General features: G+C 42.8%; 9 protein-coding genes and 1 pseudogene across 10 annotated transcripts; 7 read left to right on the plus strand and 3 right to left on the minus strand.

The window, feature by feature from the left end:
- Nucleotides 1-14,345: 14,345 nt before the first annotated feature.
- UNC5B (unc-5 netrin receptor B) lies at nucleotides 14,346-213,905 on the plus strand. Its single transcript, XM_063133010.1, has 17 exons — nucleotides 14,346-14,454; nucleotides 157,175-157,396; nucleotides 171,865-172,008; nucleotides 178,661-178,764; nucleotides 183,754-183,934; nucleotides 184,566-184,733; nucleotides 186,784-186,948; nucleotides 191,510-191,542; nucleotides 196,025-196,219; nucleotides 196,375-196,764; nucleotides 198,092-198,179; nucleotides 200,519-200,687; nucleotides 202,136-202,369; nucleotides 206,924-207,073; nucleotides 207,928-208,092; nucleotides 211,295-211,473; nucleotides 213,679-213,905. The coding sequence occupies exons 1-17, from the start codon at nucleotides 14,364-14,366 to the stop codon at nucleotides 213,842-213,844; spliced, it is 2,844 nt and encodes a 947-aa protein (XP_062989080.1). The 5' UTR covers nucleotides 14,346-14,363; the 3' UTR covers nucleotides 213,845-213,905.
- A 21,267-nt stretch (nucleotides 213,906-235,172) lies between these two features.
- SLC29A3 (solute carrier family 29 member 3) lies at nucleotides 235,173-270,379 on the plus strand. The gene is made up of 6 exons (XM_063133011.1): nucleotides 235,173-235,228; nucleotides 237,852-238,153; nucleotides 257,417-257,499; nucleotides 261,058-261,284; nucleotides 263,662-263,824; nucleotides 267,966-270,379. Coding segments are annotated over exons 1-6 (1,437 nt in total). The 5' UTR covers nucleotides 235,173-235,227; the 3' UTR covers nucleotides 268,627-270,379.
- Nucleotides 270,380-342,473: 72,094 nt separating this feature from the next.
- Nucleotides 342,474-723,082, plus strand: LOC134403180 (cadherin-23-like; the record flags this gene model as incomplete). The annotated part of the gene is made up of 30 exons (XM_063133286.1): nucleotides 342,474-342,501; nucleotides 342,875-342,946; nucleotides 362,541-362,618; nucleotides 426,147-426,289; nucleotides 429,924-429,971; nucleotides 431,568-431,660; nucleotides 511,180-511,374; nucleotides 512,828-512,956; nucleotides 530,712-530,790; nucleotides 553,302-553,414; nucleotides 558,002-558,190; nucleotides 564,919-564,924; nucleotides 589,175-589,324; nucleotides 594,653-594,811; nucleotides 644,782-644,846; nucleotides 646,353-646,590; nucleotides 653,250-653,355; nucleotides 653,450-653,577; nucleotides 665,157-665,229; nucleotides 668,568-668,684; nucleotides 671,018-671,130; nucleotides 680,560-680,667; nucleotides 689,185-689,374; nucleotides 689,848-689,993; nucleotides 691,418-691,637; nucleotides 693,099-693,251; nucleotides 697,800-697,913; nucleotides 699,964-700,112; nucleotides 721,430-721,490; nucleotides 723,000-723,082. Coding segments are annotated over exons 1-30 (3,546 nt in total), but the record flags the coding sequence as incomplete, so codon positions are not given.
- LOC134402318 (glycoprotein integral membrane protein 1-like) lies at nucleotides 541,526-542,702 on the plus strand (annotated as a pseudogene).
- On the minus strand, nucleotides 583,049-881,767 carry LOC134403006 (prosaposin-like). The gene is made up of 16 exons (XM_063133016.1): nucleotides 881,632-881,767; nucleotides 853,884-854,017; nucleotides 851,391-851,465; nucleotides 850,703-850,828; nucleotides 850,352-850,537; nucleotides 848,048-848,191; nucleotides 846,624-846,683; nucleotides 845,611-845,616; nucleotides 845,177-845,296; nucleotides 843,319-843,414; nucleotides 841,777-841,960; nucleotides 841,043-841,215; nucleotides 839,954-840,034; nucleotides 837,894-837,995; nucleotides 835,566-836,642; nucleotides 583,049-583,063 (listed from the first exon to the last, which is right to left on the minus strand). Exons 1-15 carry the CDS (start codon nucleotides 881,690-881,692, stop codon nucleotides 836,607-836,609), a joined length of 1,584 nt encoding a protein of 527 aa, XP_062989086.1. The 5' UTR covers nucleotides 881,693-881,767; the 3' UTR covers nucleotides 583,049-583,063; nucleotides 835,566-836,606.
- LOC134403181 (cadherin-23-like) lies at nucleotides 723,104-791,862 on the plus strand. The gene is made up of 12 exons (XM_063133288.1): nucleotides 723,104-723,148; nucleotides 724,621-724,756; nucleotides 725,588-725,976; nucleotides 726,056-726,157; nucleotides 731,409-731,558; nucleotides 734,999-735,127; nucleotides 737,132-737,260; nucleotides 738,392-738,619; nucleotides 783,420-783,641; nucleotides 783,767-783,886; nucleotides 787,531-787,711; nucleotides 791,690-791,862. Exons 1-12 carry the CDS (start codon nucleotides 723,131-723,133, stop codon nucleotides 791,860-791,862), a joined length of 1,977 nt encoding a protein of 658 aa, XP_062989358.1. The 5' UTR covers nucleotides 723,104-723,130.
- Nucleotides 749,378-776,562, minus strand: VSIR (V-set immunoregulatory receptor). Its single transcript, XM_063133012.1, has 7 exons — nucleotides 776,449-776,562; nucleotides 763,519-763,977; nucleotides 761,279-761,335; nucleotides 756,964-757,071; nucleotides 753,853-753,880; nucleotides 752,092-752,279; nucleotides 749,378-750,535 (listed from the first exon to the last, which is right to left on the minus strand). The coding sequence occupies exons 1-7, from the start codon at nucleotides 776,537-776,539 to the stop codon at nucleotides 750,498-750,500; spliced, it is 969 nt and encodes a 322-aa protein (XP_062989082.1). The 5' UTR covers nucleotides 776,540-776,562; the 3' UTR covers nucleotides 749,378-750,497.
- LOC134403005 (cadherin-23-like) lies at nucleotides 791,774-833,955 on the plus strand. Its single transcript, XM_063133015.1, has 25 exons — nucleotides 791,774-791,823; nucleotides 792,086-792,295; nucleotides 793,732-793,839; nucleotides 795,677-795,779; nucleotides 806,615-806,731; nucleotides 806,885-807,109; nucleotides 807,479-807,648; nucleotides 809,399-809,536; nucleotides 811,016-811,135; nucleotides 812,389-812,566; nucleotides 812,899-813,110; nucleotides 815,461-815,655; nucleotides 817,267-817,377; nucleotides 818,779-818,908; nucleotides 820,872-821,135; nucleotides 822,220-822,381; nucleotides 823,687-823,943; nucleotides 824,169-824,266; nucleotides 824,640-824,760; nucleotides 825,508-825,587; nucleotides 827,057-827,097; nucleotides 828,084-828,144; nucleotides 829,357-829,486; nucleotides 830,114-830,236; nucleotides 832,633-833,955. The coding sequence occupies exons 2-25, from the start codon at nucleotides 792,089-792,091 to the stop codon at nucleotides 832,957-832,959; spliced, it is 3,678 nt and encodes a 1,225-aa protein (XP_062989085.1). The 5' UTR covers nucleotides 791,774-791,823; nucleotides 792,086-792,088; the 3' UTR covers nucleotides 832,960-833,955.
- A 4,182-nt stretch (nucleotides 881,768-885,949) lies between the features above and the next one.
- LOC134403004 (prosaposin-like) lies at nucleotides 885,950-915,678 on the minus strand. Of its 2 annotated transcripts, XM_063133013.1 has the most exons (14): nucleotides 915,550-915,676; nucleotides 903,004-903,140; nucleotides 902,537-902,611; nucleotides 901,269-901,394; nucleotides 900,715-900,909; nucleotides 899,681-899,824; nucleotides 899,029-899,085; nucleotides 895,495-895,608; nucleotides 893,673-893,768; nucleotides 892,712-892,892; nucleotides 892,393-892,556; nucleotides 889,347-889,427; nucleotides 888,289-888,396; nucleotides 885,950-888,113 (listed from the first exon to the last, which is right to left on the minus strand). In XM_063133013.1, exons 1-14 carry the CDS (start codon nucleotides 915,593-915,595, stop codon nucleotides 888,078-888,080), a joined length of 1,560 nt encoding a protein of 519 aa, XP_062989083.1. In that variant the 5' UTR covers nucleotides 915,596-915,676; the 3' UTR covers nucleotides 885,950-888,077. The 2 variants fall into 2 exon arrangements, with proteins under 2 accessions (XP_062989083.1, XP_062989084.1); XM_063133014.1 differs by lacking the exon at nucleotides 893,673-893,768 and having other exon boundaries at nucleotides 915,550-915,678.
- Nucleotides 915,679-1,012,006: 96,328 nt separating this feature from the next.
- On the plus strand, nucleotides 1,012,007-1,015,814 carry CHST3 (carbohydrate sulfotransferase 3). Its single transcript, XM_063131631.1, has 2 exons — nucleotides 1,012,007-1,012,143; nucleotides 1,014,477-1,015,814. The coding sequence occupies exons 1-2, from the start codon at nucleotides 1,012,007-1,012,009 to the stop codon at nucleotides 1,015,723-1,015,725; spliced, it is 1,386 nt and encodes a 461-aa protein (XP_062987701.1). The 3' UTR covers nucleotides 1,015,726-1,015,814.
- Nucleotides 1,015,815-1,050,442: the final 34,628 nt, after the last annotated feature.

A 1,050,442-nucleotide genomic window follows, 5' to 3' on the forward strand; every position in this document is an offset into this window, starting at 1 on the left:
TAAGTAGATTACTTCTCATAGTTTACTCTCCTTTTAATATAGTACTATTTTTCCCCCATTCCTCCTTTCATGGTGGCTAAAGAGCAATTAAAGAATTGACTTCTTTTCCCCAGTCTTCTGAAGAGCCATTAAAAAGATGGAGGGTGGCAATTCTAATTCTCAGTTGGGAGTTTATGAATGCTAACAATTAATAAATGGCACAGACAGCAGAACTGGATTGTGAAGCCGTTCCGGTCTATATTCATTAGGAGAGTGCAAAGCTGCCTTCCAACATGTATGGCATAATGATTGTCTGAACAGGGGTGTGATTCAAATGTGTTGAGGGTTACTAACTTTTGGTGCACAACCTTGGAAATAGGCCACAGGTCACCAGTGGTTGTGAGAACAACAGAGGCGTTTACTCGAGACAAACTCAACTGAAACATTACAAGAAATATTCTTGGTATATTTCATTGTAAAATGAACAGGCCAGGCTAGGCAGCAAGTTGGGACACTGACCTGTGGTCTGTACTACTCAGGGAGCTTCCAGATGCGGCTTTTATGGTGCCTTCACCCTGCTGCATTCATGGGATTTTATGGGGAGTCCAGACAATCACCTCTTCCACTTGTAAATCTTCTGTTGTTTTCCCACTGTTCGTTCCATCTTTTTTCTCACCATTAAAAAACCCCACTAAGGAAGGAAAGGTGGAATAGTTGCACAATGCCTTTTATTGACAGCAATAGGAGCCCTCTACCTGGAAGCACTCTCAGTCTCTTGCCTTGGGGGAGAAGCCTGAAAGAGCTGTCATCCGGTGGAGGCTGGTGAATCCGCTCCGGGTTTCAGTCAGAACCAGTCAAAACTCTAAAGGAGCTATTCAAGGTATTAGAGTTCTGACTAAAATTTGGAGTGGGTTTATCGCTCCACTGACACTGCTGTGATTAGGTCTGGGTCAATGGGCTCCCCATAACCATGAAGCAGCTCAAATCACTGTTTTACTACAAGTGGCAACGGTGAAGCAGTGACCTCAAAACTGTGTGCTGGCTGTGTGTGAAAATGTGTGTGTGTGTGTGTGTGAACACATACGTGCACACACATGTGCAGCCACTGCCCCATGCAACGGCGCCCCTCTCCCCTGCTCAGCTGACACCCAATGCAACTGTTAGGGCCAAAAAAGTTGTGCTCCCCTGTCTTCGGTGATAATAGAAAAGTTGCAGGTAAATGTTGTACTGCTTAGGTTGACCATATGAAAAGGAGGACAGGGCTCCTGTATCTTTAACAGTTGCATAGAAAAGGGAATTTCAGCAGGTGTCAATTGTGTATATGGAGAACCTGGTGAAATTTCCTCTTCATCACACCAGTTAAAGCTGCAGGTGCCCTGCCCTCTTTTAAATCTGGTCACTCTAGTATAGCTCCTGTACCTTTAACTGTTGCGATGAAGAGGGAATTTCACCAGGTTCTCCATATATACAAATGACACCTGCTGAAATTCCCTTTTCTATGCAACTGTTAAAGATACAGAAGCCCTGTCCTCCTTTTCATATGGTCACCCTAGTACTGCTCCTATCATTTCTCTGTCTAAACATATAAGCTGCGTCTACCATGCCACTATAAGGGCTTTTTTGCAGTGTTCCCTTGGGGCTGTGGTTTAAGGCTGCAGTCCTATGAACACATCCTTGGAAGTAACTCCAAAGTGGCGCTAAATCTGAGTAAGCAAGCGTAGGATCATACTGCATGTGTTCTGGGGAAGGGTTTCATACGTTGTGATGTATAAAATATTTAGGGGCTGTTCTTAACGGGTGCAGATTTTGTCTGTGTGTTTCTCTGCATTTTTGTGATTCCTCCCCCTCCCCACATGCACAAAATCCAATTTTTCAGTGGGCTGTGTTTTAGCTTGCCTTATCCTGTACTTGTTTTGTCCATGACTGTGCATTGTTAACATACAAAACACCCTTCTTCTTCTTCTTTTTTACAGAGAGTTAATTTGCAGCAGAGAGTGGTGTGTAATGTTACTCATAACACTTTATTTCCCCCCCCCCAAAAAAATGGGAATGCACATGTTGCATCTTATATTACTTTCAGAACTTTATTTGTATATACTCAAAGCCCTTCACAGCCAAGCATGAAAAAAATAACAAAACAAAAATATAAATTTATAAATTTATGGAATAATACACACTAGGACTGCATAATAATAATAATAATAATAATAATAATAATAATAATAATAATAATTTCTTCCCTGCCTCCCACCTCTGGATCCAGACAGAGAACAACATTAAATACAAAAATACTATAAAATACAGTAAAATACATAAAAGTGATTAAAAACAAATAAAAACTAATGCATTATTAAAATAACAGCCAGGCTGTAATGTTACAGGGTAGGCCTGCCGGAAAACATCAGTCTTTATAGCTTTTTTAAATTCAGAAAGACTGTTAAGTTGACAATAACTCCCAGAGGGCGATACCTCTGCGTAAACATGCATAGGATTCAGCATGTCATGTGTTTCTGTCATCTATGTGTAGTTAAGAACATAAGAAGAGCCATGCTGGATGAGACCAAGGGTCTCTCTAGTCCAGCACTCTGTTCACACAGGGGCCAACCAGCTGTTGACCAGGGACTCACAAGTAGGACATGGTGCAACAGCCATCCTCCCACCCATGTTCCCCAGCAACTGGTGTATATGCAGTTTGAATGTCTGATTTTGCTTATCTGTTTACTTTACTGCCATCGTGTTCAAACTCAGATTCTGGAGAGAGAATTAATGGTCCATTAACTAATCCGCTAGCACTGACACTAATGACAGAAGAAGAAAGAAAAGAAAAGAAAAACACACATGGCCTAATGTATTAAAATAAATCTCCAAGCCTTTCCTTCCCCTGATAACCACTTTGTAAGGCACACGTGAGAACATAACAATAAATTAATGTTCTGCATGGGGGGTGGGGGCGAACCTTGTCACCTTCCCGGGGGGGGGGGATCCCCTGGGAAAATTGAAGCTATTAAAAGCAGAACTTGAACGGCGTTAGGGAGTGCTTTTCCATGTTTCCTGCTGATGGGCACAATTTTCTGTTGTTAAAGCCCAGGACTTGCCTTCACACCATTTGTATTTGGGTGCTGGTGTTCTTCATATGTCCTAGGAACTCGGCTGTACAAGTTTAGATACAGCTGCTTGGCTGCAACCTCGTCATCCCAAGAAGCCTGGCTTTGCTGATTAAGCTTTTGTTGTTTTTGTTGCTGCTGGGCATCTGAGGGTTACAGCAGCCACAGTACCTACTGACTTTTCTCCCAGACTTTCAGAAAGCAGTATGCATTTGTAACAATAGGTCTTAATTGAGCACTATTACTACTCAATTGTAGTGAGTACTGCTGTCGCTCTGTTCTGACGGAGGTTAAAGTTGCATAGCGCCCCCTTGTGTTAATTCGTTTTACTACTGCAGGACAGTTTGAGTGAATGAGAGCTCTCACAAGCCGCATTTATTTCTGCCTGTATTGAATTTCCCCTCATCCTTTTTATTTTTAGCGGAGCAGTATAAACACTGTTGTTCTTGTAGCTGAGACCAACTCATACTGAAGTGGCACAGTATAGAAAGCAGGGAGGGGGGGAACCTACTGGCATTACACGCGCCATTGATCATTCAGGTCCATCATTGTTTTCTGCGTTTCATTAATAACTGTGTCAAGAAAGAAACCCAGAGGAAAGCAGGAAGCTTAAAAGTGGCTGGAGCTGCCTGCTCCTCCTTCTTGCAACTCAGCGATGTATTAAAGTAGCAAGGCAAAACTAGTCCTCAACAGCAGGAGATCCTAGACAGTTTAGGATGCAGTGCTAGGCATGTTTAGACAACTCCCAGCTGAAAATTGTAGGACTTCGTTCTGTCTAAACTTGCATAGGGCTGCTGCATTCTGAATCATCTATCCACTTTCATTCCATATGTCACTGAAAAGGGAAAAGAAGTACAATGTTATGAAACTGGAATTTGGCAGCGGGGAGGCTGCTTATTTTTAAAGCACTGAAAAGTCTGCTGATTAGATAATATTGCAAAGGTACGAAATGTCAAACAGAGTGTATAAAGGGTTTGTTAAGAATGTGAAAAAGAAAAGAAGTTAACAATGAAGAACTGGTGGGATCCTCGTGGAGGATAAGGTTATCCATGGCTGCTAGTCATGTTGGCTCTGTATTATCTCCAGTATGGAAGGCAGTATGTATGCCAGTTGCTGGGATACACGATCTTGAGGGTGCATTTGCATTCATATCCTGCTTGAGGACTTGCCATTGGGACCTCTGTGGGGAAAGAATACTGGACTAGATAGGCCTTTGGTCTGATCCACACAGCTCTTCTGATGTTCCTATGGCCTGGAACAACAGGTTGTTGTTTGGAGTTCAGGGGGGTAGCCAGGATACTCAGAATACTCCATTCCGTTCACTATTACATTCCCAGTTTTCTGTTCCCTAGTCAGCGTTCCATGAGCATGCTAAGTTCCTTGGACTGTTTGGGGTTGTTCCACCCTCCAGCCACAGGGATTTTTCCCCTAAAGTCCTATTTTGGACTTATTGTGGCTGCTGCCTTGTTAGTGGTGGTCCCTAAGCATTGGAATCAGTTTCTTAAGATGCTTTCAGACAAGGCTTTTATTGCACCGTTGCTCTGCCTCATTCACAAAAGGTGTATGTTCAGATGATGCTGTCTTCCTCTCATAAGCCTCCTGTGTTTTCCCATCATCTTCCGCCTGTTTATTCTTAGTGTGGAAAATCCATTATGCAGAAAAAGACGGAAAAGCTGCACAATGTCCTTTGATTGACACTGCTAGGAGCCCTCCATCTGGAAGCTCCCTTAGACTTGTGTGGCAGATCCAGAATCTTTGCCCCCTTTAAGCAGGCTGCTTAACATGCGGCTGTTCCGAATTGAGGGCCCATCTCAGTTTCCTGCCAAGAACCTCTGCTGTGCTCTTTGCAATAAACAGACAAAAAGAAGCCGGGGGGGGGGGGTGTTCAAAAACAAACTTGTGCATAATCCCAATCTGTACCAGGAACACCTTCTGGATCATGGGGCATACGGTTGCTTTTTCTTCAGACACAGACACACACCACTTACGGATGTCTTTCTGTTATAATATTAAGCAGTAAAGAAGTATATATACTTAACCGGGGTCTAATCTACACCAGGCAAGATATTCCACTATGAAAGCAGTATATAAGAGGCAAGAGCCACACTACTGCTTTACAGCGGTATTGAAGTGCACTGACAACTGTTGGGGCCCATTGACACATACTTCATACCGCTTTCATAGTGCTATATAATGCTTGGTGTGGCTCCTGCCTTTTATATTCTGCTTTCATACCACTTTCATAGTGCAATATCCTGCTTGGTGTAGATTAGGCCCAGGTTAAGTAAGTGAGCAACATAAGGCACCCTTCCCCACTTTGGACTGCAGCTCCCATGATTCTGCTGGATAGACATGCACACACCAGTGACATGTGCGCACACAGCTCTATTTGGTGATAAGAGATTTCCCCTACCCAAGGAAAGGGGAGGAGCCTGTCAAAGACGCTAGTGAGCCACATGGGGAGCCCCTGTGGGCTGCATCTGGCCCATGGGCCAGAGGTTCCCTATGCCTGGAGTAGGCAATGTTGGGCTTGTCTAGCCTCCCCTATCTTGGTGCCTCCAGACATATTGGGTGACAACTTCTTTCAGCCCCAGGAAGCATGAAGGATGGTCATGCTAGCAGAGGATAATGGGAATTGTGGTCCAACACATCTGGAGGGCGCCAGGTTGAAGAAAGCTGGACCATGTGGACCAAGGGTTTGACTCAATATTCGGCAGTGTGCCATGATGGCTACTAGGTGTTCTAAGGCAAGCCACTCCCTCTGAGCCCCCACCCCCATATGGGGGGATAATAATACTGACCTACCTTATGGTGTTGTTGTAAGGATTGTAACTAGATACATTTTTATTAGACTGTAAGCCTATGTGGCAGGGTGTTGCTGTTTTATTCTTTTACTATGTACAGCACCATGTACATTGATGGTGCTATATAAATAATAACAATAATAATAATAATAGACGTCAACCACTTTGAATACTTGAATGCATACCAGCCTTCCCCAATGTGGTGCCCTCCAGATATGTTGGACTGCAACTCCCATTATCCCCAACTAACATGGCCATTGCCCATGCTAGCTGGGGATGATGTGTGCTCCTGTCCAACACATCTGGACAGCACCAGGTTGGGGAAGCCTGTGCTATACAGATGTTCAAGAAGTTGATGTTGACAAGGCAGCTTCTAAAGTTCTGTGCTGGACGTTACTTGCATGAGGAACATGCAAGAGATTTGTCCCAGTTTATGACAATGAGGACTGTGTGGAGGACTAGGCAGTGGAAGGCCGGTATGAATGGGCGCATCCAGAAACATCACAAGAGCCTGTCTGCCACCTTCACTCCCAGGCTGCCCCATTGGCGCCGGCTCAGTAGCAGCTATAGTCAAGCCTGAAGCAATAGATGCAGGAAAGGCATCTGATTACAGATCACGAAAGTGCCAGCCTGTTGTGATCCCCTTGCCAGACACTTAAGTCATATGCATCTCCACCCAGGAAAAAAGTGCCTCTGCCTAATCTCTGGTGCCTGGAGGAGGTATAGGTGGTGATCAGTTAACTTTCATGCTGTATGGCTGTTAAAGGAGAGACGTCTGGCAGGTGCAATGTCTCCAGCAGTACCTGCTGTATAAATTATTATTCCTTCATCATAGTAATTTCTATGGCGATATGGACTTCGCAATGCTGCCAATAGCCTTTTTTTTTTTTTGTCATCAGAGAACAACCCTATGAAATGGATCTTCTTTTTTAGTGAAGGAGACCTGAAGTTAGACAGAGCTCTAGCCTAGGGATGGGGCATGTATGACCCCGCAGGTGCTGTTGAACTCCTATAATCTCTGACCATCAGCTGCATGGAGCTGTGGCAAAGAGCCATGGCAGGAAAAAGAAACGATGTACCGGCTGAAATTAGCAATAGGCAAAATTAAAATATTGAATTTTTATAAAAATGGGCATGATTTTGTTGTAGATACAAATCAGGGACACACACAGCAATATTTATCAAAGTATTTCCCCTGGTGATGAAAAAGAGATTACAGATAATTTGTCGTAATGAGGAACCATAAAGAAAACCTCCAAGCAGCCAATGGATTCCACCTCTATTTTTGTCTGTAAATGTGTGTGTTGGGGAAGACATTAAATGTACTACCTCCAACTGCTTTGACTACTGTACTTGTTTGTCTTTGTATTTGGAAAACCGGCTGGGGCTGATGGGAGTTGGAGTCCAACATCTGCAGGGCCACATCTTCCTCCTCGCTGCTCTAGCTCCTCTTTATGGCTGAATAGGTCTACATTCAATATTATAGCAACTCATTGGACCTCAAGTGCTCAGCCACGGAACCTTTTTTCTTGTTGAGTGCCTGAGAACCAATGTGGTGCTGCTGGTGGTCATGGCAAGATCTAAGGCACCTAACAAGCCGTGGGGCTTGAGCCTAAAGACCTCTGGCCTCCCAACAAGGTCCAAGTCTGCGATTGCAGCCTTTCCCAACCTGTTTTCCTCCCAGACATTGGGACTACAACTCCAATCATCCTCAGCCAACTCTAGCAGCTGGTCCATGCCAGTTCTCAGGACAGGAAAATAAAGGGGAAGTGGTGGTCCTGTGGTTGGGGACCCCAAGCAAGGCACTGGCTGGAGGGGCGCTCCTCCAATGGGCATCTCGGGCAGGGGGGCTTCACTGCCCCCAAACCTTTCCCATTCGGGAAGACAGAGGGTGTGCTAAAAGGAACCCCACAGCAGGGATTCCTCTCCCCTCTAACCTCCAGGGCTCAGGGGTGGGGTGGGGGCTAATGAGGGAACCTCCGCAGGCCAGTTGGAGAACCCTGGTTCCTCATCCCTGATATAAGGGAAAGCTGCCTTTACGAAATCAGAAAAATAAACAAAACCCATTTTACACTGTACTGTGTGTGTGTGTTTTCAAAAGGAAGCTACAAGGTTGGTGAATACCCAGTAGCTTGTAAACCTGTCGAAACAGACATGTGCATTTTATCACACCTTGGGAGGAACATTCTTTGCACGCACAGCTTTTCCGGCTAGGAGGTGAAATCTACGTAGGAAAACTTGGAGTGGAGCTGAAGTGGCCCTGAGTCGTGAGCTCCTGAAGAAGGCTTCCGATAGTGGCAGAGGCAGCATCTTCCATCTAATCCGTTCCACGGTGCCTTTTCCATTTCCCAAATCCCTTTGCAAAAGACAGCAATTCCTCTTTATAGTCAGGTGGAAAGAAGCATTAAAAGTGATCAGCAGAATGCAAAGGGTTTATCTTTCTCTTATCACTTTCAGAATACCATGTGTGTGCATGTGTTTAATAGTGGTCTGGGGAAGAAAAGGGCTTCTTTCTTCTTTCGTGGTTCCCCCCTCCCCATAATGCTAACTTTGCCTACTTTCCTCTGTCAGAGACAAAACAAAAACCAGAAAGGCTAGAATACTTCTTGGTGCTTTGAGAGCCCTGTGATCTCTATTTCCCCACTAACAAGCACATTTGCTTGTAGAGGAGAGAAGGGCCTAGCAGCCAGAAAAGCAAGGCAAAGTTTCCCAAAATGAAAACTTTCTCAAGATTTCATCCCCATTCATATTTAAGAAAGGAAGAATCATTATTTAGGGATATTGAACATTAGTAGGTTGAGCTATTTCTCTTCTCATCTTTCCCCTGTATGACAAGACTGCATTTCTATTTCAAGGTTGGAAACTTGTCCTGGATGAAGCCAATTGGCATTCTCTCGGAGGCAAAGAATTTATTGAGGGTCTGCCATCACACACACACACATACACACACACACCCCTTGGCCATCTATAACAATAACAAATCCCTCCACACACAATGAGTGATATAGCTCAGCTTCCATTGCTAGGGAAGTGTTAAGATGCCCTCAGGAATTTTCCCAACAGGTGATTCTGCTGGTCCACAGGTAAACGCAGACAGTCACAGGATCTTTTATTGAGGGGCAGAAACTCAAGACAAATAGGTTGTGATGCAGTGAATCAGCTTTGTAATTGGCTGGGGTTCATGGGAGTTGTTGTCCAACACATCTGGAGGATGCTGATTTGGGGAAGGCTGCAGCAAATCATTCTTTATCAAACCAATTGGGTTTGACCGTTGTTACGTTCAGCATAGAAGAGACATCGCTTCAAGCCACATGTTCAGAAAAAGAAGTTCAGAACAGCCCAAATGCTGGGAGTTGTAGGCCTTTTGTCTGTCTAAACATGCATAGGATTGCACCCTCAGTGTTTGCATAACCTAGTGTTTCTGTTTTATAATAGCTGCTTTGATGTTTTACTTATCTTCCCCACACATTAATAACATAATGTGTTATTACATTACACATTCCTCACATAATATACAAATATCATTTTTTTCCATTAGTTTTCCTCCAGGGCCTAATCAGGCTATACTTTTGCTCCCAAATTTCCACCGGTATAAACCAGTTTCACAGCAATGGGCAGTTTACAGCAAAACACACAAACCAGGCCAGGGAGCCCTTAGGTCCTCTTGTGGTTCCCAGGAATAATTCCTCTCTTTTTTCTAAACGCTACAGAAAGTATGCAGACTTCCCTGTTACACAGAGTCCTGTTCTGAGAAAAGTTATACTGTTGGTTTACAGCAGCAAGAAGACAAAAAGCTGCCATTCTAAATTAAGCATGTGTACTAGAGAGTAATCCATTTAACTCAGTGGAACTTCCTTCCAAGTAAATCTATTTACAAGGCAATCCTATACATGTCTACTCAGAAGTAAGTCCCATTGAATTCAAAGAGACTTACTCCCCGGTAACTGTGCATTGCATTGCAAGCCTTTGTGTGCTTACAATGAAAACCTGAAAAGAAATCCCATTGATTTTAGGATTGATCTATATAACACCCAATCTGTATAGCAGCTGCTTCCCTGTAGTGATTCCCCAATCCTCTGCTGTAATGGGTAATAAGCCTTCTGCGCATGGCAACTCCCAATGACACAGAGAGTTTCCACACTGCGGACAATCCTCTAGGAACACCCAGCAATGACTTGAAACTCTCCATGTCATTCTGAGTTTCTGCATGTGAAGCCGTCGCATGGTCGAAAGTTGCTATGCAGAGAAGCAGCTCCCCATAAGGCTCAGGTATAATGTACAGAGCAGCTCACGGGGAGCAGAACAACGACAATGGGATTGCGCCTCATTAAATATAAACCTGATTTTTCATTGATTCAAATGTAGGTAAAGAGCGTCACACTGCAGCAGCAACAGCAATTTATGTCTTGAATTTTTTTGTTATAAATGCGCACATGCGCATATACGCACACTTGCACATATGAAGCTATGGAGGCGAGAGGAACGAACCTATAAATTTTATATGCAGAGCTCCACAGATTCATATATAGACGGGGCAGACAAACCGGGAGGGGGGGAGGAACGAGGCAGCAGAGGGAAAGGAACGAGGCAGCAGAACACGCCTCCTTCATCTGGCTGCCCATTTTCCCCTCTTTGTTTTTGTGAACCACCCAGAGAGCTTCGGATATTGGACGGTACAGAAATGCAATAAATATATAAATACATAAATAAATATGTTTCAGGAAGCTTTTTCTGCGGAGCTCCGCAGAGAGACTTCAAACTAAAAACGGCGCAAAGGAACGAGGCAGCCAATCGGTGCAAAATCAGGAAATTGGCCGATCATGTTGTCCTACCCTCAAAGCTCCGCCCACATGTCAAAATGCGATTTAATTTCCCCAACCACAGATAGCTTTGATGCGGCGCAAAACCGAAGCATGATTCAAAAGCCGTGGTAAATCGCGAATGCGAAGATGCATATTATCGGGTTAAAAACCCAGCACTAAGGCAAACGGGCAGCTGCATCATGTAAGCTAAAACACAAATATGCACATTTAGGTCAGGGTAAACGTGTTTTATGCGTGTTTTAGCACCAGCTAGATGCTAGATGCTGTACAGCACACAGATGTGACAGCTATTTGTCCAGCAGTAGTGCAAGAAATGTTACCAGCACCCACCTGCAATGAAATCCAAACTCAGAAGTAAGAATTGCTGAGTTCAGTGGGACTTTTTCTTTAATAACAGTACCCTCCTATACATTTCTACTCAGAAACAAGTCCCACTGAGTTCAATGAGGTTTATTCAGGTAAGTGGATATAGGAATGCAATCCTATACATACAGAACTGGAAATAATTCTCTTTTAAACTTGACAGGGCATATTTCTGAGTGGACACATAGAGGATTGTGCTGCAAATGTTTTTTAAAATTGCAGGCTTTAGTTGGATGAATCATGTTTAAGGCTGAAACCCGACGCTCGCATACCAGGGAGTAAGTCTAATGAAGCTGGGTGGCGCTTACTTTTTAATATAATGCTTAGGACCAGACTGTACTGTATATTCAAACATGTCTACTGAAATGCCAGTCTGTCTGATGAGAGCAGAGGGACAGAAGAAGAAAAGCTCAAACCAATCCAAGACCGAAACCAAGAGAGGCTTTGAAAATGATGACAAGGAGAAGCAACAACCCTACAAGAGTGTTTAATCCTTGAAGAATGCTACAGGGTTGTCATTGTTGTTTTTAACACACATTATTTAAAGATGCTAAATCAAAATTCCAAAAATGAAGGGTATGATGGCATCCAGCGGTTATTAAACTCAAGTACTTAAGAAGCACTATTCCAGTTTGCTTATTCTTTGTGGATCACACCATGCCTGGGGTTTTGTTTGCTTATTTGTTTTTAACCTTGAAGAACTGGAACCCCCTTTCTTACCACATGGGAATGCACTTCAAAGGCTTTCAAATTAAAACTCCACTGCTACATTTGTCCTCTGCGTCCACCACCCTGCTAAGCAAAATGCATACATAGGAGAAACACCACCAGGTAGTGGTGTAACTTGTGTGTGTTTTTTTAAAAAAATGTACTGCAGTCACTCACAGTGTTGAAAAGGCAAGCTGATTTTCAGTATACATTTTTTAACTGGAAAATGAGTTGCCTCTTCAGCATGTGGCAGAAACTTCAAAGAATCTCCAACATTTTCCTGTAATGTTCATCATAGTCTCAAGGCCTATCTGAAAGTGCACCAGCGACTTGATCCAGGTAGGATGGTACCTGCAATTGAAGAATCACTGTCTAATATTAGACATGGCTAGCATAGCTCTGGATTAAGTTGCACTGCTCCCTTAAAAATGATTGCAATATTTCAGTACATTGGGACTAGTGTGAGAAGGTAAATCCATACTTTCCATGCCCCATTTTGTCCTGCCCTCTTTACCCCATATGTTAACAGCGAGATCCTATGCGCATGTGTGTATAACTTGCCATGTTTTAGCACGGCACAATCTTTAATCCGAATCTTTAATCTGTACTTGGAACGGCACTGGCAATGAAGAATTGACATTATTTTTCAATAGAACCTAACTTTCTAGCAATGGTGCCATCTTCTGCACACTTGTGGAGCTCAGGCCTGTCGCAAGAATTTATTTATTTATTTACATTTATATACCGCCCCACAGCCGAAGCCCTCTGGGCGGTTCACAAAATCTAAAACCAGTAAACATTAAAAATATACAAAATTTAAAAAACATCAGAGACATAAAAACAACAGCATCCATTTAAAACAACAATTCTGGGGTTCATTAAAAAACAAACTTAGCGTTCAATGCCTTTAAATGCCTGGGAGAAGATGAAAGTCTTGACCTGGAGCCTGAAAGATAACAATGTTGGCAGCAGGTGAGCCTCATCGGGGAGTTCATTCCACAGTCAGGGGGCCACCACCGAAAAGGCCCTCTCCCTTGTTGCCATCCTCCGAGCACTCCGTGCCACCGAGAAGTGGGTTAGTGGGGGCCTGCTCCCCCCATTTCCTCTGCCTCCCTTTATTTATTTATTTATTTTTACAAATAAATGCTTTTTTAAAAGTTTACAATTTTGTCTTTAAAAGGCCTGAAAACCATATGAACTGCCCACCGTGTTTTGGCGTCCCACCCTTCGAACTTTTCGGCTGGCTACGGTCCTGGTGGGGCTTGCTTCCGAGTAAACAAGCATAGGATCGGGGCCCACGTGGGTGTGTGTTTTAGAACCTTAGGCTAAAATGGAATAGATGATGCGAAGCGATGGCACACGGAGCCGTTCCTCGAGAACGGGAAGAATCGCAAGGCACGGAACTTCGTGCCAAAGCTGTGCGCGGAATAGCTCTCCAGCCGCTCAGAGAATTTCCCTCACAACACCCCCCAAATAATAATCCTAAACATGTCCGCAAACCTGCACGTATGTAAACAGGTCTCGTGCCCCCAGCGACGATGCGTTGGTGCTAAGAGAAAGTATTGATGATTCCGAAGGCCAGGGAAGTGTCGCCAAACCAGCTCCAAACTGGGAACCATTATTTTAGGAGAAAACAAAATAAAACACGAGGGGGGAGTTTAAGGATTTCGTGCGCACTTCAAAACAAAACACGAAACAAAAACTTTTGGACTGCAACCTATCCTACTGCGAAGGAAGCCACGTCGAAGCCGTGAGGGGCTTACTTCTGAGAACGCAGCACGCATTAGATCGTGCGAGCAGCACGTCTGACCGCCTCCCAGCCGTCGCCTGGAGAGGCTCCAGCTCCGAGATTCGGGAGCCACGTTTTCCGCCCAGCCTAGCTTCGCCGTTTGGGTGCGTGTGTGTGCGCGCGCGCGTGTGTGCCCATGCCTGAGATGGGTTGGCCGTCGCTAGCTCCCTGCCGGCCCCCTTCGCTGAGCTGATTCAGGCGCTCCGCTTGTCGCCCGCCCCCTCTGGCGGGGCCCCGCTCCAGTCCCCTTAGCTCCTGGGCTCGCTCTTCTGCGTGCGGGACACCTTGGCATTGTAGAAGGAGGCTGGGCAGGGGTAGGATGCAAGTCGCTCGCTAGCAAAGCCGCCGCCGCCGCCTCCCCAGCCAAGAGAGCGACGCGCAATCTGCAGGCATGAGAGCCCAGCAGCGGCGACGGAGACAGCAGCAGCAGCAGCAAGCGCGGCTGCCGCTTTGACCCGCCGGAGAGCTCTGTGTTGGTCCCAAGTTGGGCGAACGAGGAGCGGCGCAGCAGCCTGGCACTGGGCGAGGGGTCGGGCGGCAGAGGCGACCCGCTTCCTCCGGCTCTCCGGCTCTCTTGGCCTCTGTGGCTCCAGAGTCGCCGCGACCCGCGTCCCCAAAGCGTGGCTGCGAGCGAAGTCTTGGGGCTCCTTCGGGTGGGGAGGCTGCTGCTTTGGAAGGGTTGCAGAAGGAAGAAGAGGACGCCTCTGGAGAGGAGGACGAGAAAGCGGCGGCGCAGGAGGAGGAGGAGGAGGAGAAGGCGAGAGGGAGACGCCGCAGCCTTCGCCGGGGAGCAATGCCTTCTGCCTGGAGCCGGGGAGTTTCTGGCCCCGGCGTGGTCGTCCTGCTCCTGCTGGCTGTTTGCAAGCCCAGGCTTTGCCACGCAGGTGAGCGCAGCCGCGGAGTCGGCTCGTGAGAACGCGAAGGGAGACCCGTGTGTGTGTGTGCGGCGGCGGGGGTGTTTTGCACGTCTGTTGCTCACGCGGCGGCTTCTGTCGGTGTGTTTGCGCCTCCGGACGTGGCTTTCGGGCTCCAAAGGTGGAGATGAGCGAGACCCCCCTCCTTTCCCACACCGTGCCCCAAACCAGTAAAGTTTCCCCCGGGCTCCCCGATCTCCCCCCCCCTTCCCTCCTCTTTCCACCCCACTCCCCCTTTCCCCTCGGTTCTCTTCTGCTGCCTCGTCTGGATTCTCCTACCCGGGATTCTTTCGGAATGCGAGCTGGACTTTAATAACAGGCTCGCAGGCAGGAAAAGAGGAAAGAAAGCAAAAAAGACCAAACAGAAGTCCAGAAAAGCCAAACGGCCGCTGCGCTCTCTCCCTCTGGCGGCGCTCCCCTCCCATTGCCGAGCAGCAGCACCCCCCCTTCCCCCTTCCCCCTTTCGGTAATTGAAAACCCCAAACAAGGTTGTTATTAAGCTGGGTTGGGGAGAGAGGAGGGCGGCGGCGGCGGCGGCTTGGCTCGAAAGATCCCGCTGATGCGACGGGATAGTTTCCTGCCGTTCTTGAACCTAGTCATTTAGGGGACGGGAGGAAAGGAAAGGAAGGTGGGCGATGGTTTCGGTCGGTTTCAAGGGCGAGGGACCGGGGAAGAAGTCGCGGTGGCGAGGCGGCCGGGGGGTGGGGGGAGAGGACGAAGTCTGGGAGGAGGCAGTGAAGGTTTTCGATTGCAGAAAATGTAAAGCGCCCGGAGATGTTCGGGGATGCATTTTAAGCTTCATCACACCGGGGTGCGTGGGGGGGGGGACACACGCTCCCTACCGTCGCTTCTCCGCCCGTGCTTTCGTTCCTCAGTTACTTCCTCTTAGCCAGGTTTACTCAGGAGTAGTGTCACAGTGTTCAGTGGCGTTTGCTCACAAGTAAGCGTGCCTAGGATTTCGGCCTGAGCGTAGCTTGAAAGCGTCAAGAGGGTGCGTGGTTTTAGCTTTTGATTCTTCCTTGGAAAAAGTTTGTGTGTGTCTTCCGGAAAGATGGAGGCACGCATCTTGGTGCATCTGGATTAGGTTTGGGATGTCGCCTTAAATCACTCTGTGTGTGTGTGTGTGTGTGTGTGTGTGTGTGTGTCTTTTCTAGGGGTGGGGGTCGAAGTGTGTCTTACAGTGACACAGCCCGATCCTATGCACGTTTACTCGGAAGGCAAGCCCCTTCCTTTCCCTTCTTCCACCTTTGGCTGCGACCCTACACATGCTTACTTGGGAATAAGTTCCATAACATTGTGCTGCAGCTGTACATAGGTTTGTGGCATTAGGCTGTCATCTGATGCATGGTTTCCACAGAGTCCGCCCCACTCGGTTCTGGATGAATGTGTATACATAGGATCATCAAGCTGTTAAATTAGTCTTTTTAAAAAGGGGATACAACTCCCTTGATTTCCAGGTTCCTGCTTAATCTAGTGGAGTGAGAACTGATTTGTTTGCTTTTATACTTTTTATAAAGTATAAAGAGTTGGGCAGGGGGCTCACTCCAGTATTAATTCAGTTTGTGTTGTTCTGAATCATCATCATGAATGCCCATTGTGGAAACCTGAACCTTTTAAAAAAGTATATTTTCAAAGCCCTGGAATGACAGGCCTGACTCTTTTTTCAGGGCCACGGTGGGTGAAATGTGAGTAAAAAAGTAATCTGGCTTCCTCCTCCTCCATTCCACCCCCAGAAATGGACTAGGATGCCCCTTACTGAGCAGCATGTTACTCTGGCCCCATTCAGAAGACACCTTAAACCATGGCTTTAACCACAGTGAATAAAGCAAAAAGCCTTATTAACCATGGTTAATACCATGGTTTACGGTGTCTTCTGAACTTGGCCTGGCTTTATGGCTTAATCACTGTGGTTAAAGCCATGGTTTAAGGTATCTTCTGAATAGGCCCTCTGAGTAGTTGTTGATCCGAGACTGCTATTCAAAGTAAATAACCTACGTCAAACCAGGCTGCTAATTTGAGGAGACTCTTTCATGAACTCTCCACCGCGTCCCTGTTTCAGGCTGCAGGCCTAATGCTCCCCTTTTCTTGAGAGGAAGACCTTTTGCTCCCAATCCAGCTTGTCTAGTATTCGACTGTTAAACTGTGATCCAGGGGACTGCAACCCTATACTCACCTCTTGAAGTCTGCAGGACTTACTTCTGAGTAGATGTGCATAGGGTGTCTTATTTGGAAGGAAGACTCACAGATTCCATTATAATCTATTACCCCATAATAGCTTTGGGATGGGGATGATGTTGTAGGCCATTCCAGCAAAGAGGCGGATGGAGGCTTCCTTCCCAAGCAACGTATTTGGGGAAGAAGTTCCACTGAGTTCATTAGGACATCCTTTATGTAATGTGTTACAGAATTAAAGGATCGGGTGTGCCGTATTTGGGCAGTTTTTTTTACTCTTTAGACTAGAACTTAAGAGCTGAAGAAGAATCTTTATAACTTTCAGAATAGTCTCTTAAGGGGACTTCTGGAATTTTAGGATATATGGCCTGCTTTCTTTTCTTTCTTTTTTTAAGTGGACTGTTGGGTCTTTCAGGTTGATTAAGTAGTGTGTGTCTCTGGACTGTGCAACTAGAACTAGAAGTGTACTTATTGGAAAGATTTCTTGGTGGGAAAATATGTTCACAACTACCCTACAAGGGAGTTGCTTGTTCAGTTGAATTGGTATAAGTGTGGCAAGCTAAATATATTGTATGAAACTGATATCTATGTTTATGTGTCCCATCCCTTTTTTAAAATATCCTCTTGCTTTAGGGGAAAGCATAGCAGACTTCAGCCCAAAGGAAAGGCTTCAAGTTCTTTGCTTCCCAGCCTCTCCTTCCATTTAATCTCCAGTGTGAACTGACTTGTACACCTTTATATTTTGCTGTTTATTTCTGGCTCTCTTGACAGTGCTTTAATAACAGGGTTTTTTTTCCCTTTTGGGTGGCCCTTTGAAGGACAAGGCAAGCCCTTTATAACAAGGTACCTAATGATGATTTGGGCGAACGCTGATGATGGATCAGAATGTTCCTAATTGCTGATAGTAGCTGTGTATGTTGAGCAGCTACTAATAAGTACACTGGGTGCATTGTGTTGTTTTTTTTAGGGTGCTGTTTGCTCTGGTTTCCAAAGAGCTCACTTGTAATTAACTAGAATCAAATTATAATTTGCTCAGAGTCTGGGACTTTAAAGATGTATTTTGAAGTTGCAGTTAATGATAGGGGAGAGAGGGCCTGAGTGAACAGAGGACATTGTTTAAAGGGATTCTGGAATGTGAAATAGGAGTCACTGCTTGAAGGACTTCTCCGAGTACATTTATAGATATGCTTTGCTATAAAATTAAAGAGGACTGAGCCCACGGAGTGGAGTTCTGCTAAGCAGGGGCCCTCTGTTGCATTCCTTTAGCATTCTGAACATCTGCTGGAATAAAGGAAGGTTTGAGAGTGAGATGAAAATAAGCTAAGACCCCAACTTGAAGTAGGAGCCAGCCTCTTAAAAAATAATATGATGGTTTAGGGATAGGTGATGAACAGGATGGAGGGGGGGGGGGGAGGAAGAAGGGACTGGAGGTTAGGCTGGTGAGGGCCATGAGTCGGTTCTTAGCTGCCCCTGCTGTTATCTCCAGCTTTGAATCTCATTGATGTTCTCTTTTTGCTGGCTGAGCAAATGATAAGCCTGTTGAGGATTCCATGCTTTTATTTAATAAGTACCGCTTGAAATTCAGGCTCAGGGCTCCATAATGTGGGGATATGATGGCTTGAGTGAAGGAAATAATCACTTCAACTCTTAAGAATTACTTTTTAATTCCAGACCTTTGGTTCCTCGCTATTGCGTCAAACATTGACTTGAATTATGTGCACCTTGCCCATGCTGCTGTATCCAGTTTTGTGAGTGTGGCTAATGTTGGGACAGGCTTTTAAATTTTCTTAGCCTTTTCCACCACTTAACAAAAGCCTTGCTTGTGCAACCAAGAGAAATTGTAGTGATGTGGAAGCTGAAACACTTTCAGGGCAGAATCCTACGCAGGTTTAGACAGGAAAAAGTCCTGCAGCTCCCAGCATTCCCCAGCTGAGAGCTGTAGCACTTTTTTTAGGGCCTGTTCAGAAGACACCTTAAACCCTGCTGGTTAAGGCTTTTGGATAAGCAGCAGGATTTAAGGTGTCTAGTGCAATGCGTTTTGCTAAACCCGGCTCCCTCACTAACCACAGCCGGACCGTCTGCAGCAGGGGTAGTGGCTCTAACCATGGCTTAAAGTGTTGTGTGCAACAGCATGGCTTGTGGTTAGTGCTAACTCCAGAGAACCCTAGAGCCCAAAGTGTCATCTGAACAGGCCCATGCTGTTGGGATTCTACCTCCTCCTTGCTCTCTGCCAACCTTCCTCGATCTGGTGGTCTCCAAATTTATTATTATCATCATCATCATCATCATCATCTATATCTCACCTTTTTTCCTCCAATGAACCCAAGGCTGCGTATATAATTCTCCTCTCCATTTTATCCTCACAACAACAACCCTGTGAGGTAGGTTGGGCTGAGAGTCTGTGACTGGTCCAAAGTCACCCAGTGAGCTTCCATGGCTGAGTAGAGACTAGAGCCACGATCTGCTGACTTTCAGTCCAACACTCTTAGCCACTACACCACACTGGCTGTGTTGTTTGGGGACGATGGAGGTTGTAGGCCAACACATCTAGAGAGTACTAGGTTGTGGAAGGCTGCTTTATAGTATAGAGTACACCCACCCACGTACTCTTGTCCAGCTTCACCAACTTTCTCGTTGCTGTGAAGGCTTCATTTGAGACAGGACTTGACTCCTGAACCTTGTGTCATTACCAGAGTGGAGACCCGCAACTGTCGCAACAGTGCCACTAAGCATATGCAGAGTGCATTTCCTTCGCCGCTGAGTAAGCACAGGCCCCCAGAGCATGCCTAGGATGAATAGGCAGCGCAGTGCCTATTTGCTGCATCACACTGTTTCCCTTTTGACCGTTTGCCACTGACTCGGGCTACTGTCCCATATATCCATTGTAACCCTCCAGCAAGGGAGACATGAAGATGCCGGCGTAATGTTTTCCTTTTAAGTGCAGATATAAAAAGCTGTCTTCAGCTGCACATCACAGAAGTCAGGAAACCATAAAGTTTGATGGCTGCAGAGTTTGGGAAAGATCATCGCTATAAACGTTAGGGGCTTGGAGTGCCCTGGCAGGCAGCGACAGGCAAGAGAGCTTGTAAGCTTTCCTTTCAAAAGACTTTGAAGCCTCTTTAACTTAACTGGTCATTTTCCTCCCACCTTGTAAAGCAGGAGGGGGCCTGCCTAATGCAGTAGGTGCGGGGATGTGTCACCAGGCTGGTCTGTGGCATTTGTTTGATGGTTATCAGAAGCATCTTGTAGCAAGCATGTCTTGGGGAGAATATGGAAGGGGAAAACACTTGTTTTTACACTGTAATTAAAGTTCAGGACGGCTCTGCCAAACCTATCCATTCTTCCCCCAACCCACCAGCCCCAAATCACCAGCAGGTATTATTCCAGCTTTTGGTGTACTTACAGTGTATATCTTTATTGCAGGACATGACTAACTAGTGCTGAATCTTCTCTTCCTGTGTTAACTTTCACACTAATCAGTTCACTTCTCTGCAGTCTGTATTTTGCAGTTCCTTGTGTTGAAAAGATTCGCTCTGAAATTCCACCCCCCACCATCTGCATTGAGTATTCGGAGTCTATGCCATACCCTGTAGGAGACAATGTTGTAGCTGTTAGTGATTTTCCTGGCTGGTTGATCTAACAGATCCATAGTGCTGGATAGTTTACACTGTTATTTATGCCTTTAGCACTTGGTAGGGAGGATTATTCTGCTGGTTCTATGATTTTAACATGTATTTGGATCCATTTTGTGCTAGGTGCTGTACAGAGCACAGATGGTTGTAGATTTCTGGCTGGAGGTATTGAGGCTGATTTATACTTGCAGGAGAACTGTGTGCTATAGCCCTACTGGGACTGTACCACTTCTGTATGCAAGTGGAAGATTATATGATTGGATATAATCTATGTCCAATGCACTTTGCAACTGAAATGTTCGCACATAAGGGGGGAAGGGTTCTAGTTTGTCCTTCTCAGATGCTAACTTCTGCATATGAGGAGTTTATTCCTTTCTGTGGGGAAGCGTTCAGTCCTGTAAACCTCACAACACTTGCATTTTGAATTGCTGGCCCTGGGATGCCTGTGCCACATAATAGGTTGGATCCTAAACTTTCTTTAGAATGTGTCTCTCAGCTCATACTTCACAGTTGATGGAGGTGAAGGTAGGTCAAGGATTGAGCCGTTCTTTTCCAGTACAGCTTTCCAACACTCATCTTCTCTTTGTGTGAATTCTCTAAACACAGCCCAAAAAGGAAAGTGACTCATACTAGATTCAGGCAACCATTTTTAACCCTGGGGCAAGACCAAGTGGAAAGGAAGATTTTCTTTCACGTTGGGCTCCAATACAGGACATTTTTCCGAATGTAGATTAAATTAAACCCTGTGTAGATATTTTGGCCTAGTGAGCTTTGTATGCTACAGGAATATATCACTGTGTGTGTTGGCATAATGTTCTATGTGTGTGTGCGAGTGGAAGTGCAGTTATCTTGGGGAAGGGGATGGAGTTGGGCATGGCGAAATAGATTAGCTGCAGGTCCCAAATGAGAAGCAAAGATGGGTTGAACTCAGGATGTGGCTTAGAAAGGGAAACCACATGGCAGGATTGGCAGAGTCCAAGATAAATAACAAAAAGGGTGCGCAACATTTGGTGGAGGGCGGCTTCTGAACCTCTGTACAGCAACACAACCATTTTTTGACACTTTTGGGTATATATTAGAATAATCTTTCAAGTTATTCAGAGTCTGTTGGACCGTGTGTTAGGACTCGCATTGGAAAGGTTACTCCGTTGCCCCATGAAGGCAAAAGGTGGAGCCATAGCTCAATAGTGGAGAACCTGCTTGGCATGCAGAAAGCCTCGGGTTCAATCCCCAGTATCTCCAGGTAGGGCTGGTAAATCTCCTGCCTGAAACCCTGGAGAGCCACTGCCAGTCAGTGTTGACAATACTGGGCTAGATGGACCAGGGGTCTGACTGAGTACAAAGCAGCTTCCTCTGTAGGGGGCCTGAGGTTATTTTAAGCCTGGTCCTTGGAGCAAGTAGCCACAGCCTACAGAGCCTTTAGAGATGGCCCTCTCTTCTTCTCCTCGGCCAGCTGGCCAGCTCTATAGTGCTCTCTCTCGCTCTCAGATATGTATATTTATATAGTTTGTGTGTATGGTAAAATCCAACTAAGTCTTATGTAAATGAGTGGGACTTAAGTATTCATTTCAGTGGGTCTACTCTCAAGACTAAAGTTGGATTTTACCATAGGATCCCAGTGTGTGGTGTTACTTGGATCCTAAATGGGGGGAAAGTCTCTATCAATACTAGAGATCCTAGGGTGGCCTTTTACAGAGGACAGTCCTCTATTTGAAGGATGATCCAGTTCAAGCTTGGTTTAAAGGTAAAGAACCATCTGCAGGGAGAGCTGCAGGGGCCTTGAAGTTGCCAGTCTTCAGGCAGCACCTGGACAGCAGGTTGAGCAGCAATCACCTGGTCACAAAGGGCTCTGTCCTTTTTCTGTGTATATAGCAGAGCGGCCTTTCCCAACCTGTTTCTCTTCAGATGCATTGGACTGCAACCCATAGTGGCTGGGAATGATGAGAGTTGCAGTTCAACACATCTGCAGGGTACCAGGTTGGTGAAAAGCTGAGAGAGAGAGATTTGAGAAATTCTCTCTCGCTTCCCCCCCCACCCACCCCCAATTGAAAAGCTGGAAAGACCATGGTCTTGAAAGGCAGCCAAGACATATAAGAAATAAATGAAAGACTTCTCCAAACTCTTGTCTGTTTCCTTCCCTTCCCCCTCAGTTTTCTGATCGTACCTCTCTTGTCTGGGTTGGTGAAGTTCTCCTGAAGAACTACCCCAACTGCTCTCTTGCAGACATCTCTAGAGAACATCCTTATAGAGATGCCGTAGTCCTGTTCACCCCTCCAAGGAGAGGTTGAATATGGCTCTCATCCAGTTGCTGTCCACACTGAATGTATATATGGCAAGTGCTTCAAACCGTAGATGGACTTCAGCCCTATTTATTTAATGAGGATTTAAGTGTCTAACTCCATTTCTCTGGATTAAAGCCTTGATTGTGTTTCATCCTCCCAGCGATGTTGTGAGGTGGGCCGTTTGGGCCTCCCAAATTCAACTGCAGACACTTCTCCTTTATACTGTCCCAATTCCCTCCCCCCCTTTTTTAAAAATAAAAACCAAATTCCTAAATTATGTTCTGAATGTAAAACATTACTCATGGCATTTCTATGTTGCTTGTAATGAAAGTTCTTTAGCAAAGCTAAAGGAAGCTGAAAGCATTCGAAGGCTGGGAAAAGGGACTCAGCTCTCCTTTTTACATAGAGAATATTTTCATTATTCTATATGGCATGGTACAAAGAGCAGCTGTTAATGTTTTTTTACCTTGCAACATTTTTAGTAGAAAGGTTGTAGAATAACGCATGTATCTTTTTTATTATTATTATTCTTTGTTCCCTGTTGCTTTAAGTTTGCAAAAGTCCCCTCAAAGTCACTATGGAGTAGATCTGGTTGACAGAAAGTAAGGTAAAGCAACATTAAACATGATACCAGAAAATAGTATGTCCATGTAAGAAGTGTTTTATTGAAGGTTTGGGGTCTTCCTCTGTGCATAAGAGGCTGTGAAAGAGTGGAATACTATTTGTGGACAATTCTAAAAAGGAATGACTTTGGAAGTTCATAAACTTGCAAAAAATCAGTAAAACTTTCAAAGAGAAAAAAAGAGAAAGTTAATACCAGGGGAGGCAGGTGGCTCCAGTTTCAGTGGAGTGGAGGTTCCATTCTAGGATTTAGTTACAACCAGCCAGAAATCTAAAGGGGCTACTCAAGGTGCTGGACCCATTTGTGGATAGGGTTTAGCACCTTGGATAGCTCCTTTAGATTTCTGGTTGGTTGTAACTAAAACCTGGAATGGAATCTTTGCCCCACCAAAACTGGAGCAAGTAGCCTCCCCTGGTTAATACTATGATTTCCTTCGTCCGCACAGGGTTTTCTCATGTAAAAGGCTGTCACCTTTTCCCTACCACAGGTCCTATGCATTTAGCAGTTGTTAGACAAGCAAAAAATGCAACAGGTGTGTTTCCTGTACTATAGAGACATAGTGATGGAGTAAGCTGCACCTCTTGGATTTTGGGCATGTCATACAGCTATTGCAGATGGAGGATCTGTGTCAATGGTGGAACCTTCTGTTGGTTTCAAATATGCCCTTTGAAAGGTATAAGGGACAGCCAGGAGCAAGAACATCAGGAAGGGCAAGAAAGGAAAACTCATCTAGGCTGCTGTTCAAAGAACTGAAACGCTTTAACTCTGTACCATATGTAGGTTCTTTATTAATACTTTGAAAACGAACTGTGGATATTCTTCATCTCTCTGTGTATAGTTAAGAGCTTGTCTTTCCCGAGGGGTGATGTTGCAATATGCACCCTTTTTTTCCCCTTCCTTCCTTCCTTCCTTCCTTCCTTCCTTCCTTTCTTTTGCAGTTACAGGACATTTTAGGGCTGGATTTGGGGACAGCAAGATCGAAAGCATTTAAAAGAGTATGGAGGGATAAGTCATTGCAGTGAGTTCAGCAGCAAATATTGTTAAGGGCCCTAATTGTTAAGGGCCCTAATTGTTAAGGGCTCTATTGTTAAGAGCTCTATGTTTCTGCCAGTTTGGCATGGCCAGTAGTAAGAAGGGCTGAAGAGGTGACGAATTGCCCATGCTGGCTGGGGAATGCTGGGAGTTGTAGGACTTTTTTCCATCTAAAGATGCATAGGATTGCACCCCTTAATCTATCCACAACTGTATTGCTTTCTTTTACCCACCTAGTGCTGGCCCACAGTCCAACAATATGAGCGTTCGGATAACCAATGGGTTCAAAGGAGAGTGCTGATTTTTAAAGGCCCACCTTCCAACTAAGTGGGCAGAATTGTAGGGAAGGAGCTATAGCTCTGTAGTAACGCGTATGCTTTGCATGCAGAAGGTCCCGGGTTTGATACTCGGCAAGTCTAGTTAGAAGGATCAGGTCACAGGTGATGAGAAAAACTTCTCTTTGACTGAGACGCTGGAGAGACTCTAACAATGAGAGTAGACGATATTGGGCTACATCAGCCTTCTCCACCCCAGTTCACTCCAGTTTTTTTGGGTTACAATTCCCAGCATTCCTGACTTTTGGGCATGCTGGCTGGAGGATGCTGGGAGCTGTAGTCCAAGACATCCGTAGGGCGCCAGGTTGAGGCTAGTTGCTTTAAAGGAGCATGCAGGACTCGGAGTTATGATCTGGGAACCTGTGTTTTATTTTTATTTGGCTGGGGAAGGAAGGGCGCTTTTCTCTCTTAAAACTTCTCAAAGCAACATAAAAATTCATAAACTAATAAAGCATCAAACAAATTGTAAAGGCAAACCAGACCGCATAAGAAAGTTTGGACATCATCGTCAAAGGTCTCCACACAGTCGGCCACAACCTTATGAGCAAACAGCTGGCATCCTGTGCGGTGTGAGCTTCCCTACCCCCTGCACCAAGATTCAAACTTGCAAACTCCGAGGATGGAGTCAAGTAGTTTAATCCCTGGGCTACTTTTGCTCACTTTAATAGTAGACTTTATATTATTGACTACACACCGTGCTTTAACTTTTGGACATCTCAGCTTGGAGGATCCTAGGTTTTGCCTTGCTGATATTGTGGCAGGATGTTGTTTGGAGTATTTCCAGTTCCCCCCCCCTCCAAATTTCTTTCCCCAAGCCTTCTCATCTCTACTCCTGCCTGAGTTGAGCCCCTTGCCATCCTGCTTATTTGATTCCATGTTTAGTTTCATGGCATGTTTTGTTTCGAATGAGGAGTGGCACATGAAGCTCCGTACAAGGATCGCAACCTCCCTTGGGTATCTTTGCCTTCTCTTGTTCTCCCCTCCCCGCCCTGGCAACGCCATGTGGTCTGCCTCGGCAGCTGTGAAAATCTGGGATGGGATGCTATGAACGTGACTCTCACCCTCTCGCCAGCAGGCATGGGGACCTGTGATTGCTGATTGCGAGGGAGTCTGCTTGTTTGTATTCGGTGAACATATGGGCTTGCGCAATGTGTTTAAAAATAAAAATATGGGGGGGGGGAGAAGGCATGCCTGTGTTTATCCTGCTTGAAAGAGGAGGAATCTCAGGGGGGCCTTGGGTTGAAATAGCAGCAACAGTGGTTTGTATGTGTGACTTCAGCGCTGTGTGAAAATACAATGCTCTGCTTTCTTTCTCTTCAGTGACACATGATGTTCAAACCTACAATTCCATCTTGCAAGGCAGGGCAAGGAGCAGCCTCTGGGCAAGAAGCTGGGAAAAGACCCTGCCATATGTCTATTAAATGAGCTCTTACCAGCTTTGTTAACAACGAGTTTGCAATGGGAACTCCTTGTTGCATTCTAGATTCATTTCGGGTGAATCCTAGAGACGGATGCCTCTCCCATCCGTGCTGCTCTCCTTTTACTGTACTGTAAGGCAAAGGAAACCAGAATGACCTGTTCTTCAGTTTGGTCAGAAACTGCCCAAGCATTAAAAAAAAAAAAGTGCTTCTTGTGCACTGGTATTTCTTGCTTCAGGGAATGTGCTCTCTTTCTGGAAATCATCATCATAAAGGAGAACAGGTTCTGCTTGTCTTCGTACACCACCAGCTGTAGATATTTTGGAGGCAGTGCCAGCTTGACTGCACACATACCTCAACTGATTTGGGGAACGGGATACAGTATTTGGGATGCTAATGGAACAGCATGGGATTAAACATGTGTGGCCCAGGATGTTTTGCTGGCATTGCAAGGAGAGTGGTGCAAAAATCTCTGCACATTCCTATTTTGGAAGGTTCTGTATCTGAGATGCCCACACCTCTTTTACCAACCTCAAGACTGCTATTTTCGTGATCTGCTAGTACTTATAATTCATATAGGATTTCTAATTTGTTGAACAATTTACAAAACTTTTAGTGTGTCCCCCTCTGCGCAAACCTGGGAGGTAAATCGCTTCTGCTCCTATATTACGAGCTGAGAACCAAGGATGTTGGTTGGTGACTTGCAACCATATGATGAACAAATGGCTGAGGTTTCACTTGAATAGATTTTGCTGTCTTTTTATGGGCTGTAATGAAGTTTCTCATTCTTTGTTGATATGCATTGGAAGGGTGGGAAAATCCACCTTTAATCAGCCTTTTGAGAGCCTTGATGCACAAATACTAAAAAGCTACTTGTCCATATTAAACACTGGTTTAGATGTTGTATTCACCATGAAAATTGGCATCTCTTGGTTGTAGTTCAGGATTCTCCAACCTGGATTCCTCTGGATGTTTTGGACTACAGCATTCTTTACTGACCTACTCCTGAAAAAGCAGCCAGAGGCTTAATAGGAATAATTAAATATTAGCCCATGAGAAGTCTGGGATGCTAATGGATGCTTCCCTGATCTTTGAGCTGGGAAGTCCCAGCTGGCTTACCTTTTGTGTTGGGACAATACTTTATGAAGCCACTAGCTTAACAGTGGTTTGTGGTAGGAGTTTAAAATTTATTTATGCACATATTTGTAGGCTGCCTTTTAGGATGTAGCCCTCAAAAGATGCCTTACAGAGTAGTGATGGCAATGATAATAATACATAAATGTTCAGAATAGATTTTTGGGATTGGATTACTTATAGGCACGGTAGTTCGTACTGAACATCAAAGTCCAGATCAGCTTTCTCGAACCTGGCATCCTCCAGATGTGGTAGATTAATTCCCATCACTCCTCCCGCCAGCCACTGGCCATGCTGGATACTGAGTACTATTGCCCAACACATCTGGAGGATCCCAGGTCCAGGAAGGCTGCCCCAGATGATGATTTTACATTCAGTTATATAAATCTGCAGGTTTTGTTCTGAACCTGATACGTGAGTTATTGCTGAATCTTTTTTAGGATGTGTGTGTGTGGGGGTAAAAAACGGTGGCAGAAGAACAGATGGGGTAAGTGATGGATTTTATAAGTTGCATTGGTAGAAGATAATTACTAGATTTGGTGAACACTTCAAGGGCACAGTCTCTCTTCTCCCTAGCCTTGCAGATTTGATTCACCGGACGGCTGCTAGAAGGACTAGAAACATGGTTTAAAGTGGGGAGGGGAACTGAGATTGATTGATTTTTTGAAAAATAAGTAGCCCTGCTCATAGGCAAGAGAGAAGGTCCACTCTGCTAATGTTTGGGTTCCACAACTTGCTGGAAGTCTGTCTGGGGAGCTGGCAGGAAGCCGCGAGTGCCGCTGCGCTGATGGAGAGGGCTGTACGCAAGTCTGCGAGGAGTTCATTACAGCAGATGTTAGTGCCATAAAGCCACAGGTTCCTGCTGCTTCTTATTCACTTATATCCTTTAGGCTTTAGCAATGCTAATGTTAGTGAAAACATTTGCTGAAGTGGAGACATAAATCACAGCCCTCTTTCCCTCTCTGACTTCCCCCACATGCCTGGTCTGTCTTCTCTTATCTTTCACTTTTGTTTGCCTGTTTTCTTCACTCCTACAAAACAGCATTTGGGAGTCACTGACAACTCAGCGCATCTCTCTCTCTCTCTCTTCTCCTCCTTGTAACAAAAAGGCCTTATTAGCATTTCTTTAGCAATGTGGATTTAATTCAGTGATGATGAGCACACAGCTAGTTTGTTATAGTCCTCAGTGCTTTTCTGCCTCTTGACACTTACTGACCTGTCTTCCCAAGCAGACTCTCTGGGTCACCCCACACGTAATCATACCCTTGTTTGCTTCCCCCTACCCCCTTTCTTCAATCCAGTGATGCAATCTGCATGCTATGGAGTGGTGGGGAATGGAAACGGTTGCCATCCATGCTGCTGGTTGCTCCAGTTCCTTTCAGTTGCGCTCCCACTGGAAACCACATAGATCCCCTTGAAATTGCAGGAGGGCGCAAAGCAGGAATTGCCCATCAAGCAGGGCAGTTGTCCAAGGGACTGTGTCTATGGTTACATTTTCTAGTATAGATCAGAATCCCCGTTTTCACCTACTGGTAGGGAGCTGTGACTTTTGGGAGGCCTAATAAAGGTATTTATACTAATTTTGGTTATGGCCGACACAGCTACGTTTGCTTTTTGTCCATCTCTTTACCAACTCCGTGGTGGTTACAGCAGTAGGGGGTTAAAGGGTGGGTGTTACAGAACAATCAGGCTGCATCAGTTGATCCTTAGAATGAATCCTTAGGACACAAACAAAAAGTAAAAGCTAATGCATCCTCAATGCTGTTTTAATATTAAAATCTACAAAATTGTATAAATATCAAACACAAGTGTATAAATATCAAACACCCTTAAACAAGGAAAAAACATTTTCCTTGTTTAAGGGTGGGTATTAATTCTTACGGAGGAAAGAATGTGACTGTATAGACCAGGAGTAGGCAGAAAGTAGCTCTCCATATGTTTTGGACTTCAACTCCTAGCATCCTGGACCATCGGCCAAGCTGGCAGTTGAAGTCGAAAACATATGGAGATTTACCTTCTGCCTTGGTACAGACAATCCACTGGACAGCAACTGCTGCTTGTCCTTCCTATTAGGGTCCAAAAGGTCTTGAGCAAATTTTATACCTATCCTGTTCCTCTCCATGAAATGTTTCCACATTTTCACCTGCAAGCGCCTTATTCCCATTCACAGATGGGGAAGGGATTTCTCTCTCACTCCCAGGAAAAGATGGCATACTAGACGGCCATTCCCAGCTGTGAAAAAGAGGTGCAATTACAATTAGAGTAACCACAGCATGCTGAGAAAATCAGAGGCCAAGCAATTCCATGGAAGCAGAAGCAGAGACGACGACGCTTGCCACACACACGCAACACCACTCCCTTGTAACCCTTGTTCATGATCCCTGCTAGAAGAAGCAGGATATTATTTTCTCCCCCAGGCAAATATTTCATCCCCTCACTAGGCGTCCAAGCAGCAGCCCCTTGTGTTTATTAAAAACTTGCTTTTCATAATGAGTCACCTATTGAGTTGAATAGAAGTATTCTGGTTTTCCTGCTCTGCAAAGAACTACCGTTGTGGGGCTGCCTTGACAGAGCCGGTTGGCCCCCGTTTTAGAAAACAAATGTCACTTTGGTGCTGCGGGGTGGCATCAGGCCCTCCCTCAGCTTCTGACGACCAATGGGAGGTCGCCTTTCACCCGGGGATGCCCCTGGCGCCGCGCCGGAGCAAGGACAGCTGTCGGAAGAACCATGCTGACCTCGCTCCGACAGGAAAAGTCGGGGCAAGTCCCCTACTTCTCCAATGTGCAATTTTGTCTCTTTGTCCCGCAGTGGCGGTAAATCGACAGCTGTGTCATATAAATGACGCAACACCAATTCACAGCCACCATGGGGCAAAGATGCCAAGATCTCCAGTATCTTTTATCTGTAACTAAATTAGATTTAGTTCCGACCTTCTTTAGAGAGGTGTGACCCCAACAGTGGTAGGACATTTAAAAACAGGTTGTAAAAAGTGGCCTTGAAAACACCTTCCCCATATAACTATACCTCTTTGAACTATACTATTACTGACTATTTTATTTACTGTCCACAGTATGTTACGTTCTGATCTTTAATTATAAGTTTGCCTATTATCAGACTTTACTGCATAATCTTAAATCAGACTTGCCCAGCCTGGTGCCCTCCAGAACCGCAGTTGCTCATACTCATTTAGGATGATGGGAGTTGTAGTTCAACGTATCTGGAAAGCCTCAGGCTGGCCTAAGATTTGTAATATGCAGAACAGAACAGGCAACTCATAATCTGTTAAAGCAACATCTTTCACTGGGCTAATTTTTCTTTGGTGTAGGAGAACGCAAGCTTTCTAGTTAAATAGAAGAATCTCTTTATTAAGCAGAGGACTTCTGAGTTACTGCTTGCTCCAACGGAAGTTGGTCCCTTAAAATATTCTGACATCTATTCTATACATCATGGGAGTGACTGCTCTCTCTCTCTCTCTCTCTCTCTCTCTCTCTCTCACACACACACACACACACACACACACACACCACAAACACAATTTAATTAACTCTTGTCTCTGCTGGGGTTGGTGAGTTCTTTTTAGGTTGGTTCATGCTCTGAAGCCAATGTTTTTCAGCAAATGAGGTATTGATATTGAGGGAGCTTGAGAATGAATGTTCCCTTGGCCTCGTTACTTGACCTTGATTTCAGTTCATTTTGCCACTTTTAGGCCAAGCTATTGCATTGATTTGATTGTTAATGAAAACCTGTATTTTGTGTCCCCAAAAAAGGTTGTTTTACCCTAAAGGCTTTTCTAGGTTCCATCATGATTAAACTGACTCCCCTCTGCTGGCTGCCTAGGGATGGAGGAAACACACACACACACAGTCTCACACGCATACACTCACAGCAGTTTTGGCTAAAAGAGGAGAAAATGCTGAAGTAAGTGTAGGTAGATGGAATGGGGGAAAAGATCCCATTTGCTAGGGTGTCCATATGAAAAGGAGGACAGGGTTCCTATCTTTAACAGTTGCATAGAAAAGGGAATTTCAGCAGGTGTCATTTGTATATATGGAGAACCTGGTGAAATTTCCTCTTCATCACACCAGTTAAAGCTGCAGGTGCCCTGCCCTCTTTTAAATCTGGTCTCTAGTATAGCTCCTGCACCTTTAACTGTTGTGAGGAAGAGGGAATTTCACCAGGTTCTCCATATATAGAAATGACACCTGCTGAAATTCCCTTTTCTATGCAACTGTTAAAGATACAGGAGCCCTGTCCTCCTTTCCATATGGTCACCCTACCATTTGCAGTATTTGTCTTTCAAGATTCAACACCACTGTCTAAGCAGCTGATCCCTTGTGGTTGTTACTGAGTTTTGTGAATGATCATACCTGCAATGAATTTGATGAGGTCCTGTTTTTCCATTGGCTGTGGATAATTTAGCATTTCAATTAAGAGGGGAGCTGCAGTTCTTAATATGCAAGAGACACTTTTCAGGCATGGACATCCATGCTTGGAGTGCTGACTTGGCTTTTATTTATTTATTTATTTTCTTATTGGATCTCCTGTGCTTTGCCACAGCTGTTTTGAGTGGCAGAAATTCAGCAGGTGCAACTTTTCCTGGCGTAGAGACGCAGATATGGAGAACGTGTCACCTGTTGAACACCTGCCTAGTCCAACTAGCAATCTGCTTAGTTATTTACATATGTCCAATATTGCAAGCTTGAATATGGTGGGGTCCGAAGCTGGCTAATAATGCCATTGTTTAATCTGTGAAAAGGTTGAGTCAGCCTTCTCTAATCGCCAAAAAATCACCCCAAAGAGTTTTCCAGTGCAATGCTATGCATGTCTTCCCAAATATAAATCCTATTGAGTTCAATGGGATTTATTTGCAGGTAGATGTGGATAGGATTGTAGTCTTAGATATGAAAAAGATATAGGACAAAAGAATTCATTTGGATATTTATTTATTACTTTCTTTCTTCTCTTTCATGCCTTAGGGATAAAAGATGATATCCACAACTACATGTATTAGAAATTTGGAGGGGTGGCTTATACCCGAATTGAGATCCTCTGAATGACTTGTTGGGCAGGAGGTGATGGGGATGGAAAAAAAAGTTTTTTAAAACTACATGTTAGTAGAGGGAAATAGTTTGTCATACATTTGTCATAAGTACAATTTCTCTACAGCAGGAGTCCCCAAACTTTTGGAACTCGTGGTCAGATGTAGGAATTTAAGAAACGACTGTGGGCACCATCACAAAATGGTCCCAACTGAGGATGTGGTTAGTCACATAATGGCTGATGTGGGGGCCTGGCTAATGAGTGGAGTGGGGAGAGAAAGAGCAAGACTCCAAGGGGGAAGTATAAGCTGAAGAGGTGGGGGAAATAGCGAGGCTAGAGGTTGGGAGGGGACAAAACAGTGAGGTAAAGAGGTGAGAAGAGAAATAGCAAAGCTAGAGGCTGGGATGGAGGCGGAAACAGGAAGACCAAGGGGTAGAAAGAGAACAATAATAAACAGTGAGCAAAAGAGGTGCAGAGGGATAGAAATTGCAAAGCTACAAAGGGAGAGAAAGAAGACTGCCGAAACAATTTCTAAGGCTTTTTTTTTTAATTAAACCCATTTTTTTTTAGGGGACAGGAAGTGGAGAGAGCTTCCTGGGCACCCTTGGAGGTCCTCACAGGTGCCACATCGGGGACCCCTGCTCTGCAGGGCATGCGTTGTTTCCCGCATGTTCTGCATTGTCTTGCCGAGAGATTTTTGCAGGGGGAGAGAGATGATGCATCCACGTCTTTCTGTTTTCATTTCGGGTGTCCCTTTCCTATTGTTTATATGGCAGGGCTGGGCACCTTTGCTCCTAAGGCACTGTGTTTTTGACCCAGAGATGTCTGCCAGGGAGGCCACTGGCCCTGCCTCTGGCTCTTGGCTCGCCCAGTCCCAGGAGAAGCCTCTGTGGCCAGGGCTGCAGCGTAAATCCACGTCGGCATCACCTCCCCCCCAGGCCATCTGCCGTCCACCTTCGCTCCTCTCGGGAGACTTGGCCTATGCGTGGGCACAAACCTGCAGCTGAAGAGGACTAACGCGGGAGCTCTTAATGTGGTGGCCGGAAGTTCCAGTGTGAAGCTGAAAGATTAAAATGGGGGGGGGGGGGAGAGGATAAATGGGATGGAGGAAGAGTGCGGGGGCAGAGGAGGCTTAGCCTTTAATTCTGGGTTTCTTGCAGTCTGGCTCGCATCACCCCCATTTTACTGGGCTACTTTAATCTTCTGTGCTTTTCTCCCCACACCGGCCTTTCACTGTCGGATAGAGCAAGTCCTTTAGGGCGCAATCATACGCATGTTTAGAGAGAGAAAAGGCCTCCGACTCCCAGCCTCCGGAGCCCACACTTCTCGTGAGCTCCCGGTGTGACAGGTTGGCTTCGTGCCCCAACAGCTGCTTCAGGAGGACGCTCAGCTCCTCAGCACTTCAGCTCCCTGTTATTAGCAGCGTTCATTACAAACGTGTCTATAGGCACTTTTAATTACACATTATTACATGAATGTTGTAAAGATAGTATAGACAAGCCTTTTCCCCCAGCCTGGCGTCCTCCAGATGTGTGGGCTCTGACTCCCATCAGTCGCACGCCGGCTAGAGTAGCTCTCTACAGGAGCAAGTTGGGGGACGTGTTATCCAGCTGTACCGGGTGACTAGATGGTTTGAAAGTTTTGATCGTGCCAAAGTTATGATTTGATATCTTCTGAGTGCAGAACCTTTACATAAAAAGAATCCCATAAAACTTGTGGGATTTTTCATTGAACAAAGAAACACTCTATTATCTAGGCCAGAGAGGAGTTTGGGCAAATCATATAAGAGAGTGAAATATGAAAAATGGCAAGTCTTATATGTGGGTTTTCCCGGCCTTTCCCACATGATCTCCACCTTGTCCTATTAATGCTTCCTGTACCCATTTTTTTTTCTGGCCCTCTGAAATCCACACACCCTGTCATTAAGTGTGACAAATGTCCGCTGGGTTTGATGTCATAGTCTCGGAACCTGCACCCTTCTGCTGGGTCTCTCTGCTTCCTGGGTGTTCTGCCTTTGGGAATATCTGCCTTCTTTATCACTGCCAGGCTTAAAAAGAACCTTGCTGATCCTTTTCTAAATTGAGGCCAATCTTCTTTTGCCAAATTATGTCCTGATAGGCCTGCAGTGACCTACTTAAGTCAAGGAAAATATTAAAAATAAACTGCTTTCTTTGTTTGCCCCCTTGTCAATATTGCTGGAGTATTACAGTGAATTATGGACAACAGGAAGACAACAGAGAAGCATTATTAATTTGTAAAGGGCACAAATGCAAAACAACTCTGAGAATCGCATAAGCTTATGACAGTGCTTCCTATAGATCAAGGGTAGCAATTTGTGTTCTTCCAGATGTTGTTGGACTACAACTCCCTAGCTAGCATAGCCAGTAGTGAGGGATGATGGGAATTTCTGTCCGACATCATCTAGAGGGCCGCAAGTCCCCCCCACTCTATGGTGCAGAAGAAGCTATGCACACTTGAAGGCTTGTACAATAAGACTTCACTTCTGTAGGATTATCTTGCTCCTCAAAACCTCAAGGGCACTCCAGAGAGGACATTTCAATGGAAGCTGTAGTTATGGACAGTTCAGCCATTCACCAAGTCAGTGAGACTAAAGGGGTAAGAAGGATTCATTGCAGCCACAGCCTTTAAGCGTGATTATCTAGTTGCCTTGTTTTGATTACTTTAATGATTAAATACAGCAAGAACCTTCCCTTGCTGGCATATTGTAATGATAATTGCAAGTGGTTGATGCTGATGTTTGGTGCTATTTTTACAAAAGCCATCCATTGGATCTTGGTTTCTTTTGAGAAAAAACCCCATAACCAGTTTCCTACTTATTAAGGGCACATGCTTCTAGAAATGAACAATTCATAAATCTTCTGAATGGGTGGCAAGCATCAAAACAGGATGCAGGAGAGGATGCATATTGATTCCTTCACATATAGTGGCTGCTTCCCAATGGCTTAGTCCCATAAGACTCTGCTATATGTGTGAATGCTCCCGATTGTGTGGGTTTTCCCACCCACTCAACACCCCGCCAGAAAGAAGAGCCATGATGGGGTGGGAAACATCCGTATAAGTGCCCTTGGCCGTGTGCTGGTAATATTCACATGCATACTGTTGACCAATGGATAGGGTTGTAAAAACAGTTCTGTGTGGTTGAATATGTGTTTGGAGGAGGCCGAAGTGCATTTTTTGGATCAGAATTCTGCTTGGGTTTTATATGAGGAGGAGCTGAATTTCATTTTTTCATAGATGGCATAATCCCCATGACTCACTTGGGCAAGATGCTGTCAGCGGACCTTCTTCCTCATTTCTGTCTCTTTTGCCGATTCACTCATCCATTCCCTCTGGGTTCGGTCTGCACCAAGGTACAGAGGGAGAGTGTACGTGATGGATGAGCAAGTGAAGGAAGTTACTCTATTTCCTTGTCACTGCTTCAGTGCCATCACTACTGTTAGGCAGGGTGAGGTAGTCATCTGAGGTGGCAGTTGCTGGCAGCAGCAAGGTGTTCATGGAGAGAAGTATGCACCTTGCAGCCTACTCTGCACCCTATGTTAGCCTGCTGCCTTCGAGTTCAGTGGAGAACGTTGTCCCATCGTTAGTGTGGAAGACAGGTTCAACTGCCAGTCCAGTCAGCTTTTGTACATGAAATGGAATGGGGCGCCATCTTGTCCTTTGCGTCAGGCAGTAAAATGTCTTGGGCCAGCTCTGTACTGTTTCAATGCTCAGGGAGGGCAGGTAGAATAGGCTGTAACAGCAAGGAGGAGGAGGATCTGGGCCAGGAGGCTCCAGAGGTTAATGGTGTGTGGGCCTCCGCAGTTCCCCACTTTGCCTACATCCGATGCACTGCCCTGACTGGCCAACTCTTCCATGACACCACAGCAGTTAAGCCAGTGAAAACCAGATGAATTGTAATGTGCCCGCCTCCGTCAAATAAATTAGCCAAATATTCAGTGAAAGGTCAATACAGTGAACTTGGAGGGCCAGGAAATTTCAAGGCTGAAAACAACTTTGTTGTATGGGGAATTGATATGTAACTGGTGGTACTTCATAATTAGCTAGTATCATGAGGAGCAGCTGGGAAGGCTGGTTAAAATGCAGCGAGCTCAGTTGGGACAATAAACACGACTTCTGTCAATGATAGGGAGACAAAAATTCTGAACTCATTCCTTTGCCCCCATCTGCCGGCAGCTGAATTTATTCCACCCACTGAAATGGAATCAAAAAATCATTTTTGAGGTGGGGAGGTAGAACTTTGGATGGCAGTCGGATTTGGGAGCTGGAAGCACAATTTAGAAGTAGCATACCAAGTTACACATTAGCTCTAAAACGCCTCTGGCAGGTTTGATTCCGTAAGCTGTGAAATAAGTTTGACAGCGCGCCTGTGCTGTCCATGTCTTTTCAGACGAGATCGACTTCTTTTGTCAGCAAATAACAAAACCACAGCGATGTAAAGGGAAGCTTTCTCTCCCAACTCGGCTGCTCAGAGCCTGATCTGATGCAGACCAAACGAAAGAAGAACTCTATAATTGATGAACCCTAGCCACCAGGAAAAGTTCCGTTCCTTTTCCAAAGGTGTGGAGTAAGGCACAAAGTAACTTTGGTGGACCTGTTGGCTTGAAGCAGTGGTGTGGAACCTCAGGACCAGGGGCCAAATCCAGCCTTCCTGGGGTCTCAGTCTGGCCCTCTGTGGTTCCCCAAATGAGCACAACCGTTCCCCCTGGTTTCACCCCCTTTCCCCCAACTACTGGCGCACTTCCCCCCCCCCCCATTCTAAAAGGTTGAAATGCCTCTCCTAAGGCTTAGGTACTGGCAGGAAGAGCTTGAAGCTAAAATTGTGGCCCCTCCCCCTTTTGCCTTTGGTCTCAACCCTTTTATCTTTGGCTCCGCCCACCACTAGAATGCCCCTCCCCCAAGCATCTCCAAAATGGAATCCAATATTCGGGTGGAAAGAAGGTCTGTCCCCCTAGTTTAAAGGTAGGCGGCCTGCCAATTGCGTAGCAAGCATTTTTAATTGTATTTTTTATAATACAATAACTGGGTAGGGGGCAGTTACTTGCTAAAGAGCAAAAAGGGTATGCTGGCAAGAGGAGCTCTACAGGGTCCATGACTAGGTTGCCATTTCTCTCCTAGCCAGGCTGTAGCACAGAAAGCAAGCCTGGCCGAGAGAAAAGTGCCTGAGGCGACAGACAGTAGAGAGGCAAACTCTGAAAAGTGTGTGGGGGGAGTTCACACAACACACAAACACACACACACAACTCCTCCTCCTCCTCCTCGGCTAGACTTTCTTGTTGCTTTTGAAACTGGGCCGTCCATCCTCCTTCCTAAGTTTTACATGACTATACGTGACTGGGGTAGAATTGGGCTTAAACAAAGAGGGCTGCGGCTGTCGTGCACCCTTGGGGTGGGGGAATGGATTGTCCTGGAATGAGTGGCAGCTTTTCCCTCTAAAAACCTGTCGGGAAGCAATTGCTGCTTGTCTTCTGCAGATGGTACCACCCCACCCCGTCCCCCGGAGTCTTCAGTAGGGGAACACACAGAGAGCTTCATCTGCTGGCATTTGTGCTACTTGTTTGAGTCTTAAAGCAGATAGAGGAGCGTGTCTCCATGCCCCCAGAAGGGACAGAATGCCCATAATCGTTACAAACTCACCATCAATCCAAGAACAAAAAGGCAGATTTCTAGTGCAGGGCGTGCTCGGGGTTTGTGTGTGTGTGTGTGCGCGTGCGTGTGTGTGTGTGTGTTGCTTCCCCCCCACACACACACACACAAGGGTCCTTTTCTTTCCTTCTTCCTCTTCTCGCATTCATACAACGAATACCGAAGCTGAAGGGATTGTTTCCTTGTGAAAGAGCGTAAAAATCTCATTTGGAGAAGTTTAATGCTTATTAGCCCCATCTGCCTCCAGGGCGACTGCCCGGTTTTCATTGGCGCAGAGGCCACCAAATGAGAAGAAGTCTAGACCTCCAAAGCCAGCACAGTCAGCAGACAGAAGCAACGGGCTGTGGCAGAGCGTTGGTTCGCACATAACAAGAAACCACCATGGGTGAATTTCCCTTTGGGGCTTCTTGCTGTGGTGCTTGCCACCATTTTGAAACTTCAGGCCAGAGTGGGGGAGCGCACTATGGCTTGTTATACATGAACCCAGCAAGGGTGAGTTACTAAAACAGGCTACAGGTTCTGAAATTCACCCACAGTGGCTTGCCATTACGTGTGAATCGAGTCAGAGACAGAGGATGTGTTTGGTGTGTGTTTTCTCCCTCTTGAGAGAGAAGAATTTGGGCATGTCTAGATGGGGCGATATCCCGGGCATCGCCCCTGTGCGTCCACACGACGCACAGGGCATCCTGGGAGCAGGGAGGGAGGATCCCTCCCTTTCCCCAGGATATCGCCCTACCTTTTAATCCCAACTTTTCCCGCAGTCTTGGGATGATCCTGAGACTGCGGGACGTGTGGCCAGCTGTCCCGGTTTCGTCCCGGCTCCTTGTGAGTAACCGCGAGGAGCCTGGAACCAAGCACAGGGTGTGGAGCTCCTTAGGAGCTCCGTGCCCATCGGGGGTGGGGGGAGTGGGAGGTTTTTTGTTTTTGTTTTTTTTAAAAAACACTCCGTTTTCACTGGAGTGCTCTTGTGCTCTTTTTCAATTAAAAACAAAAAACAAAATGGCGGGCACAACGTCCTCTTCCTCCCGGGATGTTGGGCACCGCATGTAGACTGAGGGGGAGGATCTCACGATCATCATATCGCGAGATCATCCCCTCCACCCCCCTCGTCTAGCCATGCCTGAAGTTGTGGGCAGAAGATCTTGTAACTGTAGATAATAGGACATAATTATATAGATATTTGGATGTTAAGAGGCAGCTACTGGAAGGCAGGCCTTCTTGTTCGCCCAGGTATCTTTTTAGACGTTCACGAATGACCATACTGAAGATATTTCTACATAGATGGACATCATTTATGGCATCCTTGCTTGACCTGGGGCCCTCCAGATGTGTTGGACTACAACTCCCACTATCCCTACCACCACCACTTGATTGTGACCATGGAACACTTGATCATGTTGGCTGGGAGGATGGTGAGGGTTGTAGTCCAAGACACCTGGAGGGCACCTGGTTAGGAAGGCAGGTTAATGGATAGAAAACATATTTTATTTATTATTTAATAGTATTGGTATCCTGCCTTTCTGAGACCAACCAAGGTGCTTTACGAGAGATAAATTGCACTATAAATGACCACTGCCAGACATTACCTGTACCGTCCTAGATGTACCTGGGAGTAAGCCCTGTTGATCTTGGAGTTTACCTTTGGGGAAACATGTATAGTAGGATCACACAATTTCTCAGTCTTACTTATGGCGAAATCCTATGCCTGTTTAGTCAGAAAAAATAATCCTAAAACTTTCAGCATCCCTTTAGCCAGCCATGCTGGGAATTGTAGGACTTTTTTCTTGTCTAAGCATGCATAGGATTGCACACTTAATGTACTTAATATATTTAAGCCTACTAAACAACTGTGAGAAGATCTTGGAAATGAGTTTTGAAGTCTAAAATGCAATTTGCTTTGCTTTTCTGATAACTGAAGAAATGGCTTGAGTCCCTCAACATTAAAAACAAAACACCCTATCAAGAAACAAATCAAAAGAACTTGTTGGTGGTATATGTGTTTTTAATTGATTTATGTAAGATTTCATTAACTAAATCTCTGTTTAATGAATTGATATGTGTTGGGACTAATTTATTTATATTGTAATAGATGAATAAGTTTCCTCTTGATGAGTTTGTTTGTAAGGTTGATAACTTTCTTATGAGAGAGACATTGATTTATGAACTTTCTAGTATTTAATAGTGATAATGGTAATAATCTATTATAGTAAGTTGACTTTTTAATTAAGTTGGTTAATCATTAGATATTTTATAAAACTATTTAAGGCTGATATTGCTTTAATATTGATTTTTAATAGCAAGAGGTTACTATGTTCTGGGAATATTCCCTATTCAAGTTAATTTATTATAGCAGGCTTTTTGTTTATTTTTGGCAGGTAGTTCTAAATGTTAAGCATAGCAATTTGTAAAGAAGGTGATTTTATATAATTATCAATTAACTGAAGCCTTCGAGTTTATTATGCACGAGAGGAGGATTATATCTCACCTATATGTAGGTCTTGGTCTTACTCAAAAATTGACATATTTTATTACACCATCATTTAATTACAGGTATGGTGAAATGTGAGATCAAAGCGCACACATTTTCTGATCCTTCCCCATTAACATATGAGCTAGGATGAAACTCCCTACGTAAGAATAGGTTTGACAAATAGAATACTCTGCCCTTAATAGATTAGGAGGTGGTTATCAGCAAGGCATTTGTGAGGCGTATATTTTTATTTTGGTCTTGGCTTAAAGAAATAAGAGAGAAAATATAAGTGCATTAAGTTTAAGTTTTAAAAACTAGTAATTAAAGATAGACATCCCACTCCTATGCATGTTTACTCAGAAGTATAAAAAGTCCCACCGTGTTCAATGGGGATTACTCTGTAGTGAGTGGACAAAGGACTGCAACTTTGGACTATCAATATCCAGTGACAGGAGCCTAAGACATTTACAGAGAATTTATTTATTTATTTGTTAAGTTTTCCCAAGGAACTCAAGGCAGTTCCTCTTCTCCAATTTTATCCTCACGTCACTGAGGTAGTTTAGGCTGAGGGTGAGTGATTGGCCCAAAACCACTTAGTGAGCTTCATGGCTGAGTGGGAACTAGAACCTGGGTCTCTGCAGTCCCAGACCAACACTCTAACCACAACACCATACACCATGATGTCTTTGGAGTAAAACAAAATAGGATATGGGCGCACCATAGGCTGAAATACTTGGAGGGCCATAAAATACCCGTCCCTGCCCTAGAGCGATCCAATTTAGCATGTTGTGTTATATTTAGTAAACAGCAAACCTACAAAAGGTACCCCATGTTAATTTTTTGTCACAAGACACAAGTATTTGACCTGAAATATTTGACGGGGGTGGATTAAAGCATTTATAATGCAATTTGAATGTTATATTATGTAGGAAATTGTATTGGAATACTTGTAAAACAAAGAAACAAAGGTGCTGAAAACTGTTGAAACAAGAATTAATTTTAGAAATGTACATGATATGCTGGCAATCACTCATCTGTTTCAACAGAACCCAACTCTTTTCCACGAAGGTTGTTGGGGCACCTTCAGTTTTGTTGTCACTATTTATTAGTTCCATTTCACCCTGAGTCATATATATATTTCAGTGACATATATGTAGGCTAGGTATAATCACCTAAAAACATTAATTACAACTTTGAAACCACTATGCTTTCCTCATATTGTATTTACAATTGGCATACATTCATTTTTTGCTAACGAACGTATGAAATGGAAAAATTTCGATGGGAAAATAACGTACTGGAATAAATTGCAGTCCACATCACTGGACGCCAGCAGTGTGCTCTCTCCTCACCCCCCCCCCCCCGGCCTATTCTACACCAAGCAGGATATTCCGCTATGGAAGCAGTATGAAAGCGGTACATAAAAGGCAGGAGCTATACTACTGCTTTATAGCGGTATTGAAGTGCACTGACAACTGTTGGGGCCCATTGACACATACTGTGTACTGCTTTCATACCACTACATCCTGCTTGGTGTGGCTCCTGCCTTTTATATACAGCTTTCATACTGCTTTTAGTGTGTGATATTCTGCTTGATTAGCCCCCCCCCCTCTTACACACACACACACACACACACTTATGCCAGGCCCCATGAGCTACTGAGCTCCAAAATGATTATTTACCTTTTCTGTGTCTCTCCCATTACCTTTCTCTTTGCTTTGGCCCCATTAGACACTTCTTGGAACCACATAAGGTGCGGGTGAGAAAGAACCAGGGAGAGAGCTCTTAGGCTTTCACTCTTCCTGGTGAATAACCAAACCTTCTCATGATAAGTGATTTGTTGTGTTTTTTTTAATTTTTATCATCTCTAAGCCATACAGAAAACAAAAGTCTTAGTTGTCATAAAATAACGCCTGCATCTCCCCCACCCCACCCTACCTCCCATAGATCACTTCAATGGAGTATTGTGTTAAAGTTCAAGGTGCAGGTAATGGGAGGGTGGGGGGATAAACACGGAGCTGAGCCAAGAATTTTTGCTTTATTATTAAAGCAGGAGACAGAAATCCTGGGACTTTGTTCTCTAGCAGGACTTTCATTCCATTGTATCTAGTGGCTGCTGGAGGCATCAACATCTGCTCTTAAAGATGAATGGAAGCACTGCAACTGAGATGGAGCAGCATTGTGGAAGGCAGCGGTGAGGCCAAGAGGAGGCATTATTGGACCCCCACTGTTCATCTTTGGAGCCTCCTGGTCCTGCTGCTGTTCTTCCTCCTCTTTGCTGCCATTGCTTGTTCATCAGCCTTCCCTAGTCATGCAAGCAATGACAAGAGCGAGGGGATGGAACAGCATCCTCTACTTCCCTTGAGCTCTCTGTCTGGGCAATTGAATATACAGGAGCAAGGGGGAGTAGACGTGTGAATGAGCTATGGACTCAGAGGTGTGGAGGAGGTAGGCCTGCTCAGGAAGGGGAGGGCACTGAAAGTATCTTGCCGAAGGGTCCACCTAAAAACCTAGAGCTGAAACTGAGGGAAGGTCTGGAACAAGGAAGATGTCTGTTAATGGAATTCGTTGCCACTTTAAGCAAACTGATGGGTACTTGTATTTTCACCTGACCAGGCTTGGTGGTCTCTCCCATTGAGGAGTGGTTTAATCCATCGATGTGTATATGTTAACAGATCTATGGATATGATGTTAAATTCAATTACATGCGTGGGAATTTGGAGCGACACAATAGCTAGCCTTGGAGCTGAGTTCCATTATAGTGATTAGGCCGCTTTCCACAAACTAGTGCTCTCCAGGTCTGTTGGACTACAGTGCTCATTATCCCCATGATGGGAGTTGTCCAGCACACCCAGAGAGAACCAGGTTGGGTAAGGTTGGCTTAGAGTGTTGGGTTTGGATGTGGGAAACTTTGGTTCTATTCCCTGCTCTGCTATGAAACTCAATAGGTGGCTCTGGGCAAGACACAGTCACTCAGCAGAGCAAATCTATGTCATGAGTAAGTTTGTTAGGCTGCAGCTGTGTGAACCTCCTCCCACTCACCATCCTACCTGCTCTAGGGCAGTTTGAATGGTTTACATTCTCAGCAGGCAAGGGAGGAGGATTGGCGGGGGGTGGGGGAGAACCAGGGAAGCACCAGGCAAGAGGCACTCTGGGGGCACCATCTTCCACTGCAGTTGTTCACATAAGAAGGCAATGTCTGGTTTTCCCAGGCGCAACCTGGCAGCACAATTTACATGCTTGTTGTGCACATAAAATGGGATAATTCCATATATCTCACTCTGAACTCTTGAGGAAATAGGGTACATATGTAATAATTTAAACAAAAATAAAATTTAGGCTTAGCTAGGTTAAAACCAGCACTTACCCCAACTAATAAGACAAAAGAGAGAGAGAAAGAGGGAGGGAGGGGGGAAATGTTGGCATAGTCGGGAGTGTGATGCTTTGTCTTTGTAGAAATTAGGCATGAAGAGGTGTATAACCCTGTGTACTTCCAACCCGTAATCTGTGACGTAAGATGGTTTAAGTGATGGCTATGGACAGCTGCTCATTGGGAGGGATTGGTTACTTGGTCAGGCTAACACCAACAACAAACCAGGATGTGTGCTTCAGATAAGGAACTACCAGAGGGTGTATGTTTCTCTTGTGAAAGGTGGAGATTGCGTTTCTCCTGTGAATAATTTGAGGGATGCAACACAAGCAAGCATTTGTGCAAACTTTCTAAGGAGAGGCAACCTGTAGGGTTAGAGGTGGACCACCCTTTGCTAAAGCTGCCAATTAGCTTACTAATTAACTCCCACTAGGATGGTGAGTTCAGTAATGTGGGCAAATGATCTACTGGGAGCTGGCCTAGGGGTAGCTGCTGATTTCACCCTGTTCACCACTCTGCTACCCAGAATAAACATTTTTGAGTTATTCTTCTCGCTCCGTTTGAATATATCACTAAATGTGCACTTATTCCATTTTGTCCTCCCAGTAATCCTGTGACTTGCTCAGGGCTACTTCTTAGCTAAGAAAACACTTAACTTGATTCTCCCTGTGCAAATACAAGGCTCTGCTATAATATACACACACACATGAAAATGGAACTTTTCCTAGATGACGAGTTTAAATGCTGTGCCATGAGCTTTACAGAAGTTTTAAAATGAGAATTTAGATGGTCACATGAAATTCTGAAGTGACTTAAAAATAACCTGTAATTGTGGCTATATTAATAATGCGGTATTATATTTGTGGTTTTTCACCTAGTAGCTTTGAGTTTCTGGGTCCTCTTCTGAGTTGGCCTTGCATGGGCTTCCACTCCTTTTTGATACTTAGAAACTGCCTTGTTCTAAGTGATAAAAGATAAAAGATCGAAGCCTTGTCACGGAAAAGTGGCCTTGATGTTGTCATGGAGGTCTAACTACTGCAGTGTCTGCTTGTGATGTCTTATCAAGGGACCTACATTTTAGCTTGTCACAGGGGGCCCTCTTGGGAAAGGATCATGTTGCTGCAAAGTAAATAGAAACTCTGTTCTATGCCCACTGTGGGATGACTAGCCTGAAAGACTGAAATTTGTCTTTAAGCCCTTCAGAGTGCTGCTTGCTTAACATCGTGTGTGTAATTTAAGTCACTTGTCTGCAAGAACATGAGAGAAATGTTGGCTTCATATACGTTGTGTACTGCTGAATTCCCCCAGGGTGAGTCTAACGAATGGGTAGTGTGTGCACAAATGCTCTAAAGAATCTCCTCTAAGACGGCAAAGGATAGCACAAAGATACCCAAAAATGGGTATACCCAAAAGTGCCCCAAAATGAGGAAATGCCACATACTTTTTCCTTCTTAGAATCATAGAATAGCAGAGTTGGAGGGGACCTATAAGGCCATCGAGTCCAACCCCCTGCTCAATGCAGGAATCCACCCTAAAGCATACCTGACAGATGTTTGATAGCCACAAACATTGTCTTAATTTGGTGCTGCGACATGTGTACCACGACTAAAGAGCACTTTTTCGCCATTCAAACTCATAAGCCATTAATCAATTGGCCAATCCATTTAAGGTTTAAAAATGATTTTAGAAGTCATTGTCAGCAATAGCATCCATAAAAAATAATCCTGGCCTAAAATAAATTCGACAACAGCAACAAAATGTTTAGATCATACTTGCATGCAGTGAAATTGTTCACATGTAGAATTTTGGACAGCCGTCAGTACTGGAGATGTAAATGCACCACAAGGCAACAAGGTATATCTGCTTTGGCTTTGCCCTTGAATTACAACCTTGTGGCATAATAATTCATTCTTCATTTAGCCTGGTTCTGTAAACCTGTATCATGAGTTTCTCTTTCAGTGCACTTATTTCGGGCTATGTTCCCACAATCTAGGGCCTCCGAAACTATGATGAAGAGCAATCCTACTGGTTTGGGCAGAGAGATCTGAAGGCAAAGGAACCACCTTTTCTTTTTGGGCGCGTACCAGCAGGGCCAAAAGGAGAGAAGAATGATGTTTTCACCTTTGCCAGTTTATTTATGTACTAGACAGATTTTGCCTATTTTTGCTTTGTTCTCGCCTTTGAAAAACCAATTCATGCTGGTTTTGTGTGAGACCAATTAAGCTATTTTTTGTTTTGTTTCTCCCATTGCTCCACCCAGTTCATTTGCATACCAGATCGATTTTAGGTCATTTGGGGTGGGTTCGGTTTTGTGTACCATACCAATTTATGCTAGTGTTCATTTACCCGTAACGTTGTCTTCTGAAAAGTATTACATTATATTTATTTATTTTTAAAATATTTTAAGTTTCATAAGTATTAAAAAAAAATCACATCAATGGATCCCATGTAAAGTTGTTCAAGTCGTAAGGGAAATGGCCAAATGTATTTTCGTTCAATCATTCTCAGACTACTAGCACCTGTGGTGACATGGGTTTACACTAGCATTGGCAGATAACACCGTTTAACCTCAAATGTTGCTATATAACTTTTCTACAGGTCATTGCTTAGGTGATGGGTACTGGAGAGAGATCTGTGTTCTACTTTGGTATTGGTCAGAGCCACGACTCTTCCAACAGCTGTGAAAGTATCTCTCTGTATAGATCTGTGCAAAAACAAAACAAAAAATGTAAAAACAATAACGTTATTTCCAGTAATTTTGTAAATAAGAGGGTTTAGGGTCTGGATTTCAACATTCAGGGCAACTTTTGGTCTGGCAGGTATCCCCTTAGTCTTTTTTCTCTATATATACACAAATGACATATTGGATCCGTTTTCATTAGTATTTATGTACTAGCTGTAACGGAATGCAGCACTCCTCGCCTGACTGTTAATGACCCCCTCAATGCAATAGCCAAGACCACTTAGGAGTCGCAGCTGAAGGGTTTTACTGCCAGCCTCTCTATCTAATTCTGCCTTAGTCTGTCTTGGGCCTTTAGAGAGCGATATAAGAGATGAGTATATTATGATTTCCACCCTGAAGAAATATACAAGCCCGTTCGTAGGCTCAAAGATGGGGATGGAAGGCTCTGCTTGCACAGTTAAATACAAACAGAGGGAGAGAGACAAAATCATGGGGGAGAAACTTCTAGTTCTTTCGTTAGACCTGTATGCCCCATCTCTCCAGCGGCATGATACATTTGGCATTATATATAGATTTCATATCCAACTGGGTGTAGTTAGGTACGTGTCTCTTGTGGAAATGTGGATATTTGGGGAGCAGTTTGGCCCTTCGAGTAAACTGGGATGGCTTGTTAGGCATTGTGAAGAGAAATGTTGGCTCCTGATATGGCAGCTGGTTGGGATGGGGGTGGGGTGGGGGGCAGAGAAGAACAGACCTTCAAGCCTTCTGAAGAACAAAAATCTTTGGCCAGAACCTTTGCAGGCAGGGAGTTGCGCACATAGGAGGGGGAAACCAACCACCTCCCATTCTGCCTATTTAAACCCCAGGGCCTCCTACCGCTTCATTCTGAGCAATGGGTTATGGAAGAAAGCCACTTGGCTGTTCCTCAGTGCTCGTCTGCCTCTCTTTCACTCCCCTGTGTAACTATTCATGTCATTACTCTCCATTTGCCCTGCTTTGCAGGAGCCCACAAAAACTACAGTACTGTGTGCCTGGCAGAACTTTTAAATGGAGAAAGATGTTAGAACTGGGCTTTTAGTCAAAAGCCCTCTCTCTGGTTCGTCTTTCCTCTCCCCAGCCCAAAGGAACAGGAAAATAGAAATCTGCTCTAGTTCAGAAGAGGCTAGCCTTGCTCACTTGGACACGGACCCTTTCTTTCTTTCTCTCTGTTGTCTCTGAAACCACTCCAGGCAACCAACACTCAACGTTCTCATCCTGGCAAGATCCAAGCTGCCATTTGAGAACCATTGTACCAAGGAACACGCTGCTCCATTCCAGAAAACTCTTCCTGTAAGTGGCATGAAAGGGGCAAAGGGGCATCATGATCTAGAGAGGTAAATATGGCCAGTGCCGGGGGGGGGGGGATTTCAATCAAGTTCACATTTTGATACTGACTTACCAAATTCTCCCTTCATGAATCAATATGAATATAATTATCCCTCATGGTTTATTAAGCCAGAATGTTTGCCGTAAGGTCTCACATGAGTATTTTATTTTTATTAATATGTTACATTTGTATTTTGCTTTTTTCCCTCTTGGAAGGAATTCAAGGTAGCTTACGTGATCCTCCTCCTCTCCATTTTATTTTTACAACAACCCCCTGAGGTAGGTTAGGCTGAGTGTCAGTGATGAGCCCAAAGTCACCCACTGAGCTTTATGGCAAAGTGGGGACTAGAACCCAGATCTCCTGAGTCCCAGTCCAACACTCTAACCACTACACCACACTGGCACCATATGACCAGAATTGTTTTAAAATGCACCAAGACTATATCTTTAAGCACTCTTACTAGGAGCTTCCTTCTAAATAAACCCGCTGAGGATTGTGCCATTGGTTTGTGCCATTAACTTCTTTGTAATGTGTAAAGTATTTGGAGATGCCTTGAAGCCACATATTTTGATGTTTGTTCTCTACCTGTAGAAAGGTAACAGTGTGCAGTCATGACTCAAGCTGAGGGGAAGGCATTCTGCTCAAAACTGGAGCTGAAGGCATTCAAATAATGTAGTGGAAGTAATATTGTAGGAAAGAAATTGCTCAACTAATGGGAACATATTTTACTACTAAATATTGCCATTTGCATCATGTGAGTGAGGTGGAAAGAATCATCCATACTTGGAAACTTTGCAACATGCATTTCTTAGACCCATTTATAGGTAAAAGATCAATGGTACGTTATTGCTTTATGTTGGGTTATTGTAAAAGTAAGCATAAATATCGATGGATGTGCTGCGGGCCCTGCCATTTCTGAAGAAATGTGCAATCAAAATATTGCCAATACTAAGTACAGTTTTCTTTGTCAATATTAACTGAAGGGAAACTCGAAAAATATGCTGAGAAAGTTATTAGGTTGCTTATAATTTACTATAGTAAATAACCACACTGTTGCTTATGTAGTTCCAGCCACTAGGATGAATTAGACTGAAAGCTGCACATCATACCTTGAAAACAAACGGAAGAAAAACCTCCATTCCCACAGTGGAGGCTGGTGGCTCTGATGTCCTTGGGGCAGTGAATCTGCTCCTGGTTTCAATCATAATCAATGTCTTCAGTTCTGACTGATTCTAAAGAACTCACACCTTGAATAGCTCCTTTAGAGTTCTGACTGGTTCTGACAGAAACCTGGAGCATATTCACTGCCACCTTGGCATTGGAGCCACCAGCGTCCACTGCATTCACAAACGCACTGTGACTAGGGGCATGTCTACACCATGCTTTATCCCGGGGATTGCCCCGGAAACATCCCTGTACGTCCACATGATGCACAGAGGATCCCGGGGGCGGGGAAGGAAGATCCCTCCATTTCCCTGGGATTACCAGGACAGTTTTTAGCCTGACTTTTCCCGCGGTCTCGGGATCGTCCAGAGACCGCGGGAGGTGTGGGCAGCTGTCCCAGTTTCATCCCGGCTCCTCACGAGTAAACGCAGAGAATGGAGCTCTTCAGGTGCTCCATGCCCATTGGAGATGGGGGAGGAGTGGGATAATTTTTTAAAAAAACTAACCTTTTTGTTGGTGTGCTTTTTTAAAAAAGTTTTTTTAATTGTTATTTCCAAACATAAAAAACAGACAAGTAAACAAACATCACAAAAAGAACACATATACATTTAAAATGGGCTTCTGGTTTTCTCCACAGCAAAAATAAGTAACAATAAGTTCTTTTACTCCTTAATCACAAAAGAAACAAAAAAAAGAGAAATTCCCCTTTTTTTCCAATTAATACTTTTATTTATTTTCCACAAAAAACAGACACATAAGGAAGGTACAAAAAACAAAAAAGAAACACTACAAACTATACAAACTACTACACCACACATTCATCTAGTAATAAACACAATACATAAGGCTATATTTCATTTAAAGCGATCTTCATGTCAGACGGCAAACATCCGTTGTTTCTATATTACCAGGTACGAATTTCATAACAACAAGCTAATGTATATATATATCAAAGGCAAAGGTACAGATTATATATAAAACCCACAAACAAATAAATCATCCTTTTCCTTTTTGATGTCTTAAAATGTTCTTCTTATTCATTGAATCCACAGACAAACAAGTCATTTTTTTCTAGATCCTGCAAAAAGTCTATAAGAGGCTCATCTTCAATTAAAAAACAAAACAAAATGTCGGGCGCAAGGTCCTCCTTTCCCCCAGGATGCCACACGCTGCATGTGGACTGAGGGAGAGGATCTCACGATCAGCATATCGCGGAGGTGTAGACATGCCCTAGGTTTTGCACTTGCAAAGGGCATACACATTGGATTTCAAGTCTCCCAAAGCCTTGGCCAGCGCAGGTTTGCATTGGACAGTGCTGGGGACACGTGGGCAGTCAGGGGCCCTGGATCTTGGAGGGAAATGCACTGGCCTAGGCAGGACTGGGGATCATGGGAGTTGTAGTCCAGCACATCTGGATAGCACCAGGTTGGGGAAGGCTGATCTGAGGAACTATATGGGCAAGGCTGGAATCTGCTGATTGGGCAACCCTTCTCACTGCAGTCCATCCTTGTCACAGTGGGCAGAGAAACCAATTGCTGACAATTGCTGACAATTTCTTCGGGAACATCTGATAGCAGGTAACGTTCCACTGTTGTAAAAAGTACATCACCTGCTTGTTTGGTGACTCTCTTTCTCTTTCTCTCTCTTGTTCTCGCCTTTGCTAATCTCTGCCTGAAACTTCGTAAACTGTACGGAGATTTGTTTTTGTTCAAGTACGTTGTGGTCATCCGCAGTATATGGTGATAGGGTGCAGTAAGTGAGTGGATGCCCCTGGCTAGGTCCTCAGCAGCCATGTTAGGGCATCTTTAACGTTTTGTTACTCTAAGGCTCTGTTTCCTACGAAGCTTTGCAAACAGGCTGGGGATTGAAATAATTGTTCCTTTCTGTTGTCTCACTGAAGTAGAATTATTTATGCTTCCCTATGGAACACTTGCACAGAAGCGTTCAATCAGAAATATTCTTTACTCAAATCAAGTTAGTGTTTTGAATATAAAAGGAACACACAATATCTGGGCTAGAACATAATTCAAAAGGAGGCAAATTCAAATTCTCCAGCAGGAGGAAAAATATATTAAGTCAAGTGTCAGCATAAGAGACAGAATTCATACATCCCTTTATTTATTTATTTATTTATTTGAAAAAGCAAGTCTCAAAAAGACCCCCAAATCTTAACAAAACCCAGAATTCAGAAAGAATCTCAGCAGCCTGATCTTTATCTGCCTTCTCAAAGTTAGTCTACAAACAGCTGTCTTTCCTCCAGGGATCCTTATATACAAAATAATCTTTTTAAAAATGAAGTCTAGCAGGGATTCTAACACACACATGTAATGCCTGTGTTTTAGAGGAGAGTGGGGGGGGCATTGGAGTGGAGGGAGGAGAGAGCAAAAGGTCGATTGAGGAGAGGATTTGAGCAGGAAGAGGAAGCTGGAAGGAGAGGAGGCAGAAGGAGTGTGTTGAAGGGGAAAAGGGAAGAAAGGAAAGAGGAATCAGCAGCAGCGTCATGAGAAGGAGACAGTCTGCAGTTTAATGAAGAGTGCACTTCCATACAGAGAGACAGGCAACCCATGGCTAAAGAGGACCAGTAAACCTAATACTGCTCTTTAACCCTTAACTGAGGGTTAAAAAGGGAGTTGAATATAGTTGATTCATAGTTATGTTAACTGTTCCCCCCCCCCCCCATTTTATTAATCTTTAAACTTTCTTAAGCAAAGTAAATTCTGTTAAATATTTATTTGGTTTTGTCTCTGGAGTGATTGTAATCTGCTCCTCCTTATCCTGGTCATAGCAACCCAAAACATTACACACACACACACACACACACACACACACACACACACACACACACACATCCAGTAGATTATTGCTGAAGGAAAGAAGTAACACTTTGCAACAATCCAACACATCTGAAGTCTAGTCCTACACATCTGAAGGGCACCTCATTGGAGACAGCTGTTTTGGTGCATCTGGGGAAATATGTAAGCTTAAGTGGCCAATTGGCATAAAATGATGATCAGAAAGTCTCTTGTACATATGTCATACAACTTTAATTGAAAGAACTCGGGCCATTAACCTGATTCAGCTTAACAAGGTGTGCGATAAAAATTTACCTCTGTATCCTATTCCTCATATAGTTCAAACAAGGATGCAATCTATGTTTCAATACAAGAGATTAGAAATTTCCCCTCCACTCCTTCACGCGCTCGTCATAAAATCCAAACATTTCCCCTAGATTTATTGATTTATCCTTTATTCTGTTCCAATAATTTGAGCAAATCATTATTCTTTCCCAGTTTCTTTATCTAATTCATCCTATCTACTCACAAGTGCTCTCTGCGTTTTAATCACAACTATGGCACTTAACCTCTATAGAATTGAATATGCTTTCAACTGTTATCATCGTCGTCTTCCTTAGCTTGCTTGAATTTCAACTTTTTAATCAGGTTAGTGGTTCTGGTCTTCCAGGTTCAAACACAAAGGGCTGAAACCAGGATTTGCCTTCTCTACTTGGAAGGTGCCTTTCTCTGATTTTTGAGGGCACCCTCCCTCTGGATCACAGCTCCCCCCATTCATTAAGGCCACCTGACCCTCTGTGTAAAATTTTCAGGGAGAAAGTGAAGTTGTCATGGGAAGGAGTGGGTGGGGAAAGTGGATTCAGCTGAAAATGCCTTTTTAATTCCACTAAAGATAGCAAACATGATTGGAGAGGTCATACTCAGCCCCCCCTTTTAATTATAAGAATGATTTAGAATGTTCATGGTATGTGTGCCAAGATAGGAATTTCTTTCTCATGCAGTGTACTTGATGTCCTTGCCATCATATAAAATGGAGCATATCAGATTCTTTTAAATTGCAACCTTATCATCTGGTTCAGATGACATGTTAATAGCTGTACGCTACAACTCTTGAGAAACTTTGAAGAATTTCTTTAAAAGGCGTTTCAAGATGTGAGTTCTAAAAGAAAGAATGCTAAAATTTTAGCATGTGGCATATAGCCATGGGTTTGCTGGATGGGCGGAGTAAGGAGCCGGTAAATCTTGAGAGTGTATATCTGCACCTCAAGTCGGTGTTCTAAAACTGAGATTTTTGGCTACGTTAAAAATTTATGCTAAGATTTTGTTCTAGTTTTCCCCTCCTTAGTCAGGGGGGAAATCAAAATGAATTTGGGCCAAAATTTGCAGTGGGAAGGGAAGCTTTTAAGAAAATAGAACAGAATAATTCCAAGAGTTCTGTGGTGTATTTTGCAGTGGGGCAGTTTGAACGTTCACTACCAGTGATGCAGTTAGTAGTTTTACGTGGTTTCAGGTCCCCTCCACTTTAGATGATAACCATGGAGGGATGGTGAATCCTCTCCGGATTTCTGTCAGAACTCTAAAGGAATCAGTCAGGACTTTAGAATCAGTCAGGACTTTAGAGTTCTGGCTGAAATCCGGAGCGGATTCACCACCCCACTGACATCAGAGCCACCAACCTCCCCCAAATTATAACTTGTATTACTTCACTCACTGCAAAATGTGGTAAGCCAACCCTACTGTTTTTCAGGGCCCTTGTGCTCATTATGTTAAGTTCTGCCCCCTAAGTCCTGCCCTTATGGCACTACTGTTCACCTCTGGCAGTGCCTCTGGAATAGGAGCAGAAATTGTAGTTACACACACACACACACACACACACACACACACACACGGAAGAAAATAGGCATAAGAAACTCCCAAGCTGCAAAACATTAGGTAAGTTTGGAAAGAATTATGCTCCTGTTGCACTTGATGTCATTTTGGGTGTGTGTGTGTGCGCGCTGGGGAGTTACATTTCATAGAGACCTATTTAGTAAGAAACAGTTTGTCCACATCAACCACTGGATAAGAAATGTATTCTTTTCCCTTTTGTCAGAAATATGTTTTCTTTGCATTTTAATCATCATACTCATTTATACTGTTTGTTTTTTTAAAAAAATGCTTGTTACTTAATCCAAGCCTTCAGGATGGGGCAAGCTAAAAATATAAAATACAGAAAAGGCTTATTGCTGTGCTACTGCTGAGAACGGAAACATAACAAGAAGCAGAATCTTGTTCGTCTGTGACTTCTTCCTTAGAGGATCTTCCTATTGCTGTTGCAAAGTAAACAATGGTTCTTAAGAGAGATCTGATCCAGTTAATCATGCGCTGTTAAATATTATACTAAACATAGCCCTTGGGCCACACAAGAGCTGGATTAAAACATTGTGAGGGGTGTTGGGGGGGGGGCGGGCAAATACCCCTCCTCCACTTGTGATTTTCTGCACTCCTCTCTTATGCCAGGAGTGTGTAATATCATAAGAGAGTGGTGTAGAAACTCACAAGTATCTGAGGCATTAAGTCTGTGTGCACCAGTTGCTGGGGAACATGGGTGGGAGAGTGGTGTTGCACCATGTCCTGCTTGTGGGTTCCTGGTTGACAGCTAGTTGGCCAGTGTGTGAACAGAGTGCTGGACAAAATGGACCCTTGGTGTGATCCAGCATGGCTCTTCTTATGTTCTTAAAATAAATATGCATTCCTGTGGATTTTTCCCCCCAAGAAAAATTCACAGTCTGGTGTTGAAATAGAACAGAGTGGACTTCTGACTACCAGTCATGGTACATGCTGTTGGATAGACAGCATGTGGTCCTTAAATTTGCACCTGTGTCCTGCTTGTGGGTTCGTGGTTGACAGCTGGCTGGCCATTGTGTGAACAGAGTGCTGGACTAGATGGGACTTTGGTCTGGTAGTTGCTTACAGGCTCTTCTTATGTTCTTACATATTTACTACAACATATTAAACAGAGGCAAACAAGATTAGAATAGCAAGAACAATTTATTTACCTTTAGGTGTCCCAGAGTGCTCTGTTCCTTGCAAGTGAGCAGCTGCAGCAATTCAGGTGGTAGTTAAGCAGCCTGGGTGCTCTTATCCTCTGAGTCAGTTTTCCCCAATTAGGCACCCTCCAAATATGTTGGACTACACTTTCCATCACTCCCATCTAGCACATTGCTGGCTGGGGATGATGGGAACTGTAGTCTAACACATCTGGTGGGTGCCAGTTGGGAATGTGTTTGAGAATGCAACCCAGAATCACGATCTGGAGCTTTTAAAAATCACTGCTGGGTCTGGATTTCAGCTTTCTTTTCATCGTTTTAGCAAAGAGACTGTTCCACTTGACTTTTCCTGTCCCTGTTGTCTTATCTTTGGAGATATTTTGCCCAGCTTCTACTGTTGGCTGTTATCAAAGGGGTTGTCAGATCCCCGAGTCTTCCCTCAAGAGTGAGAATTCCCTCAGCCTAGTGAGAATTTCAGCCTTTTTTCATTAATGGCTTGCGACTTCAGCCAGCAAGCAGAAAGAAGCCCCCGTTGTTCTCTAAAGTTTCCAACAACACTCCCCATTTCTCTTCAGTGTGTGTGTGTGTGTGTGTGTGTGTGCATGTGTATTAGTTAATCAGGAGGTAATTTAGGTTTTGTTTCTGCAGACCCCTTTCTAGGAAGTTAAAACAAACACATCTGCAGTGTGCCATGTTCTGGAGCAATGCTTAAATGCATGCACGTAAATGTGAAGAGGTTGGTTTTCGTTTTGGTTAATGATATTCGGTATATGCAATTCTTGCCCGTGCTCCAGTGGGACCCAGCACTAGAAAAGTGGGAAGCTAGTACTTCCTAAAGCAACTGGAAGCGAGCCAAAACGCTCATTTCTGAAATGGAACAGGTTGGTGGGGCTGTTCCAGAAGGGGGCTCCGCTGACCTGGCCTGTTCTGGAAATGAGCGTGTCGACTCATTTTTGGGGTTGCCCTAGGAAGGACTAGCTTCCTGTTACATTGGCGATGGGTGCGGCTGGTGCAACACAAATGGCAGAAGTGCAGCAGCAGCATTGGGTACTGCCCATTCTATGGAAACAATCATTATATAGTACCAATGATCCAAAATGGCCCCCACTTGCTGCAGCATATGAAATGGCAGGGTGTGCTCTATATGTTTCCTTGCTGTGCAATCCTTTTCACTCAGAAATAAGTCCAATGGGACTTATATTTGAGTAGTTTCTTACAAGTTCTTCATGTTGTACTGGCTTGTTGTAAACAGCTTTTTGCCTGGTTCTTTGTAGCCATCAGGCAGGCAGGGATGCAAAATTGTTTTTTCCTTCACCCATATTTGGACTACATATGACCATCACAGGTATGTGCGAACTGCAAAACAATGCTTGTGGGCTTGTATTTATTTATTTATTTATTATTACATTTATATACCACCCCATAGCCGAAGCTCTCTTCTGCTTTTGATTTCAGAAATTTTGCATGTGTGATCTCATCAAACATTAGCCTCTCCATTTCACATGGGTTTAACAGAATGCAGTGTACAGGCACTAACTCAAGAGGAGCTCAAAGAAAAAGTTAATCCATCCAACTTCAAACTTCCTTCAACTTTTGGTATAATAGTACAGATCAAGGCTGGCCCAAGTCCTTTTGTTGCCTGACGTGAAGGACAAGATGGCGCCCCTGTCTTCAATATTGATGATGGGACAGCATCCACCTTTGCACCTGGAAGCAGCAGGCTAACATAGGAGGTGCAGAATAGGCTGCATTGCACACAGTCTTTCTTCTAATATCTTGTTGCCACTTCCCAGCATCTGGAGCTTGAGGCAGCTGCTCCACTCTGCCTAATGATCGGGCCAGCCCTGGTACAGATCAACAGCCCCCGCACTGCTATTTCTTAAAACATCAGCTAAGAATCCAATTTGATTTGAGACCAGAAATAACTGCAGATACTAGTCAGTGCAAGTAAAACACTACATAAACCTCTCAGGGTTTTTTGTTTTTTTTCATGTTTCAGAAGAATAACCATTTGCTGAAATTGCAAGGAGAAAAAGGGAGGCAGACACAAGAATTTTTGAGACCCAGTGTTTCTTCTCGTTACGGTAAATGTAGAAGTAATGACAAAACCAAATTGTTACTTGAGGTCCAGGAAATGTGGGGTGGGTGGGTTTTTATTGTGGAAACACTGAGGAAATTGATCTGCCCTTTTCACTGGCCTGATTATAGCAACACCAATGATAATATAGAATTGCAATCTGAAATTGTTAATGGGAAACGAGTACAGTAAATGAATGACAAATGCTCTCCCAATTCCAATTCCAATTCTGAGCTGAAATGAAATTGTCGAGCTCCCCAAAGTCTGAAGGTATGATTTAAAGTTTAGGAGACATGTGGTCAACCAAGTTCAGCATTGTGTATCACTTTCCTTCCTTTTAATTCTTTAAGTGACAAACTTTGCGGTCGTGAATTCAGAGAGAAATCACTCCCACTTGCATGGGGGATGTATGTTGTGTGTGTGTGTTTCCCATTGTTGAGTTCCCCGTGCTTCCAAATGCAGATTGAAAAACTCTTCCTCTCTAGAATAGATCCAGCAGTAGTAGATTTAGTTGAGTGTGTGAAAACATGAGTGAAAATAGATATCTCTTGGAAACCGTTCTGAGAGGTAGTTAGAAATTTTCCTATGCAGGCTAATAGGGATGTCCAGATTTTGTGAAATCCATCCCATGTGTGTTTCGTGGATCGTACAGTGTCATTTGTTCTGTCATCCATTCACAGAAGGATTCGATTGTTTTTATGCAGAAAAAAATGCAAATAAGTCCATAAGGAAGTTCACAACAATTTACATAATTTATGCTACTACATAACATTAAGCATCTTGTCCCACATTCTATTTGACTTTTCACCATGTATATTTTCCCACTTGGCATATGTCTCAGCAGAAACGTGCATATTTTCCTATGGATGAATTTGTGCAAATTTTGGGAAAGTTTTTTAAAAAAAAGATAAGAAAAAGGAAATATGTTTTGAAATAATGGTCCAAGAAGACAAGGCAGAAAAATTAAGAATCTTTTTTCAAGAAAAAGACAGTCCAAGGAAGAATATCTGTCTGTGATCTTTAGTAGTAATAATGTGTGAAGGCTGAAATGGTGTGTCAGAGAGACTTGGCACATGCAAACACACACACCTGACACTATCGGTGTACTGGTGCTCCATCACCATGGGAGGCCAGATGGATAGCCGTTGGGATTTGCGAGGCATTGGTACAAAATGATGTTTCTGCAGAAACAAAGCAGACTTTGATTTCATTAATCGAAGTGCCTGCAGCTCCCATTTTCAAGGCTGGTGGAATGATAATAAATGCCAAGCAAAGAAAGTTAATCTGTAAATAGCATTTCAATAAATATGTCAAGAGACAAAATCACTGCAGGCCCGTTGTCTCCTGCTGGCTTGTTTCTCTGTTTGCTTGGTTTCCTCCCACTCCAGTTACTTTAGATCCACTTTAGTGCGAAGAATTGGTATAAATGGCAATTATCACAAACCTGTTTTAATTCTGGATGTTAGATGTTCCCAGAGATAGCAAAAAGCTGCAGGGGCGTCTGGTGAAAAGCTAGATCAGTGTTTCCCAAACACATGCTACCTGGAGCACAGTGTTTTTCCTAGATTAAAACAGGAGCCACACTTTGTTCCTGCATTCAAAGAGAGAGAGAGAGAGAGAGAGAGAGAGAGAGAGAGAGAGAGAGAGATAGATAGATAGATAGATATTTCTTGATCATCTCCCAGAACAGTGGGCAGGTATTCTCTTAGCACTTGCAGGAGAGCCTAGTTCACACTTCCTCGCCATGGTGCCCTCCAGATGTTTTGGATTTCAACTTCCACCAGCCCCACAGAGGCAGTGGTCAGGAATACTGGGAATTGTAGTCCAAAACATTTGTAGGGCATCAGGTTGAGGAATGCTGCCTTAATTAATATTGCCTCCCAACATTTAGCTTTGGGCTGAAGAATGGGGTGGCATCTTCTGTGCTCTTCCTTCATACATGTCCACTACATCAGCAGATGTGTCAACAAGTCTCCATACATCCTTCTTCAACTAGGATTATGTCATTGCCAAACTCATCAGGATGGAATCACTTCTGCATGGGGCTTCCCTACCCCAGTGGACTTAGACTTCAACATGGGAGGTATACCTTTTTTAAGGTACGTGCCAGCCCCTCTGATTATGGTACGCTGCTATCCTCTAGCCCACAATTTGGAAAGCTGTGGGGTAGATGTTCCTTGAGAGATTGGTTTGCTACAATTTGCTGGGGCAGCACCATCTAGGCCTATAATAAGAACCTGTCCTTGATGGAGGATGGTTGGATGTGTAAAGGGCTTATGGAATTTTAACTTCCCTTTCCAGAGTTCAGTTTAAAAATGGAAGCACTAATGAAGCACTAATGAAGCACTAAGATAGGAAGCACTAATGAAGAAAGCATATGCCAAGGTACAACCACGCCCCCACTGTATCTTTATACGGACCTGCATACTTCCTTCATTGAAATAGAAGCAGGCTTTAGGGCTGCACGCTTCAAAGCTGGCACCAAACAGTTTGAGAAACTGTTCTTCCTAATTATGGGGATGAGAAAGAAGTTATGTTTGGGAAGTGGTTCAGAAAACGAACGGGGTAGAAAAGTATTGGTCTGGTAAGCCTTCTACTGCTCAGGATGGAGTCACCCACAAGTAGGATGGCCACTTAGGAATCCCCCCAAAAGAGGAAATGCATAATCAAAAATGAAAGTTCACACTGATTTGCATAATATTTGCATATGTTATGCAAATTTAGGAATTATTATTGTTGTTCTTTAAATAGAAATACAGTTCATCTCACCATAAGGTTGTATTAGTCCTACTTAAAGTAGACCCATTGAATGTTAATGACTAACTTGGGTTCCATTTATTTTAGTGGGTCTACTCTAAGTAGGAATAACATGGGATACAACCCATGTACCTTGCTCAGTCTGCTGTCCTGGTGCTGTTGATGGGCAACTTCAAATCTCAGCTCTTCGTTTTGATGGTTCTTTGTCTATAAATTGGACTTGGACTGGACAGCCCTTTAAATATGGGACACTTTCAAAATAGGACAGTCCTCTAGACAGCCTTTCAAATAAAACACTGTAAAAGAAGACACATGGCCACCCTACCCACAAGTTAGAGAAAAGACATGGAGTGCTTGTTATCTGATAAGGGGTAATGCCACCAGAGTAGAGTCAAAGAGGAGTGATCTGAAAGATTCATGCAAATAGGTAAAAGATAATTGCTTGCTAAGGTCTGTCCCTCTAGGCTCCACTGTTCAACAGTGCCCTTTCATAAAAAAAAGAGTCTAGGGAGGCAGCAATTTTAGTTGTTCCAGCATTTCAGCAAAAGCCTGTTTTGTTAGACTGCATTCAAAAGTTTTAATGTGAGGTTCCACACAGTGGCAAACCTTTATCTGGTCTAGAGAAGGGGAAAGATGGTTAATGAGGTAGGTTTTAGAAGAGCTGGAAAGAGTGGTGTCCTTTAATCAGTTCCCTTAAATGACAGGAGAGGTGATATCTATATTTTCCAGAAATGAAAGGCATTTTCCATCATCACTAGTCTGAGGGCTACATGTCGTTGGAATATGAGACACTAAAGGGTGTTTTTTATAAAAAATAAAAAAGCTAGATATATTTTATCTTCATACCTGAGAGCTGATTACTGCGTCATTCCACTAATGCAAATGATGTTACACTAATAGAAACTAGGTTCCGAATTATGCGCCAGAGGAGAATCTAACTAAAGTTACATTCACACAACTTGTTGTGCAACCAGTTGCACAAGCATAATGTGGAACTGTTTGTGCAATGGAAAGATTTGGTGGAGCTCCATTACCACCATTCGAGTTTGCGGAATGATTCCATTGGATTCTGCCATTAGCCATACTTCGAATAGATCCACTGAAATCCTCAGGACTTAAATTAGTAATTACGAACATAAGTCCTATTGGTTTCAGTGGGTCTACTCCATAAGTATGACCAAGCCTAGATCCAACCCACTAGGTTTAGTATTAGGAAGGAACAGGTCAGGCCAGTTAATCTTGTTTGAGTGTGCGCAGCGTGGCTCACTTCCTTAAGCCTTTTACAGTGCATCCTAGAAGTGTTTACTCAGAAGGAAGTCCTATTGCCTTCAATGGGGATTACTCTCAGGTAACTGGGTGTAGGATTGCAGCCTTCATTTGTTTTAATTTGAAACTCTTCCTTACTTGCTGGTACTTTTGGTCATAACTCTATATATTTCTTCTGGGTCTCTCCAATGGGCAGTGATATGAAAGCATTAACATGGTTCGTGATTGCAGGGGACAGGAAAGGAACGGTATGTAAGGAGAGTTTCTCTTGATCCTTTCCTTTAGCTTCTCTAACATCATAAATAGTTGAAAGTAGGTTTGCCTGAATTAGGAAAGGAGACAAGTTTTCTCAATCCGTTGCCAATCGGTGTGAGAACTGTAGCAAAGGTCTGTTAAATTCCTGATGTTTTATTTCAGAGTAATGTTGCATCTTCATTTTGTTTATTTGGTACAGTTCTTCGAGTTTGGTTATAAAAATGGCTGACTAGAAATATATTGCTGTTCTCAGTTTTATTTATTGACCTACACTTTATGTTGACTTTGCTTCCCCATTGCCCAATGTTTGAACTTGCTAGATGCCTAAAGCAGTACTGAAGCACTTGATATACATTTGCAAAATATCAATTATTTTAGTAAATTTCCCTTTAATTAATGCAAAACCCTTTCAAGTCCAAATTAAAAAAAAATAAGAGTGGTTTGCATTAAATCCACTGACTTTTCTGTTTGAGTTGGCATTTTTATAATAATAACAACAACAACAACAACAACAACAACAAGAAGAAGCAGTCATTTGTTAGCACAGTTTGGGACCGGGTTATGGGTACGGCTAATGGAAGCACTGCAGTATTATCTAAATGGCTACACACCAAATGAATTAATCGCCTATGTGAGTGTCCCCTGTGTATGCTAGAGTGATAGGTTCCTGTGATGCTGGTTAAATGTCTAGATTTCTAATTAAAAGAGATCATCATAGCATATTTTCTAGTTTGCTAACAATGCCTCTCTGACTCCTCTTGCTACTTATGTGAAGGGAGCATGAATTGGGGTTGCAAAATGGTTTAGAACTTCACACTCTCAGCAGAGTGCTGGCAGTTAACCTTGTGGTGAGATTTTGTGGTTCCTTCCTCTTGTTTCAGGTTACTTTGCCTTCATCCAAAATGCTCAGTTTCCAAAGTCACACCCAATGGGCATGTGCTGGCATGGGAACCTCTGAACCAGCCCATGAGGTTTTCTACCTCTGAACTCTTAGTCACGTACTCCTCTGCTAGAACTCTCTGGCTCTTCATTTCTGGCTCTGCCATCTCTGCACTGAACATGCCAAACTGGAGATTTAAAAGTCATGTAGGAAACTGCCTTATACAGAGTCAGACCAGTCTAGGGCCAAACTAGGTGTGCTGTCATGTAGCTTGCCAGCTCCAGATTTTGGAGGGCCCTTGGTCAAGACACCCGTACTGGATCCCCTCCCTCAGTGAGTCGACCTTCTCAAGGTCATTGTCACCACCTGCTGTTGCTTCTCATCCTCTTTCTCCACATTGCCACCACTTGCTTGCTTGATAGGCAAAGAACCAAGGGGCAAGTGGGCTGTGACACTGACTTCTTCTCCTTCGTACCACCTCTGTTGTCTGACCCAGAGCAAGAAACAGCTGAAGAATGAGGTTGCAAGGGTGAAGAGGAGGAGGAGGAGGAGCAACTCCAGGGGGCTCTTGCCAGGGGGCCCTTGGCATGCCTACCCTTGATGCTGACCTAGAGATTGTCCTTCTGTAGTTAGTCTTTAACAGATGGCACAGGGAGGGAACCAAATGGGGCCTGTAGTGTGGGGGAGGAGTGCTTTAACCCTTTGCCCCTAATGAGGTCCAGATTTGAATTGTCCCTCTAGAACAGCGGTAGGCAACCTTTTTCAAGTTGTGGGCATGTTTGGTAATTTAAGGAACTGCCATGGGTGCCATCACAAAACAGCTGCCATGGAAGGCGTGACTAGCCACTAAAGATGACTAACTTGCCCAGAAGGTTGAGTACGAAGCTGAAGTGGGGGGCGGGTGTCTCTGAGCCCCAACACACAAAACAGCTTCCTTTGAACCCACATTTTCAGCACTGATATAATCAATTTAATTTGTTAATTTTTAAGAAGTGGGAGGTGTAGGACACCATGGTGGCTGCCTACCCCTGGCCTAGAACCTGTTGTCCAAGGGCACATGGATGCCCGTGGGCACCACATTGCTTACCCCTGCCCCACAACCTGTTGTTTGCAATGGTGCCAATAAGAGCTCTCCCACCGTTGTGAAAAGTAGGCATGAATTAGGGGTTTCCAAGGTAGAACATAGAGAGGGGAAACATGAAACCCTTTTCCTCCCATGCCATGGTCCCAAACCAGCTCCTTCCACCATTGGCTATTTTGTTAAAGAACAGTCAACAGTCCAAGACATTGGGTTCTCTCCCCACCCCCACCACAGTTTCTTTAAAGCTATTGTACGTATCATATGTTCCCTCTCTTAACATTGCATGTTTTACTCAGTAGTAAGGCTCACTGTTCAGAGGGGCTTACTCCCTAATAACTGTGTTTAGGATTGCAGCCTTCACCTGTAATTCTGTACGCATTTACTTGGAAGCAAGTTACACTGCATTGAATTCAGATCTATTCCCAGTTAAAAATGCATAGGATTGAACTGTGAGTAAGGTGGTTTTCACAGTGAAATTCACATATGCTGCTTAAATTGCTTTCAAGCTGTTCCCACCCCCTATATAACTAATGATGATGATGATGATAATAATAATAATAATAATAATAATAATTTGTTCATAATTTTCACGGCTGTGGGCCCTCCATGTGTGGAAAGCAAAGCTCCCCACCGCCATCCTATCATTCATGGTAGTATTTGTGACTTGGGATCTCTATACATTCACTATATGAAAAATCTGAATTATTTGCATTGACTAAAGTATGGAAATTAATAAATGCACAAGGAAAACACACATGCACAAATGCAGTGTTAGATGACTTACAGGTCTGGACCATACTCATAGTCCTTGGTCATGACCTGAGGGAATATGATGCAGACACCTTACTGACTCTAAGCAGGTCAGGATAAGAACATCAGAAGAGCCCTGGTGGATCAGACCAAGGGCTTGTCTAGTCCAGCATCCTGTTCCTCACAGTGCCCAGGATCTGGTCAGGGCCTTCTTTGGAGGCTGTCTGGAAGCTCCATCATCAACTTGAAGAAAGATGGGATATACATGTAGGCATCAGACCGTGCAGAATTTCCCGCCCAAAAGACACTATCTAAAACAACTGCAGAACTACATGTGGGTATACAGTGTTGCTTCATTTAAATTGCCACGAGGAGCAATCAACCACAGGCCCGGTCCTGCCATGCAACAGAGTGAAGTGACCCACTTCAGGCAGTACTGTGCAGGGGGTGGGGAGCTGAAGGCAGAAATGGATGTCTTAATGATGTTGCATGCTTTTTTAAAGTGCTAGTCCTAGCTCTCTCTCTCTCTCTGTGTGTGTGTGTGTGTGTGTGTGTGTGTGTGTGTGTGTCATTTGAACTCCCTGCAGGCAGCAAAATAGCTGGTCAAAGAGTCCAGGGAGTCATTCATTCTGACCAGTCATTCTACTTGGATTCATGATGTTTCCAGTGTAACCTCGGATGCTTGAGCATCATAACTCGATACAACTTAAGTTTATGCAAGCATTCTACTGCAAAGCCGATAAAGGCTATGAAATATAAGGTAATAAAAAGGAGAAACACAGAGCTAAGCCAGAGGGCGCAGGAAGTTGCTTGCCAGACCATAGGGGTAAATGAAATTATATATGTGCCATATGTCTTGCCAACAAATTATTGTTCTCTTCAATCAAATGGATATCGCAAGCCAGTTGCATTGGCATATGTCTAAATAGGAAGCTGGATCCATTTGATTTGGTAGAGTCTAGGCAAAATGTCAAGCAGAGAAACTTCTTTGACATAATATGCTTACTACCGCACAACTCTGCTGCACAGTTAAATTTGTAGAAAGAGTCATTTTTATACATCATTTTTATTACTTATTATTTATTATTACATTTATATCCCACCTTTTTTCCTTTCTCAAGAAACCCAAGGCGTGGCCCTCCTCCTCTCCATTTTCCCCTCACAACAGCCCTGTGAGGTAGGTTAGGCTGAGAGTCAGTGACTAGGCCAAAGTCACCCAGTGAGCTTCCTAGAACCTGGATCTCCCCAATCCTAATACAGCACTCTAACCATTACGCCACACTGGCTCTCCTTGCTTTCCAAAAGCGACTGGGGTCTCCATTGTTTTCCCTGGTGTCCCATCCAGTCGCCCATAGTTTGCCTGTTCTCTCCCTTTAAGGAAACCGCTTCCCTCCTCCTGTTTTTCTGTTTATTTGGCGGGTGTGTTTCTCTCTCTGGAAAGGTTGTACTTGTTGCCTTGATCCACATTCCTCTTTACATAGAGATAAAGATCCTGTCTGGCGCCTGGGTTTCAAATCTGCTCCTTGATTATCTGCAGACGCCCTGGTAGTAGAGCCCGAGGCAACAGATAAAGAGAGAAGGAAGGCATTCTTCAGCCCACAGCCACAGCCAGAGTCTCATTCCCCCCACCGCCATGGCCTGTCTGCTCTGCTCACTTGGGCAAGACAAAACCCTACTGGGATACATTAATGCCGCCACCATGCCGAGGGGTGGGGAGTTCACCTCAGTTAAGAGGACTGCTGTCGGCTGGCTCCACTGCGGGTGGCGAGGGGAGGAATGATGATGATGATTATTATTAATAATAATAATAATAATAATAATGAGAAAGGGTGGAAGGGTAGGCATTGGCTAGTGACAGGGCAGAAGCCCTGGGATGGATGCATTTAATAGGTGCACAAATTCTGAAAGTATTCTCCACTGTGTTGAATAAAGGGCGGGGGGAATGAAGGCAAAGGGGAAAGTGGTAATACTGTCCAGTTTTCCCCTGCTGAGCAGTTCCTTCCATGATGGAACTGAGGTGCTAATGAGAGACAGCTGCTGGACTCTTTGCCATGGGCACAGCTATGTCAGCCCTGTCAGGCTGAGGGTAGCCTTTTGGTATGTGACCCCCCCCCCCCACACCCTTTGGAGTATACCTCAGAAAGGAAAGCTGGCAAGTAAATTCCAAGAACTGTATTGGGAAAGCAGAAGAGAACAATTTTCAGGCAGCTGTTGCTCATTGCTCACACATGGCTTCGAATAGTGAATATGAATGGTCTGGTGGAACCTACTCCATTCATGGGCAGTTTGATTTCCCTGCTCCTTTTGAACTCAAAACAAAGTAAATAAAGCCGGAGATGGAATACCGTACTTCTTCGATTGAAAGACGCCATTGATTGTAAGACGCACACTAATTTCAGTACCACCAACAGAAAAAAAAACCCTAAGACACACCCGCGATTCTAAGACGCACCCCATTTTTAGAGATATTTATATGAGGAAAAAAGTGTGTCTTAGAATCGAAGAAATAGGTATACAAATGCTAATAATAATAATAATAATAATAATAATAATAATAATAATAAATTACTATCTGCAATCCTTTTTATCTGGAGATGCCAGAGAGGAGTGCTAAATCCGCCTGCACGCAAAGGACGTGCTTAACCACTCTACCAGCCTTCCCCAACCTGCTGCCCTCCAGATGTGTTAGGAATGCAAATTCTGTCAAATTCTGCAAATTCCCCATGCAGGTGCACATCTGGAGGGCACTAGGTTGGGGAAAGCTGTACTACACATACATAATGCAATTTATATGTAATACTTGAAACCACCCTTCTCCCCCCCCCCCCGCCACACACACACATGTTACTTCAACATGTGAGGGGCTTGCAAGCCGTGCTGGATGGCCTCCCCTCCTGCCCCTGAGATGCCCGCCAGTCACAGCTCCTGTTGGCTGCTTATTCAACAGCTGTGTGAAGGGACCTGCACACGTTTAGCCCAGGATTCTCCCAGGCATAGAGGAACCTGAAGCATGCGTATCTATTCATGCACATGCCCCCTTCACACAACCACCAGAAACGCAGCTACATGGGGGAGGGCTAGCTGGCCAACCCCATACAATCCCTTTGCACATTGAAAGTATGTGTGATGGGGTGCTTTTGTTTTGTTTTTGGAGGAACTTCTCTTTATTGTCACTTGGCATTATGAAATCACTGTGTGATGTTTTACCAAAACATTGCATGCCCCAGTCCCTAAATAGACCTCTTACTTTCAAACAAAGGAGCTCAATAGGATTTCAGTGTTTTTAATTCAAGCAATCTCATCTGCTTAAAAGACATACACACATATATTGTCTTGAGATGTTTGAGTCTGAGCAAATACTATTCTTGAAAGTTGGTTACATATCGCTTCTATTAATAACAAGAGGCCCATCGGTTCTCCCCAGCTGCAGTTGTGATAAACGGGCTTTCTTATTATGATAAAACATGTAACTGCTCTAGTAGTGTGTTAAGATTTATTACAAACCAGGCTTTGTCAAGATCCCAGAAGTCTTACCGTTTGTGCTCGGAAGACTTGCGATTAAAGGAAGATTGACAAGAAAAGAGGTGAAAGAGGACAAAAGAATGGCCAGGGTGGAGTTGGGAATGAGGCCCTTACTGAGCTACTGAGGGGTGTCAGGCAGTGCAGAGAGGGAGAGCCATTTTAGGCCCATTAGGAGCTTTGCAGAAAGGGGAGAGAGAGGGGAGGGAGAAGGAAAGAAGGGCAAAAGTACATGGCTGCAACGGCTTCTTTTGGCCACACCCATTTTTGTTTTGGCCATGCCCACTTCTGGAGGGTTATGCAGAAGCAAATGCGGTCTTGAAAATGTTCTCCCCAGCCCGATTTGAGCAAAGGAAGTGGAGTTTACGTGAATAATAGGAAGGTTTTCCAACAGAATGCAGTATGGCGGAATTTGCTACATTTATATTCTACCTTTCTTCCAAAGAGCTCAAAGCAGCATACATGGTTCATTCCCTCCCCACATCATCCTCACAACAACCCTGTGAGGTACGTTAGGCTGAGAGAGAGAGAGACTGGTGCGGGGTCACTCTACGTTTTGTGGCGGAGAACGGATTTGAACCTGCGTCTCCAGCAGGTTCGAGCCTCAGCATTTCTGTGTGTAGAGATAAAAGGCTGGGCAGGGAGTTGCTTTCAGTATAACAGCTAAGAACTTGGAAGTTTAATGTGGGAATCAACCAGGAGCCACAGCAGAGGAGGAAGAGAACGCCGTCGTGATCAAAGTGACGGTGGTGTTGATTTCAGTCGGTTGCATTTCAGTTTCCAGGAGCTGTAAAGTAAAATTGCGTGTTCATGCTGGGTAAATAAATGCGAGGCACAGACTGCAAGTCTAGGCCCGCCTATATTATTCCCACTGCATCATCCACTTGCAGGGCAATCTGCTGAGCCAGGCTGCCAAACCCTTTCTTGGCCTTGCCCCGGCTGCGCTCAGAGTCCTGACCCATTAACTGCGCTGCTCTATTTAAAGCCCACGCGGTTCTGTCCCTGAAGCAAAGGGAGACGTCTCCCCACATATTAATAATAAAAAAAATGCTTTCCTAGCTTTGTTGCAATGGAGAATATTGCAACTTGCAGATATAATCTGAGCAGGTGTTATCACTGCTCCATCCATCCACCCATCCCATGCCATAGCCATATCTAAGAAAAAGTGTCAAATTATTTGTTGTTAAATCTCTCTCCCTCCCTCCGAATGGAAATCTCTTGATAAAAGGTGGGAATAGGTGCATTAATTAGCACTGAAAGCTATACTGAATGTATTTTCTGTTGCTTATTTAAATTTAACAGTGCAGAAATTAGAAACTTGCTTTTTAAAAGCTGCCAACCACCCCAGAGTCATGGCCTCCAAGCTGCCGGCCATGCTCTAAACTGCACATGGTTTCCCCTTCACTGTAACATTCTAGTCCAACCTGGGGTACTTCTGGATGAGGATTTAATCATACCATTGCCCTGCCTGATTCACGGGATTTCACCGGTGGTTTAGACGACTACGCCTTCTTCCGCCTTTTTCTGCACCACAGTAAATCTGTTAAGGAGAAAAAGACATCTGCTGTACAATGCTTTCTAATAATTAGTTCTAGGACCATCTGGAAGTACTCTGGGTGTCCTCCAGATGGGTTGACTCTGCAGCTCTTATGAACCCCAGCCAAGATGGCCAATGGCTGTGCTGTCTGAGGATGATGGGAGTTTTAGTCTAACACATCTGCAGAAAGCACCAAGTTTGGAAAGGCTACACTCATATAGATATCCCCGTCTTACAGTGATGGCTAGGTGCTGTATTAAAATGTCTTCCCTATCAGAGCATAGGAGGTGGGGAGTGGTGGGGAAGAGCAATCATTTTTCAGCCTTGTCTTTTCCTGATGTGGCAGATGGACAAAATCCAGCTCAGATTTCCAAATCCGTGTGGGTGTGTGCAGATAAGAGGGGCACGTTAGATCATATGGGGTGTGGGTGTGTGCATGCAGACCATCTGTCTTCATCTCCTGCGTCCTGACTACCTTCTGCACAAACTAAAGGGGGATATTTTCTCCCACCCCCCTCCCGGTTTTATAACAGTTACGGTTACTTTACAGGGTTTAGAAAGGATAGCAGATATTAAGGATCTCAGTTGTTAACCTTCCCCTCTCTTTTCGCTCATTCCACGTGGTAACGCAGCTTCCCAAAGCTGTATACGGGCTTCCCCATCTTCACCCACAGCCAATAGAAACTTAACTTCTTTGCCCTTTAAAGCCTTTAATATCCTATCTCTGCCCATGATCTTTGCTCTTCTAACTTTACCATCCTCAGCCACAAGTCGCCTGTGCTCTGAAATTGAAAACACCTATTTTCCGTTATGGTCCCTTACACCTAGACCCGCCCCCCATCCCGCCAGAACAGCTGTGCGGTGCCACATAAAAAATATAAGAGCCATGCTTGATCAGACCAACAGACCTACCTAGTTCAGCATTCTGTCACCCGTGGGAAGCTCACACATTTATTTATTTAAGGATTTTTATGCCGCCCTTCAGCCAAAAAAGGCTCTCATGGCGGCTTACAAAAGTATTTCTTGACAGTCCCTGCCCACAGGCTTACAATCTAAAAGACATGACACAAAAGGAAAGGGGATTGGGAGGGAGGAGGAGGAGGGGGGAAAGGAAAGCAAATTCAGGCACTACAATCTTAGTTGGAAAGTTCAGCAGTTACAGTTGGTAGCAGGAGGGAGGGGGCTCTCAGCTGGAGCTGGACCCAGGCACGGTGGAGAGGTGCCTGGCTGCTGCTTCCTCCCTCACTGGTGGCCTCTCCAGAGACAGTGAGAGAGACACATGAGACATGAGCGCAATATTTATTTATTTATTGCATTTATATCCCACCGTTTTTCCTCCAAGGAACCCAAGGCGGCATACATAATCCTCCTCCTCCTCCCCATTTTATCCTCACAACAACAATCCTGTGAGGTAGGTTGGGCTGAGAGTCTGTGGCTGGCCCAAAGTCACCCAGTGGGTTTCCATGGCCAAGCGGGGACTAGAACCCAGATCTCTTGACTCTCAGTCCAACACTTTAGCCACTACACCACACTGGCACCTTCTCCAGCAACTGATATTTGGAGGCAGGCTACCTCTCATCCTGGAAGGAATATACGGCTATGACTAGTGGCCATTGATAGCCCTATCCTCCATGAATTTGTCTAATCCCCCTTGGTCTTCAAACTCCTTCAGCAAAGCCCTTGGCTTCATGCCTTTAATCCTCATTCCCAAGCAGAAATCAAGCCTACGCCGGTTTGCTCTTTTCACCCCTTGTCATCCTTGTCTCCACCTTTCTTTCTTTCTCTTTGTTGTTACTCCACAGTCTAACTTCAGGTTGTAAGCTTTTATATTGTATTTGTGTGTGTGTGTGTGTGTGTGTGTGTGTGTGTGTGTGTGTGTGTGTGTGTGTTTTTGAGCTTTTATATTGCGTTTGTGCTTTTATATTGTTATATTGGATCCAGAACTGTCACTTGAGGCACAGGTGAACTCAGTGGCAAAGCTTAGGTTGATATACCAACTACGCCCTTACCGGGACAGAGATAGCCTAACTACAGTTATCCATGCTCTGATAACCTCTCGTTTGGATTACTGCAATGCGTTATACGTGGGGCTGCCTTTGAAAACGGTCCGGAAGCTTCAGCTGGTACAAAATAGGGCAGCCCGTTTACTAACAGGGACTAGCTGGCGAGATCACATTACGCCAGTCCTTTTACAACTTCATTGGCTGCCAGTCCAGGTCCGGGCCCGATTCAAAGTGCTGGTATTGACATTTAAAGCCCTAAATGGTTTGGGGCCAGTTTATTTGAAGGAACGCCTCCTCCCATATGTACCTGCCCAGACCTTAAGATCATCTATAGGGGCCCTGCCAAAGGAAGTGAGGCAGGTGGCTACTAGGAGTAGGGCTTTGTCTGGTGTGGCACCCCGGTTGTGGAATGAGCTCCCCAGAGAGGTCCACCTGGCGCCTACATTGTACTCCTTTCGTCGCCAGCTGAAGACCTTTTTATTCTCTCAGTATTTTAACACTTAATTTTAACTTAAATTTAAATTTTACTGTTCTAACTCTGTATTTTAATCTTATATCAATTTTGCTGCGTGGTTTTATCCTGGTTGTGCTTTTTATACTGTATTTTGTATTTGTGCTTTTAACCTGTTGGTTGTTTTATTTTGTTTTTAATTTTTGTGAACCGCCCAGAGAGCTTCAGCTATTGGGCGGTATAAAAATGTAATAAAATAAATAAATAAATATTGTATTTTATATCATGTTTTTATACTGTTTGTTTTATACTTTGAATGGTTTTAATTTTTTGTGAATCACCCAGAGAGCTTCGGCTACTGGGCTGTATAAAAATGAAATAAATAAATAGAAAGCTTCTCAGGGCAGGAATACTTTTTACTTATGTTACTCTGTAAACTACATCATGTCCTTTGTTGGTGCTGTATAAATCGATGATGTGAAATTACCCTTTTATTAAAACTGGATATTACATTTATAGAATGCAAGTCTTTAGATTTGTAATGCATGGCACCAATTTCATTCAGATGTTGCTTAGTATCCACAACTGAGAATTAGATTTTTCTCCCCAACCCTCCAAAATACGAAATTGTTAAGGGCTCCCATGGACCATATAGGCCGAGGTCTCTGATTTTGGGGGCAGGGTTTCTAGAAAAGCAGTTGAGATCAAATTTATTGTTTCCTGAAACCCATATTTGGCACTATAAAGAAAAGAGCAGCTATTGAGAGATCTGCCCTTATGGTTTTCACTGTGTGTGCAGGCCAAATGCACTGGAGACCAAAAATAGTTTAAATTATATTGATTTCCCTCCCACCTCCCCTGTTGTTCCTTGTGGCTCAAAAAGAAGCTGCAACACCAAAGGCAGCAATGAGGCCTTCAGGTGAACTCTCCACTCCCGAACGTCGCCTGGAGCCCATCTTGTATCCCTTGTCAAGGACCTTTCCTTTGATCCCTTTTGAAAATAACGTCTGATATCCAAATAGAAGAAAGGGTGGGGGGGGAGAGATCTCTTCCTTCTTTGAGGCAGACTGCAAACACACTTGGCCTTCTGGTTTCCGGTGTGCTTTTTGTGATGCTTCCTGGCATTAATATTTGATTCTGTTCCTTGGGGTGAATATCAGAGATATACGACCCCTCCATTCTCCCCACCTCCCCAAAAAGTTTAGAAAAAAAATTGGAAATGAGATCGTTTTTTATGGCTTCCTGGAGCTGATGTTGGATGCAGTTGGACAGCAGTAGGTCAGGAGCAGAAGGGGCTGATTGTTCTCTGATTGTCTGCCTCCATGTCTTTCCCCTTTTAGGTCGTAAATATAAAACCACCACTTGAAAAACAAAAAGGTCATTAAGCTGTCAGCAGGCTCCCACGCTTAGAAGATCGTAAACGTTTCTCCTTAGCAGCAGTTCCGCGTTGGCCCCTGGTCTTAGGTACCTCTGTGTCCATAGCATCATTCTTTGAGATTTAGTGCATAGAGAGTGGAACTTGGACCTAGAAGGTCCTGGGTTTAAGCTCTATCATTACCAACTTGCACAAAACCACCCCCTTCTCTCTCTCTCTCTCTCCCCCTCTCCCTGTCCTCCTTCATCTCTCCATCTGTAAAATGGGAGACAGCATGGACCAAGATATTAACTGGCTTTGCACAATTGGAGACTGGCAACATGGCTTAAATAAACCGTGTTAACTTGTGTTGCGTGCCAGTCACCATTGTAAATATTTACATTGCAGAGGGTGGTCGCCACAGTTTATCATGTCATGCAAATTTGGGCAGGGTGGCTTGTTACCCACCCACCCACTGATCATTTGGTGGTTTCCTAGCTTTTGCACAGGTTTTCCCTATTCTAAAAGGCTGAAGTGCCTCTCCTAAGGCTTAGTTATTGGTAGTAAGAGCTTTAAGCTACAATGTGCTGGTAATTCTGGTATGTTTGGCCACACCCCTTTTGTCTTGGCCCTACCCACCAAGCCCAACACCCCCATATTTATTTATTTATTGCATTTATATACCAACCCATAGCCGAAGCTCTCTGGGCGGTTCACAAATGTTAAAAACAGTAAGCATTAAAAACAAATATACAAAATTTTAAAACATAAAAAGCATAAAAACAACAGTATCTTTGTAAAAACAGATATTCTGGGGTCAGTTAGTTAGAAACAAACTCATGTAAAATATAAAGAATCCTTTAGACTGTTTCATGGAATCCCTGCCCCCATACTTAAATGTGGGAGAGGGTAGACACCTAACTGGGGGTGGGGTGCAGATTCCATGGAACAGTCTAAAGCAGCGGTCCCCAGCCTTTTTGGCACCAGGGACCGGTTTCATGGAAGGCAGTTTTTCCACAGACTGGGGTGTGGGGTGTGGGGATGGTTTTGGGAGGTCCCCCCACGCACACACACTCCAGCATCCTGCATCCTCGCTTCGCTTCAGCTGGTTGGGCCCAACCTAAGCGAAACCAGGACGCTGGGGCGGGCGGCTTCGGAACGGCGTGCTCGGAAGTCGCTCTCCCAGAGAGGCTTCCGGCTGGGCGCGCTGTTCCGAAGCTACCCCACCCCAGCGTCCTGGCTTCGCTTCGGCTGGGCAGGCGAGATGGCACCCCGCGCCCAAGTACGCTGGGGTGGGGGTGGGGTGAAAGCAGCTCATCTGCACAGCCCGGTGGCCCGGTCCGTGGCCCGGGGGTTGGGGACGCCTGGTCTAAAGGATTCTTTATATGGGGGGTGTTGGGCTTGGAGGGCATAGATCCTCCCCATCCATATTCATCCCCTCCCTTAGATCCAGGGAGAAGGAGTTGTGTTTAATCAAGATTTTCTGCAGGTCTTGGGGTTCTACCTTATGCCATGAGGAAGGAAAGCCCTCCTAGTCTGTTCTTTCCCCCTGTTTTTCTGCATTCAGAACATCCTATTTGACCTCTCCTGATGACTCCCCTTATTTTCAGCTATTCACTCTCTCTTTCTCTCTCTCTTAAGCAAAGCAAATTGCTGTGACATCACTGCAGCAACCCATTTTAGATTGGGTTGCAGCCCTGTCCTGGGTCATTGATTTGAACAGTTGAAATCAAATGGATTATGTAGTCAACCATACAGCTCAGTGCTATGCATAGCTCCTTAGAAGTCAGTCCAGCCGAGATCTGTATGGCTTTGCTCACAAGTGCTTAATTGTGCATAGGAGTGCAGCCACAGTGAATGGCTGCTTACATGATAAATTGAAAGAGGGTGCATTGACTCAAGCATCCTCGGCCCATGGCTGCTTTTTCTCAGGAACGGTTCAGAAATTTCTGTGGCTGCTGTTGCCTCCCTTCCCTATGTAATGATGGCTTTCTTAATAAAGTTTTTAATGCCTGCTTTAGAGTGCTAAAGGATACTAAAATCTGAAATTAGATTAGTTCTTCCTAATTATAGCGAGTTCGGAGCTCTGGGTTATATGCATGCAAGCAGGGGGAGGAGAGGCTGAGAAGATAGAACATTTAATGGGAACCTGATTTCTGAATCTGTTTGGGGGTTTTACGGTCTTGCAGGTAATTACAATGGGCAGCCTTCATTTACTTCTTCTGCACAAGGAGAGGAGAGAACTGAAAGCAAGGGCACAGAATCTGAACACCCTGTCACTTCATTAAGTTTATGACTAATAACTTGACTTTGCTGCTCATAACCTCCTGACATGAGGAAATGAGGGGACCATCCAAATAAGAATAAATGCATAAAGTGTTTGTGTCGTGGGAGAAGTTCCCATGGGGCTCTGTCTTGTTGTCACTATCTGTACTGAGTGGGGGGGAAAGCCAAGGGCGAGGGGTGGAAACGGTATATGTCTTTAGAAAATATTCATTTGTATTTGCCAATGCGTTTCAGACTTATGAAGACCTTCTTCAGGGCAATCTAAAAGATATATATATATATATATATATATATATATATATATATATATTATTTACAAGAGTAAGGAATTGTGAAATCGTATATACTCATACAATATACTTCAGAAACATTAGAATACATTGCAACAAGACAACAAGATATAGAACAATTCATATAAAAATAATTAAAGCATAATAAAACAAAAAAGGTGTATTTTATATTATAAAAGTAATATACTTAGGTAGTTACTTATTATATACTTGACATTCTTCTGCGACTCACCACACATAGGAGATCATTTGAAATTATACTCTTACTTGAGTAAGTACATCTACCTTTATAATATAAAATACACCTTTTGGTTTCCCCCCCCCCCTTGCCCTTGGCTTTTTTTTTACTTGCTATTTGGGGTTTCCTTTTGTTTTTTGGCTACTATCTGTACTGAGCAGGGCAGGAGTCAAGTTTAGGCATGGTTGGGCACATGCTGAGGGCCCACATCCCAGCAGGGCCCCACTGGCAAGAGCTCCTTGGACTTGCTGCTCCCCTTCACCATTCCAACCTGCTTGTTCACCTGCCTTTTGCTGTGGCCCAGGCAACGGTGGCAGCAAGGAGGAGCCATCCTCTACTTGGTGACCTCAGATGCGTTGGACTAGAAAGCCCACCATGTAGTCCAGTGCATATGGAGGGCTTTTTGGGGTTTCAGGCAGGAGTTTTTCCTGGAGATGCCAGGGATCAAACCTGGGACCTTCTGTATTCGAAGCAGGTGCATAACTACTGAGCTGTGGCCCCTCCCATGGCAGATGGGCAAGCAGTAGTATAGGGGAGCAGGAAGACAGGGGAGCACAGGTATGGGACTATTTTCACATCAGGAGCAATTGTGACATCTGCCATAGCCATATTTGTCAGTGTGCTAAGGTTGGGGGTTGGAGGACTGGTCTTGCTTGGCACATGGACCCCTTTGTTAGTTTGGCTAGATTCAGACGATGCGATGACTGGCCCAGATCACCCAGTGAACCTCATGGCTGATCAGGGGTGGGGGGTGGATATGTGTGTGTAACTGTGCGTACTTACTCACATACTCCCCATCTATGTATCAACACAACTGCCTGAACTTTGGGGCTCTCCTTAGGAGTGTGCCTATGGGCATATTTTTGAGGTATGGCTATCATGATGAGCTCCTGCACTTCAAAATTTACCATTATGAAACTGAATGGCCTTATAGGCCCCTTCCAACTCTACTATGATTCTATGATTCTGTGAATGCAGCGAATGGGGACTCCCCAGTTCTCGTCCAATGTTCTAATCATTACACTACACTGGCTCCTTGACAGCCTAGCCCATGTGAAGAGGAAAACCACTAGCCTACTACTAATTGGCATTGGAACTGTGTGTTCCATGGGCCAGAGGAGGCTCAATGGGCCATTAACAGGCACACCGTAGGCCAATTTGGGTTTAGGGAACTGTCAAAAGAATGATGTGAAGGAAGCCAGAGTGACTCCTTCCATGGAATGCAACCTGAGGTGACAAGACAGAAGTGCTGCACCAGGAAGCTCAGGTACCCACAATTAACTCCTCAGCAGCACTTAAGCAAATAATGGCCATCATGCGCATCACATTAAAATAACTAACTAAAGAAATTGAAGCTTCTCTTGTTTTATGGACCTGAAGGAGTGGCGGGGTAGGTGGGGGAGTGGGGAGGCAGATTTTATGCACAGCAATGAAAAGGTAAAATGACTTAATTAAGGAAGATGTGCTTTGAGGTGGCGTTTCTGCAGTGTGGTCCCCCCCCCCATGCACACTTTCCCCCAGGAAGGTCAGCAATTATTGTCTTGCACAGCTGTTCTGTAGCTTCCCTTCTCTGCTGTTACCTGCAAAAAGGAGCAGCTGAAAAAAAGGAGCTGTTGAGTGGCCCACAGGAGGGAGATTGGGATAGAAGCGGAAGGCAGCTGTTGAGTTAGGATGCTGTAATTGGCAAAGGACTGTAAAGAGAGGTTAATTCCTAACTGCACCGAGCAGAAGATGCTGCTGGTTCTCTTTACGCAATGGCAAGATGGACTTGTAGGGGAGTTTTAGCTTTAGCGGGTTTAATATTGCTAGGCCTGTGCAAAAATTAGAGGTTGAAAGCCTGACGACGATATGCATGTATCAAATTGTGATCACAAGCTCTGCATTTTGCATGTCGCTGGTGAGACTGGCTCCCTTGCTGTCACACAGTTTAAAAGCTTGCGCCGTTGTTCTGTCCCATTCTTGCAAAACAAAGCTTTCTTTTTCAGGAAAGATATGTAACAGCAGCCATTGGGCATACTTCTCTCTACACCTGCTTCCCCAAGAGCCTCCCATCTTCTCTGTACTCTCCATTTGCATTTTGCTCTTGAGTCTTTGGTCCCTGCCCTCCTGGTTGCTTTGCCTCCTCCGCCTCCTGCAGCATCAGTCGCTCCTTTCTCCAGGTCCTTTTGGGGGTTTTCCTCCCATGGCCAACTCCACCTTTCATTTATCCCCTCCCCTCCCCAATATACACATATGGCAGCTGCACTGTGATATGATTCACTCTACAAGCCGCCCCGCCCCCTGGCAGCTATCAGCTCAGCCAGTACACGGGAAAAGGTGGAATTTTCAAAAGCAGAACTGACAAGTAGAAACTTCAGATCTTTTCAAAAAGGAGCCTGAAGTTTCATTGTTAGATGGTGAGGTAACTTCCCCCTGATATGTCAATGCATATGTCAGACTCGTGGATGGTAAAAGACCAGCAAGAAGCATATGGAAGGGAAGAGATGCTACATGTTATAGTCCAGCTTGTACAGGGCTTCTATTTCTTTTAAGAGCTCTGCGCTGGGGCAGGGCAAGGAAACTATACCTATCAGAATTCTCTTTGTTGCAGGGCTTTAAAGGTGTACAAGCTGAGCCTTCGCCTACGCCAGCCTTGCCCAGGGTGGAATTGAGTACCTATAGGACAGCTTTCCCCCACTTCCTGTCCTCCAGATGTGTTAGATCACAATGGCGAGGAGAGGCAGGCCAACACAGCTGCGGGGGCAACGGGTCGGGGGGGGGCTGCTCCTCTTCCTTGTTCTTGCTACCACCTGGTTGCTGGTTTCGCAGACAGAGAGGCAATGAGTAAGCAGGTGGTGGCAGTGTTGTCTGGGCCAGAGCAAGAGGCAGGTAGACAAGCAGGCTGCAGAGGGTCTTGTCAGTGGGCCCCTACTGGGCGTGGACCCTTGGCAGATGCCCAGCTATGCCAAACCTTAATGCCAGCCCAGGATTTCTGGGCTGCCTTGAAAAGGCCCTTCTACAGATAATGCATTGCAGTAGTCCAATTGGGAGGTTACCAGATTGCGGGGTTTGTCAGGAAGGATCCCATAAGCGAGCACTGGAAAACATAGTATCCCACTTACAGGTTATTCTCATGATCCCCAAGTCCATGTGAATTTTCAGTTGCAATGAGATTTTTGTAGGTACCCTTCTACAAGAATCAACCCTGAACCATCAAGAGGCTGATGGTTATTTATTTATTTTTTGCCAAAGGCAGCCTCTAAATCAGCCTTCCCCAACTTAGTGCCTTCTTGATGCATCAGACTACAACTCCCAGCATGCTGGCTGAGGATGATGGGAACTGGAGTCTGACTCATCTAGAGGGTGCCGGGTTGGGCAAGGCTGCTCTAACAAATAGCTCCCGTCAATCTAATACAACTTCCCCTCAGTGACTTTGTAAAGGGGTCGCTGCCTATGCGTCTGTACTTGCCTAAGGGTACAAATGGGTCAGAAAAGACCTGCTTAGAGTCTCCATTACCTCTGGTGGGATTATACATTTGTTCTAGTGCTTTGTGTCCCAGCTAGCTTTATATGTCCAAGGAGCTTGCGCCACTTCCTGTGGAGACAGTTTCATTGTGTATTGACAGACATGTGTGACCTAATAAATTGAAAGGTTTTCTACAATGGAGCGAAAAAGAAACAGCCTCTGTCTCCTGGCTTGCATTGTTCTTTATAATCAGCTTGGCATTTCATTTTTTTTATGCATATATTTAGGCAGGGATTTGCAAAGTGCCTGCAGACTTTAGACAGTGAAATCCCATTTCAATTGTGTCCTGCCCCCTTTGGTTTCTCCTGAAAAATTCTGATCTTTAAATCTTTAAAAGCAACATCAGTAATCCAGCTGCTCTTTGGCTAACCTGTTAGTGGTCACTGTTTCAGTGTGCTCTGTTTTGCCAAATCTCCTCCTCCTCCTTCGGTTTGTACCCTGGTGCGTCTTTCTCTCCCCCCCTCTCCCTTCCCATTTTTTTATATAAAAACAAAATACTTTTTCTTTGTGTCCTAATCAGTCCTTCCATTAATACTTTGCCCTCCACGCTCACAGTGACCATTTCTGCAACCAACACATTTGCACATCCGCCTGTGTTTCCCACAGCAAGCACATGAAATATTCTAACAAGACGCACTTCTATGGGAAAGGTAGAACACCTGCTTCGCAAACAGAAGGTGCCAGCAGGGCTGGCCCGAGCCATTTTGCTTCTCTGAGGCGAAAGATAAGATGGTGCCCGTTCCCATTCCATGTACATAAGCTGACTGGACTGGAAGATGATCTGTATTCAACACTAATGATGGCATAACGTTCTCCACCGAAGTTGAAGGCAGCAGGCTAATTCAGAAGGTGCCTAGTAGGCTTCAAAGCACACTCCTTGGACACCTTCCTTCTGCCTCCCAGCATCTGCTGTCTGAGGCGACTGCCTCACCCTGCCTAATGGTAGGGCCGGTCCTGGGTCCCAGGTTCAATCTCTGGCATTTCCAGATAGGGCTGGGAAAGTCTGAAACCCTGGAGAGCTACTGCCAAGGGGTTGCTTCCAAGGGGTTATATCCAATGTTAGTCTAATGTAAGTCCCAGTCATTTCAGTGGGTCTACTCTAAGTAGGACTAACGTCGGATACAGCTTGTACCGTGTAGCAAACAATTCTGAGCTAGATGCACTAGTGGTCTGACCTGGTTCAAGGCCCTCAGTTCCTATTCATGTACGTCAGATGCCCTCCAGATGTTTTGGGCTGCAGTTCACAGAGTTCTGGGCCATTGGCCATGCTGGCTGGGGTGATGGGAGTTATAGTCAAAAACATCTGAAGAGCACCATGTTGGGAAAGCTGATGTATGTCCTAAAAAGATCTGCATACAACTCCTGTTACATGTGTGTTGGTGGGAACACCAGTGTAACACTGGCATAGGTACATGTGGCAAGCATGATTGCTGCATAAAATGTAGTGCTGTTCTTATTGGGGTCTTAGATTTCGGATGTGGCTGAATGCTGATTCAAGCATGCAAGTTTGGAAGAGTTGTTTTGTGTGGGAGCGGGGGTTGTGTGTGTGATATCTCCAAGAGGGTTTAATGGGAAGAGTCATTGCTTAAAAGTGTCCCATGTTATTGCTTTAAAGTGTCCCATGTGAAAATTCTATTACATCAGATAGAAGATCAAGCTAGAGCAAATACAGTTCCTTTGCTAGATTCACCATTTCCATGGATGTAGCCAGGTGATGGATTCAGGTTCCCGGTTTGAGCTTGGTATGGCCTGATACTCTAAGGGGCATGGGATTTGTGGTGTATCCTTAAAATGATGTGAGACATTCAGCTAGAGACAGAGAATAGTTTCTTCAGAGAGTTGGAAAGGACTTGAAAGGTATATTGCTGCCCCTACTGTACACACTCTTCTGACTTCCAAATCTGGTAAGCAGATACTCTTTGTATTGTTTTAAAATTCTGCAAAACTCTGACCAGAGATGACAGTGGGACAAAACAAACAAACAAATGTATCCCAAAGGAAGTGGTGCCCCTTGAAATCAAACTCTTCTGTCCTGGAACTTGCAAGCTAGCCTGCAGTAGTAATACTCTAAGTAGTGTAAACAGAAGCCTAAAGTAGCCATTGCCCTCACACATATGTGAGGCATTAGCAAATGAACAGCAGGACGCCAGATGTTCTGCTGTCTGGGAGAGCTTCTATCAGTTTGACACCTGTTTTGATCCAGCAGAGCATTGGCTGAAGAATCAGGAGGTGGCCTGTTCTTTCCTTTAAAAATAAAATAATCCTCACTGTTAGAGAACGCAGAGCACTAATCCCAAGATTTTCAGAGTGGGTGGAAACCTTCTCTCCCTTCTGCAAAGTGGAGCTGAAAATGGGAGGGGGGGGAGCTGGATCATTTTTTAAAAAGTGCCTTTAGGGATTTTGTCCAACGAGGCTGATTTTGAAATAATCTCATCCTGGTTTGATTTGCTGAGATGTTTTGTAATTTAATCTCCCAATCTAAATGAAGCACTGTTAATTAAAAGTTTTTTTCTTTCCTGCTGCTATGCTACAGATTATATAATTGGAATGTATTTATAAAGCATACATGTTAAGAAACCACATATAATGGTTATATTATTAGAGCTGAATGACAACTACTTCCCTTGTTCCACGTTCATTTCTGCTGCCTCCTCTTTCCAATTGTTTTCTGCCATTATTTCAACATACTTGTGGTGTTTTAGTTATCTACTTCTCTGGATCACATTCTTTCTTCCTGACTGCCCATACGGTCCTGGACCTCCCTTGCCCCACATGCTCTTCACATAGCAACCTGCCTTACACCAGACAAGTCTGCATGTCCATTTAGCTCAGTAGAATGTAAGCCTATGCGGCAGGGTCTTGCTATTTACTGTTTTACTCTGTACAGCACCATGTACATTGATGGTGCTATGTAAATTAATAATAATAATAATAATAATAATAATAATAATAATAATAATATCTACAGTAACTCAGTGGTGGGCAGAAGGTAGATTTCTAGATGTTTGGGACTTCAACTCCCAAAAGCCTCTGCCAACATGGTCAGGAATACTAGAAGTTGGAAGTCCAAAACATCTGGAGTTCTACTCTCTGCCCACCCCTGTTCAAACTGGTATCAACTCTACTCAACCTCAGGTAGAGAATCTTTCCCATCACCTTTTACATTATTACTATTAGTATTAGTATTATGACTGGAGATGCCTAGGTTTAACCCTGAGAGCTTTTCTATGCAAGGCATGTGCTCTGTGATTTTGCTGTATGGTCCCTCTCTTTAATTCTGCTGGCTGTAGTGACCAATGTGATAGGGACACTTGTAAACAAAATTATGTGGGTTTCTCCAGCCAACAGGATTTAATGGCACTATGGGTGAAACTGCGGAAGGATCATGAGGGCAGAAGAAAAGGAAAATGGTGCTGAGAAGAAGTAGCCATAGTAAGGGAGGCAGTGGTGGTGAAAATATGAACAAAAGGACCCCAAAAGGCAACCACCGTAGAAACAAAATAAACCGAATGAATTAAATTGTCATTCCAAAAATTATACACACTTGTTTTTACTAAAATAATCAGCTGAGAAATAGAAAACAATGTGACGAAGCGAAATACGGTTTACTGATTTTGATATAATTCCGGAAGATGGTCTCACCTTGAAAAACTTAATAAAGAGAGATTGCACTGCCTGTTGGCGAGTACAAAGACCAACGTTTTTGAAGAAGATACTTCGAAACAAGGAATAACATGACCCTTGTTGATTAAATTTGGTCTTAATATACTGTTGATGTGATTAGATTAAAGTGTTTGATGTCTATGGGTCGGATTTTCTGCAATGATTGTTTAAAATTTGTTTTGTTAAGTACAATTGATTGTTAAGTACAATTGAATGCTATTGATATGTAATGAAATGCTACACTGATGTGGTAGTTAATTGTTGTAGACTTGCATTGGATTGTAAATAGTTATTTTAATAAAAAACAAGTGTGTATAATTTTTTGAATGACAATTTAATTCATTGGGTTTATTTTGTTTCTACGGTGGTCGCCTTTTGAGAAGAAGTAGCCACCAGAGGAATAAAAAGGCAGCATACATTGAAATAAGGGGGGGGGGGAATAAAAAAATAAAAATCAGCAAGTTGAGTGTAAATTGCAGTTTTCTCTCTGGCTTCAGCAGTTTGTTCAGCTATTCAAATGAGTTACTTTTGAAGTGAACTAGAGAATATTTAGTTCAGCCTTAATTATTATTTTCCTCATTGGACCAACTAAAATAAAGTGTTGGGTATTCATCAGGCTTTATGTGGGTTGACTTGCACTTCCACCCCCATGGTTTAAGCCTTAATTTATATGTGGAACAGGTTAGACCTCATCTCTAGCAAAAGACATTTCAACGTAGAGGAGAAAATGGCTGAAGTTGCAGTTACTCGTGAAATCAGAAGCCAAGATCCTAATTTCAAAACTGCTTTAATTCCTTGGCTTACTCTCTCTCTCTCCTTTTCCTTTAGCAGCAACACAGGATAAAGAAACACCTTTTTCCTCATAATTGCTATAAAACCTATGACTGAATAATTAGATGAGTCAGACCTTCGCATAGGAAATAAAGTGTACATAGGAATGTTCACACGAGGCAAGCCTGGTTTCATACTTTTGAGTGAATGTTTAGATGACTGGTTGAATTTGTCTCAGGACCTGAAACTTGAGGAAATTTTACTTCGGCCTTAGTTGTATGAAGGTTTGTCCGTGTGTGTGTGTGTGTGTGTGTGTGTGTGCGCGTGCTGTGTGTAGGCTGACAGTGAGCTGGCTCTCTGCCACCAGGGGATTCCCCACTGAAAGGGAATCCTCCACAAGCCGGATAAACCAGCTTTCTGCATGCTTGGCTTACTGGGAACAGCCCCAAGAATCAGGCCCATAATCTCTACAGCAGCCAGAGATTTCTGATTGTGTTTCTAAATGTTACAAGCTAATGGGGATTAACAAAGCAAGCAAACAAAACCCTAAACCTCTGCCCCCAAACCTTCTGGCCAGGATCTTCTATGAATCCTTCAGAGAAGGAAGTTGGGGGCAACCCAAGTAGCGTGAGCATCAAGCAAGCACGTGCTTTCCCCCTCCCTGGCTGTTCTGATAGTTTGGGAGAGTGCTGTCTATTTTGGGAGAGGAGCTCCACACATGATGGTAGAGTGGCCTTGTTCCCTGCTTCACAGAGGACAGTCCTCTGTTTGAGGACATCCATGATTTGAAGGCTGTTCACTCAAAATTCAGGTTAAAGATAAAGGACCATAAAGACAGAGCAGTTGCCCAGCTGGACACAGGTCACCATCTTCCCCATTGTGGTGAGATGCATTTGTACTTCTGTTTAAATTACAGTCATTCTAAATTTGCATATATGCATATAAATGACCATATGCACATTATATGGAAATCTACACTGTATTTTGTCCTCTCTTTTGGCCATGTGTAAGTGGCTACCTTTGTATGGTTGATTTTTTTATTATTGTTTATTTATTTATTACATTTTTATACTGCCCAATAGCTGAAGCTCTCTGGGTGGTTCACAAAAATCAAAACCATAATAAAACAACAGGTTAAAAGCACAAATACAAAATACAGTATAAAAAGCACAACCAGGATAAAAACCACGCAGCAAAATTGATATAAGATTAAAATACAGAGTTAGAACAGTAAAATTTAAATTTAAGTTAAAATTAAGTGTTAAAATACTGAGAGAATAAAAAGGTCTTCAGCTGGCAACGAAAGGAGTACAGTGTAGGCGCCAGGCGGACCTCTCTGGGGAGCTCATTCCACAACCGGGGTGCCACAGCGGAGAAATCCCTCCTCCTAGTAGCCACCTGCCTCACTTCCTTTGGCAGGGGCTCACGGAGAAGGGCCCCTGTAGATGATCTTAAGGTCCGGGCAGGTACATATGGGAGGAGGCGTTCCTTCAAATTTTGTTCCTGTTCTCTCAGACTTGGAATTGGTTAATATGTTATGGCACATGGAGCCTGGGAGAGGACAGGAGATGCAGGGAACATTCCAGAGGACTTTCCTCTCCCACAAAGTGACGTCAAATACGAAGTGGTCTTTCTCTCCTTTCCCATGCAGAGAAGTTTGGAATGGCAGGCAGCAAAGAGGAGGGATTCATTTCTTATAGGGTTGCCAGACAAAGTCCTACATGGCAGCCTGAAACCAAGGCTAGGAAATTCATAGGGAGCCACCAGCGGACATTCAAAAATCTGAATAAATACTTCAGATTCTTTTGTATCATAATAAAACATTTCCGGCTTTAGGGACTCTTGTGTACTTTCTATACTTTCCCCCCAATAAGTGGAAAGCCTGGTGGTGGCTATAACCTTCCCAGAGATAAGAACTCCATGTGAGGGATCCAGTGGTATTGAACGTGATGTGGAATGATTTTGATAACAACAGAGAAGCCATGGGATATTCATTAATTTATGGGATATTCTTTAATTTATTTCTGACTTTTCTATGCCACCCACCAATAAAAAGTGATCACAAATTAAAAGTATAAAAATGTAAACATGCATAGGATTGAGATTTAGGCAGAGACAGGAGTACGAAACACATCCTGCTCACTGAACTTCAGAAGTTATTGCCTCTTTGTACCATAATCAGTGAACAAATTCTTTCTTTTGCCTTCTCTTGATCTCTGTTTCTCTCCACGGAACCTTGTGCGCCTAACCTCAGGAAATCTGGAAATGCAGAATATCTCGGTGTTCCACATAGTTTTATCAAAGTCTACATGCGTGCCTGAATGATGCTAATATCAAGGCAGTGTGTGAACCTTACATTCCCCAGAAGCCATAGCAGAGCTCGCTTGGTTTATCACTGAGGCCACATGTTTTTCGCTTCCCATTACTGAAACCTTTGCAAGGATTTTAAGGCTGCTTGTCAAGGCAGGACATACCCATATGCCTCTCTCATCTGGGCCATAGCGGAGTTGTTGCAATTGCCTGAAATGTCCTGTGGGGTCCCTCTGGTTGCCACAGATATACCCTGAGCTTTTCATTTCCATCTCCTGTGGGCCGTAGCCGGGATGAGTTATTTTAGATATAGATGTATATTGGATCCCATTGTTGCTGGCTCCCTAGACAGCGCTGATGCTACTAAAAAGCGGGAATAATGTTTCCAATCATCTCTCCTCCTATTTTGTGACTGTAAACGTTCCTGCAGGTGTGAGCAAGTGTGCGCGTGTGTTTATAGCACAGAAAGCTTTCCAATTTAACACAGCGGACGGGTTTAAGAGAGGAGTGGGAAGGGAAGGGGAATTTTGCACAATCCCAGAGCTCTCTTGGAAATTGCTGGGATCCAGAGCTGGTAATAGGACAATGTGGACTGAAGGCGTAGTCTCTGCAGGAGAAGAAGAAAAAATAGCCGAGAGCCCCACGTAAGCAGCATTTTCCAGAGTCCATCAAGTAAAAAAAGAAAAGAAATTAAGGGGGGGGGGGAATTGAAGTAAACGAGGAGGAGCGCCACAAACATTTGACTATGCTATTTTTCCCACTAATTTGTAGAGACAGCAGCAGGTACCTGGAGAACTCATGCTCTTGTATGGCTCGCAGCAAAGCTGTGCCAGATGTTTCCCAGATGGTTTTCACTTCCTGTCTGGCTCCTCCATATTCAGTCTTTTTATATATGTAAAAAAACGAACATGTTTGCTTTGGACGACAAACAAATTAAAAACAAAACACACACACAAAAAACAGGGTGTCTTTCTAAGCTTCTCCACCCCCACCCCCCCACGAGAAGGTAGTTCAGGATGTAATCTGAATTCTATTCATTATTGTATCCTATATTGAGAAACTATTGTTTCTCCTCCCGCCCCCTTTTTTTGTTTCATGTTTCTGTTCTCTTCTCCTCCCCCTTGACGTGTTTTCTTATTGTGTCACCAGACGTTTGCTGTGATTTCTTTCAGCCACCAGGGAAAATGCTGGGAATGGCTTCACGCTGCGTTTCTCAAATGCAGCCCCACAGCGGGGCTGGCAGTGGCTTCGGTGGCATTGCCCCACACCACTGCCCCCAAGAGGTGCATGTCGGTGCATTCTTATTAGTAAGCGTAAATTGGTTGTTCCGTCAACAGGAATTGCTGTTGAGGCAAGGTCTGTGTATAGCAAAGGCTGGCATAATGCAGGAATCCCATGTGTGTTTGTGCCTGTTTGCATATAACATCACAGAATCATAGAAGAGTAGAGTTGGAAGGTGCCTATAAGGCCATCAAGTCCAACCCCCTGCTCATTGCAGGAATCCACCTTAAAGCATCCCTGACAGATGGTTGTCCAGTTGCTTCTTGAATGACTCTAGTGTGGGAGAGCCCACAACCTCCCAAGGTAATTGGTTCCATTGGCATACTGCTCTAACAGTCAGGAAGTTTTCCTTGATGACCTGACAGAATCGGGCTTCCTGTAACTTGAGCCCATTATTCCGTGTCCTGCACTTTGGGATGACCGAGAAGCGATCCTGGTCCTCCTCTGTGTGACAACCTTTCAAGTATTTAAAGAGTGCTATCATGTCTCCCCTCAATCTTCTCTTCTCCAGGCTAAACATGCCCAGTTCTTTCAGTGCACATACAGGCCCATGGCACCCCCCCATGGAGTCCTTGTTGGGAGATGCTGGGCCTCCCAGTCTTAGGGTAATGGACAGGTTTTGATCTTGCTCCAACATCAAGTGTGGCACTGCATTCCCCATCCCCACAGGAATGAATGACTGCTATTGGCTTAGATTAGAAAAGTCAAAAGAGCAATTTGAATTGGGGCTTAACCTGTCCCTTGCTCCTAGGGGGGCCAAATATTATGAATCAGGCCTGCTTGCATCGGTATAAACCCAGTTCTAAGTTCTGTTTCTTGGTCATGCTAAAGCAGAGGTGTTGAAGCTCTCGGGGGCTGCATTCCAGTGGTGGGAGGGGCCAAAGGGGGCTGGGCTGAAATACCAGCATATTTCAGTTTCATGCTTTTACTGCCAGTTACTAAGCCTTAGGAGAGGCAGTAAAACCTTTTAGAATAGATAAAAGACTGCACAAAATCTGGGAAACCACCAAAATGATAGGTGGTTGGGGGAAAGGAGGTGGTGTGGGGGAAAGAGGGCAGGGCCATCTGGGGCATCCCAGAGGGCCAAATTTGACCACTACTCCGGGCCTGAGGTTCTGTACTCCTATGGCAAAGTGTTATAGAATATTGGAGGAATGAATGGAATGATTGAACTGCCTTATTTATTCAGATAGCACCAGCCATTTAAGAACTTCTACAGAATGCCATTGGGGAAAAAGAGGTCCCTGCCCCAAGATGCTTACAGTTCAGTGTTCAAAAGAGAGGGAGGCAATGGAAGTGGGGGGAAGGAAGGAAAAGTAAACGCCCAGGTCACAAGAGCTAAATGGGAGCATGTACAGTTATGAGTACCTCCCTGTCATTTTGATTGCATATTGCAAATTGATTAATTGTGGGGACATTTTTAATTTGATTAGCTGAGAGCAGCTATGGTTTTGTAGTAAGAAATGAAAAAGAAATGATGAAACATGGCATTTTACACATTATTATTATTATTATTGTTTGTTTTACCGATTTATATCCTGCCTTTAAATCAAATGGCCTCCAAGGCAGCATACAAAATAGGATTCAAAACTTTCCCCCCGAGGGGGGTGGGGGGGCTTGTTTCTTGGGCTGGTGAGAGACACCCATGTGCTCTTCCCTTTTTGCAGTCTCAGGGTACCTGATGGCAAGAACAGAATGTTCCTTCTGGCTGAGAGGGAGGGTTGTCACTCGGAGTGAGTGCTTGCTTTTGCTTATCTCAAAAAGACACATGTACTGAAGCTTTACTAATATGCAGTTTTATTTTTAATGCAATAATGCCCTGAATTGTTTAAAAGGCAAGTGGTAGTCAAACCTAAATGCTAAATTATATGGATTGTGCTCGATTCCTATCTTTTGAGATGCACTTAGTGACGATATTGATAACTTACGGGAAAGCAAACCAGTTTGTTTTGCTAAAGAGTGGAGTATGTCAGAGTTTTGGGGCTTCAAACTATGAGATGACTAAAGAAATTTCTTTAGGAATCTCCACCGTACTGCTTTTGAAAAGCATTGACTACACCAAGCTTCCCTAATTTGGCATCCTCCAGAAATGTTGTGCTATGACCTCCATCATCTCCAGGCAAAATCCTGGCTGAGGATGATGGGCATTGTAGTCAATAATAATAATAATAATAATAATAAATTATTTCTTACCCACCTCTCCATTCTGATCGAGGCGGGGAACAACAGTAAATATAAAATACATTAAACAGAATTTAAACATAATATACATTGTAAAAACATCCTAAAATCATTTTAAAAACATCCTAAAATTACACTGGATAGGCCTGCCAGAAGAGATCAGTCTTAATAGCTTTCTTAAATGCTGATAGACTGTTAAGTTAATGAGTCTCCTCCGGCAGGCCATTCCACAGTCTGAGAGCAGCAGAAGAGAAGGTCCTCTGGGTAATGGTTGTCAGCCTTGTTTTTGTTGGCTGGAGTAGGTTCTTCCCAGAGGACCTGAGTGTACAGGGCGGATTGTACGGGAGAAGGCGATCCCGCAAGTAGCCTGGAACCAAACCATGTGGGGCTTCAAAGGTGATAACCAACACTTTATACTTCGCTCAGAAACTAATGGGCAGCAATGAAGAGATTTTAAAACTGGTGTAATGTGGTCACCTCTAGGTGTACCGGTGACCAGCCTGGCTGCCATATTTTGCAGTAGTTAAAGTTTCCGGACTAGGCACAAAGGTAGCCCTATGTAGAACGCATTGCAGAAATCGAGCCTTGAAGTTACCAGTGCGTGCACTACCGTCTTTAGATTTTCTAACTTTAGGAAGGGGTGCAGCTAAAGCTGATAGTAGGCACTCCTGGCCGTCGCATCTATCTGGACTGTCATTTGGAAGGCTGGTCTTGGATGCTTGAGCAGAACATAATGAAATATTACAAATTCTGATGATAATAGTGTGGTGGAGACAGTTCTGTAGTATTTCAGTGAGATGCTAATATTTCAGCTCTAACGTTTAGTTTTGGAGCCAGATGTACATGCACATATGTGTGCAAAGTGCACACACACACACACACACACACACAGAAGTCTATCGATCGATGGAAAACACTGTGTTACAAGTTTGTATTCACCATGATTTATTATTACATGCCTATGCAATTATGAGCACATACAATATTTAGCACAGCCCTACATGTCCCAAAATGTTCCCAGAACATCAAAACATTTTGAGAAATGGCTCGGTTAATGGTGCGCAAAACAGGCTCCAGTATTGCTGTCTGCATGGCAGTGAAGGAGTGTGTGTGTGTTTGCGTGCGTGTTGTTGTTTTTGTGAATAGAGAAGGAAAAATAATACCAAAAATGAATGTTGAGTCACGGTAGCTCTTTGAATATGATCTACAGCCTCTTTGTTTTGATTTAGATGCAGTTACAGGAAGGAGGGGAAAGCATTAGGCAATAAAAAGGTGCAAATAACATGAGAAATGTATTCTGGGTTGGGGAGACAGAACCCTCTGCTATATTAAGTGTATGGTTAGAACGACAAGGCTTAGCAGATCCATCCTGGATACTACTTCCACTTCTTTAAGAGTTCTCAGGGTCGGAGGGTGGGGATGCCCTGTGTGCAGCTTTTTGCAGCACACAGCTGCTGTTGGGAGAAAAGCTCTATTGACCACATCTACATCTGCTGCCCAACTGTTATAGGTGCAGAAGCCCCATGCAGAATGGAAACTTGCAATCTCAGCTAAAACTTGGAGGGAAAATGAAAGTAATTGCAATGGTTGAGTTTGTTATGGCGTTTCCCCCTTGACTGCTACATATTATACCCTGCCATAGGGAAGCCGTTGTGTCCTGCAACAGGGTCAAGATGCACTGGCATATGGGTAAGACTGTGGCCTTAGCTAGACCTAAGGTTTATCCCAGGATTGTCCCGGGGTCATCCTTGTTCATGTAAATGACACACAGGATATCCCGGGAGCAGGCAGGGACGACCCCGGGATAAACCTTGGGTCTAGCTAAGGCCTGTGTCAAGGATGTGCAGCCCCACCCTTGTTGGCCAGGTTTGGGTGATCTTTCCGGCTTCATAAATCATGGTTTATGAAGCCAGAAGTTTCCACAGGGGCTCCTCACACTTCCGCACACACCCTTGCACATCAGCTTTGGAATTCTGCTTTGCATCCAAGCAAGCAAATCTAGTTTAATTCTGGGTAACTAACCAGGATTATAAACCAGGATAAATTATGGTTTATGCTGCCCGGAAAGATTGTCCAAACCTGGCCATTGTGCATGGGGAGGACTGGTAAAAAAAATCTCTCTATTTCACCTTCCTCCTGAATCTTACAAGGAAAGAGAGGCAGGAGAGAGGTGGTTAGGGAACACGTTTTCCTTATTACACTGAACGGTGTTTGTAAAATTATATATCTTCTTAGATAAGGCCGTTTCACTCACATCGTCTATATTGCTTAATATCTCATTGGTTCATGTTTTACCAGAATGGCCCATTTGAACAACTTGCGTATTTTCTGAGTTGAGGCTGAATTGCCTCAATTCACAATATCGTCCTTGAACAAGTGGCTCGGATGACCCATTCTGCTGGCATGCCTTCCTCCAGCGACAGGGATTGTGCTTTTGAGGTGATACAAAAGCTCTCATGCATGATCTGAGAAAGCTGCTTCACACGTGCAAGCCATTGCTTGAGGTGGCAGTCGTGAATGTGGCAGTTCACTCTGCATGTAAATCAGTGTGAAGGACTAACTGAGTATTTGAAAGAGCCTGGGACTCACTTCCGTCCTCTCCACTCTGGGGCAACCCTGTCTTCCTTCTAGATAACCATTAGGGGTGTGCATGGACCCCCCGCTCTGTCCCGCGGGCCGATCCGAAAATTCCGGATCGGCCCGCTCTGTGTCGCGCCGCTCCGCCCATACTCCACTCCTCTTCGCCGCGGAGCTCCAGCTCCGAATCGGAGCGCCGCAGTGGAGGGGAGTGGCGCCAGGTAAGGCCGGGAGAGGAGGGCGGGGGGGGGGGTTACCGGGCTCTGCCACCATCGCCGCCCGTGCGGTGACGGCGGCAGAGCCCGGTAAGGGACCAAGGGGGAGGGGGGCCTTACCTGCCTCCGTCCGCGGTCCGTCGGCTTCTTCAATTGAGCCCGCGGTTCAACCAGGAAGTCTGGGCCGCAAGTGCGGCCTAGACTTCCTGGTTGAACCGCGGGCTCAATTGAAGAAGCCAGCGGACCGCGGATGGACGCAGGTAAGGGAGAGGAGGGGGGGTTACCGGGCCCTGCCGCTGTCGCAGGGCCCGGTAAACCCCACTTACCTTTCCGGCGGCGCTCCGGATCGAGGCGAAGGATCCGCCTTCACCTCGATCCTCTTCGCCACGCTCTGCCGGCCCCCCAATCCTCTTCGCCTCCGCCTTAAGGGTAGGCGTAGCCCCCCGCTCCGCTTCTAATTCGCTGGTCCGATTAGAAGCGGAGCACATCCCTAATAGCCATGCATAACTGTGAATCATACACTGGTTCAGCTGACACTCTTCCCTCCCCTGCTTCAGGTAGGCTAGTGGCCCTTTAAATCTTTTTAGAAGTACTTTGTGGGTTTGTTCATATACACAAAACACAGGCAGGTTGAAAACACTTGCAAAACTGCTTCTGGGAGGCAAGGTGGTGGCTTTGTCATGTCATAGGGACCCTCTGTTCAGCATCGTGCATAGCAAGCTTGTGCTGCACACCTACAGTGCTGGTATTTTCAGCATTTCCCCTAGAGAGGAAAGTTATGTTTGGATTAAATGCAGTGAAGATGCATCTAAATTGGCCCTGCTGCTGTGCAAATGTTACTTCTGTTCTTACCCTAAGGCAGGGATGGGGAACATCTGCCTGTCCAGTTGTTGTGGGACTGCAGCTCCCATTATCCCTCGCCACTGGTAAAGCTAGCTAGGGCTGATGGGACTTGAAGTCCAAGAGCACCTGGAAGTCCACATGTTCCCCACCTCTGCTCACAGATATCACTAGAAAAATCCCAGCTGCCTGGTTGCAAAAGATCCTACATTTCTGCTGTTGGTGCCAAGAATACTGTGCTATTTTAGTTTCAGTTCTGTTCCAGGATAATTCCTAGGTGGTAAAAATAAATAAAAAATCAAGCCTGCTGCAAGATGTTCTGTCCGAAACTGGCAATAGGCGTGCCAAACTGACAGGATCAGTTTAAGAAACGTGTCAGCTGTTTTCCTTTCCCCCAGGACAACCTCTCCTACTCATGGAGTTAAAGATTCTCTTTCTCCCTTGTTCCTGCCTCCCCTCTCTTAATTGCCCATTAAATTATTTAAATATTTAGGACTAAAGGGCTTCAATTATCCATTAATTTACATTAGTAATTTATATATCAGACTGAATGGACACGCTGTTAGTATAATGGGCCCCAATGGACTGGCAGAAGCCACACTGCAGTGCATTTTACTGGAATATGATCCATTTCTTTACACCTACATAGGTTTTCCAAAACACACACACAGACAGGCACTCAGCTGTGCACACATGTACATCAACATGTGCATGGAAGAGCACACACAATGCTGTCTGGGCTCTGTGTGTCACACACGTACACAGTTGCATTTTATATTACTACCATGAATGCACAGAGAGTAACTTACGAATGCCTACACAGACCAATCAAGTTTATGTCTACATGTATTCTCAAGTTTTGTGGTGTGCCGTTTTGAGGTATGCTCTCAGCTGGGCTGCATGGAAAATCCCCTTCTTAGTATGTCCTTTGGGCCACCGCAGACCAGTTCTTTCTCTTCGCCGAGTCCTTCCTTGCTCTGCATAGTGGTTTGTGCAAATTTTGTCTCTGCGTCCAGTTAATCAGCACTCTGCAGGCCTTGAGATCATTCTCTTGGCAGTGGGAGCAGCAAAGAGGGAGAATATTTATTGCCTCTTCAATATTAAAAAAGGAATTTAAATCACGGCGAGGGTGGAGGCTTCAAGGGAAGGTTTTCATTACCCCTTCAAGTAGGCCTGTGCTAAGCCTATGCAATCTTGCTCTGTGCGACCTGCAAGGTTTCTCCTTCTCTGGAAAATAGGGGGGGGGGGCACTTACGAATCTCCAAAAAAGAGAACAAAAGATGGTGCCAATTTGCTTAACATTTGCAAATTTGACATTGTCATAACTTTTGAAATAAATGGGTCCCCGCCTTTAATAATAAAAATATGTATATCAAAGAAGGGAACTAAGGAAGGACACATGAAAACCCTATGAAGTTCGTTTCCCTTCTGCAGAACCCTCCAGCTACTAAGTGCAGAGTCAAGCAGCTGCTTATTTCAGACTGAATGGGTGGCGAAAGGCTGTGGACAGGCTCATACTCCATCCGTGAGTGGAGTGACTTGAATCTTGGGAGAAAAAATTAAGGAGGTTCTGCCTCTCTCCACCCCTGCTCCCCATTGTCCAGCCAACTATATAGATATGCTTCTGGCCATGCATGTCTCTCTGTTTGAGAGCCCTGATTTAAAACTACTAATTTAAGACCCACCCTCCAGATACTGGTTTAGCTAATGCCTTCCCAGGCTCGCCTGTACATTTTTGTGCGTTGTTGATGGGCAGTTTTGTCCTGGGCGGCATCCTTGTTTGCCATCATGTTAGCCAGGTTGACAACTGCTGTCCCTGCCACAGTGACGGTACAGCTGTAATTTAGTGGCAGCCTGCCTGCTTTTGACACTACCTTTCTTGAAATGCTTCTAATTGCCTGTTGCAGAGAAAGCTGCTCAGTCACTGACAGTCCAGCTCTTTCCAGTGGGATTGCACACAGTGGTGGAAGAGGGAGGGGAGAGAAAGGCGAAACAAAGCTAGTCAATCTTGACGTGGAAAGATGCCATTTACTTTTCCAAGGTAATTCTTAGTGTTACTACTGAATTGAAAGACAACCACGTTTCCAATCTACTTGGTAAGACTGGGTGTGTTTCTTGTATACCGTGTCCAAAAGGCTCCTGATGTAAAAGTTTGGCTTAGCAGTAGGAGCGAAGAAATACCTGTATTGTTTTGCTCCTCTAAGCTCAGAGAAATTACATTCTGTCCTGTTACCGCTGCTCAGTTCTAATACAGTCCTGCAATAGGGCTGGCTCATATATCCATGTATATCCATTTGATTTCTCATGACAAGTACATTTTGATGGCTCACAACTGAATGTGTGAATCGATCCCATTGTAAAGTGTTTCATTCGAGGTGACAAACATTGTTCTGCCTGTGGAGTTTTGAGCTATGAGGATCCATCCACACATACAAGTTCAGTGAGAAAACATACAGGAACCCTGGCTTATTGACCCAGTTCACACAATCAAAACGAGCCACCACGGCTTATTTAAGCCACAGTGGTTTGTTTAAATTGGTGGTGCATGCTGGGCATTATTAGCTTAATTAGCCATTTGGGTTCAGATTCTTGTGTCATCTAAACCTGGACAGCATGCTTGTTTGAGGGGAAACAACCCTCAAATAACCCATGGCCTGTTGTTGATGAAACTCCCTTTGTGTAGTAGAAGTGCCAAAACATCTTATCAAAGAAACTTCTACACAAATTTGTCTTTTTATTTGGGATTCATCTCTGGACCTTATATTCTGGTGTAAAAAAGACGTGTGTAACTCAATTTGGCCCTGGTGCTATTTTGTTTTGATTGATTGATTGATTGATTCCCTGCCTTTCCACCAAGGAAATAGCACTCAGGGTGGCTAACAATAATAAGAATCAAAATTTAAAATAAATGTCAGTCCCAACAAACTTCGGAACTGCTTTGTGGACCCTCTCCGCCATTTTGGAATTGGATGTAAGAGCCTTAGCTAGAGTGGGTGAAAGCAGAGACAGACAGTATTTCATCAAGACCCTGAGGGCTACACAGGAGTCTTCCAAGTCCATTTTTTTCTCTTTATCCCCAATCTCAGCCCATCCCCATCCTTGCTTTACAACTATGAGTGCTTGCGCTGCAGTGAGCTTTACAGAAAACAATGAGTCAAATAGAAGCCCTATTATTTGTTTAATCTTGGCAGAGAGCTGGTCTCTGTGTCTGCTTTTTAGCCCTGAAACAGTGGTACCCATTCAGTGTTGGGAAGAATGCCTGCACAGGCCTCATGCAAACGCAAACTCAGAACTGTAGTGTCTTCATTGGGCATCTGACACCCTTGGCTGTTCCAATTCATGTTTCTATGTTGCCAATTCATATGTAAGTCAGTTTGAGAGCTTATTTAGCTGAAAAAGTGACTAAAGGCACAATCTTATCTATCATGCCCTTACTGCTCAGAAGCCCCCAAACTTGTCTACCCATCCGCCATCTTTCCTGATTTTTTCTAGGCAGGCTTTTTCAGACCATCTAGCAAGGGAGCCTTGGAGTGGGAGGGAAGGAGGCTGGGGGAAGCTCAGGATACCTCAAATCCTGGCCTTTCCTTTCTCCTCCCTCCCTCTCTGCCCACCAGACCACCTCATTTCCTCCTCCTTTGAGGTCATTTCCCAACCTCGGAAAGAGAGCCAGTCCAGTTCTCTCCATGCTGGCTGTGAGGGGGAGGGGTCTGGGGACAATTCTCCAACTCCACCTTCCAAGGTTAGAGCGCTGTCTCCAAGCTGGGGAATGCTGGAAGTTGTATGAGCTTTTTCTGCCTAAACGTGTGTAGATTGCATCCTAATAAACTTTAAACCAAACAAGTGGTATCTCCACCACTCTCATTCTGAAGTGGTACAATCCATTTGACCGTCTCATTCCCAGTTCTTACTGCTGTATGGGTAGAGTTGGCCTTTTTATAGGCCATTACGTGCCAGGAACATTGCAGCCATTTTATAACAAGGGGCATAAAGAATGCTCTGTGTGTGTATGTGTGTGTTGTGAATATATTTTTCCTGCTGCAGACCGTTTTAGATGATGCAGACAGAACTGGCACTGAGTGCCCTTTGATAGAAGCTTTGTTTGCCTGTAATATATATGTGTAACCCGCGGCTTGGACCATTTTGTCATGCTGCTGGCCCTGTTTTCAGGCTCTGCGGTAATAGTCCCCTCTGCTATAAACCTCAGCTCCAGCCAATCAGCATTTATGCTCCCAATAAAACCCAGCATTCTGGATCAGGAGCCATCAATACGATGTCATACAGTCACAGCCAGATTATAGCATTAGCGGAGGAAATGGAGCCTTCTGTATTCCTTGAGAGGCTGCTAAAATAGGATGAGGTTTCTGCGGTGCCATTTGCGTTCAGTCTCAAAAGGGATTGGCAGTGTTATAGGGCTTTAAAGGGTGCAAGTGATGAGTGAGGCAAAACTCAGCCATTGTGGATTTAGCAGGAGCAGACCATAAATGTTAAATGGGCGCTTTTGAGAGAGGGTATCCTGCCTCAGGTAAGAGCTGGACAGGATGGCTCATGGGCCTGGCTCAGGTGCTATGAAATACTCCATTCTGAGCATCCTAAAGGCCTGCCAGTGGTCATTTTGAGTCAGACATTATTTCCTCCACGTAACCACATCCACTGGAATGCTCAGTGAGGATAACTTTACAACATCTGGATTGGGCCACAGGCATCTGTTTTATATATTTGTCACAGAGTTGGGCATCTGTAAAAAATGTCTGCTTTTAGTTTTATTTTTTAAAAAAGGTTTTCAGTCCTTATAGCAAAGTAAACTGTAAACACACACACACACACACATATACCAGATAGTGGTCTATTGGGGAGGGTGTGGTGATTTAGTACTTTTCACATCTCCCTATCCTTCCTTGTTCACTCTTCCCCACCCATCTCCTCCCTCTTCAAGTGCCCCAAATTTGAAAAAGTCATTTGTACTAAGGTTTGGCACAGGAGCAGAAAAACAGGAAACTGCCTCTGTCCCACTGTCCTGTGGCCTTGGATGGAGATGGTATTTTGCTGGGGATTGCAGCAGCCAGTGTGAACCAAACCAAACCTGAATTTGGGGTTTCCGGAACCCCACAGCACCAGGGGCAATGTTTCTGCTCTTGAGGAGCTGTGAATGACTTGGGTGATCTTTTTATGTTGAGTTCAGTTATGTTCTCCAGTCTCCCTCCTGACTCGTCCGCAGCATGAACAATTGTAAGTTGGAAGTTCTAGGTTGACAGGCTTCTCGCTGTCACGGACTATCACCCAATTTCATGACCTGCCAGTCACCCATTATTTCCCTGCTTACAGAGACTCCTGTCTCTACGGAGGCAGATATAGCTTGGCAAATCACCTTTTATTAGATTGTAATGGCTAATGTCCACTGTAAAATGACAACCATTGCTGGCTTTTCATTATTGTCGTGCTTACAGGCACAGGCTGTAATCTGAGTAGGCAGACTGGTCCAAATTAGGTTTCCCGTTAGAGAGAAGGGGGCCTGCAGACTTGAATACACATGGGAGCAGATATTTAATCCATGGACCCAAAGCTGAGAAAGATACATCAGTCTAAGGACTGCTTCACACATGATGCATTTTAGGAATACATGCATATTGGGGAGGGGCAGGTGGTATTTACATCTAAAAAAGTGTAAGTGTGGATGCAATTAAGACAAACGTTTGCAGATGTGCTTTGTAGAGGTACACTGATCAGAGAGCTAGTTTAATAGCAGCTCCCTGTTTATGCTTGATGGCAAACTTGGTTTGCTGTCTTGAATTGTGTGAAATTGCTCTTAGTTCCATTGAAATCCATCAGACTAGAACACATGAGACTTTGTTTCAGGGACTGCAGCACATTTAACTTCCTTTGGATTGTGCCCCAGGTATTTTTACTCAGTACCCCCGTTTCTGCTCTTCCTGATATTTACCTACAGATCAGTACAGACACATCAAATCATTGTGCAGAGTTTTTGCTACTTCTGGACTTGGGGAAACCTCTGAACAATTTCCTTGATCAAATTGTGAAAATCACTTGGATTCAGAGGAGGTGAAACGAAAAATCAGGGATCTGCTTCCCCCCCCACACACACACACACATTGTAGAGATCAGTATTGAATGAGAAATTCTTGAATGGCTACAAAAATCCTGCAAAAAAATTGTTGCTCCTTGTTCCTCCAAATCATCATCATCATCATTCACAGAAAACTAGCATCTCAGGGAGAAGGCTGAGCTAAAACCATGATTTCTGACACATAGAAAGTTTTCAATGTGAACACACTTCTTTTGCATAGCAAAACATTCATTCACAGGAGCTCCCACCTGGTGGCCTGAAATGGTTCAGGATTACCTCCTCATCTGCCTATTTTAGGACTAGGATGCTAACTTTGGGCATTTCCTCTCAAAGTGTGATTCATAATACTTGTATTTATTTTACCCTTTGAGATTTCTCTAATAAATTGCCCTAAGCAAATGTTGGTACCTATAATGCAATACCACTTGCTTTCTCTATTGAAATCCCACCTGAACGTCGTACCTCCTGATAATAGGTGGGAAAGTACGTCTTGTTGTCCGTCCTCAGTCAGCTTCCTTGAGAGATCCTGAGTTCTAGTGTCAGGAAAGTCTAAGACAAAGGTCTTATCTACAATCTCTGTAGCATTCTTCATTTTATTCAACTCAGTCGTGTCTCCTACCCCACTGCCATCTTTTTCCTACATGAAAGCAGTCCACAGATGGTAATCATTTGCCACAAGTGGGAATAACTAAGACACTTCTAAAACAAGAGGTCCCAGAGCTCTCTCCTTTCCGGAATTCACATCCCATTGACATGGGCCTTGTTATCTAGTGTGTGGGGATAGCTTTCAATTATTTGGTCAGTGACGGGCACTCTACACATGCTCAGAAATAACTCCAGCAATGCTTCTTGTCAGAGCAATCAGTTGAACAAATTGCCAAGTAATGCAGGAAGGATGCCAGAGGCAGTAAAGGATGCTATTTAGTCTTGGGCAAAGACCTTTCAGGCTGGGTTCACACTAACCCACCCAGTGCATGTTGTTGTTGAAGCAGGGGTTACTGTGTTGTCTGAATGCAGTGCTTTTTCCTCAGGGTGGGTTATTGTAATGTCTGAACACAGCACATTTTCCATAGGATTGCTCATTAGCCGTGCAGTGTGGCTTGTTAATCACCCTGAACTACCCAACAAGCCATGAGTTCTCAAGGTGGCTTATTTTTTTTTTCTTTTTTTTTATTTTTTTTTAATAATTTTTATTCATTTTCAACACTATATAAACATAAATGAACATTTCCAAAATATATTTGAAACAACACAATAAGAAAAAAAAAATACATCAAATATCTGCTTCATACATATTGAATAATTGTTGAGTACAAATATCAAAAACTATTACATATGCCTTATCACACTACAACATTTCCATTCTTAACATAAAAGTGCACCCCCCACCTCGGGATCATTCTTGAGTCCAAAATCTAATCATTTCTTCTGATGGTGGTTTCCCACTTCCCTTAGTAAACACGAACACTAGGAACTGTTTCCAAATTCCTTCGAACTCATTTATTTTAGTTACGCCTTTTCTCCACTTAATATTGCATGTCAGTTTATCATTAATGGCTATGTCCCATACTACTTTATACCATTCCTCAATAGAATATTCCCCTTGGATCTTCCAGTTCCTAGCTATCAACAATCGTGCTGCAACCAACAAACTCGATATCAGCTCTATAGTTCCTTTTCCACACTTTATATCTTCAAATAGTGACAGCAATGCTATTTTTGGTGTTTGTTCTATTTTCATTCCCACTATTTCTTCAATTTCTGAAAACACCATCTTCCATAATCTTTGTACATATTTGCATTGCCACCACATATGTAAATACGTTCCTATTTCCCCACATCCTCTCCAACAATTTGCTGAATGTTGATCACTTATCTTGTTCAATCTAACCGGGGTTAGGTACCACCTCCATAAAATTTTAAAATAATTCTCCTTTATTCTTACTGATAAACTTCTCAACACTCTTTGTTTCCATAGTCCCTCCCAGCTCTGTCGCCCTATTTGTATCTTCAAATCTGATTCCCAAATCATTTTCTCTGTATTCTCTCTAAACTCCTTCTCTAACAATATTTTATATATTTCACTCATTAATCCTTTTGAAACTATACTACCTCCTTTTCCTTTCTCCTTACTTACTACTAATTCTTCAAACCTCGTCATCTTTCTGCACATTCTATTATCTTTAATCCACTTTTTATTCCATTGTTCTAATTGACCATATTCTAGCCAAGATAGCTTCTTCTCCTTTAACAAATTTTCCATATCTTCTCTTGTTTTAATATCTCTTACCCAATCCTTTAATTTTATTTTATTTTTCTCTTTTAGTATTTTACATAATCTACCCTTTAGATCCTCTGGGAAATTCTTTAACATTATTATCGGTGCTAAGGGAGAGTTGCTCGGAAGCAGCTTCCCTTTAAATTTGCTCCAAATTTCCCATTGAGTCCTCAGGAGTGGATTATCTATACTTCCAACCCATTTTCTTCCTCCATCTTTAAAAAAAACATTCTCCAGATTCATCTCTACCTTACTTATGTTTTTTTCTTCCATCCAATATAAATCTCCTACTCCCATAATTGCTTCTACAACATGTCTTAATCTATTTGCTACGTAGTATAATTTTATGTTTGGGAGACCCATTCCCCCCTTTTTTTGGCTTAGGTACCAATTATTTTTATTCACTCTTGCTCTCTTTTCTCCATTACAATATTTATTAATAATATTTTGCCAACTTTTTATCTCGGTTTCTGATATTTTTATAGGTAGCATCCTAAATACAAAATTAATTTTAGCTAATATCTTCATTTTTATCAAAGCTATTCTCCCAAACCAAGATAAATTTAATCTTTTATATTTCTCCAATTTCTCTAGTACCTCCTTCTTTAACCTCGTTAAATTTTCCCTTTCTAAATTCTCTAGATTTTTTGTAATTTTAATTCCCAAGTATTTAATCTCATTCTTAACTTTCAATTCCATTCCCTTAAATTCCCAATCCTTTTCTTCCTTCTTAGTATAGTTAAACAACATCATCTCTGATTTAGACCAATTTATTTTTAACCCTGTAATTTCCTCAAACTCCCTCAACTGATATTTAATTCTTTCTAATTTTCTTAATGGATTCTTAATGGTCAATAAAGTATCATCCGCAAACATGTTTAGCTTTATCTCCCTTACCTCTCCAATTCCTTCTAATTCTTTATCCTCCCTTAGTGCCTTCGCCAAAACTTCCATAACCATTACAAAAAGGACCGGCGAGAGCGGACATCCTTGTCTTGTTCCTCTGGCTAGTCGTATCTTTTCAGTAAGTCCGTCATTTACCACCACTACCGCCGTATTTTGGGAATATAGCTGTTCTATTACATTTTTAAATTTATTTCCAAATCCCAATTTATCTATAGTACTCTTTAGTGCCTGCCAGCTCACACAATCAAAAGCTTTAAAAATATCTAATGCCATAATACCTGCCTTAATATTTGCTTTTTTTATTACATTTATTACATTTAAAACTCTACCCACTAAATTATGCATATGTCTTCCTACCACAAACCCACATTGATCTGCCCCTATATATTCTGCCAAAAATTTATTTAATCGTTTGGCCATAATAGATGTAAAAATTTTAGCATCCTGATTTATTAAAGAAATAGGTCTATAAGAATCAGGATTAGTCAAATCTTTATCTGGTTTTGGGATCAGAATTATCACTGAATGTTCCCATGATTCAGGTATCTTCTCTCCTGATAATATCCTATTATAAAGTTCCATTAATTTTGGAACTAAACAATCTTTGAAGACCTTATAATATTCTGGACCCAAACCATCTGCTCCTGGTGATTTACCCACTTTTAACTTATCAATAACTTCTTCAACTTCTCTTTGAGTTATTACTGACTCCATTAACTCCTTATATTCTGATTTTATTTCCTTCTTTATAAACCTTCCAATATACTCCTCCACCTTTTCTTGTTGAATTTCTTTACCCTTGTACAATTCCTGATAAAATTCCTGAAAATTTTTTATTTTAGCTTTCATTGCATGACAATAATTCCCTCGGCTATCTTTCAACGTTTCTATCCCATTCCTCCCTTTTTCTTTTTGTGTGAGCTTGGCAAGCAACCTCGAGTTCTTATCACTGTTTTCAAAATATTCCCTTTTCATATACATTAAATTCTTTTGAATCTCTTCTATATTTAAGTTTTCTAATTGTTTCTTCTTAGCTTGTATTTCCACTAATTTATATTTATCTTTACTTCGCCAATATCTTTCCTCCAAGTTTTTAATTTCTATCTCTAACTTTTCCTGTTCTGCACGTTGTTGTCTTTTTAAACTACATGTTTCTCTAATACAGATTCCTCTTGCTACAGCCTTCATGGTGTCCCAAATGACTGACCCAGCTGTTCCTCCTTTTTCATTAATTTCCCATGACTCCGACAGTTCCTTCCGAATTTTATCTACTATTTTATTGTATTTCAATATCTTTGTGTTCAACTTCCATCTATATGCCTCTTTATAATCTTTCTTAACTGTAAATTCTAAACTTAACAAGGCATGATCGGTTACTTTTATTACCCCCATTTCCATTTTACAAATCCTCGTTGCAAAGTCTTTTGAAACAAATATATAATCTATCCTGGAGTATGTATGATGAACTGGGGAAAAGTATGAAAATCCAGGCCTATTCCCGTTAAGTAAGCGCCACGAATCTAAATAATCATTTTCTTTTACTAATTTATTCAATATAGTCATATTGTTCCTCTTTTCAGCATTAGTGGGATTTGACCTGTCCCTTTTATTATCCATAACCATATTAAAATCCCCAGCTAATATAGCATACCCCTCCTTAAATTCTTCTATTTCTTTAAACAACTTTATAAAAAACTCTCTATGCCTCTCATTTGGGGCATAAACATTAATCAAAGTATAAACCTTTCCCTCAATTTTACCTTTTAACATAAGATATCTACCCTTATCATCCTTTTTTACTTCTTCTAATATAAACCCACTTTTTTTTGAAATCAAAGTGGCCACTCCATTTTTTTTTGATGTCCCTAATGATTTTTCATAATAGGCTAACCACTTTAATTTTATCATATTCGAATTCTCGGAGCCTTGGTGTGTCTCTTGGATCATTATAATATCTGATCCCTCTTTATTTAGCATTTGTTCTATTCTCTTCCTTTTCACGACTGCCCCTAAACCTTTAACATTGAGTGTTGATACCTTTATCTTTTTATCCATAATCACCCTTTTGAAATCTCTTCCGATCCCTTGTGCTCAGCAATTCAAACTTGCTTACATAAAAACACAAACTCCGTACATAAAGCCCCCACCCTCCTACCCCGATCCCTCCTCCCCTACTTTCCCCCCCTCCCCACCCCCCCACTCTAATCCCCCCCCCATATCCCCGTGAGTCTAGTACTCCAGCCATCTACTTTAAAGGGGGAGGGGGGAGGCAGTGCTGTGCCTGGCCGGCAGGTTTCTATATTAGCATTTTTATTTGCAATTATCTCCAAACATAATTAACAATTCTCTTACTCTCCAGATGTCCCAGCCTCATTCCCTCCCCCACCCACTCCAGCCCCATCTGCTTCCCCATCCAGACCCAGCCTCTTCAGCAAATCTTTACCTTGATCCAATGAGGTTACTCTGTGTTCCCTCCTCCCATATGTAAATCTTAAAAAAACCGGGTAACCCCATGCATAAGGAATTTTATTCTTCATTAATGTTACCGTTATTGGTTTAAGACTACGTCTCCAATTTAATGTGCGTTGAGAAAGATCATTGTAAATTTGCACTGGTTTGCCTTTACACTGTATCTGAACCTTAGATCTCAATTCTTTCATAATTTGCTCTTTTTTGTAATAGTTGCCAAATTTCACCAGTATGTCTCTAGTCCCTTTGTAGTTTTGCCCCCCCACACGGTGGACTCGGTCCAGATCCGATCCATCTATTGGTATGTCAGGTATCAGCTCCTTGAACCAGTTCACGATAATTTCTCTAAGATCTTCTCCTTGCATCTCCTTCAGCTGCTTTATTCGAAGCGAAGATCTACGAGATTGATCTTCCACGGCAATCAAACGCAATTCCCATTCTTTAAATTGTATATTAATTGATTTTTCGAAAGCCTCTTGTTTCTTCTGGTCCAGATCCGCTTTAGCCTCTATCTTTTTGATCTTATCGGACAAGGTGGCTTATTTGAGAAAAATAAAACACACTGTATGGTTAACAAGCCACCCTGTGGAAAACTCACTGCGTTCAGACAACACGTTAACCCACCCTGCGGAAAATGTGCTGTGTTCAAACAACACAATAACCCATGGTGGGTTAGCGTGTTGTCTGAACCCTCCCTCAGCCATCTATTCCCCACTTTGTTTTTGCTATTTCCTTACTGGTTTTGGATGCACATTTTCATAAAACCTTTTGCCAGATCTCTGTCCTAATGCATTATGGGACAGCTGGCACCTCTAGGTTTTGTTCCCTCCATTTTCCATTCTTTCTTCTCCCTCCTTGCTTTTTGAATTAAGTGCTGATGGGAAGGACACAGAATGTACTGTAGGGATGAGAGCATCAAACCAGGCTTGTCTGTCAAGATGTGTCTGTCATCAGACTTTTCTTCCCTCCTCCTCATTCTGGGACACTTATCAGTTTTAATTTTGACTCATGTAAGCAAGCTGAATAGACAGACAGATAACGTAAAGCATTGGAGAGGTGGGCATGGAGTCAGTCCCATGGAAAGACGCAAGCAGATGGCTTAGCAGTGCTCTGCGATCCAAATGGGAAGCTTAACAAATAATGGCAAAGCATTTTTTGTTGTTGTTCCTGTAACTTATGGTGCGTTCTCTAATTGGTTCATACCTGCTTTCCCATTATCTGTGACTCAGATGAGAAATAGCTAGCCTTGTTTTTCTGCTTTACTAATGTCACAATGTAGATGCTTCCAGGCCCAATTCAAGACCCTATAAAGCCATTCATTGGTTTGGGGCCACAGTATCTAAAGGACCGCCTCTTCCAGTATGTCCCTGCCCATGCTCTAAGATCATCATCTGAGGCCCTGCTCCAAATGGGGTTCGGTGGGTGGCTACTCGTGAGTGGGCCCTTTCTGTGTTGCCCCCCAAATTGTGGAATGCCATCCCAAGAGAGGTCTGCCTAGTGCCTGCTTTGTTTATGGTGATAGCAGGTACATACCAGTATATTATATGTATCTGTAGTGTCCCCTATAACATGTGAGAGCCTCACTTGTCCTTTTCTGACTGCATGTACACACCAAGGGGAACCATAGTTGGCTCAGGGCACCTATTGTATACTCTAATAAAAATAGAGAGGAAAATGGCTTTCAGCTATTGCAATTATTTAAATTCTCTGCTAGAATTTATTTGATGGCTTAGCAAATTCAGGGCGGCCAGTAACTCAAGGTAGCTGATGCAATCTAGAAAAAAAATTATGTCGAACACAATTAAAACTTCATGGGTGCAGCGGATATAGCATGGGCACAGGTGGTATCTAATATTGCATTTAATTCCTGTAGGCCAGGGATGGGCAGAAAGTAGATCTCCAGAAGTTTTGACTCCAATTCCCAGCATTCCTGACCATTGGCCATGCTGACAGGGGCTTCTGGGAGTTGAAGTCCAAACACCAGGAGTTTTAACTCCTGCCCACCCCTGCTGTGGACTGTGAAGAAGCCCTTGGTATGGGCCTTCAATAAAAGGTTCGGCTGCTACTGGATCAATATACCCCAACATCTCCGACAGGTCTGCCACGGTCAGTATCCTCTTTCCATCCCCAGCCACTCTGTGCACAGTTGTGATCCTTGAAATGAGAAACTGCGCCTTTTAGAAAATCCCCTGGAGCAGCCTTGTGTGGTTTTGGTAGCGTAGAACAGTCCCTTCTGGGAAATGTAGCTACTGATGCAACGTGGAGTAACGATGGGCAAAATCCGTCTGGCAGCCTTATTCCTTCCCTTTGTGCAAGGAATATCTGCAACGGTGATGTAGAGTTTCCAAATGCAGGTGCCAGCTGATGGAACCGGTTGCAACAGGCAGCTTTGCTTTATTTAGTGTTTATTTATTTTTTTATTGTCTGCTGATGGTAGGATACATATACGTTTCAACATTGCCTCCTGAACTGAAATGCTGGCTTTATGACCGTGGGCTGGAATGCCTGCTAATGTTCAGACTGCTGGTGCGGGGGAAGGGGGGAGTTGATAATGATGCTCAGGCTGTCCAGAAGTCTGTTGGCTTATCAGTCCCCGGCCTTGCAGAGTTTTACTCTGCTCTGCCTGAAACATTTTGCAAAGCTGGCTCCAGGATTGCGGCACCCTGCATATAAGATCCATCAGTGGGGTCCCTTATCCAGTGAAGGATGAAGCTGGTCAGAATGTTTAAGCATCCCTTCCCGGTTCCCCTTTTATCTCCTCCATACCGCATTCCCACATTCTTCTGGTCCCAGTTATCCAGTGGGATGGGAGAAATCCCAACCCAACTCTCTGTTTTCCGTGTCTTTGCATTGCTCTGGGATCCTGGGAAGGTTGGCGTTGCATGAGTGTCCTGCTGCTTCTAATCTTCCTGGGACCCCTTTGCAGGCTGCAAACGGCAAATTAGCTTGCTTGGAGGGTCCTTCACAGGCCACTTAACTCATATTGCCTACGCAATACTTGCGGCCTTAATCTTACGCTGTAGAAGCTGCACCAACTCTGTGTTTTATAACCTTCGGTGCATTTAAGCATTGGAAAGAGTATGATCCTTATCAGCGATGAGGGGCAGGCAGGCTGATGAATTCTTGAGCACAGATGCCATATGGTCCTGCTGTCGTGTTTACTCCTTGTAACGACGTGGGCAAGAGCCAACGCCTGCATTTCCTGTCCTGAATAGTTCTCAGGAGTGTCATTCCAGATAGCTGGCATAGCCTGCAAAGTGGTTTCAGCCCAGCAGGCATGGTGTTCCAAAAGCTTCATTACCTACAGTGCACCTCTAGGAAGCGAAAATGGCTCCTGCCATTTTATGTACAGAGTGCGCTATAAAAGTGCATTATTGCGGCCTCTGACTGCAGGTGGTGCATGTTGCATGGCGGATACCAGCTTGAACTTGCTTTGATGCACATGGCACAGGCAGCTCGGTGTTGTGGTTCAAAGGCTGGTGTGTTTAATTCCACAATAAGGTAATTCCTATCCAGTGGAATTTTAGGATGCTTTTAGGATTTTTTTTAGGATGTTTTAACAATGTATACTATGTTTTTAATCAGTATTTTATATATTGTATACTTACTGTTGTTCCCCGCCTCGATTAAAATGGAGAAGCGGATAAAAAATTAATTTATTACTATTATTATTATTATTATTATTATTATTATTATTATTACAAGAGTCAGTGACAGTGGTGTCACAGGTCTGTGGCGCATAGTTAATAAGAACTCTGGCGCATTGCGGGGATGACTTGATTTATTTTTTTCCCTTTCGAGGCAAAACTTGAGTTCGTTGTACAATGCAGTGAACTTCGTATGAAATGCACACAAACCTAGACAAGTGGATACCATTCCATATCAACTTAAGGGTGTTAATTTAGATCATCCTTTGCCAAGATGCTGGCTGGTGGATGCTGGGAGTTCTAGTCTAACACATCTGGAAGGCACCAGGCTGGGTAAGGCTGGTTTAGATGCTTGTAATCCAGTGCCCTCCAGATGTTTTGACTTGAACTCCCATCAGCCTCAACCAGCATGGCTAGTGGCCAAGAATTCTGGTAATTGTAGTCTAAAACATCTAGAAGGCATCAAGTTGGGGAAGGCTGTTTTAGGAAGAAAACTACATGGAATTCCATTGTTTATATTCCTGGGAATCTAAGGGTCAAACTACATATGCAGGAGATCTGTGATTGGATATCCCACTATTCTTTCTTCTTCACATTAATGCAGCTTACAAGGGCTCCAAATTTGATCACAGCAGTGGAGCTGATGGAAGGGTGTTTAACCTTACTCTGCCTGTGTGATTTTCTTTATCTCCCTCTACCCAAGCTGTTGTTAAATCCATGGAAGAAAAAGTACAGGGCCCTGTATTTTCCATTTCAAACCATGAAGGTAGTATCTATGAAAGGCGCTAGTCTTCAAGGATGGAACTTCTGTGTTCTAAATAACTACATTGTGGTTTCCAGACATGGTCCCCTATTGATTTTCCCTTTCCCTTAAGGTTCTTTACATGTTATTTTCCAACGTACAAAGCTCGTCTATGTAGGAAACCTCATGCATCAGTCATGTAGATCGCCACTGGTCTCCATCCTATGTGTTTATGTTTTATTGCACATAAGCTCCAGTCCAAAGAAGTACACAGAGAGAGGGGGGGAGAGAGAGAGAGAGAGAGAGAGAGAGACACTCTGCTAATCTTTAGGCATAGAAATGCACAGGATCAGGTGTTATTCATACTAGGGCCTCTACTACAGAGTGGTTAGCTGGGAATGGAGCACAAGCCCACTTTGTTTCTGGCACTAGTGTGTGTGTTGTTGTTTTAAGATTCCCTGCAATTCTCAAAACACAGTGGCTGCTTCCTCATCACAAGACAGGGAAACAGAGAGCATATTCCCAAGTGTGGAGTAAGATGTAAAAGATGGATGGATGACCCAGTGTGAGTGACAGAGCATTGTCTGTATCGCAGAAAATTTAAGGGATAGAACAGGATTGGGAATTAGTGGTTTTTTGTGTGTTTTTTAATATATGTATTTTTCCATCATGGGATGTGAATGCCAGCAAATGGGTCAGTTGTGAATGCTGTTTGAATATAATTCAGCAGAAAAGCCCTTGTGCTTTAATCCAGATCTGCTTTTCTAAACAATATTGTAGTATTGGTTTAATCTTTTCTCCCCATTTTCTTTTAAGGATTTTAATTTGGCATGTAGTAGGGGATGGGCTGTTAGTTCCTCTTAGAGAGGAATACTGGTTAAACCTCAAGTACCCAGCTGCATCCAAGTACCACTTCCCTGTTATTAAAAAGAAAATAAGCAACAACCTAAAAAGCAAATCTCACCAAAGTTAAGCACTTTTAAAAGTCCCATTGGTTTCAGTGGAAATCAGCATGTATTTCTCATTCCCCCACTGAATTCCGTGAGACTGAAAAGATATTTAATTTTGGCTGCATTCGGCCCTCAGCTTCCATGGGATGTTAATTCGTTGCTGAATCACACATGCATGTTCATCACTGTAATATTGTGGTGCCTTGCAAGTAGAAATGAGTAATTTCAGCATTTAACAGCATATGCTGAGTGTTTTTAACTGACTCCAGAATAGTTGTTTTTAAATGGATATTGTCTGTTTTTGTTTTTATTTTATACTCTTTATGGTTTTAAATTTTGTGTATTTCTTTTTAATGTCCACTGTTTTTAACTTTTGTAAACCGCCCAGAGAGCTTCAGCTATGGGGCGGTATATAAATGTAAATAATAATAATAATAATAATAATAATAATAATAATAATAATAATAATAGCCTTCTTATGCACCCTGAAAAGGGGCTTGAGCTTTTTCTAATCAAACATTCAAAAAGTTCAAGCAGGGGTCCACTGAAAATTTTTGCAAATTGCTGGACCTGTGTTTGATTTGTGCAGATTCCCTGTAGAGTGAATCAGCCCCGCTTTAGTCTATGGAGGAAAGTTACACAAATTTGGGGAACTCTGCTCAAATTTCACATTCGATCATTGCTTGATTTGTGCAATTTTCCCATTTGCGCAGAGCAAGCAGCGATTGCAAATGTGAACAGGATTCAGGCACGAAGTGGCAAGATGATGTTCAGAGAATCCTAGCAATCTTGAACATTGTTCGCTCGCCCATCCCTAACCAGATGCCTTTGAGAAGCCTCCAAGTAGACACGAGGACAGTAGCACCCTCCTGCTCATAGTCCGCAGCAACTGGTACTCAGAGGTATACTTCTGCCTCTGATCCTAGGGGGAATGAAGCCATCATGACAAGTAACCATTGATAGATTTAGCCTCCATGAACACAAATGAGATGCGTGAATGAACTAGAGCAGGGGCGGGCAACTTGGGGCCCTCCAGGTGGTTTTGCCTACAACTCCCATGATCCCTCACTATTGGCTTTGCTGGCTAGGGCTGATCGGAGTTGTAGGTCAAACATCTGGAGGGCCACGTGCTGTAGCCCGGCCCTGAACTAGAGTAGCCATAGTTTCACATGAAAACTATACAATAATTTCTAGTGCTTCACCATGTCCTGTAAATAAATAGCTTTTTAAGCCATCTGGTTCTGGTGCTGCCCCATATTGAATGACATCTGTTTTCCCCACTTACAGCCAACCATTGCCGTAATGTCCAAATGGGGATGCTGTTTCCATGGTGTCAAGCGCTGACAAGAGCATGTTCCCACCCTCTCTCCCTTTCTCTCTCACGCACGCACGCACACGCACACACAAACACACGCACACACCTACCTCTTGTTGCTGTGTACTTCCCCTTTGCAGCTGAGGATGCTGCATGCATCCTCAGTTCTCATTGCTTTTAATTTCTCCCAGGAATATTGACTCCCCTCCCCTTCCCATCCACAGTGGAGAATTATTATTATTATTATTATTATTATTATTATTATTATTATTTGATCATTTCATGTTGTGGCAATGTCTGCTGCAGCTCTTTAGAAGAGTCAGTTTGAAAATGTGGTAGAGAAGCGCTCGGGAAAGCTACTTTAGGAGCACAAAGAGTTTCATGACAACCAGCAGTAGTTAGGGGAATACTGAAAAGGAAACAGTAGAAGAAAAACTTTGAAAGAAACACTCCCCCGGTTATTTTATATCTATAGCTATATATCTAGATTGATATATACTTTTTTCCTGCCTTCCCTCAAACAAATTCTTTAAAATTCACAAGTAAGAGATGCCCTGAAGGAAAATCTGAGAGTGCAAGGAAATAACCCAGGGTTGGGTGCCGTACCGTTGTTAATATTGGTTAAAGAGCCATGTTTCTTTTGCAGGCTGGGAACAGAGGTAATCATTTGGAAAATCACCAATTAAAACTCGCCAGCTTTCTCTGTCCAAAATAATAAAAGGGCCAAGTAGGCAGGGTTTCTCTTTACGGCTTGGATTAGGAAGTAATCCAGTTGCAGAAGTACTGCCTGGAGTCAGATCCTGTTTGTGAGTGTTAATAATACATCGTGAAAGCACAGGCGCCACATATCGCCCAGCTGCTCCCAGTGAGGCTGAGGAGGAGGGAAGGAACAGCCACTAACTGTGAGCGCAACCTAAACAATTTGAGGAAACTCCCAGAGGAAACTTAGCAGGCTCCAAGCAAAAAGGGGGCATCTGTAAAAAGGGAAGTTTTCCCACCAAATACGGAGAATCGGAGGATGTGACTGGCTTCCAATGAATGGGCACGGACGTGCAGGCTAAGAGTTTGGTTTTCAATGTGTATTTCCTTTCTTTTGAAACTTTTGGCTTTTCTCATCCGCTTCCTCCTCCTTCCAGCGTCTCGCAAACAAACAAAAACATCAATAACAGCAAGGCATGAGATTTTCAGCAGCAGGTGCAATTGGTGGGGCTCCTGACGGAGATGAATTCGCTCCGCTTTTATGTGGTTGTGAGGATGCAGTTGGCCCATGCAGTTAGCCCATGTGTCATGCTGTGGGCGGGTCAGGGAGGGTTTAAAAAGTAGGATAAAGATTCTTCTGCTTATAATATGCAGCAGTTCATATGGCGTAGTATATAATGTGCGGTCAAGGATTTATCAAAAGAAGAGTCCTGCCCATATTATATGTTATAATATAGGGTGACCATATCTTTAACAATTGTATTGAAAAGGGAATTTCAGCAGGTGTCATTTGTATATATGAGGAACTTGGTGAAAATTCCTCTTCATCACAACAGTTCAAGCTGCAGGAGCCCTGCCCTCCTTTAAATCTAGTCACTCTAGTATAGCACCTGCACCTTTAACTGTTGTGATGAAGAGGGAATTTCACCAGGTTCTCCATATATACAAATGACACCTGCTGAAATTCCCTTTTCTGTGCAACTGTTAAAGATACAGGAGCCCTGTCCTCCTTTCCATAGGGTCACCCTATATAATATGACATACATATTAAATACTCCAGCATGATTTCATCAATGTATATCTAGAGTGACTATATGGAAAGGAGGACAGGGCTCCTGAATCTTTAACAGTTGTATAGAAAAGGGAATTTCAGCAGGTGTTATTTGTATGCAAGCAGCACCTGGTGAAAGTATAGCTAGAGTGACCAGATACAAAAGAGGGCAGGGCTCCTGCAGCTTTCACTGTTGTCATGAAGAGGGAATTTCACCAGGTGCTACACGCATACAAGTGAAACCTGCTGAAATTTTCTTTTCTATACAACTGTTGAAAGACACAGGAGCCCTGTTCTCCTTTTCATATGGTCACCCTATTAACTCAGAGGGAGGACCAGTTTAGACCATGTTGAATAGGTGGAGAGTAGGCCTTAGGTTCATCCAGGCCCTCCTCTCTTGCATATGAATCTATTCCCAGCCTTCTCCACATAGGCTTAATTTCATCTGCACCTACCTTGGACATGGTTTACGTGCTATGGATCTCAGGGCCTGTGAGATTGATGTGGCCTGTTCCTAATTTCTGAACCATAATGTGGTAGTGTTGGGCCTACTTCAGAAAAGAGAGAGGCCACCTTCACATTGTAGATATTTTAAATGCTTGATTACCCAAAGCCCCTGTCTTTCCCCATTCTCACCCTGAACTTGTAGGGCAGCAGTACTGATTTTCTACCCAGCTTTTTTGTCTTTAATATTTGAATTCCATGGTTCACCCCTGAATTTTGACCCTCAGGTGAGCCATTTCATTTCCCAACTCAGTGTTCCCCTTTACATGCTCACTTGTACGGAATACCAGCTAAGCCCTTTAGCATCCAAAGCATCCTCAAAGATCTGTTCCTGAATCTTTACAGGTAGTCCCAGCCTGCAAAAATGTCCTGCATGAAAAGCATCTCAGGAGATTCCAGTCTGTTCCCAAGCCCAATTCAAAATGCTGGTGTTGACTTTTACAGCCCTAAATGGCTTGGGGCCAGAATATATAAAGAAAAGTCTCCTCCCGTATGTATCTGCCTAGGCCCTTAGCAGTTACTCCAGGTACCTCCAGTGAATGAAGTTAGGTGGATGGCTACAATGTGGTGTGGTGGCTAAGGTGTCGGACTGGGAGTCAGGAGATCCGGGTTCTAATCCCCACTCTGCCATGGAAAACCACTGGGTGACTTTGGGCCAGTCACAGCCTCTCAGCCCAACCTTCCTCACAGGGTTGTTGTTGTGAGGATAACATGGAGAGGAGGAGGATTATGTACGCCGCCTTGGGTTCCTTGGAGGAAAAAAGGCGGGATATAAATGGAATAAATAAATGAAATAAATAAAGTATGCAGGCCTTCTCAGTTGTGGCTGGTGTACATGTTGCTCTCTTTGGTTCCAGGCAAAGACATTCCTCTTCTCCCAGCCATTTTAGACATTTAAATTTTTATTATATCACTGATTTTAACCAGAGAACCTTCCTTTATAGGGCAGCTTCTTGGTGCTTTTTTGGGGTATGAGAACCCTCCAGAATTAATTGATCCCATGAACCGGATATGAGGGGCTAGAAGCAAAAGAGGGCTTTCATTGAAAGGTGCAGTGTGAATCCTTGCAGAGACATTTGCTGTTTGCTGAACAAGCTTCCCCGTTCAATAATATGCAGGAGGAATGCTGCAGCTCCACAGTCACTTTTATGACTCTCTCAGGGCCTATTCACACAACCATTAGGCACATGGTAGCCACAGGATAAGTGCTGGAAAAGCCTGTGCAACTTGGCTTTCAGCCCATGGTGTGCTGATCATGTACATCTTCTGCTACGTGAAGGATTCAGTCTTCTGGCCCGGCAGGCCTTTCAAGCCCTGGGCAAAATGTGAGGTAAGTCAAATTCTGTGCGTGGAAGCTTGTCCTGGCTCACCACAGGGTGGGGTCTGGCACATGCAGGCATTTCTAATGGCTATCTCAGGCCTGAGCAGGCAAACAGCTGGTCCTCGGTGATTGCAGATCAGGGCAGGATCTACACTACTGCTTTAAAGTGCTTTATAACAGTTTTGACAACTGTTGGGGCCCAAGACACACTCCATGTAATGTTTTGAAAACTGTTATAAAGCACTTTAAAGTAGGGATGTGCTCCGCTTCTAATCGGACCGGCGAATTAGAAGCGTAGCGGGGTGCTTCACCTCCCCTTAAGGCGGAGACAAAGAGGATTGGGGGGCCGGCGGAGCGTGGCGAAGAGGATCGAGGTGAAGGCGGATCCTTCGCCTCGATCCGGAGCTCCGCCGGAAAGGTAAGTGGGGTTTACCGGGCCCTGCCGCTGTCGCCCATGCGGCGACAGCGGCAGGGCCCGGTAAATCCCCCCTCCTCTCCCTTACCTGCCTCCGTCCGCGGTCCCTCGGCTTCTTCAATTGAGCCTGCGGTTCAACCAGGAAGTTGCACTTGCGGCCCAGACTTCCTGGTTGAACCGCGGGCTCAATTGAAGAAGCCGACGGACCGTGGACGGAGGCAGGTAAGGCCCCCCTCCCCCTTGGTCCCTTACCGGGCTCTGCCGCCATCGCCGCACGGGCGGCGACGGCGGCAGGGCCTGGTAAACCCCCCCGCCCTCCTCTCCCGGCCTTACCTGGCACCACTCCCCTCCACTGTGGAGCTCCGATTCGGAGCCGGAGCTCCGCGGCGAAGAGGAGCGGAGTATGGGTGGAGCGGCCCGATCCGAAATTTTTGGATCGGCCCGCGGGGCGGAGCGTGGGGTCTGTGCACACCCCTACTTTAAAGCAGTTGTGTACATCAGGTTATCAGTCACCTACATTTGTTAGCAGCAAGGATAGTGTGTACTTTAAAGAGGAGTTCTGGGGCATGCTAGTGTGCCTTGAGAACTGCCTGCGTGCCAGAGCAATAAATTAAATAATCAAAAGCTTCTGCGATTCCAAACTTCAGAGGAGACAAACACATTGGTTTTCTGCGTGATACACCACCCCGCCCTTGCCTCACTCCAGTCAACTTCTGCTGGGAATGAGCAATTGTGCTGCATTTCTGGATCAGATGTGATTGAATTGCTTCTCATGAGCAGTCTCACCTGTCCTCACAGGGAGCTGCCCCTTGCAACTCTGAATGAATTGCTGTTCTGGACTGGCTTTTTTCTGGTTGCTATTAAAATCAGCAGTTGCTATTAGAATCAGCAGTGCTGGCAGACGATCATGCTGCCTGTTATCACATGTTCTATTTATACCACGCCTGAGAGTCAGGCTGCACAAGAGCACCTGCAGGGATAAACCTTCTCTGCAATCAGTGTGGTTGCTCATGTTATCAATAGTGGTCGTAGTGGAAATGTACAATTGCTGTGATTTATTGATGGCTTTTATTCCCTGCTGGTGCTGTCCAGATGTATATTTATGTTATAATGGACATAAATATATTTTGTACTGAGCTACGAAGAGAAAATTCCCATCAAGGCATCTTAGATGACAGCAGACAGCATCAGGAGTAGAAAGTGAGGAGGATGAAAAGAGATTATGGCCATAGCTAGATGGGGCGTTATCCCGGGATAATCTGATAATATCACCTGTTGTGCGCTAGCTTCAGTGCTGGGATCCTGGTCTCTTTTGTATGTATGTATGATTACATTTATATCCCACCATTTTTCCTCCAAGGAACCCAAGGCAGTGTACATAATCCTCCTCCTCTCCATTTTATCCTTACAACAACCCTGTGAGGTGGGTTGGGCTGAGAGTCTGTGACTGGCCCAAAGTCACCCAGTGGGTTTCCATGGCTGAGTGGGGCCTAGAACCTGGATCTCCTGACTCCCAGTCTGACACTTTAGCCACTACACCACACTAGCTCTTTTAAACTACAGTTCCCTGTTATGCCTGAAATGGGGGACTGTGGTTTAATGTCAGTTTACTAACCAGGATCTTAAACCATTGTTTGATCCTGGTTAATAAACCAACATGAAACCACATTTCCCTGTTCAGTTATGACAGTTATAGTGCTAAAGCCAGAAAGTGATGGAAGGAAGAACCTGCTGGTCCCAACACTTATTCATGATCAAACTGGGAACATTATGTCTTCTCAAGAATATTAAAGGTGCAATGCTATGCTTGTTTAGACAGAAAACAGTCCTACAACTCCTAGCATTCCCCAGGCAGCTATGCATACTCTAAATTAATTTCCTTGTTTATATAGTTGCATGCTATATAAACAGAAAAGTCTCTGGAGCAGGAGTTCGGAGCAGGAGGCAGGATCTACATCAACACCTTAGGAGCACTTCTGATACCTTAGGAGCATGACCGTTGAATGTTGGGGGCCAGTGTGTGAAGGGTAGCTGTTCAAGCCAGAAGTGTTGCTTCCTTACTTGGCAAGGTTTAAAGAATGCTAATCCAGCTTAAGACCATCCTAACACTTTTCTCCCTTGTTGTGCCCACAGTTCACATAGCTGAAGAGTGATTTCTCATCATCATTGCCTTTCCAGTGTAGGTTTGCACTCTTAAAATGGTGTCGATGATTGTGAAATATTCACAATGCTGAATTTAACAAGGTTTTAACAATGCTGGAGCTACATGTTAAGGCATGGCACACTAATCCTAAAACCTGTGGCTCTTCCATTTAGTTGATGGGAGTATTGATAAGCATGTTTGAATAGGTGTAAAACAGTATATAAATCTTATAAATAAATAACAAAATATATACGTGTGCAATGAGAATTGGACCACAAAATGCAAGATAGTAAACATGTACAGATAGCTGAGCCAGCAAGTTGGGATCAGTCATGGAGGGGGGTGGTATATTTTGTGTGTAGAATAGATGTATCTTGTTTACTCATAATGGAGCATCTCACTATTAAAAACCACATAGTTGGGATTCACCCACCAAATATAATACTATCGATAATGCATTTTCATGTTTGGGAGGACATATGCTCGAGTGCCTTAGTTTATTGCATTGGTAGTGTCCTTCAGTGTAGTTTGGAAGCCCTGGACACAATGAAGGTTAAAGCTGCAGAAAGAGGTGTATGTGGGGTGGGTTCCCCCCCCCCCCCATTGGATAATAATTTGACTCGGCACATAAAGGCCTAGAAGGACAAAGTTGCAAGGAGAAGTCAGTTCCAGTCTGAAGAAGGGGTATGTTTTAAGGTAGCAGAAAGGGCATTGTATGGCCTCTGAGCTGTGCAGTCATCTTTAGACTCCTGCCAAGATTCCTCTCACGGGTCTTGCTAAGGATGCTGTCTGCCAACTCGTGTGCCTCTTAGATCCTAGTATGTCACTTTAGGATGCTACGGGGTGGGCACTAGGGATATGCTTGGAGGCACTTCAATGCCAGTGGATGGAAGGAGGGCAGAGGAGTTTCTAGGACAATCTCATTAGCAAGTCCCACAGCTGTTGTAACTTGGAGTAGCTGTAACGTGCGCACTGGCTGCAGAGCGTTCTGCAACAGCTGAACATATCATGTAAGTCTTTGCTGTGCTAAATCTCACGAGAGAGCAAGAGAAGCTGAGCAGTAGGAATACCAAGATGACTTCAATGGAAGAGCTCAGAAGACTTCAGCATTCAATGCAGGTTTTGCCTTTGTCCTCCTAAGCCCATCCCTAATCACAAAAGTCATTCCAGCACTGAACTGGAGCATTTATGCACAGTGATGTCATGTGCCTATAAATGAGCATCTATTCTCGATTGGTGGAGACCGCCAACAGTGCTGTAGGAAATGAGCTCAACTACACACAGTACAATCACAACATGCCCTTTTGGACTTGGAAGGCTGGGTGGGTAGGAGGAAGAATAAGGCCATCTGGACTTTTCCCCGCTGCTATTCCAGTGTGATAAGAATGTGAGCTGGTGTGGATATTGCCCTTCAGAAAGCAGGCATATCATGTGGCACGGAGGGGAGCCCATTCCCACGGGGGCAGGTCACAGTTCTGCAAGATCTCATACGAGGTGTGGGATGTGGGATCTTGTCATGCCCATGCTGGAAGACTTCTCGGAGGAGGAAGAGCTGGACGATCAGGAACCACCTGCCACCAGCAGTGCCCAGGATCTGCCAGCCTGGGCCCTTGGCAGTGATTGCTATGAGGGCATCACCTGAGGAGGACATCAGAGATGGAAGCAGGGGGGGGACCAGCCCTCTGGAGAGAGACCACTCAGGAACTCAGAAGGAATGCTAGACTGACCCAGAGGCCTCCTTGTGAGAACAGGTCTATTTGTGTGTAGGATTCTTGCTCACAAGAAGGATCTTTTCAGCTGCAGTCACTAACAGCTCATAGGTGAGGCTTGGGTGGAGCTTTAACAGCCTCTGCATAAAAACAGTAGTGTATGGCTGAGAGAGATGCTGGAAACAGTGTTGATCAGATATTCATGAGTTGAGCCTCCCTTGGGGCCTTATTACCTGTGACCTGGAGTGTTGAGTCTCCCAGCAGTTGCCTTTGTTGTCCATAAGCTGCAATTTGTGCAAATTTGCAGCTGGGAATTTTTATGGAAATTGAGATACGCACAAAACCACGATCGTAAACAGTGCAATTTCTGTAAAAAGGACAATTTATGCCTGCAATTTTGTGCAAAATGCACCATTTGCAGCTGTGATTTTGTGCAAATCATTATTTCTGTCAAAGTTCCCAGCTGCAAATTTGTGCAAATCTGCATTTGCCTGAATCGTGATTTGCATGCATGCACACGCAAAAAGTGGGAAGCTGCGAACTTGCCCAATTCTGTGTGCCGACTTGAGCCAGCTCAGGGATTCTCAAGCTGGTATCCAAAGAGCTGAGCTGGCAAAAACATGCCAAGCAACATTCCTTCGACACCCCTATCTGGGAGTAAGTTCCATTGCACTCAATGGGACTTACTTCTGAGTAGAAATGTGTAGGATTGCTCTGTTATTCTCCCTTGATAGGAAAGGATGCATATGCTGCCATGATTTTTATTTACTTGTAAAAAGAAAGGTGAATGTACACCCATGTCCTCTTTGTCCATTCATGAGTACATGTGCTCCTGATTTAACGGTGAGGTACTTCTGCAAGCAAAAACCTTGCAGGCATCTTTAAAGCCATGTTGCAGCCTTCCCCATCCTGGTGACCTTAAAGGAACATAGGAAGCTGCCTTATACTCGAGTCACCCCAGGGGTCCATCTAGCTTAGTATTGTTGACACTGACTGGCAGCAGCTCTCCAGGGATTCAGGCAGGAGTATCTCCAGCCCTACTTAGAGATAGCAGGAATTGAACCCGGGACCTTCTGCATGCAAAGCATGTGCTCTACCACTGAGCCATGGCCTCTTCTATGCTGGCTGGGAGACGATAGGAGTTGCATTTCAGCACATCTGGAGGGCGCCCAGTTGGGGAAGGCTGCCCTAGACTTTGGGCATGTCTACACTGGGGAGAGAAGGGGGGAGGATCTCGCGATATGCTGATCACAAGATCCTCTCCTTTGTCCACACGTGGCGTGCGACGTTCAGGGAGGAAGGAGGATGTCGCCCAGCCATTTTTTAAATTGAAGATGAGCGCACGAGCGCTCCAACGCTAAAGTCCAGTTTTGGGTTTTTTTTAAAAAAAGATCCTGCTCACCCCACCCCACCCCCAATGGGCACGGAGCACCTGAAGTGCTCGGTGCCCGGTTCCTCGTGTTTACTTGCAAGGAGTCGGGACAAAACCGGGACGGCCGCCCACACCTCCCGCGGTCTCAGTACTATCCCGAGACTGTGGGGAAAATTGGGCTAAAAGCCATCCCGGTTATCCCGGGGAAAGGGAGGGATCATCCCTCCCTGCCCCCAGGATCTCCTGTGCATCAAGTGGATGCACAGGGGTGATCCCCGGCATGGTCTACACATGCCCTTTGAGTTGATCTTTGCAAAAGAGCATCCTGCGGACACTGGCTAGAACCACAGCGGCTGAGGTGTGGAAGGCCTCCCATCATGCCAAGATAAATTGCTGAATTTCTTTGCTGCTTGGGAGGTTAATAGCTAATGGCTTGAGGTGGGGAGCGGGGAGGTGAGATAAAAGGGCACAGTGGATGATACATAATCAATATACCCCTTTCATTAACACCGAGGCTCTCAGACATCTAGTGCTCATTCTTCCTGCCTATAAGAGGAAAGCAAAACAAGGTCAGTTTCATTAGGTATAGATTTGCCACACATCGGACAAAAACGTCCAGAATTTGAGTTGAACGTTGCAGCACCTTCACATTTGAATCCTGATCCAGCTGTTCCTACATCTGTCAGTTTTCTGACGAGTCTGTTTATGTTACTTGCATGAACAGGAATTACTTATCTTCATATTTAACTATTTTGTCTCAATCTGCAAACGTATAATATCTTAAACTTTCTATGTCAAGTAACTTTGTGAGCAAACCCTGTACGTATGAGGATCTAAACGCAATATAAAAGTTTATTTTTGTATTTGCCGACAGCCATAATAACCTAACAAGAAAAAGCAGTTTGACAAGCGTAAGGCAAAATACTTTAGAGTATAGACAAGCATAAAGCTGAATTCCTATATACACACACTCATATAACAGTGAATCACTGCAGTAAAATAGTATTTGCTTCCATAAAAGCTATTCTGATTTTTGAAGCCTGGTCAGCAAATGGAACTAGAATATAGAGCCAAACCATTTACAGTCTCACAGTATTCTCTTGCCTGGACTACTCAGAGTGGAGCAGATTTTAAGTCCCTTATGTGATGTACATGATGGGTCCAAGGTTGCCAGATCAAAATACATAAGAGTTTATATTAAGGTACCAGAGCTGTAGAATTTCAAAAAGAAGACATTGCAGCTCCGTAATGACTCCATTCAAACAACACACCAAACCACAGTGGCTAAACATTTTGAGGTAAACATTAAGGCTTAGCATGTCGTGTGAACCATGACTTAGTGTGTCATGTGAAAACAATTCCTAACCATGGAGGGTACATAACCATGGTTCAAACACGCTCACTAACCATTTGCTGCAAAGGGGTTAGTGGCCTAACCATGGCTTAGCATATTTTCTGAATAGGCCCAATGTCTCTAACTTCGATATATTTTGTCCTGTCATCCTTGGTGCTAACTTACCCCAGTGTCAGCAATTATTCTAGGCCTGTGCTGATAAAGATCTCATAGCTAGCCCTCAGCCATCTTGAATATCCCAGTTCATTATTTAGACAACTGACTTCTGCAAGACTTCACTTCCTACTTTTGCTCATTTCCCTTTATGGGATGCTGAAAGCTGTGGTCTTTTACCTCAACGAATCAGGCCTCGGCTTTCTAGGAAAACTTCCTTAGAAAACTGAGGCCTCAAAAGGAAATGGGGATCAGAGGGGACAGACTTGGATTGGTGTTCATATCCAGATCTAACAGCTTTTCTTTGTTGTGTGGTGACCAAGGGGCTTGTTTTGTCACTGAAGGAAAATGGGCCCCGTGGAGAGTCTGATGGGCCAGGTGGGAAGTCCTGCGGGTTGTATCCAGCCTGTGAGCTGGAGGTTTCCCATACCTGATCTACACCAAGACCACCACGATAAAATATTTATTTCTATCATGCTTATTACACTTGTCCATGCATAGACATTCAAAGCAGCTTGGAGAGATTTCTAGCATGCTCGGACACCAATCTACTATCGTACTTTGGTACTATAACTCAGAGTCTGTTTAGATGCAGCCCTCAAGCTGCTTGTTGTGAACTAGTCCAAGTAACTTCAGTGGGACAACTCTGCAGTTAATAGAATTCAGCCATAGTATTTCATTTTGCTTTGGTGTTGCTGTTCATGGGAGGAGCTGTTCATATTAGCTGCTTAGGAAAGTTCTGTGTATATTAATCGTAGGTGTGTAAATATGAATACTGTCTCCTTTTGTAAGCCACGGTTTCCTATCTGGTATCAGTTGCCTGTAATTATTGTTCTCTCTCGGTTCCAGAAGAGTAACATCATGGGAAAAGGCTCAGCAGGAAGCAAAATTCCCTCCCCTGTGCATTGTGTTTGACTTACATTGTACCTGAAGGCACACAAGAGAAATTCAGAAAGCAGCGCAAAGGCAGTCCTCAGGAGGAGGACGGGAGGCAAGTGTCGAGTACAGGGACGGGAGGGGAAGCAAGTGTAAAGGAGGAAGGCGGTGGAAACGGATGATACATGATGTGTGAGGCTCAGGATTGTATTGCCAATTACTTTTTACTTCGGTGGTACACCAACTATGAAAGGAGAATGGATGAGGAAATGGAGTAATTTCTGGCAGCCAGGCCGTGTTGGAAATGGCATAGAAGATTGGAGCCGTTGGCCATGAGAAGGTGTGGTCTGAATGGCTAGAGGAGCTGTTTTTACGAAATCGCGGTGGGAACGTGACCCAAAGATATGAATTAATACAGGGATATGAACTGAGTAGGCATCAGGACTGCAAACACCCCCCATTCAAGGCCTGCTTCTGCCTTTCCGCGTTCTGTATTTTTAGCGAATGTGGTTATGGGCCTCCCGTGTTCCCCTCTCTTCCAGGAGATCTTTGCCCTGCATTCCTTTAGGAAACTCTGTGTGGTCAGGACAGTTTTTTACACTCACAAAAGCCTGTTGCAAGAGAGGAGAGGATAAGACAAGCCCCCCGAGGTCTGCTGCAATTTTTATTACCCATCTAGACGTTGCTTAGCTCAGCATTAAACTCTCGAAGTGAGTGAGTTCGGGGGGAGGAGGGAGCGGGAGAGAAGCTCTCGAACCAATAAAATAACACAGGGCCACCGCACAAGCAGGCATTGCTAAGTCCAAGATCCCATCCCGCTTGGCTGACAAAGTTTCCTTCCCTCCCTTTCTCTCCCCCCCCACCCCCGGCTCTCTCTTTGTGTAAACTTCCCTTTTCTTTTTTCTCTGCGTCTCAGTCCCTGTTTAATAAAGGTGCACAGCAAGGGAGTCTGTCTGCAGACTTTTAATTTTGCTTGGAGAAGAATCTGCTTATTTTAAAACTGTATAATTACTGCTGGCTCAAAGCACCCTCTCATTACCGGAGCCTGGAAGGAATGCTGTGTAATTACAGCATTTGTCTGCTGTGGGAGACAGGGGGAGGAGGAGAGGCCGAAGGGAAGGAACCTACTAGTACTAGGTCTCAAAAGCCAGAACCCTGCCACCATGTGTTAAATTGAAGTGAGTTTTCCCTTGATTCTCAGCCAACTGGAGCCCATCGTCACAAAGCAAGCCTTAAATCCCGAGTACACCTAATACTGGGAAAGTGTCTACATACCTTACTTTTGTGCTGGGCCCATATTACACTAGGGAACCTGCAATATAGCAAGTCTGGGACAGTCCAATGTTGATGATAAATCCTTTACCGTGTAGAACACTTTCAACATGACCTTGGAGTACCTTACCAACATTTCTTACTCCAGAGTCTTCAGTAAGTTAACAGGAGGTATATATATTTATCAGATCGTGAAGGCCACAGATAATCACTTTCGCAAAGCATGGGTGAAAGGAAAGAGAAATGATGTTGCCTTTGGGACATTATTGGGAACAGACACTTTCCAACATGAAGATGGCTTTCTGCATTGGAGAAAGCAATGTGGGCAGTGGGGTGTTTTTAATCAGTGTCAGTGTTAGAAATAGGATCAGGACTGTTTTATAGTCCAGCAGGAGCTGGAGGGGACAATAGCAGGACAGGTCAGGTCTCCTCAGCCTTACAGGGATGACAAATTAGCATTGTTTCATCATCAAGGTACCATAATGTAATGAACTGGTGTGACAGGCATCTTCTATTAGTGAGAAACCAAAGGCACCCAAGTGCAAGTGGGACAATGCATGAAATGGAAGTGCCGGTGCTTTTCAGTGGATCCTGTGTTGGCCGTGACCTGCGGTCATAACTGGGTGTCTTTGGGCATTACAACTGTTATCAGCTCCAAAGAAATTGCCAAGAAAATCTGAGTGGAATGTAGGTTCACATCACCCCAACCCCACATCACTTCTGTGACTGTGGCAGTCCCTGATGGCCCAGATTATTATTATTATTATTATTATTATTATTATTATTATTATTATTATTATTATTATTATTATTACATTATTTGGCAGTGTTGTCAAAATATAAGGGAAGAATGAAGTGGTTTTTTGAAGTATTTCAGGAAAGCTGTTCAAGAGAAGACACATAGTGAGAAAACAATGTCTACTAGTCCAATAAGATGTTGGAATTCAGTAAACTGCCTTATACCAAGTCAAAACATTGGCCTATCTAATGCAGTGTTGTTTATACTGACTGGTTCTCCAGAGTTTCAGGTGGGGGTCTTTCCCAGCCCTACTTGGAGATTTTGGGGATCGAACTTGAGACCTTTTGCATGCAAAGCAATTGCTGATGTCCTGCTGCTGATCTTTTAAGCTATGTTTAAGAGACTGAGACAAGGATTCATGCTTGAGCAGTCCTTCACCTCCCACCCATCCCTCTCTGGCACAAATGTTCAATCCCAGATGAAGATGTGGAACCTTGTCAGCATTGGTGCAGATGTAATGTGAAACCATAGATAAAACTGACAAGGGAAAGAATGTAGGAATTTGCACCAGAACGAGGTGGAGGCAGGAGAAAGGGATTCATGAGCCCTTGGTCTCTTACCTATCTCCACTTGTCCCCTATTAAGAGGTTAAAGAAAATGGAAGCATGAAACTTTATATACCTCTGAGCTTGTCAGGTAACAGGAAGAATTATCCACTCTTTGTTTGACAAGAAAAGAAAAGCAACACCTAGGAACTTCGGGGAAAGTGCAACTGATGGACTCACTCTGGTCAATTCCTTGGGGAAAGATCTACTGTGGAGGGGCTCTGGGTTTCATCCTTAAATCAAATAATGGTGTTTCCCCCTCCCTCGCCTCTCTCTCACACACCATTCTTCGGTGTATTGAATGAGTTCGCCTTGAAGATAAGGAAATGCAATATTCATACAGAGTGTGTAATAATATCTGAGGCTTAGAATATCATATATTTATTTATACATCCACATTTATGAACAAAGCCCCTTTGTGTTGCTCTAGCTGGTTTTTACTGAAAGTGAAATACCTGCACTCAAAGAGGGTGAAATTTCAGAATATTTTATCTTTGTGAATTCGAAACATCTTACTGAAGTGGCTGTTACTTGTGCCAGACCCTACCTGCCCCCTTCAGCAGCCTGGCCTGGCAGTCATCTCCTCATTTGCTACCCGTCTTCCTGGGTAGCTTCAGGGCTTACTAGAAAGCTGCGCCTGCGGAAAAAGGCAGAACAAAGAATAGCCACGATTGTTGTGCAGCCATGTAGCACCTTTTATCTCAGGCCCTTGAGGTGCTCTGCAAACTCTAGTGAATCCTTCCAGAAATGCATCATGTTGCATGGGTCTGTAGCTGGCAGCTTAGAAGCTGCTGTAGATTGGGCTTATGATAAATTGGAAGAATGGAGCAGGTGATGTCTTTGCACTGTACCAAGCTAGTCTCAACTGCTGGCGTTCCAGATTGTTGTTTTTTAACTAACAATATATAGTATTTTCAGGATTTGGAACTGCAACAAGCTCACCAGGAGAGCATGTTCATTGGTTGATGGCCTATTCCAGATGTATTCTTTGGAAATCATTTCAGAGCCTGTTCCTCCCAAGGATTTCAGACAATGCATCTGTTTGTGCTTCCCAAGAACTTTTAAAGCAACCCCCCCCCCCCCCCCGGAAGCCTGAAATTGGAATAAGCAAGCCACAAGATGTATTTGAGGAAGGGCCATTGCCCAGAACACACGCTTTGCCTGCAGGAAATTCAGTCCCTTTTCTTTTCCAGGTAGGGCTAGAAAAGAAAAGGGACTAATGTTCTAATGAGTTCTACTAGAATGTGATTGACAGGCCTACTGGCAGATGGGCACAGAACTAGTGCAGAGGTCCAGAGCATGAGAGCACTGGAGACTTGTGATACTGAGCTGGACCCCATAGTGTGACTTGATATGAGGCTGCTTCCTACTTTGCAAGCCATTCTGGAAAACCAAGATCAGAAAATTCTAAAGGTTGGTAATGAGCAAGGTTGATATCCTATCCTGCTGCTCTAGTGCCACGTTAGCTATCTGTGTAAAATCCCTTCGTCCCTCCCAATGTAGAAATTTAAATCGTAGGTTTCTCAGGGCAGGAGCTTACTCTGCTCTGTAGCGCAAAGATGTCATGTCCTGTACATTGATGAGACTGTAGAAACTGTAATAAATGAAGTGGATTAGAAATAGCTATCTGAGGTTTCCCCTATCCCCATCTGCTGGGATTGCCATTCTTCCCTGAGACATGGAAAACTTTCAATTATGTTCTCTCAAGCTTTGGAAAGTCTTGAAAGAAAAGTCATTGTAACTCCACAAAAAGCTTAGAGATGACCTGAAAACCAAAAAAAAAAAAGGACACATATAGGAAGTGGAATGAAGGCCAGGCTACAAAAGAAGAGTACAGGCAGGTAGCACAAAAGTGCAGGAATGACATCAGGATGGCTAAAAGTGAGAATGAGCTGAGGCTAGCGAGGGTTGCCAAATGCAACCAAAAAAAGCTTTCTTCAGGTACGTACATAGCAAAAGACAAAGGAAAGAAATGGTGGTTCAACTACTCAATGAGTATGGCAAATTGATAACAGATGACAAAGAAAAGACCAACGTGCTCAATTCCTACTTTGGCTCAGTCTTCTCCCAAAAGCAGGTCTGTGCCCCTCTCCCCCTGGCTGAAGGGGCAGGATTGAAGCTTAAGATTGATAAACAAATGGTCAAGAAACACCTAATTTCTTTGAATGAGTTCAAATCTCCAGGGCCAGATGAAGTGCATCCTAGAGTAGCGAAGGAGCTGGCAGAAGAACTCTCAGAACCACTGTCCATTATCTTTGTGAAATCATGGAAGACAGGTGAGGTGCCAGACGGCTGGAGGAGGGCTAATGGTGTCCCTATCTTCAAAAAGGAGGAACCTGGGAACTACAGACCAGTTAGTCTGGCATCAATCCCTGGGAACATTTTGGAGCAGTTTATAAAGAAGTCAATCTGTAAGCACCTTGAAAACAATGCAGTGATTACTAGAAGCTAGCATGGATTTGTCAGGAACAAATCTTACCAGACTAATTTTATCTTATTTTTTGATCGGGTAACCTCCCTTGTGGACTGTGGGAATATTGTGGAAATAATACATCTTGACTTCAGCAAAGCTTTTGACAAAGTAGCCCATGACATTCTGATTAGCAAACTAGCTAAAAGTGGGCTAGATGGAACAACTATTAGGTGGATCCACAGTTGGCTACAGAATCAGACTCAAAGAGTGCTTATCAATGGTACCTTCTCAAACTGGGGGGAGATAACAAGTAGGGCACCTCAGGGCTCTTCAACATTTTTATTAATTATTTGGATGAGGAGGTGCAGGGCACGCCTATCAGATTTGCAGATGACACCAAATTGGGTGGAAGACAGAAACAAACTTTAAAGTGATCTTCATAGGCTGGAGCACTGGGCTGAAAACAACAGAATGAAATTCAACAGAGAATTTCTTTTTCCTAGGTTCTACACCTAGGAAAAAGAAACCAAATGGACAGTTACAAGATGAGGGATACTTGGCTCAGCAATACTACAAGCGAGAAGGATCCTGGAATTTTTGTAGATCATGACAGTGTGATATGGCTGCAAAAAAAGCAAATGCTATTTTGGGCTGCATTAATAGAAGTATAGCTTCCAAATTGCACGAGGTACTGGTTCCCTTCTGTTCAGCACTAGTTAAGCCTCATCTTGAGTATTGTGTCCAGTTCTGGGCACTACACTTCAAGAAGGATGCAGACAAGCTGGAGCCTGTTCAGAGGAGGGCAATGAGAATGATCAGGGGTCTGGAAACAAAGCCCTATGAGGAGAGATTGAAAGAACTGTGCATGTTTACCCTGGAGAAGAGAAGACTTAGGGGAGACATGGTAGCACTCTTCAAATACTTGAAAGGTTGTCACACAGAGGAGGGCCGGGATCTCTTCTTGGTCATCCCAGAGTTCAGGACACGAAATAATGGGCTCAAGTTACAGGAAGCCAAATTCCGGCTAGACATCAGGAAAAACTTCCTGACTGATAGAGCAGTATGACAATGGAACCAATTACCTAGGGAGGTTGTGGCCTCTCCCACACTAGAGGCCTTCAAGAGGCAGCTGGACAGCCATCTGGCAGGTATGCTTTAAGGTGGATTCCTGCATTGAGCAGGGGGTTGGACTCGACGGCCTTATAGGTCCCTTCGAATTCTACTATTCTATGATTCTTTGATAATTGATATAGGAAGGTCCTTTTTAATTCTTGGGACAGAAGGGAAAAAAGCCCAGTAAAAGTTCTTCCCTCTGCTGAATGGCTAGTTAACAAAAATTTGATCACAGTAGCAATTCTTAAGCCAAAGCTGCCTGATAAAATTGAAATTGCTCTCCCTGCAGTGGATTCACATGACATCCCACTCCTCTTGCTGAGATTTTATGAGATATGTGGCTAATACAGGCCAACATGTCTGGATTTAATATGGTGTCCTGCTACCTGTGTGAATATGTTTTACCTGTGAATAAAAAGTTAGTTGCACTCTTTGCACATCCGATTTCTAAGTACATTTCAGCACAGGGTTACCAACCAGAAGTCGTTCATGAGAATTCACCTTCAGGGCTGAGAGGAGCATTAAGAGAACATAATGGGAGAAACGAGGCTGTGTCTCAGACTTTGTAGCTCTTTGCTTCAGAATGTGCTTAAATACTAGGCCTGCTGGACATCTGTAGATCCATCTCATGGCACCAAACTTTGGCCACAGACTTTAAAGCAAGGGCCAGCAACTTATGGCATACAACTCCCAGTAGCCCTTGCCAACATATAGGCAATGGTGAGGGATGATAGCAGTTGTAGGCCCAAACACCAGGAGGGCCACAAGTTTCCCTCTCTTGCTTTAAAGCACAGTTTTAAATGCATGCAGTTCAATTTTGATTCATCCCAACCTACCTGAATTTGTTCATGCTGTAGAAAATAACCAAGCCTTACATGGCCCGGGACTGCAATACCTGAAGGAACACCTCTCCTGACTTGAACATATACAGACACTATGGTCAGAATCTGGGGAGCGGGCCCTGAGGGTCACTTTGAAGCTCGGAAGGTGGCAATAGGGCAAGGGCCCTCTCAGTGGTGGCCCCCTGACTGAGCTCCCCATTGAGGCCTGCCTGGCACCGACACCGTCGTCTTTTCAGTGCCAAGTAAGGACCATGCTCTACTCCCAGGCATTTAATGGTATATGATGAGGCATCTATGTCTACTGTTTTAGAACAGGTCAATTAGGGGAAACATTGTTTTTAGCTGTTTAGATTGTTTTAATTTTTCTGTTAAAACTATTTTTTAGTATGTTGTAATTTGTAATTGTTTGTTTTGTTGTAAACCGTCCAGGGACCTTCAGCTAAGGGTGGTATAGAAATAAAAATAATAAGGAGGAGGAGGAGGAGAATTCAGTAATTTCATGGAAAGATCTAGGAGAGTCTCATTGCTACCATACATTTTAACCTTCCTTTTAAGACGCATGGAAGGGGTGTGGGTTGGAAAGCCAAGGACTGCCCTTGGAAATTTACTCAACTCAGTTTCCTGTAGTCGTAACTGCTAAATATGGTGACCACGTAAACACCATGTGAATTGATGTGAGGCGGGGTGTGTGCGCGCGTTTGTTCACACCAAGGTATTTCAGGTGCTATGGTGACGAGTGTCTGTAGGTGGACAGATCTAAGCACTTCCTTTCTCATGCGTTATCCACCGTGGCCTTGAACGAAAGCAGCCGTGCTATAATGACTCCCCCGTTCCTGCGCACCCCTCCCTCCTGTTAATTCTCACCCAGTGGGAGCTTAACAGTTGGCTGTACACATCCAGCTCTGTCTAGCTAACAAGACGTCCACCTCCCCTCTCACTTCCCTGTCATGCAGGCTTCTGTGTTTACCCTGGTAGACATTGTTGTCCCATCGTCCGTCCGCACCCTGCCCTCCCACTCCTCACTTTAGAAAAAGAGGTTAATGTACTCCCGCACTGAGTTAATGAGGACCAGGGATTACATCAGCAAACTGCAAACAGCAGCCAGAAAGTAACAGCAGCCGTCCCAGGAGGCCGTTGGCAGGGCCCCATTATATCCTCTGCGTCTCTGTTTCATCGACTGTTTCCAACTTGCATCAGCCTTTTGCAGCTCCTTGTCGTCAATGAACAGGGTCAAGTGGCTCGCACACAAACAGCCACGTCCTGGCTCTTTTGGCCATGCAGAGATCGCTGCTATCTTTGGCAGAGCTGGGTCCTGGTCAGGAGGAGGAGCAAGAAGAAAGGTTGGGCACACCAGCGAACCAGACGGTTGCTGCTTTCTTTTTTTTTCTTTTAAAGTGTCCCGCTCCTCCACCCCACTCCACCCCAGGGTGGCTTCCCAAATGGAAGACTGTCTGGCAGAAAAGCACATTTGCCACATCTCTTCCTCCCCTTGCTTCTTGCAGTGCTAGAACCATAGGTTGGAGAAAGGAATTGGCTTGTTTGTTTCTCTGAAACTCTGAGATCCACTTTTATAAGGTGGCTTTATCAGCACTCAAGCCACCGATAAAGGAAACTTCATGTTTTTCACTTAAGAGAGAATACAATTGTGTGCATTTTGCCTCAGTGGTTGTTATTTTTTCTTCTTTATTGAAAAAAACAAGTCCTACCCAGATGTAAAAGAAGGGGGAAATAAAGTCACATGAACTTTGTTCAGGGGTTGTTCCATTCTGCCTCTTTTCTAGTAGACTGATCAGTCCATGCCAAATTGCAGCTAGCTATTTGCCTCTGTCATCTGAGTCAAAATGGTGGTTAAGCATTTTGAGCTAAACATTATGGCTTAGCGTGCCATGTAAACCATGACTTAGTGTGTCATGTGAACCATTCCTAACCATAGTCGCTGCAGAACCACAGTTTAAACATGCTCATTAACCATTTGCTGCAGAAGAGTTAGTGGCCTAACCATGGCTTAGCGTGTCGTCTGAACAGGATCTATGAATGCTGAAGGGGCATAAAAGGAGCTTTGCCTGGGGTGGGGGAATTGTGGCCTCCCAGATGTTGGACTGCATCTCCCATCGTCCTTCAACATCTGGAGGGCCACCGTTTCCCCATCTGGGGCCTAGGGCTAGGTTGGTAACTTTTCCTAGGTCAGCAGAAAACTGTACAGTGTGGTTCAGCAGTTTTATATTCCTCACCTGCCAAAGAACAACAACATGCTTTGTGGTTTATGTCTGGCAGTTCCTGAGTGTCTAGTTTTTGTTTGGATACAAACAATGTATAGGAGATGTCACCATTCACACATGATGGGTGCATGCATTCTCCCCGATAGGAATATTAATGCGAGCTGGGAGAAAGTAACTTGCTCTCTCTAGCTCTTTACAAAACTCCTTTAAAAAAATAATTGCTGTGGACATACGCTCAAAGTACTTGTGTGTCTGCTTTTTATTTCTAGTGTACTTTTGAAAAAAGAAAATTTATAGCATTAAAATATACATGGTATATCTCTCTTATATTAAAAAATGTTTCTGAAACTAGAGTTTCACCAGTAAATGCCAGTTTCATCAGCTTACGAACAGAAACACACCGGGGGGAAAGTTATAGAAAAATTGTTGAAATGTATGACAGCCAAAGTAAATAATCCTCTGAAGAACATGTTATTGCTTTGTATAAAACCAAATGAATAGGAAATGTGAGTGGGATTCATAGGTTTGAGAACGGTTGTTTTGTATAGTTTCACAAGCAACTCTGACAATCCAAATTTTAAAAACTAACTTTCTAACTTCTGGTAACTAGTGTCATTTGTTTCACTCCACAGTTGCCCAAATTAAATCAATTAAAAGTGGCAACTGGATATGCCATCATATTCTTTTCTTGGCTTGCAAAAACTGAAGAGACAGAATCAAGAATAGCCTAAACAGGCTATTTCAAGAAGTGGCTTCAATGTTCAGCAGCAGCTTGTATGCAGCATTTTTCATCTGAGTTCGGATGGTACAATAACCCATGATGGGTTAAATAAACCACCCCACCCCCACCATCCCACTCAAGCTGTGCTGCACTGCTCACCAGTCCCCAGCCGCATTTCCATGCTTTCCCCTTCTGTCCCGCCTGCCTGCAGCCCCACCTCTCCTGCGGTGGTCTGCAGAGTGGCCATCCGTAGAACTATAATTTCCTCTCCGCATCCAGCAACTGTGATTAGGGAGTTCATGCCGTGCTGCCTTTTGGTGCTTAAGAGAAGGTCAGGCTGTTTTTCTTTCAAGCACTTGGTGATCCGCGCTTTCCCCTTGCCCACACGCACCAAAAAGGGTGGTGGTGGTTTTAAACCCTTGCAAGTTTGCAGGTTCGGGATGAAACTTCATTCACAGCTTCCCAGAGTTGGGAGGCGTCACCAAAAACCCTTTCTGGTTACAAAGATGTCAGAGGGAAAACAACTTTGTGCCAAAAAGGGAGTGGCAGCTCTGAAGTGTAAATAAACCTCACTGCAGACCATGGCTTATGATTGTGGCTTATTTTAGATAAATAAGCCATCGTGGTTGAGGGAAACCACTTGCAGATGGCACACTAAAACATCCTGACTTGTTAACCACCCTGAACAACCCAACAACTAGCCATGGGTACTCTGGGTGACTTGTTCGAAAGAGAAAAAGGCACACTGCGTGGTTAATAAGCCACCCTGCAGAAAATACACTGCATTCAGACAACACACTTACCCATGGTTCAACAACAACCCAGGGTTAGCATGTTGGGTGAACCCAGTCACTGTCTCAGTAAGCCTCACAATAGCTTTGCATTGGAGATTAGTATTACTATCCCCATATTGAAGGTGGAGGGCAGGAGCTGAGAGAGATTCACTTGCTGGTTGGCTTGCAGCTGAGGTGAAAATTAAACTAGGGACTTGCCAACTCACACTCTGAGATATTACAGTCTACCTGATCTATTAATACCACACATATTATACTTTGCAAATCGAACCCAAAAAAAACACCCAAATGAAACCTTTCTAAGCTGAGTTACAAAATACAACTGTTTGGTGTCAAATTTCCTCTGATGCTTGTGTTATATTTCCACGAGAGGAGAAAAAGCTTTAAAACTACCCCAAAAGTAAATTGATATTCAACACTAAGGTTGGTAGCAGATTCTATTTTGTGCCACTGACAACTTTAAAGAAATAATGATTTTATGCCTTTAAGGCCGCAGTCCTATACCCACCTACCTTATTGACCTCAATGTGGCTTACTTCTGAGTAGACATGTACCAGTAATGTTTTAAGCTTTGCTTCTATTAGAACTCTACTTTCCATGTATTGGAAGTTGTTTGACTCTACAGTGCATGAAGAGATTTGAGTCTTAAGACTGCAGGGGCAGAGATGTGGGATGGAGGAAGACATGTGGGTTCTGCAAACCTGCATCCCTTCCTGGGTCTCCCTGGAAATGTGTAATTGAAAAATATTTTGTGTTATGTGATGTTACTGTGTTAGCATTTACCAGCCACCTGCTACTGTGGCAACCAGTGAAGCAGAGCTCCTGTAACCTGTCATTTGGGCCTCGCTCACTCCCACTCCTTCACAACTACCCAGGGTTTTAAAAAAAAAAACCTGGGTAGGTGTGATGTCCAAACTGGGCCTCGGTCTGAAGCAAAGCAACTATAATTTGCATGTAAAGTAGGAACTTTGCTACTAAGCCTTTTTCTCACAAGCTGCATGGAGCCTCAATTTGCTTGGACTGTATCTGGCCTTAATGCTCGCCACTCCCATTCCGACTTCCGGCCTACTCTCTTTCCAATCAGAGATTGAAACCCTGGTTACACTTCAAGTTCCTCTTGACACTCAAAGCTCTTCTGAAGATCAATAAACCTTCCCCCATTATTTATACTCCCTGGATGTGAGAACTAAGAATAGTTCCATGAGCTTTGCTACTAGCAATACTCCAGCGGCACCAGGCCATGTAGTGAAAGGATCCCTGCCAATCCACACCCTAACTCTGACAGAACCCAGAAGGCTGTAAAGAGCACGGTTCAAATCCTAGCCAAGTTTACTTTGCAGGAAACAAAATCCTATGGGTGTCCTACCCATGAAGCAAAAACGGAGATGCATGGAATAGTAGAGCAATAATCATATGTTGTAGCACTTGGCAAAAATGTTTCTTCCTGCCCATTTAAGGTATATGTTTTAATACTAATAATACTAATCTCCAATGCAAACCACAAGGGATTAAGATTTTTTTAAAAAATGAAAAAACATTATCATGGATGCACAGTATGAAATGTAATGAGGTACAGGAGAGTTGTAAATGCAATAAACTTTCATAACATTTCCTTTATTCTGCCAGGTCCAGGTTATAGAAGCTAATGTTCACACATACTCAGAGACAAGTTTACATGCACATAAACACACACAATTATGCTACCAATAATTACAAACCTTCCCTTGCTAACAACGTTTCTTGCCGGTATTCGTAGTAGCAGTAAAAGATCTTGTTCTACTTGCAACTCCCAAATTTGATCAATTCTCTTCTTTAGAGAACAGCATCAATAATATAAGCCTCCTGGCAAGCCAGTATCCAGAAGGACATCAATCTTTGTCCATATTGTCTATGTCTGATTTGTAGTGATACAGTTCATACTCATGCTTAAAGCAACAGCTGAAAAAGGCAGAAGGTGAAAAGAAACCATACAACAATTAAAACTTGACAGGGAATGCCCACCCAAAAGCTGAAAAAGAGAATTATGCCTCCTTTTAATTTCCAAAACTTTAGCTGTTTGGATTTTTTAAATTAACTTTCACCTTTAACCTTGAAACTAGGGCCTGCAACTCCACCAGCAACATAGCAAAGTTAAAAACAAACAGATTCCATCTAAATAAAGACCCTTACGCCTCCCCCTGCCAGCATGAGCAACTCCAGAGTGCTCCCTCCTCGCTTCTCAGTTTCTTAAAGGGCCCTGCACCAAGGATGTTGTTATTATTATTATTGTTGTTTATTACATTTATATACCACCCCAAAGCTGAAGTTATGCACTTTAAACCAGGCGTGGGGAATGCATGGCTTTCTGGATGTTGTTCGACTGTAGCTCCCATAATCTCTGGCCATTGGCTGTGCTGGCTAGGGCTGATGGAAGTTGTAGTCCAACAACTTTTGGAGGGCCACGTCCCTGCTCTAAACCATGTTTGGGAGGCTCCTTTGTGGGGGTCTGCTTTATTATTTATGTAACATGAGTGGCATCAATCCGTTTTATCCTCATAACAAGCCTGCAGTGTAGGTTAGGCTGAGAGTGAGTGATGGACAAACTGACTGACTTGAAGTTATCTAGTGAGTATCACTGCTGAGAGAGTGTCACTGGCTTTCTGTCTCGTGATGCAATGCCACATCTTCCAAGTGTCTCTAATTTGTGGAAATGAGCAATTGCAAAGAGAGTGTCAGGCCTGAGCCAAGAGCAGCTGACTGAGCAGGGCTGTGGTAGGAAATCAGAGCATCTTGCTCAGGTAAGGCTCTAGCCTACCTGCCCCATTTTTTAATTGACCTTCCTGTCCAGGACAGCCCAATGGCCGGCGGGGGTGGACGGGGCCAGTCCACAGCCTGAGAATATGTCACTGCTTGGAACATACTCCAAACTACGGTTCTGGTAGCCCACCACATAGGATAGCTGCATAGAGAGCAAAAGGTTCATGGTTCTAGCCCCAGTGGTTCCTAATAGGGAGAAATTCCTCTATTGTAGGTGATCTCCTAGAACACCCGCCCACAATGCCTGATTCCTTCAGGACTCTCTCAGAGGTAGGCATTTCTGTCAGACTGACTCTCTGAAGAGCTATGCCTGCTGCTTTCTCTAGCCCACCTGCCCTTTGACTATCTGAGATTCTCACTCTGAGATTCCAGAGGGTGGGCGATTACTCCGGAGAGCCCTACTGGCTGCTCTATCACTGTGGCATTTGCCACAGTGGCAGCGTGGCCAGCAAGGCTCTCCATAGCCCTCACTGTAGTGCCGCCTCACTGGAGTGAGGCAGCAACCCCTCGCACATGGGGAGAGTGTGCAATTTACCACTCCTCCCATGCCACCACCTGAGCTGAGGTATTCACCCCACCTTATGAGAGGGCTGACCCTGTATGGACAGCAGGGGGATCTCCACATTGGTTCCTTTTATATGCCATCTGCTCTCCTGCTACAAAAAAAGGGTCTTTTATTCCCTCATCTCCTGCTACAAAAACGGCCTCTTCCCACATACATCTCCAGAAACTCCTTTCTTGGGGTTCCCCATTCAGTAGGAAAATGTGTCTTAATTACACAACCTTCTTATGTTACCCCTATCTCTCCAAATGAGGGTGCCACAAGAATGTTGTGCAATTCCCATTTCTCTCAGAACAACCTTCATCTTCTGAAAACCACACAAAATACTTCCTCATGTGTGCTCACATTCTCTCCCTCTTTCTCTTCTAAACTATGGATATTTTTTTAGAAAACAAAACAAAAACCTGATAACTAAGGAAAGTTGCATAAACATTCAATAGATGCTATTTATATGCACCTATGTGCATACTCCCTCTGTTTGAAAAATGAGATCTCCCGGTAGCTCTGGACTCAGCTTCTGAAAATTTCCCAGGAGCCATTTCACGCTGCTATGTCTCAGCAGGATGGCATCATAATAGGTGTTGCCTACGGGGCAGGGAACATTCTGGGTTAGCAAAGTCTAACAGCACCACTTTGCAATTCTATAAGGCCTTTCATCTGAGGATTTCAAAGCTCTGAACAAACATTAATTAAGCCTCAAAACACCCCTGTGAGGAAGGTGAGGGATGAGTGGGGAAGCCTGCATTAATTAGGCACTGTTTCTAACACAATCTAAAGATAATGTGAGGCAAGAGTGCTTTAATACGGAGGGTCCTAAAATCAGAACTTGAGGCGCAGTGACTGCAGCCTTACTCCACATGGAGGCTGAGAGCTGAAGTTTGGGATCACAGATTCTGTAGTGGAATGGGTTGCGCCAAAAGCCCATGGGTTATAACTTCAGTTAGGGACTTTCCAAATGCCCTTTGAAGTTGGCCCTTTAGCAGCTGAAATGATTAGAATGTGATGCTGTTTACCTCTATGCCTGTTTCTGTAGTGATTCCTGCATTTCAAGCTTCTCAGCCCTCCACATTGCTCTGCTAGCCAGGGCTGATGGGAGTTGTAGGCCAAAACATCTGGAGGACCACAAGTTGCCCACATCTCCTTTAAAGTCATGACGTCAGGCCCAACTGTTTTCTCTTCCAGGGTCCAAAATCTATGCACGGAAGATCGGTCTTTCTTTCTTTCTTTCTTTCTTTCTTTCTTTGTCTTTCTGCCTTTGCTTTATAGAGCCAATGTTGCTGATTTGGACCTGTAACCCAAATGCCATTGAATAAACACTATCTACATTCTGTCCCTCTTTGGGTGTCTCTTTGGTTGTGGGTATGGTGGCAGTAGCAGGTGATGTCTTTGCTCTGAGGACTTTGCTCTCAGTCCCTCCCTCCTTCCCTTGGTGACAGTGGCTTAGCTCAGAGAAGGCAGGAGGACGGTTGGTGCCTTGTTTCTCCCCTGTAATTTGCTTGAGCTGAAATGGCAGCAAGCACTAATCCCTAAATGAGTCTGTTTATATGTCGTCATCCCCAAGAGGCAACTGGAGGGCAGAGGAACAGAACCTAGAAACAGAAAGTGAGTGAGAGTCATGCGCTTTGGTGGGAAAAAGCCTTCTGAGATAATACCAACCACTGGAGAGCCTTTTCAAGACATTATGCAGCAACAAAGCTGGGTTTCCCACAAAGTGTGTCCTTGACATGAAGCTGCAGCCAACCTTGGAATGTACCTGGGTCGTACAGGTTATCAAACATTGTTTTTTCAGGTGTACACTCAAGTTAGTTTTGCACCTAGAAGCGTATTGGAAGTGGCTCAATGAAAGCGCTATTTGGAAGCAATAGGTGCCCTGTTTCTCCCACTATATTCCATCCATATAATGTTTTGCCATTTTTCTGAACCACCCAGAGAGCTTTAACTATTGGTGGTATAGAAATGAAATGAAATGAATGTAGGACTCCTAATAATAGTTCTTGGCTGGTCTATGGCACTTTGTACTTGGTAGTTTCAAAATGTTTTGACATTCCAGTTGGAATGAGTGCCTTGCTTCTACTTCCTCCATTTCTCTTGTAATGTTAACGTGGTGAGATCCATGACACACACACACACACACACACACACACACTGATTTATTTGAGGAGTTCATGAATCTTGATACAAGTACTCTACAAGTGGGAAAGAAGCTGCACCAAGACAATTGTGCTTCCCTTTTTCCTGCTTCTTGGAAATGTTTTGAACAGGGTTCTGCGTTGCTGACTACACCAAGAAGTATGCCTTCCCCTCCAACAGTGCGCATATACAAACTGGGTTATGAGGTTTGCACATTTAAGGTCAGGCAGGAAATCTTTGGGGCAGAACAAATGATCTGTTATCAAGAATAAAGAGCTACTAGTGCTGCCACCCTTCCCCTCTATAACGGACATCGTTACAATGTATGTGTTTCCTCTCCACATCATTGACTGCCACTGATGGGAGCAGCGAAAGTCATATTGTAATAACATCTGGATGTGGGGTAAGTTGATATTATGGAGGGAAGGAGGGAGATTGAAAGTGGCAGTTGCGACATCACAGACTTTTACGCTAGGCCCGTCGCATAAACCTTTCTCAGGCCAAGCGCCACCACTTGAAAACCTGAGGCAGGGTTAAATAAAACCTTTCCCCTAGCTATGAGGGAAACCGGTTTAATATAGGATCTCTCAAAATATACCATGGGAATACTCCGGTGTGGGTATTTAATAACTATAAGGCAGGTAAATAATGCCAGGCTGACACGTGGTATTTGATAGCTAACAAAATAAAACTAAGTTTATTGTTATTTAAAAGCTTTAAATAAAAATATAATACTTTCAATCCTGCCTGATCTAAACTCTCCACACACCAACCCCCCTCACTTTCTTCACACCAATCCTAAGTCCCTAGAATCCAGACTCTTCTTACTCTACAACTAAGCAACTCTCCTCACACGCACTCAAACTGACCTATGTCACAAACTCCCAATACTCTCCTTCCCCCACCTATTACATCATAAACCACACCCACTCAGTCCTAAAATTCCATACTTACCAGACATACTAATCTAGACATATACAATATACTCAATTGTGGGGTAACGCCACAGCAGTCTTGTGCTTTTCTGGAATGTGCAGTTCCATTGCGGCTTTAGCCATTAGGTGTGTTCTCTGAGCCTAAAGTGTATGTGTGCGTATCTGTTCTATAGCCCACCATGTACCTTTCTCCCTATAGATGTCTGAAAGTATGTGCAAGCTGCAGATGGGGGGAAGGGAAGAGCAAGCATTTTGGTGCTGGTAGGTCTCATGGTCACTAATGCTCACATATGCTCCTCTGACATTCTGATGGATAACAATTGCAGGAGAGGAGATTTTAATACTTCTTTGCAGATGTTTGACCAGTGGCTAGGTGACAGTTGCTATAAAATATAAGACCCGAGACAGGTGGGGGATTTGAGTGAGGGGGGAATGCTATATCTCTTTGCCAAGGATTATGCTGGCATCTTTATTTTTAAACAGTGTTTTTTGTTTTTGTTTAATATTCCACTTGTTGCAGTTCGTCGATGTCTTCCATCTTTTTGCAAGTTGAGAGATTCAGACATGTGCAAATAAGTCAGTGGGAAACAGATGTTGTGTGTAATCCGGATCGAGAACAGCAGATTAAAATGTGTAGCATGCATCCCATCAAATATGCTGTGCGCTAACCACTTTTCTGCTTCAAGTCCAAGAAAAAGAGATTCTGTGGAAGAAGAGGGTCTGTTTTCTTCCTTCTTTTCATTCCCTTTCAGTTCTATCTATTCTGCTGATTTTCTGACCTTGTAGCATTATATTCTGGAGTTATCCTTTGTTATATAGACTCTCTTTAAAAAAAAAAAAAAAGCTGACAAAAAGAAAAACGTTTGCAAGAATTGAAGTCTCCCATTTCGGGTTATATTTGTGTTTGATCAGTAATTATGTGGCGTTTGAAAGTCTGAGACATTATTGAAAGAGATCTGTTGGAGAAATACTGGCAAATCGTTTAGATCAACTTTCCCCAACCTGGAGCCCTCCAGATGTGTCGGACTGTAGCTCCCATCATCCACAGGCCAGACTGGCTAGGAGTGATGGGAGTTGTAGTCCAGCACATTGGCAGGCACCAGACTGCCACAGAGAGTAATGGCAAGAGAGTGGCTGATTCTTAAATATGCTAGTTAGAATACCATGTGATCAGGTTAGGGATGTTCACATGTTCAAGGCTTTCATTCAGTACACATTTTAAAGTGAGATCTGCATGTCCCAGACTAATTTGCGGATTGGAACCCAGTTATCTTTTTGGATTTCACCCAACTTTTTATTTTGTGATGCAGTTCCTAGCTCAAATGCATAGCAAAATACCCATAATATGTGCATGTTTACAAGTGAGCACTTTGAGAGAAATTATTTTTATGAATACATATTTTGGGAGAAAATGCATTTAGAAATGTGTACTTAAATACATTTGTTTTGGATGGAAGAAGGAACATGTGGCTCCTGTCCACTCACAAGTATGGTACATTCCTAGATTTCTCTTACTGTTTTCTAGGGGCAGTTGTAATTTCCACGACCTACTCTAAAAGACTAAAAACAGTATCCAACGTGAATCCAGAACCTGGGCCATGACTGTAAGTCTAGACCTGCCTTGCCCAGCCTGATGCTCTCCAGATCTTTTAGAACTATCACTCCCAGGATTCCTGATCCTTGGGCCTTAGCTAGACCTAAGGTTTATCCTGGGATCATCCCTACCTACTCCCAGGATATCCTGTGTGTCATTTACATGAACAGGGATGACCCTGGGACGATCCCAGGATAAACCTTAGGTCTAGCTAAGGCCTTGGTCTCACACACATGCCCATAGGGCGGGAAAGTGCTGTTGCACTCATGTCCTGCTTGTGGGTCTCTGTTCGACAGCTGGTCGGCCACTGTTCGAACAGAATGCTGGACTAGATGGACCTTTGGTCTGATCTAGCATGGCTCCTCTTATGTTCTTATGTTCACATTGAGTAGAGGCAGAGCCATATGCTGCTGCCAGAGCAACAGATCTGGGGATGGTAGGATACTGTAGCTCACTCCACCTCTCCCCAGCAAGTTTTGCTGTTGTCTCAGAAGAAACTATAAGCAAATCCTGGTATGAGGTAAAAAGATACTGCCTCTGGTCCTTCCTCTGGTCCTTCCAAGAGCAGACACACAAGAAACTGGTAACAGACAGTTCAACAATGAATGTACCTCATTTGTATAATTAGCAGGTAATTTGCCTAATATGCCAATTGCGCTGCCAGTACTGGAATATGGCAACCCTATGTATGTCTTGCCAATAGCTAAAACAGTTTCTCCCTTTCACAATGTCCAATGTAAGAAAGTGACTCTATGAAGACTGGAGACAGAAATATTTCTCAAGCCTTTCTTGCTCCATTTCAGTCTAGTATTGGTTTTGCAGTGCATTGTGCCACACACTCGTTTCTTCATCCCATCCTATAAAGATTGTGGCATCATGGTGACGCTGAAGTCAACACAACCTTCTGACCATTTGTAAAGAGGAAAACGCCTGAGTGTGCAAATGGCTGGAGAGAGGAGAGAATGGGAGGTTTGCACCTTCACGTTTGCTGAATCCTTCATGTAAATCAGAATTCTTCAGAGCGGTTCATTGTAACAAGTTGGTGAAGCAAGAAGAGGCTTGTTTACAGAGGCCTTTTGTCACTGCAGAGAAAGCTACCAAATTGCCAAATGTTGCAGAAAGCTCTGAGCATTCCCTATTGATATGTGTCATGTATTGAGCTATTTTCTTCTCGCCTCGCTCCCTGCTCCTCATCTGTTCTTATTTTCTTTCCCTTTCTCCACCCCTCTCCTCAGAACAGGCCTGAAGGAGATCCCGCCACCCCACCCCCACCCCCCACATAACACTTTCGGTCTCCCTTCCATAATACCCCTTGCTGAGGGAATTGTCCTGTGTGCTGAATAGGACCACGGGCAGGCAAAGGGGGACAGAGGCCCTGACCCGCTGGTACTAGCAAAGCGAAAACACCATGTAGGGCAAAACAATCAAAACTTCACAACTACAGAGGACCGTTGTAATCTTTTAGTCCTTGCTCAATAGCTGCTGTGTGTGTATGTGTTTGTGTGAAAGAGAGAGAGAGAGAGAGAAGTCTTTGATAAGTGGGACAGAATAAATTCCTGTTCTTTTATTTCATTTTATAATCTCTCCCGCAAATAAATAATGCCAAAACCAAACAGAGGTTAAATTATTTTACTGCTTTGCAAAGTTGGGGATAGGAAGCCACATGGATCCAGTTTCTGGTGACGCCTGTGATTGAACTCAATAGCGCGGTCGCAGGGTGTCTGCCGAGTGGTGCATTATTAAGTCCCATGCATTATTGAGCCCTAGTCATGTTAGACAGTCATTGTTCTAGTATTGAAGGAAGACAAGAAGAGGGAACAATTTCTTTTGACTTGGCGGAACGGTTTATTATCTTGGAAGCTCAAGTTATTAACCCTAGCACATGGCGTCGCCTTATTTCGGCACAATGCAAGAAGGGCCCTTTTTTTCTGTGGAGGAGGGCCCCTTTTTCACAGTTGCTGAGAAATAGATCTGTTGCATTTTGCATTCAGGATTTAGTAGGAAATCCCAGCTCAAATAAGGAGAGAATCTGGTGCCACTTTTCACTCTGTCTAAACTTGGCATTCGCTTCAAGCATTTTGATTTAGTTTCTGGTTCAAACATACTTGGCATGTCACATGTACTTGCTAACCCTTTAACTTGGGCCATAGCTAGACCTAAGGTTTATCCCAGGATTGTCCTGGGGTCAAACCTGTTCATCTAAGTGCCACACAGAGCATCCAGCGCTCAGGCAGGGATGAACCCGGGATGATCCTGGGATAAACCTTAGGTCTAGCTACGGCCTTGTTCTTTTGTTAGGGAAGTCCATTTTATCTCTCCAATAAATCCATAGAATCACAAAAGGAGGCGTGGAGGGTGGCAACAAGGGAGAGGGCCTTCTCTGTGGTAGCCCCTCGATTGTGGAATGATCTCCTCACTGAGGTCCACTTGGGATCAACATTGCCATCTTTTTGACACCATGTTAAGACTGTCCTCTACTCCAAGACTCTTGATGGCATATTATGGGACTTCAATGTCAGTTGTTTTATCTGATTCTGATATCTCATTGTTGTTGTTGTTATTATTATTTATTTATTTATTTATTTATTTACATAGCACCATCAATGTACATGGTGCTGTACAGAGTAAAACAGTAAATAGCAAGACCCTGCCGCATGGGCTTACATTCTAATAAAATCATAATAAAACAATAAGGAGGGGAAGACAATGCACCAAACAGGCACAGGGTAGGGTAAAACTAGCAGTATAAAGTCAGAACAAAATCAAGTTTTAAAAGCTTTAGGAAAAAGAAAAGTTTTTAGCTGAGCTTTAAAAGCTGCGATTGAACTTGTAGTTCTCAAATGTTCTGGAAGAGCGTTCCAGGCGTAAGGGGCAGCAGACGAAAATGGACGAAGCCGAGCAAGGGAAGTAGAGACCCTTGGGCAGGTGAGAAACATGGCATCAGAGGAGCGAAGAGCACGAGCGGGGCAATAGTGTGAGATGAGAGAGGAATTGTAATTATCTTTAGTTGTTACAAATTGTTTTTAAATTTCATATGTTAACATTTTTTATATTATGTTTTGTTTTTGTGAACTGCTCAGAGAACTTTGGCTATTGGGGAATATCTTATATAGGAATATGATAGTGCAGGGCTTATTAATCAGGATCTACCAGACCAATTTTGTTCATTTTTTTAAAACAGACACTTGAGTAGTGTAGCATCCAGATAATTTTGTAAAAGTTCAAAGCTTGAGCTTTAATAGCAGTTAATTTCTTCTGTGTCAAATATGCAGGGCAGGCTCTCCGCCAGTGGGAGAGTAGTTAGAGTGTTGGACTGAGACTCGGGCGATCCGTGTCCTAGACCCAACTCTGCCATAACACTCACTGGGTGACTTTGGGCCAGTTGCAGACTCTCCGCCTAACTTGCCTCATAGGGTTGCTGTGAGGCTAAAATGGAGAGAAGAAGGCTCATGTATGCTGCCTAGGCCTCCTCGGAGGAAAGGCGGGATATAAATGTAACATATACATAAATTTACCACCCAGAGTTAATAAGGAAAGGTTAGAGATATTTCTTTGATAAACTGCCTTGATGATTTATTTGCTGTTTAAAGCCTCGTGCAACACTGTGGAAAGCAACAGTTTGAAGTTGGAAAAATCCATGGGTCAGTTCTGCATTTGGGCATTCTCTCACACCATGTTCAGCTGTGCCTTGTGGGCCCTCCAAACAAACCTAGACCACCCTACTATACTCTTGCAATCAAGAGGGGGGCACAGTCCCTTGGATCTCAGTCCACGTAATGGGGGAGTGGGTCTCTGACGTCACAAGGGCATCTGTGCATTAATCCTACATTGACTATGAATTTGTGTTGTTGTTGTTTTATTATGATTTTATTAGAATGTAAGCCTATGCGGCAGGGTTTTGCTTTTTATTGTTTTACTCTGTACAGCACCATGTACATTGATGGTGCTATACAAATAAATAAATTAATAATAATAATAATAATAATAATAATAATAATAATAATAATAATAAACCAACTCAGCTTAATATATGTATAATGTTTATTTATATTGGCTCACGTTTACATAATAGCACCCTTTTATCCCTCCCCCCCCCCCCCGCCGCCAAAAACAAATGAACACCTCAGAGTACTTTTACAGACTTGGGCATTGTTTCATCAGCAACCAAAATGTAGCCCTCCTCTGGGACAGAATGTGAAAGCCAATTAATACTGCAAAATGAGAGCACATAGCAGGCTCAAGCTGGGAATAAATCACTTAAAAATATCCCGTCTATTGGGTTACGTTTAGAGGTGGAAAGGCTTTTTTGGGGGGGAGGGGGGGAATAAGGAAAAAACCTGTCAAAAACAGGGAACATTCAGAAAACCACATTTTTCCCCAATGGCCATGCTGGTTGGGGACGATGGAAGTTGAAATCCAATGTACTTTCTGCCCTCCCCTGCCCTAGAAGACGCAAAAGGCTCTTGTCCTAGAAGATGCAAAACATCTTGCTACCCAAGGGCTAAGAACAGGATCCAACCTTCCATTTTAGAGAAGCTGGGCTGGGCTGGGCTGGGAACTGCATCTTCCTTTGGCCCTGGGGAGGCCACAGCGTCTTCCACCACACCCAAGGACAGCAAGCTAGCTTAACAGTTGCAGTGCAGGCTGCATGGCACACCCACCGCTCTAACCCCTCAGCGCTGCTCCCTGCCCCATCCGTCACTGAATATCTGCCACCTGAGCAGCCGAGAGCACTCAGTCTAGCTGGAACTGGGAAGTTTCAAATGGAAAGATTGAACAATCTGGCCTTGAACATATTCACATTAAAATGACAACTTATTTCAGTACAGAACACTTTTCCCACTGCAGTATCTCTTCTTGCTGTTATTATTGATTTATTATTATTTATTCCATTTATATCCCCCCCCTTTTTTTCCTCCAAGGAACCCAAGGCAACACACAATCCTCCTCTCCATTTTATCCTCACAACAACCCTGTGAGGTAGGCTGGGTTGAGAGGCGTTGACTGGCCCAAAATCACCCAGTGAGCTTCCATGGTTGAGTGGAGACTAGAACCCGGATCTCCCAACTCCCAGTCCAACACTCTAGCCACTACACTACACTGGCTCTCTTCTTCAGAACCTTTACCCAGGAGAAATCCCACTGCTTCCCCCAATCACAGACTACAGATCCCATTCTGTGTGGCTTCTTCTCCCTGGCGAAGGCCTTTTAGACCAGGACTACACAACATATGAACCACCATCCCTGACCCTCGCAAGACCAGGCAGGGGCTTGACACATATCCCTGCTTTTGTAGTGCCAGGGAGGCAAGAAATCAGCTCAACTTGGGTGATAGACTTGACTTGCTGGGTCCCAGCAAACCATGCAGCTGTGGTCTGGATGTTCTGTGCCTCCTCCTATTTTGCTCTTTCACTGTCCTCTCATCCACTGCTTGCTCTTCCACTCCCTTTGCTATTTCCAGCACAGTTTGAAAGGCTGGGATAATGCCTGCTTTCTTCAGAACCAGTTGGAAAGACTGGGCAGTGAATGAGAACCAGGGCTGGTGTCCAGGGTAGGCATGGTTGGGCACATCTGAGGGCCCACACGCTCAGTGAAGGCCCACTGCCAAGAGCCCCCGGAGTTGTTCCCCTCTTCACCATTGCAGATTGCATGTTTAACTGCCTCTTGCTCTGGCCCAGACAGCAGTGGTTATGAGAAGGAGGAGGTGTGGGTGCTACTGCCTGCTTGCTCCCTGTCTCTCTGCCTGGCAGGCAAGCAAGTAGTAGTCACTTTAAGGTTAATGCATTCCCTTAACCATTTTGTGGTTAAGCAGCATGGTTTAGCGTGGTGTCTGAACCAGGCCAATGAGGGCCTAGAGCAACTGGTCACAATGGTGAGAAGGCAGACTCACTGAGGGAGGGCGCCCACTGAAGGTGTCTTGCCAAAGGTCCTCAAAAACCTGGAGCCATCACTGATGGGAACCATAAGCTACTAGGTACAGGCATGAGATGTATCTGGGGAGCAGGATAGGAGATTCCACTCGTACATAAGTGTAGTTCACGGGGACAAATGCTTTTCCCAAACCCATCAGCTTTTGTTTGACAGTGATGGCGTGTTTTTTTTTTTAATGCAAGTCTCTTTACAGAGTTTGCTTCTTGCTTTCTTTTCCTTGATTTTTTTTTTTGGGGGGGGGGGGGATGAACAGAAGCCAAGATCATCAATCCATTTTGCGCACAATGCAACTTGTGTGAAAGAGAAAGAGGTTGTTTTGTGTGCATTTTGCCCCCACCCTCCAAAATAATAAATGGGTTTTCCCCCCACTGAGAGCATCAGCTGAGTGGAGAGAATACGAGAGGTTTCCCATGCGGTGGGTGGCCGGGCTGGCTGGAATGAGCAAGGGTTGGGAACGAGGGGTCTGAAAGGCTATTTTGATTACTTATGATAAATGGGCTCTGCATGCTACTTTCCCCCTCCCCTTCCCCCGGCATCCTTCCCTCTCCATCCCAACGCCTTTTTGTCCCCCTCTCTGTAACTCATTTGAACACCAACTTACGTAACCTGCCTGGCTGCAGGCATTTTCTCCTGCCCCCATTGTCAACTGTATTATCCATCCGGCACTTCATCTGTTTTATATGGCATTATTGGGCCAGGCACATAATAGCGTATTAGCAGATTTTTTTAAAAAAAATAAAAATAAAGCAGAAGCAACTATTGCTGCTTCTGCAATAGCATTTGGTCAGCTTAGGATCTTGTACAACAGCTTTTAAATAAACAATCGGGAGGCAAATTTCAAACCAGCCATATAAAGTCCACAAATATTAATAGCCGTCAAAAAGAAATGTCTAGCCTGCTAAGAGGCCTAGTAGCTGGTATGTCCGTGCTGGCCATGGAGGAAGGGGTTTCATGCTCTGATTACATCCAGGCTGAACTACTGTCACTCGATGTGTGTTGGGCTGCCTTTGGAGATGGTTTGGAAACTTCAGCTCCTGCAGAACGTAGCTGTCTGGATATTGGTGGGTGCCAGGCAGTCTGCTCATGTAACACAATACTGTGTCAGCTCCACTGGTTGTCAGTGCACTTGCAGGCCCAATTTAACGTGCTGGTTTTAACCTTTAAAGCCTTCAGTGGTTTTGTCCTAAGTTACTTGAAGGACTGCCTTCTCCGATATGAGCCTGTCCACACTCTGAAAGGAGAGTCCCTTCTCACCTGCCTGCTGCCAAGAATGGTTAGGCTGCTGAATACTGGTGAGAGGGCCTGCTCAGTTGTGGCCCCACACCTCTGGACTCAACTTCAACAAGGGGTTCTTCAGGCCTCTCCTTTGTAGGTCATCAGGAAGCCTGACTTTTCCATAGTTTGTGGGCTGCAGGTTTTATTGGTGATACCTGTTTTGATAGATTTTATTGAATATTTATTGAACTTTATTGTTTTTATCTTGTACATGTTGCCTACCCCTGGTCCAGATGGACTCATTATAAGACCATTTCCTGTGTTCACCTGAGAGCTCTGACAGGAGCTCTACTCAGGTGTTTGGTGAATGCATGCAGGCGTAAAGTGGGAAAGGGCAGGCATTCAAACCCCCTACTCTGCTTGCCCCCTCGCACATGTGGCTGAATGTGCTTAAACAGGATTAGTCTCTGTTGCTCTTCACAGGGCGGGGTGGGTAAAATGTCCTTTGCTTGTGCAAGAGAAAAGGGCTAAGGATGCAATCCTGTGCATGTCTAGACAGCATAGCTGGCTGGAGGAGGCTGGGAGTTGTTGGTCTTATGCATAAACATAGGATTGCACCCTAAAATAAATAGTAGGGTTGCTTGGAATTGGAGATTATATAGACAAAATGAAAAATCCTGCCCAGGTCTAGGGTTGACAATTGGCCAGGGAAAAAGTGACTTGGCTAGTTCTTTCGCTTTCAGGTTTGTTGCCAAAAAAGCAAAGGGCAAGTCTCTTTTATCTCTCCCCCCCCACACACACACACCACATAAGGTGGATGTTGCTGTTTTTAAGCTGCATGCCACAGAAGTAGGCAACCTTTTTTTCCATGGGGGGGGCACATTCCTTCTGAGATAATCCCTTGGGAGCCATTTGCCAGCAGAGGTTGGAGCCAGAGCCATCGTGGGTGGGGCCTAAGCCATCCCACACATCTGCACTTGCACTGTTGTGCACCGCCATTCCTACATACATATTCGGCTAGCCTGCTGGTCTCTCTCTCTCTCTGTCTGTCTGTCTCTCTTTCTCTCTGTCTCTTTCTCTCTAGTTTTCCTTATGGCAGCAGCAAATGATACAGAAAGAAAGTTGAGACTCCAAGGTCTCCATCAAATAAGGCTAAGGACTGTAGATTGCCTATCTCTTCCATAGATAAATAGACAGCTCTTCCACAGGGCTACATCCCTGGAAATGTAATAAAGATTGGGTAGGTGGGTGGGTGTTTGGTGTGCCAAAACCATCTGGGTCCTGCCCTTGGACCCCCAAAATAACATGGCCTCTGCCTCTGGCCTTCATCACTGGACCTGCTCTGGGCATAGCCCCATGGCTTTCCCCAAGTACCAGAACTTTTAAGTGTTGGGAACCAAGCTCACCTCTAGCATGTGGATGGATGAGCGGCTGCTGTTAGAGCTAAGTGTGCACTAGATGTCTATGACCTTAGAAGATCGATGGTGTGTGTTCTAGAGCATAAATAAGGATAGGGTCTTATCTTAAGAGACTATCTCTGGGGGACAATTATAGATGCCATCAGGCTCTGTATACAAGCCCATTCTCCTTTCCTGCAGTCACTAAAAGGGGTTTTTGGTCAGGCAGAAATGCTGGAGATGGATTCAAATCATTGAAAGGAGGGGAAAAAAATTAGGATAAATCCACAAGCCTGCAATTTTCTCTAAATTAGCCCTGATTCATTTGTGATTTTCCCTCTTCCCAAAAAACCTACACAACCCGAATATCTGATGACCAGATCGCCTCAATTATAATCAGCAAAGAAGCAATAAGTGTCTACTTGGCTAAAGAAAATGGCTTGATTTTCTTTCAATTAGTAATGAGCTTTTGACATATCCTCAGGAGGATTATTGCCTTGTACAAAACTGGAGCATTTTGTCACCTACTTTTTTATTTTATATTTCCAGCAAGGCCAAATATGCGAACAAGCTATTTCACATGACTTCTTGCAATCGTGTTGTGTGGCAGCATGTGCTAGACTGGTCCTCCTGCGATGCAGAATCAACATGCTTTATGTTTCGAAGACAAGTTGGGATTTGGGGACAGAAAGGTTTGAGGAAACATCACATTTTTTTCCTGATGGCTGTACAAGTGAAGTTTATTTATTTATTGCATTTATATACCGCCCCATAGCGGAAGCTCTCTGGGCAGTTTACAAAAAAAAAATGGTCTCATGCTTGCAAACTGGGATCCTCTCTGAATTCCACAGCTCTCTGGACAGGATTGTCAGAGCAAGTTTCAAAAATACAGGGGCACTATGAAGCTGCAAGAAACACAGAGCACGTAAGACCCTCAAAAGCTTGCTCTTTGCACTGTAAGGATTAGATGGTACAAAATGAGACATGTGACTTCCACTTGCTCTATGTTTCTTTCAGTTTTGTGTCATCCCCTATTTCAGCCTTCCCACAATCTGTTAAGCTACAGATGTTTTAGACTACAACTCCCATCAGCCTCAGCTAGCATGACCAAGGGTCAGGGATGATGGGGAGTTACAGTCCAACACATCTGGACGTCACTAGGCTTTGAAGGTTGCCCAATTTTATTTTATAAAGTGCAACATTAGGTACTTTGTAAATAATAGTTTTTCTTTGAAGCTTCGTAAGTCTAGCAATGCAACAACTATTTTCTTCCTCCCTAAGAGCCTTTGAAAGAATTCTGTGTGACTCAAGTTTGCTTTCAGAATTTGGAACACTGCAAATCAAAGTTCCAGCTCCTCAGGCTGGAACTAGAAGTTACAGAAGATTTGGGCCCAAACCGGTAGCCCTGTGATTCCTTCTCTCCTGCCGCCCGGTAACATCTAGGGCCAACTTCCCCAAACTGGCACCCTCCAGGTGTGTTAGTCTATCACTCCCATCATCTCCAACCAGCATGACCCTGTGCTGGATGGGGAGGATGGGGATTGTAGTCTGGAGGGCTCCAGGTTTGGGGAGGCTGATCTTGTGTCATGGCGTCATCATGTGGCAAGTTTTCCCTACTCCGTTTCATGGGCTGTCAGAGATTCAGTGAAATTCACTGTACAATGATGTCCCGACATGCACTGATGTTAATATGGGAGGGGAGTGCTGAAGTGAAATAGCCCCCTCCCCCAATCTTCATGACATCTAGCTCCAAGCTCACGTTCTTTGTTTCTTCTTCTCTGGGACCAATACAGCTGCTAAGACAGGGAAGCAACAGAGTCTCTTCTGTGGAGCGCCGTGTACTGAGCGCGGCTATTCTGAAATGTGGAGCATCCATTATGTCCCATGGAGCTGTCATGTTCAGGCATAAGGGACATCCCTTTAGCTGAGAGATACCTTTCAGCACCAGCTCAGGTGCCCCGAGTTAACAGCTCACGATGAAAGAATGTCATGAGCTGGAAGATGAATGGCACACTCCTTCCAGAAGTGCCCTACAATGGCAGAGGTGCAGGCATGTTCACTTTGCAGGGTGGGGGGAGAGAAGAAAAAAAGCCCTGTGTTCTGGGTTTTTAAATCGGATCTTTTGTGTACACGCACGTGCACCAGCAATATATATTATAAAATAACTCACAGCATCACAAGCAAACAGCAACTGGGAACTGAATTCGTAGCTTCAGGCCTCCATTACAACCCTGGCCAAGGATAATATATCTTTAAGTACTTGTAATCTTTTGAAATTCCCCTCAGCCATGCCTGGGAGAGGATGTGGAGATTACCAAAGGGGAGGGAGGGAGCGAAGTGACTTGGGGGAGAACTTTGCCAGACGCACTTTAAAGGACTAATGGATTTCTAATGTTTACATTCTTTCTATACAAACCCTGCTTTATAAATGATCCTGGCATTATAGCTGTAAAACAAAGTCATAAAAACAGCCTGCAGTTCGGGCATGGAGCATAAATGCCTTTTTCCTCAGGCAGATGAAGGGAGATGCAGAGCGGAGCGCAATCAATATTTATGTGCCTTATCTGTGTTTCTACGTTGCAGTCAGGGAGATGGTACATAGGCCTAGGTATGTTACCAGCCTCTGGGGTTGGGCTGACACCCTCCCTTCTCCCTCCCCCCCACCCCAAAAGGTGCCTGTTGCGTGTCTAGAAGTGTATCAGCCAACTTTTGGAGCTTCATGCTTTGATGTCCAGCCTTCTCCCACCCACCCCCTGCTTTGGGCCAGAGGGCATTTCCCCTACCATCTCATTCCATTTTATGTTACAAGGAATCTGTAGTGGGACAGATCATTCCAGATAGGGACCTGAAGGTTTGGATCAGCTATTTATTTATACAGTATTTATACACTGCTCCCCATTCAAAATTTCAGAGCAGTGTACAAGATAAAATAAAATAAAAACAGAATAAAACACCTTAAAATAGATTTTAAAAGAAGCAAAATAGACAACTCTACTTGTCTAAATGTGGTGTGTGTGTGTATTTGTGCGTGTGCGCATGTGTGTATATTATGGGATGGGGGAGAGAATGATGAGAATAGTTCAGAGGACCCCAGAGGAAGATGTCATAAAGGCCAACCAGAGACCAAGACGTTTGTCTTCAGGCTTGAATTTCCCAACATCATGATCATTCTGAGAGGTGTTCTTGGAGCTGTTCCAGTGCTGAAATGATCACTGCTGTGTTCACTTGTATTTGAATTTTTGGTCCTCCTCATACATTGTTACTTTGCTGCTTCCTCCTCCTCCTCCAAAATATTGTTGCTGCTTCCTCCTCCTCCTCCTCCATCATTTTCTTTTTCTGTTTTCAGCACCATGCTTAGTTTTAGTCGTGGCTAATGATATCCTGGAAAATGTTTGTTGTTGTTTCTTCGTTCAGTCGCTTCCGACTCTTCGTGACTTCATGGACCAGCCCACGCCAGAGCTTTCTGTCGGCCGGAAAGCTTTGGCGTGGGCTGGTCCATGAAGTCACGACGAGTCGGAAGCGACTGAACGAAGAAACAACAAACATTTTCCAGGATATCATTAGCCACGACTAAAACTAAGCATGGTGCTGAAAACAGAAAAAGAAAATGATGTGGCAAAGTGGGGTGCTTTGAGCTGTAACCCCCACTCTTGCCTCAATATTCATATATATCCTCAGCAACTTGTGTCTTACCCATTTCCAAATGTTTGTGTGTATTGGACTGGAGAATTCTGATAATCTTGGCATTTGTGAGACATGAATGCTAGTTCCCCTCTCTGTTCAGAACTTCTTTCTTTCTTTTTATTTCAGTATGAGCAACTTTCATTCAAAGCCTAAACAACAAGTCATCAAAGATAACCATTTGCAATCATCACACCATTTTGTGGAGCTATGGGACCAACCCTAAGCAGTATTTTATTCTTAATCACCATTTTGGGCTTGAGCATTTTCAATCCTAGCTCCAGAAAAGTCCATTCATCACAAAAGCATCATCATCTTGCCTGCACCCCAAGCGCCTGGCTCCTCGGTTCCACTCTGGGCTGCTCCTTGGGTAGCCGGCTACGGCCTTTGGGCTGCAGCTGTGCAGCGACTCACAAGGGCTCGCCAGGAACGCATTGTGCGCCCCAATTACTCTGCCTCCCTGCGCAATTGGTCGGGTGCTGAGAAAATTACAGACCTGCAAATGAAATTAGGGAGGGGAGGCCTGGCAGCAGCAAAGAGGAGGCCAGGGAGCACGAGAGAAACAGAGACGGTAGCTGAGAGAGCGAAATTAGCCTGGAGTTTAATTCGGTGCTTCCAAAAGAGCAGTTAATGGATTATGACAAATGTCCTACTGCTTTCCCTAGTGCTGGGTTGAAATGGAAATGGAAAGTCAATTTTCCTAAATGGATTTTAAATAGCTGATCTTGTGCGAGTGTGTGTGTGTGTGTGTGTGTGTGTTTTCACAGAGCGATTTTTGGTCAGGAGGCATCTTGGGCATCTAGCTGCCTTGGGCCTGCTTTGGGGTTTATTTCCCAAAGGATTGGTTGTTTCTGGCCAGTTCTGGCAACTGGAGGCTTTGCTGGTGTTTTCTTTGGATTGTACCAATGCGTTCCTCAAGCCTGAGATGCTGAGCAGCACTGCCAAGTCCTCTGTTGCTGCTCCTGCACAAGAGCTGCCATTGAACAGCAGAGTGAGAGGCAGACATTGCTGATACACAGCCTATTCCACCCCACCCCACCCATGTGGCATTTGTTTAATTCCTTTGGTTCCCTCCAACATCACATTCAAGACCAATGCTTAACTTCAGGCAGTTACATGGGACTCACTTTTAAGTTGTTACAATAGCCTTGCCCCACTTGGTGCCCTCTAGATGTGTTGGACTGCAACTCCCATAATTCCAAGCCAGCATGGCCAATGAGTTGCATTATAGTATATGTCCGTCCGTCCCTCTCCCTCTCTCTCTCTCTCTCTGCATGGAAATATTTATTATATGGTTCTCCTGTACTCTTACTTTCTCCTGTTCTTACCTTCTATCTCTGTCTTCTCCCTTCACTTAAAAAAGAAAGAAAGCACCCTTCCCACATGATCCTTCATGACCAAGCAGTTGAAGACCGTATATCACCCAAGACCCCATTTCTTAGTGCTCCATGGTTCTTGGAAATTCATTCCAATGATATCCAAGATGGTTTGTTATCCCTGGACCGGGTAATCACTCCTGGAGTTTAGATTCATGCCCCACATTTTGTGTGGTTGGGGGGGAGATGTTTGTCCTGCAGTGTTCAGGCAGATGCTTAGGAATGCCAAGAAGATTGGGCGCAAAAGATGATTGAATGATTGAAATGCCACAGAAATCCTGCAGTTGCCTTAGCCCTGCCAATGCTCCGAGGTCTAGAACAGCTTTCCCTGACCTGCATTCTCTGGATGTGTTGGACTACAGTACCCATTATCCCCCAGTTGGTATTGTGGTCCAACACATCTATTACGTTCCTTCCCACACAGATGCAACACATCTATTACGTTCCTTCCCACACAGATGCCCTTCTGTGTATAACAGAGTGCCGACATTTCTTCAGTGTACGAGCTGCCTTTCCCAAGAGCCTGAGTGCAATTTCTCTTCAGGGCTTGAAGCCAGGAATAAGGCACCCAGCCTGGGATATCCTGTGACTCCTAGGGCCTGCCAGTCTGGCTCCAGTTTTATCATGCCAGTATCGCTCTGTTGCTAAGCTGCTTGACTATAATCAAGATCCCTGCCCATGTGTCTGTAACACATGAAGGCTTGGGAGTAGTGATGATATGTATTGTTTTTTTAGTCCAGCCTTTTCCAACCTGGCGCCCTCCAGAATTACAATTTTGTTTTGAACTACAATTCCTATCAGTCCCAGGCAGCATCTCCAGTGTTCAGTGCTGATGGAAGTTGTAGTCCAAAACACCTGCAAGGCACCAGGTTGAAGAAGGCTGATGCAGTGCTTTAGAACACTGAAAGTGCTTTATAGATCAGGGTTCTTCTAAACAAGTGATTTAGAGCACGCCCATGATTGGCTACTCACAAAAGTTTTCGGGTCGATTTCATGACGTTGTTAACAACCAGGATATATCCTGTGGAATCCTCTGGAAATCCCGGGGGAAAGAAAAACCACTTTTTAAGGTGGTTATAGCCAGGAAACAGCAGGAACTTCCATCACTAGATGGTGCTGTCTCAATAGAACTCAATGGAGGCAAAGTATTCAATTCAAACCCCTTGTCGCCCCTCTCCTCCTGTGTAATGCAGCTCATAACAATCGTGCCAAAGAACCAGGAAGCAAAAAAGCCCCAGGTAAACAATGTGATTTCCCTTAATGTAGAGATGCTCTCAGTCATCATTACAACTGTACTGTGGTTTCCCAAGGCTGTTGATGGCATGGAGGGAGGGGATGGCTGAGCAGTAGTGGCTTACCTGAGGCCATTCTATGGGGTTTGTGACCGAACCAGGATTCAGTCTCTTAGCCACTATGCTACAGTCGCTTTCATCACTCGATCATGAGTAAACCCCATTGAAATCAGTGGAATTTACCTCTGAGTAAACATGTGTAAAATTGGGCTTCAAGATGTACATTTCCATCTGCTGCTTCTGTAGGAATAGCCCCATTGAGAAGAGCATTTCCTTGCTTGCATCTCTGTTAAGGATTGGACTCCTTAAAATGAAAGTGACGATGACCTGGTTCCCATGCAATGCTCTTGCTCCAATGAACCATGGCTTACCAGACTGAAAATGAGCATTGTGCCCACTCTGCTGTTCTCCTTTTCTCCTCTCTTGTGTGCCTTAATGCAGTACTTCCATGGTTTGTTAAACTGGTTTCCTGTTACAGTAGTTTAAGGCCTGACTACAGTCTTTGCGTACAAGCCATGGTTTATTGGACTGAGATTGTTGGAATGACTGAAAATGCATTGCGTAGCAATGAGGGGTGGTGGTAGGGAGAATAAGGAAGATCGTTTCTTTTTTCAGGCTATGCAAAGGCAGTTGCAACTTACCAGAAGTCGAAATTCACGAGAGAAACGTCAGTAGTCTGATGTTCCTTTAAAGCCATGAACTGATGTTGGGTTATGCCGTGTGCAATTATTGCTTGAAGTGTGCAGAACTGTTTCTCTCTTCACACGTCTCTTCCTTTCCTTGTAGGGATTGAGTATGGGGAAGTGCTTCCAGATTCCTTCCCATCAGCCCCTGCGGAGTCCCTTCCCCACTTCCTCCTGGAGCCGCAAGATGCCTACATCGTGAAGAACAAGCCCGTGGAGCTGATCTGCAGAGCCAACCCGGCCACCCAGATCTACTTCAAGTGCAACGGCGAGTGGGTGAATCAGAATGATCATCTCACAAAGGAGAGCTTGGATGAAGTCACAGGTGAGAGGCCTAGGAGGATTAGACCCTATCTCTTGTCCTCCTCCAGCCTTCCTCTCTTTAAGCCAGCTCCAGACTTGTTCCCATTGAGGCATATGCTACAGAGCAAGGGTGCAGAACCTCAGGCCCAGGGGCCAAATCCAGCCCTTGCAGGTGAAATCTGGCCCTTCTCCTGGCCCTACCCTTTTCCCGCACCTACTGATCATTTAGGTGCTTTTGTGCAGATTTCCCCCCATACTACAAGGTTGAAATCCCTCTCTTAAGGCTTGGTGGCTGGAAGGTAAGAGCTTTAAGCTAAACTAGGCTAGTATTTTGGCCCACCCACTACTGGAATGCACCCCTACAAGTCCTTCAGCTGAGAGAGATTCTGCATGTCTGTGTTAAATTATATGTTACACACACACACACAGCGCCATTGACTTCCTTGTTTTTGATAGTAGAGAATTAAAACTGACAAATGTTCCGAGACAAAATTTCTCCCTCTCTGTCTCTTATCCAGTGTGATTGTGGGAAGATTGCTCACACGGGGAACGCTGCAATAAAGCAGTGATATTTTTCAGGGTGCCTTCCTCTGGAACATTATCAGAGGTTCTTCAATGAGAAGACCAGTAATGGTGGACAAACTTCTCTGCCAGGTGGCTTCTCCACCAGTGTTGCCTCCTGCAAAGTGCAGCCACAAGGGAATTGGGTGTGTTGTAGGAGACACACTCAGCTCATTGTTTGGCCTGGTCAGTGTTCTCTCTAAACAGGGTGTACATCCTTGAACATTCCCCAGACTCCTCTGCAATTCCCAAAGCTCCTTTGGCAGGTAGATGGATGTGGAAAGAACACATTGGTTCAGTAGAGATACCCGATCTACTGATGGATGGAGAAATCTTATTTTTAATCCGTGTCATTTTTTGCATGTATTCATTCATAAATTTGCTATTTAAAAAAAAAAAGAATTTTAACATATAATTATAATTATTACAGTAACATAAACACAACAAAAGATCATAACATGTCCACTGCACATTGGTTGCTTCCTGTTATTATACATTTGTGTAATTTCCAGGATCACAATACAGTATGAATTGCCCTATATCATATTTCCCTAACCTGGTACCCTCCAAATGTGTTGAAACACAAAAATTGGAGTGGTTCAAAATCCTAAGGATTAATCTGCAGATTATTCCAGGCGGTGTGGATCAAGGCAGTTGGTATTAGCATTCACAAAGAATAAATTCCTCAGACTTCCCCCACTATACACAATTGTCTGGATATATCTTTGGCTTTTATTTATTACATTTGTATACCGCCCAATAGCTGAAGCTCTCTGGGAGGGTCACAAAAATTAAAACCATGAAGAGAATAAAAAACAAACAACAATCTAAAAACACAAATACAAAATACAATATAAAAATCTTTGTAACCAACAGATCCTAAAATTACTCATCAGAATTCAAATTGAGTTCAAATGAATTAATTCCTCCCATGATCAGTGCCTTTAGAAATGGCACCTTAGTCTTGTTTAACCCTGCTGAAACCGGGCGGCTTAAAGGGCTACTCCAAATGCACGTTTCATTGCAGAACTTACACAGAAGTAGACCTAAAACATAGTTTTCCTGTGACATTGTTGATTTCTGTGGCCTGCACAATCTGCTCAAATTTCAGCCTCTTACTACTTACTGTTTTCTTTCTGGAAAACTCCAAAACCCAGGCAATGTACCTGAGGTATAAAAATGCCCCATAGATTTTCCAAAGAAAACTGGTCTAGGGAAGCAGGCTTAAATGTCAGTAGGTTAGCACAAACCATAGGATTTCATTTGGGAACATTTGCCTCACCAGAGACAGAAATACAAAATGTTGTGAGGTAGAGAAATATCCCACAACACCAAGAAACATTAGTTTTTAGTCATAATAAAGTTTTACCTGACGTTTTACCTTGACAGTTTATGATACTCCTCTAATATTTTGAGTTTATAACGTATTTCTTCTGACACTACAGACACATTTCTGGTTGTAGGGCATTTTACTACTCCAGGATACATTGGAAAATGGTTTGGGGTAATAAAAAAAATGGCAAACACATTTGTGTATATTTTTATGACTGTCAAAGACCATAGTAAATGCTATGTCCCTAGCTCAAATACCAAGGGTCTGGCTATATCCTTATTTTATTTATTTTTATTTATTTCATTTTTATACCAACCAAAAGCTGAAGCTCTCTGGGTGGTTCACAAAAATTAAAACCACAAGGTACAGCATAAAATATAAATATGGATGCTTAAAACCACAATATAAAAGTAGAACCAGAATAAAACCTAGCAGCAATACAGAGATTTAAAATACAGATTAAAAGCAGTTGAGCTGGAAGGAGTACCGAAAGTACAGTACAGCCTGGTGAACCTCAGTAGGGAGTTCATTCCACAGCCAGAGTGCCACAGCAGAGAAGGCCCTCCTCCTGGTAGCCACCTGCCTCACTTCCTTTGGCAGGGACTCCTGGAGAAAGACCCCGGAAGACGATCTTAGGGTCTGGGCAGATACATATAGGAAGAGGCAATCCATCAGATAGCCAGGCTGCAAGCCTTTGAATGCTAATATCAGCGCTTTGAATTGGGCCTAGACATGGACTGAATCAGATCCAGATATATCCTTGATCATGGTATGCTTGATTTCAACATCTTTTTAGGACAAATTGCATCAACAGGGCCGTTGTGAAAGAAACAAGAGTTCCACCCTAACCTGCAGAATCATGGCGCCATAGAAAATAACTGATTAGTTATGTTCTAGTTAGACTTGCCAGTCACAAGAGGCTGTTAAGGAAAACAGAGCAAGGGAGGTAAAATTCTGTCATGGAACAGAAACTTGCTAAGAACAAGAAAACAAACAGCAGGGCAGGGGATGCACAGTCATTTTTTTCCCATGACAAGAGTTTAGCAGTAGGGAGACCTCAGTAATCGTGTCTGAAAGTTCCGTTTCCTGTCGAGGATGCGGTTGAGGCTTTTCAAGGATTTTAAGGCTATCCTCAAGCAACCTTCTACTGCGGACTTCAATGGGGCAATCCCACCAAAGTAAATTATAGATTGTAGCCAAAGGAAATTAGAAGTCTCGTTGCTGTTGAACTTCATTTTAAAAAAAAGTCTCCTTTGCTTTAGAATAGACACATCTGAAATAACTCATGCTTGCTTGAACTCAATTTGAGTGTGTAACACCCACACTTGATTGGTGCCTTGAGAAACAGCATCCTTAAGACCAAACTACACATTATGTTAGTCACGTCGCGTGTATCTGAGCCTGATACTTTTATTTACTCTTGTCTAAGTGTGTGTTGCCCCAGTTTGGACTTCTTTTTCTTTTTTAACACCCCCATGTTGTGTGTGTGTGTGTGTTTGGGGGGAATATTGAGGAAAAAATGGGTGGGAAGGAAGGTTTAATCCTCCCCTTCCAGAGTACGGTGATCCAAAACCAAATCAGGGCCATGTGTGCTTATATGAGAGTAAAAAGAGAGAGAGAGAGAAGCTATATGCTACACAATTAGTGTTACATGCTGTTTGGCTCTCAGCCTTGTTTAAAACACACACTCAGGTCAAAGACCACAGTAGCTCACCAGGATATGTTCCAGCTTCAGATTCTGAGGGTTTTTATTCCAGCCCCAGACTTACTGGTACAGTCTTGGAAAGGGAATGCATCTCTACAGGACGACTGAGTCCAAAACCAGGGCTGGTTTCTTACTACCCTGCCTGGATTGTGGCCTTCCAAGAGGCAACTGATTTTCCACTTTTGGAAACTGGGAGAGATGATCTTACAGTCTTATACTTTTTTAAATGCCATAATGTATGCTGTGACATTCAGAGATTCAGTCCATGTTTTCCTAGCAGTTCTAGTGTACTAGAATCTGGAGCACTTCTGACCCAGTTTTTATTTAAAACTTAAGCTCTTTCTCTACACAAGCTAGACCTGGTCAGGTAACAAATGAAAGATTCTGGTAGGTCTCAGTTTAAACACTTCTTTGATATTAATGATGTTGCAATAAAATGACCCTGGGCCAGAGTTTTCTCCACTTTATTGTGGGGTGAGGTGAAACCTCCACTGAAGATTGGATTAATCTGTAAATTGCCTTGAGGGCCCTATATATGGGCCAAAAGACAATTCAAAAATAAAATAAAAGCTTCAGGAAGCAGGCCAATTTTAAGAACTTTTCAATCTCACCTTCAAATATGAAGTGACCAAGGGGTTCTCTCTCTCTCTCTCTCTCTCTCCCTTCCTTCCTTCCTTCCTTCCTTCCTTTTAACAAATAAAAGCACTTTGCAACCACTCCAAGTGATGGCTTCCCAGCTCTTAGAAATTAATCCACAATCTTGGGACAGAATGCCCCTTGAAATCACATTAAGTAGCTATTCACACAACACACTATCCCTCACTCAGTGGGTTTCTTTGAACTGTGGATTGTTTGTCAAACCATGGCTTAGCATGTTGTCTGAATGCAGCCAAGGTGGCTTATTAACCATGCAATGTGGCTTGTTATCCACACTGAACAACCCAAGAACAAGCCATGGGTTCTCAAGGTGGCTTGTTTGAGAAAATAACCCACACTGTATAGTTAACAAACCACCCTGGCTGTGTTCAGAGAACACAATAACTCATGGTTCAACAAACAACCCATGGTTCAAACAACCCACAGTCACCCATTGAGTGTGAGTTAGCGTGTTATGTGAACAGCCCCTAACTTATCATGTTGGATCATTCCTAGGGGTGTTGTTGGGGGAAAGAATGGCTATCTCCATTTGTTTAAATAAAGAAAAAAGAGGAGAACCCACAGCTACTTTGTATTTAAAGGTAAGACTGAAAAATTCTTAAATTCCCACCCCCTTCACCAAATACCCCCCCCTTTCATGGGTGTCAAATGGCCCCACAAGGGGTGGAGAGGTATGGGGCCCAGCTTGTTAATAAAACCATACTCTGCTTTAAACCACTACTCTGGATTTTCCTGAGTCTCTGAAGAATCTTTCAGATCCCTTTTGGTAAAGGAGTCAAGAGAGGAGAAATTTGAAAACAAATTGGTCCAGATTAGGTTTTTTTATTATTCTTAAAGCAAGGACATCTTGCAAACAGCAACGAGCAGCGTAATCTCGGATGAAATTTAGTGTGATGCAAGTTACTTATAACTGACATTAAAACTTCTGCCCATTAAAACTACTCCTGTCGGTTTCAGTCTTAAGAACTCATTACAAGGTCACTCATTGTATGGTCTCCACCTGAGGGCATTTGCTGCTTCTTTAGAATGTAAGAAAAGCTCCTTAGTATGCTAATTGCTTTAGTAATGTAATAGCACATGGTAAATCTTCCCAGGTGGTTAGTGTGGCTACTTGATGACACATTGACAACCAAGGCCTGATCAGTTCATTATGGATAAATAGTGAATTTCCACATGCTGAAATCAGAAAAGAGGAAACATATGACTGTTTAAAGCAGCAGCAACAACAACATGATCATTGCCTTCAACATATGACCAGTCAGACCTCATAAAATTATCTTTGATTTCACAAACTACTTTTTCCTAGCCACAGTGAGTAATCACACACCCTCGGGTATCAAACAAATACCTCCACCCAAAGATGCAATCACATCCAGTTGGTTTTAATATCTGCAAAGGAACCTGTGTACCACAGCTAAAGATGCAAATATAGGTTTGTATCCAATGCTAGTCCTACTTAAAATAGACCCATTGGAAATTAATGGGACATACTTTAGTCATGACTAATGTAAGCCCCATTTATTTTAATGGATCTACTTTAAGTAGAACTAACCTTGGATACAACCCATTGTCTTCCAGTTTCCCTAGATGTATGATCCCTTTTCAACATTACGAGTAAGGACCAACAACTGACTTGCAGAAGAGATGGCTGGTGGCATTTATTGGCAATGTCTGACACTACCTGGTCTGTAAACATCTTGCACAAGATGATTGCATCCTTACCAAGAATATAGATGGGGACAGGTTTGATTCAATAGGTGTGGCAATGTTTTGGATGAACGTTGCATATTTAATTACTTGCTTCCTTCACCCGTGTTCCTTGTTGTGTCTCTCTGCAGCTCCCCAGCCCTCTGTTTGGAAGGGGCTATAGGTCAGTGATAGATCACCTACATTGCACACAGAAGGTCCCAGGTTCAATTCCTGACATCTCCAGATAGGGTTAGGAAAGACTCCAGTCTAAAATCCTGAAAGGCACAGCCAGAGAGTGGCCACATTGACACATTATGAGAAACAGAATTCTAAGGAATGCTCACTTACTGTGAATGAGCCATTCCGCAGTCATTCCCACATGGTTCCTCCTGCAACCAGGGCCCTTTCTACACCTAAGGGCCTTCGGGGAGGGAGGGGGCATGATCCTGGACTTACCTGCTTCCAGGATCGCCCCTGGGCATTTAAACGGAAGCACGACATCCTGGAAGGGAAGAGGAACGTTGTCATGCCCGCCATTTAAAAAATAAATAACAGGAGCCGGAGTGCACTTGCACTCCAGCGGGAAAGTAAGTAAAAAAGCCCCGACCCCGCTCCGACCCCCGATGTTCCTGAACTTCCCCCAGCCCGACTCCTTCCCTCTGCTGAACCCCACTACTCATGGGGAGGAGGGAAGAAACCGGGACGGGCGCCCGTACTGCCTGTGGTCCTCGGGATCGTCCCTGCCTGCTCCCAGGATCCCCTGTGCGTCATTTGGATGCACAGGGATGATCCAGGGGGGAAAGACAAGTGTAGAAAGGGCCCAGGAGTGGCTTAACAGGCCACACACCTTCCATCCACATGTGACATGTGAAACAGGGAATCTGCCTTGTCTCTCCCCAGACAAGCCAGAGTTCGTTCTTGGCTCATGACTCTGCCTTGTCTGGGGATGGACTTGTTTCATGTTATAATAAACACACTGTAGATGGAAGAGTTGCAGTTTCTTTAGCCACTTGCAGCAGGAGTAATTGGGCAATATGCGCCAGCACTCTGGGTTGTTCGCAATGAGCCAGAATTGTTCAGCATTCTGGCTTATTGTAACATGGGGACATGGCCAGTGTGTAGACCACACCTAGCTAGATGGCGTATGACAGCCTCCTTTTTTCAGATGTTTGCTGTCACCGCTTTTATTTTTACGTTCATGCAAATACACATGCATCCAGTACCAGTGTCTGCCATGCATACTATAGCATGATTGTGAGAGTTCTGCCCTGTTTGTGTATTGAAGTGGCCATTTGTAAGTGCAAGTCCACATGTGCGCCCCGAAATTAAAACTGAGTGGTGATAGCCACTAGAGCAACAGCAGTGGGGTAGCAAGAGGAAAGTAGGTGTGGGGAGAGCTTTGCCTAGTGGAGCCAATGGGTAGCTCTGAATCTCCTTTATGAACAGGTTTATACCATTTGGTTCTGAAGCTATAAGTCAGGGGTGCAGAACATCTTTCAGCCCAGGGGATTAATTCCGTTTAGGAGAAGGTTTGGGGAGCCACATTCCAGTGGCGGGGCAAAAGAGGGGCAGGGCCAAAAACAATCAAACAATACCAGCCTATTTTAGCTGAAAGCTCTTACTGCCAGTAGCTAGGCCTTAGGGGAGGCATTTCAGCCTTTTAGAATAGGGGGGAATGCATAAACCTGGGAAGCTACCAAATGGTCATTGCTTGGAGGAAAGAGGATGGGGCCAAGGGAAGGGACATGGCTAGGGTGACCATCTGGAAAGGAGGACAGGGCTCCTGTATCTTTAACAGTTGTACAGAAAAGGGAATTTCAGCAGGTGTCATTGGTATGCATGCAGCACAGGGTGAAATTTCCTCCTCATCACAACAGTTAAAGCAGTAGGAGCCCTGCCCTCCTGACCAGGTACAAAAGAGGGCAGGGCTCTTGCAGCTTTAACTGTTGCAACGAAGGGGGAATTTCACCAGGTGCTGCGTGCATACAAATGACACCTGTTGAAGTTCCCTTTTCTATACAACGGCTAAAGATACAGGAGCCCTGTCCTCTTTTCCAGATAGTCACCCTAGACATGGCCACCTGGGGAATGCCAGATGGCTGGACGTGGCCCCCGAGCCTGAGATTCTGCATCCCGACTGTAAGCAGAGACACGTTCTCTACCCACCCGTGAATCATAGAACCTGCCCCGGAGACCTGCAATGCAAAAGTTGATTGGGGCAAAATGTACATGTATACTACGTTTGTATTATACTCACATGTGGAGTGCTGTTAGGAGAATCTCCACAACTGAAAAGAATGTAGTGCATGACTTGGCCCTTAAATACACTGTTGGGAGTGAGGCCGAGAGGGGTGTGTGCGTAATATTTGATAAATTCCCCCCTTCCCACTTTCTAGTCCCACTCATTTTAATAGTCAATTTGAGCGCAGACCATATTCACAGGATTTCCCGAAGAATCCATGCAGAACTTTCAAGCTGATCTTGAAGAGGAGGGCTGAGATGCCTGAGCTGGTTCAGGGATTGGAATCTATCTAAAAGCAAATAGATTACAAATCAGCACTCTTGCCTTGCCTTGTTAAGCACATTGTTAGGGATTTTTTTAGGGGAGAAGATATCTATCTTGAGAGGAGATTGTTGAAGAATGAGCCATGGTATGAATTGGCACCTATCATACTGTATATATATTTTCATTATTGGGAATATGTAAGATATGTAACTGTTACCAATAGGCAGTCGAGATTCTTTCTCTCTCTCTCTCTCTCTCTCTCTCTCTCTCTCTCTCTCTCTCTCTCTCTCTCTCATTTTTTTAGTTTTCTTTCTCTTTGTCTAAAAAAAAATTAAAATTAAATACAGTATGACTATATAACTATAATTAAAGCTTCCATTAAAGAGGTCCGTGCTGCACTGTTGAACTCGTGCGAAAGTCCATATTAAATGGCTTTGAGGACTAAATTATTTAATTAAGATGGAAGTTGCCAGCGTGAATAGCAAATGGATTTGCAACAGGCAGGCGGCTTTAATGTCCCAGGAGACCACTTGCCACACATTCCTGCAGTCCCGACTGTGTTACTGTCACACCAGCAGAAGGAGCCAGACATGTTATGATGTGACTCCGACAACCAGTACACTGGGGGAGTGTAATGTCTATAGCTGGGGGGAGTATTCCCCCCCCCGGCTATGCCAGATATAGCGTAATTGCAGCTAGTTTTCAGATCAGTGCTTAATTTTTATTTATTCATTTATTCTTGCAAGGAACATGATCCTCCTCCTCTCCATTTTATTCTCACAACAACCCTGTGAGGTAGGCTGGGCCCAAAGTCACCCAGTGAGCTTCATGCCTGAGTGGAGACTAGAACCCAGTTCTTCTGAGTCCCAGCCCAACACCCTAACTGCTACACCACTCTTGTCTTTCACTGGCTGGCATGGCATCCTTATCAAAGGACTCAGAGTAGACCGCTTAACGCAAATTTTAGTGTCATTTCTGATTTAAATCCAGAGTTCAAGAAGTGCTTTGTTGTCTTTTGCCTTCAGTCTGCAAGGCTGGTGATGGGTGGCCTAGATCGGGGAGCCGAGGCAGCCTTCAGGCTTGCGGGGTCTACTTTGGGGTTTTTTGTTCTTTACTAGAACCCCAACGTCCAGTAACCAGAGCCTGGAGCAAAAGACATGCACTTAGAATTAAAGAATTCTGAGCCCTGGGATTTGTTTTGAGTATCAGAACTAAATGTCATTCACAGTCCTTCCAGACAAAAATCCACTCATGGTTACCTTCATGTTTCTTCTTTCTTGCTTTAGCAGCATAAATGAGGGAGTCATTTTCTTATTGCTATTGTTAAACATTTGAGAATCAGAATCCATGACAATTTAATGCAAATCACCCAGAGATCTATCGGAAGATCCACATTTACCTTCTCCCCACCCGGACCTAGAGGAATAATTGTCTACACCTCTGCCATTCTTGACTTGCCCAGCCATTATTTCCTTCCCGTGAGGATCTCCTTTATACAACATACCTGTCTGCCTGCTTGCCTGTCTCTCTCTCTGCCCACCTGTCTCTCTCCCGGCCCACCTGTCTCTCTCCCTGCCCACCTGTCTCTCTCTCTCCGCATTGCAATCTGTTTCCCCTTTATTATTTGTTATTCATTTGTTACATTTATATACTGCCTTTCCTCCAAAGAGCTCAAGGGAATGTACATACTTCTCCTTCTCCCATTTACCTTCGCAACACCCCTATAAGTATTTTAAGCTGAGAGGTTGTGACTGGCCCAAGGTCACCTAGTCAGCTGTGTAGCCGAGTGGGGGGTTGAACCCAGGCCTCCTAAGCCCTACTCCTTGTGTCCTCCTGCCTGTCACTTGAGTCTTGGACTGGCTGCTTGGTCCTAGAAGAAAATAAGATCACACTTGCGGACTCAGTGACTAATTGGGCTCAGGCGTGAAAAAAAGCAGTGATTTGGAGGGCATAAAACAAATGTACCATTAGCCCACAGAATGGGCCAGTCCTGATAGTTGAGAATTTGACCAGATGTCTCGGAGTACAAAGAAAGAGACTTCTGAGGCCTATTCATATTAATAAGATGGCAGCTTCCCAAGCCCCATGGAAAGGAACAGGAAATGGCAGCCATTACTGAAGTCAAAGTCCTTATTCTGCCCTACCTACCATGTTCAATAAAGCGGCATCCATCTTTATGGAGTACATAACCCTTTTCAGTCCTAATGCGTATCTTTAGTGCCATCATTAGTTACTGGGTTTTGTGCGTTGCGGTGTGGGTGGGTGTCTTCCCCCCTTTCTTTTGTGGGGAGGGGGAAATGAAATACAATTGACATAATGGGAAAGGAAGGAGAAACAGTTGCTTTTACTGCGGCTGAATCCACTCCGCTCTTCATTTGTAGACAATTGGCAGTGAGGTTTTACAATATTAAGGCAGTAAGATGGAAGTGCATTGCCTATGTGCCTCGCTGAACTGAGGCTGTGATTCTTAATGTGACGGTAAAGCGATTAAGGTTGCACTAAAACAGAAGGAGTAATGGGGTAAAGCTTAGCCCATAGTAATACAGCTTTTGTAAAACAGCTGAACGTTGATAATGGCCCTATCAGAGTTATCACCCTTGGGTGGCTCTAGCGTTCCGCCAGCAATGGAAAGCTCATTTGATCAAAACAGCCTCTCTTACCACTTGACGACTTTCCTTTTTAATGTTTTTAATTATTTTTCTTCAGTTCTTAGTGGCCTAAAAATTTTGCCTCCTCAATTTGTGGCTTTTTTCTTCAGCATCCTCCTTTCACTCTTACTTTTTTAAAAAAATGGGGGGGCGGGGAGTAAGGGCTGGGATCACCCTACTTTACTGCCAGAGTTCTGCCAGAAGATAATCTTTTCCCACACCATAAAAAGCCAGTGTGGTGTAGTGGTTACAGTGTTGGGCTAGGACTGGGGAGACTAGTCCCCACTTGGCCATGGGTGAGTTTGGGCCAGTCACTGACTCTCAGCCTAATCTACCTCACAGGGTTGTTGTGAGGATAAAATGCCGCTTTTGAATTACCTTTTCGGGCTCCGAAGGTGGAATTTAATATAACACGTAACTAAATAAATAGATATAAAAGACCCTTCAAGACTAGGTTGGATTTTGTTTACACAGAAAATGCCATCTGGCCTGGCACGGCTTTAATATGTGGAACAAGAACTCCTCCAGGAGAAAAGTAGAAACTTTAAAAGGGCCATATCCTTCAAGACGTTTGGCTCTCTTCCTGGATTGCATGTGCCTCCTGGCCATTTCGAGAGAGCTAGGCAGGGGGCATAGCTCGGTGGCCGAGCACCTGTTTTGCACGAGGAAGGTTCCAGGTGGAATCCTGGACATCTCCAGGCAGGCTCGGAAGGAATCCTGGAGAGCCAGCACTGGTAGCATTGTGGCAGTACTGGGCCAGATGGCTTCCTATGTGCCTATGTAGTAGAAATAGAATTCCCCCTTGTGTGGGAGGGGGAGAGGTGGAAGCCCATGCTGGCTGGGGATGATGGGAGTTGTATTTCTTGTTTATTTATTAAGAATCTCCCCCTTCATCTTATTTATTTATTTATTGCATTTCTGTATCGCCCAATAGCTGAAGCTCTCTGGGCGGTTTACAAATTTAAGACAATTCAAAACAAAACAATAGTATAAAACCATAATATAAAATACAATATAAAAGCACAACCAAGATAAAAACAGCAGCAATGCAAAAATACAAATTTAAAATACAAATTTAAAACAGCAAAGTTAAAATTAATTTATAGACTGTTAAAATGCTGGGAGAATAAAAAGGTCTTCACCTGGCGTCTAAAAGCATATAATGTAGGTGCCAAGCGAACCTCCTTAGGGAGCTCATTCCACAGCCGGGGTGCCACAGCAGAAAAGGCCCTCCTCCTGGTAGCCACCTGCCTTACTTCCTTTGGCAGGAAGTATGACACCAGGGTGGTATACAAAATATAATAAAAAGCCATCCATTATAGCACGCAGTAAAAACAAAACATCAACTAAAGCACAAAAAATGGGCAGGACTATATAAAATGGACAGCTCACTTCACCAACTTGATAAACCAGTTTAAGATGCCTGGGCACAAAGAATATAACACTGATGCCAGTTGCACCTCCAAGGGGAGGGTGTTACGCAATTGGGGTGCCACAACAGCAAAGCCACTCTTCTTTGTTGTCACATATCAATGGTGCTGGAGGAGACACACACACACATACACACACACGTACGCCCTGATTTTAAAACACAGGCAGAATGGTATAGGAGGAGAATTCTTTCATGTATTTAAGGCTTTAGCACCTCACTTTGGGATCAGAAGTGAATATGCAGACAGTGCAGCTCTTTTAGAATTGGTGTAGAAGAAGTCCACTTGACTGTACTGTTACAATCCTGTCCACTGCATTGTCATAGAATCATAGAATAGTAGAGTTGGGAGGGGCCTATAAGGCCATCGAGTCCAACCCCCTGCTCATTGCAGGAATCCACCTTAAAGCATCCCTGACGGATGGTGGTCCAGCTGCCTCTTGAAGGCCTCTAACGGAAGTTTCTGAGTCATCTTCAAGGGCAGCCACAAATTCATCATATTACAGTAATCCGATCAGAAGGTTACCAGAGCATGGACCTCTGTGGCCAGCCCAGCCCCATCCAGGAACAGTCATAGCTAGCAAGCCAGACAGAGCTCGTAAAAGGCACTCCTAGCCATCGAGACCACTTGGGCCTCAGTGACAAAACTGGATCATGAGTAACCCCAAGTGACACCCCTCTCTTTCCCACCAAGAACAGGTTGTACACCCAATTCTCAGACATGAGAACCACCTACCTCGTAGGGATTCAACCTCAGTTTATTGAACCTCATCCAGCCCATTACCAGATCCAGAGACTGGCTGAGCACCGCCACGGCCTCACCTGACTCAGGCGGTGAGGAGAAGTAGAGCTGAAGGTCCTCAGCATACTGCTGCCACATCACTCCAATTCCCCTGATTACCTTCCTCAGCATACATGAGGGCTAAGGTGGAGCCTTGCGGGATCCCACAGCACAGTTGCCATAGAGCCAAGTAGAAATTCCCCTATGTCATTTCTTGAAACTCTATAGCTGGAAGCGGAACCACAATATTGCCATGCACCCAACCTGTGGAGCCAGTCACACAAGTTACCATGGATGATGGTATCAGAAGCTGCTGAGAGTCCAAGGAGGATCAGCAGCATTGCGCTTCACCTGTCTTTGTACTGACAAGAGGTCATCCATCAAGGTCACCAAGGCTATTTCCATTCCCCACATGTATTTGGGGAAATATCTTCCAAAAACAACCATGGGGAGTTGTTTTGCCAGCAATTCATGGAACGCTTTCCCACCCGGCATTGAATGTTTCTGCTCTGAAACATTCTGCTTCTGCCCCATTGCAGTACCGTGGAGAGCCTGGTTTGAAGCAAGAGCCGTGGGGGATGGCTAGAACTCAGCTTGGCTGAGATCAACCTTGGGTTAAATGAAGTTCAATTAACAGAAACTAACTAAAGCTCTTTCCATAAATAGTGATAGAACCTGCATAAGAAAGCCATAGGCTGTTTCTACACCTGCCTTTTTTCCAGGGATCGTCCCAGGACCATCCCTGTGCATGCAGATGACACACAGGGGATCCCGGGAGCAGGCAGCGACGATCCCGCCCATTTTCCTGGGATAATCCTTGGGTGTAGAAAGGGCCATAGACTCGCCTTCCCCAATCTGGCAACCTCTAGATGTGTTGGATTACAGCCTCCATCATCCCCAGCCAACAGACCCAATTGGCTGTGCTGAATGGGGATGATGAGAGTTGTATTCAAACACATCTGGAGGACGCCAGATCAGGAATAGCTGCCATAGATATTTTACTCTACTATGCCTCATTTCTAGTGTGCTCAGGCACGGTTTTTCCTTCTCTCCCACGTATGCCATGCGCACACAGTTCGTACTTCTTTAAAGGCTTTGTTTCGTAGATGCACAACTCTGCCAGCTTCTCATCTCACTGGTTCCCATAATGAATCCCTCCTTCTGTTTTTCTCTGGTTCCAGGGCTCCTTGTAAGAGAAGTCCAGATCGAAGTGTCACGACAGCAAGTGGAGGAACTCTTTGGCTTAGAAGACTACTGGTGTCAGTGTGTGGCCTGGAGTTCGGCTGGAACCACCAAAAGTCGACGGGCTTATGTCCGGATAGCCTGTAAGTCCTGAAAGCATTTACCCTCCTTTGAGTAGACCCTTTTCACCTCATGCATTCATCCCCTGGTGCTTACTGCATCCTATGTACGTAGCTGGGAGGTGGAGATGGAGGAATATGCTGAGAGCTGTTCATGTTTGATCAAATGTGTACCATTATGCAGTCTGTTAGCCCATCTCTGTGTGAGAGAAAGTGAGAGAGATGGGATGGCCCTGAGGGGAAGAAAGAATTTGAAGTTAATTTTCCCTTGGTGCGTTTTATTGAAAATGAACAAGCAAGTTAAAAGGGAATTTTAATCTAATTATCATTGATCAACCCTGGTTTATTAAGGATTTAAACGGGCTGTTCTCACACATACTTATATTTTTATGCCATTCCCGTGGTGGAAAAAGAGATTTGCTGAGTGCAGGTTCAGGAGTACTTCAAAAAATTAGGCCTTACAGGGGATGTTTAATAATAGAGGGTGGAGGGAAGAGAATTTCAGGGAGGGTTCTGTTAATTTTCTAAAGACCTCTAGACTGGGAGGGATTAGGAAAGAGGTGGGAACTTTTTTTCTGTTGTGGGCAACATTCCCTTGGGAGTAATCTGTCAGGGGCTGCAAGTTAACAGTGGGTGGAGCCAGAGCCAAAAGTGGGTGGGGCCACCTCCTTTTCCCTGTTTCTCTCTCTCTTTCTAGCACCACCTTTCTCTCCCTCCCTCTATCTCTCTTTCTGCCACCCCTTCTCTCTCTCTTCCTCCCTGCCCAGCAAGCTAAAAGGATGGGTAGATTGCTTTTGCTAAAAATCTGAACTGATCATGCAGAGGGCATTTGAAATAAGGCTGAGAATCCCAGGTTGTCCACCTGTGGTTCAGGATCTCTGTCAGATGATGCTGTAGGAAATGCTATTTCCAGTATTCGAGGCAGAAGCCTGTGTGCACCAGTTGCTGGGGAACATGGGTGGGAGGGTGCTGTTGCACCACGTCCTGCTTTGTTGGTTCCTGCCCAATGGCTGTTTGGTCACTGTGTGAACAGAGTGCTGGACTAGATGGACCCTTGGTCTGATCCAGCAAGGCTCTTCTTATGTTCTTATGGTATGTAAGTATCAGAATCCATCTAGTCCAGGGATGGGCAGACTTCAGAGTTCCAGGATCAACTTCGTTTTTTTTACTAGAATCTCAGAGTCCACCAACTAGAGTTAGGTGCAAAATCGGAGCAGACATACACCTAGTAGAATTAAGGAACAGGTTGCCCCTGAGCACATGGCTAAGACCAAGAATCTGTTTTCCGTAAACTTGCAACGCTTTCACACAAACTAAACTCCTGTCCCACTCCTGCTAATTGCAGCAGCCTAATTTAGTGGGGAGAAGCTTTTGTTGATGCTGTTATTTAACACGATGGAGTCAGAAACCCTTGCAGGCCTACTGCAAACCTCTGAAAGATCTACCAATAGATCCTGATCGACCTTCCGCCCATCCCTGATCTAGTCCAATGTTTGGTTTGGTTTCCAATAGTGACCAAGCCAGATGCTTCTAGGAAGCACTGAGCCGGCAGCGCCGACCCCGGAGGCTTGTCTCCAGCAAATGATACCTAGAGGCATATTCCCTCTAAGTGGACTTGGATGGTCTATTGAAATAGTCCAAGCGGACCTGGACGGTCCACTTAACTAGGATCACTAATACCCACTGATGGGCCTGTCCTGCCTGTATTTGCCTACCAGTGCAATCCTACTCATAAAGGAATCCCATTGTATTAAATGAGTCTTACTCCCAGGTACATTTGTATAGGATTGCAGCCAAATACTTAATTATTATTGTAATCTTTTTTAAAAAAGCCATCTAAGGCAGCAGCCCTTGTCACACCTTGTGGCAGTAAATTCAATCAGAAGTACATGCTGCATGCTCTTTGTTTGATTAGTCCTGAACCTACTGCCAGTTGGCTGTGCTGGGTAATATCCTGACTTCCCAGCACAGGGGTTTTCAGACTCTCTCTGCCTTCAGGTTCTACTGGTGGATCTCTCGGGGCCTCAGGAGCCCAAGACATGTTCTAGAATGTCCACTTCCTAGATGAACACTTGGTCCACTGGCCTGGCCAGTGGGTCTTGTTGTCACCTGTGAATTGAAAGTGAAGACTAGGACACACCCAGCCTGCTGCTGCAGTAACCCATTGCAGGGGAAGATTGATGAGTGCATTCCCTCCATGGCCCCATTCCCTCCATGGCCCCATTCCCTCCATGGCCCCATTTCCTCCATGGCCCCATTTCCTCCATGCCCTCCATGGCCCCATTCCATCCATGGCCCCATTTCCTCCATGGCCCCATGCCCTCCATGGCCCCATTTCCTCCATGCCCTCCATGGCCCCATTTCCTCCATGGCCCCATGCCCTCCATGGCCCCATTTCCTCCATGCCCTCCATGGCCCCATGCCCTCCATGGCCCCATGCCCTCCATGGCCCCATTTCCTCCATGCCCTCCATGGCTCCATGCCCTCCATGGACCCATGCCCTCCATGGACCCATGCCCTCCATGGACCCATGCCCTCCATGGCCCCATTTCCTCCATGGCCCCATTCCCTCCATGGCCCCATTCCCTCCATGGCCCTATGCCCTCCATGCCCTCCATGGCTCCATGCCCTCCATGGACCCATGTCCTCCATGGACCCATGTCCTCCATGGACCCATGCCCTCCATGGCCCCATACCCTCCATGGCCCCATGCCCTCCATGGCTCCATGCCCTCCATGGACGATCTTCTCAGTAAAAATCCCAGATAAGCTTTTAAGGAAACTGTAGGTTCCCCAGAGGACAGACTGTAAGAGAGGGGGAGAGAATATTTCCCTTTCTTGGCTCTTCTAACTCCTCCCAGGCAGCATGGCCTTCTCTAACCTTGTGCCCCAGATGTTTTGGACTTCATGTCCCATCAGCTCTAGTCAGCCTGGCCAATAGTCAGGAATGCTGGGAGATATAGTCCCAAAACATCCAGAAGGCCCCTGATCAAGGCAAGTAGTAGATGCTTGTTCCAATTCATTTCTTCTGTAATTGGGGGGTGGGGTGGGAGTGGGGATAGTATCTGAATTTGCCAGCCAGAAATGGCGCTGAGTTGTACTGCCTGCTTGTCAGGGCAGACAGACAGGCACACACACACAGAGTCTCCTGCTTCCAGTGGCGTCTGCACGTGCAGAAGCGTGGAATCTGGCCCCTTGTCGTTTTGCTTTCTGCAATGGCTCTGGAGGCCCGCTTCTCACCACTGTGCTTCACAGCACATCCCCGTATTCAGCACTCGTTAGCAGCACAGGGGCTGCCGGCACCATTTTACATTTCGAGGGTGGATGGGAGATATTTCAGTGGGGCGCCTGCTCTGAAGTTCATGACAGTTAAATTGGGGGGGGGGGAGAGAAATCCGTGTGAGAGGGTGTTAAAGCATATTTATTGTGACTTGCTTCCCTTTAACAAATGCTGGTCATTCGGTTTGTAGAATCCCTAAGCTGCCTAGAGATACATAATCACATGTGCGGTTTGCAATAAAAGGAAGGCGCCTTAAGCTGCACCTCTGGTTGTGCGTAGCTTTCAACTTGCATTCAAGTTTCCCCTGGTTAATTAATGTTCTGTTAATTAAATAGATTACTAGGGCACTTGAATGAAAAGACATTATCCCAGAATGAAATAGCCGAACATCCGTCTGTCATTTCAGTGTGGTTGGTCACACAGTTCCAAGAATAGACCATTGCAGGTGATTTTTCTGTAATATTTTGTGGATGTGCCAATCTTGTTCCTGCATTTCAAAATGTGTGTGTGTGTGTGTGTGTGTGTGTGTGAGAGAGAGAGAGAGAGAGAGAGAGAGAGAGAGAGAGAGAGAGAGAGAGAGAACTTATTTCTGCATTTATTTTATTTATTACGTTTATATCCCACATATTTCCTCCTTAAGGAACCCAAGGCAGCATACATAATCCTCATCCTCTCCTTTTTATCTTCACAACAACAACCTTGTGAGGTTGGTTGGGCTGAGAGTCTATGACTGGCCCAAGGTCACCCAGTGAACTTCCAGGGCCGAGTAGGGACTAGAACCCTGATCTCCTGACTCCCAGTCTGACACTCTAACCACTATACCACACTGGCTCTCTTCCCCTGGTCCCCTCCCCCCCCCCCACAAATAATCAGTGCATTCTTAAGGAATAGAAGCACAACTAAATATTTGTGGGAAAGATTGATGGCACTTTATAAATAAATATTAATAATTGCACTTGCAATTCTAGAAGCAGTGGGTGACTGCTATTATCGAGTGAACCCTCAGTAGATTATGGTGTGATAGACTTGATCCTGGTAGATCCCATCATATAAAACAAGATAGCAACTTATCATCATGTTCATCATCTTCATCGCAATCATTGTCAAAAATAATTACTTTGGACGACGTTTATTTTTATTTGGAACACTTTGTCCAACTTGTTTTGAGAGCAGTTGGGTGGATTATGGTGCCACCTACTGGTGAATTGTTTACTCCAGTGACTTATTTTGCAAGCACAGAAGTCCTTTTTTATTATATTGATGCAGTATTCAAGTTTTGATAATAGGCACTTAATACTGCAAACGTTTCCCTGCCTTGTGTGACCGCAGGTGATGAAATACATATGTAATGTTATGCATAGAACTCTGAGTGGATTGGGAAAGATACTGATATAGAAGGAGGAGCAAGTAGGAAACAGAGGGCCCAGGTAACAGAGGCAAGAAAATTGGACCCTACAAGCCTTGCAGAGGAATTATACAGGGCTCCAAGGCCCAAACCTTTCTCAAACAGTGGAGGCTGGTGGCTCTGGTGGCAGAGGGGCAGTGAATCCACTCCAGGTTTCAGTCAGAACCAGTCAGGACTCTAAAGGAGCTATCCACACACCTTGGTTCTGACGGAAACCCGGAGTGGATTCACTGCCCCTCTGCCATCGGAACCACCAGCCTCCACTGATCTCAGCTGTCACCCTTTTGGCTTCTGGATGCTCAGCAGGTTCAGCCTGTACATCCTCATGGCCTAGAGACTTTCTTTAAGCTGCAAGCCTACACAGCCTTGAAAGTCAGACCCACTGAAGTGGAAGGGGTTTACTCCCAAGCTGAGGTGTTCTTCAGAATGAAATACGACATCTGCCAAGGTCTCTCGTTTGCTCCTTTAGCAACCTGAGTACTTTCGAAACCCCTTATTGATGGTCCACCTGAACCAGGCACTGTGGAATTACAAGCATTCTTTCTTTAATCAGGCCCTTTTCCCATAGATCCTTGCCTTGTCATTGCAATGAGAAATGGAAGCATGGTGACGTAGCAGCCGGGTGTAGGTCACTTAGCTACAGTGCTTCACTTCACAGTGAAGTGGTCCCTTCAGAAACGTTTCAGCAATGCTGAGGCTGATAAAAGCCTTTTCTGGGCCGTCCATGGTAGGGAGAGGTGAAATGCCATTCAGCTACCTGGACATGTTTAAGGGCGTACTTTATCCCCAAAGAAGTCAATGGGACATTTTTCAGGTTTTTTTTTTTTAGTGTTTTTGTTATTGAAATTTGTTTTCCTTCCTGTTGCTAGAATATTATTCCAACCAGATCCAAATGTGATAATTATAGCGAAAAGTGAACCATCTACATTACCAAGAGAATTTTGCGACCAGGGCTCTGTATGCGCAAAAGATAAAAGAGAAGAAAAGCCTGATTAGAATTCCGCAACCCTAAAATTGAATTCTGTAACCAGTATAAATTAAACCAATTGTTTTGTAATTATTTTTGCTTTGTCTTGTTTTTACTCTTTTGCATTCTTCATTCCAGTTTTACTCAACGTGGGGGAGGATGAGGATCTGTGCACTGGAAATGTTATTCTCCCACTGCTGAGGCTGTTGAAATCCAATCAGGTGTTGGTCGCACACTTCTAAGCATACCTTTGCAATAAGGACTAGTAACTTGCTCTGTTTTAAAAAGAAAAAAAATCAAATCAAAAGAGATATTTCCAGAAAGTTGAATTCTGCATCAGATGCCACCACATTCTGAGCTTTGCAGTCCCAGAGAATTGTAGCATACACACAACGCTGATTAGAGAATAGGGAGCACTGATTTAAACATGACATGACCATAAATAACAGAGACGTTGTGTGAATGAGAAGTCTATAACTACCCACAGAGCTTTGGCTGTTGAGTGGTTTAGAAATGTAATCCATATATATATATACATACATAAATTGGGAGCAAATGACATGGGATCATTCCTGAATTTCCCTGTGGCTTCTGATGGGGATTTATCCTAGGCAGGTTAATGTGCTAAGGATATTGATAGTCTAACCCAGTGGTGAGCAACCTGGCGCCCTCCAGATGTCTTGTACTACAACATCCATACGTCCCAACCAGCATGGCCAATGATCAGGGATTCTGAGAATTGTAGTCCAACACATCTGAGGGCACCAGGTTGCCTCCCCCTGGTCTAACCCACTGCGGCCAGCGCTCTCCGAATGTGTGAGACTACAACTCCCATCGTCCCCAGCCAGCACAGACAATGGATTGTGAGAAACTTACCTGGTCCTCCTGGGCAGGTCGCTCATTGCTCCTTAAGTTACACCGAACTCTTAACATGCGACTCTCCCTGTGCTGGTGAGTTGAAACAACAGGGCGTTGCAGGTGTCTCCATGGCTCACGCTTGCGGTTCCTTTGCTTCCCTTTCTTAGACCTGAGGAAGAACTTTGACCAGGAGCCCCTTGGGAAAGAGGTGCCGCTGGATCACGAAGTCCTTCTGCAGTGCCGCCCGCCTGAGGGAGTGCCAACCGCTGAGGTAAGCAAGGCAGGCCGCAGGGCCCACCTGTGGTAGCCAGTTGGGAGGGGCCGTGGAGCTGAAATTGTGACCCCCGCAAGGTATCATTAGGATAATACTCATTAAAGCACATATTCAGCACCGTTCTATGTGCCAAGTGATGTGCAAGCCTTATTGTGTGGGAGAGAGAAACCGATATACTCGTTTTATCCTTCCCTGCGTCCACATGTTTGAACTGTTCTCCTTCAGTGTAGCACAGCCTTCCCCAGCCTCCAGATGTCCCGGACTCCAACTCCCAGCCTCCCCCAGCCTTAATAGAGAGTAGGCAAGCAGTACAACCCTAAGGCTGTTTATTCCTAAGCTTACTCCCGAGTAAACATGCGTAGGGCTGCACTCTCTGCAATTTGCATCCAGTTTATTTCTTAAACCTGTCAGCCGTCCTGGCTGCAGACTGGGATCTTACCCCTCCCGAGAGCTCCTGCCTTCCAGCTAGGATCTCGCCCTGCCCGTTGCCTCGCCGTGCCTCCGTCGGCCCTGTTTCTCCAAGCCCTGCTCTTTCCGACACTTTGATTGTGCCACGCAAAGGCCAGGCAGCTGCCGTCCTCTTCCGATTTGTCCTCCCATTTTCAAGCCACCCACAAGCTTTAATGGAAGACCTTCCCTTCCTATGGGTAAGGAGGTTTGCCCCGCTTTGTGAAAAACCTGGTCTGCCTCTTGCTGCTTTTCGCCAGTGCTTCGGAAGAGGAATTGCAGCAGCAGTAAGCTCTGCTCTTCAGCACCGATTGAGTTGGGCAGTCAGCTGAAGCTTGTTTTTGAAGAGGTTGCTTCAGACTGGTGCCGTCTCCCCTTAAAATGGGTGGTGCCGACCATGGCTAAAGTGCGTAGCTGGAACTGCCAGGACATGTATGGATGCGTGCATCTTCCTGGACAGCATGCGATGCCTCTAGGACCCATTAAGAGAAAAGGCTGCCCATGCAAAAAGCCACTGGGCACTCTTCTTGGCCTCCTAGGGCCCTGGAGTATTTTATTTATTTTTGTTTACAATATTTGTATACCGCTCCACATCCGAAGATTTCAGAGCGGTGAACAGCAGAATAAAAACACCACGTTAAAACAATTATATTTTAAAAAGACAATATAGTGGCTGCTTTCCAAGTAGTGTTGGAGCCAAAGTTCATCTTGCTCTGCACCTCCTACTGCAAGGTGGAACCATAAATCCATCCTGCCCTCAGCACCCCTTCCATGTGACCAGCATAAGGAACCAGATCTGAAACTTCTACCAGCACAGGCCCTGCTAAACTCTGCACAGGGCCAAAAGTAGGTGGGCACAGCCATTACATTTCTGGGGCCCAGCAGAAGTGTAAGTCTGTGTACAAAGTGTCAGACTAGGACTGGAGAATCATGTGTTTGAATCCCTAAGCCATGAATCTCACAGCATGACCTTGAGCCAGTGTCTCTCTCTGTGTGTGTCTCTTTCCTACCTCACAGGGTTGTTGTGAGGATACAATGGCCCCATTCAGAAGACACCTTAAACCATGGCTTTAACCATGGTGGCTAAGCCAGGAAGCCAGGCTGTGTTCAGAAGACACCTTAAACCGTGGCTTTAACCATGGTGGCTAAGCCAGGAAGCCAGGTTGTGTTCAGAAGACACCTTAAACCATGGCTTTAACCATGGTGAATAAAGCAAAAAGCCTTATTCACTGTGGTTAAAGTTATGGTTTAAGGTGTCTTCTGAATGGGCCCAGTATGGGAGAGGACTTGGAAGAAGGGCAGAATAAAAATGCAATACATTTAAAAATACAGGCCCAAGCCCAATGTAAGCGCGCAAACAAATGGTTCCATAGAGAGACAAAAAGGTAACGTCCGAAGGGTCATTTCAAAGGATCAAGGTGGAGGTTGGGAGCAGGAGAGGTGGTGAACAGAGGTAGAGGCTTGAGGCAAACAAAGAGAGGAGTCACTGGTGAGGAGGACACAAAATTGGGTCGAGCAGGATCACACCCCAGAAGTGTTCTGTGTTGCTGTGATTAAGGGCCCCTTTGCGCGTGCCCTTCTCAGCAGTCCAACACATCTGGAGGGCACTGGGTTGGGGAACGATGGGTTAGGCTGTTGCTTTTCCTTCAGCAGTGGCTTTTGCCCTCTTATTTTCTTCTTCCCCAAGGCAGATGCTAGAATAAGTGCTTAAAAACCTCCCGAAATATCTTGTCTCCTGCCTTTTCTTTCTTTTTTAATCAGCCGTGCAGATTTGTTTTATGGATTTTACTTGCTGAGATATCTATTTCCCTCCCCAAAATTTGCTGGCAGTTGGTAACCAGAAACTTCCTGCCTTCCTCCCACAGCTGGACACATCTGTGCCTTCCCCGAAGGCACATCATGAAGGTGAATAATTGTAGGCAAGGATGCAATTTTTCCCATTGCGGCCCATTAATAAATCACGGGGCACTACTGCCTCTCCTAAAATATCTGCCCGGCCGCCCACTCCCCGTTCCGCACGCCTCCCAGCCACACGCTCATCTGCCCCATTGTTCCAGGCAAGTGCTGTAAAAGTTCCAGCTGCGAGCTTTGGCACTTCAGCAGACGGCCGGTTTATAGCCAGAAAACGAGCGCAGCGAGGTAAATGAGTCGCCTCTTGAAGATGGATTGGGGCCGTGATGGATTGCCCCACGCTGAGGCCGTCTGCTTTCATTATTCAGCAGAAGTGTTTATTTTAGGCAGCGGATCTGTTATTCTGACACCTAATAACGTACTTAACCTCAACACCTGTTCAACCCAGCCTTCCCTCCCTCCCACATGGGCTGATCAGCCATTAGCCCCTGGCAGAATGTAGCTAAAGCAAGCAGAGAATGAATGATTTTCTAGGGAGGGGGGTGGAGAGCTGCTAGAACCAGGAGATGCCAACATCCGTAGACTTTTCCTGACGTGATGGGCTCAAGCCCTTTGACACCTTAGAACTTCGGCTACTGGGTGGTATAGAAATGCAATAAATAAATAAATAAAACCCAGTGATCTCTGTGAAAACAGCCAACAGGCTTTAATGGCTGGACGTTGGCTTAGATTTGGAAAACCCCTGGCCCTCACAACCCCGCTAGGTGCCTGTGACATGTGACAGCATCATTGGTGTGAAGGCTCCTGCGCGATCAATCTATGATGCATGTGGGCAATGTGAGTTTGTTAATGAGCAGAAATATGGACTTCACAGAGTTCCAAAATGTTGGTAAGAGACCTGTGTAGCCCAACACAGTGAGTAGATTTTAGCAGGCTTTAGATGACAAGAGCAGGCCTCATTCCCTGGGATGGGCCTTTCACAGTTATGTCACCCTTTTCTCATAGAGTCTGATCTCAAGATGAGCTGGGAGGTTTTCACTCCTAACCAGGCACTAGAAAGGCAATTATTTTCCCAAGCTGAGGTGCTTTGGGAACCTGTGAGAGGGATCCCCCCACCCGTTCCTTCTGAGAGTGGGGAGGGATGTAGCCTGTCCACTTCTGAGAGAGAGAGAGAGAGAGAGAGAGGTATCTAGCAGAGGAGCCTATAAAATCCAACACACAGACTTCATGCTTTGGTCTTGCTTCAGGGGGCAAGTTCAGCCTGGAGAACTTCTGTGGCTCACAGGCACAGCTTCTGTCTATCAGCCAGCTATGAGTACTTGATTAGCTGGAAGGAGATCTGAACTTTCTTTGCATGCATATATTCTGCATCCATTTTCTATCCATAAATTGTCTCTTTTTGCACACGTGGCTTGTTTCATCTTGGTAACCAAAAGAATCTGATTGATGACTTGGACCTGGCAGAACCCGAACCCAGATCTAACACACAGTGCCACTACTATGAGGCAGTACCAATGGAGAAGCAGGCATATGCTTTTCAGGGCTTCTCCAGTTGCACTATCTGTCACTGGCAGATGGAAACCTGGTCTACACATGCCATAGAATGAGGAGGTAGGATGGATTTTACCTCTTCAAGGTACAGATGGGGAATGATATTTTTGAATGCTCTCCCATTTTAGGGGGGGGGAGAAACAACCTACCCACCCTCCACCCCGCTTACTGGCCATTTAAAAATTGAAATCACAAATGCACCAGGGAGAAAAGGTCTAGCCCAGCCCACTTCTTGCTGAGCTAGTTTTCTACTTGCAGTGTGTGTGTTTTTCAGTAAAGAAGCATTTAAAAATTGCAAGCGCCACCCACAGCCTGAAGTGCTATAATCCATTCCACCACCTCAGAACTTCACCGCCTTATTGTGCTGCAAGTATAGAGCAGGCCGAAAGTTGGCCATTGGGCATCTCGGCTTAGCTTACTTCACAGGGGTGTTATCTGGTTGAAACTGTTGGTCTCAGCAACTTTGAAGAAGCCAGGGCAGGATATAAACATAACAAATAAATTAATTCTGTTCCGTTCCCGGCCTTCTTACTTTGCTAACAAACAGTGAGGTGGGTGAACTGGGCCATTCCAGATCCAGCTGGAATGGCAGATGGGAACAGAATTAAAAATAGAATGGTTATGTGTAAGGAAGTCTGTCGTTTCACGAACAATGAGCAAAACCCAGGTGCATTATGGCATGAGGGCACATCCCGCGGTGGCAATCGGTCAGCTTTTTTAATGACAAAATGTGTTGAATGTTACAAGTTTTAGGCTACTTCATAAATAAGGCTGGTTCATACCTACTGAACGATTACCTCCATGTAGTATATTGTGTGCAGCAGCATGAAACGAGTGATTACGTGCCTACTGCACCATATATATATATATATATATATATATATATATGCCAAAGGAACACCCCACCACGTACTCGTTCCGTGCAACACAGCTGTCTAACAGACGTCTCAGATCCAGGTGGCAAATGGTTTCCTGGGGGGGGGGGGGGGAGTCTGTTAACTGTTCAAAAAACGAATTGACAGTTGTAGTTCTAGACCTGCCTCCTCCTCATCGCTTTGTTTTCTCCCTGTCCCAACACTTCTACCAAACCTTCCCTCACCCATACCTTTTCTTTTCCCCATATATTTCTCCCTCCAGGTGGAGTGGCTAAGGAATGAGGATGTCATTGACTCAACCCGGGACACCAACTTCCTGATCACCATTGACCACAACCTCATCATCAAGCAGGCTAGACTCTCCGACACGGCCAACTACACCTGTGTGGCCAAGAACATTGTTGCCAGACGGCGGAGCACCACAGCCACGGTCATTGTCTATGGTACGGACATTTTGTCGGCGAGAACTCCGGGGCTTATCCAAACATTGCATTCACGTGAGAAGATGATGTTTGCTGCAACATGCTGTTAAAAAAAAAACCTTAAAAATTTTGTCGCTGCTATGCGTATAATGAAAACAGCCATTTTAAATGCAAATAACCTGATCCTAACCATGTTTATCCAGAAGGAAACCCCACCGTTTAATGGGACTTGCACACAAGTGTAAGTGTGCACACAACTGCAACTTCAGAGTCCTTACAACGTAGTCCTCCTGTTTGATAATCCAGTGGATTTATTTTTGTTTGTTTCTTAATTTCATTTATTACATTTCTGCACCGCCCAATTGCCAAAGCTCTCTGGGCAGTTCATAAAAATGGATACACGTTTTTTTTCCTGTTTGCCTAAATTGTGTTCTAATAGAGACACATTCACAATTCTGGATTGGTAATGGGAAACGTGCAGCATTGAGGTTCTTCTACTGAGAAGGAGGAGGAGGAGGGTTATAAAGCAGTAGTGTAGATCTAGCCCCTGTTGGTAGTGAGATGCTAGCACAACCCTCTCAGCTGCCTTTCCTAGGCTTTTAAACTCCTTTAATTTCAAAATATTTGTTTCCATCTCCTTCCCGGCTCATAGTGAACGGTGGTTGGTCTACCTGGTCGGAATGGTCCCCATGCAGCAACCGCTGCGGTCGTGGATGGCAGAAGCGCACCCGGTCCTGCACCAATCCGGCGCCTCTCAACGGTGGCTCCGTTTGTGATGGGCAGTCTTTCCAGAAGCTTGCCTGTACTACGATGTGCCCAGGTAAGCGCGCCTCAGACAGACGCTCCTTATCACACCCCTTACCTGAATGCTGTACTTGCTTCTCTCACACTGGGTAGTTTCCACTTGAGTGGGAATTACGTTTCCCCAATGGAATTACGAATGAGAACTCTGAGAGACGAGTGGGACTCCAAAGGGGACAGGCTGAGGTGCTCTGGTTCAGTTTTCAAGCAGCCTTTTCGTCAGGATACTTCATTCCACTCCAACCCTCCCCCGTCACCCACCAGTTTTCTTTCTTTTCTCCCGATGAGTCAGACAGACAGCATCTCATGCCCTTTGAGCATTTTTGGTCTTCATTGGCCTGGTGTTCTGGTTTTTTTGTCTTTTGGAGGGAGGGTTCCCCTTTAGGGTGTTTTTCTCCCTAAAAGGTTGTTTGTTTGTTTGTTTTTGTATGTCTGCAAACTTTGGGTTTCCCCCAAACCTGCTGATATTTCCCTCTTTATTTTTTATTTATTTTTTTATTACGTTTATATCCTGCCTTTTTTCCTCCAAGGAACCCAAGGCGGCGTACATAATCCTCCTCCTCTCCATGTATCCTCACAACAAGCCTGTGCAGTAGGTTGGGCTGAGAGTCTGACTGGCTCAAAGTCACCCAGTGAGCTTCGATGCCCGAGTGGGGACTAGAACCTGGATCTCCCCACTTCCAGTCCAACACTCTAGCCTCTACACCACACTGGCTTGTGTGTGGGTGGTGCCATTTTGGCTACATAAGCATCGGCACTCACACCTGAACATCAGAAATAAAGGGAATAATAGTAGATATACCTTCCTGAAAAAGCCTTCTTCCTAATTGGAGGAAGTAAGAATAACTCTGATACAAATTTAGAATTTGAACTCTGAGTATTAATATGGAAAGGTTTCTATTTTCATGCCCTGAACTTGGGCAGGGAAGTTGGTTTGCTATCAAGAGATTTCAGTCTCAATGCGTGGTACAGGGAGGAGAGGTTCACATTTGTTAGGCCCTGGGAAACGTTTTGGGACAAGCTGGGCCTGCACAAGAGGGTTGGGCTACACTTAAACCAAAATGGAACCAGGCTGCTGGCACTAGACATAAAAATGGGGACAGAGCAGCTTTTAAACTCAACCCTGGGGGAAAGCTGACAGGAGCTGGGAAGTATCCGGTTCAGATTAAATCATCTGAAGGAGACGAATATGAAAATGTTTTTAATTGCCCAATACTGACTGGAGCTAATGGGAGCTGCAGTCCAATAACATCTGGAAGATCAGACATTCCCCACCACTGTTATGCACGATGATGAAAATGAATTCAATCCTGTTTTTATATGTACACGTATATTCAAAGCAGCCGACAACAAAAATACAGTAAAACAATATTAACAATAACCAATTAAAACAATTTATAATACAAAAAAGCATGCATGACCAGTCCTTAAACAGCAGATTCCTAGATGTAAAAAGCCATTTTGAACAGATAAATGTTCAAAAACTGCCTGAACTCAAGAAAATAAGGAAGACATTCCAAAGTTTTGGGCCCGCTAGCAAAAATGCCCTGTCTCTTACAGCTGTTTCCTGTACATCTAGTGATGATGGGACAAATAGCAGGTCTTTGAGGACTTGGGCAGATTCCCAAGGGAAAAGGCAGTTCACACAGATGGAACACAAGCTTTTTTGTTGCTCCTTGTGGTCTTAGGGAAAGTCATTCCGCCTCTTTGCCCTCAGAGCAAACTGGCTGTATGCCCCCTCCTATTTTACTGCTTGACCAATGGGATCGCTGTCTGTTTTGGCGGAGAGTTTCCTTCCTAGGCATATATTTGGGAGACCTTGAAATTTGTCATGATTGAGTTTGGCTGTCCAATAGAAACGTTCTATTTTTTTATTTGGTTAGGCTCAGCGGTGCTAATAGTTTATTTAGCGGAGGCAACCCAACTCTCTGCTCATTTCAGTAGTTAGTAAGTCAGTTCAACCACAAATTGCTTTCCTCTCCTTCTGCCCCCCCCCCCCCCACTTGTGCCTCTGGGTCCCTGATTGGCTTCCTCTCTTTGTGCTTGATTGTCTTCTTTGCGGAATGCAGTAGACGGAGCCTGGACCGAGTGGAGCAAGTGGTCAGCCTGTAGCACGGAGTGCACGCACTGGAGGAGCAGAGAATGCACGGCCCCTTCTCCCAAAAATGGAGGCAAAGACTGCAGCGGAGTGCTGCTCGACTCCAAAAACTGCACCGACGGGCTCTGTATGCAAAGTGAGTCAACTTGCTGTGACGGATATGGGGGAGAGGGGAAGGGAAGGCGCGTCAAAACCCAACACCTAGCTAGGCTGCGCCGTATGACTTAGGGTCCCCCTCCCCCTACTATTATTTGTGAGACATCATGCAGACACTGGTGAAGAATGATCCCAGTGCTGGCTTATCTATGGTAGAGGGGAAACGCCCAACTGTGCCCCTTTGGTTCCTTATCCAAATCTAATATTGGACGAGATACATTCTTTGTCCACTACAACACATTTTTAAAAATGTGTAGCCCTAAGATGGTTAAGCAAGCTTGCAGATAGGCATCATATTGGGTCACAGAGCAGTGATTGGCTGCAGCTCCCTCTTGAGCAGGCGTGGGGAACCTCAGGCCCGTGGGCCAAAGCTGGCCCTCCTACAGCCATAATATGGCCTTCTGGGATTCCCTCCCCCCCGCCCAAATTGCTGATTGTCCACCAATTGCTTGGTGGTTTCCAATTGCTTTTGTGTATTCTCCCTCCCCCCCCCCCCACCCCCATTCTGAAAGGTTGAACTGCCTTCCCTAAGGCTTACAAGAGCTTGAAACGAAAATAGGCTAGTATTGTTTGATTTTTTTGGCCCTGCCCCTTTTGCCTTTAGCCCCGCCCACACTGGAATGTGGCCCCTGAAAGCTTCTCCAAAGTGGAATTCAGCCCCCGGGTTGATAGGAATCCTCCCACTTGCTCTCGGATGTACACTCAGCAGGAAACCTGTAATGTGTAAAACAGCCCGTTCCATCTGACTTTGATTGGCACCAGCCTTTTCCAGGTCTGGCAGATGCATGGGGATTCCAGACTGCAGCTGAAATCTTATGTACACATACTTGTGAGTGACTCCCACTGAATTCAAGTGGTAACTAGCTACTTCTGGATTGGGCTGTGAATGCTTACAGTATAGCCCAGGCTTCCCCAACCTGGTGTCCTCTAGACATTTTGGATGACATCTCCTGGGATTCCTGACCATTCGCCATGCAGGCTAGGACTGATGGGAGCTGAAATCCACAACATCTGGAAGGCACCAGGTTGGGGAAGGCTGTTTTAGCCAGTCTCAATGGGTTCCAATTGTACCACTGTCTAAGCTGACTTGAAAGACTGCTGACGACTGATGTAGAAGTCTGCGATACTCGAAAAATAGGTAGGTTGTTCGGTAGGCTGGAAGCTTTCATTTAGAGGGATGTTCTGTATGATCTCCTGGAGACCTTCCCTCTTTGTGATACCAGCAAAAAAGAAAAAGACTAAGAAGGAGAAAAAACATCAAGAGAACTATTTTCAGAAGTGTATGGTGAAGGTTAGTTTTCACTGGCCTTCCTTTGCTGAGGTTTGATTCCTAGTCTTGAATGTGAATGTTCTGAAAGTAAATGGGAGAACGGTCCTTGAAGCGTTAACATGCTGTCATTCAGAAACCATGAAGGCAGGGTACCTTCTCTTTTCTCGAGATCAAAGAGTGTAACTATGGAAAGGCGAGCCCTTTTCATATGAGAGAGGGAGGGACCCTGGCGTTGCAGTACCAGGGCTCAGCCTTGGACCCCATGAAGCGTCTTTAAACATGTGCAGAGTGCACTTGCCTCAGTCCTGCATGACCACCACCAGCCTTTGCCTCCTTCGCCATCACTACCCTGTGTGTGCAACATCATCTGAGTCTAGGAAAACTGGGCTTTTACATCAGAAGGTGTGTCCAATGGGCAGGCTTAAACCCCTGGCATGTCGCAAGTTTAGGAATCGAGCACTGCATGAACCCTTTAAAGGCGCAGGTCTCCCTCAGCACTCTCATAGTGGGTTGGAAGTGGTTAGATCTGCAGCCGGACTTTCCCATATGAGACAGTCTTACATTAGAACTGCAAATAGAACCAAAGGGCCATTGCAGCCGTAACAAGAAGTTTCACCCTTCTGCTGTTTTATGTCCAATGCACAACAGCCCTCCTGGGTAATTTCATCCTGAGCCTGCCTCCAGCCCAAACTTCACCCTGCACCTCTTGGGTTCGGAGGACCTGCCCCTTTCCCCTGATACTGACGAGGGTTGAAGGGCTGTGCTTCTAGATTTAAGCACTACCGATGTGTCATTGCACTTATGACTATTTAAATCTTCATCCCCGGATTCCCCACCTCTGCCCCTGCTTAGCGTATGAAGTTATCTGTGCTTCAGCTCCCAGGTTAAAGGCTCAAGAATAAACCTCTACACACCAGCAGCCAAATATTTGGCTGGGTGGTTCAGATCAAGACACGCTTTTCATTGGCATTGCTGCTCCCCTAGCTCACACCCTGCAGCCTGCAAAGACCCTTTGCCTGACTCTTCTTGCCAGCAGATACAGCTCCTTCTGCCCTTTGGTCCTGTAGGACCTTTGACTTAGCTCAGAGAAGGATGCTGTTCGTCAGTATTCTGTTGCTGACATCTTCCATCTAATCGGTTTGTTCCTTTATGAACATTCTGTGACATCACAGTAACTCAGCCAATTGGTGAAGTGGTAGTAGGGCGGTTGTCACAGGAAGGCAACAGGCAAGTGACGGTTAACGTTTAGCCTATTTGTATAAACGGCAAAAGGTATTCGGTCTTAACCCTTCAGCCCTTAAGATTTAGGTAAGGTTGGGAAAGCAAGAGAACTGGTATGTTTACTGCTCCCTTTGCAGGATCCGAACAAATGACCTGAATAAGCAGAAAATCAAATCTTGCTACAATAATACCCATTTTTATGAGGGAACGTTTCAAGTCTCTTATTCCATTTTTTCATCATTGTGTCTGTGCTGCCACCTGCTGTTGACATTTTGGTTTCTAAGGTGCTACTTGACTGGCTGTTTGTTTTGCCTGACTTTATTTAGCTGCCTGAATTCTGCCCTTCCCGTACACACACACCCCGCCAATGCACTGTTGTCCTTCCTCATGCCCCTGCTGTACGACTGCTCCAGTGTCATCTCAAATTAAATCTCTGGATTGATCCATGCTGGCATTCAGCAGAGCAGGAGGAAGAGGAGGAGGGAGTCATATACTGATATACAGAGATGTGATTTCTGATATACAAAGATGTGATTTCCCCCCCCCCCCAAAAAAAAAAAAACGTGGGGGAAGCATCCCGCCCCTCAGTAGCTCCTGGCTCTGGAGAAGCTTATCGCTGGAGAAAATTAAGGCCTTGTGACAGCTGAGGTTGTGTGCAGTTTGCAGGCAAATCCAAGCTGCACACCAGGCCAGACGGCTGCGGATGGTTAACGCTTAGCAGGCAAAAGGCGCCGAGGAGAAAGCCAAATAGCAGCCCTTGGACTGGCCACGGCCTCTAAGCTGGATCCATATTACCACCCCCAGATTATGACTTCACCCACTGGTGTTGGGGTGCCGGTGGACTTCCAGAGTCTTTCCCAGCAACCTTCCCCAACCTGGCACCCTCCAGATATGGGGGGCTGGGGATGCTAGGATTTGCATTCCAACACATTTGGAGGGTGCCAGGTTGGAGAAGGGTGCCTTATAAAGTTTTTAATATGTATTGGTGCAGGAGGTTAAAAAAATATGAACATGACTTCTTTCAGCACTGAGTTCATCTTTTAATGTGTTTAAACCTATCCCCCTACCAGCTGTTTGCTTCCCAAAATTCACACACACACACACACACACACACACACACACACACACACACACACACACACACACCCTCCCCTGTACAGGGGTTAGGAAAAGAAAAAATAATCTCCATTGGCTTCATTGTCAACAGCAGAAAGCACAACCAACGTTCTGAGGTCACCATTAAAAGTCATGCCAGGTTGAAAACAGTGTTAAAAAGAATCATAATGAGAGAGAAAAAAGTGCGAGGAAATCAGAGGCAGCATTGAAACAGTCAGGCAATGGGGAGGTTGGGGCATTCTTTCCCCCCCCCCCCCCCGAGAGCTTAATTCTTACATTTCAGCTCTGGTTTTGTTTTCTTTTGTTTTTTGTTATTGTTCACACATTTCTCATTCATACATGCTTCCTCCTCCCAGAATTGCAGGTTTGGATTTTGGATTTTGTTTCCTTAAAATAACAACCCAATTTGCATAACTGCGCCTAGGTAGCCTTGGAACAGGTACAGCAATATAGACCTTGGACTGGACAGTCCTTCAAATAGAGGACTGCCCTCTGTAAAGTAGGTCACATGGCCACCTGAATTCCTATTGGGCTGCTCTTGTGTCCTTGCATCCAATAGCTCAGCATCCCAGGCCAGGTTTAAGGTTGCATCCATGACATTTCACAGACATCCTGGTGGTGTTGTGGGCAGACACCTCAAGGCAGGTGCCGATTGTGTGAGCCATTGCATGAGCCTTTTACTCACCCCTCAAGTTCAGTTTATAAAGGCTTCATCCTGCATGCAGCTTCTGTATGAATTGTGCCATCACGCGTACATTTTCAACCATACCCTTTCCCCTTGGTTTTCCAGGGCTGCCAATCTGGCCTTTGTTTTCTTTTATTATTTATTTATTTATTTATTTATTTATTTATTGCATTTTTATTACCATCTTCATTGTCAACATCCTCATTTTTTCACCATTGTTTTTTTTTTTAACTTTGTTTTCCCTCACAGATAAAAGATTTGTAAACGAACCCAAAAGTCACCGTAAGTCTCCATTTCATGGCCTTCGAGGGTTGGGTTGAGTTGGGTTGAGTTTAGTCTGTTGTGAGCTTTTGTTCCTCCTTGGGATCAAGAAAGCCCTGACGAAACTATTCTCCGGAGGATCATCTTCCTGCAGCTCTGAGGCCTACAGGGAGGGGAGTGCAGCTGAAACAAACCTTGAAGACTGAGCTGGGGATAAACCAATGTGCACACCGCCAGGCCTGATGGGCCTTGCAAAGCAAATTGTTTTAAAAAGGATAAAGACAAAACTGTTCTATTTCATATTCAGTAGTTACAACACATCAATGGTTTTCAGTTCTGTTCTGGTTCAAATAATTTATTTATTTATTTATTTATTACATTTATATACCTCCCCATAGCCGAAGACTTGTAGCCACCAGAAGAAAGAGGGGGGCATGAGTCTGCCCTGCTCAGTGATATAGCAGAATCTTTCCCTGAATGCCCAGCTTTCATTTAAAAAATAAATGAAAAGAGGTTTCAGTGGGAATTTTTTTAAAATAGAGTTTCTCCATTCCTATATTAGAGAGAGACAGAAATGTTTTGTTTTTGTTTCCCCCCCCCCCCCAGAATAAGCATTGGCCGAGTACTTTCCCATTTCCTTACTGTTACTAGTAATTGTTTATTATTTCTAACCCATTGGCCTGTAATACATGCACAGCATTAACACTGTGGAGGGTGTGTTGTTGTTTTGCCAGAGCAAAGGGTCTTCCTATCACACCCCTGTTCTTGTTTTGCCATCAGTGGCTGCACTGGGTGACAATCAATGCAAATGAGCACTCGTTATGGGCATAATAGGCATACTTCAGCCTTTCCCAACCTGTTGGCCTTCAGCTGTTTTGGACTACAGATCCCAGGATTCTTCACCATTGGTTATGTTGGCTAGCGCTGAAGGGAGCTAAAGTCCAAAACATCTGAAGGGCACCAGGTTAGGAAAGCCTGGTGTACTTTGCTCTGCATGACAAGTATCCAGTGCAGAATATTTAAAACATTTTGTCTGTATTAGTTTAAGTGGTGATAGTTTTGTTTCTTCTGTAACACAGCTTGAAAATCAAATAAAGGGGTGATAAAGATGGTTGAGTAAATACCACTCTTCCATTTCTGCCATTCTCAGACACCCCAATTCCTCTTGTTCGTTTAAGTGTCTTTGCCTATTCTCTCTTATGGCTGAGACCTCCAATGCTTATGTTGGGGGTGGCCAGATGTTTTTGACTACAACTCCCATCATCCCTCACAATTGGTTATGCTAACCAGGGTGGATGGGGATCATAGGCCAGAAATCTGGAAGGCCACATGTCTCCCACCCCTGCCTTACATGGCGCTACCTCTGCCTCTCCCTCCAAGTCCCACTTCAAAGCCCTCTCTCTCCTTGTGAAGCTTGGGGCTCAGCCGCTGAGTCACATAACTCCCTTCTGATGCTTTCCTCTCCTTTCCCATTGTTTTCCCCCCAACCATCTGGCTTGAGATTAGAAGCACGTAGAGCAAAGACCTGGAAGGGCTACGTATAAGTGAAGAATATTGACACGGGAGTAAATGTTATAGACACACAGGAGGGGGGGGGGCTGTGAGGTAGTTTCCCTTATGGTGCAATCCTAAGCATGTTTAGACAGAAAAAAAACACCCTACAATTACCAGCATGCCCCAGCCAGGATCCACCCTTACTGGCTGTAAATCATAAATATTCACTCTAAGCCCAAAACGGCTTAGTAGTGGTCCTTGCACCTTGGAATCAGATGTAGGGGAAATTACTTCAGTAGTAACTAGTGATGGAAGCCAGACATGGGTGTTCCCTGATGTATGTTGGCAATCGTTTACAAATCCTCTCTATAAAAAGGGTGTACTTTAGTCTCTGTAAATTCCCAGTTACTACTCCTTCATTTTACTATGGCCCTTTCTACACCCAGGGAAATGGAGGGATCATCCTTGCCTGCTCCCGGGATCCCCTGTGTGGCATTTGGATGCACAGTAACAATCCCGGGACGATCCCAGGATATAGGACTGCACACAATGTTAAATGTAATGCAGATATGATTGCACTATAAAAATCCTCTTAGTTCCCCTCCAGATATACCCCTTCAGAAAGAAGGAACCTGTTACTGTGGTGTACAGTGGTGCAGGAAATCTAGAAAATCAGGAAAGAGTGGAAGAGAGAGAAAGGAAAGGAGAAGAACCCAGGGTTAGCAATGCAAACAACAGCCTGTTGCTGTGTCTGGAATAAATCTCCTGGAAGAAGTGATGGGACCAGACCTCCCTGTAACTTCTTGAAGATGGCAAAAAATCTGCTTACACTCAGACCTACACGCTCTCACCGAGTACAAATCTTGGTCACAATCCAGGAAAAAATTAAGCACCTATATGTACTATGGATTTCGTTGGGATTGTGATGTTTTCTCTAGATTGCTGCCAAGTTCTGCCCCAGACGTTGCGGGGTCCTGCTTGGGCAGATTTATCTGCAGAACTTTGGAGAGGTTGAATCCAAGGCCAAAAGTTTTTGACATAAATAAACTTTATGGAGCAAGGCGATTTTAAAGATGAGAGCCAGCATAGTCGGGAGAAGGAGAGAGAGAAATATGACTTGGCCTGACAGGCAGCAAGCATAATTGCTTGGGTGGCCGCTCAGCAGTTGATAGTGCTTTGTTCCCTAATCAGCAAAAGCTATGAGCTGTTTGCTGCCAAAATGAACCTATAGAAGAGAGTGTCTCAGTTCAGGGACCAGGGGCCATCTCCGCACATTCAGTCTCTTAGAACACCAAGGCACCAAAGTCTGCCCTCCTTTTTTTAAGTTCAAGATGGATGGCTTTTATTCTGCGTCCTCTTCCTGCTCAACAAAGAGTCATAGAGCGCGTATGTATAAATAGATAGTTCCAGAGGCGATGTTAATTAGACTTTGGCGACTATTCTGGTGCGTGCCTGTCCAAACTTATCTGTCTTGTCATATAAAAGCATGGGCAACTGGAGATTAAGAATACTGTGCTAGAATTTGCTGATATTGAACCAGCAAATTGGGTGGTCATTTCTTTTGCCTCTGAGCCACAGTGCAGCAGAACTCTTGCTGAATGCCCTGAACGCCTTCAACAGCTCCTGGCTTTGGCTACTACGCATTTCATAGAATCATGGAATTGTGGAGTGGCAAGGGACCACAAGGATCATCTAGTCCAACCCTGTGCAATGTGCAAGAAAACCAATTAAACCATCTATGAGAGGTGGCTGTCCAGCCTCATCTTAAAAACCTCCAGAGATGGAGAACCCATTTTCTGTGTAGGTAGAATGTTCCATTGTTGTACAGATCTTATTGTCAGGAAGTTGAACAACTGGTTATAACTAGGGATGTGCTCCGCTTCTAATCGGACCGGCGAATTAGAAGCGGAGCGGGGGGCGGCAGTGCCCGGTAAACCCCCCCCCCCCGCCCTCCTCTCCCGGCCTTACCTGGTGCCACTCCCCTCCACTGCGGAGCTCCGATTCGGAGCCGGAGCTCCGCAGCGAAGAGGAGCGGAGTATGGGCGGAGCGGAGCGGGCCGATCCGAAATTTTCGGATCAGCCCGCGGGGCGGAGCGGGGAGTCCGTGCACACCCCTAGTTATAACTTCGTAGACGTGGTTCTGACATCCCTTCTTTGCTGTTACCTTCCATCCTGCTTTCTTTCTTGCTCCTGCCCGGTTTCTTTCTTCCCTCCAGCTCTACTCAGACTCCAGGCCACTGAGAGCATTGCTTCCGGGGAGAGAGCCCGATTCTGAAACCACTTCTTGTCCTCTCTCTTGGGGATTACAACCCGCAGCAGAACAGTGTGAAAATAGAGCTGCAACTGTTTCCATTGGCTGATCATGCAATCTTAACATTTCCCTCAGTGTTGTATTCTGTTTACAAATTAGTCCAAATCCCAAAAGAGACAGGCATTTGATATTTTTTTTTCAACACAGCTGTGCACCTCGCTGTATAGTATGACGATAGGAAACACACTACTAAGAATGATAGTCCTGAGCGGGAAGTGAATAGGATTGACTGTGTGGAAGCTGCCTGGTCAAGTTTGAGGGACTTGTCTGAGGAAATGCTTTGTAACCAGCATTGTCAAAGGAGGCCAGTGAGCTCAAGGGATTAAGCAGACCTTAGCGTTTTAATGTTCTGTTTAGCTATCCTTTCTATTGTTCTCCCAGGGCATATCCAAAAATGAGAATGAATGGTAGTTGACCACACAGTTCTTTGGTTTGAAATTCTGACTTGAGGAATCATAGGTTTGTATTGAAGAGTAGTTTTACTACTCTTCAATAGACAGGGCAGTCTACTAATCTTGTAAATCAAGGATAGGGGAACGTATGACCTTTTCATCATCCCCCACCATTTTCTGTACTGTCTAGGGTTGATGGAACTTGAAGTCCATCATTTGGAGGGCCACACACTCACCACATGTTTTAAATAAATAAGCAAGAAAGCAGGAAGTGATGACTCCCTTTTAATCTATCTTCCCCCCCAGTACTTGAGGCTACTGGCGATGTGGCCATGTATGCGGGCCTAGTGGTTGCCATCTTTGTCTTCATCGTTATCCTGATGGCTGTCGGGGTGGTTGTGTATAGGCGCAGCTGCCGGGACTTTGACACTGACATAACAGACTCTTCAGCTGCTCTGACAGGAGGTTTCCACCCAGTCAATTTCAAGACCTCCAGACATGGTAAGACCCTATTATTATCATGATTTCCTTTCAAATTGTTATAACATAAAGATGATGGCAGTGGAACTAGGATGTACTCTTATTTTTAGGCCACAATTCTTATTGGGGAGATACTTCTACCTACAACTCAGCATTTCTCACTCTCTCTTTTGCAGACACCCCCCAGTTGCTGCACCCTTCAATGCAACCCGATCTAACGGCCAACGCAGGTGTCTACCGTGGTCCCATGTATGCCTTGCAAGATTCCTCTGACAAGATCCCAATGACCAACTCTCCATTGCTTGACCCGCTCCCTAATCTCAAGATCAAAGTGTATAATTCCTCCACAGCATCATCCTCTCCCGGGATGCACGAGGGGGCAGACCTGTTAGGAGCTGTGCTCCCAGGCACCTTCCCAGGGGAGAACCTCAGGGACAACCATTTCATGAACCTAAGGAACAAGACCATGGGCTCTCAGCAGCTCCTGACCCTGCCTCGGGAGCCTGGGAATAGTGCCACCGGGACATTCGGCTGTCTGGGAGGAAGGCTCACCATCCCTGGCACAGGTAAACGCCAGCATGAAGGGAACACTGTTGTGGCCTGACTATAAGCAGAAACCCATGGAGTACAAGGGAGGTTGACCCAGCCATAGTCAGAGTAGTGAGTCAATAGGGAGCTGCAGAACCTTGGACAGCTCTGAGCAGGCACCTTTCTCTGTGGAGGTCTTGGAACACAACTGAGCTCTTATATATTCCCTAGGCTTGATTATCGCTCCCAGGCTCTGCCCTCTTTCTGGGGAGTGGAGAGCCTTAAAGGGGCAGTCCTCTATCTGAAACCTAGCACTCTGTAACCGCTTTGCTTGTTCTTGCTGGACTCATCCAGAAAAGGGTGCAGCTGACATCGCAGCTAAAGCTGATATAAGACAAACTCACCACCTGAAAATCTAATTTCAGGTCCAGCAGTAGTCCCAAACAGCTAACCTGCTTTAGGAAGAGTGTGATTCTATCTGGAGCAGGCATACCGATTGTCTCCCTCATCAGGGGTCCACATGCCATGAGTCCCTCTATTTTGTCTGGATTGAATTTCAGTTTATTCGCCCTCATCCAGCCCATTGTGGACCTAAGGCAATCATTCAAGGATGGTGCTTCCTGTTCACTTGGACATTCACCAGGTTGCAATTATTCCAAGGATTCAGGGGAAGATCTGTGACCGCTAGAGTCATCTGCTGTGCAGTGATAAAGCTCTCTGTACTTGCAGGAGTGAATAATGAAAACATAATGCACAGTGCTGGAATCAGCTTTTGGGTTTACTTCTAGGTTAAATAGAACCAGAGTGGGTAATAGGGGCACCTTCCCCAGGCATAATTGGGCTAGAAACATGCAGTGGGCCTCCAAGGTCATGTAATGTATATTGACAGTTACAAAAACAACATTCAGAGATATCATGTTTTCTTCTCTTAACGTTCAACTTGGTTTTCATGGCTTTTATAGTGTTTTATCGTATTTCATTGTATATTTATTTATTTTCAGTTCATTTAAATGTTGTATTCTATCCTTAACGGCAGCTTAAAAATAAATAAACTTTAATGAATATGCCAATGAAATGGATGAAAAGTGAGATTATGAGCTTGCTGGGAGGCACTTAGGTGAGGGCAGCTGACCATGCAGAGTAGGTCCATTGCAGCTTTTCATTGGCTCTGTGCCAGCAGCCTAATGCAGTACAGCACATGCAACCACTGGATATCCGTTGTAGAGGAGGGGAGAATCGGAAACACTGGAAGGCATATTACTCTGTAGAGCCGAGGGCTGTATTTTTTGAAATATTACAGTAACAGTGTTCTAGGAAGCCCTTTTCTCATTCTTCTCTCCCCTACCCCATCCCTTTTCTTCTTAGGGGTGAGTCTCTTGGTGCCACATGGAGCAATTCCTCAAGGGAAATTCTATGAAATGTACCTGATGATCAACAAAGCAGAAAATACTCTGTAAGTAAAACAAAGAATGTACTGCATTTTTCATTCTTGCCCTGCCTTAGGGATCCCATTCCCAGCAGAGAATTTTGATTAATTTACTTTTTAACTGCAGCCTGCCTTCCCCACTCCCATGCAAGCCATGTCACAAACCGCTTTAGAAAAGCCCTGCTTTGTTCAACACCAGCATAAGTCCACAGGATTGGATCAAGACTTAGGTTAGTTGCTCTTAGGTCCCATTGAAATCCATATGAAGAGTTAGTTGGACTTAATATCGGCCCCATTGATTTCAGTGGGAACTAAGTGCCGCTAACTTAGCATGGTTTGAACCCAAAGCCAACATAGGCAAATTGAACTAGTTGCACAGTTCTTTGGATCTCAGCCAGCCTGTTTAACTCTTTTTAAATCTCTCTGCCACTGCCTGCGTTCATCTCATTACTACTTCCTCTTTACTCCGTTCAAGGGCACCAATACGGATGTATGAGAATTTTTGTTTCTGTTTGCATATAAGGCAATTCACAGCCTCAAATACAAATGTAAGCAGGAGCCTGGTTTTTGAGGCGCATTCGCAATTTCCCGAATTTCCTATCATGTTTGGAAAATGTGCCTTTTTTAAAAAAGAAAAAAAAAAGAAAAAACCCTCACTTCAAAATGTGCATTTTTAAAAAGATGTGCATGTTCACATTTTAGTCAATGGGTGTGTGTGTGTGTGTGTGCTCACTTTTGAAAAACACGGAAATGCCCAGTTTTCCCATTCGAACAAACTGAGAAACAGGTTGAAAACGAAATAGGTGTTGCCGAAACAAGCTTCAAAGTGATTTTCAGAGAACTTTGTTGAGCTTGAAAATTGTTGGTTCTCCCATCCCCAGGCACAAATCCTGGACACAGATTGCTTAATATCCTATTGAAGTCAAAGGTCGGGAGTGATTGTGGCAGCTCTATCATTTGATTGATTGACTGACTGACAGATTGATTGGGCCTTTATTTAGACTCTAGTTGTGTGTGTGCAGTTAGCTTGCTTAAATCCCTTTGGGTTCAGTGGATGTAAGTAACCTAACTGTATATAGGATTGTGAGTACATAATATTGCAGCTTTGGTGCATTAAGTCTATCACCGCCGCCTGCTTGAACGTCATACTAAAACAAAAACATAAAACAAACGCCGTACATAGTCATCAGTAGTAGTGTACAACGCCACAACACAGAGACATAAATTCATACAAGTGCATTCTACAAAAAGAATGTGGCTGTAATATTCCCCTGACTCAAGTAATCGGGCCAAGCTCCATGTTGCATGCATGATAAGATAAGAGGTCTTAATGATGAATCATATTATAGAATTGTAGAACGCAACAGATTAGACAATTGAGTCTAGGCGAACAGGAAAACACAAGAAGGCAAAATAAAGCAAGCTGTTCCCATTTTTGGAACGGAGCGAGCCCTGTCATGCCGCAACTTGCTTCAATCAGCTGCCGCTGTGGGAGGGAAAGTGGTGTCTGAATGATGTGGCACATTTTTTAAAAAAAGCACTCTCCTTACCAGAGGAGGGGAACCTTCAGGGCTTTGCTTTAGATTGCAAACTACCTCGGTCCACCACTGTTTGGGAAGCGAAGGGTTGAGTACAGATTGCATCAGATAAGGAAAGAGTAGATGAAGGATGGGTGTGTGTGTGTGTGTGTGTGCGCGCGTTTTTATTAGGCAACCTGTGTAGGTTTTAGCCACAGTAATAGAACATGCGGGCCTGTCTGATGAGTGTAAATTCCTAGATTTCCTTAACAAAGGTCAAACAGAGGTGGAAGGATCTGAAGTTGTGTTGACTTAACCTTTACTGTTTTAGCAGTTTCTCTTCCAAAATATAGCAGATTTGGATCATTTACACTTATTCAGGGCTTTATTTGGCAAAGCTGGCTCTTGTCAGGTTAGCATCAAAACATGGTATCGTTTCGCTCAAGCCCACCTACCGACTTTAGCTAACACTTATCAAAGTACAGGCCTAGGGGACAGTCCAGGCCTCTAAGATATGATGCCTGCCCCCACTCCAAACCAGTTGTCAACCTGGAGGCACGGAGAGAAATGTATTTCTGGCAACTGAACTTGCTAGCAAGCGCTTTAAGGGGGGATTTAGGGAGGCACTAACCGACCTCCTACCCCCACTCCTCTTCCAACATCCTCTCCCATCTTGGAGTATGGCCCTCCAGGACAGGTAGTTTCTGACCCAGGGCTATAGAGAGAGCTATTTCTCAAAGGGACAAGAAAACAGATACCATACTCCATTTTTATTTTTATTTTGCCTTTGTCAAGTTTATATCTGAATGTCAACACAACTTAGATCTCTCTTGTACTTGCACCCTCTAGCTTACCCTCAGAAGGCACTCAAACAGTGCTGAGCCCCATGGTGACCTGCGGGCCCACTGGGCTGCTCTTATGCCGCCCCGTGATCCTGACTGTCCCACACTGTGCAGACGTCAGTTCTCCGGACTGGATGTTGCAGCTGAAAACGCATTCCCACCAAGGAAACTGGGAGGTAAGCTGAATTAAATGGAGAAGCAGATGGTTATGAAATATCAGCAAGGAATGAAATATCAGCAAGGAGGTTGCAGTCTTGTTTGTAGAGACCTTATGTATGTTGTTCTGCAATCTGTGGAGCAGGTGAGGGTATATGGTTATTTATCCAAAATGAAGTATTATAAAGCATAGAATCATAGAATAGTAGAGTTGGAAGGGTCCTACAAGGCCATCAAGTCCAACCCCCTGCTCAATGCAGGAATCTACCTTAAAGCAGGTGGTTGTCCAGCTGCATCTTGAATGCCTTCAATGTGGGAGAGCCCACGACCTCCCTAGGTAATTGGTTCCATTGTCATACTGCTCTAACAGTCAGGAAATTTTTCCTGATGTCCAATTGGAATCTGGCTTCCTGTAACTTTTGAGCCCATTATTCTGTGTCCTGCACTCTGGGAGGATCGAGAAGAGATCCTCCCAAAGATGGCTCTTTTCTATGCCTATGTAGTTCATCACTCACAAAGGAATGATCTGTCCATTTCTGACATTGCTGAATCCTATTATTCAAAATCATGAACTCTCCCTTCAAAATTGTAGGAATTGTTTTCTTTTACTATCTTTTTTAAACTGCCCCATGGCAGTTTCGTATCATTTGTAAGGCATGTTACTACAATCGTGAGCCTAGAAAGTAAGTGTGTGTGTGTGTGTTTTTAATATATAACATTGAAATAAAAACTAGGAATGGCAGGATTATAGCTAGAGCTCCTAATGCAGTAATATTAGTATTTTCCAGCAGGGGTCACTGCTGGGCCAAATGTATGCAAAAGATATGGAACCTGGCAGGTATTGTGTTCCGGCCATCTTGTTAATCAGGGGAGTGTGTAGGCGACGGTTCTGGGGAGCTGCAGAAAAGCTGTAATCTAGAATGTGATGTTGTCCAGAATTGAACTGCATAGAATCTCCGCTTTCCCAATTAAAAAACAATAATGCTTTAGCCTTTACAGTTGTAAAGATGCGCTTGAAAATATAGGAAAGGGGGGGAATGTCTGATGAAATCACGGAGACCATAGAATTGTTGGACCTATTTCCAATGGTCAGGGAGTGCCCTGTATAACTCTTTGCCGCTCTCCGTGAGTAACAGAAGTAGAATAGATTGTGCAATTAACAGTTTAGAAATTGCAGCAGACATTATGCAAATTTCCCTTTAAAACGGAAGAATGAATTATGTAAAGTAAGAGAAATCATAAACTGGCATAACTTTAGCAAGTCACAAAATCCTTCTTTGCTATGGAATTTTGGTTCACTTTGTGCAGTAGTTCTTTCTTTAAAAAAAAACACCAATTGTGTGCTCAGCCCTGATACTAATAGAGAGAGAGGCTAGGCTTTTAAATAGTGACTCCAGCGTGGAATTAGGCACCAGGAAGCAGCAAACATTAATGTCTTTGCTCTCCCCACCCTCGTCTCCTCCTGCAGGAAGTTGTAACTCTGGATGAAGAGACTTTAAACACTCCCTGTTACTGCCAGTTGGAAGCCAAGTGCTGCCATGTCCTGCTAGACCAGCTTGGAACGTACGTCCTTGTGGGAGAGTCCTACTCTAGGTCAGCCATCAAGAGACTCCAGCTAGCCATCTTCGCTCCCACCCTCTGTACCTCTCTGGAATACAGTCTCAAAGTATATTGCCTGGAGGACACGCCAGATGCCCTGAAGGTAACATTGATCTCTTAGACCCTGCGGTGCCTCTTTGCTCTCCTCTTCCCTGCTCCCCTCCCTCCTTTCTATCCACTTGGTAAAACCATTGATTAGATAGCTACGCATTTCTGATGGGGAAACATTCTATTCTGAACAGTCCCCTTGGTCCCAGTAGTGATTTGAAGGGTAACTTAGGCTTCAGTGTGACTCTTTAGAACACGGGTCCCCAATCCTTTTGGCACATTTGGGAACTTGAGAAACTCCCCCGCAAAATGGCTTCCATGGAGGATGTGGCTAATCACATAATGGCTGCCATACAGGCCTGGCTAGTCAAAAGACAGGATGTAGGGGGAGAGGAAGGCACAGAGAGAGAGAGAGAGAGAGAGAGCACGGCAAAGGAGTAGAGGAGAGAGAAGAACATTAATCACGTTTTTTATTTTAAAAAAAAGTTTTTGAAGGGGGCAGGGAGTGGATAGCTTCACGGGCGCCGTGCTGGGAACCCCTGTTTTAGAATATGCTTTGTGGTGCTGAGAAGAAATATCCCCCAATCATATTGGGCATTTCCATTCATGTTGACTCACTTATCCTAAAACTGCATGGAAAACTGATGAGCTGCTCCACTGGTCATCAGCTGAATTTTTTTAGCATATACTTAGCTAGTATGTTCAGCTAGTAAAAATGCCTGCCCCCTCTCCATTTTCTCCCCGAGGACTGTCTAGTGTCCACACCACAGGAAGCCAGTAAAAATGCCTGTGCATGGAAGCTGTCCAACTGCTCCATTCACTATAACACCCTTCCCCAGCATGGTGGCTCTGGACTACAAGTCCCATCAGCCCCAACCAGCACGGCCAATGTTCCAAAACATTGAGAGGGCACCAGATATGAGGAAGCTGTGCCTTTATTTCACAGTCCAAAGAGGTCATGCTGTTGATCAAAGGAGGATGCGATGTGACTTGGTGAAGGAGTTACTCCAGGGAGTCAAACAGCCTGATGTAACTCCTTGAAAAGTGACTTCCTTTAACCCGTTCCTCAGAGACCAGCCCTGTCATTTTCCATGGAGCTCCCAGGGGGGAGAAAGGAAGCATGTTGCAAGTACTCAGTTCTGTGCCCTGTTGCAAAGTTATAACACAATGGTGCTTCCCCCCCCCCCCATTGTTGCTGCCTTGGCAAACACTTTCGCTCTTTTCTCTGTTAATTACCGCTAGCGTAGACCACATACTAACATGATTCGCCTATTGCACTGCATATACTGTATTTTCTGACCTTATGTGGAAGTGGAAACTGTAAAGTGTTTAATATGTAAGACGCAGAACTTAACGCATGTCAGTGACCTGAAAGGATGGTTGGGAGATTTATTATGATACGCCTTGTACCATCAACATCATTGGGAGGGAAGGAAGGAAGGGGGTTTCTTTTATTGTTAAAAAAAAAATCTCAAAAAATGCCTTCCAATAAACAACAGACACATTAAAAAGGGTGGGGAGGGCAAAGGAATGACAGCACACCAGCTTTGGCAATGGGAAAATGGTCTCAAGGATAGACTTGTCCTCTCAAAGTTCTCCCATTATCCTTCACTTGGGGGGGGGTACAGCAAAGGGGGGGCACATCTGGGGCTCCTCCATAAGCAGTCACCAAGCCCCCCCCAAAAAAAGCTGGTACTTGTGGTGGTTCCTCCACTTCAAACTAATATTTTGAGTCTGCTCAACAAAGACATTGTGGTCTATAAGACTGCTGAAGGTCAGACATTCCAACACTTTTGTTATAAAGCAAGGATATTTCCTTTGTAATCCCCCTCCCCCTCCCCTTCCATACATAGGGCCTGTTCAGACAATACGCTAAGCCATGGTTAGGCCGCTAACCCTTTTGCAGCAAATGGTTAATGAGCGTGTTGAAACCGTGGTTATGTAGCCACCATGGTTAGGAATGGCTCACAAGTCACGCTAAGTCATAAGTCACACAACACACTAAGCCAAAATGTTTAGCTCAAAATGTTTAACCACTGTGGCTTAGTGTGTCGTCTGAACAGGGTCACAGTTACAGAAGCTCATCTACATCACCTGATGAAAGTGCCTAAGAAACGGGTAATACAGTGACTGTTGACAAGTAACAATGCAGCCACTTTCCTCATGCTGACTTGGGGATTCTGGGGTTATAGAACACACAGATTGGGATAGCCTGGCCCTGGCTGCGGGCCACCGTACATGTGCCGGCCTGATGGAGGCTTCCCCATTATGTTTCACTAGTGAGCGGACCCAGCTTTGCATGGGTTGGAATAGCCCTTAGTTTGATCCAACAAAGCCTTCAAGCAAAGTTAGACAGCGAACAGAGTTCGACACATTGCACCTGTCCCATCTGAGTGAAACCATACCCTCTGGCACCCCTAGGCATGGTCCCTGCCAGGTGCACCCTGTAGCCCCTTAAGGAAGGGGTCTTTCCACTCCATTCTCCTGAAGTGGGCTGTTATTAACTGTATCCCTCAGCCTATCAATCTCCTCTGGTTTAAAGCTGTATTGACTGCAAAGCTGTGAACTGGTTAGGAAAGATTGCCCCTAATGGCTGAAGATGTTAGTGCAGGCTTCAACCACATGGACACATTTAAATTAATTAAAAGTAATTAATGTGTTTTTTAAACAAAATAATCCCAAAGTGCACACCCCTAAGGTCTTCTTAGTAGGCATGCCAAGTTTTGGGTGACTAGGTTTCATGGTCTCAGCACTGAGGTGCTGATGGACAGACAGACAGACAGACAGACAGACACACTCTTTTATTATTATAGGTATGCCAGTTTGTCTTGAAATCAAAGTTAAAAGATCAGTGGTTAGAGATCCACTAGAAACTGCCAAAGTTGCTCTTGACCTGAAAAGATGTATTGTCAAGTTATTTCCAAAACCTATCAATATAGCACCAGTTTGCATGACTAATGAAAGTGACCCATCATTCTTAATGAAGTATAAATCTCCATCTGCCCTCATCCTACAAGAGCGATTAGTTCCAGCAATCACCACCGAGCTCGTGTTTTGGATGTTTCTGCACTGTGTGTCTTAACCTTGGTGTCGCAAATCGCACCCAACTTCTTTTTGTAAGCTGAAACAGAAGAGGACTCCTTCAGAAATTGATTTGGGATATGACATGTGACATATCAGGAAGGAAGCTTTGCTGCTTCTTACATTGTAATAATTATCGACAGGGTGGTGGTGGTGGAAAAAGGATTTGTTTTCCAAGATGCCATTGTGGCTACTTTAAAAAAAGCAATGCGTCGTGGGGGGAAAGTCACAAATTTGCATGGAATGTGCATATGCTCATTCGTAGGAAGAAAGCCAAATGTAGAAACAATGCAGACAATTTCAATAGACATGTAACGCATGTTACCTGTGTGGGGAAGACAGTGACCAAGTGAATTATGTGCCTGCTCCGTCTGTTGTCCAGGTGGCAATTGTGATGGGTCACTGCCGGACACGGTTGCTCTCCTTTCCAGTGGTTCTTTATCTTTAAACTGGAGTTGGGTTGTGCAGTCCTAAAAAGAGAGGACTGCCCTCTGTAAAGTAGGACATATGGCCACGCTATCATTGCGACGGCTTCAAGGATTGCTGAAAGACTGCATTGCTTCTGAAAACTATAAAAGGATTTTGGCTATTTATTTATTCACATGCTGTCATTTCAAACTAGAGTTAGAAGAAACGCCCGCACTGTGAAGAAGGATATATAACTGAGATGGGCAGAATGAAATGCAGTGAGATTCTTGGTCTTTCTATCTCCTTGGTTGACTTGAATTATGTCATCAACCATTCACAACTTGTGATGGCATGCAAGTCACGAGAACAGTTGCACTGGAATGAACTCGTGGTCCATCTCCGTCTGCATCTTGCCTACCAACAGCGTCCAGAAAGAGGTGTCAGAGAAGTTCACAAGCTGAGTATGAGGTGCTGCCAGGCATCCAGGCCCAGAGGTTGGCAACATCCCACTCTCCTGGAGATAGAGAGATGCCTGCTAGGATACCACAAATGGCTGGTGGGCTGCATTGGATGCAACATACACCACCATGGCATCCGAGGCTTGAACCACAAGTGGATGGTCTAGATCAGTGGTTCTCAACCTGGGGCACTCCAGATGTGTTGGACTGCATCTCCCAGAATGCCCCAGCCAGGAGAGCTGGCTGGGGCATTCTGGGAGTTGTAGTCCAACACATCTGGAGCGCCCCAGGTTGAGAAAGGCTGGTCTAGATGGTCACCTGTGCTTGGCCAACCGCAGGTGACCATCTAGAAACACAGAGGGATAGCCTAGTGCAGCCTTCCCCCAACCTGGTGTCCTCTGGATATGTTGGATACAATTCCCATCATCCCCAGCCAGCAGAGCCAATTGTCCCAACACATCTGGAGGGCAACGGGTTAGGGAAGTCAGTATAATTTGCAGAATCCTTTGAGTTTTCCTGTGAGCCTTTGAGGCAGCATGCAGCAATACGGCTGCTTTAACCTGTCCCCTCCCCAGCGTGTTTTTCAACTGAATTGCCAGCATTTGTCCTTGGTCTCACCCAGTTGTCCTTTCTTTTCTTCCCCCCCCCCCTTTGTTCCACAGGAAGTGCTTGAATTAGAAAGGACCCTTGGTGGCTATCTGCTGGAAGAGCCCAAGCCCCTCCTGTTTAAGGACAGCTACCACAACTTGCGCCTCTCCGTCCACGATATCCCTCATGCGCTTTGGAGGAGCAAACTCCTGGCCAAATACCAGGTGAGTGGACGGGTGGTCAGGACGTCAGCGACTGAGGAGTGCCCCGTAGGAGCAGTGGCAAAATTATGACCCAGCACGAGGGCAATAACTTTTGAATCCACCAGCCACGAGCGGTGGCTCCCGGGAGCTCCGTAACGCTATGTTTTTCCCTCCCCGCCTGGGACTACAAAAACCATGGTGGGTTGTTGAGCACCTGCCAGGCCACAATAGATGGCTGATGGGCTAAGTCCAACATGGAGGTTCAGAAGTTGCGCAGGCCTGTTCTATCTATCTATCTATCTATCTATCTATCTATCTATCTATCTATCTATCCCTTTATTCCATTTATATACCGCCCCACAGCCAAAGCTCTCTGGGCGGTTTACAAAAGTTAAAAACAGTGAACATTAAAAAGTATACAAAATTTAAAACCATCAAAAAATATAAAAACAACAGTATAAAACAACATTGCCACATGTTGTTGTTGTTGCATTTTTATACTGCCCAACAGCCAAGGCTCTCTGGACAGTTTACAATTAAAATGATAATATACAGAAAGACAAGTTTTAAAGCTTCAACCATGTAGAAATATCATATAAAACCAGGATAAGTTATAGTCCAGGGGAAGCTTGTCTAGAAAGATATGTTTTCAGGAGGTGTTTGAAAGATGTTACATTTTCCACCGCCCGAGGGAGGGAAGGTTTTCCAGAGGGTGGGTGCCACTACAGAGAAGGCCCACCATCGAGGTTCTTTGTGATGACAGTCTGTTCATCTTGGGCATGTTAAAAGTGAGCCACCCCCCCCCATACATTTCCAATTGGATGACATCCCACTGTGCTGACTCCTCCTCCACCTGCGTCTTCTCTTTGCTGCAGGAGATCCCTTTCTATCACATCTGGAGTGGCAGTCAGCGGGCGCTGCACTGCACCTTCACGCTTGAGAGATACAGCCCAGCATCCACGGAGCTGACCTGCAAGATCTGCGTTCGGCAAGTGGAAGGGGAAGGGCAGATATTTCAGCTACACGTCACGCTTGGAGAGGTGAGCAAAGGGAACCCGGGCCGTAGCAGACGCTGTGCTTGGCCAACCGAAGGCAAATGGCGCAGGCTATTTAGCAATGGCCCTGGTGCCCCCTTCTGAGACTGACTGGGCAGAATGGACTGGCAACATCTTTGCTGACATACGTGGGGGTGGGGTGCAACTCCCGGGCTTAGTTTGAGCCACGACTTGCCCCCGCACACTCAGGTCCTCTGGGGAGGGTTTACTCCAGTCAGCCACAACTAGGCTGGCAACTGTTACCCAGAGGACCTTTTCTTCTGCCGCCCTCAGACTGTGGAACGGCCTGCCGGAGGAGATCCATCGCCTTAATGCTCTCTCTGAGTTTATGACAGCTGTAAAGACTAGTCTCTTCCGGCAGGCCGACCCAGATGAATTTTAAACCTAAGAATTTTAAGATGTTGCGATTGTTACTTTAATATTGTATTGGTTTTATATGCTCTTTTAACTAATTTTATGTATTCTATTTTGTTTGGTGTTGTTCCCTGCCTCGATCCAGAGGGAGAGGCGGGTAATAAAAAATATATATTATTATTATTGGAGAGAGATGGTCATTTTCAGTGTTATCAGCTGCTAAAGAGATCACAGGACTCATTGCTAGCACCGTTTTCCTGACACTTCCACGACAGGGATATGTACAGTAGGAGCCATTATATCAAACAGCTGAAGGTAAACCTTCCTTCCACCCACCCATCCACTAGGTACGTGGCTGAATTACAAATGCAGTTGGACATTTTAGATAGATAGATAGATAGATAGAGAGATAGATAGAGAGATAGATAGAGATAGGGCCCTATTTTAATTTTAGACAGGCAAATGTCTGCTGCTGTTTGACCTCAGAATCTATTTCAGGAGTTGAAGTGCGACCCTGTAACCTGAACCCACATTTTAATCACTTAGAACTACCTGTATGATTTACTGCTATTATTGGTTGTCTCTGCCCTTGCAGACTAGCTGAAGAAGAGAGTGCCTCTGAGTGTTTGCAGAGTGCCTGCCTCTATCTGAGGCCCCAAAGTCAGCCCCATCAGCACCCAACCTGGTGCCCTCCAGATGTGTTGGACTGCAGCGCCCATCATTCCCACCCAGCATGGCCATTCCCAGTCAGCATCTGTCCAACACATCTGGAGGGTACTAGGTTGGAGAAGGTTGCTCTTGCATCTGCGATAAACATCACCTGTTTTAGCCCAAATCGGTATTATGCTTTCCACCAAATGTTCTGCCTCTGGCATGCTAAACAATTGTACTGCTTAGGTTCGCGGCAGGGGGTGGGGGGAAAGGCAGGGCCAAGAAATCATGTGAAGCCCCATTCATATGTGAAGAGGAGTAGTGTTCGCTCCCTTATGCCTGGCAGCCCATATCTGTGGCCTTCTCCCATCTCTCTGTGGCTGCTAGATTATTACAAATTCTGCAAAACACCAAACTATTTCATTAGAGGAAGGCCTGGGAAGGAAGCCACTTTAGATACGTTTGCATATATTTCATAAATTATTCTGAATATAGAATCTGAGTTTCCTGAAAGGCAAAATTCCTTGCTGTAACATTTGAAATAATAATTAATAAACATCCTGGATACCTGTTCTGACTCTCCAAGACCCTGCTCAGCCATGCATGGTGATATTTGAAGGCTGTTTCTCTCCGGATTCACTGAAGCAAGAGCATCTGATGTCACTGTGAAAGTCACTGTTTATTTTTAAGGCATGATATTTAGCCTTTGCTTTGCTGTTGTTTCTTTTTTCAATCATCCATGCGTACTGGGTGGCCTAATGCATTTTAGCGAGTGCTATCATATTCCATCTCTTTCTCAGAGTGCCTCTGTCGGCTGGTTTTTGCTGATTGTTTTGCAAAAGAATCCAGAAGTCCCATCCATGTTCTGGTACAGAAATGAGCAGATACTGAACTGTGACAAAGGGGATAATAAAGCTAGAAAAGTGAGAGGACATTTTCACATGCGAAGCTCAAATTGCCTCTAAACCTCTCTCTGTTTTCCTCTGTGGTAGTCATCCATTGTTCCAGGGGAACATAAGATCATAGAATCATAGAAGAGTAGAGTTGAAAGGGGCCTATAAGGCCATCGAGTCCAACCCCCCCGCTCAATGCAGGAATCCACCTTAAAGCATACTTGACAGATGGCTGTCCAGCTGCATCTTGAAGGCCTCTAGTGTGGGAGAGCCCACAACCTCCCTAAGTAATTGGTTCCATTGTCAAACTGCTCTAACAGTCAGGAAGTTTTTCCTGATGTCCAGCCGGAATCTGGCTTCCTGTAACTTGAGCCCATTATTCCATGTCCTGCACTCTGGGACGATCGAGAAGCGATCGTGGCCCTCCTCTGTGTGACAACCTTTCAAGAGTGCTATCATGTCTCCCTTCAATCTTTTCTTCTTCTGGCTAAACATGCCCAGTTTTTTCAGTCTCTCCTCATAGGGCTTTGTTTCCAGACCCCTGATCATCCTGGTTGCCCTCCTCTGAACACGCTCCAGCTTGTTTGCATCCTTCTTGAATTGTGGAGCCCAGAACTGGATGCAATACTCAAGATGAGGCCTAACCAGTGCCGAACAGAGGGGAACCAGTACCTCGTGCGATCTGGAAGCCATACTTCTATTAATGCATCCCCAAATAGCATTTGCTTTTTTTGCAGCCACATCACACTGTTGGCTCATACTCAGCTTGTGATCTACAGCAATTCCAAGAGCCTTCTCACTTGTAGCATTGCTGAGCCAAGTATCCCCCATCTTGTGCTTTTGGTTTCTTTTTGCTAGGTGTCGAACTTGGCAGTTATCCCTATCAAATTTCATTCACGAAAGAAAGGCATTTGTCATGCCACTGAGCATTCCTCCAATGTAAGCTGTATATCTGCATTGGAAGCAGAACTAAACTGAGAGCCTTTTTAAGCTTCGTGTGTGAAAAATGCCTAAAAACAAATTCCAAGGGAAGGCAAGATTTTCACTAGAAGGCACTTTTGAGTTTCTGTGGGCTGCATGATCAACCAATTTATCATGCAGTGGCTGCATCTACTGTGAGAGCTTGGGCAAGGTAAACCACTCTCCATAGATCAGGTGTCGGATGGAGTTTTATCCCATGAATGCAAAAGATTGCCAGGCTTATCACCCAACGCTGCCGCTTAACCCAATTGTGTCTGATGAGCCTGCAGCCCCCTTTTCTTTCTTTCTTTCTTTCTTTCATTTTCCAGAACTCCAGTTCCTTTGATGCCTTGTGTTCCTACCCTGGCAGCGCCCTGACGACTCAGCTGGGGCCGTATGCCTTCAAGATCCCTCTGTCCATACGGCAGAAAATCTGCAACAGCCTTGATGCCCCCAACTCCAGAGGGAACGACTGGCGGCTCCTGGCTCAGAAGCTCTCCATGGACAGGTGGGTTTTTGTTTCAGCACTTTGCTCACAACCAGGATCTGCGGGAAATAGATCAGCCAAGGTTGCTTGCATTTGTTTTTATCTTATTTTTATTTATTTATTTATTACATTTATAGCCCTCCTTTTTTCAATGGCTACTAGTCCTGATGGCTAAGGGCAACCTCCAGTATCAGAGGCAGTAAGCCTATATGCACCAGTTGCTGGGGAACATGGGCGGGAGGGCGCTGTTGCACCCATGTCCTGCTTGTTCATCCCTGGCCAACGGCTGGTTGGCCACTGTGCGAACAGAGTGCTGGACTAGGTGGATCCTTGGCCTGGTCCTGCGTGGCTCTTCTCATGTTCTTGCATTCTCTTGCAAGGAACCCAGGCGGCTTACATAGCCCTCCTCCTCTTTATTTTACCCTCACAACAGCCCTGTGAGGTAGGTTAGGCAAAGAGTCAGTGACTGGCCCAAAGTCGCCAAGTGAGGTCTAGGAGTAGGATCCAATTAAAGTCCTACTTAGAGTAGCCCCATTGAAAAGAATAGGACTTAAATTAATCATGACTAACTTGTCCTATTCATTTCAATGGATGTAGGACTTTAACTGGATTCTACCCTAGAACCCGGATCTCCCAATTCCCAGTCCAACACTAACCACTACATCATACTGATTTTGATATCTATAGACTGCTGTACCATTTTGGGCTGGCCTCGCGGGCCATGCCAAAATTGGCAGCAGCCAGCCCCATCTCACACACACCCCGCCCACAACCACCACCTACAGCCAGGTGGGGGCAAAAGTGTGCACCTCAATGCTCCCACCCCTGCCCAGTCTTTCCCAACATAAAGGATGGATGGTATAAGGGAGCTTGTCCCCCACCTGCCTTTCTGGCTCCAAAGCATGAAACAGCCAGAGGGGCAGGGGTGTGGGGTGCCAAACTCTCCCCAGCCTTCCCTCCAAGTTTATTGCTAGAGGGGACAGGGATTGCCACAGAGCTGCCTTGCTGAACCCTGCCCACCTCTCCAACTTCAGCCTGGTTAGGAAGGCTGGGCCATTTGTCACACTCGCCCCTGGCACAACACCACACTCGCCATGGTGAGTGGGTTTACTGCAGCCTGAGAACGCCTTTTTGATCGAAACCCTCAAAAGCAGTTAACCCCTAGGTTAGATTTTTCTAAAAACAAAAACCACACACACATAAAGAATAATCAGCGAAACACACTACAGCGAAAACAAGCCATCAGGCAGGAAACATAAGCGACATTAAATGTGATCCATCAGCTTAACACTCCCTGTATCAAATGCCTAGTGGAAAAGGAACATTTTTACTGCCCTACTAAAACTATTGAAGGGGGCTTCCAGCAGGACTCTCCAAGGGAAGTGCTTTGCTGTGGCACCCATGTTGATTCATGTTCAGGCAAAGGTGCTCAGAGCAGAAATAAAATAAAGTAGAGTTGGTTTTACGCCTAAGTAGTTGGCAGCCTTGTCAGTTCCTGAAAAATTGGCATCTGCCAATGGTGCTTCAGGGGAGCATTTAGCAGAAAACACCCGGAGGAGGCAGAATCATAGAACCATAGAATCATAGAATAGCAGAGTTGGAAGGGGCCTAGAAGGCCATCTAGTCCAACCCCCTGCTCAATGCAGGAATCCACCCTAAAGCATCCCTGACAGATGGTTGTCCAGCTGCCTCTTGAACTTACTGAGCTATTGTTAGGGGCCCTCGGGGTGGATTTCACCCAAACAGTGAAAAGAAGTCCCAGAGAGGGGTCACCCAAGGATAAGGATGGGATGCAAGCAGTGGAGGCTGGTGGCTCCGATGTTGATGGGTTGGTGAAGCATTTTTTTGTATTTTTAGCCCCACCCAACATGACCCCTGAGAACGTCTCCGAAATTGAATTCAGCCCTCAAATTAGGCAATGCAGACTAAGGGCCAGTGCCCCTTCCAGATGTTTTTGGATTACAGCTCCTAACATTCCTGTCCATTGGTCATGCTGGCTGGGGCTGACAGGAGGTGAAATCCAAAACATCTGGAGGGCATCAGGTTGAAGAAAGCCTCTTTAGGTTATAATGAGGTACCGCTTTCTACTTTCATATGGGCGGGAATTTAATCAGGTTGTTTTATCATGGCTCCCATTCCATCTAATGGGAGAAATTTCCATAGGGGAGCTGCAGATTTTGCCATCAACAAGCGCTCTTTCTCTCTCTCATTTTCTTTCCTGCACAGGTATCTGAATTTCTTTGCCACCAAAGCCAGCCCAACAGGGGTGATTCTGGACTTGTGGGAAGCCCAGCACCAAGACGATGGGGATCTTAATACTCTGGCCAGTGCCTTGGAAGAGATGGGCAAGAGTGAGATGCTGGTTGTCATGGCAACGGAAGGGGACTGCTGATGCAGCTCTTCAAGAAGACTTCCGGCAACGGCCGAGTGGAGGAGGGAGTGAGAAAAAGGAGGGGAAAAGGAGCCCTCCTTGAACTGACAGGGGGGAGCCGGTTGTGAAGAAGAAACAGAACCGTAGCTTGACTCGGAAGGCATCGTCTTGGGTTTTTTCTCCTTCTCACACTCCTCCCTCCTCAAATCACAGTCAGCCTTAGAGATCCACGTTGCGCCGTTTACAAGCAATCCAAGTGTTAAAAGATTCCTTCCTCCTTCTCCTCACCGCCTTTGGATTAAGGCACAAAAGCAATGTATCATTGCTAGCCGTGACCTCAGCCCTCAAAAGCAGAGGCCTGCTCAGCTTCTGCTGCCTCTCGTGTGGCTTACGAGGGCTCATGGAATCTGGGTTGGGGTTTATTTTTTGGTTTTGCCTTTGTTTTCATTCTTTTCCTGCCTTTCTGTCTCTTCCCATTCCCTACCTCGTTTTCTCTTATTTCTTCTTTACTGCCATTTATGCTTTGAAGAGTCGAGTACAATCTAGAAAAGACGGCTTAGTCCTGTCAAGAGCTTCAAACAGCTTAAGACACACACACAAAAGGAAAAGGAAAATAAAAAAAGGAAAACAGTTTCTTAGGAAACGCGAGTAATTTATTATCCAGATCTTTGGATGCATCCTTTTTTAAAAAAAAGATATAAGAAACTTTCATGTATGTGAGAGCAAGAGTATCATGGCACAAGAGAGAGAGAGAGAGAGAGAGGTCTGATTTCCATGTTGTGGTGGCAGCCGCCATTTTGTATATTCAGGGCATAGTGGTGCGCACTGTAGCTTCTCGTTACATGCTAACCTGGCGAGGATGGGTTGTTGGGGTGGTTAACAAGCCACCCAGAACCATTGGTTGTTTTAGTTTTGCAGGGGGCTTGTCAGCCACCTCAATACTCTGCCCTCACTGAGTTTACACATAACGACAAGCTATGGGGCACTCCTGCTGCACCCTAAATATTCAAAATGGTAGCCGCCATAACAAGAAGGGCCTGCAAGGAAATTCACCCATGGTGGCTTCTCATTACATATGAACCAGGTCAAAGACACACACAGAGAGAGAGAGAGAGAGAGAGAGAGAGAGAGAGAGAGAGAGAGCGTGTTTTAGGGGAAATTAAAGATCAGCTGATGTGGTCCCCTGTGGAGCTTGTTGAGATAGGCTTGGTGGTATGACCAGAGCCTCACGAGAATCTTAAAGGGCAATCTCTGTCCTCTCATTAACATTTTGTTCTGAATTTTCTTCTGACTGTGGCAGAATGATTGCCAGAATGTGGGGATAAGGCTACAACATGCATTCACAGCAGAACAAACTTGTTTCTGGAAAAGTGGCTATGGCTCCAGTCTCACACCTGGCAGTAAGCGCTGTTGAGCTCAGTGGGACTTAACTTCTAGGACATGTATATGATTGTATTGTAAGGGGAATTGCTTTGCGTTGTCTTGAAGGAGCAATACACTCTGCACTTTTTCCACTCTCCCTCTACAGTAGTTAGTGCAGTCCCCAGATATGCCTGACCAAATGTCCATCCATATCGTCTCCTGGTTTCAGCTCTGTTGTGTTTGGGTCATTGTATAGCTTGCTTGTCTTAGTGCAGGGGTTCGGACTCTGAAGTACTCGAGAGAGAGTTGTTGGACTCCAACTCCCATCAGTCCCAGCCAGCATGCCAGGTAGCCAGGGATGGTGGGAGCTGTAGAGCCACAGATTCCCCACTTCATCTTAGTGTGCTCCAGTGCCATCATTTCATTTCAGATTCTGCCTCTCAGGCCAGAATCAAAATAGCTCTGCTTAGGAAGGTCCAAAAGGGTTGCATATACCCAAAAGGGCTTTTGATGGGATGAGAGGAACAACATCCACCCAATACTATGCAGTGGACCATGAAGATGCAGCTGAAAAGTCCTCACTGAAATGTGGGGCAAAGTGGGGTGGAAACTCAGCATTAGGCACAGGGTTCTCTGAGTTGTGCTCTTGAGGTCTTTTAGGTGCAACTCTTATCAGAAACCAGATCCTGCAACAGCCTTAAAATGTTAGATGTTTCTGCAGTCCTGCATCTGTCATTTTAGGGCACTATTTAAAGAGGCCTTTTCTATCCCACTCCGCTATAATGCCATGCCTGTGTGAGAATATGCGCCCTAAGAAAAGCACTGCTGATGCAATTGTCAAGGACTTCCTATTAGACCAACTGATTTATTATCATTATTATTATTGATCATATTTATATACCGCCCCATAGCCGAAGCTCTCTGGGCGGTTTACAAAAGTTAAAAATAGTGAACATTAAAAACAAATATACAAAATTTAAAACCATAAAAAGCATAAAATGCAAACAAAAACACACACAATATCCGTTTAAAACAACTATTCTGGGGTCAGTTTAAAAAACTCAGCATTTGCTGTTAAATGCCTGGGAGAAGAGAAAAGTCTTGACCTGGCGCTGAAAAGGTAACAATGTTGGCGCCAGGCAAGCCTCATCGGGGAGATCATTCCATAATTGAGGGGCCACCACTGAAAAGGCCCTTGTTGATTTGGTTGCATGGTGTGTGAAAGCAAGAAAGTAAAAGTTATTGGGAGAAGTAGTCATCAAAGGGGAAACATTTAGAATCCATAGGACAATCTCTAGCATATTTTTACAGTATATTTTGGATATTTAAGGCAAATTCTAGAAACCAGAGAATTTAGCAATCTGTACTATATGTCAGAGGTGTGTTTGCCATGTACTCCCGCGATGAACGTTGTCAGAAAGAGGCCTCTCTTCTTCAAATGTTACAGTGTTCACTAAGAGAACACATGGTGGACCTACCATAAACAAATATTTTGTATACCGTGGGAAGCTAAATTTAGGATTGTTTGATATGTTTCTTTACCCTACCCAGTGATTAGGCATGAAGAGATGGTATTGGTGTATTTTGTTGTTGTTGCAGATAGACTGGGTATCAAATATTCCCCTGGTAGCTAAAATTAACATATAAACTGTCCTTTAATATTAGAATAACTGCCCTTTAAGCACTGGACATAACAAGAGCCTGCTGGATCAAAGCAAAAGCTTATGTAGTCCAGCACTCTGTTCATACAGTGGCCATCCAGTTGCCTCTTGGGAGCCCACAAGCAGGACACGAGTGCAGGACATGACTGCTCGTTCCCCAGAAAGTGGCGTTCAGAGGCCTGCTGCAGCCGCCACTGATCCTACAGGGAGCATAATAGCCATCATGACTTCTTGCCACTGGTATATGTATGTCTCGATAGACTGAAATCAATAACACGTGATTCTACCCATATATAGCAGTATGTCTTTCTAGGCAGTGCAAGATTGTGAAGTGTGGGACTTTGGAATTTAGTTCCTCAATCTCTCTAATTTTAACTACACATGGTGGGAGCTGCATCGAATAAATGAGAGGGTAGTGCGGAAATGGATTATACATGGCCTGTACTTCATGTGGCACCTTTGCATGTTATTTTTGCATTTACTTAGGGGATATGTGATCCACCTTTTCCCCTCATTATATCTCGCATAACATGCCACAAGCAGCTAGTGCAGTTGACACCTCTTCCTGAGACCCGTCCCTAATGTGCACTTTATTTCTAGGTTTCTTTGCAGGGAAGCTAGCATTGCTTTAAAGAGTTACTAACTTTCCTGTAATGTCTGGATTGCAAGGAATATTCTCCCCTTTTTGTCAAGCGGCCCCTGTATCACTCCTACGGACAAGTAGGCAAAATGATCAAGCATGCCATTTCAAGTGCTGTGCTGCCGCTTCCGTCATGGCTAAATCTACATACAAGTGGCTAAATTGCTGTATCATTTCAAGCCACACACTGCTGCATGTGTGGCTTGAAATGATACACCAAATTTTCATGTGTAAATTTTATGAGCAGGCATTGCAGCATCCTTATTTTGGGCCTGAATACATACAACAAATGTGATTATTAACTCCACCAGTGCAGACATGCACCCTAGCCTGGTGCCCTCGAAATGTGTCAGACTGCAGATCCCATCAGCAGGGGAGCCATGCTGTCTGGGAATGATGGGAGTTGTAGTCCAGCACATCTGGAGGGCACAAGGCTGGAGAAGGATAAAAATAAGGCTAGTCTTCACAGCTTATTAAGAATATTATACTATAATTTAATATTAAAATATATATGCAACTTATTATTCGTTCCTTAAAAAGCTATGGATATACTTAGGCATCGTCTCACCATTTGGAACTTAAGATGTATGCTTCACTTTTTGTGTATATAAACCAGAGGACCACATGGCTAATTTCATGTGTAAAAATAATTGGTTAGGGACGAAAAATGAAAAGCCCTACAGGTACATGTGCAAGCCCACCCTTTGAGCTCCTAGAAGCGCACGCTGGATCATGGCCTATGGCAGTTCCATGCACCTAAATTATACAAACTAGCTGCAGCAGTACAGCTAGTTTATAATATATTTGCAGTTTGGTGCTCACTGGTGTCGCCTCTTATTGTCTCAACGCTATTGTGTTTGTCTTAATCCTGGAGACTGAAATGCAAGTTCTTCGCAAATGAGCAAGTTAAGACTCCAGACTTTTTTCTCTTGCTCATAGTATCTTTTCAAAACGAAGCTCTGAAAAATGTTCTGATCAAAGCAAATGCAGTCACCCTTTCTAGATTTTTTTTTTACAGTTCCAGTGTTACATGAACAGCCTCCCGCATCCGGAAGGGGGTGTGGGTGTGGGTGGGTGGGTGTGCGCGCACGCTCCTGCAGATCTGCTTTCTCTATGGAAATGCCTAGGGAAAGAACTTCATGTGCATCAGAGTACATGTAGGGCCCTAGATCAACTTGAATGTCTGTGACATGGATATGGGGGTGGGGGGGATCTTCAGGACTTAGCTGCTTCCCTGTTCCTTCTGAGTTTTCCCTTACAGTAGCTGAGGGGAAAATGGATTTTTCCTGCAACAAGCTATTATTGTGAGCTATCCCTATTGTAATGCAAAGTATTTGCCCTCTCCCCCTGCTCTTGAATGGGCAGTTAAGACCCACAAGCTTGACAAAATACCTACTCCTGGGGCAGATGAAAACTGCTAGAATTGGTTTCTTGATATGGATCAACACAGCTGCCTGTATTTTTGGACTCTTCTTAGAGGTGTGGCTATGGGGGGGGGGATGTCATGATGAGCACCTGCACTTCAAAATCGGCCCCTACACTACTGTCATTGCAATCCATGGGGTACAAGAACGTAATTGTATTTCAATGGGATCTGTATGCTAAACTTTCCCTGAAATGACTCCCTGACTTTCATTTGAAGCTTAAGTGATTCTAAAGCCCTCTTTAACATACTCAGCTACACTCAGCTGTTATTTCAATATTTTGAGGAGGTTGAGGGGACATACGAGATAAATGTTTCAAGAATTATTGGATCATTAACAGCAATAGATAAATAAGGTTATTTAGCATAGAACCACAGGGTTCCTGGTTAGATGCATTTTTTATTTAACACCTTGAGTCACAATTTGCAATTGGAAAGCAAATAAAAATCACAGGTGATGCTAAATGGGAAGATTTTGCAAATTCCACTGTAGAAGGAAGAATGATGCGGTGTGAACGGTTGAGATAGTAAACCATTGAATTATTCCAGTTATTTTTTAAAAGCACGCACAAGTCCTGCTGCTTTCAAGTGATGGGACTTGAACGCGTCTTTCAAGGCTCCGGGTTTGCACAACAAATATCCCTAACATGAATTCCTTTGGGAGAAATAAATGCTAATTCTGAAACTGCAAACCAAAGGAGCGGCGGGTATCCACCAGTGTTGGTTCTGAGCTTTATTTGAAATGGCATCCCAAAAAGGCTTGGGGGAGGGGGGGAATGTGTTGGCCGCACTGGAATATAACAAAACTGTCCTGAAGCTCTTCTCCATTGACCCGCATGACTGAAAAGAGGGTTATGGAGACGTTTGCTAAAGTTCAAAATTCACCATGTAATACTGTCATGCTGGAACCATATGTGGGTGAATCACAACCGTAATACATCTGTATTAATTTGGGTGTATTTGCTTGCTATAGCCAACTGTCATTGCAAACAGTTTTGCTACAGATTTCAACCGGGACTGAGGGCTGGCATCAAGAGTAGGCATGGCAGGGCACTTGCTGAGGGCTCAGGTCCCAAAGGGGCCCACTGACAGGAGCCGCCGGGAGTTTTTTCTCCTCCTCTTCAACATAACAACCTGCTTATTCACCTGCCTCTTGCTCTGGCACAGACAGTAATGGTGGTGTTGGTGGTGAGAAGGAGGAGAAATAGATGCCCCGGGCTAGTTGCCCACTGGCTCTCTGCCTGTCAAGCAAGCAAGTGGTGGCAATGATGAGAAAGAGGAGGAGAGGCAACAGCAGCCGGTGGCACTAGCAGTGAAGAGGTAGAGTCACTGGGGCCGTGGAGGGTTTGTTGCCTAAGAGACCTCAAAAACCTGGAACTGGCACTGCCAGGATCCAAAGCTAATAATGGCTGCTGTCACGGTACTTTTTGTGTCTGTCTAATGCTTTGCAGTGCCTTATTTTTATTCTTATTATTTTCTATACTGCAGATGTTCTATTAGCAGAGGAGTAAATTACATAGCAAATAATTTAAAATGAGTACCCATGAACAATACAAGAAACTCTTTTGTATGTGGTAGTTTATCGAATAGGTGAAAGGATATTGTTGGAGGCGCCCCAGATTGAAAAAACTGTTTTAAGAAACTCAGTCATCAAACGTGGTGAGTAAATACCTTATGAAATGTATGCCAACAGACATGCAACAGATGGTATTTTTTCTCTTGGGAGACTCCACACCACAGTCACTTTAAGATTTGCAGACACAGCACATGCAGTGGTGGTTCTTTACACCTTTCTTTCCTTCAAGTTTCTAGACCTCATGATCACAAAGGGAAAAAAAGTTTGCAATGTTCACTACAAGGTTAGAAACCACGGTTTACTTTGACATCAATTCTGGTGATTAAGGAGCAAATCTTTGAGCAGGACAGGGAGTGGGAAATGTAGCTCTATGTTTAAGAATATATGTGTTGTGCCACTGTTTGCTGTTGCTACCTATTGTATTTGCTAGATCTTCCCATTATAACAAAATTTGATTTAGCACAGAACCACGACTGAGAAATACCTTATAGTAGGTATATAGGACGTATAGTAGTTCTACCTTAGAGTACAAAGGATAGTTCCAGCCATAAAATTCTAATGCAAATACACCCGTATTGCCATTTTTAATAATTATTTTTTTTAAATCTATTTGCATTACCCTTCAGTTATCCGTTACCCTCCAGGTTGTTGTAAGTACTGTGTAGCTGCAGGGTATTTTCTTCTCATCGCTACCTCCTAAAAGAGTGTCCTCTTCCGTAAGCATAGTATGGCATGAAGAGCAAGGCTGCCTCATAATGCTGATACTATTTCGTTCTTAACTCTTCTCGCTTTTCACAAGCACTTGTTTGTAGGCAATAACTTTAAACACATAGTGTGATGTAGCAAGCCTTGCATCAGAAGAGGAGTCACCATTACCTCATTCTCCTAATCCAGGGGTGAAGAACCTGTGGTCCTCCAGATGTTGTTCGAATCTAACTCCCATCAGCCCCAGTAGTCAGGAATTATGGGAGTTACCATCCAGTAACACCTGGAGGCCTGCAGCTTTCCCTGCTCCTGTCTACAGCATGCTCTTTGGGAAACAGGGACACAACTTCTCAGGGAGCTGAAATATGACAAGACATTCTGTCTCTATGTGATAGTTTGTTAACCAATAGCTTCACAGGATGTAACATTTATTTACTTGACCTTTGCTCCAGGAAATGATGCTATAACAGCAGCAACCATGACAGACAGCAACCTTCTGCAACCTGGTGCCTTGATATGTTGAACTTCAACTCCCATAAATTTTATGTATGTATGTAGCAAAACCCCAGGATAGAGAGCAGTTTGTAGGCAATGCTACTTAACTACAGATATTGGGAATATAGATGTCCATTGTTCAGAGGTCACTTAACAGCCTTGAATCTGTAATCTCAATTCCAAAATCCATTTTTGTACCTAAGAGCCTAAATGCCTCCATGGAAAGGATAAAAGCAAATCAATGTAGGTGTCTGGGTGGGGGGGGGGGTTGATTTAAATGCTGCAAACGCTGGGCCTCTTCAGGGTGCAAACTTTCAGGCAAAAAGTAACTTCAGCCAGGTTTTCAACGCTGTTGCTCTCTATAGCCTTTTGGGGTACATGGTGTATTTGTGTCATTTGCTAAGTTCAGAAACACCAAAACTCACAGAGCTCGTGTTGCAGCTCACGGCTCTTAAAAAGGATGGAGAAATATATAACGATAGAACAAGTCAGTATTTGGGGATTTCTGTGGCATTTCTCCATGTGACGGTGGATTCAAAGACCTTGGGTTTCTGAATATGTACCCTAACATATGGTTAAAGGACGTAGGGACTGTATCTCTCTCTAGAGTCTTATTCTGTATACCCATTCTTAGGTCACACTCTCTTCTTTTTCATATGTGCAGATGTCAGGGATCTTTATATGCAATATACAGATCTGGAGCAATATCCAGATTTTTGGAACCAAACGATGAACTTTCTTGAAAATTTTAACTTGGTTTTTAGAGTGAAGTTATTAGAGTGTTTGTTTCCTGAGTGGCAGTAAAACATATCCATGCTCTTTCAAAGATTAAAAACTACAGTCGTTTGACCACAAGGTATTTGGGAAGGATTGCAGGCATTTCCTTCCTCCAATGTAGCATCAGTGATGAACACGATAGTGCATTTGTTCGTTGGGCTTTTTGTAGCATTCCCAGCTAGCTGGAAAATGCAAATGGACTAGTCCCATTCTCAATTAAGCAAATAGAAGATATTCCACTTCCCAGTAATTCAAACTTTATTTCTTCATTTTGAATTGCTTTTCTACGATTTCTGCTTACAGATTGAACAAAGGTGGAGCAAGTAAGGAGCATGGAATTCGGAGTTGACATAGAATTAAAAGAAGACTCTGGTCTTTAACCTGATCTCTTCGTGCAGTCGTTATTTATTCTGGGTTTGCACTTAGCAAATTAGGTTAAGGCATCAGGCTAGAAACAAAAGTAGATACTTAGGATTTTTTTATGTTTGGCTATGTAAATGTATGATACCACCTTCTGTAGAAATATAATGGTGTCCCCAGTATTAGTTTTAAATTACCCACACCTGGGGTAGGCAAGTTGTGGGAATCCAGATGTTTGGGCCTACTATTCCCGTCATGGCTATACTGGCTACGGCTGGTGGGGAGTTGCAGGCCAAAATATATGAAGGCTACAAGTAGCCCACTTACCTAAGCTCAGATTCCAGGAGCAGAGTGTCTCAAAAGTGTGTGTATATCTCTCTCCCTCTCTCTCATCCAAGGTTTGTTTCTCATGTTCTGTTGTGCGAGGGTTTTTTAGTCATGGCCACACGGATCTGTGAATGTCTGAATGGGCCTCCACACTTTCAGTGTGTTTCTGTGCCCCTTTGCAGTAATCCAGACACAAGTTCATGCAAGCAAGACTGCGTCATTGATCTCTCTCAGGCCTTTCAAGGGCTGGTGGGCATGTGTAGGCCCTACTTATTGTGACCCAATGCGGATAAGCAACTGTGGGGTGGGGAAAGAGTCGAGATATGAATGAAGGAGGGACAGAACTCAGTTCCGTGCAAATGTAAACTCATACAGTTCGCCTTGGCCTGCTATCTAAATCCAGGGAGCGCAACAAAAGGTGAGAAGCGACCCTAGAGTGCCCTGTTAGAGGGCTGTTGGGTATCTGCCTCAGACTTTACTCACTGTGCATGTGATACTGGAGGTGCAAACGTGTACATTCATGTGTGCGTGCATGTGTCAGATTTCAGAATTAGCTCATCGGTGTGTGTGTGTGAGAGAGAGTTCAGTATAACAGATTTAGGTGTGCATGGTGTAGTAGGGAGAGGGCAAAGCTAATTGCTACTCTGACCAGGGCATGTGTGGAGTGTACCCTCTTTTTCTTTGCTTCTTGTTCAGAAGAGTGTATGTTGACAAAGCAAGGAGTCCCATCGCTTTGAAAGCACCCCTCAGTTCACCTGAGGGAGGCACATCCCTGTCATTCTCCACTGCTACCCTCTGCCCCTTTAGGGGTCCTCTACGATCACACACAGGCGGGGGTGTTCCATCACTTTTGCTGAGAGCAAACCGTGCTTCTTCCACCTGTCAAGAGTGCCCCTCGTTCTCTTGCTCTCCATTCTATTTCCATATTTATACGTCCAGAGAATCTTTTTGTGGGTGCGGGGGGGTGGGGATGTCCTGGAATCATCCTCTAAACATACGTCTGTTTATTCTGTAAACTAAGAACTGTAAATAAAGGTTTAGCATTCCTATTGTAACAAATTAATTTTTATGCAATAAATTATATTTCCTAGTCTAATAAAAAGTTTAAAATGAAAAACCCAAAATGTGAGTGATTTATTCTCTTGGCTCTGGGGAAGCAGAAAACTCTCTGCCACAAAGAAAGGTCTCTCACACACACACACCCAAGGCCTTGGGCAACCGTTCTGGTGGTGATGGGTTGGTTTATGGATTCAAGGCAGGATTCAAGGATGTCGGGAGCCATGTGTTTTGGTAGGGGATCATATTAGCACCTAGGCAACCTCACTGTTCATCCATCATATTGTTGGTGCTGAATAATTATCCTGAAGCTAAAGCTCTTATGGGTAGTTTCAAAGAAAGTGGCCTCTTGGATTGCAGTGATGCTTCCTCAAACTTGATAGTAAAGCAAGGACCACTGATTGTGGCCTGCTTCCACTGGCTGCCAGGGCATTTCTGAGCCCAGTTCAAGGTGCTAGTTTTAACCTGTAAAGCTTTACACAGATCGGGACAACAATACCTGATGGAGCACCTCTTGTGGTATGAACTTCCCCATAAACTAATATCAACTTCTGAGACTCTCCACTAAGTGTCTCTACTGAATGAGGTTCGGAGGATGGCAACAACAGAAAAGGCCTTTTCAGTGGTGGCCCCCTGATTGTGGAATGCTCTCCCCAGTGAGGTCTGCCTGGTGCCAACATTGTCATGTTTTCAGCACAAAATTAAAGCGTTACTCCCAGGCATTTAACAGCATATGATGGGCTTCTTAACTTCATTGTTTTATTGGGTTGTATTTTATTATTAATTATTTTTAGTGGTTTTTACTTGCTTTAAATTGTTGTATGTTTTAATTTTGTTGAGTCTTTTCTGAGAAAGCAATCTTAAAAATTAATAAATAATATAAAGGGAAAATCTTTCAGAGCAAACGTGCAATTTTCTCCACAGTATTGTTACAACTCTGCTGAATATTTTTCAAGGTTTGGTATTAAGGAAGAATGGTGTTTTGTTTTGGTGAAGTAGAAGGCTTTTTCCTGATTTTCTTTCTGGTTGCTGCTTCTGCCTCCTCTATAAATCACATGGGTGATTCTAATTAATCAGAGATCACAAATAACAAGAATAAAGTCATAATCCTAATCAGATTTGGTTGCATAACAACTTCAGTGATGGCAATGTCAGTATTTTTAAAAATTATTTTACATACTGTCCTAGAACAAGGGGGTCTTGCACAATAAAACAGGTTAAAAACAAATACAATTTTAAAAAATCTAAAATGCCTGGTAGAAGAGAAATGCTTTTGCCTGGCATTGAAAAGATGTGGGAACCAGGTGAGCCCACTTAGGGAGGACGTTCCATAAATGGGGTGCCACAGCTGAGAAGGCCCTCTTCTCTTATAGCCATCACCTTAACTGAATTCAGTGGGAACTCCTTGAAAGGCCTTCAAAGATATCCTGAGGGTCCTATACATATAGGAGGAGACATTCCTTTAGATACTCTGAATATATTCACAAGGAGTGTTGAAAAATCACTCAGACAGGGAGATATTTTACAGCACTAGTGAAAATGTTTGCTAAAATATACGAGTAATTTTAGCTTTGTCCTAAATAAATAAGATCGGCTCCTTTTGAAATCCCGCTTAGCTGTCCTTCTTTTCTCTCATTTGTAGTCTTTTACACAAGAAGTCTTTCATCAATTCAATTATAAAAATATAAATCCTATTCTGCTTTCTCACCAGTATTGCTGGAGCGAATAGTAGATAATCAACTCATATTGTGTTCTCCTTATAATATTAATAATGGATATTCATAGGAAGAATTTAGGTATCCACTTTGTCATTACAAGAGGATTCCATAAGGTGGCAGCCTTGCTCTTCCACCAAAACATGATATTCGATGTGCCAAGTTTATTACGGTCGGATAGAGTGGCTAATTCCATTGCTCATGTTTGATCAAAAGTCACCAAGATCCATTGATTAAACATTCATTATATTGCACAGCTGTCTTATACTTCGATTAACAATAGTTGTAGTCTGACATAGCAATATTAGTCTACAGAGGCCAAGAAGTAGTCCCCTCACTACTTCTTAACAATTATGTTTGCTTCCCTAATGCACCAAAGTTGGCCACAGCTAGAGAGATGCTATTAAGTGCAATGAACTTATATTAAAAAGCTATCACAGCTTTCTGTTGGAGAGGTCTTAAATTTGCTCCAGTCTCCAGAGATATTCTCTCTTTGGGTTCGGTGGCAAGCTCGCCAGCAAGGGTAATCCACATTTGTTCTACAAAACACTGGGCACATTCTGCAGCCCTCTTTTGCAGCTGCACTGGGCTAGGCTGCACCTTTACTGGACAGGGTCTCTTAGCTGATGACCTTTGTGGTCCTCTATTGGAGCATCAATCTGCTAACTGATGACCTCTATGCTGCATGTATCTTTAAGTAAGGTACTGCTTGACCCTTCAGTCTTAGCACTAAGGGCAGAGTCTTAGGTAAGAGCTGTACTGCTATATCCACACCACCAACCAACTGTGGGACAATTGCTGGTGGAGGATGATGGCTATTAAATCAGCAGGAGGTCTTGACATAGAAAAAGTTGTGGGCCATCCAGGAGTTGACTCACAGGGCCCTGGCTCTGAATCTATTTCCGGGGGGGGTAGGGGGCTGGGGCTGGATCTATTCCACAGAGTCCTGAGTGTCCGTTGGTGCCAATAGAAGGGTGGGTTTTTTCATTACTATGAAGGACACAATTTTCAAAGGAGATTGCAATAAGGAGGGAAGAGTTAGCTCTTCCCTTCCCACATGCAGCAACACCCCTTCGCCTCAAAAGAAAATCAACAAAAAACACCTTCCCCTGCATGGTAATTATGCTCACGGGGGGGGGGGGGGATTTTCCATTGGTTTGGGGTGATATGAGTCATGGTGCAAATTACTTGAAAATTTTATTTTATTTGAAATGATTTAGATGAGAAATTAATTGGCTACCTTTGCCTCCTGTGAAACTGAAATGAATCCTAGTAATTATTTCTAAATTTGCATATATAGATCTACATTAGCGGATGCAGATGTTATGCAGATTTGTGTCATACGGGCCTGGGCCCCAAATCTTTTAAGTGCCTAGCAATGCCCCTAGAGCCAAGAGTGGCAGTGGCAGAACATTAGGGGGGATTATTTGGATGACACGGTGAAATGCCCCCACAATAGGAGGCTAACCTTGGAGGGGGCAGTATTGATGGAAGAGAGATTCAGGCTAAGGGAGATCACCTTGACAAACATTGGTGTAGGAGCCCATCATCCACTACAGGGCAGTCCAGGCCCATGCAATCAAGCAGTCTTGAGTTGGACACGCAGGAGTGTAGCTACAAACCTTGGGGTCAAGGTCCAAAGCCCCCAAATCCATAGGGGGGGCTCCAAATGACCTCCAAGAGAGCGGCAGGACATGAGGGCTTTAGAGCAGTGGAAGCAAATTCCATTTTATTCCTATAGTCATGATGGTGTGATTATTTTAGTGCATTTATTTTTTTAAATCAGAGTTGGCAAATAGTTCGTTGGCGGTTTGAGCTAACATATCTGAAATGTAGAAGCAGTTGCAAAGCATGGAATTGTAATGGGGGGGTGGAGAAAAGAAAAGTGAGTTGTGTGCTGCACAACCAAAGTTATACCCATAGCGACCAAAAGCCTATGATTTGTATACACCTTGGGGACAGTCCAAAACAATCTAATGAAGAAGTGTAGATCTTGCTGCCATAATTTCCACTCCCCACCACGCATATACAGTGTAGGCACTGGTGTCAGCAGAAAAGGGCTTTCGCGGCAGGCAGATGTGTGGACTGACACCACTGAAACACAGGAGGCAAGACAAATGTTTTGTCATTTTTTTTTATTTTTGATGGGTTGCTCAAGCCAGCAGGTGTGTGTGTGAACCAGGGCCCTACAACTCCCACCCACAGCTTTCCCCCAATTTGATGCCCTCCAGATGTGTTGGATTCCCATCAGCCCAGCCAGCGTGGGGAAAGGCAGCACGACAGACACCAATTTTATTGAACTTAAAGTTCTCGGATTAATTGCCCAGGTTGGTTTGCTGACTTGCTCTTGAATTAAGTAACATTATTCCAGATATTCAAATGAAAAGTGCACGCCCTTACTTTGTCAGCTCGCACACACCAGACAGATTGTGGAAGAGCCATTTTTGGAAGGATACACAATGCTATGGCACGTCAGCTGGGTAGGAAATCCTGAAATGCTTCACTTCAAGGGGTGGTGGTGGGGAGTGACAACTGTTACAACCAGGGCAACGTTTCTTTTCTCTCAACCTCACTTCCTTTTTTTGCTTCTTCTTTCTTTGGCTTCAAATATATCCCCCCAAAAGCAGGCTAAGCAAAAGCAATCTCTCATTCAGATAGAACATGACTACAGTGTAACGGTGTCCATTAACAGGAGGAAGTGAGTGAGAAGAGCCAAGCCCTTTCCACATTCCAGAGGCTAGGTATCGGTCCAATTGCGTGATTGACTAGTGTTACAGGAGATTGGCTGTGGCAGGCACAAGAGTGCCATCTATAAAGGGTGGGTCAAGTTGCAAAGGGAAGGGCCTCTCTTACAAAGACAGCACCCACTCTCTTGTTCTTAAATATCTCATGAACTTCATCTCTCTTTCCCTCTATACCAGGGGTGGGCTAGTTGTGGCTCTCCAGAGGTTTTGGTCTACAACTCCCATCAGCTCTAGCCAGCATAACAAATGGTGGGGCATGATGGGAGTTGTAAGCCAAAACAACTGGAGGGCCACAACTGGCCCACCCATGCCCTATGCCATAGAGTCTAGGGATTCTGTGGCATCTAGGACACAGTTTCAAATGCAGCTGGACAGTGAAGTGGGGAGTGAGGTTGTCTCATTTGATGAATGGTGCCTAACAAATTAAGTTCAATTGATTTATTAGACCAAATAGCTAAATTTCATTTGCATAATAGGCAATATTTGCATATCTTGTTCTTCTCACGGGGGATTGGGTATTGAATTGTGGATTTTGACTTGGCAATAAACTAAAGTCCTTGGGCAGAGGGAAGGAAACAGTCTCTGATGATGCATGAAAGGTTCAAGCTGTTCAAAACTTTTTAGGTCAAAACCAAGACCTTGAATTGCATCTGGAGGTTATAGCAAGCCCATGTAGATACTGTTATGATGTTTTCTCAGTCAGCGGTGGCCTTCCTTTATGAGGAGACTGTCTGTAATATATACTGCACCCAGTGAAGCCTGTGAGTAGTCTTCAACGGTAGAGCATAGAAGACCCACTCTGGCCTGCTTGCATTGGCTGCCTGTATGTTTCCGAGCCCAATTTAAGGTGCTGGTTTTAACCTATAAAGCCTAACATGGCTTGGGACCACAAAACCTGATGGAACGCCTTCCCTGACATGAACCTACCTGAACACTACGTTCAACATCTAAGGTCCTTCTATGGGTGCCTACTTCAAGGGAAGCTTGGGGGGTGGCAACAAGAGAGAGGGCCTTCTCTGTAGTGGCACCAACTGTGGAACAATCTTCCTGACAAGGCCCGCCTGGCGCCAACATTGTCATATTTTCGGCGCCAGGTCAAAACTTTTCTCTTCTCCCAGACATTTAGCAATATGTAATGAGCCTGGGTCTGGGTTTTTTTTTGTTAGTTTTTTTGGGCTCATCGTTTCTAAAGTTGTTACAGTGGTTTTAAATGTATGCACATTTTGAATGTTTTTGTGGTTTTAAATTTTTGTATATCGTTTTTAAATGTTTTATCTTAGAGCTTCAGCTATGGGGCAGTACACAAATGCAATAAATAAATAAATAAATAAATTAAAAATATAGATAGCACTGGAGTATGCTTTGTAGTGCTATTTTAGATTCTAGTGAAGGGGTTCAAAGCGTTACTCTTCAAGAACGACAATGACATGCATTTTCAGAGCATTAGTTGTGCCTTAGATTTTGTACCTCACAGCGACCATAGCAAAGTCATCCACGTACAACAGACTTTCGTTTTTCAAAAGTCAACATTTGGCATGCATACCTAGGGTTGTATCCAATGTCAGTCCTACATAGAATAATCCCGTTGAAATGAATGGGATTTAACTTAGACTAATATTGGATTCAACCCCTGATATGACCACACCCATTTACTAGTTTCAATAATCATTGATTCGTTTAAAATAATCATTGCTTACTCAGCGTGTAGAACCAGTGAGCTGGTTACAGATATAGGTGTTCCTAATGAATAATCACATGGGGTCAACAACCCCCGCTGCCACCCCTCCCCCCTGTGCCTCTGAGTGTACTCGCAGCCTTATACTGCCTATGACCTCTGGGGACGACGACAGGAAGTGTCTTTTCAGACACGGTCCAAAATGAATTTAAATCAGCGAAAAGACTTTACGAGACTCCAATGGGTTTTGAATAGTGGCCATAGCTAGCTGAGGAAAAGAGCACAGGGAAAACTAGAGCAAATACAGTATCAGTGGGAAAATTCATATTATAAGTGTATGAAAGCCTGCAAAAGCTGTTATGGGCCACCACACAAATCTGTATAACTGATTGAATACATCCAGCTTTTGGCTTTCTAAGCAGTTTTTAATGGGTAATATTTACTTGATGGACCAGAACGGCTTCAGCTAAATGCAGGCTTTTCCTGTTACCAACCCTAATTGTATTGTTTACCCTGGCAGGCTGTCACAGTCTCTTGTGCTAATCTGATCTGAGGCACTTTTTCAACAGTGGCTTTTCTGACATGATCGACCACAGCAGCTCAGAAATATCAAGCATGCCCTTCTGAGCCGACGGCTTACCATCCGGGACAGGATGAGCCATCTCCTCCTCGGGTGCTTTCACAGTCCAGGTTGGTCATGTGGTTGTAAACCACTGTGCTCTTATGGATTCTTCCCGTTTTAGACACTTCTCCACTTTGGTGACCTGCTTTGGGGACATCCAGAGGTTTCTCTTTTGTCTGTCTGATAAAAAACAACACATTTCACAGTGCACTGGATTATTATTATTATTATTATTATTATTATTATTATTATTATTATGTGGCTTTTTTATTAGAACTGAAGGATGCCCGTTCTGGTATCTCCTAAAAGAGATGCATTTCTTCTAAGGTCAAGTTAGGGAGTGAAGTTCAGGTTCCTGGAAGTGAGTACCATGGAATCCAGACAGACTTACTTCCAAGTAAACATGCCTAGGACTGGTCTACAAGTGTAGGAAACACAATGTATTTGGTGTCTAGCAAAATCAACAAAAAACTTGTTGGTACCACTCAGTAGTGGGCACCCCTACAAAGCCACAAAGCCATAATTGGACAACCCAACAAATGTTCATTTCTCTAGACAGAGCGGATGCAGATCGTTTGACTAGCAGGGCAAAAGAGGGAGGGAAACAGCTCTTCTTCTTTTTTAGAAGTGTAGACAGAAGCCTAGTTCTAGCTGAGATAGCAAACCTGTCTGGGATCACATCACAAGGCGGCCACTTATGCATCACCAAAACAGAGGACACACGTTTTCATATGCTAATTTATATGTACAGATGCAAATTTGAAAAGAATTACTATGGTTCAAATAGAAATACAAGACATTTCATCATAGCGGGGAAAACTGGAACAAAGTAACCTGTGTGCCTCCTGCTTGGCCTGCTGTCCAAATGCCACCTGTTGATGGGCAACTTCAAGGCCCTTGCTGCTCTCCATTCCAACAGTTCCTTATATTTAAACCAGACTTGCACAGCCTTCAAACAGAGAACAGTCCTCTCACAGCCCTGCTAACTATCCTCTAAATTAGAACACATGGCCACCCTATTGCTACATTAGTTTGTTCACTTGATTGAATATTCTTCCATACAAAACAACAACAAAACCCTTTCCTTTCGCTTTATTGATTTGAAGCATTTTTACCACATTCTTCAGCAGAAAAAGGCTCCCAGAGTGGCTTTCGAAGATCACAAGTTCTCAGACTTGTAATCAAAAAGATACAGCACAAAAGGAAAAGGGAATGGCAGGGTGGAGGGGGAAAAGCAACTCTGATAGAAGACCTGGGCAAGACATTCTCCTGCCTGAGGTAGAACAGCAATGGCACCTCCTCCATCCACCAAGTCAAGGAGCACAGTGCTCAAGCCCAGCCAAGATATTTTGACACCTGAGGAAGAAAATCCCACAAGCATCTCTTCCCCCCCTGCCTGGAAGTAAAAATACAGTAAGAATAAATTCAACAAGGAGCAATTTGCTGCCCTTTCATAATACCCCAAATCTTCTACCTAAGGGTAGGACCAGTCCTGCTCTGGCAATAGTTCTTATTTATAATGTTCTAATACTAACTTGCTGGAATAGAAGTCATTTAAAGTGAGGAGAAAAGGAGCCAAAACTTGCTGGTCTTTGAGCAAAGCTGATGGAATGGCCGTACTTCCCTGCTTTCCCTAACTCAGTCTGACAAAAACTTAGATGTCTGGAAACTAGCGTTTCTCCCTGAAATGCTAGTTTTCCATATGCAGGGATTTTTTTTTCATATGGTGTGGATGAGCATTCAACCCTTCAGATTGAAGTAGTGTAAATGGGCACAAGTGCAGTACCTCCAGGAGAACAAGGCTGGAGAGATGGGATAATGAAAAAAGCAATCCTTTTTTATTTTCTTCCTTTGACAATCTCACGTTGCCTTAAAGGTGACTGGTTTAAATTTAAACGCTAAGGCAAATCAGTAACTTGCAAATGAAATTCAGCTATGTGATGCCTCCAAGGAAGTGAAGTGAAGAATGAAAATGAATTAATTTGAAGTGGGCACTCGCCCCTCCCCACATAACTGATTACTTCAACATGGTAAAGGTACTAAGAAGAGTGATAGGCCTTATTCCAAACAGGAACATCTGCTTTCTGATGAAGAGGTTGCGAGCCATGGCAAGGGTTTGTGCCCTGGGCAGTTGACGGGAAAACCTACCATAGGTGGTGGGAGAAGTGTGCGTTTTATTTATTTTTATTTACAGCATTTTCACCCCACTCTTCAGCCAAAAAAAGCTCCCACAGTGGCTTGAAAGGATTAATAATGAGACACACCCTGCCAGGTTTATCTAAAAGGGCTTTTCCACATTCAACAAAAAATCCCACATCCTTACCAGGGATTTGTCTTCTGGAGATTTCCCCCACATGTTTCAATTCTGCCACCAATGGTGGTGTTTTACAGAGCGTTTTCCATGTATTCGCATTTTCAGGGTTTTATAAAATGATGGATTCCCACTTGAAAAGAGTGGGAGAGGCATTGGAGATTGATGACGTCATGAAAAGGATATCGTGAGTGAGCAATCACGAGCATGCAATAAATTGCTAGTATGGAGAAGCTCAAAGACATGACACAAAAGGAAAAAGGATTGGGAGGAAGGAGAAAAAAAAGGACAACTCAGGCACCAGTTCTTCGTTTCAAAGTTCTTATAGGTGTTCTTTTTGGCAGGGAAGGGTAAGACAAGTTCCTTCTCTGGCCAACGTCTGGGGCAGGTTGGGCTCCACTTTGCAGAGATGTTTATCCTGAGAGGCAAGGGGTGCAGCCTCCACAAGGCCCTTGCTTCTCTGGCCCATCAATGAGTCTTCTGCATATCTTTCCCCACCCCAACTGGTTGTGATACCTATGACTTTTCTACCAGAGCAACAGAACCCACTATCCACAGAATTCCACACAGTTTGTGCCTGTGGAATTCTGTGCAGAAACCTCCATCTGGGGCACAATCTGGCTAATACACAATATCCATAACAGCAAAAAGGGTTATTCCATTATAACAGGTGGTTCTAACCTCTAAGAAACGCAGCAATCTCTTCCCCAATTTCCCAGGGGGGGAATTCTAAAGCCCCAAGCCTGCTTTAGCTTTTAAGCAGGAAGCATTCCAGCCTTACCGTATGAGCTACCTACATAACAAGTTACATCTACCAATGATTAACATCTTCCCCACATTAAAGAGCAAGGAGTTCAGGAAGTCAGGATGTAAATTACCCACAATGGAAGATTGGGAGATTGTTATGAAGGGGCATAGGAATAGTACTGTGATATCCAGAAGGGCCCTTCCAACGGTTCTCTCCTTTCGCCCACTCCACAATGTGTGGAGGCGGGTGAAGTGACACAGCTGCTCTCACAGCACACCAACCTCGTGTTTAGCAAAATGTCGGAAAGGGGAGCCCAAACTTGTTCTGTTATAATGGACCATCTACAGGTTAAGAACTCTGCATTAGCCTCCAGCTTTGAGTAAAGTAGCCAAAGGATAGATGCGTCAAATATATAAGAGACATCTAAGGTCCTCCTCCGAGGGAAGTTCGGAGGGTGGCTAGGAGAGGGCCTTCTCTGTGGTGCCCCCCAAACTGTGGAACAACCTCCCTGACAAGGTCTGCCTGGCACTGACATTTGTCATACTTTATGCACCAGGTCAAGACTTTTCTCTTCTCCCAGGCATTTAGCAGTATGTAATGAGCCTGGGTCTGTTTTTTGTCTCATTGTTTGTAAAGTTGTTATAGTGGTTTTAAAAGTATGTGCATTTTGCAAGTTTTTGTGGTTTTTAATATTTGTACATTGTTTTTAAGTGTTTTTATCTGTGAACCGCCCAGAGAGCTTTGGCTATGGGGCGGTATACAAGTGCAATAAATAAATTAAAAAAGAGAGACGTTTGGCAATCCAGAGGAAAGGAGCAGATGTGATATTATTAGTGATAAGAGTGCTTCCTGACTGTCCTCCATTATGTGCTGCTGAGGCAATATTAAATAATACTAGCGATCTGAGGCTTTTCTGGAATACCCCAAATAGGGCTGACAGCCTCCAAGGGCGAGGTTCACGGAGGGTGTTTAAAATCGAGGCAAATCAAGAATCCGAAACCCTGCTTTAATCCCGAGGCGCACAAAGCCACCCGCCAGGCCGCGGAGGACGGCCTCTTTCCTTCCACGGCCACGCCTGGCACCGGGGTTTGGCTATGTGGCCGAGGCGGCGCTGGGAGGGGCTTCGCCGAGGGCTGGCGGAGCTTGGCCGAGGCCTGACTGGGAGCCGGGGCTCTCAGTGGATGGGGAGGCGAGTAGGGCCGGCGACAGTAAGTGGCTTCTTCCGCGGGGCTCTCTCCCCCTTCGCTTCGCGCCTTCCGGCTGGTCTCTTTTGTTTGACTCTCTACCCCTTTCGCTTCTTTCCCCGCTTGCTGCTCCTTCCTCCCCCACTTTCCCCATTACTCCCGGCTGCAGCTTTGTCTCACGAAACCCGGTCTGAAAAGCTAAGGAAAAGCCTTGGCATCTTTTGAGGGAGCTGAGGAAGCTCTGAGCATCTGCAGAGGGCGTTTTTAGCCCACTGCCACCTTCCTCTCCCCACACACGTATACGCCTAAAATTAAGGACCAGGGGCCTCCGGTTCATAGGCTGTATCTTTCAGGCCAGTCTCAACCCCGTTGCCTGTCTTTTACGTACTGCCCCTGTTTCACCCCTGACAGGGAAAAAAATGCCCATTTCCTCTGATAAGCCGAGAAGCTTCACCTAGAAATTTTCGGTTTCTTCCTTTCCTGTTGTTGCTCCTTAGAGACTGTTCTTCTGGTTATATTCTCTGTGTGTGTGTGTGTCAGCAACATATCTTTGGTAGACCCCCCCCCCCCCATTTTCTTTGTCCCCTCAACCAACTAGGATTTAAACCTCCCTGGCACAGCTGAAATCCTGAGAAGCTTCAGAATTCAACTTTTGGAACGTGAAAATTTGGGTCTGTCTTTGATTCCTCACTCCTACTGAAAGGAAACTTGGGACTGGATCCCAGGGTTTGCTGTGGCCTGAGAAAAGAACCCCAGCTCAGCATCCATTTAGACTCACTTCTTACTTTTTTTAAAAAAATAAATGGAGTAAGAAAAGGCATTGACTTCCTTTTTTGTGTGCTATCAAGTTTCGCCTTGTCAGAACAGGCTTTTTATATATTTAAAAGGCTTGAACATCTTTCTGAGATGTGTTTTATTCAGACAAGTGTTTTATTGCACACTCGTTACTACCTACTTACAGATGTTCGCAGGTCCTTTTGACGATGCCATCCGCCTCCCGTGCATCTCCTGCTTCTTCTGGCCTTTGCGTCACAAAATAGAGCCTGTTAAATCCAATTTTTTAAAAGCAAAATGTGCCACCATTTTCTGCTGTGTGCAGAAAAAGTGGCATAATAAAAAAAAAAAACTGAATGGGCCATGTGGTCATTATTTACTTCCTCTTTCTTCCCCTGTGTGAAAAAAGAGGAAGTATTGTGGGACAGAAGCAGGGGAGGAAGCAATCCCCCCCATTTGAAGATGTGCAATCCCCCCCACCCATTTGATGATGCTCTGAGTGCCTGTTTGGTCCAATGAAAGATGTTATCTTGCTCATTCATGTCTCTGCTGTAGATTGTCACTGAAATGCCCGCCTGACCTCAGGAACAGCGTGCCTATACCTCTGCTTTGGCTACACAGATGGGGAAGGGTTTTCTGTTCTCCGTCCCCTTCCCCATTAACTCTTGATTACTGTACTGGATATTAGGGCTTAGGACAGTCTTCACCAACCTGGCGCCCTCCAGATGTTTTGGACATTAACTCCTATCAACCCCAGCTGGCATGGCCAATCGTCAGGAATGCTGGCAGTTATAGTACAAAACATCTGCGGAAACACTAGGTTGAAACAGCCTGCTTAGAAGAAGAGAGATAACATGTAGATGGCTTAGAAAACAAAACTATATGCATACTTTGGTTTCTACAGCTTAGAGTAATTCCATCTGATTTTTTTACTTCTGAAGGAACTATTTGCTTTGGTTTGGTCCTTATGGTGTTATTCTTCCACTGTACCTGCAGAGAATAGCTATCCCATATGCCAGGGGCAAGGAACCTGTGGCCGGCCAGTTGTTGTTGGACTACAACTTCTACCAGCCTCAGACAGCATGGGCAATGGTCAGGGATAATGGGAGTTGTAATCCAACTATATCTGGAGGGCAGCAGTTTCCACACTCCTGCTATGTGCTTTTGCAAACTTTAATTTTATAGCATACTAGTGTATCCTGCCTTCTCTAAAGACTCCAGATAGTTTATCTGTTTCATATGAATAGCAAATACAGTGATTACTGTAACAGTCTTCCAATAAAGCCATATTACAAAATATATTTAAAAATCTCTGTTTAAATAAGAACATGTTGCAGCAAGCCCTTCTAAAGACCTGTTTGGGCTTTAGTGGGCCTCAGTAGGCAATGTTCCATTATGTGTAAGGACACTTTAGCTAAATACTTATGTTAAAGAAGTTACTTTGAATACAGGAAGTCTCAGCCTTTTTAAGACTAGTTTCTTTGGGATGCTTGGAACTATTGCTGCAACTTTTTGATAAACATTTATATCAGGTGTTCAGAGTGCAAAAAAACCCATCATTAAACATACACTGTCAGTAATTTGTACAAAATCCCTATAAGATACGCCAGTATTGCAGCTTATCAGGGCAGGTCTGAGAGAACAGCAGCTTGCTTCAAGTCTTGTGAGTTTGTGGCTGAAGTGAAATTTGAACTCAAGCCTTCTGGCTCTTAGGTGTTACATGATAACAGCATAAGAATACCAAGCCTTACAGTGGGTCTAATAATGGGGGTTTCCACTGCTAGTTCCAACAGTCGTTAAGGGCCCAAAGGGTTAGGGATAATACTGTGCTATGGATCATAATTTCCCCTTGTATATTTAATTTATCTTAAAGTGACTGAAGACTTGGATGACAAAGATGGCTACTACTATCCCAGTGCAAATTCCTTGTACAAGCCAGTGAATGCCTCTAGCCAAGAAGAGAGGGCACTCTTTGAAGAGCCAGTGGGAGATAGATACGATTTTCACAAGCCTGAAGATCACTGGAATGGCACCTATATTATTTTCTTCTTTCTGGGCACCAGCTCCCTTTTGCCTTTAAGCTTCATAATGACTGCAAAGCATTACTGGATGTACAAACTTCAGAACTGCTCAGAACAAATCTCGCCAGCAGAGCAGGGGATCTCAGATGTCCGCGTAAGTGTGGCAAGTTCGCATTTTAACTTTGCAGTGTTAAAAGTTTCTTTTTCTGTGAATTTAATGCATGGATCTGATGTCTTTTCCTAGCAGTGGACACAAGTGAAGCTTAAGATGCAGTGTTGATCGCAATGTGTGAGTTGTCCAAACAGCGTCTGTCAAAATAGCAGTAGTAATGCCAGTGTTTACGGATGAAATTGCTATGATCCCATTTTTCTCCTCACACCATTTTTCTGATATGGTTGTGTTTCGCTTGCTTTTCCCCCCTGCCCTTTATTTCCACTTTATGGACTGGAGCGTGCATTATTCTTGCCACTGAAACCACCGACCTGTGGTGACCATTCCCCCCCTCCCCATAAAATTTACCACATGGCTTGCAGCCATTTTATTGTGAATCTCCACACAGGACAGTATTTATTTACTGTTTAAAAGAACTCTGATTTTGTTTTGCAAGCACATTGCATATATGTGACTTTTGTCATCAAATGTTTGAGGCTTTTTAGTTTAGGGTGACATGATATCTGTTTATAGAAATTATGCATAGTGTGGAGAAAGTGGATACAGACAAGTTTTTCTCCCACTCTCATAATTCCTGTCCTACTTGCGGGCTTTCTGGAGGGATCTGGTTGGCTGCTATAGGAAACAGGATACTGGACAAAATAGTCCTTTGATCCAGTTGATGGAGTCGATAGGCAGGAGATTCAGGACAGCTAAAGCGAGCACTTTATTACACAATGCTGTTCCTGCAAAGCTTTCTCTCTTTTTCACAAAGGGTAAACTGAGGCAGGGCGACTAGACTGCACATTTGTATTACAGTATTATAAGGAGCAGGTCCTGGTTGAGCATATCAACAGTGTCTTTCTTAGGGTCCAGAATGTATCTGTTCAGCCTTGTAAATGAGCTCACAAAAGTTTGCTAGCCTGCAAAACGTTTTACTAGCCTGCTGGGGGCTGGCAGAGAAGGGGTGGAGAGTTGCATTTTTATGCTGGGTGTGGAGGGACGGGCTTCCTTCCTCTAGCAGACCGCTTGGTTTTTATGCTGGGAGCAGAGGAGAGAAAGGCTTCATTCGGACAACACAATAGTCAATGATGGGTTAATAATCAACTCCAGGATTGGTTATAGAGAGGGTACTCCCCACACAATGGCAGAGTTCGGACGACACACTAATCAACGGTTGTTTCCCTTTCTGTTCCTATTACCACCCACCCACCCACCCAGTTGATTAGCGTGTCGTCCGAACTCAGCCAACATGTTCCTACACAACTGTAGAGTGGTTGGGGCTGGTGTTGAGTGGACTAATAGTGAACCGGGCATTTGACTGACACAGCCCTTGCCCCTCTCCCCACCCTCCTGCCTCCCTCAGTCCTCCTGGTGCTATCCCAGCAGCCTCTACAAGTTGTGCAGGCTGTAGCAGAGCAGCTGGCACAGTTTTGGCCACTCTTGTCCAGGAACTCTGTAGCCAGCCAAGATAGTCAACTCAACCCTGCAAAATAGTCCACTGAGCCCGACAGCCAACATGCTAACCATGTTGTGCAGTTAGTCAACTCTGCAGGGCATTGGTTATCTCTGTTGGTTATTTTGAGGAAATAGTCAACTGTGGGGTGGTTTTTGCCTGACAGACAATACAATAACCAACTGTTGACTATTTAACCAGTGGTTGACTACTTAAACCACCATTGGTTATCATGTTGTCTGAACTGAGCCATAGAATGCTCCATCCCTTGTCCACCAGCCTGTTCACTTGTCTGCATGGGATTCCTGGTCAACTGTGGCTACCTAGCTAGTCCTTAAATGCAAAGCTGCTACAAAGTTTGGCTGCATGTGTGAGCTGTATGCAATGGTGAAAACAGGTTAGAATACCTGTGTATCTGCTTGCCCAGGTTCCTAAAAGGTAATGCTGGCAGGAATTTGGCATATATATTTCTTCAGCTTGGTTTAGTGCTGAGACTTTATCTATATTTTATATAGTTACCTAAAAATTTGAAATACACTTCCATCCTCGCGTAGGAATCCTAATTTATATAGGTGTAAAGGAATAGAAGACACATATAAGAAATAAGGAAGGGTCTGGATTGAAGAGCTCTAGATAGATAAGAAGCTTTGCTCTCAGTGATAACACAAAGTATATAGCTTTTGAAATTGCACTCTGGCTACATCTAATGTTATTAAATCTCACCGACGTATGGGAACTTTTGTTGCAAGGCATGTAGCATGTCTACTGTCCAGCTGCATGGTTGTAACTGTTATTTAAATCAATAGCAGGGTCAAATGGAAGAGCCAGATAGATTGTTGTTGTTGTTGTTGTTGTTGTTGTTGTTATTATTATTATTTGGATTCCTAACATTTATGAAAAGATATGGACAAAATGATTGATATCTATCTTGGGAGAGCAGCCCAATACCTACTAGAGAAAATGGCAACACACCAGGCTTATGCCATGTTCTTCAAACCCTACCTTGGATACGGCAGGTTTGAAGAATGAGTTACATCAGGGGTGGAGAACCTCTTTCAGCCCAAGGGGCTGCAGACCAGTGGTGGGTGGGACCAAAGAAAAGGAATGGGGCCCCAAATAAAATAATAATAAAAAAATACCAGCACATTATAGCCTAAGGTTCTTAACTGCCAGTAACTAAGCCTTAGGAGAGGCATTTTAGAATGAGAAAAAAATTGCACAAAAGCCAGGAAACCACCAACCAATCAGTGGTTGGGAGACTGTAGGTGGAGCCAGGAGAAGGGGGCAAGGCTATCAGGGAAACTCCGGGGGGCCAGATTGGGACCCCAGACCTGAGGTTCCCCACCCCTGAGTTGAACCAATCTGGCACAAAAGGCCTGGGCTCAGTATTTTATTTGTCCTGTTGCCAGGAGAAGTAGCAGAACCAAGTAGCTGATGTGCCATGTGAGGGAGGGTGGGATGGAGTTTGCACTGTTTTGTGAGAGGAGGGGGTGGAGCAGCATCACCTTTGCAAAAACAGAGGTAGCTTTAACAGTGTTGTGAGATGATCTGCTTGGCTGCGTAAGCTCAAGCCAAACCACTTAAGGTGGTGCGTCTGTAATCAGATCTCCCAATGTTGGTTGCTTGGTTGACTTTCAAGGAGCTGCTGGGAGCTTCAGTTTTGATCAGAGCAGAAACGCTGTGGGAGGGGTGTTCCGAAGTAAATATTCCCCCCATCCCTCCAGGAGCAGCGATGAGATCCTCAACAAAATAAATAAAGGCACAACACAGGTACTTGTTTTGTTTTTCCACCTGCAAGGCTCATAGCAGTTTCAAGGAAAGGAGATCTTGGTCCAAAAAACAACATAGTGGGGTGGACTAAACACCCCATGGCAGTAACCCATTCAACATTTGTGCTAATATAAATTACATTGCATTGGCATAAGCTATCTCTTGTGCAGTGGCAATTGTGTTTATTGGTGCGATAGCTTTTCTGGGGAAACTCATTGCACCTGCAAAATCTATTGGTGGCTTAAACTAGTACTAGTGTGTTACGTGATGTGCTCTCATTAGACCCGTGTGCAAACTTGCACACGTTCTAATGAGACTTACACCCGCTTATAAGGAATCTTTTGACATTGGCAATAGAGCGTCTGTGGCTAAGTAAGGCGATTCTTACTTAAGAAACTTACAGCATTGAAGGGGATAACGCCACAATGGCACATTTATTGAGGTTGAAACAAATATAAAGTTTGGGGGAAATTAGCTGAGCAAGTAGAGGCTTAGAAGCAGTTTCAAGACTGAAAAATAGACCTTTTGAGACTTAAGAGCATACACACACACACACACACAGACAACAGGGGAAAGAGTAGAGGGAATCTTTAAAGGCAGTATACCTTTCCTTGGGCTGCAGCCCTTTCTTGTAGAGCAGAACTAGGGAGTGTTGCAGCTCTTGGTCTTAGGTGAAAAAGAAAAGAATACAGCCAGGCAAAGCACTCACCCATGGCAGCTTGCACTTGCAAGCTGGAAAGTGTAGTATGTTCTGTGTTTCTGGTTTGAGAGAGAGAGCTAGCCGCCCTTTTCCCCCTTAACTTGAGGGGTTTTTTGTGTGTGATCTTATCTAAAGATCTACTTGCTATGGGAACAAAAGAGGGTGATTTGGGATGATGGCTGTACTTGATGCAGCCTGGAGTTCAGCAACAGGGCTACATTAGCATGTGTATGACCAGGTAAAACTCTTGCCATCTAGCATTCATATTCTGCTTAGTTTTACCCCTACCTTTGTCTCTGGGGAATGCATTTGAAGAAGTCTATCAGGAAATGATTACTTGACCTAGGCCTTCTGTGAATGCTCTCAGTCTGTAGGTGGGGTTTTGGGTCGCTTCAAAATGGAGTCAGTACTGCTCACCGAAGCTACCTTGTAACAACTGTCTACACGGTTCCTGTTCTCAGCACTGTTGCTCCAATTAAAATTGGAGGCCTAAAACCAGAAGCTGCTTGAAAGTTGTTTTTAAAGTTGTGAGATCCTGTGATGATCTCCCAGCCATGTCTAGTTTGGCTCTGAAAGCCCTCTGGATCTTGTATTTCCTCCTGTTCCTTTCTGCTCACCGCTCAGTGTGTTTGGCATACTGTGATCTCCTCCTACCCTAATTCAGAGAATGTCACCTTTCTGCCTCCTGCCCCTAGACCAGGGGTCCCCAATGTTTGGTTGGTAGGCACATTTGAAATTTTGAAAATGTGTCATGGGTGCTCTCACAAAATGGCTGCCATGGGGTGAAGCTTGCCCATTCATAAAATGGCTGCCATAGCGTGCATGGCCGATCACAAAATATGCATAGCCTAGAAGGCAAGCTGGTGAGACTAAAAGAAGAATAACTTGCCCAAGAACCTAAGTACAAGGCAGAGGGGATGAGTTCTGAGCTCCAAAAGACAAACTCACAGTTGTGAACCCAAATAAAAATGGTGCTAGAGGGCAACAAATCACTTTGTCAGCATGCCAACCTTCCAGTTAAATTTTTTAAAGAAATTACATAGACAGCAACAGAGGCAGGGGGTGATGTATTCTGGTACCCCTGAGCATCACATTGGAGACCCTAGTCCTAGACTGACATGCCAGTCCGTCAGAAACCTAGTGGGGTCCCAATTTCTGAAGCTACCAGCTAAGACTTTGGGGCACTTTGGTGGGATGATGCAATTTCTCTCTAGGGCAGAGTGAACTATGCCTGTGATGCTTCCTGCAATCATCTATGATAAAGGGCCATTCTCATGTTATTTTTTTATACATGCAACAATCCAGGCAGGGAAATCTGGTGAGATGCCGACATTAACGTTAGAACTGCTTTGGCAGGCTTGTGCTTTAGTGGCGTCCCACCCGTTTCCAAGCTCATGTCTTCCCCACCTAGATCTCGTTTCTGACTTTAGAATAAGTAACTAGGAAGGCACTCTGGCATAACCACAGGTAGGGGTTTCTTTTGGGCTGTTTGCAGCCTAACCTTCAAAGCTGACAAAATGCAGTTTCCAGCGTTTGCTCTTGACTGGCCACTGCAGAATGGTTTGCTACAGCTGCCTAGGAAAACCAATTTTCGCAAGTGCTATCAAACTCTTAACAGAGGCTTACCAGGCTATATGTATCAGATTGCAAGGGACTATAGGGTGGATTAAAACAAAGTTCAGACAGGGTAGGCTGAGTGATGAAGGCTTGCTGTTGAAACAGCACATTGAGAAAAGTGTAAAAAATTTTTTTTAAAAAATCTTGTTCTTGAGAAGGGGACCCCAGAGGACACGGAGTAAACTTCGGGCCTTAAATTGTAAAAGTAGGAAGGTCTGCTCTGTCTGCTCTCTGATTGAAATGTCACTTGAAAATATTAGCTCTTTATTGTGCAGGTGTTTCTGCACTAGAGATCAATGAGTGAGAGGAGAACGAAAGTCCATTGATATGCCATCCCAGGCATATATACAGCATACAATGAGCTGCAACCACAATGCATACAGTTCAGTGCAAGAGGCTTTTGCAACCTAATGTGATGAGAATTGGTTCTAAGTCTTTGTCAGTTTTACCTTTTTTGGTTCTAAATGGCTTGAAAACAACCTATTTCAACCAGCCGATTGTGTGACAGTTGCGATAACCTTGTGGGCAGCATGGTGACCTGCGTGAACCATATAAATGTTAGAAACTGGCTGATTTTTTTTGTTTTGTTTTGATCTCCAGGCAGACACAGATAGGTGAGCTTTACCACTTTCCCAACACCTGGTCATGATCGGCTCACTCCATATGTTGGAGAAGGTCAGAAGCAGCCGTAACAAACCCTCTTGTTGCTCCTTGCCTTCACCGACACCTGGCATGTTGAGAGGAACCACCCTGCTCATCCCCATTGCCTCTGCCATGCTAGGGAACTCAGGGGTGTGGGTCTTGCCTCGCTTCACCCTGAACTTTGTAGCGTCATCACATGGGGGGAAATCGTGTTTCCTTACCGTCGCTTCTCCACCCCCTGCAGTTGTCCCTCATTACTTTTTCTTCTGAGGAAGAGAGGAAAGAGGAAGTAAACAAAGACCACGTGGCTCATTCAGGGGCCGTTTTAATTGCACCGTTTTTCATGCACACAGCAGGAGATTTTTGGCACATTCCCTTTTTTTAAAAAAAAAGTTGGATTAAAAGGGGTCTATTTTGCAATGGAAAAACAAGTGGAAGGAGCGGGAAGTGCACGGAAGGTGGATGGCATCGTCTAAAGGACGCGCACACATCTGTAAGTGGGCAGGAGCGAGCGTGCAATAAAACACTAGTCTGATGAACCTATTGGAGGAGGCAGAAACTGTGTGAATCGCTTCTCCGAAGCCAAGCACAAAGTGAAAGACAAAGGGTGCAGTCCTATGCATGTTTAGACAGAAAAAACTGCTCTAACTCCCAGGGGAATACTGGGAGTAGTAGGGTTTTTTTTCTGTCTAAACATGCATAGGATTGTGCTCTAAGGTTTTCCAACCTGATGCACTCCAGTTGTTTTGGACCCCAGTTCCCATCATCCCCAGAGGACATGGCCTATGGTCAGGAATGCTGGGAGTTGTAGTATAGCCCATTTGCAGAGGACCAGGTTGGGAAAGCTAGGCTAAGATGTCACAAGATCATTATAGATTGCTGTTGTATGCTGGAGGGCTCAGAAGTGAGGAGGGCCTTGTGGCGACCAAAAGTAATTACTGGCTAGTAAGGCAGCATTAGCCGACCTCCAGTGTGGGCTTGCCTGGAGATTCCATTCTGCCCCTGCACCCTGTGATGAGGCAGGTGTATAAAAAGCAAAGAGGCAGATGTGGCTTTAGAACTCTTACCGATGCCAATTATGGTCCAGCATTTCAGAAGTGAAACCCTCTTAGCACCTGTTTGGAATTCTGCAAGCTGCCTGCAGTACTTTATGACTTTTTCCAAAGCTCTGGCAGGTGTGAACAGGCTGCCTACTGCAGCAGTGAGCCTCTGGTCCTGGCAGGCAAGATTAGAAAGTTGTCGCTTCTCGATTCATGGGCTAGGCGTTCTGATGCAAGCATGCCAGTGGAGAAAGCCTGTTTTGGCATCTCTGTGCCATTATTCTTCTTAATTTTATTTTTGTTTCTTCTCTCGGATTCTTAATTTCTCAGTAAGAGAGTTGATCACTTCTCTGGGTGAGCAGTAGTAAATTTTACTGGGTTATGTTTCTTCTTTTCCAGTTTTGAATATAGGGTTGGATGCAAATTCTGTTTTGACAAATTGGTTTCTGAAACTCTTGCCTGAGTAAAATTCACATACTTGACCTGCAGCTCCACTGGAAAATCCTTAATTTCTAGACAACCAAATGCTTTGTTAGCTCTTGCAGCCAATTTTGTACATTCCAACAGGAAGTGAGTTGCAGAAAAATAATTCACTCCAGTTTCTGATAATAATGTGTGAAGCCGTGACCAGAGGAACTCTGCTTACGTGAGAACTGGAGCTAGTAGATCTTGCTTTGGGACTGAACCAGTGACACTCCAGTAATGCTCTCTATTTGTACCAGTCACACACATCAGTGAGACAACAAAATGCTAAAAACCAGCAGCAATGAAATCGCCATTAAAAACGCAAGGATAAACCCATAGTAATAAGTGCTATAGAAAAATTAAGTACTCAAAGCAGTTCACATGTATTGTTAAGTAATCCTTGCAACAACCCTCTAAGACCAATATTACACTCCCCATTTTATAAATTGGGAGCTGAGGCTGAGAGATTATGGCTTGCCTGAGGCCATCCAGCCACTTCACGGGTGAGCTGAGATTGGAGCTGTTGTGTTTTTCTTGCTGCTGAGATGCACTGAGATTTGGAATTTTCTGGCACTGGAAAATATACATCTGAATGATTAGAACAGAATATTCACACAAACAAAGCGACCGTTTCCAGTGGTTATTTACTCCTGTAAGTGCAACTGCAGACATTCCTACTAGCAAAATCAGGAAATAATTGCTGTTCATCGTTTCAGAACTACTACCTGTCATGTTTCATTAGTGTTCATGCAGTAGAGTTGTTTACATAAGGCGTAAGAACAGAAGAGGTATACTCTAAAGGCTGGCTTAATTATTACGTTAGAGTACATGAGTGAGAAATGGTGCTTTTTTGCAGTGGTGTTTGTTCAGGATTGAACCCCAGCCCACGGTGAACTAAAACCACAATTGTAAATGCCTCCCAGTAGGAATGACCAGGGACTGATTGGGAAAAGCTTTAGTGTGGAGAGGAAAAACAACACTGGTGACTAGGGTGACCATATGAAAAGGAGGACAGGGCTCCTGTATCTTTAAGAGTAGCATTGAAAAGGGAAGTTCAGCAGGTGTCATTTGTATATATGGAGAACCTGGTGAAATTTCCTCTTCATCACACCAGTTAAAGCTGCGGGTGCCCTGCCCTCCTTTAAATCTGGTCATGCTAAAATAGCTTCTGTAGCTTTACTGTTGTGATGAAGAAGGAATTTCACCAGGTTTTCCATATATACAAATAGAATAGAAAAGGAGGACAGGGCTCCTGTATCTTTAACAGTTGTATTGAAAAGAGAATTCCAGCAGGTGTCATTTGTATATATGGAGAACCTGGTGAAATTCCCTCTTCATCACAACTGTTAAAGGTGCAGGAGCTATACTAGAGTGACCAGATTTAAAAGAGGGCAGGGCACCTGCAGCTTTAACTGTTGTGATGAAGAGGAGATTTCACCAGGTTCCCCTTTTCTATGCAACTGTTAAAGATACAGGAGCCCTGTCCTCCTTTTCATATGGTCACCCTAAGCTAGAAGCCCATGGCTGCCATGCTAGCTGCAGAAGATGGCTCCTAGCCTTGTAGAAGGCTAGTAAAACAAATGCAGGCTGGTAACTGCTATTGGCTTATATACAAGGCTGGTGCACCGTCAGCTCATTCAACCAAGGAACACCCCCGTTTACCTTCTCTACTCACTCCATCAATCTCCGTGTGACATAATAACAGCAGCTTGGGCAGATTTGTTTTTCGTCTTGATGGGTCAGCAAGTGCCATACAGATTTAACAAGCTGATGTGGAAGTATATGCAGGGATTAATGTACTGAGCCATCCAATATAGCAACTCCTGTGATACCATGCTAAGTTGCTAACATTATAGGTGAGAAGTGTTTGAACTGTAGCAGGCTGTCTCCCGATGCCTTCCAGGAAAGATCTGACACTGGAGGGTTTTGGCTTGGTTCACTTTCCTGAACCTGTCTCTCTTGACTTCAATGAACTCTTAAGGCCAGAAATACATTTTCTGCCACCATTATTATTATTATTATTATTATTATTATTATTATTATTATTATTATTATTTATTTATATAGCACCATCAATGTACATGGTGCTGTACAGAGTAAAACAGTAAATAGCAAGACCCTGCCGCATAGGCTTACAAACTAATAAAATCATAGTAAAACAATAAGGAGGGGAAGAGAATGCAAACAGGTACAGGGTAGGGTAAGCAGGCACAGGGTAGGGAAAAACTAACAGTAGAAAGTAACAGTAGAAGTCTGCACAACATCAAGTTTTAAAAGCTTTAGGAAAAAGAAAAGTTTTTAGTTGAGCTTTAAAAGCTGTGGTTGAACTTGTAGTTCTCAAATGTTCTGGAAGAGCGTTCCAGGCGTAAGGGGCAGCAGACGAAAATGGACGAAGCCGAGCAAGGGAAGTAGAGGCCCTTGGGCAGGCGAGAAACATGGCATCAGAGGAGCGAAGAGCACGAGCGGGGCAATGGTGTGAGATGAGAGAGGAGAGATAGGAAGGAGCTAGACCGTGAAAAGCTTTGAAGGTTAACAGGAGAAGTTTATATTGGATTCTGAAGTGAATTGGAAGCCAATGAAGAGATTTCAGAAGCGGAGTAACATGGTCGGAGCGGCGAGCGAAGAAGATGATCTTTGCGGCAGAGTGGTGAACAGAAACCAACGGACTGATGTGAGAAGAAGGAAGGCCAGAGAGAAGAAGGTTGCAGTAGTCCAACCGTGAAATAACCAGTGCATGAACAAGCGTCTTGGCAGAAGAGACAGACAAAAATGATCGAATCCTGGCAATATTATACAGGAAAAATCGAAAAGATTTAGCTACTGCCTCAATATGAGGAATAAAGGAGAGCGAGGAGTCGAAGATAAAGCCAAGGCTACGAGCTTCCTTGACCGGAGTAAGCGTAACATCATTGACAGTAAGAGAGAATGAGAGATGAGGAGAAGGTTTAGGAGGAAAAACAAGCAATTCAGTCTTTGCCATGTTAAGCTTCAAGCGACGATGAAGCAGCCAAGCTGAGATATCTGAAAGACATGCCGAGATACGATCGTGAACATCAGGAGAAAGTTCCGGAGATGACAGATATAGTTGTGTATCATCGGCGTACAGATGATATTGGAGGCCATGAGATTGAATAAGCTTGCCCAAGGGCAACATGTATAAGGAAAACAACAACGGGCCAAGCACCGAGCCTTGCGGAACCCCTACTGAAAGGGGAAAGGAGGAAGACGAGCTGCCATTAGTCAACACGCTGAAAGAGCGACCCGCTAGATAGGAGGCAAACCAGTTATAGACAGAGCCACAAATCTGTCTATATCTTGCATATTAAAACTCTGGCCGCTGCTCCTGTGCTGCAGATCGCTCCCCTCCCCTCCTGATGCTGTTTTGCAAAAGAGAAGCAGGGGGGGGGGCAGGGTTCTGAACTCTCCCCTCCTCCTCTGCTTCTTTCCCCTTGCGTCTCCCCACTCCCACCTGCCTGACCGCCGATGGTTCCAGGCCCGTGTTTGGAAAAGTAACTTACAGCTTTCTTCCCGCAGTATCTGCTAGAGTGCAACATGTCTGCGGTGTTTGGAAAGTGTCATGTGAGGTGCAGTTTCTAGTAAATGCAACCTCTTTTTAATGATAAAATAGTCTAGTGACTTTGAGTTGGGTACTGCTGCAATCTGGTACCTTGAGCTCTCTTTTCCCTCTTCTGCCCCTTGTTTTTCTTGTGGGGAGATAGCTTTTATATTTTGAAAAGGAGCAAAGCCCTTTTCTTATGGAGGTTTCTTAACTGGAAAGGTGAAAAGAGCATCTTGGGAAGAAGAGGGGCACTATATATGGCTTTAGTTTTGCAAATAAATCTGCCGAAATTACTTGTGCATATTTAAATAATGCATCGTATTTATTGATTTATTTATTATTGATTTATTGCATTTTTATACCCCGCAATAGCCGAAGCTCTCTGGGCGGTTCTCAAAAATTAAAAACATTCAAAGCATAAAACAAACAGTATAAAAACATGATATAAAATACAATATAAAAGCTCAGCCAGGAACATCGTATGCCCTCAAACCATGCTCTGGAACAGGGGTAGGCAACCTAGTGCCTTCTATAAGTTTTAGACTACAATCCCATAATTCTTGACCATTGGTCATGCTGACTGCAGCTTATAGCAGCTGTAATCCTCAACATCTGGAGAGACTGCTGCTTCCCTACCGCTTGCCTACTCCTGCTCTGGCACATGTTCTCGTTTTCCTTAGAAAAAACATGCTGATGGTGCTGGGTTCATCCCTCCTTGATAATGAAGCAAATATCTGACTAGATCATCTGATCCTGGTTGCACTGATTAACTACTTTGCAATAGCTCTAAGGGACATTATGTGTTTGTGAATCTCATTAAATTGATGTCACCAGAGATAGTTACATTCTTCCCCCTGCCATGTGGTTGAGATGATGGTCATATGAAACTGAATTTGGGGTTTATTCCAGATACTGCCTGGCCATAGAACTTAGCCTTCCTCTATGAGAATAGTGGGGGGCGGGGGAGAAAGAGTTAGGATGGAGACAGTGCGTCTTTGTTCCTCACCCAGCGCATGGACTCGATGGCCTTATAGGCCCCTTCCAACTCTACAATTCTATGATTCTATGATATGGGGATGTTGTATGTGTGTGCGAAATGTTAACATTTACTTTTGGGTTGGGGGGAAACAATTCTCCTTGAAATAAAGTGCATCTTGTTAATGTGTCTAGCAGTATTTTAAGGCATGAGAAACACATTATGAACTTGGGAACTCCTTATTTTGAAATAAAATTCTAGCAACCAACCTACTGGGTATGCTAGTAGAACTGCCGCCAGAAATGAAATTAGATTTTGTCAGGTTGCACAGAAGATCTCCTGCAAATGGCCCATCAAAATAAGTCAGAGTTATTGACCTGGAGAAGTTCATTTATGTTAGAAAGCCATGTATCTGAATCCCCCCCCCTTAAATGATGATCTCCAAGACAAAAGGTTCCGAATTCATTCTAATCCACATTGGTGGACCTGTCACTTTGGTTTCACTATTTCTGTTTTGAGTTCTCCAGAACGCTTTTATCAGGCTGGTGAAGTTTTACTAAAGCTGCTTCTTCCTTTCTCTCTCTTTTTCCTTTTAGGCTACAAGTAACTAATATAAATAGTTATTTATATTAGGGATGTGCTCCGCTTCTAATCGGACCGGCGAATTAGAAGCAGAGCGGGGTGCTTCGCCTCCCCTTAAGGCGGAGGCGAAGAGGATTGGGGGGCCGGCGGAGCGTGGCAAAGAGGATCGAGGTGAAGGCGGATCCTTCGCCTCGATCCGGAGCTCCGCCGGAAAGGTAAGTGGGGTTTACCGGGCCCTGCCGCTGTCGCTGTCGCCCATGCGGCGACAGCGGCAGGGCCCAGTAAACCCCCCCCTCCTCTCCCTTACCTGCCTCCGTCCGTGGTCCATCAGCTTCTTCAATTGAGCCTGCGGTTCAACCAGGAAGTCTGGGCCGCACTTGCGGCCCAGACTTCCTGGTTGAACCGCGGGCTCAATTGAAGAACCTGACGGACCGCGGACGGAGGCAGGTAAGGCCCCCCTCCCCCTTGGTCCCTTACCGGGCTCTGCCGCCGTCGCTGCACGGGCAGCGATGGCGGCAGGGCCAGGTAAAAAACCCCGCCCTCCTCTCCCGGCCTTACCTGGCACCACTCCCCACCACTGCGGAGCTCTGATTCGGAGCCGGAGCTCCGCGGCGAAGAGGAGCGGAGTATGGGCGGAGCGGTGCGGAGCGGAGCGGGCTGATCCGTGCACACCCCTAATTTATATTTGCAAATAACTGTGTGGGTGCGTGAGCTAGAAACAATTGTATGTGGATTAGGAATTTCTGTAAACTTATTTGCTCCGTGAAGTAAGTCCCCCTTCCCTCCTAATACTCAGGACTTCTTAGATAGAACAACGTGGGGGGAAAGCAGCTAAAGTGACACACGCTTAGTTGGCTGCTTGTTTTTAATGTCCCAACTGACTTATTTCTCTGTGTGGGACGTTTTATGGCTGTCAGTGCAAAGAGACAGAAGCAGGGTCATGTTGCTGTAGTGTTGTTGCTGAAAGTTACATATGGGAGACGTCCTCTACCCCCTCCTCAGGTTTATGTAATTCAGCCAGGCTGTAATATGGCCTAATTTAAACAAGGACATTGAGGGGGCCAGGCGGGGGGTGGGGGTAGTATGAGCTAAAGAAGTCACTAAGTGAGTTTTATTGCTTATGGGAAGTGCTGGCTTGCTAACCCTGAAAAATGAAATGCTTTATCCACAGAACATAGACAGCAAAGTCAGCAACCACATAGCCCCTTCCTCTCCTGTCATGTCCTCTGACCTAGAGGGAAGAGGGTTAGCTGAGAGGAGAGGAAGAGTCATTTCATAGGAACCCCGTCCACTCATTCCTCCTCACCTAGGGGAGAAAAGAGCAGGTATGTGCTTGCTGGCTCCACCAACTAAACACATTCCTGGCAGCCCTTCCCTGTAGTCCCTCCACATGGTGGGACTTCTTGGACGTATCACATTCAGACTGAACTGGTGTGTCCCTAGCGTATGTTTCGTTGTTCCATGCAAGGGCTGAGAGAGTGCAGAAAGTGGTAGTAGCCCTGGGTGCAGAGTTCAGCTTCCCCTAAATCTCTGCAGTGTAGCAAACCAGATCCTATAGTTGTAAAGATAAGCTTGAAGTGTATGGGGAATGTCTACTAAAATCTCAGAAGGCAAAGGAATGCCCTAATAAGATTTCTGATGGACACGGGATGAGGGCTTTAGGACCATCCCTATGTAATTGCTTGGTGTCTAGGAAAGACCAAAATAAATGACACAAAATGAGCCAAAATAGCATTATTTATTTATTTATTGCAATAATATCCCACCCTTCCCCCACAAGGAACTTAAGGTAGCTTACATAATCCTCCTCCTCTCCATTTCATCCTCACAGCAACAACCCTGTGAGGTAGGTTGGGCTGAGAGTCTGTGACTGGCCCAAAGTCACTCAGCTTCTATGGCCAAGTGGGGGGACTAGAGCCTAAGTCTCCCAACTCCCAGTCCAGCACTCTGTCCACTACACCACAATAATTGTACAATTTGTGTAAAACTTAGAACTTGGCTTTTCTTCATGTCAAACATGGTTATCCTATGAACTTCTGTCTTGTACTCGGGATGGGTTCCTTTCTCAGTTGTGTGCGATTTCAGCCTAACGCTTACTAGGTGGGCATACTAAAATCGATTAGTTTCATAATCTGGAAGCCTGCTTTTTTGTTAACACCCTGCACCAGAGCGCTGGGCTCCATTCTGTGCTCAGCCCTGCCTGAGTTGCCATGAAATGGATGCATGTTCAAACCAATGTACTCTGCTCTTCCTGAAGAGCAATGGAAACTGGGGCTTTAAATATTTCTCCGCTCTTAACGTTTTGAAGAGTACTGCCATTCTATTGCCATTGTGCAGGGATCTTACCAATGCCAACATTATTACCAGATATGCTCAAGCGAAATGAAGGGCCAGCAAAAGTGGCCTTACTGTGCGTATATGTCCAGCATACCAAGTTGATTGCACAGCAAGGAGCCTGGCTGCCTGCTGAAGAGGCCTGATCTAGTATTTGAAGGAGCACTGACTTGCACTAATGGTCCAGTGAAAGCATAGAAGCTTTTATTTTTGAACGTATTTGCGTAACTAATGGCCTGGATCTGATGACATCAGTCAGCCATTCCCACAAGTTGAAGGCTAGAACCAAGTCTTTAACTTGTGCCAGGGCCCACCAGGGTTTAGCCACACAACATATGGAATCATAAGAGTTGGAAGGGGTCTTGCAGGCCATTGAATCCAACCCCTTGCTCAATGCAGGAAATACAAAGCTATGGCATCCCCAAAAGATGTCTCCCCCGCCTCCGTTTGAAAAGCTCCATCTAAGGAGAACCCATCCAACCCCAGGTCATTGGTACTATTGTCAAACTGCTCTTAACATCAAGACGTGTTTCTCCATTTCTGTTATTTCCACCCATCCAGATCGGAGGGTGGTGATATTTCTGGACAGACTTGGGCCCTGGTATCTCCCCTTTTTCTAGAAATTAAGCACTGTTTGGAACCAGGCCCCGTAAAAGCAGAGCAATCTCCTGCTGTGAATTGTTTAATTATAGTTCCGTCCATCTGGTGGCTTCTCAGAGTGCAGCATAGTCAGGCATTTCTCCTGATAATAAATAGCCAGAGGGAACTAGTGTGAATGCTGAGGTTCTGCAAAGAGGGAAGACGCTGAGAGACAGAGTGGTTAAAGGGTTGATCTGTAAATAAGATGGGGCTTCCAACTAGAGATGTAAAATCCCCAGAAATTTTGAAGCCATGGGAGAAAAATGGGATTTTTTTTCTGTGTTTTTTTCAGGAAAAAACAGATTTTTTAAAAAAAATTTAAAAAAATGCAATATTAGCACTTTTTACAAATTGAAAGCCACTTTGTTACTTTAGGAACATAAAATGTAATTATGTACAGGGTTGGTTTTGGCATAAAATTATCACATTTGGTATATTAAAAGTACAGTGTATTCAAACAATTATTACAAATTGAATTTACTTTTTTAAATTTTTACTTTTTTTCTTGTAACAAATGGAGCTACAAGCTTCAGAGCTGTAAGGAACACCTGAACTGTAAGGAACCTCTTTGGTTTTGCCAGTTTATGAGGAGCAGGCAAAAAGCAATTTTAAAGAATCAGAAGAAGCCATCAACGTTAGTAACAAAGAAAATTACTCAAGTCTTAAACATTTTATTCATCATACTAAAATAAAACATTCCATAACTCACTTGTTTCTCAGTCACTATTAACAATCTGAGAAAGACATTCTGTTGATAAAAAGACTTTTGCAGCCATCTTCCTACAACCCCCTGAAAAAGGCCTTGAAAAGATACAGGCCGAAACGCATCAGACTCTTCAACCTACAAATAAAAAGTCCAGCATCCTGAGAATTTGCTTCTCCCTTTTTTTCACCTGAGTTGGGTGCTTTTCTCCCCCTGTTTCTGATCCTGGAAACAAACTGGCAGCCAGTGAAGATCTTTCAGTGCTGGCGAGCTGTGATCCGTCATCACACCCAGATCCTGCTTAATAATCTCTGTATTCTGAACCAGTTGAGATTTCTAAATGGTTCTCATAGCAAGCTAGTATAGTATAGTGATTTGGCATAATCTAACCAATTACAATTCTAACCTGTTCTCTTCTTTTAGCACGTATTGCCCTGCTTACTGGGACCATAATCCTCTCCTTGAAAGCACTAAAATAAATGAAAAAATTGGGATGTTGAATTCCAAATCTGGCCAAGATAACTGAGTTTGGGCAGCTGATAGGAGGGTGGCACCTTCACTGCGGTTGCAATTTCCATCTTGCGCCTGGATTCGGCTGCTGCCGGGGTCTTTGGTGCTGGGGGAGCAAGAGCTGAGCAGCGGAGAGGGAAAAGAGTTCACTGGCCCCGCACAGACTCGATAGAAGCCGTCCTCGGCTGCCTGAAGATGAGCTCGGCACTGCAAGCTATTCTTGGCTCCAGCCTGCTTGCTGCTGCTAATTTCATGCCCTGTGATCCAGGTAACGCTCTAGTGCCTTGCTCTGTCACCCAGGGCTTGAACTGCTTTTTTAGCCCAGCAGGAGCCCAGCTGCTTCTGCTGCCGAGTTGAAGCTGAATAAAAAGCTACTTTGCAAAAGCATCTTGGCAGCACAGGGCAGATGTTTTGCTGAAGCCAGTGGGGTTTTTTCCCCCTTTTCCTTTTCTTTTTGGCATTTGGAGAAGACAAATACATGTATATTTAAGCATCCAGCATCGTCACCTGGATTCAGAGATCATTGCATTGTGCTTGGGAAGCTGGAGCTAGCAGCATGGGAACCTGCCTTACACTGAATCAGACCAGCAGCTCTCCAGGCACGAGATGTTCCAGCCCTACCTGGAGATGCCACAGATTGAACCTGGAGCCTTCTGTATGGAAAACATGCAGTATTAGTGATCGTAAGCCAGCTTGAGTGCCATTTTTGGGTAGAAAGGTGGGGTACAAATCAAATAAATAAATACAACATGCACTCTACCCCTGAGTCACAGCTTTCCATCACTGTCTCCTTATAAACCTCACTTTTCATTGATTTGGAATGCTGGTCATTGACTGCTTATTGGACTGAGGCTGGAGGAAATGGCTTTTTTTGTGGGGGCGGGGATGTGATTGAGATCAATATGCCCAGCTTCCTTGGAATTTTCCAGAGCAATTTTTGTACCCAGAAACTCGCATCTGGATGATGAGTTCATATCAGGCTTCTGTGTTTTTATATGTGAAATGAGGGAAGCTGGAGAGAATTAAGCACAGAAAATGGGCTTGATTTGCTGCGCTGCTGACTCACTTCCTGTAAATAAGTCTACACAAGTTACTAGCCCATAAAAGTGTTTACTGGCCTGCCTGCACCCACACGTGCCTAAGTTAGTAATTTCCGAGACACCACAGGTCTGAAAAAGGGAAGAGGTGACTCCACAACGCCACTCCCAGCCCATGAAAGCTCTCTTGCCTAGCCAAGCAAGGAACCTTTTGGAAACAGGCCTTCAGTGTGCTACAAGTTGCTGTCGAGGGACACTTGGGTCCAGGAAGGCTTGTTTTTAAAGGATATCAGTTCAGTGTGTTGCATGTAGCAGTGTCTCTTGTTTTTCTTACCTTAATTACAGCTGCACACTCCCCCCCCCATTTTTCATTGGAATCTCCCCTCCCCAGTCACGATGACCTTTCCCCAAATAGTTTAGCTTTTGCCACGCAGAGGGGTTATTGGGGGGCAGGGTAATCATAGCTGGGGAGAGAAGGAATAAACCCCCCTCTCTGTGTGTTGCAATGCCAGTGATAATCCTCCCTTCCTCTGCAGCTGTAATTAACTTAAGAAAAGACACAGCTACATGCTACTCCTTAAGCGGAACATGCAATTTGGCCCCGAAATTCTCAGAAGGCTGAATTTTGTACACAATTCGATATATTCCATGGCTTGATTTTTGTTCTCTTGCAGAGTTATGGCCATAAAATGCCCTTTCTGCGCTCCCCTGGAGCAATTGTTGCTCCTTGCAGGTGAATGGCTTAACTACCAATTATAAACCTCCTCTAGATCCTGGCGGAGATTTTTGTCCCATCTGTTGATTGACATTGTAGTCGACAGATTCTAGAGCTCACCTTGGGTAACTGGACTGCTGAAGGAGTTCATGAAGGATAATGGGGAGGGAAAAGCTTTGCTCCTTTTCTTCCTTCCTGTTTTTACCTTGATTTGTCAGGACTGAGAAAAGGTCACTGTGGGATGCACATGCTGGCGGGGGTCTGGTAACACAGAAAGGTTGTCTTGAGGATGATAATCGGTGACCTCCTCAGCTAAACAAACGGAGTGCTGCAGTTTTAATCACTTTGCAGAGTCGGCAGTCCTGTGAGCTTTGGAATACCGTGCAGCCATGTCCTTGGGACGCTGTGTCTTGGTGTCTGTGATTTGTGACCGGGAGACTTGGGGACAGGCCATGTCATGCCCTTGTTCATTCTTCAGCTTTTCAAAAACTCCTTTTTGACGCTTGTTATTTTTTTCCTAGGACTTCTTTGAAAGCTACATTTCCGTGGCTTCCACCGTGCCTTCTGTGCTGTGCTTGATTGGGAACTTCCTGCTAGTTAACAAGTAAGTGCGACTGCATTAGTCACCGCCACTTCCCCCAGCCCTGCAGCCCTGGCCACGCCACTTCTCGTCCCAGCGTTAGCACAGCAGTGGGGCTGATGTCAAGCTAAAAACTCTTGATGGGCAAATGAGTTGAGCCAGAATATCCCTCTCAGCAAAACTTCTCCAGGTGGACATGTCTTTTCTCTCTAGCTTTTAGTTCTAAACTAAGAGAACCGGTATCCAAAATGGTTCAAGTATGATACCTTTTTACTGGGCCAACTGCATAGTCAGGGGAGTCACAGACTCTCAAGTCTGCAACTTCATGCAGGCAGTTAGGCAGGAATAGATGTGCCCATAGAAGACAATAGGAGGAGGTGCACCCAGCGTTACCTGATTGGCTGAATCTCTGTCCAGTAGCAGCTAAGTGGTAGCCAAAAAGGACTTGATTACTATTGGCATTGAATCAAGTACTTGAACATAATGCAGTTGCTTACTCTCTGGTTTGTATCTCTGATATGCAAAGTAGAGGTGGGAGGAGCCATTTGCAAGGGACAATAGGGGGAGAGGTTGCGTAACACTTGCCCATTGTCCCTTTTCCCTGTGACCTCTTTCCCTGATAAGTAGGGGGGAAAGCTGCCTAATCAGAAGGGGGGGGGGTTGTTTCAGAGAAAAAGGCCAGCATTTGGCAGGGCACCAAGGGACATTCCTCTTTTTATATCCATCACCCCCTGCCAAGAGAGCTGGAAAAACAAGGCAGTATTGCTCCTTGCCTCCTGGGTGGAAATCTTTGCTGGAGAACTCTAGCAATGCAACTCCTTGACTCCCTGCTGGGCAGGAACTGTAGCTTCTGAATTTCTGTGCTTGTGATGTTCCAGGGGATCCTGATGCTTTTCATCTTCTTTATTCTTCTCGTACTTTAGCAAGTGAAACTGTGGAAATCCACCTGACAATCCCAAGATGGGCACCATGTAGCTGCTGTGGTTTTCAGGCTTGATCTTGAGAATGCTCCTCATTTGTTTAAATGGAGCTCTCTGCATATAAATGCTCCAATGTTCCCCATTAGTGCTACTGCCTTTATTTGTAGAATTCCTAAAATAGAAAATGGGTTCTTCCTCCTTGCCACCCCGAATTATGCAATGAAAATGGGGAGAGGAGCAGAAGGCAAAGGGAGGAGACCCAGAGATAGCAACGCCTGCCCTTCTTATATATTCTCCAGGTTGGAAATCCATTTCGCAAAACCCATTATGTGCTTAATGCATTACATTTTAAATGTAGCATTCATTTATCTTTGGCATATTGTTGATTCTGCTGAGTGGCACATCCATAATCAATAAGTGTTTTATTATGCTAAGTTTTCCGCATCATAAATACACATGAGGCAGGCTTGCATTTATGGAAACTCCCGAGCAAATCGGTTCCCTGCAGTTCAGTTGCCTCCAGAGGGTAACTTATGACTACCCTGGGCCGCCACCCTTGTTAAGGGCATCTATGGCAGCTAAAATACGGTGATACTTCTGAAATGGATTTTCATGCCTGCGTGGGTGAAGGTGACATTTTGCGGGGAGGGAATGAGGAAGGAAGAGAGCAGCACCGGGGTGTTGAAGGGTGCACGAAATGAAACCCTTACTGGTGCTGCTGTTTGCCCAGGAGTGATTCGTTTTGTTTGCTTATTGTGTCTCTGTGAAAGTATTCTGTGCAAACAGGTTGCATTTGTCAGGAGTCCCTGGGTCAGGCAGGCAACATTTCTACCTTGCGTAGTTACGTGGCATGAAGTATACCTCATCTCGAGTCCCTTAGAAGAGGACGTATATCACAAAGGGATGTTTAAGCCAGGGACTTATCCCTGAAGGAGGACCTGAATATCCTCTCATTCTTAGATCCTGGTCATTTTCGTTCTCTTTCTCCTTTCCTGCCCTCTGCGCTGAAGGGGAGCGGATCAAGTCTTCAGTGTCTATAATAAGTAACTTTCCTTTTCAGGCAGCTAATTATCTTGTGGTGTGATAAGCATGCAGTTGCTTTTCCCTAGCCTGCCGTATTCCCCAAACAGACTCCATTCCTGTTGTTGCTGCCTGTTGCCGTTGCGATTTCTTTTAGAAATGGGCATTTCCAGCTTGGCTGGGTTTAAAGAGAGAGATTGGATCTGTAAAGGCTGATGGGGAAAGTAGAATCTGTACACTTGATATCTAATACAAAGTGTTTGGAGAAGAATCAACAACAACCCAAACACTTTTGTTTCCTGTTCTTTGTGAATGGTTCTCCCCTCCCTAAAGCACTGGCTCTGCGCATCACAGATGCTGGTTCCATCTCCCTAGCTACTCAGCTTCCTGTATGTTCTTGGAGAACTCCCCCAGGGCTGCCCCCTTCTGCATCTTTTCGTAAGAAGCACAGGCATATGTAGGCTGCTCATGGCAATGCCGTAGCAAGGCCTTGTCGGGACCTTAGGAAAAATGCCAGATTCCTCCCCCACCCCTTGTTTCCCACCCAATTCAATAAGACTAAGGCGAAGGTCAGACTTGGAGTACGCCAGAGTTAGGAACAGGCAACTTTTGTTCAACTTGGTGAAGCGGCCTGGAAGTAAGGAAGTGATAATTTGTTAGAAAGAGCTTTTAATTTTCTGTACACAGACTGTGTACAAGTGCTGTAATAGTTAGGTGTTTCATAAAAGTCCATGTTTGCTTGCAGTTAGTCTGAGCTACTGAGTTCTTGTGCTGTGGTCCTGTTCAAGAAGCTTTGCCGGTCCCGTACAAGACATTAGGTTTTGTGGCTGCTTGTGGGTCTTCCCATTGTAGAGTTAGCTCAATAGAGTCTTAAACTGGAGTGCATGAGGGGGTGGGGTGGGGTGGGGGGAGATGAGGGAGGGATAAAGGTGTTTTGTCCAGGAACTGGAATATAGCACTTCCTGGTGACTCTGTGTCATTTCACACACTAATTTTTTAATAGTCAATCTGTAGTATACGCTTAAAAAGATGAAGTGTGAAAGTAAAGTAAACGTGTTAATCATATCGGTATGCTCATCATTGGCTAGAGTTCCCTTATGGGTGTACGTCTAGTGTAGATAGGTTGGAGGGACCAACCCAGATTTGTGTGATATCTGAAATGGGCAATGGGCAATAAAGCAATGGGCCCCTGGCTAAGGTGTAAAAATGGTAAACTGAGGAACCTTCTGCTGAAAGAGACCACTAAGGTTTAGTGTTAAACGCAAGCCCACTTGCTATGGTAGGCAGAGCAGGGATGGGTGACATAGATTAGCACTCAAGTTCAGGTGTACACTTAGCTTAAAATGTCATGTTTGCTACACATTCTGTCACCGTCTGTCTCTTCACAGTGAAAGGTGTCTGATGAGAGTCGGGGCTTCGGGGGGAAGCAGTAGGACTCTGAGAGGGAGGGGCCTGCCCCAATCCCTGATGTCATCCAGCCTCCAGGGCAAGAACGGTTCTCCACCCCTGGTCTGTGCCCTTTTGTGTAGGGCCACTCTGCAACATAGTGACACCCAATCACAGTCAAGTTACAAGGACTCAAGAAAACAACAAGGGACTCTTGTTCACAAACCACATGCCAACCGCTGTGTTTCTTCTCCAGGGTCTCTGTCAATGTGCGCATTCTCTCCTCCTTGGCCATCATGTTGGCTGTCCTCACGGTGATCACAGTGCTGGTGAAAGTGGACACCTCTGCTTGGACTCCCTGGTTTTTTATCATCACCATAAGTTGTGTGGCTGTCATCAGCGGTGCCGCCACAATCTTCAGCAGCAGCGTTTTTGGACTGTCCGGATGTTTCCCCATGCGAAATTCCCAGGCGTTGATTTCAGGTTAAGTCTCCTTCTGGTACTTACACTGGTGATTGTAGCAAGAAGAAAATGGGGCTTTTCCAATGGCTGATTCCTTTTAATTTTGTTCGTGGGCAGGATGCCCATCCTGTCTTTGGACTTGAGGTTTTGGTTGCACAGAATCACGTGACAATGAATTCACTCTCAATTAAGTTAACGCAAGCCAACTTTTAAAATAAAGAATCATAAAGTGCTCTGAAGAGGAAGATCAAAAGGAAACTCAGCAGATTAAGTGAGCTGACTTTCCAGTTTTGGTATATTCCCCCTTTTGTTGGTACTTATTTCTCTTTTAGAAGTCTCATGTTGTGGCATCTCTGTTGAAGAACCATATATATATATATATATATATATATATATATATATATATATAAATAATCTGCATTCAGCTCCATGTTTGTTTATATCTCAGAAAAAATATGAAACTTTGCATTGTCTCATTTTATATTCAGCATTAACATTCATTTCCATAACTGATGAGTTCCAAGTTTCGCAGCTATGAATGATGAGGCCCCTCGAGGTTTAGGAGGCGTTGATAACACTGGAAACATTCTTTGAGATAGAAGGAAGGCAGGTTGGGGAGAGAGATATGAAAACCAATACAGAGATTTCAGCCTTTCATTTCTGGGCCATGATAAAGAATGTTGTTGGGGTTGACCCATTGTAAAGAGTTTCACCACAGTCCCTCTTAGAAGCCTCCCAGGTTTCGCAGAATATGGAACCATAAATTTATTTTACTCTGTCAAAAGAGAAAGCCATACGATATGTGCATAAACCCTTTCACCATGTGCGTAAAGGAACTCTCTCCTAATAGGGTTGGGAGAGTAGAAGCAGAACAGTCAGACAGTGATCTGGTTCACATTGGGAGTTATTTAACCTTTGATGAGTCACAGTGTGTGTGGCCACTATTACAAATAGGCAACTCCAGATGGAGTTGCAGTGTTTCATCTGAACCTGGCTATCAGGAGTCATTTCAGGGTTAAACAACTCTTGCATAACTCTGTTTGCTGTAAGGTTATACAAGAGTTTAATCACCAAATAACCCCTGAAGGCTGGGTTCAGATGACATGCATTTGCTGGCATGTGCTGGTCTCATCATGGGTTAAATAACGCATGGTAAGCCTGGGGGATCATGAAAACTGGCTCTTTTGAACCAGCTTCCTGGTGGGCTCTCGGTCATTGGAGTTAATCAAACAAAGTCTGGACAGTCATCTGTTATGGATGCTTTAAACCGGATGCCTGCACTGAGCAGGGGGTTGGACTCTGGCATAAATGGCCCCTTCCAAGCCTATGGTTTTCTAAAGGTTTTGCCCACATGGCCACTGTTTTCCAGAATTGGTGCAAAAATTTCTCCCTAAATATTTTGGTTCGACTCTCAGCCATAGTGCTAGAGTTTAAAACTCCTGCAATGTGAGCTATTCTTTAGGCATGGTAAATGAGAGTCTCTGGGTAGCATTTCCCTGGTTGTTGTTTTAGATAGATCACGTGAAGCCATCCACAAATGGTTGGGATTCTTGAGAGTTCAATGAGAGTCTGAAGGCTGCGTAAAACCCCTCCAGAGACCTAAGTGTGGCCAGTGAGACGAATGGGGGCCTTCATTCTGAAGAACGGCTTCCCCCAAGCTGCCGCAAAAGCTACTTTTGAAATCCCCACAACTTCCAAAAGTAACTTTCTGTGTGGCAGAGCACACCTTCCTTCCTTCCTTCCTTCCTTCCTTCCTTCCTTTTGATTCACTTATCCCCCCCCCCCACAGCAATCATCCTCAACCTGGTACCATCCAGATGTTTTGGGCCACAACTCTCAGCATTCCTGACCATTGGCCATGTTGGCTGAGGCTGATGGGAGTTGAAATCCAAAACACCTGGAGGGCACCCAGTTAGGGGAGGCTGACTTTCAGACACTCCTTGTTAATCTCATATTCAAAAATAATGTTGTGATTATTGCTCAAATGCAGAAATTCTGCAACTCGTCCATTCTGGTGTGCCTGTGGTTTGGCCAATAGCCAAAAGCCAACCCTGCCCAAACCCACCCTGTGTACGCAGCAAGACCTCACATGTGCAGACACAGGGTGGGGATGGGATAAACAGTCGGACACAAGATAACAGGAGCAGGGAAGGAGCAAATGAGAAAAGGCAAAGAGACTGTGTGCAGAACAAACCAAAGCCCAAGGACATCTAGCAAAGCAATGCAGCCGTAGAAATGTGGCTGGAACACCAGCCTCTCATCCCTGCTTTAGTCCCTTATTCCTTATCCAGTGTTTCTGGCTTTGCCTGATCCAGCATCGGCTGGGGCGATTTCACTGTTCACTGACTTTTGTTCTCCTTCCTCCTCTCCCCCTGCCCCCCTTTTCCTTGTCATGTAGGTCAGGCCATGGGAGGAACAGTGAGTGCCGTGGCATCGGTGGTGGATCTGGCGGCGGCATCTGAAGTTACAGACAGTGCTCTGGCCTACTTCCTGATGGCAGACGTCTTCATTATTCTGTGCATTGGGATGTACTTGATCCTCCCCAAGCTGGCGTATGCCAGGTAAATCCTGCTGGACCATCAGGTCAACACTCAGCATGTGGTTGAGTTCCAAAATATCTCACTCAGGATGCTGCGAGCCTGCCTTTTCATGGAGGTCCCCTCCTGTTATACTTGGGGAAAATGTTACGCACTGCAGCTTTGCTCAGAGCTCTGCGGTTTCTGTTTCTCTATTTGCTCTCTCCAGGATGAGCGTCTTGATTTGATTAAAATGGTGTGATTCACTCCAACGTGTGTTGATCCCCTCCCCCAACCCCCGAGAAGCTCTCTTGGGGTGGTGTCAAGAGTCACTGAGGTTGGACTGGTAACTGCAGCTTCTAACCCCAAAACACTGAGGCCAGCAGTCTATCTGAACCATGTGTCAATGTTTGCTCTGGATCTAGTATTCACATCATTGGTGGCTCATAGTTCTTTCGCAAGTGACCCAGGCCTGTCCCAGTGCGTTTTCCTGCTCTGGGTCATTTGGAAAATAAAGAACTTGTGACCCATCAGCCAAGAATTTCCTGATAACAGTTGCCTTGGAAAGAGTCTCCTACACCACAAGTCGTTTAGCAAGGAGCGGCCTGTGTAATAGACCCTTATCTGGCCTTAACAAAACTGCTTTTGACTGTTTCACCTCCGTTCCTCAGCTAATCGATGAGACACCGTGCTGGGCTGCCTTAAAAGAGACTATGAGCGAGTAGCGTAGTGGCTAAGAAGTTGAGCTGGAAAGTCCCCAGTTCCAGTCTTGCCTCTGAGCATAGAAGCAAAACTTTAGCTTGTTGAAGTTCTCCAAATTCCATTTCAAAGCTTGTTGCGCTTTGCGTCCCTATCAGATTCCAATCTTTTTTTGTACATTGTTTCTTGTGTATTTTCCCAAAGGAGCGCATCCGTTGTGCGCGTCATTGAAATGTATGCATTCTTTTCCCATTGATTCAAGAGTGTTTGTGCACATTTTTCAAAAGTGGGCATTTTTGCAAATGTACACATGCTGCCAAACACATCTTTTTTTGGGGGGGGGGGCTCTGAAATGTAGGAGGCCTCCATGCAGATTGCATTCGTGTTCAGTCTGGAAAGTGCGAACTGGGTAAAACCTGATCAAAAACAAAAGATTTCCCATACATCCCCACCTCCCAGCTGTGAGCTTACTAGGAAGCCCTGACAAGCTACCAGCTCTCATCCCTCCCCTAAACCTACAGCATAGGAGCAATAAGACTGACGTATCTTTAAAGTATTATTATAGGGGGGTTCTGTATTTATTTATTTATTTATTTATTTATTACATTTATATTCCACCTTTTTCCATCCAAGGAACCCAAGGTGGCATACATAATCCTCCTCCTCTCCATGTTATCCTCACAACAACAACAACCCTGTGAGGTAGTTTGGGCTTGCAGTCTGTGACTGGCCCAAAGTTACCCAGTGGGTTTCCATGGCCGAGTGGGGACTAGAACCTGGATCTCCCGACTCCCAGTCCAACACCTTAGCCACTACACCATACATGTGGGGAGTGCTTTGAACATTCAAAGGCACTCTGTAAACACTAAGGGTTAAATGCTTTCACACGGCATTAGCTTTCATAGGGAACCTCTATCTGGTGCACCTGTCAAGAAGACTTGTGCATGAAAGCTGAGGTCCCATTGATCAAAGTGCCTTGGCTATGCTTGGTTTGCTTTCTTGGCTGTTTGCAAACAAAATAGGGAAACTTTTTTTTCTCTTTCCTTGTGCAGCAAGAAAATGTGGGGGTGAGGCAGGCAAAGACAACTGTCCTGTGGGATGATTCCTGATGACTTATGCTTTTATATTTTTATTGTGATTTTTATTAATGTATTTCATTGATGTTCCTTGTAAGCTGTCTAGAATAATTTGTCTCCTGAAAGGTAGGAGATAAACAATTGTAATAATAATAATAATAATAATAATAATAATAATAATAATAATAATAATAAAAAAATGTGTTAGGGCAGTAATCCTCTTATTCTGATGTAACAATGAATCAGGCTAGTGACAAAGTACTACTACTTCAAATATATATTGCCACCATTTCCAAAGAGTAGTTGTTGAAACAAATAATAGTATTGGTAAAAAGCATTTAGGCCTTAAAAACTCTGCTTTACGTGCAGAGTCCTCGGGGAATTGAGCACTTCATACCTCTCTCAGTGAAATCATTTGGGTTTAAAACATATTGAACTCTTCCACTGAAATCAATAAAACATAACCGTGTTTAACTTTGGCTAGATGGTGCTCTGTTTTAAAAAGGTGTATTAAATATGGGTTTACATGACAGGTTATTGCTTTTTCATAGAGAATTAGTGTAGGGGAAATTGTACTTGCAAAGCATCCTTAAGAGGCATCCATGAAATGGAATAGATCAAATAAGCAATCTGAAGAGCTGTTTAGGATGCAATCCTAGGCATGCTTAAACCGAAATAGGTCCTACAACTCTCAGCATTCCCTAACCAGCATGGCTGGGAATTGTAGGTCTTACTTCTTTCTAAAGATGCATAGCATTGTGTTCTTAGTCTTTTTTATTAAGATAAACTTTAAAAAAAACTTTTGTGTGTGAGTGTAACCATTGTGTTATACTAAGTATTTTGTTACACAATATGAAGCTCAGTTAAAAGTGACTGATTATTTAAATAGTTACCCCATAGATAGTGTCCTAAAATCCGAGTTTTGTACACAGAATTTTGGTGTACAAAGCATTTAATTCCACTTTTAAAGCAACGCATAGGATTATGATTTTGGTCTCTTTGTTTTTGGTCCTGGCATATTGTATCAGGTTATTCATTTGTACAACTATGGATGTGGAGCATGGAGGGCTGCCTGTGTTTCATTGATACCAGCATTTAAAAGTAATAAGCAAGCTTCAATTTTTAAGACATCAGAAGAATTTCACTAAACCCGTAGAGCAGACATGGGTGAGGGTCCGGTTCAGGCAATTACTGATTTGTTGCTCTAGCTCTCATAGGAGAGGAGGGAGGCAGGCAGGCACTCTTTCCCTAATGTGTGCTGTGCTATGCACTTAAGGGCACCATGCGCCATGGCCTGGTTTGTGACATTTTTCTCTTTCCAGAATCAGTGCATTGGCCGGGGGGGAGGGGGAGTGAGAAGGACTTACCATGGGCATAGAGCATCCATGAGGAGCATTTCTTTAGGTTTGTGGTGAGAACAGATGGAGACGTGCAGACTCTCCCATGACGTGAATGGCCCTGCCAACATAGTAAGTGTCTATCTGAGACAGGTCTTGGAGACCAGTTCCTTGTTCTCTAAAACAGGTGATAAAACTGTTTTTACTCCAGCAGAGCACACAGTCTTTCAGTTATGACCAGCTCTTGCAGCTGCAATCCATATCCACAGCCAAAAGAATGATTGTGATTCATTTCAATTTATATCCCTTTTATTACATCACAAGTTTTTCCACTTCTATACAACTGTGTTTTGAATTTGGCTTTACGATACTGCATTCTTTCAGTCACTTTTAATCTCTTCTGGATTCCCCAGGAATGCTCTGTTACAGGTCCCCCAAAGTATGGAGGCCCTTTTCCTAATTTGACGTTAATCTAAAAGCCTTTGAACCCTTTCTCACAAAACCCGCATTCTCAGCATAGGACAGGTTGTCTTCCCATTGTCTTAATCTTTAGACGCGAACCGATCTACGCACTAGGGCATGCTGGAAAGGGATTCACGTTTGGCAATGGCCAATTGCTCCAACATGTGTTGATCTGTTTTTCCTCCTGGAGATGGCATTTTGTGTTGGCATGTGTTGGATGCTGAATGGGCTGTTTGCACTTTTCCATGGTACATTTCTGGAACACAGCAACACACAAAGAGGCAATGCTTATATATGGCCATTGGGCTGATCTGCTTCGTATTCTTTGACTGGGAGTGGCACTCCAGAAACCCCAGACAGTAGTTTGCTGTACTACCTGGGGTCTTTCAGCTGGTGCTGAGTATCGAATCTGGAGCCATATGTAGGCAAAGCTAGTGTTCTACCCCTGAGCTGTGGGCCCTGGCCCTTTTGCTAACTTCATTGGCTTCTGATGAGATATCCTTGTGGTGCCACTTGATGATGACCTCCTTACAATGTCATTCCTTGCTTTTCCAACTTGGTTTTTGCTTGTTTGGATTCATGGTGCCTTTTTTCTGCCCACTCTTCTTTCAGGTACTACATTAGAAGGCAAAAGTGCATCACAGTGCCAGCAGGTACCTCAGCTAGCGATGGCTCAGAGGAAGAGGATATGGCAACCGGCATTACCAGCCAATCTCCACCAAACAGAATCCCTCCCGTAGGGTCCATCCTGAAGAAGACCAGTATGTTAGGCTTCTGTGTCTTCTACGTCTACTTCATCTCTATCATCATTTTCCCAGCAGTCTCTTCCAGCATAGAGTCCGTCAACAAGATTTCAGGGAGCGTGTGGACAGAGAAGTACTTTACGCCCCTCACTAGTTTCCTCCTGTACAATTTTGCTGACTGGTGTGGACGGCAAATCACCGTCTGGATCCAGGTCCCTGGACCAAAGAGCAAGTTGCTGCCTGCTATGGTGGCTCTGAGGACTTTTTTCATACCAGTCTTCATGCTTTGCAACTATCAGCCTCGAACACACATCACAAGGGTAGTCTTTGCCCAGGATATCTACCCAGTGGTCTTCACAGTATTCCTGGGATTCAGCAATGGCTACCTGAGTACACTATCAATTATATATGGCCCCAAAGTCACACCTAAAGAACTGTCAGAGGCAGCAGGGGTATTGATGATGATGTTCATGCAGGTGGGGTTGGCTTTGGGATCGGCCTTCTCAGTTCTTGTCGTCCATCTCATATAGAAGAAAGAGATGGGAGTATTCCAGTCCATTCCCTGAACTTCATTGACACCAGGAAATTTTCAAAATGGCAGGGCAAAAATGTGCTAAAAGCCAAAATATAGAGGCCAAATTCACAAACTTGTGATGCATTATTTGAGACCAGTGGGTTTCCATATTTGGTAATGTATCCAGTGGTAATGTGGTGCTACATGCAGATATCTTCCCTCACAGGGTTTAGGGTAAAGGGGAAAATGTATGTTTTCATAGGACACTAAAAATCCTGGATTCTAATGTTTTATTACAATTATTCTTTCCATTGTTAAAAATAATAGCAATTGTTTGAGAACAGAGGTAGGTAATATGGTCCCCGCAGGTGCTAGTGAACTCACCAGATGCTGCCATCTTCATTTCTCATGAGTGCCTCTGGGCCACATGTGGGTCTCAGAACATTCTTTGGAAATGAAGATGGCGGGTAGCTGCAGGCCAGTGCTTGCCTGTGTGGTGCCCCACCGGCCAGGAAGAAAAGGAAGGGGAGAAACCAAAAGGGACTCCTATTTTGGAGGGATCCTGAAAAAGTGTGAGCCTGGGTTTTCATGTGCTTGCAGCGAGGAGAAGGGAAAGGTGTGTGTGCACGTGTGCATGCATGATTGATACGCGGTGTGCATTGTGTGTGTGTGTGTGCTGACAGGGAATGTGGGGAGAAAGAGTTTGCCTTCTGTGAAATAGGTTTCTGTTGGCGATTAAAACTGGACCCAAAGGAGTCGTTTAGCGTGTTGAGGTTCAGACCCCACATCTGCATTCAACTTAGTCAATTGGTCCATCGGTTACTTGTCCATTGTGACTAGCCATGCATGCCATGTTCTGTTTGTGCATAGGACGGCTTCTTAAATTGCCCTTTGTGCCCACAATTCCAAAAAAGGTTGCCTACTCCTATTTTAGAAGAACTCTCCGAAGGTACAGTTAACTTACTGTGTATTTCTTGATCAGCATTTTATGTAACCCCTGATTAAAATGTGTAACACAAATACATATCAATAGGGAAGAATTCTCAGCAGCTATTTTTAAAAAGCGGGATCATGAAACAAGGCTGGGTAAAAAGAGTGTATTTCAATGTGTATTTCTAGCAAGTGCCCATGGTGAAATACAAGGCCGTGTGCCAAGGAAAATGCAAGGACAATTTTCCTCCTGGTATCAGAGCTTTAAGAAGCACAGGGAGAACAGAAGGAATATGTCATGTCTGACTGTATTTGTACAGGTATTTGTGGCCCTGGTTAGTCATTCCCTGGTGCCCTAAAGCCATTTTGCACTGACCCACAACACCAGCTTTTCACAGTGCAATCAAAACAACCAGGAACAAATTCAAATCACTACTTAAAGAAAGAGAAGCCACCGTTTTTATGAAGCAAAATCAAGATCTGGCCAAACAAAAAACAAAAAAACTTCACGGTACATATAGAGGGAATTAATTCAGATTTAATGCCATTGTTGGTTAAGTTTGGGAGGGGTTGATATTATATCCTGGGGGGGCGCAAAGTGAGAACAGCATTAAAGATGGAATATTTCCTTTGAAAAGTCAACGCACAGGCAGGGAATTTGCAGGGGAGAACTGGCAGGCAGAAAACTATGACATGCATGGGTTCGCATGTGCTCAGGTGGTTAATAAGCCATGGTGGGTTATTAACCACCCCGTATGTGCTGCCTGATTTCTCTAATTACCCTAGCTGGGCGTGGCTTGGTGTGACATCTAAACCTGGCAAAGGTAGGCTAGGGTGGTTAACAAATCACATAGAACCCACATTATGTTAACTATCCAACCACCCAGCCACTCACCCTTGCTGAATTTGGAAATCACAACATACCATGCCCAGCAAAGGTAATTAGGGAAATTGGGAGTCACAAAGTGATGGGGAAGTTTTAATCACATCACTACCACCACCTTGACAGTCTTTAAACTGCAGCTGGGTTCTGGATTGATACTCTAGCATATAAGCCTTCAGTTTAGGCCTGCTATCTGCTGGAACAAAACTTTACCTCAGCTCTTAGTATTTTGAAACCTTGTCCCCTTTGACCCTGTTGTTCCTTGGACTGATATCTTATGCTGTTGACTCTTCAACCCCTGTAAGTAACCTTGGACTGTCTTTGACCACTTTTATTGTGAAATCTTTGTTGTATGCTGTCCTTTGTGTACTTGCTGGTGTTGACCTTGGACAGGCTTAACTTTGCTAATTGCCTGTTCCTTGACTGAACTGGACTTTGGGGGTTTCAGCTTTGGACCCTTGCTCCTTATTTAAGCTCAAGCCCCTGTGAAAAAGGACACTGCCTGTGAAATGTGGGTACACAGCAGGTGGGGATATGTGTGGACTAATCTGATGTGGTGATGTATGTGGACATTTTTAAACTTTACAACAATGGTTGTAAAGTCAGTCTAGGTTCATTAAAATAAGTCCTTTCCAGCCTCTTTCTGGTCAGTATGTAGAGTTAGAACACTGAATTCTATCCACTGAGATCTTCTCCTGTTCCACAGAAATGCATCAAAAACAATCAAGCAACACACTGTCATTCATGCAGGAACAATACACATTGGAACATAGCTTAAGGTCAAGCTACACATGGCTTGTAGGTTTAGTTCTCCTCCCTGGGTGTGGTGGTCCCTATCTGAATTGAGGCCATGCACATTTACTCTAGAGTAAAAAATATAGATAAGGCTCAGATAAGCATTACATAATTAACTGGGTCAGGTGGTCCAATTTTGTAGAATTTTCCTATGTTGCTGAGCTAGTATGTGCAGAGCACTCCTGTCTTGTGGCTAAATTAGGAAATGACAATATCCAAACCTCTGTGCCTCATTATTTAAGACTTGACAGAATGCTAACTGGAAAATAATCTGATTCCATTGCCAGAGGTAGCAGATCATATGTGGGAACTTTGGTTTTGTTGTCATCTACTGTCAACTGAAGGATCTTCTGAAGTCCAGATCTAGAAGCTGTGAATGTGTTGCTTCCTGCTGGCTTTTATTACTGGATCTAAGGAAGAGAATAGAGCCAGTAGATAGTAAACTGACATGATTGACAGCAACCAAGAATGGAGGTACCCCAAGTCTGCATTTGCTGTTTAGCTTAGGATCACTAGTAATGGACAGAGAGTATAACTTTATAGGTAACTTAGAAATAAATATGAAACCCAGACAGGAGTAGAAAATTGACTGGGCATGTGATGGAAGGGAAGCAGCTTTATGACTTGTGGTATACCATTGTGTAAGCTCTGGAAATCGTAAGTGAATACTTATTCCGTTAGGAAAGCCTTCGGTCTTTGCTGCATGGATTTATGACTTTGGCTGACTGGCTTTGATTAGTCTCTCACTTCCTATTTGCTTTTCCATTTGGAAAGCATCAAAAGTTTGGAAGCGCCCTATCTTCATCGGTGTTGGAATAAGGCATGTATGCAGATATATAAACAAGACCAAAGCATATTTTGGGCTATGTTTTTCCCATTTCTGGTGGGGCTGCATCTCTGTTCTTTTGGGGAAAACAGAGCTTGGGGGTGGGTGGGGGTAGTTGTTATTCTAAACTGCCCCATAGCTGAAAGTTCTCTGAGTGGTTTACAAAAGATTAAAAAATAAGTTACTCGCAAGGAGCTGAGATGAAACTGGGACAGGTGCCCACAAGTCCTGCAGTCTCAGCATCAAAAGTGGTGCCCGTTATCCCAGGGCAAGAGAGGGATCATCCCTCTCTACCCCTGGGATCCCCGGTGAATCATGTGGATTCACAGGGATGATCCCAGGGTGATCCCTGGGATTAACAGTCATCTAGCCATGCCCACAGTGACAGATTTGCATAGCTATTCATATTGTGCTAAACCAGTGGACAAGCAGCACTTCTTTCTGTTGCTTTTCCTGTCTTGGAGCACCCCAATTCTGAGGTCGTTTTCTTAATCACTGTTTACTTGTAAATCATCTCAGTTGTTTTTGTTCCCAGACTGACTCTTTGTGAATTATCCTCTACTTAAAACAGGGCCTTTCGGTAGTAGCACCTGCATTGTGGAAATAACTCCTGAAGAGGGGACCAGGCCCATTCTATCAAGAGGTTAAGGGCATTTCTACACAAGGCTTTTATTCCGCACCATTACCGAGACTTCTGCTTCTGGATTATTTGTGGGATTGAGATCAGCTCCTTTACACATGCTTATTTTTCAGGGGTGGGTGGGTGATTTTTTCTGCCTTTCTATATATTTCATTTTACAACCACAAGATTGTATAATTAAATAGATCTTTGGCTATCGGGCTATTACACAAGACTCTCATTCTGCCATTTCACCCTGGCAGCAAATAGCCAGCAAACTACCGTGAGCAAGCAATCACGCGTGCACAATAAAAGCTGCATGTAGAATGGCTCTTGGGCTATCAGTTGTGACATACCTCTTTTGCCAGACTTTCTATGAGCACAGCTCATTGAGTTCATCCTGCTTAGCTGCTATATGGCATGCGGTATGTTTTCTAAAGTGTGATTGAGTAATCAGTTTATTTTATTATGATTGATGATATGTGTAACTAATTGCTAGTAATTTCCTGAGAGGTAGTTGTGTTAAGTCTATTGTAGAAAAATAGAGCGTATTGCACAAAGTACCTGATCAGTTTGCTGCGCTTTCAGCAGTATTCTGTCATACATTTGAGTACTTTCCTCTGCATGGATATGGTTTGGATTTAATATAATTCCTCACCTTTCCTACCGTGAGTTTAGGTCTCAGAGCAGCACAAGAAGTTAAAAGTGATAAATAAGGTTTTTTTTAGACTGGACAGTGATATTTTTACATTTACAAAATATTATGAATCGGTCTCCATCTTGAAACAGGGCTTGCTGCTCCCACAGAACATTCCAAGCAGATCTCCTGCACCCAAGGATTATCATGGGGGTTATAGTTTCATCCACATTGTGTTACTGTGGCAGAACTGATGACTCAAAGCAGAAGGGAAACTATAAAACATAAAGCAAGGCATTGGGTGCTGTGCACAATTGGGAAAATCTGGATATGTCTTTACACTGCTGTTGCAAAAAGCAATTGCTCAGTATTTATATATGTATAAATCAGCTAAAATGGGTAGGAACTGTAAAAAAAAAAGAAGGCCCTGTGTGCAGGCTTGCAGACTAATGTTGAAGGCAAGACACATTATGGAGGAAATGAATTTAAAAGGGTCAGAGGATCAGCCAGGAAATGCCAGGGTGAATAGATGTGGCTTAGGGATGCACTTAAAATGTAATAACGGGAAGAACTGAATGTCAGGTGAAAGAGTGTAGGAAACAAGCTGAACAGGGGATGCCAGATAGGAACAATATTCTTGGGTTTAAGTAAGAAATTCGGACCTTGCTAATTCTCAAAAATAAAACCCAAGGCTGAGCTGGGGACAGAAATGTATAGCAGCAAGTACTAGGTTCCACTACTCAGAAGAGTAAGGAATTTTTTCTGACCTGATGCTCCCATTCCAGATGTCTGCCTTTAGGGAAAACATTGGTATAAAAGCAGGCTTGTAGCCTGTGCCAAAAAACAAAAACACTAATTCTGTACCCAAAAAAAAGCTGAACAATGCAACCTATGCATGTTTGCATCCAGAATAGAATATTTCTGCATTTCCCTTACCAACAACTTTCCATTTCTAATGAACTGATGATGATGATGATGATAAGAAGAGGTTATGCCAGCTTCCCCCACAATTTGCAGCTTTTCAGATGTGTTGGCCTACAACTCCCATTTTCCCCCCTCCCCCAACCAGCATAGGATGGGGACGAATAGCTTATAGAGATCCTAACGCCTGGAAATGCTCCTCCAGCCTGGCCTCTCCACCAGCTCCTGAGATTTTGCTAGGTGTCCCTGAATGCTGCTACAAAACAAAATGAGAGCGTCTCAGAATACTGGAATCTGCCCAAAACTCACGATGACGGAGTGTGGCTGGCTACAGAATGCACAGTTTTGTCACATGCAGGAATTCAGCTGATGAAGTGTTTCCTGACATGTAGGTGTAGAGGTGGTGGTGGTGAAACCTGGTCAGGGCTGTGCCTGAAAAAGGTGGAGCGAGAGGAATCTGTAAAGTGCACTCAAGTTTTTCCTGTTCTCAGAAATTTGTACAAAGCATGACGGCATAACGCTAGGCAGGATATTAATCAGGCATCACAAAGCTTGCACTAAAACACATGCAGCCTCATGGTGATGCTGCCACGGAGCCAGGTGTTTGTATGTGCTTTATATTTCCTATAACACCAGGAAGGGAATTATTCCCATTACCTGACAGTGAACTGTTGGTCCAAGCTTGACACTGTGCAGGAATAAGAGAAACTGGAGGAAACTCTACAGTTGTAGGTTACTTGGAGTTGCAGAAAGGCGGTGTTTTAAGCCCGGTGATGCGATCCCTTCTCAGACTCTACTCTGCACCGATGGCTGCATATTCCAGGCTACCCTTGATAGTGGGCTAATAATCCTTTTAGGGGGAAAATACTTTCATAAAATGGAGAGGTCAGCTTTCAATATTCAGTGGCCAATTCTTACTGCCTGTTTTATGTGTGCCTGCATATCGTGTTTGTAGCAGTTTATCAGAAAGGGAAAGTTTCTCATAGGGAACCATTCTGGACTCAAAATACAAGCAGCAAATAACAGAAAAGGAAATCTGAAGCATCAAGCTGCAAAGGGGCTCCCGGACCTTTTTCTGCAGGTGGGCTTTCTCTGTTTGTGGGATACCCTTCCCTAGGAGGCCCGACTGGTGCCAGCACTGGCTTCATTTCAGCACCAAGTTAAAACGTGGTTTTTTAAATCAATGGCTTATACGTTAAATTCTCCATGGTTACACATAGTTTTAATTGTTTTTATTGCTTTTAAAATATTTCTACCGGTTTTAATTTTTTAAGGATTTAATACATTTTTAGCAAAGTAAATTATTTATGTTAAAATGGTTCTGATTTTACCTGCATGTCGCCCTGAGATCCCAGTGATAATAGGGTGGGATGCAAATGTTAATAAATAAAATAAAATGTCATTAGGTGCAGCTATGCTCTTCTCTGCAGGACAAAGCAGCAGTTGGCAAACTTCTTTCTTCTGCCTACCCACTGAAGATAACAGAGCCCTCTCATCTTTTTCCCCCAGCTGCTCATCCTAGATCAGTCTTCCCCCAACCTGGTGCCCTCCAGATGTTTTGGACTACTGGCTGGGAATGATCAGAGTTGCAGTTGAAAACATCTGGAGGGCATCAGGTTGGGGAAGGCTGCTCTCATGAAAGTGTAGCGTAAGAGTGAAAAGGTCTTAAGAATAAACTTCTCAAGGGGTGGGGTGGAGAAGGGAAGGTTAACTATTGACTCCCAGCCTCCAAAGACTATTAGAAGAAAAAGAATTACTGTGTGAAAGTCACCACAGACATTTGATTTGTTTGAAATATGTACATATTTTCCAAGCTTCAAAATAGCAAGGTAAAGAGTTCAAGATGGTTTCAAAACCACTAACCCTTTTTAAAGCATCCATATTTCATCCCTCCTGCACTGAGATGAGAAAGAAAATTAAATATTCTCCTTCATTGTTACCTTAGCATCAGTCTTTCAGACAGCATACATGATGCAAGAATCCAGAAACAGGAGTATTCATTTCCTGTCTCTCCACCACAGTTTTGCGCCTTTGCATGTTGCTAATAGGAATAGTTATTTTAAAGCAAATTTTACTTTTTTTCTGTATAACGAACAAGTAGCAACGGTAAGAACAGACCACGGAACAACGGACTGGTTTAAGATTGGGAAAGGAGTACGGCAGGGTTGTATACTCTCACCTTATCTATTTAACTTGTATGCAGAACACATCATGTGACGTGCTGGGCTTGACGAATCCAAGGCTGGAGTTAAAATTGCAGGAAGAAACATTAACAACCTCAGATATGCAGATGACACCACTTTGATGGCTGAAAGCGAGGAGGAGCTGAGGAGCCTTATGACAAAGGTGAAAGAAGAAAGTGCAAAAGCCGGGTTGCAGTTAAACCTTAAAAAAACAAAGATTATGGCAACCAGCTTGATTGATAACTGGCAAATAGAGGGAGAAAACGTGGAGGCAGTGATAGACTTTGTATTTCTGGACTGCAGCCAGGAAATCAGAAGACGTTTACTTCTTGGGAGGAGAGCAATGACAAATCTTGATAAAATAGTTAAGAGCAGAGACACCACACTGACAACAAAGGTCTGCATAGTTAAAGCAATGGTATTCCCCATAGTAACCTATGGCTGCGAGAGCTGGACCATAAGGGAAAGCTGAGCAAAGGAAGATAGATGCTTTTGAACTGTGGTGCTGGAGGAAAATTCTGAGAGTGCCTTGGACTGCAAGAAGATCAAACCAGTCCATACTCCAGGAAATAAAGCCAGACTGCTCACTTGAGGGAATGGTATTAAAGGCAGAACTGAAGTACTTTGGCCACATAATGAGAAGACAGGATACCCTGGAGAAGAGGCTGATGCTAGGGAAAGTGGAAGGCAAAAGGAAGAGGGGCCGACCAAGGGCAAGATGGATGGATGATATTCTGGAGGTGACAGACTTGACCTTGGAGGAGCTAGGGATGGCGACAGCCGACAGAAAGGTCTGGCGTGGGCTGGTCCATGAAGTCACGAAGAGTCGGAAGCGACTGAACGAATAAACAACAAAAACAAGCTGATATTTGTAGACCTGCAGGGGTGGGCAATGTGTGACCCTCCAGATGTTTTAGCTGGCAATGCCCATCACCCCGAGCCAGAGGTGAGGACTGATGGGAGTTGTAGGCCAAAATATCTGTAAGGCCACTTCCCCCCCCCCCCCCACTAACTTATCAGGAATGTAGAAGCAGTTACAGTATAAAGTGTGGAATGGCAGTGGGGGCAAGAGAAATACTTGCTGAGGTTCACAACTTAATATAGCATGGCCATTTAAACGAGGCCTGCATAAAATACTAGTCCGGGTAGTGCCTGTTCCGGGTTTCTGAGGGCTCTAATTTAACCCAGGGGCAAAAGGATTGGTGGCTCCAATAGTAAACAAACTAACTAACTAAAAACCAGGAAGGCTGCTAAAGCAAACAGCATTAGCTCCAGCTAAGGTGCTGATACAAGGCCTGTCATTGCTGCCCCCATCAACTGCTGCTTTTGTCTGGGTGGGGATTCCCTCACCCTGGGGCTGCTGCACCTTGGACTTTGGCCCCAAAGTCCAGGCGGTCTGTCACCTTCAGATAGATTTTTCATTGCAGTAACCAGGCCTTTCACATCTCATTTGCTTAACCATGTTCTTGTATGGAGTACTTATAATGCGGTTAGTAGTGGATAGTGATAAATACTTCAGTTGAAAATGTTTACAAGCTAGCTGTCCCAACAGTTACTTGTAGAAGATTTAGGGCATAATCCTATGTATGTTTGGACAGAAGAAAGTCCTACATAGCTGGCTGGGGAATGCTGGGAGTTGTAGGACTTTTGTCTGTCTAAATAGGCAGAGGATTGTGCCCTTAATGAACATCATTCTTGAAAGAGCATTTCTGTGGCCAAACATGCTCACACATTAACTAGAATGGGAATAACACTGCGTATCGGTGCTACAGTGTGCACATCTCATCACCCAGCAGTCCTGTATTGTGGGCTGACAGGTGAGTGACAGTTTCCCATGTTTTACCAATCCTAGGCAGCCAAGGAAAACTGGACATTTTGAGCCATTGATGGGCCACCATCCATTATCCATTCAGCTTAGTGCTGAACTTTGCTTAATGATCATCAACAAGCCTTAGTTACCATAGTAGTTCTTAACTCTTGTAACTCTGGGGCAGCTTATTTATTCCCACCTGTGGCAGTAGAAAAGAAACACCCCTACCAATGCTTATATTTTACACCAGTTTTAAAATCTCTTCACTGGCTGCCAATTAGTTTCTGGGAGAAGTATAAAGTGTTGGTTATCACCTTTAAAGCCCTACATGGTTTGGGTCCAGGCTACCTGCGGGATCGCCTTCTCCTGTACAATCCACCCCGCACACTCAGGTCCTCTGGGAAGAATCTACTTAGCCTGCCAAAATTAGGCTGACAAGTATTACCCAGAGGACCTTCTCCTCTGCTGCTCCCAGACTGTGGAATGGCCTGCTGGAGGAGACTTGTCAACTTAACAGTCTTTTAGCATTTAAGAAAGCTATAAAGACTGGTCTATTCCAGCAGGTCTATCTAGTGGGATTTTAGGATGTTTTAATAATGTATACTATGTTTTAAATTCAGTTTTATGTATTTTATACCTATTGTTGTTCCCCGCCTCGATCCAAATGGAGAGGCAGGTAAGAAATAAATGTTGTTGTTGTTGATTTAGCATGAAGGGGCAGGGAGAGTGCTACAGCATCAGCCACTCCATATTTTGCCCATCACCATGGGATATGGGAGGTATCAGGATAGTAGGCTTTGAAAAGCAACTTGCCCAGCTGCAGATTCACCTTCCATTTTTGTGGTTCTGATTCCTTTTTTGTCTCCTTCGTGGAATGATTTGGACAATGTTCACATGACGCTGAGGAACAGTTCTGAAAAGCAAACCGGAGAAAATGGAGTCAAATGGATCGTTTCAAGGCAGCCCTGTTTACCATTCCGAAAAAGATTAGAATGGGAGGGGGGATAGGAAATCTCCATCCAGGGGACATTCTGCTAGTCAGAGTTGGGTACTTTCCCCTTGATTTGTGTCTGTGACGTGAGGAGAAGGAGCCGCAGATGCATGCCGAATTCTGCAGGGAACATATGCATGCGTTTAAATCATTTACGGCTTTTTACGGTCGCAATTGTAAAGCATGTTTCTTTTTTGCATTCGTAATTAGGTTCCAAACAGATGGTGAAGGAGTGTAGCTCCCGATTAGGCAAGCTTTTGCTCTGCTGGACTACATTGGAAAAACGAACCAAGCTTTTGAAAGTTGCCTAATTTATCACACCGTTATGGAAAAGAGAATATAACTCTGTTTAGCAAGAGCTGGCCAAGCCAGCATCCCAGGGTGTGAAACTAATCGGCACACAACTGAAGCAACCTGCGTACGGACATCAACATCTCCCCATTCACTTTGTTAAGTCTGGATGCCATTGTTATAAATGGTGATCTTTTATTTATTTATTGTATATATTTGTCCAAAGCAATATACAATAAAAACACAAACACACACAGGTGTTTAAAACATTTGCACCTTTCTAGCAGTTGCCATCCCTGTTTGTCACAAGCTCATTGATGGCTTAAGAATATGCTCTCTTCATCCAGGGCCAACCCAAGACATTTTTGCTGCCTGAGGCAAGACAGCAAATGGTGCCCACTGCAACTCAAGTGCATAGTATGCAAGACTGCCACTGTACTTCTGCTAATTCTGTTGCACAAGCAGGACTCACCCCTAGCACAGTAGGGAGTTAGCACTGCTAAAGCAAACCTGGAAATGAGCAGAAGTGTTGATTTCCAGATTGGGACAAGTCAGTGAAGCTTTCTTATTCAAAGTGAGCTGAACTGCCCCATTCCGGAAACAAGCATTTCCACTTGTTTTTGATTGCTTTAAGACGTGCTAGTTCCCCATTGCACTAACGATGGGTCTCCATATCAATACAAATGCAGCTAAGCATTTGCTGCCCTTTCATGGTGCCCAAAATCAGCTGCCTGAAGTGACTGCCTCACCCTGCCTTATGGTAGGGCCGGCCGTGATCAAGTTAGCAGGCAGGTTCTTTAGTCTTTTCCTCTTAGGCCAAGAACCCCTGTGGTACCACCTCACTTTGAACTTCTGGGAGTTGAATAGTAAACAGCTCTGCCCAGACATTTCCCCCCCTTTGCAACCCTCCTCTCAGGGTAAGACAGTTCTTTAATGCGCTGTGGCAATTATTGTGGTAGGGAGGAACCACCTAAGCTAGAACCACTGGATGGCATCTTTTACCAGGCTGTTCTATTGTTTCTTCACTCTCTTCAGGGCAAGATGATTTTTCATTCGTCATGAGGGGACGCATCAGCTGACGCCTCGGAGTTAGATGGTGGGTGGCTTGCATAAAAAACACAAAGCCCTATTAAGCTAAGACAATGTTAAGACATGTTTGTACTTTGTAGGATTATTCTGTGTGTCTTTTATATTCCCCTTGTTTCAAGAGGCCCATACTGAATGAACCCAAAAAAGTTTTATCATAAGTTCCCTTTTGGTGTCAGGTTAACACCACAGGAGACATTTTTCTGTGGATTCATCCCATGTCATTAACCCAGAATGCTTTCAGACAGAGGGCTCATAGTGCTAGCAATCATGGACCAGTTGCTCCATCTTTTTCACCTTAATGAATTTTCTGCTTTAAAGAAAAAGATGGAAGAAGTGGCAAGAAAAAATGGGAGGGCTACAAGCAGATGTCAGAATCTGGACCCCCCATAACATCATCATAACAGCCTGGTCTGGAAACACTCTTGTTTAGAGTGGGTGGGTACAGCCAATGGTTTGAGCCCTGATCATGGAATTGGTCCTATTTTTCCTTAATAAATTACAGAGGAGTGAAGTGGGGCTTCAGCAAAACCATCCATATGCATGGTTGCTACAGAGTTGGAGGACAGGGACATTTTCTTTCTTTAACTTTCTATGCTGCCCAATAGCTGAAGTGCTTTCTGTCTCAAATGAGAGCTAAAGAACTGGCAGAGATAAAGAGACATTATCACCCTTAGTGCGAGAGGAGTACAGGATTGAAGTGTAGGACTGATTGAAAGGAGAGACAATTATGTGGAGAGAGAGTTTCTGCAGAGAATTTTTGACTCTCTCTCTCTCGTAAAAAAATGTTAAGAATTGAAAACATTGTGGGGGTTGTTTGTTTTTCCTCTTGGGACTCTGTTTTCATGTTGAAAGGTATCCTGAACCTTTCAGATAGTGTGGGATAAAAATCTTAGCTAATTAGATAACTAAAGAGAAAACATATAATACATTCCCCCTGGGGCCTGAACCACTTCAGTATGCAAGTGGGCATGCATATGTGCGAATATGCCAAGGAGCAGGGCAAATTCTTTATTTCTTAATAAATCCTTTGGGTTTGTACCAAAACTTAGTACAAACTAATATTCCAACCTTTTGGATATACTAATATCCAACTAAATACTAATATCCAACCTTTTGAGTAAGAGCAGGGGTGGGCAATTTGCAGCCCTAGAGTCACGTGCAGCCCTCAGCCTAATTTCGTGAGGTCTTCAGCCTAATTTCAAAAATCCTTTGCAGACAGTTAGTCCAGATCTGCAGAATGAATGATCCATCCCTTCCCTGGAAACCTGTTGGGTGGGAAGGGGGAGGGGGAGAAAAGGCAAAAGTCACTTTTGGCTTTGGCCCACCCCACCACTGGTATGCTGCCCTCCACAGATTACTCAGGAAGGAATACAGCCCTCTCCTGAGTGATAGGGTGGCTCTGCAAAGTGGCTAACAGTCAAGCCATATGCATCGTATCATTATACCATCAATCCATAAATGTACAATTAAATTCAGAAGCAGTAAGTTAAAAAGGGGGGAGGGGAGGGGAGTCAGTGGAGCAGTCGAGGAAAAATCCCATTAAAAACTGAGAGAGCCTTAAAAGCTCTCTGAAAAAAGATATCAAAACATCCCTGGAGAACCAGGAGTAGGGCGGTGTCATGACTCCCCTGGGGGATTCCTCACCAGAGGAAGAGCTTGAACCTTTGGAGCAGATGTCCCCAGGAAACAGGTCACTTCAGAGGACCCCAGGACTGCCCATGGTGATGCTGGGCCCTCAGGGGTGGTGCCTTCAGATCTGCCTCCTCAGCTTCTAAAGCAGAAAGGGGGGATGAGCTACCAATTAGCTCCCAAGAAAGCTGATGCTTTAAGATTCAGGCGAGGATGGTGGCTAGGTGAAGGAGTGCCTACTTGTTGAAAAGGTATCCTCAAGTAAAGGCACATGAGTAGACTTCTGACAAAATGCCTCGGATGTGCTGCAGCTGAGTCCTTGGGTGGGGCTTTGGAAGCTCCAGCTTATAAACTCGAGTTGAAAGGTGTTGCTAGTTGGAACAGCATCTTGGCATGATCTACATTACTTCTTTAAAACGTTTTATAACAGTAGTGACAACTGTTGGGGCCCAGGACACATTACATATACAGTTTTCAACCCATTTCCAAAGTGTCATATCTTCCTTGGTGTAGATCTGGCCCTTATTTCAGCTCCGAGGACCTTGAAAGCTGTTTCCTTGACCTTGCTTCTCCATGGAGTGATCTCTCATGCTGCTGACTTCTAGATTCATGATGAGAACTTGCTTTTATGCTGTTATTTTTTTCTGGACTGGTAATACTGTACTTTTTTGAGCTTTGGCTTAGCTACTGACTTTGTTAAATGGATTTATGCCTAGTTTTTTGGACCACAACTCCCAGCTTTCCTGACCATTTGCCATGCTGAAGCTCAAAACATCTGGGGAGAGCCAGGATGGGGAAGACAGGTTTACTCACACTGGCAGTGGTTCTCCAACAGAGGTTTATCATTTCATCCACTACCTTTTGGGGAGGGGGGATTCTGAGCATTATCCCAGAGATCTTCTGTATACAAGGCTGCACTCTATCACTGAGCTGTGACCCTTCCCCTACAGCCCAGAGGATTTTCATTTGAGCAATGAGGACAAACATCAACCTTTCCGTCTTTTTTGCTGTCTTCCGTCTGATCATACTGTGGGAATTTAACTTTCATTCTTTATGAAGGCCACACTTCTCATCTGCTCAAGCAAAACAAAAGTGTCACAACATATTGGCTTCATTTGTAGATCAAAAGGAACCAAAGGAGAAATCTCAGAACTGACCAAAAAGGAGTGTATCTCTTCAGGGAGATACACACACACACACACACACACACACACACACACACACGAATTTGCTATTTAGATTAACATTGAAGTCCCTTTACTCACAACTGGAAAACTTGCGTTTTGTATTCTAAATTCCCTCTTTATGTTTATTTCACATACACAAGCGACAAGGAATGGGGAAAGGTAAATATGCAAAATTCATAAACGGGTGCTTTAGTCACTAACAGCTGTGGGTAAGTGGGTGGTTGTGCATGCGGTCGCACATACATTCATACACCTCAGGCAACCATTTTGCTGCTACTTTGCAGAACACCTGCCTATGTTTAAAATGCAATCACAGTCAAGGTGCATATAAGCAGGTGTTTTATGAAGTCCTAGTGTTCTATATAGTTAAGTGCAAATTTTGCAAAGGGAATTTCATGTGTGAGTTTTATAGCATTCTATTTCACCTGTGGTCAACAATGTGTTTCAAAGTTTGCTTTTCAGCACGTAAAACAAAGCAATCTTCTTTGCTTCTCTGCCTGCCCTCATTGTTGCACCATCAAATGACAGTTTTGTCAGAGCGGCTGCCTCTGTTCCACAAGCTTTCACTTGTTACCCGGATAACCTTAATAACCAGTGCAGCTACTTTACCCATGTGCCCGCTGCCCCTAAAGCCTGCTATGTGTAAGAGATAGTTAAATTGTGCTAAATCCCTGATTGAAAAACACCCATTTGAGCTTAGTCATCTGACACCAGGGAGATCTTGCAGCGCCTCTATTTCTAAAGCTCTAGGGATAAGTGGAACCACCTATTACAGCCAGATATGCTTTCTGTGGTGTAGACTGTAGCTCGCAAATAACTGCTTAGATACCAGTACTGGCTTCAAACACCGCATGACGATTTTGTTGAACATCCTGCTTTATAATCCTCTTGCAAATCTCTGTTCTTCTAGGTGTATTCAAATGAATGACCCACACCTGGTGATGGGCGAGTAAGGATGCAATTCATCCTCTGCCAGCTGAGGGTTTGCTGTGCATGAGAAGGGTCCCCAAAGTGTACTGATATATGCACATAGCAATATATGCACATACTATAAAGCTCCTCCCTTCATGGCTGGCAGATGCAAGTCAGCAGGAGGGCAGGACTGACATGCGTTCCAGACATGCCCTCCACACAGTGGTAAAGTACATGTTTGGGAAAGAGAAGGTCCCAGGACTGGAAAAACTCCTGCCTGGAACCCAGCAGAACGTCTGCCTGAAACCAAGCATGGACAATGCTGGGCTAGATGGACCAAGAGTTTGACTCTGCTGGAACATGGGGGGGGGGGAACAGGTTCATCTGAACCCCACTGCATTTTTCTAGTTCTCCTATGAGTTTCCTTCTCCTAAGATGTCAGGCATGCTTTAAAAGCATACCTCTACAGCTCTTTCACACGTTTGTTGTGAGTACAAGGAATGTGTGAGAGGGAGGAGGCATTGACTTTCATGTGCCCTTTGTAAGATCTGAAAAGACATTGACACATGTGGATTTATTTATTTATTTACATTTATATACCGCCCCACAGCCAAAGCTCTCTGGGCGGTTTAAAACAATTAAAAATGGTAAACATTAAAAGTATATAAAATGTTAAAACCATCAAAAACATAAAAAAACAGTTTAAGCCTTGAGGGCTTTTCTCCTTATATTAAGAAAACATTTTCCGCAGTTGTATGTGTGGAGGTGTTTTCAGACTTCATAATGAACACAGCCAAGGTTGGGGTAGGCCCTGGTGCCATGATGCTACGCTTCCTCCACATGTGTTCATTGAACGCAGCTTATGGGTTGTATCCAATGTTAGTCCTACTTAGAGTTAGACTCATTGGAATAAATGGGACCTAAGTTAGACCACATTGGATACAACCCTAAATATATGACGCTAGCGAGTGAAAACTGTTGTGGTGTAGAGCCAGAAATAAGGTAGGACCATTCACCTAAATCTGTATCGGAAATGTTTATTGAAAGATTTCAATAAACACATTGTGTTTATTGTGTACAAAGCCCTAAACAACTTGGGACCAGTTGATTACCAGGTGGAGGGGGTAATCCAAAAGGCCTATTATTTATTTATTTTATTTATTTAGAATATTTATATACCGCTCCTCATTGAAAAAATTTCGGAGCGGTGTACAATGTAAAATGAAAATAAAAACAGAATAAAACAGTTAAAAACAAAATTTAAAAACAAGCAAAAAACAACAACAACACAGAAATCCAAGGCTGCATGTTAAAGAAAGGCTTCTTGGAATAAAGATGTTTTCAGGAGGCGCCGAAAAGAGTATAAGGTTGGAGCCTGTCTGACCTCCAGAGGCAGGGAATTCCACAGGAGGGGCGCCACCACGCTGAAGGCTCTTCCCCTGATGGATTCCAATCGGAGGATGGATCTAGGTGGAACCACCAGGAGCAGGCCCTCGGATGACCTCAGTGACCGGGCAGGTTGGTAAGGGAGAAGGCGCTCTCTCAGGTATCCTGGTCCCAAGTTGTTTAGGGCTTTGTACACAAGTACAAGAACCTTAAACCTGGCCCGGTAGCGAATAGGCAGCCAGTGCAGTTCCCTCAGCAGAGGAGTTACTTGCTGGAAAGGGGCAGCTACTGACAGCAGCCGAGCTGCAGCATTCTGCACTAGCTCCAGCTTCCGGAGCAGCTTCAAGGGCAGCCCCACATAGAGCGCATTGCAGTAATCCAATCTTGAGGCTACCAATGCCTGTACCACGGTGGTCAAGCTATCCCTGTCCAGGAGAGGCCGTAGTTGGCGAACCAACCGAAGATGGTAAAAGGCACTCTGAGCCGTGGCGACTACTTGAGTCTCCAATGACAGAAATGGGTCTAAGAGTACCCCCAAACTACGAACCTGTTCTTTCAGAGGCAGAGCAACCCCATCCAGAACAGGCAATGAGCCTGTCTCCCGGACTCGGGAACCACTCACCCACAGGGCTTCCGTCTTGCCAGGATTCAGTCTCAGTTTATTGGCCCTCATCCAGCCCATTACTGAGTCTAGGCACTGGTCCAGGACTTGCACAGCCTCACCTGATTCAGTTGTCACAGGGAGATAGAGCTGTGTGTCATCAGCATATTGATGGCATTTAGCTCCAAATCTCCTAATGACCGCTCCCAAAGGCTTCATATAGATGTTAAATAACATTGGGGACAAGACTATTAAGCAAAAGTAGTTTTTTAATCCAGCAATAGTAGTTCTTTATAAGATCATCTCCCTCCATAAAAATTCTTTTGTGAAAACAAATATCTATCTAAAACTGCTTAGTGACCCACTCTAATTTTTGTTGCACTATTTATGTGTGTTAGATTTTGCTTTGTCACTTCTGTGCCTATGTGACTCATCAGAGCAGCAAGGAAAACAGTGGACGCTGGTGACTGGTTTTAGTGGGCTTGTGAATCCATTCTGGGTTTCAGTGAGAACCAGCCAGAACTCTAAAGGAACTATCCAAGGTGCTGAACCCTAGCTCCAAAATACTTTCAGCACCTCAGATTGCTCCTTTAGCGTTCTGGCTGGTTCTGACTGAAACCCAGAATGGACTCACAGCTTCACTGAAATTGGAGCCAACAGCTTCCACTGGAATAAAATCAAATTGTGCTGCTTTTGAGAAGCTTAGAAAACTAAGCAGTCTGTGGTTGAAAAAGCAACAACGTGTCTTAAGTTTAAAGACTTAACAACAACAACAAATATTATGGCACTAGCTTTTGGGGACCAGACTCCACTTCCTACTATGTGCTGGTTGAAGTCAGCCTCAAGATGGCGCCTTTTACTGAGTCTATTTTGCCTTTTCTCCGTCTTGTTCTTGCAGTGTTGCTGAAAGGGATGGAAAATATTTGTATTATGGAGAGCTAACAGCTCAGGCCATGAGGACATTCACATTGGACATTGTATTTGCTATATTTAGACTATTGGATGGATGCACATTTCCTAAGGCTGAATTAAGATATACCACAAGTTAATTTTCCACCACGCTTTAAAAATGCTCCCACTCTGGGAAACTGGTGAAGACAGTTTTAGATTAGGTCCACAATAATCCAGCAGAGAGTTTAGTGCTTTTAAGAATATTGACATTACTTAGCTTGAGGGTGCCTCACCTCTGTGGTGGTTGTGTGACCTTTGAGTTCAATACATGAAGGCAGTGCAAACCTATGCTCAATTGCTAGTGGGAGTAAGTCTGCTGAATACAATGGGAATTATGTCTTACTTTAATAAAAGAAAAATGTCATGTATAGGATTGCACTGTGAGTATCTCTTTATATTTTTAACAGTCATGATTTGGGTTTCAAAGGACGATGAATTGTATGGCCATGTTCCTGCTTGCGTGAGATGCTCTTTGGAGTCTAGGGGTTCATTGCACCCCCATGCAATGACCCCCCTGCCACGCTTGGTGAGGAGGAGAGTCAGGCATGATGCAGCTACTGAAAGGAGGGAAACTTTTCAGTAATTGCTTGTCTTGATGCTAGCCTTCCCAAGTCACACAAAATGTGCATCCATCCAGGGGCTACAAGACATTACACAACAATTAATAAGGACAGCAGTGGTTTTCACAATTGCACAGTGGTTTGAAAGCTGTGTGTGTGTCTCCGACCCAGTAAGCCTGTCATGGAAAAGTCTGAGGATTGTGCTGAGGGTTTTTGTAAACCGCCCAGAGAGCTTCGGCTATTGGGCGGTATAGAAATGCAATAAATAAATAATAAATACCTTTAGATAAGCATGCTGTTACATTGTTCTAAAAATAAACAACCCCTTATTTATTTATTTATTTATTTATTACATTTCTATACCGCCCAATAGCTGGAGCTCTCTGGGCGGTTCACAAAAATACAAGATAAACCCCGTGGCAAATGCCTTCTCAAAGTCTGAGATGCAAAAGAGTACAGATCCAGTGTCCTTGATCTATTCTCAATATTCGAAAGGCTTCTGAATTGCTAGATGACATCATGGTCAAAGATCTTCTTACCGCAGGAGTGGGACAAGAAGAAGCCACACATGGACTTGGACTCCAGGATCTCCCTATTGCATCCCATTTGGAACACTACACGTCAGTCGGAAAGAAATGCCATCCAGTTCCAGTGCCAGACTTTGACATTTTCAATCATACCTGCAGCAAAAGGTCAAAACTATACAGGTACCCCAGAACCTGAGAACAGGAGAGAGGGGAGGGGCTGAGACCCTATCTTCACGACCAGGCAGCCCCTCCTACTGTTGTAAGCTAGGGTTATTGATGAAGGAGAGGGAGTGTTTTAGATATAGGAGCCAGCAACTGACTGTAATGTGTTGCCTGCGGTGCCTAGAGAACAGAATTTAGCTCTGGAGGGAGGAACTGAGCTGTGTGAAGGGAGCCAGACAGACAAATAAAATTGAGATTGAGAGTAAAGAGACTGCCCCTTAGCATCAAGTTCTTCTACTGTGCAATAACATTCCAGAATTCTGTCTTTCAGTATAGCTGGGGCTGTTCTGAATTAATTTGTAAGCTTATATTGGAACTCCTTGAGCGCCCTCCCCCTCCAAAAGACTCACACCTCTTCAAAACACTCCTGGGGTCCTTGACAGAAGGAGGCTGGACAATGGTGGTCTTTTTTTTTTTTAACAAAAACAATGTTGCCAAAAGCATTTACATCACCTTGGTATATAATTTTTTTGCAAACTACCCAGAGAGCTTCAGCTATTGGGTGGTATAGAAATGTAATGAATAAAATAAAGTAATAACTATTGTAAGGTTGGTCCAGTCCAGATCTTCACATTTGAATCGCTGAATGAATATATTGAAAGAGAAGCATCCTCACTGACCCTGTCCAGATGACACGCTAAGCCATCATGGTGGTTAAGCATTTTGAGCTAAACATTATGGCTTAGCATGTCATGTAAACTATTACTAACCATGGTGAATACATAATCACAGTTTCAACATGCTTACTAACCATTTACTGCAGCCTTCCTCAACCTGGGGCACTCCAGATGTGTTGGACTGCATCTCCCAGAATGCCCCAGCCAGCAGAGCTGGCTGGGGCATTCTGGGAGTTGTAGTCCAACACATCTGGAGTGCCCCAGGTTGAGGAAGGCTGATTTACTGCAAAAGGGTTGCCAGCCTAGCCATGGCTTGGTGTGTTGTCTTAACAGGCCCTCTGAGTAAAATCACCGCCGGTGCCCATCGTTCCGTGGTAGACCACCTGCTTTGCCATCTCCAGTTCAAAGGATCAGCTAACAGGAGGACTGCTGTCAGTCAGTGTCAGTCAGGCTTCCCCAACCTGTTGCGCTCTGAATGTGTTGGACTGCAACTCTCTTCATTCCCAACCGGTATGGCCGTTGCTGGCACCACTTTGGGGGAAGCTAGCATAGAGAATACTGGGTTAGATGGAGAAATAGCTTGTCCTGGAATAGTGCAGCGTCCTATTTAGGGAAGAGCATCCAAACAGCTTTCCACCCTAGCACCTTTTAAAAATTAGTCACTGCAGATGCAGAGAAGCCTAGATGTGTAAGCCTCTCTTACAGAAGTGAAACAATCGAAGCAGACGTAGCACTGCATAACAGATGTACTTGAGAACTGGCCAAAATACCAAGTGACTGGATTAATGAGAAGTACAAAATAGCAAATGCACATTGACCTTCTGTATTCCATAGCTTAAATAATCCCAAGCACAGACGTAGAGATGAGTTCTTCCTGTTACCATTTCATAATATTTGATTGAAAGTTAACACTTTTAACCAATTTTGCTAGCTCTAGCAAAATAAACACCATGGGTGGGATCCAGCCAGGAAAGAACCTTTTGAGGTGGAGGACTCTGTTCACAGAAGGTTCTGCCTCCCAATTTTGGGGGGGTCCAAACCCTTAGCTCACCCCATTCATTAGGGTCTCCTGACTCTCTCTCTAGTCTTTTCAGGGAGCTGGAAGGGCTACTGTAGGAAGGAGGGGGCAGTTGACTGAGGGTAAATCTGAATCAAACCCATTGTTTTCCATCCGTAGAAGATAGGCATGAAGTATACAGATACAGGCTCCTTCATGACTAAAGTGGAATGCCTCAATCATGCACAAGCTTCTTATTTAGTCGTTTCTAATTTCCCATATAGAGAGCACAATCCCAGTATTGGTCTTGAAATGTTGCGTGTAATAGACCTAGAAATTAATTTTACATTGGGCAAAAGGATCACTGTCAACCATAACATTCAGATATTTTAGCATGCATGAGCCAATAAAACCAGTCCAATGCTAATTAATTTCTTGAATTGGGCTCAGTGATAGCAAAAGGGTACTATTGTCCCTGGTGTGAGAAGCAGGAATTGGGGCAGGAGAAGGATACTCATGGTTGAATATCTGACATTCCCTCTGGAGTAGTATTGCATGAAGAATGACGTTAGCTATGGCAATCACTTGAATTCTAATACTGTTAAAAGGTTCAGAGTAAGAACAAGGACCTACTGTACTAGATGCACAGAAATAGCCGGCTCTCTCCTCAGGTTTTATGCCACCAAAAGTGAGTATACGTAAAACAATGCATCTTTACTCTGGATTAATGTATAAGCAATACCTACCAGTCATGCTATGCCTCAAATCTTAAAATCAATACCATAGTTGAGTATGTCACATTGTATGCTTTTTGTGTTTACTCTCCAGACTTGGTAATAGGGTAGAATCCAAGTTAAGCACTACAATCAGGGCTGGCCATATCATTAGACAAAGTGAAGCAAGCGTCTTAGGCATCAGATATAAAGAGGCAGAAGAGGTAGTCCTCCAGCTGTTCTACCCTCTTAGGAGGACAAAGCTGTTTGTGCCTTGCAGCCTGGCCTACATTACCTGAACCAGCCTGCTTCCCTCAATTGTGATGCATCACTTTATCCTTTTGCCAGTATTGAACTAACTTTCAGGTGCCAGACCAGTCCATTGCCTCAGGCAGCAAATGTCTTGGGCCAGTCCTGACTATAAAGCTTGCCATTGCTGTCTGTGGGAGAGTTATTTATGCATGCGCTTAAGCCTCCCAGTGAAAACAGTGAGAGAGGCTCAATCAAATGTGTGCCTCTATCTATCTATCTATCTATCTATCTATCTATCTATCTATCTACTATCCCACTCTTCTGCCTGACAACAGGCCTCCAGGACCTACTGGCACTAAGTGAAAATTAATATGTAATAAGTGTATTATTTGTTAAAGGCAGTGGTGACTTATGAAGGCTCTGACAGATGCCCAACTCCCAGGCTTTTGATTTTGCTGCTGTGGTGGCTGTTTCAACTGCTCCTCTTTGAAGGCTCCATGGGGACCATGGGGGTGGAGGGAGGTTCCACCCCTGATGAGTGCTCCTAGCAACCAGGGACAGGTAACACCAAATATTTTGGTCAGGGGGAGAGCCTTTCCAATTACTTTGGAAGAAGCCCCACTTGGCACAAATGGTACTAAGTTTTGAGTAAATATGCACAGGATTGAGCTGAAAAGTGCAGGACCATGCCGTTTGTAGTAGCTAACAGATATGTTCTATATTTTAAATTTAATAAAAAGGGAGATAACTCAAAGCAGTGGAATCTCCCTGTCAGACATGGCTATGCTGGCTGGGGATGGTGGGAGTTGCATTCCAACACATCTGGAGGGCACCAAGTTGGGGAAGGGCTGCCTTAAATATTCCATGGCCCCCCTATCCCATCACCCCAATATGTATCTTACAACAGTGATGCAGACACCAAGCGACAGTTGTGATTCGTGTTCTTGCTGGAAGGGAAAGTGGCAGGGCTGGATCAAAACATTTTGCTGTCTCAGGCAAAGAACAAGATGGTGTCCTCCCCCATTCCACTTACAGAAGCCAACTGGACTGGCAGTTGAATCTTATTTCAGCACTGGTGATGGGACAGCGTCCATCACTGCACAGAGAGTGACAGGGTAGGCCTTCCTACACTTTGCTGCTGTTCTGCAGTATCTGCTGCCTTAGGTGACCTCACCTTGCCCAATGGTAGGGCCATCTCTGGAAAGAGGGGTGAGCTGCAATGTACCAGGAGCTCTCAGTTCTCTGGCTATTACCTGAGGCCTGGTTAGCATTCCTCCCATTTCAGTGGCAGTTGCTATAAAACTGACAGTTCTGCGTCAAAACTTTCCCCAGGGAGGGAAGATAAAGAAACACCCAGTCACCTAGATAATGGCTGGGAGCAGGTTGGTATTTCTCTTGCTAGTGGTGTTCTTACTGAGAGTGAGGGCAACCTCTGGGGCCTTCCCCCGCCCCTGCTGGTGCTGAGGTCAAGTTGTTCCTCCCCTCATTTCTGTATCCACGGGGCAACGGACAATTAAGGACAGTTTGACCCAATCTAGTTTGTGTGCATTTCATGCACTGAAAAGCTTGGAGGACATGATAACATTCCATAAACTTCAACGCTGTTTTTAAATGGATATTGTCTTTGCATATTGTCTGGTTTTATGGTTTTGAATTTTGTATATCGATTTTTAGAAGTTTAATGTTTTAATCTTTTATAAACTGCCAGGAGAGCTTCGGCTATGGGGTGGTATAGAAATGTTAATAATAATAATAATAAGAAGAAGAAGAAGAAGAAGAGGAAGAGGAAGAGGAAGAGGAAGAGGAAGAGGAAGAGGAAGAGGAAACAAATTTTGGAGTAACATTGCAGCCTGTTATTGACATTTGGTGTTTGTCTCTGAACTTTGAAGGAATTTGAGGATGAAACTGAAGAAATTTGTTGTGCCAAAAATTGCCATTGTGTTAAGGGGCTGTTTCTATGTTGGTTTCCCACTCCTGTTTTATCTGCTTTAAAGGGATGACTGTTAAAACACACATCCAAGATAGATTCATAGGAGTTCATGTGTAGGGAAAAAGTCAGGAGTGGGGGCTGGGTTGAAAGAGCCAGACAGTAATTTCAACCCTTATCATTCTTTCTCTTGTGTGTAATGAAGAGCTCTCTTGTTGCAGACAGCTGCTCTTGAGGGAATGTTTTATAGCATCACTTCCATAATTCAAGGTCTAATAAGCCTTGTAACAGAGAAGCTAGGCAGACTTCTAGGGAGGGTGACTAGAATTAGCTCTAAACCACCAAACAAAACAGGGGACATGGCAACTAGAGAAGGCCAAAATTCTGCCACGTGCATAAATTTCCTTCATTTTCATTCTTTGAAGCAAACCATGATGTTTATTAAAATACTAGGTGTCTTGGGTTGGTTTTCTCCTGCAGAATTTGGTAGCCTCAGCACAAGCTCTCATGCACTGCCACATTTCCCCCTCAGAGCTAGGCCTGGCTGTCTGACTTCTGGCCAATGCTGCTCTCCAGAGAACCTGCCCACCCACCCTCCATCTGGCTCATGTTCTGGCCAAGAACAGCTGCCTGTAGAGAGGGGAGCTGCCCTGAAGAGACCCACTGACTGCTTCCTGTCTGCAGTATTTGCCACAGTGAGACAGTGGGACCAGCATGGCTTTCCAGAGCACCCATTGGTGTTGCCAATTGCCCCAGAGAGCCCTGCCAGCCCTGCTCTCCTGCTGCAGCAAAAGCCACACCAGGAGAGCTCCTGGCAGAGCTCTCCAAAGCACCCACTGGAAGAGTGGTTGTACCTCCTGGCTGGGGCAGCAGATAGCTGCTCTTTCCCCTCTGCGACCTGAAGGAGGGCCAGCCCTGGAATTTAGGATAAGGACTGAGGAATGAAGGCTTTGGAATAATAAAACACATACTGCTGTAGCCTAAGCCTGTCTCCTAAGCCAGACTTTTTTCAATGGAGTTTCCCCCAAGGAAGTGTGCATAGGAACAAGGAGGACACAGACGGTGGGGAAGGACTACCCAGAAGGTCATTGTCCCTCCACTACCCAATTTGATGTCTAAACCTATAGTGGACGCTGTCTATGAATGTTCGTATTTTTGTTTGCTACTGCGAGGATTAAAGACATGTAAGCTAGAGAAAGGTTTAACAAGTTGAAGGCGGTGTGATAAAGGCATTGTTGCCTGTGGCATGTATGTTCATCCCAAGATTGCCTCTCTTCACAGGTTTCCAGGTGTGTGTTTTTTGTACTGCTTCAAAAATATGCCAAACATGTTTGACTAGAAATGACAGCAGGACTCAATAAAAGATGTGCACAACACAGGTAATGCTGCCTCTGTCACAAACATTTTCAATTCTTTTTAAAACTAATGGCTGGAGTCTTGCGTTTGTTTCTGCTGGCAGGAAGGTGCCCTGAGCAGAGTTCTGCTCACAGGATGCTTCCGCTGTGTCTCCTGAGCAGAGCTCTGGTCACAAGATGGTCCTGCCGGTAGGGATGGGTGAATTGTCATTTTTCCAAACTTAAGTTTAGTTCATCTCAAACTTTGAGAATTTCTCCCGTCATAAGTTTGGTTGATTCTGAACTTTGTGCATACATTTTTGTGTGTATTTTGTCTAATAATATACATATTTTTGCAAGCAGTCTTTCAAATATAATGCATATTTCATGCTATTTCTCCTAACGTACACATTTTTGTATGCATGTTTTGGGTGGAAAACTCTATTGCAAAATTTAGGGAAAGTGAGTTTTGATTCATGTGTTAGTTTGAAAGTTCAAAATTGGGCAAGTTTAGATTAAAATGCAAGCTGAACAAATTTCTTAACCCATCTCTACCTGCCAGTTGAATGGGAGGAGGCGAATTTCTGTTGTTTACTCCTGCAGCAACCCAAAAATACTGCTTTGGATTCCAGTTTGGATTCCAGTCTGGAACAATAGGAAGCAGGGCCTCAGGGTGAGGGAGAATCAGCAGAAGTTTTCTCCCCACCTTCCGCCACTGGGATCTTCCACTGGATCTTGGTCCTGTCTCTCAATGCAAAGAACACTCTTCCATTTGCAGAAGCCCTGCTTCTCTAGCACAATCGTAATGGGGCTGCATTACACAGCCGGAGATGGGTGACCATGTGGTCCGTAATGGAAAACTTCCCCTCCTCTCGCTGCTCATAGCCCTGAATGGGACAGAGCCCTCTAGTGGGTGATTTGTAGCACAACTTCTCCTGTAGATGGTAAGAAATCCCAAGATATTTCAGCAGAATTGTGATATCACTGGGTTTGTTTTTAAAATGGAATTTCCGAGGGGAGGCACAGGAGACGTGCAGGAAGTTTCCGACATTGTCAAAAGGACCCGCAAGCTTTCGTGAGTGGCCAGTCATGAGCATGGCTTATTTTGCTCGTGTGGAGAAGCCCTCAGATGTGGCCAAGGTACTGAACAAGATTATCTGTAATTATTAAAGGAAGCACCTTTTGAAGCAGTAAATCACAGCTCTGGCCCTTCACTTTAGAGGTCGGTTTCATCCCAGGCTGACCTCGGAATGAGCCACAGCAAATATTTGGCTAGTGAAAATCAATAGGCATCTCTCATCTTGATAATATAGTTGCCATTGACAGATGCTGTTTATGACAAACTTTCTATAATTAGTCAGTAGCTCCAGACCTCTCATTTCAATAAACAATGCAGAGGCAAGACACAGTTTTCCATTTAAAGGGGGAAGGAAAGTAAATGGTTTTCAAAAACCCTCCAGGAGGAATTCCAAAGCAATCTAAAAAATAAATAGACCTACATTTTCTAAAGTGTGTTTTTTGTTTAAAAGAAAAATTGTAGGACTATCAATTGATAGAGGCTATAATCCTACTAAGTGTACATATTTGGAAGTCAGTTCCACTGAAATCAATTTACTTCCAAGCAAACATGGTTAGGGTGAGATTTGTAAAAGTGCTAAACCTAACCTGACACATTTGTACTGAAATATTAGCCTGCACATTAATGTTATGCTGGCACTGAAGCTCCTTATGAGATCTAATGCTGTGCTGCATCATCCGAAGCTGTTAAGATGCATTTATTTATTTGTTATGAAAAAGAAATTATCCCACCTTTCTGTATTACAATAAAGCCATGATAAAAATCACAGGTCTTTGATTACAGAAAAAGCACATAAAAAGCATCACTCAGCTTAAATTTATAATAAATCAATGGAGCAGGGCAAAGAAAGGCCAAAAGCCTGCATGAACCTGGAGGCCAATCTGCTGGGGGTTTGAATAAGCAGAGTAATCTGACATCTTACACCTGAACTGTTTCCTCTTCTGGATATTCTTTCATCTGAAATGTTCCTGGTGGTCCTACAGCTTGCTGTCTGGTTTCTGGTACTGGACAACTCTGGACACCTCACTGGAGGTGACCAGAGCCCTGTCTAATCATTTTTTGTTGAATGTATTTCAGTTACTGGAACAGTGAAGGAGTCTTGCCAAACTCTTCCATACCTGACTTTTCCCCATCATGGCCTATTAAATCTGGCTAGTGTGAATTGGCAGGGCTTCAGAAGTGGTGGACAATCCGCCATTTTGTTCCCAGCCCACCACCACCCACTTAGGGTTGCTCTCTAAGGGCACAATCCTATGCATATGTGGACAGGAACCTGGCTGGAGGGATGCTGGGAATTGTAGGACTTTTTCTGTCTAAACAGGCATAGGATTGAGCTCTAATTAACCTAACTTATCTTAAAGAGGAATCTGAAACTACTTGTAAGGAGCAAGTATCGCCCATGATGATCAGTATGTGACAATTGTTTATAGAGAATAATGGCCATTTTCAACCCTGTGGAATCAGGGAAGAAGGCTGATGGGGAAGGAGCATCCTCCAGTCAGGTAAATGTGAGCTTTGGCTCACTTCTAGCAGCAGAGTTTTGACACTTGGGGCATGTCACATCCAACAATACATAGCAAAAGATGAGGCACTGACCTCTTTCAGGAAGATGGAAGTAAGGGGTGAGACCTGGGAGAGATTTCCAAGCAATATTCTTCCCCTCCACCACACCTGAGGCTGCTCAGGCTTCCTCGGGGCTGTTATTTACAGAACAAAAATCCACCTGTGCACATTAACTGCATCCACACAACTAACTAAATGACTAGTTTGGCGCTACGAAATTCTAAGCTGAGCGTAAACATTTCAATCTCTTCAAATCTGTCAAGTGTGTTTCAAAACAATGTTTACATATTGAACTGTGGGTTAACAATGAATTTGTGAAACTGCTCAATTCATGAAAACACTGCTTGATTCAAGAAATTGACAGGACCACGGCCTAAGTAGTGAATTGAGCACATTTCCTGCCCAGTTCACAAGATCAGCAGTGCAACTGATTTATCCAATTGGCAATATCTTTTCTTCATTCAGTAAGTGGTGTGGTTGTATCTGGGGGTATGGCTAAATGGGGCGATACCCCAGGGATCATCCTGGGATCATCCCTGTGCATTCACATGAAGCACAGGGGATCCCGGGAGCAAGGAAGGATGATCCCTCCCTTGGCCCGGGATATCGCCCTACCCTTTTAGCCCGCTTTTTCCACCATCTCGGGATGTTCCCGAGACTGCACACCATGTGGCCAGGCATGTTGTCCTGGATCCTCACGAGTAATCACGAGGAGCCAGGAACCAGGCTCTGTGCCCATCGGGGGTGAGGTGGGGAGCGGGGAATTTTAAAAAACCCTACTTTTTGCGATTGAGCACTCATGCGCTCCTTCTCCTTTAAGAAAAAAAACAAACAAAATGGCAGGCACGATGTCCTCTTCCTCCTGGGACATCGCATGGCATGTGTAGACAGAGGGGGAGATCTCGCGATAACCATATCGTGACATCTTCCCCCTCCGTCGGGCTAGCCATTCCCAGGGAGTCTGTCTCTGTTACAAAACCAGTAAATGAGGATCTGAATCTTGTTGTAAGAACACAAAAAACTGCTAAACCATTTGGTCCATCTAGCTTAGTATTTCCTGTCTATTCTACACTGACTGGCAGTGGCTTTCCTAGGGTTTGGAGAGGAGCCTTTTCCAGCCTGATCTGGAGATGCTGGAGACGGAACCTGGGATCCTTTGCATGAAAAGCGTGTGCTCATTATTCCACCCTGCTCCGACACAACACAGCTGTGAAAGGAAAATGGTCATGTGCTGTTCAGAGGCCAAGGGACTGCAGTCAGAGGCAAAGCATGTGCTCTTCTTTACTTTAGTATAGTGGACATTGTAATGGCAAGAGGGACAGAGTTTTCCTTTCTCAGGCACAGAGATGGTGTTTTAGCTGTTGTCACATGAGCACCTGATAATCTCGCCATAGTAGCTAAGGGCTTTTCTACATGAGGCATTTATTGTGCACTCGTCATTCCTTACTCAGAGTCATTTACGGGTTCTTTAGATGACACCGTGTCCCTCCAGTTTCGCTTCTGTGACTAACCAGCACTTTTGGCAAGTTTCTTTAGAAGAGGTTATATGCTGTTTAATTGTGAAAGAAAGCACAATTTCCCCTTGTGTATTTGTACTATTCTGCTATACCACACTACCACCCAGAGGCAGAAAAGCAGGAAAGGAAACACTCCTCGTGTAATGCTCGGATCTCAGTTCTATGACAAAAATGAAAGTAGATGCTTTGAATTAACAGCCAATAAACAGCCTTGTGTAGTAAAGCTCTAAAGCTGTCCAGCGATCATAAAACAGGCAGACCTTTCTTAAAGGGTTTGTCAAGGCAGTGACAACAAGCCTTCCCCAGGGATGAATTAGTGATGCATTGTTATACTGGTAGAAGCTAAACATTATGGTTTAGCATGTCATATTATTATTATTATTATTATTATTATTATTATTATTATTATTATTATTTGTATCCCGCCACATAGATGGAGGGCCAGACTGGAATAAAAAAGTTTTAGCCTGCTTTCGAAAGCCCATCATGGAGGGAGCCAGCCTAGCTTCCCCAGGAAGAGAGTTCCAGAGCACCGGAGCAGCCACCGAGAAGGCCCTCTCCCATGTGCCTGTGACGAAGGTGGGACTGAAAGAAGGGCCTCTCCAGAAGATCTCAAAGCACGGGCAGGCTCATAAGGGAGAATACGTTCTTTCATATGAACCATGGCTTACCATGTTGTGTGAACCATTCCTAACCATGATGGCTACATAACCATGGTTTAAACACGATTGCTAACCATTTGCTGCAAAAGGGTTAGTGGCTTAGCATGTTGTCTGAACAGGCCCAATATCTGCATTTGAGTTACTACAGATCACGGATTTTAATGCAAAACTCTATAAAACTGGCCAGCAAAGTTGCACAAAGACCTAGTCAAAGGCAGCCAATTAATATTCAAATTTAACAGGAGAGGAACAATCATCTAAAGCAATTAACACAAAGCCAAGCATTGCAGAGGGTGGAAATCATTTGTGATTTTATTTGCTGATCTATTGCAAATCATTTGGAGATCTATCAGTAGATCCCAATCTAACTTCTGTCCACACTTGATGCTCATCACCCTGACCTCCTTGGAAGAAGGTTGGTATAAAAATGCCGTAAATAAATCATTGTGCAGTGTGAATGTAAAAGCTACTCTAGTGAGAATGCACATTTACAAATAGACCTAGAACGTTGCTTTACACCAGCCAACTGGTTTATCTGGCCCAATGCAGCTATGTAGCATGAGCACTGTGTGCAGGGATATTTCCCATCGCTGTGGCTGCTACCCTTTTGACTGGGATGCCAGGGATTGAACCTTGGACCTTTGCATACAAAGCACGTGCTCTACCATTGAACTATATCCCCCTCCTGCATTCTGTTTTGCATTAACAATCACATGTTCACATAAATAGTGCAAGAGAGGCTCAGAGGCAATTTAAGCCATACATGAGAAAATGCCCAGAATTATGGAAAGGGACGTGTCTCTTAAATAGGAGGGCTATAGCGGATTAGTATGGAAGTACGTTGCTAGGACCACACCAGGGAACTTGGCCACTTCCTCCTCTCATTATATTTGCCTTAGGCTGGGAAATTAGTCTCTCATTGCATAAATATTGAAATTCGCTCAAGTTTAATGTGTGGGAATTGAGGATCTGTCAGCCAGCAGTGCCTGTTTTAAATATAAATGTGTAGAAGTAACTAGCAACTTTATCATGGGAGAGAAATGAGCCCACCGCAGCATTAATTGCACCAGTGATGAGGTTCTTCCGTTTGGGAAGGAAGGTGGATCTTGCGCCTCTGCTAAACCCTGATCATGCTTGTGAGATGTCAAAACAGCCTTTATCTTATCATCTTGGGGCATTTCTGCAACAAGGAGCATTGAAATACTTACATTATCCCTAATGGTGCTTTTCTTAACATGCTTAATTATGCAGGACTACGTATATTGCATTGCACTTTTGATAATGGGCAAAAGGCCTTTATTAATTATTATTAATGGCTGGTAGCTACTTGAGATCACAGGGATCAACCCCCACTTATTACTGTGTGATATGGGGGGGGGATAACTTTTCTTCTCTCCCTCCCCCCCCCCAATTTAATGTGGAGGTGATAGAAAACCAGTTTGAATTTGGAGCTAGATTAAAAGATTGCTAAGATTTTTGAAGAAGCAGACTCCTGGGTCTCCAAAAGTGAATTGAATGCTGCAGGTCACCATGGCAGGGGTGAGGGTATATGCCTCTCTATGACTTATTAATTATATATTTACATTTTAAAAAAATCCACACAGTAACAAAATATCTCTGGGTACACATAAATGTACCCATGTGTGTCTTGATAGGAATAAGAGGTGAAAAGTTGTTAATCAACTTCCTTGTCGCTCCCTCTCACTGCATGCCTTATTCTTGTACTTATTTCTCCACCTCTCCTGACTTTCAGTGTTTTTGATCTCTGGAGTCCACAACTGTTAAATGCTTCAGCAAAGGCCGATTCCTTTGTGGTCTGTGTGTCTGTGTCAAGACTCATTATTTTCACTGTCCACCAAAAGGAACATCCACATCTTCATGCAATGGAAGAGGTTGGGATAGCCTTGTCCGCAGGGAACAGCTAGGAATAACTGGTTTGGTGTGTTTTTTCTAAGTAGCAGGAGGTGAGCACTCTAGCACTAGAGATTGTGGCATACAAATTCTGGTAAGAAGAAGAGGAAACAAGAGAAGTCTGGTAAAAGTGGCATGACTATGTATGGGGGGGAAATCTTACGATGCACCTGGCAGAGTCATTGCATGGCCCTATTCAATAAGAGCCTATCAGGACTGGCTCCAGATTTGAGGTGCTCCATGCAAGTTGCCCTGGCATCACTAAACACCCTCACACACCAGTGCTCTCCTCCAAAGCACTCCCTGCAAGCTGCAGCAGCAGGTGCAGCATTTCAACAATGTCTCTGGGCCCTGATGTAGCATTGCTACATTGGGGGCAGGGCCCAGAGGCATTGGGGGAAACAATTGCAGTGACTGCAGCTGCTCAGTTTGACACGTCTTCTTCCAGCACCATGCTGTAGAAAAATGTTATGCGCAGAGGCTGATATAAGGGATGGTGGCATCAGCCCTGGTGGGTCCTGCCGAGATACGTGGGCCCAGGCATTTGGCCTCCCCAAATTGGGTGATGACATGGCATGGTGACGTTAGTGTAGCCACCATCCCCACACACAGACACTGTAGGGAATAACTGCACTCAATGGGGCAGAAATGGTTTCCCCCCACCCCTGCAACTGCATTTAGCAGTCTGGGTGTTGGGAAACCATGGCTTGATGAGGACAGCAGCCCTTGCTTGGATGATATCATCTTGGAGGGGTATGTGTGTGGGGGCGGGTCCTCAAAAGTTGCCAGTGGCAACCACAAATCTCTTTTGAGCAGTCACCTGCCCAACATAAAATGAGAGACTTGGCCCACTCCATGAATTCCCCATGCTTGGCAGAAAACGCAGAGCTGACAGGCTCCACCCTTTGGCTCACAGAGAGAACTTGGGGAAAGGGAGGAGGGGCTTCAGAATGTACCAAAACAAGTATAAAGTTAAGAGACTGACCCCCTCCCCATTCCTCTGCATGTGTCAGAAGACTTGAAGAGGGGGTGCTGGTGTTCAGCAGCAACCACAAATAATAGCTGTCTTCCAGATTAGTAAAAACTTGTGGACCGCTGTGAATGAAAGAGGGATTAGTGTTTGGAGAGGCCCATTGATATGCAACTAGCACGCAAACCTATCTGAAGACTTAGGTCCTAAGATGTACATCAATAAAATGAAATGACAGAAGTCTATAAACCCTTGTTTTAGAGGATGCCATTCGGAATTGGTGCACGTTGCAACTGGTCATTAAAAGAGAAGGAAGAAAACCTGGATCTCTGTATTAGGCAAAGTGATTATTTCATGCCCCTTAAAGGAAATAACTTTTACTGTGTGGCATTCATGGCGCAAAACAGGTGCAGATACCATTTAATAGTTGTCTTCCTTAGTGGAAGCCAGGTGCCAAGTTCTTAACAGCTAGCAATAAGCTAGATAAAATAAAAGCCTGTTCTGGAGGAGGGCGTGGATCATTGTCCATGGAAACTGTGCATTAGGTACCAGAATGGGAGCAAGGAAGAAGCGAATAGCACCCTTGCCTCATCCTGCCTCTCTAAGAGCATAGCATGGTGGGCCAACTTCTGCCCATCTGGGCTAGTTGCAGCTATTCCACATTCATGTAAGATTCATGTAGTCCACATTGCTCAGCCAACATTTTCATTTGTTTTTAATATCATAGTGGTTCTATAAAAAGACGATGCTATAAAAACCAAAAGGAACTTTATGTCCAGGCACAATTGGTAGTTTAGTATTGTGGGGGTAATTCTCTCGTAACAGGCAATTGTTTTCCACAGCGGCTGATGTTGCTGCCAAAATAAGAAAATTTGTTTCTTTTCTAAAGGCTTTTATGTGTGGAACTATCAGCCAAAGACCGAACAGCCCTGATTAGTTTTAAAAGAATATTTTGGATGCCAGGTTCCACAAGAGAGAAACCCAGCTTTTAAACATACATGCTAATTTTATGGCGACAGACACAACCAGGAGAGAGGGAGCCAGTGAAATAGGAGACGGCTCTTGAAGATACTTTGACATGTAAATTACTCTATTTTTAAAAGAAAAATCAAAATAAAAGGGCTATAATGTGTGTGTTTCAGCGAAAGGAACCACTAAGCCATACTAAGAACATTTAACTGTCAACAGAAGTATTCTACTGAAACTTGTATACACAATAAATATAAAATATTTATAACTGTCAAATAAAGATCTCTGGCAGAAACATCTGAAGGGTATGTCCGAATTGCACACAGATTTTTGATAGTGGCCACATGAATCTTCAAATGTCTATGTTGGCCATGCAGAATCTATAGTCTTGTATAGACTATCAGAACATGATCTTAAAATGTTCAAGTAATTTTTTATTTATTTATTTATTTATTTATTTATTTCACTTCTATACCGCCCAATAGCCGAAGCTCTCTGGGCGGTTCACAAAAATTAAAATCATAGCAAGACAATCAACAGGTTAAAAGCACAAATACACAATACAATATAAAAAGCACAACCAGAATAAAAACCACGCAGCAAAATTGATATAAAATTAAAATACAGAGTTAAAACAGTAAAATTTAAATTTAAGTTAAAATTAAGTGTTAAAATACTGGGAGAATAAACAGGTCTTCAGCTGGCGACGAAAGGAGTACAGTGTAGGCACCAGGCGGACCTCTCTAGGAAGCTCATTCCACAACCGGGGTGCCACAACAGAGAAAGCCCGCGTGGAGTTTATGACCGGGTGAATGAGCAGGAAATGGATCTTGGGTTTGCTCAGTGAAAACATCAACCCCATGTAAGGCTGCTGTAAAAAAAGAAAATTCCATGTTAGGGATCATTAGGAAAGGAACTGAAAATAAATCTGCCAGTATCATAATGCCTTTATACAAATCTATGATGTGTGCAACCCTAGCTGGAATACTGTGCACAGTTCTGGTCACCACAACTCAAAGGGGATATGGTAAAGCTGGGAAAGTGTAGAACAGTGCAGAACAACATGATCAAGGAGCTGGAGCAACACCCCTGTGAAGGAAGGTTGAAATGTTTGGAGGTTTTTAGATTAAAAGTTTGAATAAGGGAGGACACAATAAGAGATGAATAGAATTATATGTAGTGGGGAGAAACTGGAATCTTTCTCCCTCTCTCTATATAAAAACCTGGGCTTATCCAATGAAGATGAATGGTGGGAGATTCAGGACAGACAAAAGTAAGAGCTACTTAACACAGCACATAGTCAAACTATTGAATTTGCTATTAAAGTTGTTGTGATGAACAACAGCTTGGATGGCATTAAAAGGGGATTTTACAATTCAAGGAAGAAAAGGTTGTCAGTGACTACTACTCTTGATGGATATATTTTGTTCAGTATCAGAGGTGGTATGCCTCTGCATAACAGTTGCTTCGGGATGTGAACAGAAAGTTGCAATTGCATTCATGTCCTGCTTGTGGGGTTCCCAGACTGGGGCACGTGGTAAACAGAATGCTGGCCTAGACAGGCCCTTGGTCTGATCCAGCAGGGCTGCTCTTATGTTCTTATCAAATTACCTTGAAACACATAATCTGAGGATAGCCTTAGTCAATTTCTTCCTGAACACAGATGTTTATTCACCTCCACAAGGCTACAAAATTTAAGGCAATTGAGGGAGGGGGAGAGAATGCTGTGGAGTTGAGGAAGCCAAGAACATTGATGATGTCTCATGGGCCTTACCTAGCATAAGACACGCACCTTTAAAAATACCTTCTCAAGATGACTACTTCGACTTTCAACACTTTCTTTGCCCACATATTGCCTGAATGAAAGATAAAAGTGGCAAGTCCAATTATATTGATTATTGTGAAGACAGTTGATGGATTTGATTTATTACATTACATTTATATACAGCCCCATAGCCAAAGCTCTCTGGGTGGTTTACAAAAGTTTAAAACATTGAACGTTAAAAAGTATACAAAATTTAAAACCATCAAAAACATAGACAGTATAAAAACAACGGTATCCATTTAAAAAACAACAGTTCTGGGGTCCGTTAAAAAACAAACTTAGCATTGTTAAATGCTGTTAAATGCCTGGGAAAAGAAAAAAGTCTTCATCTGGCGCCTGAAAGATAACAATGTTGGCGCCAGGCGAGCCTCATCGGGGAGATCATTCCATAATTGGGGGGCCACCACTGAAAAGGCCCTCTCCCTTGTTGCCATCCTCTGAGCACTCAGAGGAGGACCTTAGATGTTGAGCGCAGTGTACGGGTAGGTTCATGTCGGGAGAGGCGTTACATCAGGTATTGTGGTCCCAAGCCATGTAGGGCTTTATAGGCAGACGGATGTGATTATGTTTAAACATAAAATATGTTCATTCGTGTGTGTGTGTACGCACACATACACACATTCAGACACACACTGCGGTCCATGAAAGCTTATGCTATAATAAATGTGTTCATCTGCATTTCTACACAGTGCAGTCTAAAAGCTCCATCCGATGAGCGTTTTATTGCACACTTGTTACCGGGCACTCATGGAGTTTGCTCAGGTCCCTCACAAGATGTTGTCTGCCTCCTGCGTGCCTTCCACCCCTTCTGGCTTTCCTTGTGCCTCAAAAAATCCCCTCATTAAGTCCAATGTTTTCTTAAACTCGATCTATAACATGATGTACAGATGGTATATGTCACCTGTAAAACTAGCAAAAATGTTTAAAGGGGCCTCAAGTAAATGTTGGAAATGTAAAAAAGAAGAAGGAACTTTTTATCATCTTTGGTGGACTTGTAAAAAAGCCAAGGCCTTTTGGATTCAGATACATTCGTTAATCCAAAAAAATATTGAAGACAAATATAGAAATGAAACCAGAAGCATTCTTACTTGGATTAATGGATAAACAAATTCAAGAGAAGGGGGGAACTTTGTTTTTGTATATGGTGACGGCAGCAAGACTACTTTTTGCACAGAACTGGAAAGACCCAGTAATACCGACAACAGAGGAGTGGATGCTGAAGATGTTAGAACTGGCAGAAATGGTAAAACTTACAGCGATAATGAAAGAAAGGTAAACAGCCACGTTTCTGTTGGAATGGAAACTACTGATAGATTATTTGAAAGAGACAGAGAAAAACGATTTATTTGTTTGTGGTTTTTAGGTTAAGAGGGGGGAAGGGAAAACAAATCCTGTGAATTCAAGGTTGTAATTTAGGTGGAAGGGTAATTAAGAATATAAGGGGTATTTCAGGCATGGAGAGGACAGAAGAAATATATATCCTAACCTCACCCTTAAATGTTTTTAGTAACTGTAGTTTTGTGGGTATGTACAATGTCTGTGTATGTATTATGTGTGATGCTTGTTTAGATGTTGCTGTTGAAAAAATAAAATAAAATAATAATAAACTCGGAGTTGCTGCTCTCTCCTACTGTGTGCAGGAGAAGCAGCACCATTAGAACAGCGGACTCCATGGGCCTTGTGCTCATTCCGTACTTCCTCTTTTGAAAGAGGAAGTAACTTGAGGAAGGAAAACACGAGCGGAGAAGTGAGGTAGGGAGCATGTTAACCCCCGGTGTGATGGAGCTTTAACTCTTCATCATTTTAATGTATTTGAATGACTTACAAAATTGTTGTTGGTGACTGGTTTATGTTAAATCTTTACCTTTTGTAAGTCCCCTTGAGGGTTATATGGCAAGCTAAAAATGGAAATGAATAACTTTTCTTAGCATCCCAAGGGGAAAGAACTGTTTTAAGTGACAGCTGCTGCATTCGGATGACATATTAGTCAATGGAGGGGGGAATAGCCCACTCACCGTGCATTGTTTGGCTGGTATTACACACACAACATGTTGCCCCTCCCTGCGTTGCACAGCTGAAAGTCCCAGCGTCCTTCTGGGTGTCTGGTGCTCCTCCCTCAGTCCTCCCGGCCCTATCACATCAGCTTATCCAACTGATTATTGGATAAGCAATGGAGCAGCCCATTGTTTTTCCACGTTAATTCAAGAAAATAACATACTGTGCATTGTGTGTCTGTTGTGTGTCCCCCCACGATACAATAATCGACACAATGGATGGTTGGCTCCTCGCCCCCATTGATTATCATGCTGTCTGAAGCAGGCTAGTGTTGGAAAGTTCCACGGTTCTGAGCAATGGTGGTTGTCCTCCCAAATGTCAAATAACTAAGCACAGCCTCCTTTTCAAATAGAAATTCAAATGGAGAGTAGAGGAGATAACACGAGAATTTTTTTTATTTTTTTTGCAGGCAAAGAGGGACAAATATGTTTTCTTTAAAAAAAAATAATCAATTGAACCTTACATTGGGATTCTATAGAAATCGAATAGTCAATGTAGTCATTATCACAGAAAAAGAATCAAACACTGTTTAATTTCTAAAATATGATGGACAAATTGGCTTGGAAGCCCTGTCCCCTAGGCCCAGATGTGTGTACATGGGATGTGGTCACTCAGTGGTGAGGGATTCTGCACATGATCAGAGATCCTAGCTCTTTTACCTCATATATTCCAGGCCTGAGCCCAGGGCCTTAAAAATAAGTGTGGTGCCATCCTTTACTTGACAGAGACTCTGTCTAATAGAGCCCATTGGAGTCTAATGAGTTCGAGCTATGCAGAAATTCAACAGGTGCTGTTTTCTTGGCATAGAGATGTAGCAACAGAGAAAGCTGGTTAATTTCTGCCTGGCTCACATTATGCATTGGCCTTGTTCCTGTGCCTTTAACATAGACGTGCAGACATTTAGTGGGTAAAGTTTCTCCCCATCGCTCATTTTCAAGCCAGAGAAACCTCTTCAAGTGGTTAATTTCTACATGTCAGGCTGCTGGTGAAGGCACAGCAGCAGTGCCAGTTTTTTTTAAAAAAAGGTAAAGGAGGGGAAGTGGCAACTCGAACATAGGTGAGCGACATACTTTTTAAGGACCTGGTTTTAGTGAAAGATAAAGTAGCAATCCTTCACTTTTAGCTGCCACAAGGTGTGAACTCACCACCACACACACATTGGCCCTTTCTACACCTAAGGGTTATCCCAGGAAAATGGAGGGATCGTCCCTGCCTGCTCCCGGGATCCCCTGTGTCATTTGCATACACAGGGATGATCCCGGGACGATCCCTGGAAAAAAGGCAGGTGTAGAAACAGCCATAGATGGGTTTGTTTTCTAGGTTCCCAGAGCAGGAAGGGGGCGCTTAAAGCCCGCGGAAGGAACGTGTCCCTGATACAAAGAAACTCGCGCTATAATATAACGTGTGTGTATATATTCGTGTGTCTTCCCATTTCCTCGTCCTTTTAGAAGGTAAAACAACAGCTACCCAAACACCTAAAGGCAGCAGCAGCAGCAGCGCGTGAGAGGAAAGAGAGGGCGGCTGGGACGGCGTTCAGCGACGTCTCGATGCCACAGAGGCGCGCGCGGTTGGCCTCCTGCACTCCGGCGTTTCTCTTCGGGGGATTGCTGGAGTCGCCAAAGCAGCCAGTCCCGTGACATCAGTCGAGGGGACTGTTTAGCTCGCGCTGAAATATTCATTACTTGGCAATGAGGCGGCCGCCGCCGCCGCCGCCTCCTGCGCGCGCCAAGTGATCAGCCTCGGCAGCTGCGCTGCTGCCTCGCCGTCGACTCCTCGCTTGCCCAGGCGACGGAGCGCGCGCGCTTTCGGTCCCTGCCTCCCCCGCCCCCAGCCTGAGGGAGCCGCCGCCGCCGCCGCCGCCGCCGCGCCCCCTTCCCCCCTCACGCGCATCCCCACAGGAGGGGAGGCGCCCAAAGTTGCTCGGCTTCTCGGGCGAGGAGGAGACGGGAGTCGCTCCCCGCGCGCCCAGCCGGACTCCCCTTCCCGGGCGCGGGAGGGTGGGAAGGCAAAGCAAGGCGGCGCTCTGCGGCAGACTCCTCAGGCGCAGAAGAGGCACCGGGGAAGGCGGCTTGGATTATTGCCCGCGGCGGGCCATGGCAGAGCCAGCGCCGGGATGCGAGGGGCGGCGAACAAGGGACGGCAGGAGGTGAAGAAACTCCGCGCGGGTTTCCTGGGACTTCGACTCGCGCTTCCTCTCGGCGCCTTTGCCGGCCAAGGGATTGCTTCCCAGCAGGTTCATCCTTTGCCAAGCCACGAGCCTCCCTCGCCCGCCTTGGCAAGGGCGCAGCTCCGCTCGCCCGCCCGCCCGTAGCCAGGTAAGGCGAAGTTCCGAGCGCCTCTCTTCTGTCTCCTTCCCGCTCCGCCTCGCCTCAACTTTGAGCAGGTCTCTCTTTCCTGGAGGTCTTTCTGGGCGCCCTCCGCGTCTTAAATAGAAACGAAGTCTTCTCCGGCAAAGTACTTCGACATCCCGGCCGCTGTCCTCTCAACAGCACTTTGCCGTCACAGCCCCAGTTAAAGCAACGTGGGGATGTTGAACTCGAATCCGCTTATATGTGCGGCAGCGGAGCCGACAAGCGTTTTTAGGGAGTTAGTCCCGTTGGGTAGGATCCAATGTTAGTCCTACTTAAGAGTCGACTGAATGAGAAAGGGAAGAGAGTAAATGCATGATAATTAACTTAGTCATCACAAAGTACCATTCATTTCAATGGAACTATTCTAAATTAGGACTAAGACTGGATACTACCCATTGAATTCAGTGAGGCTTACTTCTGAGTAGACATGCATAGGATCGCACTATTTATTCCCGTGTATAACCTGCCTTTGTCCAGAGGTTTAGGGCGGGTAACAATAGACCAATAGCAATAAATAACTTACACCAATAGAGAATCGTTACAATTTTAAGCAGATTTATTTTAGAAGTAACTTCTATCCCAATCAGTTGAATAAAAATGTTTAGGATCGGACTGCAAGACGGTTAACCTGATCCCATTGATATTTTACTCGGGAGTAAATCGCATTGTTAAGTGATGCTTACCCATAGGTAAGCCTGTATAGAACTACAGCTTTGTGCTTCAGCCCCATCGTACTCATTGGGAATTACTTCCGAGTAAACATACACTTGAGTGGATTTGCTGCTTCTCAAACACTTTTATCCACCTGGGGACGGGTAGAAAATGAAAGTTAAGGAGGAAAAAGTAGCACCCCATTATACATCCTCAGATTGTAATTTTAAATACACACTAAGGAGGGAGTTTCCTTTAACGCAGTGGGACTTACTTCACAGTAACAGTGTCATCTGGATTCTTTAATGCTGATAGTTATGAGTCGTCTCCATGCCCCTCAAGGCAGCAGAGGCACAAAAATAAAACCATATATGCACAGAATCTTAATAAAAATAAGTAGAAAATCGGAGCAGCAGCCCAAATATACCATAAAATAGTGTTAAACCAGCAACTAATACTCAGGCTAAAGTTGTGGTGTTTGGTTTTTAAAACAGAAGGCAGCCTCTAATAGTGTAGAATCTGTAAAAATGGGGACAAAAAGTAGCCAGAAAATCATAAAAGTAAAATAATGACAATCTGAGCAGCAAAAAATAAAAATAAAATCCAAATATCAAATGCTTGCTTTTAACCTTTTGTTTGTTTACGTTTTATGATTAAAACTGCTGCCTTACAGGACAGGATAATCTTGTTCGTTTCTCTCCTCCTAATACTAAGGCTGTAATCCTCTGCATACTTGAGCTCATTTTGACTTACTTCTGAGTAAAAATGGGTAGGATCTGATTGCAGGGATGCGGTGGCTTTCCATCCAAACCTTGACCACCTGTTCTGAAGCAGCTTTTGTAACAAAGGGAAGTGAGTTGCAATGAGGTTTGAAATTTGGATGGAAAGGAATATGGAATCTGAAGATCAATTAGACTGCATGTATCTTCAGAGTGCATAAGATGGTTTGGTAGGGTGACCATATGAAAAGGAGGACAGGGCTCCTGTATCTTTAACAGTTGCATTGAAAAGGAAATTTCAGCAGGTGTCATCTGTATATATGGGGAACCTGGTGAAATTCCCTCTTCATCACAACAATTAAAGCTGCAGGTGCCCTGCCCTCTTTTAAATCTGGTCACTCTAGTATAGCTCTTGAAGCTTTAACTGCTGTGATGAAGAGGGGATTTCACCAGGTTCCCCATATATACAAATGACACCTGCTGAAATTTCCTTTTCGATACAACTGTTAAAGATACAGGAGCCCTGTCCTCCTTTTCATATGGTCAACCTACTGTTTGGTCCCTTCTACAACTCCCCCTTTTCAGGTGGAGTTCTTGTGCTCTTCTTGAATACCATGTTTAAGACAAATAAACATGCTTCTTTAACCTAAATAAACTTAACTTTTCCTATCTGTGCAGATTCACACTAGGAAAAGTTCCACTTGTTAGAGGCACAGGAGCCCTGCAAAGACGAGAAGCAAAAGCTAGCAACCCTAAGGGCTTTCTTAGCAAAGAAATAGAAATCTGCAGCTAGGGTGGCTGTATGCAGAAGAGAATAAGGTTCTTGTACCTTGAACAGTTGTGTGGTTTTCATCACAAGCTATCCTTGCTGAAAACCCCTCTTCTGCACAACTTTAAAGGTACAGGACTCAGAAGCCTGGTCCTTTTTTCTTTTTCTGCATATGTCCGCCCTAGTGGCAGCTAGCCCTGAAATACAAAGCTTGAATGTTGGGCAGCTTTCATTCAGCTACCCACCCATACAGATATTCAGAACCAGAGAAACTTCCTTGGTCCTTCGGCATCGAGGGGGAGAAGATACACATGCATACTGACAGACAGCCCTGACTTTTCTTTGGATCCATTTGTCAAAGTGTTTTCTTGTGGAGGCGGCATCAGTGAATGAAAGAGCAATTCCACTTACTGGATTAGTTTTGCAAGGCAATCCCTATTAGGTGTTACTAAGGGACATCCTAGCCAGCCGTTATTCCGACTGAGTTCAATGGGATTTATTCCCTAGTGGCTGTGCTCAGGTCACTTGTCTGTACGGGTTTGCTTTGTTTCTTTGCTTTCTTTTGCCGGTGTTTCAAAGCACATTTATTTCAAGTTAAGTTTCATTAATTTCAACAGTGTTTACTTATGTGTAAACTGGCGTAGAATACGAAGATAGTGTTGGTCTTGGCTTTACAGAGTGCCACTGCACACATGGTTTAGAAGCAAGGAGTCAGGCTGGGGACCACAATTGTCTTGGGAGTAACTTGAATATTGGTTGCTCGGTTTCTTGACATACCGCAAGCCAAAATGACTCTGCTAGGGTTTCCATGCCTTACCCCCTCCCCGTCCCTGGCTAGACAAAAAGTCCTAGAAAGCAGCACTCCCCAGTTCAAGTGCCTTGTTCCAGACTGTAATGAGCTAACTGGACAGCTGCACTTCTCTGTCTTTGTTGCATCCCAAGAAGAAGCTAAATGTTCACCTTCTTCCAACAATGCCTCGTGTGTCTAGCTATCCCTGAACTCTGTTACAAAAGTGCCCCCCTGCCATTCAGAGTTATCCCGTGCAGGTATGTTTAGGGTCACTTTCACCAGCAGGGTCACTATTTGGAACAGCAGGCATTTAAAGCACAAGTTACCTCCTAAAATGACGAAGCAAGGTTCAGGAAGTCACTGCAATGCTGGGCAGCTGATTGACCAAGTTGTCCTTTGTAGTGGGATTGGGGAACTGGTCCAATCCATCAGCAAGTGTCTTCTGGTTTCACTGATGGAAGCAAGCTTTTTAGACCCATTGTTTTATTGGCTCCTCTCCAGATTCCTACTGTGAAGTAATTTCGCCTGACAGACAGTGGTGGCACCATTAGGGGTGTGGGGAGAGAAGGGACAAAGTGTGTTTCTGGCGTCAAGGAGCAACAGGTTGTGTTTGACACTTTAGAGGAAATAGCATGAAAGAGAAATAATGATATATTTCATATGACTGATCCCATCCTAAATATATTTTCTCAAGTCCTATTGATTTTTTTTAATGGAATTTAACTTTTGAGTAAGGACGCTTAGGATTTCAGCCTTGTTTCAACTGACAGTTTGATTCAATTATAACCTGTATGTGTAACCATAGAAGTCCAGCAATGGGGGTGGGGAGGCAAATGGGGCAGGGTGAGTTACCTATGTGCCTAGCTACCTGTAAATGTGGCTTTGCTTTGCTTCCCTCATGCGTTGTTTTTGCTGTGGTGGGGTGGGGGCTTCCTCCTGATCCCCTCCATATTCCAATGAGGCCTTTAAAAATAGCACAAAACTTTGGTCTTGTGTTTTGGCATAATATATGCTGCTGCAAATGTTCACGCGATCTTGACTCCTTCTTGTTTCTCTTTCCATGCTGCAGGAAGTGATTTTTTTTTTAAATGTAACCTCTCCCTTTCTCCCTCTTTAACTGTATACTAATCAGGAAATTTCTAAGTTTTGTTGCTTCTCTTAGTCCCTTTCATGCTCTGTGTGTGTGTGTGTGTGTGTGTGTGAGAGAGAGAGAGAGAGAGAGAGATGTGGCTGATCAAGGAAAGTTCAAAGCAGGAACAGTATTGGGATCTTGAGGCAATGGCTCAATTTGCATGGCACACCAAGCTCACCATGGATTACTTAACCCATGATGAGCCACAGTGCATGCTGGGTGCCATTCTGAATATGCAACCCCCAATGGGGTTATGGCATGTCATCTGAACCCAGCCATAGAGGGTTATGTGAAGGTTAACAAACCCCTCATAACCCTCCAGCAAACCAATAGTTTGTTTATCCCTCACAACCCCTGATGGCTGGGTTTGGATGACATTCTGCAACCCCATTAGGGGTTCCATGTTCAAAATGGTGCCCGACAAGCATTACAACTCATCATGGGTTAAATAACCCACAATGAGCCCAGCATGTAATGTGAACCAGGCCACTCTGTGTTATTTTTAACTAGCTATCTGTTGGCATCCTGGCCTAGTGAGAGGTGGGAGGAAAAGTAAGAAACTGTAAGTATGCAATTAATGTTCACAATGTGATGGGTAAAAGTGTAACAGTGTAAGATGTGTCCAACATGGCAGTGCCTATTTTGCTCCAGAATAATATCTCTTAACAGAAGTTCAGTTTTGCCAACCTTCAGGAGCAGCTTAATGATTAATGTTGTATTTCTTTCCCCAGCCATAACTATAAACGTAGTATTTGTTCATGTAAACCAGGATCAGATCTGCACCTAATGACATACTGATATGATCCCATCATGATAACTCTTGCACATTTATACCTCGTAGTACACACAATATCTGCTCTGGTATTTGGATAATATGGAATAAAAAGTAGGAAATAACACTACAAAAGCAATATAGGGAGTGTGCACTTCAGTACTGGTAAAAAAGCACCAGTGTAGATCCAGCCCAGGGATGGATGACCTGCAACCTTCAGCCTAATTTCATGCAGCCCTCAACTTAATTTCAAAAGCGTTCAGTTTGGACTTCTGGGAAGAGGGATTTGACCAACAGCCCTCAGTGTGAGGAGGAAGAAAGAGGAGGGAGGCAGCACCAGAAGAGGGAGAAAAGGGGTGACATTGGCCACCACCAGCATGTGGCCCTCAATAGATTAACTCTGAGGGAATGTGGTCCTTGACAGAAAAAAGGTTCCCCACCTCTGATGTAAGCTGTAGTTCAGAACCTGTTTAAAGGTATCTACTTTCACAGAATCTGATTTCAGTGGCAATAGATTAGGTGAGAGCAGGTGTGCTTCTCTCTGGATTGTAGCCTGTGCTTTCAGTGGTGTCCAAGGACAGGCATTATTTAAGGGGTGTGGAATTTAAAAATAAAGTTAGGGGCATGGAGGAGGAAAAAGAAAAGCCTCTGGCAGGTGTCTCCATCTGTCATGGCAGGATCACATTCAATTTACATTGAGGGAGAAGGGGTGGTGACAAGGGCTCAGAACTGATTTATGTTAAAGACGCCATAGCATATTTCTAGATTTAAAGCCATTGTATTACTGACTATAAATGGCTTTACACAGTCAATGCCAAGAACAAAGCAAGCAGCATCCTCTTGCCACTTTGCACTACCCCATCATCCTCTTCTTGAAGCCTAAGTAATTGGGCCAGACCAAGATCAGGGCAAAGGGGGACATATATCAAGGAAGTGTGGGTGTGGGTAACTTCTTGCCCTGTGTGACAGTAGTAGCAAGGTCTTGTGGGAGAAGGAGTAGATGCGTGTGCATTTAGTTTCTCCAGCTGGTGGAGAAAGAGAGCTATGCCCATTCCAGTCTGCAGTTGCTTCTAGGTCCCCCTTTGATTCACAGTGACATATATAACCTAAAAGAGCAGTTGGGATTTAAATAGTTTTACACCCCCAAAACAAGCTCTGGACCACTTCAAAACATATGTCCACCAGTAACTTGTCTTCCTGCACAAGTTTTGGTATGTTGGTGCCCTGTTCCAAAATCTGCTGGTATGTTAAATGCTCTCCAGTAGGAGGCTCAATCCCCCAAACTGAAAACAAGATCCCAATGAGGATGGTGTGATAGATTTTGTATTTTATTTATTTATGTAGATATTTCTCTATTGCCTATTGGCCTTAACAACAGCCCTCCAGGTAATATAATAATGATTGTTGCAGACATGGCCTTTTACCAAGTCTAGATGAATGGCTAGTCAAAAGTTCTGTTTGTGAGCAACACATTCTGAATGGTATTGCTGGAATTCATGTGTTTGCTATGTTTCCTGCAAGCTACTTTGATATACATCAAGGAAAGAAGAGGAACTCCTACCCACCCTCAGAATCAAAGGCTCACCCTTTGCCAGGGGTCCGTGAGTTCTGAGACATCAATGCGATGGTGGTGTAGTGGCTAAAGTGTTGGACTGGGAGTTGGGAGATCCGGGTTCTAGTCCCCACTCAGCCATGGAAACCCACTGGGTGACTTTGGGCCAGTCACACACTCTCAGCCCAATCCACCACACAGGGTTGTTGTTGTGATGATAAAATGGAGAGGAGGAAGAGAATTATGTACGCCGCCTTGGGTTCCTTGGAGGAAAAAAGGTGGTATATAAATGCAATAATAAATAAATAAATATAAATGTGATGGTTGCAAAGTTGGGCAGAGCAGCAGGTTTAAATGGCTTTCAGGGCTGCTGCTGGTATTCCATTGTACAGGATGGGGATGAGGATGCTGGTACCTTTTCTCCTAAAAATCTCCTATGCCCCCCGGGAGGAAAAATAATTCAGAAGTACCAGCCTTGACTTCCTGGGTCTTTACTAGCGTTCAGCTGTGCATGATTGGCAAACGGATAGATGCCAGAACTGGCCCATGTAGGAGGCCATGCCATGATCAGCTGATGCTCTCTGCTCCCCAAAGTACTTCCTCCAATATCCTTTGTGAGTAAGAAAACATTGGGGATATGAAAGGGATGGAGAATGTGGCATTCAGATCTGAAGTACTTATTCAATCTGCATCTGCACCTTTGAATCAAATAGGGACCCGTGAGTTGCAGATAAACGACTGGGAATCAGCTTCACTCTGGGAGAGAAAGAGAGCTTGTTTATTGAACATGCTCTATTGCAACAGCTACCAGGCCTCTTCCCGCACACCTGTTCACTTTAAAACTGTAATAGAAGGGTTGAAGGAAAGGAAGGATTTGGGTTACTAGCATGTGAACTGCATCCATCTCCCTCAAGGCTAAATTTTCAGCTTAAACTTGTATGGCTCATAAGTGGCCTCACTTTGCATGGTGGAACAGATACCACTAATGACAGGCAAACTGGTGACTTTAGAACTGGAAGTGAATTGGGCAACTGGTGAAAATGAACTAACTTTTAAAAAGTGGGGTGTGTTGTTTTTTTTGCATAGCTCAAGCAAAACAAACAAACAAACAAAAAACCTGGCTTGTGGGGTCATAGAAAGGGAATAGAGTTAGAAAGGTGGCCCAAAGTGTTGCATAGCAAAAATGTTTGGTATCCTTTTGCTATCTGGGACCACTCAAGATTCTGTACCAATGCTTGCCCCTCTTGTCTGATAACACACTGTACAAGATAACACACTGTATATACACAAGGAGTTTGAGGAAACATTTCTACCTCCCCTGGGCTTTGGAGCAGGTGGGGAAAGAAATGAATGTCTGCATTTACTGCTCTTAGACCCAAATTACTTTAGCTTAGAACCTAAGCCTTAGAGTGGCCTTCCTCAACCTGGTCCACTCCACAAGTGTTGGAATACAACTCCCAGCATGCCCCAGCCATCATGGCTATCTGGGGCATGCTGGGACTTGTAGCTCAATACATACGGAGGACATCAGTTTGGAGAAAGTGCCTTAAAGACTCTCTTCCACTGTGTTTGTTAACTGCCATTAATGTTGAACATCAGCATCCTCTTAACAAAGCCACTTTTGTGACAAGTTCACAAAGCAAAAATGCACAAAAAGGTATTCTTTTACATTAGGTGCAAACAACTTCACTAAAATGTGTGAATTTTTCAGAAGTGTTGCCTGTTATAGACTTTTGGCTTGACTTTTAAAAAAGTATTCTGGATTCCTTGAACCTGTAATTTCTTTTTCTGTTTGACTGATGCTTATGCTCTTCATATTGGTTACCCATCTTGAAACCTAGAGATGTGATGGCACTACATTCAAATAACCTTTTTTTAGCCAATAAGAAAAAAAAAATAGAAGAGTTAGTCATTAGGAAAAAAGAAAAAGAATAGTGCAATCCTATACTTGTCTACTCAGAAATCAACCTAAGTATGCAATCTTATACACACTTACTTATTGAATACAATGGGACTTATTTCTGAGTAGGTATGTATAAGGTTGCACTGCAATTTTTATTTGATTTCTCTACAAACTTAGTTGGATTGCTGATGGGGAACAAAGATCTATTCTCTGGGGAAATTATGGACCTACCTACTTGCTGTTCTGTTTGAAGCTTCTGCATTTGTGAACTTGATATGGAGACAGATGGGATGTGGTTCTACCCTGACAAAAGATGCTGCTAATGGTTTCCTTGCTTGTCGGCCTATTTGCTTTCATCTCTCCACTCTTGCAGTCATCACTTAAATAATATAATTGCTTTCTTGAAGAGTTGTTTTCCTAATCATACTCACCAAGAAGAAAGTCAAATTAAACTTTTGGACTTCTAAGTAAGCAGGTTTAGGATGAGGCTGTTAATGTGTGAAGCTGTTAAAGAGGCACAGGACCCCCACTGGTTTAGATTACATCTTTTGCTGCACTGTATTGGTAGAATAGAAAACTGCCAGGTTATCATACCTAAAATCTTACCATATCTAAAAAAAAACAACTAATCTGTTCACAAAACAAATACTAAAATACATCATAATACAAAAATATTTACATGAAAACATTAAAACCAAATACTCAAAACACCATAATTAACAAATATAGGTTACAACAGGTGTGCCACCTAAACGATGCATGGAAGCATTTTTCATTGACAGGTTCACTTTGATTAGCAGAGAGCTTATTCCTGCTGGGTGGTACACACTGATCCGCCACAGTACAAACTATTATATGGAACTGGAATTTCATCTGGATTTGCATTTCTTTAAAATTTATCTGAGTTTTTTACTATGTTCTGTATTTGATATTGGGTTATATGCATGTCTCATCCTCTTCAAGGTACTTGATGCATAAATGCTCCCAAGAAAACAGTCATCCTCCATAATCTTGGTTCTGAAAATCATTGCATACCTGAGCTGCTTTTTATGTTGGGTCATATGGAGAGGCATGGTAATATAGGAGAGGGTTTCTCACCTACATAACCTTCCTATTTTATGTTGTTTGCCATGGAGGACACCTGCAGGAGCAGTTCAATGGATTAAGATCACCAAAGTAAGAAAGAGGTCCTAAATTATCTAAATGAAGCTCGTCCATGTGTAAACATGACCACTTTGGTAGTACCAGAATGCAGCCTTGAAAATGAGCACCTACAATGGTATTGTGTTGCTATGCATTGTACTGTTCTGTTTTATGTTTTAAAGTTTTTTTAAGGGTTTTAAAAATTGGTTTCAAATTGTATTTTAATTTTTACACTGCTTTGATAGTTTTTGAACCGAAAGGCAGTATAGGAATATTTTAACAAATTGCCAATAGACAGGCTTTAATCAGAGTGGGAAGACAGATTGAATGATCACCCTAATTTCAAATCCTTCATCCTGAAGTCGATTGCTGGTTCTTTATTTGCAGCTCCTAAGTCAGTTTAGATGGAATATGAATAAGCAACTGGGACTGAATATCTCTGTTCCCCAACATGAGTATTTAGGTTACTCCTGACCATTTGTTCACACCATCAGGAGGCAACAACTAGTCATATTTATTTATTTATTTATTACATTTTTATATCGCCCAATAGCTGAAGCTCTCTGGGCGGTTCACAAAAATTAAAACCATAATAAAACAACCAACAGTTTAAAAACACAAATACAAAATACAGTATAAAAAGCACAACCTGGATAAAACCACACAGCAAAAATTGATATAAGATTAAAATACAGAGTTAGAACAGTAAAATTTAAATTTAAGTTAAAATTAAGTGTTAAAATACTGAAAGAATAAAAAGGTCTTCAGCTGGCGACGAAAGGAGTACAGTGTAGGCGCCAGGTGGACTTCTCTGGGGAGCTCATTCCACAGCCGGGGTGCCACAGCGGAGAAATCCCTCCTCCTAGTATATAAGACTATATACTACTTCCAGGATTAGAGGCAGCATGTCTCAGAATACCAGTTGCTGGGGAACAATAGTGGGAGGTGGCTGTTGCATTCATGTCCTGCTTGAGGGCTTCCCAAGGACATCTGGTTGGTCACTGTGGGAAAGAGTATGCTGGACTAGATAGGCCCTTGGTCTGATCCAGCAGGACTGCTCTGATGTTCTAATGAGGTGGTCCTCTGTTGGCTGATATATGCAGATGGCCAGATGTTCAATTCCCATTTCTTTGTTCAAGCTGCATATGCACTTCTGAACTGAGTAAGGGACTAAAACCACCTTGTGGCTCTGAAGTATGTTATCAAAACTCAGAGAACATCCCGTCCTTGAGGCACCAAGTCCCCCTGCTTTCCTTCTAACACATTGCCTTGTCCAGTAAATGTGCATGTTAGTTTATCAGTATTGACACTGATATGGTATTGCCAAATAAGGCTGCACTAACCTGGGAGTAAGGCCCACTGAACTTCTGAGTAGATATGTAGGATTGTGCTGTGACTTACTTCTAGGTGGGCACCAGCTGTGCACACTGAAATGCCCTGTCTGCTTCATTATTATTATTATTATTATTATTATTATTATTATTATTTATTTATTTATTTATTTATTTATTTATATAGCACCATTAATGTACATGGTGCTGTACAGATTACACAGTAAATAGCAAGACCCTGCCGCATAGGCTTACAATCTAATGAAGTTGTAGTAAACAAAACAATAAGGAGGGAAAGAGAATGCAAACAGGCACAGGGAAGTGTAAACAGGCACCGGGTAGGGTGAAGCTAACAGTATAGTTAACATGCTTCAGTCTATGCTGGTCTACATGGCTGATGGGATAAATATGAACTGTGAAGCTTGCTGGATTTCCCAAGTGAACATAATAGTGTTCTTGGGAAAGGTGGGGAGATCTGGTCACCTTTGCATTTGGTTGCCTATGATGAGCCAGAATCTTCTCTAGGCAGACAGGCAAAGATGCTTTTATACAAACAGAAGAATTAAGAACATAAGAAGTGCCCTGCTGGATCAGACCAAGGGTCCATCTAGTCCAGCACTCCGTTCACACACTGGACAACCAGCCATCAGGCAGGAACCAACAAAGCAGGATGTGGTGCAACAGCACCCTCCCACCCATGTTCCCCAGCAACTTGTGCACACAGGCTTACTGCCTCTAAGATTCCTCACTCCCTCACTAAAAAATTCCTGGAATGTAGACTCAGTGAAACTACATAAAGGCTTTGCTATATCTAATGTCCTCCCTGACTTAGGATCTCTAGTTGAGTGTCAGAGGTACATTCCATGAGATCTTTCTGGAGAGGAAACATGAAAAAAAGATTAGCTCAAGGAGGTGATTAGGCAGTGATCTTATCATTTCCCCTTCATATGCAAGTTGTTTTGTAAAAGCACTCCAGCATAACAGCCACATTGAGATTTTGCAACATAATGTACTTGCTTCACATAGGTTTATGATTTGGGGCAGTGATATTAGGAAGCAGTGTAGAATAGCTGTAGTGTACCCTGCAATGTGCACAGGCAATGAGCACAGTTCTTGGAATATGACACATTTAAATCCAATTACACACAAACTGGGGATAGCAAAGAGGGCTCCGTCTCTTGGTTGCATTTCACTCAAAATCTGGTTTATTTTGCTACTTAATCCCCACAGGTTCAAGTGTGATAAGTCCCTTGTTAAGTCATCCCTTCAAGCAAAGATCAAGGGCACACACCTGCATGTAAAATGGGAAGCTATTTATTGGACCTTTCTGCTATTACAAGAGAAGAGCCAAATGCTCCAAAATGCCTATATGCCAGTTGGCCAAATTGCCTATAACCACATAGCCCTGCTAAGCAGCATGCAGGCTGGCCTAGATAACTAGCATCCAAGCTTAGCAGAGACGGATGGGCAGGGAATTTGTAACGTAGTCCAGATGCTTGGACTTGCAACAAGACTCTTAGATGCTCCTGCAACAAGAGGCATAACTTGCAGTCCTGCAAAGCACAGGGCAGTTAGCAAACTTTTTTTTTATAAGTGTAGTTGTGAATCAATCCCCCAAAGCTCCCCAAATGTAAAGCTATCAGTAGAACAATTTAAATTTCAAAGGCCAAAGATGGAGTCTTAAGCAGGATGTACCATTTCAGATTTTTTGTGGGAAAGTTGTAGTAAGGATATATTCAAGATGTTATTGCAAAAGAGCAAGGTATACTAAGAACACTTGTTTTCTCTTTCATATCTCATAAACACTACACCAATATTAACATATGAGAAACATACATTTTTTAAAAAAATGATGTATAAATCTGCATTAGGAAGTGTGAATAGAGTTCACTCTATGTACCAAGAAATAAAACAAAATTTAAAACAAGTTTTTTTCCTTTTTCATCATAGATGTAAACTTTTTTTTCTTTTTCTTAAAGGCATTCCTCTGGTAATTCTGGCCAGTTCTTATTTTGTGGGAGCACCCAAACTATCCCAGCCAGTTCACAAATGTCTTCTGATTCAAACCTACAACTCTATATGTCTTATTGACAGGGGAGGGAATTCTTTATATCTAGGGTGACCATATGGAAAGGAGGACAGGGCTCCTGTATCTTTAACAGTTGTATTGAAAAGGGAATTTCAGCAGGTGTCATTTGTATATATGGGGAACATGGGGAAATTTCCTTGTAATCACAACAGTTAAAACTGCAGGTGCCCTGCCCTCTTTTAAATCTGATCACTCTAGTATAGCTCCTGCAGCTTTAACATTTGTGTTGAAGAGGGAATTTCACCAGGTTCTCCATATATACAAATGACACCTGCTGAAATTCCCTTTTCTATGCAACTGTTAAAGATAAAGGAGCCCTGTCCTCCTTTTCATATGGTCACCCTATTATATCCCAAGTGGCTGGCCAGTCAAAACACTTGGAGGAATGCTTCCATAGTGCAATGGACACTTTTATCCAGGGAAGGGCTTACTGATTATACGGTTTGTCTCATTTTTACTGTGATGTCTGACCTGAAACTTGGGCCAGATCTACACCTTGTGTCAAATCATTATAATTATAAACCCATCATGGTAATCCTCCTGTGCGTTTATTCCTTGTAGGACACACAATGACATTTGCTGTGGTATTTTGGATGTGGAATAAAAAGCAGGATATAACACAATGAAAGTGGTATATGGAATGTGGATGGTGCCCCAATAGTTATCAGTGCACTTCAGAAGCCATGTTAAGCCATGTTAAGCTTCAGAAGCAGCAAAACATACACCAAAAGCAACTAGCTCTTTATATCTGACCAGGTGCAGAGCAGAGGTCCAAGCTGGCGATGTCATTAGAGATTGGAACTGTGTCTAATGCCCCTGATTGCAGCTGCCTTAATCTCCCCTGTGGTCATTGGCTCATCCAAGTGATCACAATGGCTGTGAGCTTGTCACAGATCCACAGGGTCATCACTTGCAGTCTCTAATGAGCCCAGTGATACAAAGTATTGTTGAACCTATCCTACATTACCAAGTGGGTTGTAGTGTACTGAAGGCTGTTTATGCAGGGTATGCTCAGATCCAGGGAGTGTAACTTTTGCTTTATGCACTTAGCTACATCAGGTTAGGGTGGCCAGATGCTGCACCTTTAATAGTCAGCATTAGAAACTGCACTTCTCTCTTCTTCATACCTATTAAAGGGGCAGGTGCCCTGTCCACTTTTGCATCTGCCTACCCTATGATTAGGTAGAGTTAGATCTTATCATATATATATTTCCCAAGGCAAGAAGTAAGAAAGAGTTACTCTTTAAAAAAAAAGCGTTTGTTGTCAGTGGAATGAAGATGTGATTTAGACCTTGGCTGCTCTGGCTTCTATTCATGGTAGAAAACTTGATTTTAGCTAAAGAGAGTGACAGGTTAAAAATAAGAGAGAGCAGCCTAGCTGAGGTGGTGTGGCTTACTAGAATAAAAAGATTAAGAGTAACAGAGTGATTTACTGCCTATATTAGATTAACTGCTATGCTACTGGAAGAAAAAGACCTGCTTAAAGTTTCCTGAACACTCAAGGAGAGAACAAGAACAGAATAAAAACAACTCTGCAGATTTGGATAGAGCTCAGAGTGGAACTATTAACCTTCCTCATCCTTGTGCCCTCTAGATGTTTTGAACTGTAATTCCCATAATTCTTGATCATTAACAGTGCTGACTGGGGGTGATGGGAGTGTGGTCCAGTCCCATGCTGGCTGGGGCTGATAGGAGTTGTGGTTGGGAAGGCTGTATTAGCAATATTCAACCAGGATGTATTTGCAAGACCTGTGGAGAAGAATGGTTCAAGCTTGTACTGTCACTAAGTGCCACTGTTGTGCATGCCACTTCAGCAAAATAAAATAAGAGGGCTCTAAAGCTTACATTAAAGCCTACATTGGAGTCCCCCTAAAGGAATGGGTTTGCAGATTGGGGATGCTCTTTGATCCATCTTTGTCACCGGGAACTAAGATCTAGGAAAAATACACCATTCAATATGTGAGCACAAAAGGATGAGTAAAGTATTTTGAAGATAGCTAATATGAGCAATATTCCATATGTACTCTAACCTTCCACAAGAGGAGAAGTGAAGCGAGAGTCTATGGGCTCATCTACACCAAGCAGGATATTCCACTACGAAAGCGGTATATAAAAGGCAGGAGCCACACTACAGTTTTACAGCAGTATTGAAGTGCCCTGCAGGATCTACACTACTGCTGCTTTATAGTGGTACTGAAGTGCACTAACAACTGTTGGGAACCCATGACATGTCTACACGAAGCAGGATATAAGATTATGAATGTGGTATATGGTATGTGTAAGGGGCTCCAGCAGTTGTCAGTGCACTTCAGTACCACTATAAAGCAGTAGTGTGGATCCTGCCTTTTATATACCACTTTCATAGTGGAATATCCTGCTTGGTGTAGATGAGTCGAAAGATAAGTGACACAATAGCAGTTGGATGCAGTGAAATGTATGCTATATTTTCAAGGGAGGGGAATAAAGTTCCAGGAAAAACAGTCATGCGCTATTTTAAATAATGTACATGGAATGATCTAATCATGAAGGGAAAGGCATTTAGCATATGCTCAATGGTGCTCTTTTGCAGGGCTGAGCCCAAGCCCTGGACTTGCTGTAAAAGTGAGAGAGCAACAGAAGTGTGACAAGAGTGGTACACCACACAGGCTCAAAGCATAAGTGGAGTGAAGAGAGAAGGGGTTGTTCAGGAATTGCAGTGCCATGCTGTTAGGGACAGCTTTGTGCCTTCCCCAGCCTGGTGCCTTCTAAATGTTTTAGACCAACTCCCATCAGCCTCAGCCAGCATGGCCAATGGTCAGGAATCCTGGCAGTTTGTGGTCAAAGCATCTGGAGGGTACCAGGTTGGGTAAGGATGTGCTGGTCTTTTTTCCACTTTTCACCCTACTTCTTAAACAATTCGTTGTTGCTGCCTTCTCTAGTGGCCATACAATTGCAGTCCATTCTGTTAGGGTGTTTTGATGATGGGGAGGAGCAGATCATTATTTAAATATTATAAGTAGATTTATGTCACCTTTCAATTATATTCCATTGGGCATGCTGGCTAGGAGTTATGGGAGTTGCAGTCTAACACATCTGGAGGATGCCAGGCTGGGGAAGGGTGGTATAGCACATTATACTAGTCTTAACACTAGGTTAGACTAGTGAGGCCAGGCTACCTGTGTCCAAGCAGGGATGCTGCTGGCTGTTAAAAGGCACTCAGTGCTACAGAAGAGACTTATACTTTCAGTGAGAGATCAAAGAACACACACACACACACACACACACACACACACACACACACACGTTCCTTCAGGGGGAGTGCAACCATGTCTAATGCAGCCTTAATATTAGTCATCTGAGCATATGAATCATCTACCTTCAGTATCTCTTCCTTGTCTGGAACTTCAGTTTATTGCCCTCATCCAGTCCATTAGCCTTGCTAGATGCTGATTTAGAACTTCCATCACTTCACCTGAAGTTGAGGAAATGGAGGAATTGGGTGTCATCTGCATAATAATGGCGCCTCAACCCAAACCTTTGGATGGCCTCATCAAGCCATTTCGTGGAGATAACATGGGAGTCAAGGAGTAGTCCCCTTGAAACACCTTCTGAAATCAAAGATAGGAATGGAACCACTGCAAGACAGTGCCTCCAATTCCCACCTTGGCCAGCTTATTTAGAAGGATATAGTGGTTAAATTGAATTGAAAGCTGCAGAGGGTCTGAGGGGTATAGGAGAATCAACATTCTGTAACCACTCACCATATTTATATCTTCCAGCGAGCTTCACTAACAGCTGTTGTGCTATAAGCAAAGGCAGCAGTATCGGAATTAACCATTTTGATGCTCAACGTCCTCTTCAGATACAGCACAGTCTGAACTGTCTAGTTGGAGGGCTGCCCCTGAGCACACCAGAATTATATTTGGACTAGTACCTGGGCACTAATTGTGGCCATCAATATAATTATCAATGATAGGAGATTAGGATTACCACATTTCTGAAATCGTGATCTTCACGTTTTTAATGCTTATGGAGCAATTCGCTTGTCATGTGGATTACAAAAGAAAAGCTAAGAAAAATGTGATTAAACCCAAAGAGAAAAGAATAAAAAGAGGGAAAACATCTTCTACTGCTTGTTCCTCCTCTCTTCTCTCCCTCTGTGAAAATGTAAGTGTTTCCATTTGAGTTTATATCCTGTCCTTTTTGCAAGGCGTCTAGGGTAGCATGGATGGAGTCATCCTGTTTTAGCTTCACAACAACCTAATAAGATTAGGTTGAGAGGGAGGGAGAAAGTTGCTAGCCCATGGTCACCCAGTGGGCTCCATGGCTGAATAGGCATTTGAACCCAGGTCTTTCCATTCATGGTCCAACAGTCTGCGTAATGTGTCTTTAAGAACATAAGAAGACTCCTGCTAGATTAGACCACAGGCCAATCTAGTCTGGCATCCTGTTCCTACAGTGGCCAACCAGCTGCCCCGAGGAAACCCACAAGCAGGACCACTTGTGTTCCCAGCAATGGGCATTCAGAGGCATACTGACTCTGGTATTGTAATTCCTATATAGCCATCGTAACTAGTAGCCACAGCCTTATCCTCCATGACTCCATTTGAAAAGCTGTCCAAGGTGGTGGTTCTCACTATATCATGTAGTAGCAAATGTACTGTGTAAAGACGTACTTCCTTTTGTCTGTCCTGAATCTCCCACCACTCAGCATCATGGGATTATGAGAGAGGGAGAAAAATGTCTCCCCCTGCACTTTCTCTGTGCCATTCATAATTCAATACCTGAGAGAGTGCCTTCTCCCTTACCAACCTGCCCGGTCACTGAGGTCATCCGAGGGCCTGCTCCTGGTGGTTCCACATAGATCCATCCTCCGATTGGAATCCACCAGGGGAAGAGCTTTCAGTGTGGTGGCACCCCTCCTGTGGAATTCCCTGCCTCTGGAGGTCAGGCAGGCGCCAACCTTGTACTCATTTCGGCGCCTCCTGAAAACATCTTTATTCCAAGAAGCCTTTCCTTAATATGCAGCCTTGGATCTCTGTTTTTGCTTCTTTTAAATTTTGTTTCAACTGTTTTATTCTGTTTTTATTTTCATTTTATCTTGTACACCGCTCTGAAATTTTTCAATGGGGAGCGGTATATAAATATTCTAAATAAATAAATCTTGTGTCTCCCTTTCTCATCATTTTACTAACGTTTCTTAATAGGGGAGTTGCTCCACCCCCTGGATCATTTTAGTTGTCAGTTTCTGCACCTCTTCCAGTTCTACAATATCCTTTCTGAGGTACAGCAACCAGAACTATACACAGTGTGGTTATACCATAGATCTGTATAACAGCAGTATGATATTGGCAGTTTTGTTTTCTATTCCTTTTCTAATTATTCCCAATATTTCTACTTACTTCCTTTATTCATAGAACTTAAATTCTATACATCAGGAGACTGGATAAGGAAGTGTTACCACTATGACAATAGAAGTATTTAGCTGATTTGGTCAGAAGTAGCTATCAAAGGATCTCCTTCCTTGAGAAAAGGGGTTCATATTTTTCCCCTCTATGGTATCTGAATGTCTTCAAATTATAATTTTGGACTAAATGTTAACAGGAACCCAAGAGCAAATGAATTAAAAAAATAAGGGAGGTAACTTTTCAGAGTTTGAGTCCTTTGTTTTCAAACTGCTTTTAAAAGTGCATTAAATATTTGGATGTTACAGTCTGCTTTCAAATGAATGAGTTCCCATCTTTATTTTATAAACTGGAAATTTCACTATTGCTGTTATCTTAAATGTTTAATGCTGCTGTTTCAGCTGATTGTATTTTATGTTTCATTGTTTTAAATTTTGTCTTCTAAGCTGCCTTGAAGAGACTTTTCTTGGAAAGGCAGTATCACATTTTTATACTGCCCAATAGCTGAGGCTCTCTGGACAGTTTACAATTAAAACCATAAAATACATGCCCAAATTTAAAACTTAAAACATTGAAAAAATATATAAAACCAAATGAAATATGTCTGAACATTGCAGAGAAGCATAAGCAATATCTTTAGTTTAGCTGAAGTTTTGGGTATTGAAATTCTGTTTTCAAAAATAGTGAAAATGAGCCACTTCAAAAAGGGCTGCATTTCCATAAGGTTGACCAAAGCTGAATAATTTCATAAAAAAATTGTGGGCTGAAAGAGAAAATGGGGTTCAAGGAAAAATGTCTGAAGAATGCAGTGTATCAGCAACTGGGCATACTTAGATGACCTCTTGTGAAGTGATACTTCATAGTGGTGTATAGTAGACCGTCTTAATAAGACAGTGCTTAGTAAAGTTGTTTAGTCATGTGTGAAGGTTTTGCACTTGTTACTGGACTGCAAGCCTGCAAATGTTAAATAGTGAAATTTGCTAATTTCAGGTTTCAAAAGTTGTCTTCAACTGGAGCTATCCCCTTTGGAAGTGCTGAATTCATTAATGCTAGCCATACAATTATTTTGAGACCAAAGAGCAGCTTTAATGCGATTTTACATGTCTCTGTGGGCTGTTTTTGGCATCAAAGTATGACTTGCCTTTAAATGGATGGTAATTACTAGGTACTAATCAATTAATTGGATATAAACAAGATGGTTAATTGACTGAGAAGATTGTAGTTAGGCAATGGAGTGTAGAATCTGGACAATAAAAGCATAATCAAAAGTTGTCACATTCTCTGGTGTAAGTTAGGCCATGCAAAATTTGAAACTTGTTTGGTTATATTTAATTATGCAATATAATAAGTCAGTGAATTGTTTTCCTTTATGTCTTAAAATATGGTTATATCTTTCTGTCGTGTGTGTGTGTGTGTGTGTGTGTGTGTGTTTCTATGTGAATTCTCCTACTTTCACATTTTTCTTATTTTGGCTTTCCCTGCCCTTTTATTTTGCCCTGTGTAAATCTTCTGATTCCACCCCCTTTCTAGTCTTTACACTTTCCCCTAGAATACTTTCCCACTTCAGTTCTTCTTCTTCTCTCTCTCTCCCTCATCCCTCAGACATACACTTCTTTTTCTCTGGTCGACAAGGTTAAAAGAATAACATCTCCATTTTCCTCCTAGCACTGTTGCTTTTTGATGGCCATAGTACAGTCTGAGCTTTAGCTTCCCTTCTAGGCTGCCACTCCTTTTACTTTACAGCAACCTTTTGGTACATGCTCTGTTCTTAGGGTCTCCTATGTGGTACCTCTTGAATATCTGTACTCCAGACTACTCCTAGATCTTTTCTCTGCCTCCACCAGCCTCAAACCTTTAGCAGCTCTGTCCCCAAAATATTCTTTGTGAGTGTCCCAACACTTCCCAATTCAGGGGAAGGAGGAGTACCCATTCCCAAATTCTACTACCTCTGTCCAAATACTGGTATTGTATGTAAATTTGCCTGATTGCAATGGCAGAATCTACATATTCTATTTGCGATTTTGACTATGGTACTTTGAGGTTTGGTTGCCTTTTTTCCTAATCCCCAATTTCCTTTTCACTCCGAATGATTAGATGTGGCATGCCCATGGTGTTGCTGTATGAGATAGACCATCACCCTCATTAGCCTTGAAAAGCCTCTAGCAGCAAAGAACCTCCCCTTAAAAGTTAAGCAAGCTTTGTGCAAAAGCAGCAAGGACTCTCTTTTGATTTTGGATGAAATTTCATAGAGAGTGTTTGTAGCTCAGGCTATGCCGAATGAGCTGTAATGCATACCCACTCTTTTTTTAAAGCCAAGATGTATTATTTCATTCTATCCATTGCTGAGGCTGCTGTAAAAATAGTTAGGAATATAGGAAGCTTCCTTGTACTAAGTCCATTGGTCCATCTAGCCCAGTATTGTCAACACTGACTGGCAGCAGCTTCTCAAGGTTTCAGACAGGAATCTTTCCCAGGGCTACCTGGAGATGCCCAGGATCAAATCTGGGACTTTTTGCATGCTCTACCACTGAGCCATAGCCCCTCTCCTGAGCCACATCACTTCCTTTTCAAAAGGTATGCAAATGTCAGCAGAACTGCTAAAACGCTAATCTTTCCTGGGTATGCAGCCAATATTTGGTATTGGTTTAGGTGGGCAACTTGTGGCTCTCCAGATGTTTTGGCCTATAACTCTCATCAGCCCTAGCCTGCATAACCAATGCTGAGGGATGATGGGAGTTGTAGGCCAAAACATTTGGAGAGACGCAAGTTGCTCTCCCCTGGCATAGGTCATGACATTGAATCCAGACTTGAATATTCAGAATGGCAGCTGTCACTACAATGAGAAGCCCCACAAGGAAAATCACCCACAGTGGCTTCTCATTATGTGCAAACCAGGCCTTTGTGTGATGTTGACAAGTTCAAAAGAAGGAAAATGTCTTTATATTCCTAATAGTATATTCATACATTCATTAAAAAAACCCTCTTATCTATTGATCTCAATTAACTGAGTATGTATACTCCATTGGAAAAAAAAATATCTTGAGGAGTTAGTGTTGCCCTTTGAAAATCTGTGAGGTGAATAAAGAAATAAAATGTCTTGTGGCAGCAAACTCCCCACCCCACCCCTATAGCTGGAATCAAACTCTTAAGACTTTCAGAGCTAAATATGATTTTTCCCAACCTTGCTCTCGAAAGCTGGGCTCCCATTGAGGCTTTAAAAAAATCTGTTTTCATAAGCTCAGCACAAAGGCTGTTGAAGCTTCTTGCAGTGCCTGAAAGCCTATATAGACCTGGGGGAATTTGTGACCAGGAATCTCTCAAGTCTATTGTGGCAGGGAAAACTTTATCCTTTGAACGCAATAGGAGCCTTATCATTGACTTCAAGGCAATAAGGATTTTCATGAATAGGGTTACTAAGAGAGCACATTCGGAACATGTTGTTGCACTTGTAAGGTGGCATGAAGCGTTGTTCTGGCATTCTTTTCAGTGTTGCCCAAGAATTTATTTTATTTAAATATTTCCTTATAAAATGGATAGTCTGTAAATGGTATTAACCCGAAAATGGTATTAACATTAACACTGACATACACACTCTCTTTGTGCATTAGAGAGCTGACTTGTCGCATTATAGACAATTAGACAGTTGCACAAATGAATGAAACCAGTGTGTCAATGTATGCATTCCACATGGTGATGCATGGAAGTAACTACAATGTGGGGTTTTTTCATGCTCCATAACTAAATTATACCACCAGTAGAATTGCAGCACCGTTCCACTGAACATATCAAGTTGCCTGAAACTGAGTCCACCTGGCCCATTGTTTCATCAGGCTCAGTACTACTGACTACATCAGTTAGCAACAAATCTCCAAGATCTGGTGCAGCTCTGATATCTTTTCTATAGTGAAGATGTCAAGGGTCTTCTGCATGCAAAATATATACTCCTAAGGCTGACTAATGGCCCCTACCCAAGTATGTGGGTCATACAGACAATACTTTTAAAGATTTTGAATGACTGTTCCAAGTCTGTAATAGCTTTTGGCATCGTGACCATAGAATAATAGTCATATTCTGTAATATCATATTTATCCTCTATATGAAGTGTCAATGAACTATATTTATTAAGGGACCATTTTTAATCACTATGGGTGGTGGGAGTAGGAGGTGAGATCCTTCACTGGGAACAAATCTCATTTTCAAGAGTCCTTACAAAATGAGCCATAAAATTACAATATTTCAAGGCACTTTGTAATTCCAGTGCAGGCAGCTCTTCATCATGGAATCTGAAAGCTCGGAAAATACAAAACTCATTAGATTAAAATAAACCACCTACTGCGAGGAAAGAAAGCTTATTTATCAATATCAATTTTGTTTCTGATTACCCTGCATGGCAATTTGTTATTTCTAAGAATTATGAGTTAGGTATCATTCAAACCTAAATGAAAGTGTCTTTCCTAAATCTTAGTTTCAATTTCTTTTGAAATTTACTTAGTTTCAAGGCACGTGGAAAATGATGGTAGGTGTCTGAGTAAAAAAACACAAAACACTACCAAATACAAACCCAAATAGATTTTGTTGTTGTTTAAAATATGTTAGTCAAATCATTGACATTACACAAAGATTTTGCACTGGATCCAGAAGCAAACTTCCCCAGCCCACTGAAAATGCTACACAGGGTATTGGGGGACCTACGGTATGGGATACTGTGGGGAAAAGGGGGATTACCAGTGGAGGTTGGAGTCTCTGATTTTGGTGGGGCTGTGAATCTTTTCTGGGTTTCAGTCAGAACTAACCAAAACTGTAAAGGAGCCATCCAAGGTGCTAAAACCTACCTTCAAATAAGTTATGTGCTTTGGATGGCTCCTTTAGAGTTCTAGCTGGTTCTGATTGAAACGCAGAATGGTTTCACAGCCCCACTGGAATCAGAGCCACCAGCCTCCACTGGAAAGTCCCCAAAATTGGCAACGCCCCCTTCCATGAGTTCTTCTGCCAGCCTTGTTGCCTAAGCTTAAATCTGGATCCAATCTTTTGTTGATATTGTGATTAATATCCGTTAAATCACAATATCAACAAAATTCTGTTCCAATATATCTGTTCCAAAATAAAATGGAGTCCATTTTTCCCCCAGTTCAGTTATGAATTGTTGAATCTTGCTGGACACCTTAAAAAACACCTGTTACTAATTAAGGATAGTTAAAGACATGAACACAGTATACTCTAACATTCCCAATTCCATGGATGTTTGTGTAGAAGTGAGTCCTCGTTAGTTCAATGGAGCTTACTCCCAAGTAAGTATGCATAGGATTGTAGCCTAAATCTCAGTTAAGAAAACATAAGCAAACAGCTTGAAATATTATAAATGTGCAAACAAAACAACAAATACAAAATCTACAAAAAAGGATTTACAGTAAGTGACAAGGATGATGCCTTAGAACATTCAGTTTCTATTCCAAAAGCCTCTAAAATTTTCTGCTCATTTCCAGATTTATTTTGGGTCAACATATCCCTCTAAGCGATCTCTAGTACCTTAAGGCTGCGATTCTAAATGCATTTATTTGGGAGTAAGTGCCACTGAACTCAAGAGGACTTACTTCTGAATAGACACAATAGGATTGCACTTTAAATTACAGATAACTGTTTTAGTCCAAATAATAGAGTTATTAGAGTTATTAAAATGTTACAATACAAAGCAGTGAGCACTTAATAAGTTATTCTTTGTTTGCTAGAATTACTGCTTGATTTCCAATGCAGCTAATAAAAGATTTAAGACAAGTACCATACTGGCACATTGACAGTTGACATCACATCCAAATAATTTAACAATATAATCAATGGATCATCAAACCGAAACCTATCACCAATCCAAGTATATTTGTCAATACAAGGATGTAGTAAAAAGCAGAGGTGATCTGTATGATAATGTATCTATTACTTTGAGAGACAGACTCTCTTGAGAGATGGTGAGCTGAGAAATGGTGAGCTAACATCTGGTAGCAGATAGCTGAAAGCAGAAAGAAGAGAACAGAGGCTTAGGACAGATGTAATTAGACACGTTGGTAAACAGATCTCTATAAAAGAAACTTTGTTACACTGATACTTGACCCTGTGCTCATTACACTATTCAACTGAGAAGTAAAACAATCTATAGAGTGCTCTCTGTCAATTAGTAGCCATAGTTTCAGACTAGAGATGTGTCAGATATGTTCCAATATACCATGTCAGCATTGGTTGGTGGAACACCCATTAAGGTGGACTCGTATATCCTTGTTTATCTCATAAAAGTATGAAAAATATTAAGTTTCGTCTTTATAAATGGTGAATTATTTTAATCAATTAAACATTTAGTTAACTTGGTTGATCTTCCTTTTAAGAAATTCCTGCTACGTTGAATGAAAATACTCTTGCTCTCTTCATATCTGGAGTCTTGGGGAAAGCTATGGTTGTTTTTGGGGTCCCTCACAAGGGCCTCATCATCATAATGCAAGCAGAGAGATTTGCCTGGGAACCAATCATCTGGGCATTACCAAGCATAACAAAAAGGTGAACTAAACAATCAGCAGAACTATAAAACTCATCTCTTGCTGGATGATATCACTTCAGATGACAGATGGTAGCATGTTTCGGTGTTCTTCCAAGTCCTTTGCAACACATGGAAAACTAGGATATGAGGGGAAAGAACTAGGCCAGAATTTTTGGACTTGATTCCCCGCCCTCTCAGAAATGGAATAGCATGAAAATTGGGATATAATGAAGTTAGCATGATGGAGAAGCACTGGATTGGTATCTGGCTGAATACTACAGTACAAGAGGCCTTCTCAGACAGGTGGACAAATGCCACATGCACATCATTTGTGGGATGACAGCTACTTTTTTGTTCTTTCAAAAAGCAAGCAGGTAGGCCCAGCTGTCATGTCCCAGCTGCAATTAGGAAGGTAGTCATGTCCCAGCTGTCATGTTCCAGCTTTGGGAAGTCAGAGAAAAATAAAATGGTTTAGCTATTATATTGCTTTTTGTGTGTCTACTGTATTTTTTACGAAAAGGGAAACAAGTTCTTCTTTCTCTAAATGCTGAGCTGCTGCCCCCATTGCACACAACCATTCAAGAGATGCTGATTTAAAGGCTCATTTCTTTTTGTTTTTTTAAGCTCTTGGAACAGCAACTTGCAAATGCAGAGAGAAGTCTGACATTGTAAATTGCAAGGTAAAAAATATTGCTCTGGAGGCGTGAATGGTAAAGACCAGGAGGAGAATGTAAAGGAAGGGGTTATGGGTCTTGGAGTTGTTATTTGTAAGTAGGGCACAATGTTTCTGCATGGATGTCAAAAAGAAAGCAGTAGTCAAATAGTGGCAAATCTTCTAAGGAGGCAGCTAAGTAGGGTTTGTGTGGAATGATAGCTCTCCTGACAAAGGAAGAGCTCCAATTGTATATTTAAAATAACCAAATCATCTAGTTAAACCAAATGTACTAATTCTGCACCAACATTCCATGCCAAATTGAATTCTGAATGAATGAGTGACCACTGTATCTTCTAAGATGAAATGCAGTTGACCAATGCCAATTTCACCTTGATTATTTAAATAGGAATGAAAATGTGGCATATATATCTGCCTAGTTAATGCATGGAAAGCACTTAACACTGTAAATGGTATGCTCTGCTTACCCTGTTATGTGTTTTCATTCATTTAATGCCAAAAATGAGCACAAAACTGTTCAGTGTATAGATACGTTCTCTGGCTGGATTCTCATCCAAGTAGGATCATCAGGGCAAAAGATAAGGAAAAGGGGAAATGTGAAAAGGAGTCACAAAGCTGGTGGAAAAGATGATCCACGCCATGTTCATTATGGAAAGTTGCTTAAGACAAAAATCAACAACTGTTATGTGTACTTGGTAATTACTATTTTTTGTGAACTGCCTACCTCTTATAATGACCCAGAAAGGTATATGCTAGTATTGCTACTAATTCAATGCACATTTCAAGGGTCTTGCTCAGACATTACATCCATAAGAATCTTGCAGGACCTGAATGAATTTGTGTAAGAATACTGATGTACACATATGTTTAGTCTACAACAAATACCCAGTATGAAAGGGGGGGGGATTCCTTTGTAACATGCAAATTTTATATCCAACTTTTCAATTTTCACTACCTAGGAAAATATTTAATCCTAACCAGCTCGGCTTCCTGAATCAGCTTGTTAATTCCAGTTATTTGAATTTAGTTTTGTACTAATGTTTGGCAGTTATTCGATGTCCCAAGTTTTGCATACTAAAAGATGGGTGTGATTGGTTTGTCAAAACGATCTAGAACGAGCCAAGACTTGTGCTAGCTGCAAAAACACATGGTTCAATATTATAAAAACATTTTAAAAGAGAAAGAGGATGTGATGACCGCCTGCCTTTTAAACCTCTGTGCTCAGACCCTCTGCAGAGACTGGCAGTGGATGAATCCAGGAGCTGGAATTTAAATTCCCATGAATCATTCTAGAGTATTTCTTATACCATTTCTAGTGTTTTGTTCCTCATATTAACACATTGTATTCATTTAAAATGCTTATAGACCATCCTTTTATCAAATCACAGGGAAGTGTACAAAATTCAGTAAACCTACAATTAAAATAAAATATGAAGATAAAAACAAACAAAACCAGCAAATGTTTTGTGAAGAGATTATTTTCCTTTGACACCAAGAACACAATAAAAGGTCCTGAATCAATACTTCATGATGGTAAAAGGCTTGTATACCCAAGAGTGGGCATAAACTTTGAACCCTCCAAGTGTAATAGCCTATTCCAGAATCCTTTAAATATATCAAGACGGGAGATACCACAAACAGAGAGGGATCCAAAAAAACACATGTGAATTCTTGCTAAGGGCTTGCAATATCCTGGTTGAATTTCTGAATTTTTGTTTCTTTGAACAGCAGACTGCCCTGCCCTGCCCTGCCACATCTTAAACTGTTTCTGACAATCCCCTTAATTTCAAAAACATTTTGGCATGTGGTAGTTGTGGTGCTGGCCTAACGCTGTTGGGGCATCACAGAGAGCTTTGGCTATGGGGCAGTATATAAATGTAATAAAACAAATAAATAAATAAACTAATTTCAAGTTTCTTTGAATTCTCACCATAGTTTAGGGACATCACAGCAATAACAAGCATCATGCAACAATTCAGTTTCTGTAACTATCATATCCCTCCCCTGCCAAATGCTCTCTAGATTGAAACTTTACCTGTATGGAAAGCTGAAACATTAATGTAGACAGAATTCACCAGCGAGTCTTGGGAATTGCTTGCTTAATATAACTAACTTCCTTAGAAAAGACAACACAGAACTAAAAGGGCTGTGTCTTTGTGAATAATGTAAATTGCTTTTCCACTTTATGTTGCTTTTTAAAGGCACTCAAGGGGTGGGAGAGAGTAGCATTTCCTTCCTCTCCAAGAGCTCCATCACATCTAAGGTAGAAATGCGTGGCTCCCGACGTCGCTTCCTGAAAACAGGAAGTAACGAGGCCCATTCAGTCTGGCAGGAGAGAGCAGCAACCAGACTTTTTCTGGGGGGTTTTGCAGTGCAAGAAAGGCCAGAAGGGGCGGAAGATGCACGAGAGGCAGACAACGTCATGTGAGCAATCTGTGAGTGCCCAGTGATGAGCGTGCAGTAAAACGCTCGTTGGATGGAGCTCTAAATCTAGCAAGCTGTAAATGTGGATTGGACTCCTAGCATTTTCATGGAATTTAAATTCAAGAGGAGTCTAGCAACTTGGCATGTAAGAGGTTTCCATCTTGGTGAGACACGTAAAACGTTCCCACTCCATCCAATTAGCTTTCTTCCCTTACCTGAATACGTGTGTCGGTGACTCATTTATCCAAAAGAGAAGAAAACAGTTATATGGACAGACCCCACTCAGCAACAGATTTCTAAATCTCAGTTGAGTGTTGCTTCAGGAATTAATTTATCGGCTGTGGTTCCTGAAGCACCCCTCAAGCCAGATAACACAAAGTGGTACCATTGCCCAAACGGAACTGGAGAATAACAAAACATTAGAATGATGAAACAAGCAAGACACATCAGCAAATACAAGTAGGATGATTAGAAATACAATAGAAATAGTGGCTAGCATTTTTAAAGTTCTATTTCTCTTAATCAGTAAAGAAGTCACTGTTGAGTTCTTTTAGTTACCTAGCTGGCAAGCATGATTAGCAGAGCTTGGGTACTCATGTTTGGTAAACTTCTCATTCTCCCAGGTTTTCTCTGTTCAGCCATGTCAAAATCTCACTATTTATAATATTCTACCTAGCATTCACTCTAGTTCCTCTTTGACATACATCTATGCAATTTGACTAAAGTGGGAGCTTTGGACTATGACATAGCTCCTACCCATGCCCTCAGGAGGGCATCTCCCTAATGTATCCAGAAGGACCCTTGTGAAGGTCCATCTCCTCATGAGCTGATGAGATTTCATTTCCAAGAATTAACTAACCCACCTGTGGCAGACTCTCTTGCCCCAGTTCCAAGAACACATTTTTGCACTGACAGCTCGCTTATAGCATATACATCATTCTGCATTTACAGTCAGCACACAGATTATAATGAATAACTCCACATAAAATACAATGAATTCTTGTCAACAATACAGATTACTTTGGATCATATTGGATAGTCCATGCTTCTGTGTGAACTTCTTCCCCATTGCTTTATTTGGAAGTTGCAAAATGCAGCCTTTTCTTGCAAAACTTTTCAACTGCAGTTTGGCTTAGATCAGTTTTTGTTGAGACTGGAACTTCCCATAAAACCAACAAAGAGAAAAACAAGTTGACTTTAAAAGGTGGAGAATCTAAGAGCTTCATCAGGCAGGAGGAAATCATGGTTCCATACCGTCACTTCTCTGCCCCCACTTCTGTCGCACAATATTTCCTCTTTGTCAAATGAGAAGAAATAAGACGTGAACAACAATCCCATGGCCCATTCAGTGGGTGTTTTAATTGCACTACTTCTCCTGCACACAGCAGGAGATCACAGCAAGTTCTGTTGCTAAAAATAAATCGGACTTACTGGGGTCTTTTTTTGTCATGGGAAAGAAGGCCAGAAAGAGTGGGAGACGCATGGGAGGCGGATGACATGGTGAATAGGACCTACAAAAATCCATGAGTGCTCAGTAATGAGCATGCTATAAAACGTTAGTCTGATGATCACCTAATAAGTAATGCCACACTATCCAAATCCATCATGGAAATTTTACAGAAACACCTGTCTACTAGTACCCTATGTTTATCCCAATTCACTAGGAGTTGCTCCTTTGGGTTTTGGGGGGGGGGGGGTTTGGCCTAAATAATAACCAAAGCCAACAAACCAGGCCACGCTATGATTTTAGTTTTGTAATCAGCATAAAATTTTGTTTAACAATCCACCTAATTCATTACCTTTAAAAAATCATAATGGCTGCTGATGTTCTTGGGTGACCATAGTTTGGTAGTTGGAAATTGGGAATTGGGAAGATGGACAATATAGATGAATGAATGTAGGTAGTTGTGGGATTCGTGTCATGTTTGTAGCAAGGCTAGCAATTTTGTCTTGTCTTCCCAACCATTCAGTAATATAGACAAATGAAAAGGAGAATGCAGAACAAGGACACTACTACAACATCAATGGTCAACATCAGACCAAGAAATCCCTGAACTCCTTTCCCCAAAATTCCTCATCTTCACCTTGTCAATTATCATTCCCATGAAAAACCTTTCTGCATCCTAGATGTTATTTTGTGTATTGTTCAATTAAAATTATTTACTTCTTTAGTATCTGCTCCAATTCTGTAAGCATATGCATATATAATAGGCACATTTTAACCAAATGATTCCTATATAGCAATTCTATTCCTCTTTTGAAATTCTGTGGTAATTGCTTATGATTTGGCAGTCGCCTTTTCTTTATTGGGAGTGTGATGCTTTTGATTAATTTTATTGTAGGGAAGCAACATAGACCCAAGGCAACTTAGTGCTTCTAAACACTCTGTTGCCATATTTCATTCTGTTCCCCCCTCCCACTGGTGTAACAAAATGTATGCTCAGATAATCCATGCCTACACTTTTCCTGGAGGCATAGTACTGGTTTGCATCTTAATGTTCTTCCCTGCACCTTAATGTTCTTCCCTGAACATCACAGCCGTGCTCAGGGTATAGATGGGATTGTGTGCCCTCTACTGGGTACAATCAACTAGGATTTCATTTGCACGCACCCAATGGAAATGAAAGGTGTTTTTTTCTTTATGCAAGCCTTATTCGTGTTAGTAGAGCTTTCCCATCTTTACATTTTGTACTTAAAAGTTCTTGTTGAAATCTTGGTTTTGACAATCCTGCTGTCCTTACTTTATTTAGTTCAGTAACCCATCCCATCCCCAAAGTTCAGGTGGCTAATATTTTAAAAGAAAATTAAAATTCATTTAAAGCAGAATGAAATTAAATCTCTTCTATACCATGAAAAAATTGCTGTCGTAATCAAAACACCTGAAGGTCATCCCAAAAGGAAAGGTGCTCATGATGGTTCCAAAAAGTTCATAAGTCTGAACTCCAATGATACAAAGAAAAAGAATTATTCATTGTGGCCTTTTCTCTCAAAAAGCTCATTGCACAGGTAATGGTTTTATATTGAGGCTTTTATATTGTATTTTATATTATGGTTTTATACTGTTGTTTTATACTTTGAATGGTTTTAATTTTTGTGAACCGCCCAGAGAGCTCCGGCTATTGGACGGTATAGAAACGTAATAAATAAATAAAAAATAAATAAATGGTGTTAAGAGAGCATCCTTGGACCTCATCTACACCAAGTAGGATATTGCACTATGAAAATGGTATATAAAAGGCAGGAGCCACGCTACTGTGTTATAGCGGTATTGAAGTGCACTGACAACTGTTGGGGCCCATTGACACATACCATATACCATTTTCATACCGCTTTATTCTGCTTGGTGTGGCTCCTGCCTTTTATATACCACTTTCATACTACTTTCATAGTGCAATATCTTGCTTGGTGTAGATGAGGCCTTGGCTGCCTGGAGAGATTCATGATGGAGTATGGAAGAGGAGAAGGAAAGGAAAGGAACCTCTCGTGCAAGCACTGATTCGTTACTGACTCTTGGAGGGACGCCAGCTTTCGCTGACGTTTTCTTGGCAGGCCTTATAGCAGGGTGGTTTGCCGTTGCCTTCCCCGGCCGTGATTACCTTTCCCCCAGCTAACTGGGTACTCCTTTTACCGATCTCAGGAGGATGGAAGGCTGAGTCGACCTGAGCCGGCTGCCTGAAACCAGCTTCCGCTGGGATCAAACTCAGGCCGTGGGGAGAGTTTCAGCTGCAGAAACTGCTGCTTTACCACTCTGCGCCACACGAGGCTCATATAATGGAAGAGGAGAAGGCAGGCTTAAAGCTGTATTAGCTTTAAGCCTTTTAACTTTAATATATTTTTCATAACCAACACTTTGAATTTTGCCTAGAATGCAATAGGGAACTGGTGACCCACTGTGTTTTGCCCAAGCTGAATCTTCCATACAACATCCAAATAAAGCAATATAGAGAATACTGCAATAGTCTAGCCTTAAGACTAGACTTTAGACTTTATACTGTTAGTTTTACCCTACCCAGTGCCTGCTTACCCTACCCTGTGCCTGTTTGCATTCTCTTCCCCTCCTTATTGTTTTATTATGATTTTATTAGAATGTAAGCCTATGCGGCAGGGTCTTGCTATTTACTGTTTTACTCTGTACAGCACCATGTACATTGATGGCGCTATATAAATAAAATAATAATAATAATAATAATAATAATAATAATAATAATAATAATAATAATAATTAAGGCAATAGAGATAGGAACATTAGTCATCAGCACTTCACTTGACAGGAGTGCAGCCTTGTCACTAGGTGTCATGGCATTGGTCAAAAGTATTCCTGGCCACTCTGTTGAACTTGGCCTTCTGGGTGCAGCTATATCCCCCAGTTTAGCTAAGGTTATGTATCTGAGTGACCAAGAGAGTACTGGATATTGCAGACAGTTCTAGACATTCCATATCACAGAACATGTCAGTCATTGTGGCAAGTTAGTTGTGATTCAGCGTTAGGTTGCTTACCTGTATATAGGCCTTGCTGTGGTCAGGCACTAGCTAAGCACAAGTTATTGCACGATTGCAGATGAAACAGAAGCCAAACTGTGTGTACTGGAATACTAACTGAACCTAATACCATATCTCTGTACGTTCCCATTCAGTGGCTTTGCATACACTTTGAACAGGATGGGTAGATAAGACAGGGAAGGTCTCTGGGAGACAACATCCCAATCAAGAAAAAAACAGAACCAATTGAATAATCCTGCAAGTCCCTGCAAGGCTGCATAATTGCATCACTAACACTTCATAACAAGTATATCAAAGACCTCAGAACAATTTAACAGGATAAATAAGGTGTGATTGCTCCTATCAATCTCTAGGTGGAGATAACTGACACAGTTCAGAAGCACAGTTTCAATGCTGTGCCTAGGCTGAAAGCCAGAAGAGCTGTACTGTTCTGAAAATGCAATTTTAATTATAGTATTCATTATTCACAGCTGCATCAGTTCAGACTTCTAAATATTTGCTACCAAAGCAGCCCATTCAGTGCTTTGCACATTTTCCTATCATCATGGCCTACGAAACTCCAGTGTATATTGGACAACAAGCAACTAATTTTACCCTCTGTTATAATAGATCCTTGACAACAACTGCCCCATAGATTGATGCCAGTTTGTACACCAGTTTCTAAAAACTGGTGTACAAAACTTAGTTAACCAAATCTAAACTCAGGTGATGGGTGAGAAGCACTTATTCTCTTCTCTTCGGCAGCTAATATAGCCTTGCTGACTCAGCAGCAAGGGGCTAGGTGTGTGTGTTTGTGTGTGTGTGAAGAGTAATTGACGAAATGTTTCTCATACAGCAGCAAGAGGCAGGTAAGAGGCACACTGAGTCCAGTGTGTGTGTTTGTGTGTGTGTGTGTGTGTGTGTGTGTGTGTACAGACCTATTTATTGAGTAACTCTGGGGAGGGGGTGTAAAAAACAATCTCTATCTTTACACTAAAATAGCCCATTCAAAATGTAATTGAAACACTGGGAACTATTACCTTTAATTCAGTGGCTTTGCTCTTCTCTACATCATTAATAAATATTTTTGTGTTTGTTTGGAGTCCAATGTTTTTTCTGCTTTAATACATTCTGAAGTGTAATCCTAGGTTTCACTTGATGACATGAGTATGCGCTGAGAAGGCCAAATCTTCTATTAAATACAACAGGACTAAAATGATTAATATCTCTGTTCTCTTCCAGGAACCATGAAGTATCATTTTACGGCCAGGAACCTTTTCCTTGCGCTATTGTTTTTGGAGTCAGTCAGTTTTGGTGAGTACAAATTTCTTTGGGTTCATTGCTAAACCGTTATTTCCCCCCTTCTCATTTTCATACCCCGATGGATTCCTCAGGAAGGTTGATATAATTTTCCCCTGGATAACTGCATGTCTTGCCCAAATGTGAAGTCTTTCCTCTGGTTATGATAGTGGAAAACCTGAGGCTGCTAATGGGTTATATAGTCTTGCCTCTCTTCCAGCCTTCCCTTCCATATCCTAATATTTTCTTTACACAGCTTAAGCCACCTACCCCACCTGGTGCATCCAGTTGTGTTAGACTATGAAAGTTATACTTCAACACATCTGGAAGTGTCAGGTTAGGGAAATCTTGCTTAAGTAGTAGCAAATGTGATATGATTATGGAGCTGATCTAGGAAGCAATTTGCCACATTCTGGCAACTGAGTGAGATTATTATAATTAATGTGTGTGGGGAAAGCACTGTATAAACTTTGTAGGAGACCTTGCTAAGTTCTGGACTATTAGTTTCATGCACAAATTCCAGGTTAATGTTTGTTAGGCACAGCTCATCAGTCAAGTGGCCATTGTAGCTTCTACCTTATGTAACATTGAGGGAAGCTGTCCTTGGGACCAGACAGCCTTCAAGGTAGGGAGGACTGTCTGCACACCTCCCATAATGCAATGGATTGAGGACCTAATAACTTTATCAACTTTTGAACGAGTGTTATATAGACACAACTTGCAAGTGGATAAATACACGGATATTTGGTCTGCTTTTCTTGAAACCTTTGTATAACTCTCCCCCCCTTTTTTTAATGGTTCATATGATGGAAATGATGGTAATTCTATATAAACAATGTATGGTCCCCTCCCCCTGTTTTCATGATGTATTTTCTGGTTTGTTTGTTGATATTCACAATAAAAAAGTTTAAAAATTAAAAAAAAGGCAGGGACAAAAAATGTTGCTGTCCAGTTTACTGAAAAGGAACTATTCAAATAATAAAATTATTTAAGAAACTATTCTAATGTATCTGACTCCTTCAAATGCAAACATTATTCTGATTGCTCTTCTCTGCTTTATTTTACACAAATTATTATCCATGCTGATTACGGTGAGAACAGAACTGGAAAGGGATGCACTATGAATAGTCACTGTTTCTTAACCTGGAATTAAAATGATGTTACTAGAGACATGGAACATATTCTAAGCAGTGGAGCCGTGCCAACATTGCTCCTTCATTGACTGTGAAAAATGCCAGGTTTACTGTTGTTAAGAATACATAGTGACTGGGTTCAGACAACATGATATCCAATGGTATTTGAAATAGTCAACGGTTGGTTATTTAACCCACCGTGGGTTATTGTGTTGTGTGGAGGGATTTTTTTAACCAACAGTTGGATATTTGGCTGAAATAATCAATGCAAATAACCAACACTGCAGAATTGGCTATTTGAACCACTGGTGGTTATTATGTTGTGTGGTGGGCACTGTTGGTTATTTCATTGGCCACTGAGTCGCAAGATGAGTGGTCAAAGTGGTGTCTGCCCCTCTAGTCTAGCTGGCAGGATATTTTTTGGCAGCAATGGCTGATGGGATACTAGTGGGAAGACAGAGAGGAGAGAAGGTGGGGGATGAGTGAGTCAACTCAGCATGGACTAATAGTTAACTCAACACTGATCCTAATCTAGACCATGGTTGATTATTATCATGTTGTGTGGGAAGTGCCCCCTGAATAAACAACTGTTGGGTTTATTACCTCATTATTGACTATCGTGTTGTCCAAATGCAGCCATTGTTTGCAGGAAAGGGAAGAGAAGCTTTCTTGTTGTCTGTGCCAACACATTCCTTTAATTCTGCTGTAAATGATTTTGCCTCTCTGGCCTGGTTCAGACAACACGCTAAACCATGCTGCTTAACCACAAAATGGTTAAGGGAATGCATTATGCATTATGATATCCAATGGTATTTTAAAGAGTCAACGGTTGGTTATTTAATGCATTATGCATTATGCATTCCCTTAACCATTTTGTGGTTAAGCAGCATGGTTTAGCGTGTTGTCTGAACCAGGCCATTGACTCGGGAAATAATTCCTTTCCAGTCTCCATTCAGAAATGATCAGAAATAATACCTTGCTGAGAAGTGACAAGAGTTGTTAGCAGCAGAATGCCATTTCTTCTATAGTTTCTTACTTGAAAAATGCCATAAGGAGTCATTCAGTTTCTCATCCTTTCTCATCCATCTTGAAGGATTGCGCACTAAGAGCTTTCCCCCTTTGTCCTATAGGGGAAAGTGCAACATTTTATTTTCAAGAGGAGGTTTGGCTGGTATTTGCATGAGTTGATGCTTCTGAAGCCTGAATACAGTTATGGCTAATGGTCAGAAGTTGTTGAATGCAGTGATGGCCACAAAATTGCAAATTGGAGATCATGCAACACTAAGGGCATTAGCATGAGCTGATAGCCAAGCAGGACAATTGTTCTTATCTTCTGTTTGGTTAACCTCAAAGGAAGGAATTGAGGAAATCCTGTTCCTGGGTTTGGAGGTGTTGCGTTCTGATCAGGCTCAATATGGAACATAAGTAAATTTGGGATAACTTTCTTCCCATCACCTACTCCATTATTATTTAACCATTATTAACACTGAAGTAAGGGCTACTTCACATGGCCACTATTGGAGAGGGTGTGTATGTGTACTGTCAACATGGTGAAAAGCTCTTGTGAAATTATCCAAATGTGGCAAGATTAATATTTTACCACATCCTGTGGAATGTGCATTATTATATAGTTAAATATATTATGCTGGGGTGCATTTTGGCAGCATCCCTCTGGAAGTAAGTAGGAAAGAAGCCTTCTGGTGGGTTATCCACTTTAAAAATGAAAAAATGACCAATATGAATAACGGTTGTCTGTTTTTCTGTGTGAGATAATATACAGTAGGGACTGAACTGGCAGTAACTAACAAGGAATGAGATCTTGGGGATATGGTGGGTAGTCCAATGAAAATGTAAAACCAGTGTGTGGCAGCTGTGAAAAAGGCGAATTCTATGCCAAGGATGATTAGGAAATAAAACTGACAATATTGTAATGACTTTATGTAGATCTATAATACAGCCACATCTGGGGTCTCCATTTCTGGTCATCACATCTCAAAAAGGATATTGTAGATCTGGAAAGGGCTCTATGTGAAGCTGACCAAACCCACCACCACCACCATCATCGTCGTCGTCTTCCTCCAGGTCCCTCTGCCACCTGAGGTTAGGTAGGTGGTGGGTGGGGAGAGGACCTTCCAAGTCATAGTATTTCACATTTGGAATGCACTCTCAGGGAAGCTCACCTGGCACCAACATTGACCTCCTTTCAGCACTAGGAAAGAAATTACTTGGCACTGCACCATGTGGTGTTAAAGTGGTCTTAATACTGTGTCCTTAGCTCTGCTAGATAATATGGGTTCTTTTGGCTCTTGCTTCTGTGTTTTTAATACTTTATATGATGGTGTTGTGTCTGCTGTTTTTAAACTGTCTCCCCTAGAAGTCTTGCACTGAAGATCAGTATATAAATAGGTACAAAACAGGGCGCCTAAAATGACGAAGTTTGAGTGGTAGAGCATCTTCCCTACAAGAAAAGGCATTGTGGGAGAGGACATGATAAAAGATTTATAAACATATGCATGATGTCATAACAGTGAAGAGAATAAAATTCTAACCCTTCTCTTGGGTTAGATCTCTGGGGTCATCAGTGAAATTGATTTAGAAAAAAATAAAATGCTAACTCTTTTCTTGTAATACTAGTTCTCTGGGATCATCTAGTAAGATTGGTTTGCAATCAGTTCAGGACAGACATAAGTAAATTCTTTGTACAACATGTAACTTATGGAATTCACTCCCATAAGATGTGGTGATAGCCATTAGCTCAGATAGCTTTAAGAGGGGATTTGTCAAATTCATGGTGGTCTGTCAAAAACTATTAGCCATGATTGCTATATGGAACTACCAGGTTTAGAGGCAGGATGCCAATGAATGCAAGTTGTTAGGGAGCAACAGCAGTAGAGGGCTATTGCCTTCATGACGTGCTTGTGGACACACATGATTGCCCATTGTGGAAAATAACATGCTGGGCCAGCTCTAACATTAGGCCATCTCAAGCAGCAGGTGAAGAGCAGCAAGATGATGAAAGACTGAGTTGTGTATGCCATGTGGCTTGCCCTATGCTCCATAAACTAGCCTGCTGCTTGTAGAAGATTCAGTTGCCCATCTGGTCAACATTGGTACATGGAATGGAAGGGGTGCCATCTTGTCTTTTCAAGAAAATGCTTTAGGCCAGCCCTGCTGGACTGGATGGAACTTTGTTCGGATTCAGCAGGGCTTCTCTCCTGTTATTATAGTGCAGATTCTTTTCCACAACTTAGCACTATTGCTACTTCGCACAATTGGTGTGTGTGTGTGTGTGAGAGAGAGAGGGGGGGCTCTTTTCAATTTGGTTTAACTCTCTTTTACACCCTGCCTTCACTCTAAACTCCAGCAAAATGGATATTTTCTTCTAACCCCTATTCTGGCATCTGCCTTTTAACATATGGTGTGTGTGTGTGTTGTGTGTGTGTGTGTGTGTGTGTGGGCACATCCAGTTGTGGTATTTGCAATTTTAGTGCTTGAGTGAAGAAGGGATTTGAAGCCGCTTGACCTTCTAACACCTGTTTGTGTTAGCAGCTGGAAAAAGCTATGAGATAAAGAACATGGCTGTCTTTATTTATTTATTTATTTATTTATTTATTTCATTTCTATACCGCCCAATAGCCGGAGCTCTCTGGGCGGTTTGCAATAGCAGGAGTTGATTCCGTTTATTCCACATTTCCCAGTCAAAGTTTTTTATGTTTGTGCCTTAGGAGAGCAGCAGCCCTTTCCCATGTGTTTTAAACAGGCTTCATGTTACCAGACCAATAGTTTTTAATATATGCCCTGTAATATATTACACTCCTGTCTCAGCTATAAAGTGTCTTTCTTCAACTGGGATGCTTAAAAATTCATGGCATTCTGGCAGCCAGTTAAAGGGGACTCTCCCCCGCCCCCCAGTGTTCTGGTGCTGATCCCTCTGAAACATTAATTTGCTGAGCAGGGGGAGAAAACAAGTCATTAAAGTTAGTAACAATGTGTTGAAAAGATCAGCAGCAGCTGCCTAAAAACCACCTGGCAAGACTTTTTGTGTGGTGGTGTTAACAGTCTAGTACTAGTCAACTCCCAGGCAAGTGTGAGAACCCACTTCCCAAGCTATAGCACCCCAGTGGGTAGCTTTTAAAAATATTTTCCTTCTTAGAAAAGTGTTCAAACTTTGTCTCAAGGAGCCCTTTGATCACTGTACAGAGAGAAGAACTGAAACACAGATTAGGAAGATAGGAAGCTGCCTTATACCGAGTCAGACCCTTGGACCATCATGCTCAGTATTGTCTGCACCAGCCTTCCCCAACCTGATGTTCTCCAGATGTTTTAGACTACAATCCCATCACCCCAAGCATTGGCCATGATAGCTGGGGCTGATGGTAGCTGTACTCCAAAACATATGGAATGCACCAGGTTGGGAAGGGTTGTCTATACTGACTGGCAGCAACCCTCCAGGATTTCAGATAAGGCAGGAGTCCTTCCCCGCACTACCAGTGCCAGTGATGGTACCGGGGATCTTCTATATACAAACTATGTGCTCAACAAGTGATCTTCAGTTTCCTTTTCCTTCCTTCAGCATTTTCTTATCTAAGGGATCTAGAAATCAATGAAGTTTAAGCCCCACTGCTGGAGCAGATGTGCTTTTCATAGCCTGGCAACTGGGTTGTACTAGATGTTGTGATTTATTTATTTATTTATTTATTTATTTATTTATTTATTACATTTTTATACCGCCCAATAGCCGAAGCTCTCTGGGCGGTTCACAAAAATTAAAACCACAGTAAAACACCCAACAGTTTAAAACACAATTACGAAATACAGTATAAAAAGCGATATGGATGTTTAAGAGGATCTGGACATTATTTTAATGCAGCTTTTATGCTAATCAAGAAAATTTGTTCCTACAGAATGGCGGTCATTTGTCCCATGGAAATTGGCTGCACACCAGAAATTGCAATGAAATCCTTGTTATTCAAAAGTCTGCTTTGTATGTGTCTGTCAAATTCAGAAAGCTGCTGCCCAGCAGGTTACATAGAGACTTCGGCAGCCAGTAATCGTAATCGGCAGGTGCTCTAAGCTAAGATTTTAAAACTGAACATGCCACAGGAAACTGTTGTTATTCAGACTTGCAAATATTTCCCCATGATCTCATGCCTTTCCATCTCTCCAATCAGCATATTAACATTATTTGTTTTCCAAAAAAGAGAGAGAATAACCAGTTTATATGATGGTCTGGCCCTCTGAAAAAGCAACTGGCATTATATAAAACAGCTATGAGGTTCCGCTTTGAATTATTGTTACAATTCCTCCAGCTCCTGAACGTTAAGGTACTTAGATTTCAATGCAGCATAAGTAAATATTTGAATGGAGACAAATTTATGGTGATAAGCATGATGGCCAGCTTTGCAGGAGAGAAAATAAATCATTTCAAGAGTACTCAGCTAATGCATTCTTGGAACAGTCTGCCATTTGCTCTGTGTGTGTGCACGCACTACACACACGCTCACACAAGTGGTGGTGGTGGTGGTGAGACAATGTCCACAAAATACATAGTTAGGGTTCAACACATGCACACTTGCTAGGCAACCTATCTGCTCCTGGGTTTGATCCCTCGTTATTGGACAGGCAATAATTGAAAGGATGTCCTACTGGCTTACCTTCGATCCTTACTAGAGCTCGGGTGAGCCAAAGCAAGATCTGTGCTAAAGGGCCCTGGTGACACAGAACTAGAGGGTGCAATGGAACACACAGGGTGCAATAGTATCACTTTAGAACGCAAGCCAAGGACTTCATGACAAAAACTTCATCTATGGAAAGCTAGGATATTGGGGACAATGGAGCAGAGACTTGTGTGTGGTGTTTTTTATGAAAGGGGAATGCAGGAGATTTTTAGGCTCACTTATTGATCACATCTGGTTCTGGTGCAGAAGCTCAGGTTCTTGGTAGAACCAGCTAGAGGCACCACAGGATGACTACTCTGCGGAATTAAGAGTATAGGAAGATGGTGATGCTGAAGGAACCAAGGAAGTAAAAGTTAAGAAGTGGGAGAAATGGATGGTATCCAAGATGGGAGCTGGCCAACCTACAACAGGAGCTGGTGGTGTAGGGCTTCAGTAACTTGTTGAGTATTAAAACTAAGATACATCAATATGAATTATGTGAAGTTTATCATACACAATATACCCTGATTGCTAAAAAAATTTAAAAATCTAAAAGTGGCACACACGGTGAAAATAGAGGATTTTGGCCAAACCCCAGAACTGTTTGTTTATTTTTCCATGAGTGAACTAAAATAGGGTACATTCATAGACAGACACCGTGGTGATTGGAAAAGCCTGGAACTTAAGACACTTGTACATCATTCCCACAATGCCACCATAATGGGTACTATGGTGAGAGAAACATTTTTACATCAAGTCTGCATAAGTTATCAGCTTATGTCCACATCTATAAAATGAACAAGTCAATGATCTTTCTCATAGGTTAGTTGTGAGGATGAATAAAATACTCTCTACTCTAAAGCAGAAATGGAAATAAAAAACAGTTTCTGATAAAGAGTGTCTGTGTGTATGAGAAAGTGAAGGAGAGAGATTTGATCAGGACTAGTTTACTTTTCATCTATTTATAGCTAGTATTTTGTTGCATATCTGTTATTCTGGATTAACTCTTTTGTTGCTCTAATGCTACTATGTTGATAGACATTATCCTTCCTGGCAAGAGTAATAACTAACATTTTGCAGAAGTGGTGGAATAGGACATTTGTCAAACTTCTAGGCATTGCCTCACTCAAGGTGTTGGTTATGGTATGCTTGTCTTACCAGTCAATGAGTGAGTAAAGAGTACAATAAATACCCCCCCTCTCTCTATATATATATCACTGATATTGATGGTACACTAAAGGAATGAGTTTTTAATTTGTGTTGGACAGAGCCTGACAGTCTCTTTGGAACTCCAGCTGAGGGATCTTCTGTAAAGTGTTAAGTGGGTGTTGGGAGGCATCAGGTGGGATGATGAGGAAGAAAAGAGGGAGTAACTAAGTCTTATGATAAGCAAGTCGTCCTATGGAATTACTTATAGTTCTGAGGTATTACTGAATATATCGTATTGTTTCCCTCTAGTGTCTGATTCAAGCAACTGCGTAATGTAGTTTAAATTTAGGTCAGCAAAAAAGCTAGAACTATTTCTAAATCAAACCCAAAAGAGCACACCTCACATCACTGGTGCAGTTCATCCAAGATAGATGTCAGCAGCCGTACTGTTAGTTAAATCCACAGCATCCATTTGTGTAACTGTGTGTTGGTGCCACAGGTTTTTCTTTCTTTGGTTTTGGTCAGAACTAAATGAGTTGTGAGCCCGATCCTGTGCATATTTACATAGAAGCCCCTCTGTATTTAGTGAGCTTTATTCACAGGTAAGCATATTTAGGATTGCAGCCTTAGAGGCTGGAAGAGTTTATGGTATTACTTGGTTGAATAGCTATTATTATTATTATTATTTATTTATTTATTTATTTATTTATTTATTTATTTATATCCTGCCTTTTCCCCAGTACTGGGACTCAAGGCAGTTTACAAAATTAAAACAAGTACAATTAAAACATATAAATATAAATTACAAAACTTAAAATATAATTAAACCTACAGTAAAATTAAAAACATTTTTAAAATTAAAAAAAAACTGTAACAGGTTAAAAAGGGGAGGATCCAATACATTAACACAGGTGCAGTATAGTTCCAAAAGCTTTCTAAAACAAAAAAGTTTTTGCCTGCCTCCAAAACTGTAGCACAGAGGGAGCCAGCCCAGCCTCCCTGGGAAGGGAGTTCCACAGCCTTGAAGTAGCCACTGAGAAGGCCCTCTCCCATGTACCCATCAGGCGTGCTTGGGATGTTGGTGAGACTGAGAGAAAGGCCTCCCCAGAAGATCTCAGAGCATGGGCAGGCTCATATGGGAGAATACAGTCTTTCATATAACCTGGACCCAAGCCATAGAGGGCTTTATAGGGTTTAACCAGCACTTTGAATTGTGCCTGGAAACAGACCAGAAGCCAGGTCAACAATCTGGCTGTAGCTCTTTGAACCAGTTGACGTTTCTGAACAGTCTTCAAAGACAGCCCCATGTAGAGCGTGTTACAGTAATCCATTTGGGTTGTAACTAAGGCATGTGTCACCGTGGCCAAGTCCGACATCTCAAGGAACGGGTGCAGTTGGCGCACTAGCTTTAACTCATTTAACAGTAAATGAATGATCATTTATGTGTGGAGCCATCTCTCCTAATCTTGCATATCTCAGCTGCTGATAGATATCTCAGCTGCGGACTGTCACTACATTAGACCATTTTGTCATAAGCTGTTTGTGCTCTCTGGGAAACCTGAAGATGAAGGTGGATTGAATAAAAGGCCAGTGGATTTGTGCAGAGGCAAGCACTGTTACCGGGCATTCAGGAGTCAAGTGAACTGCCCAGAGAGCTTTGGTTATTGGGCGGCATAATAATCTACATCTCCAGAATGCTGCTATTCAAAAAGTTGTTCTTCAGCAAAAACATTGCAATAGAAAAGGTGTGGGAGTCCAATAGAGTATTCCCATCAGATATCAATAGAAAATTACAGGATCCAGGATCAATTGGATCAATTGGCTATATTGGTCCATTAGAACAAAATTCACAGGGTCAATAAAATGTCTTTATTACGATCAGCCAGTGTTCACAATCCAGTGTATCTGAACTTTTTGGAAGCACGTGGAAGAGGAGGGAAAGTTCTTCGTAACTCAGAAACTTAGCACATTTTCATTTGTGAATATTAAGTTGGTCATCAGGAAAACAGAGCTCCCATGGAAAGGTTTTTGTCTCTTCGCTTTCCAACCAGTCCCTTCCATTCCCAAAGCAGAAGTAATAGTAGTAGTAGTAGTAATAGTGTGTTTGTGTGAGTTCTCTTTTCACTCTATATCTTACCATATACGTTGTGTACAAGGCGGGTGAGCTGTAGATTTTTAGTTCTCAAATTCTACAGCATTTTTTGATAACTTTTAGGAATGTTGTTTCCCACTGTATTCTATAGCACAATCTGAAACTTGATATGATTTTAGACAGTCCTAGTGTAAAAACTAGGCAAACTGTCTCTGGGCTAGGAAGTCTCCCCCCACTATGACATCAAAGGATATTTGGGTAGCTGTGCTCAACTTTTGCTTTTAATTCCATCTCAATGCACCATGTGTACAGAATAATGAATGAAGAGGCAGGGAACAGTTGCAAAGGCAAACAGTCAGGTGTTGGAATTGCTGCCAAGAAGATTATATGGAGTACCACTCTCCGAATTACAGTTATTGGCTCTTAAGCTGAGGAGATGTTCTGTCCCTCTCTTGAGTTACTATCATTTCTGAAATACAGCAGTCTTTGAAAATGCATTTTTTTCTCTGTGTTTGAAAGACAATAAAGAATTCTAAATATTGAAATGAATATTCAGGTTGTGGGAAAGAAGGAACATGCATTTATTGCTGAAAAGAACACAATTCTGCTAATTCTATACTGCCCCTGAGAGGTGTTTCCATCTGTCTGCTTCCTCCATTGAATACAGGCATCACTTTTTATAGGATTTGTACAGGTTCCAGGATATCTCTTTCCAATGAGTTTCAACTGGCTTTGTTTATTGACACTCCTTGTAGTTAGCTGCCTCTCTACCTTTTGATAGCTACTTTACACTTCAGAATGCCGGTGATGGAAAACACTTCAGACGTAATAGTCTGCTGAGTAGATGTTGGGTAGGAATGAGATTAGCAGATGGACTGACCAAACCAGGTACCCATCCTGTGCTAGTGTTCTTCCTATTGTTCTGCCATTCTTTGATGAAATAAAAGCAGACAAAGAAGACTATAAAGCTGTAATATCATCAATTTAAACAGAAAAAAATGGGACAGATGAATTTCATTAGGGATATTTACTGCTTAATCGTGGCTGAATGTAGCATGCCTGATGGAATATACACATCTGCATTGAATAAGTTTTGCAAACATACATACATACATGGTAATATCCATATCTTCTTGCTGTTCATTGTCAGTTTGGTGATGGTGAAATATAGGGATGGCAAGATATGGGTCCTCCAGGGATTTGTAACTTTACTTGGCTTTCAGTGGTGGAAAGGGGAATGCACATTAAAAAGGCAGCAATCCTTTTTAATGAGGATTAAACTCAGCAATGAGTTCGGCCACAGCATGAAGAACTTCATCAGGAGGGCTTTAAACTGAATCTTACGGGGGTGGGAGACGTAAATTTTGAGGCAACAATGGATGAAGGCCAATGCACCACAGTACAGAGAACAGCTCCAACAGTGTCCCAAAATAGTGTCTGCAACAAGGTAGGAACAAAGCCAGACTATAAAACACATGGTCTTCGATGTCTATATACTAATGCCCAGAGCATGGGAAACAAACAGAATGAACTTGAACTCTTATTACATGAAGGCAAATACGACTTAATAGGTATAACTGAAACTTGGTGGGATGACTCCCATGACTGGAATATAGCAATTGAAGGATATAACTTGTTCAAAAAGAACAGAAGAAATAGAAAGGGAGGTGGAGTTGCACTATATGTTAAAAATACCTATCCCTGCACAGAAATACAGGCGGATGAGATTGGGAGCCCCGTCGAGAGCGTCTGGATTAAAATAAATGGGGCTAGGAATAAAAAGAATATGATAATCGGAGTCTACTACCGACCACCCAATCAAGGAGAAGACGAGGATGAAACTTTTGAGAAACAAATTACCAGTGTTTCAAGGAAGTGTGATGTAGTAGTGATGGGGGACTTCAATTACCCTGATATCTGTTGGGAGACCATTACTGCCAAAAGCGGCCCTTCCAAGAAATTCCTGACATGTATGGGTGATAACTTTCTCCTACAGAAAGTGGTGGAAGGAACTAGAGGATCGGCAATCCTTGACTTGTTATTGACCAATAGGGATGACTTAGTGGATAAAGTGGCAGTTACGGGAACTCTGGGGGAAAGTGACCACGTCATACTTGAATTCTTGATTATGAAGGAGACAAAAGTCGAGCGTAGCCATACACGTACTCTGGATTTTAGGAAAGCTGATTTTAATAAACTCAGAACTATAATAAGTAAGGTCCTGTGGCAAGGGAGCCTAAAGAGAAAAGGAGTGCAGGATGGGTGGGAGTATCTAAAAAATGAAATTTTAAAGGCACAGTTACAAACAATTCCAACAAGGAGAAAAGATAGAAGACAACAGAGGAAACCAATGTGGCTCCACAAAAAGCTTATTGATGAACTGAAAACAAAAAGGGATACATATAGGAATTGGAAGGAAGGCCAGGCTACAAAAGAAGAGTACAGACAAGTGGCGCAGAAGTGCCGAAATGGTGTCAGGAAGGCTAAAGCTGTGAATGAGCTGAGATTAGCGAGGGATGCTAAAAGCAATAAAAAGGCTTTCTTCAGATACGTGAGTAGTAAAAGACAGAGGAAAGAAATGGTGGTTCAACTGCTTAATGAGGATGGCAAATTGATAACAGATGACAAAGAAAAGGCTGAAGTGCTCAATTCCTACTTTGCCTCGGTCTTCTCCCAAAAGCGGGTCTATGACCCCCCTGGAAAAAGTGAAGCAGAAGTTGAGGGGGCAGGATTGCAGTTTGAGATTGATAAACAAATGGTCAAAGAACACCTAATTTCCTTGAATGAGTTCAAATCTCCAGGGCCCGATGAACTGCATCCAAGAGTAATGAAGGAGCTAGCGGAAGAACTCTCAGAACCTTTGTCTATTATCTTTGCAAAATCATGGAAGACGGGTGAGGTGCCGGATGACTGGAGGAGGGCTAACGTTGTCCCTATCTTCAAAAAGGGCAAAAAGGAGGAACCTGGGAACTACAGACCAGTCAGTCTGACATCCATCCCTGGGAAAATTCTGGAGCAGATTATAAAGAAGTCAATCTGTAAACACCTTGAAATCAATGCAGTGATTACTAGAAGCCAACATGGATTTGTCATGAACAAATCCTGTCAGACTAATTTGATCTCATTTTTTGATAGGATAACCTCCCTTGTGGACTGTGAGAATGCTGTGGACGTCATATATCTTGACTTCAGCAAAGCTTTTGACAAAGTACCACATGACATTCTGATTAACAAACTAGCTAAAAGTGGGCTAGATGGAACAACTATTAGGTGGATCCACAGTTGGCTACAGAATCGGACTCAAAGAGTACTTATCAATGGAACCTTCTCAAACTGGGGAGAGGCAACGAGTGGGGTGCCGCAGGGCTCAGTCCTGGGCCCAGTGCTCTTCAACATTTTTATTAATGATTTGGACGAGGAGGTGCAGGGAACGCTGATCAAATTTGCAGATGACACAAAATTGGGTGGGATAGCTAATACCCTGGAAGACAGAAACAAACTTCAAAGTGATCTTGATAGGCTGGAGTGCTGGGCTGAAAACAACAGAATGAAATTTAATAGGGATAAATGCCAAGTTCTACATTTAGGGAATAGAAACCAAATGCACAGTTACAAGATGGGGGACACTTGGCTCAGCAATACTACAAACGAGAAAGATCTTGGAATTGTTGTAGATCACAAGCTGAATATGAGCCAACAGTGCGATATGGCTGCAAGAAAGGCAAATGCTATTTTGGGCTGCATTAATAGAAGTATACCTTCCAAATCACGTGAGGTACTGGTTCCTCTCTATTCGGCCCTGGTTAGGCCTCATCTAGAGTATTGCGTCCAGTTCTGGGCTCCACAATTCAAGAAGGACGCAGACAAGCTGGAGCGTGTTCAGAAGAGGGCAACCAGGATGATCAGAGGTCTAGAAACAAAGCCCTATGAAGAGAGACTGAAAGAACTGGGCATGTTTAGCCTGGAGAAGAGAAGATTGAGGGGAGACATGATAGCACTCTTCAAATACTTAAAAGGTTGTCACACAGAGGAGGGCCAGGATCTCTTCTCGATCCTCCCAGAGTGCAGGACACGGAATAACGGGCTCAAGTTAAAGGAAGCCAGATTCCGGCTGGACATCAGGAAAAACTTCCTGACTGTTAGAGCAGTGCGACAATGGAATCAGCTACCTAGGGAGGTTGTGGGCTCTCCCACACTAGAGGCATTCAAGAGGCAGCTGGACAACCATCTGTCAGGGATGCTTTAGGGTGGATTCCTGCATTGAGCAGGGGGTTGGACTCGATGGCCTTGTAGGCCCCTTCCAACTCTGCTATTCTATGATTCTATGATTCTATGGATGGGGATGAGAAAAGGAGGGAGGAATCCAGACAGAGATGTGAGGACAAGCAAGTGATACATTTTCGAAGGAGTCATCTCAAGCGTACCTGAGTTGTTGATATATGTACTAGATATCATCAATATATATGAATAATGACAACTTTTGATCAAGTGTCAGGAGCAAATTGCAATCCATCTAGACTTTAACCATATCCCATTTCGATCTTTAACTATATAATATAAAATTATAGATATAGATCTTTGCTTGATGCCAATAAATGTTGCTTTTATCTCCTTTTATGAAACGTATTTAGATCCACTAACCCCAAATATTTAAATGATTTATAACATGTGTATCAAGATATCATACATTGTTTTTAAAATACGGTTTCCCAAACACCATAATCTGTAGACAATGGATTCTTCTTACAGTACAACACAAATTTTAAGTACAAGTGATGACAATGTGATGTTAATTTTTTTACTCCCCCCCCCTCTTTTTTGTTGTTAAAATAAGTGAGGGAAGCATTCAGTGACTGGTGCTATGTTTGTATACCACTTCTCAAAACAGAGAAGTTAGAAGGAAAATTAAACCAGTTAATTCCAAATTACAAGGCCTCTGCTGGGGTTTAATATCAAGTGTGGGTTATCTTGTTGGGGTTTAAGATCAAGTGTGGCTTTTCTTGGAGGTGGGAATTCATCTCTTCATGCTTTGATAACTTGTAGAAGGTACAATTTCAACAGTATACAGTAATTTGGATGCATTAATTCTGGATTATGTCTGCATATCTTCTTATACACCTTGTTCAGTGTTTTGGTACATATGTGAAAATATGGGAAAACATCTAGGAACAGACACGGCAGTTGGATTACAGATGTCAACACATTGATTGATTTATTTAAAACATTGGTATCCCGCCCTATATCATAAAGATCTCAGGGCGGCATACAGATAAAAGCATACAATATAAAACAATAAATATGCACAGTTAAAAATAAATTAAAACATGACACAAATGCATTTCTATAGCATTTGTGTCATGTGTTGACATATGGAATTCAGCCATGGAGGCTAAACAGACTTTCAATTTACTAATCCTCTATCAAGTTGCTATGTAGGTATGCCTTTACTGGATGTACACCAGTATCTTTATTGTGACTTGCCATTGTGCTGCTGCATCTTATGAGCATTTATTCAGAAGTAAATTCCACTGTGTTCAAGGAAGCTTGTGTCCAAGTCATTGTACACAGATTGTCTACCTTGCCATTGAACACTCTGTTAAAGATTGAGAGCCAACAGGTAACTTCAGTAGAAAAGGGAAGTGTAAACATCCATTTTTCTAGTGTTGGCTGTTGTGTTGCAAGAACGTCTTCCACCTCTTGGGATGGCACTAATGGATTTTCCAAGATGTCTAGGCCGACATTGATTGGGAAAAGCTCCTTTTGAATCTGCGAAACTAATTCTGGATGTCTGGGGAGCACATTTCTCACTATACTGTCAAAATACCCTTTATTGTTCTAGTGTCCAATAAGCTTTCAGGTGTTCTAGTGGTGGTGGTTTGCAGTCAGAACTGGGCACCTGCTTTATAGGTGAGCCAGAAACCAAATCTTGCAGAAACAAGATGCAAAATATTTCTGACAGATCAATTAAAAACCCTATTTCCCTTGTTCAATATGTCTGGCAGCTAAAGTGATCTCTTAATAAGAGACAGTGCTGGCTACTCTAACACTGGCTGGGAACCAAAGTAAACCCATCTGTCATATGTGTTACATTCTGTATTTATACCCTTTCAGAAACTCACTAGGTCTCCTGCTACCACAATTGTGCTATTTTTCAGTCTGCTTCCCAAGTAGTGTGGGCTAATGGATAAACCATTGGTCTCTTGGATTTCAGAGTCATGAGCCTAATCTACACCTACAGCCCTTTCGCAATGGAGGAAGGATAATTGCGAGGTTTCCCACTTCTGCGATCGTCCCGCAAGTAAAGGAGAACCATTGTGGGAGGACATGTGTCATGTAACGGCAGTTCCGAATGTGTATCGGGAGAAGTGGGTGGGACTGGACAGATGGGTTTGGGGCAAGGATTTTTTTTAATATCTCCTCCAAGATGCGCATCAGCGCAGACACACAACAACGCAGGGTGGTGGTCATGTGTCAAAAATGCACTCCTGTGCATCAATATGTTTGTGTAAAAAAGAAGAGGAAACACTTGGCAATGAAACACGCCGATCCCATGCACACGCCCCTGACAGTAGATTGGCTGTTCGCTGTGTCAGGAGCTTGTGCCAAACAGCAGCAGCTGTGTGAAGCGGGGGCACACTGGCTATGGACTTTGCGATTGTAGCCAGAGAGCCGGAAAAGCCGCTACAAATTCAGTCAGCAATATTCCTGAATAACTGCGCGGTTGACCCGAGATCACCGCAGGAGTAGGTGAATGTCATGTGGCCTGGTAGGGATGACTTTGATATAACCCCTGAATAAACAGCTGATGTAGACATAGCTTTGGTTTTGCTTTCCCCAAATCTACCATGCATCAACTTGCATGCTGTTTTGCAAAATACTACCTCTCAGTCTGTTCCCCATTTCTGAAATGGTAATAACAGTGACTTCCTCATAAGATTATTATTAAGGATGACTGTGTTAAAGAAAAGTTACTTGTTCTGAAACACCATGGTTAGAGCAAAAAATCCTAATGGTACTGATAATAAATAGAGACTATCATTTTACAAACTTTCACAGTGCCCAGAATTGTTTGTTCTAAACTCTCTGAATAAATGGGCTCTACTGTTAGGGTGTGGCTGACAGTTGCTGTTCAAGAGGCAGGCAGACATGTGTACTTGTATTTACTCACTTGAGCTAAATGAACAGGCAACTGAAATAAGTGAGCCTCATTATTAAAGGCGAAAGAAGGAATGCTTTGGTGGAATTAAGGCTGACGAGGCAAAACGTTCAGCGCCATGGGAACAACATGAGGTATTAATCTTGTGCTATAACAATAATTGCCATCTCTTATTCCCCTGCACAGCCTGCCACCCCCATGCAACAAAAGGAAAATAATAATTTTAAAAGGAACAGTCATTTGTCTTTGGGAAGATCTATGTATTGTATTTGCAGCAATAAAAGCTTAGAGGCTTGAGATCATGGCTGGTGGCAAAGGTGGGTCTAAAGCCCTTTCTGAAAGTGTGCCACATAAGGGTGTGTTGTTACCCCAGACTTCAACATTTTTCTTTTTACTAGATGTTTAGTCATGTGGTGGAGTTGGATAGCAAGGGTTATGCAAACATCTGAATGTTTAAAACTCCATCTAAAAACACAAGTGAGGCATTGGGCTCATCTACACCAAGCAGCATATTCCACTATGAAAGTAGTATATAAAAGGCAGGAGCCACACTACTGCTTTATAGTGGTAATGAAGCGCACTGCAGGATCTACACTACTGTTTTTTAGTGGTACTGAACTGCACTGACAACTGTTGGGGCCCATGACACGTCTACACCAAGCAGGATATAACACTATGACAGTGGTATGAAAGCAGTATATGATATGTGTCATGGGCCCCAACCATTATCAGTGCACTTGAATACTGCTACAAAGCAGTAGTGTGCCTCCTGCCTTTTATATGCCACTTTCATACTGCTTTCGTAGTGGAATATCCTGCTTGGTGTAGATGAGCCCTGTGTGTGTGTGTGTGTGTGTGTGTGTGTGTGTGTGTTCATGCTTGCATGTACAAATATAAAGAGAGGGGTGGTGGAAAGAGGGAGAGATGTAAAGAAGTTCTGAATCCACTAAAGAGTCTCTGGATCCACTATGGATCCAGTCAGTCTTAAGTTAAAATATATCAGATAGACTATCTCTCAATGTATCTATCTGCAGAATAATTTCAAAATCTATTTAGAGCTGAACATTTCAGTTTCCACCTTAATCAGTAGCTGTAATGTTAAATAAAATTCTATTACCCATCACTGCTCATGTCCTAAATAGTAAAATCTCCACTAACTTTATTTGGAAATATCTCAGGTTACTTGATGAATGAATGAGTGGAAAACAACCTTTCCTGTTCACAAAGCTCTTTCCTTGCCTGAAATGCTACTAAGTGCATGCAGGTAGTGCCATCAATGTGCAGTTCAACACACCCCTGGAAATTGTTGTTCACAGTCCCAGCTGTGGCAGATTACCTCTTGATAATTCCATATCCACATCCCAATGCCAAAACAAAGAGACTTGGGAACAAGAAAGGGCTTTGTGCCTGGATGAGGAGCAGCAAACACCTGTTGTTGTTGTTGTTGTTGTTGTTGTTGCAAGAACCAATTGAGAGAACTGGCCTGGTCCAAAGATAAGAGAGAAGATCCTCATTAAGCAAAGTACTCCTTGGTTGGTTGGCCTGGTCATGTAACTTTTAGTAATCATCAAGGGTTTCAGAGAGAGGAACTAAAGAACTTAAAACACTTTTTGCAAGTGCCTACAAGAAAGCTAGTTTTGGGTACTTGGCTGGTCTACTGAATGTTGGCATTGCATGCTCAGAATAGCGTTTTACATTCAGAGCTGGAGAAGAACTTCCTATGGAAACTGCATTTGATTTGGAATACATCTTAGCATTATGATCTGGACAAATTAGTATTTCAAACCAGGCAATTATGAACTTTACTAATACTGCTAGTCATAAACGGTATGGTACTTGTAATCCGTGTCTGTGACATGCTCTCAGCCCCATTCCATGCCACAGTCATGATAGCAATGAACACACTATTTTGAGGAAACTTCCCATTTCCCCAATATTTCACTCGGAGTACATGGAAAATGTACAATGCCTCCAACAGAAACATTATTTTCAGGGAAGATATGTGGCCCATGTGTACAACAAGGGAGAAATGTGTGAATTTGTTAATTTAAAAAATCCTTCGTATGGAAAGACTCTTAAGTATTTATGCATCCTGGACAGGAATGCCACCCATTGTACCATCTCATTTCTCATGGCACTTCACTACTTCTCTTCTGGCTTACACCCACCGAAGTCCAGGATCCTCTCGCCCTTTCTGTTTTAGCACTGGACCAATTAGCTGTGTCTTGAATAAAATGAGGGATACGTGCTTTTCAGTAGCTCAGCTGAGTCTAGATATTGCTTTCGTGATGCAAAGAGCTCCCTTTTTGCCCATTGCAACCCAGCTATTTTGCTCAGAGCTGTACTCTTAACAAAATGTTAATACTCTCAATATATACACGACTTCACTAATAAAGTCTTTTACCTTTCCCAACTTTTCCAGGCCTGAGCAATCGATTGCCGTACTTCATAAATTATTTCTTCGACACATACCTGTTGATCAATGAAGATACTCCAGTGGGTAAGTGCATTAAGCTTTGTGTTTAATGAGTAAAACGGTGTTTTTGCATCCAGCTGCCTTTGGGAGAGGGGGAAAGTCAGAATGGCAACTCAGCATGTTGATTTTAAAGGAGCTGCCTATGAAAGGAAAACAGATCTTCTAGAGCACTGAACATTTCACTTTGGTTGCTTTCAGAAGGCTGATAAACTGAAACCAACAGCCTCATCAAACATAATGTCTATGATTTGATTAAAAGGGAGTTAGACTAGGTACAATGTGAACAGGGCTGTGATATCCCAATTTTTTAAAAAAAAGACCGATGCAAAGGGAATACTAGGATGTATTTGCTTATTCCTGTTCCATCATTCAAGCTCGTGTATTTTGGAAAGTTTTTTTTTCTTTCAAGAAAGAAGTGCTGTGGCCACTGTGTGTGTGTGTGTGGCTTTAATTGTGGCCTTGGCAAAATATTTCAGGGTTTGATTGGCAGATGTAGCTTTTATTTATTTATTTTGTCGGTGATCACTTTTGGTAAACGTAGAAATCGATTGGGCCTTTCTCTGCTTCTTTCCAGACTCTCAGTCCATTAAACCTGTGCTCTTCAATCAGGGCCTCTGGATGGCTTGTAATGCTGTTCAAATTGATTGTAAGCCCTGTGTGTGCACAAACATGGAGTCGTAAGCATGATGGGCTGCTCTTTCTGTTCAAGCTAATAGCTGTGATCTTATCAGGGTCCCAACAGCAGAGCCCTCTATTTTCTTGCATATGGCTCCTCTCCTTCAATTTATACTTACAGCACACTACTGTCAATTCGTGCATCTTTAGGGAAAGGATGTTAGATGAAGGTGTGCGTGTGTATGTGTGTGTATCTATCTATCTATATTATGGGATACTTAAGAGTTCCTTTTATGAAAAGATTAAAGTTGATTTTGTTAGTAAGAATAGGTTTCTATAGCTCCAGTAACGCTTAGATCCCTCAAAACAGGCCTAGTACATTATTAGGATTATAAGAATTTTATGATGGATTGAATTTCTAATGTCAAATTTTTAATGTAAAAAACCTGTGTGCTCTGGTAGCCCTTATGTCTTATTTCAGGTGTCTGTAGAATGGCCTCCTTGAAACTCAGGCATGAATCCTTTAAATCCCCTGTTACAGGGTAGATGAGGTAACTACAACTTCTCACACCTTTCCTCCCCAACAGCCCTGTTTGTCTGCCCCCTCTCTTACCTGATATGCTAAAAAGGACTATCAGCACATAAGAGAGGGGGGCATTAAACAAGAAAGAGGAACCACTGTGACCCCATCTAATGAAGAGTTTGTTCATGCTCAGAGGGCCACTTCAAGCATGCATAATCAACTTCTGCAAGTTCTAATGATTTAGTCTTCCCTCTATCAATTTAAGTCTTCATTATTTTTGTCTACATTACTTGAATGATGATTCAAGTAAAGTCATGGAAACCAGTGTAGCTGTTGAAATGTTTGGGTTCATTCAAAAAATCACCTGTCTCAAAGCGATGCTAAAATCAAAAACATTAATACTGCAATCCTATAGATGGTTACCATTGAATAGAGTAGGACTTTAAATCTGAGTAAACATGCTTTAAGGTATTTTGTATTATCATATTATAATAAATACTTTTAATTCTTCCTTTTTCATACTGTTCTTGGGATATGTTCCATTCATTTAAAATCTTATAGTCGGCATAGAAATATTGATTTTTTGCAGATTAAAAAGCCAGAAGTATTTTGCTTACAACAAAATATTTACAATACAAACACAGACCAAAAAATCCCCATTATACATATGCAGTCTGCAAATGGTGACCTGGGAAATTTTGCACATTTATCTATTAATAATACTTATATACCACTTCTCATTGGAAACAATCACACACACTCCTCTTCTCCCATGACTGGTGTCAGCAGTGGGCACAGCTGGGCATTTACACAGCCAGGAGACAATTCAGTTGGCCTGCTATCAGTCCTCACTGACATCTTCTCTGCTAGTTCACACAGTGGGCTATGATTGATTGATTTTGTTTTGTTTTATTAGATTTTCCCTCTTCATAAGCAGCAAAGATCTTTGGCACAATCTACAGGCACATATTTCATAAATACATGGAGTGAAAGAAGTAAAGTAACAGCCTTTGTCCTGGACACCTGCTCCTTTAATCTTAGATGCTTTAAAGCTGGCCTCTTCCTTTAAAAGAAAGTGTTCTGTACATTCTCAAGAGTATTGTTTTTTCACATATCCAGAAACAAAATGGTGGGCTCATTATTTCCACATATCCTCCCTTAATCTCCCTCTTACCTCCTAGACAACGCCATCTCACCTCTTCAATTTCACTTGGAGTCTCAATTCTCCCACCCCTGCCACAGACCACACTTCTGCTTTCTCAACATGCACCCAATCCTCCTTTCTGCCTGCCTCACACATTGATTCACACATGTGTGTTATGTCTTGATAGCTGCAGCATGAAGTGACTAGTGAATGGACCCAGCTTTGCAGAGGTGGTAATGGCCTTTATGTTGATTCAGTGAAGGCTGTAAGCAAACTTATGCAGCTATCAGAGTTGGGCACATTGTGCCCATGCTGTCTGAGTGAAGCCACCTCCTGCTGACACCCCTAGCCACAGCCCCTGCTGGGTGCACCCCGTAGCCCCTTAATGTCTATTTCATTCTCCTGTGGAGGGCTGCCCCACAGCAGGGGGGAGTGGGCAGGTGTATAACTGTGTCTGTCAATGTACTAATCTTCCTGGACTTCAAACTGTATAGACTACAAAGCTATGTCCTAGTTAGAGGAGTCTAACTCCTCTAGTGGCTTACATTTCTATTGCAAGCTTTAAACACATGGACACATTAAAGTTCAGTTTTGGGTGTCACAGTCCTGGCACTATGGTTGGGAGAGATGAATAGGTACACACGTCTTCTTTTATTATTATAGATGACTTGCATGTGTGGATAAGTTATCACATTGTCTGAAATGAAGTGTTTTGCTGAGTAGCCAGTAATCAAGTGAAGTACATACATAAGTCAACCAGGTCATAGTAAGAACCGTGAAAGTTTCAGGAAGTGAATGAAACAATCAAAACAGCATTCTACCTCTGCCACCACCACCGCTCTTTAAATCAGTGAAAGGCACAATCTTGTGGATGTTTAAAATGGCGTGCTGGGAATTGTAGGCCTCATTTTCTGCCTAAACATGCATAGGATTGCACCCTAAAGCAGGCTTCCTGGACCTCGTACCCTTCAGATGTTCTGGACTACAACTCCCATTATTCCTCACTACTGGCCATACTACCTGGGGCTGGTGGGAGTTGAACTGGAAGGCCCCAGGTTGAGGAAAACTATCCTTAAGCACTTTTATATGGTTAAGATATCCTGATCTTGAATAGGGCTGTTATCTACTAAATACAGTAAATTACTGCTGAGGTAAACTAATAAGACTGGTAGTTCGATCCTTTCTCAAGTTTTCCCCTGTGACTCATGATTTCTACTGAGTTCTTTGCCATTTAATGAGCACTAATAAAAATATCAGGTGATGGCAGCAATGGAATGAGATGGGATTTTTTCAATAACATTTTCTCCCCTTGCAAAATATGTGTGCCCTTCTTGGAAGATTTTTTAGGAAGATTTTTGCCATTTTTTCCTCACTGGGGAGAGAGTTGTACCATTCCAACACATATTTGTATGACTGGTATTGAGATGGTGGTAGCAAGAATTCACTGTGAGCCTTTTCATAGACTCAGCAGGGTACAACTTTGTCACAGTATTTTTGAATACCACTTCTTTGCTGTGCGCTATACAGCTAATAAGTTCTGGCTATGTGAGGGTGTTACTGAAGGAAAAATTCAGGCACCTCTACTCTCACCTGAATTTGCTTCACTTGCCTTCAATTATGTCCGTATTTAATAAACTGGTTTGTTGTATGATGATATCATGCATATTAGAAAAAAGGGTTATTTTCTAAACCAAAAATGGTACATAAGCTAATCAGGGCTGCAAAGAGAAGCATGCCAGTATAGTGGGGGGGAGAGAGAAAACTTGGGGAGATGTCTTCCTGCCCTTGAGGAAATGTTTGCTGGAGAACAAGCCCTGCTGGTGTCACTTCACCACCCTTAGCCTGCTCCCTTCTATAACTCATTTACATTAATAAAATGATTTTCTTCCTCCGCATCCCTCCTCCAATAAATCCCCCACCCCGCTTTCTACCTGGCTTGAATTTAACTGCCTCCCTCTTCCTCCACGTGATACCTAAAGGAGTGTTAAGCAACAATTAAAGAGATAATTCCCTCTCTAATCACTTACATGAGTAAATTAGTCTTGTCAGGAGCTATTAAGACAGAGAGCTCGGAATTCATTAGGCTAGATTGGGCCTATGGAGCTTCTGGCATCGCTGCTAGTCCAGGCTGATTAATTTCCTTGAAAACACCATCAATGCCCATCTGTTTCATTTAGATCTTTGGAGAGCAATTTTCAGGTGGACTGACCCCCTCGTCAGTTATTTCACCCAGAAGTAATGACTGACATACACAACCTACTGCAGTGTGAAGAGTAAACCGTGTGTGTGTATAAAAGTAAAATATTCATATACGCTTGCCTCACTCAAGATCTACAGCTTAAATTTGGCTGGTGGTTTTAAATCGATGAAGGGAAGTTCAAGTGTTGTTTTCTCTTCTGCAATTCTTGGCCATGTAAAAATCTTGCTATTCTCTCTAAGTCCAGTCCTTACTGCTAATTTCTGTCCTTTTTCTATAATAGCCCTTGGGCATGGCTAATATTGGGGTGAATTTACCTGCTCAGTTTCCAATCCATCTCTAGGTTCTGCTCTCTAAGGGAATGCATAAGATACGGGGATGCCTTCACAACACTGTTCTTTATTACATGCAAAAACACTATCTTCTGCGGAGTGGCATAAGTCACACTTAAATCCAGTCCTAAGATCTGTGCAAATAGAAAGAGAGGAAGAAGGGCCCATCCAGGCCTCTGACTAAGAAGAAAAATAAATTAAACTTCCATGTTCTCTTATACACCAACCAAACTCTCCCCTTTTCTGTCTGGACCACTGCATGGCTGGGCATTGTGGCTGGGGATGTTTGGAGTTATAGTCCAACCCGTCTGATGGGCATAAGGTTGGGGAAGGCTGCTTTAAGATGTCAGAGTCAGGCTGGGGCCATAGATTTTTTATATATATAAATATGAGATCTGAATGGTGTGGTTTATAGTCCAACAGCTGTAGCTTGTACTGTTTTGTTGGATAATGTGGAATAAAAAGCAGGAAATAACACTATGAATGTGGTATATGGAATGTGTAATGTGCCCCAACAGTTACCAGTGCTCTTCAATACCACTATTTGTTTGGCAAAATATAAGGACCTTTGTGTGTGTTGTTGGAAGTATATCACTGTGTGTGTATGTGTATAATAGTTGTGTGCGTAAGTATATCATATAATAGTATAGTAATAATGACATTAATATGTTTTTTAGCAGTCACTTCATTGATGCAAGTGAGAAACTTACCTTTATATGGGATAGTCATATAGGAACACATGAGGCCTGTCCTGATATTTCTGACAGGCATAATTACTTATATGGCATAGCTATTATTTGGTTTTAAATATTTTTTCCAGGGGTGGGAGAAATCTTGATGATTTTTGCTTGGTATTCCAGTGCACATGAAATAAGAATTTAATCCCTTACTCTAATTTTGTAGGTTTCATAAAAAGATCTTAGCCCATCACAAATTTTCTTCTCTAACTTGGAGCATAGATTATGGGAACTTCTAGAATTGTGGGTGCAAGGATTTCGGAACACTTGTTCAGTGTATCTAGTTGGATGGGAAGTTGTCAGGGAATCTCCAGTTTCACAAACTGTAGCTCAGCACAGTTGGTTATTGACATTAGATCAGGTGATACATCTTCCCCAATCTCACCCATCACGTGAATGAGAGTGGGTGTGTACCTGTCCTCCCATTCACCCAGATGGCCATGTCTCCAATCGTTTGGTGCTTCCTTAGATTTTGTGTAACTTTCCCCCATTCTAAAAAGTTGAAATACCTCTTGTAAGACTTTGCTACTGGCAATTAGAGTTTTAAATTAAAATATTCAGGTATGGTTTTTTATGTATTTTGGGCACTCATCTTTTTGTTTTCGGTCCCACCCTTTTTGCCTTCAGTCTCATCCACCACTGGAGCTTCCTTGAAGCTTTTCTGAAATGGAACTCAGCTGAAGAGGTTCAACGACTGCTGTAAAGCATCATGTACATCAAAGGAGTATATAAATAAATAATAATGGCCTAGCTTTGCATGCACAAGATCCTCTGTAGATTGCAAATTTCCATACATCTTTCCTTGCTAGGTACTAATGGAACCTAATGTCTGCATGCAAACATCACATACATCATGGTTTATTGTGACAGGAAAACACCTAGGCTTCTCCAAACCCCATTCACTTCCCCTTCTAATCTAGCATAGCCGCTAGGAGGAGTTCAAAAGCTTTCACGTCCGTTTTTTATTAATGGCAGCTCATTCTGATGTCTGAATCTCACAAACTGTGGTTAGTCTTAACTATGGTTTGTTTGAATCTACCCAATTTCAAATTATTTATGAAGCTGATTTGTTTCAACAAGGCATAGAAGCCTGTTAGATTAAAGGGAAATCACATTTGCTTACCATTGCTTTGCTTCCTGCTTCTCTTCTGTATTTGAAATGAACTGAATTACATGGGAAGGGACCAGCAACCATGTGGCCTGTAATTTAAAAGCTCCCAGCTCATATAGTTCAATGGGACAGCACCCTCTAGTGGGCATTTTGTAGCACAACTATGACTGCACACGGCAGAAAATCCCGACATATTTCAGAAGAATCGGGTTTTCTAAGGTTTATTTTTAAATGCAATAACTGAGGGAAGGAATGGGAGACATGCAGGAGGCTCATGTCATCGTCAAAATGACCTGCTAACTTCTGTGAGTGGCCAGTCACGAGCATGCTATAAATCACTCGTTTAAAGAAGCCCATAGTTAAGATTAACCACAGTTTAGGGTTCAAATACAGTGTTAAACTGTAGTTAATTGAAATTGGGAGTGAAGACTTCAAACCTCTTTGCAGCTGCAGCAGAGAAGGGAAGGGGGAGCGCATAAGCTTGTTGGGGAGGTTGGCTTGCTCCTGTCAAGGTAAATCAGCATTTATTGTGACATTTGAACGCAGCCACTGCGTATTTGTGTGAGTGTCTATGGACACACATGAAGCTAGAAGAAATGTGCAAGACTAAAGAAAATACTGCAGACAACTCGATAATGAGATACTAATTGGGTATCAACCATGTGTAAATTAAATGAAGCCCAGCAGATTGCTGGATAGCCGTAGCAAAGTCAGTAGTGAGCCACCTGTTGAACTATATTTGTTTACCTTGAATACTGTTTAATGCACATTTAAATGCACTTAAATCCCATTGATATCAATACATCGAACAAAGAATGTTCAACTGAGCATTTTGGATTGTGCTTCATGCATTTTGTTCTGTTTGTTGTAGACTTGCCAGTGACGGTGGAACTATATCTGATTCTTTTTGAGATATTTTTGTTTTGTATGGAATGCTGAGATTGCAGTCTTGAAGATCAATGTATGTTGGGGAGAGGGCTCCCCCCTTTTCCCACATGTCATTTTTTTGTGCTGAAAGCCTTCCCCCTCCCTGCTGCCCTTCCTGTACTGGGGGGAAAGTTACACTTCACCAGAAGCATATTTTGAGCCCAAGTTGTAAACAAGCCACTTTAAGGCAATCTTATTGCAAGGGCCAGGGTGATGTGAACATTTACTCAAAGCATCTTTCTAGAAGAAGGCTTTAATGATAGCAGCAGTGTTTCTCTTACAAGGTTTGCCTCTTTGCGAGCAAGTAAAGCAATGAGAACTTACAGTCCTACCATCACAGATGTGTATGTCTGTATCTCAGATCTCTCTGTGTATGTATTCCTTTCCGTCTCCTTTTACAGCTCTTGAAGACTGAGATTGCTGTTTAAATGACAGGTCTGGTATGAATGAAGTGGTATCAATAAGAGTGCTTAAAAGGAGTTGAGAGAAAATTAATTTCTGAGAATAAGCTTTGATGGGGTGGTGTTATTATTTTTCTATTTCTGCCTTCCATGGATTTTTCTATTGCTTTTGAAAAATCCAGTTATACTATGAATCATTGCTGCTTCTAGTGGCAGGGTCTTCCACAGGTCAGCTATGTTTCATGTAAGGGGGAAAAATAATTTTAGAACTTCTGTATGTCAATGCCATTGGCTGCCCTCTATCAGTGCTTCCTGCTTTTCCTTCAAACCACAGGATAAGCCTTTCTCTTGATGAATCTGTTTAGGAGTGCAAGGAAGGGGTGGGTGGGAATCCCTCCAATTTGCATCTCTCCTTCCCAGTTTCCTGCCTTGGCAAGTGTGAATCAGTCAACATTCCTGAGAGTTATAACACACACACACACACCCTTGCCTTGTGATTAACAGGAAGAGGGAATCCCATCAATCAAGAACTTTCAGACTATACAGAACCAAAGGAGGGTATTGCATTTTGACTCCGACTAGTCATCTGAGGAAAGCCATGTGAACTGGAATTTGGCTATTTAGATACTTGGAATAGGCTATGTATCAGTGGCAAAACCTATGGTGGGACGTGAGTTGTGGTTGACCTGAACACACACAAGCTGGGAAATCATTTTTCCAATCATAACTCCAGCCCTCTTTCAAAGTACAATGTGCCTTGGGCCAGCACATGGTGAAGGGCAGGAGCCCACTGGGATGCACATGTGACTGTTAAACCACAAGGAGACCCAGTGCTGGTTAGAGCACCAGTCCAGAGAAAATATTTTAAGGAGGCCTCAGGGCAAGCATCTGCAGTGGACCCTACTGGGGTCCTAGCAGCTGCTCAAGGATGGGAGGTGCTGACACCAGCCCTGATGAGGAACTATGACAAAATTCATATTTTTAGACTGTGGTTAAATATACACTTGTCTACACGGGATCATATTCCCAAGAATGTTTCATGACAAGAACAATCGCTGGTAACTTTCCCCCCCTCCCTTCCTGTAATGAATGACAATATAAATGTGCCTTAGGCTAAAGAATTCTAATATGTTTAGACTTTTCTCAAGTGTAATTGCCCTGCTACACTGTCCCTCAGTTACCTAGGATTCAAGGTAGCTGATTGAACGTAAATGAAAGGCAAACATTTGAATAAACTGCAAGTCAAAACGTAATGCCAAACATATAAGCAGCCTGCTACCCAGCACCCCCTTTTCTGCTGTCCACTCACAGGACTGCCTTCTGTGTGGCCACAGCATGGCAGTGGGGAAGATCATGGGCTCTCCCACACTAGAGGCCTTCAAGAGGCAGCTGGACAACCATCTGTCAGGGATGCTTTAGGGTGGATTCCTGCATTGAGCAGGGGGTTGGACTTGATGGCCTTATAGGCCCCTTCCAACTCTACTATGGTTCTATGATTTTATGATTCCAGCTAAAAGTGTTTTTTTTAGTGGGGTGAATGGAGCAACAGTTTCTGCAATTGTCCTCGAGCTTCCCTAGGCAGCACCTTCCACCAAGGTTCTCTGAGAAAAGGCTGTAGGCCAGAGCAACTGGGGCCTCATCTACACCAAGCACGATATTCCACTATAAAAATGGTATGAAAGCTGTATATAAGAGGCAGGAGCCACACCACTGCTTTATAGCAGTATTGGAGTGTACTGACAATTATTGGGGCCCATTGACACATACCATATACCGCTTTCATACCACTACATCCTGCTTAGTGTGGCTCCTGCCTTTTATAAACTGCTTTCATACCACTTTCATAGTGCAATATCCTGTTTGGTGTAGATGAGACCTTGAACTCACTCAACCCATGATAGAGGCAAGACTCATATAATGCAGTAATAGCTAGAAATGCCTCTTCTAGCTGCATGAAATCCCATGTAGATGTGCTGCTGAATGACATATTTATATTATGCCTTGTTATTATTATTATTATTATTATTATTATTTATTTATATAGCACCATCAATGTACATGGTGCTGTACAGAGTAAAACAGTAAATAGCAAGACCCTGCCGCATAGGCTTACAATCTAATAAAATCATAGTAAAACAATAAGGAGGGGAAGAGAATGCAAACAGGTACAGGGTAGGGTAAGCAGGCACAGGGTAGGGAAAAACTAACAGTAGAAAGTAACAGTAGAAGTCTGCACAACATCAAGTTTTAAAAGCTTTAGGAAAAAGAAAAGTTTTTAGTTGAGCTTTAAAAGCTGTGGTTGAACTTGTAGTTCTCAAATGTTCTGGAAGAGTGTTCCAGGCGTAAGGGGCAGCAGACGAAAATGGACGAAGCCGAGCAAGGGAAGTAGAGGCCCTTGGGCAGGCGAGAAACATGGCATCAGAGGAGCGAAGAGCACGAGTGGGGCAATAGTGTGAGATGAGAGAGGAGAGATTGTTAGAAGCACCTTGGCAAGTACTATCCCACCTATTTGTAGTAACCATGTCTTAGTGGTTAATACATGTTCATAGAATCATAGAATCATAGAATAGCAGAGTTGGAAGGGGCCTACAAGGCCATCGAGTCCAACCCCCTGCTCAATGCAGGAATCCACCCTAAAGCATCCCTGACAGATGCTTGTCCAGCTGCCTCTTGAAGGCCTCTAGTGTGGGAGAGCCCACAACCTCCCTAGGTAACTGATTCCATTGTCGCACTGCTCTAACAGTCAGGAAGTTTTTCCTGATGTCCAGCTGGAATCTGGCTTCCTTTAACTTGAGCCCGTTATTCCATGTCCTGCACTCTGGGAGGATCGAGAAGAGATCCTGGCCCTCCTCTGTGTGACAACCTTTTAAGTATTTGAAGAGTGCTATCATGTCTCCCCTCAATCTTCTCTTCTCCAGGCTAAACATGCCCAGTTCTTTCAGTCTCTCTCCATAGGGCTTTGTTTCCAGACCCCTGATCATCCTGGTTGCCCTCCTCTGAACACGCTCCAGCTTGTCTGCGTCCTTCTTGAACTGTGGAGCCCAGAACTGGACGCAATACTCTAGATGAGGCCTAACCAGGGCCGAATAGAGAGGAACCAGTACCTCACGTGATTTGGAAGCTATACTTCTATTAATGCAGCCCAAAATAGCATTTGCCTTTCTTGCAGCCATATCACACTGTTGGCTCATATTCAGCTTGCAATCTACAACAATTCCAAGATCCTTCTCGTTTGTAGTATTGCTGAGCCAAGTATCCCCCATCTTGTAACTGTGCATTTGGTTTCTATTACCTAAATGTAGAACTTGGCATTTATCCCTATTAAATTTCATCCTGTTGTTTTCAGCCCAGCACTCCAGCCTATCAAGATCACTTTGAAGTTTGTTTCTGTCTTCCAGGGTATTAGCTATCCCACCCAATTTGGTGTCATCTGCAAATTTGATCAGCGTTCTCTGCACCTCCTCGTCCAAATCCTTAATAAAAATGTTGAAGAGCACTGGGCCCAGGACTGAGCCCTGTGGTACCCCACTCGTTGCCTCTCCCCAGTTTGAGAAGGTTCCATTGATAAGTACTCTTTGAGTCCGATTCTGTAGCCAACTGTGAATCCACCTAATAATTGTTCCATCTAGCCCACTTTTAGCTAGTTTGTTAATCAGAATGTCATGTGGTACTTTGTCAAAAGCTTTGCTGAAGTCAAGATATATGATGTCCACAGCGTTCCCACGGTCCACAAGGGAGGTTACCTTATCAAAAAATGAGATCAAATTTGTCTGACAAGACTTGTTCTTGACAAATCCATGTTGGCTTCTAGTGATCACCGCATTGATTTCAAGGTGTTTACAGATTGGCTTCTTTATAATCTGCTCCAGAATTTTCCCAGGGATGGATGTCAGACTGACTGGTCTGTAGTTCCCAGGTTCTTCCTTTTTTCCCTTTTTGAAGATAGGGACAACGTTAGCCCTTCTCCAGTCGTCCGGCACCTCACCCGTCTTCCATGATTTTGCAAAGATAATAGACAAAGGTTCTGAGAGTTCTTCCGCTAGCTCCTTCATTACTCTAGGATGCAGTTCATCGGGCCCTGGAGATTTGAACTCATTCAAGGAAATTAGGTGTTCTTTGACCATTTGTTTATCAATTTCAAACTGTAATCCTGGCCCCTCAACTTCTGCTTCACTTTTTCCAGGGGGGTCATAGACCCGCTTTTAGGAGAAGACTGAGGCAAAGTAGGAATTGAGCACTTCAGCCTTTTCTTTGTCATCTGTTATCAATTTGCCGTCCTCATTAAGCAGTTGAACCACCATTTCTTTCCTCTGTCTTTTACTACTCACATATCTGAAGAAAGCCTTTTTATTACTTTTAGCATCCCTCGCTAATCTCAGCTCATTCTGAGCTTTAGCCTTCCTGACGCCATTTTGGCACTTCTGCGCCACTTGTCTGTACTCTTCTTTTGCAGCCTGTCCTTCCTTCCACTTCCTATATGTATCCCTTTTTGTTTTCAGGTCATCTCTAAGCTTTTTGTGGAGCCACGTTGGTTTCCTCTGTTGTCTTCTATCTTTTCTCCTTGTTGGAATTGTTTGTAACTGTGCCTTTAAAATTTCCTTTTTTAAATACTCCCACCCATCTTGCACTCCTTTTCTCATTAGGCTCATTTGCCATGGGACCTTACTTATCATAGTTCTGAGTTTATTAAAATCAGCTTTCCTAAAATCCAGAGTACGTGTATGGCTACTCTCAACTTTTGTCTCCTTCATAATCAAGAATTCAAGTATGATGTGGTCACTTTCCCCCAGAGTTCCCGTAACTGCCACTTTATCCACTAAGTCATCCCTATTGGTCAATATCAAGTCAAGGATTGCCGATCCTCTAGTTCCTTCCTCCACTTTCTGTAGGAGAAAGTTATCACCCACACATGTCAGGAATTTCTTGGAAGGGCCGCTTTTGGCAGTATTGGTCTCCCAACAGATATCAGGGTAATTGAAGTCCCCCATCACTACTACATCACACTTCCTTGAAACACTGGCAATTTGTTTCTCAAAAGTTTCATCCTCGTCTTCTCCTTGATTGGGTGGTCGGTAGTAGACTCCGATTATCATGTTCTTTTTATTCCTTGCCCCATTTATTTTAATCCAGATGCTCTCGATGGGGCTCCCAGTCTGATCCGCCTGTATTTCTGTGCAGGGATAGGTATTTTTAACATATAGTGCAACTCCACCTCCCTTTCTATTTCTTCTTTTCTTTTTGAACAAGTTATATCCTTCAATTGCTATATTCCAGTCATGGGAGTCATCCCACCAAGTTTCAGTTATACCTATCAAGTCATATTTGTCTTCATGTAATAAGAGTTCAAGTTCATTCTGTTTGTTTCCCATGCTCTGGGCATTAGTATATAGACATCGAAGACCATGTGTTTTATAGTCTGGCTTTGTTCCTACATTGTTGCGGACACTATTTTGTTGATCATGACATGCTGCTATATATAGGGGCATGTGAAACTCTTGATGTGAAACTCTTGCACTCCTTTCTGCTGTGTGAGAGAAAATTGGCCTGAACTTCTGTTCAGATTACCAGTCCTAAGTGTAAACTATACTGAATACTAATTTTCACTGCTTGAACTGTTACATTAAGCACCTGTGTAGTTTGTTTATATTTCTTTAGAATGAGGTTAAGAGTTTGAAGAATTAAATTACTGTCTGCAATTATGCTATTTTAAGGCTCCATTTCAGAAATGTGCTTAAGCATATGTTTTAGTAACTTTCTTTTGTGACTTGAAACTGTGCTTACAGATAAACATATGTTTGGGTTGTTTCTTTTAACTAGCTCATTCTCTGCTGTTTAGTGGCATGTTCAATATGTCTATGCTTTCAGTTTATAGCTTGGCTATATTTATGACTAAGAGTAGGGAGATTCCTTACCTCTTCATTACATGAGGAATCTTATTTAGATTGCAAGCTTGCAGAAGATTGTGAAGATTTTAATGTGTGACTGTGGCTCTTAGATTATTTTTATTTATTTATTGCAGCATTTATATGCTGCCTTTGGGACAAGCCCCAGCGCAAAGTAGTTTAAAACAACCATATAGCATCTTCTGTTTGTCACCAGTTATGCTAATATTTTGTTTGTTTAAAATTGCTAAAATGAATGGAGCACAAATATTAGGCATGGGGAATATAACAAAGGGGATAATGTGTATTGAACACATGTTGCAAACGCGCCCCTAAAATAAACTTGTATGAAGCATCCTACCATGCAGAGGCAATTAAAAGACTATACCAATTAGGAATGTTTTCCCCTGCCATCTAAAACACAATAGTATCTGGCACAACCAAGCCTCCATAGGGAGCAATTTTCCATAAGACATATAGCATAGATATAGCATAAGACAGAATCATTAAAGTACCCATGCCCACCTACACATCCATCTGCTAATGCTATTTTAACATGACAGAAGCAGTGGAAAATGCAGGTGTAATTTATACTCAGTTGAAGTATAGACACAACTTCACTGCTTGGCCTGGTTTGCATGTCACAGCAACCCAGGGGAGGGAGGGAGGGACACACACACACACACACACACACACACACACACACACACACACAAACACCATGGGTTAGTATGAAGGAGCCAGTGCAGAGGGAGAGACAAGCCAGAGTTTCATGTCCTGATGTCACAATAAGCAATCCCAGGGATGAAGGGTTGTTTAGCTGCTCCTGCTTGCTGCAGGAGTGATCGAGCCATGTGAAATAGCACACTGGGCATTCTAATGGAACTGGATTGATTGTACCCATTGGCTGTGATTCATTGTTTTGTATGCATGTATGGAACTTTGGTGCTAGCTGCTGCTTCTTTATTCTCTTCTATGAATCCACAATGAGAAATCACTGTGTGTGCAAAACAAGAAATCATCATTTCCTTTCACAGAAGAGAACCCCTGTATACTCAGGATTTTGGTTAGTGCCCACTGATAATAACTGAAAGAACAGGTTTCTATTTTAAATCTGGTGAATTTTAATTAAGGAGGTTGGATGTGTGTGTGTGTGTGTGTGTGTGTGTGAGAGAGAGAGAGAGAGAGAGAGAGAGAGAGAAGTGCATTTGCTAGCTGTTAAAATATATTGACCACATAAATGAACAGAAGAGGTGTTCAAAAACTACTCACTCATACTTGCTGGGTCTTGAATTAACCGTAACCTCAGAGGGAAAGATTTAGACAACTCAGTGAAACATCTGCTCGATTAGCTGCTTCAGGGGCACAAGAATCAATCAAGCTATGCACCCCGTTCTTAAAGATTTATTTGATTTGATTTTTATTTGAGGAGAAAAAAATTACCTTCTTATTTAATTGCTAGTAACTAAGTTTGTCATTGTCTGTCAAATTATTGCTTATTTGATAGCCTTGTATTGTAGTGTGCTTGTTTTCTCTTTTCATGTTTGCATTTCTGAATAAAACTGGATTTGTACTTTTAACTGTTATGCTAAAATATTACCAATACAAAAACACAGGCAAACCTCTGCTTTAGGCATTTGGATAACCAGATGCTTGGTTAAACAAAATTACTGTTTACATTGACATGAATCTACAAAGGGAAGTGACTTTGAATACTTTCGAAAGGATTATTCCCTTTCAAATATTTTATGTGCTGGACACAAGTTCCACTCCCCCACATTCCGTAAGTTCAGTGAAGTCATTTTAATTACCTCCAGGGTTGTCTTGCTCTGTATTTTCCTCATAATGCTCAGCATATTATCCATATATAGAAAATTTCCAGTGAAAAGTTATTTCTAGAAGAACTAATTGTCATCTTAGTAGTGAATGAACCAAATGAATAAGGGTGAATGAATGCAAGCCCTTCTTGAGTTGAGGCACATGACTAGTTCAATGACTAGTCAGTATGTATTTCTACATCTCCCTCATTTTAACTTATTTTTCATTGAGAACAGAAGGAATGCTGCTAACTACAGTAAAACTGGTGAGCGAATTTCCACGTTTGCCAGATAAGTGGGGTTTAGCTAACCGGAATTTGTCAAAAACGTGTGCATCGCAATATTGATTTCCAAGTGGTCTTGGATAAAGCAAAATACAATGCAAAAGGTGAGTTTGACTTTGGCTCTAGAACCAACAGATGGTTCCTTTAAAAAAGTGGTATGGGTAAATTCCATCAGCTTAGTAAAACTGCTCCAGGAACTTACTGCGATAAAGTATAAAAAAATAATAAATATTCTTTAACAGTATTGGGAAAAACCAAGAATACTATTGAGTATATATAAAATATCCCAGTGTAGCTTAGGCCATTTCTACACCGGCCTTTTTTCTCGGGATCATCCCGAGATCATCCCTGTGCATCCAAATGACACACAGGGGATCCTGGGAGCGGGCAGGGACGATCCCTCCATTTTCCTGGGATAATCCTTAGGTGTAGAAAGGCCTTAGTGTTGGATTTATTTTGCATGCTGCAGTACTTTTCAGGTGTTTATTTAAGAGCTGAAGTGGCGGTGGGATGTAAAAAGCCAGGAGAAAGATAATACATGATTTGCACTATTAGAAAGTATGCTTTTTTGTGTATTGATGACCTGACTCTTAATAATTAGTTTGAAAAAGGTACACAAACTGAAAAAAAATGCAGAAATATTTGAAAGCACCATTGACACTCGAGGAAGTACAAGCTGGTTTTCATAATTTATTTGACTTTCCCATCACACAGAGCAGAATGAGAAGTATTTGAGTAATCATAATCTTGGCATGGAGTTCTGTGTTGCAAGCTAAAAGGCAAATAGTTCAAATATCTGAGCAATTGAGAATTTTGTGGCCCCACATTCAGAAAAGTACAATGTTAATGCCATTTTGAGCACTCACTATTTTTAGTATAAAGGTAGGACATAAATTAAATAAATAAATTCATCTCATTAATATGGGACCATATTTGGACATAACTCCAGTGTTAAAAAAGCTGCAATATTTTCAGGCTCCTTGCTAAATGATCACTTAAATATACAATAGAATCTACTTGTTCACTAGTTAGTGTTGTGGGTTTGCCGGAAAAAATTAAATCGGAAATATGACATATCAGTCATACATGTAGTTCAGTGACATGTATGTATACTTTCACATACTACGGATGATCACCTGAAAAACATGAATTACAACTTTGAATGACAGACCTCCATTTGTTGTTGGACTTCACTTCCTCTGAGGGCATCAGGTTGGGGAAGACTAATATGGAGAGAATGTTGTGTCCTATATTATTATTATTATTATTATTATTATTATTATTATTATTATTTATTTATATAGCACCATCAATGTACATGGTGCTGTACAGAGTAAAACAGTAAATAGCAAGACTCTGCCGCATAGGCTTACAATCTAATAAAATCCTAGTAAAACAATAAGGAGGGGAAGAGAATGCAAACAGGCACAGGGTAGGGTAAGCAGGCACAGGGTAGGGTAAAACTAACAGTATAAAGTCTGCACAACATCAAGTTTTAAAAGCTTTAGGAAAAAGAAAAGTTTTTAGTTGAGCTTTAAAAGCTGCGATTGAACTTGTAGTTCTCAAATGTTCTGGAAGAGCGTTCCAGGCGTAAGGGGCAGCAGAAGAAAATGGACGGAGCCGAGCAAGGGAAGTAGAGGCCCTTGGGCAGGCGAGAAACATGGCATCAGAGGAGCGAAGAGCACGAGCGGGGCAATAGTGTGAGATGAGAGAGGAGAGATAGGAAGGAGCTAGACCGTGAAAAGCTTTGAAGGTTAACAGGAGAAGTTTATAGTGGATTCTGAAGTGAATTGGAAGCCAATAGACTTGGGGAGTTCAGGGAAGGCAGGACAGTAATTTCTTGCCCCTGCCAGAGACTCCCTCCACAACCACAGTCCATTCACTCCAATCCTCAGACTGTCCCTGACCTATTGCAATAATAATTTTTATGTCTGCAGCCAGCTTCAGTTCTTCTCCTCTCTGATTTGGCTGCACATGTATCTTCCCCTTCCTCCTGCTGCCTGGTTCACCTCCAGTCATCGCTGAGTGCAGACGTGGCTTTCTGGGGTGGATGGGATGTTATTAAAAATCCTGTTACTAGCAGGAGGGCATCTGAGTAGACTGCTTTGCCTGTTTGTCGCCTCCCACCTGACCCCCGCAGTTTAGTTGTGATTGGCTATGTGGAACACTCATGACTCTAATTTTTGTCAGCAAGTGGAGGCAACTCTATGAGATGACCCCAGCCAGCCAATATTCTGCATACTTCCTAAAAAAAGTGGTCCAGTGCCTGCGCAATGCAGCAGCGCATTAAAGAGCAGTGGAGAACTCAGGGAAACAACAGCAGCCAGCACAACTGGTGAATTTCCATTTTTTTAAAAATCCTATTTACATCTACTTGAGCAATAGGGACTTACTCCCAGGTAAGTGTGTATAGGTTTGCAACTTTTGGTGTGTGGAGAGAGTTCCCCCTTCCTTTTTATTTTCTGGCATGGGGTATTCTGGGGGACCCCTCCACATTCTTTTGTAAATTGTTTTCACCTGGGGATGGGAGCAAGATTCCCCAGTCCCCCTTGCACATTTCTTACCAGTTTCAACTTTCTTGGGTGGGTTCTTTTCCATTTTTAGCCTACTGTCCTGGAATTGCAGGTTTGGTGGGGGATGTGGGTGCCCCATACCTCTCACTAATCTGGATATATATTTTTTATTCTTTTTAAAAAATGTTTTTAAACCTAGTCTCATTTTGATTTTTCTGTGCAATGGTTTGCTGCCGGAGCAGACAAATATGGATACGAAGGTTACCTTTTGCGCTGTTGTATATGGCAACCCCCCTCCCAACCTCTGCTTTGTATGTGTGATCTTGATCTTACTTGACCTGTTGTGACCCTTAGCTCCACCTGCCATTGGCTTTGCCTACTGTGACCATTGGCTCTGCTTGTTATTAGCTGCCCTGCCTCCTGTCCCACCAGCTTTAATGGGTACAATTTGCCACCGAGGAACATTCTTAACCTTTCCCAGGCAGTACTACAATTTTCTGATGGCTGGTACTTAATGTATTGGCATTACACTTATGGGAAAGCCTATGTAATGGGTTGATGTTACAATTATGCAGAAAGGGAGGACCTCATCTAAACATTGTAAAATTACCTCTGGTTCCATATGTAATTCTCTGTTTCCATATATAATTTAAATTTCAGATGTGATTGAGAACACTAGATATTTAGGTGTTGATTATCATAGCACTTCATTCCACTGAAATAATGAAGGAGGACATAACTATGCTGTAGTTTTCCCCAATGGGTAATGAACATCTGGTTATGAGGATATTAAAAAAAAACCATATGTTTTCTTGTTGTTCTGTCAGCACAAAGGGGAAGAAGAATATTCCTTTCTGTGGCCAGTATTCTTCACTGTCTTGGAGAAATTGGCCTTGTGATTGGAATATTGTCTGCAGTCTTGTCAGGTACACAGCAATGAGTGACAGGTTATAGAAAGCAAATCATCCGAAAGCTATTACCCTCTTACTTCAGTGGAGTTTGAAAAATAGTCATAAATTAATGTTCTGTGCTGACTTAAAAGAAAATTCCATACCAGTATTCCAAAATGCATCTGGTCATAATTGTTTTTCTTTAGAACAGGTGCAAAATAATAAAAGAAATATAGCTTTAAAAATAAAGACAAACTCTGATACTTCCCCCCAAATTAATAAAAAATCTGTTTGGGAGTAACCCAGGATACTACACTTTGTAGTAGAATCCAAAAGGATGTTCACTTTTTTTGCACCCGTCCTTCCTTAGTACGAGAGGTGTTGTTTCATCCTTTTAAAATATTCAAGTCTGAATAAGCAGACAATTCTCCCACTTGATAGTACACACACTGCTTTTTTTATAGCTGGTGGAAGAAAGCAATGTATTCATTTGAGACACTGGCCAAGTTCCCTCAAACCAGTCTCATAAAAGAACTTCAGGTACTCATAAAAGAAAGCCACAAAAAAAGAAAAGAGAAATGATAGCCTTTAAAGCGGTGTGTGTCTGTGCTGGTTGATAGTATTCCCATTTTACAGATGTCAAATTGGGTATGTGACCCACTAATGTAATGATTTGCACCATTAGCATAGCAGGAATTTGAACCCAGGCCTAGGTTTAACATTCTGGTCACTGGTCCAATGGTGTTTAACTAATAGGTATGAATACAAATGGGTCATAGTAACATTGCTGCTTCCCCACTGTGCCCCCATGGGCTGGCACTTGATTGTAAAAATATTAGTTGGTTAACCATAAGATTTTTTGTATAAGTTTTTTTTAAAGTTTATTTATCTTTGCATATGCATAATTTTTTTAAAAAAATTTTTTTTGGATGATGCACACCAGTCATAGGAGGCACCAACTTGGAAAACACATTCCCTTCTCTGTGTGAGAAAGTGGGAGAAATAGATAGGAAGAATGTCTCTTCCTTTCCCACCTGTGCCACCCATGGATTTGAATTAGTTTTCCTGGAAAAAAAACATACTTGTATTAATTGTTGGCAATGAAACAGGGATGTGAAAAAAAGCACACCCATTGAACAGTATGAGAGGGGTTTCTGGTAATAGTGAGGAATCTAAAATGGTATTCTGCTGAACTCTTGAATTTTAATAGCTGATGTGAAAAACCTGGCGATTTGCATAAGCGTGGAAATGGCAGAAAATCAGTGAGCAGAGACAAAAGACAAGAAAGAAAAGAAAATAGTAAATCCCATGTTGAAGATTGGGGTTCAAGGTGAGTCTTGGGCAGATCTACACTACTGCTTTATAATGGTTTATAACAGTTTTGACAATAGTTCGGGCTCAGAAGGACACATTACATATACAGTTTTCAAACCATTTTCAAAGTGTTATATCTTGCTTGGTGTAGATCTGGCCTTGGTCTAGAAAGGTTGCTCTTCTGGGCAAAACTGGCTGCCATTTTGAGAGGCTCTTTGGGAGGCTCATGATCACCATGTTTGAGAGAATGTGATTAATTATGATACACACATACACACAAATATGCCAGTCTCTGTGTTTTATCTAAAGTGACCAGAAATTGAACCATCTAATGTGACCAGACTAATTGAAGTGTTAGACCTATGCAATATGGTTTCTATTCTATTCTTTGTGATCTGTGCAACAAAGTAAATAGGCTGTGATTAGCAAGATATGGGACTATTCTCTGTCTTCTCTTCCCATGTCAGTCAACATAATGGGCATTTTGTAAGTGCTAAATGAAAACGAAATACAGTCTGTTCTCTCAAAGCACCCACTTCTGATATGAAGTGGGAATAGCAAGGATCGTGTTCTTAATGCTCAAATCTCTTATTTTGCTTGTTTGGGGGCCCCCTCCCCATCTTCAGTCATTCCCTGAGCATCTTCTAGGCTATTTGATTAAATGATTAAATACTCGTCTCAAGTGTGTAACATGATTCTGCATGTGAGTCTGTTTTGAGGGATAATGACAAAAATAAATATTTTTCTGAATTGGCTGCAGAGCAATGATGGTTACATGAGGATTGTCAGGACAGTCCATTTCCCCATTCTGGTTACTTTTTGTCTGCTGGAACCTGCTGGGCTGTAAAAGCAGAAGTGGGCCCAGGTGGCAGGATAATAGCATCTTTAATTGTGCTCGGAATGAAATTAGCTCCTTATCTGACAGCTTGACATCTTTATTGTTATTAATGTGCATAGTCCATGGTGTTTTCATAAACTCTGTAGTGACAAATGTTTACCCCTTTTTCTTTGGTTAGAAATAGATGAATTGGCTATGTAGAGTTCTGTATATTTCAAAACCCTGCACCCTACAATACCACCCAGACATGAGCCCCATTAAAGAACACTGCACAACATAGTTTGTATTTCTCAAAAAAGGGGGAAGGAAGATATTAGCATATCCATGTATGTGTGTGATCAATAGAAGATCATGTTTAGAATGAGACCTGAGATATGTCTGCACTTGAGACAAGAGTTTAGTCAACTACTGCAAAAGGCTAGTGCAAGATAAAAGGGACACACACTCACATCATACCATGATTTTGGCGATTATTATGACCCTTAGGAGGAAATATGCCCCAGATAATCTAGGTGGGAAAAGGCACCTTGAGTTTAGTCAGAAAGCACTTCCCATACCCCAGGTAAAAACAAAACAAAAGGTTATTAAAATATCAAATGACAGACAAGAAAGAAAACAAAACAGGCAGAGCAACAAACTAGCCTACAGGGTCTCAATACAATCAACCCCCATCCCCTACACACACACACACACACACAGGCTCTCATCCAGCGAGTGAAGTTTATTGGGAGAAACAGTATATATTTTTTTTGTAGAATTGATACAGAACAGCCCCTCCTACCAGTACCCTGTTTTGGCTCCTTTTCATTTGTCTCTTAAATCCCTGTCATTTAAATCATTTTAGAAGGAAAGAAAACAAAGCATACATGCCAAAAAGCCATCATTGAACATCATGTCTGGAAATTGTGTCATCATGTCTACACCACAGCCCCTCCCTTTCCATAGCCCCCTCCCCCCCATCTGTGTATCAGCAAAGAATTGGAGGTGTGGCGGTGGGGAGAACACGTGTGCCTAAATGTGGATCAAAGCCACTGTTTAGTGTTGGTTATTTATGTGTGTACTGTATTTTATTATCAACTTTGAATTTATGTTTTCAATTCAGTTAGTTGGCTGATATTATTTATTTGAAAATTAATTATATATATATATATATATATATATATATATATATATATATATATATTAAAAGCTGTTAATGTGAAACTGTATGTAGTTAGGCAGAGTGCCATTTGGGTGGGGATGTTACTGTAGTACTAGAGAGCGAGTGTATTGTGCAGATTAGATATGGAAGCTTCCTTGAAAAAAATGTGACTACCCCAAAGCTCATAGGCGATTGGAAAATATTTTGGAAGAATTCACATAAAGAGAGAGGGACGTGTTTTAAAAGTCAGCTGGTCTTAAAAAGAACAATACAGAGTATTGTCTATTGGACCAACTTTTTGCTGGTCAAGACAGCTCAGCAGTTTTAATAGCTGAAGCTATACAACGGACAAGCGTCGCACCTAACAGTTGCAAACTGTTCGGAGAGCTTTGGCAGTATATAAATGTAATAAATAACTGAATAGAATGCAGTAAAAGTTCTCCTTGCTCTCCTTCTTTCCTGCTTTCAATGCAGCTTCTTTTGCTAGATGGGAGCAGGCCTGGAAATGACTCATTCTTGGGATACCATAGAGCAGCCTTCTCCAATTCCCTCCAGATGTTTTGGAGCACATTTCCCATTACCTCTGATCATTGGCCATGTTGCTTGGAGCTGATAGGAGTTATAGTCCAAACCATTGGAGGGCACCACGTTGGAGAAGGTCACTATTAGAGTTATTTCAGCAATCATATAGGTGAGTTCACCCTCATATTCCCAATCTTGTATGAAGGGATGAAATTGTAACTGACAGGCAGCACAGCACAGATGGCCTGGGCCCTCTTACCTTGGTCAGGATGCTACTGTAAGCATGGTTAGTTAAAGCCTTTCTGTACAACACCTATTACCAAAGTCTTCTCAATGCTGCCATCTTCTGATAAAAGCACTTTTTAAAAAGATAATAGTATATATATATGTATGTGTGTGTGTGTGTGTGTGTGTGTGTGTGTGTATATATATATATATATATATATATATATATATATATATATATATATATATTTAAAGCCACATTCAGTAAAGCTTGTCTTTGGAAGGGGGAGGCACAACATTAGAGAAACATTTGTTTTAGGTCCTGCAAAACAGAAATTATGCAAACAGAAAGCATATTAGATGACAGCATATTCCTCCCTCTTTTCTCATGCATACATGCCCTTTGTTTTGAGAGGAGGAGTGGATGAGAAAGTTTCTCTGTACTTATCACCCAGGAAAAGCGACCTTCAAGCATAGTCATTCTTGGGAAAAGTTCCCCCATCCGTGACAGATTTGACTATAAATCTCCAGTATTAATGCCCAGGTTCCCAAGGTCTGTCATCCTGCATGCCGGTTAAGCACACGAGTTGCTTGAAAACAACGTACTAAGTCATCTGTCATTTCTGAAACACATCTGATCCTGTTTTTGTTACTAGGCAGTTAGAGAAAGGCTGAAAGCTGAACCTCTGTGTGTGTGTGTGTGTGTGTGTGTGTGTGTGTGTGCGTGCATTTGAGCAAGTGTAAGGGCCCAATTAGACATGACACAAGAGAGCCATGAAGAAGATCTCTTCTTTTTACATAATAATAAAAAAGAAAAGCCCTATGAGGATATGGCTCTGGGGCAGAGGTTTTAATCCTTTTCCCTGCACCTTTTTTCCGATTTAACCCCTCCCTTCTCAAGCTGCACTTTGCCCTGTGAGGCAAAACACAGAGGGGCAGTTCCAACTTGGGCAAGACACCCTCAATGGGCCTCCTCTCTCAGTGAGTTTACCTTCTCACTGCCATTGTCACCACCTGTTACTGCTCCGCATCCTCTCTTCCATCATTGCTGTTGCTTGCATGCTAGAAAGAGAGCCAGTGAGCAAATAGGCAGAGGTGTTTCCTGCTCCTCCTTCTCACCACCAACGTTGTCTGGACCAGAGTGAGTGGCAGGTAAACAAGCAGGTTCAATGGTGGTGAGTAGTAGTGATTCCACAGGGGTTCTTGTCAGCAGGCCCCTGCTGGGGTGTGGACACTCATTAGGTGCTCAACCATGCCTACGCTAGACCCCAGCCCTGATTATAGAGATACTATATGGGTTAATTGTGGCTAACCGGGAAGAAAATCTTGGGACCATGACCCAACTGTTAACTAGGGCTGGTTACAGGAACCTTGTTACAGTCTGTTTCCCGACAAATTTCAGAGTGCTGATTATGAGCTATAAAGCTCTATACAGCTTGGGACCAGGCTACCTGAAAAACCACCTTCTCCCATATGAGCCTTCCTTGTCCTTAAGATCTTCTAGAGAGATCTTTTGAGACTGCCACCATCAGAGGCACATTTGCTGGCAATGTGAGGGAGGGTTTTTTTGGTAGCCCCTCCTAGGCTGTGAAACTCCATCCCAAGGGAGGCTAGGTTCACTCCCTCTCTGCTATTCTTATAGCAGCAGTCAAAGGGCATGTCTACACCTGCCTTTCCCCCCCCCCCCCCCCGGGATCGTCCGTGTGCATCCAAGTGACACACACGGGATCCCGAGAGCAGGCAGGGACGATCCCTCCATTTTCTCAGGATAACTCTTAGGTGTAGAAAGGGCCAAAGACTGTTTTAGTCAAGAAGACCATTGGCCTGTAAGTTTCATGCTGTTTTTATTTTGCTGCTATTATTATTATTATTATTATTATTATTATTATTATTATTATTATGAATAATAATAATATACCGCCCTATAGCCGAAGCTCTCTGAGTGGTTTATAAAAGTTAAAAACAGTGAACATTAAAAACAAATACATAAAATTTAAAAACAGTGAAAAAGCATAAAATACAAACAAAAAGACAATATCCGTTTATGCTTCTATTGTATTTTAATGTGCTTATTGTTTTGATCTCTTTTAAATTGTTTTTGTAAGCTGCCTTGAGTGTCATTTTTTTTAATATATAAATCAAATAAATAAATGGTAGATAGCTCCATGAAGATACCAACTCAGTATGCAGTGATGGTAAAGGAATATCATGGGAAAAATTGAAAATAAGGCAGACAGTATTCTCATGCCTTTATGGTGTACCTGTATTTGAAAAACCACGTACAGTCCACTCCATGTCCAAGAGGAAAGTTGGTAAAGGTACAGAAAAGGGCTACCAAAAGGAAAAGTAACAAAAGTACTTCGGAGTTTTTAGTTAAGAGGGAAAAAAGCATAGGATGGGGAGATATAATAGAGGTTTATAAAACTATGCATCATGTGGAGAAAGTTGATAGTTGTTCTTTGGTTGTTTGGTTTTCTCCTTCTATAGCTTCTTTAAAAAACTTGTTAAAAGATAAGCTTAAAGCAGCTGCTTAGCTAGAGATGGAACATTATTTCATATCTTTCTCGGGGTAAAAGTTTATGGCTGTTGTTCTGTTGGACAGCCTGGAGAGAAGAAGGTACACAGTCTTGGGCCCAGAGACAAGGGGAATCCAACACACGGGGAATAAGAGCCTGCAGGATTCCCACCTTGGTAAGGCCAAGATGACTGGTACCCAGGCAAAGGCCAGCCTGAACTGGTAGTCCCTGGGGAGAACAGCAGAGAGGATTATGTTGGAGCCTGAGAGAAACTCTTCATTCTGCAGCTCTAAGATGCTCATCACCACAAGTGATTTGAGATCAGACATTGGAAGGTTCCTGATTCTAGCCCCAGTAACTCCTGACAAAATCCAATCAATTAATTGATTCTTGGTGTTAGAGCAAATGCTTTCAGATACTACAAAATCTGCACAAAGTCTCTCTCTCTTTTCCTGATGGCTAGCTGATGGCTGGTGGCCATTTTGAACTTAGGGTCTTGCAGTAAAATGGGCTTCCTCAAGCTCCCTCTTCTCCCACCCATCCTGAAACAGACATTTGTTGAATGTATGGAGAATCTGCTTCATGTAAAAAAAATGTGTGGATTGTTACAAATGGATATTTTAAATATTCATTTTATCATGAATGTTTCCCCTTTCACCATTACTGCTGCTTACTTACTTGAAGGACAGATGGGAACTGTGCCTCTTCTTCCTCCAGATGCTGCTTTCACATTCAGTTTACATTCAGGAGTGCTATTCAGTGGATATAAAAAGTGGTAAAAGCAATGTGCACTGAGTAGCTCCTGATGTTGTGTGCGTCGATTAGCTTCTCTCTCTTGCATCCACATGTGATGTACTAACATCTTCAAAGAATGGTCCGTCACATGTACAGCTGTGCATGTCGAAGTTTCCTTGCAACCTGAAACCCTGTGTCATTGGGGCTGCATGGAAGCCTCTGCATGTACACCTGTGCTTGACATGACCCCACTCTCTGCTTGCCTTCCCGCTTTTTATAATGACTGGATAAGGCTAGGGTCTTGAGGAGAGGTAAAGTGAGAGGACACCAAGCCACTGCTTGTCTTCTACCAGAAATGGATCACTCTCAGGGTCCCAGCACATTTGACACTCCCACCCTCCACATAGGTGTCTTTTGATGTCCTTGGGGGTCCTGGCCACAGATTGAGAACCTAGGCCTTAAGAGATCAGTTGGTTATTATGCTTATCAAAGCGAATTTGTCTCCTGCATAACACTGTGTGTGGATCTCCTGTCTTGGAATACACATATTCGCACACATATACATGTACACACACACACACACACACACACACCTTATTCAACTCATTAACTTTTGTAAACCACCCAGAGAGCTTCGGCTATGGGGCAGTATATAAATGTAATAAATAAATAAATAAATAAATAAATAAATAAATAAATAAAACTCTTCTTCCCTGGTGTTTTTGTCAGTAAGATGTTAAATGTTTTTTTTCTTTTTCTTGTGAAGGTCGCCATCAGTTCAATGTTACATTTTGTGGCAGTCAGTGGCAGAGTTAGCTTCCTAGGCTTGTGCACTGGAGAAAGATTTTATTTCAACTAGAAAAAAATATATTGTTAGAGCTGCACCTTGGACAATTTGTCTGAAAAAGGGAACATGAATTGGAGGACATTTTCTGTTGAGGATGGAAAGGAGAAGGATGATTGCAAAACAGGCTCAGCAGAGGGGCCTATTTTATTTGTATAGGCATTAAATGGAGTTACGAATGTATTGCAGTTTTTGCTGCAAAGGAAATCCTTTTTTTATTCCATTCTCATTCACTGCTGGCTGATGGGCTTTATTATAACTTTTTAATAATGATGGTGATAATCTATGTTGAAATTGAGAGAACTCAGGAGGTTACCTGGTCACATTGTTCATCTATTCTTGGTAGGGAAAAGGCCAGTGTGTTCCTCCATGCTTTTTTTTGGGGGGGGGGAATACTTAAATTCTATGTTCTTGGGGTGGTTTTTTTGCCTAATTCCTCCCTCCCTCCCTCTCTCCCTCTCTCTCCATATGTATAAATTGCTAACATGAATACTTGGTTGCAAATAAATCTTAATGCCACAGGACAGTTGACATGGATAGAGCTTTGAGGGATTACAATATTTTAAGAGACTCTCATCAGGTGACAAATATGGCACCTTTTCAGTTCATCAGGAGTCGTAGACAGTGTGTTATAATTTGACTAGGGAGACCTGGGTTCAAAACTCTATTCAGCTATTAAACCTAGTGGTTGAGCTTGGATCAGTCACTATCTTTCTGCTTTAACTACTATTATAGGATGATTGTAATGATAAAATTGAAGTGTGTGTGTTGAAGAGAACTGTGTATGCTGCCCTCGACTTCTTGGATGTAGGATGGAACAGGGTCCAAGTTTTGATTTCTTTTGTCACCAAGAGAAACCACTTCATGAATGAGATGTAGACCTCAAGGTATTGAATACAGAACCAATACAGTAGTTTCATACAGAGTGATTGAAGTATTCCTTCTCTGATGCCTTCCTTTTCGAAAAGCAAGCTAAGCCTTTATTCCCGGAAAAACTATGTGTTAAAAAAGTGATGTGAAAAAGATAATGTGTTGTTAAGCATGTTAACATGGTCTAATCTGTACTCTACAAGTTTCTTAATATGTAACTTTCCTTTGTTGTACAACCTAAGAGCTCAAGCTTTATGGAAATTTGAGGGGTTGTGATGCCATTGTATCATCAGAGGAATTCATAGAGTGACACATTGGACATACTCATCTTGACAATTTCTTTTATTCACAAAGATGTTGGCAATAATTGTAATCCTGTAACTTTTAATCTAAGGACCCTAATTCTCAAGCCTTGAAGTCCAGCTTCTGTAATGGCATAGGTGTTGTTGCATGGCACATTTCCATGATTGCTAATTATCTCCAGTTGCACACCATAGTAATGGAAAGGGGTTTACTGTAAGCAAATAAGATTTGGAAAGAGAATTCTCTTTACTATGAATACAAAATTACCTGCATTAGTTACCATGGGAGGTTAGCAGTTAATTGCATATGCTGAGACCTGTTTCCTTTTACCAAGTAGGTATTACAGGGTTACTTCACAGTCAGCCCTGTTTTTTTACCTTACATGGTAGCAATATTCATTACATGAATCTTATATCATACATTAACTACCACATGGTGATGCTGTGGTTTTGGAACTTTGTCCCAGATATGGCTTTGCAGGAGGGTAGTAAGTGACCAGCAGCTAGGAAGGCGGATGAGAGATATTTTTTATTTCAGAAAACTTATATTTCACTTCAAAAAACAACAACAACCCTCAAAGTGGTTCATAAAATAAAACCATGATAAAATACAATCAGACAGTAATCAAACAATAATACAGTATATCTAATTAAAACAATTAAGAGTAGCTGGCAGTGCTAGTGGTCAGGAAAACACACAAGCAAACAAATATGTCTTTAGTTGTTGGAGGAAATACTAGGAGACCTCCTGTTTTTGATGGGGCACCTCATTTGTTATGATTGGCCCTTACGAAAGATCCAGCAATGCTAATCAGTAGGGAATGAATCTTCCTACAATTAGTTATCACGTAGCTGTTATAATTTGAACTGGCTGTGTGATTCTGCCGAGATAACGAATGTTTATTCACATCCAAAGGCTGAGAATATGTAAGTTTTTCCTGGTCTCTTGTTGTATGTCTAAAGACAATTCCAGGCATTTTCTGGTCACCCTTTATGCCTTGGATATTGAGAATGGTTGGCTAATGGCTGATAACATCTAAGGGGCGATCCCTGGGATCGTCCCTGTGCATTCACATGATGCAGAGGGGATCCCGGGATCAGGGAGGGATGATCCCTCCCTTGCCCCGGGATCTCGCCCTACCCTTGAGCCTAGTTTTTCTGCGGTCCCCAGGCTGAGCCCAAGACCACGGAATGTGTGGCCGGGTGTTGCAGTTTGTTCCAGTTCCTCGCGAGGAGCCGGGACCCGTGCAGCGGTGCAGAGCTCCTCAGGAGCACTGCGCCCATTGTGGGTGGAGTGGGGTGAGCAGGGAAAATAAGGTTTTTTATTTTCCCCTTTAAAAACAAAAACAAAATAGCAGGTGCGACGCCTCTCCACCTGAGGTCGTTGCGTGGTGCATGTAAACAAAAGGGGGAATCTTGCGATAAAAACATCGCGAGATCTTCACCCCTCTGTCATGCAATAACAGGTAGGTCTAGCTAAGGCCTAAGTCAGGTGGTGGGAACAAAAGGTGATGTCTAAACAAAGGAAAGGTAAAGTTGAGTGGTCTTCTTGTTAAAATGTTTGGACCTGAATGCCATTGGGCAATTTGGTTGAATGGTACTCTTCCGACTGGAATATGTGGCTTATTTTTTCCACATAGCTCGCAGTATCAGGCTGGGTCCCAGCCTCAGTTGTTCGGGTTGCCATTTGTAGCCCATGATCGTTTAACAGTATCATGCCCACCATAAGATGCACAGATGTGGTATAGCATTATGAGTGATGTGGGAACATTGTGTAAGACTACACCACACTTGGCAGCATGCTCTGCTTAAAGCTTTGAAGTGAATAATATAGCCTAGAAAATAGTGAAAAGCTATGAAGAGAAAGTTAAATGCAACAACTTTCCTTTTAAAACTTGTAACATATGTTCCAGAGCTGGAAAGGGGAGATGTGCAGCCTCCAAAGAAGTTAAGCAAAATGTTTTAACTGTATGTCAAATGTATGTTGAGGAGGGAAGGAAAGAAGAACAGAAGAAAATAAATTGGAAAACTAATGAGCATTAACCACTGGCAAATTTGTAGTGCATTGCGCTGTTTCACTGTCAGGAGAGCCACAGTAAAATTGGGTAATAATTGGTCAAAGGTTCCAGACGGCATTTTCCCAGTGGTAAAATATGTTTGAGTGCTGATGTCTCTGTGGCCACAAGGAAAAGAACTATAGAACTGAGCTATAAAGAACTGAAATATAAATGAGAAAAGTGTGCATTTATTGTACAAAAAACACCTGATAACCTGGAAAAGACCCCGAAGACGCAAAAGCATTGGAAAATCTCTGCCAGCCTCCTTCTTTTGGAATGTATCAGTTTCCACAATGCTTCAATGTGTATCATACTGCACATACATTTCTCCTCCATGCACACCCGACCACCATATAGAATACCCTGCTAAGGTCTTGTTGTCAATGGCAGTCCAAGAATCAGGGAAGGTAGAACCTATTCTTCTTTCTATTTTCATCCATTTCTGGTCAGTGTTTGTATTAGAAGGCAATATGAAGTCGTTATAAGGTGGAATACTTAGGTTTCAGTTCAGACACAGACCCAGAACCATGGCCCAGCCTTAACAGAAGGATTTATCAATTAACTTGTGAGCCTCTGGTCCTGCACAATCTATCCATTTCCCCAATTTTATTTTTTGTGTCTGTTGTTAAACAACCTGAGCTAGTTTTAACTCCTGTAACTGAAGTGCCCCATTACTCACATGTGAAAGAACAATAGAACACCAGGCCGCTCTTAAATGTCTCCACACGTTGGTGTCATTAATAACTGTAATGCTGGCATCACTCGCTCCTAAATAGCCTCATTTATCAACAAGCAATTTACCATGGAGTGGTGGCATGGACGCAGATAAGCAGTTGTGGATGAGGTACCTGCATGCCACCTGCCAAGTTCCTTTCACCACCTCCTCTACAGGGCAGGAGAAGTTGAGAGATTGAAAGTAGCTGAAGGTGGAGTGGGGTGGGGGGACCTCAACCTGATACGTGACTTCCATGCTGAGAATTTAAGCTTCTTGGCAGCTTCCAAAAGTCTTTCTTCTCTGAACAAGGCCACTACTAACATAGGATTGATAGTCAAGGGGCTCATCTACACCAAGCAGGATATTCCACTATGAAAGCGGTATGAAAGCAGTATATAAAAGGCAGGAGCCACACTACTGCTTTATAGTGATATTGAAGTGCACTGTGGGATCTACACTACTGCTTTATAGTGGTAATGAAGTGCTCTGACAACTGCTGGAGCCCATGACACATCTACACCAAGCAGGATATAGCACTATGAAAGTGGTATGAAAGCAGTATATAGTGTGTGTCATGGGTCCCAACAGTTGTCAGTGCACTTCAATACCACTATAAAGCAGTAGTGTGGCTCCTGCCTTTTATATACCGCTTTCATACCACCTTCATAGTGGAATATCTGCTTGGTGTAGATGAGCCCTAAGAGTCCTAAAAGACTGCTGCTATTTAGATGGGGCATGCAGGACGGGAGCAATAGCAAAGGCTTTTACAGCCTTGTCATCCTCCTTTAAAAGTATTTTAGCTTTATTGCCTTCTTGGGGTGAGGTCCTAGCATGCAGAGGTTTTAGGATCCTGAGGATCTTGGCTTCTCCTCCTCTGTCCTCTCCCCACCCACCAGCAAACCCACTTTCTACCCTCCCTGCCCTCTGCTGCTGCTACCTTGGAAAGAGGAGCTGCCACAAACCTTTCTGCAGCAGTTGAAGAGAGGGAGGGGCAAGATCCACAGTTGTGTTTGTAGCTCTGTGTATGGGCGTGGATGAGAAGATCCACAGCATCCTATTGCACCCATGGCTTCTTTGGATATGCACTTTTTGGTGTGTTTGCTTTGCTCGTGTTCCTGTAGTTGCTCTCATGCAGGTAATGAGGCATACAGGCAGTGCACCTACCCAAAGGACCAAACATCACCTGTGTGGTTGCTAAGTACAACATAACAACAGCCCATGTGAGTGGAAGGCATTTCATTGTATTACTGGAGTGGACAAGAACCATTGGAGTTGCAGTAACTAGTATGCCAGTAAAAGCATGAGAGTCTTGGCTGTTATTGAGACAACATAAATCCCTGGATCAGGTGCCCCTACCTATGAAATGTTTGGAAGTAGCTGAAGTAGTTTACAACAATTCAGAGCACACATCTTAAAGAACAGGAAGAGGAAAACATGGCACTTCATATTGCCATATTTTAAGACTGAAGTACTTTTTTTGTCTTATTGGTTTTGCTGTCTTTGAAGACTGAAACTTGAACTGATTTGCAGTTTACCCTTCTTTTTCTCTGTGATGGCTATATGTAGATGCAAAGCCAAGTGTATTTTGATTGATCCAAAATAAGTCTCAATATGTTTCAAATTTAATTAGACCAAGTTGTAGCTCAGTGGAAGATCACATGCATGCAGAAGGTCCCAAGTTCCATCCCCGGCATCTCCCTGTAAATTCCTTCCTGAATTTCTGGAGAGATGCTGCCAGTCAGTGTCAATAGAGAGCCAGTGTGGTGTAGTGGCTAAGGTGTTGGACTGGGAGTCGGGATATCCGGGTTTTAGTCCCCACTCGGCCATTGAAACCCAATGGGTGACCTTGGGCCAGTCACAGACTCTCAGCGCAACCTACCTCACAGGGTTGTTGTGAGGATAAAATGGAGAGGAGGAGGATGTACGCCGCCTTGGGTTCATTGGAGGGGGAAAAGGCGAGAAATAAACGCAATAATAAAATAAATAATAAAATAATAAAAATAATATTGGGTTAGATGGACTAAATCAGTGGTCCTGTTTGCACATAACGCTAATCCACCCTGCTCCCTGCACATATCCCACTGCCATCTGCAGCATAAACTGTCTTATCTCATTGTCCCAACCCTTCCCCATTCCAATCACTATTCCTTTCTGCACACTTATTTTATTCACCACCTTCCCCCCCCTCCCCCGTGATTTGGGAGTATGCAAATAGGATACGCCTCCCATACTTTCACAAGAGTGCAGATTCGGCTGTCCGAAATGTTTCAGCTGTCAAAGGGAGTGCTGAAGTAGAGTTAGTAACATACAAGGAAACTGACAAGGTGAGACTTCATACAGGCTAATCTGTCCACAATTGCGAAGAACTGGAGGGGGGGGGGGGAATAATACTAAGAAAAAGTAGGAACCCATTTGCACAAGTCAGAAGCACTGAAAGAAAACAAAAAGCAAATTACAGCCACAATTTTTGAAAATTAGGCAAATCGCAGTTGCAATTTGCATAAATATTGATTTGAGGGGAATGGGATGAAAATCTGCAAGCTAAGTAAGTGAGCCGAAGTCTGGGTGGCCAAGCTGATGAAAGCTCAGTGAATTTCACCCTCAGGATGGGTCCCTCAGACATCCCTACATATAAACCAAGCTAATGGATTTGGGGTGAAACATCTGTAGGACGTATGAGGGAATGTTATATTCCTCTCACAAGGCCTACAAATATATGTAATGTTTTCAGAGATGTTTTATATACATCTCTAGAGTTACCAATGAAAGTTGAATAAATAAAATTTAAGGCAAATTAGGAGCTTCCTGGTCAGTTGAAAACTCTGTAGGTATTTTGAGAAAGGCCAATAGAGCTTCATTATGTAGTTTGTGTTTCATTCAGATGAGGTTCACACCTGCATGTCTTTTCTCTTAAGTGCTAGAGAAAAGGAATGCAGTGCTATCTACGTTTTGCTTAAAATACTAGCAGTTTCCATTTGTTCTTCATATTTCAAGAAATTATTCTGGAAATAAGGAGGATCTATAACTTTGCTGAGATATGGAAAATGCAGTTTTTCTCATTTCAGCTTTAGAAACTACTTCGTGTCAACATCATCCAGGACAATGGACCATTGATTTGGATGTGAAACCATCTATTCATGTAGTTACCTAGAAGAATTGGGATACCAGTTAGCAGTTCAATTCCTTCACTCAGCAGATAACAAAAAACATCTAATTGATGAAGAACAGTAATTGATTATATGCTTCCTCTTCGTTTTGTTGGAATGTTGGTAATAGGAACTTCCATCCTCAAGCTTATTAAAAGATGCTAGAGATGGCAGGAAATACAAAGTTTAATTTGAGCCAGGGCCAGTCAGAGCTAATCCACCACATTCTGATGTAGTTTGCCACTCTTTTAGTCTTTAGATGTTAATTTTTTTAATGTGATTTTAGTGATTGTATATTGATGTTATATATAAGTTGACTGTAAGCTGCTTTCGGGGGACTTCTACTTTTGAAAAATGGCATAACATTTTCTTAGATCAAATAAAGCAATTTTGGAATATAAGGTTTAGCTGAAGAACCTTAGAATAAGACATTAATATATTTTGGATTTAAACCTTTGACTAAGAAATGATAATTCCTGACCTCCTTGGCACCCTTTCCAGAACTGATTGCTCTAATTGGCTGAGTAAAGTGAAGCTATTGATAACCCATTAGATATTCTCTTTGTTTATAACATGATAAATGTTTTGTACATTGAGATATCAAAATGAAATTTAGTACATATGTTCATGACATAAATCTGCGTTCAGAGTTTGAATATGAGCTAGTAGCTGAAAAATATAATAAAAAAACTGTCTTAAAGATTGAAATGTTAGAACGAACTTTAATGTCCATATTCAGGACACCATTCTGACTTTCTAGCTGGAATACCAACTCAATTGTCACGGTGGTTTCCAGGGAGGCCGAGAAATATGTAAATCATGCTGACGTAATGCAATATCTCCCATTGATCATTGAGATATCTAAATGAGACATGTACATTTGTCACATCCCCCATTTGGAGTTCAAACATCAAACCCCTATACCTATTTTCAAAGATGAGTGGTGAGGGAAGAAAGATGCAAATTAGATTGAGGCATGATATCGGAACTGAACCCCTGCAAACTGTCTTGTTCTTGCCAATGTTGGAAAAGTGGGCCTCAGTTCACTGGCTTCTGGGAGAGACAGGGTTGTTCAGCAGTGGAAAGATGATCCAAGGTGCAAGAGGCAGGTACTTAGTGCTAGAGTGCTGAACAGCAAAGGAGCCATCCAACTGATAGCTAAGAACCGTTACAAGGTGCTGGGCTATAACCATGTTGCATAATTAGGTTCCATCTTGCAGACTCACCCTTCTGGATGAACAACTGAGACCCTGATCCTGAATTCTTCTTCAGGAGTATTGCTAAAAGAAGGGAGACCTCTTGCTGCCAGACAGGTGTTCCACCTTCTAATGTGGGTTTCTACTCTACCTTCTACTACAGGCTCCTGCATGGGCTCACCACAGTCTCTGTTCATAAGATTCAGGGGGTGATTGTACGATGTCCAAAATGGAAGAGTGAACCCAGAAAGGGGGATAATGGGTCCCCAGATGTTCCAGGTTCTCATTTTGCAAAGTTTTACAAGGTGGCTGCCTTGGAGTTCCCCTAGGATATGTGTGCTGCCTCCCTCTCGTCACATTACTGAAGCTAGTATTAAGCAGCAGTCCGTTGCAGATGATCAGGTTAAATCATGGAATTTGATTAATGTATTTATGTATTTTATTTATTACATATTTATACTGCTCAACAGCCAGAGAGTAAACAGCCAGAGAGTAAACTTACCCAGAGAGTAAACTGCTCTCTGGGTAGTTTACAATTAAAACCATGGTATACAAATGATAAGGAAATCTGAACATGCCCCTGTTGAAGCCCCTCAATTTGATGTGAATAATTGCTCAAACACACTACTGATACTTTACCTCTAGCCCCCACCTTCGTGCCTCTAAAAACAAAGAGACACAGGAAACCTCAAGGCTGTCCTGATCTTCTGGCTCCTTATCTGCCATGGTCACATATTATATTTTCCAAAAACGTGTCTGCTTGTGTTTAGGAACCAGGCTGGGTAACAAATACTTAGAGGCGCATCGTGTCATCTATTTACCATCTAAAGCCCTCTGACTAGGCATTTCTGAAGGGTCAGACCATACTCTGGACTTCTTAGTGTTCCTTGAGGTGCTTATCAAAGAACAGAATGCAACATTTCGTACCGGTCCTAGGCTGCCAAAATATGGCATTGTTTATGTAAGAATGGGTTTCTGTTTATGGAGCATGGGACTTGTGATCAGTCATGGGTGGGAGGAGGGAAAAGTATGACTTCATTAGAGTGTAAAAGTATGCTGATGTGAATGATGGGTAGAGAGTTTTTGCCATCGGTTTGTACGAGGTGAGCCTTTCTCCTACACGTGTAGTAAAATAAAGGGTCTCTGTGTCTGGACCGGTTGTTGAAGTCTTTCCTTCCCCATCAGGTATGGGGAATTTCCCTAACACAAACATCAAAATTTAAAACTTCAAAACTTTAAAAATGTCATATAAAACCAGAATAAGTTATATTCCAGGGAAAACTTGTCTAAAAAGATTTGTTTTCAGGGGGCATTTGAAGGTTGTTGTATTTTGTGCCTCCTGAACCGCACGAAGGAGGGTTTTCCAGAGGGTGGATGCCGCTACAGAGAAGGCCTGCCATGGAGGTTCTTTGTGAAGGCCGTCTGTTCATCTTGGAATGATGAGCAGGACCTCCTCTGATGATCGTAAATGTTGTCTGGGTGTATATAATTTGAATCTCCCATTGTCAAGGAATGATTATATCAGATAGCATCTTTAGTGAAGAAACACAGTCAGGTCCCACACATGCTTATCTATAAGTTAGTTTTCTGGGTCAGGCAGTATGTCTTCTAGACAGGCATGCATTCCATCAATTCTCTTTTTATGCATTAATCAATGTGGTTCATGCATTCCTTTTCAAGGAAAAAATGGTATTGCTTTGTTTCTACATGGCCTAAGGGCTTTTAGTAGCAAGTGATTATTTTAGTAAGTACTCTTGCCCAGAGGCTGTTATATTTTATGATATATGTGATGTTCATGCTAGTTATGTGTGGTGTGGAGGCAGGCTTGTATTCCTTGAAATAAAATCAAAGGCACAGAACAGTTTTGAGTTTTAGGACACATTATCACATCAGGTAGCTCTATGCAGGCAATTGCCTGCAACACGGGTAGAGACGTAGGCGAGCATACAAGCCCTGCCTCTAACATGTTTCCTTCCCCTAGCTGAACATGCTACATGGAAAGACTCCAAGTGTAGAAAAGACTGACTTCGTAGAAAATTTGATCCATTATCACTTTTTGTTGCCATTTTCATCAATCCTAGTTTGGTATTGCAGGTCTGGTTCCGCGTTTGTATAGTTTCTGTTTCTTTCTATATTTTGTGAAAAAAATAGTAATTGAAAATCAACAAAATGTAAGTTAAATAAGTAGTGCTTACAACAACCTTGTAAAATGGATCAATATTATTCCTGTACTGTAGATGAGGGCTGAGAGAGAGACATCACCTCATGAGTAGTAGCCGAGGTGACTTCCCAGATAATAGTTTACACCTTTAGCAGCAATACTGCGTGAATGAACTCTCATTCTTTGTGAAGAAGTATCTCTGGGTAAGATATCCAATTCAGAATACAATATGGAAATAGGATATGTTGCAATATATCCATACCCCTAATACAGGACAGATAATCTGCTCTAACAAGACTGTCTTCTAGGATAGTATGTATGTATATATGTATGTATGTATGTATGTATGTATGTATTGCATTTCTATACCCCCCAACAGCCGAAGCTCTGAGCTACTAGGGGGTTCAAGCGGGCCAATTCCTCCTCTCTGGTTTTCACTTTTTCTTCTCTGGTGACATTAAACATTCTGCTAGAGACCACTGAACTTGCTCAGACTTTACTGGCTTCTTTACAATTTACAAGCTTATATATTTCTGTGTACTTAGGGAATTACTCAAATGTATGGAAACTGCTATCTTATTTTGGGATGGCCCTGCTTGATTTCTCAGCTGATAAACACCCAACCACCTGAGCTGTATATGTAAAAAGGAAACCTGTAAGAAAATATTGTAGTACAGAGTGCTCCTATTCAGGATGCTAGCCAGCCAGCCAGCCGTGGTCTTTTCAAAGATGCTCTATTCCATTCTTCATTATCCCTGTTTTTCTGTTTCCACTCCCACAAGTCTGTCAACATTCCATGCCCACTGAGCATGCTGAGTCCTCATTGGACTGCATTTAGGGCTCCCCCCTTGGGGGCGGGGTTCTAAAGATTATTTTTTTTACTTTTGCAAACCTTGAGGTTTCCCATGGCCTGCTGATACCTCCATGTTGTATATAAGTAATGGAATGATGGCTACTAAAGGGTCCAAATTTGGAGAATGATTTCCCTATTAGAACACAGGATTAAACATATTAATTTTTATTTGCTTCCCAACAGCATTTAAATTCTGTGATTGCTTTTTTCCAGGATGTTAAAAACAACAACCCATCTCCTTTGAGATAACAAGTATTCCCAAACAGAGATTCAAGATTGCCTACAGTAAGCCAAACAAGTATTTTTGCTTTGGCATTTTTACTTGGACCTCCACTAAAGAGTTCCATGTTAAATGAGACGTTGCACTCATTTAAAAAATGCTCCTTTTATGGTTAAATTAAGCATCATTCTACATGCCCTATCAGTCCTCGCCCAACAACTAGTGCTGGTCAAGTTTAGAGCACAATTTGACCTGCCCCCTTTGTGAAGAGCAAAAGGTCTTAGGAAAGGCATTTTTAAAAAGTCAGCTAGATTGTTTGACATAGCAACTTTTCATGGCACAAACAATGGATGGAACAGCATTTGCATAAAACTCATTAGAAAAAGTGCAAGTTTCATAAATCTTGTGATAAATTAGTGTGATATCATTCCAAAAGTGATGCATTAATTTTAGGGCAAAATGAATGGTTCTGTGATCATTGTAGGTAATTAGGAGGCTTCTAGGTAATGTAGAAAGGAAATTGTTTTAAAAGGGCTTTTAGTATGGAAAGTGATTCCTCTTGGAATAGGGTGGATGAGCTTAGGAGAGAAGGCTAAACAACTATGAATACTTTTCTTGTACTCCACCACTTTTATTCTTTTACATGCTATGTTTTCCTAGTGTTTATTCGATTGAGTATTATTGCAGCCTTAAAGCAGAAGCCAAATATGCATATTTGTATTTCCTGTTTTTTTCTGTATCTTTCTCTCCGTTACCCAAAAATCTGTCAAAGGTTGATATTCCCCACAATCCCCAGTAAACTGTCACAATATTTCTACTAGAGCTGTAATCAGCAATGCTTCCCTGCTGTTTATGTCCTCACTTGTAAATTACTGATGATCACAGCAGGAGTGTTAGTCTAGGAGTGTATTAGAATGCTGCAACATCACAAGACTCCCGGATCACATTGTTTTGTGGGATTGGGGGACGGTAAGAGAAGTACTGACAGGACTAGCCAAACTAGTATGAAGTGATGTGATGCAGTTCAAATTCCAGAAAGGGTGTTAATTTTCTTTCCTTCACGGTCTTGGCCCTTCCATATATTTCTGCTGTTATTTCCCGTATAACCTCTTCCCATTACTTTAGCTCCACTAGCTCTATTATTTCCCACCACCACCGCCCCAACACACAAACACACACACACTTCTGTTTTCTTAATCCAAGTCCACATAAACTTCCCTGCTGATTGTACCACCAGGTACTCCTTCTCAGAACATCTATGTGGTTTTACCTCTCTCTTTTCCTTTGAATGCCACCTATTCCATGAAGCTTTCAGCTTAACCCTTTCCTCCTCATTTTCATATGAAACAAAACCAAGGTGCTTTTGTTCATATTCACTGCCTTGTTGTCCTTGTGTCTTCCCAACTTTCCTCTGTTTGTTGTTTCCATCATCCAAATTTAGATTCTAAACTCCTTGGGACAGAGACCAGCCCCTTTCATTTAAGTAACCTTGTAAAACATCATCAACGTTTTAGGGTGACCATATAGAAAGGAGGACAGGGCTCCTGTATCTTTTCTATACAACTATTGTTGTATAGAAAAGGGAATTTCAGCAGGTGTCATTTGTATGCATGCTGCACCTGCTGAAATTCCCTCTTCACCATAGCAGTTAAAACTGCAGGAGCCTGCCCTCTTTTGTATCTGGTCACTCTAGTATAGCTCTTGCAGCTTTAACTGTTGTGATGAAGAGGGAATTTCACCAGGTGCTGCATGCATACAAATGACACCTGCTGAAATTCCCTTTTCAATGCAACTGTTAAAGATACAGGAGCCCTGTGCTCCTTTTTATATGGTCACTCTAACATTGATAGCATTATGTTATTTATATGCAGCTCAGGATACACAGGCTTAAATGACTCACTCGTGGGGGTGGCTATTGAAATTCCTAGCATACTTCCTTATGAGATTAAACTTGAAACATGTACAGTGCAAAGCACCCTAATTACTAATGAAGTCTTAAAATGGAGCATTTGTTTACTTCTCTCACAAACACGAATGTAAATCTCACCCTAAAATGGTCAAGCTACTCCTACAGTAAATAGAAAGCTGACATTTATTGTACATGTAGCCCAGGACACTCTGATTACTATTTTTTTTTTTTTTGAAAGGGAGACATCATAAATCTCTCCTTAGAAACTGGGGATCAAACGTTGTAACCCCCAAATGCTTAAGGTGCTTCTCACCTACAAAGCTGAAATGTGGCCTATACCTAGTCTATGTCAGGGCGATGGCAAGAATGTCTGAAAATGGGATGCTTACATGCCTATCAAGGTTTTGATTATGACGTTTACTGATAAGAGAGCCCAGCACCAACACTGAACAAGCCAACTGCATGTGGGTCAGAATATCTGGCTTTGGGAGTTGTATTGCCCGTTCATGCCTGAATTTGTGTCCATGTGTATGAGGGCAGTGCTTCCATTGTAGCGAGGAAGGAACAACGCCTGTGCTTGCAGAATGGAAGGCAAAGGAACCTGGGGAGAGCCAACAGTAGGGTGACCATATGAAAAGGAGGACAGGGCTCCTGTATCTTTAACAGTTGCATAGAAAAGGGAATTTCAGCAGGTGTCATTTGTATATATGGAGAACCTGGTGAAATTCCCTTTTCATCACAACAGTTAAAGATGGAGGAGCTATACTAGAGTGACCAGATTTAAAAGAGGGAAGGGCACCTGCAGCTTTAACTGTTGTGATGAAGAGGAAATTTCACCACGTTCCCCATATATACAATTGACACCTGCTGAAATTTCCTTTTCAATACAACTGTAAAAGATACAGGAGCCCTGCCCTCCTTTTCATCCTAGCCAACAGAAGCTGGGAAGCATCTAGTTCTGGTTGGATCCTTCCCAGAGAATGAAGATGAAAATGTTTCTGATTGCTGTGGATAACAATACCGGATTCCAAAAGCATTTTAATACTATTTTCTCCCAGGCCAAAATGTTTAGGGTGACCTGGAGATGGAAAATGAAATAAGGGAGGTATCCAAACCAAGGAAGCACTGTAGTGGTGGTAATAATGTAATAATGGATGACTTCCATAATCACCACATTTACTGGATAAATGCATGCTTTAGTCATGACAAAGAGGAAACGTCTCTAAAATGAAAGGACTGGTAAAAAGGAGGGTGAAAAGGGGAATCAAGAGGTTTAATTCTATCAAAAATCCTTGGAAGTTACCCAAAATCGCAATGATAAAAGCTCAGCTAGAATGTATACCACAAGTTAGGAAAGGTAGCACCAAGTCCAGAGAGAATTATAAGTAATGTCCTATGCTGTCATAATGCAACTGTGTTTCACCTGTCTTCACTCACAGCATTTATGTGGTGCCAGAATACAGCATCTGGTGACTAAAGCGGTTGCTAGCAGCCCACAGTTCTATAGCAGTGAAATGCCCCACATTTTGCACTTAATAGATTTGTAACCATCTGTAAAAGCCTTTAAGGAAAGCATGCAACAACAAAAGAAGCTAGCTATGAAGGATAGTGTATTTATATTTAAGGAACAAATGAGATTCTCTATGAATAAAGCTAAAGTTAGCCTAGACAGAATATTGATATTAATGAACCTGCTGAATATCACTTAAGTTTTAGATAAGGTTAGTATTTTGAAATTGGTAATAACCAAAAATGCAATAACCATGTATGTTTGGTGCCAGTAATGTCAAATGATGAAATCAGCTGAATTAAATCAAAGTAATTTAGAGCACAATCCTATGGGTTGCACCGAGGGTCACTGTCATCCTATGCAGGGAGGGAGGGGCACCGGAGGTGATCTTCATCTCCGTATGCTGTCTAGGGTAGAGAAATAATAAAGTGTAATCTGTATTCTCCAGCCCTCCCCCACATTGTTATTTGTTTGACAAGGAACTTACTTTCCCAAAAAGTCTCATCTGGTGTGGTGACCTCCAAATATGAAATGTAGCAATGGAATCTACAATCCCCCCCCCCCCATAACTTGAAATTGAACAACAACAAAAATATGTGAAAATTAATGTTGGCCTTTACTTGTGGAGACAGTATAAAGAAAGAATGGATCCAATCCAATCAACTCAAAGGTTGAGTTAAAGAACTGGAAAGAAAATGGGCAATTGTGTATAAAAAGGAAAGTGAATCAATTGAAAGCCAAAGACAACACCGATTGTATTTCAAAGATATTTTTTCAAAAGTCCTGCTCTTGCGAAATAACTAAGAGTAAGAGATTACAACTACTCTAATTATAAATGTGTATTGGATTTTCTTACTTTCGCTTATTTCATTCCCTATTTTATCTGATTTATTAATAAAATCCAGAAATAACTTCATCTTCATTTACTAAAACATCTCCCCTCTTTTTTGGTTGCTGTTCTGGCAAGTTGTATTTTCTGCTGTCACCAGACTTTTTAAAAAATATGTTTTGAAAATGATATTGGTGAACTTGTAAATTGCTTCAGTTATGAAACATTGGAATTTTAATGTCATAAGCAGGAAAGTCTGCTTGTGTAATTAACAATGGACCAAGAAAGCAGAAATGCAAATTCAAAGTCATATGTAGATGCAGAATTAATCTATTATTAATCTAGTATTTAAAACTAATTAGAGAAGTTGATTAAAGCAAAGATACCTCATGACATGAATGGGTATTTGAATCTTTCCCAGATCTATGATATTATAAGATGTACTGCTAAAATTACTCACAATTCTTGAAACAAGAGCCTAGGCAATTTAGCAAGATTTCTGGTTTTCATATCGGGGAGGCTTGGGTTTTAGCCACGGTGACACACACCTTGGATATATGAAGAATGGGCTACTGCAACATGAGCCTTAGCTAGACCTAAGGTTTATCCCAGAATGGTCCTGGGGTCATCCATGTTCATGTAAATGACACACAGGATATCCCGGGAGCAGGCAGGGACAACCCCAGGACGATCCCAGGATAAACTTTAGGTCTAGCTAAGGCCATGGTCTACATGGGGCTGCCTCTGAAAAGTCTCCAGAAGCTTCAATTGGTCTAGACGGCAGCAGATAGGGTGCTCATGGGAACACACTTGTGTTAGCATATTATGTCCATTGTAGAATATCTGCACTAGTTATCTGCATGGTATGTTTCTGGACACAATTCAAAGTGCTGGTCTGTTCGGTTTGGTTTTTTTTTTTAACCTAAAAACCCCTAATGCATAGGCATTGTTATAGAGTTGTTCATCTGAGCATGGCACCCAGATCTTCTGAGCTGTCCCCCGGGTCTTTTGAGCTGCCCAAATTTATTTATTTTATTAAAACATTTGTATCCCGCCCTATATCACTGGGATTTTAGGGTGGCTCATCTGCCTTAATACAAGCCTGCTTCTTCCCTCTGAGCTCAGTAGCCTTGCAGTTACTAGGAGACCTTAAGATTTACTCCCATAGTAGACCAATCGGGAGTGTAGCATGAATGCACCAGCCTTTTAAACTAGAGGCGAGATTGCCACCTTTCCTTCCACAGTCTATTCATTGTTTTTTCTCTCGCGCCCTATTTTTCTGCTCTTACACACCCACTGCTGGGAGCTTGCTTGCAATGAAATTTTGAAGAGGGAGAGGGAAGGTCAGGAAGAGCTCCATGCGAAATACTGGTATTTCACATAGCATCTGGTTTTACTAACCCAAATTAGAACCTTTAGCTTCTGCAGAAATTCAGTAGCTTCATCATAGTGAAGGATTCAAAGAATCATAGAACTGTGGAGTTAGAAGGAACTAAAAGGATCATCTCGTCCAACCCTCTGCAGTGTGCATGAAAACCAGTTAAACCATCCATGAGAGGTGACTGTCCAGCCTCTTCTTAAAACCTCCAGAAATGGAGAACCCACAACCTCTGTGTGTAGATTGTTCCACTGTTGTACAGATCTTACCATCAGGAAGTTGCTGTTGTTATTATTACCCACCAATACTGGGACTCAAGGCGGCTTTACAAATTAAAATATGTACAGTTAAAACAGATAGAGATATACAAAAATTAAAAAATAATTAAACATGCTGCAATTTTAAAACATTTAAAATAATTAAAACACAAATATATATTTTTTAAAAAATACAATATACAGCGCGTAAGCAGAGGTCCAGACTACCCCGCAAAGGCCAGCCGGATCAGAAAAGTTTTAGCCTGCTTCCGGAAATACACCAGCGAGAGAGCCAGTCTAGCTTCCCTGAAAAGGGAGTTCCGGGGCAGCCACCGTGAAGGCCCACTCACGTGTTCCCACCAGGCGTGCCTGTGGCAGTGGTGGGACCAAGAGGAGTTCCTCCCCTGAAGATCTCAGCAAATGGGCAGGTTCGTAAGAGAGAATACTGTCTTTCAGATAACCTGGACCCCAGCCATATAGGACTTTATAGGTCATAACCAGCACTTTGAACTGCGCCCGGAAACAGACTGAAAGCCAATGAATAATACTGGCCCCAAGACAGTACCCTGTGGCACCCCACTGGTTACTGCTTTCCAACTCAATATAGAGCCATTAACGCTACTCTCTGAGTGTGGTTAGCCAGCCAGAAGTGGACCCACCTTACTGGCCCTGTTCATACAACACAATAAATCACAATGGTTAGGCATTTTGAGCTAAGGATTATAGGTTAGCTTGTCATGTGAACCATGACTTAGTGTATTGTGTGAACCATTGCTAACCATGGTGGCTACATAACTACGTTTTAAAAACGCTCACTAACCACTTGCTGCAAAATAGTTAGCAGCCTAACCGTGGTTTAGCATGTTGTCTGAACAGGGTCACTGTAGTACCATCCAGGTCAAATTTTAACAGCTTATCAATGAGAATGTCATGTGGAACCTTGTCAAAAGTGTTGCTGAAATCAAGCTAGATTATGTCCATAGCATTCCCCTTGTCCACAGGAGTAGTTAGACAAGATTTGTGTCACGTGACCTATTTTTCACAAAGGCCTTAGCTAGACCTACCTGTTAGCCCGCGACAAAGGAGAGATGATCTCGCATTGTGTTTAACACAAGGTTCTTCCTCTGTTTACACGCGAGGCGCGACGACCTCAGAAGGAGAGGCGTCGCGCCCACCATTTTTTATTTATTAAAGGGCCAGAAACGCACGAACGCTTGTGCGCATAAGGTAAGTGTTTTTTTAAATTTAAATTAGTTTTTCCGCTCCCCTCACCCTACCCCTGATGGGCACAGTGCTCCTGAGAAGTGCTGCGCCCCATGCACGGCTCCTGGCTCCTAGCAAGGAATTGCGCGGAGCCAGCTCAAGCCGCAGCACCCAGCCACATGTTCTGCGGTCTCAGGCTCAGCCTGGGACCGCGGAAAAACCGGGGACAAAGAGGAGGGTGAGATCCTGGGGCAAGGGAGGGATCATCCCTCCCTGATCCCGGGATCCCCTGTGTGTCATGTGGGATCACCTCGGGATAAAGCCCCGTCTATCTATGGCCACAGTTAATTATGAAGTCAATCAGCCTTTATAAATGTCTTTCTCCCCCACCATTTAATTTCTCCTAAATAGCTCCAAGCCTCTGATTATACTAAAAGCAGAGTTAAGACTAAGTAACGGCATAATCCAGGAAGTGCTGGGGCTTTTAAATAGGTTTTTATAGTTTTAAAAAAGCAAGAAAAAACCCTCAGCCTCCTCACCTCATAAAATTAATTTAAGTGTATGCTACCCTGCAAAGCCTCTAAATTCCTTTGAAGTGCTACTTCTCAAAAGGAGCCATTTGGTTTGGGGGATTCTTTTTCTCCCCACTTCATTTCCAATCACTGTTCTTTTTTCTTTTCTTTTTCCCTTCTTTATCCTGGTCTTTCTTTCTCTTCTTTATTCCACCCAGAGCATATCTTGGGGAATTTTAAAAAATAATTCTCTTTATACAGACAGACAAGAGAATTTATTTTTCTCGCACATCCTCACACACACGTATACATATATTTGATTGTTTTTTTAAAAAGTGCCTTGAACACATATTTTGTAGTGGAAAAGTATAAGTTATTTTAAGGAATAAAATAGAAGTTATTTTTAGAAATGAAAAAAAATAAAAAGTCCCACCATTACCTCATTTGTTAGCCTTGATTAACTCAATATATCTGAGCCTCAGTTTCCCATATGTAAAAATGAAATATCGCTAATACCCCTATGGCTCCTTGATTCCTCCCCCTTTCCACATAAGACCAATATCAGGATTCTTGTTTGCTCTTTGCTTTGTATGGAAGAAGAAAAGGTTTATGAAGACATTATCCATCAGTGTCTTCTATCAAACTATTTGAACTAGGAGAAACTTGTCAACATGTTAGGCTGATAATTGTTAGTAGCTATGCTAGAAATTTCAGGTTCTGAAATGAAATCATGGTGGTGTTTTTATTTTGTATAGAACAGTGAAGAGGAATAAAAATTTGCTAAGGTCACACTAAGTTCATATACCAAAGAATGAAAGAATTAGAGGGAGTGAATCTCTGTGTGTGTGTGTGTGTGTGTGTGTGTGTGTGTGAGAGAGAGAGAGAGAGAGAGAGAGAGAGAGAGAGAGAGAGAGAGAGAGGGAGGGAGGGAGAGAGAGAGAGAAGGAGAGAGAGAGGGGAAGGGGGAGATAGACGGTGATTGAAAGAGGGTGAGCAAAAGGAGACAAGATAGATTGAGATTATCCAGAGAAATCAGGACGTTTAACTGCCCTGCCTGACTCTTGAGAGGAAATAAATGAAGCCTATAACTTTACAGTGTGAGTAGATCATTTGTCCATGTTTCTGTAGTTTTCTACTGAGTCAGTTGGCATTTTGTGGTTTGTCCCTAATAGTGTCAAACTAACAGGGTGAGAAAAATGTTTGCTTTCCTCCTTTTCATTTGTGTAGCTCTATTAGGGGTGTAACTATTTCCTTGGATGGGTCCTAATATTGGGCCTCAATTCCAATTTGTATAGATTTTCAGACCTGGGTCTTGAAATGTATGAAATACAGAGAAAAGAGCCTGTGAGGATATGCAAAATGTCATTCTCTCCCTAAGTATTTATTTATGCTTGCATTCCTATACCGCCCAATAGCTGAAGCTCTCTGGGCAGTTCACAAAAGTAATTTCTATCCACCCACCCCACATGCACACACCTGCAGTTAAGCCAGAGCATCCTGACCTAGAAGTACTATGACAGATGAGCCTCTGTATCTCTCTCAATTTAAGAAATTAAGCACTAATCATGTTTGTGTGTAGTTGTAGCATGTTTTCTGGACTTAGAGCAATGTTGTATTACCATATTTCTTCGATTGTAAGACGCCATCGGTTGTAAGACGCACACTAATTTCAGTACCACCAACAGAAAAAAAAAACCTAAGACACACCCCATTTTTAGAGATGTTTATATGGGAAAAAAGTGTGTCTTAGAATCGAAGAAATAGGGTAGTAAGATTGGGGCCAGCAGAATTGTGCAAACTTTACTATTCTTTTTAATACTTTGAGTCTCTGATCTGTAGGATAGTGCATCTGTCAAAATAAAGGTTGATCAGTTGGGAATAGGGAGAGAATAGTTTAGGAGTAGTGTTTACTGATTAGCACTAGCAAAGCTGTCGTTGCGGTATTGATTTGTTATGATTATTGCAAGCAATGTGTGGTCTGATGGCGGTTTGACTGCATAATCATAGGTACACTGATGGGATTTCACCACTCCAAGAACAACTGCTAAGAGGTAGAGATGTGAAGACCCAGAAAAAACCTGAAAAATTCAGGGGGGAAATGTTTTTTTCTGAAAAATTGGAAAAAATGAAGAAAATGGATTATTTTAGCACTGTGGAGGACTATGGGAGACATAAATAATTTTCTTTGTTACTAATGTTTATGGTTCCTTCTGTTTGTTTGTTTTTAATTGTTTTTTACCCGCTCCTCATAAACTGGCAGAACCAAAGAGGTTTCTTACCGTTCAAGTGTTCTTTACACTACAGGAGTTTGTAGTTCCATTTGTTACAAAAAAGTAAAAAAAGTAAAAAGTTAATTCAATTTGTAATAATTGTTTGAACATACTGTACTTTTAATATACCAAATGTGATAATTTTATGCTAAACCAATTTGTACAAAGTGACTTTCAATCTGTAAAGAGTGCTAATATTGCATTTTTTCAGTTTTTGCAAAAAAAAAAAAAAAAAATCTGGAAAAAATGGGGGAAAATGTTTTTCCCCCCATGGCTTCAAAACTTCCGGAAATTTTACATCTCTACTAGGAGCTCTGGGTGTGACCCTTTTCAGTCTCTGACAAGGCTCTGCTCGCAAAAACATGTCAGAAACATAGTGTAAGGCGCTGCCATGTCAGTCTTGTCTACGCAAATGCTTGATACGGGCAGGGGAGGGGGGAACAGCATTTAATCATCCTCTTTTGCCCCATATTCTGCTGTTACCAAAGCGGAGCCAGAAAGATAAAGACTCCTCATCTGCCTCACCACCCGACCTTCTAAAGTTGGTGCTGCAAACCACACATTCTTCCAGAGTTTTCTAGACTTTACACAAGACCATCTAGGTTCCTGAGAAGCATTTGTTGTCACCACATCACTTTACCTCATAATAGGAGCCATCCAAACTTCTTGTTTTCCTTCCTACTCCTCGACCCATTATAAGGCTGACAGTCAATGCCAGCAAATCTCCCAAATGCCTCTCTCAGCCAATGTTGAAGGGAATAACCAAGCTTTGTAATGCAGATAAGGCCTACTCCTAACTGTGCTAAATAGGCAACATGAGACCATGTGATTTGCTTGTGTTTGCATCTCTATTTTCTCATCTGTAACACAATGCTATTCATATTGTCCTCCCACCAAGAAGTATTGTGAAGTTTAATTCATTAATATTTGTCGAGCACATGAGTCTGCTGAATGTAGGTTGCTGTATCAGTGATTATTTGGTGATTCATTAAAAGGAGATGAATGACCTCTTAGATGAGCCACACAGGGCCTGAATGCTGTACCAGCCTGTATTTAAGTATTTTGCCTTGCTAAATTAGGCTTCAGTTCTTGTCCCTATTTCCTTAATAAGACTTGTGAGAATAAACAAACAAGCAACTGAACATCAATAATGAAATTAAGGACTCCTTATTTTGTTCTCGCAAACCTTTATCAAACCTTGTTCCAAAACAAATTCAGAATTATTACTGTATCAGGCCTGTATTTTGGAGTAGGTGATGTGCAGGTAGGGTATGGCTAGGACGAGGTATAATCGAATACCAGCAAAGGAGCAGCCTGGAGTGGATTCTCCCCATTAGGGTCCCTGAGGACAGTAGCTTAAGACAAGCAAAAGTTACTGTTGACAAGATTTCACTGTTTTTTATAGGAGGGTTTTTCATTATAACCTGTGTGTGCTAACTATAAGTACAGAGTGATTAGTTCAATATGGAATAAGTTAGCTTTAAGTGCAAAATCGTGTTCTTGGAACTGGGGTGAGGGAGCTTGTTGCAGGTGGGATGGTTAAATGCATGGCAGTGAAAAGCTCATTACCTTTGCATGGACTTTTTCAAGGGTGTTTGTGAGGTGAGCTGTAAGCCTGGTTATGTTAGGGAGAGGCCTTCCTGAGGTCATGGGTAGGAGCGATGAATAAGTCCAAAACTTCTGGTTTAGTCAATGATGCTGTCTGTCAGGAGTTTTTTTTTTTTTAACCCATGATGGTTTACTGTATTTGGCCAAAATAACCCACTTTGATAACCCACATTTGTGGAGTGGGTTATTTAACCCATCATGGGTTAGCATGTTGTATGGCGGTCACAGTGGGTTATTTTGGTCACCTACAGAACGGCTTCACAAGAGAAGTCACTATTGCTGCCACTGCTCTCTTCCAACTGGCAGATCTCTGTTTCCATACTCTGCCAAGAAATTGATTGCACTGACAGCTCAACCCCACCCTAACCCTTCCCCCAGCAATGCGCTCTGCAACCTCCCCAAGTGTCAAACAAACTGTCATGGTTGAGTGGCAGCAGCTGCACAGATACAATGCATCTCACCATAGTGGGGAAGACTGTGACCAGGTGAACTGCATGCCTGCTGACCAGGTTCTAACTATTGATGAACAACTCCAAGACTTCTGCTCTCTCTTCTTACAGCTGTTTATGACTCTTTATCTTTAATTCTGATTTGGATTGAACAACTCTTTAAATAGAGGATACCTTCAAATAGAGGACTATCCTCTGTAAAGTAGGACACCTGGCCACCCTATATCAGACCAAAACACTGTTTGTTGCCAGTGAGAGGAGACCCTCTGTAGCCACCAGGAGAGAAACAGCACGTAGTGTAAATAGCCAACAATTTGGAGAAGAAAAGAATCTTTGTATAGTAGGACAGCCAAGGCTCTGCCACCATTAATTCCAAGCACTCCGGTTGATTTCTTGATATTCATGCTCCCTTTTTATAGACTTTTTTCTCTCAATGAGAAAAATCTCATTGAGGTGCCTCATGGAATAGAATTGAGCAGGAATCCTTGCTGGCATTGTTAGACCTGCAAATATCCACCGTATTTTTTACCTCAATGAGAACTAGGCCCACATCATGAGTTTCTGTTGTAAGCTTTACAAATGGAAATTTCTATATTTTTTGCATTCTTGTTTTTTGACCTCCTAACCTCAGTTGGAAAACCTAAACCTACACTTCCATTCCTTACATGATTCATTATGTCTTAAGGCTTGGGTTTCGCAAACCAGCTTCTAACAAACCATGAATGGACAGGGCAGTGTGCCAATGAGGTGAGAGTTAGTACATACAAAGTGTTATCGAATATGAGGGAAAAAATGGTTTATTTTAAGTACAAGTTCAGGAAGGAGCACTTCAGCTTATTTGCAGAAGTCAAGAATATCAAGACCAAAAGACTACATCATAATAACTCTTTGTATATAGGGAGGGATATTTCTGTACATAGAAGAATTAGCAAACTCAGCACGTTAGATACAGGCAGTGTTTGGAACATTTGCCTCCACTGAATTGTAACCTTCCCTGATCTTTCTATCCCACGGATATGGGTATGGTGGGGGGAGCTTCCACTTTCATACTCAGCTTCACTCTGTGCTTTCCCTGAGCTGAGAAATGGCCTCTGGCAATGGAGGGGTTTTATGTATGTCACATGGTCTGACCTTGGGCTGGAATTCCACAGGGCTTCCCTAGCTTTGATAGCAAATAATGCTGTGCATTTTTATCTATTTCATCTCTGGAATTCATGATTCCACCTCCAACTTTTCAAGTACCTGTGGGGGAGAGAGAGGTTTTCTCTTCGACAGTGATGAAATCAAAGTAGTTGCTGTCTTTCCTTTGCCTTGTACTTTTTTTCTTCTTTTGTAAATCTTCTTATGGAAAGCTTCCAGAACTTTTGTTGCTGTTAAGTTAGTTTGTCATTTTTTACTCAAAAGCATATTCAGAAGTGTGTGATTCTGCAGTTAAATACCATCTTTGTAAGCACAGCTCTTAAACATTTGACATAAATGGTGTAAAAATATATTAATGCAACATATTTTGAAAACATATGATTCAATGCAAGTATACTTAGCATGGAGTTAAGATTGGCTATAGCTTTCCTATGTGCATACAATCATGGTTGTAGGTCCTTAAGCATGGAGCACTATTTCTGAGGCCACTTTATCTTCTTTTTATCCTCTTTTCAGAAATTATTAAATTTACATTTTCACCCTTTTGTTGCTGTACCCCACTTGATAATTTTGATTTCTGCTATTATTTTCAGGTGAACTATTACATAAGCTTCCTTTCACTGCAATTCTTTTCTAGCATAAAGTTTTCCTGCTCTTTTCAAATCTCCTAATAATTTAAGTTTGTGTTTTTAATTGAGTGTGGAAGGAGATGTGACATGGGATCTCCCACAATTTTACAGTAAGGCAAATAGCAGGCAACAGGATTTCAACTGGGATCATGAGAAAGGAAAAGGATTCTCCTCACAGCTGCTATTAACACTAAAAATTGTGGGAGATCCTAGTTTGGCTTAAGACAGTGAGTTTAAACATGAGGAGCTCTGGGGTTTTTTTACACACATATAGTGCTGTCTAGTATACTTCATCCCCCTTTACAAACAATAAACAAAAATAATATATTACAACAACCTTCCTCAACCTGGCACCCTCCAGATGTGTTGGACTGCAAACCAGCATAGATGGCTGAGGGATTCTGGGAGTTGTAGTCCAACACATATGGAGGGTGGAAGATTGGGGAAGGCTGTATTACACTATCAAATGCAAGATTATCACCAAATGGAGAGTCAACAGAGAATCATAGCCAGTCCTAGCTTCCTATATGACAAGTGCTTGCAAACACATTTGTTACATTCACACTTTATAGATGTATATGTAAAACATCCTATATGTGCAGTTTAAAACCTAATTGTTAAAGCATTGACCACCACCCAAGGCATTTGAGGTTGCTGAGAGACATCTTTCATTGTTACAGCAGTCACCGCACTATCCAGGAAGAATGGGAATATTAGAAAGTGGTGAAGCATTGGAAGAGGGAAGTGGAGAAGAGGTCCACTTTGTCTAGCCATGGGCTCCATTGTATACTGCTTTAAGTTGTATGTACCTACTGGTCATTAGCACTGGTCCTGCTGTATAGGATGTTGATTTGATAGGAACAGCCTACACATTATATAGTCAACCTTTTTGGGCCATGGGTATATTTGACAGTATGAGAAACTGTCCAGGGCACCACCACAAAATGGGTGCTATGGGAGGCGTGGCAAAGAATGAGCATAAGCAGAGGTGGGGTCTGAGCCCCAGCACAGTAAACAACTCCTTTGAACCCACAGTTTTCAGTACCAACAGAAACCTATTTCATAGCTACGCCAGCTGCCAGTAAGAAAATGTGTTATTTTTAAAAACAAAAATGGGGGTGGGGTAGGGGAGAAGGGTATCAAGAAAAGTGCATGGGGTTGCCTTGGTGCCCATGAGCATCTTGTTGTCAACCTACTGCTTTACACTATCCAGTGCCCCCTTCACCCTTGACCTTTTCCAGCATTTCAAAAGCCATCTTTCACTAGATGGAATTTGTCTAGCTTGCCCTCCAAGCACCTTATTTTATTTGTGCCTCCACTGTTTAGTCATTTATAATGTTTCCCCACGTGTGCTGTGCATATAGCTATGATGGCCCTGCCTTCCCACAGAAGGTTTGTTCCCTTGTTTGGTATCTGCCCCCTGTGTAATTACTTGCTCTCTGCTGTTTCTGAGCAGAAGAACGATCATATAAAACCTTCAGCCCATGGGCCTAATCCTCACAGGGAAGGCAAAGGGTGAGCTAAGCCAGGTTGCACACTCACCTGTCACTTGCAAAAGCTCCATGTGCTATGATGGTCTAGCAAAAATGTTGCCTTGAGGCCCACATGTTTATCTTACCTAGTGCCACAGTACCACTGTTTTAGTGTTCAAGATTCCCATGAGCTCAGAACGTGAACCATGACTGAGCCACTTCAGAACCCTAATGCCTTAGCACTAGAGGATAAAAACACAGTCTAAATCCAGAAGTTTAATATCACATCACAGTAGCATCAGTGAGCCAGCCTAGTTGCATAATCTCATAAGCATCATTTTGCAGTGAAACTGAGAACATCTGATAGAGGTGCAAAATTCATTTTCAGTAATTAAACATCAGGTGGTTCTATTTTGCTTCAGTCATGGTGGGGGGCATATTTATTAGAAGAATTTCAGGCAAATACAGCCGTGTGGTGACATTTCCTTCTAAAAACTACTATCTATTAACATCAAGACCACTTCCTTGAATGAATGTTGTTGGCCTTTTGGTTTTTAAAATATGCTATATCTGTGTCTGATCCTGAATGCAAGATTTCACTGACTGGGATGTTAGAAGTAAGATGTAAACATCTTTGTTGCTCTGAAGAAAATGTTTCTACTTTTCAGACAAGTTGCTTACAATTTACAAAGAAATGAAAGAAGGCTAAGGTATTTCAGTGATCTCTCTTTGAACTCCTTGCTGTCTTTCCACTAGGTACTTCTTAGTGGCATGTAAGAAAACAAATACAGAAAGAGATATTATTCCCAGCAGCCTATGGTTTCTGACATAAATAAGAAATAGGAACATTCTGATCTCAAATGCAAACTTATAAAATTAAACTTTTGAATTATTTCAGGAAAGGTCAGTTGCAATTATGTTTGAGTGCTGTACTGGTTTCTTTTTAATGCTAAAGATGATGATTTCTGGCAGTAGATAATTGTTGATAAAAGGATAAAAAGTGATAGAATTACAGGTTTGGTGACAGCTGATGATGGCGTAGACTTAGCACTCTTTTATTATCCACAGGTGTCCAGCTTCCAACCATTTAGGTTGATCTGTTTTTACTATAATGGTTTCACAAAACTGTCTGCGTTTATCCCAATCTCCATCCTGCACAGATTCCAGTGTGTGAAGGACCCTTACATGACTTAAGACTCACAGTAGATGACAACATCTGTGTTTCCTATTGTCCCCTATTGCTTCTATTAAGTAAAAGTTAGCAGGCTGAAAAACATACAGTGTTCTGGACTGGTGTAAAATGTGGAAGAGCGGCCTCTGGTTGGGGGAGAGCAAAATAAAAGTATCATTGAATTAGGTTTTGCCAATACTCCTTTGAAACCTTACCCCAGATGATATGATCCCCAAATTTGAGTTAGGAATAAACTGAAAGTAAGGTGGAGCCAAAATTATTGGAAACAACATGAGGTTGCCACGGAAATGGGGAGGGGGGTTGTTGTTGGAGTTTTAAATTGTATAATGGTTTGTTGGTGGAATTTTAAATTGTATAATGGTTTGTTGGTGGAGTTTTAAATTGTATAATGGTTTGTTGGTGGAGTTTTAAATTGTATAATGGTTTGTTGGTGGAGTTTTAAATTGTATAGTGTTTTATTCTGTGTTTGTGTATAATGGCAATTTGCTAAGACACAATAAAGAACTCTAGTTGCTAGTTCCTTGACCCCCCCCCAAAAAAAAGAACCAACCCCCTTCTTTCTAATCCAAGTAGCAGCTTCCCTTGGCTGTAGCTCTTAGCTGTAGTCCAGCCCCATAGGGTCGGTGGGTGGGATTCCCCAGATCATTTCTGTTACTCTCGCTGATTCCTTCGCTTTCATAAGCATAGTGTTGTAGCAACTTCAACTCTCCGAAATTACAGCTCCTGGAGACTTGAATGTGTAAATAATACTGAATTGGGGGATTGAGTACGTATTGGTCTGTTGAGGCAAAAATGGCTGGTGTTACCTTCACCTTCTGTTGCTAAGTGACTTGCATGTCACATTTGTACTCAAGAAGATGCATGTGTGCTTTTCAGCTTTCTTGAGATTGACTCAGCTGGTGTGTGTGTGGGGGCACCACACTTCTGAGCTAATTTGGGCTTCCCATGAGCAGCAATTCCTTTCTGTCAGAAAGTGCAGTTTCTTCATAAAGTGCTGACTCAGCAGGACGTGGTTAACTTCACTACAGAAAATAACTTTATCATTTGAAGGGCTTGCTACAGAGAAAACCTGGGCTATTTGAAAGTCTTTTAAAGAGAAGGTTGTAATGGAATCTTCAATGACTTTTTAAAATCGAACAACTGCTTTATCAGCAACAAAAAAAGTTCTACATGTTTAACCATGTTAGTCTGCAGCAAAACAAAGACATATATTTTGTCTGTTGCCTTTTGAAGTCTAGGAAACGTATGGTGGCAAGAGCCTACTTTCACAGATGCATGAGTTTGACAGTGATGATAAAGTAATTATATGTATGTGTGGGTGTAGTGACGGAGGAACCTAGTTATAGTACAACAGCCTTTCTCAACCTGGGGCGCTCCAGATGTGTTGGACTACAACTCCCAGAATGCCCCAGCCAGCTCTGCTGGCTGGGGCATTCTGGGAGATGCAGTCCAACACATCTGGAGTGCCCCAGGTTGAGAACCACTGTAGTACAAGGTGAAGGGCTGTTTCACACATTGCATTGGCAGTAAACCTGGATTTTGCCATTTGACAAGGATATGCAGCCATTACTAGTTTCTTGACTACCTGAATGATACACATTTGCATACATGCGCTGAATAAATTCTCATGTATACTAAAAACAAAATGTGTGAAATGGCAAGCCTCACTTGCTTGCAGGCTTCACTTCCTGCTCAGTTTTGTAGCAAAGGGTTTCAGAATGTGAACACAGTTATAGCACTCTTGTCTCCCCACTACCCTGACCAGTACTTAAGGCCAGCAGCCAGAGTAGAAACCTCTTCCTCACTCAACAGTTTTTCTACTGCAATTCCCTATTCCAACACTCCCACATCTCACCCAAAGCTAGCCCACTCGATGCCTTTGTAGATCCCTTTACTGGGTAATTGCCCTGGCTAGGGTTGAGCTGCAGGCAAAGTGGCCAGTCAATCAGGTTTTGACAGATTTGTCCTTGTCTAGGAATATTATGATACAGGATTTTTGTGTTTAGCTGATCATTGATCAGAAGTAACACATATCATATTCCCAAAGTGTCACCATGAAATTTGTAAGGTTACCAAATTCATGGTATTAACACATATAATTCTGAGATAGAAGTCTCTAAAATCAGGCATGTCTTTTTATTTATTTATTTATTTATTTATTTATTTATTACATTTCTATACCGCCCAATAGCCGAAGCTCTCTGGGTGGTTCACAAAAATTAAAATCATAGTAAGACAATCAACAGGTTAAAAGCACAAATACACAATACAATATAAAAAGCACAACCTGAATAAAAACCACGCAGCAAAGTTGATATAAAATTAAAATACAGAGTTAAAACAGTAAAATTTAAATTTAAGTTAAAATTAAGTGTTAAAATACTGGGAGAATAAAAAGGTCTTCAGCTGGCGACGAAAGGAGTACAGTGTAGGCACCAGGCGGACCTCTCTGAGGAGCTCATTTTTAAACCTTTACTTCAAAATCTCAAGCAGTTTCTATAATTCATGTTTGATATAAGAGTATTAAACAAACAAAGATACATAGTAGCAAACAAAACTTAATTCAAAACATTCTAAATTTAATTCTAGAAGCATTGCCATCTTACCTAATGACACTTCTGAGCTGGGAGCAAAACGGAGTACAGAAGTCAATGAGGAACCATGTGACATTCTGCAAGGGCAGGTGGAATGCCCCAGTGAGAATCGATGTTTGGTTCTGAAGTCTCTCTATTTTGCCTCTCATAGTTAAATGATTTGGGGGCAGGGGGACTACTGACATATGTTTCCCATGAAGCAGGATTTTTTTCTAACAGTTATTATTTGCCCATTGTTTTGGGGAAGTAATATATATTTACTTTATTACTTGCCAGCTTTGCTAAGCTATACATTTCTGTAAGTCTCTTGAACAAGATACCACCTGGTTCTCTTCCATAGGTTTTATTGTTTCACTATTTCAAATCTTAAGTGTTTCTTAGTTCTGCTTACTTCCCACAATATTTTATGTTCAGTTATTTGCATCATAATTACATGAAAGCATATATGTTTTAGAAATTTTACATTTTGTATACTCGTTTTAATCTTAATTTTAGAATTTCTGTAAACCGCCCAGAGAGCCCTGGCTATGGGAGTGGTATATAAGTGCAATAAATAAATAAATAAATAAATGTGGACAATACTCCAGTAAACAGTTATTCTTCCTTTCCCCAACTTTCTTATATGTTGCACCTGTTACTCTTTTTCTAAGTTCAGCTTGGAAAATTTCATCTTTCCCATAGCAGGCCCCTAGGTCAATGGACCATTACAGAATATCAGCACAAATGCTTCTGTTGGAATGTCTTCAATATATCATTTGTTTCCCTTTGAAAATTGTAACGTAGGAGAGTTTAGCAATTTATGGGAGAAATGTAGAAGACCAATAACTTTATTTTGGATAAATATTTGCAAGGTAGCCTATTATGCAGCTTGGTGCAGGCTTCTGGAGCAAATATTTGTCACAAGGTGCTTGGATAGGCTCTGGTAGAACGAAGCTATGATTGTCAAGGCAAGGGTTACATTTAGTCAGCTGTTATGCTAGGCAAATGTGGCATGGGATAAATAAGCCAGGCAAGTGTAATGCTGACAAAGGCAAGAGTTGCTAGAAGAAATGGAAGGGCAGAGCAGTTAAAAGGTGGTTAGAGAGAGGGTTGGTGGGGCAGAGAGAAGATGAGGGAAGTGAAGGTGGTTGTGAGAAGAGGTTTTTAACATGTGTCTGAGCAGGAAGCCAAGATGAGGAGCTGCCCTGATCATCAGGGGACAGAACAATTGTGAGGGGCAGGCCTGCTATATTAAAGACATCTGAGAAGCAAACGGTTGAAATAGAAAGAGCAAAGACCCTGTGTGCACACACAGCAGCAGGACTTGAAGAACCGCAAGAAAAGACAAAGGGGTGATGCCATTGTAAAATGAGGAAGGGAAAGGATACATATTATTACTTATTGTTACTTTGAAATCCAAACAAACTTTGTTAATATCAGATCTTCTTTAATACAAATCAGCGGCCCCAGCTGCCACATAAACAGGAGCACAGCAAGGCAGAGACTGTTAGTACCTTGGACAGCACTCTGCAGGAGCTGCTAAGCTGGAGTAGTTCCTCATGGAAGGAATTATTGTTACAGCAAGGAACTAAAAGCAACTGATGACGGAAGTAGGCTGGTCAGCTCTAGTCCCCCAGAAGCTCCACCTACTGGGTACTGAATTCAACCTTAAAGTGTTGATGCTCATTTCTGTAGCCTTAAGTCCCTAAGTAGCTGAGGGACATGAACAGCTTTGGGAGAGTCATTCTTGAAGGCTGAGGTTAACAGGAGAGCTGTCTTTAGATCCAGGGATACTGTATGTCACCATCTCCCTGGAGTGGGGTGACCAGTATCTTATTCAGCTCAGCATTCTTTTTTGAGTGACACTGAGCCTCCAGACCTAGAACCATGACAGAAATGTGAGAGCACTGAGACTTAGCTGACCAGTTACTAATTAGCTGATGCTACTTTAGATCAGCCATTGGCTTTAAAAAATACTAGACAAGCCTTTCCTCAGCATGGCCATGCTGAGTGAGATCGATGGAGATTGTAGTCCAGCACACCTGGAGAGCACCAGGTGGGGGAAGGCTGTACTAAACTAACTATTCCTTTGTATGGAGATGGGTCTTCCTGGTTACATATGATGGCATTTTTCTTCTTGTACCTTGGGACAAATGCAAGAGCTGCTTACAAGAAACAATGAGGAAATCAAGGAGTTTATCATGGCTGTAACTGGGTGGCAGCATGTCTTCTTCCTCCACCACAAACAAAATGTAGAAGCAGAGAAAGAAGTTTCTGTTCTGTGTAAGCAGTGATGCAGTGGTAAATGTTGAAATGCAGGTGCACATTATGACAGTCCCATGGCCATACCCCCAAGGAGAGTCAAAGAATCCACGTGGCTCTGTTGATCCATCTCAACAAATCAATTCTAGTTTTCATTTCCACCAGGAGCAGGTCTTTTATAAAGCAAATGGGACTAGGCAAACTGGCTTGTGTGTGTGTGTGTATGCAATGCAGTTGTGTAGCCGATTCCTTCAGAATGCCACAGCATTGCTGCTGCAAAGCAGAACCGATAAATATAGACAGCAGGAGGGCGCACCGGCTATCCAGCTGGAAAACCACAGCACCGTCAGCCATTTGGCTCATCAAGCCTGGGCCCTGCTCTGCATTCCTGTGCTTACCCTGGATGGGGGTGGGGGAGAATCACAATTGGACTTGGATCCAGCCCCAGAAACGCCCACTGGGCTTAACCCAACCATGGCCAACACCATCAGATGGAGAAACAACATGGTGACATCGGACGAACCAAAAAATCATGGTAAAACCCACACTGCAAAAAATCATATCAACAATACAGCACCACCGTGCAGCCATGATGGGGTAAATAGGCCATATAGACACCCACCCACCCCAGAAACGAGGAGAATATTCCAATGCTGAGTGATGGGAGAAAACTTAAAAAGTAGTTCTGTGTATTTTAGAGTAAAAACTCCATTCTTCAGCGGTTAAATTTACAAAAAGAACACTATAAAAACAGTGAAAACTTAAAAGACAATCCAATACAATCTAGAACAGAACTGAATGCATCAAAACCAGGGCTGGCGCTTCCATAGAGGCCAAGGTAAGGGAGCGTCGAACGGCTCGCCCAGAAGTCGCCCTCCCACTTCCAGAGCCACTCTGGCCAAATGAGGGCAGCTTCCGGGCGCACCGTTCCGAAGCCTTCCGCCCCCCCACCCAATGTCCCTGGCTTGGCTTCAGCTGGGCGCCCACCCAGCAGCCGATGCCAACCCTGAACACTGTGGGGCGGGGGTGGGGCGGGCGGCTCTACATTCTGACTTCTGGCACGCGCTGGACATCAGAACTTGGAGCAGTCTGACTGCCCTCCCCCAGCTTCCTGGCTTGGTTTGGGCTGGGCCCTCCCAGCCAAAGCTAAGCCGGGATGCTGGGGGGGGGGGGCGCGAACGGACGGAAGTGGAGCTGCCCACCCGCCCACCCCACCGCAGCATCCCGCCAAGCCAGGAGGACTTCGGGCGAGGGACAGGTAGCCTACCTGGGGTGGTGGGGGATACGGTGGGGTGCAGTGAAAGCAGCTCACCTTGCCTAGGGTGCAAAAAAGCCTGGCACCGGCCCTGATCAAAACACCTTACTCTACAATGTAAAGCTCAATATGAATGATGAAATACTAAAAAATGCAATATGGAAAACAACAACCCCCCCAAAGATTCAACTTTTATATTTTATAAATATATGCAAAAAGAACACACTGAAAGCCACCCCTATGCAGAGGTAACTAGCACCATGTCAAACATTGAAGCTACAATTACTTTGTAACCAAGGTCTTATCTTAAGCTCCATCCGCTGAGCGTTTTACTGCACGCTCGATTCTGGGCGCTCATGGATTGCTCACATGACATTGTCTGCCTCTCGTGTGTCTTCCGCCCCTTCTGGCCTTCATTATGCTGCAATCCAACCCCCGCCCCTTCAAAAAAAAAAAAAGTCCGGTTGCTGCTCTCTCCTTCCTGACTTAATAGGCCTGTTACTTCCTGTTTTCAGGAAGCGACTTTGGAGCGACGACAGAGAAGCGACGGGAGCTGCGCATTTCAACCTAGATGTGATGGGAGCTCTGTGCCCAGGTCTTGGCTCCTTGCGGTTACTTGCGAGGAATCGGGACAACCCATGACGCACGCCCACACATTCCACTGTCTGGGATCATCCCAAGACTGTGGAAAAAGTGGGATTAAAGTGTAGGGCCATATCCCAGGCCAAGGAAGGAATCATTCCTCCCTGCTCCCGGGATCCCCTGTGCATCATGTGGATGCACAGGGATGATCCCGGGATATAGGCCTGGTCCAGCCATGGCCTAGGTGTAAATCTGGCCTCAGTGACTATTTGTGTAATCAAAATCCCCCCAGCAATATCCCCTCGCCACACACACACATACTGCAAGTGGAGAAGGAATGTGTGGGCAGGACTTACTATAGAGTGTTGCTGATAGGGAGGGGGGAGCACACCCTGTGAGGAAGACCCTTGGGCCATATGGGTTCCCTGCAGTGGGTGAGCTTTTGCACACAGAGCCTAGCATCAGTTTTCCTAGGAGCAGCCTTTCAAATCGCCACCTATGCATACCTATCAAGAAGATGGCTTAATCAATTTGAATAGGGGATGTTGTGAAGGTCTGCTCCTGGGGGAAAAATACTACTGGGATGGGGAGAAGGTCCACCCTCTGCAGGGGACCTTTGGGGCATGAGGGTTCCCTGCAAGTAGTAGTCAGTCAATTGGAGGAACACTAGAAACAATTGTGTTTTGTGGGTGAACGTTCAAGTGCTGACAAAAGCCCTCCGGCTTTTGTGAGTACTTGAAGGGAAAGATTTATTTTAATTGAGCCAAACATGGAGATGTTCATGCATCCCACTTAATTAGCCATCTCACAGTGCCACTTCTGTGATCAGCATTTATGCCCCTTCCTCACTACTGCATTCCCCTTTAAACAAAATAAAATAATACCAGGAGATCAATCATACATATCTGAGCATCATGTGTAGTTGAGCCTTTGGGTTGTTTAAATGGTATTTAAAATGCTGCAGTGGAAATTATTCCTTTCTCCTGGACACTTTTGCTCAATGTCTGTTTTTGGATTCCAGCAACAAAACAAAAAACACCTTCACACACAAAAAAACACAGGTTCCTGCAAAGGTCAATCTAGTTAGATTGCTTGGCCCTCAAATATGTGCCCACCCAGCCCCCATTCTGTAGTCAGGACTGAATTTCATGCAAGTGTCTGTGCTCCATTGATTTGTATGTAAACACTTTTTGCTTTCACCCTCTAGAAAGTGTAAAATGAAAATTCCAAGTCTATCTGGAAGCTGGGCAGTGTGCGTGACTCTAACTTTTCTATCTCTATGAGGTCAGCTGCCCACATAACTGCATCACAGCTTTCAGATGAAAGCATTCTGAAAGCAAAGACCATATGATTTCTGAGTTCTTCAGTTTCTACTTCATGAAATTTTGTCACAAGGCATTTCTAGACCTTAATGTGCTCGGGATTCTCTCTACAACTCTTTCATCACACTGCTGACATTCTCATGGGTTTTTCTTGTATCTTGTATCCTTGCAGGTTCATCAGTGACCCAGTTGCTTGCCCGTGACCTAGACAACGACCCTCTTGTATTTGGAGTTGTTGGGGAGGAAGCTAGCCGATTCTTTGCAGTGGAAAGCCTGACTGGAGTTGTGTGGCTCAGGCAGCCCTTGGACAGAGAGGTAATGAGTGCTGTTTCATACTAAATTTTAATGTGTTAAAATTTAAGCCTGCAGCGAGTCTGTATTTGGTGACCCAAGGAAAACTTACCTAGGGATTCAGCCCAACAATCATTTGCTTATAAATGTTATAGTGGTTTTATTTATAATTCAGACAGAGATGGTAAGAAAGGTGCAACTGTGGTTTTTTTGGTAACTAGGACATCAAGCATGTAGACAGAGGAGACAGAGGTCAAAGTAATATGGAAGCTAATGGTGCAATAATAAAAGTGGGAATAAATGTTAGGAATAAAACTAACAAATCAAGATGCAGTCCTATGCATGTTTAGACGGAAGAAAGTCTTACAACTCCCAGCGTGCTGGCTGGGGAATGTTGGGAACTGCAGGACTCTTTTTCTGCCTAAGCATGCATAGGATAGTAGGCTTAAATATGAACTGAACGCTGGGGGAAGGGAGGTTAAGGACTCAACCTAAGGAAAAGAAAATGGGAAAAGAGACTTATGAAATGTATAAAGATTATGCTGAGAGGGAAGAGTTGGATAGAGTTTTTGAGGGATAGGGCCGAATTAAAGAGATGTATAATACATTTAAAATGCAAAAGAAGTACTTGCTAGAAAAGAAAGACTGAAGAAAAGAAAATGCTGTAGGATAGATGTAAATCTGGAGTAGGCGTATCTGTCTGACTAACTGGTATCCTAGCCTGTTGTTTCCATGTTCCCACAACATTGTCCTTTTAGATACCTTTCACCATTTCCCCCTTCTCTTGTTTCACTGGGCAAAGGGGAGTGGATGCGCAAGAGGGGGAGGTGGTAGTGGAAGGAATAACAGAGTGTCTTCCAGAATGATGTCTCCTTTATCCTTGGCATTTGGCTTTCACAGACTGACTGCAGGCGTTGCCCCGAGGCAGGAGCTAAATCCCATCCAGGCCCTTCTCAGATTGCATTAACTGAGCGTTCATGGAAGGAAAGCACGTGTTGTAAACTATCTTGAGACCTCCCTCCAGGATAAACAGTTGTTATGCCAGAAGAGAGGGGAAACTGCAGGTCTAGGAAGCAGAGCCTCAACAACACAAAGCTTGTCCCTTTTAGAAATCTAGCAGTTCAGTGATTCCAGGCTCCTATTCTGTACATTCCTTATATTTGAGCTATTGGTCCTACACACTGTGAGACATTGGGCATGTGTACACCATACGATGTAGAGGGAGGGAGGTGGGATGATCCTGGACTTACATGCTTCCGGGATTGTCACAGTGTGTCTAGACGTTGCGCCTGCCATTTTGGTTTTTTTTTTTTATCAGAAAAGAGCGCAAGATTGCTCCACCAAAAAAGTAAGTTTTTTTAAAAAATAAATAAATTATTCCTGCTCCCCCCACCCACCCACCCCCGATGGGCACGGAGCTCCTGAGGAGCTCTGTGCCCCGGTCCTGGTTCCTCGGCAGGAGCCAGGATAAAAATGGGGTGCTCGGGCACACGTCCCGCGGTCTCGGGATCATCCCAGGACTGCAGGAAAAGTCGGGATAGAAGGGTAGGGCGATATCCCGGGGAAAGGGAGGGATCATCCCTCCCTGCCCCCAGGATCCCCTGTGCATCATGTGAATGCACAGGGATGATCCTGGGGCGATCCCCAGGATATCACCCTGTGTAGCCATGCCCATTGTAATTATATCTCAATTGAGGCAAACCATGATTTGTTCTTAAAAGAATAATCTGTGAGCTTACACGCACGCGCATGCACACACAACCACAGGCCTTTCCCCCTCATTCTCATGCAAAAGTAGCAAATTCGAAGCTTCAGTTTCTTGGATGTGACAAACCATATTTTGCTGTTTGGTCTGAATGTGGCAACATGGATGAGAAGTGGAAGCTTCTGATTTCCTCCTTTTGCACACAGTGGAAGAGGAAAGAGGAAGAGGGAGAATGTGAGGCTGAGGGTCATATGGCTTGTCATTATGGCTTGTCATTCTGTGAATTCAGCCATTGAATAAACTGAGGTGTACTGGGTCAAATTGGTGGAATTGGAGAAATGCTAGTAAACCTTCAGGTCCACATCATTCTTTCAATGGAACATTGAGTAAATGGGGCAATTTGATATTTGACTATATTTCCTCTTATTAATATTCCAGCTTTTTTCCAATGTGCCAGAGAACTCTTGACCCATGGACATCTTCTTGGGGGCTTTTCATCCTATTAATTGCTCAGGAAATTAGTATGTAATCTGAAATATTGTTGAGATGTATGCTGCTGGCCCTTTATCTAAAGTTGGCTACCAAGTATGTATTTATATACCCTTTTTGGGATATTCCTCCCCCCCCCTTATGTTGGTTATAGTCTGTATTACTAGTGTAACTCCCATGTTGCTAGTAGTTTGAAAATGATTTGATTTGGTGTGGAGCACTGAACTGTAGAGCAATACAAGTCTGCTTGGCACGGAGCAAATAAACATATTGCTTTTCTAATAAAGTTTGTGCTTTGAAGTTTTTTTCAAAGTTTCACACTTTTCTGCACATCCACACTGCTTAAGCTTCATTTTAAAAACAATGAGCAAAATCAGCCCGGTAGATCTCTAGTAATAAGTGTTACACTAACGTAGGCCTCAGCTAGACCTACTGGTCTAGCGCGACAGAGGAGTGAAGATCACACAATATTTTTATCGCGAGATCTCCCCCTCTGTTTACACGTGGCGTGCGACGACCTCAGAGGGAGATGATGTCGCACCCGCCATTTTCTTTTTTTAAAGAAAACATGCACACGAGCGCTCGTGCGCTCAAAGGTAGGTTTGTTTGTTTTTTAACGTTCCCCACTCCCCCCACCCCACCCCCAATGGGCGCAGAGCTCCTGAGGAGCTCTGCAGCCCGTGCGTGACTCCTGGCTCCTCATGAGTAACCATGAGGAGCCGGGACAAACTGCGACGCCCAGCCACACCTCCCACGGTCTCATGGTCAGCCTGGGACCGCGGAAAAACCGGGCTCAAAAGGTAAGGCGAGTTCCTGGGGCAAGGGAGGGATCATCTCTCCCTGATCCCGGGATCTCCTGTGTGCTGTGTGAACTTACAGGGACGATCCCAGGATAAAGCCCCGTCTAGCTATGGCCGTAGTCTGATATAGATGTTGGTTGCATTCTGCATGCTGTGTTAGAACAACGGAGGAAAACTTACGTTCTGTAGCTGGCCTGTGGCAACAACTGACTATCTCTCTTCCTTACATGCATACTGACTTCTCCATGTAGGCTCTTCTGTGTCACCTCACAGTTTTTACTGCAAACACCTGTATGAGTGAAACATTGTGGAAAGAGCCTGTACTGATTAAGGAAGCTGAATAGCTCTTATCCACACTCTCTGTAGTTTCCATGGGCCTCTCACCCTGTCCTTAGAATGTTGTGCTACCAATGAAGAAGCAAGGACTTTTAGCACTTGCCTGCTATTCGTTCACTCATTGCAATCTCTTTGATCTCTCTGTAAGTTAGTCTATACTAGTATTGCCATTTTGCATTGAGTTTTTGCAGTGATTCCTAGGATGCTGCTTCATCTTCTTCTTCCGGGCTGCAAAAGCATGTAATTATATTCGGCTCAAATCCAAAGCCTTCTATCAACAGATTACCATTCTGGCATCTCTAATTATATCTTTTTCTTCTGGTTTCAGACTAAGTCAGAATTCACAGTTGAATTTTCTGTCAGTGACAGCCAAGGGGTAAGTATGACATTTGTTCCTTGACTTAAAATTGAGAAAGGTGTTGAGCTGATTCAGTAGTTAGCATGCTCTGTGGGGTGGAGATTAACACTGCCACAGTCCCACCCTCTTTCTGAAGGAGTCCTCCTAGGGATACAGGATATGCATGTAGTGGGAGAACACAGGTACTTGAGGCATAACGTCTTTCAGCACAGCAGCATATGAAATGGTGTGGAAGTATAGCCATCTGTTTTTTTCTCCTATTTACATAAAAGAGTTTAAACTTCAGGGAACAGTGCAGCGTGAGTCTCTGAGTATGTGTTTTGCTAGCTATTTTCTTGTATTCTAAAAAGAAGCAGCTTTCTGGAGCCCATGGACTGGCCGTTCTTGTCATATAGAAGTGCACTTTCTTAAGCAAATGTTAATGCCAAAACTAAAAAAATTGTTGATGCCCGAATATGTAACTGTAAGGAAATGTACTTCAGAACAGGAATGTTTTGGATTTCAATACCCAGCATGTTTCCAGATGTTGGAATTCCAGATGTTTTGGATTTCAATACCCAGCATTTGTGACCATTGGTCATGCTGGCAGGAGTTTCTTGGAGCTGGAACCCAAAACATCTGGAGATCTACCTATTGCCCACCCCTGCTTTAGAAGATTGGGCAGATTTGAAGACTCTAAAGTGCCTTCTTATGCTTCTTCTCCATTCACAGCTCTGAAAATGCTTGTAGAGAAGCAATTAGAAAAATGGTTGAAATGGATGTTGTATCATATTCTGGAAAGTCTTGGTAATATGCAGATAGTCAAGTGTGACATGCTTTGGGAAGCTTCTCCCCTTTCATTTATACAGTTCTCACTCACATTTAGATTATTCACATGTTAAACAGCCATTTTCTGGCAGGCTAGCTACACAAAAAGTGGGGAAAGTATTACCTTCTTTAGGGATATATTCAGTTAATGGTTAAAGCTCACCTTTTAAGGTAAGAATTTTAGATTCAATTGCTTTTATCCTGGCCCTTGGGTAAAAATAATAATTAAAACATCATTATTGGTTATTAATAATTTAAATTGTTTTTACTGTATTTGATATTTGCATTATTCTTTTTTATTAGTTGCCTCCCTGAGTTCCTTTAAATAAATGTGGTAGAAAATTAAACCATTACTTAGCTGTTCAGAGTGGGATGCCTGCATACAGACAACTCATGGGCCAAAATGGGAGGGGCACTAAAAGATGTTCAGGACAGACCCCATATTATCCTAGTAGGAAAGATTGTGCAACCCCTCCCTCCCCACCCCATTCTGAACTCCAGTCTTGCGTTCCTCAGAGCTCAACTCTTTGTTCTCACAAAGATTCTTGCAGTTAAGCCAACCTTCAGAGCTGAAAGGATCTTGAAATAAGGTGAAATTGGACTTTGGGGCACTGTTCGTAGGAACCCAACTCCCTTTCCTCCACAAATATCCTTTTAGCAAGGAATGGATTATAATGTTTTTTTTTAATGGGTGCCTCTTTTTAATAATAAATATTACCTGCAAGTTTCTGCATTCTGTTATCTGGAAAGCAAAAGAAATGCCTGCAATGTGTATAATAAAATTTGTTCTAATCATTTGGATCATAGGTTATCAAGGGGTCAGTGAATATCCAAGTGGGAGATGTGAATGACAATGCACCAAGGTTTCACAACCAGCCATACAGTGTCCGTATTCCTGAGGTAGGCACTTATTTTTAGTTTTGCTTGGAACAACCCCCATTTCTTTACTTCTGTAAGAAAAACATTTACTTCTGTTGAGTAGAATTGGGTTGCTTCCCCACCTACTATGAAGTAAAGGAACTTCTCATCATGTGGTCCAAGAAAAGCATGTTCAGGATTCTGGGAGCCTTGTCCATGTTCCTAAGTGGAGTAATGCTCAATAGGTGCATATATATTTAATAACCTTGTCTTTACAAGGGGACCTGCAACAAAATGGACCTGCTCCCATCAGTGAGCCATGCTATCTTCCAAGATGCCTTCTTTCATAATATCCCATTCCATCACCACCACCAACACCATCATTATCATCATCTAAATTTATTAGATGGCTTTCTCTAGAGAGAGCAAGAGAGACTGCTCTTTTCCCCAACAGCCAGTCACAACTTCATGGACACTGATATGCTTGGGCCTTATTGTAATGTTTGTGTTTTTGGTTTTCCACCATTAGGATTCCCACCCCTGAAAATCTCAGGGCTTCACCAAGCTTGCTGATACTTTCCTGTTGTGCATGGGTTATGCCATTTTGGCTATATAAAAGCACTGGCACTTTTATTAGAAATAGAGGGAATTATAACTACCATAACTTCCCCAAAGAACCCTGGGTAATAAAGTTTGGCAAGTGTTCTGAGAACCTAGCACACCTCTGCCCCTGCTCCACAAGAATTACAGTTCCAAGGGTTTCCTTGAATGTGAGAACAACAAGAGATAAGTCTGGGGTTCAGAGGGGGATCTAGATTTGAGACTCAGTCACTGGCTTTGAAAGGGTGGAACCAAGATGGTGTATATATGTGTGTAGGGCTGGACAGATTATTTTAATTCTGGTTGATGTTAGTTTTGCATATTTCATTCATAAGTGCATCCCATCCCATTTCCACAATCTGCAAATTTTTATATTTAAAAATGTACCCAAAAAAATCACATTTGAATACTTAATTAAATATGCATTTTGAATGTATTTTATTCTAAAATATGCATTTTGTGTGTGTTTTGAGCCGAGTCCTATATTGCAAAATTTGGAAAAGTTATCTAAAGGGTAACTGCATTCCGATCCATGTATTAGTCCAGCAAGTGCAAATCAGGTTGCTTCACTTACAAATGAGTACTGAATGAAATCCTCAAGCATCCCTACTCGCCATTCATATGGTGTTTGGCAGGAAAAGGTTTTCTGAAAGGATGCTGTTTTGTGTTTGCCTAAAGGAAATCTACTGATCGCTCCCAACAGAGCTCCCTCAGATCAAATTGCTTTGTGTGGGACGCTTGCCAAAGACTCTCCTAAATTGGAATGCTTTTGTTACTGTTTTTTGTGTATAAAGGTTTTTCATATGACTTTGTCCTCAGGACAGCTTTGGGTATTATATATAAAAAATAGGGGAGGGAAAGAAAGCTCAAGTCACTGACTGGGTTTGGACAACACAATAACCAACAGGGGGTTAAATAGTCAACGGTTGGTTATTGTGTCATCTCTTGGGACTTTTCATGCCACAGTTGGTTATTCGGCCAAAGTAACCAATGCAAATAACCTACGCTGTGCAGGGTTGATTATTTGAACAACCATTGGTTATTGTGTTGTGTGTCAGGCAGGCACAGTTGACTATTTCGTCACACACAGTTGGTTATTTTTGGCAACTACAGAGTCCCCTGACAAGAGCGACCAGCTGGCAGAACTTGCAATGACTGATGGGATACCAGCAGGAGGACTGAAGGGGAGGGAGAGAGAATGGGGGATGTGTCAGTCAAATACACCGTTGACTATTATTCAACTTGACGCTGGCCTTAATCCACACCATGGTTGATTATAAGCATGTCATGTGGGGAGTACCCCCTTGATAATCAACTGTAAAGTTGACTATTAACTTACCATTGACTATTGTGTTGTCTGAACGCAGCCACTGTATGATGCCTGAAGCGGGGGAGATGTGAACATTACCAACGTTACTATTTAGACATTACCAAGAAAATATTCAGACATTACTTATACATCCTCTTCCCCTCCCCAGTCACACTTCTATATGATGTCTGAAGCTACCCTAATATTCAAATGGGTTTGTTTGTTATGAATTATGGAGTAAACAAGATTAAAACAATCAAAATTCTTGAACTCAGCCAAACTTTATTGAGAAATTTAAGCAATATGCCTAAATGAATAGATGCAATTTTAAAATGATGCTTGCCACTCTGATTTTAAAGCAAAGCAAAGAGACAAAATCACATATTTAATCACATATTTTAAAATAGAATTGCAATGGTTACTTTATTTTACCCATTTTATAAGAGATTCTCCGAGGTTTATGAGAGATTCTCCAGCCATCTTTCCCTGTAACGTGTACTGATCCAGTTGGGGGAAAACTAAAAGGCAGCCTGATAATACAGTTGGGAATTATTATTTTTAATCTAAATGAACTCATATGTAAACTTAACAAGCACTGGAATGTAAGAACACAAACTAAAGGGAAACTAGGAAATCTGCAATCGGATGTGTCAGGGTTCCTGCTATGACCCGGACTCCTTGAACAACTCTTTAACGATTTCTACCTTTTTAAGAGTCCCACCTTTCTTCTTTTACCTTCTCCTTCCCAATAATGTGGGGTTTAGGTTGTAGACATGGGGTGACTGACACTCCAAACTCTTATGGCTTAACACAGCAATTTACTAATGTATTAAAACAACGAAATTACAATAAAGGTATGTAGTCAATAGAGCTTATGATACAAAAGGCATTAAAAGAAAACAAAAGTCGCACAAATGCAAGGTTTTTTTTTACCCTAAGCTGCAGCTAGACTTCTTCAAGCTGCATCTTTCTGCTCCTTCCTTATGGTCTGGTCTTCCCTGGCTCTCTCCTGGCTGGCTCTCTCACTCCCAAAACAGAAAGCACTGTTCCCACTTTGACGAAATGAAACTTAACCAAGGAATGAAACTTAAATTGAGAAATTAAACTACTCTCAGCAATAGCCCCTCCGAACAGAAAACCCCCAGGCTTCTAAGGCCTGACTTTAATACCTTGCCTTAGTAGGGCTCAAATCTTCACAGGAGGGGAATTTGCTACAACTCTATGAAAAGTGGCTTTTAACCTCCCCCACCCCTCATCCTGAAATGGTATTTGCCCCACAAGGAAAAGTCTAATAGGTACTGTAGCTCCAGTCTGAATTGCACCCACAAACGCCCTGCCTGCATTTATCATTTTAAAATAGAGGCAGGAGATCTGATCATGGATCTCCCAACTACTTGACGAAAGTATTTTAATAGTTTTGTTTTCCTGAATTCTAGGTCCATTAATCAGAGACAGGGATAATTTTCAGCCTCTTTGCTGCTGAGAATCCAGACTCCCTAACTGTCCGTAGTTCAGCTTTTTAGGGTTGTACACTATCTCCCTGTCTGACACAAAGAGATTCTGTTGGCACTGGGCCAAGTCTCTCTCTCTCTCTCTCTCTCTCTCTCTCTCTCTCTCTCTCTCTCTCTCTCTCTGTGTGTGTGTGTGTGTGTGTGTGTGTGTGTGTGTGTGTGAAATTGAGCCACCTTTAGTGATTTAGAAGTACAAATTATTGCATTATCAATGGTTCATTAATAAGCTGACTACTTGGCATCCTGCAGTGATTAGGCTTTGATCCTTTGCTCTACCTTTCCCAAGTGAGTAAGGATCCTTCATTAGTCTGCTTGTGGCAAAATTGGCAAGGAATCTGAATTCACTTTATGTTCCATCTGTTTCAGAATGACAAAAATTATCTGTAGCAATCCTTTGAGATTGACTTTGGGTCAGAAGCAGCCCGTCTCCTCTTTTGATAGCTGGGTTTATAACGGACTTGCATTTAAAGTCTGTGGTTTGAACACAGAAGAGGCTTGAATATCTCTTATGCACTGACTGAACATATGTTTTCTTGCCAAACTTCAGTGAAATTTTGCTCTGCTTTTGTATGAGCTCATAACTTGAGGGCCTTGGAGGTGAAATTTGATCCATCCCTTAAAAAATTCATCTAGGTCCAAATGGCATCCTGCCAAATATTTTGTCTCTGTTTGTGGCTTATCCTGCTTGCTTGCTAACTTTCCAGTGTAGGTAGGCACCCTTTACTACAAGAGGGAATTTCTTTTAGAATTAGGGTGCAACTAGGCATCATAAGAGAGTGAGCCACAGAGCTGAAACTACTCCAGGTCTCTCTCTCTAGTCTTTGGTCCTCGTAACATCCAATACATATAACATATGATGTCGCTTCTTCACACTGCAAGTTTCTGTCCCCACCTCACATCATTGGCTGGGAAATGCACACTTTTTTTGTATTAGCTGTTATAAGTAGCAGGTTGCAAAAAGAAATGGAGCTGTGGAAGCTCCAGGTCTCTTTTGGATCTACCCGTAACTTTAGGGCTGTTGTGACAAATCAAGTACAGGATGCTTGAAAAGTCAAACAACCCTGCTCTATTTCTCTGAGCAGAATTGGGTTAGGCAGTACAGCCTACCATAAGTGGGCCACCTGTCCCAATTCTCCCTGAACACCATCACCTGCCTGTACTGGTTCCCAAGGGAAGCGTTTGGGGTCATCTTCTGCTTGGGGGTTAAACTACAATTTACTTAATCTCTACTGAAAACTGCCAATAGCCAGGAATTATGGGAATTGTAGTTTAATACCCATGATCCGAGGTAGAAGACGAGACTACAGCATCAAGAGAATCGTATTGACTTCTTTTTTAAAGGAGCATGAGAGAAGGAGAAGAGTCTGGGTGGACCTCTCCTTTCCAAGATGGTGCCATGCTGCAACTGCCATCAAAGCATTCACTAACCAGTCCTGACCCCAAGGGAATCCCATTGGGAAACAGTATGGATTGGCAGATGTAGGAGGTTTTCCTGTTCGACTGGGCCGCTTGACAGGGCTTCCTTTCTAGCACAATTTCTGGTAACATTTTCAGTATTATGAAAACTTCTGTTTTTATTTATCAATTTTCTTAAGAAACTAGGCATTAACTTTCAAAAGCACACATGGACCACCCTACCCCAGATCATGCAAGCTTGAGGCTTTCTGATGAAGTCTTGAAACCAGAGGCTCATCTACACCTACCAGCTATCCGGAACGGGGGGGGGGATCCTGAGCTTTCCCACTTATGAGAACATCCCCCAGTGTGCACATGGCAGCACAAGATTCCAGAAGTCAGGAGGAACGCTCTGCGCCACATGGGTTTTTTTAAAGCAGGAGCCGGTCACGCATCTTGCGCAAAATATAAGTAAAAAACAAACAACAACAACAAAAAACCAAAACTTGGCACCGAAAAGCACCAGCAACCATCCTGGGGATGGCTAAACTGCTCCCCTACACACACCGTGCATGGGCATGGAGCCTCCCCCGTGTAGCTCCGTGCTTGTTAGCAAAGCCCCACTACTCGCAGGGAGGAGGGAGACCCGGGAGCCTGCGGCACACCACCTGCAGTCCTTGGGGTTGTCCCAGGACCACAGGAAAACCTGGGATAAGTGCCATCCATTTTATCCCAGGGAAAATGAGAGGTCCTCCCCGGTTAACCCGAGGATCATCTGTGCGTCATTTGGAAGCACAGGGATGATCTCGAGTTGACCCTAGGATAAATGGATGGTGTAGACATGCCCCAGGAGAGGATTCATACATTTTATTTATTATTTATTCTAGCTCTTCAGTGCTGAGGGTTCCCATTTCATAATCATATAGATTCACAAGGATGCTGACACCATAAAACCATAATAAAACAGTAAAAATAAGAATAGTTAAAACAAACAAAACAAAACAAATGATCTATGACAAGATAAAAAACAGCATTCACTCACATTTAAAGCTGAAGACAGTGCTTTCAGTCTCTTTCTGAAGGTCGTTGAGGATGGAGCCTTGTAAATGGGCAGGGGAAGGATGTTCAGAAGTGAGACACAGTGACCCCAAACCTTCTGATCCTTGACGTCACCCACTTCTGTCTTTAGGGAATGGGGGCATGCTCACCTGAGCCTCTGGAGATTATCTTAACAGCTTGACAGGTTCATGTGGTAGTTGATGAATCCCTGCATTCTTCTGGACCAGGCTCAGTGTCCATTAAAACCTTTACTAGCACTGCTGCCATCTCAAGGAATGGCATGAAGAACAGAGATATCTCTGCTATCCAGATCTCATTGTATTTATGTCTTTTTAAAAAAGTTTCATAAGTAAATGTATAACCCACTGTTCTGGAGCTTATGCAGTACTCAGATCAGCTAACAACAATTCAAACCAACCATGAAATGCAATAAAATTCCAAATACAATATAATCTGATACAAACAGAGACAAGTGTAGCATTTAAGACAGAGATATCAGGTAAAAACCTATCTATATGATAAAACAAACACAACCCTATACAGGAAGGCTTTTGCCACACAACAAAACACCATAACAGGGGATGCCAACTGAACCTCCCAGACCAAAGAATTCTGCAATTTATGTGCAGCCACAGAAGCCCCTTTCTCTTGTCCTCATCAACTGCACCTCCACCATAATTGGGGGCTAATCTACACTTGCTGCCCTTTCACTATGGAAGAGGGATGCTTCCAATGTTCACCACTTCCGCGATCGCCACTCACGGGGCACATGTCTGTGTTGTGTACCGGAATTACAGGGCTGCTGTTCCAGAAAGGTGTGGCCTGATACTCCGATTCTGCATGTATATTGGCAGAAGTGGGCGGGGCTAGGTAGATGATGTCAACAAGTGCTCTTGCCAGCATTGGGCAGTGCCGTGTCACACCTGTCTACAGAGCAGAGTTGTGTGTTTTTAATGACTCATGCAACATGCGCATGAGTGCAGATACACAGCTACTTGTGGGGTGATATGAACTCCCTCAAATATGCGCTCTTGTGCAGGGTATCGTTGTTGTTTTTTAAAAAGCAAAGCCGCTCCGCGATGAAACACACCAAGACCCATCCAAAACATGCGGCAGAAATGGCAGACAGGTCCACTCCCACGTATCTCTGATACCCATGGGCACGCCTCACAGCTGATTGGCTGTACGCTCAGCCCGGAACTTGCAGCAAACAGCAATGACCTTGCATAGGAGGGTCACACCACACACATACTTCCAAATGGAAGCGAGTGAGCCAGAAAAACCACAACAAAAGCAGTCAAGGATATTCCAGTATAACTGAGAGGTGGAACTGAGATCACCGCAGGAGCAGGTGAACATCAGGTGCCCCATTAGTGATGACTGCGATACAATCCAGCAATAAATGGCTGGTGTAGACTCCCCCTGGGACATAAAGAAGAGCCTAACATAGGGTGTGGGCAGGCTGGTATGGGAGGAGGTGGTCCCTAAGGTATCTTGGACCTAAGCCATTTAAAGTTTTAAAGGTGATCACCAAGACTTTGAATTGTGCCTAGAAACATATTGCAGCACCAGTGCAACCCTTACAGGGCAGGTGTAATATGATTCTGTAAGTAAGCAGCATTCCCACTGCTATATTCTGGACCAATTCCAGTTTTTGAAGACTTTTCAATGTGTTCCATGTAATGATGCTGATGATGTTTTCATTTCTGGGTAGTTTACAACAATTATTACAATTTAGATGTAACTAAGGCATTGCGTCACTGTAATGAGACCTGACCTTCTCGGGAACGAACCCAGTTGGTTCACCAACCTAAGCTGGCCAAAAGCACTCCTGGCTACAGTCACCACCAGCTGGAAAGCAGAGGCCAGAAGCACACCCAAACGATGTACCTGATTCTTCAAGGGGTTTACTCTGTCCAAAAACAGGTTGAATTCCTACTCCGGAATCTGTCTGTCTCCTGGCCAAGAGCATCTCTAACTTATTTTGATTACATCTTAATTTATTAGCCCTCATCTGGCCCATTACTGCCTCTAGACACCAATTCAGAACCTCAAAAGCTTCTCTGGTAATCGATGAAAAGGAGAAATAGGGCTGCATGTCATTCATATATTGGTGACAACACATTTATTTATTTATTTTTATTTATTTAGTACATTTTTATACCGCCCAATAGCCAAAGCTCTCTGGGTGGCTCACAAAAAAACATCCCAATTCCCAGATGATTTCACTCAGCAGTTCCCAGTATGAGGGATATGATCGAATCCTGAGGAACACCATCCACCAGAGGTCAAGAGGCCAAACAAGAATCCCCCCAACATCACTTCTGAAACTGACCCTCAAAGAAGGATTGTGACACTTTACGAGTTTATCCTTGCCAGACAGTCAAGAAGCATACCATGCTTGATGGTATTGAAAGCTGCTAGGGAACAAGAGGGAAAACAGAAAGTTTTGGAGAAAGTTGTGTGGAGGGAGATTAGAGAAATGCCCATTCATATGTGGTAAACAATGAAAAGTGGGTTCATGTAGCAGGTTGGATTTACAGGTAGGTCAAAACAAGGCCAGCTACAGGTCTTTTAGGGTCCTTGGACAAGAGCTGCTCTGTGGGCCACCTCCCTGTGTGATTCTACCTTCCTGCCGCCATTGTCAAAAGCTGCTATTGCTCCTTAACCACTTTTTCTTCATTGTTGCCACTTGCTTGCTTGATAGGCAGAGAGCCACTGAACAAGTAGGCCATGGCATGTATTGCTCTCCTTTTCAGCAACACCGTTGCCTGGGACAAGTTGTTATTTTATTCATTTCTTTATTTCATTTTTATACTGTTCAGTAGCCGAAGGTTGCAGTTGGGAAGAGGAGGAACAATGCCAGGGGGCTTTTGTTAGCGGGGGCCCTGCTGGGTTATGGGCCCTTGGCAAGTGCCCCACCATGTCACTGACCCTGGGTCATAGCCTAGAAAAAAATTAAGACTACTGCTCTGGAGTGAAAGAGTTTTACAAACATGCCTTATGAAGTAGAGCTCCCTCTGCAATTATTATTAATAATATTGGAAAAACAGCTGCTACCAAATAGTGCTGTCTTCCCGCCTCAATAAAACACACACACACACACACACACACACACACACACACACACACACACACACACTTTATAATACCAGATAACATGGATATGCAGTAGACAGACTGAGGTGGGAAGTGTAAGAGGGAACAGACAGCTGTATTGCAAACACGTCTTTGCACAGACTACTAATTAGTAATATTTGTAGGCACTGAAAGCAGGTTTTTTTTCTTTGTTTTGCTTTGACATGAATAATCCTCTCAGTTGCAGCACTTCCAGCAAAAGGGTAGAGCAGTAGGGGAAGGCTATTCAAATTTACTGCTGTTGTTTGGCAGCTGGAACATCGAAAAAGGATCAGCGTGAATAAGTGGAATGCGAAATAAACTTGCCTCCTAAAATACTGATTTAAAATATGCATAACACTGCTTTATCAACTGGGCTTGTTTGGGGAATGTAAATTATTTGGGGCTGGGAGAAGCACTGTGCTTTGCGGATGCATGGAGGCGGATTTTGTGACCAGTACTTAGGCATTTGCATGCTGGAAGAATTGGAACTACAGATTGTGCATTTGCTTTAATTGGAGCAAAAGTGTATGGCAATACCAAGCATAACATCCTGAGAAACTCAGTCAAACAAACAGAGCCAGACAAGATGGAACTGTAGTAAGTTGGGCAACAGACTCAACTGTTCTGAGAAAACAATTGCTTGATGCTGTCTGATGATGGATGCAAATAAGTGCTGACAGGCAAAGTGTTGGGACTTAAGCCCAGAATGTGAATTGAACTTGGGACCTAAAAGATGGATGCCAGTCGGGGATTCAGCCTAAGCCTGCACACAAGCTCGACGCAGTGGTGGAAACTAGCCAGTTTACCAAGGATGCCTCTTAACAATAATAGTCAGAGTGGGTTATAGAGTACTCCATGACACTTATCAAAGTTTCCAAGTCAGGCTTGCTCCTGGTGGAAAAAGGACCCCCAGCTGGTTCCTTCCCTATGAGAGAGACTCCTTTTCAGTCTAAACTTGCATGGGGTTGCACCCTTATGGACCTGCAGAAATAGCTTGGCAGGGAAGGATGAGGCAACCACATATACGGTTTAACATTGGTGGCTAATAATGTCATCTCTAAAGTATGTTTTTGTTTTGGGTGGGGAGAAAGAAGAATTTTGAAAATCTGAGGAGTTTGGAAACAAGGAATTCTATATTCATTTTTTGTTTTTCCTCACACATTCTATGCTTCTTAGTCACAGGAAGAGTCCTGATGGATCAGACAAAAGACCCATCTAGTACTCAACCTGTTTCTCAGAGTGGTCAATCTTATGCCAATGGGAAGCTCAGAAACAGAATATAAGGCAGCCGTCTCCCAACATGCTGGTAGCCTCCAGCAAGCTGGCTGGGAATTATGGGAGTTGCAGTCCAGCACATCTAGAGGCTACCAGGTTGGGGAAGGCTGATATGAAGCAAGTTGCTCTGGCATTCACTAGCATACTGCCTCTGAACCTGGAGCCAAGAATTTGAGGGTTATGCAAGAGGTTTCATATTTGAGGAAAACTATTTCTGCACTAGACATTTGCAGCATAACTGTTATACTTCCACCAACTTTAATTCTTTACCTGTCTGCTTCATCGAAGTGACTGGCAAATGTTTGTATTATCTAGCACTCAACTTCCTCGATTGCCATTTTTCCTGATAGAAAGGCAGGGTACAAAACAAATAAATAAATAAGGTCTAGTTTGTGGCATATTTTACAGTAGGGCTGGCCACATGGATGAAGTTCTCCAATAGTGGTATGAGGGGTACTCTGTTGATGGCAAAACCATCTAGGTATGTTCAAATGTTGTTATTAAGTCATATGTTAGCCTCCTGATCTTAACAGAGGAAAACAAGTTGGACTGTAAAGGGTATATTAATCAACAAAACTTTAACAGTGCAACCTTATGTCCATTACGGGGGAGTAAATCCCACTGAACACAGTGGGACAGTTCAAAGTAAACATACATAGGATTCTACTTTAAATTGGTAGGGTAAATTTTAATCATTGGGACTTTGAGTTTATTTTTTGGTTTGGGTGTGTTAATAGAACAGAAGACAAAAATGTTAATAATGGCCTCATAACAATAAGTGGAAGCTTTTGATTTAATCAATAAAAACATCTTATATGTCCTTCAATATCTTCAGAAATAAAGCATCTTTGTTGAGGTTTTGTTCTAATAATTTATTTAATTTGTTTTTAGCTGTGTATATTTATTGTTTTATACTGTATGCTTTTATCTGTACACTGCCCTGAGATCCTAATGACATAGGGCGGGATACAAATGTTTTAAATAAACAAATAATACCAAATGTATTCAGATATAATTGATTAATTGGTTAGCAGACAGATTATCAACTTTAAAAAAACTGTTGACAACCCTAAAGCAAGGTATTTGTAGCTGGGAGCTGTGGGAGGAATTGTTTAGCAATTCCTATCATCTCAGACCATATATTGTGCCGAATCACTGCTTGGGAACATAAATCCTATTTAATTCCCTGCCTGGGAATCAGTTGGCTTTGCTTTGTGCTCCACTTTGAGGACCGCGCTGTATCAGTCTTCTGTGCTTGCCATGTGTTAATTTCTCCCTGGTTATTTGCCTGAACTAGCAAAGCAGAGGTGTTTCTGTGAGCTTGCACATGCATGTGCAGGAAGAGGATCTCTTCCCTTCTCCACATAATCCTGTCCTACAAATAATTACGCATTTTTTTTCCTGCGCAACTCACTTGTCAAACTCTTAACAAGCCAGCTCTGATGCTTTCAAGCCTGTAAAGGAAAGGGGAATCCTACTAGAATTGGCAACTTAATTCACCAAGCTGGCCTCGACAGACCTCATTAAGTTCCCATGTATTCATTTCAGGCTAATGGCTGTCATGCTGGCTGCTGTTTGATTTTCTGTAATAGACTTTTATGGCTTTCCAATTTGCTACAACGTGTTTGCCTGTGTCTGTGCCCCACAGGGCTGCTCCCATGTGTTAGTCAGGCACCCGTGCGCTTGCCATACTGACCTTCAGGGTTTATCCTCCCCTGAGTGTTTCTTTCTCTCTAGCCTATCTCTTTTGTTTAATCCCCTCTCTCCACAGTTTTCCATTTTAGTACTCCCCATCAAGTGGATTTCAAATTGCAAGGAACATAATCCAGAGATCTTCCTCTATCTTTACATGTCTTTTGAAATGGATGAATACAGAAAATCCTGGAAGCCCTTCTATGTATGCATGCCTGGTTGCATGTATGCATGAAGACAAACACCTGTTCATATTTAGGGTTGTATTACTTGACACAACTAGGGGCATGTCTAGATGAGGTGGTGGAGGGGTATGATCTCGCAATGTTATGATTACGAGATTGTCCCTCTAGTCTACATGCGCGCACGACGTCCTGAGAGGAAGAGGATGTCACGCCTGCATTTTGTGTGTGTGCGGGGTTTTAACCAGAAAAGAGCACAGAAGCGCTCCTGCTCAAAACGTAAGGTCAAACAACAACCTCCTGCTCCCTCCACCCCACCCCTGATGGGCACAGAACTCCTGAGGAGCCCTGTGCCCGGGTCCTGGGTCCTCCGGTTACTCATGAGGAGTCGGGACAAAAATGGGACAGCGGGCCACATGTTCCACGGTCTCAGGATCATCCCAAGACCGCAGAAAATTTGGAATTTAATGGCAGGGCGATATCCCGGGCCATGGGAGAGATCGTCCCTCCCTGCGCCCGGGGCACCCTGTGCGTTGTGTGGACCCACAGGGATGATCCTGGGACTATCACCGGGCTATTGCCCCATCTAGACATGCCCTAGATCTGATACCAGCTAATTAACCAGTCTTTTGTTCCCTTTAATTTTATTTAGATATAGTGCACTAGATTAACATAAAATATATCTCTCAGGCATCTCTGAGTTGGACCGTCTGTATGATGCTTTGGCCACATATACCGTCTTTCCCCAAAAGTAAGACATCCCCCGAAAATAAGACCTCCCCTGAACATAAGGCCTCCCTGATAATAAGGCCACCCCGGAATATAAGCTACCGTAAACCGAAGCTACCGTAAAGCGTCTGACTCCTCTGGACCGTAGCGGTGGGCGCCGCCGTGCAGCTCACTGATTGGCCGCAGCGCAGCCGGAGCTGTTCAGGCAGTGCGAGGTCTCTTTAAATCAGAGAGCCCGCGCGGCCGCCAGGACAAGCTGGCGCCTTCTGCCGCCTGCTGCTCGTTCTGCCCTGACGGAGTCTGGCTGACTCACCATTAGACAGTGAGTGAGTCGCGCGGGGCAGGAGTCGGGCACATTGTGTGGAATCTGGCCGGCACAGACACACAGGGGTGACTGAGGTGGGGTGGGGGAAATGTCTGGTGACCGTATACCGTATACAAGTAATACGTTTCCTTTTTTTATTGTTCAACGATAAATGTGTACCGTATTCTTCTTCATGGAAAAATAAGACATCCCCTGAAAATAAGACCTAGCGCATCTTTGGGAGCAAAAATTAATATAAGACACTGTCTTATTTTCGGGGAAACAGGGTATTAGTGGACTAGATGGAGAATATTTTCTTTTAGATAATGCCGCAGTATTTTAGTACACACTACAGATAACTCTAATCCAACAAGCACTAGTGTTGCAATAAAAAGATATTCAAGGGCAGATGTGACACCCTTAGGTAGGCTGTTCTTTGTATTCAAGGGGAATGTCCCTCCTTGAAGGAGAGTTCTTTAAGTATTGAATATGTCCACACAGTTACTAAGAATGTATCCTGTTAGAAAGTTACGTTCTTTTTAAGCCCGGACATCAACTCCATTATATACTAGGATTACCGATGATTTAACTATAGGGTCCAGAATGAAAATATATCATGAGTTGCAGTTAATTTGCATATTTTTTTGAATTGAATAATTAATACGCCTTGCAAATAACTTTCATAAGCCATTGATGATACCTAACTATAGCTGGGAGACATGTTGCTCTTGCTGTATTGTATTTTGAGTCATACTCACCCTCAAATTTGGAAAACCAGACACTGTGCTTGAAACATGTGCTGCATAGAAAACTCAAGTCTTTCTCTCACCGCCGCCCCCACCCTCACCCCAGTGCCCAGTGAAAACTAGGCTGAGTGATTTAATGGCATTTCCAAACTGCAACAAAGAGAAACATTAAGCAGTCTAGTCACCAGAATACCCATAAATAAGAACAAGTGGGTTTATGCTGGCATACAAATATAAGATTTTGTTCTTCAGAAGGAGCTGGTTTTCAACAACTTGAACAACAAAATAAGATGTTTTCTATTCTTAAATCATTACACTCTTTCGCTTGCAAAATATTGTTTGACGAACACACACACATAGATACAGGTCTGGTTGTTTTTATTTCCCCAATGATAAAGTCATCTTTTGTGAAACAAATACTCAATATACTGATAATACTGGTAAATTTGAAAACTGCCACTTTCCTTCCTTATATGTGAAACAGTGAATATAATTAGATCAGTGCTCTTAGAAATTCTTATGGCTTTTTATTCACCTTACTGTTTCTGATGCTTAGTAATTATGTCATAATATTTTCAAACTTATTCTGTTAAATTAAGATGACTTGAAACATTTAAAAATGAAATCCAGCGTTCTTAGCAATATTAAGCTGCAGAGGATACAGGCCAAATAAATGTTTCTGAGGAGACTAGCATAAAGTAGCTGCTACATTATCACCTTTAATTCATTTACTGGTTTTTAAAAGTATGCCATAGCCCTTGCTAGACATTAGGGGACTGAAAATCTTGAAAATGTCCGTAGCTCGTTTGTTGCAAGGATTTTTCATCTTCTTTAATAACAGCAAGTTCTACATCCCTTGCTCTTTTGCTACAACCTTATATATTTTTCATTTATGTTAATTAGTATTACATGCAGTGACATCTTCTGGCATCATTAGCATCCTCTGGATCATGCTTTCGATGCAGGAATCCTCAGCCACTTGTGAAATGGCAACCATGCCAAAAATGTACCTGTAGTTTGACAAGACATATTAATTTATTCCAGAGTTCTCTTTTCAAGAGGCTTCCGCTGCATCTATAACAATTCCTCTATTGATCTTTTGAGTACAGGCTAATAAATCATTGCTGAGCCTTCTTGGCTTGTGGATTTAGTGGATGAGCTGCCAGAGATTTCTGGATTTTCTGGAGTGAATTTCCTCGCTGCCCTCATTGAATGCTTTTGGAAGCTTAAGAGTTCTTCACCTAGTCTTCCCTGAAAGAAGGCACATTCATGCTGAGAAGGCTCCCTTCATTACTGGGGAAACCACCCTAAATAGTGGCTGCCAAATCTTCTGCTGATTAATATAGAAAAACTCTATTAAGAGCTGAAGGGCTCATCTACACCAAGCAGGATATTCCACTATGAAAGTGGTATGAAAGTGGTATATAAAAGGCAGGAGCCACACTACTGCTGGTATTGAAGTGCACTGACAACTGTTGGGGCCCATATACCGCTTTCATACCACTTTCATAGCATTATATTCTGCTTGGTGTAGATGTGTCATGGGCCCCCACAGTTGTCAGTGCACTTCAGTACCACTATAAAGCAGTAGTGTGGCTCCTGCTTTTTATATACTGCTTTCATACCACTTTCATAGTGGAATATCCTGCTTGGTGTAGATGAGCTCTTAGACTACCTTTACTAGATCAGACCAGTGGTTTTTCTTGTATTGGATATTTCCTCTGCCAGGAGCCAGATCTAAATGCTTTAGCAACTGTCCATGACGTGTTCTGATTATAGTACTCCCTTTCCAGCCATTCACTTCCAGTCTCTCTGTATGTTTTAAGACACTAGCTGTGTAGTTTGCTGACTCTTGTCTATAGCAACTTCAAGTATTTTTTTAGAAGTGTCAGACCTAAGGAGGAATGAAAGTAATGTGTGAGGTTGTATCTGTGTCTTCAACATAAAAAATAGCAATTTTCGGACAGTGAGTTGTTAAGACGGCAACACAGATGGGAAGGATTCCCAGGACCCATCTTTCAGGTCCCATAAGGGATGCTTCTCTCTTTTTTTTCTCCTCTGGCAAGCTGTTCCTCAGGAGAATGGCTAGGTTTCCCAATTCTCCTGTAGAGCCTAAGACAGCAAGCAAGAGAGCACTGACTAGTCAGAGGATTGAGAGAATTGGCCATAAGCCTTGGAGACAGAGGACGGAGAGTAGTTCTGAAAAGAACTGACAGTTGTATGAAAGAACCATTGTTGTTTGTGGTACCCTCCTTACTTTTGTCTCAGTATTATCTCTGTTGTTGATTGATGAGGCCATTTTTTGAAGCAGCATTAAAAACTTGTAAAATCAGTGAGTAGAGGTAATAGTGGGATGAGCAGAGCATCCATACCATAGACTGCAATGCCTCTGTTGTACTTACAAGCTTTGGGCAGTATTCAATACCACCTGTGCTCCAGTGGACCCTTCGCTACCATAACAGGAACCTAGAACTTCCTAAAGCAACAGAACAGGCCAGTGGAGCTAACAAAAGGGAACTGACATGTCCTGTTCTGAAACCAGTTTTGGCTCATTTCTGGGCTTGCTAGCCTCCCGTTGCACTAGTGATGGGTCCTGCTGATGTAACGCACACAGACCAGGTTCACACGAAGGGAAATTAAGCCACAGTAGCTTAATTTCCCTCCCAGTGCATGCCAGTCATGAGCTGCCTAATTAGCATAATTACCCTCTCTGGTTGCAGATTGTTGTGATGTCGGAACCCAACAAGGGTGGGTGAAAACTACCCTGAAACGCTAGAACACGCTACAGGTTATTTGCATTATCAGCTCTTTTTTCTACAACCTCCTTCACAATATTGAATTACCTATTTATCTTTCTCATTCAAAGGAAAAAAATAAATACTGGCTCTAATCTGAGACAGAGTTGGAAGACAGGAGAAGTTTATGCTTGCTAAGAGGAATAGTAACGTGATCAGATAGGGCATCAAAAAAGGCAAAGTTTTGGCCAGGCAACAGGCAGTCCATTTTTGTCAACACTTTGTTGTACTTATAATTCTTACTAGATTACCTGTATACATTAGTTATCATGAACTTGGTGATAATGTGATACCTTACTATTTATAACTGTTAACCTCATACTGGCACTTAAAGTTCATATGTTTATGGTCATCGTTTTCCTTTTTAATTGGCTCATGCTCATGATGTATCATTTTTCCCTTTCCCCTACCACTCCCACCCCTTATTTATTTTGTCCCCCCTCCCCCACATCCCCCATATTGTTCATGTTATGGGAATAGGCTGGCTAGAAAAGGGTTTGAAGACCCACATTGTAATTAAAATTATTATTTTGTTTTAATGGCGATAATGTTCATAATTATATCAGTTTCCCAGCTGATCTAGCCCTGGGAGTCTTTGGAGGCCAATATAATTCTATTGCAGTGGTTTCAGGGGACTGATGTAATGAATACAAAGCAGCTGGAATGAGTGTTAACTCTCAGTCCAGCCACATTTGTGATTCACTTGTGTCGTGTAACTCCTGCTTTCGATGGGAGGCAAATGATGAGGCTTGCTAAGTGATCCACAAAGCTTTTATTAAGCAACAAACGGCTCTTCTACCTGAAGAGAGCCTAACCTCTTGGAAACGTCCCCCTAGGCAAAACTATGCAAACTAAGCAAGACAATTGTTTGCTCAAGAAGAATAGGAAGCCACTTCCCAAACGCCTGTAACTTCAGAGAGCTTGGTGCAGAGGCAGCTTCTGGCGTAATCCAACCGACTTCCTCACGCCTTCCTTCTGCCCCATGCATTTGAGCTTCTAGCGGACACTAGCATCAGCTAGCTTGTCGGGACGCTCACCTCCGGAAGAAAGCTCACTTCCCACTGAGCGTGTAGGATTTGGCCTTGAGGAGATAAGCTCTGGAGAGGGCTGACTCTCAGCTGGGGAATCGCCCCTGAGAGCTTCCTCCCCCACTGGTACAGGCTGGCTGGTGTCTGGCGCTGCGTCTTCTAGTTCTGAATCTGATTCTGATTGATTACCTGAAACATATTCTCCCAAAACAGGGGCAGTAGGGTTAAACATGACAACTTGCACACTGCATACTGCTTCTCCCTTTTCTCTTTCCCCTCCCCCACTTGTAAGTAAAGTCCCTTTAAATCGAAAGAACTGATAATAGCTGTGGCAGAAAAGACTTTCTCCTGCGCTCCTTTCTTTTTATATCCATTCAAGAGCACTCATGTATATCTGTATATGTGTTAGATCTTCTCAAACAATTCATAATAATCAATTTGTTCCAACAACCTTTTTCTGGCATCTCCTATATTGCACATTGACAAACCCTGATTTGCAGTGAGCATATGTGTGCCCAACTGAGAGCTGTAACCAGTTGCCATTACCTAGTGAGGGTTTCTATATGAGGCACATGTTTGCAGATGTGTATATCTTATAGTCATACTTTTAGGTACTCACTATTTTAAGTTGAACACCTAAAAATATAATCTGTGAAGTAGCCCATGGAATACCCACAAACGGGATAATGATTTTCTCTTTGGTGTTTGGCATGCAAAAAAGTACTCAGTGATTTATTTATTTTTAAAAAGCTCTCCTACATTCATTCCAAAGTCTCCTGCTGAATATTCACACTCATATTTTTGTATCAGCTGATTAGTAGACCCTCGATACACCTGCATTAAAAACATAACATGTTTTATTTTGTGCACAATCACTCATGTCTGAAAAATTGTCATTTGCTTACTGCAAATGTTCATCCAGATAAAACTCTATCACACCGTCATTCATAAGAACTGGACATTAATATTATGTAAGTATAGGAAATGCTCTGCCTAGACTCCTCCTGAGGTTGATAAGTAGGTGATTCAGGAGAACCAAGCTCACTTTACTCCTTCAATAAACTGTACTTGCTAGTTTGCTACATTCCTTCAGTCTTGGCTCCTTACCACTGAATGAAGCCACTAGACCTGGAATTTCCAATATGGTGCCTGTGGCAGCTTTTGTCGTGCACAACAGACTCGTTGTCCTTCCTGATTTTAGTTTCATTTTGGACTTTTTTGCAATTAATACATTTTTTTTAGCTGGAAGGATGCAAAGTGAGGCACTGATCTCCAGCACCATCTTTATTTCCAAGAATGCTTCTGGGCACTACATGGCACTCTTGGCAAAGTTACTGCTCTCTGATGTCTTAGCTAGACCTAGCGGGATGGAGGGGTGAAGATCTCATGATTTTTTCATTGCAAGATCTCCCCCTCAGTTAACACATGGCGCGCAACGACCTCAGATGAAGAGGCATCGCGCCCGCCATTTTTTTTGTTAAAGGGCCAGCAGCGCACGAACGCTCATGCACAAAAGGTGAGTGATTTTTTAAAAAATAATTATTTTCCCTGCTCCCTCCCCCTGATGGGCGCTGCGCTCCTGAGGAGCGCTGCACCCTGTGTGCGGGTCCCGGCTCCTCACGAGGAATCGCGAGGAGCCAGGACAAACCGTGGTGCCCTGCCACATGTTCTGCAGTCTCTGGCCTGAGACCATGGAAAAACTGGGCCTAAAGGGTAGGGTGAGATCCCGGGGCAAGGGAGGAATCATCCTTCCCTGATCCCGGGATCCCCTGTGTGTCATATGGATGCACAGGGATGATCCGGAGATCACCCCGGGATTTCGCCCCGTCTAGCTATGGCCTGAGTCTCATCAGTTTGTACAGAAATCTGTGGGTTCAAAAGAGTGGTTTTGTGTTTTGGAGCTTGGACCCCCACTTCTGTGTTGAACTTGTTCTTGGATAAGTTGCTTCTCTTTTATTAATGTTTTATCCTGTACAACACATTGCTGCCACAGACTTATTTAATTTTATCTATTTATTTAATTCCTACTTCAACTAGTCTGACAGATTAATCTGTCATTAAAAAAAAACAGGATAGGTGTGCATACTTTCTGTTTGACACTGAAGAGGTGGTCACAAATGGGTTGTTTTGATGAATCTTGTGAAAGATCGCTTCCTTCCAAGCCTGATGGCATTATAAAAAAATCCCCTTATTCTTTAGCAACCTTTAATTACTTCACAATTTTGCATTGCAAACTAGTGGAAGCACAAGGCTGGGAAGAGGCTGTTCTTTTCTTTTAATAGTCTTAAATGGAAGCATTGTGTCTGCCTATTTAAAAGCCATCTCTTTCTCCAGATAAGATAATGTGTTGGAGAGGTGTCATTTGGTTAGTAATCACTGGGTACAATATACCTGAGAGAAGCAGCTATCCTTTCATACTGGTTAATTTCTATACTGTCTTGATAGGTACAAGAGAGAGGTTAGTTTTTGTTTTTAATTGTGTTCAGGAGCTAAGAAAAAAGAACATATTGACATGTCAATGCACATTAGAACTCATTATGTGCAGCTGGAGAACATTGCAGCTTGTGAATTCAGGATTCCTAAAGTGAATTCCTTCCCAACTCTGTCCATATTAGGAACACAGGCATCTCCTTCCTGTTTCCACCCTGTGCCCATTGTACTTTTCCCTTCTTGTGCATTTAGAGGTTTCATTTGTCTGATCCCTTGGCAGATGACATCTTAAAATGGGGCAACATACAAACAATAATGCTAATTTATAGCAAGTTTGATGAGACCTGCGTCTTCAGAAATAACTGGATATGTGTAAAACTAGGGTTATTCAAAATTCACAAGAGTAGGGATTTTACCTTCCACTTACCAGGTGATTGGGGAAGATAACTGTGTGCAGAAGTGGGGGAAGGAAAGAAAGATGGGAAATAGGTGGTGGAGGAAGGAGCTTTCCATTTCTTACCTTCTGTTGTGTTTCTCAGAACCTCTCGCCTTCTTGGGAGACAATAAGGAGGCCTGCTAAGTAATCCACAAAGCCTTATTGAAGCAATAAACATCTCTTCCCACCTGAAGAGAGCCTAATCTTTAGGACCTTTCCCCTAGGCAAAACTATGCAAATTAAGCAAGGTAATTGTCCTTTCAAGAAGAATGGAAAGCCCTTTCCCAAGATGCCTTAAGTTGAGAGAGACTAGTTGTGATGCAGCTTCTGATGGGACGCCAGCCCGGCCGACTTTCTCTCCCCTTCCTTTAGCTCTGCCCGTTTTAGTCTGTGGCATACTCTAGGATCGGCTAACCTCTCCACCCTCTCCCCTTCGGAAGAATGTTGGCTGTGTATTGTTTGCCCTTGGGGAGATAAGCTCTGGAGAGGGTTCACTCCCAGGTGGTGCAGAGCCCGTGAGAGCTTTCTCCCCCACTGGTACAGGCTGGCCTGTTTCTGGCACTGACTCCTCTACTTCAGAGTCTGATTCTGATTGAGCACCTGAAACACCTTCTTCCAATCCAGGGGGAGCGGAGCTAGACATGACACCTTCCTCCTTTTTTGTTTGTTTGTGTTTTAATGGCCCCCAGAACTGTTGTTGCTTAAATAGATGCTGTTGTTTTATACTGTTGTTTTTTTATTTTTGATGGTTTAAAATTTTATATACTTCACTGTATACAAGAGAGCTTTGGCTATGGGGCGGCATATAAACTGAATAAATAAATAAACATGTCAACTATGCATGCACACCCCTCCCTGAAATATCTGTTTCCATCAAGTAGAATATAAGAAAGAAATGTCACTTACGTGGATAGGCTGAATTTAGTTGGGTGTGTGCATGTGTCAACAATGCACATGCGTCTCTAGGCGCCATATATTAAACCGATACCTGCAACATAAAGCTATTGTGAGGATGGCTAGATAAGACACAGCTGAAGAATAAGCAGGGTAGCTAAGAGCCATTCCATATGGAAGAAGGTTAACCTGCAGGGAAGTATGGCCAAAAGGATTTACAGTACATTCCTGACCATGGGATTTTCCATTATTTTCAAGTGAGCCCACTAGAAAATGTATAACGTTTCTGGAAATGTAAACCTCCTGCCTGCCTTCCTGGACTATTTTTGTTGAGAGCCTGTGTTTCAAAACATATTCTCCAGATCGAGGAATCCTGCCATTTGTCCAAGTTCAGCTGCAAGTCCAAGACCAAGGCTCTTTAAAACCTATGCCCAAGTTGTGAAATGAGAGGCACAACAAAACTATTGGGGCGGAAAACTCCAAATGGTGTGGAAGTAATGCCTAAAGTGTACTGGAGATTACAGTCATTTCCATGAAGCAACACTTCAACAGGGTAGGGAGGGATACTGCAGCAAAAAGCAAATAGGGAATAGGGGGCACGAAGTATAAATTAAAATAATAATTATTCCACCCTACATGGTTCTTGGGTGAATGAATGGGGGGGGGGGGGCGGGAGGGCTCTGTGTATATGGCTCTGCTGTCATGCTGAGAAAATAAGATTCCTAAAGCCAAAATATAATCTCAGGACAGCATTTGAAGAGCTATGTACAACAGAATTCTCCAGGCAAGCAATCTCATGAATGGAACAGGGAAATAAAAGGAATGAATCCATATAAACAGGTAGTGTTGTGTCTAACAACAGAAGGAACAGGAAAAGCTACTCACGTCACAAAAATCCCTTTCCCCCTGAATCATACCCCCATATTAAATCATTGCAAACTTCCAGCTACTGCTTCCAGAATTACGTTACGTTGGCTTTTAACCTGGACATAGATTACTGTTAATTACTTCAGTGGCTTTTCTATATGCCCTATACACCCTGTTGTGGCTGCACAGTGGTGCTGCATTGTTTGTATGATGCAGCTGCCAACAAGCAGCCACATCAGGCTTCCCCTCTCCTATACTACGCTTTTTCACGGTGTCGTTTTACCGCAACTTTTTCAGTTGCTCTGTGGTCACCACATTGCTTCTTCATCAATCCATGGTGGTCTTGGTTCAGGTTAAGCAAGTGGGCATTGCTAGGGGTGGATCCATGTGCAGGGTAAGCCTGGGAATGCAAGGCAGGGGGCAGGGCTTGACAAACTGAATGGCCGCCGGCGCTGCGTTTTTTGCTTGGCTCTTCATTTCTTTGGCAGGTGACTCTGCTGTTTCCTCCTCCATCCCCATCTCCCTATCCCTTAATTAAAAAATAAATTAAGATAGGCACCTGCATTGTGACTATTTTAAAAACAACAACCCATGGTTCGTTTTGGACCTTCCTATTTTTAGGTGGGGGTGGGAGAATGAGAGACGGACGTTTAGCAGAGCTACCAATTTTTCCTCCCTTCTTAAGACCATGTGTTATCTTCCAGCCTGAAATTGGCAAGGATGGAGCTGCTTTTTAACCAGCGCTGCCATTTTTCCTGGGCAGGATAGTCTGTGCTCACTCTTGCGTGTAACTCTGTCACTGCAGCTTTGCAGCAGTGATGCTGTGAGGTTTTGGGGGAATCAGGAGGCAAAGTGGCGTCATTTAGACCCGGCCCAGGACAGAATTAAATGTGCAACATGTCCTGGCCTTTAGGAAATTGTTAAAGATTTATCTATTTTAGACTGCATTTGGTTAATTTTAGTATACTCTGGTTTTAACTGAGGCTTTCTGCTACTGTCTTATTTGTTATGTATTGAATACCGATTATTACTGTTTTGGTTTTATTATTTATTTTATCTTTTAAAGTATGTTGTGATCTGCTTTGAGAGGGTTTTTACCCTGAAAAGTGAGTGAAAAATTGAAATAATAACAGCAGCATCATAACATAAGAAGTTCCATGCTAGATCAGAACAAAGGCCTATCTAGATCTATTCCCAAAATGGCCAACAAGATGCTTAGCAGAAGCCCACAAGCAGAAAAGCGCAATGGCACCCTCCTGCTCATATTCCCTACTGCTGTTTGGAGGCACAGTGCTGAAAATCCTCCCTACAGTTGCTATTTTCAACAAGAGAGAGGATGTGTTGTAAGTAACACTGAAGAAATAATAATAGCAGCACTGTGTTTGTCTAGAGCAAAAGATCCCTTTGATCCATCAGTGCACTGGTAATTTCTGCCTAGCTTCTTGAACTCCAAGATATCCTGATTTGGCTATAATATTGAATAGTTGTCAGCATTGTGGGGGCGGGGCAGTGGTGCACACCCTCAACAAGTTATTGCTTCTCTAACCTCTCTCTTACAACTGTTATCCAGAGGACCTTTTCTTCTGTCACCCCCAGACTGTGAAATGGCCTGCCAGAGGAGATTCGTCAACTTAACACTCTCTCTGAGTTTAAGACAGCCATAAAGACTAATCTCTTCTGGCAGCCTACCCAGATGAATTTTAAACCTGAGAATTCCTGATTATTATTTTAATATTTGTATTGGTTTTATATGCTCTTTTAATTAATTTTATGTATTTGATTTATTTGATTTATTTATTTATTTATTTATTACATTTCTATACCGCCCAATAGCCGGAGCTCTCTGGGCAGTTCACAAAAATTAAAAACATTCAGAGTATAAAACAACAGTATAAAACCATAATATAAAATACAATATAAAAGCTCAACCAGATAAAAACAGCAGCAATGCAAAATTACAAATTTAAAACACCAAGTTAAAATTTATTTATTTATTTATATTGTATTGTTGTACTAATGTTGTTCCCTGCCTCGATCCAAAGGAAGAGGCGGGTAAGAAATAATGATGATGATGATGACGATGATGATGATGATGATGATGATGATAATAATAATAATAATAATAATAATAATTTAAACACACATGGCCCTGCTTTCTCTTTTAACTTTTAATCTACTTGTCTTTTGTTCATGGAGTAGAGCACTGTTTTTGGTATTTTTTACGCTTGGAAAGACTTGAAAAAATTGGTCTTGGCTGTACAGAGGCTAACTGTGATTAAGGCACATGCATCAGATGAAATACAGTCTTGCTTATGTAATAGCTTAGAAAAACAGCATCCTGATAGGCATTCAAGCTTTTATCTAAACTAGCTTGAGATTTCATATTTTTCCACAGAATGGGTTCTGTCCTGTTTGTCATAATAACTTATGGCTTCAAGAAATTTCAATGAGGTGCATTAATGTGACTCATTCCTAACATAGTGTTATGGATATGGAACTCATTCCGTTCTGAGCATACAATTGTGTAAATGTGCAATAAATGTGCTTTATAAACATGCTTTTCCATTTGTCTGTTTGTCTTCCTTATTTTCTTCCTGCTGTGTTTATCAGTTCTAGAAATTCAAGTTCTGTTTGTTTGATATTTGGCAGTAACATAGAGCTGTTTCACACATTCTTTATATGTGTGTATCTCAGATCTTTTACACTGACCTGCAGCCCAACATGGATTAATTTGACTTTGAGGAGCTATGGCACATGAACCCATGGTCTGTTCTACGGTTATGCAAAGACTGTTTAACCCTCTAATAACCCTCCCTGGTCAGGTTTGCGTTGACACGACAAGCCATGGTAACCCCAGTTGGGGGTTGCATATTCATAACGGTGGATGGCCATGCACTGCAGCTCTTTGAGGTAAATTAACCCACAGTGGAATATTGTGTCTTCTGAGCTAGCCCAGTGTAACATTTCTGTATACTCTCAGGGGGCTAGGATTGGCTATTTCCTTCTGTTATATATGCCCGGTGATAAATCCAGGATGTTTGCCTTGCAGCTCTGAGCTTTATCACACCAGCGTTATACTGTGCAATCACTGCGAATTGTATGCAAAGGACTCGAAGTTTTCCACCGTATAATCTGCTTTGCTTGTGAAGTACTCCCATGCATCCTGCCTTAATTGTGCAATGAAGCAAAAAGATTCGCCATATTTAGCCCCTACTTTTTGAGTGTATCTTCCAAGCCGCCACTGGGGAGCAAGAGCAGGATTTTAAAGAAATGTTTACATATGTGTAAGCTTTAAAGATAAAAACACCAAAATTGGCACAGTAATAGATATTGGGGAGAGCTTTAAGCATACCAAATTTGAATTGAATTGGGTCATTGATATTTTATGATTTTTTACATTTCCCCCCTTAAACTCACTTCCTGGTATGCAAAGGATCGCTGTCGCCTGGTAGGAAAAACAACAACAACTGCGAAAGCTTAGCGCTATGGGAATAATCCGAGGGAAGCAAGTATGTGGGATGAAGCTTCCTGAGAGTACAATCCTGGAATGTTGAATGCATCTCTTGTTAACCAGTTCAGGGTTATTGTAATTTCCCAGAACTCTGATCAGATGAGGATAAAGTTACTATTACATTTACACTGAATATGTTTCTCACTTAGTGATTGCAGTTATACAACTACCACTTAAAAAAAGTTTAGAAATATGGCAGATCAGTTCAGTGGTGGCACCAGAAAAAAAACACGGGGTGGGGGCACAGAAGGGGCGAAGTATATTTCTAGGTGGGCAAGATGTGTCCCATATGTTAAAATCTCTGAAAGAAAAATAATGGTATGTTTCACATTAAAACTTCCATCCTAAAAATATTTCTGAAATAAATGGGGAAAGCCTACTTTAGGCCTACATCATAGAAGGGGAAATTAATTTTAATTTTGAAAAATATTAATTTGTGGTTAGAATGTCTTCTACTTTTTTTGCCTATTAGGCACCCCATACAGAAATAATAAATTAAGTGACTTCTCTCTCCTGCATGCCAGGTGTTTCCCCTTTCCCCTCAGTGGATTGCCAGTGGTCTGTTGGCACCTTGAAGAGTGTATCAGTAGCTGCAAAATGCTTAGCCTTTGTTGGTTCAAGAGCTGCACCTGAACTGGAGAAGAGCTAGAGAGATGATAATACATGAATGCACTTGAATATGTGTAAAGTGTCATTCCTTCAAGTAATGACAGGAGTCCAGGAAAGGGAAGGTGGGGATGGTGTAGCAAGCTCCTTGTTTGGGGAGGTGCTTGCCTCCCCTGCCCCCCTCTTAGTATTGCAATTCAGGATATAAAATATCCAGAAGGTATTTAGATAGGTCTGTCAACTTGGAGAATGGCAAACAGAGGAACAAGAGACGTCTGACCAAGTAAGCATAATAGAAGAGATTGGATACCGCCCTGGTTCAGATATGGTTTATGTATGGAAAAGTTGTGAAGAAACAACATGGCGTGAGAATGCCTCGGCTCCCAGTTGGAAGACACTGAAGAAAGATCTAAAGAATTTGAATGGGAAGACACAGAAGAAAGATCTAAAGAACTGGGGTTGGGGGGTGAAGATTGCAGAAAACATGCCACTACAGATGAAAAACTGAAGTCAGTAAGGCACAGAAAGCAACTGTAGTCTCACATGATAATGATTATGAAGCTATTGCCTTATCAGCTGAAGTGTATTGGCTGTTCCAATTGTAGTTTTCCCAACAATCTTTAAGGAAGCTATAACCATTAAAAAGGGTTCTTCTGTTGAGCATATATTATTTAACTTGATAAATGAACTGTTTGCATCTATTCTCACAATCTAATAATAGCCAGGTTTACTTAGAAGAAAGTCCAGTTGGTTTCATGGAAACTTACTGCCAAGTAAGTGTGCTTAGAGTTGCAGCTACCTTGGGAATGTGTTCTTTGAATCTAAATACTTCTGTTATTGCTGTTTGAGAAAGGAGCATGTTAAGGGGGCAAAATGGTAAAAGCATATGTAATTCTTTGTCTCCTTTTGCAGAAAGTAAAGGATAATGGGAAGGAAAGAGAAAGGGGGTAAGAGAGAAACTGAGGCAAGATGGGGTATAGATCTTCAAGCCAGAGAAATCAGCAAGGTCTATTAGTCACGTCCATTCTGCACGTTTGCGCTTCAAACAGGACTGCGGCAGACATGATTTTTTTTGTTTTTGGTTAAAAAGCCTCATCGGAGCGTTATGGAATTGGAATGTGAAGGGTAATTGAGCTGAAAGCCATTCTCTTCCTGCAGTCGGTGCGATAGGAGTGATTGAAGCTCCCTCAAACGCAGCCTGGGAATCCTGATGAAAGTCCGCATGGCAGCTGGACGAGAGGGAGGAAAGGAAAAGAGGAAGAGACATGGCTTGCTATCTTCTCTGTATAGCTGCAGAATGGCCAATTTTCTTCTTCTTCTTCTTGCCCATCAAGATAATTGTCTTGGATAATACTGTGTTTTGGTTGTAATTTACTGTAACTGAGTGTCCTGGTATTTTAATTTCTATTTTAATACACACACACTCCCAGTTCTTACAGTAGTATGAAATTGTGTTTTAGGAAGACATCATTCCTTAAGGAAGCAGAACATTAAAAACTGGGTGCTGGCAAACTAAGGCAGGGATGGGCAGAAGGTAGATCAAGATCAACTGGTAGATCACCAGGTGATGTACAGTAGATGGAACACTCTCCCCACTGAGATCCACCTAGCACCATCATTGTTATCTTCTTGGCACCAGGTTAAGGCTTTCCTCTACTCCCAGGAATTTGATAGCATATGATAAAGGTTTTAACTGCCCCTAGGATGTTTATTGTTGAATGCATTAACAATACATACAAAATGCTTTTTATATTATGTTTTATATAGTATTTTTAAGATTTAAATCTTTTGTAAACTGCCCAGAGAGCTTTGGCTCTGAGGCAGCATAGACATATCAAAATATCATCATCATCATCATCATCATCATCATCATCATCAATCCCGTAATGTGTTACTCGGGCATGGTATACCCATGGACCCTAGCCAAAAACCACTAGTCAGGGCTAATCACCGTGTTAGTGTGGAAAAAATGGTTCCAGAAAGTAGAAGAAAAGCCTTGTATGGGCAGTGCCAAGGCCAAGAATGCAGCACGAACCTAGGAGTCAGCCAAAATGGAAACGAACAGGCGATGAATAAGGAAGAGAATAACCACCAAGGCAGGACATCGAAGGCAATGCTTAGCTTGGTCAGATGAAATGAATCATAACGTTATACGTTGTTACTATAAAAGCACACAACTCGAAACAATAGTATCAGGATATTTATTTATTTATTTATTTATTTATTACATTTGTATCCCACCCTATATCATTAGGATCTCAGGGCGGTGTACAGATAAAAGCATACAGTATAAAACAATAAATATACACAGCTAAAAACAAATTAAACCACGAACCAAGTTAAAAGAATATATAATTTAAAAGCAGTAAAAACAATTAAGTTAAAACAATGTGCCATCTTAGTGAATAACAACAACAAAAAACTTTATAGACTTTATCTACCCCCCACCTAACAGACACTGTAACAGAGCAAAGTCTAATAGACCAAAAAAGAGTTATAATCAACTACTAAAGGCTAATGGAACATGAAATTCAAAAAATTAAAGAAGAAATAGCACAACAGAATACCAACATGGAACACAAAGATGCATCACCAACAAACACCCATAGAAGAAACAGCAACTTTGGCCACAACAAGGATTCCCAGACAACAACACAACCTGGAACATATAATGACACAAGAAACATGAACACAGAACAGCAACTGACGGAAGAAATTGAGACAAATCTAACAAACTAGATCTAATAAATCTAACTACAACTTGCTGAAACCTATTCGTGCCAACAGTGTAACAACTTGTAGAAAATGTAATGAATTCCAAGAAATGATAGACCATGTAACAGGAGGATGTAAAATTCTGGCAGGAATGGACTCTATGGACAGACACAATACAGCTGCAAAAATAATTCAACAACTGGCCATCAAATTCAACCTCATCAAGCAACCTACGCCATACTATACATACTCACCCGAAACAATCTTGGAAAATGCAGATCATAAAATTACTGGGACAGAACAATTCATACAGATAAGACAATACCTTGCAATCAACCACACATAACAGTTATAGTCCAAAAACAACAACAACCACACTTACCTCATTGACATAGCAATAGAAAAGATGTTGTAGAAAAGAAAGAGGAAAAGAGAGAAAAATATACACTGGCCATGGAAGGTAAAGCGCTATGGCATCAGGAAAAGGTTACAATTATTCTGATAGTCACATCAGTCACCGGCATCGCATCAATTATTATTTTTTACAGAAAACCTTCAGAAACTGGGCCTACCAAATACATCCACACTAACATCCAGAAAGCAGCCACACTTAAACCATGTTCAATAGTCAGGAAATTCAGGAATCAGTAAAAGACATCATGACTTGGCAAAGCCCATCATGTCCATCTAGAAAAACTGCCATGAGTGAGAAAAGAGAGAGAATAATAATAATAGATCACCAAGGGTTTCTGACTCTCAGTGGCTTAGCATCAGCAACAACAAACTTCTTCCCCTCCTAAATTAGGTAGATGAAATCAAGAAAGCTTGGAGGGGAAACTTAAGTAGATTTGTGCGCAAGTTTCACTTTTGTTACTGAAAATAACAAATTACTGGGCTGAGCCTGTATTCAAAGGCACTTCGTTCTGTAATTCTTTGTCCACCTTCCTGGGCCACTGTTTTTGCACCAAGCTCCAGTTGGTGAACCTCAAGGCTCTAGTGAAAAACAAAGTAGATCCCACAAGCATAAAGTCTGCCTACCCTGGATCTAAGATTGTTCTAGTTGTTGCTGTTTTAAAATAAACACAACATTAAGGACGTTAGATACCCAGGCTTGCAATCCCGAACTGTGGATACATGAACTTTATAAACTTCTGCATTAGTTCTTATTGCTGAGGTTACATTTCTCTCTCTCTCTCTCTCTCTCTCTCTCTCTCTCTCTCTCTGTGGCTTTTTATCCCATGTTTTAAACCACTAACTTCCTACGTCTAAGATTTCTAAGGCTTTATATTAGTTACGTTACATCCATGCCTTTCCTTTCACATTCTTTTATGATTGACATAAACCTAACATATTTTTTCCCCTGTGCTGCTCTCTCTCTCCCCACCCTCCTACTCTCTCCACAATCCTGTACCTGCACAGATTTAATCTGATGGGTATAAACAGTAAGCAAATAGTCTGATGGGGATAAGTAGTAAACGGATTTAATCTGATAAGGATAAATAGTAAAATAGAAAGGCCAGGAATCTGATGAGAAAGAATAATGTGAAAACATAAGATTATCACTACTTGAGAATGTGTGCGGTACCCAGTTTTCCTGGCTTCAATGGGATTAAAAATGCACTCAGCAAATGGAGTTGTACTGTTCAGACTCATGCTGTTTGCCTGAGGAGGGGGTGAGCAGAAGATCAATCAGTTCTGGTCCTGAAGCTCATCAAGGGCTTGCAAGTGTCTAGTATGACTGTGCATATTGCTTAGTATTACTGATTGCTATGTAGACAGTGTTAAATGTGTCTCATTAATATTTGTGTTGATTCCTACTCTAAACTGTAGTGTGTGGAGAAGATGTGTCTTATCTCTCCTACACAGGCTTTCTTTCTAGAGAATTCCACTTGCTCATGACAAACCTGGTCTTCATAGCAACTGGGCTACTTTCCCTGATTACCAAAGGAAGGATGAGCTAGGCATTGACACAAAAATCATAGGAATTCAGCAGAAAGTAGTTAAAGCTAAATTAAAAAGAAGAAGAAGAAGAAAAGGCTGTCCTTCATTTGTGCAGATGGAATATTGGTTTCTTTGCTCAATTAGGTTTGTAAATCTATCAAAAGAGACAATTTCCACATGGAATTAACTTTGTTCTAAATACATTTTGGAGGAAAATCATGTAGTGTGAGATATGGATTGGTGTAGTTGATTATTTAATCAATATTTCTCTGCCTGATCTTACATTTTTCATTTAGTTTAAGAAATAGAGTGGATTTTGCAAAGAATTATGCCTGGCATGCCTGCTTCTCCCTCTTTCAAAAATTATTTTCCTCTTGGTTTATTCTCAATTAGACTGGGATTAGCTGCTTCCATGCTTCCATGGACAATTGTTATGTCCCACCCAAATTATGTCTTGTTTACAGGAGCCTCAACCTTTTGTCAACCTGTTGGGCTAGGATGACCAGGATAGGGCCCTGAACCTCTTAACAGACATATAAAAATGGAATTCCACCACAAATCACTTTTCTCCCTTTGCAAGAAAAACTGGATCTCTTCTACAAGACTAGAGGTTCTATTTCCCTTTGCGTCTGATCTTTGCAAGAGAACATGTTTCATTTGCATTCAATTGTTTAAGAGATGCAATTTTGCTGTCAGGGGTGCTTTAAAGTAGATTCCTGCACTGAGCATAATATTACTTTGATTAAACTGGCCTAATGCATATAAACACACTGAAAGTGATAACTAGGTGCTGATATTTTAAATAACAAAGAAACATTGCTGGATTATAAATCTGGGGCTGGGGGCCCCTACCTGATGAATATAGAAATACTGAAAGTACAGAGAACAACTGGTCATCCTCTCATAGCAAATTAGTGCTTACAGCATGGAGTGTATAAATAATCTTCCATTTTAATGCAAATATTTTTGTTAGGGGGCAGTAGGATATAACCTAAAAGAAATATTGGTGCAATTCAAAGGAAGGTAAACACAGTAACACAGATATATATATATATATATATATATATATATATATATATATTTGCAAGGGTTTGAAATGGAAGGCTGATATGTGATTATTTAAGGATTATTGTGAAGGCTCCAGTGGAAACTGCTGAAGGAAAAATTGTTAGGGACACATGCAAGTGATGGTGGAATGCGGCCCCCTGTAGACTGAAGAAAGAAGGCTTTAATTAATTAACTTGTTCTTTAGTAGATGCCATGCGCCTCTTCAGTTCATTATTCACCCACCTGCTTCTGAGCATCTTTGGACACATGTTTTTAAAAACAAAAGAGGGAGTGAAAGAAGAGCAGCTGGAAGAGCCCTGCTGTTGTGCCTTTAGCAGTAGAAGCCTCAGGCACAAAATTAAGCTGGTGAAGCTTTTCCTATCAGTTTGTCATCGTACCAGGGAAAGCTTCACTTGCTGATTATCATCCTCTTAATAGTGATGAACAGAGCTAGTAAAAAGGTGTCAATGCTGTATGGTTTCTGGCTCAGGAGACCACTTGGATGTGGAAGAGACAAATGTTGAAGCTAGGATTCAGCTACCGGTCTGGTTGGTTTTGGTATGAAGAGTGAGGGGAGACACCATCTTGTCTTTCGCCTTAGTCTTTGGCCTTAGCTAGTCCTACCGGTTAGCCCGCAATGGAGGAGGGAAGATCTTGCAATGTGTTTGTTGTGAGATCCCTCCTCTGTTTACACGCGACGGCGATGACCTCAGAAGGAAAGGCGTCGTGCCCGCCATTTTGGGGGGGGATTAAAGGGGCAGCAGCGCACCAACGCTCGTACGCAGAAGGTAAGGTTTTCTTAATTTAAATTATTTTCCCTGCTCCCCCCACCCTACCCCCGATGGCTCCTGGCTCCTCGCGAGGAATAGTGAGGAGCTGGGTCAACCTGCGGCGCCCTGCCATATGTTCCACGGTCTTGGGCTCAGCCCAAGAGCGCGGAAAAACCAGGGCTAAAGGGGAAGGCAAGATCCCGGGGCAAGGGAGGGATCATTCCTCCTTGATCCTGGGATCCCCTGTGCATCATGCGGATGCACAGGGACGATCCCGGGGATCACCCCAGGATTTCGCCCCGTCTCCTTGATTTATTGGGGGAACACCCAGAGCAATGTCATAGTAGTTCCTAGTAAAAAGGAAGAAAGACTTGATCTTGTAGGACCCCTGGAGAAGAATCATGTACTTCTTTTTCAAGGTGATACCTCATTAATTTCCAAAGAAAGTGTGTGTGTGTGTGTGTGTGTGTGTGTGTGTGTGTGTGTGTGTGTGTGTGTGTGTGTGTAGCTTGTCAAAGTGGAAGACTTTTCATTGCAGGCTGAGTCTGATAACTCTCCCAGGTTTCAGGAGGGTTCAGTTTGCCTTTTATTTTATTATAAAGCTTTTTTTAAAGCCATGTTTTTAATCTTCGAGGGGGAGAATGTGAAAGCATGTGAACAGTTTTCCACTAACGTTTAGGAATCCAGTAAAACCTGTTGACAACACTTTTTGTAAACAGGCTGTAGAAATGATCTGTTTATTCTTTTAAAACTGTTATTAAATTTAAAGAGACATATAAAGAAAAAGAAAATAGAGAAAATAAAACTAACCACATATTATTAATTACAAAATAACATTTTAAAAATAAACCGGGCCATCAGTTATAATAATATTAACTCAGAGCTGATACTGAAATGCAGTAGCTCGTAAAGAGAGAGAGAGAGAGAGAAGTTTCAGAAAATAATTGGGTTTAGGCTGCAATCCTATGCACTTTCCTTGGGGTAAGTCCCATTGAACTCAATGGGTCTTCTGGATAGACATGTATAGGATTGCACTTTTAACATATCTTCTCATCACAACCATCTAAAATATTTTTTTGGGGGGGGGAAACAGATAAAGGAAGGTAGCAATCCTGTGCCCCTTAATAGTTGTATAGAAGATGGAATTTGTGGTGTAGCGTGTCTATGGTGTAAGAATGAGAAAACTTGTACCCATAGAACATGTTTCAGCACTGCTATTACAGTTACAAGAACCCAGCTCCTCCTTTTCACTTGGTCACCCAACAGGCAATGTCATAAATCAGCGGACTGTTGAGAAGAAGCTTTTAATCATTCGAGGTTGGCTAATTGTGTGTGCATGCACAAAGCAAAACTATGTTGTCTTGTTTAAAGATCTCTTCCCCCCTCCCTGCAAATACCCTTTAACTGCTAGTTACTAATTTTGCAGAAATGAGCCTCTGGGTTTATGAGGCAGAAGGAAGACTGTGCCGGCAGTGAGAAGAGAAGGGCAAAAGGTGTTTTATTGACCTCTCAATGGGACAGAGGCACTCTGTAAATTACTCTATTTGCTAATCAGTTCTGTGAGGTCATGGGCTCTGATGTGGCAAATAACATCTAAAATCTTGTGAAATAGATAATCTTTGTCACACCAATATGTCTTCTTTTCCCACTCGGTGCAAAACATAACACAGGTTTTTCCTTCTAATAGTAGGGCTGTTTCCCATGACATGATTTTAGTCTGTAACACAAAAGTGCTTTCCTTTTAACAGATCTTTCATCAAGTCAATTCTTGTTGCATTTTCCCTGCGGGCACTCATTGAAGGTATTTATTCTTTTAACGGGTGTATTTTTGTCAGGTATTCATTTTAAAGAGCTTGTCTGTTTCTCTCTGGACAGTTTGATTTGCAATGTAAGAAATTCATTCTTTCCTTGTTTGCTGATGCGATAGCGGTGATTCTAAAGAGGATTCCATTCTGGCCAGCTTAGGTTTATATATGTGTGTGTTGTTACATGAAGGGCTGTTCTCAAAAACTGAAGACAGTGCTGCAGAATGTTAAGGCCTTTTTGAATGATACTACTGAGCTTTCAGTATATTGTGTCTGAGTTTGGAGAATTGGTTGTAATGCTTTGATGTATTATAGTACTTTAGAGTAAGAAAGACCTTGGTCAGGTCCAAATAATTTAGACGCTCTGTTTTCAGTTTTTGTTCCTACTATCTCTTTGTTAGAGTATTCCCTGCAACTATTGTTACTTTTTCTTACACCAGATGTTGTATAGATCAGTAATATAAATTACTGATGTTAAGTATCCTGTGTGCGAGGCAACCCAAATCTCCTCTCTTACTTCAAAGTGAGCGGGAGATGGTGGGGAAAACTACTTGGAGTTGCTCGACAGAATACCATACTGTCTGTGCAAACTTTTTTTCTATATTGTGTGGGGTTTCGAAAGTTCCTACATCAATGAGCTCCATCACATCTACATTTTTTATCCGGTATTCATCCATGGTTTTCCCCTCTGTTTCCTTAGCAAGTCGAGCGCTGGGCACTTTCACGTGTGTGCGTTCTTGCGCTATTTCAGCTCATGTATCTTTTCACCTGGAGTGCTACTATGCCAGCGAAATCTCCCATCCCACCCCCTACATTCTTCTTTCCCTGCAGTTAATTTTTTTTTAAAAAAAAATCATTTATTTCTGCACAAATACAATAGCACAGAAGCCTGAAACTATGCAATTACGGTAAAACGACACACTATACTTCCCTTAAGCTCATATTAAATACATTCCAAGGAAGAGAGGCCATTTATGGGAAGCAGGAGGAAGCACATGGGTCGAGACTGTTGTGGCCCCTTGGCTTGGGAAAGGTTTACAGGGGAGGAGGAGCGAAGGTTTGTTCATTTCAAAGGGTGTGCAGATGAACAATTATTTTAACTAATTTCTTTTGTAAAGGTGATCAGGTCCCCTCCTTTGCTCCAAGGTAACCAAAATGCTTACAACTGCATAATTTTTAAAGATAAAGAGAACAAACTTGACATGGTGATAGCTCTTAAGGAGGGCTTTAGCCATGCCAAGTTTGAATCAGATTAGTTCATGCCTTGATATTAAGGAATTTTTAAAATGGAAATTCATAAGAATGCTTACATCTGTGTAATTTTTAAAGATAAAGAGATGAAACTTGGGACCTTGAGAGCTCTTAAATAGAGCTTTCAGCATGCCAAGTTTGAATCACATCCGTTCATCCCTTGACTTTTTAGGAATTTTTCAATTCCCCCCCCCCCCAAACCCTTTTCCTGATACTCCACCAATGTTTGCATTTGTGAAGATCTATTTTCCTTTACTTTGATCATGTGAAGCTGTGCAACTCCAGTTCATAAAACAGAGCTGCTGATTCCCTTACTCAAGAGTAAACCCAATTGATTTCAACTGCATTTACATCCAAGTCATACTAAAATCCAATGCATGCTTACCTTTGAGTAAACCCCAGTGACTATCTTCACTGGCATCTTCTATTGGAGAAAAATGTGCAGGTTATAGAATGCAATAAGATACAGAAGAAGCTTACTTGCTGATTTACAGAAGAAGCTTACTTGCTGATGCAAAACGTGACCTTTTAGCCAATCACATTGTTGAATTGTAATGTGTTTTTGACTATTATGGTTTAAGAAGGACAATGAGCATGAAAGAAAAGGTGGTCCTCCTTCAGTAAAGTAATAGAGATGGTGGGACTACAAGCAAAACATGGAAGCAAGCACATGACTGTACATAAGGCAAATATAGATATAACTTCACCTGAAGTTATGGGATTTTGTGTAGTCTGCGTAGATCTGGTTGGCATTTTGTTTGCTAAGCTGCTGGTTTATGTATATGGGGACCAAATTGCCATCCATTGTTCTCCTTCCATTTGTGCCTGAAGCCTAATTTAACTACAGATTCTAAAGCTGCTCGATTTGAAAATGATTTTTGGCTTCCAGGAGTTTCAGACATTTATCCTGAGCCAGAAATATACACAGATTTGCGCTCTAATTTAATAAAGTCATCCAAATAATATGATTTTCTCCTATAACCATCGTTTATGTTTCACAGCAAAAGGATAATGAGAAAGTCATTAGAAGTAATAAACAAAACAAAAGCCGCACAACTTAATCCTTCACTGAGTCTGACAGAGGGGCAGGAGAGAAATAATATTTGAATCCTAATTAGCTGATATAATGTTTTCAGTAGTGTTCGTTTTTAGCAAATGTGAAAGTTCCTTCAGGAGTGATTTTTAAAAAAACCCACACACACACACACACAACCCATAAAATAGTGTTTCTGAGATAGGCAATACAGTCATGTAAATATATTACTTTTGTAGAATGCTGCTTTGCTATTATCAAGGCCATGTTTTCACATTGTCTACTAGATTGGGGGGGGGGATCATTTCGCCTTTACTCATTTTTTAACAAAAGTTCTTTCAAGCATCATTTTGCTGGCTTGTTTTTCTAGAGTTGTAACTAGCAACAGGTGTGATTTCATAGAACAAGAAGATTAACTTATGAAAATATAAGCCCCAAAGTGAGGCTTAGATTTAGAACTCCAAGTAAGTTGTTAAAATGTGCCTGCCTTCTGCTTTTTACGTCACTCAGATACTCTGACAAACAAAGGGTATTAGTTTACTATGCTGATTCCCTAAAGCCTTCATGGACATCCATCCATTATATCTCCCAGAGCAAGCTTCATCCTTGTCCTGTTACTCTATTCCATTTCCTAACTCTATTACTTCTGGCTTCCTAATTTTTATGAATTCCTATTTTGGCAGTTTTGCCCATAATAAGTGGGAAACACATTATTAATGGTATTTGTCCATAGTTTCTATTATGATTTATTTTGCATACAAAATGATGCCAATAATATTTTTTTGTCTGCATTTCGAGCCAATGACTCTGCATTTGCCACAGTTGTATTAATTGAAACATTCTGTTCTAAGCAAATATAAGGAGCTATAATGATTATTAGTTTTAGTGATTTGTTTTCTATGGGCAGTAGTTCATGTTAGTCCTACTTAGAGTAGAACCATTGAAAGGTATGACAGTTAAATTATGACTAACTTAAGCATAGGACTAATATTGGATACTATCCCAAATCTATTTTTAATAACTATCCACAATTATATTGTGGTCTCAGTAAACTCCTTTATGACTCATTGATGTGGTAAAATGTGCCTTCTTAAGAAAAAGTCCATGTACTGGTTAGGTAAGAAATTACAAAATCAGGGTGGCTGATGTCTCACAGAAGTGTACTGATCTTGCCAAATTTCAGTTATTGGGTAGTGTAAATAAATAAATAAATAAATAAATAAATCTACTCCCATCACGCCTTACCGTGGCTCTAGTTACCCCATACTGCTCCTGCCTGTTCCAGCCCATCTCTGCCTGTGGCAGCCTTTCTTATTAGCCAGAATATTATAAGGTTAATATTAAAATATTTATTAAGACTAAATGGAATTTTCATCTTTAAAGGTCCCAGCCAGGGTGCAAATCGTTTCTGTGCTTCTGCACTGGTGGCAATGGTGTGGAGTCTGGAAAGCCCTAAATCCACCATCTTGAGGGGTAAATATTGGTTGAACGAATGTTTCCCTTAAGACTGGCTTCCTTAAGATATTGCTTGGGTAAGGAAAACCAGATCTGTTGATCAAAGCGGTTTTTCCTGCCCCCTGACAGTTTCTTCCCAAGGCAGCCTACCTCATTGTGCATAATAGTAAAACTAGCCTCATAACTACTCCTTTCGCACCTAATGTGTTTTATTTCAGTTCATACCCTATCCCATATTCCTTACTGACTTTTTATCTATTTATTTTTCTTTTATGTGTGTAGATACTTCCCCACATTGCAGTCAAGATTTAATGCCCTTTTTTCCCTAAAAGGACAGTTTAGGTCTTTGCCACTTTTTTAACTAGATGGCATTTTCTGGCTTAAAAAAAATGTTGGTGCTATAAATTCTGCCCCTACTTCTTCGAAGCAGCACTTCATAATATCTACCCATGCAATCAAGTTTCCTTAATGAAATAAGTCTGTGGCTAGCTCAGTTTTCTTCAGTTTAGCCCCTAAGCCAATCAAGGTAAAGTTAAGGCATAATATCAAGTCTTCTAAAGAAATGGCCTAACGTGGAATGACTCATTCTGCAAAGTGCCTTTATGAAAAATTGTTTTTTTTTTTTAAATTAGTTACTTGTGAAATCAGAGCTCTGGTCTAAAGCTTTTATTGGAAGACATCATTCATTGATCTCCAATGTGGCTGCATGCTGTCTTTTCCAAGATAAGGTGCAGCACAGTAAATTAAGCAACATTGGCTATTTCAGTATACAGAGAACCTATTACTGTTTTTCTTCTGGTTATTGTATGGGGGAGGTGGGGGTAGTGCTTCCTGTAAAGTTTTGACCCTTCTTTTACTGGCTGCAGGTGCCCCATTGTATTTGCACAGAAGTAAAATACTCAAGCTAAGCATATGCAATATCTTAATTTGCTGATAAGGATGATTTCTCTATACTTCGCTGCTGTAAAATTGGTTATTTGGGCCTCTTGGATGCCCTAAAATAACATGAAAGTGATCCAGGCAGGCTCTTAGCCTGGGTTTGTTTTGTATGTTTTTGTGGTTTTAAATTGTTTGTTTTTGTGATTTTAAATTTTTGTATATTGTTTTTAAGTGTTTTTATCCTATGTAAACCGCCTAGAGAGCCTCGGCTATGTGGCGGTATACAAATATAAATAATAATAATAATAATAATAATAATAACAACAACAACAACAACAACAACAACAACAACACATAAGTCCAATCTTAATACCTTTTTGATAAAATTCTTGATAGAGCTTTTTTAGATTATGTGTTCACTATTCCCCATTCATGGTAGCTTGCAGGAGCTATAGATGATTGTAAGCCTATGCGGCAGGGTCTTGCTATTTACTGTGTTATCTGTACAGCACCATGTACATTGATGGTGCTATATAAATAAATAATAATAATAATAATGATATAATCATCCTCCAAAACCTCTCCCGTGGTTTCCAAGTATATTCATGGTGTTTGTTTGTGTTTTTGTTTTTTGACTGGGGATAATCCAGCATTTTGAGGAATGGCAGAATACAAATAGGGATGGACAACTCACTTCAGTCTGCCTTCCACGTGCCTTGCCATGCCTTTGCTTGCTGGCTGCCCCTGTTCATCAGCTGGTCCATGGGCACTTGGCAAGTGGTGTGCAGTTGCCTGATACCTCAGAAAGCCACCATTTTAATGCAAATTGGCAGCTCAGCAGACCAGTGGGGAACAATGTGCTTGCCTCATTTGGTGCTTTTGTTGAGTTGGCTAAGCGTGGTGGTCTACAGACTGGAGCACACACTGAGTCGGGCAAGTGGTCAGTCCATGGACCCCCCTCTCGGGCTGCTGCGACATCCCTAAATACTAGCGCAGTTGCACAATTTCACTCTACTACAGTGCCCCCTAGAGGTTACGCAGCAGAATTTATAGAAAGGCAGAGAAAGACGCACACACCCAAATTAATGTTGGATCTCAATCCCACCATGGAATCCAGAAGCAGCAGTAAAGTGGCAGATTAAAAGCCTCATCTAGAAATGCCTTTATAGAGAATATGCAAACAAAAAGGGCATAAAATAGCAAAATATAGGTTAGGGATGTGCAGATTTTGTTAAATTAGTCCTGTCTATGTTTCATGGATTATCAGGCGTTTTTCATTCTTTATCAGCATTTCCATTTTCTGTTTTTCCTGCCTACCAAAATCCAGGCAGATGTCTGCTAACCTCAGGAAAGACAGACTTGCTTGTAAACCAAGCCATGAGCCAGGTGTGACCAAATTTTTCCTCCTTTCTGTTCCATAGCCCTTATAGGCCTCTATCCTATATACCTGTTACTCCCGAGTAACAACAACAACATGCTAACCATTTCTCTTGAAGATAATCCATATTTTCCAAAAGTAAAGCCGGGACATATGCTATATATATATATATATATATATATATATATATATATATATATATATATAAAGGAGGTTTCAAGAAAATACTAGTTTCGATAGAGGCCTCAGAATTAAAAGGTGATTTAGAACATATTAAATGAGTAAGGGTTTTCCGTGGGTTTTCAGGTGCCAGGCTAGAACGAGACCAATAATACACACTCATAGTGAGAAATGGAATTCATAGCCCACTTTTCTTTACAAGTCATGCGTCTAACCCTCCAAAAGGGGTTCCCTTTGCTCATAGTTTTGTTTGTTGGATTCTTGTCATATCTAATGAGCTAAATGATGTAAATTCCCTGGAGTTGAGTTGGGGGAGATAAAGGCTGTTTCTACACCTGCCTTTTTCCCTGGGATCATCCTGGGATCATTCCTGTGCATCCAAATGACACACATGGGATCCCGGGAACAGGCAGGGATGATCCCTCCATTTTCCTGGGGTAATCCTTAGGTGTAGAAAGGGACAAAGAGAGAGTCCCTGTTACCTCCGAAGGAATTCACCGAAAACTTCTCTTTTTGGTATTTAGAATATATTGCTCTTTTTTCTGTTCCTCTTCCCCTCTTTTCCTCCAAGGGAAAGATTTTATCTTTGTTTGCTCTCGTGTTAAGTAGCGGAAGAGCAGGTGTTCATGCAGTTGAACTTCTGGCATGATCATATGAACACAGTTATGAACCATTTGGGGCCTTTTAACCCATCGTTTCCTGCGCAGATGAGCTCACAGCTGAGGTTCACCATAAAAAAGAATCTCAAGATTTATGTTAACTGAATATAGAGGACATTGTGCTATGTCAAAATGCCATACCAAGCCAGACATCAGCTGCTGCTTTGTTTTAAGGAAAGGTCTTGGTGTTGTGGGTGGTGGGGGAGGATTGGAGAATTAAGGTGGATATCCTTCAAATTAAAGATGGAATTAATCATCCATAACATGACTTTTTAAGATCATTAAACACATTGCACAGCAAGAAACCCAGTTTTGCTGTGAAATGTACATTTGCAGAGAGCTGAATTCAATTTTGGCACTCTGATCATATGTATATTTCAGAAGCATATTAGCCTTATTCAGATCTTCTTCTTCTTCTTCTTCTTCTTCTTCTTCTTCTTCTTCTTCTTCTTCTTCTTCTTCTTCTTCTTCTTCTTCTTCTTCTTCTTCCAATTAACATGGACCTCCATGTGATGTTAATAGTCACATCATATCCCTGCCCCAATGTCCAGACATTTGGAGAAGGTGTGAAGAGGAGAGCCTGTGCTACATGCGTAGAATCCCCCACCCCACCTTCATGATTTAGAACCCTGATCACGGAAGGTTCTAATTATAGAGGGAATCATAGAATCATAGAATAGCAGAGTTGGAAGGGGCCTACAAGGCCATCGAGTCCAACCCCCTGCTCAATGCAGGAATCCACCCTAAAGCATCCCCGACAGATGCTTGTCCAGAACTTGCATAGCGTACCCCGCCCCTTCAGAGCTTCCCACAAATATATAAATGACAGAGACAACAGAGATGTGATGTTGTGGTTACGGCCAGCAAATACAGCCACTCCGTGCCAGAGATGCCACCAGGTTTGAGGGAGCCATGGACAAGGGGGTCAAACTGTTCCTTCTCCTTGCTGCTTAGGCTTCGGCCTGCCAGTGTGAAACCTATTAGTGAATAAGGGTTGTGCTGTTGGCTCTCTTTCTTGTGTCTCCCCCATCATGCACTTTCATACATGTTTTTGTTGTAGTCTGGGATAGATACATAGTTTCAATGAATAAATAAAGTATACCTGTTTTCATTATGATCTGGCAGAATCCCGGAGGGTATACAATACTCCAAGGCAGTATGGTAAGGATGGTAGAAGGGCTGGAAGTGTAGAGCAATTTTGGCAGTAGATGTGGGCAGAAGGTTGGATGGCAACCTTCCTTATTCTTATTCCTAACAGTGCAAGTGCCCAAGCACTGAGGATTTGCCCTGCCTCAGTTATCCAAAGAAGGCCTGTGAAGGCATTTCTCATTCAGCTGATGGCCTTTTGGAAATAGTCAGTCATCAGGCACTTATGGATCTCTCAAGCCCCTTTCTCTCCCTAATAATCCTACCTCTTGGGAGGTATTGATTCTCCGCCGTTGGTTGCCTCTTGGTATTCTGCAGCCCATTTTTGTCTGTGTAAATCGCTGTGCTGTCATTTTCACGCAGCAATTACCTGCTCTGATTTCTTTCATCCTAAGTCCTTTGCCAGAAATCTAAACTTTATATTGACAAAACACAATAGAAACAGAAGTGGGAGGGGAGGGGGAGAAGCTGGGCTTAGTAGAAGTTTGAAGAACAAAACTTTAGGGAGAATTTCCTCTCAAGAGGAAAACTTACTATCATTCAAGTGTGCCAGGGGAGCATTTCATGTGATTCCTTCATCTATTGCCTCTGATAGAGGAATGTACTAACCATTGATAGAGGAATGATACTATGGCCATATGTATACTATAGATGTAATGCTTTTCCCGTCTCCCTCTAAGAACTGTAGTTCTGTCAGTGAGAGATTTCTTAACATAACTCTCAGTTTCCAGTGTCCTCTGCAGTATCCCATGACAGTTAAATTTCTACAAAAATATTTAACCTAGGCATGGAAATCACAAGAATATTTTGACAGGAGGGACCTCCCTCTCTTTCTTATAAAAAGTGAAGAAGCAGCTTCTTATTTTATTTTATTTAAAATATTTCTTGGTTGCCTTTCAGGGCAGGAGCCCTCCTAAAGTGGCATACAACAATAAAACACATCATAAAAATTGATGCAGCATTAAAAATAAAAACCCAATAAAACAGCAAGAGCACAATAAAAACATCAACAATGATGGGGCCTGGAAGAGCCCAGATGGCAACTTATTCCAGAGGTGTGGGGCCACTGTGGAAAACATTACTGTGCAGAAAGTCAAAGTGGAAATGGCACTGAAAATACCAATAGATGCCCTAGCTGAGATAATAGTTGAAGATCCACTAGCTGAAATAATAGTTGAATTATCCTTGTGACAGTGTGATTTCAGGGCTGGAAAAACTGCTTCACAAGCATTGAGATCCCTCACAACTACAACTTTTAAGGTTTTGCTACTTGATTAAATATACCCCTAAACAACTCAGGACCAGGATATGAGAGACACCTGACACTCTGTCTATGCAGAAGATGTCCTTATCATGAGTTATCTCCTCTCTTCTTAGTTGGTATGTAGGGTACTGGTGGTCCAATCCACAATTATTCAAAGTATTTATTATTATTCTTTAGTATTATAGCCCCCACTCTCAGGAACTCCTTCCTAGTACAAATTAGACAGACACCAACCCTTTTGGGTTTTGCCATCTATTGAAAACATAGAAAGATAATTTTATTTTTGCACTTTTATTATGAAATTGGTCTCTTTTAAGCTTTTCATATGGTGTTTTATTACAGTTTTATTATGTATACTTTGTATATTGCTTAGAAAAGTTTTAATGTAAGCAATTCTGTGTAATCTGTACAGCACCATGTACATTGATGGTGCTATATAAATAATAATAATAATAATAATAATAATAATAATAATACTTATAAAGCTGAAAGTACGTGTGTAGGATGTATGTTTACCCACTTCCAGATGAGTTAGAAACTTGAAATTTTATGTGGTGATAGGTCTGGCTGTACAATGTACCAGAAAAAAAATCTAAAAACAGATTTTGGTTTTTTAGTATTTTTTTTTAAAAAGAATTTAATAAAAAAAAGCTAGGTTTATGCCTATAATTCCCAATATGCCTCAGGCGGAACTCCCAGCATGCCTTGGGTGGGAGGCCTGACTTACCAACCTTTGGCAGCCATTGTGACCCCTAAGGTCAGTCTCAAGCAGTCAACCCAATTCCATATAAAAGGAAACAACCCACGTAAACTGGCTGCATCCATTTGTGATGCTTCTTCCCGCCTGCTTCTTCCCGCATGATTTTAAAATCATAACTAGATACAACAGCATGACTTTGAGAGGCCGAACTTTGGACATGCTCAAAGGCACCCCATCCAGATATCGCTGCTTTCTCAGAATCTGGGGGAAGCTCACACACAACCTTCACCCTTAAAAGGGAGGGAGGGACAAAGGGGAGGCATTCTGTGCATGCCCAGAAATAGGCCCAACAAAGAGTGGCAAGTGTGCAGGCCAGCCCCAACCCTTCAGTACAGGCTCCTGATGGAGCACTTGGTGGGCAAGAAGGGCAGGCTGAGACAGTCCCAGCAGGATTGGCTGGAGCTGGGTGTGTCTACTGTCGGCCGCTTACTTCCTCTCCTTTGCAATCCTACTCCTCAGTCCTTTATTGAAGAGCAGCGTTGGGAACAAGAGGAGGGAAGTGCCTCTAAGAGGATGCGGGCACCTGTAGGCTGCTAAAGGCATGCTGGGAGGTGTAGTACTGGCATGTATAAAGCATAGGTTAGCAAACCAGGTCACTATGTGCAAACCAAACTACCCTATTTCTTCGATTCTAAGGCACACTTTTTTCCCCATATAAACATCTCTAAAAATGGGGTGCGTCTTAGAATCGCGGGTGTGTCTTAGGTTTTTTCTTTCTGTTGGTGGTAGTGAAATTAGTGTGTGTCTTACAGTCGATGGCGTCTTACAATCGATGGTGTCTTACAATCGCAGAAATACAGTATCTCTTAATCCTAACTCAGCTCCCACTTTTCTGACCTCTTACTGTCTTTGTTCTCTTTCTATCTGACTTTCTCCAACTGCCACTCACCCCACCCACTATTCCATTCTAGCATCAGCTATCAGTCATTCCTCCATTCACTCTTCTCTTTCAATAGTAAAGTCAGGCTTTTGCATAAAAATCATAAACTTTATTCAGTAATTCCTGCAACTGTCTTGGGATGTTGTGGTTTAATTGTAACAGAAAAAAAATGCAGCATAAAAAATCTCATCAAGTTAAACGGTCTTGGAAAATATATATACATTAATGCAGTTCTTAGGCCAGCCTGCCTAGGAAAAAGAAATCCATAAACAGGGTGCCATAGCTAAGATGGCCTGCTCTCCAGTTGTCTTCCACCACACCTCAGACGGTGTTCAAAAATTAACACGTTATTCAGGGACCTAGGCTTACGCCTACAACTCCCAGCATGCCTTGGGTGGGAGGGAAGACTTATCAGCCTTTGGCGACTATCATCTGGGAGTGTCTTGCCATCCTGGCCTTGAAGGGAGAGTGCCTTGGTCACTAGGCACCATCAGGAGTGGGAGGGAAGGAGGGCGCAGCTTTAGGCCCATTGCCAACAGCAATGACGGAGCAGTTAGTCAGCCACCATACTCCCCCATGGCCTACCTGTGGGCACAACTTGGCAGTGCAGTGTGGACCAGCTTGACCAGACTTCCTGTGAGCCTCAGCAGCAGAAGCCCCATTGGGCAAGTCGGGCATCGCAGCAAAAAGCATGCTGGGAGTTATAGTTTTAATTTTCTGTGGGGGCAAGTGCCTAGGCAGGCCCCAGCGCTTCGGTACAGCCTCCTGCTGGAGCACTTGGTCGGTGAGAAGCGTTGCCTGAGGCAGGTGCAGGCCTTTGACCCAGTCACCTGCCAAGAGCCCCAAGCAGAAGATGGTCAAGCGGGCCATATGGAAAGGAAGACAGGGTCCTATATCTTTAACTGTTGTATAGAAAAGAGAATTTCAGCAGGTGCCATTTGTATGCATGTAGCACCTGGTGAAATTCCCTCTTCATCACAACAGTTAAAACTGCAGGAGCCCTGCCATTTTAAAGTTACTTCACAGGCCTAGCACGTGGGACAGGAAAAAAGAAAGAAATGAATTTAATTCATTTAAAAGTTAACTCACAGGCCTACCACTGGCCTACTACTTTAAGATGGCATATATCTTAGGGCCCCTTAGCAATGCTGGGTATATCAGCTAGTCAATATATAAATTAAATGAATAACAACAGGGGTGCCTGGAATGATTCACAGCAAGTTTCAAATACTTTCTCTTTGATATATTCAAGACTAGATTGCTAAAAAGCAATATATTTTAATAGCATTTGTTATAGTCACATTTTATTCTTCAGAACATCTAGATAAAGCAGTATTATTAATCAGTATATTGACATATGGCCTGAATCAGGTGAGGCTGGGAACTGCTCTTCTGCCCACTTTAATGGCTCTCTTTTGCATTTATTGCCCAGAAATCAGGTTATCGGTGTCGTCTGTGCTCTACAACATACAGGGTTGTTGTATTGGGTTAGAGAGAGAGAAAGAGAGAGAGAGAGAGAGATTGAAATGCTTTGAACACTGAAAAAGCACTGCATAAATGCAGAGTATTGTCATCTGGAAAGGACCTTAGGAAAGACACTTTCTTTAAAGTAAGTGTGATGAAGTGTAGGTAGGAATTGGTATGATTGTACCAAGCACACACACACACCCTTTGAGGATTTTTATCTTGTATACCATACCATGTAAATTATAGCCCTTCAACCTCCAGCAACAAGAGCACAAAGTTCTGCTTTCAAACTTGAAGGCATTTTGTTATTAAATGTGTACGCCTGGCCAGATCTCTCTCTCTCACTTGAACAGAATCCTCATCCTAGCAGAGAATAAAATTTAAAAAGTCAGCTGTCCAAAGCTGCTTCAAGGAGTACAGGGAGCCGAGATAGGCCCTGAATTCAGATAACAAAGTGTCCAGAATTGTGATGCCTGATGCAAGCCGTGAAATTAAAACCTTTTCTCCCTTCACCTTACCTCCTCCCACTCCCACCTGTACACTCCAGAATGAAATTGTCCCCACAAACCACTAGGGAGGAAGAGAATAATTAAATAGATAGAGCTTCATTTTGTTTTTGAAGTTGGCTTATTCGGGGATTTTTTCTTAGTTTTGATTGTCGCTTTGCCTTGGAACACCCGACACTCTTGCTGGTTTGGGCTAAAGGTATTGCTGTGTATGTGGGCTATTTGTGTAATAATTTTAATATATTTGTAATTTACAACTTTGTTAGAAGGTATAGCTGCAATCATTTGAATAGTCACAAAAGGCAGTTCATTCCACTTTCCATATAACTTCCTCATATTAGTTATGTGCACTGGAGATTTTTTCCCCTTAAAAATGTATCCACTGTTGACCAGCACTTGTTTGTAAACATTTTACAGGAAAGAGTTGTGATATATATATATATATATATATATATATATATATATATATATATACATACTCAAGTGTTTATATCCAAGTATAAAATGTCTTTCATGAAGTACCCCTCACATGGGCCCTGGTATCACCCTGAACAACCAACAACAAACCATGTGTTCTAAGGGTGGCTTGTACATTAAAAAAAAAAAGCCATTCCGATTCAGACATCACTGCAAGTTTGTCGTGTCCTGTGAACCATGTCACTCATTTTTGCCTTTTTTGGTTACCTTCCAGAAAATGGTTTTCTTTAGCCTCCACCCAAGAAATTTTTAGAAGAGCGTAGGGGCCAGTATCTTCAGCTACCAAGTCTACAAAAACCTTGAGAGAATGTCATTTTTGTATATGTAAAAAAACGTTTTGGGAACAATACAGAGAGGATCAGTTCTTCCAAGGAGCTCTTTTTAAAATTTATCTAAGGACTCGTTTATCTATAATAATAGGTGTGTGTGTATGCGTCTGTCTGTCTGTCTGCCTGTTCATGTGTCAGTAGTGTAATACCAAGACCATGAAACCCCCTGAAATTTGGCATGCACACAAAGGGGATCCTAGGGATGTGCACCTCAGAGATAGTTTGTTTTTAAAACACATTAATTAATTTAAATTAATTTAAATGTTTGAAGTTTGAAGCCTGCAGTAACGTCTATGGTCATTAGGGGCAGACTTCTGTAACAGCACTGGGTACTGTCTGAAGCCATGTGAGATTAGTAGGCTGAAGGCCAGAGTTATATTCCTTTGCCTTCCCCCTGCTGTGTGGTAGCCCCCCTCAGGGGAATGCAGTGGACAGACCCCTCCCTCAGAGGGCTATTGCAGTGCATCATGACTGGGGCTGTGACTAAGTCACTCACATAAGGCAGGCAAATATGTCTAAGTTTGCCATCTGCGTAACTTTGCCTTATGGCTTTGCAGTATGAAACAAAGGGATATTCCAACTTGTACAAAGAAGAGTCCATTCGCTAGTCTTTAATAAAGCCTCCCCACCCCCATTAACCAATTACATTGTTTAAAAAAAGATGGGTGAAAGAATATGGGAGCAGTTGAGATAATATTGAGAAGAAAGAAAGCAAAATATCAAAGGACCTTTGACTCAAAAATTTTGAGTCAACAGTATTAGGGAGACAGATGCAGTCCTAATGGTGGTAGTTAGTCCTTCAAAGAGCTGCAATTGACAAATCCACAAAGTGCTGTCAGCACTAGGGAACATCAGTACAAAGCTTTACAGAATTAAGCTTCTCTTATGTGCAGCCCTTCGGAGAAGGTTATATCCCGAGAAGGAGGCTCATGAAACAAGAATTATGGGGCTTGATTAGGGCTTGATTTGCTGCTGCTCTCTCCATGCTAAGAGGTTACTGTTTTTTATATTGGCGTATGTTTTAAGAATTCGTGAGCATAACAATAAGGAGTCAGGACATAAATGTTTTACATAAATAAATGAAATTGACTCTCTTGTATAAAAACAACCATGAAATATAAATGTGGGAAGAGATTTAGGATAAACATTTGATTTCTCTGGGTTTGAGAGAATTCACTCACAGTATTTATGAGGGGAGCTATATGAATCACATTCATTATATTGGGATGGGATGGGAGTTGGTCAAGATAACCCCACAGAATCTCTTCTGAAGTTGCAACCTTGACTCTTAGATTTCTGTAAGTAGAGCTATCAGTGTGAATGCCCTGAGGCTATGGGCCGGATCGCATGTCATGATAATAAGACATGCTGATAACAAGACATGGTGGGCTGGTTAATCATTTGCTAAGCCACACTGCTGCTAACAGATGATCAGGTGGTCACTGGTTTGCCATAGTTTGTTTCCCCCATCCTCCCAACTGCTCCCAACACATATCCCAGCGACATTTGCAGCACAACTCCTTCATACTACTGCTGTGATGAGATCCACCCCCTTCCTTTCTTGCCTTGTGAAGCACCTGTGTTGGCATATATATCTTTGGAGTAGAGAGGGAGGCTTACGTTTTTAGGTTAAGGTAGCTGAGGTTTTTGTTTATTTTCTTTCTTTAACACTTAAAAACCCGTTTTTCTTCCTAGCACAGCTATGCCGCTATGCATAATTGACTTACCTCTGGGTAAGCTCAGGTGCCCCTGATTTGGGACCATGACAATTTGAGAGGGGGCATTTAAAGAAATCTTATGATGTTATGTGTTTTAAAATCTGACGTGGAACAAGCATCTGTTGGTGTGTTAATGCTGTGAACCCCTGTCTTATGCTCAACATGTATGTGTGATATATATGATGTAAAGAGACTTTATATCACAACATCATAAGCCTCTCGTGTTCCTTTAGTTTCCTCCAAGGAAACTGAATCCTGGATGTGTGTTGGAATCCTGGAACTTCTGACTGCTCTGAAGTGGAGTGCACACCCATAACAACATTGTGGTGATGTTCTTGACTCGCTTCTATTATATCCTGAAGTGGGTTTCCCTTCTGTAATATTCTGCAAACATTTCAATAGCCCCTTACAAAAAAGAAAAGGTCTTTCTATATTTTTACCATCTATTTCTCCTTCCTTTCAGTTTGGTTAATGATATTCTGAGAGAAAGATACAAAGAGATATTCCCCCCCACACACACACACAAATTCTTTCACAATTTTTTTCCCAATGTACAAGTAGAAACTCAAAGTCCAACTCAAAGTGGACATATTTATATTACCAGGCTTTATTTCCAAACCCTCGTAGTTACAGTTTTTCCTAGTTTTCAAAGAACAATCTCCCATTGCTTCTCTGGCATTACCGCAGAGAAATGATGAAGCAGGCAGCACTTTTTAATCAACGTTACATTAGATGGAGCTTATATTACTCACTCTGTTTTATTACAGCTATTTTAAAGAGGGGGGGGGGAGTTTAGAAGTTAATACTATGCTGCAAGCCTGGCGTTGCTAGATTCTAGCAGGTGGTGAAGTACATCAGCAAAATCAGACAGTGAAGAAAAGAGTCAAAATGAAAAATAACTGCACCAGTTGACTAAAAGGGTGCTTAAAAACAAAGTAAAGGAACATTTAATAACAGAGGGTATGGACTAAAGTGGAAGGAACAAGCCTGCATCATCACTTCTAATCAGCAGAATCAAGAGGGGCAGCAATCACTGCTGTGTGGGAAATGGGGACCAGGAATGGGAGAGGACAAAATGGAGCTGAAGGGGAGATTGTGTCATTGCTGCTAGGCAAGTTGTGTTTTTCATGGAAACAGAAAATGAATCAAGCTTCCATTTTGTTGGTCTTTGCTATTGATGAGATTGAGCAGAGCAGACCGGTTTGACTGTGTTCAGAGTATAAGTGCTTTGGGACACTGAAATAGTGGATGAAGTTAATCTCTTGGTGCCAGACGGCTCTTTAAGGAGGGTAGGGGGATGCCTGCCAAACCACCCTCCCTCCTAACCCTGAGTTGTGGGGTAATTGGTTGTTTCAGAGCAAAAGGTTCTAAACATTTTTAGATGTACAGCACCCTGTAGCTTTAATAGAGCACCTGACATATGCACAGCTGAGTGGTTGAATGGGCTTTGTATAAGGAAAATAACAACAAAAAGGAAGGTGGAGAACATGGGCTTGGCTTCTTAGTCTGTTTAGAACCTTGCAAATTAGCCTGTCCTACACAAACTGGGATGGCTAAGGCTTTGGAAGTGCCTTTATGATGCTCTCTGTTGGTCTTGTGGAATCTCAGTGCATAGCCCATGTCTTTGGGGCAAGGGGGAGGGGCCTGCATTGCTGTTGGAGCTGATTAGCCCGATTAGCTTTTATAATTAAGAACTAATATTTGAGATTATTTCCCCCCTCTTCTCTCCTGATCCCTTTTCCTTTTGTGTCATGTGTTTTAGATTGTGAATCTGAGGGCTTTGTAAACCATTATAGGAGTCCTTTTGGCTCTAGAGAGGGGTAAAAGTACTTCAAATAAACAATAACTTCCTGTGAGTTAACAAAAGTTTGAAAAATGCCCCAATTCTTACAATACTGTATATATAATTACCTTTAAGGTCAGCCGGGAGTGCCCCCTCAAACCTACTAGCTCACTAATAGAGAGGCTTTGTTGGTGGATGCCTTCAAAGTCTGGGGATTAATTTATTATTGTCCACTCTAAGCCTTGGGTTTGGGCCAGCAATAAATCTGATAAAATTATTAAGAATAAATTACACTGTGCAAAGAATAGCATACAGTATGGTGACCATATGAAAAGGAGGACAGGGCTCCTGTATCTTTAACAGTTGCATAGAAAAGGGAATTTCAGCAAGTGTCATTTGTATATATGGGGAACCTGATGAAATTCCCTCTTCATCACAACAGCTAAAGCTGCAGAAGCTGTACTAGAGTGACCAGATTTAAAAGAGGGCAGGGCACTGAAGAGGGAATTTCAGCAGCTCCATATATATAAATGACACCTTCTGAAATTCCCTTTTCAATACAACTGTTAAAGATACAGGAACCCTGTCCTCCTTTTCATATGGTCACCCTAGTTTCCTCTCCATTAGTTCCCATGACGTGAGAATACATTCAAAGGAACTGTCACCACATTATGCTCTCTAGGCAAACCTTGGAGTTACTTTAAGTACATAAACAAAATACAAGGCTTCGACCTGACTCAGCATGGGAGAGGGAACAGACTGATAAAAGGGTGCAGTCTTTTGTAATACATTCCTGCAAAAAACATATTGCATCCTCGAAGGAGCTCAGAGTTCTCTCTCCCCCTCTCCTCTACGCAAGCACACACTTCATCATTGTTACAAATTTGGGTGGTAGGTTGAGAAATTGTGACAGGCCAAATTTTACCTAGCAAGTTTTATGGCTGACTGGGAGTTTGAACTTGGATCTTTTTGGTCCTAGTCCAAGACGCTTAACCACTGCAACATAGTGGACTAGGCAGATAGTCCAAATTTGTTACACCGGTCTTGTAGATTTTTAAAAAGAGACCACTATATTTCTTTCCTGCCTTTGATGCAGATGGCATAGGTTCTCTGAAGATCTTAAAGCCAGAGATTTTACTTTCATCAGTTCTACTTTAGTCACACTGATGATCAGTACTCTACCTTAGGGGCACTACAGAGATCAGTGAAGGTAAATGTAAAAGGCCGATGTCTCTGATAGCCTACTCCAAATTGCATTCCTAATGCAGACCTTCACATTCTCGCCACATATTATCCTCCTCACTATGTCTCCTTTTTCCCTTTTGCTGTAAAAAAAAGTAGGTAAACAGATATTGTTGATTCATTTACTTCTTAATTAGTTTAAAAATTACTAGCCTATTCTATATAGGCTTAAAGAAACAGAAAAGTGACATTTAAGCTGTGGGTCAAGTTTTCCACCTGAAATGAATATTTCCTTCTCTGTAATGTCATGCCTTAGGAGCAAAACATTCTATGGTGCATCTGAAGGTGTTTCCTACCTGGAGGTTGCAATGAGCCAAGCAAGTGGAATGCCCTGAATGGTTGGTTGTCTGTTAAAAAACACACCACCTGTCATATGGCACAGAAATGTGTTTAAAAATAGGGATGTCACAAAATCAACCTGACAGGATTAATAACCCCATTCTAGGAAATATTACATTTATTTCTGTTTGATTTGGTGATAACCAGCAGTGTTGAGATGCTTTTAGAATGTACTTTACAGTAACAGGATGACCATATGAAAAGGAGGACAGGGCTCCTGTATCTTTAACAGTTGTATTGAAAAGGAGATTTCAGCAGGTGTCATTTGTATATATGGAGAACCTGGTGAAATTTCCTCTTCATCACAACAGTTAAAGCTGCAGGTGCCCTGCCCTCTTCTAAATCTGGTCAGTCTAGTTTAGCTCCTGCAGCTTTAACTGTTGTGATGAAGAGGGAATTTCACCAGGTTCTCCATATATACAAAAGACACTTGGGGGGGGGAGGGGATCTACACTACTGCTTTAAAGCGCTTTATAACAGTTTTGACAACTGTTGGGGCCCAGGACACACTGCATATACAGGTTTCAAAACGTTTTCAAAGTGCTTTAAAGCGCTTTAAAAGCAGTAGTGTAGATCACCCTCTGCTGAAATTCCCTTTTCTATGAAACAGTTAAAGGTACAGGAGCCCTGTTCTCCTTTTCATATAGTCACCCTAGAGGAAACTACTTACCACATGCAATTCTAAATGGACCTTGCCTCAGTTATTCATGTACTAGTTCACATTGAGGCTGGACTACTGTAATGGGCTTTTTGTGGGCCTGCCTTAAAAGACAATTCAGTACTTCAGTTGCTGAAGAACATGGCCACCTCAGTACTGGTGGAGAGTAGGTGGTTGGTTGGTTCATATCATATCTATATTTCTTCAGCTGCATTGTTTCTCAGTGTGTTTCTGATCCTATTTTAAAGTGCTCACTTTGACATTTAAAGCCGTAAGCAGTTTGGGTCTGAGTTTCTTGAAGGAGTCTCTTTAGTCATGTTAGCACTTTAAGGTTACTGACTGAGGTCCTTCTCACGTACCTGCCTTTGTGTTGTGGACCAGGATCCCAAACTGCTTGGAGGATCCTCTCTCTTTGTGCTCAGAAGAAGTTTCTGAGTTAATGCTTCAGGGAGAAGATTTGGATACAGAAAGGCATCTTGAAGGTTCCACCTTCTTAGGACCCAGTTCACAAGGAAGGCCCTAGGGACCTGTCCCCTGTATTCAAAGGAGGTCACAATGCCATCCTATTTGGCCCTGGTTAGGCCTCATCTAGAGTTTTGCGTCCAGTTCTGGGCTCCACAATTCAAGAAGGATGCAGACAAACTGGAGCGTGTTCAGAGGAGGGCAACCAGGATGTTCAGGTGTCTGGAAACAAAGACTATAAAGAGAGACTGAAAGAACTGGGCGTGTTTAGCCTGGAGAAGAGAAGATTGAAGGAAGACATGGCACTCTTCAAATACTTAAAAGGTTGTCACACAGAGGAGGGCCAGGATCTCTTCTCGATCATCCCAGAGTGCAGGACACGGAATAATGGGCTCAGGTTACAGGAAGCCAGATTCCGGCTGGACATCAGGAAAAACTTCCTGACTGTTAGAGCAGTACGACAATGGAACCAGTTACCTAGGAAGGTTGTGGGCTCTCCCACACTAGAGGCCTTCAAGCAGCAGCTGGTCAACCATCTGTCAGGCATGCTTTAGGGTGGATTCCTGCATTGAGCAAGGGCTTGGACTTGATGGCCTTATAGGCCCCTTCCAACTCTACTATTCTATGATTCTATGTCTCTGAGGACTCCAGCTATGAAGAATCTAACATGCTTCACCTCCACCCACCCACCCCCACACATCATTGCAGCCTGAAATAGACCAGGCCCTTTTAAAAGAAAAGGCCTCAGTCAGTGTGGAGGCAGAGCCAGGCAGCCTAAAGGAAGTCAACCTACTATTTAAGGCTCTGGCCTGGTTCAGACAACATGCTAAACCATGCTGCTTAACAACAAAATGGTTAACAGAATGCATTGACCTTAATGCATTCCATTAACCATTTTGTGGTTAAGCAGCATGGTTTAGTGTGTTGTCTGAACCAGGCCTCTGACTCAATTTGCTCTTTCTTGCAGCAATGTATGGATAAGTCTGTCTGGATTCCAACCCCAGCATCACTCAGAGCTCTCCAAGGTTCTGTCCTGTTCCCATTCCTCCCTCCCTGAGAAAACTTGCCTTGCCCTAAAACTTGGTAGACCCCCAACCCATAGTGAAATGCTGTAACCCAGACTTCATCAACACCCAGCAATACTAAGCCCTCATCAGAAAGAAGCGGAACAGAATAATACTGGTTAGGTTGGCAGGTGCAACAGAGAGGGTCTGTTCTGCAGTAGCTCCACATCTTTGGAAGCCATTACCATCTGGAGTCCGTTGGGACCTATCACTGTAGACTTTTAGAAGACCAGTTTATTATTGTTGTTGTTTGGCTTTTGTTGAATTGTATTTTATTTGGAGTATTGATGGCTCTTAACTGCTGTTGTGAGTTTCATGAGATGACCCAGGTGATAGTATTATGAGGCAGTCCTGTCCACTTTCTACACATATGCATACTTTTGTAGACCTTTATCATGTCTCCCCCTTACACACCTTTTTTCTAAGCTAAAGAGCCCCAAACATTTTAACCTGCTCCAGACCCTTAATAAAAATTTTTTTGGCACTTTTCTGCTCCTTTTACAACTCTACGGCATCGTTTTTTAAGGTCTAGTGGCCAGAACTGTACATGCTACTCCAAGTGTGGCTACACCATAGATTTGTATAAGAACATTATGATCTACAAATTGGGTTGACATTTTCACTGAGCTATATTATTCAGAGCATGCACTTGGAGCAAGTGGCTGGAGTAAGGAATTGTTAACCCACAGTTGTCTGTGGGCTTACTCGTGCAGTCAGCTTCCTCTCTTCCTGTTTCACCAGTTGCTTCCTCATTATCTGCAGGTCTGGTTCCTCTTTGTTTGCTGTTGGGACTCCCCCCCCCCATAATGGAAAGGGTCAAAAATAGACTCTTCCTCCTGAGTAGATCCTGACCAAAACAGTATTCTGGTAGGTGCTCCGACAACAACTCTCCCACCTGATATACCACCAGGGTTCTGGAGAGCCATGGAATGAGGGCGGAGAGTCAGGAGCCAAGGCCGGGCTTGTAATGGGATCAAAGTCCTCAGATGAGGCATCTCTACAATGGGACTACTTAGGTTACCTCATATCTGCTATGAAACTAGCGGTTGCTGTTTCATAGCAGATCCCCCCTTTGCTTGGCTTGGCCAGAAGCCTTACAGTTATCCACCACAAACCCAAGATCCTTCCCATGGCTAGTCATGGACACTTCAGGCCCTATGAGAGTATACATGGCTATGATTTTTTGCCCCAGTGTGTAAAGCAACTTTATACTTGCTTACATTGAATTGCATTCACCATTTTCTACACTGAATTGCATTTTAACATCTATTTTCCCCCAGTTTGGAGAGATTTTTTTGAAGCTTCTCTTATTCCCTTTTTATTTTAACCACCCTAAATAATTTCATGTCATTAGCTCCTGAGGAGCTCCGTTCCTGGTTCCTCATGGTTTCTCGTGAGGAGCCGTGACAAAAATGGGACGCCCAGCCACACGTCCCGTGGTCTCAGGATCAGCCCAGGACCATGGGAAAAAACGCGATTGAAGGGTAGGGTGATATCCCGGGGCAAGGGAGGGATCATCCTTCCCTGCCTCCAGGATCCCCTATGCATCATGTGGACGCACAGGGATGATCCCGGGGCGATCCCCGGGATATCGTCCCATCTAGCCATGGCCACAGTCACAATTAATGTGAAAACTGGACTTCAGTGGAGTTGAATGAATAACTGGAGTAATATCCAGGATGGCAGTGACTTTTAATAGAGAATGGTGAGGTCTGGTTTTAAAGAAATGCATAGCTACACATCTGTCCACTTCCCCTGTCAAGGATGAGACTTTGTCAAAGACCCTTTTGGTTTTAGGTAAAGAAACAAATGAGCTGCCCAAACTCAGCTGTCAGGTCAAGATCTCGTGCTCCTATTCTTTACCTAGAAGAGAATAACATGAAATGAAACTGGCAGCTGGCATGTCAGCCACTTCTTCCTGCTTGTCATCACTACATTTACCAGCAAGGTTGTCTCACCAATATAACAGATTTGTTCTTAGCAGTAGGCGTTAAGTGCTTTCTGCCTGACAGGCTGATTGCAACAATAGGCAGAGGCAAAGAGAATGGACAAAGAGAAGAGGGAGTGAAGGAATGGCCGGGCCAAGAGACAGTGGCATGGTTTGCTTGCAGAGCTTTCTGAAACAAGAACCTTATGTATGTATGTATGTATGTATGTATTATTGCATTTATATCCCACCTTTTTTCCTCCAAGGAACCCAAGGTGACGTACATAATCCTCCTCTCCATTTTATCCTCACAACAACAACCCTGTGAGGTGGGTTGGGCTGAGAGTCTGTGACTGGCCCAAAGTCACCCAGTGGGTTTCCATGGCTGCATAGGGACTAGAACCCGGATCTCCCAACTCCCAACCCGACACTTTAGCCACTACACCACTCTGGCTTATGGTCAATATTGACTGCCAGAAACAAAGGAATGCCCTTTTGAAAATGTTGTGCATCGTTGGTTGGTGGTTGCAGAATTGTGAGAACTGTGTTTATTCATTAAAATGGGCAAAGTGTGACAAGGAGGGGAAGAGAGGTTGAAAAGGGCCTTTATAACTATGACAAATTTTATAGATGATCCTTGAAAACAACAAACTGGCTGTTCTATATATTCACATTGAATCATTGTGGTAAAAGATGCTATACAGTGTGGAAGTAATGCTTGGAAAGCATTCCTGAGATATTCTCTCAACCAGTCCTGAAGTGTGGCAGCATCAATATGGGCTGATGATATGATCATCTACTGGGAATCTCTAAACATATATGTTAAGGTCCAGCCAGGCTAGAGTTGCCCCCAGGCCTTGCTAAAATGCCTTTGTAGAAGCCTCCGAGGCATCGTACAAAGAGGTCAATGATGTCATCAATCTATGTGATGTGACATCTGCACATACCCAGTAGGACCTAGCAGTCACTTCTGTGAATATTTGAAATCCACTGAGTGCAACCTCTGATAGGAACGCTTTGGGAGATTCAAGACATGGTTCTCTTCTGGAAAGGTTTTGATAGCTCCAGATTTCCAGGCAGCCCCTCCCCCATCTCTTGAGTGGAGCTTAGAAAAAAAATTGTTCCTGCTGTCCCAAGAACCAGTTGTTTTCCATTTCACGATTGTAGTATTTTTATTGTATCTGAATTCATGTGTATGTGTTGTTACCCATCCTGAACATTTTAGGGAAATCATTGTGTAAATGTTTTGAATGAATAACATCTGTATGCTATGAATCAGTTATAACTTTCACACTCAACAGCTTGCACAAGTGGTCTACACACATGAAAATGGTTCTCATTCAAGATTGCAGTAACCACTTCCATGCACATGTTTTATTGTGAGTTGGCAAATTCATGTTAGGACCATTTCTTTATGCATTTCACATGGAAAGAATAGGAAATGTTTTTACAGGCCCAGATTTTCATGACTCAAACCTGTCCAATATAGAAGAAATCAAGTCGATGACTCAAATCAAGTAGATGCCTGGAAAGTGAAAGCATATGAAATGGGGAGTGAGTGGAGAGGAGAGAATGCCACCAGCTTTTCCTGGAATCAGACTAAGGCTTTTGCTAGATGATGGGTTAGCCCGGTGCAAGGCCCGGGCAAGCCCCTGTGCGTCCAGTTGACGCACAGGGGATCCCGGGCTCAGGCAGGGGTAACCCTCCCTTGGCCCAGGATAACTGGCACCGCTTGTGGACCAGTATTTCCCATGGTCTCAGGCTGAGCCCGAGACCGCGGGCATGTAGACCAGTCCGCCGCTTTTCCCGGCTACTGCAATTAGTCACGAGTAGCCAGGAAAAGCGGCAGAGGGGGCCCAACGCTCCACAGGAGCGCTGGGCCCATCGGGGCAGGGGGAGAGATCGGGGGGGAATCGCGGCCAGGGTGGGGAAATCGGAGCCAGGGAGGGAGCGGGGAACCCTTTAAAAAACAAACAAACCACCGGTCGATGGTGCATTCCTGCACACCCAGCCCTTTAAAAATTAAAAAATGGCAGACATAATGGGTCCTTCCTGCAGCCCGTCGCGTCTGACGTGTAGACTGGGGCGACAGCCCATGCTACTTGTAGCGGGGGCTGGCCCCTCCTCTCACACGGATTATCAAATAGGCCTAGCAAGGCCCTAAGGCTGCATTTAGGCATAAAAACAAACCATGTTTTGTTATAAAAGTCACTGCAGCAAACCTTGGCTTCATGTGCTCTTCCTTCCTTCACATGCAGAGGGAGGAAACTTGATGTTTCCATTCACTATTTGTAATAAACCAGTTCTGTTTTGATGAATTTAGGAAACTGGTTCATACACACTGTCTGCAAATCAGAATATTAAACCAGGATTTGATACCTTACCTGCTCACAAACAGAACCATTAACTTCAGAGATGTGACTACAGTTTCTTGCTGAGAAAATCTTCCTCAAGCCTACCAAAACTGCAGTGAACATTTAAAACACATGAGCGCACACCTTAGATAACTATATCTGATTTTAAAACTTCAAAATATACAGATAGTACTTGTAATGGAAATCTTAAACTTAAGATCTGGAAATCATCAAGAGAAAAGAGGGTTAACATTTATTTTCTCAGGAGAGTTCCAGAAGAAGCTGTGTGAAAAATATCTGTTTCAAGTCACACACTTAATCGGAGTTTTATTGTCTAAAATGAATCATGAGTATCCCCCCCTGCCCCACATCCCTGCCAAAGCTGCTGCATTTATGCATATGCCCAATAAACATAAATCAATGTTGTGTATGACCTGAATCCTCTGGGAAATACCTTGAAGCACGATTCAGGCTACACAAGGAAATGAAGTCAAATGAGCACAATTATCTAAGCAAATGTGAGAATCTAAATTGATTACAAATTGGGTATTGGATCTTTCAAAGTCTGAATCTCACAAAGGATCCTTCTGCACAACAGTTGCACTTGTAGGGAGTAGTCCTGGCTCCCTACAAATAGAGTGAAGATCAAATGGAAAAATATGAGAAATATGTGCGTTCATACATTCTACCTTTTGAGCTGGATGTGATGTGAAATCCCTGAGAAAAGTAAAATGAAAATAGCAAATGAAAAGCATTTATTCCTTCTAACAATTTCCTGTTGATTATTAGGCAAGAGCCTAGGCCAACAGATTCAACCTGAAATGTACAGTTGTACAACAAGCCATGTGGGTCTAGTGTCATATACACTAAATGCAGTAAAGTCCCTTATTGCAGTCAACATCCAGAGTAGGTTCCCCTTGGGGAGGGGGCATTCAGCTCAGCATTCAGTGGCTGAACAGTTGTAGTTTTCCTCTGCTGAGTGGATAGTCAGGGGCACATCAGTCCTTCCAACTAGCAGTAAGCAGCAATGAGGGGACAAAATGCTTCTGCCTACCCCAAGCTTTCTCTTGGCACTTCCAGGTTGCTGCTCTCTCTCACCCCACACCCACCCCATGCCCAACTGTGACACATACAGAGAGACTTTCCCAACTTTTGGAGGGGCTGAATCAGCTGCAAAAAGGAATGTAGGTCCTTGTAAGAATATGCAAAGCTCCATGTGAAGCTCTTTGAATCTTGCCCTACATTGTGGGTCTAGAAAGAACATTTGTAAAGGGTGTGGAGGGAGGTTTCAAAAAGTTGCTACCTTATTCTGTCGTGCAAGGAAAAGACTGGAATATTCAGGCTTCAATCCTATGCACACTTAGCTGGGAGTTAACCCCTTTAAAGACACTTTTGAGTAGTGCTGTACCAAAAATTTCTCCCATGAAAATTTTGACCATTCTCATTCAATTTAATGGGAAAGAAATTGCTTTCGAAAAGAAATTCAAAGAAGAAATTTTGGAGAAATTATCATGGATTCGGTTAAGAGTTCTTGTGCTTCCCTTACTAATGTGATGGCTGAGGCGTGGGTGTGAGTGTCCTGTCTTTCATTGTACAATCATCTCTCTGACAGCCTGTAGCTTCTTTGGCTTCCCATCCTTCCCGCCCAGGGGAAAACTTCATGAATTTACTTCTCCCATAGATCCTGTTCAGATCAGGAAGTGCAGGCAGCCTGGAAGACTGCAGAGCAATGGTGAGATGTGGAATGGAAAGGAAAATACAGACAGTGCCCTCAGCCTCCTCAAAAATGAATTACAAAATGCTGTGAGAATGAGACAGAAAAATGGACACCTCTTTTATAGGGAAGAAAACTTTCATGAAATTGGAGGACAGATTTTGGCACAGTGTTAGCTCCACCCTTTCTCTGGAGCTGGATGTAACACTGCCCGCCTTCTCACACCTGCTACAGGGCTTTCAGGGAAGCAGCAGTGTTGCCAGCACCAGGGTTAGAGACAAGATGTATCTTCAATCACTCAATGGAAATGAAACATTTGAAAGTCGCTTGAAAGGGTGCTGAGCCCTGTAAGCCACTCAGAGAGCTTTGGTTATGGGGCAGGATAGTGATGTAAAATAATTATTATTATTATTATTATTATTATTATTATTATTATTATTATTAGTCAAGAAATTCCTGAATCAGTAAAAGACAGCATGACTTGGCAAAGCCCATCATGTCCATCTAGGAAAACCACCACGATCGCGAAAAAAGATATGATAATAATAATAGAGCTGAGCAACAAATCTAGAGTTTTCTTTTCTTATCCCCTAGAAACAAAGGGATACTTTGCAGAATTTTCTCCAAATTTTCACCTTTTGGGGGTGGGGTGGCTACATTCCCTTCCCCATCCCCTACCATGCCCTAGAATGATGCTAGGTATATGGAGTATTGTGGAGGTTGAAAAATGGCTGCCACCACTGTTGATGCTATTGCCATTTGCAGTGGCGGTCCAGAAAAACCAAAAAACCATAGGAAAAAAAGAAAGAAGCTGTTCTATAACCCTTCACAATGGTGATGCTTACCTGTGAGAAATTGTTGGAGAATTTCTCCCCGTCCCCTGGAGAAATTCAGTGAAATTATCCCCTCACTGGATACCTCTTTGAGTAGCTGAGAGCAGCCATTCAGCTTATACTATCCAACGAACAAATCTATTTGAAAACATTATGGAGAGATTCATCTCTCAGCTAATATTTTGTTTTGATATGTTAATATATAATACTTATTAATTGTATCAGTGGCTTTGGGGCTTTGAATACATTGTCTTCTACTTTGAGCCCTCTGGATAGGGTATGATAAATCCAAATAAATAAAATAAATACATTTGTTGTGTTTGTTTGTCTTTTTACATTGTTGAGCCCAATGAGTCCTCAATGCCTGACAGTTGCACCACTGCAATAAATACAGATGATTATAATAATAAACCACTGAGCAAACAAAATGGTATTAACAGACAAATGCATACATAGAAGCTATGTATATATTTGTAATACATTGTATAAATTAATGCAGTACCTAATGATTCGTGAGTATTATTTGAAGGGTCCTACTGCTACAGACTTATTTGTCATTACTTGTAATAACACCAGTGGTAATGAATTCATTTGTATTAATGTGTGTGCCATGTAGACATCCATTGAAATTGTACGTTAATTAATGTACCATTAAAATAAAGTGTCATCCAATTAATATTGAGTTGAGGTGATATGGCCAGTGTCCTATCATTAAAATTTCACTTGTAATTCATTGTATTAACACATACTTAATGAAAGTCATTTGCAATCTACCACCTCCTCCTCCTCAAGGAGGGAAGGCCAGCAGTAACTACCAGATAGTGGATCTATCAAAACAAAGAGTTCCATTTCTATACTAGTGATAATGAAGAATTTTTAGAAATGGTGGGTTTGACTACCTCTGCTCAGGCCCATATTATATCCATTTTTAAAAGATCAATATTAGTTCTCTCAAGCATATTTCAGAATTTACCTTAACCTAAAGTGGATTACACTGGGGACACCTTTTGTTGTCATTTAAGGTTGTTATTTTTTAAAGGGGAGGAGAGAACAGAAAGGGGTTGACCGGATGTAACAGAGGTCATGATTGTTATATGTTAACAGTTCGTAGAAGGGGAAATTTTGGCAGCTGGAGTTTGCCAGATTGACTGGGAAAAAAACTGCATCTACCCAAATTTTATTTTCTTTCCACGTTCTAAAGGTACAGGAGCCTTACCATGCTTTGCATCTTGCCACCCTTGTGACAGGTGACAACTCCATTGGGTCTAGAACTGCAGGCTGAGATGTCCTCATTTGTGTTCTGTTGCTGTTTGTGGTAAGCTGCTTGAGACAGCTGTAATATCCACCCAGGCAGCCTTTCGGTTTCCCCTGTATTGGCTATAAATGATTCCCGGTCAGACCTGGGTCTTGCTGGAGAACAGACAAAGGCTGGCCTTGTCTGTTAAGGTTCTCCATCTGCTTTCCAAGCCCTTGCACTTTCCAGCATTGTTGTCTATTTCCCAGTCTTTCTGTCCCAATATAGATGACCATCTTAACAAGTCGTAACAGTTTCTACCACAGTTTTATTTGGTAATCTGTGTTAATGAAAACATTGACCCCATTCAGACAACACACTAAACCATGTTGCTTAACCACAAAATGGTTAATGGAATGCATTAAGGTTAATGTAACCTGTTAACCATTTTGTGGTTAAGCAGCATAGTTTAGTGTGTTGTCTGAACGGGGCCACTGTGTGATTCTTCCCCCACTCTAAAGTGTGCTAAAGATTGGAGCTCCACCTTATGAAACGGTAGGGCTGCCCCACATTTACCACTTCGTAAATGGGGTCATCTGTATTAGTAATTCATGGCAGCCCTGGAGCTATAGAGTCTCACAGTGTTTTTAAAAAACAGCTCGTTTTTCCTCCTTTTTCTCTATGGTTTTAAGTTCAAGGTTTTAGATTTCTGTTTTAAGTGTTGTTTGGTTATTTTGAAAGATTGAAATATTTGAAGATTGTGAAAGGTTGTTGTTTCTCTTTTAAATAGCCATAACTTTGTTGTGTTTTGTTTAAGAACAACTTAAGAGTACCTTTCTCTGTCAGGGAGTGGTGTCTGCTGCCTTGAAAGAGGCTGAAGTGCACCCTTTCCTGAAGAGGACCTCCTTGGACCCAGAGATATATGAGACCTACTGCCAAAAAAGAAAGTATTTGTGTGCACATCTATTTCACCATTATGTGACCAGTATCCGATTTATTGCCTTAGCCATATCTCTGTATTGTAATGTAAGGAGGTTCACTCGTGATGATTAACGATTGATAATGAAGATGAAGCCTTAAGGTTTGATTGAGCTGCGCTAATGTTATACAGAGGCAAAGGAAGCAGAAGGGTGTTGTGAAAGAGCAAGCAAAGGCCTGGAAAAGCAACACAGCATGGAAAAGGGGTCAGAGGTTGGAAAAGAGGCTTGGAAGATATAATGGTTTTACGTAGGAATTAGAGGAGGAAGAGCATTCCAGAAAGAGGAAAGATGCAAATGACCAGAATCCTCAGAGGATGAAGAATTGCTGTCCTGATCTGAAACAATGTTGGACCCCAGGCCTCTGTTTTTGTCAGTGTGAAACATCAGCCATTTCGAAAAGTGAAGCAAATACCTCAGAAGTGAAGTATTAAGCCACATCATTATAAGAATGCCTCTGAAGAGTTGCTTGGGATGGGGTGGAGGCTGTATCCTTAGAGTAGGAGAGCAGACTGCATCTGAAAACGAACCATGGGTCTAATAAGAGATAAACTGTAAGAGTCCCCTGTTTTTAATAGGATTCCTTGAGATGAAGAAGCACCTTAGAAAACACTAAGATAATGAAGGTAAAAGTTTGCATTGGCAGGATGCTGGTGGGCTTGCTGTCTTTGATAGGATCACAAGAATGTATCCAAAAAGTCTCTCTCCTGCATTTTACACTCAGCAAAGCTATTTGGGGTGGGGTGGGGTGGGGTGGGGAGAACAGAATTTAAGGGGAAGGCAGTCTGCATTATATCCTAGGGGTGCATTAGTACATTAGGGTGACCATTCTTTGTTAAGTTGATTGCTTGCTAATAGTGATAATTGGCTGATGTTGCATCAATGAAGAGCTAATGACTGGAGATTTTTCCTGAATGTCCAATTGTCCTGCAGGGCTTGGAACTGAGATTGATGAATATTTCGGGGTGGTGGTGGTTCTTTTTTGAATTTAGAGGACAGAGTTTTGTTAGACTGGAAGTAGCCAGGGATTTAGAGGGGTTCCCACAGTTGCTTTGAGAATCTGATGCAGAATTGACTGCTTGCTTTATTTGTTTTCACTAAAGTGCTGCTTGTAAATTTGTAAATAGAACATATTATAAAAGTCATTAGCACTTTGCTGTGTTCTAACATGCACACAAAATTAATCTACCCCTGGACCTTTCACAGTTTGGGGAAATGTGCAGTGCTTAACAATACTCTTCGAACTTCTCAAGTGAGAAGATTTATGTGGAGACCCCCAGGTACTAAAGCTGTAAAGATATACAGGCTGTGGTGAATTGTATGTGTATTTTGTAGAGATATAAGTTTTGAGGAGATACCAGGTGTGTGGGGTTATACCTAACACACCATTCTCTATATAAGGACATTGTAGCTTAATATAGAAACTTCTGAATAATATCTGAATTATAATATGCTCCTGCAGCTTATTTCATGACTCTGGAAGCAGCTAAAAGTCTGTATTAAAGACATGAACATGGTATTTAAAATATCTTTGAACACTTTGAACAATATAGTTCCAGAATGCCTTGTCAAGGACACTAGTGTTGGATTCTGCATCTGAGGATATGATGTCCAGAAGATAAGACCCATATTTAAGGATTTGTATGGTATTAGCCATTATAAAACTAATGAACTGTGAGGCGTGTTTTCAGCAAAGCTAGAAGCTGAAACCATAAGAAGCCTTCCCAAAACCTTTTCTTTCACACAAAATAGGAAAGTGATTTGATTTGTACATGGCTGCATGAATGAAATGAATAAACCAGGGGTAACAGTACTGGAGGTGAAAGTTCTCTATCACATTTTTGTGAACCGCCCAGAGAGCTTTGGCTATTGGGCGGTATAGAAATGAAATAAATAAATAAATAAATAAATAAATAAATAAATAAAATTTACACTGGGCATTTCCTAGAATGGCTACTAGGAGGAGGGCCTTCACTGCTGTGGCACCTCGGCTGTGTAATGAGTCCCCTAAGGAGGTTCGCCTGGCACTTACACTATATTCTTTCAGATTGGCTTCAGCTTTGGGTTGCCTCGGGCTTCGCCAGAACCACCTCGGAACCAAGCAGAGGTGGGCCAAATCAGCCCTCCTCAGCTCGGATTTGGGGCCTCGGTCTGAGGCGGAGCACAGCCCTAAATAAAATCACAGAAAGTACTTCATCCTTGATAGAGTGGATAAGTGACAGTTTATTGCAAAAATAATATTAGAAATACATTGTAGTGCTTGTGTACACTGTATAATATAGTGCAAGAGGAGCCTTTAATGTTTTTGGGGGTGGTGTTAATGAAAGAGATTTCCTTCTCCCCTTTTGGAGACAATTTGCTGGGTTCTTTGTTGCATGCACACACATACATCACTTGGTGCAAGAATAAAACCCTAATTGCTTGTAAAGTCATGTGTGTTTGTGTGCACAAGGGAGGAGGTTTTTCTCTCTTTGTTTCAGAGTGAGAAGTCTAGCTCATCATGGTGCCCTTACAATAAGCAGTGAGGGAGGAGGCAGAAAAGGTAGCAAGACCAATTCTTCTCCACCACACCACTCAGCTATGCTCCATGGCTTCTTGGAGCTCATGCGTAACGTACTATAATAAGTTGTTGGCAGCTATCAACTTTAGCAGGAAGTGATATCCTGCCCTCCCAATACTGCCAGCCAGGGACAAAATTCTTGGGTAGCTTGGCTCCCTTCTACATCCCTCCCCAAATCACTTGTGATTGGCAGTAAAAATGTAAAATCATTCCCTGTCAGCTATTAGTCACAGAGCAATATACTCTCCACCAAACTCATGCTGATCTGAAAGATCATCTAGAACCAACCTTCATGACATTGCACTGAAACAGAAAACACCCAAGTTGGCATAGGATAGTAAGCCCCATTGAACTTAATGGGACTCACTTCCTAGTAAAGTTGCATCTGATCAGACCATTGCCATAATCTCTGCCATGCAACCTAGATCAATATGCACCATAAGTGAACAAAGAATACTTTTTTTATTGCTGTAACAGCTGAGGAATATGGATTTATGTATATAGAGGAGAGGAGGATAGCTTCTTGCCATCATTGGAGCCTAAGGAAAATTTCCGCATAGGAAGATCATATTCATATCAGAGCTTTCTTTGTCAGCACAAGCAGAGGTATCTGCTGAATGAAATGTGAAAAGAGAGAAAAGCTCTGAGGTGGATCCTAATTCTTTACCTAAGGACATTATATTTGGATTGTAGGAATGTGTAAGTCAGCAAAAACTGAGTTCATTGAAGTTCTCTAAATTTCATCTCAAGTCCATATCAGATTGTGAGATTTGTTTTCCCCTGCCCTGAAAGTCTGCTTATTTTCATGTAAATTTTTCCAAATGTACACATCAGTTGTATGCATTCTTCTCCAACTGATTGAAGCATGTTTGTGTGCATTTTTCAAAAGTATGCATTTTTTCAGTCATATTTTTCAAATGCACACATGCTGTCAAACACATTTGGTGGGAGGGGCTGTCCATGAATGACATTGCATGTTTGGAAATATATGGACTTTGACTGTAAATTGCATCTGAGTGTGCATTAGATCGGAAAGGTGCGAACTGGGTAAATACTGCTCAAAAATGAACTGAAACAAATTTCTCATAGATCCTAATTCATTGTCTATTATCAAACCTTTCTCTATATAAGCACACATGCATACACACTCATGCAAACTGTTGCTGGGGGGGGGGGGGAATGTGAGGTATTATTGCTTCCCGAAAGTGTAAGGTGAAAAAGAAAGCTCCAGGGAAGTAACCTCCCCAGTGACCTGTGGATTGAAGAGGTTCCCCCATTTCCAAGAACCATTCCTTCCTTTTCTTTTTTTAAATACAAGATTTACATTAAGGTATGTACAATGTATTGTGTGTCAGTGTGTGTATCATAACAAGTAAATAATCAGTAAGTTAATCATAACAAATTTTATACATGACTGTTTCATGATGTGCATGCTTTGTTACTCCAGTAGTTAATAAAGGCTTTAATTAAATCTCACACAGTTCTGATTGCAGGCTTTAATACAGCTAACCACAAGGTCATAGTCATGCATTTGATTTTCCCTCTCTTCTTCTATTGTTAGTACTTTTCTTTATCTACCTACCCGAAAGAGCCAGTGTGGTGCAGTGGCTAGAACATTGGATGAAGTCTGGGGAGACTCTGGGCTCATCTATACCAAGCAGGACATTCCACTATGAAAGTGGTATATAAAAGGCAGGAGCCACACTACTGCTTTATAGTGGTATTGAAGTGCACTGTAGCATTTACACTACTGCTTTATAGTGGTACTGAAGTCCATTGACAACTGTTGGGGCCCATGACGCATTTACACTAAGCAGGATATAGCACTATGAAAGTGGTATGAAAGCAGTATATGGCACTGTATGTGTCAATGGGCCCCAACAGTTGTCAGTGCACTTCAATACCGCTATAAAGCAGTAGTGTGGCTCCTGCCTTTTATATACTGCTTTCATACTGCTTTCATAGTGGAATATCCTGCTTGGTGTAGATGAGCCCTCTGTTCAGCCACATATCTTACTCACTTACTTCAGGCCAGTCGCTACCTCCTAACCTAACTCAACATGTGTCTTTTAAGAAAGGTGGTTGTGAATGGGAAATCATATACCATGTCCTGAACTCCTTCAAGCTCTTTTTATTATCCAGGTAGCTGTGTTCTTCCCCCCCCCCCCCCCCGCTGATGCATACAGTTTTATTTTTAAAAAATCTCTCTGAATCTTTCAAACTGCAATGTAAGAAAGGGTTGTCCACACTCAACAAGGGATTTTCTTCCAGAATGATGGGTGTTCCTCTTCCTGGGCCTGTAGATAATTAAGAGAAGAAACTTAGGTCCTTTCTACACCTAAGGGTTATCCCAGGAAAATGGAGGGATCGTCCCTGCCTGCTCCCAGGATCCCCTGTGTGGCATTTGGATGCACAGCAACGATCCCGGGATATAAGGCTAGTGTAGACATGCCCTCTGTCTCATTAGTTACTCCTTCCAGATTACCAGATGTACTTAGAAAAAGTTTGGTAGATTGCATACTTTGGTAATGGAGGAATGGCACAAGAACACTTGAAGTTGCTTGGTACTGTGCTTCACTTGAAGGGGTGCAGTATAAGGATTCCTTTAAGTGTTTGAATTTGGGGGTCTAAAGGCCCAAATGCGTTGGAGTCTGATTCTAGAAAGAATTACAGGAAAGACTTTGTCTTGACCTGCATGTTGTTCTAGTCTTAGCCCGTCAATATAAGCTTGTCAGTCCATTTCCATTACCTCCTCTCATTTCATCGACCTTCAGACAGCTGTTCAGCCAGATTGCCTGCCATTTACACATTATTTGCGTTTGGTACAATGTGTGTGCCTTTGCATCCTAATCATTTTTACCAGCTTCCCATTGTCCATTGTGGGTGACTTTGCCCTGGAAGGGCCATATGGAAGTCCTGTGTGTGAGTGTATAGTTAGAGACCTACGAGGTTGTTACCAGAATGAAATGCAGTAGGCCCTGGGGTTTATTCAGGCATAAAAGGGAATGTCATCAACAAAAATTGGACTTCCAACAACCTGTTACAGGTGTGCCGACAGTGATTGTTTAATGGTTGTTGCTTGTTTTTGTTTTTTTGGACCAATATTGAAAAGATGGAGGGTAGACAATAAGTATTTCCTTCAGGAATGTGATCTACCCTTCATTGGTATAAGAAAACAGAATCTATGATGGCAACCCTTCTTCCCGTCTTCCGATGTGATTATTGTAAATTTACTGTGGTGAAAAAAGAAGCTACTGCTTTCCTATATCAATGTGCTCCTGCTGTCTCTGGAAGTGTTACTGTATCAGGGCTCTGCCATATAGGAATGTTGGATCAAAGACATTTAACCCAACATCGTTTGGGTTAAAGAAATGTGCCAGTGCTGCCCAGATACTTGAAGATACTTGCAGAAGTGCTTTTTGAGCTAGATTCATGTTAATGGCATTGCCACATGGCATGTTTGGACATGGAAGGAGTCCATGGGTTCATTGGAGTGCTCCATTGTAATTAAATTGTAATAAATGGGACTCTGAGCCTTCATCAAGGTGGGACACAAAAGTAAAATTTAACTGTCCTTTATTATGGGAATAGCAGGCTAATTAAGGCTGCAATCCTATCCATAATTATAAGAAAGTAACCCTATGGGGTTGGCTTTTGGGCGAATTGGCAAAAGATCACGTGTACAGCACTTAAAGTTGATATATCCTGAATAAGAAGGATGGAGAGTGGAGAACTATTGCATTGGCCTTAACCTAAAGAGAACGTTGGATCAGTGAAAAAACAATTTGGTTGTCTCAAAGGTTCTGTAAGAGGTTGAGGTTTGTTTGTTTGTTTGTTTGTTTGTTTGTTTTAATTCCTATTTTAGCTGCCTTTAAATTCCTGAGTGCTTTTGCACGGGAGTACAAATTCTACATAGTGTTTTAATATGCTACCAACGATTATTTCTCTAGCTACCATATGACTGCAGGCTTATAACATATATTGGGTGCCCCCAACCAAACAAAAATCTTGAGAAAAAGCGGCTGCTGGACTCCCCTTGTTAATCTAAGCATGAAACCATCTTTGAAAAAGCAATCTGGGCAAGATTTGGTTTTGGGGTTTTTTTTTATGTGAGTGTGTGTGTAAAATATTGATCTTGAGTATATTTCAAAACCTATTCTGTTAAGCCTATGCTTGCTCCAGAGCATCCTGACTGACTTTAAGTGCCTAACAAGAGTTTATCTAGAAATTAAAAACAAACTGGCATTATGATTCTTTTAATAAAATGGGCAGCTAGAAAAGTCATTTTAAAAAGAAAACTCTCCCTATGCCCTCAACGTTATTACCATCCAATGCTTATCCTGTTACAGAAGAGTCAACTTGCATGATATAAGCTATCTCTCCTTCACACAGATGGGCATTTGGCACTAGGCCAGTTGGATGAGACTGTCAGAGCGAGTCACGTTCTAGGTGTTCTGCAGCTCATGGCCCGTGAAATGATTTTGATACGGTGGAGAGCTCTTAAAGGCCCAGTGCAGATCTATTCTGCTCAAAGGTTTATTCTTTGAGCAGGGTCTTTATTGTGCCTGCCTGTCTAATGTTTTTATACACTGACCGAGCTTCAGTGCAGTAGCTGCCATGTCATTCTCTTGATGTCCAATTTATTTGTGATGGTGGTTTGTTGGGTTTAACCTTCACTAGTAAATCTCTGATATAATTCACTTCAGTTAGAGTAGGTCTCCCTGCTCCAGATTATTAAGTTAGTACACCGAGGTCTGTGGCCCCCATATGTCCTGCCCTCATTCTGTCCAGTACAATACCCTTAAGTGTATTCTGCCTACCTAAGAAGGACTCTTTCCCCTGGCATACAGCCTACTGTCTGTCCAATCCATAGATTTGTGGTGCTGTGCAAAGGAAAACAGATGGGGTATTCTTCTCCACTTCGACCGCACACTTTATGCCTCCCAATGCTCCCTATAGCATCCAGAATAGTTAAATTATCACATGCCACAATCTTTTAGCAGAATATACAGGTCTTATTCTTCAACACTTGGGTGCATGGAAACTTGGGTGCATGGAATTTACATCATGGTTAAGATAGGAGACATGAAGAGCACCATTTTCAATTCTGATTAAGTGAAATAAAGTGGAATATACTGCCATGATTCCAAGCCCTCCCACCAAGATATGAGACAATGAAGAGGTCTGCCATGCAATCCACAAACCTTTATTCAGTAGATAGAGATCTCGTCACACGTGAAGGGAGTGTGAATGCTAGAAGCTATCCTCTAAGCTTAATTAGCCTAATAAAGCAAGGCAGTTGCCTTTCAACTAAATAGACAGTTTCCTGCCATGCCTAATAGGCTTTTACTGAATCCCTCCTTCAGGGAGGGTCTTCAAGTGGAAACCTCTGCCGAGTAGCTTATCTAATGAACCGCCTCTCACCTCCTCTCAAGTCCACTTGACCTTGCAGCGGACTCTGGGATCTGTCAGCTCTGATGTTCTCTCCCCCTCTGACAAAGATTGAGTTCCCAGGGGTGGGGAGGATAATCACTGAGCATGGGCATCCTGTCTGATAAGCTCCTGGGAAGATTCCGCCTTGACTCCTGGAGAGTCTTGGAGGATTTCCTCCACCGCTTCCTCTCTTCGCTGGTTTACTCCTTCTTTAGCCTCCGAGTCTGACCTAGGCTCCAAAACCCAGTCCCCCACACTAGGGAGAACAGGCCTGATACTGACATATACTAACCAAGTAGTCCACTGACATAATTCATTATTGGTTGAAGGACTAGGGCCCAGTTCTCACCCAGAGCAGAGGAGGAGGTAAACCAGTGCCTGAACTACTAGACTTTAATGATTGATGGGGATTTGTATTTGTATGTTGAATGCTTTTTTAAGAAAACATGCTATAATCCATGCACATAGAAAATTAACTGGGGGGGGAGTTTCTAGCTTAACCTACTTCTTCACATGCTATTATTTTGTGTATAGAAACTTGGGTGGAGGGAGCATTCCATCATGTCAACATTTTCATGCAGTCTGACATAGAAATGTCTGGACGTTAATTTACCACTCATCTGCTCTTTGTGAGAGCTAAGATCAGGTCTTGCATCTGTCAAGCTGGGTGTCATTATTTGGTTAATGATGCATATGAGCAGCCTTCCTCTAGTGGCTGATACACAGGTAAGAATTCCTCTAGTTCAGCTGGTAGCACTTTGACAGGTGATATGGTTCATGGCTCAACACTGGGTTATGGGTAGAAATGTCGTATATGCCCAGCTATCACTTAATATCCTATCAGGGCCAAAGTAGATATGGCATGTAGTTATATGCATCATCCCTGGTGTTGTGCTTTCTAACCAAAAGCAGTTCTGTGAGCCTGTCAATTTCAGCAAAGGAATAGCAGGGAGAGGGGCTTCTTAACCCTTTGTACATTTTCCTTTTCCTTGCATTCTTCCCAATAGAGTAAAACATATAAGAGTACCCATTCTTCTTCTCCCACATGACCTCTGATCTAAGTGTATGGAAACAGCCACAGAGAAAGATGAGGTGTGCACACACACACACTCTTCTACCACAATTTGGGGGAATTTTGCACCCAATTTCAGGGTTCTTCCCCACCCCCCAAAAGATTCTTCTGCATATCTGCCCGCCCCCCTCATAAGCTGAATACTTCCATTTCTTTGTGGGTAGTCACATTTTGCTTCCAAAATAACCAGCACAGGGATAACTGAGTTCAATATTTAAGGGAATGTTAGAAGTTTTCTCATTAGGAATGGAGCTTTATAATGTACTTTAAACATTGCAGATTATCACTTAGAAAAAGAAGTAGTATGGAGATTATAAGGTGCTTAATTATCCCTCTGATTATCTACAATACTTAAAGTATATTTGGAGACTTAATTTTCATTGAGGAATTGTGTACATTTGCATGTTTCTAGTGTTGACTCATTCATTCTGGGAAGATTACATTGAATTTTCCTCTGTTAAGGGCAAACATTGTCAGTCTGAAAGCATTTACCATGATAAATACTGTGCAAAACTTTAAATGTCACTACAAATGCTGTCTGAGTTAACATAGTGTCTGACATAAGTTTTGAGTTGAAGCAGAGTATTAAAATGGGACTAAGAAATGAAGTATTAGCAGTAACTGTGAAAACATTCTGTATGTTTTCATTGTATTGAGAAACATTTTTTTCTTCAGAAACCAAACATTTACAGATGTAACTTGGTATTGACTGCTTTCCTCTTTGGGACCATTGGCACTCCTATTTAATGTCAAGACAACAATTGAAACAAATCACTGAGGCTCTGGTGTGAAATTCCTACACTAGTGGACAGCTCAATTGACATCTGTAGTCAGGGCAGTTTTAATGGTGAATATGGATGTGGATTTGATCCTGACATTGAATTTAATGGGGAATTCATTTCTGGGTTCTGTGGTCCATTATGCCCTTCACAGCTCCTGCTCCACCAATGAAACTGTAAAACTAAAATCCTGCATAATCTCGTGTATAACCCATAGAGACAAGTGTGACTATTTTGAATAGCATTGATTAGAAGTATATTTTACAGCAGGACTAGTGTGCCTACAAGTATTTTAATTTTTTTTAAAAAAGATTAGATATTTATATTAATGACACTTTTGAGTGAAGGAGTTCAAGAATACTGAACACATTGGTGTGCACATGAAGAGAGTTTCCATGGATTTGGGAAGACATCAGACCTGGTATCCAAAGTGAAAATTGGGTAGAGAAGCAGTGACAGGGGAAATAGGATGACTAGGGTCTCATCTACACCAAGCAGGATATTCCACTATGAAAGTGGTATATAAAAGGTAGGAGCCACACTACTGCTTTATAGCAGTAGTGAAGTGCACTGCAGGATCTACACTAATGCTTTATAGTGGTACTGAAGTGCACTGACAACTGTTGGGGCCTATGACACATCTACACCAAGCAGGATATAACACTATGTCATATGAAAGCGGTCTATGGTATGTGTCAATGGGCCCCCAACAGTTGTCTCACTTCATTACTGCTATAAAGCAGTAGTGTGGCCCCTGCCTTTTATAAACTGCTTTCGTAGTGGAATATCCTGCTTGGTGTAGATGAGACCTAGGACAATGGGAGGGGGAGAGAAGAGAATGAGCTGATGGGGAAAATATGGGTGGGTATATGGGTGGGTGTGAAGCAAATATGCATTGGTCTCTCTCTCTCTCTCTGTCTCTCTCTATGTATATATACTGTGGAGAGGGGCTAGAAATGAAAAAAATGTAGACCCATCCAACTTGTGTTTTACCCCTGCCTATCACTGGCATGTGGGCCCTAAGTGAAGGCCATTGGATCCTGTTTTTCCCTTTTTCAAAATCCCCATGCACATGTGCCTGTGTCTGTGTGTGTTGCACTAATTTTTGGAAGCAACCGGCAGTGTAGGGGAGACTCAATGGCCTTATAGGCCCCTTCCAACTCTACTATTCTATGATTCCATCACCACCCCGATACGCATTGGTCCCAATCTGGCCAAGAACAGGATCAGCTAAACACTACATAATTAATGCAATGTGTAGTCTGACCCTGAGACTCAACTGTTTCCTACTGGCCCTGTTCTGGTTACAGTGCTGTTGGCACTCATCACTTGAGTTTGCTATTGGGAGGAGCGATGATATGGAGAAGGAGTTGCAGGGAAAGACTGACCTTGTGGCATTGTTCAGAATTAAAGCTTCTCCCCTACATGGCTTAAATAAAAATAGAATGTTTCAACCCTTGTTCTTATATGTTTCCCCCCTAAGGGCAAATGCAAAAAGGGAAATCTGCCGAGTTAGGAGACAATCAATTGAACTTTATTCCTAGCTTCAGTCCAGAAATCAAAGAAATCTTGGCTGTAGGATACTCTGTCATCAGCTTTTGTGGTTAAAACAAAAAAAAACCATTGTGACATCTGCGACCCAGCTCCTTAGTCTGAGCTGCCTGGGGGCTAGGGAACAAATTCCCTTCAAAGCCTGACATTAGGGCCTTTGTATAAAACACAATAGCAGTGAAATCCAACTCTTCATTTTTGCTGCCAGGCTGATAATCACTGGTGACCAGAGCAGATTTGCATGTTTAAAAGAATGACTGGGGGACACTTAAAAAGGAGTCTACGTGTATTAATTAAGAGCAGCTTTATCCTGATGATGATGATGATGATGATTACCATGGACAATGCACCCAAGACCTCATATGAGTTGTACATCATTTATATGCCTATTTTCCTCTGTGTTAGTAGTTGATCTGTAATGAGTTAAGTTTTAACTCTCTGACAGGATAAAGCATGAAAAAGTAATTAAGCTCTTCCCAGAGATTGAGTAGAGTTGAGAGAGAGAGAGAGAGAGAGAGAGAGAGAGAGAGAGAGAGAATAACTGCCTTAAAATGATGTTTGGAAAGGTCTAGATTTGCAAATGACAACACTGCCAAGAGTGAAACATAAAGAGGCGCCATCCAACTAGGCCTTAGCTGGTTTTCTTTGTTTATCTTAAATTATTATTATTATTATTTATTTATATAGCACCATCAGTGTACATGAGTTAAAGAGTTATTGTACTTTAACACAAAGCTTCTAACACCACAAAAAATGAAACAAGAAGGCCTCAAAGTTCATCATAAATCCTGGAACAATAATACAGCAAAAAAGGCAAACAAAAAACTTTACCTGTAGGAGTTTAAAACACACACACGGAATAAAACAGGACAGAGCGAAGCAGAAGGCAATGCATACATGAACTGAGTTGATTAAGCCCAAAGTCCTTTTTAAAAAACAACAACAACAACAACAGGATTTAACCTGGTATCTGAAGATAGTTTGGGGCTTTCCACAAAACTGGTGTCACCAGCAAGAAGGCCCTGCTTCTAATAGACATCCAATAAACTCTTTTAGCAGAGAGACATGGTGCAGGACCTCAGATGTTCAATGGCATATAGGGATTCTTGTTGGGTTTAACTATTGAATATGGATCTTTCAGTACCTCCCCAGTGCCATATCTTTTTGCCACAGAGATTAGAACTCTTGTTCCTGCAAGATCGCGGCTCAAAGCTGGTTCATACATTACAGAGAAACAAGGGAAGCAGGAATGATGGATCCCCTTTTCAGAAAACTTTGCACACACACCCATAAAAAGGATCTCATATAAAAAGGCTTCTAAAGAAAGCCAATTTGGTGATCTTGAAGGGTACACAAGCAAGGGCAGAAACATTCACATATTAGTGATGAGATTAGAAAGGGAATTAGTTTCTGCATTGCGAAGGCAACCAGGCAAGATTACCTGTCATTCTATGCTGTGGTGTACTGAGAAAGCAGTTTCGTTGCCCTCATGCCCAGTATGGGAAGACGTGGAGAATCACTTGATCGCTTGGTAGTACAGGGATGTGTTGTCTATTATGCAGCACTGTGAAGGACTATGAAGGGTTAGAGTAGACCCCTGTTTCTTGGAGAAGCAATAGCCCAGCTCAAAATGCATACGCAGCCATAAAGAGAAAGGACCTGGGAAGGAATTGTAATATGATCAAAGTAAAGAATGAATTTCCATCACAACAAGCGACATCAACCATCTTCTCTTCATTCCACCAATCAACTAACATTTGAGTGTAGAAGACAGGAAGTCCATGTAGATGGCTCCAAGCAGGAAACATGGCAACAGTGACAGAAGGTCCTTTGATTTCCTATATGGATGTCATTTTTATCAATGGCAATGAGGGTACTAGTGACTCTCTTAACCCCCCATGTCACATGGCTGTGGAAGGCAGATGAATGGACATATGGGTTCATCATGGGGCCATTCCACATTCCTCTATCCATGTGGTACCTTTGGCAAGAGAGGTGAGAACTGCAGAACCCCTAGAGATGGTGTTTTCATGGCAAAAAGATTTCAGGCACCACAATTTCATCCCTGCTGGATAGCAGTTGGCTGTTTAGCAGCTTTCTTGTCTTACTCCTGGTCTGGTGTGAGAGAAATAGTTATTAATATAGCCATCCCCCCTCATACCACCTTCAGTCCAGCTCTAAGGCATTAGGTAGACCTAAGGTTTATCCCAGGATCATCCCGGGGTCATCCCTGTTAATGTAAATGACACAGGATATCCCGGGAGCAGGCAGGGACGACCCTGGGAGCATCCCGGGATAAACCTTAGGTCTAGTTAAGGCCCAAGTTGAATGGTATTGTCCCTGATTATGTCATATATGTGATGTTTACATTTATATCCCACTCTCCTCCAAAGATATTGAAGCAACTTACATGGGCAGTTTACAGGTCTGCTTAGCCTCAACAGTAGAACTGCATCATGTGCCTTTGGACCATTGTCAGATGTAATAAAGTTGCGCTCTTTACAGGTTTTTAGCAATTTTTTATGTTCAGGGGTTTCCTGAACTGGAGAATACATGTCCAGCCTCTTTGAATTGCAGGTACTTACTTGCATGCATTTAAGAAGGAATTTTTACAAGCATTTATAATAACTGTGTATGGACAAAGATTCACAAATCAACTATATACTTCCATGTGTATAAATATCAGAATCCAGGAAATCCAGAATAAACAATTCTCAGAATTGCTGGCATTGTGCAAACCTTTAATATACAAACATATTACTGATATTTCTCAGTATGTCTGTGGAATTTTATTAATATTTTACACACATATAGACATTGGATAGTTGTGCTCTTCCTTAACGAATAAACAGTGAGAAACACCAAAACATGTTCTTGATAAAGTTATGTGCTCAACTACATGTGATGTGTCTTTCAGATATATGTAATGAATGTACACTTGGAATTTGAACTTTGATCTAATATAAAATGTTGCTTTTATGTAAAATTTCAGCTACACTAATATTGCAAGCTATATATCCATTTTGCAATATTTGGAAGGGCAAGAAGACTAATGCTGAAATTTAAAATTCTTTTTGTTCTACCAAGCAACTAGTGATTTCTCAGTGATTAAACTAATGTCCTTAGACAACTGCAATATTTTGTTTTTTGCATCACCCAGAGAGCTTCAGCAATTGGGTGGTATAGAAATGTCATAATTAAATAACAATAAACAATTGCAAGACTTAAAACACACACACCTACCTATAAATATCATATTTACTTTATTGCTATCATAAAACCCCCAAACATAAGATTGCTTGCTTTGGATTGTCTTGAAATGTATGATGCTAAGTAATACTTTCATGACTTGATATTTTTAAAATGAAAAAAATTGGTTGATTCTAGAGCAGAGCTTTGCTTACTGCACTTCTGAATTTGTTATTTTTAGAACACACCTGTTGGAACTCCAATTTTCATAGTGAATGCCACAGATCCAGACCAGGGAGCAGGTGGAAGTGTGCTTTATTCTTTCCAGCCTCCATCCAACTTCTTCGCCATTGACAGTGGCCGTGGCATTGTGTCAGTCATCCGAGCACTGGATTATGAAGTCACTCAGGCATACCAGCTTCAGGTCAATGCTACAGTGAGTATGAGTTTTCATGCTCCTCTTGTCTCTTTTGTTCTAGAAAATCTTAAACGTCTCTGGAAAGGAACACAGATCTTACATTAACACTACAATTATCTTTCTTTACATTAGGTTCTCTATAGATTGTAGTGTTAATGATTCTGTTTTAGGATATTTATGGTGCTCATAGCCTTTCCTCTATAGAATACTTGGATATTAAGCTAGAAAGCAGAAGGGTTTATTGAAATAATTGTATACAAAGAAACCAAGGCAGCAGCAATAGTACTTGTAATACTATTTATTATTTATGTAGCACCTGGAAACCAAGTGCTGAACAAAGAAAGGAAGCAGAAGAGAAACCACCTGCAAGCTTACGATCTAAGTATATTGTCTTAAGGTCCCTTAAGTGAGGTCCCTTATACTACCTAAAAATCAGGGCTTAATTTGAGCTAGGACTGACTGAATTCGGATGTTATTGAAAATCTGGCTCGACCCTGGAGCATGCAACATGCCTCAGAACATGTGCAAAATGTCTGTCACTTCCCACAGAATAAGCATAGTCAACACACATACCAGGAAGAACCAACATACTAGGGCAGAGGTATGACGTCCAAACAGTTTGAAGCACTAGTGCCTGTGTTTGCGCTTTAGCAGCTCTATACAATTTATCTTCTTGATACAAGGTATTCCATGTAATTTATTTAGTGTGACTGGCTAGTACCAACATGGTGAATATTGCAAATATTGCATCACGTTCCAGAGCAATTAGTGATGATGGGACTTTCTAGATCTATCAGAAACTACTTTTCAGGCAACAGGATAAATGAATCTCTGCTGTTATGGCCATTAAGTAAAAGGAGATTAGTGATCTCATCCTGTCCTTGAGTGTCATTTTGACAGTTTATGAAGCTGCTATGCTGCGTCATGTGTCAATATTTACCCAAGACAGGCCCAAGGCTATGGTTACCTTGCTGGTGAAGGTTTCTATGGGCCTGTTCAGACAACATGCTAAGCCATGGTTTGGTCACTAACCCTTTTGTAGCAAACGGTTAGTGAGCATGTTTAAACTGTGGTTATGTGGGCATCGTGGTTAGGAATGGTTCACACGACACACAAAGCCATAATGTTTAGCTCAAAATGCTTAACCATCATAGCTTAGCATGTCATCTGAACAGGGTCTATGACGGATATCTACTTGGGCTTGCCAGATGTCACTAGACCCAATCCCTGATAGTAGCAGGGCAGGGAAAGACCTCTGTCCAAGACTTTGGAGAGCATCTGCCTGTCAAAATAGCCCATGTTAGGCAGATAGCCCAACGGCCAGAGTTAATGTTAGTTACTTACATTCAATTCTAGATCTAGATCTTTGCTCAGGAAGACAGCAGAGTTGTTCATGTTATAGATTAAATTTGGTTTTTCTTTGTTGTTTTGTACTTAACTTTCAATATTTTTTCCTCTGTAAATTTTTAAGGACCAAGATAAAACCAAGCCCCTCTCCACTCTGGCCAACCTTGCAATCACCATCACGGATGTGCAAGACATGGACCCAATCTTTATCAATCTGCCCTACAGTACAAACATCTATGAGAATTCTCCTCCGGTAAGAGCTTTTAATAAGTACCTTTAAGGTAACTGAGGGAATATAATTCCCATTGAAATCTTTGCTCACAGATTTGTTGTATGAAGAAATGGAGGTAGGGACTGAAACAGAGAAGGGAGGAAGCGGATATTAGGGCAAAGCATACTAGTTGTCCTGCCATATTCATGGAGATGACAAATCCTCTTTTGTAAGAAATAACAGGCTTTCTCAGGAATGCAGAATTGTTGCATCTGAACAACGAACTTCCTCTCATGAGGCGTCCAGTTGCCAGGGTTCAGAAATAGGGCATGTTAAACGGGATATTAATTTAATTTGTAAATGGATATCACATATCAAAGAAGCACAACTTACCAGCTCCTTTTAGCACATTTTACAGATATAGCTATGCTTTCTTTGCAGAGCCATACGTCTCATAAAAGCATCCACTTGCAGGATGGCACCCCTCGGCCTCCTTAAGAGAACACAAAATACACCTCAGTTGGATCAATATAGCCAGATCACATGCACAGCTAGAACAAACAGAACAATTGATTTCGTTATTTTGTTTTAGCCAGGCTGCAGAATCTGTGATTCGCACATCCTACATTATAAAGTACTTTTTAAAAAAACTACATCCAGACCAGTGGAGATACAGATGAGCTCCCTGCCCCCACCCCATGTCTGCGTCAAGTCCTGAGAAACCTCTTGATTGTTAGGGATGGAGGAGAATTTAGTTCAGTTTGCAGGCGATGCAGAAATGGGACAGAACAAACATAAGAATGGAAAAATGAGAAACCGAGAGAAACCAACATTGGCAGATTCATTTCATCGCTGTTCTTTACAGTGTTTGAACACAAATCTTAGTGCAAGATACACATTTAACTGCATCTCAGCTTTTTTTTGTCTGAATATCATGTGTTAGTCGTCAGTCATTTTCTACCTGATGGAAATTAAATCTGATAGAGTCAGGCATAAGGACACTCTTGGATACAGTCTACACCAGCAAAACTGCAATACCTGTCTTGAAAAATTGAATCTGGCAGATTATCATAGTGTCCCTAGTTATAAAAAATGAACAATTCTGTGAGATAAATTAAACTGAGATTTCCCTGGGTTACATTCCGCAAACTCAAATAATGCTAGTCGAGCTCTGCAACATCTTTCCATTGTGCAATGCGCAAGTGGTTGTGCAACCAGTGATGCAAGCGTAATGCTCAAGCAGTTGCACAACCATGCTTATGCAAATAATTTTAGTTGGATTCTCCTCTTGTGCATAGTTTTGAATCTAGTTTCCACTAACACATTGTCATTTGTGCTAATGGAAAGACACAGCTGATACTACCCACTATCCACAGTGGCTACTGGTGAAAGGAAGATCCTATGAGAATCATAGAATAGTAGAGTTGGAAGGGGCGTATAAAGCCATTGAGTCCAACCCCCTGCTCGTTGCAGGAATCGAAGCATACCTGACAGATGCCTATACCAAGGCAGTTGCAGCTTTTTCCTGAGCCTGTATCTTTGGGAGGCCTAGCCAGGAGGCATGTGAACAGAATAGCTTTGTATACCTGGACAAGAAGGTGCTTTTCTTTCCCATTACATTGTTCAAAATGGAGAATACAGGGGGGAGAGAGATAGATTTCTCTATTCTGGATTGGGTCCCGTTTGATAGGGAGAAAACACTGTGAGAAGAATGGCCCAATGGTCCATTTGTGCAAAATAATTCTCTTTTGTTGCGTTCCCTTCTGAATAATGTAAAAACTTCTGTTTAGTAGCCAAACATGTGCCAACCAAAGGCAGAAATAGATGTGGATGATCGATGAAGTGTACCATACTAAAATTGCTTCTGTTGTAAATGCAAGACATTCAGGAACTCTCCAAGAGGAGAATTTGTTTCCCTCCTTACTAAAAGGGTGTGTTAGATATTTAACCAATAAAGCACTTGATTGCATCTTAAAAGCCTGATAAGTAGCTGGAAGAGAGGGAAGCCACAGATTAATACAAATGGCTGTAGGAACTGCATGCACATCGTTCCAGACTTTATATTAAAGCTTTTCTTCACACAAGACAGTCTAAGCAGCGGAAAAGAGGGAAAAACCTTGCTTAGTGCATTAATAACAAGGGGAAAAAGAAGAATGATATGGTATTACAGAAATGGAAATCCCCGCTAGCATCTACGATTATGGACTGGATCACCTTCACTGAGTGACCTTGTGCCTGTAGAAGGAATATCTCTCAAATTAAATGACAATATAGCAGGGTCTGGAACTAAATGGTCCTTTTGTATTGACACTTTCAGTAACATACATAACAATTAATGGCAGATGGCAGAGTACTTACACTGGGCACATGCACACACAAAAGCCCTGGAAAGGAATTGTGACTTAACATGATATAAGACATTTCTCATGAATTCTTCATCCGTAGCCTAATCCTTTTCCAATTTGTTTATAGCAGACCTTAATTACTCTCCCCATACCCTCAATCTCATCTGAAGAACAGTCTAAAATAATTTATGTGAATGGTAGAATTTTGACCCAGTGTATGGCCTCCTTAGCATGTGCAGCTTTTTCACTGACTGATTTCTGCATCATGTTCTCTGTTGTCATTTGGGGTGTGTTAAACAGGTAAATGTTCAGGGAAGGCCCTCTCTATGACTGATGGATTGAGAATGAATTATGACATGTATTTTTCCTCTAGGGAACTACTTGAGAAGTTCAATAGAAAGCACAGAGGAACATAAAATTGCTAGTGCATGCTATCATTTGCCTCTGTTCTTCTCAAGCTGACCAAAAACCATGTCTCATCAAAACATCAGTCTTGAATGATTATTCTTATCTGTCTTTCTTCTCAATATGGTTTGAATGCTTTCGCATCTCCAAGGGATTTGCTCATATCTCTGGCCAGGACATTTTGCAACCTAATTGGCTCATGTTTCTGGGATTGGTGGGTGAATGTAAAACACTAATGAATAATTTTCACCTAAATTATGAAGCTTTATTGGTTTCCTTTGTTTGAATAGATATCTAGAAATTATCCTTTCTCTTCTTTGTTTTTTGTTTTAATGAATTACTGAAATAGTTTGCTGAGGATTTTTATCTGGCCTGTTTCGCATTTTGTAGTCACATACACACACCTCATCCCAATCCTAGAGATCCTGCTCAAGATAGCTGAGGGGAGGGAGGCCTGTTTCCTTTTTGGGAGGGAGTAGCCCCCCCCCCCATGACCTGATTGCAGCTGGTACTTCCCACTGCCTTTAACAGCAGGAAAGCAGCGATCCCAGCTGCTTTGGGGTTTCTGGGGGATTTGATTATTGTCCTTGTGCTGCTAATGACATTGCCAGAACCACAGTCTTTTCTCTGATCAGCTGGTCTGTGGGGAGAAGTATGGGGCACATAGATAGCAGCTGCAGGCCATGGGGTGTACACCCATGTTTTAGTGCCTCGGTATATTCTGTGAATATAAGCATGTTAAGTACATTTGTGGAAAGAGTGTCTAAAGCACCGTGATACCGCTTACACTTCTGTTCTGACCTGTTACACCCTTATGGGTGAACTTTGGGTTGTTTCATTAAAAACAGCAACTCCACATTGAACTTGGGTGTGACATGTTGTCATAAATTTATTTATTTATTTGTTTAATATCCCACCTTTCCACCAAAAATGGTGCTCAAGGTGGATAACAATAAAATAGAACAGGGCTAACAATAATAAATTAGAGATTAAAAGAAAGACCTTAATTAAAGCATATCAGAAAAACAGTTCCATTGCAACACAATTAAAAATACAACAATAAGGGTACAATCCCTTGATCCCAGGAGAGTGTCCCAGAGATGATAGGATTTTTTTTTTCTGATTTCCCCTCTCAGAACCACAGACACTGCTATGACTTCAGGAGGGGGACTCCAAAACCTGATGCCTCTCCCTCACAGCTGCTATGAAAAGAACCATGGTGCCTCCTTTCTGAGGTCGCAAAAACATCCTCAGAAGAACTTGTAGAGGTCAAAAAGGGGGCATTCTGGTAGGCAGGAAGGGGAAAGAAGAGGTCAGGATGCAAACAAAAAATCCTATGGTCTCTCCACTCCCAGCTCCTCCCCTGGTAGTGCACCTCTTCTAAGTGGGCTTAGAGGCCCATCTAGAGGTAAAAGAGAGGAAAGGAGGCTGGAGAGGTAACAATTGCCTCCATCACTCCTCCCACCAAGCAAGACACGGAATACTCAGAAGCCTCTGAGTTTGGAGACTTCTTTCTAATGGGAAATAGGCAGTGCCCAACCAATTAACCATTTCAACAACAAGCAAGACTACAAGTTGAAGACCTGCCTGAATAAAAACACCTTTGCCTGCTAGCAGAAGGACACCAAACAGGAGCCAACCTAGTCTTGGAGTGGCTACCTAAAAGGCCCGCTCTCACATCCCCACCAGACATGCCTCTGATGGCAGTGGGAGCAAAACAGATTAGGTTTCCCAAGCTAAAAACTGAAGGACTGTGTGCTAGGTTTTTTGTGCTAATATGGCTATCTGCTTGTGTTGCACATATGGTCCTCATATATATGGAAGATGCTGCTGCTACTTACGTTGATTTAATAAGATGTACAAAGGCTAAGGAAGAGCTCCAGTTATTATTCTTGGCCCATCTACTTACATCTGTCTCTGTGTTTATCTGTGGTGCACAGTATGTCTGAATTTTTATACATTTGTATCAAGCAGGGGCACCTAATCTAAAACTGTATGAATTACCTAATAAAATCCTCCTTTTTGGGATTATTGCATCAAATTTTAATTTCCTCACTCGAGTAACAGCATGTCATCCAGCCCGACAGTGAAGAGCAGACAGAAGGAAAAGAACTGGATAAACTGCAGAAAATTACTGCAAGCAGATTCCTATCAGCCCTTTGACTGGAATTAAGGAGTGCGAAATAGGATTTCTTGCCTCCAGAATCTGCTGCAGCTGCTTCTCAAGCCATCCTTCTCTTCCCCCTCTCCCAGCTCCTCCTCCTATGATACAGAGCTCCAGTTTGCCTTTCAAGTCCTTAATCCTATCATAGAACAAAAAGAAGGAAAGAAAGAGCTGCTATTATTTCATTTTTATGGAACCGGAATATTGTGGCATAACACAACAGCACTTTTCATGTACCCTTGTAGACCTTTTCCCTAACCCTTACGTATTACTTGGCAAACCATGGAAGAGAGAATGCAAGGTATTGCGTGCTCTTTCTTTATTAAGATGCTGGACGTTTTTCACGAGCTCCATACGACTCCTCTTATAACTACATAAGCCCATGCATGCATACGCACTCAGTGTCTATTCAAAACAGAACGAGGCTTCAGCTAGACCTACGGATCTAGCACGATGGAGGGGTGAGGTTCTCGCGATATTGTTATCGCGAGATCTCCCTCTCTGTTTACACGCGGCGTGCGACAACCTCGGAGGAACAGGATGTCGCACCCGCCATTTTGTTTTTTTAAAAAAAACCAGAAGGCGCGCACAGGGACGATCCCCGGACGATCCCCACTATATCACCCTGTCTAGCTATGGCCTGAGACTTGGAGATAGGCTAGAGACATTCCACTGTTTTCAAAAGTGTTGGAATACAGTATAATAGAGCCATCACTGCACATACTGACACAGATACTCCTTTCATCATTTTACTCCTCTGATAAAATAGATTTGGTAGGTTTTTCAAGCACCAGTTTGACCACAAACAATAATGGAGCAGGAAAAATGGAGGATGTTCACACAACACACTAAGCCATAAGGTTCAGATGACACGCTAAGCCACGGTGGTTAAGCACTTTGAGCTAAACATTATGGCTTAGCGTGTCATGTGAACTATGACTCAGGCCCTTTCTACACCTAAGGGTTATCTCAGGAAAATTGAGGGATCATCCCTGCCTGCTCCCGGGATCCTCTGTGTGGCTTTTGGATGCACAGGAATGATCCCGGGATGATGCCCTTAGAGTGTCATGAGAACCATTCCTAGCCATTGTTTAAACACACTCACTAACCATTTGCTGCAAAAGGGTTAGTGACCTAACCATGGCTTAGCATGTTCTCTGAACAGGGACAGTAGGTTCCAGAAAACAGACGCACATATTCTGTGTACCTGAAAGGGGGGCAATCCCTGGCGTATCATGCCGGCGCTGCCCTGTTATTTGTATCATCCTTACTGAAAACAGCTCAGTTCTGCTCTGTAGTAGAACAGTGAGGACAATTGTGGGGCAGCAGCAATCCCTTTAGGAAGGCACTGGTTCCATTTAAAACTAAGTGGTGCTGCTTTAGAAAAAAACAGTAAATAGTTGTTTTCTTGTAAACCTATGGACGCTCAAAAAAATAAAATAAAATAAAGATTCGATAATTCCCTGCACTGCCAAGGAAGAAGCAATTCATATAGAGAGATTCGTCAACTTAACAGTCTTCCAGAATTTAAGAAAGCCATAAAGACTGATCCCTTCCGGCAGGCCTACCCAGTGGAATTTTAAGATGCCTTTTTAATGGTGTGCTGCTTTTAATGATGCACTGATTTTAAATGTTTGAATTAGTTGTATGTATTTTATGGTGTTTTTATTTGTGTTGTACCCCACCTCGATCCAGAGGGAGAGGCGGGTAACAAATTATTATTATTATTATTATTATTATTATTATTATTATTATTATTATTATTATTATTATTTTATATATCATCCCTCACTGTTGTGTCCTCAGGTGGGTGATACATTTTTATTTTGACATGACAACTACTCCTATAACAGGTAATACACTTATCCCTATACATGTTTCTCCAGTTTCTCTTTAAACACACACACACGCAAGAAAGAGTTGATTCATCCTATCTTTGGCCCAGAGGTTCATTGTCTCTCAGTTAATTCCTCCTTATAATATTATAGTCTACCTGTGAATGCTTTATTAGAAGCTCAACTTTTTATTAAAAAGGATCTGTGTACATCCTCCCCTTTCCCCAAAAAGGATAATGGTAAAACTTTCTTTGTTTCTTTCTTTCTTTTGTTCGTTCGTTCGTTCGTTCTTTCTTTCTTTTCAAAGCAGGTGTTATTATTTTAGCAGAAGAGTTGGTAGGTGTTTCTCCCTCCCTCCCTTTTGTTTGTGTATTATGAGGAAAGATATTTTTTTCTGTGTTCCCGTATTCATCACAATTTCCATGTCAAACATTGCTGGGCCCAATCTACATAGGGATTTACTGTAGTGCTACTGCATCTTGCACGTGGGTGCATATGACGTTACTTCCACTCCGCAGCAACTGTGTGTTTTCATGCCGTAAAAGCCACATTTTAGCAAGGACATTTTGTGATGGATTTAACGCAGTTTCTGTGTGGTTCTGTTTGAGTGTATCCATATCACTGGATCAAATTCACATTTGTGGACGTGGCTAGGGATGTGTCTGTGTCCCAACGCTGCAGTCTTTTGATGTTGTGTCAGCATAAGCGGGCTGTCTTCCCCCCCCCCCCCCCCGCCCATCTCAGGGCTCCACATCTATGAAGGATTTATATCCATTCCTTCTCAACTTTGCAAAATGGCAGCTGCAGATTCAGGAAGCAAAGGCCATGGTGTTTCTTGGAAATAGTTAGTAATCCTCAGTCTCCTTGATGTATGGGATGGGACACCTTAGGTTCCTATGAACTTATTTCACAGGAAACGATAAACTGTGGGCACAAGCAAAGCCCAGTTGAGAACTGAACGAATCTCTGTGGCTAGAATACTGTTGGGTGGAAAATCACAACTTCTGATTCAGAAGTAATATCCTCTAAAGAATAACTATATTCCTCTGGTTACTCTTTCGTTCCAAAAGAAAAACTGAAGGCAGACATGAACAGGAGGAACCATGTGGTGATATGGGATTGCTTCATATATTATGATGAAGCAATGAAAGAGGGTGGCTGAGTTGTCTACACATCCTGTTTCCACATTTTTCAGGCATCATGTGAAGGGAAAAGGTGAGCATTTGCCTCACTGGGGGATACATGCTGTACTCTTATTGGGAGCATGCTCTCTCCTCACAGGTCCTTTCCATAAAACTTGTGTAAAGCAATCAGAAACAGAGGGAAGCAAAAGCACTCAATTACCAGAGGCTATGCTCTGAGTGACCCCATAAAATGAGGGGAAGTGGATGACCACTAAGGAGAGGGCCTTTTCAATGGTGGCACCGCAGTCATGGAACAGGCTTATCTGGCATCAACTTTTATGATATTTTCAGTGCCAAATGATGACCTTTTTATTCATCCAGACCTGTAAATAATCAGGCATGTTTTAGCCTGGACCACTCTGTTTAAAATTCCTTGTTTTAAAACGTGTTTTGATTTTTGGTTTTTTATGCTGATTTTTAACATTGCATTTGTCTGTGAGCCACACAGAGAATTTCTGTTGTGGTGGTTCTATAAATACAGTAATAAATAAATAGTAAACTGCAAGAATAAGAGCAAATAAGGATAGTGCAAATCAAAGCTTTGTTTGCACTGTTAAAACAAAGGTTTTGTATTTCCTCCCCAAACCACAGGCTGCATAGAGTCTTTTACTGAGACACATGCAAACTCCATGGAGGTCAGGCCCATTAGGGAATCAGCAAAACCTGATTGAAGTTCTCCAAATTCCGTTTTAAACCTCATTCTCACTTGAGTTTGAATCAGATTGTGAGCTTTATTTATTTTTTCTTCCTGCATGAAAATTAGGGGTGTGAACGGACCCCCCGCTCCGCTTCACTTGCAGATCCACCATTTTCCGGATCGGGCCGCCCCGCCCCCGCTCCGCCCACTTCCGCTCCGCTCCGTTTCCCCCCCCCATAGGCTTGCATTGAAAGCTAAAAAATTATACAACTTTTTTTCTGTTCAAGTTAGAAACCTCACGTTTGGCACCATGACACTTCATGGGGGTATACACACGCACGCCAAGTTTCAAAGCAATCCCATCATCCCCTGATTTTTGGGGAATTTTTGAAAACCGGGCACCCCATTCACACCCCTTTCCATAGCTCCATCAATTTGCACGTTAGAAACCTCAAACACGCCACCATGAAAGCTTATCCAGGGATACATACGCACGCCGAGACTCAAGGCAGTCCCATCATCCCCTGATTTTTGGGGAATTTATGAAAATTCAACACCCCTTTCCATAGCTCCGTCAATTTTGCACGTTAAAAAAAAACCTCAAACTCACCACCATGACAGCTTATCCAGGGATACATACGCACGCCGAGACTCAAGGCAATCCCATCATCCCCTGTTTTTTGGCGGGGCTTAAACCTGCAAAATTTGGAACTTCCAAAACTCCAAGTGAGCGCAGGAAGGACTTCTCCCCTGAGTCAAAGCCACACACACACAACATCCCTGCGAGGTGGGCAGGGGAGGAGGGAGGGAAGGCAGGCAGGCATGCAGCTGGCATTTCTGGGGGCATAAGGAAGTGAGCCAAGGATAAGCTAGTAATGCATATAAAATGGAATAAATCAATAAATAAACAAAGGAGGGGTGGAATTAAAAGCAGCAGTGTTGCTGAATAAACAGCAAGAAGATTTTTTTAAAAAAGGCTATATCTGTCTTTTACCAGCAATAGGGGGACGTGCCCGGGGGAGGGGGAAGCAGCTGCCAGTTCAACTCAAGACAGCCACCAACAGCTCTGAGATTAAGAAGTAAACGCTCACTTCATCGCTCTACCACTAAGAAGTAAACGCTCACTTCGACTCATAATAGGCATTGCTCCACCGTTTTACTCTCTTTGGAAGGCTCTAATGGCCTTCCAGTGCAGGAGAGAGTGGGGGCACGTCCACGATGAGATGCCCTAGGGGAGCTCATCCCCTTGCACCACATCTTTTCAGTTGTTCCCCAAAGTTAGGGTGGGTAGCAATGCTGTGTTTCTATCTCTTATTCTTGGCTTAGTATATGATTTCAGGTTGTGTTTGTGCATTTGGTGGGGCTACTGTTTTAAAAAACACTGGGAAAAGCCCGTTCAGATGAAGAAAGAGAAGTTTCCCAGAATCCCAAGTTACCCGTTTTGCCTATGCCCTCCTCTAACTTTGGGATCATGTGATCATGACCGGGAGCTGACTCTGCCCCTCAGCCCTTTGAAAAAGGTATTTTTCCCGCCGATTTTTTAAAAACTTCTAGCACGCGACCCGCACGACACAGAAAGTTGAGAGTAGTCTCAAAATGACCCCCATCCACGACTCTCTGTGCACAAGGATTTTCAGAACAATAGCTTAAAAACCAACCCAGTTATGCCCGAGTCTTTCCCTCAATGCAATCCTATGGGCGAAAAGCCGAAAACGCCGTTTGAGCCGCGCGGTTGACCCGATTTTCAAAAAAATATAGCACGTGACCTGCACGACGCAGAGAGGTGAGAGTGGTCTCAAAATGACCCCCATCCACGACTCTCTGAGCACAAGAATTTCCAGAACGATAGCTTCAAAAAGAACGTAGTTATCCGCAATTATTTGCCGCAATGCAATCCTATGGCAAAATGTTTTCAAGATGGCGACTGGAGCGCTCCGCCTGAACTAGGAGCTCTGAAAAATGGTCGCTTCTCTTCGCCTTGCTTCTAGGGGTCCGCGGTCCGCTCCTACTCCGCCTCTGGGTAAGGCGGAGCAGGCCAATCCGCTACTGCTTCTACGCTCCTAATCGGAGCGGATCACACCCCTAATGAAAATCCATCTGTATTTTCATGAGTGTTTTCCAAATGTATGCATCAGTTGTGTGCATCTTTGAAATGTACACATTCTTCTCCCACTGGATAAAGTGTATTTGTGCATATTTCCCCCCAAAAGTATTCATTTTTTCATGTGTATTTTCAAAAGTACGCATTCTTTGAACACATTTATTTGGATCTCTGAATTACATTGTAAGATCAGAAATGTAGACTTCAACCACAGATTGGCCCTGTTCAGAAAACACCTTAAACCACGACTAAGCCACAAACCTTATTCACCATGGTTAAAGCTGTGGTTTAAGGTGTCTTCCGAACGGGGCCATTGTGTCCAAGTCCATGTTCGGTCCAGATGCTGCGAACTGGGTAAATTCTGATAAAAAAAGTGAATTGAAATGTATTTCTCTTACATTCCTATAATGTATGGTGCAGATTTCTTACAGGATGAACTTTGCAAATGACTAAAATTCCTGGACTGCATTTAATAAGCTCAGTGGAAGAATAATTCTTGGCTTTGTTCTCTCTGTAGTGAAAAACTATGGATGTCTAAGGACAGGACAGTATGGCTAGTATCATACTTTTCTGTTATGAGCATAAAGAGGGAGTCTATATCTTTTTGCAAGGAACTTTATTTTGAAATAAAGTTAAAAATATAGGCAGCAAAAGGGAGAGAAACCTGTAGCAATATAACAAGATCACTAATCAGGAGGAAAGATTACACTCCTTAGTATATCATGGGTAAATGTGTGAGACAATTAGAGTAAAACAGCCTGAGGAGAATCTCACTAACTACAGAGAAAGTAAGGATGTGTAAGTTATGTAGCAGAATCACAGAAAAAAATAAATGCACCTGTCATTTTCAAAAGGCAGCATGAACTGAAATTGTAAAGGGGAGAAAAGAATGAGGTCTAGCCTAGAAGGACACAGTTTGCAGGAAAGTAGTATAAATGAGAAGGAATGTAATGGAAGCCAATCCATATACTCTGCCAAATTCCAAGTTCTAGCCAAATAAGGGTGCAATCCTGTGCATGTTTAGACAGAAAAAAGTCCTACAACTCCCATCATTCCCCAACCAGCTATGCTATTTTAGCCGGGGAATGCTGGGAGTTGTAGGACTTATTTCTTCTAAACATGCATAGGATTGTGTCCTAAATCACCTGATGACTTGATATCTATACACTATATGCTGTTGACCTTGGATTCAACAGGAAGGTCATTCAGAGAGGAAAACCCTTTATCCATTACAATGGTATCGACAATACTAAGCTATTTCTGATTGTGATTATAACACATGGAACCCACAAAAGGTTTGGCTTGTTAGGGTAAAGCTGTCGCATAAATATTTACTGACCAATTGCTATTCCTGCACCATCTCTAACCCCTCCCTGCTCCACAGCTGCCTTCCTTTTGTAATGTACCGCACGGTTTGTGACGCTTATCATTCTAAGCTGGTCCCACTTTTTTGACAAGTGACGAGCAAATTGTCAGATAGGCCATGCTTTACCCAGTGCCTGTGGAATGTAGGAGCACTTTAGTATACAAATGAAATACCAGGACTTCATATCGCTCCCATGGGAATGATCAAACTAAAGTGCAGGCAACACTAAATCTTGTATGTAAAATTCTTCTGCTTATATAATCTCTCTCAAATTGTTTGTAGCCCAGCGTTTAGACTGGGCAGCCTGTGTGGAAATTATGCTGTCCTACTCATATTCATTTCATAGCTCACTACTCCTTCGAAAAGTCTGGGGAAAATAACAAAAACAGGTTTTTTTTGTCACATCTTTTCAGAGGGCTCAGTGAATATTAGAGTTATCACAGAGTTTTCCCTAAAATGAAACTTTAAGGCAAATATGGAGATTTCTACTTGGGTTCTCTTGAGGAAAGCAAAGAGTTTGGACAAGGTTAGTCAAATTTCTGGGACAGTGGAGGGAGGCTATATCCCTAGTATCCATATCCATATCCCTAGTAGGTTTCATGCCATGGAGTAATAAAAAAATGACATAGTTTTCAGGAGGTGCAATTATATGAATCACTTGAGGAGTTGCCTTCCACTGAAATCATTTATCATTGGTCCATCTACCCCTGTGCTCCCTATGTAAACTGGTAGCGGATATCCAAGATTTTAGGCAGAGGCCTCCCAGAATTTCTAGGTGCTTGAACTGGAGATGGCAGGGATTGAATATCAGGCATTATACATCTAATGGATGCACTGTGCTGTTGAGCTATGTTAAATTTTGAATAAACTAACCTGCCAGACTAAGGAGGGATGCTAAATGTGGTGACCTGTAGCCTCTTTAGCTGTATTTACTGGCTTGGAAAATGTAATCACTGCTGGTGATTTAGAAACTCTCCTTTCTGTTAGTAGCCACTGGTTGTAGCCACTGTATTTTATTCAAAGGTCAGTTACTAAGGAATTATAGTTAATGTCTCCAGATTAATGTGAATACATCTGCAAAGTGTCTTTGAAATGCCTGGAATAGAAGAATCTATGGTCTCAAAGCATTTTCAGCATTTAATATTTTTTGCATTCATACCATTGAGGGAGTCCAATATGAACTGTAAGTTTCAATTAGGAAATCAAAAAAACCTCTGAACTTAAGAGACATTCCTTTCTTTCTTGGTACCAGTACCTAGAGGAAGGCAGACAAGTGCACACACATACAGGGGTATAAGAAGATTAGAGAAGGATTCCTGTATATGAGCACTATATTGTTATATAGTGCCCTTGCCCTAGTATGGAAAGCTTCATTATTCCTGAGTTGGCAGTAAGCAAACAAATATGCTTAGACACTCCATCAATGCTAGCGAACTACCAGACAATTCAATCATAGTAAGGGACTGATTTTAGCTGGGGATTTAGGGCAAGCTAGATATGATAGAGCAGTGTGTGCATTTTATTTACATGTCTTCCCCATTCATATATAAAGCACGGGTGTATGCATTTTTTAAAAAAATGAAATCGAGCTCGTGGATGAGATGACCTAAATCCTGTCTCTCTACTTGCTGTGCACGATCGCTTCAAGGAATTTTCTCTCTAGTCGAGCTCACTTCCTGTATCAGAGGTGAGCTAGGAAAAAACTGCTTGCAGCTGCAAAACACAGGTAAAGCAAGGGAATAGAGATAGCTTCATTTCTTTTACCCACTCACTCCATTTCATATAAAAAATAGAGCCCATCTCACCCCTTGTTTTATATGTCAACAGAACAGATGTATGAACAGAGCAGACATATGGCTGCCTCATTACATTTAGTTTGACCCTTCAGTTTATAAAACCATAATAGAAAAATCATCCGGAATGGCTAGTTGCTGCTAGTCTAGAACCCTGGCCTTCCAGTTTGCATTAGATTTATTAATGAGGATGCATGTTTAAAGAATAAACAAAAGTATTCACACGGGAAAGGTATCATCTTTTTAACATATTTATTCCATCTTGTGCATGCATGGGGGTATACTTGTGCAAATTAAAGACTGTACACACAGATGCACATGCACATAACTACAGAGATAGAGAGAGGTTTTTTTTTGAGTAAGATGTATATCCATTTTTTATACAACTGAAGTTCTTGCAGATTTCTATTATTAAATTTACACAGTGCAAATTTGTTTAAACTATGTTAAAGTGGACCAGTTCCCTTAGTGTTGCAAGGGATGCTCCCAATTTTTTGAATTCCATAGTCTTTTCTAAGACTGGCATTCAGTGAAGCTGAAACTTGGTTGATGGGATGAAAATCCATTGAAACAGCCAATATTCTGAAATTTGGAGAAAGAGATAATTGTCCTTTTAAAAATTAAGAATTCTGTCTTCCTTCTATTCTTTCCTGTACATGAGAAATAATTGAGCTAAGTTATGTTTTCCTAGAATGTCTAGTAAAAGAATTTAGATATACATATCCTTTTCTATAGGGCCAGCATCAAGGGTAGGCATGCCTGAGCATCTGCCAAGGATCCACACCCCAGGGGCTCACTGACAAAAGCCCCCTGGAGTTCCTGGTCCTCTTCACCATTGCAAACTGCTTGTTCACTTGCCTCTTAGGCCTTAGCTAGACCTACCGGATAATCCTGAATGGAGGAGGGGTAATCTCACGTTGTGAATAATGCGAGATCTCGCCCCTGTTTACATGTAAGGCGCAACGACCTCAAGAAGAGAGGTGTCGCGCTCGCCCTTTTTTATTTTTAAAGGGCCAGCAGCTCAAGAGCGACATAAAGTAAGTTTTTTTTTTAATGATTTCCCCAATCCCCACCCCCACCCTAGCCCCAATGGGCGCAGCACTCCTGAGGAGCACTTCACCCCATGTGCAGCTCCTGGCTCCACGGCAACGGGCCACACCTTCCGTGGTCCCGGGACCACGGAAAAAGCGGGCCCAAAGTGTAGGGCTGTATCCCGGGACCCTGATCCCAGGATCCCCTGTGTGTCATCTGGACGCACAGCAATGATCCCGGGGTTCGCCCTGGGATAAAGGCTGGTCTAGCCAACGCCTTACTCTGCCCTGAACAACAGGTGTGGTGAGAAATAGTTCACTAGCTCTCTGCCTAGAAAGCAAGCAAGTGGTAGCAATGCTGAGAGACAGGAAGGGGAGCAATACCAGCTAGAGACAATGGCAAAGAAAAGATAGGCTCCACGAGGAAAGGGGACCATTGAGGGTAGCTTGTTCAAGGACCCTAAAAAGCCTGGAGGTAGCATTGGTTTGAAGATTTCTCTCCTGCTCTCTCTCTCTCCCCTTTACTGCATTTAGGCTTTGGGATTCTCTCTCCTCTCTCTCTCTCCTCTCTCTCTCGCTCTCTCTCTCTCTGCTTAGGTTGCTGGGTCATTTGACTGCGACTGCTATATTGTGACTGCTTTCCCCCACACCCCACACCCCTGTATTCCAAATCGCTTTCCCCCCCATAACTTGGGGTGGAGATCTGTTTGGGGGTCAGCTTGTGGATGTTATTTCAGAGCCGCTGTCTGTAATCTTTGAGAATTCCTGGACAACAGTGTGTGTGTGTGTGCTCGCGCGCGCACACATGCACTTGCATATGTGTCTGGAAGACTGAAGACAGGTAGATGTTATCTCCATCTGCCATGACAGCAATACAACATACAGGCTCTCTGAGGGAGGGGCCCATTGAAGGTGCTTTGCCCTCAAGGTCCCTCAAAGATCTGGAGCCTGCTCTGATTCTTTATTAGAAGCGTCTATTTTTATATGACACACCTAATTATGAATGCATAGCTACAAGATTAAAAGAAAACCAAACAGTCAGATGGTTGCCTAAAAGAAGTTATATAGAAAAGTCAGGCTAATAAGATATTTGGATAAATGATATAAGTGAAGTGACTGACCTTCGGCCTCCAGCTGATGAATTACAGCGTTGGTTTGCCTCTGCCAAGGCAGATGTGTGCTCTTGCTGTTTCATTAGACTACAAATGCCACTGTTGACACTTTTTCTGAGGGCAAAATGGATGTCTATTTTCCCTGGGTCTCAATAAACAAGGAAAGCACAATAGTCTAAAGTCATAAATGTGTTCACACTACATTAATTATTATTATGTGTGTAAATATGGTGATTTGTCGAGTAACCATGATCCCAGGAGGAAATTCATAGCCTTCACCTCTTTCAGCATAAAAGCTAAGGGGAAAAGAAGACTCCAATGCTGAACTGGGGATATGGAGGGAATCTCTAGCACACACATTTCCTTGTAGGTAGTGCTTTGTCCACAACTGTGAAGTGAATAGAGAACTCCCGTTACACACCCAGAGCTGTCTTTGATGCAAATGAGGCGTAGCCTTCTTGCATAGATCAGGGTGTGTTTGAGCTCTACAGAGGCTTACATTATGTGTGTTGCTCAGCTACTTAAAACTATTTCTGCATTGGTTTAGAAACTGCTATCTTACTCATCCAGTGAATTGGCAATATTCATTATTGATCCCTGTATGAAGCTTTATTCTGATCCTAGTGACATGAATGAAGAACATAGCTAGTGGTGTGGAATGAATGCCACAACATACCTGACATAGAGGTTCTGGGTTGGAATCATAATTCTTTCTCTCAACACATTCTCTGTTCATTTTAATCAGTACCCTGCTCCTTCAGAGTGGCTGTTTCAAATTAAGAAACTGCACTTGCAGTTATATTTTTTGTTATCCAAGGAGCATGGCTTTTCAGTGGAGACAGGAGGTGGTGGGAACAAAAAAATGGCTTTGGAAACCTTTGTTACCTAGTTTACAAGGATTCCTCATTCAAAGAATGATGGACAAACAATTTAATTTTAATTTTGGGCAGAAGATGAGTAACTCCATGTTTCACACTGACAAAAGTAGAAACTGATTTTTTCACAAGGTATGCAAATACTCATTACTGAGTTGCTACTGACTGGTAGAATGGAACTGCATAGTAAAATAAAACAATGTACTGTTTTTCCAGGAAAATGGTTTGTGTGTGTGGGGGGGAGTTGCTTATACATTTTAAAGCTGTACCTGCTTCCCATCACCTCCGTTTGAGATTTTTTTGAGTCAACTCCCAGGGGAAACTGACCGAAGTCAAAAGCAGAGCGCCAGCACTAATAGCCAGGTGTACCTTGGTGACCTAACTTCAGCTTCAGCTCACTGGCTTCATGATAAATGACAAAGAAAATGGTATTGGTGTTCTCTTCAGAATTCCCCCTGAACGTCCATCCACTTTTAGAAAACCACCATCTGATCCCTCTTGTGCCTATCCACAAGAACATAGGTCAAGTCCTGCTGGTGTCATCTTGAGGGTTAGAGGTCAAGATAGAGAGTTGCTTGTATAAGTGTGTAAGAGTGCAAGTCTTGAATAGTAAACAGATATCCAAAGGCTGTATTGAGAAAGTTTGTTCTGGGAATTCAACAATTGTAGCCCTTGAACTCTTCACAAATAGCCTATTAAATAAATTAAACCATTTCAAAATGTGGATGACTGTCCTCCTTCCTCTTTAGAGCTGCAAAGCTGGCCAGTGGATCTATTCATAGAGATTCTGAATATTTTGTATGTGTAAGAACAAGCATTATGAATTACGAAATGTAATGTAAGGGAATTAGGTATTGAAAGCATGATAAATGATATGAAAGTGATGTACTGGAAACAGCAGATGATGGAACACTGAAATCCTCCCTTTTCCTTCCTTTGTGGTCCCCAGGGTACAACTGTGCGCATGATAACTGCAATTGATCAGGACAAAGGACGTCCCAGAGGTATTGGCTACACAATTGTGTCAGGTGAGTCATAAAGAGTCCCTATGGAGCAAGCATGATTGATGTCAGCCTGGACTGAAGTGAGAAGAACTGACCTGGTGACAGGCTTTCAGGCACACTGTCCAAGGTATAAAGTACATTCTACCTTCACAGTAGAATGTGAAGGGTATCCTCCCTGTTTACAATGTTTATTGATAAATTATATCATTTTTATTGTATTATGATCCTCCTTCTGTTCTGCAGTCCAGGATTCCTTTCTGTAATGCTCTCGGAGTTTCTTTATTCAATAATAATTATAATAATAATAGTAATATTGATGATGATAAAAAATGAGAAAACCTGACCAGATATCAAATCATACAAAAACTAAAATTATTTGAGGAGCTCACAACTTGGAACTAAGTTGCTGATTTGGAAATAAAAGATTAAGTTTACAAATATTAATGAATGGATGTGGGTTACTAATAAAATAAGGCCATTATGCCAGTTTTCCACACACTCTCTTTATTCTTAACAATGTCAGTAAATTCACCATGTGGCATCAGTAATACTGTCTGAATTAGGTTTTGACAGATACAATGTTAGAACAGGGATCCATTTGTAAATAACTGAAACATTTTATATGTGCTTGAACTGACCTTCAGGGATCAAGGTGTAATGATTTGGCATGTTTCTGCTATCAATATCTAGATTTGTTAAGCCTGAATATTTTACCCCTAATGGTTTGGGGCATTTATGGGTGGTAGTGGTTGCAACTTACTTTTTACTGAACTATAATGTCCCACACTGATAAATAAGTTATACAAGCTGTGAAACTCAAGATGTCTGCATTAAAACTGGACATTTTTGGAAAACACACATACACACAAGAATTTAATAGAATTGTAGTGTTGTCTGAAGAAGTAAGGTGGGATATAAATTTTAAAATGAATAAAGTTAAAACAAGACTTGCAAGCTGTCCCAAATATATGTAGTCTACAAAATGTCAGTTTTGAGTTCTGTGCATTTGCAAATTCAGATCTGAATTCCTAATCTCAGTTTGTTTCATGTTTTGATAAGGCTCTCAAGCATGTCACCTGTTTACAAGAAACTGTATCTGAGACCAAAGTACTATCACACTTGTAGACAATCAGACAAACTTCAGATTGCATTCAGTATCAGCAGATGTTGATTACTGAGTTGTGATCAAAGCTCATTCCTAGAAATGACTGACATTGATGTGTCAATATTTGTCTTTCGGTTAAAAGAGTACTAAAGGTGGATAAGGAGATTGCAGAGGAGCTAAATAACTTTTTTGCATGTTTCACTGTGGAAGACGTAGGGCAGTTGCCTGTGCCTGAACCGATATTTTCAGGTAGCCTTATACATTATCTATTTATACATTTTCTATATTCTGAAATGGTTATAACAACGGCTCCATTTATCAATACTGACTTTGGTGTGTCCAGTGTAATAGTCCAGATTCCGTCACCCATTATCTAATAGTGCTCTTGATGAAATAGCCTGAACTAACTCCTGGGGGGCTTGTGTGTACACAGAGTAAGAGCCAGTCTCACACTTAGAATAAACATGATTGCATTTGCTCGCATACATCAATAACTTAATCATAGCCCCTGGGTCTATCACATTGGGGAGGCTACCTATCATCAGAGAAAATCATGCAGAATACATCAAAGCCACAAGTGATTAAGCAGTTTTGCATTTTCTTTTTGGTTTGTGTCTGCAAGCTCAAACTACAATTTAAAAATCTGCTTGAAACAGATACTAATGCAAGTGCTTTCAATAATGTCGCATCCCTATAGAAAGAGGGACATTTAAAATGGCATTCTTAGCCATGTGCAGTTTGAGCACCTGATTTTGGCAACATGTGCTGAGCTTAGTTATTGTGATGTACATCATTTTGACTGTCCGCTGGGAGGGGGTGGTGGGCTGTCATTTTGCTGTCTTGTTTTATGCAGCCAAAAAAGAGGTGCTACCTCTTGAATAAATTTTTACATTCCTTCTTCCTCCAGCAGGCTATAGGTTGTTTGGTATCCCAGAGTCCAGTGGGCATTCAGAGACCGCTATGCTCTCCTGAGTATTCCATGATAGATTGTACAAAATGTCCTCGGTTATTGTCAGTATGGACACACTTGGACTTCTAATTCATAGAGGGGAATCCCTTTTCAAAAGCCAGATTACACAACATAGGAACAAACCCTGACTTGGGTTTCAGAACCCCATTCATAGGGCAGTTATGACAGGTGAAAAGTTACAGTTACCTGTCCTGCAGTGCTGCAAAACTAGCTAACAAATATGTAACTAATACAACATGAACATGGAAGGAAGGGAACTTGAACTGTTTCTAGATGTGTGGGTGCAGTATGCTGTAGTATGAGGTGGCAGGTTTCCATGCCACTGTTCCAGAGGATTGATACATAAGAGAAATGGAAGGGGCTAAGAGCTTCTCTACACACAGGAAAAATTCTGCAGCCTTACTGGGGTTTTCATCCTCTGCAGCCTTCTCACGATGATGACATGGTTCTTTACATGCAACCACATGATTTTGAATTGAAAACTTCCCTTCTTGGAAAGGCTCCATTGAGTTTAATGAAACATTACCATCTAGTGGTGGAATTATAGTGTAACGCCGAGTTTGCACACTGGGGAGATCCTGCAATATCCCAGCAATAACTTTAATTACTGCATTACCTCTGATATTTAAGGCAGGATTTCTAGGAGATAGCGCAGGAGACATCTAGGACATTGATGATGTTGTGTAATGGACTAACAAAATTCAATAAGTGGCCAATCAGTGGTAGCAATGATGAGAGAGGGGATCAGGACCAATAGCAGCTGGCGATGATAGTGGAGAGAAGACTTCATGTGGGAGAGGACCCATTGAGGGTATCTTGGCCAAGGACCCTAAAAAGCCTGGAGCTGGCACTGGTTTGAAAGTTTAGAACATAAGAAGTGCCCTGCTGGATCAGACCAAGGGTCCATCTAGTCCATCACTCTGTTCACACAGTGGCCAACCAGCCATCGGCCAGGGACCAAGCAAGACATGGTGCAACAGCACCCTCCCACGCAGCAACTGGTGCACACAGGCTTACTGCCTCGAATACTGGAGATCGCACACAACCATCAGGCCAAGTAGCCATTGATAGCCTTCGCCTCCAGGAATTGATCCAACCCCCTTTTAAAGCCATCCAAATTGGTGGCCATCACTACATCTTGTGGTAGTGAGTTCCATAATTTAACTATGCACAGTGTGAAGAAGAGCTTCCTCTTATTTGTGTTGGATCTCCCACCAATCAGCTTCATGGGATGACCCCGGGTTCTAGTATTTTGAGAGAGGTAGAAAAATGTCTCCCTTTCCACATTCTCCATACCATGCATAATTTTGTACACCTTTCTCCCTCCCTCCTGTTCTCTCTCCATTTTCACATTTAGGCTTTTGGTTTCTCGCCCCCCACCCCTCTGCTTAGGCTGCTGAGTCACTTGACTAAGACTTCTATATTTTGGCTGCTTTTTTTACAACTTGGGATAGAGGTCTGGCTGGTGGGTCAGCTTGTGGATGTTATTTTAGAGCCACTGTCTGTAATCATTGAGAATTCATGGAGAACAGGTTTGGTGCTGGAAAGCTGAAGACAAGCAAATGCTAGCACCATTTTTGAAAGGGGAAAGAAGGTGGTTCCAGGAAACTACAATACATTGATTAGTAGGAGCCAACAAAGGATTTTCAGGAATAAGTCATGCTAGACCAACCTTAATTGCCTTTTTTTTTTTACAGAATTACTTGTTTAGTGGATCATGGATATAGTGGACCTGTTCACATGTGTACGGGGGGAGGGAGGGGAGAGATAAGGAAACCACTACAAGGTCATACGACTGGGACCCATGTAAATGATGGTTCATTTACCCATCCCCACTCTGTGGATAGCTTTGTGTCCTCTCTCTGCTATCGCCAGTTATCCCAGCAGCTGGCATGGTGGAGAAAGACACATCCCAGCCGCTCCAGCAGCTGCTATGCAATGGCAACCATAAAGAAAGTCTGCACCACCTAGACCATCACTGGAAGTGGCGGACCTTCTAGTCTGCCATCTCTATGGTTGTGTAGATTTCCCCTGGATTGGCCACCACAAACTACAGAGAGTCTACCATACGAAACACCCCTGAGGCCTGTTACTCCCATTGTAGAGGGTAGGTAATGAGGATGGGTACTTCATCCATCGTGGGAGGAACACCCCCACATGACATACTAACCCATTTCTGAGTGATCCACAGTGGGTTAGCATGACATCTGAACAGGCCCAGTGACTGGGCTCGCACAACACATACTCGGTGGGTTACTTTTATCGAAAAAACCACCTTGAGAACCCTGGTTTGTTGTTGGGTTGTTCAGGGTGGTTAACAAGCCACACTGCATGGTTAACAAGCCACACTGAAAAATGCCTGGGTTCAGACAACATACTAACCCACGGTTCAACAAACAATCCACGGTTCAACCCACACTGAACTGTTAAGTCTGGGTTAGCATGTTGTGTGAACAGACCCGCTATGCCTTGATTTCTGCAAAGTGTTTGACCATTTTTCAATGATATCCCTGTTGACAAGATAGTAAAATCTGGACTGGAGGATATTATTGTTAGGTGGATGAACAACAGGTTGAGTGCTTAGTGAGGGCTCGTTCATGACTCTGCATGCTTCTGGAGGAAGGTTCCTAGTGGAGTGCTTGCAGTGCTCTCTCCTGGGCTCTGTGCTGCTCAACGTTTTTATAAGGGGTTGCTTATCAAATCTGCAGGTAATACAAACCTAGGAGGGGTAGCCAACACCATAGAAGACAATCAAGATTCAAAGGGATCTTGACAGGCTGGAAAAATTCAACAGAGATGAATGTAAAGGCTTGCATTTAGGTACAAATAAACCACACACACACACAAAAATCAAAGGTATAAATATAGGATGAGGAAAACACGGCAGCAGTATTTTTAAATCATCATGTCCAAATATCAAAAGGAAGTTTGGAGCATGGGGAACTAAAGGGAAGAACAAGGGAAGGCAAAAATTACCAACATAAATGCCAAATAAAAATAAATTCTAATCATCCCTCACCATTGGCTGTGCTGGCCAAGACTGATGAGAAGTCAAAACATCTGGAAGGCCATAACTTCATCACCCTGGTATCAGTAATTGCAGCATGTGTGTGTTCTAAGTGGTAATTATTTAGTTAATGAAAACTCCCAGTAACCCATGTACCAAAGGCATGTTTCACTCCTGTTGCCATTGTCAATCCAGTAATATATAATTAGTTTGTCATTATCCTCTATTATTACAGTAAAGGTCAGTGAGTAAGTTTTCTGCTTGGGCTGGAAAATTTGCAAAATGTTCATTTATGCTGTCTAACATATGGAAGCTAGCTGGTGAATTTGATTAGGAATTAACTAAACAAGACTGAAAGTGAATGTTTTAGCCTCTTTTCCATTGTTGGAACTAAATTTAGGATTAAAAAGCAAATGGAATGTTCAATGAAAAGTAAAGATGATGATGATGATGATGGAATCGTTCATTTTAATTAATTGTGTATTTATTGTCACAATATGGGGGAAGTGAAGAAGAAATACTTTAGGACCACACAGTCCTTTTTTGAGATACAAATTTTGGATCAGATGTGGTTTATATTGTTGCTTCAGAACTTACTGCAGAAACTGTTATATATACAGCCCTTCTACAAATACAAGGTTTTCACCTGACAGAAGAACAATAAAACTGGAAGATGAAGCATAACAACTTTAAGAAAAGACTAAGGTCGAGCTCAAGTGATTCACTTACAAAGATATCTAGTGTGCAATCACATTGCCTTATCAACTCACATATATTTTCCTTTCTTGGGTTGACATGGCTGAAGGTCCCCTTTTCTAGAAAAAGACTCTTGGGTTGGTTAAGGAGTAGAATTGCCACTGAAATTTCACCTAAAGAGAAGTCAAAGTGAATTCTAGGGCCCCTACTCAGCTGAAACATGTGGGGAATTTTAAGTGACGCTAAAGGATAAACAATAAAGGTGGTTCAATTTCTCAGCAGGGTTTCTGCACATTCACAGATGGTCACTGAATTTCACCTAAACTATCATTTTGTCGAAAAACAGTAAAAACAAATTAAAACAATTAAAACTATGTGCAGGCTTGGTGAATTTAGCCATCAAAGGCTTTGTTAAAAAGCCATGTCTTAACTTGGCGCTGAAATGAAACCAGTGCCAGCCGGGCCTCCAGGGGGAGGGCATTCCACAGTCGGGGTGCCACAACAGAGAAAGCCCTCTCCCATGTCCCACCTTAGAGTATGTCTTGCATTGGTGGGAGGCAGAAGAGGGCTCCTCCAACAGATCTCAAGTTCTGAACAGTGCTTGAGTGCTAGGACCGCAAGGATCAAAGGGATCTAGGGGAGAAGGTGGTCTCTCAGGTAAACCAGGCGCAGTATCCAATGGCGGTGGTGTGCTAGTGAGAATGACTGCTAGTGCAACATGAAGCTAGTGCTTGCTACAACAACCAGAAACCATCGTTTCCAAAACAGAACAAATCAACAGAGCTGGCAGAAGGGAGCTACACTGACCTATCCTGCTCTGGGGGCTGTCTAAACACTCGAAAGCCCCAGGGTGGGTGTGCGGTGGTGTAGCGTCAATCATACGATGCAGTAACGATCACACACACACCTCAGGGCTTTCCGCCACAGCTGCAGAGAAAAAAGTCAGGGACTTACCCCTACTTTCTTCGAGGTGAGGATGTGCAAGTCAACATCAAGGCAGCCCCTAAGCCTTGCTCCAGAGTCACAGTGGAGGTGTAGCTGGGCAGATGGCCATCCCGGATTGGGCGCTGTCTGTCTGGATAGAGGACAGGGTATGTAACCAGCACTGAAAACCTTGCACTTTCCCTGCAGTGTCAAGATTAGCCACTGGCGCCCAGCAGCAGTGAAAACGTGGGGTTTTGGATCGTTGTGTTGGCAACCTGCTACCGTAAAGACATCCCCTGGGAAATGCTAGATTGAGCTAATTTCTGGAGTTTCTTGTTGCACTAGTGCAACTTGATGAGTGCTGGCATAATGCCAGCATCAGATGCTGTCCCAAGTTGTTTAGGGCTGAATATGCTAGAAACAACTTAATTCTTAAATCATACCCAGTAGCAAATAGGCAGCCAGTGCAGTTCCTTCAGCACAGGTGTAGAATGTTGCTGATAGGTTGCCTGGCTTGGCAACCCAGCTAAAGCATTCTGCACCAGCTGTAGCTTCCAGAACAGTTTTACTTAGCAGGCTGCATCACTGAATAATTCCAAAGGTTTGAGGATCTCTTGTTAGTTTTCCTGAACCCCTTCTGGCAAAGGAGAGGCAATGAGCAAAAGGCCTCCTTTCACATTGCTGCATAGGAAATAATCCCTCATTTTGTGTTCAAAACAAGCTGGGTTGGAAGGTTGGAGATGCTCACCCATTGAGGTCAGGGCTTTGTTTGAAGGACAGGTAATTAATCCACTAAAGTAATCCACAGCTCCTTTTTTGGCAGATTTATGGAAATAGCCTCTGTCCTGGGGACTCTACCTCATCATCTTTCATTTCACAGGCAAAGCTAGTGACTTGTTATATAACATGACCTGTTCTAGATAAGATTTTTCATTTAAGGGAGCTCTCCAGGCTAAGAGAGATTGATGCCCTGGCAGCTTCCAAGGTGCAACAAGTGATGGAAAGACATCAGAAATAGGGTTGGGCAGTCAGGCTATTATTAATAACCATAAAGGGAGGAGTTTAAATTTAGATGGCCATTGCCATGCCAGTGAAGTGTGAGAACCATAAAACATGAGGTGTGTGTTATAAGAGTTATCTCTGTCTACTAACTTGTAATGGAACTGACAGCCAGGGGTTAGGCATTTTAAAAATGGAGAAGTTGTAGTTTCCAACCAGATTTCAAAGGCAGCCCCAGGTATAAAGTATTGCAGTAAGAACCCTGTATGTTCTAGAACAGTGGTCTTCAACTGGTGGGTCATGACCCAAAAGTGGATTGTGAGATCAGTTCAAATGGGTTGCAGCAACACTGTTGTCTCCATGATGGGCATGGGAAAAAATGTGAAAGTGGGTCCCATGTTGCAGGTTGGGAATCCAAGGTGGGTCTCCGGTTTGGACCAGTTGAAGACCACTGTTCTAGAACAGGGGTGGATAAAAAATAGATCTCCAGATGTTTTGGACTTCAATTCCCAGAAGCCCCTGCAAGCATGGCCAATGGTCAGGAATGGTGGGAACTGAAGTCCAAAACATATTTCTGCCCACCCCTTTTCTAGAACATGGATAATTGTAGCAAAATAATCTCTTTCGAGAAAGGGAAAGAGCAGTTGCACAAACCAAAGTGGACTGAAGATATTTTGTTCAATAGATGCTACCTGTGAATCTATAGCAAACCTAGATCTTGAAGCACCCCAAGCAGTGAGCCTGGTCTTTTAGGGAGAGTGCAGCACTATCAGGGAGGGAGGAATTAAGGGTAGGCAGGTGTGCTAGAGTTCTGGGCTTGGGAGGTCACCAGGCTCGGGGTGCCTTTCTAGTCAATTATCCACTCAACAGCTGTGGGGGGAAATCATAAACAGTTCATCTTCGGTTGTAACATTCGCAACACTGACTTACATGGCTGACATTGTATTAATATTCTTTTATCATGATTAGTTCAGGAAAATGTTCAACATCAGTGTCCATTCAACAGTGTAAGTGAATGTGATCAGTTCTATGCGTATACATAATATTGTCTTATTATTATAATAGTATTGTCTGGCTTCGCCTTCCCCCGTCCAGATATTTTGGACTACAACTCCTAACATTCCTGATTATTGGCCATGCTGGATACCTTTTACCAGCTTACACCAACTAGAGAAGATGGAAGTTGTTTCAGTTATCCCTCCTCTAGTGCAGGGATGAGCAAAAGGTAGATCTGAATTTACTAGTAGATCTCTGACCAATTTGCAATAGATCAGCATGGATTTCTGAGTCCCATTTATGCAACAAAATATATTCTCCTACTTGCCCTAATTTATACTACTAAACGAAGAAAATGTGTGGTAATCTAGGGGGGATTTTTCTGTGGAAAGACTCTGAATTCTGTTCAATTCTGTTGCTCAGAACAATTTCCTGGTTATACGTCTTTTCCAGCCAGATTCTGATTGGCAGATAAAAAACAAAGTACATCCCCAATGTTTGAAGACTTGCCCATCTTTGCTCTAGTGATATTGAAGCTGAATTACTGTAATGTGGTCCACACAGGGCTACATTTAAAGACAGTTTGGGATCTTCAATTGGTACAAAATATGGCCAATAGATGCTGGTAGATGCTAAGCAGTTAGATCATGTGACACCTATATTATATCAGTTGTAATGGTTGCCAGTGTTGCTTTATTGTGTGTGTGTGTTTTTTGTTGTGTTCTGAAAATTGCCCAGTGGCTCTTTTTTGGGGGCAGAGATATTCTAACTAAGTTGCAGGCCCAAATTTCCTTTGGCCTAATAGAACATTTGAAATGCTTTGAGCCCTGAGCCTGTGTGTTTCTGGGCTCAATTTAAAATACTGGTGTTGCTGGCCATTAGATCCCTAAACAGTTGGTGCTCTGGTTACTTGAAGGATCACCTTTATCCATACCAACCTGCCCATACTCTGAGATAATCATTGGAGGCCCTGCTTATATGCTTGCCTGTCAAAGCAATTAGCCTTGTAGGGATAGGGGATAGGACTTTATTGGCAGTGGTGGGCTGCTTGTGGAACTCTGTTCCAATTGATGTCCTTCATCATTACTGGTTTTCAAGTGGGCCCTAAAGACTCACCTGTTTACCTAAGAGAGAGTAACATTAAGACAAATCTTGCTGGATACTACCAAAGTTCCTCTAGTTTAGCACCCTGTTTCCCACAGTGGCCAACCAGATAACTCGGGGAAACCCATGTGTGTAGCATGAGTACAAAAGTTCACCACCAGCACTCATACTGGGTTACTGCCTCTGAACTTGAGGTTGCATCATGGGCTTATAACTCCTGATAGATGCTGACTTTGTCTAATCCCCTTTAAAAGCCGTCTAAGCCAAAGACAATAAATTCCACTGATTACGTATGTGTTTACTTACAAAAAGTAGCATTTTCCTTTGTCTGCCCTTAATCTACTGCCAATCAATAAAGGTACAGACATACCCAATCCATGAGTTATTCTTAGCCCAGGAATGGGGAATGTGTGTCCTTCCAGATGTTGTTGGCCTGCAACTCCCATCATCCCTCACCATTGGTCATGCTGGCTAGAGCTGATGGGAGTTGCAGTCCAGCAACATCTGAAGTACCACATGTTCCCACCCATGTCCTAGCCCAATAAACCAGACCACAGGTGGGAATAATATTTATGAAAACCCACAAATAGAAAACTAGCATAGCAAGGAGCAAACTATGTTACAGCCCTTCTCCCTAATGTGCGATGATGATGATGATGACGACGACGATGATTTAACTGGCAGGGAGTTCCTTAAAACAAACATTTAAAATGGCATCTTGAACCTGCATTCTGTACTGGTTGAATCCACTCTACTTTCCCAAATCTTTAATTTCTACCACTGCATTCTGCTACATGTGTAGAGCAATCCTGAGATGGAACTAAAAAATGAGAAGTTTGCTGCTGCTACAACCTTAAGCTTCTCAGATATTGCTATAGTGCAGGAAATTAGCAGTGTGTGCTATTATTTTGGCATGTTACTTTGGCTCAGTGTCAGTCTGGGAACAGTCTTCGCAAATATGGCTTTTATAATGGCTGCCTTCATTTCAAAAAGCTACACCAACAAATGGCCTTCAGTAATTAAAACAGTAAGTCAATATCGGTTTTGGAATCAGCTGGAAAGAATATGCGAGGATGGTGGGGAGGGAGTTAGCAACTGGCCTCACAAGGAGTTGAGGGGCTGACAGCTGCTTCTGGAATCTTGCTCTGGTGTGTGTGTGTGTGTGTGTGTGTGTGTGTGTGTGTGTGTGTGTGTGACTAGTTTTAGTGGGAGGGGATCCACACAACATCCATTTGCTGAAGCTTGAGAATGCGGCTTTAATCCAGATAACAGAATAATTGGGATAAGAGAAGTCACGTAGAACACAGCCTCACAACAGGGAGTGAATAATGGTTTTTAATGTAATAGCAACTATTGGAGGTTCCATTGGTCCAACAGAATGAGAAGAAGTGCAGTGACAGTATTGGGTACTAGATTATATGCAGTGTCTTCCGGCTGGGGCCATGCGAGTTCTTTTGGCTGATGGCAGGGTTCCTTCTACTGGTGCCCCCCCTGCTTGGCCACTCCAGACCCCACAGCCACTTTCCCCCAGCTTGTTAGTCAGGAAAGCATCAGGATTAAAGTTAATACGTGGGAAAACAACAGGGACATTCAGGAAGGACAGGTTGCCCTTGGTATCTCCTATGTTAATGGCCAGGTGTATGTAAATGACTTCCCGCTGAAGAGTGGAATTGCACGGATAAAGTGTCAGACTTTAATATTGGGAAGTGGAAGCTCAGACACCATATTGGATCAGAAGCGATTCGGCATCGTCAGTGTTCGCATTATGGTCCATGAGTGGCCAATGGCATCCAGTTCCAACTTGCAGTTGATTGTTGTTCACGAGGAGGTGACAGAAATTGATGGAAAGCAGGTTCAGCAAGATGGTGACTAAAATAGATACATTGGTAAAGGATTTAAGAGTCCTTCGGCACACAAATTACACTGTTCCGCTGAAGGAAAGCATGCTGTATTCCAGCCCCAGGGACAATGATACCTTGTTCACACTTCCAAACATCACGAGAAAAGTGGATGTTGAGAGTCCACTACAAACAACCAGTCAGTCCCTTTTCAGACAAGTAGAAACTACAGTAGATGAAGACAATGCCTGGCAGTGTCTTCCACCGTATATAAGCAAAATTGACAATGGGGAGTGAAATTTGCCTTGGGTTCAGCTAACCATGTAATGATAACACTATACATATGTGCGGCTGCTACTATCATGTGGCTTGGTGTCCATGCTGCAACATTAACTTCCATGCCTGCTCTAGGGTAGAAGGTGTTGGAGCTACTATGAGAACCTGTGAGGCTACGAACGTTCACCACTGCAGAGAATGAAATAAATTTCATAGCCCACAAACTAATGGAAACTAAGTGTGCAGAAGTTGCAGTGAAATTGAAATCAATGAAACATCAGCAAATTTAATAAGCCCAATAGATTTAAATGTAACTTAAATGCACTTATCTTTCTCTGAATTGAACTCATGGTTATTAGCTCTTACGTCTTTTTTAATTATTATATATCCATAGGATTTGAATCAACCTGTTGCTGTAATCTCTGTGTGCGTGGGTTTCCTCTTAGTGTTAAAGATATATCAAATGCATGTTGACGTGTCATGGAAAGTGTCGGCATTGCCACGGGGTCTTGTATTTTTTAGCTAAGAAGTAATTAGAAGTAGTCTGGAAATCTTTGGGCCTGTTCAGCCTCTGCAATGTCAGAATCTGTGTGAGTTGATCTCTGTCAGTGTTCTCAGAGCAGGGATGAGAAAATGACCCTACTCCCTGCAGCCACCTGCTAGCCTTGTCTATGAGAACTTGATAGAGAAAGGCTGGGGGGTTGCAGAAGGATCACCGAGACTGAAGTGTCATCTTGGTGGACTGAGCAGTGACACCCTGTTTGGTCAGGGGCATTGCTGGAAGGCCAAGAGCCCCTGTCTGTTAAGTGGTCTGGAAGAGGCCTACACCTTCCCTTTTAAGCTGGCGCAAAGGCGCGGAACCTTTGCTGGGAACATTTGGCCTGCATTCCGGGAAAACCTCCTGTTTGGTTTGGATGACACAGTAACCTGCTTTGCACACAATGCTAACACATCATTTATATAACACATGGTTTCTTGCCCTATCCAGGGTTTGTTTGGCAGATGATTAAACAAACCATGGTTTGATTTTTCAATCCATATGGGGATTTCCCCCTCTTCCTTCACCTGCTCTTTCCCTGTATCCCAAATGCCTTTACAGCACTGTAGTACTGGCATGTATGTGCCTGGTTGTTGTTGTTGTTGATGATGATGTTTTAACCATTCTTGCCAGCTGGCTCTCTAGGCAGTCAAAACATCCCATGAACAATTCATGGTTCTGGATTCATGTGTAACGACAAGCTGTGGTTTAAACAATCCAGAGTTAACAATTCCACAACAAATCATGGATTCTTTTTCTGGGTTTTTCTTAGATAGCAAACCATACATCACAACAACCCAGAATTCAGCATCCCATGGGTTAAATAAACCATGGGTTAGAGTGATATGTTTTCTGATTCTGGATAGTTTAGCCACTCCTACTCTTTCCATTAGCAGGAGCAAAAGGACAGCATGCACTAGGCTACAGCTTGTGAACAATAAGTCAGGATTCTTCAGAGATCCAATTTATTGTAACATGTGAACATAGCCAGTGGGTTGTATCATGGCAAGGCAACCTTCATTGATCCTTCCTTCCTGTTGCAGCCTTCAGCACCATATCACATATTTATTTTATTTATTTTGTTTGTACCCCACCTTTCTACCAAGAAAAATGAGACTCAAGGCAGCTCCATTTTGTTCTGGCGCAGGAATATGCAGCTGCGGGCACATTTGGCAATTTGAGACACTATCCTAGGTGCCAGCATAAAATGGCCTGCAGCCATCTCCCATCTTCGTTTCCCAAGAATGTCTGTGACCAACATGTGGCCAAGAGGCGTTCATGGGAAGAGAAGATGGGAGCAGCTAGAGGCCTTCACTATGCTTTCAATCAAGTAGGTTATTTAAAAACAAACATTAAAAGTAGGATGGGTAGGTCAAGTTGGTGGGCACCAAGAAAGGAGGGTTTGAGGAGGGTTCCCCAATCCCTGGAGTAGATTTTCCGGGGGCTGCAGTAGGAGTCAGCAAAAATCAAACCACCCTGCATAAATGGAAGTGCTTTCCACTAGCACAATAACACCATTGGACACAACTCAATCTTTCCAACAAAGACATTGCAGCTTTTCCGGTGTATTTTCTCTGTAAGCACGGTTGTGAAGATTCATTCTGTAAGCTGTGTTGAAGCCATAAATATGTAGAAATCCAAATGTGCAAAGCAAATTCTCTCTGTGGGAAATATATTTACCTTCTGCTCCCTGTTTACTTGGATGCAGCTCTTTGCAAATTTAAACAGAAGTATGAAATGCTGCCATAAATAAATGGGTGCTGTGAATATTTGCCCTGGATCTCAGGCCATAGGTGAATATTGTGTTGGGAATACACAGGCACAACTCACACCTTGCGGAGGTCCATTGACAAGAGCCCCCTGTATTTGTGCCTCCTCTTCCTCATTGGAACACGCTTGTTCACCTGCCTCTCCTTCTGGCCAAGTCAATGGTGGCGGTGAGGAGGAGCGCTAGATGCTATGGCCTTCTTGCTCACTGGTTCTCTGCCTGACAAACAAGCCAGTGTTAGCAATGACGACGGATAAAGGGCAGCTGGTGGTAATGGTGGTGCAAAGGTAGGCCCTTTCTACACTTTAAGGGTGTAGAGGAAGGGGGGCGATCCCGGACTTACCTGCTTCCGGGATCATCCCTGTGTGTCTAAACGAAAGCGCGACATCCTGGATGGGAGGAGGGACATTGCGCACGTTGCGGCCGCCATTTTTTCTTAAGGAATAGGAACCGGAGCGCACTTGTGCTCCAGCAAAACATAAGGTGTGTGTTTGTTTGTTTTTAAAACAACCCATTGGCTATGTTCATATGTTACAATAAATTGGATCTCTGAAGAATCCTGACTTATTGTTCACAAGCTGGTCACTATGGGGCTGGTGTAGAAACAGCCGTAGTCTCACTGAGGGACGAGGGCCAATGAGGCTGTCTTGCCCAGGACCCCTCCAAAACTGGAATTGGCACTGTCTTTGCCACTGCTGAAGCTGCTCTGTCTCCTTTCCCTTTTGTCAGTGCCATACAGCTGTGCTGTGTAAAGGACTTACACAGAGTGGGTCCATGAACAGTGAATGCTATGTTGGTTTTCTGCTTTGCTTTCTTAGTTGCTTTGACACCTTCATTTTGTAGGGGGAGAAAAGAGGATAGCGATCCCTATTAGAATAAATAACAGTCCTTTACACAGGATCCTAAGAATATGAAGAACAGCTTTGGCACGACACTGTACTGTTGTTTCATATCCATAGCAGAGTTATTTCGGGTTTCAGTGGCCAACGGGGCAGAGCTGCATGATTTGATCCCTTTTTATTTTAAATCCACGACAGTAAGCAATACTCATTTATGCCAACTAAAGAAGCTTCATGTATTCACTGTTTTAGGCCTGAAAATAGTTCCCTTCACTGCTTGTAATCCTGCCTTGCAACCAGCTCCGTATTACTGGTTCTACCCTTGCTTTGAACATCTGCCTTTGTGTCTGAATGGACTGATATTCAAGTTTGTTGACTGCCTCATGTTAAATCACCCTTCTCCCCAACCTGTGCCTTTGGCTAAGTGTTTCGTTTAGACTAGTTTGGATCTCCCGGCTCCCAACTTCTCAACTTCTTTCACAGGTGTGACTACTGCTTGCTGTGTTGAAACTGCTTCTGCCAGATGTCACGAGCGCTCACCTCCCAAAACTTGCAAAAGACTGATAACGTGTCCATGTATATATCTTTTTTAAAAAAAGTTAGGAGAAGTTAGAGGGAAGCTGCTCTGAACACCTGTCTGGATGGTGTATGAGGTAGAATTCAAGGTGAAGATCAGCGAGGTGGTCAAAGCGGTTGATGGACTATTTATATAATGATAACTGTGTCTGTTGCTGACTCTATGAACCACATCCAACAGCATCTATTTCAGTGCAGAGGAGCCCTGACAGAGCACATTGTGATTAATAAATTATCCAGCTCACATAATGTAGGCTAGGTTCCCCTTTCACATCTCATGAAAGTCATTCACTCTAACTTTAGTAAGACCCTTCTAAGGAGTGAATGTCCCTTCATTGTGAGACAGAAGGCTATTGGATTATGTGTCCACAGGAGTTTTTTACAAATAATATTAAGGCTCAAACGAGATGTTTAAAAGAATAAAAATGCAGGACACGTCATCATCACATTTTGAATGCCTCTATCTCCGCTGCTTTGGTTTCTACTCATGGAGAAGGGGAAGCTCAAAGTGTGATGTCTCATTACTTCCCACCCACTTCAGAATGCTCTTTAGTCTGGAGTGTGTGTGTGTGTGTGTGTGTGTGTGAGAGAGAGAGAGAGAGAGAGAGAGTACAAGGGAGAGGCAGTCATAATCAAATGTATATATTCTAGTCATTGTTATACTATTCATTCTATAGTCAATCAATCAATCAAGTTTATTATGGCAATCAGCCAACGTGTCAGAATGAATGAACAATAAAATACAGTTAAAAACAACAACAGTAAAATAGAGTTAAAATTGAGAGATAGTAGATATTTGAGCTGTCCTAGCCAGTCCCTCTCTTTAAAGAACATGGAGAGGTAACTTCTCTTAAATTTCAAAATCCTTATTAATATAATACCTTCATTAAGCCAACCAAAAGATCAGAAATATATGCTTTGAGTTCCCCAGGCAAGATGTTTTAAAAAGTAGATTTGGCAGATTTGGTGGAGGGGGACAAATCCTGACTTGATGGTAAAGTCACAGCGTCTGTGTGGCTATATGAGGGGGGTTGAGGGGGATGATCTCGCGATTTTATGATCCCGAGATCGTCCCCCTCGTCTACACATGGCGCGTGACATTTTGGTGGTTTTTTAAAAGGAAAAGGAGTGCACAAATGCTCGAATAACAGGTAAGGTTTTTTTTTTTTAAAAAAAAAACAAAACCCTAACCCCCCCACACACCCCCGATGGGTACAGAGCTACTGAGGAGCTTCATGCCCTGTGCCCGGTTCCCAGCTCAAGTTCATTCTTGGTCATCAAGAAGACAATAAAATTCAGAATCAATACCTTTGTTAACTGATAATAACCACTACCCAGAGCATTGTTAACAAAGAAACAAACACTGCATATTGCAAGCCAGTTTTTTCTCTAATATTCCTTCTTATATGTTTCTACTGAGAGCCAGAGAATATTCCATTTATATATCCTTAGCTTTCTCAATGGATATTTTGGGGTACGGAAGTATCTCAACTATGAATAGATTCAGTGGTGAAACTAAAATAGTTTCCTAAAATTTTTAAATTCTATGAGTGGGGATACTGGAATAAAATAACACGTATTGAGAAATGACATCAACTTACCCTATTTCTTCGATTCTAAGACACACTTTTTCCTCCATATAAACGTCTCTGAAAATGGGGTGCGTCTTAGAATCGCGGGTGTGTCTTAGGGTGGTTTTTTTCTGTAGATGGTATTGAAATTAGTGTGCGTCTTACAATCGATGGCGTCTTACAATCGAAGAAATACGGTACTTCATTTATCTTAAACATGTTATTCTTTTTTGTGAAATTTAGTTGTGGGTTCAGGAGAAGGGTCAAATTTGGGGGATTGTTTTATTCCAATATTTTGTTTGTGGATTATGGGGCGACAGTTCATAAATGTGCTGTATTTGTGGGTGGAGTTGCAATACTCCGTGCCCCCTATCCTTAGACAACTGAAGTATATGAAAGATGTCAGGGAGATAATGAGAGGCCCAAATAATAGTGAACAAAACTGCTTGGTAAAACCATGGACAGGGCAGGCTTCGGCCACTAAAGTACAGGGGAGAAATGCCATATACCATTTATCTGGTGCCAAAACAATACATGTTCCCATTTTTCAGCCTGACAAATCTTGGTTCTAGCCTAACAGGAGTGAATAATGCTTCAAAACAAAAATGTGTTTGTCAGTAGAGGACCAGCAACTCAACACTGGGAAAGAATCAGAGTAGCACTGAAGTGCAAATGCTTGGCAATGTCAAGTAGTCCTAATCAGAGGCAACAGAATATTCTTGGCCGGCCTAATGCAACAGAGCCAATGCCAGCATTAACAGTCAAGCGTCATAAGAACAACAAGGTGTTAACTTGAGGTTCCGGACACTGCAAAAGGCAGTTCACATGTAGGTTGTTGAAGAATTTTAGCAGTACAGCCTGATTTTTAACATGTTTACTCAATCAGAAATGAGTCCCACTGAGTTCAATGAGGCTTACTCCTATGCTTAGGAGAGCACAGTCTTAATCAAGTGCAGTTGAACCAAAATGAGAGAATATGATTTTTTTTTTTTTTAAAAAAAAAATACTGTTCCTTGGATTAAATACTGTGGTTTTAAAAACCGCATTAAAATATAATGGACACAGCAAAATTAAAACTGGCAGGTGTACCTTGATAATAGTATTTGTGGATGCATCATACATCCAACACTTCCAATATACCCAGCATCTCACAAATATATAAAAATAAGAGCTGGATTTCTGGAATATCATGGTTTAAGAGTTGGATCATGATTATAGCTTCTGCCTGGCAGCTTCTCTGTTGCACTGGTAACATAGGCCTTAAGAAAATCATGTGAAAGAGGTGATGCTGACGTCAAGTAATTCCCAATATTCATAACCTGTGATTAGTTCTTAGGTTAAATGTGGGTTGTTTAACAACCTCCAGTTGGGCTAATCAGAAGTTGGTGGTGCAAAGCGGCAGTGGCATGCAGTGGCAGGCACCCATGATTTGTCACCATTATGTGTGAACCGATTTGCCATTGTGACCGATCAAACCTTCCCCTTAAAGATGTTTGAACGTAGAACATGCCAGGCCTGGCAAGGCTGCAATAGACCCCAAATTTTTACATCCTTATAGATTCCAGGCCAGCACTCCAGCTTCTTCTCCCCCTCCCCCATGATTCAGCTTATGTTAATGAAGCACTGTAAGACGTCACCTGGAGGCTCCTCCCAACTTAGGAATTGCCCCCAAAGAAGAAATGTATCACCAAGAAAAACAGGATAAAAGTGGACACAGATTTGCATATGATTTAAATATGCTTATTCCTATGTATGGATGCAGATTTAGAAATATTGTAATTTAAACAGAAGTGCAGTACACCATAAGGTGAAAGCCTGTTCAGTTGGGTGTCCAGATTGATGGTTCTTATGGTTCTTTATCTCTACACGGAATTGGGAAAGGACAGCCCTTCAAACAGAAACTGCTCTGGAAACTTCAAATAGAGGAATGTCTTCTGGAGGTTTTTCAAATAGAGGACTGTCCTTTGTAAAAGAGAGCACATGGCTGCGCTACAATCCATTGAGTGGTAAATTTGAATTTTCTTCTCTGGGAACTGCCTAGCCTTATAGAATGCTTTGGGTCTTCAAGACGTGTGTGTGTGTCTGACTGGTTGGCAAAGAGTGAAAGCAAGCCCAAGCCAAGCCTCATCCCTCCTCCCACCTGAAAGCTGGTTTGGTGAGCTGTTTGTAGGATCTGGATAAGTAAGGTTTAATGAGCCAGTATTGATGTTTCATTTTATTTTAAAAGCAGCTGACTATTTCTGAACTTCTGTCTGCTTGATTCTTTTCCACCGACTGATAATTTGATGTAATTTTTTTGCCTACCCAGAGGTTCACCTTAACCGTACACTGGACTTCTTGGCAAATATGCTAATCTGCACTTATAAAAGCCATAAATCTGTCTTCTTACATGGGCAGACAAAGGGAAATTAAAAATATACATGAGTGGGGCTGGTACTGTCTCTGAGGAATCAGTGTCAGATTTAGGAACAAGTCAAGTAAGCCATAGGTTAGGGCCTCATATTATGAGGGGGGCTCTAAATATGTTGGAGATAACGAAGATGTATTGTAGTTGAAATAGCTTTGGCTTAAGTATGTTGGAAAGTCTGTTGTGGCTTACAGCAGAGTTGCCATGTATGGAGAAAATGTGGCAACACAACATTTACCATTGGAGGCAATAACCACAGACTAGAACCATTTTTTAAAAAAGTTCAAATCAACTTACCTCATTAGTGCTTTTATACACATCTTCAGAGAAGGTATCTAAAACTGTTTAACTACAAGCATCCCCTAAGGCTGAGTAGTATCCTTTCATTGCCCTTCTTATTATAATGTAATACATTTTTTTCTCTTTATTTTTATGGTATGGGGCCTTTGAATCTTGTCATGGCATAACAACAACAACATTTTTATACCACCCCATAGCTTTCTGGGCAGTTTACAAAGATTAAAAACATTAAAAACAATATGCAAAATTTAAAAAATATATTAAAAAAAACACAACAGACAGTATACACAGAGACAACAAACATCTAAAACATTATTATTATTATTATTATTATTATTATTATTATTATTAACATTTTTATGGCTTAGGGCCTCAGCATGTCTTAATCCAGCCCTGTGAGGAATATAGACAAAACTGTGTCTTGCAGCCTTTCTTGCCTCGCAGGCTTAGAGGTGCAGACACCCATTACAGGAGCAGTGTGGAAGAAGTAACCATATCGCTAAGGTAACATAAGAATACAGAGAGAGAGAGAGAACACAGTTTCTCTTCTCCACAGGACAACGCAAGACAAAACCACATCTATCTGCTTGTGGACATCTAGTGATTACTAGTGAATGCTACTGAAGCAGTGTGCCTTTATTCCATCTCTCAAATGTTTCATGTTGGCCATTCCTTTTCACCTGTAAAACCCAGTGGATAGAGGAAGAAAAGAGGTGTAGAATGGGCCTGGGGTGTTCTTGTTCTTGTAGTAGTCTTCTCTTTTCTTTTCTTTTGCTCTTCACATAGGAAAAGAGGAGAGAGTGAAATTAGACCAATGGAGCAGACAAACCAATGGGAAGCCATCAGACCATTCTGCAGTATGCACAGTCAGCCACACACTAAACTGCACTTAACCCAGGCTGCGACTTTTTAGTGGGTCAAGGAATTGACAGAGAGAGAACCATAGAATAAAGGATGACAAAATTATTTTATATAGGAAGAGGAAGGTGGGGGCTTGGACTTGAAAGGAAATGTGTAAAAACAAGTTGCTGTGGTTGGGAATGAAATAGAGACGGCTGGTGTGCTCTTTCTTCCCCTGTCTAAATGTGAGCACATGAAGGCTGACCTCACTTTGCCCAGGTGAAACATACCGATTCCTGTCCAAGGTTGAGCTCTCTGGGGAAAAGGAATTACCCTGCAAGTTTCAAGCCAAAGCCAGCTCTGCGCAGTGCCGATTGGCTTGTCCTCATGATAGCCCCAGGAAACCTCCCTTCCCATTTTCCGAGCATTTAAAACGCTTTTCAAAAGATTCCTTTTTGATTAGCCTATGCATTTGTGGCAGCCATTGGGTAGAGGACAACGTACACTACGTGCTACACTGTAAACTGTATGAAACACTCAGGGAAAAATATTTAGAGAAGCTGTTAAGGATGATTCCTATCCTCAGTGATATGGATAAAGTCAAATATCTACTTTCCAGTACAGACAGGTTTGTAATGTTTAACACAGCCAAATTTGCTGTGAAGGCTGCTCAGCTTAGACAAACTCATGTGGACTGCCTTGAGATGTAATGTTTTAGTTGTATGTGCATGCATGTTTTAATATTTTAACATGTAAGGTTTTGGCAGTATGTGCTTGTATGTTTTAACATTTTGTAACATTTTATCTATTCTTTTGTATATGACAAGCTTTTATACTCTGTTTATAACTTTTGTCTATGTAATTGGCTAAAACCTGTTTTTTGTTGCCTTCAATAAATTGACTGATTGATTAGTAGTAGTGCAAGGAGTAGGGAATCAGTGGCTGATTTAAAGGGCACCAGGTTCTAGCCGTGCCATAACTGGCAGATAGCATTATTTTAAATTTGGAATCAGGAGAGTTGTTGGGCGAGTTTTGAGTAAACCGCTAGTATGCTTAAATTACTGAACGGAACTCCTATTTCCCTTCTTCCCATTCCCAATCTCCTCAATTTCCTATTGCACAGTGTGCAGATTTGATTTCCTATTGTATGGTATGGTTTATCTTGCTCCCTCCATTTAAGTTGAGGTTGTGTGTTACAGAGGAGGAGGAGGAGGAGGAGGAGGAGGAGGGGGATCCCATTTCCTATCTATGTCCTGCACATCCTTCCAATTAAGGATTTAATCCTTAGTGTCAAGAATGTTTTCAGCTAACCACACTCCCTCCACACCTAGTCTTTTACTTAAAGGGAACTGCAGATACATGTCTATGGGCCCTGTCAAAGATCTAGTATCATTAACAGAACTGATGTGTATACAAAAGCCATGAATACATTTCCATTTTAACAGCTGTGCTTTGAAACTTCTGCACTGCCTGAAGTTTTTGTGATGCTATCAGATGGGGTAGCTCAGTTCTCAAGCCTGTATCTTTCTAGATTGAGGCAATGAGAAATAGAGTTCCGTCTTTAAAATGCATCCAACAGTGTTTTCAAGTCATGGCATAATCTGTCTCTGGCTTGGGGTTTCAAGCAGCATTTTGCCTCTCAGGCTTCTCTTTGCATCTGATCTACATGTGGCTGTGGAAACAAAGTAGCTAACTGTGTGTGTATGTGTGTGTGTGTTGAGCTTTTTATGTTTTTCTACACAGGAGTTTATTTGTTCTGATCCTATTTATTTTATTGTTAGGCAATACCAACAGTATCTTTGCACTGGACTACATCAGTGGTGCTTTAACTCTGAATGGGCCACTGGACCGAGAAAATCCTTTCTACAGTGCTGGATTTATACTTACAGTAAAGGTGAGACTGGCTATATTGGAACAAGTGTTTAAAAATGCTTCAAGGGAGAAGGAGGGAACATCAGCTGTTGCAGCAAGAGCTAAAACGGGATGTCACATGAACCTGCAACTACACAAACTTCGGAAATTTGGATTTTCAGATGTGTGCAAATTTAAGAATTGATGAGAATTTCCATAAGCACACCCAAATTTGCTCAATATTGAGTGTCGGGTGGGGGTGGGGTGGGGAATCATACCAGAATCATTGCCATACATCTCTAGGAAGATGAATTCATGAGCAGTGCATATTTGCTTCATGGGAAAATATGTTAAGTATAAATACATTTGTTTGAATTTCAAAAATTTGGGATGAAGCTGAGTATTTGTTTACATTCCCTCGCTTATACATACAACTAAAATCAACCCCCTCCCAAATTTATTTTGACATAAAGATGGAATTCTTTTTGCCCACATGTTGCAGCTGATTACAACTCCATGATAAATTATTTACAATAGATGCAGGTGACTTTCTTGTCTGACTTTAAGCCTTTAGATTGTAAAGCATATTGTGTTTCAGCTATTGGGTGGTACAGAAATGTAATAAATAAATAAAATTTCAGTTGAGGGGGCAGTAAGTTCAGGACTGATCCACTTTTCATTGTCCATAGTCCAAGCTACCCAGTATAGCTACTGGAACTGTATGTCTTCACGCACCCCAAATAGACTTACATGATATCAGTAGCCACCACAAGATGGAATACTGAAATGGTTCCAAGGCTCCAACATGAGGTATAATTTGTCCTGCTCTGTAACAATCCTTAGAATAATTTGCTTGGATTTTATTTATTTATTTATTTCATTTATATACCGCCCCATAGCTGAAGCTCTCTGGGCGGTTTAGAAAAGTTACAAAAAGTAAACATTAAAAACAAATATACAATAATTTAAAACCATCAAAAGCATAAAAACAACAATATCCATTTAAAACAACTATTCTGGGGTCAGTTTAAAAAAAAATAACTCAGCATATGTTGTTAACTGCCTGGGAGAAGAGAAAAGTCTTGAGCTGGCACCGAAAAGATAACAATGTTGGCGCCAGGCGAGCCTCGTCATGGAGATCATTCCATAATTGGGGGGCCACCACCGAAAAGGCCCTCTCCCTTGTTGCCATCCTCCGAGCTTCCCTTGGAGTAGGCACTCGGAGGAGGACCTTAGATCTTGAGCGCAGTGTACGGGTAGGTTCATGTCGGGAGAGGCGTTCCATCAGGTATTGTGGTCCCAAGCCGTGTAAGGCTTTTTAGGTTAAAATCAGCACCTTGAATTGGGCTCGGAAATGTATAGGCAACCAATGCAAGCAGGCCAGAATCGGTCTTATATGTTTGAACCTTCTGATTCTGGTTATCGATCTGGCCGCTGCATTTTGCACAAGCTGCAGCTTACAAACCGTCTTCAAAGGCAGCTCCACGTAAAGCGCATTGCAGTAATCTAATTTTGATCTCAACTTAAACTGAAAAACACTTGATCGTTACATATAGATAAGAGTTATCAAGGTGTGGCATAATGGGAGGTAAGTGGCATGTTCCCCTACCTCCCTTGTCTGTTATGGTGATTTTAGATTGTAAGCCAAATGGCAGATTGTCTTGTTTTGTTTTATTCTGTACAGCACCATGAAAATTGATGGTGCTCTATAAATAAATATTAATAATAATGTTAGCTATTCCACTCGAGAGTTTTCAGATAAGAACAGAACTGAGTAAACGAGAGTAAATAAATGGAAAATCGTTGCATACATTTTCAGTAACCTTTTCAAAGCAATTTGTTCCATTGTTGCTGTTTTTATTCTGCATCTTTCCCTTTCTCAATACTGTTAGATGTGAGAGAAACCTAGAACCGACTATTAGATATCACTAATGTCCCTAACAAACGGAGCAGTGCTATAGAGCTAGAATTTCTGAAGAAATGCAGCCTGCCTTCTTTAACTAAACAGTAGAGTTACCATTACAGCACTGATGTGTTTGGTGGGGGTGGGGGTGGGGGTGGGGGTGGGGGTGAGGTCCTTTTCTTTTCTTCTTGGTCATTTCTGCCGCAGCAGTAACATTTGGTGCTCATCAAACCCTTCAGACCCAAAGTGCCCATGCTGAGCAGCAAAAGAACTATAGTGAGGAGGGTCAAAGCAGCTTGGCTAACAAATTCCTTGAAGGGCCATGTACCTGCACCTGAGAACCTCCCCCCCCCATTCCCTCCCTACACCATCTCCAATCACAGCTCTTTAATTAAAATCAATACCAAGCCAACGAGCTGGTTGGAAACATATTTAATAATATGGATTCCACTGGGCTGGAGGGGCGGGGGAGAAAAAGCATCTGTTAGAGGGTCATCGATTGGGAGGGTGGCTGGCAGTTTCCAACAAAATACTGATCACCTCCCTGCTGCCTAGAAGGGCAGTACTTTGTCAGGGAGGAAAAGTGGCATGCAATTACTCCACTTGACCTCTGCTGAGGGTCTTTCAGTGGGATTCTACGTGGTCAATATGCTATTATTGCTATCCCTTGAAATCATGCTTCTTTCCCTAGTTCAGGCTTCTTTTTAGTTAAAGAAAAATCTAACTGGAGCCAACACCAGTTTTTAAAAAGGAGAAAGGGTGACTTTTCTTCGGCCCTGCTAATAAATTTGGTGTAATTTCGCAGCATCGTTCTTTCGCAACAAAATGCAACAGGACACTTTGACCACTTTTTCTGGTAGTTTGTTAATGCATAACAGCAAAGACACAGCAATCTTGATGAGGATCACTGCGAGGGGAAGAGCTTCATCCTTTCCCTCCCCAACCCCAAGACCTGCTCAAGATAGCTGTGCTCCATTGCAGGGAAACAGGTGATCTTCCCCCAGTATTCTGGGGAAGGGTCAAGGTTAGAGTTCCCCGCACTGTGGTCCTGAAGATCAGGATTGCTGCTTCCCCACTGCTTATAGCAGCAGTGAAAGACTGATCTGAAAGGTGATGGCTGATCAGTTGGGCATTGGAGCACCTCAGGGGTTCAACATGCCACATAGAGAGCACATGTAGAATAGAAGAAGCAATGAGAAATGAGGGCATGCATTGTCTCCACAGAATAATGTTTCTCAAATGATATAGAAATGGGCTCTGTATTAGAAACTACAGCAGAGAAGAACTGTTGTCTTCAAAAATTTGTAGATTGAAAATGGGGATTTTGATAGGTGTGCAACACCCAAACTCAAAATGTTTTCATGGCTGTTCACTGCCATAGTATTTCCTTCTCTGTCAAAATGTTCCACCTCTCTGCTCCTCCCATGGCACTGTTTTAGCTTCTCTCCAATCATGCCTACTTTTGATACTGCCTCTGGGTAGAACCAACAGCTGGTAGGGGGCTTGCAGACATTGTTTTATGGTGGCTCACTCCTTTGGTTGAGAATTCCCAGAAAGTGGTGCTGGGAGCAATCGTTTGGCCCCTTGGCCTGTGGGGTTCCTTAAGGCTCTTTCTTGCCCCTTATGCTTTTTAATATCTACATGAATTTGCTTTGGGAGATCATTCAGTGTTTTGGTGTTGGGTCTCCTCAGTATGCTGATGATATGAGCTCTACCCTCCTTTTCAACTGATGCCTGTCCTGCCCCTATGGGTTACTCATGATCTCCAGTCTTCAGGCTGGATTTTGCCCTGTTGCCTGGATGCAGTGGAGGGTCGGGACAGAATGTGGGTGAAGAAACTGAGGCTCAATCCAGACAAAAGACGTTGTATACTGAGTAAGATGAAAGCATTATATAGCCATTCAGATTGACTACATAATGCTGTGAAATAGAGGGTAGGTGTTTCTCCTTTGCCTCTAGGCAATGTGGGGTTGCATTCCCTCACTTCTAGTACTATGCTGCAGGGGCAGGCAATTAAATTGCTGTAATGTAGTACAGACGAAGAAGGGCTACGTCCCCAAGGTAACCAGGACCAGGTTCCCTGCACTGGTTTCATTGCTTGCTTTTGTAGCACAGCATTGTAAGAGAGGAAATGCATGATGCACTTGTTCCCCCACCACCACCACAATGGATGAATACAGCCCCTACCTCAAAGCATCACTGAACGGAACCCCTGCAGGGTCTTCAATTAGGGCTGTGAAATCACAGTGTGTGTGTTTCAGCAATTAGAAACATGTAATAGGCACTGGTGGCTCATGCTTAGGTCACTGGGGAGTGCTGATGCCACAGCGAGGAGAGTGAGTGATGATATGGGGCCAATTGCATAAAGTTCCATCTGTGTCTCTCCAGTCTCTCTTGGAGGCCAGGTCTAACCCCCACCCCAACTTGCAGAAGGGAAAGGAAGAGATGCCAGTCCCAGCATGGGCAAAATCCAGCCTGAAGACTGGAGCTTATGAGCAACCCACAGGGGCAGGGCAGGGGTACTGAAAGAGGGTACTGAAGGTGGGGAACCAGGAAGGGGAATAGCAGATGGGTATAAGGAGTCAGTTCCCTATCCTGGCAGGACTGTGGCACCTAGGGCAAATAGCCTTTGCGAGGTCAAGTCTCCTCACTCAACCCAACGTTTTATTGACTTTCTTTGTGACTGCTCTTTGGATTATTTCCCCCTTCTGATTCTCCTCCTTACAGGGAACAGAACTGAATGATGACCGCACACCTTCCAATGCAACAGTGATGACTACTTTCAACATTCTTGTCATTGATATAAATGACAATGCCCCAGAGTTCAACAGTTCAGAGTATAGTGTGGCTATTCCTGAATTGGCCCAGGTGGGCTTCGCTCTTCCACTTTTCATCCAAGTGCAAGATAAAGATGAGGTAAGACTTAAGAACTAAGATTTAAACTCATCTTCTGCAGATTTTTTTAATCCACTCTCCAACTTCTGCTCTTGGAATACTTTGTTTCTTCTTGTGTTACATTAGAATTAGAATGAAGGACTTTTCAGCTATCTTATTATTTTAAAGGACAATAAAACCAAGAAAGAGAGCACCATTCTTAAAAAGAAGTATACCCAAATCCTAATTTTTAAAAGGAAGTATACATGAGTTCACATTTTTCTGACTAACATCCATAGTGCCATTCATTATTTATACATGTCACATCAATGCTCATTTTCGTTATTCTTAAAGTTAAAGGTATTGCCAGTCCCTTTCAGAACTGCTTCTTAAGAATGAACATTTACCAAATATTACACAGCCCTTTTCATATAACGTATTGCACACTAGGCTGAAAATGTGACACAAAAAATCCTTGTCATTTGCACATAGCTTTTATTCTCACAGTAATACTATAATACACATTAAGGGCAGAATCCTATTTGAAACATTCGATTTTATGAATAGGGGTTCCCCAATCCAGTTTTAAATGTATTCCATTTTTCCAAACTATTGTTAGTAGTGGTTGTTTATTTGTTGTATCTCTTCTAAAATTTGTAGAACCATGTTGCATTATGTAATTATTAAGTCATTCTTCTACTGTAGGGTGCATACCTGCATCTTAAGTGTTTGCCACCTTAATTATAATCAATTGTGTGATGCTATATAATCCTTCAATGCAAGGAGATAAATTGCAAGATGTGTGAATAATAACTTGTTGCGAACTGTACAATTTTACCAAGATAACCATGAAATGTGGAGAATGGCTTGAGTATCTTTCAAGATCCACATCTTCTCAGCCCCATAAAGTATTATTTCCTTCTGTAAGATGAGGACAATGTAGCTGATGAGTTCTAGCAAGTACAGTTGCAGTTCTTGTGTAAATGAATGTCTTCCTTTTTGTGTTTATAAATTGAGAGGTGTTTCCCCCCACCCCCTTATAGTGACAATCATAAGTCTATGGAACTGAAAGCTTGCTTTGTTTCATCAGAATTCATCCATGGGTTCATTTTTATGTTGAATGCACAAAATGGCTATTTACATTCAAATGTATCTACTGGAATTAGAAAGTCTGGCTGTGTAGAAATCACTGACAGTGACACTGAAAGACTTAGAATTTCATCCATAGTTCCCATACTGATACGATCTCGTTCTCCACATCTGTGCTCTTAGTTATTACTGGTCTGATTGTATATCAATATAAGTTTAGAAAAGAAATCATGAGAAAGAAAGTGATGTGTGCTCCCTACCTGCTCCAATTCACCTGTGCTCACTTGGAGCCTGACAAAAAATAAGACAAAGATTATTTTGCTTCCTTTGTGGGATGGGGTTCGCTATTCTCTAGCACAAAATTCAGTGATTGTCAAGGTGGAGTTTAACCATGTAATTTGATAAGGAGAATGGGGAGACAAAAAGAATAGTCTGGAAAAGAACATTAATACATAACCAGAGAGGTGGTCTTTTATTCCACTTTCGCACCAGAACCTTTTGGTACAATCGCAGAGATGCACTTCCGTGGATGTCACATAAGCATCACACTGCTCCAGGATGCTATGATGATAGTGTCTTCATGATACTGGGTTGTATTGTTCTTTGTCTGTCTTTTCACATGGCTCAGTCCTTTGTTTTCGTCTAAGTTCTCTTCTTGGAATGTTCCAGAGACCACATTTGACTTAATACCTTCACTTATGTGCTTTCCCTCTTAGAATCATAGAATCATAGATTAGTAGAGTTGGAAGGGGCCTATAAGGCCATCGAGTCCAACCTCCTGCTCAGTGCAGGAATCCACCTTAAAGCATACCTCACAGATACTTGTCCAGCTGCCTCTTGAATGTCTCTAGTGTGGGAGAGCCCACAACCTCCCTAGGTACCTGGTTCCATTGTCGTACTGTTCTAACAGTCAGGAAGTTTTTCCTGATGTCCAGCCGGAATCTGGCTTCCTTTAACTTGAGCCCGTTATTCCGTGTCCTGCACTCTGGGATGATCAAGAAGAGATCCTGGCCCTCCTCTGTGTGACAACCTTTTAAGTATTTGAAGAGTGCTATCATGTCTCCCCTCCATCTTCTCTTCTCCAGGCTAAACATGCCCAGTTGTTTCAGTCTCTCTTCACAGGGCTTTGTTTCCAGACCCCTGATCATCCTTCATTGACTGAAATTGCCACCCCCTCCAGCCTGCAGCTTCACTGGCTTTTTTCTGAAATTATTAATATAGCTTCTATTTATTGCAGAAATGGACCATTTCATTTAGGAATTCCATTATTTTTCTCCCCCCAGTCCTGAGGTTATGCTCTTCAATTACTCCTCATATTTGACTCATGTATTCATGTCTTATTTCTTGTGCATCATCAAACACTATGACTCTGTCACAATCTACAATATCTATTTTAATGCCCAGATCTCTGGGTGATTTCCACACTAGATTGGCAAATGATTCTGATTCCCAATATTTTAACAACAGCAAGTAAAATTAAATATTTTTGAAAACCTGCCATGGCTGCTTTGCACTAATTGCTTATTAGCCTCAGTGTTCCTCACTTGTAAAATATGAATATTAAATGGTTGCCCTTGACCAAGTCTACTGGACACTTTGGAGTTTTATGTTAGAATCACTTACTTTTAGTAACTCAGTTGTAGGTTTGCATTTGAATATATTTTATTATTTATTTATTTATTACAAATTATACTGGCCAATAGCCAAGGCTATCTGGGCAGTTCACAATTAAAATAATAAAATACAACAGATCAAAACATATAAAAGTTTAGTAGCTTAAAAATACCACATAAAACCAAAATAAACCCAGCAGCTCTTGCAGTCCAGGGAAAGCCTGTGTGAAAAGTTGTGGTTCAGGAGGCGTTTAAAGGATGTTACATTTTCCGTCTCCTGAACTGCACGAGGGAAGGTTTTCCAGATGGTGGATGCCTCTACAGAGAAGGCCCACTGTCAAGATCCTTCATGGCGGCAGCCACTCATTTTGGAATGATGAGCAGGACCTCCTCTGAAGATTTAAATGTTGACTGGGTGTATAAAAGGAAAGGCGCTCTGCTAGGTATCCTTGTCCCATATATGGCTCATAGGGTGCTCCAGGTAATTGACCCTCCAGCTTGCCCGCCCCCGTTTTGCACCTTGCTCTGATCAGTGGGCCTCAGGGGTTCTAGTAAAATACAAAATAGGTCCCACACAGGGCCGGTGCTACCATAGAGGCCACTCAGGCGGCCGCCTAGAGCGCCAAGGTAAGGGGGGAGCCAAACACCGCACGTGGAAGCCGCTCTCCCACAGCGGCTCTGAGAGGGCGGCTTCCAGGCGCACCGTTCCAAAGCCCCCTGCCTGCCCAGTGTCCTGGCTTTGCTTTGGCTGGGCGCCCACCCAGCCGAAGTGAAGCCACACCCACCCGCCCCCCAAGTGTCCTGGCTTCACTTTGGCTGGGTGGGCGCCCAGCCAAAGTGAAGCCAGGACACTGGGGCAGCTTCCAGCCGGGTGCGCTATTCCAAAGCCGCCTGCCCGCCGGCCCCCCCACCCCAGTGTCCTCGCTTCGCTTCAGCTGGGCGGGCGAGATGGCACCCCGTGCCCAGGTACGCTGGGGTGGGTGTGGGTGGGTGAAAGCAGCTCACCTGCCTAGGGCGCAAAATAGTCTGGCACCGGCCCTGGTTCCACAAGTCAGAGGTCTGCCCATCCCGCTTTAAGGACTATTGAAACATTGTGGATATATTTCCAAGCTGTCTAAAATCTCTTTTTGCTTTGGCAATGTGCTACACACACACACACACACACGACTTAATTCTTTGGTGTATTCCTTTTGCTCCTGGAGGATTTGTTCAGTTTAACCTGAAGTTTTAATTAAGTAGGGAACTGGATAATAGATTATGAGAGTTTTTGTTTTAAAATATACATTTTGCCTCAAGGAAAATGGTGAAAACTCACTTGTTGGAAAAGAATAACAGTTTAATGTGTCTCTGTGGTGGTCTTGCACAACAGGCAGATTTCCTTTAAGAAAATTCACATTCCTGGCAGTTTGTTAAGAACAGAAACATTTTCATATGTTAAAATATACAAAGTGGTTATTATCACAGCTTCATTTGCCAAGCTGTATTTGTGATATCTGACAAGCAAAGAATTATGGGATGTAAATGACCCCAAAAACATTTAAGACTAAGATGTCACCCCCTTATGCACCTTTAGCACTTATGATAATCTTTCCTGTTGTTTAGACACTAAATCCTCACAAATACGAAACTTTCTAAAGATACAAATACACTGGTGAACCAAATGCTATTTTAGTGACTCATTGAGAGGTGGTTTATAATATTCTTATGTGCTCTGCACTTTCCCTAATGAAGATACATTCCAGGGGCAGCGCTTACCCAGGTATGGTGTGCTTTTGCAGAGAGAATTCTGGAGACTTGGGTCGTTTCTACACCTGCCTTGTTTCCAGGGATCGTCCCAGGATCATCCCTATGCATGCAAAAGACACACAGGGGATCCTGAGAGCAAGCAGGGATGATCCCTCCATTTTCGTGGGATAATCCTTAGGTGTAGAAAAGGTCTTAGAATGTATTATTTGAGTTTATTTACCAATATACAAGTTGAGCATAGGTGGAGCCAGACAGCGTAGCACTCCTAAAATCAGCAAATCCATTACCACCCACCAGGTGTCCAGAGAAGAACCCCAAATGTTTTCCAGAGTTTAAAGTTTGTTTCCTCTCTTGCTCACCTGCCTTTCATTCTCAGTCTGCTTCTGACCACAGTTTTTTCTCTCATACTTCCCCACAACCCACAGTTTCTGACTAACACTTTTTACACATGTGTGTGTGTGTGCGTACACACACACACACACACACACACACACACCCTAGATTATACCATCCTTAGCTAGGAGTGGGAAGGGGATGCCATCTAGTTCCTTTAGAACTGTCAAGGAAGATGCAGTTATTTCCTGGCTTTTGAGAAAAATGCCTATTAGCCATTCTGTTGGGTTATTGTGCCAGAACTTTTCTCTCTCTGGAACTCTGTTTGTGCTCAGAAACAAACACACATCACGCAGGTCTTACACAGCAGAGCTGGTTTATTTCCTTCAGGCTTCTATGCAGTCCAATTCAGATCAGTTCAGATCAGCACACTGAGGCATACACAGAGAGCAGTGATCATAGAGCAGTGATTAGTAAGCAGTGATCAGTTCCATTTTACACAAGTGAGAAACTATATACAGATCTACACAATTCTTATCTACATTACATACAGCTGTGATGAGGCTAACTTAGAATCTTGGCAAGGTTCCCAGAACAGCCTCTATCTCAAGGTAATTGCCCACAGATAGACTTTCTCTGTTTAACCCTGAGATAGCCATACACACACAATTTTAATGACTAAGCAAGTATTTCTTTTCATATACTTAACAGTCCTCCTCTTGCGCATGTTGTTTAAATTGTGTTACAATCTGAGACCCAGCTTTAAAACATCTCTTTGTGTTTTACCATTGAACATTCCACCTGTCCTTTCTCATTTTGTTTTACTTTGAATACCCATTTACAGGTAATGGCTTTACGACCTTCAGGTAAAGGTACTAGCTCCCACGTTTCATTTTTTTTCCATTGCTCTGATTTCCTCTGACATTGCTTCATGCCAGCCCTGAGCTTCTGTAGGTTCCATTTCCTGAATTTCCTCAAATGAAGTAGGTTCATAGGCTATTAGTAAAGCTCTATGAGAAACCTGTTTGCTTTGGTATTCATCTGAGTAACGAATTGGAGCTTTGCGTTCCCTTTCTGATCGTTTTGGCATAGTTACAGGCACAGTTTCCTCCTTTACAGTTTCTTCCCCCTCCCTCTCTTGCTGAGATTGTTCAGGAATTTCTTCTGTTTCTACAGCTTTCTGTTCTACAGGCAAACTTACATACTGTTTTGTTTCCTGCATTTGTTCATGAAAAACTACATCTCTGCTCACAATTACACTTTTGTGATATGGAGACCACAAACGATAGCCTTTTGTTTGTGTATCATATCCCAACAGTTTACATTCCAAACCTCTTTGAGCTAGCTTTTCTGGTCTGTTTTCTTTCTGAATATGAGCAAAACATTTACTTCCAAAAACTCTTATATGTGACACTCTAGGTTTTCTTTTGTAAAACATTTCATATGGAGTTTTTTCATGTACAGAGTGGTAAAGCCTGTTTAACAAATAATTTGAGGTGGACAAAGCTTCTGCCCAGAACAGGTTAGACAATCCTGACTCTTTCAATAGAGCTCTTAACATGTTCTGCAAGGTTCTGTTTTTCCTTTCTGCAACTCCATTTTGAAATGGTGAATATGGAGCAGTAAGGTCATGTTGTATACCCTCCTCACTGAGGAATTTTTTAAATTGGTTGCTAAGAAATTCACCTCCCCGGTCCGTTCTTAGATTAGCTATAGGTTCTTTAAATCTATTTTTACTCCACTTAACAAAGGCTTTAAACTTTCCAAAAGTTTCACTCTTCTGTTTTAACACATACACAAATCCAAATCTACTGTAATCATCAACAATAGACAAGAAAAATCTGTTTCCTCCTTGACTTGTCTCAAAAGGACCTGCAAGATCTGCATGTATTAATTCAAAAATTCTTTTTGTTGTTCTCTCACTATGTTTTGGAATGTTTGACTTATGACACTTGGTTTCACTGCATACATTACATTCTACATAGTTAGAACATGGTTTGATTTTCACCCCTTCACACAATTCTGGAATCTTAGAAATTGTTTTATAGTTAGCGTGACCAAACCTTTTATGAGTTAAATGGATGCACTCTTGGTGTGGTTTGCAATTGGCTATTGTTTTTGTTGTGACTTTGCTGGCTACAACTTCATTTTCTGTACAAGTATTAATCACATACAAAGATTCTTTCATTATTCCCTGCACACACACCTTGTTTCCCTGTTTTATAGTACAATTTTCTTCAGTAAAACAAACCTCATACCCTATTTCTGTTAACTGAAACACACTTAGAAGGTTTGTTTCTAATTCTGGTACATATAAAACACTTTGTAGTTCAACTCCCAGACAATCAAAATATACATTACCCACACCACAAATCTGGATTTTTGTTCCATTTGCAAGGGTAACACACTTTTGCTCTGAAGTAGAAGTTTCCAAGGTTACAAATGAAAGTTTGTCTTTTGCCATACTTATTGAAGCCCCAGAGTCCAAAAACCAAGGATTCATTGTCTCTTTGACTCTTGCTAGAAGACACTTCTTTGTTGATTCAGCTTCATTCATGTTGTTTTCTTCTCTCCACTTTGCTGTTGACTGCTTTTTCTTCTTGTTGTTGCAATCCCGCCTTAAGTGTCCTGTGGAACCACAGTTAAAGCATTTCCTTGCCTTTAATGCAGCCACCACGTCAGAAGATTTATGGCTTTGTTGAAATTCAGCCACAGGAAGTTTAAGGCTCTGTTGTTTTGAAGCTTGTCTTCTTTCATAGGTTTCCAGTAGTTTTCCAGCTACATACTCGAGGGTTAATTTTTTCTCCTCTTGACTTTCCATCATGGTGACAACCGCGTCGTACGATGAATCAAGACTTGACAAAATCACATAGACTTGGTGTATTGTTGTAAACTCCATCCCTCGTGCCCTGAGTTGATTGAAGATTTCTCTCATGCTTTTCAAATGGTTTGACATAGACTCCCCTGGTTTCAGCTTCATTCCATACAGTTTCCGGGTTAGAATTACTTTACTGCCCGCTGTTTCTCTTTGATATACAGCTTGTAGCGCATTCCAGCACTCTTTTGATGTATTCAAAAACTGAATGAAGGAAATTTGAGAGTCTTCCACAGCTAATGCAATAACTGCCATTGCTTTTGCATCGTCCTTAAACCATTTAGCATTCTGTGGATCTGCTCTATCTGGTGGATCCTCTGTGACTACATACCACAGTTCAGCCTGAATCAGATACATTTGCATTTTGTAAGACCATAATGCATAGTTAGAGTCATTCAGCTTTTCCAACAATTGATGCAAACCAGACATATTAGCTCCTGCCATTCCCTCTGCTTTAGGAATTTGTATCTCACCGTCCTCCTGCTCAGAGTCCTCCTCAGAGTCAGCCGACTGAGATTTTTCCTCACTTTGCAGCACTGGCTTTAGCTTGATGTCTTCCTCCATCAACAGTTTTCTGTTTTAGCAGACTCCTGGTTCTGATACTGCACCGTTCCCACCAAGTTCTGGTTCTTCTGCCTGGATTAGGCTGGCGTAGGCTGGTCTAGGCTGGACTGGACTGGGCCCATAACCTTTGTTGGGTTATTGTGCCAGAACTTTTCTCTCTCTGGAACTCTGTTTGTGCTCAGAAACAAACACACATCACGCAGGTCTTACACAGCAGAGCTGGTTTATTTCCTTCAGGCTTCTATGCAGTCCAATTCAGATCAGTTCAGATCAGCACACTGAGGCATACACAGAGAGCAGTGATCATAGAGCAGTGATTAGTAAGCAGTGATCAGTTCCATTTTACACAAGTGAGAAACTATATACAGATCTACACAATTCTTATCTACATTACATACAGCTGTGATGAGGCTAACTTAGAATCTTGGCAAGGTTCCCAGAACAGCCTCTATCTCAAGGTAATTGCCCACAGATAGACTTTCTCTGTTTAACCCTGAGATAGCCATACACACACAATTTTAATGACTAAGCAAGTATTTCTTTTCATATACTTAACACATTCTGCACCATTAATAACAATATTATCCCCATGGGATAGACCAAGGGCTGCTTTATAAAGACCCATGTGGTACTAGTTACTGTTTGGTGAAGCCCCATGTGGTTTTGGTTACTGTTTGTTTTTGCGTGCAGTGGTTTCAGACTTTTTTTTAACCATACATTCACAAACAGAAAATCATGCACTCACCACTGTGTGCAGACATCTCACCATAACACACCACCCAACCCCATACATGCTGCCACCACATGTAGTAATTTAATGTAGCAGTCTAAAAATGGGCCTTTACTTTTTTTTTATTTCACTGATCATCTCCATGGGTGCATACCAGTTGCCTTGTTGAATCAGACCAAGAGTCCATTTAGTTCATTGTGGGCCTGTTCAGACAACATGCTAAGCCATGGTTGCTAACCATTTGCAGCAAATGGTTAGTGAGCATGTTTAAAACGTGGTCATGTAGCCACCATAGTTAGGAATTATTCACACAACAAGCTACATCATAGTTCACACAACATGGTGTGCTGTAATGTTTAACTCAAAATGCTTAACCACTGTGGCTTAGTGTGGCTTATGAACAGGGCCTGTGTATACAACGGTGGCTAGCCACTGGCCTTGGGGAGTACATGACAGAAGAGCCATATCCTCTTGTTTGTCCCTTTTATCTACCAATCAGAGGTTCACTTCCTCTAATTATATAGACTTCATTTGGTTTACCATGAGGTGGTGTGTGTGTGTGTGTGTGTGTGTGTGTGTGTGTGTGTGTGTGTGTATCACCCCTCCACTCAATGAGCACTCAAGACAATATATAATTAAAATAAAACCTAATAAAAGAAGAATAAACTAATACATCAACCACTCAGCTATAAACAGGAGCAAAAACAAATGGTCCTTTATTACAATAAAACCAGGGAAGCAACAATAACCATTCAAAGAATGCTATCTGAAAGATAATAAAGAAAGAGTTAATCTAACCCCCCTCCAGGGAGAGTTCCGTAATCGGTGTGCTGCTACAGAGAAGGCCCTGTCTCAAGTCCCCACTAAACTCATCTGTCTAGGTAGAAGAAAACAGCAACAAAGAAGTTGCAGGTAACAATTAATATGAAGGGGAATTCTTCAGTGTCAGTTCATGACCTGAGGAGGGATATCTGTCTATTTGATTATATATGGAACAAGCAAGGCGGAGTGGGCAAGTCTGAAATTAGGAAGCTGATCAGAGCTAAGAAAGTTAGATTTGTAAGGTATTTGTAAGTAAGCAGAGATTTTTTTAAAGTTACAGGCAACCTGGATGTTCCTAGCTCTGAGAGAACTTCATAAACAAAACGCTTTTATTCATAGTTTAGAATTACTGTTTTGACCGTTAGAGTACATTCTGAAATTTTCTTTTAAAAAAGGTTACCCATCCATAAAATATTTTAACTGGCTGATAAAACATTTCATTTTATTATGAAAGAGGATGTGTTCCATTTTTTTGATTGCTCATTTATAGAAGCGTCCTTGTAATCTTATTTTAAAAAAATAAAATTCTGAATGAATCTGGAGTTTTCTTGCAACTGTGAACGCAAATTAAAATCACTTCTCCATTTTATGGAAGAATGTAAGAAGTCTGTCTGTTTAATCACTCTTCTGTTTATTTTTTATTTATTTATTTATTTGACCTGTTTATAAATCACTTCTCTGCCCACAAGGTGCTCAAGGCAAAATTTAACATTCAGTTTAAAACAACAATAAAAAGAGAATAATATTAATACATCATCATCATAAAATTAAAATAGGACCTGTAATATTCCTCATAATAAAATCAGAAAGCAACATTAGAAATCACTAAAGACTCAGTGGAAAAGTCTTCATTGTCTGTCTAAAGCATAATAAAGAGGAAGATAGTCTGACTTCCTTTGGGAGGTAATTCCATAATCAGGGTGCTGCTACAGAAAGGGCCCTGTCTCAAGTACCTACCAACTTAACTGCTCTAGGTGGTGGGACATATAACACAGCCTCTGATGACAATTGCAAATAGAGGGTCAGTTCATATGGTAGGAGGTGGTTTTTCAGATATCCTGACCCCAAACGAGTTAGGATTTTATAGGTTAGAACCAGCACTTTGAATTGAGCTTGAAAACAAACTGGAAGCCAGTGAAGCTGATCCAAGATCAATCCTCCATAGTCTGTGAAATGCACATCAGATCACAGTCTGGTCACCATGTTTTTCACTAGATGTAGTTTCCAAACACTCTTCAAGAGTAGCCCCACATAGAGTAAGTTACAGTAATCTAAGAAGTGATTAAGACATGGATCTCTGTGGCCATATGCTGTGATTAATGTGCATTGAGGAATAACTTACCTTTTGAATGTCCCATGAATTTCTGTATGCTGGGGTATTAGAACTGTAAGTAATTTAACAGGGGGTCAATGCCCACTCATGACAATCTTTTGAAAGAATAGAATAATAAATGGAGGGTGCAATCCTATGCCCCCTAGAGAGAGTCTGGAGGGGGGGCATAGGATAATTGGGATTCCTTATCAGAGGTTGGAGACAGGAATCAGCACTCCTTGCACACTCCACCTCACAGCTGGTGTGGAGAGAACTGTGCCAGCTGGCCGCCTCTCTGAGGTTGCAAAACTATCTCGAAAAAGGGAGTAAATGGGGCATGCTGGAGGGGACTGGGGAAGCTGGGATATGACCAGCCTCCTTCTCTACCACTCTGACACATCCCAGCTAGGTGGGTAAAAAAGCTCGTGGACCCAAAATACAGAGTGGGACAAGTGGAGGCAAAGATCACCTCCACCGCTCCTCCCACTCTGCAAGAGAGGCCCATAAGCCCCTGAGTTTGGAGACCTATGGGCATCGCCATAGGAGTGTGCCTTAAAAAGTTGATTAAAATAGTTGAAATAATAATAAGTTTTTTAAAAAAAATTAATAATCTTTTGATGGAAGTTTTTACAGGCCAAGTACAGTAGAGCTCTCATTCATAATTGCAGCTTGTAAGCGCAATCATAATGACTAGATAGTCTCCCTTCATTGAAAATTTACTTTGAGAAGAAGAAGAAGAAGAAGAAGAAGAAGAAGAAGAAGAAGAAGAAGAAGAAGAAGAAGAAGAAGAAGAGGAGGGAATTGTCTTGGAAATAAGGATGTGAAGAAGAGCTGCAGTCAGTGTATAGATCTGCTTCCTAGCAGGGGCATAAATAGGTATTTGCACTTGTGAAGCTGTGATGCTGAATAGGGCGAATGACGCAGGCATTCACAATGGGCATACATATGAAATGGCAGGATTACTCATCTGAAAAGGCTTCTTGGGGGAAATGAGAATCAGTTTTGGAATCTTGCTGAAATAATTCATTTACTTTGCTGTGAAGCATCCCTCCCTCTCCCCAGTCACCATGCCAAAACATAAGAAACTATATCATTATACTGAATACTAATGAGTCTCTTCTTCACAGAAGGCACAATATCATTTTATCTACAGCATTTTTGTGGGTACTACATAGTACTTTACAATGTTTAACATACTGAAAACCTATTTAGGGCGAATAGGTTGACTCATTGCTTGACCGTTTTTCTCATATTCCCTGTTTCACTTCTGTCTTGAAGTTTGTGCGTTGTCTATTCACACACCTTTAAGCTGATTTTATTTGAATGACGCTTACTCCTCCTGCGGTAGCTTTGTAGATGATTGCAGACTCTAGCAGAGGTGACCTGTCCTGTTCAATATGTCTTGTGAAAGGGATTAATGTGCAAGTGGAACAAAAGAAAATGCTTCTCAACCAACCAATCAAAAAATGGACCAAAGGGATGCTGCTGATGATATTGATGATGATAATTAAAATATACTGTGTTCTCACATTTTTAAAAGGTAGTTTCTGTGTTCCTTTGTTTGATTAGAATTAGGGCTGTAACATTTAGTCAGTTAAGAGAACAGTCTTAAGGATTATTCTATCATTCTAGTTAAACAACTAACCTTTTGTCTATCCTATGGCCCTGCTGGCAGGAGCCAGGCAGGGAGGGAGGAGGAGGGAGGCAATTTCCTTTAAAAATAAAGGGCAGTATCCGTCATTGCCAATTCTGTTCCATGAGTGGCAGCCACCACTTGCACAATGCGGATTTAGTGCTTCCTCTAAGAAATGGAAAGGAGCAGAAGCATTTACTTTTTCTTATTAAGCAACAGTAGTAACAATTCACTGCCTTCCAAAGCTAAGTAAAATAATAAACCAGCCCACATTCCTTTCCCCCATCAACTTCTAACTGCTCTCAGAACCCCACTCATCACTTCCAACTCAGTAAAGAAGTTCTACCACCAGTGTAGCTACTCCCAGCAATAATCTAGTGAACTTTAATAAAAACAACAGTTCCTCATTTCTCCACACCGTGTTCTAACAGTCATTTTAGAACAAACTTTGCATCTTTCCTTCATAGGAATGTACGGATTTGGTAAATTCCGTTCCACCTGTGCATTGTCAGGTATTCCGTTTTCTGTATTTTCGGGTGACTTTCATTCCATAGTCTGCTCACTGACAGAATCTGATATTTTCCAATTTCCCGAATTTGCGCAAATTTGCACTTGTGAAAATGCACAAATCCACCCCCCATGTGCATTTTCAGGCTTTAGCCTATGGGGGAAACACACCTTTTCAGCCAGTGGTGGGTTTTTTCTTCTTCTTTTATTTTATATATTTTTCTACCACTACATTTGAACCAAATTGTGGAAAGTCAAAAAAATGGACTATGTCTGCAGAATCCATGCAACTCTGGAAAAATCGGTCTGCTGCATAATCCTTGGGTCAGATTCATAAAAATCTGGGTCATTTGATTCCATTGTGGATTTCTGCAGCATCCCTAGTGATGTTGTATATCACAACACTTTACCATCACATTGTTTTATTTTACCATCACATCACTTTAACAAGTGAAATAGAAGATGCAAAGTATGTGGGATGGGACAGTAAAACCATCACAGATATGGATTTAGCCAAATGTAAGAGAAGACAACAACACAGCTTGGATAGTGAGACGGTGGAGAGAGGAAGGGCCCCTTCCTTGGAGCCAAGAGTGAAGTGACGGCTGCCCAATTAATATTGAACTTTATGAATATTTCTCACAGCCATTTGCACAGAGTAGTGCTTTTTCAAAGTATACTTATTTCTTTCAATGGACACTTATGGGAGTCAGGGGAGAACAATCCAACAGGTGAGGGTGGGGGAAGGAAGAGAAATTTAAGACAAGATTTAGGGGGACAGAACTGACAGAAGTTATCATGGTATTTCAGCCTTCATGGAGAAGTTGACACAGTTCATTTGTTTAAGGGCAGACAGAGAATTATTCTATTCACCAGGGAAGGCAACTCAATAAATTTATGGAGAGACAATCTATTCTAGACCAAGACAGGGTGTTGCTGTCGTTTTTAGCCACAACTTTAGGGAAGGAAAAACATATATTCTTTTTTTAAAATTCTTTTCCCCTTAAAGACTGTTCTGTTACTCCCTAAATTCGATGAGGTGTGTTGACACTAATTAAGCAAAATCCAAGCTATTATTTTTTAAAAATAAAAGGATTTAAAGAAGGCAACTCAAGCAGAGAGTTGGCCAATAACTGAGCACAATGACAAGGGTTCGGGTATGGTCTCTATATGGCGTCTTTAGTCTCTCTCTAACATTTCAGTAAATACAGCTCAAAAAATAATAATAATCACATTTCTGTTCCCAATAGAGCTTTTAAGGAACATGTGAATATGTTGAAAAGCCTGCTGTTTTGTTTCTGCTCCTGCCAGTGATAATGATATCTAACATTTATATAGCTCACTTGAAGTCTTTGACGCATTTCACATACATTAACCTGGTTCACACATAATGATAACCCTTCTGTTAAATAATTCATGGGTTGTCATGCATGAGTGGGAGAGAGCAAGTGAACTGCCTCCTGCACACCCAGGACTTTTGCTTTTCTCCACAGCCAATGATTGGCTCCTTCATAGGTTGTGGAGCATGATGTCTGAACCAGACTGCTGGGTTGTTTACGGGCTAAACAACCTAGCAGTTAACTCAGGGTTTGTTGTTGGGTTAATTGCTGGGTTGTTTAGCCCCTAAACCACCCAGCGGTCCAGGTTCCAACTACGAAGGAGTTGATTGTGGGTGCAGGCAGTGCACCCACACTCTCTCCTCATCACCAACAGTCCATGGGTTGTTTAAGCCATGGGCTGTTGTCATGTGCAAATCAGGTCATTGTGTGAAATGACTAGGCAGATCTGGGTTCACATCCTTGCTCATCATGAAGTTTATTAAGCTGCTTGGACAAATAAGGAAGACAACTTGTCCTCTCGATCCCTGTCCTTCTTGGCTGGTCGCCCAGGGAGGAGATGCAGTTAGACTACAACTACAACATGTTGTTAATGCATCTCTCAGGGAGGGGAGTTTTCCACCATGTTTAAAAGAAGCAGTGGTACGGCCGCTTCTAAAAAAAGCCCTCCCTGGACCTTAATAATTACAGACCAGTATCAAATCTTCCACTTTTAGGCAAGGTGATTGAGAGGGCAGTTGCTTTCCAACTCCAAGTAGTCTTGGATGATACAGATTTTCTAGACCCATTTCAAACTGGCATTAGGGTGGGATACGGAGTTGAGACAGCTATGGTCGCCTTAGTGGACAATCTCTGCATGAGTATTGACAGGGGGAGTGTGTCCCTGCTGGTACTTTTGGACCTTTCAGCGGCTTTCGATACCATCGACCATGGTATCCTTCTGGAACGCCTGGGGGGTTTGGGAATTGGGGGCACTGTGCTCCAGTGGTTCCGGTCCTACCTCTCAGGTAGGTTCCAGATGGTGATGCTTGGGGATAGTTGCTCCTCAAAAAAGGAGCTGTTGTATGGCGTACCACAAGGTGTCATCCTATCCCCAATGCTGTTTAACATCTACATGAAACCGCTGGGAGAGATCATCCGGAGGCATGGGGCGGGGTGCTATCAGTATGCTGATGACACCCAAATATATTTCTCTATGCCTTCAATAACAGCGTCAGCTAAGGATAATGTGTCTCCTCTGAATGAATGCTTGGAGGCAGTAATGGGCTGGATGAGGAAAAACAAACTGAAGCTGAATCCGGACAAAACAGAGGTGCTTGCTGTCAAGGGCTCTGACCTAGGTTTGGAGGTGTGTCAGCCAGTTCTGGATGGGGCTACACTCCCCCTGAAAGACTGTGTTCGCAGTTTGGGGGTGCTCCTGGATACGTCGCTCCGAATGACAGCCCAGATGGATGCGACGGCCAGGAGTGCCTACTATCAGCTTCGGCTGATACCCCAGTTGCGCCCCTTCTTAGAGTCAGAAGACCTAAAGACAGTAGTGCACGCGTTGGTAACCTCAAGGCTTGACTTCTGCAATGCGCTCTACATAGGGCTACCATTGTATCTAGTTCGGAAACTTCAACTAGTTCAAAATATGGCAGCCAGGTTGGTCACCAGTACATCTAGGGGTGAGCATATTACCCCAACATTAAAATCACTCCACTGGCTGCCAATTGGTTTCCGGGCAAAGTACAAAGTGTTGGTCATTACCTTTAAAGCCCTAAATGGTTTGGGTCCAGGTTACTTGCGGGATCGCCTTCTCCCATATAGTCCGCCCCGCACACTCAGGTCCTCTGGGGTGAACTTACTTCAGTCAGCTAAAACTAGGCTGACATCAGTTTCCCAGAGGACCTTTTCTTCTGTCGCCCCCAGATTGTGGAATGGCCTGCTGGAGGAGATTCGTAAAATTAACTCTGTGTGTGATTTTAAGGCAGCTTTAAAGACTAGCCTTTTCCTGCAGGCCTATCCAGATCCATGTTAAATCATGAATTTTTAAGATGTATTGATTTCTGTTCTAATGTTGTTCCCCACCTCGATCCAAAGGGAGAGGCGGGTAAGAAATAAATAAATATATTATTATTATTATTATTATTATTATTATTATTATTATTATTATTATTATTATTATTATTTGGAGAGCCAGTGTAGTGGCTAAAGTGTTAGCTGGGAGTCGAGAGATCCGAGTTCTAGTCACCACATGGTCATGGAAACCCAGTGGCTGACTTTAAGCCAGTCACAGACTCTCAGTCCAACCTCCCTTACAGGGTTGTTGTTGTGAAGATAAAATGAAGAGTAGGATGACGATGAGGATAAATTTTAATTAATAAATGACCACATCAGCATCACATCAGCCTATAATGATTTTAAAATCACATTGGTATCTCTCCCTTTCTCTAAGACAGTGATGATCAACCTGTGCTCCTCCAGATGTTTTAGACAAAAATCCCATATTCTTGAGCATTAGACAATTTGGCTGGGGCTGATGGGAGTTGGAATCTGACAATTTCTACAAGATTGCTCTGTCCTGTTCTCAAGGCAGCATAAAGGGTGACATTTCACTTTATCCTGATGAAACCTCCATGAGGTAGATTAATCTAGGAAACAGCAGCTTTCTTCAGGGCACCTGGTGAGCTTCATCATAGCTTGGCAGGGATTTGAACTCTATTCACTACTCTGCAGTGGGTTGATTCCATATTCATTCTAAACTTTATAGACTTTCACCAGACTGGTATAATCCAGAATCCTGCATTATCTATCTGATCTGGCTGTAATCCTTCCTTAACTGAAATAAACTAGAAATCTGGTCCAAGATGCTCTGAAAGCAGACCTCTTGTGCAGAAAACCACAGCTTGAATGTAGTCTGCAACCTGCAGTCCAGTAGACATCAAGGCGACCCACACCTCTGAAAGAACGGAGGACTGAGGGAATCCCCCTTCACATACTTTTATCAATCCTCACATTGGGGGAGGGGAGATTCCTTTTGGCATCCAGGAATGCGCCTACGCTTACAGAATGCAAGCTGTGCTTATTAATATTAACACTAAGCTACATCAGATAAGAATCCATTTAATATGTTATCTGATAGGAGGATAGAGAAATAGGTATACATCCAGGGATAGAGATACACACACAAACACAAATTGTGCATTTATTAAGATGTATTAAAATTCACATAGGAACATGTAATATATAAATGCATTACATAGATCATGGCTGTAAAGGATAACGGACAGTTCTGTAGCATTCTTTCCCAAAAGTGCTGGCTGCCAATCGGAATGAATTAGATTTCACAGGGGTTTTTGCAATACATGGAATTCACCAGCAAATTACCCTTAAAGAGGGAAAATCAATCATTTGGAGCAGAGATAAGCTGAAGGCGAGTCAGCCTCGGATTGATCCCGTCTGTGCAAGCGTGTGTGGAATTCAGCAGATAGCCTGGGGAAAGCTGGAAGGAGGGAGGGAGTAACTGAATGCAAGAGGAAATTTCAATACAGGAAAGAAGAGACAAAGAAAATGGAAGTTATTTTCTTGAGCTCTAGACATATTTGATTTGTGTATACACACACACACACACACACACACACACACACATACACCTTGAAGCCATCAGCTTTTATTTTCAGTTGGCCCGTGTTTAATACTACACTCACATTTGCATGTGCATTGTCACCCAGGGCATGTCTAGACAAGGGGGTAGAGGGGTATGATCTCACAATTTTATGATCGCGAGATCATCCCCCCTCGTCTAAACCCGCCTGCAACATCCTGGGAGGAAGAGGATGTCGCGCCCGCCATTTTATTGTTTTGAATCGGAAAAGAGCTCAGGAGCGCTCCGGCACAAAATGTAAGTGTGGTTTTTTATTTTAAAAAACCCGCTCCCCATCCCCACCCCCATGGGTACAGCGCTCCTGAGGAGCTCTGTGCCCCATGCCCGGTTCCCAGCTCCTCGCGGTTACTCACGAGGCGCTGAGAAAAAACCACGACGGCCGGCCACACATCCCACGGTCTCAGGATCATCCCAAGACTGCGGGGAAAAGCAGGATGAAAGGGTAGGGCGATATCCCGGGGAAAGGGAGGAATCATCCCTCCCTGTTCCCGGGATGCCCTGTGCGTCATGTGGACGCACAGGGACGATCCCGGGGCAATCCCCGGGAGATCGCCCCGTCTAGATATGCTGCCACATCCATTCCCAACTAGTCCATGAAGTGTGACTTGAGCTGAGGGGGCATTGCCGTTTTTACTTCAGCACTGGGCACATGTTCACAGTCCTCCTCCCACACACGACACCTGTGTGCTTATAAATAGTTTCACTGCCTTTTACAATGAAATGTGAAAAATGGCTGTGGGGTATGTGTTATATGGGGGCAAAAATGTTTGTGCCATCCCATACTTTGGCACAACACTGATGCTGAGTCCGAGTCACATATGGAGAGCCAAGCCGATTACATGCATGGTAACAACAACACAACACAACAATTTTTGCTTCGATTAAGATACCAGATTTTGTTGCATTTGAATCTTTGATATTCAGATTGCAAAACATTATGTAGTCCTTTGACAGAGAAAACTACCATAATACGTGCTATCCCAGCGTGCAATTGAAGTGAAGAATCAGGTATACTGGATAGCAATTTGAGCCACAGGATTATTTCAGTTACATTATGTAAAAACAGAATATTGTTCCCAAGAACTGTGTCGTCATCAAATTCATGCATGTCAGTTTTGTAAAAGAAAAAGTAGTGGCCAAACTTGTAATTTTGCATTCAATGGAAGTGGAATACAACTGGCAATCTGCAGCCCTACCTGAACAGGTTCTCATGGTCATCCAGAGACATTTCACATGCTGATAGTGTGTAATGCATTGCCACGGGAAGAGATAGCAGAATTTTATCTATAATTCATAGCAGAAGCCCTTATATTAACAAGTCTTTCATTCTGCCGCAAGTCACTTGTATACATTTGTGACAGAGGCTGAGTACTTGCTCTCTGGAAAAAAAACATCCCCTCTCTTTCTCATGAACAACAAGGACCTTCCTTAAGCTAATCACAGCTTCTTTGTTATTGAACAAATGGTGGGAAAATCACTAGTCAATCATCTCAAAGTCTAAAATGCTTCTTCTGTAATGAAGTGCACTAAAATGGTCTTCTAATCTGTCCTTTGTTAGCTTATGATTCCCCCTCCTGTACCTTTTTTAACAAAAAAGAAAAAGAAAAAAGGAGCAGTAGAAGAAAAAGGTGGATTCTTTTATTTTTCCAACTCTGTATGTGGTCACTTTATGTGCTTGATTGGGCTTCAATTAAATGAAGCAGAGAATAGAATGGTAAAGCACAGGAAGTCTGTACACTTGGATTTTCTGACAGCAGTTTAGGAGGGGGAACTGTCTGAGGGTGCCTAAACCCTTATAACCTAACCTTAATTACTGGTGTGTATCTGACGATTTGTTTGCACAGGGTCAATGTCAATGTAGTGAACATCTGACCAGCATTGTCTGCATACCCACTCTGTGCATAATGTCCCATTAGGCTGTAGAAACACTGTGTACAGTTAGTCCCGAGATGGGTACGGCTCCCCATAAACAGAAAGTAGTCATCGCAAGACTCAACAGAGCCTTCTTCCTATCACTCCCCATCACATGCACAGCATGCTGGGCCATTGCCTCGATTAAGAGGCCTGTGTCCAACTCCCATATCCTTCACTCTTTCTCCCCTGTGGAAGAATTTACTTGAGCTTGGAATTCAATACAATCTATTTTCATGCAGGACATGCTGGAAAGGAGAGAGCAATATAGCAACATAAGAGGTACTCAGGGGCATATGTGCATCAAGGAGAGGAGTTGGGAGCCCTATTCCAGAGCTTCTACTGAAATATTTAGCAAAATACTTTTAGCAAGTAGAATCATAGAATAGTAGAGTTGGAAGGGGCCTATAAGGCCATCAATTCCAACCCCCTGCTCAATGCAGTAGGCATGGGGGCAGGGCTTCTGTTTGCAACTGAATTGGCATGAAATGTATCCATGTTAATTTTATGACTTGCAGGCTAATCATTCATTAATGTGACCAGATAAGGCCAGGTTTACAGGAGAGTTGAGCTTATAGATAAGCCACTCGGGTGGATACTTACAAATTGCCAAAACAGAGGTAAATGCATCACCAAAAAACAGGATGAAACAGGATACCAATTTGCATATAGATGCCAATTTAGAAATAATTATTATAATTTAAATAGAAATACGGTGCATCTCACCATAGCATGGAAGGCAGGGACCAGGTGAGATATGTGCCTTGCTCAGTCTGTTGTCCAGGTACCTGTCTCTTCCTTCTGATGGTTCTTTATCTTTACACTGAATTGGACTAGACAGGCCTTCAAATAGAGGACTGACCTCTGTAAAAGAGGACACATAACCACTGGATCAGAGATCAGTTCCTGGTTTTGAAGAGTATTATTCCTTCCTGAGCCGGTATGCCAGACTCATTCATTATTGTAGGGTTGCCTGTGAAGTCTGGTCAGGGCTGGGCAAAGCTGGTAGTAGGCCCGGGCCTGATGGGAAATGTAGGCCCCATTTCAAACTGACATCTCCCTTGGTAAACAAAAAACAAGGTGCACGTTACAATGACTGCTTCACTTGGCTTCAACACAGCCAGTCTCATTTATATTTCTCTCCATTTGTCAGTTTATATTTTGCGTTTATATTTCTCTCCCATTCATGTGCTTTTGTCTTATCTCTGGTGGAGATGGGGGTGGTGAAGACCCCTTGGCTTTTTGGCTGTCTCAAAATGGAGTCAGTACTGCTTGCTCACAGGAGAGCTACTTTGTAACAAATCTTTACCAAAGGGTCCCCCTTTGCCTTTACCAGGGGGACTCGGAGTAGGCCTCATCAAAATTGTAGGCTCATGCCAACTGGACCCACTGGACCCCCCTCTGCCCAGCCCTGAATCTGGTTCGTTGTTGTATGGTTGCTCCAGAGGATTGGGTTGCTGGCCTTGGTTTCATTTTACTCATAAGGAAAAGCACTGAAGCATTGGTGCTTTTCACAGAGGGAAAGTGCAGTTGAATGGCAGAGGCATTGCAATCTAATTGAAGTATGAGACTGAGAACAGCATGCAAATTGTGAGCCTTCTAGCCTTAGTTTAGAAGTCAGAGGTATGGAAGAAGCTGAAGTCATATGGAATTGATATCCATTATGCCCAGGTATTTTTTTTAGTACTAGTAACAGAACTAATCAATTTGCAAACCCTTTAGTAGAGTTGTCTTAAATGTCTGATTTCCACTCCTGAAGAAGAAAGTGCATAACCACTGTTGCCGATGAATATCCTGGACAGATGGCAACTGAACAAGTGTTATAGTTGACTTCTCAAAAAGGTGGCAGTTTAATTGCACACGTTGTTTCACAATTAAGCCAATAACGCATGTGCTGCACAGCAATTATTCAGATCTCCATTAATTGATACCGCTGTCTTTGCTTTTGAGTGTGGAGCATGATGTGAAGTTGTTGATGTTAATATACCTGCAATGCACGGCAATTATTTGGATTTGGTTTGTGAAAACTGCAGAGTAGATAAATGTCCCAATGAAACAATGCCAGCATGAGGAAATGTGGAAATCTCAATCAAGAAAAAGAAAATTTAAATGGGTGTGGGTGTGTGTAACCCTCTCCCTTTATACTTTTGCAGATTTTATATTGAAACAGTCTGCTAATTTCCTCCTTTTGCCTGCCCCAAATAATATCCCAGGTAGAAGCAGGCTGAGGTGGGGAAGATTGGTTTCCATTTAAAACAATATGGAAAATCTTCCAGGATCTCCCCACCTTTTCCTGTAGGCCAGTGTGTGTCAGGAGGAGATAGTCTTGATCCAGCCTACGCCAGTCCCTTCTGGTGGGCAGCTGATAACAATTTGAATATTCAGATTTGCTCTCAGCCATCTGCAGGGGGTTCAAAGGCTTCAGTAAACTAGGAGCAAAGAAAGCAGCATGGGGCAGAAGCAACAACAACAAAAAAATGATGAAATAAATAACAGAGAAAAATATACAACTTCTCCCGACGGGCAGATGAATTCTCGGTTTTGCAGACTTCACATGGGGAAGCTGAGGCACTGAAGTAGTTAGTAATTAGGGATCGCGAATATCAACAGGCTGATCTGTTTTCCCAGCTGGAACAGAATTAAATAACCCAGCTCTTTTCCACACATGCTGGGGGCTTCTTTTGATGTTCAGCGTTATCATGCCTCCCCCAACAAAATCACTCCTCCTGGGGTCTAAGGAAATCCACAGCAGCTTACCATGATGAAAGGCATCTACTTCCTCCGCACCGATGGAACATGATTCCAGATATCCGTTCCAGTTAAACCTGTTGAAGGATGGTGAAGATGTTTCTGTGGCTTTCTGCCGCTTCTTTCTGGAGTACAGCTTGTGACAGTGAAGAATTCCAGACATTCATGACTTCAAGACTGGCCTTCGTGCAAAAGTTGCATATGGGCAGGGCTGTGAAAAAGCTTATATCACACATACAGAAAAAGCAAAGTTAAAGCCCTGATTAGTTTGCAAGGTACAAGAAGGACACAGACAAGCTGGAGCGTGTTCAGAGGAGGGCAACCAGGATGATCAGGGCTCTGGAAACAAAGCCCTGTGAAGAGAGACTGAAACAACTGGGCATGTTTAGCCTGGAGAAGAGAAGATTGAGGGGGGACATGATAGCACTCTTCAAATACTTAAAAGGTTGTCACACAGAGGAGGGCCAGGATCTCTTCTCGATCCTCCCAGAGTGCAGGACATGGAATAACGGGCTCAAGTTACAGGAAGCCAGATTCCAGCTGGACATCAGGAAAAACTTCCTGACTGTTAGAACAGTACAACAATGGAACCAGTTACCTAGGGGGGTTGTGGGTTCTCCCACACTAGAGGCCTTCAAGAGGCAGCTGGACAACCATCTGTCAGGTATGCTTTAGGGTGTATTCCTGCCTTGAGCAAGGGGTTGGACTCGATGGCCTTATAGGCCCCTTCCAACTCTGCTATTCTATGATTCTATGATTCTAATACTGTATAGCCCTTGGTGCCACCATTGCAACTTTCCAGAAGAGGGTGCTTCTGGCCTACTCTGGCCAAATAATACAGCTGTCCAGAAGGAAACATTGCAACTTGCTTACACAGCAGTTGTCAGATGACATAAGTGGCCAGTTAATTTGTGAATGGAGTGGGGGAGCACAAACCACACCAGATGCAAAAGTGGCCTGCAGATTATTTTTAAAAATGCAAACTACATACTTGGTTTTGAATTTTTATTTGCATTCTTGTGTGTAAAGCAGAGCCCTAGTATAACAATTCTGATTAAAAGTGGTCACTGTGGATTTTTATAAGTAAGAGTAAAGACAGAAAAAAACTGAGTCATACGTTCAGAGTGGCCATATGTTTTTCAGCTCACATGTAGAAGTAGCCATTTGTTATCTGTAGTTTTAAATTGGCCCCATGGACTCTCCAAACTGGCACAAGAGAACTTCCACTTTCAAGGCGATGGGCTTTGGTCTCTCTTTCACAATCAGAATGCCTGCCCAGTGTCCATGTGATCTGATTTTTCTGCATAGGAAGAAAATTGATAGTAATTGGAGAAATTAAGATTTGTCCCACTTTATGTAAGCCAAATAGCCATTCCCCCCCCCCCCCAACATTTCTCTGTTCAGTGGCAGGGTCTGTGAATGTGGATTGTTTCAGATATCACTTGCTTGTGATGTGTGTTGTCAAATATAAATTATTTTCGAGTAGCCAATCACTCTTCCACTTATCTTAATGACTCATCTAAGATGATAGATCCAACATTTCTCTAAGACATTTGTGTTTACCCCCAAACTTCATAACCCTTCCTGACTGTGTTTGGTAATCCCATTATGAACTATCGTTCTCATCAGTCATAATTGATTGGAGGCCAGCAGTCGGATTCTGGTTTATTGGCTTCCAAGTTGATAAGCAACCACAAAATGGCATCCAGCAGAAACTAGTCTCCATAGGTACCATGAGAGCACTGAAGGTGTTGGAAGTAATACCCTAAAAGGTTTCAATGAGGTCGCCTGTTTTCCAACTTTTTTGCTAGCTCAGCATTGTTACCAACAATATAGTTGCTTTCACCTACTTTTCCCTCTTAGTGCCTCCCAGTTCCAGTGCCACATATTAGAGAGGAATGGAAACTCCTGGAGAAAAGGTGTTTCACATTGCAACACCATACATCTTGCAATGGTCATATATCGTCATGCTATCTACACGTTAGGAAATTTATCTCCATTTTTCATGGGGAAAAGAAACAATGCTCCAATATTCAGTGCAATCCATGACTTCAAAATGAAGGCTGTTTCAACACTGTACACCAAACTAACCTCAGACAATGACCTGGTTCACAACATTAATCCAAGGTTTATTTAACTTATGGGTCAGTATTCAACAGTGTCATTATGTAAACTGAAATGGCACTAGCGGATCTCTGCTGAATCTTTCCATTGTACAAGGGTTTGTGCAATTCACTTGGAGGCTGGTTTGAGCAAGTATAATGTGCACTGGTTTCACAATAGATTGCTAAGCAAAATGCACAACCACTTGCACAACCATGCTTGAGCAAATTTAACTTTAGTTGGATTCTCTTCTTCCCCATAGTTTGGAACCTAGTTTCCACCAGCATGACTTCTACGCAGGGTTTGTCTGGCAGACAAACCAACCATGGTTTGTTTTCTCAATCCCTGGGTTGTTCATTTCCCACCTCCTTTGCCTGCTACTTCCCTGTATCCCAAATTACTTTTGTGGTACTGTAATATTGACATGTAGAGCAGGTGGGTTTTTGACCTCTCTTGCATGCTGCCTCTTCAGTTTGGTGAAACAACCCATGAACAACCTATAGTTCTAGGTTCACACATAATAACTTATGATTTAAACCCAAAGTTCACAACTCAACAACAAACCTGGTACGGGTTCTCTTTTTGGGTTGTTTGTGATTGAGGTTTCTGTCTTAACACCTGCAGATCAAGGTCCCAGAGGCCATGGTGACATTTGGGTATTACTTCACTGGTGTCCGTTCCCAACCAGACTCAGCATCAGGATATCTGAGAGAGAGACTGAGGCCATGGCTGGACCAGGCCTATATCCCAGGATCATCCCTGTGCATCCAATGACACACAGGGGATCCCAGGAGCAGGCAGGGACGACCCCTCCATTTTGCCTGGGATAATCCTTAGGTCTAGCTAAGGAGAGAGAGAGAGAGAGAGAGAGAGAGAGAGTCTATCATATTTTTGCTTGATATCAACCTTTTAACTCAAGGAACCCACCTTCAGCAGTGTTTTCCTTGGAGACTCTGGTCTTCAGGCAGAGTCAAGAAAGCATCAACTAGCAGGCATTGACAGCAATCAGATTAGTGTTCTAGATATTCCAGGAATATATCAGGGGACTAATAATTCTCATCTAGTTGGGCATTAGGTCTTCACGATCTCTCCTTCAGGCATTTTGCATAATAGAAATGAAATTATCTCAGAAAACTGTCCTATCATATAAATCTCTCTAATTCAGAGGAAGAAGATTGGCACAACCTGAATGTTAAGAGAACCTTCAGTCTATATATTCAAGATTTAGGGTTCTAAAACTTCCGAATCTTTGTTCATACCTTTAGGCAATATTCTTTGGGTTGCAAAGTTTCTACTTCTACAGTGGCTAGAATGATAATTGCATTCATCTGGTTTATCAGGTCTGGGGTCATTCCCCACTAGACGTCATTACAGTTCATTCCTTGAGAGGTTATGTTTCTTCCACACTTTATAGGGTTTGCCCTTTGATGGAGTCAGTCTTTAGGACAGTGACTTGGAAATCAATCCACACATCTACTAGATGCGATTGCATGTATTACATTTGACTCCTCTGATGCAGTCTTTGGTTGGCATCTCCTCCAGAAGGTTGTTCCTAGCAAATAAGAGAATATAATCTCACACTTGAGCAATATTTCTATATTCCAGAACTATAGACTACCTCATCCCAGAACCACTAAAGAAAGGGAAAAATTAATTTACTTTAAAAATCCATTCTTGGGGCTCTGTGCTGAGAAATTTTCCTCATTTGTATTTAAAAAAAACAAAGTCAAAGGATAGCCTAACACAGAGAAGCTCAGATCTAGGCCAGATCTACACCAAGCAGGATATAACACTTTGAAAACGTTTTGAAAACTGTATATGTAGTGTGTCCTGGGCCTAAACAGTTGTCACTACTGTTATAAACCATTATAAAGCAGCAGTGTAGATCCTGCCCCAGTGTCTTCTAGTTTATTGTTTTAGATGTCTGGACTTTTCAGTGTTGGGCCTGGTTTGAGTCTTGGGGGGCATCTTTCTGCTTCTTTTTCTTTACTGTAGCTATTTCATTGTCACATATACAACTTGAGGAACAATCTGTCTACAATAATCTACTTCTCAATATATTGAATGCAATACTTTGGGGGTTTGCCTTCCTTAAGTTGTAAGGTCCTTGGAACCAGAAGCTGGTCATCTTCATCTGTCCATGAGATATCACCCTTGACTCTGATACTGTATGAATATCATTATTATTTTAGCTCTCTTCTGCTGCATTCTAGGATATTTATTATTGGATCTGGTTGGGAGGAGGAGGGAGGCAGAAATGGAGAGGGGGATTCTCTAGCCATGTCACCCGCTTCTCAGCTGTCACGCTCAGCCAGCTTTTGCTATTAGTGCCCCTTCGTGCATTTAATTGGTCCCTCCTTCCAACAAGACTGACTCCGTTTGGGGGAAAATTGGAAATTCAGCTCCAGCAGTTTTTTCAACTTTATTGTAATGTACTCTGCTGGGCTAGACTCTGGGAAGAAGCATAATGTTGGGCATAGAGATTGTGAAATGTCAGTATTTTGGAACAAAACCTTTTGGGGGGGGTGTTTTCAACTGTCCCTTCACCACTGAAGCTGTGATGCCGCTGCTGTTCCCCCTTCCCCTAAGAGAGTAACTGCTACTTCCACTTAATATGTATTTTGTGCCAACAAGGTACTAGCTGCTCTTTAGCACAAAAAGGGGGATAGTTCATAATTGCTTAGAATTGCTATTTCCAGAGGATTTAAGTAATAGCTGATGCTGCTGGTATTTCTATCCTCAAATTACATAGGTAGTACTTAATGTCTTTAAAGAGACCATGAAAGATGCTCAAGCCTTCCTGGATGCCCTGTTTCTGTTGCCTAAGTGTATGGGGTGGGATGTGGTTACTTAGTGATGAAGGGAAAGGAACTTTACACATGCTAAGAGAAGCTTTTGACATTATGATTGTATTGTATTCAGCCACAGTGAATTAGCTGTGCCCTGCCCCCTTAAGGGGGCATAATTGAGGGGCCACCACTGAAAAGGCCCTCTCCCTTGTTCTCGGAAAAAAATGAGTATATCCCGAAGCCTCAATTCTGCCCACTCCTGCATTACACTAATCTAGTCTAGATGTAAAAGTAGTACTGGGCCAAGTTTCCCACTCCATTTTGATGGGAGCATTCTCATCCTGCGAAAATCGAAAGAGAACTTCTGTTGCTTCCATGGTGTGCAGGCAAATTCCTATGACATTTTTGGGGTGGGGTTGACTTACTTTACAGACAAGGTGGTTGAGGGCATGGGTTGTTTCAGGGTTTTCTTTACACTATATACGTTTGCAGCCTCTATCAAGAGCCTCTCTCTCCCCACAGCCTTCTGACCATGGTAATCTGGCAGCTGGAAGGAAGTCAGAAGGCTGTGGAGATAGAGAGGCTCAGCGGCAAATGAGCATGGCTGGTGAGGCTTCTTTTAAAGTAGAAAAAGTAAAGAAAAACTTAGAGGGGATAAAACCGACCTTAAACCCTCATGTCTATAAAGTAAGGTGATCCAATCACCACAATCTGATATTCTCAGAAAGTTCTCCTGCCCCATTCCTATCTTCAAGACATCTCCTGCCCCACCGCATGGCGAATGGCTGAATTCATCACTCATTGAAATCTTGGCACAGCCTTAGTTAAACTAAGGCCTAGGGCATGGCTAGACAGGGCGATATCCCGGGGATCGCCCTGGGATCATCTCTGTGCGTTCACGTGATACACAGGGGATCCCGGGGGCAGGGAGGGATGATCCCTCCCTTTCCCCAGGATAACAGGCACCACTTTTATCCTGACTTTTCCCGTGGTCTCGGGATGAGCCTGAGACCACAGAAGGTGTGGGCCACCATCCTGGTTCCATCCCGGCTCCTCGTGAGTAACCACGAGGAGCCGGGAACCAGACACTGGACACGGAGCTCCTCAGGAGCTCCATGCCCATCGGGGGTGGGGTGAAGGGAGCAAGAGGGGTGTTTTTTTTTAAAAAAAAACAACTTTTCACTGGAGCGCTGACCTCCTCCCCCCAAAAATCAAAATGTCAGGTGCAACATCCTCTTCCTCCCGAGATGTTGCACACTGCATGTAGATTGAGGGGGAGGATCTCGCGATCACCATATCACAATATCCTCCCCCTCCAGTCCCTAGGTCTAGACATGCCCCATATCTACGTCAGGCAGGATATTGCACTATGAAAGTGGCACGAAAGCGGTATATAAAAGGCAGGACCCACACCAAGCAGGATATAGCGGTATGAAAGCAGTATGTGTCAAAGCCCCCCGACAGTTGTCAGTGCACTTCAATACCGCTATAAAGCAGTCATGTGGCTCCTGCCTTTTATATACCACTTTTATACCACTTTCATAGTGTAATATCCTGCTTGGTGTAGATTAGGCCCAAGGCTTGTGTGTCCATGCCACATCCACCTTTTCTAGGAATGCCACACTATTAAGCTGAGCAAAATATATTTGTAAAATATGTGTGGTATGTAACGTGACTGGCAAGATCTAAAATATGGCAGCTTTGTTCTGACCAGTTGGTGTAAATGCTAAAAATATATATCACAGAACCAATGTTTGGTGGCAGAGGAAGGCTGGTGAGTGGGTGTGGAAGCAGCAACAGAAGTGCTTTGGAAAGACTTGTCAACAGTTGAAGATTCATTTCTGTTATTAATGTTATAGTAGATTTGTTGCTCCTGGCTTCAGCTCCCTGTTCTCATAACAATATGTTGGTATGCAAATAATATAACCTTAGACCAGCCTTACCCACCTGGATGCATGGAGGGCACTAGGCTTTATACCTGTAACACACTTTATATACTGTAAATCTCTAATAACAAATCAACTTTATAGAAATCAAATATAGAATGATAATGTGTTTATTTAGCATGTGTGCATTCATACACTTTCAAAGAGTAATGTCATTGTTAATTTCTCCAGTAAAGTACTTTGCTTCTGTATTATCCACTACTCACTGAGTTGGCAGACAAATTGGATAGTACAGAAGTGAAGTATTTTACTGTTGAAGTGTCTGTTGGTACAAATTACTACCATTTGGGAAAGCAGATGCAAGCAAACCTCGGTTTTCCACTTCCCATGTTTGTAGATTTCTTTCACAGCATTCCTCTTTTGTGTATTCCATCTCTTCTCTGTTCCTGACTTCATTATGCCATTTCGCCTTTAGTGTGTTCACTTTTCGTCTGCTGAGTTAGCTACACCTATTACTGCATGGGTGGGGAACATGAGCTGTTGGGGGGGATGATCCTCCATCTGGCTCTGCACAGTCTTGATGATGTCAGGTCGCATGACCCTGCCTCCTGCCATCAAGGGCCATGGCCACTCCCCCCTGAGGTCATTGGGTTCCTGGCTGAAACGCAGATTGAGGATAACAGGGGGTTCTCCTTGCTTAGTGTGCTGCTTGTCCTCCCAGTTGGGAGGGAAAGTGGCATGCTAAGTACTTTCCCCAGCCTGTGTCCTCCACAATGGGGGAAGGTCTGGGACAGGCAAAGCCATCCTGATGGACACATGGGTAGAGGAGCATTCCCATTAGGGAAGGTGTGGGTCAAGCAAAACACTTAGCACACTGCTCCCCCCTCCAACTGGGAGAGCAAATGGACCGCTAAGTAAGGGGAATCCCCTTGTTATCTCAGAACAGTAACCAGAGATGACAGGGGGGATTCCGGGAAGGGAGAATGATATGCAGCAGAATTCTTATTTATTTATTTATTTATTTATTTATTTATTTATTTATTTATTACATTTTTATACCGCCCAATAGCCGAAGCTCTCTGTCCTTGCTGTTATCTCTGATCACAGATTGTTGATTAACAGCAGGGATTTCTCTCTTTGCCTCCTCCCAAAGCCCCTGGTAGCCCCCAGAGGGTGGGTCCTGGGGAAAGGGAAGGGCCTACGGAGGGTGTCCAAGCTTCCCCTGGCTGGATGAGGAACCTCCATGGCCTGTATTACGCCTGTAAACTAGAGGTCCCCATCCCTGTGTTCATGTGTTTATTATGGGGTGGTTCACTTCTGCACACGATCAGTCAATTCTGGTTCATTCAGCTTTAATGTGTCTGTCTTTGTTGTTTCTTCAGGGGCTCAACAGTGTTTTTGAAATTTACCTGGTGGGAAACAACTCCAACCATTTTATCATCTCCCCAACTTCAATTCAAGGAAAGGCAGATGTCCGGATTAGAGTCGCAGTTCCACTGGATTTTGAGACAATCTCTCGCTATGAATTTTCTGTAAGAATTTTTGAAATGATTTATGGACAACTTGGGTAGATGGGACAGAGGAAGGACTGGAGTTGGTTGGGTGGCATCCATCTACATGATGGAAAAGTGGACCAGTATTATTATCCCATTTTACAGATGGAAGGGATGAGGTTGAAAGAACAGTAGCTGGCCAACCCACACTCGTGGCGATTATGCTACAGCCACTAATAATACCTGTTTAAAGTAAGATTTATCTATTAAATTGCCTATCCCCTAAATATTGCTCTATATGTGCTTCCTTCCTACAGGACCAATTTAGATAAATATCCCACTGTTCTTCTCTTTCATAGCAAATAAGTTTTCAACCCATTTTAAAGTTCTTTCCCTTTGTCCCTCTAAGATTTTCTTCTCCCAAACATCTGTTTAAGATGTGGTTGTCCCATTTCATTCCTCTGCAGGTGTGCTACTTTATATGAAGTAGTTAAAATGCAGTTTGTGTATCTCTATAAATTTTATGGTCCCTGTTCCATAGGACAAGCAGTGGCGGAATAAGGTCATGTGATCCTTGTGCCAGAATGGGCAGATGCTTAATGGAGCACAGCTGTATGAAGTTTGTGCATCCATGGGACCTTTTGCCAAAAGGTATCCTGGGATTGTTGCCATCAAACTTAAGTTACAACCCCTTCCTCACTTTTATGTTCATTATAGGGATGACTTGTACAAGCACTGCTGTTAAAAATAAAATAAAATCTCTCTCCATGTTCAGTTGGAGATGCGCTTTAGATGATATTTGCAGATTCCTGCATTAGTATAGTGAACTGTCTCTCTTATTGACAGATCAAAGTTAAAAAATAATATGGCTAAAACTAACAAGTCATGGATTGATTTTTAATGTTAACTAATTGCGTATGAGTTTTTTTGGTATTCTTTTGAAGGTTGTTTAGCTGTAAACTAAGTGATCTAATAGTAAAGGGAACAGTTATGCTTTCGAATAGCAGAAATACAAGGCAAACTTTAAATTACAAGCCCTGAAATTGAAGTCTATGAAGTCTCCAGTAGCTAGACCTTATGGAGGACCCATGCGAATGATGCATTAACGTGCAAGTGAGAGTAAAGAAGCATTGATCTGATCCTAAATTTCTTTCTGGAGCTTCTGCCTCTTCTTCTTGTGCTTCCAAATATCAGAAGACATTGTTGAGTTATGGCTTTAGAAGCTGATTAGTTATGGCACAGACTGGGTTTCTGGCACATAACCTTTTGTGTTAAGTCTCTGTCTGGGCCTTCCAGAGACTAGCAGAGATTGCAGCAGTTCTCAGCCAAGTCAGCAAAGACATGAATTAAGACAAAGATTCATGTAGGTTAAAATAAACCTTTTACTGGCAAATAAATATATAATTTAGTTATGGCAGTACAGATACAAATACTTACAAACGGTCAGTCAATACAGCTCACATCAAGTTGGGTAAGGGACATGGAAGTAGAGTGAACATGAAAACACATTTACTTTTATAGACAACCTGTACAATGATGCAACTCCTTGCAACCCTTAATTGAAGACAATCAGTTAGACAATTATTCAATTATGACACTTAATGTCCAAGTGTAGAGTTGACCTTTAAGTTTCTGCTGAGTCCTCTGTTTCTCCAGATCCTCAGCAATTAACAAAGCAATGGAAAACATAACCAGGATCCATTCCAGGATCCAACAGACATATGGACTCTAGAGATACAACAACCTTCAGTGGACAAAGTCTTACTTGAATCAGTCGTGTGGAATCAGCAATAGAGAAAGCATGCAAAATGTTTTCTGTTCTAGGGCTTAGCATTTTCCTTTATACAAGTGTTTCAGCAAGAGTCTCATAATGAAGGAGACATTCTCAGATCCAATCATGTATTTGGTCATGGTGTTCTTAACATGTACATATTGCTTGGGCATAACATCTTCTAAATTATTATTTTCATAACAACTAGTGGCTTGAAAGAGTACTCCCCTCATACTCAGTGGTAGGGCTGGCCCTGGAATTTACAGTCTCATAACTGGAGAGAATAAAAATCCAGCTGCAGCTTGGGTGCAGGAATTTTAGAAGGGGGAACTGTGGGTCTAGAAAACAATGAGACATTAGCCTGTCACTTCTGGGCGAATGACACAAAAACCTGGCATGAATTCCAGGATGGTGATGATGATGATGAGTGCAAGTTATTGGATAGCAGGAAAGTGGGTGGCATAGATGGATGCAGGGACAGAATATTAGTGTAACAAACTTGTCAAGAATCCAGGATAAAAACACTGACAGATATGGGGGGGGGGAGGCTTTTGGGAGGAGTAGCATTTGCTACTTCAGCCAGTACTGTCTGTTTACACAGTACTAAAATTTAGCCAAAAATGGAGGAAGAAAATGGAAAGAAATCTGCTGTGAGCCTTATCTTCCAAAATTTAGAGCCCCAGCTGCAGAAGCTTAAATAGAACACCCCTCCCTTTTTATGTTTTGAGGCTATTAAAGTTTTATGTCCTATAAAACTTTGGTTTAAATGCACCTATCAGGCAGTGGGGCTCTTTCCAGCTGCCTGCTTGAGCTTCGTCCCAGTGTCTGGGTGAGTTGTAAATTTGTGGAAAGTCAAAGCAGCTCTGTAAACATCATGCTGGCAGCCTCTGTTGCTGCTAGTCTTGACAGTGGGGCCTTTATATGCCAGCAAGGAAGGATAAATAAAATCCTGCCTTCATAGAGCACTACAAGGCGTAAATAGAAATTTAAATCTTTGGGTTAAATCCTGCCTAGGTATAGATGACAAGCCCTTACGCCACAGCCCTTAGGGCATTGATGCTTATGTCATAACCATGATACTGGTACCCACAATTATCCATTAATCACAAGAGGGTGTCTTGTTCAGGATTAAGAGCAGCACTGGAAATATATATACACATATACCGCTAATAGACTTATCCTGATTGCATATTCAGTTCATTTGATTCAAGAAACATAGAATGCTGAAAATCCTATGAACCCCAGCGGGAATGGGGTTCATGCTCTCAGGAGCATCATTTCCAGTTATGCAAAGGCCTGCAAGGGCTCTCCTCTAAGGGCTGTCTAAACACTCGGAAAGCCCCGAGTTAGATGTGCAATGGTCAGGGCCGGTGCCAGACTATTTTGCGCCCTAGGCAAGATGAGCTACTTGCACCACCACCACCCAAAAAAATTGCCAACCTTGATTCGGCTGTTCAAGAAGAGTTTCTGAACTATTATATTTTCTTTTTATTATGTTTTTTTTCTGAAAATAGCTAATTTGTATAAAACTGTGACCCTTAAAGGGAAGTACTGCGCCCCGCTGAAGTCTGCGCCCTAGGCGGCTGCCTAGTTGGCGTAACGGTAACACCTGCCCTGGTAGTGGTGCAATGTCAATTATATGATGCACCATCCTGGGGCTTTCTGCTGAAGCTGCCGGGCGAAAAAGTTGGGGACTTACCCCAACTTTTTTCTCCAGGTCAGGGTGAGGACACACAAGATGACATCAAGATTTTATTGATTGATTGATTGATTTCATTTCTATACCACCCAATAGCCGAAGCTCTCTGGGCAATTCACAAAAATTAAAACCATGAAGAGCATAATAAAACAACCAACAATTTAAAAACACAAATACAAAATACAATATAAAAAGCACAACCAGGATAAAACCACACAGCAAAAATTGATATAGGTTAAAATATGAGATTAAAACAGCAGAGTTTAAATTTAAGTGAAATTAGGTGTTAAAATACTGAGAAAATAAAAAGGTCTTCAGCTGGCGACGAAAGGAAAACAATGTAGGCGCTAATGCGAACCTCTCTGGGGAGCTCGTTCCACAGCCGGGGTGCCACAGCAGAGAAAACCCTTAAGATAGCCCCTAAGCCTCACTCCGGAGTCGCAGTGAAGGCGTGGCCAGGCAGATGGTGACCCCTGATTGTGGGCCGTCCACCCAGGCAGAGGACAGGGGATATGACCGGTGCTGGAAACCCCATGCTTTCCCTGTGGCATCAAGATTAGCCACGCCCCTCGCAGCAGCGAAAAGACAGCCCCTGGTGAGCCCTACCAGAATCCCCTACCCCTTTGAAAGGTATATTTGCTTGGAGATGGAGTGGGACACTGACAGGGAGGACCATCTGGCAGCAGTGGAAAATGACCCAGTTGGGAACTAGGCCAAAATTCAGAGGGAATATGGCTGGGCTCATAATAAGGGCATCGATTTCCAAACTGGGTGTGTTCATATTCCGAACATACCGTAGTTTCAAATTTGTCCTCATCACTAATTTATTCCTGTCAAGAAAATTAGAAATGTACTTTCAATCAAATTGAAAGGTGGGATGCATGGAACATTGTCCAGATCCTGTGGATTATAAACATGAACCCAGTGGTCCACCTAAGGACTGAAAAATAGGGGTGTGCACGGACCCCCCAATCCTCTTCGCGCCGCTCCGCTGGTCTCCCGCTCCGCTCCGCGGAGTGAGATCCGGCTTCGCCGCTGTCACTATATCGATGCCGGCACCGGCGCCAGAGAAACCACCCACCCACCCCGCTCCCTTACCTTCCTCCGTCGCGGGATTCAATTGAGGCCCCAGTTGAAGCCGGAAGAGGCCTCGGCCTTCACTTCCAGCTTCAACCGGGACCTCAATTGAAGCCGGCGACAGAGGAAGGTAAGCATCCCTCCTCCCTGCTCCCTTACCTGGCGCTGCCGCCGCTGCCGCATGGATGGTGGCGCCGGCAGCGCCAGATTAGTCCCCCTCCCCCCACTTACCTTCAGGCGAAGCTCCGGATTGAGGCGATCCTCTTCGCCTCGATCCGCTGGCCCTCCAATCCTCTTCACCTCCGCCTTAAGGGTAGGCGAAGCCCCCCGCTCCGCTCCTGCTTCTCCGGTTCGAGGAGAAGCGGAGCACATCCCTACTGAAAAACAGCACATGTGTCAGAAACGCAGTGAAGATTGTCAGAATTACAGTAATGTTTTCTTCTGGCTTCTACTGGTGGGATTTTTAAATGATGTTGTATCAGTCAGGTTTGGATTATTCTTCAGGTTGCAAGGTTGAGATATAACTTCCTTTTTGTTGCCTAGAATAGGGGATGTTAAAAATCCAGTGGCTTTTACCTAGAAAAGGGTACAATGACATGGAGAAGCTACCAACTTTTAACTGAGAAAACCCTCATCCATTATGTATGTTCAGTGGGTTGTTGGGTTCAAGGCGTGATGCATGGCCTGCCCGCCAAATGCTTGCTACTATCACAACAGCTCATCAAAAGAATTCTTGGAACATTAAGGGCTTCTCTTTAACAAACAAACACGTACACAAATTATGCTTCATACTCATCATTTGCCTCTTGTTTCCACTCAGCTGTTTGCAAATGAGAGCATGCCAGACCATGTTGGCTTCGCTCGGGTGAAGATTAACCTCATCAATGAGAATGACAACCGCCCAATTTTCAGCCAAGTCTTGTACAACATCAGCCTGTTTGAGAATGTCACTGTGGGAACTACAGTTCTGAGAGTTCTGGTAAGCACAAATTATATGTCTGCTTTAAAAAGTCCATTTCAGTGCACATTCTCCTTTGAAACCCTTACATTCACTCTCCAGAGTATATTACTCAATGATTGAGTAGGCCAGAATTGTGTTAGAAAACAATGTCATGTTTCATCAAAATGACCAATAAACTGCCACTGGTACTCATGGGCATCCCAAAGAAGAGAACATACATTCTGACTGATTTTGCCAAATCTGATTTACATAACTTTATGTGATGTTGATAAAGGGCAGTTGTGAGCTGACTAAATGGCCTGTTGAACATGAGAGCAGGGGAAGGCATCTTCCACTTTGAACTGGATCTGAAAGCACAGGAGGAGGAAGCATAAGGCCCTCAGGCTTATGCTTCCTCTCATTGCTTCAGTCTGGGTTGTTAGTCCAGCATAAACTAGTAACTAAGTACTCATTTATCAAAGTCATGATGTGGCCATTTTCGCACAACCAGGGAGGAAAATAAGCCATCATAGCTTATTTTCCTGCCCCACATGTGTCGGTCACGTGCCACATCATTACCATAATTACCCTCACAGGCATGGATTGTCAGGTCGTCCAAACCTGGTGAAGTACATGGCGGAGGTGGCTTACAAACCACCCCAAAACCCTAGAACAGGCCATGGTTTGTGGGGTGGTTTGTAAACCCACCTGCCGCACACCCTGGTCGGGTTTGTACAATACGACAAACTGCTCAGTGAGGGTAATCGTAGTAATGTTGGAGGGTGGCTTATTTTCCTTCCTCAATCCTGTGAATCCAATGTGACACAACAGTAATTATAAGCTGACTGTAGGAGTTGGAAATAAGCTAGAGCTCCTGTCACCTGTTGGATGTGAACCGCTACGTGAAATATCATTTTAAAAGCAGTAGTATGTGTATCTTCCAAAGGAAAATTAAGGAAGTACACTGGTTTGTTTATTTTTAAGTTATCTTTTTTTCCTTATTCTTTAAGAAAGCTAATATTAAGAAGGGGCTATAAGGGGAAAATATAAAATACAAATGGTCCGTGGGTGCCTTTATGCCACTGTGGTTAACTGTGCATGAATTCTTTCGTCGTCTTGCATGTTTTCGACTCAATGGACTGATTCACACTTTATGCAGCTGATGCATTTGCAGATTCTTCACAACCTGTCTTCTGGTAAACACATAGTGTTTGAAGAGGGAAAGTGTCTGTAAATACATAGGGAGATGCATTGTTTTTGTGCCATGGAGTTACAATTGGCTGTGGCTTGTTTATGGATGTTGCCAGTGTTTTTTGGGAGATACACAATCGGCAAATGGCAAAAACGTCTGCAGTGTAACATGAATCGGCCCTTAGTTAGGGTCTTCCCTAGTAACTTGTTCAGACCTATCAGCCCACATGGTCCTGGGCTGGTATACTCCCCTACCTCCCATCAACCTACATATGCAAACCGTGGCAGGCCGGGAATATAGAACTCAGACAAAATGTTTTTGTGTTTGTATGTAAGTGTGTTTATTCTACAAACAGATGGTGTGAAATCGTACAGAGCCCCTGAGCTGTTCCCATCTGACAGTTATTAATATTTCAAACAGATGTTTAGCTAGTCAGGCTGTCAGACACTAAACAATGAGATTGTTACAGCATCTTTTTTCCCCCTACACTTCCAGCTATGCCAGCACTTTGGAGCAAATGCAAAATGCCAGGAGTTGAATCTTCTATGATAAATCAGAATGCTTGCAATTAGCATTGAAATCCAGATTGCCCTCCCAGCTGAACCCAAACTTTTAACAGGCTTCAGAAAGTGCTTGTTCATTTTCTTTGGGTGTTTGAGAGAAAACACCCTACTCATGTCAAAAGTACTGTTCATTTAAGTGATTGTCCCTGGATAAAACTGAATGGTGGTGGGAGGAGCTCAGTAATCTGAAAGTTGTTGCTGCACAAAGATAAACTGTTTTGCTTTTCATAGGCCCGTCGGTGAATTTTTAAATAAACAATTAGTAGAACTTTTTTTTGGTTTTTTAAAATTAACACTGGAGCTGAATTTTTAGAATGTGCATGCAACCTTCCACCTCCTCAAAAAAAATTAAAGATTTCTGTGGTAGCAAACCATCTCTAAACTACTTGGGCCTTGTGTATCTTCTATCATAGCTCTTCAAATAGTCTTCAGATTTGTATTCATAATACTGACATGTTTCAGTGGAACAGATGCAGAGATGCAGTTACATGTATCAACCCTCCCCTCTCCCCTTATATTTAAGCTATATGATAGGTATAAGCTGCTGGAGTACTGCTGTGGCTGGCTGAGGGCTTATTTGATGGTTCATATTTTCTGTGGTTTTAGCTGACAGGATGCTTTAAAAAATATTTGTTGGCAGTTGTGTATGGCTCATGCCTTACCTCAATTGTTACTTTGGGGTAGCTACTTCAGAGAATACTTAGATTTACCCAGCCATTAAAATTACCATTTCTCTAAGTGCCCCTGCCAAATGAGATAAGGTGGGTTGCTACAAGAGAGAGAGTCTTTTCAGTGGTGGCACCCTATCGGTGGAGCGGCCATCCTAGAGAGTTTTTTCTGGTGCATATGTGTCTTTTGAGTGTCAAGTGAAGACCTTTTTATTCTACCAGGCATTTAAAGAACTGTTTTATTGCATTTAAGGACTTTGTTCTGCCCTGTTTTTATTCTTTGTTTTAATGTTTGTATTTTATGAACTTGGGTGGTTTGAAAGTGCAAGAAATAAATAAAAAGAAAATGTGTCATCTTGTGGGAGGAATCAATGCCAGCCCTTCACATATCACAAGTGTTCTTTGTGGTTTCCTCATAAATTCTCCTTGATTGTCTTCACTAGGACATAAATATGGGGTACTTAACACAGGATTTAGAAATCCCGGGCAACACACTCAAAAGTGTGTGTGTGGTTAGAGAGCAGAAGATGCATATGCTTTAAGTGGTTAAATTGCCTGTACCAGAAGTGGGCATAGAGATGTGAAGGTCTGAAAACAAACCAGGAAAAAAAGTGTGTGGGGAGGTGACTGGAAAAAAATCAGGGGGAACCAGATTTTCCCAAAATCCCTGGGGAAAGGGTTTTATTTGTTTTCCCCCTGGTTTCCCCCCATTTTTTCTGGGTGGTTGTGTGAGTTCCCTAGGCCTTCAGTCTTTAAGTGTGCAACATGTGGCTCCCCAAATGTTGTTGGACTACAACTTCCATCATCCCCCTCCATTGGCTGTGCTAACTAGGGCAGATTGGAGTTGCAGCCCAACAACATCTGGAGGGCCACAAGTTGACCACTCATGGCCTAGACAGATGCAAGCCTGATTCAGAAATAAGAACACAGATTATGAAAGGCCAGTGAAGCAGTAGTCTTTTTCTCAGTCATATCTTCCTGACTGTCTGTCAGATGTCTCATTTCATTTGTGTAGTATCAACACCCTTTGTGAGTGCCTATAGTAATTTCTTAGGGTGACCATATTTGGGAAACCAAAAAAGAGGACACCTAGTGTGTGTGGGGGGAAGCAGCTTTCTGAGTCCTGCAGAAAGTACGTTATTCCCCCGCCACCTTAAGGAACCCGATTGGAGTGGAGGAGGGGAAAGGATTTCATTCTGCACCACCACCATCCACTCCAATTGGGGCCTTTTCTATAATGTCCACGAATGACCCACTTTCCCCTTTAAGACCTCAATTGGAGCTCGGGGTGGGGGTGCCTCAAGAAAGCATGTCATTCCCTCCTGCCATGCTAATGGCAGCCTTAAAGAGGAAGGTGTGTCATTCCAGGACATTATTGAAAATTATAGAAAATCCCCCCTGACACCATGGAAAATCCCCCCTGACACCATGGAAAGAACAAAAACCAGGACAAATCCGGGGAAATCCTGACAGTTGGTCACCCTAAATTTCTCATGCATTTGCTTCCTTTGTGCTCAGTGAGTTCTACTCCTTGCTTTGCTTAATGAGGGTGGTCCCTAGGATCCTGGTATGTGTGTGTCAGCTATTCCTGGTGATAGCAGACTTAGCAGCTGGTGCTGTGGTGTCCACAGCTTTATCCAGGCAGAGACACAGGGAATTTTAAAAATGGGAAGTCCAGGAAGGGAAAAATCCAGATCCTCAGGTTAGTAATTCATAGCCACTCTTCACTACTTGATGTGCCTAGAAAGTGTTTGCTTCTGGTGCTGCTGGAAGTCTTCAGTTTTTGGTCTCCTTCCTGCCACACTTCAACTGAAGTTACTATTGTTCAGTTTAGGGATGCTCAAGGATGTTGCTTGGTTCACGTTTTTAAGTGAACCAACATGATTCACACTTCCTGGACTAAATACACAGATAGGAATGCAGTTATCCTTGGGTTCTCCCACTTCCCCAAATTTTCCAATAAGGTTCTCAGCTAAAAACATGTATTGAAGTGGATATAACATATGTGTTTTAGGATCTAGTGTATAAAATAATGTATATTTTAGGATAAAATGTGTACAAAAATGCACATTTTGTGAAAAACATTTGTATTTAAATGTGATTTTCATGGTGTTTTTTTTTTTTTAGAATTTCAAATTGATGTAGAAATTGGATGGAATAGACTTATAAATTAACACATGAATATTGAATTAACAATATTCAAGTATTCAGGTACTTGAATATTGGAGATTCAGAGGAGAGCGTGAACTGTCCAGTCGACTACCTTGGAGAGCTGATTTAGGCCTTACCTCTCTCTCTCTCTCTCTCTCTCTCTCTGTGTGTGTGTGTGTGTGTGTGTGTGTCTAAGCTCTAGTTCCCTATTGGTAAGATGGCAAGAATAGTAGCCAGTCTCACAGAGTTGCTATGGGAAAACACACTGATGTTGGCACAGCAGTTTGCTCATTCAAAATGTTTATTAGAAGTCTATAAGGACTCCTGGATAGGGTGTTGAACCTGGAAAATCTAAAATCAGATACTGATATCAGATCCCAGTTCAAGTTTGAGTTTTTCTATGGTTCAATTCCTCATCTTCCTAAGCAAATGGGGCTTTGGCCAATGACTTAAACGGAATAAGGATTTTAGCCTCAAAGTATGGATGATGGTAAGTAAAAATAGAAACTGGATACCATTTGGGAGCTAAGCAAAGGAAACCAAGGGCTCATCTACACCAAACAGGATATTCCACTATGAAAGTGGTATGAAAGCGGTATATAAAAGGCAGGAGCCACACTACTGCTTTATAGCAGTATTGAAATGCACTGACAACTATTGGGGCCCATGACACATCTACACCAAGCAGGATATTCCACTATGAAAGTAGTATGAAAACGGTATATGGTAAGTGTCATGGGCCACAACAGTTGTCAGTGCACTTCAATACCTCTATAAAGCAGTAGTGTGGCTCCTGCCTTTTATATACTGCTTTCATAGTAGAATATCTGGCTTGGTGTAGATGAGCCCCAGGCCTTTTCTCATTACAGATATTCTTATCGATACTTTATTTTATGTGTGTAACCCCCTTTTTTTATCAGCACTATTGCTTGGTTTACAACGATCTTATGGAGTAGGTTCACCTGTGGGGTGATGACTTTGACTGAGGCCACCCACTGAGCTACACAGACAAATAAGGGTTTGAACTTGAGTTTCCAATACCTCAAGTCTAACACTATCCACTGTTGCCTCCACTGCCCCCCCCCCCCCCGCCCCCCGATTTAGGCCTCAATGTATGAAATGTCCAAGGAAAAGGAAAGAGACTTCACTGTTGATGACAAATGGCCATTCATTTCTGTAGCATTTCACCCCCTAATGTCTTCTGACGGCAGAGAAACTGCTGCCTTTTTCACTTATAAATCAGCTGTAAAGCGACGAAGATTGCAACCAGCAGGGATCCGATGCCTCCTTTTCCTTTCCACTCCAAGCTTGTCGTCCTCCTTTCCTCTTTAGACGTTCAAACACACAGCTCCACAGGATGCTCTGGGTGGAGATGTAGTTGGCACGGGGAAAGCGTTTATGTCCCTCTATAACCTTTTAAAATATTTTTACCCCAGGATTTACGTTTTCTCTTTCACTTTTCCCCTGCCCACCTCTTTTCTTTCACATTCCTCTCTTTAATTCTGTTGTGCTCATCTTTATCATATGAGATTCAGAAAGCGTTTGTTTGCAGGTGAACAGCTGGACAGGACAGGCTTTATGGCAGCAGCTATTGCAGCCTGCATGGCAATGCAGGGAATGCCGCTAGACAGGCCTCATGCTAGGAAGACGTCTTTATGAGAGGTCTGATACTTTGGAAATCTAGACATGAAGATTTATTGTACCCAATTTAAGACTGGTAGCAGGACTTAGAGAACTTCCAAAGATCTCTGCTCTCCCATCCCCACTTTGCTTTTTAGTAGGCGCAGGTACAACTTCTGGTTTGATAGCGTGCAGGTTCAGGTGCTACCCATTCTCCAAGTGAGCTGCCCGCTTCATTGTGAACTCTCCACACACACACATGATCACCCCACTATGTGGCATGTTTAACATCTGGCACCTTTTTTTTAAGCCCACCACCCTGTTTGTTTAAACTCTTAAAACTCTTATTATTATTACTACTACTACTACTACTACTACTACTACTACATTTACTGTATATCCCACCTTTTTTCCTCCAAGGAACCCAAGGCGGCATACATAATCCTCCTCCTCCTTTCCATTTTATCCTCACAACAACCACCTTGTGAGGTAGGTTGGGCTGAGAGTCTGACTGGCCCAAAGTCACCCAGTGGGTTTCCATGGCCAAGAGGGGACTAGAACCCAGATCCCCTGACTCCCAGACCAACACTTTAGCCACTACACCACACTGGCTCTCTAGGAGAAGGGAGGGGGCTTTGTGAATGACAGGCCGGCCAGCCCTCCAGCACTATGCATAGCCCACCTCTGAGAAGGGGGATCTGCTTCTTGACTGAAACAAAGGCCAGCCAATTGCTACTGTGAAAATACGGTTTATGTCTAAACAAGAATAGGTTCATCTCTCCTGGGCCCAATCTTCATAAGGAGATTGTATGTGTCTCATATACATGGTGTTTTTCCACAGCAGGGTCACTGATGAAATAGGCAGTCTTAAATATATTTTAAGTAAATGAAGTTGTTCTTCATAATTAGATTGTTTCTGAGCAATATTTCTGAATAAAGGATCAGCTTGAAATACCAATGGTGGTCATGCGTTGAGCTTCATCTATAGATGGGAAAATGTGAGAGAAACAACAGTACCATCAGCTGATCAGAAGGTGGGCAAACTTTTGAAAGTTTCCAATGTGCTTGATATAGGATATGCTACTGCCTGACCTGGGAAAAGCCCAACTCCTCTCTTTTTTGTCTTCTCAACCTTCATGTTGCTTATTTATCCCTTGAGCTTGCCAGGACAGTGCCTGCTTTTAGTATTGCATGTTTAACATTTGCACTACACAGGGTGACCTGTGAAAAGGAGGACAGGTCTCCTGTATCTTTAACAGTTGTATAGAAAAGGGAATTCCCGCAGGTGTCATTTGTATACATGCAGCTCCTGGTGAAATTCGCTCTTCATCACAACAGCAGTGCTAGAGTGACCAGATACAAAAGAGGGCAGGGCTCCTGCAGCTTTCCCTTGACTATACAACTGTCCTTTTCATATGGTCACCCTACACCACTGCAAAATAGCATTGTTGTTTAGCTTTTTAGTGTGTGAATGCTTTAAAATAATTTGAAATCATTAAATATCCTAAGCAGGATCAAAAGGCCCAATAGGATTCTGGCCTTGTCAGACGCCTCTGAGTCATGCCATTTGCTCAGACCCATCATCTGGTAAACACGAGGGCATAGCAGCCTCCACACTGCTGCCCCTTTCCATCAGAGAGTGGGCAAACTTTATGCCAATTCACCTGAAACATTGTATATGAAACATTGTTTTTACATTCATTGAGCGTTTTGTTTTTGAACGATTTTAAATGTAGCAGTTTTTAAAACGTTTACTTACATTTTCTCTTTCCATGGGAATGCATTCCTTTTGGCCACACTAAGAAAATAAATCCATTTGTTCTATTTCCCCGTCTGCCAATTTCCCCTCCCACTTCCTCTTCTCTCCGAGACAATCCTCCACCTACAAACAATCCACCAAGAAGCCTAACAAAAGTGAAACTGGAAGTGGCTGCAAAAAAGAGGCTTGAAAGAAAAAAACAGCTCCAACTTTGGGCGCGGAAATTACATAAACATGCACCCCTGGAATGCGATTGGCAAATTAAGAAATACAGGAAACCCATTTAATTCGATGAAATCGGCCACATCCTACCAAATAGAACGACTTATTTCAGAGAAGTTCAAAATAAAAACCGGAGAACAGACAACAATAAAACGTCACAAACTATACGTCATGTGGCGTAATACTACAAAATGCACACTTAAAAACAGTAAGACACGTTCTAACTTGACTAATGTAGATCTCCTCCTGGCATCGAACTCCTTTCTACTATTGTTTTTCAGGTGTCCTTGAATAATTATGTATCAGTCCAGCAATAGGGAGAGTCGCTCATCCCTAACCAGAATATCCGTCTGTGCATGTAAATAGATTGAGTATTTAAAATTATTTAACTATTCATTGTAGCCCTGTTTCTGTCATATTTCCATACCATCCCGTTGAGCAGTAAACAGTCAGAAACTCAACTTATTGAACTAACAGTGTCTCTTCAAAAACCACTAGAGTCCGTATGAGATAGAGACTGCCCTCTGGCTAAGTTGAGTCCTCTGATAGAGAAACTTCAGTAGGAAAGATAGCTACCACTCAACACGGAGCCCAAATTGCTTTCGGAGACCCCTCCTTCAGGGTGGGGCCTCCCTCCCTTGCCTCCTGTGGGTGGCCAGCCTGGCAGAGCACCTCCTTCCTCTGATAAGGTCCGCCCCCTAGGATTGATGCACCGATGGACTTTTACATCTGCCAATTCGTGTCCTTCCTCCCCCTCTGGAAGAAGCTGATTTCCCATGAGTGGGGGGAGGAGAAGGTGGTATCTGTACCTGACTCTCCTGATTGATATATCCTTTGGAAGCTTCTTCACTGGCTCCTGGAGAGTCTTGGGGGATTTCCTCCCCTGCCTTCTGTCCCAGCTATTCTTCTGCTAGCCCCTCTGAATCGGAATCTTCAGATTCAACAGGGAGCCTGGACCCAATCCTGACAATTTCCTGTTCTTTGTTTCTGTAACTCTCGAAGCTCTTTGTTGTAGGAAGAGTTGTGCAGCTGGTAATGCTGAATATGAAGAGTTGTACACCAGGTCATTCATAATTTGCTTCTGACTATACAGGACCTCTTCCAACAATCCATTGAATAAACACAAAAAGCACCTACTTCATAAATAGGGGGAGGGGGACCTTCCCTGGCTCCTGGCCAAATGTTCCATGAGATTCAAGGAAGGGTGTCAAATCTCCTCCCAACCATGCTGATTTAGGGTGTTCTTTGCTTTCTCAGCATCTCTTGCTCCTGGAGGCTATGAAGTTATACCACAACCAGCTTGCTCAAGAGGTGTGAAATTTGTTCTCGTTGACCTTTCTGTTATGTTATTAAAAGTCTTCATGGCTGGCTGTTTTGGCAGTGGGTGGGGGCAGACTCTTACTATTTCATTATCTGCTGGTATTTGGGGCAGAATTTACCAATCTCTGCCTGAGCCATTGTTAGTAATTGGCACAAATTTTACTTCTGCCCTTTTGCCCATTGGGTGATGTCTTTCAGGGCAGCCCTCTACAAATACCAATATTTGAACTTAGGTTTTAAGTGACACATACAGATAAGGTGGCTCTGTGTTTAAAAGAGACGCTTAGAGGCCTGGATACATGTAGTGGAAAATAACAGAAATATACATGACCTTACCATCCTGACAGTGAATAAGCCTTGTGGGTATGTCTGAAATTTTCATGTTGCATAAGCTGAAGCAGCAGGGCTATGCAGTGCACGCTCACTGGACAGCGTACACAATTTCCTGCCATGCATTTTGCCCTGCCACACATGCTCCATCCCTTTCCTCCTGTGCTGTGTTCTGTCAGGGGCCACAAAATCAGGGCTTTTATCAAGTACCGACTAGGCTTCAATACTGCTGAGCTGTACACAGACTAGTGATATAGTACAGGCTCCATTTCATAAGGCTACACTAGAGCACTTCTACTTTTGAGGGTCCTGAAAAACTAGGCAGGAGAGTTTTACAGTAACAGTATACTGTTTGAATAAGGAGTGGGCAGGGATATTGAAATTGAGCAGCTACATGTTCCTGCCTTGGTGTTTGCCATGAAAGCAATCATTTTGTGTCAAATTCTAGTTTGAGATGTTATCATAAGAAACTACAAGCCTTACCTTGTTCTGATCATACAAACATTATTCCAGATCCTTGGTCACCATTTCTACAAAACTATTGCTGGATCCATAAACATCTGCATGGATAATCAAGTAGGGTAAATGGTTGATTCACTTTGTAAATTCAACTCAGCTTCACTATGTGATGAACTGGTCATATGATTGGGTCAACAGATCTCCAAATTGTAAATCGCCCTGTGGGAAAAAATAAATGCTCCTAAAATGTCTGGCACTGGGTGCTTTGTAATTAACCTGGGTGTTCCTGTTTGATTTTGTTCATTGTTTATCTTTATCATTAAAACAGTCATGTAGGTGTAATTGCTGCTGCTGTGTTACCCATTGTTTCTTTTCTTGGGTTTGCATACAAGACGAAGGACAGAAGTAATGCTGACATGATGCCCTTGCTCCATCCTGAGTCTGTGAGCAGGGTTCGCAGCTAACAGGCTGTTGCCAACCTCATCAGGCTGCAGACTCTCCCATGTCCTGGCAGTGATGAACAGTTGTATTAATTCATACAGCTGTCTGCAGCTCAGAAAAGCTTCTGCCATTCAGTGATGCTGCAAGCCCTAAATGTGAGTGAGTGATTTCAGTGTAGCAGGGGCATAGCGTTCCTTGGAGCTTACATCCTTACATTTCAAATATCTGTTCTTCCTGAGCTTGAAGCTGCAGAGTCAAATTATAGGATACACAAAGTAGTGTTAATCCTCAGAAGCCTCATGCAGGCTTAAACACTTGTATCCTGGATATGAGGATGCTTTTCGCTTTTACTGGCTCAGAGTGTGAGTGGTACTCCATCAATACCGCTGAAATTGTTCTGCTAGATGGGGTGATTTTCATAGCTAGATGGGGTGATTTTCCGGCATCCCCATGATGCACAGGGGATCCTGGGAGCAGGGAGGGATCATCCCTCCCCTTCTCCGGGATATCACCCTACCCTTTTCTCGCAGTTTGGCCCGCTGTTGCGGTTTGGCCCGGCTCCTTGCGAGTAACCGCCTGAAGGAAATGGTTTTGCAGTTCAAATCTGTCCAGAGGTAGACGTTGAAGTTTTGTAGAAGCTGCTTTGAAGAACTATAACAGTGTGCTGTTGCTTTAGAGTGGGGGTGGGGGTGGGGGTGGGGTTGATGGTGTTGCAAGATCACTATTGCCTATCTGGGAGACTGCATGATACCATGTACTCACCATAAGTCTCCCTAGTATTGCCTCCCTATAGGGAAACTGACCTTGAAACATTCTGCTGTTTGGGGAAGTGGGGTATATGAGCATCTTCAATCCCCTCTCCCTGTTGTTACAGAAACAGAAAGTGGTGTGGGCAAAAAGATAACTAGCTACACAACAGTGCCTTGGGTAAATTAATTAAGGACATTCTTATTCAGTTAGTCATGGGTTGCCAAGCCCTGAGGCTATCCATGAGTTTTTCTCCCTAAGGTTATGCCTGAGTAGGATAGACTGATTTGTACGTTATTGGCCACCATCATTAGGAAGTCCCAAGAGTGTAAAAGCAGGCAGAGGAAAGTCTTTCACAAAAGGAAATTTCACAAACAACCCTAACTGCAAATAGCTGGATTGTAGCTGAAAAACACACTAATAATTAAAACAATTAAAAGTTTTTTTGTTTGTTTGGTTTTGTTGTTGTTGTGACAACACACATTCCACTTGATTTTGAAGCTCTCAAGCAAATGTTCGCTCGGGAGGTTATTATTTTGCAGTTAGATCTGCCCCCTAATCACTCTCTGCCTGATTTAATCCCAGTGTAGCTTGATGGATTAGATTCAGATCAGTTGCTTTAGCCTGTTTGAATCTCCTGGTATCAAATAGTCAGTTAACTTCTTTTCTTAGGCTCTCGGGGCTTCTGCTTTTGATTCCCCACTGAGATCTTGTTTCTTTCTTGGTCATGGAATAATGACAAGTCAAGAAAGAAAGATAGGTTAGTGGAGCAGTATTTGTACTACTTATTTCACCTTCCTCTTGGCTGGAAACCCAAGATGAAAACACCATCGAATTTCTAATCACGACTTGTGTGTGTCGTAAAGAAATATAAGCTTCATAAGGTCAGATCTACACCAAGCAGGATATGACACTTTGAAAACGTTTTGAAAGCTGTATATGGAGTGTGTCCTGGGCCTCAACAGTTGTCACTACTGTTATAAACCATTTTAAAGCAGTAGTCCCCCAACCCTCCTTACCTTTAATCCCACACCTGGCTGGCATAGTCAGGAAGAGACTTCCCACCAGAAGTGAAGGAGAAGAGACCTCTCTTTTGTCCCTTTTTCTACAGTTCACTGCCACCAGAGACCACTGATGCTTGTAAGTGGGGTGGGAAGTAGGCATGTGCTCCGCTCCTATTAGAAGCGCAGAAGCAAGCGCGAATTGGCCTGCTCCGCCTTGCCCAGAGGCGGAGTAGAAGCGGACCGCGGACCCCTAGAAGCAAGGCGAAGAGAAGCGCCCATTTTTGGAGCGCTTCTCTTTCCGCGGAGCGCTCCGATCGCCATCTTGAAACATTTCGCCCATAGATAACTGGGTTGTTTTTGAAGCTATCGTTCTGAAAATTCTTGTGCTTAGACAGTCGTGGATGGGGGTCATTTTGAGACTACTCTCACCTCTCTGCGTGGTGCGGGTCGCACGCTTGAATTTTTTTTAAAGTAGGGTAAAGGCGGGAAAAAGATTACCTTTTCGATTGCTGAGGGGCAGAGTCAACTCCCGGTCATGATCACATGATCCCAAAGTTGGAGGAGGGGATAGGCAAAACGGGTAACTTGGGATTCTGGGAACTTCTCTTTCTTAGTCTGAACGGACTTTTCCCAGTGTTTTTTAAAACAGTAGCCCCACCAAATGCACAAACACAACCTGTGAAATCATATACTAAGCCAATAATAAGAGATAGAAATACAGCACTGCTACCCACCCTAACTTTGGGGAACAACTGAAAAGATGTGGTGCAAGGGGATGAGCTCCCCTAGGGCATCTCATTGTGGACGTGCCCCCACTCTGTCCTGTACTTGGAAGGCCATCAGAGCCTTCCAAAGAGAGTAACCCGGTGGAGCAATGCCTATCATGAGTTGAAGTGAGCGGTCTACTTCTCTTAGTGGTGGAGCGATGCCTATCATGAGTTGAAGTGACAGTTCTACTTCTTAGCGGTGGAGCAATGGCTTTCATGAGTTGAACTGACAGCGTTGCTTCTTAAAAGACTGGTTGACCACCAGTCAAATTGGCAGCTGCTGCTTCCCCCTCCCCTGGGCACGTCCCCCTATTGCTGGTAAAAGACAGATATAGCCTTTTTAAAAAAGTTCTTCTTGCTGTTTATTCAGCAACACTGCTGCTTTTAATTCCACCCCTCCTTTGTTTATTTATTTATTTATTCCATTTTATATGCATTACTAGCTTATATCCTTGGCTCACTTCCTTATGCCCCCAGAAATGTCTGCTGCCTGCCTGCCTGCCTTCCCTCTCTCCTCCCCTGCCCGCCTTGCAGGGATGTTGTGTGTGTCTGGCTTTGACTCAGGGGAGAAGTCCTTCCTGCGCTCACTTGGAGTTTTGGAAGTTCCAAATCCATTTTTCAAGTGTGGAAGAAGATTCATATAGGTTTATCTCTACTCCCCAATTCATGGCATGTTGGGATTTCCTTTGAAATGGCCCCATTGAGATGTCTGCAGGTTTAAGCCCCGCCAAAAAACAGGGGATGATGGGACTGCCTTGAGTCTCGGCGTGAGGCGTATGTATCCCTGGATAAGCTGTCATGGTGGTGAGTTTGAGGGGGTTTTTTAACGTGCAAATTGACGGAGCTATTGGAAAGGGGTGTGAATGGGTGTTGGATTTTCATAAATTCCCCAAAAATCAGGGGATGATGGGACTGCCTTGAGTCTCAGCGTGCGTATGTATCCCTGGATAAGCTTTCATGGTGGCGAGTTTGAGGTTTCTAACGTGCAAATTGACAGAGCTATCGAAAGGGGTCTGAATGGGGTGCCCGATTTTCAAAAATTCCCCAAAAATCAGGGGATGATGGGATTTCCTTGAAACTTGGCGTCCATGTGGACACATGGATAAGCTATCATGGTGCCGAGTTTGAGGTTTCTAACGTGCAAATTGATGGAGCTATCGAAAGGGGTGTGACTTAGGGTTATGGGTGGTGCGTTAGAGGTTAGAGCCCCGCCAAAAATCAGGGGATGATGGGACTGCCTTGAGTCTGGGCGTCCATGTGGACACATGGATAAGCTGTCATGGTGGCAAGTTTGAGGTTTCTAACGTGCAAATTGATGGAGCTATCCCAAGGGGTCTGAATGGGGTGCCCGATTTTCATAAATTCCCCAAAAATCAGGAGATGATGGGATTGCCTTGAAACTTGGCGTGCATGTGTATACGTCCATGAGGTGTCATGGTGCCAAACGTGAGGTTTCTAACTTGAACCGAAAAAAAGTTGTTTACTTTTTTAGCTTTCAGTGCAACCCTATGGGGGGGAAAAACGGAGCTCCGATCCGGATCCGGAGCTCCGAGCGGAGCGGAGCGGAAATGGGCAGAGCGGGGGCGGGGCGAAGCGGCCCGATCCAAAAATCGCAGATCTGGAAGTGAAGCGGAGCGGGGGGTCCATGCACACCCCTAGTGGGAAGTAGTTTAGTGGATCAGTGAGTGGTGGGGTGGGGTGGAGCAGGGGTATTAAAATCAAAGCTGGATAATAATTTGGGGGGGGGCAGAATACTCCTCTCATAGGTGAGGTGAGTTTTATGAATCTCCTGAAGCTCATATATTCAAGCCAGAAGTATGAACTAGGTGACATCTCTATCAGATTGATTAATTTAAAATCCCTCCTTTTATTTATTTTTCTCCAATCCAAACACATCCAGTTCCTTCAACCTTGCCTCATATGACCTTATGAATACTTATTTTTACTTTAAAACCTAATTTATGAATTGGGCCTAAAGGATTACCTGATTGCTGTAATATTTGAGGTATGGACTTGATCAGTGCCTGTACAGAAGACCATTGGGAGCCCTGTGTAAGCTGCTCTGGGGTTTCCAAGGAAGAGTAGGATATATGTATAGTAATTAACATGATCATGATATAGGACTAGTAATTTCAAAGTCAGAAGTATTTCCCAAGTCATCCAGCAAGTAGCTTTATTTACTATGCTCATCTTTCACAGAGATGATGGTAAACCTGGGTGGAAATGGGACCTAAGATTAAGATGACTTCACCAGGGCAGGATCTACACTACTGCTTTATAATGGTTTATAACAGTAGTGACAACTATTTAGGCACAGGACACTTTACATATTCAGTTTTCAAACCGAAGTATTATATCCTGCTTGGTGTAGATCTGGCCTAGGCCTCATCTTGCTTATCATGTATCCACACGATGCTAAACAGATTATCATGATGAGCAGATCAAGAGCTCCAGTGGGTGGATGATAGAACTCCAACAGCATACAGAAGAGTTTGTGTATCTGCACTTTGGGCAAGATTACTGACTTAGAACTGGCAAATCTAAGTTTAAACAATATTGCTCTCATCTGGATATTAGCGATGATTACGCCTGGTTTGAAAATCTTGCCACTTATAATTTATAAATATACTGAAATTTACGCTATGGATCTTTACCTCGCCTTTAATCTAATCTAATCTGCACAGTTATAGTGTGCAAGGGAGCAAAAATATTTAGCCAGTTTGCTGTCTTCGGGCTAGGCATATTTTGTACACCAAGTTTACAGAAGTGTGTGTTCAAATTCATATATCTCATTCTTATCTCTGTAGGTAGCAATGTTCATGTTTCATCTACTTAGCAGTTGGCTTACACCTACATATGTTGCCACCTGCCTCCATGAGTGATATAGCTCAGTGTTGAAGCACATGTATTACGTGTAGAAGGTCCTAGATTCAATTGCTGACAACTTGAGTTTAAAAGGTAAAGTAGCGAGTTATGGGAATGACTTCTCCCTGACTCAATGGAAAGGTTTTCCTAATCAGAGTTACTGGGCTAGATGGACAAAATAATATAACCTGGTATGTAGGCAGCGTCTGATGTCCCACTTGCTTAATTGGAGTGGCCTCCTTAAGAATATAGTAGCAAAGTAAATGTTTTAATTAGCTTTTCATTGCCTCTCTCATTAGGTCACTTTTAATTTAGTCAACAAATACTCTCACTTTAACCATCTTTACCCTGTTGTCATCTGCTTTTTTCAATTTACACCTTGGTCTTGCACAAGGGACAAGAAAATTGATCCAATGGTGATTTTTTCTACTCCCAATTCCAGCAAGATGAGAATGTGAGTTTGCAAAAAGTAATAATGTAGTTGCTTCACACCAAGAAGGAGATCTCTGCTCATTAAAAAACATATATTTAAAATGCAATTCACTTTCCCAATCGGTTGACAGGCTGCTGCTAGCATTGGCTTCCTAGTGGCTGAATGGGGCTTTCTGAGCTTGGAGCTTCTGGGGAAGGCTTGATTGTTCTTAAGTTCCTTGAAAAAATCCTTCTTCCCAATTGAGCCTTCATTATGCCCAGTTCTCTCAGCTTGCTGGCTGAAAATAAATAAGTGATAGTTTGGCATAGCTAATCTGGATATATTTGATAGGTGTTATTGCTTGCAGCTGAAAGACCTTTAATCATTTCCCCATAGTGAATCAATTTAAGATGGATTTTGGTTGGCTTTAAAGACAGCAGATGAACATGTGGTCAGGTAGATAGAAGCTAAAGCCAATGAAGAGAACAGCTTAGCCTTTTTTGTGCCCAAAAGGTTAAGGCTGTATGTTTCTATCTCAGCCTTCCCCAATTTGAGACTCTCCAAAAATTTGGACTTCCCACGACAACTCCCATCAGCCAAAGCTTGCACGGTCAATGGTCAGGAATGCTGGGAATTGTAGTCTAAAACATCTAGAAGGCATCAGGTTGGTGAAGGCTGAGAGTGAGTGAGAGAGTGTAAGGTATGAATGTCTGTTTATAGAGGCATCAGATTTAGGATTCATCTGTTGTCTCCTCAAATGGCTTGCGGGGAAAACTTTCACTTGCACTGGTTGAATCCGGGAGTTACGATCTCAACATTACTCAAAAAAGTAACGAATTCTGCCTAGCAGAAAAATGGAGGCTCCCAACATCAAAGACTGGGGGTTACAATTTGCACGTATTGGGGCCCAATGGAGGAACGTGCTGCCAGGGGAAAAGGCACCCAGATATTGTGGCACTTGGCTGACAGTTGTCAATCTGGATACTATTTTATATTGCTGTTTTAATATTTTTGATGGTTTTAAATTTTGTATACTTTTTTTTTTTAATGTTCACTGTTTTTAACTTTTGTAAACCGCCCAGAGAGCTTTGGCTATGGGGCGGTATATAAATGTAATAAATAAATAATAAAGAAAGAAACTATAATAGAGGACAATTTCTCCAAAGAATATGCTTCTCTAATTTTATTTTCCATCACAAATAGAAAAATAGAAGAAGAAAAATCACGTGGTGAGAAATGATGGCTAAGCTCTTGTGTGGTTTTTAATTTACCATGACATAGAAATTACTTTGGCTGAATTCAGGTCATTCTAATCCGATCCAAGAAAATAAAGCATGCAAAACTCATCTTGTACACTGGCTGTATGAAGTCCTAACAACACGTTGTACTCACACATCTATAACAGAGCAAACAACGTTTAGGACCCTGGGCAGTGCAGCTGTGGGGATATAATTTGGAGCAAAGAAATGGTAGAGAAAGAAAGGGTGAGATGCCTTCTACCCCCCCACTGTATCTCTGTTCCAGATTTCCCTTTCTCAAAAATGCTTTTTGGTTTTGGAAAAGAGGGTGGGGAAGCCTACAAAAACAAATACTGTTATGATTCTGCCACAAATACATGCATGTAATATGTAAAAGGCCTTTCAGACAGCAGAAGGTGGAACGCCCAGGGAAACTTTGAACTTTTTGGTTGTTGAGAAGCAGTAAATGAACTACAGTTTTAGAACAAGGGACCAGACAGCCCACACAGATCAATCAAGCTGAAACAGGCAATGGCATTGGAAGCAAAGATCTGCAAAGCAGAGTCCTAGGACTCTATGACAAGGATGTTACACCAGCAACAGGCCAACACATGATCCTGGTTTCAGAAGGCCCACCTCTTCCTGGAACATTCTGTTGAACTCGCTTTTGCTAGTTTTTAAGCCATCTTCTCTTTGAAGAAGTCCTTTTTGGGAAGCAATTAGTCAGCCAGTTATGTTCAATTTTAATTTATTTATGTATGTATTATTGCATTTATATCCCACCTTTTTTCCTCCAAGGAACCCAAGATGGTGTACATAATCCTCTTCCTCTCCTGTGAGGTAGGTTGGACTGAGAGTCTGTGACTGGCCCAAAGTCACTCAGTGGGTTTCCACAGCCAAGAGGGGACTAGAACCCAGATCTCCCGACTTCCAGTCCAACACTTTAGCCACTACACCACACTGGCTGGGTTTTGTTCTTCTGGGTTGGAGGCTTCCAGGTTGTCATCAACTGGGAGGTTGTCTTCTGTTACCATGATATCAATAATCCTGTTGGAGGGTCCCAGTACCTGCCTTTCCTGAGGATATACAGTACTGCTATTACACATCCTACAATGTAAGGTTTATGCTAGGTAGGGTGGTGAAATAGGAAAGGAAGATAGTCCTGACATAAGATGCATAGGGCACAAATTTGTAGAAGAAAGAGAAACAGGAATATTTAAGCCTTATCCAATATAATATACAGCATTTTATCACCAACCAAGCCTTACACTGCCCGTATTGTTTAGGACCAAATATGAATGGTGGTGTGTCCAGTGAAAGTTGAATGTGTGCCTCATATCAGGGCTGACTATGGTAAACATATGGTGCAGGCACACTCGATGGTTCTCTGAAACTCAATATTTCTATTAAATGGCTGTCAATGTTTCTCTGTTGTTAAACATATTGGAAACCTTTAAGCTGACAGCCAATATCTACTTTTGCAAGTGTGAAATGAGGAGCAATATAGCAAAAAAGGACCATCGTTTTCCTGTGTCCTCCAAGGTACATGCTTTCCTCTTCCTCACCTTTCTCTTTATCCCATACCACTTCTCCCTCCCACCAACCCCCTCCCACCATTGGCATCTTAATTGATCTCATTGTTCACAATCCCCTAGAGACCTGAAATTCCAGCTGTGCTTAAACAGAACAAAATCTCTTCCAATTTCCACCACCGTTTAAAAGAAAATTGAATTCTTTATCTGCGGTAGGAGAGGAAAACCTGCAAACATGTGAAAGAGTAAATAGTTAAGTAATCAAAGGAGAGAGAGAAAGAGAGATTCCAAATTGTCTGGAAAGCTAAACACAAATGGGTTTTTGTGTGTGTGTATTTGGCTGAACTCTTTGTTCCTTTTAAATATTCTTACTGATTCATCTCTGTAAATAAAGTGAGGAGAAAGAATGGAGGAGGAATTACTAGGTAGCAAAGTGACTGACAGATCTGAAGTTCTCGTCTGTCTGTCAGAACCCAGCGCTCTTTGGTTGTGTTTATCTCCTTAATCTAAATATCAATCCGTAAAACCAGAATGGGATGGAATAGGAATCATGACAGCACAAGCACTAAAGAAAGAGAAAAAGACTTATTGCAGCTTTCGTTGCAGCTATGTGTCCTGATGGAGCTGTCAGGATAAATACACAGTTTCAGAGTCCAGAGGTTGCGGGGGGGGGAGGGGAATGAGCAAGAAAAACGAATGAGACAAACCAGCAAATATATATTTGCACCTTTTCAAATTATATCCCTTCGAAAACAAATAAGTGATCAACAGCCATTCCTTGAGTATTGTGATTTTTAAATCTCTTCTCCACATCAATTTTTTTTTTTGCTGTGCTAGCACTTTGAAATGTGAGTTTTGGGGAAGTTTTAATTCAAGGTGAGCCATCCATTCAAGGTGTTAGAGCTGAAGGAAAATAGCCTTGCAGGATTAGACCACGTTCCCTCCAGTCTTTCCCAAAGCTTTCTCTGGGAGGCTCACAAGGAGGGCTTCCCTGAGAGAGTGCCTTCTCCCCTATCAACCTGCCCAGTCATCTGAGGGCATGGTCCTGGTGGTTCCACATAGATCTGTCATCCGATTGGAGTCCACCAGGGGAAGAGCCTTCAGTGTGGTGCCCCCCCCTCCTATGGAATTCCCTGCCTCTGGCATGTGCCAACTTTGTATTCCTACCGGTGCCTTCTGAAAACGTCATTGTTCTAGGAAGCGTTCCCTGAATGACCAGCTACAGTTTATTTTGCAATTTGTTTCTTTTTAAAAAAAGTACTTTCAATGTGTTTTTATTCTGTTTTTATTCTATTTTATTTTATCTACCGCTCTGAAATTCTGAATGGGGAGCAGAATATAAATAATATTGTAAATAAATAATATGGGTAATAGCCATCCTCTGGAGATGGTTCCCTACACTTTTGGTGTTCTGAGGGATACTGCTTCTATATTAGAGATGGATGGATAAGTCTTTTTCCAATGTCACTTCCATATGTGCTCATTCTTAAGAGCTTTCCATCCTGTCTCTGCATGTATCTGCAATTTTTTTAAAAAATCTGCATTTTTAAATATATATTTTGAACATAATTTCTATTTTGTCTAGAAGTTCTCATATATAAAGCTGAAAACAACAGAATGAAGTTTAATAGGGATAACTGCCAAGTTCTACACCTAGGAAAAAGAAACCAAATGCACAGTTATAAGATGGGGGATACTTGACTCAGCAATACTACAAAGAAGAAGGATCTTGGAATTGTTGTAGATGACAAGCTGAATATGAGCCAACAGTGCGATGTGGATGCAAAAAAAGCAAATGCTATTTTGGGCTGCATTAATAGAAGTATAGCTTCCAAATCACACGAAGTACTGGTTCCCCTCTATTCAGCACTGGTTAGGCCTCATCTTGAGTATTATGTCCAGTTCTGGGCACCACACTTCAAGAAGGATGCAGACAAGTAGGACAGGGTTCAGGGGAGGGCAATGAGGAAGATCAGGGGTCTGGAAACAAAGCCCTATGAGGAGAGACTGAAAGAACTGGGTATGTTTAGCCTTGAGAAGAGAAGACTGAGGGGAGACATTTATTTATTTATTTATTTAAGGATTTTTATGCCGCCATTCAGCCAAAAAAGGCTCTCACGGCGGCTTACAAAAGTATTTCTTGACAGTCCCTGCCCACAGGCTTACAATCTAAAAGACATGACACAAAAGGAAAGGGGATTGGGAGGGAGGAGGAGGAGGGGGGAAAGGAAAGCAAATTCAGGCACTACACATGATAGCACTCTTCAAATACTTGAAAGGTTGTCACACAGAGGAGGACCAGGATCTCTTCTTGATCATCCCAGAGTGCAGGATATGGAAGAATGGGCTCAAGTTACAGGAACCCAGATTCCAGCTGGACGTCAGGAAAAACATCCTTACCGTTAGAGCAGTACGACAATGGAACCAATTACCTAGGGAGGTTGTGGGCTCTCCAACACTAGAGGCCTTCAAGAGGCAGCTGGACAACCATCTGTCAGGGATGCTTTAGGGTGGATTCCTGAATTGAGCAGGGGGTTGGATTCGATGGCTTTATAGGCCCCTTCCAACTTTGCTATTCTATGATTCTATCATTCTAAGGTGTTTTATCCTATGGTATGATTTTTAAAAAATGCATTTTGATATATTGTTGAGCCGCAAATGACATGACAAAATTTTGAGAAGTGTGAAATCCAAGGGTATGTATTTTCTAATCTGCACATTAGGTCAAGTTAGTTTGCATGGGAATTTAAAAAAATCAGATTCCTGAAGCATTTCTGTTCTATTTTTAGCAAACATGACTGATAGCCATTGGAAGATTCTCCTCCATGAGTTAGTATATAAAGCCATCTAGATATCTCCTATCTCTACACTTTGGGGGTAATGAAACTCATGGGTTAATTTTATATACTGTGTGAAGAAATAAGATTGGATGGCCAATCTTAATGATTTTATAATTAAATTTGAATGCTTTTTATCCCAAAAGTGGAGTCTTTGGGGAATTTATTCTAAAGGGATGTCCAGGCTCAGGCCTGTTCTCCCTAGTGTGGGGGTAAGGATATTGGGGGCTCAATCGGGCTCAGAATCTGGAGGAGGAGGAGCCAAGACAAAAAGTGGGGAAGGAGAAGCTCCAAGACTCATCAGGAATGAAAGTTGAATCTTCCCAGGAGCTTATCAGACAGGATGCTGAAAGCTCAGAAACCATTCTCCCCCCACCCCTGAAAACTCAGCCTCTGTTGGAGGGGGAAGGGACACCAGAGTTGACAGATCCCAGAGTCCACCGCAGGGTCTAGCAGGCAGAGTTGAGGGGAGGTGGGAGGCGGTTCCTTAGGGTAGCCACTCGCTGGAGGCTTCTGCAGAAAGATCCTGCCTGAAGTAATGTAAAGTGCCTGTTGAATTGCAGGGGAACTGCTCAGTTTTAGTTGAAAGGCAACATCCTAGCTTTGTTATGCTTAGAGAATAGCTCCTAGCATTCACACTCCCATCAGGTGTGAAGACATGTTTATTTGTTGAATAAAGCTTTGTGGATTACACGGCAGACCTCTTTAATGTCTCCCATCTTGGTGGGAGGGCTTGGAATCACGACAAGGGGTGCATTATTTTCTTCAAACCATGCTTTTCCATTCAGATCAAAGAGAATCCAGCACTTTTCTGGGTAATTGTCTAAGCTACGGTCCTCATTGCTCCTAGTGGATTGGCTGAAGTCCAGTGGTAGAGCACATGCTTTGTAAACAGATGATTTAGCAAACATGGCTGATAGCCATTGGTTCAAACTCTGGCATCTCCAGATTTAGAGCTGGGAAGGCCGTTTGTCTAAAAGCTTGGAGAGCTTCGGCCAGTCAATATGGTCAATACTGAGCTAGATGGACCAATGATTTGTCTCAGTATAAGGCAGCTTCCTGTGTTCCTCATCTTTTCAGGTTTAACACATCCATCAGTTCCCCTGGCTGTGCTAGGCTCCAGGTTGTCCCATAATCTCAGTTACTTGAACAGGCCAGAGGTTTTAATGGTGGCAAAGGGGAGAAAGAAACGCTAAGGACTGTACGGATGAGCTCTTCTTGCAAACATTTCAGAGTTCGTTGTGGTGATTTATGTTTTCTTCTTTGGACTTTGACCTTAATTTCTTCCGTTTTGCTGGGCTGTAAAATTCATTAGAGACCTAACAGCAGAGTGATTGAGATGTCAGCCAAGCTATTGTGTGGTTATTTAATCTATCAGATATGCCGCTTGCCATTTAAGCGGACAACAAGAGAATATGAAATCAATACGGTTCATTAGCAGAGAACCTGCTGCTGGTCCAGTCACAGAGCTCCAATAAAACCTGGTGAGGCGAGCATCTAAATTGTCCTGGTGTCACCTTGGGGGAGGGAGGTAAAATGGGGGTAGGGGAGGGCGAACAGAAAAGTGCGGATCTTCTGCCTTCATTTTATTTTAATTTTTGCTATGTGGTTGCTAACAATGTAATATCGCTGCTGAAATTTTTAACAGTAACCCTTAGCTACTAACAGCCCGGCTGCAATAAATTACTCCATGTAAAATCAAGGGGGCTGCTGCCTTGCCAGCTCTGTGAACTATGCTAGCAGCTAATGTTAAGGGGGCTGCTGTTATAAAACACAATCAAAAGAAGCTGGGGCTTCCCCCTCCCCTCTCAACACCTGGGAGAAATAGTAGAAGAAGCGCTGCGGTTCCCAGGGGGGTTGATTGGCCATTTTCCCCCTGCCAGTTTCAGCAGAGTTGTCAGGCTGCTAGTTTAGTTTTAATGTCTGTATCCACTAAGGCTCTGCACTCTCAGGTTTCTCAAGGACCACTTTGACATTTTAACTGTGTCTTCCCCCTTGTTATTCTTTCCATTTCTGTGTCCCCTGCTTCTTTCTTCCTTTCTTCTCCTTCCTCTAATCAATCACCTTTATACACCCCCACTTTAACTACCCTAGTAAGCAAGTCAGGTCCAGTTGTTCCTGATTGTAACGTCATACACTTCCAACAGCACCGAGAGACAGAATGCTGAAAATTATAAAGAATGTACATTTTCTCCCTCTCGCCCCCATTGCCCTATCAATTTGTAATTCTTTTAATCGAGTTCCCATTCATTGCTAATGAATTTGCTGTTGAGCACTTGATCAATTTGCTGTTGAGCACTTCGCATTTGCAGTGCCAGTTCTTTGATCGCTGAATCTATAAAACATCGGCCAACAATCAATAAATCATGCTATGGGCAATCAAGGGCCCTAAACATACAAATGTGTGCAACAAAATCCCAACTTGCTCCCAGGCCATAATACAGACACAGTCCTGGTCTTTTCGATAAAAGGAGGACACGCAAATATTAGTGATGAACGTGCTGTGAGGACTGCAGCTAAAGCACGAGTGGAACTATTCTCCCCTCTTTGGGCTTGTATCTACTTTACCCGTAGCGTTGTGGTTGCTGATGAGGAGGCCCAGGGCTGCATGCTACAAGACGACATGGGGGCAATGCTGCTTTTCCACTCCAGCCAGTCCCCAAGTGGAAGTCCTCTAGGCCTGGTGCAAACTAGAGCCTCTGTTGCAGAGCATCCTTGGTAACAGGTGGGTTCTGCCTACCAGGAATAGAGACCTTTCTCATCCACACTTCTTATTTCCCCTTCCCAGGTTATTGAAAAAGGCATAAATGGGCCATTTCCTCTGTGTACATGTCGAATTGCCATGCCTCCAGGTCATAAGAAACTCCTATTCCACCTGCCAAGGCAACACCTAATAAGTAGTTTGCTTCCCCCTTGCCAAGCCCCTCCCGTCAGGTCTTCAGGGTTAAAGGTGGGGCTGTTCCCTTATGTATTATGTCACCAGTTGGCCTTGGCCATCTCAAAACTCGTGTGTCATCTGTGCACCCTGCTCTTAAATTTTAGAACTTCTCTTTAAGACTGTCTAGTGTAGGGTATTTAGAGGCTACATTGTTTATTTTGTAAGTTAACCATTTACTTTCTCCCTCATCCCCTATCCTTACTCTTAATACATCTTCTTAATTGGTACCTGAGTTTGATTGTGTGCTCTGACACTTCAAGGATTGTTCCTCCATCTGCCAGACCATTAATTCATGCTATACACTTTGCTTTAAAGGGAGATATGGTGATAACTGATTAGACTTTGCCCAATGGTGACTGGGAATGTTTGCTAACTTTCCCCACTTCTAGATAAACTTAAGACACAGTTCATGGGGTCCCTCTCAGCCCAGTTCTAGAGTTGAAGGGAAGGTGATGGCAGCAGTAAATAAATTGGAGAGAAGTGATGCCGACCAGCCTGCAGGGCAGGTGGCTCTTTTGATCTACAGATTATAGTCCAAGAGCAACAAATGCCCTCCAGGCAATGCTCCCAGTCCCTGGATCTAATCTTGATACTTCTTTTCATTCTAGAGACACCAAAGTCCTCCCCTGCGCCAATGGGGGCCTTAAAAGCCCCATTGACGCAAGAGTAAACCTTCACCCTTGTGTTGTTGTTATTATTATTATATAATTATATTGCCCCATAGCCAATGCTCTCTGGGTGGCTTACAAAAGTTAAAAACAGTGAACTTTAAAAACAAATATACAAAATTTAAAATCATAAAAAGCATAAAATACAAACACAAACAGACAATATCTATTTAAAACAATTATTCTGTGGTCAGTTTAAAAACTCAGCATATGCTGTTAAATGCCTGGGAGAAGAGAAAGGTCTTGACCTGGCACCGAAAAGATAACAATGTTGGCGCCAGGCGAGCCTCGTTGGGGAGATCATTCCATAATTGAGGGGCCACCACTGAAAAGGCCCCCATTGCCACAGGGGATGGCAATGCACGAGTTCCCATGGCTCTGGAAATTGTGCACTTCCCCCTTTCATGCCAATGGCGGCCACCATTAACGCAGAGTGGGGAAGGAAGCAGTGTCAACAGCAGCTGCGGGGGCTGCCTGCCAAGTGCTTGCCAAGGTGTCGTGAGTGCTCAGCAGTTGTCCGCACTTGCTGCTGGGTCCGTGAAGGCCGGTCCCAGGGGCTCTGCTGCCCTCACAGACCCAATTGGTCGCTTGTGGCAACCCTGCTTACAGATGTCCCCTGGCCCGTACACAGGAGAAAATGTCAGCAGAGAATAAGGAACCAAGGAACTCTGGGACTTGCAGTTCTTGAAAAGGCATGTGGTACAGGATGGCGTAGTTTTCTGTCCACTTCCTCTCTGTGTTCTGTAGGAGGCCTTGCGCTGGCAACACACTATTCAGAATGTTCCCCTTTTGGTCCTAACATTGCTTCTGACTGGCAAATTTCACAGAACTTTAGAAGAAACAGGACACCCCATGTAGATACAGGGAAATAAGTTTGTATAAATCTATAATTTAGGCTCATTTCCCCCCTCATGTTCATACATTTACAGCCCAGGCTGCTGGGTTCCCTGGACCTCCTGGCCTCTGTAAACTGTCCCTTCCCCTACCCATGTTTGTGCTCCTGATCCTGGCATGTTGCATGTACCACTTGTTCCTTTCTGTGTCCCTGTTTCTTTGCTCATCATCACCCCACAGAGTATTGCTTGGAGGCTGGCAGGCAGTACGCAGCGATGAGAATCATGGCAGGTCACTCTGATGCCTTGACAGGTTTTTGACAGTCAGTAATTGCTTTCCTGCTACAGCTCTTTTGAGCAGAGAGTTTCTGGCCAAAGCAATTTGCTTCCCATCCATTTTTATTCCTTGGTTTTTAAATAATAATAAAAAACCTTCTTCCAACAACAAACAAACAAACCTGGGAACCCCTTTATTTAGTTGGACTGATGTCATTCACTTTGCAAGGGCACCCTTGCCTTGCAGGGATAGGCATATTAAAAGGAATTCTCCCTTTTTAGTAGAACTAGATCCCTTCACTGCTCTTCTTCTCTCATGGTGCATCCCACATTAGTTTTCAATCGTTGCTAATAAGTCTTAGTGAAAGATTGTATGTGGGGGTATTATTTATTTGCCACCCATCCTTCCTCCAAAGAGATCAGAGCACTATGTTGTTGTTGCTGTTGCTGACCGCTGGGTTATTCCAAGATTATACAACCCAGCAATTGACCCATGGTTTGTTGTTGGGTTAACCTCTAGCTTGTTTAGCTCCTAAAAGAACAGGCGGTCCAGGTTTGCACGTCATGCTGTACAATCTGCAAAGGGGACAATCGTGGGTTGTGCTGTAAAGAGAAGGTGGTGGGTGTTACAACCCATCTGTTTGAAACCAATGGGGTGCTGTTATGTGGAAACAGCATCAATGTGAGGCTGAGAGAGTGGTGATTTGTCCACAGCTCTCCATTGACCAAGAATAAACCCAGGTTGTCATGGTACAAGCCCAATACTCTAACCACTAGAGTACTGTGGTAGAGTATATAGATATAAGTATAAACCTATACTTATTTATTTATTTATTTATTTATTACATTTTTATACTGCCCAATAGCCGAAGCTCTCTGGGCAGTTCACAAAAATTAAAACATTCTTTCCAGACACAGGGCTGATTTTAACATTGAGCTGGGCCAAACCTTTTTAAGCCCAACTTTTGGGGGCAGAGGGTTGAGGGTTGGCTTACCTTTAAATCAATGACTCTAATTTTGGTGGGGCTGTGAATCCATTCCAGGTTTCAGGCAGAACCAGGCAGAACTGTAAAGGATCTATCCAAGGTCCTTTCCCCATCCCCACCTTCCAATTTAAAGAAAGTCTTATTGTGGCCGCTCATAGCAGGTGGTGAGGCCCTCTGCATAGCATCCATCATGGTTGAGTTTCCTGGGGGTTGGCCCAGAAGAATACCAATAGGAACAATGCTACAGGGCATTCTTCTAGCCTTGTAACAATTGGCTGATTCAAAAGATGAAGAGGTATGGATTTTTCTCCACATTTTCAAGGCATTGCTATGGCTATATCTAATAGTTCGAGTACTCAGCTAGTAGGTGGGGGCTACTGCACATTAATGTACAGTTCGGTAGCTTTGTATTCAAGAGTTGTATATGTGATAATCGTTTTCAATTGGGATGGAGCTGAATTTGGACTGCGGGGGAAACTACTATAGTTATACCTGAGGAAGTAGACTGAGGCTGTTTCTACACCAGCCTCCCCCCCCCCGGGGTTGTCCCTGGGTGCTTTCTGTGCATCCAAATGACGCACAGGGACTCCTGGGGGCAGGGGGAGATGGGCAAGGGTTTTCCCAGGGATAAAAAAAACACCCTGGGAAAACCCAATTCTTCCGTCCCAAGATCGTGTGAGGTGTGGGTGCCCGTCCCACCTGGTACCCCCCTTACTCATGAGTAAGTGCAGCACCAGAAATGGGCATGGAGCCATGTGGCTCCATGCCCATCAGGCAGAGTGGGGGGTGCACTTTCACCATCCATGGGATGGCAGGAGGGATAAGGGCCTGATTTCAGGGGGGATTTTTTTAAAAAAAAACACCTACATTTTGGATGGAGTGGGTCCTTACTCTTGCGCAACTGGCCCTGCTGCTTTTTTTAAAAAATGGCACCTCTGACATCCCTGCTTCCTCCCAGGTTGTCATGCACCACGTGTGCACGCTGGGGGAGGCTCTTGAGATCTGGATATCGCGAGAGCCTCCCCCCTCCCTCCTGGAATGCTGGGAGATGCAGAAAGAGCCTTATGCTATTGAAGCATTTATTGAAGGTACCATAGGACTTTTTGTTTTAAGTTTTTACAAAATGGGGAAAAATCCATGAAAACATAAAGCACTGAAATGTTTTTCGCCCCACATCACTGAATGCACATTCAGATGTTCATCAGAAAGTGCACTGCCATCTACCATTTGAATCAACTAGTCATGCAACCATTTCATAAGCTGTTCAGTAAAAAAAAGAAAAAATGAATGTATGCCAGTAGCAAATACAATATTAGCTAAGCATAGTAGTTTCAAAGTTGTGATTAATGTTTTCAGGTGATTATCCCTATCAAGCATGTGAGAGAATACACATATGTCATTGAAATACTTACATCTCTGAGTGACAGGGTACTAATAAGTAAATGACAGTGAAACTGAAGGTGCTTCAACAACCTTAGTGGAAGAGAGTTGACCTCTGTTGAAATACATGACTAGTTGTCAGCATATCATGCAGTTATTTGGGTTGATAAAATTAATCTGCCCACATTTTCAGTACCTTTATTTTCCCCCTGAAATTTAAGTAATGTAAAGGGAGTACATGCCATTGTCTTTAAATATTTACAAGTACTTAAACAGAAATTTCTACATAATATAACTTTTAAATCATATTAACTGTGCTTTAAGTTTTTTCCTCATATATGTCAGGTCGAATACTTCTGGAGAATTGGGATTAAAAAAATAACATGGGGTACTTTCTTTTAACTTTGCTGTTTACTAAATATAAGTAAAATAAAAATGCAAGGTTAGATTTCTCTAGGGCATCAGAAACGTTTCTTATGCAAACTGATTTTTTCTGCACAAATGACCTGATGCAAATTAGCCTAACCTAATTAACCTAATTTGCATTTGCATTTTCAGTGCAAACTGAAAATGTTCCTATGCAATGACCCTTAGCAAATCAAGCTAAACTGCATCAGAAAATATTCCGGAATATTTTCCAATTCAAACTTTTCCAGAAAACCCACATCAGATAGATAACATTAGAATGCATCTGTTTTTATCTGAGATTCTTTATACAGCAAGTGAATGCAGCTCTTTTTGTCCAGACTGGGACAAAAGTGTATATAGGGATACCACTTCCTGCACCATTTTCTTTATGTTGTGTGCATAATGGGGATACTGCAAAAAATATACTAGTTACCAACATGTCTTTTTCCTATGTAAAAGGGGGGGAAATCAAAAAACTATCTGCTGGAAAATCTGATATAAATTGGTTAATCATACGCTAACACCATCCTATTTTAGGGGTGAGATGTGTAAAGGCTGTTGGATTTTACTCTGTTTGCTTTTACTTTGTTTTTATTCTGTTTTAAACTTAAGATTTTTTTTTTACATTAAGTTTGATTATGTTATTGTGTTTTATGGTTTAAGTTTTGTTTTGTGAACCACTCAGACAGCTTCAGCTATTGGGCAGTATGGAAATTGAATAAACAAAATAAGCAATAAATAAATAAATTTTTACATTTCATTACCAAAAATAAATTTGCTGCATAAACCATTGACATTTATACTAATAGCAAACTCAAAATGGCACCATCCACACATAAGAGGGAGGTATCAGCAGCCTTAGGGTGGGGGACTTGGAGAGGGCAGGAAACCAAAAGCATCCCAATGATGATTGAGCATGCTCCGCGGGCGTGGAATGAAGTGGCTGGAACCCTGAACAGGAGCACTCTGGCCTGCAACATTTTGCTGCAGGTCCTACTTGTTTTGAAACTATTGTGGTTAGATTTTTTTCCAAGCAGCATGTGCTGTGTTCTGGTAGTTGTCCGTGAACCCAAGTGCATTTGCACTGGTAAGGATTTTGTTTCCAGTTCACGGTGTCTTTTCCCTCTTTATCCCTGAAGGTTTCATGAATGCCATTGTTCTTCACTGGTGTCATAGATCAAAGCAGGTAAATAACCTTCTTTGTCATACCTGTGCAGTCTCACATGAGAAACTACACATGCACAAGGCCAATCAAGGAATCTTCCATGGCTCTTTCAAGAGCATAAGGCATGCCCGCCCCCAGCTTTATTCACCTTCCTTCTCAATTCTCTCATCTTCACTACAACAGTTAAAGGATCATCAGAGACTTTATTCAAGCTTTTCAGCATTTCATCAAGCACTTTGTTTACTTCTCTCTATTTAAAAGTTGTATTTGAATCTGTTTTGGAGGCTACCAAACCCAGTCAAGTTATTCCTTTGTTTAATTGTCTTGATTTATCCTTCAGTCAATGACAAACAGGGCCGTTCAGAAAATGTGATTGGTCTTGCAGAAAGGTCACTTGATGACTCTGTGTTAATCGTTTAGGCGAAAGAGTGTAACATGGGCAAGTGCCAAATTTGCCAGCAGTTATTCTGAAGGCTTGTGGAGCGATAGAGATTTGAGGTGAAAACAGTATTGTGCTGCAAAGCCTTGGCTGCCGGGAACATAACTGCATTAAGCCAGGCTTTGGGCGAAGCTTCCCAAATGAGTGCCATTCCAAAGACATCACCAGACTCCACTACCACTCTAGAGGAGCAAGAGAGAGAGAGAAAGAGAGAGAGAGAGAGCGTTCAAGCTGGGTGAGCATGGCTCCAAAGGGCACATTCAGTACCTAAATCCTGTTCTGGTCTGGCTAAAGCAAAGACTCCACTAAGCCTCTTCCTCAAGCCCAGATGGAGGTACGCTATAAAAAGGCAAAGTCTAAAACTAAGAACAAAGAGGGATCATCTTCAGAACCATCAAAGATAATCTCTAAGAAGCCAAGGGAAACAAGATCTCCAGTTCCACAGGTGAGTGAGAAATCTTGAAAATATGAAGGAAAGTTCAGTATGGCCCCCATACATCATCATCACATAATCCACAAGTTCCAGATATTGAATGACATAAGAATCCACAATTAGAAGAGCTAAAGCAGAGGGGGAACACTTTTTGCTGTGGATTCACTCAGCAGGTCAACTACTCTAAATCACAAATGAACTATGAAAGGGCGACACCCATTCCAATACTCCTTAGCTAGGACATGATAGCACTCTTCAAATACTTGAAAGGTTGTCACACAGAGGTGGGCCAGGATCTCTTCTCGATCTTCCCAGAGTGCAGGACACGGAATAATGGGCTCAAGTTACAGGAAGCCAGATTCCAGCAGGACATCAGGAAAAACTTCCTGACTGTTAGAGCAGTATGACAATGGAACCAGTTACCTGGGGAGTTTGTGGGCTCTCCCACACTAGAGGCCTTCAAGAGGCAGCTGGACAAGCATCTGTCAGGGATGCTTTAGGGTGGATTCCTGCATTGAGCAAGGGGTTGGACTCGATGGCCTTGTAGGCCCCTTCCAACTCTACTATTCTATGATTGTATGACATGTCAGAAATTATGGACATACCGTATTTCTTCGATTCTAAGACACCATCGATTCTAAGGCGCACCCCATTTTTAGAGCTGCTTATTTAGGGAAAAAAGTGCGTCTTAGAATCGAAGAAATACGGTAATACTTAGGGCTCCATCAGACAGCCATTTTATTGCAAGCTCATTACTGGGCACTTAAGGATTTTCACGGGTCCCTTCCATGACGTTGGCTGCCTCCCACGTGCTTCCCACCCCTTTTAGCCTTCTTTGTGCCACAAAAAAACACCCCAATAAGTCTAACTTATTTTAAAGACGGAAGCTGCCATTATCTCCTGCTGTGTCCAGGAGAAGCAGCAGGATCAAAATGGCCCAATGACTGGGCCACGTGCACATTGTTTACTTCCTCTTTCAAAAGAGGAAGTAATGAGGGACAAATGGGCAGGCGGAGAAGCAAGGGTAAGCGAACTCGATTTCCACCTGTGTGGTGACAGTTTAAATGTTTCTGTTGCTGTAAAATCCCAATTCCTTGGGGATGTATTTCCAATCCCATGGGAAGGGAGTAGAGAATGCTATCTTGTGTGCTCTCACCAGTTCCATTAGCTATTTGGGTCATTCATAAACTCAAGCAGGAGAGACCTTGGGGCATTGCAAGGGCTCCAGAGTGGTCAAGCCAAGTCTGGTTTGCAGTTCTGCCATCCATAGCAAAGGGACTGAGCATAGTTTTCACATTGGTTTTGAACCTAATGCATCTGTAAGAGGGGCAGCTGGAGGGCAAATCCAGCCCTCGAGGGGGTCACCAGAACACTGCCTTCCCCCCGACCACTGACCATTTGGTGGTTTCCTGACATTTGTGCAGTTCCCACACCACCACTCCCATTGTAAAAGGTTGAAATGCCTTTCCTAAGGGCCTAGTTACTGGCAGTAAGAGCCATAAGCTGAAATATGATGGTATTTTTTTTGGGGGGGCACCCCTTTTGCATCTGCCCTCCCCCTTCCTAATCACTAGAATGCAGCTCTTGAGAGGTTCTCCAAAATGGAATTCAACCCCTGAAATGAAAGCAGTTCAACACCCTGCTATACTACAACATGCAGACCTTTCACTTGAGATCTTGGATAATCTCCACTCAGTGACCATCTACTCCATTGAGGTGCAAGATGTGCTTCTACATGCCAGGAAACCATCCAGGAAGACAAAAGGAAGAGCCTTCAACACTGGGCCCTGTAGAAAGGCCTTGACCATCATGTATGTGACTTACGTGAAATCTTTTATCATTTTGCTTGATTTAAAGACAAGATTTAGCCATTTTAAATAGCTGAGGTTGCAGTATTTCAAGGGAAGCATCCGCCATCTGAATCCTTCCTCAGGGTTTTGATTAATTAATTAATTAATTAATTAATTTTTTATATATCATTGCATTTATATCCTGCCTTTTTTCCTCCAAGGAACCCAAGAATCCTCCTCCCCATTTTATCCTCACAACGACAACCCTGTGAGGTAGGCTGGGCTGAGAGTCTGTGACTGACCCCAGTGGGTTTCCATGGCCAAGTGGGGACTAGAACCCGCATCTCCTGGTTCCCAGTCTGACACTTTAGCCACTACACCACACTGGCTCTCAAAAATAGGTTGCCAACATTTTTCTTGGCTCTGCTCCTGTTCCCTTAGCAGCAACTTATTCACCACTCAAGATTCCACTACCACAATCTTATCCGAGCAGACATACAAGCTGATAGTAGTGCCTGTATCTCCCCAGCAGGGCTAATAGTAGCTTTGGGGAAGTAAGAGATTTAGATATGGGGAAGTGGCGCTGAGCAAAGGCTCAAACATCCTCAACACTAACACACAGCTCAAAATGGGAGCCTCCCAGAGCTGGTTTGAAATAAAAGAGATCTCTTACTGTCATACCAGATAACAGCCAAAGTCGAATGGAACTGCTATTATATACCTCAACTATGAGAATCTGGACTCGAGGAGTTGTGGTTTGTAAAATATCAGAATTTAACATCCCCCCCCCCGAGGTTATCTTAGAAAAACATAGTAAAGGTTTTATACTTTTTGGAAATTGAATTGTAACATTGCTTGGATCCAGACTTAGTCATAATTAGAGTAGGCTCATGGAAATCAACAGGGCATCAGTTAGTTATAGTTAACTTTAGTCCCATTATATCAATGAGTCTAGGGCCACAGCTAGACCTAAGGTTTATCCTGGGATCATCCAGGGTTCACCCCTGCCTGAGCACTGGATCCCCTGTGTGTCACCTAGATGAACAGGTTTGACCCCTGGACGATCCAGGGATAAACCTTAGGTCTAGCTATGGCCTAAGTATGATTAAACCTGCATCCTATCCATTCACTTTAACCTGAGTTTTGTTTCACCTGTATCTTATATTTTTCTTCACATTGCTGCTTTCTCTAAAGTTATTATTACTATACATGACGTGGTTACTTTTAAGGTACCAAAGCATTAAGTACAACATGGAGGTGACCATGCGGCCCTTTCATTGTAAAGGTGATCCCAGCACTCATGAGCAGTGATGGTTATTATGATTGCTGGAGAAATGTGCTCAAGATCTCCCATTTCTAGTATTTCTGCTATTGAAATGTTCTTGTATCTTTAGGCTCCTGCCTTCCTTCATTACCACCATCACCCCCCTTATGTCTCCCAGAAGCTGCTATGAGTAGAGTTAATCTCATGTAGTTTAAGGAGTTATTCAGTGGGGGCTCAGTGGATGATGAATGTCGAAACCATTACCGGCAAAGCACCAGGGCTCCATGGAGCTGTTTAAAAATGCATTCTCCCATGTAAATTTCTGCTTCATCAATCCTTATGACATGTCAAACATTGCTATTGTTTCCTGAACAAATTGTACGACATGCCCTTTTCTGCAGATTTGTGCACAAGAGCAGAACTGCTCCACAGCTTCGCCTTCCGCTTTTGTCTCTGAGCAGGTTTTATGGCAGCAGCTGCAACTGTGCCGATTTTGATCGCAAGTGGATGACGGATGTGTAGGAACAAAGGAGAGGAAGGAATGATCTGCATGTGTAATAAATGTGGAAATAGATAGGTACAAGATAGGCACATTTGAGAAGTGCAGGAAAGGGTTTTAAGACAGATAGACAGAGGTGAGCATTTGTGAAGACATGCAGTGTAGTTTTGAGTGTGACCAAGCAAGTATAAATATTCATGGGGAGGAGGGAAGCCGTGCCACCATGAGCTCTGCTGAGAAGCTTTCATCAGGCTTCTCTCTCCATCAACTCTATTGCTACCCGGCAGCGGCCTTCCATCAGACTACAGCAGAGGGAGAGTAGGGAAACAGGGCCATTATAAAAACTTTGTAATGAAATACTAGTGCCTGGCTTTTATTTTTTTCCTCCTCCCGGCCAATCCCCTTTCCTTTTGTGTCATGCCTGAGGGCAGGAACTATTTGTTATCAACCTTTCTACACCACTCTAGGAGGGTTTTTTTTTAGCTAAAGTGTGGGGTAAAAATCCTTTGAGTGAATGAATAAGTAAATAAAATATTCACCCCAATCATATTCATCTGCTTTATCTAGCACAGGGAATCTTGTGCTTGATCGTGCAAGCTGTGGTGTCCTCATAGCAGTGCTATAAGGAACAAAAGGATTTTTATGAACATGTATAGACTGTTTCTAAGCAATCAAAACTTATTACCTAGATTGTAAGCCTGTGGGCAGGGACTTTTCAAGAAATACTTTTGTAAGCCGCCGTGAGAGCCTTTTTTGGCTGAATGGCGGCATAAAAATGCTTAAATAAATAAATAAATAAATAAATATATCAGACACCACAATAAGCCAGGAACTGTGGGGAGTCACACACAGTTCAAAATGAACACGCACTACCCCATGTTTCAGAAATATTTACCTTGTATAGATGGCTCTGCAAACTAGCTATTTGAAATAACATATTTCTCCTCTTTAGATTATATTTTGATCCACATTTTCCCATTAGGGCATGGATCTTCATGCTGAGGTTCATCAGGCTTCTTAGCAGAAACTGTATGTTGTAACAGGAGGACCACCTGGAAGGAGCAAAAGGCCTAAGCATTAGTCTTCTGCCCAATCAAAGACTCAATCGCAGCTTTTAAAGCTCAGCTAAAAACTTTTCTTTTTCCTAAAGCTTTTAAAACTTGATTTTGTTCTGACTTTTATACTGCCTGTTTGGTGCATTCTCTTCCCCTCCTTATTGTTTTATTATGATTTTATTAGAATGTAAGCCTATGCGGCAGGGTCTTGCTATTTATTGTTTTACTCTGTACAGCACCATGTACATTGATGGTGCTATATAAATAATAATAATAATAATAATAATAATAATAATAATATCTTCCCAATACTTTTATGTCATATGAACATTTATACATGCCTGGCCCCACTCAAAACTATACTGCACATGTTCATAAATACTCACCTTTTCTTCCTTTTTAAAAATTGTGGTGACTCCGCACTGTTATTTTGTTTGTTAGAGTTCTTTAACGGAAAGTTCACTAATTCAGAATTTCGTTTCAAAATCACCCTGGGGTCATTTCTTTCCTTTTCCATCAGACTTATCGGGAGTGCATGGGTGCTGTTTGTCAAGGTTGGCATCTATTGAGGAAAAATAAAACGCTTGAGTCCTCCATTCTGGGAGGAAGAAATATGTTTGTATGCAGTGGTGGCTGGTGGAGCAAAGGCCAGATCACCAAGGGGAGAGCACTGTAGCAGCCAGGAAAACTGGGGCAAATGAACTACATGCCTGCAAAGCATAGCGTATCATCATCATCATCATCATCATCATCATCATCATGTGCTTTTCAGACATGAACTAGTAGTACATATGCATTGGTTCTCTCTTTATAACTTGCTGGCTGCTGTGGCTCTTGATTTCTGTATTGCTCTGAGTAGAGATACAACAATAATGATGTCTGTTTCAAGAAACAGGATCAAGAAACACAGGGACGGGGATATTTTTAAGGTGTATAATGTGGCAAAGAGGCCACACAGATCCTGCACCATCTTGCTTTTGATGTTAGTATGTTCCGCCACCCCCAATCCCAATAAATCCATAGGATTTGGTCACATTCGAAACTGGATTTAGATTCCTTGTTGGCTTTTTGCCTCCTCATGTGGTGCATGACCCACTAAGAAACTTCATCTGTACGAGAAAACCAGACTTTCAAGTGAAATGGCAATTCCAACAGTCACAAAATTAAAGGTATCCAAAGTGTATGTTCTGACTTCTCTACCTTGCCTTCTGTCAAACAGCAATAACCTGTATTATTTCCCCGGCTACCTCTGGAAGACATATGAGCCTGCACGCCATCTGACTCAGTAACTCCTTCAGTTTATAAAAGACCCCACTCATCTTGATCCTACCCCAGTTTACACTGGTGTAAATAAAAAAAAAATCCTTTAGAATTTATTCTGAGTAAACGAGCTGAAGTGAACTGAGATGGAGGGTTGCTTTTTTTCCATCTTGAGACAATCACAGCCTGAATGTGTCAAATGCATTTTGCCTCGGCAGTGCTGTGATGTTTTTTGAGTCCGGTGATTACGCACATTATTGCCGTCCTGGGTAAAATGGCAGATCCATCACAGGCAGTTTGTGAGGCAGCAGGACGGGTGAGGGAGCAAGCAGCTGCCCTTGCGGTGCTACCGCTAGAAGGGACAGGAGTTGGTGAAACGCTCATCGCCACATTCTCCCTCTCAAAAAGGAAAGAAATCAGCCATGAAAACTGCCCAGCAACACTTTCTGTGAGATGGTTTCAGTGGGTCTTGTTTAGCATAGTAGGAAATTACAGAATTGGGTGTGTGTGTGTGTGTGTGTGTGTGTGTGTGTGTGCTGTGCATGGCTTCAATCCCTCCGGGGCTGGGCTGCTGAATTAAATCAGGTGGGACCCACAGAGCACCACTCTACTCACCTTGCACTGTGTAACCTTCTTTTAACCTTCTTCTTCTTCTTACAGTCCCCCCTCCCCCACGTGAATGTCAGTAGAAGAAAATTATGCTTCCCCCAGCATTGTCTATCACTGAAATAAGCACTTACAAATGCAATTATAAAGGGCCAAATGGGGGAATTAGTTTTGCTGGTAATGCTAGCATTCCGTAGCAGAGTCGAGCTTGGTATAAATCATTACCTCATCAATGGCCAATCCATGTATTTGGAAAGCCTACTTATCTTGTTTCTGTCCTTTTGCACCATGCTTGCGCTAGACAAGAACAAAAGTGCTGGCTTGGTTATGCTGAACACCTGCTAGGTGTGGAGAAAAATGAGGAGAATGGGTATAAGACAATATTATATGAAATGATCTGTGATGGTCCAGAGTGCCCCTCACCCCACTGCCCGCATTTCCTGTTAGCTGCACAAACTGTTAGCTGATTGGCTTACTAAATATCTGAACTATTCATGTCAGTGGTGCAGGGTCCTTGCCTAAACCATCTGCTAAAGATGTTTCTTGTTATTGGATAAGAATCACCCACAAAGCAAGGCATTACTTAATGTAATACGTCTAAAGATCATAGCAGAATGGCGGAAAATACAAGACATTGCTACTGAGCTTGTCTGCTTAGAAAACGTGGACACGCATGCACATGATTCTTTTCCTTTCGTGGTGTGCTCTGAAGTCCACAAAGGAAATCATGGATATATGAATGCTCAAGCTGAAAGATAAGGCCTGGCGTTTGCATGGTGAATGATCTTTCTGGATTTCAACTCTGCAGTTAGGACAGGTTTGGGATGATAGCAGATTGTCAATGAATCTGGATAAGGCTCTGTGGCAAGACCCACTTGGGATTTTACCAATTTCCTAATATTTCATCACCAGATGGTTTGCTGTTATCCAGTAACAATGGTAATAAACAGCTTCCACACACACACCCATGGCCTCAAAAACTTCCTTTTTAGCCCTCAGTGCATTTGGGGATGCCTCATTCCCCACCCCCCTCATAAATCTCAAATATGTTTTTGTCAGTAGCATCTACTGATCTGCACCTCCCAGATGAATGTGTGTATTGGAATGTGAAATCCTTTGGATTTCATGCTTCTCCAAATTTTGCAATGCGTTCCTTCAAAGTGATCTTGATAGGCTGGAGTGCTGGGCTGAAAACAACAGAACGACATTTAATAGGGATAAATGCGAAGTTCTACATCTAGGAAATAGAAACCAAATACACAGTTACAAGATGGGGGATACTTGGCTCAGCAATACTACAAACGAGAAGGATCTTGGAATTGTTGTAGATCACAAGCTGAATACGAGCCAATAGTGCGATATGGCTGCAAGAAAGGCAAATGCTATTTTGGGCTGCACTAATAGAAGTATAGCTTCCAAATCACGTGAGGTACTGGTTCCTCTCTATTTGGCCCTGGTTAGACCTCATCTAGAGTATTGCATCCAGTTCTGGGCACCACACTTCAAAAAGGATGCAGACAAGCTGGAGCATGTTCAGAGGAGGGCAACCAGCAGGGCTCTGGAAACAAAGCCCTGTGAAGAGAGACTGAAACAACTGGGCATGTTTAGCCTGGAGAAGAGAAGATTGAGGGGAGACGTGATAGCACTCTTCAAATACTTAAAAGGTTGTCACACAGAGGAGGGCCAGGATCTCTTCTCAATCCTCCCAGAGTGCAGGACACGGAATAACGGGCTCAAGTTACAGGAAGTTAGATTCCGGCTGGACATCAGGAAAAAATTCCTGACTGTTAGAGCAGTACGACAATGGAACCAGTTACCTAGGGAGGTTGTGGGCTTTCCCACACTAGAGGCCTTCAAGAGGCAGCTGGACAACCATCTGTCAGTATGCTTTAGGGTGGATTCCTGCATTGAGCAGAGGGTTGGACTCGATGGCCTTATAGGCCCCTTCCAACTCTACTATTCTATGGTTCTATGATTCTCAGTTCAAAATGCACAGACAACATGTATTTTAGGATTTAAAAATGCATCTTTTGTGAGAATGAAAATAAATATGTATTTGAATACATTTTCATGCAGATTTTTTTTAAAATGGAGATGAGTGTGGAGATGGGATAGCACAGACTTATTAATGAACACAGAGGAAATGGAGATAGACCAGAAATTGACTGATCCGTCCGTCCCTTGGTGGACATAAGCCCAGAGGCAATCTACTGTAATAGATAAAAACAGGTTTATTATCTGTTGTTGTTGTTTTAAAAAAGAAATCAGCTCGCTTGGAATTCCAAACTTAAAAGAAAAGAAGATATTGCTAAAACCTCTGCACTCCATGCTGGGTAGAACACAGAATTATTTGTGGTACAGGATTCTGAGGTTTACAGTTTCATTTCCATATGGATGTAGGAGTCCAGATGAATTAAGCACTCTTAAGTGTTGAACCATTAGTTTTCTTATCAGGAAAAACACAATTTTAGACTTACACATCCATGAGAAGGAAAACACACTCGTGTTTTGATTCCCCAAATAGAGGGTGAGCACTGTAAAATGTAAATAGCTATGTCAAGCAGGTTAGAATCATCACAAGCTCAAAGCTGGGCTTGGTGCAGTTAAATCTGGGTATTCGTGTATGGTGTTAAGTCAACAGTTATTCAAAGCATGAGGCAAGCCTCTCTAGGGAGGTGTAGATGATTGCCAACAGAAATCTTAATTCCTCCTGGAATGTGCCAGAATTTCTTAGGAATAAGTGTGTCACATAGCGGAGGCTGGTTGCTCCGATTTCGGTGGGGAAGTAAATCCATTCTGGGTTTCAGTCAGAATCAGCCAGAACTCTTAAGGAAACTACCCAAAGTGCTGAACCTGTTTATTCATTTAGTTATTGCATTTCTAAACTGGCCAACAGCTGAAGCTCTCTGGACAGTTCACAAGAGTTGGGTTTAGGTTTCAGCATCCTCAATGGCTCCTTTAGAGTTCTAGCTGGTTTTGACTGAAACTCAGAATGGATGCCACTGGCCTCCACTGGTGTCACCCCATCCCCTTATTTCTGCCCATTACAAAACAGGAGCTTGTTTCTCCTTGTTTGGTTTCTAAATTAGTTTTATTTATAGGGGGGGGGGGATACCAGAAAACAACATCTAAAATATTCAATTTGAAAATATTGTTTGAAAACAGCAACTCAAAATAGCAGCTTCCAGATTCAGATGTGTCTTCACTTGATGCTTAAAAACCTGTGCCTGGCATGCTACTCTTGGGAGGGTATGCCATTGTTCACATGCCACCACTGAAAACACCTATTTCCAGTAGCAACTGTGCTTCAGACAGTAATAGCACCGAAAGCATAATCTTTCTGACTGGTCTTAATTCATTGGGGGGAGAAAAGGTACATATCGAAGAAGTGATTTCCTAAAGCAGGAGTAGGCAACTTCTGTCCCTCCGGATGTTTAAACCTTCAAATCCCATGAGCCCTAGGCATCATAGCCACTAATGGTGAGGGATGATGGGAGTAGTAGGACAACACCTCTTGGGGGGTACAAGTTGCCAACCCCCATCCTAAACTATTTCAGGCCCAGGCAGGCTATTTAGATCTTTAAACTTCAATTAAAAATCTGCTTGGAATTAGTCTGGAAGACAATCAGTAACCAGAGGAGCTCATGGAGGATTTGTGTTACGTTCTCCCATTTGCCCCTACCCAACAAATTCTGAAGCAGCTGAAACTTCCAGACTGTATTTAAGAGCAATCCTACATAGGGCCCATTCAGAAGACACCTTAAACCATGGCTTCAACCACAGTGGTTAAAGCCATGGTTTAAGTGTCTTTTGAATGGGGCCATAGAGTGCATTGCAGTTGTTAAGAAAAGAGGTTATTAGACACAGTGACCCTCTTCAGAAAACATGCTAAACCATGATGGTTAGGCATTTTGAGCTAAATGTTATGGCTTAGTGTGTCATGTGAACCATGACTTAGCATGCTGTGTGAACCATTCCTAACAATGGTGGCTACATAACCATGGTTTAAACATGCTCACTAATCATTTGCTGCAAAAGGGTTAGCAACCTAACCATGGCTTAGCGTATTGTCTGAACAGGCCCTGTACACCCAAACTGTGCCCAAAGGCTCCAAGAAGGGTTCCAGTTAGCATATGACCAAAGCTGATAAAGCATAATCCTGGACATAGCTGTGACATTCAGATGCTGCACTGCAGTCTAGGGGCATGCTTGGACTTTTAAAGAGGGGTATGATCTCATCTAAAGATGCATTTCCCCAAACTCTTGTTCATGAGAATGCCCACCACCGGCATCTCCATCTTATCTGGATTTCATTTGATTGCTGGGAAATGTGGCAGGCCCCTATTTTTTCCTAGCTCCTTTGCCTCTGTTCTTCCAAGAAATCTTTGAACTTCTGTGTTAAAGAAGTATCCCGAAATGTTAACTAGTAAATATAGTTTACAGAGCTGTGTTTATTTGAGTGTTATTCCTTGTAAATCTAACTAAGGAAAGAGTGTTAACAACTTCAAGCCATATTGCATTCCTTACATTCACAATGTCTACAAGTATCCATTTGTTATCTCTGTTCACTATTTCTGTGCTTTAAAAAATTTGCTTCACTAAAAATAACAGCAGAACAAAAGAAATGGGTGTGTATATCACGGGAAGCAATACTTCACTTAAGCTGGCTTGAACACTCTTAAAAACTATTGTTTGTCTCCAGAGTTGGTGCTAAAGGACAGTGTTTCAGAGCACATGAGCCACCATCCCACCTTTTTTGCATTGCAGCTGGCAAATGAATGCATCTGGAATGAACAAAGAAACAGGAGACTGGAGTGGATGGTTATGCCTGAATCATTCTTTGATTTCATAAGAGTTCTTTTAATAATGTATATCTGGAATATGGAAAAATGTAGGCTTTGTCTCTTTTTAAATGGGGTATTCGTATGAGGCATAGAGTAGTACCCAGGCAAAATGGTTTTGGCCTCCAGGGACAATTTGGCTGAAGGACCATCTGGATACCTATGGTCAGATGAACCAGCCACATTAACTCGCAGCAGCCTGAGAGAGCTATCTGCCAAAGGAAAGTATAGGAATGAATATGAGGAAGTAGCCATCTTGCATGACCAGCTCGTTAGCCTTCTCCCTAATGAGGTGGAACACATTTTGTCCAGGAGTACAAGGAACCCTTTCCCAAAGCCATGTTCTGAGCCAATGAAAATTGAAGTCTAATTTTGTGAGGCCATACTGTGACAATAACCCACCCAAGAGGAAATTGCAACTCTCTTAGCCTCCAGCTGGCAGGGCAAGATAAACACCTGGAAAGTCTGCTGCATGGGGTTGAATGGTTGCAAATTGATAGGTACATTGCATCCTACTGGGCAAACCCTGCCAGACCAAGCAGCAGTATTTCTGAACAGAAGACTGTTGAATTAAAGAAACAGAGATGGGGTAGGGGAGAGGAAATGTAGGATTGCTGGAGGGCCAGGGGAGGAGATTGAAATCAAACAGATGGCATTTTTTGTTCTTCTTCAAACAAAGTTCATGTCTTCTAAGTTGATAGTACAAAATGCTTAGATATCAGCATTGGCCTTAGCCTGAAATGCAAAGTGAAAAGCCCTATTTAACCTTCTTCAGTTGGCCTGTTAAAACTCGCTTTGGAGGTATTTATTCTGAAGTTCTGTAATTCCCTAGTTAATTGTTTGTTTGTACAACTAGTTAGGTTTGAATGGATTTTTAAGAGATTATTCCTCTTAATTGAGGGACCTTCAGGTTGAGGCTCTGTTCCATAAAATGTTGGTATCCGCATTTTCCCCCTTACTAAAAATGCAATGAAAAATAAACAGGGAAGCGTTTGCCAATGCTGCGTTCTGCTGCCCAAAATCAGAATGGATTTTGCCAGTCTATGCAGGCATTTTGTTATCTGAGATACTCACAGTAGATAATCCCAACATTTCCACTTAAAAGTGAAACCATGAGGATGGTTCTTAGTGATCCTGCTCAACAGTGGTGTGTCTATGTAATTGTGTATGTACGTGTGTGCGCACACACACAATATGAAAGTGAACCCTCTGAATGAGATTTTCCATGGCTGTTGTCTTAATGACAGATTCTTTCAATTCTTTCAGCTAGTGGCCCTCCAGATATTTTGGCATACAGTTCTCATCCCTCACTATTGGCTATGCTATCTAGGACTAGGGATGCTGCAGAAATTCAGGACGGACTAAAATGAGTTCAGATTTCTAAGAATCCATCCTGCAGAATCCATTGCAGTCTCGTATCCCAGGCAGTGCAGAACCCACGGACTTTCAGATTTATTTATTTATTTAAACTTTCCTGAAATTTATGTAAATTTATTCAGTGAAAAATATATGCGCAATTCTCCTGAGACATATGACATACTGGACAATATATGTGTGGAAAAGTTGAATGGAATGGGGGACAATACGCTAAATTTTACGTACTAACATAAATTATGCAAATTGTTGCAAACTTTATTATGGAATTATTTACGTATTTTTCTGCATAATGGGAAAAAATTGAATCTATCTATGAACGGATGCAGGAACGAACGACATAACACTATCCACCAAACACACATGGGATAGATTTCAGAAAATCCGGGCATCCTTAGCTAGGGCTGATGGAAGTTGTAGGGCAAAACATCTGGACGGCCAGAAGTTGCCTACCCTAGAATTAAGGTTTAATTTTTGAATAGGTAAATGGGGAAAAACACACAGAAGATATAATTAAATGTCACCCCATGTTTTCTGAGATAGTGCTACTCAACCAGAAATGCTGAAAACATGGTACTAAGTTGGAAGGATGTTCTCAAGGTGCAACTACGTTCTTTAATGTAGTTTTCCTATATTTTCTCCTAAAACTGCCTCTATCTTTATTTGTTTATGCCACTTTCCACATCCACTTCCGTTTGTGCCAAACCATTACTACCATCAGTAAGTTCAGCCCAGAAAGAGATTCAGTCGTTTGTGGCCCCTTCAAAAGTAGGCATGGCCATTCTCAATATAAGTCGAGCAACTTATACAGTAGGGTTTTATTCTATGTCAGTAATAAGGTCCTTTGAGTTTTGGCATGAAATGTGTTCTGACACTGCTTTTCCTCAAATCCATCAATCTCCAAGAAGCTCAGACAAAAATCAATTTAGAAAATACATTTTAAAAAAAACTAGATAGTTTGGGATTTTATTCCTTATTTCTCATTTTAAAATACAAATTTGTCCCCTTTGTCTTTGCTGCCACCATTCATGCATATTTTATATATTCATTAGAGCCAAGATTTTAAAACACCCACAAATCGCACTTTGCTCACCCAGAATGACACTGTGAGCTTTACACACTTTCTTGGGAAGGTTGATATTATTTATTTATTTTTTTGCCATGACCAGATTGTGAAATCTGTCACAGCTTCAAAAAATTTGCAAGGACATCATCCTTGTGATGAAGGTCTTAAGATTCTGCTAAGGGTGAGAATCCCTCCTGTCTCCTTCCTGTTACTTATGCATTAACATTTCTAGCACTCCTAGAAAAGTTGTGCGCAGAAGAGCCTTCTGACCAGCCATAACCCTTGTACTGGTTAATGGCAGGTCTCCTGCTGATTTTATTTAATTGCATCATAAATAGAAGTAGCAGCTTGTGTATCTGTGTACATGTCTGCCTCAGCTTGTTCCCTCCATGCACAAGTAGGTACAGAGAACCAAAACGATTGTGCTAAGTATCTAAAATTCCAGCCGATTCATGCTATCTTTTGGGGTACAATTTTCCCAATTTAGGGCACAATCATATGCATGTTTAGACATTAAAAAAAGCCCTACAATTCCTAGCATGTTCCAGCCAGCACCACTCAAAATGAAAAGAAAGAAAGAAAAGAAATCAGAAAGAAATCAGAAATTGGGCATCTTCATGTGCTAAGCCAAATGGAAAAAAAGAGAAACAAACGAATCTCAGAAGATTACTGAAGAAAAATGTTTTATTTATGAAAAAGTTTGTTATGCCTAACACTTCCAAGTGTTACCACTCTTTGGCCTTAGCTAGACCTAAGGTTTATCCCGGGATCGTCCTGGGGTCATCCCTGCCTGCTCCGGGGATATCCTGTGTGTCATTTACATGAACAGGGATGACCCCGAGACGATCCCGGGATAAACCTTAGGTCTAGCTAAGGCCTTAGTCAGAAGTGTTCTCCCAAAAGACAAAGGTGCCCCCTATCCAGGAGATAAAGGGATTATTCCTATGATGGTGATACTCCAAACACATTAAATGTAACTGCTGTAAATTGGAGTGCTTTCCTGAATAAAGCATACTTTTTCTTAAGAGTCTTTTGAGGTTCACCTCCCTCTTTTGGTTTGGCAGTCTAAAAGAATCAGAGGTTTGGCAGGCTATGTGAGTCAGTTTAATCTATGGTTGAGATCCATTGAGCCTCAGAATGTTAAACTGACAGTGGAGAAAAACGGAAAATGGAACGCAAGGGGAGAGAGGGAACTGTCCTGCTCAACCCAATAATGGTTTATGATGAGTATCCTGGAGGGAAGGATCAGAAATTGTGCGGATGAGTGCTGTGAGGTTAAAAAAAAAAACACCCATCCTTTGCCATACTATATATGGTGACATTTCAGGAGGAAGGAAAGGAAAAAGGCTATGAAACTGTTATATTTTTTCTGGTTCCTGGGGAAGTCCTATTTTAAAAGAATGAGAGTTGATTTGTCACATGGGAAATGGGTATTCTTTATGATTTTGACATGTTGTTGAAGATGGAATTGACCCTGGGTATTATGAAGCAGCTCCTTTGAGTAAATACTTGCAACTTTCATCCATGGCAAAATCACAGTTCTTACTGAAAATGAAGTTCCTTTATGTCCATATGTGGAGTTTTATGTTCCTTCTGTTTAAGAGCGTAAAGTTGAAATTTTTGAGCATCTGGGACTTCATGGCTCTTTTCCTTGAACTTTTCAATTTATGTAGACTTTATTTGGTCACATTTTTCATGCCAGTAATTACCCAATCTGGTAGCCTCCAGATGTTTGGGTCTACAACTCCCCGCATTTCTGATGATTGACCATAGTGTCTGGGGCTGATGGGAGTTGATGTCCAAAACATATGAAGGGCACCAGGTTGGGGAAAGCAGGCATAGTTGATCATGGTTTGCAAGTGGTAGTGTGTTGCAATTGGTACAGGTTTCCAATAGAAGTGATTTTTGTGAAGGAAATAATTGAGGGCTGCTGCATTATATGGCTGGAAATAATAGATATAACAGAAAACAGTTGATCACAGACATCCAAGTGTAGACTTTTTTAGCCTATGAAGACAGAAATCTAACTATTACCTGGCTTGATGTGATCCTGATGGAAGCCATTTTGATTAGGGAAAGGGGATGCTTCAGACTCAATGTGCTGGGCTTGGCACAAGCCATCTAATGAAAGCATCCCAAATCAAATCCTGGCTTCTTAGACAAATCACAGTCTCCCAACCATACTCTTTCTATGGTGCAGTCCTTATATTGTGATATATAGGTGATAATTGATGTTGGTAGCAGTTGTTTATGATAAAGATGTAGAGAACACACAAAGTCAGACTGTAAACTCTACGAAGCCTTCTCTAATCCTCCAGATAACCAGCATAACTGAGACTCAGAAATGCTGAGAGATGTAGTTCAAAACATCTGGAGGGCACCAGGTTGGTTAAGTCTGCTCTAGGGTTGAAGAGGAAGCTGAGTAAGAAAAGAGAAAGTACTCCATTTTGTCAATTGCCTCAAGTGAAGGGGCAATTCGGAAATACATTACAGTACAGTATGGTACATAAATAAATAGAAAAGAAGCCCTGGAGTTTGTTATTCATATCTGAATCAATTTGGACCCAGGATCAGAATGATTAGAAATAGAAACTTCAATGAACTTCTTCTTCCGGGCTGTTTCAGGTTGGTGGCTACACTGTTTCCTTCCTATCCAAGGTTAACTTGGGGTGGTAGCAAGAAATTAAACAAGGATTCACGATTTTGCCCTATGTCTGATAAATTTTGATTTAACAACTCTTACCTACTAGTTCGCTTGGCACCTACATTACATGCTTTTAGACGCCAGGTGAAGACCTTTTTATTCTCCCAGCATTTTAACAGTCTATAAATAAATGTTAACTTGGTGTTTTAAATTTGTAATTTTGCATTGCTGCTGTTTTTATCTGGTTGAGCTTTTATATTGTATTTTATATTATGGGTTTATACTGTTGTTTTATACTTTCAATGTTTTTAATTTTTGTGAACCGCCCAGAGAGCTCCGGCTATCGGGCGGTATAGAAATGTAATAAATAAATAAATAAATAAATAAATAAATACTAGTGGAAAGCCCATCTTGCCACAGGCAGTAGTAGTCTGACAACGATTGAATGAAAATACGTTTGGCATTTTCCTTGCAACTGGAACAACTTTTAGGGGCCATTTCCTTCTTGCCATCTCCCTTCCTCTCTCAACTTTCCAATTAAGTCCCGCATCATCTTCCCTTCAATGAGCACCCCAATAATATGACCCCTACCCACTACATTAAAGCAAGCCTCCCCCCGCCATACCAAATGGGGTCTTCCAACCCACCTCCCTCCTTTTCATTCACCCACATAATTAGCCACCCTCCTTCCAATGAGAACCCCGTCCCATTACATCAGTGGTTCTCAACCTTCCTAATGTCGCGACCCTTTAATACAGTTCCTCATGTTGTGGTGACCCCCAACCATAAAATTATTTTCGTTCTTCTCTACACGATCCATTGTCATGGGATGGTTTGCTAATGAAAATAATACATAACAATAGCTTTAATAATACAAAAGATGATACATGATATAGTTCAGTCAATACAGTTTCCTAAGACCATCGGAAATATGTGTTTTCCGATGGTCTTAGGCGACCCCTGTGAAAGGGTCATTCGACCCCCAAAGGGGTCCCGACCCACAGGTTGAGAACCGCTGCATTACATGAAAGCATGAAAGCATAGACAGACCCACCCCTCCTCTGTGTTGCAGGGAAAGGGTGTGTGGAACACCCCTACCCATGAAGCCCCACCTCCACTTTTACCTGGGGCTGAGATGGTGGGACGGAGAAGAAAAACAGCTGCCTTTCACTCACTTGTCTTGAGGCAGCACCATCCAATGTAGTGCTGGTCTTGTGCACCACCCACTACTGCCACATGACCCTCCCATTCTCTCCCGCCTCCCCACCCATAAATACAGACACCCCCACCCCCACACAGTCACACAGGGCATCTCGGGAAGAGCAGCACCAGCCTCTCCCTCCTCGCTCTTTGATTCGCCCCAATCCAAGTGAGAGTGGCCAAATAATAATAATAATAATAATAATAATAATAATAATAATAATAATAATAATAATAATCCTGCCTGTGAAGCAAAATGAATAAAAACAAAACCAACCAGAAACAAAAAAGGAAACCAGGAGAATACAGGTAATGGGCATCGAAAACTCATGATGTCACATCAGGCGCCGTTTGACATATTCTTTTTTAAAAAATCATTTAGCATTTCTTTCAGTTTCAGGCAGAAAACACATGATGTCAGATGAGGTGCGGTTTGGTGTGGAATAAATACATCGGCTTTAACCATAGAGCAACAGGAGACTGGTGCAAAACATACTGTTTTGCGATTAAAGCTGAAGCTTTGAATTTTTTCAAAGTTTCAAAATTTTCTGCATGTTTACAGTGTTCAAACTTCAGTTTTAAAAAATGAGCAAAATCAGTCTTGTAGATCTCTTGTAATAAACACTACAGGAATGTATTCTTATATACGGTAGATTATCCTGGTATGCTTTAATATGCTGTAAAAGGTTTGAGTTAAACTCATTCATAAGTAAATCCATTACTAGCATTGTGTTTTCTTTTTCTTTTTAATTTTTAGGCAACAGACAATGATGTAGGCTCTTACGGAAAAGTCAGTTATTATTTCAGTGATGATCCTGACAGGTGGGTGAGGCTCTGATTCCCATTGTTAATAGGATGCTAAACTGAGACAAAATCCTGACTTATTCTGTGGTCATCATTTGGGGGGATCTTTGTATGTTTCTGAAAAACATGAACCAGAAGGTGGAAATCCAGCCATTTAAAAAGGTGCTAATGTTGGATTGGATTGATGGTATCCCTTGCCTTAAGTGAGAACTTGGTGAGAGAAGTTTTGCCATCAAGCAGAGAAAAATAGAGCTTAATGCCCAATGAGACAATTCTATAGCATGTCAAGGAGCAACCAATAGAGGATAGGTGTTACGGGCTAGAGAGGGCAGATAAGAGAAAGCATGCTAAGAAGAGATTTGATATGATCCCAGTTAAGGCTGAGATAGAATTCTAGAATCATCTGCAAATGTTGCAGGGGAGTTGTTTGGATGGAGCCCTGCTCTATATGAAACCTCTACATATTGGAATCTGAAGGGGCTATGCAGGCTTCCAACAAGTTGGCCTAGCATGGCCTGAGGAAATAATAGCTTCTTCCTAGGTGAAGGATGTGGGCTTCCCAGAATCATGTCATTTCCATATACCCAACAACATCCCTAGCCTGTCTGCATGGTGATTATTTCCTTCCACCACTGCTCACTCTCTGCACCTCCCTAGTCCAATCATTCAAAGGGGGCAGAATGGGTGGCAGAGAGTATGATGCCCCTCCTGTGGAGGTTGCGACATGCTCTGAGGACATTAAGCTCAAACACATGCCACTGGTCAGTTGCACATTGCAGGATCTCTCTGTAATTAAGGCATACTTCAATTTGGTTGTTACTTATTTAATTATGGAACAGAACCTGCAGTTCAGCTAGCAAACGAATTATGTAGCTGAACAGTTAAGATTGCTCCATCCTGCAACCTAGCTTACTGGCCTTGCATCAGAATGTCCAGAACTGAGGTGTGTCTGATCTGAAGAGATTGTACAAGAACCTCATCCAAGAACCTGAAGGCCAGACTAGAAGGGAATTAGTGCATGAGGATTCCTGAAAATGTTACCAAAAGATGGCACCGTTCAGTGTTTGGCAGGTCCTTTGAGACTAGCCAGCTCTGCCTCTGCATCAAAATTACATGGATTCTAGTCATGGGAAGAGGATGTAGGGTGGAGCACCTAATAATGTGCTGAGAGCCTCTTCAAAGAGGTTCAGTTTGAAGTGACAAGTTCCTGCTCACTATATAGGTTCATGCAAGCACCTTAGCAAACTCCCCATTCATTTTAGTGAAAGGAAGACTAGGATTGGTTTTCCTGTCTGCTGAAGTGCTAAAACATATTACATTCAAATTTTATAATGAAAAACAGTGTCAAGAGGTGGCAATTTTGAGTGTAGGCATGAAGAGATGGCATGTTTAACCCTTTTGTTGCTGGCTGACTCAAAAAAAAAAATTCACCCCCTCCTCCAGCTGCTTTCCTTCAACAGGTTCTAGATGCATAATTTACCTGGGATTCCTTAACTAATATTTATTTGCTGTTTTGGCTTCTAGATTCTCACTAGACAAGGACACAGGCATAATCACACTGATTGCCAGGCTGGACTTCGAGACAAACCAACGCTATACGCTCACTATTATTGCCAAAGATGGGGGCGGGGAAGAGACTACAGGAAGAGTCCGCATTAATGTCCTGGATGTTAACGATAACATCCCCACCTTCCAGAAGGATTCCTATTTGGGAGCTCTGCGGGAAAATGAACCTTCTGTCACTCAGGTGGTCCGTGTGAGGGTAAGTAACTGGTGTTTAGAACTCCCTGATATAGTTACTTATAGAATCCCCTGATACACTTATTTCACGTGCACAGAATATCATTGTCAATTTAAGGCCGCTTGTGATGTGACCAGTGTACGTGTTGCTGGAAAATGTGTTTTAGCCCAGCTAGAACCATGCTTGTGTGTTCAGAAAAAATGTCCATCATGTGTACAAATCATGCCACCATTATGAATGGTTCTGAGGGGATGGAATTCCACTGGAGTCAAAACCTGTCCTGTATAGTCTGGGTAGTGCTGCACAGAATTTTTGTGAGGTTTGATTTTTGCAGCAGAACTTGCCATTGCAGGGGTGGTGAAAACATACATTTAAAAAATCATACCTTCCATTCTTGCATGCATTTTTCATACTTGTTCACACCATGTTCCCTTATCTGCTAAGGCTTGGTGGAGAGAAGGGAAAGAGACCATGTTGCCATTGCCAGAGCCATCAGACCAAGCGCTCTTTTTTTGGAGTGCATCTTCCAAGGCAGATCTCATTGAAAGCAATGGACATGCAGAGGAACATATTCAAATGTGAAGGATTCCTTCTCTGCTGTATTACCTTCAATAGGATGCACTTCCCTCTTCCCCAAAGTTGCACTTTTTCACAAAGGGGTGTGAAAAAAATCCAAAGGGAGCAAAACTATTTACAAAAACGTGCCTCCTATTTCATCTCATTTAGAGGGGGAAGGTAAACAAGTCACATATAGAAAACTGCCAGTGCCTCTCTTGATAGCAGCTATGCTGTTCATGGCATACAATGGAAAACATCTGCTCCGCTAGGGATAATGGTATGCAAGGCTTTAGACGTCATATCTATTTGTCAGTTCTCACAAGAGAGAAAGGTTAAAAAAAAACACTGGTTAAAATGATAATTACATTATCTCCTGTTTTCTCACTTCTGTATTATTTCTGTGTTGCTTTCTTGTGATGCTTTTGTATATATTCAATAGGATTTTTTTAAAAAAATTACATATTTTGGGAAATATGGATGCCGTTCATAAGCAATCTAGAGCAGGAATTATAAGAGGAGTGTGCAAACTTAAGGTTTGTGGGATCATCTTTTAGTTTTTGGACTAGTACCCTGAGGTCCATCAACCAGAGTCAAGTGCAAAATAGTGGCTCAGGAAAGCAGACCTCTAGACCTGGTTCGCACGTAGCAACAACCCATGGATTGTTGGGGCCACGTGGGAGTGAGGAAGTGAGCATGCTGCCTTGTGGCCACTTGCCAATTCTGCTTTGCATCTCATTTGCTGCGATGCACAAACCCAGAACTCTGAGTTGTTGTGGGGGAAATAACCCAGAGTTTTAACTCATGATTTGCTGTTAGCTTAAAACTCTGGGTTGCTCTTTCCTCAAAAATTCAGAATTCAAGGTTCAGATGTCATGGCAAACAACCCAGGAACAGGGCGTTCCTGGATTGTTTTGTAATCCAGAAACAAAGCAGAAGCGGTCATGAGACCGTGCTCTTGGTTGCTCCTGCACAACCCCCACAGCCTATAGGTTAAACAACGCATAGCTTGTTGTTAGGTGCAAACGAGGTCATACTATTTATTTATTTATTTCATTTCTATACTGTCCAATAGCCAAAACTCAGTTTACAAACGATTAAAAACTTAAATATATAAAACATAATATAAAAAACATTTACATACCAAACAATTTAAAACAAAGCAATAAATATCATGGGACTAGGTAAAAAAAATTTATCATACACTGTCAAATGCTTGGGAGTAGAGGAAAGATTTAACCTGGCACGGAAAGGATGACAATGTTGATGTCAAGCAGACTAAGACATGCTGAAACCCTAAGCCATATCAAGATTCAGAAGCCCCATGCTATAAAAATAAAGAGAAAAAAGTATATTACATTATAATAGGAAGGGTAATGAAAGGGTACCACCCAGCATTAGGGGGTGCTTGTAGTTAAACAGTGTTAGATAGCCTTCTCTGAAATGTCTATAAAAGTACTAATAAAATAAGTTGATTTGACCTTCTTTTAAACTGGCTCTTATTGCACTTATTGCCTCCAATATTAAATGCTGTGTTGCCATGTTTTATCTGTATAAGGCAACTCTGCTGTAAGTCACACCAGACTTTCCAACATATTTAAGCCCAAGCAATTTTATCATAGTTATTTACGTATCAGTTATCGCCAACATATTTAGAGCTCCCTCATAATATGATCCCCTAAGCCATGGCTTACTTGTCTTGCTCCTAAATCCAGCACTGCCTCACTTAGAATGGAGGACCAAGTGTCATGAAGCAGCACCCCAAATTATTATCCGCAGAGGATTCCAACACCTCAGCCTGACTCGAGCCTCTTCTGCAGTACAAGAGGACTCACCCATGCAAAGGCATTATGAAGCTTGTACATCCCCAGGATCCAATTCTCCAAAGGAATCCCAGGAAGAGGTTCCACTACCATTCTCAAGCTCTGAGGAGTCGGGCTCTGAAGACACTGCCATGCCACAACTACTTCCATATCGCCACAGCCTGAGACTGCTAAACCAACCAGGCCTCTTTACTGGTCAAAGCATTAGTACAAGTAGAGGTAGAGGACAAACTAACCAGCCTAAAGGCCAGTAGCATCCTATTTAAGCCACAGTCCTATTCCGATCTTTGTTGGAGCAATTTACAGACAATCCTGTCTGGTTTCCAATCCTGACACCACTTGGCGCTTTCCATGATGCTGACCTCTTTCTGCCTTGATTCCTGAGGAACCTGATCCAACCTGATTCCTGGCCCTAATCTACATCAAGCAGGATATTGCACTATGAAAGCTGTATGAAAGTGGTATACAAAAGGCAAGAGCCATGCCAAGGAGAATATAGCACTATGAAAGCGGTATATAGTATGGGTCAATGGGCCCCAACAGTTGTCAGTAGTGTGGCTCCTGCCTTTTATATACCACGTTCATACCGCTTTCATAGTGCAATATCCTGCCTGGTATAGATTAGGCCCTGGTCAAGTTCTGATTTCTACCAGAACCCTGCAATCCAAGCGACATCTGAGAGCATCATCAGAACAGCAGGGCTCCTCTGAGTGCATGTTCAGCCCAAGAATTGTTCTCAATACCAGAACTTAGCTCACTGTGTTTTTACACAAAAATCCACTCTTGCTTTTCCTGTAAGCATTATTTATTTCAGTAGCCTAGTTTAGTAGGATAGAGCCTTTTTGTTGTTGCTATTGTTAAACAGTTGAAAGTCAGAAACCCTTGCAGATCATTTGTACACTGCCTAGAGATCTACCAGTAGATTCCAATCAACCTTCTGCTCACCCTGAAGTACAAAAAAGTATAGGGTGCTATTTATTTAGAGGAGGCATACAAGAGAGAGAATGAACTTTTTCACAGGCTAACTTTGGTCTTATGGTTTATACAGGATTTGTTGAGAAATGTGACAGGTTTGATGAGATTGCATGGTTGAATATAAAAGTGGGAGGAGACAAGGATAAGAATACTGAAATGCAGATGCAGATATTTGAAATAATTTATTGTCATCTGTATCTGCTGTCAGTTGGATATTTAATTGCTTTGAATGTTTATTCTTGAAAGGGGGAGAGTTGATGTTTAAGCTTTAGGTAGCATGCCAGTTGATACTCTGTGCTCCTAAGAGGTGCAGGAGCATGTGAATTGGTTTCTATGCCTCCTGGCTCAATTCATTAAATCTGGAGCATAGGAAATGATAACTTCCATGAACCTATGAGTAAATGACATTCTCGACATGGACAGGAGTCTCCTGGCTTTAAGGTTTAGACCTACTAGGCTTCGCCTATCTGCAGCAAGCTCTCTTCACCACTGGTTACTCCCAATCAAGTGTGAGTTGGAAGGATGCATTTGCCGGGTGTGGGGGTTGTGTTGGAATCCCTGCATAGAATCATAGATCATAGAATCATAGAATAGTAGAGTTGGAAGGGGCCTATAAGGCCATCGAGTCCAACCCCCTGCTCAATGCAGGAATCCACCCTAAAGCATACCTGACAGATGGCTGTCCAGCTGCCTCTTGAATGCTTCTAGTGTGGGAGAGGCCACAACTTTCCTAGGTAACCAGTTCCATTGTCGTACTGCTCTAACAGTCAGGAATTTTTTCCTGATGTCCAGCCGGAATCTGACTTCCTGTAATTTGAGCCCGTTATTCCGTGTCCTGCACTCTGGGAGGATCGAGAAGAGATCCTGGTCCTCCTCTGGGTGACAACCTTTTAAGTATTTGAAGGGTGCTATCATGTCTCCCCTCAATCTTCTCTTCTCCAGGCTAAACATGCCCAGTTGTTTCAGTCTCTCTTCATAGGGCTTTGTTTCCAGACCCCTGATCATCCTGGAATCTTTATTGAGAATTCCTGAGAAAGCTCAGCAAAAACAGAGTCCATTATGTAGTGGCTCAGGAGGAGCTCACCCATCACCATGTGCTTTAGGCACAGGATTTTTACTGAATCAGATTTCATTACACTGCAGGTGACTGGGAATTACCTTGAGGCTCTCTGAAATTTTGTGCCTGGATTGTCTAGGTAATGAGAGTACATGAACTAGGGGGAGCTTCCTTTCCATCTCCCACAAATGCCTGTATCCTCTCCACTTCAGCGTCTCTTGTGAACACTATTGGAGAACATGAATGCTCCACTAAATGGAGGCACAGCACTGCTGACAGAAGAGGCACTTCCATTCGGATGTGTTTGAAATGTAGGAGAGGAGAGCACATCCCACTTGAACAGCCTTCATTGGCATGACAAAGCTTTATGCACATTGACAAGCTACACCAGTGTACACAAAGCAATGAGCGGAGAAGAGGGAAAGTCAAAAGAATTTCACAATATTTCACATGCTATAAATGCAGAATCAAAAGCAGAGGCTCACTCAAAAGAAAAGGTTTCTGTGAATAGAGTCATTACCCACATTATTCTCATTTGAATCATTTTTTAAATCACTGTAGGAAAGGGCTAGTTGACCTATTACTTGCTGATGCAATCCTAACCTTTCCCTACTAGAAGGCAATTAAAATCAAATGTTTTCCTGAGCACTGTTAGAACAGCCTCAGGGTGTGTACATGCAAGTGTAATTTTAGAGCGATCTTCAGGCTGTGTTCACATCACACATGTTCCCTTTTGATAAGCTCTTTTTGCCTTTTCTCTTCCTGGAATATTCTACTGCTACTCTTTGTGAGTATGCAGCATTAAAAAAAATCACTCAGCCAGCTAAGGTACTGACCTATCCACCGGAAAGAGAGAAGCCTTCAGCCTGCCACTTGATGTGTCCAGTTAGGTTTCTTCTCAGCCAGGAAATATTCTGCCTCAGCCTTTCATTGGGATCAGATTCACTAGCTGGAACATCTTCAGCCCAATATTCCACGTGACAGCTTAGTTTCCGCCCCAACTAGCAGATCTGCTCCTGATGAAATGGGCAATACTTTTTTATGACATTTATATCCTGCCTTTTTTTCTTTTGCAAGGAACCCAAGGCAAGGCAGCTCACATAGTCCTCCTCATCTCCATTTTATGCTCGAAGCAACTCTGTGAGGTTGGCAAGGCTGAGTCAGTGACGGGCCCAAATTCACTCAGGGCATATCTACACAAGGGGTTATACCAGGGATCGCCCCAGGATCATCTCTGTGCGTCCACATGACACACAGGGGATCCCAGGGGCAGGGAGGGATGATCCCTCCCTTTCCCTGGGATAACTGGGATGGCTTTAATCCCGACTTTTCCCGTGGTCTCGGGATCGTCCCGAGACTGTGGGACGTGTGGGCAGCCATCCCGGTTTTGTCCTGGCTCCTTGTGAGTGAACATGAGTTGCCGGGAACCAGGCACGGAGCTCCTCAGGTGCTCCGTGCCTATCAGGGGTGGGGAGGGGAGCGGGAGCAGTTGGGTTTTTTTACCTATTTATTTTCGCCGTAGCACTCGTACACTCCAGTTCATCTTTCTTTTTTAAAAAATGGCCGCCGTGACGGGCACGATGCCCAGGATGTCGCATGGCCACGTGTGCACTGAGGGGGAGGATCTCGCAATCAGAAAATCGTGAGATCCTCCCTCCTGGAACGCCAGGAGGTCTAGACATGGCCTCAGTGAGCTCCATGGTTGAGTGGGGAATAGAACCTTGATCCAACACACTAAGCACTATATCACACTCGTAATGTTCCTTAGTCTATCTGTTCAGACATCATGTGGATGTCTGCAGGGAAATTAATTCCTCTCTATTGAAAAAAGCACTTTCCCACAATAGAATCCAGAAATGGAATCCTGCATCTGTTACCCCACCCAGAATATGATGTAACTTGCACTAGTTTTCTTGGGAAATATCTGAGAAAGAGTTGAAGCTCAGAGGTGGTTAAGTGTTCCCCACTTCCCACAGCAGTGAGAAGTTCCTGACTTTGGCTTCTTTTCCTGGAGGAAAGGTCACTGGAGGCTTGTGGCATTTGTGTAATATTTGACTAATTTACAAATATACAAGTAGAGCATAAGTGGGGGCAACATGAGCATTCCTAGCAGCCTGCAAATCCACTGCCCCACATCAGACGCCCTAAGACCGGTATCTGCACCCCATTTCCCTAACAAAGGATCTGGCTGGGATGGCTTGACCAACATTCATAATTATAACATAGCCTATTATATGTAACCCAAAGGTATTTCTTCTGATTTAACCTAGGCGTCTGATGAAGATTCTCCTCCAAACAACCAGATCACTTATAGTATTGTGGATGCTTCTGCATTCCGAAGTTACTTTGACATTACTTTATCTGAAGGTTATGGAGGTGAGTCCAAGCCATGTACATATGTGCATTATGTTCAGACTTTTAAAAATGTCTAATGTCAGTAATTGCCAACACAGGCTTCTTGCCTTTTCAGTGATAAGCGTAGTCCGCCCTTTGGATTATGAGCAAGTTCTCAATGGAGTTCTTTACTTGACTGTAATGGCTAAGGATGCGGGAATCCCAGCACTCAACAGCACTGTCCCCATCACCATCGAAGTGTTTGTAAGTACCCACAGTGTTTTTTATTGTCTTTTCTCCTAATACGTATTCCTATTCTGAGGAGAGGATATGTTTCTCCTGGTGTTTCATATGTAGCACACTTCTTATTCAAGGCAAAGCAAGGATTATTTACTCTTCCGATAAATGAGCTAAATGCTACAGCAAAGTGTTACTAAATCCAGAGACAAACAACATTTTTCTGAAGAGCTACTGTGCTTTGACGGGGGCAGGCCGGGAGGCAGGGCCAAGTCAGTTATACCCAAATCTCAACCTGGAGATTCTCCAGCTCAGGTTCCTTGAGTTCAGGGCTTCAGCTGATGGTGCTGGAGTGCAGCCACCAAGTAGTCTGTGCACCCAGCTAGGAAGCATGTTTCTATTCTATAAAGCCTAACTAATCTAGAGGCTTCATACTGCCTGCCAGTTGCAGGGTTTGATGTTGTATGACCCCGTTTCCTTCTTCACTTGAAATGCGCTCTAAGCCCTAAGCACCCACTGTCCATAATAATTCACTAGGCTAGATTTTTGCCTCAGACCCTGACATTCCTGGTTCAAGCCCTGGGGGCCATGATAAATGCCATTTCCTATGGTGTATGTACTTTTTTTTGTGGGGGGTCCAATTGTAATTGCTAATCGTATGAATTTTAGAAGTACCACAAAAGCCTACAAAATCTGTTTGAGCAAGAACCATAGTTGGAAAAGTGTGTTCACATAGGGCAACTATGGCCAGATCTACACTAAGCAGGATATAACACTTTGAAAACATTTTGAAGACTGGATAGGGAGTGTGTCCTGGGCCTCAACAGTTGTGACTACTGTTATAAACCGTTTTAAAGCCGTAGTGTAGATCCTGCCTATGTCTCTGTCGTATCATCTTTAATTACTGCATCAGACAAATGGTGTCTCAAACGTAGTGTTGTATTTGCTTTAAGATATGTATATTATTCTTTATATTGTTCATTATACTTCATTATTTGACCTGCCTTCCCTTTTATTTTACTGCCATCCCTATTATGTCTTGTTTATAACTGCAGGCAGGGCCTGGTTGTTGTTGTTTATAACGTACAGTGCCTAGTTAGGATCCTAGGAAGCTGCCTTATACTGAATCAGTATGAGTCCATTTAGCCAGTATAACTCCATCTAGCCATAAGTCCATTGGTCCATCTAGCCATTAGTGTCTACACTGACTGACAACGAGCTTCTCTAAAAAAGGGATTTATAGCATACTCATGGTTGGCCACTCATGGAAGTTGGTGGGTCCATTACAGAACATCATTTACAGCCAGGACATCTGCGTATCCCCTGGAAATTGTGGATTTGGAAAAAAAAAATGTCGTAATATTCAGAAAAAGCAATATCTCTCTGTCACTTGATGGCACTTTCTCATTAAACACAATGGGACCTTTCCAGGAAGGGAACAAATCACGTGGTTGCATGTGAAGGAACGTGTCGCGATGGTTGGTTGATTGCAAGGAGGAAAGCCACAGTAAGGCACAGGATTTTTCCTGTGGGTATAGAAGCTCAAAAGCAATCAAGGATTTCTGGCAGGACGTTTTCAGCTATACCTGAAGATAACAGGGACCGAACCCAGCACTTTCTGCATGCAAGTTAATTTTATTCTCAGCATCTTATTGTCAGAAATACCTGAGCAGGAGCTCTACCCGCCCCCCACAGGTGATTGTAATATGTAAGAAAATGCCTTAAAGAAAGAGTACAGGAAGCAGAACTTAGAGCATCTCTACATTAAGGGGAAATCATCTTGCTTACCTGGGGCTATGTGCTTCCTTCTTCTTTGGCATGATTGTTATGGACTGAGAGGGGCAAGCACATGGTTTGAATTGAATACCTCCGCCTCTAAGTATGGTCCATTCATTTCCATTGAGATATTAGCATCTAGTGACGGAAGATCCCACTTTTCCCCAGATATTACCACATTAAATGGTATATTTCTTTTTAATGTTGACTGTTTTTAACTTTTGTAAACCGCCCAGAGAGCTTCGGCTATGGGGCGGTATATAAATGTAATAAATAATAATAATAATTAATAATAATAACAATTAAAAGTGTTTCTTTTAATAGCAGGATTTCCAGGGGATAGCGCAGGAGACATCCTGGTTTTGACGATGGCGAGTAAACTTCCATGAGTGGCCAATCGCAAACTTCCATGAGTGGCCAATCACAAGTATGCAATGAATCGCTCCTTTAGAGGAGCCTTTGGAATCTCACTTTTGTCCATTACAATTGGGGACACGTTAGTAGAATCATGGAGTAGCATCCGGAATAGATTTAGTCACCTGATGCTGCATTAGAATTGGTGATAGTGAGGCTGCTGGTGGTAAGAGAACTGTCTTCCATTTCTGTTCTATCTAGCCTTGATAGCCAGCCTCAGGAGAACCCTCCAGTGATTCCTTCATAAATTTGGGGCAGGTGCAAAGCAAAGGGGTAAGGGAAAAACACATCAGATGCCTGACAGGATAATGACTTGATTCATTTTTTTCCTTCCGTGAAGTCCAAGAGGATTAAATAGAGAATACTCTCTTGTTTCCATCTCCCCCCTCCCTCTCTGAAGATCTAAAGGTGCCTGAAACCAAACAGTTCTGATTCTGACATGAATATCAAATGCACATTAGCACTTGAAGTGACTGAAATTATCAGTCATTGAATCAATCACAGCCAGCTGTTTATTTTTCAAATGCTTGCTGTCCCCGGCTGAAATGACTGGCTGCTGTTGTCCTGAATCCTGATGCAAACATTCTTATCAAGAATGGTGACGTGCGCATATACGTTGGTAGCAGAGTTAGTGTTACTGTTACTCTGCAGGATTAAATCAGATTGTCAAAGTGCAACAAGCAATGTGATTTGAGAAAGCAGTGGAGTCTGCTCTCTTGATAACCTTTCAATCTTAGCTGTGTCCTAATCAGATCAGACTTATAAGTGGCAGCAACTTATTGACCAAAGATTGGGGGATGATCATTGTTGCTGCGAGAATTGACTGATCTTTCTCCTTGTCCCTTTCATAGGATTGTGGGGGAGAAGTAAGAAAGAACTAGCAAAAGGGGTTTAATTGAGGCTAAATACCTTCTTCCCATAGCTGCTCTTTGGACGGTGTAATCCCATCTGTCTAAAGACCACACTTGAAAAGGTCATTTCCTTCCAGTTGATTTTGTACATGGGTGATTTCTAAGTAGCTGTCACATTCTGCGCTTTCGACCAAAAGGGATTTTCTTTCTCAACTGGAAGGGGGAAAAATACGATAATGATAATGATGAATTGGCTCACAGAGGTACTTAAGGAGCTGAAATGAAAAAGCAACTGTGTGTGTGTGTGTGATGGGGGAAAGAGGGAGTCTGTGTAACAGGGTAACTTTTTTCATCCTCTGCTTGTTGATTTTTAATAAAGAAGTGAAACTCACTTTGTAGATTTCCCATTAGGGAACAATAAGCTTTTGTAGAGGGAGCCACTGAATTAGAACTAATATTGAGCATGATACCAACATCCTAGGAAATATCACCACTAATAAGTTTCTCTCTAGCTCTCATTCGCTGACATTCTAGGTACCATTTTGTGCAGTGAGCCAACAACTTTAACTGTGCTTAAGTATATAATAAAGCAGACTCATTCCTTGGCTTCAGGTACTGTTGATTTACACACTTTTCCATCCCAGAACAAATGCTTTCGAGTTTCTCTTGGTCAGTATCCAATGGGGCTACTCTGCCTCTTCTGTTTCTGTTTCTGTTGTGCTCATGAGTCCCACTGCTTGTACTCATTTCCAGATTGGAACAGGTCAATGGAAATGCCTTCTGCGAACTCTGCTGACTTGCTACCTCATTCTGGAAACTAGTGTTTCCGCTCATTTGGGGTTATTTTTAGAAGCCTCGTTGCTCCATTGCACAAGCGGTGAGTCCCACGAGCACATGAACACAATAAGATACTACCGCCTTACACCAAATGTTAAAGGCTCAGTCCTTCCTCTCCAAAAGCCACTTCTGGAAAAGCCGAAATGTTTTCTTTCTCTGAAGGCGCAACTGTAGACAAAGACGGCTCTACTATTGTTACGTGATGTGCTCTCATTAGATCCATGTACAAACTTGCACACATGAGACTTACACCCGCTTATAAGGAATCTTTTGACATTGGCAATAGAGCGTCTGTGGCTAAGTAAGGCGATTCTTACTCAAGAAACTTACAGCACTGAAGGGGATAACGCCACAATGGCACATTTATTGAGGTTGAAACAAATACAAAGGCACAAGCTAGTTTTGGGGAAATTAGCTGAGCAAGTAGAAGCTTAGAAGCAGTTTCAAGACTGAAAAATAGACTTTTTGAGACTTAAGAGCATACACACAGAGACAGCAGGGGAAAGAGTAGAGGGAATCTTTAAAGGCAATATACCTTTCTTTGGGCTGCAGCCATTTCCTGTAGAGCAGAACTGGAGAGCATTGCAACTATTAGTCTTAGGTGAAGAGGAAAAGAAGACAGCGAGGCAAAGCACTCACCCATGGCAGCTTGCTCTCCAAGCTGGAATGTGTAGTCTATTCTGTGATTCTGGTTCCAAAGAGAGAGAGCTAGCCTGCCTCTTCTCTCTAACTTGAGGGTTTTTGTGTGTGATCTTATCTAAAGATCTACTTGCTATGGGAACAAAAGAGGGTGATTTGGGATGATGGCTGTACTTGATGCAGCCTGGAGTTCAGCAACAGGGCTATATTAGCATGTGTATGACCAGGTAAAACTCTTGCCATCCAGCATTCATATTCTGTTTAGTTTTACCCCTACCTTTGTCTCTGGGAAAGGCATTTGAAGAAGTCTATCAGGAAATGGTTACTTGACCTAGGCCTTCTGTGAATGCTCTCAGTCTGTAGGTGGGGTTTTGGGTCGCTTCAAAATGGAGTCAGTACTGCTCACAGAAGCTACCTTGTAACACTATGCAACTCAAGCCTCTGGAAAGCTAACATTTGCACACAGTTGCAAATATTGCAGAGCTCTGCCAGTCTAAAAGAAAAGGGTTCGTTTTTGTGGTCGTGCTACAATCTTGATAAGTCTAGTTTTCCAGGTTTTTTATGCACCATAAACTGTAGACTTGAAAAGCCAAAACTAGTTCCCATAAACACCACTATGATGCCTGAGTCGGAAACAGACAGATATAGATTTTGGTGTGACTATCACAGGTACCTGGTGGATGGTGCCTATTTTAAGTAATAAAAAATGTCCCCACAAACACACCCAAAGCAGTTTTGGAACTGTTTAAAAATATTTTATGAAAGGGTGGCTGCATGACCTCATGATAAAAAGAAGTAAATGCAGTGTCAACCTCTTCCTTCCAGCAACAAGGTCTTATTCTGCTTAGTGTTCCCAGGAGTGAAATGGCTAAACCACGAGCTGCTAGAGGGATGGATATTTTTAGAAGCGGGATTGCTTTTTCTTGTGAACACAAGCCCTGTGTAAGTTATATGTCCAAGCTGGGACCTCAAGAACTTGCTCTAGGGATGGGAGAACCAGGAATGTTCAAGCTTGCCAAAATTCTGTGATCTTCATTTCAAAGCTTGGTTTTAATTTGCGACCTGATTTTTGGTTCACTCTAACAGAAAAAGTCTATATTTCTCTGCACATTTTTCACTTTCTCCCCATTGACCAAAGTGCAAAAATGCAGTTAAAAATAAAAATAAAAATGAGCATTTGAAATATATAAAATGTAGACAAGCTTGCAATGTCCAGCAAGTGTTTTGTCAGATATTTAGACCCATTGATATAAACAGGACTAACCTCTAGAAAAGTGGATACACAAGTGAGAGAGTGTTTAAATTTAGCATCTTACTTTTCCCATGTTTCCTCCTCCCCCCTCTAATTCTGCCCCCCCCCCCCAAAAGGCTAAGCTTAATGCAGTTGGAGCTACCCAGGATAGATTTACTTTATAGTGTAGGGAGGACAATGTGCAATACTGGGCATTGCAGAAATCATGAGTGATGAAAAGGCTGATTAAAGACCACCTGCTCCACGCAAAAATAGCAGAGGATGGCAATTTAATTATAGTATGATGGGCATCACTGGCATGTGAAATTACCTAAAATATTGACTTTAATAGCAAAAGCATCCGTCAAGGTTTAAGGGCTAGGGTAGCACTTCCTCACTTGCAGCTTTGCAACTGTTCCTCAGATGCAGCTTTCTGACTGTCTTTCTTCTTTCAATCAGGCTTTTATCTTGAGTAGCATTCAAGAAGCCTCTAGTTAAATATAAAGCCTTTGTGTGAGGTGTGTTTTAATATAATAGAAATCTTATATATTGCTTTCGATTGAACTGAAAAGGAAAGCATTGACATTAAAAGTGCCATTTCTCTCAGAACAAAGGGTAATATATCTTTGGGGCTTTTAAGGTTTGCAAGCTTTTAAATACACATATGCTTCACCATGCATAAGTATTCAGAGCAAAAAAAAAAAAACCCAGGTAAAACTACACCTTGCTATCTTTAGGGTAATGACTAACTGGCTAGAAACTTAGGGGCTATTTTGTTTCTTTTTTTAATTCTAGGTATTCTAGACTATATTGTAACATTTTCTGTGCATTTTTGTTTGTTTAATTATTGGTATAGAGAAATGTCTTCCTCTAGAGAAAAATACATGGAAAGGAAGTTTTTAATGACTACAGAAACATTTTTTTCTATATCCATTTTCATGCTGGTCTACTCAAACAATCGTAAGATAAAGAATAGGACAAAGAAGCAAACAAAATAATTGTTGTATAAGCAAAACTAGCGATTAGTTCTGAAGGCATACTAATCAGGAAGCCAATTCACTCCAAATGCTATATGTTCCATAGTGGTCTAAGGCCCTGGTTTTGAATCCTCTGAACTAAAAATTTTGTAGAATAGCTTTCTTCTTCCTTTTGCTGTTAAATTCCATTTTTTCACACACAACACACACACACATTTATGCCCTCCATTGTGGAACAACTTGATGGAAATGAGAGACATGGTTTGGTAAAATTAAAGATTTAATTGGACCATCTAATTATGTAAAATGTTTCATTCAAACAGTCTAAAATTTGTCTCAAAGTTTTATGCCTACTGTCAGAAGCACTGATCCCTACAAATGTTATGCTGAATGGAATGAGAACATTTTTCTCTGTCTTTTTTAATGACTACACATTTGCCAGTAAATTGTATATATTCACTTTCACCGTTTCTCCTGCACGTCAGCTGGGGTTTTTGTGTGTGCAAAAAGAAACAAAATAGAGAAAAAGTGTGTGTGTGTAAAATCAACTCAAAGGAGGGCATAGAATGCTGACGGAAACCTAGTATTGCATTGCAATGTATTTGCATCTTCTCTGCTCCCTCTCCTAAAAAAAAGTTGCAGAGGTTTCCAACTGGAATTAGATGAGGTTTCCAACTGGAATTAGGACGGTGTCCTGAATATTTCACTCTGTTTCACACTAATTTTCACTCTAATATCTCAGGGCTAAACTAGATGCTATGTTAAATGCATAGCATTGCAGCGATCCTAACTTTTTTTCCTCTCATGTAAACGTGTGGACCACCATGCATGAGATGGAGGGTATACTTTCCCATCCAGCTACTTTTCTCCCCTAAATTCCCTCCCGCCCCTCTCAGGGATAAAGGGGAAAATGCTCCATTATTTTTTCTTTATCCTCCATGAAAGAGGAGGAAGGCAAATGTAGGGGCATGTGTGTGTGTGTGTGTGTGTGTGTGTGTGTGTGTGTGTGTGTGTGATTGCATGTCAGTCCCAATCCAGATCTGGCTCCAGTGTGTTTACACAAGAGTAAAATATATATGTTACAATCATTGCAACACTACGCAATTAACGCAATGTCTAGTTTAGCTCTCAGTCTTCTAGGGGATACCTCATTGCGGTATTTTACATTTTACTTGTCCGCGTTTGCTGGCTAAAATCGGAGATACATGGCTGTTCTTATCAAATGTGGAGGCTGAGCCAGAGAAACCGCAGCTGGGATGCCTCAGTTTGCTGGGATGCCAGCAGAGTTGAATAAAGCCGTCCTCGAGTCACAGAGTAGGGCTTCTAGATGTGGGCAGAGATGGGGTAGCAGCCTGAGGGGTCTGGGTTCGCCAGGGAGTCCAAACACACGGACAGCTGGATAGGCCAAACACCAGGGAGTGCATGTTGTTTCCAGCGTCATCCCTGGGCTGCTCAGCACCGTTTAACCCTTAACAAGCTGACACCAGGTGCTGGCAATTAGCCCTGTAGCTTCCGAGTTCTGGCACCCTGCCAATGCAGATCCCTCGCTCTCATGAGCCTGCGTTCAGGTGGCGTTGGAGGAGCCTCATGTTCCCCTTCCTCCCTGTCACTCTATTAGAGGAGTTTCAGCCAGGTCTTGGCTGCCCCCTGAAAGTCCTACATTACTGCTAGTCCCTTCCCCAGGATCTGCTAGAGCTTGTCCTTCCCCTTTGTCCTCTGATGAGGAGTCTGGGGGAGGCGTGCATGACATTACTTGCCCCCTTTTAAAATAAACAAGGAGGTTTGATCTGATCCTCAAACTTCAACTGTAGAACGATGTCCAGAACATGCAACTACCTGTCATTCAGATTGTAGTCTTTGAGGGATATGTTGCATTGCAGGCGTAAATAAATAACATCTTTTGGGGCCCTCTTGCAAACAGGTGTGGAGGTTAAGCTGGAGTTTGAACTAGAAATGCAAATACACATTTTATTCATGGCTACCCTAAATGGGTTTTAGCCGAACACATATTATTACACATTATTACATAAAAAAATAAAATTAGCCGAACTCCGTACAGCAATTACTCCCATCAGCACACATCTTCTACAGTAAACATATCCTAATTTCTCATTGTACTGTGTATGTCTATGGTATATCTATTGTTTACAATCATCCACCTGAATGTGCTCTTTCCTAACTTTTGCAGCTCTTACCGCAAAATAGGCCAAATTCAGTAGGGTCGATTTCTCTGCTGTTAGTAGGTAGCCTAATTTCGCTTGGTCTGTTAAATGCACCATAGGGGCCAAATACCTAGCTAAATATTTATTCCTAGGGCTATTGTATAATCTGCAGTATAATATAGAGTGAGCAGAGTCCTCCACCTCTTGTTCTCCACAACAGCAAATTCTTTGATCTCTGGGTATATTATTAAATCTTCCTTCTCTAAAATTCGTCTGCATGATCTGCATTCTCAGGCTTGTAAGAGCTTTACGTAAGACTGGATTCATAATTTCAATTAGGTATTTTTCTTCTCTATGCTTTAATTTTATGAAAGGATAAATATTGGAGAATTTGGAAGCTTTAATTGCATCAATATCAAGCTTACCGAAATAATTCCTCAATGTTTGTCTAATCGCCATGCGTTGTTGGTCTATATTTCCTTCTAATATCGTTTTAGGATCTATTCCGAATTGTCTTAGCTTGGCTTCGCACCTTTCTATCCAGTTGCCATGTGAGGGGTATTTTCTCTGATCTTTCACCACCAGCTTAACTAGGTTATTTGTTGATGTTTTCATTTTGAGGTAATAAAAAAACATGTTCCTCCAGATGGCGTACTCTATTGGGAGCATCCCAACTTCTGCCCTCATATAACAAATGGGTGTGTCAGGGGGAAGACCCAACAATATCCGTAGGAATTTATTTTGGACCACCTCAAGTTGCTTTATATTATCGTTGGCCCAAATTTCTGCCCCATAGAATAACTGCAGCAAAACCTTTGCTGCAAAAACTTTACATGCTGGGGCTATCATTTGTCCTCCTCTTATTCTGGCGAATTTTAACACTGTCTGCATTGATCTATTTGCTTTCAATTTTATTGCCTCCATATGATTCATCCATGCACCATTTTGTTTAAAACATATACCTAAGTAGTTAAATTGATTCGTTTGTTCCAGACAGTGTCTGTTTAATGTTCATTTATGTATTCGTGGGCTTCTCCCAAAAACCATTACTTTTGTCTTCTGATAGTTAATGGTTAGTAATTCCTACCTACAAATCTCACCAAATGCTTTGAGTGATCTTCGCATACCCACTAGGTTTTCTGATAATAATACCATATCGTCTGCATATAATAAAATGTTCAGATTTCTTGAACCTACTGCCACAGGGAAATTCTGTTTATTTACTAATCACCAATGATATTATTTACATATATATTTATTATAGAGTTGGAGCTAGCAAGCAACCTTGTCTAACCCCTAAAGTTGTTTCTATTTCATCGGATAATTGTCCACCTCTACCTACTCTTACCAGCATGGAGGTATTTGAGTAGAGATTTTTTTATCAGCCATAAAAGGCGCCTGTCCATTCCGAGTTGCCAAAGCTTATACCATAAATGATCCCTGTCAATACTATCAAAAGCTGATGTTAAATCTATAAATGCAGCGTATAGGTGTTTCTTCGAGTATTTACAATATTTCTCCCTGAGGTGATTCAAAACAAAGTATTGGTCAATTGTTGATCTGCCGCTATTAAAGCCAGCTTTTCATCACTTATAATATTATTTTGATGCACCCAATCTTCGACTTTATTAAGAAGGAACTTCGTATATATTTTTAAGAACATGTATCAAACTTATAGGTTGATAATTAGCTGGACATATTTTAGCACCTTTTTTATCGATTGGGATAGTTATACTTTGTGCCCAATCTATACTTTGGGGAATTTACCATTCTGATTTATGTAAGATAACAGTTTGGCTAGAATCGGGGCCCACCAATTTTCATTTTCCATAAACAGCTCTGAGGGCACCATGTCTTCCCAGGTGCTTTATTTTTTTTTAATGTGGATATCAGTCGTTTTACTTCACTAGGGTGCATTACAATGACTCTGTTCAGATGACACACTAAGCCATGGTGGTTAAACATTTTGAGCTAAATATTATGGGTTAGTATGTCGTGTGAAACAATTCCTAACCATGGTGGCTATATAACCACAGATTAAACCCACTCACTATCCATTTGCTACAAAAGGGTTAGCAGCCTAACCATGGCTTAGTGTGTTGTCTGAACAGGCCCAATATATTTTATCCCCCACCACCACCACCAAAAAAAACCTTTGGAAATAGGTGTGGGGTTAGCTGGTATTTGAACTTGAACTGTAGAATTGTGTCCTGGACTAAATTTTGTCTCAATGTTCTGGTAGGTCAAAGTTTGTATTAAATACAAAACAGATGTCATATAATGACCAAAAAATGTGTGTGTGGTGGGGGAGCTGAATGAGTAGTTAAATCAAAGGCCCCAAAAAGGAAAACCCCAATAGAAATGCCAAAAAAGCCAGAGGCTACATTATAAATGTAGTTTATAATAAACCAAAATCTGACACGTTTCGTACCCTAAGGGTCCTTCCTCAGGGTAATTCTATAAACACAAGATGTTACTTCTGTTTTATATCCATGGTCTGCTATGCTTTGGATTTTGGTTTATAATACACTACATCCTTAGTTCCACCCTTTTGCCTCTGGCTTTTTTTGGCATCTCTAGTTAAATCAAAAGCCTCACTTTGCTCTTTCAATAAATTAGATTGTGCTACACTCTGAGTGTTTTAAGTCATGTTTCATGACAGAATATTATGGTTGTTGGAAGTTTATGTTTTGACTTGTTTTTCTTTTTATTTCTGTAGGATGAAAATGACAACCCACCCACATTCAGCAAGCCTTCCTATGTCATCACAATCATGGAGGATATCATGGCAGGTATAACGCTGTTCCTGTGCTCCCAAACCCTCCCCTATTAATAACAATGTACTGGATGACCGTTTACCAAGCCAATGAGGAATATCAACAGAGTGCCAGAATAGCTTGACTTTCCCAAATACTTCAGCAAAACACACTGGCTTACGCGTGCCCCTAGTTTTCCTTTTGGGATATGCAAGATACACCCCCTAGATGAATTTCTTTGTGGGTTCAAATGTGCCTTCTTCTGCTAAAGACATCCTCTGCACCATGGTAGATGGGTGTTACTCGAGGGGGAAGCAAGATGGAAAATGGAGACATAGCTCCAGCAATGTTCTTGGCATAGAGAACAGCATCAGATGTGATAACCGGAGACTCAGAGTTCTCTCCCCACAGGAAACAATATCAGGAGAACTCCAAAGAAACAGACCCCGTTTGCACATGATGCCCATAGGTTAACCCATGAATTGGTAGGGGTCGCACCAAAGTGAGTGTGCACGCGCTGCCTTCCACATGCTTGCAAGTGCCACTTCCACTTGGCGTCAGCTTTCTCAAACAACCCAGGAACACCGCGTTCCTGGGTTGCTTGATGTGACGTCTTAACCCGGAACTCTGGGTTGTTTCTCCCACAGAACCCTAACAACCCATGGTTTAAACCATCCCTGAGTTGTCATTACATGTGAACCAGGTGGCACACTTCTGCCTGTGGATTCTTCTGGGAAGGAAAATCCCAGGAAGGAAAAAAAAATGGTTACTATTTTGATATAGAAATTAAAACTGACCACAACATTTCTATAAGAACAGGCTGACACAATCAAATTCCAGAAGACGACACAAGCTGTTCCAGGAATTCTGTCTCATGCTCCTTATCACCTGCCAATGCACTTCCTCCCTAGCTCCCATGAGATCCAATGGTGATAATTAAAGAAGATCACTGTCCTGCTAGCTGTAACAGCCTTTCCCAATCTCACCCAGCTTTCTCCAACCTGGTGTCCACTAGAAGTATTGGACTACAACTCCCATTGTCCCCAGCCAGCATTCTAGTTGGATGATGGGAGTTGTAGACCAACCCATCAGGAGGGCACCAAGTTGTGGAAGACTGCACATTCATGGACTGGTCCAAATTCTCAAATTTGGCTAAGCTCTGACCCTCAAGCCTAATTGGGGCAATAACCTTGAAGGAAAACTCCATTTCCTATCGGTATTGTTTTGAAAAGAGAGGCTTTTGCCTATGGGTGGTGACCTATGCAGTCCCTGTCCCTCAGAGCTGCTGCCTTATTCCTTGTACTGTCTGATATCAATATGTGAGCATTTGAATCCTAAGCATGGCAGTGTACTAAGAATTACAACCAGCTCAGTGATATATCACTGTGCAGAGCTAGAGTAGAGGAGTTGACGTTTAAGTGTTTTAGCTAAACAGTCCCAGATGTTGTAACCTTTCCTCGGTGAGGAGTTGCTCCAGCTCCTTGATCATTTTAATTGCCCTTTTCTGCCCTTTTCCCAACTCTATAATACCCTTTTTTTACTATTCCGTGATCGCACCATAGATTTATATAAGAGCAGTATGATCTTAGTAGTTTTATTTTTAATTTCTTTCCTAATTATGCCCGATATGGAATTTGCCTTTTTCAGAGCAGCTATTCACTGCATTGACATTTTCATTGAAAATGTCTTGGGGTTGTGGTGTTGTCCACTACAATCCCCAGATCTCTTTCTTAGTTCCCGCTAGCACATATCCTATCAGCTTATATGTGAAGTTGGGATTTTTTGCCCCTGCGTGCATCACCTTACACTTGCTTACAATTTAACCACATTAGCCAAGTTTCTTGTGAAGGTTACTTGTCTCTGAGCCTCACCAGTGTGCTTTCTGGTGTTTTGTAGTGCTTTCTCAAAACTCCAAATATGCTCACCAGGCCTAAAAAGGTTGGAGAACCCAATTTAGTGTAACATGCATGAGCCTTGGATTTGTGAGTCTCTCCTCTGCCACAGCTGCAAGGAAGAGATCACAAGCATTTGCTTCCATTTTCAGGTAACAGTGGGTTTGGTAGTTTTAAGGAAACAAACCAATTACAGCTGATGATTTCTGATCCTGGCTTGTTTCTCTAAACAAGCCTTCTGCAGCCTGAGACTCTCCAGACGTGTTGGACTACAGTTTCCATAACCTCCAACCAGCATTGCCAATCAGGAAAGCCATGCTGGCTGGGAATTATGGGAGTTGTTGTCCAACACACCTGGAGGGCACCAGGCTGGGAAAGGCTGCTCTTAAGCATAATTAAGGTTAACCGCAGTTATGGGTACAGACATAACAACTCATAGTCAGGTGAAAACAGAAGTAAATGCTTACCATCTCCTCTCCATAGTTTGCATTACATCCAAACCCAGTCAAGCTGTTGTTTAAAAGACAACTCCAGCTGCCAAACTCTATCACTCAGGGAAGCATAGGCAGTGCCAATATGGGGCAAGTGCCCCCCAGACAAATATTCCCCTGCCCCACTGCTGGACTGAAGTTGAAGGAAAAGCACATTTCACATACAAATAATAATGAAATCATCAACTGGAAATTAAAATAAGGCTGCAATCTGAAGCATACTTACTTAAACATTAACTCAATCAAAATCAATAAGGCTTACTTCAGAGAAAATGTGTTTAGAGTGAGAGCATTAAAGTGAAATATACCATTATTTCTCTTTAAAAAATCGAACATGTCAAACAAAGTCCACCCACCGCCCCCATCCCCATTCACTTTGCTCCTTCTGTGGCCCTCACAATATATATTTTTTCTGATATAGCCATTGCAGAGAATATGTTCCCCATTCAATGTTACCTGCCCTGGGTTTCTAATACAAATGATCAAGTTATCAAATGTGGGGAAGCTCCTTAACCTTTACCACACATTAACATGAACTAATAAAAAATCACCCTAAATTTTTATTAATACAGATGACCACGCCAAACAGTGGTAGAAAGACATACCACTTGGTGAGTTGGTTGTTCCTATGCATTTTGTGAGCCTAACGGCATAATCCTATGCATGTTTAGACAAAATAAAAGTCCTACATCTCCCAGCATTTGAGTTGTAGGACTTTTTTTCTCTCTGAACATGCATAGGATTGCACCATAAATCAGTTTAAACCCAAACTGATTTAATTTGGATATGAATCAGGCTGGTGATGTGCCTGAAGAATGACAGTTACTGTTGGTGCTTCTATTTTATTTTAGTTTAGTTTTGTTTTTAAGTGGTTTTATTGTGCTTTTTAAAAAATATTATGTATGTTGCCCTGAGAGTTTCAACGGTAGGGTGACTCATAAATGAAATAAATAAATGAAACTCAGTCTCCATTTTCTTATCTTTCTCCAAGGTGCAACGGTGCTATTTCTAAATGCCACTGATTTGGACCGTTCAAGAGAATATGGCCAAGAGTCCATTATCTACTCTTTGGAAGGGTCTTTACACTTCCGAATTAACGCTCGCTCAGGTAAGCACAGTCATGGTATTCTTTTTCATGTCCTGTTTCTTGCCTCCTGTCTTTGCAGATTTTATATTTATTCCCTTCTGCCTGTCCAGCTTCCCTTTTCTATCATGCTGACCATCCACAGAGGAACCAATGTTTTCTGAATGCAGGAATCATGGTTGCTCTAACAGAAATACAAGATCAGAACATTATAATTTCCATACGGCATAATCGTAATTGTCTCCAAACACCTATTAAGGGTTGTTACCACCTTGTTGGGATTAGAAGTTGGACAGAGAGGTAGAGTTGAGTGCCAATTGCATATTGATGACACCTCAGCCCAAATCTCTGGTTTCATGTAAATGCTGAAAAACATGGGGGACAAGATGGAAACTTGTGGCACTCAAGGGCTGATGTCCAAGGCATAGACCAAAAGTCTCCCATTACCACCTTCGAGACTCTACCCGCCAAGTACAAATGAACCCACTGCAAAACAGTGCCTCCATTCCCATTTCTGAGAGACAGTCCAGGAGAACTAACAGGGTTGCACTCCCCCACCCCACCCCACCCCACCCCACCCCACCCATTCCCCAGAGCAAGTCATCCACCAAGGTGATCAAGGCAGTTTCCATCCTGAAACCAGGCAGGAAGTCACGCTGGATGGATCTAAATAATCAATGTGTTCCAAGACTGCCTGGAGCTGAAAGGACAGTAGTTACTCTAAGACCTTGCCTAGAAACTCCGCAATAGTTCTCCAAAGCCATAGGATCTAAATTTGGATATTTCAAAAGTAGTTTTATCACTGTGGGCCCACACCATCTCTTAAAGACACATTTACCACAGCTGATACTCCAATCTCAAAAGCCAGGATGGGCAAGGATCCAAGGAGCAGGTGGTTGGTCTCATCCCTCCAAGCAGCTTGTCAACATCCTTAGGCTGCAAGAAATGAAAAGTTTCCATAATAGCAGGACCAGACAGCACGTTGGCTGCATCTATCTCTGATTCTGTCAAAAATCTGGAATTTAACTCAGATCAGGTGTGAACGATTCTATCAGAAAAATATAAAGCAAATGTTTAATTGTTGGTTGTTTATCATTCTAAGCTGTGTCAAAGTATTATTATTATTATTATTATATTTCAAATCATCAGATGGCAATGTCTTAACTCAAATACACAAAGTTTAGTTGACCCATGTCACCCATCCTATGCTCCACTCAGTGCCATTTTCCTAGTTTGATTGAGTTGACAAGTAATTTTGGAAAAGCTTAGCAGGGATTTTGATGAGAGCACATCCCACCATGATGACAACCCTTCTTGCTGACATATTCAATAGGAAGAGAGAATATCATACATGCAAAAGGGAGGCGGAAGGGGGAAACCTGTGTTTTCTGTTCTGTCTCAAAGGAGGAAGAACTTTTCTGTAGTAGGAGTATCCCCACTGAAATTAGCTGAATTTGCTCTGTGAAGGTGTGCCTAATTGGATGTAACTTTGTAGGCAAAGTGGAGCAATCCATCACTGAGACACGCTAATTTTTTTTTAAAAAAATCCCCCCACTGATTAATTTTTTCCCCAGTCTACAGATTAATGGATATCTCAGGAACTTGGGAGGCAAATGTATTTTAGTGAACCCTTTGACCTCTTGCAGCTTTGTGATCTAGATTAATTTTTAACCCTCTCCCCCAGATATCTGCTGTGGGCAGCTCCTTACAATTAAAGTGATTTGTGTTCGACATAGAAATTGAAACGCAGGCTGGATTGTATGGTTGAATATTGGGGCTGTGGAGTAGGGGAACTGGATGGATGATCCCATCTTGGCTAGCCTACCATTGGATAGGGCATTTTGGTCCCTTTCAGCTTATTGCTAGTGCAATGAGAAAGAAGGTCATGCAGCATCAAAGAGCAATTACAGAAGTAGGAAATAGAGGCCCAAATTGAGCTCTTTCCATTCAGCTTCCCAGGTCTCAACCACCCTACTTGTGTCCCCTGCTTTCCACTAACAGCACCTCCTCCTTTTCCTAGGACCTATATAAGTTATTTTCTCCTTCAAGTCAACCGACCTTTTACTTTTCTTTCAGATGCTACACTGTTTGGCCACATTCTGTTGCCAACACTTCCTCTTTTAGAATGTGTATGAACATTCTATAACATCACTAAAGCTCTGCCAATAGCTAGACAAGTTTGCAAGGATTTACACACCCATGTGCTGTGCTGTCCTGCATGTATTATTATTATTATTATTATTATTATTATTATTATTATTATTATTATTTCTACCTCTTAGATGCTATTGAGCCACAAATATTCCAACAAACAGGCTCCGCTTTCTCTTTTCACTCACCTGTCTTAACTTCTGCAGGGGAAATCACCACAACATCTCTGCTGGATCGGGAAGCTAAATCAGAATATATACTCATTGTGCGGGCAGTGGATGGTGGCGTGGGTCACAACCAGAAAACTGGCATTGCTACTGTGAGTTAAAGTTATTCCTTCTCCCTCATGTGACTTTCTGATCCTGATACTCAGATGATGATTTGCAAATTCCTTTTAAAATCATAAACCTTCTGTACATCAACTTAACAGTTTAAGAACCAGAACTTGCCAAGTTCCCTCACCATTATTACAGGGGAACAGCCAAGCAATTCACTTAGGCTCTTACATCAGGCTGAATCTCATTCAATTTCATAGTAACTCTCGGAGACCGCATCCAGTGGTGGGTGAGAGTCGGGGGCAAAGAGGAAGGGCTGTTTGGAATAAGGAAAAACACACAAAAGCCGTGAAATCATCAAACATTTAGTAGGTGGGGGGCAGGGTGGGAGAGGATGGAAATGGCCATCTGGGAAATCTAGGAGGGCTGGACTGGTGGATTTTGCCCACAGGTCTGGGATTCAAGACTTTTGCCCTATAGCTTCTGTATATACCCATCACCATTAGAATCTACCTAGTGAGCAGTTTTAACAAAAGGATAAAGGGTTGGAAGAACCTCAGAGCAAGCTCAAGTGGACCCTAAATATAAATATATCTAAATGAAACTATTACATGTAAATATCTTAAATTAAAGGAATTATGTGCTTTTGTAAATACTTCTTTAATGGCAGAACTTACTTTTGCATCAAAGCTCATTTCTGACATAGACGTTTGAACTCGGTAAAGGTATCCTACCATTTTCCACTAAATTGTTCCATGATTTGAGAGACAAATGATCCATTCCCAACATAAAGTGATTAAAATCCTTGCACAATGCACTTGGAAATCATCTGAACAATGACCTCTTCCATCATCTTCTTCAGAACAGAAAATGAAAAACCATTTCACCAATGATCTCCCATTGGAGGCCTTGCCTGGAATTCACAATCCACACTAAATACTTTTAAACACTGTCTGTAACAACCCACATGCCAAGTTTGAATTCATCTGGTTTCTACTTTTGTGTATATGCTGCCCTACTATAAAGAAAGAAACTAAAAAGCCCCATTGGTTGCAGTTGTCTTTAAATATCTTACAAGGAAACGGACTGTTTGGTTGTGAAGGCTTTTCCTCAAGGAGTGATTTATCTTGGATCGTTAAAAAGGCACTGGAGGCCACAGGAAGAAAGATGCTGCTGATGCTGACAATCATGTGTCAGCCTCCAGGAGATGGCCGGGTGGTCTTTTCTTTCCCTTTTCCTTCTGTTATGAAACAGCCCTGGATAATTTACACATAAGATGAACCTCATCGCGACAGTTCTCCTTGGAACCGTCTCTCAATCACACATGCTTACCTCCACATCAGTTGAGCACTCTGATAAGAAACCTGTGCTCAAGATGATTATCTCCAGAGATTTGATTTGCCTCAGGTGCCACTGGGTGGTATCAGTGCCCCGTCTAAGTACTATCAGGGAAATCCTGCTTCCACACGTTTGGTGTGTTCTGATCTATCTGTTTGTAAATGCCTTTCAAAGTAGTGCTATTCCCCTGAAGAAAGAACACTGAGTTTGATTGTCATGCTCAGTATCTTTGTACACTGTGCTGCATGAATGTCAAGAAAATTCATTAATTAGGGGGTTGCTAGCGCAGAGTGCCTTTACCATTCACCCTGCTGAGAGCTATGATGGGCTTTCTACCAGTGGAGTGGCGTGTACAGAGTGCTGGATTTTGACTTGGGAGAATTGAGCTCAAATCCTTACCCAGCCATGAAGTTCTCTGGGTAATCTTGGGCAAGTCCCCATCTTTCAGCCTAGCTTATCTCACATTATTGTTGTGAGGATAAAATATGCAAAATCTGTATATGCCCCCCTAAGTTCCTTGGAGGAAGGCAGGATACCAACTGTAATAATAAATTATTTTAAATTATTTGTTTGCTCTTCCTCCCCTGACCCCTTTCCCTCTGATTTGAAAGGAGAGAGGAAGAGCCTGCAAACATGCTGTCTCAACCTTTGTAGTGACCAGGTATTTGTAAGCAATTCTAGGCTCTTTTCAAGCTCCATCAGACAAGCGTTTTATTGCATGCTCGTTGCTGGGCAGTCACGGATTTTTTCAGGTCCCTCTCATGACATCGTCTGCCTCCCATGCTCCTCCCACCCCTTCTGGCCTTCCTCGCGCCACAACCCCTCCCCCCAAAATTCCGATATATTTTTAAAAACTGAAGTTGCTGCTATCTACTGCTGTGTGCAGGAGAAGCAGCGCAATTAGAACGGCTGACTGAATGGGCCTCATGCACGTTGCTTACTTCCTCTTTCAAAAGAGGAAGTAACAAACAACAAAAATAGGGGCGGAGAAGTGACGGTAGGGAAGTGTGATTTCCCCTGTCTGATGGAGCTCTTCATTCCATCACATTCTTCTCTTATTTCCCCATCACTACATCTCCTTTCTTGTCAGTCCCTCCCTTTCCCATTAAGATATTTGTTTAATTTTGATCACTGCAGACTTTGATTTGCTTTCAGACTAGTCCTATGCAAGGGACATCTTATGACAGCTCCACACATTGTGATCGCTATGGGAAACATTGGTGGTTTTCCTGCAGCAAACATATAGGGAGCTTCCAGAGGAGGCTTTTATTGTGCAGTTGCCCTGCCTCATCCACAGAATTTTACAGGGGATCCGGATGTCTTCCATTTGTAACCCTTCCTGTGTTTTACCACCACCGCTTCTGTCTTTTTCCTTTCCACAGAAAACCCATTAAGAAAACTAAAGGTGCTATGCCTCTCATTAGTGGTGCTAAGGTGCCCTCTGTCTGGTAGTCCCCACAAAGTATGGATATCATCCATGTTTGTCCATGCATCTAAAAATTCAGGGTTCCCAGACACGTGTACACATTTATACTTAAAGATGCATGTTTGCTGTGGAAAATACCAGTCTAACACCTGCGTTTCCCACAGCAACCATAATGTGTACAATTGCCCTTAAACCTGTCACCCACCCCTTTATTATCTAGTGCAAGTGTATGCAACATGGTGCCCTCCAGAAGTTTTCGATTACAACGGACATATTCCCTGGCCATTGACCATGCTGGCTGGGGTTTATGGGCATTGCAGTCCAAAACATCTGGAGGGCACCAGGTTGCATACCCCAGATCTAGTATCTTTTGGCTGTTCCCTTTTCTTTCAGTGAGAAAAGTAATAGTTTTGTCTTTTTTTATAACCGCTTTTCCCTTACCAGTATTAGAATGCCCCCTCCCCAGTGCCCAGTACAGTGCCATTCAATTTCTTCCTTCTAGCCCTGTACTCAGTTTGGTATTTGCTATTGCTCTTTGTTTTTCCTCCTCCTCCTCCTCCTCTTTTTCATTTTTCTTTTCCTTTTTTTACTGTATCTGTGCCCCGTCCCATCCCTGCATTAACTCCCACATTATTTCAGAAGTTTGGTCTCTGCTGGCCAGATGGTCTTGAAACAATCAGTGACTGCTCGGTCTACCAGGTGACTGCCCCAGGGCACCTCACTAATAGGAATTTCAAACACTTTAAATAATTTACCTGGACAGTGAGAAACCAAGGCAACCATTCTGATTGCATGTCTGAGTGTCTCTGGTCTGTTTTTGGCACTGTACTTTCAAGCCACAAAGTGTTCTCATGAGTTGTTCTTGTGTCTTAAACTAAGGCCTTAGCTAGACCTAACCTTTATCCCGGGATTGTCCCAGGGTCGTCCTTGCCTGCTCTCGGGACATCCTGTGTGTCATTTACATGAACTGGGATGACCCCAGGATGATTCCGGGATAAACCTTAGGTCTATGAGATTATCAGCTTTTCTTTTTCCATTTTCTCCGCAAAATCTGCCATTTCCAATTTTGAATGTTATTCAAAGAACGAATAGCATTTTCCTCGTTGCCTCTGTAGTCACCCCCACCAAAAAAAATTGAAATGGTTTCACACCACATTTTCCCACGCTGCTGCTTCTGTTGCTACCTTCTGCAATAATGTCTACAGATAAGACAATATGTTGGTCTCAGCACTCAGTCAGATACCACTTAACAAGATATAGTGACATGTGAGGCAGTATCACCGAACAGTGATCAACACAGCCAATGAGACAGCAAGCAGGATGTCATTTTGTACAGAGACCAAATATGGCATCATGACTGAGTACAAGGTCAGTGTGATGCAGTTTTTAAAAATGCAAGAAAATGTATGAAAATTTCAAGTGTGTGCTGAATAAACAGATGGAAAAGGTGGCATTTTCATTGAAAGCAAAAACATTTGATTAGTCCTACTAAGAAATGTATGCAGAATACTTCTGCATCTTAGAGAGAGCTGTGTTTATTGCCGAAGCTCCAGAAGTAGCTTGGCAATATGTTATCCAGGACTTTTTTAGAAGCAGAAATGTGTATAAGAACTTCCTAAGTTACATGTTTAAGATACTAAAATGACTTGATTGGGAGCATTCCAGTAGGAACTTCCTATCAAAGTCACACTAAAGAGGAATAGTGTTTTTGTTTTTTAAGTCTCCCATTTTTATCCTTTCAGAGAACCCGTTCACACATACGTGTTCATAACTCATTGTCCATATTATCAAGTAACGACTTGTATGTGTGAATGATCTGCAGCAGATTAATCACTACAGATAAAATTTTCAAACCACCCAGTGTCAGCTCAAACTGACAATTTATGCATTTTAGACGGGCTTGAGTAATTAAACAATATACAAATATATATGGACCCATCCTAACAGGGTCTACCATATCCTACTAATAAGCATCCCTTTGCCTTTCTTGTGAAACTTAAATGGTTTCTTCTGCCTTGCACCTTCCCTTCCTCTGACGTTTGGAGGAGGGAGGGTTGCCACTGCCTTCTCCTCCCAGCCTCTTTTGATCAGATCTTCCTCTATCTTGAATTGCTGAAGATCAGAGATATTTGAATTGTTCAGGAGCTCATTGTGATCATGAGTCCCATTTTGGTTTCTTCCATAATATAGCCTAAATGCATCAGAAGAAAAGCTGCTACTGGTGGATGTAGAAACAGCAAATTTTAAGTTTCTGGTGAAGAACTTGCTACGTTAAGCTAAAGTTTTGCTCACATAAGGGAATTGCTCTGTGTTAGAAGTATAGGAAACATTGGAAAGGACTAAAGGCACAATCCTATGCATGTTTAGACAGAAAAGGTCCCATAACTCCCACCATTCCCCCAGCCAGTCATGCTCGTTGGAGAATGCTAGGAGTTGTAGAACGTTTTCTGTCTAAACATGCATAGGATTGCGCCCTAAATTAGTTAAAACACTCACTTCTTCTGCATCACAACATTGCCCGAACTCCAAGGTGCCATATAGGGAGACTGGGAGGGGCAGTCTTGCTTGTGTTCTGCGTAGCTATGTCAAAAACCCAACCCCTTTGTTTAAAAAAAGCTTACTATTTGTTCTTTGTTGATAACTCTTGTAGTTACTGCTGCATTTAGAAAGAAAGGAAGAAAATTCCCACACCAAATGCTCTTAAAACATCTTTTTGGGGGGTTGACGTCTAATGTTAATGTATTTAGGCCTTTGGACTTTACTGAGTTCCTCCCCACCCCCTCTCCTCTCTCTCTCTCTCTCTCTCTCTCTCTCTCTCTCTCTCTCTCACACACACACACACACACACACACACACACACTCACACACACACACACACACACACACACCTCTTTTCATCACATCACTTCCTCCCAATCTGAAAAAAATGGTGTCCCTGTCCATTGTGCTCCAAGTTCTAACTGCAGGCATAAGAGTAATTTTTATCCTGTACTCTTTGCCCATAGAATTTGTGTGGGAACAGCTCAAGTTGTACACTGTACAATGTACAAGTGAATAAACCCAATGGTAGTGGCTATGTGGGTATAGTACTATTGGCATGTTTTTGTTCTTGATTATAATTTATTTTCCATTTCTACACATGATGATGAATACACTGGACTCTGTAGGAGATATATAATAACAGTGAAGGCAATTGCCTCCTGTTTGCTATGTTGACTGATTACCCCCTGAGCTGCTATTTTAACACTATTGGAAACATGAATACCATTGATTGTAGTAATGCTCACCCATTTTACCGCTGCATCTTGAAGGGAGAAGGGAGCAAGTGCTTTTAAAAGTGCAATATTATACATGTCTACTCTGAAGTAAGTCCCATTGAGATCAATAAGGCCCACTCCCAAGTAAGTGGATATAGGATTACAGCCTAAATTACAATTGCAATTTAGCCTGAATATGTGTCCAAATGCTAATTTTGTTGGATACTAAGAAGCGAAGGTAGGGAGCGTGTTAACCCACGGTGTGATGGAGCTTTAAGAGAGACTAAGAACCAATGGCTCACACTGGGCATTAATTGAAGAGTTTTGCTTTGTTCAACTATTAACATTCTGGAATAGTTGTGGAAGCAGAGAACTTCACAAGGTTTAAAGAAGACTTTGATAAATTTATGAAGGACACTGGATGGCTTCTTTCCTGAGGTCCTCAATTTCCCACTTGGATCCCCCCACCTTTCCATGTGTAATCTAGAACTGCTATATATGGAGAAAAGTATATTACATGGTATGGAAGTCTACCCACTTAAGTTTCTCTTGCAATAATTTGATGAATAGGTTTCTCAGGACAGATAAGCAGTGACTGGGAGGATGTGTTTGTGTTTCTTTCACATGCTTCATAAACAGCACACTTGCCATTCTTGTTGCATGCTGTGGGACTGGCCAGGCTGCTCTGAGGTTGGTCTAGTGGTGGATGCTCCACCCTTGCAAGCAGGGTTAGAACATGTGACTTGTTGATCCTTTATCATTCTGTTACTATTTGACTTATGGCTTTAGTCTACTGTTGTATTCTTATTCTTCTTATTAGTAGTAGAAGTATCTCAATTTATACCCCGCCTAACTACAAAATAGCCTAGGCAGCATACCATAAGCCTTAGAACCAGAGCAATTTCAGGGTTATTCTAGGGTTACCACTGAAAATAGCCTCCTGGTGGCAAGCCATCCTCATTTCATTTGTAATTTCTGAAATATTTCTTTATTAATTAAATGTATATCCTTTGTTGTCCTAATGGGATCCTCAAAGCCACATTGACTCAAATCACCATGAACCACTGCAAATGCAGCGTAACTTAAATCTCCTAGTTACCAGGCTTCTTCGTATTTGGGCATGAGCTCAAATGATGCTAGTTTCTTGACATCCATCCATCCACCCATATACTCCCCCACTCCCTATTCACACTCATCGATCCTTCTACACATTTTCCTTTCTCAGTTCCCAGCACAGCAATGCAGTGAGTTGCTCATGGAGGAATAGAGTGATCTTCCCTCCATCAGCAACAGGACTTGGAAGCCACTTCCCCACTGCTTCTTGCAGGGAAGGGGGAAGTCACTGGATGAGGAGGTTTAAACCTCACCTTCACCCTGCTGTGCTGTTCAGCTAATCAGTGGGAAACATCTGGGCAATATGGAAGGGGGATGTGTGGAGGGGGAGGCAGGGTGGAGAAGAGAGGCACATCCTGGGTAGAGAGGCAGGTACGTCAGATGTGGAAGACCCTGTAGGCCAGAGGTTCCTCATCCCTGCTGTAATGGATCAGGTTTGCACTCTAAAAGTGCTCATTAAACCAGCAGTGTCACTAGTGGTCCACATTGCCTCAGTGGCATAGAGTACCTTTAACCAGCTGCAACCCTGTTTAGACAGAGATAGGTGGCTACAGTTATCCATGCTCTGGAAATTTCCACATTAGACTACTGCAATGTATTATACATAGGGCTGCCATTGAAGACTTCCCAGAAATTGCCTAACTACTAACTGGGATCAAACACTGATTAAAGTTCTCCACTGGATACTTGTCTATTTCTGGGCTCAATTCAAAGTGCTGGCACTTAAAGTTCTTCGTGGCTTAGAACCTGTGTACCTAAAGGATCATCACATCTCACATCAGTTTCTCTGTAGATAGACTAAGGACTCCTTCAGAGGCCCTCCTCCAAGTTCCTCTACCATCTGAGGTGATGGGAATGGCAGGAATTCTAGCTTGTCTCTCTCCTGACAAGCCAGTCATAAGCCAACAACAAATCATGAATTATTGTCTAGATGGGGCCTGGAATCCCTGGCCTAGTTTCAGATACTGAGTCAGACTTGGAGGCAAAACTAGAAGAAGCCCAACTAAGACAGGGAGCAGAGAGGAAATTCTCCAAGACTCTATAGGAGTCAAGGAGGAACCTTCCTGGGAGCTTATCAAACAGGAGGCCAGGTTCAGAGATTGTTTCCCCCCTCTTTCCCTCCATAGGAACTCAGCCTTTGTTGGAGGGGGAGGGAGCACAGATCCCAGAGTCCACTACAGGATGAAGTGGGCAAAGTTGAGAAGAGGTGGGAGGCAGTCCTACAGGCTAGCTGCACATCAGAAGTTCGGTCAAGAGGACCTTCCCTGAAGTGGGAGACCAGTAAAAGCCCATGTAGGCATGGCAAGAAATCTTCCATTTAGTTGATAGGCAACTGCCTTGCTTTGTTTGGCTAATTAAGCTTAGGGGATAGCTCCTAGCCTTCACAGATGCTACAGGTGTGAAGAGGTGTTGTTGTTGTTGTTGTTTTACTGAATCAAGACTTTGCAAATTGCACAACCACCCTCTGTTGTCTCACATTTTGGGGTGGGTGGGTGGGTGGAATTATGTCTCTAGCTTGTTGGGGGAGAGACAAGCCAGAGTTCTCAGTTCACACATAATACTAAAGCATGGATGGAATGTCCATCATTTGTTTAGCTGCTCCCACTTGCAATAGGAGTCATCAGGCAGCATGCACAAGCATGATACTCGTACACAATAACCCAGGGGGTCCCTGGAACCCTATTTTATTATTATGTGTGAACCAGGCCCTTCTGCATTAGTCTGACATACGATGGCACTATTGTGATGGAACAGAAATAACATGTGACTTTTAAAGCCAATAGTCCCCATTTCAAATGCTCCCAGTGGCAAGAATATGCAAAGGAAGAATGTATTCATCCAGATTACTCAGCATATTGTGAATAGCCCAGGCGACAATAATGGAAGTGGCTCAGAGGGCGGAGGTGAAAGGAAATTAGTCAAATTCATTTATGAGTTGTGACTCATGCAGTTATAGATGGAGGTGTCTGCAGTATTGTCAGGAAGTCTAAGCACAGAATTCTGAAAGCTCCCCTGGAGAGCTGCATCTCCCCTTCCAGAATAAACAATGAAGAAGACGCATTGGCCCGTTGCTGAGTGAAATGGGGCTGGAGATGCTAAAAAGCTATATTGTATGTGACATGGGGCATCAGAATGAACACAGGGAAGAGTCTTGTCAGACACTGTCATCATGTTCCTGTCTGGCATTTAGAACATGTAACACACACACACACACACACACACACACACACACACACACACACACACACTCTAGGCTTGCAAATGTAGATATAGGAGTGCTAAGGGAGGGTGGCTAAAATATTTTAAAAGGCTGAAATTACAACTGTGATTCTTTACAGGTAAACATCACTTTGCTGGACATTAATGATAACTATCCAGTATGGAAGGATGAGCCGTACTTCATTAACCTAGTGGAGATGACGCCCCCAAACTCTGATGTCACAACGGTATGTGTTCAAAATAATAAAGACACACACACTTTTTTTTTCTGAAGTGCAAAAATCACCATTTTCATTTTACTATATGCAATATAATATTGGAGTCAACTTTTTAAAAGTCTGTATCAAATAAAGAGTGGGATAATTAGAATGCACAGTACAAGCAGGACTCTGCAAATATAGGGCTCCCAGTAGCCATAGCTCAGTTGTAGAGAACCTGCTTTGCATGCAGAAAGTCCCAGGTTTCACTCCCTGGCTTCTCCAGGTAAGGTGTGGAAAAATTCCTACCTGAAACCCTAGAGAGCTGCTGCCAGTCCGTGTTGACAATACTGGGCTAGATGGACCAATGGCCTGAGTCAGTGACTGGGAGGCTGCCTTCCCTAGATGCAAAGATGACGTACGGACTGCCCCTGGATTCGCATGGTCACATAAATCAATAGTTACCCATGGCAACAAGCCACCCGGCCAGGTCTGCATGACATGAAAAGCCATGCTGCCAAATCCCCCTGGCACGCACTGGGGGGAGTAAGTCAACGTGGCTTATTTCCCCTCTGCGATCATGTGAACGAAGTCAGAACATTGATCTAACAAGTGTAAGGCAGCTTCCTATGTTTCTATGCTGGTCCTACCTTACCAAATAAAAATACTCATGAACACTGGCCTAATGCCCTGTGGGGTGGGGGGAAGCAGTTTCGGGGAGGGGAGATTTCAGAAGAAAACCAGCTAGCAGAGGAGTGGATAAGCATGCACACCAACTCAGCTTCTCTACTGAAGATACTTTGCAAAGGAAAAGGTGCTTTTGAAATAAAGTTATATACCACTGCGTGGTATTTGTGTCTACATTGGCTTCATTCTTGACCTGGAACACCTTTGGTGTACTGTCACTTTGATTCCTGACTCCATTGGTTGTCTTTTCATTTTGTCTCCCAGGATACTTCTAGACAGAAGTCTCCTAGTACTGCAAAACATTTGCTTTTCTGCTGTACACTACAAGCGGAACTGCAATTGACCATCCAGCCTTCAGGAGTTCTAGCACTTTTTGGATGTGTGCACCTCCCTACGTTCCCCCAGATTGGGGGCACGACGTTGCCAAGTGGGCAGCATCGCTCCCTCTCCTTTCCCTACACCCCCTTCTTCCAATATTCTGAAGTGAGTGCTTTTTAGCACTTTGTTTGTTCTGTGTGTGTGTGTGTGTGTGTGTGTGTGCACGTGCACGTGCACGCAATTTGTTCATAACCAGCACTGAATTCTGCTTGGAAACAGACAAATAGCACATGATGCTCTTGTAACGAGGGAGTTGGGTGCTCCCTGTAACTTTAAAATTCAACCCCAAATATTAAAAGGTGCAATCACAGATGCACTGTTAGCACATCAACAGTTTGTCAGGAATCTCCTGATGGAGTGGGGTCCTCTGACATGACACAGGAGACTGTGCCCATTCTCAAATGGCCTGATAGCATTGTGGTTGTTCCAGCAGCACCGCAGACAAGGCTAGCTGAGAGGGAGAGGACAAGGAGTCATGGCTCTGCTGTCTTGGTGATGGAGACATTTGCTCCCCTGGGTGTGTCGGGGTGGGATCTCTCTGCTTCTGGATTCTAACAGCTGCTGGTGGTTTGCCCTTTGCTTTCTTTTGCCCATCTTTATGCAGCTTAATGGCAGCAGCCCCAGCTGGAGCATCTGTGCCGGAAAGCCCTGCCTGACTCCCAGCAACCCAAATAACACTTTCCATGCAATAAGTCCTGTTGCACAAAAAGGAACCTACTTCAGAGTAAACATAGCTAGGATCTCACTATAAGGCTGCAGTCCTGGGTCAGTAATAACTGCTCCCTTTTGCCTTTGCTTGTGGGGATTGCAATGGGGAATGTTCACTATATTATGGGCAATATAGAACCACGGTGATAATTATACTTCCAGCTGATTGTGGAAGAGCAATGCCTCAGCAGCCCCATAGAGCCCTAATATGGAAAGATCCTTACATCCAGGATCGATCCATTTCTTGAAAGTATCTTTTAGCCAAAGAAGGTCTCATCACCACCACCACCACCACCATGACTACTGCTGCATATACACCAGGGAGCTGCATATACGCTTTGAAAGCCCTGTGGGGTGTGTGTGTGCACTGGCGCTGTGTCGATAATATGATGCAGCTGCCACCTCACAGCCTTTGCGGGGCTTTCCTGCAAAGCTATGAATTAGAAAAGTTCGGGACTTGCCCCAATTTTTTCACTGGAGCGAGGCGAGTATGGCTCATCCGCCACCTAACCTCGCTTTGGCATCGCAGCAGACACATTCCTGGGCAGATGGCAACCCCTGATTGATTGCCGTCCACAGAAGGCAGGGGTGGGCATGTCAAGCTGAATGGCTGCCGGATAGCCTGCACCCACCCTCTGCGTGGGGATTAGCCACTGCCACCACTTAAACACGGCGGCAACCTGGTGCCATCAAGGCAGGGTCCAGAGCTTACAAGGTTCGCAGTCGCTGGTATTAACTCATCAATTTGGGCATAAACATATACTTGCCAAAAGGATATAACTGCTTTCATTTATTTATTTTTAATGTAATGACCAATCAGTCCATTTTGTTGTAAAGCCCTGTGAATTGCCATTGCCATTAACTAGGATTATTTCTTTATTGCAATTAAAGACACAGCTTCTGTTGTGTTGGTGATAAAGGGTTTGCAATAAAAGGAAATTGCAGACGTTTAATCATAGACTTGGCATTTCAGGTAGCCTTCAGTGAAGGATGCTTCACATGTTACTTATTCCAAATGTAGTAATAAATAGCCCTGTCGGGAGTTATGGGTGCAGGACATCAACAGCAATACAAGAGCAGACTTGTAATCAGTGATGGCTGAGGCTCAGCAATTCACATGCACTTCCTTTAAGACTGTGGTCTTCAAACGGTTTTACAGTAGATTCTTATCAAAGTTTCTCAGTGAGAAAATGGTGGACAAACTACTCTGAACACCATCTTGCCTATCATTATCAGTGGAGTGGAGAGTTTGTGAGTTCTTAGGTTGTACACCCATTTCATTTGGGGAAATGGATGTGGTTGAGGTCAACAAGCTTGGCCAGCGACCTGCACGAACTGATTGTACACCCAACATCATTTCCCCAAATCCTCTGTGACACACTAGGATTCCATGAAAGACGGGTAAGGAGTTTCCTTGGCAGACAAGTTGATGTACAAATGGTTCGCTGAAAGATGTAGAAAAAGAGGTTGAAACCCTGGTTTAATATGTATTAATGTAGCTCAGGGCTGCACAACCTCAAGCCTAGGAGCAAATCTGGCCTTTCGGGGGTCTCAATCTGGCCCTTTGGTAGGGTGACCATATGGAAAGGAGGACAGGACTCCTGTATCTTTACAGGAGATAAAGGAAAAGGAATTTCAACAGGTGTCATTTGTATGCATGCAGCACCTGGTGAAACTCCCTCTTCATCACAGCAGTTAAAGCTGCAGGAGCTATATTAGAGTGACCAGATATAAAGAGGGCAGGGCTCCTGCAGCTTTAACTGTCGTGATGAAGAGGGAATTTCACCAGGTGCTACATGCATACAAATGACACCTTCTGAGATTCCCTTTTCTATACAACTGTTAAAGATACAGGAACCTTGTCCTCCTTTCCATATGGTCACCCTACCTTTGGTTTCTCCAGAAGGCCATGCTCTTTCCCCCCAACTACCATTGTTTGGTGGTTTCTTGGCTTTTGTGTAGTTCTCCCCCAACTCCAAAAGGTCAGAAAGGCTTAATTACTGGGAGTAAGAGCATTACACTAAAACGTGTTGGTATTTTGGCCCCGTCCCCTTTGTCTTTGGCCCCTCCCACCACTGGAATGCAGCCCCTGAGAGTTTGTCCGTAGTGGAATTCAGGCCTTTGGACTGAAAGAGGTTCTGCAACCCTGATTTAGCCAATGGAGCCAAGGTCCATAGAGTAGAAGGCCCAGGAGCTTTTGAATACCAGGGGCGATAACATCACCTGCCAAGCCTCTCAGGCTTTCCCTAAGCTTTCCTCAGCTTAGCCTCAATCCTCATAGTAATTGGGTAAACAGAGAAAGAGAGAGAGAGAGGGAGAGAGATCAATACAGCGGCCTGCATTTTGGATTCTCCTTCAGGATGTGGCTATGGGGACTCTCATGATGAGCGTGTGCACTTTAATGTCGACCACTACACTATTCCATTTAGTCTTCTAAAGATGGTCACAATCACTGCAGATTTTCCCACCAGTATTCTTTGGATAATGTGGTGCAAGGCCAGGATTTGTTCAAGTAACACGAACTCTCCGCCCTCCACTGTGATTCTGGACCCCAGTGTGATTGGGAAGGTATGAAATCACAGCTGGTGAGAACAGAGCCCCTGAACTGCATCCACAGTTCCAGTTCTTTGCAAACATGGCACGGCCTTTCCTTCCGTGTCTGCATGGGTGTATAGGTGTTAGGTGTGTGTGTGTTTTAAAGTAAAATTTTTGGCCAATTTCTACTTTCCCTGCCTTGCTTGCGACCTCCTTCAAGGACCTCTCTGAAAGGCATTGATTTAAAGCCTTTCAAATCCCTCTGGCAAAATAAAAGAGAGGGAGAGGGAGAATTATTCTCCATCACACTAGGAGAAAAATGACGGGCGTGAAACAGAAAATAAATGAGGGGAAAGCGGAGAGAATCCACAAAATCATCAAACAAGAAAGACTTGTGTTAAAGAAATACCATAATGAAACATTAATCTTCTGGGGAGGAGGGAAATAGCAAAGGGCTCCAGTCCAAGTTCACTGTAAAGAAATTAACTCTCAGTTACCTTAACTGGCCTTTGAACGCTCCTTCACTCCCCATCCATGATGTTACAAGTGTTGTTTTTTAGGTGCACCATCAATCTTGACATGGTTCTGGTTCCTTGTACTTCTGTTTCAGTTGGCAACTTGAAGCACAGTAGAAATCAGCTGTGCATGTGCTGATCAAACATAATTTATTTCTATTTAATTAAAATAATAGAATGACTTCAAAAGTACAAATCAGGTTCTCATTTTAGAATTGCAGCAATCAGTCCGTTTCCATTCCTAGATGGTACGAGCAACCATCTTTCTTTCCACCTTGAAGTAACGTTTTCAGTGTCCTTGTAGAACTTAATTCTTTAAATGTATTTTTGTTGTTGCCGTTGTTTTATTAAATGTTTTAGTCATCTTTCTACAGGCAACCTATGGTCCGTAAGGTAACATATAATGTAAATAATACATGACAATTTAAAAGCATAACAGTCTAAAATGAGTTAAAATACTAAACAATAAAAGCAAGCAATTCAAAACCAGAACATGAGCAGCAATTTAAAAATTCAGATTAAGTTTCAACTGGGAAGTTTGCAAGAAAAGGTGGTCAGTAGAAGATAGTTCTTGGTGGAAGTCCTTGGTCAGGGTATTTTACAAGCCAGTGTGGTGGCTAAGGTGTTGGACGGGGAGTCAGGAGATCCGGGTTCTAGTTCCCACTGGGCCATGGAAACCCACTGGGTGACTTTGGGTAGGGTGACCAACTGTCAGGATTTCCCCGGATTTGTCCTGGTTTTTGTTCTTTCCGTGGTGTCAGGGGGGATTTTCTATAATTTTCAATAATGTCCTGGAATGACACACCTTCCTCTTTAAGGCTGCCATTAGCATGGCAGGAGGGAATGACATGCGTTCTTGAGGCACATCATTCCCTCACCCCGAGCTCCAATTGATGTCTTAAAGGGGAAAGTGGGCCATTCGTGGACATTATAGAAAAGGCCCCAATTGGAGTGGATGGTGGTGGTGCAGAATGAAATCCTTTCCCCTCCTCCACTCCAATCGGGTTCTTTAAGGTGGCGGGGGAATAATGTACTTTCTGCAGGACTCAGAAAGCTGCTTCCCCACACACACACTAGGTGTCCTCTTTTTTGGTTTCCCAAATATGGTCACCCTAACTTTGGGCCAGTCACATACTCTCAGTCCAACCTACCTCACAGGGTTGTTGTGAGGATAACATGGAGAGCAGGAAGAGCTGCATATTGGCGAAGGAGCTTCAAAAGATTCTCGGGGCCAAGGCTAATTATCACATCTAGATGTGCCTTTTGGTCTTATGAATGCTTCAACACATATTTAAAAATAATGATGGTTTTTTGTGGATTTGCAGCCATTGTTTTCCTTTTTAGGGGCTATTTTAAAAACAAACAAAGCCTCAAAGCAAACCAGACCCTCACACTGAATGGGAGGTGGGGTGGGTAGGTGGGGAGAGATTGCATACTGAACAGTGTGCACAGTCTTGCAGTGTGGCAAGCCAGGGAGTGGTGGCCCAGTTGCCTGCTTTCCCTGTCCCCCATTCAGAGTGAGGGCAACCGAAGGGCTTTGGGTATACGAAGTGATGCAGCAAAAAATGGTTGGTGATATGGCAATATCACTCAGGCCAAACAAAACTCTCCCATTGAACACACTCTGAACGTTGGAGGGATGAATCCTTGTAACCTTGGCTTCATCTTGACGAGCTCAAGAGGAAAGCACATTGCTCTTATTCACCGCAGTATGATGAAATCGGCTCTGCTCCATCATTGTTATACAGCAGTGTTCACTGTCCCTAAAACCTGGATTTTCAGTCCCGGGTAAAACCTACTTCCGGGGAGTGGTGGTCAGGAGTAATAGCTCCCCCCTCCCCCCTTATGCTCACTTTTCTGAGAAGAAGCAAACATCCCAAGTTATCCAGGACAGGATCTGAAGGGATGATCTGTGCATTTGTGGAGGGGGCTTTTATCCTTTACTTTGCTGAAGCACAGCTGTGCATCTCCAGTTTTATGAAAATAGAGATTTGCTGTGTTCCCTGACAGTTTGCTGGAATGGGAAACTGTCAGGGAATGCAGCAGATCTCTATTTTCATAAAATGGAGATGCACGGCTGTGCTTCAGCAAAGTTAAGGATAAAAGCTCCCTCCATAAATGTGCAGGTTCGGATATAAATTGGGGTGAATTAAGGCTGCATCAGAGAAGTTAATTAACATAACCCTGCCTTCTGCCCATCTTCCTGCAACCAATCAGAAGTCACCGTCTACCCCCAGCTTGACCCCGGAGCAAGGTCACACAGTGGAAGGGCCTTGGTGACCACGCTTTGAAGAAAAAAGTTGTGGTAAGGATCATGCATGAAGTGACAGGCCAAGGCCTACGTTCTCAGAATGAGCCATTGGCTTACCCAGGTGCTGTCTCACTGGAGAATGCCTGGCACAGCTCTCCAGAGCACCAACTGCCCCTTGCCTCGCTTTGAGAGCCCCTCAGAGCTCGCCATGGAGCAAGGAAGGCCTTCTGAGAGGCCCTGCCAGCTGCTTCACTGCTGTTGCAAATTCCACAGCAGAAAAGTGACCGGCAAGGCTTTGCATCACCTAGAGATAGCTATACTGTAGAATCATAAGTGTCACAGCTACACTGCCATATCTGAAATATGTCTAAAGATATTGGCGGATGTAATTTGCAATTTACCATATGTATATTAGTTTAAAAAATGGACATGCTATGAATTGTGTTAAACTAGCCAACAGTTGGTATATTCAGTTAAAGCAGTTGATTGGTTAGTTTGTTCAGCCTCACTACAAATTTAAATGTGTGTACATGTAAATTAATCGTATTATACAAATGAGTAGTGCTGTCCTTTAGTGACTGGGATGGAAGTAATGATTGAGAGGGATTTTTCTAGAGTGCTGGGACTTTAACCGTGTCTGTGCACATGCATGATTTCTTAATGTAATATTTGGTAAAAGAAAGAGACAATTGTTTCCTAAAGGATTTGTAAAGAACCATTTAAAACATTTCTGGTGAGATAATGTAAGGTACTTCCAGATGAAGCTTTTATTGCACAATTACCCTGCCTCGTTCACCTGATTGAACAGGGGGTCCAGATGCCGTCACCTTCTATTTGCAAACCTCCCATGTTGCCCAACCATTTCTTCCATCATTTTTCTTGTCACCAAAAATCCACTAAGGAAGAAAAGATGGAATAGATGCACAATGCCTTCTGATTGGTACTCCTAGGAGCCATCCATTTGGAAGCACTTCAAAGTGTCATAAGCCCCTTAAACTACACAGCCTACCAACTTAGCTGAAGTGTCACAAGCAGAGTGATCGTATGCAAGGCGGGTGGGATAAAGCTTTGATTCACTTGCCTTCCATCATTCTATTTTGCTTGCACAAAACAGAATTTTGTGGTGCTGCCCCAGAAAAAAAGATGTAAGGACATCGGATTGGAACCAGATTCAGTCATACACAGAGTAGACCTATTGTAATCAAGTTAGACGTAATTGACTAAAGTTCTACTGATTTCAATGGGCCTACTCTGAATGTGACTAAATCTGGATCCAACCCAGTGTCTTCCACTAGATCATACGTTGTGTGCTTAGGTGCAATGGGGCATGGGATCCGAGTGATGCTTTTATCTCCATCTTTTCTATTTCATGATTTAGTTTAGACCTGGCTGCACAGATACACTCAAAAATGAAAGGAATTTTTTTTTGTCTGTTCATATATCAATGTAGTATCACTCTCTTGATCTCTGTAGGTGGTAGCATTTGACCCAGACCTGGCAGAAAACGGTTCCCTCGTGTACAGCATTAGACCTCCAAATAAATTCTACAGTCTTAACAGCACCACAGGGAAGATTCGGACAACGGGGGTTGTGCTGGACAGAGAGAATCCAAATCCTCAAGAAGCTGAGCTCATGAGGAAGATTGTGGTCTCCGTCACTGATCGTATGCTTTCTTCAATTGCTCTATACCTTTGTTTAAAATGCTGAAAATACAAGATTAGCTTCTACTTTTTTCTACTTAGAAAAATATTATATGACTTTTTCCTGCGGTGCATTAAATAATAGTCCCATAATAATTCTGTAGGAAGAGTAGCAACAACTATAGATTGCTTAAAACTAGATAAATATTGCCTTCTAATGTTTTACCTCTGCAATTTATTCTAACTGTTTTGTTATCACAACAACGTTTTCCAAGGCCAAGGCTTATTTCTCACTGAAGCTTTTTTTGCCTTGCGAGTCGCTGCCAGTCAGCGTTGACAATACTGGGCTAGATAGACCAGTGGTCTGACTCAGTATAAAGCAGCTTCCCATGTTCCTCGGTTTAGGGAGGTTCACTATGACGAAATCTTAGAAACGTTGCTTCAGTGGAAAGGGATGTTGGTAGGATTAAGGCTGTGACTCTTCTGATCTGTGCAGGTGGGAGGCCACCGTTACGGGCCACCAGTAGTGCCACTGTGTTTGTGAACTTGCTGGATCTCAATGACAATGACCCCACCTTCCAGAACTTACCTTTTATCACTGAGATTCCCGAGGGTCTCCCAGCAGGCTCCTCCGTCTTCCAGGTGAGTCTTCTCCTATCTCGCTTTCCATTGCAACCATATGCAAAATGAAAGGGGCTTGAGAAAATGCTTTGGGATTGAGTGGTGGCATTTTCTTCACTGCCATTTGATTACAGCTCGGGTGTTGAACCTCTTGCCCGTGGGCCGAATCCAGCCCACCTGGGGTCCCAATCTGGCCCTCCAAGGCTCTTGAGATGGCCACACCCCTTTCCCCTGTCTGCTGATCGTTTAATGGTTTTGCGTATTTTTTCCATTCTACATGTTCGAGATCCCTCTCCTAAGGCTTAGTCACTGGCAGTAAGAGCTTTAAGCTAAAAATAGGCTGGTCTTTGAGACCCACCCCCTTTGCCTTCAGCTCCACCCAACACTGGAATGCACCCCCCCGCCCCGGGTTTCTCTGCCATTGGATTTGGCCCCTAGGCTGAAAAAAAGCAACACCCCTGGATTACATGTTGAGGTGGCAAATTCCTTCAGATAGCCACACTGACTACATCCCATACTATGTAGAAAAGCCTAGGGAGAAGCTGGGAGAGCTAAAGACAGGGAGAACTGTGAAACCCTTCATGACGCCTGCCACATTGGTTCGTCACTTTTCTCATAGCTAAAGAGGTTGGGCTCCCCTCAGTCCTGTGCAATCATCCGATTGCCCCGGATGATCCCAGGGCGATCCCCAGGATATTAGCAGGTTCAAAGTACAATATAAAATAGATAAAAGCAGCTGAAATGCCTGAGAGAAGAGGAATGTGTGTGTATTATATATGTGTGCATGGGAGAGCCACCCCTACTGTGAGGATTGCAGCTAAGCTCAAGAAAGAGCAGGGAAGCCTGCGTGGGGTGGCAGATGACATCACTGTCCCTGCTCACTAGGAAGTCCTGGTGTTTCAGTCCTGTGAGCCCTGGCTCCATTATGTCTCAGTGTTCCAGGAAGCAGCACAGCTGGAGCCTCCAGTGCCGGTTCTATTATTGCTTTGCTAAAGGTCTTTGGGGCAATACTGCCAGCATCACTACCTAGGTTATGGAGAGAAACTGTTTCTGAATAGGGAATCATTATTTTGTATTCATTTATATCAAGAATGGTAACTGGAACTATGTGTCCTTGTAGCTGCACAGGTCTGGGCTACAGTCTGTCTCCCATAAAAAGGGGAGGATTAAAACTTAAGTGATAAGCTGCAAAAATCAACTGTGGCAGCCCTTTATAGCATATGCTGAGTCTCTGGGAAATCTTACTCTGTTGAGATCTAAAGCTTTTGACTTCATCTAAGGCTTCTAAGAATCTGAAGTAGCCAGGCACCCTCCAGTTGTGTTGGACTACAAGTGCCATCATCCCATGCCATCTAGGGGGCACCAGGTTGGGGAAATTTCTGGCTTCATCTTCACCGAAAAGAGCTGGTCCAACCGTTGTGCTTCACTTTTGCTTTCTATCTTAGGTGGTAGCCATTGACCTTGATGAAGGCTTAAATGGTCAAGTGACGTACCGCATGCAGGTGGGCATGCCCAGGATGGACTTTGTCATCAACAGCAGCAGCGGTCTTATCAACTCCACAGCTGTTCTAGATAGGGAAAGGATCGCTGAATACTACCTGAGGGTGATCACAAGTGATGCAGGAGCCCCGTCCAAGAGTTCTACCAGCACTCTCACAGTCAGAGGTGATTGAAGGACTGAAACACCCTGGATGCTATCTTACAATTACTGCTATCTCATATTTAAATATGTTTTTAGTGTGGTGGGTTCCTCGAAACGTTGCACGAGGATCTCTTGCCTCTTCTGATGTTTCAAATAATTTCCTACTCATCAGCTAAGGTGGATCAAATTAAGGGTACCACATTTACAGCTTACAACTTGCATGTTGTGTTTACCAAGAAATGGACAAGCCAAGAACACAGTAGTGCACAGTACCTTTGTCCTGAGGCTGGGACCTGCTCTCAATTTGTCCCTCTAGGGTTGGCTCACAGCTTCGAGGCTCAAAAACTGCATGGGAAGGAGCAGTACTAGAGTAATGTAAGAACTCCTACTTCGAAGTTGGATAAGATCCAAAAGGGTTTGGAGGGTACTGTTTATTGGACTAGCACAGCCACTCCAGTGAAAGGTATAATCTGAACACAACAGAAAAGGAAAGGAGATGGGGAGGGAGAAGGGGGAAAAAGCAAATTCCAGGCACCAATTCTTAGGGCATGGCTAGAGAAGGGGGGTGGAGGGGGATGATCTCGCAATATGATGATCGCGAGATCTTCCCCCTCAGTCTACATGTGGTACGCAACATCCCGGGAGGAGGAGGACATCGTAACCGCCATTTTGGGGTTGTTTTTTTTAATTGAAAAAGAGCTCAGGAGCGCGCCTACAAAAAAGGTCAGGTTTTTATTTTTAAAAAAGAGCCTGCTCCCCCCTCCTGAAGAGCTCAGTGCTCCATGCCCAGTTCCCGGTTACTCGCGATTACTCGCGAGGAGCCGGGACTGAACCAGGATGGCTGTCCACACCTCTTGCGGTCTCGGGATGAGCCCAAGACCACAGGAAAAGTTGGGATTAAAGGGTATGCCAATATCCCGGGGAAAGGGAGGGATCATCCCTCCCTGCTCCCGGGATCCCCTGTGCACCATGTGGACGCACAGGAATGATCCCGGGGCAATCCCCAGGGTCTAGACATGCCCCTAGTTTCAAAGTACAATATAAAATATATAAAAGCAGCTGAAATGCCTGAGAGAAGAGGAATGGCTTTAGATTCAGATGTATGAAGCCTCTTTATATAATATGGTATTAAATTATCTTAAAGTTGACAAATATCTAGAATGGGAAATGCTTCTGTTACATATTTCTTCCTCGGGAATCCCCCTACCAATTTTGTGACTTTCTTCCCAACCCTTTGCCCATTTGCTCTGTTGCCCATACTGATTTGCTTGTACCCTGCTTCCCTGAATGGTTTTGGGGGGACAGGCGATGTGGTGTAGATCGGATCCCTTGTCAAACCTCTATGGCTTTCCAAACGATAAACAGTAACAGTGGAATAACCAGTGGCTGACATGTAGCACTGGCTGACATTGAATCTTTTAAGAATGTCTGGTAGTGTCTGGGGCATGGCCCAGAGCCAGCCTTGATCAAATTCTCTCTTGTAGTTTTAGATGTGAATGATGAGAATCCCACCTTCTTCCCGGCAGTCTACAATGTATCACTTCCAGAAAACATCGCTCGTGATTTCAAAGTGGTTCGCCTGAACTGCACTGACGCAGATGTGGGTCTCAACGCTGAGCTCAGTTATTTCATCACAGGTAACCCAACCTTTCTGGGAGCCTCGCTACTGATAAAACATTTGGAATTAGAAGCCGCTTGGCTCATAGGCAGAGGAGAATACTGATCAATCCTTACTGCTCTCTCTTTCTTTCTTTCTTTCTTTCTTTCTTTCTTTCTTTCTGATTTTTAGCCTGCCCCCCAAAGGCTTGGGGTGGGTGATATTGAAAAGGCATAAAACCCTATTAACACATAATAAAAATGGGCTAACTCCTGGTTGATTTAAGGCTCAGTCCCCCCTCCACACTTTCCCCTTAACTCCGTGCAACAGGAACAATCACCCATTACTTCTCCTCCTCCATCTCTTCCAAGGTAGAGCTCCTTCACTTCTCCCCTCTCCGCCATCTTTGCTGGGAGTGGGACGTGGCTGTTCCAACCCCCTCCATCCCATTTCCACTTCTCTACCTTGACGCCTGGGGAAGCGTCTCTTCTTTGGTCTGTAACCAACCTCCTTTCCCACCAGGAAAGTGTGGTGCAGAGTATTGGTGCAAAGCAATGTGGGAAAAATGTATGCAAATATAATAGCCAAAGGGGCTTTTCATCCTGCTGTTAGGTTTGCAAGGCTAATTTGCATGGGGATTTGCATATGTTTCCCTATGATGCTTTGCAAACGATAGCAGAGCTGTTTTGGGTTGTTTGCTCCAGAGAATTATCTATGCTTCATCAGGCTGAAAGAGTCATCAGCTGCCTTATGTCTGTCGAATGTGGATATGACAATTTGAGGAAGGCATTGTGGCTGAACTCATTTGCAGTGTTTGGTGAAGTGCAGCCAGGTATGTTATATTCCGATGTAGGCATTGGCTTGAAAATAGGCCCTCAACCATGTTATAAAGAACTACTGTCAGAGCAGATATGCTCAAGATTGTGTCTGCATTTTCTTTGGGGAGCTTGTATGTGATTCCAGCTGCAGAATAGGTCAACCAGCTATATTAGAGCATGATTCCAGGAGGCATCCAGAAGTATGGTGACAGACAGTTGAGATATCGCTTCTTAAGCAGGGCTCTTTCTTTTATCGGACTGTTTGTCCAACTGCCTCTGATACCATCTTTACTAGCTGATAGGTCCACAGTCTATAATTCTGCCTTTTTTGATGGTAAACAATAAAGGGTAATGTTACATATGTTTATTTCTTCATGGAGGTATTTGGAAATTAGTGTAATAAGATCACCTTTGCAAGATCTGAGCTGCTTTATGAAAGCAGAGCTCCTTGGAAGACCTCAGACGTTCTGTAGGGAGATTGACATATGCTAATGAATCATAGAATCATAGAATAGTAGAGTTGGAAGGGGCCTATAAGGAATGCAGGAATCCACCCTAAAGCATCCCTGACAGATGGTTGTCCAGCTGCCTCTTGAAGGCCTCTAGTGTGGGAGAGCCCACAACCTCCCTAGGTAACTGGTTCCATTGTCGTACTGCTCTAACAGTACAACAATGACCAGCTTTGCAAATGTAGGGCATAATCTAACCAGTGTGAAGCAATATTAAGTCCCAGTGATGTCAATGGAAGAGATGTATCTTTATGTATGTGATGTGATTCTGGCCTGCCCAACCTGTGACCCATCATGCTAAATGCAGCTGGGTATTGTGGCCTGACATACGGTTGATAATCCAGCCCTGCTTTTACCATTTCTAGCAAGCAGCAAAAATGGATCATTAATTTACTCTTAATGATCTGTTCACATTGCTCGTGGAGTACTTCTGCTTAATTGGTCAAAACTGGGCAGGCCTGTGATCAGTGGGACTTAAAAGTGGCACTTAATCAGTGGGACTTAATCAGTGGGACTTAAAAGTACATATGCTTTAATAACCCACTGGAACCCACTGGAATCAGTTAGATATAAAAGTAGTTAACTTTGGCTGGATCTTATCCTAAACAAACAAAGATTCAATTGGCTGATGAGGTCTTGGGGTTGTAGGACTTTTCTTTGACTAAACATACATAGGGTTTCATCTTAAGTATTCTTTATTGGGTCCCATTTTAAGATAAAAAATATTCCCAGCTGGATCAAAGTGGCACTCAGCAACTAGACATCTATATTATTTCCAAAGGCTCCAAAAATTGTCCATTCTCGCCCTCTTCTGCCCATAGTCCTGAATGACACCCTAGATCTTTTTTGTACCATTCATTCACTAGTTTGTAGAGCTGTTTGGGGCAGAGAAATTGAGGGAGGGAGAGGAAATGACAATTTCATCAAACTTCTCTATGGGGAGAAAAAAATCTCCAACTATTTCTCAAAGGTAGGACTCACCATTGGCAAGGGCTCTAGCATGGGGGGAATGCATCCACCACAAAAAATAATGATGAAGAAGATTTAGAGAAGATTTTACAAAGTGACCTTTTATTTCTAGGGGGATAAGAGAAGAAAAATCTCAGGAATTTTCTGAGAAAAATATTCTGAGAAATTTTGGCTCACCTCTAGTTGTCATTCTTCAGGTTCAGCGCCTTACTCAGGGTCTTCCAAATGTTAAGTTTCTGAGGGGTGATTGTGGATATATTTCATCTTTAATGTAGGTGCTGGTAATACTGCTTCTTCCCTGAAAGCCCTGAAGCGAGCCGGGGGGGGGGGGCAGTGTTGCATCCCGCTCCAGTGAAGAGCTGGACCTACTGCTGGACCAAAATCTGACCTTCCATTTTCCCGCTTCATTCTCAGGGCATTTTATTAAAAAGTTTGAATTTCTTTTGGTGGTGTTTTCACCTAATCATTGTGTGGTGGCTGACAATACTATCTGTGTTTTTCTTTCTATTACACGTCTCGTCATTGCTCTGCGAGCTTTATCACACCAACGTTATACTGTGCAATCACTGCGAATTGCGTGCAAAGAACTCCAAAGTTTTCCAGCTTATAATCTGCTTTGATTGCGAAGTGCTCCCATACATCCCGCTTTAATTGCGCTTCTTAACCAAAGGAAGTGCAATATTTTGCTACTAGTTTTCTAGCGTATCATTTGTTTTTTTCCGAGCGGCCACTGGGGCGCAGGAGCAGGATTTGAAGAAAAATTAAACAAATGCTTACATCTGTGTAAAAATTGGCACAGTAATAGATAGTAAGGAGAGCTTTAAGCATACCAAATTGGAATCGGATTGGGTCATCCGTTGATTTTTAATGATTTTTGTACATTTCCCCCCTTAAACCCATTTCCTGGTATGCAAAGGATCTAGCCGCTGGTTAGCAACAACAACAACAATGCCGACAGCTTAGCGCTGTAAGGGATAATTCGAGGGAAACAGGTACGTGGGATGAAGCCCTGCGTCTCCCAGGCCTCCTGATCTGAAAAAAACTCCATTATCTCATGATGTAAACCGCCCAGAGAGCCCTGGCTATGGGAGCGGTATATAAGTTTAATAAATAAATAAAATAAATAAATATGTCTTCCTCTGGGTGGGAAGTGCGGGAAGCCAAGGAGGCTACCGGCTGTCAGAGAGATGACTGAACAATGAAAGACAGGACACTCACATATTCCTCAGGACCCTGAACCAAAGCTATGAGGATTCTCCAAATTTTCGTTGGCTTCGAATTTCTTTTCAAAAACCATTTGTTTTCTATCAAGTTGAATGAGAATGGTCAAAGCATATCTGGGAGAAATTTTCAGCATAGGGCTAGTTGTTTCTATCTTTCTTGTTCTATAGTAAATGTAGAAATGCAAGAAGCAAAATACTTCATTCGGATAAAAAGAAACTATATACCAAGCCAGAAAACCTTGAAAACCTTTAATGCAACCAAGCTACGTTTTTGTCCATAGCAAAATAAATCAATATACACCAACATATGTGTTAAAAATGTTTTCAGGGTACAAATGGGATTCATCCACACAATCCACTCTGAACCATTTATTAGCTTTAAGTTGCCTTAATGCTCTTAGGGTGCCATCCTTTGTATGTTTAGATAGAAGAAAAGTCCTACAACTCCCAGCATGCCCCAGTATGAGTTTGAAGCTTTGATAATGAGACCATTTTTATGCTTAAAGCTGTTGCTAACATTTTTTGTGTACAGATGTATAGCAATAAAAACTAAGTCTGTAAATGAATAAAAAGACATAAGTGAAAAGATAGTAGATTGAAGTGCTGAAGATTTAAATGTCTAAAGCAACCATTTAGGAGGGTGCTTTTCAGGTCATTCTGAAAGCTTTATTTGTCACATCTGTGAAACAGCATAGAGTGTATTTGTATGTGCAGGGTGATAGTGTCTAATCTTACAGGTGAGCATAGGTTTGGTTCACGCAGGAGTATTTTTCATGGGACAGTCCTATACAATGTCTATACATCCCGCCCTGAGATCTTATTGATATAGGGTGGGATATAAATGTTTTAAATAAATAAATAATAAATTAATATTTAGAAGTAAGGCTCATTGAGTTCAGTAGGGCTTACTCTCAGGTAAGTGTGAATAGGATTGCAGCCTTAATTTCTCGATATCTTAGTTCTTAAACTCATATCTCCAAAATAAAACATGAGTGTGTTTAAATCTATGGCTCTCATTCTTTTTAAAAGTAATTTGTTTCTTCTTCTTCTTTTTTCTTTCTTTCTGCAGGTGGGAACCAGGATGGAAAGTTCAGTGTTGGCTTTAGAGATGGGGTAGTTAGAACAGTAGTCAATCTGGATAGAGAAACCGTGCCATCCTATACACTCATCCTAGAGGCCATTGGTAAGAATTTCCTCTGGAGTACTTTTGTTTCATTTATCCTAAGCAATTATTGTGTATTCTATTCTGCCTCCTTTGGAGGGGAACGGAAGAAGGAACTAAGTGCAAAGGACCCATACAAATTAATAATACAATCTTCTGTTACAATTTCTAATGTTTTCATCTGGATTCCAATAGTAAATCTCATTCTCCATATGGAATAAATGGCTTTTATTGAGCAGAATAGAGTTTTATTATTTGTCTTCAATTAATCCTGGGCTTTCCATGCATTTTAATCTCTTGTTCTGGAGAGGAACCCCTTCTGGCCTTGGACAAGAGAGAGATGCTGTGTCTTAGTAACTTGTTAACAAAAATATTCCCGAGCGTACTATGTAGTAAAATACAGTCAATCAACACATACTAGGTTTGAATGTAGATTAGTTAGGGGCGCAATCCTATGCATGTATAGATAGAAAAAGAAGTCCTACAATTCCCAGCATCCCCCACCATGGCATGGCTGGCTGGGGAATGATGGGAGTTGTAGGATTATTATTATTTTTCATTTTACACTTGCATAGGACAACTTGCATGATCAATGAGATTTAAGTGCTAAGCAAGACCTTATTTTGATCACAAAGATTATTTTCTGTGTAGCATACTTATGAAATTTTTGACATTCAGCATGGTATATAATAGGTAGGATTAGATATCTTCAGTGAGATTTATAATTCTACAGTTTCACACTGATGCTTTACACATGAGAATTGATATTTTAATAGGCTTTTCAATAAAGCCGAAACAAAAATATTGTAAAACAGTTGCAATGAAGATGTAAATTGGCACAATACAAATGTAAACATTCAAACTGTGATTTTTAAAACTTTCATTCCATCCCTATTTTTACTTCAATGCTTTTATAGAAGAATCTCTCAGTTATCTTTATAAAGGTTCAGAAATCTGCATTTTGCTAGAGACCCAGTTCATAGCACACACCAAAAAATGCATTTCCAATAATAAGAACTGAAAGAACCAAAGTCAGAGACAGAACTTTGAATTCAAAGGTTTCCAAAATCTGAAACTGAAACAAATTGGAGTTTTTAAAAGCGGTAAAAAAAATAATTCTAATTTTGAATGATCTCTGAGAATTTACTTTTCTCTTGTCACCTGTCAAAACTAAGGAGAAGATAACATTTTCCTTTTCTTTATTTAAAGATGCCCTTTGCAGTGTATAAAATATACATTTTGAGTCACATAGAAGGCTTGGGAGGGAGAAAAAAAATAACCTATCCATGTTCACTAGTGATTCCTCAAGCACTCCCAGCTCTGGAATATGCTTTTTAGCAGTCTAAAATCGGGCATTGTAGAAGACATGATTTTGTTTTGTGTACTTAGCTAACATGTGGAAAAAAGTTTGGTGGGTTGTGAAGTGTAGTGTGCAAAATATGAGTGCTGCGTTCATCCATCAACCTGGCCATTACTCATGTGTCTTCATGATGCATGTGACAGTAAACATGCATTATTCAAATCAAAATAAAATAGGTGTTTCTGCTGCAGATGTTAAACAAATATACCAATGTATTGTAAATGAAATCTAGTGAAAACCTTGCATGAAATGCAAACTAACCCCAACTGTTTATGGTTGCGCCAAAAAAAAACCCCATATCCACCAGACAATGCCACCATACCATGGCATGCTTGTTGGTTGAATTCTGTCCTTGGTAATATGGTTCGTTGGCATTGCCACCAGAAGATAACTTAGTAAGCCTCAACACTGCTTGGAGTTTGTAGCTGGGCCCAGCCCCAAGTGAAAAATCCAGCAAGAAGAGAGAAGTAAACATCTGAGACTACTGGAGTATGGTGCTGCCTCTCCAGCCAGTGTGGGCTATAAATGAAATGGGATTTGGGATAGGGTGATGGGTGATGGGTGGAATGACTTGACGAATGGGCTGCATGTCAAATAAGAGAAGATGATGTCTACAAAAGTTTTGCCCATGTTTGCTTCAGGGCTTCTTCCATTTAGTTGGAAGAATTCCCTGAATGTTAGGAGATTACATGGACCACTTTGTTCTCACAGATAATGGCCCCACAGGAAAACGGAGGACTGGGACAGCTACCGTAAATGTCATTGTACTGGATGTTAATGACAACAGACCAATCTTCCTTCAGAGCAGCTATGAAGCTACTGTTCCTGAAGATATTCCAGACTACAGCAGCATAGTACAGGCATGTAACTAAACTTTTTCTTTTAGTAGGATCCAGTTTGGGGTGAGGGGTGGAAGCAGAAGTGAAGCAATATACTTGGCTACTCTCACTGCATCCCAGTGATCCATACCGCTGTACCTGGGTTTGACTACGGCATATACTTTGTTGTAATTAGCAGTCACTTCCTCTGTTATTGAAATGTCTAAGAACCGGCAACAAAGGCAGTTTAAAACACGCAGCAGCAAGGAGATCTGGAGAGATTGAGATGTGGAAAATTAGGAATAGATGCAATAACTCCACTGAGAGAGAGAGAGAGAGAGAGCAAGCAAGCAAGCACAAGAAGGAAGCTAGTTAGCTCTGGGAAAGACAGTTAAGTAGCTGGGACATGGGCTTCAAGAGCTAACCATGCTGAAAAGTTGGGGTTCATTGCGTCGCAGAAGTTTAGATGGCATTAATGATTTCCTCTTAATGTGGTGGCAGAACAGATCCCTGAAATTGCAGATGGGCTGTACTGAGTCAGGCAATGTCTGTGAAGCCAGCTTTTGACTGTAAGAGGTGGTCTTGCAGATGTGTGAGCACATATATAAAGAACAAAACTGCTTTCAGTTAGACTTTCAGGGCCTTTTTTGACAAAGTATATATGTGTGAGCATGTGCATAAAGCAGCTTTAAGGAAGAAATTGGGAGAGGAGAATTTGGAGTCCCATTATTTTTTGTTTGTTGGTTGGTTTCCCTCTCTGAAGCTAGCCCTTCGTGGAATGAATGGCAGAGGGAGCTGGTGATGAATGCATGCATTCACACAGTTTCTATGGTGTTTCCAGTTTCTCTTCAAAACCAAACATTTTCCCTGTAGCAAGCACAGAGGAGGGTTCACAACATGCTCTGAATTGGCTTCCCCCCCACCCTGGAATTCCCCTCTCTAGTCTGCCAAAGGTATCATGAGGTGACTGAGTTTTGTTTCTATCACATGGAAATTTTGGACAGCAAGAGGACAACTGTGCTATGTGAAAAGTGCTACTAAACCTGAAGCTATCATAGAAAATGAAGAAGCTGCTGCAATGGCTTTGTGGAGCTCAAGGAGTTTCTTACGGCAAAAGAATATATTGTGTGACACCTCATCTGTGATATATAATGAGGAGCTTCTAAGGAGTGAGGACCCCCCCACACACACACACACATATTGCTATCACTTTGATTGCTTCTTGACACTTGCTGCTAACAGAGAGAGCACAAACCCATCTACCCTCCTCTATGCACTGAGCTAAGTAGCTGCTGCACTTCAGCCTTAGCTCATCGTATTACGAGTTCCAACGACAGGCTGCCTAGCAACCACCTGAGAGGCTCCTCAACTCAGATGGTCCCTACTGCCCATTTGTATCCAACGCCTCTTCCAAGGAGCTCGGGCAGCATCTGAACGACACCCGGAAAGTAGCTTAAGCTAAGAGATGGTGCCTTGCTGGGCTTTGAACCAAGGCCATGGCTAGATGAGGGGGTTGGAGGGCGACAATCTTACGATTTTATGATCACGAGATTGTCGCCCTTGCCTACACGTGGCGTGTGACGTCCCAGGAGGAAGAGGACATTGCGCCCACCATTTTGTTTTGTTTTTTAATCAGAGAGGAGCACGGGAGAGCTCCTGCGCAAACTATAAGTGTTTAAAACAAAACAAAAAACTTCGCCCTCCCCCCACCCCACTCGCGATGGGCACAGAGTCTCTGTTCACTACATTGCACTTAATCTCTACATCGGGGTGGGGAACCTTGGCCCTCCAGTACATTGTTGGATGAAAACTCCCATAATCCCTGATCATTGCCCATTCTGGCTGGGGGGCTGTTGGTAGTGGAGTACAACAGGATCTGGAGGGCCACAGTCTCTTTGCCTATAACCGAAGAGGCAGCTATGTTTAACACCCAGCCACAAGCACTTCCTGTGGGCCCAATGCCCTAGAGGAGATGCTCCTATCTAGTGGCCCTGATATCAAACCTGCCCTGAATGCGGATGAGTTCCTTAAAACTCCAAAGTTCTTTTCTGCCACCCCTCCTGAATAAAACTTGCAAGGCTGCTGTTTCATAATGTTGATTAGGCCCCTTTGATGGCTTTAAAATTAAAATATGTCAACGCATCAAAATATGATTTTGTATGGGAATGACATAAATGCTTCAAGATTTGCTTTTGTTTGTGCAGTAACATTTCTGATTGTCTCTTGATATTAACATGAGAGACTGTGATAGAGAGCAATGCAATAAGAAACGAAATTGAACCTAGTAGCCAAGGCCTCCAAAAGACTGCAAATAAGATGCGCTCTCAAATGAAATGTACCGCAAGAATGTCTGCAAGGGGGAGGAAGCAGGTGCCTGTGAGGGATCTCCTGTGGAACTCACTTTAATAAATGGGAGAGATTGCTTTTCTGACCAAAACGAAAGGAAAGTCAAATGCATTAAAGTGAACATAAACACTGTCACAAATCAAATTCAGGAAACAGACAATTCAATAATCTTTTTAGTTTAAAATCAATTTTACAGCTGAGTCAAGGGAGGTGTATTCTGCCTTCATTTAATGTTTGTGTTTTGCCAGCTTATGTCATAAATCCTCTTAAGTGATTGGCACCATGAACTACTAATATTCTGAACTTGGTATTTTCCTTCGATTCGGATGAGGAGCTGTCATGTACTAAAGCATTTAGGGTGATCTGAGAGCTGCATTTAGGTGCCTAAATTGGATCTTGCTCCATGTTACTCAGACATCTTAGTATGCTGTGTGTGCTGACTATTGATAGACCTCCTTACAGAGTTAAGGTGACTTACTGTCAAACATCAGGTTGGATCCAGATCTAGGAACATGCAATGAGGCTGGTGGAAATGGACTTCTCTGCCCCCTCCTCCCCATGGCAGCCCCACCAGCCTCCTGAATATGCCACATTGAGAGTGGGGCACACTGCTGAATGAGGTGAGCTGTGATGCATGGGGAAGGGAGGTCCCCAAAAATAAGCCAAAATCCAGGATCTGTCTATGGAGGGCAGATCCTGGATCCAACTCATTATGTGAGGGGTCTGTGATAGGATCTTCTAACGTATTTTTCTTTTTCTAAAAGCAGTAATGCCCAACCAACCACCACCGATTTGGATTGGGAATCAGGGAAAAGAGATAAACCCAAATGCAATGATTCCCCAATGTAATTTGTGCCTCCGTGGAACTGCTGTTAGCCACAAAGGCGGAAACAGACAGGCCCACACATTTGGCTTTCCATGGCCAGTAGCAGTTCAGGAGGAGGGATTTGCATAGGGTGGAAATGGTGCCGGGGAAAGATGAATCCCCCCTCTTCCTCCCTGCACCATGATCTCGATCCAAATCAAGAGGCCAACATCTACATATAGGAGGAAAATAATACATCAGGAGATCCAGTCACTGGTCTCTCACATGATGCATAATTTGATTCTTAGTGGCTGAACTGTGAACCAGAAATCCCACCCACCTAATTCACTGCTGTATGAATTTAAATTCTTTCACCCTTGGACCCACATCTGAAATATGGGACTAATAATTCTAACCAACCTTATAGGGCTGTTACAAGGAACATTGATATAATGTATGTAAAGCATCTTTGAACACTGTAAAACAATACATAAATGCCAAATATTATTATTAACTGGCCCACATGTCTACCCCGCTGTAGAAGTTCACTTCTTTTGGCTGTGTAGTTACTTCTCCTTGCAGCAGCATGCAAACCCCTCTTGAGACTCTCTAAATGCATTCAGAAATGCATTTGTGTGGCCTTTGCAACTTATTTATTTAAACAATTTTCTTCAGCCGACACTAGTGTACTTTAGTATTACATGGGTGTCTATAGCACACTGTTGCATATATAGACATGATCTCATTATATTGCAAACAGAAAAGATGGGCATGAAGTCAAATCATTTTCATACATGCTTGTTTAGAAATACGTCAGGTGAAAGCCTACATTTCTGTGCACCAAACTGTTACAGAATTATATTGGAGGGCCTTTTAAATACAAGGCTCCAGTCAAAGAAAAAAAACAAGGTAAGGATATGAACTAAACAATGCACTAAGAAACAAAATGTAACAAAAACTTTAAAGAGTACAATTCTTCTCTCCTGTTGCTGACTCCATAGCTCCTTCAAATAGTTTTGCCTTTCAAGAAATGTGATCATGCTTTACAACAGGGGTCACGCTCCCTCATAGCTGACCTTCCTGGGGCTGCATGCCAGTGGAGGGCAAGGCAAAAGCAAAAAGGGGCATGGGTCCCTCGCTCCCTCCCTCCCTCCCTCCCTCCCTCCCTCTCTCTCTCTCTCTCTCTAATCCAGATCCACTCATCCAGATAGACAAGCATTCATAAACACATGACACATTCACATCCAAACTCTCATGCTCATCACACCTCACCACCCACACAGCAATTAGGCTTGAAGAAGAGCCTCCCATTAGAGCGAAGAGGAGGCTTTTTCTCAGGCACAAATGTCATGCGTTGGGGGGCATGCAGGGAGGAAAAGGTTAACCATGTCCTCCCCAGCTACGACTAGACCTCCCTGTAAATCCTCCCATGTGGCTATTGGGCTTTTTAGAAAGCTTCCATTGGCACAGATGAAAGCTTCTTTTTTAAAAACAACAACAACAACCACCCTAATTGTTATGGTGGAGGGGAGGCCACGGGCCAAATGAGGAGGCTCTATAAGCCAGAGGTTCCCAACACTTATTTTATGATGTCTGGGTGGCCAGTGCTCAAAAAGCTTCTCTTTTCTCATCCCTTCAAACTAGATGACCTAAGTGCTTTATTATCCACTTGTCCCATTGATTTCAATGGAACTTAGGCAAATCTGTCAATCATATGGCTTCATATTTCAAAATAAATAACTTCCATAGTATGATAAAGCTCTTCTCCTTCAGTTTCTTCTATCTGTTCCTCAGGTTTTACTTTTCACTACTTTTCAGTGGGAGGTGCAACTAATAGGCAAAAGGCAAATGATTTTCCAGTACTCTAGAGAGCCAAGAGTCCCACAAAATAGCACATTGTTATCTAGCTTCCCATGGCACTTTGATAGAATGGAAGAAAGATCGTACTATTTCCGAGCCCTTTTTCTGAGAGGTGCACTGGGTTCAGACAACACGATAACACACACTCAAGGGTTGAGTGTGGATTGTCATTGAACCGTCAGTTGTTGCTGAAACGTGGGGTATCAAGTTGTCTGATTCCAACTGTGCCAACAAACCATGATTTGTTAACTACAAACAACCCATGAAGCAAACCCATGGTTTGTTGTTGGGTTGTTCATGGTTAAAAAAACTACTTTCCCAAAACAATGATCTTTCCTGTCCTCTTTATTTTCTACCTCACAGGGTCAGGAAAATCTTAGTATAAGAAGGAAAGGCTCACTTTAAAAAATCCAATATTTCAGGGTGATTACTATCTCATATGAATGTTCCAACCAAGCCTAAAAGCTGTCAGATTACTTTGCCACTTTCCCTCTTGCTGGGGGGAAGTGTGTTGACTCTTGCAAATATGTTGCTAAAACCCCATGAAGGAAGAGTCGCTGGAGAGGAGTTGCGTGGAGTGAGAAAAAAAGTAATGGCAGATAAAAGGCCAAGCACTGTATCCTTGCCAGTTCTTTTCTACTAATCAGCCCCTCCTGAAGCTGCTCTTTCCACAAGAAGAAGCAACTGTCAGAGTTTTCTCGTACACATGTCCATGGGACATGCTGTTCTGTCCACAGGGCCTCCCTGTGGACAGAAGCCATGGTGGTGAAATGTCCTCTGTTATAACACGCTGAAGCATTAATCTCCAGTTTGCCCCAGAAACAAACGCGTCCTGTTTTTAGCCTGGATGCTGCTCTTGTCCTCCCCAATTTGACGCCCTCTAGATGTATTGGACGACAGGTCCCAATGCTGGTGATGCTGGTGGGGGATAATGGGAATTGCACTCCAACATATCTAGATGGCACCAGGCTGGGGAAGGCCGCACTACACCATCAGCCATTTAGAGAGAGCCAAATTGCACTTGGTGTAGCAGACCTCTCTGTTGAAACCGGGATCTGTCCTCCTAATCATATATAAAGCAGGGGCTGGGCAGTTCAGTATGTAGAGCAAAGCAGGGAGTGCAAAACCCTCCTCCTATACAAGGCTTGCCGTTTCACAGTCTTGCCCTTTAGGCACGTTTCCTCTCTGTGCATCCCTTTTCCGCTAAGAATAGGACGAACACACACACACATTCACAAATACACACACTGGTTTATACATGAATGAAGCAGAGTCCTGTTTAAGAAAATGCCTCTGCCATTGTCACAAAAGGTTTGCGTTATATAACGCCCTGAATCAGGGCCTTTCTGCACAATCAGTGTTTTGCATGCTAAATGTCCATTTGACTGCTGTGTGTGGTCTGCATATTGCCTTTAATGGAACACAGGAAGTTGCTTTATATCGATTCAGACCATGGATCCATTTAGCACAGTATTAACTACTTGCTGCTGCTCTCTAAGGTCTCAGGCAGGGTTTTTTTTTCTCTCCAGCCCTAACTAGAGATGCCAGCCCTAACTAGAGTGAACCTGGCAAATCACTGATATATGGCCCTTCCTATGAATGGTTGCACTCTTGCAGCAAGCACCATATTCTGCAGCCAGGTAAATGTCATACACTCCACCCCCTGCCAAACATTGTTACTGCTACGTTTATGGAACATGGTTGCATCAGTATCTCCTATGGATATAATTTGTGATATTAGTAGTAGTAATAAACTCATTTTTCTGTTGACCCAATGCCTTTTGCCACTGAATTTTAGTGTTGTCATTGTTTAATTCTTCATTGCTGTACAACCCCCTACTGTGCTATCCAATTTTTGCATTGGAATATAGATTTATTCAGGTTTGACATACATAAAAAGTGGTGATAAGCAGGAGTGCACCTACAGTTTTGTGTACCTTTTACATTTTTGTTTAGCTCTTTGGTGGCCGTGCACCTTCCTGCAGTACAACTAGATGGGAAGACATATGTAGTTAAGCCTTTTTTTCTCTAAAGTGCTCATCCTTTACCCCACTCCTCATTTATCATCCACAGATAGAATATCGTGCTATTCTTATTGAAAAGTAATTTACTAGTGCATCATGCAGCTGGCATAAATTTGTGGCACATGTAATGTGATATTGCATAAAGAGCCCCCAATATTTGATTGTGCAGAATGGCCCTCCATTTCTTCTAGCTAGTTTTGGCTGAAGCTCTGGAATCAAAGTGAACAATGCCAATGAGTCTTTGCCCCACATCTCAAAGGGACCTTATTCACTTTCATTCATCGGACAAGTGACCTGTGAGTCCCTCTCGTGCTTTGGCAACATTTTATGCTCTCATCGAATTAAGAGTTTGAGGGGCGATGCTTACAAGCTCAAGTGGAACCGGGATGATTGGGGTGCCGGACTGCCCGTCTGTATACGGAAAGTATGTCATCCTTTAAAAAGTGTCTTCACTTGTACAATATAATTTCAATAATCAAGCAACATTGAGCATATTAGGCTCCTTTTTCATAGATAGGAATATAATGACCATTGCGCCTTTCAATTTCTTATATCCTAGACACCCTGTGAATCTCCAAAGGGGCTTAAGTTGTCCGAGATCAATACAGAGTTTGGCGAGGGTGACTGAGGCGGAGTGTTTTCTGCAGCAGGACTGCAGGCGGTATGGTTGAGTCACATCGCAGTTGACTCCATGATGCTCCAGTCCTGGCTGACAGGTGCTTTTCTTGAACAAGTTTCATGGGCTTGGTGGGAAATGGGACGGCTGCGCCTGACACTACGTATGGACTGCCTTAGTGAGCCCAGTCGTTTCCAGAGCCTGAGCTGAGGCTCGCTTGCATCCTCGGGATGGTAAGGCATACACTCGTGCGGCCCATGGAAAGATTGGTCTAGAGCTGCTGGCTTGCACAGAGTGACAAAGATGAGGCAGGTGGCCAGGAGGAGGAAGATGCAGATGAGAGCAATGATGATTGGCAAGGAGTCGGCCTTCTCCCCGGTGGGTTCAGGGCTCAGTGGGACCAGCTCAGTGGTAGCGTTGAGGAATGCGAGCACACTGGTAGTTGCGGAAGCCTCATTTGCTGTAGCGTTAGGGCTCATCTTTCCTACAAGACATGACGGGAATGAAGATCAGGGAAATGGAATCGTCGGTAGATGTGAGAGAAGAGACAGCTGGTGTTTGAGTAAAACCATTGGAGGTAACAACAAGACCATACAGAATTATAAATATAAATATATTTTTCTCTCCATAGTGCAGTGGTTCCAAACTTTTTAAACTGTGGAGAGCTGAACATAGACACGTCGCGGCTTAAACCTACTTCGAAACTTACCCACCCCTTTTAATCTCAAATGCTTTAATTGTTAGGAAAGGAGACGCAGGCACTTCGTAGCTGCTTAGAGATGCTCTTTATAGCTTCGCACATTCCAGGGCTGAGCTCTGGCATCAAACTGTGGAGATTTACTAGAATAATTCTGTACAGGACCCACCAGTCAGTCCCACCTCTATAGTTCATGGCACACCTTTCTTCCTGTCTCCAGTTCTAGCAGGCTGGTGACTTACCAGCAAGGCTCTAGCCATTCATTGCCAGTGCCCACGGCCAGATCTACATTTTGAGTCAAGTCATTACGATCCCACCATGGTAACACTATATCCCTCTTGTGCATTTATAACCCGTAGGACACGTGATGACATTTGTTGTGGAATTTTGGCTAATGTGGAATAAAAAGTAGGAAATAACACCTTGAAAGCGGTGTGTGGAATGTGTAGTATGCTCCAACACTTATCAGTGCACTTCAATACTGCTATAAAGCAGTAGTGTGGATGCAGCCTAGTTCTCCTTCAGGAATTATTGTCGTACGGTGCAATCCTTTGCATGTCTAATAAGAAGTAATTTCCATTGAGTTCAGTAGGATTTATTTTGAGGTGTGTATTCCAACTTTAGTTTCTGATTTCTACATAGTAATGAGAGGCTAGTGAGAGTAATTTTGAAGGACCTTGCTTTAAAGTCTGCAGACAGAACCTTGCCATTATTTTGTAAGTGTACAAAAACCTGATACTTGTATTCTTAGACAATTAAAAAATATTAAAAATCAGTCATTGTAATTTCTCCACATAGGTCAATGCCTAGGGGAGACCTACCTCAGACTTTGAGAACCATTGGTCTAGCCTTGTGTCTGGTTGTCTATTTCCATATTCAGTCCAGCAAATTGGAGTTACTGCATAATTATGCTAAACTCTCACAATGGCAAAGCTGCAGGGAAAAATAAGTAGTAAAGAATAGTTGGCCTAGTACACTGCAGTGCCTCTTACAGAATTATGAGGTTTGGAGTGGATTTTTAATTGTCTGGGGTGATCCCTGCTGTGGCTAAGATTATAGAGAAGACTATCTTAAATGTCAGATCTAGTGTGACTAATATTTGGCTACTTGGCGGTGGGAGGAAGGTATAAGGAGAGTTGAGCAAAACAGTGGGAAAGATCAAGTATTTAATGACTATGCCAGTCAGACCTTACTAAGCGCATGCATGCACACACACACAAACCTACAGTGTGCTAAAGGCAAATCCTAAAATCACACAGGTTTGCATGCCTGCTCTGCTCCCTTAGGCCCACATTAACATTCACAATGCTTGGACTCACTTGTTTTGGATAGGATTTAGGATTGCCAACTTCCCTCCAGAAGAACTTCCCTCCAAAAGAATCGGGACAAAAAGTTAAAACTCAAAGGGCGTATGAATTATTGATCTGTAGAAGCTGGGGTTAAAAACAAACAAACAAATGTCAACGTGAACAGATGACTTGCCAAATCTTATTTATGCTACTTTTTGCATCTAGACTCTTGCTGAAAGAGGGATCCAGAGAAGCTCTCTTTCTACAGCAGTATCCAACTAAAAACAAATGGTTGGGAGATCCAATCATTGGTTTCAAGTGCTAAATCCTTAGGCTTTGGCCACCACACAGAGGCTGCTGGGAATGTTTCCCTGTTGTCTCAGCTCCACAGGATAGCTGTGCAAGGTACTAACCATATGGGTTGCCTCTATGCAGGCACCAGACACTACTGCACACCCAATGTGTAGTACTGGCATGGAGTACTCCATGCCAACAAGAGGATCCACATGGCGATCGGCTTTTACATGCCAGGGCTGTCACATGGCGTGAGCCATCATCTTGTCAAAGCAGTTCAAGAATCCCATACTTCTTATATTTTATAAAATATCATTTGACCTACTTTCTATATTTGTACTTTGGGATCAACACAGTTACTGCCTGTTCACCAAACATATTGCAATCCAGTTTTTAAGCGATTTAGTGTGTGAAGAGAGATGGCAGAGATATTAATGAGTCTGTTATGATGTTGGTCAGGAATACATGGTTTGACAAAGGACAATCCTTTGGCTTCTTACTCATGAGAGTCATCCACTGCTGAGTGGCTCTTTTTCTGCAGTGTGGCTCTTTTTCGAGCTGGCGTAATAGTGCAATAGGAGGCAACTGCGTGAGCAGCCCCATGTAGATACTGGATCAGACAACTGGCACTTCCATGCCGGGGCTCCTGCCTGTGAAGTGGTCGTACTACCTAGCCCCAGAGGCTATTGCATGGCAGCCACTGAGTTTGTGAACTGGACCCATCTGCATGCTGTGCTGATCATAGCTGCTGTTGTTTTTATATTTTACTAGCTGATATGCCTGGCGTTGCTCGGGTCCGTGAATAATGTTTATAGCATTTATTTGATAAATAATACATTTCTCTGCAACTTATTCATCTTTAGGTTGGTTGGGGTTTTTAGTTTGGTTGAGTTAGTACATTGTTTTGTTAGAATAAATGGGAAATTGTGTTAATAAGAACTGTATTTTAAATTAGAGTATCACGATAAACCACATTTTTTGTTTTACCTGAAATGCCTACGCCTCTGGCCTTGGCCGGAGCAACCGTCTAAACTTCAAAAACAATCAGGACACACAACACCCTTTCTACCAGCTAAAAAAGATGCAAGCCTAAGAATACTTTTTCAAAATATACTCAGCATTGCCCTGATATCTGATTAACATATAGTAGGGAAGCGGATCTCAAGCCCCCATATATACTCTGTGTGTGTGTGTGTGTGTGTGTGTGTGTGTGAGAGAGAGAGAGAGAGAGAGAGAGAGAGAGAGGTAATATTCTATACATGCCCTGGTTACCTTTTTTTTGCGTAAAACACAAACAAACATGCAAAAATAGAACCATTACAAAAAGACTGCTTAGAAAACTTAATGCAACATTTTATATGGCCTTACAGACTAAGAAGACACGTGATCAAGTCCCTAAGGATATTCCAAGTTGGCCCTTCTTTTTTGCTATCTGTCCTTTTGATCAGCCATGTATTTTAAATGTCTGCACATTAATATGGGTTGTTATACCTACATGGACATTGTCTTTGTTTTCTAGCAGTGATTCTGCCCGTGTCTTGACAATGATGCCTTTGCAGCTTGTTCCCTCGAAACCCTGTAGCATCACAGTTGTGAGGTGGGAATGCTAAATCCTTGTTGCAGGAGACAGCATGGGCTTTCTGGCTAAAAAAGCTGTAGCCATTTGGCTCGTCGTGCCCACTCCTGGCCATGCCTTAACAGCTTACCGTGACCTACACTGGGCCTCGATCCACCCCGGGAACTCCCCCAGCTTGACCCTGAAGTGAAGTCAGCACCGACAGATGGCAGAAAGAAAGTGGTGACCTCACAGCAAAGGAAAAAGCTGTGGTAAATCTGCAACTTTTAAAGAGTGCTTTTTCAAGGAAAAAGCCCATGGTGGCTGCAAGTTGGCAGCTGTGTTGTATAAATGATGCAGCGCCACTGCACAGACCACATGGGGCATACAGGGCATGTAGACAGCCCCTCGGATTGCCTCTAACTTAGCAGCAGTTTGCACAGGTTCCTGAGCATGTGTTGATTTCCTTAAAACAGTACACATTGATGAGCTGATTTTGTACACTTGTTGCAAAGCGCAGGATTTGACTTATCATTTTCTGTTCATGTTGCAGTTACACTGTCTTAACCAAGCACCTCCACACTGCCAGCAGCACCCCATCCCCTTTCTGAAAATCCTATATGGATTTGAATATTTCCTTATTTCATAGGACAGTAAAATATAGCAAATTACTAGGCTTGAGATTCAGTTTTCATTCAGTTCCTCTGTGATGCTGAATCAAGATGTCATGCTACTTGGCCATAGCACTCACAAATCACTTCTTAAGTTCACTTATCTTACTTAAATGTTACTTCAGCAGTGAGTCCTCCTTTCCTTCCTCTGGAAATGCTCCCCACACACAGAGAGAGAGATGGTTGGTATTCCATGTGCATTCTTTCCTCGTAGAACTTCCTGGCAGCATTTATTATAAAAAATATTTTGCAGTTCTTTAAAACTGAAAAAGATTATCTTTAATACACTATGGAAAGAACCACATCCAGACAAAGTCTCCTGTTTAAACATTATGAGAGTTTACTGGAACATAATAACAAGCCACAAACTTACCTGCTTCATAAACTGTGAGTTGTTGGATCCAAGAAAGTGAGATTACCTAGTAACTGATCCAGGTAGAGAGCCTCAACAGATCCTGTGAGTTCACCATATAGATGAGATTAATGAAAATAACAAAATTCTGTATTCAACTCACTTCTCTCAATATGTTAGACAGTTAGAAAGTTTAAGGAACCAATTGCCTTTTCCCTGAGAGAATAAAAAGAGAAGGGAACCTAAAAATTCAAGCTTAACTTCAGAATAGACCCATGTATACACATGCACATCTGTACACACATTTATACAAAATGTGAAAAACAATTCCCAACATGCACCTTTTTAATGAAAGTAAGTGGAGGAGCACATGTGAGTAAACTACCGGAATCTTTATGAGACAGGTATCACATTCACATCTGACAATGTGTAATTATAAGAAACATACCATTGCAGCTATTTTCTGAACTCTTCTCTATACATGGTACCTCAAAAGTGGTGCTCATGTGTAGCAAACTTTAAGAAACAGGCATGGAGTTCTTGTAACTCTCTTTTAGATAAAGAACCAAATGGTACATTTTCCCTTTTTCATACAATATGAATTTTAAGATACACATGTGCATCTGTGTCTTCTAAAACTAATGTCTGAAGCAGTCCTAACTTAGCAGTTCTCATCGCTTCATCATGATAGCATCTCAGATGAATTTTATACTTTCCCCTTAGGTGAAAGCCTTAAACTCACTCGCACTTTCCCCCAAAAGTTCTCTGAAGTCAAAATAGCAAAGGTGGATGCCTTTCAATACACTGACCTTTTTCTTGGAAGGTGTCTCTGGAAAACAAAAACTGCATCACCCTAGCTGCAGGAAAGTTCTTAGCTCATGGGCTGCCCTTGTTATCTTTCTTGGACAATTTTACTTTGCTGCAGCTTCTTTCCTTGCAGTCCCGTCCTCCCTCCACCCCCTTTCAGCTTTTAAGGGAGATATTTCTCTCTCTCTGTTCTTCATTCCCTGGGCTTCTGTTGTCTTCCAGCCCCTGACAACTTGGGGGAGGGGTGAAAGGATCGTAGGGTGTGGGCGGAGGGGGGGATAGAGAAAACAGAAACAAAGTAACTTAGATGTACTAGCAAACACTAAAGGGTTAGTGAATATCCAAAATAGCAAGTGTTCTGAGTATCATGCCTTACTTTTTCTTGAAGGGGCTAAAAGATAGGGCTTTTCAGATAGGAGCCTGTAGTGAGTTGTGATTCTTTACCTCTAGCAGTTATTCCATCCCCTGCTGAAAGTTTAAATGGTACAGTCTAGTCACTGGAGTCTATTCATTGAATGCCAGCCTTCAACTTACTCAGCAGTTGATTTGGGACCAGCAATTGGGGGAAGGGGGGGGAGACAGAAGGAGAGCCTATATCTGACTGTTTCTCTTTTTCTCTGTAGCTTTCACCTACCTTTAGTTTCTCCAAGCTGCTTTCTCCCCACCCTCATTCATAATTGTGTCCATATCCCTGCTTTTAAGATCATTCTCTCATTTTTCATGTAGTGTCCCCCTTATTTCTGGGATTACCACTTTTTTGTTTTCCAAATGGTCCAGCCCCACTCCCAAAGATCTGGCAGCAGAGGCAGAGAGAGATCTGTGGGAAAGCGATATAAAGAGAGATCTGGGCAGGATCTACACTACTGCTTTATAACGGCTTATAACGGCATTGACAACTGTTGGGGCCCAGGACACATTCCATATACCGTTTTCAAACCACTTTCAAAGTGTTATATCCTGCTTGGTGCAGAACTGGCAGTTGCACACATTTGGAGAAAGCTGAGAAAGATTGAGAACTGGAGTATCTTTCCTGGTATAGAAAGGGCAGCAAATACAGAAGAAAGGAGTACAATTCAGGGAAGGAGCACAAAATGGTAATATCCCTGTGAGAGTTTCTGGTCTGTCCTTTTCTGAGCTGAGGATGCGAAATGACCAGGACCTAAGTGGCTAAGTCAGGCCTTGGTCTGGAATTATGGGTGGGATCATTACTGTTGTTCATGATGCTGACAGAGTCCAGACAACGCTTAGACTGCTACTATTCTGGAATACGGTGACTCCACAAACATGCCTTGTATGCTACGTGGCTAGTCACAAAATGCCAAATAGGCCCACTATGCCAGTGAAAGAAAGAGGTGTGTGCCACCATTATGACACATGCATGTATTTTCAGAGGACACCAATGCAGTACAAACAACATCTTGCATGTATTTTTGTAGTTAGGAGATAAAAGCCTGCTAGATAAGCTAATTGTGTGAGCAGCGCTTAATTGGGTCCAGTTGGTGAAGGGATGAGAACAGATAAACACACAGGCATAGCTGGGATAATAAATATGCCACAACTTGTGACTCACTTGAATGAGCTTGGTGGAGGCTCCTGGCATCAGCCAGCCCACCTGCTGACTGATTCCCCTTCCTGGCCCACATGACAAGAGCACTGATGGTGGTTGGAAGGGCCCGTGGCACACCACGGCGCAGACTGCTAATGTGAACCCTTTTGTACCACCACAGATGTGGCCAACTCACAGCCCCCATGCTAGTCTGGTCTTAGCGGCACGTCCCTATGACCCCTTATAAGAATCCTCACCATGGGAGAATAGGGAGCAGGTATCCTCACCAATGGATCCAGCCCAATGTCTATCACGCCTACAAAAGTTGTAACAAATGTTATAAATGAAGCATCCACAAAGAATTTACTGATAGTCCAGATCAACTTATTTACAATGGAATTAATTTTGCAATGGGGAAGGCAAAAGAACTTGCAGTCTTTGCCAATGGGTGTGCAGATAAAATTCCTTCCCAGCCCCATTAAGCGGTGACTACTTCTGCCACGGAAAGACATCTTACTACCGTGAGTGGGTGGATGGGGAAGTCAGCAATTGCAATCCCGGAGCTGCATGGGAGGTCTGCTTTTGAGAGCATCAAGTTGAACTGGAGGCAGAACAAAAGACAGAGCTTACCCTGCTGGGTCCGCCTCTTTGGCCCCACCCCATCACCATGCTGATTGGCTCAGCAGTCCCTTCCTGGGAAGGAGATGCTACAGCTGTGGCTGTGCAGCCGCTTTTTACCAGCCTCTCTCTTTCTCTTCACTGCCAGTCTGCTCCCCACACAATTCATCATTCCCCATTAAGCAGGGTGGAGGGACTCAGCAAATATAAATCAAGCGAGATAGGACTTAAACTAATCCAAATTCAACCATTCTTAACTGAAATTAGAATCCCTGCCGAAACAACCTTTAACCATGAAAAGAGGGTCCTAATTCTTTACTACCAACTGCTTTCATATTTATTGTCAGGAAACCTGGCCATTTAATTGTGTATGCTATGCTTCATTTACAATTGATGGCATCACTTATGTATTTTGCTATTTAGAATTGGATACATTTTTGTACTGAGTTCAGAAAGTGAAATAGAAATCAGTCCTTACTATGTCACCACAAGGCTCCCATAAGTAGCTCTTGTCTGTAGCTTGCCAGTGGTTGCTGCTAAAGTGCCATAGGGTGTGGTAAAATGGTTTGAACTGCAGTTACAGACCACTTTACATGGGCCATTCAGCATGTGGTCATGTGAAGAACTCAGACCATGTCAGCTCCAGCCTGTGGTGGGCTGGTGGTATAAAACTCAGTGATGCTTGCTGATGTTGGCATAGATGAGCATTTGAAACTCAATAGAAACTTGTAAAACAACAACAATGCTGAAATCAAAAGCTCAGCTATGATGTGTTTTCTGGGTGGAATGGGACACTGTTTGAGCAACTCACAGATGAGCAGGCCTAGCTGTCCCTGGTACTCATTTGGTTAGACAAATGAAATATATTTAATTCCTGTATCAGTCTAGCCATTGCAATCACAGGAATTACTGTGGATATACTATCTGTGACCCTCATGTTAAAGATTGCAGGTATCTCCACTGAGGCATACCCAGGGCTGGTCAGGACTGCTTACATGGAGAAATAACCCACTGCATGATCTGCCCCTTATGGCTTTGGATTCAGTCCCTTGTTATTTTATTTTATTTTATTTTATTTATTTATTTATTTATTTATTTATTTATTTATTTATTTATTTATTTACAATATTTATATACAACTCCCCATTGAAAATTTCGGAGCGGTGTGCAAGATAAAATAAAAGAAAAACAGAATAAAACACTTTAAAATAGATTTTAAAAGAAGAAAAATGTACAGTGAACCATGGCTGATCATTAAGGAAAGGCTTCCTGGAATAATGACATTTTCAGGAGGTGCCAAAAGGAATACAAAGTTGGCGCCTGCCTGACCTCCAGAGGCAGGGAATTCTGTAGGAGGGGGGCCACCACGCTGAAGGCTCTTCCCCTGGTGGACTCCAATCGGAGGATGGGTCTATGTGGAACCACCAGGAGCAGGTCCTCAGTGACCGGGCAGGTTGGTAGGGGAGAAGGTGCTCTCTCAGGTATCCTGGTCCCAAGTTGTTTAAGGTTTTGTACACAAGTACAAGAACCTTAAACCTGGCCCGGTAGTGAATAGACAGCCCTGATCTCACAACTCCCCCAAAGACCACACTTTGGCTATTGGGTAGTATAGAAATAAAATAAAATAAAATAAATCCCTCCCTCCCTCCCTCTCTCTGTTTCACACACACACACAGAGAGAGAGAGAGAGAGAGCGCAAAAGAAAAATTCTGGCTTTTTAAAGTCATTAAAATATTTGTTAAATGACGCTGCCATACTAATAAATTATATTATTATTAGTAGTAGTATTTTCTATGATGTCCTTATATCAAAATCTACCTACAGCAAGTGTATCATTCCCTTGGACTCATGTACAGGACTGCAATCTCACCAGTGGTGCTTAGAAGGAAGACATTGCTTGCAATAAGCAAAAAGAACACCAGATGGTAGCATTGGTTTATGTTTCCTTTAGTGTCAGACAATATTATTGCATTACACATGTCATCTCTGAAACAGGAAATTATAGGCACAAACTGTGCAAGTGCTATCTTACGTTCTGAATCAGTTTCTGATTGTGACCTCTGGTCATCAGTAGCCACTTCAGAGGAATATTAAACAGATAATAACTTGCTTAAACCAGGTAGTTCCTGAGCTTTGTTGAATTGTAGACATCCGCTATTCTGCTTTGCTTGTTCTTTTGCACACCATGGCATTTTCTGACATTACATACATCCAGCATCTAGTAGGCTGCTTGAAAGGCTTTGGAATTACAGTCCAGTGTCTTATACCTTCCTATGCAACTGAGGCATGAAATACTCAGGGGTGGAGAAAAAGGGAAATGTTGCTAGGTTTGTGTACGCTCTGTGTCATTGACAGGCGCTTCAAACAGTCCTAGGGAAGCACCACCAGCCCAATGCACAGTCGCTTCTCTCTTCAGCTAGCAGTGCTTTGCAATGTCCAAAGTGGAATTCTCACAGGGGAAATTCACATCAATAGCCTGAATCAGTTCCCCTTTGAATGTGACGTAAAGCATTGGCAGCTGAATACAGAAGTGGCTGTGTATTCAGCTCGCACTTCCTCAGTAACATCCAAACCTGCACTGAGATGTTTGTCAGTGAAGACACTCATACAGCCTACTTGTTACTTAGCAACACGACCCTTTTCCCTTCAGCCGACACATTCATAGCTGCGTATTACAAAAATTAGGGAGAAGCTGCCAAAAATGGCAGCCCCAGGTGGAATTCCCGTCCTCCCCCTTTCCATGGTGTATTTGCCAATTCCCCGCATTTAACAGCCAGCCATGTGGGAAAGGGAAATGCACAGTGTGATGACATCAGGATGTGGGGCGTATGACAAATTGCAGGGAGGGAAGGGAAGGGGAGAACTCCACGCAGGGCTGCAATTCTTTGCGGCAGCCCTGTTTTGCTCGTGACGTGTCGTTTCATCCTCGGTGAACCTGTATCAGAGTGCAGGAAGAGATTTAGTTTTAGTTCTGCATTTAACACTGCTTTGGAAAAAGCCTTGAGTGTTGCTGCCTTGTTTCCAATGGGGCCTTGGAGACCGGCAGAATCCACACGGATTTGCACCCTGAGGGTGGCCCAGAGAACACCTCTTAAGAATCACCACTCACAGCTATTTGTTGGACCCATTCAGTAGACACCTTAACCCATGGCTTTAACCACTGTGGTTAAGTCAGAAAGCCAGGCCGTGTTCAGAAGACACTTTAAACCATAGCTTTAACTATGGTGAATAAGGCTTTTTGCTTTACTCACCATGGTTAAAGCCATGGTTTAAGGTGTCTTCTGAACTGGGCCAATGAGTTTGAAAGTTGAGTTGCGATTTTATCCTGGATGTTCTGTTCTCTCCTTCACCCTATGGCCAATGCCACACAGTGGATATATAATACTGTGTTAAGGTATTGGAGCCCCAGGTTCAAAGTCCTGCCCAATGATGGCTAGTTCAACGAGCCACTGTCTTGATCTCAGCTGCAAGGGTGTTTGGTGGAGAGACTAACATCAAGGGCTGAGCACTTCCATCTGTCCCACCACACCCATCACCTTGGAGCCTGAAACCATCTCCTGACAGGAAGACAGTGCTGGAAAAGCTGCATGGTAGAGAGAGATGAGACATGTACACTTAAAATTGTGAGTGTGCGTGATGCTCAAACAGGGCTGGTGCAAGCTCTGCCACTGTGATTCCCTCTCCATAACTCCTGCTTGTTGTGGTGTTCCCCCTGTTGTGTGCCATCTGCCACATGTCCCACCACTCCCCCCACGTCTCCTCCCACCACCACATGCCACCTTGTTTGAAGAAGTACTTCCTTTTATCTGTCCTGAAACTCCCACCAATCTGCTTCAGAAGACGAAAAACATGTTTTTGAAGGGCAGAATATTGGCCCCCTCTCTAAATAAAGAAATATGCATGCAGTCCCACAAAGCTTGATCTTGTTTCCATTGCTATTCATCATCTACATGGAACCACTGAATTAAGTAATCTGGAGATTTGGAGTGAGGTGCCATCAATATCTCAATGACACCCAGTCCTATTTCTCCTCTTCATCTGATTCAGGTGAGATGATGGAACTGCTGAATTGAAGTCTAGGATCAGTAATAGACTGGATCAGGGACAATAAACTGAAGCCCAATTCTGACAAAAGGGAGCTACTGTGGTAAATGGTTTGTCCGACTGGAAAAGTGGTGTTCAACCTAGATTGGGTTGCACTCTCCCTAAAGGATTGTGTTTGCCATCTGGGGCGGCTGCTAGATCCAGCTTTGTCACCGGAGGCCCAAGTGGCATGAAGCGCCACTCACCAGCTGAGACTATGGTGTCACTTGTGACCACTCTTAGACAAAGGGAGACTTGGAACAAGTATCCATGCTCTTGTGACCTTCAGATTAGGTTACTACAATGCCTTATACCTGGGGTTGCCTTTGAAGACTTTTTGGAAACATCAGGTAGTCCAAACTACAACTGCTTGGTTACTAAATTGGATACAATTACAATAAAGTGTGTTTCATGAGAATCGTATGATTCTCATGAAACACACTTTATTGCAAAGCTCCTGACACACAGATTCCAAGAATAACAATATTTTTTACTTTAATTCAAAGTCAGGAATTGATTTATGTCCATAAAGCTTTAAAAAAAGAATTAGGCAAACTTTTGTAGCACTATACTATAAATTTTTATTCTTAATATAAAAATGTCAGATATAATTAAACAAAGATAATTAATTGCAAATTGGAGCAAAATGAAATATGAACTTTAAAAAAGTCTATGTACACCGTTATAAACACAGGTGCAGGCAAAAGTTCACTGATATGACAGTAACATACAGCCTGTAAACAAATACAGCCTTGTTTACATACAGCCTGTAAACAAATCATGAAGGGATTAAGAGACACCTACAGTTAAAAGTAACCCAATCAAAGTTTAGTTATTGCTCAGAAAGAAAGTTCCTAGCTGTTAAATTTAACAAAATAACATTTAAAGGCCTCTCTACACCTTTATGAACATAGATGCAGGCCAAAGTACAATGATATGGCAGTAACATATGACCTGTAAACAAATCAGGGACAGGCTGTGGACCAAGTTGGCATCTATCTGTCCACACCTGTCTTCTGCCATGGACAGCTCTACATTGCCATGAATCATGTGGCAAACCTCAAGATTCCAGTTGTCAATGCAACAGAACAAGGATGTTACAGTGGCCACCCAGACGTTTACACCAGAACATTGTATTTAAGGATGTTTTGTAACTATAAAAGACACAACACTTTGAATGTTTCAATAAATGCAGTTAAGTTAAACCTTCTGTTAGATTTATTTCCCCACCCACCCCAGAAACTGCATTTGCAGGTAACCAACTGCTGGTTTCATTAGTTCTCAAACACCTTCACTGTCTGCCAGCTCATTTCAAACCCAATTCAGTGTGTTGGTGTTTACCTTTAAAGCCATGATTTGGGACCTGGTTACCTGAAGGACTAGCTGCCTTCTCCCTGCATATCTATATTGAGATCATCTTCAGAGGGTTTTTTTGAGTCCCCTCCCTTCACCTTATGAGATTAGCTGGATGGTGACCAGATGTCACTTGAGTTGTGGCATCTCACCTTTGGAACACGCTCCCCAGGGAGGCTTGCCTGGTGCCTGCTCTGTTTCATTACCAAGCAAAGACCTTTTTTTTTTATTATTTCCCAGCTTTTATATTCTGGTTTTGTATGCTTACTTTGAATGACCGTGAGCAGCCCTGGGAACAGAAACACCGGGGTGGGATAAAAATCTTTTAAATAAATAAATAAACAAGTATAGTGAGTAGCTGGCATTTGACACCGTAAGAAAATTGCTAATGTTTGCTTGTTTCTTTTGGTTTTCGTTTGTTTGTTTGTTTGTTTTCTTCAAAGGTGAAAGCCACAGATGCAGATGAAGGTGTGAATGGCCGCGTGTGGTACAGGATTGTCAGAGGTAAGAAGAGATATGTTCATATATTTTGAATAGCTATATATTTTTTAAAAAAAATAATAGCATAGAGCACTTGTACAACAACTAAGCATAATTAGGTAACCTGTTCCCCTCCAGATGTTTTAGACTACAATTTCTATGATCCCTGACTGCTGGCTGCTAATTATGGGAATTGTAGTTCAAAATGTCTAGTGGGCACTAGGTTGCCTGTCCCTGAACTAGGGCGACCTTATCAGTCCTGTTTCAAGCTCCCCCCCATTCTAAACTTAATTATTGGGAGGAGACATAAATCCAAGTGAAATCCGCTTCCAATATAAGTGACTCTCACTGGAATAAAATTACAGTAGGCTTCCCTTTTTGATATCATTAATGCTTTACAATTCATTATTCATAATCCTCAAGCTTAACTATGCAGTAGAAACTGTCTTACGTTATATCAGCATGTCTTAACATCTAATTCTCTGAGGTCATGATCCTAAGCACACTGATTTGAAAGTAAGTTCAGCAGATAATGGGACTTACTTTCAAATAAATCTGCTAGGATAGGGAAGGAGGTACAGTAAGCACAAACCAAAAAGAGAAATATAGCACCCTGAAGATCGAATCTTGGCCCAGCCAAGAGGAAGCCTGTCTGGAAACTTTGCAAGATGGGGCGAGAATTTGGGGGAAAGAAAAAGAACAGTTGGGAAAGGATAGCTGGAAGAGAAGAAGAGATGGAAGAAGACTAATGGTGCAATCCTATGCATGTTTAGACAGGAAAAAGTCCTGTAACTCCCAGCATTCCCAAGCCAGCATTGGGCACTCAACAGACTTATTTCTGAGTAGAGCCATGTACCTTGTGACGCCATGAAAGAGAACAAGTAAACATCTGAAAGAAATATAGCACTGGCTATAGCATGAGCTAATGAAGTTTGAAATGACATGTCTGAAGTAAGGGGTAAACCACACATTACATGCAAATGCAAGTATTAAAAAACCAACTAGAACATTTTTTAAAAAACAAAGCAAAACCCCAAAGCCTCTTTGGGCAGGGTTTTTTAAACAATGGGAACAGTGCTTAATCCTTTAATTTAGTGTAAGTGTCCCTATGTAGGTCTGTAGCATTTTTATGAAATTGGCTTAGTTATAAAACAATTAAAAATCCTTCTGTTTGTTTTTGGCCATAGCTAGACCTAAGGTTTATCCCTGGATCATCCAGGGGTCAAACCTGTTCATCTAGGTGACACACCGGGGATCCAGTGCTCAGGCAGGGGCGAACCCTGGATGATCCCAGGAGAAACCTTAGGTCTAGCTGTGGCCCTAGTTTACTCCACCTCTTTTTATAACCCAAAGCAGCTAAACCATGCCTGGGTGTATTACAGTACACTAACGTTTTTGCTTCCATTGAAAAGGTTCACACAGTCCTTTCCAAGGTAGTGTAACCTCTAGTACTGTAGGGCAAAACTGCAAGGGCCATTAAATCTTCCAAGGTGAGACATGTACTGTTCTACAGTCTTTATTTGTCATCAACAGGAAACAATTTCAACAACTTCCGGATCAACCCCAGCAGTGGACTGGTCATGCGGGGCTTACGGCCCTTGGACAGAGAACGCAATTCCTCCCATGTTCTTGAGGTGGAAGCCTACAATAGTGAGCAAGGACCAATGAGAAGCTCTGTTAGGGTGGGTAATGCCTCTTCAAGATAATACAGGGGCTGACTTGAGGAATTGGGGGGAACTACAATACTAATTGGACCCTCCTGGGGTCCCAATCCAACCCTCTGGAGTTTCCCAGAGGGCCATGGCCCCTTCCCCTAGTCTTACCTCCTTTCCCCCAACCATGGATCATTGGGTGGTTTCCTGGGTTTGTGATGTTTTCCCCCATCCAAAAAGGTTGAAATGCCTTTCCTAAGGCTTAGTTACTGGCAGTAAGAGATTTAAGCTAAAATATGCTGGGGGTGGGGTTGGCAATTTTGTCCACCACCCCGTTTTGCCTTCTGCCCTGTCCACCACTGGAATGCGGCCACCAAAAGCTTGTCCAAGATGGAATTCGGCTTGAAAGAAGATTTACACCCCAGTCATATTGAAAAGGGTCACCCAATCCGATCCCAGCACAAACACATACACAGTTGATATGCAGCATGGTTTCAGTTACGTTGTGCACATCCAGGATTATTCTAATCCAATTTTCATGACTTTATATTCTTCTTAATAAATGAGTTATGCCCGTATCATAGACAAACACTCACAATGGCTGCGTTCACAAAATAGTTATTATTATATGGGTTTTGAACCATGGGTGGGTTATCCCGTTGTCTGAATGCAGCACGTTCTCAGCAGGGTTGCTTGTTAACCATGCAGTGTGGGGTTTTTGAGAAAATGGCTGTGAGATGGCTGGTTTGAGAAAAATAAACCACACTGTATGATTAACAAGCCACACTGAAGAAAACTCACTGCATCCAGACAACAATTTAACCCACCCTGTGGAAAACAACTGCGATCAGACAACACAATAACCCATGGTAAGTTATTATGTTGTGTGAACCCAGTCAATGAGAATAGGCTGGTTAGGTAGAGTTGACTAAAAGACACATATTCCATTATTTAGCTTGCTTAATTTGTACTGCTCTGAGATCTAGTTTCCCCGCCTTTTCATATGATATTGGATTGTTTTTTCTTTCCTATGAACAACAATTGACACAACTAGAATCAGGGTACTGGGTGGCAAGGATTGACAGCCTGTAACATTTACCTTTCATTGTTAAACATGCTGACAGGCTAACTAATTTTGGGTGGCAAAGGAATTTTCTCATCTCAGTTGTTATTTAGGGGAGGAGCCTAGGTTTTGAGGTTTTCAATATTATTTTATTGTTTGTTGATTACCTGCTTGAATCTTAAGTAGATATTTTCCACTGTGGGTACCATTCATCAATATACTTGCTCTGGCCGTGGCATGAATTGCGTTTATTTGTACTGGAGAGGCATGAGAGGGTGATTGTGCCTTTTAGTATGGAGTTGATCTTTTGGTCCATTCCAGTTCCAGAATTCGTTGCAGTGCTATTCACACCTGGGCTCTTCTTCTTCATCATGTGTGGCTTCTTCCCTTCTCAGAACAGATTCCAGGCAATATATATTTGTGTTTTAACATTTGCCAGGTAATAGTCTACGTGGAAGATGTCAATGATGAAGTGCCAGTATTTACCCAAAGGCAATATAACCGCCTGGGTTTGCGAGAGACCGCCGGAATTGGGACATCTGTTGCAGTTGTCCGGGCAACAGATCGAGATACAGGTACAGCAGGGAACAGTTACATTTTTCAAGCCATTGTGACTCTCCATGATTTGTTCTCTGTGATTTCTTGCTTCCCTGGCCTGACTTTATTTTTTGGTGGCCACTATGAAGAGTAGAATTACTTCTTCTAATAGTTAACTCAAGGGCCGAGCATCAACAACTTTGTGGTGAAACAGGGCCACCCCACATACAAAAGGAATGTTCACACATACTGGGGGCGGGGGGGAAGGCTGAGGCATATAGAGGTATGTAAAATTAAAACTGAAGCCTCCCAAAAGCAGCAAAATCTCCTAAAAACGTTACCTGAGGACTATAAATGCACGCTGCTTTCATGCAGCTATGGAACCCTGGTAGCATGAGAGCAGAATGGAGGTGTAAACCCCTCTATTCCAGGCTCTTCAGTCTGTGAGTAATCCAGTTGAGTGGGGCACAAGGGCAAGGACACTTTGCTTTGTTTCCAGGGTACTTCCGTTGGGTAACGTAAAAGAAACCTCAGCAGCACAGGGCAGAACTGCATTGAGGAGCAGGGGGAAAGACAGGTCGCCATGCAGAGCCATGGCAGGAGTATCACAACATCTGTTCATCATGGCACTGAGCAGGACTCAACCAATATAGAAAACTAAAGTGGCAGTATATTGTTTGGAGAAGAGAATGGGCTTTCTGAAGTTGATGGGCACTGTATAGTCAACGGAAGTTACTTACCTTAAAAGTTGTTTTGTAAAACGTAAATGTGTGTTTGGGTTTTCAAACTCTCATCCCAGATTGCTACGCAATTGGATCCTGGCTGACACCTGTGCCACACGCCTTCTAAACTTGTTTTTATCACCCTAGGAAATGGAGGTCTGGTGAATTACAAAATCATCTCAGGTTCTGAGGGGAAGTTTGAAATTGACGAGAGCACCGGACTCGTTACTACAATTGACTATCTGGACTATGAGACAAAAACCAGCTACCTGATGAATGTCTCAGCCACCGATCAAGCACCCCCACAAAATCAAGGCTTCTGCAGTGTCTACGTCAGCCTCCTGAATGAACTGGATGAGGCTGTCCAGTTCTCCAACGTCACTTACGAAGCAGTGATCACAGAGAACATCCCCTTGGGATCTGAAGTGTTGCGAGTCCAGGCCCGCTCCATTGACAACCTCAACCAGATCACATACAAGTTTGACCCCAACACTAATGCCCAAGCTCTGTCTTTGTTCAAAATAAATGGAATCACTGTAAGTAGTTTACTGGTGGACTACCTTTGATCTTTTTGGGAAGCCATAGCCTTCATGCACTTATTTTCTTACTTAACAGGGTGTGATCACAGTCAAAGGACAAGTAGATCGAGAGAAGGGAGATTTCTACACCCTAACTGTTGTGGCAGACGATGGCGGTCCAAAGCTTGACTCAACTGTGGTGAGCTATTTTTGCTGTCATCTTGTGTGCTTGCCTAGTGTTGAATTGCTTATTCTCTTCAAGGCTAGCTGTGTGTTTTTCTAGTGCTGGGCCAAAAATTCCCACCCCACTTTTGGAGGACCATTCATCCTCCAGAAGGGGCAGATTTGGCTCCTTTCAGGGGGTGGGCAAATTAGTAAAAAAACTGAGTGTGCCTTCAGTCTTGTTTTAGTTAAGTATATGTGTACAAGCTGGCTGAGTTTTCTTTTCTTTTTTCTTTTTGTGCTTAAGAAGAAACCTGCCAAATAGCAGCAGTGAGGTTCTCTCCACCAAGTTCCTGGAAGGCATATAATGTCCAGGCAAAGATGCTACATGATGATGCAGCATCATTCCTAGGGCTGTTCTTGGGTAAAAAAAAGATGGCTGCCCCCATAGGCCCAGATTTAGGTTCCCCAACCCATCAAAATGGACCAATATGCAAAAATGGTGATTGAATTTCCTTGTCCCGTTCATCTTCCTATTTTATTGTTCTGTTCTGTTCTATTGTTTCCTCAACAAAACATCTTATAAAATTACAAAATAGGGATGTCAAAGAAATCTGCAACAGAGTCAAATGAGATCGGATTTCTGTAAATCCAATTCGCAGATTCTGTAGAAGACCAGCTTTTTCCAAGTCAGATTCAGACTGTTTGTGGTTTTGTTTGTTTGTTTTAATTTTTGCACAAATGCCCACTTATACAAGGGTGCATTTGCAAATGACATTGTCATACAAAAATTCTAATTCTGTCAATGCGTGGAGAACGGAGTGAAAGGCACTTGACTATCCGTGAAATGCATGGTATACAGGCAATAAGCCTATGTACACTAGTTGCTGGGGAACATGGGCAGGAGGGTGCTGTTGCACTCGTGCTCTGCTTGTGGGTTCCTGGTCGACAGCTGGTCGGCCACTGTGTGAACAGACTGCTGGACTCAATGAGCCCTTGGTCTGATCCACCATGGCCTTTCTTATGTTCTTATGTTAACAGATTAAGCAAAATCCATACAGCCTTATAACTAAACACAAGTCTTATCCTCCAAAATTAGTTACTTCCATATATGAAATTAGTTTTTCTAAGTAGATGCAAATAATTACCAGAACAGACAAACATTCCTCTCTGACACCCATATTCCCACCATGTTTGTCTCATCAGCATAAGAAACCAACCTACTCTTCTCATTACAAGCAAGGTTGTGGGTAATTTGTATACTTCATGTGATACAGTGTTTAGACTGGGGAAAGTTCGTTTCTTAAAATTATTATTATTAGTAGTAGTAGTAGTAGTAATATTAGCAATGATAACAAAACAGAACAAGGGAGGTACTACTAACAGTAACACCAATAGCAAGAACATGAGAACAACAAGAATAAAAATATATCAAATCGCAATGTTGATATATATAAAAATATATCAAATCACAACACCATTGATTTAAAATAAATAAAACAAAAAACGTTTCGCTACTGTTTCAAATATATGCAGACCATATCTCTAAATAACCATTTAGACAAAACTGATGACTGTAAGATATATGTTCAAATGCAGCAAGAGTAGTAAGAAGTTAAGTCCACTGAATAATAGGTGGTTGGTGTTTATCCTTCCAGGCTTGGAGTATAAGTTCTTTTGCAATTGTTATGGCCCTCAGAACCTACTTTATCTGTCCATCTGTTAATCCCCACAGGATTAACATCTGTTAATCCGTCACAGGAATATAATTTAAAAGCACACAATCATCCGCAATTGTCACAGATTTTTCAGGAACGAAATTTATGAAGGCAGTAACTTCTGACCAAAAGGAAAGCTCCAAGCGCATGCCCACATCATCTGCTTCTGTGACACATTATCCACATTACATCACCAGCATCTAGCAGAGCTAGCCAACTTTTTCTTAACCGCATGTCTGAGGGCCAAACTCCATGTGACATTAAATGCAGCTTCCTTCCCAGAGGAAATAGCAGCTACCGGGGATTGGATGGATGAGGTGGAAATTGAGGCTTGTACCTGGTGGGAATATACCAATATTTGCAGATAGTGCTGAGTGTTAAACCTGGGGTTGGACAAGACATAACAATAAAATAGTTGAGGAGGCCATGTGTCTTAGATGACTGAGGGGTATTGGTAAATCAACAACAAAGGACTCTCAATACCATTTACTGTGTCCTTTCTACATTGTACCTTTGTCTCTGACCCTCAGCTGACTTACCCCCAAAACACTAAATGCAAACTACATTGTTTAAAAGGATAAAAATCTAATTTCTATTTATTTTCTTCTTCTGCGTTCTATTTTGTGCTTCCCTCCAACAGAAGGTAAGAGAGTTTATTTTCCCATTGTGATAATCTTTTCTGTGTTTGTTGCTGCTTTTGATATTTCCTGATGGTTATCACACAAGTAGCTGCTGCCATTCATTTTCACAATTGTGTAAGGTGATGGATGCCATTTACTGGACATGGGGGGATCTACACTACTGCTTTTAAAGCGCTTTAAAGCGCTTTGAAAACATTTTGAAACCTGTATATGGAGTGTGTCCTGGGCCCCAACAGTTGTCAAAACTGTTATAAAGCGCTTTAAAGCAGTAGTGTAGATCCCCCCCAGGATATTGCAAGTGTTAGAATTACTTAGCACTTTGAGACAGAATAGAACATGAGCTGATCCTTAGGTATGCAGAGAACCAGAGTTGCTTTCAAATACAAATGCAACTATTCTAAGATACTGTAGATGGTTGTCCTGCGGCTGCCTTGTCAAACAGTTCACAGTTCCAGGAACATGAACTAAACAAATGGCCCACTGTCTCAAAGATTTCTGGGAAGCATCCTAGAAAGTGTGGCCATTTTATTCTGGGGATGGGGGACGGACATGCCGCACAAACTTTCTTATGACTCTCCCTTTTCCCTAGGCTTCAGACTGAGTGGGGGAAAGTATTGTTTCTCACAGAGCTTTTGGTTTCTACCTAGGGTGACCCTATGAAAAGGAAGACAGGGCTCCTGTATCTTTAACAATTGCATAGAAAAGGGAATTTCAGCAGGTGTCATTTGAATGCATACAGCACCTGCTGGAATTCCCTCTTCATCACAACAGCTAAGGCTGTAGGAACCCTGCCTTCTTTTGTATCTAGTGACCCTAGCTAAAGAGGGCAGGGTTCCTGCAGCTTTAATAGTAAACTGAGTTTTTTATTTTATTTTAAGAAAAGAAGCACTGTAGCTTTACAGCCTTAGCTCTGTCATCTCCAGTGTCCTGAGTTTAATCTGAAGAAGGGCTCAGCCCTCAAAACCTGATTTCAGATGCAGCATTGGAATATGTAAAGGAATCCTAAGGAATTCTAGTGTCTAAGAATTCCTGGCTCTAGAAAAAGTTGGATATTGTGAGAGTCAACAATGGGAGGAATTGAGGTATGTTAGGGCCAGGTTTGGCTGTTCAAGTAGCCACTCATTTCAGCAGCTGCAGCTGCTTATTCCTGATGCAGAGAAGCATGTCTCCTCTTTGGACGGGGATTTTAGTGGGGGGGGGGGTTGTTGTTTTGTTTTTGTTGCAAGAATAAAAATCACCTGACGTCAAAGGAAAAGGTAAAAGGGGGGCTCAGCCTTTCTGCCGTCCTGCACCTGGAACCTTTAGGCAGGTAAATAAAAACTCGTAAATAAAAGCACCTTCGTTTCTTTCTCCCCCCCACCCCCACCCTTTGTGTATAGTGTGTGCATATACAGTTATTTTTAGACATGAAAGCATTTCCTTTAACTAATGGCAGAAAACACAACTTGAAAATACTCTCAGGGTGATTTCATGACTCAGCTGAGGTCTATATAGGTGTGAGTGTTAGAAGAACGCCCTATAGTCAAATTGCAATATATGTGCATACTTGAAGTAAGCCTTGTTGAACTGAAACTTGTTTATTTTATTTATTTATTTATTACATTTATATACTGCCCCATAGCCGAAGCTCTCTGGGCAGTTCACAAAAGTTAAAACAGTAAACATTAAAAAGTATACAAAATTTAAAAACCATCAGAAACATAAGAACAGCAGTATAAAAACAAGAGTATCAATTTAAAAAACAACAGTTCTGCGGTCCATTAAAAAACAAACTTAGCATTGTTAAATGCTATTAAATGCCTGGGAGAAGAGAAAAGTCTTGACCTGGCGCCTAAAAGATAACAGTGTTGGTGCCAGGCGAGCCTCATCAGGGAGATCATTCCACAGTCGGGGGGCCATCACTGAAAAGGCCCTCTTCCTTGTTGCTATCCTCCAAGCTTCCCTCAGAGTAGGCACTCGGAGGAGGGCCTTAGATGTTGAGCGCAGTGTACGGGTAGGTTCATGTCGGGAGAGACGTTCCATCAGGTATTGCAGTCCCAACTTCTATTTACTTCTGAATAAATTCTGAGTTCAGGCCACAATAGAGAAGTATTTGAGGTACCTAGACCTTCAGTCTAAGGCCTCTACTTTGAGATAAACATTGTGCTTTGAGTTGTGTGCTTTAACCAAAATAAATTTATGGTGAAGGCAAGGAGGCTACACCTGTGCTGATGCCAGTTTCATGTCAAGGTTAACTGCCATGATTTAATCCCTAGAAATCCTGGGAATTGCAGCATTTGTTGGTATTTCTGCCAGTCTTGGGGACAACCTTAGAATTATAGCTTCCACAGATTCTTCAGGGGTAAAATCGCTATTCATTAAACCTGCTTAAATTTCTAATCTAGGTTACATTGATAAATCTTACAGTTAACTCTGTTTTCTTCTTATTGTGCACAAAGCTAGTCTAACTATTCATCATCCCCCTTGTTGGAAAGTCTGGTGTGATTTACAGCAGAATTGCTTTATTCAGAGAAAGAGTGGCAAGACAGCACCTAGTACTAGAGGCAATAAATGCAGGTTAGAGCCAGTTTAAAAGAAGAGCAAATAAACTTACTTCATTAGTCATCGTCAGAGAAGTCTATCTAACATAGCACCTACTAAAGCTGGGTTTATGAGTGTAAATGAGTGAAGGCCTGAGATACAGTTGCTTGCTTCCTCTATGGAGAGGCTGCATTGCGCTTGTTGCAGAGGGAAGAAGAGAAGGAGGAAGAGGAAGGGGAGGGAGCCGTAAAAAAGAACCAATCAAGTTACAGGACAAGGGGGATGAACAGGTCACATTGCCCCCCTAGTGTCTGGAAGCATGCCAAGTTGTTCTTGTTATCCAGCACCCATGACCCCTCCCCACTCTGTGTGAAATTTCTTATTCACATCTGCATTCTCTATTGGACAGGTCACTATCACCATACTGGATGAGAATGACAACAGCCCACAATTTGACATTACTTCTGACTCATCTGTGAGTGTAGCAGAGGACAGTTCTGTCGGACGTCGAATTGCTCTGGTTTTGGCCAGGGACCCTGATGCAGGAAACAATGGGCAGGTAGCCATGATTGTGTAGCTTCAAAATGTGTAATCCCCATGAAGTCCCACAGGGTATTGGGATGGGATGGTCAGTCTCTTTTTTCTTATTCCACTTTAGATCGTTAAGTGCTTTGTGCACGGGACGGGCAATAAAGAATGCCTAGTTTCTGCATAAAAGTCTGAAGATTAAGAGTGAAAAGTTGCATGGTGTGCTCGCAATAAGCAAATGCTATACTTTGTTTTCTTCCTCTAATTGTTATGACACATTGGTTTCATTCTTACTGCATACTTCCTGTTTGGATTGAACTCGTGATTCTTTCCAAGTAGGTGTGCACACTACTTGTGGTCACAGAAGCAGCAATGAAGGAAGCTTCATGGACTGATGGAGAATGCCCTGCTCTCTTGTACTAAACCTCAGATTATCTGTTGTCTTGCATAGTCAAGACATCAAAGAACAGAGTGCTGGCAGGAGGGATCTACTGGTTTCCACAACAACCAGCTCCAAACAGCTAGATTATCCATGCCACAGTAAACAAACATTTTAAAGGGGAAAAGTGGGATTAAAAAATCTGCAGTCTAGCTTCTGAATTTGTAATGCATATTTTAAATTGGCCCACACAAGCATATATGATGTACAAGCACAAGTATAAGCGCTGATTTCAAGGTGTGTGTGTGTGTGCGCGTGCGTGCGTGCGTGTATGTGTATGCAGATACACATATGTCACCAAGTTAATTCCCTTCACTTTTAAGTGAAAAATGCTATTCATAATTGGTGGGAGTGAGAGGGGAGGCATCTAGGTTGATCAGATGAGTGTTTTATCGCCCACTTGCTACTGTCCACTTACGGATGTGCGCGCATCCTTCAGACGATGACGTCCACCTCCTGCGTGCCTCCCACTCTTTCTGCTCTTTTTTCTGTCACAAAATAGACCCCTTTTAATCCAACTTTTAAAAAACAACAGAATGTGCCACCATTTCCTGCTGTGTGTAGGAAAAGCAGCGCGATTGAAACAGCCCCTGAATGGGCCACGTGGTCTTTGTTTACTTCCTCTTTCCCCTCTCGGTAGAAGAGGAAGTAATGAGGGACAAACGCGGGGGCAGAGAAGTGATGATAAGGAAATGTGATTTTCCCCATGTGATGACGCTCATCTTCTGGTTTCCTCTGACACTGCTCTTATTCAAAGACAGACATGAGGTCTCCTGGACTAGATCCAGAGTAGTACTTTTTATCGGTATTGAAGTGCACTGATAACTGTTGGGGCACATTACACACTCCATATATCTCTTTTCTAGCGTTATATTTCCCACTTTTTATTCTGGATTTTCCAAATAACACAACAGATGTCATTGCATGTGCAACAAGGCATAAACACACAAGAGGGTTATAGAGTCACCATGACGGAATCGTGCTGATATGACACGAGATGTAGATCTGGCCCTGTACTTAGTAGAAGCTTTAAAAGCTGCAAATTCAGCACTATTCAGGATCCTGTGGCATGATTCTCTCCTGGAGTTGCCTGCTTCGTTAGCCAGCCTTGCTTTTACCTTTAAAAGTGTCACTTCTAGGTTACAAGGTCTACACTAATAGGTGAGAAACACATTAGGGTTGATATATAATAAATAGATTGTGGGGAAGTTTCAAGTGGCCAAGGAACAAAGGGCTGAGTTTTGCCCACAGAGCTTAACTTCTCAGACTTTCTTTTATGGTACATGGTTTTAGGTCTTATCTACAAGGAAGAATTCTGAATGTGATCTGTGATTTTTACGTCTATGTTAACCACAACTCTGAGATTTTCACTTAAAGAAACATGATTTGAGATGACCTCTTTTAAGATTATCATTGAGATTAGGAGATGCTCCAAAAGATTGCATGGTTCGCAATTTGAGTGTAAATATGTTGCAGTGCTTGAAGAAAGACTTAATATGTACATCAAATCCAGAGAATTCTGCTAAGGCCAAATGGAACTGCAGGGATCATCACGGGCAAGCCGTCTTGTTTCTGTTGTGCCCACTTGTCTTGATTGCTGGCAAAAGGCAGCGATGAAGACTTTTGGAACTCACAAAGTGCATCGCCAATCAGATCTATGAGTCCCACCTACCTCACATTATACCACTTGCTCTTCTTCCCCTCAGTTCTTTGCAGCATTCGAATTTGATTCTAAGGCTCTAATCTTCAGCAGAACGGCTTCCCTGCAAGGCGAGAGGGCTACCATCTGAACATAACATGGAGCAGTGGCTTAGCAGGTGGCTGTAAAATATCATAAGGAAAAGTAACTTCTAAAACAAGTTACTTTGGTGCCAAGAAGCTCTTAACAGCTGACAGATGGGAGAATGGACCTGAAAAAAAAAACCAAAACAGATGTGGTTTTCTTGCCACCACAATTTACCAAAAGGAAATTCTGTCAATATTGAACAGGAAGCACTCTGCATTCAAGATGGGGTGTTTTTATATATATCTTCTTCTTTCCTTTGATTTGCTACTTGAACTACTTAGCTGCTATGAACTTCCCAGTTTCATTCTTAGCAGGATAAAAGCGGCTTTCATATGCTTAATTTTGAATTTATAGTGAATCTATTGTGGTGCACCAACTTACTGTATGCATCAGTCTAGGGAGGTATTCACGAGGCCGCTTGTTATTCATTTACATTATTTTCACCATACATTTTGTTCACAAACATCAGGGCCTTTAAAGGCAAAAGCATCTGGTAAGCTGCTGCAGGAGAGAATTCTCAGTGAAATTTGGGATGGGTAGGTGTGTATTTAAAAGTAAGTTTCTGGACTTCGTTGTTGCATTAAGAAGCTGAAAATGGAGCTGTAGGCTGTACTAAAAATATGGAGGCTCTGTATGGGAATTTAATATAGCCATGGTCTAAAATACTTAGGTACAAAGAAATTCCTCACTTAGCACACCTATTAGCCCTACTCCTTGCTCTCTTAAACTTATCTGTTGACATGTATTTCCTACTAACACACATTTCTATAATCCCGCCTTTATTTTTCTAGTCTTATGTGCATGCATGCACATGCACACTGTGAAATTACAAAACCTGCATTTCTATACATAAAATAACAGAATTGTGCACTTTCAATTAAATGTATAGATTGGGACAGAATTTGACCGTCAGCTGCCCATAATTTATGGTGGCTGTACTAAATACTCTTAATGTGACATGGGATATTATGAGACATCTTGACTGTTTGTATCCTCATCCCTTACTCACAACAATACACAGAGTCTGATGTGTAACTTGAATGAGGTTAGACGTTTTTTAAACATTATATTTGTAGGTTCAGTTTTCTAGTATCTGATTCCAGGTAATCTCAGAAATGTGTGTATGAGTTTTAGCACAAAGGACACAATATAATTTTGTTCTCCCTCTATACAATGGAACACTTCCCTTAACCCTTCCATCCATCATTGTACTTCCCACCGCCTTTTTTCTTTCTTTTGGGTACAGGTTGCTTTTTCTCTAGTATCAGGAAACCTAGGCAGGACCTTTGAAATCCGTACAACCAACAACACCTACGGAGAAGTGTTTGTGGCCAGACCATTGGATCGGGAACTGATAGAACACTACACCTTAAAGGTAATTGGGAGATGCCCACCATCCAAGTTCTATTACCCATTTGGTAGATCTGCTCAAACAGTTTATATAAAATGTGGTTATCCATGTTGTTGTCTAATGATTCTGTCATTCCACTGAATTTGCCACCTGCATGTTACCATGTGACCAAACTAGCTAGAACCTTTCCAATTTCACAGCTAAAGAGACAAAAGTGGAGGTGTAGGGAGAAAATGTAAGTGCTGTGGCATCTAGGGATGTGCATCGTATTCAGATGAAGCCTGAAGCCTAAGCAGAATTGGGACACTTTAGACCAGTTCTGGTGCTTCCTGAGGCAAAGCAAGCTTCCCTCCAAAGTCACCAGAACTGAAATCCAGCCAGAACAAGGGTTTATTTCTGATTCGTGCTCAGAGGTACAGACATTCTGTCTCCTCTCCAAATGGTGTGGTTTTGTTTTGTTTTGTTTCTCCAAAGCACTGATGAGTGGGATAAGGTGGGGAGTGCAGTTGAGTGACTGATAGGTCCACCTTCTAATCTGAGGGCACACTTTCCCAGAGGCTTCAATTTCTGTGCTTTGTGGGAGGGATTTGAGTTCTATTGAGTTCCAATCAATATTCTCACTATCTTCCATTTCTCTCAGTTATTCACTCTGCATCAAGTATGGATGAGATGAGAGAGGGAAAGCATGGGACTGTGAGGTGGCCATTCTTCCAATGCCACCATTCTTCACTACGAAAAATTCTTAAACTAGGGAAATTGCAGGAGCCCAGTTGGGGATCAAGCTTGGCAATTCCTTGCTGGCTTGGCCCCCTGGATGCCAGTCCATGGATCCCCATGCTTGGACACCTTCAGTAAAATTATGCCCGCAGTCTTGCATAAATTTATGGCTGTCATTTTATGCAGATGATGATTTATGTAAATAGGCAGACTTATGCAAAATGGCAGCTCATGGGGTGGGGGAATGGCATCTGCCACTCGCCGGGCACCTGTGGACTGTCTGGCAGCTCACCCAGTATGCCAAACAGGAATGGGTAAATGGCAGGGGTCTGGCGCATGGCACGTGGAGTGGGTGCAAGGTGGTTCATTCAACCCTAGTTTAAACTGGATTTCAAGCATTATAACTTTCTATCCTCCTGAAACCATGCAGGTTTCTTGCATGGAGACACTGCTATGATGTGTACAATTTTCATACCAATTGCCTGAAACAATGCAGAGGGAGGGATGGGGAAGCAAATCACTCCCCTGCACCAAATTTGAGGACTTCCCTTCCACATGAGCCACTGCACTTATCCTTCTGAAACTTTTCAAGTTTCTTACGTAGACACACCTCTAGGCTACCATTTTCAGAGCAGTGACCCACAAGAAACATAGGGAGGCTAAGCATCTCCTTTATTGAAGACCCTCAAAATGTCAAGGCTGATCTTGTACAACGCCCTGCCCTGCCCCACTGCAGCTATCATTCTGAAATCGGCAGATTTGATTACCTTCAGAAGAGGCAACCGTCCATACAATTTTTATCCAATTTTGCCAAAAAAGTTAAACTATTGGCACTTCCCTTAAACAAATAATAATATAAAAGCACCTAGCACATAACCATTACACCTATTTTTCTGCTATTTGGCAGAAATAATTCCCCACCCCCCCCGCCCGCCTAAGGAGCCACTACGGAGCTCTGTCTGTAAATACCATTCAATTCTGAGCAAGAGAAAAAAAGTTGTAGCTTGTTGTTGTTTTTTAATCCATGGTAGTTGGTGGGAGGCATGAAGCTTCAGATTTTTGAATCTTGGTTCAGGATCTGTACCTGGATTGAGTGGGGTGCCTCTCGATTAGTTCAGGTCAAATTGGGCTATTTTCCAAAGCACCAAACCAGAGACAGCATTAACTCTTAGGGTCAGTGCATACCTTTCTAGCAACAGACTATAGAGGGGTGGGGCAGAGTAGGCTCTGTAGTTGTCTTATCTAAAGAAGCTTAACTAAAGCTACTATATGATCTTTCCAGCTGGATATAACCCTTTTCCTACATTCCAGATTCAAGCAGCTGACAGAGGTGTTCCGCCTCGCAGAAAAGAGCATACCTTAAGAGTTAATATATTGGATGTTAATGATAACCCACCAGTCATTGCAAACCCATATGGATACAACGTTAGCATTAATGAGGTAAGCTTCTCTGGTTGCTAGCTTTTTGCACACAGGCTCATGGAACTGTCTCTCCTCCCTTTGATGAGAATTGTTTGCACACAAGGAAGATCTGTTTGTAATCTCAATACAGCCTTAGTTCTGGGTGCACCAGCTTCTGTAATGTATATAGACACTTGTTTGAGAATCTTCTTTGAAAACTTGTTTCTGGGTGAAAGGCATTTCAGGCAGCAGAGTCCTGGTACTGTGGGTGTACTTTTAGCCAGCCACATAAATTAAGTAACAAACAGTGCACATAAATTAAGTAATAAAAGGTCACCCACAGAAGTTAGTGGGTCCTTTGCACTACATCATCAACCTCCAGGAAGTTGCTTGCTCTTCCCCCCCTTTATCCTGCTTTCAAAAAGATTGGCGATTATTCTGATCTATCGGCTAAGCGAAATGCCGGCATAGCGTAATAATGACAGCACCATCTAGCTGCTGTAAATTGAAACACAGAGAACATATACAACTTGCCAAAGAAGGGCTTTTCCTCGATTCAAACCACATGTCCGCCTTGTAAAGGAGCCGATGTAATCCTGTAAAGAAACTGAAAGCAGAAAGCCCCAGTAGGGATGTGGGTTTTTTTGCTTAATGTAGAGAAGTTCCCCGTCTATCTACTTCCAGTTTCATTTTTGCATATGTCCGGTGTATAATTTCTCAAATAGTTTGAAGGGACTCCTGCTTTGGTGAAATAGTCAGTTAATCGGCTTGAAATGCTTGTGGTTCCCACACTCAGCCCGAAGAAGAGCTTCCTGCCATATTCATGGCTGATTTAGCCTGGCTCTTACAATATAATGTATTTTAGTAGTCGTTGCCTAATCCTCAATCCAAATCTAATGTAAACTGCACAGTTACGTTTTGGAGAGGAGTATGCTTTCTCATCTATTCTATTTTATTTCTGTTTATTACATTTCTATACCACCCCATAGTCGAAGGTTTCTGGGTGGTTTACAAAAGATTAAAACATTAAACATTAAAAATTGAAATACAAAATTTAAAAATATAACAGACAACATTCAAAGATAATATCTCATAATATTTCTAAATTAAAATGCCAACCCAATTTTCATTTCTTTCCAAACTCTCCCACCCCACCCCATCTACTCACAGAATGTGGGTGGAGGTACTGCAGTGGCTCAGGTGCGAGCAACTGACAGGGATAGTGGCCTCAACAGTGTCCTCTCCTACTACATCACTCATGGGAATGAGGAACTGACCTTCCGGATGGACAGAGTAACCGGGGAAATCGCCACTCGCCCTTCCCCTCCGGACCGTGAGAGGCAACAGTTCTACCAGCTGGTGGTCACCGTGGAGGATGAAGGCAACCCAGCCCTCTCGGTAGGTGGATACTATGTGACACTACAATTTATGGTTGGCAATGCCCTTGGGAAATATTGGATGCGCTTATTGTGGGACAAAGTTCCCATGAAAAACTGAGAAGTGAAGATTTGCCTAGCTTCATCTACTCGTGATACCGGAATCTTAATTTTGAAAATTATTGGGCAAGGTGAGCAATTCAATTCAATTCAATCTATAATTCATCCATAGCTAACATTAATATCCCCTGGGCTACCACATACATATCTGAAACATGCTTACTATAATGTTAGTGATCAGCCAATCCATTATACTGGCTCTATACTCATAGTTTCCAGTTTGTATTGCCTGTTAGAATTTGGAGATGGAGTAAACCAGATTCTCACACATACATGACATAAATGTGCTGTCAGATGTATATATTGCTTGTTCAGACTGGTTTCAGATGTTCAACTTGGTCCCTAGTGTCAGGCTATCCTGGGACAATGTGATGATCAGAAATGTTACATGAGTGCTGTAAGTCACCCTCTATTACACCTCCATTTCAGTGACATTCAGATGTAGTTACAGAAACAAGGATCCTGAATGTAATTTCTTCTCCTTTTTCCCTCCCTGCCAACACAGTAACCAGTAATATTGACACACAAAATGGGCATGATTGGGTGGAGCAGATGAAAAGTTAGGATGAGGAAGTGATGTTCCCCATTTAAACAGGATTTACACCAGCATAACTGATGTGCAGCACATTACTAAACATTGAGCTATTTTCTACTCCTACAACATTTTTACGCAAAGAACGTATTGTGCACTTGTAATTCCTTACTCACAGTTGTTTATGGGTTCTTTAGATGTCATGATCCTCCAGTTTTGCTTCTATTTTTAAGAGCATTTTTCCAGGCATTTTTAGAGTGGGGAAAATGGGGTATTATTACTGAAAATGAAAGGAAATGTATTTTCCAACTTGTGTAATTGCAATATTCTGCTATAGCGCAGTACCACCTAGAGGTTAGGTGGTAGAAAAGCAGGAAAGGAAAAGCTCTTTGTGTAGAGTTCAGATCTCAATTCTGTGATGAAGCTGAAAGTAGATACGGTGATTAACAGCTTCGTGAAGAAAAGCTTGTAGCTACAAAGCACCAGGTTTGGAAGATGTTGAATCTCATTCTCTTCATTAGAACTCTCCTTGTAACATGTGAAGCAAATAGATGGTGACTTATTCAAGGCCACCTGGAGAAAGTTCATTTAGTTTTCTTAAGTCCAAGTCCAACAACCTCTCCTCTCTGTCTAAATCCAGGGAAGTTGTTCAATTAATGTCTGACATCAGTAATGGACTGTATGAATGGGCAAACAACTTGAAGCTTAATCCAGGCAAGACAGAAGTGAGCCTACTCTGCAGAAAGGCAGATCAGGAAATAGGGATTTCTATCTGTCTTGGAATAGATTTTGTTCCCCCTTGAAGACGGCTTCATATTGGGTGTAGTCCTGGATTCAGTCCTTAACCTGGATTTCCAGGAATTGGCAGTGGGCAGGACCACTTTTGCATAGCTAAGGATAGTGTGCGAATTGCACCCATTCTTTGAAATGTTGGATCTGGCCATGATGACACACATCTTAATTACATTTTGTTCAGAGTACTGTAACATGGTCAATGTGGGACTACCTTTGAAGAGTGTTTAGAAGCTTCAGCGGTTTCAGAATGCTACAGCCAGATGTTTGATCAAGGCAAGTTATAAGGAGAATTTGATTCTCATGTTAAAAATGCACCATTGGCTACCAATCCATTTTCAGGCACAAATGAAAGTGCTGGTTATGACACCTAAAGCCCTATATGGCTTGAAACCAGGCTGTTTGAAATACTACATTCTTCTATATGAGCGTGCCCTGGTTTTAAGATCTCTGGGTTTTAAAATCATTGCCACTGAAGACATGTTTGGTGAGGGTGTGAGAGAGGGCATCCTCACTTCCAGATGTGAACACCCTGCTAAGGGATGCTAAGTTAGCTCCCTCTTTGTTGTGCTTCTGTAGGCAGGCAAATGTGATTTTATTCAGGTTGGCTTTGGGGATGTAAGCTTGTATGTTGCTGAAGATGGTTTTAACTAGGGCTGTGCAAGGTTCACATCTCAGATATTCAAATCTGAGGTTCGGAGGCCATTTTGTGGCAGATCCACCATTTTACGAAGGGTTCTGCCATTTTAGGATGGGATGTTCCCGCAAAGCCCTATGCCTCGGTAAAGCCTACAGTCCCAGCATGCAATGGCTGGGAGGGCTGGACTTACCAGGGCTCAGGAGCAAAGGGCAGACATGTCCTTGCTGCTCGCTCGCTCCTCGGCACAATCACCAGCTTCCCTGCCATCATTGCTGGCTTCCTCTTGCGAGATCGCATCCTCTTGCGAGATCACCTAATACGGACTCTATGCTTATTTCTTTTAAGGAATCTTCCACCACGTAGAAAGGTATCCAAACCTACCTTAGCTAGATGAATGAAGGAATGCATTTCCCTAGGATATGCGGTAGGGTGGACCACTTCCAGATGGAATTGCAACTAATTCAATCAAGATCGTGATCACTGTGGCAGCTCCTAATTTGTATACTAGTCTAGCAGAAGATACTGTAACTTCAGAGCCGCAACTATCATAGCATCTGCCTCCACTTTAGAGTTTCTTTACAAGAGTGTTATATATGCATGGATAGAGATTGCTTTTGGCAGGCAAATGTTAGGTAGGTTCCATGAAATAAGGGCAGGGCTCCACCCAGGATGTGAGCTCACTGGTATTTCACATTCCATTCAAGAATATCCTCCACTGAAAGAGAAAGAAACAGGTACTCACCATTGACTCATTCTCCATAGCTGGAGAACATTCTGATCCACTTTTGGACCTTTGCAAATTTTGTTATGCTTCCCTAGTAATTACTACAGGATTAGAGGGAAGTAGGAATTTTATTTGGTACTCAGATGTACTTTGAGTTCTGGGGATGAGTCTCTTATCACGTTCTATTTTGTTCCCTTTATTTCTTGGTCTTTGGGTTATTATATCGTTGTTGGGGGTTTTCCATACAATTTAAATAAATAATAATTAAATATACCTTTCAGCTGCAGTTTATCTCATGGGCAAAGGTTTTGCATAGCTCTGCCTCTGGAAGTGAATGGTAAGAGCTAATCGATTCAAGGAGGTCCTCTTTCCACTTAAGAATGAATGGCTTTCTTTCCATCCCCTTTTTCACACTACATCTACAAGATACATATTCAGTATCTTGAGGGGAGAAATCAAGAGATTCCTTAAGCAGAGCAGTTTGACTACAACCCTGGTCTTGCTAAGACAAAGACGCACTAGTAGAAGATTCAGAGTAATTTCTCCCTGCCGATTGTAACTAGGTTGTTTTTTGGCTAATGACTCAGCACTGGAAGGTCAATGTTTCATGCCCTTGCTAGCATTGAGAGCAAGTGCTCGCTGCAGTGTTCTTGGCCCTCAGTGACAGTTCCATGTGAGAAATAGTTGGCCTAAGTCTTAACTGTTTCTAAGTAGTTAATTAGATATGATGATGATGATGATGATGATGATGATGCCGCCGCCGCCCCTTCGATGGCCTTATAGGCCCCTTCCAACTCTACTATTCTATGATTCTATTATGCTTTAAGGTGGGTTTCTGCATTGAGCTGGGGGTTGGACTCGATGGCCTTATAGGCCCCTTCTAACTTTACTATTCTATGATTCTATGAACATTTCTATACCACCCCATAGCCGAAGCTCTCTGGTCAGTTTACAAATATGAGTGATTCATTCCTGTAGGAATCTGCAAGGTTGCATATAGAAGGTGGACCCACAAAAGTGTATTTTTACCTGGTGCTGCTCTTGTCATCTGGGTCCAGCATAATAACAACTGTTTTATTTGATAATAATGATTGTTTGAACCATTATTGTCTATACAGAATATGAGTTTACAGTCATGGTGACCAGTCATTTCGTCAGCTTGACTTGGGACAGCTGCCCTGTTTCATCTCAGAATTAGTTCTTTATGTGGTTTTTGGCTCCCCCTCAAACTGCCCTCCCTGCCGTCTCTTGTTTTCATCCAGTACTGAAAATCCAAACTGGGCGGCTGCCCTGCCCTGCAGCGGTTTTTGCTCCAAATTAGACATGCTGGGTGTATAGCGTTCCAATTACCTAAGCACTTGGCATAGTTGTAAGGGTGGTAGGATTCAGTGTAGTTCCTCCTTGCATATTTCCACTGGATGGATTGACTGGAGGCATACAACTTTTTACCCCCTTACTCTATATTTGCAAAACTACATTTGCCTATCTTTATCTTGAATAGTGTGAAATCCAGCTTTTGTCCCAGTTCTAGTTATTATTAATGTCACCCAAGTGTTGCTGTTCTCTAAAATAATCTCAGTTTTGCTTCAAAACAACAACAGGGAAGTAGTCTATATGTTTTGGCATGATTTTTGGCTTGCCAGAAATGCCTCAATAAGAATTTTTATGCAGAACTTCTAATTTTAAACACTTCCCATTTTAGGCCATTAGCTGTTTTTTGTTTTTCTTAATGGACATCTTGTTTTCATAACATAGTGCCACCACTTCCTTGTACCTACAGACAACCCAACAGTCAATGTAAATTGCCAGGAATGGGTACAATCGCAAGCCTTATGGAGACACAAGTGTGTGTCTTTAGAAGTAGAATATATGTTAGAAACTTCTGATTTTGATTCCAGATGGAGGAGGGTTTTTTTATCATTTGGATCATACAGATGATCATCAGTATGCCTGATCCATACAAGGACTGAGAAAATACCATGATCTCTACTAGTCCAACTTGTCTGGCAGCACAGTCCAATCCCTGTTTACTTGGAAGTAAGTCTCATTGTGTTCAGTGGGGCTTGTAACCTAACTGTATCAAAGTTCAGCACACAATTAAATTGTGTGACTGTCATAGCAAAACCGTATACTATTTTTGCAGACATCCATTCTCCCACAGTTGAACTAACACTGCAGCATGAAACCAGCAGCCTGGATACAATCTAACATAGCCATAAGTCTAGCACACTGCATATGTATTTGTGGAGTTGGTTCAATTTAGGATTTGCCTCATTATGTATTGGACCGTTATTTATATGTAGGCATTAGACTCAAATGAATAATGCCTTTTTGAGGCAATACCAATTAGTAATTGACCTTTAATTTTTGCACACCTGCTTGCTGCCCTTCTGAAGTACCTTCTAATAGCAATGGGAGGAAAACCCACCTGAGTCTGTGAGGGCAAAGGATGTCCCTGTGTCCAGCCCTCCTGGGCCCCAATGGACGCGCCTGCTGGATTTTCTTCCATCACTGGCTGCAGGGCAAAGGGGGCGCAGGTCCCGGCAGAACTGACTTCCGTCCTGACCTGTGTGCACCCTTCGTCCTTTCCCCCACTGTGGGTACATTCACCATTAGAGTGAAGGGGGAAAATACGTGATCTCCCCAGCCTTGGGGAAAATCATGTTTCCCCCCTACTTAAAGGCCACGATTGGCATGGAGGGGGGAGGCAAAGCGCACTTTCTGGGGCCTCACGAAAGGGTGCAATTTGCCCAGCATGCTAACTTTGTGGACACCCCGGAAAGGGTGCATTGCTGAGTGCAAGGCCGGGCCAGCTCCCGGAACAGGGCTAGCCAAGCAGCGCTCAGCGAACTTGCAGGGCAGGCGCCCACGAGTTCTTCATTTCCTACTTCTGAAGTACCTTCCATCAGGGCAGCAAGTAGAAGCCCAAGAATAGATATTGATTGCTTCAAATATTTATTCCCACTTCCACTTTTTTTCCTAAAAAATATTTAAGGAAGCAAGTAGCTTTATACAACTCACTTTACTTCAATTTAGTTACCAGTTCAGTTTTGTTACAGCTTACTGGTGTTACAAAATACATCTTCAGTTATATAAATATTAGATATCCTAAGATCATTTTGGTTTTTTTGGTAAGATTACAGCAAATGTACTCCAGCTTATCCAAAGTCCATCTTATGTATTTTTTGTTTGTTTGTTTCATCGGTCCATTAGGATAAGAGGTTTGACTATACTTGCTTGTATCTGCAGCAATTTTCCCAGTACAATGCCAAATTATAATAATCTTTATCAGTTGTTTTACTATGGCTGCATTCGGACGCCACAATAGTCAAGTCATGCTCGTCTCCCTGCATCATACACGCTTTTAGAATCCTGCTATTTGTGCCTTTGTTCAGGGAGAGGAGAAGTACTGGTGTGTTTTAACATATGTTTAGTGGTGACTATCTGACAATTTCAGTGCTTACTAAGAACCAAGTCAGCTGCAAACCAATTAGAAGTCTAATTTTGCTCAAAATACTCTTTTAAAAAAGACGTGTTGCTAACACTATAAAATATTTATTTCTTAAAGTAACTACTTGTATTCTGCCTATGTCAGTAAAGGCACCAAGATTAATTTCTAACATTCAATTGATTCTTTATCAGTCTAGTTTCTGTTGTTCTATGAAACTGCTGAACGGGCCAAATAACAAGTTTAAAGCTTTCAATCAGACCATTTTCAAATAAGTAGGGGATCATTGTTTTGGTTAATAAAAGCAACAGAAAAATCTGTTAGCAAGTGGAGTATGAGAATAGTGCATGTTAGGTTGTCTTCTTGCTGGGTAAGCTTGAAACCAGTTTACTCTCTTTCAGAGCAAAAGTCAGGTATATAAAAGCAAAGGGCAAAGTAGATCTGAGTTTGTTGCTTTGTGCTGCAACCAGGGGTCTGTTGTGTTTTATTTCATATTAGGAATGTTTCGTTATTTAGCTTGGAGGGTGAAATCCATACCCACTGCCAGTCTGATCCATGTTTCTGTGTGGTAAATCAGTAATGGGCAACTAGGTAAACCTTGGGCAGAACACATGGATGGAAGATCAAAATGGTCTCCCGCTTATTGGCTTGCTGTTGCCAACCTGCTAAAAGCCCAGGCAGGCATGCTGCTTGTCCACTACCCTGTGCCTATTTGCATTCTCTTCCCCTCCTTATTGTTTTACTATGATTTTATTAGATTGTAAGCCTTTGCGGCAGGGCCTTGTTATTTACTGTTTTACTCTGTACAGCACCCTGTACATTGATGGTGCTATATAAATAATAATAATAATAATAATAATAATAATAATAATAATAATAATAAATTAACAGGAATGGCTTTGTTCTGGTTATTAAGATGGCACAACATGGCTCACCAGAATAGCTACTGTGTTAAAACTTCGAGAGGGAACAAAATTAAGGAAGTTTGGCAACTTGTTGCATGTACCCATTGCTTTAATGTTTAGTGGTTTATTTATTGCTGAGAGAAGTTGTAGTGTAACCCTTTACAGCTGCTGAACATTAGGATATGCTAACTTCTTACCAGAACTTGCTTGGATTTACATGGGGAAATAGCCTTTGTCAGCAACATTGATTACAAAGTGGTTTGCATCATGCTGTACTAATTTTAAGCTTAAAAGAGGCATCATTTTTAATAGATCTGATCAAAGTTTTTTTGTTTCTAGTGTGAACTGATTAGTCACTGCCATTCCTGTGTATTACTAATGCTTTCTACGGACAGCTGTACATCCATAGGTTCACCACATATGGAGTTTAATACTGTGTGAATCCTAACTTTCTTACCCCTATTTCAATACTTGTTCTTTTTAATAAAGGGTCAAAAACTGGGGCCCATCTACATGTAGGGATTTACTCCAGTGCTACTGCATCTCATAATCACGGCTCATGACATTCCCCCCTTTCCGCAGCAACCATGGGTTTGCATACTATAAAACCTGCATTTTTGTGAAGTTGTTTTGTGACGGATTTTCCTGTTGCACCAGCTTCAGTGCAGTTTGGGAGGCTGTGTGACCTCAACTAGTGATACTGGCTTTGGTGACAGTTATGGGGAGCAGCCTTATAGGAGGAAGGGAAAGTTGAGTCATCAGAGAATTGGCTTTACTTTCTGCTGATTTGTCTTGTTTTCCCCCAAATGAGCCTTAAATTCAGCATGCTGAAAACAGCCCGCTTGGCATGTCTACTCAGAAGTAATACCCATTGTCTTCTATTTCAGTTACTCGGCATGGAAGCAGAGAGAGGGGGTGAGGAAGGACATTGCCTTTTGTTTCAATTTTTGCTCATCTAGAAGATTAATGACTTTTTTTCCCTAATGGATGCTGGTTGATGCCATGGGACTCCCACCCACTATGCCCAAACTAATGCTATTTCTGATGGAGTCTGCCATGCAAAAGTCATTCTTTTTTTCTTCTTCTATATGCCACTTTCATTGGTTGTGTGTACTATGGGAGAAGCAAATCTGATTTGATGAAAATGCGGTTTTAAACTGAATCGTGCTGAAAAGCATCTCTGTGTAGATAGGACCCTGAAGTGAGTTGTGCAACAGTTCCTGTTGCCAGAACAATACATAGAGACTAATAGGATTTGACTATCATGTCTATAGCATTTCAATCTAATTTGCTTACATGGAAACAGAACTCACATGATGCAGCATCTGGCTTAAAGATGTAGCAGTGAAAATTTAATTAGAGGTGCTACAGGGATGAAATGTATACTATATATTGCATTTGATTTTGTGTATCTTGTATTTGTTCAATATAAGACAGCTTCATGTTTTCATATGAACAGCTCTGTAGCTAAGAGCACTGAAGTCACCAGTTTATGGATTTGATTTTGGGTTTTTGCTGAATATTACCCATGACCCTTTTTCTGTTACAAGAGAAAAATGACTGCAATAAACTTTATGGTATTATCAAAACAAACAAACATTTAGATGGGCTGTCAGAGCAGTGGATATGTGCACATAGGACAAGTAATCACCACCCTTACCCTTCTATGCATGCATGCACCACCCACTCCTCTTTCTACCAGACAGGTACTTTTAAAACAATGAGGTCTGTGACAGTTCACTAATAAGTCTTCCTTGTCTTAAATCCTTGTACTCAATCACAAGATCATTTAAATACCATTTTAAGGCTGGAGTATCTGTACACTCAATTTTTTGCCAGATATGTACAGGCATGTTTCAGGTTAATACTGATGAGCATTTACCAAGTGATCACTTCTTGCATGCATTCTGCGACAACTTGATAATTTGTTCTTCTTAATTGTCCTTCTAAATGCTATGGGGAAACTTTTATCATATTTCTGAGCTTGACCAGGAAATCCAGGGAAGCAGAATGGTAAAATTCTCACCACTTAAATAGTTTGAGATGTCTTTCCCAAGCATCACATATACACATTGGCAAATTATCACTGAGTAAATGGTCTTCTGTATTCATCCAAAGTAGGTGACACACCTATGCACAATCCAGAGTATCATATCTCAGAAACAGCCATTTTGATGTTCTGCACTGACATATTTATCTAGCTGAGCTACTAATAGAATAGATTTCCAGATCAGTTGAAATATTTGCTTACCTTATCATAACAACTTTGCCATGAGGATCATGCAGAAGACTTTTTTCATTTATTAGTTAGCCTAGTTTTCACAAAATCCTTCGTATGTCTTAGGGGGGTGTATTACAGTTAAGACCAATTCTTTGGCTATTACCCAGTAAATATATTTCAAATTATGATAGCCACACAAGTGGTAGACACAGTCACCAATGTGGTTCAAAAGACCTTTTATTATGACGTAACTGGATTATTGCAAATAGCCCTGAAGTTTTCCATCTGTTTCACTGATATAATAAGTAGATTGTATGTAACAACTTCTGCCAACAGATTTTTATCTTTTCATGTACTTGGAGCTTTGAAATTATAATTCAGTACTCTTGGGCTACTAAAATGCCATGTGTGCGAAACCACAGCCTATGCAATGACTATGTTCTTCATGGCCCTGGGCCAGCCCATGAGCCTGCCAACGAATGACTTATGTACCTGAAGCTGTCTTTAACAAAACATGTAACAGTTGAAACACCAATGATATCACATAAGATTAGCTATTCACATGCACGTGTGCCATTCTTTATGAGAGTATCCTGACACTAGAAAGATGCCCCTCTAATTATAGAATTGACCTGGGTCAATTTGTATCTCTGACCAAAACCTCTTGTGTACACTTCCCCTATTGCAGGATGACTTCTTCTTAAGCCAGCTTAACTTCAAACATGTCATCTTAAATTACTTATGGAATACAATGTGAAGCATAAACCCTGGAGTAGGGCTGTCTGTTAGCAATATATTAAAACAGTATTTCAATTAGTTTTGTTCCCACAACATTTTAAAATAACAATAACCAGCTGATGGACTATTTTCAAAGAGAAATCAGCTAAATACATATTTTGTGAGAGAATTTCAGGTTTTATGGGGACCTGTGTATTTATTGAAAGCATTTTGACCCTGCTCTTCAACCAAAAAGCATCTCACAATGGCTTATATAAGATCAGTAAACATGAGACAGTCCCTCGCCACAGGCTTACAATCTAAAAGTCATGTCAAAAGGAAAAGGGGATGAGGAGGGCAGAGGAAATGTCTTGCAAGAGTCCTGCTGAAGTGATGCATTGGACTCTCTCAAGAATCCCACGTGTCCCAGAAGTGCTTGATGCAATCTACCAATGAATTCTGACACATCACAGTATGATCAGCCAAAGAGTGCCAGATGCTTTGCCTTAACTTGTGGTTTGCATAATGTGTCTTAGATGTGCTAAATGGACTGTGAAACCAGATTAACACGAGCTGGTTAAAACATGCTTTTAAGCTAAGTCATTTCAAATCTATCTTCATCTGACGTCTCTAAGAAATAACCTTTACATTTCTTACAGAAATTGGATTAGTCTGAAACACTATATTCAATTCAGTTTATAAGGCAGAACTATCACTATAGTCAGAGCAGTTTAAAAGTCGGAAAGCCACAACTTAGATCCATCTCTAAAATAGGCCTGAATCATTCTATAAATAGTTCTACTGTTTTAGATAGATAGATGGAACATTAAATCCCAATTTTGATGCCCTAGCATGCTTATAATTCACAGACCATTTGCTACATCACTCTGCTCATAGTTATAATTGTATACGACCCACTTAGCAAGCAGTAACAGAAAAATCAAAAGACTGACTCACAGAATTTGGTTCAGAGCCAGCCTTCCTAAAATCATTAGAATATTCTAAGAAAGAAAGAAAGAAAGAAAGAAAGAAAGAAAGAAAGAAAAATGATTAGGACTTTTTCATGTTTTGTATGATGTTTTGAAGCCAGGATACAAGCAGTTGCTATGCTAAAGCACTGCAAAGGTACAAACTTTAAAATAACATATACAATTTCATCTATATAAAGAAAGGCACTGTACACCTAAAACACTTTTTCTGAAAGAAACCTGTAAAGATTTTTTTTTTTTTACCCATCCCATATTTTAAAGGGACAAGGCATTCAGACTGCAGGGAGATAATTGTTAGATCCCTGTTCAGTCTTAAGGCTTTTGGTGGTGACATCACCATCCCTTTCCTCTCTGGTTACAATTAAGAAATCTTCTCTCTCCTCCAGTCCTTCACACAGTACTGGTGTAATGAAACCATACACCACTTAAGAAACATGTTTCAATAATTGTTCATAAAACTATCAACAGCTCTGTAAAGTAAAAGAAAAAGCCAGCATAATTCTTCCTATAAGGCTTCAGAACCTCAGTGTCTTCCAGAACCTATTTTTCGCGTTTAGATCTTTTAGAGGAAAAGTAAGGAGCACAGTATATTGAAATGTTAGGACAAGCATCAAGTGCCTCAAAAAGAGCATGCCATTTAGAAATAGTCTTTACAAAGCATTTTTCTCTTTCCCCTTTTTCTTTTCTTTTTATTTTCTTTCTTTTTCTTTCCATTTTCCTTTCTTTTCTTTTTTTTTTGAAAGCAGCAAGCAAAACCTTGTCCATGTTGCTGACAAAGATTCAGCGAAAGACAGTCCTCCTGGGAAACTTTATTAGACATTTATCAAGTTTGGTGAATCAGGAACAGGCTCTAAAACACATAAACAATACTGGTTAATATGTTTTCTTTGGATATTTGTGGCTGCAAAGTTATCTAGCTATTCCTGTTGCTATCAGTTAAGCCAACCCTTTCCCACCTGCCACCTAAAAGCAAAGAAAAAGGTTTTGGCTTACAGCTCCAATCAGTCCAAGCAATCATAGACAATGGTAAAAGATGCTGAGCTTTGTAGACCTGAAGATTTGGAGGGCCCAGCCAGGAGAAGGGGAACTGAGGTTGCTTCCCACTCTATGCCTCATTCCTAGCTATCATAGCCTGCAAAAGCCTTTTGCTGAAGCGATCTATAGACAGCAAAAACTATGAAGAGTCTCGTGGCACCTTGAAGGTCAACAAATTTATTATGTCATAAACGTTTGTGGTCTAGAGTCCTCTATATCAGATGCATGAAACTTTATCCTAAGTTAGCAGATAGAGATATAATATCATTCTTGTGATAAGGCTCTCAATTTTCCCCCCAGCCAGAAGAAATGAATTTTGAATCACCACTGCCCTTTCTGATTGATCCCTGTGTGCTGTGTAGGTTTTAAAACTGTGCTCAAAGTGCTCATTGAAAGAGTTCATATGTCAATCAGCCTAATACTGACACCTTTCTGTACCTACAAACATTGGCATATGGATTTAATTCTTTTCAGTCTGTGAATAACGGAGGTGTGTGTGTATGTGTATGTGTATGGTGCGTATGGTTTCTGTCTGGGGTGAGGTTTGTCACTCTTATAGATATATCTACATACATACAGTTTCGTGGGGTGTGTTGGGGTAATTAACTGCCAATATAGGATGAATGCTTCATTCATTAGTCAAAGTGGAGTCTAGCCCATGAAAGCTTTTGCTATAATAAATGTGTTCGTCTTTAAGGTCCACAATACTGTTTGCTGTTTTTGCTGCAACAGATTAACACAGCTATCCCTCTGGAAAACTACAGACAGCCTTTGCCTACAGAAGCTACAGCACCACTCCCAACAAGGTTAGGAAACATCTCAAGCATGCTCCAAGTCCTAGTTGCATCCTCCCTTCCTGCCAACACCCGTGAGATTGAATCTGGCTCCTGACTATGTTGCCAGTTAATGGCTATCTAAAGCACTTAAAGGGAAATGTTAACAGAAGACCCTGGGGAGGTGGGGAGCCACCAGAAGGTACTGCATGCTCCTGATTTTTCACCAATTCCGGCACAAGGCATCTGAGAACATGTACAGCTGCAGATAGCATTACTCTCCATGCCGCTGATCTAAAACAAGGAAAGCATAATGTAGTCTAGAAGGCGGGAACCTAATGCCCTCCAGATGTTGTTGGATTCCATTTCCCATCTGCCTCAACCAGCCTAGCCAATGGTCAGGGATGCTGGAAGTTGTAGTCCAACATAAACTGGAGGGCCACAGATTCCCCACAACTGACATAGCCAAAGTGCATGGCTATGGGAACCTTTTGAACTGGAAATTATTCCACCAACATTTAGCATACATATACATCTATTGCTAGCTAATGAACAGATATGTGACGCACACACACACACACACCAGTTAGATACCTACCCAGTGATGGGAAAAAACAGTCTCCTGGGACTGGGGGCGAGAGTGGAGTGTTTGATTCTGAGAGAAGGTGCCGACCTGACTCCGATGGCTGGCGGCTAGCCATGTATGTTAACTGTGGCCTGGGCTTCGATTCTGAATTAACAGCAGGGACAGCATCAAAGACAGGGTTCTCGATGCCATGGGCATTGCTGCAAGAGAAAGCACAGCCTGATCATACCAGAGTCAAGTCATGCTCGTCTCCCTGCATCATACACGCTTTTAGAATCCTGCTATTTGTGCCTTTGTTCAGGGAGAGGAGAAGTACTGGTGTGTTTTAACATATGTTTAGTGGTGACTATCTGACAATTTCAGTGCTTACTAAGAACCAAGTCAGCTGCAATCCAATTCGAAGTCTAATTTTGCTCAAAATACTCTTTTAAAAAAGATGTGTTGCTAACACTATAAAATATTTATTTTTTAAAGTTAAAGTAACTACTTGTATTCTGCCTATGTCAGTAAAGGCACCAAGATTAATTTCTAACATTCAATTGATTCTTTATCAGTCTAGTTTCTGTTGTTCTATGAAACTGCCGAACGGGCCAAATAACAAGTTTAAAGCTTTCAATCAGACCATTTTCAAATAAGTAGGGGATCATTGTTTTGGTTAATAAAAGCAACAGAAAAATCTGTTAGCAAGGGGAGTATGAGAATAGCGCACATTAGGTTGTCTTCTTGCTGGGTAAGCTTGAAACCAGTTTACTCTCTTTCAGAGCAAAAGTCAGGTATATAAAAGCAAAGGGCAAAGTAGATCTGAGTTTGTTGCTTTGTGCTGCAACCAGGGGTCTGTTGTGTTTTATTTCATATTAGGAATGTTTCGTTATTTAGCTTGGAGGGTGAAATCCATACCCACTGCCAGTCTGATCCATGTTTCTGTGTGGTAAATCAGTAATGGGCAACTAGGTAAACCTTGGGCAGAGCACATGGATGGAAGATCAAAATGGTCTCCCGCTTATTGGCTTGCTGTTGCCAACCTGCTAAAAGCCCAGGCAGGCATGCTGCTTGTCCACTGTGAGAAAGAGACTGCAAGGAAGATATGGGCAATGCTATCTACAATTGTTTAGCAATTTCCCCTTATTTCTGAAGAGAACTGACTGGAGCTAGAACATCCCATTTAGTTAGTAGGAGGATGTGGCAGGGTTGGGGGTAGGCAAATTTGTAGCAATGGAACACAGAACATAAAATACCAGCACTTAACCGGTTGCCAGTTAGTTTCAAGGCCCAATTCAAGGTGCTGTCTTGCCTTTTAATGTCCTAAATAGCCGAGCCCCATGATATCTCAAGGAGCAACTCAATCCATATGAAATGCCTCCACTATGTCAGTAATCCTAGATCATTTGAAGAGGCTTTCCTCAGACAGGGAGTCTAGGAAGGTTACACTATGACACCTGCCAGGGGCAGGGGTTTCTCATTAGTGGTATTTTTCCCTGCTGAATGCCTTTCTAGAGAGGGCCTCTAGTCACAAACCCTTCACTGAAGATGTTTGGAATTATTGCTTGATCTTTGTAGGCTGCGGCTGCAGCAGCATTAATTGAGTTTTTTTAAGTGCCTACTGGGATTTCTGGATTTATTATTGCTCTATCCGTTTGTTGTTAAATCATAACTATTTGTCGTTTTGTTGTTGTTATAACCATGCTTGATTTTATTGCAATCACCCTTAAGGGGCATTTAGTAAGCCAAACTATGCAACAAAAATATAATACACAGTAAAACAGAACTCCTTACCTTTCCATTCTAACTAGCTCGTGCGCACCTGCAAAAAGAAATGCAATGTTGTCACTGTAGTCCTATTTTGTATCAAAATTCGGATTGTAGATTTTCAGATGTAGAAAAAAACCAAAGGACAGTTATTCCAACCCTCTTGAACTAAAGCAAGATTTTTCACATCTAAGTCTGATAGCAAGAGGAACTATAGTGCATATAAGTCTATACCTTCCCTTTATGATTCCTCTTTAGAGACTGTTCGCTTTGCTTTTTCTAAGCAACTAATTTCTTTGTCTTTTGTTCTAAGCTTGTTGGGTTGGTAATTTGGACTAGAGAAGTGGAAATTACTAATCCATGTGGAAAACTGATACCAGATCTAAGCAATTTTGCAGTCGCCTGGAGTTGAATCCTTTTGTTTTACCTATTTTCATCCTAAAGAAAACATTCTTAAAAATAAGGAAAAGCTAAAACCTGGTATGATTTACTGTATGCAGTGACCCTGGCCCTACAGTTCCTTTTGTTTCACCATTACTTCAGCTACACAGATGGTATTTCCTGGCCAGTGCCACTCAAGTCAAGTCTAACTCACAAGCTGATCCTGGATTTTCAGTTTCAAGTGCTGAAGCTACCATGTTTAGGCACTGAAAATCTTAAGACCTATTTCTATTATTTTGTGCCTTTATTTATACATATGATTAATTTGAGCCTCACTTTCCAGAAGAGATAAGTTTCCGGGTCCTTTGATAACAGTCCCATCCGCTCAGCTTCTTTGACATTGTTCAAATGAACACAATATAAAACAGCTTACAATGTAGGTCAGCCTTCCCCAACCTGGAGCCCTCCAGATGTGTTGGACTACACCCGTCATCACCCATAGCTAACTTGATAAGTGGCTATGCTAATTGACGATAATGGACATTGTAGTCCAACACAAGTTGAAGGCATAAGGTACGGGAAGGCTGCTGTAGGCTCTAAGAAGGTGTAGTGCATGATGTCAGGATAAGCACTATGCATTTCCGTGGGTATAGAAATGGAAAATGTGTGGGGGTGTGAGAGGGCAATTTTCAGATTTGCATTTACCTAGCAAATACTGTCGGCAAGGGAGAGAAAAAAGTTACAGAAAGGAATCAAGTAAAAACTGCTACTATAGTGCTGCCAAGTGTGCTTCCATAGAATGGTAGCTGGAGGTACTTCCTCTCCATTATTTGTCACAATTATGAAACCATGCAAGCCAGATGAGCACAAAGGGAGAAGTTAATCCTGTTGTTCTACAGAAAATATTGTCTGTGTAAGGCTGCTCCATGTAACTCAAGTTAGGATGAAAAAAATAGGCAGTATTCTCTCAGCAGATGTTAATGTAACAGCATTACAGATGTGATGTAAATGCCATCTAATCAATGACTGAGCACTGTGCCGCACCCAAACACAACTTATAACATGTCAGCACATATTTTACAGCTCCATTAAACAGCCCTGCCTTTTTGTAATTTTTTCCTTAATTATTCATTTCCTAAGAAATGTGTATAAACAAATGGGGGAGGGGTAGAAGTTATATTCAGAACATTACAGCAGCCTGCTAAGCTGTAATGTTTAGATGTGGAATGTTGGCCTTTAACAAAAATGACTCCTAAAGGCAAAATACACACATCTATGGTAGAACAGACTTTACACAAATATTAGTTTTATTTAATGTTAAGTTCATGAAAGGAACCACTGTAAGATATGTGGCAGTGTTCTATTCTTCCATGCTTCTCACAGGCAACAACCAACAACAAAAATAGCAATCATATCAGAAGCAGGCAAGAGTAAAATAATATGTTTTCAAGGCCTTCTTAAGAGCCTGCAATGATGAAGCATGATGGATCCCTGATGGCAACTTAGACAAGGCCAGAAATGGTTTATGGAAATCTTTTGCTTGTGCTCAGGAGGCTTTGTAAAAACTGACTTTGTTAGTTTGATTATCTTCACTTAAGAACATAAGAACATAAGAAGAGCCCTGCTGGATCAGACCAAGGGTCCATCTAGTCCAGCACTCTGTTCACACAGTGGCCAACCAGCCATCGGCCAGGGACCAACAAAGCAGGACATGGTGCAACAGCACACTCCCACCCATGTTCCCCAGAAACTGGTGCACCCAGGCTTACTGCCTCGAATACTGGAGATAGCACACAACCATCAGGGCTAGTAGCCATTGATAGCCTTTGCCTCCAGGAATTGATCCAACCCCCTTTTAAAGCTATCCAAATTGGTGTCCATCACTGCATCTTGTGGTAGTGAGTTCCATAATTTAACTATGTGCTATGTGAAGAAGTACTTCCTTTTATTTGTCTTGGATCTCCCACCCATCAGCTTCATGGGATGACCCCAGGTTCTAGTATTTTGAGAGAGGGAGAAAAATGTCTCCCTATCCACATTCTCCATACCATGCATAATTTTGTATACCTCTGTCATGTCTCCCCTTAGCCTCCCTTTTTTCCAAGCTAAACAATCCCATCTGATGTAACCTTCCCTCATAGGGGAGATGCTCCAGCCCCTTAATCATTTTAGTTGCCCTTTTCTGCACTTTTTCCAGCTCTATAATATCTTTTTTTAGGTGTGATAACCAGAACTGTACACAGTATTCTAAGTGTGGTCGCACCATAGCTTTGTAAAAGGGCAGTATGATACTGGCCATTTTATTCTCAATTCCTTCTCTTATAATGCCTAACAAGGAGTTTGCATTCTTTACACTTTCGTTTAGAATTATTACCAAGTTGCAATCCAGAGTTCATGCAGGCATTTTAAATAGCTCTGTAGCAGCAAAAGATGATGCAACTACAACTTCTCCCCAGTCCCCTCACCCACCTTCCCCTTCTGCTTTCTGTGAGGCAAAATATGTCCTGTTTGCTCCAATATGTGGGCAAAAGGGTACTGAAGGGTACTGAGTAGCCGCTGCCACAATACCCGTAGCTGTTCAGAAGAAACACAGTAGTAACCCTACGCTCAATGGAAATGGCTGGGTATCATTCATTGTCTCTGCCATTTGAAAGAGGAGGAGAAGCGGACATGAGCATCAGTTTGTATTTAATACTAAACCTGTATATCATGGTGGGACGAGGCTGAGGAAGGGAAGGGCTACATTTTGATACATACGCCTGTGAGTGATGGCTTGCCTCTGCCTGTAAATAAGGAACAGGATGAGGGGCAGGCAGAGAAGGCCCACAATGCAGGCTCCTGTTGCAATTGCAGCTGCTGTGACATCTGAAAAACAGAAATGAGAGGTAAAATCAGGAAGTAGCAGAAAATGCTTCTCATTCCTGGAGGCTATAGTTAGTTCATATTTTGAATTAGCGACCAGTAGATATTGGCTGTGAATCTGATCATTTAGATATGCCAAAAAATGTCCTTAAAGGGAATTCTTTATATTAAAGCATTGCTTCTTTTCTCCACAGTATGATATTCCTGTATAACAAAGTGGATATTCATTATTTGAGAATGATGTTTATTTCAAATGTACAAAACATTTATTTTTATTTCACTATTTCAGCTTTGCAAACAAGTAGGGGACATTAAGTTGTGGTTTTGATAGAGAACCATGTACATTGATGGTGCTATATAATAATAATAATAATAATAATAATAATAATAATAATAATAATAATAATAGAAACAGATTTACTTAAATATTCTCCATGACAATTTTGATATTGAATGCTAATATTATTTTTGGTGTGTAGTTGCAACCATTTTTTCTGACAGAAATGTAACACGTGAAGCTATTCTTTATTTAGAGATACTGAACTGGTTCCTATGTAATGCTAAACCATAGTTCGGTGTAACAAGACTAAGTCTAGACAGTCCTGAGCTTCATGCACTCTCTTTCCCCCACCCCTCATGTGACATGATCCTAAGGAGGAGTTCAGGGAAGCTTTTGTTTCCATTTTTTATTAATTGTGACTTTGTATTTCATCCAAACATGACTAATTATGATTAATCTTAATTATGTTCAGTGAAAACCAGCCAATTCAGATTGTACTTTACGAAGCTGGCTGGTTTCTGTTAACTAGAGTTAAGATCAGCCACAGTTTAAGGTTCAGACAACATGCCAAACTGTGGTTAATCTACACCGGAAGCATAAACTTCCAATCTCATGGGCATACCACAGAAGGAGAGGAGGAAAGGAGTGTGTGTGCTTGAGATGAATCAGCTGTCAGTGATAGCTCAACCTGTTGGATTTCTGCCTATAATACAGCTCAAAAAGCACTGGAGCCCTGAAAGAAAAGAAGTGGTGATCCTAATTATTTGTGTCTACAATATATACCAGTGATGAATGTTTAGCAAGAAAGTTTTGTAGGCAGAAAAGGAACTAAGCATTTTGTTTTGATTAAAACTGAACAAATGCAGTATTAACTCACAATATTATTATTATTATTTATTTATTTAATTTAGCACCATCAATGTACATGGTTGTAATTTACACATGAGGTTGTAAATCTAAATTTTAAAATATGAAAGGTATTTCTTCCTATTGCTTGAGAAGAGGGAGGTTAAATTCCATCAGCTACTAGGTGTCTAGGGTAATATGTATATTGGTTTGATTATTGAGCTTCATTAAATTGAACTAAACTGAAGATATTTTTTTAAAAAATCTGTAGAACAAAAGATCAGCAGGGAGAACAAATCCTATGAGTGTGCAAGAGGGAGAGGAATAGGTTGAGGAAACACTGGATCCAAAGCCCCACAGGACTTGCACCAGCAGGGCAGAAGGTGTGGTGGGATGGGGGACTGGAGGGAAAATAAGTATGCCAGCTCTAAGGCTAGTGCATTTTCCCCCTGTTCCAGGGACGTATCATAGGAATAGGAGGGGCTCATCCACGCTGCACCCAGCACGGCCATTATTTTGCCATTACTGCTGTTGAAAGACTGATGAAGGAGTGTTAAGGGTGGCAGAAGTTTCTGCACCTGTAAGAGGGAAAACCTCCTTCTCTGGTTGCAGACCTTCCACTTAGTTGGCAGAAGGGGAGATCCAGTCTATCCTATGGTTCTGGGGTGCCATCCAAGTGACTATTGGCTTTACTTCCTAAACTATGATGTATTGAAGAATATCCAAATTTCATTGAGTTTGGTTATGCTGGAATAAGGAGTTTTTGTTCAATACAGAGAGCAGCAAAAACTGGACTCTATGCAAAGTGTCCTAAAGTCAATGAAAAGACACTTGCTGGTTTCATTGCCCTTTGGCTCAGTTCTGCATCAAGCTAATGAAATTTAACAACACACATATCACTTTGTTTCATGTGCTAGATCACATACCGTGATGTTTGATCATTGGTTTGCTGTGCAGATTAAAAAAAGACAGTGAAATCCAAATTCTTATAGTTGGATGCAAATCAAAACCAGGAACCTATTTTTATTTCCAGTTATTAAATGGTATTTAGATCATAGAAAGACAAATAGAAATAGCTAAGTAGATTTATAAAGTAGACTTGTTATATAGCATGACTATCTGAATGAGAAAGAGAAGGAAGTAGGATATGCTGAACTGTAGCGAAAGAGCAGCTTTTATTCACACAAGTTATAGCTGCTTCTGTTTGAAGAATAGGTCCAGTATCCATGTCAAGCTAACTAGTATATGTATCAACTAAAGAGCCAGCCAAGCCGGTGCATGTTAGGGGTGCCTCTGGATTTTCTTCAACAAAGTCTCTAGTCCTCAACTTTTTTTAAAAAAAAAAGTAAAACACTGTATATTTAGAAGATCAAATAAAAATAAATATGACATTCATGCATACACACACACACAAAGATTTCCAACATCTAGAAAATGGGGAAGTGTCAGGAAGGGTTCAGCTAGCCTTTCCCCTGCCTCCTGCTTTTCTTCATGCAGGGAGATTTTTCAGGGCGTAATGGTAATTCAAACATGTCTGTGGCTTGAAACCCTTTACTATCTGATCTTGTGGGTCGTATAAATTGACTCTCAGTCTTGTTTGCTGAAACTGTAGGAAGTTAAGAACTATTCTGAATATTGTCTAGAAATGTCCAGAGGTTTGGAATAACTGAGCCCCTAGGCTGGTAATAGTCCAAATAATTCAGTATATGTGGGAGATGGAAGCTTTGTTTTCGAAAAATATGGAAAACTGTACAGAGCAAAGAGGCTGTTAATGTATGTTGTTGTTGTTGTTGTTGTTGTTGTTGAAGGAATCATATACCACTAAGAAAAACAAAGCAACAAAGTAGATGTACCTCTTTATTATATTTAAGTGAGAAACTAACAACTCCACTAGCAAATTTAGAGCATATTTTGTAGCATAAGTCTGGCACGAGGTCATTTTTGCTGGATTTATTACTTTAAAAAAATGTTTTATTTCTAGAGGTTACAGTGACCTTGTGCAGTCTTGTCTTCAATAATGCTATAAGGGCAGTGCTTTGTAAACAGCTGTAGCAGCCTCACCTCACATTTATTGGCCTTTATTTATAAATTTGGCAAAATACTGTACAATAAAAAGAAAATACTGCAGGCTTTGTGTAAGGCTAGTGTGGAGCACCAGTATGAAGGCACTGGTTCTCCAGACAAATTATCTCCACATGTACAACACAAATAGTCAAACCTCACTTTATTGATATCCTTGAAATGCCTACTTTTTAAAAAAACCAATCAGGCCCCTCTTGTTTTCCAACCACACTGTATTATTCAGAGTTTGTCACAGAGGATTTATAGTTACTTTCTATGTAACTCTGTCCCTGTTCCAAGACTACACAACCATTGATGTGTTATTTCTGGGCCATGCAATCAATTAACTTGAACATTTAAGTGCATTACAAAACCAGGCATGAACTGACTGAAATGGGTCAAAATAATCAGTGTCCTCTGAGAACATCCGCAACTGCCCAGCCACCACCCTCTCAAGCACCTTGCTCCCAAAAAAGGGTATTAGTGACTGGTACTTGGTATAAACCTCCAGATGGAGGGAGGGCTTTTTCAGGAATGGATGCACCACTACCTCCTTCAAGGCAGGGGGCACAACTCCATTGTGCAAAGATGCATTCACCACTCCTTGGACCTACTCAGCCAAACTTTCCCAGCTAGCTTGAATAAGTCTGGGTGGGCAAGGGTCAAGCCAGCAGTTGTAGGCCAGACAAGCTTACAAGAATCTTGTCTACATCCTCAGGCTTCAAAAACTGAAACTGATCCCATACAGTTGAACCAGACAGTGTATTGGATACCTCACAAGTTACTGTAGTACAAGTTAGTATGAAGCCGATCACATTTATTCCCAAAGTGCCTCGCAAAATTACCACAGCATGTTTAAAGCATCAGACTTCCAAACCATTTAACTAGAATATATAACCTGAACACACTTTAGATTTACAGGGGGGGGGGTTTACTCAAAAAATAAGCATTACTTGCATATATCTGCTCCTCCAAATCTATATAAATATAATAATTATTAATGTATTGCAAAAGTACTCTTACTTTCACTCTCTGTGCTGGAAGCAGGATGGAGTGTACAGTTTGCCAATGTACCATTTGCTGTGAATTTAAACAAAAAAGTCAGTTTCTTGGAAATTAAATTATCATTCAGTAATGTCTTTAAAAACCCTATTCAAATCATAGAATCTACAGAAAGGTGAAGCTCAAAGTATTCAAGGTTTCTAAATTTTAAAATGATATGTATATGATTCTGTTGTTTCCTTCTTACACATGCTGCCATTCCTCGCTCTTTTCTAGTTCTGTGCCAGGCATTCAAGCCACATGGAGACTGCCAACTCCCATGCTTGATCGCTGCTAATCCAAATGGAAAGCTGCAATTCTATGCTCATTTACTAATAGTAAAACCCATTGAGCAGATTGACATTTACTTCAAAGTACACATTAATAGCTGCTCCTCCCCGTCCCATCCAGAGGTTCCAAACAAATATTTTACCCTTCCAAACACAAATTTGGAACTCCCAGAAGAGAAAAGCAGCTTGGGTGGAAGGTGATTCAGAGTGAGAAAGTGGCTCTCAGGAAAAGGGTTAAGCACCACCCCTTCTCCACTTAACATTTCCCCTTCCTGAAGTGACTTTTTTCCTGGGAAAAAGGTCCAATTTTGCATAATTGGTCCAGGGAGAAGGAGAAGAAGCTATCGTGGCTTCTCTCCCTGCCCCTGTGTGTGGTGTGTGCATGGCTGCCATTTGCATAATTCCCTGCGATGCAGCGCAGGTTGGTGTGTTGTCCAAACCTGGTGCACAGTGTGGCAGGGATAGCTTCGTTCCCTCTCTACAAACTATGACTTGCAGTAGGGGTTGTAGAGTGGGTAAGAAGGCTCCCCCCCCCCCGCCCACTGCATTGTGTGCCGGGTTCAGACGACATGCAAACTGTGCTGCATCACAGGAATTATGCAGATAGCAGCTGCATGTGCGACATGCGCAGGGGCAGGGAGAGAAGCCACAATGGCTTCTTTTCCCTATGTGGTTGTCTGAACACTCCCTCTGTGGGTAACGAAGCTTCACCCCACCGTATTTCAATGGATTATTCCCTAAGGCAATTCTGAACGTCTAAGGAATTGCTATACCCTGAAAGTACACAACAGAAAAGAGCCTTACTCCTCTTCTCCAATATGGATCCCTAGAGCTGCCAGTATTCTACTGCAGTAATTAAAAGGAAGAAAGTTACATTTTTTTCATCCTAGTCAGGGTGAAGTCCTCCCATTTTCCCCAGCAATTGTCTCCCACAACACTTTGGGTCAGGTCCAAACTGGGTATTCAAGTAACCACAGCAGGAGACAGCAATGTAGCAATTTAAGTGAAGTTGAGGAAAAGGAGACATGGTTTGAAAAAGGGAATTACCAGAACCCAGAGAAGGCACAGAAACAGATGGAGGAAGCAATAGAGATGGGCCCAATGAGGATGGTTTGATTAGTAAATTTGGCCTCATCCACCTCCCTCATATGGTAAGATCCCACACATATTTAATCAAAAGTAAGTCCCAGTGATTTTAATGGGAATACCTACCGAGTAAATGTGCATAAGACTGCAGCCCAGTTGTTAAAGATACAGGCTGAAATCCACATAGTATGCTCAGGTTTTAAGTATGGGGTTTAATCATGTTATACAGGACTGCTGCCATGGTTTTCCAATCTGCTGATACTTCAGTGACTATTTTAATGGAGTCATCATCTTCCATGGAATAGTCCAGGGGTGAGCAGCTTCAGGGTGTCCAGGGGCCATTTTACTCCACCACCACCCCTCCATTCACCCTGTTTCAGGCTACACTCCTGCCACTGTGCTGCTGGATTTTGCAGCTGCAGCAACCCCCATCCCCAGCAACTTGCCATCAATTAGTCAATCCGAAATCATGTGCACATGCTGACATCACGACACTACATAGCCAGTTGGATTAGCTAAGTGACATCACTAAACCAATTAGGAGTTCACCATTGTGCTCACTCTGAATGGGCAAATACATTCTCCCATTCATGGAACAACTCAATACAATAATAAGAAAGGGGGGCACTTTTCACCACTATCACAGTTTAAAAACAAAAACGAAAAAACAACCCCCCCCCCCCGTCAGTCCTAGTTTTAAATTTTCTCCTTTGTTTGTTTTTCTCCGTGGCAGTCTATAGTTCCTATAGTCTAGTCCACTCCATCTAGGATTGTCTGCATAATTTTCAGGGGATATAAAAGAGTTCAAAAGATATAATTTTAGCAACATGTGCTTGGTACACTTGCCTTTCTGTACACGGAGTTCCATGAAGCCGTGAGCCTGTTGCTGGGCATGTGGCTTGTTGTGCTCCTTCTTTGCCTCTACCACATAGCAGCAGTACAACCCACTGTCCTGTAGAGTAAGATTTGCCATAGTAATATGGAATGCCCCATGGTGACTTGAGGAGGTTTGCCCGTGATGGTTTGTTCGTTGCCCATGGGAGTATTTCTTGGTAGTGTTGTTACTATTAGGTAGTCCATGGTGAGTCCCTAATTCATGATGCGAGTCCTTAACTGTGACATCGCGAACATGCTTCTTCTGAGAACAGTGCTTGTCATCCTTGTTATTGAAGTACCACAATCTGTAAATAGTATCGTGCCTGTCAGCAAGAGACCCGCTGACCTTACAAGTCAAGGTGACACTTTGACCTTCAGGGCAGATGTAGAGTGAGTAAGGAGTGGTGATTCTGAAGGTTGTTGACTGTGCTGTGTAGGAAAAAAACAGAACATTAGAGAAATATCCTTTTATACATAATGCAACTTGGTATCTCAAGCAGAGAGAAGCGTTATTGTTTCCCTTTTACAAGAAAGTAAACCACGGCATACAAAGGCTCAGACAGTCACATAGCATGCCATTCTGATGAATGGAACAGAGTCCTAGCTTCTGAGTTGAATGAAATTCTAGTATCATTAAAGTCCTGCTTTCTGTTCTCTTACTATCTAGCTTTATCTTGGCTTAAATCACAAAATCTTTTTCTTGGTAGTCACCTTCATGTACAACAATATCCAGAAAAAGAATTATTCAACAGCCTATAAACGGATATACTTTTGCTCCCATGAGCTACAGTTATGTACAAAATTCCATTAATACAAAACTCACTGAAATCGATAGGACATGAACCAAAAGAGGAGGAGGAGGATCAACAGCAGCATATTTCATTAGTGAGACATTATTTTGGAGGAGAAAAGACCACTTCTAGTTAAGAAAATTCAGAACATTCACATATCAAAACCAACTTGCTTGTGTTTGTGTTCTACTTTTCCTGCTTTCCCATATAAATAAGCCACTTTCCTAATGCCTGGCTAAAAGGCTTCTCCACACTCTACTTAACCCTACAAGCCAAGAGTGCTTAAAACACACACAGACATACACCTTGCTGTTGCAACCAGGCCTGGGTTTTCCACTTTGAAGATAAAGTCGCTCAGATTCGTCATGAATTGGACACCACACTTAATGCAGCTCCACTAGTAGAGGCGTTCAGAGCGCCGTCCGGTTCAGTTTTATTGGATGAGTTTCAGTTATTGAAGCCCGAGGATGGGGACAAGGTGTTTGGCCAAGTCCGGTCGACCACCTGTATGCTTGCCCCTTGCCCCTCGTGGCTCATTATATCAAATAAGGAGAGGATCGCCAGCTAGGTCCAGGAGGTTGTAAATGCCTCCTTGAGAGAGGGAGTGGTGCCGGCCTCTTTAAAAGAGGCGGTAATTAGACCACTCCTGAAGAAGCCTAATCTGGACCCAGAGGATGTTAACAACTACAGGCCGGGGGCTAATATCCCCTTCCTGGGCAAGGTGCTTGAGCGGGTGGTTGCAGGACAACTCCAGGCACTCTTGAATGAAATGGATTATCTAGATCCATTTCAATCGGGTTTCAGGCCTGGTTTTGGAACGGAAACTGCCTTCGTCGCCCTGTGGGATGACCTCTGCCGGGAGAGAGACAGGGGGAGTGCGACCCTGTTGGTTCTCCTGGACCTCTCAGCGGCCTTCGATATCATCGACCATGGTATCCTTCTGGATAGGTTGTCTGAGCTGGGAGTTGGAGGTACTGCGTTGCAGCGGTTCCGCTCCTACTTGGACGGCCAATTCCAGAAGGTGGTGCTGGGGGATTATTGCTCTGTGCCGTGGCTCCTAAGCCATGGGGTTCCACAGGGCTCTATCTTATCCCCTATGCTGTTTAACATATACATGAAGCCGCTAGGGGAGGTTATCCGGAGATGTGGACTAAGGTGTCATCAATATGTGGATGATACCCAGCTCTACCTTTCCTTTTCATCAAACCCAGGTGAGGCAGTGACTGTTCTGAACCAGTGCCTGGGCACGGTAATGGACTGGATGAGGGCTAACAAACTGAGACTCAATCCAGACAAGACGGAGGTACTGTTAGCGGGTGGTTCATCTGTCCAGTGAGGTTATGTTTGCCCTGTCCTGGACGGGGTTGCACTCTCCCTAAAGGATTTGGTCCGTAGTTTGGGGGTGCTCTTGGATCCAGAACTGTCACTAGAGGCACAGGTGAACTCAGTGGCAAGAGCACCTTTTATCAGCTTAGGTTGATATACCAACTACTCCCTTATCGGGACAGAGATAGCCTAGCTACAGTTATCCATGCTCTTCTGATAACCTCTCATTTGGATTACTGCAATGTATTATACGTGGGGCTGCCTTTGAAAACGGTCCGGAAGCTTCAGCTGGTACAAAACAGAGCAGCCCCATTACTAATAGGGACTGGCCGGCGAGATCACATTACGCCAGTCCTTTTACAACTAGTCCAGGTCCGGGCCCGATTCAAAGTGCTGGTATTGACATTTAAAGCCCTAAACGGTTTGGGGCCAGGTTATTTGAAGGAACGCCTCCTCCCATATGTACCTGCCCGGACCTTAAGATCATCTACAGGGGCCCTTCTCCGTGAGCCCCTGCCAAAGGAAGTGAGGCAGATGGCTACTAGGAGGAGGGCTTTCTCCGCTGTGGCACCCCGGTTGTGGAACGAGCTCCCCAGAGAGGTCCGCCTGGCGCCTACACTGTACTCCTTTTGTCGCCAGCTGAAGACCTTTTTATTCTCCCAGTATTTTAACACTTAATTTTAACTTAAATTTAAGTTTTACTGTTTTAACTCTGTATTTTAATCTTATATCAATTTTGCTGCGTGGTTTTATCCAGGTTGTGCTTTTTATACTGTATTTTGTATTTGTGCTTTTAACCTGTTGGTTGTTTTATTATCGTTTTAATTTTTGTGAACCGCCCAGAGAGCTTCGGCTATTGGGCGGTATAAAATTGTAATAAAATAAATAAATAAATAAATAAATAAATTTAAAGGGCTTATAGGAAGCGTTATGGTCAAATTCCTTAAAGGAAGAAGAAATGTTCATCTGCATGCTATTAAATTGACCACAGAACCTTGCATAATTATACTGTTCCTACATGCTATTAAGGTGTAATAGCAAGATTGTTTGAAAGGGTTGTCAGTGTCAGGGAGACAGAACAGATGATTACATGTTCAAATGTATGCAGATTAAGACCTGCCATGGACTCATATTTTTGCAGGCTGAGCTGGGGCTAGGAGGAGTGGAAAGCAGCAGGTAGGGGACAGTCGTAGATGTGGACAGCCAGGATGAGCTGCACTCAAGTCAGTGGCAATGCTGTCCTATATCTAACAGCCTAAAAGTAATGCATTGAAACCATGATCGTTAGAATGAATTCAGTTCAGCTTGCAATGAGTTTAGTACCGCTTGCATTGCATAACACAAGCTTTGATTTAGCAGAATATGGTTTGATGCATCACTTTTATAACCAACTTTTTTTTTTAAAGTGCAGTTTCCTTTGTCAACAATTTTGTTTAGGGTGGGGGAAGCAGCTGGTTAAGTCCTTGCTGGCTTCTTAAATATGAGAATTCTGCTGTTATTAACAACACAAGATGTTCTCATTAACTGCAGCAACATCCTGTTTTGGCTATACCTTCGTTTAGTTTGAGGTGCACAGGTTTTTAAAAGTTTCACATAATGCCTCTCACGAGGATTGGTGGAATTTTCTTGAGTTAGTAACTGGAGATATGATTATAGCCATTAAGCAAGATGAACCTAAATTGATTGATTTAGAGTATTCATATAGCACTTTTCAACAGAACACAATAAAATGGGGCAACAATCAAAACATTCTAAAACTTCTCAGTTCTACACTTTTATCAGTCCTCTAAGCCTCATCAGGCTGGCGATGTTTGCAGCTTCTTGGTTTCAGAAGAGAAGTCTGAGGTGGGCTCGGGGAGAAAATTATGTTAAAAGTTATCCCCTCAGTCCTCTTGGTGCTGTTAATCCTTGCCAGACCCGTGCTGCCCATAGGGGAATAGCTTCTCTGCCCTAGAAAAGTACTACCAAGCATCAGGCCTGGGAAATGAGATGATAGTGTCCAAGGAGGGCAGATGCTTCTCCACACATGGATATCTTAAATAATATCTGTGTTGAACTCATTTGTGGATATCTACAGAAAGAACAGTAAACAGCCTGTGACCGAGGAGTGTCTTTCTCCTTTTAGACACCCACAGAACCTTTGTGCTTTTTTCTTACTTTCTTTGCAAACATTCCCAGCTGGGGTGATCCCAGATGGCCTTCCTGGCATTGAAAATGCTTTGAGCTAAATACAAATCCACATCAGAAGTGCTTGCCTGCCAAGGCTTGACAGATAAAAATAGATTACAAATTTTGCAATAGAAGTTCAGTCCTGCACTACTAGGGTGCTTCCAGACAAGGGTTTTATTGTGCAATCGCCTTGCCAGACTTTCAGAATTTTATGTGTGGGGGTGGGGGGGGGAGGTCCAGATGTTGTCATCTTCCATTTGTACCCCTCCCATGTTTTTCCACCACTACTTCTGTCTTTTTTCTTACCATAAACAAAAGTCTGTTAGATAAGGGAAAACAGAATAGCTGCATAATGCTGTTTGCATGGTAGCACTAATACTGTCCATCTGGGAAGCACCTGTAGTTGCATCTAACTATTGCATTAAAAGTTATAATGATGTTGGACTGCTTATGAAAACACAAACTGCAATGAATATGTTGGTCTTTAAAGGTGCCACAGGGCTCTGACGTTTTTGTTACAATAGACTAAATTTTGCACATGGAGAGCAGCTCCCAAGGGAAGCAGTCTTCCTCTTTCCAACACAGAAAACAGATCTTTAGATGAAGGGAATGTTCAGATGGCAATTTCCCGGAATCTCAGTTTCATGCTTCTGTATTGAACCAGTGGTGCAGGAAACAAATATACCTTTTAGTTTAATCTTTCGCAGAATCAAAGCAAAAGATTGCCGAGGATACCTATTCTGATCTTATATTGGTGCCCACAATATGAATGGGCAGGGAACTAATACAGGATGAAGTCATGGACTGCTGGACTTGGATGTGCTCTGGATGCCAAAAAGTGTGGGAGCCAAGTCATACAAGAAATTGCTTATGGGAAGCATCACCCTTATGTGTTGGGTCAATTTTATTCATACAACGGAGTGGGTTCCATGCAGGAATAAATTGACACAGTGTGAGAATCTTCTAGCCTGGATTTAAAATAACTAATTATTAATTCAATGTGACGAACAAATAGGAAGTACAAATACTTTGGTATACCTCTAGTCAACCTCTCCTTTCCAGCATTCCATCTCTTATCTTAATTGTATCTAAAATGCACCTAACATGGCAAGGATGATGGAACATATTTCATGGAACTTTATATTATGGCAAATGCATTTGCGCAAAACGATTCACCAGAATTACGGGGAAATCTGGCTTATTGGTAATGACCAAGTATGTGCTGGTACACACTCCTGATTGTTCCCACTTGGCTCCTCCAACAAGTGGAAGCAGCTAAAGTAACCAGGTACTTACCAGGAATTGAAAGCTTAGTGTTATGTCCAAACCTGGAGCCCTGGCTGGTTTCTCCTCTAACAAGCCAGAGTGTGAACCCAGGGTTTAATGTTAGATTTCGGATCCTGTTAAGTGAAAAGCCAGGGTCTGGGTTCAGACATAACACTAAGCTGTCTCTTGCTGGTTGGTTTGTAACTATTTTTGCTGTTCACACTTACAGGACCGGCAAAGTAGGAGCACTCAAGCAGCGTGCACCAGCATGCTTGCTCATTCCCGATAAGCCAGAATTCTCAACAATTCTGGCTTATAGTTTTGAACAAATACTTGACTTCTCTTGCTGAATGAGGTTTAATCTCTACCTATAAAGCAGAAAGTATGTGTGTGCAATGTATGTCCGGAAATGTTTACCCACTTCCAGATGAGTTACAAACTTGAAATTTGGCATGCTGACAGGTCTGGTTGTACAATGTACCAGAAAAATAAAAAAACACAGGATTTGGGGTTTAAGGGTTCTTAAAGAATTTAATTAAAACCAAGTCTTACTCCTACAACTTCCAGCATGCCTTGGGCGGGAGGCCAGGCTTACTGGCCTTTGGCCACCATTGTGAGTGCATAGGTGGGTTGCCGCTGCATGTCTTTCACAACCCCAACTCGTAAGGTTGGTCTTGAGCAGTCAACCCAATTCCACATAAAAGGAAACAACCCACTTAAATGGGCTGCGTCCATTTGCGGTGCCTCCTCCCGCCCTCTGCATGGTTTTAAAATCGTAACTAGATACAACAGCATGACTTTTGAGGGGCCAAACATGCTCAAAGGCACTCTGTCCTGATATCGTTGTTTTTTCAAAATCTGGGGGAAGCAAGCACACAGCCTTCACCCTTAAGAGGGAGGGAGGGAAGGGGAAGCACTCTGTGCATGCCCAGAAACAGACCCGACAAAGGTGGGGAAGTGCCCGGCCCAGCCAGGCCCTTCAGTACAGGCTCCTGATGAAGCACTTGGTGGGTGAGAGGCGCAGGCTGAGGCAATCCCAGCAGGATTGGCCAGAGCTGGGCATATTCACTGACAGCTGCTTACCTCCCCTCCTTAGTGATGCTACTCCTTGACGCTCTATTGAGAAGCAGCATTGGCAACAAGAGGATGTCTCAGAGGACGCAGGCACCTGTGAGCTGCCAAAGGCATGCTGGGAGGTGTAGTACTGGCATGTAGAACGGCTGATTTTAAATAAAGCATGAGTTAGCAAACCAGGTCACTATCTCTCAATCCTAACTCAGCTCCCACTTCCCTGACCTTTCACTAACTGTCGCTGACTTTCTCCAACTGCCACTCACCCTCCCCACCATCCCATTCTAGCCTCAGCTATCAGTCATTCCTCCACTCACTCTTCTGTTTCAATGGTATAATCAGGGTTCTACATAAAAATCATAAACTTTATTCAGTAATTCCTGCATCTGTCTTGGAATGTTGTGTTTTAGTTATAACAGGGGGAGAAAACGCAGCTTAAAAAGCTCATCAAGTTAAATGGCCTTGGGAAACAATTTTTTAAAAAAACACTTGGTACTGGAAAGCCATTAATGCAGTAACTAGGCAAGCCTGCCTGGGGAAAAGCAATCCATAAGCAGGGCACCACAACTAAGAAGGCCCACTCTCCCGTTGTCTCCCACTACACTACAGATGGTGTTTGAAGATTAACATGTTATTCAGGGAGCCAGGCTTGTGCCTACAATTCCCAGCATGCCTTGGGCGGGAGGTAACATTGACGGCCTGCTGGAGCAATTGGTGGGTGAGAAGCGCAGGCTGAGGCAGGTGCAGGCTTTCAACCCAGCCACCCTCAGAGGCTTCCCGGCACCTGCCAAGAGCCCCGAGCAGAAGACAGTCAAGTGGACCATGGAGAGCTGTGGCTTTTAGGCTGCCCTGGCTTGCATCAGGGGTGAAAGAAAGAAAAATTTGTTTTAAAGCTACTTCACAGGCCTAGCGCCAGCCTACCTTGCGGGGTTGTCGTGAGGGTGAGAGAGGAAAAAGAGAAACAAATTTAATGCATTTAAAAGTTAACTCACAGACCTAGCACTGGCCTGCTACTTTAAGATGATTACCTCACAGACATATATCTTAGGGGGCCCAAGCAACGCTGGGTATATCAGCTAGTTATACTTAAATGTCAGGATATTTAAACAGCAATAAGCAAAACAAACAGAAACATGCTGCTATGGCTATCAAATGAATATCATAGAATTAGCACATTTTTTTAGTTATCTAAATACGACAGCAGGCTGTGTGGTAGTGTGTGCTGCGATACTGGTCTCCCATTGCAGTGTGATAGAGGAGAAGGCTCATGCATGTAAGTCTACCACTGTGCAGCCGGGGGAGTGTGGGTGTGTTTGTACAGATCACTAGAATTCACATTTCAACACCAATGTGGCTGCCGCTGCGCCACATCAATTATCTCCTCTTAACCACATAAAACTAAATATTCCATCTCTTTTTCAAAGGACTTCTGTAGGGAGCTAGCGATCTCCAAAGCCCACTAGATAGCATTTCCTGCCGTCCTTACATCACCGAAGTGGCCAGCTTATGATGATGGTAATAATTTTTATTTTTATTTTGCTGTATTTTTATCCCATATTTTCTCCCATAGCAACCCACATCCATCAAAAAAGAGAGACATGGCCTGCCATCAGGCTTACTAACTAAAATGACAAGACATCCAAGGGAAGGGGAGTTGGGGAAAAAGGAAGAGGAGGGAAATTAGTTGGACAATTCTAGGGCAAAACGGTGAGCTGTAAGCAGGCATTTAATTGCAGTTTGGGCCAGGCTGATCTTCCCTTGCTGGTGTTCTTGCTTGAATGATGCTCTTGTTCCTTAGGGTGGGGCCAGAGTATTCTTTCCCCTTCCTTCTGCAGCCCAGGGCTACACGCAGTTGGAGAATTCAGAATTATTTCTGGCAGGGAGGGGGACTCAAGCTCCCTGCACCTGCTCCGTCTCTGGCTTATTGATGGGCCTGGTTGGTCACCCCCTAGGCTTGATGTTATTCCTGGAAAGTAGGGGATGCAGCCTCCCAGTGGCCCTCAGTCCCTAGCTGATGGCAGAAGCTACCAAGGAGCAAAGTGCTTTATAGTCTTTGCAACATTCTTATCAGTCTTTTTCAGATGAGGGACTAAGAAACAGGGACTTGCCCAAGACCATGCACTGACTTCATAAATACTTCCTTTTAATTTTAAAAAATGCAATCAGATTTTTTAAAATGTTTCGTGCTTAAAAAGCAATCACGCCCATGCACAGTGCAAAAGAGGCATTGTATTAAATCCTTCTTAAGTCATTAGCCATTTACACTTATTTTTTTAGCTCAAGCTTTTGGGCTCAGGAACAAGACTACTTCAAGCAACTCAAATAAGCTCAAGCAGTTGTCTGCAATCACTTCAGTTAAACAGCAAATCCATGAATATCCCCATGTTTGCTCAGAACTGTCTAGGTCAGTAAATTGAAAGCCCTTTCAGATAAGGGAGCTCCATAAGTGTAAAGGAGTTCTTGTTCCTGAAAGAATTGGACTGAGGTAATGATGTGCATTAATAATACAGGAACTAGCCATCCTGACAGCATTACATACTCTTGGGGCTCATTGACTTGGATGTTGTCCAAAGGGACATATATCCAGTGTGCATCTAATCACTACAATCACACTGCACTCTATTCAGTATACATTGGTTCCCAGCCTGTCCACTCTGGCTCTCAAACAGGGAAGTTATCATGAAGAAGCACCAAAGTTCATTTATATTCAGAGGCCCCAACAAAGGAGTAGATTTTTCTTGTTAATGAGATTTCTCTTCAGGGATTCAAGGGGAGATCAGTGGGAATTCAGCCTCCCAAAACAGTGATCTCCAAATGAAAATACTTGCAATACACTGGGTATTTCATGGGACTTACAATCTAATATTTTAGCCTGGAATAATTGTCAAGTATGTGAGTGTTGCTTACAAAGATGGCCTGCCCTTGGAAGGTTTGGTTAAAAGCCAAATCCAGGCTTGGAATCCCTTTTACATAATCAGGTATCATCCTTAAAACTTTGCTTTGAAGTTATTTATGTCTGTCTTTCTGACTCTGAAATTATGCTGCTCCTTCCCTCATGCTAAAGCCTGATTACCCACCTATAAGACACCAAGTCCCTTAAGAGAAATTTCAGTTCTGGGAAAAAGAATGTTCATGGTCTCTTGGGCCATTCTTCCAGGGTCTCAACCCCATTTTTCACTTGCTTACACAGTCATCTACCAGAGAGATCTCATTCCTTCATACACTGACCTGAAAATAAAGCTTCGTACTAATAAAATCTAGACAAACTTGTTGAGAAATCATGGAACTAGCTCCTATATCTGAAAAGTTTTCCCTTTTACTTCAGTCGACAGATCAGGCATGGGGAATCTCCTGCCCATGGACTATGAGGTTCTTCATCCAGCCAACCAGGTTCTTTCCCTGGTCCACTCCCTCTCCAAGCAGGGGAAAGGTCTTACCTCCAATCAGCAGCTGATCTTATAGAAGAGCTTTTCCTTGCAAGGAAAGGGAGTACGCCTAGAGAAGAAGCTGATGAGTGATTTGGTCCTGCTTACTTCTGAGTAGGTATGCAGAGGCTTGCCCTGCTTACTTCTGAGTAGATATGCAGAGGCTTTGGCCTTGCTTGCAGGTGGAATGCTCCCCCCCAAAACATTTTCCAGATTGGAATTTAGCCGACTTAAAAAGGTTCCTCACGCCTGGACTAGATAGGTCTGTGCAAACAAGGTGAGTAGTAGAGTATCTACTCCCACCCCAAAAAATGTGAGCCATACAATAAATCCCCACTCAACCTCTTCATCTCTGGACATCACCTTATGGTAATTTTTGTAATTCTTCAGTTAAAACATTTTTGTTGCTCAGTTGTTGCTTTCATTGCATCTCTGCCAATCCTTTTTTAAACACAATTTGCTAGGTGTTATTGACTTAATTGTGCTCTCAGCAGTGATCTCTCGGTAAACCACAAGAATTCCAGTTACAAACACAAACCAACAACAACTTTTCCCTCTGTTTTTCAGCAAAAAGCCCATGAGGCATCACACATAAGATACTGGCCTTGCAGCAAAGTCAGCTGAGGGTACCAGAGCACCAGTTGAAGGCCAAAATTTGGCCTCTAGCCAATGCCAGACTTCCCTGGCACTGAGCCAAATATCCATACAGCTATTACAACTGAACAGCTCCAGAGCCAGAGAGTTACCATCAAACAGATAAAAATCCAGGTGTGAGTGTGTGTGTTTAGTAAGTGCATACACAGCACACTGCACAGGAATGACAACAAAGGCTGGCAGCTCTCTCTGGACGGCAATGACACTCCTTTTGGAACTCATAAACAAGCCCCTTCTACCAGACCCAATGAAAAACAAAATTCACCTCAAGCCTGAGGGCAAATGCCTCCAATGCAGAAAAGCAGCCCTGCTTGCTGCTTTGTGTAGGGGTGTGTGGGGAGGGGATGGATAGGACGATCCAGGACGCCTTTCGCTTCCATTCGGTTAGTAGTAGCATTGGGGGGGGGTCGGGGGGGGGGGAGGAAGGAAACATCCCTTCAGAAAAACAAGTTTTCAGCTAAGGTTAGAAAGTGCAAACCTTTCCTCCCACCTCGATTCTCTCCACCTCACATTAGCATTTTTAATTTGTGCATTGTTTCTCTCTCTCTCTCTCCCTCCAAGCAGCTTCTTTGGGGACCAGTGGGGGAGGGGAAGGGGGAGGGAGAGCAGCTTGAGAAAGTAAATGCTTACACACACACACACACACACACACACACACACACGTTCACACGGAATCCTTTTGCGTTGTTGCCATTGAGACAAAAAAAGGAGAACTGTAAATACTATTTATTTATTTATTTATTTATTACATTTTTATACCGCCCAATAGCCGAAGCTCTCTGGGCGGTTCACAAAAATTAAAACCATAATAAAACAACCAACAGGTTAAAAGCACAAATATAAAATACAGTATAAAAAGCACAACCAGGATAAAAAACCACGCAGCAAAATTGATATAAAATTAAAATACAGAATTAAAACAGTAAAATTTAAATTTAAGTTAAAATTAAGTGTTAAAATACTGAGAGAATAAAAAGGTCTTCAGCTGGCGATGAAAGGAGTACAGTGTAGGCACCAGGCGGACCTCTCTGGGGAGTTCATTCCACAACTGGGGTGCCACAGCAGAGAAAGCCCTCCTCCTAGTAGCCACCTGCCTCACTTCCTTTGGTAGGGGCTCACGGAGAAGGGCCCCTGCAGATGATCTTAAGGTCCGGGCAGGAACATATGGGAGGAACCTGGCCCCAAACCGTTTAGGGCTTTAAATGTCAATACCAGCACTTTGAATCGGGCCCGGACTTGGACTGGCAGCCAATGAAGTTGTAAAAGGACTGGCGTAATGTGATCTCGCTGGCCAGTCCCTGTTAGTAAGTGGGCTGCTCTGTTTTGTACCAGCTGAAGCTTCCGGACCGTTTTCAAAGGCAGCCCCACGCATAACGCATTGCAGTAATCCAAACGAGAGGTTATCAGAGCATGGATGCTGAGTGTGTGTGTGTGAGTTGGGGGGGATGATTTGGAGGTGATATTCCTATTAAATAATACTAGGACGACGGGCGGCGGCAGCGTGGGGGCAGGGCCGGTGCTACCACAGGGGCCACTCAGGCGGCCGCCTAGAGCGCCAAGCTAAGAGGGGCGCCGGGCACAGTGTGCACTCACACTCATTGGCTGTGAGCCAGCCCGAGGATTCAGCTGGGTCTGGGTGGGCGAGATGGTGCCCTGCACCCGCCCAGCCAAAGCGAAGCCAGGGACGCTGCGGCGGGGGTGGGGCAGCTCCAAGTTCGGACTTCCAGAACGCTCCCAAAAGAGAGAGAGAGAGAGAGAGAGAGAGAATGTATGGGTGAATGGGGTGCATGGGGTCTTTGAGTGGATGCATGTGTTCATGCATGTGTTTGTTTAGAGTGAGTGATGCTGAGTGTGTGTGTGTGTGTGTGAGTTGGGGGGATGATTTGGAGGTGATACTCCTATTAAATAATGCATTTTAGACCCATAGACATTCCTTTCCAATTTGTTTGCTATAATTGGCATGACGTATTTCTTGCACTTTAAAATAAATTTAGCAGTTTCAAGTTTTATGCTTCTTATTTTTTCCAGGAAACATATGTTCTTAAAAATCAAAGTTGGCGCGCGCGTGCGTGTGTGTGTGTGTGTGTGTGTGTGTGTGTGTGAAAGTAGCTCACCTTGCCTAGGGTGCAAAATAGTCTGGGGGGGGGGGGGTAGGGGGGTGGCGAGAGAAACGACGACGAGCCCAAGCCTGCCCTTACCTTCATGGGGAGCGAAGGCGAGCGTTAGTTGTACCAGCAGCCACCACTTCCCGGCGTGGTCCATTCCGTCCCTGAGGGAGAATATATCCATTTGGTTTGATGCACGAAGCTGCTCTGCCCACTTGCCTCTCCGAGTGTGTCTCTGGAGGTACCCTGAGCTGGGCACGCAGAGGCAGCCGAAAGAGTTGCAAAATTTCACCGGAAATCTGTTTCTCCCGTACAAGCCCTGAGGCAGGCAGAGCGAGCAGCGAGCACCCCCAGGAGGCCAGAGGCGAGGAGCAGGCGGGCGCCGTGTGTGAGAGCGAGCTTCGAGGCGACTAGTTAGTCGAAGGGGCTCTCTGCCCGGGAACAGGGGCGAGTGGGCTAGCCTGGCCATCGTGTGCGTCTCCCCTCCTCCGCCCACTCTTAAAAAATAATAGTAAGTCGCTGGCAGCGAGTTGTTTGATACAGAGACACTTTGCCTTTCGGTTACCAGAGACTTCCTGATTCAACAAGTTGGGGAATATTTCCCCAGCAGTGGTTTAGCTAAACGTGCAATCCTATGCAAGTTTAGACAGGAAAAAACGTCCTACAACTACCTGAGGAATCCTGAGAGTTGTAGGACTTTTTTTCGGTCTAAACGTGCATAGGATTGCGGTGTGTGTAATTTTAGAAGGCTATGTGTATTACTTCAGTTGTGAAACACGCATCATTTCTCTCTTCCTCCCATTGCCTGTCCATGCTTTGCAACTGCATCTGTATTCTTTATGTTACTACAAGAACGAACTGTTCTCTGGAGTACAAAAAAAAAATACTCTGAAAAAATCAGGTGTTTACATTTGTAAACTCACTTAAATCATAAGAGGAAAAAATGGAGTTTGTCCTCATCACCTGCGGCTCTCTGGGTGGTCATATGCTTTCCTCCACCTCTGGGTCTTGCTATTTACTGTTTTACTCTGTACAGCACCATGAACATTGATGGTGCTATATAAATAAATAATAATAATAATAATAATAATAATAATAATAATAATGGGTGCAAACCCTGGACTTTGGCCCCAAGGTCAATCCCTCACTGCACCAGCCTCTTTCTAGCAGTGATGCTGTCAGAGCAAGGCTTTGGGGTAGAAGTTCACTCCACACACTCAGGAGGGCTGGTTTACCACATTTTTTTTTTAAAAAAAAAAAGTACTCCCCTTCAAAAAGAACAAAAACATATGAAGTTCAATACTTGATATAATATAAAATGACAATGTAAGGTGACAGTATAATGATCAGAATACAAACCTAATTTCTAATATATATTTACATAATATATGATATAATAATAAGAAAAAAGTAGAAAAACTCATAGAAATCTATTCTCGCACAGCAAACAACTTGTTAAAACTAGACCAAATTGCTTGAATGTCATCTTCATTACCACTCTACTGAAAAAGCCCAGTCCAAACATCAACACAGAACATGCTTCAGCTATCCACAGTTGGAAGCCAGGAGTGGTCTTGTCCTTTTAGTGTTTTAATAAGTTTTTAGTGTTTTAGCCGTCCACAGGTAGAATTTTAATAATTCTCTTGGATACTCCCCATGCTTAAAGAATCTATAAGTCTTCAAATAGGGATAAACTCCATATACTAGCAATATAGCTTAGGAGAGCATACACATCTTTAATCAACCGTGGTTTACCACATTTGAAAGTAAATGAAGCAATACACAGTGCATTCTAAACAGCCCACAAGATAAGCTGAGAGTCTAAAATTACCCAGCTGCACCATTTCTTGCTAGAATATTGCAGTGGGGAAGTTGCTGTGGGAGGGTGCGACAGCACCAATCTTATACAGAAGGCCTTGCCTAGCACAGCATAGCACACCCTTCTCAAGCCAAGCGCTATCTCTTGAAAAGCCTGAGGAAAGGGTAAAATCAACACAACCTCTCCCCTATATGTGAGGGAACAAGGTAAAGGGTTTTGGTAAATAGGTTCTATTACTGAGGTACTGAACAGCAGGTGTATTTTTAGATGTTTTTACACTTTGTAATAGAGCAGGTAATGTATCTGAGCTGACACGTGGTTTGTGGTAACAGAACACAAAGTAAAGTTTATTGAAATTTAACAAATCTTTAGTATTTCAATTTAGATCAAACCTGCATATTTTTATATTCGAAACAACAATCCCAAGTCCCTTAAAATTCTATCCCCTCACACCAAACACTCTCACAAAGCACAAGCTAGACTAAAACTCCCAGACTAAAACCAAACCTCCCACCAAACAAACAAAAACTAAAAAATTCAATCCCCTCAGCCAACCTATTTATACTCCTCCCTCCCCTTCTCTCACCGCATCACCAGCTACTCCCACTCAGTCAAACATTTCACACTCACATACAAACAAACATACAAACTCCAGACATACTTAAGGGACAGAAAGGTGGGTATCGCTACAGAGGACCTTGGGGCATGCCGTGTATATGTGTGTGTAGAGGAATCATAAGTCAATGTGAAACAATGTGGGAAGCAGACATAGGTCTGTAGCGGAGCACATCCTTTGCAGCCAAGCATTTTCACATTCAGACATGCACATACACACATCAACTTACAGGATCTCACATAGGGCATGGGAAAGAGCAAGGAAATGCCTGGAAATGTCAATCAGATTAGACAATACTGCAGTTAGATAAGTTGGACCAAAAGCAGCTTAACATAGTTATTTTCTTTTCCCCCTCTTCCCTCCCCATCCCCTTTTCCTTGTGCTTCTTGTCTTTTTTAAAGAATGTAATCCTGAGGGCGAGGACTGTCTTCTTTACTGATTTATTGTAAGCTGCTCCAGGAGCCTTTAAGGCTGAGGTGCGGGATAAAAATACTCTAAATAAATAAATAATAAATATGTGGAGCTGCCCTTATGCCTGATCTAGGAACTAGTGCAGAATGCAGTGGCAAGAGGATTGTGTGATACATCTAGCCATTGCCACATGACACCTTTGTTGAAAGAAATGCACCGGATGCCAATTTGCTACTGGTCCAAGTTTACGATTTTTGTATTAAACACCTTGGGACTGGGATACCTGAGAGAACACATTCTTGCTTATAGACCTGCGTGGCCACTGTGAACATCCTCAGAGGCCCTCCTGGTTGAACCACATCCTAGAGATCTCCTTCTGGTGACAGCTAGAAAGAGGACCTTTTTCTGTGGTGATGCCCACTCTCTGGAAAACCCTCCACCCAGAAATGAAACATGCACCAACTCTGATGCAATTCTTTTGCATTTTGAAGACTTTTTTTGTCTCAGCTTTTCATGATTCGTAATGGCTGTTATTTTGATTTTTGTTTGTTGTACGTTTTCCAGTGGCCACTGGTTATGCTTTAGTTATGCTATATTTATATTTTAATATTATGGTTTTAATGTTGTACACTGACTGGGCATGTTTTACATGACAGGTGATATAGAAATACTTTTAAATAAAGTAGGCAAATAAAATAAATACTATACATGTAATTACATGCACTTAAGTACTATACATGTAATTTCATGCATGACTTAGACAATTACATAATTTGTGCATCCCCCTGAATTACATTCTTTCATTAATAAACAAAGTTAAAATGGCTAAATTATGCTCTTGAAGTTCTTGAATTGACAGCATCGCTTACCTGTGATTTCATGAGTGGCCAGCCCTTGTTTTAAAATGCTTCCCTCCCCACCAATGCAGAGGTTTTGGACAGAAACCTTCCTTGGTGTAAGCTGAATGTACCCTGAAAATTAGGTTAGGAATGGATTAGCCAACGTTGATTCATAAGTGTACAAATATGCACACACATTATTTTATCTATATAGGTATGACTGGTCCTGGGCATGGGCCCAATAAAATTTGTGTCACAGTTTTTGGGGGGCTCTATGACTATCATAATATCTGAAATAAAAAGGCCTATTAGTTACTAAAAGTGAATCATTTATTGGGTCTTTGCTGCTCTCTACCCAGTAGTGTAACTAGGGCTGGACCTTGGGGCCGAAGTCGAGGGTCCTATAGCCCAGGTCGTGGGGAGGCAAATGACCACCCAGACAGTAGCAATAGATGAGGGCAGCAGAAGCAAACTGCTTCCTTCCTGCAGTCGTTACGGTGCCATGATTCATGTGAGGCCAGATGAAAAAGGTATATGGAATGTGTCCTGGGCCCCAGCAGTTGTCAATAGCGTTATAAACTGTTATAAAGCAGTAGTGTATATGCTGCCCATGTTTAAAATGCAAAAGTGCACACGTGGTGATGATGATGATGATGGTATTAGGGTTGCCAACAGTTTTGTTGTTCAAACATATCAGGAATCTAAAAGCAATTGTAAAGCATGGAATGGCAGTTGAGGGGCAAAGAGACAACTGTGCTTGACAACTGACACAAGAAAATCGAAAGGGGCCCCTCCATAAGACTAAAATTATCTAGCTGTACCACTACTTCTAACCCTCCATGAAAGTATGCAAAGTTTAAGATTCGTGAGATTGTTTCCATCAAGTAAAATGGAAAGGCAGTTGACCCAAGGGCGTTATTTGCTATTAGTTGCTATCTTCCAGGGATGGGGGAATGAAATGTGGAAGTAACTTGGTTTTTCTTGCCCAGCACTTAAGAACTGATGTGAGCACAACTTCCTCACCCCACACAGTCTGCTTTGGTTTCTGATCTGTCCAAGGTAGGAGATGCTGGGAAATGTGGGCTGAGCCGTCCACAGGTAGAAATGGCAGGAGGAGTGATGTGGGCCTATCACAATAAATCCTCGTCCCCCAGGGGTACTGCACAAGTGTGTCTATGTGTGGTGGTTGTGGCAATCAACTTAAGTTGCAATGGTTTGTGTAGTATTTGGCTTTTTGCTATCTTGACCATGTTTTAAAAATGTACTTTGATTCCAACAAAGCAATATTAAAGCAACCTGGTAAGGTTGCTTCAGCTTTGAAAGCAGGAGAACAAAGACCCAAAAAGGGGAGTACAAAGGGAAAGGAGATGAAATCGAACAGAGAACTTTGCAAGAGACCCTCAACAAGCATATCTCTTGTGTGGCCAGAGAGCATGTCAACCACAGGATGTTACACAATTGCTCGGCCCGTGTAGTATGTTGTTATACAATTGCCAGAGAACTTTGTCTAGGAAGGGTTGCAGAATCAGTGAGTGGCAGAATCACTGGTACTTACACTGGTCTTTGTGGCCTGATGTTTGAACAATCCCATAGACAATTTGGAGAATCAGCCCAATGTTGATGTGTTGAGTCTGTCCTCATTACTATTGATAGAGAAGGAGGTTGGTTCCATGAACAGACCATCTGAAACAGTCGCCAATACCTGACCTGAAAGAGTGCTCATGTTCCTTTAATGATATCATGCCAGAGTACTCAATAAGTGCACTGAATTTAATCAGAACAGCAGAACTGGGGGGAGGGTGTTTAACATTTTCCCTGTTCTAATTGCCTACCCCCACTCTCCACAGTGGAAAATAACAACAACGTGTGTTTAGACTGGGAACCACTGTAAGTTAAACACCCCTTCGCTAGCACCACTGCTCCGATCAAATTTGGAACCCCCTGCATTTGTTTTAAAGTTTTAAAAAAAGTTTGTTCGTTGAATCAAAGATTTCCCATATCATGTGTAGTCCCTCTGCCACTCAGCCTTCTTCCTTGGGGAATGTTTGTGCTCTCCTCTGCAGAAATAAGAAATAATGTTCTTCTGCAAAGCAAACAACTCTTTAACTGCTAGGGCAGATGGAATATCAGGCAGGTCTCCCTCTTGGTTTTTCAGACTGTGAAGGAGATGCCTGTGCAATAGTCTTCCATGTGTTCATCAATGTTCTGTTCAAGAGTCTTCATACATTTCACCTATATTGATTAGCTTTGTGTTTTGTCCATGGAGTCCCTACAGTGGCCTCAGAAACAGGGTCTGCCTGGTGTTCCTTTGCATCATTTCTTCAAGTAGCAATAGAAGTTAGGGCTTCTGTGCTTTGAACAATTCTATAGAAGGGAGAACTTTGTCACCCTCAGTCTTGTCACATCACAAATGTTGCAGTAATATTTTGTTCTTCTTCAATACCTCCTTAAGAAACAGACATCCTGTTTTCTGTTATGTTTGGTCAACATATCCTCAAGTCACTTAACACAGGTTAGGTTGGATTCAGATTTACACTAGATCAATGGCGCTGGCAGACATTGACTTCCCTGCACCCTCCTTCCCATGGCAGCCCCTCCAGTCCCTTGAAAATGTTACTCAGAAAGTTAGGAGCCCCTGTTGAATGTGATGACATCTAGTAGCACAACTTCTATGGATGTCTAGTTACTCCGGGTAGGAGAAGATGAGGAAATTAACCCTATGATATGTTTGTTGCCACATTCTTTAGGTTATAAGGGAGAGCCCATACTTCAAAATGCCACAATTCTATGGTGTCCCTTATTTCTGGTAGCTTGCATTTCTCATGAACTATAAAGCAGGCAGTGTAAGATATATTATGCCACTTTCTACCAAAGTATTCATATGGTGGAAGAGACTTCAAGCTTAAATAATAGTATCGCCTTACATACAGGGTGTTTCTCAGTGGCACTGCCAATTAAATGTCAAGTACAGCTAATCATGCTTATTTTCTTGATATTCCTGATCACATGACTTTATTAATCCCTTCCATGATCATGTTTCATGGGAGACATCAACTATCTATAGCAAAACCTTAAAGCTGGATGTCTTTGTTATCCTATATGACCAACATCACAGAGAAGCACTCTGATATTTAAACAAAATCTAAGTAGGCTTACACCTAACATGTCTTGTTTCATAAATTAAGTGTCATTCTTTTATTATCCATCAGTTTTAACTTCATAAGCATGACACAGTAACATAAGCTGCCCTGATGAGCTTACAAACTAACTGATATTTGAGCTATATGTTCATTTGTGAAGACTAAATGCATGATTCATGTCTGGACCCGTTATCTTTTACCCCCTGCATGATTCTAAATGTATCAGTGTTTGTCCACAGGCTACTACCACGGTGTACGTAACCATCTTGGATGAGAATGACAATGTTCCAGTATTCCGGCAGCAGCTATATGAAGTCACACTGGATGAGGGCCCAGGCACACTCAATGCCATCCTTATCACCATCAATGCAGTAGACTTTGATGAAGGTCCAAATGGCACAGTTACATATGCCATCACAGAGGGGAACATCATGGGCACCTTTCACATAAACAGCACTACGGTTAGTACATGATCACATCACTGTTTCACTTTGCACTACCACACTGTGCCCCACATCCCCACGTTCCATTGGCAACTGTCATCGATCATTTCTGAAAATGAGCATTTTTTGGTTTCTTATTTTAGGGACAAATCCGCACGGTGAAGGAGTTGGACTATGAAATCAGCCATGGCCGTTACACACTGATAGTCACTGCCACAGACAAGTGTCCAATTGCTTCCCGCCGTCTCACATCCACCACAACGGTATGTACATATCTCTTCTGAGAAAGAGCGTGAAACCTATGGATAAGCAAGCACCTCTCCAAAAGTACTTCTAACTGTTGACTGCTGCTCCTTACAGCTGTATCCCTCCAGGTTCTAAAACAACTATTTGATAAGAAAATTAATGCTCTCCCTCGAACAACAGAATTGCTCTCCCAGTAAATATAGAATAGAATATTTATTTCTTACCCGCCTCTCCCTCTGGATTGAGGTGGGGAACAACATTAAATACAAAAATCACCATAAAATGCCTAAAACCGATTAGAAACGTATAAAATTGTAACTAATACAATTTTAAAATAACAATTGGACATGTTAAATAACATCTGTGTAGGCCTGCCGGATGAGATCAGTCTTTATGGCTTTCTTAAACTCGGCAAGACTGTTAAGTTGAAGAGTCTTCTCCGGCAGGCCATTCCACAGTCTGGGAACAGCAGAAGAGAAGGTCCTCTGGGTAACAGTTGTCACCTAGTTTTGGCTGACTGGAGTAAATTCTTCCCAGAGGACCTGAGTGTGTGGAGCACATTGTACAGGGGAAGGCGATCCCGCAGGTAACCTGGACCCAAACCATGTAGGGCTTTAAAGGTAATAAGCAACACTTTATACTTCGCCCGGAAACTCATTGGCAGCCAGTGAAGTGATTTTAAAGTTGGTGTAATATGATCGTCCCTAGGTGTACTGGTGACCAACCTGGCTGCCATATTTTGAACTAGTTGAAGTTTCCGATACAAAGGTAGCCCTATGTACAGCGCATTGCAGAAGTCGAGCCTCAAAGTTACCAGTGTGTGCACTACCATCTTTAGGACTTCTAACTCTAGGAAGGGATGCAGCTGGCGTATCAGAGGTCAAGGGACGACTTTTTTTAGAAGCAGCCATACCACCATTTCTTTCAACCCTGATGGAAAACTTCCCTCCCTGAGAGATGCGTTAATAATATGTTGTAGTTGTTGTCTAACTGCATCTCCTCCCTGGGCAACCAGCCAAGAAGGACAGGTATCGAGAGGGCAAGTTGTTCTCCTCACTCATCCAAGCAGCTTGTTCACATCCTTGGTACTCACCAACTGAAACTGATCCAGTGTAATCCTACTCACAGAGTTGCTGGTCACTCCATTGTCAGTTTCTGCTATAATGACCGCCTCTAAGTTGACTCTTATCTGAGAGATTTTATCTGTGAAATGATTTGTTAAAGGCATCACAATGAACTACCGAAGGCTCTAAGATTTATTGTTATATATTCTACAATTACCACTGCATTAATAAAAGCCATTCAATAATAGCTACTGTGTCAGTGGTTCTCAAAATGGGATGAAATTCCAAGGGAAGAACATGTTTCTGTGCAATTTGTCCCCATGATATATCTTGATTTGGCAAGGATGAGGGAAAAGCAGTGCAGTATGAGAAATTGTGCAGACTACTCTTTGTATGGATTGTCTGCTGTGTCTGTGTGGGTGTGGGTGTGTGGGTGTCAATAACCCAATTTCCTGAAAGCTTTCCCCCCTTCCTTTTCCCAGCTAATCTGTTGGGGCCATGTGGCAGGTCCTTTCTTCTTGGAATCTGCTTGATCATACACTCATGGCAATTGTTGCCTGGCCTCATTACTTTTGTTCCCATGTACTTAGAACTGGTTTATCCATTATGGCGTATTTAAATATATGCATATTTAAAATTACTCCATCTGACAGCTCTGTATATGCAGTGGCTCCTCATGAAAATTGCAGGTGTTTCAACACAGCACTGCAAATGTCCAAAAACAAAAGCTTTCAGTAGCATACTGAAAATGACATCTGAACAGGGGCCCTAGCTCAACTGGCTGCACACACATGTGCAATATTAAATGCCCTGTTATCTGAAAATGATGACTATGTGTTAATCCAAAAATGGTGTACATTTGGTGGTTCTCTGAAAAAGTGCATAGTTGACTCGCTTTGATTCTGCACTAATTATGATCTATTTTATTATTAATTAGCAATAATTGTTACAATTATTTGTTAAAATCATTATTAGTTATGCTTAAACACACAATAAGGGTTCCTTTAATGTGTATTACATGTGTAATTGCATGCACATGTGTACCATATGTGAAATTGCATGCACATATGTACTATACATGTTATTAAATGCATTCTGAAGACACGTTCATAAATTTTGCATCTGAATTACACTCTTTCGTTAACAAACAAAGCTAAAATGGCTAAATTATGCTCTTGGAACTCATGGATGGAGAGTATGACCAAATGCCGCTTTTCCACTTGCCATGGTTTGATTTATGATTTTCCTACTGGTTTCCTTGTGATTTGCCAAGGAGGCACCTCCCCATTTCAAAACACCCCCTCTCCCTAATGCAGATGTTTTGGACAGAAACCTTCCTTGATGTAAGGTGAATGTACCCTGATCATTAGGTTAGGAGTGGACTAATCAATCTTGATTCATAAGTAGGGTGACCATAGGAAAAGGAGGGCAGGGCTCCTGTATCTTTAACAGTTGCCTAGAAAAGGGAATTTCAACAGGTGTCATTTGTATATATGGAGAACCTGATGAAATTCCGTCTTCATCACAACAGTTAAAGGTGCAGGAGCTATACTAGAGTGACCAGATTTAAAAGAGGGCAGGGCACCTGCAGCTTTAACTGTTGTGATGAAGCGGAAATTTCACTAAGTTCTCCATATATACAAATGACACCTGCTGAAATTCCCTTTTCAATACAACTGTTAAAGATACAGAAGCCCTGTCCTCCTTTTCATATGGTCACCCTATTCATAAGCATACAAATTCTATCCCCGGCATCTCCAGGTAGGACAGGAAAGAACTCTGGAGAGCTGTTGCCAGTCCGTGTTGACAGTACTGGACTACACGGACCAATGGTCTGACTCCATATAGGGCAGCTTCCTATTGCATTCAATTGCTCCACTTGAAGCTGCAGCCACAAGGAGGGATTTAAAGGAGCCTCCACATAACTGCTGTTAAATGTAACGCAGCAGCCATTACATTGGAGGTAGAGATTGGTCTTTGGCTTTCTTACTCTCTGTGGTGCATTCTTTGACTCCATACTGCAGGCTTCTGCAACCCCATGTCACTTCATGCTTTTAGTCTGCTATCACAGCAGCACGATGGTGAAAGTCTGGGTGTATATGCAGAAGCTTATCTTGGACTTTGCACAGACTAGATTAAATAAGTCATGAGGGCAGCTTTTGCATTTGGGTGAAAATTGTCCACCCAAGCTGTAAAGTTCCCATAACAGCATGCTGCGGTCACATTTGCACTGGAATATTGAATTTTGTATTTTAGTCATTTTACTGGGTTATCCAAAATCCTGCTAAGTCAGAGAAGGACAGTGTTGCAGTTGTTTGTCATTGGTTTTTGCTTGTAGAACATTGAGAAGCTTTGTGGTTATTGCTGCAAACAAAAACACTTCTAAGAAAAATATTGAGATAAATGATATAAATAAAAATACCAACACTATACTAGCAGTTGTGTGAACGATGACTGCAGTTTCTTGGTAACAGGGTTGATGGCTTTTATTCAGTGTTTTAGACACCCCATAATTGACACACACGAAACTGATCTGAAATCCTATTGTCCTTTAAGCATTTTAGAAGCCTTTTGTGCATTTTTCATATTTATCTCAGGTGTTAGTGAACTTGAACGATATCAATGACAATCAGCCGACGTTCCCCCGTTCTTATGAAGGGCCCTTTGACATCACAGAAGGACAGCCAGGTCCAAGGGTGTGGACTTTCCTGGCCCATGATGGGGACTCAGGGCCCAGTGGACAAGTAGAGTACAACATCATTGCGGGGGATCCTCTTGGTAAGTTGTAAAAGAGAAAGGGGCTGAAACGTCTGTGTTTGCAGTTCTCCATCCATCTAGAAAATGCATTCATCATATATACATATGTGCACACTGTGGGAAGGAACGGTTGTTCCATGGTTAGAAGTATAAGGCAAAGGGTCAATATTCTATTCCTGCCTCATCCCCTTACTTCCCTAAGCAAATAGCCATCCTTACTAAACCTATTTCCCTACATGAGATAGAAGGACAGTTTCCTCTGTCCAAATCAAAAGTAAAAGCTTTAAACTGAGTAAAGGTTATTTTTTCAGTTCTTCATTTTGGGACTCCATTTGAACCCTAGTGATCTCTATTCAAATTCCCTTTTTTCCCTTTTTCTTTTACCATTGATTCTCTGGGTGGACTTGGACAAGTCACTATCCATCTGCCTCAGTAAAATGGACCTGTAACTTATCGCACCTCATATCACCATATTGTGAGGAAAAATAAGAAAGCACTTTTCACATCAGAAACGCTATCAAAATGATTCACAGTCGTTATAATAAGTAATAATATTGCTGTGACTATCTTGTGTTGCCTGAACTGTTCCCTCACGTTTGGTCCTCCATTATAATGACCATAATAATAAATTGTTCTTTTCAGTAGGCTTCTCAGTAGACTCTTAAAATTGAGACAGAAAAACTGGGCTAGGTTTCCCCCCACTTCTACTCGAAGCAGATTTTGCATCAAGTTAGGCTTTGTGAAAGACTCAAGGTGCTTTTTTTGGTTTTTGGTTTGCTTGGGTGTGGTGAGGGTGGGTTTAAATATCAGGACACATTTTCTGTTGGATTCTGTTAGATCAACCTTTCTCATGCAGTTCAAGCAACTCACTTTGAAATCACAATGCCAGGCACACAATACAAATATAAAGAAGCAGATTATTTTCATATAATGAGCTTTCAGGGAGAAGGAATGGGTGTGGGAGAAAAAACAGAAATAGATGTCTTAGGATAGTGAATGGGACATTTCAAAAGCGTAATCTCAGGGGCCTCTTTCTGAGAAGCTGGAGTGTCTACATCAGGAAATCCTGTTACTAGCAGCATCCGCCATGAGAGGAAACATTGCAAATGTGTTGTATTTGCCCTACTATAAGACACTTGAGGTTTTGCAAGTTCATCCCATGAACCAAAGAGAAAAATAAAGTGTGCTAGAAGGGATTAAAGACTGCTGTACAGCATACAGACAGGGCACCTATTTTCAAGCTAAAGGGAAAAAAATATTATCAAGTGAGTAGACTGGTTAGGCCTGCCTTTTGAGAGATGATACATCAGTGCCAACTTCCTCAGGCTTTCTAGTATGTCAAAAGCTTTTCAATATTTCCGCAATTGAAAGCTCTCATATTTTATCATTTATGTGTACTTATACCCCACCCCTGTCCTGAAGACGTGGGATAATACTTTTAAATAATAAAAAGTCCAATTAAAATGCAATAAAATTCAACTGGATAAAAATATTGCTAAAATTGTTTAGCGTTCTGACCCCGAGAGACAGCCAAAGCAGATAGGTCTCGCAACGTTTCCCAAAGATGCCTTTGTTTGGAGCCCCTGGAGGCCAAACTAAATTATATGAAGGACATCAGATTCCCTGATGTCCTTCATATAATTTATGAAGGACATAAAGGGTTTGGTTTTTTTTTTTATAAACAAAAGCTGTCATGATTAGGGCTGCAATGCGGTGGAGGATGAAACATTTCCTTCATGCCAATTTCATGACATAAATTGCTTTCCTCTGAATCAAATTGTCTGCCTGGGGAAACCATATGGGCCTCTTCAGACAGCACACTGTGCCATGGTTAGGCCGCTAACCCTTTTGCAGCAAATGGTTAGTGAGTGTGTTTTAACCATGGTTATGTAGCCACCATGGTTAGGGATGGTTCACACAACACACTAAGCCATGGTTCACATGGCATGCTAAGCCATAACATTTAGCTCAAAATGCTTAACCACTGTGGCTTAGTGCGTCATCTGAGCAGTGTAATCTGTGTTTCCCCAACAGGGCAAAGAGCAGTTTGGGGGTGTTAGATCAGGGAAATACTGTGCAGAAAGCATTAAACAAACCCCTTCCCCAGTACTGCAACCCTTGTCCATTTGGGCTCCTCTACCTCTTTGTGGCTTTTTTTTTAATGAACCATTGGTAGGTATGTTCCCACATTTCATTGAGTTTGACCCAAAGACACCTCTCTGGAAGGAAGAAATAAAAATGTTATATTTATATGCAGATTGTTCCAGATTTTAAAATATTTGCATATTTGCTAGATGAATGAGTTGTAGCTGCTTTAGAATGGCAGGTGAATATTTTGACAGTAAGGACATTTAAGATATTATTTGAATAAATAAAAAATAAGGTGCAGGTGGTGACAAAAGAAAATGAAGTGTCATTGAACTGGCTTGGTTTTCATATAAACAGTTGATATTCAGGCCACAGCTAGATCTAAGGTTTATCCTGGGATCATCCAGGGTTCGCCCCTGCCTGAGCACTGGATCCCCTGTGTGTCACCTAGATGAACAGGTTTGACCCCTGGATGATCCAGGGATTAACTTTAGGTCTAGCTATGGCCTCAGTCTTTCATTTTCAGTTCTTGTTTAGCCCATGTGCACAAACAATTTTCAGCTTTGTCTCTGCCACACCCAGGTATGCACTACCAAAACCCAGAGGCCTTCTGCAGCCAGTTTCATGGTGTTAAGGGTTTTTTCCTCCCACAAAAGAAAAGCTAAAGCATTTTGTGGCTTCCGGTTAATTTTAAAAAGTGGCTTGAGAACGCAGTAGAAGTTTGAGAATCAGTGAATGAGTGAAGAAAGTGGATAAAGAGAAATTGGCTTTCCTCTCTCATAATAGCGGGGGTGATGGAGGGCTACTGGCAATGATATGCTGCTGTAAGAGAAACCAGCACGGGTTCTAGCAGTGTGATTGCACCCACAACTTTTTTCTCCTGCTGAGATCTTGTGGCTTGATAGCATACTGGTACAAGACATATAAACAACAACATGCAGTCACATGCCTCTTCAGAAGTGCGTTTAGGGCTGGGGTGCACAACTTTGGGCCGTGGGGTGAAATCTGGCCCTGGGGTGTTCTCCAGATAGCCATACTCCCTTCCTCCCATCACCGGTTGTTTGGTGGTTTCCTGGTGGTTTGCGCCATTTCCCCTCCCCCCTATTGTAAAAGGTTGAAATGCCTCTCCGAAAACTTAGATACTGACAATAAGAGCTTTACACTAAAGTAAGCTGGGTTTTGCCCACCACTGAAATGTGGCCCCCAAGAGCTTCTCCAAAATGGAACCCAGCACCCTTGATTTAGGGGTGTCATGGATTTCTTTATTCTGTTGGATAAAACACCGACATGACTCAGGTTACATCCTCAAGCATCAAAGCGCTTTTAATGGCAAGTCAGGTGCACCACTGCAGTGGAGACCCCCATCCAAAACGAGAGAAGGGAGACTGACTCCGCCTCAAAGCTCTCTATATTTATAGTACCATACAAACAGCTAACTATTCCCCCATGGGGCCCCTTTATATCTTTCTTCCAAGATATATTCTGGTGGTTAGTTTCTAGAGAGAGCAACTCTTGTCTCTCTTATCAGGACATAATTTCATTATGTCCTTGGTTGCCACAGTGACTCACACTCCTCTAGCTTGAAGCAAGAGGGCCTTTTCTGTGCAACATCCCAGAAGCTTCCACTACAAATCCAATCTTAGGAATTCTACTACAATTGTTAGTAACAGACACTTTAACATATAACAGTAGATTAAAATCCATTAAACATATTAAAATCCATTACTTTGTCCATCCATTCCCAATGTATGTTCTCATCTTTCTACATTACCGTGTGTCCCCTGGAAAAAGAGGGGTGAGAGCATGAAGCTTGTGGGTCCTACTATTTCCAAAGTGCTTTGTGCTGGCAGACATCCTTTCAAACCATATCCCATGTTGTTCCTCTTGAGCACACCTGTGTCTGTCTTGCAGGGGAATTTGTGATCTCCCCTGTAGAAGGGGAGCTGCGTGTGCGGAAGGATGCTGAGCTTGATCGTGAAAACATTGCTTTCTATAACCTCACCATTGTTGCCAAGGACAGAGGGGTGCCGCCACTCAGCTCCACTGTAAGTCTTCGTGGTTCGGGCGCAAAACTGCAGAGGTGAGGTTCTGAATCCTCCATGAGGGAGAAGTAAATTGTACAGGGGTGAGGAAATTAAGTTGCACATGGCTGACGTAGTTCGTAGGTTGTTATGGTCTCTGAAGCCATAGGGCGGAATGCATGGAGAATGAGGCTGGCTAAGAAGAATCGACGGGTGGACATTCTTTGCCATAATGATCTCAGGCGTGTTTCCCAGTCCCCTTATCTGTCTCCTCTCTGTGTTTCAGGTCATGGTGGGAGTGCGCGTTCTGGACATTAATGATAATGACCCTGTTATCCTGAACCTACCGATGAATCTCACTCTCAGCGAACATGCCCCCATCTCCAGCATTGTCACTCGCATTTTTGCCAGTGATGCTGACAGAGGCAGGAATGCTCTTTTAACCTTCAGCATCACAGCAGGGAATATTGAGAATGCTTTTTATATTAATGGCACCGTAAGTCTGCAAGCTTCTTTTTTACCTGCAGAGGTACACATAGGGCCATCTGCCCCACACATTCTTGCATAAATATGAGCCTTTCTTCATTGTCACAGTGACCAGACTTAAGCACACATTATTCTTTAACATTTTTAAAAAAACATTTATACTCTATGTTTCCTCTCAGTTTGTTTCTCTACATGAGCGATTTATTGCACACTCATGATTGGCCACTCACGGACGTTTGTGTGTCCTTTACATGGCACCGTCAACCTCCAGGATGTTTCCCGTAACTTCCCCTGGTAATCTCACTTTTAAAAGGATCAGAGATAATGCACTATTTAAAATTATTGCGGGATATTGCAGGCCCCTAGATGGCGCTGTTTCATTTAATTTTATGGAGCATAGCCATGAAGGGAAATTTTCAATTACAAATCATGTGGTCGCTGTCTAAAGGAGCCGTAGTCAACTCAGAAACACCCCAGACGAAGAAGAATTTTTCTCTTAATGTAGAGACGCTCAATGAGCTCAAGGCAGCTAAAAATATAAAATAAGTTAAAAACTATTGTAACCATTTTAAAACAGTTTGACACCAGTCGGGCGTTGTAATCACACTGTTTCTCCCACACACAGTAGGAGAGAGCAGCAACCGGATCTTTTCTGGTTTTTCTTGCGACGTAAGGAAGGCCAGAAGGGGCGGAAGGCGCGAGAGAGGCAGGCAACATCATGTGAGGGACCTGTGAAAAATCCATGAGTGCCCAGTAGCAAGCGTGCAATAAAACGCTCATTGGATGGAGCTCTAAGGGTCTCTTCAGATGGGGGGGAAACACGTTTCCTTACTGCTGCTCTCTTCCTGGTTCTCTTCTGCATTTGAAACGAGCACACTTGCACGGAAAAGAGAGCAGCACCCATGTGGCCTGTACATTTCAATGGGACAGCTCCCTTTAGTGGGCATTTTATAGCACAACCTCAGAAGAGTTGGGTTTTCTGAGGTTTATTTTGTGATGCTAAAACTGAGAAAAGAAGCAGGAGACACACAGGAGGTTAACTGTGTCATCAAAAGGACCCACAAGCATCCGTGAGTAACCAATAACGAGCATACTATAAATCGCTCATTTAAAGAAGCTCTAACAATCCAAAATTAAAAACGTGACCGAATCTAACATTATTTCAATTATCAGTCAATAAATTACATGATTTGCAATCATTGTGTGCCACCTTCCAGTTTGTGACATGGGCAAGATCCCCTATCACTCAACCTAATTCACTTCTGAGAGTTTCACTGCCTGAACGATTAGCCCAAGAACATGGCTTCTGATTGAGGGATACAATATGGTCCTCAGTGCTCAATCTCAACCTGCTTAGTTAATTTGGCATTGTGAAGCAAACAAAACAATGTAATTCCATTGATCCCCACACCCCGTTCCATTTTTGTTGTCTTTTTCCATCACCAGACTGGCATTGTGTACATAAACCGCCCATTGGACAGGGAGCGGGTGTCAGAATATAGGCTGACGGTGACAGTGAAGGACAATCCAGAAAATGCACGCAACGCAAGACGGGTAATTATACACAATACCATCTTTTTCCCAGTTTGGTGCTGGGTTGAGTTTATGTAAAGTATTGTCTGTAATACTGCTCTTACAAACAAACAAAGCCACATGACTTAAGCCCAAACTTTGCTGTCTCCTGTCAGAGAATCCAGACCAAAGCTTTCAAGGCCAGAGTTAGAATATTTGTAATAGTTCTACAGCTCTTCGCTCAGCTTTTCCTTTTCATTATAAGGCTCTTCATTTATCACTCACTTCCACTCAGCCTTCCTTAATAACCATAAAGACTTGTAATGATCTACTGGTACATGAGATACGTAGCACAAATAATGCTATTACATAATAATACAGGTAGGCCTAAAAATAAAATAAGAGGGATATTTTCTGAGACAGTCGTTCTTTTAACTAACGTTCTCAGGCTATTGTTAACTCAGGCCTCAGCTAGACCTACAGGTCTTTCACAACGGAGGGGTGAGGATCTCGTGATATTGTTATCGCGAGATCTCCCCCTCTGTTTACAGAAAGCACACGATGACCTCAGAGGGAGAGAACGTCACGCCCACCATTTTGTTTTTTATTTTTAAAGGAGACGAGCACAGGAGCGCTCGTACACAAATGGTAAGTGTTTTTTTTTTTAAATTTAGAACAATTTTTCCCACTCCCTCCACCCCACCCCCGATGGGAGCTCTGCGCCCCATGCACGGTTCACAGCTCCTTGAGGAGCCGGGACAAACTGTGACGCCCGCCCACACGTTCCGCAGTCTTGGGATCATCCCGAGACTGCGGAAAAAGCGGGGGGGGGGGGGGAGGCTATGCCGATATCCTGAGGAAAGGGAGGGATCAACCCTCCCTGCTCCTGGGATCCCCTGTGCGTCATCTGGATGCACAGGGACGATCCCGGACATCGCCCTGGGATATCGCCCCGTCTAGTTATGGCCTCAGTAACAAGCAATACTAAGCTTGTTATAATACAGTAAATGGAGTATTTGTCTCCAGAGACATCTGTGGAGGATGTGTTACACCACTGTTCAATGTCTGTACTGGCTCCCTCTTCTCTTTCAGTGCTAGTTTAACTTCTAAAGCCCGTTATTATTATTATTATTATTATTATTATTATTATTATTATTATTATTATTATATTTATTTGTATCCCGCCTTTTGCCCAGTACAGGGCCTCATTATGTGTCTCATTGCGATCTCTGAGATCTATCAAAAGTACAGTCATAGCATTACCATGTGACCCTGTTTGCACTTCATGATAACATTTTTTAAATTGTGGGTTATTCTGAACGAGGCAGCGTGCTGGTGTATGCTGCCCCATTGCTCCCACTGTAAAGGGGAGGGCTAAACCTACATCTATGGATTGTGTTATGTGTGAACTATGAACACTGGAAGATGCATCATTTGTTTATCTGTGCCCACATTCCAGGGGGGTGATCAGACAACCTGCATAAGCACATGGCCTCATTCAAGATAACCCACAATTTTTTTAAAAAATGTGACTTATCAAGATGTACAAACCAGGCCTATATGTTTCAAGTTCAAACAGCATAAGATTAAAGAGCGGCACACGTCTCAACAGTTTTTCAGATGTGTTATGTGTCTTATCTGTTTGAACTACCTTTGGGCTCAAGGTTAAGTCAGTGTAGCATAGGGATTTTTTTTTTTTTTTACCACCAGCCACAAGCTTACAGGTTCATGCAGGCTGTACATCTAAGTCAAAAATGAAACATATGAGGAGACCAGTATGTATTCTTTTGTGATTATTGTGAGAAGAACTCTTGCAAAAGGCAATGCAGAATTTGTAAAATCATTCTCTCCTTTTTCCTTCATGTTCACACAACTTTAGGATTTTGACTTGCTGGTGATTTCAGTAGCAGATGAAAATGATAATCATCCCCTCTTCTCTCAGAGTTCCTACCATGCTGAAGTAATGGAGAACTCCCTGCCAGGTGGGTGTTTCCTTCAATTTATTAGGATCTCAGGGTTTGCAGAAGATCTCTTTGTCCAGCTCAGCTCTCCTATTCTGAATGGAAATATTTTCTCTTTTTTTTTTCTTAAGAAAAGTGCTGCATTAGGACTAGTGCGACCGATAATGTAGACTCTACAAAGGAAGGGAAAATCCCTTTCATGTTGTTCTGGTTCAGAGCATCTCAGTTTCTGAAAGTGATTATATTTTCTCCAACTGAAATGCCAATTGGCAAGCACTTGTCTCTTTATTAACCACTTAGAGATATTTTAAAACATAGTCAGTAATATATAAATCTATTAAAGAAAACATAGTAAAATAAATGTTTTTTCTCCTCAGTCACTTTTTGAGAAAGGCAGGAACTGTTTCAAAAGCAGAGATCAAAGAAGGGAAGTGGGGTGGGTCAAGAAGCCTCTGATATTGCTGTGAACAAGCAAAACCAGCCCTGGCCTAGAAAGAGCAGCTCACAGAAACGGAGGCTGTCAATATGCCAGATATAATGGAGTTCAAATAAGTTACATTACACAAGTCACAGAAAATCTAGAGCAGCTGCTGTATCAAACAACAGAAGATGCCTTTAATAAAATTGAGAAATTCTTCATTTAAAAGCGCATAAATGTGGGAAAGAGAGGGTTTGTCTAGAATATGTGGGTTTTGGAACAGTTTTCAACTACAGGAAGCTTCATTGAAGACTTCCTATATTGTTTAATATAGTTGCTTAGTTTTCTGTGACTACTAAAATGCCTTTCTCTTTAAAAGCGCCAGAATAATTTCATTAGATTTTATGCAACTAACAATTTAGGATTTTTATGAAAACAATGATAAGCTTTAAGGTTGTAGAGCATGACTTGTTCTAACTCCCTTGCTTGAATAAAAATAGCATGAAAGAAAATGATGGTGTAGTAGTGTCTGGTCCCATTTGCTGATACCAGGCAGGTGTAGATGTCAGAATTCATGTTAGCTTTCCCCCCTCCTCCTCCTTTAAGACAGTGGGTAGTATCCAACAGGGCGAGGCAACCTGCTGATTGTCTTATGCCCTGCTGATTCTGCAAGCGGCCCCTCCCACCAATTCCGTTGCGCAAGAAGGACCCATTGCTTGCTCAATGGAGATTTAACACTTCCTAGAGGAAGCCCAGAAATGCTCATTTCTGAATCAGGACAGGTTGGTGGAGCTCCCCATGCAAGCTCAGCTGACTTGCCCCATTTTTCTGGCTGCTCCCTTAAGCACTAAATCGCTGTTGCACAAGTGGTGAGTACCATGTGTGAAATGGAATCGGCAGGGTGCAACAGAATCAGTGGAGGTGCTGTGCCCTGTTGGATACTGTCCATTAAAAGCATTCATATTTTTGATCTTTCAAACCATTGTTTGGAGGAGGATTGGGAGCATATATGCTATCTCCCCTTCCCTCTTACATACTCTGTTTAATGGAATACTTCCTGGTTTGATTATACCATAGTTTTCTAAGTACATCTAAACCAGCAGAATGTGGTTTGAAAGAACCCTCCGAACTGGGATTGCAAATTATGGTTTGAGAATCCTTGTTTGTGATACTGATCTGAAGAGATTTCTGAAACCATGGTTTGTTGGTTTGGACATAACAGCTGTGGTTTGATAAAATCAGGTAATATTCTATTTAATCAAGTGTGTGAGAGAAGGGAGAAGGAGGAAACACTCTTGAAATAGATTATTTCCAATCCTGAGCCAAAACATGATTTAGAGGATCAGAAATAAGAAGTTTGAATGTATCCATTAAGCCACATGTATGTACTCTCCATTTAGCATGGAATCATACGTGGCTTTAGCTGGAGCTCCAAATACTTTTTGATTAGTTCCGAAATGTGTATACTTCAATAAGCCATGGTGTCCTTGCTTGCCACACTCCCTTATGTTATGTGGGTTCAGGGACCAGCTAAGGAGGCAAAATTCCCACTAGATGTCCTTTCATTTCAATATACCTGATGAAAATGTGTATTTTGTTTTAGCAGGGCTGTAAGGCTTCTCCCAGGGGGCGTCTTGATTCAGTCTGCCAAGGTGGTGCCAGTCACTCCGCTATTGTTTCATAACTCATAGGGCCTCACCCTGTTTCCCTCATTCATTCTTCATCGTTGACCATTGTGTCACTGGGGTGTGGAGGGAAGAGGGAAGGAGGGAAAGTGGTCTATTGATATTTTCCCTGTTATTGAGCTCTCTGTGTTCGATTCAGGAACTCGCATCACAGTCCTTAATGGGCCAATTCTAGCTTTGGACAATGACCAGGGTATCAATGCCGTGGTTACATACCAGCTCCTTGGGACAGCAACAGATCTCTTCATCATTGACAACAGAACAGGTAAGAAAGCTATACACCTTAAGTTAGCAGGCAGCCTATCTACTGTAATGCCCTGGTGAGGTCAATGAGGTAATGGGACCAATGGAAGAACAGGCTGAAAGCAGGGAGGGGGGACCGTTTAGGAAAAGGTCAGTTGAGAGACAGTTGGAGAAGGAAGTCCGTTGGAGAAGAGGAGAAAGAAGTAATCTCTGAAGAAGGATGTAGCAGGCACCGAAGGATGCAGAGAACTTTGAAAACAGGCACAATTCAGCTGACCAACAGATAGCTTGGGACAGACTAGTGGGCCCTGCTATGAAGAACTGAACACAATGAAAGGGAAAAGCTGCTATTTGTTGCTGAATAGAGCAAGAGGAACTGGTATGGAGAAGACTCAGACAGTAACCTTAAATAACTTCGTGGAATAGATACATTAATAATTAGTTGTATTATTAGAGTAAAATAAGTATTATCAGTATAGAAAATAAATTATGGTTATACATTTAATTTCTTATGTTTAATAAAGATAACTTTGGAAGTGGTAGCAATGATTACTCTTGCTTCGATCTCTTCATATCCTTAATGATTCAGCACATCTGTGCATGACGCTAATCTAACATCGTCTTTGGTAATGACAGGATTTCTATGTAAATTCTTCGAACTAATTTTTAATTTATTTATAAAACATCTATCCTGCTGTTCTTCTTTACACCCTATGTTAGGCAGTTTACAAACTCTTTTTGTCAGTATATCTGGAAGCTTTGTGCCTGCAGCAAGGAATTAACGTTAGCTTCACTGGAATGTGGCTGTTTTATATACACTAAGATTACTGTATCCCATCTCACACTGAAAGCTCCATCCGATGAGCGTTTTATTGCACGCTTGTTACTGGGCACTCACGGATTCCTCAGAGGTAGCTCACATGACGTCGTCTGCCTCTAGCATGCCTTCCGCCCCTTCTGGCCTTTCTTGCGCCACAAGAAAAACCAGAAAAACTACAAAGAATTTTTTAACCGAAGTTGCTGCTCTCTCCTTCTGTGTGTGGGAGAAGCAGCGTGTTCACAACGAGGGACTGAATGGCCCTCGTGCACCTTGTTTACTTCCTGTTTGAAAACAGGAAGCAACTGAGTGTCCATGGAGAAGTGACGGTAGCCAGCATTAGCCAGCATTTCTTCCAAGGTGTGATGGAGCTCTAAGATGGAGCTAAAACAGAAAATGTGTTGGGAGAATTCAGGAAGAAGCTAACCAAACCCCGGCACAAATCCACATGACATTTGCATATGTTGATTTATATACATGTATGCAAATGTATAAATAATTAGGAGGATGTATTAAAATTTCAAACCCAGCCAATTCATTTCTCATCCAAATACTTTCAATTAAAATAAATTATTCGCTCACTTCGCACTTTGTTCAAGATCATCCCAAACCAATGGAATGTTTTTTCTAAGCTTAGTAGCCATGCAGGGGAAGGTTGCAGGATGGAGGTTGCAGCATGGGGGGAGGGGAGAATTAACCATTCCCTCCCTGGCTGTAATCCCCTTTGAAAAATGCCCCCTACCTGATAAAGGTTGAGGGGGGAGGAAATCTTTTGGCACCCGTGGACACTCAGAGGTCTGTGGAATAGATCCGAGAACAGGACCGCATAGGTCCAGGCCTAGCAACAGCCCTGGCGACAGCCGCCTATTTTCGGTCTTGTGCTGGGCAGAACATGGGTCGAATTTTTTGACAAAGTGATCTGTATGAAACATACATATTTAAGTCACCCTACAAAAGGCACATCATTTTGATGACAAACTCTATGTATATATTTCATTCATCCATTTATTCATCATATTTTACGAGGTATAAATATCACACTAAGGCAAGAAAGTAGAGCAGAGATGGTGAGATGCAGGCTCCAAGCATCCTTTTCCCTCTGCAGTTAGCCCTTTGTTGCAACATGCAATTTCCAACGCATATTTTTGATGCCATTTTGGCAAGATGAGATTTATACTTGGTGGCATACTTGAGAAACCTTTGACCGCAGTTGTCTATAGTTGGCTCATACTTTTTCTAACTGATTCTTATTAACAACCTCCAGGTGTCATTTTGGTGAAGCCAGGGCAGGTGATAGACAGAGAAGCCTTCTTGAATCCAGTTTTGGAATTTCTGCTGGTTGCGACAGATGTTGGGAAGTTGAACAGCACTGCTAGCCTCACGGTGACCATTCTTGATGATAATGACCACCGGCCAACCTTTCATCCAGCTGTGTTGACTGCTCGACTGTTGGAAAACAGCCCTCCAGGTCAGAATGAAGGGCAAATGCTAATATGCCATTGGGACCGAGATGAGCATAGGTATGGGGAATTTAAAAAGAGGAAAATGAGAAATCAAAAGGATTTAAAGTATTGTGTGTGCAGAATCAGGAAGTAATCAGAGAAATTAAGAGGTCCATTTACAACATTCTGCACCATTATCCCCATTTTTTCACCATATTGATAAACACAATTATATTCTGAGAACAGACAATTGGAACAAAGCTCAATTCCAAAGGATAACATTTTTTCCTTATCAAAATAATTTATTTTTAAAAATGAAAGGAGATCTTCTCATTGGCCATAAATTTGAAATACATAATGGCCTGGGTCAGATGTATATGGCTGAATGGGAATGAGTACTGAAACTTCATGCTCTCCCCTTGCCTCCTCCCTTCCTTGGCATGTTGATTTTGGGGGCTGTCTTCATGGTGCTGAGTTGGCGCCACATCCCCCCTAACCCAGCCACCCCGGGTCTTGCTTACCTGGGATGGCGTTGGTGACTTTGCTCCCACTGAAAAAGTTGGGGTAAGTCCCTGACTTTTTTTTACTGCGCAGCTTCGCAGAAAAGCCCCGTGGTGGCTACAAATCTGTGGCTGCATCGTATAACTGACACAGCACCGATTCACAGCCCCTGCGGGGATTTGAGCACAAATAGACAGCCCCTTGGTTAGTTTAAACTACAGTTTCCCATTATGTCCAGAAGAGGGAACTGGGATTTAATGTCAGGCTGCTAACCCGAATCTTAAACATACAAGCCACAGTTTAAGATCCTGGTTAGTAAACTGACATTAAACCAGAGGTATCCATTTTGCACATCATGGGGAACAGTAGTTTAAGCTAACCAGGATTGGTGCACCAAGGGAGAGGAGGCAAGGGCCGGGAGGAGTACACGTTCCCAACATTTGTTCCTGGCTGCTAAACTGTGGTTTCGCAAACCACGAAATGCAAATCAGAATTGGGTCAGTATCTTCCTTAACAAAACTAAGCATCCAAATGAGCTTGCTAATTCCATGTTTTCATGAACTCAATATTTTTTTGTTTCATTTGATACTGGGTTGTATTTTTTTATACATGGCCATGGATTGCCTAGAGACTTCATTAGCAATCTTTGATCACTTTTCCTCATTCTGTTTTTTTTTTTTTTTTTTTCCTGGCAAATAAGGAAGAGATAATGATTTCCATTGGCAGTCACTGCTTGATTTTTCCCATCCAGGTTTTTAAAAAGTGTTAGTCACTCTTACAATCTGATGCATGTCTACTCAGAAGTAAGTCCCACAGAGTTCAATGGAGCTTATTCCCAAAGAATTGCAGCATTAATGTTTTAATGGAAGAGTCCTTGTGTACAGGTCACATATCACCTTTCTTCAATCCTCGATTTGCTCCCATGTAGTCAGGATTTCCCTGGATTTGTCCTGGTTTTTGTTCTATTCTGGGTAATTTTCTATTATGTCCTGGAATGACACGCTTTCCCCTTTAAGGCCACTATTAGTGTGGCACAGAGGAACTGTGCACTTTCTGGAGGTGTGTCATCCCCCCCCCTCCATTTGGGGCCTTAAAGGGGAAAGTGTGACATTATAGAAAAGGCCCCGATTGAAGCAGTGGGGGCGGGTGGGAATGACATAGTTTCCCCTCTAATTTTACAGGGCTTTTTATAATTTTATAGGCCTTTAAGGCCATGATTGGAGTGAAGGAGGGGAAAGCGTCATTTCCCCTTGCCATGCTACTGGCGCTCACAATTAGCGTGGCACCGGGGTGGGGTGGGGTGAGAATGGCACACTTTCTAGAGGCCCCAGAAAGCATGCTTTCCCATCGCCCCCACATTGCTCCAATCAGGGCCTTTAAGGACCCGATTAGAGGGGGCAGGCAGGAATGACACGCTTTCCGCTCCTCCACTACAGTTAGGGGAATGACGCACTTTCTGGAAGCCCCAGAAAGCCGCTTTCCTGCCCCCTCCACTGGGAGGGGATCTACACGTCGTACTGAAGGCGCTTGCGTGCGCCTCCAGTGCGCCCCCAAAACGATTGTGTAGATCCTGCCCTAAGAGGCGGAGGAAGAGGCGGAGGAGGAGGAGGCTGGGGAATCCAGCTGCGTCCTTGCCGCCGCCGCCGCCCACCTCCCCGCCGGCCTCGTGCTGCCGTCGAAAGAGCCACCTGGGTCAGAGAGCTCGGCGGAAGAAGGCGCCGCCCCGCCTTCTTCCGCTGAGCTCTCCGACTCGGGTGGCTCTTTCGCTGGCGGGGAGGTGGGTGGCGGCAGCGGCAAGGACGCGGCCGGATTCCCCAGCCACCGCCTCCTCCGCCTCTTCCTCCGCCTCTTAGGGCAGGATCTACACAATCGTTTTGGGGGCACACTGGAGGCGCACGCAAGCGCCTTCAGTACGACGTGTAGATCCCCTGTGGGTGTCCTCTTTTTTGGTTTCCCAAATATGGTCACCCTACATTCCAATCTCATAGGAGTCATTAAGCTCCTTTGGCTCTGTGCTTTCTACATAACTCTTTACAAATGGTGGGAAGGAGAAATATCTTATTGTAGTATCAGCACACCACACACCTATATTAATGATAGGGGTTTTACACTTTTCTTTACAGTAGACTCCACTTACTCCCAGGAAGAGAATGTCTAATGGGCTGTTGGATTAATTCAAAATGGCAGCTCTTCTGTTCTAATGATCCAGGCAACTAAAATGCCTGCTGATGTCACAGTCTGTGCTTCTCCCTAGGTTTTTCTGTCCTACAGGTAATGGCAGACGATACGGATAGCGGCCTCAACCAGCAGCTGAGCTACCGTATTGAAAGTGGAGCTCAAGATAGGTTTGTGATTCATGCCAAGACCGGGGTGATCAGTGTGGCCAACATCACCATAGACAGAGAAGAAAAGGACAACTACCGATTGACGGTGGTTGCTGTCGACCGAGGTACGCCACCTCTGTCTGGCACAGCCACGGTGAACATCTTCGTCGATGATATCAATGACTCTCAGCCAGAGTTCATCAATCCAATCCAGACGGTCAGCGTGCCTGAATCCGCTGCTGTTGGCACTGTTGTTGCTGAAGTGACCGCAATAGACAGAGACCTCAATCCCCGGCTGGAATACTACACCATTGAAATCCTGGCCATAGATGATACTGATGCTCTTGTGCCAAACCAACAGGGAGCTTTTGCAGTGGATTTTAGAACAGGTACAAGAGTTGGAAGATGAACTATGGTTCTCAGCAGCTAAGCTCTTTAGGGTTACCAATATACACCGTTTCTAAAGAAAAGGGTCAAAAAGTGGAAGGCAGGAAAAGCCAACACTGAAAATCAATATTATTGGCTCAAAATACCATTTATAGCAACTGTTAAATCTAATGCACTCTCTTAGGCTTTTAGTATATTAGAGCTGGAAAAATCAATGTTTGTTATTAAAGATCCATTTTCACTTAAGCGATGTGAAGTGTTAACAGTGCAACAAATAGTGAGGAAGATACTTCCTGTTTTTTCAACTTTTTTCACCTCTGTTTCTCTTTCCTTTTCTTCTCTTCCTCCCCTTTCTCTTTCGTTGTTAGTCTTGCCCTTTCTTACTTTCCCTGGCTTTCTCTGTGTTCCTTTATTTGATGATTACTCACTCTAACTAACTGACTAACTAAACTTATTTTCCTTATGGCTCTCAGACCTGCAGGTTTGATTTCTGTGTTTCTCTGTGTATGCTCAATGTCTCCTTTCCATCTCAGTCAGCACCTTTTCCATCCTCATCCTCCCTGGTTTAGTGCTGGCTTGTGTCTTGCTGGCAGGCAGCCGCTGGAACACATGTCTTCCATACATTGTGTCCTAGCCTTCACAGACTGAATGCTGACAGCTCCTCAGAAGCATCTAGCTGCTAGGGAGTGGGAGGGGCCAGCATTTTTAGGGTAAGTGACCTTTTGTCCTGTGTTTTGGTATATAGGGGAGGGTAGCAAGGGCTCCTGAATACAATGTAATCCAAGTTTGGTCATTTGGGATCCTAAAGATTTTACCCACGATTATCTATTTGCAATTCATTAGTCACTTGGACTACACAAGGCTTTTACTGTGCACTCGTGATTCCTCGCTCATGGTAGTTTGCGGGTCCTTTACATTGTAGCATTATCCTCCAGGACTTCTCCATGCTTTGCAAACATTCTGTGTGTTTTTTCTAATGAGAAAAGTCTAGTATTTTTTCTGAATGGTGTTTATAGAGAGCTAGTGTAATTGTACAATTCTGCTATCTCATAGCTCCACCAATTGGTTGAGTGATGGAACATATAGAAAAGAAGAGTGTGGGGGGGAAATCCTGGGGGTGGGGGAACATGTGTAAAGGAGCCAATTTTAATCCTTCAAAGAATCCAGAAGCAGACACATTAGTAAAAGTGCAGGTTAAAAGCTTCATGTAGAAAAATCCCTTTTTATGCATCCTTTCCCCCAATAAACTTAGGATGACATATATGAATATTAGCTTGCTCTGTTTTAACAACAACCTTGCAGAGTGGGCTAGTCTGAGAGATAGTAATTTAGTCAAAATGATCCACTGAAATTTATGGCTGAACAGAGATTTGAACTCAGCTCAAGAACAGCCCTTTGTTCGCTATCCATGCATCCTGAATATAATGCGATAATGCTGTATAAATTTGCAGTGGCTGAATCAGTTCATAAGCCTAGACCATAAACGTCATTGGGCCTTGAAAGTTTTGTTGAAGCAGAATTTTGGCATTCATCACCATTTTAGTCACCATGGGAGCCAGATTAATACTGCAATCTTATTACTCTAGCATTGTTTTCAATTAGACTTGCTCCCTAGTAACTGTATTTAGGATTAGCGTAGCACAGTCCTGTCCCTAGACAATGTCTGTGGTGTATTAGGATGCTGAGGACCTCCTCCTCCACGTCCATACCCAGAGCGACAAGCACAGTCAGGAGGAAATCCAAGTGTGGATCTTCTCTCCTTCTACCTCCATCAGCTGCCATTAAAAAACTCTGTGGTGGCTTCTCTTTCCGAGGTTGCAACAATGACTTTGGAAGAGGATGGGGAGGATGGAGCAGGGGCAAGGAAGGGAGGGGAAGGGAGTGGCCTGGATTTACGCCCGCCAAGACGTAAGTCAGACAGACCGGCCAAGGAGCCTGTGAATGTTCTTTAAGGTGGAATCAGAGGCATTTTCACCTCTGTTGTTCCACCCGCCCTGTGTGGCTCATGTTGGCAGGGCTTTGGATGGGCGGAGAGCTCAGAGCTTTCTGCCTAAAGAGCAGTGATCGCATAGGTAGCCCTCTAATTGAGTTAATTTGGAAGTCCTGTTCTTAGCAACTGTACTACCTTTATACAGTTTCTGTACAGAGATGAGTGTATATTCCAGTCCAGCGTCTGATCCCATTCAGCTTAGAATCAGTCATCCTTCCCACAAAATACCCTAGCTGTCAGTATCCAGGTATGTTTAAGGACTAACACTGTCCATAATAATAATAAAATATATTTCTGAGATACAAAGGAGTGCTAAAACAAAACAAAACCCTGAAACATAAAGTCAGGTAGAGAAGGGAAGGGCCTGCTTCTTACTAGAACAGCCTTCCTCAACCTGGGGCGCTCCAGATGTGTTGGACTACAACTCCCAGACTGGGGCATTCTGGGAGATGCAGTCCAACACATCTGGAGCGCCCCAGGTTGAGAAAGGCTGTACTAGAACCTTTGAGGTCCACTAACTGGAGCCAGGTGCAAAATGATGACTCAGGCAGCAAAGTTAGTTAGATACTGAACTCCATCAGCCACACCCTGCGATGACCTACAAAACAAAAATACAAATCTACATCGAAATTACTACAGAACCAAGTTTCTAACAGTTTAATTTAGACCTAAAAATTGCTACTGGGACTCAGATACTCTTGCTGATCTACTGTAGATCATATAATAATAATAATTTACTTGCTGTTCATGCCTAATGTAGGGCTACAGAATAATGATAGATTGAGTTAAAGCAATCTGAGTGATTTTTTTGTTGAAAAAACTTAGGGAAAAAAACAATGAAGAGCAGAGTCAAGGAAGAGGAAGACATTTTTGAGCTTAATATTTATTTATTTTATTAAAACATTTGTATCCTGCCCTATATCACTAGGATCTCAGGGTGGAATACAGGTAAAATGTACTTTCTCAGCCTACAAAGACTGTATCCTCAATATTTTGATGGTGCTATTTAACTTGAAGTGTCCCCCTCCCCTTTCTTTTCTACTTTTCAGGTGCTGTGAAAGTTAAGTCCAATCTAAACAGGGAGCAGGTGGCCACTTATGAACTCACAATCTCTGTCTATGATAATGCCAGTGATGTGACGGACCGCTCAGTTAGTGTGCCAAATGGTAAGGTAATTCCTAATCTAGATTAGACTAATTGATTTGTATTGTGGTGTTGAGATCTATAAAGGAGAGGTGCCAGACTCCTTAGCATTTGGATTTTTAATACTCAGAATTCCTATTCTGCCATTTCTTTTCCCTGTCTTCTGTCTCTCACAGCAAAGCTGACTGTAAATGTGTTGGATGTCAATGATAATACTCCTCGGTTCCGTCCTTTTGGAATACTGTTTGTCACGGAGAGGATCGTGGAAGGCGTCACTCCAGGGACCACTTTGATATCTGTGTCAGCTGTAGATCCAGACAAAGGTGCTAATGGACAGATCACCTATGAGCTATTCAACCTCTCACCTGAGGGATACGTCCAGCTTGAAGACATCTCAGCAGGTAGGTGGGGCAACATGAAATTCTTGAGGAATTTCTCCATAAAACGAGAGAGAAGGTTATTCTCCAATAGAGAGAGAGAGAGACCGCATTGCTTTCCTTCAGCCAAATGGAGCTTTATAGTTCATGTTTTCCAACTATCATTCTTATATCATTTGTCCCACACCACAGATTCTATTCCTAGCATTCAATAATCAGCAGATTCTTAAGATTCTCTTCTGTAATGGCCCTGAACAGGTGTTCTGAAAAGAGCTGCCTGCCATTCCATACACATTCAAAATTATTTACTAGAAGATGGCAGGAAGATGGGAGAATAATTAGCAAAAGGATAATTAAGGATGGCAGTCCTAATGTCCACCTATTCTCTTTTAGGAAAGATAGTTTCCAACAGGACAGTGGACTATGAAGAGGTGCAGTGGCTGAATTTCACTGTTCGGGCCTCGGACAATGGGACTCCACGGAGATCAGCTGAGATGCCAGTGTACCTAGAAATTGTGGATATCAATGACAACAACCCAGTCTTCAGCCAACCATCCTACCAGGTGAATTGAAACACCTGTGTGGAAAGGTGAGAGGAAGGGAATAGGGACAGGTTCAGAAGAGAGCCATCGTGATGCCAAGCTACACCAGAGCTGGATCTACATGGGGGATTTACTCCGATGCTACTGTGCTTCACACATGGTCATGGCACATTACGTTCCCCCCTCCCCCACAGCAGCCTGCGGGTTTTCATGCCATAAAACCGGCATTTATGCCAAGTTGTTTTGTGGTGGATTTTTCCATCACACCAGCTTCAGTGCGGTTTGGGAGACTCTGACCTCAACTTGCAATACCGGGAGCAGCTGACGGGAGCAGCACTACGAGGAGAAAGGGAAAGTTGCGTCACCAAAGTGTGAACCCTAGGAAAGGAGTTGGCTTCACCTTCCTCTGATTGTGTTTTGTTTTTTCCCCAAATGAGCCTTACTCCCAAGAAAGTAAGCACATTGTTTTGGGGATTTCTTTTTTCAAAATCCCCTTCTGCACAGGTACACATAGATTAATGGCCTCAAGGAATTACTAGCTGAAAGGAGCCCAGATAAACATGCCTACTCAGAAGTAAATCACATTGCCTTCAATTGCATTTACTCTGCACGGGAGGGGATAGAGGTGTGGGGAATTGGGGATTGCTTTGCCTTTTGTCTTCAATCGCCACATCTCCACTGCTGTGGACCCATGCATAAGTTGATTTTAAAGAAGAAAGCTTGTTGATACTTTTTTGTTTTCAATCTCCTCCTAATCGCTGCGGTGGGCCAGCGTGTGAAACTTATTGATGTCGCAAGACTCCACCCAGTTTCTCATGCAGTCTGACACACAAAAGCGTTTTTCTCATGTATAAGCAGCGTTAATTAGCTGTGTGTGTCATGGGAGGAGCAAATCTGAATGGATGAAAAAATGTTGAAACTGAATCACGTTGGAAAGCGTCTCCATGTAGAGGGGCCCCAGATCAGACCATTTCCTCCACTGTTCAGTACTCCCGAGTGTCTGAAACAGCTTTTATTGATCAGAACATTTTGTGTGGCACTTTAGCTGCCGTGTAAGGTGCCATGAAGAGAATCACTCTAGACTAGGGAACAACCGTGTATCTGCCTGTAAATTAGGAAGAGATGAAGAGTTGAATCGGTCAAGTATTCCGATAAATTCTGGGAGAAAAGTGTTTCTACTCAACCAAAAGAGTGTTAACCATATATGGGAATTGGGATGCAGATTCATAGTGGCCTATATTCTATCACAGAATAATTGAAAGTCTCTTATGATAAATTGGACATGTGAAACTGTTGGAAGAATACGAAAACATAAGAATTGCCTTGCTGGATCATACCAACTGTCTGTCTAGCCAGGAATCTACCTCTGGCTACTAGACAGATGCCCCTAAGAAGTTCACAAGTAGGACATGACCATCATTTCCTATTTTCTGCCTCCTCCATCTTCTACTTGAAGCCATACTGCCTCTGAACATACTATTTAACTTATGTGGCTAATAGACATTAGTAGGCCTACCTAGTATGAGCCTATATAATTCTTTTTCAAGCAGTCTAACTTAGTAGCTATCAACACCCCCCATGGTAATAAATTCCAGAAATTGCTTATGTCTTGCATGAATCATATATGTTGTTTGCATCACTGAAGGCAAACGTATGATGTTATAAACAGGCACCATACCTGATTGTATGAACTGGGTCTGATACCCCTTTAGAATGATATTACTTTCTAATGTCACTTTCTGATGTCAGTTATTTCCTCTTGTGTTTACAGAAACCTGTCTTTGAGGATGTCCCACTTGGCACTGTCATTCTAAGGGTCCGAGCCACAGATGCTGATTCTGGACGCTTTGCCCAAATTCGTTACAGCCTGGGAGATGGGGAGGGCAAGTTTGGGATTAACCCCACTACGGTAATAAACTAAGCCATCATGCAAGCCTTGGCCTTGCCAAGCCTTTACTGAGTATTACATTTATCATACTTGTATTAAAACTGTGTTCTAATACGGCAACCAACAACCATTAGAGGTTACCAGAGCAACTCTCAAATTTGTTTAAGAGATGCAGACCATCAGAGAGTGGGTGGGGAACAGGAAGAATTACACATATAAAGAGATAATGTACTGCCAGATGGTGGGTGGCGGAGTGCGGTACATACATTCACAATCAATGGGACACCAGAGCATCAGCAAAATGTATAAGCTCAACCGTTCTGTAGTTTCATTCCCAAAAAGCTTGCATTCCCAAGATAAATTAAAATATCAAAACAGCTAAAAATTGTGAGCCGCGGGCTAGAAAGGCCCTTGTTCACATCTCAACTTAATTCGCTAGGTAGCATTAAACAATCCACTATTTTTTTAGCCATGGCCCCTTCATCTGCAATATGGAGATAATAATACATAGAACGAATTGAACACTCAAACACACTAAAGCTAAGTATTATTAAAAGCCCATTCTGATGTAATATTGATCCTCCACAGAATAATAGTTTGTGCACAGGTTTGTGCACATGTGAACGTATTATATAAGAATGTCAGTTTCTTGTGAGCAGGAATGTGGTGCCCTGATCATGGTTGTTCAGTTTCTCCCCACCATATGTATTTTTTTCATGGACACACTTTGATGGAAAGGGGAAAAACATTTTTCACTGAGAGACACTATAATGTTCATTTATTATTTATTATTGCATTTATATCCCACCATTTCCCCTCTTGCTAGGAACCCACTTACATGGTCTTCCTCCTCTCCATGTTTATCCTCACAACAACCTTGTGAGGTAGGTTAGGCTGAGAGTCTGAGCCAGTCACCCACTAAGCTCCATGATTGAGTGGGGACTAGAACCCGGATCTCCCCAGTCCAACTCTCTAACCAGTACACCACACTGGTTTTCTCTTCCGTCAGAATCAGCTCTCTGATATCCTATTTCCCCCACAAGAGGGATGCTATCTATAAGTTGAGTGGAAGGTCATTATCTGAAGTAGTCCAATATGTGATAAAAGACCGTCAAGAATGTTACACTTTTGAAGACCTTGCCATACTTTGACCTATTGTAACCAAAACTAAATCCTTCCTTTGTCAAAACTTTGCCACCTGTCCTATGTGAATGGCATATTTTATGAAGGCCCTGATGCTAACACCAGAACTTCAACATAGGACACTGGTGCAAATGTACTCTTGGTGACTACAAAGGTCTTCACTTGTAGGAAAATAACGGATTGTCTGAATCCATTCTGATGCCCATGCAGGAGATTCAGGATGCTCAGACTTCTGTAGCTAGAAATAGACACTACACTCCTGACTCCCAATTTCCTTGACTTTACTGTTTCCACATTGGTGCCCTAAGTATCCATGAATGTACCCAATAACTTTCTAAAGGACTTTGTATGTTTCAGGGGGATATCTACATTCTATCAACCCTGGACCGGGAAAAGAAAGATCATTATACATTGACTGCTGTAGCCAGAGACAATCCAGAGGACATTTCTAATAACCGCCGAGAGAACTCTGTGCAGGTAACCAAGCAATATGGAAACTTTACAACCAGTATTCAATCACCCACAGAGTAGCCACTTCTTTTCAAAGAGGCAAAATGTCACCTGCTTTACCCATTTACAACTACACCCATTATTTCCATTCAAATCTACTAAGAAAGGTGTAGTGTGAGTACAAGAAAAAAAGTAAGTGGAGTAAAGGAAGAACGTTGTGGATGCATCAAAGTTCAGAGCAGAAGAGGGGCTTATCGTGAATTTTTTAATAAACACAATTATAGTCTCTAACACAAGGGAAAGAAACAAGTTGTCTGTTAATTCAAGGAAAAAAACATGTTTTGGGAGGAGTTAGAGAGGTAGCATGGACAGCAGATGCTTCCAGACAAGGCCTTTATCACTTTTCCTGATTTTTCAAGTGGTCCCAACAGCGTGGTCTTCCTCTCGTAATCCTCGCATATTTTTCCACTACTTCTTCCATCTTTTCTCTTACCACAGAAAAGGTGTTAAGAAAGAAAGAATAGCTGCATAATGCCTTCTGATTAGTAGTGATAGGAGCCCTCCATCCAGAAGCACCCAGAGACTAAGGCCAGATCTACACCAAGCAGGATATAGCACTATGAAAGCAGTATGAAAGCGGTATATAAGAGGCAGGAGCCACACCAAGCAGGATATAGCGGTTTGGAAGAGGTATGGAAGTGGTATATGGTATGTGTCAATGGGCCCCAACAGTTGTCAAGGCACCAATATTGCTGTAAAGCAGTAGTGTGGCTCTTGCTTTTTATATACTGCTTTCATACCATTTTCACAGTGCAGTATCCTACTTGGTGTAGATCTGGCCTAAGCCCTAGTTTTTACTTTATGGGAACATTACAATTGCTGCTCCCAGCACCATGAGAATGTAGAAACCACATGCAGGTGGAGGCTCACATAAGTAGGGAAAAACACACCAGCATTAGAAGCCAACTTGGGAGAGGAGCACGGCTAAGTGCGTTCCCATATGCAGCTGCCCATCTCACATGGTTTCGCTTTTCTACATTACCAGTGTAATGTGTGGCAGATCCATGGAGAAGCGGCAACCATCCCAGTCCTATTTATGGATCTCCCCTTACACAGGAAAAAGATCCATGTCCAAAATGAGTCTGCTACTGCCATATGTTTGTGTTGGTTTGGGGCAAGGACCATTGTTACTTTCTTCATATGGGCAGGGAAGTTCAACCTTCAGTGTCCCCAGGGCCATCTCTGCCTATGACTGCATTAATGATTTGCTTTGATTTCAGGTGTTGATTACAGTTCTGGACATCAATGACTGCCGACCCCAGTTTGCCAAAAAACAGTACAGCACCAGCGTCTATGAAAATGAGCCAGCAGGAACTTCTGTGATCACAATGACTGCTACTGACCTTGATGAGGGAGACAATGGAGTGGTGACATACAATATTGAAGGACCCGGAGTAGGTATGTAGCTCCATTAACGGTAGGTATGTGAACAGTTGTAGAGGGAGACTGGTTAAAATCCTAAAGATCTCCAAAAGCACGGATGAGCTCTATTATTATTTTTAAGTAACCACTTTGTCTTAGTTTGATGTATATTTGTGCAGGTAGTAGCTTGGTATGAAAGAATTTATAGTGTGCCCAGCTGGCATATGAATTCTGTTATTCCGCCATTCTGCTCCCATCTTCCAGCCAGTTTCTCACTTATACTATGCCATAAACTAGAGTACTGCTTTTGTATGTAATGGAACAATTCGTGTAGTATCCAAAGTGAGATATATGTCTTCTGTCCTTAGAGGCCTTCAAAATTCATAAAGACTCGGGGCTCATAACGACTCGCAGACGTCTGCAGTCTTACGAGAGGTTCAACCTGACGGTGGTGGCCACTGACAAAGGAAGGCCGCCACTCTGGCGCACTACGATGCTCCAAGTGGATGTCATCGATATCAATGACAATAGACCGGTATTTGTCCGCCCTCCGAATGGTACTATCTTGCACATTAAAGAGGTAAGCCCCTGTCCAGAATTTCTCATGCTTCCGATGCAATAGAGTGGTCCAGGGCTAGGCTTCTATACGTTACAGACCAATGTCATTTAGTGTGGCAGATTTCTGCAGCAAGTATATATGTGCTTTGATTCGTTTTTCTTGTCTCTTAGCTGCTTTCATAGACGGAAACATATTGTTAACTTGCTATCTTATCCAGGGTAATTAAAAGGAAAGAACAAGAGCAATTTTCTTCAACTTGCTCAAGAGCTACTCTTGCTTGACTAATAAGTAAGCTGCGTAACTAGGTATCAGAAGTTATCCCTAGCCAGCCCATCTGAATCAAATCAGCATCTGGAATGAATCTGAACTGGTTCTGATTTATATTTGGAGACCACCCTTTCCAGAGAACAAAAAAGGCTGGAAATGGAAATGATGGTTGGTCTACTTAAGGCATGGGGTGGGGGTGGAGACGGTTTTCCGCTTGGGGACTGGATGAGCCAACCAGCCCTCTGTGGGCCAGCCTTGCAGGCAGAATTGGTCTGCAGGCTCCCCATATCTATCCTCCTAACCTACACATACACATACACACACATTTCAGTGTAGAGTTGCCACTTTAGGGCTCTTACTGAGGAGCTATATTTGGGCTCTGGGGAAAATTCCTATTTCCTAGATTTATGCAGTGAGTAGTGATGAAAGCTGTGGGAGGAACTGGTGGGTGACCCATGACCACGTGTTCCTGAAACAACACAACATGACACCCCAAAAGCCAGCTTTTAAGACCTCAGGGAGTGGGCAGGGCAGGCATAATAATCCCCAAAAAGCAAAACAGGATCTGAAATTTGCCAAATAGCTGCTTGATGTCCAAAATTCCAGAACGACACTGACAGGCACTTCTGAAATGCACACATTGCACTGCCTTTGGACTCTGTAGGCCCAGAGGATACACAGGAGTCATTACAGCTACAAAACACTTAAAGTGGGTGGGAAGGAATGCGCTCAAGGGTAGGACAGTCCTGGAGCCTGTTCCCATTATGGGTGTAGTAGGATGCATGCACATGCATTAAGTCCCACACACACACCCCGCTTGTATTTGATACAACTGGGATATAGAACCGCTGTGACTGTGTTGTCAAAGACCTCTAAATTCTGCTTCTCTTGTGAACAAAACATCGTGACTGGAACCGAAATGATGGAAGAGGCCATCAGGTGGCAGCAGTGCAAACAAATACCAAAGATGTTTGGGCTAAAGCGAAACATGCATCATTCAGTTTGACCTAACATGCATCTCAAATTGCACTGCGTCTAAACACATTACTTTCAGCTGTTCTCTTCACTTGTAGGAATGAGGTGCTTTGTGTGACAATGGAATTAGTGAGCTTGTTGCTCATAGATCTCCATTGTGGCATCTTCTCAGAGCCTTCAAAAGACCAAGCCACTGTCTTTACGGTGGCACTTTGGCGCCGCGTGGCGCCTTGTGCCCACACTTCCATTCCTTCCCAATATCTGCACGGGAAGAAACGGAGGTGTGAACTTTCTCAGTGTTTAAAAGTAAAAGAAATGGTGGTGGGGGAGAGGAACAGATTTTTTTAAAAAAATCTGTATCTCCGCAGATACAGATAATAAAAATAAAAATAAATGTGGGGGGAGGAACGAGCAGCCAGAGGGAGGATGCGAGGAAAGGGGGCAGGGGCTTAGTGCAATCCACCTCTCTTCTCCTCCCTCTGGCTGCCCATTCCTTCCCCCCCCCATTTCTTTTTATTTTTATTATCTGAATCTGCACAGCTGCAGGATACAGATAATAAAATTTAAAAAGGGAGGGAGGGAAGTTCCTCTCTTCTCCCCCGCCCGATTTTAATTTTTTTTTAAACTTTTACAGGGGCTGCCCATGGCGACCAATCAGGGGGCGCCATGGGCTCCGTGGCCAAAAAAGTTGGGGTAAGTGCCCACCTTTTTTGGAGCGGAGTTTCCAGGGTTTTCCCCTGGATGGCTTTGCAATGGCAGCTGCATCATGTAGACGATGCACCGCTCCTGCGAAGCCACCCCAGGGCAAACCCTTTGTGTAGACGTGCCCCAAAACATATCTGTGAGGTTCCAATCCAATTAATGTGTTACACAGCTTGCTAGTACTAAAGAATCTGATTGAAGTAATGTGTGAACTGCTCCATAGCGCTCCGCACATCAAATACTCTGTTCAGAGGTTTACTGGCACTTAAGAAGTATTTTCTGCAAAAGTTTGCATTATGTTTAGCAGAACTCTTTAATGGAGGAAGACAAATGTGTATGTCCAGATGCCAGGTTTTCCCCATCTACACCTACAGGGAAGTATCTCCAACGCTTTCCTCCACTGATATGGTGTTTGTGTCTGCAACAGGAAATCCCCCTACGATCGAATGTGTATGAAGTCTATGCCACAGACAAGGATGAGGGCCTCAATGGAGCTGTGCAGTATACCTTACTCAAAACTGGTGCAGGAAATAAAGATTGGGAATACTTCACCATCGCCCCCAGCAGTGGGCTCATTCAGACAGCAATGAGGCTGGACCGAGAGAAACAAGCTGTGTACAGCGTAAGTCCTAAGGCAGGAACACTGGGACTTCCACAGGAATAGCAGAACAGGATTAGGAATATGATAAAACTTTACGGATGTGGCATGGTTAGACGAGGCCTACACAGCTTATGAACCAGCAAAATAATGCAGCCTATCACAAGATTTATAAACCTTTAGCCAGTAACAGTTGGCGTAGTTTCAGGTTGGTGAAGCCAATTTCTTTCTTTTGCTTGCACATAGAGTGCATGGCTGCAACAGGTGGAGTAATGTGCACAACACACACACGTATGTATGTGTGTGTGTGCACACATGCACACACTTTTGTATAAACCAGGATTCTCTAATTTTTTACCCCAGGGCCCACTTGAGAGAACTGAAAATAACTGAGGTTCACTAGTTACAACATGACGTTGTAGGGCCAGAGTCAGTCAAGAAATGGTGACAGATTGAGGTGGAGTTTTGCATAATCAGCTGGCAATTATTTATTTATTTTGTTTGTTGTATTTATATCCCTCTCCTCAGCCAAAAAAGGCTCCCGGAGTGGCTTATAATCAATCAGCAAGGAAGACAGTCCCGGCCCTCAGGTTTACAGTCTAAAAGAGACACAGCACACAAGGAAAAGGGAATGGGGAGGGAAGAGGAGAGGGAAAGAGAAAGGGAGAAAAATAATAATTAAGTAGACTGGTGGCAGGTTGGTGGGAGTCCCTGCTTTCCTCACTCATCTCCATAGAATCATAGAAGGTCCAGTATTGGGCAAAAGGTGGGATACAAATAATAATAATAATAATAATAATAATAATAATAATAATAATAATACCATAGAATAGTAGAGTTGGAAGAGGCCTATAAAGCCATCGAGTCCAACCCCCTGCTCAGTGCAGGAATCCACCTTAAAGCATCCCTGACAGATGGTTGTCCAGCTGCCTCTTGAAGGCCTCTAGTGTGGGAGAGGGCAGAAGGAGGGGCAGACCTACTGGAGCAGGCCCTGATGTTTCATCTGCCTGTTCCTGTCTCCCTCGCTCTTTCTTCTTCTCCACAGGTTCACAAATGTCATTTAGGCCTGTTAGTGGAGTCCAGCTGGAGCAAGCCCTGATGTTTCCACTGCCTGATATCAGAGGCAGATATTTTAATTACTGATATCATTTTATATTAACATCTAATCCCTTCTTGGAAATTGCTAATTTCTTTGCCCTAGCTATTTCCTTGGAGCGGGGAGTTCCATGATTCAGCTTTTCTCAAGTTAAATGTAGACATTGGCTCTGGAGGTATTAATAGTCAGCCTCCACATTTCAGGAAGAATTTTCTGATCCAAAGTCTTTAAGTCTGGGTGTGCTGATGGACACTTCTCACGGTCCCCACCAGGCTATCTGCCTCTCCTGGATTTGATTTAATTTCTTAAGATTATTTTTAAATTGTTTGTTCAACTGGGGAGATTGCCATGCTGCAAAGGGAGCACTACCCCCTTCCATCTCATCATGTGTAGAAGTGTTGAACATGAAGCCAGCACATGCCTGCTTAATTCCTCTCTGACTTCAGAGAGCAGCAAGAGAAATACCTTCCTCTTCAAGCTCTGTTTGTTCCTTTGATCTCCAAGCACATGACCATCTTTTGCTGTGTTTTTCCCCGTAGCTGATCATTGTGGCGTGCGATCAAGGCCAACCACCATATGAGACCATGCAGCCCCTCCAGGTGGCACTGGACGATATTGATGACAACGAACCCGTCTTCCTGAAGCCGCCTGTAAGCAGGTCTCTCCTTTCCCCTACTGGACTTCTTTGGAGCTGTGGAATATCAGATCCCAAGATACAATAGAATCCCTTTAGGAGCGATACAGAAAACAGCTGTTTATCTCACAGGATGCACTTTGCAGAACGTTTTCAGCAGAACGTTAACTCAGAATCCCTGAAGATACAGGAAATACTCTCATTTTAAGGATTTTTTAAAAAATTGTTACGTTTAACTATAGGGGAAAGTTTCTCATCATTTCATTTCTATAATGGCAGCCTGTTTAAACATAAAGGAGAAATCTATCACTAAGATCGTAACTCTCAAAGAAATAATAGTTTTCAGCATTATGAGAAGAATATTTTCATTGTAAAGATGATGACATAAAGTGAAGCCTATTAGTAATCCATATCACTGACCTATTTAACTGTGTGTCACCCATCCTGCTCTCTAGATCTTTTCATCTGACATCTTGAATCCTAAAATCTTCTAAGTGGGGATTGCATAGATTGCACCGTGGACCTTTCATATTCAAAGCATGCGCAACTAAGAATAGGGAGTGTCCCTGGAGGACAACGGTTCCCATGGTTGAACTCTTTGCAAGATTAATAGGGGAGAGAGACTTTAAAAAAACACCACCCCAAAATAAAACATGAACAAATTAAACTGCTTTTAGAAATAAAAAGATAACCAAGGTCCCCGCAAGAGAACAGAGGAAGGAGTTCAGTTGCTTCTTTCAGTTGGCTGGGAGGCTGCGTAGAGATGCTTTCCACCCTTTGCCTCTTCCACCCACTGCTCCAGCTGAGCAGTCCTCGTAGAGGGGGCTTTTCTCACCTTCTAACCACTCCTCTTTCAGCCCCATTCCGACAGCTTTCTCCAATTCTTCTCCAAGGGGAAGAAAAAACAAACCCTATGATGCTTTCTCAGAGGGGCAATGCCTTGAATATTTATTACAAGGACAAAGGCAGTGCTGGAAAGTGGAAATTATTTGTGGGGGGGGAGAAAAATGGTTTGGGAAAAGGAGAAAAATGAGTTGGGCTGCTTTCTGGTTAGTTGTAAACTTTATGGTGGGTGGGCGGGTGGGTGGAACATAAATTTCTTGCAGCCATAGGATTTAGGGTGGGTAGTAATTGGGGATCAAAGGAAGAGAGTGAGAAAGAAAATGAATTGGGTGGCTGGGTGTGAGAGTGAACGGAGTGGGTGCGAGTGAGAGAGGAAGGGAAGGAGAGGCTGGCCGTGCCTGCTTTGTGCTCTGGCTCCACCCATTCCTGGCATGTGGCCCCTGGCCTGCTTCCCTGGAGCCAATGTGGCCTTTGGGCCAAAAAAGGGATCCCCGCCCTGTGGTGGAGAGCATTGCCCATTGCTTACTGATTTGCCCTGTTTACTGCCCTGTTTCACCCATTCTCCCTCCTGCAGAGAGGAGGGGCGCCTTACCAGGTGCTTTCGACGCCTGAGCACTCGCGCCCTGGTACCATTGTGGGGAACGTCACTGGAGCAGTGGATGCTGATGAGGGCGCCAATGCTATTGTCTATTACTTCATTGCAGGTAGGATTTCTTTTTTTACATCTTTCCTGTGATGGTTTTTATATTGTGTTATGACTGTATCACCTTCAGTTAGATCACCTGTTCAACTTCCAATACAGCACCTGTTCAACATCTAATTTAAAAAAAACTTTTTAAAGGGTTGCTATTAGGGTGGAAACCTGTCTGCCATCCTGCTCCCAGGTTAGACGTTCATTTCTACAGCTACGATCCAAAGTTCCCGTTTGGGTAAACACAGTGGCTTGTGGACACCCAAATTTCTGGCTCTTTTTTGCCATGCAAAAGTAGGAAACCCCAAGTCCCCAGCATTGTATCTGAAAGGACTTTTGAAACTCCCTGAGTGTAAAACCAGCTTACAATATAAGACAACTCTAACTAGTTCTTACACTCTGCCTAGCAGAGATGCACTGTTATTTTATGACAAGTTTTCCTTGGCTAGGTACAGACATACCTGCCTACAGGCATTTCTTTCTGCTATGGGACAACCTCAGCTTCATCGTCTAAGACAAATACTCTCACAGTCACATATATATATCCAACATCTATTTCCTAATTTCTCTTTCCCTCACCTCCTCTCTCAGAGAGACATTTTTTTAAAGAAAATAATTTAAGTTCTTGACATTTTTTTTAATATGTGCATTTTTTACAAGTTTTGAATCATACAAATAATTGAGAAATAGTAAATCATTCATGTTCCATTTTACCAAATAAATAGATACATAAATAACAGATATAAAATGCAGTCTGTACTGCCTCACGATATCCCTCATAGGAAATGTGGATTAGCACTCCCTTGCACTTTATTGGACCAGTACTTAAAAAAAGTTTTTTCATTCAGTTAAACCATTTACTCAGAATTTTTAAAGAAGTGATTTTTTTTAACTTAAAATACTGGTGGGGTGGTGCTTTATGATTGTCACAAGTGCCTGCCAATCAGGACTCTGCATTGGCAGCTGGAAACTATGGGCGGGTGTGGGTGGGAGGTGACACCGTGATTGTCATAAGGAACAGCCAATCAGCACTCTGTACAGGTAGAGTTTAGCTAGAAAGAGAGGAACAACTGGTTGTTTCTGATCCTGATCCTTTGAGGAAAGTTATACACCTGGCCAATCTGGGTTGGGTGCAGACCCAGAGTTGGCTCACTCAAGCTGTGTATAGGTCAGGGCAATTTCCATCATGTGGAGCCATGTAAGGTATCAGGTGGGTTGCCAGCGGCGTCACATGCACATTATGGAAATGCATGCATGCATACCCACATATAATACACACACATACAGAATCATGCATGCATACACGCACATGTGTATACAAGCACACACACACCCCACCGCCAAAACCTGCTGCAGGTCTCAACAGAGGCTTTGACCTCCCCTTCCAAGCAACATTGATAGTATCACTGAAATGATAAGGGAAGTGAAAGCTCCCCCTGCCCACCAGTGATGCTGCCTGAAGTCACTGTGGTGGGGAGGAGGCTTTAGCCTCACCTCCGTCACAGCAGTTCTCCCAGGGAAGAGGCTGCACAAGGAGGACTCCTTGTGCATCCTCTTTCCCAGCAGTATCAGCAGCGTCAGGCTCCTGCCAGTCTGCCTAACAGCTGTTTGGTGGGCTGGCAGAAGCTCAATGCTTCAGGGGAGTGCTTTTGTCGGTAGCGGGGCTTTTCAGGGGCATCATCAGTGACAAACAGCATTGGAGGGTCACATGTTGCTCAGCCCTGGTCTAAGTGCACCCTGAGAAAAATCAGCTCTCCATGACCTGATAATTTCCCCCCACAAGGACCTTCATTCCACCTGGTAGGACCCCTTAACACTGGACTATAGGGATTAAGGGGGGAAATGAATCAGAGGAAACTTAACTTGAATTTCTATGCCTAGTTCTGTTTTCTAACACACATACTATCACAGATATCCCATTTTAAGAAGGAGGAGATTTAAAGTAAAACTGAGTTAAATACTCTCTCTTTTTTTAGCTGGTAACAGAGAGAGCAACTTCCAACTGAGTCGGGAAGGGACGTTGCACGTGTTGCGGGACTTGGACCGAGAGAAAGAGGCTTTCTATTCTATCATTGTCAAAGCCTCTAGCAATAGGAACTGGACACCCCCCCAGGGTCGTCGGGCAGCCAGGATCCAAGCCATGGACCTCAGCACTGACACGACCCTGCAGGATGTACGAATTTTTCTGGATGACATCAATGACCAACCTCCCCGGTTCACTAAGTCAGAATACACAGCAGGTACGGAGGACTCCACTTGAGCATGCCTGAACAATTAAGCTACTTTCCTGAATTTCCTGGTATAGGATGGGATAAGAGTGTTATCCACTGAGATATGTGTAGTTTCAATAAGGTTCCAGGTACAAAATGAATATGAGTATGCTTCATAGAGATGCTGAATGGTGGTTTGAGTACTTGCAATATACCCAGACACTACCCACTTCACCAGTTTACTGTCAGTAATAATCCAGCAAGCAAGCTCTGGAAAACATAGACCCCTCCAACACAAGGCATTTATTGTGCTCTTGTCATTCCTACTCAAGGTTGCTTACAGGTTCTTTAGATGACGACGACATGACCCTTCAGTTTCACTTCTTTGTCTCAGGAGCACGTTCAGTGAGGTGTTTTTTTGTTTTGTTTTGTTTTTTGAGCTAGGAAAATGTGGTATTGTTTGTGAAAACAGATGGAAATGCTTTTCCACTTGTGCAATTATGCTATTCTGCTATACCACAGTGCCACCTAGAGGTTATGTAGCAGAAAAGAAAACGTTCTTTGTGTAGTGCTCAGATCTCAATTCTGCGACTAAACCAAAAGTTGATACAGCACATTCACAGCCTTGTTTAGAAAAGCCCAGGTAAGGTATGATCCAACGAAGGTTAAGCATTTTAAGACCTGTTGATTTCATGCTGAGCTCTCTTCCAGTGAAATCAATGTGTATAATTCAGCCAAAATTCTTCACTTTGAAGTCCCCTTCAAAGTGAAGAATTTTGGCTGAATTATACACTTAGTTATACATTCTTAGGAAATATCAAGATGTTTTGATTTACATCGTATGGGCTATTGTATTTAGGGCAGAACCAGTTATCAAAAGAATGCCATATGTGCATTTTAGTAGTGGTGGGAAAACCTCACTGTTTTATTCCATGGTATGGGGCGGTGTGATAAAACTCTATACGAGTGCATAAAGGGTGAAGACGGATGTGCTGGTTTTGTCAAGTTGCACATTGAAATCTTTAGGTATCATTTCCCAACAGTGATTTCTGTCTTTTGTCTTTTCCTTTGGCACTTGGACTACTTTATTCTACCCTACCCCACCTTCTGAAAGGGGTTGCGACAGATGCAAAGGTGGGTTCTGAGCTGATTAAGCTTGTTGCCCTGGATGCCGATGTTGGAAACAACAGCCTGGTCTTGTACAGCATTCTGGGGATCCGCTACATCAAGCAACATTCCAACGACTCTGAAGAGGTGGCCAACATTTTCAGCATTGGTAAGGACAGCATAGCATGTGTGTGAACCCTGTATCATTTGAGCAGCCACATTCTCGTTTCCTTGCATCGCATGTTTGAACGGATGCCCTGTTAAGCTTCCTAGTAAAGGTAAGACATAGGGCCTGTTCAGACCTGCAAGGAGAGTGACGTGGTGGGAAGAGGAACTACAGAGAGGGGAAGAGAAAGACCATAGTGGCAAGAGCATCACTGGAAGTGGTGGTCTTGTTCCTGGTGGACTCTATCATCACTAAAACAAGACCGAAAACCCACGGGGATCCTGTCAGATGACACAGGAACCACTGTAGAAGCCTGCTCACTATCCTGGTGCAGGTGGGTAGCAGGTGTGGGTACTCTGCCCACTGTGGTTAGGAAAATCTCCAACTACACAAGACCCTAACCCATCGTGGATCGTGTTTTTGAACGATCCACAGTGGGGTAGCGCTTGGGTTTAACTAATCGATCCATGGTCAGTCAACTCTCCATCCATTTTGAAGAGCCAGTGTGGTGTAGTGCTGGACTGGGAGTCGGGAGATCCAGGTTCTAGTCCCCACTCGGCCATGGAAACCCACTGGGTGACTTTGGGCCATTCACAGACTCTCAGCCCAACCTACCTCACAGGGTTGTTGTTGTGAGGATAACATGTATGCTGCCTTGGGTTCCTTGGAGAAAAAAAGGTGGGATATAAATGCTAAAATAAAATAAATAAGTTCTCTTTGGCCTCAGAGAGTTGTTTTAACAGCCATATTCAAGCTGAGGAGCTGGTAGGGAATGCAATGCAGCTATATAGCCAATGCATCTTGCTACTGAAGGTTACATTGAACTGTAATAGATTTCTGCGTGAAGAAGGTAAGAGAATACGGCAAACTGGAATATTACAAAACAAGTATTTCTCCTGTACCCAAAATATCTGCCTTTCTATTTCATTCTTCTTTAGACATATATTTGTTGGTTCAAAGACAAAGGAGCTACTGTTTCATTTGGCTTGGAAGAGAGTGAGCTAAGAGCTCATCTATAAATGCAAAGATGGGACAGCCCTATTTGGGCTGTACCATTTCAGGGTAGGGGGCTGCATGAGTGAATGCTTTCTGCTCTGAGAAAACATCAGAGAGGTGGCTAGGCTTGAATAATTTAACCTGCTGTGTTAACATTTTTAATTGTAAGGAGGCTGTTAAATAAGAAAACCTTCAAACATTCACTCTCCCACCTGCAGTCTAAAGTGGTATAGTCTCAACATGGTTGTACAATGCAATGATTCTGAATATGTAGGCCAGGTTTAAATCTGGGTTCGTTGGTTCTTCTCTAAGGTAACCTTGATGGGATTCTTCGGACCTTTGACCTCTTCACTGCCTACAACCCTGGCTACTTTGTGGTGGATATCATAGCCTCAGATCTGGCTGGTCATAATGACACTGCAGTTGTGGGCATCTATATCCTGCGGGATGATCAGCGGGTAAAGATCATAATCAATGAGATCCCAGATAAAGTACGGCAATTTGAGGAAGAGTTCATCAGCCTCTTGTCCAACATCACAGGAGCCATTGTCAACACAGATGACGTGCAGGTAAATATTGCTTTGGGGCAACATGCACATTCTTTTATAAGCGGTTAACTTGTGCTCTTTCTCACTGAAGTTAAGAAAGATGGGCAAAAGCATGGACAATTTCCTAACAAAACCAGCCTTTTGTGATGGTGTGCCATGGAGCTGGTTTGTTACAGAAAAAAAAGTCAAAAACGTTATGCTATTGGTGGGATAGAAGAAAGGATATCTGTTTTTTCTCTCCTATAGTTCCATGTTGACAAAAAAGGCCGCGTGAACTTTGCCCAAACAGAATTGCTGATCCATGTTGTGAACCGGGAAACCAATCGGATTCTGGATGTAGAACGGTAAAGATGCTCCTTCTTTCTCTCTCTCTCTCTCTCTCTCTCTCTCTCTCTCTCTCTCTCTCTCTCTCTGTGTGTGTGTGTGTGTGTGTATTTAGATTTGCGTTCATGACTGAGGTGAGATTTGAACAGGTGGCTTCCTGGCTCACACTCTAATTATACAACAACCAGTGTGACTCTCACACTGTGACAAAAGAAAAGAAAAATAATTTGGATGTTTGGTTCCATGATGCTTCTAAAACAATTTAATGGAATGAGTTTCCAGAATCTGTTGAGCTAGAAATTATAGAGGTTTGATCATTCTCATCAGTTTTGCAAAGGGTATTTTTTTAGTCTTAGGATGCTGAATCAATAAATATTCAACACTTTTTCCCAGAGTAATACAAATGATTGACGAGAACAAGGAACAGTTGAAGAATCTTTTCCGGAATTACAATGTCTTGGATGTTCAACCCGCCATCACTGCCAGGGCTCCAGATGACCTCTCAGCACTGCAGGTAAGATGGAGGAGAAGGTCCTTTATACCGTCAGCAATAATATACTTCTAGCTCTTATGTTTTTTGAGGAGCTGGTCCTAGCACTATATCAAAAGAAACTGTCATGATGGGACTCTGCTATACCTGAGTTGGTGGTTGTCAAAGGGACACTAGAGTGAATGCAACACATGTTAAATGAAGCATTTTCATGCAGGTTAATTGCATCAACCATCGCAAGGTAAATTCACCCTTCATATTCTCTCACAGCTACCTGAGCATGTAATGTGGAAGCACCGGGTCAGATATTGATATTCTACAGAAGATAGGGTGACCATATGAAAAGGAGATGAGGGCTCCTGTATCTTTAACAGTTCAATAGAAAAGGGAATTTCAGCAGGTGTCATTTGTATGCATGCAGCACCTGGTGAAATCTCCTCATCCTAACCATTAAGGCTGCAGGAGCTATACTAGAGTGACCAGATACAAAAGAGGGCAGGGATCCTGCAGCTTTCTCTCTGGTCCCTCTTCATTACCAGAGAGAAAGCTGCAGGAGCCCTGCCCTCTTTTGTATTTGGTCACTCTAGTATAAAAATTGAAATTCCCTTTTCTATGCAACTGTTAAAGATACAGGAGCCCTGTCCTCCTTTTCACATGGTCGCCCTAGTTAAGGCAACTGTCTACACTAATTCAGTGGCCTTTCTAGAAATGCCATCCCTACTGTAATGGTTTGTCTTGTCTTTGTTTTGTTTTGTTTCTTGTCATTTCTAGATGGCAATAATCATTCTGGCTATTCTCCTCTTCCTGGCAGCCATGTTGTTTATCCTCATGAATTGGTACTACAGAACAGTGTGAGTAGCCTTCAAGGCCTGCACAATATATTTCGTATTAATTAATTCATGATTAATAATACCTGCATACCACTTGATATAATAAAATCTCTACATATAAGAATATTTGAAATCACAGTGAAAAATGCACATGTAACACAATGTTAAAACATTTTAACTTTCAGCAACAAAAGAAACAATAAAAGGGAAACAGTGAAACAGAGCAGAATCATGATAAGCCAAGGAAAGCTTGTCTGAACAAAAACATTTTCATGAGGCATTTAAAACACACCACACTTTCTGACTCCCAAACCATACAGGGAGAGCGTCCAGAGGGTGGCCGCTACTACCAAGAGGGCCCGCTTTCAAGATGTTACATTGCAACATTTTGTTGGTTGCTGAACAGCCAACAAGTCAAAATAAATGTCCTGTATTTATTAAAGGTGGAAGCCTTAATTTGGAGATTCACAGAAGTAGTAATGGCTGTATATCTCCCTCACTCATCCGAGAGAACAGATCATTGTGGGAGCGTGGTTCCCACAATGGTTCGGACGATCAAACAGGCCATAGTTTGCGTGATCAGGAGCAAGAGAGCGTGAAGGCTCCTGAATGTTCACTGCTTTCACTTGGAATAAAACCCAGAATTCTGTTTAGCAAAGCAGAAGTGGGCAAGCAAGTGATTGCCAGCATGCTCATTCCTGTGTACTCACAAACAACCCATGATCTGATAACCCTGGCTTGTTTGATCATCCGAACAGGGTGACTGAGTGCCTCTCCTATCTTTTTAGTGACGCAAGTGATTTGCTACCTTTAAAGCAGCCTCCTCAACCTGGTGCTGTGAAGATATGTTGGACTACAACTTCTATTATGCCACTAGCATGATCTCATTGGGTATGCAGGATGGGGGTGATGGGAGTTGTAGTCCAATGCATTTGCAGAGCATCAGGTTGCTGCTTTAAATTATGCCTCGTTTTGTTGCCAGCGCCCTGTTCATGTCCAGGCTGGCCTCGACAGGGTCAGGGTGGAGCCCTGCACAGGTCTGCTGCTGCAGTTATAGATCCCTGGGTGAGAATTGCCGGAGAAGAATGCAGCAACTCCTTACTGTTGCAGCAAGGGCAAACCTGTTTCCTGATGTTAGTCATCCCATTGTAAGTTGGGACCAGAATTTGCAATGTTAAAAATGTAGGTAGGTATTTTAGCATAACTTCATATAAACAATTGAGCTGAATCGGATAAATGCATTTCGTTTCTAAAATGTCTGATTTAGAGAGAATTGCTTCAGAATGTTGAAACTCACATTAATTAGATGAAAACGGCGTTAGATGAAAAGTTCTCAACCAATAGTCTTACCATTTTCTGATGAGAAATAAAACATATGAGATGATTTTAAGGGTCTGCAATAATTCACATTACACTTGCGAGCAGATTTCACAATACAAATCTTGTGTTCTTCTTTCTCAGTTATTTACTTCTTTTAAATTGTTTTGCAGACACAAAAGAAAATTGAAAGCAATTGTAGCTGGCTCCACAGGTAAGTGATATTGAGAATCCCTGTTCTTTCTGCTCATGGGGGGAAATAATCATTGAAAAATGTGTGGGGGGGGTTGCCATCGCTCTTAACACTGGCTCATCAAGCTAGTAGCCTGACACAGGTTGCTTCCACTCTATGGCTCTTTAGTGTTGCTGAAATATTGCTTTCCCACAGTCAGCTGGAAGTGAAATTAGAGTAGTGCATAGCACTTAGTGTAATGCTTGTCCATCATGATCAAGATCCTTTATAATGTTTATTCAGTATTAGGTCCCATTCAGCAAAGGTCCCTTGCAATTTTAATTAGCAGTTTCCTCCTTGCAGCTTCTAACAGGGGGAGGGGATATTAATTACTTATTTCCTCTTTTCTCCCCCATTTCTTATTGCAAAATCCTGCCAATTTGCTATAAAGAAAGAAAGAGGGAGGTAGTAATGAGAGGAAATATGTAATTAGCCACCCTTCTACCTTGGGTGACTGCCTAATACTCAACAGTAATGCACTGATACACTAAACAGAAGCTATAATGGGGCAGAAACTGCAAGGAAGAAGCTTCTAATTAAAGGCACAGTAGTCCTGAAAAGCTTCAATAGTACTTTGATAGGCTGGGCAGGCTGGTGCTGCAATTGTGTTTTAATTTTTAAAATTGCCACAAATCAGGTCTGAAAAAAGATGGGTGGACAACTCAGAAAACACTGGAAAGCAACAGGTTGGCAACAACACCATCTGGATTCTCCATAAAAAGTGAGTGAACAAAGGATAAAAATTCCAAACTAAACTGCTAATGTGGAAGCAACCAGTCAGAGGTTAAGCTGTGAAACTTCCTTTGGCATGCTGATAAGTGGCAGGGAAAGCTTCACTGCTATGTTTCTGTGTGTCAGGCTGCTGTTAAAGGCACAGGCCACAGGGCCAGTAAGAAAAGAGATGTCAAACTCTAAACCCAGCTGGAGCAAATGAGTGTTAGTAAACTCCACCCCATTGCCTTCTACAGGTAACCGAGGTTTCATGGACATCATGGATATGCCAAATACAAACAAATATTCCTTTGATGGGTAAGTTTCTCAACAATTTCAGAAATGCCTAGCAATAGTTAACCCTTTCCTAGGCATTATGTGGAAGTAAGTCCCATTTATTTCACTCTGGGCCATTCTCAAGCAGTTGGCAGGAGTTGGGGATATTATAAATGGCTGTTTCACACATTATGTGATGGGAACCCTAAGCTTGCCCATAAGTGGCTACTGATCAGGGACCCAAAGCCACTCCCAGCTCCCCGCTTAATGTAGCTGTGTGACTGGGGATGCCTTTTCAAAGCAAAAAATTAGGAGCCGGCTGTACTGTCAATGGATTAACTTGGAGAAAGGGAGAGCCAGAAACATGATGGGATGCCATTCTCATCAATGCTTTCTGCTCTCAACCTCCATCTTGCCCTGCCTTCCTCCCAGTGCTCAATTGGGATTATCTAGGAGTTCAAACCTACCCAGAAATCAGGTTTATATCCCTCTCTGGGCTCCTTGCAAGAAAGGGTAGTGTATAAAAACAAACAAACAAACAAATATCTCTGACTTGAATAACTGCTGCTTGCAACTAGTCAGTTGGGAGAAAAAAGCATAGCCACTGTTGCTTATTATTTATTAGGTTGGATCCAGGAGCTGCCTTCCATGGGTGGACGAGCTTCACTCATGGAAGGTGCATTTTCAGGGATTCCATTCAAGCAGATTCCCCCAACCCTGGAGGAGACAGAGGAGGGGCTGGAGGAGTGGTCATGGGGAGGAGCGGGCAGAGAAGTCTGGTTCCACCAGTTTAGCTGTATGTGCTTAAATCAGTTTTAAGACCCCCCCCCCTCCTCCTTCCATATCTTCAATAATATTTAAGTTGGCAGTGGTATCTGGATTTTTCTCACTGGTATGTTTGATGCACATGTTTGAAAATACACGTTTCTCATAATCTCATGCATCATTTTTAGGTGTACAAGTAAAACACCTTGGATGTACACACACACAAATGTGATATGTGATGTGGCCCACAATGAAATGGCTGTTGGAGGCTATCTGAATGCCATGTCATGTAATTAAGGACACCATCACTTGACTGAGCCCTTGAGCCTATGATGTGCTTATTTTGAAGTTAGCTCTATTTTAAGAAGTATTTTTAAAGTTCTTTTTGTTTTAGGGGTGAGTGTATTTTGAAAGAAGTGATTAAAATTACCTGCAACAGTGTGGGCCAAAGTACTGTAGTTCTTTAGTCATATTGTGTAACCCTTACAGAGCAAATCCCGTGTGGCTAGACCCTTTCTGCAGAAACCTGGAGCTGGCAGCTCAAGCAGAACATGAAGACGACCTACCTGAGAATCTAAGCGAAATAACAGACCTCTGGAATAGCCCAGCCAGGACTCACGTGAGATGGCACCCACTTACTTTCAGGGCTTAAAATCACAGTGTAGTCAGCTCACCTATTGGCCTAATTTGGCCTTTAGCCTGTGCCAGCATAAAGAAATCATACCGATATGAAGCAACAGAACACATTTGGGTGATGCAAATAAATGAGAATTGAACATTGACACTTTGTTAAGCTTCACCATCCCATTGCACTAAAATATGGTACTTTCTTCAGTCTGATATGGGTGGGCATGATATATTAGAATGTGACTGAGAATCAACAGGTATCCTTCATATATGGCCCATGTACATTTAAGTCATCAAAAGTCCTACAACACCTGGAATTTCCCAACTGGCTGGGGAATGCTGGGAAGCGTAGGAGTTTTTTTCTGTCTAAACATGCATAGGAATATGTCTTAAGTTTGTTAGTTATATGTCCCTGTTTATTGTTATTGATAGTTTGTGCAACTTCCTGATGCCTATGTGGTAATTAAATATTGACAAGGGGTTGACCAGAAGAAATTAGGTGTGATTTGGATAAATAGCTAACCAGAGACATTAGGGAAGGGAAGAGTGTTCCTGGAAAAATTCGGAATGTTTTTTTCCCCTCCAGTTCTTTTCAGAAACTGTTTTCTCTTCATTTTAGGGAACGTTTGGAAGAGAGCCTTCGGCTGCCAAACCTGAAGACGATCGCTATTTGAGGGCAGCCATCCAGGAATATGACAACATTGCCAAACTAGGCCAAATCATGCGAGAAGGGCCCATTAAGGTGAGTATGCCTTGCATCTTGACTCAGTAGTCTGCAGGTTTATGGCCAATTAGCTTTGGCTTCTGCAACATACACCAGAGCAGCAGCTGTCATCCTTCTAAAGCCATCATTCCTCTGGCACTCAACATCTACATATATATCTCTAACTTGGAACAGAGCTCTAGATTTCACCCAGTTTCACAACACCATCTTTAATCTGCAACCTGGTCTAGGAATACAGTTGGTTGGGGTATCCTATAAATTTGTATTATATCAGTTGTAAATCAAAAGCATTTCTTCTAAACTTCAGAAGGTCTTAGGGTCGCTGCGCCAGACAGATTTTTTTTAAAATGTAGTGGAAATACCCATTTGACTTTGGAATAGTTTTTCGTGAGGATTCCCTAAGCAAGGTAAGTTTCAGGCCAAGTGGTCAAGGGCCCAGTGTAATTTCTCCTGTTGCCCATTCCCTCCCTCCCTCCTTCCAGGGCTCTCTCTTAAAGGTAGTCTTGGATGATTACATGCGGCTGAAAAGACTGCTTGCTGAGCGGATGGTGCATAAAGCCACCACCAGTCATGGGGACCAGTCCTCGGTCTCTGAGGTAGAGTCTGTTTGTGCATGGGGGTTCTTAAAAAGTGCTTGTTGTGCCCTCTGGGATGCAGTGTCTGCTTTTCAAAGCTGTAGCCTTCGGTATATATTGTGTGGGGCTCACAGCTATTTCTCTCTGTAGCGCGAAGATCTATGAGCACAAGAATAAAGACGTGTAATAAAGCAGCAAAAGAGATGTATCTCTGTATGCACTAGCCACATTATGTGTGTTCTAACTCCTTGGCCTGTAAGCCTCATGCTAGGCATGTCCATTCATGCTCCTTGCCACAGTACTGAGTCCCCTTTGCATCTTCAGGGGTTAAACGGCAAGAACTAGAATCCGTCTTCCATCCCTGCGAGGTAGACAGCCTTTCAAAAAGTGCATAGGTAAAGGAGAGATGGGGGAAGCCCCCCCGATCAATGATTCATACAGAAAACGCTCAGCAATGAAGGATGAAGGCATGAGGTCGACAGATAGAAATGAGGCCTCCTTCAAAAACCAAGAGTGATAGTTGCAAAGAGATGTGTTTTTAACTAGAAAAAACAGAGTTTAGTGGGGAAACGGGGGGTGGGGTGGGATGAAAGCCAGAGCATGTTCTGCTCATCACCTTATGAAGGACATAATAAAGTAGTCAGAAAGATGCCAAGAGATTTTTAGATTGTAAGCCTCCAGGCAGGGACAGTCTTCTTTTACTGATAATTCGTAAGGAGCAGGCTAAAAATACTCTCCATCAATAGAGAAGACGCTCCCCTGAGAATTCTTCATTCTTCGACCACAGTTCAACAGTGTTCCACATTTTTAAATGCATTGAAAGCAATTTACTTGGGCTGGATTGTAACCGAAGCGGGAAACACTTTTAGAGAACAACTTGTTTCTCTCCTCCAATCTATTTGCTTACTTTATTATATCCTTTATGTTGAGCCACATAGGGATGGACAGATCAATCTATACTTAGTCTGTGTCAGTTTCTCATGTATTCAATCACAAGTCCATCCTGTCCAATTTCCATATAGTCTACGTGTTGTTGTTTTTTAAAAGAACTACAAGAAAATTCGCATTTATTTTCATACACAGTTTTTCCTAATATGCACGTTTTAATCCAATTGTTGAGCCAAGAATTGCATTGCAGCGTTCAAAGGAGGTGTTCCAGTTCACATACAAGTCCGAGAAGTGAGATTTGGGCTGGTTTGCTTAAAAAAATGTGGACCAAATGAAATTTTCTCCTATCCTTAGAGCCAAATGCACAGAGGAGATGAGCCAGTAATTGCCTGTGCTGGGTTGTAATATTGGACTAGTGCCAATTTCTTCTGTCCCTCCATTTTACTTACTGGGACCAACAGTTCGTTACTTTCTGTAGCTACCTCAGATATCTCCGCATCCTCGTTCTGCCTAATCTCACTCCCTGCCCAAGGTTCTTTGTCCACCTAACTAAAAAGAAAACAAGTAAAGCACATTAGGCAGAAACAATTGAGTCTTTTTAATGTATATTACATTTGCCCAATATGTGCTAGCCTACAATGACTTCTCTGTTCATTTTAATGGAGAAAGCAGACATGTGTACACTTAGATTCCCTCCTTTCGAATAAAGTGGGCAGTCCAGGTGCCCCAGACTGTTCACATTTGCACGCCCAGGAATCTTGAAAGGAATGGCTAGGTTCTAGATATATAACCAGGGTTTGTAGACATAGTTCCAGCAGGAGCTGTTTATACTCTCCCCAAATTAGCTCGGGAAGAAAATGTACCCGTAACTGAAAAAAGTGGTGTCAGATTAGCTGGAGAATGAATGAAAAACACTGTGGTGTATTGATTTCAACTTGGGGTTTCTTCCAGCTGATCCAGAATGATTTGGATGAGGAGGAAGAACAAAGGAGTCCAAGCCAAGGGAGTCTTCGTTTCCGGCATAAGCAGCCCATTGAGCTCAAGGGACCTGATGGGATCCATGTGGTCCATGGCAGCACAGGTACTCTCCTAACCTCTGACCTCAACAGCCTTCCTGAAGATGACCAGAAAGTGCTAGGCCGCTCCTTGGAGACACTGACTGCTGATGGAGGGGCCTATTGTGACAGGAACGCCCGCACCGAGTCCGCCAAATCCACCCCTATGCACAAGATGAGGGATGTGATCATGGAAAGCCCACTGGAAATCACAGAATTATGACTAGAAGTGGCATCACTGGTGTAGCACTCCAAGGAAGCCTGGGCCCACACAGACTGGTGCTGCAGGAGGGAGAGTACTGACCAAGGGACAAACGTGGCAGAAGAAGACCCAGAGGCCAAGGTCACCCGTGCCTGGCCACCATGTGTTCCAGAACAAGTCTGACCAAGATAGCCAACTGTTTTGTTATGGCAGCCTTGGGGAGCCTAATCCCAGGGGTGAAGGCGCTCAGGACTGTTTTGCTTTTACACCATTAAACTCATAACTTTTTAATTTTATTTTTTAAATATAAAGTGTTTTTTAAAAAAGCAGTGGGAGGCCCTGAGGCATAAACAAAAGGCTAGAATTGCAATAATCATGGTGCCATGTCCCATTCATGGAGCTGACTGGGCTCTCCACATCCTGGATCTCATCGATATGTTTCTCCCACCATCGTGGTAGTAGCCGTGGTGGGGAAAGATGGCTGCCAACAGAATGCAGCTAAAATGATCTTAGGAATATCAACTTACACACAGGGACTGTGTGATAAAAACTTCAGGAAGCTCCACAAATCTGTTTGGCATTAATCTGTGTTGTCACATTTCCAGAAGGAAAAAAAACTGAAGCCATTTTTTTTTTCATTTTGCTGGCTTACCAAAACACTGCAGCATCGAAAGAAACACAGCGACATTAATTCAGGTTCTGAACGTAGAGTGTTTGTGTGTAATTTTCCCCCCTTCTCCTTTTGTTTTCAAGCAGTAAAGTGTTGAGCGTTTTTGGAATGGTCTGTCAAAGGAACCAGAAATACATTATACATGAATTTGGTTAATTGGTGTTTTATATTTCCCACCTCAACAATCTTGGGCACAGTTTTCAACACTTGTTTAGGTTGATTGCCCCGTACCGTATGCGCTGAGGAATCCAAGCAATAATTGTGCTTATCAATATATCAGCATGTACGTCCTCTCTCCATAAAACTATCAAGGAAGGGAATTATGACTGTGCCGTCTTCAGGAGGCTATATATATAAAACGTGCACAATTCTGCAGTTTGAATAAATTATGCAAATTAAGAAAACCTTATTTACATCATTCCACTTTCATGATTCAGCTTTTCAGGCTATTCGATATAACTGAGAGGGCAAAAGCATATAACAAAACAGAGGCAAAACAGAGGCTAAGAGCACCAAAACTGAGGCATGAAGAAATAGTAGTTGAAAATGAAGAACAAATTATATAGGGCATTAAAGTCTTCAGGTACTATTAAAAAAAATATTAAAGTTGCTTAAGATAAAGTGGATCTCATGGGACTGGAATGTACTCCCTGACTACTACAAACTGCTCCTCCCAGATTTATACATTCATTAAATACTGCCTATTTTTCCAAATTTTCTAAGGACTAGAAACTTGCTTTTAAAAACTGAGAGGCAAATATTCTCAAGATGCTGAATTCTATGCCAGGTATCATATTCTACACATGGCCATAATCCAGAGTTCTTAAATCTTGTTTATGCCCAGCACAACCTTTGACTCATTTTCTGGAACTGCCCACACCACCACTTCATTGCGTGAATGTCTCTGTTCCTTGTTCTAAAGTCAAAAGCTTTGCTGGAAATGCAGTCAATGACACAGTTTTCAGGAGTGTGATCTTAAACCATAGACCTAGAAAACACACACAGCAGAGACCTCGTTTGCATTTCATAGCACCTCCGCCAAAATATTTCCTTTAATACAGTGTAAGTAATATAACACACTGGGTGCTCTGAATTGAAACAGATGAAAAGAGCAGCTTGTGATGTACCCAGGTCACCAATATCAGAGAGAGATCCTCTGAAGGTTGTTAGCATATAACCTAAGCAAGAATCAAATATAATACTTGTTTAACAAAAACCAAGAGTCAATATCAAGTTCATAAGAACTTTTTAATGTTTCTTAATGGTAAAATACTCATGATAATGTTATTTTAGGAGCAACTGGATATTTTCCCATGACGTGTTTTGAGCAGAGTCCAAAGTCATACATAGTAAGTATGGAAAACACACATGTTCCCAAGAAAGTGCAGATTCTACCCTCTCTCTGCAGGTAATGGTAACCAGAGCCGTGCTGCTGTACCTTTAATCGCAATATAGAAGAGGGAATTGTAGTGGATGGCAAAAGAGTTTCACCTCTGCGGCACTGTAATGTGAAAAGCCAAACCTATAGAAGTTCTGTCTTCTGTCCAGCGATTAAAACTGCCCATATCTATATGCAGCACTTACCAACAAGTGTAGCTTCTGTATGTCTTTGAGAGGTCATTGGCATTTTCAGATGTCTGTGTGACTGCAAGCGGTAACAAAAGCCAAGGGCTTTGGAATTTGTCTTTAAGTCTATACTGCAGAGTCATAACCCTAAATCAAGGATGCCATTGCTTAATGCTGGCTGTTTCTTGACGACTTTCCTCAACTCCTGCAGTACAGAGAGGCCCAAATAAAACACTTGCTCCTTTGTTCATTGCTCGGTATTCCAACACGTTATAAAAGGAACAGCAGCTGCTTCATTGTTGTTTTTAAAATGCCAACCACTGCGCCCATCCGTTCCAATAAAAAACTAACGGCTATTCATTTCTTACAGTGCAATCCTATATGTGCCTACTTAGAAGTAAGCCCTATTGGTTTCAATAGGGACTACTCCCAAGTAAGCAGATATAGGATAGCAGCCTTCATTAATCTAAAATCCAGTATACGTAATTATACTCTGATTAAGCACACTTCTGCACATCCATCCAATGTGAATGTGTAAATTCATTTTTATTTTATGTATTTAAAATATTTATGCACCCGCCTTCCATCATGTTAGATTACATGTCATGATGTTCACCTGTGCCTACTGAACCATGGTGATGTGCATCCTCCTATGGGACGACTGGGTGCTGTATTGCAAACAGGAAAGGTTTTAACTGAAACCAGGTTTAAGCTATACAAATAAAGGCAGCAAATTCTTCCCTTACCTTATATCTGCCCATACTTCATTTGGACAATCAGACAGTGCTTTCTAATTCTTTCAGTTTGTCTACACTCGAAGTTTATGATAGGAATATAGATGCCTTAGAATTTTCAGCCTCAAGGTCAGACACCCATTCATGAGTTGGGAAGTTAGAAGGTGATTCCCCCTTCAGTACTGATGCGAGAATTGAGTTAGTGGCCCTTGGTGGGTCTTTTAGCTCACCTGTCCACAAAGCCCTAAACCATCTCCCCCAAGTTACACAAAGACATACTCAAAATTCAACATTCATTTACAAGCCGGTTCTGTTCTTATTCTTATTATGCAGACATTCTATTGTCATAAGGCAATTTGTTCATATTATAATAAAACATGTTCTAAGGAAATTCTTAGCTACTCAAGTAAACCCCCCACCCTCCCAGCCTCTCTTTCGCACCCATGTCCCTTCCCCACCATGGCTCAAGAGTCAAAACCAGAAGGAAGGTGACCCAGGGCATTGTGAACAAAAGGTTGCCTCCCCCTTTGAGCAGTGCAGGTGCAGGCAGTGCAGGCAGCCTACAAGCTAAACCAAAGGTGGGAAAGGAAGATAGGGCTCCGCTAAGGTTGAGACATTTCACTGTTTCCCAGCCAGCCAAATTCCAGGATGCGTTAATTAAAACCACAGCCAACATTCTTCCCAGGAAAGGGCTTCCTCTAGTTCCATGTATGACGCTTGCAGTATTCAGTGGCCTGCGGAAAAAGGAGAGAAGGAGGGGACTCATGAAAGAGCTTGCTAATTGGTTGACAAGAACTCTTGAAATTCTGGCACACTTGGTAGCCTCCAGGCCTTTTCAGCGTTTTTAAATCTGCTGATAGGAAATGAGAGGGGACTTTTTATCGTCAAGTAATCTTGCTTTCAATTCAGTTTAAATAAAAACTGCATGTGCCTGGATGCAGCCAGGCGCTGATCCCTATCCCCCAAATAATTTTGGCATCTTGGGTAGCAGCTTTAGCGTTCTGGCTAGTTCTGACTGAAATCCAGAGTGGATTTACAGCCCCACTGAAATCAGAGCCACCAGCCTCCACTGCTTAGACGTGAAATTAAAGGGACTTAATCAATCATCAATTATATGTCATCCTGATCCAAACATTGGCTGCCAGAATAGTGTGACAATGTTTCTCAACTAGTTATTACAGACATGAGTTTTTAAACATACTATCATGCCCTGTGTCACTTTAATGAGCATGTAGGTCACCTCTCAAACAGGGAGTCTCAATGCCTTTCAAAGGAGACAACTCAGCCATGTGCATAAAGGAATGGGCATGGAAGGTTGGCCACCTCTATACAGGGCTGGGCAACCTGCAGCCCTCCAGATATTTCAGCCTTCAATTCCCATCATGCCTTGCCACTGTTTTCTAGGGCTGATGGGAGGAGAAAGCCACAAATTGCCCAGCCCTGCTCTATTGAAACAAATAGGAAAAACATTTAGGGGCAAGGCGGGGGCGGGGGGGCTCTATTTACCATTGCTCCAATGTTCAGAAGCTATCAGTAGTTCTGTGTGATTGGCTGAGCCAGGAGAAGGCAACAGAGGGTTTAAACGGTTATCATTACCCCAGAATCACACTTCCGCAGAAGAACCTTGCTTGCAAATCCAATTTTTAAAAATAATGTAATTTGGAATTTTGCTCCCCCAGTTTTGCTCTTTTTATAGCCGTCGATTACATTGTCCTATTTATACTTTCAGCACCTTATGACTAAAGAAAGAAATGAATCATTTGATGAGGATGTAGCAGACAATATTTAATCCAACTGGGATCAATCAATTATTTCTGTCTGAAACCCATTCTGTTGCATTCCACAGAAATTTGTGCAGAGAAAAAGTGCTTAGTTTTCACTGGGTTCAGATACTTTTTTTGCCAGTTGAATCTCATTGCATTGTAAACTCAATACTCCCCTCCCCACTGCCCCATTTACTCTATGAGGAATCTCTCCTTCCTTACCTGGCACTGTTCTGCAGTCCTCAGGTTCTTGCACCAGTAGCGAGGGCCCCAGGCACAGGCTTCCATGCCCACAACATCAGATGTAGGACACACTCCTATCTTCTGTATAGTAAAAAAGCAGAGTACAAATAAAAAACAATGACTCCTGTGCCATTACTGCCGTTCCTGTCTTATGGCAGGACGTTTCTTTTTTCTCTAAGCAGCAGGATGTTCCAGGGCAGCTTTACAGGGACCTCATGAAAGAACCTTTAAATGACTGCGTAATTGAGGCCTCAGCTAGACCTACCAGTCTAGTGCGACAGAAGGGTGAAGATCTCGCGATATTTTTATTGCGAGATCTCCCCCTCTGTTTACATGCAGCGTGCAGCGACCTCAGAGGTAGAGACGTTGCGCCCGCCATTTTGGGATTTTTTTTTAAAGAGGAAGGAGCACACAAGTGCTAGTGTGCAACAGGTAAGTGTTTTTTAATTTTTAAAATATTTTCCTGCTCATACTACCCCACCCCGATGGGTGCAGAGTTCCTGAGGGGCTCTGCACCCCGTGCGCAAGTAACCGCAAGGAGCAGCGACGCCCGCCTGTTCTGTGGTCTCGGGATCAGCCCGAGACTGGAAAAAGCAGGCCTAAAGTGTAGGGCCATATCCTGGGGCAAGGGAGGGATAATCTCTCCATGATCCCGGGATCCCCTGTGCACCATGTGAACGCACAGGGACGATCACGAGGATCACCCCGGGATAAAGCTCCGTCTAGCTATGGCCTGAGTGATCTGCCTCTTGATCTCCCATTCATTAGCCAAGCCATACAAAAACAGAGAGATTTTGAAGAGCAAGGCAGCATGACATTTAATATTATAGACTCTCTCAATAATACTATTAGCTGGAATATGTGGGTAAAACAAAGGAAACTCCTACACTGGAGATGAAATCCTCTGCATATTTACATAGAAAAAGTCCTACAACAGCTAGCATTCCCTGGAAGGGACATGCTAGGAATTGTAGGACTTCTTTTCCGTCTAAACATGCATAGGATTGTGCTCTAGGTATATTTGTTGCAATGCTCAAAAACTCCCAGGCAACAGGCTTCTTCTGCTTTCATGCTAACTACAAATGTCTTAATTTAATGCCAAAGATTTCAAGAGAAGCAAAGAACACATTCTTACTGTGTTTACTCTTCTGTTCATATTTTGACCTTGGGTGCCCCCAGATGCAGGGGTCTCAGCAATAACAAGTGGAAAGTCCTGAGCAGCCATTCCATCTTTTCTAACTTAACAGGTTTTCCATGGTAAGAAAAATGATGGAAGAAGTGGCAGGAAAATATGAGAGGGCTACAAGCGAAAGTCGTCATTGCATAGAAGCCCTTATAAGATTTCGTGGATGAGGCAGGGTGTTGGCAGGTTAAAGCCTCATCTGAAAGCGCCCACTGAGAACAGGGCCGGAATTGTCAGTTTACATTTATCTTCAAACTTGCACAACACCACACATCTACCTGTTGCTTCACAGGACTGGGAAATCATGCAAGTGTCTACGGGGCAGCCTCTACACGCCCAAAGCCCCATGGTGGCTGCGAATCTGTGCTGCATCACTTACATGATGCAGCCGCAAATTCGCAGCCACCGTGAGCTTTTACGCAAAGCTATGCAGTAAGGAAGTCAGGGACTTACCCCGACTTTTTCACTGTCTGACCTTGCCCTGTGGCCGATCCAAGGGAGGGGTCCTGATGGAGGGCGGCCAGCAATTGGTGGCTGGAAGCCAGAAAGAGGGTGGGGGGAGGTAGCTCCAGTACCCAAATGACTGCCGGAAACCCTGTGCTCCCTTGTCACAGGGATTACCCAATGCCACCCTGGGTAAGTGAAATCATGGGGTTCAGGGGAAACGCAGCACCCACTTGGTGCAGTGAAGACAGCCCCTAGGAACTAACAGTGCAATCCTATGCATGTCTACTCAGAAGTAAGCTGCATTCAGTTCAGTGGGACTTACTCCCAGGTAGATGTGTATAGGATAGCAGCCTAAATTGCTCATCCAAGCTTTCTTTCGAGTCTAAACAAGCTTTAAGACAGGACTTACAGCACACAAGGATTTTGGTTCCATGATCAGGATCAGGAGTTCGAGGACAACTGGCTCATATTGCGACACAAGTTGATCACACTGTAACAAAGCAAAAGGAGTGAGGCTGAACCAATCCTACAGATCCCAGCATTCCCAGCCAGAATTATCTAAATGTGCATAGGATTGTGCCTTTAACAAATTAAGTTAAATCCAGACTCTGGGAGGTCTTCCCCAACCTGTTGCCCTCCAGATGTGTTGAGCTACAATTCCCAATGTCATCTCTGGGAATAATGGGACTTGTATTCCAACACATCTGGAGGCCACCAAGTGAGGGAAAGCTGGTCTAGAGATATACAGAAATGCCCCCCTTCTCTCTCTCACTCACACACACACCCCTTCATCAGTCTGGATCATTAGTCACTCAATTCCTGAGCAAGAACCACCAAATGTGCCATGAAATTTCACAAATCTTCTCAAAGCCTTTTTGACCATTACAAATTACTTGCATGTTCCACCCACTCTATCTCAAAGCTGGTGGCAATTCTATGAGGAGCTATTTTTCCCCCAGTTGTATTTTTATAATAAGACCACTTCAGGGAGAGGATAAACACTTTTCTACTTCCTCTCAGGAAAAGCATGCTCATAATACAGCATAAATATATATATATATATATATATATATATATATATATATATATATATATATATCAGACAGCAAACTGCTCACCAGGTGTGGGAAGAGGGCAGAGCCATCCCAAGACCTTTGGCTACCCAAGGCAGAACAGCCCCACACACATACAGGTGAATGTGATCAGCACCTATGTCTGAACAAAGTATTTTGTCCCCTGAAGCAGGAAACCCCTCCCTCTCCCTGGCAGTAAAAATACAATAATAATATACTAAGTAACTAAGTTGTTGCCCTTTCATGACAGCCAAAATCAGCTGCCTGAGGTGGCTGCCTCTCTCTGTCTAATGGTAGGGCCTGCTTTGCAAGAGGATGGGGGGAACAGAAATCTCCCTACTCCTTTCTCCCTCTCTCCTCAGCATCCTAGTTTTTTAAGAAAAAATCCAGATCTCTCTTCCACAATATCCGTTTAAGACACTTACTGAATACACCAAAGTATCTGGTAGTAACTCGCAAGCTTTAACAAGCATGGATTCAATCTGTTTCTGTGTTTCATTCTTCGCTAACTCTTCGTCGAAGTATTTAACAAGAAGTGTACACGCATGACAGAATTCGCCATCGTTGTATTTCGGTAGCTGCTCAAGAGCTGCCCCTTCTGAGGAGAAAGAATGGGCCATTAGAGAGTTTGCAATCTGGAATCCCAGCTTTTTTTAAAAAAAAAAATCCTATATGTTTTATTTATTTATTTTCAATTATTAACTTTTCAGCCTAAACAGTTCCAAGACAGCACACAACCAAAGCTCACAACCATAAATTAAAACATAGCAACAACTGAGCAAAACAAAACAACAAAGTCATATTAGAAGAAGCAACAACGATAGAAACAGAGAGGAGTAAAGAGAAAATACATCATCCAAGTTGGGAGAAAAAGATTGTTAGCTTTTAGGGACCAGGTAAAAACAAGGTAGGTGAAAGCCAGGTGTCCCTGGCAAGCGTGTTCCACATCTGGGATGCTACCACCAAGAAGTCTCTACCTCTGGTCACCTCCTGTCTACCCTCAGAAGGTCTCAGAAAAAAATGAACTTTGTGAACCGCTGTGTGAGCCTTTTTTGTGGAAGAGGGGGATAAAATCCTTTTTAAAAAGCGCACTATTGATATGAATTCATGCCAGGCCACCTGTCGGAATGTAAGGGTTCAAGCAAGTGCCATAACTTACCAGTGCTTAAAGGGACATCTCTGGGACAACATTTGATTATGATGCACACAGATTCAGGTTTAGTTGCATCCAATAGCATAATAACAATAGCCATTCCGTAGGAGTCGACAAAGTCCTTGCACTGGGGTAAGACATCATGGGGCAACATATAGCAGACTTTCACCATTTGGTGGACTATTTCCTCCTGAAACATTAAAGCAGAAATTATAGTTAGTAGGAAGGTTGGTAGGATAATGATGATGATGATGATGATGATGATGATATCATCATCATCATCATCATCATCTATATGGCCTTCCTGGAACCAGCCAAGGTGGTTTACAACAATTCAAAAAACAAGAATAAAAAAATACATAATGAAACGATAAAAACAACCATAAGATCATAACAATCTAATAACCCAAATTAAAAAGGTGATTCCCTTCTGGAATGCAGAGAGTGTGGAGACCAGTCACAACACCAAAAAGAGTGCATTTCAGAGTTTGGGAGAAATGAAGTAGAAAGTGCCTTCCCATGTGCTCAGTCACCAGGGCTCTGCAAGCCAGGGTATCTTCAAAAAGTTCATACCAAGATAGGCAGTCACTCACATATCCAGGCCTTAAGCTGTTCACAGCTTTAAAGGTCAGAACCAACTTCTTGTTCTGAGCCTGGAAAACAATTAACAACCAGTGCAGACCTTTCAATATTTGATCCTGATACTGTGCTCCAGGATATGTAGAGCACGTTGCAATAGTCTAGCCATGATGTAATCATGGCATGGATCACTGCTGTCAAATCAGAACAACTCAAGAAAACTGATCAATCTCTCCTTTGCTCTAAGAATAGCAGAAACAGAAGATTCCTGGAGGAGAAGGCTATCAATGGCTACTAGCCCTGATGTTTATGTGCTACCTCCAGTATCTGAGGCAATAAGCCTATATACACCAATTGCTAGGGAGCATGGTTGGGAGGGTCCTGTTGCACCCATGTCCTGCTTGTGGGTTCCTGGTCGGCAGCTGGTTGGTCACTGTGCAAACAGAAGTGCTGGACTAGATGGACCCTTGGTCTGATCCAGCAGGGCTCTTCTTATGTTCTAACGATTTACTAATGAGCTTAATAACCCAACCAGGGTGTGATCACAGGCAAAGGAGATGGGGTGTGTGTGTTTCCTTACTTTTGAGTGCTGGGTAGAAGAAGACATTGTGACCAATGCTGGAGTGAGAAAAGCTGCACCTGCTTGATTCCCCTCTTTATGGCAGGTCGGTCTCCTTAAAACTGGAGATCAGCTTCCTCAATTGTTCCTCCTTCTATACAGCCCTCAAAGGTTGCACCAAGTCATCCTAAACCTAGCTGTGTTTCCATACCAACTGCAGACTAAAATGGAAGGCCTCATACAAATGGAAATTAGACACTGATTAAACTTCCCGAAGGGAGTTAAAGCCAAGGGTCGGTGCTCTGATCCCCACTTCCCTCATAGCAACGATCCTGCAGGCCTCAGAAATGAGCGTAGAAACTCCCATCCCCATCCCGCAATATAGGAGAGGTTTCTTCAACCTTACTTACTTCTGTGACATTGTTCTCCACCATGCTCTCTGCTAATTCTATCATTTTCTTGCAGAAGCCACATAAAGCATAGGGCTGTTCTTCGTTCAGAATTTTCTGCAAGATGAAGATTTGCTAGTCTGTTACATCAAATGCAACTTTATTTAAAATGGGACAAATAAAGGTAATGTAGTAAAATCATATTCACAAGGGCTAAGCTAGAGGTAAACTTTCCATGAAAAAGGGCACACCGCTTTTGATTAGTTTTTCATGATTGTGTTGAAAGCGTTCAGATATTTCTGCCTATTCAGGAAGCCCTGCCTTCGTTCTGAATTAACTTCACACACCCTCAGTAATATCAGCACATAACCAAATAGAGTCGCAGAAGCCTTATTCCATTCAGTGTGCGTAAGGAGGTCAGAGAAATCCTGAATGGAACCAAATGAGTTCAAGTTTTTATGAGTTTGACCTGAGGATTCAGCAGCGGACTGGCTACTCCCTCGACAGGCAGATTCCATGGACTTGTGGAATGTTTTTTAACTTTCAGCAATTTTTCACAAATTTCATGGTAGAAAAATGCAAGGGAGAGGGGGGGAAACAGCCCCAAAAGAACATTTCCCCCATAGGCTAAAACATGAAAATGGGGAGATTTGTGCATTTTCCCTTGTGCAAATTTGCGCAAATTAGGAAACGGGGGTGAAAAATAGATTCTGTCAATCAGCGCATGATGGAATGAAAGGTACCTGACAAATGACGAAACACAGACACAATGGATTTTACACAACCCATATATCCCTAAACGTGTGTCCCCAATTGGTTCAGATCTGATACAGGACTAACGTGACTGATACAGGAAGAATCACTCTCCCTTTCAATGTTTGACCATAAATAAGGACTGGGTAACCAATGGTCTTCCAGATGTTTTAGCCTACAATTCCCATGAGCTTTAGCCAACATAGCTAATGGTGAAGGATAATGGGCATCATAGGCCACAACAAGTTGCCCACCCCTGCCTTAAATGATGCCAAGTAGCCAGATCTCAGTGGCTACCTAGCTTTCTGATTTAATCCCATTCACTACGTATGGCTGAGATTGTTCATGTGACTATTCCAGAAACAAGAAGAAATTAAGAGAAGTAGCAACACGTAGGAGTGAAACAGATGGATCTTATCTTTTTAAAAACATGGGGGAATCAACCAGTATTTGTTGACTTATCTCTTCATCCCAGCAGTCCTCCAAAGGACAGAGTGCCACCTGAAACCATCAACGCACTTAGAGAGCCTAATTTGGATGCCTGCCACCTTCTCTCACATCCCATCTTAACCTCATGTGACTAAATGCAGTTCCACAGCTACCACATCAGCTCATCTGTTTCTTTCCAACCACATTATTTACCATCTAGCCTGATGAAGAATTCTAAAGCACTCAAAAGCTTGCACACTATTTTGTGACTTTGGGGTTGGCCTAATAAAAGTATTGCCCTTATATGGATTTTGGATTTCCCCCTCCTGGCTGGCTACCTTTGGTTTGTGCATATTTAATCTTTATCCAAACTTTTCAAATTATTCCTCTTTTCTCTTAGGGGTACCCTTAAAATTCTCCTTAAATTTCACTTTAGACAAAATCCAGCAACCTCCAGCAACATGCAGAACACTCCAGACATGTTTCTCTGCCTTTATGTCAATGCTCATTTTACTTCCCTTGAAATGCCTCTGAAGTTTTGCTCAAGCAGGAGCCTCCAGACTTTTCCTGGCATTTGGCTTTAGGAAAACTGAGCAGCAGCAAACTCTGCTCCGCAGTTCTCGTCTGGCTTGCTCCAGCAAGGCTACGGGGTCACTGTCTTGGTGCGGCAGAGCACTAGGGGGTCTGTTACTCTTACCTCTACAGGTGCTTCCAGATCCAAGATGTGGGGGCCATGGTTGGCTGGCACCAAAGTGTGAAAAGGCTCAGATGCTGCGGAGTCACAGAATCCAGCTTTACCACAAATAGCCTTTGGTGGCTGGAATGGGAGAAAGTTTCATTAGGGACCAAAGCTCAATTTCTCTTATTGTCATAACTTAACATGGTGCTCCTTTGTATCATGGTGTTGTTGTTTTTAAGTTCTCTGTCATGATACCCAGGGCCAAGTCATTTTTCTGCCTGAGGAAGAGTTTCCCCACAGCCAGAAATGATGAAACTCGCCATTGTGCTCAAACTTCAAACTCCCTCAACCCCCAACCTTCCACTAGTCAGGGAAAACAGCCCACAAAGACTCAGCAAAACATGACTTAAGAATTAAAGCAAACCACTAGAAGGCAACTAATTCTCACATACCTGTTCCTGTGATCAGCATCAAAGCAGGCAAACGGAATGAAAGAAAACATAGTTTAAAAATCATGAGAAAAGAATTCAGAGAATAAATTCTACAGGCTGAGCTTGCTGAAACAAAACTGAACAAAACCCTCATCTACCAGCACTGTCCCTCGCTATTTCCCTCTCCCGGTTAGATTTACATATGACAAATCCTTTACGTGGGCACTTTCAACCACCACCCTTAGAGGTTCAGCTATTAAACTACCATTGCTAGAAGGTGAGACTCTTCCACAGAGGCAGACTGCGCGCTGCAAACTCAAGGCGCTGTTCGTGCTGCGCTGCATCCCTCCCTTAGATATGAAATGAAGTCTTTGCCATACTGAATATGGCTTTATTGACAGAATCATAATGTCTAATCACCCAAGTGCCTGAGGATAAAAGTCAGCAACTGGAGCCCACTGGGCTAAACCTGGCCTCCAGAAAGCAGCACCTTGCTTTCACCCCTCTGTCCCCATCCACCCATCCCTCTCCAGACTGCATCAAACAAAACAGGCTCCTGCCCACAAACTTTGTTCCACTCTAGATGTTCATTTTAAGACTGTTGCTTTTTCTGCAATAGACTGACACAACCCTGGGATTCTTGTTTGTACTGAAATTATGGGTCTAATACTGGGGGCACAGTGATGACAACGTCAGGATCAGAAGAAGAAACCTCCTGGACAGCTAAAGGTTATCAGGTATACACAAAATCAAGTGCCGGACACTTGGGGAATCATACCACAAAAGTTTGCAAACTTCACCACAACTTGCCTCCCTTCCTTACATATGTTTACCAAATAGGTCCCTATTACACAAGTCCCCAGTTTTCCTAATCTCCTGATATTTGTATTCCCACAAAGAGCAATCGCATTCCTACAATATCTCACTTAGTGTCGTAAAATATTACAATGCATTGCTGTCATAAAATTGCCCCTGAAGAGATCCTGCTCTTGTGTTTGGAAAAGACAAGAAGTTTGCTACTGCAATCAACTTACCAAGAGGTGAATCAGGACTTGCACAAAAGCATGCGAGTAACCAAAGGCATATTTCTTGCACTATGGAAGAAAAACAGTTCCAATAATTACTAACAAAGCAACCCACGATCTTCAACCCACAGACACACTTTGGAGAACTCCATGCCAGTTCCAGATGTGTTGGGACTACAACTCCCATCATCTCCATCCTGAAGTGAGGGCGTTGTGGCCCAGGACACCTGGAGGGCACCCAGTTGGGGAAGGCTTGCCTAACAGGTGTTTGGCGTGCATCTCCAATTCAACCTGAGTTGGATAGCCAAAATATTATGAAAGAATTCAGGTCTATTCCTCAGCACCTTAAGCTTTGTGAAACTTACATGCGAGGAGGGCCATTCCTTTTCCCAGCCAACCTGCTACGTGGAAATGTTAAAAAAAAAAAAAGATTGTTGTGGAACAAGATGTAAACAAACTACTGCGTGATAATTAGAATTGAGATTTGAGAAATAATGGTTGTGTGAATCTATCCTTTCAATAACAAATGACAGTCACAGCCATTGCTGAACCATAAAGGGGCCTGTTTTCCATAAGCCTATGCATAGTAGGGATGTGCTCCGCTTCTAATCAGACCGGCGAATTAGAAGCGGAGCGGGGTGCTTCACCTCCCCTTAAAGCGGAGGCAAAGAGGATTGGGGGGCCAGCGGAGCGTTGCAAAGAGGATCGAGGTGAAGGCAGATCCTTCGCCTCGATCCGGAGCTCCGCAAGAAAGGTAAGTGGGGTTTACCGGGCCCTGTCACTGTCGCGGCCCAGACTTGCGGCCCAGACTTCCTGGTTGAGCCACGGGCTCAATTGAAGAAGCCGAGGGACCACGGACGGATGCAGGTAAGGCCCCTCCCCCTTGGTACCTTACCTGGCTTTGCAGGTAAGGGAGAGGATGGAGGGGGGCCTTACCTGGCACCACTCCCCTCCACTGCAGAGCTCCGATTCGGAGCCGGAGCTCCGCGGCGAAGAGGAGCGGACTATGGGCGGCGCGGAGCGGGCCTGATCCGAAATTTTTGGATCGGCCCGCGGGGTGGATCGGGGGGTCCGTGCACACCCCTAATGCACAGGGTTTTATATATAAAAAAATCCATCTAAACAAAACTAAACGATACTACCACAATGTTTGATGAAGAAACAGTGGCATAATTGAAAAGTGGCTTTTCTGAGGTCAGCCACACAAAATTATGCCTTCCTCACCCTGGTGTCGTCAATGGAAGTCTCTAGTCAGAGACATCAATAACTGTCACTAAACACCTTATTGTGCACAATTCATTTTATTCATTTTACAATACGTATACCACTTTCCAGCATACTGCCCAAACAGGTAAAAACCTCATCAGGTCTTTATCTATATTGGCACACTGGAATATCACTTGATCATTTGAATGAAATACTGAGGGGGTTACCTCATCTATCAGGTCAGATCGCAGAAGGTCACATTGCCGTTTGACATGAATGGCTAAGGACTGGACAAGGAAGGGGCTGCTCTTCATGGATTCTTGCATTTCAGCAGCTACTTCCATGCAGTGACTGCAGGTTTTTTCTCCCATCTATCAAAACAAAAGGTAAGAGCAGAGAAACAAAGGGTTAACACACTTGTCCATCAACTAGTACTGACAATGCTTCTCTATTAAAGGCAGTGGCATTTAGAATGGTTGTTAATATGCTGGAGCATTACAGCATTTCTACAAGAGGCTTTTATTGCAAGCTCGTGGTTGGTCACTCACAGACATTTGCGGGTCGTTTGCATGACATCGTCAACCTCCAGAGCACCTCCTGCACTTTTTGAGTTTTATCCCATTTTAAAAAAAATTGGAGATAAGCTGATATGTTAACACAAGATATTAGCAGCGTGTAATGACAGTGTTTCATTATAATACAACCACTAGATGGTGATGTATAATGAAACTTACCAGGCCCACATGGGTAAGTTTTCTCTGGCTTACCCATGGCTGTTATGTATGTATATAACTCAAAAAATGTGCACATTAATCACATTCATGCAATTAATGTCACTTCTCATTTGGCCCTCCAAGTGTGCCTTATAAACCTCTGCATAATAATAGAGGATCCTGGAGTGCACCCTTACATTTTGCACAAAACATTGGGCAAAACAGAAGTGGCATGTGAGCTCAGACTTATGCACCACTTCTAGCATGGAAGATCCTCCCTGAACTGGACAATTTGCCAGCCTTCATATATTGTAGAACTGAGTCTTGCTCTAGACCAGGGCCAAAGTTCTAGATGAGGGCATTAGCAAACAGACCGGCAGCAATGGTTTAACCTGTTTATGAAATGCAGTCATCTACACCTGATTGAAGTCATAAAGTTCCAGGTCACAAACAGCCTGGAGGAGGCAGCCATGTTTTTACTTGTCGTCTGCACGTCTGCCCTGTTCATGTAAAAAGCTAGGTGTGCCTAATTTTAACATCAAAAGGGATGCACAGGTTGAAGGGTGCTTCTCCCTACCTCACCTTAATTCCCCATGGCCCATTTTCCCAAGCGCTTTTCCTCCGAGCCTGACTCAGATACTAAGAAGTGATTTGAGCTGGAGTGGGAGAAAACAGCCTGAAGCAATTGCAAGCAGGAAGGCGAAGTGCAGGTGGTGGTGATTCTGTGACCTTTTAAAAGATTAAAATCAGACACTCACCTCATCCCTTCTACATGATCCTCAGGGAATCTACACGTCGTACTGAAGGCGCCTGCGTGCGCCTCCAGTCCACCCTCAAAACGATGGTGTAGACGGAGAAAGAAGAGATGGAGGAAGAGGAGGAGGAGGAGGCGGCTGGGGAACCGGCCGCGTTCTTGCCGCCGCCGCCGCCTCCCCGCCGGCCTCCTGCTGCCGGCAGCAGGAGGCCGGCGGGGAGGCGGCGGCGGCGGCAAGAACGCGGCCGGTTCCCCAGCCGCCTCCTCCTCCTCCTCTTCCTCCATCTCTTCTTTCTCCGTCTACACCATCGTTTTGAGGGTGGACTGGAGACGCACGCAGGCGCCTTCAGTACGACGTGTAGATTCCCTCCAGGTAACAAATGTGTCAAGCCCCCATCGTAGTCGGGCACACAGGAGTGAACCTTGGGCTTGTACAGCCTTCCCTACCACATTTATTACACTTCTAATGTGGACTGGGCCTTGTCTGGGCCTGCCCAAGACACTGTGCTGCCTGAGGCAGAACTGCCAATGGTGCTCCACTCCCCAGGCCAGAGTGCAGAGTAACCAAAACTGGCCAAGTTATTTTGGCATCGGAGACAGAAAATTCTACAAGCACCTCTCTTTGTGAGTAAAAGCACATTAACAACACATTAAATAACTAACCATTTCCTGCCCTTTCATGACACTGATGATCATCAGCCAGAGGTAGCTGGCCCTGGCTTTGTTCATGCAAGTGTCTACTCAGATAGGCCCTAGTCATGCTCTCTGTCCACTCACTGTAAAATGGGATGGATAGATCATGTTCAAGCAAGGCTTCCTCGCATAAGCACTTACATGCATATTAAAGTGACCCTGTTCACTTTAATATATACATGGTATGGGAGGTTGTACAGGCCTGGGCATATGTCCCCCCACACACTTCACACTGAAATGTGTTTGAACAAACTGGCCCTTAGAACGAGAATGAAGTTGCTTTGGACACCTACGGCCCCCTCTGAGGAGAACTTGCTCCTGCCTCTCTTGTGTAGGGCTGTTGAACAAATCTACTCCAGCTGCTTCCCCACCTGAGGGTCAGATGGGGACTCCTCTTGAGGGTAGAGGAGAAGAGGCACGTTAGCTATGAAAGGAGTCAACATGTCAGCGATGTCCATGATTTCAGGCTTTAAAGGCTTCTGGAATTTCAAGACTTCTTGTACGGTAGCTCGAGAACTACACAGCCTGAAGGCCCCACACACGATTTGAGGCTGATCCTAGGAAGAGCAAAGGAGAAAGAAAGAAAGAAAGTTATAAGAAGACATTGCTGTTACTTTGTTTAGCTTCTGTAGGTGGAACTGGGCAGTGGGAGGGATGCCCATCTTGTCCTCCATCAAGCAAAAAAAAAAGAAGTCTCGCCATGGTCTTTCTTGCTCTTTTACCTGCACTTGTTTTCCAAGTTCTATAAGAATTACAACTCCAGTGTCCACCACCTTCTTGCACTTGACTGACCAGTCCTGGAAAGGAAGATACTGGCATCCCTTCTCCAAAAACTTACAGAGCTTTTCCTAAGAAAAAAGAAAATAAATCAGGTGGGGGTGGGAGAGAAAAGCATTATAACTTATGCTTTCATTTCAGCTACTTTCAATCAAGTCGTGGCAAGTCCAGGAGTACACCACACATAGCACCTTCAAAAAGAGGGTTTCTCTCCAATTTCAAATTTAAGCATATCAAAGATCCCCTTGGAATCATAAAAGAGCAAGAGACAAACCAACTTTAGTAAATAAACAAGTTTTAATATGATGGGCTCATTTATTCAAGCAGAAGTTGTCACGCTGAAAAATACCTTTAGAGCGTATTTAGCGTTGCCAACTTTTGAACCATACCATGCAGTTGTGCATTTCAGCATAAACTGCAGACAATAAGTCCAGCTCTTCACCTGCAGATTTCTGCAAACCAAATTGTTGTACTCGTTGTAGCACAAGGGCACGGCAGGCTGGTTTCTGTTTGTTTGTTTGCTTGCTTGCTTTTAATTCTCATCAGTTGACAACCCTAACTGCTGTGCATTTCCAGTCATTCACCAAATTGGGGTTACGATGAGAACTCTAGTGCCTCCTCCAGTCTACTTACATCTGTGGAATTGTCTTGTATAATATTCGCCATCATTATTACAATGAGTTTACACATAGAACATTTCAGGTTTTTCTGAGGAAGAAAAGAGAGTTACACTTTAGAGAATTGTTCTTTCTTTCTTTCTTTCTTTCTTTGAAATGTATTTATATTGTTTCTCATTTGCAAAAAACCTGAAGCAGTTTACAACATCACCATAAAATAATCCAATGGGCAGAATCCAATGGGGTGCTTGTGACCCCAGCGATTTTCTTTTGCAAGAGCATCTGCAGGGCACAAGCGGTGGGTCCCGTGAACTCCATTGCATAAGGGGGGATCCACTGTTTGCACAAAAAAGATCTAGGGCTTCTTATGGAAATGGAAATGCTCATTTCTTGATTGGGTCGGGTCAATGGAGCTCCCTTATGTGAGCTCCACCGACCTGCCCCGTTCCAGAAATGAGCACATTCACTCATTTGTGGTTGCCCCCAGAAGTGCTAGATCTTTATTCTGAAAGTGATGAGCGTCACCTGAGGATGGGAATCAGTGGGGCGCAGGAGAATCGGCAGGGGTGTAAACACCTCGTTGGATTCTGTCCAATATTACAGAGAGTTCAAAACAGCTCATGGCTGGGGGAAAGCCAAAGAAAAAAGATATGCTTTCAACAAACACTTAAAACATGCCAGTGTTTTAAACGAAATTGAAAGAGACCTTGGCCTGAGCCCTGACTAAGTTGGTTGCACCTACTTCCCATTGAACTCCATGAAAAAGGACTTAAGTCATGATTAATGCTCCATTGAATTGAAATGTGGGGTTGCCAACTTTTGGCAGTGGCGGCATATTTAATGTTTACTGTGTACCTCTGGCCTCTGTTCCCAGAGAGAAAGAAGTCAGCTCTGCAAAGCCAGTAGACTGAACAGCTGTTTTGGTCTAGGTGCCTCCCAGATGTTTATAATACCACCAAAAACAATCCAGGTATTTTGGACTACAGCTCCTATCAGTCCCAGCTGGCATGTCCAATGATCAGGGATGCTGGGAGCTGCATTCCAACACATCTGCAGAACATGAGGTTGTCTAGCCCTCGTCTAGGCAGACAGAAATACTCCCTCTACTTCAACCTAGCATTTCATATGGAATCAAAAAAGAAGGTTAGAAAAACCTAGGCAGGACCTATGCTACTGCTTTATAATGGTTTAAAACAGTTTTGACAACTGTTCAGACCCAGGACACACTCCATATGCCGTTTTCAAACCGCTTTTAAAGTGTTAGACCTTGCTTGGTGTAGAGCTGGCCTAGCTAATGTGGTTTTCACTGTTAACTAAACAGTAATTTATATTTATATGTGTTAATTGTACATGTTTTAATCTTGTAAACTGCCTTGGGAGCTCACAACCTAGGGAGGTTGTGGGCTCTCCCACACTAGAGGCCTTCAAGAGGCAGCTGGACAAGCATCTGTTGGGGATGCTTTAGGGTGGATTCCTGCATTGAGCAGGGGGTTGGACTCGATGGCCTTGTAGGACCCTTCCAACTCTACTATTCTATGATTCTATGAGTCCCAGTAGTGGGGAAAAGGTGGGATATAATAATAATAATAATAATAATAATAATAATAATAATAATAATAATAATAATGATGATGTGTGTCTTTTGTGTAGACACACAAGATATACAGGGCTGGCTGCATTCCTTAATCACACTGCACAACCATAGGGAATTGGTATTTGCAGGGCCAGCCTTTGGGGGGGACGGGGAGGACGACACACAAGCAGAGCTTGCTGACTTGGGATTTGCTGATTGTACAGTCTGCAGGGAGCCACAACTGAAAAAAAGCGATATGTGTCTTTAACTTCTTCTTTTTTTAAGTTCCACAGGTTGTTTCGCCATGTAGTGCTTAGTAATATTATCCCAAAATAAAGCCATGTTCCCCTGTTTTTGATCATAAATGTATGTCCATCAATTAGCTTAAAAAACAAATTAATTTCCAGTTGGATATCATTTATTTTAGACCAAGAGCAGAGGTACATGGCTTTACTTTGAGATAGCATTTCCAAATGATGCAGCATTCAGAACATCAGCTTTCATTTAAAGATAAATCCAAGTTTCTAGCCCTTAAGACTGCAAAGACAAAAACATGTGTGAAGGCCAGTGGGTTTTTTTGGAGGCAGAATTCTGCATAACAGCTGTCTACTCACCTAAGGTGTACAGCTAAAAAGTGGCTGGGGCACAAGAGAAAAATAACCAACGCCAAGCAGTCCCTCCATCTTGATTTGGTAGCCACTGTCCTAAGAGGAAAGCAGTGCAGGAGGAAGAAACACTGGCCAGAGCATTTTTTTCCTGGCAACCTTATTACTCAGTGGCAAGCAAAATGCACTCTGTGCATAGTCGGAAGATTTCATTTGTATTATCCATTCACATCGTTTTAGGACAAATCCGATGCTGAGATTATTTTTTAAAATGTATGGGAATTTATGATAGAGGTTAGAAAGGAGTCTATCTTCTGCAGTGCATACTTACCACGGGGGCATTGAGTCCCATCATTTGCTGGCAGTAATCCAAGGTCCCGCATTTCAGTGCCGTCGGGAAGTCCTGACACCATGTTTCTGGGTCCTCTGTACACTCTTTCTGCCAAGACAGGGGACTTGCAGCAGCTGCCCAGAAGAAGAAAGGAAACGTTAGATTTCAGTTGTATAGCAGCAAATATTTGTTGTCTTGTGGTGAAAGTAAGTGCTTTTCCCAATCACACACTTCTTCTCTGCCTTCTTTTTAAAGTCATTTTGATTTAATTTTGAACCAGAAGAAAGCTGAGTTTACGACCAGAGGACCTGGCCTCAGAGCCTAGTTCAGCCTTGGAGAAATACCTCAGCTTCAGATGTTCATCTGTAAAATGGGAACAATAGCAACTTACATGCATGATAAAGTCTGAGAAGCACAGGAGGGCTGCAGAGTTAATTATTTTTTAAAACACACACACACCCTCATACAATAGTTTGTTGTTGTTAGCAATATTTTTGTCTTCCTGTGTGAGGCAGGCAATCCAGACAATAGGGGGAACATCATAACCCTCATTCCAGTTTAGTTAATTCACAATAATCGCCACCTTCACATAATGACTTGAGTCACTCATAATGCTAAACCACATTTTGTACTACATCAACAAGTTCACATGGTACCCTTGGGTGCTGCAATTCCCCCTTTCATTTGCAAACCATCATTGTAGTGAAACTGGAGCACAGCCAGTAAAAATTAAATAAATCGACAATCCTACTGTTAAAAGGATAGCATACTCTTCATGTCAGGTATCGACAATCCTAATCTTTCATACATAACTGCAGAAGATAGAAACCACATGGATGATTGACACTGAAGATAAATCATTGTCGACACCATGGAAATACATCACAATTATTTACACAAGAAAAACCAGAATATCATTTTCTAACTATGTCAGATTGTGGTGGCTTATTGCTTTTATCAATAAAGATTTCATTCCTTCTATTTACACAACAGTAAATGTGACCATCATGCAGTAAAAAATAAAAAAGTCCCTGGGATATATCTACGCATGGTTTCAGCTTTCTTATGAAGACACTTACAGTCTGATTTTAGTTATCTTATCAGTACTAAGGTTATGGGGGTGAGGAGTAAAGGGGCCCTTCATGAAATCGTCATGCTCCACCCTCGCCTTTCTCTCCTTCTCTCTCTATTCTCAGTGAAACCATAGCTCGGTGTACATACAACTCAAGCTCAAAAGCAAGCGAAACTGAACCAACACGAGTGAGTCATTGTTACCCTAGATATACATCTCTTTCTCTCTGTATATCTGTCTATATCTATGTGCAGAATAGTCCAGAAGTGAAAGCGGAAGCATCAATCCAGCAACAGTAGCTGTCCCTACAATTTGATCTGTAGACATTAACAGAAGATAAGGTTTAGATCTGTGGTCATGAAAGGCTTCATTGCTTATTTGATTGCAAATCAACTTTTTTCCTTTTAATACTCCTCAATGGGTTGCTTTGGAGTCAAATTATTTGGTGCCCCTTTCTGGCTGGCAGTTATGGGGATGTAGGTGTACAAAATGATAGAGGTGTACAAAATTATGCATGGTATAGAGAATGTGGAGACATTTTTCTCCCTCTCTCATATAATAGAACCCAGGGTCATCCCAAGAAGCCGATTGGTGGGAGATCCAGGACAAATAAAAGGAAGTACTACTTCACACAGTGCATAGTTAAATTATGGAACTCACTACTACAAGATGTAGTGATGGCCACCAATTTGGATGGCTTTAAAAGGAGGGTGGATAAATTCCTGGAGGTGAAGTCTATCAATGGAGGCGACAATACAAGTTGTGCAGGGCAGAGGGAGATATGGTGCTGGCAGGATGAAGTGCCATTACAGGGAAAGGAGAGAGAGAGATTTAACACCCATCTCTCCTTCCAGTCACCCTGCTACCCTGGGGAACTTGGAGAACGAACCAAGCCACCCACGGACCCTCTCCTTGCTCCTATGCAATGCCAGGTCGGTTAAAAACAAAACAAATATAATTTATGATCTTCTCGCAGATGAGGAGGCAGACCTGGCATGTTTCACAGAGATCTGGCTGGGAGATGACAGTAGCCCAACATGTTATCGAGCAGGTGAGGAAAGGGGGGGGCAGAGTAGCTGTGGTTTATAAGGATAATCTCAACCTGACCAGACTTCCTGTCCGGGAATTGAATCACATTGAGTGTGTGTACCTGAGTCTAAAGACCAGGGGTAGACTGGGGATTCTGTTAGTATACCGGCCACCCCGCTGCCTATCAGACTCCCTGGCCGAGCTCACGGAACTGGTGTCGGAGTTGGTGTTAGAGTCGCCCAGGCTTTTGGTCCTGGGCGACTTCAACATCCCTTTCGGGAGTGGTTTGTCAGGTGCAGCTCGGGAGTTCATGGCATCCATGACAAACATGGGCCTATCCCAATTGGTCTCTGGACCCACACATTCAGCAGGTCGCACCCTCGATGCTGTTTTCAGTTCCGAACAGACAGATTTGTGGGTGGAGGTGATAAATACCCCTGCGTTGTCATGGACAGACCATTTTCTGGTCAGGGTTAATAGCATGGCTACCATCCGCCCCTGCAGGGGTGGCGGATCTATTAAGATGGTCCGCCCTCGAAGGCTGATGGATCCTCTTGGATTCCAGAAAGCCTTAGAGGGTGCTATGGCTGGTATTGTCAACGATCCTGTTGAAGCCCTGGTCAACAGATGGAATCAAGACCTAACTAGGGCTATCGACACGATTGCCCCCAAACGTCCTCTTCGACCTGCTTCCAATCGGGCACCTTGGTACACAGAAGATCTCAGGAAGTTGAAGCGGGAAGGTCGACGACTGGAGCGCCGATGGCAGAAAACTCATCTCATATCCGACAAGGCACGTCATAGAGAACATCTTCGTTCCTATGGAGTGGCAAAACGTGCAGCGAAGAAAGCTTTCTTCTCTGATCGCATTGCATCTGTGAATTCACGTCCAGCAGAACTGTTTAGGGTGGTGAGGGGTCTAACTCAGGCACCTCCTCCCCTGAGCCCAGTTTTAGAGCCTTCGATAGTTCACTGTGATGCATTTAATGATCATTTCACAGATAAAATCTCTCGGATAAGAGCCAATTTAGATGCTGTCGTTATAACAGAAGCTGAAGCGTCCAGCAACTCCGTGAGTAGGATTACACTGGATCTGTTTCAGTTGGTGAGTACTGATGATGTGGACAAGCTGCTTGGACGAGTAAGGAAGACAACTTGTCCTCTCGATCCCTGTCCTTCTTGGCTGGTCGCCCAAGGAATAGATGCAGTTAGACTACAACTACAACATATTATTAATGCATCTCTCAGGGAGGGGAGTTTTCCACCATGTTTAAAAGAAGCAGTGGTACGGCCGCTTCTAAAAAAAGCCCTCCCTGGACCTTAATAATTACAGACCAGTATCAAATCTTCCACTTTTAGGCAAGGTGATTGAGAGGGCAGTTGCTTTCCAACTCCAAGTAGTCTTGGATGATACAGATTTTCTAGACCCATTTCAAACTGGCATTAGGGTGGGATATGGAGTTGAGACAGCTATGGTCGCCTTAGTGGACGATCTCCGCATGAGTATTGACAGGGGGAGTGTGTCCCTGCTGGTACTTTTGGACCTTTCGGTGGCTTTCAATACCATCAACCATGATATCCTTCTGGAACGCCTGAGGGCTTGGGGAATCGGGGGCACTGTGCTCCAGTGGTTCCGGTCCTACCTCTCAGGTAGGTTCCAGATAGTGATGCTTGGGGATAGCTGCTTTTCAAAAAAGGAGCTGTTGTATGGCATACCACAAGGTGCCATCCTATCCCCAATGCTGTTTAACATCTACATGAAACCGCTGGGAGAGATCATCCGGAGACATGGGGCAGGGTGCTATCAGTATGCTGATGACACCCAAATATATTTCTCTATGCCTTCAATAACAGCATCCGCTAAGGATAGTGTGTCTCCTCTGAATGAATGCTTGGAGGCAGTAATGGGCTGGATGAGGAAAAACAAACTGAAGCTGAATCCGGACAAAACAGAGGTGCTTGCTGTCAAGGGCTCTGACCTAGGTTTGGAGGTGTGTCAGTCAGTTCTAGATGGGGCTACACTCCCCCTGAAAGACTGTGTTCGCAGTTTGGGGGTGCTCCTGGATCCGTCGCTCCAGATGACAGCCCAGATGGATGCGACGGCCAGGAGTGCCTACTATCAGCTTCGGCTGATACGCCAGCTGCGCCCCTTCTTAGAGTCAGAAGACCTAAAGACAGTAGTGCATGCGCTGGTAACCTCAAGGCTTGACTTCTGCAATGCGCTCTATGTAGGGCTACCATTGTATCTAGTTCGGAAACTTCAACTAGTTCAAAATATGGCAGCCAGGTTGGTCACCAGTACATCTAGGGGTGAGCATATTACCCCAACATTAAAATCACTCCACTGGCTGCCAATTGGTTTCCGGGCAAAGTACAAAGTGTCGGACATTACCTTTAAAGCCCTAAATGGTTTGGGTCCAGGTTACCTGCGGGATCGCCTTTCTCATATAGTCCGCCCCGCACACTCAGGTCCTCTGGGGTGAACTTACTTCAGTCAGCTAAAACTAGGCTGACATCAGTTTCCCAGAGGAACTTTTCTTCTGTCGCCCCCAGATTGTGGAACGGCCTGCTGGAGGAGATTCGTAAAATTAACTCTATGTGTGATTTTAAGGCAGCTTTAAAGACTAGCCTTTTCCGGCAGACCTATCCAGATCAATGAAAAATCCAGAATTTTTAAGATGTATTGATTCCTCCCCGCCTCGATCCAAAGGGAGAGGCAGGTAAGAAATAAATAAATATATTATTATTATTATTATTATTATTATTATTATTATTATTGGCTACTAGCCCTGATGGTTGTGTGCTATCTCCAGTATTCGAGGCAGTAAGCCTGTGTGCCCCAGTTGCTGGGGAACATGGGTGGGAGGGTGCTGTTGCACTCATGTCCTGCTTGTTCATCCCTGGCCGATGGCTGGTTGGCCACTGTGTGAACCGAGTGCTGGACTAGATGGACCCTTGGTCTGATCCAGCAGGGCTCTTCTTACATTCTTAGGTACATGAAAAAGAAAGGAATGACTCCACTAACCATTTTAGCAGTAAGAGAGACTTAGAATGCAAGGGCTCATCACCTGCACCTTGGTTTCAAAAATTGAAAAGGGGGGAGGAATGGATCCCGTTCCTCTCCTCCCCCGTTTTATTATTATTTACCACAGGGCACAGGGCTGTCCTGAGCTCCTGGAGGTCTGCCCCCTTCCCTGTCCAGCCGATGGCGACCAATCAGGGGGTGCCATCAGTAGTGACACACCTCCGCTGCCAAAAAAGTCAGGGTAAGTGCCCAGGTTTTTTCTGCAGGGTTTCCGGGGTTTGCCCCCAGATGGCTTCGCAATGGCAGCTGCGTCATGTAGATGACCTGCTGCTATTGCAAAGCCACCCTGGGGCAAACCCTTTGTGTAGACATGCCCCTGGTCACTTGCATCTTGGTTCAAGCTTCCCCAACCTGGTGCCCTCCAGATGTGTTGGCCAATAACTTCCAGCATCCCAGGAATGCTGGGAATTGTAGTCCAACACATCTGGAGGGCACCCGTTGAGGAAGCGTGGCTTACGTTTATAGTGTACTCAATATGTAATGTACCCTCATCTTTGAAGATGGAAACTTCACATCGTTCAAAACGTAGCAGCCAGGGTTTTAATTGCCGCAGGCAGATTGGATCACATCATTTCAATATTATACCACCTATGCTGGCTACCGCTCCCCTCCATTTCTTTTCTGGCGCAGTTCAAAGGTTTGTTTTTAAATTGACCTTTAAACCCCTAAATGGCCAGAGACCGTGGAGTACCTCACCTCCACTCCGCCATCAAATGGCTAATACTGTATGTAGGAGCCAGGGCTCAGAGAAATGCAGCGGCGGCACTTCCTTAGTAGTAGGGATGCTGATGTCATCTGCCACCCCACCCCCCACCTCCAGTTTCCTCGTCTCCTCCGAGTTTAGCTGCAATCCTCACCGAAATTGGGGAGGGTGGGGGATCAATTTACCCAGCAACAATCTATTGCGCCCTGTTTTAATACAAACCATGTTGGCGTGGCTGGCTCTGGAATGGGCAATAAAGACTCATTAATTTTACAAAAGGCCTGGTGAAGCCCGAAACTGCTAGAACTGGTTTGCTGAGATGGAAACTAGGGTGACCATATGGAAAGGAGGACAGGGCTCCTGTATCTTTAATGTATAGAAAAGGGAATTTCAGCACATATCATTTGTATGCATACAGGACCTGGGGAAATTCCCTCTTCATCACAACAGTTAAAGCTGCAGGAGCCCTGCCATCTTTTGTATCTGGTCAAGAGGTATCATATAGACACCCCTCAAATGTCCACCTAGTCCAGCATCCTGGGCAATATCCAATAGGGGCCATGTGTGCACGGCCAGCTGTCCACCCAGCCAGCCCAGATCTGTGCATGACCACGCTATAACACTTCCTAGGGCAGGCCCCGAACTGAACAAAACACGTTTCTGGAAGGGGAAGCGATCTGCCCCTTCCAGAGACCAGTGTTTTTGTTCAGGCCTGCCCCAGGAAGCGCTATATGGCAGCCATGCACAAACCTGAGCTGGCAGTGCTAAGCACGGGCCTCTACTGGATACTACGCCATTTCCCAAAGTGGCTGACCAGATGCCTCTGGGAAGCCCACCTAAGGGCAACAGCCCTCTCCTGTTGTTGCCCAGCAACTGGAATTCAGAGGCCTGTTACTGCCTCTGATCCTGTACGTAGTGTAGAGCCATCATGATGAGCAGCCATTGATAGTTCTATTCCCATGGGCTTTTTCAGATTTTTACTAAAATGAGAGTTTATTTATTTATTACATTTTTATACCACCCGATAGTCGAAGCTCTCTGGGCGGTTCACAAAAATTAAAACCATGAAAAGCATAAAAACAACCAACAACTTAAAAACACGAATACAAAATACAATATAAAAAGCACAGAGTTGCTGCTGCTGTGCTGAGGTTAACTTTAACTGAAATATTGTAAATAATAATAATAATAATAATAGTAATAATAATAATAATAATAATAATAATAATAATTATAAGCCCCTGCCAAAGGAAGTGAGGCAGGTGGCTACCAGGAGGAGGGCCTTCTCTGCTGTGGCACCCCAGCTGTGGAATGAGCTCCCTAAGGAGGTTCGCTTGGCACCTACATTATATGCTTTTAGACGCCAGGTGAAGACCTTTTTATTCTCCCAGCATTTTAACAATCTATAAATACATTTTAACATGGTGTTTTAAATTTGTAATTTTGCATTGCTGCTGTTTTCATCTGGTTGAGCTTTTATATTGTATTTTATATTATGGTTTTATACTGTTGTTTTATACTTTGAATGGTTTTAATTTTTGTGAACCGCCCAGAGAGCTCCGGCTATTGGGCGGTATAGAAATGTAATAAATAAATAAATAAATAAATAAATTTTGTTGACTACTGTCAGCCACCTTAATGTAAAATACAGATAGCATGGAGGGTAGATGTCCAGGGCTTCTCCACTCACCCCCAGAGTTAAGAAGCTGGCAAATCCTGTTGCCATAGTCACCACTGTGTCTCCATTCTCCTCCTGCCTACAGACTGGGAGCCAGTAATGGTGCTTTGAGAGCTAGATCTTGCCCCGAGGTTTCCCAATGCTGATCCCTGTAATTATCCGCTGACCATTTCAAGGTGATGGGCCCTTCGATGTTGTTTCAAATAATCACCTTTTCATGTAATTTTTGTCCAGTGCTGAAAGGACAAAATCTTGGGAAGCTGCTTTCTTGTAAGAATTGATTAAATATAAGTAGCAAAGGTAGTCACGGCGAGCCATAAGTAAAATTCAAACAACCCCAGATTACTGTAATACCTTAATTAACCCAACCAAAAGAGCACAACATGTACACTTTCGAAATCTCCAGATCTTCTCATTAGGCAAGATGCTGCTTGACTAAGCTTACATAGAGCAAATTTGATATTTTCAAATAATCAGGTTAGGGACTGAAATAACTTGTTTTTGCTCAACAGGATGTATTCCAAAGGCAGGTGACATGCCTCTGCATAGGTGTGCAATTAACTCCGCATTGGTACATAAATCAGCTAAAGTTTCATGAAAGGGCAGGGACACAGGTGACAGCTGGTGGAGGAAATGAATCCCAAATCCCTTAGGATTCGCACACAGGTAACGTGCAATCCCCTTGTGCCACAACAGACCCTAGGACAGCCTTCCCCAATTAGCTGCCCTCCAGATGCTTGACTACAACTCCCATCATCCCAGGTATGACGGGAATTATAGGCTGGCCCATTTGGAAGGCAGAAGATTGGGGGAAGGGTGCCTTCGGATGTTGTGTGTAGTCAGAACTCATTAGCAGAGACTAACTACAGCTTGAGGCAAAATTTCAGAGCTGACAAAACATTCATGTTTGGAGTTTAAATTAGAAAATGAGCTTTCAAATTTGACAATTTGGTCTCAAATTTGATTGTTTTATTTTTGCCATCTATTTAAGGGGATGCTTACCTTTTTAAATGAGCAAAGCACCCATCATTTACTGAATCCTATTGCATGACAGCTGTAAAAAAAAGCATCTTACATTGCCAGCATCAAGTACTGGAATAGACTTTCAAATATTGCCAGTTTATTTTATTTATTAGGTTCATTTCTCTCCTCCCTACCTCTCTCACACACAAACCCCAAATCTACCTGAGGGTCCCCCAACCTTCCAGAGCAGATTTGAGGGGCACAGGGCTGTGCCAGGGGGCATCTGTCCTGTTGGCACACAACACAACTGGATACCACCATAAGACCCTATGTGTAAGGTTTAGATGAAACCAGAGGTAAAGTGTAGAGGAAGTAAGTGTGTGTGTGTCCGTGTGCACACAAATAATGCAAATATAGATGAGCCAGCTATTGCCCAAGTAGCAGTTTTCTGCCCATGGTCAGATTTTCAGAGAAGATAGTAACTCTTTACTTCCATCAGTAATGGAAGGTGAACAAGCAGGTGAAATGCCATAAGGGAGGGGTACAATTTAAATCTCTCTATGGCCTGGTTCAGACAACACACTAAACAACGCTGCTTAACCACAAAATGCATTTCCCTTAACCATTTTGTGGTTAAGCAGCATGGTTTAGCGTGTTGCCTGAACCAGGCCTATGTGTGTGTCCATGTCCATTGCTTTTGTTCTTGCTTCCATCACTGATTTGCTCCACAGCTGTTGTGGCACTCACATTGATTTGGATTGACCAAAGCAGAACTGATCTGTATTGACCAATAGCAGATCAGTATGGTCATCAGCTGAATCAGTGGGCTTGTTACACACAGAAGCCTCCACGTGGAGCTTTTGTATATTGCATGGGAACGCCGGTAAACCTAGAGCAGCCTTCCCCAAGCTGGTGCCCTCCATCGACTGTGCTAGTTTGGGCTGATGGGAGTTGAAGTCCAAAATATCTGGACGGGACCAAGTGGGGGAAGGCTGTCTTACAGTTAGATTCCCATATTTATGTATTGTTTCTTTGACTGGCGCCCTGTTTCGCTCCATGGATTATGAGCAGGTGATGCAAATATTTAAATTTTTGAAAGAACATGGAGAGAAAAAAAGAGATTCCCCCTTAAAGTGTATCAGCTGGAACAGAAGCAATAACAGCTAGTTCAAATGACCATTGCACAGGAGAAAGAAAACAGTGTGTAGTCAGTAGGGGGACATTGTATGAAAAGAGAAACTAACATAGGCAATATATTATATAGTTGTGATATAGATTGCATATTAACTGTGCATCAGCTTGAAGGGCTTTCTGACTCACTGAGAACAGTCAACAAGACTTTCAGGCTCCCATTATAGCCAGCTGTCCTTTAACTTTCATGTGTACTTTCCTTAAACATTCATGAGTAGTAGATACCAGGCAGAAGCATTTGGAATCTATGTTAGACCTCCTTTTTGCTCTCCCCTTCCCCTTGCTGGCAATCCTATTCGATATACTAATTGCAAACTTGTTCTCCAAGTTATAACCTTCTATATAGCCCCCCACACACACACACACACGAGAGAGAGAGCGCTTGGGAAATCCCCAGGTTGGCAAAAGTACAATTAATAATAATAAAAAAAACCTAAGGATGGGTGGGGGGGCAACATGGCCCAATGAGAACTCAGCTTAGTCAGTGGGCACGGAATACTGGCTGACTGTTGGGGAATGGAGTATCCTGGAAGGGCATGGCTGGCTGGCACTGCACAATGTAGGTCCCACTTGTCAAGTGTGTAGAGCAGTGAGCCATGGCATCTGTGGATTTCATGTGGTACTTTTAACCTTTTAAAGTTTTATATTGTATCTTACCTATTTTGTATTTTATGGGTTTGTTTTGTTTTTTATACTGCCCAATAGCCGAGACAGCCTTGGCTATTGGGCAGTATAAAAATGTCATAAATAAGTAAAACAAAAATAATCAGCATTGTGTGGTTTTGTTACCTATGTGGAAAGCAGTAAATAAATTTGAATAATAAATTCAAATAATAAACAATAAAATCACCATCTCATTTAGTAATCACCCAGGTGAGGTAGATGCAGAACTTCCAGTGTCATCATTTAGCAATTATGGGAAGAACTGGTGCTGACAGGTCTATCCGGTGCAATGTGCATATCAGATGTGGTGATGCGGGAACAACTCCAGGGAAAGACAATGCGGAGAGGAGTTTGTGCTGTTAAGAGACACTTGTGCAAGTCCAGAGGTCTGACATGTACCAGGCTAAAGCGGTTACAAGAGAAACCGGTTCAGCAACAAAATATTCATGTTGACACCCAATGCATTTATTCGCCTGTGATGGCAGCTCCTACAGGTTCCTCTGCCACCCCAATATTCACTTCATTAGAAACCTGAATGGATTGGATTCCTCATGCTATTGGTTGCCACCGTCACCTGTTTCTGGAAAGGTGTGGCTTGGATAGTCAGACCATCCTATTCACAGATGTCGGTTGCCAGGCAGATGGTGACATGGTGAAGATAAACTCCAAATGTAGCTCCCCATGTCACCATACCTAAAACAAGAAGAACTACTCACACAGCAAAACTCGATCTCATTTTGATGCACACCTTTAATATAGTAGCAATAATAAAATTCCAGAGGGGGAGACATGTCAGGCAGTTGTAGCAAAACCTAAGTGCCCTGCGTCATTTCAAAGACAAAAAAAATAACATGGCATCAGCTTTTACAGGACAAATCCACTTCCTTTGACAGAAGTAAACTCAGTGAATGTATAATGTCTATGTAATATATAGAAGGGATGGGCAGAAGCTAGATCTGGGTATACTGGTAGATCTCTGGGTGATCTGAAATGAATAGTCAAGGAGTTCTGATTTCCCATTATTTAACAATAGCAGCAGTGAGATCACTCCTTCACTGTCCTAAATTATACTGCTGCCATGAAGAAGCCTTGGATAACCAGGGATGGATTTTTGTGTGGAAGGGCAATTTTGGCACTCAAAACAAATTCCTGGGCTTGGAATTCTTCAGTTCTAAGCGTACACCTTTTACACCAGGTCCTAGTCCGTCAGGCTCGCTATTCTAGTAGAAACAAAGCAGATCTTGCAAATCTGCCCACTGCTGACATTCAAGCATGGGGGGAGGGGGAGATAGCAGAGCAAGGCAAAACGACAAGCGAAGCAGGAGGCGGGCACCTCGTTTTTTATTAGGCAGAGCGCAAATGAAAACTAAGATCCTCTCAAAAGAGTAAACTTGTAAATTTTACACCATCAGACTTGGGCTCAATGGAAACAGGGAATGACTAACTTATTACAGAAGCATTTGTCCCTTTCCAGCTGTTTATGTACACTGATTATCTAGTTTTGCCAGTTCATCACCTGTTGGGAGTATCTCACACCCACTCGAATTAGATCATTTACACTTTTGTTGGGATTGTGTTTGTGCTCTGCATAGTAGAGTGACACACCTGTCTCTGAAGAAAGGTGTGCATAGGGGGAGGGGGGAACTCCTAGATACAGCAAAAAGGAAGGTGCCCCCCTCCTAAAAGTAACAAGGGTAAGTTGTCTTCGAAGAAATATAGTGCATCATGTTTTGTTTTTCAGACATGCTGAAAACAGAGATTGTTGTGGGTGATGACAGAAGGGCTTTAACGACCGTCAGGCATTCGTGACCTGTTTCCCAGCTCTCAATTTAATAACTAAAGTCATGTGAATTAATATCTTACAATTATAGTAAGGGTGTAGCATATTCTGCTCATTGAGCGCCACAGAAGTGGCACAGGTATGGACTATCCATAATTTGCCAGGTAAAAAGTCGACAACTGAGGTCCACACCTTCCTTTGATCTCCCATTTAAAAAAATAGTCCAGCTGCACATTTGAAATGCGGTTGATGCTCAATTTGCTCATAATGTACTTCTCTTTGTAAAGATGGACAGAGCTGAAATTTGTGGAATTGTATAAAGTCTAATCACAAATAATTATTATAAAGACGATAAAGAAATTCTACAATGGTTCAAAGTAATGTTTATTAGGAAAGTTCCGCTGCAGTTTAAGCAACCACTGTTCCGCAGGGGAATAAGAGAACAAAGAAGAATTTTGTTTTATGAAAACATATGCTCAAACTGTACTAGAATTTTAATATTTTGGATTTCTTTATTGATTTTACTGATACTACCATCCTACATACCAGGGATTGAGAACCTCAGTCCCGGGGGCCAAATCTGGCCCTTCTGAGATTCCACAAATGGCCACACCCCTTTCCCCCAAACCACAGATTGTTTGGTGGTTTTCCTGGCTTTGGTGTATCCCCCCTTTCTGAAAGGTTGAAACACCTCTCCTGTGGCAATAAGAGCTGTAAGCAAAAAGTACACTGGATTGGGGTGGGGTTTATTCTTGGCCCCACCCCTTTTGCCTTTGGTCCCACCCCCAAAAGCTTCTCCAAAATGGAACCCGGCCCTCAGGCTGAAAGAGGTCCTGCATCCCTGCTATACAGGTTTCTAGCAGGAGTGGGGATCGTGTGGCTCTCCAGATGTTGAACTTCAATTTCTTTCATCCCGATGACTGGGGCCGATGAGATTTGGAGTACAACATAATCTGGAGGTTCACACCTTCCCCATACCTGGTTTACAACTCTTCTACACCAGGGGATAGAGAAGTAGAAAGTAGGAAAGTAGGTCTCCAGGTGTTTTGAACTCCAACTCTCAGCATTCCAGACTCAAATTAGTGGTGTTGCCAGGAGCCTTCTAGAAGCTATAGACCAAAACATCAGGAGATCTACCTTTTGTTCAGCCCTGCCCTATACCATAGCGCCAGCGTGATGGAGTGGTTACTCAGACTTGGACTGGAGAAATGTAGGTTAAAATCCCCACTCAGCGATGAAGCCCTCTAGGTGGCCTTAGGTTAGTCACCGTCTCTCTACTTAAGCTAGGAAGATCATTGGTCCATCTAGCCCAGTATTGCTGACACCGACTGGCAGCGGCTCTCCAGGGTGTCAGGCAAGATTCCTTCCTAGCCCTGCCTGGAGAGGCCCAGGATCAAACCTGGGACCTTCTCCATGCACAGCAGGTGTTCTACCACTGAGCTATCTTGCAGGATTATTATGAGTATAAAGGAAAGGGGGTTCATGTATGTTGCCCCAAGCTCTTTGGAGTAAGGATACAAAATATTAATGAAAAATACTCTACAAGAGACACACAGCACAAGGAACTGGGAATGACGTGGAAGAATGGACGGTATTCCTGCCAAGCGGAAATGGAGTACTATTTTTGAACACTTCTTCCTCTGCCCTGCCTCCCAAATAAAAAAAAATCCTGAAAATATAACGAAACGAAGCAGAGGAGGGTGTGGTCTGGACTCAAACGTCTCTGCTGCATTCTCTCTTTCTTAATTTAATAGGGCATTTTGTGCAGGGGACCTAGCTCCCTCCTCACAGGGCTAAAAGGTGAGGGGGTTCTCTCACAATGCAATCTCAGCACTCTCCCGAAACAGCAATTTGCTTGGAGGGAAGTTGTAAATGAACATCTGAAAGGCTGCCTTCCTCCCTATGAGTCGGCCCAAGTTTTAAGATCTTTGGAGGAGGCCATTCCCTCCATATTGCAGTCATCGGAGACACATTTGCCACTGAAACCCCTGCTGAGGGAGGCAATGACTTGATCTACACTACTGCTTTACAGCGGGATTGAAGTACGCTGATAACTATTGGGGCACATTTCACATTCCATATACTGCATTCATAGTGTTATTGCCTTCCAGGTTGTCCAAAATATCGCCAAAAATGCCGAGTGTCCTACATGTTGGAATCGTAATGATTTGACACAAGGTGTAGATCTGGCCTGTTGGCCTTCTCAGAGGAGGCTGGTGACATCGGAGCCAACAGCTTTCATTGGTTCTTCGCCCAGCAGACAAAGATGTCTTTCTCCGGGCAGGCTTTTGGCATATAAATTGGTCTAGTCTGTTGTTGAAGGGCTGGGAGGTGTTAATTGGTTGGTACTGTTTATTTCTTTTACTGCTGTTGTTTATTTTTGTTTTGATTAAAATGTCATTTTATCTAGATTGTATTGTTAGCTAACTTAGGTGTTATTAATTTGAATCAAATGACTACAAAGCCAGTATGATCTTGTCATGGAGATAAGCCCTTGGCGGAAGGTTTGCTCCACTTTAATTAGAATTTTCATCCCTTCATTTTAACTTTATACATATTTGCACATCAGCTGACATTAACGACAGGCGTCCTTGCCACATAAATAGCCATGTGAACCTGCAACTACAGAGAAAGAGAAATACAGTATAAGAATGAGATCTTCTCACTCCTACCCCGTTTAAGCTACAACTTGTAGCACTAAGACATTTTTATATCCTGTCTCCTTGCCCAATGAGAGTTCCATAGGCACCCTTTGGGATAATTCCTTCATCCCAAATTAGCTGAATTGCAATCCTGTTTGCTTGAATTGGGGAAGAGAAAGCAAGATGTACTTGGTAGATTCTCAGTGGGATCAAATACCCGAAGCTGCTCTGTTATTCTACATCCAAACAGCTAACCCTAAGAGGATTGCTGTTTTAGTAATCCTAGTAACTGCAAATCCTATCCTCACCAACATTCATTATCGGTGAACCTTCAATGCAAAACTTTTAGCAGGGAGGAGAGAACAGGAAAAGGTGCAATTCATGAGTCAAAGAATAAATTTTCATAAGAGCTTCCCCAACGCACCCCAAGTCTTCTGTTTCAGGCCCTGTGAGGGACGTATTTTGGTCACGCAAGAACTGGCCACAGTGTGTGTGTGTGTGTGTGTGTGTGTGTGTGTGTGTGTGTGTGTGTTAAGTGCATCCATTTAGCCTTTTGGCATCCATCACCATCCCTTGGGAAGTTACATGGCAAAGCAGGAGAGATCATGAAGTAGGAACACACTGGGTGGAGGGGGAAGGAGACACACACAGAAGCTTGTGTGATGTATTTACCTTCCCAACCATCCACCCTTCCTACCATTTCACACTTCTGGCTGTGAACTGGGTACATGGGGAATGCCCCCAGTGAATACCGTCATAGCGGTTAAAAGTGCTGAGTGGGGAGATGCAGGCTCAAATCCCCACTCTGGCATTCAGCTCTCTGGGTGACTCTGGGCCTGTCACCACCAACTCTCAGCCTAATCTACCTCCGAGGGTTGTTGTAGGGCTAAAACGGGAGAGAACATCTATGCCATCCTGAGCTCCTTGTTGGGACGTGGAATGTGAATAAGTGAATAAATAAAATACATGTGCTCCTGTGCCTTTAGCAGCAGGCTGTCACATAGGGAATAAGAATGCTAAGCTTCCCCCCACTACACACACACTTGTTTCTGTGCCAAGAAAAGCTTGATCTGCTTATATTCTACCCACCAGACTGCTATTAAGAACAGTTAAACACACATACAGTGACTATGTGTAGACCTTTTACTGAGGACAGTCCTCTATTTGAACAGCTGCCAGAGGAGCGCTCTCTATTTGAAGGATTGTCCTCCTGTCCCAGTTCTGGCTTAAAGCTAAAGGACCATAAGAGCTGTTGTCCACCAAGAGTTAATACCCGGACAGCAGACTGAGGAGGCACAGAGGTCACCTGCTCACAGGCTTCCACACTATGGTGAGATGTCCTGTATTTCTATTTAACTTATATATAATATAATAACCATTTCTAAATTTGCAGCAGTACATATAAATGAGCATATTCAAAGTTTATGCAAATTTCTATTCGCTCTTGTCCTCTTTTTTGGGCAATTCGTATGTGTCACACACACACACATACACACACACACACACACGAGAGCTACTGGTATGGCTGTATGCACCCAGAGGATATCTAGCTCATTTAAACATCGCACATTTTATTTTTACATTATAGCCCACCTTTTTTCCTCTTGCAAGGAACCCATGATCCTCCTCCTCCTCTCCATTTTATTTTCACAACAACTCTGAGAGGTAGGTTAGGCTGAGAGTCAGTGACTGGCCCAAAGTCACCCAGTGAGCTTCATGGCCAAGTAGGAACTAGAGATTCCCAGCCCAACACCATAACCACTACTCCACACCGGTTCTCACTGCACTGTGACTCATTCTTAAGAAATTCAGCAATCTTCATAATCCTCCTCTTCATCTAAGTCATTTTATACTTTGGTAAGATTGCTAATATTGTAATTTCAACAGTATAGATGTTTCACATGAGAATGATTCAGGTAACCCACAAGCTAGCCTCCCACATGCCGTTTCATTTGCAACTGGCTTTCTCAGCCACTTAAGCATCCATAAGCTACCTGATGAAAAACAATGATCTTGTCATTGGGGGGGAAAAAACAAGGATTGAGAAAGATCACTGGGAGAGAGAGAGAAAAAATCTTTAGAAAGATTTGTAGAAGGCAGATAAGGGAGGAAAGATAGGACAAAGCTGCAATCCTATACCCACTTACCTCAGAGTAAGCCCTATTGAATTCACTGGGGCTTACTTCTAATGTAGATATGTAGAGGATTGCACTGTAAGATGCAGAATTTGAACAAGCCTCTATAAAAGTTACAATGCTCACCTAGCTGAATGTCTTCCAAAACACATTTCCCAAACTGAATCCAGCAATATGACTAATGGAACCTAATTCAAGATGGTGGCCCAGTGGAAAGGATAAATAGAACACAGAAAATAGCAAGGAAGAAGACAGCATGGTCAATAATCAATTTATTGATTGATTCTAGTAGCCAAGTTACAAGCCAACGGAGAGGTCTGGGGGAAAAGAATGGCTGAGTAGGATATGAAATATTCTTTTTAGTTAAGACATTTAGTGAGGAGTTCCTTAGAATAAGTATTACACAAATTAGAATATATGAACTTTTGGAATTGTTGTCATAACTAAAATACAATTTGGTAATTAAACTGCTAAGCACATGGTAATACAGAACACGGATGCTTGATGAAGTGAATAATTATTGGTGTCTAAAGAAAGGAAAAGGAAAACAGCAGGAGTTGAAATTTGCACCCACGCAAATGGCAAAGTATTTGGCACCCTGACATAATATGATCATGTGGGAAAAATACTTATTCCAGATGGCAGTAATAGTAATAATTAAACACCAACACAATTGCCGTAAAGCACGCATGATAGCCTTCATTTCCAAAAAAAAGTGTAGGTTGGTCTAGAAATATGGTGGAACCAGCTTGACATACAATGTTTTCACATTCACTGCTGAATCTGTGCAGAACAAGTATGCTGATCAGAAACAGCTAACAAGAAGAACTTAGCTGATCACAAATGGCTAACTAGAAAAGCTCAGCATGGCCCAAATTCTTCCAGCCCTTCAGAATAATTACGGTGTCTAGCCCTGATTGGAGCAGAGCAGTGTCATTCACCAACGCCATGCTAACGGTGTGTGTGGGGGGGAATGATGAGCTTCCGGAGGACCTGGATAGTGTGCTTTCCCGCCTCCCCTACGGGACATCCTCTTTTTTGGTTTCCCAAATATGGTCAACCCTAGGGTCACAGCACTCTCTCCATAATACGCATTCTAAAACCATTTCAAGCCACCATCTTCATGCTCTACTAAAGACCCATAGGAACTAGAGTCCCATGAAAAGACAAGACCACCCTATTAAATTCATGGACATTTATGGGTGGGTGGAGTGTCCAGATGACATCATCTTCCACTCTTGACCCTCACATTTTTTCTTATCACTTCTTCTGGCTTTTCCCTTAACACAGGAAATCCGTTAAGGAGCAAAAGACGGAACAGTTGCCCAACCCCTTCTGATCGCTACCATTTGAAAGCACTTGGAGAGGATTCAACACCAGCCCCAAAATACAGTTTCCATGGATCAGGGAAGAGGAGAGCTGTGACAGATCTGTTTTGAAACTATCTTACATTTGTACCGTAGATATGACTCAGGCAAGGTGCATCTACTGAGGAAGTGCTGTGCCCACGATAAAGATTAGGCAATTCAGAAAGTTCTGCATGGGATCTGGACCTGAATTTCCATGAACGGAAGGCTCCATTTGCTGGACCTTGATCTCTTTCACAAAGGCTCTCACTGCAGGAAGGGAGGCAATTTCTCCAGCACTTCTTCCCATACTGTTCCAGAGGATCCCACAACCTTCCACAGCAGCTCTAGGAGGGGCAATGGTGGAGAGGAAGGCACTTGCAACATTACCCCTCCCCTTCCTCTTGCAGGAGAGTCCCATGGGCAGAGTCCTGCCCACAAGTAGTCTGGATGCTGTTCAATGTGCATTTGAAAAGAGAGGAATAATAGCCGACAACCATTACCAGTTGTTTTCAGGCCCTGGAAATAGCTTCCTGAAATCTGCCCCATGTTTAAGCTTGAGAGAGAAGAAATCTTTAAATAGACCTTCTAGCCTACTTTATGTAAAATGTTTATGGAGAGCAGAATTGACAACTAGCAAAAGCTTAAGCACAGAGATTCCACAGTCCAGGGATGGGCATTTTCCATCTGAATCTACATATACACTATAGAACAAGGAATCGAAACTCAGCCATTTGGGTTCTTGGGTATCTAGATTTTGAGAAGTATCAACATGGCTAATGGAGTAGATTTGAAGATGCCGATAGTGTGTGTTGCAAGATCAGAAACCAAGTAAGCAGTGGACAAGATTGCCAGTGGTCACTAAATAGTTTCTATGCCCCCCAACTCATGATTATCAGTCTCTTCGCTTCTGTCCTGAGCCAATACCTGGAACCTCCTACTTTCTTTCTCTTCCATCACCTCCACATATTTTCGAATCTATGCACCATTTAACTGTATTGTACAAATCAGATAGCTGCATGCTGTATGTTATACCTTGCACAAACATACCACCAAATCTATTCCCCTTAGCAGAGGATACAGTCTCACAAGTGCTGATATAAGTCTCATGAGATCAGAGCCTTAATAATGACCATGGTGAGGACATAGCTATGGCAAACAGGGCTAAGTAGGGAGAGGCAAGGATGTTTCCCTCTGTACAGGAGCAGGGACAGATGTACACACTGTCCCCACCCTGGATAATTCGATGTTGCTGCAAAATTCTCCTGTTGTGGCAAACTCTCCTGTACTATTTGCTTTCTTTTCCAGGTACCCTTTCCCCTACCTGAACTGAACATTATAGAACTGGGATCTTTGGAGTACAAGTATGCCTTAGCCTCAAGATTCATAATCTGTAAAACTAGAAGTACTAATAAAGTGTAATAGGGATAGTTTAATGTTGCACTATAAAATAGTGCTAAACCTACAATGTTTAACAACGATATCGGTGGCAGTAGATTCCAATTGTCACCTATGGAAAGTTCATACATGCACCCAACTGTCCTCCCCACACCTCCAAGGCTATTTTGGGGATCCCATGCATTAGCACCCCTCAAAATGAAAGCAAGCCATGGTGGATGATTTTTAGATGCACACCCACAATTGCTCTGCATTTCTTTTGAAACCACTACCATTGAGTGCCAAGTACAATCCATCTCATCCAACATTTTTCTTCCTCGGAGGCCAGTTAGATGCCTTGAGGAAGCCCAATAGCAGGGAAGAACCCTCATCTCCCATTGTGGCTTCCCAGCAACTGGTACTCAGTGGCAAAGATTCTATTTACCCATCATGGCTAATAGCCATTAATAGACCTTGTCCTCCATGAACCTGTGTAACCCACATTCCGTGGCCATTGTGGTGTAATGTTCCTTTAAGATAGCGTCTCAGCAGAGCTGAACTGTATTTGGGGGTTAATCAGTTCCTTGTATTCAGAGTGTGCTGCTGTTCATCTGGATGCTGGTCTGCAATGGAGAAATAAACATGTTTGTTTGCTGTATGATAGCCTTGATTGCTTTGGACTCAGCTCTACAAATCCCTCGTAAGAACTGGACATTACTTGGTGTCAGAAGTCGGAGTTGGCCGTCTTGGTGGGTTTTTTTATCTACAGTTGAGAGTTTGTTTGTTTTAGCTGAAGATACGGATTCGTTCCAGCCTCCACTTGCTTTGCAAGGTAATTTGGCTGAGAATTGGAAACACTGGGAATAAGCCTTTCAGTTATTTTTTTCCTTATCTGCTCTGTTTTGATGTAAACTTGTATTTTGTATACTTTTGAATATTATTGTGATATTGTTGATTAGTATATTGTTAAATATTGTAGTTTTAATTTTTGTAAACCGCCCAGAGAGCTTCGGCTATTGGGCGGTATAAAAATGTAATAAATGAAATGAAATTTTACTGCAGCTAGAATAGATGAGGTTTCCAAGAAAAGACAGGTTGCTTAGAAATCTTCTGATCGAGCTCCACACAGGCGTAGAGTCCATGTTTTTTGTGTGATGCACAGAGACCACGAAGAAGAATGACAAGTAGCTATTTTGCCCACTGTGTGGGAGAAACAGCTTTATCAGTATATAATACTTCTGTTTTTCCCGAGGAAGAACCAAAAGATATAGCAGAAGTTCTTGGAGAATTCAGAAAATACTGCAGTCCTCGTAAACATGTGGTGATTGAACAATATTCTTTTGGGAGCTACTCACAGAGACAAGGAGATACCATGGAACAATTTGTTACTGAACTTAAGCTGAAAGCTAGCAGCTGTGAATTTGGTAGTGCAGCTAATGATATGGTGAGAGATGAAAAATTCATATAATTTTTTTATATACAGAAGTATGGTGGGAATGAAGAGGGAAGCATCTCTGAAAATATGGGCTTTAAGAAGGGCCTTTACGTGTGGTCAAAGTGCTAGATGTCCTGGTGACACTTCCCCCCATACCACTACTGTTGCCCTTCAGTGGTACCATCAGTGCTTTTAGCGCACTTCTGATCAGACCAGTTTCACCCCTCATCTTTTCATCTTGCCAGGTTTAGTGATGTGTTCAGCTGAGCTCCTGGGGGCAGGGATGAGTCGCGTTTCAGCTTGCAAGCAATGCGTCAGGCTATATGGTGCAATGATGTGGGAGTTGGGCGTGCCCTCTGTAGTTCAGAGTATCCCAGGAATGACAATGTGACACACACACTTCCTACATACCTTCCTTAAGGTAAGTCAGGCATGAAAAACGGCTCAGAACAATGTTCTGCCTACGCTCTCTAGAAGAGGGTGGCAGTAAAACACAAGCATGGGAAAGTATTCAACAGCTCTGGCAAGTGGCTTTTTACACAGCAAGAATAAAGCTGAACCATCATGCCAGAAGATCACAGGAGATTTTGGAACAGTCTAGTCTAGCCTTCCCCAACTGGGTGCCTTCCAGATTTGTTAGACTAGGAATTCCATGGCCTTTGGTCTCCTGGCTGGAGATGGCTCACAGACAAGTCAACATGGCTGTAGGACAACTATAAGTTCACAGTTTTGCTGCAGGAAATATTAATGCGACCCTAATGTGATGCTAACAAGAGCAAGAGACACTTTTATTCATAGGTAATTCCCCATTTGGGATTGTGTGTGGGATCCTATCAGATAAGGGCCTGATATAAAGCAGCAGTGGAGAACCTATGGCCCAGGGGCCATATCCAACCCATGGAGGTTCTCAATCTAGCCTGCAGAGAAACCTTCACTCTGCCTCCCTCCGATGCTCATCATCCTCTGGTTTCATTCCCATCCACTTTTACATTTTTCTGTACAGAGAGGCACAGAGCCCTATGCTTCTCTCTTCACAGAGAAAAGCACTCAGATGGTGCTTGGAGGAGTTCTTCCTTTTTCATGGTGCTCACTGTCCCAACTGAGACAGGGCGCTGTGAGCAAAGGAGTTGCTCGACTCAGCTGGTATCTGGAGGAATTAGACCATGCTTCTCTCTGCACAGAGACAGGAAAAATAAGCAAGATCTCACTCACACACACACACACACCTATAATCTGGAGGCAGCGTAGGGGTGGAAATCCAGCCCCTGGACCAAAAACGGTCTCCTGCCCCTGATGTAAAGTAATCCAAACCAGAGATGAAAGCAATACAAACTCTTTGTTTGTTGCTTAAGACCAACATAAAATGTCCTCATGCCCACTACTCACAATAGTCCATGCTATCTGGAAAAGCCATTACCACAAGGTCCTTCTGCTGAAATGATTAGAAGCCCACCCATCTGCACAAATGTAAAAACTTTGAAATATAAAAAGATTACCCAATTGCTATCCATACATACTGATGGCACCAATACAATAAAGGGAAATTAGGGCTCATTTTAACATTGCAAGTGTGCCAGACATTTCTGAAGCCACACATATTTTTTTATATTATACACTGCCTTATCACCCAGGGTAACTGATGAACAAGCCGTGCCTTGAAGTGAAGACGCTTTGTAACTCTGAAAACAGGTCAAACAAGAATGGATAGGCTTACAAAGAGATCATGTTTCCCAGATTTAAATACCTGTGTGCCTTAAGATCAAGAGTGTGAGACAAGTGTGCTCTGCTGTAATAAATACTGCTCTCTTCTCCAATTGCTATGTAAAAGGAAATTGTAAGTCTATATAGGGGCTGAATGACAGGAGGGATAGGCGAACCTTTTGGACCATGGGCACATCTGGCAATGTGAGGAATTGTCCTGGGTACTACCACAAAATGGCTGCCGCGGAATACATGGCAAAGGAACAGTAGCCTGGAATTAGTAGAAGGTTGATGTGAAGTTTGAGCCCTAACACACTAAACTTCTCTGAACGCTGTTTCAGCACCCACCAAAAACTATTTCACAGCAAACCCAAGCTGTCAATAAGAAAATTTGTTAATTTCTTTTTAAAAAATAAGATTTAGTTTAAATTGCTTTTTATTTTCTTGATGGACATCAAGATGTCTGTGGGCCTACCCCTGAACTATACGAAGTAAAATGCAGCTAAAGCAGTAGCTTCAAAAAGAGTATCTATACAAGGTCCTTACTTTGATGGAAGTTACAAACCATGTATCAGAATCAGGCATGTGTTAGAAGTAGATAGATGTGTGTGCATTTCATTACATCCACCGCAGTACTGGTTTCCCCCCTCAGTAGGAAGTTTAATTGTTTGCCTAGGTTAGGACTAGGCATATGCTCCGCTCCGATTAGAAGTGTAGAAGCAGTAGCGAATTGGCCTGCTCCGCCTTGCCCAGAGTCGGAATAGAAGTGGACCGCGGACCCCTAGAAGCAAGGCGAAGAGAAGCGCCCATTTTCAGAGCGCTTCTCTTTCCGCGGAGCGCTCCGATCGCCATCTTGAAAACATTTTGCCCATAGGATTGCATTGCGGAAAATAATCGCGGATAACTGGGTTGTTTTTGAAGCTATCGTTCTGAAAATTCTTGTGCTCAGAGAGTCGTGGATGGGGGTCATTTTGAGACTACTCTCACCTCTCTGCGTTGTGCGGGTCCGGTGCTATATTTTTTTAAAAAACCGGGTACATTTACAATACAAACGGTAGGGTAAACCGGCTGCGGCGGCAGGGTTTATTTGAAGCGATGACAGGCACATTCAACTCCCAATCCTGATGAGAATTGATCACCTCATGAAGCATCCTCCTCCAATCCCAGCGTTTGAGGCGGGGACTAAGCCAGAGTCACCCTCACAGTCAGAGAGCTCTCAGCCTCTTGTGGGTTTAGCGTTCGTTGGGAGAGGGTCTACTTAGTGAGCTGCTGCTGTGTACTTTGGAGATAGGTTAGGATTTTAGCTTGGCGTGTGTGTTTGTTTGCGTCTTTCTGACTTTTAGCTTAGTTTGCTCTGTGTTTTTCCCTTACTTTGATTTAATATAAACTTTATTTTTAAATTTTGGAGTGTGTGTTTGTTTGTTTGTTTGGTTGTCCCCCCCTCCCCTCTCTTAAAGCCTGATTGTGTTTGATCTTCCTTCTGCTTTTGTGAAAGCTTTTTTTTTTGAAAGCATACACACACTTCTTGTCCCATTTCCCTACATTTATTAGTAATATTCTTCAACATATTATATTCTTATACATATTCTTAGTAGTATATTAGTATATTCTTATACATATTATTAGTAGTATTAATATTTTATTCTTCTTATACATATTAGTAGTAGTGTTTGGTTGGTTCGTTTCCCCCCTCCCCTCTCTTAAAGCCTGATTGTGTTTCCTTCTATCTATATCAAAAAATACCAAAAAAATATTATTCTCTTTTTCTTCTCTGTGTAACTTGGGCTGTGAGTGTGCTGTGTGTGCACTGCTTTTGTGAAGTGCAACAGCCACAGATTGAGCATTTTGGGGAAAGCATACACACACTTCTTGTCCCATTTCCCTACATTTATTAGTAATATTCTTAAACATATTATTATATTCTTATACATATTCTTAGTAGTATATTAGTATATTCTTATACATATTATTAGTAGTATTAATATTTTATTAGTCATCATGAGAAGAGGGAGCAGGTGTGCTGAAAGCAGCAAGGCTCAGGCTGGCACCAGCAGTAAGCAGCAGGCTGCCTCTCCTGCTGTGAAAATCAAACGGGCAACTCCTTGGCTGGCTGTTCCGCAACAGAAGCAGGAGAAGGAGCAGGCAGAGGCACTCTCTTCTGCAACTTGTGCCCGGCGTTCTCTTTTTGAGGGTGGGAATGGGAAAAGTGCCCCTTTACAAGAGGCAGGTGGCATTAGAGGAGGAGGAGTATCCCCAACTCCTTCATTATCCTTTGAGCCCACGAGCCCGCTGATGGACCTAGACGAGGTCCTCAGCACAGTGGAGGGGGAGGAGGAGGAGGCGGTGGTCCTCCAGGATGTGGGGGCTGAGGAGGAGCAGCAGCAGGCCGAGGCTCTCTCCCCAGTCTCATCCCACCCCTCTTCTGCTGCCACCCCTGTTTCTGTGGCAACACCAGAGAGCTCAGGCGGGCAATTGGTGGTGTCACCACGGAAGCGAAAGACAAGCATAGTGTGGGACCACTTTGAGGTGGGAGCGGATCCCCGCTTTGCTGTCTGTAGCCACTGCAAACTCACCCTAAGCAGGGGTTCAGCTACAGGGCATTATGGAACCAGCAGCATGAAGATGCATCTTCAGAGGCAGCACCAGTCAATCTTGCTGGGGAAAGAGGCGGGCAAGGCGACTGGTTCCAGGGGAAAGCCGAAGGCTGCTGCCACTCTAAGCTCTCCATCTCCCATCCCCACAAGGGTTAGGCAGGCAACCCTGCAGGACATGGGGTGGGGGAAGTATGGACCCACAAGATGGCGTTTTCCAACGCCCACCCAGGGTGCTACTGTGGTGGGGCATCTGCCGGGACTGACTCCTCCCCAATACTAGATCTATGACATAGATCTATGACATGTCTCTCTGCCTGCCCCTCTGCTAGCCTGTCCTCCTCCTCGGTGACCGACTCGCTGGGATGGTTTGCGTTTGCAATGCGTGACTAACTGCAGTGCTGTCTTAGAAACCAGCCATCCTGGCCTCACTTCCTTGTGCCCCCAGAAATGCCCGCTGCCTGCCTGCCTGCCTGCCTGTCTGTCTGCCCGCCTCCCCCGTGGTGCTGCTGTGGTGGGGCATCTGCCAGGACTGACTCCTCGCCTGCTCTGCCTGCCTCTCTGCCCGCCTGGTGCCTGGGAGATGGGCTTTGTGGTTCGTGCCCAGCATCCTCCGGAAAGCTTGCTCCCAGTCGTCCTCCTCTGTGCCCCTCAATGCGTAACTGCTGGCTTAGAAAGAAACAACCAGCCATCTTTGCCTCACTTGCTCCTTGCGCATGCTTACGGGTTGGTTTGCTATGCATTAGTGCTGCCTGCCTGCCTGCCTTCCCTCCCTTCTCCCTCATCATCGCAGGGATGGTGTATGTGTCTTGCTTTGACTCAGGGGAGAAGTCCTTCCTGTGCTCACTTAGACTTTATCAAGTTCAATAATCCATTTTTCAAATGTGGAAGAAGATTTAGGGTTATCTCGTGGCATGTTGGGATTTCCTTTGAACTGGCCCCATTGTGCTGTCTGCATTGCAACTTTAAATCCCTGACATACTGGAGTGCCCGATTTTCAAAACTTCCCCTAACATCAGGGGATGATGGGATTGCCTTGAAACTTGGCGTCCATGTGGACACATGGGTAAGCTGTCATGGGACCAAAGGATAGGTTTCTGACGTGCAAATTGACGTAGTTGTAGAATGGGACAATTTGGGGTGAGTTAAGCCGCGCCAAAAATCAGGGGATGATGGGACTGCCTTGAGTCTGGGCGTCCATGTGGACACATGGATAAGCTGTCATGGTGGTGAGTTTGAGGTTTCTAACATGCAAATTGACGGAGCTATCCCAAGGCGTGTGAATGGGGCGCCCGATTTTCAAAAATTCCCCAAAAATCAGGGGATGATGGGATTGCCTTGAAACTTGGCGTCCATGTGTATAACGTCCATGAGGTGTCATGGTGCCAAATGTGAGGTTTCTAACTTGAACAGAAAAAAAGTTGTTTACTTTTTTAGCTTTCAATGCAACCCTATGGGGGGGGAAATGGAGCTCCGATCCGGATCCGGAGCTCCGAGCGGAGTGGAGCGGAAATGGGCGGAGCGGGGGCGGGGTGAAGCGGCCCGATCTGAAAATCGCGGATCTGGAAGTGAAGCGGAGCAGGGGGTCCGTGCACACCCCTAGTTAGGACAAGGGTGGTGGGGACCTGCTGGCCCATGAGGTGGGTCTGGCCTCCAACTTCCCCTCTCTTGGACCCTGCCACGTTTACAACCCCCCCAAGACTCCTATTCACAATTGGGCACCTTTCCCTTTAAGTTGCACAGCTGCATATTGGGATGGGATGTAGAGCATAAGAGGGCACTGCTGACCCCCACCACTTTCAGCTTCAGCGCCATCCATCTCTGGTAAGGAGTTCACAACAACATAAAAGGTTCCCCACTTGGTCTAGAAGCTTGATATACCAGCTCAGCCTAGAGGCAATTGCAGACAGTGGAACATAATCACGGAAACTTCACACACATTTCTATCAATCTTCAGGAGCAATTTGAGTAAACACAAGGATATTCTCTGAAGGACAGACTCGGCTTTCTTAATATTCTGCTACACTGCAGCAAGCCAAGCAGCTGCTATACTTTGGGAGCTTTGATACTCTTTTGTGCACAGCAGTGGCAGCTGAGGTTAGCATTTCAAGACACTTTAATTGAGCCCCCACCAACACAGAATTTGTTTCAGAAAACCTTCCCTATTCAAAAATCCATCAAAGAAATCACCCTACTTTCTCGAGAAGTGAATTAATGGTACTAATTTCTACTCATTCATTTTCACAATTTATAGGTCCAACACAAGTGTTTCTTCTATCCTTTCTCCTTCCATTAAGAACCACAGGTGCTCTATCCTCTGTCTCAGAGGGCAAAAAACAAACAAACCCTGGCCTTACCTTGGTAGGAAGCCAAATAGACTACCACCAGCACCACCGAACCTTTCCATAAGCCCTCCATGTTCGCGGTGGTAATGAACCTTCAGTGATGAGGAGAGAAGGTGCCTCCTGTATATAATGAGCAATCCCCAAGACAGGGAACAGGATGAAGAGAACACCCACACCCCGGAGGTTTCACAAGTACCATTGGCCACACCCAGCCTCAGGTTCATGCAATTAATGCACATAATTTGTAAGAACAAGAGCACTCCCAGGTGAGAAGCGATTCCAGTTTCTACAGAACACCTAGAATGTGGCTTCTCTTATATTTCCTCCAGTGGATGAGAACCAAGGGAAGGGATTTGAAGTCAGTGAGGCTGTGCACTTCTGTACATCTCTCTCACTCACACACAATCCAAGCTGGTAGTTGTGCCATGCGGAGAGTCTCTACCAACACTTCTTTAAAATTGAAATCTGTCCTTATGAGAACCAGGCAGAAAAGACTAGAACACCTGCCATAATCAGTTTAATACAGTTTGAACTCAGTACAACTGAGTTCACATTTGAATTCAGAGAAGACCAAAGTCCTGAAGCAGAAACAAGCCTTCCATCACATGGTGCTCCCAAGTGCCACAAATCCAAGTGTTTGGGAAAGAATATTCTGCAGCACTTTTTCTTCACCCCATTACAAGCTAATGGAGTTGCTTTGCTCCTTATAGGAAGGGTGAGCAAATAAAGTACAGGTGGAGGCCTGACCTGGTCTCTCTCTTCCTTCACCCCTATAAATGAGGGAAGGCAACTGCAGTAGATATGCGGGCATTTTTCCCCTGGACACACAGTTCATGAGCTGCACTTGGCTGTGGGGAAAGAGGATATAAATCTTAAAAATTGCTGGGTTGCTGACAAAATTCAGCACCAAACCACTGCATAGCACTCAGTAGAGCTAGAATGACTAAATTTAGCTTGCTATCAAACTAAATTTGACACTCCACAGAGCAGGGGCAGGCAACCTGTGGCCCTCCAGATGTTTTGGCCTATAACTCCCATCAGCCTTGGCCAACAGAGGCAATGGCAAGGGACCAGGAGAGCATTAGGCCAAAACATCTGGAAGGCTACAAAGTGCCTGCCACAGAGTGCCATTTTGTCTCTATTCCCCACCCTGGGGAGTGTCGAGAGGGGACTTTGGCGCTACAGTACTTTTATGCCCCTAAAGGAAGTAAAAGCCCCATTAAGAAGGGAAGAACTGTCTAGCCCAGCATTCTGTTCCAACAGTGCCCAGCCAAACGCCTATGAGAATCCTACAAGCAGGATGTGAGAGCAATAGGACCCTCCCTCTCATGTTCCTCAGTATCTAATATATAAAGGCATACGGTCTCTGATGCTGGAGGCAATATATAGCTACCATGACTTGTACTGATAGTCTTATCCTTCATGAATTTGTCTAACCCCCTTTAAAACTATCCAAATTGGTGGCCATTGCTATTGTGACAGTTGAACTACATGCTGCGTAAAGAAATACTTCATCTGTTCTGAATCTCTCACCCTTTATCTTCATCAGGTGACCCCAAGTTCTAGTATTTTCTCTACACCAGCCATAATTTATACACTTGTATCATGTCCGCCTCGTTTTTCTAAGTTGGACCCCTTCCCTGCTAGCTCACACACTGAGAAAATGTAAAGTTAAGATGTTTTGCCCTAATATGCATCACTTTTTACTTGCTTATAGTAAACCCCATTTCCATTATAATGCCTATCCTGAGATATCCTTTTGGAGCACCTAAATAATTTGGTGACATCAGCAGACTTGGTCAACTCACCACTCACCCCAGATAATTTCTGAAGAACTTAAAAACCACCATTTCTAATACAGATCCTTGGGGGACCCGACTATTTACATCCCTCTATTGTGAAAACTGCCTGTTTATTCCTACTCTGCTTCCTGTTTTGTAAAGAAACCTTCCTAAAAGAGGATGTGACATGGGTTGTCATGGTAACAGGAGGGGAATAGAAGGGTGTGGCAGTTGGGAACAGTTGGAAGGGGGAAGATGGGAGAAAGAGAAAAGGAGGAAGAAAAAGGAAAGGAGGGTTTTCGAGAGATTTTGGGAAGACAAGGGATGGCAGCACTGGACAGAATGGCTGTAAGGAGCATGGAATTGGGCAGCCTGCCACAGTGAACAACATTTCAGGAGCAGCATAAGTTTACCCGGGCAACGCGCAGGGCCCAGGAAGAACAGCTGGACAGTTATTTAGGAGTTAACTCAGGGACTCAGAGTGTGTTAATGGTTAAGTCGTTACTATTAAATTCTTAAGTTTTGTAAAAAGAAGGGCTTCCATGTTTGACAAAGTCCTGATGCCTCACCCAGATTCCTTAGTTACGGTCACAAGGACCTCTACTCTTATCCCACGATTGCCAAGTTTGCTCATGAGGCTTTGGTGAGAGTCCTTGTTAAAAACAAGGACTACTGCTATCCATATGCTTGTTGACATTCTTAATGACATCCAAAAGGTTTAGGAGATAGGAATCAATATAGCTTCAGCACAGATGTCCTAAGACTTGTCCTTCTACTATATCCAATTTAAGCTAACTGGCCTGTAATTTCCTTTATCCTTTTCTAATAACTGGAATTACATTGTACCAGAAGATACAATGGCAAAAGCCTAGTCTTAGGGATATGTTAACACCTTTGTTAGAAGATCAATTTCACATTTGTTATTTACAAACCCTCACAGATGCTTACCATTTGGGCCTGGTGATCTGTCAAGGTTTTAAAACTTCATTTCTTGGCACTATTCGCTTCAGCTCTACTGATTCTCTTCTGGAAAATATCAGTTTAGGGACTGTTATCTGCCCTATATCTTCTGCAGCAAAGACAAATAGTTTTCAACTTCTCTGCAATCTCATTATTCTCCTAGGATTCTGTTACTCCCTTGTCATTCAAATACTCAATCACTTTCCACTCAATCATACAATTGTTTCCTACTTCTGAGGTATTTAAATAATTTATTGTTGGCAGTAAGGTTGTTCGTGATATGCTCATCAACATCCTTTTTTGCATCCCTTGTCTGCTGACATTTCTTTCAACAAGGTTGTGGTGTTGTTTTTTCCCTATTGGGCAAGACTTCCATTGTCTGAAGGAAGCTTTATTTCGTTTCCTTAACACTGCTTATAACCCATGCTACTGACCTCATGCAGTTTCTGACCTGCGGTATACAATCTAGCCGAGCATGTTTGTGGTTTTGACTAGCCCCCAAATCATTCCTTAAAGATTTGACCTATATGTTAACATTCTCTCCCCCCTCCCCACAACCCCTTGCACAATCCCCTAGGAATTAATGGCTCCATTAGTTGCTTTGGGAGCAGGGGAAAATGGCATTTATCACAGAAATTGAGATGTACTGCTCATATAGGAACCAAGGACGATTTTCTTGTTATGTCATAACCGAAGTCACCTACAAGTTTGGCAACTAAAATTTGAGTTGCCACTTAGTAACCCAGACTCTTGCCTGTCTCTTTAAGAGTTCAGATGTAGACAGAATGTGAAGCAGCAGCACCTCCATCACCAGTAATATCAGCTGACTCTTTGCTTGCTGTCTCTCACTTGTTACAGCAGGCAGGATTGAAGGGTTGATAAATGAAAATGTTGGGACATTATTTATTGCATTTCTATACCGCCCAATAGCCAAAGCTCTCTGGGCAGTTTACAAAAAACTAGGACGAGACTCCAAAATATCACTGTCTCTAGCACTACCAATCAAAATGCATTATGTAGCAATTCTGTCTCTTCCTCCTTGACAGATTTATTTTGTGTTAAGAAAAACAATGCAGAAAGTAGTAGGAAAACACAAGAGGTTACAAGTGGGAGATATTGTTGTCTGTAAAATTGAATGAGGCAAAGAAGCTGCACAATAAAAGCCTGATTTAGTAGGAACCTTAAGCAAGAAGCTCCAAGCAAGCCAACCGTTTTTACAATCCAAAAGTTACACTAGGCAAAGTATTAGCTTTATTGGGAAAATGCACATGGGTGATATGACACCCCCCGCCGCCGCCCCTGCAAAGTATGTGGGGGAAGAGTTGGAGTATAAACAGTATGTAGAACCATGGAAGAATGAGGTCAGAATTCAAGATTAGGTCAATATTCAACCCCTTAGCAATTATAACACTGTCGAGCTGCAGGCAATGTACACTATACATTAGATTGTCTACAGAGGTGTTTAGGCTAACCTAGAAACTTGCAATTGGAGATTCTACAGTGTGCATCTTCCCAACAATTAAGAGCTGCATTTGACACCTCACAAGCTTCCAATTTACATTTCGTAAAGAAGGCACACACTTGACAAATTTAGTTCCACCTTTATTGTTGAATTACAGAAGCTTTAGTGCAAAAAAAAAAAAAAATCTAACAGAGAATGTTTTGTTGTAGCAATGCTTGTTTTACCCAGTTCATACCTAGAAGGTAGAAAGTTTTATGCCATGAGAACACTAAATTTAGAATGCTAGTATACTGACACAAAAATATCCCAGTTCCAAGTCTTCATCGAAAAGGTTCACTTCCTAGAAGCAAGAAATTGAATTCTGCATACAGCTAAAAAAAAATTAGGCAAAATAAATAGCATCTAGAATGATGGTCTGACTGCACTACACTCCAGCAAATGTCTGACAATCATTAGAGGGAGTGAAACCATTGCTAATGTGAGGCAAATGTTTATTCTATATCAGTGCAGGAGATTAAACAGATCTTAACATCTGCAGTAAGGTAAAAAGGAAACACAGCAGTTGTTTTGTATCATGTATTCACTTCTGAGTAGCAAGAACTTACAGCCAACTAGCAGACATAAAAATCAGTGTCATAGAATCATGTCAATGCCCTCAAATGCATCTAGGATGTATAAAGTGAAGCTACATGAAGATCATTACTGTAGCTTACTTGAACCAATAATTAAGTTTGCTGCCACTAAAATGAGTTTCCTCCCCCAAAAGCGTTTCTATACTCCTGTGTGTCTAACTTTAATATGTTGCTCCTTCATGGATATATTTGTTAGTTGGTTTAAGTTATCCATATTTTGAACAAATTGTTTAGACAGCTATACATTCTGATCAAGGGATGGATCATTTTCATCCCTTATCCAAACACTGTTCTACAGCTTTCAAGTCGTATGCTTGCAGGATATTTTGAAATATGTGTTATATATAAGCCACTAGTGGACATGGTAAATGGCACAGTCCGCTATCTAAACCTTCAGTGGCACTGCCTACAGTAACCACGGGCCACACAGCTAATACCCCCCAACACATACAAAACTGTCCTTTAAACAAATGTCATGATGCATACTATCACATGACATCCTGCTTCTAAGCATTCCAACTTCCCTCTAGCTTTATCCAGGATAGTGTCTAATCATGCAAATAGCTACAGTCTAAGACAGAAGCCCTGCAGAAGGGTGGGTGGCAACATTAGGGAATGCCAGAGACTGAAAACCCAAATAAAATAAAAAAATAAAAACTGACTTTTTAGAACCATACCACTAACATTGTTTTTCCCAAGCTTCTTTTTATTAGGCTTTTGCAGAGAGTCTTCTTACCATAAAGGTGTGATAAATCATTAGTTATGTCCTTAGCAAGGGAAAATAGCGACATGCACAACACATCAGGTACACCACTTGATTTTCCAGTTTAATAATGGCAATTTACTGCTTTGTTCTTTCAAGAAGCGACCAAAGTCATTTAAAAGAATAGGTTGCATAAATCTTAAACTCTTTAAGTGTCTAAAACATAGTATGGTCTGCATGACAGGCCCTGAATGAAGACTCAGTACTTGCTGCATGGGCCATCCATCTTCTAGTTCAAGAGAATATAACTCAGGATTTATACTAACAAATCCTATTATGGCATTTTAGCTTTAGTTGTGGAAGCCCAATGGGCATATTCACATCATCTCTTTGGAAAATTCCTACAGAAGAAAAGCTACTCCTGGACGTTTGTGCAGCTTTGTTCCAATTCTTAAATTTTACAATTATTTTAACCAATTCTTAACATTACACATGCTTAATTTGTAAGAATTTAACTTAAGGGGTTCTTCTACCAATTAATTATTCACATGGGAGCATCATTTCAACAACTGTTTTAATTAAGAGTACTTCACAGACAGAAGTTAGTCACCAGCAAGAGTGCCTTTTAAAATTAATCCAGACACAGCAGCAGTGTCCTTAGTTTACTTACATATACTTATACAAGCACTCCTTCTCAGAGGCACTCAGGCGAATTGACAACCATTGATGATTTACTGTGTATTCATCATGTGTACCATAAGGAACTAAAACTAGAGTCAGAAATATCTTTTAAGTCAACACTGGGGATCCTTCCAGAGGAGATCAGGGTACCAAGATTTTGTTCTTGCTTGCCTAACCCTTGCCTTTTTGTTTTCTTCAAGAATGAAAAAAAAGAGAGTTGGCCAAAGTGGGCATTTCTTCTAGTTCCACACATGACGTCTGCAGTGTTCAATAGCCTACAAAAGATATGCAAGACAAGGTCAGAAGGAACTTAGTTCCCACCAGTATTATGAACAAAATGATCAGAAGCTTTATTAGGTCCTCAGGGTATTTACAGGGAAGATGATAATTGCCAGAAACACTGGGCCATTTATAGGGCTACATAAGGACATACAAATCTCATTTACTCACATTGCACTGAGATGCAGTTTCCATGTTTTTGCACCAATAGCCAGGTCCCTGGACACACACTTCTGTCCCCAGAAGATGCTGTGAGGATGTTACACAGACTCCAAGTGACTGTAAGATGAAAAGGGGGACAATAAGTGTAGTTACTAGTTTGTTGCAATAAAAATCTGGATTAGTCCCGCTAGCCATTATTGCTTCCCCCGAGGTTTATTTATTTACAATATTATTTATTTACAGTATTTATATACTGTTCCCCATTCAAGAATTTTGGAGAGGTGGGAAAATCAAATAAAATAAAAGAACAGATTAAAAACATGTTAAAAATACATTTAAAAGGTAGGTACCAAAGAATAACCATTATGTGGTGGCTGGTCAAACTGGTTTAAGAGTTCTGTTTGCTTAAAACACACGATTGACCAAGTACAGATGATTAAGCTCCCAACCCACTTCTGCTTTGAACCCAAGAACAAACGGGTTCAAACTCTCCCTCATCAACCCAGAGTTCTGGGTTCACACATCATGAAGAACAACCAGAGACACAGTGTAGTTTAACAAAGCTGACATAGGTATGTGGTTTGGAAGCTAGCATGCTTCTTTGCACCTGTATGCTCCCAACATCCTACTGTTAACAAACTATGGGTTGTTGTAATGTCGGAACACAGTGAGGTTGGGTGGCTAGTGTGGTGGTTTCAAAGTGATTTGTAAACTACCCCAGCTATTCACCCTCGCCAGGTTCAGACGTAATGACTACCTGTGCCTGGTGAGGCTAATTAGGCAGCTCATGACAAGCACATGCAGGGAGGGAAATGAGCCACATTATCTATCTGTGATCGTGTAAATCCAGTCAGAATTTAAGGACACACAGCAGTATGAGACCTCCATCTGTTCAGAAAAACAAAGGCAGACATATGTAACTTTAAGATGATGTGCTGTGCTGGTCTATATAAAGCCCTAAATTGAGATGCTAGATTTCCAAAACTGAACTGCAAAACCAATTTTTACATGAAGGACTCTGCACTAAAGTGTATTCTATGAACAGTTATTCTAGCTGTAGTACTTACAGTACACACAAAACCAGGATCCATCACTTGTGCCAAGATCGCCACAACCTGAGGCTCATACTCGTCCACAAACTGAACACACTGTTTAAAAAGAAAACAAGATTATGAGACACAATCCCTGCCAACTGATCATAAAGAAAAGAAAAGATAAACAGTCTAGAACCAGGGTCACTTTTTTTGCTGAGCGCCATGTCCCTAATTACCTGCCCAGGTAAGGTTTGTTGTGCTGTCCAAATCCAGGCAGCATGGCTTATTTGAGGGAAACAACCCTCCAATAACCCATGGCCTGTTGGGTAATCTGAGGGTTGTTTCCCATCCCCCTTTCAAACAAACCATGCCACCGAGGTTCAGACGACACAGCAAGTCACACCCATCTAAATAATTAGGCTAACGGCACCCATCATGCACCAACAATTTAAACAAGCCATCATGGTTAAAGCCATGGTGGCTTACTTGATCATGCAAACTGGCCCACTGAATCAGATATTGGTCCGGTTCACCTGGGTCACAAGGGGAAACCATAAAGTATAGGTTGTTTCCCCCCGCCCCATGCATACTTCCTATTTGCATAATTATTTTTATTGAATTTATATCTTGCCTTTTTTTCCATCTTAAGGATCACGAGATGGCATACATGATCCTCCTCCTCCTCTCCATTTTATCCTCACAACAACCCTGTGAGGTAGGTTGAGCTGAGAGTCTGTGACTGGCTCAAAGTCACCCAGTGAGCTTCCATGGCCGAGTGCGGACTAGAACACGGATCTCCCGACTCACAGTCCAACACTCTAACCACTACACCACATTGGCTCTCTTAATTACCAATGCCACATTGTGCCTTGCTGAGTCACCTGTGCGGAATTAGCTTCTAACCCAGACCACAACCTATGGCTTGTAGTAGGGGTTGTAGGGTGGGTTAGAAGTCACTCCTGCTGCATGGTGTATTCAGAGGACATGTCAACCTGCAACATGGTGCAGGTAATTAAACAAATGGCAGGCTCGCAAGCAGTGGGGTAAACAACCTATATTGCATGGTTTCCCCTGCAATCGTTTGAACCCAGCCAGGGACTGGGTTCACACAACATGTCAAACCATCATCGGTCGCTGTCTGGAACAACGCACAATGGGTTAGCACGCTGTCCAAACCTGGAAAGCTTTGCACGGGATGGGTTAATTTTTTTTAACAAGCCACAGCAACAACCAATGGCTAGTTGTTAGGGTTGTTTTACCCAAGTTTTTGTCAGTCTTTCACTATAGAGGAATAGTGCTGTAGCATTATGAAGAAATAAAAAGGGGGGGAAGCAGGATCCTCCATGGCAGAACCTGTCTTGTCTGCCCATCCTGACCCCTTCCCCGGTCTAATTTCTACTTGCATCGACTTTTTTTTTCCCCTCTTAATTTTTTGGGGGGTTATCTTTCGCAATAGAGCCATGAAGAAATTAAAGCGTGGAAGCAGTTGATGAGAGCAGGGATGAAACTGACCAAGACATTTGACAGAATGGGGCAAGTAGTGCAAACATCAGGTAAGAGCAGTACTGTGTGTGTGTGTTGAGGAAACTTTATGGAGAAGGGGATATGGCTATCTGTGCCTGCACCCCTGAAGGTTTGCCACGGGTAACATACAGGGGGGTGCAGGAGGGACAAGCCAGTATCCTTCTGTTTCCCACTGTTGTACAGATGGACATCTGCGGAAAACCAGAAAGGCAGGTAAAATTTTCAAAGGACTCCAACTGTGATCAAGATAGCCATTAGAGCTAGGAAAGAGGACTTGGTGACAGACAAGACGGATCTGCCGCCAGGTTCTCTGGGATGCCAGGTGGAGGACTGAAAGGGAGACGAGGGGGCAAACAAACAACACACTGTGGGTTGCTTGCCTGATCATCTGGCAGATGAGCTAACCACATATTGTGGGCTGTTTGCAAAACAATCCACAGAGCATGGCTAGTCATCCATCATGAACTAGCATGTTGTATGAACATGTCCACTGTATGGGTGTTGTGCAAAGCACAGTGCCCTCTGCAGCCCACCCAGCATTCCTGTTGCCTTTGCTTTTACTCACTAGTCCCTCATGAAGATGCTATGTTCCCAATGACAGAACAGTATACATATTTCACATTGGGGTGGGGAGAAGAAAACGGGTGAAAGTTCTGATTCAGATATTGCAGAACAGCACAGAGTATAGGAAGCATCTTGTCATTCGAATTTCATGTCACATTTAACATCTGAAGCTCTCTCCAATGTTCAATATAGGGAAAGGTACCGATACTGAAACAGGTGCAATGTAGGCCATAGGTATATGAATGCTTACCAAATTGCTCATGTTAAGTGTTACAAAGAAGTAGAGTGGGGGCAGTGTTAGTCCAGTTGCCTGGTTTGGCTTCAGACACTTAGCTACACAACTTCCTAATCCAGAAAGTAGAGAACTATCTCCTCCAATATTATAAATCATCAGGCTACCCTTTTGCCCTAGAGCACTCAGGGCAGATTACAAATGTAAAATTATTCAAAATATTCCAAGAAGCCATACGTATTTTAGAAAATCTCAGTTTCCTTTAAAGGTCATCCATCTTGCTAGGCTGGTCAAATGTCAGTAGACAATCTTAATTCCAGAACTATTTTGGAAGCAAACACACACCTATCAGTCTCTCTCATATGGAAATGCTCCCCTAAAAACATCTAACCAATTTGCAGTGTCTTTAGTCTCATTTCTTGGATTCCATCTTCTTCTACCAAGACTAATTGCCTCATTAGCACCTCATCCCAATTAAAGATTAGCCTACTGGTGACTTGGTAGGATTAAACATTTATCTCCTGCTTACACAGGAAAGAAATACAGCAAGCAGAAGGGAAGCAGCACAATGCTGGTGTTCCTAGCAAGGTTTTGTGCTGAATCTTACTCATGTGCCAAACTCAGCCCATACACAAGCAGGCCTTATAGTACATCAGCCTGAAGATTAAGCAGAAGCTAAGGCTTGTCACACATACAACGTATTAAGCTTTAAATTCACACTGTCTGTTATTTCAGTTTTAATCATTCCTATCATTTTACCTGGTCACTAAAAGACTCCGGCAAGAAGCGGCAGACTCTTTCCAGAAAATCCTCAATCTCAGCACTGGTAGCATTCTTTGCCAGTTCCTTGTCTGCATAAGCAACGATCAACTTGCATACATCACACAAAGCCCCAACTTGTGTCTGCACTGGAACAATTTTTTCTGAGAACACACAAAGTCAAATGTTATGTCCAGAATGACTTTCTCCATCCACTAAAAGAATTAGAAAATCCAGTATTGGGGGGGGGGGAATCTCCCCAAAACAAAACAAAACCATGAGCAAACTAGTGCTTGCATTGGTTTATTCAAATTCTTACCAGCAGGTAATGCATTGTCTGTGCAGCATTTCAGCAGTACACACACCATTTTAGGATTAGTTGCTTCTAACAGCATGTCAATGATAGACTTCCCATAGACTTCCACAAAGTCCCTGCACTCTTGCTTGAATTTTTGAGGTAGCACAGAACATATTTTTTCCATTTCGAATACGATCTCCTCCTAGTACATGCAAAATGAAATATTATTATTAATAATAAAAATTAAAATGGTAGCCCATCACATTTTCCCTTGGAGGCTTACAAAACCAGTAAAATCCAAGACCATAAGTAAACATCAAAGACACTAAAATGCACCATTAAAAGTATATATCTAAATTTACAAAATATACACAACTTATACATCAAAAGTCCAGTTTTTGTTCAATTAAAATAAGCATTTTAGAAGGGACTGGGTAAATAAAAAGGTCACCTGGAGCTAAAGAGATCATAAAGGTAGTACAAAACACTTCAATGTTTTAGAGGTGGAATAAATAACTTCCTTGGCAATATCACAAGGCTTGTGGGAGGACACCGTCTTCCTGCCTAGCCAAGATAGCCAGCACATAGGTTTTAGTGTTGGAAAAGTCAAGAGGTTTTTCTAGAAAGTTGTTGGGGCACCGCCCTCACAATTCCAACATACCCTCCCCAAACTCTCCAAGTAGGCAAAAAGTCACTTCATGCGGAATACACAAGACTAGCAGTGTGTGTGTGTGTGGGGGGGATACAGAGTTTGATACATAAAGTATCACCTATGAGGACTCAGGAAATTTCTTAAGATTTCATGTGAGCATAATAAGCATAACATGTAATTATGCCACAAAACACTACAATACTATAGTAATAACTTCTCCTTTAACCACCACAGCAAATATTAATTCTCTAGATAGTAAATTGTATTTAGTGTGAAAAGTAATTTTACTGTCTCTATTTAATCATTGGTTAGGCGAAGCGTAAGACATACCTCTGTCTTATTACTTTCCAGAAGACTGGCCACCTCTTCCACCATAATCGTACATGCATCACACAGAGTGAAAGATTCGGTTTGACTCAGACTACTCTATGTATTAGAATAAAGAATATTGATAAAGAGTTGTCAGTACATAGTCCAATAGACAATCAGCTGCAAAAACAGAAAATGCAGTATGACTTTGGTTCTAATCCACTTTTGGGTAGAATTTACAGAATGGATAACTCTTCAAAATTTTATTAGCTTTCATCTTTTTAATATTTGTTATACTGCTCACCTCGAAAAATCACTTAACATATTACTTTCAAGATTCACCATAAATGTGAAGTTTGCACAATCCCTTAAAACTGAACCCACAACTCTAAGAAACCATAGATAGCATCCATATTTAAAACCAACATTATAAGTAGCATTCAACAAATTATGTATTATTGTGGCCAATTATAAATGTTCATGAGTTGTTTTTTTAAAAAGTAGACATTAACTTTCGTTATTGAAAAACTGTTTTGCCCAAACTTTCAGTACTTGATAACTATATGGCCAGGACTTTCAGTAGCAAGTTTTATGTCCTTGCATAGATGGCTCAAGACAAACTCAGTGTTTTATTCTTCTCCCATGCACAACAGAATTAAAAGTGCAAAGAGACAAAAAGGTTTGGGATTATGATCCTAGGTACTACAAATGCTCTGTTTAGATTCGGGCCATAGGCTGCAGCTAGAGCAGCTCATGTATACAACTGCGGGGAGGGGGGCAGGAATACATGACTGCACGTTTTTGCCATCCAACAGCACCTGCTTGGATTGGCTTGAAAAAAAATGCATCAAATTTAAAAACAGCCCATTAAAGTTTAATGTGCTGCTTAATATTTTTTAAAAATATTAAGGTCAGACCATATATCCATCTAGCCAATATTTACTCATATTTACTAGAGTGGTTCTCTAGGATCTCAGGCAAAGGTCTTTGATATACAAATGTAAAAATCTATTCAGGCTTTGGTTGATACAGACATAGGCCGTAGCTAGACCTAAGGTTTATCCCAGGATTGTCCTGGGGTCAAACCTGTTCATCTAAGTGCCACACAGGGCATCCAGCGCTCAGGCAGGGACGAACCTGGGACGATCCTGGGATAAACCTTAGTCTACAGCCATAGTGGTCAAGATAATTTAAGTTTAGTTGCCAAAGATGTGTATAAACACACTTCAAGTACCTAGGAATCAAGACTTAACAGTTCCACTCTCATCTTTCAGAATAGCAGCTTTTTATTTACCCTAAACCATCAATAAGAGCTCTCCATCTAGGAGAAACCTCAGGGCCATTTAAGCACCATGCTATGTTCACAGTAAAACCCTCAAACTAAAAAGAGGGGAGGGGATCCATAACTTAGAATTTGTTTCTCAATCAAGCCATTACACACCATTACTTAAAAGTATGAAAATTGGTAATATTGGTTTTTATTTTTTTAGGGGTACAGACAGCAGCATGCCATTTTTCGTCCTTCTCTTCATCCCATTTTGGGTAGGCCTGACACGTCAAGAACTGCACTGAGAGCTGGACCCATCCAGGTATGTATCAGCAACAGGTTTCCTTCAATTATTACATTAAGCATTCATTACATTGGCAGGAATTTACCAATCTATTCTAATGGTGTTGATTCTGAACAGAACCTTAAGGAAATATATTAAAGTATTTATACACTTACAAAATTTTACTCTCATCCACACAACCACTTTCATAAAGTTATAAAAAGAAAAGGAATGGTCACAACATAACTGCCCTCCCTATTTCCAAAGTACATTGGAAGAATACGAAGCCTTACCTCAACTGGTTCTACCTTTGCCTGAGAGATAACTTTCGCAGGCACCAGAGCCTGGAAAGGTACAGATTTCAGAGAAGAACACAATCCAAACATGTTACAAAGGGCCTCTGGTTGCTGTAGACATACAGAACAGTTACATGAGTTATTTCCTAGAGTCTGCACAAAAGGGGATTAGTTCATCTTAAGCAACTACATTGAATTAGTTCAGTAGCAGGTAGTTCAGAGGATGTGACTTGTGAGTTGTCTGAATTGACCCTATAAGCCAACTGCTTTTAGCAATTCAACTCTATAGTAAAACAAGTTGCTTAGAACTTGATCAGAACAAAGTTCAGCAGCTTGTATACATCCTAAGAGTATCCCCCCAACACACTCAGAGACAGAAAGCCATATGCTTTAGAACAATAAGTCATAGGAATGCAAATACAGTCATACTGGGGCTTCCTTTGCTTGATATAATCACAACTGTATATTTATGCAGTATTCAAGTACTACTTAGTATACTAATGAATATCTGGTTTTCTACAAAATTCATTTAGACTCATTTTGCTGGATACTATATTTATAATCCATTACAACCGGCATGGAAGAGGATTTTTCGGTGAATATAAGGGATTAATGGACTTCTCTTCTGTCCCTATTTCAGTTAGTAGTTCATATTAAGTAGTTTAATAGCAGCCCCTAAGTCATAATTCTATATTAGAAGAGCGTGGTCTACCCAGATATGTACATGCAGTTGCGGTTTAACAATTGGTAGCCCTCTCCTGGACTGAAAGGAAAATATGTTCCATATTCTAAAGGGGTACTGGCTGTTATACCTTTCTACCTATAATGTATTATACAGTGGATATGCATTATTTAAACTTATTATAGATTTTGCAGTGTTTACATCATCCTGAACTTCCATAACTGCTGGTTTTTATCTTTTAGAAACTGTACACTCCATAGGTCCCCCCCCAACTTTAAAGCTATGAAGTATTCATAGAATTCCCCCTTCTTTGCAGTTAACACCTGCAAGTACAATTTAAACAAATACCATTCCCTCTACAAAACAGCAAGCCATTCTGAACTAAGTTCACATGGAATATGCTCCTTAGTAGTAGTAGCAGCTACTATTACCACCACTAAAAGTCTTGTAAAGGAGAGGAAATAGTATAAATAGCCTGTAATTTGAAAACAAGCCTGTAATTTAAAAACAACTAAGTATAAAGAACCTGGGATAATGATATGCATATTGTAACTGGAAATTAAGATAAACACTTTAATGTACTTTCCAGTTTTGCCAATATTCTCAAGAACATTAAATATTGTTCTCAGGGCAACCTAATATTGTTCAAGGGACAGTGAGCTGCCTCAGACAACACAAAAACCCCTATGGTTTATCATAATGAGAGTGAGCTGCAGCAAGTCTTGAGCTCATATAATCTCCCATCTCTTCTCCTCTCCAACACAGCCACAAGAGCAGTGTTCATTTTTGTTTTAGATTAGCCATAGTTTAGCTTTAGGTGTGAATCCTAAAACTATGATTAACAACTGTGGCTTGTTGAAACAAACCAGCTTCATAATCTATGATTTGGAGCTGGCTTGTTTAACAGTTTAACAGAATAAGCAGTTTTGGCTGGTTCTAGAAAAATGATAAGCTCCAGTTAATCAAAGTGGCAGTGAAAGCTTCTCCTCTCCTCCTGGTAACCACAAAATAAGAAAAGTGGGTAGAGCCTATGAGCCCAAGATTCACTGCAGCTTACTCCCATCGTGGCAAGATAAAATAGGAGACTCTAAAACAAGATGCAAAAACAATGGGGTCAACGAGACAAGGTATTTATTGTAGTCTTAATAGGTTCCAGATCCTAATGGTACTTGCAGCATAGGAGGTTGAAGTGTCAGCATATTCAAATTCAAGTTTCTTCTTCCTGAAATTCCCTGATGAAGCACTGTTAAGACTACAATAAATATTTTTTCTAATTTACACCACTGTTGTCCCATCATGGTAAACTACATGTTATTGTGACATTTGATCTGACCTATTAAGCTGCATATATGAAACATTTGCAGCACCAGCAATTCTAAATGCATGAGTTTACAAACAGAAGATACTGCAGTTCACTGCACAAGTGCTCCAAGACGCAACTGTTTCCCAATAAGTTTCTTACTACAGCCTACCAGAAAGCAATCTTGTATGACTGCTTCCAGACAATCTTTGAGGAAGAAGGAAAGTGTTTATCCATTCCTCCCTCCCATCTCTAAACAGACAAAAGCAGGTATTTTCTTTTTCCTATTACAATCTGAGGTCAGGATAAAGCATGCATTTTCCCTTCTGTATCACGCGCACGTTTCATGTAAGCCATATAGCTTTAGCCTTTTAAAGTCAGTCTCCCATAGTGTTCTCATGCAAGAGCAAAAATGCCAGCCAGAAAGAGGAGCCTACCACCATCTCTAGTTAAGACTTAGAGAAGCCTTTCTTCTCCCCATTCCTTCCCAAACTTCATGTTTTCCTCATTAATGCACTGCCTTTAGCATACCAAATAATACTACATCCAGCATTACACACATGCAACATGTATTGCCAAAAAACCATGACAGGCGCAAGGTCTTCAAGAACTTTTAATTAGAAAATTAACATCTATGCCCAAGTCACGTTCTGGGCATAACAAAAGCCCTGCTCACAATGTTACCCTATGAAGTTGAGTACACAGGCTTCATGGAGCCCCTTTATGTGAACTTTAGTTAACCGAGCTTCCAAGTCAGAAGAAGACCAAAGAGGCTCATGGTTTTGATTCAGAATAGTCGAGATGAAATTTCAAATGGCATTTGGAAGTAACTCTTTCCAAAGCCACTGTTTGTTCCTTGAATCTGTCAAAGCTGAACTTGTGTCACATTAGAACTACCAACTAAGTTAGAAAGAGATTATGCTACAGCCTCTCAGGCTGGAGATTAAAAAAAAAAGAAGGCAAGGCACCACCACAAGCAAGCTTCTCACATACCTGCTCCTGCTGTTGACAGAATGGAGAGAAAGGAAGACAAGATAATTAACAGTAGGAAAATAATAAACCAGCTGAATGGTGCATAGATTTCACAGGAAGGAAGTCTTGCGAGGGGCTAAATTCAGAGTGGAATTCATTGTTATTGTTTTGTTAAGCTTAAATTAAATATTTATTCATTCCTGATAGACTTAAAGTAGTACTAAAAGGCCCAAGTGAAGCAAAGATAAAAGACTCAATGGTATTCACTCTGACAGAGTACAATATATTTTTGTTGCAGCCCTAGGTGGACCCTCACCGATTCTTGAATGTCACTTAAACTTCCGCTGACACAAAAATGACTGCTGGTGATTCAACTCTAGTTTAAAGAAAGTAAATCTTTAAAAACCAAACCTTCTACTACAAAAAGCTAACATTTAGTCTAAGTAATCTGACATTCAATTAAACATCTGTTATGATAATTTAAGAGACTTGCTATATTAATTTGAGTAGTGAGATATTAAAGGTCCATTTCAGAGCAGGAAATACAATATTGAAATATAAGTGATATTCCTCTTACCATATGCATCATCATCTGGATAGCCATGTCTGAATATTGGGAGATGTACAACTTGCACTATTGGAGAGAAAAAATAAGTTGCAAATACGACAGCAGTTAAATACTAAATATATCACACCCTAGCCATATATATCACCACTTAAATGATTTTACTCTTTACTGTTCCCAAAAGGAATGTTTTGGCCACTTCCACAAGTTGCATTTTGAATCTATAAGCATTATTACGTTTTCATTCAGCCGTTCTTCCAAGGAGCTCAGGGTGGTATACAGAATCAAGAGTTTCAGCCTTCTAGCCAGGGTTGTTGTTAGGATGATTAGGTTGAGAGGATGTGATTGATCCAAGGTCATCCAGTCAAATTTGTGACTCAGTGGGGATTTGAACCTGGCCTCCTTGATCGCTGTCTCAACCTGACCATATAAGCTCTCTGACCTGCCAAACATATTAGAGCTTAACGAGTGTCAGCTTAAAGTCACTATGAGAACAGATACTTTTTATCCTGATTACCATTTTAGAAAGTGGCAGCTCTGACATTTTAAAGACTAAGCAGGGACAAATGTGTGATTAAGCACCACAGAAGCAAACCATTTGTTGGTCTACTGTAACACATATCCCACTGACACAAAGTAAACATTACTATATCCATTCAGTTACCATATCAACAAAGCCAGGTGCCAGGCGTTCACACTCTTCCTTGGCATGTTCAATCAGAGAACTCACAAAAGTTGTATTATCCCTCACTGCTTCTTGAATGTCAGTTATTAGCTGAATACAGTCTGTACACACTTTCCCATTTCCCTGCAAAACAAAACAGGCATTTGGTGTATCTTAGTATGGCAACATCTTAGTGCACACTTCTAATAGAATAAAGCTTTATACTGTATTTTGAAATGCTTTTATGTAGTCCGTTACAACACAGATGGTAGAAAACATCTTTCAGAAAACTGCTGTTGAGTAATGTCTGGTGAAATCTTTGATGGAATCTCTTCATAGCTAGTCACTACTTGTTATATTTAGTGTTAATTTTGATAATTACACTGTGTATTAAATTATATTTATTTATTGATTATTTCCTTAACTTCTTTGCTATCAACTGAACACGGGAAGGGTTTCAAAAGGACAAATTTCCATGAGCAGCCAAAGATTAATACATGCCCAGATGTGAGTAGACCAATGGCAAATAGGCTGCTGGTTACTGAGTCTTGCCAGCAATTGCCTGCCCTTCCGTGCTTCAAAGGCTCCAGGGATACGTGCTGAAAGCGGATGAGGAAGGTGGAGGAAAACAAACCCCGACCTGCGAAACAAACCACACTGCACACTATCTTCCCACGCAGTAGTACTGTGGCTTAGCTATGGGGAAAAACAACCCATCATGGCTTAATACTATGGGCTGTTGTGTTGTGTGAATGGCCCACTATGTGTATTGTGTTGCTTCTGATTGAGTAGAGCTATTAACTAATAATCCAGTTTCAGGTTTTGATATTCAACAGTTTACATATGCAGAGGAATGGCAAGATATATATTTTTACATTATATCTACTAGAAGTTTTCAACAGTATTCTGACCAAATAAGCCTACTTTTTATTTAAGGCTACCATCTCTCTAGTATAGATTTCCATTAAAAATATTCTACAGCAATAAACTTCTTCATGTACAATTCCTTTGCAGATAAGATGCTATATTCTCACCTGAGATTTTTGCTTGGGTTTGTCCTGGGGGTAAAGGAGAAGTGGCACATTAGCCAAGAAGGGAGATGCCAGTTCAGAGAAGTCTAGTTCAGGAATCTTGTTAGACTGAAGCTGTTTCTGCAATTTTATTTCTGCCAGATGCTTCTGAAGAGACTGGCACAGTGTGAGTGCAGAACATACGACTTCAGGATTATCCTAAATATCAAAGAGAGAGCAACACACTTTTACTTGTCTTACCAAATTTATACTCTGCAATAGATGAAGAATCAGATAAGTACCTCGAAGAACCAGAGCAGAACCTATTAGGTCTTTTTTTAAAAAAACCCATTGCAGTTATGAACTAGGTAAGTGCACAACCTTAATCTTTTCCTCACAGCTATTATATTCAGATGCAACCATCTCCATTCTCTTAGTCCTTGCCATAAAGTACTTATAGGAAATAAAGAGTTAAGACAGCCCAAATAAAGTCAGTTTAGCTTGTCAAATTTATTCTGGTTAGACAGAATCAGTTTTTTCTCAATACAGAATTGCCTCAGTTTTGGAAGTCTACTTACAATTTCCTCCTTGATCATGTCCAGAATGTTTGGCAAGTAAGAATCCACCATCTCCTTGCACTGAGCTACTAGCCCTTTGTCAGAAAGAAACTCGCAGGCCTTTGTCAAATAGGCATATATTTCTTCCTATGACAGAAGATAAGTAGATTAGCATAGTCTCCTTAAGGAACAGATTTGCCTGCTTTTCATATTCAGGAAGAAACATTTAATGGTCCCAATTCATGATCCAATACCATCAAAATGAGTGTACAAGTATGTTTTTAAAAGCAGCATTAAATGCAACCTGACGATAAACAACCATTGCAGTCTATAGCTCTCTATGTTGTGGTACAGTCTGCACAAAGGTAACACCTCTCTGTAACCAAATATATGCTTTGACCATCAGCAGTGCAAAATACTGCAGGTGGGCAATTATCTGTTCTGCGAAGAGACACTGGGATACTTGACTGATATCCCACAGGCTGATAGTGATTGACATCAGTTTTTCTAGCTTTAAGTAGTGCTGTGTCCTAAGGGGCCACAGTTTAAGGCAGGCTTTCCCAACCTAGTGGCTTCCTGTAGTTTTGGACTACAGTTCCCAGCATTCCTACCCACTGGACATGTTGGCTGAGGCTGATGGGAATTGTCCCAAAATATCTGGATAGCACTCGGTTGGGGACGGACGTTCTAAGGAAATGTGATCTGACACACATATCCCAATTTTGACAGGGCTACTTCTATTTAAGAGAATAAATGTTTTGCAGATTCATGATAAATTTTGTGTAAAATGGTGCATCAGCATGAAACTAGGCTTGGGTTGTACTGTCCCATAGTTTGTCTCTGGGATTAAATACTGTGCATAGTTTATTTCCTTCCTCCCCGCTCAGTCTTCCAGCCCATATCCCAGAGAACCTAGCAGCAGACTGGTATTGTCTGCCGCCAAGTCCCCCTTCCCAGCTCGTCACAATGGTGATCGGGGTCATGTCCCCTATCACTTTCTTAAAGTTTCCCCACTCACGTTGTGCCCAAAGAAAAAGGCTGGAGAAATAAAGAGGAACCAAAAACCAGCAGGAGGCGACGACGAAATCCAACCCCGTAAAGGGCTGTGTTACCCCCACAGCCCCTGGTGGGGGGTTGGATTTCACCCCACCTTCAATTTTCCCCATTTGATGGGGCACAGTGGTCTATTTTTAAAATAAGCTACTGTGACTAGCTTATAAATCACCATGGCTTAAAGTGACATGAGAACCCACCTAACGTGTGCCTTTCGGAAAAAGGACGACTCTTACCTCAGTGGCATTGTCCTTCAGGACCTTCCCAGCCACAGTTACGACTTCTTTACACAAGTCACAAGGGATACTTTTCTGAGGAGAAAAGATAGTTTTTATCAATAGAAAGATCACAAGCTACATGTTGTCTTATATGATACAGAAGCAGAATAAAACACTACTCCAACTTTACAGAATACAGAAAGAAACAGAGACAAAGTCAGCCAGTAGGAAAGGCAAGTATAAGGCTCAATTCCAAAAGAAATGGTTCTTGATATACAAGATAGACCTTCCTAAACCTGTTCCACCTGCTACTTTTGCCATGCAGAATGGAGTCCTTCCCATTATCTCACAAAGGAAAGACAATAGTGTAACAGGAACTAAGGAAATATCATTGTCTCTAGTCTTTTTAAGCTTTATACAAACTCCTCAAATGGATAAAGAGAAGATATTCTGTTCACATCTAATTTACTGTCAATTGATCTTACCACTGTAGGCTTGTTCCAGACAGTTTGCCGACAATGTTTAACCGCTTTGCAGTCAGATGCAGTTTGCAAGTTCCGACACCATACCTCAGAACCTTTCGTGCAGTCTTTTTGCAGTAGGAGGGGACTTGCCAAAGCTCCTGGAAGGAAACAAGATTCAGATTTGTTTGAAACAAGCAATCACACTTTCATTCTGCCTAGTACTTTTAGAGCAGGGGTCAGCAAAGTGGCACCCCCGAAGACCTTACTCCCCGATGTGGCTGTAACTGTCATGCTTTTCCCTACCTCGCTTAAAGTCAATGGAGCAAGATCACTCCATTGACTTTAACAGATGTAGGGAAAAGGGTGTCCTGCCAAAAATGCCTAGGAAGAAAGCCACCCCCTCCCAGCAAGGACCCTTGGGATAACAGGTTCTTTGCTGATGAGTGGACTTGCTCCACTTCCAGACATTCTTTTGGCCAGGGACTCTTCTCCTTTAGAGTGGAAAAATGGTTTTAGAGGATTCCAAATGTTTGCTGTTTCAAACAATTTTAAGCAATCTTAAAACTATTCTGTACAAAGGACTGGCTTAACGTCTACATCAAGTGAAGTTTTTCCTTTAAAGCACTAATGTAATTATGGTTGTGATCTAAACCACAATTGCTTCAACTGCAACCAATTTTGAAAATAGCTTATCTGTTGAAGAGTTTTACGGAGGAACCCTGAAAACAAACTGACCACAATGGCGGTCGAAAGAAAACTGAGAGGAAGGCAGGAACCCTCCTGAGTATGCGCAGTGGGACGGTGGGGGAGGGTTTCCCGCCTAAAATAGCTTAGCTTGGAAAATTCCCGAATCGAGCTCAGCGAGACCATGAAGAAAATCCCCCTTCCTTCCCAGCATTAGCATTTCTAATTTATTTATTTATTTGTTTGTTTTATTGCATTTATATTCCACCTTTTTTCCTCCAAGGAACCCAAGGCAGAATACATAATCCTCCTCTCCATGTTATCCTCACAACAATCCTGTGAGGTAGGTTGGGCTGAGAGTCTGTGACTGGCCCAAAATCATCCAGTGGGTTTCCATGGCCAAGTGGGGACTAGAACCCAGATCTCCCAACTCCCAGTCCAACACTTTAGTAACTATACCACACTGGCTCTCTTATAGTATTATACCTGTACTGGCACTAAGCATGATTTACCTAAACCAGTGCATTAGTGGTGCACATGCAAACAGCACTCTAGAACATCAGCTAGGCAACAGAGTAGTGGTGGTGATGGGGAGCCAAGGGGACAGAGAGTAGGGTTGTGCAGAATAGGTCTTCTCCGCCCTGAAATTTGGGGCGGACTCCATTGAGCGGGTTCTCTGCTCCGATTTTCGGAGGGGGTCCATCTCTCCGCACCACCGGATTACTCGACAATCAGCAAAGTAATGGATAAAATTCCCTCCATAAATGTGCAGGGGTGAATTAATGCAGAATCAGGTGTGTGTGGGGTGGGGGGGTTTGAAGTGGAAATTATCCATAAAAAAATCAAGGGATGATGGGAACTGCTTCAAACTTTGCATGCCTAAAACCCTACTTAAGAGCTATCATGCTGCCAAGTTTCATCTCTTTATCTTTAAAAATGACAGAGCTGTAAGCATTTTCGTTAATTGCCGTAGCCTATAATGAAGCGGTTAGCCGAAAATGTGATGCAGATCCAATCAACCTTCCTTCCACACTGCAGCTAACTGCCGGTTTTAAAAACATCACTGCACCAGAAGTTCGAAGCTCAGTCAGACCCTCAGATTTTTGGTGCAGGGAGCATACCCTCAACTCCAAAGTCTTCACAGTCCAACAGTGGCAAACAACTTCCATGTTCATCTTCTCAGTAGACTGCTCTATATTTCAACTTCAGCCTTAAGAGAAGTGTTTCTATAACTGTGGATTCTGACACATTTCTTCAAAAAATGAGGGCCTTTTTTATTGAGCGAACAGCACACAATTTCTGCGGAGTAACTCTTTTTAAGAGACAGGGTCACTCCTTCCCAATGTGCCACTCTTAAATACTTTTCAAATATATACCGGCTATATAAGCACTTCTATTAACATTAAAAATAAAAAATATAATTTGCAATATTCTTGCATTTCTACTGTAGAGGGGGAAAATAGGGCTAAAAAAGTGTAGTTTATAAGTGGGTCCCAAAAGATTAAACTCACAGGTATCTCACTTAAAGACAATCAAGCACTATTGGCAGATCTCTAAGTGGCTTGGGAAAATAGGAGTAGATGTGTGTGACTTCTGGCACTGAAAACAAATTCAGGCTGAGCATGCGCTCAGAGGAATCTTGTTTCTCAAGTTCTGTGCTCACCATCCTGAGCCACTATTTTGAATCTGGCTCTGGCTGGTGGGCCTCAAAATTCCACTGAAAAATAGAGTAGATTCTGCTAGAGCTCACTTCTAGAAGCATTCAACTGGTCACTGAAGGAACCAGGATGCTGAACTAGATGAACCACTGATCCAAAGCAGAAAGTTATTAGCCATGGTAGTTTGGAATGGAGTCTCCATATACAAAAGCAGCATATCTCACATACTAGGTGCTAGGAAACAAACAATGGGGAGGGGCATTGCTTTCATGTCCTCTTGAAAATAACTGAGTGGCTGGTGGTGGACACCAAAGGCTGGACAAGGTAGAACCTCAGTTTTATTCAGGAGACCACATATGTTCATAGCACCCCACTGTTTGAAGCGAGCAACCAGAGCCAATGGTACCAAACATTCAATTGTAACTAAGAGCCACCAAATTAGTTAGGAAAGAATTAGTCCTAGCATTTCCATACCCACTCTACAGCCAAGATAATCACTGAGTATGCTAATCACCTCATAGGGACGAAAGTTCCAGGATTAGTGGGAAAGAAGCAGAGAATGGACCCTATACTTGTGGTAGGTTCAGATTTATAGCACTGAGACCTTGCTGCAGTTCGGTGAATTGTTGATTGTTGGGACACCCTTTTACTCCTTTAGTGAGCAGAAGGGGCCCTTGGATCAAATTCTATATTTTTACCACTACAGGGCACCCACCAGTTTGCCTCATATTTTGGATTTTCTGTCTCAGGCACCCAGGCCATTTCTGATCAAAGACAAAAAAAGGAGCACACGAATAATTCAACAAAAATAAATGGAAATATGAATGAACAAAGACAGATTATATATACCTCCAACACTTCAGATTAAGGACAGGGGCCCTCAATTCTCATACCAAATAGGAGGACTCACTACTGCCCACTGCTCCCTCAAATTTCTCATAGCTTATTGCAGGCATAGGCAGAATGAGATCTACTGATAAATCTCTGGATGATTTGCAGTAGATCCATACAGATTTTAACAGCAACAATAAAATACACAGGTAGGCTGGACAGAGCCATTTTCAAAAGATGAAAAATTGAAATTAAAGTCCATGTGTGAATGGTAGGTAATTTCATTTTTTATGAGCTGTAAGTATAGGCTTAACAAGTTTATGGTGATATGAGATTGTAATTATGTTTTTTTTAAAAAATTAGAGAGAATTTGGGTTACAGCTAATAATTTTTAAAAATCTGATTTATTTTAAAAAAAACACTGGCTTTTCTCCACCCTGGACTGCCTTTTCCTCCAAGTTTATGCACCACTTCAAATACTATGATGCAGTTTTCCATATACCAATTATAAAACAGTACAAATAGTGCTAAAGCTAGACTGGCAACCATCAGGTTAAACCTGAGAGAAAGTAGGCACCCTGGCTGGCAGGAAGAGCAAAGATGAGATGCAGGAAATTATTCAAAGGCATTAAAACTGATGCCAAAAAAGAAGGTACAAGTGGAGAGGTAGGATAGGCAAAGGGAAGCCAAATTGGGTCAGAGGAAGAGACCAGGATGCCAAAAGAAATATGCATGTATAAAAATGTGTTCATTATAGAACAGTGTTTATATAAATACTGTAAATTTAACTATAAATTAAATGTAATTTAGTGAACATATGTGCAGAGTTTCTAACAATCTGCATTATAGAAACAAAATGCCTTCAACCAAGGGTAAAAGCACCCTCTAGAGGTTAAAGTTGAGAAGTTCACACTGTCTATTTGCAATCAGGCTTTTAACCATGGTTACTTCCAGACATGTACCTCTTTTCGTATTATTATTATTATTATTATTATTATTATTATTATTATTTATTTATATAGCACCATCAGTGTACATGGTGCTGTACAGAGTAAAACAGTAAATAGCAAGACCCTGCCGCATAGGCTTACAATCTAATGATGTTACTTTTCTGTTTTGGTTGTTTGTGAAACTGTAATGTAACATCCACATAATTCATTGTTATTGCATGTTTTCATGCAAGGAAGCCCACTGTATCCTGTTCACGCCAGCAGTCAGAGAACAGCAGGGTGTACTCCACTTGTATATACTTGTTCTGCCCACGTCAGCCTCCATTCCCTCCCACCCCTCTTGTTCCCATAAACATACTGATTTTGTGAGCACGTGCTTTGTATCGCTCTGTGTAAACCATTTTTTAAACATTTAAACTGAAATTCATCATTTCAAATCACAAAACTCTTCCACTAATGGCAACTTCTAGGATAGATCCAACAACAACATGGAATTGGTCCACTCTCAAGCAAGGCGAGGGCAGGAGTCATATTGCTTACATGTCTTGGACCGTTCCTTCTCCTTATATTGAGGGTGGCACATGTATTCACTGAAATGTTGTTCAAAGTGGCATTAAAAAAATGCAAGTGCCTACTCTGATGCCACTTTCTCCTTCTCAAAAAGAAAGCTTTATAACACTAAATAATGCAAAGTACAGCAAGCAGTAAGCACGTGTAGTTTCTGCTTGAGAAACAAAACATGAGACCCCATTTTCTTAAATACCAAGTCAAATATCACTAGCTTGCACAATTCTGCTGAACTATTTTATTTTAAGAAAGGGTTTTGCAGGTACCCTTTGTGCATACACACAAAAAATTCTTCTTTTTACTCAGAATAGGAAAGTTAGATAAATAGGCATAAGGTACAGAGCAAATTTAAAAATGGACTATTCAGAAAATCTGGGTAATATATTTTTAAAAGTGTGTATTCTCAAACCCACCAGTGCATTTCAGGGAATGAAGAAAGGAGGCGAGGAAAGGAGGGTGGGGCAATGAGTGCCACTTCAGACACTGAAGCCACACATACCCAAAACCTACAAGAGCCAAGTGCTAAGGCCCATCTGCATTTTTGGAGATTGGACTTCTGATCCAGGTCTTTCCAGTTAAAAAGATTACTCGGGTTGAGAAAAAATGTGGACAAAACAGAGATAAAACATGGGCCAATTACTAGAGGACAAAGATGTCTTATGGATACCACAAGAAGTTACAGTAATAAATGCACATTAAAAAGTCCACAGGAAGCAATTTATAAAAGAAAAAAGCTTCAATATACAATTATTGTTGCAGCTTTCCTAAACAATGAGTTAAGATTATGGTCATAAGCACTCTGGTTTGGCATGGCTTTTTTTTTAATGGACAACCTAAGCATTCACTTTTGTACAAGTTTTTGTATGCAGGTTCTAGCCCTGATCATACAAAATAATACTCAAGGTAGAACTGGGATAGTGGAGGAACAATTGTGTCTGTGAGAACTGGAATAATCTTTGCCATTATAATCAAGGGGCTTGTCCTTAAGGACACTGTGAGCTTTAGGAAAGTTGTTTCATATGTAAAACTGTAAATCTAATAGTAATAGTAATGTGCAGGGCCAGGAGTTCCTACACTTCAGGCACAGGAGCTTCTGCCAGCTGAACAAAAGGGTGGGACATGTGACTTATCAAAACATAGAACATTAAGTAATGTTCCATAAATTGATTTAGAAACACAATAAAACCTTTTCTACGTGGCTGGTTTTGGTTTAGTAATTCCTGGAGTTCCATATAGCCAGGGTTGATCATGGTGGTGGTGGTATACTTATTGAAGAGCTCATAAAATGCCATGTAAGGGCAACCCTTGGAAAGCCAGGAGCCTTCACTTACCACTGTGCAATAAGAGTCTGTCTACCGTCTATAGAAGTATTTTTGCTTTGAGTGTTTGACCATTGTCCAGAGATGTGGAGCGGAAATCTTTTCAGTGTTGAAGCTCACATGACCTGTGGTCCACAGGTTTGGACTACACAACAAGCCATGGCTTGAACATTCAAAACCCGTCCAGCACACACTGCTGCCCACTAAGCCACTGTGGCCTATTTTTATCATGTGAACCGTGTCAATGAAAGGGAAATACATGCTGTTGTCTTTAAATCTTTACAAGTATTCCAATAAACATTTCCATGTAACATTTAAACCTCATTTAGTGTGGTTTAATTCCGCCACCCCCTCAATTATTTCAAAAGAAATAATTGTGGTATAGTGAGCTAAAAGAATTAACATGGGAGTGTTTTTTAAAAGCATCGTTTACTATATACATGTAAGATAAACATGCTTAAATTAGTTCACTATTCTGGGGCATCAGAAAAAATTCCAATGCAAGTTGCTCTAATTTGCATTTGTATTTGCCAATTCAAAATATTGTGTAAAAGACGCATCACTACCCTGGTCAAATAGTTAGTCAGTTGACCATATTTGATCTGACAAAAACTGGGGCAAATAGTGGTGACAAAAGATGAAGTTCTCAACCTTATTGACAAATTGAAAGCAAATAAATCACCAGCCCCAGATGGTATCCATCCTAGAGTTCTCAAAGAACTCAAATATGAAATTGCAGACCACCTTACAAATATATGTCCCTAAGCTCAGCCTCTGTACCAGAGGACTGGCAGATGGCCCATGTAACACCAATTTTCAAAACGGGATCCAGGGGGGATCCAGGAAATTACAAGCTTGACATCTGTTCCAGGTAAATTGGTTGAAAGCATTAAAGACAAAATTAGTAAGCATATAGAAGGGCATGTCCTGCTGTAGAAGAATCAACATGGCTTCCGCAAAGGCAAGTCCTGTCTCACTAATCTACTAGAATTCTTTGAGAGTGTCAACAAACATGTAGACAGGGGTGATCCGGTGGACATTGTTTACTTGGACTTCCAAAAGGCTTTTGATAAAGTTCCCCACCAAAGACGCCTGAACAAACTTAGTAGTCATGGAATAAGAGGAGAGGTCCTCTTATGGATCAGTAACTGGCTAAAGAACAGAAAGCAGAGAGTAGGAATAAATGGTCAATTCTACCGATGAAGGGAAGTAAATAGTGGGGTCCCACAGGGATCGGTATTGGAACCAATTCTTTCAACTTGCTCATAAATGATCTGGAATTAGGAGTGAGAAGTGAAGTGGTCAGGTTTGTTGACATCATCAAATTATTTTAAGTCTGTTAAAACACAAAGGGATTGTGAAGAGCTCCAAAGGGATCTCTCCAAGCTGAAAGAGTGTGCATCCAAATGCCAGATGCGGTTCAATGTAAGCAAGTGTAAGGTGATGCAAGTTGGGGCAAAAAATCCCAACTTCAAGTATAACCTGATGGGATCTGAGCTGGTGGTGACTGAACAAGAAAGAGATCTTGGGGTTGTGAACAGCGCGATGAAAATGTCCACCCAGTGTGCAGCCACTGAAAAGAAGGCAAACTCCATGTTAGGCATTATAATAAAAGGAATTGAGAATAAAACAGCCAGTATCATACTGCCCTTATACAAATCTATGGTGAGACCACACTTAGAATACTGTGTACAGTTCTGGTCACCACACCTAAAAAAGGATGTTATAGAGCTGGAAAAGTGCAGAAAAGGGCAACTAAAATGATTAAGGGTCTGGAGCATCTCCCCCTATGAGGGAAGGTTACATCAAAGGAGATTGTTTAGCTTAGAAAAAAGGAGCCTAAGGGGAGATTTCTCCCTCTCTCAAAATACTAGAACCCGGGGTCATCCCATGAAGCTGATCGGTGGGAGATTCAGGACAAATAAAAGAAAGTTCTTCACACAGCACATAGCTAAATTATAAAACTCACTACCACAAGATGTAGTGATGGCCACCAATTTGGATGGCTTTAAAAGGGGGTTGGATCAATTCCTGGAGGCAAAGGCTATCAATGGCTACTTGGCCTGATGGTTGTGTGCGATCTCCAGTATTCGAGGCAGTAAGCCTGTGTGCACCAGTTGCTGGGTGGGAGGGTGCTGTTGCACCATGTCTTGCTTGGTCCCTGGCTGATGGCTGGTTGGCCACTGTGTGAACAGAGTGCTGGACTAGATGGACCCTTCGTCTGATCCAACATGGCACTTCTTATGACAACTGCCTGCTGTTCCAAGACAATTTACCTTTTTCTACTTTGGACACATTCAAACTTGCTATGGCTTCAAGTCTAGTTTTATTATGATGCTCACATAGCTAAGTCATCTCCAGTGTGGCCAAACTAAGTTAATTTCTGGACTCCAGTATTTTTAATTATGCCTAGGCGCTCCCTTGAAGGCATTTGAGAAGTTTTAAGATGATCTTTAAGACAGCAACCAATCATCAGTCACTGCAATGCATACTGGAGCCAGATCAGATATATCAAATGCAGGTGAGCGTTGGAGCTGGCAATTTGGCACGATGTTGCTCCTCCAGAGGGGCAGCTGATGGGGCAGCTCTAACTTGGCCTGCAGTTGGGCCACAGAGCTGCTACTATTTTTACAACTTGGATCCTTTCTTCTGCTGGCTTCCTAGAATAAAGAGTGAAGCCTTTAAACGGGGTCCACCAGCTTCCTATCTTGTTTATGCAACTGCAGAGAAGTCGTATATACATACTAAAAAGCACTTAAAAACCTGCTACACCAATCTGTGTACATTTGCAGTAAGTCAGCTAATCATTTTATTTAACAGGGAGCCTTACAAAAGCGTGCTATAAACTTTGTGGAAATTGAATTCTATTTCCTTAAGCTCATACAAGCAAGACAATGAAACTAGCTAACTTTTCCAGCAATAGACGTAAACCCACAGCATAGATCCCACCTAGTCAGAGGTCTTATTTTCACATGCATACTGCAGACTGTCATTCTATAGCTTATTCATGCATCCAAAGGAAATACTGTGCATTTCTTCTTTCTTTTCTTTTTTTAACACCAGGTCACACTGAACTGATCTAATTGGTTGTTATTTTGTCTACTTATAGCATTTAACTAAGATGCAGCTGTAAGCAGTCACCAAGCTAGGGGCCGATCTCACTCCAGCACAACCTCACAGCTGTTAGTTGCCTCTAGAGGGAAAGACTTGAATCACCAAGGTATGCAGCTAACTTGCAGTTTGAACTTTTCTACCTATAAGTTCAAATAAAGTATGTTTTTCACTGGTGCTCCCTATAATACCTCCCTTTCCTGCCTTCTGAACCATCTCATTTCAAGACGAAGAGTCAGAAGGCAGATTTGTGAATGTTTGTCCAGCTCAGGTACCTTTAAATAGAGACTCACAAAGAACTATGAACACACATACCATAATTTGTTCTTTACAGCCTGTATTTTAAACAGGGTGGATAAAAATCAATGGTTTTTTTAAAAATAAATAAATCAAAAAATCGGATTTAAAAAATAATAATAATCGGATTTTAATAAAATGCGTTTTGAGGAAAAATCTATCTAAAGAGTTTTCTATTTAAGATACATTATAATCCAAATGTTATTCATAATGAAATAAGGTGTTAGTTTTACCCTACCCAGTGCCTGTTTACCCTACCCTGTGCCTGTTTGCTTTCTCTTCCCCTCCTTATTGTTTTATCATGGTTTTATTAGAATGTAAGCCTATGCGGCAGGGTCTTGCTATTTACTGTTTTACTCTGTACAGCACCATGTACATTGATGGTGCTATATAAATAAATAATAATAGTTTTTAATTATGTAGCATGATGCTGTATATTCATGCAATGTTTACATTTTTGGTAAATGAATTCTATTAATCCATTCACAATGTCATGCTCTTCCAGAGATTTCTGTAAGATTATTGGGCAATTTTTCTATCTAAAAGATATGATCACAGATGCTTGGTTTTACAGTTCTCAAAACTGTGAATTTGTGCCTGCAGAGATCACAATCCCATTGTTCCATTGCAAATCTATGTACACAGAATCAACCCCTTAGCTCTTAAGTGCGGAAGTTTCAAAAAATTCAATGAATAGAGTGCACTTTTGTGGGGGGGAGTCACATGATTAAATCGAGTCTCAGAGTAGTGATTTAAATCAAATCTGCACTGATTTTAAAATGTACGTTTCTTAAAAACGCAGTGCTTGTACATTTTTAATGTTAGTGTGCAAACCTTCAGAGTTCAATTCAACCCATGTCGCGTCATGCTTGAGCTGCAATGTATTGCTCAAATTCGAAACACCCCAGGATATAGGTTTTCTCAGTTTATCCACCCACGGGTTACTGAAGTGCTTTAAGTTACTTATCATTTGCTCAGAATAAAAGTATTCAAAGTACATTTTCCAAATATGCTCATCAAGATCCTGGTTGTGCTTTTTATACTGTATTTTGTAATTGTGCTTTTTAACCTGTTGGTTGTTTTATTGTGGTTTTAATTTTTGTGAACCGCCCAGAGAGCTTTGGCTATTGGGCGGTATAAAAATGTAATAAATAAATAAAATGCCAGAAATGCTTAAGGATGGCAACATTACTCTTTTAGAGTTTATCTCCTGTTAAGCTTATGTTGAAAGGTCTGTTTTAGACTGATAGTGTTGCCAGTATGTAGCCATGAGTACTGGAGTAATCGTGAGATTCTTTGGAGATCCTGTAATCATGTTTTCAAAATTTGTTCCTCACCAGAAGAAAACTTTTTTAAAGCTGAAAACTAGTGGATAGGGATCTAACAAATTTCTTTAAGACTACTGAGTTTCCCAGAGCAATCAGGTTCCTCAATATCTGCATATTAAAGTCAAGGGTGGGTGTGTTAAAAGACTAGAGCCAATTGCCCAACCTTCCAGCTCCCCCAGCATTACTAAGTTAAAATTTAGGGTGGGCATGAGACCACATAATATAAAGCAATTCATTTTTAGGGAAATATGTTTTAGGCTGCAATTCTATACTTATTTATCTGGGAATAAGCCCCACAGAATTCATTAGGGTTTACTTCTGAGTAAAAGTTTCTAGAATTGCATGCTTAGTCTGATAAACTAGTTAAGGAAAGAGGTGTACACAAAAATGCTACAAGAGGCACATGATTAGCAACTTGCTTCTGAAATGTAGATAACTGCATTCTGACAAGTTAATTTGGGAAATATGAGAATAGTCTGAGCCCCACTTCCCCATCTTCAATATGCCATGACTCAGCAACTTTGTAAATATGTTTATACCCTAACAGCTCATGAGTTAATTTACAATGTTGTGCTATACATTCAAGATGCTGTTAGGACATTTTGGTTCGATAGCTTTCCTTCTCTGCTTTTCACACCATATGTACTGTTGCTCTCTGCTTGCACTGCGCTGTGAAGCTGAAATATTGAGAACTGTTGCATGCAGGTCTATTCAATTTGGGATCTTCCTGCCTTAAGTAGATAGAAGCCATATACTGAGTTAAGTCCAAAGGGAAGCACAGATGGCCTTTTAGAAGGGAATACACACATGTATGGGAAGAACAACCATTGTTGACAGACCCATCAGCCATGACAGGCCAATGGAACTTTCTCAAACAGAGGCAGCAGAACTCTGGATACCAGATGCTGGGAACAGAAAGAGGATCACCAGCTTCATACATCTGCCAACTATATTTAGACAGCCTCTGCTGAGATACAGAATGATAGATTTAATCCAGTAAGGCAATCCTTAATATTTGTAAGCGTATGGGTCGAGGGCGGGAGAAGGCAAGCCCTGGAGTCAGGTCGTAGGTGCGATACCAATGACGGGCAGTAGCCTTTTTTGGGGGGGGGGGGGGGAGGAAGCAGTAAGATTACGCCCCGTGCCTAGGCGACATGTTTGTTTACAAGGCCACCACACAACGCAAGGCCGGAGACTCAGTGCGCAGATGGCCATGACGGGCGTCTTTTCCTCCTTCAGAGCGTTTGTGAGGGGAGGTGGAACAGGAGAACCCGCTGCCTACTGTGGCCCCGTTCAGACAACACGCTAATGCATGCATTCCATTAACCGTTTTGTGGTTAAGCAGCATGGTTTAGCGTGTTGTCTGAACGGGGCCTGTGTGCGTAAAAGCGGGGTGGGTGGGGGCGCTACGAGGACGACGTCGCTTCTGGAGCCGCCGCAGGTGCTTGCCTGAGCAAAGCAGAGCTAATACGAGACGCCAGGCAAGGGAGAGGGGGCGGCCTTTCATGGCGACCACGCATAGAGACCGTCTGAACGTGTGACCTCCTGCTCCTCCCTCTCCGTTTGGGAGTCGCCCAGCCTTTGCCCGAGAGCAAAACAAGCCTCGGTTCTCTCGTGCTTTTCGAGAAAGAGGAGAGGCTTCGTCTTTGCCCTCCACAGCTGCCTCCGCTGAGGTAAAAGAAACGCCTCACCGAAAGCCGAGCCCCAAAACGGTCCCTGCTGTCTGACCGGCCGGTTCTTCCTTCCCCTAAGCTGCACCGTCTGAGCCTAAGGGAATTAAGAAGAAGTAAATAGGGAGGAGGGCGCGGCCTCGCTTTCTTACCCGCCGCCAGCGAGCAAAGGAGAACGAGGAAACTGAAACGCCGCATCGCGCCTTATCTTTTCTCTCAGGCTCTGCCGTCTGCAATGCGGGAGCATCAGCTGACTGGCCGCCTATATAACCAGACCCGCCGGGGCCGCAGCTACTGCGCCTGCGCCGGGGTGGGCCGCCTAGCGCTCGGCCCCCAAATTGCGGTTATTGCGCAAGCTCAATGGAACTGAGGGAAAGAGAAATAAATATTGCTTCCTTAAGGGGTTTCGCTATGCGCATGCGTCCCGCTGCCCCTGCCCCCCCCCCCCGGGTCTGCTGACACTGATTCATGTTATGTGGCGAAGGGCGGGGGGAGCGGGGAAAAGAGGTTGTGTCATACGCGAAGAAGGGCGGGGTTGGTAAGAAGAATAGAAAAGCGAAGTCATGAGGGAGGGAGGCCGGCCTACAGCTGGTCTCGTGCATCTTTTATTACTCAGGAGGGCCTGAGTGATTCTAGATAACGCGGCTTTTTCTGGCGCTTAACGAATAAAGTACAAAATGAGCAAAGGTAGCCGAATTGACCAAAAAGGAAGTAGTAAAGCTTTATGGTTTCAACCAATGTTTACAACAAGCATAATTTTATTTATTTATTACATTTCTATACCGCCCAATAGCCGGAGCTCTCTGGGCGGTTCACAAAAATTAAAAACATTCAAAGTATAAAACAACAATGCTAACGTATAATAAAAACAATGCTAAAACACATCATACATGCAAGGTTAGAAATTTTGCTCTATACATTTGGGCTGTAAGAGCGCAGTTGGCCAATGCCAATATGACAGTCTTGTTATTGCATGTAAACAAAAAGTATATTCTTTCTGAATCAGACTAGCTACACTTATTCACACAAAAAAAACAACTTCCTGATTGTTAGAGCAGTACCACAATGGAACCAGTTACCTAGGGAGGTTGTGGGCTCTCCCACACTAGAGGCCTTCAAGATGCAGCTGGACAGCTATCTGTGAGGCATGCTTTAAGGTGGATTCCTGCATTGAGCAGGGGGTTGGACTCGATGGCCTTGTGGGCCCCTTGCAACTCTGCTATTCTATGATTCTATAATCTAAATATTTAGAACAAATTCAAGAATAGATAGGGCAATAGAACAAATAATGGGGCAGATCTTACATAAGTAAAATCCACAAATCTATACTTCTGTAATACCTTTATTAGGCTAACCAAAAGATAGTGTCTGTGTCCCTCCCAAAACGTGCAAGCTTTCAAGATACTCAGATCTCCATATTAGGCCAGATGTCATAAAAAGCCGTTGCGGGGTAGGGAAGTTAAAAAAAAAAAAGCTGACTTGATGATGAAATCACATTGCTTGGTCAGAGTCCCAAGATGGGACGTGGGGAGAGGGAACTGTAGACATTTGTTTTACACCCTGCCGATCATGTGATGGTTACAGGAAGGTCCTGAAGCTGCAACATCTATTCATCAGCCTCATGTTAATTAATTAGTGTTAGTAGCGTTGAAAGTAACTTATTTTTGACTTCCGTAGTGTTTTGTGGGTTTGGTGGCGGGGGGCGGTCCTTAATGAATAATTCGTTTCATTTTTTTTTCAAGTCACTGCCACGACACAGGCTCTGAACACCAGACCTCAAGTCTGCCACCACTTATTATGGGGCAGCACAGGCTCTGAACACCAGACCCGGCCGAGGCTACTCCCTGCTCAAGCTAAGCACCACCACTTGATACGCCTGAGGCAAGGGATAAAGCCCACCTTCCTCCAAACTATGTGGAGAAAGGGGTTAAAAATGGAGAATAGATTTTAATATATATAATAATGCGCTGTGAGTTATACCTGCTTAGGTGAATGACTGTCAGAGTGGGTGCTAAATGTGCAAACTTACGATGATAAATGCCAAACAGACACGTGGGATTTTCGTGGTAGTTTTTAAAATAAACAATCAAAATTTATTTTTAAAAGTTCATAAGCTTTGTTTCTAATAACAACATATAAAACCTTTTTGAAACCATCCATACAATCCTGTCATCCTCACATTCGCGCTTTCCTTTCACTCACACAATCACTCTTGAACTTTCTTTATTATCAGTATTGAATTATATACTTCCACTACGTGCACACCACACTCTAAAGACACCACTCACTACACTGACTCTCAAATTTCCCAAAACTTAAGTACCATTAATACAGAGAGCACTACAGACTCTAAGAGTCCCTAACAAGTCTCCCTGGAAAGAACAAGAACAAGAACTCACAATCCCCTCAGTCCTTCCCTTATATATCACTCCTCCCCCCTCCCAAGACATTCTAACTCCGCCCACTCAGGCCAACATTCTACAAACCACAGACTTACAAACTGCAGGCATACCTTTTGGGAATTGACTTGTGGGGTGTAACGCCACAGTCACTCCTTTAGGGGGAATTTAAATGCCTCCCTTCCTTGGGATAATCTGCTTCCTGCTTTAGGAATTTGAGTCCTCCCCGTCCCACCCTGCGTCCCTGCCCACCTGTCCCTAAAGTAGCTTTTGCCCTGACAATGCATGTCCCCTGTGAATCCTCAAGCAAGGGTGGTTAGATGTTTGGCCTACAACTCCCATCAGTTCTAGCTAGCATAGCCAATGGTAAGCCACAAGTTGCCCCTCCGTGATTTAAGCCTTTTTGTCATGGTTCCTACTGCCGCTCCTTTTGCCACATTGTGAATGATTGGTCATATGTAGAAAGAAGAAAAAGAAATAACTAGGAAATATGTGTGTCAAGTGTGGCTTCTTCACTTTAGTGAGGGAGCAATTTGAGAACTGGGTGGTGCGTGTCGTTTAGATTTCTAAACTGCGATGCTGTAATATAATATTGAGGCTTGGCTATGATCCTAAAATTGGACCCTGGGGTGGGGCGAACACTGTATTCTTCAATTAACTGAATCAAAGTTTCTTCTGTCTGTTACCTCTCTAGGTTGGAATAAACCAAACATTTTTATACAACACGCCAAATGTGATATTTATAGTACATCCACAGGCAGAACTGATGAGACATGTAGCTTCCAGCCACCATCTCTAAACATTTCAGATAATACTCCATAATCATTCAGTGATTCCATCCTGTTCATATCTGACCTCACTACCCACCAGCCCTGCATGGAAAACATCTCTGGATTTACACTATTCTATCTCAGATGGATGATATTCTGGAGGTGACGGACTCTACCTTGGGGGAGCTAGGGGTGGTAATGGCCGACAGAAAGCTCTGGAGTGGGCTGGTCCATTAAGTCACGAAGAGTCGGAAGCGACTGAACGAATAAACAACAATAACATCACAGTCACCCAGCTCTGCTTTTGTCTAGAGCCCAGGACCTGTCTTGAGTCTATTTCTGTGTTCCTTACATCCTAACCTGGCTAAGAAAGAACCAGGGGAAAATATCTGATTGGGGAGCTGGATGGAAGGCCACTAGTTGGATCAGAGCTGCTCCAGTGGTATAATATGTTCATCTTTGTTCTTGGAATTTAATTGTATAATTAATTATACAATAATTAATTGTATAATTAATTATTTAATTATAATGGATCTGCATTATAATTTACGGTATTATATTGTCCAGCCATACCTACTGTCCGGCAATCTCTTTTGTCATTTCTTTTGTTAGGGAAATTGTTTAGTGATGGTCCAGAAAAACTTTGTCAGCGCCAGTCTAAGACATATTGCTGCCTGAGCCAAAAGACAAGATGGTACCTCTCCCCCATTCCATGTACAAAAATTGACTGGCCTAGCAGTTGAATTTTGCTTTAACTTTGGTGATGGGATACTGTATCTGATGGCAGTGGGTTAGCTTAGGGGGGTGCTGGCCATGTGACACACACAGCTCTGTTCTCCAACAACTTGCCACCACTCCTTGCTGCCCCCAAGCATCTGCCACCTGAGGCAGCTACTTCACTCTCATGACTTTGTTGATGTTTCTTCTGTAGAAGCAAGTGATTAGTAGGGCTGTGCTGTGCTGTGCTCCGTTTCGGATCCCCGAATCCGAAGCGGAGCAGGCCGATCCGGACCTCTGAAGCCCGGTTCCAAAGCAGATTGGGGGAGGTCTGGATCGGCATGAGGTGGTTCTGAACGGTCCAAACTGTTTCGGACCGTTCCAAAGCTCTGGACGCAGGTAAGGGGGGCAGGAGGGAGGGGTCTTACCTGGCGCTGGCGCCTCCACTGTCCATGAGGCACTGGTGGTGGGGGAGGGGGGCTTACCTGGCTCTGCTGCCCGCCACCACAGTCTGTGCAGCAGCGGATGGTGAAGCCAGGTAAAGGGGAGGGGACCTATTCAGCCCCCATTTTGTCCCCCCTTCCCCACTTACCTGCCTCCACCATCTGCCGCAAGTAAGTGGGAAAGGGAGGGCAAAATGGGGGCCAAATCTCGATCCGGCCCTCTGGATCTCACTCCGGATCCGGTTCCAGATCGGATTGGGGGAGGGTTGGATCGACCCGGTCAATCCAATCCTCCCCCGATCCGATCCGGAACCAGAACCCCAAAGCGGTTCAGGGTGGTGGTGCACAGCCCTAGTGATTAGGAAATAATTGGAGATCTCTCAAGTAATGAGGGAGGCTTCTTAGAAGGTAGCACACATACACTGCTGAGGGGAGGGGGCTATGTGTGTGTGATGGAACAAAATAATCCATTTTGAGAACGGAAGAGAGAGAGAGGGAGAAGGAGAGGAGCAGAGGGTGACCTGGAATTGATGGCTGAAAGTATCTTGGGGTGCAGAAGGCTTCTCTCTCCAGAGAACTGATGTGAGATGGCAGGATAAGTGTGCAAATTCTGCTTGCCTCTGCCTCTGTTCTACTTGAATATTTGTAAATAAATCAAATATTACCAGAAATGCTGTAGCTCTCCATTGATGTCTCCTCCAGAGGAAACCAAAACCTAAGTAGCATGTCTTACCCCGGCATGTCTTACCCCTCAGGAAAGTAACTATATTCACAGATTAGTCTTAATATATTTTAATCTTTGTAAACTATCTGGAAAGCTGTGGCTATTGGGCGGTATAGAAATGTAATGAATGAACAAATGAGTATATTTGTCATTTTTCAGTAACAAGCTGGAATGGGGAAATGCAAGGGCAGCAGGCTTGATGCATGGATTTCAAGAGGCAGTGGGAGGCAGAGCAATGACCTGCTGCAGGGTATTGCTATGCTTTCCAGCTCCAGCAACTCTGGCTTCTTTCCCAGATATATTGAACTACAGCAACTTAGGCTGGAGGGAGCAAATGCAGAACTCGCCCATTTCAGAGTTGCCTCATAGCCTAGACCTTCAGCCTGCATGGAGCGCAAAGGGGAAATACTGCGAGTGGATTTTCCCTTGGACTCTCTGGGCACCTTTCATTTAATTTTTAACAGAATACCCACAGTATTGTGGAGGGTGCTTTATGTGAAGTCAGCTCTGACTGAAAAGTAATCATGAGGTAGGGGCTTTTCAGAATAATCCAAGCAGATTGTACAATGCATTGGTAAATGCTGTACTTGGCTCCTCATGTGATCACTGACAGGTGGAAGAGGATGCAACTGAGTCATGAGCTTCAGATATTTTAGCCCAGTGGTTCCCAAAGTGTGTGGTACCGCCCCTTTGCCAACTGGAGCAACCAGAGTTGAGGGCCAATTCACCAGTGAAACGGGGGCTCCCAACCCTGCAGTTGCGTTAGGCCTCCTTTTCCCTGTCGGCCCGGACTTCTTCCCCAGGAAATTGGAAGTCTCGCGAGACTTCCGGTTTCCCGCGAGACTTCCCAGCCAAGATCTCGCGAGATTTAGAGTGCACTGAAGACCCAGCTGGCTGCCTGCTACTCAAAGCTATGGTGCACACACTCGCAGCACACTCAATGTCCGATATTTCTTCATACTCCATTCCCAATTCTGTGAGATCCACGTCTTCTCCCAATGTGTCACAAAGTGGTTTTGCATTATTTATTAGGTCATCGTTGATGCTGAACCTTTCTTCAAGGAAGTTACTGAGAGACTCTTGCACTTCAATGAATATAGACTCCACATCTTGGTTGTCAGTAACAAACTGATGGTGCAACTTACACCTCATTATTGGGGTCATTCCTTTTAGTTGTTTTGGTCCAGTCTCATCTATTTCAGTGCTTTCATGCAGAGCCTCTACCCACCTACCAAACGGAGGTATCTCTGTGAGAGCATTGATTTTAGATCTGACTGCCGTTGTCATCCTCAGCAGGTCCAGGATGGTGATAGCATCTGCTTGAAGCTGCTTCTGGTACCTGCTGAACACACAAAGGATGAATGCCAGAAATGCCATGAGTTTAAGGTTTTCCTCTTTGATGAGATAAGTAAAGAATCCCTTGCTGCCATCCTCCTTCAATAGTTCGAAGTACGTAACAAGTGTGTGCCAAGAGTGAAGAATTGTACCCATGAGGGAGAAGGAGTACTCTGTCCATCTTACCTCAAAGATGGTGGTTGGGAGTGATAGCAAGCAAAGTTTGTTTGCTTCAGCCAACACATTCAGTTCTCAGGTGTGCACACCTGATACATGGAAGAAAGAGCAGATTGAACCCAACTTCTGAAAAACGTGGCTCAGCTCAGTGACAGTGTTGCACACTTTTTCCATGCCAGGTTGGACCTGTGGACAGAACACCAGGTCTTGATGAGTGGGATGTTATTGTCAGTGCCTCACATACATTCCTCAAACAGGTGGCACAATCCTGCTTCCTCCCCAGTGTCAACTGATGCTCCATCAGTCACAATCGAAGAGGCATTTTTAAAAATATTCTGTGTGGCAGTGTCTCCGATCACATCCTTGCAACTCTCTTCAATTGTAGACATGAGGACCTGCACCCCACACATTGTTGGCTCTTGTCCTTCCAAGAAGTATTGCTCTTCATCTCCAGATTTGAGAACCACTTTGGACAATGTATGTGTGTCCTGCCTACTGATCCATCACTGTGCAGTGACAGGGCTAGTGTGTCCTTGCACAACTTTTTCTGGAGACACTCCTGGTCATTCTCCACAATGCACTGGAGGAAATCATGATGACCATTTGGACTCACATACTGAAGATCAATAGGAACATTATTATTATTATTATTATTATTATTATTATTTATTTATTTATTTATTTATTTATTTATATAGCACCATCAATGTACATGGTGCTGTACAGAGTAAAACAGTAAATAGCAAGACCCTGCTGCATAGGCTTACATTCTAATAAAATCATAATAAAACAATAAGGAGGGGAAGAGAATGCAAACAGGCACAGGGTAGGGTAAACAGGCACTGGGTAGGGTAAAACTAACAGTATAAAGTCAGAACAATTGTTCAGCTTTGGAGAATTGAATGAGAAGGCCTGGGAAAACTGGCTGATAACACGTGCAGGAAAGCAGCGTCCACTCAAGGTAGGTTTTTTTGGCATCTGCATACATATGAAGCATTAGACATCCAATTTTGTCAGCCAACTTTTCTGTTGCTTTCTAATAGCTTTGCCCATATTGCTTCCCTGAAGATCTCCACCATGGGGAGAGAAGCAATATGATGGGCCTTTACAGATTCAGCATGGAAGTTGATCGCCAAATGAGCATTTAGTTTCTTTCCGATAAACTGTCCCTTTTTCTGTGGCTATGGCAGGCATTTTTGAAGTATTCAGTAAGATCTTTACAGTGTTCCGGTTGCTGTAACATGGGATGCATCAAATCTAGTGATGCCCTTTTAAGTGCATATCAAAGGAACATGTGTTCTTTCTCCCTTTGCCCTTCGATGATTTTGACGATGATCCTATTTCTCCAATAGTGATGGCTGTAGTCTGTGGTTGGTTCATGGTGCTGCCACTGCTGTGAACCTCTATGTTGTCCTGGTTGTTGCAATGTCCCCTACTCCCAGAGCAAATGGAACTACTGATGCTGTCGTCTTGAAGCTCAACATGTGCTGTAGAACTGTCCTTGGTATCTTGTCCATCTCTAATGACAGGTTTTGCCTGATGTTCACCAGCACCTGACTTCGACTTGACAACGAGCCATCCTGCGAGGCATTGCTGTCCCATCCTCTTGGCCATTACTGAATGTGAACACACACACACACACACAAAGACAATTATGAAGTCTGTGTCCCAAAAAGACCAAAAAGGCAAAAGAAACAATCACAGAATGCAATGCACTTGCACTTCTGCCACCAGATTTTGTTCTATCATTTTGTTGTTCAAGCAGGGAGAAACCTGGAAAATTGTCCTCTAGCAACACTCTCTTTGAACTAGGGGTCATATGTCTGCAACCTGCTCTAAAGCCTAAACTGTTCTTTAAACCAGAATTCCTTTGATTTAGGCAAGCAGGAGGGAGGTGCATTGTTTACAGATCCAGTCCATTTTTTTTGTAGTAGCTGTTAAGGCCAGCCAGACACTGATGTTGCTCCAGCTCTGTGCAATCACACACACAAGCTAGACTTGGCCAGAGAGCTATGATGGAATCTGGCAGCAGCCGGCCTTGTACATAACATTCCAGCTTCATAATAAATAAGTTTGCTGTACCTCAACTCTTTCCTGGGTGGTTCCTGAATACCATAGATTTTACACGAGGAGAATCCATCCCCTCTGGCCCTCTCTCCCTTTGGGACAATCGACGAGACACACAGTTCTGAGGCTTGTATTGGGATACGCAACAAAAGAAATGAACAGCTAACACATCTTATTTTGTGGCCCTACCAACCCTAATCTTCCAGGATTCTCACTTTACCTACATCAGAGTCCTCCCGAGTCACTCTTTTCAGAGACTAAAGCTGCCCCAGGCCCAGGCAGTTTCCTCTAGGACTAGGAGGTCAGAGAACTTAACCAAACCAATCTTAAATTTTCTCTTTGCTACAGGAGGTCAGAGAAAATGGAGACTTATCAACCTTTTTCTGTCTCCCTGTCTGCTCAGGAAGTGACTCAAAAGCCATTCTCACGCCATTGGTCCTGAGAGAAGCTTCTCTCTTGCAAACAAACTAAGTAGCTTCCCTTAACTGCTGTGCTTGCTTGTAAACAGACTAACCTCTTCACTCCCAGGAAATTCCATAGGATTGTAGTTTTCCCTTGGAAGGTTTCCCCTGAGGTTAGGTTTGGGAGTTAAGCAATAACAGTGTCCAAATAGGAGTTGTTAAATCATGTAGTGGGAGAGAAAGCCATCATCTTTGTTCATGTTGTATATTGTGTCCGGTTTCTTGATAATTTCCAGTTCAGCTGTTTCTTATTGGATTCTTCCTCTGTGGTGTACTTGTTGTAATGCGGTGGCTTTCAAATCAGCAATGGTATACCCTGGTTCACCCACATGCTTCTGGGTTCTGCTTTGTCTTATGTCTGCTTTGTGTCCATTTATTCTTCTTGTGCAGAGGTTGACCTGTTGGTCCTATGTAAACTGCAGAGGGACATTAATGGCAAATGATGGCATATACTACATTGGAGGATGAAAGAGCCCTTAATGGTGTGACTGATGTTGTTGGGTCCTGTGACAGATGTGGGGGCAGAGTTGGCACTTGGGTCTATTGCATGGTCTGGTCCCTCTGTCTGTGTCTCTGTCCTGTTGCTGGTTAGCATCTGCTTGTGAGAGGGAAGTGTCTGTGCTGATGATGGGTTGGAGTTCACTGATGCTCCGTTGCAGTGGTTTCAATTGGGGACTGTAGGTGACAACCAGTGGTATACTTCTCTTGGTCTGTCATTCTGCCTGGGTATCCGAATGGCCTGTCAATCTGTCAAGTTTAAGGTGCTACTAGTGTTGGTGATAATCTGTCCAGTCATGAACGAGAAATAATGTCTTTGGCTTCAGCGGGGTGGGGGTGAGGGGAGATATCTGACAGGGCATTTGTGCAGTTGGAAAATTTGCTTTAAAAAAATCCTGGGATTTATAGTGTAACACATCTAGAGGGTGCCAAGTTGGGGAAGACTACAATACATATATCTTTATAAGGCCATTTTAGAACTGGTAGCTCCGTAGTTGCAGCCAAGTCTCCATCAAACGATATTGAGAGCTTGAACTTGTAACTAGAAGTCAGTGGTTGAAATCTTCACAAGAGAGCCTTAGACACCCCACTTTCTTAAGCCTCAGTCCTCAGATCTGCAGAATAGAAATAATACTGCTCCATCTTACAGGGTTGCTGGATGGTTTATTAAAATTCGGTGAAGTATGCCCATTCATAAATAACTAGCAGGATCAATGTGGGTGGAACAGTCCAAATTGGCGCCTACAGTGCAGAAGTTCTTTCAGCCTAGGGGCTGAATTTCAGTTCAGGGACACTCAGGGCCAGTGCTACCATTAGGCCAACTAGGCAGCCGCCTAGTGCGCAGACCTCAGAGGGGTGCAGTACTGACCTTTAAGGGTCACACAGTTTTATACAAATTAGCTGTTTTAAGAAAAAAAAGTAAGGTCAAATTTTGTGCTTTTTATTTTTTTCTACAAAACAGCTGTTTTTAAAAATCGAAGTTAGCAATTTTGGGGGGTGGGTGGGTGCAAGTAGCTTGCCTTGCCTAGGGCACAAAATAGTCTGGCACCGGCTCTTGGGGTGGGGATTGCCTTCCAGTGGTGGGCGGGGTGAAAAGCAAAAGGGGTGGGGCCAAAATACAGGGCTGTTTTAGTTTAAAGATATTACTTCCAGTAACTAAGCTTCAGGAGAATTATTTCAGACTTTTAGAAAGAGAAAAAAACTGCACAAGTGCTGGGAAATTGCCTAACCATTGGTGGTTGGTTGGAAGAAGTGGGCCAAGGGCAAGGGGCATGGCCTTCTGGGGTCCTTGGAGGGTTTGATTTCCCCCCTGGGCCCAAAGTTCTACACCGCAACATAGTATGGTACATCTCTGTTAGGGTGACCATCTGGAAATGAGGACAGGGCTCCTGTATCTTTAACAGTTGTATAGAAATGTGAATTTGGCTTGGGACCACAATACCCGATGGAACGCCTCTCCCAACATGAACCTACCCGTACACTGCGCTCAACATCTGAGGTCCTCCTCCGAGTGCCTACTCCGAGGGAAGCTCAGAGGATGGCAACAAGGGAGAGGGCCTTCTCAGTGGTTGCCCCCCGACTGTGGAATGATCTTCCCGATAAGGCTCGCCTGGCGCCAACGTTGTTATCTTTTCAGCGCCAGGTCAAGACCTTTCTCTTCTCCCAGGCATTTTAACAGCATTTAACAAAGTTAAGTTTGTTTTTAATGGACCCCAGAATTGTTGTTTTTAAATGGATACTGTTGTTGTTTTTATACTGTTTTTATGTTTTTTAAATTTTTGTATACTTTTAATGTTTACTATTTTTAATTGTTGTAAACCGCCCAGAGAGCTTCGGCTGGGGGGGGCGGTATATAAATGTAATAAATAAATAAATAAAATTTCAGCAGGTTTCATTTGTATGCATGCAGCACCTGGTGAAATTCCCTCTTCATCACAACAGTTGAAGCTGCAGGAGCCCTACCTAGCATGACCAGAGGGCAGGGGCTCCTGCAGGTTTAACTGTTATGAGGAAGAGAGAATTTCACCAGGTGCTGCATGCATACAAATGACACCTGCTGAAATTCTATCTTCATCACAACTGTTAAAGATACAGGAGCCCCATCCTGCTTTCTATATGCTCACCTAAACCTCTGTGAATTGGTATCTTTTTATAGAAATAACTTTCACACTTTTTTTAGCAATCCAGGAAGAAGATATTATCTCAACATAACTAAAAGTTGAGTCAGTTTTGAAATCTGACTTCAGAATAGTTTTACATGCATATTTTTATAGCAGCTAAGCACCTTTGCTGTAACATTTTCTAAGGACATTCACTTTGAATGAATGTGCATGGCCCCTCATTTTAACCTGCTGATACTGTGATAACTCTCAGGGTTGCAAGCCATTAGTTGATCAATAAAGCAGGCCAAAGGCTATACTGTTGAGCCAGTGAACATGTACTTATGTTTCAGCATTCCAATCATGAGAGTGACATGGGATGGCAACAGCTGTTCCCATCCATTCCCCCCCCCCTTGGGGTCCATTTATCTCCCTCACCGCCTGTAAAGCAAACACATCCTCCAGATGTGTTGGATTGCTTATTGCTGTAAGCTGGGCTGGATGAATAGGGCAGGAATACACATGGGTACCTCATTTCCCATCTTATTAGTGCCATTAAAGGGAAATGTATCTTCTCTAAAGCAGCCTTCTCCAACCTGCAGCCCTTCAGATGTGTTGAAGTACAACCCACATTATCCTCAGTTGGCATGGGCATCTAGGCTTTCATCCAGGAAATTGCAGTGAAATGGGTGTTGCAATGCCAGCTGCATCTGTTGAGTCACTGCTGGTAGAGGAAGCCTTGTCAATTCATGGGTGTGCATCTGCCTTGGAGCCCACAGTAATATTAATTTTTAAAAAGGTATTAGTGAAATTGACAAGTACATCCTAGCCCTATCTTCATAGCAGATTCTTCGAAATGTCAGCATGCTTTGTCAGGCTATTTCACTACTTTTTGGTTTTTTGGTTTTAAATTGTGGCACCTGTATGGTTTCAGAGGGGTCTGGAGAAGATTCTCTTCCCCTTTTCATAGGGGAATCCCTCATTTCCTCCTAATGGAAACCTCTCCATGACAACTATGATCCCCATAATGATCAGCTCCATAGCAGATGCTATTTGTATAGTTCCCCCCACAAAATGTGCACATTAAATAAAACACTGCAATTTAACGTCACATCTAATTTGATCCTGATTCTTGTCCATATCAGTGAAAGAAGCCTGGAATCCAGGTCATGAGTACACAGATGATACCTCCAGCCCCACTTCTAATTTTCATCTTATCAAAGTGGAAGAGTGGTTGGTCTTGAACACATGTGTTGAGGACACTATTGAGGATGAATATATTGAAATTGTATCCCAACAGGATAGAAGTGCTAATGGTGCAACCATCTGTGGAGATGGGATTCAACTGTAGTGCAGGGAACAGACAAGGATGCGAGTGGGGGACTGGACACGTCTCCTCCCTCTCACTGCCCGTTCCCCCCTCTTTGTTTTCATTGTAAAAGCTCCATCTTTGGACATGAAAACGGCAGGAAGGAACGAGACAGCCAGAGGACACGATAGGTGGGAAGGCAGGAAATCGGCCGATCACTTTGTCCTGCCCTGAAAGTAACACCCAAATGTCAAAATACGGTTTAATTCCCCCAGGGACACATAACTCTAATGCAGTGCAAACTCGGGCATTGATCCAAAAGTCACGGGGAATCGCAAATGTGAACGTGTGCATTATCGCGTTAAAGAACCGGCGCTGTGGCGAATGGGCGGCTGCGTCATGTGTCCTAAAATGCAAATATGCGCATTTAGGTCGAGGTAAAGAAGCTGTACAGACATACCCCAGGAGCACAAGCCCTTTGTTGTCCCAAGGGCTGCATGTGATGCTGGCTTGGGAGTCAGGAGCAGGGCCAGCATGAAAGGTAGGGGTGAGTGGGCACCTGCCTCCAGCCCACACCCCAAGCAGGGGCCCACTAACAAAGCATCCCCTGGAGCTGCTCCTCCACTTCACCATTGCAGCCTGCTTGTTCAGCTGCCTCTTGCTCTGGCCCAGACAACAGCGGTGGTGAGAAGCAGGAGCAGTAGATGCCACTGCCTACTTGTGCACCAGCTCTGTCTGTCAAGCAAGCAAGTGCTAGCAATGAGGAGGTAGAGGAGGAGGAGCAAAACCAGCCGATAACAATGGTGGTGAGAAGGTAGACTCACTGAAGGAGGGGGCCCATTGAAGGTGTTTTTTCCCAACCTGGTCAGGAGCTGCATTGCACACCCATCGCTCTCCGCCCCTCCTCCAGCGATCTGGATTTATAGAGTTCCTTCCTTGTTGTTCGGAGCAGCAGGGAATGGGCAGTCTGAATCAGGATTGCAGGGGGAGCAGTGGTGTACTGGTAAATGTTGAAGTGAAGGCTCTTATCACGACAGTCCCCATAGCCATGCCCCCAGGGAGAGTCCAAACATTCAGGCTGCTGTGTTGATCCACATCAACAAACCAGTTCTTGCAGTTTTCATCTGCTATGAGCAGATATTTTGTAAAGCTAATGGATCTTCATTTCCCGTTTGAGACCGAGCCACCTCAAAATACTTCACATTACAACAGGAAACAATGTATTGTTGCTCAGAATATTGTGCAGGGAACAATATTTTGTCTCTCCCCCGCCATCAGCTACTTTGAGGATTACAACTCAGTTCAGAAGGCACAAGTGGTGGCAGATAATGGGCCTGTTCAGATAATACACTAAGCTATGGTTAGGTCACTAAGCCTTTTGTAGCAAATGATTAGTGGTTAAACCATGGTTATGTAACTACCATGCCACACTAAGCCGGCCCCGTTCAGAAGACACCTTAAACCACAGCTTTAACCACAGTGAATAAGGCTTTTTGCCTTATTCACTGTGGTTAAAACCATGGTTTAAGGTGTCTTCTGAACGCGGCCTGGCTTTCTGGCTTAACCACCGTGGTTAAAGCTGTGGTTTAAAGTGTTTTCTGAACAGGGCTGCCATAATGTTTAGCGCAAATATTTAACCACCGTGGCTTAGCATGTCATCTGAACAGGGTCAGAGCCTGCATCCTTGCTCATAAAAAAGAGCCCTGGCTCCACTACATCACTCTGGGGGAGGGAATTTGGGGGGTGGCAGGGGGTGGGGGCATCAGGGCATCCTTGCAGGGGTTGCAAATTGGGCACCTGTGCTGGTCTGTATGAAACCTCTCACCTTTAAGGATCAGGTGTGCTCCTAGATTCAGTTTTGCTTCTAGGTATACAAGTGGCATCTGTAGCTCAGAATGCCGTTTCCCAGCGTCAGTGATACACCAGCAAAATTGCCCTGCAAAAATGATCTATGCTTTGCTAACATCCAGACTTCAGTAATATAATGCTTTCTAAATAATGCAGCCAAGTTTTTAATGGAGACAACTCTGAATGCGTACATTAAACCCATACTAAAATATTGTCGTCAGCTCCCAGGTTTATTTCTGGGCACCATTCAAAGTGCTGTTTTTGACCTTCTATAGATGCTAGAATCTCAAGGCTTCTCACTTCATTGCCAGGTCATTCAACTTCTCCTCACTTAAGCTTTCTCTTCTGCTTAAATAGGGAAATTATTTTGAAATAGCTTTCTTCTCCCTGCTGATTTGGTGTTCATGTTTGTATAGTCAAGATGCCAATTTCTCCATTCACCCTGGTAGCTCTGCTTTTATTTGTTTATTTACTTTTTGCATTTATATCCCACCTGTTTTTCCTCCAAGGAACCCAAAGCGGCATACATATTCCTCCTCCTCTCCATTTTATTGTCACAACCACCACCTGTGAAATAGGTTGTGCTGAGAGTTTATGACTGGCCCAAAGTTACCCAGTGGGTTTCCATGCTGAGTGGGGACTAGAACTCGGCTCTCCCAACTCCCAGTCCAACAGTTTAACCACTACACCACACTGGCTCTTGAGATGCATGGATACCAGCATGCTGTGAAGTTCTTCCCCTGCATGCCAAGGTACTGTTAAAGACACACAAGCAGGACGAGGCCATCTTGTTTTTGCTGATCAGTAGGGCTATTGTTGTGAGCAATGGGCTTTGCTTCCATCCTCATCTGGTTTCCAAAGAATGTTACTTGATCCCTAAGGTTACCATCTGGTCTCATAAAATCAGCCCAAGATCGCAATTGTGTGTTGTAGGTTTTGTCTTCTGCCTATTTTTGTTGTGTTTTCAGAATATTTGAATAGAATGAGAGTGGCTTGATAAACAAGGTTGGGCCCCTGCACCTTTAATACTTTCATCCCACGTACCTGCTTCCCTCAGATTATCCCCGTAGTGCTAAGCTTTCACGGTTGTTGCTATTGCATGCTTTGCATACCAGGAAGTGAGTTTAAGGGGGGAAATATAAAAAGTCATAAAAAAATCAATGGATGACCCAATTCAATTCAAATTTGGTATGCTTAAAGTTCTCCCTAATATCTATTACTGTGCCAATTTTGGTGTCTTTATCTTTAAAGCTTATGCAGATGTAAGCATTTCTTTAAAATCCTGCTCCTGTGTCCCAGCGGCAGCTCGGAATATATGCTCAAAATGTAGGGGCTAAATATGGCAAATCTTTTTGCTTTATTGCACAATTAAGGCAGGATGCATGGGAGTACTTCACAATCAAAGCAGATTATAAGGTGGAAAACTTCTGAGTCCTTTGCATGCAATTCACAGTGATTGCACAGTATAATGCTGGTGTGATAAAGCTCTAAGTAGAAGAAGGAATATCTTGCATGACAAGTTACAGCTGCTGAAATTCCCTCTTCTACACATCTTTTTAAATTGCAGGAGCCTTGTCTTCTTGTTCATTTTTTTAATTCCACCCTAGGTGGAACACATGCTGTGCACGCAAAGAATTCCAGGCAGCCCTGCAGTCAGCCTTCCTTGATAGGTGGGGCAGCCACATTTCTAGGTGGGTCATTTGTGAAATGGAGGCACATAGCGATAGCCTATACTGCAGAGAAATGATTGTCTATGATCTATGGCTCTGGGATTAAAAGGATTAAAAAGACTGCCCTGCAGCTCCCTAAAAAGAAGCTGAACTTTGATCTTTGTTGACAAGAAGACAAGATTAAAGAACAGACATCGGACTAGACATTCTCTACCAGGTTGTTTGTCCCTGCCCTGCTTGGTCCACCATGAGTCAGTCTTCTTTGTCAGTCTCACCTTTTTCTCCCTCCCACTTGCCTCAGCAGAGCTAGGAATGATGCATTGCTCCACTCATGCAGCACAGCTTACTACATTTTGTAGACAGCATCTATGGAAGGAATGACATCTAACACTTGTAAAAAGAGCCTGGCAGAAGCCTTATTCTCTCATTATATACATGCATTTCATGCATAGATATGTCCTGGGATTATCCCCCTCCACTATCAAAAAGGAAAGGACAAATCATGTGACATTTCAATTGCTCTGGTTAACTAGCACTGCAGCTCTATACACGTCTACTCAGAAATAAACTCCTTCGAGTTCAATAGGTCTTTCTCCCAGGTAAGGGAATACAGGATTGCTGCCTAAATCAGCCAATCAAGAAATAGTGCAAGTGAGAGGATAGAGATAACCCTCCAGATGTTATTGGACCCCAACTCTTATCATCCTTAGCCAGAGTGTGTAATGTCAGGGATGATGGGAGCTGTAGTCCAGCAATATACAGAGGACTGCAGGTTCCCCACCCTTGCTCTAGAACTTTGTGAACAAAAGTGGTGCATTTTCCAAAGTCTCCATGGGCAAGTGTGTTTTGTCTATCGCACTAGACTCTTACAGGCAGTAAGAGCTTTAAGTTAAAATATGTTATATTCTGGACCCACCCCTGTTTGCCTTAGGCCCCACCCACCACTGGAATGTGATCCTGGAAAGTTTCTGCAAAATGGAATTGGGCCCTCAGGGCATGAATTTCTCTCATTAAAGTGTCAACAACCCTTGCATAATCCTAAAACTGACCATGGGTTATGTGAGAGTTGTTTAAACCTTGCATAACCCATGCTCACCAGGTTTGCATGATACAACAACCCCGTGAATGGGGGTTGCATATTCAAAATGGTGGCTGCATGTGCTGCAGCCTCACTGTGGGTGACTGGCCCAAGATCTCACATGAGCTTCATGGTTGTATACGACTGATTTGAACTCAGGTTCTCCCCAATCCTAGTCTGACGCACACTCTAATTTTATGGTGAAAAGGGGAGGCTTGTACCTCAGCAGTACAGCACATACTTGTAATGCAGATGATCACAGGTTTAATCCCTGGCATTTCCAGATAAGACTAGGAAAGTCCTATTTCTGACACTCTGGAGAGCTGCAATACCTGTGGTAGATCTAGATGGATTATAAAGCAGCTTCCTATGTAAATATACATGTGAAAGGGTAATTCTCTGTTGTTGTAATATTGCTAATTATGCTCTGGCTGTTACAGTTTTGACAAATGTGCTATTATAGTTATATTTGTGATATATATATATATATATATATATATATATATATATATATATATGATTCATTCTGACTTCCATTTTATAGTGAAAGCTTATGAATTATAGTTGATTCTGGGCTGTGGGCTAAAGGAAAATTGAAACAGGCCTGGAGCCTCCTGTGTTTTGATATGGACTGTGCATTCTGAGCTAAGCAAAGATTTTATTTCTTCGGGTCAGGTCAGTACAACTGTACACAAACTATTACTCAGCACAATCACTTCAAAATCCACAGTTGGGCAATACTAGGGTGACCATGTGGAAAGGAGGACAGGGCTCCTGTATCTTTAACAGTTGTATAGAAAAGGGAATTTCAGCAGGTGCCATTTGTATGCTTGCAGCACCTGGTGAAATCCCCTCTTCAACACAATAGTTAAAGCTGCAGGTGCCCTCTTTTATATCTGCTCAAGAAGGCAGGGCTCCTGCAGCTTTAACTGTTGTGATGAAGAGGGAATTTCACCAGGTACTCCATGCATACAACTAACACCTGCTGAAATTCCCTTTTCTACACAACTGTTAAAGATGCAGAAGCCCTGTTCTCCTTTCCATATGGTCACCCTAGGCAATACCTTTATTAAGAGCAACCAAAATGTCACAAAATAGTGAGCAAGCTTTTGAGTTCTTCAAACTTCTTCACCTAGTTGGATGTTAAGAAAAGCAAGAGATTGGTGAAGAGAAAAAAAAAACTGGCTTGATGTTGATGCTTCTAAGTTTGTTCTTAGTCCTAGTCTAAAGTACATCTAAACTATAGTCTAAACCATAGCAGGGTCCCCAACGTTTTGGGACCCATTTGAGAATTTGAGAAAATGTTGTGGGAATTGTAAAGGTTGGGCAAGTCTTTCCGTGACCTGTACCAATGGATTTAGCACGGACCGAAGTCAAGACAAAAAGGTCTCACAAATTGTGAGGTAGATGATTTTGTTAAGACTAAAGGTAGGGTAGATAAATGGGAAGAATAACTAAAAGTAGCTTGAAACATGTATAGCATAAAAACCCAGTAATGGATAAAACAATAACATCTTAACTGTGACTACTCACTCATAAGCAGGGCATTGCCCGCCTCTCCCCATGGTTCTCTCCACATTCTTTGGCAAAGATTAGACAAGGAGTTTAGGGTGGGTCCCCAACTATATACTTTTCCTCCTGCTTCCTCTTGCCCTCTGCACTCCTTCCTCGGCTTCGGCCTATTACCTTCATCTCACACCTCCTTTGGCCTCTAAGATGACTCACAGCATTGCAGTAGATAAGAAGCGTCTTCCTGGCTCCTCTTTGTAATTTAGAATTCCTTGTCATTTAGAATTGGTGCATAATAATACCAAACTTATCTGACCTTCCTCCCACCCCTCCAGGTGGTCAGGCGCCAAGGCTCTTTATCATTTAGAGTTTGTGCATCACCCATTTGTCCTCTGCCCAGCGCAGTCTATCTGCTCTCCTTCACAGGAATCACCATAAAATGGCTCCTATGGAGGATGTGAATAATCACATAATGTAGGATGACCATATGAAGAGGAGGACAGGTCTCCTGTATCTTTAACTGTTCTATAGATGAGGGAATTTCAGCAGGTTCATTTGTATGCATGCAACACCTAGTGAAATTCCCTCATCATCGCAACAGTTAAAGCTGCAGGAGCTATACTAGAGTAACCAGATACAAAAGAGGGCAGGCAGGTCTCCCGGAGAAGGACATTCCACAAAAGCGAGGGAGGCACTACCAAGTCCTTCAAACAGAGGACTGCTCTCTGGCAGTCCTTCAAAAAGAGCAGAAGACCATTTGAGAAATCTGAGCTCATATATGTAGAGCCCTTCCGAGATCGTCCCTCATGGGACACACATGAGGGAAGTTTTCCAGAAGTAAAGGAGAGCTGTTGCAGGAGGACGTGCACCCTGGGATGGTGCTTTCGAAAGTGTATCGGGAAAAGTGGGTGGGACTGGACAGATGGGTAAGGGGAGCAGATTTTTTAATACCTCTTCCGAGATGCGCACCAGCAGAAAAATACAGAAATGCAGGGTGGGGTGGGGTGGGGTGGGGTGGGGTGGATAGGTACAGTGTCGAAGATGTGTTCCTGCACGTCGATATGTTTGTGTTAAAAAAAAAAAAAGCACTCACCAATAACCAATAAAAAAATGTGCCGAAAATGGTGGCTGCCCACACCCGCACACATCTGAAACTGCTGGACCCTGATAGAGGGTTAGCTGTTCGCCGAGCCGAAAGCTCACGCCAAACAGCAACAACTTCAGGATGTGATCATGATGTATGTTTGATCACAAGTAATTTATTTTTATTTATTTGTGGCATTGTTATACCGTTGAATATAGTGAAATCCCTCAGCAGTTCACAATATTAAAATGCATTTGGATACAATATTAAAAACACAACATTAAAAGCGCAACATTAGAACAACTAGAGTAAAAACAATTTAAAAGCCTGGGTGAAAAGGTGTATTTTTAGGTGTTTAAGAGATACACCCTGGAGAAGATGCTGATGCTAGGGAAAGTGGAAGGCAAAAGGAAGAGGGGCCGACCAAGGGCAAGATGGATGGATGATATTCTGGAGGTGACAGACTTGACCTTGGGGGAGTTAGGGGTGGCAACGGCTGACAGAAAGCTCTGGCGTGGGCTGGTCCATGAAGTCACGAAGAGTCGGAAGCGACTGAACGAATAAACAACAACAACAAGAGATACCTCATTTTTTGTATCCTGGACTACATGACAAAGGGTTTTCCAGAGGGTGGGTGCTACTACAGAGAAGGCCTGATGTTGGGGTTCTTCATGGCAAGATTCCATTTCTCTTGGAATGACTACCAAGGCCTCCTCTGATGATCTTAAAGATGACCTGGGCATATATATAAAGAAAGTCGGTCGGCTTTCCATATATATACCCAACCTGACCCCAAGTTGTTTAGGGCTTTCTATGATAATACCATAACCTTGTACTTGGCCCTGTAGCTAATAAACAATCAGTGTAGTTCTTTTAACTAGGGTGACCATATGAAAAGGAGGACAGGGCTCCTGTATCTTTAACAGTTGTATTGAAAAGGGAATTTCAGCAGGTGTCATTTGTATATGTGGAGAACCTGGTGAAATTTCCTCTTCATCAACAGTTAAAACTGCAGGTGCCCTGCCCTCTTTTAAATCTGGTCACTCTAGTAAAGCTCCTGCAGCTTTAACTGTGGTGTTGAAGAGGGAATTTCACCAGGTTCTCCATATATACAAATGACACCTGCTGAAATTCCCTTTTCTATTCAACTGTTAAAGATACAGGAGCCCTTTCCTCCTTTTCATATGGTCACTCTATTTTAACATAGGTGTTAATTCAATGAGAAGCTAATTAACCTACCCATTTTGTATACAAAACTTCCAGTTAAGTACACATATTCAAAGAACCATATCGTACAACACTCCTGTGTGATATTAAGAGAATTACTTGTATTGCCAGTAGGCCAATCCCAATCCCCCTCCCCCTTGCTAGCCTTCCTGAACCTGGTGTTGTCCAGATGAGTTGGATGATAACTCCCATAATCCCCAGCGATTGTCCATGATGATGGAGTCTATAGTCCAACACAACTGAAAGGCACCAGGTTGGGGAAGCCTGTCCTATGCTTTTAAAATAGGATAGATATGCAGAAATCAGACATGGAGGATGAATGATTTCACAACCGTGAACCTTAAACATGATCATTTGCTAATGTCTGCAGATCAAAATGTTGTTAAAAATGGAGGGCTTCAAAGAAGGAACTGATTGTTCTGCTTTAACTCCTGTAATGCAAGGTAAATGTAAATGTAGGGAGAGAGAGATTTACATTGGGCTAACCAGAGTTTCCAGTTGAAGTACCCACTTGTGATAATTAAGTTTCAGTTCCCTATGAACTTATCAAGATTTTTTTTTTAAATGAACAAAATTAATAATGCATATCTCCCAACGTACTTTCTTCCTGTATTTCTATATATTTTTAAAATACCACTCTTTAACATACAATGATCAGGGTATGCCTGTCTGTAAGGCTTGGCATGCATGTTCAAGAGTTTTGTGTAACTCCAAGTTTGGCTTTTATAAAAATTTGAACAAAGGTGTAGGCCGAAACAGAAGTTTGGGGGCAGGCCCGGGTAGCTGCTTATGATTTGGAATGTGTGAGGGGAGAGAGGCAGGTCAGTAGAAGGGGGCTTACTAGGGTGACCATATGAAAAGGAGGATAGGGCTCCTGTACCTTTAATAGTTGCATAGAAAAGGGAATTTCAGCAGGTGTCATTTGTATATATGGAGAACCTGGTGAAATTCCCTCTTCATACAACAGTTAAAGCTACAGGCGCTATACTAGAGTGGCTAGATACGAAAGAAGGCAGGGCACCTTCAGCTTTAACTGTTGTGATGAAGAGGAAATTTCACCAGGTTCTCCATATATACAAACGGCACCTGCTGAAATTACCTTTTCAATACAACTGTTAAAGGTACAGGAGCCCTGTCTTCCTTTTCATATGGTCGCCCTATTAGTACTGGCTGGTTCTTACTGAAACACAGAATGGATTCACAGCCCCACAGAAATTGGAGCTACCAGTCTCCACTTCTTCAGTCTACATCAAGCTATTTTTATTCCATTTACTTATCTTTTTACTTGTATTTTATTTGTCTAACTATGTCAAATTGTGATGGCTTATCGCTTTTAGCAATAAAGATTTCATTCATTATCCCATCAAGCTGTAAGTGTCTGGTAATCATACAAAGGCATGTCCCTAGTGACTTGAACTTGTTATAACAAGCTGGCCACAGTTACCACAATCTCTGTAACTGAGATTCTACTACTATATCAATCTCAGTGCTTTCAATAAGTCGACTATGTGGTTTGCAGGTGCCGTGATTATGTGTTAAAGATTTAAGTTGTTCACTCCTGATGTGAAGGGGTGTGGCACCTTTAAGAGTATTTATTTAATTACATTTATACCCCACTTTTTGTTTGTTTCTTGATCACTCAGAATAAGTTAAAATCGTTCATTACTTTTTTAATAAACCAAGACAATAAGAACACAATATTCTGAATACATTGAGATGTGCTTTTTTATTTTAAAATACAAATGTGTGTTGTTTTCTAAACATTTTTTAAAATATACTTTAAAAAAAACCTTCCTTCCACTGAAGGAAGGGCTCTGCTCACGGAACATGCCTCTACCCAATTTTCAGAGGTCCCCTTCCCCCCATCACCACCACACCCCATTCAGTAAGATATCCTGACCCTTTGTGTATCTTTTTCAGGGGGCTGGAGGAGCTGCTGTGGGGAGGATGGGATTGGCATGGGAGAGGCAGCATCTGCCAGCCCAGTCGTATTTGACTAAGGCCTAATCTACACCAGCCGTTTATTCTGGAATAATATTGAGGTCATCCCTCCCAGGCCACATGACATTCACCTACTCCCGTGGTGATCTAGGGACAACCCCTCAGTTATCCAGGAATATCAAAGACTGCTTTTGCCATGTTTTGTCTTTTACTCCCTCGCTACGATCCTGAAGTCCACAGCTGGTGTGCTCCCTCTTTTCCCAAAGCTCTTGCTGTTCGGAGTGAACCCCCGGCTCGGTGAACAGCCAACCCACTGTCAGGGGCGTGTCCATTGGTTTCAGTCATGTGCGGGAGTGGTCGGCCACCAGTTTTGGCACATTTTTTGATTGGTTATCAGTGTGTTTTCGCCCTGACCGTTGTTTTTTTTAACACAAACATATTGATGTGAAGGAGCACATCTTCAACATAGTATCTATCCCCTCCCCGTGTTTCTGTATATTTGTGCTGGTGCGCATCTTGGAAGAGGTATCAAAAAAAAATCTGCACCCATCTGTCCAGTCCCACCCACTTCTCCCGATACACCTTTGAAAGCACCATCATGGGGCGCACATCCTTCTGCAACAGCTCTCCTTTACTTCCAGGAAATGTCCTTCGCGTGTGCCCTGTGAGGCACGATTTTGGAAGATGGAAACCCCGCGATCATCCCTCCCCCCTCTCGAAAGGGCTCCAGGTGTAGATGAGCCCCATATCTGGATCCAACCCACAGACACAAATGCAGACTAGGCTTTTGTTTCTGGATCACTGGGAACCCTAACCAATGTATGTAAGGTATGCACAGGTGCACAAAAAAGGACAGGGTTCCTGCACCTTTAATAAATTTGTAGAAAAGGGACCTTCAGCAGGTGTAGCTAGTTAGAATGCCCCTTTTATTACAATGATTAAAGGTATAGGAGCCTTGTTGTCTTTTGCACTTGGGCACCCTAAAATGTTTGGCAGGGGAACGTTTGGAAAGTTAAAAAGTTGGTTTCTAGACCTTATGGTTTTGACAAGTATATTCCAATAACAGGGTCAGCACAGGGTGACTATATGGAAAGCAGGACAGGGCTCCTGTATCTTTAACGGTTGTATAGAAAAAGGAATTTCAGCAGGTGTCCCTCTTTTGTATCTGGTCAAGAGGGCAGGGCTCCTGCAGCTTTAACTATTGTGATGAAGAGGGAATTTCACCAGATGCTGCATGCATGACACCTACTGAAAATACCTTTTCTATACAACTGTTAAAGATACAGGAGCCCTGTCCTCCTTTTCATATGGTCACCCTAGGTCAGCATCAAGGGCAGGCATGGTCACCTGCTGAGGGCCTGCACTCTTGCAGATGCTCACTGATGAGAACCCCCTAGGGATGTTTCTCCTCCTCCTCCTCCTCCTCCCTATTGCAATCTGCTTGTTCATCTGCCTCTTGCTCTGGTGGTGGTAAGAACGAGGAGTAATAGATGCCCAAGCCATCTTGCTCATTGGTTTTTGGCCTGTCAAGCAAGCAAGTGGTAGCAATTATGAGGAAGAGGAAGAGGAACAACTGTGGTAAGATTGAGAAGGCAGGTGTCTTGACCTCAAAACTGGCACTGCTAAGTACTGAAGCTGTCTCCCCCATAACAACCGAAACACTTGATGCATAGCAGTAATGGTTGCTGCCTTTTTTCCTCCCCAGGGGCACTGTACTTTAAACAGCTGCATGACTGTTTAAGACTGAAATTCATTAGATTCAGTTTCCCCCCTCACTGCACTTCCATGCCAGGAGAAGCTGTATCCACTGAATTTCTGTTTTGTCATGCAGGTATTAAAGGGACAGAGACTCTGTCCAGAAAAAATGTGGCAGCCCTAGGAACAGCCCTTTACTGTACACCCTGAGTCACATTTTTCTAACATAACACCTTCTCTAATCCTAAAACCAGGGCTGGACTACATGTTGCCCTCCAGATGTTTTGGACTACAACTCTTATCAACCCTATTCAGCATAGCCAATAGTGAGCAAAACATCTGGAAGGCCACAAGTTGGAAGGCCACAAGTTGGCCATCCCTGCTTTAAGCCACGTAGATAATCTCATACCTATTCTGCATGATTCACTTGCCCTGTCTTCCTTCACTGACCTTTTCCGTTTTCTTCTCTGGGTGCTGCAAGCCCATCTGCTCCTTTCAGAGTTGTCAACACTTGACACATGTAAGGTATTCATCATCATCCCATGACAAAAAATGTTTGGCCAGACCAATGTCCCCTGACACTGCAGAAATGTGGAAAGCGAAACTGAACTTACTGGAATAATTCTCCATCACTTCATGGAATCATAGAGTTGGAAGGGGCTTTGAAGGCCATAATCTCCAATCCTCTCCTTAATGAAGGAAGTCCAGAACTAGAGCATCTCCAACGGATGGCTGCTCAGCTTCTACTTGAAGACCTCCCACAAGGGAAAGCCCACTCATCCTACCCCTTGAGGTCATTGTCTTCATTGTCAAACTTTCCTTGGTGATTAAAAGTAGAGGAACCTTCTTTGGCTTAGCAGCTAGCAACCATGGGGCAGATGATCCATCAGCTGTTTTCCTTTATTTCTAGCTGCTGTCTGCTTTATTCTTCAGCTTCATTTCCACAGCCCCCAGGCCAAGCCTATTGCTCTGTCTTCCATCCAGCACTTTAATCTGCCATAAACTGTGTTTCCTTGAGGTGCTGCTTCCTGCCCATTTCCTAAGGAAGAAGGCACTATAGCACAGAAGTGCAGAACATCAGAGGGACAAGGTGTGGTAGAACATGGCACAGAATTATCAGGAGACTTCCATTTAGGGAACCCAGAGGTCACATCTTCACCTTTAGCAAGAATAGTTACTATTGTTGTTGTTGTCTCTTTTTGTATCCCTTTTGCTCATCTCACATAGGGATGAGAGCCAGTGTGGTGTAGTAGCTGGGAGTCAGACTGGGACTTGGGAGATCTGGGTTCTAGTCTACATTCAGCCATAGAAACACACTGGGTGACTTTAAGTCAGTCACAGATTCTCAGCTCAACCTACCTCCTAGGACTGTTGTTGTGAGGATAAACAGAGAGGGGGAGAATTATGTATGCTGCCTTGGGTTCATTAGAGGAAAAAGGGCAGGATATAAATGCAATAAATCAATGAATGAAATGAATAGGGTGGCCACTTGTTAATTGCAAAAAGAGAGGACGTGCATCACCAAAAAAAAAAGAGGATGAAAGGAGATACTGATTTGCATAAGCTAATTTATATGTAGAGGTACAAATTTAGAAATGATGATTACAATTTAAATAGTAATACATCTCACTATAGTGTGGAAGACCAAGGCCAAATGATCTGTGTGCCTCTGCTGTCCAAGTGCTGTTGTTGGGCATTTTGAAGGTCCAGGACTTCCTTCTGATATTTCTTTATCTTTACACTGGATTTAGAATGGACAGTCCTGAAAATAGAGGTTGCTTTCAAAACAGAGGACTGTCCTCTAGCAGCTCTTGAAATAAAGGGCAGTCCTCTGTAAAAGAGGACACATGGCCACCTTGCAAGCCTGCATTTTGTCATGCAGGCTACACCAACTGAAATTCCCTCTTGTGTATAACTATTAAAGCTACAAGAACCCTGCCCTGTTTTGAATCTGGACACCCTGTCCCTACATCTACTGTGAGATGTAAAGTCATGTAAAGTCATGTAAAGTTTTGCATGTAAAGTCATGGTTACTTCAGTAGAAGGGGAAGAGGGTGAGAAATGCACTGTATGAGAAAATGAAGTAGGAGGTACTGGCATTCTCTAACTTGCTTTGTGCCCATCCTCTATGTATTTTCCCCTCTTTGTCCTTTGGGTCTCTGTTTTTCTGAATTTTCCGCTTCTTGTCTCTTGTTTAGTTTGCATGGCCCTCTGGCTGTGTTCTTCTTTCTCCCTATCTCTGTGGGTAGGCTTGATGGGCTTCATGGACGCAGGATATTGCAGAGAGGTTGTTTGGTGCAATCAGATGGGGATTTATTGAATCCATTCCAGGACACAAAATATTTCACGGATGCTAATCATTGTCAGCATCAGATTTTGCTACCACTTGCATATTTCAGGAGGATGTACAGCTTGGCCATATATGAAGCCCAGGATTCTTTTCTTTGTGTGCGTAGATAAGTAAGACACAGGTTGGAAGTGCTCCAGATTTTTAACATTATTCAGTGTTGTTTCTTCTTTTTCAAGTGTTGCAGTTAATTTAAATTGGGTAACAGCATGGGTGTGGAGCAACCTGTAGTTCTATACAGTCTTTGTTATTACTGGCTGTATTGTTTTTAATTTTGTACTGTGAGCTGCTTTGGGAGTCAGGGTATAAATGCAGGGTATAAATATTTGAATAGATAAAAATAAATAATGTGTGTCAAACACTTTTGCTTGGCCTTTGGACAGCAGAAGTCTCTTTGATATTTTCTGGAGTCATTAAAAGCTGTCTGCAAGCATCAAATTCTAATTCATGGAGGTGGTTGGAGGTAATAACGTTATACTAAAGAGCCTGAGGATATGAGCAAGCTAAACAAGGCTGAAAGGTTAGGGGATACTTCTGGCTTGCCTATTAAAACATGTATCGTATTTGAGGACATTTTCGCCACCTTGCTTTTAGTTGTTGTAGTCTCATTGGCTTGCCACATAGGGCAACTATTTCAAGTATAATCTTATCATTTCTGGCAAATTGTTGTGTTTGCTATTGAAAGGGGGAAACATCATGGCCTTGAGTTCTTCTGTAATATCTGAATCATTGCTAGCTGCAGGTTTGTGGGGTGGATGCCCTCAGGCAAAATGCCCTCTGTGGGCCCCTCTCTTTCTGCCTACAAGTGCCCATTTTTTCACCCTCTGCCATTCACCACTGCCAAGAGAAAAGGGGTACAGAAATGAGCAGGCCATGGCAGCTGTGTTATTCCTTCTGGCTCTATCTCTCATTCCTTGCTAATACTCTCCCTCAGGGTCAAATGTACAGAAGCCCTTTCTACATCTATGGGTGTAGAAGGAGGGAGAGGGGGTGATACCGGACTTACCTGCTTCCGGGATTGTCGCCTTCAATTTAAACGGGCCGCACGATGTCATGGGCATTGCGCCTGTTGCAGCACCATTTTTTTTAAGAGCCAGAGCTGAAGCGCACTTGCACTCCAATGAAAATTAAAAGGTAAGGGGGGGAAAGGCCCTGACCCCTCTCCCCACCCCACCTCCGAGGGCCCTGGCCTCACCCGTCCTGGCTCCTTCCCTCTGATGACCCCTGCTATTCATGGGGAAGAGGGAAGAAGCCAGGACGGGTGCCCACATCGCCCACGGTCCTCAGGATCGTCCTGGGACCGCATGTAAAACCAGGATAACTGAGGTCTCAGTTATTCTGGGATAATGGAGGGATCATTCTTCCCTGATCCCGGGATCCCCTGTGCGTCATTTGGACACACAGGGATGATCCCTGGAAAAACGGCTGGTGTAGAAAGGGCCAGAGTGAGCAAGCAGGTGGTAATGGCAAGGGGAGCCACAACAGGGTAAGGGGGCTTTGGTAGTCATCACTGAATCCCCCACTGAGATCTGGGCCTTGGTAGGTGCCCAATGGTGCCTACCCTGCTTTTACTTTCTACTGTTAGTTTTACCCTACCCTGTGCCTGCTTACTCTACCTGTACCTGTTTGCATTCTCTTCCCCTCCTTATTGTTTTATTATGATTTTATTAGATTGTAAGCCTATGCGGCAGGGTCCTGCTATTACTGTTTTACTCTGTACAGCACCATGTACATTGATGGTGCTATATAAATAAATAAATAAATAATAATAATAATACAATATAGTTTCAAGAATGTGTGGGGTGAGACTGTGTGTGAGAGAGAGGGGGGGAGGGAGAGAGAGAGAGATCTACATGCAGTGAAGTACGTATGTCTTTACACAGCACATAGTTAAACTATGGAATTGGTTACCACAAGATGTGATAGCCACCAACTTAAGATGGCTTTAGAAGGGGATTAGACAAATTCATGGAGGACATGGCTATCAACGGCTACTAGTCATGATGGCTCTAAATTACCACTTACTGAGCAGCAACAGTGAGAGAAAGGTCGTGTGTCATGCTTGTGGGCTTCCCAGAGGCACCTGATTAGTGCCCTGAGGCCTCTGTGACTAGTCAGGCTTTTGGCCTGTTCCAGCAGGGCTTTTCTTGTATTCTTAGATGTGTTCTTTGAACCTCCAATAGGCAGAAGTGAAAGAGGAACAGAAAATCCATTTGCAAATTATTTTCAGAACAAGTGAAGAAATGTCCACAAACTGAAACTGGTTTAGGGCAAAGGACGATGCTGGAAGGTTAATTAAAGACAAAGTCCTAGTTCAGGTGTTGTTTACTGGGCAGCAACAGGCTTCATCAGGTTTAGGAGCAGTGCAACCGCCCCCTGTCTGCCATGTGCCTGCAGTAACATATGATGTGAGTGCTCTCTATGGAGGCCTGTCCTGAACACATTATTGACTCTGCCCCCTTTTTAAAAATGTGTATGTGGGGGAGAGAAGTTGCATGAATGGGAAGTCCTTTCTGTTTGGGATGAATCCGAAGAAGTGGACAGTGTCCATAGAAGTTTGTGCCAGAATAAATTGCCTCATCTTTAAGGTGCCACAAGACACTTTTGTTTTGGCATCTTATGTGACTTGAATTTGTTTATTTACAAAAAGGTTATTCCAGGCTCCTCCAACCTGCTGCCTCCAGATGTGTTGGACTAGAACTCCCATCATACCCAGCCAATGTCCATGCTAGGTGGGGGTGATGGATTTATAGTTCAACCTTTCTGGAGGATGCTAAGTTGGGGACGTCTGCGTTATTATCTAGGGCTCACAATGACTTACAGTGCATGGTAGAGGGGAAGGGAGCCCATAATTATGAACCCTGCTGTCATCTGTTAGGCCCAATGCTTTTAATTCACATTACTATTCTATTTTTATCTCACCCATCCACTCAGGGAAAAAATAGATTTCAACAAATCTGTTAGGATACTGAGATGCAACTGGACTGAAGGCTGCATAATAATCAGGGAAGAAAAACAAATTCCAAGATACTTCAAGGAAAAACTGTATCAGTGTGCTTTTGCCATTGTTATTTTGTTTTATATTTAGATGGGAAACTTGTAAAACATTGCAACATTATTAGAATGACATCTGGAGCCATAGCTTTAAGTGCTGGGGTAGGAGAATATTTCTATTTCTGCTTATTCTGATCAGGCACAGTTTGAAGGTAGGAAATGAAACAGAAGTATTAGGAAAACAGGATGCCTTTGCTTTGCACATTTAATGTGGTTTTCCGTCAACATTGACCCAAAATCCAGTTAGGCAATATCTTGATTTGGATACCCAAAGTACCACAATGAGAGTGCAAGTTTTCAAGTTCTCCAGAACTCTTCATCAAAAGAGATGGTTAAAAAAGTACAACACACAGAACAAAAATTACAAATACCATGGCAGACTTTGAGGCCATTTTTTTTTTTTTTTACATACAAAAGAGCTGGAACGCATGAGCGCTCCAGCAAAAATTACAAGGTAATGTTTTTTTTAAAAAAAAACCAACCCTGATCCCCTCCCCTCCCCAATGGGCACGGAGCACCTGAAGAGCTCTGTGCCCCATGCCCAGTTCACAGCACCTTACGTTTACTCATGAGGAGCCAGGACAAAACTGGGACGGCTGCCCATACCTCCTGCAGTCTTGGGACGATTCCAAGACCTCAGGAAAAATCAGGCTAAAAGCTTTTCCCGGCTATTCAGGGGAAAGGGAGGGATCATCCCTCCCTGCCCCTGGAATCCCCTGTGCATCATGTGGATGCACAGGGATGATCCCGGGGAGATCCCCGGGATAAGGCATCGTCAAGACATGCCCAAAATCTCCATGTTCAGATGCCTGGCCACTGCAGACAGTGTATTGGACTAGGAAGCCCTTCATCTTGGACCAGCAAGGTAATTCTGGGGTAGGAGTAGAAACAGGGTTAATGGAAATCTATTTGTGTTCAGAACAGTCATCCTTCGAAATCCACATTACTTATATTCCAGTGATTCTGCACCATGATTAATTCATTTCCAGATGTTTCCTGGATTGCTGATGTATTTCCTGTAAATGTCCATAGATCACTGTATCTATTTCACAGGTTAAAAGCATCTCCTAGAGCAAGGAAAGATATTACATTTCTAAAGTTTTTCTATTTCATTTTCCATGAATTATGGAAGATCACAGCAGTTACTTTTTTAATGGGGAAAAATCTGCACAGTGTGATTTTTCTTATTACAGAAGCAACTGTATTGTGTCACCTGTTCAAACTGCCCTGGGATCTATTTGATGATGGAGGTATGTGATAAATTCCCCAAATAAGGATTTTTTTTAAAAAAAAAAAATGCAGTGCCCCTGTAAGTTATTTACATGGGTTAGCCAGCTCCTACACTCTGAGATCAACATGTCAAGAACTGATCTCTCTACATTCAGGTCACTAGAGGGAGTCAGAGCACAATAGTTTGTGCCATGAACTTGTGGCCATTGTAATGTCTCTATAGAATCCTCATGCTACCAGTGTATAAGGCAGCACCATGCCTGATGTGCAGCACCTTCCAGCAAAAAGACAAATGGAAACAAAAAAACCCAAATAGATGTATTAGGTAATAAAGCCTCAAACAGTAAAGATAAATAACAGAATAATTTTATAGTGGTGGGGGTGGGGTAGAGAATCTGTCACTGAGATGATGATGATGATGATTTGAATCCCGCCTTTTGCCCAATGCTGGGCCTCAAGGCGGCCTTACAAAGTTTAAAACATACATGGGAGGGGGGGAACAAAACCGTAAACGTTTAAAATACACAACAAAATTATAAGACATTAACATAGATGGAGGGCCAGATTATTCTCCAAAGGCCTGCTGGAACAAAAAAGTTTTGGCTTGCTTCCGAAAGCCCATCAAGGAGGGAGCCAGCCTAGCTTCCCCGGGAAGAGAGTTCCAGAGCACCGGAGCAGCCAACGAGAAGGCCCTCTCCCATGTTCCCACCAAGCATGCCTGTGAAGATGGTGGGACTGAAAGAAGGCCTTCTCCAGAAGATCTTAAAGCACGGGCAGGCTCATAAGGGAGAATACGTTCTTTCAAATAACCTGGACCCAAGCCATATATAATGCCACTTCCTGTGTCTGCCTTCCTCAATTGAGTGTCCTTCATATATTTTGAACTTCAGTGCCTGCAAGCCCCAACTAGGGTGGCCAATGGTCAAGAATGCTTGAAGCTGTAGTCCAAAATCAGGTTGGGTAAGTCTATCTTATGTCCTGTGGTCTCAATGCTTCCAAGGCAGTAATCGGGAAATGATGATGATGATGATATATTTCTTACCCGCCTCTCCAATTGGATCGAGGTGGGGAACAACAAGCATAAAATAAATAAAATATCGATTAAAAACTGTTTAAAAACATCCTAAAAGCATCCTAAAAACATACTAAAATATCCTAAAATTCTACTGGATAGGCCTGTCAGAAGAGATCAGTCTTGACAGCCTTCTTGAATGCTAAAAGCCTGTCAAGCTGACAAGTCTCCTCCAGCAGGCCATTCCACAGTCTGGGAGCAGCAGAAGAGAAGGTCCTCTGGGTTATGATTGTCAGCCTAGTCTTTGCTGACTGAAGTAGATTCTTCCCAGAGGACCTGAGAGTGCAGGGCGGATTGTATGGGAAAAGGCGATCCTGCAGGTAGCCTGGACCCAAAACAATGTAGAGCTTTAAAGATGATAACCAACACTTTATACTTCGCCTGGAAACTAATTGGCAGCCAGATGGGAGCTACCTCCAGTATCAGAGGCAGTAAGCCTATAGACACCAGCTGCAGGGGAGTCAGGAGATCCGGGTTCTGTTCCGTAGTTCAACTATGCACTGTGTGAAGAAGCGCTTCCCTTTATCTGTCCTGAAACTCCCACCATTTAATTTCATTGGATGACCCCAGGTTCTAGTACTCTGAGGGAGGGAGAAAGACGTCTCCCTCTCCACTCTGTCTGCACTAGAGGTGTTGAAACTCTTTCAGCTTGAGAGCCAAATTCAATTTCATAGAAGCTCTCCAGACTCACATTCCAGTGGTGGGGTGGAGCCAAACTACCAGCATATTTTTGGTGGGGAAAACCATGCCAAAGCCAGGAAACAATCAAACCATCAGCAGTTTGGAGAAAGTGGGTGGGGCCATTTGGGGAATCCCAGATGGCCATATTTGGCCCACTGGCCTGAAGTTCAACACCCCTGCTCCACACCAGGCATAATTATGTACACCTCTATCATGTGTCCCCTCCTTCCTTTTATAAGGTAAAAAGCCCCAAACGTTGTGAGGACTTGCTCCTGAACCTTGATCATCTGGCTTGCCATTTGCACCTCTACAACAGCAATTGGCAGTCTTCAAGCTTGCAAGAGCTACTTTTTTTTTCACTAGGACTCCAAGATCCATCAGCCAATAAATAGTGCAAAAGACATACACTTAAGTGCTATTCAGGGGCTTGTCTATACAGCTTGTTTACCCCAACCTAAATGCACATATTCGCATTTCAGGACACATGACGCAGCCGTCCATTCGCCATAGCGCCAGTTTTTTAACACGATAATGTGCATATTTGCATTTGCAATTTACCGCGACTTTTGGATCACTTCCAAGTTTGCACCGTGATATGATAATGTGTCTTTGGGGGAGTTAAATCACATTTTGACATGTGGGTGGAGCTTTGAGGGTAGGACAACATGATTGGCCGATTTCCCACCTATTGGCTGCCTCATTCCTTCGGGCCGTTTTTAGTTTGAATTCTCTGATTCTGCTGCCTGTGCTTCCTCCCCTCCTCGCTTCCAGTTTGTCTGTTATATGAATCTGCGGAGCTCTGCATATAAAATGTATAGCTTCCATCATCTCTACTCCATAGCATCGTACCATCGTATATGCGCATGTGCGCATTTATAACTGCAGTGTAAAAAGAATCAGTAAATAAATCGCTGTTGCTGCTGCAGTGTGATGCTCTTTACCTAGATTTGAATCAATGAAAATTTGGGTTTATATTTAATGAGGAACAATCCCGTTGTTGTATAGATGGGGGCCAGGTGTTCTGGAAGCAAGTTGCTTAAACAGGTGTGGGGTGTGCTAGCCCCCTTCCATAACTGCTCGCTTTGCCCTCTACATGTGGAGGGTGACTTTGTGAAGAGGAGAGCCTCCATCAGGGCTCTCCATGTGATATGGAAAGCTACAAATTCCCCTGAGTATACCCAACCAGCACTTTGGATCCCAGCCAGGACCTTTATCAATTCATTCATTACAGCTTCAGTGTCAGGTTTTTTGTTTTTTTTTAAACTGGGTTTTGATTCTCATGAAAGGCTGTTCTCTGGTTTATGGTGTTGTTGTCAGCAATGCTCATCGACTGAATCTGGTAACTTCTTCTCAAACTGCACAGCTGGCCAGTGCCTAGAAGACAGCTATTAATCACACAGCTCAAAAGCTCAGCAGGATTCCCTTTTAAGGTTTTTTGTTGCTGCTGCTGTTGCTGTTGTTGGGTGCAGTACGGTCAGTTCTGAAATACCACAATAAGCACAATGAGGGAGCTCAAAACACAAATGCTCTTTGCCTTCGATCTCTCACTTTCAAACTCTGAATCAAGGCCAGGAGGTATATAATCCCCAAGTTCCATCTATACCATTGCATCTCCTGTGGCATGCAGTTTCACATATGAAACAACTTTCTTTCAGTTCCCATTATTATGCCACACATGTTTAGGATCGGTTGTCTGAGTATGTTATACACTCCCCATTTTTCTGGGGGATAAAGGGATGAAGTTCCAGGGGCAGCGCTACCTGGGTTTGGCTTCCTTTAGAGGAGAGAGAGCTTCGGCCAATATTTGTAATATTTGGTTTATTTACAAATCTAGAAGTACAGCACAGGCAGAGGTGAAAAGCAGGCATGCTGTTACCAGGTGGAAGATCTGCTACCCAGGTGGGTGGGTGTCAAACCCCTTTCAGCCAAAGGGCCAAATTCCATTTCAGAGAAGCTCTTGGGGGCTGAATTCTAGTGGTGGGTGAGGGCGAAGACAAAAGAGGGTGAGGCCACAGGTAAAAGATCCAGGGACAAAATACCCCTCCCACCCACCCACCCACACACAAACACTCATCCACCCTAGCATATTTTAACTCAAAGCTCTTTCTGCCAGTAATTAAGCTATAGGAGAAGCATTTCAACCTTTTAGAATGGGGGAAATGGGTGCGTGGTGGCTTGGGGTCGATTATATGATGCATAAGCCAACGTGCAGGCATCCCGGGGCTTTCCCCTGAAGCGTCAAAGGAAAAAAGTTGGGGATTTACCCCAACTTTTTTGTCTGGAGTGAGGTGAGGATGGCCATCAGTCGCTGCTGCTCCAGGGTCGCATCGGAGGCATGGCTGGACAGATGGTGACCCCTAATTGGTTGGCGTCCACCTGGGCAGGGGGGAAGGGGCAAGCTGGAGAGCTGAATGGCCACCAGAATGCTCCTGCACTGCCTCCATGAGGAGAAGAGACTCTCTTTTGCTGGGGGGACATTTCTCCTTTCCCCTGGCTTCATTCACCAGGAAAAAGCCAGGGAAGGATGGCAGCGGTGGCTCCCCCCCCCCCCCCCCGCCCGCATCATCCATATAAACCCTGTGCTCGCTCCTTTGTGTGGGGATAATGGGGTGGAACCTCACAGGAGCGAAAGTGCAGGGTTTGGGGGCAATGCAGTGCCACTTGGTGCCATGAAGTTTTCCCCCAAATGATTGGTGGTCAGGGGAGGGCCGAAATTGGTACCCCAAGTGGGTCAGATTTAGCCCACGGGCCTTAGGTTCAACACATGCTACCCAATATCAGATCTCCAGACAGATGCACACTGTCAGAGCCAGCTCCAGGTTTGAGGGAGTCCTGGTCCAAGTGTCCCCCGGTGGGTTCCCTTTCCCATTGATCAGCCCTAGTGGGCTTCCCTGATAGTGATGGCAATGGTGGGACTACTTTGTGGCATTATGGGATGTTACTGAGAAGCTCAGCCATCATGGCTTGTACAAGTGCATTCTGTAGCTAAAGAGGGTAACAAAGAGTTGTGTCCAATGTATGTTCTTCTTAGAGTAGACTTATAAATAAATAAATAGAGATGATTGGGACTTAAGTTAGACTAACATTTGATGCAATCCAGAGATGTGATATACTTTCACTTGCCAGAACCATATAAGCGTGCTATAGTTGTCTAAAACTGCAATCCTATATATCCAGTTTCTTGCACTCAGTGGGACTTACTTTTGAGTATACATGCATAGGATTGCACTGTGAAGCTCTGTAATCATAAAATCACTGAATTTACACTTAAATGAAAGGCTACACTTAAAAAGGAAAGTTCCCTGCTTTTGGTCCTCCAAATTTTCATAGGCAAAGGATAAATCTGATTAAAGAACATTGCTGCTTTTTCAGCCTCTTTTCTGGTGGGAATGTAAAGCAGGCCAGTCTGGAAATGTGTTAGGTGGATTAATCAGAGCACAAGAAGATTACTACCAGGTTAAACAAATGTCTGAATGCCTCCCCCCAATAAATGCATGGCACCAGAGGGTAGCCTGGAGTGTTTCGGCATTGTTCTGCCATGGGATGAATGTATTTTCTGGAAATAGCCTTCAGCATCACAATAATACCTCCAGGAAAAAAAATTGAATCGAGTCTTTAGGAGCACATAGCCATCTGTTTAATTGTTCTTTTTGGCTAACTGGTCATATTTCTTTTACATATTTCCAGATGTTTGTCTGCCGACTGTGTGGGGGTTAATTGAAAAACCCATCAGCACGAAATCAGGTGACGTTGCTGACACATCACCAGTTTGGACCAAAATGCAGATATTCAGAGCTGCTGCGAGATAATTGGAATCAGATGTCTTTTTCTCCACTTCAAGCCTAAGGCATTCTGGTTGCTTTAGCAACTTATTCCCTTTGCTTCCCTTCTGATGTCATTCTTGGATCGCAATGCTTTGGAACTAAGTGGCAGTGGCTGCCAGGATAATGCCTGGAAATATAGCCTTGTGTGTGCAAACACTCTTCGCCTTCAGGAGGCCGAGGGCACAGTCTAGAAATTTAGCCATAACTCCCACTGAAAGCAATGGGATGAGACTTTAGTTATGATCAATCCGAATGACAAGCCAAACCAAATCAGTTTTGCTGAGTTGTACCATGAGTATCTAAGATCAGAGATGAATGATAGCTTTTCAGAGTGGAAGTTGGAATGGTATTCCACAGTGACCCCACACCTCTGGAATGGGTTGCCACTGGGGTTCCATCAGACCCCATCATTGCAAGCTTTAGCAAGGCCCTAAAGAGTTAATCATTTTTTTTATTATGTTTTATTGGACTGTTCTGGTTTGTAGCTGCAATTGTGTGGTAGAATTTAGTATTTTCTAGGCCAAATATTGCTGGCGTTTTGCTGTTTATCATTGCATAGGTTTTTACTATATGGGACTGTATTAATGTAAGCTGCCTTGGGGGGATTTGCTGACCTGAAAGGCAGCTTAAGAGTAATATTAAACAAACAAACAGTTATGCTACTATGTTAGAGCCATGTAATTATTTCTAATGGTGTGTGTACTCATCCTCCAGCCCCTGTCCCATGATCATTTTTGGTGAAATGGTTAAGCAGGCTTTTTAATGCTTCAAAACCTTGCAAAACCTGTTTGACCAAAGACTAGAGTGGAACAAAAGAAGCAAAAATATACACAATGCCATGGGCATTGATGGTTCTAGCTTGTTAACCCTCTTAAAAGGTCTTGTTCTGGACTACATGTTTTCTGAAAGGGCATTAAAGGTTAATAGAAGGCTACGTTAGAGTCCTCCTTGATGGGTGAGGGGACAAGTTGGGAGTAATCTCAGCATGAACATCTATTTCACTTGCAGGGTGTGTATGGGAGTTATATGGTGTCTACAGCACGGCCGTGGGAGATAGTTCTTCCACAATCTTTTCTCATTTCTAAGGGTGAATCCACAGGACAAAACTGGCATGCCAGAAACACAGATTGAGAACATTTGCTTGGCGTTCAGCTCATGCAATTGCTTCACCATGTGTCCGGCTCCCAACCTATGTTTACTGCACCACTTTCAAACTGGTTGCCAACAGCTGGTTTGCATAGCAATGATGTGGGAAGTGTAGGAACAGCTCCAAGTCAGGCACATGGCAAAGCAATCACAGAATGGTTTGACTGCATGCTGAACTTTGCACCGCTCAATTCAACCCACATTTCTTAATGTGCTGGTCTGGATGTGTGAGCTGTTCCTAACACACTAATTGATTGATATTGGAGCAGGAGTAGGGAGGTAAATTTTTTGTGCTTCCATATGACCATTCAAAGGAAGAAAGCATTAGTGTGTATGTATGTAAACCACTGAATGTTTCAAAAGTGCTGTGAAATCAATTGAAAAATGAGATGTCTATACAGTATTTATGCTAGTTTGCATAAGAAAAAAAGCTAGTCTCCCAATTTCCTTTTTACATGAAGAGGAAGACACTAAAGAACCAGGCAGGCTTGAGACCGAACAAGAATTACTTGGTTCTTCTCCATCACCTCTTGGTACTTTTATTGCTCCAACTCTTCACATTGAGGAGAATATCCCCTCTACAGGTAAGCTGTTCTCTCACATGCAACCAATTACAAAATGCCTTGCTTCTGCCCTCACTTCCAACATTGCCGTGACTTTTAATTATATTTTTATAAGGATCTTGCTGTAACCACAACACGTAGGGCACATACTCTTTTGTAATAAAGGAAACAAGAAGCTTTAATTGTGTCTAGAAATGCACATGAATCCCAATGAAATGTGAGCAATCCACAAGACCCTTCCTTCCTTCTTTCCTTCCTTCCTTCCTTTTTATATGTGCTTAACCCTGCTGCAATCTACACATACTCAGTGCTGCAAAATCTTATGCATATCAACTTCAGACAGGGTATTCTACTGGAGCTGTCGTGTTTTCATTTGTTAAATTATGGGTAAGTCAGTCACCCATAGGGGAGTGTTAGGGTCCTCATGTGGCTTTGTACCAATGTGCATACTTTTTGGAATAATTAAAAAAAAACATTTGAGGAGTAATGTAGCCTACTTCTTAAGAGAGTGAGCTGTGAATTTAAAAGGCCCTGCGCGACAGCACCGACCTCACACAGAAGGCCTTTCCTAGCACACCCTTCTCAAGCTAAGCGCCACCTCTTGAAAAGCCTGAGGAAAGGGTAAAAACAACACAACCTTTCCTATATGTGAGGGAACAAGGTAAAGGGTTTTGGAAAATAGGTTCTATTATTGAGGTACTGAACTGCAGGTGTATTGTTAGATGTTTTTACACTGGGTAATAAAGCAGGTAATTTAGGGTGACCATAGGAAAAGGAGGACAGGGCCCCTGTATCTAACGCATAGAAAAGGGAATTCCAGCAGGTGTCATTTGTATATATGGAGAACCTGGTGAAATTCCCTCTTCATCACAAAGCTGCAAGAGCTATACTAGAGTGACCAGATTTAAAAGAGGGCAGGGCACCTGCAGCTTTAACTGTGGTGATGAAGAGGGAATTTCAGCAGGTTCTCCATATATACAAATGACAGCTGCTGAAATTCTCTTTTCAATACAACTGTTAAAGATACAGGAGCCCTGTCATCCTTTTCATATGGTCACCCTAGGTAATTCTGAGCTTACACGTGGTTTGTGGTAACAGAACACAAAGTAAAGTTTATTGAAATTTAACAGATCTTTAGTATTTCATTTTAGATCAAACCTGCTTATTTTTATATTTAAAACAACAATCCCAAGTCCCTTAAAATCCTATCTCTTCTCACTCCTCACACACCAAACACTCTCATGAGGCACAAGCCAGACTAAAACTAAACCTCAAAACTAAACTCACAATCCCCTCAGCCAACCTATTTATACTCCTCCCTACCCCTCTCTCACCGCATCACTAGCCACACCCACTCAGTCAAACATTTCACACTCACTAGACATACAAACTCAGACATACCTAAGGGACAGAAAAGTAGGTATCGCCACACCCTGGCTTAAAAGGCCCATAAGCATCTCTCCCTCTCCCTGGCAGAAAAATACAACAATTAATCAAACAACTCGCCATTTGCTGCCCTTCCATGACACCCCAAATCAGCGGTCTTGTGGTAGCTGCCTTACTCTGCCCCATCGCAGGTTTGGCCGTGCATATAAATTTCCATCCTTGTGATATTTGTTACCATTATATCAGTGCAACATCTATCCCAGCCGAGCCTTAGACTCTAAAGTTTAGAACCCCCATCCAGTGCTCATGTTGTTGGAACATAACCCAAGAGCAGCACATTTGCAGAAAGGCAAGGCCCGAAATCCAAAGCAAAGTGAATTCTAGTAATGGCCACATACTAGAAATTCAATAAACAAAAAACCTATGGTTTACCAAAGACTAGAGTGGAACAAAAGAAGCAAATATATACACAATGCCACAGGCATTGATGGTTCTAGCTTGTTAACCCTCTTAAAAGGTCTTGTTCTGAGGAGCTATGTTAATTGTGTTTTCTGAGTATTTTCTGAGGAGCTATGTTAATTGTTCCACAAAGGGCATTAAAGGTTAATAGAAGGCTACGTTAGAGTCCTCCTTGATGGGTGACTGTGCTGTGCAGTCTGTTTGCCACTGTGGAGTTACATTGGTTTTAATTGATTTTAATATTTTTATTAATGTTTTATATAAAAGTTTCAGCAATTTTTAGTATTGTAATTGTATTTTAATCTCCTTGGAGATTTTTTAAAAATATTTTTAAATATGTTTAATAAATCTATCAAATAATAAATAACAATAACATAATATTAACCATAATTAATTATTATAGTAGTGTGCTTCCATCCTTTGCCTGGTCATAACTTACTTCGGTGTCATAGATAAAAAGCTGATTTTGCACCTGGAATTTGCTAATGTGTTAATTCTGAATTAATAAAATTATAATGATATTGTTCCACTATCATAAACTGCCTTAGACCAAGTCAAACCATTGGTCTATCCAGCTCACTATTGTCTGCACCAGCTTCCCCCAACTTGTCACCTTCCAGATGTGTTGGACTATAACTCCCACCTTCCCCAGCCAATATGATCACTGGCTTGCCTGTCAGGGGATGATGTGAGCTGCACACATCTGGGAAGCATCACGTTCAGGTAGACTGGTCTGCAGTGAATGGCAGACAGAAGTAATCTTTTCTGGCCCTGCCTGGACATGCCATTAGTGCGACCATATGAAAAGAGGACAGGGCTGCTGTACCGTTAACAGTTTTATTGAAAAGGGAATTTCAGCAGGTGCCATTTGTATATATGGAGAACCTGGTGAAATTCCCTCTTCATCACAACAGTTAAAGCTGAAGGTGCCCTGCCCTCTTTTGTATCTGGCCACTCTAGTATAGCGCCTGCAGCTTTAACTGTTGTATGAAGAGGGAATTTCACCAGGTTCTCCATATATACAAATGACACCTGCTGAAATTCCCTTTTCTATGCAACTATTAAAGGTACAGGAGCCCTCTCCTCCTTTTCATATGGTCACCCTAAATGCCATGGACTGAACATGGGATTCCTCCCCCTTGCAAAGCTTGTGCACTACCACACATTAAAAGGCAAGATTACCAGGTTATGTTCAAAGCAAACTATGTATCAGGCTTTTTCATTGAATATATCTCAAAAAATCCAACATTTCTTCATACGTCATAATCTCAATCCAGCAATATGTTCCACAATAATTTCTTCCCCAATATTGGGGTTGGGAGAGAAACAATCTAAAGCTCCATTAATTCTTCTTTATATTATTATTATTATTATTATTATTATTATTATTATTATTATTATTTATATAGCACCATCAGTGTACATGGTGCTGCACAGAGTAAAACAATAAAATAGCAAAATAGCAAAACCCTGCCGCCTAGGCTTACATTCTAATAGAATCATAATAAAACAATAAGAAGGGGAAGAGAATGCACCAAACAGGCACAGGGGAGAGTAAAACTAACAGTATAAAAGTAAGATCAAAATCAAGTTCTAAAAGCTTTAGAAAAAAGAAAAGTTTTTAGCTGAGCTTTAAAAATGACGATTGAACGTGTAGTTTGCAAATGTTCTGGAAGAGTGTTCCAGGCGTAAGGGGCAGCGGAAGAAAATGGACAAAGCTGAGCAAGGGAGGTAGAGACCCTCGGGCAGGTAAGAAACATGGCATCAGAAGAGCGAAGAGCACGAGCGGGGCAATAGTGTGAGATGAGAGAGAATGTATGTGTCAATTGTAAACAATTTACAATCGACCCACTCTTATACTCTCGCTGCTTAATCGATGGCATGCCTTCCCCTTTCCGAAACTGGGCAATCAAAACTACAGGTATAGTAGTGCTTGCTCATGTATTCTCATTTTAATTCTTAATCCCAAAGGTCCTCTTGATGGTATAAATAACTCCAAAATTAAACCCTCTAGCTAATATTAAGCTGGGCAAGCTTGCGATTCTCATGGTTACAACATAAAAATACGATACTGCTCGAGATCTACCAGCCTGATTTTACTCGAGATCTACCAGCCTGATTTTACTTGTTTTAATTTAAACTGAAGCTTGAGCAGGGTAGAAGTGCAGAAAATTTTTAGAGTTCAAGAAAATTCAAAGCGTGAGCTTTAATAGCAATTAATTTCCTCCATGCCAAACAGGCAGGCAAACCCCTCTGATAGCAGGATGACAGACAGCCCTGCTTGGCCAATCAGTGTGGCATGAAGGCAGGCCCTGGGCGTAGCCACACAGTCTATCCCTGCCAGCAGGGAGAAAGAAGATGACAAAGGCGGCCAAATGGGGGGGGGTGAGAGAGGGCTGGGCCACGTGCGTGCAGATTTCAGAGGGGGGAATGCATGAGCCATGTTTGCATTCTTCATAAACCCCTCTGTAGTGAGGGGACTGAAGGGCAAAGCAGCAGGACTACTAGCACCCATGGCAACATGGGCTTTACACTAGTATGTATACTAGCACTCACATATGCAATAATCTATTTACTTTTACAGACTTCAGTCTCTTTCTCATTCATACACATACATCTGCATGCATGCATCCTTGTCCTGGTATTGCTGGTAGATGCTTAGGAAATCCGTTTGGGGGGTGGGGTGGAGTTTGACAAGTTTTCTTAAGTTTGGCCCCAGACTTCATTTCAGTTTCCATTGTGGTGCCCAACTTGATCTATAGTGAATCAGGCCCATTCAGGTATTTTCTGGGCATTTTTCACATCCCCACCCCCAGGTTCCACGATTTCTGCAAATTTCTGAGCATGTTGCCCAAATTTGACTGTAGTTTGTGCAAATTCAGCTGCAATTTGCACGAATTGCTCAGAAATTTGTGCAAATTTTGGAACCTGCGGGAAACAAAATGTACAAAAAACGTTCCCGGAGTTCAGGGGAAAACCTGTAGCTCAGCTCTCAAACACAAATCAAGTCCTAAATGCTGTGGAACTCAGATAAGTAAGGAAAAAAAAAGAGGAAAAAAAGAACCAGCATTTAGGAGTAGCAACATATGTCCCTAGTACATGGCCTTGAAAAGTATTCCTTTCCATGAAGTAACTAAATGGAATAGATACATTACATCTTAGCAATGCCACTTTGCAGTGGAAAAAAGCTGCATAATTTCTCCTTGCATGGCTTTTTAAACATCTAAATATGCATAGGATTTCATCCTAAATGAACAAGATTCCTCTTTATGTTGTGACATGACAGCCATACTTCATCCGCATCTATTTTCATTCAAGTTGCCAGCAGTCCATTGTGAGACATGCAACAACAAACTACATTTTCTCAAGTACTCAAGCACTCAGACCAAAAATAAAAACAAAAGCCCAGAACCCTCCCAGAGTGTAATTGGTACAGCAATCTCAGAGGTCACATTACATCTATATAGTTTCAGCAGTTTGGCTGGCTGTTATAGTTGAAACCAGGACCAATTTAAATAAGTGCTAGGGAGAGAAATTGAATGTGTTAACGTCTTGCTATTGCAGTAAGGGATACTATTGCTCTTATTTGATTCTGTGGTGTGCTGTTGCAAACTTGTGGCAAAGGGAAAAGCTTGAGAGATGAATGACAAAAGAAACTGCCAAGGGCAGACGACTGGAAAATGTATATTGAGTTAGGACTAATGATTCAAAAGGGCAGCTCTTCTACCAAAGTCTGATTGATTAAAAGACCAGTTTCACATACAGTCATTTCAGTGCTGAAATAAGAGATCCGATAATCTGGGGATGGGGATATCACACCGACACATTTAACTGGGAATGCGTTTATGTCAGGGATGTAGAACGTGTGGATATTGTTGGATTGCAACTCCTATCAGATCAAGTCAGTATAGCTAATTGCAAGGGATGCACTGCAGTTCAACAATATCTAGAAGGCCACATGCTCCCCATCTAAGATCTATATGGATATATGTATAAGACTAGTATTCACAAAGTTCCATAGCTGTACTGTGTATATATACATAAAATATACGACTGTACTGAGAGGAGCGAGGATTTGAGTGTGTAGCATGCATAAAAACGAAGTCTAAATTGTTGCTTGTGATAAATAGTGGGGTCAGCAGAAGACTGATTTAAAAGTGTTCAGGCCCCCATCTTCATGAGCACAGGAGGAGCATGCATTGGTGTTATTCTCCGCAGTATGCTGAAATTGGTTCTGCTCTGCCAGTGTTACACGGCACAGTCAGCCACCCCTAAAACCTGGCTTTTCAGTGATGGAAAAAGCATACTTACAGGTGTGGGGGTGGGAGGAGGGAGTAGAGCCAATGGCTGCATTCAGACAACACAATAGTCAACATTTCGGTAATAATCAACTCGACAGTTGTTTATCTAGGGGGTAGTCCCCACACAACATAATAATAATCAACTGGTGTGAATTAGGATAAGTGTTGAGTTGACTATTAGTCCATGCTGAGTTGACTCACTAATTCCCTGCCCTCTCTCCCCGCTCAGTCCTCCCTCTAGCATCCCATCAGTCATTGCTGCTGAAAATCTAACCTGCCAGCTGGACTAGAGCAGCAGCCACTGCTTTGACCGCTCTTGCCTTGCGACTCTGTGGCTGACAAAGTAACCGACGATGGTCAAGGAATTAACCACCGGTGCCCTCCACATAGCATGATAAGCAATGGTGGTTCAAATAGCCAACTCAGCACATTATTGATTATTTGTGTTGGTTATTTTGGCTTAATAACCAAGTGTTGGTTAAAAAAAACTCCCTCCAAACAACACGGTAAGCCATTGTGGGTTAAATAAATAACCGTTGACTATTTAAACCACCATGAGTTATCGTGTTGTCTGAACCTAGTCAATGTCCTTTCCAGGCTCCATTACAGTTTTATGAATGGAAATGAGGAGTAACTAACCCACAACACTGAGAGCACCCTTCCAGCGCAAATAAGCACCAGCGCAAATAAGCACCACAAAATGGATCGCACCAGCCCTAACACTAGTTCAGAGAAGCAAATTAATGCAGCTCCCAACTCTGGAGCCGCACAGCTCCAGAGTTAACACTACATCAGAGAACCGAATTAATCCATCAATACGGAAGCACATAGACATCTCTCAACACGAACGCTAGGAATGGAAGAAGGGGCAGCTCACATCACAGGCACCCAGGATTAAATGCAGAGGCACAGGGGCACATTGCACATACAAGTGCCTGGAACTGCTTTAACTAAAAAGAATAGAGTAAAAGGACTCTCCGATACTGTGGCATTTCCAGGCAGAAGTAGCTGCTTGGGAGTGTGCTGGCCATATCGTCATGTGCCACAAACGACTACACTCAAACCACATGAAAACCCCCATGAAGACAGCCCCCAGGAGCGGTGGGGACTAAGGTGTTACCACCTTCCCAACTAGGGCAGATATGCTCTTTAAGCTTGGATCTTCCTCAGTATTCTTTCTGCTACCTTTTACTGACAAGTGGGACATCACCTGTCTATTTGAGTCAGGTTAGTTGCCAATAAATGTACAGGTTTTGGAGAATGGGAATACTCTACCAAATGAAAAATCTTTGGGTAAGAAAAGTCATCCAGCTGTTGCCAGAGGGATGAGTGTGTTGGTCTATTGTCTCAAAAACAACAGAGTTTTGTGGCACCTTAAAGACCAACACATTTATTATAACATAGGCTTTTGTGGACAGGAAACCATTTATTCAGATGTATGGAATGCCTTCTTCTTCAAAATGATGGCACTTCTTGTAGGGTGGCATGGGACAGGTCTGAAAAATCAGAATATTTTTGGACAGAACAAATTTTCAGTTTGCTTTCCGTAAGTCTAGAAATATATGCAATATTGAACTATGCTCATCTCCCCTTTCTCACTGCATCCAAAAGAAAGAGATGAACCCTAATTTGTCAATTGAAAAATAGTTAACTGAAGTGTAGCATTTTATTACATGTCTAATAAATGCAGGCTTAAAAAAGAAGTAAATAAAACCTGCAAGTGTTGATGTTTATAATTGTTGTGCACTCATTTTACTTATTACAGGGAAACACGGGAGTGTTTCCCTGTGTTATAGGTGATCAGTGAAAATAGCATTCCACCATGTTAAGGCTGAAATTGGGGGTGGGTCATTCTGACATTCATAAAATGGAAAATGTTTCACCAATCTTTCTGCAACGGAGACCTGCCAGAAAGAAATGCTGGTTTTACATACCCTGCGCGTTTCAAGAAGATTTGTGAAATATTGAGGGCAGGATGGCAGTTCAAAGTACCAAAATGGGGAAAAACTCTCTGGCTCAAAATGGCTTTCTATTTCCAGGTGGCAACGTTTTTTTTTGCTCACTAAAAGCTCCAAATTGGGACCCTTACCCTTCAAACCAGTGGTGGGATCTTGTCCCCCTGTCCTTCTAGTTGGTGGAATGGCTTTTCTTTTTTCAAAATTCGCTTCCGTTGTTTTTTAATGAACATTTCTTTGCCCCATTAAAGTGAGTACAGACTCATAATCCTATAAATGGAGCATGCTCAGTAGCGTCACTCTCCCCCTCCCTCCTGTCTCAAATAGGTTGGAATGTTGGAAATAAGATGGCTGCCTGGCTGAAATAAGATGGCCACTTGCTCATTTAGGAGCCATTTCCTTCTGCAGATGAGCCAAGGCCCTGTCTGGGCCCTCTCCTTCCCCACAGTGCTGTGGAGGCCAGGGAGGGAGAGAGAAACTATCTGCCTTGCTTGTAGGGAGGCCCTTCCCTGGCCAAAAAAGGAAAAAGAAAACCTGGCTGGCTCAGATAGGGGTTTGATTGACTTTGTTGTGTGTCTGTGATTGTGAAGAGGGAGGTGTGTGTATGTGTGTTTGAAGTGCTGGTGCATGCTTCTTAATTCAAAGTAAAAAATATATGGCAAACTTTCGTTTGGGGTGGCAGTTCCTCACCCAAGCCTCTTAAAGTTTAAACTTTATGGAAAGAAATATTCTGAAACTAGGAATGAGAGGAGGTTAACCCTGGCCTATCTGCCATGAGTTTAAACTTCTTCAGGTAGTGTGTGTTTCTTTAAAAGGTGCTGAACTACATTTTAAGCTTTCTTTTATAGATGTGTGTGTGTGTGTGTGTGTGTGTGTATTTTGAATTTGAACACAGATATAGGTCTCTTTAAAAAATCTCTGGTGTGAAGGAAGGTTTTGGTGTGAAGGAAGGTGCATAGTTTTGGTTGTACATAGAAAATATTTTCCTTTCTCTGTGTACCTGCTTCTTATAAGCTAAATCTGCTGCTTTATGTTTGTATGAAAGGAAAATGTTTTCTAAAATGTACATCCATGAATCTTATACCCAAAACATTACTTCACACCAGAGAAATAGTTAAGGGACCTAGTTTTTGCTACAACCTGGCACCCTCCAGTTGCTGTAGACTTAGATTCACAGAATTCAATGCCCCTCAGTAGTTGCAGAAGTCCAGGTCATGTAGTCCTCTTCATCCTCCTCTTCATTTTATCCTCACAACGACCCTGTGAGGTAGTGTAGGCTGAGGGAAAGCCGAGAAGGGGGGGCATAAGGAATTACATTTCTATACTGCCCCATAGCCTGGGTGTATTTATTTATTACATTGATATACCGCCCCATAGCCAAAGCTCTACAATAAATACCTAAATACCCAAACAATGATCTCCAGTTATTGACATAGCAAGAAAATACGAGCAAGGAAGCAACATTTGGTGATCCCTTTCATCTGGAAGTTATGTGATATGTGGGTTATCAAGCAGTTATATGTAAAATGCTAGATACTCTGATCCTTGGTTTAAGTGGATTCTTTAACGTCAATATAGTAAAAATTATAAATTTTAGTGTAATTTTTTAAATAATTACACTATAGTGTCATAATTTAATTTTTTTAAAATAGTGTAAATTGGGAAATTATTTTAAAAATATTTTTTCTCCCCTGTGTGGGTTCTTTGATGTCTACTCAAGGTCCCACTACAGCTGAAGCTTTCCCCACATCCCATCCATTTATATGGCTTCTTTCCTGTGTGGTCACCTGTTACACAAAGCCATGAAATTCAATAAACAAAAAACCTACGGTTTACAAAACAACATTAAAGGCTCTCCAGTTTTCAACCAAACTCCAAAAAGCAGGGAAATTGGGAGTTAAGGCTCACAGGCCTATAACGCCACATCCTCCCTAAGGAGACAGAAAGTGCCAGTGAAATTCTCATTCTCCCAAAGCAGATATAAACCATGAGGACAGGATGGAGAATAGGATATGCAGAGGTGACTGTGGGGTTGTGGAAAACTGATGACGAACAACTTAGGGCCACCTACTTCTCTTTTTTTGTTTATTTATTTATTACATTTCTATACCACCCAATAGCCGGAGCTCTCTGGGCGGTTTAGAGCAGCCCTTCCCCAACCTGGTGCCCTCCAAAGGTGTTGGACTACAACTCCCATCATTGCAAGTCAGTATGTCCCATGGACAGGAATGCTGTGACTTGTACTCTCAAACATGTGGAGAGGTGACTGTGGGGTTCTGGAAAACTGATCGGGGAATGCTGTTGTAGAGCAAGGGCAGGCAAAATGTAGCTCTCTAGATGTTTTGGCATTCAACTCATAAAAGTCTCTGTCAGCAACAGTGATCAAGAATGCTGCGAATGCTGTGACCTTAGAGGATTTTTCTTACGTGTTCAGCAGTGTGAGATCAAAGGTAGAGCTACCACCTAGTAGATTCATGTGTAAGAAAGGATTATTTTAAAAACTATTGATGAAAATGACTTTTGTCCTCACCATAACATGGGAGTTGCAGCACAGCACATCTGGAGAGTACCAGGCTGGAGAAGGATGGTTTATACTTGGATCCTATACATGTCTTCTCAGAAGCCAGTGCCACTGAGTTTACTAGGGCTTCCCCCCAAGTGGTATAGAATGGCAAACTAATCTCATCTGAAAGGAGTTCAAGACACCCAAACTAATCCTTTTTTGTTCCTCTGTCACTCTGATGAGATGATGTATTGTAGAGGGATTGTGGGGAGTGAACAGTATATTTTGTATGAACACATTTTAAGAAAAAACATTGGTTCTTTGAAGGGCATGTTATTTACCAAAAGCTGAAAGTGCCAGCCCTTGCTGTGGTTCTACATCTCCAACAAATAGTGCCCCTTCTGTTATCAATCGTGCTGCTCTATGCGAGATGTATGTGAGAAAAAAATATTGCGCAGCCCCTGTATTTGGTAAGGATATAGAACAGCGTTCCCTATCCTGCTGTCCCAGCTTTCCTGACCATGGGACATACTGACTTGCAATGATGGGAGTTGTAGTCCAACACCTTTGGAGGGCACCAGGTTGGGGAAGGGCTGCTCTAAACAAAAAAGTAGAAGTAGGTGGCCCTAAGTTGTTAGTCATCAGTTTTCCACAACCCCACAGTCAACTCCGCATATCCTATTCTCCATCCTGTCCTGGTTTATATCTGCTTTGGGAGAATGAGAATTTCACTGGCACTTTCTGCCTCCTTAGGGAGGATGTGGCATTATAGGCCTGTGAGCCTTAACTCCCAATTTCCCTGCTTTTTGGAGTTTGGTTGAAAACTGTAGAGCTTTTAACGTTGTTTTGTAAACTAGTTTTTTTGTTTATTGAATTATATTTATCACCATAGGGACATGCTGTTAGGTGCATTGGTAGAGAATAAGGACTGGGAAAGCCTGGTCCTCATTGTAAAGAACACTGGCTAGTTATAATAATGTACATGGTCAAACTTAGGCTCCTTGCTCCACCGAATTACTACTACATCAAACATCCACTTTGGTTTAGTTACTTAATGTTTCTTGCTGCTGGTGGTTGCTGATCTCCTCTGTTCATTTCTGAGCAGGTAGGGGATCATTTTCCTGCAATGTTTCGGCATTTCCCTCAGCACAAATACTTTTGTTTTAACAAAACCCATTCCCATCAGAGCCCAAAAGTTTCATGTAAAAATCTTTTCATGGGATTATGACTGAATAGGGAATTTTATTTATTTATTAATTACATTTCTATACCGCCCAATAGCCGGAGCTCTCTGGGCGGTTCACAAAAATTAAAAACATTCAAAGTATAAAACAACAGTATAAAACCATAGTACAAAATACAATATAAAAGCTCAACCAGATAAAAACAGCACCAATGCAAAATTACAAATTAAAAACACCAAGTCAAAATTTATTTATAGACTGTTAAAATGCTGGGAGAATAAAAAGTTCTTCACCTGGCGTCTAAAAGCATACAATGTAGGTGCCAAGCGAACCTCCTTAGGGAGCTCATTCCACAGCCGGGGTGCCACAGCAGAGAAGGCCCTCCTCCTGGTAGCCACCTGCCTCACTTCCTTTGGCAGGGGCTTGCGGAGAAGGACCCCTGAGGATGACCTTAGGGTCCGAGCAGGTACATACGGGAGGAAGCGTTCCTTCAGATAGCCTGGCTCCAAGCCGTTTAGGGCTTTAAATGTTAATACCAGCACTTTGAAACGGGCCCGGACCTGGACTGGCAGCCAATGAAGCTGGAAAAGGACTGGTGTGATGTGGTCTTGTCAGTCAGTCCCTGTTAGTAACCGTGCTGCCCTGTTTTGTACCAGTTGAAGTTTCCGGACTGTTTTCAAAGGCAGCCCCACATATAACGCATTGCAGTAATCCAAACGAGAGGTTATCACAGCATGGATAACTGCAGCTAGGCTATCTCTGTCCAGATAAGGGCGCAGTTGGTATATCAACCTAAGCTGATAAAAGGTGCTCTTTGCCACTGAGTTCACCTGTGCCTCAAGTGACAGTTCTGGATCCAAGAACACCCCCAAACTATGGACCCGATCCTTTAGGGAGAGTGCAACCCCATCCAGGACAGGGCAAACATCACCTTGCTGGACAGATGAACCACCCGCTAACAGTACCTCCGTCTTGTCTGGATTGAGTCTCAGTTTGTTAGCCCTCATCTAGTCCATCACCGTGCCCAGGCACTGGTTCAGAACAGTCACTGCCTCACCTGGGTTTGATGAAAAGGAAAGATAGAGCTGGGTATCATCCGCATATTGATGACACCTCAGTCCACATCTCCGGATAACCTCCCTCAGCGGCTTGATGTATATGTTAAACAGCATAGGGGATAAGATAGAGCCCTGTGGAACCCCATGGCTTAGGAGCCATGGCACAGAGCAATAATCCCCCAGCACCACCTTCTGGAATCGGCCATCCAAGTAGGAGCGGAACCACTGCAATGCAGTACCTCCAACTCCCAGCTCAGACAACCTATCCAGAAGGATACTATGGTCAATGGTATCGAAAGCCGCTGAGAGGTCCAGAAGAACCAACAGGGTTGCACTCCCCCTGTCTCTCTCCTGACAGAGGTCATCCCACAGGGCAACCAAGGCAGTTTCCGTTCCAAAACCAGGCCTGAAACCCGATTGAAATGGATCTAGATAATCCGTTTCATTCAAGAGTGCCTGGAGTTGTCCTGCAACCACCCGCTCAAGCACCTTGCCCAGGAAGGGGATATTAGCCACCGGCCTGTAGTTGTTAACATCCTTTGGGTCCAGGTTAGGCTTCTTCAGGAGTGGTCTAATTTCCGCCTCTTTTAAAGAGGCCGGCACCACTCCCTCTCTCAAGGAGGCATTTACAACCTCCTGGACCCAGCCGGTGATCCCCTCCTTATTTGATGTAATAAGCCATGAGGGTCAAGGGTCAAGCACACAGGTGGTCGACCGGACTTGGCCAAGCACCTTGTCCACATCCTCGGGCCTCACTAACTGAAACTCATCCAATAAAACAGAAACGGATGGTGCTCTGAACGCCTCTACTAGTGGAATGCATTCAAGTCTGTGCTGCCATGTTGTGTAAAAATATATTTGGGCTTGGTGTGTGTGTGATTTGCAGATTGAGAAATTCTTGTGTGTGTGTGTTTGGGCCTAGAATCCATTTTGTTTTACTGTATAATTCATCTCAATTAGATTGTGAACATGTGGTTTTTAAAAAAACATTTCTTTCCTTTTCTTGGTGCAAGTAAATACATATTCCTGGCTAAATCCCTCCTGTTTGATGGGGCACATTTCCCCCCTTAAACATGTGATTATGTAACCCAAACTCTCTCACTTGCAGTGATTGACTCTTATTCGCCTGCTGCCTCAGTTTATCTATGTGTGAAATGGGTTTCCTGGTCTCCCATCTCCCTTTAATTTAAATGTTGGAGAAGCGGGCTTGTCTATAAATGCCTTTCTCTCTGTTGTGATAAATTGTGTTTTTCTAAGACACTTAAAAAAGCATGTTCTTCATTGGTTCTCATACTATGCTGCAGTTATGTAACCCAAACTCTCTCTCTCTTGCAGTCATTGACTCTTATTTGCCTGCTGCCTCAGTTTGCCTGTGTGTGAAAGGGGTTTCTTCCTTTCTCACCTCCCCTTGCTTCATTTAGTGGCCTCTGCCACAAACTGCTTTCTCTGTGATATTCTGGAGAGGTTTCTGGGAGGGAGGTGACCCCCTTGGCTCTGCCTCCAGTGAACCCACTTTCTGCCCCACCAATTAAGGTTAGGTAACTGAGGTTTGGGGTGGGGGCACTCATAACTGCATCACACTTAAAAATCCTGATGCGTAAACTTACTATACTCCAGCACCAGCAGTCAGCCAGCTAGAAGAACACCCTTGGAAGAATTAATCTGCTTATTCCATGGATCTCTTCCCTTTTTTCTCATTACAGTAGGTCAGGAAAAATGAGAGGGTGAGGAAATAATTAATCTGTACCTTCTCCAAATCTTCCTTTTGTCTCCTCAGAGAATTAGGACAGAAATGGGGGTTGGGCAGAATCTACTAGGGTTATGCTCCGCTCTGTTACGGATCCCCAGATCCAAAGCGGAGTGGGCCGATCCGGACCTCTGAAGCCTGGTTCCAGAGCAGATCGGGGGAGGTCTAGATCGGCACGGATCGGATCGGAATGGTCTGAAGCGATTTGGACCATTCTGAAGCTCCGGACCCAGGTAAGTGGGGGGGAGGGGGGCTTACCTGGCACTGCCACCGCAGTCCGTGCACTGACAGCGGCGGAGGCAGGTAAGTGGGGGGGAGGGGGGCTTACCTGGTGACGGCGCTGCTGTCGCAGTCTGTAAAGTGATGGAGTCAGGTAAGGGGGAGGGGGCAAGCCGGGGGAGGGGAGAGGGGGCTTACCTGGTTCCATCATGGTCTGGGCAGCGGATTCAACTGAGGCCCAGGCTCAGGCTTACCTGGCTCCGCCGCTGCCACGATCCATGCGGCGGCGGATGGAGGAGCCAGGTAAGGGGGAGGGGGGCTTATTCAGGCCCCATTTTGTCCCCCTTCCCCACATACCCGCTGCCCCCCGCGGAGGCAAGTAAGTGGGGAAGAGGGTGCAAAATGGGGCCCGAATATCGATCCGGACCTCTGGATGTCGCTCCGGATCCGGAGTGGATCAGGGGAGGTCCAGATCGACCCGAACCAGTTCGGACCCAATCTGGAAGGTCCAGATTGGGATCCAAATCGGTTCGGGGAGGGGTGCACTGTCCTAGAATCTACTTACAGTGCAAGCCTATGAATGTTTACTCATCAGTTAATCCCATCATATTCAATGTCTCTTATTTCTTTTATTACATATTACAAAGGCAATGAACTGTAATAAAAAAAACCCAGCCAGCTTCATCAGGAGCATCATCTTCAAAAACATAGTCTTTGGGTCTTTAGACTACTACTTCACAAGCCAAGCAAAACTCAGGAAAAGGTCTGATGTCACAGAAGCATGGGGTTCCTCAAAAAGACTAACTGAACCAGAACTTGACTGGGAGGAGGAATTATCTGGCAATAGCAGTGAGTCTGATATTTCTGAAATAGAGAATTCTGAAGATGAAAGTGTTTCATAGTTGCCAGATGCTGGTTTAGGGGTTGAATTAATGCCTCCCTTTGAAGAAAAGAAAAGAAGTTACATGGTCCAAGTGATATTGCACAGTCTCAAGAAGAAAGTCCAATTCAGCCAGTGCTAAAAAGTTATCCATCAACAAAATATGGCCAATTGTCGTGGAGACATTTCAACCCAGCATGGTACAAATGCTATTCTTGGTTAGAATACAGTGTAATACAAAATGCTGTGTTGTGCTTTGCTTTTAGCCATTTCTCTGGAAAAGATCCCTGTACTGCTGAAAATCCATTTATTCATAAAGGGAACAACAACTGGAAAAAAGCTACTGCTAATGATTCAGGATTGTAGCTGCATAACAGAAGCGCAGTCCACAAAGCCGGTAAGGTGGCATGGGAGAGAGTTACAGACACAGAAATCCAAAGGAGGCTCAGTTTTAGCGCAATTAAGTGATGCTCATAAAGAACTTATTGAAGAAAATAGTCATTATATAACCACTCTGACAGAAATTCTTTTGCTCACTGCTGTACAAAAAAATTGCTCAGCCTGGACATTGGGAAAGTGAGATAAGTGATAACAGGGGAAATGTTCTCGAATTCTTGCATTTAATCCCAAAACGTGATCCCAGAATTGTGTGATATATACCATTATTTTTCTGCAGAGACCTTAACATATGGGGCACAGCCCGCCCACCTAGAAATATACTTTGCCCCTGCTGTGCCCCCCCTCCAATTTCCCCCCCTAGTGCCGCCACTGCCCCTCTCCTGTCCATCCTCCCTTCCAATCACACTTACTCCCACGGGGATCTCCTGTCAGTCAAAACAGCTTACTTTAGAGGCTCCGTTTTTGTGGCACCCCCAGAGAAGGCGTAAAGTGGCGCCTTTGTAAAACACCCACCCCTCATCCAGTCAAGTCGCGAGCCCCCGCGCGACTATTTGCTCCCGCCGCCAGCACGCAAGCGCCTCAGAAGCCAGCCGCATATTTTGTTGGAAAGGGTCTTGGACAAAGCCAACAGAAGGGTCCTTGTTAACCGGCTGCTCCCTGGAGAGGGGGAGAGAGAGAGAGGGTGGGAAGGGAGCGAGCGAGCGGAGGAGCGAAGCGGCGGGGTGGGGCTCGGCTCTCCCCCCTGCCTGTCTCCTCCTTCGGCTGCTTAAGCCGGGAGGGGGGAGGCAACAGCCTGAGCCAGGAGGCGATGTAGCCACTTTCCGAACACTTTGCAAGCAACTCTCCCTGGCTGGGGCAGCACCGCTTCTTTTCCCGCGCGCCGGGCGGGCCTGGCTGTGCTGCGCCTGAGGGCTCCTTTGACTCACACGCTGCAGAAAAGCTGCCCCTCAGGCCCGCTGGAAGCGCTCCAGGAATCCACAGGGGAAGGACTGTGCGTCTTTTTAGGGGCAGCCAAAGGTGGGAGGAGGAGGAGGAGAAGCAGCAGCAGCAGGAGGAGGAGGGTCTCCTTTCCCCATATCCAGGGAGCTTCCTCTCGCCTGACCTCCCCTACCCCGGGCTCCGTCAGTGTGACTCTTTAACCCGGGGTGAGGAAGGAACCCGGACGGCGGCGCTATCCCGTCCCAAGAAGCAGCCCACCCTGCCCGCCCGCGCGGAGCAGGGAGAGGATCTTTAAAGCGGCGTTCTCCAGGAAGAGACGGCGCGCGAGGCAAGAAGGAGGGGGAAGAAAGCCGAAGGAAGCGCCCGGAGTTGGATGGTCCCCAGGCTGCGGTGTTGGCGCTCGTCTCTTTCGAAGAGGAAAGCTCTTCAGTGCCGGTCCCTCCTCGGAAGGTGGCTACGAGGACCCCGCGGCAGGGTAAGGCGAGAAATGCGCCCAAGCGCCTCTGGCGTACCGGGCGGGCTTCTCAGCCGCTTGCGCCCTTGTCCTCCGCCTCATTTCACACTCTTTTGTTTCTTGGTGGCGAGGGAGTCCTTTTGTGCTTTGGTGATGGATCTCCAGCTTCAGCGATGTGTCGGGAGGAGAGAGGGAGGGAACCCTGGCACAGGGGCTTATTATTATTATTTATTTATATAGCACCATCAATGTACATGGTGCTGTACAGACTTTTAAAAAATAATAATAACACCCAAGCACCCTCATAAAACTTTTGTTGGAAGACAAAAGCAGCAGATTTTATTTACGTATATTTTGAAGAAGATATTTAACATAGGGCATCATCCAGCCGCAGCTCAGCCCTTTTAAAGCCCCATTGGTATACATGTTAAAATTAAGCATGAGTTTAAATCTCTTGCACTGAAACCGATGTGACTGGACTTTGGTGTGCCTATAGATTTCATGATGGACACTATATCTATTACATCTCCGAAGCAAATGGTGATTAAGAGTAGTTATTGTCCTGAAACAGAGCAAGAAGTGAAACATTGCATTAGGTGGTTTGTTTTGGGCCATCTACTGTTTTAAGATGCAGGATGTGAACTTGTCATCTACACTCAGCTCTTCCTAACTAGGAAGTGTGGATGTTGGATGCAAGCTTTCAGATTGGGAGGAGCACTGAGCAACTTGAAAGCTGAAATGTTGCAATTTTAGAGATTGGTTCCTACAAACAAAAGCATGCTTCTCAAGACCCCACAGAAGATAAAAGGGACAATCCACCAGAAGTTTCTCCTGCAGTAGTCTGGTTGAAATGAGTGAAAACTGGTAAAGGCCCTTTCATTTCTTTGGGGCTTGCACTTCTGTCGGAGTTGCATCCAACATTTTCTAAACAAAAATCAATTCCGTTGTAGAAACTGAATGAATCTCATATGTAGATCACTGTGACTGCATATACTTCTATATTACCATGTGTACATCTTCCAGTTCACTCAATTTTTACATTGAAGTAACGACTGTGTAGGAAAGAGGCCCTCACTTGTACTGTATTCCTTGTCTTGGGGAGTAACAACATGACTGTGACTTGAGCTTCTGATCTTGGCTATGTTTTCAGCAAGCTTGTGAGGTAGGCCACTGTTCTGCCCATTTTACACATGGAGAATGGAAAGGACTGAGATTCAATTCAAACATTCAGGAAAGACATGTTGTGCAGTCCTCCCATGATACTATCGGTATGTGGTACCTGAGATTTGCTCCCTTGAAGCAAAAACTTCAAAACTATTAAAAATTAGCATGACAAGGATACTGCACTATGAAAGTAGTATATAAAAGACAGGAGCCACACTACTTCTTTGTAGCGATATTGAAGTGCACTGACAACTGTTGGGGCCCATTGACATATACTATATACCACTTCCATACTGCTTTCATAGTGCTATATCCTGCTTGGTGTAGATTAGCCCTCTGACTCTTCTCCTTGAAGTGCTAGCTTTCTACATGCAAAACGTTTTTGACATGGCAAAACGTTTAAACATAAAATCTCCTTCTGAAGTGATACAGCCTTGCGAGGAAAGTCTCACATTTGGTTTTCATTGCACAAACTTCTTCATAGTCCAGATGCGGCATGTTGTGCAGGACTTTGCAAATTTTCCTGCTTTGTGGATTCTGCTACTTAACATTGAACTTGCAATTCACCCTGCTATACTGACTCCAGGGAAGTCAGTTTGGGATCAGCATGGGTGCTGTGTGAGCATCTAACGCAGTGATCTGAAGGAGCACATGCAGGCATGACCTAAATAATCCCTTGGGAGAAGATATAATATGAGTAGGATGATATCAATCACAGAAATGTCTCAGAGCAAAAGTTCATGTTTCCCTTGTACTGCTCTGAAGTGATATCCAGTCCCAACATGCGTTTTGCATCTAAGACATAATTCAAAAAAGATCTGACAGAAGGAAGACATCCCGTGAGGTGAAAAAGATAATCAGAGAAATTTAAGTAGTACAGAGGTCTGTGTGAATTCTGCATATATAAAAACCAATTCTGCATGTATATAAAATGAAAATCCTGTATCAACGTAACCCACGTTTCTATGCCAAAAACAAATTCTGTGATAGGTATAAATTCTGCAAATACACATAAATTGCGTAATTTCCAGGGTTTTTTTGGTTTGTTTGTTTTTTGCATTCTGCCATTTTTACTTTTGTTGCATAGCTTATTCTGTTTCTGCTAGTCTTAGGTAACAGCAGGGAGTGATGCAAGACACTGAAGCTCTACCACACATGGTCATTAGAAATTTTATTCTTCAAACCTTTGGCTTCTTTTCTTTCACCTGCACACTTTCTTTGTAAGGGCTAGAAAGAAGGCTTGCTTTATTTTTCTGGCTGAGATTTTTAGGAAGCAGTACAACAGTTCCTCTATTAATACTCAAAGCAACCAGGCATAAGTTGTTCCTTTGTAGAAGGCATGCAAGTAACTATGCAAAGAAAGAAAGTGCCTATTACTGTCATCATCATTGTCATCATCACCATCAATTTGTTAAATGTCAGTGTAGGCTCTGTGCAGAATATATAATAGACATGGTTCCTGTACAATGAGATTCCAGTCTAATAATACACAAGCACCAGTGAAAGAAAAGTGAGAGATAAGTTATAAGTAAGATAAAGATATCAAACCAAATTCTGTAGTTTTGTTCCACAGACAGCCACAAATTTCGTAGCAATATTGGCAATCCCCATGAATCTATATATTTGAAACATTGGCATTCTTTGTTTTCCAGCTTTGGAATACAATTTGTGGACACTCATTTCTACAAAAAAGCTTTTTCAGATGCTAGTCTGAAGGGTAATGTTTCATTAAAAATAAAACTGCATAATAATGTAAATTGCCCCTAGATTTCAATACAAGCTACTCTGATGGGATTAAAAGACAGGCAAAATTGCATGGTGAAGTCTTTGTTTGGACTAGAGGGATATGACATGTGATAAGCTTTTTCCAGATGAGGGTCTATCCTTTAACAATGCTCTTTAATTGTCTGAATAAGGAAATACATTTGTTGCAATGAAAAGGAAGGCTCCTGCTTTGGAAGCTGATGGAAACAAAGGATGGTTAGGGTGTGCCTATACCAGCAACGTGTTTCCTGTCATTTAACTCTTCATTGCCTTGGTCCTAATCTTGGTACATGTCTTGTATGCATGTGTGCATTGCCTGCCTTAGATTTTTATTTTTTAAAGGACCTTCATTTGCACAATGAGAGCTGTGCAATCCTGCACACACATACACACACACACACTGGGAGGAAGGACCCTTGGAATGTTTCTATGGAATTGTTAGGTAGCCAAAATAGACCAAGTTCAAAGACAAGTCAATACCTACCCTTCCATATAGCATAAGAAATTTGCATGGTGTGGGGATAGTGCGGATTTGCACATAATCAACTTTTAAAATGTCAAGGGGGGAAAGACGCTGACAATAAAGGAGTTGGGTAAGAATGATTGACACTGGAATACATTTTTCCAGACTAATTACCAAAAGACTAGTTCCTCTGTAAAGAGTTCTCATTTTTGCAAGAAATGAAATTAAGAGATAGACCTGATTTGCATGTAATGACAAACTACAGCTTAATTAACCATTGTTTGTTGAATTGTGGGTTGTCATTAAGTGTGAACCCAGAACTATGGATTAACTATGAGTTGTTAACTATGAACAAATGAGGAAGAGAAACTATGGTTTGTGACCAGTGCGTTATTTAAACAATGGGTTGTCATTACCCAGAATTGTGGATCATTCGTAGGGTGTTTCATCAGGCTACAGAAGCAGCAGGCAAGAGTAGTAAAAAAAACCCAACCAGCCTCTCTACATGCCTGTACTGCAATGCTGCAATATCAGTTAGGAAAACAACAACCTGGAAACTGAGAAAACACACCATGGTTTGTTTTATCATCTACCAGATTATGATCCTGTTAAAATGAAACAGTGGTGTACAATGGCAATTTGTGGGTTAATTAGCTCATGAATTGCAGTGATGTGCAAATCTAGTTTCCAAGATAACCTATGAATGATGTATTGGTAGGTTATTTCCATGACAACTGAACAGAGACACCTGGGATTGTTAATGGGTTAAATCTAAGATCAACCCATGAGTTAATTTGGGATTGTTTAACTTATGAACAAACCTCAAGTGCCCCTGTTTGGATGACATGGAAACAACTGCCTCCCTAGCTGGTTTCCTGCTTCTGATATATTTAAATATTTTTTCATTGTTGGGCTTGATGTTGTTAGTAATATACTCCCCAAATGCTTTTTTGCATTTCTTATTTCCTGCTTTCATCTCCTTTGTGTAAGCTTATGCTCCTTTTTGTTTTCTTCATTTGGGTAAGACTTTTGTTTTCTGAAGGAAATATTCTTATCTTTAATACCTCCCTTGACACTGCTTGTTAACCATGCTGGTGACCTCTTAGACTTGCTGATACCTTTCCTAACCTGTATATACATTCTAGTTGAGCTTCTATTATTGTGGTTTTGAGTCACCTCCAACAATTTTGAAGATATTTAACCCTCTTGACTCCCCTTTTCAACTTCTTCTTCACCACTTCCTTCGTTTTAGAGATGTTTCCCCTTTTGAATCAAATGTGACTGTGTTGGACTTCCTTACAATTTTCCACTTGAATATCTATTAAATCTGATAGCATTGTGGTCACTGTTTCCAATCGGTTCAAGAACACTCACATCTCATACTAGGTTCTGGGCATCACCACATGGAATGAAATCTAGGGGTGCCTCCCCTCTGGTTGGTTCCATGACCAATGGCCCTAGGGCACAGATTTTTAGGCCATCCAGAAAATTAACCTCTTTGTCATGACTGGAATGTGCATGTAGCCAGTCAATGTTGGGGTGATTGAAGTCATCCAGTATTATAACACTTCCTCCTCTGGAGGCCTCCCTGATTTCGTTTTCCAGGTCACGATTATCCTGAGTGTTTTGGTCTGCGAGACAATAGTATGTTTCTAGCTCTAAATTTAGAAGCCTACACAGAGTGACAGAAAATCCTCAGAATTGGGAATTTAACAATACTAATGCAGAAGAGTGTTCTATCCAAGCTTCGCACAGGAGGCATCATGAAGTCCAATAAAACTTTATTTGAAATGGAGGATATGGAGGAGGGGGGAGGAACAAGGGGAAAAAATGCATAAACACGGGGCAATAGTCCCCACTGAGAATGTCATATTGGATATTTTCTGCTATTGCTGCCATTATCATAACATTGCTAACTTCATGACTTGTCAAGAAAGGGGCTCCCCAGGCTCTAGAATGATTTCTTCTATTTTGGAAACGTTGGTAAACTCTCTGTGAAAAATAGTAGGGGAGTCTGCAAAGAATGTCTTTCGCAGGGGGTTGAGAAATGAGCATGCTTGACCAAAGTTTGGGATTCTAGAGGAGCCTGGACTGCTCACTTTACTTTTTGCATTGTTTTCATTCACATTTTACATCAACTAACATAGTACAACTTATATATGACTGGAATTTTGAACTGCACAAATGTTCTTTTGGAACTGCGCATTTTGTTTCTGGTTGCATATTGAAAAGAGGCTTACTGTGCAGAGCCTGGATAAGGCCTTCCAATACATTCACATCTTCTACTAGTGAGCCAAGGCACATAGGATATGCCTTATGTGTTGAAGGAATTATACCTGTAGGAGGCTTCCTGGACATGGAACATGTATGCCTGAGAGGTGACAACACACATAGCCTTCTTTTTTTTTTATGCACAGAGCGAGCTCATGCAACCACCTGTACATAACACACACTTTCCTTTTCTGTTTCTGAATATCAAATGCTGGGAACAAATGCCATGCTGCTTCCCAACTTCCCAAGGCACTTGGCTGGCCACAGCTGCAAGTAGAATGCTGTTCTAAATGGAGATGAGTGAGTTGCCCGAGACCACAAACTGAGTACACTGACAAGGATGGGGAGGGTGACCTGAAGATGCAACACTGCCCCTACCGACCATTGCCCCAAGGTCCATGGTATATTGTGCCCCTGCTGGCAACATACACGTTATGCCATCCTGCAAATAGGTGGCTGAGACTTGCTGGTTGGGGCCAGGCTTTATATGGCCCCAGACTTTATATGGCCCTGATTCCTTTCCCATCACAACAGAAAAGGACAGCAATTCCTGTTGTCAGTTCATGTGCTGTTCCACCCCACTCCGCCCCCAGTTATGATATTAACACTTCAAAGGGAGATATGATTCTTCCTTCATACTTCTACAACTGAGCATACCCTGGGATTCATATATTTTCATCTGGATTCTCATGAAGCCCACATATATTTTACAGGTTCACATGACTGCTGCAAACCACATGGTCCTTTTGCACAGTCCACACAAATGCTTGCCTTTCCACTCCCCAGACATAGGAAATTCTGGGCTAGCCAATCCGCGTGAGATAAGGAGTCTCAGGAGCATGGAAAATACCGTATCATGTAGTTTCTTTTGGCAGTGTGGCTTCCCACATTACACAGAAGCCTTCACGAGGATATGCCATTAGTGATCATCTTATGAATTGAAGCAGGATGCCTGAGCAAATTTATAATCATATCCTGCCTTAGGGTTATGACAAATGCCATTCTGATTTCCAATCCTACACATTCCCTGTACTTCTATTTTGCTTTTAATAAATCATTCCCATGTTGTTCTCTGTTATCTAACTGCCAGTTCTTGAATTCATTCCTTGACTGCCTCACGTGGTTGTTTCAACTATGAATACTGACAGGCTTATCAGGCTCCTCTTGATTGTGCCAAATGTCTTTAGTTATTATTTTTGGTGTCACGTAAATTTGATGAGAGCCACCATGATGTACAGCATAGACCATGTTGTTTGAATACAAGAGACTTACATTGTGTAGATTTGATGAAGTCCCCTGTGTCTGAGCCTCCCCACCTCACAGGGTTATTGTGAAGATAATGCACATTATGAACATGAAACACTGTATTATTTCCAAATGATAGTAGCAATAACAAATATCCTCTGGAAAGGAGAAAGAGTCCTATAAGCTTGTCTTGGCTGTTAAATTTAGTTCCTTAAATAAGTCTGGTTAGTAAGTGAAGTCTATTGGCAACTTTGGGGTTTGTTTTCGTTTTTAAAAAGGAATAGGTTTTTATTCTCTGGAAAGTTTGCTACTGCACAGAATGTGGGCTGGCTCTGGAAAAGAGGACTTACTCAAAAATATCCACCGATTGCATCATCCTTCTTGCCATCATTTCTCCTTTACTGAGAGGTGTGGAAAAGTTCTCCTCCCGTCTTCCACAGAATCACTCTGTGGTGGAAAAATGGGCCTGGAAGCTATTCTGGATCTGAATGTTCCATGTTCCTGAGAGGCTTCTCCTTCAGGGCTGGTTCACGTAAATTTCATGCAGGGTTTTCCCCCCCTCCACCTTGGACCTCAGCCACTGTGATCGGGAGCTATGACTTCTGTTGACACAGTTGTTTGCTGCAGCCAAATTCTGGGATGGAGAGTCAGACACATGGGTATATTCTGTGAGAGCATGTGAGGACTTCTGTGGATAATTCCTGTTAGTATTCAGAAGCGTTATCCACATAAACCCCTCATTCATCCAACACGAGAATAGAGTGCTGTGTATATGTAAACGGCAGCATTTCATCCTACCTTAGAGTCTCAAGGGAAAGAATGGGTAAGCCCTTGTTCCCTCCCGACATTAGTACTAGTTGCCCTCCCAGATGCTAATTGGGGAGATTTATGGTTCAAATAGTGGATGTTGAAAACACAATTATTTTTCCTGGTAACTTTTACAAACCTGATTTGATACTTGGACTGGAAATAGGGCAAGAGTTTCCTGGAAATGTACTATATATTCAGAACAGACACATTCTGGGAAATTCATCACCGTTCTTCTGGAGCATGATAATGGATTGATTTACATGAAGGAATTCTTTTTTTAAATGCTAGTCCTTGCCTCCCAAGGCTGGTGTGGTGGGTGGGAGAAAACTGAGCACACTACTTGCTTTAAGGTGGTAAAACAGAAGCAAATGCAGATTCCAAATTAGCTGGAAGGAACAGGGCACCTTATTCAGTGGTTTCTCTGGGCTCTTTGTATAGGGGAGGGTGGGAAAAAAATTGCAAGTAGGAAAGGACATGGTTCACCCCCTCCCCTTCCCCATAACAACCAAGTAGCAATATGTGGACATATATTTTACAGTATGGGAGAGAAGGAATTTGTTTTATAAAAATAATCTTAAGAAAACAATACGTTTGAAACCAAAATATCTGACCTGAAAAAACAGTTTATCGAGTCACAGATGTAGGCTTGTGGTTTAGAACATGCCCTAAAGGCACAGCAGGGAAGAGTGTGAACACACAGCAGCCAACTTTGTCTTTTGCTATTGGGGGGTGGAGTGGGGGAACGCAATCGAACAGCAGCCAGGGGCACCTATGTTGGATTTAATTACAGGTCCTTTAAGGCATAAGCCTACCGCTCTTAGGCTAACTCATGGCAAAGCAATAAGTTTCCCAGCCATTCCTGGTGGTCCTCAGAGTATGGCATGCAAACATGTTTTTCACTTAACATCACCCCCTGTCTTAGATCTGATGTATAACCTCGAAGGGTGCATTTAGATATCTATAGCATGAGTGATGAGTTCACTGGGGACTTGCATGTTTCTTTTTTTTTTACTAGACATATAACACTGGAGCAATGGTTTTTTCCTGTTTCCAGGAGAAACCCAGCTATGTGGAGTGCTGATTGGCTGGTCCTTATGACAGTCACAAAGCCACCCCTCCTGCCGCTTCACCTGACTATGTTTAATGCTGATTGGCTGTCACTTGTGTCAGTCACAAAACCATTCCCCTTCTTCAGAGCAGTGTGACATTTTTTTCCAAAAAATGTGTTTTTTAAATGGTTCCAAATAAATATTTAATTGGACAAACATGCTAGCACCTGAAAAATTCTTTTTAAATGTGGGGTGAGGTGAGGAGAAAGAGAAAATCAGAACTGGATTTTGAACCAGTTATTTGTGTAAAGGAAAGGGAAGCACAAAAAAATCTACTAGCTACCCCAAAAGTGGGAGTGGGGAAGAACTTACTGGGCATGGACCCCTCCTTCCAATGTCCACCGTTTATTTTAACCACAAAACCTGTTGAATGATAATACATAATGAGGCAGAATTGGTTTAATGGGGGGGATCGTTATTTTACGCAGAATCCCCATAAGAGTGATGAAATATGATGATATTCTATGGAGGTTACGAGTAATTAAAGAAAGGGGGAGAGTCCTCTGTACCTAGTAGGTTTTGTCCCCCAGACACATTATATTATTATTATTATTTATTTACATAGCACCATCAATGTACATGGTGCTGCAACACAGAAGGTTGTCTCCCTGTAATTTGATAAGGGTTTTCAAACCCCACCCCACTTTTCTCTCATGCTCCCTCCCAAATTCAAGGTGAAATTTATCAGGATCATATTTTTATCTTTGCCCTTGGCACCCTAAAATATATGCTACATATATTAAAAAGTGGAATGTCTATCTTTTCTAGTAATTGGGGTGTGTTGCCCAGTGTGCGAAGAACATTTCAGCTTTGTGTTAGTATCATTATCAATTCACACCAGTGCCTTGCTGGCCAGGGGTTAGCTAAGATGCTTTTACAATAGATAGATTTTCCCCACAACTTCTGATCACGTTTCCATAGTCCTTGAAGGATTTGTGGAACAAACAAAATATTAGCTCATACGACTTTGCAGATTACTGCTGCTCTGATAATGTACCAATGGTACAGAAATCCTATCAAGACAGACATGAGGGGTTTTAGGAGAAGGCCTGTGAGGAAAATAAACAAGCATGACCCTGAGCCTGACTTTCCTTGAACTTCAGAAAGAAAATGCCAGAGCATAGCTATGGATTTTGAGATTATAGGAACTCTGTTTTTAATTCTTCCGATTTCTGAAAGTCTAACACCATCATCCTGTCACTTTTTCATCCCTCCCTTCTGATAAGGGCCAGTTCTGATGTACTGTGCTTTCGGGTTTCATTTCTCTGGGAAAGTGGTAATATAAGAACATAATGTGAGGTCACTGATTTCCTTAGGGAGGGATGCTATGAATTCCAGCCTCCCCCACCACCACTTCCCAGTCCTGGAACCAGGAAAGCTCAACTGAATGTGGCTGCCTGCATCCCAGCTGACCTAGGGGAGAGTGCCCTTGGCTCCGGACAGCCTTTCCACAATCAGGGCCCAAACATTATTTCCCTGCCTCCTTCTCATCAATCCTCGCATATGCACATGTGGAAATCATCCCCTAATCCGAGTATTCGCATCAGTCACCAGGAGTATTAAAAACACTCTTGACTGCATTTCTGATCCATAGCGAGTTTGGCTTGTCTTAGAGACAAACAAGCCTTTTCTTGCACACTCATTTCGGTGGAGGTCAGTTGAAGAATGGACCATAGAATGTCCATGATGTTTATGAGCGTGGTTTGGTTCCTGTTTATATTTGTGGCCGTCATTTTGAGTCAAGCAGTAGTTTGTTTCCATTTTAAGAAGCTTTGGCATTAAGCTTCTCCTTTACTGTCCCTTCAGGGTTATGAAGACTTTTCTTTCAAACAGCTGTTGGAAGAAAGAAGAGCTTAACCTAGGCAAGGAAACATTAATCTTTTGATTTTTAATTATGTTTCTTGCTGCGTCTCTTGGTCTAGTTGATCCTTAATGTCACTGAGAAATTCCACAGAATTTGAATTCCCTACAGAAATGCCTGTTGAGATAGATTTGTAAGTTTCGTAGAGCAATCTTGTGCATAAATATTGAGAAGTGAGTCTTATTAAGACCAAAGTTATGGACGAGTAAGCCTCTTTGTAAACAGGGGGACTTAATTCTGAGTAAACATATATAAGATTGCCCTCTTAGCTATTTTTCTTTATTGCTGAATTCCATTGGAATTCTAAAATTATCTCAGACGCATAAGGAACACAAGAAAGCAATGTTGGTTACTTGGTAGAAAAAGAAAGGGCATTACTTTGCTTTAATTAAAAGTAAGATTATATTGTTTTGTTATGTTAATTTTGTTTTTATTTATTAGAAAACGTTATGCAACATGAGTACAATTCAGCTTGTTTTGGAGATTTCTAGACCTCTGATACTCAATTTCTGAGTGATGACCTGATACAGTTAGGGGTGTTACACATGTGGAACCGCTCTTCTGTGTGTTTATCCCTAGCTGGATGAGGAATCTCACAAGCAAACTGGTTCAGGCTGGGGGCATTAGCTCACCCTGAGTCATTTCTGCAGGGAAGGAAAGGTGGAGAGAGGTAGTTACTGCTGCCTCCTGGCCTCCCTGCTTTGTGTCTGCTTTCTCAACCTGTGTGTCTTTTGAAGGGCTGGGTCTAGACTGCTGCATAGCCACATCTTGCCATCCCCACTTCTAGAGCAGTGCTGTGAGGTACCACCGCCATAGCACATCATACAACAGAGAATAATCTCCATGGCCAAGTACTACCTGCTGTGAAGCACCCCTAGTGGTACGCGTACCACTGGTTGAAAAGCACTGCTTTAGTGTTCAATTGATGCCCATTACTCATTTGTGACATGTATATGTTCTCAAGAGTTGTAAAAGCTATCTTGACTGATGTACTAAATAATTCATGCTCATTGCTGGTTCATCACTCAGTGACTTTAACATCAAGAAAAAAAATGGCCAACAGGGAAAAGGAAGACAAGAGAGGTGAAAATCAACCCTTTACCACCTGATGCCACTCTTTCTTCCACTCTTAGTGGCCTTAGCTAGACCTAAGGTTTATCCCCGGAGTAGGCAGGGACGATCCTGGGATAAACCTTAGGCCTACCTAAGGCCAATATCAGCCTGAATTGGCTGCTTTTCATTAAAACAAACTACACCACAGTCTGAGGAAAGTTACCTGAAACTCCGTATAACATATCACACTGGTGCCGGTTGAGATTAATGGAGGCTTCTGTTCCAGAGCTAATGGCAGCTCTGTGTGTGCATGTGTGGCATTTTAATCAGGACCATGGCAGGAGAGGGGAGGGTTAAACTCACAATGAAAATTAGTACTCCCCTGCCTGTCCACAGCTTTTTAACAGTAAATAATAATAATTAATAATATAGCATTGGCACACCTTCAAGACATGCACTTAAAAGTATCATGTCTACTTTGTCACTTTCTTTAGTAGAGGGTGGAGAAAACACAACTGTAATGGAGATGAAGAGATGAGATAGATTCCTGAAAAGGTGAAGAAATAGGAAGAAATAGTTCATGGCTTTTCTTTATTTCATTTCTATACCACCCAATTATCAAAGTACCCTGGAAAGTACAGTTCACCAGAAAATGGTGGGAGGAGCGCTTTTTGCCTCTCTGTCCTCCTTTTTGCTCTTCTAGCCAGAATTCTGAGCTCTCTGGAGGAAGTGTCCTGTGGGGGGCGAGGCTGGAGAGGCCATAGAATTTTGCATATCCCAGGCTTTCCTCTCCCCTTCCTTCCTGGCCACCAGAACACCCCCTTTTTGTCCTCTATGAGGTCCTCCAAGGCCACTTTTGCAACCCCGGAAAGCAGGCACACAGCTCTTTCTGTGAGGGCGTGGGGGAAGGGTGCAGGGAGGTATTTGGATCTTTATGTTCCACTCCCAAAGTTGTAGGATTGTTCCATGGCTGGGTGGGGGGGAATCTGAAAAATCTAATAGTCCCTAGGATGCTCTCCAGCGACCACAGTGTTGCACCCTGAAAGGTTAAAATGCCTGGGAAAATAAACTCTTCTTCACCTGGCATTGAAAAGAACACCAGGAGAGGCCAGGCAGGCCTCTCCTGGTGCCACAACAGAAAAGGCCCTATTCTTAGTAGCCACCCACTTCATTTGGTGGGGCACGCAGAGAAGGGCCTCTGATGACATTTATTTATTTATCGCATTTATATCCCGCCTTTTTCCTCCAAGGAACCCAAGGCGGTATACATAATCTTCCTCCTCTCCATTTTATCCTCACAACAACCCTGTGAGGTAGGTTAGGCTGAGAGTCTGTGACTGGCCCAGAGTAGGTTTCCATGGCTGAGTGGGGACTAGAACCCGGATCTCCCGACTCCCAGTCCAACATTTTAGCCACTATACCACACTGGCTCTTATGACAATCTTATGGTCTGAGCAGCAGATATATAGGGGAGGAGATGGTCCTTCAGGAAACCTGCCTGCAAGCCATTTGGGGTATTGAAAGTTAATATCAGCACTTTAAATAGGACCTGGAAATGGACTGGTAGCCAGTGCAGATCACAAAGCACTGGTGAAATTTGTTCATATTGACCAGAACCCATAACAATCTTGCTGCCCTGTCTTGTACCAGCTGAAGTTTCTGGACTGTTTTCAAAGGCAGCCCCACATATAATGCATTGCAGTAATCTAGACAAGAGGTTACCAGAGCATGGATAACTGTAGCTAGCTTCTAAGGCTGGCTGGATTAATAAATTATGACCAATCTGTTTTTGATTGGTAGGAGAGCATGCTTCTCTATTCAGATACTAAGCCAGTTCTCTCCCTGTTTACATGTGCCCCAAATTTGGTGCAGAGTTGCCTTCCACAGCTAGACACCGGATCTGATCCTATTACTGCTGGATAATTAATACCCAAGCTGCGTGGAGCCTGTCATCACGAGCAAATTCAAGGAAGTAACAACAGGGCATTGGAGTGGAGCTTTCATAGCTATAGATTAATTCCCACTGTATTTTAATCTTTCCCTGCTCTCCTTCCCTGGGTGGTGGACAAAAGGAGTGAAAATTTTAAAAGTAATCCTGCAACCACATCTTTTTCTCACTTCCAAGCAGTTTTTTTTTGGGGGGGGGGGGGGCGTGAATGCTCAGTCATGTTGGGGAAATGTGACATCATTTATTTATGCTTTCTTCCAGCTTTCCTTATTCACCTGCTCTCTAAAAAGTACTTCCTTTATTGTAGGATGGCCCTTTAATTTAGACTGTGGCACTGACAAAGGGGGGAACATAAGTAGCTTGCCTTGACAGATGATTGGCTGACCCAGTCCTCTCTGTTTCATTTCTTGATTTATTTTTAAATTGGCTTGACATTTTTCATTTTCTCAACCCTCCTGAAAACATGGTTCCCAGCACATGTATTCTCACAGGGAAGACAAGATATGCTAATTTATAATGATCCTCATTAGGTGGGTTGGTGAGAGCATACAGCTGCAAGAAAGAGGAAATTAGTCACTCTAGGCTATAATTGTATTGCAAAAGAAACAATTTCCAGCTCCAGGAATGGGAACAGTCATCAAATGGGAGTCTCCATTCTGGACAGACCCAAAGCTAGAGGCGATCACATGAAGCCCTGATTTGAGGAGTTGTTATAATATTCCCAGTTCATCACTGGTGTTATTGCTGTTCTTCATACATTGTCAGGGCAGGACTTTATACTATGAGAAATGCAGGGCTGCCCCCCCCCCCAACAGAGCATCCTTATGTGGAGTTCTCTTCTCACGCTCTGTGATTACTTGTGTCCTAGTGTCACAGCATTGTGCATTTCCTGCTTTTGCCCCCAATGAATTGTGGGTTGTATGAAGAGGTTACTTACAACTAACCAATTCTTTTTGGAAGAAATGTTGCAGTCTGCTCATCCTCCAACCAAATATTTCAAATAATTAACATTAGAAAGCTGAGCGTCAGCTGGGAGCAGCTTATATGAAGAGGGAAGTATTAATGGGTGCACAGAGACTCTCTCTGTTTCAGCTTACAATGGATCATTTATTACTTTTAATTCTGCCTCCTTACCCAGACAGCAAACGTACACGAAGAGTTTAGATCCAGCACTAGAAGAGGTAATGGAGGTAAACCCCCCCAAAAGAAGTATGCCTTATATTATCGTATGCAGATTATGACTAGGGAGACTGATAAGAAGAGGAGGAAGAACAACAAAGAGTCTTGTAGCACGTTAAAGACTAACAAATTTATTCTGGCATAAGTCTTTGTGGACACTGTTCACTTCATCAGATGCATGAAGTGTTAACTTCAAATTGGCAAATTTATATACATATGCTGGGCGATGGGGTCAGAGAGGTGGAGATGTAAACTTTGTTGTTAGAAGGAATTGAAATGCAAAAAGTATGGGCAGTAATAATTAATTTAACAGTTGCCATTACAAAACATTAGTGGATGATAACACAGACATCATTGCAATGGCGAGCGGTTTAACATATGGGATCAAACAATGTTTATCCTTATTCAGACTACAGGAAATAGAGTTGAATCACATGGTGAATTATACTTCAGCAATTTCATGTCTGAGGTTAACACTTCATGCCTCATGGTGTGGACAAAAGTCCATGAAAGCTAAAGCAGAATACATGTGTTAGTCTTTAACTTGCCATAGGACTCGTTGTTTTTGCTGTGGCTACCCCTCTGGAAATTGATATCAGGAAGATATATTTTTAAAACAATTTCTTTTAAGGTAAACTTCCTACTTCTGCTCCTCTCTTGTTTGTTAATTCCTTAAAGTTACATTCAAGTATACAACAAGGGCTGCAAAAACCTTAGGTGCCTGGTTATCCAGATGTGATGTTAAGCACATCTTTGAATCCTGCATTTGGGATTCTTGTCCACTTTTAAAAAAATTAACAACAGTCATGGTGAGTGTTGTGTGAGAGAATCTTGCTTCTCTCTTCACATGTCTTCTCCTGAGGGGCCCAAGCTCTGATATTGTCGTGGGGGTTGTGGATGGGAGGCACACAACTGTTGCATTCTGTGACAGCAGCAGAAGAATACAGAAAGGTGTAGCAAATCATAAAATTGGAACATTGCAGATGGTGTATCTCGTTTGTGCTATTAATCAAGTTTACACAATGCTGCATATATGAGGGGTCTAGAATAGCAGGATCCAGAACTGGAACTTTGCCTCCATATCTCAGTTCTGCCTTTCAACCTATAATTGAAATTGTGTATTGTGTGCAGTCTTCTTTCTGGTGACCTGTTGCTGCATCTATTGCACTCCTAGGATATCCTGATGTGTTCCACACTCCCCTTTGGGAATTACTAAAGTAGGAAGCCATGTTTCCATCTGTAAGCATGATGTTACTCTTATCCACCTGGAGGAGCAACACTTATTCTCACAAATATGGTGTGTCTATTTTTTGCGGACCAAACTCTCAGATGTGAGTCTGTCTGCGTTCAGTAGGATATCACAGTGCATTTCTTCCAGCTTCCCCCTTATTAAACTTTTAAAGGTCACTTTAAAGATCCCATGTTCAGAGCATCTCTGTACTGCTTATTTTTATGTTAGTACCTCTTAAATGGAAGGTGATAACTATTTGAAAATGGCCAACAATCATATCTTCTGGAGCTACCTACCACTACAAATTAGGCAGATACCAACTGGGGTTTCGGCATCTACTGGAAACATACATTTTCCAACAGGCATTCCCAGGAAGGTAATACTTGTACTGTATGAATACATCTTATACATCACTTACATCATCAGTTTCTTCAATATGTGCAATTCATAAATATCGTTACACAAATAAATACAATATTGTTTCCACCCAAAGTTTCTTTGTGCGGTGGGAATTTCAAGGTAGTCTTTACAAGGCTTGTTTCTTATGGAAGCAAGAGAAAGGAATAAACGCTAATATTATATGCTTGTAATTAGATTATTACACAGATATGTTGAATAGATATTTATTGGGGCACAAAAACAAGGTCACAGGCAGGACTAGATTCATCAGTTCAGTCCTGAGATAGCCAGTTCTCTCTGCAGGAACTTCTAGCACTTGGACAAACCCCAAAACCCATTTTCTAGCCTTCTATGGTCTCTTAACCCAATAGGATATCAGTTTCAATCTTCTACTGCATTGCAAAATCAGTTATGTGGGTCATGCCCCTGCTGAGAGGACTCTTCTTTGAAAGATAACCTGGAGCCTCGTTCACTAGGGTGACCATATGAAAAGGAGGACAGGGCTCCTGTATCTTTAACAGTTGCATAGAAAAGGGAATTTCAGCGGGTGTCATTTGTATATATGGAGAACCTGATGAAATTCCCTCTTCATCACTACAGTTAAAGGTGCAGGAGCTATACTAGAGCGACCAGATTTAAAAGAGGGCAGGACACCTGCATCTTTAACTGTTGTGATGAAGAGGAAATGTCACCAGGTTCTTCATATATACAAACGACACCTGCTGAAATTCCCTTTTCAATACAACTGTTAAAGATACAGGAGCCCTGTCCTGCTTTTTATATGGTCACCCTATCGTTCGCCAAATACCATGGAGGAACTATCTGTGTCAAGGAACCTTGAAGCATATCAGGAGGCTCCTGGGCCCTCAGGGGAGACAGCTTTCAACTCGTCCCCTCTTGGCCTCAGAGGCAGACACCAAGCCCCAGAAAGTGCAGGTGTCTAAAATGTTGGTCGTGGCCAGCTATAGAAGTTCCCAACTGAGGAATAAGGACTCCACATAAGGAAAGGTATACTTGTCTTGGAATAAAACATTCCCCTCTGCTTGCAATTTAAACTTTTCCTCAGGTGGTACTGATGGCCTGCATTTGTGTTCTAGGTGGGCTTCTGAAAGCTCAGGCTTAAAAGCCTTCAGGTTTAGGCAGGGCATGCTGGAGCAAAGTCTGTGTGTGAGGTCCTGGATTTATGCCTTGAATTTCCCCAATAACCTAGCTGTTCTCTGGAACTCCCTGTGTTTGGGTTCCCAACTGACCCTGACTAATTTCCTGGAGCTCTCTCCTTGCGCTGTGGCGAGTGGGTCAATGTGGTTCAAGGTGGCTTTGGACAAAGAACAGCTTAATTATTTCTTGGTGCTATATCAGCAAGCAGGCTACGGCCAAGAGAGTTGGCTCTCAATAATGTTATCAGCTTTATGTGAGATAATGAACGCCTTGCTCCAACTGTACGAAGCGTTTTGGTAGATACATTCCCCATTACTCATGTTGGAACCCTGCCAAGACACTGAGCACCCTTTTGCCCTTGAGGAAAGAGGTTTTGAAAGCCATGAGATTTCAAATGCACATGTGTAGTTATGACCTCAGTTTGACACCTAATTGGGAGAAATAGGGCTGGACTGATACATGATACTTTCAGAAAAATAGTCACATATTAAATATACCATCTGTAAAAACTGCATGCAGAAGCACCAGAAATGTGAATTACCATGTGAGGCTTACATAGGTCCATATCATTGTTACTTTATTGTAGTAGTGGCAAATATAGAATAGTTTTAGAAGAATAAATATAAGAGGAAATGAATGTCCTTTCCAAATAATGTACCTGGCGTTTTTAGAAATTGGCATTTATAATCGGCATTATTTTTAGCCACTGCAAAATGTTTGTAAGTAAGGCTGCAACCCTTTACAACTGAGATGGGCAACCTTTTTACCTGTGAGCGCTGTATTCCGTTAGAGGGGTGTTAATTTGTTGGACAGTCACATGAATGAGGCCATGGAGGAGGCAGGCAAAGACTCCCTACTCTCTCTTTCGCACAAACACACAGACAGACAATCAAACTTTTGGCTCCTAGCATTTCCCATTTCTTCTTGGACCACAGAGAGAGAGACCTGTCATGGAGGTGTTTCACCGCTCTAGCCACCCAGTTTGTGGTTTCTCTCAAAAATAAAATTCCTGAGGAGAAGCCACGAAGTGTGGCAGCTAAAGTGGCAAAAGACCTCAGTGCCTGTCTCTCACTGTGGCCCAGTAAGAAACAGGAAACACTGGTCTCCATCACACCAGCATTTTATCTCACTCTTGTCATGCCTGGGTTGCCAATTTGCAGCGTGGTACTCACATGACATGGTGCCTGTCCTGTAGTCACCCCGCCTCTTCCCCTCCATTTTCTGTGTTTTCCTAGAGTGGGGAAAGGCCAGTTTATTTTCTCCATTTGGGAGGAAAGCACCCTTCCGCCTCCATGTATTTCCATCCTCGCACTATGTCCTTTGTTGGGGATGTGTGCTTTCAAAGGGGGTCTTGCTGATGAAAGAGGAGGGCGGGTTGGTTCTCCTCCTCCAGCACTCCATGTCGAATGAATGGGTTTGTGCTGACTCAGTTGAATGACAAGAGGGAAGGAGAAGGGGTGGGGTGGGGTGGGGTAGAGTGAGAGAGTGGTGATACCACAAACACACGTGAATTTTTGTGAACCGCCCAGAGAGCTTCGGCTATTGGGCGGTATAGAAATGCAATAAATAAATAAATAAATAAATAAATAAGGGACCATTATCTTGACCTGCTAATGAAACAGAGGTGGAAATTGCGGAGGCAAACCAGGGGGAAAAAGTAGGTGTGACCGAGCCCACTGAGTGACACCAGGAGCTGATCTTGAGAATGTACAGAGTTGCACGCAGGGCATGGGTTGGCAACCTTTGCTATGCACACTTATTTGGGAGTAAGTCCCATTCATTTCGGTGGGGCTTCTGAGTGGACAAGTAGAGAAATTCATATTATTTCCCTACAAGTTGCCAGTTCTACTCTAAAGGCTGCAGTATGACCTTTGGTCCTTGGATCATCCTTGAATGGCCACTTGAGAGAGGAACTCTCTTGCCTGAAACATCTGGGAATCCTGTTTTGTTGGGAATCCAGCTAGCTCTTTTTTCTGTGCAATTCAAGGCAGAGGGCCAAATTTTAAGTAACCATTTCTATTAGAAAATGCAACTCTTTCTTTCTTAAGAGTTTCTTCATAAACATTCATCTACTAGGACCTGTCTGACTGCTCCAGAGCCTCTCATGAATTTTTTTATGGTGTCTCCATTGTTCTCCCAGCTCTCTTGTACCTTTTGAAAAAAATATTTGTTTTTCGGGGCAGAAGCCCTCCCAAAGCAGCTTTGTTCTTTGGTTTCAGCATTGTGTTCTTGGATTTTTAAATTTAAGATAGGAAGAAAGAAAAATCTTCACAATAATAGCTGTGCACTGTGTATATCTGCGAATACCAAAAAAGTAGATGTGTTGTGTAAAGAAGGGGCATCAAACCAAGAAACAGCTCTGTGGAAGCATAAAATAGCCAGCATTGTGCAAGATCAGAAACGGTTAATTTTCTCCCTCCGTAAAGCAAATAGAAGAAATTCATCTAAGCCTGTAAATAGTCTTGATTTAAAACAAAAAAAGCAACAAAGTTCAAATAATGAATGAGGAGAAGCAGGGCTATGGCTGCCCTTTCTCACTCATTACTTGTTTATCATGGTAGAAAGGTTAGCATCTCCTTAATGATGTATGCACTTAATGATGTATGCACAAATATGGCAGCCAGGTTGGTCTACATCTAGGGGTGACCATATTACACCAGCTTTAAAATCACTACACTGGCTGCCAATTAGTTTCCAGGCGAAGTATAAAGTGTTCGTTTACAGCCCTACATAGTTTGGGTCCAAGTTACCTGGGGATCACCTTCTCCCGTACAATCCACTCCACACACTCAGGTCCTCTGGGAAGAATTTACTCCAGTCAGCAAAAACTAGGCTGATAACTGTTACCCAGAGGACCTTCTCTTCTGCTGCTCCCAGACTGTGGAATGGCCTGCTGGAAGAGATGTGTCAACTTCAGTCTTCCAGAATTTAAGAAAGCCATAAAGACTGATCTCTTCTGGCAGGCTTACACAGTTGAATTTTAAGATGCCTTTTAATAATGTGCTACCTTTTAATAATGTATTAGTTTTATATGTTTTAATCAATTATTTGTATTGTATGGTGTTTTGTATTTGTGTTGTACCCTGCCGCGATCCAGAGGGAGAGGCGGGTAATAAATAAATAAAAAATATTATTCGTCGAAAGAAAGCAGGAAATAGAGCATTAATTGTGACAGAAGGTGTAAACAACTTTCAAGAATAATGTGTCAATGTTTCCTGAATCTTCCTCTTTTGTGTGTGCCAATATATATGACATCAGGATGTTCTGGCTGCAATGTTTGCGTAATAGGAATGGATACGTCCACCTTACTGAAAAGTGACATTACATATTCAGGACATTAATCTTTAAGAGCAGATACATAATTTTCATAAGAGCAGATATTTCCTACTGGTGAGTTCCCAGCTTTCATCACAGTGTAAGGATGTTGGAGGAATCTGTTTGGGGTGGAGCTTGGTGGGGTTTTGCCAGCTCAGTGCCCTGGACGCCAACTCGTAGATCCTTGAGCTGGCTCGACTCGCTGTGTGCTGAGACATGTGAGCTTGCGGTTCCCTGCTTTGTTGAGGTGTGCAAATCCTGATTTGCTCAAATTTGTGGATGGAACATTTAGGGAAGCTGCGATTTGCGCAAAAGTGCAGCTGTAAATAGTTCAGTTTGTGCAAAATTGCAGCCATAAACCATCCTTTACGCCTGCATTTGTATACAAATGGCACTATTTATGGTTGTGGTTTTGCGCAAATTGCTATTTCCATAAATATCCTCAGCCACAAATTGCAGCTTGTGGACAACCCCCCCCCCCCCACACACACACGAGCTCTTGCCAGGTGACCACAGACTGTTTGGCAACTCACTCCGCAAGTACCCTGGGGCCTGGCAACTGGCAGGAGTCCAGCAATCAGAGTGTGAACAGGACTTGGGGGAGTATGCCCATCCCTATTGTAGCATAAGTATCCCTCATTTACTTTTCAAAGGCTGATTCACTTGTCAGGCTGTTTTTCAAAAAGAAAAAATGGTGTGTGGCTGTTTATTGTGCATTTCTCCGTAATTTGTACAGTTGGCTTAACCATATAACATTGTGCAGAAGATTGATGGGTGTTGGTTTTTTTGGTAGAGCCATGATAACTATTTGGAGATCAGTTGCTTTATTTGGGACACATATCTGTAGTTGCGACTATGCAAATTTAGTTACAAGAACTGAAAACGATGTATATTTGTTGCATCCATAATTGGTACCAATTTTCAGACAGTCAAGAATGCTAAGCTGAAAGTCTTCCCACACTTGCAATGGGTATTACACATCTTAACACTGACTCTGCAGCTGGAGTGAGCAACCTGTGTCCCTCCAGATGTTGCTGGCACTCAAACCCCTATCAACCTCAGCCTGCATGGCCAATGGTCATGGATGATCGATGCTGGAGACAAACAACTTCTGGAGAGCCATAGGTTGCCCACCTGTGCTCTATAGAGCCCATTACACCAGAGCCAAATTAGAGATATCATAGCACATTTGTCTGTGCAAACATAGATCTGCTATAGTCACATAGAAACTGGTAGGGTACAGTATGTGTAAGTGAGTGCTTTAATACTATAAGGGATGCCCAGGTGAGAGGCACTGAATTCTTCTACCACCTGCAGCTTATTCCCAGAACTTACCTCCCCACAGCCTTTTCCCTGGCATTTCCCCAAGAAGTGAGTCTGACGACCCAGGACATGATTCTAAGACACATGAGTTCACTACTTTGTTGAAGCTAAGCAGGTCTGGGTCTGGTCAGTGCCTGGATGGGAGACCACCCCATGTATGCCACCTGAGTCCCATGCTGGAAGAAAAGTTTGATATAAATGTAATCAACAACGAGGAAAGCACTTGGGTTGAAGGGTGTGTGGAGTTATGTGGCAGGCATGGATGAGGGGGGCAGCAGTTAACATTTCTGACTGACACCCCCCCCTTTTTAATTAAAATCGGACCCGTCCTCTGGGTTCTATGAGATTGCGGCAGATCCAGGTTTAAACAGACAATTCTGCTGCTGTTATGTCCAGCTTAGGCCTATATTTTCTGTTGCCAGAGACTTTGGGAAAGTGTACCGGTTAAGAAACTGAGGCTCAAAAAGAAATGGAAATGAAAGGGTTGTGGGAAGCTATGTAAAGGGATTTGCATACTTTATTCCTCAACCCCCCCTTTTGTTAAATGGACAACACAGAACCCAAGGAAACCAACAAGCAGCTATTCCAGCCACAATTCTGTTTGAATAGGTAAGTGAGCAGTAGCAGCTTAACAGAGGCTTTCAAAATACACAAATGGCTGCAGGGCTCTTTCCTTGCCCATCACTACAAAGGTACTGCAAACAGGGTTTCAGAAATCAAGTACCAGTCTGGCTCAGAGCTCTTGATAATTCCTGCTTTTCAATAGGTTACTTTATGAACCGAGAGCCAGAGAAGTGAACTGAAACTGCTCAGCTGGGAATTGACTCAGCATTCAGAATCTAAAGTAAAATAGCTTCTTGTCAGTGCTCTGGTTGCAACTTTTAAATGAATGTTTCTTTAATCCAGCCTTCCCCCAACCTGGTGCCCTCCAGATGTGTTGGACTACAACTCCCAACATGCTGGCTGGGGAATGCTAGGAGTTGTAGTCCAATACATCTGGAGGACCCCAGGTTGGGGAAGGCTGCTTTAAACAGTCGCATATTAGAGAGTCGGCAGTATTCATACATTTACTGTGAGCAGGAGGGACATCCATTTATTGTGTTTGAAAAACCTAATCCTGTCTACTGATGATTCCCTTTTCAGACAAACTTTCTGCATTCAGGGAGTACCTACTGGGGGATGCAGTACTGTGGCAGTCAGGTTCTGTTTCCCACCTACATGCACTTATTGTAATGTCTGAAAAGAATCCCCATGTATGCAACTGGATGGGGATGATGGAAGCTGTAGCCCAATACATCTGGTGGGCACTAGGTGGGTCAGGAACTGGGGAGGTCCCTTACAGACATTCCATGAATGTCTTTTTGGGAGGGGGGAGTGGCATCCCGGCAGCAGGCTCCACTCCCCAAACTACACACGTTTATTTAAATGTCAGAAGAGAGCCTATGCACATATACAAATGTAAGTTTGGGTAGAGTTTGCCACTGTGATACCACTCCCCCCCCCATGCACATTTGTGGTGCCCTAGTTAAACATCTGTAAGGGACTGAACTGGGTTCCTGATTGCACAAAAGAAAACCCGCCACACATGCAGCTGGACACAGGGGCGTCTTTTCAGACCTGACAATGGATGTGCATTGGTTAGGGATAGAGCCAGGCACCATGAAGTCAGCCCTCCCTCCTGTGTTCATTGTCTGGAAAGGGTGAGGAGAATCTTGCACGTAGCCATAGCAGGATATTTTTTGTTTGTTCTCTCTCTGCTCCACACATTTTTTCCTTCCTCTCTGTTACTGTAAGAGTTCCAAGTGCACATTTTTATGCTCTGTCCAAAATATCTCCAGACTGGTGCAAAAAAATTAAACATTAAGTAAACCACCCAGAGAGCGTCGGCTATTGGGTGGTATAAAAATGCAATAACTAACTAACTAAATAAGTATATTTGTGGTAAAGGTATTCAATGAATAAAATAGGAGTAGTTTCCGTTTTGATTTGATTCACTGAATTTTATGGGAATTGCTATACTAGATAAGGTATTTGCACTTACTGTAAAGCTGTTCAGGTCTATGCTTCTAATAGCATAAAAAGAAGACAGCAAATCCTTGTGGATCACTTGATATTTAACCGTCTGTACTGAAAACATAAATCTTGAACAAGCGGTTCGAAGAATACTATCCATGATTTCCCAGAGGTTAGAATGATATGTTTTGAATGCTGCTGCTTTCAGGGAGGCACATAGACACTTGCTGTTTCTCTGTTCTGGTCATTAGCTCATTGATGACTTTGGGCCATGGATTAGGTTGACATCTTTTGGTAATAGTTATAGATACATTCAAAAGCAATATGTTCCAAATAGTGCTTGGATTTGAGGGGGGGATGGGTGTGCCTTTGGCAAGTCTCTTTGATTAATTAAAGAACTGTGAAGTGTCTCTAAAATTAGAGTGAGCCAAATTAACTGACTTCCTGGTTGTCTGTTTCTATATTCATTACTGTGACCTCAGTGGAAGTTTTCCTGATTTGCATAGGGCCTGTTTACATGTAACAGCAGTAAATCCTGGTTTGTGTCGCCACCATTTTTAATATGCAACCTCTGGTTGGTTTGATCAGAGGTTATTGCATTAAATGAAAACCAAGACACAATGACCCTGTTCAGACGACAAGCTAAGCCACAGTGGTTAAGCATTTTGAGCTAAACATGGCTTAGTGTGTCATGTGAACCATTCCTAACCATGGTGGCTACATAACCACAATTTAAACACACTCACCATTTACTGCAAAAGGGGAAGTGGACTAGCCATTTATTTATTTATTCATTAAAACATTTTTATACCACCCTATATCTCTAGGATCTCAGGGAAGCATACAGATAAAATTATACAACAATATAAAACAATAAATAGCTAAAAGCAAATTAAACCATTGATCAAGCTAAAACCAGTATAGAATTCAAAAGCAGTAAAACCAATTAAAATAGTTAAAACAATGTGCAAGCTTGGTGAATTTAGCCATCAAAGGCTTTGTTAAAAAGCCATGTCTTTTCTTGGCGCCAGATTAAAGTCAGTGTTGGCTTGGCATGTTTTCTGAATAGGCCCCTATGGATTAATTATGGGTTAAATAATCCACAGTTAACCTATGATTAGTTCTTAGGTTAACTGTGGGTTATTTAATTTAATTAACTAATTTATTTAATTTATATACCGCCCCATGGCCGAAGCTCTCTGGACGGTTTACAAAAGTTAAAAACATTTAACACATGATTAGCCTAGAGACCTGGTTTGCACGATCACTGCAAACCACTATGGCTTGTTTAAGAAATGGTGAGCTACAGTGTGTGCCAGTCAGGTTTTGAATATTCAAGCCATGGCTTGCCATGTTGGCAGGACCCGGGTGGCGGGGTTACGAGAGGATTAAAGAACTGTCACATAACCCTAGAACAGGGCATGGGTTATGTAAAGGTTGTTTAACCCTCACACACTGGGTTTAGAGAACATGACAAGCTGTGTCTGCCACTTGAATATTAATAATGGCTGCTGGAATGCACCACAGCCCACCATGGTTTAAACAACCCACAGTGGCTTATTTTGATTGTGTGAACCAGGCTATAGTGCATGGGTTCTTATATCACAAAATAACCAGAGATTAGATAATCTAAATGGCAGTGGCATGCAACTTTGGCAAATTGTGAGTTAATAAACCATGATTTGCCACTGTTACGTGAAAACTGGAGCATAAATTTTATGGCATTTTCTGGTTTTCCAGGAACAGATTCTTAGGCTTTTTCCCATAGCTCCATGGCAACAGCCTGCTTAGAGTCATCTCCTCTCCCCACATGCACAGAAGCTCTTGGAACCTGTCTTCTGGATTTGTTTCCTTCTCATAGTCTTGAAATGCAGTCTCCAGAACCAATTTCATCTGTTCTGAGAAGCAAAGCTGAGCCATGGCCTGTTACAACTCTACTTTAACACTTAACTTAAGGCTATACCTGAACAGTGACTTATCCATAGCATGTAAATGACCCACCATCTTCGCCATGTTGCCACTCAAAGATGGGGGATCCTTTCTGTAGCCTGGTATAGTGAAAGTAATCAATGTAGAATATGATAAATTTCTTATGAAAATAGGTTCTGTCTTTCAGGATGAAGGAGTCATGCAATCTCTGAGCCAGCTCTTGAAGGCAAAGCTCACAGTGGTTCCTTCACTCCATGAGCAATTATTGTCAGTCATCCATTATCCAATATAAACTTCTCCTGTTAACCTTCAAAACTTTTCACGGTCTAGCTCCTTCCTATCTCTCCTCTCTCATCTCACACTATTGCCCCGCTCGTGCTCTTCGCTCCTCTGATGCCATGTTTCTCGCCTGCCCAAGGGCCTCTACTTCCCTTGCTCGGCTCCGTCCATTTTCTTCTGCTGCCCCTTACGCCTGGAACGCTCTTCCAGAACATTTGAGAACTACAAGTTCAATTGCAGCTTTTAAAGCTCAACTAAAAACTTTTCTTTTTCCTAAAGCTTTTAAAACTTGATGTTGTGCAGACTTTATACTGTTAGTTTTACCCTACCCTGTGCCTGCTTACCCTACCCTGTGCCTGTTTGTATTCTCTTCCCCTCCTTATTGTTTTACTATGATTTTATTAGATTGTAAGCCTATGCGGCAGGGTCTTGCTATTTACTGTTTTACTCTGTACAGCACCATGTACATTGATGGTGCTATATAAATAATAATAATAATAATAATAATAATAATAATGTTCCAGCTTTTGAGTGGAACTCTGATTGAACAGGAACAGGAAGCAATAAAACAGGCAGAACTAGCAAATAGGAAACTTAAAGGCACAGGAACCTATTAGAGACTTAGTATCACTTTACTTGTCTACGTGGGACAGATTGATGCTGCAATGCATTTTATTGGGGAGAATCACCACAAACCAGGTCTGAACAACACAGCTGGACGGCACAGATTGCTATAGTCTGGCAGTGGTTGGGAATGGTTGCCAGAGCTTCACTCACCTGCCCTGTTCCAGAAACAAGCATTTTTTGCTTATTTCCCATTGGCCCCCAGAAGCATGAAATCTGTATTCTGCAAGTGGTGGTAGCCACTTCCTGAAGAGAATTGGCGAATCAGTGGGGGCATAAGCATAATCACCTTAAATTCAGTGCTTTTCAGTGGAGCCCATCACATATTCAGCTGCCAGTCATCTAAGCCACTTTCAGACATTCAAATGTGGAAGAAGAAGGTTGGGTAGCTGGCATTGCTTATTACCTATGCACATACAGTTGCATGCATGGGGACTCTTCTGTGAATGGGCATGGGGGTAGGCTGGGAGACTGACATTGCATCAGCAGGCTTCACCCCTAAACTTAAGGCATTTGTTTAAACATGAGAAGAGAGAGACTACCCACCTTTGTACAAGTGTAGATCAAGACGGAGTCTGCCTCTGATGCTGCTCTTCTGCCAACATACATTCATTCTACCATAACTGAACTTATGTAAGGGGTTGGACAGGGCTCCTGATTGCATGGAGAAAGAGAGCCCCGACTTGCTGTGTCACCCTATCACTTGCACACTCATTGTCAAACCTGGGGTTGCGTTTCCATAATATTTGAAATAACTCTATTGCATTGGCTTTATATAAGCCAAACCACTTCTACATCTGCTCTTCAAATTGTATTTTGCACTTTGGTGATGACTGTTTTTCTTGAGGCTCAATCCAGATACTGTGATCTAGATAGAAAGACAGTCACATGGTCATATTTTTCAGGAACCTACTTTTGCACCTACAATGATTTTTTGTGGAAATGCATATTTATTAAGAAATTGGCCTTGGGCTAAGGGACAAATGTCATATTACATTACTCAAAAAAACAAAAAAAGTTTGCTTAAACTGGCCAGTTTTATGTGGAACAAAAAGCAGCCTTTAGGGCTCAAGCTGGAGCGTGCTCACAATCTGGATCGCAGCCCACACTGGTTTGCTACAAAAATGTCACTTTCCTATGGCTGCTATGTCCCGACCCTCCACCCAGTGCTGTTTGTAGTAAATAGCACCTTCAAGAGCAAAAAAACCCCAGGTATGTGTGTGTGATTTTTATTAGAAAATGACATGGGTCCTGGATGAGGAGTAGTTTCTGGATCAGGGTCCCATGGCTACTTCCTATTCAAAATAGAAGTCGCCAGGTTAAGCATTTTTTTAAAGCATGCATAATGCAACATGTAGAAAATACGACTCCAGGGAGAAACAGTTGTGTTTTCATGTGTGTGGTTAGGGGTTGTTGTTGTTGTTGTTGTTGTTGTTGTTATAAAACCCCACATTTAATTAGATAAGCCTTCCCCAACCTGGTGCCTGCCAGAAGTTTTGGACTTCAACTCCCATGAGCCCCAGCCAGCATGGCCAGTGGTCAGGAATGCTGGGAGTCATAGTTCAAAACATCTGGAGGGCACCAGGCTGGGGAAGGCTGAATCAGACCTTGGTGACACAGAATATTTTGGCCAACTTGCATATGCAGTGTCATCTGAACGTTCTTACAGTATAGATGTCTCTCCCTGCCCCTTTCCTGTTCCTCTGCCAGAGAAAATTTCAAGGGGTAAGAAACCTCCTGTATTTAGTTTTGTTCATGCTAGTATAAACTGAATTTCCTCTTTGTGTCCTATAGTAGTGTGGGTGGCCAGTAAAATTCATTCAAGAGGAGATCTCCTACTGACTTCAGTAGAGGAGGATGTTAGATCAAGCCTCATAAAAACAGCAAATCTCCACTTAATGTGTATCTTAAAAACCTGCACAGTTCAGAATATTGAATATCTAGTGTCTTAAAGAATGTCAGTAGCCACAGGCAATGGCAGCTGTTGCCATCTGAGATAACTGAGGCTGAAGGCAAACAATGTTTTTTATAAGAGTTGAAAGCGGCTTGAGAGAGGTTTCACTTCCCACAGTGTACATACACATTTCTTTTGTCCTGAGTTCGCCTGTCATCAAACAGGTATGGCAGAGTTTTGAAATGATGCACAAACCTGCAATATGTATTTAACCAAAATTAAAAGTGGGGGTGTACCATGAGTAGCTACTAAGGCCACCAGATTCAAACCCAGAGACGAGTCAAACATACCTTTAAATCAGGTGTGGGCAAATTATGGCCCTCCAGATGTTTTGCTCTACAACTTGCATGACCCCTCACCATTGATGTAAACTGGCTAGGGCTGAATCATCTGGAGGGCCACAAGTTGACCACCCTTGCTTTAAATCATTGGATGCGGAAGAAGATAAGGCAACTGCAGGTTTTCCTGCTTTTTTCCTCCATAGCCCTGTTGTCCATGACACTCCTCTGCTTGCTGTGTAGCAGACCTGGACCCCTAACAATTGTTGCATGTTGGGGATAATACAGCCAGGAAGAGAAGCCTATGTACAGCAGTTGCTGGGGAACAGGGGTGGGAGGGTGCTGTTGCACCGTGTCCTGCTTGTGGGTCCTGGTCAACAGCTGGTTGGCCACTGTGTGAACAAGAGTGTTGGCAAGATGGACCCTTGGTCTGATCCTGCAGGGCTCTATTTCCCCATCATAAAAGGTAGGAAGTGGCAGCTAAAATACAATAACAAAAAGGAGTGGTTTTTTTGGCTTTCAGGCTGAGTTCAAGAATTTTCTCATGTGATGCAACATCTGGCGAGGTTCTTCTGGCTCATATTCACATGGTATTCTGGATCATAATCAGGCAATAACGAAATAATAATCTATATCTGGTTGTACCACTTCAAAGCAATCATATCATTGTGTGCAGATCATAAAATGATGTTCTGGATGTAATACATCTATTTGCTTTTACATGCACTGGAGAGAAAAATTCCCAAAGCAGATATTAAACATAGAGTTTAGACATTTGATTTAGCAGTATTATTACTCTCTCTTTTCCAGTGACTGCTGGTATTATTTCATAAGAGCCAAGTGACCTTGTCTTCCATGTCAGATCCTCCAAATGAGCAAGCCCTGGTTTTGCCAATTTAGCATACAGTTTAGTCTTTAAACAGCTTTGCTCCTTTAGATGTATTCGGAAATAACGTCATCACCTGACATAGGGTGGCTGCAGATGTGATGTGAGCATCTTGTCTAAAATGTGGGGGAAACATGCACGTCCATGCCAGATATACAGACATTTTGGAAGCTTTGGATAAGATGTGAAAGCATGGTGAGAAGTAGTATGATGAGTTTCTCATTCTTCCATGTTATGCTTTTGTGTGAAGATACCTGTAGTCTCTGGCCAGGTGTGCTAAATACCTGCAAGCCAAGCGATGAATAAAAACATTCAGTCTTGCTGACTATTTCTTGCACTTCCTGCTTAGGATTTATTAGTATTATTTAGTGGTCCATATTTATTTATTTCATTTATATGGCTGAATATATTTTTTATATTCCCATTTTTAAAAAAATACTTCAATTTGTCTAATATTGTGATTATATAGTTGAGGTTAGGGAGGGGAATTAAAAAGAAGTGTAGTCTGTATATTGCTAGGAGGAGATTTGATACATTTTCTGTATTTAAAGAAAGCCTCTGGGATATTGATAGGGTCAACACTACCATTAAGTAGGGTGAGATGAAAGGGCAGCAAGTTGTCACTTTCTTAGTTTATTGTGTTTTTAGTACCATGAGAGTGCCATTTTGATTTTCAGCTACAGAAGTGTCCTGAAAATTTAGCACACCCAATATCTGCCAAGTAATGAAAAGTAACCCATTCAATCTTGCTGCCTTGTTTCTCACACTTCCTGTTTAGGATTTTTAATCTTGTATAATCCACAAATCAGTTTGGATCATTTAACAGCATCTTACTTTTCTGTCAGTTACAATGACTGGGTTCGATGACACAAAAACCTACTCTGTCATCTGACAGGGATGTTATCACCCACTGTGATAACACACGGGCTAAGTTCGGGTAACACACTAATCAACGGTTGTTTCCCGTTCTGTTCCTATTACCCACCTGCCCAGTTGATTAGCGTGTCATCTGAACTCAGCCATGGTATGCAGTAGGGGTTATTTAACCCACCATGGGTTGTTGTGTCATCTGTCAGGCATTGTGGAATAATTCGCTGGCCCAGAGAGCAGCTCAGATTGCTGCCACAGGACTATAAAACAAACTTCAAACTAATGGGACTATTACTAGATTTAGTGTAAAAAAAATAAAAGAAGCCTGAAGCTGCTGATAGCCCAATTTCTGAAGTGTGCAATTGTGTTTTAGCGAATGGGTGAAATAGCAGGATATAGTGTAATTTTCTTTAAAAGCTTTCTGTACTGCCGATAGCCCAATTGCTAAATTGCGCAACTGTGCATTAGCGAATAGGTAAAAAATAGAGATTGCGATGTAGCGCTAATGCGCTATGTCAATATAATGTCAAAAAAAGGAAAGGAAAACCCTCAGCTCCTGATAGCCCAGTCGCTAAAGTGCACAAGTATTCATTAGTGAATGGGCGAAATAACGGGACCACAATGGGGAGGCTGTGTATGAAGTACAGTCCTGCTCCTGCAAACCTCCAAGGCATTATAGTTTTCAACCCATTTTTGGTGCACTCAGGATTCTTGCTCCTTGGTGAGTAGTCGCACCAGATTTTGATATTGGATTGGGTGCCTCATGACAGCAAACTTCCACTGCTTTAGAGGTAAAACAGTGCCACTGCTTGGGTGGGAAAACTGCAGCATGACCGGGAGTGGAGTGAGGCAAATTATACAGTAGCTTATTAATCTGTTTGTGTGGCAGGGCATCAGGTTATTTTAAAAAATAAGGTACTGTGAGTATCTTATTAAGCCACCATGGCTTAAAGTGACGTCTGAACACAGCCAATATTTAAATATACATTAGAATGACATATAACCCAAGGGAAGGTTCCTCTTCGTTGCTTGCCCATGATGTTTTCCATCCTGCTGAGATAAAAGCCATTTTGAAGAGCATCCTCAAGCAAAGTCTCAAATGAAAACTGCAGACCATATTGCTTTGCGAGCCACTGCAGACTTTTAACAGTCCTTAGAAAAGCTCATAAACAGAAATATAACTTTTAAGAGGAAGCATGTGGTGAGACAGAGGTCAGTGACTCTGCTTTACTATAAAACTCTTGACTCAGAGCAACATGCTATTTGGAAAAGCAAATGGACAGAGAAACAAAGGCAGGATCTACACTTTCCATGTATGATGTTCTGAAGTCGTTGTGGGAACTCCTGGGGCACATGACGCCTTCATTGAAATGTGTTATCTGACCTTTGTAACGGTTGAGAGCAATGTATTAATCAATGGCCCCGTTCAGAAGACACCTTAAACCAGGGCTTTAACTATGGTGAATAAAGCAAAAAGCCTTATTCACCATAGTTAGAGCTGTGGTTTAAGGTGTCTTCTGAACATGGCCTGGCTTTCTGGCTTAACCACTATGGTTAAAGCCATGGTTTAAAGTGTCTTCTGAATGGGCCCATTGTGAAATATCATATTTTTGACGCATTCACAGCCGTGAATTGACTACAGTGTGACCTCTTGCTACACTACCACTGCCAGGCTGGGGGGTGTTCCTCAATTCAAATCATCCCACTATCAAATTGCTTCGCTGGGGGTGTGGCGAATGTATTTCGGCAGGTAGAGCCCCAGTCCTTAGGCAGTTTCTCCTCATGTTTGTGGCATCCATTGTTCAATCTGGTCTTCAACGAGTTTGTTTGCATGTGTTCACCCGGTTGCTTCTGTTTTGGTGGGGGAATGAGTGAAAGGCAAGAACGGTTGGAAGCCCTCCCTATTGGTGTGGTAAGAAGTGCCCCCGTGTGATGGTAAGAGAAATGTGTGTGACCTGTGGAAACAACGTAACTGCAAGAAAAAATGAAACAGGGAACATGTGTGCCCGGGCACGTAATAATGTGATAAGGTATCTAACTATCTCAGAACTGTGTTTTTAGCAATAGTAAGCAAGTGTGGATCTGCCCAAAGAAGTTTCAAATGATGTGAATTGCTCAAAGTTTTAGTAATAAGCAAAATCCTCACATAACTCACTGTACAAGCACCAAGTGCACGTTTCCTTGGGTTAACAGCACAAGAAAATGTTTGTTATTTGTAACTGATCTGAGCTTGGAATTTATCCTGAATTAGAAACATTCTGGCAGGACTGTAAATGGAAACAAAACAAACATTGTTTTTCCTTTTCTTTTTGTTGGCTTGTTTTTGCTTCATTCTGAACCCTTCTGTAGTAGGTCCAAGTTAAATTAAGATTAAACTGACCATGCATCTCACCCAGCTTTTCACTTAATTTTCAGCCTTGAGTCCACGGGTCTTATCTGCTAATGCTTATACGCAAAGGGCATTTAATTTCCAAGTTCATTTAGCTGACAGTATCTTGTTTGCTTTTTCATTATCATGTGCCTTTATCCAGCGCATCACAACGGCCACTTTATGTAGCAGTGATGTTTTTTACATCTATACCTGTGTTTCCCACAGCAAACTCGGGTGCAGAACCTCTTTCAGCCCAAGGGCCAAATTCATTTCGGAGAAGCGCTCAGGTGTCACATCGCAGTGGTGGCCGGGGTTGAAGGCAAAAATGAGTGGGGCAAAATGGGCAGGGCAAAAATAAACCTCCAGCATATTTTAATTTAAAACTCTTACTGTCAGTAATTAAGCCTTCAGAGAGGCATTTCAACATTTTTGAATGAGGGAAAACTACATAAAAGCAGGGGAAACACCAAATGATAGGTAGTTGGGGGGAAATGGGGTGGGGCCAAGGGAAGGGGTATAGCATTCTGGGTTGGAACTCCTGGAGGGTTGGATGTGGGCCCCAGGCATGAGGTTCTGCATGCCTGGCATAAAATGTAAATGGTGGACACTTGAATCCACATGGCAGGGAGCCACTGGGTGTTTAAGAACATGCATCTACCCATCACATTTTACAAGATTGCTTCAGGGGATATTGGACACTAGAGTAGCTGTGACAAACATGATTGCCATGTAAAGTGAGAAGCAGCTGAGGGTATATGTAGACATTTCTCTAGACTGGAAGTAGGGATGCTTGACTAATTCAGTATTTGTGAATTATGATGCAAACTGACCTGATCGACCCATATCCAGGATTACTGAAAGAGTGAATTGAAATAGTTTCTTAAGAAAGAAAGAAAGAAAGAAAGAAAGAAAGAAAGAAAGACATTTCCCTATACTTGTTGAGATTTCTTGGCAATAAAAATCTGATCACCAGTTCTAGCTTGGAAGTCAGAAGTAACAATGCCTTCGTCGTTGTTGCTGTATATTTTGATATGGATTTTAAAGAGGTTTTGGAGTAGTGCATAATGGTGTGTGTGCATCTATTTGGAACTAGAAAATTTGCTCCACATTTTTCTGGGGTAGGCAGCAGACAGCTGGGAGTTAAAGCAACATGGAACACAGAGCATGCAGTGCTGAGCTTTAAATGAGAAACATAACCCTTCAGACTCTGTTACTCGGTAAATTACTCTTTCTTTATGGATGTTGCATATCAGAGCCAATGATACACGCTTGGGCCTGTTTCACAAGGAAAGTTAAGAATGCCTTTTTGGAGCTAACATTTCTCTTTACATTTCTTTTCTTTATAAGTTTGTGAAAACAGAGAGCCTGATCCCATGCATATTTGCTTGGAAGTAAGTCTCACTCAGACCAAAGAAACTTACTCTTTCCTGTGTAAGTATGCCTAGGATTGCAGATTGAGTATATTTTTAAAGTACTAAAATCATTCTCAAGAGTTAGCATGTATTTTGGCTTAGCTGCTCATTACCCCCAAAACAAATGGTAGGGTGGTGGAAAACTTGGCAGTTCTGAGGAAGACACTAGTCTGGAGTTTTATCTTCCTTTATTTGCCCCAAAAATAAAAAGAGGAAGAAGAAAGGATATGCTCTAAAATCTAGTTCAGGGCAGGTGGAATAGGGGGAGAGTTGTTTTTGCTTCTTGTGGTCAAAAAGCAGAACAAAATAGTGTCTTCGTAAAGCAACATCCACTTTGAGTTGTCTGCATATGAGAGTTGCCCTTTGCAGGCTAGGGCCATAGGCAACCACACCTGAATACAGGCCTGCAACAAGCGTTTTCCAACCCTGCTGTCTGTTACTGGAACTTGGGAACCTGATGGGTGAACTGCATATTAGATTCAGCACACCATTTAAAAATGCAATTAGCACCTTCCACTTTTCTTCCTTAACAACAACAACAAAAGCATCCACAAACACCAGCAGCAGGATGGGCTGGGGGCTCCAGATTGGAACTGCAGCATGGGCAAGAGGGAAGTAACACTTTCCCCCATACCATTTCCCACTAAAAATGCCCCCTGAAGCTGCTATTTGCCCCTAAAGCTGCAAAAAGCAGCAAATGACATATTTGGGGGGGGGGTGCGCGTGCAAATAACTTCAGAGGGATTTTTTTGGTGGGGAAAAGGTGCAGGAAAGGATTCACATTCACACACACACTGCATGCTGTGATCCCAGTCTGTATTGGGATCACACACACAAAGCTGCTTTTTCTTAAGAAAGAGAAATGTCAGGTTTAACAGCTTCATTTGGCCCTGAGATGGAGTTGCAAGCTAGGGGCAAAAGTACAACAGGCAAAAGATACTATTCTGTTGACTAGTCATGGTTAAGAAGGGAGGTTGTTGGTATTATTACCAGGCCTTGAAATCCAGGGACTTCATATTGCTTGCCAATTGCACTGGGTTGATATTTCACATGCCTATTACCTTCTGTAGCTTAAGAGGCAATGTGTTAATTGTGGGAATTTTTTCAGCACTGATATGCTTTACAAAATAAGTTTTTCTCCTGCTGTTTTCCTATTCAGATGGATAGGACTTCATGATTATTGCAAAAGATACCATTTTATATTTCTAGCAATATAATATCCAGAACATTTTTTCCATTGATCTTTAAATCTACTAAGCATATGGTATTCATAAGCATTGCACATCTGGCTTGAGCATGCCCTCCACTTTCTGGGACTAAATATACGGCTTCCCCAGTCTTTATGCATAAATATTGGTTTAAAATAAAAAAGTGAAGAATAAAGAATCTATTTATTACATAAGTTCCTGGTTAGAAGTGCATGGGTTTCAATTATAGTCATGTGATTTTATACAAAAACCCAAAGGCAGGCCAAATGTCTGTTGGAGAGGGGAAGGTGGTTATTAGTAAAACAGCACCTATGCCAAGGTTTAGTGAAAAAATACGTTGAGGCTCATGGACCTCCGGAGGAAACTTGAGTACAGGCATGTTAACGAAAGGGTTATAATATCCAGTCGCAATTGGATACATGTCATACACAACTTCATTTACACAGCACAGACCCAGAGGATGTAGAGCAATAGCTTTCAGAGGTTTGGAAGTGCTTTGAGAGAGGCATCATTAATTTCCCATGGTATCCATTTTCATTTACTTTGTTGCCATGTCAGCTCTGGTTAAGCAGATTCTGCAGGTTTTTAAAACAATACAAAAAAACCCCCAAACCTTGTTTATCTTAGGGGAAAGGAGGTTGTTGAGTGTACAGTCCACAAGCAGCTATCTTTCAAACAGTTCAACTCCTTGGGAGAGAAAGTCTTTTTCTTGAGCCTGAGACACCTGTAACCAAACTACAAATATTTACAAATGAATGGTAATCCATCATTTGGACACATTGAAATCTTGATTTGGGCACATAAGGGGCAGTTTCATTTAACAGGGGATAAGGACAAAGGCTTGTTTTTTTTAAGCTTTATGCAAATAGATTTTTGCCGCCAGATAAACTATTCCATGGCAATAGGCATCTGTGTTAAACGATTCTTATTTATGTTGGATTAATGGACAATAGGAAGGCAGTGCCTCTTTCTACTGGCTGCCTTTTAGCTGGGGTTTTAATCTCCTAATGAGTTTTTATCTTACAGATAAAAAAAGTATGCCATATTATTAAGGTTTCTGCCTGGGTTTAAATATATTCTAACTTCCAGTTTGGACCTTTCAGTTTGGGTGGCATAAGAGCATCTGCAGGCTTTAAGTAGGAGTAATCGATAGACAATTCCATTTGCACAAGTGTTAAAAGAAGTGGCAACATCAGATACTGGCATCTTTTCTTCATCTGTCCAGGATATCCCTAGTGAACTAACATTAACGACTGGCATTTTAAGCAAACCCATAGAAGCACTGCCAAGTAATGGGAGCATTGCAGTATTGACACGTTTAGCTTGCTTACTCATTAATGGGGTGGTTAATTTATGCCATTTCTTTGTTACCAGAGAGTTCTATATTAATACTTACTTTTTAAAGAATTGCATTCCTAAAATAAAATATTGAGGTGGATCCAGACTTTGTCATACTTCGAGTAGACCCATTGAAACCATTGGGGATTAAGTTCCTTCTGACTCTCTAATACCATTTATTTCAATGGGTCTCCTGTAAGTATGGCTGAGTCTAGATCCAACCCACTTAATGCAATCTGCAAAACGTAAAGACCAGAATAAAAACAATATAGGATCCATAAAAGCCTGTGTAAACAGAAAAGATTTCAGCTGGCCTTGGGCGGCAGATAGTATTGAGGTTAAACAGATCTCACTTTGCAGGGAATTTGAAAAGAAGGATGCTACTGGTGAGAAGACTCCCCTTTCCCTCCTGGTCTTCTGGCCTGGTGTTTGAAATACCTTGGCAGAGCAAGAAGTGAAAAAGATATTGGGGATTTGACTTGAATAGAGAGTGAATAGGCTCAAGCTGGTGCTGTTTTAATGAAGTGTGATCAAACAAAGAAGGGGTGGTTCCTGCCCTTAGTGGGACTCCCTTTTCAGGGCATGCCTTAGCTCCGGGCCCCCAGCCTCTCATTTGCAGATCAGAGTAACGCCTCTGGGCTTCTGCAAATAAACAGCTGGTGGGACTGGCAACTTGTGCTTGCAGAATGTAGATGGTTGCATTTCAGAGATCGGAGCACAGGAGATTGTAAAGTGGGAGGGCTTCTGGCCAAGGGGAAGTGCAGCAAGGGGTCTTTTTAGAAGATTTATTTTGGGAACAGAGAGATGTAGAGGAGCAAAGGTTGATGGATGCTCTCAGCAGCTGCTTCTCCTGGGCAGGATGGAGGGTTGCAAAGCAGAGAAGGCCCCCTGCTTTTTTTTATTGTTCTCACTGTTAGTGGGATCCTTGTTCATATAGCAAAACAGAACCGCCTTCTAGCCCTTGATGTAGACATCGGGCCTCCATATGCTGAGAGTCCCAGGTGTTTCCTCAGTTGTGAAGGCAGGCAGCACACTCAAAAGACTGCAGAGCGCTGTGTATTTCCAGTGTGCATGAGATGTGAAATGTCCAGTTCACATTAATTCATGGAGTTCTATCATTGCCTAGGCAAAGATAGGACTTTATCTTCACCCACTTCATTTCTCTTAGGCGTCATGTCTAGCCCTGCTCCCTCTGGGTTGAAAGAAGGTGTTTCATGTGATCAATTAGAACCAGACTATGAAGTAGAGGAATATTACCCCAACACTGAAACCTTAGCATTGCATTCTAAGCCAACAGAAGTGTCCCATTCTTAATGAGGAGGGATCCTGAACCCAAGCATTGGATTACAGACTTTTACAAAAGAAAGAGTTTGGGTGGAAGCTTTAATTCTGTGGGATGGAAATGATGCAGAGGCTAGATTAGCTTTCCCTTTGCTTTCAGCACTGGGGAGGGGGGATCTTCCTTAACTATAACACCAACCACAGGCAGTAAAAAAAAAAAAGTGGCTACCTCCTATATCTTGACAAAACTACATGTCCTAGCCATGGCAAAATAGAAGAGCACTGTTTGGGCTCAAGTGCTTTCCCAAATTTTAAAGGTTTTTTTTAAAAAAAATGGTAATGTTTTTCTTTCTTGATAAGATTCCCCAGCCCCAAACCTCTCCCTACACACACAAACGCATACCTTCCTCCCCAGTTATCAACATTAAAACCCATCATAGCTAATAAGAGCCCAAGCAGTATATATCCATATTGTGATTTCCAGTCAGACTGGATTGCCAGAGTTGGGTGGGCAAAGGAGGGGAAAAGTTTCCTCGAAATATTCCTCCTTCCGACCCACTTTCCCAGTGCAAGGGGGCTCTTCTCCTGCACCCCTCACCCCTCCCTTCCGATCAGTTCTGAGGTTCCCTAAGTGGCTGCATCACAATATGAAGTCAGATAAAAATTCTTTAAAAATCAAATACATTCTCTGGGTTGTTGTTATCGTGATCCAGTGTTATACATTTTTATATTAGGATAAACCCCTTTGGGTGCTCACAGGAAGAGCATGCAACTAACAAATACGATATAAGGCCATTGGACTCGATGGCCTTATAGGCCCCTTCCAACTCTACTATTCTATGATTCTATGATCAATCAATCAGTTTCTGTTGAACAACAGGAGTGACTTTCCCTTTTACTGCTACTATTCCGTTTGCTCTTTTCCAGCACTGAGGGCAGCCTTACTTGCTGGGGTGGGGGGAGAGTCATTCTCTGGGATTAATTGCCTAAGAACCTGGTCAACAGGATTTTTTATGCCTTCCACTATGCAGCCAGTGCAGTGTAGTGGTTAGAGCACTGCTCCCAAGAGCTACTCCTAAATTGAAAGACATTCCTCACCCCTGGTCTAAAAGCCACGTACAGGAGCCACACTATGTGGCAAACTGCAAGAATCCTGTAAGCAGAGCAACACACGTGGCAAGCACAAACACACACATCTCTTTGTTCCAAATATGCATGCAGTATGTTGACACATCCTATTCCCCCACTCTCTTTCTCTGCAGGGTGACAGCAGCACACCCCTGACAACAGGAAACGAACACCAGACAATGCTTTCCAGATAGCCGAAGAACAGTGCAGGAGTTGAAGGAAGATTTTTTCTCTCTCCGTGAGGAGGAAAGTCCTTTTCTCTGGCAAGCACATGATCTCTATATTCTCTCTCCATGGATAAAGGACACAAGTTACCTCATGACATCTGGGAGCTGCTGCACTGCCTGAGGATGAGGAGCAAGTACGCCGTCTTCCTGGTGTTTGTGGTAGCCCTTGTCATAATTGAGAAGGAGAACAACATCATATCCAGGTAGGGGGAAAGGAGCGCTGTACTGGAAGAGAGGCTTTCTCTGTATCCCAGTGTAGCTTTCAGGCTGCTACTATATCTTACCAAGCTTGCAGGCCCCAACTTGCTACCACCACCTCTCCAGCCTTTTGGAACAAGGTAAATATCTGCATCTCCTAATCTGCATTAAGATGCCTCTTTACCCAGGAATGCAGCCAGGTTGCTCTTTTAAACACACACACACACACACACACACACACACACACACACACACACACACACACCTACCTTTATAGGCCACAGCAATGGACTATCTGAATCAGACTGATACAAACTGAGTTTATCCAGACACAAAAACCACAACTCTCTTCTAGAAGAATCTCCTAGAAAGATACTCGAGGGAATTTCAGGCAGTGCAACTTTTGTCACGACAAGCTGCACTTAATCAAAATCAATTCTTCTAGTACATCGCTCTCAAAAGTACAGCCTCCCTTTTTTGCATCTGGTCAGCCTGCTCATCTTCACAGCTTCTTTTGACAATGGTTCTAACAATTTATGTACAAATCATAGAATTCGTAATATTGGTATACCACCTGTGTTAGTTGTCAGGTGTGTTTATGCAACCAAACAAACATAAGAAGAGCCTTGCTGGATCAGACCAAGGCTCCATCTAGTCCAGCACTCTGTTCACATAGTGGCCAATCAGCTGTCAACAAGGAAACCAAAAGCAGGTTATGGTGCAATAGCACCCTATCACCCATGTTCCCCAGCAACTGGTGTACATAGGCTTATTGCCTCTGATACTGATGGTAGCACATAACCATCATGACTAGTAGCCATTGATAGCCTTCTCTAGGAATTTATCCAACCCTCTTTATAAGCCATCCAAATTGGTGGCCATTACTAGATCTTGTGGTAGTGAATTCCATAATTTAGCTAAGCGCTGTGTGAAGAAGTACTTCCTTTTATCTATCCTGAATATCTCAACTATCCATTTCATGGGATGACCCTGGGTTCTTTTATATGAGAGAGGGAGAAAAATGTCTCCAACAATAGTTAACTGTTGTACACAGAAAAGCATTTCCATTTCCAAATGTTTCCTCTTGCCATCCACCAGTACATGACTGTATTATATTGCCAGAGCTGTCCTAATGTAGTCTAGGGTAGCAAATAGCAGGCAGGTATTTCCTCACCCAGTCAGTGTCACTGTTTATGAGACAATCATCGACTTGACCAATGAGATATAGCCTACGATTTTTGGACACATGTCCAGAGGAGTTTGCTGTGCACTCCAGTTTTCTTCTTCATATCAGTCAGCAGTGAGGCCCAACATGCCTAGCCACTGCACCATTCATAATGTGAACATATTCTCTAGAACAGCTATGGGGAACCTCTCACTATGGGGAACCTAAAATGGCCCACAAAGAGATGAAGATCCAGACCTTTCTGCTTTTCAGCAGAGTTGTGGAAAAGTCTAGAATCTAGACCTTCATTCCAGGTATGCCTCTTCGGGATAAAGATCGGGACCTCTCCATATCTCAGCTCAGCTGCAAGCAAGTCCTGGTCCTTATTCCCATTGTAGAAGACTGGATAGGGAGGTTTAAACCTCCTCCTCACCATGATGGGGTGAAAATGCTTCCCCTCCTCAACTAAAATGTATGTGGGGAATGGGTGTATGTCTTTGTGTGTGTGAATGGGGCATCGAGTGTGTAACTGAATGGTGTGTGTGTGTGATGGTATGGGTCTGAAAATGTTTGTGGAAAGGTGCAGCACATTCCAGTAGTGGGCAGGGTCATTGCTGTAGAGCCAGTGTGGTGTAGTGGCTAAGGTGTTGGACTGGGAGTCGGGAGATCCGGTTTCTAGTCCCCACTCGGCCATGGAAACCCACTGGGTGACTTTGGGCAAGTCACAGACTCTCAGCCCAACCCACCTCACAGGGTTGTTGTTGTGAGGATAACATGGAGAGGAGGAGGATTATGTACACCGCCTTGGATCCTTGGAGGAAAAGAGGCAGGATATAAATGTAATAAATAAATAATTAGTGTCATGCAGTCCACAATGTCCCTCAGGGCAAAAATGGCTCCCCACACCTGCTTGGATTTCCTTGCCATTCACAAGGATTCTGGGGCAAGTGCTCAGGAGTCCCTTGGTTAACAGCGGGGAAAACACTCCATGAAGTTAGGAGAACACTTCTTTCAGGACTAGGTGGGAAACACTTGACATTCTCCAGTTCAAAGGGAATAGCCCTTTATTTCTAAGACCTGAAGTAATCTCAAAACAACATGCACATGGTCTCATTCCCACTCACTTTAACTATCACTGCTATTATTGGTGATTTTCTTCTATTTTCTTTACAGGGTGTCAGACAAACTGAAACAGTCTCCGCCACCCCCACTGGAAGCTGACAGCACAGACTCTGGCTTGGTGCTGCCAGAGAATGGTTCCCTCTTGTCCCTTAGTGAGCTGGATTTGGCTTTCTCGCAACTCAAGAGCCGGCTCCAGAACGTCACTCTGCAGCTTGTGGGGACTAAAGAACTGTTGCCAGCTCCAGCTAAGGTGACCCGGAAACATGTGCTCTTAATGGCCACCACCCGCACTGGTTCCTCCTTTGTCGGGGAATTCTTCAACCAACAGGGCAACATTTTCTACCTCTTTGAGCCACTGTGGCACATCGAAAGGACAGTGTCCTTCGAGCCTGGTGGTGCTAATGCGGTGGGGTCAGGCCTTGTCTACAGAGATGTTTTGAAGCAGCTCTTCCTCTGTGACCTCTACACCTTGGAGAACTTCATCATCCCATTCCCAGAGGATCACCTGACTCAGTTCATGTTCCGACGGGGTTCGAGCCGCTCCCTCTGCGAGGAGCCAGTCTGCACGCCTTTTGTCAAGAAGGTCTTTGAGAAGTATCACTGCAAGAACCGCCGCTGCGGTCCCTTAAATATGACTCTGGCCGCAGAAGCCTGCCTGCGCAAGGAACACATGGCACTTAAGGTTGTGCGGATTCGGCAGCTGGAGTTCTTGCGCCCCCTCGTTGAAGACCCTCGTCTGGACATGAGGATCATTCAGTTGGTACGAGATCCCCGGGCAATACTGGCTTCTCGAATGGTTGCTTTCTCGGGTAAGTATGAAACCTGGAAGAAATGGGCCAGTGAAGGGGCAGCAACCCTCAATGAGGAGGAAGTGCTGAGGCTGCGGGGCAACTGTGAGAGCATCCGGCTCTCAGCTGAACTTGGTCTGAGGCAGCCGGCATGGCTACGGGGTCGCTATATGCTGGTCCGCTATGAGGACATTGCCAGGTCGCCCCTCCAAAAGGCGAAGGAGATGTACAAATTCACAGGTATCACCATCACCCCTCAGGTGGAGGAGTGGATCCAGAAGAACACACAGGCTCCTCAGGATAGCAATGACATCTACTCCACCCAGAAAAACTCCTCCGAACAGTTTGAGAAATGGCGGTTCAGCATCCCCTTCAAGCTTGCCCAGGTGGTGCAGAACGTCTGCAGTCCAGCCATGAGCCTGTTTGGCTACAAGCTGGCCAGCAGTGCCGAGGCCCTTACAAACAGGTCTGTCAGTCTGCTGGAGGAGAGGAGGACCTTCTGGGTCACGTAAAGGTGGCCTTTGCTGCTGTGCTTTCTGTACCATTGGATTCTGTGGGGTTGAAAAAGACAGAAGACAAGAATTGTCGAGGAAGGAAAACATAGCAGAAAGGGCGGAAGGGGAGGCCCTCTCTCCTTCGCCTGCCTTGTGCCTCTGCTTATCTTGTGCTCTTTGTTCACACAAGGTGCTTTCTGCTTTTCATGGGAGCAGACGTCGCTTGCTTGACACGCTTGAGGCTTCTTGATGGATTATAGAGGTGGACAAAGTTTGACTGAAGATGAGTTCAGAAGCTGGCACAGAGTGGAGCATGAACACTGGGTTCCAGTTTCCCTACCTCATGTCCACATCCTCCTCACTGGGAGCACTGTCCATTCATCACTAAACATCCAAAGAGAGACAGAGACAGAATATTCTAGTTTTGAAAATACATTTTAAAAAGACATCGGTTTTCCATCCTGCTGAGATGGTGTGAGGAAAGCAAGAGTATTGCACTGATAATGCCTAAGGCAGCCTTAAAGGACTTGTCGAGCTGATATTTAGGGAGGGGAGAAAAGGTGTGGGGGGGGAAGAGGGGGGAAGGGAAGTTGTTTAACAGAACTGTCAGAAAGGAATCTGACTGCTTCATCGTTTAGACAGAGGATGTTTTGTACATGTTCTACTTGAGACTCTCAGATAAATTGCCTTGTTTAAACTTGAGGAGATGTGACTGGCTCACAAAAATCACCAGGGGTGGGTGGTAGTGGGGGAGACATGGAGTTGAGCCAAAGGTGGCTCTATCCACAATAAAAAGGGGGAATTTGGGCTACAAACACAAACAGTTTTATGCACTTGCTATGTTTTGTCTCGCTTTGTACCTAAGTCTTTGGATGAGAGATTTTAAAACGTAGACTATGAAAACAAGATTCAAAGAGAGAGGGAATGGAATAATATTCATCTTACATCCCTGGGGATCAACCTTTCTTGGTGCCATGAGTTGTTTTGCTCTCCAGTAGTCTATTTTTTTTTTTTTAAAAAAAGAATTTGCTGTCTGGTTTTTCCACTTGTCTCTGAATCAATTGTTGCTGAATCTCATCCAGTGTCTGGAGACAGTTAAGCGACAAAGGCTGCTTTCTAGTCTGGTGATAGAAGGCTGTGACTTTAATTGTATTCCCACCCCCACCCATAATTGTTTTCGTGTCCTTTAAAGTGCTGGTTGGAAACTGCCAATAATTCTCTTCTGCAATTTTAGAGAAAATGGTTTTGTATAGACCAAGCTGTTGAAGCACAGCGAGGAAGAAGTGAAAAGCTGGTGGATGCAAATAAGTGGAGCTGGTCAAGTGACAGGCGGTGGAAATGGTTTCTGCAACAGCAGGAAACAAGGTCTCTGATAGCAACCAAGGAATTCCTCTTATTTCTTTCTGGTTAAGGGTTCCTTTTTTTACTTCAAGCACCTGTAACCCAAAAATAAACACCTAATGAATCTTTAGCACACTTTAGGCCCTGCTAGTAATCTGAAGCATCCATCAACATACTGCCTGGAATGGATGCCCTGGATAGAAATCTAGAATTACATCCCAGATGAACATATGTCAGAGGGAAGGGTGTGAGTTTGTGGCAGCAAAAACAATGAAGAGTCTTGTGGCACGTTGAATAATGGCATAAGGTTCTCTTGGACTACAGTCCACTTTGTCAGATGCATGAATTATTATCTTATTTGGCAGAGGAAAAGGTTTGTAAACAGTAGAGCCAACAGACCATAAAATGCAAAAGTACCAATAAGGTCTGTCACATTTCTTCACAGAGGTAAATATATGCAGAGCGACCCATTAGTAACAGCACTCACTGGTGATGCTACTGTCTTTCTTGCAATGTTAATTTAACACCTAAAGAAGGGACAAGCTCTTTCAGTAACGACTGAGATGTATAAATAAAATTGTATTATTTTAAGAGGGACACTAGACACTTCCATCTGTTTTTGTCTCTACTCAGAATAATGGAGATTGGCATTCATCATGGTCCTATATTTCCTAACATGTAGTGAGTAATCAGGAATTGGAAACAGGCTTTGCACTACTGTGGTAGAAATGTATAATTATGTGATACCATTCTCCACCTCATGCCTGTGCCCCACTGCCATGACACAGGCTCTGAACACCAGACCCGGCCGAGGCTACTCCCTGCTCAAGCCAAGCACCACCACTTGGTACGTCTGAGGCAAGGGATAAAGCCCACCTTCCTCCAAACTATGTGGAGAAAGGGGTTTAAAATGGAGAATGGATTTTAATATATATAATAATGCGCTGTGAGTTATATCTGCTTAGGTGAATGATTGTCAGAGTGGGTGCTGAATGTGTAAACTTAAGATGATAAATGCCAAACAGACACGTGGGATTTTTGTGGTAGTTTTAAAACAAACAATCAAAATTTATTTTTAAAAGTTCATAAGCTTTGTTTCAAATAGCAACATTTAAAAACCTTTTTGAAACCTTCCATACAATCCTGTCACTCTCACATTCGCGCTTTCCTTTTTCTCACACAATCACTCTTGAACTTTCTTTATTATCAGTATTGATTAATATACTTCCACTACGTGCACACCACACTCTAAAGACACCACTCTCTACACTGATCCTCAAATTTCCCAGAACTTAAGTACCATAAATACAGAGAGCACTACAGACTCTAAGAGTCCCTAACAAGTCTCCCTGGAAAGAACAAGAACAGCCCTCACAATCCCCTCAGTCCTTCCCTTATATATCACTCCTCCCCCCTCCCAAGACATTCTAACTCCGCCCACTCAGGCCAACATTCTAAACACCACAGACTTACAAACTGCAGACATACCTTTGGGAATTGACTTATGGGGTGTAACGCCACCCCCACCCCCACCCCCACATAAAGCACCAGGTTCTAAAAAGAAATTTATATTATCATGTAGTTAAAAGGACTATATCTCTGAATAAAAGGTGTTTAAAAAAATATTACTTCTGGGATTCCATTAACACTTTCTAAATGGTCTGCCAAAGTTAAGACGTTAAGGGCACAATCCTATGGCCACTAGACACTGTCTAGAGCAGCAGTCCCCAACCTTTTTGGCACCAGGGACCGGTTTCGTGGAAGACAATTTTTCCACGGACTGGGGGGGTTGGGGTTGAGGGGATGGTTTTGGGAAGCCACGCACCCCCACTCCAGTGTCCTGGCTTCGCTTCGGCTGGGCAGGCAAGATGGCGCCCTGCGCCCAGGTACGCTGGGTTGGGGGTGGGTGGGTGAAAGCAGCTCACCTGCGCAGCCCGGTTCCTAACAGGCCACGGACCGGTACCAGTCCGTGGCCTGGTGGTTGGGGACCCCTGGTCTAGAGGGCCAAAGGAGTGATCGATTTCTGGGCTCTGACCTCGCTTCTGAGAAAACACGCTCCCCATCCCCTCCTAGCTGGCGCAGTTCTCACCACGCCAGCTACATTTCCGTGCTCAAACGGAGTGTGGAGAGGACAAAAGGGGGGCCATCCCATGCACAGGCTGGGGAGGAAACTCTGGGAACTGCTTTACACAGCAACCTATCTGGTCTCCAGGCCCCTTCCCTCCCCCTCCTGAAGTTCTGCCTGGATGGGCATCTGCCTAGTCAAATATGCAGGATGGCAGGAGCACGGAGGAGAGTATCCCCTCCATGCTCCAGCCACCCTGCATAGGATAGTCCCTAAGGGTGCCATCCTATGCACATTTAGACAGAAAAAAGCCCTGCAACTCTCAGCAGTCTCCAGATAGCATGCCTAACAGTATAATCCTATGCATGGCTACTGAGAAGTAAGCAATCCCTATATCCATGTACCTGGGAGTAAATTCCATTGAACTCAGTGGCTTTTACTTCTGAGCAGGGATCTATAGGATTGTGCTGTAAGCTAGATTTTCCACAGAATGCATCAGGGAGAGGCAAGATGTTTGCATTAGCTTGTATTCACTCTGTTGTTACCAGCTAAGCTAAGGACATGAAGGATTTCACACATTCAGATTACTAGCATCAGTCATCTGCATGGTGAATTTACACTAATGATTTCCTCCCTTCTAGCATGGCTTCAGTGGGGTGTTTGCTTGAATGCTAAATGGAGACTGATCCAACAGATTCACACATTTAGATTATCAACTGATTAGGTAGTTACTATGTGATTCATATAACGTGTGAGCTTGTCCTCAATTATAATCCAGGAAAGCATTTAAATAAGTGTGTGTATCGAATCCTTGCCAGGACAGCATGAAGGACCAAGGAGATTGACATGGGTCCCGTCCACCAAGGATGCAATAATTTGGTGCTCTTCCACACACACAACAAGAAATGACCGCAACTGTCCCATTGTTAGAGAAATTAAGCCCTCTTCCCTGTGAAGTCTGGGATTCAGATAGCAGACCTGCCATCTCCTAATGAGGGAAGTACAGAATCACAAACCCTTGCTGCCTTCGTGGATTGTGCTCTCAGCAACTCCCAACGAGTCTTAACTCTCCAGCTGTTCATGGAAGGTTTGTAGGTGGGGCTGCCCTTAGTGCTGTGTGGGGAGGCTAAAAAGATAAAGGGTAACCTCTGAGTTGTGGGAATGGGTAGAGTCAAGGGTTTACAAATGCTAAAAAGATTCTTTTTGGGGTTCACCTTAGGAAATATTATTATTATTATTATTTATATAGCACCATCAATGTACATGGTGCTGTACAGATAACACAGTAAATAGCAAGACCCTGCAGCATAGGCTTACAATCTAATAAGTTGTAGTAAACAATAAAGAGGGAAGGAGAATGCAAACAGGCACAGGGAAGTGTAAACAGGCACCGTGTAGGGTGAAGCTAACAGTATAGAGTCAGAACAAACTCAATATTTGAAGGCTATAGGGAAAAGAAAAGTTTTTAGCTGAGTTTTAAAAGCAGTGATTGAGTTTGTAGTTCTCAAGTGTTCTGGAAGAGCGTTCCAGGCGTAAGGGGCAGCAGAAGAAAAAGGACGAAGCCGAGTAAGGGAAGTGGAGGTCCTTGGGCAGGCGAGAAGCATGGCATCAGAGGAGCGGAGAGCACGAGTGGGGCGATAGTGTGAGATGAGAGAGGAGAGATAGGCAGGAGCTAGACCATGAAGAGCTTTGAAGGTCAGCAGGAGAAGTTTATATTGGATTCTGGAGTGAATTGGAAGCCAATGAAGAGATTTCAGAAGTGGAGTGACATGGTCAGAGCGGCGGGCCAAGAAGATGATCTTAGCGGCAGAGTGGTGGACAGAGACCAGCGGACTGATGTGAGACGAAGGAAGGCCAGAGAGAAGAAGGTTGCAGTAGTCCAACCGAGAGATAACCAGTGCGTGAACGAGAGTCTTGGCAGAAGAGACAGACAAAAATGGTCGAATCCTGGCAATATTATACAGGAAGAAACGACAGGATTTAGCTACTGCCTCGATGTGAGGAGTAAAGGAGAGCGAGGAGTCGAATATAAAGCCAAGACTACGAGCTTCCGTGACCGGAGTAAGCGTGACATCGTTGACAGTAAGAGAGAATGAGAGGTGAGGAGAAGGTTTAGGAGGAAAAACAAGCAATTCAGTCTTAGCCATGTTAAGTTTCAAACGACGATGAAGCAGCCAGGCTGAGATATCTGAAAGACATGCCGAGATACGATCGTGAACATCTGGAGAAAGTTCCGGAGATGAGAGATATAATTGTGTATCATTGGCATACAGGTGATATTGGAGGCCGTGAGATTGGATAAGCTTACCCAAGGGCAGCATGTATAGAGAGAACAACAACGGGCCAAGCACCGAGCCTTGCGGAACCCCAACTGAAAGGGGAAAAGAGGAGGACGAGCTGCCGTTAGCCGAACAGTGCACATTGATGTATAGTGAAAACTCTTCTGGCTTACCAGAGAAGGCCCCTCTTCTCCCAGCAACGTCTGCAACTTTTGCTCACAGGCGAATTTTGTGGTTCTGTTCCATGCTAGTGACAGACCCCCAGTAAGTGCATTAGTAGCTTTGAATGTAGCCATGCAATCTGTCTAAACCACATAGAGTTTCTGGCCATTACCAGAAGCAATGTAGGACCACCTATGGCATCTTCTAGCAGATATATAAATGAGGCTGGGCAGAGCAATCCTATAGGGCAGGAGAAACTCAGGTAGAGGAAACCATTTTTTCCTATGACATGATAGGCTTGTGCTAGTAGGGCAGAAGGTGTGTGTGGGTGAGGAGGTTCCCTTTTTTGTTTCTTGTTTCAGGAGCTTTGAAAAATAAGTTTCCCTCCCATTTGAATCATGAAATACATACTCTCACCCCCTACTGTACTGGGGGGGGGCATGTGGGGGAGAGGAAGGGCTTTGGATCCTATGTCCTCTCCTAACATGCTCCCAGCATGCCTCCTCTTTGCCCTGTTGGAGAGGGCAAAAAGGAGGCATGCTGGGAGAATTCTGGGGGAGAGGAAGGGCTTTGGATCCTATGTCCTCTCCTAACATGCTCCCAGCATGCCTCCTCTTTGCCCTGTTGGAGAGGGCAAAAAGGAGGCATGCTGGGAATATACTAGGAGGGGGCATAGGACCCAAAGCCCTTCCACTCCCCCAGAATTCTCCCAGCATGCCTCCTTTTTGCCCTCTCCAACAGCAGAGGAGCACCAGCATTGGACCTTTTCACAACCTTATGAGGCTGGACTTCACCCTCAGAGAAGATGATCCCCCAAATCCTATCCCCTGATGGGATGCCCTCCCAGAGTCCATAGGATTGGAACCTAAGTATCACTTTTTCTAGATGGATTGATTCTTGGTGGACAAAAACGATTGTGCTTCCCAACCAGGATATAGTTGACAAAATATGGACTAAGCACTTATGGTGTATATTCTTTTCATTACATGCTGAACATCTCAGTAAAGGCAGAATGCTCCATATGAATAGTCTTACACAAAAACGGGTGCCAGATACAAAGTGACTTGCTCCATCTCTTGTGTGTCATGGCAGGGAGACAAGATCCAAACACTACCCATTCCAAAGGACAGTGCATTGATGCTACATTTCTGTCCATGAAAAATCTTCAGAATAGAGATTGCTTTCGAAACAAGTTATAGGAGAACAGCAGACTAGTCCTTCAGTTCTCAGATGGGCAGGATACTTTAACAGCCTCCACACCCAACTTAAATTATTTTGACATGTGAGAAGTTTCAACCAGCACTGTTGTTTACTATGTAATGATGTGTTGTTTTTGCTGTTGTTTAATTTTGTTTGTGCTTCTCTATTCTGCTACAACTTTATCTTTATTTTTTAAAAAATTATGTATAGCAGCTGTGGCTTTGTAGAAACAAAAGGCAACAGCTTCCTGACATCTGCAAAACTGTTCTCAGTTTGAAAGTTTCTGTCTTCCTTTTTTTAAAAGGTGCAAACTGTGCAGTGGATTAATTTATTTATTGTATGGAAAATGAAGACAAATACTTCAATAGAAGGAATTGGAACTGCACATAAATAACTAAAAACAGACTCAAATGTTTCCCAAGTGGAGATAGAAAACGTAATTAAGAGTGTTAAAATAAAACATGGTGCTTTTCCCTTTGCTGTTTTTGTACAAATCTTTTAGAGCAGAGGAGGGGTCTATTTACGGGAAGGAACCGGGAGGAAACAATTACATTTCATTCCACCTCTGTAATCTTGGAGCTACAAATAGCAAGAACTATCTTGGAAACTGATAAGGGGAGCCATTTGTTGTAATAACAATATTTTCTGTATCTTCAACTCAACATTATATTTTCTGTTTCACTCCAAAGAAGTTTATTACTTTTTCCAGTGAAAAGGAAAAAAAATGTGGCTGAAATTGCATTAAACTTTAGGAAGAGGATCAGGGTATGGTGCACAATATAATAATAATAATAATAATAATAATAATAATAATAATAATAATAATAATAATAATAATAATAATACATTTCTATGCCACCCCATAGCCAAAGCTCTCTGGGTGGTTTACAAAAGATTTAAATATTAAAAATGATCTACAGAGTTTAAAAACATAAAACAGACAGTATACACAAGACAACATACATCTAAAAACAATTTTGAGCCATCAGCCAAACCTAGAACAGATCTGGGATTGATTTAAAACTCAACCCATGCTGCTAAATGCCTGAGAAAAGAGAAAAGTCATTGCCAATGTCCATCTAATAGCTCAGTGAAATTCCAGAGAAAAGAATAGCATTGTACACAATTTTACAACGGTGGGAAACACAAAGGAGCTTTTGTTCAGTACACGCTTCTGAAAACCTTAAACCCAATTGAAACCAACGGGGCTTAAGCATGCCTGCATCTATGGTGGATTATGGTCAGGAGCTATTTTTATACTTTCCACATGAGGGTCTGGAATCAAGTTATCTCTTTGTTAAATATATCCGTGGTTGGCAAAGAGGTGGGGTTGCAACTCAGACAACCTACCTTTTCCTTGAAACAATTATATGACACAGCGTAGAAGGTTGCTGCTGCCATTCTGCCTCCCTTCTGGATCCCATTTCTAAACTTCCCTCTATGTGTGGTGAAGCAAGCAGGGCTTTAATTTTGCCCGATAGAACATGGGAGAGGAGGGTGAGCAGGAGGACACAAGAAGCAATGGGAAGGGTGATGCAGGGACAGCAACCTCTTGGTGGTCAAGGTACGTTCTCTGGACTGCAACCCAGCCAACTTGGCAATGAAGTGGGTGGGGTTAATTCCCCCAGAGAGCCCTTAACTTTCTCATTTTGGCAGTTCAGGAAGTTTTCAGTTTTGTAAGGCTAAAGCAGAGTCCCAAGCAGCCTTGCTGTTGCCAGTAACGAGAGTCCAGCTGAACACTGGGATCCAGTCTCGCCAAAGGATCAGACTCATGAAGGAGGGGGGATTCATTGGCATCTCTTGGGGGATCACACAGAATGCTCCCCACTGTCACTCGCCTGGGGATAAACAGAGAGAGCCAGTTTTCTGCTAAGCCAATCACTTGACCTTGGTGAGCACAAGGGAGTCATTCAGTGGTAGTATATTTATTCAAGGAAGGGTGGTTTTTTTTTTTAGAAACTTGATGAACACATCTTCAGTCTGGGAGAAAGTGAGACAGGCGTTGACCTTTCTAAATAAAAGCCTAGGTATTTGACTTGCTAGATTACAGAAAAGCTGGTTTCCAGCAACACAACATCTTACCCCCTCATGTTTTCTGTCAATCAGCACGTTTACCACATTTCCATCTGTGCTTCTAAGGAATGGAGTTGACCTAAGAGAACGGCCTGTGAAACCAGTTACTGACTCCTTTGGAAAGTTTTCTTGGGACACAGTGCAATGCAGCTGCCCATCAGCTGTCAGGATTTCTTTGAAAGCTACACGTTTTGGCCTTTTAACGGTAAGGTTTTTGGCATGGTTTACAAAAATAATCAACAGAAAAGGAGATCCAAATGGAATCATACCAGTGTCCTAAATCTATCATTTTAGTGGTACTTAATGAAGTATTGTGAAACCTCTTTCTTCCTTTAAACAGGAATTATAACATGACATGGAGAGAAACCTGCAATGCACTGTGCTCCTAATTGTAAATGCTGCTGCCCCACCTCCACCGCCTCTTTCAGTGTAAGAAGACAAAGGATTGGCAGAAGATGTAGTTGTTAGGTGCATATTCCTATATATACATAAATATAAACTGCCCTGAGACAATTAGATTCAATGTTATTTGCTTACCTGCTTGCCTAGTCTTTTCCTGCCCCACACCACCTTGTCCCTTCCCAGACTCCCTGTGCAATGTTTTCCCGTGGCAGGGACACAGCAAAAAAAAAAAAAAAAAAAAAAAAAAAATCACAGGTGTGCAGCAAATACCAGAGGTGAATGTCTTCAGCTGCTGTCAATCTTTCAGAGCTATAAAGAAGACAGCTGGTTTCTCTTTTATCTGAATTTCTTCCTTATTATTATTATTATTATTATTATTATTATTATTATTACTACTACTATTATTTATTTATATAGCACCATCAATGTACATGGTGCAGTACAGATTACACAGTAAATAGCAAGACCCTGCCGCATAGGCTTACAATCTAATAAAGTTGTAGTAAACAATAAGGAGGGAAAGAGAATGCAAACAGTCACAGGGAAGTGTAAACAGGCACCGGGTAGGGTGAAGCTGACAGTATAGGGTCAGAACAAACTCAATATTTAAAAGCTATAGGGAAAAGAAAAGTTTTTAGCTGAGTTTTAAAAGCTGTGATTGAGTTTGTAGTTCTCAAGAGTTCTGGAAGAGCATTCCAGGCGTAAGGGGCAGCAGAAGAAAAAGGACGAAGCCGAGTAAGGGAAGTAGAGGTCCTTGGGCAGGCGAGAAGCATGGCATCAGAGGAGCGGAGAGCACGAGCGGGGCAATAGTGTGAGATGAGAGAGGAGAGATAGGCAAGAGCTAGACCGTGAAAAGCTTTGAAGGTCAACAGGAGAAGTTTATATTGGATTCTGGAGTGAATTGGAAGCCAATGAAGAGATTTCAGAAGTGGAGTGACATGGTCAGAGCGGCGGGCCAGGAAGATGATCTTAGCGGCAGAGTGGTGGACAGAGACCAGCGGACTGATGTGAGACGAAGGAAGGCCAGAGAGAAGAAGGTTGCAGTAGTCCAACCGAGAGATAACCAGTGCGTGAACGAGAGTCTTGGCAGAAGAGACAGACAAAAATGGTCGAATCCTGGCAATATTATACAGGAAGAAACGACAGGATTTAGCTACTGCCTCGATATGAGGAATAAAGGAGAGCGAGGAATCAAATATAAAGCCAAGACTACGAGCTTCTTTCTCTGATTTATTGCAGTTTTGTTTGTTTTTTACTCAAATGGAAGAATTCTCTGTCACTTCCCCTCTTTTAAAACCCCATCTTTACATGGACAGTATTCTGCCAGGAACAGCTGCTTTAGTTTGCTTAAAACAGCTGCATACAGGATTGGAGGCAAACCCTGTATCTTTAAACTGCAGTGGGAAGTTGCATTGGGAAAAACGATGGAGAGAAGAAAGTTAGGAAAAACAGTCATATTATGTGTCAGTAGAATGTGCTTCCCCAGTGTTCTTTGGGCAGCAAGAGGAAAGCACTGAAAGGTTCCAAAGAATGCCCGTTTGTTTATTTACTTATATGTAGAGATGTCTGTGTTATGAGCAAGGAGCTCTCCCAAAAATAATTGTGAGCTAAACCAGTGTAAATATTTTCTTGCTGGCCCTATGCGCTGGGATGGAGATTTTTAGCTGGAGGGATCACTTAGTCCTACAGAAAATGTGTTTCACTGGTGTTTAAATGTTGTTTTGGTCCTTGGCCTCCTAAGGCAAGTGGGTGTTCTGAAAGAGACATTGTCTGTGTATAGAACTCCATTTGGGATTTTGTTTCACATTCCCTCTTCATAAAAGAGTGGGGGGCTCAGATCTGCCATAACATGAAAGGTGTTTGGAAAAGAAAGCACTGGGGATTTCCAGTCCATGGAAAAGAAAGCACTGGGGATTTAGAGTGTCTTTGTAATTATCTGTTTGTTTGTTGTTGTTTTTACAAATGAATGATTTGTGCAAGGATTATAGGGGTGCAGAAACAATCATACAAACTGGCAATGCTTCCCCCAAAGAAATATCTGTTCAGTCCCTTCAAAATCACGGTGCTGAAGTTAGTTACTAGCTCCTGGTTCCTTATTTTATTATTATAGTTCAAAATGGAACTCAATCAGTAAACTGAATGTCCTAAATTTAATATGTAGCTGTACACCCAAAACATGCTTTGGACTGCCACATATATATCTCCATGATTGGGGGTGGGATACAGGACTTTCAAATCCAATCTGCTGTTTTTCAGCTCTCCTTGCATACATCTTGCAAGACGAAAGCTGGCTCTAGCCCAATCTACAGGGAAACAGAATGAGACGGGTTTCTGGTTATATCCTGACTTTTGTGAAACCACTTTGGTCCATCAGGGGCACATGAATCAACTTTCACAAGTCATTTGCACTTGAAACTCCCATCCTTGTGGTTGGTTGGTTGGAATAGAACTGACCGTCATCAACCCCATAGGTGCTGCTCCGCGAATGAGAGAGGCTTCTTCCTCATCCCAGTCAGGGAAGTTTACTGGAACCACTGAATTAAGCCCCTGTAGTTCATACCACACCTCTCCCCTCTCATCCACCACTGGGATATTGTGAAAGATTACAGGATACAGTGCAATTGTCAATGGGAAAAACAGGCTGCATAGTGTGAATAGTTAAAGCAACTACTGAACTATCCTGAATGAGAAAAACAGTCTGCATACTGTAAGTAGGTAAAGTAGCTACTGCGCTAGTATGAACAGGAAAAACAGGCTGCATACTGTGAATGAGTTAAACATATACTGTGCTAGGCTACGTATACTTAGGATGACCATATGAAAAGGAGGACAGGGCTCCTGTATCTTTAAAGTTGTATAGAAAAGGGAATTTCAGCAAGTGTCATTTGAATGCTTGTAGGACCTGGAGAAATTTTGCCTTCATCATAACAGTTAAAGCTGCAGGAGTCCTGCCCTCTTGACCAGATACAAAAGAAAGGAGGGCACCTGCAGCTTTAATGATTGCAATGAAGAGGGAATTTCACCAGATGTTGAATGCATACAAATGATACCTGCTGAAATTCCCTTTTCTCTACAACTGTTAAAGATACAGGAGCCCTGTCCTCCTTTTCATATGGTCACCCTACGTATAGTGAATGGGAAAACAGCACTAATGCAATATAGTGAAAGAATGAAACAGTGTGAAGTAGTGCTTAAGTTGGAAGGGAAGTCTGTGTCCCAAAGTGCCCTACTGCAAATGGGGGTGGGGCGGCTACACCCCTTGACTAAGTCATTGCCAGGTCACAGAGGTATGCCCAGGATTTGATACAGGAGGATGGGGCACCCTGAAGTGGAAACAAGCAGGAGCTGTGTTTAAGGAAAAGAGAAGTACTAAATGGACTTTCTGAAAATGCGCCTTTTCCAGAGGGAAGCTGTGGCGTTGCTGCAGATTGGCGACAGCATCATTTGTCATGAAGGACCCTGATGCGCTCTCACCCCACACTCAATTGGAGTGTGGGTCCTGGACTCACTTTCAAGCAGTTTGGGATGGTCCACCATCCATCAGTGCCTATTGTCCTTCTCCAGTAACCACCCATATCAAACCCTGAAAGAGGAGCCTACTGCATAACAAAACAGCGGAGCAGTTTTAATAGGGTTTATTATCAAGTTGTACTTCGAATTACCACACATAAAAATGAATGTGTGAACCTATCAGAAGGCAGTTGGTGCATTTGATTTTTTTTAAAATCACAATGGTGCAGAGTCTAAAATGACACCTGTCTGGCACTTCTATTCAATGGTTATTTCTGGCAACAGGAGAAAAGTAGGAATCTAGTGCCTGCTTCACATTGCCCAAGGGTGCAATCCTATAAACACCTGGGAGTAAGTCCCATTGAACTAAATGAAGTTTACCTCTAAGAAGACAAGTATAGAGTTATGCCAAGGTGTGAGACCTCCATTAGAGTTCTGAGTGGTTCTGACTAAAACCCGGAGCAGATTCGCCATCCCCCTGACCTCAGGGCCACCAGCTTCCATTGCCAGCAGTGCTACTGGTTCCATTAACCCTCTCTTGTCCAGTCCCTAATCTCACAACACTATGCTACTGCTGCCTATTTTCAGGAGCCATGGCATGGAAAAAACATTCCAGAGCGAGCCTTAGAATAGCCAGATCACCCGCATCCTCCCCCAAAGATGCAGATTTGCATAATAGTTGCATGTGCTCATTAATATGCATAGGTGGCCATTTTTTAAAAAAAGGATTACTATAATGTAAATAGCAATGCAATGCATATCACCTCTGGGAGGCAGTGTGCCTGTTCAGTCTATATTGTCCAGGTGTGAACTGCTGATGGGCAGCGTCATAGCAACAGCTTTCACTTCTTCTGGTTCTTTACCTTTAAACAGGACTTCGACTGGACAGCCCTTCCAATAGAGGATGCCTTCCAATAGAGAACTGACCTCTGTGAAGTCACCATAGACAGCCTGGCTACATCAGTGATGAGAGGGAACTATCAGCGTATAGCAGGGGTCCCCAACCCCCGGGCCGGTACCGGTCCATGGCCTGTTAGGAACTGGGTCGCACAGGTGAGCTGCTTTCACCCACCCACCCCCACCTTAGCATACCTGGGCGCAGGGCGCCATCTCGCCTGCCCAGCCAAAGCGAAGCCAGGACGCTGGAGTGGGGCGGGTGGGCGTGGCTTCCCAAAACCATGCCCTCAAACCCCTCCCCCCACCAGTCCATGGAAAAATTGTCTTCCACGAAATCAATCCCTGGTGCCAAAAAGGTTGGGGACCGCTGGCATATAGAATACAGTGGACATTCTGCGGTTCCTTCTTCTGGCTCTTCCTGATCTCTTTATTTATTTATTGCATTTATATACCACCCCATAGCTGAAGCTCTCAGGGCGGTTTACAAAAGTTAAAAACTAAACATTAAAAACAAATATACAAAGTTTATAAACATAAAAAGCATAAAAACAACAGTATCCTTATAAAAACAGCTATTCTGGGGTCTGGTTTTGGTCTCACCTGTTTGTCTTCTGAGAAATGAGTGTTTTGTAATTGGCCAGGGCCACCATGGCAGCCATTTCATGACTATGCAAAACAACCTCCCTAGGGCTGCCATTTTGTGAGAGTGCCCACGACTCTTTCAACATTCCAAATGCCTTTTAGCAGGGGGGGACAGCAAAGGAAAGGAAGGGCACCCAGGAGTTAGCTTCTCTGTGCCCCCTCCCCCTGGAGCTGCAAACAAACTATTCACTGTGCTGTGCAAAAGAGGAAGTCTCTAAACTCAAAGGCACTCTGGAGAAGTGATCTTAACCAATGACAATTAAAGAGGTACTTCATATGATCTTCTTATTGGGAAAATTTGCTCTTTCACAGAAATCCTTAAAACTGGGGCACCCAGGTTCTTCGAAATCATCCCATCTGGCAAGAGGTACGAAGCTGTCTTATATAGCATCAAAGCAGTGGAGGCTGGTGGCTCTGTTTTCGATGGGGCTGTGAATCCATTCTGGGTTTCAGTCAGAACCAGCCAGAACTCTAAAGGAGCTATCCAAGGTGTTGAATCCTACCACCCCAAACAGGTTCAGCACCTTGAATGTCTCCTTTAAAGTTCTGGCTGGTTCTGATTGAAACCCAGAATGGATTCACACAGCCCCACTGAAATCAAAGCCATTTCAAATCAAATCACTGTGTCACAGCCATTTATATCTAGGTTAATTTCTACTCCAATTGATGGTGGCTCTCTGTACTGGGGATTGAGCTTCAGACCATGTGCAAAGCATGTGTTCTCTCTTACTGAAATATGGTTGCTCTCCAATAGGGCAGCCTAATGGGGAACAGCCCCAAACCTTGACATGTTCAGTGGTGAAACATCCACTAATAGTAATGGTGGTAGCAGCAGCAACAGTACGGTCGTTACCCATTACTATTAGATAATGACCATACTACTACTAATAGTAGTAATTTCTAAAGTGAACACGTTCTACTATATTATGTACAAAGGAAAATCAAAGAGAGCCCTTGTAATTTGTTAAAAGTATTGAATGAAATACTCACATTTATAATTTAATATACTGTAATTTACTTATTTTAACTAAACTGCTATTTTAGCAGTTTGTGGAACTGTCCGTATTTTGCTGCTTTTCATGTAGAAGACAAAGACTCCGAAACTCTTTGCATGTGCGGGGTTTCATTTATAAATGAAAGTACAAATGTACTCTCTGGGCAAAGTACAAAGTGTTGGTTATTACCTTTAAAGCCCTACATGGTTTGGGTCCAAGCTACCTATGGGATCGTCTTCTCCCATACAATCCGCCCCACACACTCAGGTCCTCTAGGAAGAATCCACTTCAGTTAGCAAAAACTAGATTAACATCGGTTACCCAGAGGACGTTTTCTTCCGCTGCTCCCAGACTGTGGAATGGCCTGCCGGAGGAGATTTGTCAACTTTACAGTCTTTTAGAATTTAAAAAAGCAATAAAAACTGATCTATTCTGGCAGACCTATCCAGTGAAATTTTAGAATGTTTCCAGGATGTTTTCAGAATGTTTTAATCATGTATGGTATGTTTAATTCATTTTAATGTGTATTTTATATCATGCCTTTATACTGTTTATTTTATACTTTGAATTGTTTTAGTTTTTGTGAACCGCCCAGGGAGCTTCTGCTATCGGGCGGTATAAAAATGCAATAAATAATAATAATAATAATAATAATAATAATAATAATAATAAATCTTACCGTGCAATTCCGCACATGTTTACTCAGTTGTAAACCCCACTGAGTTCAATGTGGCTGATTCTCAGGTAAGTGTGTGAAGGATTGCAGCCTTAGTTACCGTTTCCTGAGCTCAAAATGGAAATGCTTCCCGTGGAAAATACCATGTACCCTTTTCCAGCTTCACATTTGAAAAGAGGATTCAGTGTCCCCTGAATACTGTAATTCCCACCACATGCAACAATAGCCATGGATTTCATTCAGCTCTATTAATATCCTTTCCATCAGGCTGGTTTTTGAAGCCAGATTTAAAATTAGCTGGACGCTGGCTAGAAATAGCAACCAGTTTGCTCTCTGTCCTCTTTGCCCCTTTTCTCATGCCACTCCACCCTATTAATAGATTCTCATTGCAACTCTGCAATTTGCTGAAAGACTAAACAAGTTGTAAAATGTCAGCATGACAAGAATAGCCAAGTGGGGTGTCAGGAAATAGACCTTCCTATTCACTGACACTAAGGAGCAAAAGGTGATGGTGTACTTTGGCTTTCTCCAAGTTGGTGTTCTCAAGTCGGAGAGATAGTGTGGTGTAATGGTTAGAGCATTGGGCTGGGACTTAGGAGATCCAGCTTCTAGTCTCCATTCAACCATAAAGCTTACTGGGTGACTTTGGACAAGTCCCTGACCTATCTCATAGGGCTGATGTGAGGATAAAGTGGAGAGGAGGAGACCATGTGACCCACCTTGGATTCCTTGTGTGAGGAAAAAAAAGGTGGTATATAAATGTAATGTAAAATTATTATTATTATTATTATTATTATTATTATTATTATTATTATAAATTACACTTGCCATTTTATTGCCTATTCTTGCAGTTTGTAGAGAGCCCTTTGGAATTCTTTGCAATCCCTTTGTTTTAACAAACCTAAATAATTCGGTGTCATCAGCAAATCTGACAACACTACTTACTACAAATTTTAGATCATTTATAATGACCGACTCACACAACATGCTAACTCAAATTAAGTGGTTGAGTCTGGGTTGTTGTTTAACTGCGGGATATTTGTTGAACCGTACGTCAGCATGGACATTTTCCAATGTTTGAATGTGGGTTGTTGTTGAACATTTTCTGCAGGGTGGTTTATTAACCACCCTGAACAACCCAACAACAAACCATAGGATCTCAAGTTGAGAGCCAGTGTGGTGTAGTGGCTAGAGTGTAGGACTGGGAGTCGGGAGATCTGGGTTCTAGTCCCCACTCGGTCGTGGAAGCTCACTGGGACATTTTGGGCTAGTCACAGACTCTCAGCCCAACCTACCTCACAGGGTTATTGTTGTGAGGATAAAATGGAGAGGAGGATTATGTATGCCACCTTGGGTTGGTGGGATATAAATGTAATAAATAAATAACCTGACTTGTTAAAAAATAAAAAATAAACCCCACAGCGTGGTTAACAAACCACCTTGTGGAAAATGTTCAACAACAACCCATGCTGAAACATTGGGTATGGGTTAGTGTGTTGTGTGAACAGCCCCACAGCCTAATGTACCTCACAGGGTTGTTGTGAGGATAAAAATAGAGAGGAGGAGGGCCATGTAAGCTGCCTTGGTGTCCTTGCAAGAGGAAAAAAGGCAGGCTATAAATGTAATAATGACTATAAATAAATAAATAATGGACTATATCCCTCATAATCCCCAGCCACTATGGCCATTGCGATTGGACAACTGAAGGGAGCATGCCTTTGCTTCATCCATCTGCAGGAGGAATAAGGGCAGTGGCTGGTGTGTGTGTGTCTGTGTATGTGTGCATTTTGTATATCTGCATTTTGAGGGTTTTGTGTTATTATCTGTTGCTTGTAAGCCACCTTGGGAATCATTTGATTAAAAGGCAATGTATAAATCATCAAAATAAATAATAAATAGAAGACTGCTTACACTAGGAATCAATAGCTGGTGGTTCCAGGGCCATATCATGGAGTATCAGCTTGTTTTCTAGTTGGAAACCCAGATGAAGGAGAGAGACATGCAGAGAGTGTTGGATATGGCAATGTAACTTCCTAACCGAATACTTTGGGGACTGGCCACATCACCCTCCATCCCCTTCTTATTTATTCATTTCATTTATACCCAGACTTTCTGCCCAAAAACCCTCAAAAAGACTAACAAGAAATTACAGATTAAAATCAAAATCTGAATTAAAACTCAACAGAAAAACAAATAAAATAAAAACACAATGAAAAATTCAACAATAAAAGTACCCAACCAATTAAAACCTCCTTCAGCAACAAATCAGCTTATATGCCAAAGCACTGCTTGAATAGAAACATCTTTTCCAGCTGGTGGAAGGACATCTGATGACAACCTAGCCTTTCTCATCAGGGAGTTCCAAAGCCTGGGAGACACCACCAAGAAATTAAAATGAAAGTGAAAAAGGGTCATTCACATTCATCTTTATGTTTCTTTAAAGTCGTCCTCCCACAAAACTAGTTGCTGAACAGGAGCTTAAACATTAGTTTCCACCTTTGCACAACATTGGCCTGCTTCTCCATGGGGAGGTGTTGGACTGGGAGTCAGGAGATCTGGGTTCTAATCACTACTTGGCCATGGAAACCCACTGGGTGATTTTGGGCCAGTCACAGACTCTCAGCCCAACCTACCTCACAGGGTTGTTGTTGTCAGGATAAAAATGGAGAAGAGGATTATGTATGCTGCCTTGGGTTCCTTGGAGGAAAAAAGGTGGGATATAAATGCAACAAATAATAAATAAACGTGTATCTGGAATGCAACACTTTAGGCAACAGGTTGGCGCTGTCATCAATGAATGCCTACCACATGACCTATTCGTTCCCCATTCTGACGCTACATTGCCCATGTGAGTAGACCACTCACATGAGCCATTACATCTGCAAGACAGCCAGAAAAGGTAAGGTGTGATGAACCAGTTCTTTAGTAGTCATTTATATGAATATGTTGTGCCCAAAGTGAATTGAAGAGAGAATACACATAAATACTGACTATTGAACACATTCACATGAAGGCACAAGGAATGTACATGGACTGACAGCATCACTTAGGTTAAGACATGGCCTGGAGGCACATTTCAGCAATCTTGCTGAAGCTAAGCAGATCTGGGTCTGGTCAATGCATGGATGGGAGATTTCCTGGCAACGGATGTATGCTGCCATGAGCTGCATGAAGAAAAGGTAGGATATAAGTGAAATAAATACACATGGGATTTTGCACATTACCTGGTCAATGTGCATAGATGTTATAGAATGTGCACAAATGGGCAGAATTAGTACTGTTTATATTGGCCATCCAATGTACATCTTTCTAAGTGGGTGTGGAGGTAGAGGTTATGCACGCTAACGAGGCAATATACAAAAACTCTCTGATCTCTTCACATTCTTCAGCATCAATCACTATTGCTGACAGACGGGGCAAGGTGCAAATACTCCTCTCTCTACGTTGTCAATTGTATGTTTAAACCTCCCGATAACCGAAGTCCTCTGGATGGTGTGCAATACATTAAAAACATAAAATACAAATAATAAAACAATGGATAAAACAGCACCTAAGAAATTCAAGATAAAGCAGGTACATTAAAAATAAAATAAAACCAGCACCAAAATAAAAGTGCAACAATAAAGAAAGCACTAAAAAAGGTTCTTAAAATGCCTAGGAGAATAATCACCTGGCACTGAAAGGGCCCCAACGTGGATGCCAGGCAACCCTTACTGGGGAGGGCTTTCCACAGATCGGGTGCCACAAATGAAAAGGCCCTCTCTTCAGTAGCAATCCACCTCGCCTCATTCGGCAGGGGCGCCTGGAGGAGGGCCTCCAATGATGGAGTATATCAAGACATCTGTCACAAAGTAACAAATGTATCCAATGGGATTCACATGCGATTTATATTAGATTAGATTCTGGAGAATGTACAATTTGGATAGTTGTTAAGCGTTCAGCTCTTGCAATTGCAAACAGATCCCGTGGGTGTTCTAAATGGGGGCTTGAAATTGCAGGCTCTGAAAAAAGACAGCTTTGTCTTGTGACTCAAGCATTTCCAGACATTAGCCAACTTGTTGAGCTGAAACGAAGGACAAATAGCTCTATTAGGGAAAAGCAGACCTGGTAACTGACGCTTATTTAGGAAATGCTTTTACCTTTAAAGTCACTCTGGCTTCCAGTGGGAACATAAGCAATAACATACACTGGGCTTTTTCCTGTGCCTTTTTTCCTGTGCTGCTGCTCCTACCCTTTTCCAGACTTCTCGCCCCTCCACCAGACTATACGTTATTGAGCCCAGGCAGAAACAAGTATTTTCCACTTTCTCGTTCCATCGGGATATGCATTTTCCCAGGCCTAGGGTGTGTTTCCTTCTGCAAACTACTTGCACGTTTGAAACCCCTTCAATTAAGGGTCAAGGGGTTTGGATCCAAACCTAGTCATACATAAGAGTAGGCCCGCCGAAATCAAGGGAACCTAAGTAACAGATGAGGAGAACCCAGAGCCTAACATTCTGCTTTCAGAATGTCTTTGACACAGCCGTCTACTAAGGGGTTTCCATATACCACTACCATACAAATAAAAGAGAAATAAGTGCAATGGTAAATAGGAAGAAATCCCAAATAAATATGCCTACTGGCCTCTGAACTTTATTGCAGCCCCTCCTTCCTCTGCAATTCAAGAGAAGTAGGTCTGAGCTTTTTGCATAAAGAAATCACAAGGTTAGGAGTGGGCAACTTGTGGCCTCCATAAATTGTTGGACTGCAACTCCCATTAACCTTCACGATTGGCTATGCTGGTTAGGGCTGATGGGAGTTGCAATCCAACAATAGCTGGAAGGCCACAAGTTGCCTACTCCTAGATTATATGCTGAAACTTGCAGGAAGTGATGTCATGGCAAACCAGCGTCATGTGGAATTTGACAAATGAAATCATAGCTCTCCACATTCTGCCTCAAAACAAGTTCCTGAGGTATTTCTGAATATAGTCAACTTTTGTCTCAATACTGTTGGAGGATACACAGGACAGCGACCACACCAAACCAATACGTGATAACCAGCATTCAGGGCTGGCCCAAGACATTATGCTGAGGTGAAGAACAAGACAGCCCCTCCCATTCCAAGTAGAAAAGCCAACGGGACTGATAAGTGAATCTGTCATCAACCTTGATGATGGGACAGCATCCTCCACTGCACCTGAAGGCAGCATGCTAACTTGGGGCACAGAGCAGGCCGCTTGACACAGGCTCTTTTGCTACATCTTCCCAGCATCTGCTGCCTGAGGAGACTGCTTCACTCTGCCTAATGGTAGGGCCAGTCCTGCATTAAACACACACACCTTCTCTAAATGAGCAATTTATACCATGCATGTGATTGGCCACTCACAGAAGTTTGTGGGTCCATTGTATGACATCATCAGCATTTATGCCCCCTCCTGTGCTATCCCCTGGAAATTGCAGGTTTAAAAAACCCAGAGATAATTTGGGAATATCTGGGAAACTGCGCAATCTCCCAGTGTATAAACTCAGCATTGTGCTATAGTTATGCCACTAGATGGTGCTATCTCACTGGAAGTGAATGGAGCATATGGAACACATAGAGAGAGGAAGTAATCAACATGGCCACTCATGTAACGGTGCCGATCATAATCCCAGAAAGACTGTGGATGCAGATAACCATGGTAAGCCAGCACATTTTTTTACATGTAGAGAAACTCTGAATCTCCTGTGAATCAATGCCTGATGATGAAATATCCAATTCCCCTTGAACTATGGTAGAGTTCTCATAAACAGCAGATGAAGTGATGAAGCTGTTTCTGGACAATATCACTTTAGATGATAGGGGAAGGAGGTCACATGATACCCAAAAACTTCCCTGAACATAAAAAAACAACAACCTGGTGTGTCATGGAAAAGGCTGAACTAGAATTTTTCTCACTGACATCTAGTTTTCTATGTGCATGTTTGTTTTGTTGTGTGGAGAAGCAATCAGTCGTGTGAGCCTTCCTCCTTGCAGTCTCAAATGATACTATCCAGGAATATATTTGCAGGAACTACTTGCATATATCAATTCTTTGGTATCTGAAAATGTAAAAGAATTAACTGACTGAGCGAAGGGGGCAGCACAGCCTCCTCCAAACTTCTAGCAAGGAACCTTATGCGGTCTCATAATCATCCCTGCGGCAGCTCTGACAGGTTGCTTGACAGCAGCCAATAACAAAGGGATAAATGGGCCACTTTGCCCAGTCCCGAAATGGCTGAGCCAGCAGAGAGCGGGAAGTGATGGCAAGATGATAAAAGATGGAGCAAGGTCTTTATCCCCTCCCCTGGAAGAATTGCAAAACACTGGCCTCTACTGTCCAACATGGAGAAATGCAGGAGGCAAAAGAATGTGTGCACTGTTGTGCCCAGTGCACACAACAAATAAGTGTAGAATAGAATGAGGGGTGTGGGCTGAGGCTGTAGGGAAGCATAGGGAGTGGGGTGGGGGGTGGGGGTGTTGCTATCAGCTTACAGATGAGAAACATTAAGTGTATGTGTGGCATTTTGCCTATGAATATTTTTTAAAAACGTATTACGTTGTTTTTTTTGGGGGTTTTTTAGTAGCTGAACATATGATGTTACATAAGGAAAAACTACCAGTGCACGTATCTACTCAGAACTAAGTCTCATTGAACTCAATGGGGCTGACTTCTAAGTAAGTGGATTGCAGATCGTATTAACCAATTTCACACACACACACACACACACACACACACACACACACACACACACACACACACACACACCATCAAAAACCACCCAAGCACAGCTACTGGCTGCATATCCCAAACATATTTCATTGTAATTGTCCCCATTTCAGAGAATACATATGATTTCATATTTATATGCTTTGTTCCATTCTTGCTTCTTTTTCTGCCTATTTACAGTAAAACTCTTGTCCTTCTGTAGCATTTATCTCTACCTATAAAGTAAAAAGTATGTGTGTGCGATGTATGTCTGAAAATGTTTACCCACTTCCAGATGAGTTAGGAACTTGACATTTGGCATGCTGATAGGTCTGGTTGTACAATGTACCAGAAAAATCTAAAAACACAGAACTTTGGGTTTTAAGTATATATATATTTAAAGAACTTAATAAAAACCAGGGCTTATGCCTATAACTCTCAGCATGCCTTGGGTGGAACTCCCAGCATGCATTGGGTGGGAGGCCAGACTTACTGGCCTTTGGTGGCCATTGTGAGTGCATAGGCGGGTTGCTGCCGCGTATCTTTCATAACCCCGACTCCTAAGGTTGGTCTCGAGCAGTCAACCCAATTCCACATAAAAGGAAACAACCCATATAAATGGGCTGCATTAGGCTGGCCATATTTGGGAAACCAAAAAGGAGGACAACATGGCCGCCCCAAGGGGGCGTGCCTACCAACATGTCCAGCCCCCACCAACATGCCCAGCCCTCAAGGGGGAAATGGGGACAGAGATATTTCTACCTGCCTTGGCACCTCGCAGGGCAGGGAGGAAAAGGGAAGGAGAGGGAGAGGGAGAGAGACAGACAGACAGACAGAGAAGGGGCTGGCAGAAAGAGAGAGGGGGGGAAAGAGGTAACAAAGAGGGGGACAGCACAGGAGAGGAATAACCTGGATAACCAACACAGCAGCTGCCAACTGTTGCTCCTCTGGTGCTCCTCTGCCACCACTGCTGTTCAGCCGCTTCTCCTCCATGGCCACGCTACCCACTGCTGTGCCCACCTGCCGTTGGCTCCATGGCCAGGCTGGGCCAGCTCCGTAGCCAGCCCAGGCAGGGGCTTCAAAGGTGGGCCAGGAAGGGCCAGGCTGGGGCCAAATCAGCCGCCCATGGGCAGGCTGTCCACTGCCGCTGCGACCACCTACCCAGCTGCCTGCTCTTTTGATGATTGCCATGGGAGGGGCTGGAGGCTCGGTTCCCAGAAGTCCGGGAACACGCCCTCCAACCCTTTCCAGGGCTGATGGAGGCCTTCCTCTCAGCTTTCTCCAGGGCCGGTGCCATTGCGCCGGCCCATGAGAAGCCTAGAGCGGCCCTGGGAGAACTGGAGGCTGCATTCCCAGAAGTCTGGGAACGCACCCTCCAGCCCACCCAGGGCCGATCTAGGCCTTGTCCTCAGCCTTCTCCTGGGATGGTGCGATCGCTGGGGGCAGGGGCTGGAGGAAGCATTCCCGGAAGTCCAGGAACGCATCCTCTGGCCCTTTTCCCTCGTAAATTGGGGGCCAGTCCCGGTTGCCCCAGAGATCTCCATTTTTCCAGAGGTCTCTAGGGTTTTCCAGGTCATCTGGTCACTCTAGGCTGCATCCATTTGTGATGCCTCCTCCAGTCCCCTGCTTGGTTTTAAAATTGTAACTAGATACAACAGTGTGGCTTTGCGGGACCAAACACGCTCAGAGGCACTCTGTCCTGGTATTGCTGTTTTCTCAGAATCTGGGGGAAGCAAGCGCACAGTCTTTACCCTTAAGAGGGAGGAAGGAAGGTGAGGCACTCTGTGCATGCCCAGAAACAGACTCAACAAAGGGGGGAAGTGCCCAGCCCAGTCCCAGGGCATCAGCCCTTCCTGATGGAGCATTTGGTAGGTGAGATACGCAGGCTGAGTCAGTCCCAGCAGGATTGGCTGGAGCTGGGCGCATCCACTGACAGCTGCTTACCTCCCCTCCTTGGCAATGCTACTCCTCGACACTCTATCAAGGAGTAGCATCAGCAACAAGAGGATGTCTCAGAGCATGCGGGCACCTGTGAGTTGCCAAAGGCATGTTGGGAAGTGTAGTACTGGCATGTATTATTATTATTATTATTATTATTATTATTATTATTATTATTATTATCCCGCCTTTTGCCCAATACTGGGCCTCAAGGCGGCCTTATAAAGTTTAAAACATACATTGTATATATATAAAAAAAGTTTAAAAAACACAACAAAATTATAAGTCATTAACATACAAGGGATGGAGGCAGATTATTCGCAAAAGCCTGCTGGAACAAACAAGTTTTAGCCTGCTTCTGAAAGCCCATCAAGGAGGGAGCCAGTCTAGCTTCCCTGGGAAGAGAGTTCCAAAGTACTGGAGCAGCCACCGAGAAGGCCCTCTCCCATGTTCCCACCAAGTGCGCCTGTGAAGACGGTGGGACTGAAAGAAGGACTTCTCCAGAAGATCTTAAAGCACAGGCAGGCTCATAAGGGAGAATACGGTCTTTCAAATAACCTGGACCCGAGCCATATAGGGCTTTATAGGTCATAACCAGCACTTTGAATTGTGCCTGGAAACAGACTGGAAGCCAGTGGAGCTGTTGAATGCTCCCTGTAACCAGCCCTGGTCAACAATCTGGCTGCAGCTCTTTGAACCAGCTGGAGTTTCCGAACAGTCTTTAAAGGCAGACCCACGTAGAGCGCATTACAGTAATCCAATCGGGATGTAACTAAGGCATGTGTCACCATGGCCAGGTCCGACATCTCTAGGAATGGGTGCAGCTGGTGCACTAGCTTTAACTGTGCAAATGCTCTCCTGGCCACCACCGTAGTGTGGCTGATCTTAAATAAAGCATGAGTTAGCAAACCAGGTCACTAACTCTCAATCCTAACTCAGCTCCCATTTCCCTGACCTCTCACTAACTGTCTTTGACTTTCTCCAACTGCCACTCACTCTCCCCACTATTCCATTCTAGCCTCAGCTATCAGTCATTCCTCCATTCACTCTTCTGTTTCAATGGTATAATCAGGGTTCTACATAAAAAATGTAGAGATCCAGTGTGGTGTAGTGGCTAAGTGTTGGACTGGGAGTCAGGAAATCTGGGTTCTAGTCCCCACTCAGCCATGGAAACCCACTGGGTGACTTTGGGCCAGTCACACACTCTTAACCCAACCTACCTCACAGGGTTGTTGTTGTGAGGATAAAATGGAGAGGAGGAAGAGGATTATGTATGCCACCTTGGGTTCCTTGGAGAGAAAAAGGGGGATATAAATGTAATAAATAAATAAATAAAAATCATAATCTTTATTCAGTAATTCTTGCATTTGTCTTGGAATGTTGTGGTTTAGTTATAATGCGGGGGGGGGACACAGCATAAAAATCTCATCAAGTTAAAAGTCCTTGGAAAATTTAAAAAACCACTTGGCACTGGAAAGCCATTAATGCCTGCCTGGGAAAAAGAAATCCATAACCAGGGTGTCACAACTAAGACAGACCTGCCTCCACCGTACCTCAGATAGTGTTCAAAGATTAATATGTTATTCACTGAGCTAACAGTCAGTCAGTCAGCCGGCTGGCTCCGTCATGGCCTACCTACGGGCAACAATTGTGCAGTGCAGTGTGGACCGGCTTGGCCAGACTTACCAGCCCTGGCGCTTCAGTACAGCCTCCTGCTAGAGCACTTGGTGGGCGAGAAGTGCACAGGGCTTCAACCCAGCCATCCTCGGAGGCTTCCTGGCACTTGCCAAGAGCCCCAAGTAGAAGTTGGTCAAGTGGGCCATGGAAAGCTGCTGTTTTAAGGCAGGCCTGGTCTGCATCAGGGGTGAGAGAGAGAGAGAGGAAGAAAAAGAATTTAATTTGTTTAAAAGTTAACTCACAGGCCTAGCACTGGCCTACTACTTTAAGATGATTACCTCACAGACATGTATCTTAGGGGGCCCGAGCAATGCTGGGTATATCAACTAGTTATACCTAAAGGTAAGAGAATTAGGCCAAGACTCTCCAGAGTCAACAGATATGACAAAACCGTGCAGCATATGAGCAAAATATGCACCTTTTCTGAGTAGAGAGATGTAGTGGTTGGAGGAAACTTCATCTGTTGAATTTCAACCTGTTGCACAGCAGTTAAATAAAGAGGGACACTGCCAAGAAAAAAATGGTGACATACAGTATATAGGGCTGCTTCCAGTCAGAGGCCTCCTAGTGCTACCAGTGAGAAGGCATTGTGCAGCTATTCTGTCTTTTACCCCTTAATGGATTTCCTGAGGTAAGAAAAAAGATGGAAGAGGCGTTTGGACATCCAAGTAAAATGTTGTGAATGAGGCAGTGCAATGTTGTGATAAAAGCTTTGTCTGGTATCAATGGCAAAACAAAGAAAACATAATGAAAACTTCAGATACTTATACCCAAAATACACATTTAAAATAGTAGTAGTAGTAATATTAGTAATAATAATTTTCCTCAGACAAAATTAAGGTATAAAGAAGATCTTTTGTGCAAGTCCTGGCTTGTAAAGTTATTGTTTTTTGTTTTGTTTTTAAGAGCCAGCAGGTTTTGGGGGAAAGGTACATTCTATTTCAAAGTATTGGTGGGAAGAACGCCTTTCTGTCCTTGCATTTATTGGTCTGTCCATGATGCAGCATGGCAAATAAATAAAATCCAATTTTCCTTGGAAGAGCAACGGAGACAGGCCAGCTTTCGAATGAATAAAAACGTCAAAGTCTCTTTCTTTTGAAAGTCCAGCTCCATTGCTGGCCCAGCCAAAAGCCAAGCTCTGGTGTGTGGTACAGCTACAGGCCCAACGGAACAGGAGAAACCCACATCCCTGAATTTTCAGTCCCTTCTTCCTTGCCAAAGGTTTAGGCATCTTGTGCTGGATTCCAGGGCTTGTCATGTATCTCCTTCCTTGGATGCTTCCAGGAGGTGTTGTGAACCTCCCACATTGCTGCTGTACCCCTGTCCTCAGAAGGGGTGCTTGTGGTCTTTCTTTCAGGCAAATGGACAGCAGGAGCCACTTTCCCCTCAGCCTATAAACTGTGGTAACCCTAAAAGTTACCACAGTTTATAGGAGTAATCAGTGGTGGAGCTAGGTAATTTTAGACCCTGGACTTAATAGCCTTATGGAGTGGGGGGACCCCATTTGATGCCAAAAATGGTTTGATAACTGATAAGAAAGAGTTTCTGAGCATGTGGAGAATTTCACATTTTAAATCTGCTGAACTCATCATGGCATCATCATGATGGCGGGAATAAAATGGAGTTGCTTCTGCTGGCCTAATGCTAAAAACATTCACTTGGAAGTACGCACCATGTTTCTATAGAAAATGATTTTTTTTCCAAGTAACAGTAGTAAAATGAGCTTCTATAGTCACACGTATATGTCCAACTGGCCATCCTAGCCTGAAAAAGCCTAACCTGGACCTGGAGGATGTTAACAATTATAGGCTGGTGGCTAACATCCCCTTCCTGGGCAAGGTGTTTGAGCGGGGGATTGCAGGACAACTCCAGGCACTTTTGAATGAAATGGATTATCCAGATCCATTTCAACTGCACTTCAGGCCTGGTTTTGGAACGCAAACTGCCTTGGTCATGATTACCTTTGCCAGGAGAGGGACAGGGGGAGTGTAATGTAACCCTGTTGATTTTCTTGGACCTCTCAGCAGCTTTCAATACCATCAACCATAGAGGCACTGTGTTACAGTGTTTCCACCCCTACTTGGTTGTCCGATTCCAGGTGATGCTGGGGGATTATTGCTCTGTGCCAAAGCATCTAGGCCATGCGGTTCCACAGGGCTCTATTTTATCCCCTATGCTGTTCAATATTTATATGAAACCATTGGGAGAGGTTATCTGGAGATGTGGTTTGAGGTGTCATCAATATGCGGAAAACACCCAGATCTATCTTTCCTTTTCATCAAACCCAGGTGAGGTCCTGGATTTCTCCCCTGTGGTCCAGCCCTAGGTGCATCTTTGAGAGCAATAGCAGACCCCGACCACTCACAGTGGCAATATGGACAGTTCAGATGTGACACTTATTGATTGTAAGCCTATGGGGCAGAGTCTTGCTATTTACTGTTTTACTCTGTACAGCACCATGTACATTGATGGTGCTATATAAATAAATAAATAAATAAATAATAATAATAATAATAATAATAATAATAATAATAATTGCAGGAGTAAAAAGAGTGCCCATACTTTTGCTGTATAAGAGGATTCATCTGTCTAGATAGGAATCCTCCCCACCCCGCCATTGAGCTCCTTAATTTGGGTGATATCCCATAGGTGCAGTGTATTAGTTGGAGAAAGGAGAATGTTTGAGAAACTTGACATATACATTTAGCACCATTTCCCTCAACAACCAGCTTTAGAAATACCTAACATTTGGGCAGTGAATACAGTGAACTTTTTGTAACTGTGGAGAACTTTTGCACAGACTGCTTTTATTGTCTGATTTTTTCCTTAATATTATGGCTGCTGATCCTGCTATCATTCCTGCCTGCCTATATGCAGATTGATTTTTTTAAATCTATTACCATATTTTAAATGTAATTTGCTGTTAGCCACTTTGGAATGCTGTTTTTTTGAAAAATTTAAAAGCAGAGCATACTTTTTAAAATAAACCAGTAGGTCAAACATGGACTTGGCAAGAGTAAAATTGAGGTCCAGACAAGAATTAGAAACCCTGGTTGAAGAGAAGGCCATGTTTCCACTGTGCACCCAATCTAAATCGCACTGACCGACGCCCAGGCTGCATGTTTGCATATGGCAGAAACAATACAGGAACCTTATTATAAGAATTAACCGCACATGGGCTTTTCTTTTGCCTTATTTTTGATAAGATGAGGTCCTGTTTTGCTGATTGCTGGAGGAGCTCTCGAAAAGGGGGTTGGGGTTAATCCAGTATAACAACTGGAAAATTCAGGAACTTCTAAATAAGTGTGAATCCAGTACAGATGACTATCGTTCTGAGCCACTTCCTCCCTCCGGAGGCAAAACATGGATCTTTGCAAGAGTCTTTTGACAGAAAAACAAGCAGAGCTCTCAAGCAGGCTGGCTTTTGCTGAGGGGACCTGTTTGCAGAATCCAGGGGGGCAAATAACATCTAAGCGAAAAAGTATGCAAAAATATTTGTGAAGCATGAAAAAACACACCTGTAGGGAGCACAGGGGGAAAAAGTCTAATTTGACCACACTGGCTTCTGAAATACTTTCCACTGGCTGATAATTTGCTTCCTCTTGCTTCCATAACACTTTCTTTTAGTCCAGCTGTTTTGTTTGCTCTTTCTCTCTGGGTATGTGCACACACACACACACACACACACACACACACACACACACACACACACAGAGCATCCCTGTTGATGTGGGCCCAGACATGAAATTAATTGGCTTTTAAATTTGTTTTAAGGGAACAGGATCTCATCTTTGCCAAAGGGTTGAAAGGGACCATGGGGAGTGTTTGATGTAGATCAAAGTGTACGCAGAATAAACGAGCTAGGCTTCAATCCTATGCACACTTACTTGGGACAATAAATTCAATTAAAATGCTGGCCCTACCATGAGGTAGAGGGAGGCAACCACCTCTGATGGCAGATACTGGGTGGCAGCCCCACAGCCATTCCTAATAACCTGCCAGGTTTTCTGCTCCCTTGGAGGATAGACCTACATGTGCAACATGGCCTGCCTTGCACCCCCAAAACTAACCTGCTGCCCTTGGGTGTGGTGGCAGAAGCCATCCCATTGCTAGTTGATGAATAGGATTTAGTTGCTATTCCTGTCCATTTCTGTATGAGGAATGGAAGGGGCACTTTCTTGTCCTTTGTCTCAGGCAACAAAATACGCCTCAGCCTTTTGTACAGTGGAGGCTGGTGGCTCCGATTTCAGTGGTGATTCTATTCTGGGTTTCTGTCAGAGCCAGCCAGAATGCTAATGAAGCTATCCAAGGTGCTGAACCATACCCCCTCCCCAAACAGATTCACCAGCCTTCTCTCCTTTTGTGTGGGTGTGATGATAGACAGGCAAATGAACACTGAGATGAAGCAAAGCAAAACTGAAATCTTATCATGAATGTGCTGGTATAATCTGAATCTGACAGCATATTACTATACCGTAGGTGTGAAATAAATTGATCTTTTGAATGGAGATGATATCCAAAAGCAGCTAATGAACCCTATTAATTCACTTTACTCTAGATAAACTTCACTCATGGCTCCATCCAAATGTGAGGGTGCATGTGATTGCAGAGGAGGTCCAAATAGTCCAGAGAGCAGATGCTGACTAACTTCCCAAATCTACCCGGGTTTTAAAATATGCCCCCGTCGTTTATTTCCTGTTTTTGCATCAGCCATATCAGATCTCTCCGAGCTTGGGGAAGCAAAATGCAAGGTGTATGGGTGAAGCACTTGACCATGCTGGTGTTTACATAGCCAGGTGTTTCCTTTGCAATGTTTTTATCAGGTTGTCAGTCCCTTCAAATGCACCATTAGCATGCCAGCACACATCTAGGCCAGAAGTGGGCAGACTTCTGGCTTCCAGGATCAACTTCATTTTTTTACTTGGGTGACGGTCACTACTTCTCAGTTTATCTTAACTTCAAAGGGGTTGTTGTGATGATAAAAATGAGAGGAGACCATAAAAGTTTGAGGATCAAATGCAAAAATAGTCACACTTCATTATTTTGCTAGAGGCTCTAGGAGACCTGAATTTTAGCAAAAGTTCTGTATTAAAGTGCTCACATGTATTCATGTGCTTTGAACATTCTCTTTCAATCTACCGAATTGCAAAAGATTTGCTCAGTCATTACTGCAGGTTGGAGATTGCTGCTGCCTTCCTGTACTCACCCAGTTCTGCTTTTTACTTCCCCTCAAAAAGCCTTTGGCTTTGGAGGCAGTGAAATGAGTCCCCTACACCTCCTGGTGGCTAAAATATTATAGTTCTTTTCTGGAAAACATGCAGCCTCATCCAGTGCTTATTTGGAAGGCAGTCTTCCTGGTTTCAAAGCACGCTTACTCCTAAGGAAGGATTTCAGACTTAATTTCTTTGATTTTATACAATGGTCTGTCACTTTTAATTTTGAGATATCTTCCTCCCCACTTTTGTTTTTGCTAAATGGAGCACACCTTCAGAGAATCTCAAGAGACAATCACCTTCAATGAGCACCAGAATGGTGTTTGATGTAATTTTCAGGTGGGGTGGGGGAAAACATCATTAATTCAGAGAGCTAACATTTTCTCAGAGGCAGGAATGGCACACTTGGAATACTATTTAATAGTCAACAATTTCAGAGGGTGTGCAAAGCTGCTCCTAGACCCATTTGTCTGGCCCTAGGCTATGGGCCAAGGTCAATGTCTTGCTTCAGCCTTCAGAGTCCAAAAAGAAGCTAGAACACACCAACATATGAGATGATATTGCTCCTTTGTCCTGCGCCCTTTAACATTACTAAAATTCACAACATTTTAACCTTGCTCTTCAGGCAAAAAAGGCTTCCAGAGTAGCTTAACAAGATTAATCATAAGAGAGTCTCTGCCCTCAGGTTTGCAATCTAAATAGCCCAACACAAAAGGAAAGAGGATTGGGAGGGAGGAGGAAAAAAGCAAAACTCTGACACCAGTTCTTACTTGGTTTCAAAGTTCTTATAGGTGTTCTTTCTGGCAGGGAAGGGCCAAACAAGCTCCCTGCAGCTGTTTCTTCTCTGGCTGATGTTTGGGTCTTGGTTGGTCTCCATCTTGCTGTGATGTTTATCTTGAGAGGCAGAGGGTGCAGCCCCTCAGTGGCCCTTGCTTCTCTGGCTGATGAATGAGGCCGAGAGTCTGCAGTGCCAGGGATCTGTCAGTTTGAGCTGTGTGCAATGTTATGACATTACAACAGTCCCTGGAGGGAACGGCCCTTATGCAATGGATTTCTCAGTAACGCCATGCCTTTTGCCTATAAAATCTCATCTCATAAAAAACTCTTGGGTGGCCAAGATTAGGCTCTAATGATTGGAATCATTAGAGGTTAGATGGAGAAGCACACCCAGCATTCCATCTTGTGATATGTGGCTGACTCAAAACATTTATTTATTTATTTATTTATTTATTACATTTTTATACCGCCCAATAGCCGAAGCTCTCTGGGCGGTTCACAGAAATTAAAACCATCATAAAACAACCAACAAGTTAAAAATACAGATACAAAATACAATATAAAAAGCACAACCAGGATAAAACCACGCAGCAAAATTGATATAAGGTTAAAATACAGAGTTAAAACAGTATCATTTAAATTTAAGTTAAAATTAAGTGTTAAAATACTGAGTGAATAAACAGGTCTTCAGCTGGCGACGAAAGGAGTACAGTGTAGGAGCCAGGCGGACCTCTCTGGGGAGCACATTCCACAAGCAGGGTGCCACAGCGGAGAAAGCCCTCCTCCTAGTAGCCACCTGCCTCACTTCCTTTGGCAGAAAAAGCAAGGAGTAGAGACCTCTTTAGATGACTAGGAGAGCTTCACAGGTTTGGATGTTCTTTCCCAACCACAAAATCTCTCTGCACACAGAAAGCTAGCAGGCCAGGAAGTAGGAACCATCATCCGTGATACATGTCTAGAAAAAAGAACTGAGGGCAGTCAGTCAGACAAAGCAGGACTACATAGGCAGGGGGCAGGCTCAGTTTTAAAAGGCACCCAATGTGCTTCATGGGGAAAGTTGAATTGGTCACAATGTGAGATACAGGGCATCATTAGTCATTAGACGAGCGTTTTATCGTCCTGCTCGTCACAGTTTTTCACACGTCCTTTTGACAACGTTGCCCATGTGTCACCCACCCCTTCTGGTCTTTTTTTTCGTGGCAAAATAGACCCCGGTAAATCTGACTTCGTTTTTTAAAGCAAAACTTGCCACCATTTCCTGCTGTGTGCAGGAAAAGCAGCGCAATAAAAAGGCCCACTGAAAGGGCTGCCTGATAGTTACTGCTTCCTCTTTCTTTCCCGTGTAAAGAAATCATCACTATTGTGGGACAGCAGCAAGAGGCCATAGCGACGGCAGGGAAATGCGATTTCTCCTCCGTTTGATGACGCTCACAGTTCAGCCAATGGGGTTTTTCAAGATCTAGGCAAGGGCTGGGCTTAGTTCTACTTTAACTGGGTCTGCAGTTGCAGTGTAGTTTGTACTTCCTTCTAGCGCCTGAAGTTTCTAACAAGCCTTATTCACTGCCAAATCTGCTGCCACAACAACAAAATATGGCAATTTTGAAGAGCAACATGGTGCACGGGTCCTTGTTTCCAAGCTGAATTACCCTTCTGAGAGAACAATTCTGCTTGCAAACAGGTACGTGCTTCCTGCACATCCTTCTGCCCTGCAAAATTCCTGTGATTTTTGACGTGGCCACTGCCATGGGGCAAATTCAGCAGCCAAGAGTGGAACGTGGGGGTGGGGGCAGGGAAGAGAAAATGGTGGAAATCTAAATATAAACACTTTAAAGCTAATTAAAGGGAGATCATTTTTGTAGTTAGTACCCAAACTATCTGCAGAACTTTGAAAGAAAGGTTACAGGTCGGTGCCCCCCGTCAGCTCAGAACCCTGGGCGCCTGCCCAACTCACCCACCCACCCATAAGGCTGGCCCTGCTTGGATCTTCTTCGGCTCTTATTAAAGAGGGAAGCAGCACCGCGGAAATACTTCATTCCCTCTCCCCCTCTTCCCTATCTGTTTTTCCTTATTGTGTCTATTTAGGTTGCAAACCTATGGGGAAAGCCCATCTTGTTTAACGGTTTGAAAGCATTTTCGAGATAAGGTCACAATCCTATGTTGGTTTAGACAGAAGAAAGACC

Source organism: Elgaria multicarinata, chromosome 8 (assembly GCF_023053635.1).
Source record: "Elgaria multicarinata webbii isolate HBS135686 ecotype San Diego chromosome 8, rElgMul1.1.pri, whole genome shotgun sequence".
Lineage (NCBI taxonomy): Eukaryota > Metazoa > Chordata > Lepidosauria > Squamata > Anguidae > Elgaria > Elgaria multicarinata.

Coding starts and splice junctions, on each gene's coding strand:
- UNC5B (XM_063133010.1), top strand. CDS start 14,364: ATGCCTTCTGCCTGGAGCCGGGGAGTTTCTGGCCCCGGCGTGGTCGTC. Junction 196,220..196,374: donor TTTCAAGACCTCCAGACATG/GTAAGACCCTAT, acceptor TCTCTTTTGCAG/ACACCCCCCAGTTGCTGCAC. Junction 211,474..213,678: donor CAGAAGCTCTCCATGGACAG/GTGGGTTTTTGT, acceptor TTTCCTGCACAG/GTATCTGAATTTCTTTGCCA.
- SLC29A3 (XM_063133011.1), top strand. Junction 261,285..263,661: donor TTCCCAGGCGTTGATTTCAG/GTTAAGTCTCCT, acceptor CTTGTCATGTAG/GTCAGGCCATGGGAGGAACA. Junction 263,825..267,965: donor CCCAAGCTGGCGTATGCCAG/GTAAATCCTGCT, acceptor CTCTTCTTTCAG/GTACTACATTAGAAGGCAAA.
- LOC134403181 (XM_063133288.1), top strand. Junction 724,757..725,587: donor GGCAACAGATCGAGATACAG/GTACAGCAGGGA, acceptor TTATCACCCTAG/GAAATGGAGGTCTGGTGAAT. Junction 735,128..737,131: donor TAGAACACTACACCTTAAAG/GTAATTGGGAGA, acceptor CCTACATTCCAG/ATTCAAGCAGCTGACAGAGG.
- VSIR (XM_063133012.1), bottom strand. CDS start 776,539: ATGGATATATTCTCCCTCAGGGACGGAATGGACCACGCCGGGAAGTGG. Junction 753,881..756,963: donor GCAAGCCATCACTCACAGGC/GTATGTATCAAA, acceptor TTCTTTTTGCAG/GTGCGCACGAGCTAGTTAGA. Junction 752,280..753,852: donor GAGCTAGTTAGAATGGAAAG/GTAAGGAGTTCT, acceptor TTTCTCTTGCAG/CAATGCCCATGGCATCGAGA.
- LOC134403005 (XM_063133015.1), top strand. CDS start 792,089: ATGGTGGGAGTGCGCGTTCTGGACATTAATGATAATGACCCTGTTATC. Junction 806,732..806,884: donor CTCAGTTAGTGTGCCAAATG/GTAAGGTAATTC, acceptor TGTCTCTCACAG/CAAAGCTGACTGTAAATGTG. Junction 813,111..815,460: donor CTATCTTGCACATTAAAGAG/GTAAGCCCCTGT, acceptor TGTCTGCAACAG/GAAATCCCCCTACGATCGAA.
- LOC134403006 (XM_063133016.1), bottom strand. CDS start 881,692: ATGGAGGGCTTATGGAAAGGTTCGGTGGTGCTGGTGGTAGTCTATTTG. Junction 841,961..843,318: donor TGGAGAACAATGTCACAGAA/GTAAGTAAGGTT, acceptor TTAATGTTTCAG/GAGGAAATAGTCCACCAAAT. Junction 837,996..839,953: donor AACCAAAATCCTTGTGTGCT/GTAAGTCCTGTC, acceptor TTTACTATACAG/AAGATAGGAGTGTGTCCTAC.
- LOC134403004 (XM_063133013.1), bottom strand. CDS start 915,595: ATGCGGCGTTTCAGTTTCCTCGTTCTCCTTTGCTCGCTGGCGGCGG. Junction 903,141..915,549: donor CCTTTGCTCGCTGGCGGCGG/GTAAGAAAGCGA, acceptor GTTTCCTTCCAG/GAGCTTTGGCAAGTCCCCTC. Junction 900,910..901,268: donor ACATGATCAAGGAGGAAATT/GTAAGTAGACTT, acceptor TTTGATATTTAG/GATAATCCTGAAGTCGTATG.
- CHST3 (XM_063131631.1), top strand. CDS start 1,012,007: ATGGATAAAGGACACAAGTTACCTCATGACATCTGGGAGCTGCTGCAC. Junction 1,012,144..1,014,476: donor GAGAACAACATCATATCCAG/GTAGGGGGAAAG, acceptor TTTTCTTTACAG/GGTGTCAGACAAACTGAAAC.